Here is a 1,153,433-nt window from a genome sequence, read left to right on the forward strand (position 1 = left end):
TCCTGACTCAAGGCTCCCCAAATCCTTGGAATTTCCTAAGTGTTAGGAGACAGGTTAGTTAGTATGTTGCTCGGTAGACGGGGGTCCCTGGTGGAATAAACAAAAAGCAGTCATATCCTGAAACTCCAGGTTCTGGAATGTCTCCTTCACTCCAGGACAAAGATATAAGAATGCTCCTTGAGGTTAATAAACTATCTCAAATCCCTTTTGGCCTGACAAAGGAGCAGACCTGATAGACAGGAATGGGTTATTACATTAATCCCTTCAGGATGGGCAAACAGGACAAACCTGATAGATGAATTCCATTAGAAGGCTCCAGCCCTCTTCCCAAGCAGGCAAGGGAAGGTATAAAAGTAAGAACTTTTGCCTCAGTTACTGGGCAGCCCCATTCGGGATCCCCTCCCGCTCGGGAGCTGTGACCCTTTGCTTTAATAAACTATCCTCTTTTTAAAACTCTTTGCCTTTCTTTGGTCCACGTTTCCATTCTTCGGTCTTTTGAGACACGCTCCCAGCCCACACCCAGAAACTGCCGGCAGATCCTACATCATTTACATCTTTGAGAGTGATAAAGGTGTCTTTTGTTATGTGAATGAAGTGATTTGGAAACACCTAAGGATGGGGGCTGGTTGCCAGGAGAATCAACCTTGTGATTAGAGGGTTGGAACTTTTAGTCCTTCAGGAAGGGGACAGAGGCTGGACGTTGAGTCAGTCACCATTACATCAATGGTCAGTAATTTAATCTATCATGACTATGTAATGAGGCCTCCATAAAATTCCAAGAGGATGGGGTTTGTGGTTCGGAGAGTTTCTGGTTTGGTGAATACATGGAGGCGCTGAGAAAGTCGTACGCTAGGGGAGGGCATGGAAGCTCCCCACCCGTTCCCCATACCCTGCTTTGTGCATCTCTTCCATCTGTCTGTTCCTGCACTATGTACTATTATAATAAACTAGTGGTTTAGTAAGTAACGTGTTTCTCTGAGTTCTTTGATGCATTCTAGCAAATTAATCAAGCCAAGGAGGGGGTTGTGGGAACCTCTGATTCACAGCCAGTCGGTCAGAAGTACCGGTGACAACCTGGGTGGGGTTGTTGGAACTTCCATTCAGTAGCCCGAGGGTCAAGCACAAGGAGCCTGGGTTTGCAGCTGATGTCTGCAGTGCTTGTGTGTTTGGGGAGGAGCAACGATGTCGGACTGAATCCTTAACCTGTGGAATCCGATTCTGTCTCCTGATAGTGTCAGAATTGAGTTGAATTCTTGGACACTATGGATGGAAAAGTGTCCACATATTAAACCTGACAAGCTCACGAGACTAAAAATAACCACATAAGATGGTGTGAGCATAAAAATTTCATAAGTAAGTGGGCCATGGTGGGAAATCACATCTTTAGCTTCCTTCATAAAGTTAATCTGTGTCTTTAAGTAGGCCTGTCTGTTGTCTTTTTACACTTAAGATAACATCTTTGGAATGCCAGTAATCCTTCCCCCCACCCCCACCAGCTGGAAAATGCAAATTGCCTCATTATTATGCTTGTCTCCTGATTACCATCTCTATGTGCTGTAAAAAGCAAACTGTTAAGTATCCTGCACCTACCTATGTAGAAGAAGTACTTGTCTCTCCAATTTACTTTCATCCAATCCCAGAGATGCCCCCGCTTGCTGTCTCCCACCCCCTAATCTATCACCAGTGGATTTCTCGTAACCTTCCTCCTTTGATTTTATGTATAAAATAAGCTGCAAACCACCAGGTCGCGGAGCATTTTCTCAATCTGTTGAGATTTTGCTTCCCAACAATTGTCACCAGTTTGGCTCAAATAAACTCTTATAAGCTTTCTCTTCGGCTGGATGTTTTTCGTCGACATCACCCTACTGGTGTTCTGAGAATTGTTTGTTGGTGTTGGAGGAAACTGGCCTTGTTATAGTCATTATAATTTTTTTTTTTTTTAAAGGAGGGCACAGGTCACAGTGGCCCATGCAGGGATTGAACCAGGAACCTTGGTGTTACTAGCACCACACTCTAACCAACTGAACTAACTGGCCACCCCCATCATTATAATTTTTAAATGTTCACAACCTTTATCCCAAACTACCAGCTATTGACATAAGAATATCCAAACTTGGATGGAATTTGTATAAGAATTTTTTTAGCCAAACTGACATTGCCATGAAGCAAGGTCTAAAATGCTCCAGAGAATGACAGTTTTGCAGTTTCTTTTAATATATAAGGAAAATTACATGAAGGTGGGAGAAAGCGAAGTATAGGATAGTTAACAAGATTGTGTGCTCCCTTGAAGGGTCTGGAAAAGAGAATTACTTCTGACGTTTCAAAGGTATGTTAACCTGGATGCACAAGGACAATAGACAAGGCTCACATAAGTCAAAGATATGTGTTTTACTACAAAAGTTATATGCCTGGGATGTGACTATCCACCTCATCACCTGCTAAGTTAGGAATTTATGATCAGATTCCTGTGAGGTGACTTTCCATCACTGGATTTGTCAGTTTTATTATAGAACCCCTTTTTCATCCACACTGCTAAATGTTTCTTTGATTAAAGAAGAGAAGATGATTTTTAGATATTTTATGTATTACTAACATTGTTAAAGTAATGAAACAAGGAGGCATTGGACTGAGGTGGCTTGAAGGCCTTGGTAGTTTATGTAGGCCAGAGTCAGTTCCTGTAACTGCCTCAAGGTTAAGAAATTGAAACCTAATAGTAATCAATCACAAAGCTAACTAGGCTTTCCCAAATAAGGAAACCTTAGGCTATAGCCAATCAAATAATTTCCTTGTTTTGCTTCTGCCTGCTCCATGAAAGCCTTTCCCCTAGCTCCTGTTACTGGAGCTCTCTTCGCCATTTTTGGTTTGGTATTGCCCAATTGGTTTGTACAAATAAGCTCTTCAAAATCTTAATGTACCTCAGTTTATCTTTTAACACCATTCATTCAAATAGTCTCAATTTATAGGTTTTCTTCATGAGTAAATAAGGAACGTAAGACTACTACTTCATCCCTAGGTAAAATGTTTTATGCTTCCAAGAATTATATATGTATATATGCATTATTTATTATTTATGTATGCATGCACATATATATGTGTTATATATTATAAAATGTTTATGCCCCTAAAAATTATAAAAACTTCTATTTCAAACCAAAGACCACTATTTAGTATATCAAAAACTCAAGAGATCATTTTGATTTTCTTATATATAATTATTTTAATAGAAGACAGTCCATATTTTATTAATGTATTATTTCTCCCTTTGTGCTTTCTTTTCGCTTAAGTGCCCCGACCAGCGGGGCATTCAACAGGGACCGAAGGGAGACACCCTGAAAAGAGAAAATAGGAGGCGCGAAGAAATGGAGGCAAGACAAAGTTCTGATCAAGCCTCAAATTTTTTATTGCAGCTACAAGATTATATGGGTTAGGGTAAACTGGGCGGGGAGTGAATGAGGAAGGAGAGAGCGGAATGAGGAAGGGGCTTTACTTATCAGAGACGTGACCTTTTAAGGGCAAACTGACTGTTCCAGGAATTAGGTCATGTGCTGCCGGATAGCATAGTTTCTCTGAGTCAGGCTCCTACATCTCCTCTCTCTTTATCTTTTTAAGAGAGTGAGCCTTAACCAAGACGGAACTCAGGGGTCTCAGGCGGCCCGAATAACGCAAGGCGTAGCCTCTGGTGTCTTTTTTGGACCAGGGGTGAGGCAATTGTTTTGACTTAGGCACCAACCCCTATGCAGTCTGGACATGAGTTCAGGGAGAGCTGAAATTGGGTCAATCGGGACCCTCCCTTGCAGTACCCAGTCGCTGCAGCCGTCTGGTGCTCATGCCCTTTAGATCGGGCTGACACGTTTTCAGCCACCGTGTCTGCTATATGTTTATATAGCTGGAGCCTGTTTGTAACTGGTTGTAATTACCTTCCGGATGGTCCATCGTGGCCAGGCGTTGATAATGAATATGGATAGGTTTGGCCAGAATGTTATCTATTTGTTGTTTGATGAATCCTGTCAGTTTATTAAATGCCCAAGGTCCGAGGGAGACAAGTAGGAGTAATCCTAGAATGGGGCCAAGGATGGGGAGGAGGACAGGCAAGAGACCATGAAAACTGGTTAGAAAGGGGTTGTCAAGAAGTTGTTTTTGCGTTGAAGAAGATCTTCTTGGAGTCTCTTGACCTTGTCTCGCACTATGCGGATTTGTTGGCATAGAAGCAGCATCGTTCCTGTAAAGCTAAACAGATCCCCCCTTGTTCCGCTGTTAGAAGATCAAGCCCTCGTCTGTTTTGGAGTACTACTTCTGCTAAGGAATCGACCTGGTCTTGAAGGTCATTAATAGTATCTGATAGTGTGGTAACATCATCAATAAGTTGGAGAGAGAGCCGTTGATAAGTGTCTACGGACACTCCTACCCCGGCAGCACCTGTGGCCATAGCGGCGGTTATACCTAGTCCTGCCATAAGGGGAATAAATGCGAGGGCCCGTTTCTGTCGTCCAGGGAAAAGATCAAGGGCTGGTATAGGAAGTGACTGATCTCCGGGTAGAATATCTATATCTGGTAAGAGAAAAGCCAGCGCACAGAGGCCAGTCCAATTGGTGGGGAGGGCCGTGAAGGCCAGGCCGTTGCCGCAGATGAAAACATGATTAGGAGCGGGGCAGGCAGGAGCAGTGGAATTAACAATAGCGGTGCAGTTTAAGGGGAAGAAGCCTACATCAAGGGCATTCCCGGACAAAATGACCAGGCTGTTTACAATTGTAACAGGATTTTTGATTGTCCTGTGTGAAGCTTTTTAGTGCGGCTCCAATGGCTAGACCGATGGCGTGAGACGCCCCGACACCAGAACAAAGTTTAATATAGTCTGAGAGGGAGCCATTGCGATGGGGGCGGATGGCGTTTTGGCATGTGGCATTGGCATTTTCAAATGCAAGATGTTTAATAAAGGCGCTATCTGACTCTTCTTTTCCAATTAAACGCTCGGCAGCCTCAGTTAGGCGGCTGATGAAATCGCAATAGGATTCGTCAGGCCCTTGATGGATTTTGGCCAAGGAGGTGCTGGCGGGCCCTTTGGGTGGGAGTTTACGCCAGGCCTTGAGGCCGGCATTTTGGACCTGAGCTAATAAGCCTGGGGGGAAGGCGGCCTGAGTCTCATTGGTGTTATAGGGCGGTCGGCCGAGAAGGCGATCTCTAGTCCAGGAGTGGGAGGACTGGCTCTGAGTATTTCGTTCAGCCATTTTTCGTGCGTTTTCTGCATACTCTGTGCGCCATAAAACAAAATCACCGCCAGACAGGGCGGCGTGAGCTAAAGTGAACCAATCATTTGGCGTTAGCCAACGGTCGGTGAGGCTTTCCAGCAAGGCTACCGTGAAGGGAGCCACAGGGCCATAAGCGTGGACCGCAGCCTTTAAGTCTTTTAAATATTTAATGTTTAAAGGGCGGTAGCGCTGTCTGTCTCTTGGGGGTTCCGTTTCTTCCTCTGAGGGGGGGTTATCTTGTTCCTCAGCCTCATTATCGGACTCCTCCGCGGTATCCTCCTCTTGGGGGTCCTCAGGGGTCTGAGTATCGGGACCTACTTCTGCAGCCTGTCTGCGAGTGACCGGAAAGGCGAGGACAGGTTTTTGTTTAGGAGCTCATTTTAGGGATAGACGGGGGGAAAAGGGCAGCCCAGAGAGTGCAGCGAGTTCAGCCTCGAGGGCACGGAGTTCTTTGAGAAGACTAATGTGTTGGCGTTTTTCCTGGAGGGCCTCTCGAAGAAAGGCAATCTGTTGTGTTAGGGAAGCGGCTGTTTGAGTAGGGGGATTGGAGTGAGGAATAGTAGAAGGGGGACCATGGACGATGGGAGCGAGGAATGGAGGGTGTTGAGGGATGATATAAGGAGGTGGCCGGAAGGGTGGAGGAGACGATACAGAGGGGTCCTCCTGATGGTAATGAGCGGCCGCATCCTTAAGGGTAGCCTGGTCCTCGGGAGGGAGGGTTGTGTCTGAATCTTGGGGAAGGTTTTTAAGGCAGGGATAAAGTCTTAATGAGGGATGACCAGGGGGTTCAGTGAATTTTGGGTAGGGCCTTCCTCGAGACGGCTTGGGCTTAGGGTCAGTAATAGGGATATCTATAGACACGGAGTCATTTTCTGACGGGGGACGGGACGATTCCTTTAAGAGGCTCTCCCCCTTTTTTATAACCTCTCTAACGTCCAGGTCACGAGAGTGAACCCTGAGGACGTCATTTATAAGATTCCAGTAAGTAAAAGTAGAAACGGGGACCTTTTCAGGCCCAAAGGCTTTATAAAAATCTTGGAACGCATCGCCGACGCGCTTACAAATCCTAATATCAATCGTTCCTTCTTGGGGGAACCAGGGACAAATATCTGTCAGAAACTCGAAAAATTCACGGAGATCCTTTTTTCTAGCCTTAATTCCACGCACCTTGAGGGAACTCTTTAACCCAGAAATGAACAGTTCATGAGAACTTAATGTCTGACCCATGGTCCCCTTCTCGGCCCTTCAATCAACAAGCGAAACAATCAGATGCCCATCTGGCCGTGACCCTCGCGGGACTAAATCTGTCTTAGCTAAGGCGCTTCGGTATAAACCCCCGAACTGGTGGACCGGAGTCCAGTCGCCGTTATGCCGTATGACAGAACCGGAACCACAGATTAGGGCCCAAGCAAGCTCCGTGACAAGAAGTCGTGGAACTATCACTCATTCACACATTCATTCGACCGAGGGGTAATATTACATCTAAATTCATCCCAAAACATCTATTTTCGTATGTCTGCTTACCTCTATCAGATCAGGCTCACGGATCGGCTTGTATCCGCGGAGATCAGGAAACGAGTCAGGCTCGCGCGGTAAAATCGCACGGAGACTCAGCAACGCGTCCGGCCGGACTTAAGGCAGACAGTTTTTCAAGGGGTCTGGGATCCTCGGGCCCCACGTTGGGTGCCAGAAATGCCCCGACCAGCGGGGCATTCAACAGGGACCGAAGGGAGACACCCTGAAAAGAGAAAATAGGAGGCGCGAAGAAATGGAGGCAAGACAAAGTTCTGATCAAGCCTCAAATTTTTTATTGCAGCTACAAGATTATATGGGTTAGGGTAAACTGGGCGGGGAGTGAATGAGGAAGGAGAGAGCGGAATGAGGAAGGGGCTTTACTTATCAGAGACGTGACCTTCTAAGGGCAAACTGACTGTTCCAGGAATTAGGTCATGTGCTGCCGGATAGCATAGTTTCTCTGAGTCAGGCTCCTACACTTAAGTACATCATTTCATAATTATTTAATGACAATATTAGAATGTGAAAAATTGTATAACTTAAGAGGGTTCATTTAGGGATAAAAAATACAGAAGTGTTAATTTCCAAAGCAGGTGCATTTGTGGAACATATTATTATTAGGGATAGTGTAATGATCAAAATTCCATGTAGGTATGAAGAACTGAGGGAAATTAACTAACAAGGGACCCCAAACTTAAAATCTGTAGCTAATCTTTTGAGGTAAAGCCATGGCAAGTATTTTATATATAGTCCTTCCCGTCACTTTTAGGATCAATATGCTAGCTAGCCAAATGAGTCATTGTACTTAACTTGCTTAGCACTTTAAGAATTTCACATCTTGTCTTTAAACTTTACTTCTGGTTGAATTAATACTGCTATTAATAACTTCCTATCATTAACACTTACTATGTGTTAACCACTATTGCAGGTGCTTGTCACATATTATCTTTATTCTCTACAAAACCACAAAAACCCTATGAGGCAAGTATCATCAGAGTCATGTTACAGAGGAGACAAACCTAGAAAGATTAATTTACTTGTCCAGTCACTGTTCAGGGGAGGCAGAGCTGGGATGGGAAGTCAGTGGGCCTTTTACACAGATCAGGCTTCTGACACTGTTGAATTCAATATGATTGTTTAAATGGCACTTTCCTCCTAATTTCAATTTCCACTATCATTTTACTATAAATATATGCTACGAACTTATAAAGGAATAGTTAACACAGTAGAAAACAGAGCCACAACTATTTACTGGAACTCGTCTGAAATTGTTGACCCTTTTTGACAAAAAGTTTCAGCTTAACTGTACACAAAAGTTTATCAGTGATTTGGCACTTTTTTCTTAAAAACATCCTTTGAGCAAATAATTTAATGTCTTCCGAATGTTACTAGAGAGTTGGCCAGCCTCGGATTGGAGCCATGTCCAGGCTTGGCTCTCACACTGGGAGTCAAACACAGTGGAGTCCCGGCTAGATTCCCAGACCAGGGGTCAAACCCGGGCATTAGAACAGAACTGGGAATCTCAGCTGCTCCGGCTGCAGGAGGAGGGGCCCTCCTTGGCGTGGTGTCCAGGTTCTTGGCATCTTGAGCAAAGAATTGAATGAGATACCAAGGTAAAGTAGTGAAAAAAACAGTTTATTAGAAGAAAAAGTACACTCCAAAAGGTTTGGAGTGGGCCCCAAGCAAAAGCAAAGCTCAAAAAGGCATGGCTCGCTGGAGCCTGAGGGTTTGATCTGGAATGGGCTGTTGCTCTCCAGGTGTGGCAACACTTTATTGACACCTGTGATTGACAAGGGGCTATTACCTCATCTCTTCAGACCGCGCATGTTCTCTGCAGTTTGAAATTGTTAACTACAAGCTGATTGGCCCTTCCCCCTTACACCTGAGCTGATAGTTTTGGTGGGCTGTGCAGCTTGAATGGCTCTGTGAGCTGTTAAAGTTTCTGGTCTTGTTGTGGTCTCTGCCTTAACCTCCTCCATCATGGCCACATCCCTGATTGCCTGTCTTTTTTTTTTTTTTTTCCTATCTCCGATAGAGGTAGATAATTACAATGAAAAGGGGAAGTTTCCGACAGAGAGGGAAGGTCTTCTGGGCGGTCACATCCTGTGGGCTGTGTTGGATGTGTAGGAATGTAGAAACCCAATGTGTCTGCCTCTAGCTGCCTACCGTGTTTTCCCCTTGAGAGACGTGATCCCCATAAAATCTCTATGGGAAATTGAGGGACAGGAGGTCTTTTCTTCTGTATCTGCTTCCTGCTGAGCAGGGGCATAGAGCTGTGCCTACCTATTGTGAGAGTTCTTCACAGAACTCTCGCCCTATCTGATCTTAGATGAGAGGAAGGGGTCTCAAGATCCACATGGAAGACCGTGTTGACTTCTTTGGTTACAACTGGCAATCTCTCTGGGGTATCATCTGTATCCCCAAGGCGCCTGAATGAGGAAAAATAGATTTTAATTAAATTTCTTAAAGAGCATAGCTCAAAGTTATTGATGCGGGGTGGCTATGTGATGGAAAATTCGTGAGCTCTTATGAAGCCTGTGGCCATTCAACTTGTCACTCAGGTGGCTCAGTTGTCCAGGAGCTGGGCCCAGAGCAGGTTGGAAAGAACATTAGGCTTCAATGATTATAATCAACAAGTATAAATCACAAGTTTTAGGGTAATTATTTAAAGCAGGGGTAGGAGATAAGAAACTTAAGAAAAAGGTGACTTAAAATCTCTGTAGGAAAGAAAATAAAGTTTTTTAGTGGGGGGAGAGGGGCAGGCTACTTGCTTGGCCAGTCATTTCCCCCTTGTTGCATACATTATGTAGATTTAAGTTGGAGCCAGGAATGGGTCCCATACAGATGCAAAACCTCTTCTATATCAAGATCTCACATATAAAATTAGGGGGGAAAGAACTAGTTTGTATTTTTGACTCTAATATTAATAAAATTTATTTAAATGTTTTATTTCATTCAAGAAATGACAGATATGACATACTCTAAATAATGAAGTCGTCTAAACCATTTAAGCCATTAAAATACCCTAAGCAAAAGAAAAGTAATAGGTAAAAATTCTTATCAGTTGAAAATGTTTCACTCTTTTTCTCCCTGGCTGCCTCCCTGGTTGCTTAAGGGTTGGCCTCCATCATGATGACACAGTAACTATACAGACCAGGAAGTTCATGACCAATAGACTGCTTCAAGGGAAACAAATAGTCATTGGCGTCCTTCATCCTGGGAAGGTAACAGTACCTAAGACAGAAATTTCGGGGAAAACTAGCCAAAATGTACAAGACCATGTTGCAGAAAAACGTCAAGGGTCGAGAAACTCAAGCAGCACGCAGAGATCAGGGAGAACACAGCTTTATTACACCGGCGGGCTCAGCTCCGTTCACGTGGCAGGGAACCATTTTAAGGTCAGTTTCCCCATCATGTCCCCCCTTGTTGATGATCAGAAGGGGAACCCTAGAGATCATCATTTAAACCGAGAGGCCGATAACCCCGTAGGGCAAGGATGCCGGTGGTGGTCTGACGGGAGACCGTATTTTCAATGAAACGGACAAGGGCATTGAGGATGCAGGGGCCAATGGTAGCGAGGAGGAGAATGGAGAGGAAGGGGCTCGCCAAAGGGAGGAGCCAGGGAGTCTAGGCCTGAGCCAAACCCCCAGGAGGCGAGCTCTTCACGTGGACGCTGAATGTGGTCTCGGAGCTCACGGACCTTGGTGGCAACGATCCCAGACTGGTTTACGGAGTAGCAATAGTCTTCTTGGAGGAAGAGACAGGTCCCACCCTTTTCAGCCGTGAGCAGGTCAAGGGCCCACCGGTCCTGGAGGGCGACTGCCAGCCGGTGGAGAGTTGAGTCTGGAGTGATGTGAGTGAGTCCGCGACCCTCTCCATGTCATCATTGAGTTCCTGAGAAAGCTCGTAGTAAAAGTTGATGGAGGTCCCAAGGGTGGAGGCACCAGTGGCGACCCCAGTAAAGATGCCAGCGCCTATGAGGAAGGGATGACAGCCGCCCGACGGGCACGATGAGAAGGGGAATCCGAGACTGGAACTGCAGTCAGTGTACGGGGAGGCGGAGGAGGATAAAAAAGTGAGGATGCAGCCAGTGTCAGTGTCATTGGTGCCTCGGCATCTGAAAAGTAAGCCACCCTCGCAGGAGAGGAAAAGGCCCGGAGGGCACAGTAGGGTAGTGGCTTAGTGAAGGTAACGCAGCGGGGGTCAGGGGCCTGTGCGCGCCTGGGGGCAGATAACAGGTTAAGCTCGGGGCAGGAGCCAGGGGGACGGGGCTGCCGACTGGGCCGGAGATGATGGAGGTGTTAGTGGTGTTGGCAGCAACCAGTCGGGGGGAACCGGGATACCGGAGAAAACCGAACAGGCAAGGGGTAAACAAATCCAACAGGTGGAATTGGCAGAGGGGGAAGTAGAATGAAGCCATAGTTGGTAGGATGTGTTGAGGAGCTGCCGGGTAAGGCCCTGGGTATCTGGGAGTGGAGTGAGCCGCGGAGGGAAGTTAGGTTGAGGCCACGGTAGCGGGGCTGGGGCAGAGTAGCCCGAGCCCGCAGCAATCCGGGTTGTCACAGTGTTGTGGAGGGCAGGGTCCTGGACACCTCCGCCATCGGAGGACCCGGCCTGGGCCAGGTAGGACCGGCAGACAGACCCTCGGAGGAAGGAATTGCAGGGGGACCGGAAGGTCTGAGTCAGAGCGGCGGTCCAATAGGTGCAGCCGGATTCTGTGCGGGTGGTCGGCGTGGTTCCCCGGTAGCATTCTTGGGACATGAGGGTACAGAATTGGAAGTAGGCTCTTGTCCCGGAACCCCGGGTGCAGGGACATTTAGAGGAGAGACTTAAGGGGGAAAGGCTAAGGAGACTCAAGAGCCAGAGGGCCGCAGGCAGGTGAGCATGAGCAGAGGAGAAACCCATAGTAGAAATCCAAACAGGAGGAGACCCCTCTGGTTGGGGGTCCAATCAGGCGGGGTCGCAGAGATGAGCAGAAGAGAGGCCAGAAGCGTCAGCAGGCAGAGGGTGATGATGGAAGGGGGGCAGAAATGAGAACTGTCATTCAGGATGTCTTAAGTGTAATCTTCAATGGTTCATCAGGTACTGGGTATGGGGTCCAGGCAGGCTGATCCGGTTCCGCTCGCTTGACACGGGAATGGTGGATCCACAGTGTGATATCAGAGACCTTTAGGGCAGTGGGGGTGACAAGGACTACTGTGTGTGGGCCCGTCCATGTTGGGCGGAGGGGCTCACGCTTCCAATCTCTGAGCCAGACCCTGTCACCTGGAAGATGGGGATGGACGGGGGTCCCTAATGAGACAGGAGTTCTTTCTAGCAGATGTGAGTGTAGGCCCGTAAGGATCTTTCCTAGGGCAATAAGCTGACCTTGGAGGTGGGAGTCACCTACTACTCTGAGGTTGCCTGGGATGGATGATAGCAATGGGGGAGGCCGGCCATAAAGAATCTCAAACGGGGAGAAGCCATCCTTCCGAGGAATACACCAGGAGCAGAGGATGGCCAAGGGAAGTAGGTCCGTCCACCCCAGAGAGGTTTCTTGGCAGAGCTTAAACAATGTTTTTTTGAGGGTACGGTTCATGCGCTCCACTGTCCCTAAACTCTGGGTTCAATAGGCCGTGTGAAGCTTCCAGGAAACATTGAGGGCCGAGGCCAGAGTCTGTAGAACATCTGAGACAAAGGCTGGTCCGTTGTCGCTGTGAATGGTGAGGGGAAGCCCGTACCGTGGGATGATTTCACGGAGGAGAACCTTGGTGACTTCTTTGACTCTCTCAGTTCGGGTGGGGAAGGCTTCCACCCAGCCCGAGAAGGTACAGACTAGGACAAGGAGGTATTTTGTCCCTCGGTGAGGGGTCATTTCTGTGAAGTCTACCTCGAGATCCTCAAAAGGGGCAGATCCCATTCGTTGGACTCCAGGTGGTGGGGTCGGTCCGGTCTTGGGATTGTGTCTGGCACAGGTGGCACAGTGCTCCGTGCTAGAGCGGCACAAGGCTATGAGCCTGGCTAAATAGAAGTTTTTGGCCAGCAGCTTTTGAAGTCCAGTCTTCCCTTGGTGGGAAGTAGGGTGATGTTCTGAAATGATGGGGGGGGGGCGCGAGGGCGGCCGAGGTAAACAAGCAGCCATCACGTAGTATCCACCAACACTGAGGATGCCGGGTGGCGCCCTCATTCTGTGCCCAGCTGTCTTCTGCTGCAGTGTAGGTAGGGATTGGCATGTCTGGGGTGGTGGAAGCAATGATGGCTGTGTTTGTGTCCTGGGCGGCTGTCCTTGCAGCTTCATCGGCGAGGCGATTGCCAGCAGCCAGCTCTTCGTTCTCTTTCTGGTGTCCTCGGCAGTGGATGATAGCTAGGCGCTGGGGTGCCCAAACAGCTTCCAACAGCTGTAGGATTTCGACTTTGTTTTTGGTGGTCTTCCCATCAGACGTGAGGAGGCCACATTCTTTGTAGATGGCCCCATGTATGTGCATGGTGGCAAAAGTGTACCTGGAGTCTGTAAATATTGACCTTTTTGTCTCTCGAAAGCTGTAGTGCCCATATGAGAGCCTAGAGTTCAGCTCGTTGTGCTGACCACATGGCAGGGAGTGTCTTTGCCTCTAGAACCTCTGAGGCTGTAGTTACAGCGTAGCCAGCTCTACGCAGCCCATCCTGTAGAAGACTGCTGCCATCAGTATAGAGTGTAACCTCTGCGTCCTGCATAGGGGAGTCCTGTAGGTCAGGCCGTGTGGCATGAACCTCAGTGATGACTTCTAGACAGTTGTGTTCTGGCTCGCCTTCGGCCATGGGGAGGAAGGTTGCTGGGTTCAGGGCTTGAACAGTCTGAAGGCTTATGCGAGGATTTTCCAGAAGGAGCCCTTGGTATTGGGTGAGCCTGGTGTTGGAGAGCCATCGTGGACCCTGACAGTTCATGAGCGTAATTACAAAATGGGGAAACTTGACTGTGAGTGGATGTCCGAGGGTGAGCTTGTCAGCTTCCCAGATGAGGAGCACTGTAGGGGCTAAGGCCAGCAGGCATGGGGGCCACCCGGAAGCAACCGGGTCCAGTCTTTTGGACAGGTAAGTGATAGGCCTCATCCAGGGTCCAACTGTTTGGTTTAGGAGCCCCAATGCCATTTTGTCCTTTTCATGGACAAATAGGCAGAAAGGTTTTTCTGTATCAGGTAGACCTAAAGCCGGGGCTCTCCCAAGCAAGTCTCTGAGTTCCGTGAAGGCCTTTTCCTGTGCCTCTCTGCATTCTAGGGGTTGTTTGCCCTGTCCAGTGAATGACTCATAAAGTAGTCGGGCTATGGCCAAGAACCCGGGGATCCAGATCCGACAGAATCCAGCTGTCCCCAAAAATTCACGTAGGGCCCACTTAGTGGTGGGCAACGGAAGGTTGGTAATAACTGCTTTTCGCTCTGCGCTGAAGGCCCGTTTTCCTTGGGTGATTATGAAGCCCAAGTATTTGACTTCCTGTCTGCAGAGTTGAGCTTTTTCCCAGGACACTCAGTACCCTTTGGTGGCCAGATGTTGTAAGAGGGCAATTGTGGCCTGGTGGCAGGCCTCTCTGGTTGGGCAGGCGACGAGGAGATCATCTACATATTGTAACAGGGTGCAGTTGGTTTGTTCTTGTGGGAAACTCATGAGGTCAGAAGCCAGGGCCTCACTGAATAGTGTGGGGGAGTTCTTAAACCCTTGTGGAAGCCTCGTCCAGGTGAGCTGCATTAGACACCCTGAGTTAGGGTCAGTCCACTCGAAGGCAAAGATGGGTTGGCTTATCGGGACCAGTTGGATACAGAAGAAGGCATCCTTGAGGTCCAGGCATGTGAACCAGGTGGCCTCCGCTGGGACCTGGCTGAGAAGGGTGTAGGGATTGGGAACTACTGGATGTAGAGAATGAGTTACTTGATTCACCGTGCAGAGGTCCTCAACTGGGCGATATTTGCCATTTGGTTTTTTGACGGGGAGCAGCGGTGTGTTCCAGGGGGACTGACACTCAACGAGGATGCCCACATCTTTCAGCCGTTAAAGATGTATCTGGATGCCTATCTGGGCTTCCCTGGAGATCAAGTACTGTCGAATCCGTTGCTGCTGGGCCCCGGCCTTTAGTTCAATTATGACCGGGGCCCGTTGGCTGGCAAGTCTGGGAGGATTGTCCTCCGCCCACACCCCTGGTACCTCAGTTAGGTAGAATTCAGGGTTTGTCTCGGTGGCCTCTGATTCAAATAGTCTCCATTCTTCGTCCCCTGGCATGTTGAGGGACAGGATGAGCTGTGGCTCGGCAGGGCTCAAGTTCATGGTTGTTTGGCCGGACGGCTTGAAGGAAATTTGTGCCCCTAACTTGGTGAGTAGGTCTCTCCCCAGCAGCAGGATAGGGCACTCTGGTATATATAAGAACTCATGGAATACTACGTGGCTCCCCACCTTGCAGGTTCGGGACCGGCAAAATGGCTGACTTATTGCCTGATCTCCGGTGGCCCCCATGATGGTTACAGTCCGATTAGTAAGGGGAGCCACGGGGGTAGTAACCACTGAGTGTTCTGCTCCTGTGTCTACCATAAAGGTTATCTTTTGGATAAATCAACCCTATGTCTAAATCAACCGTGGGCTCTCGGGGGCCTAGCAGTAGAGAGCCCGTCCCTGTCAATCAGAGTCTATGCTGGCCAGGCCGATGAACTCAGGTTCCTTTTCAGCAGGAGGGGCAGGCCACGGATGGCTTCTGGGTTTAGGCCGCTGCCGATAGGGACATGCATTTTTCCAGTGTCCCATCTCCTTGCAGTAGGCACATTGATCTTTCTTGAGCCTCCTCCGAGGCTGTGCCGGATTTCTTGTTTGTCCTGTAGTTCTCCTTGAGTTGGTGTTTTGTTGGAGTGCCGCCGCCAGTAGAGTTACCTTCTGTCTCATCCTCTTATCGGCTTCTCATTTGGCTGTGTTGTCACGGTTGCGGAACACCTTGTTAGCTACTTCTAACAGTTGAGTGATGTTCATCATAGCAAAACCTTCAAGCTTTGGGAGTTTTCGGCAGATGTCGCGGGCCGACTGTGCAACAAAGGCCGCATTTACCATTCGCTGATTTTCTGGCGCCTCTGGGTCAAACGGAGTGTATATGCGGAAAGCTTCACATAGTTCCTCATAGAAGTCCCCGGGCGTTTCTTCCCCGTCTTGAGTTACATCAGCCGTTTTTGACATATTTGTTGGTTTCTTCTCTCCCTGTCAGAGACCCCTCAGAATGGCCTCTTGATACCTTCTGATAGCGCCCCTACCTTCTTCCGTGTTGAAGTCCCAGTAGGGTCGATTCTCAGGGGCAGCCTCGTCCATCTCCCGACGTCCATGACGCCTGCGGGAGCCATCTCCTCGAGCCATTTTCGGGCTTCTTGTAGAATTCTCCGCCTCTCCTCAGTGTTGAAGATGGTATGAAGCAGCTGTTGGCTGTCTTCCCAGGTAGGCCGATACGTTTGGACGATGGACTGCATGAGGTCGATCATGGCCTGAGGTTTTTCTGAATACGCTGGAGTGTGGTGTCTCCAATTTAGGAAATCAGTGGTTGTGAAAGGCTGATAGTAGATCGTAGGCCAACCTGGCTGAAGGGCGCTGTCCGGGCCCATGAGATTAGGACCTCGGGTCTCGCGGAGAGGCATCTGGAGGGCTGGGATGTTTCGGGGCCGAAGTCGGCGGATGGGATCTTGGGGTGTGGGCTCTGCGGGTCGATCCTTGGGTTGAGCGGCTAGCAGCAAAACGGAGGGTGGCGGGGTGTCCGTGATTGCATCTGGAGTGGTTGGCAGGCCTGGTGGGATGTATGGTGGCGGCGGGATTGGCAGCTCCTCCTCAGGGTCCCCTTGGTGAATGGTCTTTGTCGGAGGGGCGTTGGGCGTTCCTTTTGGGGCCTGGGCCACGAGAATCCTACACTGTCCCTTTTTACTAGAGCAGAACCGTACCCAAGGTGGAAAGGTCCTGGCAATTTCCAACCAGGAGTCGATGTATGGAAATTGATCCGCGTGACCAGGATTGCCGGTCACCACGATGTAGAAATGTCAGACTACCGGCCAGGTCTAGGGCTCCTTATGACGGCCAATTGATGTGAAAAATGGGCCATTCTACTTCACAGAGGTTCTTAATTTTCCTGGGGTCATGCGAACTCCATAGTCTCCGCCAAAACCCTTTTTAAAATTCTTTAACATCCAGTCTAAGACTGTGGGCTTACTCTGTTTCCTTCCACAGTGTACGATGTCGCGGGGGGGGGGGCGGGGGGGAGTTCACTCAGGTGCTGCTCTGCTCACATCCCTCGCGGCAGCTTAGGAGCGTCTTGGCTAAGGTCTATCTGTATAAGTCCCGGACCAGGACACTCTGTGGAGTGGATGACCGTTATGCCGTATGACGCTTCGGGAGAATCAGGGTGGAGCCCACTCGGATTCCCTAACCAAGGTGGTGGAATCGAGCAATCAGGCACTCACACAGTCACAGCAGGTAGACACCCTCCCAAGAGCCTCCCTGTCTAGGTAGGTTATAAGAACCTACCGGGAGGTGATCAGGCACCCCTTCTGTCACCTGGGACAGGACTGACTTGGACAGTGGCCCCAGGGCTTACCTGGTCCGACGGGAGGATCTTGCTGGTTGTCCCTGGTCCCCCAGCGGGTCCAGCTGGGGAGGTGCGGGCTGTGGTCACCCGGGGAAGGTCCGGTTCGGGGTCTACCGAAATCGGCGGTGTGCACCTGTCATGCGGGAGACCCTGCTCGCTGCGCCATTAGAGAATGGTTGCCCTGGTTGTTGGCCAACCTATGGCAGTTTTGTAACCTTTGTCACAGGGACGGATGCACTGTCACGAAGGCTAGCTTTTCCATCTCGCCTGGGGAGCAGAGAATGCTGTCTGCTCCCTCATCCCATAAACATAATAGCCAAGCTGTCTGTACCGCCTCCCCAGCTCCTGCAACTCAGTGGGAGTGTATGGGGTGTAGGTTGTGAACTCAGTCACATCTGGGTTGCCGGCAGCAATGCCCCCAGGGCCCAAAGGTTGCTCACGTTTTACCCTTTGCTTAAAGATTGGCTGGGCTTGGGGGTTGGGAGCTACATTGTCTCCACTTGCTTCTTCCGCCTCTGCCTCAGAGTCTCCACCTTGGGGCCCCTGTTCTAACAGGCAGACCCGGGCTTCCAGCACTTCCAACCGAGACACCTGGTTCGGCACCCGGGCCATTTCATTAAGCCCATTTTCCGTGTTGAGACTCAAGGCCTTGAGGAACATCCAGCCCACGCGGCCGGCTGTAGCCTTCTCCTCCTCCGGAAACCGCTCAGCCAGAGCCTGTAGGGCCCTCTCCACACTGGCCGGAGAGCCGTCCATGTCCTCCCACCCTTCCTTGGGGGTCCAACTCCTGAGAACAGTGGCCACCGAACACCATATACTGTGTGGGGGCCACACGTCCTCCTGCCCAGAGTCAGACGCCATTCCTACCTGGTTGGAATCTTGCTCACCGTGCCAGGTGTCTGAGTGGGTGGAGGCCTCGATGTAAGATGTCCACCACCCTTGGAGCTTAAGGCCACAGCAGATCAACAAAAGGAGGACAACGCCTTCTATGGCCAAGAAGGTGGTGTGCCAGCTGGAGGCTCGAGTCTCCCAGGCAGACTGCGCCTCCCGTTCCCGGTGTCGCTCCTCATGGGCCTCCTGAGACTGCATTTTCACACGCACAAACTATTCCACCAGCCTTCGGAGAGTTTTGGCCGGCGCCATACCCTGCTCGCTGCGCCATTTGTCATGCGGGAGACCCTGCTCGCTGCGCCATTTGTCGTGCGCGGAGGCCTTCTCGCCGCGCCATCTTTCAGGCGGGGCGGCCTGCGGGGTCTCTGCTCCCGCTCCCCACACAAGAACGCAGGATATGGTGAGGCTGAAAAGGAACACCCACGGAGCCATAGGTAGGGGAGCCATACCACTATGGTCTCACTGGAGGCTGGGCCCACCGGACGCTGACCTGCCGTCCGCCTTTCCGCCAACCGACCGACCGACGACTCTCCTCCACTCTCTCCTCTGTTCCTCTCTCTCGGCTCTCCTCTTCCGCTCTCCTCGGCTCTGCTCGGCAATCTTCGGCAATCCTCCACAATCCTTCATAGCCGCAGCAGTTATACCAGCGGCCAATCGGCTAACCGGCCACAGCCGACGGCCAATCAGCCACAGCCGACGGCCATTCACCACCCGAGCCAGTACCCCTTCACGTGAGGCCGAGAGCCTGTAAAGTACTCTCTGGGGCTCTGTCCCCACAGCACCTATACCCTTCTCAGGTTCCCTGTCACTCCGTGGCCCGCCTCTCGCCCCACACGGGTGGCGGAAGGGGCCAGCGCAGTTGGGTTTCCCAGTCAGAGAACCAAATGTTGCAGAAAAATGGCAAGGACCAAGAAACTCAAGCTGCATGCAGAGATCAGGGAGAACACAGCTTTATTATACCAGCGGGCTCAGCGGGATCCTTCCCAAAAGACTGAGCCCCTAGCAAGGTTTTGAGCAGGTTTTTATGGGATGGGGCCTTCCTTGAGTTGGGGAAGGGGTAGGTGTCATCTGGTGATTGGCTCAAGGTGTGGCTTGGAGGGGGTTATGCGGAAGTGGGCTGGGGCTTAGGCTGGGGACTTTTCTCTCCACTGGGGCCACCATTTTAGCTCCGTTCCACGTGGCAGGGAACCATTTTAAGGTCAGTTTCCCATCAACCACACCAGGTATCATCTTTATATTTGGATTCAGAGCCCATTTCGGTTGTGGCAGGACAACTGGCTTTGGCATGAGTTATGATTCCTTGGATTATGCAAAGGAAAATGAACTCAAACATAGACTTGTAAGACACGTCCTGTATGAGAAGAAAAAGACCTCAGCAAAAGGCACACAAGAACAGAATGAACAAAGTTAGGGGCTGCAAAGTCCTATGTTGGTGCTGGCAAAAAGGAGTAACGATTTGTCCGTGATTCTGTCTGTGGTGAATGAGCAGATTTTCATGAGAAGATTAATAAATGAGAACTTTTATGTGGAAAAAAATGTTTCTATTCAATTTTATTGGTAAGAAATGTAACGTTAGGCACCACACATTCAGCATAAAAGAGAACTAAGTGGACTCTCTCTAAGCTGTAGAAATGTAAGCATCTCTGTGATATGTATCTTTTAGGAGATCTTTCTTATGTCTTAGGTTAGTTAGTAAACAAATATTTACTGAGGTCCCACAGTTGCAGTCACACCAGCATATCTGAAATACACAATAAAAAATAGATTTTTGCCACGATTGTCAAAGGGCTGATAAATAGAAGTAGGATAAAGTAAATAAATAATTAGCAAATAAATAATCAATGTAAAAAAATAACACCACTTTAAAAGGGAGTTGGACTTGCCATCCCAGAGGAACTGCCTGGAAAGCGTTATTTCTCAAACCTTTGGAATGTTAAAATTGGGCAAAATAACCTTTGGACAGGGTATAAAACAACATTGTATCCCAAAGAACTGTTTGCAAAGATAACAAGAAAGCAGATATGACTACCAGGCTGAAAATTAAAAATAAGGCCATTCTTCAGAATAAACATTACTATGTTGTGTTATCTGTACCAGTAAAAATGCTTTCCTTTATTGATGTAATTGTTCCCTTCCCCTTCTCATAAATACCCATTGCCTTTATCTCTTAATCAGAACACGATTTGGGCTTCTGCCTGAATCAGTGCTTCCCAAATAGCTATTCTTTCTCTTTTCTTTTAAATCTCAAGTAAATCCTTGTTGTCTCTCACGTTGAAAGGCCTTTCATTTTTAGGTTAACAGGATAAAGGAAATAGAAAAATAGATTATTAATAATAATTGCTTGGAATGTGACATAGAACTAAGAGTTGTGCTAGTAGATTGTTGAAAGAAAAAACTGAAGAACAGTGCCTGAAATTTGTCTTTTTCCTCCCTGTTCTCATATCTTTTTCTCAAAGACCCAAAAGACCTCTCCAACCATGGGATCTTTTATTAGTTTCCTAGGGCTGCTGTAACAAACGGGGTGGCTTAAAACAAAGAAATGCATTCTCTCACTGGTTTGAAAGCTCAAAGTCTGAAATCAAGGTGTCACCAGGCCCATGCTCCCTGTGAAGGTGCTGGGGAAGAAGCCCTCCTGTCTCTTTCTAGCTTCTGGCGGCCACCCATGATTCCTGGCATTTCTTGGTTTGTTATGCACTTCAGTCTCTGCCTTCATTGTCAGAGGGTCTTCTTCCCAATAATATATTTGTCCCATAATTTATGTAATAACTGTATAAGAAATAAGTAAATGTCATATTCAGCATGATTTGCTCAAATGTTGTTTACTGTTGGGGTGCAATATCAAAAGATGTTTGAATATCAGACTCCTTGTTAAAATTCACATCCCATGGTCCCCAAATTGAACCTACTGAACAAGGTTCGGTTGGGACCTGATAATTTGTGTTTGAAGGTGAACACTATGTTTCTAATAGACATTAAAGTTTGAGAGTCTGAGCCAGGGATGGTAAACTCAAAAGCTAACAATTGATACTGATGATGATAATTCTGATTAAGAATATATACAAATACATTGCCCTTGCCATGTGCTCAGCACTCTTCTAAGCACTTGACATAGTGGACTCATTTAATCTCCTCATGAGCCATTGACATAGTCACTATTATAATCCCCATTTTACACATGAGGAAATTGTGAGAATAAATTACTTGTCTAAGAGCACAAAGTAGTGGAGCCAAGATGCAAGCCCAGAGCAACCTGGCCCTACTATCTGCACTGAATATCTCTGTGTCAAGCTAGCTTGGTGAGGTTTCTGGCAAACAAGAGAATGTATGCTGCTTCTGGGAATGAGGTTCCAGTGTGGACAGACCTTACGCTTTTAGCATAAGATGAAAATCTGAATTCATTTACATAAAACCTTTTAATATTTGAATATAGGTAGCAAAATAACTTTAACCATGCTTCACTACGAACTGCGTGGGCCAACAAAACATGTCAACATGACTGTAGCATATGGTTGTCAGACCACCATGTGCAGCAACCTCTGCCTCATCCTTTTCTCCTTCCAGTGAAGCTCACATGTCTTCGAGTCTAATTCTTGCAACGGAATGTAATTTGAACATAGAATGCCCTTTAAGTTTTTTGTTTGTTTGTTTGTTTTTTAAAGATTTTATTGGGGAAGGGGAACAGGACTTTATTGGGGAACAGTGTGTACTTCCAGGTCTTTTTCCAAGTCAAGTTGTTGTCCTTTCAATCTTAGTTGTGGAGGGTTCTGTTCAGCTTCAAGTTGTTGACCTTTCGGTCTTAGTTGTGGAGGGCGCAGCTCAGCTTCAGGTCCAGTTGCCATCGTTAGTTGCAGGGGGCACAGCCCACCATCCCTTGCAGGAGTCGAACCGGCAACCTTGTGGTTGAGAGCCCATGCTCCAACCAACTGAGCCATCCGGGAGCTCAGTGGCAGCTCAGCTCAAGGTGCCGTGTTCAATCTTAGTTGCAGGGGGTGAAGCCCACCATCCCTTGTGGGAGTCGAGGAGTCGAACTGGCAACCTTGTGGTTGAGAACTCACTGGCCCATGTGGGAATTGAACTGGCAGCCCTCTGCGTTAGGAGCGCGGAGCTCCAAAAGCCTGAGCCACCAGGCTGGCCCACCTTTTAAGTTTTAATGTCTGATAATCTCTTATTGTATAACCCTCAGGTGAAGTGTTTGTAATTTTCAAGATAATTTCTTTTAATGGTCTAATATGAGAAATTTCAAACATATGCAAAATAATTTTTTTTCTACTCCTATGTACCCATTACCTAGCTTCAACATTCTTACCCACTCATGGCCAATTTTGTTTCATCTATATTCCTACCCATACCTTATCCCCACCCCTGGATCATTTCTAAGCAAATCCAAGACATTATATAATTTCATCTATAAATTAAAAATGACTTCTGGAGATAAAAATGTCTCCCCTCAAAGAAATGACTTTCTAATGGTGAAGGCTCTGTATATGATGGAGGGGAAGATATTTGAACTTAGGAGCCTTAATGGACCTGTAAAATCTTACCATTTAAGTGAGTGCCTCCGCTCTCTAGAGACATGATATTATAGTAACTTGCGTTCTTCAGAGGAAGCATAGTAAGAAGATTGTAGCTGAGAATGAAAGGAGAGAAGACATTGTTTATTTCGTACAGATGAAAGCCTAAAGGCAAAGGCTTGAAGGCAGGAGAAACCTGCAGGGGAAGAAAGGAGAGTTTGGATGAAAACCCAACTTAAAACGGTTCAAATAAAGAGATTTCTTATTTTACAGAACAACAAAACTAGAGGTCAGCAGTTTCAGAGTCTGGTAACTGAGTAGCTCAGCTATGTTGTCAAAGACCCAGTGTCTTTCTCCATTTCTTCTGCCATCTCAGCGTGTTGTTTTCACCAACTTCCGCTGAGCTCCCCTCGTGGTTGCCAGGTACCATGGCATCCTGTAGGAAGAAAATCATGTCTTTTTTTGCCTTTTGTGGTGGATCCTTGGATTGATTCTCTCAACATTTATTCTACTTATCTTTTATTTAGAGGGTCTAAAAAGCTAAAAATCATATTTTCCAGATTCCTTGGAAGCCAGAAGCTATGAATCAGGTGCTGCCAACTACATGTAGTAGAGAGAGACAAAGGTGAAAGTGAGATGGAAACTGCTTTCTTGTCACTGTGATGACAGAGGTGGTGAGTGTTTACAATGGAATCTCAGGTCTAACCACCAGATTTGTGAGTGTGAAGCAGTTGTGGTAGCTTCATAAGCTTTGACTTGCAGCTGCAGTGATGTGATGTCGTACCAAAGTCCAATGGTAGCCTCTGGCATGTGCTCTTCTGTAGGGAGCCGGAGCATTAAGGGTTAAGAAAATGTAACTTCAAGCAGAATTTGGGAGGATCGCTAAGGGGAACTCCGATAAGCATAAAGAACAAACAGACACCTGCTGCCCTGGGAATGGGAAAATATCAAAAGGTCTAAAGACAGTCAGGGCCAAACTTTGAGAAAACATAACTAATCTGTACTTGCTGCCTCAGCCGCTTTATGTAACCTTCTTGTTTCTGTGTGTATAAAAGAAAGCTAAAAAATAAAGTAGGCGCAGCAGTCTAATTAGAACTGCTCGCCCTCCCGATCCCATCTTTGTCTCTTGTCTGTTTTTTCTCAATCCTCACTCCCCACTTCAGGAACCGTTCGTCTCATTGGCAGGCTCCGACACTCTTCCAGCCCTTTCGATGACCTTATAAGTCCATTATTTTCTGTCTTAGATACCTTTTTTTTTTTTTTTAAGATTTTTATTGGGGAAGGGGAACAGGACTTTACTGGGGAACAGTGTGTACTTCCAGGACTTTTTTCCAAGTCAAGTTTTTGTCCTTTCAGTCTTAGTTGTAGAGGGTGCAGCTCAGCTCCAGGTCCAGTTGCCATTACTAGTTGCAGGGGGCACAGCCCACCATCCCTTGTGGGAGTCTAACGGGCAACCTTGTGGTTGAGAGGATGCGCTCCAACCAACTGAGCCATCCAGGAGCTCAGCGGCAGCTCAGCTCAAGGTGCCGTGTTCAATCTTAGTTGCAGGGGGATCCCTTGTGGGACTCGAGGAGTCGAACCAGCAACCTTGTGGTTGAGAGCACACTGGCCCATGTGGGAATTGAACCGGTAGCCTTCGGAGTTAGGAGCACGGAGCTCCAACCGCCTGAGGCACCGGGCCGGTCCCTTAGATACCTTTTTGTTTGATATATTTAGAGTGGTTTCTATTCTTAAACAAATCACTGGCTGACAAACAATTTTTTTTTTCAAGAGCAAAGATACCTTTTCCAAAAGCCCTCTAGAAAAGGTCCCTTTGTGTCTCATTGAGAACTGGGTCACACACTTGCCTCTAAAGGACCATCGTGATTGGCTCCTAACATGTGGTCTGAGAAGCCCTGGGGATCCTTTTAGATAGTCTAGTCTATTTTCATTTTTCATATTTTCCTTTTCATTCTCATTCTCTCAGGAGTGGACAGTGCAGTCTTCCAGAGCCTATATGACATGGGATGGAATGGATTGAATGCAGATGTGGATATGAGATTCTGTCTTCTATTAAATCAAACATCAGAGACATTTGCAAAAATGTAAAACCATGCCACTCTTCTAACTAAATGTTTTATTTTTGAAAATACAGTTATTTATTTCATGAAAATGTTATTTAAGTTAACCTACACTGGATATATTATTGTTATATTAAAATAAATTAACAAATAGATATTTTCTGCTTTTAATTTCTAATAGGAGTAGCAATATATAACACAACAGTTCTTTCAAGTTCTCAACCATTTTTAAGAGTGTCAAGAGATCCTGAGCCCAAAAAGTTTGAGAACCACTGGCTTCCATCAATCAAAATGTACTCATGGTCGGTCTGGTGGCTCAGGTGGTTGGAGCTCCGTGCTTCTAACTCCGAAGGCTGCCAGTTCGATTCCCACATGGGCCAGTGGGCTCTCAACCACAAGGTTGCCAGTTCAACTCCTCGAGTCCCACAAGGGATGGTGGGCTGCGCCCCCTACAACTAGCAATGGCAACTGGACCTGGAGCTGCGCTGCACCCTCCACAACTAAGACTGAAAAGGACAACAACTTGACTTGGATAAAAATCCTGGAAGTACACACTGTCCCCCTTCCCCAATAAAATCTTTAAAAAAAAAAATGTACTCAAATCATGGATGATGGGCACAGAAAAATAAAAATAATAGAGCTCTGTCAGGGTGGAGGAAAAGGAAAATGGTAGGTGTTCACTGATGTCTGCTACTGGAAGTACAGTAGCAGTTCTGGTACATGACCAAAGAGTAGAGAGATGGTAAGGGTGGCTCAAGGGCATTAAGAACAAGTGAGCTTTTTCTCCCATTAGGGCTATGGGAAGTAAGCATCCACTGCTGTGACTAGCAGTCAGAAGTCTAAAGCAGGGGATGAGGGACATCTGATATACCATTAGTAGCGCAGGATAATCGTAGTGAGAGAGCCTGGGTTAGGAGACTAAGTAACCAGGGAAAGACAATAATCTCGTATCCTAAGTGTGAAAGTATTTTTACCTGTTTTCCCAGGATTATACATTTATATTTTTTCTTTTTTTAAAGATTTTATTGGGGAAGGGGAACAGGACTTTATTGGGGAACAGTTTGTATTTCCAAGACTTCTTTTTTTTATTGGGGAAGAGTGGTGTGTTTTTCCCAGGACTACTCAGCTCCATCCAGGTCAAGTTGTCCTTTGAATCTTAGTTGTGGAGGGTGCAGCTCAGCTCCAGGTTCAGTTGCCGTTACTAGTTGCAGGAGGCACAGCCCACCATCCCTTGCAGGACTCGAGGAATTGAACTGGCAACCTTGTGGTTGAGAGCCCACTGGCCCATGTGGGAATCGAACCAGCAGCCTTCGGAGTTAGGAGCATCGTGCTCCAACGGCCTGAGCCACCGGGTCGGCCCTACATTTACATTTTTAAAAACCACGAGCTTATGTAGTCAAACAAAAGTATCTAGGGGGAAAACTACTTGGAAGACAGTTTTGCTTTAAGATTTAAGATGAAGAAGTGGAGATGTGTGTTCATAGACCACGGAGGGTCTAAGGTGGAATCCTAAACAAGAGCCCTGAAAGCTGCTGAGGCTAATGAAGAAAGAAGAACAACAAAAACCATGTGAACTTCTGTCCGAGGTGCTACAAGTGAGAGGGGCTCCCAACTGCATTAGAAGTGATGATACTCGGTAAGTGTAGCTTGTCATTATAGAACTACCTTGTAGTACCGTTATAGAACTACTTTTAGAAGACATTGGTCTATTTTTCAGAACTTATCCCACTAAAAATATTCATTGCAAGCTTTTTCTTTCTTTCTTTTCTTTTTTTTTTTAAATTAAGGTTTATTGGGGTGACAACTGTTAGTAAAGTTACATAGATTTCAGGTATACAATTCTGTATTACATCATCTATAAAATCACATTGTGTTTTCATTACCCAGAGTCAGTTCTCCTTCCGTCATCATATATTTGATTTTTTCCCTTTATATATCTAAGCATAACTAATTTTCTGGACACTTCCAGCATCACTATCTCTGTTAAAATTGATTAAAATTGATTTTATTGCTTGCCAGGAACTACTAGCAAGTAAGTTTGCTCTCATGATATTCAGTTTGTTTTCAGACAGCTTAGATACCTCACTTCTGGTGGTAATATATATGCATATGTATAAATGTGTGACTGTCAACTCAATTTTTTCTTGGAAGTTTGGACTGGTTTTTAAGAGCTTTGATTCCCTCCAGGAAGTTTTGCTGCAGCTGGAGAGTCTGACTACTGATGTGGCTCTCCCAAGAACTCTTACTCTTCATTTTTTCCCTATTGGTTTTAGGTTTAATGGTCTCTAGTTCTTTTACACCTATAAGGGCGGCATGGGCAATGTCTTACAATTCATAAAATAATGTTTTGTTTTTTAAAGAGGAGGAAATAATATGGAAAAAGAAATGTATGTGAGTTAAAGGATTGAGTGTATCCTAGCTTTCCTCCCTACTGCAAAATGGGGACTCTGGGGGTGATTTCCACACCAACAACTAATTCTCTGATTCTCAGGATGCCAACTGAGTGTTCAACAATTCAGTTCAATTCTGAGACCACCCAGAGTTAGCACAGACCCCATAGCATAAGGGCGAGGTCCCACAAGAGCGTGCTTCCCCACTCCTAGCTTCAGACACCAGGTGCAAGTCCTGGAGACACCACCCAGGCTTCTGACTGACTGGCTGGAAATCAGGGATTCCCACAACTCCCTCCTCAGGTTTCGAAATTTGCTAGAATAGCTCACAGAACTCAGGAAGGTATTTTACTGGTTTAGCATAAAGGATACAACTCAGGAACAGCCAAATAGAAGCGATGCGTAGGGCAAGGTGTTGGGTGATGAGATGTACAGAGCTTCCCTGGCCTCTCCAGGTCCATCACCCTCCCAGAAACTTGATGCTTCAGCCTGGAAGTTTGAATCACGTTCAAGTGTTTTTATGGAGCTCAATCTCTAGCAATTCTCTCCTCCCAGGAGGTCAGGGCTAGGGCTGAAAGTTCCAATTTTCTCATCACTCAATCTTTCTGGTGACCAGCCTCATCTTGAGGCTACCCAGGTGTCCCACCCTAAACCGGCCAAGTGTGATCTAAGCGGGTTATTATGAATAACAAAAGACACTCCTATTACTCAGGTAACGCCAAAGTTTTTAGAAGTTCTGTGCCAAGAACTGGGATCAAAGACCAAATATATTTACTATTATACCACAGGGGCATACACCCTTACTGATTTCACAGGGTGGTTTTGAAAAAAAACTTTGTAATGGATTTGAAATTATTATTTTAGCCAGAAATTGGCAGTGTGAGGTGCATTGGCAAGCATGCCTCAAATGAAGTCCTACAAGACTACACACACACACACACACACACACACACACACACAGGCACACACACACACACACACACACACACACACACACCAATGACAGATTGTTATACAATGACCCAGATAATCATACCTCCCTGAATTCGCACCCTTGTATGGTTGCCTCTTACAATGAATCTGACCTTAGGGTTTGCTTAAACCAATAGAATAGTGTGGAAATGACATTGTGTGAGTCCTAGAGCCAACACAGCTTGGGCCTGCACTCTGTTGGGAATTGCCATGTAAAGAAGCTCAGACAGATTAAATAATGATGAGACACCACATGGAGAGAGAGAGGTCCCACCCTTCCAGTCCCTTCAAGGCCCCGGATGTATGGAGGGGGTCATTTTAGGCCCTCCACCTCCAGCTGACCCACTAGATGGATGCAGCAGCATGAGTGAGCCCAAATGAGACCAGAACTGCCGAGTGAACCCACAGAATTGTGAGAAATAATAAATCATTATTGTTTTAAGTTACTAATTTTGGGTTGCTTTGTTATGCAGCAATAGACAATTGAGGCAATATCCATCTTGTGGAGGGCAGGTCTTTAGGTGTCAGGTGACTGAATCTGGCATTAGACAGCATGGGGAAAGGAGAGGGAAAGAATGAGAACTGAAGAAATGTTTGAGGAGTCAGAAAGGAGACATCCATTTGCTATAAGTCACTGCCTGCGATGAATCACAAAAATATGCCTTACATACCTAGAGATTCAAAGATGTAATTGTCTGTAATTCACAGTTAGGTATGTCTGCTTCCTCGCCATTATGGCAATGAAAAAGTTCGCACTTTATGAATTGTTTTGAGTACTCTGTTAATGGAATCTCAGTAAGGTTATATTGCTTGTAGAATCAGAACACCACCCTAACAATCCTGTATTATATAAAAATAGGTTTGTTGAAAAAAATAAAATAAAAATAAAAATAGGTTCATGCAATTGGAAACTGTGTTGTTCTAGAAAGCATAAAGATTATTTGATAAATAAGTGTATGTGTTGCCTTCACTCTCCTCCTCCTTCCCCCGTCCTAAGTTTTGTTGAGTGATTTTAAGAGTACTAGATGGTGGTCAGCCTCCTATATTAACATTTTCTAGTGAGCTGCTACTTTTTTCCTGAGTCCCCAGCAGGTGCTAAAAACCCATTGGTTCTTGAGCGTTCGGCCTGTGAAGGTTTCAGGTGGGGTCTGCAGATGTGAATTGTTTGCCCTGGGGCTTGTATAGGTGATTCTTAAGACATCACAGAGGTTTGAGGGGAGCACTCTGAAGTCTGAGTTACTCTAAGCATAAATCTCGAGGGGATTCAATTCAGTTTGGGATCTCCATTAAAGGATCTTGAGAGCAGGTTTGAACGGTGAGGTTGATGTGCAAGACACAGCTGCCCCAGTTCATAAGCAGACCCCCTGCCACTGTTGTGTTGGGTCTGCTCCTACATCAGTTCATTTAAGTGGACTATGAGGAGAGAAATCCGTCTTACAGGGCAATAGAAGCAACCTCTGCAAACTATGATCTGTCCATCCACAGCTGCCCAGTGGAATGCATGCTGGGGTTAATGAGAATCTTCTAGATACAACTGATCTCAGTTTACAGCACTATTTCACATTAGGTCAAAAGTAAAAAAGGACAGGTTTAAATTGCCTTTTATTCTTTTTTGGGGAGTGGGGAGCACAGCTCACGGTGGCCCATGTGGGGATCGAACCGGCAACCTTGGTGCTATCAGCACCACGCTCTAACCAACTGAGCTAACCAGCCACCCCCCCCTTTTATTCTTAATATTTATTCAACATCACCTATGATATGCCAGGCACTGATAGAGGAATTAGGATGCAAATTCTGTCCTCCAACAATAGAGTCTAGTTGTCTTTAGCCTTGCAACATAGAAATTCTGAAGTAGAGATTAGATTACAATGATGTGGAGTTTATTTCCTTTTATCCTAAATTTTAAAAGTTCTGAGAATCAGGTGTGAGATCCTGGGAATGCCCTAAAATCAGTGCAATTATTGGTACAACTGCTCTGGGAAACTTTTTGGCAATATCTGCTAAAAGTGAACACACACATACTCTATGACTTAGCAATCCATTTCTAGGTACGTACATTATAAATGTAAAGTATTATATAATACTCTCAATCTTTACAATACTGTATAAGCATGTATTCATTAGAACATAAAGAACAGAAATTTTTACTTTTTTTAGTGCTGCTAGACCAGTTACTTTAACAACAACATACACACACACCAGGGGTGCCAAAATAATGTATACAAGTGGTACAAGGGGACACTTTGGTCAGCGTTGCTCAAGCAGTAGTTTGCCATAATCAGAAGTGTCTGGACGTCGATGGTAACCACTTTGAGCACCACTTGTAATTGCAGAAGTCACATGTGACTTGTATTCATTTTCTGTTACTGGTATATTTATTGAGTATTACAATTATTTTTCCCCCTTCTTCTGCCTTCCCCGCCCACTCCAGTTCAAGCCGTTGTTTGTCAGTCTAGTTGTGTAGGACACAGCGCTGTGACCCATGCTGATATTATGAGCCTTGCGCTCCCCCCGGCTGAGGCAGTCAGTCGCCTGTTGTCGGTTGGTCGCTCACAGAAGCTCACGGCAGCTCTCGCAGGCTGCTGGCCACTCATGCTGGCCACTGGCTGCTCATGGCAGCACATGGTAGCCTGCGGCAGTACTCAGAAGCCTGCGGCAGCACACAGCAGCTCATGCCAACCTCCGGCTTCTCACAGCAGCCCAGCTCCAGGGGGAGCTGTTGTTCACAATCTTAGCTGTAGCGGGCACAGCTCACTGGCCCATGTAGGAATCGTGTGGGAGACCACCGCATTAGAAGCACGGCTCTCCAACCACCTGAGCCACCTGGCCGGTCCGAGTATTACAATTTTAATACAGTTTATCTTTCTTAAAATGTGTAGGCATTTTTATATATATATATATATATATATATATATATATATATATATATATATATATATGATTATTTGGTTTGGTTGAACAAGTGTTGGAAAACTGAAAAAGGGTAAAGGAGACACTGAGATAACTGTAATAATGCAGGAATCAGCGTCCATCTCTAGCGCTGGGGAGGTGGGTTTATGAACGCTCAGAAGCTTAGAGGAGGGAGCTGGGACCCAGCTGTCTGAGCAGGGCGTACCGTATGGTATTGATTGTCCTTCTAAGTGGACACATGAAGCTGGTTTGAGGAGCATTATAAAACCTGAGACTGGAACAAACTGCTGTTCTAAAAGGTCTGTGTTGAAATGACGTTTTCGCCAGCAGGAAGGGACAAGTTACTTCTCACTTCTACAGCCTTCAGTCTCCTGTAATGCCCCCAGCTGGTACAACTAATTGGAGCCCTTTGGCAAAGAAGAAATATTATGGGATTCACAGCTCCCTCATTACAAAGCTGAGAATAGAAGAGTGAATTTGGGGTTAGGAGACAATAGTTTAATAAGTGGCACCAGTGGATTAAAATATAAGAGGTATATTCATACAATGGAATACTACACAACAACCGAAAATATTACTACACGCAGCAGCTGGCTCAGTCTCACTAATGTTGAGCAAAAGAAGCCAGATGCCAAAGAGTACTCAGTATATGATTCCATTTCCATTAAACAAAAAGCCAGGAAGCACTAATAAGCTGTTAGAAGTCAGGATAGAGGTTACTTGGTGGGAGTAGTGACTCAGGAGGGATGAGGGGGGCTTTTGAAGTACTGGCAATGTTCACTATTTTTAAACACAGGTATCTCCCCTTTGCTGTACCCTTGTGATTTATATGTGTTTCTATAGGTACGTTATGGAAAAATAAAAAGTTAAAAAAAATAAATACAATTAAACATGATGATAATGACTATAAAGCTGCTTTAAATGGTAAAGTATATTTTATCTCCATATAAAATACCTATACCTACCTGAAAGTTACAAATATACATTTTTGAAGAACTGATTATGAATTATGCCAGAACAGAATACATGTTTAACTGTGAGCACATATTCAATTTATTTATTTATTAATTATTTTTTTAAGGAGGGTGCAGCTCACAGTGTCCTATGCGGGGATTGAACCGTCAACCCTGGTATAACTAGCACCATACTCTAACCAACTGAGCTAACCAACCTCCCCGCATATTCAGTTTCTTTTTATATTAGATTTTATATTTGATTTTAAAATCAGTTACAATAAAATGCAAAGCTAAACTCTTATACTCAGAGAGTTGAAGTATTTGAGAAATGAGCTTTCTATCATGATTACATCCATGTCTAAATACTTGCAAGAAAGGTAGACCAGAGTGGGAAAACTCAGCATTATTTATTATGGCTAGACCATTTAATCCATTTAGATTATGTGCTGGCATATTAGTCAATATTCTAAATCCACCCTAATACAGCCTGGGCAAGTCTTCAGGAATCATTTTTTTAGCTGGCTTATGTAAGCTAAGATGTTGTGTACAGTAGGCATTTTATTTATAACAAACTTATTAACTATTGATAATTTTCTCTAGATAATCTGTCTAGTCTACATTCCCTTTTCTTTAGTCAGAATGTTGAGTTGAAAATTCCCGTTTGTTTCTACTGCTTAGACATTAGCTGAAGTAGAGCTAAGGATTCTCAAAGGCAAATCCAAGGCACTAAAGGAAAGAAGGAATGTCCCCTTGTGGTGGTTTAAAAGCATTTCCACATATTCTCTGAGAATCCTCCCTTCCTAAGTGGTTTCATTCCCCTCCTTTGAGCACGTGCTACCCTTGTCCCTAAAGAACAGAATGTGGCAGAAATGATGGATTGTGACTTCTGAGGGTAGGTCATAAAAGGCATTGCAGGTTCTTCCTTGCTCTCTCTTGGACCATTCACTCTCAGGGAAGCCAGACACTCAAGTAGGCCTATGGAAAGATCCAGGTGGAGGAAGTGAGGCCTCTGAAACAGGCAGCAAGGTCTGAGCCTCCTGCTAACAGCCATGTGAGTGAGCCGTCTTCAGAACAGATCGTTGAACCTACTCAAGCCTGCAGATGACTACAGACCCAGGTGACACCTTGCCTCTCCAGCTAAACTGCTCCCAAACTCCTGGACCACAGAAACTGTGAGATAACAAATGCTTATTGTTTTCAGTTGCTAAATTTAGGAGAAATTTGTTATACAGCAATAGATAATACATGTGTTAATACGCATATGTATAATAGCTAATACTTATTGAACACTTAGATCCTTCTCTAAGCATTTGATGTGAAATAACTCATTCAATCCTCACAACAAATGTATAAGGTACAAATGTATAAGGTAGGTAATATTACTGTGTACATTTTGCAGATCAGGAAACTGAGGCACAGAGAAACTGAGTAACTTGCCCAAGGTTAACCAGCTAGTTAATGGCAGAACTAGGATTTGAACTCTGGGAGTCTGGCTCCACTACTCTGTACGCTAATTTCTTTTCTTTTTTCATTTTATTGGGGAAAGGGAACAGGACTTTATTGGGGGAACAGTGTGTACTTCTGGGACTTTTCCAAGTCAAGTTGTTGTCCTTTCAATCTTAGTTGTGGAGAGTGCAGCTCAGCTCCAGTTCCAGTTGCCGTTGTTAGTTGCAGGGTGCGCAGCCAACCATCCCTTGGGGAAGTTGAACCGGCAACCTTGTGGTTGAGAGGACGCGCTCCAACCAACTGAGCCATCTGGGCACTGGGGGAGCTCAGGGGCAGCTCATTGACTTCATTCTAGTTGCTGAGAGCGCAGTTCGCTGGCCCATGTGGGAATCGAACCGACAGCCCGGTTGCCCAGAGCTCGCACTCTAACCAACTGAGCCACTCGTCTGCCCCCTTCTGTATGCTAATTTCTGTGTTACACTGCTGTTACAAGGGTGCTGATACCCCTGAGAAATACACAGTAATGAAATAACAAGAGACAGGCTTAAGCTTCATAATAGAAAGTATAGATCAGATATAAAGTAATTTTCCTAAAAATTTAAAAGTGTTGGTGAGCCTTTAGAAGGAGGCCAGGTTCTCACCCACTAAAGGCCCCAAGATGGATTCATGCGACCTCTCAAACCTGTTTCCAATTCTATGACATATTGAATATATCTCCTAAGATTCATACACACACACACACACACACACACACACACACGATTTAGTAGCTCTACTTGGAAATATCAGAGAGTGGTTGGATTTACAGCATTCTGTAATTTTCTCTTATATTTGGTAAAAATTAATATGACACTTTTGTCTTGAATTCTGTTGTGCTAGGTTGGGGGGAAAATGCACATGTACTGCCCTTTTCAGTTCTTTTTTTTGGAGGGGGGGTATCAAACCATTTTATTGAGAACCTTCGGGGGAGGGTCGAAGGGCTGGGAAGACGATGAGATCCTAAATCTTCGGTCGGCCCGGATCTCTCAAGCTTCATGGCCGCCAAAAGTCCTTTTCACTTCTTTTTTCGACTGTTATAGAGATCTAATACTTCCCCTTCTTACTTATAATATTCACATAATTAATTATTTATGTAGCAATAAATGATGGTAGAATAAAAAAATTAAACCCATACTCTATTGCTCTTTTCCTTTCTTTTTTTGGTATTTCCTTTAAAATGTCATTCTAAATTATGATGCATCTTAAAGAAAATTTTAATTTATACATTGGCAGAGACTAGGTCTTTAATTTGTTATTCTTTCTTTAAGTATCTAATATAGTACATGTTAAGGCGCTTATTGACAATTAGGTTGGTCTATTTTAATTTAACACATTCAAAGCAATTCACAAATATTCTCAGTGGCAAATAGAGCTCTCTCCTAATTTACAGAAGTAAAAAAGACTAGACCTTAAAGACGTTAAGGTCTTTCATTGTTACCTTCTCAGGGAGGACTTTCCTAAACACTTTCCCAACAGGTTGCTGTTTTTTTACGTTTTTTTTTTTTTGTCCTTTTCATAGATGTTACTGCCATCTACTATAGTAAGCATAGTTTATATCTGTTTTACGTACTTAGTTTATTTTCTGTCTTCTGGCAGTAGAATGTAAGCTCCATGAGGGCAGGGAGATGTTTGTGTGCTTTGTTCAGTGCTGAAGACTCAATATCTAGAATAATGTCTGCTATATAATAGGTGTTTGGTATGTGTTTGTTGAATAAATGAATACATGAAATCCAGCAAACAGATTGGATAGTGTTTCTCAACCATTGTTAATGATAATTCCTATCTATTGAATATTTTCTTATCTTCTTTGATTATCATATTGATCTAGGATGGTCGGTATTAATGTTATTACTGTTTTCCAGTAATTAAGTAACTTGCCCAATGTTATGCAGAAATTAAGTAGCAGAAATTGGTTTCAGCATTAAGTGAAAGAAGACAGTCACAAAATGCCACATATTGTATGATTGTGTTCATATGATTTGTGCAGAATAGGCAAGTCTATAGAGACAGAAAGGAGTAAGTGGTTGCCTAGGGCTTGGGCAAGGGGAGGTTGGGGGAAGTAGGCTAATACGTATGGAGTATCTCTTAGGAATGACAGAATGTTTTAAAATTAGAGTGTGGTGGTGGTTGCACACCGTGTGAATATACTGAGAACCACTGAAGTTTGAACTTTAAATGGGTGAATTGTGTGGTATATGAATTATGTCTCAATAAAGCTGTTAAAAATAAAAAACTGGTTTCAAACTCAGATTTCTTTGGTTTAAAGCTTCTAAGCACCTTCTGTAAGGAGCCAAAACTGGAGAAATGGCTGGTTCTGGTTCCTGGTTGGGGAAAGCACAGGTTTACTGGAATATCATGTGCTAGAAAGGAAACAGGTGCTCAAAAATTGGGACATGTGCAAAGGATTGCAAGTGGAAAGTGTCTTCCCTGGTCAAATATAGGATAATTCAAGAATCAAAAATTAAGGTGATAGTAATTACTGTCAATATTGATACTAAAAACAAAAACAAAAAAGAAGCCCAAAACAAAAAGAAAACAAAGGCGTGGTGGGAATGAAATGAAAGCTTTTCTCACATAAAAATATCACCTAATTAGCATAGACGGAACAGATGAAATGATAGGAGTATAATATCATTCTACAACCACTATAGTAATAATTGATTCAGGCAAGCGTCATGAATGGATGCTAACCCAAAGAGTGAAAGATTCTAGGGGAAAGGCTCACACAGTCTCAAAGTATTATCCCACGGATTACTTAAAAACAAAACAAACAAACAAACAAAAAAACAACTGAGGTGAAATTCACATAACATGAAACTGACCATTTTAGAGTGAACAATTCAGCAGCATTTAGTACATTTACAGGTAGAGGTGGCCATCACCACCTCTATCTAGCTCCAAAACATTTTCCTCACTACAAAACAAAACCCTGTACCCATTAAGCAGTTGCTCCTCATTTCCCTCCCCCTAGCCATTGGCCACCACCAAACTGCTTTCTGTGGATTTGCTTATTCTGGACGTTTCATATAGACTCATAATGTGTGACTTTTTGTGCCTGGCTTCTTTCACTTGGCATGGTTTGGAGGTTCATCCATATTGTAGCACGTTGTATCAGCACTGCATTCCTTTTTATGGCTGAAAAATATTTCATTGTATGTCTTTACCACAATTTGCTTATCCATTCATACATGGGTGGATATTTTTGGGTTGTTTCTAACCTTTTGGCTACTGTGATTCATGCTGCTCTGACCATTTTGTACAAGGATTTGTTTGAGTACCTAGAACCATAGAATTCGTTGGTTAGCTTCTTGAAGAACTGTAGCACTGTTTCCCACAGTGATTGCACTGTTTTACATTCTCACCAGTAATGTATGAGGATTCCAATGTCTCTACATCCTTGCCAATACTTATTTCCCATTAAAAAAATTATAGTCATCCTATTAGGTATGAAGTGGTATTTCATGTGGTTTTGCTTTTTCATTTCTCTAATGATGTTGAGCACGTTTTTATCCACTGGTGTATTTTCTTTGGAGAAATGTCTGTTTCTTGAATCTTTTGCCCATTTTTCACACAGACTACTTTTCAAATACAAAAGAAAAAAAGTACCTTCACCATAGAGAGATGATTAAATGTAACATCATCAATAATGGAACAAACTGATGTGATATCCTTCCTGTAGTGGCAACGTGCTAAGAAGGATACAATATCATCTAGATAGAGTGCCTGATACAATTATTTAACTTGACTCTAATAGAGAACAAACTGAGGAGCATTCTGCAAAACAGTGGAATTGGATTCTTCAAAAGAGTCAATGTTATAACAGAAAAAAACAAAAAACCAGGGATTACTCTAGACTAAAGGAGTTTACAAATACATGACAACTAAGCGCAATGCTTGATCCTTGATTGTATCCTGGATGGGGGGGTGGGGAGGAAAGTGAGCTATAATGGACATTTTGAGAATTTGAATATGGCTTCAATATATTACAGATAATAGTATTAATATTAAATTTTCTTGGAATGATAATGGAATTCTGATTATGTAGGAGAATATCTTTATTCTTAGTAGATATTTATTGAAATATTTAGGGGTAAAGGATAACGATGTCTGTAAAAAACTCAAATGATTCAGTAAAAACAAAATAACCAAATAAAAGCCCTATACACACCACACACATATACACAGGTAAAGTAAATGTGGTGAAACGTTAAAAATTGGTGAATAAGGGTTAATATGGGTGCTCATTATACTTTACTCGTAACTTTTCTGTAGGTTTGATATTTTTGGGAAAAAGTTGAGAAAGTAAAGAGCTCTTGAAGTCCAAGCAGCGCTTGTTGTTCCTTGGATTTAGCGTCTTTAGAATAAAGGCTAGCTACTTTGGTCAGTTAAGAACCGTTGTGTAACCAAAGAGAGAGTAAATGATCAGGGTTATCTTTCAAAGTATTATAATTATTTAAATAAACAAGAAAACATTGCAGTTATTTTGTCCCACCATCAACTTAATTCACATCTTTATTAGGAAGCATGCATGATATGCAGAAAGTTTGGATCAGCCAGGCCTAAATTTGAATCATTGCTAAGTAAACTGTTTGACCTCTTTAGGACTCAGTTTCCTCACTGTAAAAAGGAAAAAATAACTGCTTGGTAGGGTTGTTGTGTTACACAGTCGTACACATGGTATTTTTTGAGCGGGGCTTGAATCAATGTGTAAAAAGCGCCATCCTACTTTCCATGCGATTTGCAACTTTTCCTTCACTAAAGTCAAGCAATCCTGGGGGGTAGGTAAAGGCGAGAGATAAGATGACTTCTCCAAGGTCACACAGCTAGCGAAGGACCCAGGTTGCCCAGCTCTTGGTCCTGTGACCTTTCCACACTCGCCTGAGAGGAGGAAGCGGCGCTCATGGGGATGCAAGGATGTAGAGGAGCCAAAGGAGAGAAGAGGCCGCGCGAAGAGCGGTGGTGTGAGACCCGCGGAGGCGCGGGCCAAGGAAGGGCACATGGACAGGCGGGCCGCGCCACTGGGCGGGGTGCGTAAGACTGAGGCTGTGGCTGGATAACGAGGGTCGCGCGGCCGGGTGCGGGTGAGAGGCGGGAGGCCTGAGCCAGCCGCGGGGGCGCGAGAGGCGGAGGCCCCGGACGCGGGAGGGGGCGGGGAGGCCGAGAGCGGGAGCGGCGGAGGTCGTGGGGGGTCGTTTCCGCACCGGCGGGGCGGGCGTGTGGGTGCGGGGCGCGCTGAAGGAACCGGGCGCGGGGGTCAGGACCCCACCGGGTGGGGGGGCGGGGCGGGTCTGGCCGGGGGCGGGTCTTGCTGAGTCCCCCGCGGGAGCGGCGGCGGCAGCAGCAGCGGCGGCGCAGGCGCGGTTCCCGCCTCCTCCCGGCTGGCGGAGCGAGTGGAGGCTGCAGCCCGGCTCCGCTCCCGCGTCGCTGCCGCCGCCGCCGCCGCTGTCGCAAAGCCCCCCCGCCCTCCTTCCGCCGCGTCGGGATGAGCTCCCGGAAAGGTGAGTGGCCCACGGCGTCCCCTCTTCCCTGCCACGCGGCCCCGCAGGCCGGCCTGCCCGACCGTTAATGTATGTCTCTTCTTCACCCAGTGCTGGCCATTCAGGCCCGAAAGCGGAGGCCGAAAAGAGAGAAACATCCGAAAAAGTGAGTCCACGCGGCGCTAGCACCCGGATCCCCGCCCCCGGCCGGTCGGGGGCAGCCCGCGACTGTGCCCGGGAAGTTGCCCGGATCCCCAGGGCCAGCGGGCAGGCTGATTCCCAGGGACGCGGGCGCTTGCCTTCTGCGCGCCCCGCGGGCGGCCCGGGGGGAGGGGCGGAGGGCGGGGGAGGGGCGCGCGCGAGCCCGTGGCCGGTGGGTTGAGCATCCCCGGGCCATCCCCGAGTCCCCGGGACCCCAGTCGCCGCGGCCGTCGGGGCGGGCGGATGAGGAGGTGCCGGGCGTGCGCCCGGTCCCCTGCGCGCCGAGCTGTCCCCGGAGGTCGCAGGCCCTTCCCCGGAGGGGCGCTGGCGCCGGCTGCGGCTTGAGGCTGCCTACCTGCTCCCACCTGGGCACCGGGGCCCGAGAGGAGGAGGAGCCGAGTGTACGAGAGAGTGCGTGTGTGAAAGTGTGTGTCGCATCCTCGTCCTCCCCGGCCCTTGCCTCTCGGCTGAAAACCCGAGCCAGTTGTCAAGAGGTTCGCCCCGGGAGTGTTCCTGGCGCGAGTTCAACGCTGAGACCTGTGCATTTCGGCGCTTGGGTTTGTATTCGAAACTTTGTGCTTGGGCCGAACGTGACTGCTGCGCTGGACCGGTGGGCGTGTGCGCGGGCGGTCCCCGGCGCGGCTTCCCGGCCTCTCATTGTGCCGCGAGTTGATGAATAGGGTGGTGATATTTAAAACGTGCCAGTCGCCGGCCACCTCCAGCCTGGCTGCGGACCGTAGTGGGAGCGGCCGGCTCCCGAGAAGCCTTTCCTGGAGAGCTGCTTCGAGACTGCAGAGCGCCGCCACCTCTTTTTCCTTTTTCTCTTAATTAAAAACAAAACAAAACATCTGCCAGCGTTCAACATCTTTACTCTTTCTAGATTTGTGGCTTTGCTCTTCTTTTTGAGCAAGGAAGGTATTTTTGGTACTATGAGGATGACAGACAGTCCATGATCTTTTAATAAAATCACCAAGTATTTCCTTTTTGTTTCCTTTGGGGGGGCTGCCCTTCAGCATTCCTAGACTTTCTTCCTTCCTGGTCGCCTTGGTCTCCGCTTAGCGAATTTCATACCTGTTGGTATCTATGCAAACTGCCTAAGTTATTGCTAATGTATATCATGACATTATTATGACAGGAGTTTTGTTCCTTCTAAATGGAATATAATTTGAAAGTTTGTTCAGGATTTCACAAAATGTGGATATCCACCTAATGCCTTAAAAAACTTAAGAGTGTGGGAAAAATACTTAAATTAAGAACTTGAGGAACTGATGGGTAAAAATTCGATATTGGATTCTTAAGAGGTTAAAACTGAATGGATATTTGGTAGTTTTAGATGCTTTAAAACTAATGCTAGCTTTCAAGTAAATCAGTCTTCAATATGGGATTTCCTTTGGTGAACGATGAAAGTTTAGCCAATAGGTAAGGCGAACTAATGTTTAGGATCTTGAGTTTTAGTCACAACTTTCAATTCAAAGCATTTATTTCCGCATTGCTCATTATGTTCAGAAACGTAAAAAAGAATTGAAAAAACCCTGCCCCCAGTTTTGGGGAATGACTGTGTGTGTATACATGTATACATATGTGTATGTATATATACATATGTGTGTGTTAAATATATGCATACATACAGAAAAACAGTTTTAGTTAATGTGTATTGCATATTTTCATATTTCAGGGTTTGACTTTCCTAATGGCTAAGAGCCTTTTTTTGGTGTGCTGCAGTTTGGATTTATGTGGTATATTTATAAAGAATTAGTGTGTATCCAAGTATTCAACTTTTACTCAGATTAATCTGTCAGTTTCTTCTATTGTCTGTTGTATGTATTTGATAAGCTTTGAGGGAAATCTCCCCTCCCCCCAGCCAGTGACTAAATTAACTGGTTAGTCTGCAAGGTAATTAATTAGCAAGAGCAGATCGGTCCAATTACATAAGTGTTTGATTAAGACAATGTCATTTTTAACTTAATCCTTTGAATCAAGGTATTATTTTAAAGGAATGCTTGATATGATTTATTTATTCATGTATTCAACGAGTATTTGCATGCCTTTCCTAGGATAGAGCTTTGAACAAGCTGAACAAAGCTACTCCTGAAGCTTACATTCTATGGGGGTTTGGGGACAATTCCAAAGAAGATGGATTGTGAATGGATTGTGGAGGATGGGAGAGGTACATAATGGGAGCTGGCCAATTATAGTGCTTGGGAAACCATGGTGACTTGGTTTAGGGTGCAAAGAGTGGCACGCTGGAGAGAAGAGGTGGTGGAAGAGGGACTTGGGGAGACTGGGAGTCTCGGAGGTACTCATTTTACAGGCAGCTCTGACAGGTTAAGGTCACACATTAGTTTAGTTTAGAACAGAGTTCAGGTCTCCTGATGCCCAGTGTTTTGCTTTTTGATTCTCTCTCTAGAGGAGGAAAAAGTATAATAGGTCAAATTTTAAACTGTATTAGTATAATGATTGGCAAACTTGAATTACTTTGTGACTACATGGACCTGGCTTGATGTGATATGATCTACTTTTGTCATTATCTACTTGTATGTGCAAGCTGGCTCTTCATTCATTTTAGTTCAGTTCAATTCTGTGAGCTTTTGTGGATTGAGGCGGTTTGGATAGGCTACTTTTTAAAAAAAAAAATTTTTTTTTATTGGGGAAGGGGAACAGGACTTTTTTCCAAGTCAGGTTGTTGTTCTTTCAATCTTAGTTGTGGAGGGTGCCATTCAGCTTCAAGTTGTTGTCCTTTCAGTTTTAGTTGTGGAGGGCACACCTCAGCTCCAGGTCCAGTTGCCGTTGCTAGTTGCAGGGGGCACAGCCCACCACCATCCCTTGCGGGAGTCGAAACCGGCAACCTAGTGGTTGAGAGGACGCGCTCCAACCAACTGAGCCATCTGGGAGCTCAGCGGCAGCTCAGCTCAAGGTGCCGTGTTCAATTTTAGTTGCAGGGGGCACTGTCCACCATCCCTTGCGGGACTCAAAGAATCGGACTCGAGGAATCGAACTGGCAACCTTGTGGTGGAGAGCCCACTGGCCCATGTGGGAATCGAACCAGCAGCCTTCGGAGTTAGGAGCATGGAGCTCTAACCGCCTGAGCCACCGGGGCGGACCCTTAATAAATTTTTTATTGGGGATTATTGGGGGACAGTGTGTTTCTCCAGGGCCCATCAACTCCAAGTCAAGTTGTTGTCCTTCAGTATAGGTAGTTGTGGAGGGCGCAGCTCAGTTCCAAGTCCAGTCACCGTTTTCAGTCTTTAGTTGCAGGGGGGTAAAGCCCACCATCCCATAGCGGGAATTGAACTGGCAACCTTTTTGTTATGAGCACCGCGCCCCAACCACTGAGCCAACGGCCACCCATGTATTTATTTTTTAACAAAAAATTTTAAAATTTTCAAGTAATGTGACTCATCAGAAGTTGCGAGTAGAGTTCCCTTTGTACCCTTCATCCTGCTTCTCCCAGTGGTGATGTCTTGCATAACCATAGAACATTGTCAAAACTAGGAAATTGACATTGGCACAACACTGTTAACTCAAGATTTCACCAGTTTTTACATACACTGTGTGTGTGTGTGTGTGTGTGTGTGTGTGTGAGCGCGCGCACATACATGCACTGTCAGATGTTACCACTTGTGTAGATGAGTGTACTGATTACCATGATCAGGGTGCAGAACTGTTTCATCACCACAAACTGTCTTGATACCCTTTAATGATCAAACCTTCCTGACCTCTGGCAGGCACTGATCTGTTCTCCACCACCAAAATTTTGCTCCTTTGAGAATGTTATATAAAATGGAATTATACAGTATGCAACTTTTTGAGATTCACTTTTCATTCAGCTTAATGAACTCGGTATTGTTGGGTGTACCAGTAGCTCATTCCTTGTTGCTGAATAGAATTTCATGGTGTGAATGTACAGGCAACCTCCGTATAACACAGTTGTTAGGTTCCTAAAGAAGAAAAAAGCCGTGTTATGTTAATCCGTGTTATACAAAACAAAGAACTAGTACAAAAAAGGGGGTTAGATTCCAAAAATTAAAAAAACATACTACTATATTTTTATAATTAAGAGGAATATCTTTATTAAAGCGATTTTCACCAAAAGTATAACATACTAATATGTTTTCTTCATCATCACTAAGCACGATTAACCGAGAGCATTTTCTTTTAGACAAGATGGCTTCATTCTCTAAACTTAATACTCCACGAATGAAATGGATTTAAAATTCTAATAAATTTTAAAATTCTGCAGTCAAATCTGATACGACATCCATGCTCGAATGAAAAATTTCAAATGAGATATCTTTTGTTCTTAAAAGCCTTTATTACGTTCCGTGTTGTTCAGGGATTTCCCTAATTTCGAATGAGGTATTTTTTGCTGTTAAAAGCTCTTATGCTCCATGTTGTTTGGGGATTTCTCGAATTCTCAAACTGTGTTAGAGCGAAACTGTGTTATACATGGGGTTACCTGTACCACTGTTTCTTCATTCACTTGTTGGAGGACAGTTGGAAAGTTTCTTGTTTTTGATTCTGACAAATAAAACAGCTGGACATTCTTGTACAGGCTTTTATGTGAACATATTTCTGTTTTTGTAGGATAAATACCCAAGAGTATGATTGCTGGAGGACTTAGGTTTGTAGTTTGACTTTTTAGCAAGTTTGCAACTTGGTCTCTTGGTGTCTCTGTACCTATCTGTCTCTTTTTTTTTCTCTGCACGATATTTGTGATCTGTGTGTGAGCTGTTGATGATGGGATTCTGCACTGTATCCTTTGTTCTCTTATTGGTAGGTCAATCCTGTAGATTATTATTGTACTTACCTGTTTTTTGTTTCATGGGTTCTGACTGCTGCAGAAAATGATGGGGATATGATTGGTGGCACTGGGTCAGTAAATCACAGGTGAGACAATTTAGGAATGCTGTGGTACAAGTTTATATCGTAGGTAAGCCTCATTCCTTTCCTGTAGTATAAACTCAAGCTCACAAGCCATGACTTTGGAATACCTCCCATGGAAGATAATCACTTATTTTTGACTTCTTGTTTTGTTACACATTTGTTTAGTCAACAAACATTTGTGCTTACCATTAATACAGTTCAGTGCAACAAACACACATGAAGTAGATAGCTGCTGTGTTTCCTCAAACATAAGACCTAGCCGGACAATCAGCTCTAATGCATCTTTTGGAGCAAAAATTACTGTAAGACCCGGTCTTATTTTACTATAATTTTTGCTCCAATAAAGTTACTATAAGACCGGGTCTTATAGTAATTTTTGCTCCAAAAGATACATTAGAGCTGATTGTCCGGCTAGGTCTTATGTTCGGGGAAACATGGTGGTGCTAGGCAGTGTGTTGGATGTTAGGAAGACTAAGATAAAGCAAGCCCAGTACTAACTGGAAAGTAGGAGGGACTGGTCAGCAGATGCCTGCAGGACAGTGTGATTGATGAGCACAGTAAGGTTTGGTACATTGGTGCTTTGGTTGGGAAGGGAATGCTTTAGGAAGAGACCTTGTTTGATTTTAGCATTATTGTTATTTTAAAGACATAGCTTTTTTTTTTAAATGATGTAAGTAATATGGGCATGGTAGAAAATTCAGATGACAGAACAATTTAAAGAAATAAACATCAATGGTAGCTCTACCAGTTATTTTGGTGTATTTGCCTTTTGCGCATGTTTTTTTTAAAACACTGAATTATTATGGTATATACTGTATGTATACTATATATGTATGTATGTATATATATACACGTATATACTTGGTATATTATCCTTTTATCTGCGCATATTTTTCTCAGCTTTATTGAGATATTATTGCCATATGAAATGTAAGTTTAAGGTGTACAACGTAATGATTTGGTACATGCATATATTGTGAAATAATTACCACAATAAGGTTAGTTACCACCTCCTTCCTCTCACATAATTGTCTTTTTTTATAGTGATGACATGTAAGCTCTACTCTGTTAACTTCCAAGTGTATAATACAGTACTGTTAATTATAGTCTACATTTGTATATTTTCCTTAGTTTTAAAAAATTTTAGTTATAGCATATGTACATGCGTGTGCATATAGTAAATTAGGAAAGTGCAGTGACTAATCTTAAGTGCACAACTTGATTTTTACATGTATTTATACCATTATAACCACTCAGATCAAGATACAGATCCTTCCAATACCCTATAAGTTTCCTTAAGCCTCTCCCCAGACGGTACCCGGTCTCCCAGAGGTAACAACTTTGCTGATACCTATCATTATTGATAAAATTTGCCTATGCTTGAACTTACTGAAATCATAGATTATATATACTCTTGTGTCTGACTTCTTTCACTCAATATAATATCTGTGAGATTTGCCCACATTGTTGCAGGCACCATTGTTACTGCTTTGTAGTATTTCATAGAATGAATATACCACAATTTACTTTTTTTTTTCTCAAAGATTTTATTGGGGAAGGGGAATAGGACTTTATTGGGGGAACAGTGTGTACTTCCAGGCCTTTTTTCCAAGTCAAGTTGTTGTCCTTTCAGTCTTAGTTGTGGAGGGCGCAGCTCAGCTCCAGGTCCAGTTGCCATTTTTTCTAGTTGCAGGGGGCACAGCCCACCATCCCTTGCGGGACTCGAGGACTTGAACCTGCAACCTTGTAGTTGAGAGCCCACTGGCCCATGTGGGAATTGAACCGGTAGCCTTCGGAGTTAGGAGCATGGAGCTCTAACTGCCTGAGCCACTGGGCTGGCCCTACCACAACTTACTTTTATCTGTTCTTCTGTTGAGTATTCTTTTGCTTCAGTTTTTAGTCATTAGGAATAAAACAGCTGTCAACATTCTTGTACATGTCCCTTTGTGGACATTTGCACTCCTTTCTGCTGGAGATGTGCTGGAGCAGTGGAGTTGCTAGGTTACAGCACAGGGGATACATAGTGTCAGTGGTCATTGCAAAGGTGTGTTTTCCCCAGCTGGATAATCAAATAGTTTTGATCGAACTGCTTTTCACCCCTACCAACAGTGTATGATAGTTTCCGTTGCTCCACATCTTTCCACACTTGATGGTGTATTTCTTTTTAATTTTAGCTCTTCTGAGTATATATGGATACCTCATTGTGGATTTAATTTGCATTTTCCTGAGTGGTGGTGTTAAACGTGTTTTCATATGCTTATTGGTCATCTGCATTTCCTACTTTGTTAAAGTGCCTGTTTTGTCTTTTGCCCATTAGAAAATATATGTATATGTTGGGTGTAAAGTCTTTTTTTCTTATAGTTATGACAGTTTTATTGAAATATAATTTACATACCATCCAATTCATCTGTTTAACATGTACAATTCAATAGTTTTTAGTGGATTCACAGAGTTCTGTTAAATTAGATCTTGTAGGCCAATAATACTTTCCCAAGTAAATAAGAAGGGGCAAGTTGAAGGCCTTGCAGGCAGAAGCAGCACTGTAGTTGGTATAAACATGCGGAGGTGTAAAATGGCATGTTTGTATTCCTGGAATGTCAAGCAGGTAGGTAAGTGTGGGGTGCAGGGTGTGGTGAGCAGTGAGTGAGGCCCTGAGGAAGTCTAAAAGGGCCTGGGGAGCTGTTAGGAGGCACAGACGGACATTTTTAGGAAAGATGACTCTCGCTGCTGTGAGGAGAGCTTAGAAGCCCAGGGGACCGTTAGGAGGCGATTGCAGGAGCCTTCAAGAGACTGATAGGTATTGAGGGAGCTGAACTCACTGGATTTATTATAGTTCCCAATTTAATGTGGGAAGAGAGTGAGAAGGGTCCAGGATGGATCCCAGGTTTCTGAGTTAGCGAAATATGTTTTTTTCTTTTTAAAAGAAACTTGTTGAATAAGCTTTGTATGTGTAAAGGAGACAAGGTAGAGAGGGAGTGGTTTGTTCTTGAAAAAAATTTTTTTTGTTTTTCAGAAAATGTAAGCAGATGACAAGTAGCGAGCAGAAAGAGGAGATGTTGAAATACTGGCAAGGGATACTTGGAAGAAAAGCTGGAAATGACAGGAAGGGATGGGATCAGGGCACAGGTTTGCTTTGGGCAGCAGGAAGGTGACTTCGGTTGCGTGTTTTTAAAAACATGCTCCCAGATTTTGCTGAAGAATTAAAGAATACATGACGTAGGCTCCATATTATCTTTGGGATATCTAATAAAATGCGAATCTGCAAACATCTGTCCCCAAGTGTTGTGGATTTGTGGTAAGTATGCAGCAAAGATTGGCTGTGGTTATTAATTAAGCTTTTGTTGCTGTCTTGTTTTTTTTCTAAATGATTTTATCCAGTTGTTCCAACTCAGTTTACACATACTGTACGAGTATTCTTGAGTAGTGAGTATGTGAACGTCTGTGTACCTGCTCTGGTTCCATGTTGTGTGAATTGCTGTAGTTTTTTTTTTTAAATTGCTGTAATTTTGAATAGATTTTAATTTTAGGGCAAGGACTCTCCCATGCTCCCCATACACACTTTATTTCTCTTGTTTTCAGATTGTTTTGGGCTATTTTTGCATATTTATTAGGATACTATTTCCAAGTTCCTCCCTCAGTTTCTTTTGCCATTTGTTTTGAGATGATATTGAATTTGTAGATTAATTTAGGGAGATCTGACAAGTCTTGAATTGGAAACACATTTAAAAAAAATTACTTTTTTTCTGATTTAAAAAATATGTACCTGGACGGCCCAATGGCTCAGGTGGTTGGAGCTCCGTGCTCCTAATGCTGAAGGCTGCTGGTTTGATTCCCACAAGGGTCAATGGGCTCTGAACCAGAAGGTTGCCAGTTCGATTCCTCGACTCCCTCAAGGGATGGTGGGCTCCGCCCCCTGCAACTAACAGTGGCAACTGGACCTGGAGCTGAGCTGCGCCCTCCACAACTAAGATTGAAAGAGCGAACAGCTTGACTTGGAAAAAGTCCTGGAAGTACACACTGTTCCCCAATAAAGCCCTATTCCCCTTCCCCAATAAAATCTTTTTTTTTTTTTTTTTTTTTGAGTATTTTATTTTTTTTTATTTTTTTTTATCATTTTATTTTTTTAATTAGTTTCAGGTGCACAAGACAAAGCAAAACTTAGACGTTTATCATTTATATCCCTCACACTGTGTGAACCCCCCTCCCCCCATCCACTATCCCTCTGTATGTTCCCAACCAATAAAATCTTTAAAAAAAAAAAAAAAGTACCATGTTCTGGGAATTACAGAAATATATAAAGAAAGCAAAAATGACTCATTCTTATCATCCAGCAAGATATACAGAGAGGATATTGTTAATGTTTTGGTATATTTCCTTCTAGTCCTTTTTTATCCCTGTTGTTTGTTATTTACTTAATTATCTCATACATAATTTCGTATTCTGCTTTTCTCGTTTAACATTTAGTCATAAACATTTTTAATGTCCTTAGAAAAAATTTCAGAACCAATTATTAGTGACTGTAACAGTCTAATTTACTTAACTTTAATTTGCTTAAACATTTGTCTATTGCTAAACAAATGTTTCCAGTTTGCTGGCATTGTAATACTTCAGTGAATATCTTTGTCTGCATTTCAGATTTTCTTAGACTATGTGGAGTCCTAGAAATGGAAATATTGAGTAAAAGACTGAACGCCTTTTTTTTAAAAATTTTCATTGGGGAATATTGGGGAACTGTGTTTTTCCAGGACCCATCAGCTCCAAGTCAAGGCATCGTTTTCAATCTAGTTGTGGAAGGCGCAGCTCAGCTCCAAGTCAAGTCATTGTCTTTAATCTCGTTGTAGAAGGCACAGCTCACTGGCCCAGGTGGGAATCGAACTGGCTTGTTGTTATATGTTATGCTCTAACCAACTGGCCAACCAGCCGCCCCAGACTGACCCTGGTAAGGCTCCCAAATTTTGGAAAGCTCTCTTAAAGAAGAGTAACAGGATTAGAACTAGCTAATTATGGGATATGAAGAGGGACAGGAAAAGGCATTAAAAAATAGCAGAATTAAAGTTTGACTGAAAATGTTACACTTAATGAAGAATAAGAAAGTTGGGAGAATTTGTTTGGAGATGGGAAAGAGATTTTATTTTAGGTATACAGTTTGAAATGACAGGTATTCAAAAGGAGATACATTATAGGAAGTTGGTGTGCAGGTGGGAGGCTTGGATTTAGAGTACACATTTGAGGACAATTAGGAAGCAAGATCAGCCTACTGAGGGCAAGAGAGAGTATGGAGAGAAGAGGGCTGGGGCCTGTAACTTGGAAAATGCCTATTGGAGCATAATAAAAGGAAGCTAAAGATCAGTTCTAAGAGGATAAGTAAAAGATAATTCCAAGGAGAATGAGATTTGAGAAAAGTTCATTAGATTTGTTAGTTTAGTTAATCATTGATGCCCTTCGTATTTCAGGGGTATTTTTCTTTTTCTTTTTTTTCAAATCTTGACAATTTATGAAGAATTCACCTATCATTGTCTCATCTAGTATAGGCAGGTAGTATTACTTGTGTTGGTGACTAAGGATTAAAGAGATTTATTTTGTTTTTGTGCTGGAAATATAGTAGGACCCCAGGTTTTTTTATTTTTTTAAATTTTTTTTATTGGGGAAGGGGAACAGGACTTTATTGGGGAACAGTGTGTACTTCCAGGACTTTTTTTCCAAGTCAAGTTGTTGTCCTTTCCATCTTAGTTGTGGAGGGTGCCGTTCAGCTTCAAGTTGTTGTCCTTTCAGTCTTAGTTGTGGAGGGCGCAGCTCAGCTCCAGGTCCAGTTGCCGTTGCTAGTTGCAGGGGGCGCTGCCCACCATCCCTGCGGGAGTCGAACCGGCAGCCTTGTGGTTGAGAGGACGTGCTCCAACCAACTGAGCCATCTGGGAGCTCAGTGGCAGCTCAGCTCAAGGTACTGTGTTCAATCTTAGTTGCAGGGGGCGCTGCCCACCATCCCTTGGGGGACTCGAGGAATCGAACTGGCAACCTTGTGGTTGAGAGCCCATGCTCCAACCAACTGAGCCATCCGGGAGGCAGCTCAGCTCAAGGTGCCGTGTTCAATCTTAGTTGCAGGGGGCAGAGCCCACCATCCCTTGCAGGACTTGAGTTGAACCAGCAACCTTGTGGTTGAGAGCCCACTGGCCCATGTGGGAATTGACCTGGCAGCCTTCGGAGTTAGGAGCATGGAGCTCTAACTGCCTGCACCGGGCCGGCCCAAGGACCCCAGGTTTTTGACACCAAATCTTGTGTTCTGGTCTCTCTCTCTCTCTCTCTCTCTCTCTCTCTCTCTCTCTCACACACACACACACACACACATAAAAAAGAAAGAAAAGAAAAGATGCTATACCTGCAGGTGCCAGGTTTTTAAGCTTGTAGCCTGGCCTGATTCCTGGAGTGTTACCAGCTAAGGGTACAGGTAGTGCACTCCAATCTGAACTCCTGGTGACCTTAGGTAATTTGTGTGGACGGTTATTAACCAAATAATTTTTTCTTTCTTTGCTTTGTTTTGGCAAGGGTGCTTTAATTTGTTGTGTATGTCTCCAAGGGAACATTACAGATTGAGTTTGTATTGTAAGATACCTTATATACCTTGATTTGTAAGTCCTGTAATTACCCAGTGAGAAGCTTAACATATAACCTGAATATATTAAATTTTGGAGAAAGATGAAATAGTTTAATATCTACTTATAATATTTAATTTCTTGTTAATTACATGTACATTCAAATTCACAAATTAATTTGTACATTAATTTAGAAATACCTCTTTTCCACTCATGATTTCATGAAACAGTTTTATTCAGACATTTCACATTTGCAACATCAATGACATCATTAAAAATACTTTTTGACTCACACACAAAAACAGTAACTATGTGAGGTGATGGTTAAATTAACCTGGTTTTGAGGTGGACTAGTGGCTCAGTTGGTTGGAGCACAGGCTCTCAACCACAAGGTTGCCTGTTCAACTCCTTGAGTCTCACAAGGGATGATGGGCTCCGCCCCCCCGCAACTAAGGTTGAACACCTTGAGCTGAGCTGCCTCCCGGATGGCTCAGTTGGTTGGAGCGCGTCCTCTCAACCACTAGGTTGCCGGTTTCGACTCCCGCAAGAGATGGTGGGCTGCGCCCCCTGCAACTAGCAACGGCATCTGGACCTGGAGCTGAGCTGCGCCCTCCACAAGTACGATTGAAAGGACAACAACTTGACTTGGAAAATCCCCCAATAAAGTCCTGTTCTCCTTCCCCAATAAAATCTTAAAAAAAAACCAAAAAAAAAACCACCTGATTTTGTGCTAATTATTTGTCAGCTATACTCCAATAAAGCTGAACAAAAAGTTATAAAAATCTTGAAATTGCAGTGTCTGAGTAATTGATTATGGGGATTCACTACTATCTTCTCTATTTTGTCTGTTTATAAAAATGAAAATGTTTTTAAACGTTAAAAATGCTTTTTGAATCAGTTAATAGTTTTCCGGAGCACATGATACATATTTTTAAAAATTAACTTTTTCTGCATTTTTATTGAGAAAAAAATTGAACTCACGGTATAAGTTTAAGGTGTACAGCATGATGGTTTGATTTACTTATTCTGTGAAATGATTACCAAATACGTTTTAGTTAACATCTGTTATAAAAAGAAAACAAAAAAAATTTTCTCCTTGTGATGAGAGCTCTTAGGATCTACTGTCTTAACCACTTTCCTGTGTGTCATGCAGCAGTGTTAACTGTCATCATGTTGTATGTTGCATCTTTATTACTTGTAAGTGGAAGTGTGTACCTTTTGACTCCTTCCTCCAATCACCCCTCTCCCACCTCTAGTAACAACAAATCTGATCTCTTTAAAAACCTTAATTTTTAGAACTATATTAAATTTATGGAAAAGCTGTGATGAGAGAGCACATGGCGGCCGGCCCGTTGGCTCAGGCGGTTAGAGCTCCATGCTCCTAACTCCGAAGGCTGCCGGTTCTATTCCCACATGGGCCAGGGGACTCTCAACCATAAGGTTGCCAGTTCAATTCCTCAAGTCCCACAAGGGATGGTGGGCAGCGTCCCCTGCAACTAAGATTGAACACGGCACCTTGAGCTGAGCTGCCTCCCGGATGGCTCGGTTGGAGTGTGTCCTCTCAACCATAAGGTTGCCGGTTGGACTCCTGCAAGGGATGATGGGCTGTACCTCCTGCAACTAGCAACGGCGACTGGACCTGGACCTGAGCTGTGGCCTCCACAACTAAGATTGAAAGGACAACAACTTGACTTGGAAAAAAGTCCTGGAAGTACACACTGTTCCCCAATAAAGACCTGTTGCCCTTCTCCAATAAAATCTTTAAAAAAAGAAAAGAAAAATAAAGAGCACATGGCATTTATTTTAGTCTAACTGAGATACATCATTCTTGAATCCATATTTTATCCAACTTATAACTTTGCAAAACAGTGAATTCCCCCCCCCATTTGTTCTATAGAATTACATTTATTATCACAATTAAATGCTTTTTAAAGCAATTTAAAAAAAAGGCTGTGTACAGGAATGAGGTCATACCCTGAGGAATAATTCCAAAAATGTGTTGAATTTATTTGCCTCCTTTCAATTTGATTTTATTGTGTTGAAATCTATAAGGCTCCCAAATTAGTGTTGATTAAAGTGACTTCAGGCAGTTAGCTCAATCAGCCCTGTCACTGAAGAACATTTCATCCCTCTCTTTCCTCAGTCTGTCCAGGACTCCTCTGGCCCTGCTCATCTCGGAAGGTTCCTTCTCTCACACAGGTCACGGTTTCCTACCTTTTGCCATCAAGCCTAGCATTACTGTGATCTTGAGGGATCATTTCCTCTTGTCTTAAAGAGACTTTTTTGCCTTATGTTAAAAATAAGATAATTGAGAGAGCAGTTCTTCATAATAAAGGTTTTGTAAGGACTAGAATGTAAAGAAACCACCTCTTTTTTGAGGGGTAATTTTTGGGGAAAGAACATGGCTTATACCCTGTTTCCCTGAAAATGAGACCTAGCTGGACAGTCAGCTCTACTGTGTCTTTTGGAGCAAAAATTAATGTAAGACCCACTATTATATTAATTATATTATACCTGGTCTTACGTTATAGTAAAATAAGACCAGGTCTTATATTAATTTTTGCTCCAAAAGACGCATTAGAGCTGATTGTCCGGCTAGGTCTTATTTTTGGGGAAACACAGTATTTGGGCATATATGATATTTTATATCGAGTTCTTAGTCTTACTAGATAAATCCTACAACATGTATATGTAATGTTTTGCCCCCAGTATTTGAATTCAGTTCTATTTTGAATATTTTTAAATTGCTTTGCTAATAAGTTTAAAATTAATAATTGGTTTATCAAAATTTCATCGTGCATTTATTTCAGCTGTCTTTTCTTTTCCCCCCCTTCTTCTGCCTCCCCCCCCAACTCTGGTTCAAGCTGTTGTTTCTCTGTCTAGTTGTGTAGGACACAGCTCCCCGGCCCATGCTGGTATTATGAGCCTTGCGCTCCCCCTGGCTGAGGCAGTCGGTCGCCAGTTGTCGATGGGCCTCTCACAGTAACTCGTGGCAGCAAACGGTAGCCCACGGCCTCTCACGCTGGTTGCCAGCCACTCACGCTGGCCACCTGCTGCTCCTGGTAGCAAACGACAGCCCACAGCAGCACACGCTGACCTCCTACTGCTCAGGGCCACCCAATTCCAGGGAGAGCTGTTCACAGTCTTAGCTATAGAGGGCACAGCTCACTGGCCCATGTGGGAATCAAACCGATGACCTTGGCGTTAGGAGCACGGTGCTCCAACCACCTTAGCCACTGGACTGGTCCTATATCAGCTGTCTTTTGGACAAATTATTAATGTAAATTCTCAAGTCAGGGCTCTGAATGCGGGGCCTAAAATAATAGGGGCAAGAGGGAACATCTGAATGAGGCTGTAGAATGCTTTAAACTTGGATATGTTGTTAACACACAAGATCGTTGTGCACCTTAGTTGAACATAGCGTTTGGGTGTCCATATCCCCTATACGACTGTAATTTAGTAGATGTGCCCCTGGACAGAGTGTGTGAACTGTGCAGGTTTACTAGGTAGGGGAAGTAGGAGAAGGAGTAGAGAAAGACTTCATTCAACCAGGGGTACTGTTACAACCCCAGGAAACCGAAGTTTAATTGAGATGTAGAGGAGATAAGACGGGCAATCCACTTAGGAGATACTCTGGCTCTTGGGAATCCTGTGCCTGGGTACTTCCTTTGGTTACCAGGTACTGTCACTGCTTTTGGCATCTAGGGAACGAGGTTGCAGCTACTGTTTCGGCTGCCAGTTATCTATTGCAGCCACTTATCTAGAAATCTTATGCTATTGATTATTTTTATTTTTAGAATATCCCATTGAAAGCTTTTTTTGGGGCAGGGCATGATGTGTTTTATTCTAAAATAGGGTGCAACTAAATGTTAATTGTAGCATTAATGTAAAATTGACTGCATCTTTCACAGCTGAAATATACTATGTAAGGCTGTGGATCTGAAAATGCAGTGGAGTGGCTGGGGTTTTGGCGAGTAACTGGACAGGTGTTTTTCACTTACTTTGTAGTAGCAGAAAGGTTGTTAAAGTTTTACATAGAACTCTATTATATGTAAAGTGGAAAAGTGGCTTCATTCTGGGCGAATTGGCAGGTGAGGGCTTGGCTTTCCCCTCACCCACTTAGTGCCCCCATGGCATCTTCTTGGGGCACAGCTTAAAATTTTCAAGCCTTCGTTTCTTCATTTCTCTTTCAGTGGAGAAATTTCAGTGAAGGATAAATGAAGTCCTGAAAAAGTGAAGTTACTTGATTAAGGTCACTTGTCTGTTTAGTGCCTGAGACAGTTTAGAGTGCTGGCTTAGAGTCCTGGGTTCTGATTCAGTGGTCGTTGAAACTGCCATTTAGTCTGCAGAAAGACAAGCCATTCTGGGGACATGGAGAAGAGAGTTCCTTGCCCCCAAAGAAAGATTATTGCAAGAACCTTATGTTTCAATTCTTCCTTTGTCAAAAGAAAAAAGTGAAAATATATTCTCTTTCTCTTAACGGTGGCTCCTCTTCACATGTCACATGGGCCTGGACTATTTTCTCATGTGCACACATGACAGGACTGGGGTAGAAGTTGCTTTATGTAGAGATTTTGGTATACAGTAAGACAGTTTATAAAAAGGTGCTGCAACTCTGTTTTCTGTCTTAGCTTTAAACACTTGTTTTTTGTTTTGGTGTTTAGTTGCAGGCTAAGGGTTTCCGGATCCTTTAGACAGTACCCAGCACCCCGTAGGTGTAAGAGGAATGCAACTGTTCTCCTCTTTCCCGGAGCTGCTCTGATACCTACTCCCTGCAGTGTCTTTGCCATCAAGTTAAGGGACACTTGAGGATAAGTTTACCTTTTAGAGGGTCCCAGGCTTTGTAACTTTACTCTCTTAAAGTTTGAGTCTCCTTACTTTGTATAGGCAAAGTTATTCAAAGGCTATTTCACTTGCCAAACTTACCAGGGAAGATGTGACAGTTTCCCATCTTCCCAAAGTCTGGTTTATCTTTGAATATTCTTTCCTGAGGCCGATATTGTTGTCAGAGGCAGCTGACCGGGTTCAGGTTCTAAAGGATCACTGTCTCAGTAGTGTTAGGTAAGTTACTTAATTTTTCTCAGGCTCAATTCCTTCGTCTTACAATAGAGCTAATAGTGCATACCTCTCAGAGTAAACGTGAGGATTAAATGAGATGGTACTTATCCTCTGTGTGGCATGGAACAAACGCTCAGTGAGTGGCAGCTGTTAGTTATTTTGTGTTGTTTCATTGTATTTTAGGAATTTTTGCAATATGAAGAAAGGAAAACTATGGAATTACAAAAATTTCTTAAGCATCCAAACATGCACATGCCGTTATTCATTTTGGCTAGCTTAAATCTTTTTATTTTCCTCAATAATAACTCTTACAAGTTATTTATAGTAGATATGTTGTCTAAGCATGGGTCCTCAGAATGAATTAAAGCAGTGAAATTACCATCAAGTGTAGAAATTCATGATAGCAGGTGAGCTCTACCTAGATCTATAATTTGAAACTAGAATGAGAGAATAGGGAGGACACTAAGATGTGATAAAAGGAATGGATGATCCCAGTAGTAGGTTTTTAAATTTATTTTTAATTTTTAAATCATGTTTAGGCAGAGATCAAGAGGGAAATAAACATTTGATATCCCTGGCTTGATGAAATAAGTATATTTTGGGCAAGATTGAAATAGCACTTTTTCTAAAGGTAATTCTAGTTTACTGTTAGCTTATATTAAGAAATCAAAGACATGTTTTCCCATGAAAATATTTTTTTAATAGTTTGAGTTGAGAATTTTAGCTAATGAATAACTAAGGTGGACATCAGGCTTGAACCATGTGTTGTTGATAGGATAGGAAGTGCTTTGCACACCACAGGTCTCAGAGATCTCTCATCCATACTTTGCCTCTCATGTTTTCCACAAAACCAGAGAAATCCTTCCTAAGGTAGAGATCCTTGATTTTCTATAACCTAAAGTTTTAAACATTTTGAAAATAAGCCTCATTCCTTCTTTTTGATATAAATGCAGTCTTACAATTCACGATGAAAAAGCAAATACGGGTTGAACATGCCTTAATTTTAAGCTCCGTATGTATGACATTGAGCTATATGAAATTAGCTTTTTTCCCCTTAAAAGTCAAATTCTGTCAAGTTTCCTGTGGTTCATCTAATACAAATAATAGCTAATATAGCAGCTAACATTTATTAAGCACCTACTGTGTATTGGGCATTCTACTAAATGCTCAGATGCGTTTATCATCTTTAATTCTCACAGCAACCTTGAATTGGGCTTTTGAAATTTTCAGCTGTCCAGAATCCATTTATCCTAATGGGAAGAGGCCTCAAGTTTTTGGAGATTATCTCTTATCTATAGTTGGTTCACCCTGCTTGGGTCCCTTCTCTGTTTCCCCTCACGCCCCAGGGGGAGAGCCTGGCCTGTTCTAGTTATTGCTTTCTGCTTGCAGGTCACAGCTAGAGCCCCTCCAGAACTAGTCCTGGGGCTTTTGCTTGAGGACCTGCAGGAAATTTTTACTTTCTCCTATTGGCTTGACTGAGAGGATGTGAAAGGGAGTTACCGGCAGGGAGATCCTGAGAATGAACAGAGGACAGAGCCTAGTTACGAGGTGGAGAGAAAACCCTATGTTGATGCCAAAACCCTGAGTGTCTGAAGCTGGACTTGCAGTTATTGAAGCCAGGTCAAATTGGATTTTCTATTACTTGTAACTGAAAGAGCAGCATTATTCATAATGGCCAGGTGGGAACAACCCAAATGTCCATTAACTGATGAATGGATAAACTGTGTATATCCACACGATGAAATATTATTCGGCAATAAAAAGAATGAAGTCCTGTCACAGACTACGACATACATGCACCTTGAAAGCATGATGCTAAATGAAAGAAACCACTCATAAATGACCACATTTTATATTATTTACATTATTCCATTGATATGAAGCGTTTAGAATAGGCAAATCCATAGGGATGGTAAGTAGAGTAGTTTGCCTAGGGCTGGGGTGGGGGCAGAGGAGGGAAATGGGGAGTGATTGTTGATGGATATGAGTTTCTTTTTGGGGTGATGAAGATATTGTAAAATTGATTGTGTTGATGGTTATACAACTGTGAATATAGTAAAAGTCATTGAGTCGCAGACTTTAAGTGGGTGAATTGTATCATTTGTGAATTATATCTGACAAAAGCTGTTATTTAAAAAAACTGAGCGTTCTAACAGCAGTGTTATTATGCTCGTTTTACAGATGAGGACCTGAGGCAAAGTGATGTGAAGCCTCAGCCCAGTGTTGAGAGCTGGTAAAGGCCGCAGAGCTGGGATCAGAACCAGCTGTCTGACTATCAGTGTGTGGGGGGGGGCTCTAGCTGTGACCCCCAGGTGCACACGTACAGCGGTGCTTACTACCTTGTTCAAAGATGAATAAGACTCATCCTTGTGGAACTTTGGAGTCGGGACTTCCTTAGCAATTGCTTAATCTCACCGCTTCATTTTAGTGATGAGAGAAAATTGAACCTCAGATAATGGAATAACTTACTCAAGATTGCCAAGCTAATGAGTGACAACCAGGGGTTTATGACCTCCTCAGCGAGACAGGCAAGTAAACAACTCACAGTGGTAGGACGTGGAAGGGATTGATAGCAATTAGAAGTATAAGCATGGTACTGGGTAAAATAAGGGAAGGATCACTTATTTCTGATGATCACCCAGGGGATTTGCGAAGAGGTGTGACGTCTGAGGGAATAGCTGGTAAACAGGAGCATCGGGGAGAGAGTGAGATATGGCGTGTACAGCAGGATGCAGAGGTGATTTGCGGGGAAAAGAAAGGCATGATACACCATCGAGATAACGTTAGAGAACTCTGACTTTCTCTGTGAGCTGCTGGGGACCATCGCACGTTTCTGAGGAGCTGAGCAGCATGATCACCTGCTTGGGCAGCTGTGAGAAGGGTGGGTAGGGTAGCGACTGAAGATTCGGAGCCAAGTTTTAGCACCTTAGCACAGTGGCCTGGGTGTAAGAGGCGGGCTGATTGGTGCTTAGGAATGGGAAGGAGGGGATGGGGATGTGTGAGTCCGCACAGCTGCATTAGGTCTTGGCAGGTGAGTAGACGCGTGCTAGACTGTGAGCTCCTGAGGGCACTTGTGTCCTGCTTGCCATGTGTCCCTGGCTCCCAGCACAGTGCCTAATATATTTGTTGACAGCAGAAGGGGAGGATTTTAATATGAGTTTGGACTTCTCATTCTCTGACTTTTGAGGTTTTGGTCTGTTAATGACCACGGGAGGAGAAGCAGGGTTGGGTGTGTAAAGAAGGGGAAAAAGGTAAGGAGTAAAGGGGAGAGGCAAACAAAATTCAGATTTTGTTGAGTTTGAGACACTTGTGAGACATTCATGTGGGGCTGTTGAGCTGGGGAAATTGGGGTCTGGACTCAGATGAGAGGTAGAGTCTGCGATACACGTAGAAGTCAGACATCTGCAAAAAGGTCATTACTGAAGCTGTGAAAATTAAGAGATGAGGACCAAGGAGAGCTCTTTGAGGATAGCCTACATGTTGAAGGGGCAGGGGGAGAAGGAATAGCAGCAGGAGCAGAGACTGGAAGAGAACCATGTTACTTGTTCATTCTCTGGAAGCAAATGGTGGGGCAGTTTTAGATGAGTGTTGTATTTTACAGAAGAGTAAATGAAGTACACGAAGACCTGTGAAAAGGCTGTTGGTCAACTTAGGTGGGTAATGGAGTATGCTCCCTGTTGAGAACTGGGGATTGTTCAAGCATGCTTGTAAATCTGGGGGAGGCTGCTACCTGAAGGTCAGGGTAAAGAAATGAGGTTAGTAACAGTGACCATTCATGGAACCTTCGCTGCCTGTTTCACATCGTGCCAAGTTCTGTACACATTCTTCCATTTAACCCTCAGAGTGACTCTAAGAGGTCAGGTAAGTGGAAAGATTATTGTAAAATGGGGAGGGTATTTAAAATGAAGTTATTGTCTGTCATATTACAGACATGAACTGAATCTGAGAAATCACCACGTAGTTAGGTCGTCACACAGCTTCTTTTAAGAGGTGACTCTTCCCTGGTAATTTCAATGGCAAAGTGTTGGTCACATGTGATGTGTGTGTGAGTTTCCTTCCTAGTTGAATTAGTTATTTGTCACTGTGTAACAAATTACCTTAAAACACAGTGGCTTAATCCCTAGGACGTATACTTTAAATATCTTAGTTTTATTTGTCAGATATTCCTCATAAAGCTGAAACCCCTCTAACAGTGGCCTAATACAACAAACATTTATGTCGCCTGGTTTCTGCGGGTTAGGAATTGAGAGGCAGCGTAACTGGGTGGCTCTGGCGCAGGGTTCAGCCATTTGAAGATTTGGCTGGGTTGGTGGAGTTGCTTCTAAGCTGGCTTGCTTACATGGCTGTTGGCAGGAGGCCCTACTTCCTCGCCATGTGCACCTGGCCTTGAGTGTCCTCAGCACGCAGCTGGCTTCATCCAGAGCGATGGTCCCAGAGAATAAGGCAGAAGCTGCAGTGCTTCTTATGACTTGTTCTGGGAAGTCTCCCACCTGCCCTTGGAAGTCACCCACCTGCCCTTGGAAGTCTCCCACCTGCCCTTGGAAGTCTCCCACCTGCCCTTGGAAGTCTCTCACCTGCCCTTGGAAGTGTCCCACCTGCCATTGGAAGTCTCCCACCTGCCCTTGGAAGTCTCCCATCTGCCCACGGAGGTCCGCCACCTGCCCACAGAAGTCCCCCACCTGCCCACGGAAGTCTCCCACCTGCCCTTGGAAGTCTGCCACCTGCCCACGGAAGTCTCCCACCTGCCCACGGAAGTCTCCCACCTGCCCTTGGAAGTCTCCCACCTGCCCTTGGAAGTCACCCACCTGCCCTTGGAAGTCTCCCACCTGCCCTTGGAAGTCTCTCACCTGCCCTTGGAAGTCTCTCACCTGCCTGTGGAAGTCTTCCACCTGCCCTTGGACGTCTCCCACCTGCCCTTGGAAGTCTCCCACCTGCCCTTGGAAGTCTCCCACCTGCCCTTGAAAGTCTCCCACCTGCCCTTGGAAGTCACACCTGCTTGTGAAATCTCACACCTGCCTGTGGAAGTTTCACACCTGTCACTTCTGCTACATTTTGTTTGTTAGTAGTGAGTTAGTGAGGGGAGAGTTTGGGTTTTACCCTTTGAAGAGAAGCATAGTAAATAATTTGTGAACATAGTTTTAAAACTACCACACAGGTCAGGTACATTGAGGAGGAAAGGCACCAAGTGAGGAGTCAGAAGACTTGGGTTCCAGACCCAGCTCTGTTGTTGGTCCATAAGAGACTTTGAGGACGAGGTTTATCCTCCAGAACCTATGTATGTTTCCTCTAGGAAAATAGGGGTCATACAACCGCAATTTACTTCAGGGTTACATAGGTGATAGCAAAATGTAACACATGTGATGGGCTCTCTAAAGGGGCACGAGCTTTGGTGACAAATTTGGCTCTTATCCCTGTCCTGTGGTTTAATAGCTGTGTAATCTTGAACATGTTGTTTAACCTATCTGTGTCTCAGTTTCCCCATTTGTAATACGAGATTAAAGTATCTCATGGGGTTCTGTGAGGTTTGTGAGAATCCATGTGATATATTTAGCATAAGGCCTGCACATCTTAGGCCAGCATTACTTAATGAATAGTAACCTTAAGACTTCTTTCTGGTTGTTTCCATTCTGTCATTTTTTCATCTTAGGTCAGTACTTGACCCTACACTTATACCTGGATATTTATGAAAGATCCCTGATTCCGTAGGGTAGTAAGGTATCGTCATAGTTTAATGCTGCCTTTATCCTCATCCCCATTACTTCATATGTTCTTGGCAAGCTCATATATGTTTCTTTAAATAACATTTTTTATTTTTAAAAACATATCACCTGATTGTACAGGACTAGTTTGGTTAGAAAATATGTTAAACTTTTCTGAGCCAAATAGTGACTTAAGTTTGCCAAGCCATTAGAGTCTCATTAATGTTAATATGTTATATGTCATTTGTATGGAACAATTTGAAAACATTAAATTTCTGTTTTCAAGGAAAATTTCCAATTGTGATGTAATTGTATCTTTATGAATAATTGAGACCTTTGAGATATCTTTGTTACTGGTAGTTTAGAATTAATTGCAAATTACCACGTGAGTTTTCTTAATAATGGTTCATAAACTGATGCGAATGACATACATAAAACCTCTTAATTCCTATTGAAGTCAGAGTTTGTTTTTATTATGGTAAAATATACATAACAAAATTTATTGTTTTTACCATTTTAAAGTGTACGTACAGTTCAGAAGCATTAGTACATTCACATTGTTTTGCATTCATCCCCACCATCCATCTCCAGAACTTTTCAGCATCCCAAAGTGAAACTTGGTACCCACTGGACACCAGAGTTTTATTAAACAGTTTTTCACTAGGTACTAATATGAAAACCATTTGATTTTTAATTTTCAGGAGACAAGATTTATTGAACCACTGTTTGCTATAGAGAAAAATACAAATTGATACTACCTACATGGGGTATTGTTAAAATGTATTTGTAGTACATATCTTTGTGAAGGTTCCCAGATATCTTCTTTTGTATAATATTTAAAAGAAAGTTTCAATAGCAACACAATATTATGGCTACCTCTTTGGAGATCATTGTAAATAATTTATATGTAAGAGTTTAATAACGTTCTCTTTAGAAAGACATACAGATTTGCTTTAGAGCCAGTTTTCTGTCATCTGTGAGAAATAATTTAAACATACTAATTTTATTGTGGAAAATAAACACAACCTAAAATTTGCCATCTTAACCATTTTAAGTGCACAGCATTTGTGCTTTGGTGACTGACTTATTTCACTTATTATAGTGTCCTCAAGGTTCATCCATTTTGTAGCGTGGGACAGGATTACCTTTTTTAAGTCTAAATAATATTCCATTATATTTATACATATTCATTTAAAAGCCAGCCTGTTTCACAGCTAAGTAATAGGAAATTATACAGTTCTGGGGCAGTGTGTAATACTTTTCTTTCCCTTGTAGATGTTTCACTTTTCAGAAGTCTTTGGTTTTTAGAGAACAAGAAAGCTTGTACCCACAAATGTGTGGTGCTGTTTAAATCATACAGTCTACAAAGTTCCATAAAAAATAAGGAGCAGCAGAGACTCAAAGCTCAATTAATTAATACCTGTGAAGTGTGATCATAATACATGGTGAATGTTTAAAGAAAAAAAAAATTATTACAGTAAAAGACACATTGCCATTAATCCCCCTCAAAATACTCTCCCTTGCTTCGAACACATTTATCCCATCATTCCTGCCACTTTCTGAAGCAGTTTTGGAAATCCTCTTCTGTGTTAGTTGCGCTGTCGTTGCTGCCACGATGTCCTGAATCAATTCTAAATGTTTACCTTTCATGGTCATTTTGACTTTAGGGAAGAGCCAGAAGTTGCATTGTGCCAGATCTGGTGAATAAGGTGGATGAGGACACACTGTAACGTTTTTCACAGAAATTGCCGTACCAGAAGTGATGTGTGACACGGAGCCTTTCCATTGTGATAAAAAAAATATGGTGAATGCTGCTGCCCAGCGCCATCCAATGGAAATACAGGGGTCTTCAATATGGGAAGCAGCGCATCGAACCTTAGTTATAGTGTGTGACAAGTTTCAGCTTGTTCAGTGCAGTCAGTTGGGTGTGAGCTACGATTGAGAGAAGGTGTGTTGTAAAGTGTGCCATATGCCTGATCACTGCACTGTACACCTGAAGCTGAAGCTGAACAATAATGAATGCCAACTACAAGTTTATATATATATATATATATATATATATATATATATACACACACACACACACACATTATGGTGTGTCCTAATCCACCTTATTCACTGGATCTGGCACCGTGTGACTTCTGGCTCTTCCCTAAAGTAGAAATAAGTCAGGACATCGAGGCAGCCACAACAGCACAACAAAAGACACTCACGAAAGGACTTCCAGAGCTGCTTCAGAAAGTGGCAAGAACGATGGGGATGAGCATGTTCGAAGTGAGGGAGAGTATTTTGAGGGTGATTAATGGCCATGTGTCTTTTACTGTAACAAACCTTTTAAAATTTAAACATTTACCATATTGTTTGATCATGCTTTGTATAATCGTGAGGTGGAATCCGGCTCTTGTGTTGTTGGTTTGGCAGTACTAGAGAGACTTACAGAGTTCATTGACCTTTTGTGCAACAATTATTTGAGTGCTTTCTATATGCCAGGCATTGGCAGAGGTGACAAAGAGGAAACAAAATGTTTTCCAGTTGAAAGAATTGTGTGATAATCAGAGTGAAGTTCAGAATTCTTCACTTTCTAAGGCAATGAAATATTGTAGTTGAGAATATTCAAGGTGCAGTTGAGAGTGGTTTAAAGCTAATAAGGTGGTTGAAATAGTTATTGATGATGAAATACTCATTTCCTGAATGTTGTAAACATTTTAAAACCTTGGTAACAGCATTTAAGATGATTTTTTGGTTGTGTGAGTCAACCTAGTAAGTGATTTTCAGTTTTCAATAACAGTAAATACTTTCTTACAGAAAGACTGTTAACGGTATTTTTCAGGAGGCAGGTGGTAAACATTTAACACTCCTTTTGAAGAAAGGAAGACATTAAGTTTCATTTTTATGTTTAGTCAGTGGAGACAGGGAAGTGGATAACTTTTAAACCAGTCCTGTGCAGCAGAACTTTGTGTGATGGATGATGGAAGTGTTCTGTCTTTGCTGTCCAATATGGTACCCACAAGCTGGCTCTGAGCATTTCAGGTGTGACCAGTGTGACTGAGAAACTGCAGTTTTCATTTTATTTAATATCAGTTCATTTAAATTTAAATTTTCACGTGCTGCTGGTGGCTGATACTGCACGGAGTGGATGCAGAACGTAGGTTCATGTGGTCACAGAGTGTGTTCCATTCAGACACTTGTTTCTCGCCCAACTTTGTATTCCAGACACATTGAGTTCTTCATGCATAAATGTTTATGAATGAATAAATGAATTTGAGAAAAGTTTTTGTTCTTCAAAAGCTATGATGTTTCAGCTTCTTTTACCTTATTCCATATCATAACCTCTGTTACATAATATAATGTGTTTTTCTTATAATACAGTGTTTTCTCATCTTTTGCAGTGTACTTGGTTGTATTATTCCTTTCTCTAATTTGATGTCGTGCATTTCTTTAAAATGTTAGAATGAGTTAGCAAACTCAAAAGGTACTGTTTAGTTTTTTGTGTTTGAACCTGTGGGAGAGAAATTAGATCTGAGATTCATCATAATGGACTCTTTTAACACTTGACATCAATATAAGAGTTGTCATTGTTCTTTGTTCCATTTACACAATTACTTAAAATCCCACCTTTCCTTCCTTCAGTATTTTTAAATCAGAAACTAGATAAGCAAGTTTTTTTTAAAAGTGTGAATATGGATGAAACTGAATGGGTTTAAGTCAAAAGAATGCTTAATTGTTCATGACACACAGACCACCACACAATTGGGGCTTACCAGAAAGACTTGCAAATCAAGTTAATTATAGTACTGTGGCAATACGGAATAATCAGAAAGGTTGTGCACTTGAACCTTTGAGTTAAGGTGTAGAGCAAGACTCCGTAACTGGCTAGTCGGTCAAGCACAGCAAACCAATACCTGTTTTTATATGGCTTGTAAGATGGCTTTTACATTTTTAAATAAATGAGAAAATTCAAAATTCAAAGAAGAATATTTTGTGACATCTGAAAATTTTGTGAAATTTATTTTCGGTGTCCATAAAGTTTTACTGAAACAGTCACATTTGTTCACATGTAGTCTAGGTGCTTTTGTCTACAACAGAGACCACCACATTACTTATAAAGCCTAAAATATTTACAGTCTGGCTCTTGAGTAAAAAGTTTGCCAGCCTCTGGTGAGAATGTTACTGAAGAATGGAAGGATATGACATTGTAAACTAAGAAATATAGGTCTTTGAAAACTGGGAGTACTTAACCAATGCTTGATAATCTAATTAAATGAGGTATTGGTACACAAAGTGCTAAAATGGAAATGCACTTATTAAAGTGAGTCAACAAATGTATGCATAAAATGAAACATGAATAAGAGTTCTTTCCCTGTAGAGCCCAAGTTCTGGTAGAGAGTTTGACAACTGAACACACAAATTTTTACAGGTGTTTTGATTTTTTTTTTTTTTTTTAAGGAGGGCGCAGCTCACAGTGGCCCATGTGGGGATCGAACTGGCAACCTTGGTGTTATTAGCACCACGCTCTAACCAACTGAGCTAACCAGCCACCCCGTTTCAGGTGTTTTATAGTCTTTACCTTTTCCAATTTTTAAGATTCAGGTACTGCTAAAATACTGTGATCATCCTAATTGTCATGAGTTTTACACACATTTGTCATTTTGCAGTAGCTTCTTTGAGACACGTGGTGTCCAAGGCCGCCTCACAGCTTTATTGTCTCTCTCACTGCCTTCCTACAGTCCGGTTTATTAACTTGTGAACACATCCTACTCCCAAGGCCGCTTGGGAACAGGTTTGGGCTTGGAGAAATTGTTTTTCAAGGCGCCTTAGCAAAGGCTGAATGGTTACACCTTTTTAAAAAAATGTCATTTGTATGGCCCCATCCCAGCAGTTTATTCTCTAGCCTCCTTTTGGTACTGTCTACTCTTCCCATTTTCACTTTCATATGTTCCATTTCGTTATCCCTCCTTCCTTCCTTGTTTATTTGAAGCTTATGTGCTTTACCATATCCACAGGTCAAATCCATAGTGGGGGTACATGGGCTGTGGGGGAGGAGAATGACAGGATTAGGGAGCGTGTCTGGCGTTCCAGTGAAAAGAGCAGCCGTGTAAAGAGTCTTGCAGTCAAGAAAGAACAAGATGGATTCCGCAAATAATTTGGTATGTGTAGAATTTAATGTCTTTGTAGGAAAGTGTTGGGATATGAGACCAGGGAATAGGCAAATTTTGTATTATGGAAAGATCCTTTCTTATAAGATTTTAAAATCTTACTGTGTGTAAGATTCATCCGGGCTAAAACTTTTTTGGCCCCATCCCCAGAGGTTCTGAGTCCAAATTGCACAGAATCAGGGGTGGGCGATGATAGTGGGTTTACAGGTGTGGCTGGGATGGAGGCAGGTTACAGAAGGTCTTGGGGTCTTGTTTGAGCTTCAGCTTTTGTTAAAGATAGCTGTTTTAGGATTCTTCATCAGGAAAGTGACCCTGGGAAAGCCACTTCCAAAAGAATTGTTCAGCATGCATTGGAATGAAGAGAAGTCTGAGGCAGTGAGGTAAGCTAGGAGGTTGGCATAGCAGTTAATGTGCATTCAGCCTCATCCCAAAAATGGTTTGAATTGGTGAGACTTCAGACTTAGGGCAATAGCAGTAGGAAAAGAAAGAATTTTGAAAGTAAATTTGAAAATGGAAACAAAATTACTGACACATGGGATAAACAGGATGAAAAACAAGGGAATATGCAATAAGTTGTGTTAAATTTTAGAAAATGCAAAGTGGTATTATGTTTTTGACGAACAACATTAAAATTAGCTTTACTTGAGGAAGGCAGAAAATTTTACATACAATTTTCTTTTCCGGTTTGCAATTATCTCTTGAAATTTTGTCAAATTCTAATTGGTTATGGTTTCACTGTTTTGTTAATGGCTTTATTATTCTACTTTTATTATTACTACTGCAAACCCTTTTGGAATTACATGAGATATGAAATAAATTACATTTTCTTTGGTTGGTATATTTAAAAAATGATGATGTTGAAAATGAGCCCAACTTCTTAATGCTATTTTCATTTTTATGTATGTTTTCTTCTAGACCATTTGCATGCATATGTTTGGGATTTTTACCAACTTTATTGAGGTATAATTAACATAGAATAAACTGCACACATTTGTTTGGTTTTTGATGTATGAGTACACCTGTGAAACCATCCCTGCAATCTTGCTTGTAAACATTTCCATTACCCCCAAAGGTTTTTTCCTGCCACTTTGTAATCCTTCCCTCTTGCCCCTCCCTGTTTCCCATACCCCAGTTTATTACACAACCACCCATTTTCTATCATGTAGCTTAGTTTGCATTTTCTAAAATTTATATAGCAGAGCCATACAGCATGTATCCCGTTGTGTATTGCTTTCACTCAGCATAATTATTCTGAGGTTTATCCATTGTGTGTCGGTCTTTTTTACCCCCTTTCTTCTGCCTCCGCCCCCCCAGCCACCAGTTCAAGCCGTAGTTTCTCAGTCTAGTTGTGTAGGACACAGCTCCCTGGCCCATGCTGGTATTATGAGCCTTGCACTCCCCCCGGCTGAGGCCATCGGTCACCAGTCATTGGTCGGCTGCTCACAGCAGCTCACGGCAGCTCTTGCCGGCTGCCGGCCACTCACACTGGCCACTGGCTCCTCATGGTGGCACACAGCAGCCCACGGCAGCCCAGCTCCAGGGAGAGCCATTGTTCACAATCTTTGCTGTAGAGGGCGCAGATCACTGGCCCACGTGGGAATCGAACTGGTGGCCTCGGCGTTAGGAGCATGGCGCTCCAACCACCTGAGCCACTGGGTTGGCCCCGTGTATCGTAGGTCTGTCTTTTAATCATTTTTATTACTGAATAGGGTCACATTCACATTGTATGGATATACCACCATTTGTTTGTATTTGTTATTTGTTGATGGACCTTTATTTCCAGTGTTTGGCTTTATAAAGAAGCTGTGGTTAACATTTGTGTATAGGTTTTTATATGGTTGTGTGCTGTTACTTCTTTTGGATAAATTGAGTGGGATGACTGAGTCATATAATAGGTATATCTTTAACTTTTTAAGAAAGTGGCAAATGTTTCTCAGAGTCCCTCTGTCGTTTTTTGCTCCCAACAGCTATGTTTAAGAGTGCCAGTTCCTCCATATACCTGCCAACACTTGGCATGGCCAGTATATAGATATATGCTTTTATATTTTGTCATTCTAATAGGTGTGTAGTCATAGCTCCTGGTTTAATTTTTATTTTATTGAAAATTGATGCTGAGCATTGTTTCATGGGCTTATGTACCCATGCTTAGATTTTGTTTGGTGAAGTGTCTATTTAAATTTTTTAGCAATTAAAACAATATTGTGTGGTTTGCTTATTATTGAGCTTTGAGAGTTCTTTTACATATTCAGTCCTTTATCAGTTATGTGATTTACAGGTATTTTTCCCATTCTATGCCCTTTCTTTTTTTTTTTTTTTTTAATTTTTATTTTATTAAATTTATTGGGGTGACAATTGTTAGTAAAATTACATAGATTTCAGGTGTACAATTCTGTATTACATCATCTATAAATCCCATTGTGTGTTCATCACCCAGAGTCAGTTCTCCTTCCATCACCATATATTCGATCCCCCCCTTACCCTCTGGCAACCACTAAACTATTGTCTGTGTCTATGAGTTTCTGTTTCTCATTTGTTTGTCTTGTTCTTTTGTTGTTTTTGGTTTATATACCACATATCAGTGAAATCACATGGTTCTCTGCTTTTCTGTCTGACTTGTTTCGCTCAGCATTACTCTCTCAAGATCCATCCATGTTGTCACAAATGTTCCTATATCATCTTTTCTTACTGCCGAATAGTATTCCATTGTGTATATATACCACAACTTCTTTATCCATTCATCTATCGAAGGACATTTTGGTTGTTTCCATGTCTTGGCCACCGTAAACAAAGCTGCAATGAACATTGGAGCACACGTGTCTTTATCTCTAAATGTTTTCAGAATTTTTGGGTAGATACCCAGGAGAGGGATTGCTGGGTCATATGGCAATTCTATTCGTAATTCTTTGAGGAACCTCCACACTGCCTTCCATAACGGCTGCACCAGTCTGCATTCCCACCAACAGTGTATGAGGGTTCCTTTTTCTCCACAGCCTATCCAACATTTGTTATTATTTCTCTTGTTGATGATAGCCATTCTGACTGGGGTGAGGTGATATCTCATTGTGGTTTTGATTTGCATTTCTCTGACGATTAGTGATGTTGAGCATTTTTTCATATGTCTATTTGCCATTTGTATGTCCTCTTTGGAGAAATGTCTCTTCAAGTCCTCTGCCCATTTTTCAATTGGGTTGTTTGTTTTCTTGTTGTTGAGTTGCATGAGTTCCTTGTATATTCTGGATACTAGCCCCTTATCGGAGGCACTGTTTGCAAAAATCTTCTCCCATTCAGTTGGTGGCCTCTTTATTTTGTCAATGGTTTCTTTTGCTGTGCAGAAGCTTTTAAGTTTCATATAGTCCCATTCACTTATTTTAGCTTTTACTTCCATTGCCTTTGGAGTCAAGTTCATAAAATGCTCTTTGAACCCAAGGTCCATAAGTTTAGTACCTATGTTTTCTTCTATGCAGTTTATTGTGTCAGGTCTTATGCTTAAGTCTTTGATCCATTTTGAATTAACTTTGGTACATGGTGACAAATAGCAGTCCAGTTTCATTCTTTTGCACGTGGCTATCCAATTCTCCCAGCACCATTTATTGAAGAGGCTGTCTTTGCTCCATTGTATGTTTTTAGCTTCTTTGTCAAAAATTATCTGTCCATATTTATGTGGTTTTATTTCTGGGTTCTCAATTCTATTCCATTGGTCTATGTGTCTGTTTTTCTGCCAATACCATGCTGTTTTGATTATTGTAGCCCTGTAGTACAAGCCAAAGTCAGGAAGTGTGATACCTCCATTATTGTTCTTTTTCCTTAAGATTGCTTTGGCTATTCGGGGTCTTTTGTGGTTCCAAACAAATCTGATGATTTTTTGTTCTATTTCTTTAAAATATGCCATTGGGATTTTGATGGGGATTGCATTGAATCTGTATATTGCTTTGGGTAATATGGCCATTTTAACTATGTTGATTCTTCCAATCCATGAGCACGGAATGTCTTTCCATTTCTTTGTGTCTTCTTCAATTTCTTTCAAAAATGTCTTATAGTTTTCAGCATATAGGTCTTTCACATCCTTGGTTAAGTTTATTCCTAGGTATTTTATTCTTTTTGCTGCAATTGCAAAAGGAATTGTTTTTGTATTTCTTTTTCTGAGATTTCATTGTTAGTATATAGGAAGGCAATGGACTTTTGTGCGTTGATTTTGTAGCCGTCAACTTTACTGTATTCGTTGATTGTTTCTAATAGCTTTTTGGTGGAGTCTTTAGGGTTTTCTATATATAGCATCATGTCATCTGCAAAGAGTGATAATTTAACTTCTTCATTCCCAATTTGGATGCCTTTTATTTCTTTCTCTTGCCTGATTGCTCTGGCAAGGACTTCCAACACTATGTTGAAAAGCAGAGGTGATAGGGGACATCCCTGTCGTGTTCCTGAACGTAGAGCAAAGGGCTTCAGTGTTTCTCCATTAATTATGAGATTAGCAGAGGGCTTGTCATATATGGCCTTTATTATGTTAAGGTATTTTCCTTCTATACCCATTTTATTAAGTGTTTTAATCATAAATGGATGTTGTATCTTGTCAAATGCTTTTTCTGCATCAATTGATATAATCATATGATTTTTGTCCTTTATTTTGTTTATGTGATGTATCACATTGATGGATTCGCAGATGTTGAACCATCCTTGTGCCCCGGGGATGAACCCCACTTGGTCGTGATGAATAATCTTTTTAATGCATTGTTGTATTCGATTTGCTAGAATTTTATTTAGGATTTTTGCATCGGTATTCATTAGAGATATTGGTCTGTAGTTTTCTTTTTTGTGCTGTCCTTACCAGGTTTTGGTATCAGGGTAATGTTGGCCTCATAAAATGAGTTAGGGAGTACTGTCTCTTCTTCAATTTTTGGAAGAGTTTGTGCAGAATTGGTATTAGATCCTCTTTGAAGGTTTGGTAGAATTCACTAGTGAAGCCATCTGGTCCCGGACTTTTGCTTTTGGGAAGGTTTTGGATGACTGATTCAATTTAGTTACTGGTGATCGGTCTGTTTAGATTTTCCAGTTCTTCATGGTTCAGCCTTGGAAGGCTATATGTTTCTAAGAACTTGTCCATTTCTTCTAGGTTGTTGAATTTGGTGGCATATAGTCCTTCATAGTATTCTTGGATGATCCTTTGTATTTCTGTGGTGTCCGTGATAACTTCCCCTTTTACGTTTCTGATTTTGTTAATCAGTGTCTTCTCTTTTATCTTAGTAAGTCTAGCCAAGGGTTTGTCAATTTTGTTAATCTTTTCAAAGAACCAGCTCTTTGTCATATTAATTTTTTCTATTGTCTTTTTGTTCTCTATTTCATTTAGTTCTGCTCTAATTTTTGTTATTTCCTTTCTTCTGCTGACCTTGGGTTTTACTTGTTCTTCTTTTTCTAGTTCTTTAAGGTGTAACATGAGGTTATTTATTTGGGAGTTTTCTTGTTTCTTGAGATAGGCCTGTAATGAGATAAATTTCCCTCTTAAAACTGCTTTCGCTGCATCCCAAAAATTTTGGTAGGATGTATTTTCATTGTCATTTGTTTCTATGTATCTTTTGATCTCTCCTCTAATTTCTTCTTTGACCCAGTCCTTCTTTAAAAGTATGTTGTTTAATCTCCATGTATTTGTGTTTTTCCCGCTTTCTTTTTACAGTTGATATCCAATTTCAAAGCCTTGTGATCAGAGAATATGCATGGTATGATTTCAATCTTCTTAAATTTGTTGAGACAGATTTTATGTCCCAATATATGGTCTATCCTTGAGAATGTTCCATGTACACTAGAAAAGAATGTATAGTCTGATGTTTTAGGATGAAGTGCTCTATAAATGTCAATTATGTCCATTTCATCTAATGTGTCATTTAGGGCTACTATTTCGTTATTTATTTTCTGTTTGGATGATCTATCCATAGCTGTCAATGATGTATTTAAGTCCCCTAGTATAATTGTGTTTTGGTCAATTTCTCCCTTTAGTTCTGTTAGTAGTTGCTTGGTGTATTGCTGTGCTCCCTGATTGGGGGCATAAATATTGATGACTGTTATGTCTTCTTGTTGTACAGTCCCTTCACCATTATGAAATGTCCATCTTTGTCTCTTGTTATCTTTTTCACCTTGAAGTCTGTTTCATCTGATATCATTATGGCTACACCTGATTTTCTCTGGGTACCATTTGCTTGGAGTGTCAATTTCCACCCTTTCACTTTGAGTCTATGCTTGTCCTTGTAGCTGAGATGTGTCTCTTGGAGACAGCATATGGTTGGGTTTAGTTTTTTGATCCAATCTGCTACTCTGTGCCTTTTTATTGGTGAGTTCAGTCCATTTACATTTAGGGTGATTATTGATATGTGAGGATTTCCTGTCATTCTATCTTTAGTTTTCTGGTAAGGCTGTGTCTCCATTGTTTCTTTGCCTTTTTGTTGTTGTCTATTATTTCTGTGTGGTGGTATTCTATGATGTTTCCCTCTGTTTCTTCTTTTGTTTCAGTATATATTTCAATTCTGGATTTATTTTGAGTGGTTACCCTTAAGTTTATGTAAAAGAAAGTTTGATATTTAGAGTATTCCATTTTCTTCAGCACGCTTACTTTCTCCATTGCCATATTCTGGTTCAGGCCTTTACTCTCCCCCTTTTTGAGTTGTGGTTGCCACAAATTGTCCCTGTTGATGGTGGTCGAATAGCCTCCTTTAGTATTTCTTGTAGTGCAGGTCGTGTATTAGAAAATTCCTCAGCTTCTGTATGTCTGGAAAGGTCTTTATTCCTCCTTCATATCTAAAGGATATCTTTGCTGGATATATTATTCTTGGCTCATGGTTTCTCTCTTTCAATAGTTTGAATATTTGGTTCCACTCCCTCCTGGCTTGTAGAGTTTCTGCTGAAAAATCTGATGATAATCTAATGGGCTTTCCTTTGTAAGTTACCGTCTTCTTTTCCCTGGCTGCCTTGAGGATTCTTTCTTTGTCGTTGATTTTAGACAGCTTCAATACAATGTGCCTTGGAGAAGGTCTGTTGGGATTGAGGTAACTAGGTGTTCTATTTGCTTCTTGGATTCGAGGGTCCAGTTCTGTCCACAAATTTGGGAAGTTCTCATCGACAATTTGTTTGAATATATTCTCTGTTCCCTTCTCTCTTTCTTCTCCTGGTATGCCCATTATTCTTATATTGCTCTTTCTGATGGAGTCAGAAAGTTCTTGTAGAGTTCTTTCATTTCTTTTAAGTCTCAAGTCTCTTTCTTCTTCTATTTGTGTCATTTCCAGGTTTCTATCTTCGATGTCACTGATTCTTTGCTCCATCTGGTCAACTCTACTACCTAAGCTGGTTATTTCATTCTTAATTTCTTCTATTGAGTTCTTAATCTCCAGAAATTCTATTTGGTTGTTTTTTAAGATTTCAATCTCTTTCGTAAAATGCTCATGCTGTTCTTTGATTGAGTTTCTGAGTTCATTTAACTGCCTATCTGTGTTTTCTTGTATCTCGTTGAGTTTTTCAGAACTGCAATCTTGAATTCTCTGTCATTTAAGTCACATATTTCTGTATCTTTAAGTGCCTTCTCTGGAGATTTTTCACTTTCTTTCTGAGCTATCTTGTTGCCTTGGTTATTCATGGCGATTACTGGTTTACTATTTCTCTTCCTAGACATCTACAGGAGTGACTTCTGCAACAGGTTGATAGAAAGCGGTCTGTCTTTTGTTTGCCAGTACTTGTTGGTAGAATGTTTTATTATTTCTCCAACTGCAACTTATTTTTCTTCTCCCACACGGTAGTGCTATGTTTTCTCTGCACTATTCCAACTTCTCACACAATGGGGGGATTCCCTGGGAGACGGGCTTCTCCTCTGTTAATAGTTCGTCTAGGTCACAGGGCGCAGTGTCCCGGTGGGTATGTTTGATGTTCCAAAGCTCTTCCAGCTCCCGATTCAGAGCCCGTATATTTCAGCAGTTCTGTTTACTCCTGCAGGGATCCGCCCAGATAGGTGGGGTCAGGGGCGGGGTGAGTTGTGAGAGGTGGCCCAGAGCAATGGCGGCAACCACCACCACAGCCGGTCCTGCTTCCACAGCTCTCCCCTTTGCTGGAACTAGTTGGGCTGTGTATTTGTGTTTGCGGCCCACAGTTCTCAAAACAGCAAATTTTCTGTTGTTTTGATCTGACACTGCTACTGTTTCGCTTCTAGCACCGGGCAGGTGGGGGCGGGGCGAGCTCTGGGATCTATGCCCTGTCTTTTCATTTTCTTGACAATCTTTTAAAGAACAGAAGTTCTTAATTTTGGTAAAGTTCAGTTTACCAAATTTTATGCACATGCTTTTGGTATTGATTCTAAGGTAGCTTTGCCCAACCGAGTCTCATAAAGATAATCTTATGTTTTCTTCTAGATGTTTTATAGTTTTAGTTTTTACTTTTTTCATTTTGAGCTAATGTTTTGTGCACATAAATTAACTTTGTGGATCAGAGTTCCCCCCTTTTTTTTTTTTTTTTAACATAATGGGTATCCGGTTTTTCCAGCATTTTTTGTAGAAAATACTATCCTTTCTCTGTTGAATTGGTTTTGCACCTTTGTCAAAAATTAATTGACCATATATGTTCTATTTATGGACTAGACTCTATTGATCTTTTTATCTTGATGCCACACTATCTTGATTACTGTAGCTTTAATAATAACTCTTGAAGTTAGGTAGTAAAAGTCCTCCAAATTTGTCATTTTTCGAAGACTTTTGGTTATTTAGGTCCTTTGTATTTCTCTATGAATTTCAGGATCAGCTTGTCAGTTTCTACCAAAGAGTACTTATTTTTATTGGGATATCATTGAGTCTATAGATAAATTTGGGGAGAATTGACACAATATTGAATATTTGGTCCATGAGCATGGTACAGCTCTACATTCATTTAGGTTGTCTTTAAATTTTTTAAGCAGCAATTCGTAGTTTTCAATGTACAGGTCTTGCACATCTTTTGTCAGATCTCTCCCTAAGTATTTAGTATTTTTGGTACTTTTATTAGTGGTATATATTTTTTATTTCCAATTTTACTTTATTATAAGTACAGCTTACGTAAATCATGGTTTTGATTGTGGGTTCTGGAATTAGACCTGGGTTTAAATTGTAGATTTGTCGCTTCTTGTGTGACATAGGTTGGTCAAAAATCACTCAGTCTTAGAACTTGTTTTCATCAGTAAAACGAGTGTTTCTTGACCTTGGCACTATAGGTGCCAGTCTCAGCTCCTCAGCCTGACACCGAAAATGTCTCCAGACATTGTCTGATGTCCCTGGGCATTGGGTGTGGGGAGGGGATATAAAAATCACCCCTGATTGAGAACCATTGTTGTTCATACTTTATGAGATTGCTGTGAGGATTCATTTGATATGTATGGAAAAAGCTTAGAGTAGTTGTCCATGGCAGGCAATAATTGAGAGATACTGTAGCATGCATTCTTCATGTTGTTTTGGCAAAATAAATTACTTTGTTTACTCTAAATAAGCGTAAGCTCAGAAAGGATAGCCTTTGGAAAGAGATAATTTAATTATATGTTAAAGTCCAGGGAGAGTGTGATAAATAATACAGTGTGGGTGCTTTTTACTGGTTTGGGAAGGTATACCTGATTACATCACTGCATGGCAATCAGAAAGAAAGGAGGAAATGGAGGATTCTTAAGAAATTGGACTGCTGTCTACTTTCTCGTGTAACATCTTCCTGGTATGGCTTTGGTATTTTATATCAAAGGTTGTGGATTTCCAGAATATCAGTTACAAAAGTCAAGTGTGTTTCAAAAACACAGTCACTTCACCTTGCCTGGTGGGCATGTGTTGTTTCTTGGCTGTTCATTCATTTCATCATCTTTTGAACAGCTAATTTCATTTTTCTGAATCATGCAGTATTGTTTGGGAATGCTAGTGGAAGTACTGGTAGGAGGATGGAGGGTACCCTTTGTCTTCCTTTAGCCAAGGCCCTTGACAGTCTAAATCTGGAGGTTCTTTCCTAGAATTTGAACCCTGTGCCCAGTGACTGGAGAACTGCCCTCCAGGAGCAGGCCCAAGTGAGCAGTTGAGGTTATCTGGGGCTGCTTCCATCCTAACCGTTTTGTCCCTGGGTTTTTAGCCTTCCCTTTGACTCTGAGCTCTCCTGTAACTTTATAACTTTCATCCTCTTTTTTTTTCCTGTATGAAGATGTTTAGTCTTTCTCCCAAATAGCTTAGGTAAAATGTATAAAGATGTTTCAGGGTCACTTCAACATTTCTTAGGAAATTAAAGCAGAAGCCATTTGTCAGGCTTCATTTACTACTTTATTTAAATTAGAAGCAAATTACTGTGTTTAAAGGATCATATTGAAAAAGCTAGACTTAAAGCTTCCTTTTTAGGAAGACGCTCCATCATTGTTATTGTTAGGAAACTGATACTTAAAGTGTTAGTACCGTGTTTCCCTGAAAATAAGACTGGGTCTTATATTAATTTTTGCTCCAAAAGACACATTAGGGCTTATGTTCAGGGATGTCATCCTGAAAAATCATGCTAGGGCTTATTTTCCGGTTAGGTCTTATTTTCAAGGAAACAGTATTTAGTCTATTAAGATTATATACTACACTTTTCACTTTGTTCTTTTAAATATAATTGTCTTTACACATTTTTTTCTTTTCACAGTGTAAATGTTTACTTAACATTTTATAACATGCCAGAAATTCGTCACTGACAACAACAAAAAAAATTTTTGTTTCTTTGATTTGTTTTATGATTGGGAAATTAGCATTGAGAATATAACATGATTTCTGAAAATTCCACCTGTTGTACCTTTTTAAAAGGAGGTGGTTGTGTTTTGCTTATTTGTTGATCAGAACTATCTAGAAATCCAAAGATCATTAACAGGTGATCTCAGAAAATCCCTGAACTGTTAAAATTGATGATAAAAAATGTATATCTTTTAATCATAGGGAAGTCACTGGGTTCTTTATCAGCACCTTTGTGGTTGTTTTCTTTATAGTTTATAGTAGATTAGTAGCCATGTATTAGATTGTGTAGAATGTTATAGAAGGGGCTGCGGTTGCTGGGGATACGTATACCATTTGGAGTGACAGATAAGAAAGCTGCTCTCTGTATATTGTAGCCGATACTTGAAATGTTCTTATTCCTATTTCTTCAACTTGTGTAACAGCAATTCTCAAATATTTTTGTCTTACACACTTTTGTTTTTACACACTTAAAAATTATGGTGGCCTTCCAAAGAGCTTTTGTTTATGTGGGTTATATCTATCAGTATTTACTGTGTTAGAAATTAAACGTAAGAAGTTAAAAATTATTCATAAGTAAGTTTGTTATTTAAATGTTGCAAAAATAATATTTTTTAAAAATGAAAAATGACTTTCAAAACAAACTACTGCGGAAAGTGGCATTGTTTTACATTTTTGCAAGTCTTTAATGTCTGACTGAAAAGAAGACAGTTGTATTCTGATATTTACTTCCTTCAGTCTATGGTCGTATTGAATTTAAGTATATGAAGAAAATGTGGTCTTGGACAGATATGTAGTTAGAAAAGAAGAGTATTTTAATAGCCTTTTCTGATAATCATAGCTATTCTTTATTACTACACTAAAAATTGGCAAGTGTTAGAAGAAAGGTTGTTAGAAGACAGGTTGTATTGTGGAATCTGAGGCCATGTTACTGAACTTTAATACTGTTACATTAAAATATATTGATTTTTCTTATACTTTAAATGACTTTCTTCTCCATATGTGATTTTGTAACATCATGCATTGGTCATTTGGAAAATATTGGCTTACTGAGTTATGCAGGTCTTTCAAATGTTGGCCCATTTCACTCCTACATACAGGCAACCCCCCTATAACACGGCTGTTAGGTTCCTAAAATGCCGTGTTATGTGAATCCATGTTGTACGAAACAAATAACTAGTACAAAAAAGGGGGTTAGCTTCCAAAAAATAAAAAACCATGCCATTATATTTTTATAATTAAGAGAAATATCTTTATTAAAGCAACTTTCACCAAAAATATAACATTAATAATGTTTTCTTCATCATTACTACTAAGCACCATTAACTGAGTGCATTTTCTTTTTGACAAGGTATCTGCATCCTCTGAACTTAATACTCCACAAACAAAATGGATTTAAAATTCTAATAAATTTTAAAATTCTACAGTCAAATCTGATACGACATCCATGCTCCAATGAAAAATTTCAAATGAGATATTTTTTGCTCTTGAAAGCTCTTATTACGCTCTGTGTTGTTCAGGGATTTCTCTAATTCTCAAACCGTGTTAGAGTGAAGCTGTGTTCTAGGATGCTGTGTGGTACAAGGGTTTCCCCAATTCTCGAACCGTGGTAGAGCGAAACCGTGTTATAGAAGCGCCGTGTTATACGGGGGTTACCTGTGCTTCCACATACATCACTGTCTTAGCTCAGGCTGCCATAACAAAATACCAATGACTGGGTGGCTTTAACCAACAGAAATTTTATGATTCTGAAGGCAAGAAGTCCAAGATCGGTGTGCCAGCATGGTCCTTCACGCTGAGTCCTGCCAATTAGACATTAAGTTCTCTGATATCTCTCTTCTTACATAAGGGCCCTGCCTTCATGACCTCCTCTGAACCTACTTACTTACCAAGGCCTCCTCTCCCAAATATCACAGTGGAGTTGAGAGCTTCAACTTGGATTTTGGGGGGAAACACAATTCAGTCCCTAGCAATCACTAGAAGGTTTGGACATTTTCTTATATAATCACAATGCATCATATCTAACAAAATAAAAATCTTTGTTGTCATCTAATTCCTACAATTACTTTTTACTACCGATTTGTTAGATCCAAAAATAAGCCCACGTGTTAAAGTTATTATGTATTTTCTATGTGGGTAACTAAAAGAGTTGTTTAAAAATAAGTGCAGTGGGACAACTAACTCTTCAACAAAGCATTGAGTAAAAAAAGGAGGAAGCCCGGCCCGGTGGCTCAGGCGGTTAGAGCTCCATGCTCCTAACTCCGAAGGCTGTAAGTTTGATTCCCACATGGGCCAGTGGGCTCTCAACCAGAAGGTTGCTGGTTCAACTCCGCAAGGGATGGTGGGCTCCGCCCCCTGCAACTAAGATTGAACACGGCACCTTGAGCTGAGCTGCCGCTGAGCTCCCGGATGGCTCAGTTGGTTGGAATGCGTCCTCTCAACCACAAGGTTGCCAGTTCAACTCCCGCAAGGGATGGTGGGCTGTGCCCCCTGCAACTAGGAAAAAAACAAAAACAAAGAACGGCAACTGGACCTGGAGCTGAGCTGCGCCCTCCACAACTAAGACTGAAAGGACAACAACTTGATGCTGAACGGCACCCTCCACAATTAAGATTGAAAGGACAACTTGACTTGGAAAAAAGGCTTGGAAGTACATATTGTTCCCCAATAAAGTCCTGTTCCCCTTCCCTCCCCCCCCAAAAAAAAGGAGGAAGGAGAGGGGAGGGACTGCTATAGAGTAAAATATACTTAAAATACAGAATAAACAAATGTAACGTATGGACTTTTCTTTGGATCCTGTGGAAAGATGTCAATAACCTAAGTTGTAAAACCCCAATATTCTGGAAAATGGGCACATATAAACATTTTAGTTGTAAAGAATTTCAACTAAAATTTCAACATTCTGAAAGTATTTTAATTAAGTAAAGATTTCGTATTTCTCACAAATTGTAATAGTATCTTAGTTTTAAAACAGTCTCAAAACACTAATGACAATTTTATGTGAGGATGTTGTTAAAAGTCAAGATACCATTAACTCATGATGTAGTTTTAAAAACTTCTCCAAAGCTGAATTTATCAGAGTAATTTAGTAAAATTTTATAGAGCATCACTAAGATATTTTTTGACTGTTTTATATTATTAATAACTGTAGTAAATATTAGATATGAAATTATAATATTCAAATACAAATTTAACCAGTAGGTGGCAACAAATCAATATCTGAATTTATTTTTAAAAACATTTCAGGAAAAATAGTATTAAGTCATAAGGTACATTCGATTTTTTTCCCCCCAAAAAAGTAAACATTTTGTGCTGATATCTTTAATATATGCTTTTAACCTGAGAAATTGGTACAAATTTTATTTTTATGTGATATTCATAGTTCACTTAAAAGCTGTGATTGATTTTCATTAGTTGGATGATTAATTTGAAGTTGTATTTAAAAACTGAGTGATAAAAACTGAGTCATTATTTGGTTTGTTACCTGGTGGATACAAATAATCATGATTTGGGGAATTATTTTTCTTTCTTTAAAGATTTTATTGGGGAAGGGAAACAGAACTTTACTGGGAAACAGTGTGTAGTTCCGGGACTTTTTCCAAGTCAAGTTGTTGTCCTTTCAATCTTAGTTGTGGAGGGTGCCGTTCAGCTTCAAGTTGTTGTCCTTTCAGTCTTAGTTGTGGAGGGCGCAGCTCAGCTCCAGGTCCGGGTGCCATTGTTAGTTGCAGGGGCGCAGCCCACCATCCCTTGCGGGAGTCCAACCGGCACCCTTGTGGTTGAGAGCCTGCACTCTAACTGAGCCACCCAGGAGCTTAGCGGCAGCTCATTGACTTCATTCTAGTTGCGGATGGTGCAGCTCACTGGCCCATGTGGGAATCGAACTGGCAGACCCGTTGCCCAGAGCTCGTGCTCTAACCAACTGAGCCACCCGTCCACCCCAGATTTGGGGAATTATTTTTTTTGCCTTGCTTTATTTTAAGTATAATTTGGTTAATACATAGTATTATTTAACTTAATAAAAATAAGCTTATACTTAAAAAAATCGAGAAACTTTGTAGCACTGTGTGATAGAGAAAATTGGGAATAATCAGTATATACCAACGGGGCTGATATTCATATGTTGTAATGTTATAAATGCATTAGATCCATTGGTATTTATATCAACTATACAGTGTTGCATCAGAAAGTTTGACAAATGATACAAAAGTACAATACTGTTTGTAAAAATTTTCCAGTACCATATATTGATGGGTGTGTGTATCTTCTCTATTCTTCTTCCCCTTTCTTCCCCTACCCCCTCCCTTCCCAGTGTTTAGTTTTCCCTCAGCTCTCAGAACCTTATCTAAGTTCTGCCTCCTCTTTGAGGGCGTTATCTTAAAACGCCTACTCTTTTTTTCTCTGTCTCACTATCAAAACTGTATTATCTAGTCCACATTAACAGATGAGACTTTTTTCTGTAGCTTTTCAGATCTATTTGTAGTTTAAAGAGATTTCTTGTGAGGTGAGTGAATAAATTAGATGACTAATAGGCAGTGTGACATAGTGAAGTATGTAAAGATTCAGGCAGTGGATGAGAAGAAACTTGTTTGGAGGGGGTGGTTGAAACTGGGGGGTAGCCCATCCTGTAGATCAGTATTGTGTAGACTCAGTCTGAGCCTGGGACCCTAAGTTCTTGATTGTTGTTGTTAATACCTTTTACTACTGAGCTGCAGATTAGTTTAAAGCCCTCTGCCCCCCAATCTCCCGTCCTGCCTTGATCCATTTTTTGTGATTTTATGACTGGAATGAGCCAAGGGATAATCAATCATTTGTATGAATCCTATGGACGTCTGATTATCTGTATTTCTGATAACTTCTAGAAGAAACTCTTAAGTTTAAGAGTTGTTTAGATCCGCTCATCCAGATTTCGTGCCTTCTGTTCTTTCATTCCTGCAGCAGGTATTGGGCACCTAGTGTACATGGGCATTGGGAGGCATTGGCGATGTGATAACAAGCCTGGGGCCTTGTCGTCCATCATCTTATAACCTAGCTGGGGAGTCAGATGTGTAATAGACCGTTTATACATCTCAAAATGGATGCAAAGTGATGGGAGAAGACTCGGGTGCTATGGGAAAACCTTCTTCGAATTGGGCAGGGTGAAAGTTGGGGAATGTTTCTTGGAGGTCAGGATGCTGGGAAGAGGTGTAAGCAGGAGACTGTGGAAGTGGTTGGCAAACTTTCTGTAAAGGACCAGATAGTAAATATTTTTGGCTTTTCAGGCCACGTGATCTCTGTTGTGAAACTCTTTATAACCCTGACACTGTCCCACAAAAGCAGCCATAGACAATAAATAAATGAGTGTGATGGTGTTTCAATCAGACTTTATTTATGGACACTGAACTTGGAAATACTTTTAATTTTCAGGTATCACAAAATATTGTTATTTTGATTTTTTCCCCCCAGCCATTTAAAAATGTAAACATTTTCAGCTTCCATGTTATAACAGAAACAGGTGGTGGGGTTGTAGCTGGCTGACTCCTGGAATGTGCTGTTAAAATGCCCATTAACAAGGGTCTTTTCCTTGTATTCTTTATATAAACAGAGCTGTCATGTAATAGACATGTAGTCAGTGCTTGATTATGCTTTCAGTAAGACAGATTTGTAGGTAGGGTTGAAAATTACAGTATTTCTTTCTGCACGTCTAGTTGTCCTCGTGAAACAGTCCAGTGATTCTGGAAGTTGAAAGGATGTTGGGGATTTTGAGGGTGATTGACTCGTACCCACCCAGAGGCCCTTGCATGTGTCGTGAATACTACTTAGAAGGCCAGGGTTCCAGTCCTGGTCTCGTCAATCAGGGGCCGTGTAACGTGGGCACATCATTGTACGTTTCTGAGCCTTGTCTGTCTGTGAAAAAGAGAAGGAAAACTTAAACAGATACTGCTCAGACTCACTGCAAGTAATAGTATACTTTAAAGCACCATGTAAAGTGTGAACATTAATACCTTAAAGTTACGCAGCCTAAGGGGGATCGAATATATGGTGATGGAAGGAGAACTGACTCTGGGTGATGAACACACAATGGGATTTATAGATGATGTTATACAGAATTGTACACCTGAAATCTATGTAATTTTACTAACAATTGTCACCCCAATAAATTTAATAAAATTAAAAAAAAAAAGTTACACAGCCATTTCATGCATCTTTACATCTATTGTATTGGTGCAAGATGGCATTATGATTGATTTGGTTTGTGTCACCAAATGGGTTCTTGAAGAATTCAACCATCAGGCAGACATTTAGTGTCTGTTCTGCACTATGCACTGTTTAGGTATGAGGCTACAACAATAGGCCAGAAATTGTTCTGTCCTTGTGGGTCATAAATAAATACATATTATGACACGAGGTAGTCGTAGGTGCTGTAAAGAAGATTCAGGCAAGGGGATAAGGAAGGGGTGTGGAGAAGGGACTGGGGAAAGCCTTTAAGGAAATAATGTTAGAACAGAGACCTTGTGGATTTGGGGAGGTGGGAGGGCTTTCAAAGAGGTGGAACACACAATGGAAAGACCGTGAGGTGAGAAAGAAGAGTTCAGTATGTTTGAAAACCAGAATGAAGGCCAGCAAGCATAGATTCCATCAAATGTTGTAGAGAGGTATGGGACCAATTTTTAGGGTCTAATGGACTATGGAAAAGGGTTTGGATTTTATTGTGAGAAAATTTAAAAAGCTGTTGCAGGATTTTGAACAAAGGGGAGTGAAGTAATTTATGTTCATTTAAAAGTAATCATTCTCTTTTCCCTTTTCCTAAACAATTCTGTGCTGCTTTCATTAGGTGGGACACTCACAGTGTGAGGAGGCGGTGTGGGAGCTGTCACGGCCCAGAGCAGCCTGTGTGGGCCCAGGGAGGAGGAGAAGGGTGTCCTGGGACGGAGTGTCCATAGCGGGAGGGCACAGCAGCTGTCCCAGGAGTCAGAGCCCAGGCCCGGTGAAGGCACGACGTTTCTGAGCAGGTGGCGCGGTGCGGGATGTGACAGCTCCATCAAGGTGAGGGCAGAGTCCAGAGGGGAGAGCAGGCTATGTGGGGAGTCAGAGCCCAGGCCGTCCCCACCATGTGGAAGGGGTGGCCTGGAGTGGGGTGTGAGGACTTAGTGACAGTAGCATATTGATCGGAATCTTCTCATCTTGATGATTTTCTTGTAGTTATCTGGACCGTCCTTGTGTTTAGCATTTGAGGATAATGTTGCAACAGATTGGCAACTAACTCAGGTGGTTTGGAGGAAAAGTTCTTTGTACTGTATTGTACTGTACTGGACTGCAATTTCTTTGTTTCAAAACTGAGAAAAAAAAGGACAGTATCAGCCTGGCTACTGAACTTGGGAATGGATTGTTGGCTGGCGAGAGGGAAAGCCTGGAGACCAGGGAGGTGGTGGCTGCAGCAGCCTAGTCTGGGTGCTGTGGCCATGGTGTGGGCGGTGGTCTTCGGAGGCCGGAAGGGCCAGATTGGGCTTATTTTCGAGGGGGAGCTGACTGGATTTACTGATGGGATGTGAGATGAGAATCAAGGATAGCTTCTTGTTTTTTTAAGGTTTGAGGAACTGGGAAAAGATGTCATTAATGATGTCACAAATTCATTTTTAAAAAAATAGGGTTTGTCAAAAGACTTGGTGTCTAGTCCTAGCTCATCCCTTGAGAGGGCGTGGGAACTTCTGTCTTGACATTTCTGGCTCTTGATTGCGTCATGTGGACAGCATGGGATATAAAATCTTCACAGTGGGGCCAAGAGGCATTTTAGCCACACCAAGTCTTGCTTTTAACAAGACATGTTATTGTCTCTTGAGACACTTTGTTGAAGAGCTGGAGAAATGTTCATGTAATTGCAAACCTAGATACGTTTAACACCTACTCTCCAAAAGTATTGATGAATTAATCACTAACTTCCGAAGAGCTCGTTAGTGGTGAAATGAAATACTTTGTTTTTGGTCCTATTTTGTTAAGTGCTTTTATCACTGACTTGGATGAAGACATAGATCACTGGTTATCAAATTAGTATCTGTAGGGACGTTGAGAGCTGCCCTTTGTAGGAGGATACAGTTGTGATTTTATAGAAGTCTTGCTTGAATGAAACTACACATCATTGTTACTGATGAATAACTTCAGTTAACTTCCTAATGTACCTACTTCATGGTGGACTTTCCAATAGGAATAACAGGATTATTGGGTATTAAATGGTATAGGTATGAAAACTAGGCATGATGCCTGATGGGTATACCCGAAAAACGGGAGTAGCACTCCTCCCCAGGCCAAAGGTGTGCCAGCCTTGCTGCACACTGATTTGTTTTTCAGTTGTGAGTCGTTTGATCAAAGTACTTTTAAGGAAAGACGGTTTGAATCCTTCCAAAAATTTGTTTCTGTTGTGTATTCTTGAGTTGGCATTTCTTATCTTGAGAACAGCTTCCTTAGGTGAAGTTTTCAGCGTTAGCTAGATTTCCACTGAGGGAAAAGTGTGAGTGATGTGTCCTCAAATCGTTACTGTAGTGTTAAAGATACAGATCTAATACACATAATATATATTTCTTCTTCTTGGAAATTAATGTGCTATTTCCACTCTGTCCTTAAAGTGATCACTCTAAAGGCAAGAAACACTGTTTCCCTCTGTTCTGTGTGAGTATGTAGCATCTTGTACACTTTGGTGCTGAGTAAGTTACATTGTGCATAACTGAGAAGAAAGACTTCATTGTTTGTAACGTCTGAGCAGTGCCAGTGTTATCATCTTATTTGCATTAACACCCAGCCCTTGAAAGAGCAAAAGACTGTCTGCAATGCCTCAAATATGACATAAGGCAGGTGTTTCAGAGAAATTTCTCTGCCATTGTGTCTTGTGGTTTGAAGTTCAAAATTTCCAGGAGGAAGTCGTTTCTGCCTGCGATTTTCTAACGTTGGTGGTGGTAATGCAGACTTCGGCACGTGTCACTGTCTGTGTTCACAGAAGGCTTCACCTTCATTTCCTTCTGAATTTTGTCATGGAAGTGTTAGTGTATACTTTTCTCTGGTGTTCTTTTTTCCCTCCTAGCATAAAATTTCAGTTTTTATGTAAATGTGCATTCTTACTGTTTCTTTTCTTAGGTCATTTTTGACCCAGTGTTTGCTCTCTAGCTGCACCCAGGCTGTGAGCCAGGGAGACCTAAGGTGTTGAGGGAGGACCACTGCGCATTCTGGGTGAAGTGGAGATGTGTAGATGAGCAAATGAGACCTCTGTGCAAACTTAAAAAAAAAAGATTAAATTTGGACAACAAAATTGATCACTTTTAAGTGAGCAGTTTAGTGGCAGTTAGTACATTCACAGTGTTGTACAGGCACCAAGTCTGTCTACTTCCAAAACATTTGTTTCATCACCCCAAAAGAAACACTGTATTCATGAAGCAGTTACTCCCTATTGCCCCCTTTCTCTAACCAGTCTGCATTTTGTCTCTGTGCATTTACCTATTCTGGATATTTCATATAGTGGGATCATACAATATGTGACCTTTTTTGTCTGGTTGCTTTTCACTTCGCATGTTTTTGAGGTTCATCCAGTTGTAGCTTGAATCAGTACTTTATTCCTTTTATGGCTGAATAATAATCCATTATATGTATATACCACAATTTGTTTATCCATTCATCCACTGATGGATATTTGGGTTGATTCCAACCTTTTGGCTGTAATGAATAATAGTTCTATGAACATATGTACATGTATTTGTTTGAGTACCAGTTTTCACTTTTTGTGATATACATAGGAGTGGAACTGTAATGCTATGTTTAAATTTTTGAGGAACTACCTACCTGCCTCCCCCTCCACATTTGATATTCCCTTACCCAATGGATGAGGGTTTCTATACATTTTTACCAACACTTGTTAGTTTTGTTTTTCTTTTCTTTCTTTTTTTAACTATAGCCCTCCTTGTGGGTGTGAGGTGATACCTCATTGTGGCTTTTATTTGCCTTCTCTTTTTTTTTTTAAGATTTTAGATTTCATTGGGGAAGGGGAACAGGACTTTATTGGGGAACAGTGTGTACTTCCAGGACTTTTCTCCAAGTCAAGTTGTTGTCCTTCAATCTTAGTTGTGGAGGGTGCCGTTCAGCTTCAAGTTGTTGTTCTTTGTCTTAGTTGTGGAGGGCTCAGCTCAGCTCCAGGTCCAGTTGCTGTTGCTAGTTGCAGGGAGCACAGCCCACCATCCCTTGCGGGAGTCGAACCGGCAACCTTGTGGAGGTTGAGAGGACGCACTCCAACCAACTGAGCCATCCGGGAGCTCAGCTGCAGCTCATCTCAAGGTGCCGTGTTCAATCTTAGTTGCAGGGGGCGGAGCCCACCATCCCTTGCAGGACTTGAGGAATTGAACTGGCAACCTTGTGGTTGAGAGCCCACTGACCCATGTGGGAATCGAACCGGCAGCCTTCGGAGTTAGGAGCATGGAGCTCCAACCGCCTGAGCCACCGGGCCGGCCCTATTTGCCTTCTCTTAATGATCAGTGATGCTGAGCGTCTTTTCATGTGCTTGTCGTTTGTATACCTTTGGAGAAATACCTATTCAAGGCCGCTGCCCAGTTTTTAATCAAATTGTCATTTTGTTGTTGAGTTGTGTTTGTTATATATTCTAGATGCTGGACCCTTACAGACACATGCTTTGTTAATATTTTCTCTTCTCTAGGTTGTCTTTCACTTTCTTGGTAATGCCTGTTGGTGCAGAAAGTTTTTTAGTTTTGGTGGAGTCAATTGGTATGTTTTTTCTTTTGTTGCACGAGCTTTTGTTTGTCATCTAAAGACCTGTTGCCAGATTCAAGGTCCTGAATCTTTACCCCTGTGTTTTATTCTTAGAGTTTTATGGTTTTAACTCTTATTAGGTGTTGATCCATTTTGAATTAATTTTTGTGTATGGAGTGAGGTATAAAGGTTTTTGGAATGTGCATACCCACTTGCCCAGCACCATTTATTGAGGAGACTGTTACTTTTCTATTGAATGGTCTTGGTTCTGCAAACTTCTACTTTTGTGTACATCAACATGGGTTATCTAGAATTAACTTTGAAAGAGGAGCTGTATATGAAAAGGTATTTGAGGGTCAGACTCTGGCTTTGATGGTAAATAGGGATTTGTCATTTGAATGCAAAATTAGTTTTATAAATATAACTATTTTAAATTAAATGGTTAAATTAGTACTGATTTCATTTCGGCCTTATATAAGATATGTTTTGTTTCCCTGTTGTTAGTTCAGTACTGTGCAAGTGGGTTTACTGGTTGCCTTTTCTGAAAATTTGTAGTGTATTCTGTAATTTATTCTCAAGGTAATTATTAATATTTTTTTACAAATGAGAGAAACGGGGTGGCCAGATGGCTCGGTTGGTTAGAGCGCGAGCTCTCAACAGCAAGGTTGCTGGTTCAATTCCCATATGGGATGGTGGGCTGCGCCCCCTGCAACTAAAGATTGAAAATGGCGACTGGACTTGGAGCTGAGCTGCGCCCTCCACAACTAGACTGAAGGAGCTGATGGGCCCTGGAGAAACACAGTGTTCCCCAATATTCCCCAATAAAATTAAAAAACAACAACAAACCATTAGAAAAATTATATTGATAAACTTGCTTTGTTTTGTTTAGCATAAACATTTTAAATATGTAACACTGTAGCTCCTTTTTTTTCTTTTCCAAGTGATTAAATTGGCAAAATTTTTGTGTTAGAGTAATTAAGGGAATTAAGGTGAGAGATGCTGAGCAAAATGTGAATGTTAGCTTTCAAGGTTTATTCTTGTATCTTGTTTAGGTATATGTGTGGGTGTTTGTTATTGTGAGTGAGAAAAAAGTGTGTGTGTGTGTGTGCGCGCGCGCGCGCGCGTGTGTTTTAAAGCATAGATACTGCTTTTACTCTTTTGAAAATTAATTTGTCTTAAATATACAGCAAAACCAACCTACAGACAACACTGCAGCTCAAAAGAAAATGCAAATATTTTAAGATTTGATGAACTGGACTACTAGAAAAAGACCTTGATTATTTGGAAAAATAACTGGAAAAAAATTTAAAAGCTGCTTATGTTATTTCCTCTTCCCTATTCATTTACTAGAACAACAGTAACCTTAAGAGTGAACGTTTAAAGTAAAAACTAAAGCTTGTTAATCATTAATGTTTCTCAAATACGTTTTCAAAAATGTAGAAGAGAGGCAGGAAAGGTAATGTTAAAAAGCTTAATAATCTTGCTAATAAGTGTTAAAGACATGTTCATAAAACCACGAATACCCGGAGACCGTTGTATCGAAATCCCTATATTCTGAGTGACTAATGTGTAATAGTAGATAATTCTATCTTGATTGTACCTCTTTGCTATATTGAAAAGGACATTTGCAGTGATGAAAAATTGTGAGTCTTCCATTAATATGTGTAGAAGTTTAAAACATAATAGTAACATTTCCACAGAAATTAGAGATATGTAAAGGGTGATAATATTGTGAACATGTTTTTTTTTTTTTTAAACTGTGACTGCCTGTCAGTTTTGAAATATTGAGTAAGTCAAACAATTTTTTATATACAACAAATTTCATTTTCACTCTTTCGTATTTGTGTTTTACTTGGGATGTTACTTCTTGGCTTATTTGAAAATATTGCCTCAGTTTATTTTTTTGAAAACATGAATTTTACTTGTGTATATAAGTTAATATTTTATAAATTGGCTTGTAATCATTTGATTTGTGACTGTTTTTGGAGTACAGTGCATAGTTAAAAACTGGACATGTGACGTACTGATACCTCACTGCTCTCCAGTGCCAGGATTTTATTCTGGGGCTGGTGGCAGAGACTGGAGGACATTGTCCTTGCACCCAGGAATAATATGTATTCTGGAGCGCCCGAGTTCTATTTTGGAGAGGGTTAGAACTTTTACTCAAAGTTTTCAAAGGAGGTAGGAGGAGCATGTCTCAAAAAAAGGTTAATTAAGTTGAAGATTAATTAAGCTAGTGTATTGACAACTGAAGGGTAAACTAAAAGTAAGGTTAGTAAAAGTTCTTTGCTATTAAGGATATGACAGGTGTATGTAAAAGGCTCAAGTGCTGAATGATATTTCTGAGTATTTAAATAGCTTTAATTAAGGAACTTGGTATAGGACAGTGATTCTTAAACGTTTTGCCCTGAGGACTTTTTCAGACTCTTAAAAATTATTGCGAAGACCAATGAGCTTTTTAAAAGTGGTTAATATTATCAATTGATACTGTATTAGACGTAAAATAGAGAAACTTAGAAAAAGTTAATCAACTCATTTAATAGAACAACAGTAGACCCATTGCCTGTTAACATAAATAGCATATTTTTAAATGCAAAAATAGGTATATTTTTCAAAACAAAAAATTAGAAGAATGGCATTGTTTTATATTTTTGTAAATCTCATTAATATCTGACTTAATAGAAGTAAATTCTTATGCTTCTGCCTTCAGTCTGTTGCAATATGTTATTTTGGCTGAAATATGTGAAAAAAATCTTTAAACCCATCCTGTGTCCTCGCATTAGCTGTTTTCTGTAAAGCAACAGCTTCATTCTTTTAAAATAACTTTTATTTTTCGATTACAGTTGACATACAATACTATTAGTTTTAGGTGTACAGCATAACTTTTATTTTTCGATTACAGTTGACATACAGTATTATATTAGGTGTACAGCATAGTGATTAGACATTTATATGACTTAAGAAGTGATGACCCCAACAAATGTAGTACCCATATGACACCATACATAGTTATTGCAATATTATTGACTATATTCCTTTTGCTATGCTTTACACATTTCATTCATTTTTAGAATATGTCTGCCAGGTACCCAAGTTGGAATAACCATGGCTTGTCTTGTCAGTCAAGTAACAAAAGTGTTCCATGCAAAAAGGAGCTAGTTCTGCTCACAACTAATTGCACAAGTGTTTTACACACACACACACAGACACACACATACACACTCTGTATGCAGCAGAAGTACTTCCTATTTTATCAGGCAGGATATATACTTAGGGTTGATATTTAATAAAATTAATATGTTTCACTGCTTCGTCAAGAACATTCAAATGAAACCGGCACTATATTATTTTATTTTTTATTTATTTATTTTTTAAAGATTCCCCCCCCCCCCCCCCCAAATCGGGGAAGGGGAACAGGACTTGATTGGGGAAGAGTGTGTACTTCCAGGATTTTTTTCCAAGTCAAGTTTTTGTCCTTTCAGTCTTAGTTGTGGAGGGCGCAGTTCAGCTCCAAGTCCAGTTGCCGTTGTTAGTTGCAGGGGGCACGGCCTACGATCCCTTGCAGGAGTCGAACTGGCAACCTTTCTGGTTTAGAGGATGCGCTCTAACCAACTGAGCCATCCAGGAGCTCAGCAGCAGCTCAGCTCAAGGTGCCATGTTCAATCTTAGTTGCAGGGGGCAGAGCCCACCATCCCTTGCGGGAGTTGAGGAGTCAAACCGGCAACCTGTGGTTGAGAGCCCACTGGCCCATGTGGGAATCGAACCAGTAGCCTTCGGCTTTAGGAGCATGGAGCTCCAACCGCCTGAGCCACCGGACCAGCCCCAAACTGGCACTATCTTTAAATTAAGTCCTGATGTTGGTATAATTACCACTAGTGCAGATTGGGGCCACTGCCTTGGTTGTTGCTAACGCACCAGCACTTTTACCCACTGTTGCTTTTATGTGGTTAGTGCAAATGTCAACACAGTGAGAAAGACAAATCATATCTTGGTATCATGAAAATAGTTTTGATCTCATGGATTTCTTGGTATTTGTGAACCATACTTGGAGACTTGCTGGGAGGAATGGATACTCCCATTATGGAATTGCTGTGACAACTCTTCCTTCCCCCAGAAAAAAAGATAGAGAATCAAATCAAAGTCTACTTTTCAGATATAATGGAGAAGAGGAGGAAATGTTTATGACTTTCCTATTACTCATTTTCATTTAAGCATCATGTGACTGCCCTGTGAATTAGTTAATTCCTGTGCTTTATTTGCAAACGAGGTAAAAAGATCCTGAGGTTAAATAGTGGCTGGTGGGCTGGAACTGAACTTGGTGAGATGGAGTCCATTTGCTTTTCCTTCCCTTAGCCATGATTACTGCTAGATGGATCCTGGAATGAGAGGAGTCTCATCGAAGGTCAGATTGACTATTGCTCTATCCTTGTACTGCCTGTGTACTTCCATCGGTTTCTTCTTTATCTCGTTATTAACCTTGTGCTATTAAGAATAATAGGAATCTTGGGGCGGCCGGATGGCTCAGTAGCTCAAAGTGCGAGCTCTTAACAACAAGGTTGCTGGTTCAATTCCTGCATGGGATGGTGGGCTGTGCCCCCTGCAAAAACTAAGATTGAAGGACAGCGACTTGACTTAGAGCTGATGGGCCCTGGAAAAACACACTGTTCCCCAATAAAAAATAAAAAAAGGACTATTGACTAGAAAGATGCTTCATGGAAACAACTGGTATTTTCTTGATCTTTGATCTCATTTGTGAAGTTGGAATAAGGTCAAGGAATAAAATATTGCCAAAGCTAAAAGTCAGGAACATAGTTTATCTGGTGGGCTCTCTGGCTTTTGGGATATTTGTACTGGTTGGCTGTTGAAGCACTTACTTACCATGGAGGGTAGGTAGTACCGCTGAATAAATATTGTGCTTTACCCTGTCCTTGAGAGTGTCCTGTTTGAGTAGTAGATAGACTTATAGAGGTTGATGCTCCTTTCCTGTCCTTTCTGAACAGTAATTTGAGAGACAGTTTCCACTGCTTACAGTACTCTTTCCTTTCAAGTTCAAAGGAATACTTTAAAAATTACCTAAAACATGTCTTTTCACTTAATACCCCATTTTGCTTTGTGTAAAAAGACTAGGAGTTTCAGGATACCAACTAAGTAATTTCAGAAAAATTTTAATGACTCCTGTCTATAATTTGAACATGGGTTAGGAGGAAAATGATCATAGAATCTCAGAATTAACAAAAATTTGTTATGCAGTATATTAGAATCATGCCAAGTACAGGTAACCTGGATTTTTATTATTTGTGTGTTCTCCGAGAATAGTTCTAAACTTGTGAAAGCAATGAAAATATAGATGTGTACTGTTTAGAATTATATAACACTGCAAGGGACGTAAGGGGTCTTCTGCTCAAGGGGTTTCAGAACTTTGAAACAGCAGACCCTTTTCTTTAGTTGAAATCATATCCAGGAGCCCAATGTTTAAAGTATAAAAGGCAAATGGTTGAAATAGTTGTGGGTCTGGGATTCTCCTGTTTGCTGGTAGGTTCTGTTTCCACTGCTGTGAGCCCGTGGGTAATAGTAATAAACACCATTAATGTGTATTGAGTGTTCATTCTGGGCCAGGGATTATTGCACTTTAAATGCATCATTTCAGTTTGAAAAACCACTCATCTATTTCAGCTTCTGAGTTTTATCTCTGAAGAAACAGGCCCAGAGAGCTTAAATCACTTGTCCAGGGTTTTTCGTAGTTAGCGTTATTAAAATCCTATTAGTCAGTTTAGCTAATGGCATGTGTGGTGTGTTACTTTTCCAGATGTGAAAATAATACGTGTTCATTGCAAGAAAATTTGAATTTACAAAGGAGTGTAAAAGGGAAAAAGTACTTCACTAACTAGAAATTAATAATATTTTGGTATTGATCTTTCTAGTTTCCTTTGTAACTGTTTCTTTATTAGAAGAGTTATATACCCATTGTTGACATAAGAAATGTCCAAACCTGTAGGGAAGCAAAATCTCAACAGATTGAGAAAATGCTCTGGAAAATGGCATTTTGCAACTTATTTTATATATTAGCATCAAAGGAGGAGGGTTACATGAAATCCATTGGTGGTAGATTAAGGGGGTGGGAGAAAATAAAGGGGAGGATGTCTGGGATTGGATAAAAAGTAAGTTGGAGAGACTGATACTTCTTTTTCATTGGTGGGTACAGGATAGTTAATAATTAGCATTTTATAGCATATAGAGATGGTGATCAGGAGACAAGAACAACACTGAAGGGTTCTGTGGTTTTCTGCTCTGGTGCGGTGCGTTGTGCCCTGAAGGGTCTGCAAAAAGGAATGACTGACATTCCAAGGGTATGTTATCTTAGATGCAAAAAGACAATAGACAGGCTCACTTAAGGTAAAGATTGACCTTTGTCAGGGAAGCTACAGGCCAAAGATGTGACTTATTGGCCACCACCCACTTTTAGTTAGAAATTTTAATGTTCAGATCATGTATATGTATATGTATATGTATATGTATATGTATATGTATACACATATATGTGTATGTACTTATATGTATACACATATATACATGTGTGTATATATACATATACGTATATACATATATATAAACATTTCCAAATTGATCTTTGGAAGGTTTGGCTAGTTTATACTTTCACAAGTCATGTTATTAAACTCTTGTGAGTTCTGGGCAGTGCAGATAAAAAAAATAGATGTCATTTTAATTCACATTTGCTTCATTATTGATGAGGTCAAACTTTTCTTTTATATTATTAGCTGTTTCTATTTTTTCATTTATGTTTCCAGATCCTTTGCCTGTTTTTCTATTTGGGTTTTTCCCCTCATTTTAAAGAAGTCTACCGTGTGCTGCCATGAGTGGTCGGCAGCCGGCGAGAGCTGCCGTGAGCTGCTGTGAGCGGCTGACCGCTGACTGGCGACCTACTGCCTCAGCCGGGGGCGGGGGGAGCGCAAGGCTCATAACACCAGCATGGGCCAGGGAGCTGTGTCCTACACAACTAGACTGAGAAACAACAGCTTGAACCGGAGTGGGGGGAGGCGGAAACAAGGGGGGAAACAAAAGAGTTCAAGAAACACACATTCATGTGACCCTCCACTCTGTACCTCCTCCCACACCCACAATCCCTGTCACATATGTTGGCATTTTTTCCTCAGGTTTAAAAAGATCATTAATTTTTGCAGAAAGACGTTTTAACCTTATCTTTCAGTGTATATAATGTCTGATTGTCTCTCCTTTTGTGATATTATCAGCCACTGACCACAATTGCCTGCTTCCATTAATTCATTAGGTGTTCCAAAATGTTGATGTTGTCATTTCATCATTTTTTTCTTTAATTCCTGGAATATTTTGTAGAGAAGCTTCCCTGTATCAACTGTTTGGATAGTTCAGGTGCAGTTTGTATAGGAAAGTCAGTATACATGCTTGATTTTTTCCTCTTATTTAGTGGATTCAAACTAGTTGACTGTCTTCTTCCATACCGACTTAAATCATTGCTTAGGGATTTCAGCATGTTTGTGTATTATTGTGCTTATTGGTGCATACATCGTTCCGCCTATGCCAGCAGTAGCTCTTGAAGCACTGCTAATGGTCAGTGACAGAGCTGGCCCCACTTGTGGGACCTCCGCTCCCGCACATGCACGCTGGAGCCGAGCCGCGGACTCGGACGTGCCTAGAAGAGATGCAGAGCTCACTGAAGATTCCTGGGGAGTGTTGTTAATTAATTTGTTTCTGATCAGCACAACAAATAAATGATGAACTATTTTTTCAGTGTGCTAGGGATATAGTAGATTAATGCTCTGGGGAAAATAAATACTCTGATGATATGATAGTACTAGTGAATGTACTAGTTTAGGCATCAGTGAACAGAATGCTGTGTAACTGGAGTCTGTAAGATAAAAATCTTGCCTTCAATGGGCCAAAAACCAACCATGGAGGCATCAAGTGGGTCTGAGTTACGTGAGTTTTTGGGTAGAGAAGGAACCATTTCCTGAAAGAGTAGTTGAAAATGGGGCTCAGAAATGTCTGTCTAATGCTTTAAGATATAATTAAGTTTATTAAGATTTGGGAGACTGTACTTCTAATTCTTCTAATTAGATGTGATAAAAATAATGCTATGGTTAAAACGGCAACCTATCCTCCAGTGAAACCTGCAGGAAAGAAATCTCTTGGTTGTGAAGTTAAAAGGCTCCAGAATTTCAATCTCGGGGGTTTCTGATCTTTGAAGAATCAACTTCTCTCGCTTTTTCCCCTGAGGTGATGGCTGTTAGCATTTACTAGGGGTAAAGAGAGGAGCTGGTGGTACCTTTTTTTGGGAAACCCAAATACCTCTTTTACATTTGGTGGAGGCATCACTCAATGAGCTCTGAAAAATCCATACCATAATTCGTGGTACAAACCTGGGTCCATGTTACTTCTAACAAGGATTTCAACTCTCTAAAGTTGGAGACTTAGCAAGGTCATTGTCAGCACCTTGGGCTGTCCTGAATGATTGGACACATTCTCAATAAAGGTTCTGATGAAATTACTTTAACCCTGCCAAAGTGAACTTGAAGTTCACAGCTTTAGTCTTTCCCTTTTTGCTGGCTTTTCCCCTGTTCAAAACCCAAGAATTTTTGTTTCCTTCCTGCCTTACCCTGTAGTTACTACTCTTGTTCTCTTCACTGTCTTGGCAAGGATAATCGGATGTATAACTTTTACAGGATTTATAATGTTTCAGTTCTTATATTGGGGGATGGGCCCACTATTGTTTGCTTTATAATTGTGTTATTTAACTTGGATGTATATACGAGGTGGGATCCTAAAATATGGTGAATGTTTAAATAAAAAAAAATTATTATAGTAAAAGACATGTTGCCTTTAATCTCTCTCAAAATACTCCCCCTTGCTTTGAACACACTTATCCCATGGTTCTTGCCACTTTCTGAAGCAGTTCTGGAAGTCCTCTATCATGAGTGTCTTTAGTTGCACTGTCGTGGCTGCCTTGATGTCCTGAATCATTTTGACTTTGGGAAAGAGCCAGAAGTTGCAGTGCTAGAGCTGGTGAATAAAGAGGATGAGGACACACCGTATTGTTTTTTTTGTTTTTGGTAGAAATTGCCATATACCAGAAGCAATGTGTGACATGGAGCATTGTCATGATGGATGATTTACACTACACTTTAAAACACACCTTCTATCAACTGTAGCTCACACCCAACTGACTGCACTGAACAAGTTGAAACTTGTCACACACGGTTACTAAGGTTCAATGCGCTGCTTCCTATATTGAAGATCCTGCCTTTCCTTTGATTGGCACTTGGCAGCAGCATTCACCATAGTTTGTGATCACACCTCGTACTGTACATATTTTTTTGCATATAGCAGGTATTACATATTTTTTAGAGAATAGTCTTCGTTTACAACACATTGGAGAAATTAGGACAGAAGACCTCCCATTTGTAAATTGAAGATGATGAGAGATATTCTGTTTGCCTGGGATAATTGTGAGGAGCAACCTAGGTGAACTTTGCAAGCTATAAAGGGCTATCCAAATGTAGGGAGCTTTTGGTAATTACAATGATAATAGGTGCAACAAAGCTTTGACTTGTCCAGGGTAACACAAATAATCCTACCTGGAAAGTCAGAATGTTACTGTAGTTTGCTATGTATAATGTGCTCCTATATATAATGCATACCTACATTTTTTGGCCCAAACTTTCAGGGAAAATATCTTTCATTTTAGTTTTTTAATTCAAATTTTTGCTTGTGTACATTTAGGTACTTGTTTTTTATTTTGTATTATAGAGGAGTTTTAGCATTTATTTTTTAACATGGTACAAGGAATTTTATGAAACAAATAATTACAAAACACAAGAATGGGTACAAGGTACAAGAAATATTATATACCGGTAACAAATTTATGATATATATGCATCACAGAAGGCCAAGAACTCTTCATCGTTGCAAGTTCGTCGTAAGTTCAACAAAACCTATTATTGTATTTCAGAATAGTATTTTGCATATGGATATTGTTACTGATTTCTAGGGCTACACTTTTAAGTCATAAGCATAAATATTATAAAAATTAAAAATATATAGATACGGAATTAGTACTATCCCTATATAATGCGAAATTCTTATTTTCCCTCACAAATTTGGGCAATAAAATGCGGATCATACACGGCAAAATAGGGCACACTGTCAGGGATTAGAGCCTCTACGATACAGAGTGTGCTTCTCTATCCACTGTGAGGTTCTCTTCATGCTTCCTGCATGTCTTGAGTGGTATTCCGCCTCTGCGCCTTGTCTTTGTGACCAGACGCAGGGGTATGGGCCCGGAGGGATTTGTTCTGACCCTGAGGACCACTTGCTTGAGGTTTGCCTCTCCCTAGGCCATTTTTCACCCCCCCCCTTTCTGTTTCTCATTACTTTTCTGAGCTTCGTGACTCTCACATCCTTTAGCTGCCTTTTAATATTCCTTCGTCAGTTAGCGTCCTTTTCGTCTGGTTTGGCTAACTGAACAGTGTCCCCTAATCTTTTTTGGGCTTTTGATTCTGTTTTTATTGTAACTTGAAACAGTTTCTTCTTTCTCTACCTCTTCCTTGTCTTCAGAGCATTTTTTCCCATTTCTTTTCTTTTTTTTTACCCCTTCTTCTAGCATTAGAGCTTATAAACTTGTCAGTTACAAAGCAACTCCTGAGTACAAGGCCATCCAGCAGTTAGGGCACAAGCGGGTGGCACTGGCCCTGGCTGGGACATCGGCGTAACCGGCTGAATAGGAAAGGAAAAGTGACAGCAGAGGAGCAGAGCAGAGTGGAGATGGGGAGCATGAGTGAGGTGAGTCTGGGGGGGTAGGAGAGACAAGAGATAGCAGCCGTGTGGTCAGTGAGGGTGGGGTCCAGGGTCTGGCAAAGACAAGTGTGGGTGTGGTCCTTAGTCGTTTCAGGCAGAGCCAGGAGCTTCTCAGAACACACCCACCACCTAGTGCTGCTTCCTCTATAGAAGGGAAAGAGAAGTGAAGAAAATTGTATTAATGTACACAAGAAAACTGGTATCTGCAGGTAAATACAAAAGTGGGAAAATATCATTGGACTAGTAGTTTTGGTTGTGTTATTTTTATATGGCACAGTAGCTCCAAAAGAGCAGCTTCTTAAAATTTTTCTTTTAAATTAAGGTGTATTTTACATACCATAAAACTCACCCCTTAAAAGTATAGAATTCAGTGATTTTTAGTATGTGCCACCATGTCTGTTATTTAATTCAAGAACATTTTCATCACCCTCTAAAGAAACCTATATATTAATATATTATAGTTAGCGGTTGCTCCCCATTCTCCCCCCGCAACTTCTGGGGTCCACCAATCTGCTTTCTCTCTTTCTGGATTTATTTATTTTGGGAATTTCGTAGAAAATTTTACGTTTTGCGTCTGGCTTTCACGTGGGGTAATGTTTTTAAGTTCATCCCCTTTGTAGCATGTATCAGTACTTCATTCTTTTAAAAATTAAAAAAAAACTTTTTTTGGCAAAATACACATAACAAAATTTATCATCTTAACCATTTTTTTGCATTTGAAAGCAATAGTTATTGTATAAACGTAACACATTCACAGAAGCCAGTAAGTCCATCACCCAATAGAGCAAATTGTTTTCATTTTCTGTTTTACCTTCCACTTGTCCATATGCATATACTCATATAATATTTGCAAGTAGTAAACATAGCCTGTAATTGTGGATTTTCTTTTTTTCACTTAACAATATGTTAAGCATTTTGTGTGGTGCTGCATAATCTTCATAGTGATGACTTTAATATGGCCGTTTACCTGTACTTCTAAAGGAAAGTGAGAATAAGTCAGATTTTGAAGAGAACAGGCACGGTTACAAATTTAGAATTCTTTTGCCCTAAAGTTCACTTGTGCTTTGATTCAGCAACCGTATATTGCATGCACTGTACTGGCCTAGAATGAACCATCTTAACTGTTTTTAAGTATGTGGTTAAGTACATTCACATTCTGCATCCGATTTCCAGAACTCTTCATCTTGCAAATGTGAAACTCTGCCCATTAAACAACTCCCCATTCCCCTCTCTCCCCAGACTCTGGCAACCACCATTCCACTTCCTGTCTCTCTGAGCTGGACTACTCCAGGTACCAGATATAGGTAGAATCTTACAGTGTTTGTTTTTTTGTGCTTGGCTTGTTTCACTTAGCCTATGTCCTGAAGTTCCATGCTGTAGCATGTGTCAGAATTCATTGCTTTATGGCTGAATATGTTCCATTGCACAGACATACCACAGTTCGTTTGTACATTCACTGATGCGTTATTTGGGTTGTTTCTACTTTTTGGCTATTGTAAGTGGTGCTGCTATGAGCAATCATGTACAAGAATTTGTTTGAGTACCTGCTTTCAGTTCTTTTGGTTATATACCCAGGGGTGGAATTTCCGGGTCATGGGGCAATTCTGTTTGACATTTTGAGTGACTGCCAGACTTTTTCACAGTGACTAAGCCATTTTACATTCCCACTGAAACAAGCATTCTAGTTTTTCCACACGTTTTACAACACTTATTTTTTATATTTTTGATGATAACCAGCCTACTGGGTATGAAGGAGTGTCTTGTGTTTTTTATTTGTATTCTCCTAATGACTAATAATGTTAATCATTTCATGTTCTTGGTGGCTATTTTTATATCTTCTTTGGAGAAAGGTCTTTTCAAGGCCCTTGCTCATCTTTTAATTGGGTTATTTGTCTTTTTGTTGAGTTGTAAGAGTTCTTTATATATTCTGGATAGTAGACCTATATCAGACATATGATTTGTAAATATTTTTCCCATTCTATAGATTGTCTTTTTATTTTCTTGGTAATGTCCTTTGATGCATAAAATAGCTGTTTACTTTTATTGCAGCTTATAGTCAACTAAAGCAGTTACGTTGGGTCATACGCTGGGCAGGGCCAAGCCCTTCCTAGAGCATGGGTCTCTGATGGAAACGAATAGAGGGCACCTCTTTCTGGCCTGTGCTATGTGGAAAGGCTGAAGCAGTTGACATAAATATTGTGTTTGTAGAAAGGTGGGTTTGGCTTTTTAAACTGCAACAAAACTTAGATTTTACGTTCCAGTTCATTTCACTTAAGGTTTGAGGAGGCTTATGATAGATGTGCCAAAATAGAAAAGTCTTAAGTGGATAAAAATTAGGATCAAGGGAAAAATAAGTAGAATGAAGTTTGTGGAGGAGAATGTCATTGGATATTTCTAGGATGGAAAGGAAGTGCATAGCAGTTAGTGTAGGATTATGGGTGATATAAAATTTTCTTTTTTATGACTTTCTACTTTTTTTACATTTAACATGTATTACTTAGGAAAGAGACATTTTACTACAATATTACTAAAATTCTGACTGTATTTGTCAGATGTGCCGCTTTTGCCATACTGATAGATAATATGATCCATTCTCATGGTTTTATCTGCTGCCTGCATTTGTTTCAGTCCATTTCTCTTCCCTGAATTTCAGTTGCTCCAGCTGCTGTGGTGCCCCCTCCTCTTGTCCCCCGAGGGCACCTTCCAGCTTCGGCACCCCAGCGTGCTCACACTTGGCATTACTGTTCTCTCAGCTGCGCCCGGCCTCTTGCCTTTTCCTGCCTGTCCTACTAGGACTCATCCCAGAGGCCCCCACCCCCGCCCGCCCCAGGGGAAGATGTGCCTGAATTACTGCTCCCTCTGCCGACTGCCTCCTTCCCGCCTCTGCCTGGCTCTCACTGCGCTGACTGCAGCGTTCATGGCATTCTGTCTGTGTGCTCTTCTCTTGCACTGGATGAGGACACACTGGCTTCTTCATTTTGTCCCCAAGCCTAGCAGCGTGTGTGTGCAGGGCTGGCACCAATGCCTGTCTGTGAAATGAATAATTAAGGTTTGTACTGTCATGAGGTGCGCACTGGTAGATGTGGGCTGGATCACGCCTGCGCGTGTGCTCATGAGCCTCATGGTGCTTGGCACCTTGGGGCATTTCCTGTAAGAACCCCTCTTTCCATATCTGGAAAAGTGAGGCTGGCCACCCTGCACCTGCATTCTTGCGCAGTGGCTGTTCCCTGGACCTGGCTGTGGCTGATGGTTTGCCAGAGTCCCACCCTTCTCCTCTTACCAGAGGCCTGCTTTGCTCATGTTACCTGCTATCCCCTTGAGACACTTGGGATTGGATTCCCCGTCTAGAGGAAGGGTATACTGCATGCTTACAACCGGATCTGTCTGTCTCCACTTTGTCTTTTCGGTTGAAGGTAGGAGCGGTCTGAGCTTGGTTTCTGGCATGTTTCTGCAGTTCTGTTTTCCTATGAGGCTGATGGAGGACAGAGCCTTAAACTTTCCTACATACATATACAACTGGCATCTACACAAAGGGCCCATAAGTTGAATATCCAAATATGTTAGCAGAGTGACTGTCCTGATGACATAGGCTCAAATAAAATGAAATGTTTAGTTATGGGAAAGTTTATCATTCTGAAGTTCGTAAATCACTGTTTAAAGTTTTTGACATGTAATCTGTATATTGACGCATGGTTTGTTAAGATAAACTTCTTACCATCAGCAAACCTTTATGGACTGCCTAGAGAAGTCTTTAATTCCTTTATGAAATTAAAATGGAATTTTGTTACTTATGTTTGGGGTTTTAAGGCAGTAAAATCAATTGTGTTCTTGGTATGACCATATGCAAAATTTGTGGACTCATTTATGGCCATGGTCCATAAATTCATGTTACATTTTCACAGGGGACTGATCACAAAACCCCAATGCAACATACTTTGTAGACATTGAGGGCTTTCTTCAGGGTGGTAATGGAATCAGTTTTTTGTTTTTGAAACTTGACTCTGCAGCAGTGTGTACTGAGGATTAGAGAAGTGTGAGAACTAGGGTCAGAAATGGTGAGGCTCCAATGAGAATGAGTGATTAGGGAGAGAGACATTTTACCTGTTCTTGTATGATGGTGTTACAAGTCATCTAAGTATAATACTTAGGTTAATTATGAAACTCCTTTTCAGGTAAAAGCGAGTGACTGCTGGGAATACTATGGCTGGCAGTATCTTCTTAACTACTGTGCAGACTGAAGAAATGGTCAGATACGCTGATGGTTCTCTGGGAATAGAATCTTCTGGTTGAATAAGTAGAAACTCATGATTACCCCTTTCTGCCCTCTGATACGCTCAAAATATCGACGTCAGGTGCCTTAGGTACTACAGGAGAAGTGATCCTGCCAGTAGGAAGTGTTTCTGTTGGCCACCAACCTGAGACCAGCCTTGTGGTGAAAAAGCACAAGATACTGTCTGGATTTCAGTCCTGAGATTCACCACTTCCCCTCTCTTTGCTTTAGTTTGTTCAGCGGTACCTGGGATTTGTAAAAGTACTTACCTCCAAGGATTGTTGCCTACAGCAAATAAATTCTTCAACGTAATGTTTACAACAGTGTCTGGTATTAATTAGTACTTAGTGCACAGTGCTTCTGATGTTGCTATTACTCTTTATTAACGGAGAGATTCACAAATAAGAATTCTTCAGAGTGAAATTTCTGTTACCTTATGTGTAATTATTGGAAGTTAGAAAGCTTCAAAAACAGAATACTGTTTGGCTTCAAATCACAGTAAGAATTTTGCATTATAGCTTTTTAGGTGGTCTTCAGAATGAAGATAAAAGTTAGTACAATTAAATGAAAGTCAATACATGTCCACCATTCTTTAAGGTAACCCCCTGCCCCGTCGGTTGCCCTAAATAGAAGTTGTAGTATACAGTAGTTTCAGTATAAACTGAGCATGTTTACACATTGGAACCGTCAGCCTGGGTTTTCTAGAACTCTCTGAAGACAGGGTCCTATGAACGCTTGGGAGGTGAAATGAGAGCAGGAGAGCTAAGGAAATGTTCACGTGCCACCTCAGTCAGTGTCACATTTGGCTATTGGCAAAAGGAGAATAGGATTTGTTTCTAGTGTATGTTTTTATTCCTTGTGGTGCAGAATTAATTTTCTATGAAAACAGTATCATAAATTGTTATGACCTCCAGTTGGAGCAACAGAAGCTCTAACCCCAGACGTGTAACTGTGGGATGTATTTTGGCACGTCGGGGATACGCCTGCACTTACAGTAGTGTAGCTGCTGCTTGTATTTGTCAAGGCCTGCAACTTGGGCAGGTGCTTTGCAAAGCACTTCTGCATGTCCTGTCTGGTGTCATCCTCACTGCAATCTTATGAGCTAGGTATTCTTATTATATTCTGTTTTTGTAACTGGTGGTTAGGGATAGTAAGTGATTTGCGTTTTAGGAGCTTTAATTTGAGTCCAGGCAGTCAGCCAGAGCCCATATGCTTATTCTCCATGGTACATCTCACTTCATTATTACATTTTTATGATTATAAAAGATAAAGTATACATTCTGGTTATAAAATGTATATTTATAGTCAAATGTAGGAAATCAGAATGTAGAAATAAGAACAAAACCTACCCACATCCTTACTTGTCATACCAGCACTTTTCAATATAAATTCATCTGGATTCTGTATTTACATCATGTTTATATTTATTAGCGACTTCAGCAAGGCACTGCTGAGGTATATTTCTGTTACTTTTTCTCAAGTATTTTTTTCCTGTATAAAAGTAGAATATAAAAAGTAAGATTTAAATAATATTTGGAAACAACAGGAGAGAGTAAATAAGCTTATGTCAATTGCTGAATGGACGGCAGGGCGTGGGTGCGGGTGGGAACAGGAGGCTTTTCTCACCTGCTTGTCCTCGTTTGTGGGACTCGTTGGTCACCAACCCAACGGACTGAGTTCTGGAGTAAACCACTTAATTATTATACATTGGAAGTTGTTCGATTCTATGTGCCCTTTTTTGGCTTACTATTTGTTGATCCTTTTTGAAGGATCACGGAATTCTTTTTTAACAATAAGGCTTTCTTATTACATGAAGAAAAGCCTCTTTGTATCCAAACACGGCAGATGGAACGGCATTTGTACTAAATTTTTCAGTAGTAAGACTACTAAGATAGCACTAAAATTAATTTCTTTAATTGAACACACACACACACACACACCACACACACACACACACACACACACACACACACACACACACACCTTATTGGGGAAGTCATAATTAATTTAAGTCTTCCTCCAAGGTAGTTATTATCCCGTTTCCGTTGTAAAATCTGACCCTTCCACTAAAACCTCCTTTTGAGCCGAGACCTTGGTGTTTGCAGGCCACGTTCAGTTGCACATGCCTGACACTCAAGTCTCTTTCTCCACTAAGCAGAGTTGCAAAATAAGAGGAAAAAGATTGTATCTCCTTTTGAGAACTAGGGTGCGTGGTAATTTGACACCTGGCCATAAATGTTGAGTTTGTATTTCCATAATCAAGTTGTAAGTTTGTGTTCAAACATTTCTTTTTTCAGTACTGTAGCCCTATCTCCCCTTTCTTGGTATTGTTTTCTTTTACATAAATGCTCCTGTGATAGTGTTTTAGTTCTGAGGTTTATGCTATTTGTTCCTCCTTTTATTCTTAAAAGTTATTCTTAAAAAAAAGTTATTCTCAACTTAAGTTAGGGATGTATCCAACATTAAAATGGATTGCAGATAAAGACATTTGTAATCAAGTGTCTTGGTTAAATGGTTTTCCAGCTGAAGGTGGCATCTTGCCAACTGGAGGGAAGGGGCAGTTAGCCAAATATGTCTTTCTATATGACTGTTTTCTTCTTTGTTCAGGCAGAGTAATATCCTGGTACTTTAAGGGTAGAAAACGCCTCTCCTCTTTCTTTCGTGAGATTTTAAAAGAACATTGCGTGCCTCGTTTAAAAGAGTCGAGCAGAAGATGTGGTGTAGTCTCTTAAGTTTAAAAGTTTCTACTTAAACAGTTTAGTTCTAGCGATATCAGAAATGGTTATACATTATGTACCATTTGCCGTAATTTCATAGTTATTAATGTTCTGAAATTATTTATGATGTATTTTAGTCAATATATTTAAAGGCACGAAGTAAGAGTATAGAGATAGATGACCTGTCACAGCCTGATTCAGTTCTTTAAAAGCCTCTTGCTCTGCAAAATGAAAAATGACAATACTGAAATGCAAACTAAATAAAAGACTTCTAGAAGAATTCTTATTGTTACCCATGGATTTAAAAAATACATAAAATGTCAATCTTAAAGGAAAAAGCATTCTTCTTATTTTTGGTACCCCTGTTTTGTTGGCTCCATGAACATGTTGAAAGGGAGCAGAGTATGCTACCCCAAAATATGCCACTTTGGCAAAAATACTGTTTTGAGCTGAAGGTAATTTGCTCTCTGCCCTCTTACTTTCTGTCTAAAAGCAGGACATAAATTTCCATGTGTAAAAGTTTTTCCCTTTCCCATACCTGGAAGAGGAGAGTGACTCTTCTCTGCATTAAATATCTTACCAAACAACCCTTATTTACTACTATACATATCCTAGTCACCTCACAAATCCTCCCAACCCCATACCCACAGAAGCCCCAAGCCCCTTTCCTTTGTTTATTTAGCCTCTTCTCCATACTTTACCTTTTGTATGGTATATAAGCACCACATTCTACCCATCCTTTTGAGTTACTCATCACTGAATTTTCCTGTGTGTATGAGTGTCGTATGTGTAAATATTTTTCTTTTGTTAATCTGTTGTATATCAGTTTGATTTGCAGGTCCCAGTCCCTGAACTTAAGAGGGTAGGTGAGTTTTTTTTTAAAATCTACAATGTGTGTCATCTTTTTGGGTAATTCAGCACTGACTCTCCCCCAAATTATACAAAAGAGTTAAAATAACAAAAGAATGATGAGGAGAGCATAATTTATCTGGAAGAAACTTTTTGTTTCTTAAAGTTATTATTCCAGAATAAACTAAATGTTAATTTCTTTTTATTGTCTTTTGTATACTGCTGTGATAGAATAACAGATAGCAGGATTTTTGTTATTTTCCCCATCCAAGGCTTTAGAATCCCAGAGAATATGCTTTAGGCACTTGACCTAAAGCATTTTGTGCAACAGTTATTTATTGCCACAGTCTAGACACTTTTAGAGTCTAGACTGGAGTGATATTTTATATATTTTTTAATTAGGTCAGGGATTTTCTTTAGCTATGTGGTAGTAGTTTGGTTTTAAAAATATATACTTTCCGATTTATTTCTAGTCTAGGAAAGCTTTTAGTTTTTCTTTCGGCAAACAGGTGTCTCTGGTCTTTGGGGATCTGTAGGCAGGATACAGTAGCAATTACTAATAATTGCTGGGACCCAGTAAGCTGAGTCCAGGGGAATCCTGAGGTGCCCAGGGTGGATTGCTCTATATATCATGGGCACCTCAGGACTCCCCTGGACTCAGCTTACTGGGTCCCAGCAATTATTATGTATCATTAGTCTCTGGATTCCTATAGTCACAATGCTAAAATGAAAGGATAGACCAAATATTTTGGTTTTTCGATTTGTCTTACCATTAGTTTTTCAGTTTTTCTTACCATTGATCTTGTAAGCATTAGGATATTACTTAATGAGAAATGAAGGGTTAAGACACAACTCAGTCTCAAGTCTTTGGGCAAGACATTCCTATTTACTTTAGTATGCATACACACATGTCATATCTGCCTTGTTCCGAAAGAATTGAAGGTGGCACTTCTCCGCAGTTTTTATGGTCTGAGTAAGACTTCCTTATAAATAAATAACACCGGCCAGTCTGAGGCTGAAATGAATCTGGCTTTCAAATGGTGTGTACTTAACTCCAACAATGCTGCCATTGTAGCTCAAGGTCTTGTTAACACCTTTAGGGTTTGAATACATTCACTGCTTGTAAATTTTTATCCTTTGATGTTAGAATCAATTTTTGGCATTGGCCAAAAGTCACCGAGTGCCAAAGTCTGGTGAATAACCTGGATGGGCTGTCTAGGTTGTTAGAGCTTTTGGTTTATTGTTTTTGACTCATGGTCTATGAGCCAGAACGTTTTCAGGATGATGAAACCAGTTTGTGAGCCACAGTTAACTCCTTGTTACATGCAGCCAACTTGAACAATGGGTCCAATTGACTCTTGGTCTCTGTGGGACGCTCCTGCGCGAGCAGTGCCATTGAGATCAAATAAACAAGTTAACTTTGTCCTCACTTGTGAGTTTGATATGCATGTTTTCTTGGGTTTGGATGCAGCAAAGTTTTCCATCGCACATTTCATGTTCTCAGGTCATAATGAAAACTTTTATCATTAGCTCTAATAATTTTCTCAGAATGTTACTTTTTTAGCTATTCATGAAAGATCCAAAACAGAAAGCTGGTTCTATCTGCTCTTTGATACTTAGTGAAAATGTTGGAAACAATCTTGACCAACTTTCCATATATTTATTTGCCACCCCTGACCCCCTCCCACTCCTGCCAACTTTTCTTCTGTTATGATTTTCCTGCATAATCATTAAATTGGATGAATCAAATTATTACTTCTACAGCACTTTATAGATGAGGAGACAGACTTATGGAAAATGAGACATACTTAATTTGAGGTATCAGATTCCTTATTTTGGGATCAATCAAAATTCAAATCCCAATTTTCTGACTCTAAATTTGAGGATATTTTCAGTACATAATGCTGTCGTGAAGGAATCATCCATAATTTCTTTACTTTTCTTACAGTAATGTGAAATTTCTTATAGTAATGTTTTACATGAAAAAGTTAGAACACATTCCTCTTGTGCCTGTTTCTTTGTTTCCATAAATCATTCTTGAAAATTAATATGTATTTTTTCTTTTTTTTTTTTTTTAAAGATTTTATTGGGGAAGAGGAACAGGACAGGACTTCATTGGGGAACAGTGTGTACTTCCAGGACTTTTTTCCAAGTCAAGTTGTCCTTTCAATCTTAGTTGTGGAGGGTGCCGTTCAGCTTCAAGTTGTTGTCCTTTCAGTCTTAGTTGTGGAGGGCGCAGCTCAGTTCTAGGTCCAGTTGCCATTTCTAGTTGCAGGGGGCGCAGCCCACCATCCATTATGGGAGTCGAACCTGCAACCTTGTTGTTGAGAGGACGCGCTCCAACCAACTGAGCCATCCGGGAGGCAGCTCAGCTCAAGGTGCCGTGTTCAATCTTAGTTGCAGGGGGCGCTGCCCACCATCCCTTGCGGGACTTGAGGAATTGAACTGGCAACCTTGTGGTTGAGAACACACTGGCCCATGTGGGAATCGAACCAGCAGCCTTCGGAGTTAGGAGCACAGAGCTCCAACCGCCTGAGCCACCGGGCCGGCCCGAAAATTATATTTTATAGTCACATTTGTGTATGTGTCGACACGTTAGTCTGTCCTACTCATGATGTAAGATACGTAGCTATACGTCACACTTAAAAGTTTACTATTAATTTGTGTTCTATTTTGTCTTTTAAGTTAATTTGTACATTTAAATTAAGTTGAAGCATAGAATTTCTCTGTTAAATATTGTATTGTGTTTGTGATGGTATCATGTGCTTATGACTTGAAGAAGTGATAAATTTTATTTTGGAAATATTTTAGACCCATATGAATATTTGTGTTATGTTCTAAGATTTACTTGGATTGGAGTAACTCAGCTCAGCTGCTACTGAATTTATTCCCTGGGGAATGTGATGTGGGCACCGGCTTAGATGCCCTTGGTGGCAGCTTCATCAGAAGTGTGAGTGTCAGAGAGGAGTGGGTCGCCAAATAATAATCAGAATGCTTTTATTACAGGTGAGAAGATTGGATGAGATTGTGTGGCAGAACTAGCATGTGTTTATTGCAAGTCTGTTACCTGACCATCTCGGCTTAGGAGATGGTGCACTGTGGTTCCTTATTGCTATGATGAGCACACAGACCACATACCATGTTTCCCCGAAAATAAGACCTAGATGGACAGTCAGCTCTATTGCATCTTTTGGAGCAAAAATTAATGTAAGACCTGGTCTTATTTTACTATAAGACTGGGTATAATGTAATGTAATGTAATGTAATGTAATGTAATGTAATGTAATGTAATATAATATAATATAATATAATATAATATAATATAATATATATAATACCGGATCTTATATTAATTTTTGCTCCAAAAGATACATTAGAGCTGATTGTCCAGCTAGGTCTTATTTTTGGGGAACACGGTAGATAGTCAACTCAAATCTTACCACCTCCAGCTCTTCACAAACGTAGAGGATTCTCCCAGTACACTCTTCTGATACACTGGTGGATAGTTTCAGAATGTCTCCTTGTTGTAGGCTAGGTATCCCTTTTATAACTCTAGAGCAAACAAACTGTACTCTGAGGAGCTCCAGGAATTGTCAGATCTTGTGGGAAAGGGGGCTGGTCTAAGCCAGGAGTTTCCTGTGGTCAGTCCAGTCCATCACTGCTAGTTGGTAGGCAAGTGTTTCATAACTGCTCCAAGTTTTTATCAGCAAGTCTCACAATAATCCCTGTACCACACACAAACTCTTAAAAGCTCTGTGGAAAGAAATATTTATATGAAGGACTGCATGGTGGACATCCAGTCCATCCATCCTGTCATACTCTAAAATTTATGATTCTATTAAGCTAAGCCATTTTGGTGACTCACATTCCTGGAAGGCATTGTATTAAAATAGGTTATGCTTCTTGTAGGATGAAGGGACCATGATATCTCTCCTGGCCATGGTATAACATACCAAAAGGTTAATATTTATAATTTTGTAAAGTTCCTCTTTAAAAGTTTAAAAAGTTCCTCTTTAAGGTAATCAAAATGTACTAGAAATAGTTGCAGTGTTCTTTCAGGTTCTGATTTTTTGGGTGGTCCTTAAAAAATGAGAAGATAAAGGGTAATATCAGAAAGAAACATTAAGATTTAGTTAAATAGAAAAAAAATTATAGAATACCATAACGCCAAATCTCAGATTTTAAAGGTCAGAAAACAGGATTTATCAAGTTTCAGCATCTTTCCCGAAGTTTACAAAACTAACAAGGGTTTGGGGTTGAACCCAGGTCTTAATTATTCTAAGTCCAGTGCGTCTTGCAATATCTCGCATTTTCCTTGAAATTTTTAGCGTTATGGAGATAATGTTGAGTGAAGATACTTGACATTTAGGTTTTGGAGGAAGGAATAAGAGCCAGAGGAGAAGGGTGTACTGTGTAGGATGCTGTAGGGAAGAATGAGCACTGACAAGTACCTGTTAATTTGGTAATCTTTATAGCGACTTTTATCATGCACCTGCTGTAGCAGCGGCATCGTGCTTTAGTTGTTAGGAGAGACGAGGACCTGCCATCAAGGGCTTGTGGCCAGTGTGGGAGAGAAGGAAAGATGAATCTTTGCGAACATAAAGTGATAGGATGAGATGACTTCTGAGGTCTCCTTTAGCTCTAAGAATGTGTAACTCTTGCAAGCTGGGACTACTCCCTCAAGGTAGAAACTGTGGTTGTGTGTTTTGGGGTGTGGGGCAGGTACGATAAGTGAGGTTTTCTTCAAAGTTAGGGGTATAATAGAGGAAAATGTTAGGGTACCTTGCACAATCTCCAAAAATTAACTCAAAATGGATTATAGACTTAAATGGAAAACTACAAACTACTAGAAGAAAAAGTAGGAGAAAGTCTCTGTGACTTGAGTTAGGCAAAGATTTCTTAAATAAGATACCAAAAGCATGATTGATTAAAAAGAAGATAAATTGAACTTCCATCAAAGTCTTCTATGAAAGACACTCTTAAGGTAACAAAAAGAGAAGCCACAAACTGGTAAACATTTGCAAATCACGTTATTTGATAAAGGACTTTTATCCAGAATATATAAAGAACTCTACAAACTCAGTAACAAGAAAAAACATCGATTAAAAACAGGTAAAATAACTAATTTCACTAAAGAAGTTGTATAGATGACAAAGAAGCACAAAAAAGATGGTCCATTTTATCACTCATTAGGGAAATGTAAATTAAATCATGCGGTACCTCTGTACACTTTTTAGAATAAATAGAAACCAGGAACCGCTGGACCCATCACACATTGTACCATCTGACACGCTCCTGGGCTTTACCCAAGTGAAATGAAAACTTACACTCATACAAAACTTTACTTTCATAGCAGCTTTTTAATTTAACCATTGCCAAAAATGGGAACCATTTACATTTCTCTCAACTGGTGAATGGATAACCTGTGATGCATCCATACTCAACAATAGAAATAAATGAACTGATATGAATCTAAAACGTATTATGCTAAGTGAAAGAAATCAGACTCGAAAGCACACAGACTGTACAATTGCATTTGAAAAAGAAGAGGTAAGGTTACAGGGACAGAAGACATCAGGAGCTGGGGTGGGACAAGGGCTAGTTGTAGAGTGGCCTGGGGGGGTTGTTTTGGGCCTCGGAACTCTTCTGTATCTTGTTTGGCGGTGTTTGTTTCTCACAGACTCCTGACAGAACTGAACACTAAAGGGTGAATTTTATAGTATCCTGTTTCCCTGAAAATAAGACCCAGCTGGACAATCCGCTCTAATGCGTCTTTTGGAGCAAAAATTAATATAAGACCTGGTCTTACGTTAGATAAGACCCGGTCTTATATTAAAATAAGACCGGGTCTTATATTAACTTTTGCTCCAAAAAACACATTAGAGCGGATTGTCCGGCTAGGTCTTATTTTTGGGGAAACACGGTATGTAGATTATACTTTAATTAAAAATGAAAACAAAACAAAAGTAACTGATATAGATGGATTTAGTGAAGGCTTTGTTGACTGTTAAAACTTTGCCGGTTTGGGGAAGCAGTTTGCCAGAATGTGATCACTTCTGAAGGCCTTTCAGGTGATTGTAGCTCGGACCTCCATGCCCTCAGTGTTTTCTAAAATGCACAGCCAACGGCTGCTGGCTGGAGGCTGTAGGATGAGATGGTCCCTACATCAGGGAAAGCCAGTGTGTTTTGAAAAATTTGTAAAAGTTGAATAAGACATTCTGTACAGTTTATGACAAAGGAAAATGTGGCAAACATTTCCAGCAGTTGTGTACTCTGTGGTTTCTGGAGCACAGGTTTACAAAACTTCATTATGTCAGTATGTTATTCAACTCCGTAAAACTAAAGATCTGTGATTAGCAATTGGTTTGCTATTTCTAACAGTCCGTTTATTATTTTTTTCTAAAATAAAGTTAGTGTCTTTCATTTTGACAGTTGTATCACACCCCTGAGTTATTGTTACTGAAGATTCCCCAGAGTATTGTACAGTGCGTGTTCACCATGTATCCTTCATCTCTGTCGTTTTAAAATTAGTTTATGACACTTGAACATTCACCTTGAATGTTACTGTGAACCCACTATAAATATTATGAGAAGCCAGGTTGCCTGGTTCGTCCTCCAGCTTTACCATTTCCAAGCTGTGTGACCTGGGGTGCAATTATTTAACTTCTCTGTGCCTGTTTCCTAATCAAAAAACAAGGGCTGATAATTACAATACTGACTTCCTGGAGCGTCTTAGATTCAGTGAGCTCATAAATGGAAAGCCTCCACAACAGGTGGCAGCACACAGTGAGCTCAGCATCAGTGTGAGCTGCTAGTGTTGTCATTCTGAGTCGGAATAGTCTGATGAGCCTTCCTGAAATATTTAAATGTGAGAATGTCTGTGAATGTCTACTATTTGTCCTTTGACTTCCTGAGACTAGATTTTTTTTAGTTCTTGTAAAGTGAGTGGATTTACATCATATTTTCCCCCTCATTTCCCTGTAATCCCTCTCTTATGCTTTATTGCATATTTGATTTTTAGTAAATATGCTTGATACATTTGGAATCCCTCTTCTAAAGACTCTTAAACTAATTGAAAATAATTTGTTACAGCATAACCTCTTTTATGTTCAGAGGTGCAAAATTGTTTCATTGCCTTAAGAAATGAGACAAAACTAAACGTGTATCTCAAGTTAGAAGCCAGGGAATATGGTTATAAATTGAGATTTGGAAACCTTGGCAGATTCAGAGCACTGAATGCTGTAAATCAAAAGAACATCAACCTGTTTGCTGTCTGTGTACTATGTTACTTCTGTGTCTTTTTAAAATTGTGTCTGTTATATAGAGAAGTGCTCTCAGCACAAAGCTGATTGTGTTTGTCAGTATTTTGAAGATGCTTGTTAAAAAAGCACCTGTGGAATGGTTTGTGGAAATGGCTGTTGAGGTTTCACAGTATTCTTGTCATCTTCAGGTCATTCTTTAGTAGGAAAAAATAAGATTCGTCTTTTAAGCTTGATGGTAGCAAACCAATTTACTTGACTTTTCTCCTTGGGGGTTAAATTGGGTATTGTTCATTAGAGGTACTTAAAAAAAACAAACCGGGAGCTGGTTTGCTAGTAGTGTTTATTTATCTATACTGAGATTTGAGGTAATGTTTTGCAGTCTCTTACTACCTGCGTGAGGCTCCTTCACTGCGGAACCTGAACCCTAACTCCCCGTTTTCCCTTCTCAGCCTCTAGTAACCTCTGTTCTGCTTCCTATTAACTTGCTTATTTTAGGTACTTCATGTAAGTAGAATTATACAATACTTATTCTTTTGTGTTTGGCTTATTTTGCTTACTGTGTTTTCAAGGTTCATCCATGTTGCAGCATGAATCAGAATGTCTTTTTTTTTATCAGCTGAATAGTATTCTTTTTTTTTTTTTAATTTTTTTTTTTTTTTTTTTTTTGGGAATATTGTGGAGCAGTGTGTTTTTCCAGGACTCATCAGCTCCAAGTCAAGTCGTTGTTTTCAGTCTAGTTGTAGAGGGCACAGCTCACTGGCCCATGTGGGAATCGAACCGGCAACTTTGGTGTTATGAGCACTACATTCTAACCATTGAGCCAACCGGCCGCCCCTGAGTAGTATTCTATAAATGTAATAATATAATAATATATTTAACTCAATATATCAAAATAGTATCATATCAAGATATAATCTGTATTTTCGTACTAGCCACATCTCAGTTTGGAATAGCCATGTCTTGTGTGCAGTAGCTACGGAAACGTGGTTAATGGTACTGTATTGGACAGTGCAGGTCCACAGTTAGGGAGGATTATTTCAGATTATTAACAGCACAAACTTTCTTTAAAAGAAAAGTAGTATTTGCTAAAAGACAATATTAGAGAAGATTATAGTCACCAGCTGTAGGAAAAAATGGATTTAAAAAATGACAAAAGATCTTGACATAGCTTTTCCCTTGTTTCAAACTTGACAAGAGATAGGAGCCTTCAGAGGAAGAAGTATTTCTCTATGAATTTCTCTTCACCAGAACCTCTGATGAGAAGACTACAGGAACTTTTGGTAGGATTTTTTCAGTTGAATCACACTGCCCCAAATTCAGTGCTGGTACATAGTAGGTAATTAACATTTTGAATGGAAAAATTTGAATAATGAGTAGAACTGGAACAGAAATTTGCAGTGGGTTCCATGGGGCTTGATGAAAAACTCTTGCCCAAATTGGAATTTTTCCTTTCTGTTCCCATTGTTTGGACTTTGGGGATTGTGCCTGATTTCTTTCAGGCACTCTGCTGACTCCTCCAGCTGTCAGGAACTAGGAGCACAGGGGTGGGGTGTAGACCGGAAGTGCCCGCTGGCAGCCCTTTGGGATGTGGCTCTGTTGTGTGGCACATCACCTGAGGGGTTGGGTTAGCTGTGCACCTGGCCCCAGTGCCAGTCCCCGGTGGTCCAGCCTCTGGGGAAGGGGGTAGCCTGGCTAGAAAAGGTGAACTGGAACAATGCAATCCCTGCCTCAGGGATTTGGATTTCTGAAACTGCTGAGAGGTAGGTTAGTCTACGTAGTAGGGTCGTTGTCTCATTGTCGATAATATCAGCATTGCCTTTAGATCTGGGGCCAAGTTCTGTGTCTTCCACTTAATTTCTGGGTGACGTCAGAAATGTTACCTGAACCTTTAGGCTTTCCCGTCCTTTACTCATTTATAAAATGAGATGATATTTGTATCTACCTCATAATGTTTTTATGAAAGTAAAGGTATGTAACCCTTGCCAAATTCAAGAGTTATCATTGTCGTCATAACACAAATGCAAGGGTTATTGTTGCCACTATAATATAGAGGAGCTTGGCGTCCATTTATATTCCATGAGCAAGCTGCAGTTATAAAGCTCATCACTTGGGAAAGAATGAAGCTGATGAAAGTACTGTGGCAATGGGACCCTCAAAAGAGAGAGGCGCTAGAACTCTATGAGCCCTGATGTAGGACTCATAAACATTCACGTGTTAGAGATAGTTTAAGGAAAGATTTATGTGCAGTGTGGGAAACTACCTACTTATAGTTTGTTTTTTCAGCAGGTTAGAACGAGCCAGTTAGAAGTGCACACATACAGTACACGTGGTTAGCTAAGGGACAAAACAGAAAAGCAAGCAAAAAGCACTCTCCTAGTCTGGAGCAACGCGTTAGTCCAGAAACAGACCTTGAGCTACCTACCATTCAGAGGCTCTCAGACTATCAGAGTAGCGCCTGTAATGAAACGCTTTGTTTGAGGCAGCCGAGACGCTATATGCTTAGGTTACTTTTTAATCAAATACGATTGTTTTCTTTCAGAATGGCTTAAATAAGTTAAATAGGTAATCTCTCAACTATTGTGAACATAGCTATCCCGAATCACTCATTCCTTGAAACCCTGGTAGCTGAGGTTTACCTGTATTTCAGAGTTGAGAAGATTAGGAAATAAGAAAGTGACCATGCTGTATGCTGTGAGAGCGCTGGAAAAACTGGGAGGTAACTAGGCAATCATTTTAGCATAGTGTTCCACTTTTGCCGTGGCATCTCTTTTAGTTATTCTTTTGGTTTAAAACATCTTAAAATGATGAAATCTTTCATGCATATAATACGTGAAATAACGAATGTAAGTTTAAAGAGTAATAAAATGGGCACCTGAATACATATTCTTTAACACCAGAAATAGAATGATAATCAGTACAAATTAACATCCCTTTTCCTCCCCCTACCCCACCACTTTCTTGTAGTCTCCCTCCAAATTTCAGACAGGCTTTATTTAGAAAAAGAGAAATTGGGTACTTCAGATGAGTTAAAATATATTGGCTAGTATATTTCAGTATAAATTGAGGAAACAGTTTGTTATTAAAATAGATAATGATATGAAAGTGTTTTTTTTTTTGAAGCAGTATTAGAATTTCTGAAAGCTCTGAGTTCTTGAGCCATTGCTTACTTCTTTATTGTTGTGTGTGTGTGTGTGTGTGTGTGTGTGTGTGTGTGTGTTGGTGGAAATGTTTCTTGCTATGTAATTGCCCTGGCATTTGACTCCAAGTGTCTTGAGAACATGCCTTTCTAATCTGCATGATCCAACAAAAGACCCCTAATATTCATATGGCTCTACTTACAAAATGTAGTTTTCATCTTAAACTCTATGGGATTCTGTGTTTTCTACAGCAGCCGCCTCTTTCATAAGCATACTCCATCCATTAGTTAAGACTTGATCATTATGGGGCTGCTAAATTAATACCTATATTTTTAAATAGTTTGTTTTTTAAGTTCACCAATTTATTTAAGCAATTTTGTTTTAAGAGCCTGCTCATGATGGAATTAGAAGGGACAGACGGAATTTAGTTTTAAATGCCATTTGTACAACCTCCATGAAACTCCCTTTCTTATGATAGAACAGCGTCAGGAGAATTTAGCTGTTCTTTTTTTTTTTCTCTTCAGTATCACACTCTCAGAATTCCAACAGAACATTGCTTTGACCTTGATTAAACTGTGAATTTTATTTGAAAGTGAAAATTGGCATTTTGGAGGCTATTTATAATGGTGTGATGGCAGTCTTTTCTCAGAGTGTCCATTTGAAAGCTACGTAACCAAAAAAGGAATTTATTTTAAGTGGAGTGTCCTTTGGCAACACTTTAAGAAAATTATTTTTAATTACACAATACCTATACAAAAATTCAAGTTTAGATAAAGGTAAAATCCCCATTCTTCATTCCACATCCCATCTCCAGAAGAAGACCGTTTTCCAGTCATTTTGGAATATATCCTTTTACAGCTTTATTTTTGATTTATGTATGTATGTACGTATACGCATGTATCTATGAAAAAATATATAACACAAATAGTATATTTGTGTGTATTATGCAAACTGGAGTTTTCTCTTAGTTGTAAAGATTGTTCAGAACATGTAGAACTACCTCGTTCTTTTCAAATGCTGTGTATTATGAATGTACCGTAGTTGATTTAACAATCGGGTTGTTATCCATTATTTTTGGTTGCGTACAACGCTGTGATGTGCACCTTTGTGTGATTCTCCCAGGACACATGGGAATGTTTTTTATAGCCTACGTTTGGAAGAAGTGGAATTGCTGGATTATGACTATCTCACATTCCCTATTGAAGTCAATAAATAGAATATTGTTTGACATGATTGGCTAATTGTCCCTGGAAATGAATTGTGCATTTGTAATATTGTCATTTTAGTTGTATAGGGAGTACAGGGGCCAAGTGTAAAACCAGTGATTCTTAACACTAGCTTATACATCAGAATTATGTCTAGGACATTTTAGGCATCAAAACCCTGAGAGAGCGATTTAGTAAGTCTGCCAATCAGTACAAATGGCCTTTGACATGAAGGCAAAAATTAAATATAAGAGGTGCATCCAGAGACTTTCTTAGAATGTCCAAATTACCCAGTATTGGTCCGGTAACTAACTTACCCCATAAAATGTAGTCAGATATAGCAGAGTAATTTCATTTTCTCTAGACACTTAATGTAAGTTAATGACTTTTTATCTCCCCAACCACTTAGCACAGTGTATAGGTGTAATAAATGATTGTTTTAAGGTTGACTGAGAAGAGGCAATTATTTTTAGGAGGAGGGGACAGCAAGGTTATAAACATGAAGTCTGAATAGGACTGAATTTTTGGGATTGTGTTATTGCTTCCATAAATATTAATATAAATGAGTGTTTAAGCTTTTTTATTATGGAAAAACTTGTGGATATTCTAAATCAGACACACATAGAGTATAGTGGTTGAGGGCCCAGACTCTATACATATGCCCTATGGGTTCAGATTCCCCCTCTAACCTTGCTCTAACTAGCTCTATGAACCGTGGCAAGTTCCTTAGTCTTTCTGTACCTCAGTTTTCCTATCTGTAAAATGGGGATAGTGATAGTGTTTATCTTACAGGGACATGGGAGTATTAAGAGAGTTATATATAAAGCAAATAGAAGAGTGCCTAACACATTGTAATTGGTATTAAATGTTAGCTGTTATTATTGCTCTTGCTATTTGTTACAAATATAGTTATTATTATTCCTAATGTCTCAATCTTCAGGCATTATTTCATGCTTAAAATGTTGTTCTAAGTGACCAGAAACCAACAACTCAATACATGGCTAACAATAATAAGGATGAAGAAGGTGTACTCTGGAATATTGATTCAAGGTCACTTTGACAAAACAAAGCTAAGGTATATTTGTGTGTGTCCTTGATACATTTAAGGCCCTGTATGTTGATTTTTGCACATTAACATGGAGAACTAGTTCAGATTTCATGTTCATGTAATTTGTAGGAAATCTCACAGACAGCAAGACAAGAATATAGTAGTTTCAGTCTGTTTTGCTAGTGTTTGTGGAGCTTTATAACACTTTGTAATGGAACAAAGCCTTGGAAGTAAACTTTACTGTTGCTTGCTGCTGTTAAAGTTTGTTACAGAACTAAGGGATGACTGATGGCTTGAGGTGAAAATTTTAGGGTTTGCAAGTGAGAGAAGTGATAATTGGCAAAGTTCCGGAGGGGTGCTATGTGGGCGTACAGACACAGAGTGAATTGTGGAAAATTGACGAGCCTTATAAATAGCTCCATGAAGTTTAATATTTTCTCCGCAGTGTGACATTAGATTTTTAAAACTTGCCTTTAAATTGCGTTCACCTGCTGAATCTCTTACTTTAGTTTTGGCTGTGTAGTTGGTTCTATTTCTACCCTATGTAAAAAGCAGGACTGTGTGTGTGGCGTATAAGATGCTCTAGGAACAGCTCCTGCCAATATCTCTGCTCCATTTTCTGCCAGTACCTACTACACTCCTGCCAGTCACCAAAACAACTTGGAATGGTCCATGTGGTAGGGTTCTTTGTAGCTTTGCTCGTGCCGTTTCCTGTTTGGAGTGAGCTTTTCCTCACCTGTCAGGGTAACCCTCATAACCAAGCCCAGATGCCTTCTCAGACCATTCCGTTTCCCCAGGCGGACTGAGCACCTCCTCCTTGCGGGCTCTGCAGCACAGCTGTGCAGCTGCGCTTTGGAAGCTAGTCTACCTGGGTTCTCATCCTGGCTCATCACATCATTGAAATAAAATTCACATAAGTCACCTTTCAAAAACCATTACGACTCGGTGGCGTTTAGCATGTTTATAATGTTGTAAAAACATTGCTATTATCTAATTCCTGAACGTTTTCATTATACTAAAAGGAAACCGATGTGTCGTAGTGGACTCTTCCTGTTCTCCCTCCTCTCAGTCCCTAGATCTAATTTTTGTCTATATTTCCTTGTTCCTGGACTTTTCATATAAATAGAATCGTGCAATGTATGTTTTGTCCCTGGCTTGTTTCCCTCTCCCTAGCGTTTTCAAGGTTCATCTGTGTGGCAAGCATATATGTATCAGTACTCCATTGCTTTTATGTGTATGGATGGATATCCCATATTTTGTTTATGTGTTCGTCAGTGTATGGACGTATCGGTTGTTTCCACTTTTTGGTTATTATGAGGAATCCTGTTATAAACATTTGTGTACAAGTTTTTGTGTGAATGATATGATCATGTTTTTTATCCTCTTGGGTGTATACCCAGGAGTGGAATTGTTGGATCATATGGTAACTTTTTTTTTTTTTTAAATTGGGGAATATTGGGGTACATAAACTCCAAGTCGTTGTCCTTCAGTCTAGTTGTGGAGGGCGCAGCTCAGCTCCAAGTCCAGTTCCCATTTTCAATCTTTAGTTGCAGGGGGTGCAGCCCACCATCCCATGTGGGAATTGAACCGGCAACCTTGTTGAGAGCTGGTTCTCTAGCCAACTGAGCCATCTGGCTGCCCCTGGTAAGTCTTTATTTAACTTTTTGAAGAGCTGCCAGATAGTTTTCCCAAGTAGTGGTACCATTTGACATTCCCACCAGCAATGCATGAAGGTTCCAAATTCTCCATATCCTCGACAACACTTGTTAGTATCTTTTTGGTTATAGCCATCTTGGCGTAGGTGTAAAGTGGTATTTCATTGTTGTATTGATTTGTATTTCCCTAATGACAAATAATGTTGAGTGTCTTTTCATGTGTTTATCAGCCAGCCATTTGTATTTCTTCTTTGGAGAGATGTCTGTTTAAATCCTTTGCCCGTTGTTTAATTGGGATGTTGGGTTTCTTAATTTTTGAGTTGTAAGAGTTCTTTATGTATTCTGGATGCTAGTTTTTAAAATCAGATACCTGATTTGCAAATATTTTCTCCCATTCTGCGAATTATCTATTTCTCTTGATAGTAATCTTTTGATGCACAAATTTTTTAATTTTTATGATGTTCAATTTATCTATTCTTTTGTTCCTCGTCCTTTTGGTGTGATTTAAGAAACTCTGGCCTAATCCAAAATCATGAAGATTTATACCCATATTTCCTTTTACTAGTTTTATAGTTTTAACCTTTATATTTAGGTCTTTGATCCATTTTGAGTTAAGTTTTGTATATGGCATGGGGCAGGAGTCCAGGTTTATTGTTTTGCATGTGGATATCCAGTTATTAGCATGAGCTTTTGAAGTGACTGTCTCTTTCCCACTGAATGGCTTTGGCATTCTTGCCGTAAATCAGTTGACTGCCATGTGAGGGTTTATGTCTAGACTCTAATTCAATACATTTATTCCTAAGTGTTTTTTTCTTTTTGATGCTATTGTAAATGGAATCGTTTAACTCTGGAATCTTGAACAAACTTCTTAAATTTTCCAAGCTTCAGTTTCCACATAGGTAAAGGGACATTATATTAAGTACCTATTTTCTCCAGTTGTGAGGATTAAATGAATTCATTCATTTAAAGAGCCCAAATAAGCCTGTGGTTCAAGCTAAATGTTAAGTATTGGACTGTGGCGTACGTATTTTTGTGATATTCTCTTCCCTGTTCACCTAATTTAGTAACTTTTGGTACTGAGGGAATGTAGAAAGGTGGAATATTGGACTATATCACATCAAGTTCATTCTTCAGTTTGAAAGTTAATATGGATTGGGAGTTAGGGACAGGGATACCTCCTTATAACCACACATTTTGATATGGATTGGTTTTTCATACATGCAAATAAGCCTTGCACAATCATTCTGTCACCTCTTTACATAGTGAAGTTTCTTTAATATGGTTGAGTGGTAGCCTTGGCTTGCTAAAGGAGTTGGAAAGCAGTCATTTATCGCCTTGGTGAACTCCTTTATATGCCGAAATTATAAATACTATTAAAATATCTTACTTTATGAAATTATAAGTCTCCATGTTAGAGAACCAAGTAGTTTCAGTTGTATATTAATATTTAGTATGAAAAATTACCCTTAAGTTAGAATGATAAAAATACTTCCTTTTTCTGAGTTATTCTGTGATGTATTTTCTACTCTTGATCTCAGCCAAAAGGCCGAGAAGCGATGTGATGTATTTTCTAAATTCACATATTGTTTCAGAAAAATATGCAAGTGATATTTTGTAAGTGTAAGACAGAGATAGCTTTAAAACTTGGCTTCATGAGGAACAGAGCATTGGATCTCACCCTGAGTGTAAGAGCTCAGTTATCTTAGAACTTGTGTTACTTCTGTCTCCCCAACAGAATGAGGGTAAGAGCGCTGTTATTCTGGTAGCGGCTGGATTAACTATTAATGACACTCTGCTGTGGTGAGAAACCTGTACACAGTTTTCAGGGATTCATTTCATTACATCTCATTGCTAATAGAGGGGAATGATGGATGGGTGAGGCTAATAAATTAGAAATTTATTTAAACATTCATATTTTCATACTTCATTGCATTTTTGTATTTTGTTGCTCCTGAAAAATTTCAATATCAAAATAACAAAACAATGGTAACAAATTGTGATGAACTGAAACATTTTAACGTGCTCCGTGTGGTATTAGGATGGGTGATCTAGGTTTTTGGGCCCGAGCAGTGGTTTCTTCTTTCCTCTGCCTTCTTGCTTCCTGGCTTCCAGGGGCTGGGTGATAGGATCCCAGTTTGAGGGGATTGACCTGCTTTTCTTGCTAGAACTTGGGAATCAATAACAAATCATTCTTTTGAAACTAGTATTTTTTTGGGGTTATAAATTGCATTCAGAATAAGAATTTAAAAGGTGACAGAAGGAAAAACATTTCCTCTAGTAAATGAAGTTTCTGGTAAGTGGCAGTAGCAGCTGCCTTGAAAGTTGTAGACCAGGAACCTAACCAGCCCGAGATCTCTTCCTTCTGCTCCTTCAACCCTGGCCTTCCCACCCCTGCCACAGTATAGTTTGGGATAACCATATTGTAGTAGGCTGGCAGACATAAGTAATCCTGTTTTGGAATTGCACAGCAGAATGAAATTTGATACTGGAAAAAGACTACTTTTAAGGAAGGGTGGTGAAATTGGGATTTTATCTTGAAAAAGAAAATTAGATTCTGAAAGCAAGCTTACGTGTTATTTAACAAAAGTTAAGATGTAATTGAAAAATATGTAATGGGTTTTAGAATGAACAAGGAATGTATCAAGTATTGATTGTTTTTGGCATATATTGGCATAAGTTTTATATAATAACATGATTGGGTAGCTTTTAAATTATAATGCATTTTTGCAGACTATTTAAGAGTACTACTTTTTTATTTATCCCTGTTAGTCTTTGATAATCAAATATTCTTGAGACACTTAGCATATTATTGTCCTTGTTGATTTTTCTCATCAGTTACTAATCTTCCTAACTCCTTCTATATCCTGATTTGTCAGTATGTTTACCTGGAAGTCTGATGTTAGTCTCTTCCATCAATTTTGTAAGTATTGCATCTTTTGTTGCAGATTTTCAGTTTTCACTTTGCTCAGGATTTGCATTTTGAGTTGTTGGCCTGTATGACCATCATCAGCAAGAGTGACAGAGAAGGTGCTTGAGTGGGGACAGAGACCGATGGTAATCACTTGTTTGGATGGTTAGTTCACTAATGATTACTTTTGTTTGCACAATTTTTGCTTTTCTGTGTGTTGCCATAATAGAGAAACTTGAATAATGAATGCTGAGGTAAGAAGGACTCCTTTTTAGGCTAGACTGATCTTCAGGGTGTTGGTCATTTAGTCACTGACCTTCTGAGACGTCTGAGAGACCTTGCCCCTCATGAAGGGTCTCTTAAGTGTCAGTCTCTGGAATTTGAGTCCTGGCCTCAATAATGCTTGGTCCCAGGTGGCAATCTCAGGGACGGACACCTGAGCCAGACCAGTGTCTACAGGCTCTCGTTTGCGTTTCAATGGAAGTCACTTAAAGATACTCCTGGGCTTAAATTGGAGACACAAGAGTGAAGGCCCTAAGCTTGCATCCCGAGACAGCAGAACCTGAAACACGAAATAGAGAGCAGCAATTAATTGGTGGTGAGAGGAGAATGGAATTAGGGGCAGAGAGGTGTTGATCTGCCAGAATGGTGAAGTGTGAAGGTGGAGAGCAGTGCCTCTGCGCACTTGGTTCCAGGGCTGCCCTTCCTTCAGAACAAGATTCTGGTGCTGAGGCCTGCCGAAGCATCTTCCTGTTCTTGCAGGAATATCCTATCATCTGAGGTAACCTGAGCGCATACCTGTTTCTTGCCGGGGGTGCCAAAAAATGTATACAAGTGGATACTTTGGTCAGTGTTGCTTAAGCAGTCATTCGCCGTAATCAGAAGTGTCTCGATGCTGAGGGTAACCACTTTGAGCACCTCTTGTAATTACAGAAGTCAACGTGACTTGTATTCATCTTTTGTTATCAGTATATATTGAGTATTACAAGTTTAATAGGTTTTTCCTTTCTTAAAATGTATATACATTTTTTGGGCACCCTCCATATATGAGGCAGTAATTTTAAAAATGTTTTCCTTATATATACCCCAAATAAAAATCAGATATGTGGATAATCATGTAATGAATTTGGCAAATGAAAGGAAGTTTAGTAAATCTATCGGAATAATATCCCGTGGAAAACAGATGTAGGTATGAGAATGTAGGTATTAGGTTGGTGCAAAAGTAAGTGCGGTTTAAAAAGTTAAAAATAATTGCAAGAACCGCTGTTACTTTTGCACTAACCTAATAGAGCTATCAGTGCAATTATTATCTAATTCCATGTCATAAAGCAAGGATCTGTCTGAGTTCGTGCTTGGTATTTAGTGATCTAAAGGACACTGGAGCATGTCATCTCCACGACATCCCTGCGTTAGTCTTAAACTGCGATTACACTTAGAGTTCTAGGTGGGTTCAGGGCGGCCCAGTTTCTCTCCTAGGATATCTGAGTCTGAGGCATCTTTTTTATTGGACTTAGTTTTGGTAGAGTTACTGGTAACTGCTATTCCTGGTCAGGTCAGGGTTCTTAGGGATTGGCTCAGCTCTGGACTTACAGCCCTAAGTGTTTCAGGAATCTTCAAACTCATCTTACTTGAGTGGGAAGTGAAATATTAAAGATAGTAGGCTGTTCCCGAAGAGTCAAATTACTCATCTTTACAAGGACTTTGAGCATCTTTTAAAGTGTGAGTATAATGTGAATAAAAGGGTATTATGAAGGTCTTTAGGCTGGGTAGAAAAGAATGGGGAAAATCCGAGTGAATTGGTTCTTCTTTTTTGGTGTGTAAGGTGATGAATAAGAAGAGTAGGATGTCACAGACCAACCAATTATTTAAATTTAAGAAAGCCACTAGCAGTGATGATGCTAATGGATTGGAGGTGCGAGAAAATCGCATTTAAGAAGCTGATTTCAAAGAAGGCTGAAATGTTCTGCTCGGGTTGCTCTGTCCTTGGAAACTTAGTTATAGGTCTCAGAGACAGCAATCTTTTAGAGAAGGTAATGTTATTGCCACCAGTTTACCTTTTTTCCCTTCAAATTTCTTCTTTATAAATTCATGTGGTTAGGCTAGGTGATGATATCTGCATACCTTCTAGTTCTACCGTTGTTTGAATCTCTGATTAATTGTATCTGGAAATGTATATTTAAGGAAACTAACTTAGCTGGATTGTAACTTTAACATTAGACTAGAATAGGGTAAAATGACCATGAAAGTATCAACAAATAAGTGCGAATTGAAGTGAAAGTTCAGTTCCCTACCCTTAACATGTTGCGTACGGATCACGAGAATCTTCACGAGGGATTTAAACCCCGCCGTACGCAACGTGTAAGGACGCTGTGGCCGCAATGGGGGATCAGACAAGCAAGACACATATTTTAGTAATTCTGTAACGCAAGTGTATGTGATACATAGAGGGTTAGAGGATGGGAACTGTATTTTGTCTGGGAAGATGGCAGGGAGGAGGTAATGATGGGGCTGTGACTAGAAAAGTGAGCCGGGTGTGCAAGGGAAACGAACTGGATAGTGGCATTCCAGGCAGAGCAAACTGTGTGAAAAGAGACTTGGTGTCAAATATTTGGTGATGGAAGGAGAACTGACTCTGGGTGGTGAATACATAATTTGATATATAGGTGATGTATTACAGAAGTGTACACCTGAAGCCTATGTAATTTTACTAATCATTGTTACCCCAATAAATTTTAATTAAAAAAAAAAAAAGGGAGAAAGCATGGTGTGTTTGGGGAAACACAGAGTAGAGCTCAGCATTTCCAGAGCATAAAATACAATAAACAGGAGAATGATGGTAATGATATCCCAGATGATATAAGGGTACTTGTCTGGGGTCCCTCAAAAGTCTGCCTTGGGGCCCAATGGTGCTGCTGTTCACTGAGGTAAAAGCTATGAAAGGAGACATTAGATTGAAAAGTTGATGAGGTTAGTTTTAGACACTGCGTTCAAGGCATATGGAGACCATTTAGGTGAAAATGTCTAATAGGGGTTGAAGGATATATAGTTCTGGGTTGCAGAGGAGAGTATTGGGCTAGAAAATTCAAATTTGGTCATCATTAATGCCCTTATGGTTCTGAATGTCAAGGGTATAGATAGAAGAGTCAATGAATGAAAAGAGGGTCATGCAAGTATCATCAACCTTTCCAGGCCTGGGTGACAAAAGATGATCCAGCAAAGAACCCAGAGTTAGGAGGAGAATGCTAAAAACACAAAAACATTAAAAAAACCCCACAAAACTTATGTTGTTTTATAATGTTATTTAGAAATTAAACAAATTTATGACTAAAAAAATTAAATTAACCATAATTTTAAATATGCTTATTCTAACTACAAAGGTACCACTTCCTTATTTTCTTTGTGAAATAAGTGTTTTTTGTTTTTTTTAAACTCATTGTCTGGAATGCATAAATGGAAACTGTGGATGGTGGAATAAGTATATATTTAACAGGTTGTAAATACTTTGCTTTGGAACCAAAGCGTGGTGAAGAGAGCAATTCAGAATTGTGGGGGTAGGGTGGTGTATAAGGTTTAAAAAAGTGACCTATAAAAGCATACCAGACCTCGTCAAGTAATTCATAGACCAAAATAAAGTGTAGAAGAGGCCAGGGTTTTACAAGCAAAATACAGTTATAAAGTGTATTAGAGGAAGATAGGCTGATGATTTATAATTTTTTTGGTGTGGGAAAGTCTCAGTTTAACAGGAAGACCATAATTCATAAAGGAAAAGATTGGTGGACTTATCTGCAGAAAATTAAAGTATAGGATTCTGGATACTGTGAATAAAATAGAAAAACAACCAACTAATTTTGGGGAGATATGTGCAGTGTGTGTCAGAGAGCATCCTACATGTGGTCATGGGAGTAGATGGCTCCAGTGACGGAGGTTCAGGAGACTGAGGAGGCCTCGGGTTTTCGAAGTCCCGTCAGCACGAACACCAGCGCCCCCAGGAATGGCGGCTATCGTGGGGGAGTGAAACTCAGTACCATGGCTTCTGGAGTTCTAAGTGACTGTGGGGAGTAATCAGACCCAGTGACGAGATTGATAAGGTATTGATAAGATAGTGGCCTAGATGGAATGAATACTCGCACCTCAAAGGAAACAGTATTAACATAGTATTTGTGAACATTCCTGAACCTTTCAATCCTTCTGGAGCTCGAAACGCATCTGAAGGTTTGAAGAAAATGTTGGAAACCTTTCATGTATTATTTGAAACCATTTGGTTTGGAGCTCCTTCAGTGACCAGCCAGAAAATGGTTTAGAGCTTTAACTTTTCTTTCTGATGTTTATAAGGTTGGTATAAACTTCAGTAGAGCTGTGCAGTTTAATCTTGGGGTCGCTCAGCTTAAGTGAACAGATTTTATATGGATACACCGAAGTGTGAAGTTTTTGTCTTTTTTGAATGAAAAATTGCCACGATGAAAATGGATTCACATGTAGCCTCATTTCTGAAACGGCTTGCTGATTAACTGGGAATAATTCTCTAGATGGGGAGACTGAGGTGCAGATTAAATTCCCACACGTACCCGTGGTGACAGGAAGGTGGAGGTTGAGGTGAGTGGTGAGAGGGAAGGTGGATTAAAACTGGACCAGATGTAATGCACTTTATTAACTCATTCAGCATGCGTTTAGGATTACTGTCCTTTGTGAGCCAGAGAGGGTTATGTGCCAAGTGCCACACTCCTTGACTTTCATGGATTATTTCATTAAATCCTCAGAACAGCCCCTCACATAGGAATTATTATCCCCATTTTATAGGAGAGGAGGTAGAGGCTTACAGAGCTGAAGTAATTTCCCCAAGGTCATATGGCTATTAAAAATGAAGCAGGAGCCTGCTTTCAAATCTGAGGCTACTTGGCGGCAGAGCCTGAGCTCTTAAACACTGGGCTCTTCTTAAACGGGCAGGAGGGGCATTACTGAGCCTTCACTATGGCACCAGGTGGATTACAGGGTCTGTAATCCATGTAAGAATCCTCAAGGTAAGTTTCATTATCATCATCTCAATTTAACCACAGTGCTGTGTGCTGTCCCCAGTGGTTAGGTAGTTTGGCTACAGCCTATGGTAGATTCTCTTTTCTCATTAGATGTTCATGCCAGTTTTATAATGCCCGTTGGACGAAGTTGCAAGCTTAAGCAATTTGGAAAAACCCTTATTTTACATGAAGACGATATTCCTGTGTAGGTACATTGTATTTTATGCAACTAATTTTTATTCCTTTTTCCTTTATATCTTTTCATATTCCTTTGGTTTCTATTGTCAAGATTTGTAAAAATTAAATTTTGTTTTACGCTTTAAAAAACCCCCTAAACTATTAAAGTCTACTTTGAAATCCTAGTGGCACTGTGTTTTATTTTTGGTATGTGAACTTTTAATTACGAGTAGGAAAACACATTTACGAGACGGGAAACAGCTTTACATGTGAAATAGTCTGGGTAATAATAATAAGACCATGTCAGTTTTATTCATGTAAAATTATGTGCTTTAGGTTAATCATTAGTATTATAAAGGAAATGTGTTAGATTTTTTCCTTCTCTTTTACTTCTTCTCTTATTTTTCCCTCTTCTTCCTCATTTTGCTAAATCAGTATCAGACAATTATCTTTTGATTAAATTGAATTTGCGCTTACATTTCTGTTTGAGATGGCATTGTCAGTCCTTTCCTAAAAGAAGTAGATTATGTGCTGGGTACTGGGTGTTGCTGTTCACTGGAGCTGTGCTGTGAAGGAGGAGGGGAAATTAAGGTGTGAAATAAGTCTTTCTCTAAGGGAGCCAGGGAGTAGATATTAAATATATCTTTAACTGAAGACAATCAATAAATTATAACAAAGGGTAAAAAAATTTAATCTATATATTGGGGTTCTGGTTTAATATTTCATTCTTAAGTGACAAAAATGATTCACTGAGCCATATTTTTCAGAGCTGGTGAAATAGAAGTAGCCAAGGGTTGCATATCTGTTCATTACAGCCTGTAACTTTATTACCCAGGCTTCTCAAATTATCTTGTATGTCATATCTAGTTGTTAGCATTTCTTGTTTGTATTTTAATTTGCTGCATTTAAAAATCTTCTTGTAGAGCCAGGCTAGTTCTACCTTAGAAAAAGGAAACACCCCTCTGCTTAAAAGAAATGGTACTTCCTGCTTTCATAAACAGTCATGTGCATAGTTTAGCAAGGCCTGATGCCTCTGGAGCTTTTTCCCTTTATAGCACCATTGAATCCCGGTCCTAACCAGAAGTACTGCGAATCTTGTGGCCTCATTTTGAACAAAAGGGATCAGAGAAGAAAAATCTCTTGATATAAGGCTTGAAAGCAAGGGCAGGCAATCTTGGTTGTGAATATTTTCTGATTTTTCCAGAAATCAAGCAGAAGATTGAGCTGCTGATGTCAGTTAACTCTGAGAAGTCGTCCTCTTCAGAAAGGTACAGCTACATCTCTTGCATGAACAATTAATGGTGTAGCATTGCTAAGAAACAAACCAGGACATGTTTTTTTCCTGTCAAGTTTGCTGTATAATGTACTGTACTGCATGCTGTTCATTGTGCTGTATTGAGGATGTGTATTTGGGCAAGCTGTTCTGCTTTTACAAAGGGTAATTGATTTTTTTTCAAAAATAGTGAAGTCTCATCAGCTGCAGCATGCACACCATAACACAGCAGACCGCTGGTTCATGTGTGACAGCTGTTGAAGGCTTTAAAAAATAATTTACTTAGCCAAAAAACAAAAATGCTTTCTTTAAGGAAATGCTAGTATTAGATTTTCCTCCTATATTTTGACGTTGCTACACAAAATTATCGCCATCATTTAGAAGATTTAGGTTAAAAATACTTGACTTTTGGTTGTAATAAATATTTTCTTATGTGGAAAGGGAGTGCCATTTGTAAATAGCTTAGGAATTGCAAACCGACAGATTAGTCACATTCTGAAAGAGAGATATGATGCTTCTTCAAGTCTGTGCTAGGAAATGGAACAGTCACTGCATGCAGTAATGGTTCATGCCTGCAGGTAAGGACAAAATGACTCAAGTAATTTTAAAGCAATTATTTTATCTGTCAATCAAATGATTATACCTGTAAGGAGATATTTCCTTAAAATGGCTGGTTTACTTAACAAATAGAATTAAGATATTTTTTTAACCTCAAGTCAGAAATGAGGCTATGTATAGTTGCCTATTTTGCTATGTAAATATTGTGTTCACTTCTGTTTACCAAAATTCTGTATACTACATAATGTTTTAAATTGGGGTCGTTTGGGTGTACAGTTGATGATTACCTTTCTCTTAATTACCTAATAGTTTATACCTAATGTTGATAATTTTGTATTTAAGGTGTGTTGATTTATCTTTTCCGTGGTTAGTTTTCAGGTTATCTTTTTTTGTTGATAGATTTAATATTTAGGAAAATATTATGAAGAAACAATTTGGTAGGTAAGGAATGACATAGGAAAAACACTAGAAAGAAAATATATGAAGAACCTAACATGGTAAAATGGATTTAATTAAAGTACACTCGTGTATGGAGGACATGATCTGATGGCAAAATGATGACATTAAATCGATTTATTAGTATAATTAGGTGAAAGGCTCCTGGCTGTAATTCAGGGCATTATAAATATGGAAGATGTTACTGTTTTTTTTAGAGATTGGAAACAGAAAAATTTAGATTTATTTTTATGTAGCTTCTAACTTCTGGTTTGTGGTTAGCCATCCGTTTTAAAGTATTCTGTTTGCTGAGATGAAAAACAGTCTTCAGCCTTGTGAATGTTTTGCCAGTAAAATGGTGGTGGTGGGGAGGGGAGAGGGTGGTGTAAATAGTGAATGGTCTGGGTGCTAACTGTAATCTTAGAGTTTTGTTACTAGGAAGAGCATTCTTAATGGGAGGACAGCCATAATTACTTGGCTTTTTGAGTAAATGAATTCTCTGTTGATAAATTGAGAGTTGAACAGAATGGATGAATATTATTGAGAAACAAATTAGGAATGAGTGAGGTTTTTATGGTTGAAATACATTCTCATGAGTACCGATTTTAAAATATTCTGATTACATTTGTTGTTAATTTTTTGCCTAAGCTCCTGTGGTTAAATTGGGTAGAAAGGGAGGATGTATGTGGCCATGATGTTAAAGTTTAGAAATCAGCTGCTCTGCGTATGACAACTTTATCCACAGTTTTACCAGAGCTTGCTTGCTTTGTTAGTTATTCTTGGGGGTGCTTCCGTATGTATCTGCCAGTTGTGATATGCTGACTTAGTGGGTGATAAAGGTAGTTTATGGGTGAGCCAACACTGAGCAAACAGAAATTGTTTCACTAATGTGAATACATTAAAAATAGAAGTTACTCTTTTTTTCCTCTTCTTTTTTAAAGTCATACAATGATGAATAGTCAGATCTTTTTAATTTGTTTGGAAGAACTTGAAAACAAGAATCTGAAGTTAAAAAGAAAATTATGGTCTAGTAATACCATATACTGCCCAAGAATTTAATAGCTTACAGTATCATGTAGCATTACCATCACATTCTTCAATTCCTTGTTCACCAGTTAACCTAAATTTTAAAAGTCTTTAACTATTTTTATTTTTAAAATTAGTTGTTTGAGGCATGGCCTGAATATTAAAGATATTTGGAATTTATATATGGTCAGTATTCTCACGTGTTTATTGGTCAGAAGGATGAAGGAACCCAGTCTTCTTTCTTTAAAGAGGAGAGAAGCTACTTGTTTGTAAGAAACCAGGTTATCATTTGCCACAATTGGTTTTGCTCACTGTGTGCAGTATAGAATGGTATTTCGATGTTTCAGGGAACCTAGTGGAGAAACAACACTTTTACCAACAGTGATATGATGTTCCTAGTAATTTTTCCATCTCATAGTTTTAACCCGCCTAATGGCAATTGCTAGTCTTGTGACAGCTAGTACTAGTTGAATTAATTTTTCTCAATTTTGTAAAATGGGAAAAGCAAAACAAAAAAGAAACCTCATTTATTTTTGTAGACTCTTAAGGATCTTTCACTGAAAAATACAAATGTGATTCGAAGTAATATAATGGAATTTTGAAGGTTTTTTGGAGGCCTGAATTAGGAAATGTTATCTTAACAGATCTCAATACTACCTTGAAATATAAAATTATATTTTTACTTTTAACAGAATAGTGTAGGTCCATTGAATGTCATTTTGTAGGTGAGGCATGGAGTACTTCTGTTCAGAATGGCTGACTCATAGGACAGAAACCAGTAAAGTGACCAAAAAGTATTAGTTTTTTTTTTAGTTTTTTTTTAATGTATTTTGGAGAGAGAGCAAAATGTCCACTTACCGGTTTAAAAAATTAACTACAGAGAAAATTATTCAATGAATTTAAAAAATTCTGAGGGGCGGCTGGTTAGCTCAGTTGGTTAGAACGTAAGCTCATAACACCGGGGTTGCTGATTCGATCCCTGGATTGGCCAGTGTGAGCTGCGCCCTCCACAACTGGATTGAAACAACTACTTGACTTGGAGCTGGTGGGTCCTGGGAAAAACACACTTAAAAAAAAAAAAAATAATAATAATAATAAAAAAGATACCTGATTTGTATGTTAGTGCCAGTTAAGAGAAAGACATGTTGCAAGAGAGTACACTTGTTACAGATTTTAGGAGTACATCTTACTACGAGTATTTTCTTTTTGATTGAGTGCTTGCTGAATGAAGGAATGTAGTCATTTTAAATATGGTAGGGACAGAGCCACACACTATTACTACCTCATCTACCCAGCATACATGTAAAAAATTAAGGTGTGTATATTTATTTGATGCAAAAAATAGGTTTTCAAGTTTTTGCTTCTTGCGTTTTCCAAGCTAGAACAGTCTTGGGGTTTAGAAATTTATGGGGTAGAGTAGGTAAGGAGTAAGAGAAGTAGTAATAACTAATAGCTTGGAAAAAGGAAGTAATCATTTATTAAACATTTTTAGATATTAGTTCTAATTGAGGGGGCGGAGAGAGAACACACACACACACACACACACACACACACACCCACTATGGCTGTTGCCAGGACTCAGACAAATCATCCCAGAAAGCTCCTGAGTGAACAGAAAGCATTTTGCTGCGCTAAAATTATTGACAAACTGTATTGCTTCTTCTTTAGTGAACTCATGAACAAAATTGGACAACCCTTAATCAAAAGAAGAGCTGAGCGCAGAGTGCTCGGAGCCAGGATTCTCAATCCATCCAGCCTGACTCCAGGGAGGGGCTAAGCAGGCTGTGAAGGAGGAGCCTGAGAAGCTGAGAATCTGCATTCACACTAAGCATTGCGCACATCTGCTGTTAAATGTAACGGATGTGTTGTAATTAATAAAGCTTACAGTCAAAAGTGAACGATCTGTGCCTACTACCGTGTTTCCCCGAAAATAAGACCTAGCCGGACCATCAGCTCTAATGGGTCCTTTGGAGCAAAAATTAACATAAGACCCAGTCTTATGTTAGATAAGACCCAATCTTGTATTGTAGTAAAATAAGACCGGGTCTTATATTAATTTTTGCTCTAAAGGACGCATTAGAGCTGATGGTCCGGCTAGGTTTTATTTTTGGGGAAACACGGTAGGTTTGCATTTTCTCAGGGAACAGATAGCTAAAAGGATCATTTCTTGTTGTGTGTTTGTTTTTGACATTTTTTGTTGTTAAAAAGGGGTCCTTATACTGGAATAAATAAGTAGTAGCTAGTTAATTAGCATCCCACATAGCCAGCACATATTTGAATGGATAAATTGCAGCTACCTTTTTCAGGAGAAGAGAGAAAGGAAGAGGGAGAAAGTACAAAAATATTTATGCTGTGGCCTATATTCTGACAATGTTGTGTCAATAGGATCGGTGCAAAGTAATAGGTTGAATGTTGTCCCTTCCCTAGTATAAGGGCATTTGCAACACACAAAGATCCTGTGCTATTCTTGTGTGTGTGTGTATTAATTCCTTTTCTTATTTTGGAGCCTCTTTAAGTGAAGAGAAAAAGGGCATATGATAATGATGCGTGGTTGTGGAAAGCAGAAAAAGAAGCCTGGAAGAATAAGGAGAAATGAAGGGAGAAAATGAAAAAATAAGGATGGGACCAGATGAAGAGAGAAGGAAGTAAAGGCTATTCAGTGGGAAAGGATCTGGGGCCAACATGTCTTTTATGTGCTCTTATGTTGGATATGCTTTCCTCTGTGTGTCTTTGTGGGGAACTAAGAGTAGTCATGGGAGGAGAGCCAGATTTATAGAAGACTCTCTCTTCATTGTACCCCAAACCCCCATTCCAACTCAGAGAGTAGGAAGGACAGTTCCCGATAACTGTGTTTCCCTTTTACCGCCCCCACTTTGCCACTTTTTCCTGTTTCTCTATTTGCGAGAGAGATGAATTTGAGGTGTATGTATTTTTTCCTGAGTGGTGAGATGAGATGACAGTGGTTGATTGTGTTGTCTTCCCTCCACTCAATCCTTAGGCTTTTTTTGTTTTTATTTAATTTTTAGTAATTTTTTTTTTTTTAAGGATTTTTATTGGGGAAGGGGAACAGGACTTTATTGGGGAACAGTGTGTACTTCCAGGACTTTTTTTTCAAGTCAAGTTGTTGTCCTTTCAATCTCAGTTGTGGAGGGTTCTGTTCAGCTACAAGTTGTTGTCCTTTCAGTCTTAGTTGTGGAGGGCGCAGCTCAGCGCCAGGTCCAGTTGCCATTGCTAATTGCAGGGGGCACAGCCCACCATCCCTTGCGGGAGTCGAACCAGCAACCTTGTGTTTGAGAGGACAGGCTCCAACCAACTGAGCCATCCGGGAGCTCAGCGGCATCTCAGCTCAAGTTGCCATGTTCAATCTTAGTTGCAGGGGGCGGAGCCCACCATCCGTTGCGGGACTCGAGGAGTTGAACCAGCAACCTTGTGTTTGAGAGCCCACTGGCCCATGTGGGAATCGAACCGGTAGCTTTCGGAGTTAGGAGCATGGAGCTCCAACCCCCTGAGCCACCGGGCTGGCCCCTTTAGTAATATTTTTATTGAAGATATATATATATATATATAGATCATTATAAAACGCAGTTTGATTTTTAAAAAAAATTTTTTGCAGTTTTATGTGTTTTATCTTAAGAAATCTCTGTTAAGCCCAAGGTTACTAAGGTTTTTTGCTACGTTTACTTATAGAAGTTTTTGACTTCATATTTAAGTCTGATTCATTTGGGGTTTTAGTATTAAGGTAAAGATGGACATTATTTCCACATATGGCCATTGTGTTGTGGAAATATTATATATTATTATTGTTGGAAATAATATATATATGTTTTTGAACATTATATATAAATAGAAACCCTTATACTCTCTTGGTCTGTCTTCTCCCAAGGTTACCTATGTGAGTAGTTGTAATTGATTCAGTCTTATTGCTGTAGATTATTCACCATATGAATATGCCTCATTTTATTTATCCATTGTGCTATTGATAAGCATGTGGGATGTTTACAGTTTGTGGCTATTAGAAATAATGCTGCTGTGAGCATTTGTGAACATATCTTTTGATGAGTGGACCTGTGCATGCATCTCTGTTGTGTATATTCCTAGGAGTGTAATTGTTGAGCCTTAGTGGATATTGCAAGTTTTCCAAAGTGAATGTGCCAATCTGCACTCCCTGCAGCTATGCTCCTGGTCCTTGCCAACTTGCTACTGTATGTTCTTTTTCCCTTCCCTCCTTTTTTGTTTTCTTTCTTTCTCTCTTTTAGCATTCTAGTGGGTGTGACAGTGTGACCCAAAGTTGGAACATTTTTGAGGAGGCTTAGAAACAGACGGGACTGTTCTTGAGTACTGTACTTTTCATGAAGGAGATCAGAACTGGAAGTTTAGACCCAACAGGACTCACAGGGTATAGCCATCTGAGGCGCTACTCTTCTACTGACTGATTCTAATTTCTTATCTGGGTCCTGGAGGCCACTGGTGTTTACAGTGGTTTTCTGACTTGGTTTTAATAGCAAAAGTATTTCTTCAGTTAAATCATATTGTAAGCCTGTCATGTGTAACGTGTGAAGAAAAGCTGGGGCTGGGAGCCAGAGAAGTCATCAGAGCCTCAGTTCTGAGAACCCTTCCAGGAGCTCCAGTCCTTCTTACTTGAAAACCCTGGAGGTAGGTAGGTAGGTAGATAGGTAGGCCATCTTAGGTCTGACCAAGAAATTATGTCATTTTTGTTATGTTCCAAGTGTTAAATTTTATATTGTTCATAGTATCTAAAATTTTTATATCATTTACCTAAATAAAAGTGTAGTGTTATCTTTTAATTTCTGTTAAAAAAACAACAACTGGACATTTATCTGCACTTCCTTCCTATTGGTCATTATTTTGTCTAGGTGCAGTAGTTTCTAAATTATTTTGTTTATTACCAATTTAATCTTTGATTCTGTTTCCTGATTCCTCTTTGGAGGGTTGTCACAGTACAGCCAGAGCAAACCTTTCAGAACACAGATCTGATGAGGCAGGTCACTCTGTTTTAAAAGCCCTTCAGCCAGCCATCTTCCCACTGTTGTTGGCATAAAGGTAAACTGCATGTTTGTGCCAGGGAGCACCCGGGCTCTGCAGCCCAGTCTCAGCCTCCTCTGACTTGGGTCCTGTCGGTCCTGCCAAGCCGTTTTGCTGCTGCCATCCCTCTCCTCACGAGGAAGCCCTGCCTGGGTCACATTACACCTGTTAGGAGCCCTTACAGAAACATGTACCTCTCCTCTGTGGCCTTTGTCACGGCTGCTATTTGACAGTGGGGAGTATCAGTGACATTTCGTCTACTTACTGGTTTACTTACTATCAACCCCAACTTGTGATCTTAAATATAGATGTGCTTTTATCACAAAATAATTTTATTTTATATCATCATTTGCAGCTTACAAAAAGTCTTTGTGGGAAGACTTTTTTGGTGTGGAGGGTCATCTATTTCTATGATATTGGCATAGATTAATTATAGCCATATAGAGTCATAAATAGTCCATTATATATATATATGAAGTCATACATAGTCAATTATAGCCATAAGCTAATTTAACTGTTATAAGGTGTAAAGGTTACAAATCTTAAGTTTTTCAGTCACCATAGAAATGTAGTTTATCATTACATATATTTTTACATTTGTTTAATGTAAAATTGAAATTAAAATAAATTTGAACACTTTCCATCTGTGTGGCAGACTAGTAATATCCTAACAAACATTAATTCCCAAATGTCAGTATTTTGTCTATCCCTTCGGTGCTTTTCTGTTATGATTGCACTCCACCCTCTGCTGTTATTTACTTAATATTATGCTAAGTTATTTATTTTTAATTGTGGTAAAATACACATAAACTTTCATAATGCCTTTTAAAAGTTAATTTTCTTAAAATGAATCTTTGTATCCCCACCCAAACTGAAAAACCAGTATCGTTTGCCTTTAAAACCGATTACTATTAAATCCTGTCTAGATACAGTTGTCTGATAAAGGCTTCAGGATTGAGCCTCAGCTCCTCTGTTTTTGAGGGAAATTAAATTGGCAGGTGTCATAATGGGGCTTAAAAATGCTTAGCACCAAAGAAGACTTGTTCTTTAATATGCTCAGATTGAAAGAACCTTGGGAAAGAAGTAACTTTCTTAGTATGTGATTCATTGTAATTCAATACCAAGCTCCAAGTTTCACCTGAGGTCATTTTACACACCAGTAGGGGCACTTCCTCTTCATTTTGGGAACCTCCCCCCCCCCCCCCCCCGCCCCTTCCCCTAAATGGTAGATTAGGGATGTTTGGAACAAACGTGAGCAGCTATTATAAGAATAACAATGGCAACAATAAAAAAAATAGCTACTTTAAAAATCATTGCAGATTTCCTTTAGAGCAGAATTTTTTATTTGCCAGTAACTGGAAGAAGTTACGACTAATTATAGTATAGATTATATTTGTCATCCATCATCTGTCCATCCATCTACCATTTATCCACAATTGTTATGCGCTAGCCACTCACTGATTTGGAAATCAGGGAAAAGCAAAGGCAGCACAAAAACCAGGATGTTTAAAGAGGCTTGGTGGGTGGCTTCCCCCTGGTACTCCTTGGGCAGTTTCTTGGGCATGGGAGCTCTGAGGCACTGTCACAGAAAGACTGTAATGGGAGGCCCTCGGCACTCCTTGAAAAAATTACACGTAACCAATAATTGCATTTTTGGGAAACTCTCCTAAAGACTAGCGATGTGGTGAAGGGGTTACAGTTGTCTACCAAAGGCCGTTGGAAATGAATGGTGAGGGCCACATGGGGAGTCCGCCAAACTGGAGACCACAACTCCACCTGAAGAGGTGGTTGCTGATCACTTTTGCTGAATACTGCCACGTCGAAATACAGGCCACGTTCTGCCAGCTCGCATGATTTTTAGAAGTTGAAAGTAAGTTTTTCATGTCAGATCTGTATCTCTTATTTTAAATGATGGCACAAATTAAACCAGTACAAAAAGTCGTACCAGCCTTTATAAAAGAGTATCTGCTATCCGAATTTAGCTCATGGTAAACATTTTTCTTCTGTGCCTGTAGTACATTGATTCACAGTTTGTGAGCCACAGACCTGTGCAGACTTACTGTAAAGGAATTTCAAATCCTGAGTACTAAGCTATAGCTTGAAGGCATACAAGTCAAACTGTCATCATGCTAACGAGTGTGTCTGGGTTTTTCTGAAGTTTCAAATATGCAAAAACATTGGTGATGACTGCTCTAATAAGCACATACTAAGATACCAAAATTTAATAAGATATGAACTCTTTGGAGTAGGAAGGGCCCTCAAAGACACTCATTTCTTTCTTAAACTGGGAAGTTGTTATTTTCACTTGTTTATTACATGAATATTTATTAAGTACACTAAGTACCCACTATGGTGGAACTTAAACTTTAATAAATAATCTGAAAATCACAGAGGTAGAATGGTATTCTGTTTGTACAATTGCCACCTCATCCTTTTTCTCCTTTCTCCTTTCTTTCTTTTTCCATCTTTCTTTTCCCCTTTCACCCACACACCTCTCCACAAGAAGGCTTTTGAAGCTAGTTAGAAGAATATCTGTAATACAGGTCAGAGCAGGTTATGACGGGCAACAGGCAGACTCGCACCCAGGCATGTGGTGCAGTTACTAAAGGTGATGGAGAAGTTTGGCGTTAGGTTTCCTGGCAGTCAGACTAAAGAAAAAAAGCAGCATTGCTCTTTATTATCTATCAGGAGAAAATATACAGGTTTCTGGAGGAAAACCAAACCTTTTTTTCTAACTTAATTATGCTTATTTAATGTAACTGTTTTCACATATCTCAGAAGAATCGTTAATTCATTTTATAAAACTCACATCAAAAGAACACAAGAAGCCCCATGCTTTTATCATTAAAGGTCAGTGTTTGTTTGTAAATTTTTTTGTTTTAGTTTAAGTAGATTTATAAAAATGAAGCAGATATATCTTAACAATAACACCATCACCAACAAGAAAACCCAGTGTCATACTGACATAATTTTGGAATTGGCTTTTTACACTTAACATATGCAGATTTTCTTATTAAATTAATCTTGTATAGTAGTAGCATCATTAAAAAAATGCTATCAGTTTCCCTCCCCATCATTTGGCTTCCCCCCCCCACCTTCTGAACCCCTTCCCCCTCCCTTTTGTTGTTTCTCAGTCTAGTTGTGTAAGGACACAGTTCCCTGGCCCGTGCTGCAGGGAGAGCCATTGACACACTCTTAGCCGTAGAGGGCGCAGCTCACTGGCCCATGTGGGAATCGAACCTGTGGCTCTGGCATTAGGAGCATGGTGCTCCAACCACTTGAGCCACTGGGCCAGCCCAGTGCTATCAGTTTTAAAGGCTGCATAGGACTGAGTCCATGCTGTGGATGGATGCACTATGGCACATTTACTGAGTTTTGGTCTTAGAAATGGAATCACTTGCAAAGCCAACATGTAAGGCTCTTGATAGGGAGTGTTAAATTACCTCCAGAAAGGTGCAGCTTTACACTCTCACCGGCAGTATATAAAGGACCTTTTTGCTTACACCCTAAGTTGCGATTGTCAAAATAGTCTCTTTGAGTAGTGTAAAGATGACATTGAACAGTATGCTCAACGATGTTGACTAACCAGTCCTTCCGCTTCTTAGCTCTTCTCTCCAGTAAAGGCAGAAGTTATTGTGGTACCTTCATGGTTTCATCCGGCATGCATAAGTGAAAATGAAGTCCATACAGTCAACTTTCACAGGCTACAGGACACAGATTCTTGTTTTCAGTCAAGTGTTTATGAATCACCTAAAGTGTACTTAGTGTTTATGCCAGTGAATCTTAGTTTTTTAAGTGATTTCCAGAAACTATGTGACCCAAACTGCTCACTCCAGACAGATGACAAAATACTCAACACAGATGGTTGGTTTCCTTTTTTATTAAAGATGTACAAGAATTAATATTCTCCAACCTTCCTTTTTAAAGTAGCGCCTTCAGTAAGTATTTACTGACTTTATTGAAAAATCTAATCACCGTTGTAGTCAAGATCTTCCTTTTGGAAGAATGCGTTTTTCTTACTGGATTTTGAGTGTGTGTGTGTGTGTGTGTGTGTGTGTGTGTGTGTGTGGAGTGTGGAGTGGGTGGGGGGAGGAGTGTGCCTTGTACTGCAGAAGGACTAGAATCTAAAGTCCAAATCCTCAGGTTAGCATTGCAGGCTGAGGACACTTCATGTGAGAAGTCAGAGTGAAATCACGTAAGGCTGGAAAGAGGTGGAGAAAAGGATGGGAAAATAGCTGAGAGAGAGATGTTGTGCCTGGCTGGCAAGGACTGTGCTCAGTGGTAAGGATTTTGAACTTTATGCTGACGTTTACCGGGAGCCACTGAAAGGGTGTAGCAAGGGAGATGTTCGCCCATGTTTAGAACAGGCACAGGCTCCTATGGGCGTAAATAAGGTTGATTAAGAACGTCTAAAGAAATGCATCTTCCCCTCTAGAATGGAAGGTTGCACGGTAAGCTGTAGACTTGGTGGCAAAATGTTCTTCTTTTGCTTTGGAAGTCAGTTGAATGAAATGAGTGACGGGGCTGATGAGTTATTCCTTGATGCTGTATTAAACATTGAAGTGGACTACCAAGAGAGACTATGAAATATATTTCTCTCTTTATAAAGGGGGTGGTCCATTATTTATTTGGATGGGTAGAGATGCTCCTTTTTAAACACAGGTAGTTGGCCTATTGAACTGTAAGTATTTTTTCTGTGGCATATATGCTTAATCATGACAAGATTCCTGCTTTATAGTTAATATTGTGAAATGTTTGTCTTAACATTTTCTATGAACAATTTGTGACAGAACTCTTTGATCGTTGGATATGTAAAGTATCACTTCTATAAATTGTTTAAAGTGTTCCAGGCCAGTGCTGTACAATAGACTGTGTACAGTGATGGAAAGATCTATAATACAGACATGGCTTATTGACCTTTTGAAATATGGCTACATGACTGAAGAACCTAATTTCAAATTTAATTTAATTTTAATAAACAATTTAAAGACCATTGAATTCTATATTTTCAGACCAGAATGCCAGTGAACTGTTATTTTAACCTTTTTTCTTTTAGAAAAGAGTATTGTTTTCTTTATTGTTATTTGTCTTTGCTAAGCTCCATCCTACCCCATTTTCTCATCATTTTTCTCTTCCTATCCTGACAATATAATACTGTATGATTAAAACAGTTTATTTCCTTTATTTTAACTCAGATAGGTAATTTAAAGGGAATTGTATTCTGTTGTCATTTGTCCTTTGATAAAGTTGTTTTCTTAGGAGATAATTAGTTCCCCCACTTTTAAAGAGTAATATTGCTTAATTATTTGCCGTCTCACCACTTAACTGAATTTTAAATCTTTTTAATGTTCTACTAACTTAATAGTCTATTAATTATAAAAGCAATTTTCTAAATCTTTGGTTTTAAAAGGAAAGATAAAATAATATAGACAGATTTCTACATCTGTGTTATGTCTGATAAAAGAAATAAAAATAAGTAGATGGATTATAATTTATGGTATTCAACACACGTACCGTACATGCACGTACACACAGATTATTCTCACTTTGTCATTCTGTTTTAGCCAGAGCTTAAAAAAAAAAAATCCAAAGTGCTGACTTGAAAATCGGTTCTTGTCCCCTTCACCAGCCTTCCCCACCCCTACAGTTTACTCCAATGGTTATCATTCTACTCTTTGGATCCAGAATGAAAAAGAACCTCCTGTTCTTGGGGCCGGGATAATGCTTAGCCTACAGGAGGAGCCCCTGTTTAATGCAGGGCTGAAGGAGGTCTACAGTTATGTTGAATGTTATGATATTTATTTTATTGAAAAGGAAGTTAAACATGGAATTGTGAAAGAAAAATTTTTGTTGTTCTGCTCAATCTTTTTCCATTTTCTTAAGAGATTAAAAAATGCCTGCCTTCATTCGTACTAGGTATTTATCAGTTATAATTTGATAGTCTGTGTTTGAATAAATGAAAGACTTCTTTAGAGGAATCCTTGACTGCCTATGAGATAATAACCACCTTGGTCTGTTACATATGATTTTTCTCCACAGTTTAGGACTGTCATTTTTTTTCTGGGCCTTTGTAGTTGGAGCAAGAGAGTGTATTGATTTATTGCTGTGGTGATATAATCTTGGTACATGTCCACTTCATGTAGATGCAGATATTTATTTCAGAGTAAACAGATCAAGAGGTTGTGTGTGGATGTCATTAGTTGTGTAATGCCTGCTTCATCCTTCCTTCCAGCCCCTTCACTGCCATGTACCCCTTAGTAGCTTCTGCTGCTGTTGCTGCCCTTGGGTCGGCCATGTTTCCAGTGGTACCTTAGCTCTGCATAGCAGTCCACTGGGCTCCCGAAGAAAAATACAGTTGTTATCCCCTGCTTCGCTCAGAGTTGCTGGGAAATATTTAACAGCTAGTGACGAAAACTGAGCCAATTGTCATAGTAGTAAAACTTACCTGCTGTTGACTCACCTGATTATTTAATGAAATTACAGATATTATGGAGAACATGAAAAAGGCCTCTGATTCTTAAGACTAGATACTATGATGGATCTATTTGTAGAAGTACTTTTAGATAAATGCAAATCAAGCATTTTCCAAGAAATTTCTTCAAAGTTTAATGTTTTAAAAGTGGATCTACTAAAGTTCTTCTAAAGCTGGTGCTCTGTCTAGTTGCCTGATTTGATTTGGTACTTTTTGTAGTTCTGACCTTTAAAATTCCCGTTCTGGGTTCATTGGCATCAAGCCTTGCGTGTGTATAGGTAAAACTGGGGTATCTCCAAATGTGAAATTGTATAGCGACTGACATCGTTTCCCCTGGAAGTCCAGCACAGCCAGATTTTCCTCCAGTGATGCGCCAGCACACCAGGGGTTCTTCTCTTGGATTGTTTGCATTTGTGTGCAAGCAGCAAGGGCTCATGTGAAGGAATAGAAGATTTACATGTCATGTCTCATATTCCAAGTTACATGCTTATGGAAAGGATGTCGGGAAGAATTACATTATCAAATTCTTATTTTCCCTCTAATTTCAGTATAGTTGAGATGGTGAAATGTAAAAGTGCATTTATGAATGCTGCAACTCGGTTATAATGATTCATTTTTATTAACTAACCAAAAGCATTTAGCTAGTTCTTTTGACTGGGCATGTATAGCTGAATAGAATGATGAAAACATCATAGCAAGAAGGGGACTTGGAGGTCCAGCTTGTTCCCCACCCTCGTTTTACACTTGAGGAAACTGGTGCCCCAAATGGTGAAGTGATTCATCTAAGGTTCCAAGTAGGATTCTTGTAAACCAATAACTTTCAGTATTTAAAGTTAAGAAATTTTGAGTGTCGGAACATAGCACAAAGGAATTGGTTTGACAGGTTTTCTTTCTCTTCTTTAACAAAACCAACAATGGTTATTTTAAATTATTATTTTAAATGAATACTGTACTTTTATCTCTGCTCTAGCCAGAGCATGGAAGAAATAAATGCCTTCTATTTTACAACGTAATCTCCTTTTCACTATTAGTTTAGTTTTGTATACAAACCCTTGTACATGTATAGGGTGGATGGTTCTATTCCCATTTGACAGTAAGAAAACCAGTGTGTGTATGATTTCACAGTGTCATGTACCAGTTAGTGGTCAGAGTGCTCTCAGAGCCTGTTTGGCAGCTGCAGCCCCTGTGCCTCAGGGTCTGAACACCAGAGATGGCGAGTGTTTCCATGTGCAAGTGCATGTAAGAAGAGTGTGTGTCTTCATGTTTTCCATGTGTAACTTCCATGTTTAAGCACCGAGAAGGCAAAGGGATTTAGGAGTGCCAATCTTGGCCTTGCAACAGAGTAAATAGAACTAGCACACATGGACAAAATTCACATTTTTGCTATCTTCTACCCTTTTGTTGCCCGTCCTGGTTTGATATAAGTTTAACCCCAAATCTCCGTTTGAAGAGAACTGTGTGTCAAGAGGACCATTGTTTAAATATAAATGTGACCCTGACCCCCTGGGACCACAGAATCTGCTTCCTTTTCAGGAGATGGTAAAAAACAGATCATCAATGCAGTCAATTTAGATACCAAGAATTGAACTTCCTCATTTCGGCTGCTGTTTAATACATTTTGTTAGGCACCAAAATTGTCATATTTTGTTCAGTTAATAGTTAAAAAACTTTGAACAATAAAATGAGAATCCAGCAAAAGGTTTAGTTTTTTTTTTTTTGTAGGTATGGCACTTAGATGATCCTTATGGCTGTGTAGGCATTTATCAGTGGCATTCTGATGCCCCGCGATGTCCGTAAGAATGGCTATCATTTACTCCGACTCATTCTTCCCATCTCCTTCCTCCTCTTTCATTAGTGCTGAACATTCACTGACTGCAGAACCTTTTTCATTCTTTTAGTTAGTCCTTATAACAGTATTATCTGTTTCACAGATGGATTAGAGACAACTTACCCAAGGTCATAAAGCTGATCAGTTTAAAAAATGCCTCCTTTTACAACACAATGTATTCACGCTTCATCTGTAGAGAAAAGTGGTTAACGGTAGGAAGAAAGACCGGTGATATAAAATAAATGGAAATTTTGGTAGCGTGCAGCCTCGTGCTGTAGTGATGTGCCCTTGGCAGCATTGCTGGAGTCCCGGTTCACAAGGGCCTGCCAGCACCAGGACTGCTTTTTCTCTCCGTACTCTGGATCTCAGTGCCCATGAGGGAGGCTCAGGCCCACTCCAGGACAACCAGGACCCAATAGTTATTATTACGTATCTTTTTTCCCCCGATTCTTGTGAATTTGTTTTTTAATGGACAGGGTACTGTCCATTGTTTCCTTCCTGGGATAAATTTTGGAGCTTTTTCTTGGAGCTGCTGCTCTTGTTACCAGCAGCCTCTCCAGGTCCACTACTGAGTGGCTCCTCTTTGGAAGAGAATTTCCTCTTGGGGACGCTCCTGTTTCCTGCCTCTACAAGGTCACTAATTGGTTCCTTTTTGGGGAAAGATTTCTTCCTTTTGGGAAGACTTCCACTGCTGCCTGTTTCCTAAGGTCACTACTAACCAGCTCTTCCTTGGAAAAAGATTTCTTTTTCTTTGGTTTGGGTAAAGAGACAGGCGGGTCTTCTATTCCATTTTCCTGTGGAGCCTCCTGGAGCGTTTGCTTTTTCTTCTTTTTGGTCCTTTCACTTGTCTACTCACACACCTCCAGTGTACTGCTGTTGTTTTCTGAAGGTGCGAGGACAGTTGCCACCGACCATCTTTTCCTACTACAAGTGTTTCTCCAGCTTCCTAGTAATCTCAGCAGCCGCTTCCTCAGCCTGACCCACTGCCTCCTTCATGACCTCCAGATTCTTGCGTGGAATCTCTCCGGTCTCATAAAAGGACAGCTGCTCCTCAACTTGTTCTAGAAGCTTCTCCCCAAATACACTTGTGGACACCTCAGAGAAACAATCAATTCGTGAGGCGATACTGCGTTCGTTTGCTAGGTATCAGGAGATGTGCAGCTTTTGTTCTTGGCAGCTGCTCAGCCAATGAAGGTGGCGTGGTAAAGGAGCCCATATTTTGGCCCTGGGAGTCGCTCAGAGATCAGGTACCAGGGCTGGCCATCACCCCCATAGCAGAGACCTGTATAGGTCAGGAAACCTGGTCAGCCATCACTGTCATACTGTGATGTATCTAATGCTGCACACTCACCTACGTAATTCTTGAAGGCATTTGAGCTGTGAAACAGTCACATAGAAGGAAAAGCTTCCTTAATCTGGAAATGTCCCTCCTCAGCAGGTTGTACTCATGTGCAGTCCCTTTTCTCCTGACAATTCTAGGCACATGAAAGATTACTATCATTAACTGGCTACCTGTCAAAATTGGTAAAATTTATAGCTGATTGTCTTCAGTATTAAAAGTATCTGGTACTGGAATACATAGATATGCTAATACAAAAGGTTTCTATCTTTGGTTAGTGAAGAAGTTGGGATAGAAGATGAAGACCTAAAAGTGACCCCTCTCTGTTTCTTTGTTGGTCTTTCCTTTACCCAAATGCTGCCCCCTTCTCAGGGTCTCTGTCCTTGGTCTGCTGTTCTTATATACGTTTTCTCATTTCCATGGTGTTGAATACCATCTGTGTGCTGATGACTCCCAAATTTATGTCTCCAGCTCTCTATTCTGAGCTACAGACTCCCCAGCTGCCTTCTTTACATCACTGCCTAAATGTCTATTGAGTCCTCACATTTAACCAGCCCTAAACCAAACTCATTATCGCATTTTATCCTTCTTGTTTGTGCTGAGAGACAGGTTCCACAGCCAGTCTGTGCTTCACTTTTCTGTGGTGGGGCGACTTGGAGTGGAGGGGGAGAGGATAGGTAGTAATCTATTTGGTTTATGGCTACCCTTCAGGGCTCTGGGCCAATGACAAACATTACCCTTGTGTAGCCTGCCTCTGTCAGTTTAAATGAACATCTTAAGTATCTTTGAAAGAAAGAAGGTAATAGGAGACCTTGAGGTCTATATAGGGATAGAAGGAAGTTCCCCAATCTTAGCCCGGCACATGGTGAGGATTTTTGCTGATGTGTGTTTGTCACCTTCAGGCTTTTCTTTGCAGCAGCTGCTGGAGCCACTGTTATCTCTGTGCCAGACGTGTTGCTCATGTTACTTCTTAACTGGCAGGCTCGGATGGCCCTTCTGTTTCTAAAATGTTGTTACTCTCCTCATTTTTTTTTTTTTTTAATTTTAAGCATGTTTTTTTCAGGACCCATCAGGTCCAAGTCAAATAGTTGCTTGAATCTAGTTGTGGACGGCGCAGCTCACAGTGGCCCATGTGGGGATCGAACCGCCAACCTTATTGTTAAGAGCGCCATGCTCTAACCAACTAAGCTAACCAGCCGCCCCTACTCCGCTCATTTTAATTTAAAAAAGTGACTGTTTATAACTTTTTGTACACTCAAAGCCCTCAGCATTACCTCATCTCATTTTTCCTCTCTACTTGGCCACTAGGTCCTGTTGATTCCTTTGCACAAGTCCTCCCCAAATGCACTGCTCCTGTGCGCCCTTCCTGTGCAGTCTATTCAGCCATTCCTCCCTCTGGCTTCCCTCCAAGACTGCTCAGGGTCTTTCCTGACTGCCACCCGCTTCCTCTTCATCCTTTGCACCACCTCCAGGATCACTTTCCAAACAGAAACTCACGAGTGTAGCTCAGAAGGTCCTTCACAAACTGCAGCTCCTGCTGATCTGCCATCCTTGGTCCTGTCAAAGTTTCTATCTTCGTGCCGGGCTCCTCCCTCTGCCCGGACCTCACCATCTCAGCTTTGAGCCGCCCCTCCCAGCCCCCTGCGGAGGGCACTTCTCCAGGTTTGCTCCCGTAGGCCGCTTATGCATCTGTACTGAGAAGCTGCCTGTTACTCACTAGACCGCGAGAGACAAAGTGTTTTATCTGCCTTCCTGCCCCTGGTACCAGCACGTCTCCTGGCCCATATGGTAGATGCAAATGTTTATTTGAATAAAGCCTTTTTATTTCTTTCCCAATTAGTATGCAAATTTTGTCTAGGAAGAAATTATTTATGTCTTTTTTATTAAAAAATACTGGGCAGTATCTTCTTGTTTTACTTTCTTTTGAAAAGCTCTGCTAAATGTTTCTTTCTGTAGCTGTTCCACCCAGCCTGCCTGGGCTGAGAAACCCTTAAGGGACTCCCCATTGCTTTCAGTGGGGTCTCCAGCAGCTTCTTTCTGGTAGGACTGTGTCCTTCTGGAAATACCTACCCGATGTGCGAGTTGCCCGGGAGCCATAGAATCATGGAGCCTTACAGGCACACAGTGAATTCATGGCAGGGTTGGGACTTCAGTTTAGGTTCCCTATTCGTCTAGTGCTCTGTCCCTGGCATCTGACTGGTGCCAGCAGCCGGAATACTAGGCAAAGCTCTGGGATTGGATTGAGAAAATTCTGTTTATGCCAGTTTTCACATTTAAATGTAGGTAATCTGCTGACCTGCAGGCACTTATTAATGTGCTGTAATTTAGAACTAATGTAGTCTTTGTAATGAAAATTGAAAGTTTTGTACCTTTCCTCAAATTAAGAGTGTATTAAAATTCTCAACTTTGTTCACAGCCATTAATTCACCATTTATTATTTACAGTTGTTTTGCAAGTGACTTCAGGATTTTAGTTTTGCCGGTTTTGCTCCTGTGTCAGGTTCTTGAATTGTAAAATGAGTCATCTAGACTTGGAGAGTTAAGATTAGAATGTAAAGGTGTCCAGGCTTTTTACAGCCTCGGCCACACCTTCTGTCAGAATAAGTAAAATGCTGAAGTAGAGTTACGTATTTGAAGTGCTCCTTCCTTGGCAAGTTTTAAGCCTCCGTAGCTTTCTGTTCTTATATTCAATTTATAGCTATAGTCAAGCCAAAGGTTACTCTTAAGGCTTGGATCTCATGAATGAGCAGTTGGCTGTTTGGTTGATCATTTGGCTGCTGCAGAGCAGCCCAGGCCCTCTCTTGAGTGGATTTGAGCTAAAAATAGACGATTCATTTTGGGTTGGCAAAACACAAGCTCTGGATTGTTTTTTGTTGCTTGTTTCAGATCGGACTCTGTGTGTCAGCTTGTTAGTAGACCTTTGTATATACAGTAGAACCTAATAATGGTTATTTAGCTTTATATACTGTGGGCTTTTTTCCACCCCACCGCCCCAATAAATTCCCAGGCTCTTTCTCACAAGCAGGCAGAAGAAGAGGGGAGTGTACTCAGATCACTTATAACTCTGGAATGGAAGGCTCATTCCAGATCATGTTGTTCACTTTATAGATGAAGTACCAGACCTCAAAAGAAGTGTTGTCTCTCATCAACCAGGTGATAATGACACAAGATGGAAATGGCAGTGGGAAATGCGTAACTGTTATTTTAAAAATACACCAAACTTGGTTTGGCCCTTGGGTTTGGAGTAAGGTTATGCAGAATATGGCAGACTCTTGAGAGTGGCCCTGATAACCTTTTCCTAGGGGAAGATTTCCTTCTACTGTCTTTCAGCTTTTCTAATTATCTGTGTGAGAGGGGTGATAGAAGGAATGACTGGTGTAAATCCTTGCGAAGTTGTCTGGTCATTTTGCTGGGAGAGATCCTCTGGCTGTGTGATGGGAGGAAAGAGGAGAGTTGCAGTTGTAACAAAGACCGGGTGTAACTTGCTCTTCATCTTACACAGTATCAGTCACCTTTCCTGTAAAGGAAGGGACCATGTTGTGACGATAGGTTTGCAGAATTGTAGAACCGAAAGCAGCATGGTATATTGGAAAGAGTATATGGGTGTTGGAGCCATGGACCAGAAGCTAAATCCTAACAAGCTACCTAACTTCTTTAAGTCTTAGTTTTCCTAACTGTTAAAATAAAGGTGATAATGCCCACCTCACAGGCAGTTGTGAGGATTTAAGGAGACATTGTATACAAAATGTATGGTCAAGAGATGGTGAGTGGTACTGTTTTATGAGAGGGAACTTGGTATAGAGAAATGGTCACATGCTTTGGAATCAGACCAGATTTTCGAATGAGCTCTGTCACTGAATTGCTTTGTTTATCTTGGGTAAATAAGTAAGCTTGTCTGGGTCCCAGTTTCTGTATCTGTGTGAAGCGAATATAATAATGCATACAAGTCGGGTAAGTGTGAGATTTAACTGAGATAATGTACATACAGTGTTTAGGATAAGAGAATAATTTAATAAATGGTCTAGGGGTTTGTGGATGCTGCAGAGAAGGAATGTCTACAGTTAGCCCAACAGTCTGGCGATACGCCTCAGTTTGTCATCATGTAATTTTCGTATCAGAATTAGAGTTCTTTAGAAGCAAAATACAAAAAGAAGTTTACATCCCTTCCTTACTTTAAAAAGTTAACTTCTTTTGTATTCTGATACCATTTCTGTGCTTTCACTTAGAGTTTTTGCATTTTTCTTTTTTTGCCTTTAAATTTTTCCCTATTTGGCAAAATGGTTCTTGAATATTCTTTAAAAGGCAAACAAACAAAATGATAATAAAAATAAAGCATGAACTGGAATAGTGTCGCCAAAGGTTACTTTAATTAAGCATCTGAAACATTTAGGTTAATGTTTGGTAAGTACATTTGGTAAAAAGTGCTTGATAAATAACCATTTTGGTAAATATTTTCACTTGAGGCAATTAAAGGCCTACAATAAATCAAGAGCATATTTAAAAAACAATATATGGGAAAAATGCATTTTCAAAATTGGCCGTTTCTAGGTAGTACTCTTTCTCATTGCCCAGAAATCTTTCCATTTTTAGAGAGACTAGTGGAGTTCAAAGGTCAGCTGTTAGTTCACCCTGTACTTTCTGAAACTACAATCTATGTTTAGACTTTTAAAGTTAAAAAATTTTTTTTCTTCCTTCCTTCCTTCCCTCCCTCCCTCCATCCCTCCTTCCCCGCCTGCTTGTAATTTCTGTCAAGGATTTATACAGAGAACTTTATAAACTGGGAATAATGTATCGTGCTTCACATGATTTTTATACCTTTTCTATATTCTTGGGACTCAGTTAACTGTTTTAAAATATGTTCATGTTCATTCCATACTGCTTACTGCTTCCAGATCAAGTTATAATTTCACTGTCACTCCATAAAAGGATAAAAATAAGTGTATATAAAAATTGCTTTTGATATTTTTAGGCTGTGCCCAATGTATTTGATCTAGAGATTGAGTTTATTCTGCTATAGGTAAAACATGATCAGCGGAGATGGGGAATGTGAGCAGGATTCATTTTTAAAAAAGAGCACTGAGAAAATGTGAGGAAATAGCCTGTGGTGTAGGTTAGGGGCAGTTGCTGACAAGGCAGGAAGCAAGATCCTAGTTGTAAAGGGAAGATGAGATTAAGCTCTGGGGCCTCCAGCTTTCTTATTATTATTACCATGTATCACTGAATTTAAATCTATACCCTGACTTTTCATACTTTAATGATTTTTCTGTTGTTGCTTTATATAGTAGAGTTCTATTCCTATATCTGGTTCTAACTAGATTTTGTTAATTATATTTTTATTTTTGCTCTCTTCTCATCACATCTTTTCGACTCCTAAGAGTATATTTTATATTTGAAACGCTTTATTTTGATATTCAGGCTGTTTCCCCCCTGCAGCTTTCTTAAGGGCTCTGGCACACTTATAGGGGGGAAAACAAAAAGGTATTATTTTGGGGGCAAAGAACTGGATGCATTGCTTCAGAGGTGCCTTGATAATTCAGGAAAAAAGTCATTTGTTCTGTTGTTTTCATTGAGTGACTTCCTGTGCAAAGACAAATTGTATCAACATTTTTTCTACCTTAAGAAGGAAGGACTGATACCTATATTTTACATTTTCTGATGCTTATTATAATTTTTATCTTCAATTAAAAATTTGGATTAGTTTTCCTTCATGTTCCCCCTTTTGCCAACTGATGAAAATAAATCTTGCTAGGAAAGAAGGATGTATAATTCATAGCCTCTTCTGATGACTAGAACTACTGTAAAGTAGGGGTTCCTACCAGGCTGAACTATTTATTCAGTGTATAGGGCCCCCTATATTCTTGGGTTCACCCCAATTATATGTGTTTTCTTGGCCTATTTATTAATAGCGGAAGGAGGGAAAGAAACCCTTTCACTCTCAACTCTATTGGTTGATGAGTTAGGTGGTCACCCTGGCTTAATGACTTTATAGATCTATCTCCATTGTGGTTCGTGCACCCACACTTTTCTTCTCTGGGGTCAACGTGTCCATTTTGGCAGATGGCTTGGAAAGGTGTGCTCCAAAATGGTTGTGGTTGTTTCTGTCTAGGTGGGTTATAAATGATGTTATTTTCTTCATTGTACTTACCTCTACTTTAGAACTTTCTACTAAATGAAATGATTTTGTTATTCAGGCCAAAACAAAACAACTAAGTAAGTTTTCAAAAATTGCTTAACAAAAAATATGGACTGTGTAATGGTGAAGACGATCAATTAGGCTTCTGTAGTCCAAGCAACACAAACTGACTTTGGCTATTTTAACTGGAAAAAAACTTTACTGGAATGACTGAAGTATGTGATGGAACAACAGAAAAGCTGGGGTAGAGGTGGAGAGGCACCAGCCAGCCTCGCACAGCTGGACCATTCTTGGGACATCACGCGACTGGACACGCCCTACCCCTGTGGCTGGACCCCTCCCACTAAGCCTCTGCTGCCTGGTACCCTGAGTGACTTGTTCAGAGTGAGCCCGTGCTGTGGGCCTGTGCCTTTGCTGCAGGGACCAGGGGCAGACCACCTCTCCCACTCAGGATGCTCGCTTTATGCTTTATTACTTATGGTGACTCTGTCAGAAATTTTCTCACCATCTGCTTACAACTAAAGATTGAGAAAATAATAATAATAATAATAATAATAATAATAATAATAATAATACTAGTCTAGTTATCTTGATATCCATCTATTAGGAGTTTGAATGAGGCAAGCAGTACTTTTTAAGGGCAATCTGATTTGACTTGAAAATGATTGTTAATTGCTACTAGTTGGAGTCTCAGATAATGTTGCTTTGCTGTTGTTTCCCCAGCACAGTTCAGCCCTTACTTAAAACCTCTTGTCATTTGTCTTGTTGGGGGATTATTTTGACCGGGTTGATTTAGATACATGCCTTGTCTTTAACTGTGGGTTGTTTTGCTCATGAGCTGTGTCAAACTTAATAACACTGTAGCTTTTTCAGTGCTTTAATTATCAAAATGTATTGGCTGCTGTTGCTGGCCGTTAACATTTAAATAGTTTCCCCCTAAATAAGTCCAAGACTTAAAGGTGTATACCCAAAACCAAGCAGGCAGATAGAAATATCCTGGTTAATTACTCCGGATGTGCTTTCTTAGGTTCTTGAAATTTGGCTTGCAGCCATGACAGAGCTTGCACGTGTGTGACAACTCTTTGCTATCAGAGTCATGGTATTCAAGTTTTTAAGCATATATGGTGGTTACAGTAAAGCTTTGTAGCCACCATTAAGTCTGTTTTACATTTTTCTAGTTAGAAATTGAATGTGAAATGTAAGTAGTATTTAGAGTTCCTTTCAGAGATGAAAATTATCTGGGCCCTAGAATAATTATTGGTTGAAGTGGTTTGCTCCTCTATTCTTTTAGTTGTTTTAATAAGGAAGGCTGGTTTGATGAAGAAGAATATTTGCACATCCTTCTCCTAGGAATTAAAACATGCAAACGATCCAGGTAAAGGTGTAAGTGTTTTTCAGAATGTGCTGGGTAGATTGCAAAATTTAGTGGATCTTTTATTAGTAGACTTGTAGTTGGGAGTGGGAATATGTAGGATGTTATGACAAATAGTATTTGGTAGATTTTCTATTCTTTTAAGTTTTAGAATTAAAAAATCATTTTGGCAGCCTACAGAATGGTATTTTAGAAAGTCACACCTTTTCAAACAAATGTGATCAAAAGCATCAAGTTGTGGTTTTTTTGAGCGTTGTTTCAGTTTGCTGCCGAAATGTCTTGGGTTTCTGGTAGTCTCTCAGAAAGCTGATGGTGCGTGGTATTCTGGTGGCCCTCACTCAGTCTGGGTGCAAACCTCACTTCATGGTGTCACCTGATAGTATTTATTTATTTATTTATTTATTTATTTTTAAGGAGGGCGCCGCTCACAGTGGCCCATGCAGGGATCGAACCTTAGTATTATTAGCACCATGCTCTAACCAACTGAGCTAACTGGCCACCCCTTACCTTCTATAATTTAAAGTGAATTCCAAACCCCAGTGTCTTTCTTCAGAGACATGTCGTATTCTGCATCTTGCAGCACGTTGTGAAACTGTTCCCAAACGACTGTTTGATTCTATCTCTGCATGTGTGGAGGTGGTTCATTTGGCTGTTTTCATTTATTTATAGTTTCTTAAAAATCTTGAGGTGATTCATTTTAATTGCTTAAATTTGTCATTTTACACCTGGGGCCCATAAAATGTTTCTTGACTCCTATTGTTGATATGTTTTGGTGCTCTGGTTTGCCGTCATCTCCTTTCCCTCTCTCTGGCAAGCAAACTACAGTCATTATTGTAATCAGTGTCATGCTAGGGGGAAAATGTTTGTTTTATGTGTCAAATATTTTGGATTTTCTAGTCTTGCACCTGTCGTTTATAAGCTGTGTGATCTGGAATGGGTCTCCTATTATTTTCCCCAAATCCTCATCTGTAAAAGGGGAATAAAACCTGCTTTCCTTCTTATTGCACCACTGTATAAGAAGAAATAGTGTTGTTTTTCAGTGACTCAGCCCCTGTGAATTATAATACACACCATTATTTTATGTGCCACTAAGAAAGAAAATTCACCCCCTTTTAAACTATGATACATCACTGATTGTGAAGTGCATCCTTCTATGAGCAATTATACATATGAAAAATATACATATTAGAATAAATGAACTGCGTTATGTGTGAATGCTCCACATGTTATTGACTTTCTTTTGTAACTACAGAGATTTCAGATTACAAGTGTTTGAATAATAACAGTCTTTTAAATTTATTTTTTTATATTTCCATTTTGCTTTAATGTTGTACTACAGACTCTTTTTAAACTTCATTTTAGAAATCTTAGTTTTTAATGAATTCAAGAACATTGGATTCATAGCGCCCTGTAATATGTTTGTTACTATAAACAATAATTCTTGACAATTGTTCACTTTTTTAACTGAAAAATGTTTGGATTATTTTCCATGGATAAATTCCTAAGGATCACAAGACAGGACCATTTTGAAGCTTTTGTGATGCGTACAGCCCAGTTGTTTTGTCAGTTCACATTCATCAGCAGCTGGAACATACCCATTTCAGTACGCCTTTATCTCTGTGTGTGGTTGTTTTTTGAAAATGGGAACGAATGTGAAAGGGTAAATCAAGGGCATCTCATTGGTACATGTGCCTTTTGGAGGAAAAGAAATCCGTTCTCTGGGTACATCTTTTTAGCGTCCAGGTAGGATCTGGTTCCACCATTCATCCTACCTGAGTGTGCCAGATGAATGCTTCTAAAGCACACATCGTTCTGTCATTTGCCGATTCCCCACTGACTGCTAACTCGCTTTTCTGCCGATTGCAGAGCCTGGCAGTGACAGTCCCCAGCGTCCGTTGCCGCCATCTTTGCAGCTGAGTTGTTCTGTCCCCTGTGTGCCCAGGCGGAGCGCCAGGCTCCAGTGAGGCTCCCCTGCCGGAAGCGCTGCTGCCTCTGCCAGAGTCGCACACAGCCTTCAGCGCCCATCCTGGCCGTCTTGCTCACTATTCCAGGAGCGCCTTTTTTATTTCATAAAATGATTCTGTAGTTTGGGTCACGCTCATCCTCAGGTATCCTCGCTCAGACTGGGCACCGCAGCGTCCGGCCCACACACTGTGTTCATTCCTGCTTTAGCGTTTCAAGGCTGGAAGAGGGCAGGGGTCTCCCTTCACAGCGTGTCCTGCCCACTGCCGTGGGGATGCTCCCTGCTGGTCAGACCAGTTCAGTCCCACGTCCCCTTGAAAAATGCATCATGGAGTCCTCATCATTTTCATCAGAACCACTTAGTTTTTAAAATTTGTGGGGAATTTTTTCTTTGGCTCCTGGACTTAGCTCCCTGGGACAGTGACTACTGTGCGTCTGTTAGCACTCCTGCTTGACAGTATATGCAGACTTTTTGCTTTCTGTGGTTGCTTGACATTTCTCAGCTCTTAACCTTGGTTTTTCCCCCCTTCCTCCGCCTCCCTCCCCACCTCTGGTTCAAGCCACTGTTTCTCAGTCTAGTTGTGTAGGACACAGCTCCCTGGCTCATGCTGGTATGATGAGCCTTGCGCTCCCCCCCCCCGCCCCCACCGCCCCGCCCCGCCCCAGGCTGTCGGTCGCCAGTCATCGGTTCGCAAGTCATCGGTCAGCCGCTCACAGCAGCCCACGATGGCTGCTGGCCACTCACACTGGCCACTGGCCACTCATAGCAGTCCATGGTTAGCCCACGGCAGCCCGTGGCAGCTCATGCCTACCTCCAGGGAGAGGCATTTTATTCACAATCTTAGCTGTAGAGGGCGTGCATCGCACTGGCCCATGTGGGAATCGAACTGGCCACCTCGGCGTTAGGAGCGCGGTACTCCAACCACCTGAGCCACCAGGCTGGCCCCTGACTAGAATTTCATCCCTGCTTTCCTTTTCCATCTGTGGGGTAAGTGTGGTTTGAGAGGGAGGGAGGGAACTATCTCTTGCATAGGAAGGATGGCCCTTTAAAGCAACAATATCCCTTCAAATTTTGGGGTCTTTTTGTGTGCTTGCTCTTTTTGAGCTGAACTCCTGCAATTTTCTTGATTTCTCGGGTACCAGCTTTTTAAACAACTGTTGGTGGGCTACTGTCTGTCCAGCATTAATCCAAAGTGAAAAGGCAGCAAACAAATTGCTGTTTCTGTGAGCAGGTAACAGTTAATACAGAAGAAATGAAAATGTTTCTACATAAACTGCAGTGTTTCTATAGAAAAGTGATATATGACTGTACATATTAGTTTGACTCCAAAGTGAAAATATAAAAAGATGTTTTGGCATCATTTCTACATCTTTACCTTGGGCCCATTATTATACAACTCAAGAACTTTTATTCTTTCACATTCCCATTAGAATCCAGATATGGGAATGTCAGAAATTTCTGTCTAAAACATTTTTGGAGAGATATTTTCATTAAGTTACAGGCTTTGTAACTTCAAATGGAAACTTTTTGAATATTATTCAACAAATTAAATTCAGGCACTGTAGTTTTTTAGTTAATTTTCCACATATAGTGAGCTTAATCTATTTCTTTGTATCACTTCTCTCACATCAACTAAGGATACTGCTTTTGGCCACCATTCATATTTTTGTTATTAAAACCTTTTTAGAAAACAGTGGGCTAAATATAGCTTGTGGCTATGGAGATTTACCCGTCAGTTATTCTCCCCTCCCCCATTTTTCTGAGGGTCAAGGTAGGTAGTGAGTTGTTTGCTGTGCTTTTTCTTTGTAATATTTTTAAAAGTGAAAGAAAAAATATTTCTTTACTTTTGTCCCGCAGAACTGTTTTGTATTAGTACAGGACATTGCATTTTCTGTATAATTGAATATAATAAAGTGTACCAAAGTGAGATAATTGCAACAAATGCACAACACGGAGGAGGGAATTGCATTACTGTAATTTTAGTGACTTTAATACATTTTACTCCATTGATGAAAAACTGTGCAAAAATAAATACATTAAAATCTTGATGTTTTTCCTTAACAGTTCTGTATTTAAAAAGTACTGTTTAGAGTTATTGGTTCAATTAATGGCAATAAAGGTTCTAGATAAAATTTTTCCTTTAACTTGTAGAAGGGTTTTCTGTGCTCTGTGGCTGTGGTGTTTTGTTTGTTTTGGCAGCAAATGAGGTGACTATATAAAAACGGATTCAAAGGGAAGGTGGGTAGAAGGGTGTGGTTGGGAGAATTAGTTGTAATTGAAAGCTTGTTAAATGCTCTTGTTGGACATTTCCTTCATTCTTTTTCTTGATATGATTCTGGTTCCTCCAGTTACCAGGCTTAGATCAAATAAGCCTCAGATTTCTATTCTGTAAAATGGAAGACAATAATAATATCCATCATAGAGTTGTAAGGAGGATCTAATGAGTTAACATATAGTGTTTAGGACACCGCCTAGCACTCATTTAATCTGCTATGATTACATTTAACATATATGTATTTAAAAGATTGTTTCCTGTGCACGTGTAATATGACTTGTCTATTTTTTTCCATTGCCTGAGCTGCTTTGGGTGTCAAATTTAATGAAATCATGAAATTGTCACGACCAATGTTACGAAACTTTTCACATATGTTTTCTCCAGGTTTTATAGTTTCATACCTTACATTTAAATCTTTACCCCCCCTTTGATTTGATTTTTGTGTATGATGTAATATAAAGGTCCAGTTTCATTCTTTTGCAAGTGGATATCCAGTTTTCCCAAGACCCGTTTGTTGAAGAGACTGTTCTTTTATCCTGTAACAAAATAGCTTTTGTTATTTTTTTTATACTGGTGGTTTGGCTACAGGAGTTGATGTTCTTTCTGATATCTGTCTGGAATAGAAAGTGGAGAAGTTGGTGAACATACTTCTTTTCTTGCAGATGTGTGTGAATTTAGTAATAGATGAATAGGTAAAATTTTTGAGGACCCACTTGAGGGTGCAGTAAATGGAATCTGAATGGGAAGGAAAGAATGTCTGTGATGTTTAACAGGTGCTGAGTTGTGAAAAAGAATTCTGGATTTTGAGGCACAGTTAATTTGACTTCCTGAAGTTGCAAGAATAGGAACAGTTGCGTTGTTGAAAGAAAAAATTTTTAAGCATTGGGAGGGGACCATAGAATCTTTGGGGTTGTTTAATCTGGGGGTGAGTCTTAATTTTTCCAAATTCGTAATCAAATGTTTCTGAAAAACGATTTTACCTTTAAAGTCAAGGTATGAACTTGGAAAAAAGCACTGTACATCTCTAATATCCACGGCACCAGTAAAACTCAACAAACTCATAATGAAAGTGTTGATCATGTATCATTGCTATTCTCTGTAAACTTGGTGTCTTTGTACCTTGAAATTTCCCTGGATGAGGCTGTAAAATAATAGGAATCCTTTTCTTTGGGGGCTGTGAAGGGAGAACTACTGGGCAATCATCTTCTAACTTGGACATGGATTCTGGGAGACAGAAGCCTCTGATCCCCTGATAAAGCCTTGGGATAATGCCCAGTCAGACCTGGGCTCAGATCCTTCTCGATTTTTGTGATAGTTTTCTGGTTCATTATGTGACTCGATTTGACAGGTAGCCCCATTTCTCTCCTTATTAAGCCTAAAGGGATCAATGCAAGCCTAATAGGAAATTGATTAGCTATGCATTTTAATATATATATATATATATATATATATATATATATATGCATTTTAATTTATAAATATGTATATAGTTCATCCATTTTAAGAGTACAAGCCATTGGTTTTGGTATATTCACAGAGTTGTGTAACCATTACTATAGTCAATTTAGAACATTTTCATTACTTCAAAAACAAATCCATGTTCTTTAGCAGTCATTTCCAATGTCCCATTTCCTAGTAGTCACCCAGCCCTAGGCAATCACTAATCTGCTTTTTCTCTGTGAATTTGCCTATTTTGGACATTTTCTGTAAATGGAACCATACGCTGTATTGTCTTTGGCCACTGGCTTCTTTGACTCCAAGGTGGCATTCATATTATGTAGCATATATCAGTATTGCATTCCTTTTTATTGTTAAATAATACTCCATTGTATACATATACGACATTTTGTCTGTCCATTCATCAGTTGATGGACATTTGGGTTGTTTCTACTTTTGGACGATTTAAAATAATGCTGCTATGAATATTCATGTACAATTTTTCGAATGGATGTGTGTTTTCATTTCTGTTGAGTGTACACTTAGAAGTGAAATTGCTGAGCCACATAGTGTCTCTTATGTTTTAACCTTTTGTTGAAATCGTCAGACTGTTTTCCAAAGCAGCTATGCCAGTTTACGTTTCTACCTGCCATGTAAGAGATTTCCAATTTCTCCACATCCTTACCAACACTTGTTATTATCTATCTCTATTACTATAGCCATCTGATTGTGGTTTTCATTTTTATGTCACCGATGGCTAATGATGAGCATCATTACTTATTATCATATGGTTATTGGCCATTTGTATATTGTCTTTGCAGAAATGTTAAGATCCTTTGCTCAATTTTAAATTGAGGCATTTATCTTTTTTATTACTGAGTTGTAAGAGTTCTGTGCTTGCTTTCATTATTGGGTTTGGGAGTCACGTGCCTTGATTCTAGGGGAAAGGTAGGTAATCGTCTCAGTTCTCACTGCCAAGGTGTTTCCTGTAATTGAACACAGAAGAGTAGAGGAAGCCAGAGATGAAAAATGAATTGCTCCTGAGTGCAGATGGAAGCGATCTGCTCTCTTATCCTTATATTCCAATCAGTATATTTTTTGATTTAACCCTAAACTCGGAAAAAGGGAGGGGGGCTTTCTTTTTGAGGGGGAAGTATTTCCTGCTGGTGACTGGATATATGTTTTTAAAGCATGAATTTTATTTATTTCTTCAATACATATGTTGTTTTTTTATATCAAGCAAAAAAATTCTTTACCTTGTATACTGGGAAGTGTATAACTGATAGTTTCCTAAATGCTTCACGGGCAAATATATAATTTTATATTTATTTTGTTAAATAGATGAAATATTTTGATATAGTTATTAACATATTTTGGAGGGCTTTAGATTCTGAAATTCAACAGAAGTTTGTGCTTGGTAGTAAGAAGCTTTATTTTCAAGAATACTTTATTAACACCGTTTACAACTTTTAAATTCCACAGCAGCATTGCTTGTAGAACTTTGTGTGATTATGGGAATGTTCTGTCTAGTGCAGTAAACCACTCCCACACATGGCTGCTGAGCACAGGAAGTGTGGCTGGTAAAGTGGACTGCTGAGTTTTTAGGTTAATTTATCTTTAATTAATTAAAATTTAAATGTAAATCGCCACATATGGCTGGTTACCTTACACAGGTTCTAGATAGCACAGGTGTAGAACCTCACTAATCCATTACTTTTTTAAAAAGTATGAGTTCAGTTGTAAGATTTTATAAGAAATAAGTAGGATATATTTTTGGTAAATATTTTTACTGAATTTATTTCCCATTTCTTCTACAGTCCTAAGAGTGCTTGTTTTTTAGACACAGCCTATTAAACTTCATAAATAAAATTAAACTTCTGTATATGTAATTACAATGTGAAATGTGGCTGAGCAGATTTTCACCAAATTTAGAAGGTTTGAGATGCTTGAGTGAAAATACAGACTGCGTGTCTCAAATAGTTAAGAGTGGTTTTGGGGAGTCTGGTGGCCGTTCTCTGTAGAGAGAGGCTGGTGGATGGTTGGGAAGCCCTGCCACACACACTTCATCTAGAACATGACACAAAGACGAACAGCGGGCTGTTCCAAGTGTGCATCTTAAATAGACAGTGACTAGGGCAGGCCGTCCTGCCAGTTGGCAGCTCTCTGTAGCCTGCTCCGGGGTCAGTAGCAGCTGTGATTGTCCGGTGAACATGGAGAGAGGCTAGTTGCTAGTCTTAAATAAAATTGATCACCCACTGACTTTAGAGGCAGAAAACCAAGCCAAAACTTTGTTGACAGTTTTTGGGTGGCGGCAGTGTTCTAGGTAAATTTAACTTTTCTTACTAGGATTATGAAAGCTTCAGAAAGGAAAATGAATTAGCTGATTGGATATTCAATTTAACACCCCTTTTATTTTTAAGCTTATGTGTGTCTTCAAATTGGGGCTTTTTCTCACGAAGTTTAACTTTGACATAGCAAATAAACACTTGAAACTTCTTCAGGTCATGGAAGACAAATAGTTCACATTAAATAGCAGCTCAACGTACCAAATTCATGAAATAAAATAAGGCTGGTGGCAAGATGTATTTTAACTGACAGTTTGCAGTTCAATTTAGAATTCTAAATGTTCCCAAATGGAAGATGGTGGCAAACTGAAACTTGAGCCATTATTAACCAAATGATAATTGAGGGGTGTATTGAGTGGGTAGAGTATGTTAAAATCTTTTTTGAGTAAAGGATAGAGATTCTGAATTCCTAGAAATAACTCTAATGAAAGCTAGTTATGGCTTCTTTTGGAGAAAATGACAAAATATTACTGAGGATATAAAAGCACTCTTGAATATTAAATGAATAGAGATGATCGGATGATTTAATATTGTACAAAAGTTATTTCTTCTGAAATAGTCTGTAAATTCATTGTACATGTGTAACTTGATAATCAATCTAAAATAAACAATTAACAGCTGGGAAAGTTGGGTGTCCATATGGAATAAACTAATACTAGAGCTCGACCTCAAACTTTAAAGAAAAATTCCCGACGGATAATTACTAAAAGTATCACTGTATCAGAGTCGAAGATATACCTAGCCTGCTCTTTGGAGTTTTTACTTCTAGATACACACCTTCGAGCAATGGGTTGCATATTTTATTCTTTCCTGACTGCATACACAGATCAAGTGTGTATACCTGAAATATGTTTAGAGAAGCAATACTCTTACTATGTGAAACACACTTAGGTATTTTCTGCTTTTTTCCATTTTTAGTAAAGTACTGTCTGTGACTTACTACATTGATTTCACGAGTTGCTGAGTGTAACTTGACAAAGACTGCCTTTGAGAAACTCGTATACATGTGTACAAGGGCATGGGTGTGGAAACTTTAGCACGTTTGTAATGTAAAGTGATAAGTCCCAAACTTTTATTAAGAACAGTGCTCAATATACTGATGAATATTCAGACAGTGTAATATTATATGGAGTTAGCTCTGTCAACATGGATAAATCTCAGAAGACAAATTGAGTTAAAAGTAAAATTGTAGAATGACACATACTGTATGATATAATGTAACATCTATTGGTACAAAACTACAGGGTTAAACTAAAAAATGTACAGGGCTGATGAATCTTAATTTCAGGATGGCTGTTACCTGTAGAAGGGAGGGCTTCAACCCTGTGTATAACTAGCCCTTAATTTATAAAGATCTGAAGCTAATATGACTAAATGTTAACATTGGATTTGTTAACATTGCAGGTGGGTGTACCTTTTCTTTCTTTTTTTTTTTTTATAGATTTTATTGGGGGAAGGGGAACTGTGTATTTACAGGACATTATTGGGGAACAGTGTGTTCTTCCCAGGACCCATCAGCTCCAAGTCAAGTTGTCGTCCTTCAATCTTAGTTGTGGAGGGTGCAGCCCAGACCCCCAAGTCCAGTCACTGTTTTCAATCTAGTTGCGGAGGGTGCAGCTCAGTGGCCCATGTGGGAATCGAACTGGCAACCCAGTTGCTTGGAGCTCGCACTCTAACTGAGCCATCTAGCCGCCCCGTTTGTATTTTTGAAACAATGGGATAGGATATAATAAACAAGATGGAGAAGAAAAAGAGCAAAGAGGTTGAGATAAGGTTAGAGTTGTGTTTATCATGTTAAAAATATTTTTGCTTTATCTTGAGGACAGAGGGTTTAAGAAAGGAATAGTAAAATCACATTTATTTATTTATTTATTTTAATTTATTGGGGTGATGATTGTTAGTAAAATTACATAGATTTCAGGTGTACAATTCTGTATTACATCATCTATAAATCCCATTGTGTGTTCACCACCCAGAGTCAGTTCTTCCATCACCAGATATTTGATCCCCCTTACCCTCATCTCCCACCCCCCAAACACTTTACCCTCTGGTAACCACTAAACTATTGTCTGTGTCTATGAGTTTTTGTTTCTCATTTGTTTGTGTTGTTCTTTTGTTGTTTTTGGTTTATATACCACATATCAGTGAAATCATATGGTTCTCTGCTTTTTCTGTCTGACTTGTTTCGCTTAGCATAAAAATATGGAATGCTTCACGAATTTGCGTGCCACCCTTGCGCAGGGGCCATGCTAATCTTCTCTGTATCGTTCCAGTTTTAGTACCTGTGCTGCTGAAGCGAGCGCAAACTCACATTTGAAGGATCACTTTCACTGCAGTCGGGACATGTTGGGTGAGCAGAGGCTGAGGGAAATGTGGTAATCATTCAGTTAATGGGTGCTTGTGGCCTGTACAAAGCAGGGCAGTGAGCGTTGAAAGGGCGGGATCTGTAGAGATCAAAGAGGCAGGTCAGTTCATTAGTGGCTGATCAGATTTAGGGGCAGGGACTGAAGCAGAGGACGGCTCCCAGCCATCCCTGGTCACCACTGAAATGTATAAAAGGTGGTGCTCTTCCCTGGGAAGGGAAACAGGAGAGCAGAATTAGGTCACAGGTGGTAAATACAGAGAACCCAATGACAGGTCAAAGTTTTCTATAGCAAGATGATTATGTTAGTCATTTTTAGCCTGACGTTTGAAAGAACTAAAATGAAAAAATTTTAAGTTCCTTTGTTCACAGAGGAGTGTGAACTTTTTAAAAATTTTGTTTTGATTAAAAAGGTGATTTTCTCTTTAAAGGTGGAACAAAGAAAGATGCTAAAATTGTTCAACAAAGTAGTCAGCCCTCTGTATCCGCGGATTCAAACAATTGCGGATCGAAAATACCGATATTTGGGAAAAAATAGTTATGTTGTTGCTGACGTGTATTGTCTAGTTAGGTCTACAATGGTTGTGTCTGTACTGAACATTTACAGACATTTTTCTTGTCATTATTTGCTAAACAATACAGTATAACAACTATTTACATATTTACATTGTGTTAGATATGTAACTAATCTAGAGATGATTTAAAGTATATGAGAGAACGTGCCTAGGTTATTTGCCAATCCCACTCCATTTTACACAAGGGGGATGTGAGTGTTTGGGGATTTTGGTATCTGCCAGGGTCCTGGAACCAATCTCCTGTGGACACTGAGGGATGGCTGTACCTGTTTGAATAGTAATGGAGATGCTTGAAATGATGATAATAGAAAATTGATTTTGCCTCATAATATAATTTACGACACACACGTATATGTTTACACAACTTTTAAATGTACCATTAAGTATTGGTGTTTCTTTTCTTCATGAGTTAGCTTTCTCAAACATTATAAGAATTTTAAAAGTAGTGTCCCTGTTTCCTAGGTCTATAATTTTAACTTCTGTTTTCAGTTGCAACTGGTTCCAGGAAGCTAGTTTAGCGTTTATTCTTTTATTACTTTATTGTATACCTTTCCACATGAAAGAAATGTGATAAAACCCAAAGTTGACGATTCCAGCTGGCACCATAAATATAAACTGTTTTTCTGTAAGAACACACTGGAGATGCACCTGTTAGTGGAATGGAAACCTAATTTGCTTCTCTACATCTTTATGTGTAGGAACTGTTGCTTAAAAAATCTTCAAAGCGGGGCGGCCAGTTGGCTCAGTTGATCAGAGCGCAGAGCTCATAACACCAAGTTTGCCGGTTCAATTCCCACATGGGCCAGTGAGCTGCGCCCTCCACAACTAGATTGAAACAACTACTTGACCTGGAGCTGATGGGTCGTGGAAAAACACACTGTTCCACAATATTCCCCCCCAAAATTAAAAAAAAATCTTAAAAGAGATGACATGTTAGTAGTCATTAATGCAGACAAGCGTGGCTGTTGTGTTTTATCATTGGAGATTCTGTCCCCTCAGTTGTACATCAGTTCAGTGCCCAGCGCAGTGCATGGCGTGTAGTTGGTCTGTAACAAGTACTGGTTGGATGAAAAGTGTGTGACCAACATATTGAATATCTGAATCTTTTGCAGTTTTTAGTGTCTTTTGAAGGTTAGTTATTACTTTGTGAAGATAAAACCATCACTCCTGGAAGCATATTTTTACCTAGAGTAAGAAAACAGACAGTGGTTCTCCGTGAGCAGGACTAAATTAAGTGGTTTCGAATGCTCCTTTAAGTTAATTTACAATGGCATGAACTTTGTGTTGAACCCTTCACTGCTCAGGCAGTTGTATAAAGTACTGATGGAATTTCCAGATAAAGCTCTTTGCGTTTTAAAATTCACATATATATTCACAATTACAAAGTGAATAATTTCCTCGTGTTTGACATTGAATTAATTTTTAAAAATTAAGGGTACAAAAGAATTTAGTACATACTTTTTAAATAAGAAAGTGATTTCATATGTTTAAATTAAAGAAAATAGTTAAATGTTTGAACATTTGCTGTCTTTTTAAAAATTTTTTTTCAATTATAGTTGACATTCAATATTATTTTATATTAGTTTCAGGTGTACAGCATAGTGATTAGACATTTATATAATTTATGCAGTGATCCCCTGGATTAGTCTAGTGCCCACCCGGCGCTATACACAGTTGTTGCAACATTATTGACTTTATTCTCTGTGCTGCACTTCACATCCCCGTGATGATTTTGTAACTACCAATCTGTATTTCTTAATCCCTTCACCTTTTCCACCCAGTTTCCCAAAGCCCTCTTCCCTCTGGTAACCATCAGTTTATTCTGTGTATCTATGAGTCGCTTTCTGTTTTGTTTGCTTGTTTAGTCTGCTCTTTAGATTCCACATATAAGTGACATCATATGGTATTTGTCTTTCTCAGTCTGACTTAGGTCACTTGGCATAATACCCTCTAGGTGCATCCCCGTTGTCACAAATGGTAAGATTTCACTCTCTTTTTATGGCCGAGTAATATTCCATTCTATGCGTATATATGTACCACATGTTTTTTATCTAAGCATCTGTTAATGGGCATTTAGGTTACTTTCATATCTTGGTTATTGTAAATAGTGCTGCAGTGAACGTAGGGATGTGTGTGTCTTTTCTAATTAGTGTTTTGGATTTCTTCAGATAAATAATCCAGTAGAATTGGTAAGTTATAAGGTAATTCTATTTTTAATTTTTTGAGGAACCTCCAGTTTTTCATAGTGGCTGCACCAATCTGCAATCCCACCATCAGTGTACCAGGGTTCCATTTTCTCCACATCCTCACCAACACTTGTTGTTTGTTGATTTATTAATGATAGCAATTTTCACAGGTGTGAGGTGATATCTCATTGTGGTTTTAATTTGCATTTCTCTGATGATTACTGACGTTGGACATCTTTTCATATGTTTGTTGGCCATTTGTATGTCCTCTTTGGAGAAATGTTTGTTCAGGTCCTCTGCCCCATTTTTTAATTTGTTCTTTTTTGTTTTGGGTGTTGTATGAGTTCTTTATAAATTTTGGATATTAACCCCATATCAGATGTATCATTGGTGAATTTATCTTCTCCCATTCAATGGCTCTCTGTTTTGTTGGTGGTTTCCTTTGCTGTGAAAAAACTTTTTATTTTGATGTAGTCTCATTTCTTTGCTTTTTTCTTTTGTTTCCCCTGCCTGAGGAGACATATCAGTAAAAATATTACTAAGAGTAATGTCAGAGAGTTTATACTGACTTTGTTTTCTTCTTGGAGTTTTACGGTTTTGGGTCTTACATTTACGTCTTTAATCCATTTTGAGTTTATTTTTGTAAATGGTGTAAGGAGGTGGGTCAGTTTCATTTTTTTGCATGTATCTATGCAGTTTTCCTAACACCATTTGTTGAATAGACTCTTTACTGCACTTGTCTCCTTTGTCATAGATTAAATGACCATATAGGCATGGGTTTATTTCTGGGCTCTCTTTTCTGTTTCATTGATCTATGTGTCTGTTTTTATGCTAGTACCATGCTGTTTTGATTACTGTAGTCTTGTACCATAGTTTGATATTGGGTAGTGTGATACTTCCAACTTTGTTCTTTCTCATGATGCTGTAGCTATTCAGGGTCTTTTGTGCTTCCATATAAATTTTAAGATTATTTGTTCTAGTTCTGTGAAGAATGTCATTGGTATTTTGATAGGGATTGCATGAATCTATATATTGCTTTGGGTAGTGTGGCCATTTTAATGGTGTTAATTTTTCCTGTCCATGAGCATGGTATATGCTTCCATTTATTTGTATTTTCTTCATTTTCTTTCTTCAATGTCTTACAGTCTTCTAAGTTCAGGGCTTTTACCTCCTTGGTTAAATTTATTCCTAGGTGTTTTATTGTTTTTGATGCAATTGTAAATGGGATTGTTTTCTTAATTTCTCTTTCTGACAGTTCATTATGGACGTATAAAAATTCAATGGATTTCTGAATATTAATTGTGCATCCTGCTACTTTACTGAATTCATTTATCAGGTCTCATTGTTTTTTTGGTGGAACCTTGGATTCTCATACAGTATCATATCATCTGCCATTTGTTGTCTTCTTGACCTAACAGATTAAATACCCATATAGTAAGAACTCGGTTTTCTAGGGTTCTTTAGTTCTTCATCTCAACTGTCTAAAACATAGGAGAGAGTAAGAATAGAGTTTTGAAATTTTGCAGTGTGCAAAGGCTCCGAACCAGGGATTGGGTTGTAAAACCTGCAGTTGGGAGAGGAAAATATGTATGCAGTTAATTAAAATGCAACTGGGACTGCAGGAAGTGCTGTACTCTCGATTTGTGGAGGACAGAGAGACTTCACAGGGAGTTAATTAAACTCGACTTGATTGTTGAAGGAAAAGTATAAGTTGGCAAGACAGAGTAAGGAGGCATGTCTTTTATGAGGCAGAAGGGACAAGGTTGAGCTGAGCTGGGAGATAAATCCAGGTGGGGGCATTTGGCAGCGACACATTGGGAAAGAACAGGCTTCACTTCCTGTTCTTCCTAGATTATTAAAATGTGGAAAGAGAGCCCGCCACTGGTCAGCATGTTAGGAACCTCTTCAGAAGAGGCTTTCCCAGTTTCCTCAGTTTGCTGAGCTTCCGGGAAGGCTTTGGAAGGCAATGGCAAAGAATAGTTGTTGTAGTTTATGTTTTAGCTGAAGGAGATGCACAACTCTTTTTTGGAATTACTGCCTTTGAGCCTTTTCTGGACAGGTGGAGTTCAGGTTGTGAAATCACGTGTTTTCAACATGCCTTTTCTGGACTTGGGGGCCCTGGGCAGGTCCCCTGGGGTGTCTGTGCCATCAGTGGTGGACCCACCCCCCTCATCTCAATACCTGACTCATTTTGCAGAAAGAGTAATTGTATATCAATAGTGAAAATTTCTTCTGTGCCATTTGTGCCTTTTTAAAAACATTAGTTTTTAAAAATATATATTTGAATAAATGGAAAGCATTTAGATAGTGCCTGGCTCATAGCAGGAACTAGAGTTTAGTCGGCTTTTTCCACCAGTAAAATTGTAAATATGAACTTTCCTGTTCTGATTTCAGTGTAGTTCCAACAGTCTACTCCATGCGGTTAGGGGCCACGTCAGTCTTGTTCATGATGGAACAAACATGGTCAGTAGGGTTCTAGCTGCACATAGCGCAAATCTTTTGGAAGTATGTTTTAAAATTCATGTTATTGTCAATTCAGTTCCTGTATTTACACCAGAATGCGCTTAAAAAAAATGTAACTAATGATGAAAAATTTGTAAGGAACGTGTGGGATAACAGTGTTTAAAGAGGTAGCAATCCCCAGAATAGGTACTGAAGTAGGTAAGAAAAGAGAAGTTGTAAAACTTACAATGCTTTTGCTGTTAACAAACTATTTTCTGCTTAAAATGTTTGAGTTGTTCAAATATTGTCTTCAGTTATTGTTTGATCAAATCTTACTTTAGATTTTAAGTTTCAAACTTGACTTATTCTAGTGAACTTTTTGTTTATAGCAATGAATGCTACTGATTAGAAAAGTTGTGATCCATTGTAAGGAAAGGCTCCTTCCTTTTGATGTTGGGGTGTCCCCAGTAGCGTGTGCAGAAGCCCATCATCATAAGCAGCTAAACTACCAGTAACGATGCCTCTTGCTGATGAGTGTGTAACTTGTACAGAGTTTTGTATCGCTAACTGGCAGCATGTTTTCCCAAGAAAAGAATTTATAAAAAATACAGGCGAAGATGTGTGACCAATGATGTTTTTTTCACAGTATTATCTACAGTCTCTAAAGACTGGCAACAAATGGTTAAGTAATTTTAGGAGGTCTGTATGATGAAATCATCTTTGTCTATTAATGTGATACTTAGAGAAAGTTTTCATGAAAAGAACGATCTCAAATTTTGTAAAATATACCTGGCTGAAAATTGGGAGTGAGTACATGGAGATATTGTGATTTATCTCTGGACACTGGGACTATGAACAATTAATTTATAGTTCTGTCATTTACATATTTTGAATGGACAAGTTTTATTTTTGTAATCTGAAGAAAAATGAATACTACTTTTCAAGCAGAAAAACCACAGGTTATGTCTCTGTTTTGGCAAGTTGGTTCTGGTAAAGGAAGGTGGGTTGAATGGTGAGAAGGCCATGCCCTCAGAGATGGATGACGAAGAATGGTGTTTAAGGCAGGGGGATTCAGAAGGGGGGCAACCATAGGAGAAGCAGTGGCAAGATTCAGAGATGGGTAGGAGAGTAGTCAGAGAATGCACCTTGGCAAACAGGTGCAGTTGGGGCAAAAGTAGCATTTGGCTTTGGTGTCACGTTGGTTTGAGATCTCAGAAGAAATGTGCAGGTTTCTGCATATGGGTTCAGCAGGCAGGTGGAGATGCTTGTTGTTGGATCCAAAGGAGGGCGTGAGGGCTGTTGTAGCTGGCAGAAAGAGTAAGATGAGGAAGACTGTGTATTAGAGAGGTGAAATAACTTGCTCAAGGCCACAGGGCTCACAACTGATAGAGCTGGAATTTAAACCAGGTCTGTGAATTTCCAAGATCATGTTTTTAATCACCACTCTGTACTTTTCCAGTTTTAATGAAAGGATTAAAATAATTAGTTTGTAAAGACAAGAATACAAAGGCAATACTTTCCCATTGCCTATTTAGAGGTTTTTGTCAAAGATGGTGAGTGGGATTAGTAAACCTCTTTCTTAGACCAATTCAACTCAAATGAAATTCATTTTCTGACAACCAAATAAGTAATATTAAAAAAAAATAATGACTTATAATTCAGTTGATCAGTTTCTACCCTTATTTCACCCTAACTCCAAAAGATTATTGTTTGGCACATGTTGTCATTATTGTTTCTCTTCCTTCCGTGTTCCTTTAAAACATTTTAAGTAATTCAAGATACCCTTTGAAACAAATGAGACTCATCCTGAGATGACAAAATCAGGGTGTCTTGATGAACAAAGTGAGTGGTTATGGTGAAGCAAAGTATTAAAATTATACTAGAATGGTATTCTAGTTTGGGTGGTTTTTTTTTTTTTTTTTTGGTGGTATGTTTTATATACTAACAAACTAGGTATTACAAGTTAAACTATCAAAACTGTAAATGGATCTAAAAATTAGAAACAAAATCACGTAAAGTATTCAGTATATAAAACATTAATTTTATTGCCACATTTAAACTCCACCTTTTTTTTGTGGGGGAGGGCTATATTTAGTTTTTTTGTCTGCTCATTTAAAAACGTTACTCGTTTAGGGAGGCGGCTGGATAGATCAGTTGGTTAGAGCCCGGTGCTCTTAACAACAAGGTTGCTAGTTCGATCCCCACATGTGCCCTCCACAACTAGATTGAAACAACTACTTGACTTGTAGCTGATGGGTCCTGGAAAAACACACTCAAATAAATAAAAGTTTAAAAAAAATTACTCATTTAAATGAAACCTTATTTTATTTTTCATTAAGTCATGTATTATTTAAGTTCCTGAAATTCTCTCTAATAGTGGGGATGAATAGACCGTTTAGTTAGTTGGCAGGCATGTAGTTCAAGTATCCACTGGCTGGGGATTTTTGCCTTTTCTTGCCACCAGTTTGTGACTGAGTCATTAACGGGATTCTTTTCTTGTGAACTTCTCACACAAAGAAGTAGTATCTCTATGCAACAGAATTTTTTATACTTTCAAATGGCACCTCATTACTGCATGTTTGTGGGTAAAGGACTAGGAAATATATTCCTTAATACAGAAAATTTTTGTGACTCCTGTTGAAATTCAGAATCAATGAAAGATAATGAAATCCAAGTATTAGATGGTAAGTTTAGTGATTTAGAAAGTGGCAGGCATACACCTTTTCATTTTTGATTTTGCCAGCGTGTATTATTTACTGTATGTCTAAGTAAGAAGGCCCTGTACTATGTCCACAGGCTTTGCGGCCTCTCTCTTGTCCCCCGTCATCTACCTGACTTCACACCTAGTGAAGAGTGATGGACACCCAGCTCTAGAAGCCCACAAGGAACCTGGGTATAGGAGCAACTCTGAGGGAGAACCCAGGGTATGATATGTCAGTGTGCTTCACAGATCACTCATTTTTAAGAGATGGGTTAAAAAAGAAAAGAATTCTATTGTAATTACTTACGGGCCTGGCCTGAGTGCAGCTCAGCTATTCAGTTTCTTCAGTCAAGAATTACCCATGCTCCCGTCCAGGGGAGAGAGAGAGAGGAGCTGGGCTGGGCATATGTTTTGGGAGGAGATTGGAATAAGGCGTCTGAGCTCTTACCAGTCATCAAAACTGTTTTTCATCTCAATACCTTATTGTACCCTCTGTGCCTAGCGTCTGCAAAATGTCCAGCCTTCGCCTCAGGAAAGATTGCAGTGTGGCTGTACCGGGGATGGGGGTGTGTAGAGGGAGCCAGGGCTCCACCCAGATGAACCCTGTGTGGCAGCAGCACCCCCCTTCTGGCCCCTCAGGCTCTGGGGGTTCAGGGTGGCCAGTTTCCTCTCGGTGTCTGTTGCTGCAGCCACTTTTGGTTGTAGCTGCGTCTATGCTTCCTGGTTGGTACCTCCATTCACCTTGCTTTCGAAAAATTGTGGAATTTCTTGTTCCTTGATTTTAACTTTTCTATTGTCTTTGTTCTTTTGGGTTTTCTTGTTTTTTAACTATGAGAAGGAGAGAAGAAAAAAATGTCTGGTGTTAGTCATGCTTGAGTTAGAAGTCTGTTAGCTATGCTTTTCTGAGTAGGAACTCAAATACATAATGGTGTAATTATTTATATATTAATGGAATTAACTAAAAGTTGGTTTTACTTGAAGTAGGTGATTGAAACAGACTGTGATTATTGTAATAACTTTTTAAAGAAACATACTTATTAAAGTGGAGGTCCTAATCCTGAAATCTTTCAGAGCATTAGAAATTCTTATTTGTGTCTATCTGCTTTTCTTTGCCTACGTCTGTTTTTTATCGGCTTTTCTTGTATTTGAATCACAAGCACACTTGAGTGTATTTCTGGAAAACATCTGTTAGATGGTAGCGACTCCTTACAGGCTTGATTTTTCACCAGGGTGTGTATCAGTCTCCTAATGACATGTGCCCAGGCCGCATTCCAGACCTGCTGAGTCAGAATCTCCTGGTTCTAGGCTTTTGTTGTTTTGAAAAAGCATCCACATGATTGAGCTGTATAGTCCTCTTTAAGAACTATTGTGTTATAGCTTCTAAAATAAATTTTGCCTGGCGTTTTATATCCTAACAGAAATAAACTCCAAAAATTTCACTCAAAGGTGTCAAAATCTCATCCCAACTTTTCTTTCTAGCATGTCTGCCAATAATTCTCCCGTGGGTGTCAGCAAAATTGGACAAGCCCTTTCCTGCTGCCTTCCCTACTCATTCACGCGGTTCCTCTTGTTTCAGAAGCCCTTTCCTAGCTAGAATGTTTCCTAGCCAGAGAGAACATTTCTGCCTTTCTGTGTATTTTGTTGTTGCCATTATATCCCATGGGCCTTCTAACAGTGCCAGAAATGGTATACCTTGAGTATGTGTTGAGTTAATTAAGGAAGTAATGTTTTCAAGCCACTGGCTGCCTTGTTTTACAGTGTTATTTGTGTACCTTTCTGATCAAACCTGTTAGACTCCTGGTTCCGTGAATGAAGACGTGTATTTTACTCTTGAGCAATAAAATACTGTTTGCTGTGTATTTCTTGAACAAATAAATGCGGTATCTCCTCTGTACCTGGGTCAAGCAGAATTTGGAACTGTAGGCTAGAACCATAACATTTATGACACAAAGGAAGGAGAGAATATCACAGTCTCTGAGTCTCTTTCCCAGGAGTTGGTGGGATGCCCAGGCTGAACTCTCTAGTCTCCACCCTCTCAGAGATGGATTTGGTGTTTTGCAGGACGCTTTTCGTGGGCAGATAGACTTGCACTGAGATGGCACTGTGTTGTCTGTTTGTCTGTGAATGAAAGAGAGTAACTTGTAGTGTTTGGTTTCATGGGTGCTCGTCTGAGCACCATCTTACATTTCGAATTTCTGTTCTACCTAAGGTAAGGCTCTTATATTAAATTCTAAAGCTTTTGTTTTTTCACCTGTTCAATACTGCCCTTGCAAGGTAGTTTAAAACTAGGCGAAGGTCAGGACTGAGTCTTCCACGGGTTAATATCAATGACTGAGGAGGGGATTGTAGGGGTTTTAATTTGATAGTGAAAAGTATTGGACCTTAAGCAATTGGAGCATGATGAGAGCGTGTGCTGAGAGCAGCTCACAGGGGAGGACTTGCCGTCTGGGCTGGGCTTTTTTTCAGTCAGGTTGATTAAGTTGCAATTTACATAAATAAAAATTTGCCAATTTCAGGTATACAATTCAATGAGCTGTACTAATGCACTCATGCAGGGTGTAACCACAACCCCAATCATGAGGTAACGTTGTATCAGCACCAACAGTCTTTTCCTGTCCGTTCCCTCCCCCCTCCTGGCACCTGCAACCATTAATCTTTCTGCCACTTTTTACAGTGGACTCATATACTGTGTATTCATTTGTGTTTGTCTTCTTTCCCTTAGCTCGCTGCTTTTGAGTTCATTCATGTTGTATTTATTGTTTGTTGTCTTGTTTTTGCTGAGTAGTTATTCCATTGTTTAGCTACATTTTATCCTTTCCACCATCATCTTTTGGAGAGCTTGAAACTGGCACATTTGTATTAGGATTTACTTGACACCTAATATCCAAACTGCACACAAACATGGTTTTTCTTGTTTAAAAGCTCATTAAATCAAGTAGCAAATTAGACTAAAGGACTTATATGTAATGGCTGTGGTTCCTTGTGCAGGAGCAGTCATCCCTCGGTATCCAGCAGGCTTGGGTCGGGGATCCCCGCCCATGCTCACGTCCCTTATTTATAAGACGGCACGAACGGGGCACACAGTAGTAATGCTTCCCAAAACATGGCCCTTGAACCACCTGTATCACAGTCTCCTGGGTTCATTAACAAACATGCAGATTCCTGGGCCTGTGTCAGGCGTAGTGAGTCACACTGTGTGACTGGCTCTCAGTTCTGTAGAGGAATCGCCTCATGCTGCTGGGCGTGCTTCCTGAATGTTTCCTGTTCAGACCCATCTCAGTTCCTGCCGGTAGCCACTCACCCTTCCCCCCACCAGTCTGCTGGGGCAGCAGGACACTTAGCCCCACTGGAAAGTGGGGTCTTCAAGTATTCCACTGCTTCCAGCTGCTGTCTAGTCGGGCAGCTTCCCCCAGGCTCTCCACTCTCCCATGTGTGACTTTGAACACGTTATTCGCCTCCCTGTTCCTCGGTATCCTCATCCGGGAAAACGGGGTGAATAATACTACTTACCTCAGAGTTGTTGGGGATGGAGTTCATTATGAGCAGTGTGCTCAAAATAGTAGTTATTGAAGAGTTTGCTTTTGAAAACATTGTTCTTTTAAGTGATGTATTTATTATCATCCTGGAGATAAACATTCAGTGTTTGTTTTGTACTCATATGTTTACCATTTTGTTCCAAATCATCTTTTCTTGTAATTGATACCTTCCTTCCTAATCATTTTCTGTCTTCCTTAAGTATAGAAGTGTATAAAGAAATTTATATATTTATACATATTGATATAGTTATAAAGAAGTTTACAAGAAACTTAGATGTTTCTTTAGAAGTCTTTGAATGGCAAACTCAAGTTTTTGTTGATTTAAAAATATTTGTATGTGCTTTATGTATATGTGTTTTCTTTAGCCAGGTATACACAGCTGAGAATGATAGTCACAGGCTTTCAGGACTTTGAGGATCTTAAACTCCTGTTGTCTTGCTTCCATGCTTTCTTCTGACAGATCCAGTGACAATGGGATTATCATTACTGTATAGCAATTCTGGCTGTGTTTTCCCCCTACTGTTTGCTCTTTGCTTTGGAGTTCTTCAGGTTTACTGTACTGAGGATTTCTCTTTATTTGGCGTGCTGTACTCGCATGCTCTCTGAATCTGAAACATATGTTCTTTATTAATTCTGGACAGTTCTCAGGTACTATTTCTTCATCCTTCTGTGACACAGCCTAGGTGATTTCTTCAGATCCATCTTTCAGTCTGTTATTTGTTGTTTCATCAATTCAACAAATTTCAAGTCTCATGAAATTAAAGCTCGTGCTTTAATTTCCTTCATTTTTATCAATATTATGAACATACTTATTTTATATTCTGTATTTCATAATACTAGCATCTGAAGTTTGTCTTTGCTGTTCATTATTTCATTTGGCTTTCTGATAGGGTGATGTTTCCTTGTCTATTTGGTGATACGAAAAAATTTGTTAAATCACATTTGCCCGATTTTAATTGCTTAGTTTCCCAAGGAGCCCTGATTGCTAGTGCGTTTCTCTTAAGAGTATTTGTTATCACTTCTTCCTGGAGCCATGGGGTGGCAATGACCCAGAAACACTTAATTTCTTGGCTTGGGAGGTTTCCATTATTATTTATGATAACAAATTCAAATGCTAACTCTGCACGAGGGGAAGCTTGAGTTCACAAATTCTTAGGGCACATTTCCCCTTCGTCTCTAGTTTGAAGAAATACATGTATGGTATTCGAAGTCTGACTCACTGGCTGACCCGTGCCTGGGTCTTTTTTATCCTGTCCTCTCTCTTCTTACAGCCTGTCCTTGGATACCAATTCACTTAGCTCGAATCCTAACCTACTCCTACCTTATTCTTGAACCCTCTCCCATTCAGACTGGATTTGCTTCCAGAATCTCTCTCGTTTCCTGAGAAAATGATTTTTGGTGGCTTCTTCAGGTAGCCACTAATCTCTGAAAATGGCCAGTGTCTCAAGAATAATACTAACGTGCTTCAATGTCTTTGAAGAACTATATACACAATTCTTATAATAAGGCTGGCATTAGTGCTAATAGAAACAACAATCTTCAAAAATGAAGCTGTTGATCTAAAATTTAAGAATATGGCTGAATGAAATTAGAAAGTTTCAGGGAGGCAGAATGTGTTACAGAGGATTAACAAATCTTTAGGTGACCAAAATTCTGTGCCAGCAATTAGAACTTTTGTTTTCCCTCTAAGGGAAACAATTTTGAAGATGGGAACAGTTTAGCTTATTGTGTGTAGCCCTAGTTTACAAGAAGTTCTTTGAAAACTGGGTTTAACTTTATACTTGTCAAAAAAAAACCTAGTTAGAACAAGTCATGTGTTATTAGGCAATATTTATTAAGCCGTTTGCTTACTTGTTACAATTTTAAAATCTACGTTACATGTATTTTTCTTGATTATAACAGCAGTATAAACCATTTTGTCATATTGCCTTGTGAGAAATAACGTGATAATTAACAATAAAGATCCTTGTGACACTGAAATCTCTTATCTAATCATGATTATAAAATACATGGGCTTAGAAGCAGGCGGTTAGGTGGTGGGACTGAGGCTAACCTTTGCATTAGGACACTCAGGGGCAGAGCGGGCCAGAGGTCTGGTAGCAGCGTTTTGTGTGATCTGTCAGGGTGTACTTATTAGTCACACCTGGAGCCCTTAGGCCACAGATTAATTGTAGCCACAAACCAGAGGGTGAGAAGGTGAGAATTAACCCTTATTGATTGCCTACCATGTGCGTAGTTATCATACCAGAGGATTTATATATCATTATTTATAATGATCACAACACTCTGACTTTCATTAGAGGCCCAGAGAAATTGTCACTGACTTGAGTGTTCGTGGATGTTTAAGTGGTGGAACTAGTATTCAAACCTAACCCATAGCCTTTCTACCGGAAAGTTGCATGTTGTCTGGACTTTGACTTTTATCCTAACTGTTCAGCTCTAAAACAGCGTGAGGTGTGACTTGCCCATGCCCTCGATCGTTTACTTCGTTTGATCTTTAGTTAAATTCTCGCCAGGTGCCAGGGGCAGGGAGGTGGGTGTGGGGGTGCTCAGAGAGGTAGTCATAGAAACCAACCACGTTCCCAGCGTCTACTTTCTTTTTCCTTATTTTCCTTTCCTGTCTTTATAAATTAATTCCAACAGTCGTGCAGGTGGTACTAAATTGGAAAGGATAAGAGTAGAGGGAAGTATTGAAAAGTTAGCTCTTCCCCTGACAACAGTCACTGGGTTCCTTTTACAGTCAGTTCTTGTTGCTCCATCCAGAAACATTATATGAACAAATGGCACAGCTCTGTGTTTGTAAAACAAATGATACCTGCCGTACACAAATGCTCTGCTCCTTTGCATTATTCATCAGTGGTATCGCCTCCATATTAGTACACAAAGATCTGCGTTGTTATTTTTATGTAACTTTATTGAGAAACAACCCACACACCATACAATTTACCCATTTAAAGTGTACAATTCAGAGGTTTTTCAGATAGAGTTGTGCAGCCATCACCAACTACCTAATTTTAGAATATTTTCATCACCCTAGAAAGAAATTCTGTGCACTTGAGTAGTCACCCCCATTTCCTCCCACTCCCATAGCCATAAGCAGCTTCTAATTGCTTTCTGTTTATTCTGGGAATTACATGTAAATGGAATCATACACTATGATCTTTAGTGATTGGCTTCTTTGATTTACCATGTTTCAAAGGATCATCTATGTTGTCGCAAAGCAGTACTTTATTCCTTTTTATTGCCATTCCTTTTTATTGAGTAATATTCCATTGTATGGATATATCACTTTTTCTTTAGCCAGTCACCAGTCATCATTGTTTGTCCTTTTGGGTATTATGAATAATGATGCTATGAACATTTATGTATAAGTTTTTGATGTATGTTTTCGTTTCTCTTGGGTATGTACTTAGGAGTAGAATTGAACTGTCTCAAGTTTTTCAAAATGTCCTCACCGTTTTCCTTTCTCAGATGCAGTGTATGAGGGTTTTAATTTTTGCACATTCCTGCAGGCATTTATTATCATCAGTCTTTCTGACTGTTGCCATCCTTGTAGGTATGAAGTGGTATCTCATTGTGGGTTTGATTTTTCTCTGTTGGGTGATGACATATACATACATACATACATACATCTTTTCCAGTTTTATAGAGTTTTGGCTTTTAACATTTATGTCTTTGAACTATTATGTTATGTGGTATTAGTTAGGAGTCCAATTTTATTCTTTTGCATGTGGATATTCAGTTTTACCATCACCATTTGTTGAAAAGATCTCCCCCCCACCCCCCCGCATTGAATGGTTTTGGCACCCTTGTCAAAAAATCAATAATTCCCATTGATCTGTATGTCGCTGCTTATGTCAGTACCACACTGTTTTGATTACTGTACCGTTGCAGTAAGTTATGAAGTCAGGAAGTGTGAGTCTTCCAATTTTGTTCTTTTTCAAGATTGTTTTGACTACTCGGGGCCTTTGCATTTCCATTTGAATTTTAGGAATGGCTTGTCATTTTCTGCAAAGAAGCCAGCTGGGATTTTGATAGGGATTGAATTGTGTCTGTAGGCTGGTTTGGGGCATATTGTTATTTTAACAGTATTAAGTCTCCAATCCGTGAACACGGAATGTCTTTCTGTTGATTTAGGTATTTTAAAATTCTTTCAATAATGTTTTTTAGTTTTCATGGCCTAACTTTTGAACTTATTTTGTTAAATTTGTTTCTAAGTATTTTATTATTTTTATGCTATTGTGAATGGAATTTTCTTAATTTCATTTGCCTATTGTTTTTAGTAGAGTTGTGTTACATGCATCTGCTATAATTCATCAGTGTAATCAACAAGTCCTCTATTGATGGGCATATAGGTCCCAATATATTACTGTTTGCAGATGTTGTCACTGTAAGTATATCAGTAAGTCGATTTTCAGTAAGGTGCTGTGTTGAGCAAAAGGGTGGTCAGATGTTGGAATCATCTGTCAAATTTAAAATGTGTATATCATCTGAACAACTTATTTTAAAACTTCCAAATAGTGGGCTGTATAGAAAAATGTTCCAAACTCTTCTTAGTTCACCACTTACTTACCAAAAATAATGATATGCTAGAAGAGGTTCATGCTGCTAAAATACAGCCTTGAGCAATGTCGTCCGATAGAACTTCCTGTGGTGATAGCAACGTTGCTCACCTGCGGGCTCCATCCCGTCGCTGCCGCCAGCCCTTCGTACGGAGCTGGCTGCTGAGCGCTTGGAATGAGGCTAGTGTGACTGAAGAACCACATTTTAAATTTTACTCAGTTTTAATTAATTTGACTAGTGGCTTTCGTATTGTATATTTATAGTTGCCTTTAGATTTAAAGCTTATGGAGGCTTACAGAAGCCGTGTCCACAGTGGTACATTTTGCATTTTTTCCTGAGTAACATGAGGCAATCATTAGTGGTTATAGTAAGTTGCATCACCATATATAGGTCTCAGTAAACAGTTCCTTTTTTGTAACAGTATATGCTGCACCCAGCTGGCTTCCGATGGCCTGCAAACAGCTTTTAGGTATTATAGAAACACCTAAAAGTGGGTCCTTAGTTTGCTAATTCCTATTATATGTATATCTCATCCTAATATAAAAGGATCGCTTCCATGAGGTTTTTATACATGTATGTTCTCTAAAACCTGTACTTGAAATTTATGAATTTATATTGGTGTTTATAATATGGGTCATTGCCTGTAGGTCTTGAGCCAGAAAGTCTAGACTCTATTGGTGGCTTGAATAACCTTGTGCTTTGGCTCTGAATGAGGCTCTGCCCTTGACCCTTTCATTCCTCATTTGTCCTTGGCACTCAAACATGCTTGGAAAGGCCTTAGCTAACAGCGGCTTGTTCATGACCTCTGCTTCTATTTGCAACCTAAACCTTTATTTTTTAGCTCTAGATTCCACAGCACGCAATCCACTCTGTTTCTCCACTGCTGGACACCCTCACATAGTCCTTAAACTCAGATGAGCTAAGACAGAATTACGTTTTCTCTGAAAACCCTTCCTCCTCTGCCTGCTCTATCCTTGGTATGTCCAAATAATGATCACACTATCTCACTACGAGAAATCTAGGAGACAGCCACCTACCTCCAGCAAATGAAATACCAGGTCCTAAATTCACGTTTTTATCATTTCCGCCCAGGACTTGTCACTAGTTTCCTTGCTTCTGGTTTTTATCCTTTCTGCCCACTCTGCACACCAATTCCATGTGTTCTTTGCAGGAAGCAAATCTCTAATCTTAAAATTGCACTTCCGTGGCTTCTGCTTGCCTTAAGGGTAGAACACAAACTCCTTGGAATTGGGGATCGTTCCTGTGTGAAGCCGTTGTGCTTCTAGGCCTTGCGTTTTCTCGCACTTCTCTCCTCCTTGCTAGACTAACGGTGCATCTCTCCGTGCAGCACTCCTCTGTGCCCTGGCACACTTCCTGGTACGTGGTAGACAGACACTGTTCTGAGGACCTGTGCAGTCAGTGGGCATCACTGTACATGCCTTCCAACTCTTTGCTTTAAGATTTCCTGTCAGTCTTTCTTCACCTGAGTAGTAGTAATATTTTCTGCCGGGTCCCATCAATGCTTTATGAAATATTAACAGTACCAGTGGCATAAGATGTAGCATTGTCATATATGTGTTCTTAGGTGATTAAGCCGTCAACGCCTTTGTTGTCTGAAATGTAGGTTAGTTGGTTTACTTACATCTTCACTGACTTTTAGTTGGCTGTGTTCCATATTCTAAAAACATGCAGTTTTAGAAAATAGCAAACTGTGAAGTGTCTGGCTTAGAATTATTATTGGTTCTGTTGGAATTTGGGAATAAATTTCTCTGTCTCTTTCTCTCCCTCTCTCCCTCCCTCTCTCTCCCTCTCCCCCTTCCCTCTCTTCCTCTCTCCTCCTGCCTGTGCCCAAAAGAGAAATGACTCCCATTCCTGATTACTCAGCTTCTTAATTCCTCTGGCTAATTTAATTATAAAAAAACAAAACAAAACACCTCACATCTCACTCTTGAGTTTAAAATCTGATAATTTAACACAAACTACTCTATTACTTATTGAGAACTTGGCATCTGCGTTTATTTTCTGTTGCTGCACAACAAATTACCAGACATTTAGCAGCTTAAAATAACACCCATTTATTAGCTCACAGATCTGTAGGTCAGAAGTTAGGGCTGACAGCATGGCTGGGTTCTCACTGGATTGAAATCCAGCTGATGGTCAAGGTGGCTGTTCTCATTTGGGGCTCAAAGGCCTCTTCCGAGATCCCTGGTCATTGGCCGAACTCATTTCCTCGCGTTCAAGCCCTTGCTGTCCTATCCCTCGCCTGGGAACTGCTCTCCCGCCTCGAGCCCCCTCCGGGTTCCTTGCTCTGTGGCCCTAATGGGCAGCTCACAGCATGGATGTTTGCTGTCATTGAGGCCAGCTGGAGCACGCCTCTTTGACTTCTGTGACCAGCAGAGAAAGTCCTCTATTTTGAAAGAGCTCATGTGATTAGGTGAGGCCTCCCCGTGGAGCTGCCCAGCTGCCATGTAACATAAATGTGAGAATGATATCTGATGACATTCACAGGGTCTGCCCACACTCAGAGGAACCGGGGATTATACCAGGGGGAGGCTCATCGAGGCTCATTTTAGAATTCTGCCTACCGCAGCACACACTTCACATTTAGGTTTGATTTGCGCAGAGTTTGGAAATTCTCTCTTTATTAGAAGGGAATACATGAAATCATTATGGCCTTTTCCTCCCTAGCTGCATAGCTATACCCATTGTTACAGCAAGCCTTTTTAGATGAGCTATTTTGAGAGAAAGTATATATTGATTGGTTCTATCCTTAAGTAGAAATGCCAGATTGCGTATTTCTCAGGCTAACAAATTTTACCAACAGAGGGAGAATGAGGAAGGAGGGAAGAAGAGAGAGAGTTTTAGATCAGATGATGGAAGGAAGAAAAAGAAATCTGAATATTTGTGAATGCCCTAAGAATACTACCTGAAACAATTCATTTGGAACTCCTTTTCTTTATATTTTGCTTAAAGAGTAATTGCATGAATGAAGTCCTTAAATTGTGTCAGTTGCCAATTAGGATGATAACAAAGGAAAGGACTTTTTTCCCTCCTGCTTAGTGTGAAGTTTACTTGTCCTTTTCTCTGTTGAAAACAAATAGCAGCTAGAAAGAAATTGGAACTCCCCTTTGGTTGCCATGGCAATTTAGAGCAGATGATGTGTGCATTTTGTTAGGGTTGTTCAGTTTTTCCTGTTTTTTGATAGAGCAATGTACATGAAAAATATAAAATGAAGTAGATAAGCATGATAAAATAATCTAGTGTAATATTTAAAGAAAAATGTTTTGTGATTTTTTTTAAACTGCATTTTTTATGATAGTCTTATTTGGGGTAATCGTTAGAATATTTAGTTGTGTTTTATGTAGGGCAGAATAAATAAAGTTCTTTGTGAAAAACATAAATGACTAGTTGGAATTTTGCTTTCTACATTTTTTATTCCAGTCACTGAGGTGGTATTTTTCTTGTTATATGAGAACATGTTCTCAGATTAGTGCCTTCTGTGAACTTTGGACAGTTATGTAGACTCTCAGTCCACTTTTTACAGAACTACACATTACTTTTCACTGTGAATGTGGCTGTGGCAGTTGTAAGAGACCATGCATACAGATTTTTAAAATCTAAATGTAGCTATTTCTGTTTTTTCTTGGAAGCATATACTTGAAAGGTATAAAGTGGGCATTAAAAGATATATATATCTGTAGAGGCTTTTGCTTTTTAAAAAACAGCCTTTTGAGGTATATAAATCAACATACCTTAGAACTTAAACACATTTAAAGTGTACAGTGTTTTTTTTTTTTTTTTTTAGAAAGTTCATAGTGTTGTGTAACCATCACCACGTTAGAACATTTTCATCCCTTCTAAAGAAACCTGGTTCTATTAACAGCCAATTCCCATGTCTCTCCTCCTCTCTCCCCCAACCCTCAGACCGAAGTGTAGACACCAATTTACTCTGTTTCTATAAATGTGCTTATTCTGGACATTTTTATATAAAATGGGATCATACAACATGTGGCCTTTTGTGGCTGGCATTTTTCACTTAGCGCAATGTTTCCAAGGGTGATGCATGTTGTAGCCGGGATTAGGACGTCATTTCTTCTCATTGTGGAGTAAATAGTTCTGCATTGTGAGGGGCATCACATTGTATTTATCCATTTATCAGGTGATGCACATTTGGGTGGTGTCTCCTTTATGTCTGTTGTGAATGACGCTGCCATGAATATTTTTGCACAAGATTTTGTGGAGACGTATGCTTTTCTTTCTTTTGGATACATACCAGGAGTAGAGTTGTTGGGTTATATGGTAACTCTAAATTCACATTTTTTAGGACCTGCCAAATATTCTGAAAGAGCTGTGCCATATCACACTCCTGCTACGACGTATGAGGGTTCCAATTTCTTCATTCTCCACAATACTTGTTATTGTATTTTTTTAAAAATTATTATAGCTATCTTGTTGGGTGTGCAGTGGTATCTTATTGTGATTGTGATTTTGATTTCCGTTTCCGAAATGACCAATGATGTTGAACATCTTTTCATGTGCTTATTGGTCATTTGTATATCTTTGGAGTAAAACCTGTTTTAGTCCTTTACCTATTTTTAAATTGGTTTGTACTTTTATTGTGGAGTTGTAAGAGTTCTTTTTATATTCTAGATATAAGTCCTTTATCAATTGTATGACTTGCAGATGTTTTCTTCTATTTTGTGGGCTGCCTTTACTTTTTTGATGATGCCCTTTGATACATAGAAGTTCTTAATTTTTATCAAGTCCAGTTTATTTTTTTTCTTTTGTTGCTTACGCTTCTATGTCACATCTAACAAACATTGCCTAACCTAAGGTAATGAAGATTTACTTGTATTTTTTTCCTGCAATTTTTATAGTTTTTGTTCCTTCATTTAGGTCTTTAACCCATTTTGAATTAATATTTATATGTGCTTCTTAAGTGCTTCTAGTAATTCTTACATGAGATAACTTCTTGATGGTTTTCATGAGGATTGATTAAAGTATACTTTTTAATCTCTTGATATATTTTGTGACTATATACTTGGTGAGATAATTTGTCACCTTGATCTTTTAAACAATTGAGATTTAACGAGGCTTTGAAGTACCATAGAAGCCACCAGAAACCACTTTGAAACAGCCAGCCTTAAAGTCGGTATGGCATCCGTATCTCTTGCGTACATCTGCCCTGTCAGAGATTTACCTGTGTTTCTCCTGTGTGGTGGGCAGTAACAAGGATGGATGGGATGAAAAAGAATCAGTGATTGGGGCTGTAACAGTGGCAGTTACATTGTACTGAACCTTACTATGATGAAGTAAGTGATTTGAGCGTTGGTAATATTAATAACTGGAGTGAAGCAAGTTACTAGGAAAAGCCTTTGAAAAAATAATAATCACTGGTGACTAGGAATGTCTGATGTGAGGCCAAGCTTCTCTGGTATCGGTGATTTGAGCCTCTAAAGTGTTACAGTAGCCACATTAAAAAAAGTAAAACAATCACGTGAATTAAATTTTAATAATATATTTCATTACATCTAAAACATTATTTTAACATGTAATAAATATTAAATTATTAATACCATTCTACATTTTCTTGTAGTAAATCTTGGAAATCGGGTACACATTTTGCAATGTCAGCACATCTCACTTTGGACTAGTAGCTACATTTCAAGTGCTCAGTCCCCACCCGCGGCCAGTGGCTACCATGTTGGACGGCACAGTTTTAGATGTTTTCATATGATAGTCAGCTGCAATTCTCCATCAGCGTTACTCAACTTCCTTTCTCCTTCACAGTACCCCAACTCATCCCTTTAACCTGGTAGAAGTGGCTTTGGGGGAGCTTTGTGCCTGCCTGTTCAATGTAGCCCTCACAGGTGGGGTGAGAAATACCTGCTCACTGAGACCAGAGGGTCTGAGAGTTTTGTTAAGTGGCATGGGCAACTCACTAGGTGGGTAAAGAATAATTGAGAGACATTATGATGAAGGTACGTGAGCTTCTCAACAGAAAATGTGCTGTGAAAATTGGAATCTCTTCTCGCTTCTCACAGATACAATCTACTCTGTTGAGGTAAAGCTGTGTGTAGAAAACACTACTAGTTCCCTGGTTCTTAGATGGGCATGATTTTGCCCTGGGGGATTGGACAGTGTTGGGACACATTTTTGATGGTCACAACTGGGGGTGTGGGGTGTTACTAACGTGCAGTGGCTACAGGCCAGGGATGCTGATAGCATCCTACGACGTACAGCCCCCACGACAATGAATTATCTGGCCCAAATGTCAGCAGTGGGGCACACACTGGTAGAACCAGACCCTCCCGTTCTTCTCTTCACATTAATTGTTACTCGGTTTATGCAGGGAATGTGATGTGTTTTCTTTTAAATTTAGAAAGTCTCATTTTTTCATACAAAATTTTTAAGGAAGAAATAGCCAACTTTCAGAGTATTTCTGATGGAGCAAATTTGTCAGGTAGGTTCTGCCCACGCCCCAGAAGACTGAGAGTCCAGGTCCTCTTCCCTCTGGGCAAGTGGCACAGCTCTTGCTGTTCCTCTCCTGCCTCCCCTTCTTCACCTGTCTCTTTTTTTTTTTTTTTTTTTAGCCTGGGACCATTTAGTAAGGGCCGGTCTGTTAAAAAGAAGGAGCATTTGCAAAGCTGCCAGGAAGGTTACCACACTTCCATAAGGTCTGTTTGGAAGTTTTGGGTGTGTTCTGGTAATGATGTGGGCATTTGGTTGTGATTGTTTCCTTCCACTATGCTCCTGCAGGGGGAATGGTTAAGTCAGAGTGTTATCACCACCATGTTCTCAGTGCCTGCTACCCAGCGAGCTGTGACTTTGAGTCTTCATAAATTCTAGCAAGTAGAGATCAGTACAAGTCACCTGTGACTTACAAATATTCTTTGTGTAGGTTTTAGTCATACTTGCCAGTGTTTGCCTTTGGGGAAGGTACGTATGTTCCCACCTCTTCCCCATGACCGCCGTAGTCTGCTGCCTTTCACCTCTGCTTGCTTTGATGCTTGTGACAGTTTGAGTTTTCAGTGGCAAACCACATAAGGGAGCTGTAGCTAACTTAGGCTAAAGCCAATGCAGTAAAGGCTGTGTGGGGGCTTTTCGATTGGCAAGACTTTAGATGTCCGCCTCAGAAAGGGGCACAGGCCAGGGCAGGCAGCTCCTCTGGGCCTGCCTCTCACTAGCAGCTGTGTACGAATTTCATCCTGTGACAGCTGACGTTCAGGGTTCCAGGGCTGGAGAGTGACATTGGCTCTGGCCTAGGTTGTACTATAGTGAGGAGAGGGGGGCAAGCGTCTGGAACCAGCCTTCACTGTGCAGGGAGTTGCAGTGTCTCACAGGTGAACGGGAGCGTGCATACCGGGCAGGCCAAAGTGAGTCCACTACATGAGTGTTTGGAGGACTCCCCATTGCTCAGATCCCCTGCTCATGCCGGAAACCACCTCTGGGGGACACATACATCAGCCTGATCCCGTGGCCAGCCAGGGAGAGCAGTGGTGGGCCTGTCGTTAGGGCAGTTTGACGCCTAAGGAGACATGCACTTCTGGTATCTAAACTGAGACTTCTAGTTCCAGTTTTCCCATTGGGATCTGGTTAGAAATAGCAGTTAAATTTTATAGTAAGTGAAAGCTTGATTGATAGGATTGCATTATGAATGCTTTACTTCGAAGCAAATGTATTTAATATGATCTTACTCTAGAGTTACTCTAGGTATCTGAAAGAAGGTTTATATCTCTAACCTCAAGCTTTTTTCTTTTTTTGTATTATAAGTTTTTCTATTCTTTGTAAAAGAATATACTAAATATAATTTAGTCTTTTTGTGACAATTAGAAATGACCATTGCAAACCTTGTATTAATATATGGACTAGATTTGTATTTTACTGACAGTGGGTGTTTTGTTTGTTTCATTTCCAGTTTTGGTCAGTGTTCTTGATAAACGAGCTTGATAGATAAATGAATTCCTTAATGAAAGTAACTATGTATCAGCTACAGTTCGTATTGGTCAGCTTTTATGAGTTATCCAGTAAACCTAACCACATCCCTATGGTACTATTTCTGTGGGAAAAGAAATTCTGATTTTAAAATAATGGAAAATAAGCCCCTTTACAAGTTCAGGGCTGCTTTCATCTGTCTTTTTATAATCTCTGTGGGATGTGTTCCCGTATCATGAGCGGATACTCTTATTTCACTTACATTTCATAACTCGTATTGTCAGGACATAAAAAAATACTGAAGCCCTGGGTGAAAATGTGCCCAAAAATATTCCTTGGTTAGTAAGGGTAGTTGTGTTTTTTTTCCTCCTGGCCTGTATGTTGAAACATTACTTGAATTCAGATAAAATGGGTGAAGTGACATTAATCAGCATTTCTTATTAGTGTGTGACAAGCTTTGTTTTTTCCCTTATTAACAAACTTTCAAGTGTGTCCACAATGCAAGATTTTCTTCTAAGTAAATAGGAATTTTCCTTCTGTTGTTTCAGGCCGGAGCCTCAGCAGAAAGCTCCCTTGGTTCCTCCACCGCCACCCCCACCGCCGCCACCACCCCTGCCGGACCCTGCGCCCCCAGAGCCGGAGGAGGAGATCCTGGGTTCGGACGATGAGGAGCAGGAGGACCCCGCCGACTACTGCAAAGGTGCCCGACTGCCTGTCATAGGCGAGGGAGTGGTGGGGAGTTAATGCTGCTGATGGCTTGGTCATGATTGAATTAGTTTTTTGGTGTCATTGTCATTTTAAATTCTTAGACCATTAAATACAGAGTGATGCATAGAATGTTAGGGGTATCGAAAGGAAACTTGTAAGAGAAAATATATACATATGTACATATATACTCGGTACTTTCATGAGGATTTAAATCTGCTGATGGAATTAAAGGTAGTATAAAGCAGGGCAATTAAAGGTAAGAACATCATACCCATCCAAGAAGAGCACTGGTAGTAGAAGGTACCGGGCTCTTGGAAGGAGCCAGTCTCACTGTTGTTCAGTGCATCTGGCTCTAAGTTTTCTGGCTGCTGAGACAAACAAGGAGCTGCTCCTTCTGTGTAGCATTGAATTACACAGTGTTCATTGTCTGTGGAAAGAACGCCTGCCCGTTTGTTTACCGAGACAGACTCTTTCCTGGCATCGTGTTCAACGAAAAAGACTTTCTGTGGGTTCTGCCATGTGCGACATAGTGGATTATGTTTTCAGCTATGATATCACAGAAGACATAGAAAATATTCAGTTGGAATGCTCTTGTGTTGAGGCTTTTTAAAGACCAAGAGCATATAGTCAAGCTCTTAAAAGGCAAGCATATTGTGTGGTGAAAGCTGAGAACAATGTGCTCCAGACTCCATACTTTGCATAGACTGGACCTGAGACTCTGGGAGAGAGGGAAGTCACTGTGTCCTTTGGCTCCCTCTTTTTTACTTACTCATTTGGACTTTAGTTCTCTCTAATAGAAAATTATCACCATCTGGAATTCTGAGCAGTTGACAAGACATTTGCTACAGGTTAAGGAAAATGTAAGTCAGATTCTATACAGCAGAATAGATGGCAGACGATGACGCATTCAGGCCTCAAAACATTAAAGAATCTTTGGCTTTGTCGTACCTTAGTATGAATTTATGTAGTGATTGCAGGCCATTTGGTTAAGGAACACTGTACTTTTACTTGTTGAGAGAGAGAAAGTTATCCTTCTGCTATGGGAGTTTAAGAGCTAATCTTCCATTCCAACCTGATTGTTCCATAGGGGTGGGTTTCTATGCATAGAATCAATGTTTTTCTTAGAAAAAGGATTTATACGAGTAGTGATTATGACTAAAGGTCTATGCCGTCTTATATGGAGAGGAAGGGATAGCGATGGTTTGGAGAGGTGAGAAGATGTTTTCCATCCTCCCTCTTAATCTGCATTTCGTGGTTTAGAAATTAAGTTGTTTTGTAGAGGAAATGTAGACAGTTGTCTTTTGATGTTACTGCTTAGTCAAAGCAAGAGGGTATTCTGTAGGAAATGTTCTCTTCAGCACGTCAGCTCCACCATACAACTGTTTGCCTCACATGCGGCAGAAGATGATGGGTCAGGAGACGTAACCAGTACTTTCATCCTGCAACCACCTCTGCGAGTCAGCACTGTGACACTCCAGACAGAAATAGAGGGCTGAGTAAGGATTCCAGTCAGGGATGAGTCTAGGTAACACTCACTGAACTTAAATATCTCCGGAGTTCCGAAGTCAGCTTCACTAAGGCATGTTAGAGATGGTCAGGTTACCTTCTTACACACACACACACACATCCCTAACTTTGCTAAGTTAGAGATGGTACAGTTACCATCTTACACACACATCTCTCACACACTCATTCATTCTTACCCCTAACTTTGGTAAGTAACTTGGGCCTCTAATTAGGATGACATGTGACAGACACCTTTCTCTGAATTTGGTGGTGTACACCGTAACAGTTAATCTAAGATAACTGACATAAATGCATCAAGGAGCCCATGGAGCTGACTGGGAACGTGTGGTATAAGAAGTGGAGAGTTGGTAAGTTTCCCCCTTTGAAGCACTTGGGTTTAATAAGTTGCCATCATGATGCTTTATCCCTCCTGTGTACTTTGGTATATTTTGCCTACAACCAAGTACATTCTCCTCTGTATAACCACACTACAGCCATGACCAGGAAGTCCCTGGTGATAGGACCTGGACTCCAAATATTCAGCAGGTTCATTACGTGATGTTTCTGCACGCTGACACTTTAGGCTGGCTGGCCTAAGGCCTGTACCGTCCTCTAAAACTCCAGAGAAGTGACCCTTCCCTTCACTTCTCACTGTGGGACTGCTTCACTGTGTAAGGGGAGTTACCGCTTTGAACTTTACCTTATGTTCCAAATTTTTGCAGAACCCTCAGCACATATTTGCTGCAAGGACCAGTAAATGGTGACAGTAGCAACATTGCTTTGTTACATCATGCTGCCTGCACTGACTGACTCCTCAGAGATCCTGCTTAGTGGGTCTCCCAAATCCTTCTTAGATAAGTTGGCACCTTAGAATTTCATCAATTGTGTTATTTTTGGAGACATCAATTTTAGCACACTCGTGGTCTGACTTGATAGTAAAACATATGTCATTTCCTTAGGGAGGCCTTGGAATCCCTAGTCACATCTTAATTAGGCCCCTCCCTTTACCACTCACAGTAATATCTATCACAACCTCCCCCCCCTAGCAGTCATTCATGGTGTATAATGATACATTTATTTTTGTGTTCATTTGTGATCACCTCCCCAGTCTGAAAGATGCCCTGTGGTCAAAGGCTGTGTGTTTTGTTAACCCCACTGCATCTGAACTATCCATAGCGCGATAAATATCTTTCACTGGATGAAGGAGTTGTCTTCATCTCCTACCCCTCCATCAGGGTAGACTTTGCTGCTGTTACCTGTGTGTCTGAGAAGTAATGGCAAGTGAGCAGGGGGAATCAAGGCCGCGAAAGACAAATCAGAATGCACAGCCTTTGTCTCTGCCTTTAAAATCATCCCTAATGCTCCAGAGTTCTTATCTGCTATACAATCTGAGTTGGCATATAGTTTATTTGTTTGGAAACAGGAATGTCTTCTTTAAAACAGGATAAGCAATATAAATATTTGCTCACTTTGGTTGAAATTTAATAACTCTCAGAATTTAATGTTGGTGATTCTGAGTTCTCATTAGCTTTCTCTCCAGAACCTATGACTTAGGAGTATTCTATAGCTTCCGTTTTTTATCTTTAAGAAAGAAAACAGTATACCTTATAGAAGGCTGCCTTAGAAACGGTTTCATGAAGCTCAAGCATTTTATAGACATGTAGTCTTTAGTGTCTCTTCTTTTTGATATGAAGCATAGCCTTCATTCATTCACATTTTCCCCTTACAACCACAAGCACTGTACACATACTTAATTCCACATGTTGTACATGTTTTTAAAATTAATTGGCTTGATTTGTTTTCCTTGAAACCTTGAAAAGGAACTCTACTTAGCTGTATGAATAAAGTAATAGATGTGCTTGAAGTCATTAGAAGAGGCCTCACTACATTTCTTTCATGGAGACTGAGGAGGTTCTCACACCTGTTGGTGCTGGGAACTGCTACTGACAAGGGTATTGATCTATTAGCATGACAGCTGAACTCTTGAGGCTTTACTATGTGTAAAGTGGTGGAATTTACCTCAGAAATATAAAGGTAAATGAGAAACAGCCCTTACTTCCTAGAAGTCCATGGCTTCATGACTTTGCCTCTAGATTATAAACTATTTTCCTCTCCCCCCAACTCTGGTTCAAGCCGTTGTTTCTCAGTCTAGTTGTGTAGGACAGCTCCCTGGCCCATGCTGGTATTATGAGCCTTGCGCTCCCCCCGGGTGAGGCAGTCGGTTGCCAGTAGTCATTCGGCCACTCACAGCAGCTCACTGGTAGCTCTCGCCTGCTGCTGGCTGCTCATGACAGCCCACAGCAGCTCACGGGAGAGCCATTGTTCACAATCTTAGCTGTAGAGGGCGCAGCTCACTGGCCCATGTGGGAATCAAACCAGTGATCTTGGCGTTAGGAGCATGGCGCTCCAACCACCTGAGCCACCGGGCTGGCCGATTATAAACTATTTTATGGCAGAGCCTTTGTCTACCTGTCTTGCTTTCCCAGTCTATTACTAGCAGCTAGAATGATCTGTGGCCTGTTGAATGAATGAATAGACCAGATTAAGAAATCACTTAAATACCTTTTTCCACCTTTATTGTGTGGTTAATTAATTATAAGAGGGGGAAAAAATTAAAATTTGTAAGAGATGAAAAGGACTGAGGTTGTATTTGGTTAGAGGTAAAAGAAAAGACTTCAGAACTTCCTAGAAAATATCATGGGGCCTTGCCAGTTAACAATAGTTGGACTTTACTGATGGGGGTGGGGTACTTTTCTGGCTAAATTGTGGAAGTTGGGGAAAGGGGTCTCTGAGAAGCTTTAAGTGCTTTTGTTTCCCTAACAAATGGGCAAGCTGAAAGCTGGTGGTAGACAATTAGGTTGAAAAGTAGTTTGGGAACATCAATTGGAGGACATATATGAAGATAAGGAATTTGTACATGATGTAAATTAAAACATCACTTAGTAATATACAGAGTCCTCAAAAAAGTGTATACACATTTTAAGAAAGGAAAATATAAAAATTGTAATACTCAACATATACTGGTAACAAAAGATGAATACAAGTTATGTATACATTTTTTGGGTGCCTCCAGTACATTAAAACAACAAACGTGAAGGCAAACGGGAGTTTGTGTGCATGTAGATCTCTTTGGATTTTCTGCACATGCAATCATTTGTCACATACTATGAAGTTTTCTTTTTCCTTAACATTCTTTATGCATTTTATTTTTCTTTCTTGCTTCATTGCTCTGTGCACAAGGTTGAAAAGAAGTAGTAAGAATGGACATCCTTACATCCTTGTTTCTAATCTTACAGTAAATGTGTAGATTTCTAAAAGATATCTTTTATCTTTTAATCTGTGATGATGGATCACAGATTAAAATATAAAGCTAAAAAAAAGTGTAAAGCTTACAAAAAGAAAAAAGAAGAACATTGTCACAACCTTGGAGAAGGGGAAGATTTCTTAGAGTATATAAGAGGCATGAACTACAAAATAACTAATAAATGGCATTTCATCAAAATAAAAATGTTTGCTGATTAAAAGGTATTTTTTAAAAATGAAAAGACCAGAGTCAGACTAAGAGAAAATACTTGCAATATATATAGCTGACAAAGAACATGACTGGGAGAGAATATCAGGAAACTTTGCGAGGTTTTGGAGGAATGTTCTTTGTACTGACTAGCACGTACACATATGTCATATATCAAGGAGTTGTGTATACAGAATGTTTGACTTTCATGTAAATTTTAGCTCAATTAAAAAAAAAGGTTATACTACCTAGTTATATCTAGATTATAGGGGGGAGAGAGGAAGAGAACCTCTTTTTCTTGATTTTTCTTTGTTTTCTGTGTTGAGTGTATATTTCTTTGTAAATAGAAAAAATGTTTAAAAACAAAAAACAGCAGTGAGGAACCATTGTAGATTTTGAACAGAGAAGTGATGTGTTTAAGAAAGATTAATGTGAGTCGTGAATGATTGGATTTGGAGAGAAGATAAATATATATAAAGAAGAGGACAGAAAAGCAAACAGCACCCAGAAGTAGCATCTTTATTATTTGACAAATGATTGAATGTAGAGGACTTGGATGGAAAACTTTAGTCTTGAACCTTGGGATGACTGGAAGAAAAGTAGTAGTGCCTTATGGGCATTTTTTTTTTTAATGGACTCTGTGAATTTTGAAACTGCTTGTCATTTCTTTTTGTTTTGGGTATTGTTTGGCCATTAAAGAGCTCAGAGCCAAATGTGCAGCCCTCCTCTAACAAGTGAGCAAGCTTTTATAGCCCTGCATTCTGTGTCCTGACTTCACCACATCATTATTCTTTTTTTTTTTTTTTTCTGGGCTACTTTTTGTTTGCCCCAGTTTCCTTCTAATTTTGTGTTTTGTATTGTGGTTGTATAAAGTGCCTCAATTCCTTATTGGAGAGAAATGGATTTGGCACTGTTAAGAGGAACAGTGAAATCACAGTTGGCCTGGGGAAATTTTGATGAGTTTGACTTTATTAATTTGAGTTTAAAGAAGCTGGTAAAGATACAACAAAGGCAGCTAGAAATACGAATCCGGGGCTTAGAAGAGACTAACCTCCTGGGTGGTGATCTCTAAGCCCTTGGCATATCCTGCCTTTTAAGTCTCTTTTTTTAGTACCTGGAAACCTTGGGCCCGATAGTCTAGCAGTGTGATTTGTGGTAGGGGTTTTTAGAGGCTGTGGAGACTGAGATCAGCCTTGCTGCCAGTCACCCATGTTTGCATAAAGCAGCCCTAATAAAAGCTCTGCACTCCATGGCTGGGGTGACTGCCACATGTCATTACCTAGAGAAATCGATGCCTTCCCTCTCTTCCCTGGGAGAGGACAGCTGGATGCTCTGCATTTTGGATCCTGCTGGATTCTGCTTTGTGCATCTCTTCCCTGACTAACTTTAATCTGTAGTCCTTGTGCTATAACAAACTGGAACCACAAGTATAACAGCCTTCAGAGAGTTCTTTCAAATTCCTAATTACTGAAAGGGAGCGTGGTGTTCAGAACCTCCAAACTTGTAATTGGTGCCAGCAGTGAGGGAGGTCTTTGGGACCCCCTAACTCTGCAGTTCTGTCAGGGTTGCGGGTCTTGTGGACTCTTCGAAAACCTAGCACAGTATTATAGACTTGGTAGGAAACAAATCATATGAGGGTGTTAAGTGAATAAAAGAGATTCACAGAAGCTGTTCAGTGACCAGCCTTTGAGAAATTTAAGGAAATACAAGAGCAGAAAGAACGAGTAGAAAGGAACAGGTACAGCAGTCGGGAGGTAGGAGAGCAGCCCAAGATGTGTGGAACATGGAACATTCAATTTGACATGGAACGTCGAGGAACTAAGAAGGTTGGCAGCTCTGTTATTCTGGACGAAAAATTCCTGAACATGCTCCGCTGTGTAACCTGAATTTTCCATTTTTAGGTGTAATGGTCTTACTTGCAGTCACTGTAAACGTCCGTGGTTCTTGTCCCCACCTGTCAGTCCCCTGCAGTACTGCGGAATCTCTGCAGAATCACCGGTGAGGCCTGCGTGACCTTGCTCCCGCGGTGCTGCCAACACCCACCCCGGGAAGGCTCTTGTCAAGGCCACGGGACTGTCCCTGCTGTCCTCGGTAGGACTGCGTGGTGTAACCAAGAGAGAGGCCAACCCCAGTGCCGCCTCTGCCTCCACTTTGTCCCCCAGGTCTCTCTGCAGCACTGCCTTAGGCCATCCCACAGCCGGCTCCGCAGGCCTGTACCACGGTTTCCGGGACTCTGGTTTCCGAAAGTCCACTCGCAGTGCGATGACTCGCTTTTACTCAGTCTCTGTCCTCTCCTCCCCCATCTCCTCATAGGCTCACTGGAGCGTCCTTCTCTTCCCTTCTTTCTTCTTTCCTTCTTTTGCGCCAAACTGAAACAGGCCATTTCTTGCACTCTGGGTCCTTGGGGCTGTCCACCAATTCTCATGGTAGGCCCTGGCGTTTTTGATTCTTATTTGGTATCCAAGGTAGGATTCTGAAGACAGTTATTAACAGAACCTGGCAATGAGACAAGTGCTGGACAATTTATTTTCTCTCCTTTTTAAAATTTATTTTTACTGAGATATAATTGACATAGAACATTGTGTAAGTTTAAGGTATACATTGTATAAATGAAGGTATTGATTTGATACATTTATATGTTGCAATCTGATTACCACCTTAGTGTTACCTAACACCTTTATCATGTCACATAATTACCATTTCTTTTTTTTGGTGGGAATAATTAAGATTTCATCTCTTAGCAACTTTGAAATTTATATAGAATTGTTTTCTATATTTTCTCTCTGGCTTCCCACTTGAGGCTAGTATAAAAAAGGACTGTTTTATTACAGTTTCTTATCCAGAGTTCCTTTCTCTCTTTCTTAGCATCGATATTCTGGATTGTGTAAAATCATGATGATTTTCCTATCTCTCTGTACTATTAGGTTGGTGCAAAAGTAATTGTGGTTTAAATGGTTAAAAATAATTGCAAAAACCGCAATTACTTTTGCACCAACCTAGTAGATCCCGTTTCAACCTGGAGTTGAAAAGAGTAAAATGAAATAAAGAAGTTTCAGATTTTATTGGAGTTTTTCTTTTTTTGGGGGGGGGGGATCTCTTTATATTGACTAGGCAGCAGTGATTGAAAACTTGCTATTTTTTCCCTCCATATAGTTTTTTTGTGATTACATAAAATTCACCCATTTAGAGCGTACACTTCACTCGTTTTCAGTATATTCACAGAATTGTGTAACTATTACCAGTATCTAATTCCAGGACATTTTATCTCCCCCAAAAGAAACATGTTCATTAGCAGTCAGTCCCCTCCCCCAGTCCCTGGCAGCTACTAATCTACTTTCTGTCTTTGTGGATTTGCTTATTCCGGTCTTTTCATACAATTACAATCATATAACATGTAGCCTTTTATGGTAGGCTTCCTAGCACATTTTCATATTTTTTCACATTTTGTTTATCCATCAGTTGATGTATACATTTGATTGTTTCCAATTTTTTCTGTTATGAATATGATGCTACGAACATTTGTATATGAGTTTCTGAGTGGGCATCTGTTTTAATTTTTCTCCATTCCACCTAGGAGTGGAATTGTTGGCTTGTATTATAAATCCATGTTTAGCTTCTGGAGGCATTGCCAGACTGTTTTTCCAAAGTAGCTACATCTCCACTGTATATTCCACCAGCCGTATGTGAGGGTTATAATTTCTCCACATCCTTGCCAACACGTACTCTCTTTTACTTTAGCCATCCTAGTCGGTTTGAAGTGATATCTCATTGTGATTTTCATTTTCATTTTCCAGGTGACTGTTGATGTCGAGCATCTTTTCATGTGTGTATTGGCCATTATTGTCTCTTTTTTGGAATTGCTATTTGTGAGCAGGCACATCTGCATGGGCGCACGAACGCACATGCTCTTATGGCCGAGGTTGTGGTTCATGACAACACGTGCTTCCTACTTACAAGGGTCCATGAGTTTCCCTCCACTCCCAGTACCTGGGAAAGCTGTACCTCTACCCTGTCCTAATTTGTTGTTAATCTTTTTAATACTGTAACTGTTGTGGTCCGCCCACCCCCACACATTTTTCTCTTGGCTTTGTGTATGTATTCCTATGGCTATTTAAACTTGTATTGCAGAATATATATTTACTTCTTATTTTTGAACAAATTATGTAATGTTAAAAAATTCAGACTAGAGTAAGCAAAAAATTACCATCTCACTTTTTACTTGACACCCTAATGCACAATCCACTTCCCCAAGGTAAATTAAAGGGGTTTACATGTTTCATAGGAACCCTCCCAGAAATGTTTGTGTGTGCAAGCATATCCATATGTGTAGAACTTTCATAAATTAAATTGATCTGGGCATGCTCTTCCATATTATGCTATTTTTCTTTAAATAACATTTATGGATATATTTCCATGAACCTAAATATAATTCTGCAACATTGTTCTCTATATAAAATTCTATTCTATGTATGTACTTTAGCTTTGTATTGATTAGACATTTGTATGTTCTTAGTTTTCTCTATTATAAATAATGTTACTGGGATCTCCTTGTATATTCACTTTATGGGTTTGTCCTGAGCATATACGTGTAGATGTGATTAGCTAGTTTGAAGCGTAGCACACTTTAATTTTAAAACATGTCACTGGTTGCCCTATAGAAAGGTTATCCTGATGTTTACACTTCAAAGCAGAACACGACTGTGGCTCCATGTTGAGCCACTGACCATGTCTTCACAGCTTCCACCAGTAATCTCGTCTTTATTTTATTCATTTGATTATTAGTAAGACTGACCATTTGTTCAATATTTAAACAATTGTGTCCTTCATTCTTTTTTTGACCATTAGGTTTTTAAAACTTGCTTTTATTTTTGTGTCACGTAATCTCGTGTTTGTTTTTTTAAAAGAAGTTTTAGTTCTTTGATTATACTTTCTTCATTATATCTTGATTCTACATTACCCTCCTTTGTCCTTTTACATGCTAATTAAAATCATTTTACCTATTTTCACTTTTTATTGATCCTGTCAGCCTGCTCAGCTCTGTTGACTGTGTCAGTTATATTCACTGTTAACATTTAAATCTGAATATGTCATCCAACTTCCAGACCAAAATTCTTCCCTAGGACACTAGTAATTTCTCTTATATTAGTAACACACTGAAATGGTGGTGTTCTTGCTAAGACTATGAGGTCTGAGGCATGAAAGGAGGAGAGTTTTCAAGAAGGAAGGAATTAATAGGAGTATTTAGTTTGAGGAGGATAAAGGCTGAGAAAGGGCCACTGAACCCATCCGTGGGGAGGGCCCCTAGTGACTCATCAGCGGGGGCCCGTGATGGGTCATTCAGATGTCAAGGTGTACTTGCGATTCTTTATCGCAGATTCTTTGAAATTTAGCAATGAAATGAAGATTGTAGCTTGTGGGAACTGGGGTCAGATAGGGACAAGGAGAAGCTGATTTTAGGACAAGATACCTGAGCATATTTCTAGGTAGAGAGAAGTAATCTGAGGAGAGGTTGAAGAATCGGCAAAGAAGGAATGAAATGGAGATAGTGGGCTTGAAAGATTGAGGGCACATCTTTCTTAGAGAAGGTGGAGGAGGTTTTGCATAGCTATTGTGGTGAGTGGAATAATGACTGTTCTTGTTTTTATTGTTGCATAATGAATTATCCCCAAATTTAGCAGGCTGAAGCCAACTTTTAATTTCGCTTATGATTTTATGGATCAGGACTGTAGGAAGGGCATAGTCGGGTATTTGCCTCTGCTTCGTGATATCTGGGGCCTCAGCTGAGACATCTCAAAGGCTTGAGGTGACTCGATGGCTGGGGAGTAGCATCATCACATGTCTGGCCCCTGGGAGACTCGGGAGACTGAGGCTGCCAACTGCTCGGAGCCCCTCCTTGTGGCTCAGCTTCCTCACAGCACAGTGGCCTCAGTGTGGTCAGACGTTTACCTGGTGACTCCCAGTTCCAAAATGGAATGTCTAACTTACAAAGGGGAAGCTCTGTTGCCTCAGAAATCACAGTCAGCTCCATTGCATTCTGTTGATTAGAAGCACAGTCAGAAGCCCAGCGATCTGTCGAGATTCTGTTGCACCCTTCTTTGGAGAAAACAATGTGTTAGAAGAATGTCACAAGAAAGTAGTAAAAGGATGTCGCAGACTCCCGAGTATGTTTAGTCATATCGTTTATTTGGTGTAATCACGGAACCACTTTTCCTAGGACAGAAATTCATCTAATAATATTTGTTTTGTCTGGCGTAGATTATATAAGCCAAAGTCCACTAACTATATGTATCTAAATTGTTATGTTGGGTGCCGAACAGGACTACGCACAAGTTGTAACATGAGTTAGACTTTCTGGTGATGATTAAACTGGAAAGCATTAATTACTCTTGGATTGTAAAACTAGGTGGGGCTTTAGACTGAGCCTCAAAAATCAGTTCTCTTTTCCTTATATATATGTTAAAGACCTTTTGCTTACTGCATTTGTAGTCATTTGTCATTTAAGGCCTGTGTTCTTTTTCCCATTTTTTGATTTCTTTAGAATTGCGAATTTGGATTATTCCCGCTGTATTCTTCTTCTTCATTTTTACAGGAGATGTAACACACCCTGGGCACAGGCCTGTGGTTGTGTGGCTGTTGAGGCAGGTGTTGCAGTGATACACGCTCACACCCTCATGATCAGTAGGCGCCTAAAACAACAAACAATAGGTCTTGACTTCTTGAAATAACTTAATCTTTCCATTTTATTTTTATGTCTGAGTGTGTATAATTATGGCTCTTTTTTTTCTTTTTTTAAAGATTTTATTGGGGAAGGGGAACAGGACTTTATTGGGGAACAGTGTGCACTTTCAGGACTTTTTTTCCAAGTCAAATTGTTGTCCTTTCAGTCTTAGTTGTGGAGGGTGCCGTTTAGCTTCAAGTTGTTGTCCTTTCAGTCTTAGTTGTGGAGGGCGCAGCTCAGCTCCAGGTCCAGTTGCCATTGCTAGTTGCAGGGGGCGCAGCCCACCATCTCTTGCGGGAGTCGAACTGGCAACCTTGTGGTTGAGAGGATGCGCTCCAACCAACAGCCATCCTGGAGCTCAGCGGCAGCTCAGCTCAAGGTGCCGTGTTCAATCTTAGTTGTAGGGGGCAGAGCCCACCATCCCTTGTGGGAGTCGAGGAATTGAACTGGCAACCTTGTGGTTGAGAGCCCACTGGCCCATGTGAGAATCGAACTGGCAGCCTTCGGAGTTAGGAGCATGGAACTCTAACCGCCTGAGCCATCGGGCCGGATGGCTCTTGGTTTTAAATAGCCAGAGGACTTGTTTCAGAGTTCTTTAAAAGATGTTTAGTTACTAAGAGAATGTTTTTTTAGTTATATGTGTAAAAGAGATCTCAGTATTTCCCAGGTGTCTTCTGAATTCTACTTTTATCCAACTAAGGCTTTCTCATTCCAAGATGAGTTGTTTCCCCAGTTCGTAATTCAGTGTATTATACTGTTACTTATCCAGAACATAAAAATCAAGAAATGAGCCTTAAATCTTTGAGTACATATGAACATTGTCCAAGTTCATGTACTAAAAGCTCGTGCTGTCTATGGGAGAACCCCCATTTAGAATCTTAGATAATGTCTATTTACTCTTTCTTTGCCCACCAAGCATGTAAGGAGAAGGCTAAGAACAAAGAAGACATAAAACCTATAAAAATCACTATAAAATACTAATAAACACTGTAGACTTGGCCTGCTTGATGCAGTCTTTTTAGGCAAAAAGACCACATGTATTATCAGGGGGAAAAATCAGATTGTTATCAAGCTTTTTGTACATCAACACTTGAGGCCAAAAGACCAAAAGAGTAATGAAGTCAGTGTACTCAAGGAAAGAAAATGTGAGCCAAAGCTTTTGTATCCATTCAAACTGACCTTCAGTTATAAAGGTCCCATGTAAACTGTTATGTACCTGAAGTCCTGAGGGCATATTTTTCTCATGAGCCCTGTAAAAAGAAAAGAACTTCAAATAACCAGAATCAATGCAGAAGCATAGATATAAAGACTGATTTTATTAAAAAACAAAATTAAACGTATACTAACCCTCTGGAATACTTATCTTACAGCATACTATTAAGTAGGCGTGTTCACTAGACCGTCCGGTCGTCTTTAAACAATCTGTGTTTAGTTTCCATAGGTGATATTTTTCAATTTAAAGGTAAAATTTTATAACAACATGTTTAATAGAAGCCATGGTCTAGACCAACGATATTGAAGGAGCAAAGTGGCTCTGTCTGGTACTGTGTGCTAAAGAAACAGTAGTGAAATTGCACACTTGGTTGTATGTGTGTGTGTGGGAAAACTTGTGACCCATGAGAGTCAAGTACACCTCTAGACTTGGTCTCTTAAAAACATCCATGTGCCATTTATGATCTGATGTTTACTCCTGTGCATTTGAAAGACTCCTGCCAAGTCCCAAGGCCCATTTAAAACTCTGTGTTCTGACGCATTCTCACTGGGTTGAGAATTGACAAGGGTTGTTCTAGACTGTAGAATGCAGAGATTAGGCTTTTAGATTCTGGCTTGCCCTAGAGTGGGACTTGCATTTCTACTGTGGGCTCTCTTATTCTCAAGGGTCTCTTCTACAAAAGTGGGAATGTCAACATCAGTATATATATATATATATATTTTTTTTTTTAAACATTGACCACTTTGTTTTTTTTTAAAAGATTTTATTGGGGAAGGGGAACAGGACTTTATTGGGGAACAGTGTGTACTTCCAGGCCTTTTTTTTCCAAGTCAAGTTGTTGTCCTTTCAATCTTAGTTGTGGAGGGTGCAGCTCAGCTCCATGTCCAGTTGCGGTTTTCTAGTTGCAGGGGGGCACACCCCACCATCCCTTGTGGGAGTCAAACCGGCAACCTTGTGGTTGAGAGGATGCACTCCAACCAGCTGAGCCATCCGGGAGGCAGCTCTGCTCACGGTGCCGTGTTCAATCTTAGTTGCAGGGGGCGCTGCCCACCATCCCTTGCGGGGCTCGAAGAGTTGAACCAGCAACCTTGTGGTTGAGAGCCCACTGGCCCATGTGGGAATCGAACCGGCAGCCTTCGGAGTTAGGAGCATGGAGCTCTAACCGCCTGAGCCACCGGGCCGGCCCATCAGTATTTTTTAGAAAAAATTTTCTGTAGCTATACCGTTATAGCATTAAAATGACAAGAACTCTAGATTATTGATTATAAAGGTAGAGTAAAAAAAAAAAAAATTATTTTTACTTAATTTTTGTCTAGAGTCAGAATACAGCTTTATAAAAGTATGGCGCTATTAGTGTACTTTAACCCCCTAAATGTTAATGGGTCTCATGATTGCTTTGTGCAGGGTCTTACAAATACAGAGAGTGCCAAAAAAATGTATGCACATTTTAAGAAAGGAAAAACCTATTAAAATTGTAATACTCAATATAGACCGATAACAAAAGATGAGTCCAAGTCATGTTTGATTTCTGCAATTACAAGTGGTCTCAAAGTGATTACCATCAGCGTTCAGACACTTCTGATTGTGGCGACCTACTGCTTGAGCAACGTTGACCAAAGTGTCCACTTGTATACATGGTATACATGTTTTTGATACCCTTGGTATTATCCTTCTTACCAGCTTGCCTTAAATACTACATATTTTCATTTTGCAGTGTAATAAAAACATAATTTTTCATTTCTTAGTGTTTTTATGTGGCATTACTTGGGATGCATTTAGATTATTAGTTCACTTTTTAAATATCTGGTCATGAGAGAATTAAAGAGAAATCTAAGGATACATTGTATTGTTAAATATTTTTATAGGTAACAATGAAAATCTAAACTTGCACAACTCTCAAGCCTCTTTCACAGTTTGATGCCAAGTGCTACTCTTCTTGTTTTCTTTCTTAGCCTCAAACAGAACTGTTTATTTTACTGTAAACATGCCTTCTTGCTGTTGTAGTTTTCCTCATACTGTCTCTTCTTCTGTCTGGTCCTTCCTTTGTTTTTTGTTAGAATATAATATTGACTCTGCATTTAATTTTAGTCCACATCTTATACTGGTAAAGCCTTTCCCACCTTTTCACATCATGCCAGGGAACAGAGAACAGTCTCCCTTCCGTTCATTTCTGTCTCTCCTGTGTTGTGTTCTTGTGCTTTCTCTCTCATGTATTTGTTGTTCTCGTGCTTTCTTAGGTATTCAGTGTCTGTTGCGATTCAGGTGCTGTGTGCTAGACGTACTGTCCCTAGCCTGATAGTGTTTATTATAATTTCCTGGGAAAGACAGATGAGATAGGAATAATTACAATACCTTGTTTGTAAGGGAAGCATACTACAGTGAAGCACTCTGGAGGTGCCTAAGGGAGGCCCTGAACGGGTCCCTCCTCAGCCAGGAGAATCAGGAATGCTTCCCCTCCTAGCAGGGGCCGTGTTTGAGCTTATACTGATGGATAAGTAGCTGTTATTTGTATCCCAACACTTTGCATACTTTAGACATTTGAGAACTAAATGCATAGACTACAATAGACAAATAGATGAGGATGTTACAGAGTGGAAATAAAGGTTAATATCTAAAGACATATTAATAGAGATCTGTACAGTTTGAGAGTGTTGTAGATTTTCCCCTGGGTTTCTTAGTTATCAAACCAAGGAAGGAAATGCAGTGTTTCTAAGACTGACAGTTATAAGATGAAAACAAACTAAGCACTCTAAACAAGAGTGTTTTTTCTGGTGCCAAAGATAAATTTATCACGAACCAAGACCTTTCTGAGATTTTACCCTTCTTGCAAGTAACGAGTTGCCAGCCCCAGTTTCATGGGTGCTGGCAGAAGACTTGAGACCCCTGGGTCAGAGACAAAGCACCTTATTACAGCACTGTAAATAGCATGGGCTTCATGGTGATACTGGTTTCCTTTGCCCCCCAAATCCAACAAGTGCCATGTGGAAGCAAGCCTGGGTGGGCCATGTGCACACTGTAGGTTTGAATCACAGCTAAGGAACTCCAAATTGAGGAAATCCCAATCTTTTCTAAAAGCCTGCAAGCAAACCTCCCAACCTTTGTTCCTGAAGGAGATGTTTATTAATTAAACTGGATGGCAAACCAACCTTCCCTCTTCTCCAGAGGGAGTTAGTACATCTATTTTCCAAGGTTGTTCACATTAGAAACCTTTGCAAGGTAGTCTGGAACAACGTCCCTCAATGTCTACTCAAAACACGTGCAGAAATATGCTGGTTGTGGATCAGGGTCTCTCCTGGTTACAGTCAGGCTGTCAGCTGGGCTGCATTCATCTGACGGCTCGAAAGGTTGGAGCATCTGCTTCTCTGCTCATGCAGGTCGTGGTTGGCAGTTCTCAGTTCCTCACTGCTGTTCACTAGAGGCTTCAGTTCTTTGCCACATGGGCCTTTTCCCAGGACTGACTGCTCACAGCAAAGGCTTGGCAGAGAGAGTGAGAAAGACGGCACCCAAGACAGAGGCCACAGTCTTTATAACCAGAGCTCTGGGGAATTGACAGTAAATTTGAATGTTAAAAAGTCTCGATTCTCTTACAGAATAGTTTGATGTTTGGCTAAACCATTAATAAAGATACTTGTTTTTTGGCATTTGACACCTATAAATCATCATCAGATCTAGAGTATCAAAAACTTTCTAATTGGGCTGTACTAATGAGGTAGATTACCTTTGGGTCAGTCAGTTTTACCATCTTAAATAGGAATAGACAGTACCCTTAACCCTGGCCTGCTGACTCATTACGCTGTGTCAGTCACAGTGGGTTGGGTAGTGGCACGACAACAATAAACAGTTACGTGACACTTAATATGTGCCCAGGTATGGTTCTGAGTAAGTGAGGTAGGGACAAGTACCCAGAGAAGTAATTGCTCAATGTCACATAGCTAGCTAGTAAAGCCAATGCTGCAATTCCAATCAGCATCCCCGAATTTAAGCATAAATCTGCATAAGTAGTTGGCAGTAGGCAGGGACTTGAAATTATTTGTTGGCCTTTATTAACATTTCAAATATGCAAGGTTTCTCAGTGAATAGACTCTACTTAAATCTCTGAGCAGAGGGGGCGGGCCCGGTGGCTTAGGCGGTTGGAACTCTGGGCTCCTAACACTGAAGGTTGCTGGTTCGATTCCCACACGGGCCAGTGGGCTCTCAACCACAAGGCTGCCGATTTGACTTCCGCAAGGGATGGTGGGCTGCGCCCCCTGCAACTAACAGTGGCAACTGGACCTGGAGCTGAGCTGCGCCCTCCACAACTAAGATTAAAAGGACAACTGACTTGGACAAAATCCTGGAAGTACACACTGTTCCCCAATTTGGAAAAAAAAAAAAAAGTCTCTGAGTAGAGATTTTTGCAGTACCGTGTTTCCCTGAAAATGAGACCTAGCCGGACCATCAGCTCTAAGGTGTCTTTTGGAGAAAAAATTAATATAAGACCTGGTCTTAATTTAATGTAAGACAGGGTCTTTTATAATATAATACAACATAAGTATGGGTCTTTGTTATATTAGTTTTTGCTCTAAAAGACACATTGGAGCTGATGGTCAGCGTAGGTCTTATTTTCAGGGAAACAAGGAAGCTCTACTGCAAAAATTGTTTCTGCATCCATCATATTTATCTTCTACTCAAATAATTTTTGTTGTTACCTCCTCAGGTTGTAAATAGGAATCCTTTGTCTTTTGGAGCATTTCCGTTTGCTCTGATTTTCCCGCTACAGCTGTCTTCCACTTATTATTGTTACAGAGAATATTTGATGTAGTAATAGAGATTAATTTACATGCATTAGTTTTTAAACAACACTTCCTCTGACTGACTTCTTTTGATGCCTCCCCTCCTCCCTTCGTCCCCCAAGATTTTAATAGTTGTGTCAGAGGCTTTATTATTGCTAATTTTGAGGGGTGGATTCTGGGGCTCTTTCATACCCTTATTCCTGCTTCCTTTTTATATTTAGTATTTAAGGTTTCTATTGGAGTACATGTGATTTAAATTGTGTTTTATTCTTAGATTTCAGTATTTTTATTTGACATCACCTACAAACATTTTTCATAACTCAGACATGTGGCTGTCAACTTTTAGGACATTTGTTTGATAAAATTTTAAATAAATAACTTATCTTCGTATTTGTTTTATAACCTAAATTAAGACTGGTTGTAAAATTTCATTCATGAAGGCCAATTACAATAGATTCTAAGGAATCATTGACAGACAAACCATTTCCAATTCAGGCAAATTTTTCTTTTGCTATCTTGTATTGAGAAAACAGATACTTAAAGTGACAGTTTTTAGTTTATTCGAGAGTTTCTCTCTGATCATGCACTTACTTCATGTTAGAATTCTAGTCACGAAGAAAAGGGGGACATGTTTTAGCTGATGGGTTAATACTGAAACATGGTGTAATAGAAAGAGCGCAGGTTTTGGAATCTGGCACAGTTTTGAGAATCTTGGTTCTAATCCTGACGCTTGGGCTTCCTTCCTGGGTTCGTGACCTCCCCGGCCTTGTCTCCCAGCACCGCTCTGTAGGAGGGACGTTAAAGCTTCCCAGTGCTGTGCGCTTCAAATGGCGTCATACCTGCCAAGAATCGAGAGTGGGCGGTGAGCGGGCTTTTCATTTTCTTCTCCCTCTTAACCTGGTTTTTAGAGTTTATTTTAGAAAAAGTGGGGTCCCACCCACATGCATGAACTGGTGGAGTTGCAGTCTCTCTTCTCTGCCTCCTGGTGCTTGGAATTGGTTTCCACTCTGTCCTTAATCTGTAGGTTTCCTCTCACCAACATCCCTTTGAAATGACACTAGTTGAAAGTAACATTCTTTTTGTTACGGAAATTCTCAAACACCAGTGTTGAATAGTGTAGGGAATTCCTGCATTTCCTCCATTGAGGAGGATGCTAACATTTAGCATTGGTGAGGAACTGCTAACATTTTTTCTTATTTGCTTTGTTGCATACATGTGTGGTTGTGATACTGGGATTATAAGGTATTTGATGACTGAAACATAATTCTCATATATTTTGTCTTTCGTGGTTCAAAGCTCCCAAAAACCTCGGAATTTCCTAAGCATTGAGAGCAGTAAAGTTATGTTAATGAGGTGACTTTGGAAAGCATCTAAGAATGGGAACTGGTCACCCAGGGGAACCAACCTTGTGATTTGAGGGTTGAAACTTGCAGGCCCATCTGTGACCTCCAGGGAGGCGAGCAGGGCTGGAGGTTGACTCAGTTGCCATTGGCTGATGATTTAGTCAATCATGACTGTAATGAGGGTTCGGAGAGCTTCCAGGTTGGTGAACACTTGGAGGTGTGGGTAGAGTGGCACACCTGGAGAGGGCCTGGAAGCTTCACGCCTTTCCCCCATCTGTACCTTGCCCTGTGCACCTCTTCTATCTGGCTGTTCCTTCTTTTACAGTAAACTGGCATTACATTCTTTTACTTTAAACGGGTGAACTAGTAAGTAAAATGTTTCTCTGAGCTTTGGAAGCCACTCTAGCAAATTAATCAAACCTGAGGAGGGTGGGGGTCAGGGAACCTCCGATTTTAGTCTTTGATCCATTTTGAGTTGCATGTAATGCAAGCTATAGAAGATTATTTTTTCTCTTTTTTGACATAGGGATATCCAGTTTCAGCACCATTTGTTGAGAAGTGTGTCCTTTCTCCACTGAATTGCCCTTGCACCTTTGAATGAAATCAAATTAGTTGTCACCTTCTACAACAAAGCCTGCTGGGTTTTGACTGGGATGGTACTGAATCTATAAATCTATTTGGGGAGAGTTAACAATATTGATACTTCTAACCCACAAACACTGTTTATTTAGGTTTTTAAAATTTCTTTCAATAATGTTGTGTAGTTTTCATTGTTCAGGTTTTTCTCATTTTTTGGTCAGGTGATAATCCCTAAGTAGTTTACATTTTGTATGCTATTATAAATGATGTATTTTAAGATTTTAATTTCTCATTGTTCATTGCTGCTATATAGAAATAAACTGGTTTTTACACCTTGAGCAAATATTCTGCTACCTGTCTTTACTTAGTTACTAGTTTTAGTAGCTTTTTTGCAGATTCCTTCAGCTGTTCCATACAGACAATCAGATTATCTGTGAATAAAAGTAGTCATACTTCTTCCTTTCCAGTCTGGATGTCTTTCTGTGTATTCCTGTTGCCTGATTGTGCTGGTAGAACTTCCAGTACCATGCTGACTGACTACCTATCCTTATCTTGCTCCTGATCTTACGGAGGAAAACAGTTAATCTCTCCCCTTTTCTGATGCTATCTGTAGGTTTTCCATAGATCTTTGACCATTCCTGCTTTGTTGAGAATTTTGATCAGACATGTAAATGTTGGCTATCGTGAAATTATTTTTTGTGTGGCTTTTCTTCTTTATGGTTTTCTTTTTTCTTCATATGTTTTTTCTTCTTTAGTATGTTAATTATGGTGAATTACACACCCATTGATTTTGGAATAGTAAACCAAAAATTCCTGGAATAAACCACACTTGGTCATGAAGTATTATCTTTTTTATGTGTTGTTTAATTAGACTTGAAATTCTGTCTAGAGTTTTGTATTTATATCATGAGGAAAATTGGTCTGTAGCTTTTTAAAAACGGCTTTGCCAGGCTTTGGAATCAAAGTAATGATGGTTTCATAGAATGAGATTGAGTATTTCCTCCTTTTTACTGTTCAGGAAGAGTGTGTAGAATTGTTAATATTTTTTTCCATAAGCGTTTTGGAGAATTCACCAATTCATTTTTTATGGAAAGGTTTTAAACTTCAAATTTATTCTCAAAAATAGTTATTTATGTGTGTATTTCTTGATTGGAACTTAGGTGCTTTGTCTTTCATGGTATTTATCTAAGTTTTCATACTTATAGGCATAACATTGTTTGGAATAGTCTCCTATTATCTCATCCATTGTAAAATATGTAGTGATGTCACCTCATTCATTTCTCATGTTGGTAATTCATGCTCTTTTTTCCCTGGTTAGCCTGGCCAGTAATTGATTAATTATTTTCATTTTTTCAAAGAACTATCTTCTGGTTTCACTGATTTTTTTTTTTTTTTTAAACCTTGTTTTTATGCTTTTTATTTCACTAATTACAGTTCATGTCTTTATTATTTCCTTTCTCTTTCTAACTTTGGGTTACATTTTCTCTTCTAGTTTCTTTTTTTCTTTATTTTTTAAAGGAGGGCTCAGCGCACAGTGGGCCATGTGGGGATCGAACCGGCAACCCTGGTGCTGGCTACCAGCACCACGCTCCAACTAACTGAGCTAACCGGCCACCCCAACTTTTCTAGTTTCTTAAGGTGGAAACTGAGGTCATTGATTTGAGATAGTCTTTTCTAATATAGTCATTTAGTGCTCTAAATTTTCCTCTAAAATCTGCTTTAACAGCATTTCACAGGTTCTGGTATGTTATGTTTTCACTTAGTGTAAAATACTTTGTTATTTCCTTTTGATTTCTTTTTTATCCCGTGGGTTATTTTGAAGTGTGTTAGTTTCCCAATTTTAGGGTGTTTTCTCTTATTGGTTTCTAATTTTGTTGTTGTCTGAAAACATGCCTTATGTGATTTAAGTCTTTTAATTTCTATTGAGATTTGTGTTATGGCCCAGTGTATGGTCTATGTTGGTAAATCTTCCATGTGCTTGGGAAGAATATTTGCTGTTGGATAAGTTGTCCAGTAAACGTCAATTACATCAAGTTGGTTGATGGTGTATTCAAATCTTCCATATCCTTACTGCTTTTCTACTCGTTTTATTAATTTTGGGGGAAGAGAGTATTGAAATTTTCAGTGACCCAAAATGTGTCTGTTATCATCTTGTGAACAAATATCTTCTTGTTACTCCTTCCTTTTAAAAGATATTGTGTGTTAGAGGTGATTCTCAAATCTTTCCATAGCCCTTGGAAAGCCTTATTGTAGGCACAGTATTTCTCGCTGAAAAACTAGGGCCAGTGAAAAAAATGAATACTTTATACTGTCTTTAGTAGAAAACAGAGACTTGGCTTAAAGTCCTTGATAGAGGTCTGAACTTTTGATTCACTCCTATAAATTGAACCTGTTTTTGCTCAGCAAGAAAAATGGAGTTGTCTTTATTTTCAGCCATCAGTCCCCCCAAAACAGCTAAGGATAGTTTTAGAATTGTCTTCTTTGGAGCCTTATGAATAGTATAGGTTGAGCTTTAGTTACAGTTTTGTGGGTGGGTGTGCTGGAGTTGGAGAAGAAACCACAGCAGTGAACTTAATGATTCCTTAATAATCTATTCTTTTTGTGTTTGTAATCCAGTCTGACTTGTATTTTTTAAGACTAAAAGGAAAACTTCTAGGTGATAAACACATGGTTTTTATATTAAGTAGTAGAAATACAGAGGGTGCCCAAAAAATGTATACACATTTTAAGAAAGGGAAAAAACTGTGTTAAAATTGTAATACTCCGGTGGCTGGTTAGCTCAGTTGGTTAGAGCGTGGTGCTGGTAGCACCAAGGTTGCCGGTTCGATCCCTGCATGGGCCACTGTGAGCTGCGCCCTCTTTAAAAAAAACAAAAGAAAAGAATAAAATAAAATTGTAATATTCAATATATACCGATAACAAAAGGTGAATACACGTCATGTGTATACATTTTTTGGCACCCCTGATAGTAAAGTACAAATGTATTAACCCTAAGTCGCTGTCATCTTCCAGTGATGGACGCTGTCTAGTGCTCTGCCTGAGCCCACTGTTGTTATCCTGTGTCTTGTATGGCCCGTTGGTAAAGCAGCCAGAGTGGGAGGGGTCCTCATCCGGGCTGTCACTGTTCTTTAGATTCTTTGTGTGCCAGACATTATTACGGGCCATGGGGTGACCATTGCTAATAGCATTGGTGCACATTGTTTGCTAATCTCAGGGAATCGGAGAATTTTCTGGTAGTTATTGTACTGTCTCTTTTCTGTAATTCCCTGGGTGTTGGGTAGATTGTTGTCATCTGCTCTGAGAGACATGCTCCATCCACCCTTCTGGCAGTATGAATGTTAATTACTGTTCTGGGAGAAGAGATTGGAAAAAGGGTCAGAAGAGACTATATCATTTTCTGTAGAAATCTGGCAGTTAGGATATGAGAATTATAAAATATAAACTTGAAATTGTGTGTGTCAGTCAAATTTTCAGAATAAAAGATAAGTTTTTAGACCTTTCAATTTTCATATTTGTATTTAAAAATTATTTTTATGTCTTTTTTTTTTTTTTAGTTGCCCTATTTTTAGGCACAATATTCTTAGCTATCCTGTTAGCTCCTGAGATAACGGAACTAAACTAATAATTTCTTTTGTTTACTTTCAAAGTCCTATTGAGAAACGGAACAGCTGCACTTGTGCTGTGATTACATCGAAAATAGTGCTCTTCTATTTTTGCTCACAAGTACATACTCTGACTGAGAATTCAAATCCGAAACATACAATAGTGATGGTTTCTTTTCTTTATGCATGATTAAATTGTTTTTAAATTTAGAGACTTTAATGTTTGCAGTAATATGCAGTTAAGTAGTAAATGGCTTTTAATTAAGCTATCAAGTGTCCTCCATATACTAAGACTGGGAGACAGTCCTCCAGTTGTTTTACACGGGGTGCATTTCTTATTGGGGAGCAATGGGTTGAACAGGTAGACCAGTTTCCAGCCCTGAACCTACTACTCACTGTCGCTGAGACTGTGGCCACTGCATCAGTGTAGAAATAACACCATCTACTCTGGAGTGGTTGTAAGAAAGGATATAGACAGCTGTGTTTCCTAAATACTTTGTACTGTGAAATGGGACTGGTTCTTTGACGAAATGGTTTCGTGAACAAGTATGTCTGGAATTTGCAGCCTGCTCTGCTCTCGTGTTCCCACTGTGTTTTGACACACGAGGGTCTGAGAACTCCTTCAGTTAGGAAATCTGCTTTGCTTATTTGACTTTACGTTTCCCAGACAGGACCTCTCCTGCATCCTTCTCCCTCCCCTGCTCCCCTGGGGAAGACCCCCATGTGTTGTAGTTGACTTCTGTTTTGTGGAACATGATTTTGAGAATAGTGCCTCACACACTGCCCCTAAATAGTGCTTGAAAAGTGATAGTTTTCTTCCCTTTCAGTGTTAATTTTAATGGTTTAAAAACTGTATTGTAAACTCAGAGCCTATTGCAATTTTAGTTTGACCTTCTAAGTAACTAATTAGCCATTTTCCCATTTTTTCTTCTAGTTTTATTGAGATATAATTAACAGACAGCACTGTATACATTTTTACGTGTACAGCTTAATGATTTGACATAGGTGTATATTGCAATATGATTATCACAGTGAGTTTAGTTAACATCCATTCATCTACTAAATAATTTACCAAATCGTATTCCTGATTTACTATCTTTTAGCTTCTATTTTTTTTCACCCTGAAATGTTGTTACAGACTTTGATATGAAAATCCAGGAAAAGCAAAGGCAGAGGTGTGAGAGTAAGAATCTGAGAAACGCAGTGTCTGCTCCAATTCCTTCTTCACTAAGTCAGCGCAGTTTAGTATTCATAAATATTCGTTGTATTTTTTGAAGTATTATTCTTTGCCCCGTGAGAGTTACAGATGTATTGAAGGATGTGGTTTAGATAACTTCCTGCACTTGCTTTGAGCTGCTCAAAAGTAGGCACAAACCATCAATGTCTTTCTTGAGTGATTTGTAAGGATTTTGCATATTTAAAAAATGAAAAAATAACATCTTTGCAATAAAAAGCAGTAGATGTTAAAAGAATAAAAAGTAGAAAAATATTGTTTGTTTCAGAAAAAAATGGAAAAAGATAGATAAAAAGAATAAAATACAGATTAAAAGAATAAAAGTAATTTTATATCCAGGGTATTTGTTGCTAATCTTATCCTCCTACACTTTTTCTTGTGTGTTTCACAAAAATGCTATCTTATTAGACATGCTACTTTGTAGCCTGCTTGGTTTACTTACAAATGCAAAGGGAAGGTCTTTTTAGGCTAAATGTCTGTGAAGCACCCTTATCTCTCTCCCAAGTCTACCTTAACAGGGTTCCTTCCGCCTCTCCCTCTCCAGCCTATTTCCAGGCAGGAATTTGAGGTTTGAGGAAGAACAGTGAGAGGAGCAAGCTCTGTTGGAGGGTAAATTGTCCTACGTCACATAATTCCTTGTTGGTTTTGCATAAACTGTTGGAGTATGCAAAATTATGCAGAGTACACATCATTTATTTTGGTGAGTTATTTTGTACTGGCCCAAAAAGATTTGCGTTTAACTTACAGCTTTAAAGAAAAAACAAGGGTTGTTTGGAAATTTTAAGAGCTAGCGTTTATGTTATTTGCACCCAGACTTAAGTATAAAACCTAAAATTAGTGTTATGGAGTGCTGGGTGGTTTGTTGCCTTTCTACCGTAAGTTAAATAACAGAAAGGCAAAGGACATTTTTCTTTTGATAAAACACATTCTTGAAAAAATGTTATTAAACATTTTAATATGATTTTTTCATTTACAGCTTTCTTTAATGGCATCAAGAACTGACAAAGGAAGAGATGAGGTTCTATTATTTTTCTGAAATTGTTGTTATTTTTTTAATAAAAGGTGGCTACCATCCAGTGAAAATTGGAGACCTTTTCAATGGCCGGTATCATGTTATTAGGAAGCTAGGATGGGGACACTTCTCTACTGTTTGGCTGTGCTGGGATATGCAGTAAGTGTTCTTTGTCATTTGTGCATTTGATTCCTGGACTAGTTCAGCATCTTGATTTTATAACAAGGTATGGCAGAGGGACGCACAGGCTGGCCCCACCTTGCCAGACATTTCTCCTCAGCTGGAAATTCATTTGCCTGTTATTTTAAAATACTGAACTTCCTTCTGCTTTTATATCTGAGGATTATTCATTGTAATTAACATTATATCAGGCTAATGTTTTTTTCTAATAATTTACCCATAACACAAAAACATTCAAATATGAAATAATAATGTATAGGCCTTTCATATCAGTGGTTTCTGACTTTTTTGTTAAAGTCATGACCTATGTTATGAAATGCCATTGCTACCCAGTATAGATATACGTGTGTGTGTGTGCTGAAACAAGTGTTAAGATAATACTTACCCTTACTATATGTGATGACATTTTCTAGTCTACCTTATTTCATCAGGAAAGAAAAACAGCCACAAAGCAAAAAAGAAATAGTTGTGACCCATGAACCCACTGCTTAATTATTGTCTCTCAATTTGAAAAGCACTATTTTAAAGGAAAGCTTATTAAAAGTTTCTATTTATTGGATATATCTCATTATAATGATCACCTCTGCTGATAATATTAAAAATATGCATTTCTTTTTAAAGGGGGAAAAGATTTGTTGCAATGAAAGTTGTAAAAAGTGCCCAGCATTATACAGAGACAGCCTTGGATGAAATAAAATTGCTCAAATGTGTAAGTACTGCAAAAATGTGAAGGAGATAAGAAAAATTACCGACTTAAAATTTTACAGAGGGATTTTTCTGGGTTTTACTAAATTAAAATTGAATTTATCGTTTTTATAAGTTCAAATTCTGAATCTTTTATTTTTAAAAACATCACGTATTAAAACAGTTTTGGTTGGTGTAATGGAAATGACTTTCAGCCTTAAACGCTTTTGTTCTTGATTCATTTTTCTTTCTATAGGTTCGAGAAAGTGATCCCAGTGACCCAAATAAAGACATGGTAGTACAGCTAATTGATGACTTCAAGATTTCAGGCATGAATGGAATACGTATCCTTTCTGACAGTTCTGTTGCTTCCTAATGTCTGAATTATACTGTAGTTTTTGCTTTTGTAAAATGGAAGTATTTCAAGCCCGCGTAAACTTCTGTTTGCTGTGTCCTCCTCCACGTGAAGCCTCTAGCATAGTGTGAATAACCGATATGCCTGGAGGGCTCTGCCGGGGCCTCTGGGGTTTCTGGGGTAGCAGCATCTTACAAAATTATTTTTATGGCACCTAACTTGGTTTTGGCACAGAAGTAATTCTTAATCTTTTATTAGTTCTAGTGAAATTTGTTTTTGTAGTGGTAGATGGAAGCGTATGCCAGCATGTCTTTTTGCTTTAAACTTTCAAACTGTACACTCGGGCTGGGCTTCCTTCAGTAGCTGCAGATTCCTGAGAGGTCATGGCACTGGAAGGGAAAGCGTGCTGCTCTTGTCTGCACGGAGGAATCACACCCCATCCTGCAGAGGATCGTTTTCCTGACAGGCCAATATGGAAGTGTGGTGCTTTTGTTTGGTTTGCTCTTAGTTTGTCTACTTTGGAAAGGCCTGGTAAAAGTAAAGGCATACATTTTCTGTACTGGTTGGTAAACCTGACATGTCAGTGCTTCATGGAAAGAGACCCCCTTGTTTTTCTTTAAAAACATAAAGTTTCCACCGTACATAAAATTAGAGAGTGTACCACAGTGAATTTCTATAAATCTATCACCCAAATTGAGTAATTTTCAAGATCTGACCACAGTTGCTTCATTTACCATTTATCTCTTGCTGAATTATTTCAAAACAAATCCTAGAAATCATGTTCTTTTACCTCTGTGTCAGTGTGCATCTTTGAGAAATAAGGACTTAAATTATAAAATTTATCAAATAAAAATAATTTCTTGGTATTGTATCGTACTTGATACAACTTTCCTTTATAATGGAAAAATGAGTTTTTTAAAGACTTGTTTGAATCACGTGTAAGCGATGTTATTTTCTCCTGGGCACTTTCTCTTTCTCTTAAGTCCGTATCAACTTACTTTACTTGTTTAAAGATTAAATAGTTCAATATACATTTTTTTTATTTCTCATTACAATAACATACAGAGTATTTGCTTTCTTAAAAGAAAATTAACTTGATGGAAATTAATGATTCCTGAAAGATGAAGGTTTCTTAGCTATAAGGTTAGTTATTCCTTTTGCTTTCTAAATAGGGAAGCCTTAATCCTAATTCTATGTCCTATTGGAACAGATGTATGTCTAGCAAGAAGGTAGAGCAAAGGCATCTTATGACTTCCCTTTCTCTTGTGAGTTTTGACTGGGCTACTGGTAAGTTGTTTGCATGGTTAGTTTTGGGGGGTTCTCAGGTGAAGGTGATTGGGGTTGTGGAAAGGAGCTGTTGTCCTATCTTCACCTTCCCTTTGCCCAACGCTTTGGTGAAGGGCAGCTTCGAGATCAGTGACAGCAGGTAATCCAAGAACCGTAGGTTAGAGCTGGTAGCACAGATGCAGAGAAGAGAGATTAGCTTTGGTGTCCAGGGTGCTCTTTCCGTATTTTCATAGTGGATCCTCTAAGACAGTCCTTTGTCTACCTGACGGAGGTGATACAGCAGTTCCCCTTAGCCACGGTTTTGCTTTCTACAGTTTCAGTTACCCAAGTTTGAAAATATTAAATGGGGAATTCCAGAACTAATACATAAGTTACAAATCTCACACCACTGTGAGTAGCCTGATGAAATCTCATACCTTCCTGCTCTGTCTCGGCCGCGATGTGAATCATCCCTTTGTCTAGTGTACGTGCTGCATGTACTACGCCTGTTAGTCACTCAGTGGCTGTCTCAGTTACCACATTGACCAGACAGCTACTGAGTGACTAACGGGCAAATAATACTTGTGTTCAGGTAACACTTGTCGTAGTAGCCTAACGCTGTCATTCACCTCACTTCATCTCTTCATGGAGGCATTGTATTATTTCACATTACACAAGAAGAAGGGTGAGTACAGTACAATAAGATTATTTTAGAGAGACCACATTCATATGTTTATTACAGTATATTGTTATAATTGTTCTATTTTATCATTAATTATTGTTAGTCTTTTCCTTTGTCTAATTTGTAAAGTAAGCATCATAGGCATGTTTGTATAGGAAAAACTATATATAAGGTTTGATACTGTTTGCAGTTTCAGGCATCCGCTTGGAACATACTCTTTCAGATAAGGGGGCTACTGTACCTTCATTTCCCAAAGTTCAGGAATAGTTAACCATTGTTCAGAACTCTGACTGATGAGTGCCAGGGGTGTGTCAGAGCCAGGGTCTCTTCTCTGAGCTTTAACTGTTTCCTGCATATCGTGTTTGAATCAGATCCAACGTTTTGCTATCTTACCTGCTCAAGCTCCAGAAGCCTGAGGACGAAGCTGCCTCCCATCTTAACCCCCCGAGTAGCACCCTGTTTCTGCATCTGCTGTCTTCATCCCTTAGGGAAGCATTCCCCTCATCCCCTGTATACTTGAAGTTTTTATTCAGGCAGACTTCAGAGATACTGTGGGTTCAGTTCCCGGCCATCACAAGCAAGTGATTCCTAATCTTTTTGTTGGTGGAGGAAGAGTCTTGCCTTCACAATAATGTGAGGTCTGCCTGTATTTCTCTTAGAGATTAGACTGACGGGCACTAGCTAATGTCTGGTGATGTCACCTCGCCCTTTGCCTCAGTAGAATTTCTGCTAACTGCTGGGTGCACGTTTTCCCTCTTTTTTTTTTTTTTTTTTTTAAAGATTTTATTGGGGAAGGGGAACAGGACTTTATTGGGGAACAGTGTGCACTTTCAGGACTTTTCTCCAAGTCAAGCTGTCCTTTCAATTTTAGTTGTGGAGGGTTCCGTTCAGCTTCAAGTTGTTGTTCTTTCAGTCCTAGTTGTGGAGGGCGCAGCTCAGCTCCAGGTCCAGTTGCCGTTGCTAGTTGCAGGGGGCACAGCCCACCATCCCTTGCGGGAGTCGCACCGGCAACCTTGTGGTTGAGAGGACATACTCCAACCAACTGAGCCATCCGGAAGCTCAGCGGCAGCTCAGCTCAAGGTGCCATGTTCAATTTTAGTTGCAGGGGGCGCTGCCCACCATCCCTTGCAGGAGTCGAGGAATTGAACTGGCAACCTTGTGGTTGAGAGCCCGCCCGCGCTCCAACCAACAACTGAGCGGATGGAGGCAGCTCAGCTCAAGGTGCTGTGTTCAATCTTAGTTGCAGGGGGCAGAGCCCACCATCCCTTGCGGGACTTGAGGAATTGAATTGGCAACCTTGTGGTTGAGAGCCCACTGGCCCATGTGGGAATCAAACCGGCAGCCTTCGGAGTTAGGAGCATGGAGCTCTAATCGCCTGAGCCACTGGGCCGGCCATGTTTTCCCTCTTGATACATAGAAAGATAGAGCTGGTCCTTTTCTGCCCCTTCTCTCTAGGTGAGCCTGCGTGTTTATGGGCAGGTAGGGCAGCCCCTCTTGCGTTAGGTCTGCAGGCAGTTCCTGGGACAGCCTACAGGGAGATGGTTTCTTTGGAGAAATCAGCTGATTTGTAGATAAATGGAGTTCGTTGTTTTTTTTAATGTATACATTCTAGTGACTATTGTTACTGTTAAATAAAGTGCTAAGAAACCATCATACTTTAGATTTGTCAGTGATTTGAGAAGACATAGGTCATAATGTACAAACCTTGGACTTTGACTCTATGTCTGTTAGTAACTTCGGTCCTTAGTTTGCCATTTTTCATAATGAGACTGGGAAATAGTAAGAAACTTCTGGTTTTAGATTATCTGTCCAGAAACCTATAGTTATATGTTCTCCAACATTATAGAAATATTTTTCTAAAAGTATTTAAAGCAGCTATTGTGATGATGTGGAAGATGCAGTTATTGTAAAAATATTAAATCAACTGACCTTTAATAACCTATTTGTAGGTCTGCTGAGATGAATAAAACGTTCTCGGGGTTTCAGAGCCATTTTAAATCTTCCTGTGTGAATGACATAAACATATGTGTATGATGGGCCGTAGTCTGGAGTGTCTTTGACTAGAATTTCTATTAAAAAATAATTCCTGAGATTTCATCATTATATGTTGTTCTTAACGCCTGTGGTATTAAGATTGATCTAGTTACAGAGTGAAAGATACTGTTGAAGGAAAAGATTAAATGTCTTCTCTGTGTTTGGGAAATGCCTATTTTATAAAGTGTTTTATGTGACCTGTGGAGTAAAAATTTAGGCAGGCAGGCAGGACACTTAAGACAGGGGAGTTACAGTGCTTTCTCAGTGTGTTGCTCATATGTTCCAGTGTTGCTCGTTTTCGTTAAGGCTGATTAGCAGGGAGGAGTGTGCGGAAGTGAGTGAGAGGGCGAGTGGGATTGAGTCATGACTGCCACCTTTGGACTGTAACTCAAGAGAGATCTTTAAACTCTGAGGTTTACTCTCCTCGTTTCTTTCTGTGTGGTGATAAGTATATTACAGGGTTGTTACAGGTACATGGTAAATGATATATGGCACATAATAAGTACTTAGTAAATGTTAGATCATTTCATTTAGGTGAAAAATGGCAAATGACCACTTTTGGTATTACTGATAGAATTGATGTTGCGTTTTATGAAGAAATAAATGTTTTGCCAAGTGCCACACGCTGCTGCTTTTAGTAATTGCATCGCTCCAGGAAACGTGTCCACCAGTGAGCCTTAACTGTGGCCCAGATGTCTGCATGGTCTTCGAGGTCCTTGGCCACCATCTCCTCAAGTGGATCATCAAGTCCAACTACCAGGGCCTTCCCATCCGATGTGTGAAGAGCATCATTCGGCAGGTGAGGCTCAGCTGGGCAGCCCCACCCCAGTACCTAACTGTCCAGGCTTTCAACACAAAGCCGTGTTTTGTTTTTTTCAAACACACACACACAAACATGTACATATATATTTTAATATAAATCCTGTTTTTAAAACTTATATACGTATAATAGTGCATAACGTTTTGAACTAGTTACATCAATTTTTATATTTAATGGTATGCCATTCTGTCTTGTAAAGAACAATATGTGAATTTCAGGCATTTCTTTGGAATGGTGATCTTTTTAAGGTAGTGATATGGTATGATGAAGTATTATTTTATCCAATATCATTATTATAAAATGTCCCAGCTAGTTCCTTAGAAAATAATTAAGGAGAAATAGGTAATTTATTGTGTTTATTTGCTGTTTCTAAGCATCTTTGGATGAAGGGTAAATGAAAGATAATTTAAAGAATGATCATATAGGGATTATTGTGGTAGAGTTGGTCTTTGTTCAGTTGCCTTGACAAAAGAAAGGGTCTAGTTTGCCGATGGTGCTCTAGCAAGTATTTGTAGAGTGAAAGTATACATATTTATATGTGGAAGATCTCCTTATAATTAGAAATGCTTACCAGATTCATTTCTCCATGCCCTGTATCAGTCTGTATTCCACTCATTGCCCTTACAGCCTAAATTAGCAAAGATGCAGATGTGACTTATTCTGGATTACCTATTCTGATACAACAATTACTATGGCTAATTCTTCATAGTGAGCAATATATTAAGGAAGATTGCTTGGTTTGCTTGAGAAGAGGACTAAGTGGTTTGGAGCCCCCAGGTCCAGATCTTGAGCTAGATATTCACGAGGCTTCCAGACCTGAAATACAGGCCTTGGCCCAGAATCCTTAAATAGGAAAAGAATCCTGATTCACAATTGAAGAAATGTGAATTCAAGAGACAGGGATCTAAGAAAGAACCTTCTTAACAATTGTTCATAGTATTTGCATACATGCATATGAGTAGGTTTTTAAACCCATTTTATAAAAAATTTGAAGCTAAAATTTCTTTAGTAAAAGCATCCTAGATTTTGCTTTTGAAATTGTGTGTAGGTAGCTTTGTTTAGTCAGCCTGTGTGTTCATCTCGTCATTTATCTTTGTCCTTTTGTACTGCAAACTGGCAGCTTGTCTTCTAACATAGATGTTACTTGAGAGGTGCTGGAGAGAGAAGGGTTCTCTCTGTATTGGCTCACAGTGAGATACTGTATTTATACATAGGATTATGTTAGGTATGCAATATAGATTTCTGGCTAGCTCTTATTTAATAATATATCTGTTCCCTTTTAGATATTAGATGGTAGCGTTTTAATTTATTATTTTAGCATGACTAATATCTCATGTGCAAAAAAACAATATTTTGCCTTTAGGGTAGAGATACATGGTGAGGGGGAAAATTAATATGGTAATGGAAGTTATTTGATTCCCAAAATGACACTTCAGTATTTATAACTGTATTAGTGGCAACTCTAAAGACTCTAAAAATATCTTCTTAAAACTGGAAAAAACACAAAACTTAATTATCTCTGATAAATTTTGAAAATATTAAAAGATTACATATTCTAACAAAAAGCAAATAATTTTGGAAATACCATCTTGCATATATTTCATACAGGTTCTGTTATTTCCTTGAGCCCTGTATTTTCAAAGATGTCTGCTGTAGCCATAGGTGAGTGACCATGTCACCACAGCTCAGGCTTTGCAATGTACGAAGGTAATTGAATTAGCAGACGAACCATTGACATTTATTTTGTATTCCAGAATGGGAAAACAAAATCTAGCCTTTCTTAGCAAGTGAAGGAGTCTGTAAATGTAACGATGAAATTTTTGGAGTTTAATGGGACTTTAATTCATACTCATTGAATGCAGAAATGATTTAATGAATATGTTATCCTCACTGTGATTCATGTAACACTGTGCTTTGGAGATGGAGACTAAGAGTTTTTGTGATGTTTTATTCCAGAAAAATTTCACGATGAAATTTTGATGTTTTTTGTGGTCTGTACTTAGTTCTTATTGGCATTGTGGATAGAAGTTTTGTTTTAATGTGAACCCGTCTTTAATTTTATTTAAGAAAAATATTGTCATGGAATCTGGATTTTTTCCCCCTAAACTTTTAACTTTCAGTGTAGTACATTGTTACATATCCCAGTTAATAATCCTTTTACCTGAATTTCCCTTTATTCCCTCTGATTTGGCCTATGGGTTTAGTAGTTTTGACTGCTAGGCAGTACTGGAAAGAACCTTTATCAATAAACTTACACAGTTACATCCCTTCCCAGCAAAAGACAAAGTAGGGCTAGCTCTCTAATATTCTTTCCTTGCCTGCAAAGTCAGGTGTAGGTGACCGCGTTTCAGTCATCCCTGCGGCTCTGTCACTTGCCGTGCTCCTGTCACCTAGCCGTTGAGTTCCTCCTGTGCCGTGTCTTTTACTCTTGATGTGTCTTCTGTTTCCAGCACCGCTGTCCTTGGTTCATAGGCTTCTCTGCTCTCCTGGAGTCCAGCCCACCTTCTGCTTCCTTATCCAGTTGATTCTCCTTTCGGTAGGCAGTTACTTTCCTAAGGAGAACTTTTCCTTAATAATTGCTATTCCCCATTTAGAACCCTTTAGTGGGTTTCTATCGCACGTTGTCTAAAGCGTAACGTTGTTGGCAATCTACGGAGTGACAGAGAGCTCCGGCTTGGGCACCAGACACCCAACTTGAGCTAACGGACTTTGGCCAAGTTATTTAACCTCTTTAGGCCACAATGTCACCATAAATAAAAGACTAATAAAGGTACTTTCCTTATTATTGTTAAATGATGTAAAGGGATTCTACTATTAATAATTACAAATATTTATTCAGTGCTTACTACGTGCCAGGCACAGTTCTAAGTACTTTGTAATTTTTAATTCATCGAATCCTTACAATAACTCTATGAAATAGGTCTTTTTATTTTCCCGATTTTAGGGAAGTGGAACTGAGGTGCAGAGAGGTTAAGTCACTTACCCCTAGTAAGTAACTTAGAAAATAGTAAGTGGTAGAGCAGGAACTCAAACCCAGATAGTCTGGCTTTGGAGCTCATGCTTTTACCATTTTGCCAAGCAGCATATCATCTCTTTGGAATTGTACTCAGTCTATATCCATTAAGAGTTAAATCACTGTTCTTCCTGTGAACCTGTGTAAGGTCCTCTGTCATCTGGTGTCAGCCCACGTTTCCCCTTCCAAGCCCTGATTCGGCTCTTATCTCCTGGCAGGTAAATTTTTTCCATTTAATTAATTTTTTAAATAGATAATACACACGTGTTTTACAGTGTATTTCTTTTAGGTACCTAGTGTTCCTCCTGGAGTAAACCAAGTTACTAATTTCTTAGGAATATGCAAAGATTCCCAAGCATTTATAAATACGTACCTATTTACCAGATTTTCTATTCATAAGTTTTTGTTAGTTTCATTTTTAGCTATTTTAGAGAAAGTACTCACCTTGCCATTTTTTAGCTCCACATCTTTGATCATTTCTTTTGCCCATAGCTGCCGACAATATCGTCCTTTCTTTTCTACTATGTTTTTAAAGACTCAGCCCAAATACCGCTTCTGTGACGAAGGCTTCTCATACTCCGCAGTTAAGAGTGGTATTTCTTCCCTCCTCCAGATGCCTGCTACCTGCATTTCCTTCATCCTTTCCTAATGATTGCAGGGTCTTACAGACCAGCGCTTCGCCACCCTGGCGCTGGACTGGGTGATTCTGTGTGGTGGGGACCTGTCCTGTGCATTGCAGGATGTTTAGCAGCATCCCTGGCCTCTGCCACTGGATGACTGTATCAGCCACCACTACCCCCAGTTGTAACAATTGAAAATGACTGAACTTTGTCGCCAAAGAGGCAAAGTCCCTCTCATTATGGATAACCACTGGAGTAAAGGAAAATGCAGTGGGTACATATCTTGGCAGTAGATTTAATTTCAAATTCTAACTTTGGCACTTATTATTCTGTGACCCTGATCGAGTTAAGTAGCCTTTGTGAGTCTGTTTCCTCATTTGTGAAATCGGGATGACAATACCTAAATTGTGGCTTTATGATGGACATGACTTCTGGGGGGCTAGTGATAAAGCCTCCAGCAGTGACCAGAACAAAGCGGCCCTGGCGTCTCCCAGCTGCATTGGGAGCTTCTTGGAGGTAAAGATAGGTGTTGTGAGCTGCACACACCTTGTTGCTTCCTTTGTGTAGAAATGTTTTTGATAAGTTGTCTTCTCTTCAATGAAAGAAGAAATGTATGTTCCTCTTACCTGACGTTACAGAATGGCTGACCTGTGATTTGACCGGCTCTAGGTAAATGTTACCACTTCTTTATTTTCTAAAAGTAGTTGCATAATTTAATTAATCACGTTCCCAGGGTTTCTTATACACTGCTATCAATCCTTTCCTCCGTCCTCAGCTGTCCTCATTTAGCCTCGCGACGTTGTGCTGGGTCCGAGAGGGGCTGTCCTGGCTGCTTCTGGTGATGGCGGAGCGGTCGCCGTGCCTCCTGCCAGGCTGCTTCTCTGGCCCCGGCATGAAGTCTCCTGGTTGTGTTTGCCCCACAGCTTTCATTTAAAAAAAAAAAAAAAAAAAATCAGCTTTATTGAGATCTGTTTTTATGTCTAGCTTTTATTTCTAAAACTGAAAGAAGAAAAATGGAGCTTGTGTTGGCACTATTTATTTGCGGTGCATTTAAGATGTTCTACAGGCGATGGTTTCTTTAAACACCTTTGCTGGTCTTTACACACAGCTTTGACTTTTTATGTATGGGTAGCTGACATGTTACTTTTTAAACCTTTATGGTTTAATGCATTGCCCTTTACCAGAAACCTTGTAAAGAAGTGGCTGCCTGCCATTAAATGAAAGTTGGGAAGGGCAAAGCCCTGATTTTGGTGACTTTGCTACAATAAGTGGAAAAACTAGCAGTTACAGCTCGTAGCCCTGGATTTTAAAATTATTATTCTTTTATCATGATTGTCACATTTATTGTGTTCCTTGAGGCACTCACTGTTGTAAGAGCTTTATTTGTATTATGCCATCTCGTCCTCCCCACAGCCTTACGAGGCCAGGGGTGGTGTTATCTCCGTTCTGCAGAAGGCATTGCACAGAGGGTGAGAGCTTCCCCAGGCCACACAGTTACTGTGGGGGAGCCAAGATTTGAATCTAGGTGATGTAACTTCTGATTCCATGCTCTCAACTGCACGGTAGTGTGAAATGTCTGCATAGAAAGGTTTGGGAGCATTTGAAATTATAGCATGTCTTTGTGATAAGTGTGCCTCCATGTCTCTAGTTGTGGTAAGTGGTTTCCTTTTGCCTTAATAGATTGGATTGTTTAAAAGCATAGCCATTAGGTTTTATTTAACAAGTAACTTGTAATATGTGCTGCAGTATGTGTATGCTAAGGGGGCTTCTAAGATGCAGTGCTTTTCCAAACCCAGCTTCTGCGCGGTGGTGGACTCGGTGGGGAAACCATGAGCTGTGGCAGGCTGACTCGCCTGCTGTCCCTGCACAATTTTATCTACACATAGCATTTACTTACCATGTTAATTATTTCACTGGTCCTAGTTACCCGTGAACTAGTGATCATTATGATCAAGCCAGTATTGTTGCATTTTAGTCTCGGATAGCAGTTGTAAATCGGTAACAGTATTTATATTCTCGGAATTGTTCCATGTGGTAGCACCTGTGATTCTGTACTGACTTGGGATTCTCCTCAAAATGTTAGGTCCTCAACTCAGAAGTATGGTCCAGTCGCTCCCCTTCAGGGGCGTGGGGTTACCCTGTGCCGTCTGAGTGCTGGGCACGTGGGTGTGTCTTTCGTCCTCCCTCCATTCAGAAGTGCAGCTGCTGGGTGTTCTCACTGACTCGCCAGTCAGTGGGAAGAGCGAGGAGCGGAGGGCTATGTCAGGACAAGGTGTGAAGGGCAAGGTCCACTGACACTTCTGTCTGAGCATCTAGTTCTCGTCCTCTCTCTGTAGCAGGTATTTATTTCCCACACTTGTCCATTCAGTCAGCATGTCAGAAGCAGTTTGTAGGACTTACCTCATCTGTCTTAGTGAGGAAGAAAAATCTAGTGGGAGCTGCTTTTCTGTCTCTCCCCAACACCCGCAAGGAACTGGTGTCTCAGAGCAGCGCTCTCGCTCAGGCCAGCCCGCTGCACGCTGCTGGCTCAGCCGGCTGCCCGTGGGGTTTCCCTCGGCCTTACCCACAGAATGAGAGGCAGGCCAGCTTTTCGTGACCTGTATCCCTTGCTCAGGTAGGGGAGAAAGAAGGTCCCCACAGTGTGACCAGAATCAGAAAATAATTTGGAAAGTCGCTGTCTTTTTCTTTGTACTTGAGGGTTTTTGTGGGGAAGCTTTACTGTGCAGGGCCCGGGACACACCTTTGAGAGATGTTAACCACATTACTCTCAACTTACTCCTCTTACATCTGCACGATGACAGGACCTATTTCTCTTTCTATTTCTAGCTGTGGTGGAAAGGAGCAGATTCATGGTGCTAACACCAGTAACAGATGACCTCTGACATGGTTCATAGGGGTATGGGCAAAAGCCTTAGCGGCCATCCGACCAAGCCCCTTATTTTACAGTTGAGCTTGAGTGAAGGGACTTGCTCTGAGCCATGGCTAGTTAGTTCCTGACCCAGAACTGGGGCTTCTTGCTCCCAGCCCTGGGCTGTGTCTTCACTTCTGTGTTGCTACTGACCTGCACGTCTGTCTCCCATGGAGAAGACTGGCCCCGGTGTGATTTGGCTTCTCTGAGTGGATGCAGCCCTGTCCCTGGCCCATTTGTGCTTAGATGGGTCTCATCGTTAGTGGCAGCTGTAGGTTTGGAGAGATGGCAGCCAAAGGGTCTCTGCTGCCTCCTGCTGATGAGGCCGAGTATGTTTTTTAGCAAGAGAGACAAACACTATGATTTGACAAATGAAAGCAACAGAATAGAAATTAGTAAAGGTTCCTTTTCACTGTTTTTAAGAATTTGCAAGGGGAGCTCTATCCTTGAGCATGAAACTCTGATTTTGATTTTTTTTTGCATCATCATAATAATTCTACATAAATAGTTGTATGATTGCCCACCATTATTGTTTGATTCTGGATTTTGGGGTGCTTTATTGCTTAAACCTCACTAGCTGGAACACAAATGATATTTTTGAAAATAAAACCATTCTGAGCTTACAGCTAAAGATTTTTTTTTTTTAAATCTAGCATTAAAAGAAATTATGGAATCAGGTTATGGGATTTTATTGCTGTGGTATACCACAAAAGTTACCAAGTAGAGCGTATTCATATTAGAGACAGGAAAAATAAGACTGGAGAAGTTTAATGCGTGATGGAGGAAAGTTATAGCTATTTAGTCAGTATTAGTACAAGTCTTCTGTATCGCTTGTGCCACTTATTTTAGGCTTCCTGTGAGGTAGACCTTGTTCTTGAGTTTTCCACAGATTATTTCTAATTCTTACCATATTTCAAATAGATATATCCCCCCCTTACATAGATATGAAAATGGAAGCTCAAACAGCTTAAATACCTTGCCCAGTGAATAAATGATGGAGCAGCAGTGTAGGAATGGTGTGAGTCCCAAAGCTGTGTTTTAATGCTATGTTTCTTTAATGGTTTCCTTTCCTTTAATGATTTGCATTATCTTACTTAATTTGTCCCAGCGGTGAAGTCTTTTGCATGTGTTCATAGACAGGCATTATAAACTATGCTTCTTTAGGAAAGTTAACCCAGTTGAGTGCAATAGCCAGTATTTTAAAAATTTGGATTCTTAAATTTTTGCTGAGAACACTGCTTATCTCGAGCGCCTCATTGTCATTGGGAACTCATATTGTCACAGTCGGATAGTGAATCACATGAACTCTTAGACCTGTGCAGCCTCCCACAGCGTAAAACAACCTGTGAACGATGGAAGACCTAAGTTGGAAAGATAACAGCAACTAGAGGATGAGATGGTGGTGAAAAGACCTTTAGGAAAAGTGCTGATAGTTACTGGTACTACTTACTAGGAACTCATCCACTTTTTAAATTGCTTTTGTTGTGCCCGTGATTCAGCTTGGTTTCTTTTTGGCCAGTCTCTTCCCTCCCCTTGGCATGAAACAGGAAGCTCTATGAGGTCGCGAAGACCGTGTAATGCCCACGAAGACAGGGAACTTTGTTTATTGCCATATATCAAACACCTTGTAATAGTGTGTGGCCCGTTTATAGGAGCTTGACTGATGCTCATGAATAAAGTCATGTAAAAATACTTCCTAGGAAAAGTTGTTTTAGGTGAATGTAGGATTAGACGAGAGGTTTTCATCCTGTTTGAATGACAGGTATTCCTCTTTTCATTTTTTTGAAACCTCTGTTCCTTCACTTCCTAATACAGTGTCATCGCTAAGGTTGTTTAGCCAGATACTCAGGTAGGCAGAAGCATTGGGTTTTTGTTAAGAGCTTTCCAGAGTTGGGTGACATATATCTTCTGCTTGTCTTTTTCCTACTTTCTTGTCTATTGTGGACAAGACCCTAAATAACTTAAAATATTTGAATGATATTTATTAAATGCTAATATTTATTAAGCATGTACGATTTCTAATGTATAGAAACATGATCTGTATTTTAAATATAATTTTTACTCATGGGAAGAACTGAAAGAAAATTCCTCTCTAATGGAAATGAGTCAAGAAACTTTGGCCTCCTTTCCTGCAGTATTAAAACATGTATGCACATTAGCCGTCATGGAAATGCAGGTCAATGTGACACCCCTTCATACCCACTAGAGTCTCTGAAAGAAAAAAGACAACAGCAAGTTGTGGCCGTGATGAAGAAATTGGAGCGCTTCTGTGTGGCTGGTGCAGCCATTACGTAAAACAGTTCATAGTGCATCAAAGGGCAAAGCACAGAGTTACCCTAGGACCCAACAATTGCACCTTTAGGTATATACCCCCCCAAAATAAAAATATTTTGTCCATACAGAAACTTCTACATGAATGTTCACGGCAATATTATTTATAATAGCCCCAACTTGGAAAAACCCAAATATCCATCAAGTGAGTGACTAAACAAAATATGGTATATCCAATGGCATGTTAATTGGCAATTAAATGAAGTATTGATACATGCTACACATGGATGGACCTTGAAAACATTATGCCAGTTACAAAAGACCACTTTGTATGATTTGTATAAAATATCCAGAATCAGACAGAAAGTAAATTACTGGTTGCTTGGGGTCATAGGACTTTGGCGGAGATGCAGAATGACCGCTAATGATGAGTACGGTGGTTTTTTTGGGTGATGAAAATGTTCTAACTTAGATAGTGGTGGTGGTTGCACATCTAAATACCATTGGGTTATACACTTAAAAGGGTAAATTGTATAATATGTAAATTACATCTCCATAAAGTTGTTATTAAAAAAGTATATATAGAGATGCATTTGCTTCCGTGAGCCTGAGTTATCTCCAGAATTACACACATTGGCTGCTTGTAGGAAAGAGCTACATTCCTGTGGGGGCCAAGGTGGGAGGAGAGTTTTACTAAATATCCTTTTCTGTCTATTGAATTTTGCGCCTTGTGATAATATTACTTATTTTACAAGTAAATGTTGACTAATAAAGGTATTAATACCTCATCTCCCCTCTTGATTTTACTCTGACAGGTTCTACAGGGGTTAGATTACCTACATAGTAAGTGCAAGATCATTCATACTGACATAAAGCCGGAAAACATCTTGATGTGTGTGGATGACGCTTATGTGAGAAGAATGGCGGCCGAGGCCACCGAGTGGCAGAAAGCAGGTGCTCCTCCTCCTTCGGGGTCTGCAGGTGAGGGAGCTGAGCCAGCTTGTTTCAGCCAGTTTGGGGACATTGAGGGCCTGCAAGGTAGCACAGTGAAGCAGTGGAGGCACCTTTGTGCATTACCACTATTAGGAACTTTTGTAAGAGCCTGATTCCTAGAAATAACTAGACCTTTTTCTTGAGACGGAAGATGCCGCAATGAAATTATACCGTAATATTTGAATTACTTAACTGTTCTCCCTGAAAAGGTCATTTAAATTCTTCACTGCTGCTTCATCTACATTTGAACATTTTTGTGTGTTGCCCATTTCTCTGTCGAGGGCTGTACAGTGGCAGGTTTCCCGTAGCTGACCTGTAGTCATCGGAATTTTTTTCTAGCTTCAGGTTCCTTAGAATGCTCCTAGCCTTTGGTTCGCACAGCTATTTCCATCTGAGCCGAACCAGTGTATTAGGAACCATTTACAGAAGACCAAGTGACTTGAGTATTGGCGTGGTTAGTTTTATTTCTTTTGTTTTTTTCTGAGTATAATGGTGTCAGTGAAGTGGTGGCTGTGCTGTCACCCTCCCTTTGTGATATCTGTGCTTAGTGTATTGTCAGGCAGGTGTGCAGACTACACGTCTGCAGCCCTGTGACTGGCTGGCTGGGGTTTTGGGGAGATGCAGCACCTCTGAATCTTGTTTTCTACCTTCAGGAGGTTTTTTGATCATGGAACCATAGTCTGTCAAGCTTTTGAGGCTGGCAAGGTCTGGTCATTTGATTTCTAGAATATTTGCTGCAGTATTTGATTTATTTTAGTTGTATAAACTTGCTAAATAGTTTTCAAACATAGATGTACATATTCTACTCTAAAGTGTTCATTGCATTGTTTATAAAACAAATTTGGTTCGATGACGTCATTTATGAACTCTTCTCCATTTTCTTAAATTATCAGTCAATACTTTGGGGCTGACTATGTTTTAAATCAATGGGTATTTAATTTTAGATAAATAAGAGAGATGGTTCCATATAGCAACTACTGCTATGCTTTTTAAGAGCCAATCATTTGTTTGAGTTGGATAAACATTCTTTAGATCTCTGTAATCGGGTAGCCATTAAAAGGCAGTAATTATTTCATTTTACAATTTAAATTACCTACATAAAGATATATGTATCAATTTTCCTCTGAATAGTCATTTTGTTTTATTTTGTTTTAGTGAGTACCGCTCCACAGCAAAAACCTGTAAGTACTTACGCATATACTTTTCTTCACCTTCATGTCAAAAGCAACTGTTCATGATTGAACTTTCCAAATTGTAACATTCTTTTCTGTTTCTGGAACGATTTGTTGTTTTGGGGAATTGGTTGTACATTTTTTTTCTGTTCCTTTCTCAATCACAGATGTTCTCAGTGTATACTAACATAAAAGACAGATTACGTTCATAAACACTGTGCATCCTTGAACATATAAGACTTACGGTTTGATCAGTTGAAGTGATTTTTAGAGTTGTTCAGTTAGAGCTTATCCATGTTTGATCTTCATTTTTCTCATGTACTTTGTAGAGTGCTGTTGGCCGACTCTGGTGAAATGTGAGATGATAGAGAGAGGGTTTGAAGTGTGATTATTCCAAAAAAACTACCTTGTTTCTGATTGGCTTCTAGGTTACCTGTTTTCCTAAAGCCGTTGTTCTATCTTTTTTTTTTTCCTAGCCAGTAGTTAAATATGAAAGAGTATTATCTATTTTGGGGGCCTGTTAAAACACGTAAGTCCAGTCAAATGAAGCAGGTTGCCTGGAATTAAATCTTACCTCAAAGGACCTAAACCTGGATTGGTTCCAGTAGAGGATAGTGTATGTATCTTGAGTTGGTGGGTCACCTGCAAATTTTATGAACCAAAAGCATTTGAAAGGAAATGTCCAGAACTGAGCGCTGCACACAGCTGTCAGCTCGGGATGCAAGTCCCAGTCCGAGAGGGAGTTGTAACAGTGACGCCAGCTGGCCTGCGGAGGTGCTGAGCAAGTCATTTCCCAGAGTTCTCCTGTGGCTTGTTTTGCTTGATTCTGTGAAAACTGGAGGTTCTCATTGTTAGTACTTTCCCCGTCACAGGCTGTGATTGGAGGCAGAATTAAACTGCCTTTTTCTTTTTTTCCTTTACCTCATATGCTCATTTCTTACATTTATGCAGTTTTGGCTGTTGATAACAGCTCAGTGTGTGAGACCCAAACACAAACAGTGCTGTTGACGAACAATAAATGAAATACACCTGTTTTGGCAGGCATTTCTTTGTTGGCAGACAGTTGAGTAAGACATGAAGGAGAAGGGACATTGTTACTTGGTATATAGGAAGCAGCAAAAAAAAAACAAAAAACAAAAAACCTTACAGGAGATGCTTCTTGTTTAAAGGCAAGAGTATCTCAGCGTATTCAGTTCTTAGAGCTTAAAGGAAAAAGAAGTATTTATTGGATTTAAGCTATTCCCCCTCCGAGGGCAGGACCTCATAGCAGTCCCATTATTTGATATTGGCATTGATTTCTTTTTTCTGATTTGACTGTAACCCTAGCCACCAGGTGGGTCTCATGTCTAGACATGTGATTTTAATTGAACATGACCTGAAAAAACAGACTGTTAGTATTTGTAATTCTGCCAGCCCTTACACTATTGCATAGTGCTTTAAAAAGAAGCAAATTGACCTCTGCTATTTTCTTACGTTGTAGATAGGAAAAATTTCTAAAAACAAAAAGAAAAAACTGAAAAAGAAGCAGAAAAGGCAGGCTGAATTATTGGAAAAGCGCCTGCAGGAAATAGAAGAATTGGAGCGAGAAGCCGAAAGGAAAATAATAGAAGAAAACGTCACAGCAGCTGTACCTTCCAATGAGCAAGATGATGAATACCGCCCAGAGGTGAAACTAAAAACAGCAGTTTTAGAGGAGGCTGCCGAGGGAGAGACTGCACATGACAACGGTCAGTGAAATCTGTAGAAGAGGCTTCAGGGGGGCCAAGGGACGTCATTAATAGGGGACGCCGCCCCCGAGTCATCACGTAGGCTGACTTTGTGTTGCTTCTTCAGATGAGAGGATGATTCTCTCCAGTTCATATTTGGGAGTATGGGGAACAGTTTGGTAGTTCATTTGTGAAATATTTGCCACAAATATTAATATTTCAAAAGTTGTTTAAAATACAGAAAATGTCTGAGAAACACCATGTCGCTATCATAGCTTTATTTTGTAATTAACCTTTTACCTAATAGTAATGCACCCAAAAAACCTGAAGATTATAGAGGGTAGAAATGGAAGTGCAACTGTTAAGAGTCTTTTTCTTCCCAAAGCTAACTTTTTCTCATAAGAGTAGGCCAGTTATTTAATAAATGAAAAATAAGTTTTCAAAAACCTGAGGGTTTTATCCTGAGAGCCAAGAGGTAGGTGTTTGCTGTGTAGTATGTAAATTAAGCACATTCAGAAATGTGTCGTTGGAGAAGCTAAGTCGCTAGTGCCACTGTGATCAGGAGAGTAAAGTTCTAATTCTTGACTCATCAACTTTTTAAGGTGAAGCTGAGGACCAGGAGGAGAAAGAAGATGCCGAGAAGGAAATCGTTGAGAAAGACGAAGACGACGTTGAGCCAGAACTCGCGAACATAGACCCTACGTGGATAGAATCGCCCAGAACCAATGGCCACATAGAGAATGGCCCCTTCCTGCTGGAGCGGCAGCTGGATGATGAAGACGACGATGAAGAAGACTGCCCAAACCCCGAGGAATATAACCTCGAGGAGCCAAATGCAGAAAGCGATTACACATATAGCAGCTCCTATGAACAATTCAATGGTGAATTGCCAAATGGACGACATAAAATTCCCGAGTCACAGTTTCCAGAGTTTTCCACGTCACTGTTCCCTGGGCCCTTAGAACCTGTGGCTTGTGGCTCTGCGCTTTCTGAGGGATCCCCGCTTACGGAGCCTGAGGAAAGCAGTCCATCGCATGACAGAAGCAGGACAGTGTCAGCCTCCAGCACCGGGGATTTGCCAAAAAGTAAGTGTCCCTCCTCACCAGGTATCTGCTTTCAGTGGCCTGGGAGTCACACACTTGACAGGTGCTGTGAAGGGACCTGGCTAGAGGCGGTAAAGCCGTGTCCGTGTGCATTACTGTTTTCATTTTAGTGCTTTTGTACTCGTGAGGAATTAGTTAATGGAAACTGTATTCTGTGCCACGAGGCTTTCTCTTGCCTCCGCACGTCAGGTCCCACTTCTGAGCGTTTCTCATTCTTTCTGTGTTTAGTTAGTGACAGTATACATTTGCAAAACCTTCCGAGTCTAAGAACTTAATACCTGTTGCTTTCTAGAATATGTAGTTTAATTTGTAATTTGTACTTTCGTCTCATAGTATAATATTTAGTTTTGGGTATTGTTTTGTTTCATCTCTATTCAAGGAAAAATGTGCTGCTCTTTATCTATATTGAAGAAAAGGTGTCTTACTCTATTTTGATACTTATTCCTGATTAGAGGATTCAGCTATTGAAATTTTAAAGGAAGTGGCATGGACTTAAATGCGGTGATGACTTATATCAAACCCTTATTTTGAGAGAGAATGACACATGGCGTATCTCTGCCGGTGTCAGGCCAAGGGACTTCAGGAAGCAAACACTGAGCGTCACCATTGGTTTCCCTTCTGGCCCACAGTGGAAAACTCAGAAACCTCCTCTGCTCCCTCTGCTGACAAGAGTGTTTAACACATGGAGAGTCCTTGCGTGAGCCAGCCTTGCAAGCATCCCGTGAAATTCTGCAGCTCCTTTTGTTCCAGCAGGTGGGAGACCTGCCGAGCCTCCTGTGTTGGCTGTAACCCATCATCCTAAAGATGGGTTTTATTTTTCACTTGGGTAGACTTATTCTGTTCCAGTACCTTTCTTCTGAGCAGCACTTTTGGAAGGTACTTACACGATGCTTTCACCTGGATGTAGGTTCATCTAAGGAAGAACTCACATCTGTGTGTCTCCTTTACTCTCGTGCTGCCACACTCCTCCTGAGCCTTTTGGTCACCATGTAGCCTAGCCTCATCCCGGTTTATTTTCAGGACGTAATAAAGAGTGTGTGTGTGCATAGGGCATGTTCGCTCATGCTTCTGTACCTTAGCTTATGCTTTTCCTCTGGTTTGGAATGTTTCCTCCTATCTATCCATTTTTTGGGCAAACTTTTATTCTTTTGTCAGGTAGTGACTCAAACACCAGTCCTCGTTGTGTTTCCCAGCAGGTTTGCTCTCTTTTCCTACTGGTCATGCTTTTCTTAACTGTATGGTCATTGTTTGTTTCCATTCTCTTTCTCGTCACTGGGATGTAAGCTGTGTGTTTTTCCCTTTGTATCTTCAGCATTTAACTCAGTGCTAAACAAACTGATTGAATAAGGAACAAACAAAACAGTGATAGCTGCGTATATTCTTCTACTCTTCCCTTTTCACATTTACAATCAAATTTTTACTCTGTCCAACACACATTCCATCCCCAGCAGCCTGTCTCTTGCATTAATCAGGGAGAAATAGGTCTATTTTTTTTATTGACCTCGGTCTCTTACCAAGCAGATCTTTTCAGTATTGTTAAATTGTAGGGACATAGCAGGGGCAGGTCGTCCTTATCCAGTCATATCTTTGGAGGCACTTAGTTTTGGTTTTCAGCTTCGTTGTTGAAAGGTGGGCAGCCTCCCAGCCTGGGCAACCTCTGTCACGGGGGGTGTTCCTGCGTGGAAGGGGTATGGGCTGGAGGCTGTTACATGACCGAGGCGAGAGAAACAAGCTTTATTTGGAATGTGTAGGTCCTTGTCGTTATAGCAGAGCATGTACATTAGGGAATAGCAGCAGAGAAGGCCGGGCCAGAATGAGAAGGTTGAGGACGAACTTACATGCCAGACTAAAGAATGTGGACTTGTCCCTGGAGAAGAAGAGGCAGGGTTCCTCTTGGATTGTCAGCTGCTAGAGCCACAGCCTATCTGCAGGACAAGTACCCTGAGCAGGGTGGGCTTGTTGGCTTTATCTGCAGGTATTTGGAATCACTTCACTCTCACTTCGTAACCACCAGCAGCCGTGGCTGGTGGCATCTGGCTTCAAGCCCATCTCACCTGGACGGCTGTTGCCCTGCCCATTCTCTGTAGAGCGGGCCAGAGAGAGCTTTATAAAGCTCCCCCTGCCCCCGCCCCACCCTGCTCGCCAGTGCTCGCCAGGTCTTTCCTCTTAGAAAAACACCCAGAGGCATCGCTCGCTAACTTACGAGCTCTGTACGGTCTGTTCTCTGTACTGTCTGTTCCCTGCCGGCCCCTCTCTCATGTTGTCTCCCATTCACTCCCTTTCTCTGTTTCCTGTGCTCCTTCTTCACCTCGCACACTGGCTTCTTTCTCAAGTTTCGCAAAGTGCCCGCTTGCTGGTGGCTCTCCGTTTTGCTCTTGCTCTGAGAGCCTCCCCCATCCATGCCTGTCTTGATTCAGACCTTTTCCTCCCGTGTCACCTTCTCAGGAAAGACCTCCCCAGGACACCCTTACCATTATCCATCTCGTTTCTTCACCACCTGACATGGTGTGTGAATCGTTCATTTAAATTTTCTTTCTTGCCCATATTCCCAGCCGGTGCATGAGTTTCCTAACTTGGGGTGTGGTGGGGGGAACCCTCTGCGTCTTGTTCATACTGTTCCCGGTGCCAAGTATGTGTTCACCTGACACATACAAGGGACTCAGTAAATGTTTGGCGAACGAGTGGGTTAGGTTTGGCCATTAAATCTCCTAGTTTTGCTACTTGGGCCTGGTACTGGGCCTCCTGCAGAGGGTATTAATGCCTTCCTATAAGTCTGTTTTAAACTGTGAACAGTCAGTGGGGGCCTGGTGTGGTCCCTTGCAGATACCTAATGATGGCTGTGTCATCACCCGGAGGTCCTACTGGCTGCCATCTGACTAGTTTCTAGAAGAGCTTCTCATGGAATGAATACAATGTCACCCAGACACGGTTTATCACAAATGACTAGGACTCCAGCCCTTCCTGGAGTGAAATCTTCCCACCTCTCTCTCCCCTCCTTGGTAGAAGCAGAGAGCAAGGAAGAGCTGTCACAGGTCACCTCAATCATGACTTAATCAGAGGAGGTGATCCGATTCCCAGGCAAAGCAAGATTGGTGTGATTATGCAGCAAGCCTGAGTGTCCCTGTGTTTAAACGGGCTTTGTTGAGTGTTGCCATCAGGTACCCTAGCACAGGTAACTGCCACGCTGAGAAAGGAAGTCAGAAATACAAGCAAATTCTTTTTTTTACCTCCTCTGTGTTCTTATACAATTAAATCTTTAAGATAAATTGCATAGTAGCATTTGTGAGCCGGATCACCACAAACCTGAATCAGGATAGCAGGCTGTCACCAGAGGAGGGCTGGCCCTTCACTGGCCAGTTAGAAGCTTTGGCCTCAGAGGACGGGTGGTTGGACTGGTCGCAGGCAGAGCGGAGCCCCCGGATCTGGCCAGCCAGCAGCCGCTGTAGCTCTCCTGCCTTTGGTCTTTTACTTGTGTGTGGGGGGAGGCGTGGTCCCTGCCTCTTCCTCGTTTTTACTGAGTCTCAAACAGTTTAAATTGTACGTGATGAAACTTAGATTTGAATCCAGTTCTGCAAAACCTCAGATTCCATTTTTTTGCCTGCTGACTGTCCTGATTAAATGATGTAGGATTCATCCGGCCATTTCTTGCGCTGTGCATCGACTCATTGAGTCAGCACTTTTGTGTTTCTCCTGGGACTCTTCTGAGCCTTTTCTCTGTTCAGTGTGTACGTTTTGCCTCCTCGTGTGGCTCGCTGCGCTTTCCGTCTCATCATTTCCGAGTTCCTGTGTTTCTTCTTTTCAGCTCATTTCTGGCCTCAGGTGAGGCTCCATGGCGGACCAGCCTTCTTATAAAGAGGGAAATGGGCACCGGGCAGGTAGCAAGAAGGGAACCTGCCCTATGTGTGAGCCTGGCCGGCCCAGGCTGACCCATACACCCGAGGAATGTATCTCGGGGTTAAAATGCCGGCCAGAGTTCTCTCCGCATGCTCTGGCCGCTGCTGGAGAGCTGTGTGCGTGCCCCAAGTCCTGGGTGCCTTGCCTAACCACTGGCCTTGCTACTTGTGTGGGGTGCTGACGAATCAGGGCCCCCTCCAGCTCTGTGGCTCCAGAGCAGGGGCGTACCCAAAAGGAGGTTTGCTTCATTTTAGCAGAGCCCAGCTTTGAGTAAACAAAAGGATGTTTAATGTTCTGCATTGAGCAGGCTCTTCTGTTTAGTCTGTAAATACCATTTCAGAATTACTTCTTAAAATAAATAGAAGCCATGGTTATATCTCATCCTTTCCAGAAATCTGAGCTTGTAGGTCAGTTTGAGGTTTGACGAAGATGCTGACTCAACTCCAGCATTTTCTGTCTGGGCCCCCAAGTTGTTTTTTCTGTCACTTGTACCCTGCGTATCTGTGCTTGGTACCGGCAAGGTCTAGACTTATCTGAGAAGCTCTTCTGGTTCCCGGAGGCCTGAAAGCCTGGCCCTGTGACTACTGTTGACATTCTCTCAGGGTCCCTGAGGTTGAGAGTGGCCCGTTTACTTGACAAGATCATAAGGGACCTCAGAGGTTTGCCTGTATGGCCCAGGCTGTCTCAGGAGACCTCTGTTCTGGAGTGTTCCTTGTGCAAAGCTAAATCACGATTAATTAGTCCTAGCGTTTAATCTGCATTTGTTAATTAACCATCGTCTAATCCTTGCCATCAGCCCCAGCAGAGGGAGGGGTATGCGGTGCGGGTACCAGGTGAACTTTGTCACTCAGGAGGGATGGGCCACCCAGCACAGCGTTTTCTCTACCATCGTGATGCGGGTGCTAAAGCACAAAAGAGTGAGGTGGGGTCCATTAGGGAATGGGCTCTGACATAATGTGGAGCAGAGCAGGGCTGCCTGCCCTAGAGGTGAGATAAAGGGGAGAGGGCAAGGCAGAATCCATGGGCTCTGTGGGTCCCCCAGTTTGCTCCCTTCTGTGAAATATTTTCCAGAGATGAGACCTCAAATTTTAAAGTCTGTTGAGTTCAGTTTACAGAATTCGAGGCCTAACCGATCATCCCATCCCCTTCTAGAAAAGGAGGCTCTGCGCCCAGCAAACATCGCGTGCACATGTGCAGCCCACCTCTGCCCCCCACTAACTGTCCCGCTGTTTGCTCACAGCAGCAAAAACCCGGGCAGCTGACTTGCTGGTGAATCCGCTGGATCCCCGGAATGCCGACAAAATTAGAGTTAAAATTGCTGACCTGGGAAATGCTTGTTGGGTGGTAAGTTGTTTTCTTTCTAAAACGTTTCGGTCATGAGCATGTGTTAGAAGATGCAGTTTTAAATTCACTGTTTTCCCCTTTTTAATGTGTTCCTCCGTGGTAATGCGTCCTGTTCCTTTTCAGCATAAACACTTCACAGAAGACATCCAGACGCGTCAGTATAGATCCATAGAGGTTTTAATAGGAGCAGGTTACAGTACACCTGCTGACATTTGGAGTACAGCGTGTATGGTAAGAGCGGCCTTGGCCCTTTTCTTCGTGTAGAGGCTCATCCCCGTAATGCTCACCATGGGGAGAGTCTTAGCAGTGCATGCGGCCTAAAGCTTCCCTGACTGATGGTTGTCCACCCTGGGATGGGGAGGGGAAGGTTTTGCTGTATTGGGAGTCTTAAGAATTGAAAGAATTGTCCTGGGTTTGGGCTTGGTCTGGTCTGGTCCTTGAGAGACAGTCTCTCCTCAAGAGAGATCCCTCATCCCTGAAAATCAGACCCTCTGCTGTGGTGACAAAATGACTGCAGCTAATGCCTTTTGGTTACTGAAAGCTTGTTAGGTTGCTTGCAGCTTCATCCTTCACTCATTCTGTGTCTTAGGGGAAGACTGTCCACGGCTGAAAGGCTGGAGTCTGTCACAGTGGCCTCTTTCTGGAGAGGAAAGGATTGCCCATTTCCAGTGTTCCATCTCTCTTCTTCTCTAAAGTGAAATCTAGACACTGTCCTGGCTATTGCTCTGGGCTCTGCAGTCACTTGTGAGGCTGCAGCTGCTGCATGTGCTGCTCTGACTGAGTCCCACAGAGCGTGGGGGTGTTTTCCTCAGGGCCCCAGGCTGCCGTCTCTTCCACCAGTGCCCTGTTCATTTCTGCCGCCAGTTTTGCCCATCGTAAGTTTAGTTGTATCCAAATTCTCCTCCAGCGCATCAGGGCACCTTTTTCTCACTTACTCCCTGCCTGTGAATTGACGAGCGAGAATAGTCCATCATCCGTAAGCCTATTTCAGTTTCTCTTTCTTGGCCCTCTCTTTGCTGGCCCATTCAGCATCTTCTTTGTGGGCTATACTGTGTGTGTGTGTTGTGTGTGTTGTGTGTGTGGATAAGGGTGATGTTTCATGCTTTGCTTATATTTTTTTCCCAAATTCTCTGATATTTAAATGTAAGGGCTTGTGTGGACAATGTGACACTTGCCTTCTGATTAAAAAAGGCAATGCTGAATAATTAAATTCACTGTTATTCAAAGATTAGTGTAACAATTGAGTGTGCTGGATAGTTTGGCCTCTGATGCTAAAGTAAAAGCATTGCTTAGCATCCAGCGCTTAAGCAATGTTACAAAAAGTAGGTGTTTTGTGTCTTTCAAGTTGCATGACCTGAGGCAACAGATTAGGCCACATAGATCTGAAACTCTGTGCCCTTTTAGTCCCACATTGCTCTGATAGATAATACCAGGTCATTTTAAAATTAAGTTTTTTAATAAGTATCAAAAATGAAGTCCTTGCAGTTGCTGGGTATGGAAAAGAATTAGTAGGATTAGTTCCTTTGAATTCCGAGACCACTGGAGAGAGGAATTAGACTCGCTCTGACTCCAGAGGGGCAGGCCGGGTGGGGCTGGGCAGCTGTGGGAGGCGAGGGCAGAAGAAAGGGAGCTTGGAACAGGTAGAGCTGCAGGGGAGAAGGGATCCGCTTCAGGATGTGGTGAGGTCAGGCCCCGTTTTCCCCAGCAACACAGAGGTGCTGTATCAAGGTTGCCCTGAATTAGACTCTGAGAACTCTTTCAACTCTGAAATCCTGTGCTTCTAATTTTGGTGTTAAATTTTGGTGATATAACCAGAAAAAATAGGACAGGATTACAGATGCAGTAGAATAATGGTGGCGCTGTCAGTACAGTTTCATACCAGATGATCTGCCTTGCCTTCCATTAGCTGTTGCTGTGCACAGCAGCATACTTAAAACATCAGTAACTCCTAAGGGGAAGCGTTCACTGGTCTCCTTTCACCCCCTACCCCCGTCCTAAGAGATTAAGCATAAGCTCCTTCAGTGCTGCTCATGAGGGTTTTTAAAAATCAGTTGGTTTTAGGGGTGATTTTTTTTCTTTTTTCTGGAAGGGGCAGGCCTTCCATGCCCACCCCACCCCCACCCCTTATCCCAGAAGGTCATGACTGAGAGGTCGCTTCTGTTCTTCACAGAGAACCTGGTAAAGATGCGGCAGCGTTTCCTCACCCCTGCCCTGTTGAAGTTTAAAAATATAACAGTATATTCATTTGATAACACGAGCTGTAATAAACTCCAGACTGACTTGGTGGTGAGCCCTGGGGTCCTCTGACTGTTACAAATGGCACCACGTCGCAGGGTGACTGTCTTACGGTGGAGATGGGCGCCCCTGCGTGGAAGCTGGTACCAGGGCGCACTGATAAGAGGCTTCGCGGTCAGGGAGCAGAGCTGCTATTGCTGGAAAAGGAGGACAAACGAGGCCAAGCAGCTGGGATGCACAGTCGTGGAGTCTCATTTCCCTTCTGTTTCGGGGCCCCTCCAGATGTCAGTGTATATGATCTAATCATGTTGTGTGGGCGGAGGCTTTGGCCTCTGCACCTGTGGGTCAGAGATCCCTTTCTGTGGACTCCGTGGTAAGTCCGACTCGGGGCCATGGGAACAAAGCCAGCCTGACGCATTTCACCAAACTTCTTTAGCCCTGGTCACATCACAGAACTAGTCGGTGACCTTATTCAGAACGGGGCCCTTTGGCATGGGGGAGCATTTCAGGAAAGAGATGTCTCCAGAACCTGAGAACGGAGGTTGACCGAGAGGAAGGCCTTCAGAGGGTGTTAGGCCAAGTGCAGATGGAAGAATCCAAAGTTCCAAATGTTAAAACTAAATACTATTAGGTTGGTGCAAAAGTAATTGCGGTTTTTGCAATTATTTTTAACCTTTTAAACTGCAGTTACTTTTGCACCAACCTAATAATTATCGAGCTTACAATGGGAGAACCTTGAATGGTTTCGTAGCTGCCGGCATCAAAGCGGGTCGTGAGGTCCAGAGGCTGATGCTTCCGTGGGAACGTTTGCCCTGTTGTGCGTGTCCTACCCATCACTCTCCAGGGAACATGATGGCGCCTCCCTCTGGCCGCTTCCTTTTGTTTTCTCCATCTCACCGACAGGCTGCTTTGGCTTAAGGGTTTCGTTGGAAATACGTGGTGCTAATCAAAACGGTCATCTTTCAAACACTCAGCGGACATATCTTACTGTTAGGCTGTAAGAATCTATACAACCAGATTGAAATGTTTTTGAAAATTAATTGGAGTGAGCCAGAACCCAAGGAAGGCGTCCTGGGCAGCTCTCCTTAGAGCTTCCATCTTGCAGCTTCCTGGTCTTCTTTCTCCATTAGCGTTTCACCTTTTCCTCTTGGCTTGTAAGGTATTGAATGGATTGTGTCCCAGGCGAGGAAGACTTCTCTGTCCATATAGTGCACGATGCAGTTGTTCCTCTTGGACTTGTGGCCAAAGGTGAGGGTTTTTGCCCTGATCTGGGATTGGCCAATGTTTCTGTCCTTGTTGGGTGAAGAGGCGCCAAGTGAGGACCTGCGCAGACCCTGCAGCACTTGTGCGACCACCTCCCTCTGCCAAGACCTGGCGTGTCCAGGTGCTGCTCAGACGCAGGTCTGATTCAGGGCAGGCGTCCTGAGGTCATGAGCTAGTGGTGCTGGGCTCAGAGCACCCACCTGTGGTTTGTGCAGAGTATTGGCAGAGGTGGGCCAGCCACAGGCAGACGAGTCTTCCTAAGGGTACCTTCCCCACACTCTGGTTGTCAGCAGGAGAAGGTGGGTGGGGGGTGGGGTGGGGAGGGCAGCACCTTGGGGGGGGTTGGAGTCACTGATCCACAGGTGTCAGTGGAGGGGGATTGGGCTCCTGAGCGTCTTTCACAAAAGCAAGACCTGATACTTGCAAGAACCAAATTATGCAACAACCAAAAATGGGATTTAGTTTCTCCTTTTTTGTTTTGTTTTGTTTTTAAAACATGGCATTTGATCAGCAGAGCAAAGCAGTTGATGTCTTTATGTATTGTTACCAAATTAAACTCACGGTCCTGAGATTTTCTGTGTGTATATGTGAGCAAGGGAAGTAGACTATCTGGTGGGAATGGAAACAAATCGCCTCCCCCACAGGCTGGGGTGACGAGGCAGACAGTGGTCAGTCAGGAAGCCACTCCCCCACCTCAGGAGGGCTGCACCATCATCGGGCTCTTGCTGGCCCCGGGGCACAGAACTAAGGGGGCTTCTTAGTCTCTAAGTGTTCTTTTGACTGAGTCAGAAATGAATGAAATGAGGAAATTCTGAAAATAGCCCTTGGTTACTAAGACATGAAGGTCTTTGTTTCAAGAGAGTGGCAGCACCGCCATCCAGGGGCCAAGTTAGCCTGCAGGTTGAGGACAGGCTCTGGAGTCAGATGTGCACCTGGATGGAGTCCTCGTCCTGCCGTGAGAGGCCAAGTGCAGGCCGCGGGGCCAGGGCTGCACACAGCGGCAGCCGATGCGCGGACAGCTCGGTTTAGCTTCTTGCAACATGGAGCGCGCATAGCCCTTACCCCTGGCAGTAAAGGAGCCGTAAGAATATTTCCAAAGCTGCTTTGAACTCTTTGGAAGGAAGAGAAAAATTGGTATTGATCCCTTTTAGGAGGCTCTTTGGTTTGATTCAGATCCTCATAAGATGCGGGTCTCTTGCACAAGGAGAAAAGTTTGCTGACTCGGGGGCCAGTCCCTGTGGAGAGCACTTAGCATGTCGTCTGTTGTGTCCTAGGCATTTGAGCTGGCCACCGGAGATTATTTGTTTGAGCCGCATTCTGGGGAGGACTATTCCAGAGATGAAGGTGAGTATTGCTGCCCGCTGAGTACCTGCTGGGTCTCCTGAGGGTCCTGAAATTCTGGGCACTGTTGTACTTTTGTAATTAAATAGAGCTATGGTTTTCAAACACCAAATTCTGGGCCCCCCCCTTTTTTTTCTTTTGAGCTTGAAGCCCCATCAGTGGCAGTGAATGGGCAGCACCTCCTGGCAGGGGTGGCACTTCACAGAGCCCTTGGGCTGAGCCCGCCCGCTTCTCCGGCTTGCTGCCCACAGGCCCCAAGCCCAGGTGGCCAGGAGAGGACAGGCTGTATGAACCCCGTCGCCTCTCTGTGGTCCCTTTGTCCACTGATCTGCTGCCCATTTTTCTGTCCTGTTGGGAGCTGAGTTTGAAAACCAGGGCATTCTGGCTTGAATTCCTTCAGTAAACCTGACTATGTCCATGCTTATTTGCTTGCAGTGCTGGGGTGGCCTGGGGTAAGCTGGCATCAGTCACCGTTAATGCTCCAGATGGTGCCTGAGGCCTGCCGGTCCCAGAAGCCTCTGCATGGGTGTGCTGCAAACGTTGTTGATTTGTGTCTGTTTCTGAGTTTTTACTAATTTCAATTTTCCCCTCTTTTTTTATCCCCTCCTTCCCCTGGCCCCTCCCATTCCCGTCTCCTTTTCTCTCCTCCGTAGACCACATAGCTCACATCATAGAGCTGCTAGGCAGTATCCCAAGGCACTTTGCTCTGTCTGGAAAATATTCTCGGGAATTCTTCAATCGCAGAGGTAGTACCTCTTCTTTTTGAAAAGCGCCACGATGCAGACAGAAACGGAATAGCAGCTGCCATTTGCAGCATGAATGGCGACAAAGGCATTTCTCCTAAATTCAGCAGAATTTAGGAGAAACCAGCAGAATTCCTGTGCTGGTTTCAAAGCTGACAGGGAAAACCACATTTTGCCTGAGCTGCGGTCACCCTGTGCCCCAGCCCGTCTGGCCCCAGGGCCACGCCGGGGCCCTCAGCCCTCCAGGTCGCGCTCTGTTTCTGTCTGCGCGGGCCGTGACAGTGTCTGCATGCAGTGTACTGATTAAACTGTCGTGTGTTTCTGTTTTGCTGGCAATGTTTCCCAATGCAGATCACATAGCATTGATCATTGAACTGCTGGGGAAAGTTCCTCGAAAATACGCTATGTTGGGGAAATATTCCAAGGAGTTTTTCACCAGAAAAGGTAACGGTATTTATATAAGCAACACTAATTTCAGCATAATCCTCTCCCAAAAGGAGAAATTATGCTTTCGCATTTGGGCAGTGGAGAAAGAGCTGGACTTTCACAACTGGGGAGTTCTGCTGAAGATCGCTCCCAAGAAATAAACTTGGATGAACCATCTGATGTCTGTGGAATAAGAATTTTGTAAGAGACAACCTTGCTATTTATCTCCTCCGCACCTCCTCTCCTACTCTGAGCACCAATCTGTGCTCACAGAGTTATGAGAAGCGTTTAAGTGATTTTTAGAAACCAGCTTACCTTATCTTCACGTACTCCATGTGCTCATGGAGCCCTAGGGTGTTTCTTCATTGGAGCAGAGGTGGCCTGGACACGGGGCTTCCCGAACACTAACTGCCATCTTCTGTCTGATCTGTCTAAGCTGTTTACCGAGTGGGGGGAGGCCTGTGAATCCTGTGTGCCTCACATCCTGACTGGGGGACTCTGTCCGCCGTTGTGTTACCTCCCTCACACTGTACTATAGGTGATTTGCTGCAATACTGAGCCCTTGTGGAACTTCCCGTGGTGTGACCCTGGACAACTATTTCTTTGCCCTGTGTAGTCCCTCGTTAGTGGTCAATTTTAACAAGCACCCAAAAGCCCGAGGGGATTTATAGTTAAAGAACCCCTCCCCAGTGACACACTCTTTTGTGTGAGCATAGTTAGTCTTTTTAATTCATGCTTTTTCAGTTCAAATTTTGTTTTTTGGGGAGGTGGGTTTGCAACACTCTTAAAGAACTTTTAAAGTTGGTATGAGCAGGACATGGTGTTTCTAGAAATTTCTGTAAGTCCCAGATACTCTATCTCTCCTGCTTTAGCCAAATTTGGAACACCAGATAGACTTTTTATTTTCCTATGAGGTAGGGAATTCTTACAGACTAGTAATCCTTTATTGTATATTGTGGTGATATTCAGCTAACCAGTCCTTGCTTTATTCTTTAGATTACTTTTCCCTGTTACATGCATGAGACTCAAGAATTAACCATGAGAAGACGGTGGTTTCCTGCTTCACTTATCTGAGCGCCCTGAGCGCACTCCCAGCTTATCTGGGACCACCCAGCGGGCAGCCTGTGACACATGTAACGAGATGCAGTTACTTTCTTATTACCTTATCACAGGGGAAAAAATTGTCAGGTTGAAACCTGTTCTTCATACAACCGGTATCAATTTTGGTTCTGAGGATCTGGCCTTCAAGTCTGGGTCACATGATGAAGATAGAGAGTTCCCTTCCCCCCACGCAGGTGCTCACAGGCCGAAGTAGCGGGAAGGGCAGGCAATGGCTTGGCCATTGAACTGTTTAGTGACAGAGCTGGGTTTGAGCATGCTTACGACGGGCTCGTGTCGTGATGTCAGCCCTGAACCGCTGCTTCTAAATCAGTCCATGGGGGTTACTTCAGGTGCGTCGTCGTTACAAGAAAGTCCAGGAGGATGCGTGGGTAGCACGTGGCCCAAGTAATAGCTGGTATTATTGCTAAAGCAAAGTTATCCACAGGGAAACAGTATAAACTTTATGAACTTCTGGACAACAATACCAGTGACAAAGCAGCCTAAGTTTCCCTAAGAAACTTCCAGATTTGAAAATGGTTAAAGCAAGGAAAGCTCTGGATTCAGTGTGGCTTGGGGGGTTGTGTTTATTTTAATGAGGCAGCCCCTTCTTCCCCATTTCAGAATGTGTTCAGAGCCTGTGGGAGGGGGCCTGGCCCCCAGGAGGCCTTGGCTGGTAGACGACTTGCAGGGAACCCTCAGCCATATCCTTTACCCTTGTCAGGTGGGGGCAGGAGGTAGGGAGGCTGGGAGCACCCAGTCTAGTCTGTCAGGGAACAGAGAACAGCACTGCTGGTGCCCTGGGAGGAGGGAGAAGAACCAGGAGGGCACCCGACCACAGCACCCGTCTCGGTCCAAGTCAGGAGGCTGCATAGGTGGGTCAGCAGGTCCCGGCACCTGGCATACAGCATGTGAGGGCCCCAGCGTCCGCCCATTGTGTGACCGCTTGCCTTTCCTCCGTGCAAGGAGCTGCTTACAGAGACAGGGCTCCTCATCTCTGTGCTCTCTGTCTGTGGGTTGTGAACCACCCACAGACTGAGCAGTGGGGAAGAAGAAGAAAAGGGACAAAAGGAGAGCCTGGAATGGTGAGGACAGCCTGAGGGCACGTGTGCTGGGGTGGCAGCTGTCCTGAGGCTCATGTGTTAGGCTTTGCTGCTGGCCTGAGCTGCGACCTCCCTCCTGGGAGAGCAGCTGCCAAATGCCAACCCAGAAGCAGCAGAGGGTCTGCTCTCCGTGCCCTGTTGGGTGGGGGCTCTCCTTCCCGACAGGCTGATGAGGGAGGCGTGGTGAGCTGACGCTGCCCCGTCAGCGCTCCCTGTTTCGGGCCCTTTGTGCTGGGAGGCAGCTTCACACTGGCCTTTCTGTCAGTACCTGTGCTCCTGGGACAACGTGGGGTCTGTGCCCGTCCCCACCTGCCGCCAGATGGGAATAGAAAGTTCTTGCAGAGGACCTTGCTGTTCCATCGTCACACTGTTACCGTGTTTCCCCGAAAATAAGACCTAGCCAATCAGCTCTAATGTGTCTTTTGAAGCAAAAATGAATATAAGACCAGGATGTATATTGTATTATTACATTATATCATACTGTATTATATTAAAATAAGTAAAATAAAATAGTAAAATAAATAGTCAGATAAGAGCGGGTCTTATATTCATTTTTGCTCTAAAAGACACATTAGAGCTGATTGTCCGGCTAGGTCTTATTTTCAGGGAAACACGGTATCACACATGTGCTAGGACCTGCGTACACGACTCTCTGAGGCAATTGAAGGTTACTCTCAGAGTTGAAATGCATGTGGCATTCTTGGTCAAGATACAAGTAGACCAAAAACAATTTGATTTGGTGTTACTGTGGGAACTAGAGTCTTTTCCTTCCTTTGAATATAAGAGAGAATTTATGACTAGGCAAGAAATCCCCTAAAATGACTGGGAATTGGGACTTAAGTTCTTTCCTAATTATTGTTTGTTTATCGTAACTGTGGAAATCAGAAGGGTTTTAGGGTTTGTACAGAAGTCACAGGAATAATATGATGAATGAGGGGCCTGTCATGAAAATAGATTTCACCATGTCCCTCAGGATGACCTGCATGATTTGTCACAAAAAGATGTGTTTGTGCATTCCTCCCTAAGTAATGTGTGCACAGGTACGTTTTGGAAAAAAATAGGATCTTAAATGTATCCATTGAATTTTTTTTTTTAATAGAATATCTTTGTGCCAGAACTGCTACTAAGAAAAGCAAAATGGAAATTTGCTGTTAATTTGCTTACATCACATTGGAAAGCAGCCAGGGATCTTGAGGGAGTGAACTGCAGGTTTTCCTGCTCTCTGTCCTCCTGGTGGGAAGCAGATTTCATCCCACTGCGAAGACAGGGAGCAAGAGTGGGTGTTAAAGCTAAAAATCACGTCTGTCCTGTGAGGTGTCTGACGCCCAGCTGGGCCTCGGAAGGGTCAGCTCATGGCCAATCTCCTCGGTGTGACCTGGCCTGTGGCAATAACTAGAAAAGTTTCCTCATACTATTGGGTCTAAAGCTCTCATCTTGGAGGCCGAGCTCTGTGAGAACAGGGCTGGGTCTGTGTGGGTTACTGTTGGATCCCCAGAGCCTGGATTAGGGAGTGCCTGGTGAAGAGTAGGTGTATTTAGTTATTAAGTTTAAAAACATTAATCTGTATCCCATCTTCGCTTTGGATGGATGCCTTTCCTTTGTTAGCTAGAGCAGAGTGAAGGTATATTCCACTTTGCCTGGGACAGCCCTAGTCATCTACTCGCTATCGGGTGTAATTACCCTCTCACTCTTTCTTAGGTCCCTGTTTGGAGGCTGCAGGAAAAAGCCCCCCTGCCCCTCAGCTAGCATTGTGGAGGACAGGGAAGCTGCTGTGTCCTGGAGTGACGCAGAACACATAGCAAAGGCATTTTGGAAAATAAACCACACACCACAACTGATCATAGGTTTGAACTACTATTTCAATCATTTAACTTTGAATTTGAACATATGATGCAAAAATATGAAGTTGTTATAACAGGTTCAACTAAATTCTATTATAGTTCATCCCATTTATTCCTGTCATTTATTATGATCTACTAGTTAGTGAAATGTTTTATTTTTACCATATGCATTAACACAACATTGGAATTATTTTGAAGTTATTTTGTTTTGTGCTTTGTACCAGGTTTTTTGTAACAGCTTTATTGAGAGATAATTTACATTATCATGCAATTCACCCTTTTAAAGTGTACAATTCAGTGGTTTTTAAAATATTCACAGAGTTGTGCAGCCATCACCACTGTCTAATTTGAGAACGTTTTCATTCACTGTGTCCACTGGTACTCACTATTCTCCCCACCCTCAGCCCCCAGAAGCCACTAATCTACTATCCTTTCCTGGATTCGCCTCTTCTGGACATTACATATAAATGCAGTCACACAGTATGTGGACTTTTGTAGTGGCTCCTTTCATTTACTGTGATGTTTTCAAGGTTCGTCCATGTGGCAGCGTGAATCAGTGCTCGTCTTTTTAGGTACAGATGTAGTTACTACATTTGGTATTTCTATCAGTGATAGGCATTGTTGTTTTTGCTTCTTGGCTATTTGAATAATGTTCCTATGAAAATTAATGTCTGAGTTTTTATGTGGATATGTGTTTTCATTTCTCTCAAATGCACATGTGTGATAATTGAAGTACAAAAGTTTTCTTTTTGAAAATTGGATGAAGTCCAATTTTCTACTTTTTCTTCGGTTTCTTGTGCTTTTATGTCACATCTAAGAACCATTACCTAGTTCAAGGTCATGAAGATTCATTCTGTTCTAAGAATTTTGTTTTAGATCTTATGTTTAGATCTGTGATCCATTTTGAGTTAATATTTATATGTGTGGAAGGTAAGGTTTATATAGATTTATTATTTTTTATTACAGTATTTACCAACATGTACTTTGTAGGAATTTGTTCAGATTTCTTGTGTTTTGCTTTGTACCAGTAAATTACTTATTGATAGATTCCTTTCTACGTGTATGCTGTTAAAATTTATTCTCATCCATTTTATATCATAGTTTTTTTCTAGTTACCAGTATTCCCTGAAATACGCAGACCAGGATTTGCCTCCATAGTCCCCTGTGTGTGCTGTGAACCCTCACATGCTTATATGTTTAATTGTGGAATATTATAATTTCATGGACAAAATAATGTATTTCCCTTTGCAAATCACTTAAAAGAATATTTAAGAGAAGTCTAATGGAAGCACTTAACTTTTTTCCTTGAAGAGTAATGTAGTAATCTGGGACTGGCAGGTACAGTCGCGTCCCAAAGCCTTTTCTCTGGAGGAGGAGTCCTCCTCCTTGGGACCTGTTTCCTGTCCCTGGTCCGGGGCCCAGCTTGGAAGGTGATTCTGGCGCGCCCCCCCCCCCCCCCCCCCCGTGACTGTAAGAGGCAGGGCACCTGCCTAGTGAGTAGCCTGGCTGCTCTCTTGTTTGCATGCCTGTGTGAGGCTGAGGCAGTTAAATGATGTTCAGTATTCTTTAAGAAAGAAAGGCTGCAAGTGGTTTAAAAAGTAAACACTGTCACAATTATGTGTCTGGCTATTTCCAAAATTTGTGTCAGCGAAACCTATCTTGGTATATTTTGCTAAGAGAAAAAATTGTGTCACGGCAAAAATTCTTTAACTTGTTAGCTAGCTACTTACTTTATTTCCTATAAGTGGTGGTAGTGGAGGGGGCTGTTTCTTGTGTGTTATACGCAGGACTGGGGCTGGTAAATGGGCTCGGCCCAGACTCGTCAGGATAGCCTGTGCTTGGCATTTCTGCTCCAGTAGATAGAGAAATTTGGGAGCTTCGGGTTTATTTGTTTTAGGGAGGAGGGGAGATTATTTTAAGAACTTTATTTTCTGGTAGATTATACTTTAGAATTTGTAAAGGAGAGACTAAGAGAAAGCTATAAATCAGTGTCGAAGTGGTTTCTTTTTTATATCTTTAGTTATAGGAGTTCTGTTCAGCTAGTCTTCAAATGGTTCTCAAGGTTGATTGTTCTATAATTTAGTTGTAACTTTGTGTCGTGGGAGGAGGTGAGCAGTGTTTCCCTACTCCACCGTCTTGACCGGAAGCCCCTTAGAGTTTGTTTTTAAGTAACCTTTATCAGCTATAAAAGGGTATTTCTTCTTATCATTGAATTAAATGTAAGAAGTTTTACATATAATCATAGAGCTTGGGCGAGTTTATTTCCTGGTTTTTTCTTGGTATTATCGAGTTTTCCCACCTAGCTACATAATCCACATATGTTTCGAGGCAATTCAGCATTCTCTTATGTTGCAGTATTTATGGATGTAATAGCTGTCGGTGCTTAGGGTTATTTTGCATGTTACCCTATTAATAGACGGCATGTTTGCACATACAGGTTTTTGTGTGTGATTACCTGGCCAAAAGTATATTAGATATTTTATTTTAGGCTCTTCTTGGGGAAATTTTTTTTTTTTTTTTTTTTTTTTAAGATTTTATTGGGGAAGGGAAACAGGACTTTATTGGGGAACAGTGTATACTTCCAGGCCTTTTTTCCAAGTCAAGTTGTTGTCCTTTCAGTCTTAGTTGTGGAGGGCGCAGCTCAGCTACAGGTCTAGTTGCCGTTTTCTAGTCGCAGGGGGCACAGCCCACCCTCCCTTGCGGGACTCGAGGAATTGAGCGGGCAACCTTGTGGTTGAGAGGACGCGCTCCAACCAACTGAGCCATCCGGGAGCTCAGGGCAGCTCAGCTCAAGGTGCCGTGTTCAATCTTAGTTGCAGGGGGTGGAGCCCACCATCCCTTGCGGGACTCGAGGAATTGAACTGGCAACCTTGTGGTTGAGATCCCACTGGCCCATGTGGGAATCGAACCGGCAGCCTTCGGAGTTAGGAGCACGGAGCTCTAACCGCCTGAGCCACCGGGCTGGCCTGGGAAATTTTTTTAAATCAGTTTATAGTGCTGCTAATATGTATTGTTTTCATCACAATTATACAGATTTTAAGGCATCTGTACGGTAAAGTTGCTCTCTTTTCACTGAGGATTGTACTTAATTTGATGCCTGTTGATGGATTTTAGTTAGTGTAAAAACTGGCACTCCATTCCTGTGTTGTTCTGAGCATTTCCATTCTTTCCCAAATCTTCAGAGTAGTTATTGCCAGTCAGAATAGATGAGGTAAATAAAGCTCTCCCCTTCGCAGAGGATTTGTTGTAGCACGTTAAGCGGGAGCGTCCTCAGTTTGCTTTAGCCTTTAGCTCTGGTGAGATCAGCTGCCACTAGAAAGTCAGAGCAGCAGTGCAGGAAATGCAGAGAGAGAGAAACAAGCTCATGACGAAGCCGGTGTTTGCCGGTGCCTGCTCTCCGTCCTCATGGGCACTTGAAGGGTATGCTCGCCATCATGTGTAGCCAGAGTTTTGGCTTCTGTTCTTTTACTACCAAATACTATACCGTATCACTTTCCCGATGTTTAAGTGATAAAAAATAACACTCATCAAAGGGATGCACCATGGTTGTTGTTGTTGTTTTTTAACACCATTCTCCATTACTAGCTATTTGAAATTTTGCAAGTATATATTATTTTGCAGTGAGCATATATTGGGGGTGGGATGGTGGGTGCCAGGATCTGTTTCCTTAGGCAGGATTCCTAGAACTGAATTTCCAGGTGAAAGGATGGCCATTCAGTGAAGGCTCGGACCTTGTTCTCATGTAGCCTGTTTCCTTCCACAGGAGGGAACTCGCTCCTCTGAGATGGCAGGTCCCCTTCCTGTGTAAAAACAGCTGTGCCCTGCGCTGGAGCCGCGGTCACCTCTCGCAGCCTCATGTGGGCGCCAGAAGCTTAATTTACACGCCAACCCCTTTAACAGGAAACAGTCTCTAAAGACTTCCTTATTTAGAATCTGTGTCCATCATGGTTACTGTGTAGACACAGCAGTTCCTAGGAAAGAATATAGGCCCAAAGAAAAGGTCCTCATGCATTACAGGTCATTTCTTCTTTTGTGTTGGTAATTTTCTGTAATGCTCTTTTATTTTCTTGAATTAAAGAAAGAGGAGGGGTGTGTTTCTAATTGAGTTGACTAAATGGGTGAACCAGACCAAGTCCCTGAAAAGGGCTTCCGAAGCACATCACGAGAACGCTGAGCGTGTTGGTTAGATGGTAACAGGTGAAACGGGGGGGAGAACTGGCCCTTGCATGAGGTGTGCGCGTGGTGCTTGCATGCGTCGGCTCTGGGCCCAAGAGGGTGTGGGGAATGGTGTGCAGCTTGTCTGTGGGAGCTGCTGGGGCAGACACTTGTGGGGCACCCAGGGAGGCCTCTATTTGGCAGTGGGGTATCTTGTGAAAACTTCTAACGGTAGAGAAACCGAGTTATTTACAGTGAAAGTTATCCTGACCTCTTGGCAGTTTGGCTTAAAAATAACTTTTTCTCCCATTAGGAAAAAGGCTATTACAGGTACAGAGCAATTTACTAGCTGTGAGTCATTCTGTTGTGTCAGTCAGTGCTGTTTGTGTTGATACTGCAGGCGGCACATGGTGACAAGAATAACTTCAGGGTTTACAAACTGATGTCCTGATATCAGACTTTACCACAAACGAATGGCATTTGGTTCGGGTTGGTGGCTAGCTGTGCTGTCAAGTATTGTTGCCTCTAATTACTTGTGACTATTTACATTGAAACAAATTGAACTTCAGTTCTAAGGTCGCTCAAGCCACATTTCAAGTGCTCAGAAAGCTACACAGAGCTCGTAGCTACCGTGTTAGGCCGTCCAGATAAAGCACATCTCTGCAATCACAGAAAGTTCTCTGGACTAGCATTGTTCTCCAGGAAAAAAATCCCCTTTCCTTTGCATGCTAACATGCGAAAGGAGTTTAAATCGTGTGTATCTTAAAGTTTTTCTCAGCAAATATGCAAGTTGGAAAAGATGCCAAGTTGGAGTGAGGTGCCTGCAGCGGTCTTTGCAGATGAGAGCCCTCGGGGCGCGCGCCGCAGGCGCTGATTATTGAAAGAAACCTAGAACTAATGTGAATGAATTGTTCCCTTATAAATGAACGCCTGTTTACATGCGCTTGAAACATGACACACTCACATGTACACGTGATGACTGTTGTGTGAGGAGAAAAGCTGGCCTTGTGTCTGTCACACGCTGTCGAGCAGGTAGGTACCTACCTCACTGGCACGAGGCCGCCCGGCCTGGCAGCGGGAGTTTTCCTGACAGTGTGTTTCTCCCCGTAGGAGAACTGCGGCACATCACCAAGCTGAAGCCCTGGAGCCTCTTCGACGTCCTTGTGGAAAAGTACGGGTGGCCCCATGAAGACGCTGCACAGTTTACAGATTTCCTGATCCCGATGTTAGAAATGGTTCCAGAAAAACGAGCCTCAGCTGGCGAATGCCTTCGGCATCCCTGGCTGAGTTCTTAGCAGATTCTACAAATACAGCATTCTGAGCTAGCAAATGTTTCCCAGTACATTGGACCTAAACGGTGACTGATTCTTTAACAGGATTACAAGTGAGCTGGCTTCCTCCTCAGACCTTTGTTTTGCTTTGAGGTACTGTTGTTTGACATTCTGCTTTTGTGCACTGTGATCCTGGGGAAGGGGTAGTCTTTCGTCTTCAGCTTAGTAGTTTACTGACCCACTTTCTTCTGGAAACAATAACACGTCTCTAAGCATTGTTTCTTGTGTGACATTCAAATATCAATTTTTTTGAACGAAAAATACTTTCCCTCTTGTGTTTTGGCAGGTTTTGTAACTATTTATGAAGAAATATTTTAGCTGAGTATATAATTTGCAATCTTAAGAAATTATCAAGTTGGAACCAAGAAATAGCAAGGAAATGTACAATTTTATCTTCCGGCAAAGGGACGTCATTCCTGTATTATAGTGTATGTAATGCACCCTGTAAATGTTAATTTCCATTAAATGTGGGATGGAGATGCTGATTTCAGGAAAGCGACCCAGTCTGGAGGCTTTGTAGCCTGAGTTGCATGTAGCAGACTTTGCTCCAGGGAGTTGTGCAAACTTTTCATTCCGTAACGGTCCTTTTTCATTGGATTTCAAACAGAGTGGCTCTGGTTATGTCATTCCCTATACGGCACTTTAAAGAAAGAAAGGACATACTTCACATTCTCAAGTACGTATTATAGTTTAGCACCCCCCTTCCTGTTTTTGCATATTTTAAAAGTACTTTTAAGGAAAACCAGCAATTTCCCCTTAAAAATGCGATGGCCTAGTCCCATGTGGTGTTGCCTCGTACAAGCACTGTAAGTTAACTCGGCAAAGATTAAACTGGACGAGAGAAACATGATCGGTGTGTGAAATGAAATTACATGTATGTTGGGAAATCTTGCTCATCTGTCTAGAACCAATATTATCCAGTTTGCAGTGCAGTGGGCCGAATATTACTGTCTCAGAGGTAACAGCGATCGAGTTCATTCCGGAGGCAGTTTTAGGTGTGGCTACAATGTTTTACTAGCTTTTTGATTGTCACTCCATGCACTGAAGTTGAGAAAATGATTTCCCCTTGCAGGTTGCACACAATTTTGTTTATGCATTTCCTTAAAATTGTAGAAACCAGGACACAAACCATAGTAGGCAATACAATTTTAGAATGTAATAAATAGAGGTGTATTTAGCCTCTTTTAGAAGTGAGTGAATGCCAGTTGTTTTTTAATTTTACATTCATTGAGGTGCCTCGTTTTTCTTAACTGTCCATTAACATTGATCCATATGCCTTTGCAATAATTAGATTGTGAAAAGATAACAAGTATTGTAACAATAATCCATTGTTTGAGGTGCTTGCAGTTGTCTTAAAAATTAAAGTGTTTTCAGTTTTTTTCCCCAGACATTGCCTTGGTCATTGGCCTATATTTGAAGTGATAGAATCAACAAATGTGCTATCCTTTTAGTATAGTGTAACCAAAACTAAAGGGAAGACCAGCGTTGCTGTGGCAGGAAAGGTAGTTCTTCTGTAACATGAGTTAAGGCTTATTACAAGGATATAATTCATTGTTTTGTAAAGTAAAGAAGATGGATTTAGAAAAGATGCTGTAGTATAGATTTAATACCTAGAATTTCAGTGATTGTTTTTCATTCACGTTTCATCAAAAACATGAATTACATTTTGTTTGAGCATTGTGAATTTTCTTTTTCTTTTTTCAGAGTTTACTGTGAGGGAACAAAACACGTCATCTTTTAGGAGTTAGCATTATGTCACGTATCACTGAGGTCAAACATACTGTTCATTTAGGAAGTGTGCTTCTAAGTTTTTCTAATGAGGCTGTGGGTTACCATATAGATCCTGTGACAGGTGGTGGCAGTAGACCAGTGATGCCATCCACCATTTCCATAGGAACCACTCTTCTAAGAACTGCAGGGTACAATTATGTCTTCTCTGAGTCTGTAAGAATTTTTATTAGAGCTTTAGCACACTTGAATGAAAGTTGTCTAATGCAGTTTTCGCTGTTAGGAAATAAACTATGTTATTACGGATTTTTGCAAGGATCTGTCCCTTATGATAAAATAGCCTAAATAGTTTATTGTAAAAAAACAATTGTTCTAGAAGGAATCTTCATTTGTATTAGGGGTGGTGTGGTTTTCGGCAGCTCCTTGGTGGCTTGACGATGATGCACATGAGCCAAGAGAAGCGCTGATGCCGCGCACACTAGAGCCGGCTGGTGGAATGCCCGGTCTTTCCTCTCCCTAGTCCATGTGAAGTCTTCATGGAAATGACAAGCAGTGGATCACATATGTGATTACAGCAGATTCAGAAGCTGGCTGGAAATTAGAACTTGCCCAGGGCAGAAAAAAAGTGGATATAGGTGCTTCAAAAAAGCATACATTTTTTAGGTGAAAACTGATTTACTAACTTGCTTCTTCCTATAGCTGGATCATACATACATAACTAGTTAATAGAAAAAAAACAACTGTTTCTGCTGGAGTAGAAAACTTCAATTCAGTTTGTATTTACAGTTGAAATTAATTCTTAAATTCCACTTTTTTTCCACTAATTTTTTTTTAACGTTAATGAAATTTTGGTAGAAGACAGTATTTGAGAGTATGTATCCTTCATTAAGGAGTCAAAGAATTATATAAAATTCTTCAGTTTCTATAAAGCTTCTGTATACATTATGTAGTAAGAAAATTTAAAACTACGAGGAATTAAAAATCCTTCGAAGAGATATTGATATTTCACTATGCTAGTTAACTTTGTTCTGTTTGAAACTTTCAGGATGGATGGTAAAGCCATTTTTTCTTGGACATGAGTTGCTTTAGTGAATGCCATGAGAATTTTGTTTGATAAAGGAAAGGATGGTAAAGTTGACCTAAATTCTTTTAAAACTTGAAGCTGATTAGGAATGATTCCTAAACACAGCTGTATTAATGTACTATCATTAGCTAATTTTCAAAAGGAAATGGAAATTAAAAGTGTAAAACATGACCTACGATACTGCCAAATCTTAGTCATTTTAGTGTTTACTTTTTTCACCAATGCACAGAATTTGTATACTGTGCCAAATTGCCATGTAATTGGATGATGGAAGACACTATGACAAATATGGTCATTACTATTGGTTATGCTTAATTAATCCTCCTGAGAGGCAGAAGACAAAATAGTAAGAATTTTTTTATTTTCCCCAAAATAACTAGCATTTTATATTTCAGCAATAAAATGTTCACTTGAGAGGCCGTTTTCATTTCACTTGAGAGAGCTAAGAATAATGCCTTTTTCCTTTAATTTTGTACACAAAAGAAATTTTAAAAATTTCCCGCTACTTTTTAAAGTAGTATAGCTAGACAGTAAATGTTAATTTAAGGTTTCCAAATAATTTTGATTAATCAATAGGACATTTCAGTTATGTTTTAAAATGTACAAATTAGATTGTTCCTGTGTTTTTTAGGCAAACTACTCCATATTTCCGTATTTTCAAACACTTGTAAATTACAATCTATAACTTTTCTGTGTAATGCTTTAATGGTATGGGTTCATTTTGTATTCAAACATAATTCAATGTACAGAGCTCTGTCACCTCATAGTTTCTTTCTCATGGCTCTTGCTCCTGCCAAAATGACCAGCAGGAACATTACAAGAGCAGGCCTTACTACTGCCCCTGACGCTTGCTGGTCCAGCTGAGGTAGTAGTCGCTAAAGAAAATGGAAGGCTCCTTATAAACCATACTGGAAAATATAACTTCTAAAAAAACACTTGCTTAAACCCCAATCTCAGAAGTTGTACAGGACAATTTGGTAAAACTGACATAATTGTGATTTATTAACATGAATTAAAATGCCCAACCAGTGCTTCAATGTGACAGTATATTTAAAATAAAAAAGAAATTAAAGGCCATATACTGTACTACTTTCACAAAGATCACACAGTTTTGCAGACTTGTCATATGTACAATGCTATATATCAAATGAGAAAAGCTGTAAGCAATTATATATGCAAAAGAAATGCAGTATTTACAGTCTGTCAGGAGACATTAAAAATCATCTATACATTAAATTACATTTTGTTTGTAAATAACCGATAAAACAAAATGAGCCATGTCCACACCAAACTATAAAAATTTGTATTGTGTTTTTTTATATCTAAGATGCACTCACAGAGCTGCTGAAGGAAAAAAAATGAAAATCCTCATAGTGCCATTACTTAGGTTTGTACTTAATGCATATGTATAAAATAATATAGAAAACATCCACTAAATGAATTTTAACTGCAACAATAAAATTTAAAGGTCATGTAGCATCAATTCTACTGCCAGAAAAATAGCTGGAATGTTCACTTACAAAATAAAGATACCTACGACTGGTTTAATAGCACATTTTTAAAGGAATTTTAAAAAGCAAAAATGGGAAAGATACAATGAAAGCACTGGTTTTTTTTTTTTTTTTATACAAAGTTTCATGTACAAGCTTTAAAAAGTACCTTAACAGGTACATATGAAATATACAGTTTATCTTACAGAACATTTTAAAAAATGTTTTTGGAGTCCATTTTAATGCCACCCCGAACCATGGTAATTGTTCTGAAATGTTGGTGGCACCTGTGCTCTGTGAATTGGTATCTGTCCAGGTACTGGTGATGCCTGCTGAGGTCCCTGAACCCCGTGTGGCAGGGCCACAGAGCCCGGGTGGGGACAGAACCCTGAAGCAGTCGGTGTTGGAATACTGTTTGGTCCTTGGGGCTGGAGGTGAGGACCTGCGACCGGTAGTGGACAGTGTGGCCCCGTTCCCGACGGCTGGTGCTGGGCTCCGGGTCCCAGAGTGGTGTGGTGCGCGGCTTGTGCGGGGTACGGGGGCACGGCGGGGTGAGCACTGGAAGGGAAGAGGGGAGGTCCTTGATGGGGGGGATGGTGCCCGGCGGCCAGCACGCCGGCAGGCGGCGGCGGTGGGGGCGGAGGCGGGGCCGGGCTCACCACGTGCTGGTGCTGTGCGGGGAGGCCCGGGAGGCCGGGCGCGGGGTGCGGCGGCGGCGGGTGGTGCAGCGGCGCGGGCGCTGGCGGCGGTGGTGGCGGGGCAGGTGGTGGCCAGCAGCGGGGAGTGCATGTGCGCCCGGGGTGACGGCGTGCACCGGCCCCACGACGTGCGCCTGCGCCGCCGAGTGCTGCTGGTGGGAGCCGGGCGGCTGCACGAGGTGCGGGCCTGGAGCGGGCGGCGGCGGCGGGGGCGGCGGGGCCACAGCGGCAGCCGTCTGGTGGTGCACCGGGGGGTTCTGGGGGGGTAGGAAATGGCCCGGAGCCACGTGGTGACCCGGGACGGCTTGCTGGCCGGCGGTGCCTGGAAGTGCTTGGTTTGGTCCTGATGTAAACACAGTTTGCTGGGCGAGGCCGCCTTTAAGCTGAGTGTAGGCCTGGAAGTTGGCGGAGGGCTGCTGGCTCGGGTAGTAAGACGAGGAGGGGGGCGGCGGGGGCGGCGGGGGCGGGGCCGCGGCCGACAGGCTCGAGGGGGTAAACTGACTGTAAGTTGCCGAGGATTGTCCTGAGGGGGTCTGTGTGAATAACGCCGCCGGGCTCGCCTGCTGCGCACCGGCTGGAAGGTTCTGTGCTGCCGGATAGAAGTTTCTCTGCGGCTCCCGCTGAGCTGTCCCAACTTGAGGTGACTGGCAATGGTGCGGCCTGTAGGGAGATCCCAGCTGCTGGGCAGGAGGCTTTGGTGAGAGGTAACCGTGCTGGGCAGGCGTGTGGGGCGTGGAGGGCTTTGGAGGGTTCTCTGTGTGCGGGGACGGCGGGCAGTGCAACTTGAGGGGCGCCGAGGGCAGCTTCTGTGACAGCTGCTGAGGAGGGTGAGCCTTGGAAAGGGCGTGGGGGGGACTCAGTAGCTGCGGTGCTTGGAGTTCTGCTTTCAGGTGAACACCGTTCTCAGCTTCTGACACAGGAGCTGCTGCCTCCCAGTGGGAATCTGGTTTTGTGAGTATTTTCCCATGTGGCTGGGCAGGAATTACAGGTCCTGGTGAACCAGGCTATGAAAAGAAAACAGGTCACATAAGCTATTTACATAAATGTAAGAAACATTTTATGTACATTGAGGTTTGTTACACTGGTATTTAATGTTATTTTAGTACTGAGCAAAGGGCGTAGGGAATAAGCTAGGTTTGCGGAGTCAATCACAAAGGCACTTCAAGTTATGGTAATAAGTGTCAACTGAATTCCCTGAATTTTTACTGAAGACAGTTAAAAGAAATACTGGATTTTTTATATTAATCTGCCTTCCCCCCCCTAAGCAATGAAACATGTTTGGAAGCCTTACTCTGAAAGAACTCTAATAACCCTAAACACTTAGCAAGTGTCAGTTCCATAATTGACATTTCTATACCTAACCTAATGATAAACTGGTTTGGGTAAACTAGCTGCCCAAAACCATTTTGATCATAATACCTTTACATTGTTCAAATAATCCACATGCAAGAGTACCTACTTAAATACGTATAATGTTCTTTAAGGAAAAAGAAACTCAATCTCAGATTCCCTACTTTCGTTTCCAAAGATACTGCCGCACTCGGTGCTCACAGCTTTATGATCCATGATGGAGACAGCATTTGTTTTAAGTGAATGTCACCCGATCTTTTGTTTTTAGACAATTGGGTGGTTAAATATTTCATGAAAAGGCTGAATTTTCTAGACACCAATAGACTAGGGGTGGAACTCTTGGAGAAAATGGAAGCTATTGAAGTAGCACATTAAAGTTTGGTCAAATTCTGTTTGACAGAAAGTATCTAGAAATCACAAACAGATCCTTAGTACAGCGGAATAATCTGTGTGTGCCTGTTACCATGCACTTTCATCCACGTTCAAAGGTCAGTGTTATTACCTTGCTCATTTTTGAAGGGCTTTTACAAGTATTTTGAGAAGTATCTGGAGATGGACATTCATTGGTAGTCATGGGTTCTGGATTTTCAGGATCAGGATCTATAAAGCAGAAGAAACTTGTAGTAAATGTAAAATTTCATGATAAATACTGCCTTTTACTAACACTACAAAGCAATGTGCATTCTATTTAAATCAACTTTGTATAAAGGTTCCCTCCTTTCTGATTTAAAAAGGTATTTAAAACAATAACCATGATAGGTCATCTGCTACTGACCTTCCATAAGTTCACTGAAAGAAGGGACTGGGACCTTGGGTTGCAACTGGGGAATGTGATTTGAATGAGATGAAGGTGAAGACGGAACATGACTCGGTGAACATGGGACACAGGGTGATTCTCCCCCTAGAGATGAAGCAGACCCAAAGAGAACATTAGAACTGCAAAGTGATTAGCTGACTCCACTTTTTGGCAAAGGAACAAGCTCACTTACCACTGTCTTTATCTTTTCGGTGATCACTGAGAAGTAAAGCTCTCTGGTAACTCCTCTCTCTCACTTGCTCCACTGAAGTTGAGGCGGTCCTTTACAATAAAATCATACCATTAATTCAAAGAAGCTACTGCCGGCCAGGTTATTTAACATGATAGTGAAAGCATGTCCTCCCAGAGCAAAGCGTTCGCTCTTTTGGGAAAACATTTTCGTGCTAAGCTTTGAAAACAGCTCTTTTTCTTTCTACCAGTTTTCAAAACAGATTTTTATCCTCATTTATTTGAAGTGCTCAGTCAGACTCCATCCTTTTGTCTTAAACAATTTCATGGTGAAAAGGAGGTTGGAGGATAGTGATGAACATTCAGAATGTCACTTCAGGTTACTGTTTACAAATGACCTTGTGTCGGGATTGGACGCTCTCCGTAGGGGACCAAGGAGCAATGTGAACGTGGCCTCCTGCCCTTTGCCAAGTCCCACCCTACATCCACCTTCTACTCCTACTGAACAAACACTAAACTTGGTCTTTTAAGGTAACTGGTAAAGAAATTGCAGGCTGCTGACGGTGATAAAGGTTCTCTGGAGAGGAGTATTTATGTGAAAAATGTGAAAATTATCAAGGAGTAAACAATGAATCTATAACAACACAAGCAAATATATATAGCTGATTAATAACCCATCAGCAAAGAGGATCTTACAAATTTATGTCCACAGATGTCTATCTCAGCCTTAGGAGAACCAAAAAGCCCCAGGAAGATCGTTCACTAACAAAAGCTTATTCTTTTCAGAACAGCGCACTTCCAATCCTTGCAAACGCAGACTGCTTTAAGGCTAAGGTAGCTGCTCACTCCTGGTGGCTAGTCCTGAAGTCACAGTGAGGCCGAGGCGGGCTTACCACTGCACGGGCTCGTTCTTCTCGCTGGCGGACACGTCCTTGCCGGGGCTGCTGCCGCTGCTCTCGTCTGTAGCAGCTCTCTGCCCTGTGGCCAGTGCTGGTAAAGCCAGGCTGCCAGTGCCCTCTGCCTGCTCCCCACTGTCACTCCTGCTGACACACGCATCACCATGGCTGCTGCTCAGGTTCCCACTTGCATGAGGGGACACAGTAACCAGGGGAAAGTGTTCCGCCTTAGAGCCACTTTTCCTAGCTTCACGTTGTCTTTTACGGTATTCTAACAGAGAAACCTTAAGAAAGATAAGGAAAAGCAAGTCTTTTATTCTTGTTTTCTATGTCAGGGTCAATCTATTCCTTTTTTCTCTAAAGAGAATTACTATATTTACATTAGGAAAATTATGTAAAATAATTTGATTCTGAACAAATAATAACAATAATTAACAATTATCAAATGCCTGCTATATACCAAGCATTGTATATAGATGATTTATATACATTATCTCATTTAATCCTCACAACAACCCTATGAAATAGGTATATTAGCATCCCCATTTTACAGATGAGGAAATTGAGTAACTCACTCACTCAAGGTCACACAGCTGGTGAGTGTTGGAGCCGGGATTCGAACCTAGGTCTTATTTGAAAGCCCGTGCTCTTTCCACTATACTACATTGCTTCCCACAAAGTTGCCAACTGGACTCTGTTATAAAAATTAAAAGCACACATCACTAAAATTCTTTGACTTTTAAAGCAATAAGCCCATTAACAAATAAGTGTCGTTAATTTATCCCATTCCTCTGAAATAAGGCACTCACTATCTCTGCCAACCAAATAATGGTGGTACATCAGGGAATTTATTATTTACATAATACTTAGACTTTTCAAAATACTCGTATTTATATGTGTGGCCTAAATACTGAGGAAAGAGGTATTCTATATAAGGCTGCCTCTTCTATGTAAAAAAGGGAAGTAACACAAATATACAACTCCATTTCATTGGGAACTGGTTATCATTTTTAAAAGTTACTCTCTGGGTGAAATAAATTATCCTGAGGTTTAGATCTCTGAAACCTTGCTCCTTATAAGAATTTTCTATACTAGCTTGTTTTAATTCTCTGTAAGCATTTTCTAATTAACTGGGCATTTACAAAAGGTTTAAAAATGTACATATCAAAAATTGAACTTGAATAACTAACGTATGAATGCCTTACATCATTATAACTTCTAATAACCCTCAGAAATAGTATGAAAAAAACACTATTAAAAGGACTATAAATTGTTAAATTTGTAACCTTTTTCTTTTGTGGTGGGTTCTGGGGTGTACAAGTTCCGTCGATCAAATTGTCATTAACAGTCCGTCCGAAACCAGATACAAGCCCATCTTCTGACGTACAGAACACAGGTGTTTCCAGAAACATGCCTCTAGTATCATCCTGCATCAGGCACTTGGATTCACTTATTCGGAAGCCTCCTCCAACCTCCAACTGATGTGAGGGAGTCAGGTCCCTCAAGTTGGAATTTACTGAGAAGTTAACGCCTGTTCTGTCAGGACTCTTTACCCAGGAAGAATATATTGTACCCCGTCCAGAGTGAGTAGATTCCAGTTGGCTGTTAGAATCAGTCCTGTCATGTGTAGGTGTTTCCATGGTTTTATGTAAGGCAGTTTGCTCGATTGCATCAAGTCCCAGTTGAAGGTCTGACACAGATTCCTTTTCTCCAGGGCACTGCCTGTTGACTTCAGTCCTACTCCTAGGGCTGGTATAACCAATAGTCTTTATTTCTTGTAGACCCAGTTCAGTTAAACTAGAATTTCTAAAAGGCCCCAATGTTAACATAGTTGAAGATCTGTCATATCCCTGTTAACAGAATTAAAAAAAAAAAAAAAATGACAACATCTTGAGACTACGTATTTTTAAAGCTACCAATAATTATTAAAGCAAAATAACAATACTAGGGAAAAAAATCACCAATTTAAATCACCTTTTTGAATATTGAATAACTCCTTACCTCTTGACTATAAGTGCGTCTCTTAATTTCTGGAGAACTTTCTGGGGAAGAAATATTCTATATAAAAAGAAATGATTAGAATTGAAAATTAAAACATGTAACTAAATACATGATATTTCTAAAAATGAAAACTTAAAATGAGAAACCATTACACAGACTTTAGCTTTAAACTTTCTTTTTTGTTTTATTTCCATTTCCCATATAAGATCATTTGCTTTAAGACCAATTTCATACACATAATCATTTAGTCTGACTGTATATCAATAAGATGAAAGTTATACTCATTGTATTAAAAATAATGTTCAAATTCCAAATTTGAATGTTCCAAATTTTCTTACAGTTTCTTAAAAACTTTTTGCTAATCTCAGTACATTAGTTGTTAAAGGGGGAAAATACCCATGAGTTAATTTTTTTTTTCCATTTAAAAATTTCTCACCTCAAAGTGCATGGTATTTCCTGGTGTGCCAGGAGTTACTGGGGTAACTGGTGAATATATGGGCTTATAACCATTTCTACAAGCTTCATCATCTGATTTTATTCGTGGAGGAGTGGCAAATGATGGGTCCATCGGAGTAATATCTGTGTGAGTTGGTGTAGCATATGGTGAAGGAGTAGGTGTGGAGGTTTCTGAGTAAGCAGAATCTAGCAACTGATAAAGTCTTCGTTTTTTTAGTGGTGTAGTTAAATCTGTTGGTGAAATAATTTATAAAAAATTATACTGCTGCTATTTGCTATAATCTAATAATACATTCTGGGAAAGAGTGACAGTAGTGATAATGATGACTTTCAACCCCAACTCAAATTTAGGGGTTTTTAAAGCTATTACTGTCTTGAAGCAATCTCTTCCCCACCCCCAACTTAATTTCACTATATGCGAGCATTATCTTGCCAGAAGGCTTACAGGCCTAGGGGTCTCTAAGAAATCTTAGAAGTACAGATTTTAACGATTTCTAAGAGTCTTTTTGAATCTGTTTGAAAAGCAGCCAGCCTAAAAGCCAGAACTAGTCCAAAAATTCAGCCATAAGCTCTAGTATACATGGTACTTGCAAATTAAGGTTTTCATGTCTGTCTTCATCCAAAAGGTTGGAGGACAGAAATGAGAAAATACATGTAACAATGTACTTCTTTATTAAACTACATAATAACTAGAATATGCCTGTTATAAAGTTACATATAACTCCTGCCATATTCTTCACGCTAAAACAATACTGAAAATAAATTATACCTGGAAGGGAACAGCTTTCATTTAATAGTAGTGGACTTTTACTTTCACCATTGACTGTAGGACTTCTGGATCTTTCTTGACAGGGTGAATTAAATCTATGTAAAACAGCTGAGTTTTCTTCTTCTAGAGCCTGTTTCAGCCATCGCTGAAATACATAAATAATAAATGAGTAGAAATCAGTTTGTAGCTGTTCACATAACCTATCCATGTAAAGCCGATGCCAAAAGCATTTCACTACCAGAAATAATAGGAACGAGTTTGACATTTGGCTCCTCCTAGATTTTTATATCCAAGGAAATGTTTACCTTCTTGCATGAGCCAGAGATGTTTTCAGTAGGTTCTTTTCTTCTCCTTTTTTCTGAAAGGAACGGTGAAGTAAATCTAACATAGTGCTTAGGAGTAGAGTATACGTGGGGGCTATAAGTGAGGCCTGGTAAAGAATTAAGCTGTGTAGCTAACACTTCAGGATCTGTGGTTATGCGCAGAGGTCTTTCTGAAAGGTTATCTGAAGGTTTTCCTGTCTTCTCATTCTTCTCACTTAACCATTCATTGACCAAGTGCTAAAAAAAAAAAAGAAAACTTTGGATCAATATATAAGTAATTACATAGATTCTCATATAGAATATTCTAATACCAAATTTGAAATCGATGGAATTACCTAAAATGACACATTGAGTAATTTAAACACTCATATATGATGTAAAAAAAAATCAATACAAGTCATGTACATTTCCTTGGTTATCAGAATAGTGATTCTTTTTCCTAAATTCTTTTACATGATGATACTTTGTAGAAATAAAACACATTGTAACTTTTGTAAAACAGTAAAATCGAGGAGACATTGGTACAAACACTAAATTGAGCTTCGGTATTGCTTCTATTACAGGTATAAAATGTTCAGCTTGTTAGAAAAATCTGCTTTGGGAAGTGCCTGCCCACCCTGGCTGCCATCAGAATCTCCAGATGAGACCAGTGCATATACATTAAAATACAAAAAAACTGGCAGCAGTGACAGTCACTATTAAGGCATTTGATCAGGGATTTAAATAAATTTCTAGCACCACAATCATTTAGTCATGTAATAATTGAAGAGCAGGGACGAAGTCATTTGTAATCAAGAAAGTAGCATCTCTTTTAAACATGGGGTTTTCTTTTCACTAATCTATTAAGAAAAGGTGCAATTATTTTTTGTCCTTCCAAAGTGGGCCAAAATAACTGCTCCGTGTTAAAGACAAGTGCTGACCTGCTGCTCCAGTTCCAGCTGTCACGCTGGACAGACCTGTGTGTACATCTGACCTTTAACTAACCCCTCTGGCTCTCCTTTAACACGTTGCGTACGGATCACGAGAATCTTCGTTTTTTTCTGAGCCATGCCTTAAGGACAGATAACGAGAATTCTCGTTTTTACTGTTGACTCTTTTTACTGTGCTCATTTTATTGAATTATTTGTGTTTCGTTAATAACAAAGGAAGCTGCTTTCTGCAGTATCACACCAGGAGGGATTACTAACATCATAGGTGAGTAAATCCTAAAAAATTCCATAGAAAAATAATAAATGACATAGAAGCATTTACGCTTTAAAGAGAAGAGTGCATTTTAAAGTAGTTTCTTTTAAAAACCTGCCGGAACAGAGGGCTATGAGGGATTTAAACCCCGCCGTACGCAACGTGTTAAAGTGCACTCCTGAGTTTATCCTAGGTGTTTACTAAACACACTTTTCATGGTTTCACAGAACAAACTACTGAATGTGATAAGAACAGAGACAAGATAAATTAAGTTTCAAGTATTTTGACGCAGAGTATGTGAGAAGGATCCACTTATGATCTATCTCCCTTCCCCAGACAGCCTAAGGATCTCTGCTCCAGTCCACTGTACTCTATGCAAAACTGGGAGAAAAACAAGCTTCATAAGGATGTTCTGTTATTTCTGAGTTATAAATACAAAGCTCTGGGTGGTTTATCTCTGAACAGTTTCCCATAATTGTTTCATTAAAGCTGACAGTGGTTTTTAAAAGATCTTAATAAATTGATCTAAAACCTTCCTTACAAATTTTCATTCTTAGCACATTCTATAGAAATCAATCATTTCTTCAAATTTTTATAATCTACCTACACTATGGTATCTATAAAAAATACAAAGAATAAAGGAGAATACATCTAAAACCAGTTATTTCTGATACATAGGGCAGGCAAAATATTTAAAAGAAATCATGAATTGCAATACTAAAAGGAAGTCATCATAGACTGAATATTATAATTGTCTTCATAATGCAAACATTTATATTAACTGATGTTACAGTTTTGCAATTCTCATTGTTAGTTTAAACTTTGCAAATATAAAAAGCTATGCCTCCTCCCATTCTGTTCCTTCTGAGATCTTACAGATTTGAGTTTTTAAAATATGAGTCTATTTAACACCTTAAGACACTTGTTAGGAAACAGTTCTTACAATCATACCTTCTTTGTTTTGGGGTACTTTGTAGGACATTTATTAAGTGCTGGAACTTCAGTCTCAGTAATTATTTCTGTTAGTGTAGTTTCAGTTTCTGGCTCTAATGTAAGTACAGTATTTTCAATATCATTTTGCTGTGATGTAACTTCTATATCGGGAGAAGATGGCTGGATGTCTGAGCACATGCTGACAGTTCTGTGTCTCCGACGCTGCTGTCCAATGTGAGTCCTACTGCGAGAAAAACTTTTCCTCTGTTTGGTTCTGTTCACTTTGGCAGGGGTTGGCTTGCTAGTTTCTTCTTTTGCTTGTTCCTAATTCAAAATACAACAGAATGGAACTTTTAATACTATGTTTACATAAGTGAGAAGTTGAAATCTAATAGCATTAATCTACTTCAGAAGCTAACTTACCAGTATTTCTTTGTGATTTCAATATATAATTGACATAGTTAACATTTTCCTTACTCTCAAAAACAAAGTAGAGCCTTAAGTCTAAATTCTCATAGGATTTTAAAAATGCTATTGAAAGGCTAATAAAACATTACAAAATATTTATTCATGTAATTAAATTAGGTGTGGAAATTTTACTGGAAAATGGTTAAGGGTGAAAATAGAACTAGACCTGAATAATAATACCTGAATAACTTCATCATTGACAATCTGTGCATCTTTACACTCAGTTTTAACTTCAGTTTTGGCTGTGCTGATTCTTTCCAAAGCTTGTTCTCTTCTTTTTTCTCTTTTTTCAAGTCTGGCAAAAGCTTGCAGAATTGCTTCCATTTTCCTTTCTTCTCTTGTCTATAAAATTTAAATTTTAAGTGACATAAATATCACTGCTCTGAAGTAAAATCCAAAAGTCCAAATGTTTATGGCAAATTAAGAAAATAACTTCTATGGTGCTGTTAGCACAACACTTATATTCATCTGAGATTTTCAGTCACACAATCTTGGTAAGTCCTGTCATTACAAATACACTGCATGAAAGGAGCACCTGGATGATTGCCAATGAATGGTAAGGGTAAAGCAAAAGAAAACAAAAAGCCTCAAAAATTATACTGCTTTACCAAATTGAAAATCTTTTTCTCAGTAGAACAAATGTCAGCCTTTTTTTAAGATTCAAAGTTCCTATGGTTGAAAAGGTTAAATGTTGAAAAGATTAAATTCATATGAACTTAAAAAGTGAATATATTTAATGACGTGGTAGCAAGATACTGTGGGGTGAACTCCTGGGTTCAAGTCACGACTGCTAGTCATTTACTCTCTCTGACCCTAGGCAACTCAACAACCCTAGTTAACCTTGTCAGCCTCTTATAAAATGTGGGGAATAACTTACACTTCGCCAAATTCTTACTGATTTCAAACAGGAAATAGCTCTGAAGTTTTTCAACAGTACTTGGAAAATGGCAGGCATTCCCGTGAGTGTTACTTATTTCTACTTGAGCTCTCTTGCCCTCCATTAAGGTTCTTACAAGGCATTCCTCTACTTTCTGCTCTTCCTGTCTTACACTGAGGAACAGCAAGAATCCCTTTGAGCATAAGTTTTCTTTGGAGACAGAGAGAGCGTTAAAAGCAGACCCAGGGCCTTGGCCACTGGGTCTGGCAAGTGCTTTGGCTTTTCAGCCAGAAACTGGAAGCACATCTGTCAACTGTCCAGTTCTCCAGATGAGAAGAACCAGGTCCTAGGGCTCAGATCCATTTGTCTCCTCTATTGTCATCGATGTGGGGAAGAAAGCTCAGAAACTCAGGGTCTGGCTGCATGGTCTCAACACTGGAGCTTTTTAGTTCCAGTAATTATCAGCAGAGATTCAAGCATCAAGACACCTGTACTTTGGAAACTACTGCTTACTCTTTTCTGTGTATTTCTTTCTTTGCTATTTTCAGTAAGGGGACAAAGTAGTATGTCAACAAAACTCTGCTGAGAATACTTATAAGCTTGTGTCACTGTAACAAAATGTGTTATCCTCACCCTTTTTATTTTACAGGTAAGGAAAGTAAGGTCCAAAGAGGTAAGACTACTTATTCATAAATATGTTTCTGTGTCTTAAATAAACAGCATAGGCAAAAAAAAAAAAGGTCTTTTAATTTGAAGTGGAAGTTTCAAAGCTGAATTCGTTCCTTAGATAATTCATGTACCTGGTCTTTTAAAATCACTTTATTCGACCTCCTTTTATCTATGGTTGTCTATAAAAACCTTGTCTCCATATATCAGGGCTCTTCCAAAGCCCTAAATTTAGAAACCTGGAGTAACTGAAAATAATTTTCATAATTGCTTCACCTGTTCAGTGGGGATGGGTAGAGGGAAGTGGAGGTAATTATTATTGTACTTATCTCTTTTAAAAATTTTAAAATAAATCCGGGGAAAGTACATTCTTCAAAAAGAAAGAAACTTCTTAGGAAGGATCATTTTATGTATTAAAATTACGCAGAGCCAACTACCCAAGGAAGGTGTTTTCTATATCATGGTTATCCAGGATTTTCTAAGATGAATATGAATTTATGTCAAAAGAGGTTTCTTTGACATAGTCCAATATTCACTTGGATGGTGAGTGTGAGGGTCGGAGATAAAATTATTTGATGTAAAGACCAAACTCATTTAAATAAAAACTGGACTCCCTTATAAACAGTACAACTAACTGATAGTCAAAACAAAATCTTTTCTTTAGAGATGGCACATCGTCTTTTGGAGCTGCTGAGGCTCCCCCACTGCTGAAGAATCCAAAGCCCGTGTGTACTATGTGACGCACTCACAGGCAGCACTGCAATTATTCCCAAGCTTCCTGGCGCCTGATGAACTCTTCTTTCCTAGCAACAAACACTGACACGCTGCATAAAGTAAAAGAAAGCCTAACTCTATGTATACATTTACACATTTATTACAACTGTTAACTGAAAGCACTCAGCAGACATCCTATGTTGGGAATGGAAGCATGGTTGATTTTCCATATGAGAAAAAATCATTAGCACACTGATCTACTTTTATTTTTCAATTCCTTAAAGTTCATGTCATTCAGCTTTTATATACACCACTGCAACTAATGCATTCTTTGATACATAACCAGATATGCAGTATATTTAATGACTGAAAACTGACCACCCAGTGATCTCACTGAACAATAACACTTTTGTGGATAGCTTAAAGTAATTCCATCTAGCTGTGTAAGGGATTAGAGAAGTTAGGGGTCCTAATTAATCCCAGCGGACTGTCTACAGACCCTACCTCTGTGCTTGATGTGATTTAGATTATACTTGTAACAACAGGCTGTCACTAAGACCTGTATATTCTAAAACTGTGACTCATTTCAGGTTTATGACTCTGTCCAGACTTCAATATCATGTGTGAGCTGGGCAACTGACAGACCCTGATAGAGAACTAGAATTCAATTGCCATACAGGATCACTAATGTGATTTTTTGACACACTGTTAATGCTGGAGTGTCGGGTGCTAACCTATGAGGGTTCTCTGATGAGATCTACGTACAGATAGCTTTTATGACATACACATGCATCATGTCATTTCCTATAGGGAAAAGGAAATCTGCTTAATAGCATTCTTGTAGAATTTTCTCACTTAAAATTTTTATTTCAGATGGCCGGTTGGCTAAGTTGGTTAGAGCACAGTGCTTAGAACACCAAGGTCGCCATTCGATTCCCACATGGGCCAGTGAGCTGTGCCCTCCACAACTAGATTGAAAACGACTTGGAGCTGATGGGTCCTGGAAAAAAACTGTTCCCCAATCAAAAAAAAAAAAAAAAAAATTTTATTCCAGCTTTGCTTCAATGTATAAACACTGGAGCTCAAATTTAACTTGAAATCATAACTTTATAGTTAGAAGAGACTGTGGATATCTTGTCTAAGACTCCTATTCAGCAAATGAGGAAAATAACCTAAGGTTCGTGTAGTTCAGAGATTACATAATAAAACACATGAATTCAAGTTTTACATAATACTGCAACTGAAAAAATTAAGCACTGAATAAATTGTTACAGTTTATCCAAATCAGAGATATCTGGTAAATTGAAACTTAGTAAATGTAAGCTTATGAACTGTGGATGCCCATAGTACCTTTAGAAGGAAATTTGCTAGTAGTAGGGTATAAAAATTGAGGGGGCGGCCGGTTAGCTCAGCTGGTTAGAGCGCGTGCTCTTAACAATAGGGTTGCCGGTTCGATTCCCACATGGGCCACTGTGAGCTGTGCCCTCCACAACTAGATTGAAGACAACGACTTGAGCTGAGCTGCCGGTGGGGCGGCCGGATGGCTCAGTTGGTTAGAGCGCGGTGCTCATAACACCAAGGTTGCCAGTTTGATTCCCGCATGGGATGGTGGGCTGCGCCCCCTGCAACTAGATTGAAAACGGCGACTGGACTTGGAGCTGAGCTGCGCCCTCTGTAGATTGAAGGACAACAACTTGACTTGAAGCTGATGGGTCCTGGAAAAAACACAGTTACCCAATAAAAAAATTTTAAAAATAAAAAATTGAGCAGGAAACAAAATGAAGACATCTGGGGACTCATGATTTAATTTTTACCTTGCTACCAAGTTGGAAGGGGCTTTTTAAAAAAAAACAAACCAAAAGTCTTGCCTTTCAAAGGAAAGCAAAAGAACAGGACCAACCTTCCACATTACCCTACACTACAGCCTTGAAATAGAGAAAAGGCTGCTTACTCAAGTAACTTCCCTTATCCTTTCAAATAGGAATTAGCGATTTTATTAATCTTTAAAAAATATATATAAAATTGGTTACCAATAATGTTCCAAAACATTATTAAGTATGGCTCATGTGGTATGTCCAATTCTTCTCTGCCACATGATGATTTAGTTTATCCTCATAGCACGTTTCCTACTTGGTTTGTGTGTGTTACTCTTGCACCCCATCCTCCATAGAAGCTTCTCCAGAACAGGGACCTTTGCCTTCCTTGTTGACCCAGTACCTTAAATGGTGCTCAGCATATAGCAAACACAAATTTTTGTTAAGTTATATACATTATATAAAGCATGTGTCACTGTTACTTGAAGGCATATAACTTAAGTATTTAAACAAGACTTAAATACTTAAACAGGGCAGCTAAGGCCGAATATCCTCATTTTGTTTGAACAGAATACCTGTAAAAATAAATGGTCCCTGTTTCCCTTTTGCTATTCAATACTACAATACAATTAATCACTCATCTTTAGAAATATTTATCCCTAAATTATGAGGAGAGAAACAGGGACCTTAGAAAATTAAAATTAGTAATCAGCATCAACTTAATTATGCTATACAGAGAGAAAAGTGAGATGGTAGATAAACATGTTATCAGATGACTTTTCTGGCAATAAATTTACTCTCCCTAATGACATTTTACTATTACTACAATATATCTTCTGAAGTCATCTAGTAAACTGAGTCACTTCCTGGAGGCATTAGTAACAGCATGGATTCTGTGTAGTGATTTCCCAGAGTGTGTTCCATGGAATAAAAATCTGGAATTTTGAAGGTGTCACCACAAAAAACAAGTTACAAGGCTGTATCATTTAGGAAATGATAACAATTTCACAACTGTTTAAACATACCATGTACACTGGGGGTCTCCAAGTTGGGGACATGGTAAATCGTTTACTAAACTCAACTGGCCACAGGTCTCTTTTTCACAAAACATCCTAAATTAGAGTTCTGTGGAACACTTTTTAATGTGAAGGATGAGGAGTAAGAAAATTATGGGGAATCCTGCATCCTGGCAAGGCCTCCACAGGGCACAATCTGTGCTATAAGGAAGCTTCACCTAAAGTTCACACTCAAGCCTGTATCTTTCATCAAATTGCTGCTGTGAACATTTATTAGGCTCATTTATTGATCATCTACTTTTATAAAAGCTAGGCATTCTTACCCTTAAGTAGTTTACATCCTAGTGTTATACAAATAATTCTAGATTATCCTAGCTGCTTCACAAGTTCAAGAATCTCATACCTAGGGTTACTATCCTTTCATAGCCTTCGTACCCTTTTTGTCCAATTTCTGTCCTGCGCCATCTTCCATGGACTCCAGTTTAAACAATTTGACCACAACAGGCCATAAAATATTAACCAAGACTATATTCCCAAGGTACAGTCTTTCCATAAAATTATGGGAAAGCATTTTGAAAATGTATTAAAAGATACTATAAAGGAGGTTCTCTTTATAACATAAGCCGGGGGTGGGGGGAGATATGCATCCCTTTAAATCTTTCAAAGGTTTTGTATTTTAACTGATCACTTGTTCAACAAAATAAGGCGAACTTTCTGATATCTAGCCCCCTTCCACAGGCAAGGTTATGGCCACCCCATCTCACCTCAACTGCTGTGTACCTGGGGGAGTCTACTCAGTAGTGCCCGGGTTTTGGAATCAGTTGAGTATAAACAGTCTACTGAGTTTCAACTTAAACGTGCTGATTGTTAAGAATCTCCCCAGTCAATTCCAGCCCACTGCCTAAGAAGTATTTCCTACTAACTGAAGAGGAAATGTCCAGTGACCATTCTAGTTAGCCACAAGTTTGCTTTTATAAGCAGGTAATAACTTAAGGGGAGGAGAAGAAAAATATAATGGATGGGAAAAGAAAATGTTCAAAGAATGGCTTTCTACCCTGGCCACATAGTGATTCGAATAAATATTCTTTCATGAAATCATTTCATGTGATCTACAACCAACCTTATATCTCTACACCCTACCCCTCCTCCCAATACCAGCCTATAATCTCAGCCAAATATGATTTATAACTACCTATTTCCCCTAGAGAAATACCATCCATTCAATTCCACACAATTTATCCATAAGCTAATCTGCAGTTCTTTAAACCCTACTCATAAGGTCTATGATAAATACTACCTAGTTCCTGAGATGGTCTCTGAGTCCCCCAAGCTATAAGCCATCGTATTTCATCTTCCTTTACCACACTTCTTGCTATGTTGTAATTGGTTTTGTAAATGCACCTGAAGGTAGAAACATCAGCTTCCGTTCTCATCAAAAAACAAGCCAGCAACGAAAATACATAAATCCACTGATGTAATTTTTGGAGACTGGGCAAAATGCAAAACTTTAGGTTGTATATGAAACTGCCAGTTGTATAGGTAAAAAATGGTCAAAACAATGTCATATGGTTTAAACTATAGTACAAAAGGACGGGCTTCAATATATTTGAATTTGGACATTACATGGCAGGAGAGTATGACTCCTTTTATATCCCAAGCTCGTAAATATACTTGTGAACTAGTATTTCCCTTTACACCCTTAATAATAAAGTCTGTCCTGTCACAAATGAAAATTTAATTTTCCATAAGTTTCTCAGGAGTTTACCTTTCTAACTACTGATGTTAAGCAATATAAAAGGCAAACACTAGAAAAATAAATACTGTTTAGTATTTAAACTTTTTAAAACCAGTTATTTTGGTCCTCACTAATACTTTGACAGGGGAACAACCGTACCAATTACGTAAAAATCCTAGGATGCATGCTTTTGCATTCTTATTTAAAACATCAAAGCAAATGTACCAATTAGAAATAACATTGCAGTTGACTTTGAGGGCTTACAAGTCAGGAAGCCTAAGATTTTTAAATATTTCGTATCCTTTTAAAATACCAACAAATTCTAAACATTTATACTTTTTCAAGTTTTCCCCATTTTATACCTATGAAAAAAATGTACAGCCACCTTAATGACATATTCAAAGGAATATAAAAACAAGTATTCATCTATATTAATAAGCAAAATCAGATCCAGAAGTGGATTCCCAAACCAGCCTTTTTGTCACATGTCCACCCTAAGTTCCACCACGTTCAACCTCAGCAAAAGCGTGTTATTTTCTTCTGGAATCTGAAAATGGTTGTAAGCACTAACTTTCTTAGCACTGATAGAAGGACGTATTACTTTTGTGTTTTATTTTTTGGTGAAAAGAAAAGCAGGTTTTATTCCAAAATGCCAGCATTAAGGGAAGACAGTGGACTCCCTGTCACAAAGACTGTCTTTTTCCATACAAACTTTTAAACATAATGCAATCTGAATAAAATTATAAGCACAGAACAAGCCCCGAGGTTTTGTGTTTTTTTTAAATTTCATATTTTTTCCAAAGTGTTTATAGCTCTAAAAACCACTTGTAAGAGGTTCCTCCTAGCGGACACATGCCTCCCAACAAATGATCCTCTAAGTGCATATTCTAAAAGTTCTTGCAGATTCGTGCAAATAACAAGACTGTGGCAATTGTGGAATGAACAGGCCAAAAGGAAAATCTAGTCATGAAAAGGTCAGAGGTAATTTTGTGTAGGTACAGATAATTTAGATGCAACTGAATCTTGAAAAAGGTTCAAGATGATTCCTTTAGGTAGAAGAACTCTTTAAAAAGCAAAACAAAAAAAACAATCGCTGTACTTTTCTCTTTTCTATCTTGTACTACCCTGCCCCATCAGAGCAGTGTTCCTGAAATCCTGATGCTATGAAAGAGTTCTGCATTGCTTTCACAATTTTGAACATCAACAATGAATCAGTACTAGAGAAATGATTATCAAGGCAATAAAACAGGAAACAGACATTCAGTACACCTACAAAACTCAAATTGCAAAGATTCTACCCCATGAGTATATGACACCTGAGATTCCATGGAATACAGTGTGAAGATCACTAAAACTGGAAATCAGGGAACATAAAATAAAGGGGACGGGAAAATCCATACTAAGACCATTAGTTGTGTAAAGTCATTTCAAATCTAAGGGCAAACTATACCATACTACTTTCTTAACTGGCCTAAAGATTGTATTGATTACTAAATTAGCATAGATTTGTAAAAAAAAAAAATCGAGTCCTAGTTTTTATACAGATATTTGCAAATAAATAGTACAAGGAATATAAATACTAAACATTTTAATGAAAACCTTATTTTATGATAGCAGTATGAGATACACAAATAGTAGCTACCAGTGGGTTTTTTTTTTGCATAAGCCATTTATTTGCTGCTATTGTAAGTTTTAAAATTCCATCTTGTTTTACATTAAATTATGAAGAGAAAGAATACATTTAGCTAATGAAAGACATTTTAAACAGTAATTCTGGCATTAAAATTTATTAATAGTTCTCAGCTTAAAAAATGTTAAATTATTTCTTAAATGTCACACATTCTAAAATGTCTAATGAATATATAGGGAAAACACAAAAGATTAGTGGAAGTAACTTGAATGGTAATAACCAAGCCAAACAAATGCTCAGTAGTACATGAGGGTTGCTAACTTCAAACAAAACAGTGTAAAAGCCCTCATAAAGGCAGCAAGAGAACAACAGCGTCACTAAGCCTGAGGGACAGCATGAAGCAGCTACTAGCTTCCCAACTTACCATCTTCCTTTTCCTTTCTGCAATCTGCTCCTCGGATTCCATTTCCACTTCATTGCTAATGGGAGTTTTTTCTTCTATATCATCAATAAAATCTGGTTCCTGAAAGATGGAAATCACTGCATTACAAAAACTACTACATATACAGCTAGGGGCACTAACTATTTTAAATGGGTATCAACCCAACTAATTCAACATATAAAAATTACAAGCCTACTTAAATCCATTTTAGAAACTTAAAACTGGTTTCCTAATTAAATCAAGTTTTCATAATCATTCAAATAATTTTGCTTTTTAAAGTTCTAGTCAATAATGTTCTTATCCCTCCCAACTTTCATGTGTTTAGAGGGCATGTAACAAAGTATTTCCTGTCAGGGCGGAAGTATAGGCCAAACCCTTTCCACAAAATTATCTTCTGTGTTCTTAAGAAAACTTTCTCTCAAAAATCTTATCTGTCACCCTTATATAATTAATGATGTGCCAAATATTTTAAAAACAGGAAATTTTATGGCTTAAGACTTTAAGTCAGAACATTTATTCTGAATACAAGACAGTGCAATCTGGAAGAATTTTTTAAATTACCCAGCCTTAGAAAAATCTTATATTCAATTCTGCAAGGATTTGTTGGCTGAGTAGTTTCTTAGTTCAACATATATTGTACAAATTCTAGCACAACCTGTATTTTACATTTGTAAGTACTTCATTAAATAATAGAGTGGACTTAACTTACAAATTTTAAACTATTTTATATAAAATAAGCAGTTAAAATATGACAAATTCTTTTCCTTTGCAAACTTCTGACATCAACAAGCAGTGGAGTACAGTTCAATACCTGATTATTTGATACCGATAGTCTCAGTGGAGAAAGCTTTCTCTGTTTAGTTTCTGGGCTTTTCATTTTGTTGGTTGTTCCTTCACAATCCAAAGTAATATTCTGATTTTGTGTATCTTTTTCTTTTGAAATATCCTTTTCTTTTTTTCCTTTTTTCCTTCTGGTCTCATAACCACTGTTGATGTTTTCCGTGGACTCAGAACTACGTTTTAGAACAGGGCACTCTGGATTTTCTTTGAGGCATGCGCAGTCCACCTTGTACTTACTAGAAAGATAACCAGTTAACTATTTATTCAAGACATAAAACAAACTAAAATTTTCTAATCCATTATAAGCGACAACTCCACAAAATTATATGCTATTACTAATTATAAGCAATTCTTTTCTCTAATTTGCATTCCTGACAACTATCACAAAAGACATTTTATTTTCTTATAAAAACAATAATTAAAAGTTGATGTCTGGGCCTTCAATCATAAGGACAATTAGCAATGGTTATAGAAAAAAACACAATAAACTGACTCTTTTTAAGTAAAATGATACCGTGACTCACCTTAAAGCAAAAACCATATTTACTAAAGTGGTCCCAGAGTGTTATAAAGTATATACACAAGTGACAAAATACCCTATATTTGACTTAAATAAAAAATATGCTAGGTATAGTACCAAACTTTAACTAGTTTTTCTCTTATGAATGATTTCAATAACCAGGTTTCTTTAAAAAGCTCTTGAAAAAATTTAAAGTTATGCTTCCTTTGCCCCTCTCAAGTAATCCGTCTTTCAAATGGAAGCTTGAAAAATCACTATTAGTAATTTTAGTAATTAGTAAATAGTAAATTACCAATAGTACTACTAAAATTACTATTTCTCTTCACAGTAGTGATAATTATTACTGCCATTTTACAGATTAGACCAAAGCTCAGAGAGAGTGTCTTGTCCAAAGTCACACATTAATAAATGTTAGGAACAGCATTCTGATACAGGTCCACATTTTCATCTCTCCAGTATTTCTTACTGCTCTGCCCTCTTTATCTCTACCACCAAGACTTAGTTCTTCTCTAGGCTACAGGATAAAAGCCCAAACCTGAGTTAAACAATAATAGAAGCCTCCCACTTTGCATGCTTTAAAAGTAGTTTAATGTTTGTTCACAATAAAAAGATTTACTTTTCCAAGTTTCTAATACTCCTACTCATTCACTTTCAACACTGGTACAAAGGTACAGGTCAAACTCCTAGCTGCCTGCATAATGCTGTGTGAATCAGGTAGAATTAAAAGATTTACTGACTACCTCCCACCTCTCCATATCAGGTATTAATAGAAACTAGCTTGAAACTCTTTCTAGATGTTTTCTCTGATATCAGAACTGCAAATAATAATGATGGCAACAGTTAATGTGTATTAAGCACTTATGCTGTGCCAGGAACTGTTTTAAACACATGTGTTAACTCACTGAATCTTCAAAATATCCTTGTTACATATAATTCTCACAGTTTCTTTGTACTCAAGCACAAAGAAACTGGTCCAAGGTTACATAGCTAATAGGTAACCAACCTAGGATTTGAAACCGGACAGTCAGATTATAAAAAGCTTATATTCTTAACCACTGTGGGATAGTCTCTCAAAGCAATGAGCAAAGAGCCATTGTGCTACATTTTCCACCTTCTGTGGGAGAAAGGGCTAAAAAAGGGAACACTTAAATTATCAAATAGACATGCATATTGAAGGAAGAGAGTTTTCATTGATAGAAAACATAGTGAACATTAAAATCTTCTGCATTTAAATGGGGTACCATACAACAATTAAAAAAATAAAATATCGAATAGGAGGAAATACACTGAAATACTTATAACCCAAAGACTACAAAATATATAAAGAATGCCCTTCTACCCAAAAAAATCAGTAAGAAAATGACTACTCAGCACAAAAATTGAATAGATAATTAGGCAATTCACAAGACAGGAAAGCCAAATCACAAATAAATACATAAAAAGATCCTTGGGTTCATAAAATAATCAAGGATAATGTAATTAAAACCATAAAAAGATACCGTTTCACATGGATTAGCATCAATTTTTAAAATTGTACAGTAAAGTGGAGCCAGGAAGTAAAACTATGGGAATGTAAACTGGTCCTTCATATAGGCCGAGTAAAAACTGAGGCTGTGCACATTCTACAACCCAGAAATTCTGCCCCTATGTCCCTACCTAGGGAGATGAAGAGAACATGTACACATGCAGACATGTTCAAAAAGTCATTTTTTTGTCAATCTAAAGGTCCACCAACAGGGATAGAACCATCAACAGTGAAAAGAAATGAACTAGAGCTCCACATAACAATAGGACTGAATCTCATAAAATTAATGAATGAGAAAAGATTAATGCAAAATAATGCAGATTATAATTTAAATATAATTTTAAAATATACAAAATAATACCAGATACTATTTTAAATGCACCAAATTAAAGATGGCAATTATCTCTGGTGAAAGGGAAAAGAGATGCAATCTGCCTGCTAAACATGAGAGGCTTCAATGGATAATGTTTTATTTCTTAATTTGGGAAGTAGGCACATGGACTTTTATTTATTTTTACGTTAAATTTTTAAAAATTGAAATTGAAGTTTTTATGTTCAGAATGAACTCCCCGCCCCCAGTGTTTCAGAACAATAGTTCTCGGAGTTTTCTTGCAGGATCTCCAACAAACCCTTTCAATTTATACTGAAAAAAAAATTTGGCACAATTTGTTTCGATAGGCAAAAAGTGAAATTATCCATTCATACTGATTAACCAAATTAACTGTATCACTAAAACTGTACCCCCCAAAAACAAGAAGGATGGTCAACTTATCTACAACAAAGGCGGCAACTATATATAATGGGGAAATGAAAGTCTCTACAAGTGGTGTTAGTAAAACTGTACAGATACACGCAAAAAAACGAAACTGGACCGAACTTACACCACATGCAAAAATAAAGAAGTTGGATTAAAGACTTAAATGTAAGCCTGAAATCATAAAACAACTAGAAGAAACTATAGGCAGCAAATTATTTGACATCAGTCTGAGTAATATCTTTTTGCATATGTCCCCTCGAGCAAGGGAAAATAAGCAAAAATAAACAAATGGGACTTCATCAAGCTTCTACACAGTGAAGGAAACCATAAAGAAAACAAAAAGACAACCTACTGAATGGGAGAAGATATTTGCAAATGATATATCTGATAATTTGGGTTGATATCCAAAATATATAAGTAACTCATACAACTCAGTAATAAAAACAATAATCCTATCAAAATGGGCAGAGGACATGAAAAGATATTTCTCTAAAAAAGACATACAGGTAACCAACAAACACACAAAAAGATGCTCAACATCACTAATCATCAGGAAAACGCAAATCAAAACCACAATCAGATACCACTCATACTAATCAGAATGGCTACTATCAAAAAGTGAACAAATAATGTGCTGATGATGATGGGGAAAAAAGGGAACCCTCGTTACACTGTTGGTGAGACTATAAATTGGTACAGCCGCCATGGAAAACAGGATGGAGATTCCTCAAAAAACTAAAAATAGATTTAATATGTGACCCAGCAATTTCACTTCTGAGTATTTACCTGAGAAAAACAGAAAACTAATTCAAAAAGATACATGCACCCCTATGTTCATCGCAACATTATTTACAACAGCCAAAATATGGAAACAACCTAGGTGTCCATCAATAGATGACTGGATAAAGAAGATGTGGTATAAATACACACACACACACAATGGAATATTACACAGTAATAAAAAAAATGAAAGTTTGCCACTTGTGACAACATGGATGATGGACCTAGAAGGTATGCTAAGTGATGTAAGTCAAACAGAGAAAAACAAGTACCATATGGTTTCACTTGTAAGTGGAATCTAAAAAAACAAAATGAACAGACAACAAAAGCAGACTCTTAGAAACAGAGACCAAAGGGATGGTTGCCAAAGGGATGGTTGCCAGAGGGATGGGGGAATGTGTAAAAGGGTGAAGGGGAATAGAGTCAATAATATTGTGATGTTTGCACATTGACAGATGATTACTAGAATTAGTGGGCTGGCCACATTGTAAGGTATAAAAATGTCAAATCACTATATTGTACATCTGAAACTAACATAATTAATATCGTACACCAACTATACTTAAAAAAATACAAGAAGGAAAAGAAGGGGAAAATTCTCACATAAAGAAGGTCAGTGTTGTACAGCTGAATTGGGATTACTAATTATAATTACTATTAGTATTTACATTACAACAGTAATTAAGGAAAGGTTAGAAAGGAACTAAGCAACATTGCTGTAATGGAAGAAGCTGATACCAAAATGTTTGTTTTCAAGTACTTTTAATGGCCTCGGGATAAATAAAAACAAAAAGCTGTAACAGTAATGACAATACCTAAAATTTTTTGCGGACATTAAAGGAACTATTTTGAAATAACAGATATCATATTTACAGGTTTGAACTTACCAATTCCCATAGTCAAAATCAAAGGCAATAGTAATTTCAGTTCCCTTTGGAATACTTTGTATAGAATAAATGTAAAGATGTATGGTTCCATCTTCAATTTCATGCCTCACCTGTTAGTTAAAAGAATAATTTTGTGTTTATATGAATTATTTTTTACCTTTAGAAGCATCCTCATCCTGCAATTTTGAAAACTATTCTTTTCAAAGTAATTCACAAACACAACATGGAAAACATACAATTAATTATAAGACTTGTAACAATAGTTAAGTGGTTATCAACTGGGGAAGAGGTACATCAATACAATCTTGATGCAAGCTCTACAGCCCATGTAGCATTAAAAAGAAAATACTGTTATTTCATCAATTCTATGCTTCATATTTTTTACCTTTTAGCATATAGCATATCTGAAATTAGACATGGCATCTTTGATTTGATAAAATGCAATAATGGTAGTTAACACTATACTTTTCTATGACAGATACTGTCCTAGGTACTTTACACGTATTAACACCTTTAGTCGTCGGAACACCTTTTTGCAGATAAAACTGAAGTATAGACAAGGTTCTAAAGCTAGTTAGTCAAAGAGAAGACATGAATCTAATAAGTCTGGCTTCAAAACCTGTACTCTTAACTGTAACGTTACACAACTATAAAATTTAAAATGTTTATTGTTCCGTGTAAAACAAAACCAAAAATATTACATTAAAACACAATTTTATTAAAAATTTTATAGTAGCACATAAAACTTATTTTAGTTTTCAGCTTTGTCATCTACCTCTATCAAACCAAAACATGTATTTGAGCCAAATATAGAGCTTCTAGGATAAACAGAAGTCCAGTATTTTCTCTTACAAGAAACAACACAATTTCTTTAATGTGCAAAGTAATATTTAAGATCTTAGCTAACGTCACTACATTTTCAGTGGAAAGATGCTGGGCAGTACGATATGAATCACTAGTTAAAAGTGTCTCAGGCTCCAGATTTGTGTGGTTAATACTCAGACCCCATATACCTACGCCCCCACTCCCAACAAAGGTTTCTGTGAGCTTACCTCTGCATTGGGGGTACACGAACGCCTGATGAATCGAGCCTCATTCCCAAAAGTCCTTGCATCAACACACATTTCTAGCCCATGAAATTTAGAATAGAATAAAACAAAAGGGTATGGTCTACAAAGAAAGAAATGCATTATAAACTATTAACATTTTGAGTTTAAGAAACTTCTAAAAGACTCACAGTAGGTAGTGAAGCCAAAATTTGAGTATAAAGCAATGTGATACCAGAACCCATTCTTAATTACTAGTCTAGTTCATGCTAATAAGATTTTTACCTGTTCCTAGAACCTTACCTAAACCAAGGTAATTAATTGAAGGTGGAAATTCAAATTTACAAAGAGATAAAAAGGGAGTGACTACTGCCTTTACACAAGGATTCATAATTGGGTATCTTTAAAGTCCCTATCTCCTAGTGCATTTAAGTGTTTGATTTATAGCTCTATTTCAGATCAAATCAATATAAAAAGGAAGGATTCTTGTATATCTTTCATATCTTAAGTAAAAATTCAAGTTATAACTAAAATATTTTCAATAATTATAGTACCTCCCTAGCCATTCCATACCGAGAAAGTGGGAGTTCAAAGTGGTGGCAATAATATAAGACCAAATCTAACACCATCTAATAAAGACAGGAAGGGTTTTGCCTATCATAGTCACCAATGGTCTTTTCAAGTTCTAGCAGTTATGTTACAAGGAATCAGGAAAGGTCCTGGATGGAAAGGGTTCCTTATTAATCTCTGGTAGTCAGAGTTTTTAATTAACATCCACCTATATTGCTGCAGTTTATCTTTGAAGTAGATTGTTTTAGGAGTGTTAGTAAGATAGAAATGGGTAAGAGACTGAGAAATATATCCACATTTTTTGTGTTGTTATATTTTATTATAGTTTAAAAGTTATCATTAGTCATTGTTCAATCACACTACAGCTTTAAATGCTAATATGATCACTTAGGGAAACAAAATACACATAAACACAGCATCCTTGTAAAATAGCCAAAAATTCAATATATAACTTTAGGAAACATGGGAAAAATAAATGAATGTACCTCTTAAAAAAATATCCATTTGCTTCAAATTGTTCTCTTAGCATAAACTTTCCTCGATATTCAATGATAAGTGTATCAGGAGGCAAATCCTTTGCAGATTTCAGAATTTTCTTATTTTTTTGTATATGGCTCTAAAATCAGAGAATTATTGAGAATAATTAAACCTGATCACTTTTAGTCTAACTACTTAACAGTAGAAAAAGGTTTTGTTTTATAACTTTTTGACAAATGCTATATTTACCTCTACAGGAGGTTTGAAGAGCAAACTGTTGGTATTCGAATCTGATTTATTTATCTCTTTTTTGTCATTTCCATTGCCTAATCTCAGAGCTATTCTTTGTGCCTCCCTCTGAACACCCTCGCTATACTGGTTATTATTTGCCTCTTCATATCGATCCATCCATGCTTTGATTTTTGTCTCCCATCCAAAATTTGAACCATCAGATGAAGGATCAATCTCTGGAGCTGAACCCTGAAATTAAAGCAACCTAAGCATTGATATCTGTACTTAAAGTATTTATAGAGACAGACATACACAAAATCAATGACAATCTATATAAAAGAATATAATGTAAACTAGAAATAATGTTAGACTTTCTAAGTGGGTCCCAGTGACAAAACTGTAAATGAGTACCTTACTACATTTTTATGCTGTAGGCCACACAAATATGAGTTGGAAAACTGAAAGAAGCCGAGTTAAGTCAGAATAGTAGAAATTCAAGCTTCACTGTCACTACTGCAGCCAAATGGAGGCTATCAATAAAATTGCAACTACCCAAAAGTTTCGAGTCACTATCAGCTAGCTAATGGTTAAAAAAAGACAGTACATGAAATTTTTGATTTTAGAGACTGCTAATGTCTATTCTGTACTCACAGTCCTATTTAACCAGAATAAATGTGCAATTATTATGTAAACTACATATACTGCATATTAAGTGTAAACTTTTCTGATATACTATAATTTTAACATTTTAAAACGAAAACAAACTTTGCTATCTTAATTTAGTGTAATTCCAATTGTCTACATGACAAATTTGACATGAGAATAAAATGTTTCACAGAATCTGAAAGAACCCAAATGGTCCAGAGCCTAAATTCAAGGATTATAATGAGGGCAAGGACCTTCAAGCTCAAGTGCTTGCTCCTCCTCTATAGCCCCTATTAAAATCTGTAAGATGCTAAATGCCATATAAAGTTACCACCTCTCTTCTTCATGTTACAAAACAAAAAGGGAAACTTTTTTCACTGGAATGCAATTTATAGGAAGGCAATTACCACACATTTTAAAAATTTATTAAATCCTGAACTCTCATAATTAATTATTTGCAATCTTAGGATGAAAACCAATTAATGCAGGTAACAAGAACATATATTGTGTCTTATTGTTAGCATAATTCGAACTTATAATGGATTTAACATGTGAAATTTCAATTTAGTTGTAAATACTGCTCATCATTTTCCTTCTACAATACTAAACACTTTCGTGAGAAAACAATTTCTTCCTATAATATGTACAACCTAACACAACTCTGAAATTTTAACACCACATATAGATTTCATAAAGATCCTTATATATCTTGTTAGACATGTATGTGTACAGAAACACTAAAATTTACCATCCGTCAACTTTCCATATAAGTAACTAATCTATATGTATTACAAAAAGTATCATTCTTCCCTACAATGAAACAAACTATAGTTGAACTATGTACAACGCAGGTTTGAACTGCATGGGTGCATTTATATGTGGATTTTTTTCAATAAATACCTGTATTGTTTTCGATCTGCAGCTGAGTCTGAGGATTCGGAGGGCCAACTATAAGCATTGATCTCTGCCATTTTATATAGGGGACTTGATATCAGTGGGGGGTCCTGGAACCAATCCTCCTTGGACACCAAGGGACAACTTAAGTTTTGGGGGAGTCAAAAGATATACTCAAATTTTTGAGTGTGCAGGGGGTTGGCACCCCTAAACCTGGCATTGTTCAAGAGTCAACTGTATAGTAAGTTGCTCAACTATTTGACAGGAGTAGGTTTATTTTACCAATTCATATTTTATGTACTTATGTATATTCTACATTATAGTGACCACTTGATAAAGAACATTTTTATACAAATACGAGACACTACATATTAAGACTTTCCTCAGCTTTTTAAAAGAAATCTATTCAGTTTTCAAATTTTTCTTTGTTTTATGCCCTGCCCCTCCACCAAAGAGCCCTCTAATGACTTTATATATCTTTAATACAGCTTTTCTACATCTCTTGAATCTTATAAATACTACAGAATTACTTATTAGAATTGTATTGAGCTAGAGGGTAAGGGGGGCGTGGGGCTCTAGAAGAAGGTAAATGGGGTCTAATACATAGTGATGGAAAGAGAACTGACTCTGAGTAGTAAACACACAATGTGAGATATAGATAATGTATTACAGAATTGTACACCTGAAATCTATGTAACTTTACTGACAACTGTTGCCCCAATAAACTTCAAAGAAAAAAAAAGAATTGTTTTGATCTTAAAGAGATATCAAGGAAAAGATTTTGAAAGATGCACATAACATTTTTAAAATTTTATTTCCTTAATCACTATTTTATTGTAATAAATGAAAATATTTCAGTTAGGTTAAACATGTTCCTTCCCCGTTAAGCCTAAGTGATTGGATAAACTGGGAAGAAAGGAAAACTGCTGGAGTATCAATAATTCCACCAGCTTAACCCAAAAACTTTTCAGGCCTCTTTATTCTGTGTCAGAGAAAAATACCATAAATCCAAGTTTAACAGAATAAGTATAAAATAGTAACTTTAACATATAAAGAACATTTTATGAAACTTTGGACTTGCAGTATGCTGAGTGACACTATGAATTAACATTCTTGAGAAAGAATTACAAAGTATGCAAGAATAATCATCGGACAACTGTTTAATGACTTGTTTTCAAGGAATGTGGAACAGGAATAATGAATAATTTTATGCTTTATATCACGGGGACAACAGATACACTAGAACATGCTCCCCACACCTATTTTAGTATCTGACCACTTGAAAAACCCATTATCCTTTACTACCTAGTTTAAAAAGCTATAGTACCACTGTATAGCCGACCTCTGTGATCCAACACAAACCTATCTTTTAAGGGAGGCAGAGGTGGGTAGCCTTGTTTCTCTTAGCAATCTTGGCATCTATAAAATTGAGGGTGTATTCTAATTAATTCAAGGTTCAAGTGACTAGTGAGTACTTACATGGTGGATCTATGGTGATTTTTTTATAGTAGTTTGTAACAACTGACTTGACTAAATCACTAGAATCCCAAGTATGCAAAAGAACAAATTTTCATATTCCAAATGTGATTTGCATTCATATGTCTAGTGTACTAACACCATGTGGTAATGGAGACATGGAATGCAATGATAACTAAAATTCAGATTACCTAAAATTTTATTAGAAATTGCTTATATACCTCCTCCTTTTACTTAATATTTTAACAGTGCTAAACTCTAAGAGTCATGTATCAATTCAATTAGAATTCTCTATGGTCTCACTTCTGATATAGATAACAACAAATGAAATGACACACAATGAAGAAAGCATAAAGATTATGAACAAACAACTACTTAGTAAGCTCAGCTGATAATAAAGGTTTAAATTTAATGTATTTACCTTAACTCTTGATGATTTCCTAGACCCTTCACGAAAGGCCTGAAATAAAATGGAATTCTGAGTTAGTTTTTTTTAACTGGATATAATTAATATTTAAGCATCAACTAGTTCACTAAAGCTTTTTACTGAAGTCTTATAATAACAAAAAGTTTGGTAATAACCAATACCACCAGAACTAGAGGAAAGTAAATAAAGTCATCTACTAGAATACTGTTCTATTAAAAATAGAATGCAGACTATAAGAACATAAAAATGTGTGTATGATACAATGCTAAGAAAGATTCTAAATTTTCTGTGTGCTCAATATTAAAACCATGGAAAAATTGAATGGGTATAAAAAATAGTATAGTAATTCCTGTAGAACTCAGCTCCCACCACTTCCTATCTACTCATCTAGAAAAACAGAAAACTTACTTTTTTACATTTTGAAATGTTTTGCTCTTTCTCTCCACTTTTTTTCCTTCTTTTATCATTAACCTTGGAAACTCTTGAAGCAGTTAAAGTAATTGATGTTGGGGTATGCTGAAATGCAGTATATAATTCCACAGGAACTTCATCACCACTCTCAGTTGCACTGGTATCACCATCTTCAAAGGCACAATAAAAATTATTGCATGTGTAATACATGCAAACAATAAAACAGGATTCCACATGAGAAACTATTATATCTACATCTTTCTGAAGAATAAACACTTTTTATAACTTCCTCACTCACAGTAAGGGATAGTTAAATGCAAATGACAAATATCAGTTCTCATACATTAAACTAGAGAGGACACAAAAGTCTGACAACACACTCTGATGGTGTGACTGTGGAAAACAGGCACTTGCATACAATGCCAGTAGAAATTCTCAATTCTCTCCAAAGGGTAGCCATATCTAGGCAAATTCTATATGCACTTACCCTTTCACCCAACATTTCCATTTCTAGGGATCTATCTAAAAATAAAATGGCTAAAGCACAAAAAACGTATCCAACAGAGTTTTGTAGAAGGTAATATTTGTAATAAAAACAAAACAAAAAATATTGGAAACAACCCAAATGTCCATCAAACAGGAATAGTTCAATAAACTATGATTATTCAAAATTAATTGTACTGGTATCAACATGTTTTAAGCCAAAATGAAAGTTGTAGCAAATTTACTTCTAAATTCTGGTCCTAAAAATGAAAGAAATACTATTCCAAAAGATAAACTAATGGAGTCCCATTAAATTATATATACCATCAACATTCCTCAGTAAAATGTTTACATCTGACTAAAACTATGCAGGCCATTTATTCTCTCACTCACACTAATCCTAATTTCCTATAGATCCTTTTCACCCACCTGACATATTTTCCCTCTTCCGACGTTGTAGTAGCACCGCCCTCTCTTTATCCAAACTCCTACATGAAAATATTAACATAATTATTTATCAAACTTTCATAAATTTAGATACAGAGCAGATTTATATATGATAAACTTTACAATTTCTCTAATGTTCTCACTGAAGAAAAAAGGCAGTATAAAATATACATACTATCCCTTGTCTCACAGTTTAGATTTGATCTAGCATTATTAGCAGAAGATGCCAGTTAAGTGATTAATTGCACTCTGTTAAAATAACTTTTTACTTAGGAGACTAGTACATTTTTTTTCAAACTGAATATTAAAGCAAAAAGTCTGGGAAAAAATGTTAACAATGCAACTAAAATCACAAATTAAATTTCTTAAAATAAATGTACGACACTAAATTAGAATCTATTTGCATTATACCATTTGCCTAAAATTATTCCCACTTTTGAAATAATAAACACTTAACATTTAATAATTAAGTAAAATATTTCATTAACGCCCCCTATCATCCATAGTAACTGTTTTACCCCCACACCCAATGTTTTCACTGCCTATCTTATTAGTCTAGAGGTCAAATAACACTATAGATATTATTTTTCAATGGGAGAACAAGGGCTCTAGACCGAAATGCCTACAACTCAGTAGCAGACTTGCCTTACTGTTTACAAGGATATGTAACTGTCCTACCCCTCACTGGTAACTATCCTAGTCATCACAGAGTGATAAGCAGATATTGCTCAATTGACTGCCCTCCCTAATGGTCAGTTTTTAACCAACTCTTAACTGAATTCATCAACATTACCCTATCAAAAACTACCTGGCAAAAAGGCTGCTATCATAAAGTGAAACAAAATCACATAGAAAAGCCTCACTCATAGTAAAAAAAAATGCAAAATATAACACTAAGATTACCATATCTCACTTAGTTAAACTGGCAAAAATCCAAGTCGGCCAAACACTCTTGTAAGGGTTGGGAAAATAGGTATGTTTATCCATAACTGCTGGGAATTCAAAATTGTGCAGCTATTACTGGAGGGGAATTTGGTGATATCTGACAAACTTTTACATTTATATTTACCCTTTTACTGAACAATCCCACTTCTTTTTGCAATTACAAAAGACTGGAAAAAACTCAAATGTCCACTCAAAAGGGACTGGGTAAATAAACTATATTTGAAAAAGATGGAGCACCTTGATGCTATAGAGAGAAATAAGTCAATCTCTCTATACTACTATGAAGTGATCTTCAGCATACATTTCTAAAAGAAATAAAGATATGTGGCAAAAACTATGTACTACCTCTTACCTAAGTAAGGAAGGGAATACACACATATCTATTTCTAGTAAGAAAACAAACAATGGAAGGAATAATCCATTTTTTAAAAATTGTTATTTCTGGGGTAAAAGGAACAGGGATAAAAAAGTTACATTTACTTGAATATACCTTGTCTTAAATATCTGACTTTAGAAAAATGTTGACTTCTCCTTACATAATTACACAAATATATAATTATAGAAAATAAAGTATAAAAAGCAATCCTTAACAATCAGAAATAATAAGCATACTCATACATTTCGGTAGGAATGTAAAATGGTACAACCATTCTGTAAAACAGTTTGACAATTTCTTATAAAATTAGACATGCAACTACCATATGACCAAGCAATTATACTCTCGGGCATTTATTCCAGAGAAAACAAAGCTTAGGTTCAAAACCTGTACACAAGTGTTTTTATCGATTTCATTTGTAATAGTCAAAAAGTGGAAATAACCCAAATATCCTTCAACGGGTGAATGGTGAAACAAACTGAGGTGCACATATACCCAGCAATATAAAAGAATGAAATACTAATATATGCAACAAATCAGCTGGCTCCCCAGGGAATTACAGAGTGAAAAAAGCCAATCCCAAAGGTCACATACTGTATGGTTCCATTTATGTAACATTCTTGAAAGGACAAATTATAGAAATAGATTAATGGTTGTCAAAGGTCAGGGGTGGAGGGATAGGAGGTGGGTGTGGCTATAAAAGGTAACATGAGGGATTCTAGTGATGGAAATGTTTTGTATCTTGATTGTATCAATGTCAATACCCTGCCTGTGATATTGTATTAATAGTTTTGCAAGGTGTTACCACTGGAATACACTGGGTAAAGATACACAGGATGTCTGTATTGTTTCAAAATTACATGTGAATCTACAAGCAACGTAAAAGGTTTATTTATTTTAAAAATCAAAAATTAAAGAACCTCATCAATATAAGTATGTATCCAGTTAGTGTTATAATCACATAGTGAAATTCTTTCATGGTCTTTAAATACAATAAAGTACACATCCCTTGTGGAAACTAAGAAAAGACAAATTTCTAAACTGTTTTACACAATCATATTGTCAGTGCTAGTGTTGGTATTGTTAGTATTGAGACTGTTGTGTTTGTCTGTGGAATTAGGCAATTCAGTAATTGTGGTATTTTAATTATATTATTATCTGTGTTGTTGAGAACGAGAATAAAAGGAGATACAGATGGAACACAGAAATAGTTAAATGGTATACAGGCATTGAATTACAATGCTGTATACCTGAAACATACTATGTTATATACCAAAATCTTACCTCAATATATTTAACTGCAATTTAATTTTGCAATTATCAGTATAAACTCATGTATTTTATCTTAAAAATAAACAAATAGACAAAAACATATTTCCTAGTTTTATCTACTAAAAAGATCTAGGATCAGTGATCAATCCAGTAGGAAGGGGCAAAGCATGACTAGCTCTGAGACTCTGGTCTTGAAAACCAATTGTGAGTTTGGGGTATAGATGTATGAGATAAGCCTGAGACACTTTGTGATATCAGCAAAAAAACTACCAAGTACCACACTATGGTATTTTCAAAAGGACTCAAGAGCCAACTTCAAGAGGTTCCCACTGACCAAATATGGGACAAACTTTGAACATCAATAAGGACATAATAACTGTAACAGACTGACATCCAATACGTTGAAATCCCTGAGTTCATAATGATACTTAAAATGTTTTTCATTATTCTGGAAACTGGTAAATAGAGCCTAAGATCCACAAACATTTATCCTGCCTTTCCTCATTGAAATATATCTTAAGAAAACTGAACAGTTAATATGGGGATATGTTTTCCTATAGAAATTTTCCAGCTAATAAGGGATGAGCAATAGAATTAACATGTCACTAATTTGCAACTCCTAATAAATTAATGGACCTAAAGAATCACTATCAATGATAACATGATTACTACGTGTCACTTGATAGAACACAATCTATGAAATAGTCAGAGAGAGAGAGAGAAACCTAAATCTTATCACACACCTATTTATAGAAATAGATGACAGAGAAACATTTTAAACCATGGTAATGCAATCAGCAAACTCATCAGGATAACCAATTCAGTTCCTTTAAAAAACACATTGCAAAGGAGACTGGGATTGATGAGACTAAGGAGAGTAGGTTTAGATTACTAGAGACATAAAAAGATGCATATCAACCAATCAATAATTTCACAGTGGCTGAATGATAATAAATTTGATGTATAGTAGTGGTTTTGTGTTTATGGTTTTTAAAAAAGAATTATTTTATAGATACCGTGTTTCCCTGAAAATAAGACCAGGTCTTATATTAATTTTTGCTCCAAAAGATGCATTAGGGCTAATGTTCAGAGGATGTCATCCTGAAAAATCATGCTAGGGCTTATTTTCCGGTTAGGTCTTATTTTCGGGGAAACACGGTATATACAGAAATATATACACATAAATACATATATATTGAAATACATAAGGATACATATGAATGAAATAACATATCTGGGATTTACATTAAATAATATCAAGGGGAGAAGAAATATATGGCAGTATAAATGAAACAAGATCCTTGATAAAAAAAGACTGTTGATAATTGTCTTTTATTTTTATGTAAGATTGAAATGTCCGTAATAAAAAAAAATTAAAAAAAAAAAAAAACAGCAAAAAAGGTGGAAAGATATTATAGACCTACAAAATTCTGTAAGAGAATGTCCTAGTAACTCTTCAACATAGTGCATTCCAGTGAAAAAAGATACCATCACTTAGAAAATGCACTGTTATTTTATGCATCATTAATAAAGTAAAAACCCTAACAAAGTAAACCATAACAATTAATGGAAAAATTCTTCCTGATTTTAGAGATGTCAGAATAGAAAAATAAAAACATAAAAATGAAAAGTGTATTTGAACTGATGAAATACAGTAATCCACTAATTGTTTAATCTAGAATTCATACATAAACTTCCATTAACTAAAGATTACTTCTGTGAAATTCCTGGCTATCTTATCAGTATGCACAACTTACCTAGGCTGACAACGTTCACATAGATATGTATCAGGAATATGCTGCCTGTCAATCCCCATGCAGTCAATATGTTGCCAAACACTTAAAAAAGAAAGAAAAAAAAACAAAAAAACAGAACATGTAGAGTATTATTAAAATCATCCTTAAATTAAAATTTAATATTCCATTTAACTATCACTTAAAGTGCCTACTTTGAGTTTAGTACTGTAAAAGGTGCTGTGAGGAATGCACAGAAATATGTCCTCAGGGAGCTAAAACTTTGAGATGTAAAAACAAGAGGACAAATATATAAAGCAAATATAATTTTAAACTGTAAAAGGTATACATTACAAATATTATTAGCAATCACAAAGTAGAGAGGTCCACACTACTTGGAGTTAATGGGAAAAGCACCCTGAAGAATAACAAAGTTGAACAGAACCTCATTTGGGAAATTAGGAAGATACTATTGTAGCAATGTTTTCTCAAGTAGGCAGAAATGAGGAGCAACAGCCAGAGGCGGTTAATATATATGAAGAGGAATGTTCATTTTGAGAAATACAGGGGGGTAAACATGGATTAGTAAATTGAAGTCATATTAACAGGACTTGGGAATGTCAGGATGTGTGTAGATTTCCTCTAACTGGCAACAGGTAACAACTAGAGATGCTTTGATGGTATATAGTTATTAATTCAAAGAAGAAATTAGAAGCAGAAAAACCGAATTAAGAGGCTTTCCCAACATTCCAGACCTGAGTTAAAGGAGGACAGAACTAGAATGATGGCAAAGAAGGTGATATTAAAGAATCAAAGAAATATTCTATGAGACTAGAGATTAAACCTACTCTGTTGTCTATTTTTAATGGAATACATGGACCAGCATGAGGCAAACCTCAATTTATTATTATTACATTTGATTGCCAAGACTAAATTGGTCTAAAGTCGATATATATGCCTGTTTCTAGAAATAGTTTTAATTATTCTTTACAGAATAATTAGCCATTCTAATATATAAGCTACTAATTGCTATTGTATTGTTCTTTACTTCTTAACTAAGAATCTTGGAATAAAAATTGGTAGCATGTGGAAGGTAATGGAATATATACCAAAGATGTGGCATGGGTAAGCAGGAAAAAAAAAAAGCAGAGCACCTGACATGGAGGGTTACAATAATGAATTAAGTTGAATTTGGGGGATAAGCAATGATGTCATGCAGACAACAGAAGAAACAGAACTACAAAATGAATAAAGGATCAGAGCTCTACATATCAAACTTGAAAGATGAGTATGGGCAGTAGGTATATGAAAATACACAGAGGCAATATGAAACAAGACTAGAAAAGATTAAGCCTTGCAATACACTACAGGTTAAGCAGTAGAAAAATAGAATAAAAAACAGATTCATAACAAAGAGAGCAGTTGCTGAGAAGTAAATACCTTGAGTAATCCAAAAACTGTGAACTGGTCCTTCAAGAATTTGTAGATAGGTATAAATCCTAAGGACTATTTCACTATTTTCTAATAGAGATAATTCTATATTATATATAGATCATTGTAATTAAATCAAAAGAAAAACACTGTTTAGATTATGCATTAAAATAAAAACATTGCAAATGGCATGTGATTTATCACCTTAGACAAGATCAGCTAAGAGAAAGCTATTTTATATGATTGGTTAAAATATGAATTGAAATTTTCTAACAAGTAGCTAATTAAAAAAGAATGAGAAAAACAAGTTATCACTGAAGTTATTTTTTAAATTTACCTCCTAAATAAATTTACTGATGTGATTGCTCATGATAATGATATGTGCCACAGGTAATAAGAATTTATTTTTAAATTTGAAAAGGTACGATATGTTTTTATTAATATTAACTCAAAGTATTAATATTACACCTTTCAATAAAAATATCAAATTTCACATTCCACTTGACTAACTCTCCCCTTTGTAAATAAACTTTTTGAAATATAACCCTAAATGCATGTTTATATCAATAATATCCAACCTCTAATCATTTAACCTAATAAATGGGACCACTATTACAAAATAATGCAAAGTAATTTATATTTGGCTCTAGGACACATTTTTACACTCACATTCAAATATGGATATATGCTATACTATTTCAAATCAAATAATGAAGCTATGCCATAAGGACCAGACTCAGGAAACTGTGTAAAGCTATCAAACTTTCTTACCCTCTACAGTGCACTGCTTAAATACTCTCTGCTTCCCACACTATGCAGGGGATGGACTTAGTAACTTTTAGGCTGAAATCCTACTATTCCCTCTCCATCCTCCCCAACTCCCTCCCACCGGAAAAAAAAAAAAAAAGAAAGAAAGAAAAGAAAGGAAAACAAAGCCCCACTTTCTGTCCCAATCACACCTTCTCTAGGGGAAGAGGCCTTTCTTGGTGGTTGAACCAGGGTTGGGGGAGGGGAGACTGTGGTTCTGGTTCAAGGAGACTCCAGAGTGCTGCAAGGTTCAAGTCAAAAGGAGGTGAGAGAGTCAGGTCAAACAAACATCAATCAAAATGTATAATTTCCCCCAAACTGGAAAATCACAGTTGACTATACAGCACAAATAATTCCAAAGGAAATATACAGGACTCAATTCTCTTCTCATTTCTATCGTGTTTACTACTATGTGTAGTTATATTACTATTGAATGAGTGAAAAGAGAAATGTGATCCTATAAGAATAATGATCAGAACTGATTGCCTATTACTCAGTTAGCAATGAGGAATTCTAATCAGTTCTAAGATAGCTTTTTTTCCCATAGGGGCTTTTTCTAAGAGCAAAACACACGGCATCGATAGTAGCAGAAATCTCACTTTAAAATGCATTCATTAATTCCTTCAAAAGGAATTAATTATCTTCTCCAACATTAACAACCAAAGGTTAGCAGCAGTCAAAAAATAAATAAATAAACTAATGGCATGAAATATTTTACCTGCATTTGTCACAACAGATCATGTATCCATCATCATGTGTAAAACCACATATGCACCTGGTTACATCAGTACCATAACTTCCATCCTCGGAGGTGCTGATTGTAGTAGCACTGGAAGTTTCATCAAAATTAGGAGTGGTAAATATGCCTACTTCATTTTTGCTAATAAGAACTGATGGAGGAGGGGAGGCCGGAGGTGTTGGAGGAGGACGAGCACCATAATTATGGTCCTGGATAATTGAACACAAACATAGCACAACATAATTCCAACAGTGATACGAACTAAGCAACTTAAAATTCAATCCTTAATTTGAATATTCGAGATATAAAATTGGCCCATTTCTTCCTTAATAGCTTTTAAAATAATGACTTGGTGAAGCTAGATATTAAACCATAGTAGTAAGTGAAAATGTGTATTTACAACCTTGGTCACCTTCACAATGACTTTCCTCAAATCCCAATCCCTTCACCCCCCCCAAATCAGAAGATATCTTCACAGTCCTCTGGTCATATAATCCCACCTTCAAGATAAAAGCAGGTGCAAGATGTGAGAACAGAGGTAAAAAAAAACAACCTCAGGAATATGGAGGTTAAAGAATAATCAAAACAACTACAAAAGGCACATTATCACTATAAAGTATTAGTAGGAATTTTTTTTAATTGGGTATGTCTTATTCTGGTATAAATTGTAAAACTCTCTCACAATTGTACCTCAATAATATCAGAAATGTATCCAGTTCTGCAACTGTTTCTATCTAAGCTCTGCCTCTTACAGCTATGCAACACTGAGTAAGTTAATGTAGATAAGCTTTCATCTTCTCAGCTATGAAATGGGGATGGAAATTATACCTATCTCACGAAATTGTTTTTGAAGATTAAATGAGACAATATATGTAAAACTGCTTATTATAGAGTCGGGCACATAAGTGCTCAATAAATGGTAAATATATAATTTACTATATAAATTACTATATAATTTAGAATTAACAATAGTACAATTCTACCTAGTCTTTTTATAAAGTAATGAATTATAACACGAAACTATTGATAGCATAAAACACAAAATAATAGTAATAACAATAAAACTTCTAGGGAATTCCTCTTACAGAATTTTAATCCCTTAAATAAATGTAGATCAATGAAAAATTAAACAATAAATTATATCTAATTATTTAGATAGTATAAAACAAGTATGCTTTTAAAATAGTTTTAAGCACAATATCACACACATCTACTTTTAACCTCTAGATATAAAAAATACCCTTCTAGAGAAATGCTTGACACTTACCGCATAGGGCAAACCAATGTAACTGTGTGAATGATGCGAGCTGCTGGTATATAACTGGTGGGGATAACTGTTGGATTTCTCAACTACCACAGGGCTAGCTTCTACGGATTCTGGTCTGGAGGGAAAAAAGTTGCATTAAAGAGAATTCCATTCATTTTTTTCCCTTTTAATCAATTTAAAATTATAAGCACTTTTTTTTGTTGGCTATACAAATAAAATGTTTTTTCACAGCAGGTACACACCCTGTGGATAAGATATATGCTACCTAGATTCCATGTCATAACAAAATTTTTATTTAAGTAAAATAAATGTCCCACCTTCAAGTTCAAATATAGTTTCCCTCTATCATTAAAAAAATATTACTAGAGATTAAACATTATTTAATATACCTGGTGGCACTGGGGACACTATGCACAGGGGTGGAGAAAAGTGGTAGAAATAATTTAAACAGGACTAAGGACACACTGAATCTATACGGACCCCAATTTGAATGTGAAGTATACATTTCAATGTTCAAAACTACAGATGGTCCCCGGCTTTCAGTGGTTCAACTTAACGATTTTTCTACTTTAGGATGGTACAAAAGCAATACACATTCAGTAGAAAGTGGCTAGGCTAAACTATGACGTTTGGTAGGTTAGATGTATTAAACACATTTTAGACTTACGAAGGGTTTATCGGGAGGTAACCTCGTCGTAAATCAAGGAGCATCTGTGTATGTCAGTGAGCCAAGGTATAAGGAAGCCTTGAAAATCCCCGTAAAGTTAAGAAATAGGAAACCTTACAATGAACCAAGGTTTGCTTATAAAAACCACAAGCAGCAGCCTATGGTGAGATCCACAGCTGTGGCCTGGGAATGGCTAAATGATACTACTGATACAACTGGGAATAACAACTCACCCACTGCGGTTGACTTGTAAAAGCTCCCCGGCCTAGCATTTTATATACATCACTTTCTCAACTTCTTTATCCCTATCAATCCTCATGAGTCCTATTCTGGTCATTCCTATTGATCAGTGTGGTAGTGAACCTACTTCTGGAGCCAATTAACACTGACATTATTTTCTCCCTTGCATACACACGACATGACTCGCTTCTGTGGCTTTATTCTTATCATAGCCACCATTTGAGATGATTGTTTTAGAATAACCCTTATCCTGCCTGTTATCCAAAACGTTTCCTTAGAACTTAGTACTATTTGCACTCTTCATGGTCTAAGACTTCTTAATAGTTCTCAATCTTATTAATCATCTTTATAACACAGCCCCTTAAGCCCTAGTGATCATTTCTTTCTTGAGATGCATTTATTGCTTCAATAAGATGTGGCAGACAGCACAGTGGGGAACCCTAGCCTAGAGTATAATGCACTGTACAAAGTGATAATGATGACCATTTGGCTGCATTCAGCAGCTCACTGCTGAATCAAAGTCAAGAAAGGATCTTATCTTAGTATTCTGACCCTACCCACAGTGAAATATTTGCCATTTTCTGCTGACTCAGTCTTCTCAAATCTGTATCTTATCACTATTAACATAGCTTGCACCTGGAGATATTATTATACAGTCTCTATTCCAAAGAACTCACATAGGCATTAAAATAAGAGCAACCCAGTAAGGCTAGAAGGGGATACCACTGTTTTTTACCACTTCATCCAGAAGATTTATTCCTCCACTTTGTTTCCATCTATAAATTCCATTCATCGATTGTGGGGTTTTTTTTAAGTTTCTTGGTGGATTTACCTTATAGTCAAAGAAGCGCACAAACTAATTCAATAAGTAGTTCTATGATGATGTTCACTACATGTTTAAGGTGCTTTGTTAGATGCTACACAGAAGAAAAAAGACATCTAAACTATACTCATAGCCCTCAAAGAGTTTTTGATCTTGGGAGGATCTTGGGGTTAGCAAAAAAAAATACACAAAAACACCATACAAGGTAAAAATAGGGTAATGCCATAAGAGTAGTATGGGTAAATGCTTAACAAAACTGTTTCCTCTTCTGAGACTTTGATCTTTAATTAACTTTCTACCTCTCTTCCCGTAAAAACCTAGTAAGCTAATTTGCTGTATTGCTAGGCACATTAATAAAAATGACCGTTGATTGGTAAATTAATTTTACCTAGATTGGGAAAACTATAAATACAAGGTCTGACAATTAAGTTTGCAAACTTGCCACCGTGCGCTTACATTGGCAGCACTGTACAAACAGCTCAGTAAGGTTTCATAACCTTGGTGTATCAGTGTCTCACAGTTGTGTTCCTGTCGACGTGTGGTGGTGTCTTGTTGAGTGACGTTCATTATTGTTGTTGTTGTGTGTTTTTGTGTGCCATCATGAGACTGAGCTTGAATTAGAGCAATGAACAAACATTACATTTCTTGTTAAATTTGGCAAGAGTGGAAGTGAAATCAGGGACATAGTCCAAATTTGTGGAGATAATGCCATGAAGAAAATGGCAGTGTACAAATGGATTAAATGTTTTTCTGAGGGGAGAGAATGCATCACTGATGAAGAGAGGTGAGAGCGGCCAGTAACGAGCAGAACTGACAAAAACAATGCAAAAATGAATCAAATTGTGCGTCAAAATCATCAGCTGAACTGAGACGCTTAGCAGACCAAGTAAACATCGATAGAGAAACAGGAGAATCTTAACTGAAAATCTTGGCATGAGAAAGATGTGATCAAAAATGGTCCTGAAGGAGCTCACCAATGAACAAAAGCTAAGGAGAGTCAAAGTTTGCCAAGACCTTTTGGAGAGGTAAGATGATGTTTTGGGCCATGTTATCACTGGTGATGAAGCATGGGTGTACCAATAAGACCCTGAAACAAAGCGTCAAAGTGCGCAATGAAAGTCAGCCAATTCTCCACGACCAAAAAAGTTCCGTCAGTCCAAATCAAGAGTCAAAATGATGTTGCTAACTTTTTTTGATATCAGAGGGATTATTCTTTATGAATTTGTACCAACTGGACAGTTAACCAAGTTTATTATTTGGAAGAGCTGAAAAGCTGCATGAAAAGGTTAGACAAAAACAACCTGAACTTTTCGCCAACAATTCATGGCTCTTGCATCACAACAAAGCACCAACTCACACGGCACTGTCTGTGAGGGAGTTTTTAACCGGTAAACAAATAACTGTATTGGAACAACCTTCCTACTCATCTGATCTGGCCCCCAATGGCTTCTTTCTTTACTCAAAGATAAAGGAAATATCGAAAGGAGGACATTTTGATGACATTCAAGACAACAAGGGTAATACGATGACAGCTCTTATGGCCATTCCAGAAAGAGTTCCAAAATGTTTTAAAGGGTGGACTAGGTGCTGGCGTCAGTGCATAGCTTCCCAAGGGGAGTACTTCGAAGGTAAACATAGTGATATTCAGCAATGAGGTATGTAGCACTTTTTCTGAGTTCGTGAACTGTCAGACCTCGTACTCGATGAGGATACCACAGATTTGCACTTCCCAACGGTGCAGGGACTCCAGGGCCCTTGCAGGGAACCTGGAAGCTCTGCTTATGCTTGTTGCAAGAACTATGGGCTTCTGAGTGACATGAGGCTTCTGTATCAGGGAGACTCACAACATGGATCTTGTCTCCTTGCACCTGAGCAGTCACCTGAGAAGCCAAAAAAAATAGCTCCTGGATGGCTGACTATACTCCTGCATGGCCTCCCAGAGAGGAACACCTGATGCTAACCGCTCACAGGCTGTGGCTCCTGTCCTATACACCATATAGACTAGCGCCAAGCATGGTCTGTGATAGTTTTGTAAGTCTGCATGTTTAGTCGAACCGAAAAAGACCCCTTGAAGGAGTTGCAAAAGGTCAAAGTTCTAGGCTCTAGACTCTAGGGTTTTCAGGAGAAGGGCGCATCTACTTGAGTAATAGGAAGGCAAAAAAAATAACACTATGAGGTTTCATTAAAGGTGAGAATGCTCCTGAAAGATATGCAGGATTTTGAACATTTGAATTTTATACCAGATATGTATCTCCTATTGAAAAACATTAATTAAAAAAAACAGTAATGGGCGAACAGATGGCTGTTGGTTAGAGCACAAGCTCTGGGCTACGGGGCTGCTGGTTTGATTCCCACATGGGCCAACGAGCTGCGCCCTCCGCAACTAGAATGAAGTCAATGAGCTGCTGCTCAGCTCTTGGGTGGCTCCGTTGGTTGGAGCTGGGGCTCTCAACCACAGGTTGCTGGTTCGACTCCCACAAGGGAGGACCTGGAACTAAGCTGCGCCCTCCACAACTAAGACTGAAAGGACAACAACTTGACTTGGATGGAGCTGATGAGTCCTAGGAAAAACATACTACTGTTTCCCAATAAAAAGTCCTAGAAATACACACTGTTCTCCAATGAAGTCCTGTTCCCCTGCCCCAATAAAACCTTAAAAAACAAAACAAAACAACAGGCCGGCCTGGTGGCTCAGGCGGTTAGAGCTCCATGCTCCTAACTCCGAAGTCTGCTGGTTCGATTCCCACATGGGCCAGTGGGCTCTCAACCACAAGGTTGCCAGTTCAATTCCTCGAGTCCCGCAAGGGATGGTGGGCTGCGCCCCCTGCAACTAGCAACGGCAACTGAACCTGGAGATGAGCTGCGTCCTCCACAACTAAGACTGAAAAGATAACTTGAAGCTGAACGGCACCCTCCACAACTAAGATTGAAAGGACAACAACTTGACTTGAAAAAAGTCCTGGAAGTACACACTGTTCCCCAATAAAGTCCTGTTCCCCTTCCCCAATAAAATCTTTAAAAACAACAAAAAACAAACAAACAAAAAACAACAACAAAAAAACCCAGTAATGATGGAGAAAGATGATATCCCATGCACAGGCAAAAAGATAGGGAAAAATGGCATGGGGAGTCTTCGAGGAGCATGGAGAGGTCAGTCAGACTTTAGGATAGTGTTTATTTAGCTGTTTCTCAAAAGTAATATACAAACCCCTGTAATAGAAAGGGATTTTTCTTTGTAGATTTGGATTTAGAGAAACATTACATTAAACTAGGATTTCAGGTGATCTGTGTACCAACATCATCAAACAGATTCAAGAACTTGCACAAATATCATTGCAGTATTCGGTATAAGTGGCAGTCATCCAGGAAGATTCTAAACATACTGAAATTTTTTCCTAGCTCAAAATTAAAATAGCAACATGTTAAAACTTTCTATTACTCACAGAGCCCCCTGGGGACTACATCCATAGACTTCAGTTTGACTAGCACAAATTAAACAAATATTGAGAGCCTAATGTTTGCCAAGGACTATGAGAGATAGAAAGATAAGACAGTGTCTCTGCCTTCAAGGAACTTACAATTATATAGTTGTCATTCATTCCATAAACATCTGAGCACACATTAAGCAGAAGACACTGAGCTGCCGGAAATGAAATCTAACAAGTGTATCAATAATTGCAGTACTGCCATCAGAGGTAGGCACAGGGGCCCTTCATAACAGTCATCATATTCAAGCAAATTTTAAAGAATAAGTTAACCAGCCCAAGAAACAGAGAGGTGGAGAAGTAGAGAAGTTATTCCAGACAGAAGGCATACATACAGAGAGACAACACAGACACATTTAAGCATGTTTCACTGAACGTGGTAGACCACCAGCATCACAATCACGTGTAGTGTATGTCATAATTTTTACAGCTCTACGTAACCAAATGAATCAAAAATTTAAAAAGTCAGGCTCAGAAATCTATATTTTGATAAGCACCTTAAATTTTATATTCACTGGTGTTTAGGAACCACAGAATAAAAAGAACTGCTAAAATTCAGAGCAGAGAAGAGTTAAAGGTATGGAGAAGGGGCCAGAGATGAGGGCAGGTATGTTAGGCAAGGACCAGTTCAAAAAGTAGCTTGGGGATCCAGCTAAAGAATATGGTCTTTATCCTGAAAAACTATACAGACACACTAATGGTTTGTTTCTCCCCCAAGCAAGGTTATGATGTGATCAGCGTAGCAGCATGGCAAGATAAAGCTGAGGGCTTCCAATGTGAAGTTGAGGAATCTGTATGTAATTCTCCCAGATTTAGTAGATTCAGAAGTCGTGAAGCTGATCAGAGCATGTAAAAAGACTGCTTCTCTAAGACTGCTTCGCTCATCCCTGCTGACAAACAAGTTACCTTTGCTCAGTTCTTTCCTTCACAGAAAAACTTACTACTCTGTCTAGTTTCAAAGTGATCCTCATGAATGTATGATGGCGAGGGTCCAAACTGGTAAACTTTTTATCTAAGAAAAGAATATTAAAATGTGCAACTTGCTATTACAACTAATAATTCTGTAATTTTATCCTTAAGTTCCTTCAATTATCAAGTACGGGACCAACCCACCTTGTTGATTTACCTACATTAATTTTGTATTAGGTATATAAGAACGCAGGGTGCATTAATCACTCTTATATCATCTGCTATTTAGATGCTTTCAATGACAGTGTGGAAATAAAAGACTTCCAAATATTGTATTACTTGAAGAAGACTTAACTCTTGGTGAAACTCTTGGTAATTTCTCAATCTATTAATCATACTACCAACCAGAAGCTACCAATAATTCTCTAGAAGCCTTCCTTCTTATAATATGCTCTTTTTTATTTTTATTTTTTTTATTCAAGGTTTATTTGGTGTTTTAGTTGGCATGATACTTGGGTAGTTGGCTGCATTATTTATATGCAGACTTTTATTTTTACATTATGTACCAATGTACACTACTCTGATACATATAGTACACAAAATATGATCCTTTAGAACAGTTATGCACAAGACATGCAATTTTGGATTTATACATTGGATCCTCAGATGTGACTGGTTGGAGAAAAAAAGTTGGACTAGGCATGTAGGGTAAAGGAACTAGAAGCTACACAATGCACAGTAAACACACAATAGTTTGAAGGGCAACTGTTGCGTGTGCAACATTGGCAGTGGTGGTGCCTTTGAGGAGATGGAACTATTTCACACTAACCAGTTTAAGATGACACAAGGTAAGTGCCACCCAGCATTGGGATATACCGCATTTTGCCATGTATAATGCGCTCCCATGTATAATGCACACCCACGTTTTGGGCCCAAACTTCCAGGGGAAAAAAAAATCTTTCGTTTTAACTTTTTATTTATTTAGGTACTTGTTTTTTGTATTATAAAGGAATTTCAGTATTTGTTTTTTAACATTATGGTACAAGAAATTTTATGTACCGGTAACAAATGTACAATATTTACGCATCATAGAAGGCCAAGAACTTCGTTGCAAGATCGTCGTAAGTTCAACAAAGCCGTATTCCAGGGTATTATTTTGCATACGGGTATCGTTATTGATTTGTAGAGTTACACTTTTAACTCATAAGCATAAATAAAAGAATTAAGAACATTTATATAGATATGGAGTTAGTATACCCATGTATAATGCGCATCCTTATTTTTCCCTCACAAATTTGGGCAAAAAAGTGCGTATCATACACAGCAAAATATGGTAGCTGCAGAGTTTTATGAACCATTCCTATTTCTAACTTTAGGAAACTGGTGGTTTTCCTATGCTGTCGTAATATTACTGATCAGTCACAGGTCAAATGACAAGGTCAATATGCAGAACCTCCAACTAAAATCCTGTTGTACCCTAGACAGTGAAGTAGCATGACATCAGAAGATTTTTAAACTGCAGCTCTTTTTGGATCCACCAAAGTATATCTGCACTCTTCTTCAATGGGGCCTCATCCTCAGGTGTCAGAGTCACCTTCACAACATCTGAGATTCCATTCTGTCCCAAGATGCAAGGAACTCTAAAGAAGACATTGCCTTTTTATTCCACAGGGACCCTTAATCACGGTGGAAACTGGATGTACCTACCTAAGATTCTTCATTGTACTTTCTGCCTAATCTGCCACAGATAGTCCAATAGGCCAGGATGTGTAGCCTTTCCATTTGATCACCTCATAAGCACTGTCAATCATCTGTATGTGAACTTCCTTCCACTGTTCCTTATCTGCATCAGTGCCTAAAGCAGGGCGCATTTTCTTCCGGGAGATACCAGCAACATTCACTGCACTCCATACAGGCACACCAGTCTCCATGCTCCCCAAGGACCCACCCCTGACAGCTTCCTGGGTGAACTCCCAGTCTTCCCCCTATTAGTTAACAGAACCAGGCTGAATCCATATTGCAACCACTTCCAATAACATGATTTTTGGGAAAGCCGCTTATCTTCCAAGCCACATAAGTCAAGCTATACACCGGATTGGAAACAATAAGCAATTTGCAGTTGGGGCTGTATTTTACGTTAGGAATGATGAATGTAAAGATGCTCACGTTACACTGGACCAAATGAAGACAGCTTTCTCCCTCTTGCTGACCACCAGCATCACAATCGCCTGTAGTGCATGTTATAATTTTTACAGCTTTACTTAACCAAATGAATCAAGCTGTGATAATTACTAGCTTGGAATTTACAGTCACATTATAGTCTCTACCAGAGACAATTTGTGCTGTTCTAAGGAAAAGGCTGCCATGTTGGAGATCCATCACCTCTCCCTTCAATTTGTCTTCCATAACATCAACAAGAGCAAGTTCATCTGCCAAGTCCTTCATTAGGATACTGATGGCACAGGCCATGCCAACAGCACCAACCCCAACGACTGTAATCTTATTCTGGGGACTTTGTTCTTCCTTAAGAAGATTCATAATCAGCTGATCCTTGAGAGCTGCCATACTAGACTTAGAACCAAAATGAACTGGAAGTACACGGCAGGCAGGTGGGCAGGATGGTGGGTGCCAGTGGCATTGTATCTGCACTTGGCAGTAGCTGCTCAGGTCTATAATGTATTTTTTAAATCTTACCAAACTTGGTGTCATTTGCCAAATATGTTTCAAATGATCTTTTCATTCACTTAATTACTAGCTATTATAGGACATGCCAAACTTCTTTGAATTTACTTTTCCCCGTAATAGACTGTTTTGAATTCTGAAAACTGTTTATTAGGTTGTTTTATTTATAGCAGAATCTTTTATTTGGCTGTTTAGCCACACAAAACTTGAATCAGTTTTAAGTACCTATTTTTGATATACAGCACATAACCACAGAGCTTCCAAAGAGGGATCTTTGCATAGACTCTCGAGTTGAGAACATAAAATTATATTTTAAACTCCTACTTTTAACTATATAATCTGGGAAATTTCATCATTTAATCCGGGATCTTTGCATAGACTCTACAGTTGAGAACATAAAATTATATTTTAAACTCCTACTTTTAACTATATAATCTGGGAAATTTCATCATTTAATCCAGGACCTTTCCATAGACTCTACAGTTGAGAACATAAAGTTATATTTTAAACTCCTACTTTTAACTACATAATCTGGGAAATTTCATCATTTAATCTCTCATCAATTAAAGAGAATGTGATATTAAATTTCCAAGGCAAAATACAATTTCCAAGCAAAAATACCATCACTTGTTAAAATTCTTATGCTGGAGAATTTTCAATCCCTCCTTCTTCTATAATTCTGTCCTAACGTATTCCATCATTGTCAGTACAGTCACTCAGGTAATAGATGTAGTAAATTTCAGTCTCTCTCTAGTCATTATTTTAATTCTGCTAGTTTCCTACTGATTTTTAGTATTTTCCAGCTTCTCGAAATAGGTACTAACTAGAACTACTACTTTAAAGAACTATAGCATTCAACTCATTGAAATCATACCAATTGTGTAAGAATTTTTTACGAATAAGGGACATTCTGTTCAACTCCAGAGTGCTTTACATCTTTCTGCAATGGAGAGGCTGTAAAATGTTTTAATTTTAGTTCTGTCTCTCCGAAGCAACTGAAATAGAATGAGCTAAGATATGAGCACTCAATAATCATTCCTATATAATCAGCCAAGAGACATTCAAGCAATATGCCAGGCCGTGTGGTTGGTGCTGCAGACACAGTGTTATATAACAAAACAGATGTGTCTGTATTCACGAAGCTTGTATTTGAGTAAAAAGATTCAGAGAGGTTATTCAGATACTATTTTAAACAATGTGGAGAGGGAACGTCTCACTGGAAAGTTATATTTGAGCTCAGCTAAGACTATGCTAAGAACAAAAGAATGTTCCAGGTAGAGGGAACAGCAAGTTACAGAGGCCCTGAGGCAGAAACAAATTTAGAAGGTTCAAAAGAACAAGGAAAATAATATCAATGTGGGAGTAATAGTAGGCTAAGGGGAGAATATTGAGTAGAGATTAGAGAAGTGGGGCGTTTGGAGCCAAAAGAAGTTAGGATTTTAAGTGAAACAAGTAATCCCTGGAAGGTTTTCAAGTGGGAGAAACATATGATTTGGTTTATGCTCAAAAGAATTGCATTAAATTCTACAAAGAGAATGAACTGTAGGAAGCGAAAATGGAACATGGGGCCACTGCAGTGTCCAGACAAGAGATGACAAGGACTTGGACGAGAAATGGAGGGAACTGTACTGACCTTAAGTGTATTTTGGAGGAAGATACAGGACTGACAAATGAATTAGATGTGAAGGGCGAGGGAAAAAGAGCCATCAAGAATGACATCTTAGGGTTTTGGCTTAAGCAACTGGATAGAGATGGAGTTATTTAAATAAAAAGATGAGCCTAGATTTAAAAAAAAAAAAAGATTTTGGGGCAGAAGAACTAGCAAAAAATGAGAAAGAATGGCCAATTAAATGTGATACCTAGAAAGCCAACAGAGTTAAATCTTTCTAGAGCTCACTAGTACTATGTTAGTGGCAGAACAAAACTGGAAACTCAGATTCTCTCTTTAGTACTCAGTCAACAAGTGAGCATTTACTACGTTGCCAGGCATAGTACTAGGAGGAGCTCTCCTCCAACATAATTCACCTCTAACTTACACATGTCACATTTACTAATTTGCCCACCTCACCCTAAAATACACCTAATTACATAAAAGCTCACTATAATGATTTCTAATGATACCAAGGACTCTTTGGTAGTAATAATATGAAAAGGTATGTACAATGTTAGCAATCATGTTCCTAGTCTCTGAGAGAGAAATGTAATTTGGTTTTTCTTTTTAAAAGGCTACAAAAGAAGAAATTTAAATTCCCTATTTATACCTCTTCCCATTTTCCAGCTCTAGAAGGATTACCCATCTTTTTTTCCCCTCCTATTTAACCAATTTAGGAATTCAGATGGTTGGAACAGAAAAGGTAAGTTTTATCCATTAGGATAAAAAACATACAAGTCTAATAAACAGGTGAACTCTGGCTCAACTTTCCTATCTATCTAGTGATAATGGAGTCTAGGTTTTCTTTTACATTTGTTATCCTTGAGCAAAGACCTGAAAATACCATTGTTATCTGCAGTCATTTATTATATTGAATTTACTACTCCTAAGAAAAACCGAAACTACTACTTACATGCACCATATATTAAAACAAAGTAGCTATGTTATATAAATCATTTTTTGTAATAATATGAGTAAAGGTGCTATGACAGGAAAGGCCTAAAACCAACACGTCAGTTCTGCCTCTGCCACTTACCTGCTTCATAACTTCAGTTTCCTCACCTATAAATTAAGAACAATATCTACTTCATAGTTATATCTTTATCTTTCTTATTCCGAAAGACGTAGGTTATGATCTCACGTTGACAACTGTCATAACTAGCCTAGGTTTCTGTCTTCTTTTCTCCTCTGTGATCCGACTACTTTGCTAGCTAGTCCTCAGCTTCTCTATCCATACAGTAGCCACTAGACATATGTGCTACTGACCACTTGAAATGTGGCTAGTTCAAATTGACAGGTGCTAGAAGTATAAAATACATGCCAGATTTTAAAGACTAAAACATAAAATATCTAAATATTTTTATACTGATATGTAAAATGATAATACTCTAGGTATATTCATTTAAATAAAATATTTAACAAAATTAATTTCACCTTTAAAAACCTTTTTAAGTAGGGATAAAAGTTTACACTTGCAACCCGAACCTATAGTACAACACTTTCTACACAGTTGATGCTTAAAATGATGATCCAAAATGTGCTTTCTCTTGGATTGCTCGTATTATCCTATGAAATTATGCTAGAAGCAAGATGTCTACTTCTAGTATTAGCTTACATTTATGGACATGCAGTTAATAAAAAACCTTTTAGAGCTTCCTGATAAGAAAGGTGGTCTCATTATTCCAGTTATGGTCATTTTGCTAATAAAATTTTTAAAAATGCTTACACTTAGCTCAACATTCCCTTTAAATATATCATTACCTCTCCACATTTTCAATTGTACCAAAAATTACACCAGGCATTAGCGAGAAAACCAGTCAGTTATTATGTTAACCTGTATGTCGTGATTAGTATTTTCCAAATCTCAGGACAAACAAAATGCAGATAAAAGCTTCCTGCAAAGATCTAAAACTGCGAATATGCAGGTTTTTTTTAGGGTATCTTAGAGTCTCCCCTACAGCTGTTGGCTTCAGCTCAATTTCTATTCACCAAGATCTGGGTTTTGTTTTTTCTTAATGCTTTGTATAGTAAAAAGTTATTTTTAAATAAAACATCTATCAAATTTGACTATGGGAATGTTTGCAATTGGTTAAGAAAAAACTTAGGTTAATGCAACAAAATTTTATTCTTCTTATTAAAACAGATATCCCTAAGTCAGTCTATCAATATTCACTATCGGTTATTCCTAAAGTATTTTAAAACCATCCTTAGTTCAAACTTTCAGGGAGAGCCAACTCTTGACAAGGTAATGGGGAATAGAAAGGAGTAAAATACAAGATCCCTAACTCTGAAGGAAAGGCAAAACAAACCCAAAATTTTTCAAAACTTAGTGATGAGAGGAAAACAAATATGTTACGAAGAATAAACTGGATTTGGTGGGATTAATGAATTTTATTTTAGAGACACAATAATCCAAGAGCAAATGTTACCAAGTATGGACATACTGGACTAGAGCTTAGCAAGCCCATTCTTCATAGAACCTGAACTAGACCTTCAATTGCTTATCTATAAAATGGTACAGATAGAGGAGATGAACTCTAAGTGACCCAGTAATTTCTCTTTTAGAGCCTTAGACATGAGTATAAATTTGGTCCAGTACATTAATTCTTCAATAAACAATCACTGAGTATCTCCTAAATTTTAAATTAGTTTAATTTATTAGTGATATACTACATTTTAGCAATACAGTATTTTTTTAAAAAGTAACTAATGTATAATCAATTAACAGTGTATAAGTACAATAAAATGTAATTCTCTCTTTTTAAAATACATTTTATTTTGAAATAATTATGTAGTTTCACAAGAGATTAACAAAGAAATGTACAGGGAAGTCCCACACACCCTACCCCCAGCATGCTTCACCTTACACAACTATAGTATCTTTTGATTATGTATTTGAAATTGAAAGGAAGCAACGTGTTAATTATATCAAAATTTCTTATGAAAAGAACTCCAAAAGCTTTATGTTTCTGTAGCAAGGGAGAAGAAATGTGATTTAAGGGTATTTTATAAGCTTCCAGGTTTTATATTTAAAAAATTTAAAAGTTTGAAAATTAAACCAAAAAAATCTGATGTTGTCCCATAATAAAATTTGGCACCAGCTATACTTCTGTGTTCAATGAGTTGGGGAAACTATGCCCAAGGGATATACACCTATATATGGAATGGAAAAAAAAAAATCATTTCCTAACACAAAAATACTTCTTAAAAAGATAGTCATTCTGTAATTACCTACAAATTGCTAATTTTCCAAATAAAAATGGCCATATTTATACCAGAAAAGATTTGGCTCCACATAAGTCATACTTATATTCTACAAATACTCTATAAATATATTTAATAAAGAACATAGGCAGGAAGCTATCCCCGAGACTGCCCTCTTTCAATTATTCATTTCCTTTTAACTGAACAATTATGTGATTTTCATTCTGTTTGTGAATTGCCTTATAGTACACACACTAAACATTCAAACAAAGCACAGGTGTATCTCATGTTTCTACTAGACAAATTCCTATCTAGTATATAAATAACGTTTCATAAATTATATCTTGTATTAATTGTTTACAGGGCCAATTAAAAAAATCTGTCAAAGTGAGCACTTTTAAGAAGCAAAGAATCTTTGATTATTACCAATAAATGCCTATAACTATCATCAGATATGGATTTGCATCTGGTAGATGCTGTACATTAAGAAAGACGAGCACTTTAGACTTGGAACTCCTTGCCTCTTGAGCCCTGTTTCCAGGTTCCTTCCTTCCTTATTTGGGACAGCAACCAACTGTCACCAGAATGCCTTGTTTGGGAATCTTACTATTTTACAACAAAAATAACTCATACATAGTACAAAAAACAGAATGGCTCATAAAAACTATATTGTAATAATCATACAGTTAAATGGACTATATAATATATTATAGGAATATTAGAGAGCATCTCCATCTTTCCCAATGGCAGAAGCAGGAGTGGTGATAATACTTCTAGGCCACTTGAAGTGCCAGCAAAAGGAGAACAGTAACAGCATTTTCATCCTTTCCATATACCAGTTCTAGGAGCCCTAAAATAAATTTCCTTTTTTTAAAAACTTAAATTCTATTAAGTTCAGTTTTCCAGTCAGTAAAAGCCCCATTAAGCAGCTATAGACTGAACCAGAGAACAAACGCTCATCTTTCCATCCTTCAGTTTCCATGAACACTGTCACTTAAACCCCTTCTAATTTCCAAAAACAAATAACGCAAAGTTCACAGCAAGAATTTAGTGTTCAAGTAGCTGATCATTCAAAAACAAAATATAACAAAGTCTATCCACACAATTGCCTAGACCAAACAGTCTAGAGGCAAGTAAAATCTTTCACTGAATCAATCAGAAATGGCTCCCATAAAAGCAAAGAATGTCAAAATAACCATCCAGTAGGAAATTCTTTCTTATTTAAAAATGGCTTGAATTTTGTTTTTCAACAAAACTTGTTTTCTTTTTTTTAAAAAAAAGCAAATTCCATGTTTAAATGGATATTATAATTTCTTTTTTAAAAAATTCAAATTTAAAATCAAATTATTTTCCAATCTAAACATGAAAGATCGTATAACAATCTAAAAAAACAATAACCAATTATATTGATTCTTGATGTCAACAATTACCAAATGGGAAAGACAGAATTAGAAAAAGCCATAGCATTTTGACTCAAAAGGTATTTATAAAAGTAATTTTAGTTGAAGGGATTTTTGCCTTTAACCTTCTGGCATTTTATTTTAGCCAAGAGTCTAAAATGAGAAAAGTATAAATGCAAATCAAGTACTGTTTGGTTGTGCTAAACTAATTGTATGCTATATTATGCCTTTCCCTAACCAAAATACCTTTACTTTAAATACTTACTCTGAGCCTGCAGCCATTTCCAAGTATGACGTTTCTGCTGTATCAACCCCCAATGGGATCACTATGCTCATGACGTTCGCCTCTGATAAATTCGATTACTATGGAGTCCTATGCATTGGTATCCAAAACACTGGGGCATGCCAGCCACAGTGCTCATTGCAAACATCTAAGTGCATCCACAAACCCTGTTTAAAAGAAAAGGGAACAAAAAGTTAAGACTCATCTCCCTATTCCTAGCAATAAGTCACACTACAGCAATTAACAGTAAGTAAAATACATGAAGAAAGCATTCTTTTAAAATATTTATGTAAATTAAATTTGCTCAAGGAGTCTCTATTTCATTTATTTTTCTGGAATTAAGCTATGTGATTGTGATCAAAAGAAAGTTTCTGAATCATAACCTTCCTTAGGAAATGAATTTAGGATGTCAAAGGAAGGATTACTATTTATATTGCTTAGCGAAGAACCAACAAATATTATTCATTTTTAAAGATAAAATGGAATTTCTTATAGCACTAGTATCCAAAAACAAGCTGTCTTGGATCAGTGAGTGATCTAACAATAAACTAACAAACACTGAGTACTTACTATGGACTAAGCATCATACTAAGCTTTTACATGGATGATTTATAATTATCCCCACAATTCTGAGATAGGGATCTCCACTTTACCACTGAGGAACACAACAGCAAGAAAGGTTAAATAACTTAACCAAGGTTATTCAGTTTAAGAGATAAAATCAGGATTTGAACCAACTCCTCTCTATTGTTTATACATGTATAAAAGGAAAGTTATTTTATTTGTAATAAAATCAATTGTTTTACAATGGTTGCCATTTTCCATACTACAGAAATACATGCATATTGAGGGAGTTGTCTATTTCTAATACAGACCATTAGTAGAGAAAACTAATATACTTGAAGTGTTTTCTAAAACAAATTTACCATACTAATGAAAATACATTCTGTTTCAACATCAATTTTTTTAATCTAAATTCACTGTATAACACTTGTTACATGTACTGTTTGTGAAATATCTCAAAATCTTTTCAACAATGATATAGCACAACTTGGGAACAAAACAGATAGAGATAATCCCATAAAAAGAGCAACAGTCAAAATTGTGCCTGTCATGTTATACCTGAAGAAACACAGAAAAGCAGTTTCTTCAAACAGTAATTCTTATCTTTATCTTTAATTTTTACAAGTAAGCTTGAGAATACCTACTCAGCTTAATTCCTATTTCAAAGATGATGCAGATTGTGAGCTCATACCTTATGGCAGAAAATACCAAAATAGAGAAATAAGGTGGTAATGGTGGTTTGAATTCTCAAAAAAAAACCTAGCCTTTACTTTTAAACCATGCATAATATAACTGGGGAGAGCTTCTAGATTACAAGTTATTATAACAAAAATATGCAATAGGCAATTGCACCTAAAAGTTTAAAACGTAAGCATTGGAGCCTGTCTCTAATGTTCACTAGATGTGTGTGAGCTAGGCAAGTTATTAAACCTCTCTAAGCATCAGATTCCTTGTTTAATTTATCCTCATAGGGTTTCTATGAAGAAAATGAAATAATACAAAGCATTTTGTACACTGCATAACACATATTTAGCAATCGATAAGTGATAGTTACATAAGAAGAGTTGCTCTTATTTCATCACAAAAAAATGTGTGGCTAGAAAAACTCTCTAGCTCTCATTTAAAGAGAATCTTCTAATAGTTTTTGAAAATAAAGTAATTATGGTTGTCTACTTGCTGTATTTTTATAGTTTGCTCCATCAAATTAAAATTATCCTCTAAAAACAAAGCAGAATGAGAAAAAGGAGAAGTCCTAACTTCCTTTCTGCACCGTGACCATATTAGTCTTCATAAAAGCCGTATTTATTAACCTGCCCAAAGTTATACAATTATAAAATTTCTAAATGACAAAATGCAAGCAATATACAAAACTGTAAGTTTGTTCTGTTCAACTGTTAAATGATTCTGTATTTCTTTAAAATGCTGAAGACTTGAACCCAATAACAGACAACAATTAAAAAAATAATTCTCTTCCTCGTTGGTAGCATCTAGTTCGTAGAAGTTTTCTTCTGCTCAGCTTATTATCTTTATGTTAAATTCATAGAAAATCTTATATTTTAGATATATGTTGTTAAATATTTAGTTGTGTTTTTTTAACCAGAGCCCAAAACTGGAAAGCAGAAATTAAATCATTATGTATTCTTTTAGGTAACTGAATAATATTTCCATCTTAAAAGAATCGTTGAGGATGTATTTAATTGTGTACCCCATTTTTATATAAATATACAATCCTCAGTAAACACTACATTTGAGCTGTTTTTAGATAGTAGTGACGAGTTGCCATAATTAAACCTATTTCAGACAATGGCTTATATTTGTGTGAGGCTGCCTCGCTCACACCCTGCACAGTGCCTGGAATACAGAGGCACACTACGAAGGACTGGTGAGTGAATTAGAGCACCCAGGATAAAACTGCAGCTCCACCTCATTAACCAAATGAGTTGTCAACCTATCCAATTAAGTGCCATAAAAACAATTACATGACACCTTCTTCAGAAATGCATCTCTCCAAAAACACAGACGCTCATCCCCAGGATAAAGACAAATCATCACATCTGAAACAGAACCAGAGACTCTGAGTTTGATTCAATAGGGAAGAAGAACTCAGTCATTTGCTCACAAGGGGTCAGAAGACAAGAGATCATATCTACTGAGACTACAAGTTGGCTAATATTTCACTATATTCATTAATATCAAAAACTCTACAGCCAGAACACTCGCAAACCCAGTTGGTATTTAATAAAATCATAAATTCCTTAAGGTAAAATCATTGTGTCTTTAAAAATAAGAAAAAAGAAAACCAATGTAGTAAGTAGGAAAGATGTGAGCTTATAACACAGGCATAACTAGAGGGAAAAAAATTCAATACAATCCAAACAATTAGCACGCTTTCACATCTTATATGCGAATCAAAAAAACTGGTTATCCAACTGGCAAGTAAAATATGTATAAAATACACTGAGAATAAATGGCAGCCATTAAAAAAATAATATAAAAGGAAATACCATGAGATGTCTGGTAAATCTGAGGTCCAAGAAAGAATAAATGTCTTCACAATACCTGCTATCCAGAATAGACCTAGAAACCAAGTGAACATAGGAGTATTGAGCTGTTTTTAAATGGCATAAAATTATAGGTACTTCTGTCTAACATGACACCAGAACCAAAGGGACTCTCACACAGAGATAGCTTCTAATTCTTAGAAAGATAAATTTACTCTTTGCTTTTTTATATAAATAAATGTAAACACAAGTAAAGGCAACAATTAAAGCTAGAAACCAAACGAAAGAAAATGTAATATTACAAGCAGATTTAGCTTCAATATTATCAAAGCAAAGGCAATGATACCAAAACAAAACCCTAAAGTAGGAAAAAACAAGATAAGAGGCAAGGAAAAACCATTAAATTAGAAAACAGTCTATCAGAAAAACTGGAAGACTGAGGCTGCTTTTAAGACCATGTTAAAAAGTTCACAGAACAAAAAATACCACTGCAAAGATGAATATGACACCCAAAGACAGAAAGGATGAAAATATGAGGAAATTTTTTCCCTAAAATTACAAATAAAAGTGCCCAATCTAAAATAATCTTTTTGACAAGAGTCATTTATTATCTTCCTGTCCTTTATTAGCACCTTACGCAGAGCTCAATAAATACTTAAAATTAAATCAGTGTTTATATTTTGGACATGTATCACTAAGAGAAAAAGCAAGTGAATTATTGGCTGAATTACTAATAGAAATGAAATAAAGAAACTTAAAAGAAATTGTGAGGGACCACATACCAGAGAATTCATTATAAATTAAACTGCTCTTATTGCTCATTTAAGATTTTTATTTATAGTAGCTGACAAAGGCATAATAAAAAATACTGGTTGATCAAGACCTATTACCAAGTTACTACCTACCTATGAAACTTGGGGAAAGTCATTTCACTATTCTGGCTTCAACGGTAAATGGAAGTAGGTAAGATTGATAACCTTACAGTTTAAATCTTACAGTCCAAGTACATTAACACATTATTTTTGATCATGAAAACAACAAAATAAATACCAATTCTGAAAAGCTAAAATAAATAAATTTGACAACAGAATGAATTATGTATTTCTCTGATTGGGTTAATATTAGTATCAGACAGTGCTCCATGAGCACTTACCTGATTGATACTCAACCCTACCCAACCAGAAGTTATAATAGTTTTACATACTGAGTGCTTACAATGCTTCAGCCTTACAAAGAGCCTATGGTGTAGGTATATTTATTATCCCCATTTTACAAATAAAAGCAGAAAGGTTAAACTTGTCCAAAGTTCCATAGCTAATAAATAGTAGAATCAGGATTTTATCCCTAGCAGTCTGATTCTAGAATCTACACATTCATTTGCCTAAAATTAAAATTTGCCAGATGATTGGTAAAACAAATAATCTAGAATTTATAGTTAAGGGGGAAAAACTGACAACTGCCTCTCTCATAAAGAGGAGAAATTAAATAAATACATAAGTATCTCACTCCAGATCACCTGGCACACTAAAGAACAATAACAAAACCCACCTTGTTCCTCCCCCAAATCTAATCTACTTATAAACTTAAATCCATTCCACAACAATGCATTAACACACTACAAAAGTGGAGATACATGGGCTCAAAGTCGAAAACTTGCATTTAAAATATTTCAGGGATGTTGCAAAGCATATAATAAAAGGATAAAGATACTTAAATTCCCTATTATTTTCAGGCATAAAAACATGCCCCACTAGTGAATTGAAAGCAACCAAAAAATTAAGGGACCCATGCTTCAAATGTGAGATTACTAAGATAGGCATAAGTATATTCAATTCCTTATATACGGAACTATTTGTTAAGCAGAACACCTATTTAACCAGTTAAATTTTAACTTGAGTCTACCTTTAATAACCATTTGGTTCCTAGAGACAAAGTATTTCATCAATTCAACTTATACTCGAATACTTTCCTAACAAATAAAATCTATAAAAACCTGTCTTCTTGTAGTCAGGGTTAATGTTCGTAGACCAACTTGAAAAATGGAAACCTATATGTAAAATTCAATGTTCAAAAAGCACATTTTCTTGTTCTATACGATTTTCAGAGTTTCTCTGTATCTTATTTAGAGCAATTCCCACCATTACTTAAATTCAATACTATCAAAGTAGCAACACTTCAGCTTTCACATTCTGCCCTTTATTAATAACGGTTACTTATTCTCTTGAAGCTTTAGTTCCTCATTTGTGAATAGGAATAACCATAGTATATCTGAATTGTTTCAAGAATTGTATGCAGCACTCAGTTAAGTTTTAGCTATGATTATCAGGTAAAATTTCCGGGAATTAAATACTTAAGAAAAGTCCTTAAAAGATGAGTATTAGAGAACAATGCTCAGTTATTATAATTGTAAAATTCAAGTACACTATTAAGAATTTCTGATCTATTCCAGAGTCCATTCTTGTCAGTAAAGGAGAAAGGATTCTTTCGTACTAGATTGCAAATTCAGAGAATGTGACTGAAATAGTTGCACTTAAAAATTCAACAGCCAAACCTCTTTATTACAAACCCCAAACACATTGTTGCAGTTATTTTCTTAAACTAAAAATCTGTGTACAGAGTAATGATTAAAATACATATGGCATTTGGACCCTGAAATCCTCTTTACAGAATTTTTGTCAAAAAGGATTGGCTCCAATAAGATTAAACTCTTTAAAGCATAAGCCAATGGCAATCCTTATGATATTACCTAATGACCACCAAACCATCCCTGGACAGTCAAGAATGAAGCACTTTCCCAAATCAGCCAGTATTTTTTAGAACTCCAAACTGGGTTACCTTGCAATCCAGGTCACCTTGACTTTAGCTCACTAGAGATTTGATATTGGAATTAAAGTATCAAGAAAAACGACCTTTTAAAAAAAAATACATGAACACAAGAAGTGAACCCTAATACAAACCACACATTTTGGTTGGTAGGATGTGTCAATGTTAGTTCACTGAATGCAACAAATGTACCATGATGATGAGGAATGTCCATGGTGGGGAAGGCTGTGCCTGTGTGCGGGGAGGAGGCATTTGGGAACGCTGCACTTTCCACTCAGTTCTGAAGTGAGCCTAAAATTGCTCTAAAAAATAAAGCCCAGGGGCGGCCAGGTGGCTCAGTTGGTTAGAGCGCGAGCTCTCAACAAGGTTGCCGGTTCAATTCCCACATGGGATGGTGGGCTGTGCCCCCTGCAACTAAAGATTGAAAACAGCAACTGGACTTGGAGCTGAGCTGCGCCCTCCACAGCTAGATTGAAGGACTTGGAGCTGATGGGCCCTGGAGAAACACACTGTTCCCCAATATTCCCCAATTAAAAAAAAATTAAATTTTAAATAAAGTTCATTAATTCAAACAATACATGTATGAATATGCTATAGTAAACCATTTGTTTAGCATTATATAATGGGTATCATTCTTTCTCCCAGGGTTTTTGGGAAGCTATTCTAAATACCAATTCTGCAACCAGCTAAAAGTACTGGTACACTCTTCCACCACCACTCCAAATTAAATTAATTTCAACACTCTCCAGTTTAACACACGATGCTATTATTTTTGAAAGTATTTGTCATACCCCAAAGTGTTTGGGCTCACTAAACTATAGTGTAAAATCTAGTAAAATGTGGCCTTTTATGCAAGTAGCATTTCAGTGGTTGTTATCTGGTTAGATGAGTCTCTCAAGATACAAATATATAATTTCTTTTTCCTACACACACAACACTGTTCTTAGAATGAGTTTAGTCTTTGTCCATATCTGAGAGTATAACTACCAACAGTGATTTCACACTAAACAGTTATCTATCCCCACTTGCTACTTACCATAGGCCCACAACTATACACCTTAGAATGTACTGCTCAATAGACAAATGCAGAAAAAGAATCTTCAAACTTAAGAATAATCACATCTCCCAAATTCCTTAAACTCTTATTTCTATGTACAAAAGTAATGAGTACTGTGAAGCGTAACATCACATATTTCAATGGGTTCTAAAACTTCCTTCAGTTAAAAAAACAAACTGTTATCTGTATGAGTAATTTTTAAATTGTGCTCTCAGCAGTCCTGTGCGAGTTTGGGATTGAGATAGTAGGAGAAAATAGAGTTAGAAAAGTTAACAACAACAACAAAAAAGACAACATGTTCTGTAGATTTAAAAGGAAAATTGTTAAGCTGTATATTCTATGTGGTAACTACCAAATGGGCAAATAACATTAAATGGAACACTCTTAGCAAAGAAAAGTATGAACTACTAATACATGCAACAACTTGGATAAATCTCAAGGAAATCATGCTGAGTGAAAAAAACAAACAAACAGCCAATCCCCAAAAGGTCACATACTGTATAATTCTACCCATTTATAGAACATTCTTGAATGACAAATTACAGAAATGGAGACCGGACTGGTGTAGTTATAACAGGGCAACACCAGGAATCCCTGTGGTGATGGAACCGTTCTGTGTCTTAACTGTGGCTACACCTGCGATAAACATGCAGAGAACTAAATAAACACACACACACAGGAGTAAAAGTTAAACTTGGGAAATCTGAACAAAATGGGTGGATTGTATCAATGTCGATATTCTGGTCATGTTATTGTATTATAGGTTTACAAGATGTTACTATGGAGGGAATTATGGAAGTAAACAGATCTAAGTCTATTAGGAGAAATACTCAGATATGCAAAGTTTATTAACGTTTTATGTGTCTTGTTCAAAACAGGCTTTTAGAGTAGCCTGTCTTGTACAAGGCATATAATCACTGACAGTGTTTACAATAAAGGGAAAAAATAATGTCAAGAATGAAGTTGGTAGATAAAATGAGTGCTATAAGCGACTAGTATATATCCTATGAGACAGGCTACACTCTCTTTCACTTTTAAACTTCACTGTAAAAAGACCTTTCTGTGAAGAGGTTATTTATAAATGAAAAATAATCCACATGTACTGAGCTGATCAGCCAGTCTTATAAAAGTCATTTGAACATGGAGAAAAAATTACTATGTGAAGTTGTGGACTGAACTAGAAATTCTTTCCCCAAAATCCTTAATGAACCATTTACTTTAAACTGCCTATAAATGATAGTTTAGGCTAAACCAGCAGAATATGTTTTCAAATCTCCACTATCACTCTAGATTAAACTTAAACAATAAATATCAGTTTCTCACGATCATAAAAAGTTATAATCATAAAAAATTAATATATATCTATCTTAAACACTATATATTTTGAATTTAAAACATCATTCATCAATATTCTGGTGTCAAGCCAATATGTTCTCTTTGAATATATGGCTCCCCTAACTGGAATTCTGGGTTCTTGTTCTTGTACAAATCATACGCTCATATAATGCATTATCTATGGTTTTGGGTTTTAGGTTATTTCAAGGTAGGAACTCACTTGACACTTATGGAACAACATGAATGTAGACTACCTTTTAGATCTTTATTATTTTCTCCACATAATCTTTTAGCTATCTTACTCATACCTAACTTGACAACAATTTTCTTCAGCAATTAATTTGCCTTTATCAAGTTTTCCAAAGTATTTAACTTACAGTTTTCACTTAAACAATTCTCTCTTCATACACATTTATCACTGGTTTGTGTAATAGCTAATGAAATAATATAAATACAAGTACAATGGGATTAGCCAATTTGGGAACAATCATAGGACTCTTATGAGCATTCAACTCACCAGTAGAAGCAGCACAGAGAAGTTTATACATCATTCAACATACAACGGGCATTTTTTAAAGAAAGAATATTAATCCCGCAGGTTGGTTAAATAAAGATTAAAGAAACTTCTACAGTATCTACATAAAACACATCAGGAAAAATACATAAACTATAAATAGAGATCACCTCAGCATATGAGAAACACGGGATGGGAATCACAGACTCACTTTTTTCTAGCAACTACAGCAGAAACAGCTGTAGAGACTTTTACACATGTTAATTCACTGAATTCTCAAAATGACTCTATATGGTAGGCTCTATTATTATCTCCGTTTTGCAGATCAGGAAACTAAGGCAAACAAAGGTTAAGTAACTTGCTCAAAGTCACAAAGCAGTGCAACCTGGTTTGAGTGAAGTCAAACTAAAGCAGTGTGGTCCTAGAGTTTCCACTCTTACGCTCTATGCAATACTGCCCCTAAAGAAGCACTGAGTTATTTTAACAAGCTTATATTACTTTCATAATCTTAAGAATTGGGGGGGGGGGGGGGTGTCAATAAGCATGTCCCAGTATGTCACTCTCCAAACAAAATTTTCAGTAGCTCTCCCAGAGAATCCATACTTTTATCCTAGCATTCAAAGTTCACCACAACTTGATTCTAATTTGTACTGCTATAATTCCAATTCAATACATGGGTTCTGGAAACCAACAGATCATCTTGAATTGGGATGTGGAGAAACACTACATATAGTCTGTCACATGACTTTGCACAAAGACCAGTATTCCCTCATCCACAGAATCCAAAAATAGTGAGTGTCCTGGAGTCAGCATGGTTTCTTAAATAAGTATAAAGCACCAAGCATAGAGATCTCAATTTTAATCCTTGATCAACCACTATCTATACGACCTCGGGAAATTTATTTAACTTCCTTGGGGCTTAGTCTACTTGTAAAATAAAAGGGAAGAGCTAGAACAGTGTAAAAATCAGCTGAGAATAGTACTAAAATGCCAGCTCAAAGCCCCACTAGACGTGATTATGTGGCTCTGGAATGGGGCCCAAGAATGTTCATTTTATAAGCATTGCATGTAAATGATACATGTTGTCCATGCACAATGAGAAACACTTAACAAAAAGATCTCACAAGTCAATTCTGACTCTAGTTTCTTCACTTGAATCGATAGGGTGCTACTTCACATATCCAGGATAGGGTTCCAGACTAAAAGGAAATTCTCTAGTTCATCATGGGACTTGTTTTTGCACCTAATGAGATAAAATTTGGTATTACTACAAAATGAACTTGCATTCTCTTAATAAGACAGTTAAGTACAGTTGATTCAAGTACGTTTTAAACCAATTAAGCACCTACAAAATGCTAAGAATCCGCTGCATCATCTCATTAATACTCACTACTCTGACATGTGCTTATCCTCATTTTCTCAGAAGTATTAAGTTTTAGAGAATGTAATCTTCACTCTATACATGTTCACAAGTCTCAAATTTTTTTTCTTCCATCTCTCTGAAAATTTCCAAAGAAATTAAATTAATAATTTTCATTCAGTATGTTACCCAGGGCCTGAATCTGTATGACATTCAAATTATCATCCAAATTCACTACTAACATTCTGCTATCATGAAAAGGAAACATGCCAACTTGATAAAAGTTTATAACATGATTAAAGTCTAAACAAATATTTTCCGTGTTTTGTGTCCCTTTCTTGTCCTTCTGAACTTTTCTACAATGAGTATGTATTTCTTTACGTGGTTTGAAAAATCATGTACTACTTTGTTCTAAGAGTTACAGGAGTTTGATGCTATGTGTATCAAGTGTACCATCTCACTAACCCCCTTTTTAAAAATACTGACTTGCATATATACGTTAAAAAGAAAAAAAAACCAAAAACTTGTCTCAATGATTTTAGAAAAAACAATTTCACTTCAAAAAAAATTACCTGAAGGATTTTTTAAATAGGGAAAGGGGAATATTACCATAATTAAAATACATATTTTCAGCCTTGTCTTAGAAATCAACGGCTAGCATTAGTAGCACATCATAAACCTAAATAAGTGTAACTCAAGGTTCATTTGCCAATAATTCTAAAAATTAAGTGAGGAATTGGAACTACCACATTAAAAAGATAATTTAATAATCTAAGTACTTAATTTCTGTGTTCTTGATTTCAAATTAGACCAGCATTTAGGAAATTATTTTAAATCCCATTTGTGTGGAAAACTGTGCAGGAATACTATCTGATACTATCTAAATTATCAGTACGTTTCCTTCCTTAAAATGTCTTATTTGTTGTGATTACAAAAGCAGCCCACATGCATTGCAGAAAAACCAGAAGAGAAAAGAAAATAATACTCCCACAATCCCAATTACCCAGAAACAAACAACTCCTAAAAAACCTTGGTATATTTGCAACCACCAGAGCAAAAAAATTATTCAGGAAAGAATCACCAACAGATACTGAGTCTCTAGGAGAGGAGAGTCTGACGAGGAACCAAATATTCACACAACCTCAAAGTATCTCCCCATGAATTACCTAATACTAAAATGAGAAACACTAACTATATAGTGGAGAAACTACTCAACACCTTAGACAAGGAATCAGAATGAACATACCTGGGTAAGTGGCAAAAAAAAAAATCAAGTGCTTCCAGATGGCAGAAAAACACGTATTACAATACTTATCTAGTATTCCTGCCAAAAATGCAAAATCTGTACCTAATCATGAAGAAACCTTGACAAACCCACATTGAGGGGCACTGTATAAATAACTAGCCTGCAATGTCATGAAAGACAAGGACCGAGGAACTGCTCCTGAGAAATGAATGCGATCTGTGATCCTGGATAGTACCAAGAAAAAAATGCTAATAAAGGGCATAATTGGGATAATTGATGGAAATGAACAACAGACTAAAGTATTACATAAATGCTAAATTTCCTGAATTTAACCACTCTGGTCACCTAAGAAAAGATGATCGCTGTTAGGAAATGCACACTTAAGTATTAACAGCTATAAAAGAGCATGATGTAGGCAATATACTTTCACATGGTTCAGAAAAAAATTTTTTTATATGTACAGAAAGAATAATAAAGCAAATGTAACAAAATGTTAAAAATCAGGGCATATGGGTTAAGGGCGTAAGGGAAGTTTTGTACTATTCATGTAATTTTTCTGTAAGTTTGAAATTATTTCAAAATTAAATAATTAAAACAAACAAAAAACCCTTGGGTTATTTTAAAAGCATTCATCAACCTACATATGCATATTTACATATAATATTTGCATTTTAAATTTAAAATATAATCATGTTTGATATTAATTAGTTTGGAGGCCCTCCCAAGTAAATCTGTTAAAAAAAAAAAAAGTAATTGTTTGCAGATGAATTAGAGGTGTCCTTCTCTTGCTCTCCACGCAAGGAAACTACCCCAACACACCCTAAATAACCACCCTACCTGAATCTCCAGTCACAGCTAATTAGAAGGACCAAGATGGAGGACAGTGGCTCTCTGACACGTTGCCAATTCCTGTGAGGCCCAACTGTACTTTCTTCAAATAAATTCTGTGAGATTTCCCTACAGCCTTTTAAGAAATCTTTTACTGAAGCTATTGAAACTGATTTCTGTTCCTTGTATCCAAACAAACCCTAAAACAGCAGTCTTTTTTTTTTTTTTAATTGGGGAAGGGGAACAGGACTTTATTGGGGAACAGTGTGCACTTCCAGGACTTTTTTCCAAGTCAAGTTGTTGTCCTTTCAATCTTAGTTGTGGAGGGCGCAGCTCAGCTCCAGGTCCAGTTGCCATTGCTAGTTGCAGGGGGCGCTGCCCACCATCCCTTGCGGGAGTCGAAACTGGCAACCTTGTGGTTGAGAGGATGCGCCCCAACCAATTGAGCCATCCGGGAGTTCAGCGGCAGCTCAGCTCAAGTGGTACCTCAGCTCAAAGTGCCCTGTTCAATCTTAGTTGCAGGGGGCGGAGCCCACCATCCCTTGCAGGAGTAGAGGAATCCAACTGGCAACCTTGTGGTTGAGAGCCCACTGGCCCATGTGGGAATCAAACTGGCAGCCTTCGGAGTTAGGAGCATGGAGCTCTAACCGCCTGAGCCACCTGGCCGGCCCAAAAGCAGGCTTTTGAGAAATAGAAATACATTGTGCAAGACAAATAATAGCTACATTAATCTTTTGTCTGTGCTTCAAAAATATCCTTTTGGTAGGGTCTTAATGATAAGATGTAACAAGGCTGTGTCAATTCAACCAATTATACAGCTTCCTTTAAAGAGAAGCAGAAAAGCAAGTAATTCCAAAAGAAACAATGTTATTTTCTGGAGAAGAGTTACTATATATCAGACTAACCTCAGACCCCCCCACACACACACCCCCCTCAATTTATGGCTACTAAAGCACAGTCCTAATCATTCACATCAGTCACATCAAGAATCTTCCCATCTTTTGCGACATCATTAAGAGGAAATGGGTTTTCAAATCCATGAGCCTTGTCTTTCTTTAAACATATAAACCAGGATAAGAGGAATTCAAGAGGTCTCCCTGTAAACTCAAAAATAGAAATGATCAAATTTCATTATTAATCTGTGAAATCAGAAAAAATATTAAACAGTCTAGACTGTATCTTTCTCATATATAGTCTTTTGATATGTTAACTGAAAAAACAAAACTGTGTTTTCCTAACAATATCCTAAGTGGTAATGGTTAATTCTTTTCACCATGTTCCTCATTTTTGCTAAAACCCACTGACACTAGGCTTTACCTTATTCTTAGACCAAACAGTGAAAAAAACGGGAATCCAGGTAAATTCTGTTTAACTCTTTAAATAAAAATGTTTTAAATATCCAATGCTTTGAAAACAAAAGTCAACATAGATTCAAATATTGAAAATCTTTCTGGTCTCAGAGAAAATGTTACATAACATAATTATGTGAACTTGAACTTTAAAATTATCTTATAAATACCACAAGCCAAAGCTAACTCAATCCCACGTTATATTACTTCGCTTTCCGCCACAGCTTCAGACGTTTAATGCTGCAACCATATTGGTTATAACACAGGTGTGATTACTCAATATTATCTTTCTCAATAACAAACTTCAGGATCAAGAATGTTTATTACTTTGGATTAAGTCTATAAATTGAGCAATCACCTAAGAGTTGCTAGAAAATTACCTCTCTTCTTTAGTTGTATAACTAGAATAAGGAAAGCTGCACAATAATTTCTTTCTCATTTTGACCTGTATACAGATCCTTTCTTAAACCCAGATTTCACACTTAAGACAGTTTTAAAATGCAAAAATAAATATTTTAATTAAAAATGATGGACAAGTAATTGATTATTTACTCATTAAATTATTATAATTATTTACTTATTTAAAGGTATAATGTGTGTTTTGATGGCATCTTAATGCAACACATCAAAAAACAATTGTGATTGTGATGTTGGACATTTTCAACACAACAAACAGCTCAAATAGTTTAGGTAAATAACCAAATCAAATTTTCAATAAAGCTGTAAAATTCACCTAAAATACAAGAATGGTTTTCCTAAACTGTCTAAAAATAAAATTTGATTTATGAGCTGTCCACAAGGAAAAAAAGAACTGATTTTATATTAAGTGAAAATGTGTATCAAGTGGAATATAAGACCAACTGTTTTCTTGACTCTGATAAGTTAAAAAAAGCATACTAGTTACCAATGATTAATAAAAACTTCTCATATTCTTAAAGATACAAATAAATCTAATTAACTTAGCCTGAGTCACCACTATTTGATTTTTAATGTAGCACTTAGCATGAGTGTTCACAATAATAAAAAACAACTTCTTTGGGTTAATTCCTACCTCTTTAAAAAATACTCACTGTTTCATTGCAACAGCAAAATGTTTACAGTTAAATACTCTCTACTTCAAATTTAGTGCACTAAAAACAATTTTCAACCACAAATATTGCTCTTTCATATTAAATAAATTTTTGAATAATACAAAAATATTATCCTTTCGGTATTAGGGAAAAGTGAGGCTCCTCCCAACATGTGTACATTACCAAAGAGACAGGAAAAGAGTAAAAAAGAGATAGTAAGCCACTCCAATCTTAAACCCAGCCTAAAAGCTAGCTAACATTTATACAGCAATATCTCACATAGTATCCTTTTTATTTTGCCAGTCAACACACACAAAAAATAATTTTACCATGAAGTAAAAATAGTTCCATATCCAACATTAAAAAGTTACGACTCACTGACTATAAGTATTTAACACTTATTCTAACATATGACATGAAAGTCCCTTGATCACCATGAATATTTGAAATGTAAATATATTCACTTAAACAAAAGTTTTAAATTCAATAATTGAGCACCTACCATCTGCTAAGAATAGATCCTTTGAAGATAAAGCTATTATACATAATTAAAATACTTTATAAAAACAGCATCTTTTAAGAAAATTCCATGTTAATATTTCTTAAGCAGTTTTTAATAACTTTTCATAGTCCTATTGGTTTTATACATTTTAAAGACACAATGGTAGTATACATTTAAGTCCCAATAGTAAATTCCAGAAAAGCAGAGCTGTTAGGATTTACATAATACACTTGAGAAAAAAAAATAAAACCATAGGTTTAAGAGTTTGATGCATGAAAATATCTACATTATTCTTAGAAATAAGAGATCAATTTAAGTTATAATTTCACTAAGACCTCTAAGGTATGTATTGAGGGGAAGAATTTCTCCTAACTTATTAATTGGCTTTTTTCCTCACTTCCTCATTTTCAGATCCAAGAAGTCTTAGAACTTACTGTGGTATATATATGGTAAAAATTCTCTGGCTGGAAGCTGTGGGGAAGACAGACAGCCAAAATTATAGAAGAGTCATCAGAAACCTAAAGAATTGAAGGGAAATGGAGACGCCCTAATAAAGGTTCTAAACTTAAATTAAGATCAAAGGGATCCTATAACTTACACTGATAACAAAAGGGAAGTATGATCAAAATGTAGTCTCTAAAAATAAAATTTGCTCTCCAATTACATTATGATTTTCTACAAATCCACTTAAACAGATAAACAACTCTAATCCCTCAAACTCGGCTATCCTAAGAACAAAGACCATTTGACTAGCTTCCCCCCAAGGGACCAAAACTCTCTGGAAACAAAAATTATGCCTAACCTTTTTTTGCCTTGACAATCGTAACTTATAACATAATCTATTGGGGAGTACATTAATTAAAAAAACCCAACACTTATAGTCATGTTATTTATAAAGTAACCATTTAAAGTGCAATATACTAAAAAAAAGCCAGTCTCATTTTACAGGAACCAAAACTGATATAAACAAACAAACAAAACCCAAAGCAACAAAGCAGGCCAGTATGAAGAAAGCCAGTAGAGTGAAGGCAGCTTTTCTTATAATTTCTAACTTGACATTGTTTGTTTGAAGCCAAATAAGTTCAAAATGCTTTATTGTCTAGACCTGACCAAGGTCAAGAAACATGGTTAGAGACAGTGCTCCTTCTATGGCCACATAAACCAAATTTCCCTAAGAGTATACTGATTTCCTACATTAGATAGTAAATTTAAAGTACCAACCTTCTGAACCACGGTTCTTAACCACTTAAGTCTTTAAAATAAATGCACAATCTTTACACAGCAGTTAAAGGATCTGGATTTATATGATCACTCAGCATATTACAAATGAGTATTGACCCCAAATCCCTACACAAACTCTCCGACTACCCACCAACATTTCATTTTATAATAAAATATTTCAGAGATTCTAAGTAAGGTTGTGTGCTCAGTCTTCCATGATGAAACTCCCTATGCCAGTTGTTTCTAAAACTACTTTGCAGAACAGAAACTTAACATCAATCTAGTTCATGTATGAACTTAATGATTCTCTTATTCTATTGTAAATACTTTAGAGCAGCATTTACAACGGAGTAAGAGAATCATGAAAGGGTGTATACTCTCCAATCTTTTAAAGTACTACTGGATTGAAAGGCACTCATCTTTTTTGGTTGCTTCACAGTCAGAATGGTCATTAAATGCCATTAATGGCTCACTCATATCTCACTGCTTACTTAGTTCAGGCCAAACAGATCGATCTCCTACTAGAGATGAATTCCAATCACACTTTTTAGAATACAGTTAAATTGACATTTCATTTTCTGCCTCAATCTATAAAATTCTGAAATTAGCACAAAGTGGATTCAAGACCCTATTATGGTATGGCTTTCATTTAAAGACTATTAAAACTGACTAAATTCCACATCCCATCCCATAATATATAAGTGGTCATGTTTGGCAGGGAGGGAGGGCTCAAGAACTAAAGCCTTACTCTTTCTCTTATATGACAATATGCCATAAGAATATTAAAAGGCAGAAAAGCATGGAGTGTCACTTTACCAAATAAATTTTACACAATTAACTTAGAACATTCTTAATGAACGCTCAAATAAATGGAGAAAATGGATGCAAAATTTAATAGTGAGAAGAACAAGCATCTCCACACCCAGTGAAGTAACAGGTTTAGGCTTGTTTGTACAGCTCCCTAAAAATTAATCTGAGTACAAAAACCAAAATTCATAGAACTGGTCAAGAGTTGGATGGGAAATGTTTCATTCTAGATTAAAATGTCTAGTCATACAAAGCAGATTACACTTAATAAACTTACCAAACATTTTAATTTACTTTGGCATATTGAATAACAGATGCTTGGATTAAACCAAACAAAAACTATTATTTGTCCCCAAATAATTTTTTTAAATATTTAAGAACACCCAGCCTCACTATTCAAATTTCTAACGTTACCTGAGTGTTTTTATTTTTTTCAAAAGTGGTGTCATTTTATTTGCCTCTCAGGAAAAAAACCCCAATAAAATTAAGCAACTAAAACACAGCATTGTAATTTGCAGTAAAATCAACACATTTTGTAAACGGTTTTGGGGGGGGAAGCCCAGTCTTTTCATGTAAACATAATAAGCCTGTAATATGCTGCAGACAAACGCACTGCATGGGGTGTGGAGGACCCGAGCTGATTAGATTACCACAACATCAGCCTGGGGCCGCCATTTTTAGAATCTGTAAAGGACAAAAGAGGGAAATTTCACTTTTTACTCCCCATCTCGGAAATTAAAGGAAAAACCGGGCTATTTTCCAATTAGGTATTGATGTCTCCAGCCTAGAGTTGAATGCACCTCACTTAATTCTTTCCAAGGTCTCCAGAACTCCAAACACCTTACGTTATTCACATCTCTAAAAAAGGGGGCAAATAGGAAAAACGGGGTTTACTCTAAAGCTAACTCTAGCGATTTCTCTGACTTCAGATTGTATCATTCTTAAGACAGTGTCTAGCAAGAACGGATCTCTACGGAACTAAGGCCAATGGAAGAGAGCACTCCGGATTGTTTTTTCTCTCCCCCTTCCTCAGCTTAGCACAGTGAACCGTTTGTTTCTCTTCTGTGTCTGCTGCCACAGTGTTGGTGCCAATCCCTTGGTCAAAATAAGCTTTTCTGAAATGTGCCATATTGTGGATTCTAAGCCTTCGGTACAGTAAAGGACAGCGATAATGCAAGAGGAGTGGGGGAGGAGACTGGGAAGGCTGGGTACTGGGGTGACCACCTCAGGGGCGGGTTTACCTTCTCTCGGGGAGGATGAGATGTCTGGGTCTCCCACAAAGGGAGATAGAGACCCAGGACGTCCTCTTAACCCCCTTCGTATTGACGAGAAAATTATACCAGAGGCCGCCAGTTAAGAAATGGAAGAAGAAAATGAGGCCTATACGGTTTTTCAGCACCTGAACAAGATGCGATGGAGGAAAGGGAGGGCTGGCAGCTCCTGGGACCACTTCGACACAAAACCTACTAACAGTCTACAAGCCTCCCTCCTCACCCAAGCGGCCTTCACGGGCTGCCCAGGAGGAGTGCGCCGCCTCCCTAACTCCCACTCTCAAGGGGGTTTAACTGCCAGTTTCCCATTCCCCAGCCCTAAAACCCGCCATAATGCTCCCTTTCTAGGGACAAGGAAGAGAAAGCATAAATTCGATTCAAACGAGCAACGTCTTGCTCCACCCAATACACCTGAGAGTCAACGTCGACCCCCCGCCCCAAGGATAAAGATGAGAAGGCCCCCTCCCCCTTGAAACACACGTTCCTCCACCCCACAAACTCCCAAGGAGACGACAGGCACTGACCTGTGATGTTCACACACCAGACACCCGAACCCCGTTATTTGCTCGACCCCCAAGGAGTCTCTCCAGACCTCTACGATCAGACGACCCCTCGACAGCAGCCACTGCGGACACCGGACCCGGCTCCACACAACCCCTCCCCAAATAGCAGCGCGCAGCCTCTTCGCCAGCAACCGAGGAGTAGGGGAGGGGGCACCGAGATAGTCAGCAGGAACGCAGAGGCGACGGCGAGGCTGCTCAGAGTGTCTATGCCCCCTCTGTTGCCGCTCCCGAACTCAGGCACGGTCTCCGACTCGGCCCCCTGCGCCCGCTCAGTGTCACTGCCTCTCTCTCTGGGAAAATGGCGGCGACGGCGGCGGCGGCCGCGGCGGCGGCCGCGGCGGCAGCGGCGGCAAGTGCACGGGGCCCGCCCGCCCCGCTCTGCAGGGGCAGAGGGGGAGGGGACGAAGGTGCCTGCCGCCATTTTGCTTGTGGGCTGCCGCCCGCCGTTGCCTCTCCACAGAGGGTCGAAGATAGTCAACTGGAGGCAGAAAGGTGGACAGAATCCCCGTCTTTTTCACAACAGATGCTTTCAACAATTCACGGAAGGTTTGGGGAAGTTTCGATATTTGGTAGGATTGGTTCTTTACTCCTTTTCCCTGAGTAACCCTCAAGTCTGGATACCGGTGAGCTTGGGCACACCACTACTGGGTGGAAGGATAACAGTAGGCCCTGGGAACGACACCCCCTCCCATCACCTTCCTAAAGCAATGCATTTCCTACCACTCCTCAAACCACCTCAGTCCCGACCTCCCCTCCCCCTCCCCACTCTGGCCTCCAGCGCTGGGTGAACTCGGTTAGGGTGTAAATCGACGCCCACTAGGGGCTGAGGAGGCTCCAGTGCGCAGGCTCCGGGCACCGGATAAAAAGCGGAGCTGGCGAGTCCAGCGCCGTCTCGATGGAGGAGCGAGAAAGAGAAGAGGTCGGGGGGAGAAGCAGCAGGGAAAATACAGCCACCGTCAGCGTCGCTTCCCTGCCACCGTGTATCGGGGTAAAAAGCTGCCGTTGCTGTCGGTGCAGTTGCCGTTGCTGCCTTCTACTTCTCTCGGCCCAGGGGAAGGATTTCCCCGCCGCCGGCGGGACAATGCGGGGAGGGGAGCGGGAATTCCTTTATGTGGCGGTGATTCAACGGGGGAGGGACAGAGAGACGGTTATCTCGAAGAAAAATGGGGCAGGCCAAAGAATAAAACAAGGGTTTCCCCACTAAAATGGCATGGTGATTCCGGCTCTTGTTTTCGGGGTCTTTCCCCGAAATGGCGGTTTCCGTCTTCTTGCCCCTTAGCGACCCAGAGCGTTTGATGAGCGGAGTGGGCAGAGGCAGAGGCGGTCCTTGCAGCCAATCAATGCTTGATGTGTTCTGTCGGGAGCGTGGTGATTGGCTAGCGATGACCTCATGCTGCAGCAGCGGGTGGGGCCAGGGCCGTCGTGGGAGGCTGTTGCAAAAGCAGAGAGGGAGAAGTGACGGTGGTGATCGCTGCTGTCGCGGCCGATATGGAAACCAAGCAGTGGCGAAGGGAATCTCAAGGCTCTTCCCTGACATTTTCTCCTGTCCCTGCGCGAGGTGAGGGCCCCGGCTCGGCCTCTGCGGAACTTTGGGGCGCTGGCGTGGACGAGGAGACACAATTTCTCCCATGACTTTTGTAACTGCGTCAGGGCAAGATGGCGCTGGGTCTCCTTGGGGCGCCGGGGGAGAGGCACGTCCACCGCCGCCGCAGCGCATGTGACCGGGCTGCATTCCTGTGGGGTTTGGCTCAGACCCAGGGCTGGGGCGGGGGAGGGGAAAGGGCATGGGCGGAGGAGACTGTGGTGCGGTCGGCGTTGGCGGCCTGAAGAGGAAGAGATGACTGAGAGCGCGTCCCCTCCCCCATACAGCTTAACAGCTGCGGCTCCAGAGGGGGAAAGCCCCCGGAGAGACACTCCTTTTGGGGTGTGACGGCTGTTGGTGGAGGAGAAGGTTTGGCGCCCTGTTCTCTTATCTGCCTTTCTCCCTGCAAAGTATACTTACGTAATGTGGCAGGTCCCTAATGTGGAAATCGTAATCAACTGAGTCCTTGAAGGCCACTGGACTCAGTGAAAAGGAGAGACTAGCTCCTTGGCCACAACCTAAAGAAGTATCAATTATTTTCTGAGAAAACGTAGTTTCTCAGATCCGAGTAAAAATTCTATAAATTTGGAAGCCGGCGTAAATAACACCCAGGAACACTTTTAATTTCGTAAAAGTTATAAGAAACCAAAGCATATATCATCTGAATTTTGACGGCCCTTTTCAAACTTTCTGTACCTTCCATCTGTACTTCCCCCCCACCCCCCCAGCCTTCCTATCTTTATGTTCTACAAGAATGCAATATTATGAGTGGATTTGGTTTTCTCTTTAAATTTAGGCGTGACACAGAATAAAAACTGCTAGTGTAATCTGAAGTTTTAAGGCGGTTTTCAATACTTCAGTCTTATATATTGTCGTTTTGTTGCCCTCTTAGTATGGTTTTTAAAAATAAAAGATGAAATTATAATCACTTGGTAAATGTTACAATTCTTGCATCATTATGAAATATTAAAACCTACTTTTAAAAAAAATTTTCAGTTACAGTTGACGTTTTATATTAGTTTCCGGTGTACAGCATAGTGGTTAGCCATTTATATTGTTTGTGCAGTGGTCCCCTGGTTAGTACCTCCCTGGCACTATACATAACTGTTGCAACATATGTACTATATTCACTATGCTGTACTTTACATCTCTATGACTATTTTGTAACTACCAATTTGTACTTAATCCCTTCACCTTTTTCACCCAGCTCCCCGATCTCTTTTCCCTTGGGCAACCCTCAGTTTTGTCCTCTGTATCTATGAGTCTATTTCTATTTTGTTTGTTCATTAATTGTGTTCTTTATATTCCATTTAAAGGGAGATCATACGGTATTTGTCTTTCTCTGTCTGACTTATTTCACTTAGGTTAATACCCTCTAGGTCCATCCATGTTGCAAATGTAAGATTTCATTCTTTTCTATGACCAAGTAATATTCCATTCTACCACAGTTTCTTTATCCAGTCATCTGTTGATGGGCACTTACGTTGCTTCCATATCTTGGCTACTGCAAATAGTGCTGCAATGAACATGAGATGCATATATATTTTTCAAGTTAGTACTTTGGATTTCCTTGGATAAATACCTAGAAGAGGAATTGCTGGATCATAAAGTAGTTCTATTTGTAATTTTTTGAGGAACCTGCAAACCATTTTCCATAGTGGCTGTACCAATTTGCAATCCCACCAACAGTGTAAGAGGGTTTCCTTTTCTCCGCATCCTCGCCAACACTTGTTTGTTGATTTATTGATGATGGCCATTCTGATGGGTGAGGTGAGATCTTGTGGTTTAATTTGTATTTCTCTGATGATTAGTGATGTTGAGCATTTTTTCATTTGTCTCTTGGCCATGTGTATGTCCTCTTTGGAGACATGTCTATTCAGGTCCTCTGCCCTTTTTTAAATTGGATTGTTAGTTTTCTTGGTGTTGTATGAGTTTTTTAGAAATTTTGTATGTTAATCCCTTATCAGAAGTATCATTAAAACCTACTTTAAATCACTTTTGTAGAAACGTGAACTTTAGTTTTAGTTTTTGAAAACTTGCTAGGTGAAGATTTCCAGCAGTTCAAAAGACCTTAAAGTCTAAATTCGCAGATTTGGAAAGAAAGAAAGACTTGATTTTGTTCTTGATCATTCCCACTGGTCAAACTAGTGTAGTTGCCATCAACTAAACCTGAATGTTTAACAGACTTCTCCTTGGATGGTGTCAAGTGAGAGTAGGAAGTTATTCAACAAGGACATTTGCAACTGAAACCCAGTTTGCTTTTTGACAGAACCACCTCTGTTTGGTGCTAGGAGGAAATGTTTGCTGGACCTGAAAAGATAAGTTTAAACTGGGGTCAAAGTGTGCTATTTCCTTCAGTCTTAGTTGTATTATAGACTTGGTAGTGTAGAAACAAGATTGAGGTGTTTAATTTGTGTGTACTTAATAATTTTTGTGTCTTTTTTTAGTGAAGTAACTGAAGGTAAATGAACTGAAAAGTCAGTAATTAAACTGTAAATATTAAGTAGTACAAAGATTTTAAAGTTCAAAATTTTTTTTGTTTTTTTCACTCTAAATATAAAATGGGTATTTTGCTGGTAAGAACTCTTGAATAACTTCAAGGGTCTATTTGTTACATATAAATTATGTCTCCTTTACCCTCAATAGCAACTTTTATTCCAGCTGAGAATTGAGGGACTAAATACGAAGTCAGTAGATTTTAAGGTAATTTTTATAATGTTCCTAGCTTTACTGTGCCTTAATAAGGAAAAGAGGCCTTTTTTCAAGCTAATGGAAACCAATCCTTGATTTGTACTTTAAATAAGCATGTGCCCTCTTTTCTACTGCCAAATCCATAAGCCTGTTGAGCTCTAATTTTTCTTTACATTCCTGTGGAATTTTAAATACTATTTGCAATTACTTCCTTTCTTTGAGTACATTCTTGCATTATGTGTTCTCTGGGTGATTTCATTTGTATCTATTATCTGATAATGCCCAACTCTCCTTCTTAGAGGTACAGATGCAGTGTTAATGTTTACTGGGGGTCCCCAGGCTTCCTGAATTCATAAAAATACTAAACTTACTACTTGATTCCTAGCAACTTTCTTCACCCATTCCCTCAAATTTATGTTCTCATCCTACATTTCATTATTTAAGAGAGTCATATCCCAATCTTCCTTTCCCTATTTCTGTTCAAATCTAACTGGGTTCACGTAGCAAACATCCCCTGATGGCTAAAATGCATATTATCTCAAATCAAGAGCTGTGCTGTTTCTTACCTTTGTCCACAGTACATGAAGTGCCTCTTCCCACTCCTGGATAACACAACTTAAACCTTTGCCTTTGAAACTCTTAAATCCCTACTCCCAAGTAAAGTAAGCCATTCTTTGGTGACACAGCCCAATGCTTGACACTGTTGGCCTGCAGGTGTTCATGTTTCTTTAGAGAATGGTAACAGTTAACTAACAGACCATGCAGTCCAAACTGTAAACTATTCACTTTAACTTTTTCAAAAAAATTTGCCCACCAGAGTTTGGAGATGAGATGAACGGTTACAGAGGCTCAGGCTAGGTTTCCTCTAATAAGATGAGTAGGGAAACGGGGCCAGCCAATGGGACAGAGATAATTCTGCCTCCAAAAAGGTGGAAAGAAAAAAGCTGGCCTTAATATTATTCAACATCCATGTTTCTCAAATCTAGAGTGCATTTTAACGTACAAACTTCAATGGTATACAAAACCAGTTGATTACTTGGGTTTATAATTCTTTGATTTGTTTAGGGTTTATCACGGTATGTAGTACTGCTCGCTCTGATACTGGAGGACCTAATTCGTTGTGCCTTTGCGTTTAGTTTTTGTCACTTTTCTTCCTGACATAAGTGTCAGTGTTCCAGTCTCTATTAGCTATATGTGTGTTTTGTTTGTCATGAGGTTGGCGTTGCAGTATCAGGGCTTATGAAAATTGTATGCAAAGTGAAGTTCTGCAGTAAGACTCTTAGGAGACAGATACAAGTATTATAGCATAAACATCGATGATCCTTTTGTCTGCTCTTAAAGCTTTTGGGGTAAAGTTTAAGGTAAGAAAATAATCAGAATTAACCTATGACTTTCACTGGATTTTGTTTTTATATGAAATTTTCTTCTGCCCCACCACACCTGACTTTAGTGTTTTCTAAGTGTAGAATGAAAAGATTTGTATGTGAGAATTGTTTGAACTTACGCCATTAAATACACCTTTCAATGTTAAACAACATACACAGCCTGATTAGTATAACTTCTGAAAAATGAGTTAAATGCTGTCTCTTCCTGGGCAAGGTGTTACTCATGTTAACACTAAACCTGGAATCCATGTTTGTAAATAGTAGTCAAAAAACTTTCAAGGGTCATGGATACTTTGAATCAACTTGAGTTATTTTTAAGAAGGGAAATAACATGTTTATTTCTAAGTATCCAAAAAATATACTTTGAATCAAACTTGAGTTACTTTTAAAGAAAAGTAATGTATATTTCTAAGTATCCAAAAAAATACGTTTTCAAAGTTACCTGCCCTCTGCCATCTGAAAAGATAAGGCCTTTAGTCTCCTCCCTGTTAACTATTTTATGTTTAATTCAAGTTTGAAACATGTTTAATAGGGAATTTGGTTTGGAAACTAAGAGTATTCTGCTTCCACCTAAATGAAGCAAATGGGAAGGTAGCAAGAATTTACAGAGCCTACTCTCCTCTGGAGTGATTTAACAGTAGATTTAGTAAAAAGGACTCCTTAAAATCCAAGGTAAACTTTAGTGTCAAATGTAAAAACGGAACCAGATAAAGAGCTGTAAAATCTATTTAGTGAGCCTTCATTTGCTTGGTGGAGTGGTAGTTTAAACAAAACAAATTTCTGAATGAACCTAGTTTATTGACTCCACTAGTCTTATTTTGTGATTGTATTGGTTTTTTTAAAGAAAAGTTTTACGGCCTTTTTTCTTCATTGCTTATGTTTGCATAAGCATTGAAGGATGCAGTTTATCTTGTATTTGTATTTTTTATAAAAGAATATTGAGTTTAGGGTTGTTTTTTGTTTGGTTCTTGTAAGCACACCACAAAGCAGAATGCGGCAGTCAGCATTGTCTTTGAGGTATAGAATATACCTTCAGTGAACAACTATCTTTTATATGGTACTTGTCCAAAATAAATTGGTTATCGACCTGTAAGGTAAATGGTGACTCATACAACTGAAGCTTAAATTCAATTAAATTATATAGACATTTATTCCTAGAGATATTACTTTATTACTTACCCTCAAAAGTATTTATTTTTAAAAATTCCCCTCCCAAAGTATATTGATATTTGTGTCTCAAGTTTAAAACTATATTCTGGTTTTTCCCCTTCAGTTGTTTTCTTCCTGGGACCAATTGGAACTCCAGCTCTAATTTCAATGAAATAATTTGCTTTCCTATCATATTTCAGACACACAAAATATAATTCCTAGCCCTTACATTTTCAGTTAGGTTGACAAGATAAACTACTCAGTAGTTAGAAACTTTGAAGCATTTATATCTAAATGTTTACTTGATAATTTCTCCCAGCCTTTATTCTACCTTTTAAATTTCAGTGCCACTTCCATTTCTTCATACATAGCTTGGTGTGTTGCTGACAACTTCAAATAAATATCACTGGTTAAGAAGTGAGAATATAACAGTTGTAATTAAAGACTGAGGAATTACAAGTTTTTATTTTGATTTTTTAATTAGCAAGGTATGCCATACCAGGTCATCTCAATACTAGTTTCTGAGAGTGGGGGGGGGGGGGGTTACAAAAAACTGCTCTCTGTTGTGTTACTTTGTCTCAGCTAAATGATTAATCTAACCCAAGGTGGCAGAGCAGTGATTTCAACACCTGTCTCGAACCTCACCAAAGTTCATATTCCTTTCTCTAGTTATACTGTGTGAATGAAGACTTAGTTTTGAGTCGAGACACAGGACAGTGAAGTGTGTTAGGACTTGTTTTAAATCTTATCTACTACCTTCAACTCAGAAGGGACTGGCTCTTAGAACCTTTAGTGTACTTGGGGTAAGAAGAGCCTGAATGAAAGAGAAGGAATACTAGAATAAAGCAGGTCTATAAGACATTGCAGAAACATCAATGCTTGTTGCTTGGAGAGAAGAAAGAACTGACTTTGAAGAAATATAATTATTTGACATTTGTTAGTCTTGAAAGATACAATCAAAGCTTAGCAAATTCAATATTAATAGACAAATCTAGCAAGAAAGCTGACGTGTCCACATTTTAGGCATAAAAGGAACTGATTCCATTTGTGTTTTTTTTAAATAGCTAAATTATATGCTGGTACATACGTGAGTCTGGTTAGCTGTAGTAAAAATAACTTTTTTAAAAAACTATTCTAAGGAACACCTTTTACTAGATTTTTCTATAATGCACAGAAAAGATCGTATGTTTAAGTATTTTTTTAAATGTAAATGATTTTATAAGGACTGTAAATTTTTTTGAGTCAAGTTCTGTTTTGTTTTAGGATTTTAGTTTGTTTTTAAAACTGAGATTTTCAGTTATTCTTCACCTGAGGAAGGTTTCCTCTTCCTTAGAAAGTAAAATAGCATAAATCACTTCCAAAAAATTGTGAAAACCATGCACTTGTTTAACCCTCTCCAACTAGGTTGCTTCTACCACCAATGACTTGATTCCTAAGGGACAAAGTAACGTGGATACTTGGTGAGCATATGAGATGGTTTAGCAATACATAAAACTCTGAATTTGTGTAAATTATTATTAATTTGTTAAATACTTGACTTACAGCAAAGTCAGAAGATAGCAACTAAACTAGTAGGAATTTATAAGCCTCTCCTTTTATATATAAAAGTGCATTCACTAGCTTATTTGCACCTCTCTATCACATACTTACTCCCCATTATGCCCAGTCCCTTTTTGCTAATGTCTTTCTTACAAATTTTAATATTTTTAGGTGAAGAGAGAACTTATTCTTCCAGTGTAGTCTAATCCCTACTATTCAAATTTTTAATGAAGGAAGGCTATGCTAAGATGACAGCTCACTCCTGAAGAAAACTTATTTTGGATAAGCAAGAAATGCCAAATTATTTTTTCTCATTCTGTACAGTAGTATAAACCTGAAAAGGCAGCAAAAATACTCACTTTTCTCAGGTTCATATGATAACAGTATGGTAGTCTAGGCATCGCTCTCCTGGCCTAAACACAACTTGTCTAACCACATCTATGCAAGACGTTCTGTGGCTACTCTCTACCTTTATTCCCACAGTCTCACTTTATGGTCAGTTGAAGGGCAAATGGGAGTAAAAAAGATAAGAGGATTCATCAAATGAAAGATTGAAGAATCCTTTAGAAAGTTAAATGACTCAGGATATATTCTGCCAGTAACGTCTGAAGTAAAAGGTTCACTTGTGCCTGCTTTGGAATTTGTGTCTAAAAGTTAACTGGTTCCCTTTTTCCACAAACTCAGCCTTTTGTGTAAATTTTGTTTCTCCTAAGGAATAAGAAAAGACTATATGCAATTATTTGCGTTTATAACATTTTGTCTAAATTCTGTATTATGTGCTCCAGATGTGGGTGGTCTTATATAATCTATAACATTTGATTACTTAGAATATACCTTCTTAAAACTCCTTCGTTTGTATGTTAATACTGGTTGCTAGTTGCCACTTCTGTCCTTCCTGTTTTCATTAGTTGCTGTCTCCTCCTGCTTAATTTTGGTAGTCCCAGTGTTATATCCCTAGCTGCCTTTTCCTCAATTTTATTAATCAGTTCCGCCCACCTTTACCTATTGATGACTCCAGAATTTATAATCTCTGAACTCAAATGGAACTACTAAATATAGGTACATGAGATTAAACAAATTTTAAAAATTTAACAAATTAAATTCTCAAACTTCTTTTCTCTCTCAACTTTTCTCCTTGTGTTTCATTTTTTCCTTGATGATTCTACCCTTCTACCTTAATTCATATGATCAAACATCTGTCCAAAAGTCTTTTTTGCTTAAAACAAGTAGTTCACCAGAGATTTGAAGATAAAGTCCTTACACCCTGTGACATGTAAAGTCTTTCATCTGGCCCCCACTTATGAACCTCACTCAAGGACAGCACTGAAGTTAAAAGGACCCAAATTTGAATATCTGCTCTTCCACTTAAAGTGAGACATTAGGCAGTTTGCTTTTTTGGCCTCAGTTTCATAATCCATAGAATAGGTAAAATATTAACTGTTTCATCTTAAATAATTAGAGATTAAATGAGAAATAAAAGCTCCAGGAGCAATTAATTGATTTGTAGTAAACTATCTTTATCCAGAAAAATGAGACGTTTTCTTACTTTGTTACTTCTGTACCTATCACACTATCGTGCTTATATATATTTTTTTCTGTTTATCAGATGTTCATAGGCAGTGCCTCATTCATCTTTGTAGCTAACGTGCAAAGTTCTTGGCATACAATAGGCATTCAGTTTATGCACTAATAGCAATGTGATTTGATGCCAAGTGTCTGAAAATTTTGCCACAGAACGCCACGTTTATGGTAATAATAGCAAGCCAGTTGAATGTATAATTCGGTGCAAAATATTCTGGTTGATTCTATACCATCATATAAAACTTTGGGGTTTTCCCTCATTTTTTAAACACATATTTTGCCAGTGTTCTTAGCCTTCAAATCTAGTTTCTGTCCATTGTGTTCCTCTTCCCTCTGATATTTGTACTGGTCATTTTAAAAGCTAAGACTGGTCCTTACTCTATTAGTTTATAATGTAGTTTGGGATTAAGCTATGTGGATAAGTACTATAATTATTCAGCCAGAAACCCCAGTTCACAGGTAGCGTGTTTCACAGAAGAATCGATCTTTAAACTAGAAGGCAAAATATTTGTGGATTTCAATAGTGAAGGAGTAGGAGCAGTGAAACAAAGTATTTGCAGTCAGCATGGCTTTATGTGCAAAGGTACAGAACAGGAATGGAGAATGTGTTTTAAATAAACCAGTTTGACTAGGCTTGCACAAGTACATTGATCAGATTGGAAAAGAGGGTGGATTGGACCCAGATAATTTCATTATTTTCTTAAATTTCAAGTCCTTTTCCCAATGAGTCTCAAGCCATTTCTTACTCATTCTTTTTCCTTTCATGAGGTGTGATCAAAAAATACGGTGAACGCTGCTGCTGAGTACCATACAACAGAAAGGCAGGGATCTTCAATTCGGGAAGCAGCACGTCGAACCTTAGTAACTGTGTGACAAGTTTCAACTTGTTTGGTGCAGTCAGTCAGGTGTGAGCTACAGTTGAGAGAAGGTGTGTTTTAAAGTGTGGCATAAAGCATGGATCACGAACAACACATTAACGTGAAGTTTTGTTTCAAACTGCAAAAAAGTGCTGAAGAAACACATGAAATGTTAAAATTAGTTTATGGTGATGCTGCAGTAACCATGAAGACGGTTTACACGTGGTTCGAGCGATTTCGTCATGGTGAATCGGTTGAAGAAGAGAGATTGGAATGTCCTTCAACATCAAAAACCAAGAGAATGTTGAAAGAGTAAGTGAAATGATCTGATCGAACAGGTGATTGACTATTAAGGACATTTCTGAGGATTTAAACATCTGAATTTGTGACATTCCATTCAAAGCATTTTAACAACAGATTTGAATATGAAGCGAGTGAGTGCAAAATTTATTCCACGCATTTTGACTATCGAACAAACACAGCATTTGTCAGTTTCATCGGCGTTGTGTGATCATGCCAGTTCAGATTCAGACATGTCATCAAGGGAGATGAAACTTGGGTCTATGGTTATGATCCTGAGACCAAGGTTCAGAGTTCTCAGTGGAAATCACCCAGTTCTTCTCATGGGATAAAAGCATGTCAGTCAAGATCAAACATCAAGGTGATGTTATATTGGGTTTTTTTACCTTAATGGAATTCTGCAAGCTCTATTTGTACCCAGGAACACTGCAGCGAACTCTGAATATTATAAGGACTTATTAGAGTGTTTAAGGAACGATGTGCATAGAAAACAGCCTGAGAAATGGATAAACAATTTTATCCTCCATAATGACAGTGCTCTGTGTCACACATATCGCTTCTGGTACGACACTTTCTGTCAAAGAAAAACATTACGGTGTGTCCTCATCCACGGTATTCACCGATCTGGCACCATGCGACTGCTGGCTCTTCCCCAAAGTCAAAATGACCATGAAAGGTAAGCGTGTTGAATTGATACAGGACATTGAGGCAGCCACGACAGCGCTACTAAAGACACGAAAGAGAACTTCCAGAACTGCTTCAGAAAGTGGCAAGAATGATGGGATAAGTGTGTTCAAAGTGAGGGGGGGAGTATATTGAGGGGGATTAATGGCAATGTGTCTTTACTGTAATAAAGTTTTTTTCTTTAAACATTCACCGTATTGTTTGATCACACCTTGTATTTTGGGGAAATGACTGACTTTAAGTGTCAGAGTAGGCCTGGAACCCAGATACTGCTCACTAACTACAAGTTTAAAATTGTGAAGAGTTTGTCAAGTACTAGGTTACAGGTCTCATTCCTTATTTCAACTTTAGATTGGATTAGGATTAGGAAAAAATATTTGATTTCTTACCACATTTTTCCTTCCTGGTTTTATGTAAAAAGAGGGAATGAGAGAGGAAGTAGGTGCTTTCGTGTCAGACTTCCCTTCCTAGTTAGCTCAGCACCTTTTGCAGTGTACATGATCTTGATTGACTTACTTCATCTGTTTTCTCATCTGTAAATTGTCTGCAAATGTGTAGCTTAGTGCCTGACAGCATTAGATGATGAGTAATTGATAGTCATTGCTATTAAGAAACATGAATTTAGGAGTTCTGACATTTTAAGTTTTATGCTGGGAATACACACAGCGCAGGCAACCTGTGTTTATACCTATGTATAGCAAAAGCTAGAACTTGTAAGTTTGCTCCTGTATCAGGAAATGCTTTTTTCTGTCTTTTTTTTTTTTTTTTTTTTGCGCCAAAAGGAAATGTATGTTGACATCTGTTTTTGTTTTGTTTTTCAATTAAAATTCTAGGCCCAAAAAATCTTTTATTAAAATGCTTCAAATTTCAGGTTACCGTTTTTGTTTATGTTAGTACATCTTAAATTCATCATTCCCATGTAAAATGCATATTTTATAACTTTAGTACAACTTATGCACACTTGGCAATCAGCAGAAATTATAATCAAATTGTGTAACATATATACTACCTTTATATGACCAAGACGTTAGTGTTAAACCAAACACTATCAGGCCATATAAAATTGCTATAAGAAAGTTGTAGTGATTATAACTTGAAAATACTAACAGTTATGATTATAATTCCCAGGTGACTTTCATGTTCTACATTTTAAAGTGTATATTTAGAAAAACTTCACGGGTTATTCGTGTCTCATCCATTTATAGATCTGGGAGTACACCCGTAAGAAAGCAAAAGCAACTTACTATGTAATAGCACTCAAGTTACGACATTGAATTTGAAGAGGAAAAATACTCTCGTTTTTTTTCTTTATATATATAAATTTCTGTACATGGCTAGTTTTTCTTAGAAATATTTTTTGCCTGGGAAATTTCCCTATTATACGTTTTGACCATTTCTGTCAACCATAAGATACAGTAAAAATAAATGTTAGATTTAGTGCTTTTACATTACAAAATCTAACCTGCATCCCACACTCATCGTTTTATCATCAACCTTTTTAGTACTTAACATGGGCGTTTTACTTCTTTACAAAAAGGGTTTGTCTGAAACTAAAATACACATTTCACAAGTGAATTTTTAAAAGATTTTTTTTTTTAATAGATGTCTAAGCTCTTATTTCAGCATGTAAGATGTCATCAAATATGGTACAAGTGTCTGGCTTGTGTATGCTTTGTATTTGTATTGTGTGCTTAAAATTTTGTGGGTTTTTTTTTTTAAGGGATATAATTTAATTTAGAGGTAAAACATTAGAGACGCCAAATTCATAATTTTTAAACATCTACAGTTAGCTAATGTTCAGAACCAGCTAAGAATGAATACCATTTATACTTAATGTATGTCAGCTGAATTTAAATTATTTATCTTTACCTTTATGGTGTATGTTACACAAATTAGATTTTAGGGATAGAAGAGACTTTTGATTTAGTCCTCTTTCTGCAAATGAGGAAATGAATAACCATGAAGATAACTAGGATTTAAATATTATACTTTGTTTTCCTAGGTGTGATCAAATTCGATCTTTTTCCTCCATTTTTATATGAATCCGTTCACTTAAAGCTTATGTAAATAAGTCGTTTGTTTTTGTTTTCAATACTTTATGTATCCTATCTTGCTCTCCTGGGTGATCATTCAACGTAGAGTGAACACCTAATTTTTGGTTTCCTTTCCCCTTTTTTTCTACCCTTAAACTCTACAGACTTCCCTCTTGATCAAATACTGTTCAATTTCTGTAATTAATGCAACAGTGTATATACCGGTCTACAAATACATGTGTATCAAAGTGTTCTAAATTTGTTACTCTTATCTCTGGAGGGAAGAATGAGTTTTATTTATAACTAACATATCAAACTATGGTATTATAAAAGCCCCAGTCTCTATAAAGATGATCAGGGCTTGGCATAGTTAGATTGAAAGGGAAATGAAGACTTTCTTAAACTTTCCTCATACTGACCTACAAAGTAAATGAACCTTAAATTGCAATTAGGTAGTAGATTACTTCTTAACTCATAGCTTTAGGTCCAAATAGCCTTCTCTGAAATTAAAAACAAAACAGAAAACATTGAAGTTAACAGGGTAAAGTTTATATCATGAAAATTAAAATGATCATGAGACCATAATAGCTGTGACATGTAGTTATTTCTGTGTATCTCTGCCTCCCTTTTTTCTGTCAGCTAAATGGGAATTATGAAACTATGTTCAAGGATGAGGGCTAAACAGTAGTTTAATTGGAGGCCTAGATGAAAGTGTAATCGATTTTTTAAAAAAGATTAAACTCTTTAAATGCATAGTCAAGTTTAAAGTTTACTGTACAGTATTGCTTGTACAGTATTGTACAGTATTGTAAGAAGCAGCTGCTTGGTTTTGTTTTCTGTGCATAAACTTTTTCCCTCTCACAAGCCCTTGCCATCATGGGTTCCCCCCGCTCCCCCAAAACCCAAAACTTAGGTTATATCTTCCATTTTTAAAACAGTGAAAGAAGTCATATGTTTCCGGAAATAAATTTTATAATTGTAAATAAACTGAAAGTTTTTCCTTGCCATGCATTTTCATGGAATAACTATAATTTGTGCAAAAATTAAAATATTCTAAAATATGAATTAGCAAAGTAAAATGAAGGAATCAAATTGCAAAATCAAGTCATAGAGTGAGGCTTGGAGAGACAGGAAGAGAACAGTTAAGCATTCATATATGAAGTTTTAATTTAGTTCTTTTAAAAGGACTTCTCAGTGAAAAGGATTTCTTCATCACGGTCATAAAACTTGGTATTTTAGAACTCAATAATTACAATCAGACTAACGAACTTTTTAAAACATGTGGCTCTAGAATATCCAAATGAAGGTAAATATAGGGTATTGGCCCTCTTCAGATTGGGGGAGTCGGAAGAGTTTTGACATCATAGACTATTTGGACTTAAAGCTATGAATTTGAAAGTAGAGTTTGATTATTCGTGTCCTTTGCAGCCTCTCCCTCTCACTGGCAGAACTTACTTCCTTGCTTGCTTATTCTATTTGTTAATACTCATCAAGGAGATATTATGTACCAGAAGGCTTTTAGCTACTTAGAAGAAAGGTGCTTATAAGAACAGGGTAATTAATAATTATAATATTGATAAACAGTCTTTGTCAAGGTGCATGGGTAACTCATATATTAGTAGCAGTCAGCGACCAGACAGCTTTGCAACAGGCAGGTTAGATTTGTTCCTTCTAAATCAAGGGCTTCTGCTTCATAATCTAGATCTTATGTCGTACAAGGAGCCTTTATAACAATGGTTAAGATAGAGAAAGCTCACATTCTGTGTGTCTGGAATACAGAGCCACTGTTGGAAGATAGGATAACTTGAAGGATTTAGGACATAATCCAGACAGTGGATGTTCATACAGATCTTTAGGATAGGAATCAATAAAGCAAAATAATTATGAAACTCTTCTGGGTTTTTGGTGGAATGTAACAATCCAGTATGTATGAGAGACAAACTAAAAAGAGTTGACAGGGCTTTAGAGCTAATCAAATCCATTGGTTCCTAGGCTTTGGGGCTTCAAATGATGAGAAATATGGAAACCAATGCAGTTGCCAGTTTTGGTTCTCTAAATAGCAACACTAACACTTGGTTTTAAAATGGTTAACAACAAATAAAGACATAGGCAAGTCCATAAAAATACAAGCATTCAAAGAATTTCAAAGCATTACATACCTACAAAGAAATGGTAACAAATACGAAATAGGATTACAGTTTTGTGGGGCTTTTGTATATTGTGTGTTTTCATAGAAATGGTCAAGGAAATAAAGTAAAATGCTTTCACAGGTTCTCTCTGGGTTATAGGCTTACAGGTCAATTTTCTACAATAAGCATGTATTAGCGGAAAGCAATTTTCTCAAAGGTGTTCGTTCTAGTTTGTAGAGATGTGGGAAAATGCCTGTAAATTAACTAACAATGGGATACAAACTAGAAGCAGTCAGTATGGTCTCAGCTTATCAGAAACCTACAAATCACCCTCAGTTCTTTTAACACCATGTCCATTATGTCCCTAAGTAATGTCCAGTCTAACTTTTTATTTCTTGGTCTACCTCCCCTTGTCTTCACGACTGCCTCTACTTTAGTTCAGGTCTGACAGTCAGTTGCCCGAACATTTGTCAAATAAAATGTTAGCTTACTCTGGCTTTAGTCTTACTCCTAATCAATGTCATTCTTCAAAGTGATTTTACAAAAACATGAGTTTGATCTTAACTTGAAATGCTTTTTAATGGATTCCATGCTTCTTAGGATGCCATACCAGGCCTACTGTGATCTGGCGCCTGCCTGTTTCCAAAGATCCAGTTGCTCCTTTTGCTTGCTTCCACCTGTATTATTACTGCTTGATTCAGTTGCCCAAACTTACCTTGTGATTTCTGACCTCTTTTCTTTTGTATATACTACCACCATCTCTTCATGGAATAGCCCTACTCTCAGTTCAAGTGTTTTTCCTCTGTGAAGCTTTCCCTCGTGTTCTTCCAAGAAGTCCATTGGTCTTTATAGTTCCATGTACCTTTTACCCAACTCTATTATAGTACTTGTTGCAGTTTGTTTATAATATAGAATCTCTTCACCCTGCTAGAATGTGAGCCCTGAAGGGCAGTGTTTATTTGCATTGTCTCCCTCAGACAAATGTGTAGTGCTTGCAGTAACACCTAGGACATAGTCAGTGCTCAAGTAAATGTTTCAATGAATTAATTAGGTTTCTTCTCTCTTTGGTGTAAGTATAAATCTGCAAAATAGCTGCTAAACCTAAATTGTGACGAGAAGGAAAAAGGATTAGAGATGTATTTTTATATATGAACCTAAATTTGCTAATGATTTGTGCACAAGAGCAAAGCCATCCTTGTTCTAGAAGAAAATAATCGGACATCCATTCTTAGGTTTCATCCATTACAATTATCTTGAAAAAGTAATAATCCTCAGTGAAACATATTCTGGTACTTTTGCAGATAAAAGCCGCCTCTTATAAAAGTTTTACATTGTTGGGGGGCAAATTGAAAATTCCCATCCATCTTCCGGTGTTTGGTTATAAATTTTTATTTTTCAGGTTTGACCTGCCTTTCCAATGCATATAATAATAAAGATAACTGTAAAGGTACTTTAACATAATTGCATTAGAGAACTTTCTCATAGCTAACTTTTCTAAACACTTCAACAACCCTATTAACAGGATGGAAGTTCAGGACTAGATGCTGGCATCTCGTTTCAAAAGAACAACTATGGTTCCACAAATATGGATGGAGATCCATAAATGCTTACCAATATGCAGCAACAATCCTAGGAACTAAACCGGTGTGCCCCAAAATACGTTTATCTCTGTATGAAAAGTTATTTAGCCTCAATTCTGAATGGTTTATAATCGACAGATTATTTTAATACCGATTTTTATAAAGTTGAATCCATCAATGTGCTAACCAATCCCTCCCACAACACAAGCAATTTTATATTTCTAAGTGTTAGTTGAAGATACTATATCATAATGCACTTAATTCTCAAGACAGAACTTGGTTACCCATTTCTAATAATCAAATTTTCATTGAAGGTAAATTCTTAGGCCTAGGATTATATAGGTCATGGCTACCAAGTCTTTTTTTTTAAATCCACTTTTTAAAATTAGTTTCCCTACTATACATGTTAAAATGCTTCAAGTCAGTGGTTCCCAAGCCGGTTTGATCACCATAATTATCTGGGAAGCTTATTAAACATTCCTGGGCTCCACACCCAGAGTTCCCCAAAACAAGATGCTAGGTATCATCATTCATAATTTTCTCAGAATGTAGCAATTCCTGAAGAACCATGTACTTAGTGTGACACAGGAATCTGCATTTTTGACAAGCCTATCATCCTCAGGTACTTTTCATGCAAATGCAACTTTGAAAAACATGCAGAATGAAGCATTTCACTAAAATGTCTATATAGAACTATAGTGCAAAAACTATTTTTTCATTTCTTTTTGGGGGAGTGTTAGTATAATGTTAGACCTCCAACCTGAGAAGCTTGGAGGTGCTATTGCCATAAACCATTTCTTACATTTCTTGGAGATTTTATCAGAACAGTAAAATAGTTTTCTAAAAACTTTAGAATATTCTGATGAACTGAACTTTCTCTAGTAGATGTAGGTCAAGTCTTGTTAGCCTGTGAACCTGTCTTTATTTAGGGGTGTTTAGGTTTGTTGTGAAAAAGAAGCCTTATTTCTAAACTCCCAACTTTACACACACAAGCGTATATACAGAGGGTGCCAAAAAAAAAGTACACACATTTTAAGAAAGGAAAACTGTTAAATTGTAATACTCAATATATACCGATAACAAAAGATGAATACAAGTCACATTTGACTTCTGCAGTTACAAGCGGTGCTCAAAGTGGTTACCATCAGCATCCAGATACTTCTGATTACGGCGAGCTACTGCTTGAGCAACGTTGACCAAAATGTCCACTTGTATACATTTTTTGGCACCCCCAGTGTGTGTGTGTAAAGGGGGCACAATGACATTTCATTGTACTTTTTCAACTAAAATGTTTAGACAATGTGATCCTTTAATTAGGGTTGTTTTCCCTTAAAAGTGAAACCAGTAACTTTAAATCCCAGAAGTGCAACTCGTGGTAGAAAGAAGCGTCACTTCATTTAATATTAGTAACTTAACAGTGGTCGATATTAAGAAATTTAAATGTCATGAGCTAGGACTACGATCCACTTCAAGATATATAAAATATTCCAGTTCTAATGACAGCAAATATAGTATTCTCAATTCCACATGTATGTTTTATTATAGTATCGTGTTCGTCTGGCAACTTTATGAATAGAATTAAACTTTCTATATAAACTCCTTGGAGATAATGTACTGGCCAAAGAGATATATACGTCTTTCCTTCATAATTGGATGAGTCTTAAAACCTGTCTCTCATCTTGGTTATTGTACCTTCAACCTGAGAGACATTGACTTGCCTATTAACAAAATTATGTGTCTTTTTATGGGGGGATCGCCTTGTAAGTAATATAGCTATCTAACCACTATGCTGTACACCTGAAACTAATTAATACTGAATGTCAACTGTAATTGAAAATAAATTAAAAATATAATTCAGCAAAACATGAAAATACAGTTGTCTTGATCCCTATGTTTGAAGTCCCTACCTTTGGTAAATAAGCATTCTGGTAATAAACTGTGTGTATGTGATTCTAAGAATACTCATCTTTTAGTCTTGAGTAACTTCCACCATGGTCACTATATTATCCAGAAGATTAATCAAGAATAGAGAAGTACAATGCAGTTGTTCCTAGATCAAAGTTAAGCTCAACCAGTTCTTTCCCTGCTGATAACTTCCCAGCTAGTTACCTTGGTTGTATTTCATGGATCCTAGCTAGGGACAGTGGGAATCTCCTTCATCCATTCGTGGGCATCACTACCATGTTTCCCGGAAAGGAAGACCTAACCAGAAAATAAGCCCCAGCTTGATTTTTCAGGATCACATCCCCTGAACATAAGCCCTAATGCATCTTTTGGAGCAAAACTTAATATAAGACCTGGTCTTATTTTCGGGGAAACATGGTATTTAGATGAAGAGTCATTTGGCTACCTTGATAGTCATAGTTACTCCCTATGTTACTGTCACTAATTTTGGGGACTTTGGTATTTTTTTTTTTCAAGTTCAGAGTTGTGCCAAATCGGAAACCAAAGTAGTGCACTAGCTTAGTCATTAGCTGTGGGATTCTTTAACCAGAGAGGCACAAAGACAACACAATTGCACTTAAGATTATATGGATAAGATAAAGAATTGTGAGATAGGAAGAAAAAAATTTTTAAGATGACTATACTTTAACTCCCCCTGCCTAATAAATTCATGACTGGAGGGACATATTAGATGTGGCATTTAATCCTTCCAACATTCCATTGTGTTGATCATTCTTATTGTTCAAAGAGGCAGTGAAGAGTAATTTATGAGTGGCTGCAGTTATAAATAATACAGTATGTAAGTACCCAAGGGTGGAGATAAAGATGGAGTTAACAGGTATTAAAGAGAAGAACTTGGCCTTCAATCTTTGTTAATTGTTTTTATTGCCCCTAGAGACTCAACTAAAGTATCACTGTTCCTAGAGCCACAGTTTACACAAGTGCCAAATACATGAACAAGAACACCCCATTAAAATTCCTCTCAAGCACTGAATCTTAAAAGAGAAGGTGTATTTGGGCTATCACAATGGTCAGTCTTGCTCCATTCAGCATAAGCTTAACAAATACTAGTGGAGACTGTTCGAATTTAGGATTAGCCTAAAACCTCCTAAAGTATCCAGTGTTAGCTGGTATCTCTCCCTTTATATGCATGCATTAGTTTGCCCAACAAATGTTTGACCTTTGTTTAAATAGCCACAGTGACACTGACAGTAGCTTATATTGCACCTTTAAACCTCTTTTTTTCCTCTCTGGGCCTCTAGCACTCAATACGATATCCTAAATTGATTTTGTCCCGTAAAACATGAGTAAAATGAGGAATTGGGTAGATAGATGGCAAACAGTATAGGTTGTTTGGACACAGCTTATTCCATAAGCAGACTAAACAAGTAAACAAAGCCATTTGAGAAACAATGTTTTTTTTTAAATCTATGGTAATATTTTCATAAAAGAACAGTAATTTCCATTGTTAGCTACTAGAATTATACTGGCAAGTTTTAGCTATTTGAGATGTAAGATGTTATATGAAGAACTATCATGTTTCCCCGAAAATAAGACCTAGCCAGACCATCAGCTCTAATGCGTCTTTTGGTGCAAAAATCAATGTAAGACCTGGTCTTACATTGTATAAGACCCAGTCTTATTTTACTTTAAGTTTAATATAAGACTGGGTCTTACATTGATTTTTGCTCCAAACGACGCATTAGAGCTGATGGTCCGGTTAGGTCTTATTTTTGGGGAAACACGGTGTAAGATTATATACATGAGGGCTGTACCCATGTTGCAATAAACTTAAGTCTCAGTTTATTTCTTTATAATAATTTTTTTTCTTCAAGGGTATAGTGTGAGTATATTTCAACTTGCTGTATTAATTTGGTCAAACAGAAGCACTTAGTGATAATTTGAGGTGCCAAAATGCATTATGAGGAAGACCAAGGTGAGTTGAGTATCCAGCCAGCACTTTTAAGTTACTATGGTCATGTATGCAGTTGAGCTTTATATACCCTTTTTCCCATTAAGGACTAGAATAGGAATGGGCAAACTACAACAAACACAGCCTGTGTTTTTATAGTCTGGGAGGTAATAAATGTTTTTTACATTTGTAAAGGGTTGGGTGGGGGGCCCAACCTGACTAAGACTGTGGCCTGTAAAGCCTAAAATATTTCCTGTGTGGCCCTAGACAGAAAAACAATTGTGGGTTCCCAGACTAGAGCAATTAAAGGAGAAGTATTTTGAACTGAAGACTTCTAAAAACAAATGCTCAGGGCCGGCCGGGTGGCTCAGGCAGTTAGAGCTCCGTGCTCCTAACTCCGAAGGCTGCCGGTTCGATTCCCACATGGGCCAGTGGGCTCTCAACCACAAGGTTGTCAGTTCAATTCCTTGAGTCCTGCAAGGGATGGTGGGCTCTGCCCCCTGCAACTAGAAAACGGCAACTGGACCTGGAGCTGAGCTGCGCCCTCCACAACTAAGACTGAAAGGACAACTTGAAGCTTAACAGAACCCTCCACAACTAAGATTGAAAGGACAACAACTTGACTTGGAAAAAAGTCCTGAAGTACACACTGTTCCCCAATAAAGTCCTGTTCCCCTTCCCCAATAAAATCTTTAAAAAAAACAAAAAAATAAAAAAAAAACAAATGCTCAAATGGCAACTAGTAAGCCAGAAAGTCTGCTGGTCATCAAGTGATCAGTCAGTGCGTAGAAAAGAGCGAAGTCAGCTTAGATCACTGGGTAATGAGTAGGCAAATAATATATACACGTCACAGCCAGTAGATGGAGTAAATGAATTTATAATACCATGCACAAAAATTTTTTTTAAAGATTTTATTGGGGAAGGGGAACAGGACTTTATTGGGGAACAGTGTGTACTTCCAGGCCTTTTTTCCAAGTCAAGTTGTCCTTTCAATCTTAGTTGTGGAGGGTGCACCTCAGCTCCAGGTCCAGTTACCATTGCTAGTTGTAGGGGGCACAGCCCACCATCCCTTGCGGGAGTCGAATCGGCAAACCTTGTGGTTGAGAGGACGCACCCCAACCAACTGAGCCATCTGGGAGCTCGGCGTCAGCTCAGCTCAAGGTACCGTGTTCAATCTTAGTTGCAAGGGGCAGAGCCCACCATCCCTTGCGGGACTCAAGGAGTTGAACTGGCAACCTTGTGGTTGAGAGCCCACTGGCCCATGTGGGAATCAAACTGGCAGCCTTCGGAGTTAGGAGCATGGAGCTCTAACCGCCTGAGCCACCGGGCTGGCCCCATGTGCAAAATTTTTGATATATTTAAACTAGTAATATAGGGCTTTACACCCTATATATTTACAGACATATAGGAAGAAATTGGAATTTTAAAAGATACATCACAGCCAACTAGCAAATACAGAGATGTTAGTACATATTTCTCTAGTAGTTTTACTTAATCTCTTAACCTGCTAGGTAGTTGGTTGTACGACATTCTCTTAAGTCTCATGTTGGTAATAAGTCTCTTATTTTTAAAAGAAACAGAAACTAATAGGATTTTAACCTGTGAACCAAGGCCTGTATCATGTTCAGTAGTAAAAAAGAATTCTAGGATAAGTGACATTAATAAATGGAAAGAGATTATTTGTTTCCTCACTGGGAAAACTTAACCTGTAAAGATGGCACAAGTTAAAAGTTTTAATGCAATGGAATCAAATTATTACAAATACTTTTTATTACTTGATTACTAATAGAGTTGATCACACATAATAAATAAAAACTGTCATGGTTTTCTTTTAAGATGATGGACTCTTCAGTGATGTTAGCATTTTATAAAGCAATTGCCAAAGCTGTATTAGACTTAAAAATTGGTCATCAGTGCATGTGCATCCCATATGTAGCTGCCCATCTTGGGCAAAACTCAGGCCAAAATTTAAAACAAGGCTGTGTAATTCATCACATTTCCCAAAAAGAATTTATTTCATGAGGCATTAATAAGTAATGTATATTTTACAGTTTCACAGGAGAGACTGAGTAGGGAGCTTAAATTACAAAAGAAGCTTACTTTGTTCACAAAATCCAATGCTATCTCTCTTTTTTTTTTTTAACATGGTAAAAGAAACACGAGATCAACCCACTTAACAAATTTTGAAGTGTACAATATATGTTGTTCCTCCTAAGCTTTTGTTTCTCACTTTCAGCTCTCCAGTCTTTCTAAAAATTTCCTCCCGTAAGTTTTTCTTATGTAAAACAAATTAGCAGTTGTGGGCAATATACAAATTTACAAATATATTCTTATACTTGTTAGGAAACAGCAAATATGATCAGATTCTATGTTCTTCTGTGTGGCACTCACTGATTCTTGGTGCGAGGTCCCACTGGGTATATATAGATAGTAATAACTCTAGCTGCCTGTCACAGAGGGACATAGCTATAAATGAAACAGAGCCTCATCTAACGTCTTTGGGGAGCATCTCTGGATTTAGCCAACACACTTGACCGGGTATTTTGGCAAGGTGTCACTGCAGTACAGGGTTTCATTTTACATCTTGATTCAGGTCCTGGACCTGTAAGGGCTGTTTTCCAACTCCAGCACTTTTCCCTCAAAGTAGGCCCTTAGTCAACATATTAACCAAGGTAATAAAGAATTGTAAATTTTAATCATAAATATGTGAAGAACTTTAAACTGGTTTAATAAAACTTGGAATACATTATCTCTGAGCCTGAACACCTTTAATAAATAACAAAGCATTTGTGAAACAGGTTTTTCTCCATCGAGCATATGTCATTTGGTTGTGTTGCTCCTTTATAATACAACAGAACTTCAAGAATTCCAAAACAAATTTGCATTTTTGCACGTCATTCAGTTTGGTGGCTGTGGTGCCTCCGTATTTTCCATCTGATTCTACAAAATATACAAGTTGCCAGGATAGCCTAGGACCAAACAAAGAAAGCTTTTGAAGTATTTGTCTCTAAGCCAGTGGTCCTTAAAATGTGGATCAACCTGCATCAGAATTACTGATGGTGCCTGTTTAGCACGCAGATTTGTGACAAACCTACCAAGTCAATCAAGTCAATCCTATATGTATTTTGAAAAGGTAACTGTAATCAAATTAATTTTCCTTTTTTAAGATACTGAAACTGTAGTGAAGAAATTGCCTCTGCTTTTAAAATACAATTATAAGAACAGATACCATAATATTAGACTCCTCATTTATGGGCTATTTTATGAAACCCAGATCAATATTTTAACAAGACTTTTGGAATGCAAATACACGGTAGAGCATGAACAATTGTAAAGAGTATTTGAGCATCATGGATTTTTGTGGGGGGTGCGGGGCAGGGTGAGGGAGCTATGAATCTACCCTGGAAACGTTCAGGAAAAGGGGAGAAAACTGCCATTTTGAGCTACACACAGAACTGAATTGCATCACATCTGACTGAGATTTGACAGTCCCTCTCTATTCCTTTGAGCAGGAAACCTACATTAAAGGCAATGATATAAAAAAGATATTTAATTGTTGGTCAGAGAATAATACCATTTTCAAAGATTAACTGGGGGAGAAGGGGACTCACCTAGTCAAATGAGTTAAAGGGATTAAAATTTTTATCTAAAAGGAAGTTATCTACATAATGGGTTTAACAAAAACGGATAACTGCTACCCAAATGACCATTTGTTGAAAGGCTTTAAAAAAAATTGACAAGTTACATTAGTATCCTGTGAACCCACCCACAAGTGGAAGCTAGTCAAGGGGGAATCTAGGTGCAAAAATCAGGTTCTGTGAACACGAGGAATACAGCTTTAAAACACCCCCAAAGTATGGGTTAACATAGTGATTGATCATAAGGCTTCCTTTTCTGATTTGGTTTCATGGAACCAAATTATTTGCAATAAAGAACCAACACCTGATTCCCAATAGAAGATAGAAAATAGGGCCAAGCAACATGACAGCCTAATTACTGAAATAGGACTGCTTCTGATGAATGTACCTTTTCCCAGAACACACTTTACTGGCCAAGACAATGAAACTTTGTCTCAAGCTCCCAGAAAATAAGCTTAAATGACCTTAATATCACTTCCCTTAACCCCAAATACGCAGAGATTCTTAACTAGCTTTGTGCTATGGACTTTTAACAGCCCATAAAGCCTACAAATCCCTTGTCAGACCGTTTTAAATGTGTATTTTAGTGTACACACTGTTATGCGAGAAGGCTAAGTAAGCAATGAGTCCTGTAACTAATGTTATGCCAGCACCCTGTTCGGGTTGGGGGGATGTGTTATTCCAGCTAGAATAACTCCCTCTCAACTAGCCGTGGAGAAACTAGCTCACATAAAGTGGCCAAGGAGAAGCCACAGTGAGGAATTTTACTTAGTAAGAAACATTTGAGAACTTAAGCCCTTGATTGGCTCCAGTCCAATCAAGAAGAGGTTCCATAACCCAGTTGACCCATTGTGGGGAAAGCCCCTTTTACTTACGATATGTAACTGGTTTATCATAACTTATGGACACACCTAAGATCCCCATTAAGGGCCCAGCAACCACTTCGCACTTGAGAAGAAACCCCTTCGTTGCGAACTCCCTCTCTCCACGGTGCGGTGGTATTTTGCCCTCGTGAACTTGACCGAGCCGTCCAAATCTTCGCTCCGCGTCTGGAAGAGCGAGCTGTGGCTGGCTGCGCAGCAGATGCAAACTCGTGGCTTGGCCTTTTGCCCGAGCGAGCCCGGGCCTGGCGTCTCCGTCAGGGTAGCAGGCTGGCCAGCTCGGTGAAGGGCGTAGCCCGGGCTGCTTCCTGCGTCACACGGGGCGCCGGCCTCCCGGCGGGGAGGGGCAGGCGGGCCAAGTCCGCCCGCGCTTAATCTCGCGACCAGTGCCGGAAAGCGTGTCCCGGGAGAGGGCCGCCTCGGCTACGGCTCCCTTCTCCAGAGGCCGGAAGCCCCTAGGGTCGAGCCTGCCAGGCTGCCTGCGGCCGGGAGTACAGCGAGGTCAGAGGAGGGTGAAAACGGATCTCCAGAGACGCACGCCAGCTGCGCCGCAGGAGCTGCCGCCCGGGCCGCACCATTTCGGAAGAGCCCCAGGAGCGCACTTCCTCCGCGCTGTACGTCCGGGCGGCGTAGGACGCCCTCCGCCGGGCCCACTTCCGCCGTGTGCTTCGTGCGGTCCCCTGGGCCCAGAGCTTTAGCTTTATCGGTACCCAGGGTTCTTACTTAACTCCGTTTCATGCTATCTGCTCCTTGTTTCCTCCAAAACACAGTATAATGCTACTTCCAACCACCTCCGGCCGTGACGCACAGCTTAGACTCGGAGCCTGGCGCAGCCGCCATCTTCCGGAAATGCTGATGCTGGTAGCTGCCAGTATGTCCATTGTCCTGTGTGCTGGGAGAGGAAATGACTCTTCATTACTAATGACCCTCTGCTGGGGGGCGGGGGGAAGGGCAGGAGCAATGATGGTCTGCCATGGGACTGACCTGTATTTGAATTCTGACATCTCCACCCTTTACCAGCTGTGTCCAAATTGAAAAAGTTAATCTCTTAAGCCTCTTACTTTGTTAATGGATTCAATGAGGTAATGAATGCAAAGCCCTTAGAAAAATACCTGGCATAGAGTAGTTTCTGGCATTACGGTTAAGTAAAAAACAAGGAAAAGCTATATGGATTTATCGAGCACCTATTTGCTCAATGCCATGTTCGTTGGTTAGGTGTGGAAAGTGTTTGATTCTCGGTCCCCATGGGAATGGCCTTCTCTCACCTCACAGAGCTGAGTTTTGTTGGACATCTCTTGAGCATGTTTGCCGTCACCCAGCCTCCTAGTTTCTAACGAAGTTTCTGCCTTTATTCAACTTGACTCATCCCTTTTTGCAGAGCTTTGTACTGGATGAGTATTCTGTTTCGTGTGATTTTATTTCACAGGGAATGAAGAGGTAGACCACTCTTAGGCAGCAACCTAACATGAACCTGACAGCAGGCCATGCTTCCAAAATACTTGCCTTCTGGTTTGGAACCAGGTGCAGATGGGGAGCAGCGGCAAGTCTTATAAAAAGAGCAAAAGAGAGGTGCTAAATTTGCTTTTTAGTTGCTCTGATGACTGTTGTCTCTGCTTCTTAGGATAACTTATAAGAGAATGATAAACATACAAAAGAGGCTATCCTCCACCAAAAAAATTGGATAAACTCCAAACTTGTGACTGATTCATAATCCACTGAGTCTTGAGAAGCTGAGGAATAATTAGAACTTGCTTTCCAGGCTGAGTTGTTAACCTGTTTTTGTTGATTTCTGCAATCCCTGCAGGACTCTTAAGCCCTTGCCCCTTGAGAAACTGACTATTCTCACTGGCCCATAACTGAACTTGAATGATACCATCAAACACCACAATTCCCACTATGGAATGAAATTATCTGATGCCAACACCAGTTGAACAGCTGGAGGTTCCTTATACTTCAGAACATTTAACTTTTATATGTAAGTTATACTATAATAAAAACAAAAAAGGAAATGGGAGAATATTTAATGATATGGAAAAAGCATTTTATAGTTTATACAGTGTAAAAATGTGTGTAAGGATATGCATCAAAACGTTAATTTCCTCTTTATTTCCATTTTTAAAATGTTCTACAATGATACACTGCTCTTGTAATAGTGGAAAAATAAAAGTTATTTTGTAAACTGTCTTTGTGACTTATAAGATGGGCATTCTGTTAGCTAACTCAATTTTCATAGAGAAAAACAAATGTCAGTTTGATAAATCAAGAAAGAACTAAACATATTTAGAAATTTGGCATTAACTATAAAAGATGTTGCCTCTTGAATTTAAGGTTGAGAATGAGGTCTTGTTCCTTTTCATTTAAGGCTCTTGGATATGAGTTTTTCTTTTTAAAATGTGTGTGTTTTATTTTGCCAAATAAAATTTAAAAGAAAATATATCTCAGTGCAATTTTTTGTTACTCTGTTTCCCTTCGCTGCTCAGCAAAGAGAAACACCTAGCTGAAAGGCACTTTGAAGAACATCAGTATCAAGTAGAGACTAAGTTTGAATTGCTCAATAGAAAGCATGAGGTTCTTTTTTTTAAATTGAGGGGACAGAAATAGAGCCTCTTAATTATCATAAACTGCGTCATATTCTTTGGGAGGGCCTTTTGGCTTGAATCCATTATTGATTATGTATCTTGTACCACACTGTGGGAACTGCATTATCAGAACAGTTTTAAAAGTCACAGTTTGTGTATTTGGCGCCCTCTAGTGTATTACTTTTTAATGACAAAAGCATAGTTATCCTTCCAGAGCTTAACTGGAAGAGGATAAAATGTAAATTTCAGCCCACCTTCCCAGTGTGATTGATCTTGCTTCCTGATATCCAAAAGACCCTCTCTGCACCTACCCATGATTTCCTAGCTATGGAAACTAGGTGACCTTGCACTAGTTCCTTAATCTCTAGGCTCCCGTTTCCTCATCTGTACAATGAGGATCAATATACGTGTATGAACTGTATAGGGTTCCTGTTTGGACTAAATGAGTTAAATAATACATATAATGTGGATTTCCTGCACATAAATAGGAGCTCAATAATTGCTAGCTATTTTTTACATGTAAATAGATCCAGTCAATACTAAACATGGTTGAAGATAATAATCTTGACTCAGGTGCTATACTCTGCTATTTGGGGAATGGGAAGAATGTTAAAAAATAAGTTGCTGAAAAAAATAAAGAATAGAAGCATAGGTGTGATTTTAATGTTTGGCCCCATTTCATTGAGTCAACTCATGCCAACTCTGAAGTCTGGAAGCATGTTACATTTCTTTGCATCCTTCATAGTGCCTGTAATTGCACACCCTTAAGACTTACTTGTCTTCTTTTAGTGTTCAAGGTGAATGGTTAGATGGTAGATCTTAGAAAATATAGAAGATGCAAAATGATAGGAAAAATAATTAGTCTAAAAATTGAGGCTCCAAATTCCTTTTTCTAGATGAGTGTTGTTTCTCAACAGGCTGTGGACAGTATTTGTCTTAGCAGTGTACCAGTGTGAAAGCAGATGATTAACTCTGTGGAACCCATGTGAATCAGGATTTACAAATCAATGAGAGTAGTAGTAGGTTCTACCGTTCTCATCCAGCCTTACCTAATTCCAGCATTGCTTAGGCTATACAGTTAAAATTTACTTCCTCTGACACAATCCAAGAGATACCTTCTCTCTCCAGATGTTCTAGGACACCGTCCTGCCTGATAAACATGGACTTTGATGCTTACCATCACTAGCCTTTGGGCTCCCCAAGAACCCAGCACCTGAAGAAAGCATTAGGTACTTCTGACCCCTGAGTACCTCTGGAGTCTTTGGTTAATCCTGTCTATAGAAAATGTCCCCATGCTTATTTTTCCTATGTGTCTTATGTTAAATATGTCAGTATTGTTTCTCCTTCCCTTCCATTGTCTTAGTGCTAAATCAGATTAATTTTCTCATAAAGAGCTACCAGCCTCTATAATCAAGCCTCTACCATGTTTCCCGGAAAATAAGACCTAGCTGGACCATCGGCTCTAATGTGTCTTTTGGAGCAAAAATTAATATAAGACGCGGTCTTATATAAGACGCAGTATTATATTATACCTGGTCTCAATTTTTGCTCCAAAAGGTCTTATTTTCGGGGAAACACGGTAACTCTCAAAACCACAATCAGTATGATAGAGCGTATTTTTCCCCTTTTCCAGAGAAAATTGCACTAGGTCACCCAGATAAGTGTTAGAGGCAGATTTCCCACCTGAGTCAGCCTCTAGGGCCCACAGCCTCAACACTGCATGAGAAACATTTTCCAAGGGAGAATTTAGAGTTTTGCAGTCTTTGGAGGTGTAAGGAGAATCCTGCAAGTCCTTTCAGGAACTAAGCTAGCAGTTCTGAGGCTTCCACCTACCATAATGATAATTATTAGAACCATGATGGCTCACTTTGGCTTGGCACCTTGCAGTTTTCAAAAGGTGGCCCATATTGTTATCTCCTTTTCTCTTCCAGAAAGGTTTTTGCACTCATCTCGTCACCCACTGAACCTCCAAGCCGGAGCAGCAAGTTCTTTTCTGGCAAAAGAGTGCAGCTGCTATTTACCCTGCAGGGGTAAGCCCAAGCCTTCCTGGGAACACAGATCTGGCTGTGCAAGCACGTAAAAGAAATCTTGACAAAGGGGGAGGGTGTTCCCGAGCGGGCCATCCTGCTAACAGTGCCTGGGGCTGCGAGCTCTCCCACTGGACGCTGTGCCACAGAACAGAAGGCACTATCTTAGTGGCAGAACCACATTCAGCAGTCCTCCCGTCAGCCGGCCTTCCCCGCCCCCCTGTGCTCATTGATTATGCCAAGCTTGGGGTCGCCTAATTGCTTTTCCTCTCTAACTCTCTCCCTCCTCCCCCCTACCCGCAATACGCTCTAGTCCTTAAAAGCTTCCTTCAGGTTTACACCTAAACCTCATAGTAGATTCCCAGTGAATGCCAAGGCTTGTGTGGGTGGAAAATTATAAATCACAGACGCAGACACAGGCATGGGGGAGGGGCCACCCGGAGGGTGGAAGGGCCACAACTTGAAAACAAATGAGCTTCTTTCATCCCAGTGGGATTTTTCTTGTTTTTTCTAAAGCCTGCTATTCCAGCAGGGCACTTAACCAGAAGTTATGGTTTCTGGAACTTTTAGAAAGAAATAAGCACTAACAGAGTTTCCCATATGTATGTCTGCAAGAGTTTCAGCAAAACTTGAGGGCCTGGAGAAATTGTTTACTTAAATGACCCTCAGTTTCTCCTTTAGCAAAACAGACTTCACATTTGAAAAGCAGCTTGATGCATAGAATCAACCATCACTTTCTTCATAATTGAGAATTTCCACAAAATGACAAAAGGAGTCACATTTGAGAGATCTGACTGAATATAATTTAAGAAAAATTAAATCTTGTCAGTTCTCAATTATCTGCTAGTAGAGGCGATCCAGAGGCAGAGAATTCCAGTGGGACTTCCATTCACGGTTCATTTACAATTTGGTTTTATGAGGCATTTTTAGTAATTACCATTTTTATATGAGTGTGTCTGGGGTTCTGGGAATTTACAACTGTTTACAGCAAATAACAAAGCTACTCAGTGAAGATGCTGACTGCGCTTTTCCAGCCTCTGGAACAAGTGTGCTTAGTGAGAGCTCTAAACAAAATGGGCTTCGGCCTCGGGAAGGTTTAAATCCTGATGCTGTGTGACAGATTCCTGATTTGAAAAACAGGGAAAATGAAATAATACAAAGTACCTTGACCATGGTATCAGAGAATAACCTTGGAAGTTGTGAAGGAATTCTCAAACACAACCATGAAATATATCCAGCATTTAATCAGGTATTATTTTAATCTGGAAGGAGCTTGGATGGGTTACAAGTTTCCATGAGTAATCAGAGCTGCTAATTAACTTGTATTAAGTGGGCTTCACCAATCTCTCTTTAAATTATGACATTCTGGTGTCATAATAGATTATAAAGGGACTTAGCATGACCCAGGAAGATCACAAACTAGAGTCAATGGCGGGAATCTGGCCAGTGAGCAACTCAGCTCACTGTGTTCCTAAGAACCATCTAAAAAGCCTAGAATTTCTGTGAAGAAGTTGTTGTTTCATGGTTTATCCTTAGTCATCTTAACTTATAAACACAAATCTTGACTGTGTGTTAGTACATGGATAATTATAATTCTCAATAATTCATTTGAATTCATACTAAGTGCCAGATATGGCCTGTAATTAACCACACTGCCTGAGAGGTTAGATGGCAAGAAGGCTCATTTGGGCAGCCCTCCTACACAAACCCTTGGCAAAATATGCACAAATTTTGAATTATGTCTTGGGAAAGGAGGGAGGTGGAGGAGTTAGTCAGTGTCAGGCAGAAAGAGATGGAAACTAGGAGCCCAAATACACCTGACCCACTAAAAATAGCAGATTAATTTTGGCAGTTTCTTCACCATCCCTATTATATAACACGTCGTAGATTAAGTACTCACTGTTGATAACAGAGGTAGAATTGGGTCCCTGTGCCCACAAACAAAAGAAAGTTTGGCTAACTCACTTGTATATTCTTTCCAAAGAGCACATTCATTTTCAGGGATACTGTTCTAATAAATGTTTAGATCTGATATTATTTAGGATATGGGATCAACAACTAACGAAGAGATGTCAAAATACAGTGTTGGTTCCTTAGTGTCAGGGATCCAGTTACTTTCTCTTACTGCCATCCTCAATACATGGCTTCCATTTTATAGTCCAAGATAGCTGCTCCAGCTCCAACCTTCTTATCTACATTCCAGCAGAAATGAAGAAGTGAAGACATTCTCCTTTAAGGACAACAATCCCAATCCAGATATTGCCCTTACATATATCACTTCTCCCAACTGGGCCACATCTAGATGCAAGGGAGGCTGAGAAACTGGGTGACCGTGTGTCTAGCTAGAAATTCTATTATATAAGAAAAGAATGGACTGGAGGACAGTTTGCAATTTCTGCAACAATTCCCTTCCTTTGGTTTTCTGCTCCAAACAAACCTACTTAATAATTCAAAGTGCTGAGCTAGAAGCCTGCTGAATTCCTTATGTACAGAAAAAATTGAAAACTAGAGGCAGTTTTACCCCCTCTATTATTTTTAGATGGTATCATACATGCTTATTCTGGGGGAAGAAATAGAAAATACAAATCAGTAAGAGCTTAAGAATTAGCATCGTGATACTCCATCCCCTGGCGATAATCACGGTAGGATTTTGACGTCTTTCCTGATAGACTTGCCTAATACAAATGTAGACATAAATAACACAGACGCTCAGGGTGGTAATTTACATTACATCATGGTGGTGATGATAAATGGTCTCTATTATTGTGTGGGGTGGGGAGAGGACTTTAACCTGTCACACAATTGAAGGAAAATAGAAATTGGGAGATTTGGATTTTAGTTTCATCTATTAGTTGACCCCTGTGCTGTGTGACCCTAGCAAGTAAATTCTTAGTGTTTCCATTTCTCTACCATAAAAGGGAAATTAAATACATTTGATTATCTTGACCATGATAAGATCGTTATGAGAATCAAGTATTCCTTCCTGGATTCTCATGGGTGATGCATATCAAAATGTTTTGAGGAATATCAGTTGGTATATATACGTCAAGAGTTATTATCAAGGAGTGGCTACCAACTATCATAATGTTTCTTGGCCCTCACACCTGTTTTCCAAGGCCAAAGTGGGAGAAGTAGGAGATAAAGTGGTCAGATGACAGGATATGGTCTGGCCTGGTCAGGCTGCCATTTGACTCTCCCCCTCTCCGTTCCAAACAGAATCAGCCCTAACTCTACTAGTGAACTAATCAGCATTTTCTGGTTTTATCTAGTTTCTTCTACTTGCCCCACCCTCTGACAGGGAAGTAGGAAAACAAAGATTTGTAGAAGTTGGTAAAGACTAATGTCAGAAGGCAGCGTTCCATTTCTAAATCCAAGAAAAACTTCCTGTTTTGTTAAGATCCTTCTTAGAAGCGGAAACTAGTTCACTCAAATGAAAACCACAATGAATAATTTCACTGATTTTTACCGTATGTTTAGCAAGCTTAAAATCTCAAGGAGGATGGTGAATAAGAAGGGAAACCATCAGTGGGGAACTGTCAGTAACCTCCAAATGCCCAGGGCTTTGTCGCTTCGTCCTTCACGACTCCCTGAAGGAACAGTGGCAACTGATGGAGAATAACTTTGGGGGCACAGGACACAAAGGCTACCTGGCAGAGCCTCAGTGGCTCATTCAAGGACCACATTAACTCAGATTGCTTATCCTTTTTCCATATGGAGTTTCCTGTTTTACAAAAACATCTAGAATAGTGGTTGTATTAGCCTATGCTGCAATAACAAATTAAGCCCCAATCTTGGCTTAATACAAGTTTATATTTGCTTTCATTGTGTGACTGATGCAGGTTGGTTGTGGAATGGGAGGTAGAGACAAGGGAATCCTGCTCAAGAACCCCGGTTGTCAGAGGCTCTGACAAATTGGGAGCTGTGTTACTGTAGTCTTAGGCCACCATCCTGCCAGTAGAGGAAGAGAATGTGTGGAGAATTCGCACCTGTTCTTCTGTGCTTCAGCCTGCAAGGTATACATGTTCACTTTTGTCCCTGTGGTTGAACAGAACAAACTACAGAGGGACTAGGCTCCACGGGGAAGTATATAGCTATTTGGTGAGCAATACATGCCTCTGCCACAGCAGCATTTTAATGCTAAGTGCATGCTACAATATGTAACAGCAACTCAGAATCCCAGACTATGGAAAGATCATTTGAATCCCGATCTGCTGGGATGTCTCGCCTAAGGATTTCTATAGTGATTTCCTGAGTACCTAACAAGCAGCTCTCAGGTCAAAAATGACCCACCCCATGTAAGGTGGATTCTACATAAGGGTTTTACGAAACCCCATTAATTAATTAATTAATTAATTAACCTAATTAGCCACTTCACAGAAACTAGCCACTCAGCCTGACCTCACAATATGTTGCAGGGTGACTGACATAGCTTCGTATCCCTGGAAGCCTGGATCAATCAATCATAGGAATCAAAGCTGAGTTTTTAAAAATCATGGAATTTTAAGCTGTTTACATTTAATGCCACATAACTAACAACATAAAACTGGGGGATTGTTCTCTGAAGGATTATTGACCAAAAGTGTTCAAAATACATTGTGATTCACGCCTCCTCTTACAGATGACTCATGTCTGACTGTTGTCCACTGTTTTTATGCAAAGGGAGGATGCTCTATATTCACCATCATTACTAAATATACATACCGTCCATATAGGGAAGATGGAGTTCTCTGGAATGAAATTGTAAGCCCTTGCCGTGGGGCGCGGGGGTCACTTTCTACATGATAGCTTATCCAGGACTTGAGTTTCTCTGCCTTCCTCCCTTGCGCCTTGCTCTGGGGACATTTTGTCATCCACCAAAAAGGCAGGAGAGAAGCAAGGGAAATACAGCTCAGTTCAGGCAGACTGATTTCACAGGGTGGTTCTCAAGTCATATTGTTTTAGTTGGCCTGCTTTGGAGCTGGTTGGGGACCTATGAGGTTCTCTAACCGCGAGGCCCTTTCCAGACCTGATTTCCCCTTGGAATGACACATTATCCACCCTTCAAACGTAGCAATTGTAAATTCCTGCCTGGGGAGCAGCAATTGCTTTGAATTATACACTATTTGAATAAATCAGTATGAGATTAACAAGGCCTTATTGTTCTGCAATCCTTTACTGAAACTTGCTGTAGTAATTTCTGGTGACATTATATTTCCCTGCCTAGCATTTGGCTATGCAAAGGAACACTTCTTCCACACTTTAATTGGTCATTTTTAGTTGCATGTAATACAAACATCTTTTTGCCATTTTACCAACACTGAACAGAAAGAATAATACTATCAGGATTTTTCCGCTCACTTTTTCCTTTCCTTTCCCTCTTTCTGGCATCTCTACAATAATAATTTTACATCTTAAAAATTTCTCAGATTTGTGGTGCCCAAAATATTACTTCCTGACTGCTGGATACACATGCAAGTATGCACACAATTTAGGATCCTCTCCTTTATAATATGTGTCTATGCTATTTTAAACATACACTTCAGGAGCACAGAATAAAATCAATTATCATACCTGGGTTGTGACACAACTCTCATCATTGGTCTGGTAATATTACTATTTTAAACATATTTTCATGACAATGCAAGGAAACAATTTTCATTTACTCTATTCAATGTTTGAAAACATTTCTTTCTCATTCATGTGTAAGTAGGGCGCAGCTCACAGTGGCCCATGCGGGGACTGAACCAGCAACCTTGGTGCTACCACCACCATGCTGTAACCAACTGAGCTAACTGGCCACCCTCTCATTCACTTTTAAATCATCTGCAAATAAAACTCCATAACTGAGAATAAATGTACCAATATTTACTTTCTAATAGAATCGAAAGGGAATTTCTTTATCATGACAAAGTCTAAAGGTAAGACTAATAGAAATGTTGAGATGCAAAGGGAGCATCCTCCCTTTGCTTAAAAAAATGTTGAGATTATTTACCCAACAGAATAGGCCTTTATAAAAGCTTCTGATTCAGCAAATGTGAAACCAGTAAATTAAAGCTAGAATGGAGTCTTTTCTAGCTGGTAGGCCAGTTAAATCTAATAAAAATCATGAAGACAGAAAGCTAACTTGAAGCCAAAATAACTGCAGAGAACATTTTGTATTCCACTAATAGGAAATAAAATGAAATCTATAATAGATTTTTCATGAAAATACATTTTCATGGAAAATATGTTCTAATTACTTATTTATATAAAACTTTAAGCCCACCTAACGATCACTCCAAAAACCACTGTTTAATAGCACAGTATTTTTAAAGCAAGCTTTGATGAACTCCACAAAAGAAATAATCTTTACCCATTTGTTCCCAAACCATGTTCTCAGATCTTATACCTAAGTTGAAATTTTTGTGCTACATGGAGGTTAGAAGATATTTCAGATATAAGAAATACGATAAATCATTTTTGAAAAATCTACATGATGACCATGAACTCAGCTAAAAAACCCAAGTCTATAACCCACACTGAAAAGATTTTAGTTTATAAAGATATGAGCCAGTTTCTCCCATTTTTCAAACCAGAGACTTTTTAAAAGTATTGTTTCTTCAAAAACCTAAAGAGAAATAGTTGCTGCTGTTAATAATTTCATTGGCAAGGAGACAGCTAATTCCTTAAAGGAACTTGTTTGAAAGTAGAGGTGTAGATGAAATCTGATAGCACGCAACTGGGCCTTATATGGAGACACTGGGCTCACAGCATAAACAAGAGCGCTCCACCAGCTCAACAAAGCTGAGGCCCAAGTCATGTAGCAGTTTATAGAGGAGCAATAGATATTTGAACTGTACCATAAAGAGATGCTAAAGTAAGTAAATATCTCACAAGCAGGTAGAAACACTAAGAAATGCAGAAAAACTGCCACCTATCCCAGATACTGATTTTTCCCCCTCATATGAGTAGTGCACAACAGCAAACAAATGAGTAGGGGGAAAAAAATGACATAAAATTTGAATTATAAACTTCCAGACTTCTGGAACTCAGTTCAGAACAGGGTCCAAGTATTCAGGATTGCTTCTAAATTTAAAAGGGGAAAAAAATAATCCCAATCTGAGCCTAAAACATTTCATATTTGGTAAGCTATTTGGGGAAATTCCACTAAATCTGCAAGCCAAGTCGTTTTATTTATTTTTACACTCCAGCCTTTCCATTTCGTTTTGCTTTAGCAGTTGTTAAACAACTGAGTAGACAGCTGGGATAGACCCAGGAGCTGTTTTCTCCCAGAACCAAGTCCATGTGCATCGTAGGCTGGTCAGAGAAGTCTTTCTTCCAATCTCAGACACTGTTCCTGCTGAGGAATGATCACCTTACTCCGTCCTCCCTCAGATTGCCATGTTCTGACCGCTTGCCTCCTTGGACACCACACGATCGCACTGCTAGGAGCTGTGGTGGGAGCTGGGGTCACTGGTCCCATGATTCGTTGGCCCCGTAATGCTCTCCTGGGCGGCAGCAGAGCTCTGAGAGCCCGTGAGGTCTTCCAAGCCACAGTTTGTCCTCCCCTTGCTTCCTCTATTTGACATCCGCCCTGCAGTGACCTAGACCATTATGCTGCCCTTGTGCCTCAGTTTCCCTCATTAGGACAAAGCTGCCCCTTAGCTGAGACTCAATTACTGCCTTGCTCTCGGCCAGCTATATGCCTTCCTATACCCCCTCCACAGCCCCCCACTGGCTGGTACAGGGAATAAGTCAGTTGCTCACGAGCCATGACTCCTTCATGTCTTTGGTCCACCATCTAGACACAGTCATTCCCCCTGCATATTTTGCACCCTGAAGATACCGATAATTTCCTTAACCAGATTCTAGTCTGCCTTTTCTACCAAACCCACCTGGTTACTTTATGCCATTTGGTTACTTTTTCCAGAGCCGACTCCCTGTAGGCTCTGACAAACTGGTTGTCATCCCTGCCTTTCCTATTGATGCTTCCTCCACTTCTGGTGGTTTCACCGCCAGCACACATGGCTTGTTGGCAGTGATCAAACTTATCACCAGAGTGCAGTCATCCATCAGCTGAGGCCTGAGGTCTTCCTGGATCTAGGAAGCCCCACATCTTAGGGTTCTGGCCCAAGCCTTGAATTTTTTTCAACTGGAGCTCAGAGAAGTGCAGTAATGTCCCCTGTCACACGGCTAGGTAATGGCAGTGGGAAGACTAAGTTTTAACAGCTCCTGGGTCACCCTGAGTAGGCTGGAAACAAGGAAGGCTACGTTTTGCATTAGGGCTTGTGATGGCAAGCTAGATTGCTAAAGCCTGTGACTTTTGCCTCTGTTTGAATCTCTGACATGGAGCAGCAAAGAAGCTTAACTAAGTGGATGGCAAATGTTGCTTACAAGGAGCAAACTGCTACCACCCATCTCTGGCAAGGACCAGGACTTTGTGAGTCCATTACCAGTCGGGAAGTCAGAAGGATGTTCACCGATACAGTCTCATGTGATGCCCTAATTTACACTATAATATGAGCAAGTGCATGATAAGAAGAGAACTTGCATTGAGCATTTACTACATACCAGAGCCTGCTCTAAGTAAGCACTTTGTATGTAGTTACTTAGTCAATCCACACAACCACCCTTTGAAGTAGGTGCTTTAGCACCCTCATTTTATAAGGAAACTGAGCCATAGAGAGGTCGAGTATTTCGCCTAAGGTCACACAGCTAAGAAGAGACAGAACTAGGTTTTGGGCAAGGCTGTCCACTTCTAGCATCCACACTCCTAACCCTTGCACCAGACTGGCTTTCCTGGGAAATGAAAAATGGAAGTTTTTGAAGACTCCTAGGAAAACACAGGGATCTGAAATGTTTGGTTCAGGAAGAAGTACAAGGACCAATTATCACAGAAATCCATATTCCTAGGTTCATTCCATATACCTACCCACAGACAATGGACAATGTTTGACCTTGATAGCCTGCAACGAGCTTTTCAGAGCTTTGCAGATTGCTCTAGGAGACTGTTACCCAGCCCCACATGGTTTCTGGGCCAATCTCAGAGTGACTCATGGCACTTCAATCCCTGAGTTTAAAGTTAAAAGCAGATAAAGGTGCACAGCAACATAGGAAAGGAACCGATTAAAACTACCAGTAAAATAAAAGTTTGGCAACTTTCAAATCTTGTGTAACTCCTTGCTTGAGAAGAAATGCTCAGAAGTCAACAAAAGGAGTACAAAACAGGATGTTAAAAAGCACTTTCATTATGTTCTTAGAAATTTACTGCCAGAATAAGACTATTTCTGCCAAGAATAACAAGCCTTGTCATGTAACCTACATGATTTGGGGTTTGCTGGGAATTTTGTGGGATATTTTGGGGTGAAACCATAAGTTTCCACCAAGTTCACTTTCAAAAAGAATGTCCCAGAATTAACACACATACAGGGAAGGAGCCCCCTGAGTGGAAACAATGACCCTGTAGCCCCTACAGGGGTGATGTACCTCATAAAACTTTGGCTGAGAGACTGGCATCTACCATATAGATGTACCCACGGCGGTGTGGGTCTCCTTCCGAAGGTCTGTGTCCTAGGGGCTGGGAATGCAAAATAACATAAGAGTATGAAGATGTGGAAGGACGTGTTCCCATTTGTCCGCCAAGATGTACTTGGTAGGGACAGATAGAAGACTGAAGGGGAAAAGGAAAAATTATTTTGTAGCATCCAATAAAAATGTTTTTCAAGTACTTAAGCACCACTCTTCCAAACATTAAAAGCATTACAAAGGGGTTATGTTATTATTACTGAGTGGTGGGATTCTTTGATGTTTTTGAAATATTGATTTCTTTGTCTCCCAGATTTCTTTTCTCTCCTCGCCCCATCTCCCCATTTTAACAGAGAAGCCATTCTTTGCTCATATCTAAGGGGTGGGACTTGAAAGCAGAAAGCACAGAGCTTTGGAGTTTCAAAAGCCTGGGCCAGTGGTTCTCAAAGTGCAGCCCTCAGGCCCATAGCACCAGCAGCACCTCAGTATTTGTCAGAAAGACAAATTCGTGGGCCCCACCCTGGACGTACTGAACCATCGGTTCTGGGGATGAGGCCTAGAAGTCTTTTTCTTAACAAGCTCTCCAGGTGTCTCAGATGCAGGCAACACTTGCAAACCATCGGTCTAGTCCCTTAGGGTACTGGCGAAGACTAATAGGCAACAGATTTCAGAGAAAAGAGAAGTCAAAGCAAAGCTCCTTACCCAGATTGGGACAGTATTCCCCAGGCTGAGGGATGAGGAAGCTAGCAGGGAAAGGATGAGAGAGAGGTGGTGGGGCCAGGAGCGAGGTCTGGACTTGATACCAGCGTGCACCTAAGTAAGCCCATACTTTCCGGTGACGAAGGGCTGTGCAAGCAGGAGAAATTGCTGGGTCTCTGTCTCTCTATTCCATATGGACAATCCCTCCTTGCAACATCCTGGGATGCTCATCAGCCTTTGAGAAGGAGGCGGGGGAGTGGTGGGGCTGGACCTCTAATGGCATGGGGGGTAGGGGGTTGGGGAGGGAGAATTAGCCTTGCACTTGATCTTGGGTAGGGCTGAACAGGCCCAGCACAAGAGCAACCCCGAGACAGGGCATGGATAACAGCCCAGTTATAATCACTACTTGTACTGGAAATCGATTGGCAGTGAGTATTCATTCCTACATCTTGCTGGGTGCCTTTCTGTGTTTCAGAGGCTGGAAAGCTTAAAATTACATCTCCCAGTCTCTCTTGTAGCTGTGGATGTACAAGTCACTGATGGTGCGCGTTTCAGAAGGCGGAAGTAAGGCGGAGGCCATTGGCCCTCTTTGTTCGGCTCCTTGGCCAAGCTCCATGTGAATGGCCACAGTAGTCCCTGAGCCTGACCACTGTATTTCTCACGAAGGCAACTACAGTGCCTTCATGCGCTCCCTGACCCCTCACTCTCCTAATCTGGGCAAAGGTTGTAGCTCCGGGCAGGGGGAGGGGGCCACGGGGGCCAGTTCTATGGTTTCCAGGGAGTCATTCCAGAGGCCGCGGCCTGGATGCCTGTTGCTCCAGTACTTACAACTATTTCATAAGGACCACCTTCCCTGTATTAATTTCTTTTGTGCTTATAACCCACTCTGGTTCATATTTCTTCTACTAAGGATGTTATTCCAAAAAAAATATGTCTGCCTTTAAATTTAACTGCAGAGTCAGGACAGTTGTACAGAAGTGCTTATGATTCCAGAAAACCATGCCATGTGCCAAAGCAGCTGTGTGGACAATGCACGCTGCAGAGACTCAGAGGGGACAACACTCGCTGTCCCATCTTTGCTCACATTTTGGGGCACGGTGGGACGGGCGCTGTGCTTTCTGGCTGATTTTCCTATTTCTGTTGAGCTTGGCCTTTGCTTTGCCCCCTGCCTCTTCATTTCCTCCTCCATACCTTCTCATATGCAATACCGCTCACAGGGATTTCCTGTCCTTTTCTCCTAAATATCAAACCACCTTTCTCCTTCCATCTTATTACCAGAGTGACTCTTGTTTCAGAGTATACACGTGGCTATATGTTTCAAAGACGTTTATCATTTGCAATAAGTGTGGCCAAGCGGATGTTACTTCTTTATTTCAGGATGTGAGCCCCTGCTGACTGCCAAGCAGTCCCCCACAGGCATCAGGACACGCAGGAACTGCTCTTTGTTATTTGTTAGGGGAGCTTCAAAGGCCAGCTTCCCAGGTCTGATAGCTGCTCAAGAAACTGACTGTGGAGCTGTCTGTTGCTGCGCCTGCCTAACGCGTATTTGATTAGCTTTGTTCACAAAGAACAGAAATTTGAAACGACCCTTCCAAGCCTGGAGAGCCCACCTGGGCCTGACCCTCCCTACCAGAAGCACGTTCTACAGGAAGACTTGGACTTGGCAGGCACGACTTGCCTCAGTATTTTAGTGAACCCATGGTTCTCCAAGCTACACCAGCCGTGGGTACCTCTCAAGCCCTCTTCTAGTTGGAGGCATCGTTTTCTCACATGGCTCTCCACCAGCTGTACTTACTAAGCTGGTCCACTGGAGGCCTCAGCTCCTACTCCAGGAGCTCCTGTGCCTGGTTTGCTGTGGTCTAGTCTCCTTTTGGTGAGGTCAGTGCTATACTTCTGTTCTGCCCCAAGTGTCACTGCTGAAGAGGGAGAAATATGGGCCTGTATTAGGCAGGGTTCTCCAGAGAAACAGAACTAGAAGGTGGTTTGTCTCCTTCACATTGTGTGTAAAGAAAGATAAAAAGATTTATTTTGTGGACTTGGCTTGTGCCATTGTGGAGGCTTGGTAAGTCCAAGTCTGATGGGAGGCCGGTAGGCTGGGGACTCAGGAAACAGGTGCAGTTTGAGTCCATAGGTTCTGCTGGGAAGCCAGGAAGAGCCCATGTTGCAGTTCAAGTCCGAAGGGCATCCACCCGCTGGCAGAATTCCCTCTTGCTGCAGGAGTTCAGCCTTTTGTTCTGTTCAGGCCTTCAACTGATGGGATAGGCTCACTCCCATTTTGGAGGGCAATCTGCTTTATTCAAAGTACACTGATTTAAAGTAAATCTCACCCAAAAACACCTTCAGCAAAACATCCAGAATAATATTTGACCAAATGTAGGGGGCACTGTGGCTCAGCCAAGTGGACACATAAATTTAACCATGATAGAACCTTGTTACTACTAAGTGCCAGGGGAGAATGTTCTCATGTTCTTGTGCTCATGCTACACGCTGCCTCTGGTACAATCACTTTATTACACGTCCTCCCAACTCAACTGGCCCCCCCAACCTGGTATGGCTTCCCTTGGAGGCAGAAGAGGGGTGCTGAGCTGGAAGTTAATTAGAGGAATGTTGGGCTCAAAATCTGCTCTTCTCAGAATGGGGGCGGCTGGATGGCTCAGTTGGTTGGAGCACGAGCTCTGAACAACAGGGTTGCCGGTTCAATTCCACATGGGCCAGTGAGCTGTGCCCTCCACAACTAGATTGAAGACAACGAGCTGCTGCTGAGCTTCCAGAGGGGCAGCCAGATGGCTCAGTTGGTTAGAGTGTGATGGTGGGCTGCGCCCCCTGCTCCTAAAGATTGAGAATGACAACTGGACTTGGAGCTGAGCTGCGCCCTCTACAACTAGATTGAAGGACAATGACTTGGAGCTGATGGGCCCTGGAAAAAACACACTGTTCCCCAATATTCCCCAATAAACTTTATAAAAAAAAGAATTCCCAGAACGTATGTCCAGGCCAAACCAGAGAGAACGGTCTTTTCCCTCAGGATTCTTTCTGCAGCAACCTTCCACTCCAGGTCAGGTGAAGACATTTTCCCAGCCTTCACCAACATCTTGGCACTGGAGCCCAGGTTTCACTAACCACGTCCCTCCGAGGAGCGGAATCTCCATCCGGTCAGCCCACAAGCCCTAGCACATATCCCAAATCCAACTGTGTGATTGAGTTGAACCACGGTGACAGCAGTCATGTTTGTCGTTGATTGAAAGCAAAGGTCAGCGCTAACCGAGACCTCGCTGTTGCTCACTCACTACTAAGACTATAAAAAGGAAGATGGGAACTGTGTATACAGTATGAGTGGGTAGGATAAGAGACTGGACTCTTTTTCTGTGATAGAAGGTGGTTTGTCTCCTTCACATTTATGCACACACTCTCCTCAATGTTGCCTGAGCATTTTGTGACTGTTTGGGGGCTTTTGCGTTTTTTTTAAACGACAACTTTATTAAGATATAATTCACTATCCATACAATTCACCGATTTAAAATGTACAACTTAATGGTTTTTAGTATATTTACAGAGTTGTGTAACCATCATCACAAACCATTTTAGAACATTTCATCAGCTTCAAAAGAAACCCCATATCCAAAAAAAGCCACTCACCTTGCCCCTCAAGCTCCCCAGACCCCAGCAACCACTAATCTACTTTCTGTCTGTATGGATTTACCTATTCTGGAATCATACAGTATACGGTTGTAACTGATTTTTATAAAGGTAAAATAAGTTTAGAGGCTGTCATGACAACAAGATAACCAGACAAAACCTTCACTTCCCAGAGATACTGGCCACATTATTCATCTTAGTGAAATAGGCAAAAAAAGCACCTAAGCAGTAAGGAAGTAAGAAATCCTGGATTTCTAGCAGCACTAAGCAGATAGAACTCCTGGATTCCATGTAAATTTGACTTACAATCAAAAAAGGTTCCATGAGGCGTTTAGTGGACAAGGCCCTTGAGATCACACAAAGAACCCACTGCACAGTTCTGTCTCGCAGGCCAGGTGGCAAATGTCCTGGAGTCCAGCTGCACCCTTTAAGATGTGTTTCTTGGGAAATTAACTCGTTTACCATTTGCAATTCTCTTCTCAAGGGAAATGCACTAACTATGAAACAGGCATTTTATTTTATTTCTATTTCTTGATGGAATAACAGAAGGGTGCAGAGTGTGTAAAACCAAATGTGCGGTTTGAGGGAATCACAGCCTCAGAGCCTGACCCCAGGACCCAGAATCCAGATCCCGCTGTCCTACAATGTTGTGCACTTGGCACCTTATAAGAAAGAAAGTGCTGAGAACTACAGTCAATGCTTTAAAATGGTGAGAAAAGCAAGTGATTTAAAACAAAGAAAAACCTAATTAGCCAGCTCTCAACTAGCTTTTCTCTGGGCTCTGGGGGGGTATGGTTTTGCTTTCTCAAAGTCTAAGAATGAAACAATGTTGCTTAAAGAGACCTGTACATAAGAGCTTAAGGATCCTTTGGCCAGAACATGAGGTGAATCAAGGACCTGCATTTGTGACGGAGCTCACTGTAGACTTGATAGTATAGAGGTTTCAGGAGGCTGGCCCCTTGGAAAGAAGTACGGCCCAGATGAGCAAACTTGATCTTGAAGGGAAAAAGTGACTGAGCTTACATAACAGCGATGACTGAAGTGAAAGAGAAAGGGAGGAGGGTGGAGAATGTCCTGACAGCAGCTTGTTCCAAGCACTGCTTGGCACTCAAATCCTCTGTTGGTAAAGTGCTCTGGTGATGCTGAAGCTTGTGCAGAAATTTCATGGACCATGGCTGCTCCCTTCTCTTTCCTGCAAATTTATACAAAGCTCAGATTATGTCATAGGCCCCTGAGAAGATGCCAGATTGCCTCCTCAATAGTCCACGCTTGGCGGCAGAGGAATGAAGAAAACAAATCATTCAGTTTATCTAATCAATTAAGCTGGCAAACGAACATAGATTCTAATAAAGGAAAAGCTTGGAACATAGTCAAAACTTATACTGTTTCACAATCTTTTGTGATTTCTTATCTCCCCATCTGCATTTTAATCTTGAAGGTAGGGAATGTGTAGTTTCCTTTTATTCTGTCATTCACTGTGCCTGGCATTCAGGGGACAGGGCTCTCAGTCATTTTAGGCTGGTGGTTTTGAAGCAGGGAAGCCACACGCAGACAGGCAACAGCAAGGTAAGGGGAAGAAGCAAAATTTCAACCAATTTAAAAGTCAGCTTGCAACTAATCAATAGTTAATTGTAGCACCTTGAAACCCATTGCCAGACCCAAAAGCATTTAAAAAATCAATCCCATGAAATACATTGCACATTTTAGTGAATTAAAGCAAAGTCACAGTTTTATAAAGAATTTATATTTTAATAAATCATGTGTGTAATTCCTTGAAATAGTCTAGAAAATTTTCTTTTTCTTGGGTGAGTGCAAAGGTGTTAAATGAATTTAAAAGACCAAGAAAGAAAATACAAAAGTCCAGTGTTGAAGAAGAGTTTTCGCCTTTTGGGAAGAAAAAAAACCCCAAAACACCAAAACTTCTTTCTGAAGTGCTCCAGACAAAGAAAATATTGCAGGCCTAAGTTGGATTAACTCAGACGAGTACAAAATATTGAATGTGTTCAGATGGGGGGATTATGGTAAGTGGAAGAATTAGTATCTGCTCAGGAGAAGTTTGTTGCTAGGACCAGAGTGATATTTGTCAGTAATCAGTACTTAAGCTATGAAAGCAAAAGAAATGCAAGATAAATCCAAAATCAAAATTAGAAAGTAGACCTGGGGATGGAAATAGTGACGTTATGAAATGTGATGTTTAAGTTGCTCCTCCCCTAAGGCGTGGCCGCCCCAGTGGACCAGGCGTTTCTCAGTCAGTGCTTCTTGGCTAGAATGCTCAAGAGAGTGACCAGAAAGCTGTTAAAAAAAAGTCAGAATCCAGGGCCCAGCTCAAACCTATTGAGCCTGGGGCAAAGTTTCTGACACTTGAGTATTTTTTAAAAGTTCAACAGGTGATTCTGATGCAGCTGGGTCTGGGGCTCATGCCTTGAAGATACATACACCTTTGTGCAGACCATTGCTCTGGACTGATTGTGTCCCCTCGAAACTCTTATGTTGAAGCCCTGCCCTCCACCCCCACAGTGTGATGATATTTGGAGATAGGGCCTTTAGGAGATAATTAGGTTTTGGTGAGATCCTGAGAATGGGACCCTGTGAGCAGATTAGGGAAGAGCCACTGTCTCTCCCCATGTAAGGACATAGCCAGAAGGCTGCTACCTTCGAGCAAGGAAGAGGGCTGCCATCAGGAAGGGAATTGGCTAACACCTTGATCCTAGACTTCCCAGCCTCCAGAACTATGAGAAATAAGTGTCTATTGTTTAAGCCACCCAGCCTACGGTATTTTGTTATGGCAGCCTGACCTGACTGAGATATTCATAAAGTAGATACACGACGTTGACCCCCTCTGTAATGTTGGGAAAGCTGCAGCTATCATATCATAACACCAGCTTTTTCAAATAGTTTGAGGTCATATTTTGTACACAAGTTCAAACCTATATTATACCAAGCTATGGGAGGCTTGGGTGTAGATGCTGAAGAAAGCATCTCAGTCATTGTTGGGTGGGAATGGATTCTGCAAAGATAAACTCTTTGTTGAAACTTTGTCCTAGACACACACCCTATCCCATTTTGTGATACTTAGCACTTTTTCCTCCTTATACTTTGTTTGTGTACGTGCTTTCTTTGCCACTAGACCATGAGCTTCAAGGAGGCAGTACCGTGACTGATCCATTTCTGTAGACTTATGATTATTTTCACAAAAAAATCTACACATTATGTCATTTAATTCATATCCTTTAGCATCTATCTCTTTAAGATAAAGACCCTTAAAACAAAACAAACATAATATAACCACAATAACATTATGAAAATTAAAAAGATTACCATAATTTTAATACCAATAAATATCCAGTTAGTATCCAAATTTTCCCAGTTGTGTCATAAATAATATTTTTTTTGAAAGATTTTATTGGGGAAGGGGAACAGGACTTTATAGGGGTACAGTGTGTACTTACAGGACTTTTTTTCCAAGTCAAGTTGTTGTCCTTTCAATCTTAGTTCTGGAGGGCGCCGTTCAGCTTCAAGTTGTTGTCCTTTCAGTCTTAGTTGTGGAGGGCGCAGCTCAGCTCCAGGTCCAGTTGCCGTTGCTAGTTGCAGGGGGCGCAGCCCACCATCCCTTGCGGGAGTCGAATGGGCAACCTTGTGGTTGAGAGAATGGGCTCCAACCAACTGAGCCATCCGGGAGGCAGCTCAGCTGAGGGTGCCGTGTTCAATCTTAGTTGCAGGGGGCCGAGCCCACCATCCCTTGTGGGACTCGAGGAATTGAACTGGCAACTTTGTGGTTGAGAGCTGGCCCATGTGGGATTCGAACTGACAGCCTTTGGAGTTAGGAGCATGGAGCTCCAACCGCCTGAGCCACCGGGCCGGCCCAATAATATTTTTGTTTTGGTCTTTCTAAATCACAATCCAGATAAAGATCACATGTCAAGTTTGCATGGTCGATTTGTTTCTCAAGTCTTAACTTAGAAATTGCTCTTCTTTTTTTCCTTTCCTTGCAACTTTTTTGTTGTTGAAAAAGCCAGATCATCGATCCTATAGAAAATTCCACATTCTGGATTTTTCTGACTGTATTTCTGTGGTGTTAGGTTCCCCTAACATGTTCTTTAATCCTGCAAAATGGTAGGTAGACTTATATATCTGGAGGGTTGATAAGATTCAGGCACCCCCTTTTTTTGGAGTGGGGGACAAAATGCTTCTGTCTGATTACTATTGTTACGTAGCAAATTGTCTCCACACTCAGCAGCTTAAACAATTTTTTAATTTGCTCATGATTTTAAGGGTCAGGAATTTGAGAAGGGAATCAGGTATGGCTTATCTCTGCTTCATAGTCTCTGGGGCCTCGGCTGGGGTTAAAACTCAGACTACATACACCAATACCGATATTACTACTACAACATGGAATATAGTTTTACATTTCTTTATAGTTTTTATGGACTGAACTGTGTCCTCCCAAATTAATATATTGAAGTACTTCAGAATGTGACTATATGTGGAGGTAGGGTCTTCAAAAAGGTAATTGAGATAGGCCCTAATTCTATATGACTGTGGCATTATAAGAAGAGGAGATTAGGACACAGACATGCACAGATGGAATGTGATGTGAGGACACAGGGAGAAGACAGCCATCTACATGCCAAGGAGACAGGCCTAGGAAGAAACCAACCCTGCCCTTGATCTTAGACTTCCACCCTTCAGAAGTGTGATAAAATAAATTTCTGTTGTGTAAGCCACCCAATCTGTGGTATTTTGTTATGACAGCCCCAGCAGACTAATACACAGGTCCTTTTTATCTTTAGGATATATCATAGTGGAGAGATAGTCAGTATTCTATATTTTAAAGTTATAAGAAATAAATCTTTTCAGTATAGGTAAGTCATTAATTCAATACACAATTAGATTCCTTTGTTTTATTTGCTTTCAATTTTCAAGAATTTTTCTTTTTAACCCATCTTTATGAAATTTTGTTTTATAATTATTTAAAACATATGCATAGTTCTAAGCTCAAATCTATAAAATAAAGTACCGTGAGAGAAGTCAAGTCTAGCTTCTATTTCTCTCCCCTTCACTCTATCTCCCATCCCCTTATAGATCACCATTTTTACTAATGTTTGGTTCATCTTTCCAGTTTTTAAAAAAAGGCAAATACATGTAAATAGGTATTTCCCCTTCTTAGATAATAACAGCATAGGCGACATACTGTTTTGTACCCGGCTTTTTTCATTTAACAATATACACCAAAAATCATACCGACACACAGAACTACTTCTGTTTCTTTTTTACAGCTCCGCAATACTCCATTGTGTAAACATCCCTAATAGGTGAACATGGTGAGTATGGGATAGGAACCCAGATGCATAGCTCAGCTCCTCTCTTCCTCCTCTTGGCAGCCTGCCTCCTCCCCAGCATGATAATGGCTCTCTTCTTCCATGATGCATGGTTTCCAGGGACAGTTCCCATCTGGGAGGCCTGCCCCAGCCTGCATGGGTACCATGTCTAATTCTGGTATCTACTTACCCACAAATATAAACCACTGGCTCCAACACAAAATTTATCAATGATAAAGTTGATCCCAGTTGTTTGATTTCTTCTTGCTCATCCCTTAATTACTCAAAACTCTGTAAGGGATGATACAATATCCTCTTGAATTCCAAAACTATTAACTCATTGAACCCTGGCAAGAATTCCATTAGAAAAATACTCCTTTCCTCCCAGATGAAGAAACTGGGCAGTCCCCATTTGGCCTCTTCCTGGAAGAACAATAAATATTTGCTCTTGGTGCAGGGTCAGATGAATTTAAAACATGTGAGAGTGTTTGCAAACTGTTAAAGCTATGCAAACAGAAGGCCATACGGGTGGTGCTTCTGGCTTTGACACTCACTGGCAGCAGAACCCTGATCAAGCACCTTCCGTCTTCCTGTTCCTTTCTTAGTAAAGTGAGGGGTCTGACTGCTTGCTCTTTGCAGCTCATTCCTGCTCTAACGTTGTGACTGTGACTCAGTGGTGACTAGCCATTGACTGTTTCCCCTGGCTTCCTCTGCATCACTGAGGACTTTTGGATACTGACTTTTCCCCTGATTAAACTAGACCCAGTCCCTGGGGGACACAAGGTACTTGAAACTCCCCCTTGTTTAATGGGCTTTGCCTTCTGAGGTTTGCAGCTCTGTTGCCCTTAGTTGCCACAGCAACATAACACACTCACACTTCCCTTTCTGAGAGTGATAACTGCTGACCTGCTGTCAGACTCTTGTTGCAGAGGCTCTCCCAGGCCCAGCCACTCTGCAGCTTTTCCTTGCTTCCGCATAAGAACCAGCTGACAGGGGAAGATCCCCCCAGTCACTCCTAAGCAGTTGTGGGGGCTGAAGTGAATGCAGATACTTTTCCAGAAAAAGTGCAAATCTCCCTCAGGTCAGAATTAGGAAGAAACATCTCATGAGATCCAAGCTCAGTACTAACAGCCTGATACAGAAAATGGATTTCGGCCATTGCAAAGCCTGTCCTTTGATTGATATCATGAAATCTAGTTTAGTCACCAGGTTACAGGATTCGTGGAGACCTTGTGGTGGGCCATCACTACAAGAAGTTTCATCTGATTCTGAAACTTGGCGGTTTAACACCGGAACAAAGCAAAATAGCAAAGAACAGGAAGTGGAAAAAACAGTTTGCCTAGTGGAAACTCCCTTTTGTTCACCTGCATTCCTCCAAAAACAGCAGTCAAATGAGTCCAGATGCCTACCCTTTGGGGGAGTAGCCCCAGATGGTGCGTCCCCCCAGAAAGACATTGTCAATGAATGTGGTGTCCCAGCTCTTCTAAAGAGCATAATAAAGGCATCACGGGGAAGGAACTTGAGGTCGTATCTCCCTGCCTCCATAACAAGATAGCTCACTCTCTCGTTTTCTGAAGAAGAAACTGCAGTGGGGTCAGGAAATCAGGACAGAGCAGGGCCACATTTTGAACCAGTGGGAGAGACAGCTCCTCTGTAGGGAGGAACAGAGATGTGTGCTGAGTTTGGCCAAAGAGGACTAGAGGAAAAAGACAAGTACAGGTTTTGAAAGTGCAAAAGGGTGGGCACATCAGTGTGTACCAGAGGGGAAAGGGCCTGCAGCCAGGATAAGAAAGACTCCTCTGTCCTTCCGACCTTTGCCTTTACAAGACCCGCCCCCACCCACAACCAGCAGACATTTCCTCACTTAAGTGTATGTGGGGGTGGGGGTGAGGGTGGGGGTAGGGTGGCTGTGGCTCTACCTGGCATTGTTCCCAGAATGGAAAATGTGGGTGTTGGCAACCTGTCAAATACCTTGGATTGTTCAAAAAGCTTTACACCTCTGATCACCAGACCGCAGAGCTCAAGGGCCTTTCAAGGCATCTGGAAACTTCCGGAACAATAGATTTGGCCCCCTGCCTATCTGTTTACATGGCTTTCTAAAAAAGGTAAATGGGTCCCCAGCTAGCTATGCTCCAGGCAGTCATCCTACCAACTTCCTTCAAGTCCATTCTCACAAGCTAAAGCCAGCACCAGCTGGAGCTCAAGCTGAGATTAGAACACTACTCTTGGGAAACTGAGACTAGAATTAGGTGAGTGAGGTACTCATCCCAGCACAAAATTTAAGGGGGTGGCGAAACCTCATTAAACAAGATATATAATATTTTAATGCAATCTTGAATGTTTTTGATATTTTGTCCATTGTGAATTATTTTGTATCTAAAAATATTGATTTTTGAGATGATTACATCAAAATATTGTTTATCTTAATTACTGAGTTTCTGGTGTCTCCTTAACATTTGCATCTGAGGTGAGTGCCTCACTCGCTTCACCCTAGTCCCAGCCCTGCTGAGAAATGGTGTTGGTCACAAACATTCAGAAATAGGAGATATGGAAAAGTCCTAGGATGATTAATTAGGAGGTGAAGCTCCTCCAGAAGGTGGGGAAAGTATGGCCCAGATAACCCAGCCCATGTTTGCTACAGCCTAGAGATTGAAATGTGGGCACAGAGGTGAGAAAAGTCAGCCATGTCACAGGCTCCAGCTACCTAGCAATTCTGCCAGGGAGTGCAACAGGAAAGCTGCCTCCAAGAGCCCCAGTCCAGTCCCCTGAAATCTCCCACAGGAAGGCTGGGGCAAGCGTTAGCAGTAAGCAGTTGCCTACTTGGTATCCTCTTAGAAGGGCTGCTTCATGATGGCCACCAAAACTTCTATAGAGCAGTTCTCAGCATGACCCTGTCAACAAGTCTGTATTTTCCGAGGCCACATGAAACTTACTTTCATAGCCACTCCAGGTTTGGGAGCAGAAAAGCTGAAAAACTCTTTTGCTTAGAAGTCTGAATGGTTTGTGGGGGTGGGTGGGGGGACCTTTTTAGAGTTTGCATGCCAGCCCACACCCTAATGCTGTGGGAGAGGGGAGAGCTCCCTGTGGCGGTGCGCACTGGAGGTCGGAGTGTGATAGCACTAGGGAAACAGAAAATGCATGGCCAAGTTTTGCCTTCTCTTAGACTATCTAGCATGCAGAGTTTAGTGTATTGAAACAGTATATGACATTACTGTATCAAAGTTGTAAAAGTAAGCATTATTTATTGAAAACTATGTGTTTTTTTATAAAAACCTGATCACATAGAGAATTATCAGTGGCTTGTGCTTCAGTGGAACCAGCTTCTTGACCCACCCTCCTTGGTATGCAGTGTTATTGCTCAGGGTTAAAAATAGTATACCCCAATATCTCGCTTTCTTTTTTTTCATTGGGGAATATTGGGGAACAGTGTGTTTTTTCCAGGGCCCATCAGCTCCAAGTCAAGTCGTTGTCCTTCAATCTAGTTGTGGAGGACGCAGCTCAGTTCCAAGTCCAGTTGCCGTTTTCAATCTAGTTGTGGGGGGCACAGCCCACCATCCCATGTGGGAATTGAAATGGTAACCTTGTTGAGAGCTTGCACTCTAACCAACTGAGCCATCTGGCTAACCCCAATGTCTCTTTTGCAAGAGTTTTTCACAGAGGAATACATTTGTTCAAAAGATTCTAATAAAATCGTGTGGTTGATCTGTAAAAAAAAAAAAGGATTGCAAAGGCTCCTTTTCCCTCAGGATCACGGCTGGGTAAGCCATCAGTAGAGTGGTCAATTCTTTGGCTCTTGGGGTCATTTTGGTTTTAAAGAACCTTCCATTAAAATACAACCATCTCTGCGGAAAACCATTATGAGCGGAGATCTTAGCAGAGACCTACTTATTCATGTATTCATTCAACAAACATTTACTGAGAACCACACACCATTCAAGAGTAGGATGGTCCGTGTCTGGTCTAATGGGAGTAACAGATAGAAAAGTCAACCTAGTGCATTAAGGTCAGGATAGAGGCCGGGGCTGGATGGTGGACGAGTCAGTCATTCAATTCAGATCTCTTTCCAAATGGGACTGCAACTGAGGAGGAGGAGCATTCAGGCTAGGCTCCTGCCTGGGATTACTAGGAACAGGTGAAGAAAGGGATGGAGAGTGCTCTTAAAACACTCATTACCCATTTCTCAGATTTGGCTGGGCCAATGTAGGGCTGGAGGAGGAAGTCAGCAATTGGCTTTTTTTTACAGGACTTTATTGGGGAACAGTGTGTAATTCCAGGACTTCTTTTTTCCAAGTCAAGTTGTTGTTCTTTCAGTCTTAGTTGTGGAGGGCACAGCTCAGCTCCAGGTCCAGTTGCCGTTGCTAGTTGCAGGGGGGCACAGCCCACCATCCCTTGCGGGAGTCGAACCGGCAACCTTGTGGTTGAGAAGATGCGCTGCAACCAACTGAGCCATCCGGGAGGCAGCTCAGCTCAAGGTGCCGTGTTCAATTTTAGTTGCAGGGCGCGGAGCCCACCATCCCTTGTGGGAGTCGAGGAATCAAACTGGCAGCCTTGTGGTTGAGAGCCCACTGGCCCATGTGGGAATCGAACCGGCAGCCTTCCGAGTTAGGAGCACAGAGCTCCAACCGCCTGAGCCACTGGGCTGGTCCCAGCAATTGGCTTTGATTCCAGTAGGTCTTGAGGCACAACTCCAGGCATGCCATTCTCATGGAAGGCAATGTAGGGCTCAGTGGCATTGGATGGAATTGGGAGGGTTCTGTCCTGGCAGAGAGAAGAACGTATCTGAGAGCAGGCTGCGTTTGCCCCTGAAGGTCTGTAGCTGTGCATCTCAGGGGCCTGTGTCCACGGAATCCTGACCCTGGTGGGGTGGAGGGGAATGAGGAGCCCAGATGGCCTCCATATCTTGGATTTCTGCCCAGTGCTGGCCTAACACTGTGGGAGTCTGTTTGGCTTTGTGGCTCTGGCCCAGCTCTTCCAGTGAGAAGGGCTATGACCCCAGGCAGGCGGCCTCCCAGGGAGTGAAGCCACTTGTGCTGTCTTTGATGTGCTCCCCAGGGGGAAGTGGCCCCAGAGCTAATCATTGATGTAGCAGCCTGGGAAATGACAAGAATGGGGAGGACAAGAATGTTTCTGGATGCTGAGATCTCTCTCTCTTTTTAAACAATGAACATACCAACACTTCTGCAGCACTTTTAAATATATCATCTTATTTCTTTTTCATGACAGCTCTGTTATAAGAGGTTTCATTATTACCATTTTCCAGCTGAGGAAATGGAGTCCTGAGAGGAGATACAACTTCTGGACAACAAAGTCAGTAAATGGAAAAGTTAGGACCTTGAATATGACACATGTGCCTCTTTCCCTATGTCACTCAGGCCCTGTGATCCCAGACGATTCTGTCTCAGGCCAGACACTGGAACCATCCTTTCCTTCTCCTCCTCACTGTTCACATGTACAGCCCAGGGCGAGTATTTCTACCTAAGAATGTATCTCAAATCTGCTTATTTTTCTCTATCTCCCTGTCACCAGCCTAGTCCGAGCCTTCCTCATCGCTCACTTCTCTGTAGATAGATCTCTCTGCTGCCATGCTTGCACTTCTTGGATTTTTTTCTCTTCTTACCAGCTGTGTGTCCTTGGGCAAGTTTCTTCACTTCTCAGGTCTTGAGGGTTATCTATGTAAAGTGGAAATGAGACTAGCAGCTCCCCAAATGGTTGTGCACAGCATGAGGCTTGATGCTGTATTCAGAGCAGTGATGTTCAAGAGAAATTTAAATGCCAGATGCATGTGTAATTTAAACTGGTCGCTGTATTAAAAAAAGATGAAAAGAAGGAAGTGAAATTAATTTTAGTAATATAATCTATTCAACACAACATATACAAATAGTATCAATGTAACATGTAAGCAATATTTAAAAAATATTAATGAGACATTTTATACTCCTTTTTTCATACTAAGTCTTCCAAGTTCAGTGTGTATTTTACCATTACTAAGTGTCTCAGTTTGGACTAGCACATTTCCAGCGTCCAATAACCCGGGCGGCCAGTGGCTGCTGTCCTGGGCAGTGTAGGTTTGGAGTGCTCATGCAAGGGCCTGGTGCAGAGTGCTCACTACTGCAGTGATGGTGGTTGTGTCAGGGCCCTGGGTGCCAGGCAGTGGTTCCTTCTGAGCTCATTGCACATTCACACCCGCATGCTTTCTTCTTGCTTTTCCAGCCTACTGCCTTCACCACAGGAAGTTATGGGGCTGACTACAGGGAAGCAGAAGCTTTGGCTTATGTTTCCTCACCAGCAGCCAGCCTTAATGTGAAGCCCATTATGCCTTAGTTTTTCTGTCTGCTAACGGGGCCTTACACTTAGCTAAGCTAATTATATGAAGTCAATCTTAATATAATTAGCCTGTCTGTTAGGGCTCCACAGAGGGGAGGACATATTTTGGGTAAGGAAGGTTCAGGAAATACCTCTTTGAGTCAGGAGGACAGATATTTCCACAATAGTGACTCCTTTGCTGAGGAGGAAGGAGGAGGCACAGGGAAGGTGATAATTAGGGAGGAATCTCCAGGGCTCCATTTCTTTCATTTCTAAAGAGTTTGTCTGGGAACATCTGGAGCCTGGCAGGAGGGTCTGCCCTTCAGCAGGGGTTTCCTGCACCCCATCCCTTCACACTCCCCACCCCCTACTGCCACCCTCCCCTGCCCAAATGCAGAAATAAAACACTGCCTTCAAAGAGCTATGTGAGGAGGACCAACTGCTGGCCCTCCCCTGGAGTGGGGTGGGGTAGGGGGCGACCAGCCACTTTGGCTCAGCTGCTGGCTCTGGCTGATTCCACCTTCCACTGCTTTCCTGTCCCGAGCACCTCCAAGACTTTGTTGTACCTTCCCCATATGTCTCAGGAATACAGCTGTACTGCTGGGGCTGCCCTAACAAAGCACCCCAAACTAGGTGGCTCAGAACAACGGAAACTTATTGTCTCACAGTCTGGAGTCAGAAATCAAGGTATCGGCAGGGTTGGTTCCTTCTAAAAGCTGTAATGGAAAGACCTATCCCAGGCCTCTCTCTTAGCTTCTGGTAGCCTCCGGAGTTCCTTGGCTTGTAAATGATGTTTATTCTTGTGTCTTCACATCAGTTTCACTCTATGTATGTCTGTCTCGGGGTCCACATTTCCCTTTTTATAAGGACCTCAGTCAAATTAGATAAGGGTCCACCCTAATGACCTCATTTAATTTGATTACCTTGATAAAGACCCTATCTCCAAATAAGGTCACATTCTGAGGTACTGGGGGTTAGGACTTAAACATGTAAATTGTGGGGAGGAGGACACAGTTCAACCCATCACACCAGCCTAAGCTCCTTTGGCAAATTGTGGGCATCCGTTCTCAAGCCTGGATTCAGGAGGTGGCTGAGCCTCCGAGCCTTCCAGGCTGGTGTCCTGTCTTCAATCATGCAGCGTATGGACGGAGCTGCCAAGGGGATTAACGGTAATGACCAAGCCAGCTCACTTAAACTCAGAACGTCCTGGGGCTGCAGGCGCTACAATGACCAACAACATTCAGCCTCTGCCCTTCAGGAAATGTAATCCAACAGGAGAAATAAAACATTAACTAGATAATAAAATATGGGGCAGTGCAAGGTACAAAGAATAAAGCCATAGAAGAGGGAATGCTTTCCTGTGGTTGAGAGATAAGTGAAAGATTCGCTTTGAATGGTCATTCTGATCCCAGAGGTAAAGATGAGAAAGCCTAGGCATTTACAGGGGTGGAATTCCAGGGAAGACTGGATTGCTAGGGTGAGAAATGAGAGGGAGAGCAGGACAAAGCCTCATTGTGGTGGGTTTTTCCTGCTGGGCCATGGGGACCCATTGAGAATTTTCAAGCGGAAGGAAAACACTTTGCAAATAATCTGTTAGGGACATGAATCTGGTCGGTAAGAATGGGCTGGGAGGAGCCAAGGGAGGTGGAGTGGGGAAGATGAGGACAAACAGGAGACTAGAGGAGTTGTTTAAATGTGAGGAAAAGGCACTTGCTATTGAAATGGAAAGGAAGGGATGGGAGTGGGAAAATGCTTGGGAAGAAAGAGCCATAGAATTTGACAACAGCTTAGGTGTGAGAGAAGAGGAAAAGATAATACAAAGATGGTTTCAGGTTTTCAAGTCTGGCCACTTTGGAGAATGTGGGTACTATTAACAGAAGGGAACTAGGAAATCAGGGTTGTGGCTGTTCTGTTCCTGCCACTCCCTGCCAGAGGGGTGAGGCTGGGTCCTCCCCTTCCTCCTGCTTCCCTTTAATTTCTAAAAGCAGGACTGGCCTCCCCTGACCCCTACTTCATTTCTTTTTTCTTCAGAAGCCTTATCTTAATTATTTAAGGCACACTGTTATTTCAAGGATGTTCTTGATGTCACATGAGGAAATGAAAAAAGGGAGAGACCTTGAAGCAATATCATGGAGACCAGGAAAAATGAAAAGATTGCAGTATGTAAAATATATATCTGACAAAATAATCTCAGTTCAAAGCTGGTTTAGCACCCACAGGAGGCCTCTGGCAATGGCATCCCTCCTTTGGGAGCAAAATAGGTACTTGCATTTAGTCCATAGTTCCTGGCTTCTGTCATTCTGAAATGCAAAAGATACAGCCTTTGTCTTCTTGTGACATCTTCTCATCTCCTAAGTGCAAAGACTGGAGCATGCCTCTGTGTGTGTGTGTGTGTGTGTGTGTGTGTGTGTGTGTGTGTGTCTGTACTCCCTACTTGGCATCTCTTCCTCCCTACCCCTTCTCAGGCCTCTCTCACTGCAGGAATATTTCAACCCTCTGCTAACAAGTTCTAAGGACTCTTGTCTAATCATTACAGAAACTCTCATGTGGGCAGGGAGATGCTAATTGGGAGGTCACCATCCACTAACAAAACACAATATGCTGGAAACAAGATCCAGCTTAAGCCACCCTTTTTGTGATCTGTTATCTCCACAGACTAAGAGGGGGAAGCCCAAATAAGAGATGATACTGTGGTCCCCACAACACGTGTTTCTGGGCAGGACTCACACAGAAAAACATCTGGAAATATCCTGAGAGCTAGTGCGAAGGAACACAGTGTAGAAATGTAGAGCAGTTAGGTTGAAGTGGGACAGTGAGGGATGGGGGTGAGAGGGTTGAGACTATAAAAGGCTGGAATACCGCCTCCCCCAGTCTCATTGTCTGCCACTTTATAAAACAATTTAAATTTTATCCGGAATGATCCAAATGCATAGCATTGGGGGATTGGCTTAAACCATTATCTTTTATCAATATAATGAAACACACTGCAGCCACTAAAAGGCAGTGGTAGAAGTGGCTCTATAGATGTGGAAAGATGTTCATGACCTAATGTTGAGGATATGTATAGTTGTATCTAGTTTCTTGGGTGTGAAAAGCATACACACACACACACACACACACACACACACACACAAAATGTTGAAAGTGATTATGTCCTAATTGTATTATGGGTGACTTTTCTCTATTCTTATTCTGTTTTCTACTCGGTAAAAATATTTTACTTGTGAAATTTTAAAATGAATGATTTTTAAAAATTGAGGTAACATTGGTTAATTATGTGTTTCAGATGTACAACATTATAATTTGATATCTGTATACACTATAGCTTGATCACTGTCAAAAGTCTAGTTTGGATCTGTCACCATATGTATAGGAAAATGCAAATCAAAACTGCAATGAGATATCACCTCAACCTGTTAGAATGGCTATTATCAAAAAGGCATGGGGCCGGCCCGGTGGCTCAGGCGGTTAGAGCTCCGTGCTCCTAACTCCGAAGGCTGCCGGTTCGATTCCCACATGGGCCAGTGGGCTCTCAACCACAAGGTTGCCAGTTCAATTCCTCGAGTCCCGCAAGGGATGGTGGGCTCTGCCCCCTGCAACTAAGATTGAACACGGCACCTTGAGCTGAGCTGCCTCCCAGATGGCTCAGTTGTTGGTTGGAGCGCGGGCTCTCAACCACAAGGTTGCCAGTTCAATTCCTCGAGTCCCGCAAGGGATGATGGGCAGCGCCCCCTGCAACTAAGATTGAACACGGCACCTTGAGCTGAGCTGCCGCTGACTTCCCGGACGGCTCAGTTGGTTGGAGCCTGTCCTCTCAACCACAAGGTTGCCGGTTCGACTCCCGCAAGGGATGGTGGGCTGTGCCCCCTGCAACTAGCAACGGCAACTGGACCTGGAGCTGAGCTGCACCCTCCACAACTAAGACTGAAAGAACAACAACTTGAAGCTGAACAGAACCCTCCACAACTAAGACTGAAAGGACAACAATTTGACCATTGTTCCCCTTCCCCCAATAAAAAAAATCTTTAAAAAAAAAAAAAAAAAAAAAAGGCATGAAATAACAGAATAAAATTATTTAACAGGAACATATGCTCTAAGCCTTTCAGTCAAGGTGGCAGAGTAGGTAAACACTGTACTTGCCTGCTCCCAGGACTACATTAAAATTACAACTAAACTACAGAACAACCATCATTAAGAACCATGTGAAGACTAGATAAACAGAAATCCTATACATACAGACACATCCAGACTGGTAGAAGAGGTGGAGATGTGGAATAGGCTGGCCCCACACTGACATGTGGTAGTTAAAACTTGGGAGGGATATCTTGGCTGTGGAGGTCCCACATAAGGAGCAAGGAGTCCTAGCACCACACTGGGCTTCCCAACCCAAGTTTCCAGTGCCAGAAAGAGAAGTCCCCATTACTTCTGGCTGTGAAAACCAGCGGAGATCATGGCTGAGTGACATGGACAGCTGCTGGAGTCCCAGGCATTCCTCATATAGGGCTTGTACGCAGACTTACTCACTGACAGACTCACTCACTCTGAGCTCCAGTGCTGGGGAAACAGCTGGAAAGGCGCCAGAAACATACAGGGAGGAAATGAATTGTCTGGCTTCAGAGTGAGGGCTGGAGGGGCAGCTTTCTCCCAGACAGAAGTGCTGGCAGAATCCATTGTTCCTTTGTTGAGACCTCCCCCCACCCAGCCTGCGCTCCTAGGCAGGTACCACATCTGAATCTCCATCATCCTAGCTCACATTGTTCCTCCTACCCTGGTGATTCCCTGAAACCCCACCACCCAACTTTCAGGCCCACTCAAGCTGCTTCAAGTGGCTTTTCCATACAAAGAGCCTGTCTTAGCTCATGCTGCAAACTTTCCTAAAATCTATCACAGATTTACAAAACCCCAAAAGTAGCATTTGGCCTCAGTGTTCCCCATGCCTCTTGCTAAGCAGCTCCAGGCCCAGCATGAATGGCACCAGAGTCATTTTGAAGCTTAGCCTCTCCTAGACACTTCCAAGCCCAACACAAGTGGCAACTCTATGCACATCTCTTTGGCTCATACCAAGTAGCTCCAGGTAGCAGCTGACCTTGGCCTGCACTAGAGCCCCCTCCCCAGAAGCCCCAAAACCAACACATCTGGTGGACAGCTTCATACCACACATCAAAGCACGACCCAACCACCTCCCAAAAAACATACCCAAAGGGTAGACTCAGCAAGCACCAGAGCCCCACTAAAGTGAATCCTGTTCTGTAGGGTCAGTCCCTGCACAACAGCTCCTCCACTGTAGTCACCAGCCAGTCCTCACAACCAATCAGCCTGAAGGATAATCCCTCCCATTGATGCGCAAACAGCAACCTAGGCTCAACTACAACAAGAGGGCACACAAAACCCATACTTGGAGCATCCAACTCAGGTACCAGGGAGGCTGTGCCACTGGGTCCCCCATGACATCTACTTCATAAGGCCACTCTATCCAGACCTGGAGACATAGCAGCCCTGCCTAATACATAGAAACAAACACAGGAGAGGCAGCCCAAATGGGGACACAAAGAAACATGTCCCAAATGAAAGAACAGAACAAAACTCTAGAAAAAGAACTAAACAAAACAGAGACAAGAAATCTGCCAGATGCAGAGTGCAAAACACTGGCTGCAAGGATGCTCAATGATCTCAGTGAGAACTTTAACAAAAAGATAGCAACATAAAAATGGATATTAAAAACATAAAAAAGAACCAGTCAGAAATGAAGAATATAATAACTGAAAGGAAGACTACATTAGAGGGAACCAACAGTAGGTTAGAGGAAGCAAAGGATTGAATCAGTGATTTGGAAAATAAGGTAGCAGAAAACACCCATCAGAACAGCAAAAAGAAACAAGAATAAAATAAAAAATGAGGATAGTTTAAGGGGCCTTTGGGACAACATCAATTGTACCAACATTCGCATCACAGGGGTACCAGAAGGAGAAGAGAGACAACGAGGGCTTGAGAACCTATATGAAGAAATAATGATGGAAAAGTTCTCCAACCTGGTGAAGGAAGTAGATATGCATGCTGCCAATAATGGAGTCCAGATGATTTCGATAGTGAAGTTGAGTTGATGAAAGTTGCCAGAGCGTATCCAAGGCGAAGTTGTTTTTGTGGATTGCCACTGATGATTCCAAAGCAGACTGTCACCTCAGTGTTAAATTTGATGCCACATTCTAAACCAGCAGGCTGCTTTTGGAACAAACAAAGCGCTAAATATTGATGTCATCGGTGTCAGCTTACACGTGGCAGGTGGCTGTACTGATCCTGAGACCTTCGTGCAGGCCACCTCTGATGTACACTGCATCTTTGACATGGGAGCTGGGGTTGTTTTCAACATGTATCTGCTTGATATTGGTGGTGGCTTTCCTGGATCTGAGGGTGTGAAGCTTAAATTTGAAGAGATTGCTGGTATAAGCAACCCAGCAGTGGACAAGTATTTTCTGTCAGACTTGGGAGTGATAGTCATAGTGGAACCAGGCAGATATTATGTTGCATTAGCTTTCATGCTTGCAGGTAATATCATTGCCAAAAAACTCATATTAAAGGAACAAACAGGCTTTGATTATGAAGATGAGTGAAAAAACCTTTATGTATTACATGAATGATGCAGTATACAGATCATTTCATTGCATCCTCTATGATCATGCACGCATGAGCTCCTTCTATAGAAGAGGCCCAAACCACATGAGAAGTGTTATTCATCTAGTATATGGGGACCAATATGTGATGGCCTCCATCTCATTGTTGAGCACTGTGGCTTGCCTGAGATGTACATGGGTGACTGGATGTTCTTTGAAAATATGGGTGCTTACACCATGGCTTCCACTTCTACTTTCCGTGGATTCTAGGGGCTATCTACTATGTGATATCAGGGCTGATAAAGCAAATCGAGAACCATGACTTCCCACCCTAAGTGGAGGAGTAGGTGTCAGTACTCTGCCTGTGTCTTGTGCCTGGGAGAGTGAGATGAAATGCCACCCAGCAGCCTGTACTTCACTAGTATTAATGCGTAGAGGCCAATCTTGTAGCTGTTACTTGAGTGTGAGTGTGGCTTGAATTAAGAGATATAGGGGGAAAATTTAACTTAATTACTGCTCATTTTGAAATGTCTTTGTAAGTAGGGTTGGCACAGGTGGAAAGATATGGAAGACTAGAAGATGGCATCACACTTACATGTGTTCCTACGGAAACTATTTGATTATTTGTTTTATATGGATTTTTATTCACTTTTCAAACATGCTATTAAAGAATGACCTTCAGCTGCTGAGCAAGCATTTGTAGCTTGTACATTGACAGAACAGGCCAGAAGCTTAGTGTTGTGACCTGTTTTAAAAATAAAGTATCTTGAAACAAAATCTATGGGATGCAGCAAAAATGGTACTGAGAGGAAAGATTGTAGCAATACAGGTCTACCTCAAGGAACAAGAACAATTTTAAGTAAATAATCTAATCTTACACCTAAAGGAACTAGAAAAAGAAGAAGACATTAAGCCCAAGTCAGTAGAGGAAGGAAATAATAAAAATCAGAGTGGAAATAAGTGAAATGGAGACTAAAAAGACAATAGAGAAGAACAGTGAAACTAAGAATTGGTTCTTTCAAATGATAAACAAAGTTGACAAACCTCTATCTAGATTCACAAAGAAAAGAAGAGAGAAGGCTCAAATAATTAATATTAGAAATGAAAGAGGAGAAGTTACAATGAATACCACAGAAATATAAAGGATCATAAGAGACTGCTATAAATAGGTACATGCCAACAAATTAGAAAATCTAGAGAAAACTGATAAATTTTTAGAATCATACACTTTTCCATGAATCATGAAGAAGTAGAAAATCTCAACAGACAAATCACTAGTAAGAAATTGAAACAGTCATCAAAAACCTTCCAAGGAACAAAGTCCAGGACCAGATAGCTTCACTGGTGAATTCTACTAAATATTCAAAGAAGATTCAATACCTATTTTTCTCAAAATCTTCCAAAAAATTGAAGAGGAGGGAACACTTCCCAATTCATTTTGGTTATTACCCTGATACCAAAATCAGACAAAGACAAAACACACACACACACACACACACACACACACACACACACACACAATTACAAGCCTATATGTCTGATGAACATAGATGTAAAAATTCTTAATGGAATATTAGGAAACCGAATACAACAATATATTAAAAGGATCATACACAATGATCAAGTGGGATTTATTCAAGGCATGCAAGGATAGTTCAACATTCTCAAATCAATCAGCGTGACACACTACATTAACAAATTGAAGGATAAAAATCATACGATCATCTCAAGCATTTAACAAGATTCAACATCTATTTATAATAAAAACTGCCAATAAAGGGTATGGAAGGAAAGTACCTCAACATAATAAAGGCCATATATGATAAATCCACAGCTAATATCATACTCAATGGTGACAAACAGCAAGCTTGTCCTCTAAGATCAGGAACAAGACAAGGATGCCCACTCTGGCCATTATTATTCAGCACAGTATCAGAAGTCCTAGCTAGAACAACCAGGCAAGAAAAGAAATGGAAGACATCTAAATTGGAAAAGAAGAAGTAAAGCTGTCACTATTTGTGGTAGATATGATTTTATATATAGAAAATCCTAAAAACTCTACAAAAAAACCCATAATTATACATAATAAATAAATCCAGTAAAGTTGTAGGGTACAAAGTCAATATGCAAAAATTTGTTGCATTTCTATATACTAACAATGAAAAGTCAGAAAAAGCAATTAAAAAAAAAAATCCCATTTACAATTGCAACAACAACCAAAAAAATACCTAAGAATAAATTTAATTAAGGAGGTGAAAGGACTGTACACTGAAAACTATAAGACATTGTTGAAAGAAGTTGAAAGAGACACAAAGAAATGTAAAGATATCCCATGCTCATGTATTAGAAGAATTAAGAGGGGTGGACGGGTGGTTCAGTTGGTTAGAGTGCGAGATCTGGGCAACAGGGCTGCCGGTTTGATTCCCACATGGGCCAGCGAGCTGCACCCTCCGCAACTAGAATGAAGTCAATGAGCTGCCACTGAGCTCCCTGATGGCCAGATGGCTCAGTTGGTTGGAGTGCAGGCTCTCAACCACAAGGTTGCCGGTTCATCTCCTCGAGTCCCGCAAGGGATGGTGGGCTGCGCCCCCTGCAACTAACAACGGCGACTGGACCTGGAGCTGAGCTGTGCCCTCCACAACTAAGATTGAAAGGACAACAACTTGACTTGGGTGGAGCTCATGAGTCCTGGGAAAAACACACCACTGTTCCCCAATAAAAAGAAGTCCTGGAAATACACACCGTTCCACAATAAAGTCCTGTTCCCCTTCCCCAATAAAAAACCTTAAAAAAAAAAAAAGAATTAACATTGTTATTAAAATGTCCATATTACCAAAAGTAATCTACAGATTTGATGCAATCCCTATCAAAATCCCAACAACGTTTTTCTCAGAAATAGAACAAAAAACCCTAAAATTTGTATAGAACTACAAAAGACCCCAAATAGCAAAAGTGATCTTGAGAAAAAAGAACAAATCCAGAGGTATCACACTCCCCAATTTCAAACTATACTACGAAGCTGTAGTAACCAAAACCTTATGGTACTGGCAGAAAAACAGACATATGAATCAATGGAACAGACTCTAAAGCCTACAAGTAAACCCACATATATGTGGACAACTAATTTATGACAAAGGAGTCAAGAATATACAATGGAAAAAGAAAAGTCTCTTCAATAAATGGTTTTTGGGAAAACTGGATTGCCACATGCAAAAGTATGAAACTAGGCCACTATTTTATACAATACAATACACAAAAATTAACTAAAAATGGATTAAAGACTTGAATGTAAGACCTGAAACCACTAAATACATGTAGAAAACATAGGTGTAATCTCCTTGATATTGGTCTTAGTGATGTTTTTTGTGGATTTGACTTCAGTGGCAAGGGAAACAAAAGGAAAAATAAACAAATGAGACTACATCAAGCTAAAAAGCTTCTGCCCAGCAAAGGAAGCTATCAACAAAATGAAAAGGCAAACTACCGAATGGGAAAAGATATCTGCAAATCATACACTCATAAGGGGTTAATATCCAAAATATATAAAGAACTCACACATCTCAACAACAGAAAAACAAACAACTCAATTAAAAAAATGGGCAGGAGATCTGAATAGACATTTTTTCCAAAGAAGACATACACATGGCCAGCAGGCACATGAAGAAATGTTCAACACCACTAATTATTAGGGAACTGCAAATCAAAACTGCAATGAGTTATCACCTTACATCTTTAGAATGGCTATCATTAAAAAGACAAAAAATGACAAGTGTTGGCGAGGATTCAGAGAAAGGGGAACCCTTGTACACTGCTGGTGGGACTATAAATTGGTGCAGCCACTATGGAAAACAGCATGGAGTTTCCTCAAAAAATTAAGAATAGAATTACCATATGACCCAGCTATTCCATTTCTGGATATTTACCTGAAGAATATGAAAGCACGAATTTGAAAAGATACATGCACTCCTATGTTCATTGCAGCATTATTCACAATAGCCAAGTGTGGGAACAGAGCCCCAGAAAGCAGTTTCCAGGCTCTCGGACTCACATAGAAGGGTGCTAGCTCAGGTAGTAGATGGTCATCAGCAGTGACTAGTTGGCCATCAGCTGTTACCAGTTAACCATTAGCCACTGAGATAACTGCCGCGGCTAAGCTAGCAAGTGTGGTATAGTGTGGTGGTGTGGTAGAGTGTGGATTACAGATTGCAGAGAGGCGGATTGCAGCTAGCAAGTGAGGTTGGTTGGCAAAGACAAGTGGACGGCGGGATGCAGATCGTGTGGCTCCTGCTTCCTGTGTCTCCAACCCAACTGCCAGTGAGACTATAGTGGTATGACTCCTCTATCTATGGCTCCGTGGGTGTTCCTTTTTGGCCTCACCATGTCCTGCGTTCTTATGTGGGGAGCGGGACTAGAGACCCCGCATGACACCCTGCATGACACCAAGACATAGAGACAACCTAAGTGTCTATCTACAGATAAATGGATAAAGACGTTGTGTATGTATATACACACGTATCTATACACAATGGATACTACTCAGCCATTAAAAGGTGAAATCCTGTCATTTGTGACAACATGGATGGACCTGGAGCATATAATACTAAGTGAAATAAGTCAGGTGGAAAAAGACAAGTATCGTATAATTTCACTCATATGTGGAATATAAACAAAAATCAAATGAACAAACAAAAAACAAAAACAAACTTGTAGAGGCATACAACAGATTGGTGGCTACCAGAAAGGAAAGTGGGGTAGAGGGAGGGTGAAACAGATAAAGGGGTTCAATTGTATGGTGATGGATGGAAATCAGATCTTTGGTGGTGAGAATAGTATAGTACATATGAGTACTGATGTCAATTTACAGTGTTGCACACCTGAAACTTGCATAATGTAATAATGTAATAAATCAATGTTACCTCAATAAAAAATAACTTAAAAAAAAAAGCAGGGCCAAACCTCTGTTTTTTTCCAAGTTGTTTCTTAGTATGGTTCTGGGGAAGAGACTTCTGGATTTTGTTTTTCTCTGGCTTCTTTTACAAGTAAGATAACTTATTCTGAGTATAAAGCAGATAAGAGCAGGTTTTTAGTTCTCCGTTTGCTGACTTGTCTCATAGATTGCCAGTCCCTTGCTGGGGCTTAGAGCCACAGCTGTTTCTGGATCTGGCTTATCTTTTGCTTCACTGGTTCATTTAAGCTGTTCTCAGTGTTAATCAATAGGCATCATGGTTGTCCACGTTTATTCCAATCTCTGCCCACAAATAAAAGTTAGAATCATGTGCGATATCTCCTTTCTTTAAAAGCATAACCTTGATTTGGCAGACCCAGATAGCCACAAAGGAGAAGGGCCCAGGTTGGAGTTAAAGAGCCACTGTCACTCAAGCTCTGGCATCTTTCTGGGATTCCAGGGTGTTGACTCTTTGTTCTCCATCTAAGTGTCAGAAGGTAACACAACAATGTGCCTGTGTGTGTGTGTGTGTGTGTGTGTGTGTGTATGGGGGTGGGATAGTCAGAGGCAATGGGGCCTCCTTTAAGGTCCTGGTGCACCCTGGCTAGGATCCCTGCCCCTAGGGCTGCTCAGCCAGCATTTGTAGGTAATGAGGGTAGAGAGTGGAGAATGGCAATGTGTGGCCAGGGCTCTTTTGTTTTACTGTGGTTAAAAAAAAAATATATATATATAATAAAATGTACTATATTAACCTTTTTAAGTGTATAATTCAGTGGCCTTAAGTACATTCACATTGTTGTGCAATCATTATCACTATTTCATATCCAGAAGTTTTTTATCATCCCAAACTGAAATTCTGTGTTCATTAAACAATAACTCCCTATTTCCCCTTTTTCTCCAGCCCCCACCATTCTACTTTCTTCCTCTATAAACTTGACCACTCTAGGTACATCATATAAGTAGAATCATATAGTATTTTTGTTAACTGACTTATTTCATTTAGCATAATGTCTTCAACATTCATCCTTGTGTCAGAACTTCCTTCTTTTTTAAGGCTGAATGATATTCCATTGTATGTGAGTATATCTCAGTTTGTTTATCTATTCATCTGCCGATGGACATTTGGGTTGTGTCCATCTTTTAGTTGTGAATAATACTGTGGTGAGCATTGGTGTACAAATATCTATTTGAGTCTCTGCTTTCAATTCTTTTAGGGAATTACCCAGAATTGCTGGATCATATGGTAATTCTAGCGTCCAGAGACCTGACATTGGGTCCTCATTGTGTCTAAGGATCTATTTGCTAGCGGAATGGGACAGGGGCCTGTTTTGCTATCTTAGCCTTTGGAGAGTCTATGCAAATTGAGCTCACTGTGATCTACCAATAAAATGGTACCTGTTTTTCCATTGAGCATTTACTTTGTGCTAGTTTCTGTGCTGAGCACAGTGTTTCTTACACTACTCTATGAGGTACATTTAATTATCATCCCTGTTTTACAGATTAGTAAACTGAGGCATGGAAGTGTTTCATAACTTGTTTAAAGGCACACAGATTGCAAGTTCTGGGCTAGGATTTGAACCTGAAGAGCAAAACAGAGAGACCATTAAATTAGTCAGGCAGGATTGTATTTATTTATCTAGGAGAAATAAACAGTTTATGTGGAATAATGATGGTAAAAATCAAAGACATAAATAAAAAGAGCTAATGTAAGAAGCCTCTGTGATTGAAAAGGATCTCTGTTGGGAGCCCCCTTCCATATTTATGTTAAAAATTTTTTCTTAGCCTGTATTAGGGGACCTTGTATGTTGCATAGAGGAACTAGTTCTCTCTAAATTTGCAAGCAGAAATCCTAGATTCTGCGTTTTTAAGGGTAACCCAGTGGACCTACAGAAAAATGTATCACTAGATGGCAGTATAAATCAAGTTTTAAAAATCCAACTACTTTCTAAATCTGTACACAGTATCCACATTCCACCCCCCTCCCCTTAGACCACTTTGCTTGTACGAAAGACCTACATTAGTACCAGTTTCCGTGAACCGAAAGAAATCTGAAAAGAATTTTTGATTTAATGAAATAAGGCAAAAAGCGAAAATGGTTTTCAGCGTTTGTTTTGCGGCCAGCGTGCACACTGAGCCGCGAAAGTGGCATCGCCGAGCTGCTTCCCGGGAAAACACGGTCAGCACCGAGCGGCTACAACAGCTTTGAACTGTGTCTGTGAGCATCTGCTGCATCTCAGTTTATTTTATGCATCATTAGCAAGATGTGTCCTAAGGGAATTGCTTCTTCACTTACTGCTTTTTTGGCTTAGGAAAGGTCCCATAGGAAGGCTCTGCTTTTGGGTGGTAGGGGGAGGGGTAGTAAATTAAGACCTGTAATAAATTAAGCTCTAGGAAAGCAACTTCATTATTTTTCATCACTTCATCACGTGATCAGGGCAACTGTATTGAATTCAAAATGGGTTTGGATCACCTAGAAGAGAATTCACACGCTTTTAAAAGTCAGAAGACCTAAAAAATGTAAAGATTTTTATAAGGAAAAATACTTCCAAAATTTTAGAAATTCCTGCTTAGGGGGAAGCCATAGATGTAAGTAAATGTTTAAACTTGGGGAACTGAATCAGCAAGATAACATCACATGCACGTATTTCCAGGATTCTTTCTGTTCACCATCTTGGTTTGGCTAAGAATCAGCCTTTAGTCCATAATTGCAAATATAGCTGCCAATTTAGTCCTTGGAGAAGTTCCTTTCAGGTGATGCCAGAGAAAAAGACAGTATTTAAGTGATTTGGGAGCTAGGATGGATCCACAGGTTGGTTTGCCATCTGAGCTCCTGGGCCTATTGACTTGTGGTTGAGATAATGAAATAGATCTCTCATTAGATGGGAATTTTCAGCTTTTTATTTGAGAGAGTGAGTGGCAAGCAGTGAGAAGTGAGAGCATTTCCTCATCTCAGTTCATCACCAAGATTTGGCTCTCACGGGATGAATTTTAATGCTCTACCTGGTATCCTGCCCAGGAGAGAAAATTAATGTTTTATTTCAGAGTAGGCTGTACGTATGTATGTGGATACTAACTGTCCTCAAAGTGGAAAACTGACTTAGAAGTAGGTTCTTTTAAAAAAGTTTGTGTCGCTATCATATGCAAATTACTAGTCTCTTCTAGGAGGATCACCAACTTCAAAGAAATGGAATTCAGCTAATCCCTCCAAGAAACTGAAGTTTGAGGACATAACCTTGGAAAGGCAAACTCCTGCCCACAGACCACCTAGAACCCAAGTTTATCTGAAAGCCATTGTCAAAACACATCTATGGTTAAAACCATCCTCTAAAACCTTATGGGCAAATCATTTAGCTTCTCTGAGCCCCAGATTTCTCATTTGTTCAATGGGCATAATAATACCTCACAGGGCAAATGATATAATGGATGTGAAAATACTTGTAAGCTACGTGGTGTTATCGAAATGTTGGCTCTTACAGCTTTTATCATGTCAGCTCATGCAACCCCATTGTCACCTCAACTACCCTCCACGCCCAGCCTTCTAGTAATGTAGACTGGAAATCTGAGTATCATCTCGCTTCTCACTCTCATGCCCCACACCCAGTCATGTCCACAACTGGAAGAGTCTCCTAAGGGCTTTCTGCTTCTAACCTAGCCTAGCACGACTCCATCCTGTTCACTGCTGAAGAAATAATCTTGTTAAAATTGCACTCTGATTATATCTTTCCCTTGCTCAAAACCTTTCAACGATTTCCCACTGCCTGCAGAATACAGTCCAAACTTTAAAGTATCTGGAATGAAAAACCATTAACAATCTGGCCCTCCTACCTAAATAACATCAGTGAGAGGACCACACAGAAATCTAAAGGTGTTACTGCTGACCAATGCTGGATTGGAGGATAGGTTATATAGCCACACAGTTTTTCAAAAATTTTGCTTCCCACTCCCCCAATCTACCTTGAGAAAGTCCACCTGAGGCTTGCCTTCCTCTCTGTGGCCATTTTAAGTGGATTTTACTCAACTCGCTACCCATTCTAGCCTTCCCAAGGGTTCCTGCATTTACTCTACTGTTCCATAGCGTGTTCTGCCATGATATTTAGTTTACTCTTTGAGAGTATGCCCTTTCTATGAAAGTTAGAAACTCACAGCCTGACTCCTAAATGTATTTTTTTTCTCAATAAACATTTATTTTTACCCAAAGAGGGGATGGGGGGTTTATTTAATCAAAATAAAGATAAGCAACAAAGGACTACAACTAAATGTGTTTTTGACTCAGTGTTGGACTGCACTGTTGAACAATGTACCAACTTATTGGACAATGAATATTATAAAAAATTGTCTTGTCTTGAGAAACTAGAAAAGCTAGCAAACCTAATCTCTCAGATCCGATTGGCTACAATTGACTTGTTGCAAAGGTTGTCTATCTCCACCTCCTCAATTTCAACTCTTTCCCCCAATTCACTGCTTATATTTCCACTACTTCACAAGACTGTTCTTGTCGAAATCACCAGTAACCTCTGTAACTGCCCAATCCAGTGGTCTTTTCTTTTGTCTTACTTGGCCTTTCAGCAGCATTTGACAATTGCTTTCCACTTCTTCAAGTACTTTTTTTTTCTGGTCTCCATAACACTCCATTTCCTAGGTTCCTCTTAGTCTCCTCTGCTGGCTCAGAGTGGTCTTTGCTTGGCCGGTGGTCCTGTTCTGTGTTTGCATATTCTTCCTAAATGCTCACATCCAGTCTTCAAACTTTAAAAGCTATGTATTTACTAGGTCTGTGAAATTTGGGTTTCTAGCCTGGACTTCTCCCTAGAATTCCACACATCTACAGCTCACTGACTATCTAACTTGACATCTCTTGAATTTCTAATAGTAACTTGAATTTAAATTTCACAAAAAGATTTTTTGGATTTCCATCTCCCAAAAGCCCCCCTCCTCCTCCTCTTCCTCTCTTAGTAAATGACACCACCATCCACTCAGAGGAAAAATCGGTAGCTCTCTTTCCCTCATTTTCCACATTCAATCCATCAGTAAGTCTCCTATTCCAAAAACACATATCTGTAGTGGATGCTGTGTGGTGCTCCCCAGAGCCTCCTCGGGACCAGAGCACTTACCTCTCCAGCTGCTGGATGCGCTACCATCTCACAGTCCTCTGCCTTCTCTGGAAATGGCCCTAAGCTGAAGAGAGCCACCACACCCAAGATCACACCCACTTCCTGCGGGCAAGCAACCCACATACAGTGACAGATGCTTGAGGCCCGACCTCCTCAGGTAACGCAGGACAACTCTGTAAAGGTATCCCAGCTTCTGGGCTCCTTGTGGGGTCAGCTGAGGCCTTCCCCGAGACTGCATCACAGCCTTCGGCCCACCTGCTTCTTTCCTTGCCCCTTACTTCCCTTTCACAGGTGTTGATCCTGAGAGCACTGCATAATAAACTTATCTCACCGTGATCTTTATCAGAGTCAGCTTCCCAGAAACCCAATCCATAACATTCTCCAAATTTATCTGTCTCCATTCTAGTTTAAGCCACCTCCTTCCCTCACCTTGCAATAGCCTTCCCCCAATCTTCCTGCTTCTACTCTGAACCTTACCATCTCTTTTCCTCATAATTGTCAGTTTTCTTTTTAAAATATTTAATTAATTTTTTCTAATTTCAGTGGACAAAATTTGATATACATATATATAATTTAGGAAGCATGAAACAAGTAAAACTATGAATCATCTTCTCAATGAAGATATGGAACTATTGAAATTGCCTGTATACTTTTCCTTGATTACAATCCCTCCCTACTCCCCAGAAGTAACCACAATGTTGAGATTTGTTTTTATCATTCTTTTGCTTCTTGTCTTTATAGTATTACCATATACGTATTTATCACTAAACAATACATAGTTTAGTTTTATTTGCTTTTGAGACTTATAAACATGGAGCCATAGTGAATCTGCTGCAACTTGTTGTTTTCCCCACTCAGCATTGTATGTACCTAATATAATCATCTATGTTGGTGTTTTAGCTTAGATTTATTCATTGACATGCTTATAGTAGTATTACATTAATTAATTGAAAAGTAAATTGTGAATAATCCACAATTTATTTATTTTTCTGTGATGAATATTTGTGTTTTCCATTTTTGTACATGTGTTTGGTCCTTATGGCCAAGAATTTCTCCAGCATATATGTACCTAGGAATAGAATCGATGAATTTAGTGTATGCAATTGTTCAATTTTGCAAGGATGCCAAATTGTTTTTCAAAGTGATTATACGAAATTTTATTCTTACCAACCATAGTAAGAAACCCCACTGCTGCACAACCGTACTAATGCTTAATATTGTTAGATTTTTAATTTATGCCAATAAAATGAATATTATCATTGTGCAATTGACATTTTTTGATTAGTAATGTAGTTGAGTTTTCATGTTTGCCATTTGTGTTTCCTTGTCTGTTAAATTCCTGTACATATCTTTTGCTCATTTCCCCTATTTTTTTGGTGGGGGGGCTTTTAGGAAATTGATTTTTAAGGGTTCTTTATATACTGTGTATTGTTATCCTTCATCAGTAATATATTTAGCAAATACCTTCTCCCAATTTGTGGCTTTAATTTTCTTTATAGAATATTTTGAAGAACAGAAGTTTTTATTTTAATGTAGTTGAATTTATCAATTATTTCCTTTATGATTTTATGTTTTGTTCAATAAATCCTTCCCTTTTCTGAGGTTATCTGTATTTTCTTCTAAAAGTTAAAATTTTGCCTTTCACAGTTAAGTTCTTAATTCATCCCATGTAGGTTTTTGTGTACAATGTGAGTCAGATGTCTGATTTCTTTTATTTCCAAGTGGTAACTGAAGAACTGTGAAGGGGTGAAGATTTAATTCTACTTGCAAACTAAGAGGCTAGCCTGCCACAGTCTCATGGATCCTAGCAAAACATGAGACTCCTGGGTCAGAGACAAAGAGCTTTACTACTCATGGCACAGCAAGTGGCAGCACGTTGGTTCCCCTTGCCACATTTCCAGAGGGCTGGGTGATACCTGCATTGCGCTGGGTTACGTTGCAGGAGAGAGGGACACTGAGCTTAGGGAACCTAAATCTTTTATAATGGGCACGAGCCCATTATAAGCCTGAACTTGCCCCACAGGGATACATTATTTTTATTACAGAACAATGAACAAACTTACGCTTTTCTCTGGAGGGAGGCCCTGTCTCTATCTTCCCAGACTGTTTGCTATACAAAGAATCTTGAAAACATAGTCTGGAATGAAAGCAGTCAGTGTTCCTGCTGGCAAGATGAGCAGAAACATGAGAGTCTCATATTTTGTTGAGCTTAATTGGTGAGATATATGTTAGAGATGGTTTCTTCCAGACAAGATCTGTGTTTGTATCTGCTAGCTACCGGGCCCTAGCAAGCTATTTAATCTCTTGGTTTGCAGTCTCTTTGATCATATGGAGCATATAAAATTGAATTCTAGACTTGAGGGGGCCAGGTCCATGGATTAAAAATATCAGGGGTGACTATTCTTCTTTTTATCCCCCCCCCCCATCTAGAACTACTGTGGAAATAAGAATTCTTGATAGACTTGATAGACTTTGTTTGCTAGCATGAATATTTTTTCTGGGCCACTCTTGTCTAAAGTTGCGGCCATCTTCAAGTGTCCTGATTTAGAGTGGGATTCTCAAATTTAGCTCATCCAGTTCCAATGGCCCAAGGCTTAGTCTCCCATTCCCTACTCTGATATATGGATTTGCCTTCAGGCAATCCCAATTTTTGCATTTGCTTACACTTCACACTCAGTTTTTAGTTTCTTCTTTTTTTAAAAAAAATACCTTTGGGATTTCTCTTATTATTTTGCAAGCTAAGCTGTGTATTAAAAAATTAAGCTCACTGCAATCTATCCAAGAGCTGGTAGTACTGTATAAGGAAGACTTTTTAGAGTATCTAGTGCATACCGTTACGAGTAGAAACCGAGTAATCTTTTAAAAATGTAACATAGTTTGCATCACTCTTCTCTTAAGGCCCTCAAATGGCTTTTTCTCACACTTAAAATATATACCAACCATCCTGGTCTACAAAGCCTAGATAGAGCTCATTCCTGGCTCAGTTCACGTCACCCCAGTGTGTGTCTTGCTGCTCCTCAAGGATAGATCTTCCTCCTGCCTTAGAACCTTTACACTGGTGACTCCCTGTGTATGGCATGTTCTTTCCCCTTTCTTCATATGGCTGGCTCCTTCTCATCATTCTCACTTAAATGCCACATTTTCACAGTGGCCTTCCTTGATTAGCCTTCCCATTTTTTCATCATCTCCATGTTTTAATTCTCTTTAGGGTACCTATTAAAGAGAATTTCCTGTTCATTGACTCTTTTCCTACTAGAACTTAAGACCTATAAGAGCAGGGACCTTGCTTGTCCGGCTTACCACTATCTTCTCAGAGTTTAGAATAGTACCTGGCACACAGTAGAGACTCAACACTTATTTGTTGAGTGACTAAAACTGAATGTTGGCTACTTATTCTCTTTAGACCAGGCCTAGGCTCTCCAGTGCTCCACAGTGCCCACTGTTTCCTATTATCTCCCAACACAGCTTGCTTTGCTCTGCTAATCCACTTATCTACCTGGCCCTTGTAGGCATTTTAATTTTTAATCCTTGATCATAAATGTTACCCTAATTATCTTTAGCATTTTGAGAGCAGAGGCTGTGTTTCATGTTTCTTTTTTTCCTTCAATATCTTGCATGTAAGTGGGAGGGGAAGGAATTAACATTCATTGAATATCTCCTACCTGTCAAGCACAATGCCACTGTAATTTATATCATCACAGCACCACTATGGGGCCAGGTATTATTATTATTTATGTTCATTTTATAGATGAGAACACCGACGTGTAGAGTTGTTCAGAGTCATATAGTAACTAAAGGACCTAGCATTGGAACTCACCTCGACAACACATACTCAATATGAACTATTGCAAAAGGGTTGCTCATGTCTGATGAACAGGTAGGTGGCTGTTTTCAATTTGCAAAGTAAAGATTGAGCAATTAATTCAATATTTCAGGTCATTTTACTTGAAGAGTTTGGCCTGTTACTTATCAATTTCATTCAACGGAGTATGTGAAGATTTAGCTTGAGGGATGTCCATATTTGGCGAGAAGAGGCTCTGGAAATGTTAATCATTCATTCTGCACGAGGGTCCTGAATGTCTAATACTGTCTGCTGGTGGCACATGTTACGGAATCTGACAGCAAGGAGATTTTTCTGAAGATAGTTATTTCAGTCAAATCATTACCTGTCTCCGATCACTGGACAAATACAGACACTGATGCACCAAATGTGTGCCACGCGACCAACCAAGCAATCTTTAAAATAAGAAAATCTTATTTTTATTTTTATTTTTTACAGAAATTCAGATATTCCAACAAATTTCTTTACATTTCCTGGACCTTAAAAAAATTACACACAACTTTTAGACACAATACAACAGAACAGAATGAGAAAGGGAGTCACTTTATTTTTTAAAAAAAGATAAAAACATACTTCTTATAGTTAGTTAACATTTAGTGATATACATGTGTATTAGCTATGTACAGATGGTACATCATCAATGACCCATCTTCAGACCACTGTGGTGTGTTAAATTAAATTACACTTAGGTTTTATGGAAAAAACTGTTTAAAAACATTTGCATGTGGATAGGAAACACTTTTTCATTTTTGTAAACACCACTATTTGTGATGTAAAACTCCCAATGGAATCTGTAATTTACATGGATAAGAGAAAGCCAATACCTTCTACTTTTATTGCAGATAAAGTAGAGAGGTACCTCCCTTTAAATAAAAGATGAATTCTTGAAAAGTTGTGTATAATTAAATTTGGTAAGTAGGGTGTTTTGAATGCAGTGGAAGAGCTAATATTTAAAGCAAGAAATAACTCCGAGAGGGGCTAATATTTTAGAGATAATAAATATTCCCTTAATTTGGCTCTTTAGAAAATCCTTATCTTTGTGAATTGGATTTTACTCATTTGAGCATACCTGTAATATACTTTTAGCCATTTGAAACATAATCACATTTATGGTGAAAAGATGGCTAGTAACAAAACATTTGGCAAAAATAGAAGTGCGGTCCTAATAGACAGAGGGTAAGAGAAATCAACCCCGGTCTATATCATTTCTTATATTATACTCCATTGGTGCTCCAGTGATATATGCTAATTTAATCTTAATTTTTAGTCTAAAAATGAAGGTATAGTTTCTGGTCAAGTATAGAACATGGTGTGGCTTACGCTGATTACCCCTGCATGTACAGTTTAGCTTGTGTTCATTCTCAAGCAATTGGCTACTTCAATATTAAATTTTTCCTGTTGTTGCATTGGCAGGATATGTGGTGAGGTGGGTGAGGGGAGCCTGGAAGCTAAAGATTGTTGAAAACAACTGATCAGTTGTAACTACTTTCAAATGCCAACCAAATAAAAAAAATTTGAGTATTTTGAAACCAACGTTAGTAAACAGAAAGGCGACTTACTCCTACCAAGTTTATTTGACCTGTATAAGTATATATTCACTTATTTCTAAGGCTATTAAATTATTGTTTATTTAGTTAGTACCACTTACTATCATTTAGAAATAGGTTTAATGGGATGATTTTTATTTTTAACAAAATGAGTGCCTGTCAGTAAGGTAAAGAAAGAATATACGTGGATTTCTGATGACATGTTGGGCAAAGAAATAGAAACAAAAACAGGAGCGATTTTAAATGCTTATTTATAAAGCGTATTAAATTCCTATGCATATACTAGGGAGAATTAGAAAAAGTATTTATTTGATAGCAGCCTATATATTACATGTGAGCATCGAAAGTGAAAATGAGCTTTCTATGTTTTTCAGAGTTCCTTGATGCTATCTCCTGAAAGACAGGGAAATTTATGTTGCTTGGGAACCTATGATGTAAAGATGTACTTCCTGTAATATACAGCTTGATGGAGTGAGAGTTTATGTCAGAAACACTTTCTCAGTAATAACTTGTACAGACATTAAACGGAACACAGATTCGGTAAAAAGTGTGAAGTGTTACATCTCTTAACTGAGTGCTTGTAACTAATTACACAGTGAAATAAATGAACAGCAGAGATGGGGGAACCTAGGTCATGGCTCCTAAGAAGATATTCAGAGGCATTTTCTAAGATGCTTCCTCAATAAATGATGCTTGCTCAGCCACTTGGCTACTGACATAGGAATGATTTAGGATTGACTGCCTTTTTTAAAATAATGTTTAAAGGTTAAAGCTTTTTGTTTTCAGTTTGATTAAAAAAGGACAGCTTACAAACCTCAGTACATATATATATATATTTTTTACATGTTAATTCTAGCACATTTATGTTTCTCTTCCTTGAACTATTTCCTGAATGTGATTTCTCATGAATGTAATTTCTCATGAATGTTATCTGATCTTATTCAATGATAGTTTCCAGTGAGCTGGTGTTTAATCCATAATCACATCTCCTTCAAGAAAATCACTCCCATATCTGCTGATCTAGATTTAGAAGGGTTTTTGACAACTGGATGTTTCACTGTTGTTCATGTCCATTTCTGTACTCTGATCTCTCCCAAGCATCTTCCTTCTTGATGGTGATGTACAAAAGCTGTTATTCGATTTGTTTAGCTTGTGCTCATTCTAGAGAATATTGGCTTAGCAGAACTGCAGAAAGGAACAGGGGAGAGGTGGGGACAAGAAAGAGGAAAGAAAGAAAAAATGCATCATTTTATGCCAGCAAGCAAGATTTTTGTGCATAGTTGTCACAGAAAAACCACACCAACAAATGGTTCAAATGCTCTTGTTATCAAAGAAGATTGAAAAGTTTGAGGTTTTTTCCCCCCATTAAACAAACATCACATTCTTCTGGCAAAGGATCCCTCCTACAACTGAGATGTGTGTATTTCCTCCATCTGGGTAAAGATGACCAGCTGCTTCGCGGGAGCAAGGAAGAATGCGAAACGACCTCAAGTATCACCAACTTTTTTTTTTTGCCTGACATAGAAAATGCCTCACATGAGTGTTTTCCTTTTTCCTCTATGTTTTATTGATTTATTATATAACCAACATTATTCCAGCCAGGAAAGAAATGATTATAGAGCTGAATCATCCACAATCCCATCACCTTGAGACACCCATTGTTTTCCTCCCGTTTCTTACCTACATATGCACTGATTTTATGTAGTTGGAATCACAGTACAGAGGACGGTTTTAACATTACGTGGAAAACAGTTTTCTATATAGTTCCATTCTCTGCATCATTAGCATCAATTTCTAATGGCTGCATAGTATTCCATTCCACCCTCATTCCTTTCCATTCCATGCCCAGTAGTCTACTCAGCACTATTTCACCATTGTCAGAGTGTAGTTAAGTTTCTGTTTTTGTTGTTATCAATAATGAATACCTTTGCATATAAAGCTCTATTTGTTCTTTTAAATTCCTTTCTTTGGGACAAATTCTCAAGGGCTGGCTGCTTTCCCTTGTCTTCACATTAGGGACTGTGCCTGTATTGATATAACTAGACCACAAATAGTGTGATCAGCTTCATTCTTTAGATAATTTTCAGACTTTGGCACTGTTAACTAGGGCTTAAATGTACCCTTACCTACCGTGAAGATGGGTCAATGCATCTAGCTGGCCAGATGTGGGCTGAAAGCAGACAGCCTATTGGGTTTTGCATCACAAAGCACTTAGACACAAATGATAAAAAAACAATTGGCCCATTATTCAGTTATAGTCCTTGATCCACATCACGAGATAAGATTATGGTGTTCGAATGAGTGCTAGAGAAAGATCTAAGAGATTCTGTTGTTGTTTCCAGTCTTTGTGCCCTAGTTTTCCAACACACTTTAAAAAATCTTATGCACATTATGATTTTAATGAACTTCTTTCTCTCAGTGAGAGAACTCAGTTACATTAATGTACCCAGCCTTCACAGGGGATAATTGAAATATGATCATGTCATAATGGTGATTAGTCTGTAATGATTCTCTGAAATTGAATCATGCTGGCAGAAGCCCTACGGAAGGGAATGCTTTCTTCAGATATTATTAAAAGCAACATAAGCAATCGGGGAATTTTATCCAGCACTACAGGCACTTCTGAACCTTGAGCGGTCTCTGCTCTGGTGCTGTGGAGGTGCTCTCGCTAGATGGAATCAACGTTGTGGGTCCAGGATTCCACTACTCTAGCATTCTTCACTCTGGTTATTTTTCTATTTAAAATTCACAATGTTGAAAGTCTGGGTTTTCCAGTAAGATCTGTGAAAGGTGCTAGCTGGGGTGGAGGGAGGAGTGGGTGGGAGGTGTAATTATATGAAACAGAATAGGGAAATGTGTGTTGAAAAATGGCTATGCACGTGGAAGAGAAGGTATTAGTTGGTGCAAAAGTAATTGCGGTTTTTGCAATTGTTTTTAACTGTTTTAACCGCAATGACTTTTGCACCAACCTCATGCCCATGGGACTGCCCAGGGTTATATGTGTACGGTGCATGAGAAGAGGGAGGCAAGAGCGTAGTCCCTATTTTCTTGAGGTTCACAAATAAATATACCCGATTTTATGACAGAAAAGTCGGCTTTGGTGTAAACCATTTGTGGGCGTCCAGGAACCAGAGACTCCCACTTTCTCTTTCCCCAGCTCTAAGACAGATGACATCCCAGTGAGCTGGGAAGAAAGCAAATGGGGGTGGAAGGGCTTTAGATCAGCCCCCAGAGCACTGACACTCAAGCCTGGAAAAGAGACGGGAACTTCCTGCAGGGTAGGCAGCTCCCTGGGAAGATCTGAGCCCTCTTGCAGGAAGGGAACATCTGTTGCCAATCTCACAAGGGTTTCTGTTTACACCCCATCATTGGGCCCGCAGTCCAGGGGCTGACCAGGACAAGTCATTCATCACCAACCCTACTTGGATTTGCTCTGGACTTGCGTCACCTGTACCCTCCACGTGGCCAAAGCCCTTACTGGATCCCTCATTGATGACTCAACCCTTCCTTTTTAAAGCTCTACTCTTTGTTCTGTTGTCAACCCTGGGACTACACTGCCCACACACGGTATCGATGTTGGGCAGGGAGCTGGGAAGTGAATGGAAAAATGAGAGTGAAGCCAGTGAACCATGTCTGGACTGGGGTGAGGCCTGAGGCTCCCAGGGTACAGCGTTTAAGGAGGTGCACTCGCTCTCTGGCTTGTGCAAATGCAGGTGGGTGTCTCATTACATTCTGCACACTAGGCGTGATCCTGGTCTTGTCCTGCTGGTGAGAACAGGCTGGTTATCACCAGGCCGCCTGGGAATGTTGCCTTGAGTTTGAATTACTCAGACACTGCGACCACTGTGTATTGTTTCTTCCTAGCGCTCGCACCACCATGCAACCAGAACCCCAGGGTGTGTGAGACTTCTGCAGATTATGCTGGGCTAAAAATAACCAGCATATTTGTTCCAGGGATGATCAGAACACCAACACTCTCCACACAGTATCAGGAAAACACTTTGCCGTGGGGAGTGAAATTAGAATGTTACTATGATTACTTCAATGGTATGCACAATGAAGAATTGTCCACCTGAGGGCCTGGAGAGGGCTAGCCCTTGGAGCACATTTGTGAAGCCAGTAGGCGGAAGAGGATAAAAGGCAGGGTTTTGCTCTGCAGATGTTGCCATCATTTCTTTACTCTAATGACGGTGAGACACCAAGGCAGTTTGGAGAATTTGGTGGAAGCATTAGTGTGGTTACACTGTGATCTTCACTTTGTAAAACATTCTGCGTTTTTCAAAATTTTCCCATGCACCATGGATGCTGCATAGCTCAGGGGAGGCAATTTAAAAGATGTCATATTCTCCCAGGTTTGTACAGAACAGGGCTGAGTAAATAAGTCGTTAAATGAAGCTTTGGATCTTTGTTCAGTCAGGTTTGTCCTTGTAACATGTCATGTGCTCTGAGTTGCCCATGTTTCATTTCCACAGGGCTTTTGCAAGTCCTTTTTGAAGCTGTCATTTGAATCACTGCTCACAAGAGCAGCATTTATAATGGCCACTTGTCTGGACTACCTAAATGCTGTGTTCTTGAATTTTCTATGTGTTTGTGGACTTTGAAAAGTCTCCTGTGGTCGTTTCTGCTGATTGTTTCTATCTGACCTATTCAATTAGGGCCTGGAGTCCCAGTGTCAGGATGGCTGGGGGCAGGCACTGTCTGAGTGAAAAAGAATATTTGGTGGGAGTGTCTGACTTTTAGCAGAATGGCTTGCTGAATCTTTGTTGTGAAAATGAGGTAAAAGAGGAAGTCCGGCTATATTCTCTCCTTGGCTATATAGGCTTAATCATTTCCTCCTGTTCTATTGTTTTAATGGCACCCACCTCTAACAGAGCCTTCGGACACTCTTTATCTCTGGGAAATTAAATAAATGCCCTGAAAATAATACCCCACTATCTGTGTCCTCAGGTGCTCTAGACATGTTGTGTCCCACAGTGGGTGTGGCACGTTAATGATGGTTGTAGATTCTTTGCCATTTCTCTTGTTGAGAAGGGGAGTATACGTTCCCCTTTCCTTGAATCTGGGTTTTAAGAGTATAAGAAGCTTATTTTTTATTGTGATAAAAAACAACAACCCATAAAATAAGATTTACCATCTTAACCGTTTTAAAGTGTATAGTTCAGTAGTGTTAAGTATGTTTACATTGTTGTGAAACAGATCTCTATAACTTTTTTATCTTGGGAGTATGAAACTCTATAGCCACTAAACACATTTCATTTTCCTCCCTCCCCCATCCCTTAATAACTCCCATTTGGCTTTCTGTTTCTATGAAGTTGATGACTTTAGATAGCTGCTATAAGTGGAATCATACAGTATTTGTCTTTTTGTGACTGACATATTTCACTTAGCATAACATCCTCAAAGTTCATTCATGCTGTAGCATGTAATAAAATTTCCTTGCCTTTTTTTAAACATTTTTTTTTATTCCTTGCCTTTTAAGGCTGAATAATATCCTATTGTATGAATAGAACACATTTTATTTATCAATTTATCCATCAATGGACACGTGGGCTGCTTCCACCTCTTGGCTACTTTGCATAATGCTGCTATGAACATGGGCGTACAAATATCATTTCAAGACCCTGCTTTCAATTCTTTTGGCTATATACCCAGAAGTAAGATTGCTGGATTATATGGTATTTTTATTTCTAATATTTTTGAGGAAGCTCCATAATGTTTTTCATTTTTATTTTATTGGGGAATACTGGGGAACAGTGTGTTTCTCCAGGGCCCATCAGCTCCAAGTTGTTGTCCTTCAATCCAGTTGTGGAGGATGCAGTTCAGCTGCTGTTTTCAATCTTTAGTTGTAGGGGGCGCAGCCCACCATCCCGAGGGGAATTGAACTGGCAGCCTTGTTGTTAAGAGCTTGCACTCTAACCAACTGAGCCATCCTGCCATCCCCATAATGTTTTTTATTGCACCATTTTAATAATCCCATCAACAGTGCACAAGGGCTTCAATTTCTTTACATCTTTCTACCACTTGCTATTTTTTTGTTTGTTTGTTTTTTGGATTTTTCTTGATAGTACTCATCCTAATGGGTATGAGATTTTTAAACAAAACTTTGACAAAGTTATAAGTCACTAAATTTTGGGATAATTTGTTATGCAGCAATACGTAGCTAACTGGAACAGAGGACAGATGCCCTTTCTCCTACTGTGGTTTAGATTTGCTGTATTAAGTATACTGCAGTGACGTGCAGCTGGACAGTTGGCACAATGCTCACAGGTCAGACAGTGTGCTGCCATCTTTGACTTGTGTTTTCCTTCTTAACCCAATTTTTACAGGAGCAATACCTGAACCACCAACCTCCACTTACTGATCTATCCATATTCTCTCTTTGGTTTGTCCCTTGTGTGGTCTGACTGCAGGGGGTTTGGATCTGTGCTGAAAATAAATGCTTGCTTATACTTTTGGGCTCAGTTAGAGTCTAACACTGATTTTCGTTGCAGATTGATTAACATGAGCTTTAGGGGATTAGAGGGTCTGAATTGATTGTAGTTGTTTGTTGTGAGGGTTGATGAAAACTGGGGTATATTCCCATTGCTCATCTTTACTTGCATGCCATCATCCCCACTCATCAGTCACTAGGTCAGTGCTTCTTAAATTTTAAGACTTACCTGGGGATCTTGTTAAAAATGTAAATTATCAGCTTTATTTATGGTGGCCAAGACATGGAAACAACCAAAATGTCCTTAGATAGATGAATGGATAAAGAAGTTGTGGTATATATACACAATGGAATACTATTCGGCGGTAAGAAAAGATGATATCGGAACATTTGTGACAACATGGGTGGATCTTGAGATTATAATGCTAAGCAAAATAAGTCAGACAGAAAAAGCAGAGAACCGTATGATTTCACTGATATGGGGTATATGAACCAAAAACAACAAAAAAACAAGACAAACAAATGAGAAACAAAAACTCATAGACACAGACAGAGGGTAAGGGGGCAGGGGGATAGTAGATGAGGGTAAAGGGGATCAAATATATGGTGATGGAAGGAGAACTGACTCTGGGTGGTGAACACACAATGTGATTTATAGATGATGTAATACAGAATTGTACACCTGAAATCTATGTAACTTTACTAACAATTGTTACCCCAATAAACTTTAATAAAAAAAATGCAAATTTTGATTCAGTAAGTCTGGGGAGCAACCTGAGAATTTGCATTTCTAATAATGTCCCAGGTGATGCTGCTGCTGGTACCACACTTGGAGAAGCAAAGCACTGGACTGCGCTCCCTGAGGTGGAGACTGTGTTCTCTTCATCTTTGTATCACCTGCTTAATGAGGTGCTTGGTATATAACAGGTGCTCAAAAGTTGTTTGTTGAATGAATGAATGAAACCAAACCAAGCACAGGAATCTGTGAAAAACCTGGCAAAGCAAGTCTTGAGTTTGGTGGAGATACTCAGTGACTTGCAACCTCAGTGTGGACTTTTGGGGGCTTTCAATTCCTTCCACCTCCATTAAGGAGCTGGGCAGAGGAATCAGGGGCAGGGAGGGCCTCCCTCATCTTGAGCCCATGGATAATTTTACCACTTGGTTGTAACAATCATTTAATTTTTTAAATTATAAATATGCAGAGAGGTATCTGAGAAATGTAAAATGTACAACCTGAGATAGTACTAGTGTGTTTTCTTTCCTCCTTTCTTCCCCTAGGTTCTTCTTTTTTTTTTAATCCTTTATATTCTCTGCCTTTCTTATTCTCTCTCTCTTTCCCACCCTTACCCCCTTCACCCCCCGCCCCTACCCCGACATCTGTCTCTGTCTCCTCCTACCTCTTTTTTGACATACTGATTTTAACACAGGAGAGTTGGAGGATAATTGCTAAAACTGTTCTTCTGGTCACTTTTGTAGATCTTCTTGGCTAAGAAAGGGGAGAAAATAGCCTAAGAATGAGGCCCTGATAATTGTGTGCTATTCCTGTATGCAATGGACAATTAGACTTTGACATCAGGCACAACATTTTCTCACGTGATCTTTTCTAGAAAGTAAGTAACTCATGAGAAGGAATTTTGATTGTTAATTTATGGACATCTTCCTTCTCTCGTCCTCATTAAGGATGCTGTGGAATCTATGAAAAGCAATAAAACAGGCACAATTACTTGGTAGGCCTTACCTAGGTGTGTTGACAATAGAATGTTGGTGCTGATTTATTAATCTCAATATTCATTGTTCAGTTTTAACATGAAGCCATTCCATATTTTATACAGGTTGAAAGGCTTTTATTAATGAAGCCCCCAAAACAGATCCATGGCAGAATGAGAGTGTAGCAACCTCAATTCTTAATGCATTTCACAAGAACGAAAAAATTTGGTGAAGATCTTAATGTGCCATCCCCACTTTGGTGACTTCTATGCATTCTTCTGAAATTCTTCGTAAGTGTTTTGCCTTTTCATTTCATGAACTAGCTCATGAGTAACACTTCACTATGTGATCCTGATAATCCTTTAAAAACATAAATAAAAGCAAAAACAATTTGAGTATTACCACACATGAAATTGCAAATCATGGAGCCCAACGATGTATTGGCTCCTCAGTAAATTCATCTCTGTCTGTTGACATTGAATACTCAGCCTCACATATCTGCTTCTAATCTTTCCTTCCTGTACGGGAAAGACTATCAGCGATAATTTGTATGGTTTCCCTGTTCCTTGCTTCTGTCCATACTTCTTTTGCTAGAGGTGCTCTCACTTTCTCTCTGGCAACAAGGTCGACTTCACAGGCTTTCTCTTCTTCTCGGAACATTATCTTGAAGGTCAAGTGGCCTTCCTTGATAATATAGGTTTCCTGATTTTCTTGGAGGCCTATAGTTTATTGGTTAAATGTATATGTTCTGAAGCTATTTCCTCTGTCTTTGAATCCTAATTCCACCACTTACTGGCTGGGTAACTCTAGAGAAGTTCCTTAACATCTCTGCTTTATTTGGAAGATGCGGGTAACCCCTGCCTCAGTTGTCCTGATTGAGATGATGCTTATAATATGTTTATGATTCAATGGGCACATTTGGCAAAAGGAAGAGATCAATAAATGTTGGCAGGTTTTCTTTCTTAAATGCAGAATGGTGTAAGTAGCACTATTTCATTCTAGAAATACCACATACATACACTAACCAGCAATAAATCATGTAAGCGTTTATTTTTCCCTGAGACAGGACTGCCCAATGGTTCAAACTGGGGTTCCTGGAGACAAGGTTGTGTGCGTGTGAACTCCAGCTTTGCCACTTAATAGCTCTGTGGCCTTGACGGGGTACCTGGCCTACTTTCCTCGTGTGCAAATGGGGATAGACTAGTGCTGCTCATAGAGCAGTTGTGAGCGCTAAATAAAGGCACACAGAGTAAGTTCTGTTAACTATTCCTGTTGTCAGTATGATTATTATTGTTGGGAAGTGGATTTTTGCCTTGATGGTGTAAGGACAAATGAAAATTATAAATACGAGGCTTACTTCTCCCCGTTGAAAATAAGGGAAGAGACTTTTTCCCCGCCCTTCCTTTCCTTAGGGCATTTAGAAATCTTGTAATTATAAATTTTCTCTGTTTCTTAGAAATCTGTGTAAATCTTTTTAGAAACAAAATAAGGCTCTTGACAGCTTTATGACCCAAGAATGTCTTCCTGAAGGTCCTGGGAGCCATCTCTTTGAAATGGAAACATTAAGGGCAATAGCTGCCCATCTCCCAATTTCTGCGGGAGGGCAGGAGCCTAATTTCAGGGTGCCTTGCTCCAAGTTGCAAAACTACCTTTGTCATAAAGATAACAGAAGTGTATTTTTCCTTTGTAACACAAATGGTCACTCTCAACTAACCCAGTAAATTTAGGGTGAATTGTTTATGCTAAGTGATACTGTCAGGTCCTCTTGAAGACTAGTTGTTGTTTATCCTGAAAACATGTATGGGATGGGTTGTATCTGCTTGGCTATGTAAAAAGGTAAAATTCCATGTTGTCTTTGCAATCTTTTAGCAGATTGTCTGTGACACGCATCATATTTTGGTTTAACGCTTATTGAATAATAAAACTCTTTTCTTTTTCTACTACCTTTATGGAGAGATTTCCTGAGTTGGGGGAAAACTTTGTTTTTAATTAAGTTACCCGTACAATGTATATTGATATATATGTATTTATGCACCTAATTGCTTATTCAATGCCTGTCCTCTTTTAGCCCAGAATTTATAATAGGAAAGGGATAATCTTTTGAACGTTTCTCAGAGAGCACTGAAATCAGTGTTATTAAAATGTAATTGACAAATAATTATCTATTAAAACCCAATTGATGCGCCCCTTTCTTCTTTGTGACTACACTACAAGCTTCTGGGAAATTATGGAAAGGCACAGCTCTTTAAAAGCATGTACTCATTCCCTCCTCCAGGAAGCAGTGAGGCTTTGTTTCTCAGGATGTGAACCTATGGTCTTGAATGAGCCTTTAGTAGGCAGGGAGTTCAGGATTGTGAGGTTTTACATGCTTTTATTATGACAAATTTAATAGTCCTGGTCCTAATTATCCATATGGGTGTTTGTTGTTATGAAATAAGACATTTAAGTATGATGTATGCTTCCTCTGTAGACCACAGGAATGTAGACCACACAGTCCAGAGGGTAATTTATAACCAAGACCTAATCAACACACACACACACACACACACACACACACACACACACACACACACACACACACTCCCCAGCTCCCGTTAGAGATGTAACCAAGAGTTAATGCAGTTAGTACATGTGTAATCCATCACTGACTGGCTGACATCAGTTAGCCACAAATGACATGGTGGTAAGGGAGAGCCAGAGACCAGCTGCATTGCAGAATTTTAGGGCTTTCTACTAGGCAGAAGTGTTCTCCAGCTGAAAACGTTTTCGAGGTGACTCTGCTATTGAGTAAGTCAGTTGCTCAGCACCGCTTCATGGCCTCCTTGCCTCACTGCTCCAGCCTCTCTTCACTGCTTCCCCACTTCGGACTGTGCTTTCTCCTCCTGATGTAACCCGTGGGTCTCGGAACGAATCCTCCAGGCCTGCGCCCGTCTGCAGGAAATGCCCTTCCTCCAGTTTTCTAACTGTATGTTTCATATTTCATCTCAACGCACTTCCCTGGGAGGCATTTCCTGAACTCTCCCTTCTCTCTTTTGAGTCCCCATTTGCCCTAGTCATCCCTTATCAGCACCTACCTAGTTCTTCTAGATAGTGAACTCCTCAAGTGCCAAGGCCCCTTCTAGGGAGCCTCTGTCCCAAGCACACAGAGCAGGGCCCAGCACACAGCAGGTTGCTTAACAAACCTCTGGTGTTTCCTGAAAGGAGACTGAGGCATTGTTATGGAGTGAATTGTGTCCCCCCCACCATTCATAGATTGAAGCCTTAACCTCCAAATGTGACTGTATTTGGAGGTAGGGCCTTTAAGGAGGTAACTAGAGTTAAAAGGTGTCATAAGGGGGGGTTCCTAATCCAATAGGACTAGTGTCCTTATAAGAAGAGAAAGTGACACCAAGGGCATGCATGCATAGAAAAAGGCCATGTGAGGACGCAGCAAGAAGACGGCCTTCTGCAAGCCAAGGAAAAAGGCTTCAGGAGAAATCAAACCTGCCCACATCTTGATCTTGGACTTCCAGCCTCCATAACTGTGAGAAAATATATTTCTCTTGTTTAAGCCACCCAGTCTGTGGTATTTTGTTATAGCGGCCCTAGTAGTCTAAGACAGGCATCAACAAAGCCAATCTTTTTTCCTCCCCCATATCATTCCGCTAGTTAGCTGGAGACTTGGATAGAATTCTTTAAACCTACACCAGTATCTCCATTAGTTTTTCAGTCTTATTTTCCAGTGAAATAATTTTTTCGAGTGAATCTTTTAGGAATTCCAGTTCTACACATGAAACAGAATTGAGTGCAGAATCCCACCCTGCTCTGGCTTTCTTCTCTTTCTCTAGCTCCTCCTCTATATTGTACCTTTGCAGCTCTCCAAGCATTCTTGGAACCTAGTTTGGAAACTACTGCTGTACCCAATGTGGCCTTCTCCATACAATATCACAAATCTTCCCAATTTTCACGTTCTCTCACACTGACTAAAGCATTAGAAACCTGTGAAGAAAGAAAGCCAACTGGGTCAGTAGAGGATAAGATAAGATGGATTGGAAGATACATGATTAGGATTTTAGAGAAGGAAAGGTCATTGCAATGATCTGACTCTCTTCTGGGGAGATGCTAAAGAAAATTTCAGCAGATAAAGAGAATCATCCAGAAACCAGTGTGTCCAATCCTGGTCTGGGACCCATTTTGTAAGTCAGCAAATGTCCAAAACATATACATAGCTCCATTCCAAGGTGTACTGAAGTTTCAGTAAAGCTATTTTGGTGATGACCTGGAGAAGAAAATCCTATGGCCTTGGAGAACGCTGCCCCCCAAGCTTGGCTTTATAAATGTTGTACAGGAAAGGACAGTGCTTCTCCAACTGTGACTCCGATGTTCTTGGATCTTAGTCACCTGGGTATTTGTGAATATGTAGATTCCACGAGCCCAGCTGGATTTAGTGAATCAGTATCAAGACCCCCAGGTGATTCTCCTTTGCATTCAAGTTTAAGATTGTTAACACCTGGGATTTGGAATCAGAGGAAAATTTGAATCCTGGGTTGGCCACTCCCTAGATACTATGACCAATTCATTTTACTGGCCATAGCCTTGGCTTTCTCACCTGTAAAATAGACATAACACCTATTTTACAGGATTATTTGAGGAATCAAGGTCAGCATTTAATACTTGTCTCCCATGGGGAGAAGCACAGAGCAGATGAAATAGGGTGGAATTGAGAAAAATAGTTTCTGAGATCTCCCTGTGACGTTTTCCCTAGTTTGACAAATAAAAGAAGAAATCTATATAATTTCTTATTGTGTATTTGGAATTAAGCATTTAAAAATAACTCGTGAGGGTTTTATAGGCAACAAGATTGACATCCAAGTGCTGGAAATACAACCCCATTCAGGGAATGCCTTTGGCTGGAAGGAGGAGGGAAGGTGCCAACAAACTTAACCCCAGGGGAGGATTGTTTGATGTTTTACGGATGTGGTCATACCCTCAGTCAAATCATGTCACCAGGGAGGACATTTTCCCAAAAAGCTTAAAAATCAGCTATGGTCCTTTTTCCTTATAAGTGTATTGGCCGGGATTTCAAGGTTTCTGTATGATGATAATAGCTACTTTTCTGAGCACCAACTGTCTGCCAGATATTGTGCCAAGGGCTGTACATACATCATACTGTTCAATCCCCACAAAATCCCCGAAGTGGCAAGTAATATCATTAATGCCATTTTACCAATGAGAACACAAATTCAATGGTTATGATTCTGAGTAGTATCTGTAAGGATAACAAACTAAAGACAAGCAAAATCCTGCTCTGCTGTTTTCTTGAGCATTCTACTTTGCTGTTACTCCCCCAGACAAGTCCGAGTCTTGAGATGGTCTTGCCTGTCACTCTATTCCTTTCTGTGCTCTGCACAGATGAGACTGGGGTCTCATTTAATACCAGGTTGTGAGCTTGAAGTCCAATGAATGGCATTTAATGAATGTTTGTAAAAGAAAATGCTCTGAATATACTATGCTAACATGAGAATAAAGTTCTACACATAAGATTGTTTATTATAGGAAAAAAACTGAAAGCAAACTTAATGTCTCAAATAAGAGATTGAATACAGAAATTGTGGTACATTCATACAACCATTTAAAATGAATGTAGATCTATATTAGATGAGTAACATCCATGACATTAACCGAAAAAAGCAGGTTATTAAATAGCATGTATAGTGTGGTGATCCCATTTTTGAGAATGTTTATATATGTATATGTATATGTATATGTGTATGTATGTGTATATATAATGTTTACATATGTTTATATATGGGGATCTACCCCATAATATGCTAATTAAGCTCTGAATGAGATTTAGGATGTTTGTCACTTTTTGTATTGTCTGATATTTCTTCTTCTTTTTTTTTTTACAGAGAAATGAGTATGCATTACTTTAATAATTAGGAAAAATGTGCTATTATCATTTTGAAAATTAAATGCCTTGTAAAGAAAAGGAAATTAAACATTTGACCATCTTCAATTGTTGTGGGGACAGAGCCCCAGAAAGTAGTTTACAGGCTCTTGGCCTCACGTGGAAGGGTGCTGGCTCGGGTGGTGAATGGCCGACGGCTTTGGCTGATTGGCCGTCGGCTGTGGCCGGTTAGCCGATTGGCCGCTGGTATAACTGCTGCGGCTACGAAGGATTGCCGAGGAGCCGAGCAGAGCCGAGCAGAGCCGAGCAGAGCCGAGCAGAGCCGAGCAGAGCCGAAGAGAGCGGAAGAGGAGAGCGGAGAGAGAGGAGCAGAGTCGAGAGAGTGGAGGAGAGTCGTGGGTCGGTCGGTTGGCGGAAAGCGGACGGCAGGTCGGCGTCCGGTGGGCCCAGCCTCCAGTGAGACCGTGGTGGTATGACTCCCCTACCTATGGCTCCGTGGGTGTTCCTTTTCAGCCTCACCATATCCTGCGTTCTTGTGTGGGGAGCGGGAGCAGAGACCCCGCAGGCCGCCCTGCCTGAAAGATGGCGCGGCAAGAAGGCCTCCGTGCACAACAAATGGCGCAGCGAGCAGGGTCTCCCGCACGACAATTGTCTTCACGTGTTTCAGTTTGTTTCCCTAAAAGGGTGATTAGAAGATGGTCTGAAGACTAAACATTTTTTTCTAATTAAAAATTTTTTTCAATTACAGTTGACATTCAATATTATATTAGTTTCAGGTGTACAGCATAGTGATTAGGCATTTATATAACTTATGAAGTGATTTCCCTCTTCATAAGTCTAGTACCCACCTGATACCATATGTAGTTATTACAACGTTATTGACTATATTCCCTATGCTGTACTTTACATTCCTATGACAATTTGTACTTCTTAATCCCTGTACCTTTTTCACACAGCCCCCCAATCTCCCTCCCATCTGGCAACCATCAATTTTTTTCTCTATATCTATGAGGTTGTTTCTGTTTTGTTTGTTCATTTATTTTGTTTTTTAGATTCCACATGTAAGTGAAATCATATGGTATTTGTCTTTCTCTGTTTCACTTATTTCGCTTAGTATAATACCCTCTAGGTCCATCCATGTTGTCGCAAACGGTAAGATTTCATTTCTTTTTGTGACCAGTAATAGTCCATTGCAAATATGTACCAACTCTTCTTTATCCAATCGTTCACTGATGGGGATTTTGGTTGTTTCCATATCTTGGCTATTGTAAGCAGTGCTGTAGTGAACATAGGGGTGCATATATTTTTTCAAATTAGTGTTTTAGGTTTCTTCAGGTAAATACCCAAAAGTGGAATTGCTGGGTCATAAAGTAGTTCTATTTTTAATTTTTTGAGGAACCTCCAGACTGTTTTCCATAGTGGCTGCATCAATTTGCAATCCCACCATCAGTATGTGAGGGTTTCTTTTTCTCCACATCCTCACCAACACTGTTGTTTGTTGATTTGTTGCTGATACCGGTAGCAATTCTGATAGGTATGAGGTGATACCTCATTGTGGTTTTAATTTGCATTTCTCTGATGATTAGAGAGCATTTTTTTTCATATGTCTATCAGCCATCTATATGTCCTCTTCGGCCTGTGGTATTTCTAAGCATCTCTTTTGCCACCTCCACATATACTCAGTGTGCTCCTCAATATATCTCTCACTACACGCTAGTTGCATGAGTCAACAATGAAAAGTGAGATTGATGTGCACAGTATTGCAAAAGAAGAACACTCATAAGGGCTGGAAGAAGTCATAACAATGGAAAAACATAACTAATTTTTTTTCTTAGATTCCTGGAAGCAGTACTAACTTGTATTCAAGGTGATTCAATGTGTCCAGTAGATCCTAGAATCAAGGCTGAGCATGGCGGCTGCCCCCAGCACTCACAGACATTTCCCATCAGCCTATCTACACCCTATCTCTTTTCTTCGTCATTGTTGCCTTTGGTGGCTGTCACAGATAAGAGGGCTGAAGATGCTTCCCCAGAGCATATGCTATTTCTCCTTTGTCTATTGCTTGTTCACTGCAATAGGACATTCTTCTTCTACAGATAGGGAACAGATCTCTGGTTCTTAGAAAGGCTTTCCTTACCAGAGGGTAAGGGGGTCGGGGGTGGTAGATGAGGGTAAAGGGGATCAAATATATGGTGATGGAAGGAGAACTGACTCTGGGTGGTGAACATACAATGGAATTTATAGATGATGTAATACAGAATTGTACATCTGAAATCTATGTAACTTTACTAACAATTGTCACCCCAATAAACTTTAATTAAAAAAAAAGAAAATGAAAAACATTTTATTTTCCATATCCATTATAATAGTTATAGAAATTTAGTTAAGGTTGCATAATAATAATAAATACCATTTACAAGTTGAACAAAAACAAAAAAAGAAAGGCTTTCCAACCTCCAACCAAGCTTAGATGATTTTATTCGTGATTCAGGGACCACTCAAAACAGACTCTTAATTTGATGTTAGAGGAAAGTTGGGGTACAAATAGGCAAGGCACCCAGATCAGCAAGAAGGCTCAACAGATGTGTCTTGCCAGCTGTAATAGGTGCTTCAGTAGCCACATAGAAATAGAAATTATCTACCATTGGACATTAAAATAAAATTCAATGAACATTCAATGATCATCCACTCCGGTCCATGGCAGGCAGGGTGTGAGGCCACCGGGCACTGCTGGTGAGCTTCCTGGTGCCACATCTGGTCTGTTCTCATTGGCTTGTGAAGCACAGAAGCACCAGCATCACCCCAACAGGCCTTTCTGGGAGCCACATGCGATCTCTACTTTAGGTAAACAGACAAAGGAAGGAGGTGCAAAGGCCGTCTTCACTGTCCACCTAAGCCTGGTTGGCTGATGATGTGGTTTTGGCAGAGCGGGGCTTCCCTGCTTTTCCTTCTGTGGCCTCTGGACTGAAATCTTTTCCTTTCTGCTAGCGGTTTATTTCAGCTCTGGGCATGGAGATTTTCACCAGGCAAGTATTCAGATCCCACTGATCTGAACAATTTCCTTTCTGTTCCCAGACTCTAGACATCTCTCTCTGAGGTGAAGCTATCATGTGTCTGTTCTTTTTCCTTCCACCTTTTCACCTCTGACTTTCTGATGTGAGCTTGACTTTTCAAAAGTCAACATGGGGATTTTCAGCAGATTACTCAATGAAAACAATTTATAGGAACCTACCCTTTTCCTTCTCCTGGAAAACACAGACTCATCCCCAATATCCAAATACCCTTTGAGAGTGCTTTCCAAACATTATCACAGTTGGTTTAAGGCCTCTGCCTTTTACACCCCCCCACATGACTGCTCATGTGTTGTTCACACACAGAGCAAGGATAACATTGGAGTATCGTGTATCTGTCTCCAAGGGTGTCTTCCCTACTGGCATTGTGTGAGCACCAACGACAAGAACTACGCATTTCATTTCTGTATCCCTGTGACCCTGTAGAATGCCGGCTCATGGTGGGCCCTCAACGTCTTTGCTGTGGAATGTGTGTACTTCTCTATTGCATGTTTTTATACAATTAGACTGTTTACTGTTTGAAGTGGTGAGGGTCTTAAAACATGCCCAAATATACAAAAAAAGTTAGTCTATGTTGTGTCTGTAATATTATGGTCTCCTGAGTGAGTGTGCATGCATGTGTACATGTATCTGCGGTTCTTTGTCTTGGAAGCAGTGGTCACAGTGGCTCTGTGAGGGAGGCCCAGACCACAGCAGGGTGGCTGCCCTTCCGATGGCCACCCCAGGGGAAGGGCTGGCTTCCAGAATGAAAGGCAGGGCTGCTTTCTCCAGTCAGGGCCACCTGATCGGCTTTTCTTTGTAACTTGTTCTGACTGTCAGGCTGTCGAGAGTTGTTACAAACAAAACCCAAACCCAACCCAGAAAACCCCACTAATAGACCCAGCGCCCTCAACCCGTACCCAGGTGACCTGCTTCCAAACGTCTCTCCGAGATTTCAGTTCTCACTGAAAACTTCCCAGAGTTCTCTTGTTATGCTTTGTTTGTACAGAAGATGACTTTATAGGAGAACATCCATTTTTAGGAAATGCTTTTTGGAAAAGTCAATGCTCATCCCCTACCAGTGTTTCCTGGGATCTCTTGCTAAACAAATGACTTACATTTGATTCCTTGTTTCAGGGTCTGCCTATGGGGGACCCCAAATTAAGACAGTATTCTTATAGGATCAGGTAGACAGTCACCTCTTTTCACTTCAGCTATTTCTTACAAAGGAATCAATTTTACTTTGTGCTATGGTGTGTGGAGCTGAGGCCGATGTGCCAGTAGCAGTTGATGCCCATCTTTGTGGGCACCATTTATGGGGAAGTGGCTGTCATCACAGCAAGCTTTAGCATGCAAAGAGAAAATATTATGGATTTCTTTAAGATGCAGGAAGAAAGTCACAAAGCATACTTAAATGTTGAGAGTGGTAAGCTGCTTTGTGAAGAAGCTACATCAGGTTTCCTTTCTCTTGACCCCTGAGACCCAGGGAGGTCTGAAAGAGTTTTAATGTGATTTCTGGAATGTACTTAACTTTTAGAGAGAAATCAGCTTAGCCCCTGGGAGAATTCCATTAGTATAATTTTGCTTTCTATTGCCTAATCTCATTAGCTCTGTTTTATGTACAGTAAGTGGGTAAAAGCTGAGTTTATGATTTGGTAATTGTGAATACATATAATTTTTGAGGGCTCAGAATGTGGAATAAAGAAGAGATTTTCTATGTGTACAAAGAGGAAGTCCAGAACTCCTGAAATGAACTGAATTGAAATAGGCAATGAGATAGGGACGTGCTTTATCTTTGAGTAGCCACCATAAAATAACACAAGGGAGGGGGAAAAAAAAGTACCAGTTACTCCATGTTTTGCTGCAACTCTCTTAATAAATAAGACCTTCGATGTAACCTTGAAACCACCTGTCAGTAGCCATCCTTACTTACATTCATTCCTACATTTGCTTATTACTTTTGCTTCATTCATTCAACAAGTATCAAGTGAGCATGTATGATGTATCAGGCACTGTCCTAGGCACTAGGGATACTAGTGGTGGACAAAAGAGAGTAAGTCCCAGCTCTCGGAGAGCTTATATTCAAGTGGGGAGACAGACAATAAACACATAAATAGATACTGTAATATATCAGGCAGTTTTAAGTTCTATGAAGAAAAAGAAATCAGAGTAAGAGGAGAGCTGCTATTTTGGGGCAGGTGGTAAGAGAAGGTTTCTCTGCATGAAGCAAGGGAACATGCTATCTTGGGGATCTCCACCTTCCAGGCGGAGGCATCAGCAATGGTAAGGACAGAAGGAACAGCAGGGAGGCCTGGGAAGCTGGAGGTAAGAGATAGGTCAACAATGTGGATAGGGCAAGTCTTGTAGGACCCTCAAACCATGGTAAGGCATTGTGATTTTATTTTGAATGCAATGGAAAGTCATTGGAGGGTAAAGAGAGGGTAGGGAAGTGATGAGAATTATGTTACAAAAGGTTCACCTGTGGCTGTATGTGGCAACGAGATTGTAGGGGTAAGTGGAAGCAGGGGGGACATTTGGGAGGCAATGAATGGTCTGGGGGAGCGGTGATGCTGGCTCAGACTGGGTTGTTAGTGGTGGAGTTGGTGAGAGAGGGGTCAGATTCAAGATGCATTCTTAAGAGAGATTGAGCAGGATTTGGTGGTAGGTAGGATGAAGTGTATACGTGTGTGTGTGTGTGTGTGTGAGAGAGAGAGAGAGAGAGAGAGAGAGAGAGAGAGAGAGAGAGAGAGAAAATGGATGACTTTAAAGTTCTTGATCCACTTAGGTGAGTGGGGTGCTATTTACTGGGATGGGGAACACGGGGGAAAAACAGATTATTTTGGAGGCAAATCAGAGGTTTAGTTTTGTGCGTGTTAAAGTTTGAGCTGCCCCTTGGACATCTAGGTGGTGAGATAGCGTAGGCAGTTAGACATAAGGATCTGCAGTGCAAGGCAGAGGTGGGACCTGCAGACACATATCTGGGTGTCACCAGTTGTACGACAATATTTAAAACTGTAAGATCGGAAGAATTCAGTTGGGGCTGTAAAAAGAAAGGGGGCAGCCCACGGAAGAGGGCCTGTGATGTACCCACCCTTAGAGGGAGGAGAAGTGGTCTCAGGGCAGCAATGAGGAGTGAGGGGATTACTCTCTCCTTGCAGCTTCATATTAAAAAATTGAACTGCATAGCAAATAAAATAGAAGTTTCTGCTGTGATCTTCTCTGGGATAGAGTGGAAACAATAGTGCCTGGGCACGTTTCCCATCAGTCCTTTTCCCATCAGTCTGTTCTGCAGTTGGACAAGCTTGGGGCATCGAATGCTATGGAGGTGGGGATATCTGAGAGTAGAGATGGGGATATCTGACAGGGTTCTTCCTTTCCCTCTCCCCTCCCCTCAGCCCCATTCCTCTCTATCAGTTTCTCATTCTTTGCTTTGCCTTCCACTTCTTCCCCTCCTCTTTTCACTCCGCTCACCAATCAGCAGGCCTGGGCTGAATTTCAGGTGGTTCTAGGGCAGGAGGAATGGGCTTCCTTTTTTCTTTTCTTTTTTTTTTGGGGGGGGAAATCAGAACTTTTTTTTAAATTGGGAATATTGGGGAACAGTGTGTTTCTCCAGGGCCCATCAACTCCAAATCATTGTCCTTCAATCTAGTTGTGGAGGGCACAGCTCACTGGCCCATGTCGGAATCGAACCGGCAACCCTGTTGCTCAGAGCTCGCGCTCTAACCAACTGAGCCATCCGGGTGCCACAAGGAATGGGTTTCCTTTTGATGCACATAGAAAGGCTTCCTTGAGGGAATGGTCACAGGAAAGGTCGTTTTTCTCTTTAAATATCCATCCCATACGTTTCACTAATTGGAAACTCATTAGAGTTTATAAAATGTCAGAATGCAAATTCTCCTGAAAGGGGAGTTTATTTGCTCCTCACAGTTCAGCATGAATTACTTTAATCAGATAATCAGCTAATTTAACTTCCTAACAGCTGGTTGAGATCAATCTGTAGTATATTCTCTCTCCATTTAAAAGAAAACAACTCACATAGGGGTGCATAAATTTTTTCGAATTAGTGTTTTGGATTTCTCTGGATAGATGCCTAGGAGTGGAATCGCTGGGTCATAGGGTCATTCCATTTCCAGTTTTTTGAGATACCTCCATACTGATTTCCACAGAGGCTGCACCTGAACCTGAAGCTGAATAATAATGAATATCAACTATAATTTAATATATATATATATCTATACACACACACACACACACACACACACAAACACACATATAGTCACAGGAAGTAGAGTACAGCATAAGGAATAGAGACAGTGGAAATGTAATGGCTCTGTGCGATGTCAGAGGGATAGTGGATGGGGGGACGAGGGTTATCACTGTGTGAGGGATATAAATGTCTAACTATTACATTGTTTTGTGCACCTGAAACTAACAATAAACCCCCCCCCCAAAAAAAAAATCTCACTAAGAAGATGGCAAAAATTCTCAAGCTTCATCATGTATAGGGTTCACTTAGGAAACATTATAATGCAGATTCCTAGGTTCCATTCCCGAAATTCCAACTTCATAGATGGAGTTCTGATGCAGGTGGCTTGTGAACAACCCTGGGAAAATCCCGGGGTAGAGAGGCTTGACCAGAACTTTGGGGGTACTAGGGTATTTTTGTGGAGAACATGCTTGGCAAGCGGCCAGAACGAAGACCTTTGACTTGACAGAGAATGAAGGCGATCTCAGGGATTCCCTGAGAAAAGAGAGAGGAGAGGGGACGAGATCGCACAATAGAAGGGACTGGAAGGAAGCTACTGCCTTCTCTGTGCTACTGTTAGCACCCCAATCCACCCTACTAAGCATTTATCATGCATGAGGCACTATCTCATTGAATTCTTACCACCTGCCTTTGAGGGAGGTAGTTTATTATGATCCCTGTTTATGGATTAAAGAGGCCGCAAAAGTTTTAAGTGGGAGAGCCAGACCTGGAACCCTGTGTGGGTCACTCCAAATCGGACTGAAAGGCACAGTCCGAGAAGAGAAGCTCAAAGGGAAAGCTGTGACCAGATGCGCAGAGTGTCAATGACTCACTTTCCTCTGGGACCGGCGGCTTTGGTGCCCCCTGGTGGCCGCTAACCTGGTGTGCGGTCAACAGGGAGAACAATCAATGAACTGAGTCTTAGCTCCTGAGGACCCATACACACGCAAATGACTTAAAAACACCGCGCCTCCCCTGGTCAGACACACAAGACCTTTATACTACCAGTATCTGAGCATTTCCAGGAACTCGCGTTAGAGCTACGGCCCTCATCTTCTTGCCTCAGTGACACAGACACACTAATTTCCAAATTACAAGCCACAGTCTTTTAACTTGATCACAGCTGCACACACCTTCGCTACAATCATTTAGGCTCAGAGAACCGGCTTCAGTAATTTTCAGTAATCAGGAAACGCTCCTCGCTTCTGTATTCTACTAGGTTTGCTTCTATTTTTAACAGCCTCGCTGCCAAAGTACTAGAGGGCTAAAAATAGACTTCCTTATAATACAATTCATCATGCACTCAGCTGCCAGGAGGAAGCTTAATTTAAGCTTCATCCAAGATGAAATACCTTTAAAAAAACACATTATTTTCTGTGACCATTTATTAATATCATTTTTTAAGAGCCCTCGAAATGAACCCTTTGCTATAGACCTGGGGAATGAAAGAACTTCAGTGAGAAGGCTGTGTAAAGAGGTTTCTGCAAAACTATGTTGTCATCGTCTTGGCCAAGGTTATAAATTGCTTTGTTTTGGGAGCTCTTTTCCTTAACTTCACACTCCTTTGGTCCCTTTTTGTTTTTAATCTTAATTCTAGATCTCTGCTTCAATTTGATCTAGGTGAATTGGATTATCTTGTAAAACTAGGCTTGCCAGATTTAGCAAATAAAAGTACAGGATGCCTAGTTAAATTTCAGATAAACACGGAACAGGTTTTTTCATGTAAGTATGTCCACAACATTGCAGGGTTTGCCTAGGACTTTCGCGGTTTCATCACTGAAAGTTTTATGATCAGGAATACCCTCAGTGCTACGCAAGTGAGGAAAGTTAATTACCCTCAATACAACATAAACCATACCCCCAGCTTGAAGATTTATCACTCCTTGACCTTTGAGAGAGAAACTTTAAAAAAAAAAAAAGCTTCACTAAGATATAATTCACGTACCATAAAATACCTCTTCAGGTGTATAATTCATTAATTTTTAGTGTATTAATAGAGTCGTGCAACCAGCACTACTAATTGTAGAATATTGTCATCACCACAGAAGCCCCATACCTCCCTATTCTCCCCTCCCTCCAGTCCCTGGAAACACTAATCTACTTTCTGTCTCTCTGGATTTGCCTTTAAAGGAAGTCATGCAGGATGACCTTTGTGATTGGCTTCTTTTAGTCAGCATAATGTTTTCAAGGTTCATCCATTGTCATGCAGGGTCTCTGGTCCCACTCCCCATACAAGAACGCAGCGTATGGTGCCCACCAAAGCTCTCTGAAAGGTGGTGGAGCAGTTTGCATGGAGGCAACACTCAGTCTCAGGAAGACCAGGTGGATTGCAGCTAGCAAGGGGGTTGGCAGAAAAGCGGACTGCAGATTGTGGGTCGTGTGGCTTCTCTGCGGATTGTGGATTGTGTGGCACCTGCTGCCTGTGTCTCCAACCCAGCAGCCAGCGAGAATATAGTGGTATGACTCCCCTATCCATGACTCCATTGGTGTTCCTTTTTGGCCTCACCATACTGTGTGTCCACCTGCCCAGAGCAGGACCAGAGACACTGCATGACATCCATGTTGTAGCATGGATCCGTACTTCTTTTATTTTTATTGTCAAATAGTATTCCACTGTATGGGCATAGCACATTTTGTTTATTCATTCTTCTGCTGATAGTCATTTGAGTTGTTTCCACCTTCTGGCTATTATGAATAATGCTGCTCTAAACATTCTTGTACAAGTTTTTGTGTGGACATATGTTTTCATTTCTCGTGAATACTGTGTTTCCCTGAAAATAAGACCGGGTCTTATATTAATTTTTGCTCCAAAAGACGCATTAGGGAGTGTTTTCAGGGGATGTTTTATTTTTTCATGTACCACAGTCTACATTTATTCAAATAGAGTCATGTCATCTTCTTCTGGAACATCGTCATAACGTACTAAATGCGTCTGTCTGGCTGATGATCTTAATTGGGGCTTATTTTCTGGGTAGGTCTTATTTTTGGGGGAACACGGTATATACCTAGGAGTAGAATTGCTGGGTTATATGGTAACTATTTAACTTTTTGAGAAATTTCCAAAATGTTTTCCACAGTGTCTGCACCATTTTACATTCCCATCAGCAATATATGAGGGTTTCAATTTCTCCATATCTTCACCCAACAGTTGTTATTGTCTATCTTTCTGATCATAGCCATCCTGATGGATGGAAAGTAGTATCTCATAGTGGCTTTGATTTGTATTACTCTAATGACTAATGATGTTGACTATCTTTCATGTGCTTATTGGCCAGTTGTATATCTTGCGTATAAAATTTGGAGAAATGTCTATTAAATTCTTTGCCCAGTTTTTAATTGGGTTACTTGTCTTCTCATTGTTGAGTTTTAAGAGTTCTTTATATATTCTGGATATAATTCCCTTATCAGATATATAATTTGCAAATATTTTTTCCCAATCTGTGGCTTGTCTAAGAAACCTTTTTTTAATCCAGTGTTTCCCAAATATTAAAACGAATGATTTTAGGGAGAGTGGGGAGGGAAAAGTTTTGTAAGTATAGTGCCTTCCTGTATCGCTAACCTTTTGTGCAATGTGCGACACACAGTTGTGGCTGGTAAATATCTGAAATAAAGATTAAATCTGTAGCTGACTAAACTGGGGATTCTCCTACCTCTCTTTACTGTAGGTGTGGAGTTGTGATTTTTCGTTTGTTTGTCCCATAATTTAAAGAATTCTAAAAGGCTTTCTGAGGTCTGAAAAATCTCCTTTATCTGTTACTAACATTTCCATCACCATTAAATATGACTAAGGCATTGAAGGGCTTGGTTAAAATGAGCTATATTATCTGGGATTATCTGAGAACTATCATCAGTCAGGTAACATTTTACCATGGATTAATTCCCCTAAATGGGCTCTAATGACTTGCCAGGACTCAGGACTAGTAAATTTTGAAGGACTCAGGCCAGGGAGTGCAGAGCTGGCTTAGATCTGGTGGGCTGGAGGGATGGTGGCCAGAGGTGTGAGGATATGGGTGTGGGTGTGCGGGGAGGCACTGACAAGGGGGCGGGGTCAAGAAAAAGAAGATGGAAGAGCATCAAAGGCAAATTTTGACTGCACAATTTTGTCTGGGCCTGCCCTATATCTGGGGAATGAACATTTCACCTTATAACTAGAGAGGATAATTCACGTAAAATTACTCTCTGCAAGAACCATCAAAATAGAGTTTTAATGTTGTGGGATTAGGGGCAACGAATGAGCCTGAAATAACACGTACATATCGTGCTCTGAGAGCTTCTTGAAACCCAACTCATTTGAACTTAAAAATTATCTTAGTGTAAAAAGCCTTCCTTTTAGGCACTAAAACATTGTCAGCAGAAGGACACTCTTGAAAAATCTCTCCCATCTCCTTTTATATAAGTCTAATATTAATTAAAGCAAATAAATTAGATTGCAATTATGTGCAATTGTGGATTGTAGTAGTAAGAGGAGAAGCTCTTCAGTACAGGTAATTGGCATCAATTGTGATTTGTCCAAATTAATTTAATATCCAGAGTGAGGTTAATATTTTGAACATTCTAATAATAAAGAGAATTAGACAAATGAGATTACAGCAGCTGTGAGCTATATATGGATGGCATTTCTTGGGAGTCCTATCATATTTCTGGGCTCACCTTCTTCTCACCCCAACATCAGTACTCACGTCAGTGGGGCAAGACCCGGGGCTCATTTTCATTAGGGATCTCCACATACTGGCTTAAGTACTCAGCCACCCTCCTCCCCTGCCATTGCCCCCAGAAAAGCAGGCAGACCCTACAACCTGAGGACCACTGGTACTAGGTTTGTCAGATGGGTGCAACCAAAAGTCTTGCCAGGGGCCTTGCCTCCCATTCTGAGATCTCCCACTCTGTGAAGGCAAGCAGTGTGCGAAGGCAGTTTGCTGTTTGTCATGCAGGAGACCCTGCTCGCTGCGCCATTTGTCATGCGGGGGACCCTGCTCGCTGCACCATTCCCCGCGCAGGTTCGAACCCTGCTCGCTGCGCCATTTGTTGTGTTGGGGGACCCTGCTCGCTGCGCCATTTGTCATGCGGGAGACCCTGCTCGCTGCGCCATTTGTCATGCAGGGAGGCCTGCGGGGTCTCTGCTCCCACTCCCCATACGCAGGACATGGTGAGGCCAAAAAGGAACACCCACGGAGCCATAGATGGGGGAGTCATACCACTATATTCTCTTTGGCGGCACTATACTCTCACTGGAGGCTGGGTCCACACTGTCCACAAACCGACATCCACACTTGCCAGCCCAGCCGCCATCTTCTTGCTAGCCCCATTCTTTTTCTCTTTCTCTCCCTCCGCTCTCCTCCGCTCTCCTCCGCTCTCCTCCGCTCTCCTCCGCTCTCCTCCGCTCTCCTCCGCTCTCCTCCGCTCTCCTCCGCTCTCCTCCGTAGCCGCAGCAGTTATATTGGCGGCTAATTGGCTAACTGACTACAGCTGACAGCCAATCAGCCACAGCTGACGGCCATCTACTACCCGAGCCAGCACTCCTCCACGTGAGGCCGAGAGCCTGTAAACTACTTTCTGGGGCTCTGCCCCCACACTGTTATTTCCTGAAATCCCTTTGGAAATGTACAGAAAAAGAAATAAAATGTGTGTGTGTGGGAGTGTACGAGCCCATTCACACATTGTTAAAAACCAGGATTTAAAAAATTAACACACTGGTTTCAGATTCTTTTCTTAATAGGATCTTCTGCCACTGTTTTTCTTTTAAAACAATCTTACTAACAACATATTTGCTTGACACGTATTTCTTTTAAGAAGATGAGTTGAAGACCGAATGAACCTGACAGACACATTCATATACATAAGCATGCCTACTTCGTTTTCTTTTGAAAAGTGTAGGCAGCCCAAAGCTTCAACCTGCACTGCAGGTGGAAGAAGGATTCAAACACCCTTGTCAAATATTTGAGGCTGATTAGTCCGATCCTCAGTCGAATGCTGTTTTCGGTCCAGTCCCACATGGTATCAGAGACCTGGGACCTCTCAGGACTGGTGCACATATGTACACTGTCTATAGAGTGCCACCCCCTCCCTCACTGCAGTGAGGAAAAGACAGCCCAGTTGGGATGCTGTCCTTCTCTTTAGAACATTTTTGAGGATGCTGTACACCTGGCACACAGGTAGATCTGGGATGGCTGAGTCCTCCTGACACCCAGATCCTACATTCCAGTTTGTTTGGATCTGCCTGGGGGGATCCCAGAGGAAGTCAGAGTCTATGGGAAAAACGCCCAGAGTTTCTTTCCTCGATGCATAAGCCAGGCCTTCAGTTTTTGAAGTTCCTGTTGTCACCCTGCTTTAGGGACGGTAGAGTTTGCCTTCCCCACCTGGCTGCAAGCTTCAGGGAGTCAGTTTCTTGGACCTGCCACAGTGCCCACGATGACATTAGCAGATGCCATGTATTTTGCCCTTGCCATGCATGAGGCAGGCTCTGTGCTAAGAGCCTTCATATATTTTCACCTATAATCCTTCCCCTGTGAGACAGATTATCACCATTCCCATTTGACCTTAAGTGCAAGTAGGCTTGAAGAGGGTACGTAGCTTGCTTGTGGTCACAAGGTTGGTAAGTGGCAGAGATGGGATTTGCCCTTGATCTGTTTGATACCAAACTCTATGCCGTTAGCTATTAGCCTATGCTACGCCTTGGTATTCAGTGCTGTCTCTTGCACAGAACTTTTACTCAGAGGGGGCTCCACAAATGTCTGTTACTGAGCGAAGAAGAAGAATATATGGTGCTAACTTTGTGCCAGGCAATGACCAGGTACTTTATAAACATATGTGTCACAACAATCCAGGAGCTAGGCACTATTATTAGCCCCATTTTACAGATGGAGGAGGGGCAGTGTGGAGAGGTGACGTAACCTGTCTGAGGTCCGATAGCTGGCAGGTGATGCCCCTGGCATTTTACTGTAGGCAGTTTGGTGGCCTCAGAGGCTGTGACTTAGAACACTGCACATACTACCTCCTTTGAAGGAACATGAGCACATCTGAAGCGTGATGGGGAGACTTTTGTTTCATTTGTAGATGATTCTGTTGGTGTCAGGGTGGGTTATCCTGGATGAGGAAACTACTCTTGAAAGCTTTGCTGGCCCCGTAGGCCTACTTAGCTACTTCTCCGTCTGTGTTCCAGGAGCAACTGGTGCTTCATGGTTGGTTTTCTTGTCTATCCTTGGCATGTAGTAGGTGATCCAATACATGTTAGGTGAATAGATAGCTAAATGCAACCCCATCCACCATTTCTTGACTGGGCAAGAAATCAGCTGAGAGGGAAAAAGGGAAGTTGAGAAATAATTTTGGAGGTGAGAAGGAGAATGATAAAGTTTGGGAAGAAAGATGAAGAAGGGACTGTGGGAAAAAGAATCAGGCTGAAACTAAGAAGGACCCTAAGTTAAAAGTGGAGAACTTTTTGCCCCCAAGAGAAAGGCATCTGCCTGCATCAGCATGAGACCTGCTTGGCAAAATACGAGAAACTTCCTCTCTAGGGCTGCTGCCTATCGTGAGGGACGGATCTCAATGTTACGGAGTTCAGTGCCTGATTCTCCCAGGGATGAAATGGAGTGAGGAACATGGCAAAAGTAACTAAAAATGGGCTTTGTAATCAGAGAGATCTGGATTCAAATTCTGACCTAGACTGTGTGAGCCTTAGCTAGTTACTTGATGTCGCTGAGCCTATGTTGTCACCTCTCCAATGAAGACAATAAATCCTACTCTTTAGTGTTATGTTAGAACCAAATGACGATAATTGAAGGAAGGTGCCTGGCCTGCACTAGGCATGCAGTAAAGGCCAGTTGCCTTTTGGGCTGCACTCTGCCATCCTGACCACAAGCTGCTCAGAGGCAGCTCAGGGCTTTTGTCATGCAGATCCCAACCACAGAGGAGCTAGTGTACGACCCTAAAACATGGCACTTGTATTTTGGTTAGCCTTTGATCAAAGGTCAACAAAGCAGCACAGGTTTTAACTGTGCTGCTTTATTTATAATTGGTCAAATAAAGATTAGAGGTACTGTTAGAAGGTGCCTGGCACCTAGAGGTGGTAGTTCCTTTCAAGTCCACCCCTGAAGTCCATTTTCATCCCATTTCAACTGCATTAAAGCTCAGGGATAAGGGATTCTAACTAGTCCTGGTCTGTAACTCCCTGCAAAAGGGTCTGGTTCTTCTAGACAGCAGACTGTGTGACCACGGGTGCTGGCAGATGCTCTTTGAAAATAGAGGCAGGAGAGTTAATGTTGTTTGGCCAAACTGAAATTCAATACACCTAAGAATAAATTGAAATGTTTCCAACCATAAGATCAAACACCTACTCATCATCTTTGCGTTGTTCACTTTATAGGATTTTGAGATGAACAGAGAGAAATCAAATGAAGGTCAAGGAAAACAACACAAAATGCAATCTGGAATCAATAACACAAAGCCATTTTTATTCTTAATTTCTTTTCAGGCCGGGCCAATGGCTCTAATTAGAAAAAACCCCACTATGCCAGCTATGAAGGCAATCAACGGAGCCTCACTCCAGCGCTGTGTAATTGGGCTGTGCTGTCCTCATCTGACAGAGCATATAGTTGTTGACAGACACCCAGTTTCTCAGCTATACAACATCTTCCCACACACACTCTCCTGGGACAGGGCATTCCAAGCAGCTGGGAGGCTCCATACCGGGCAGCTGGTGTGTGTGTGTGTGTGTGTGTGTGTGTGTGTGAGAGAGAGAGAGAGAGAGAGAGAGAGAGAGACAGGTTTACCTCCCTGACTCCCCTGTAATGAGTGTTATCACTCTGGCTCTACCTACCCCAAGGTTGTTGTGAGGGGCAATGGGAGGTGTGGATAAAGCTCCTCGGAAGGCTGGCCTCAGGGTGCAGTGGGTCCAGATCTGTGTCCAGCTTTGAGCTCTGCAGGGATGAGGGGTAGTTGGATCTGCTACCCAGGCAGGGACCTGGGACCCAGGCAGGACGAGCAGCTCATACACAGGCAGCCAGGGAGCCCAGACTTGCCCTTCTCCAAATCACAGAGGCCGAAGCATCGGCCTTCTGCTGCCTTGAGGGGAGCAGCAGTGCGGGTCCTGCGTGAGTCAGAGAAAGCTGGGACCACCTGTAGCTCTATCCATGTGTGACCCTGGCCAATCGTTTATCATCTCAGAACCTCGTTTTCTAACCTGAGAAATAAAATGGAGATAAGCCCCTGTAGGAAAGGTAAGTAGTGCAGATTAGAGGTAATGTTAGAAGGTGCCTGGCACCTAGAGGTAGCAATACGTGGTGTTGCCTATATTAGGTCCTTTCGAGTCCACCCTGGAAGTCCATTTTCATCCCATTTCACCTCCATTAAAGTTCATGGAGAAGGGATTCTAACTAGTCCTGGTCTGTAACTCCCTGCAAAAGGTGAGGGGCTGGTTCTTCTGGTTGGCAGACTGTGTGGCATTTGTGGGAAGCTGTGTTAGAGGTTTAGACATGAAGGAGGTGAAAGTGGGAGAATATTTTCTATCCCCGAGTCAACTTGTGTCCTGTACTCCTTGATAGTGGAAAACAAATCACTGGAAGATGGTGGAAGGGGCACTGCAGTGTCACTTGCCTGAGCAAGTTCTAAGCCGTCAGGAGCTGACATCTCTGTGACTGAGAAGTCACAGTGCTGTCATGATGGATGGTCAGCCCAGCCCGACCACCTGCCCTGTGCTCCCCAAAGCCCTGCAGCCTCAGGCTCCAGCACTCACTGCAGACCTTGATGGAGAGAGTGATCTCCAGATAGCTGCCAGTGAAGAGCCTGCCTGACAGAAATGCTACTTAAGAGGAAATCGTCTCAAAGGGCGGGACTCTCTCTCCTCCTCCCTCAGGTTCTCTAAAGTCCACCAGGGACATTGTTAGAACATCAGGAAACTTCATGCCTGGACAGTTACCTTTACTTCTCCCAGAACCCCCTTCACTGAGAAGTACTTTAATTTTATGCCCTGATTTTGAGAAATGGTCATGGCAAACACTCGTTGTTATTACTTATGGAACTGTTGTCAAGGACACTGTCCATCACGTCACTCAGTGTCTTACATAAAAGGAAGTTCCCTCCATAAGAAATCTATTATAGAGTTTTTTCTAGAAACATTTCCGTTTTTTCCCCCTGAGAAAAAACAGTATGTAGCTTCTTTTCAGATAATGAGAATTGTGTAACTTACTGATGCCAAGGGGCTCAGTCCAATTTGGCAAAATACGAGAGACTTCCTCTCTAGGGCTGCTGCCTATCGTGAGGGACGGATCTCAATGTTACGGAGTTCACTGCCTGATTCTCCCAGGGATGAAATGGAATGAGGAACATGGCAAAAGGAACTAAAAATGGGCTTTGTAATCAGAGAGATCTGGATTCAAATGCTGACCCAGACTGTGTGAGCTCAGTCATATCGCAGTAACTAGAGTCACTTTTATAATGAGCATAGTACTGGAATTATGCTCCCTTCCTTGGTCCTGATGGTCCCTTTATCTTCCATTGATATGTATCTTTTGTTATATATTTATCTTTTATTGTAAATAATATGTAGCTATAGATACACCTATAATATACATGTGCATATATACTTTATTATAAGTGGAGTCAAGTCTTTTTTTGGAGACACAACTTTCCGCCTAACGGAAGGAGCTGGATGACGATGTGTAAGATCCTTAGTTTACTCAGAGGGTCCATCTCCTAATAACCATTCTCAGCATCTGTGCATCTGGGACAGCTCACAAACCTAATGAATCTGGGTATAGCCTTGGACCCTCTGTGATCTTTGAAAAGGCATTTAATCTCTTAAGCCTCAGTATAATACCACTTGCCCAGTTTACCAAATAAAGTGTTATGGGGATCAAATAAAACAATGAATGCCCTTTGAACTGAGGCTTTTTAACAACATGTGAGAGTGGCTAAAAAAATGTCCAATTTACAGCTCAGCTTTGCTTGACGAGGAAAATGCAACTGGGAGGAATGAGGAAAAGACTAGAGTTTACTAAGCACTTTGCTTGATATTTTCTGGTTGCCCCTCCAGATCCACTCTCTGCCCTTCCCCATCCAGCTCCGTGTTCCACGGGGCTGACCCCTTAGATTGCATCAACTGGACTCTTGTACCCTCAGGCTTCAGCTGATAGGAGACACCAGCAGATTGGAGGAGGGAAGGAAAGAAAGGCTGGGGTGTTTTCTCTCCTAACAGGCCACAAGTTGGGTGACACTATTCTTGTACTGAAAGCCACACATCCTGTGAGGTGGCCTCTCCCACAGCCAGTTACAGAGACAGCTGCAGCTACATCTCTCTCTAGCTTTTGTAACCACTCCCTCTCGGGTCATGGCTCCCTCTGTTGCTAACTAGGGGAGGCCTTATCATCCCTCTGGGTTCTCCTTAGTCCTGCCTACACCTTTGTCAATAGCTGCTTCATTAAACTCTCCTAAACTATCCTGAATCAGGGCACCACCTGTTTCCTGTTGTGGTCCGGTTGTGCTCATGAGAGGCACAAACCTCATAAAACCTTCTTGAGGCAGAGAAGATTGCTCATTCTATAGATGGGAAAAAGATATGGCTAATTTCCAAGGTCATTAAATTGTAAGCTATAGAGCTAGGTACCAAACCCAGATGGGGTCTTATGCCCTTTTTTACCTGTCTTATGTTCTCTCAGGTGGATGAGCTGTTTTGATACGTCATTAGGACCTCCAGCATAATGCTTAATGGTAATGGTGGTGGAGGCATCTTCTTCTAGTCCTGACTTTAAAGGGAGGACTTCCCATGTTTTACATTCAAGAATAATGTTTGCCCTTGTTTTTTAGTGGATATCTTATAATGGATCAAGGACTTTCTCCTGTATTCCAAGTTTTCCAAGTTAAAATTTTTTCTGAAATCACTAAGTAAAAGTGATTTTCTTAAATCACTTTTTTCTGTGGCTATAACAATGAACATTGGCTTTTTAGCTTTAATGTGTTACATGGAGAGTTCAGTTCCAGGCAGGCACACATAATCAAGGATTTCGGTGGTAGCAGAGATTTGAAGAGAGGACGCTGGAATTTCCATCTCCATGTCCACTGAACTTGGAAACCTCGCCCAGTGACCCACTGCCTCCCAAAAGCTCTTCCCACCTTCTGCAGCTCAGAGTTGGAGAATTCCTCAGTGGTCTGGGCTGAATCCATGTCCTGTAGTGCCTCCTACTGGTGCTGTATAACATGGGGCTACAAGGAGCCTGCTCCATCTTTCTTCTTCCATATGACCGGTTTGGGCACTCTAACGGTCCCAGCTGTTCCTGTCTCAGTGCCACCAAGTTTCCTACAGCCTTGCTTTGAATGTGGTTTGCAGAGCTGAAATGAGCCCTGCAGGCCTCAAATACTGTTACATTGAGGAGGACACTCCTTTTCTTGCTCTAGATATTTACCTTCTACAACTTAAGATTCCATTCGCCTTTTCACAGAGCTGCTGCCTGATAACCTTGCCACTTAAGTAAATCCCTTATGTCTTTCCTCTATATAGCTCCTGATTCATGATCTTTCTCATAATGTGGTTGGGCGTTTAGAATCATGGTGAGGTCCTTACATTGACCTTTGTTAAATTTCATCATATTAGATTCAACCTGTCAAAATCTTTTGGATTCATATTGTTTTCCAGCTATATAACACCCCACCCAACTTTGTGTTCCTCACGAGTTTGATGAGCGCATATCCCCATTTCAGTCATCGTTGAGAAGCTCAAACAGATAGAGCTGAGGATCAAGCCCTGAGATTTGCTGATTTGAGGCGCCATTAGGACAGTCTCGTTATGTCTATCATGCAAATAGAAATTTAGAAATGGAGCTTGGTTGGAAAATATAGACTGGATATTTAAATTGGGAGTCAGTGAGAGGTAAAACAGTGCAAATGGATAATACAGAAGAGAGAGATCATAGAGAGAGGAGCAGGCAACAAAGGTCAGAAACTTGGAAGGGGGAGGGGAGCTAGAGAAGGCAGAGAAGGGGAATCAAAACTATCGGATGGGAACCAGGAGAGTCCAGGGTCATGGTAGCCGAGAGAAGAGATAGTGCCAAGGAAAAGAGTCAAGTGAGGTTACAGAGAAGACCTGAGACGAAAGGTCATTTGGGGTGTGTGTGTGTGTGTGTGTGTGATGAAGGAAGGATTAGAAGCAAGATTAAATTTCAATCTAGCTCTGAATGGGGGTATTGGTAATGCTTTCTTCCTTAAGCCACGTGGTGAGGAAACAGGTGTTGATCACATCATTATTTATACTTTTTTGAATGGAAGAAATATTCATAATAAAACTTTTTTTCCGAAAAATGGCAAATAAGTAGTGTGGAAGTAGAAGTATGGGGACTATTTTTAAAAAATGAAATCATAGTAGTACAACGGCAAGAGAAAGAGTAAAAGCTCATCACATAGACGGTGGCGTTCACGGTCCTGAGCGTATGTATAAGATAAGGCGAAACACCACTGCAGGGAAACCGCTTTACTGTGGGAAAAGGAAAGTAAGTGATGGACTCTACATTCTGGAGGGGCCAAAGGGGAGGGAATTAAGAACTCAGGAGACACAATAGTTATAATGTGGAAGCAACTCAAGTGTCTCTTGATGAATGAACGAATAAGCAAAATGTGGTATATACAAACCATTGAATATTATTCAGCTTAAAGATAGGAAAATTCTGACACAAGCCCCACCTAGGATGAACCTTGAGGATACTACACTAAATGAAATAAGTCAGTTACAAAAAGACAAATACCGTATGACTCCAGTTATATGAGATACTTAGAGAAGTCAAAATCATAGAGACAGAAAGTAGTTGGTGGTTGCCAGGGGCTGGGGGCTCAGGGGAGTGGGGAGTTATTTAAAATAAAAACAACTCAGGAGGAAAAGTAGTCTCCAGGACAGAAAAAGGACAGAGAGACAGAGATGAGGGAATAAAAAAAGAACAAAAAATAAAGATTGGAGGTGGATAAGAAGGAACTTGAAGTTGTCACTGGATGAGCTTCATCTCAGTGGAGGGTCTGGTGGGGTCCACCAAGGATGTGTTGCAGGTTTGAACACAGAGGAGGAGGTGGTTTAGAAACACTTCTGGAAGGGACTGTGAGGGACCAGGAAGAAATGAATGAAAGAGGTACCGAGGGGCAAGGAGTTCTCAGCAGAGGTTACTCATTGTATGAAGGTGTCACGCAGGGTGGCATGCGGGGTCTCTGGTCCCGCTCCCCACATAAGAACGCAGGACATGGTGAGGCCAAAAAGGAACACCCACAGAGCCATAGATAGGGGAGTCATACCACTATAGTCTCACTGGAGGCTGGGTTGGAGACACAGGAGGCAGGAGCCACACGATCCGCAATCTGCCGTCCACTTGTCTCTGCCAACCAACCTCACTTGCTAGCTGCAATCCGCCATGCTAAGTGCAATCTGCTTCTGCTAGTTCAGTGTCGCGTGGGAGACCCTGCTCGCTGCGCCATTTGTCACGCAGGGCGGCCTGCGGGGTCTCTGCTCCCGCTCCCCACATAAGAACGCAGGACATGGTGAGGCCAAAAAGGAACACCCACGGAGCCATAAGTAGGGGAGTCATATCACTATATTCTTGCTGGTGGCTGGGTTGGAGACACAGGAAGCAGGAGCCACACTGTTTGCAGCCCTCACTGCTCCGCTTGCAGGCTCAGCCACCATCTCCTTGCTGGCCCCCATTTTTCTGCTAGCGTAGCCACAGTAGTTATATTAGTGGCCAATGGCTCACTGGTTATAGCTAACAGCCAACTGGCCACAGCTGATGGCCATCCAATCACAGTTGATGGCCATTTACCACCTGAGCCAGCACCTTTCCACGTGAGGCTGAGAGCCTGGAAACTGCACTCCTGGCTCTGTCCCCACAGAAGGTGTAGTAGATGCATCACTCTGTTTGGGGTCTTTCTCCAGCTATGCTCAGCTACCTAGGGATAGAGGTAGGAAAAGCAGAAACGGTGTTGGTGGTGATCCTGGACTGAGGGTTCTCAAGGTGGGGGTCAGGGGAAGCAGCTTGGGGTACTGACAAAATCTGAGTAGGGCAGGGCAGAGCAGGGCAGGATACACTCTGTGTCTATATTTGTGTTTGAGAGGGAGTCTCTGGAGTTAGCTCTGGTTTTGAGGACCAAATTGTGAGGGGTCATGGATGCCTGTGTTAGTGGTTTGCTGTAAGATCTGAGCCTGCCCAATTCTCACAGCCTGAAACTGTGGCCCTAGGGCCGTCTTTCCCCTAAGAAGCCCCCCTCATTACTGGACACCTGTAAAGTAAAAGGGGCTGAAGAAAATTCTTACAGATTGGTTTGGGGTGAAAGAAATCTACCATGGTATCTTTCAGGGCAAGTCTAAATGGGTTTCAAGATGTTTTTATACAGTTTTCATTTTGACAGTGAGATATTCTGGTTTGTATTCAGCCTTCATAGCAGGAAGTAGCCTGGGACACAGCTAGAATTGACCAACTTATTTCAACTAGACTTTAACTGCCACAGACGCTGCTATGTAGTAATGATTGCAAACGACATGCCCTATTTCTCTCCTGCAGAGCCTTCAGCTATAAACCTCCTGCTTGCTCTTGTGCACAGCTTTGCTCTTTATTATTAGGGTTACACTGAAGGGGCCAGTTTCAGGAGCCCAGGAAATTTTACTAGCATTCGGGGAGGAGGAAAAAGACTGACGTTAACACACTGAAAGGTGTTAAAAAATTATAATTCTCCAGGCTGCATGAGAAAGAGGATTCAGTTCCAAATTTATGCCCCTAGGAAAGGTTGTGCTTGAGTAAGAACAGATAAACTGGCAGAGTCATTCTGACAGCCCAATCATGTAAGGCAGTAGGAAGCTACTGCGTGGATAGTTTCAGAAAGGCAGGTCAGGTAACAACTGGCCTTAGATAGCTCATGGAAGTTGGGGGTTCTGAGTTGTAATTCTAGACTTCCTGTATGACTGAATGTCTTAGTAACTCAGAGCTTTTTGAGGCACACATTTATTCCCCTTGTATCCCCAGAGCCTGGCATATATGTGTGCTTTATGGGTTTATATAGAAGGAATCGTGTTGGACTAGAAATTAGGTGGCGACAGGAGAGCGCAAAATATTCACAATGGAAAGCGTCATCTCCTGGTTTCTGCCTCATTAGGGAAAGGAAAACCACCGTGATGGTGGGGAGCGTGTTGAGGAAGAGCCCGCACTCCAGAAGAGGACTGCTTGCCGTGAGCTCCTGCTCCACTGCTTACTGATCGAATAGACTCTCTGAGTTATAGTGCCCTCATCTGCAAAATGGGGGCAATATACTCGAACCTACTTCATAGATTATTGTGAGGCTGAAATAAGATAAAACAGGCGCAGTCCCAGCACAGAGCAAAATCACAATAATGCCAGGGAGAGGGGAGTCCCTTAGCTGTTATTACCTTCTCCCCTAATCCTCTGAAAGATTCACTTCTCATCCTTCTCTTGCAGGCTGAGTCTTTCCTAACTATACTCTACGTGCAGGTGTCCTAGAGGTGCTGTGACGCTCCGTTAACTTACAGAAGCAAGCTCAGCGCCCAGGGCTTGCACAGCCTCAGTACATGCTTACTGAAAGAATGAATGTAGAAATAAATTTGCTCGTAACTTCTGGGAATTACACAACATACAAATAATTTGATTTAATTATTCTCACTGCACAATAGAATTGTTGGATCCTTAGGTTCTGAAAATACAATGAGTCACTGAAATTAACGAAAGCGTCTGGAGGGCCTCACATTTTTACTACATAAGAGCCTCCTGGTTAACTCAAAAATTCCCAGAGTCAGAATCGGTCGATCTGGAAAGCATGAAGGTGGTAGTATTTTAAACCCATCCCCCGGATGATTCTGAGGCCACACTTTAGGGCAGCCTAAAGGCCTCTATTGAGAAACTCAGGAGTTTCTGAAAAGAGTATGATGGGTGCCCATCTAAATGCAAGACTCTCTTTGTTCTTTTACTTTGAGGTCTCCTTCTTTCTCCAGTTGGTAACAGAATACTAGGATTGAAATTACCTTCAGTCCAAGACTGGGCTGGGAGAAGCTTAGCTCACGTAAGTTCTGGTGGTGTACAAGTGTGGACACGCTTAAAGGATTGGTCGTAAACATCTAGAGTGATTTGGACATACTATATGCCTGCAAATCATCCCGAGGGACTGTTCTTTTGGACTGTTAAGTCTACCTGTTTCGCAGTCTGATTGTATTTTCAGGACGATTGTATTTTCTCCTTCAGGATTAAAGGAAGACATTCTGCAGTGCCACTAGAAATAATTCAAAATCCAAGAAGGTTTAATGTGAACTACAAGAATAGCACCTGCAGTCATACTTCAAGTCTAAGAATGTGTCTAGATCAGTACTAGAAATATATTAATAGGAAATAAATGCTAGGTCCTTTAGCCTGCAGGGGAGAAGTTTCTGTGTGTTTCTCTGGTTTTCCTAAGGCATTTGCCTCCTCCAGAATCAAGCATCTGCATTTAACCTCCAGTTGAGGTCATCAGTCTGTTCCACCACGACGTGACACGTTCCACCTGGCCTCACTCTCACTTCCCCACTAAACTGTTCTTGTGTTGTCTTGAAAGAGTCTTAAGATTCAACTATTAATCAGAACGAATTTAACAGGCTGTTGATGCCAGGAATTAATTTTTTTTTTTTTTTTTTTTTTTTTTTTTTTTTTTTTATTGGGGAAGGGGAACAGGACTTTATTGGGGAACAATGGTCAAATTGTTGTCCTTTCAATCTTAGTTGTGGAGGGTTCTGTTCGGCTTCAAGTTGTTGTTCTTTCAGTCTTAGTTGTGGAGGGCGCAGCTCAGCTCCAGGTCCAGTTGCCGTTGCTAGTTGCAGGGGGCACAGCCCACCATCCCTTGCGGGAGTCGAACCGGCAACCTTGTGGTTGAGAGGACGCGCTCCAACCAACTGAGCCATCCGGGAGCTCAGCGGCAGCTCAGCTCAAGGTGCCATGTTCAATTTTTTAGTTGCAGGGGGCAGAGCCCACCATCCCTTGCGGGACTTGAGGAATTGAACTGGCAACCTTGTGGTTGAGAGCCCCGCGCTCCAACCAACAACTGAGCCATCCGGGAGGCAGCTCAGCTCAAGGTGCCGTGTTCAATCTTAGTTGCAGGGGGCAGAGCCCACCATCCCTTGCGGGACTCGAGGAATTGAACTGGCAACCTTGTGGTTGAGAGCCCACTGGCCCATGTGGGAATCGAACCGGCAGCCTTCGGAGTTAGGAGCACGGAGCTCTAACCGCCTGAGCCACCGGGCCGGCCCCCAGGAATTAATTTTTTTCAATTTGCAAAGCTGGGATAAGCTGATCAAGGAGAATGGTACGATTTCACAGGAAATACATTAAACTCCCCACACCTGTCTGAAGAGCTTACCGAGGTTCACAAGGGTGCAGAGAAAGGGAGAGTTTGGGTGGCTACATTACGTGTCCATGGAGAGTACTTATGAGGAATTTATAGATTTTTCTAGGTAACCTCACATACACACAGTGGTGGGTGCTCACCTACATGCAAGAATCTCTTTGTGTTTTCATATTTAGGTTTTTTCTCCTGTGGCTGAATGGGTACTAAGATTGAAAGTACCTTCAATCACAGATTGGGAAACTTTTCCCCCACAGGAATAGAATTTCACCTCCAGCATTGTATAATAATTAATGTGATTCCCTCCATGTCAGGGGAGACTGGGAGGGACAGACACAACCAGCTACATGATTTGCAGGCCCAGTGCTAGGTGAAAATTAACCAAAAAGCAAAAAAGTGCCATTAGAAGTATTAAAATACTTTTTGTCCTGTGGTCTCTTTCTTGCCTTATCATGCTGTTTGTTTGTTTTTACTCTTTTGTCCCCCTTTTTCTTATTGTGGTAAAATACACTACAAAAAATTCCCATCTTACCCTTTTTACATTTACATATTACATGTATATGTTGTACATTTTTAAGTGTGCAGTGGTATTAAATACATTCACATTGTTGTGCAGCCACCATCAGTGGTGGTGTCTTATTTGCCATTTAATGCCATTCTAAGTAAATAAAAATTAAAAATTTAAATTATTAACACGAATTTTACCATTCATTTCTCATTGCACAATGCCAGTTTTAAATGCAAAGGTCAGAGCATTTAACTAATTTGTGCCATCATCGAAATCGCAACGTGTACTTTGTCCCTGGAGGATGCCTCGAGCTGGCCAGAAGGACAAACACAGACAGCCTCAGGAAGGTTGGAAGGAGGCAGAGAGGGTTCCCCTGGCACAGAGCGGCTCAGGGAACTGCCCCTGGTACAGGGATATTCCAACCTTCGCAGGTGTGACAGAGCCCCACCCTCCAGGGTACTGCAGCCTCTGTACTAGGTAACTGGGTCAGGAGTGAGCAATCTGTTCACCCCTCATCGAGTTGTGGCATCCTGCTTGGTGTCCACCAGAGTACTGCCACAGTGCTGCCAGTCCTGGGTGGGATGGCCACCACTATGCCCTGCCCCAAGAGGGTGTAGGATTAGGTACAACCAACAATGACCTTCCCCCCTGTGCCCAGGCCCTTGCTTGGGGCAGAGGGTCTCAGTGGTCACTGGGGTGGCACAAGGAGGGGAGGTCAGGCAGGGCTCAGGTTCCAGGGAGCAGGAGAGGGGGCTGAGAACCCACCCCCCAGGGAGCTGGAGACATGGGATGGGGGTGGGCAGGATAGGGATGAGGAAGAGGGAGGCAGCAGGAAGTGGGACACCCTGCACTGTCTCCATGGCTCCCCCCTGCCCCCCCACCCCCGCCGCAGGCTCCAGTGCTACACAGTGTCAGAACTGGGGCTCAGAACATTAAGCCCCATGCACGGGGGGCGCTGCTGAGCTCGGGACCCAGTGGGACTACACTGTTTGTGCACTCCCAGAGCTGGCCCTGGTGCAGGAGCTGAGAACAAGTAAGCGAGGGGACAGGAAAGCTGGTGCTTTTGGGAGCCAGGCTGGCCCTGCCCATCCCCGGCTCCCACACAATGTCCAGGAACATTTCGGTGTGAAGAGATGATTTGTCCTCTGGACAAAAAGTCTTCTCTCCTCTTCGCTACTGCCCTCCTTTCGGCATTGCCCCTGCTTCTTCCCCCTCCTCCCTTTCCTGCCCTAGATTCTAAGCAGAGCACTTGGACTCTGCCCCATTAGTGGCTTCTCTTTGGATCTTCCTTTGAAGCTCTTCCCTTTTTTGCTTCTCTTCTCTCTCCCTCTGTGTGAATGAGGGGAGATGGAAGATCTATCTTTTAATTATGCTTCATAGTAAATTAAGGTGGCATTCTCTGCCTGGCAGAATGCCTGTGGCTGTAGCATTTAATGCTGGTGAAACTCTTTGAGTTCCTGGGGTGGGGGTGCCTGCTTTTTAGTATTGTGGGAGGCCTAACAAGAAGAAAGGAGAGGGAGGGGGGAAAGCTGGAGAAAATCACAGAAGCATAGGAAATATGGCAAAGGGAACACGGGAAAATGGTTAAGGGGAAGAAGGTGGAAAGCGGGGGGTAGGGGGGGAAGGAAGTAAGAAGGGAAGGAAAGAAGGGAGCCTGGTTTCCGCCTGCTCTACCCACATGGTTTGAAAGAATAGAGGCTTCACCTGATAAAGCCACTACTCCAAGCAGACATCATCTGTGCATGCCGGTGCCAAGACAGACTGAGAATCCTAGGTGGTGACAAGAAATGTCAGCACGAGTCTCTTGCTCTGCTCCTGTCAGATCCTTGAAAATATGACTCAGCATTTTAGTCTTCTCAGAGCACATGCCAATGAATCAGAACCCCAGATGGTGTGGGTGCTCTGGAGAGAACTGGGTGAGGGGGTTAGATGGGGATGTTAAATGGGTCAGAAGAACAATGGAAAACACGTTCTGGGGCTCCCAGTAGGGCCAGCATTGTGTTGAGGGGAGCTGGGACTGTTTATTTACAAAAATGAACTCTCTTTTTCCAGCATGATCAAAGCAGAGGCCGTATTAGCCAAGTGTATTCATAACCTCAAGTTTTGAAAACCCTTTCTTCCTAGTAGTATTATAAAGAACTAGCCTCTGGGGTCCTGTTGGAAAGGCTCCACTAAGTCTCTCGAGAAGGGAGAAGAAAGGGCAACTCTGATGGACAGCCTAGAGGTGACACATGGCTTCATGGTCGGGACTGGCACAGCCCCTCCGAGATGCAGACTCACAGGAAACCACAGGCTTCCTGCTCTTTCTGTTCCCTCAGTAATGAGCATCTCTCTCCAGAGGAAGATTTCACTTTGGATTGTGCTACAGACTCCACTGAGGTTTTCCTCACAGTGGCAGCCAAAACTAATATGTCAAGGGAGTAATACGACCCCCTCCACAGACCTGGAGTGTGCTGATATACTTCCTGAGCCCTCTTTGATGACCAATGAGATACGAGGACAGTATTTATCTCTAATTCAAGAGAGGAAAAGCAAAGATAGACTTACTCTCTCTAGCACAGAATTTCTCAAAATGGTGGCCTGTGGATCTCCCACATCAGAATTACATGGAATGGTGGTTGGAAAATCAGATTTGTGCATCCCCACTGCAGAATTACTAAATCGCTGTGAGTGAGGGGTCAGGATGTACATTTTAAAGAAGCTGAGCATTTGTAACCCTATATATATTGACAGTTGTAAATCAATGCTTGGAGCGGTGGTTCTTAAACTTGAGCAAATCTCAGAATGACCTGGAGGGCTTGTACACATAGACGGCTGGGCCTCGCCCTCAGAGCTTCAGATTCAGTGGGTCTAGGGTCAGGCCTGAGAACCTCCATTTCTAACAAGTTCCTAGGTGATATTGACGCTGCTGGTCTGGGGACGATATTTTGAGAACCTCTGGGTTAAAGCAATTACAACAACTGTCGAGTGTAACCTATTTACTGAGGCTCAGAGTGCAGGAGGCAGTGGTGGTGGAGGGCTTGTTTTCTCTCTCTCCAAAAGGTGAATGTCTGGGAAAGCTCTGCTGGGCCACGCGGCTCCAGGAGCCGGGCCCCTACGCAGGGCCTCAGGGAACAAATGGTGTGTGTTTATTCTGGTGGGTGGCGCTTCAGACTCTTGGGAGCTGTTTGGTTCTATATAAAAATGGGGCTATAGGTCTGTTTTAGTAGGGCAAGAACAGAAGGATTGGCCAAATCTAGCACTTTCAGTACATCCCAGAACTAAGCTGGAATAACAACTGGAAGCACAAAGAGTAGGCAGAGTGCTCATTACTGTAGCTAACCAGGTAGAAACCATCTCTAAAAAGCCAGGCTCCTTTGCGGGGTGGGCATCAGGCCTCTGGGCTGATATTTCAGGGATCTCAGGACACAGATGCTTCCTTTCTTCCATCTAGAAAGTATTTCAGGCTGAGGCCTCTACAGACCATCGTGGCTTGCTAGGTAGGCTCTATGGCTCCTCCCCTCCTTCCTCAGGTACCCGCAGTTACCAATATGGCCACTAGAGGTCTCAGTAGGACAACCATTATCCTTGGAAGGGGCCAAGAAGCACCTGGAAGAAGCCTGAAAATTACCCCGTTTGATTTGTTGTTTTGGGGGCTCCACGGCAAAGGGAAAAATAAGGTGAGGAGCTCATGACTTGTGCCTGCCTGTCTGTCCCGCATCCACTATGTGAGGACTGGTCTTGCATGACTGCCCAAGGATGTGATTTTCCTCATTAAACAGCACTAAGTTGTCATGGGAGAAGGGACGGTAACACCAGGGAAATGATGGTTGCCAAGAAGGGGCATGCAGGCCCTTACCATAATTTCCAGCAGCGGCTCCCTCCAAATGACATGGTTGATTGAAAATTTTCAACCTTATGTCAAGTTCTTTGCAAATGTAGCTTTAAGAGTCCTCCAGCACATCTCTTCCAGCCGGATTTGCTGCCTCTGAAGCCCTTTCTCCACAAAAATTCTGGAGCTTAAATTCTATCCCAGTGATACTTTCTGAGGTCATGGCTCTTTGCAGAGCTACATTTTGTACAGCAGCTTTAGAACTTAAGAAGTGCACAGGAAATTATCCACCTCTGTGATTTCCCCCACCCCACCATACCCTGTCCTGTTCTTCTTGACCAGTGTGGAATCAGTGTCAGATCTAGGGAAGGCTGCTGTAGACCAGATGAGCTATTTTGGAAAAAGTTACATATCAAATCAAACTCAGTATATAGAAACCAAAATGGACCAAAATGTTAAATCAAGTGATGATACTTTGCTTTATCTAAAGATGCATCATAAAAATGCCATGGATGGGGGGAGGGGGTTCACACAGTGTGAGGGATATAAATGATAAACGTCTAAGTATTACTTTGTCTTGTGCACCTGAAACTAATAAAAAAAGAAAAAAGAAAAAAAAATGCCATGGATTCACCATGGAAAAAGACAGCTGTTAAAATGACATTGCATATTTGGTTAATATCTGTATTTCTATAATTTTATGTAAACGGGGGGTATATCTCATAGCTGTGCAGGAAGCTGGAATGTGTGGGTCTCTACTCTTGCTTTCCGGCTTTCAAATTAGTCTCTCACTGCCTCAGAGACTTTCCTGGCCCTGTTAACTCGGTAAGCAACGCACTGAAAGGAGAAAATGTAACCTTGCTCACCTACTGGGTCTCCTCAAGTTCCAGAGCTCTAATCAGTGGTGTCTTGGAAAGGAGAGAAGTAGATACCAGCTGGATAACTCCAAACTGCAGAAACCGGCATATCTGAGATGGCCCAACCTGACGTTTGCCACATCCACCTCAGTGTTGTAAGTCTGTGTAAGGGTGGCAGGCAACTTGCATCTCACCTGCACTTTCTCCCTCCTGTCTTTGTCCTTCTTCAGTTAATAACAGAGACTTACAGGGTTCTTACTCCTGTGTGCTGTCTTCATTGGCACAGCCCAACTTTAAGTTTTTCTGTAATCCTATAGTGGGAAATGAATACTGCTGGGAGGAAATGGCATGAAAAACAGCCTGAGGTTAGGAGCAAACCTACTGTCATATATTTTTTGAAATCAGCTGTTTTCAAACTCATTTTACAGATGAAGAGCCTGAGGTCTAGAGAGGAATAGTAACTTTCCCAAGATCACCAGATATTTAGTGGCAGAGCTAGGACTATGACCCATGGTCCTTTCCTGGGATGCAGGCTCCTTTACTTTCATGCACTTTAAAAAGGCTCTCCTGGGCCAGCCCGGTGGCTCAGGTGGTTGGAGCTCCAAGGCTGCTGGTTTGATTCCCACATGGGCCAGTGGGCTCTCAACCACAGGTTGTTGGTTCAACTCCTCGAGTCCCGCAAGGGATGGTGGGCTCCCCACTCTGCAACTAAGATTGAACATGGCACCTTGAGCTGAGCTGCAGCTGAGCTCCCAGATGGCTCTGTTGGTTGGAGTGCGTCCTCTCAACCACAAGGTTGCCTGTTAGACTCCCACAAGGGATGGTGGGCTGTGCCCCCTGCAACTAGCAATGGCAACTGGACCTGGAGCTGAGCTGCGCCCTCCACAACTAAGACTGAAAGGACAACAACTTGACTTGGAAAAAAGTCCTGGAAGTGCACACCCTTCCCCAATGAAGTCCTGTTCCCCTTCCCCAATAAAATCTTTTAAAAAAAAAAGAAAAAAAAAAAAAAAAGGCTCTCCTGGCTGTGTATAGGGTTCTCTCCCGGAAAGAAAGGAACTGGGACATACACTGAAGAGATGCTTTGAGGGAAAGAGGAGGATTGAGTTTTAAACCAGGTGCTGCCCCATCTGGGGCAAGTTACTTTCCTGGGCAAGTTACTTTCCCTCTCGAAACTTGTCACTGTTTATGAATGAAGGGTTTGGAGTGAAGGATCCATCTCTAAGGATCCTTCGGCTCCAGAATTCTGTGCGTGTCTGAGCGATGGGTGGGAGGCTGAACCCTGCAGGGGACTGAGTAGTGCTCAGTCACATCTTGTGAGAGCCTTTTCGATTTTATTTTTTAAAAACTTTATTACCTGGATTCTTAATTTATGTTTTTTTAAAATAATTTTTTATTTTTCAGTTACAATATTATATTAGTTTTAGGCGTAAAACATAGTGATTAGACATTTATATAACTTATGAAGGGATCACCCCTATAAATCTAGTACCCATTTGACCCCATACAGTTATTACAATATTATTGATTACATTCCTTAATCCCTTCCCTTTGTTCACTCATTCCTCCAACACCCTCCCATCTGGTAACCCCCAAAATGTTCTTTATCTATGAGTTTATTTCTGTTTTGTTTTTTAGCTTTTAAATATGTGAGATCATATGATATTCGTCTTTCTCTGTCTCAATTATTTCACTTAGCATACTACTCTCTAGGTATTGCAGATGGCAACATTTCATTCTTTATTATGGCCGAGTAATATTCCATTGTATATATGTACTTCTTCTTTATCCATTCGTCTATTGATGGACACTATGTTGCTACTATATCTTGGCTACTGTAAATAATGCTATAATGAACATATAGATGCATATGTCTTTTTGAATTAGTGTTTAGTATTTCTTTGGAAAAATACTTGAAAGTGGAATTATTGAATCCTTCTTTGTCTCTTGTTATGGTCTTTGTTTTAAAGTCTATTTTGTCTGTTGTAAGCACTTTTTTTCTTCCATTTTTATGACTCATCTTCTTCCATCATTTACTTTTAGTCTGTATGTGTCTTTCCATCTGAAGTGAGTCTCTTGCAGGCAGCATACTCATATGTAAGGGTCTGTTTTCTTATTCATTCAGCCACCCTATGTCTTTTGATTGGAGCATTTAATACATTTACATTTAAAGTAATTCTTGATAGGTATGCAGTTATTGCCATTTTATTATTTATATTTTGATCTTTTTTTCTTCTTCCTAAAGAAGTCCCTTTAACATTCTTGTAATATTGGTTTGGTGGTAATGAACTCCTTTAGCTTTTTCTTGTCTGGGAAGCTCTTTGTCTGACCTTTGACTCTGAATGATAGCTTTACTGGGTAGAATAATCTTGGTTGTAGGTTCTTACTTTCCATCACTTCAAATATTTCATGCTAATCCCTTCTGGCTTGCAAAGTTTATGTTGAGAAATCAGCTGACCGTCTTATGTATGGGAGCTCCTTACGTAAAATATTTTTCACTTGCTGCTTTTAAAATTTTCTCTTTGTCTTTAACCTTTGCCATTTTAATTATATTGTGTCTTTGTGTGGGCCTCTTTTGGTTCATCTTGTTTGGGACTCTCTGCACTTCCCGGGCTTGTATGTCTATTAATATTTCCTTCTCCAGGTTAGGGAAGTTTTCTGTCATTATTTCTTCAAGTAGCTTTTCAATTTCTTGCTCTCTCCTTTCTCTTCTCCTTCTGGTTCCCCTATGATGGGAATGTTGTTATGCTTGATGTTGTCCCAGAGGCCCCTTACCCTATCCTCATTTTTGTTGGATTTTTTTTTCTTTTTGCTGCTCTGATTGGGTGTTTTCTGCTACTTTGTCTCCTAAATCACCGATGTAAACCTCTGCTTCATCTAATCTACTGTTGATTCTCTCTAATGTATTCTTCATTTCAGTTATTGTATTCTTTATTTCTGACTGGTTCTTTTTTATGTTTTCTATCTCCATTTTTATGTTGCTATCTCTTTGTTAGAGTTCTCACTGAGATCATTGAGCATCCTCATAACTAGTGTTTTGAACTCTGTCTGGTAGATTGCTTGTCCCCATTTTGTTTAGTTCCTTTTCTGGAGTTTTGTTCTGTTCCTTCATTTGGGACATGTTCCTATGTCTCCTCATTTTGGCTGCCTCCTTGTGTTTGTTTCTATGTATTAGGTAGGGCTGCTATGTCTCCAGGTCTTGATAGAGTGGCCTTATGTAGTATGTGTCCTGTGGGGCCTAGTGGCACAGTCTCCCTGGTACCTGAGTTGGATGTTCCAGGTGTGTCCCTTGTGTGGGTTGTGTGTGTCCTCCTGTTATAGTTGAGCCTTGATTGCTGTTGGCACACCAATGGGAGGGACTGACCCTTGGGCTGTGTGGTTGTGAAAACTGGCTGTGACTACAATGGAGGAGCTGTTTTGCAGGGGCTGACCCTACAGAATGGGATTTGCTTTACCGGGGATCTGGTGCCTGCCCAATCTGCCCTTTGGGAGTGCCATGCATAGAAATGGTTGGGTGGTGCTCTGGTGTGATCTGAAACTGGCCACTAAATGTATTGGTTCTGGGACCAATTGGTTCTGGGACCCCTCTTGGGAGGGGCTCTGGTGCTGGCCAAGATCAGTTGCTGCCTGTGCCCTGCCTGGGGCCACTTGGTATGAACTACAAGGTGATCTGCAGATGCTTGCCACTGTGCTGTGCTTGGAGGTGTCTGAGAGAGGCCAAACTGTGAACCGAGGCTGGCTACCACTAGTGCTGGGCTTCGGGCTGATTAGCAAGAAATACGGGGCACACTGAAGCCAGATGCTGCTTGTTTGGGGTTTGTGAACCTTTGAGAGATTTTAGGAAAGTCCGTAGCATTAGCCAGGACATGACATTTGTATGGAAAAGCCAATGGAAGTGGCTTGGGTAGGCCTGCAAGTTGGGTGGGGTCTCAGGGAATCTCCAGGGCAGGGCTGAGGATGAAGACTTAGATATGAGGCCTGCCTGCATGTGTCGGTGTAGGCTGGGAGAGGGCAGGTTTCAACAACAACAACAACAACAACAACAACAACAAAATGGATTCTGCCAGCACTTCTGTCTAGGAGAAAGCTGCTCCTCCAGCGCTCAGCCTGAAGCTAGACAATTCAGTTCCTCCCTGTATGTCCCTGGTGTCTTTTGAGCTGCTGCTCCAGTGTTGGAGCTCAGAGTGAGTGAGTCTGTCAGTGAGTAATTCTGTGCATGGGCCCTTCAAGAGGAGCGCCTGGGACTGCAGCCATTCTCCATCTCACTCAGCTACAATCTCCACTGGTTTCCACAACCACAAGTTATGGGGACTTCTCTCCCTGGCACTGGAACCCTGGGCTGGAGGACCTTGTTCCTTGGTGTGGACCTCCACAGCCAAGATAGCCCTCCCAATTTTTAATTGCCACACGAGCGTGTGGGACCAGCCTGTTCCACATCTCCACCTCTCCTACCAGCCTTGACATGGCTTCTTCTGTATATCCTTATTTATAGGACATCTGTTCGGCTAAACTTTCAGTGATTCTCAGTGATAGTTGTTCTGTAGTTTAGTTGTAATTTTGATGTAGTTGTGGGAGGAGGTGAGCACAGTATTTACGTACTTTGCCACCTTGGAAGCCTATAAGAGCCCCTTCAATTTAAAATTCTTGTTATCTATGAAACTAACTTGCAAAGTTTCCTCCAAACTAATTCCTATTAAACACACATTTATAACTTTAGTGACATCGAAAATAAGAAGCAGTTACCACCCCAAAATCATGGTCAGGTGGGGAAGGCTGTACAGTAAAATAGGATCATGTATTAAATGTTCCAGGTATACTCTTTGTCAGGCACAATGTAAATCTAGTTTATCACATATTGCATTCACAAAGTAGAAATACAGTTTATGTGGATTCAAGGAATACCAAAAGGGATCGTGTGTGTGTGTGTGTGTGTGTGTGTGTGTACAATGAAGGGCCAGTATAGCCCATATTTGGTTTAAAAACCATTATCCTTTCTCCTTCATAATTATAGGTTTGTTCAATATTTTTATGTGTTTCATCATACACATATTTACAGACAAAATAATAAATGAACGAGAAGATTACCTCTTCTCTCCACGGCTCATTTTAGCCCTGTTACAGGGCACAGTGATATTTATTTTCACATAACATCCACTCCTACAAAGACTCACAGAGCAACACCCTGTTTAGGTGGGTGACCCCAGTATAACACTGCATAGCAAAGGGCGCTATGAGTGACCACGTCTTGAATGGAGAGGCCTACACGTTTCCACACTGTGGAGTGTCATGTTGTAGTGTGAACATGGACACATGCCTAGAATCCTAAAAGCCGACAATCTGAGGGCTCACTGTCAGAGAACGATAACCAAACACATTCCTAGGAGGCTCCCAGCTCTTTCCCCAGGAGGTGCCAGGCTGACAGTTGCTCTGGCTCTTTCCCATGTGCCAAAGATTGGGGGAGAGAGAAGCACCAATGTAAAATCAGGAACAAAGATATAGGATCTATGGCTTAAAAATGACGATTCATGCGGCCCAAGCACCAAGCGGCGAAAGCAGAAATCAGAGAACAGCGGAGAGAACATGCGGGAACGGTAGGCAGAAGCGCACAAAACACAGCTGGACCCACAAGGAGCCATGCTCACACTTACATGGTGTGGTCTCACACTACCTTAGTTTGCTTTAAGCATTTCCATCATCTGAGAGTTTGGGAGGGAAAAACAGAATAAAGATAAAATGCATTAAGAGCTCACACTTTAGTTTTAAAAGTTAAAAATAACAATGTCATACCTGGCCATTTATATTGTGCAGAAATACACTTGTGATGATTCATAGTTATGAAAAGCCCAGTTCTGAGAGCCACACTGTGGTTTCATATCTTAGCTCTGCCACTCACTAACTGTGTGACCCTGGGCAAGTGTCTTATCTTTCTGTGCCTCAGTTTTCTCATATGCTAAATGGGCACCTTTGACTGTTCAGAGGGCTCACGAAATAGATGAGTCACTCTTGTAGTGGTAGATCAACTAACAGGCTGAGAATCTACTCATTAAATAATTTTTATCTATAATACTCAAAACATAAACAGACAAAACTTTTACATTTCCATTCGGTTTACTCACCGTTGAATGAATAGCTGCCTCATTCATTCGAAACTTTATAAAAACCACCCAAAATGTCCCTCTGAGTAAGTATTTCTTTTACTGGGTGATTTGCCCTAAGCCCGGGGAGTTCGGGTTCTATAGTTTAATTTCCCACTTCCTAGGTAGTAGTAGATAATAGGTGGAATGCTGAGTGTTGACTGATTTTTCCTTCAAATGCATCACCTCCTGGGCTTTAGGTGCTCAGTGGTGGAGGGTAGCAATGAAAAGAACAGAAATGAAATAGAGTTCTAGTGAAAACGATTTTTGGTTGAGAGGCCTTTCAAAGAAGAAATACAAGATGTTGTAATTTATTGTTAGAATCAATAAATCGAGGCTGGACATGACATTGGTAACTAATTATCCAGTCCACTGCTTCATTTTACAGATAGGGACACGAAGGTTCTGAGAGGACAAGTGACACAGCCTGTTGGAGATGGTCAGGGTTAGCGGTAGGCCTCCTGATGCATGGTCAAGCACCACTTCACCATGCTGCTTCCATTTTCAATAGAAGAACAAAGCTTTCTAAGCAATGACACCCATTAGGGATATAATCCGAGTAATATGGAAAGGTTTGATCTCTTCGTAAGCAAGCTAAGGGCAATGTTAGGAAACTGCTTTAATTCCTCCAATAAGATGAAGATCACAGGATATGTGTGGTCTGCCTCTAGGCCACTGATGCCCAAATCTGAATAAACTATGGACCCCTTTAAAGGAAAATAATCCTCTAAGACCTATGATAAATTTTCTTAATCAGCATTTGAGAAATATTTACTTAAGAAAGCTGAAATTTCATTCTTATCACATTATTTTCAATTGAGAATTCTCACTGAAAAAAGGCAAGTTTTATCTTTATAATTGACAAAATGAAAGCACAAAACTTAAATGTCCTTATTAAACCCAAAGACCCCCATCTCCCTGCAAGAATATTCTGTCCTTGAAATCCAGTTTGAGAAGCACTGTCCTAGCTTAGAATGCATCTTGGCTCTTCTCTGGGCCCATTAAGGAACATCTTCAGTTTATATTCCCTCTACCTGCGCTCCTTCAGTAGCTACATCTTTTGTATAGAATCGGTATTTTTAGTTCACATTTTTACAATGGAGACTGTGTGTCCTGTATTACCTCATCACCCTCTCTTTCCCTGAATCCTCGGTCACTTTGTGATTTTTCCAAAATTTGCTTTAGATGAAAATTCTGCACAGTCCTGCCTTCGTGGAATGGTATTTTTTATGAAAATATTAGTTTCCTAAAACAAAAGAGAGAGATATTTCCAATCTGCCGTCCAGACGGCATCAGACACTGTTGAGATTTCAGGCATGAAGTTCCATCGGTTAAAATGTACTTTCAACACCTCAGCTGGCTTTGTACGGTAGTTAAGTTCCCTGTTCTACAATCTCAATAATTTAAAGTTGCCATCCTGTCCTCTTTCTGGGGTGATAGGTGGCTAAGAACACACTTAGATTTTATTCTGAGGGGAATTTCTCTCTCCTTGACAGTCTCTCACCACTCTGTCTCACAGACCACGAGGATTTGCCAGGGAGTACCCCTTGGGAACGTCTCTTTCCTGCCTACTCGCTTTCTTCTACTCTTGGGTCAGAATTTTCTTTTTTGTTAAGAATTCTTTCCCCAGTGGAAAGGTAAGCACACTAGAATTTCTTTTTGGCTTTTACAGTATTGTTGTTTTGGATTTTATGGAAAGTGATTTTTTTAAAAACATTGCAATGGGTTCTAGTTCTACATTATTTGGGTTAAAAAAATGAAAGAGTGTTTCTTTATACTTGCATGTTCCAATATGGTAGATACTAGCCACATGTGGTTCTTTAAATTTAAATTAAAATGAAATACAGTAAAATATGTATTGTGTATATATAGAGAAATTTAGTGACTGCTACATATATGTATATATATGATTTAGTATAAGAATTGGCTCATGCAATAATGGAGGCTGAGAAGGCCCATGATCTGCTGTCTGCAAGCTGGACACACAGGAAAGCCAATGGTGTAATTCAGACCCAGACCAAAGGTCTGAGAACCAGGGGAACTGATGGCGTAAGATTCAGTCCGAGTCCAAAGACCCTAGAACCGGGTGGCTGACAGTGTAAGTCCCAGTCTGAGATCTAAGGCCTGAGGAGTTCTGGTGGCCCAGGGCAGGAGAAGATGGATGTTCCCGCTCAATCAAACAAGGAGCAAATTTGTCCTTTCCCCAACTTTGTATTCTATTCAGTCCCTCACAATTGGATGACGTCCACCTGCATTAGTAAGGACGATTTTCTTTACTCGTTCTACTGATTCAAATGCCAATCTGGTCCATAAACACCCTCACAGACGCACCCAGACATAATATTTTACCAGCTACCGGGGCACCCCTTAGCCCAGTCAAGTTAACTCATAAAATTAACCATCACATAGGTTAAGTTCTGCTTACTAGGGCTGGTCTCATGGACCATTTTGTACAATATCTAAGTAGTGTGTGTAAACCTCTGGTTAGCAAGGCTGTATTGCTTCTCCACAGCAGAATGAGTAAATATTGAAGGCAAGTTACCAGAACATTCAACATTTATTCATTCAAGAATCACTTATTGAACATCTAATAATATCTGTCAAACACCATATGTATTGTGGACTACGGTCAAATAAGTAAGTGATGGCACTGGAATGTAGCAGCTGGGCCCTGGAGTCAGCCTGAGTTAAATCCGATGTGCTCTAGCTGTGTCCCCGGGCAAATTACTTAATTTCTCTAAGGTGCAGTTTCCTGCATGGAAGTGGGGATAAGTCTTGCACTTACTTCCTGGGTTTATTATGATGATTGAGTGAAATAAGGTGCAGAGTAGTAAACTTTCAGTAAAATTTAGTGACCACAGTATTATTGAAGAGTATATAGTTTAGTGAGGAAGATAAACTCACTTAACTTGTACTTCTCACTGCAGAGATGGCTGGTCCAACTAACAATGAAATGATGCAAAAAGACATCAAAGGTTTAATCCCTGTGTGGTCCAATCAGCTGTGGGGTAGATCAGATGTCCCTGTCTTAGCCCTGCCCTCTCACAAATGGGGGCCAGTAGGAAATCAGAATGATAGTAGACAATCAAATGTGAGAACTGACAATTAGAGGTGAGCAGACTAAGGTTCAGAGCGAAAGTACTTTGCCAAACTTTAAACACAACACCCTGGTGGCAGAGCTGAGTTTAGAACCTGGGATTCCTAATTCACTGCCCAATATTTGTTTTACACATATTGACAGTTTCCTAATGGAACAAAAATCTTCATCACAAATGAAATATTAGGAAAGATGCTTATTTTACTATCATTGGGATTATTTCCAAATACATTTGGATGAGCTTCAGAACCCAGACACCACACTGGGTGCAATTTTCATTTGTCCTCAGTGGTAAATCTACATTCTACAAGATACACACATACCCCCTAGAAGGGACTCTATGCAGACTCACAATCTGTAACAGCCAAGTGTTCTTGGGGTCTAGTTTTTGGTACAGCTCAAAAGTTAACCTGCCTCATCGCTGCTCAGCAGGGGTAAGCCTTCAATTCTTTGTGGAATATTGGAATGAATAGGAGAGCATAATGAACTCATGAAAAACAGGGTGCTGGAAAGTAGGACCCAGTTGTCATGTTCACCACTGTCCTGACACTGCCTTTTTTGGTCTTTAATTGTCGGGTCAACTTCTTGCTTTAATCACTGCTTTCACCTCGTCACCTCCTAAAAGCCCAAATGGTAAAGGAGCCATGGGCTTTTGAGATCAGAATACGAAGGACTTGGTCTTCTGGGCACTTCTTCCTGTATGTGGCTGTGTGGGGTGACTTCTTCCAGAGACAATACATGTTTCAGCATAGGGGCCACCCACGTCCACAGACAGGAATGGCTAAAGAGCCCAGAAGCATCCTTAAAAATTTAAGTCCAATTATATTTCCCCCTGTCCACAGCCATCCAATGGCTCCCATCACAGGTGGAATGAAATACAAAGTCCTTTCCCTGGCTTAGAAAGCCTGTAGGATCAGGCCCTTGCCTACCTTCCAGATTCCTTTTACACCCCTCTCCCTGTCACTTCCTACTGTTCAGTCACGCTGGCCTTCTTTCTGCTCCTCTGTCCCATCGTTGGATCTTTGCACTTGCTCTTCACCCTGCCTGGAATTCTTTCTCACTGATTGTTGTGGCATCAGTCTCTCCAGATTTCAGCTTAAATGTCACATCCTCAGAGCCCCTCCCTGAACACCCAACCTGGGGGAGCTACTTAGTCACTATCTCCCACATTACCCGGTTTAAATTCTCTGCACGACACTTTTCACTCTGATATTTTCTTGTCTTTTAAATTTTATTGCCCATCTCTCCCCATCAGGAAACAAACTCCAGGAGAAGTGGGATTTGGTTTACTTGGTTCACTACTTTATCTCCATCCCCTAAAATTGTACTTAGCACATAGTAGGTACTCAATAAGTATTCACTGAATAGAATGAGTGAATGAACACGTGACTACCCCACTGTTCCAGGGTCATAGCGCCTCTAAAATTACATTTTTGCTGGTGCTGTTCATGTCTACAGCAAATTTCCTAGGCCTGGGTGTTGCCTGTTTAGATGCAAAGTGTGGGACAGCATGGAGGGTACATTTCAAAATCACTCATACTAGCAAAACACACAGCAAATGTTGGTTGATTGAACAATATTTAATGAGCACTTACTCTGTCTGATATTAAGGGCTTTATGAAAATTAACTCATTGAATCTCCATAAAGCACTTGGGTAGGCACCATTCTCATTTCCATTCGAGAGGCTTAGTAAACTGTGGTCCTAACAGTTAAACATACCACATGTGGCCACATAGGTAGCAAATTAAAGGGCCAAAATTGGAACTCAGGGCATCTGACTTTAGAGCCCACACTGTCAATTATTATTGAAAATTCACAACGGAACCCATACAAGTGAAAAGAATGCAAGGAAGGAAGGAATGGCAAAAAGACAATGCCAAAGAATATGAATTTGTATTTGTTTAATGACTATAAATCTGGCTGACAATTGTTTTCCACCTCTATCAAAATAAAAGGTATTTCTACCTCTCCAAGGCTACACTGGCCCTCAGTGATGTGAGAAGTCTAACTGAGATGAGCAAACTCCTCAGCACTATAGAGATCTAATAAAGGAATTCCTTGGGCATGTCCCATCTACACCATCATGAAGCCGAAGCAGCCTTCTCGGCCTTCAGGACCTGAGCAGGACACGCTGAATGGATTACGCCCATGTGGTGTGTTGATTAACTAGTCAATGGAACGCTGGAAACCTGTCAGCTGGCTTTTGGCCCTAAGTCTTTCTTCTGTCCCACTCCCATTTGTGCAAATGTCTGTCTCTATTAGACAATGGCAATTGCCACACTTTTTCTGGCATGTGGACTGCCATCATGGTCCCTCTTGCCCAGCCAGAAACCACTGATACCTAACAGGTCTAAACAGATGATTTCAAGAAGTGAACAATGCTATAGAATATTTAAGGTCAGAAGGCAAAAGCACTGGTGATGTCCAAGGGCATCCAGCAGATACAGAAGGTGAGAATTCAGAAGGAGTTTGAAGCGGGGCCCTTATGGAATCTAGAGACAGGAAAGTCCTCCTGAGGATTTAGTTATTCTAACCATATGGTCTGACCTTTGCATCAAGCAGAAATACTGACCAGAAAGGTGATGAGCCAGGACAGGGAAAGAGCTTTCTGAGGTGGATGAAAGAGTACACTAAATGAGAAATAACAGAGTGAAAGAAGTGCTTTAGGGCTCAATTTGCTAGGTTAAATATGCTTTACAGGAGTATTATTCTGTGACAAATTTGGATGCAATGAATATTGGTTATGAAGAAAATTTTCCTCTCAGATGAATGCATTCAAGCCCTATGAATGAAAGTCATTGAATGTGTAGCTGGGAGGACATTTTGGTCTTTCATATGTACCCCCTCCTCCCCTTTTTTAAATGTTCAGTGGAGGATGTAATGCTATGGGTATTAATATTGCCCAGTAGAATGAGGGACAATACAAACAACTTTAGATTTTCCACCATAAAGGGTCAATAACAATTATCTGCATCTAAACCTCCAAATATTCCAAATCCAAGTCTATTGTCTGCGCAAAGCTCTTTTACTAGAGTGGGAAGAAAAACAAAGGACAATGCTGATTTCTGTAAGTTTCATTCCATTTCAGTTTCTTCACTGTTCCAGCTTGGCTTTCAGCAATGCACATGGAAATGGCAAAAGACAGGGAAACAGAAGAAGAAGGGGGCTGAAAAATTTTTCATTGTACACACATCCTTAGTCCTCAGGAAAGTGAATGGCTAATCATGGAGAGGGGCTGAGAGTGTCTGCTTACTGTGTGACAGGCATTTCCTTATGGCTCCTAGTCCGTTCCCAGGACATCCTAGCAGGTAGGCAGTACTAACCCTCCTTTTACAGGTGAGGACCGTGAGCCCATGAGGCTTTCGTCCCTTCACCCAGTCACCTAACTAGGCAGCACTGATACATACAGCTCAGTGGGGATTCAAATTCAGGTCTAGCTGCTCCGAACACTACACTCTCTCCAGTATTCTGTGGGGCGTTGTTACAGTATTCTGCACCTGTTTCTGACGTGCTTAGGTGTTCTCTGAGATGTTAGCTCATTCATCTTCAAAATCTTTTTGTGATGCAGGAAAATCCCTGTTGCCTCTTTATTTTTCAGGTGTCAAAATCGCTGCAGGGAGGCTCTCAGAGAATCTGGAAATCTTATTGGGGTGTCTGGTGGTTTGGTGTAAGTAGGGTACATGTAGCGACTGTGAGTGAGAAGGGCGGGGGAGGGCACAGTGGAGGAGGCGAGCTGCAATGCAGGGCTCGCACCATGGGAGTGCATTCCTCTGGATTTTCTCTCGGATGCAGGATATGCTTACACATAGGTTGACATATAGCTCCAGGCTCTAAATATTGCTGCTGCTTGCTTGGTCTTTTAAAGTTTTTTGTTTTTCCTTCAAAAGTAACAAACTTGGTTTTTCTTAAGGAAAACATACTTTCAAGTACAGGAAAGTTTTGAGAGCATGACTCCTCTCTCTCCAAAGCTCTCTTTACATAACTTGGAACTGCCTGCAGTGAATTTTCTAGGAATCAGAGCGAAAAACTGTAGACTGCAATTTCATCAAAATTCTTTCTGGTTAGTTTTGGTATTGCCATTATGCATGGATAACACTTTTTTTTTTAAATTAAGAATAAAAGTGCAGCTTGATAATATACTACTTTGACTAAGATAAGTTAGCTTGGATAAGAACATAATTGAAATTATATGGTCATATGGTGAAATGGCCAATTTCTATCTAGAAACATAAGTTATAGGAGAAAAATTACCAAAAGAGTAATTTTTTATACTTTCTAGTCTTTCTCCAAGGTAGAGTCATCATGTCATTTGTTGTCCAATCAGGTCAGTTTTGAGAGTGAAAGTGGGTGCTATTACAAACGACGTCAGCACATGTAAACTGGGACTGTGCTAGGTAAACAGGATGGATACCCGCTGTATCCAAAGAGAAGCCACTGTTTCTTCTTCTGTGCATTCCATGAGCAGCCCAGCAATCCATGACGTAAAAGGCGTCCGTGACTTCTAACACTCCTCACTGAAGGAGTGGATCCTTATAACTTTTCTTCTACTCTCTTCCTTCATTTTTCCACATTTCCGCTTGCCCTTGATGGTGGGCAAGCCAGGCTGTGGACCCTCGGTCAGTGAGAATGGCACCTCTTGGAGGGATCTTGATGGGGGTGCACTGTCTCCCCTGGGAACAAAGGCTGGGACTAAGTCCTGGAACCATAAACTTGGGCCAAACTGCAACCTCGGCCTCCTAAGTATGCTCTTTGGAAACCAGTATGTGTGGGGACAACTTTTTCCTCTTCCCTTCCTACTTATGCCATCTGTCTGTCTGACCTCTTTAGCTTCTCTGGCGTGGGGTGCCTTCGCCCAACACTCTTGTTTGGAGAACAGGAGGTGAGCTGGCTGTGCTCCCCTGAGCCCTGGTGGCATCAACCCCTGGAAAGGTCTGTCAGGCCTGTACCCCCAGGACACCACCCCTTTGCTGGAAGCTTACCTGGGCATCCAGGTCTCTTGGTTTCAGACAAGAGGGCAGAGGAGGGGGCTAGGGTGGAGTTACTGAGTCCTCTGCTTGCTGGGGTAGGGGCTCTTGTTTCTCTTTCCTGTGAGGCTGTCCCCTTGACCTTTCTGCCTACTGCTAATTAAGTGAGCAGGCAACTCCCTGCCGCTTGGCTGAGGAGTTTGAAGGTGGCGGGGACACAGGCTCAGGAGCCCTGCTTCTCTTCTCTGAGGGCACCAGAGCCCAGGAGGGTTGACTGTGTTTTTAGTTCATCCCATAGGAGAAAGGCCTGGGGCTGTCTCACAGCCTCTGCTGAGAGAGTTCTCCAGGCCTGAGTTAGTCAGCATGGCAGGAGTGAGCTGCAAGGAGAACATCTATAACCAGGGAACTGACAGGCCTTCTGGTTCCTCTCGGGTTGCCCATACGTGCATCATTATGTTCTGCTGTGGGAGCCCCAGCTAAAGAGAGATCTAGTTCAGAGAAGAATGTTCAGGACTCCCAACAATACTGCCTTACTTGAAGGACTTGGCACTTGTCAATCTGGGGTTGAGGTGGCCTGATGAGCACAGCACAGCTGCTTTCAAAAAGGCTGTGATCTGAAAGAGGGTCAGCCTCCTTCATGAGGTCCTCCAAGGATGGGAGGCCTTGGAGAGATGGATCTTGACCCAAAAATGGGAGAGTCAGCATGGTGAGATGAGCCAATCATTTCCAAAATAGCTTTAAGAATAAATTAAATGATAACAGCTATTAGTCATTGAGTACCTTCCATTTGCTAGGTGCTTTCCATACTATGAGAGAAACTACCAATTAATTACTCACCATCCACCCTCTCCTTTTGCCTTAATCCTCTGTACTGTCGGGGGAGGGGGGACAATATGTCCAGATAAAATCATAACTTTTCCAGTCTCCTTTGAGAATAGGTATGGCTAATGAATTATATGATAATGAATTATAGATACAGTTGTTAGGTAGAGCATCTAGAAAGACTCTTTAAAGACTCAGCCTTCTTTTTGTCTTTCCCTCTACTTCCTTCTTCCTATCTGAAATGCAAATGTGATGGTTGGAGCTGCAGCAACCATTCTATAATCACAAGGCAATCTTGAGGATGGAAGCCATATGCTAAAGATAATACAGCAAAATAAGGAAGGAAACTGGGGACATTCTTGATGTTATGGAACCCCCTTGCCAACTCAGAACTGCTACCATTAGACTCCTTATTACATGATGGAAAATCAACCTCTACTGTGTTTAAGGCACTATTATTTTGGTTTTTCTGTTAGCTGCTTGCTGACACCATCCTGAAATACACATTATTTTATTTAATCCTTTCAACAATTTTGGATGATAGGTCTTACTACATCCAGTTTACAGACTGGTAGATGGAGTCTCTAAGAGATTAAATAACTTGCCCAAGGACCCACAGGGAGAAAGCGATAGAGCTAAGATTTGATCTTTTGTCAATCTGACTTCAAGTCCATCATATTTCCATGTTGCCTCCCTTCTCACAGAGCAGCTAATGTGTGATAGCAAGTTCTGTACCAATCCATTGCACAGCCCTCTCTTGCTGTCCAAATATACTCTAGGATCCCAAATTTCCCCTGGTTAAGAACCACTGGCCTAGAGGAAGGAGTGACTTCTTCTAATTTACACGATGGCACCATATGGGCTAGTGGTGGCCTGTTAGCAAACTCTTCTGTTTCCATCCCTAAGACCAAGGAAGCCATATCAGCTTGGGGCACTCCTAGATGGAATAGAGGTTCAAAATAGCTGTGATCTTCAGCAAAGAGTTAACACAGAGAGAAAGGACATTGGTGGGAGAATTTCAAAGGATGGTGGGCTGATACCCAAAGATTGCTTTGTTTTCATTGTTCATTCTACCAAGAAGTGCCTGTTGAGTGTCTACTGTAAGACTAGCTTGGGGCTATACCCTGCGCGGACAAAAACCCAAAGTAACATGGCGTCCCAGGCCTCCAGAACCTACACTCTGCATGAAGGAATGATCACAGACATGCCCAACAGTGGGACTGTAGTCCAAGCGATATGTGGTGCACAGAAATAGTAAGACATTGTAGTGTATGCTGTAGGACATAGGGAAGGTCCTGCAGAACAGTATGTGGAGAATATTAGTGACAGCTCCCCAGATTAATAAATTCAGAGAAAAAAGATGGGTTCATTCAAAAAAACTTCTGTTACAACAAATTTTAATTTGTAAGTATCTTCCATCTGTATGAAGAGTTCAGAAAGCCCAGGTTCTAGGCCTAGTTCAGCCCTAAGCAGCTGTGTGACCCAGGACAACCACTTACCTGCTCCAGGCCTCAGTTTTCCCATCTCTAACATCAGAGGGCTAGACCAGGTGGTCTCTTCAGCTCTTCCAGCTACAACGTTCTATGACGCTGAGCCCTTTTGGTTAATTGCCTCCAGGTCATTGTATTTATTAAGCAGTTTTGGGTTTCTGAGATTCATTTCTCATCCTATGACATATTTCATCCCAGAATGTTTTATATAAAAAAATGTATTTCCAAATCTGCAATAGCTTTAGCTTGAAATATATGTTATGCCATAAAGATCACTATAGATTTGTAAAGCAAAATTCGGAAACATTAAACAGCCCTTAGTGCTTTAAAATTAATTTGATCTTGAATGTGTCTGTGAATGAATGGGCTTGACATGAGCCTTTCAATTTTTCACTCTACTTCAGAGAGTGCACAAAGTACAAACTGTAAATCAACCTCCACATTTGCTGATATGGCCACTAAGCAGGGGGAAAAAAGAGATATAGCTAATAAACTATTCAAACAAGATTTAAGAGCTTAGAAAGCTCAGGGCCCCAGCTGGTGATTTATCTTTTCTGAATTGCTCATGTGACTCAGGTTGTGTAGACATACAGAGTGGCCATAGGAAGCAGTGGGTCTGGGAACTCAAGACAATAGAATTTAGCCTGGATTATCCATTTCAAGCAGGCATGTGTGAGTGGGAGAAAGGGAAAGAGATTATCTGTCAACATGGGAGGGTTTTAGAAGGAACTGGGGCTGAGGTCAGAAGGGTATAAATGATCGCTTCACTTCCCTCTCAGTCAGCCTGGGTCAAGCATAGCAATACTGAGCCTAATGGACTGCAGCCATTTTGGTTTATTACAACTGAGGGGTGCTAATGGCTTAGAATGGGGAGAGGCCAGAGATGCTGCTATACACCCTATAGTACTCAGGACAGACCCGTCCGACAAAGAATTAGCTGGTCCAAAATGTCAATAGTGGTGAGATTGGGAAACCCTGCAATGGAAGGGGAACTTTCAAAAGCAGACTAGGATAAAACTTCAGGGATTTTCTTTTTACTGATAAAAGTGTGTGTGTGTGTGTGTGTGTGTGTGTGTGTGTGTGTGTGAAGAATTTAACATTTCCTTCATCAAATATCTACTTGGATCAAGACTACTTCTAGGCATTTGTATTAGAAACATCATGACTACACTAGAGTTGTATTGAGGCTCAATGGTTTCCATCTTTGAGAAAGACCCTTCAGACAAAGATCACTTCGGGAGCAGTGTGAGCCCTGGGCTACTGCAGCCCCATCCAATCATAGTCTCGTACAAACCTCCTCAAAGGGATAAAGCTCCATTTATAGTAGTTGGGTGGGAATCATTGAAAGACCTTCCCCACTTCCTCCTCCAGGTGATAGTGTCACCAGAGTTTAAGTTACAGCCCCTCATGCTTTACCAAATAGGCCCTTTCTCTCCCTGGTATTGATGCCTTCTTAATATATGCAGGCTGTTATCATCTCCACCTTACAATTCAGGGGAGATATGTAGCTCTCTAAAATTCTTGATAAATTTACCAACCTTTGATGACAGTACTTAGTCTGTCTTTGCAAAGTGCTTCACTGATATTCTTATTTGTGTAGTTTATTGTATCTAAACTGAGGTTTCACTTAGAGCTGGGAGAACTGGTTATGTAATTCATTTCTCTGTGAACTCTTGTTTTTGCAACTCTAGAAACTCTGCTACCTTAGGTCTTTAAAGATGGCAAAAACAAGGTTATAAATCAGTGTAGTGAGGGGGTCACACCGTAAGTTAAATCAGATTTCCTGAATTTGGTGTCCCATCTCATTCACATCACATGGAATGACATGAAATGGGTCCAGTCTTTGTCTTCCAGAACCTTCGGGCCCTCGTGGTTATACTGTGAAATTTGAAGATTTGGTTCTCTTTGAGAAGCAGGGACAGGTAAATGTAGCTAGGGGATAATTCAGGGTTTCAGAACTAAGAGAGCACTCCCTGCCGTAGCCCTCACTTCAGAGTGAATCTGCATTAACACACCTCTTGCCCACCACTGCAAGTGCTTCTGAATCAGAACTCTTCACTTCCTTGCCTCTTTTCTTCACTTGGAGAAAGTGAAGGTGGCACAGCCCTGCCATGATCTTAGCAGGGGCCTGTGCCTCTCAGGAGTGGTCCAAAAGATCTTGGAGGTGAAAGACACAAGGCAGCCCACCCAGCCTCACTTCCCCTATGTCCTCACCACTATGGGCACTTGCTAAAACCCATGGAATGAATTTTCTCTGGAAGGCACTCCCTGGAACATTTATTACAAAAATTCAACCCCATATAATGGTATTTTTTCAAAGGCAGAAAACATGCAATAAAAATAACTCTGGGTATCCAGAAGAAGTGATGTTAGCAAGATGACTGAATAATACATCCATCACTCATATCTCCTCCTCCACAACAATTTGGCATTCATCCACAGACAAAAGTGCCTTTGTAGGAGCTGTGGGATCCAGGTAGGAGCCTGTGACACCCCGGTGCAGTCCAAGACTGAGGAAAGTTGTTTTAGGAGACAGGCCTGTGTGCAGGCAGCTGACTCACCGACCACGGTCCTGAGTACAGACCTGGAAACAACTCTGTACCCCTCAGAACTAGGCTACAGGCCCATTTAGGTTTGGTTCTGTAACCAGCACCACAGGCCAAGGGATCAGGGAGGAGTCTTGCCTACCGATGCATTGAGTAGTAGGCATACAGACCTTGGTACTGGCTGTGGACCCTGAAGTGCCCCATGACCCAGCTCCAGCTACTCTTGGTGTGGTCTGGGAGTCCCTGGAGAACAGCGTTTTAGACAATCACCCCTGGATAAGAGAGCCTTTGTGGAAGTCCAGGAGTCCAGCAGAGAAGTTCCAGCACACCAATGGAGCAAAAGAAATTGAGATTGGACACAATGGAGAGGGTAAGAGAAACAGCTTGACTTTATCTGCGTCACACCTTCTCTAAGGTGGCACAGGTCAGTGGCAAGAGAGCCCTTCTTGGCCTGTGATTTCTTCCTTGGAGGAAAGTGAGAGTGTGTAAGTGGGATACTACCACAGAGGCCCACTTCTCGCTCATGAGACATGAGCTAACAAATGGGGGGCTGGAATTATCAGGAGGATGCAGATCTTACTAACCACATCAGGGACTTCATGGGCAGGCCCGCCCATGAGCCACTGGGGATGCCTCCCCTACACATCTCTCCAGCTGGCCCAAAGGCTCCCCCAGTGCTCCACACACCTCACTCACAAACCCCACTGCCCCATGGCTGATTCCCTGTGTATTTTCTGATGACAGGAAGAGTGAATTTTTGCAGATGGCCAGTGAGCCAGAATACTTGGGCCTGGGAAAGACCACAAACTTGAACATTTGGGAAAGCAAAAAGGAGGTTGTCAGGACATGGCCTGGCTCATCAGGATCGAGAGAAGGCATATATGCTTAAGAATGCTGCCACAAGAGGGAGCAAGAAGCATGAGCAGGTATATCCACAGACGATCAGAGAAAGCCTCAGATTCCAAGCAGGGCTGACAGAATCTTCGCCTGAATCAGTTAGCAAAGATTATAGGAGGTGACAGGTACATTATATGCTAAGACAACCATTCAAGACTTCAAAGAATGTGAAAAATCAAGGATACATTGGACCACCAAAAGAACACAATAATTTTCCCATAACTGATCCCAGAGAAGTGGAGATTCCTGATTTACTCAATAAAGAATTCAAAACAGCACTTTTAAGGAAGCTCAATGAGGTAAAAGAAAACACAGAAAGATAAATCAACAAAATCAAGAAAAACAACACAAGAAAAACCCAGAAGTTTAATAAAGAGAAATCATAAAAAACAAAAACAAATTCTGGAGTTGAAAAATGCAATGAATGAAATGAAACAATGCAATAGAGAGCACCAACATCACAATAAATCCAGGAACTTTGAAATTATCCTGTTAGAAAAGAAGAGATAAAGAAGAATGAGAAAAAGCAAAGAAGGCCTGCGTGATCTATGTGATACTATCAAAAGAAACAATCTGTGAGTTATTGGGGTCCTAGAAGGAGAAGAAAGGAAGAAGAGGGCAGAAAGCTTATTTAAAGAAATAATGGATGAGAACTTCCCAAATCTGAGGAGGGATTTGGACATCCAAGTTCATGAAGCTTGGGGGTCCCCAAACCAACTCAACTTAAAGAAATCTTCTCCAAGATACATTATAATAAAACTGTCAAAAATAAAAGACAAAGAGGGGATCTTAAAAGCAACTAGAGAAAAAAAGCTTGTAACTTACAAGGGAAGCCCCCATAAAACTAACACAGGGTTTCTCAGCAAAAACCTTATAGGCCAGGAGGGAGTGAGACAATATATTCAAAGTGCTGACATTAAAAAACAACAATAAAAACTGTCAACTAAAAATTCCTTATCCAGCAAAGTTGTCCTTCAAAAATAAAGGAGATATATAGAGACTTTCCCAGACAAACACCTACATAAAGAAAAAAGAAAGGTCTCCAATAAACAATCAAACTTCACAATTCAAGGAACTAGAAAAAGGAGAATAAGTCCAAAGTTTATAGAAGGAAGGGAATAACAGAGATCAGAGCAGAAGTAAATGTAATAGAGACTAGAAAGACAACACAAAAGATCAACAAAACTAAGAGCTGGCTTTTTGAAAAGATAAATGTAATTGACAAACCTTTAGCTAGACTAACAAAGAAAAAAAAGGGAATATTGAAGTAAAATCAGAAATGAAACAGGAGACATTACAACTGCTTGATACCACAGAAATACAAATGATCATAAGATCATCAGGCATACCTCAGACTTATAGCGGGTTGAGTTCCAGATCGCCACAAAAAGTGAGTACCACATTAAGTGAGTCATAACTTTTTTCTGATAGAGGGTCTTACTTTCAATTTGTAAAAAAAAAGAAAAAAAAAAAGGAAGGAAAAAATGCAACACCTATGAGGCACAATAAAATGAAGTATGCCTGTACTATGAACAAATACCCTACAATTTGGGTAATTTAGAAGAAATGGATAAATTCCTAATAATGTATGTCCTACCAAGACTGAATCATACAGAAAATAGAAAATTTGAACAGACCAATAATAACTAAGGAGACTGAATCAGTAATTAAAAACCTCCCAACAAAGAGAAACCCAAGACCAGATGACTTCCCTGGTGAATTCTACGAAACATTTAAAGAGGAATTTATTCCAATCCTTCTGAAAATCTTGCAAAAATTGAAGAGGGAACACTCCCAAAATCATTTTATAAGGCCAGCATTACCCTGATACCAAAGCCAGATAGGGATACTATAAGGAAAGAAAACTACAGGCCAATGTCCTTGATTAATATACATGCAAAAAATTCTCAACAAAATATTAGCAAACTGAATTCAACAGCACATTTAAAGGATCACACACCATGATCAAGTGGGATACAAGGATGGTTTAACATATGCAAATCAAAAAATGTGATAAACCACATGAATAGAATGAAAGATAAACATCACAAGATCATCTCAACAGGTGCAGAAAAAGCATTTGATAAAGTACAACTTCCTTTCCTGAGAAAACTCTCAACAAATTGGGGATAGAAGGAATGTACCTCAACATAGTAGTAAAGACCATATATGACAAACTCACAGCTAACAACATATTCAATGATGAAAGGTTGAAAGCTTTTCCTCTAATAACAGGAACTGGACAAAGATGCTGTCATTAGAGGAAAAGCTTTGAATAATAATGGTAAGAGTGAGCTCTTACCCAAAATAGTACTGGAAATCCTAACAAAACAATCAGGTAAGAAAAAAAAGCATCAAAATCAGAAGAAAGAAGTAAAGCTGTCTTTGTTTGTAGATGGTATTATCTTGTATATAGAAAATCCTAATGACACCACCAAAGAACTGTTAGAACCAATAAATGAATTCAGTGAAGTTGCAGGATACTAAATCAATATACAGAAATCAGTTGCGTTTCTGAAAGAAAATGATCCCATTAATAGCAGCATCCAAAAAATAAAATACTTAGAAATAAATTTACCCAAAGAGGTGAAAGATCTATACACTGAAAACTATGATATTAATGAAAACAATTGAAGAAGACACAAATAAATGGAAAGATATCCTCTGTTCATGGACTGGAAGGATTAGTATTATTAAAATATCCATACTATTCCAGACTACCTATACATGTATTTAATATAATCCCTATCAAAACTCTGATGAATTTTTTTGCAGAATCCTAAAATTCACATGGTACCACAAACCAATCACAAACCAGAAAAAGCAATCCTAAAATTCATATGGAACCACAAAAGACCCCGAATAGCCAAGGCAATCCTGAGAAAGAATAAAGATGAAGTCATCACACTTCCTTATTTTAAACTATGTTACAAAGCTGTAATAATCAAAACACTGCGGTACTGGCATTAAAATAAAATAAACACATAGATCAATGGAACAGAATTGAGAGCCCAGAAATAAACCTTGGCATATACAGTTAACTACTATTTGACAAGGGAGCTAAGAATACTCAATGGGGAAAGTATTGTCTCTTCAATATATGGTGCTGGGAAAGTTGGATAATCATATGCAGAAGAGTGAAATTGGACCCCCATTTTACACGACTCACAAAAGTTAATTTGAAATGGATCAAAGACTTAAATAAAACATAAGACATGAAACCATAAAACTCTTAGAGAAAACGCAATGAAGAGAAAGCTCCTTGACAACGATTCTTTTGGATATGACACTGAAAGCACAAACAACAAAAGCAAAAATAAATAAGTGGCACTACATCAAATGAAAAACCTTCTGCACAGTAAAAGAAACAATCAACAAAATGAAAATGTTGGGAAGAAGGCAGCTGGAAGGTGATTGATTTTCCCGGGGGAGAGGAAATGTAGTCTGAGTTTAAGCCTAGAGAGATCTGGGGGTGTCTCTCTAGGTTCCTATCGGGGATTAGATCCTGAAAATGCTTAAAATCAATGTCGAGACAAACTGGTTGAGAAATTAGCTGTGTTTGCTTTCCTTGGTAGTGGGCTCATACAAAGGAAAGGGAGGCATTTCCCTCCTCCTCTGGAGAGGGTGGAGCAGGGACCTGATAGCAGTGAGTCTGTATTTCTTCGGCTAGGGGGGAGGTAAGGTGACTCCCCAAGTCAGTGCCCACTCACGTAACAAGGATCAGACTGAGGGTGAGGTGAACTGCCTGACTGAACAGAGAAATGGGTTCTACGTGATACTGGGAGGACGCTGGTGTTGTAGGCTGTATGCACTCCCTGCTAGTAAACTGAATAGCCGGGCTGCTGGGGAGCCTTGGCAAAGACCCCTGGAAACAGCAATTCACCAGTCTCATGATTTTGCCAAGGATCTTCAGTTGGCCAGCATCATCTCTGTTACTGGTTTGACAAGGTGTGGTTGGCTTCTGAAAATGTACCATGGGCATGCAGCTCACATCTCTTTAAGTATCTTCCTTTCCCTAATCAAAACCCAGAGAAGCATTTCAGCTGCTCAGATGCTGAGCAGAAGCACTGACACTTTAATCTGGATCCGTGGTAGGTTATTAGCACTCCTCTCACCCTTTCATTCATTTGCTTCTCTTGCAGAAGAAGCTGCCTGTACAATTTTTTTTCACCAAGAATGACAAATGAGCTTGGTGTTTCTCACTCTCATTTTTCGTATGGTCTGTGAATGCACTTGCATTTTCCAATTTTCAGATATAACATGTCCAGATGTGTAGGAGTGAGAAGGTGCAAATGTCCCGATGAGCCCAATTTTCCCAGAGAGAATTCTGTGATGACATAGATAGGAGCCCAAATTGTTAAACACACAAGGATAGAACAGAGACAGAGCTTTCTCTCTCATTAATAAAAGTCACGATCAGCTTACTCTGTGCATTGCTTTGATCCTAGGTTCCCTCCCGTCAGAGGCTTGGTGACAGTGGGGACTGCTATGGCAGCTGAAGCTTCTCTATAGTCACGTTTTTCTCTTTGTAATTTTTAAAACTGATTGTTCCTTGATAAGCTGTCCATGTGCCTTCAAAAACATAGGCTGCAGTGGTAGATTTGTTAAGATGGTGTGGAATCCCTATTAAAGTATGCAAATATCAATGGGCTTTGATATAAAACAACTGGAATCCTGCATGGTGATGATTGCTTTCGAGCAAAGGGCTTCCCTGTGAACAGCATTTAAAGTGATTAATTTGGCTGCTGCGACGTGGGGTATTAGTGCTGAAGGACATAGACTTTATATTACAGGAGTAATAAAACTGCTGCTTTTTATGAGAGAAGGAGGGAAAAAGGCACGGGTTTCCTACTGCAAAAACATTTTCTGCTGGGATGTTGAGAAATCACTCAGAAGCAAAGGTCAGAATTTTGTGTGTGTAATCACATAGGAGGCTCCCGTGCAAGGTTGGATGTAAGTAGTCGAGAGAGCAGTTTTTTCCTCCAGATCCAAGTGAACAAGAGGAATATATTCTTTCGGAGACAGATAAAGGGCAGCAGAAGATGTCTGCATAAAACTGAACTGTGGTGAGCCGGGTTGGATTCCTAGTGGTGATATGTTAATTGTGATGATTGTAGATAGGGACCATCTGTTTTGGAATTATTATTAGAAATGCAAGCACATTCCCTACCATTCATATGCTTTACTACTCTCTTAGCAGGATCAAGATGAAAAATTTTCAGTTGCTTTTACAGGGATCAAATTAAGCTGATACTAAATCCATTTAGGAATGCCAGGAATGGTTTGGGGCTTTGCCTAATGCTTGAAGTGATGAAAAATAAACATTATGAATACTGATAGGGGGCCGTGACATATTTTCTCGTAAAGTTCTACGTAACTATGAATTGTACAGGCAGTTTCTTCTATGTCGCAGACATATGATGAGAGAAGAGAATCTCAATGTCAGTGACAGCATTACCAGAGATTAAAAAACAGGAAGAAGCCTAATTATGAGCACTTAAAAATGAAATCTCAAAGATCTGGGCTTTGTACAGGAAGTGCTACTACTTCCTTTCTTCCTTTTTTCCCCTGTTTTTTTTTTTAAAGCATATAGAGGAAGGAAAGACTTACTAAAGCCAACAAATCCCCAAACCCAATCCATATATTATAAATAACCACATTATAGGGTTAAAATTGGAAGTGCAATGACTGGCATTAACAAAATTGAGAAGCTCCCTAGGTATTGAAAGAGGCACTGGTCTGCCCAGGTCAGCTGCCTTAGGCTGGCAGGGAATTCCACACACAAGGTTAGACTTCAGGGAGAACTTCTTGGTTGTGTCAACTGTGACAGGTTCAGTAGACTACCCAGAGGGTCGTGGAAAGACTCTCCTTAAAATTGACAGAAAAATAAAACAGAACAGGAAAATGAACAACCACATTCCTCTGAGAAGTTTAGGTACACTTGTCCCTAAGAACTCTGAAATGAATAGATCACCCCTGCTGGCTCAACAAATCTTTCTTTCCCTTGTCTCATTACTTCTCTTGCTTGCTCTAAGTGCACTGTCCGACAGAACTTTCTATGATGTTGGAGATGTTCTCTACCTGTGCTGTCCGATACGGTAACCACCAGCCACGTACGGCTATTGATCATTTGAAATGCAGCTGGTGTGACTGAGGAAATAAGTTGTATTCAACTTTAATTAATTTGAACTTAAACAGGCAGCACAAGTCTAAGTGCTTGGTATTGTGTTTCAACTAAGACTTATGATACATCAGCAAAGGGAGGATTTCAAAGGACAGTTGATGATGTGGTGTGAGAGCGGCACTGTTTGGAGCAGGAAGGTGTAATGGTGTGGCTAAGGGCGTCCACTGGGATGGGAACGAGACCAGTGGGACAGTCTAAGGAAGAAGGCTTCTGTGAATCTATATGCACATCTGTCAATCAGCCAATCAGGAAAGGCCTCTGAGTTCCTATGGGTGCGAAGCCCTCGGGGCTATATAATAAAGCATCGGCATAGTTTTATCCTCAGGATTCTGCCAATCTCATGGAGAAAGATGAGCAAGAGTAAGATTATACTGTTGACAAACACAAGCAAGTGATTGGGAAAAGGATAGATTCCAGAGATTATGTTGGAAAGGAAGGTTGTTAAAAAAAGGTGGTATTTACATGAGAACACTTCCGGGAACAAGAAAGCTATACTCTTTTCTGATTTGGGATTGGGCTACATCAAGGCAGCGATTAGAGAAGATGGATCAGCGGTTAGAGAAGGCGAGGAGGAAAAGGGGAGGCCTGTGACTAAGGGGAGACACAGTTAAACAGCCTGAGCCTTTACTTCGCACATCAGTACTGAATGCCCAGCACGGTCTAGACATCATTTGTGCCTACGAAGTATTGGACAGGGTTCCACCTCCAGGGAACTGAGCATAAGGACCACCCAGCAAACCAGCTCTGCTTCAGCAGAAATAAACAGCAACACAAAGCAACACTTCAATGAAGTGCTCAGATAGGCAGAGGCAGGGAGCGCCCGACTTCAGAACAGAGAGAGGCCCTTGTGGATTGGGGTGGCCAGGGTGCAGTGGAGGTTGGGCCTTGAAGAGTTTGACAGGGTGGACTGTGGAGGAGGGAGAAGGGAAAAAAGTTGGAGGGGAACTACAGAATGATTGGAGGAGCTAGTTGTTCTGGAGTTAAGGTGGTCATGGGTCGAAGTGTATACTTGACCCCAAGGACTCCGTGAAGCCAGAGGACGGAGGGTGAATGAGGCAGGCATGGAGAGTGCATTTCTTGACAAATGCAGTGGAGTTAAAACAGCCCAGTGCTGGGAGGCCAACGGGAGGTAGTAACTGGAGCAAGATGAGATGTTTCCACATCCAGACAAAGGCTGCTAAGGCCTGAGCCCTCTTCCAAGCTAAAAAACTGCTCAGCTCTGACAGCCATTGTCTGTCTTGGAAAGCAGGGTCTGAAGTTCATTTTGTAAATGAGTTGCCACCCAGACCAATGCAGAAATTTCAGAAGGGGCTTAAGAGATTAAACCCAACATCTCCTTTATGCAACTGCTCACAGTAATTGAAAGAAGGATTCTGAAACCATGGTTACCATGGAAAACTAAAATTAAGATCAAAGGTGATGATTTCAAATCCAAGGAGATAGGTTCACGCTAGAGCTCGCATTCATGCTTTGTGTAGACCATCTGATTATCTTTGGCAAATGCGTCCTTTTATGAAGCGATCTGAGGAGACAGTGAAGAGGTGCATGAAGCCCGGAAGGTTAGTGCAGACCTCCAAATCACAGGTAGCAGCCTGAAAGGAAACTAGGTTTGTAGCAGATGTGAGAGTTTTAGACATGATTCTCAGCCACACGGCTGGCTCTTGTGACCCCTGCTGGACCTAGTTGGGGAAAAGCGTGACATCTACCAGCAAGGGTGGTGACCATAAAAAATATTTTCCCAGGACACTTAAGAATAAAGATTTTCCTATAGGGCCCAGTTCTTCAAGTCCCTCCTTCAGGCAGCGACTTCCCTCTCCTACTCATGAGGGTCAAGGCTGTTGTAGGATGTCCTAGGTGACAGGAAATCCACCATCGTGCTGATTCTCCTCATCGTCAAAAGGGGTGCACTTTGCCAAGAGGTGGCCTCTTCTTGTGTCAGAAACCAAGAGAGGGTCCAGGAGTGGGACTGTTCTGGGCGGGGTGAGGGGCAGGGGAGAGTTGAGCGGAATTAAAGGAAAGGGCTATATCTGAGGGAGATGGCATTGAGGAAGAGCTCTGACTGGAAGGCAGGAAAGAGAATTGGAGGAATTCTAGTTCCCTTTGGTTAAATCACTATATTAAGACATTTATAATGTACAGATTTAGGTTTCCCTATATTACCACTCAAGTAGTCTCTTTACCTTAAAAAAATTATTTTCTTTGTGAAGTAGAGCACACATTCAGGAAAGTGCATAAAATACAAATGCACAGTTGAACAAATCATTGTAAAGTCAGGTCATATAAGTATCAGCCAGGTCAAGAAACAGGACCTGCCAGCATCCTGGAAACCTCACGGGTCTCTCCACAATCACATGCCCTTCTCTTCTTCTGGGGTTAACACTGTCCAGACTTTCAAAGTAACCACTACCTTGCTTTTCTTTATGGGGTTATCAGCTATGTACACATCTCAACAATATTCCAAGTTCAGGTTCTGCTCCTAGAATAATACTCTATGTCTTCTTTTATGTTTTCCTTCTTTCACTCAACATTGGGCATTGTAGGGTTCATCCATGTTACGTGGGTAGCTGTGGTTCTTTTATTTTCATCACCGTGTAGCATTCCATTGCATGAATATACCAGTTTCTTCATCCATTCTATTCGGGACGGCCACTTGGGCTGTTTCCCTTTCCTTTCTGAGGTCATCGCTTTCTCAGCAGCTGTTGGTTCTCTGTCAGCAGTGGTCTTGCCAAAGAAATAATGAGTTTAAGTTCGGATAGAGACTCGAGGTTGTCATGAAGCTCACTCACTGAGAAACTGTGATCAATCCCTTTTCAAGTAGGACAGCATATGCAACAAACAGAGGGCTCATGGTGGCGTGGACACTCAGAGAAGCCTGAGTCTCTGCCTGGCAACTCTCGAATTTTCACTTGCAGCAATTTTGTCAGCATTAGAGAAATAATTCTCTGTATTATCAAGTTGTGGGGACAGAGCCAGGAGTGCAGTTTCCAGGCTCTCGGCCTCACGTGGAAAGGTGCTGGCTCAGGTAGTAAATGGCCATCAACTGTGATTGGATGGCCATCAGCTGTGGCTAGTTGGCTGTCAGCTATAACCAGTGAGCCATTGGCCACTAATATAACTGCTGTGGCTACGCTAGCAGCAAATGGGGACTAGCAAGGGCGGATTGTGGATTGCAGAGAGGCGGATGCCGCCTGTGAGAATACAGTGGTATGACCACCCCCATCTATGGCTCCGTGGGTGTTCCTTTATGGCCTCACCATATCTTGCGTTCTTATGTGGGGAGCGGGACCAGAGACCCCACATGCCACCCTCCATGACACAAGTAGTTATGAAATAATAATTTAAACCTTTAATGTTTATGGGACATATTAATTCTGCAGACATACTGTACAAATCCTTCACTGCTGTGTGCATTCTCTAAAATAGCTTTCTCTTATGATGATATAATCAGTGAGTAGGTGACAGCAATAAATGTCTTCATGTTATTTCAGGTTTAGCCTTGAAACCGAGGAAGAACTAAAATTGGAAAGAACTTTAATATATGTATTCATTTATGCTGGCGTTGACAATGACTGATGCTTAGCATCGGCGTGGCATCTGTCATAATAATAATGATAATTGCTAATGATTATAACAGCCACAGCAACACCTACTGTCATCCAGATATAAAATGATGCCACTAATCCAGAGTCAGGAGAGGAGCATTTTTGAGCTTTTCTCCCCCTACAGGATTGGGGATACCTGTGCTCATCCACCCTTCCTCTCTTAACTGACCCCTATTAGAAGTCTGACTTTAGGCAAGTTGCCTTTGATCACATTTCATCCTGACTCTAAATTTGAGCTGGAGACAGTTCTCCAGGGCACACCCAGGAGCATTCCTGGACATGATGTGAGATATGCTGTAAGGAAAAAACAGAGCAACCATCCGTGGCTGTCAGTTTATACTGGCATCTCCAATGACAACAGTCATAAACTGTGTCTTAATTAAACACCACAAAGCAGTTGGAGAGAAACGACTTCCTTAATTGTTTTCCTGGTGGAGACCTCTTTAATCCATAATTTTACCTCAAGTTCAGACATGTACAGAGGGTGCCAAAAAAATGGATACACGTTTTAAGAAAGGAAAATTGTATTAAAATTGTAATACTCGATATAGACTGATAAGAAAAGATGAATACAAGTCACGTTTGACTTTTGCAATTACAAGAGGTGCTCAAAGTGGTTACCATCAGCCTCCAGACACTTCTGATTATGGCGAACTACTGGTTGAGCAACGATGACCAAAGTGTCCACTTGTATACATTTTTTTTAGCACCCCCGGTATATCTGCTGTCTACCTGACATCTTCACTTGAATATCTTATTAGTACCTCCAACCTCAATATGTCCCCAAACTAGAATGACTATGTGTCCAATTTGCCAGGTACAGGCTCAATTTATGTTGTTGTCCCAATAGCAGCAATAGCTCTTCCTTTCATTTTTAAATGTGTGCCAGTCTGGATAATAAATTATATGCTCACTCTACCCAAAAGGAATTCATGTCCTTTCTTCTCCAACCTCCCTCACGTCTCCAACTCACTACTCCACTGAGGTCCCCTTTCTTAGCTACTGGCACCATTACCTTTCCAGTGGCTCAAAGCAGGCAGAAGGCTGCCCCTCTCACAGAGCCTTAAGGACTCTCCCACTGAAACCTGTGTCCAGCCAGGCACTCCCATCTCCTTGTCACCGTGCTTCTGCACACACCACCATGTGTTGCCTGGGCTACTCCATGGAGCCTCCCCACTGCAGTCCCCGGTCCCTAGACGAGCTCTCCTGCAACTTGATTTCCACCCTTTAAACCACAAGTCTGCTCATGTCACTCCAGCTTCAATCCCTGCAATGGCGTCTCATTGCCCTTGTACGAAGTCCGCAGTTACAGGATCATGGCTGGCCCCTGCTGCTCCTTTTGGTCTTCCTCATGTTATCTTTTACCTGCCGGGCCCTCAGGACCTCAAGTGTTAGGAAGCGCTGTGCCCACTCTCTCTCTGGGTCGCTGCACACTCCGAGGCTGGCACACTCCTCCCCTGGGCCTAGGCTCCTGCTTTAGATTTTGGCTTAGTTGTTGCTTCCTCCAAGAAGCCTTCTCTGACCCTTCTAGACTAGACTCAGCACTCCTGGGTATAGCCTGCATTTTCCCTATGGAAGCACTTACCACAATTTATTCTAATTGCTTTCTAATAGACTACATCAGGGGTGTCCAAACTTTTTGCAACATTTTTCACCAAGGGCCATATGTGGTAAAATACACAAACAGCCGGGCCACTCACTCGAGGTGAAGTACGTATTGCCTCACCTGGTTTATGTAACTAAATATATTTTTGGAATTTGGTGCGGGCCAATTAACAATGGATCATGAGCTGCAGTTGGCCCGCGGGCCGCGGTTTGGACACCCCTGGCCTACATGCTCAGAGAGGCCAGGAACTATGTCCATCTTGCTCATCATTGGATCCCCAGCACCTGGCTCAGCACACAGCCCATCACTGGTGCTCAGAAAAGATTCATCAATGAAATGACTAGCATTCAAATCCAGGGGAGCTGGAAGCCATAGTAGGACGAGCTTTCTCTGTGCTGTTTGGGTCAGATGCTTCTTGTCTTCCATAATAAACTCTTTAAGCTATTCATGTGGTACAGCATGTATTATGAGACTCGTGTTAATTTTTATTTTTACTTTTATTTTTTAAAAATTTTATTGCGGAAGGAGAACAGGACTATATTGGGGAACAGTGTGTACTTCCAGGACTTTTTTCCAAGCCAAGTTGTTGTCCTTTCAATCTTAGTTGTGGAGGGTGCCGTTCAGCTTCAAGTTGTCCTTTCAGTCTTAGTTGTGGAGGGCGCAGCTCAGCTCCAGGTCCAGTTGCTGTTGTTAGTTGCAGGGGGCGCAGCCCACCATCCCTTGCGGGAGTCGAACCGGCAGCCTTGTGGTTGAGAGGATGCGCTCCAACCAACTGAGCCATCCGGGAGCTCAGTGGCAGCTCAGCTCAAGGTGCTGTGTTCAGTCTTAGCTGCAGGGGGCAGAGCCCACTATCCCTTGTGGGAGTTGAGGAATCAAACTGGCAACCTTGTGGTTGAGAGCCCACTGGCCCATGTGGGAATCGAACCGGCAGCCTTTGGAGTTAGGAGCACGGAGCTCCAACCACCTGAGCTACTGGGCCAGCCCAAGACTCATGTTATGATACAAGATCATATATGGGAAATATTATTTATCAGTAATTCAAAATTAAAAGTACTGTTTTTGTGAGAGTGCTAGAAATGTATTTTAAGAAAGAAAAGTTGTCAAGAACTAATAAACACAATTGACCTTAGATCAAGAGCTTTGGGAGTTTTTTCCCAATGGAAAATCTGTACTGTGCCCAGACCAAGCCCCTCAAAGGCAGATGGGGAGAGTCTGCAACATTCACTAATCTGCTTTCCTAAGTGGAAACTGGAAAGAGGTCTTCACATTTTGTTCACTCTCTTCCATACATATACTAAGAAAAGAATCTGAAGGCATATGTACCTCTTCTGCCCATCTCAGGAACCTGACATTTAGGAAAAAGATGTTAAATGATTTATAAACTTCTCAAGAGATACAGGCTGAAAGACCTGCACTGAATTAAAAAAAAAATTCCCCCAGCTTTCTTGAGATATAATTGACATATAACAGTGTGTAAGTTTAAGGCGTAAAATGTGTTGATTTGACACACTTGTATATTTCAAAATGATTACCCCCATCGCCTTAGTTAATGATTTCATCACATCACTAATTATCATTTCTTTTTGTGGTGAGAACTTTTGAGATCTACTCTCTTAGCAACTTTCAAGTACATAATAGAGTATTATCAACTAGTCACCCTGGTGTACATTAGATTCCTAGAACTTATTCATCTTATAACTGGAAATTTGTACCCTTTGACCAACATCTCTCCATTTCCCTTACCCACTGGCAACCACCATTATACTCTGTTTCTATGAGTTTGTCTTTCTTGGATCTCACATAAGTGATAGAATACAGTATCTGTCTTTCTCTAAGACCTGCACTTTACACTTGTTCCTAAACTCCTGGCAAGGTGATTCAAGATCTGTGGAGTTTGTGTGAGAGAGCAGCAAATTGCCAAATAGTGATTAATGAAATAAGTATTTTGTGAGGGATTGTCCTAAAATCAGAGATATTCCAAATGATAGTCATTTGTTTTTGTTGCTATTTACCTGAGTTTAAGTCACTGGACTTAAGGTAGCTAATAAACATAGCCGTGTAGTGTTGTAATCACTGTAAGTTGATGGAATCAGCCATTGGTAGAACAAAAGGAATAAATAGCTAATTTTCAATACCTAGACACTTGTCACTCAGAGATTTGGTCTTGAGTTTCTATCTTCTTCATCTCTCTTTTTCCTATTCTAGACAATTTACACAATGTTGTGGAAAGAACACAGGTCACAAAGCACTAACATGCACTAGCCAGCATTCCAGGCAGTGGGCCCTAAGCAGGCCAGTCAAGGAGGCATTGCTTCAAACCCCAGCTCTGCCACTTCCTAGCTGGGTGATCTTAGGCACTCTAACCACCTGTGAAATGGGTGGTGCTTTTTGAAATGGGAATAATAATTCTTCCATGCTGGACGTGGAGGTTGGTGGGATCAGTTGGAATAATGAACCTGAAGTGTCTGTCATGCAGGGTGTCATGCAGGGTCTCTGGTCCCGCTCCCCACATAAGAACACAGGACATGGTGAGGTCAAGAAGGAACACCCACGGAGCCATAGGTGAGTCATATCACTATAGTCTCGCTGGCGGCTGGGTTGGAGACACAGGAAGCAGGAGCCACACGATCCACAATCCACACTCAGCCGTGCTAACTGCAATCCGCGCTTGCTAGCTCAGCCACCATCCTCTTGCTAGCCCCCATTTGCTGCTAGCGTAGCCATGGCAGTTATGTTAGCAGCCAATGGCTCATGGTTACAGCTGACAGCCAACCAACCACAGCTGATGGCCATTTACTACCCAAATGAGCACCTTTCAACGCGAGGGCGAGAGCCTGGAAACTGCACTCCTGGCTCTGTCCCCATAGTCTGACAGTGTTTTGAATATCTAGCGGGTGGCCCATAAATAGTATCATTTGAAATAATCTGGGCACTCTTGTTCTTGCAGGAGGTGGGCATCGTTTGCTGTTTTATGCTTCCTCTTCTCTATCAGAGGAAGAGTCTGGTTGAAGGTGAGAAGAGTAGGTTGAGAGACTGTTACTTAAATCCCAGCCTCTGTGTGAACATATCACACCACCTTCTCCTCGTCTAGCTGGATGGAATGCAGTGCTGGCTAATGAGGCGAAGTTGCAGATCACCTGACTGCAAAGAAACACTTTTGTTGATTTCCTCTCAAGGGTGTCCGTTTGTGATTAAATATCAGGCAGGGTCCACCAGTGTATTCAGTAAGGCCAAATATTCAGAAGATTCAATAATGAGTCTGATTTATTCTCTTTGGGTGGGTGTGTGGGGAAAGTACAAATATAGAACATGTATATCCTGCTGAGATTGTTTACATCTTTTGTATTTCACAGAAGGGAGACGGGCTTAATCAATTCATTCTCTTCTTCTTTCTGCTTTGTTTTTTGCTTCTCCTGCTGCTGCTGCATCTTCTCCTCCCCCTTCTTCTGCCGCTTCAATCAGCAGCATCACAATCATCGTCAGCAGTAGCAGCACCGTTAAGTTTTATTGAGAACTCGTTATGGTCCAGGCATTGGGCTAAATAAACCTTTGACCTGACTGTGAGGAACCTGTGTGTCCCTTGCTAATCGGGCAGTTTAGAAGAGGAGTTTGAGCCGGAAATAATAATGTGGGAGTTGGGATATGGATTCATTTGCTGGGGCTGCCGTAACAAAGTATCATAGACTGAGTGGCCTGCATAACCAACATTTCTTATCTCTCAGTTCTGCAGGCTAGAAATCTAGAATCAAGGTGTTGGCGGGGTTGATTCCTTCTGAGGATCGTGAGAAAGAATCTGTTCCAGGCATCTCCCTGGCTCCTGGTGGTTTGCTGGCAATGTTTGGTGTTCCTTTGCATCACCAAGGAATCATCAGCTCAATCTCTGCCTTCATCTTCACATGATTCTCCCAGTGTGTGTCTGTTGGTGTTTGCAAACCTCCCCCTTAATAAGGACACCAGTCATATGGATTAGGGCCCATGCTATGACTGCATTTTAATCATATTGCCTCTGTAAAGACCCTATTTCCAAATAAGGTCAAATTCTAAGGTACTGGGGGTTAGGACTCCAACACATCTGTTTTTAGGGAGACATAATTCAACCCACCACAGGGTCATAGGAATAAATGAAATTATTAGGAAGAACATGTAGAAAGAGGAGAGGGTGGAGAAAAGGAGAAGAGAATTTCCAAAAGGCGTGTTTGAAGGCCGAGAGGCATTGGGAGTAAAATGAAGCCATTGGCTCTGGTAGCTGGCAGGGTGAGGGCAGATGCCTGACCTCAGGCCTGGCCCCCCCGGGACTTTGCTGGGTGCCCTTCCCTCATTCCAGGGCCCAGACCTACTGGTGTTTGAAAAATATTCTGTTCACAACTAACTGAAAGCAAAAGGACCTCCTTGCACTAACAAATAATCTCTATTCCAGAAGTGTCAATGGAATTTAATCAATTTGATTTTTTTAATGTTGAAAACATTCAGATGACATTCAGATAGAAGAACATAATGGACAAACATCCTAAAAAGATCCTAAGTGCTCTTCATTTTAGTAGACACTCAAGAGAAAATGTTCGCAGTTGCCAGGAACACATGTATCATTAGTGGAAAGCGAATTTTGATACTTTCCAGAATCCACAGCTTGTATTTGTATCAAAAACAAGTTTGGGGTCAATGCAATTCCTTTATTAGTTTAGAAATCTTCAGAGATCCAGAACCATTTGAGGATTCTTGGGATAAACTGTTGTAGAAAAATTTCTCCTAACAGAATGAGTTTTATCTTTAATTAATAATTCAAAAGACGTAATGTATCTCTAAACAGTCTATGAATAACTCAGTCCTGAACTAATTGAAACTTAACTATGAGTGAATCATTATGTTTTGTCACATACAGTATCAGAACTCTGGGGAAAAAAAAACCACCCACAAAGCAAAACAAATGCTTAGAACCTCCAAGTGGTTATGACCCAAATGACCTAAATTAGAAAAAAGCTTAGTGAACTGTTCTTTGTCTGAAAGCTTGCACGTAGCAACAGCCATGTGATAGGCAGAGCTATTTCTTCACCAAGGTAATTCCTGCACTGTTAGTCTCCAGCATTATAACACACCCCGGAGGAGGCTTTAATTACTCGTAAATGCACCACCTGTCGCCTTTTTAGGGCTTAATCACGAAACACATCATGGTTTATTGTGCAATGTGATTGAAATGCTGCGCTGAGTTGCAGAATCACAGAATCCACAGAAGAAAAAAGCCCAGGTTTCAGATAAAGCAGTGTGGCCAAGAGTAAACCTAGTAAATGCTATTCCCTGAATAGTGAGGGAGTCAGTCTAAAACTGTGGATTGGGCCGAGAGGAGATGGGTGTGAGCAAAAAAGGGGTTTTGGGGCCAGCCTGGAAAGCCCCACAGCGAACAGGAAATATGACTGTCCATGTAGGATGATGGTTCTCCTAGGAGCTGAAGGAAAGGCTTTGTGCTTTGGTGGCTAGAAGCTTTTGTGTAGCCTCATGAATCCTCCTTCAGTGCAACTGCAGGTCTGGGCTCTGGGGGGCTGCAGCTGTGCATTCCTGCAAAGAGTGAAAGAGGCAGGGAAAGAGGAAGGAACTGAAGACAGAGAAAAGCTGGCATAGGACCATGGAGGTCAATTCTGCCATTCGTGGTGACTCCAGATAGGAGAGGACTTCTAAAACAGTAGCAGGTGGGTGACAATTGTCCACATCATCACAGACAGTCATAACCTGCCATTAACAAGGATTACATATTCATCTGAATTACTTCTCTTCTGAGGAACAGTTATTTTGGGTTCCAAAGTGCTTCCATACCCTTCAGCTCTGCATGCTCAGGTTATGTATGAAACTGACCTTTGTAGCTGAATTTAAGGGATGCCAGAGGGGCCTCAGATAGCATCCATGAAAAACGTCACTGCATGTCCTTCCTTTTGGGTTAAGACTGGAGGAGTCTGTGATTACCGGCCCAGTCACATGCTTTCTCTGAACATTAAACTGAGGTCAGTGCACATGTGAGTGAGGGCAATACATGGGAACCACAGAGAGCCAGGCCTTACTGTGTAAGCCCTCTGGCTGCTAAAGATTGGCACCGGGTGCTGGGTGGGGAGAGCAGAGCAGACCTGGGAGAGGTTCTGAAAGCGATGTGGGAGGGAAAAGGAAGTGCGTTGTTATCTGTTGTTTTATAACAACGATACCACAAACCTAGTGGCTTAAAACAGCACACATTTGTTGTCTAGCTTTTCTGTGTCTTCTGCCTCAGTCTCTCTCACAAAACTGCAATCAAGGTGTTGACCAGAGTGGAGTCTCATCTGAAAGCTTGCCTGGGGAAGGATGCACTTCCAAGCTCAGTGGTTGTCAGCAAAATTCAGTACTTTGAGGACGACTGGACTGAGGGTCCAATGTTCCTATCCAGAGGGCGCCTTCAGTTCCTTCCCATGTGTGCTTCTCCAACATGGCTGCTTGCTTTATCAAAGCATGCCAGCCAAGAAGGCAATAGAGAGAGTCTGCTGGCAAGATGGAAGTGATATTCCACCACCATTGCCATAGTCAGTTGTTTAGAAACAAATCACAGGTCCCACTCACATTCAAGGAGAGGGCATTACAGAAAGGCAGAATACCAGGAGTTGGGGGTCCTTGGGGGCCACTTAGGGACTGACTGTCTATCACAGGAAGAAAATGGGATAGGTGGACATGAAACTCAAGCCTGGCCAATCAGAATATCACATGTCTGGTTACAGTGACTGGCGAAGAGTTGGAAACGTGACCCAACAAGAGTCAGCAGAAAACAATGAAACCTTCTTGGAAATCCTGCAAAGATATGCCCCATTCTTCAGACTGACTTAAAACTAGAGAGAACCTAGGGCCTGGACTGCTGCCTCCATCTCCTATGATGCAAAGCCCAAGACAGAAGTTAACATAGCGCAAGGAGAATAAGAAGAGATACTGAGGCCTGTTGCTATTGTTGCCCAAGCCTTGAATCCAGCTGTGCCTGAAGTGAATTACTCCTAATGTGCTCAATCCAGTTAGGATCAAGTTTTCTGTGATCTGCAACTGACAGTTTCCTAACTGATTCAGAGGAGGTAACTAACATTTATTTAACACATTTTAGGGTCATGAACATCCCATATCTCATCTGAAGGCAACTTTTGAATCCTCCACAGTTTTATTTAGAGTTGACAAATTATTTTACCTACAGAGATAAATATTTCACCTAAACTATTTAGCCCTTAGTGAATTTTTCTAACATGAGGTATAGAGGGTTTGCGATAAACCCATAATTGTCACTTACATCTTTGACTTTGTGGTATTTTTAGCAGCCCAGAGAAACACAAGGGCCCCAAAATACATATATATCCTGTAAAGGAATTTATCGTTTCTTCTAGAGCAGTCTTATGGCTAATGCACTTTATTTTTTTTTTTGAAAATCAAAGTATGCTACAGCTCAATGCCTTTATTGTCATGCATTATGTCCTTTGTAGATTCTGCAATTCTCTTACTCCCTTCTCTGCCCTTACTCCAGAAATGAAGGGCCATGTGTTTACATTTCCATTTACCTCAGCTTGCACTGGAGTGTTTTGTTGGCTTTGCCTGGGCTCTAAGTGAGCTTGGAGGCTGAATGAATGAATGAATGTGTTGTGTGGGATATGGGGGCACGCACCAACTGGTTGGGTGTTAGAAACATTATCAAGAAACAAACAGATCTGTAGTTTAAAACCACAAATATTCACCAATGTTCAGGTTGCTGTTATTTTTATGATACAGTCAATGGGTACCTAAGATCAAATCTCTGAATACAGTTCACTTACTTTCAGAGACACAATGGGGATAATAGTTACATTGCAACCATTAAAGGAATTGCAATACTATTTCCAATATTAATGTCAGTTTTATTTAATAAGTATATATCGAGTATCTATGCTGAGTACTGTACAAAGTTCTGGTAAATAATTATTTTTTTCAATGATGCTGCAAATATCATGGGGTAATAAGATTCTGTGGCTAAGCCTGACATTTTTATCCATGACACACTGAGGAATATTTGATTAGTGGATATAGTGTGATATCAAAACTATGTAAACCATAGGCACAGAGTTCATATAATATAAGAGGGACAAAGGTAGGGCATGTTTCCTAGATAGGTTCATTCATCAACAAAGACTTATTTTTCTCTTACTACATCTTAGATCCCAGGGCTGTTGCATATAGTTGGGCAGCTTGTGCAATACACAAAGGCACTAGTCAAGCGGGTAAGTCAAACTGAAACCAAGTCTTTCTCTTTGCCAACACTGCCCTGGTGTGGAAGTGGACCCATTGTGTGGGGTGGGGGCGAGTTCTAATTTGCTAATAGGCCAGTGATCCCTCTGTTAAGCTCAGTAGGGTGGAAAAAGTGAGCATGGCAGAAACATGTGGCTATAAAGATGAATACAGCTAGAAACAACAAAGATGGCGCAGTCGGTAAATGCTGTGTTTACCATCTCTCACAACCACATCAAAATTACAGCTAATCTACAAAACAACCATTATTGAGAATTGCCTAAAATCAAGCTGAACTAAAGCCTTTCAACTAAGGATGTGCAGAAGCCACCTCCAGACTGGTAGGAAGGGCAGAGACACGGAACAGGCTGGTCCCAAACCTGTGTGTGACCATTAAAGATCAGGAGGGCTATTTCGGCTGTGGGGGTCCCCCCCATCCCCTAAAGGAGAAAGAGGTCCCAGCCCCACCCCATCCCAGGGTTCCTTGCTGAGGAGAGAAGTCCCCACAATATTTGGTTGTCAAAACCAGAGGAGATTGTGACTGAGTGAGACTGAGGGCGGCTGCACCCCCAGGTGCTTCTCTTAAAGGGACCACGTGGACTTATCCACCAATGGAATCACTCGCTCTGAGCTCCAGCGTTGGGGCAACAGCTGGAAAGGCAGCAGGGACATATGGTGGGGAATTGAATTATCTGGCTTGGGATGGGGGCTGTAGAAGTGGCTTTCTCCTGGATGGGGGAGCTGGTGGAGGCCATTGTTTCTTTGCTGAGCCGTCCCCCTTCCCAGCATGTGAACACAGGCAGCCGACATTTCTGAGTCTCCACCTACCCTTCACCCCACCCTGGCTATTCGAGACCCAGCCCCGCCCAACTTTCGGCTACACCCAGGCTGCTTCCAGTGGCTTTTTCGTGCAAACTGCCTGCCTTAGCTCAAGCTGTAGATTTTCCTAGTGTCTCTCAAAGGTTTGCGGAATCCAGACAAGCAACATCTGGCTTGAGCGTGTCCTGTGCCTCTGACTGAGCAGCCCTAAGCTGGCACTAGTGGCAACTGGCCTTGGTTCTCTGCTTGGTCTCTCAAGGTGCTTCCAGGCACAGCATGGGTGGCAGCCATCTGCAGATTTCTTTCTGGCTCCTGCTGGGTGGCCCCAGGTGGGGCACGGGCTGTGGCTGAAGTATACTTACAGCGGATCCCTTCCAAGGTGGTCCTGGGTCTGGTGTCCCCAGTGGCCAGCTTCAAAACAAGCTGGAGCATCCCCCAGCCTTCTCCAAGAACTACAAACCCAAGGGGCGATTGGGCAGGCACCAGAGCCTTACTGAGACAGATCTTGCTCCATAGGATCAGCCCCTGCACAACAACTCTTCCACTGTAGTCAAGGCCAGTCCTCAGAACCAGTGAGCCCAAGGGTCAGTCCCTCACATTATCAACCAAGGCTCAATGCAAGAGGAGGGCACACACAACCGACACAAGGGACACACTTGGAGTGCATGGCTCAGGCGACCAGAAAGACTGCACCACTGAACCCCACAGCACACCTACTACATAAGGCCACTTCACTAAGACAGGAAGACATAACAGCCCTACCTAATACGTAGAAACAAACACAGGGAGGCAACCAAAATGGGGAGACAAAGAAACATGTCCCTAATAAAAGAACAGAACAAAGCTCCAGAAAAAGAACTAAGAGAAATGGAGAAAAGCAATCTATCAGACACAGAGTTCCAAACCCTGGTTATAACTCAATGATCTCAGGGAGAACTTCAACAAAGAGCTAGGAAGCATAAAAATGGAGATGGAAACCCATAAAAGAGAAGCAGTCAGAAATAAAGGATACCATAATGGAAACGAAGAATATATTACAGGGAATCAACAGTAGATTAGATGAAGCAGAGGATCCAACAAGCGATGTAGAAGATAAGGTAGCAGAAAACACCCAACCAGAACAGAGAAAAGAAAAAAGAATCCAAAAAATTGAGAGTTTAAGGGGCTTCCAGGACAATATCAAGCATACCAACATTTGCATTATAGGGACACCAGAAGGAGAAGGGAGAAAGCAAGGAATTGAAAACCTATTTGAAGAAATAATGACAGAAAAGTTTCCTAATCTGGTGAAGGAAATGGACATAAAAGCCCAGGAAGCACAGAGAGTCCTAAACAAGATGAGCCCAAAGAGGCCAACACTAAGACACATCATAATTAAAATGCCAAAGGTTAATGATTAAGAGAGAATCTTAAAAGCAGCAAGAGAAAAGCAGTTAGTTACCTACAAGGGAGCCTCCATAAGACTGTCAGCTGATTTCTCAACAGAAACTTTGCAGGCCAGAAGGGAGTGGCAGGATATATTCCAAGTGATGAAAAGCAATGACATATAACCAAGATTGCTCTACCCAGGAAGTCTGTTATTTAGAATTGAAGAACAGGTAAGGAGCTTCCCAGACAAGAAAAAGCTAAAGCAGTTCATCACCACCAAACCAGTATTACAAGGAATCTTAGAGGGACTTCTTTAAGATGGGAGTGGGGTTAAGGATGGATGAAAGGGGAAGGGATTAAGAAGTACAAATTTGTTGTTATACAATAATCATGGGGATGTAGGGTATAGCATAAGGAATATAGTCAAGAATATTGTAATAACTAGGTATGGTGCCAGATAGGTACTAGGTCTATCAGGGTGATAGAGGGGAATGGGGTTGGGGGCGGGGTGAAAAAGGTGAAGGCAGTAAGAAATATAAATTGATAGTTAATATAGTATGGGGAATATAATCAACAATGTTGTAAAGATCATGTAAGGTGCCAGATAGGTACTGGACTTATCAGGGGGATCACATCATACATTGTGTAGATGCCTGACCAATGCGCTATACACCTGAAGAGCTGAAGTAGAATAATATTGAATGTCAACTATAACTAAATATGTAGGTTTGTATAGTCACAGGATGAGGAGTACAACATAGGGAAGATAGTCGATGGTATTGTAACAACCATATAAGATGTCAGAAGGGTAGTAGCTTGGGGGGAGGGTTATTATTTTATGAGGGGTTTAAATATCTAACTATTAGGTTGCTTTGTACATTTGAAACTAATAAAAAAAGTAAATAAAAAAAAGATGAATACACATATAGTTCCTGCCCCTTGGGAGTTTAAGTGTATGGTTAGATATGCAAACTGAAGACCATGATTTAATGTAAGAAAGGTTAATCATTAAGTTGGAAAACATGGCCTTGGAACCATAAGTTGAGAAGTGTTGTCCACAAATGCTTTTCTTGCTATGTGAATGGGACAGAATATTTGAAACAGGTACTTGTATATGGTGTAAAGGAAACAAAGGAATGGGTGACAAATTTGACTGGGGGAATGAAGAGAGTTAGAGAAGATGTCAAAGGATGGGTATGTTTGATATAGATCTTGAAGGATAGATTGGAAATTGGCAAGAGTAGAAGAAAGGCCTCTAAGCAGGGGAAATAGCAGAGATGAGAGTAGTGAGTGAGAACACTTCGTCTATTCTAGGAATGCCAAGTAGTTAATTAAGTAGGTGTTCAATGGTAAGTACGTAAGTAGTCAAGCTATGGCTTGACCTTGCATTGTGTGAGAGGGTGGAGTAGGAGCAGGGCTGAGGCTGGAGTGGGACTAGGTTAGAAAGGGACTTCTAAGACAAGCTATGGATCTTGAACATCACCCTTTAGTCATGGGGAGTCACCTTAGATTTTAAAGCTGGGAGCAACATATTTTAGGAAGTATGTAGATGAGGGTGGGTTAGGAAGAGGGGGAGTTGGAGGACAGTATATGCTTTACATCCAGGTAGGAGATGACCAGGGCAAATCTCGGGATTGGCACTGGAGATGGAAAAGATGGAACATACACGAGATAGTTCAGAGGTATAGTCTACAGTCTCTAGTCTACTGTTAGATGGTGGTACAGAGTTGGGTAGAGGATAGAGGTTAATGGTAATTTTTGTATAACAGTGTCAAAAGTTTACTACTACAACTCAAACAATGAAAAAAAAACCTTAGCTTTTATTTACTATCTACAAGTTAATCATTTTTGATAGCTTTCAACCTAGTGGTAAGGGAGAAAAACAAACTGAAAAAACCCTAGTGTCAATGAAAGAAATCTCACTCTTCCAAGTTAAAATTGTTCCTTTCAGGTCAACTCTGACTCTTCTGGTTATACTCAGACATTCAGGGTCATTCCTCTTTATCTTGCTCTCCAACCTCCCCTTGTATGGGTGTGGAGGAGACCTTATCTGTCCTCATGGTGAGGGGCAGGGGCATTTCTGGGTCTTGGCTCGTCCCCGTTGTGAAGACCCTAGCTGGGCTGGGCTGGTCCCAGGCCTGGGTGCTTTGTACTGGTGTCCCTGCAGCGTGCCCAGGCATATATGGTCCTTGGGGTCACCTGCTGCTTATATGCATCATGTCAGCCATATCCTTCCACTTCAAAGTCCTCACACTCTGTGGCTTCTTTGTCCAGACCCCAAGGTTCTGCTGGATCACTGGTGTTCTCAGAACCTCTCTGGTTCCCTCTGGGATAAGCAGGGAGTTCTGAGATGCCTGTATGGCTCAAGCAGCCCTTGGGAAACTGGAAATATATTCTTAGGCTCATCTACTTGGACGTCTCCCTCAGTTATTTCTAAGCTGTGGCTCAGGTGCCAGGTGGCTGTGGATTTCTTTACAAGGCTGGTAGTCTGAGACCATCACAGAAAGCCAGGCCAAAGTCCTATCTACTGTGAGGCCTCTAGAACTTCTCTGGAGCTTCTATTGCACTCTGCCTCCTGTACCCTCCCTGATTTTAGTCCCAGAGTTGGGGTTGTGTGTAGGAATTATAGCATCTTAACTCCTACCCCTTTCTCCAACTCTTCCTTCCCACACTAGAAAGGAAAGGAAGTAGATCACTGAAGAATGCTCAAACAGGTGTTTGGGTAGGGTGGATGATGATGGTAGGAGGAGGCAAAGGTTTGGGTGGGGACATAAAGGGACAATTAGTTCAGTTAGGAAGGTAGGATTTCGGGCATCTACGGTATTCCAAGATATCCTGCATTTGGCAGTTGGAAATAGGGTTTGGAGAGTGGTTCTGGCCAGAGTTGCTGGTAATGCGTGGGTTAAAACAATGGGGTGCCTGAGTTTAAGGAGGGCACAAGAAGGGAGGGAGAAGGGAGCAGAGGCTTGAGGAAGAGGAGCTGGAAGCACTCTGGAAGAGGCAGGAGGGGAGTTCTCATTCTCTTTGGGGAATGAAGCCAGAGCTGGTCACATACAGATCCCAGAGCACATGAGGCCTCTTGGAAATCCTAGAAAACCTCACTTAAACAGCAATACTTACAGTTTGTTTTACTTTTCAAATAAGAGAGAAGTGTATCAGGCAAGCAGTGGTGTTACTCAGTTATTGATGAGGCAAATTTTCAAAGGGAAGGCAATGTCAGTCTTAGGTTTAAGGACATGTCTGGTTTGGGGACAGCTATCTTTTCATGACCTGCCTTTGTATTAGGTTGGTGCAAAAGTAATTGCAGTTTTTGCAATTACTTTTAACCTTTCAAACCACAATTACTTTTGCACCAACCTAACACCTATTAAAAATTTCAGTTCACTTGCATCACAGCAACAAAGGACAAAGCCTAGACCTGGCATCTTGCACTTGCACGAAGGAAGGTCACCTGGAAGAGCAGAACAAGAGACGCTGGCACCACTGGCCTTGGGTGAAGGGAAGGAAGGAAGTGGGCTGTTGACACAATCGCCAAGAAAGAAGATGGAAAACAACCCCAGAGACCACGACAGCTGAGAGTGTGCCTGGGCCCTGGGAGCAGGGTCAAGTTGTGGGAAGGCAAAATCACACAGATTCTGATCTACTCAAAATTACCCAGTTATTCTGTTCTGAAAGCTCTCAATAATCAGATCGGATGTTTTCAAATGTAGTAATAAAAATTACCTGTAGTACTAAAAGCCCACTGAATCGTAAATATGAATCCCATTCCCACTGAATCTCAAGAGGGAAAAAAAAAACTTCTCCAAATCATTCTCAGGGTACACCAAGGAATTCCACGCAATTTATTATTGTAGAGGTGGTTAGAAAAATTTTACAGTATACACAGGTCAGAGTCAATCCAAAAAATGCAGCAAAGGCAGGAGTTGGTTTGTAAAGATTTTTAAAGGAATAAAATATGGAGGACGATATGGAAGAGGTATTTTAGCTATTAATCATTAAAAAATTTGAGACTTTTTCTATTTTAATTTGAGAAATAGGCTTTCAAAAAGCAGAAAATATCAAGATTACATAGTACTTAATCTTTCTTGGTACTAAGGTAGTCTGTATTATATATCAATTTGTTTATACTTTTAAAATGTTGTTTTAGAAAAAAAGGCAATTAAGAGTAGAATGGTGGTTACCAGGGTTTGGGAGATGGGAGAATTGGGGAACTTTTAAGGGTACAAACTTGCAACCAGTAGATAAATAAGTCCTGGAGATCTAATGCACAGTATAGTAATTATAGACAACAGTACTGTATTTTTTTTTAAGTTAATTTTCTTCTTTCTTTCTTTATTTTTATTTTTTTCTTCTTTTTTTTAAAATTTAATTTTATTAAATTTATTGGGGTAACAATTGTTAGTAAAATTACATAGATTTCAGGTGCACAATTCTGTATTACATCATCTATAAATCCCATTGTGTGTTCATCACCCAGAGTCAGTTCTCCTTCCATCACCATATATTCGATCCCCCTTACCCTCATCTCCCACCCCCACCCCCCGCCCCCCTTACCCTCTGGCAACCACTAAACTATTGTCTGTGTCTATGAGTTTCTGTTTCTCATTTGTTTGTCTTGTTCTTTTGTTGTTTTTGGTTTATATACCACATATCAGTGAAATCACATGGTTCTCTGCTTTTTCTGTCTGACTTGTTTCGCTCAGCATTACTCTCTCAAGATCCATCCATGTTGTCACAAATGTTCCTATATCATCTTTTCTTACCACCGAATAGTATTCCATTGTGTATATATACCACAACTTCTTTATCCATTCATCTATCGAAGGACATTTTGGTTGTTTCCATGTCTTGGCCACCGTAAACAAAGCTGCAATGAACATTGGAGCACACGTGTCTTTATCTCTAAATGTTTTCAGATTTTTGGGTAGATACCCAGGAGAGGGATTGCTGGGTCATATGGCAATTCTATTCGTAATTTTTGAGGAACCTCCACACTGCCTTCCATAACGGCTGCACCAGTCTGCATTCCCACCAACAGTGTATGAGGGTTCCTTTTTCTCCACAGCCTCTCCAACATTTGTTACTATTTGTCTTGTTGATGATAGCCATTCTGACTGGGGTGAGGTGATATCTCATTGTGGTTTTGATTTGCATTTCTCTGATGATTAGTGATGTTGAGCATTTTTCATATGTCTATTTGCCATTTGTATGTCCTCTTTGGAGAAATGTCTCTTCAAGTCCTCTGCCCATTTTTCAATTGGGTTGTTTGTTTTTTTGTTGTTGAGTTGCATGAGTTCCTTGTATATTCTGGATACTAGCCCCTTATCGGAGGCACTGTTTGCAAAAATCTTCTCCCATTCAGTTGGTGGCCTCTTTATTTTGTCAATGGTTTCTTTTGCTGTGCAGAAGCTTTTAAGTTTCATATAGTCCCATTCGTTTATTTTAGCTTTTACTTCCATTGCCTTTGGAGTCAAGTTCATAAAATGCTCTTTGAACCCAAGGTCCATAAGTTTAGTACCTATGTTTTCTTCTATGCAGTTTATTGTGTCAGGTCTTATGCTTAAGTCTTTGATCCATTTTGAATTAACTTTGGTACATGGTGACAAATAGCAGTCCAGTTTCATTCTTTTGCACGTGGCTATCCAATTCTCCCAGCACCATTTATTGAAGAGGCTGTCTTTGCTCCATTGTATGTTTTATGCTTCTTTGTCAAAAATTATCTGTCCATATTTATGTGGTTTTATTTCTGGGTTCTCAATTCTATTCCATTGGTCTATGTGTCTGTTTTTCTGCCAATACCATGCTGTTTTGATTATTGTAGCCCTGTAGTACAAGCCAAAGTCAGGAAGTGTGATACCTCCATTATTGTTCTTTTTCTTAAGATTGCTTTGGCTATTCGGGTCTTTTGTGGTTCCAAACAAATCTGATGATTTTTGTTCTATTTCTTTAAAATATGCCATTGGGATTTTGATGGGGATTGCATTGAATCTGTATATTGCTTTGGGTAATATGGCCATTTTAACTATGTTGATTCTTCCAATCCATGAGCACGGAATGTCTTTCCATTTCTTTGTGTCTTCTTCAATTTCTTTCAAAAATGTCTTATAGTTTTCAGCATATAGGTCTTTCACATCCTTGGTTAAGTTTATTCCTAGGTATTTTATTCTTTTTGCTGCAATTGCAAAAGGAATTGCTTTTTGTATTTCTTTTTCTGAGATTTCATTGTTAGTATATAGGAAGGCAATGGACTTTTGTGCGTTGATTTTGTAGCCAGCAACTTTACTGTATTGGTTGATTGTTTCTAATAGCTTTTTGGTGGAGTCTTTAGGGTTTTCTATATATAGCATCATGTCATCTGCAAAGAGTGATAATTTAACTTCTTCATTCCCAATTTGGATGCCTTTTATTTCTTTCTCTTGCCTGATTCCTCTGGCAAGGACTTCCAACACTATGTTGAAAAGCAGAGGTGATAGGGGACATCCCTGTCGTGTTCCTGAACGTAGAGCAAAGGGCTTCAGTTTTTCTCCATTAATTATGAGATTAGCAGAGGGGTTGTCACATATGGCCTTTATTATGTTAAGGTATTTTCCTTCTATACCCATTTTATTAAGTGTTTTAATCATAAATGGATGTTGTATCATGACAAATGCTTTTCTGCATCAATTGATATAATCATATGATTTTTGTCCTTTATTTTGTTTATATGATGTATCACATTGATGGATTTGCGTATATTGAACCATCCTTGTGCCCCGGGGTGAACCCCACTTGGTCGTGATGAATAATCTTTTTAATGCATTGTTGTATTCGATTTGCTTGAATTTTATTTCGGATTTTTGCATCGGTATTCATCAGAGGTATTGGTCTGTAGTTTTCTTTATTTGTGCTGTCCTTACCAGGTTTTGGTATCAGGGTAATGTTGGCCTCATAAAATGAGTTGGGGAGTACTGTTTCTTCTTCAATTTTTGGAAGAGTTTGTGCAGGATTGGTATTAGATCCTCTTTGAAGGTTTGGTAGAATTCACTAGTGAAGCCATCTGGTTCTGGACTTTTGCTTTTGGGAAGGTTTTGGATGACCTATTCAATTTCATTACTGGTGATCATTCTGTTTATATTTCCAGTTCTTCATGGTTCAGCCTTGGAAGGCTATATGTTTCTAAGGACTTGTCTAGTTTTTCTAGGTTATTGAATTTGGTGGCATATAGTCCTTCACAATATTTTTGGATGATCCTTTGTATTTCTGTGGTGTCTGTGATAACTTCCCTCTTTCGTTTCTGATTTTGTTAATCAGTGTCTTCTCTCTTTTATCTTAGTAAGTCTAGCCAAGGGTTTGTCAATTTTGTTAATCTTTTCAAAGAACCAGCTCTTTGTCACATTAATTTTTCTATTGTCTTTTTGTTCTCTATTTCATTTAGTTCTGCTCTAATTTTTGTTATTTCCTTTCTTCTGCTGACCTTGGGTTTTACTTGTTCTTCTTTTTCTAGTTCTTTAAGGTGTAACATGAGGTTATTTATTTGGGAGTTTTCTTGTTTCTTGAGATAGGCCTGTAATGAGATAAATTTCCTCTTAAAACTGCTTTCGCTGCATCCCAAAAATTTTGGTAGGATGTATTTTCATTGTCATTTGTTTCTATGTATCTTTTGATCTCTCCTCTAATTTCTTCTTTGACCCAGTCCTTCTTTAAAAGTATGTTGTTTAATCTCCATGTATTTGTGTTTTTCCGCTTTCTTTTTACAGTTGATATCCAATTTCAAAGCCTTGTGATCAGAGAATATGCATGGTATGATTTCAATCTTCTTAAATTTGTTGAGACTGATTTTATGTCCCAATATATGGTCTATCCTTGAGAATGTTCCATGTACACTAGAAAAGAATGTATAGTCTGATGTTTTAGGATGAAGTGCTCTATAAATGTCAATTATGTCCATTTCATCTAATGTGTCATTTAGGGCTACTATTTCGTTATTTATTTTCTGTTTGGATGATCTATCCATAGCTGTCAATGATGTATTTAAGTCCCCTAGTATAATTGTGTTTTGGTCAATTTCTCCCTTTAGTTCTGTTAGTAGTTGCTTGGTGTATTTCGGTGCTCCCTGATTGGGGGCATAAATATTGATGACTGTTATGTCTTCTTGTTGTACAGTCCCTTCACCATTATGAAATGTCCATCTTTGTCTCTTGTTATCTTTTTCACCTTGAAGTCTGTTTCATCTGATATCATTATGGCTACACCTGATTTTCTCTGGGTACCATTTGCTTGGAGTGTCAATTTCCACCCTTTCACTTTGAGTCTATGCTTGTCCTTGTAGCTGAGATGTGTCTCTTGGAGACAGCATATGGTTGGGTTTAGTTTTTTGATCCAATCTGCTACTCTGTGCCTTTTTATTGGTGAGTTCAGTCCATTTACATTTAGGGTGATTATTGATATGTAAGGATTTCCTGTCATTGTATCTTTAGTTTTCTGGTAAGGCTGTGTCTCCATTGTTTTTTTGCCTTTTTGTTGTTGTCTATTATTTCTGTGTGGTGGTATTCTATGATGTTTCCCTCTGTTTCTTCTTTTATTTCAGTATATATTTCAATTCTGGATTTATTTTGAGTGGTTACCCTTAAGTTTATGTAAAAGAAAGTTTGATATTTAGAGTATTCCATTTTCTTCAGCACGCTTACTTTCTCCATTCCCATATTCCGGTTCAGGCCTTTACTCTCCCCTTTTTGAGTTTTGGTTGCCACAAATTGTCCCTGTTGATGGTGGTCGAATAGCCTCCTTTAGTATTTCTTGTAGTGCAGGTCGTGTATTAGAAAATTCCCTCAGCTTCTGTATGTCTGGAAAGGTCTTTATTCCTCCTTCATATCTAAAGGATATCTTTGCTGGATATATTATTCTTGGCTCATGATTTCTCTCTTTCAATAGTTTGAATATTTGGTTCCACTCCCTCCTGGCTTGTAGAGTTTCTGCTGAAAAATCTGATGATAATCTAATGGGCTTTCCTTTGTAAGTTACCGTCTTCTTTTCCCTGGCTGCCTTGAGGATTCTTTCTTTGTCGTTGATTTTAGACAGCTTCAATACAATGTGCCTTGGAGAAGGCCTGTTGGGATTGAGGTAACTAGGTGTTCTATTTGCTTCTTGGATTCGAGGGTCCAGTTCTGTCCACAAATTTGGGAAGTTCTCATCGACAATTTGTTTGAATATATTCTCTGTTCCTTCTCTCTTTCTTCTCCTTCTGGTATGCCCATTATTCTTATATTGCTCTTTCTGATGGAGTCAGAAAGTTCTTGTAAGTTCTTTCATTTCTTTTAAGTCTCAAGTCTCTTTCTTCTTCTATTTGTGTCATTTCCAGGTTTCTATCTTCGATGTCACTGATTCTTTCCTCCATCTGGTCAACTCTACTACCTAAGCTGGTTATTTCATTCTTAATTTCTTCTATTGAGTTCTTAATCTCCAGAAATTCTATTTGGTTCTTTTTTAAGATTTCAATCTCTTTCGTAAAATGCTCATGCTGTTCTTTGATTGAGTTTCTGAGTTCCTTTAACTGCCTATCTGTGTTTTCTTGTATCTCGTTGAGTTTTTTCAGAACTGCAATCTTGAATTCTCTGTCATTTAAGTCACATATTTCTGATCTTTAAGTGCCTTCTCTGGAGATTTTTCACTTTCTTTCTGAGCAGTCTTGTTGCCTTGGTTATTTATGGCGATTACTGGTTTACTATTTCTCTTCCTAGACATCTACAGGAGTGACTTCTGCAACAGGTTGATAGGAAGAGGTCTTTCTTTTGTTTTCCAGTACTTGTTGGTAGAATGTTTTATTATTTCTCCAACTGCAACTTATTTTTCTTCTCCCACATGGTAGTGCTATGTTTTCTCTGCACTATTCCAGCTTCTCACACACTGGGGGGATTCCCTGGGAGACGGGCTTCTCCTCTGTTAATAGTTTGTCTAGGTCACAGGGCGCAGTGTCCCGGTGGGTATGCGGAGAGCTTTTGATGTTCCAAAGCTCTTCCAGTTCCTGATTCAGAGCCCGTATGTTTCAGCTGTTCTGTTTACTCCTGCAAGGATCCGCCCAGATAGGTGGGGTCAGGGGCGGGGTGAGTTGTGAGAGGTGGCCCAGAGCAATGGCGGCGACCACCACCACAGCCGGTCCTGGTTCCACAGCTCCCTCCCCTTTGCCAGAACTAGTTGGGCTGTGAATTTGTGTTTGCAGTCCACAGTTCTCAAAACAGCAAATTTTCTGTTGTTTTGATCTGACACTGCTACTGTTTCATTTCTAGCACCGCGAGGTGGGGGCGGGGCGAGCTCTGGGAGGGGAGGGAGGGGGCAGCTAGTCTCAGTGCCTAAGGCTCCGTTCTCTGCTCGGCAGTGAGGGCTTAAACCACCGTTTTCAGCCTTCTTCCCTCAGTCTTTTCTCCAAGGTCTCTGCCATGAGCGTTGGGTTCAGCCGTGTTATATGCTGCCCCCTCAGCCCTGTGGAGCCCTGGCGGAGCCCTAGCAGTCCGAGTTCTTCCCTCACTCGCAGCTGCGGTAGTTCCGGGAAGCAGCGAGCTCGGAGCACTTAGCTAGGTCTGCGTCCTGCGCCTGCGCGGCTCCGTCTCCGCGCACTTCTCCCTTTCCTCCTCCCCCCACTTGCGCTAATCTCCCACCTGTAGGTGATTTCAGTCGGTAGTGGGCCTCTTCGTCTTGCCTGTCTGCTGTGCAGGGAGTCCTTTGTGGAGTTTTTGTTGTTCGATTCTTTGTAAATTCCAGGGGAGCTTTACAGAGGCTCACCTCACGCCGCCATTTTTCCGGAAGCTTTGAACAGTACTGTATTTTAAACATCAAAGTTGCTAAGACACTAGATCTTAATGGTTCCCACAACAAAAAAGAAATTATCATTATGTGACGTGATAGAGGTGTTAGCTAACACTATGGTTGTAATCATATTACAACATATAAATGTATCAAATCAACACATTGTATGCCTTAAACTTACACAATGTATGTCAATTATATCTCAATTTAAAAAGTCAATTATAAGATGAAACAGTATCAAATTATAATTTTTTGGTAGATTTCATCAGAGTAATAAATATTGGAAATGTGTAGTTATATATACCTAGCAATTAGTGATAACCTTCACATTTCAAATGCTGTACAAAAACTAAAATTTATTTTAATAAATATGAGACTTAAAATTTTTGTTTTCTGCTTTGTAGGTTATTTTTTTCCCCATGAATACATTTCTGATCTTAAATAACTATTTATATGAATTCAGATTTTCTTGATTTGGGTAATTCTTTTTTCCAAATTTCTGAGTAATTTTTTTAATTAAAAAATTCAATAGAAAGTAGATTCTTTTTTATTTCTTATATGCCAGGCATGTGTCTATGCTGTCATGATCATTAGATTACTTAAAAGAGGTAAAATAGGAATCAATTTTTTTTTGTTTCTCTTGAGGACAAGAATCACAGTGGCAGCTCTGTCCATAGAAGGGAGCTCTCAGGAAAACTTTGCTTTTCTTCTGGCTCTACTACATACCCACTCACCCTGGCCTGCCCATACCTCACTGGTATGTGACACTGCTGTCAACCTCACGTGGCCTCCCACTCAGGACAAGACTCCAAGTGCTACCATCCGCTGTTGCCACTGGGGTTGTCTGTAGCAGTACTAAGGATAGACTACGGGATGTTGGAGTTAAAAAAACAATTCTTAGTGGGTTTTAAAAACAAAGGTTTATTTCTTGCTCATCTCTGTCATGGGTTGGCTAGGGGCTCTGCTTTTCGCTTCCACATTCAGGAATATACACCGAAGTAGCAGCCACCACCTTGAGCATTCATTTGTCTCTCAAAGAGCGCTAACCATAGGTCTGGAGGCCTCACATTGGCCATTAGAGTTCTGGCCTGGCAGTGACAGGTGCCACTTATGCTCACTACTCATTGACTGCAACAAGTCTCGTGGCCTTACTGAACCTCTAGGAGCCAGGAAATATTATCCCATCATGTGCCAGGAAGGTGGAAAGCCAGAAATGCTAGGTGAACAGTATTAACGGTTATTATAGTCACCATGCAGTGTACATCTCTTTCCTTCCTAGGAGAATGCTGACTTTGATTCGTCACCTCTCTCTCTCCCATGCTACTCATTAAGCTAGATAAATCTGACCCTATTTCCTGTTCCATGAATGGGTCTTAATGAATTTAAGTCAATCAAAATAATTTTAACCTGGTGGTAACTGATTCAGGAAGGAACGTGAGACATACACGTAATTCAGGCCAATGAGATGCTATGAGAGGTTTGTGGGGACTTTGGGGAAAGTTTCTTCTCATTCTCTTCTCTCAGCTTCTAGGAGTAACTCCCTTGCTTTCTCTGGATGTGAGGGACAAAGCATGGAAGCCCAAATGCTACTTGCAGCAATTCTGTGACCAAGACGAGAACGTTTCAGGATAGAGCTAATACCACAGATGGTAGAGCAGAGAGATAGAAAAAACCTGGGTCCCTGATGAAATGATTAGCTGTTGGATCAGCCAAACCTAAAGCCTATCCTACCTTTGGAATTCCAGTTCTCTCTGCCAAAAAATGTCCTTATTGTTTAAGAGCTGCTTTGAGTTGGATTTTCTGATACCTGCAGCCAAAAGTATCCAAACTAATATACCTACTTAACCAGGTTTCCTGTCAGGTTTCCTGCTTTGTTTGTAGGCCCTGACTCGCACCCTCCTGGCTGCCTCTTCCTCTTGTCACATTTCACTTGGAGGTAGAATGTAGATTTGCCTCAAATTCAGTTATCATATGAATTCCTCCCTTTGCTTACTGACTTCATGGCCTTCAAATACGGCCTGCTTTTACCCTCTGCCTCCAGCTACGTGGTCCGTTCCTGGCTGGCTTTGTGGCACACACCGGTGATAAGCACACTGACTTCTCATGGACATTTTTGCTTCTTGAAAACGTGTCCATTGTATTACTAAATTGTATCTTGCCTACACACTGGTTGAAACTGAAACAGCCACATGGTCAAATGCTATGAAATATAAAAGGTCAGTGGAGTAGTCCTTCCACTCTGTCAACTGCACATACTATCGCAGAGCTGTGAGCCTCGTGATTTAATGACTTGCTTGCTTGAGTCCTGGTTTAATGCTGCCATTGAAACATCCCATCACATCCCATACATGAGCTGAAGGGTGACAGTAGAGCCCATTTTCATGGCACTTGTCATAGCAAAAGACAGAAGCCCCAGCACTAATGCGGGCAGGGGTGTGCTATTTAGATCCAGATTTTAATGGGCACATTTTAGGTGAATTTTAATAGGTATGAAGTTAACACATTTTGTTTGTCTCCCAGCCTGGCTCATTTACCACCATAAATACAAGAAGCCATGCCAAGTTAACTTACCTCAGGTAGTTTGGGAGGAGTGAGGGAGAGGGCAAATCTGTGAGTAAGCGACGAAACAGAAATAGTCTAGGAGCTGTGTGTGGGTGGAGGGCATGGTGTTACTGACGTGACTGGACGCGTGGAGTCTGAACTGGCCTTTTTCTGAATTATTCATACTTTCTGAAACCCTCCCATGGAAGACCTACACCTTTTAGATTTACTGTCTTTGTATCTAACAAGGATGATTCCAGAGAGATTTCTGGCACCAGTTGTTTTGGGGAATAAAAGGACAGCATGTGTCTGCTTTTTGTTTTTTCCCCTCCTTTCCCTTTTCTTTAACTCATTTTATCAAGGCATGCGAAGCTCTCACTGATACAATTGAGGCTCACAAACTGTTAGAAGAATCGTCTTAATGAGCATCATTTAAGGAAGAGGATAAAAAGAAAGGAGGCAAGGGATGGGGAGAGAGAACAGAAGGCTGTTATCTAGCTGGTTTGGCTCCCTCTCATCCAGAAGGCTAACTTTCCGGCAGTGGGAAGGGAACGGGTCAAATTATGATAATTAGGATCTTATGTGTCAGCTCATGATTTGCATTTCCTTCATTTCATTGTTTCCCTTCATGTTTGCTGGAAGACTAAATAATACACTTCTGTGTTTGTGCCAAAGGGTTATTCTTGGGATTCACAAGAGGGACGGCCATCAGAGAGCATGTCTGGCCTGGTTTTCCAGAATGGTTTTCCGGGGGACAAAGACAGGTGGCTTAGTAGAATCAGGTGACCCGCCTCTATGGGACTTTAGAGACTTGAGAAAAGAATCATAAGATTTTAAGAGTTTCCCTGTGGATCTATCATCCAGGTGCTGACCACCTAGTCTAATTGTGTGGTAGATTATCAAAATCATTTATTTTTTCCCTTCTGCATTCTACTCAATATATTTTGCCTTCCAACGGACTCAAGCTGTGGGAAAAGCCCACAGGGAGAGTTAGGTATAGCTCATTTTCTTAGCAAATGGAGATCGCAGTAATTTCTCCTGTCTATGCAGTTAGTGCCCTCTAGCCCAGGCCCTGGACGTTCCCAGCCGTGGCATGTGAGATGTGATTGGCAACTTTCCGCTAATGGTAGAGCTGCTGACTCCCCCTGCTGCCAGTCTCTACATGTCACCTTTATACTCATTTTATACTAAACAAGAGAGGGAAGGAACTGTTTGGAACCCCCAACTGCAGGATTGGTTGGAAGTTCCTGTAGTGTATTTTAACAGAACCATAATTTCCAGCAGCTACCGTTGAGAAAACAACTATTAGAGAAGCATTGGCTCTCAAATATAATGTGATCAAACACTTCACTAGCTATATAGTGAACATCTGCTTTTAAAGTAGGGGCCACACTGACAGCCACCCTAACTCTCCTTCTTTGCTATCCATGTGTGTCAGGTACTTGCAATTATTCCACATCATTCCCCGTGTGGCAAATTTACACAGCCTTCCATTCTTTTCTTTTCTGGGAAGGCCCGTGGCAACTTTGCCCATGTTCTGATTATTATTCGGGTCACTAATTGCAGGAATATCAATGCTATGCATTCATCGCGTGCCAATGATGACGGCACCGGGAAGCTTCAGGGCTGGGACGATCTGGTCTAACTTCTCATTTTGTAGAAGAAACCAGGGCTCAAGGGACCACCACCAAATCTGTTGGCTATTTAGAGCAGGTTAGGCAAGAGAATGCAAAGCCTTTTTAATGTTAATGTTTTATTGAAGTATAATGTGTATTATACTTCTGTAGTGTACACAGAAAAGTATGCATATCACATGTCTAAGCTCAGCAGATTTACAAAGTAGGAACATCTGTCTAGACAGCACCCTGAGCAAGAAACAGATGCTCCCTTCCCACCTGCACTATGCCCTCCTCTGGGTGACCCGATCTTGACTTCTAATACCTTGACTGATTTTGCCTGTGTGCAGACTTTATATTAGTAGATCCAAAAGTCTTGAAATCAGTGCTCCTTCCACAACCACAGTTTGTTTGTTTTCATTTTGATTTAAACACTTGGTTTTCTGTGAGAGACATTTCCCACCTCTCCTCTGTTTTCTCCCCTTGCTTCAGGAGGAAAACTACACGCTTCATTTACTATCCAGTTGTGCAGCTAACTGCATCTTATAAATGCTAGAAAACAGCAGGATCTGATACAGACTAATGGTCAGCTCACAGGATATCTGTGAGATTTATATCTTTTGGTCACACGTCCTCTTTGCACAGTCTGATATTTTCCAAAGCAGGTTTTTTATGTACTGAAATATAAGTGATTGCTGAATCAGGTCTATCGGCTGTCCAAACTCTTTCAGCATATCTGTGGAGCATCTTATTTTTATTCTCTATGAGCAAAACAGAATAGATCCCCTTTGTCTAGTAAATGAAGGTGTAAAGTTACAGCAGTGAAAACAAGGCACAGGAGCAAAGTGCTTGGGTTTGCTCTCAGAGGGCATTTTATACAGCCACATGCCTACTTCTCCAGAGGCAGCAGAATTCTTTGGACATTTGAGTCTTGAAGACCTGTAACAGCCAATAGTGAAAAAGCTATTTGGTCAAAATAAACTGAAATAAGTAGCCATGACGGAGGTGACTAATTCATCTGTAATAGAGTTTGGACTTATAGAGAATTCTAACAGTTTTTGGATTCAAATGGGAGACATGTTGTGCCTTCCAGGGAAGAAGCTGGCCACAGAGATCCTCTCTCAGATTAAAAAAAAAAAAAATTTATAAGCTGCCAGCATTCTAGTGAATGAAGAAGCTGGAGGCATATATTACTATCCATTATCCTTCCCAAGATGTCTACCTGAGTGTCTCTCTATCCATTAGATGTAGACAGCAAACCCTTGCTTTAGTGGGGTAAAGGAAAGGGGAGAAAGGAAGTGTGGGAAAGAGGGCATGGATGACACTGATGGGAAAACCACCTTTGACTTTACATGGGACTGTGATGCTTCCTTTCCATCCCCTGTACTGAAACTTTGTGATTTGAACTTCTTAAAGGTCCACTGTCCCTCCACAAACCACGGAGAGACTGGGAGTAGGCGAGCTCTCCTGGCACGCTCTTAGATTCCTGAGAGCTTAGCATCTCAGGAAAGAAAAACCTGAAATCATCCTGCAGCTACCACTGAAGATCTCTTATAAGCTGTTAGATGAGGTTGTCCTAATTTGATCAGCCAGGTGTATCAAGACATACCGTGTTTCCCTGAACATAAGACCTAGCCCGACAATCAACTCTAATGAGTCTTTTGGAGCCAAAACTAATATAAGACCCGGTCTTATTTTACTATAATATAAGACTGGGTTTTATATAATATGATATATAATATAATACCTTATATTAATTTTTGCTCCAAAAGACGCATTAGAGCTGATTGTCTGGCTAGGTCTTATTTTTGGGGAAACATGGTAGTTGCCTTGGAATCTAAGAATACAAGGTCCTACACTCCTGGGGGAATATCAAAGATCCTGTTATGTAAGGCTGCCAGAAAGCCTTTCTCTATGCTTAATTCCATGATTAATTAACCCCTTTTCAATTATGCCAGAATTAGCCCTGTCTGTGGAAATGTTGCCCATAGGCTGGGTTCCCAGCCTTTTGAAATGTCCTTTGTACTTTTGTTTTGTGAGCAATCAGAAAATGTCCCTGAAGCCAGTGACACCATCCTCCCTCTTCTGATCAGATCACGATGTGAGAGCCGGGTTGCTGGAGAGGAATCAGCTCAGAAAGACAGTTGCAATTATACCAAAAAGAAGAAGGAAGAAAAAGAGGGCAGTTTATGAAAATAATAATAGAATATTAACCACAGAAAAACAATGACAAAGTCTAAAATTTGTTGAAGATCTTCCAGAAAGTTTAAGATGCTTTACCCATATTTTTCATTTATGTCAACAATGTACAGAAAGACCAAATGATTTAATAATAAACCATACATTTGAACAGTATTTTATAGATATGAATTGCTTTTGCTTACTCTATCTTGTTTGAGTGTTACTTAAACCTGGAAGTAGAAAGGTAAATTGTATAATATATTCATTTTGTATACAAGGAAAATGAAGCACAAAAAGGTTATATGACTTGTTCAAAGTCATGAATAAATACGTAGGGATCTGGTCATCTAGCAACTGGTCAGGTATGAATTTCAGTGTACTAGAATGTCTTGTTTAGCATAACTCTAGAAGGTGGACTTGGCATCCTCATGTAAATCCAATAATTACTAAGATTACCATAGTCTGTTTTTAGGCACCATGGGCTGAAAAGGGAAATAAGATGTGATGCTACTCACAGGTGGTTTACAATTTGGTTGGAGATAGTGGCCCTGAGATAAGAAATAAACAAGATGCTGAAAAACTGGATGGTACCAAAAGAAAGAAACAAACAAAAACCCAAACAAACCCACCAACCCCCAAAAAACAGTGCAAGCAAATTCTAGAAAGGAGACATAAACAAAGTCAGTCAGTGCTGGGAAGGTTTCCAGGTAGCAGGCAGGCTCTAGATGAACTGAGCATTGTAGAGAAGCAGCTCTGCCTGTGAGGAGAGCTGTGGGATGTGTGCATTGAATCTGGGAGCAGAAAGGCCACTCAGGAAATATCTTGATTTCAGTTATGTATGAGGACATTTTGGAATTTGTGGGGAGAACTGCCTCCAGTGGTGAATAGGTCAGGCTATGAGGACCCAAATCATTTAAAGCTTTATAATAAATTTCAACACTCAGCATAGCATTTGAAAGCAACCAGGTAGCCAGGATGGAGCCCAGAGCCCTGGTGAGCACTTAGGGTCTCTCTGGTTTACACTATTCAGCAACGTGCCATTACCAACTTTTTTCTTGTATTTCAAGACAGTTTTATTTTTAAAGATTTTATTGGGGAAGGGGAACAGGACTTTAATGGGGAACGGTGTATATTTCTAGGACTTCTTCCAAGTCAAGTTATTGTCCTTTCAATCTTAGTTGTGGAGGGTGCAGCTCAGCTCCAGGTCCAGTTGCCATTGTTAGTTGCAGGGGGCGCTGCCCACCATCCCTTGCGGGAGTTGAGGAGTCGAACAGGCAACCTTGCGGTTGAGAGCCCACTGGCCTATGTGGGAATTGAACCGGCATCCTTGGGCGTTAGGAGCATGGAGCTCTAACCGCCTGAGCCACTGAGCCGGCCCCTCAAGACAGTTTTGAACACAGAATCCTAGCAGAATAAATCAGGAAATTCAGAAACCTAGAGGCAGAATTGCTTAGCTGTCAAATTTTATAAGATATCATGTTAATTTAGTGCCTTTATTATATAGTAGAGAGAGAAAAAAACTCCTAGAAAAAGTTAGGGCCTATAATCAATCTGAATGTTGACAGAGTCTTGTTAAAGGCTTCATCCCACCATTGAGATGTGTATGGAGAAGAATTCTCTTGAAGAACATCTAAGTCACCCACAGACACCCAAACCAGGCTGGTAATCAACATGGAAGACTAATAATAGAAGGAAATTCATGGTTTATGAATGATTGCTACATTAGGTAATTTTTCTCTATTTTCCTACTACTCTTCAAGTTGTCCAAACCCATTTTAAGGTGCATAAGAATTTAGTAGAAAATAATGGGAAAGGAGTGATTGGCACCTGAAAACAGGAGCCAAAGTTTCTTACTCTTAGTATGTTGGGTAGGAGAACAAGAAGCTGGAATCTATGTTTATACATTAATTTTGTTTCCAATGCAGATAGTTGAAGGTTGGTTGGAACATAGTATGTTTCTATAGTATGAAAGAGAGAGAGAGAGAGAGAGAGAGAGAGAGAGAGTTTAAATAGTGCAGGTTGTTTATTGGCCTTCCACTATAGTTAGGAGTTATGGAAGGTAAGCTGTCAGTGAGTATGTGACAGGGGCTGTGAATTCCAGTCTTTACTCAGTCCTTCTCAGTTCCCTAGTATTTTCCATATTGTGACCATCTTGACCTGTTTTGTGTTTTGGAATTTAAAAATATTTATTCTTTTAAAAAAAAGCATTGTCCATAAATGCAAGAATGGTGCTCAACCAAAAAGCAGCAATACTTTCCACACCGGTGGAAGGAAAAGTTTGACGTGTTGGATTTAGAGAAATGGTGGTGCTTTCCTAAATGGTAATTCTGCCTATACATAATTTTCACCCTGCCACTGCCTTTAACCACAGCTCCTGTGTAAATGCAGTCTCGTTGAAGAATGAGAGAGAGAGAATGAATGAAGGTGAAGAGAAAGGCTGAGGAAGTGGCCAGTATGATTTGGCTGACGCTTTCACTGACACCTCAGGAAAATGTGTACTTGCTCATGAACAGCCACACGCCCCAACTGTTGACGACGTCCTTCACTCAGGCTTCAGCAATTCTGACAGCTTCCACACGAGGAAGGCTGGGAGGAGATAGCCTTATCCTCATTAAAACCGCAAGAATGTCACGGTACTGATTGGCCTCAGTGAGAAAGCGTTACGTTGGAATTCCAGGATCAGTTTGTCTTCTCATATGTGTATTTTAAGGACAAAAAGAGCACTCGATGCTTTCTCAACTGTGGGAGAGCAAAAGTAACAGAATAGTTATATTGAATGAAATCCTACAATAGAGTGAGAAGATAAAGTGTGAAATGGTGTGTGAAGAGAATGAGCTAAATTGATGGAGGAGTCCATCTGAGAAGCTGCAGCTGACAGGATTCAGGATGGTGCACCATGGGTCCCCTCTGGAAAACAGCCTTGAATAGTCCATTTGAATCTCTTGATACATATATGCTCAGCTCCCTAACAGTTACGCTGTAGGTGATTCTGTTCTGCTTCTTAAACTATGAAGTAGTTGACCTATATCATATGTCAAAGATTATAAGAATGGAGCCAGGAAATCTGCCAAGAATAGTCTTCATAAAGGAATTACATTTTCTTCCATGTGTGAACAGAAAGAAATGGTTTCTACTCTTCCTATGGCACTACAGACAATTTATAAAAGGATCACTGGGTTATGTTGCATTTGCACAGGGTTTAAAAATTCCGTGAGATGGGAGGTGAGGTTGGGGGATGGGGGAGAAGGTGAAGGGATTAGAAAGTATAAATTGGTAGTCACAAAATAGTCATGGGGATGTGAAATACATAGAGAATATAATCAGTAATGTTGTAAAGATCATATAGGGGGCCAGATGGATACTGGACTTGTCGGGGGGAATCACTTCATAGATTGTGTAGATGCCTGACCACTGCGCTGTACACCTGAGGCTGAAGTAGAATAATATTGAATGTCAACTATAATTAAAATACACACACACACACACACACACATATATATTCACGGGAATTTATATATACATATACATATGTATATACACTCATGGGATGTAAAGTATAACACAGGGAATTAGTTAATGGTATTGTAACAGCTATATACGATGTCAGAGGGGTAGTGGACTTGGGGGTGTTATCTCTTTGTGAGGGGTGTAAATATCTAATTGTTATGTTGTTTTTCACTCCTGAAACTAATATAAAAAGATTCAGTGAGAAAGAATGCAAAGAAGATAACCACCTCAAATCTTTGTTCTCATGTTTTCTATTGTTTTTGGACATGTGACTAGACTGGGAATGAGCTAACATTAATTTTTTCGTCTTATGGCTGCTGTCTTCCCAAAGTCACCCAAGTTATACTGAAAACAATTGCAAGACTTTCCTGTACGTGAAGGGCAAAGAGCATAAGGTGGATAACATGAGGCTCCAGGGATGATGTTAAGAGTGTCTCTGGGTGGTTGGTTAGCTCAGTTGGTTAGAGCGCGGTGCTCTTAACAACAAGGTTGACGGTTCGATCCCCATATGGGCCACTGTGAGCTGCGCCCTCCACAACTAGACTGAAACAACTACTTGACTTGGAGTTGATGGGTCCTGGAAAAACACACTTAAAATAAATTAAAGTTAAGAAAAAAAAGAGTGTTTTTGGGTGGTTCCCAAAGCAACTCTGAGAAAAGGCCCATTTTAGAAGCGAAGTTGAAGAACATCTGCAACAATGCTCAGTGATAAGGACATTTAAAAAACAACACAACAAAACAAAATATAAAGGTAAGTGGCTTGCAATAAAATATATACCTTAATAATTCTAGATTGCAACTCGGCCTAGTCATACGCAGGGCAAAATAAGGGAGTTTTCTAGAAATGTTTTGTTGGTTCTGAACAATGCTGGGCTTTTAGTAAATATATCACATTGTTTCTTTAAAAGTTATTTTCCTAATAATACAAATGCATTCATTTGCATGATCTGGGTAATTAAACTTAATTGTGTAATTAGAACAAATGAGCATAATTAGATTGCACTAACCGTATGTAACAACATTATTAGGTATATAAATCTTTTCTTCAAGTTTCATATGGAAACACACACACACACACACACACACACACACACACACACACACACCCGTGTAGTCTTACCCAATAGGATCAGAAACCTTCATCTTCCCCTGTTGTTCAGGATGGCACTTATTATTTCAGTCCCTTTTACCCTCCTATCCACGTGGAATTATAGAGTGGTAATAAAGATGTTAATGAGATCTGCTAGTGAGAATGCATGCCTAAATAGCACAATGAAAAATTGATTCTATGATAATAATAATAGCTGCCATTTATTAAGCATTACATTATGTTGGGTATTGGGTTAATCATGTTACATAACATCTCATGCAAAATTCGACAACTCTGTGAGGTAGATGTTATTCTTTTTTTTAAATTAAAGTTTATTGGGGTGACAATTGTTAGTAAAGTTACATAGATTTCAGGTGTCCAATTCTGTAATACATCATCTATATATGACATTGTGTGCTCACCACCCAGAGTCAGTTCTCCTTCCATCACCATATATTTGATCCCCTTTACCCTCATCTACCACCCCCACCCCCCTTACCCTCTGGTAACCCTAAACTATTGTCTGTGTCTATGAGTTTCTGTTTCTTCATTTATTTGTCTTGTTCTTTTGTTGTTTTCAGTTTTATATCCCACATATCAGTGAAACCATATGGTTCTCTACTTTTTCTGTCTGACTTATTTTGCTTAGCATTATAATCTCAAGATCCATCCATGTTGTGGCAAATGGTACTATTTTATCTTATGGCCAAAAAGTATTCCATTGTGTATATATACCATAACTTCTTTATCCATTCATCTATCGAAGGACACTGGTTGTTTCCATATCTTGGCCATTGTAAATAAAGCTGCAGTGAACATTGGAGCACACGTGTCTTTATGGATAAATGTTTTCAGATTTTTTTGGGTAGATACCCAGGCGAGGGATTGCTGGGTCATATGGTAATTCTATTCTTAATTTTTTGAGGAACCTCCACACTACATACCATAGCCGCTGCACCAATCTGAATTTCCACCAACAGTTTATGAGGGTGCCCTTTTCTCCACAGCCTCTCTAACACTTGTTACTATTTGTCTTGTTGATGATAGCCATTCTGACTGGGGTGAGGTGATATCTCATTGTGGTTTTTATTTGCATTTCTCTGATGATTAGTGATTTTTGAGCTTTTTTTTTGTATGTCATTTGTAAGTCCTCTTTGGAGAAATGTCTCTTCAGGTCCTCTGCCCATTTTTTAACTGGATTGTTTGTTTTTTTTGTTGTTGAGTTGTATGAATGCCTTATATATTTTGGATATTACTCCATTATCGGAGGCGTTGTTTGCAAAAATCTTCTCCCATTTGGTTGGTAGCCTCTTTATCTTTTCGATGGTTTATTTTGCTGTGCAGAAGCTTTTTAGTTTGATATAGTCCCATTCATTTATTTTAGCTTTTACTTCCCTTGCCTTTGGAGTCAAATTCATGAAAGGCTCTTTGAACCCAAGGTCCATAAGTGTAGTGCCTATGTTTTCTTCTATGCAGTTGATTGTTTCAGGTCTTACGTTTAGGTCTTTGATCTACTTTGAATTAATTTTGGTACATGGTGACAGATAGCAGTCTAGTTTCATTCTTTTGCATGTGGCTTTCCAATTCTGCCAGCACCATTTACTAAAGAGGCTGTCTTTTCTCCATTGTATGTTTTTGGCTTCTTTGTCAAAAATTATCTGTCTGTATTTTTGTGGGTTTATTTCTGGATTCTCAGTTCTATTCCATTGGACTGTGTGTCTGTTTTTCTGCCAATACCATGCTGTTTTGATTACTGTAGCCCTGTAGTACAAGCTGATGTCAGGGAGTGTGATACCTCCAGCATTGTTCTTTTTTCTTAGGATTGCTTTGGCTATTCGGGGTCTTTTGTAATTCCATACAAATCTGAAGATTTTTTGTTCTACATCTTTATAAAATGCCATTGGGATTTTGATGGGGATTGCCTTAAATCTGTATATTGCTTTGGGTAATATGGCCCTTTAAACTATGTTGATTCTTCTAATTGATGAACATGGAATGCCTTTCCATTTCTTTGTGTCTTCTTCAATTTCTTTAAAAAATGTGGTATAGTTTTCAGTATATAGGTCTTTCAAATCCTTGGTTAAGTTTACTCCTAGGTATTTTATTCTTTTTGCTGCAACTGCAAAAGGAATTGTTTTTAAATTTCTTTTCTGAGACTTCACTGTTAGTATATAGGAATGCAATGGACTTTTGTACGTTGATTTTGTAGCTGGCAACTTTACTGTATTCTTTTATTGTTTCTAATGGCTTTTTGGTGGTGACCTTAGGGTTTTCTATATATAGCATCATGTCATGTGCTAAAAGTGACAATTTAACTTCTTCATTCCCAATTTGGATGCCTTTTATTTCTTTCTCTTGCCTGATTGCTCTGGCTAGGACTTCCAATACTATGTTGAAAAGCAGAGGCGATAAGGGACAGCCCTGTCATGTGCCTGAATGTAGAGCAAAGGACTTCACTTTTTCATCAGGAATTATGGTATTAGCTGAGGGTTTATCATATATGGTCTTTATTATATTAAGGTATTTTCCTTCTGTACTTATTTTATTAAGTATTTTAATCATAAATGGATTTTGTATCTTGTCAAATGCTTTTTCTGCATCTATTGATATAATCATATGATTTTTGTCCTTTATTTTGTTTGTTTTTGATATTCAATGAAAGCATGTTGGGAAAATTGAGGACAATATTAACAAAGATCATGAGGAAGCGCTTTCATATTTCCCCAAGGAGAGGTTAAATAAATTAAAATTTGGATATACTGAATTTGAGAGACCAATGGGACAGTCAGCTGGAGGTGTTCAGAGAATAGATGGAAAATACAGTTCTGCAGTTTTGAGTTGGGTAGGGGTTAGAGACCTAGATATTCACTTCCTTAACAAATATTTATTGAGTGCCTACTAAACTCCAGGCCCTATTTTAAAGACTAGGGGTAGAACAGTGAACAGTCATCAACATGTAAGTGGCTGATAAAGCCAGAGGAGTGGCTGAAATCCTCGGGAGTGTGAGGACCAAGGACAGATCCCCTGAGGAAGTCCGACAACTAAAAGGCCGGTGGGAGAGAGGGGGATGGAGAGAAAGGCGCTAAGACAGAGTGGACAGAAGGGCAGGAGTACATGGTAATGGAGGAAACAAAGGAGGAAATTGGGTCCATTTTCTTTAATTAAAAAAATTTTAATGTGTGAAAAAAACCACAAAATCTAAAATTTACCATCTTTCTCGTAACCATTTTTTAAGTGTAGTTTAGCAGTGTTAAGTATAGTCACATTGTTGTGTAACAGATTTCCAGAAGTTTTTCATCTTACAAAACTGAAACTCTATACCCATTAAACAACAACTCCCCACTTTTCCCTTCCCCAACATTCTACTGTCTGCTTTGATGAGTTTGACTACTTTATATACTTCATGTAAGTGGGATTATACAGCATTTTTCTTTTTATGACTGGCTTATGTTCTTAGCATAATATTCTCAAGATGCATCCATATTGTAGCATGTGATGGGATTTACTTCTTTTTCAAGGCTGAATAATATTCCATTGCATGGATACACCACATTTTGCTTATCAGTTTATCCATCGATGGACATCTGGGTTGCTTCCACCTCTTAGCTAGTGTGAATAACGCTGCCACGACATGGGAGTACAAACAACTTTTTAAAAAATTTTATATCAATACTTTAATATTGAAATCAGCTATCAGACGTATCCACCAACTCTTATATTTCATTGTCCACATCTCAGGAGATATTCAAAGTGAGATTAGTTTGATGAAGCATTCTCAGTAAATCTAGAACACTCTGTACTTCATCTCCAAATTTGTCAGGTCCTTCAATAAGTTACTTCTTATTTGTTGTTTAGTAGTATTTATGAAATGATTTAGTGCAATACGTCATCGAGGTATCATTTAAAAGGTAAATACCCTGTAGATTTGGATTTGTCATCCCAATTCCTTGCACTCGATAATATGTGTCTTTAGAAGCATCATCTTCATTTTCTGACTTCTTCACAGTAAATTCAGCCTTTGCTAGTTGTTCAGCAAAATGTACAGCTGTTTGTGTATGGAGTGTAACTGGTCCTGTTTTTATTCTGGAAACGCCACTGGTTAATGGCTTGAAAATGACCAGCTGGTCTTGCAGATACTCATCCACAGCACCACCATGTCTAAGATTTGCTAATAGCATTTTGGCAGCTTCAGTTCCAACCTTGTCTGCATTTACACCTTGTTTACCAAGCAATGATCCAGCCGACAAACCACCAGTGGATGTCTCAGCAATAATGATTATTTCATTTCCACTGTCAAAAGCTTGGTCTTTAGGTTCCTGAACAGGCTGGATGCTAACAAACAGATCCCTAATCTCCTTTCTGATGCATCTTACAGCTACAGCCAACATTTCTTTTGCTACTGTAAATGGCAAAACTCCAGCAACAAAAGCTCTTCCATATATCTTAGTCACAGAGACACGGTCAGCTAAATTTATTGGATTCAATTGTTTAACTGGTGACGTTTGGACAATCACTTTACCACCCCCTTTTGGGTAGTAGCCTCTCATTTTAATGTGACAATTAAATTTGAAACCAAATTTTTCAACAATTGGCTTGAAAACCTTCACTCTGTAATTGATCTGCAGTGCCATATCAGCATCAGTTTCACCTTTCAAACAAAGTTCTGATGGAGAAGCAGCAAAGAGAACACAGGGCATCGAGACCTGCAGCAACAGGCACACACTCCCTGCAGTTTTGGTATCTGCTGTATGGATTCCACCTTTGATCTTCTCTGGTGTAAACATTATTTTTGTTGAGCCGATTTCTGCCCCCTCCAGGTGCCCATCACATAAATCTTGAATGATTTCCAGTCTGGATAAATGTTGAGGCCTTCAGGTCCTAATACTGCATCAAAACGTGTGCATTCAGATTGCTTATATCCCCAGATTTGATGACACATTTATAAAACTCAGGCCAGGCATGCTGTGGCCGGCTCGGATCTTCTGCACCTGCAAAGGGAGGCCCAGGAGACAGCTCAGGGCTGTGGAGACTCTCAGGATCTGGCTGCCCTTTCCATGATCCTGTCATCCACCTCCCCCCCGCTGTCCCATCAGGGAGGGCGCTATAAATAGCTTTTTAAGACTCTGCTTTCAAATCTTTTGGATATTAAATTCAGAAGTAGGGTTCTGGATCATATGGTAGTTCTATTTTTAATTTTTTGAGGAACCATCATACTGTTTTTTGTAGTCCACTTGGTTTTTGATACCACTGTCTAATTTTGACTAGGAAGAATAGAAACAACAGCTATTTTGTGTATTAACTCTGTGTTCAGCAGAATATGTGCATTATCTTATTTAATCCTCAAAACAACATTGTGAATAGGCGTTATTACCACATTTTACAGGTGAGGTACAGAAATGTTAAGTAGGCCACAGGGCCAGTTAAGACTTGGGACTTGAATTCAGGTCTCTCCTGATTTTCAGATGTAGCCATTTTGCCATTTTATTTCTAATATGAAGGGCCGATTTCCCCACCTTCCCTAGTGATTCATGAAATTTTTTTCATAATTTGGAGGGTATTTTGCTAGTCACAAGGTTATGTTTAAAAGGATTGAGAGTCAGTAATTACACAGTCACGATATGATCATTCCAGCCCCAATTCTTAACTAGCCGTATCTTACTATGCAGAAAATAGAAGCAGTTTATTCCTTCATATCACCAACTGCACTCGCAGAAAGCACTACACTGAGCCTCTCATCTTCAGCTTGGTGTCTACATTGTACACAGTTGCTGTTGTTGTGCAGAGTTAATGAATAGTTTGCAAACTAGCATCAATTCTCTGAAAGTTGATGGACATGTTAATTACGTCTTATTTAGATTTCACAGTTGCATGACCCAGATTCTTCTTTTCTGCCAAATTTCTAAAGATTCAGTGGCATTTTAGAAACTCCAGTAAACACAGTTAGACAGTGTGCATTAAAATTCAAGCAATGGACGAAGTGGCCATGCAGAAATGGGAAGGTGATGAATTTTGTTTATCTGACTTCAGGGCTACAGTCAAGTGGTCCATATCAGGGTTTTAGGTTGATTCTACAGTGCATATCTTTTCCCTCTGGGGTTTTATTAAAATCTTTTGTAGGCACTGTATCTACTTAGTGTCTCCTTTCTATTATGCAAGAATCAAAACATTTACTTGAAGCTGCTGACTAGCAATAGTCTCCATGCATTAGAAGTCTTGTTTTTGGTGCTTGTCATTTACTTTTCTAGAAGACTGGGATGCACACTTGGGTTTGAATCTTGGCTTCACCACTTTATATTGAGCTACTATTGTGACAGGCATTATGTAAATGCTGGGGATAGAGCAATAAATAAGATACAGTCCCTGCTGATAGGAGCTCAAAGAGAGCCCAGTGAGGTTAAACAAATACTCATAAGCACGCAATTTCACGACCCTGTGATAGGGATTTGATCAGGGGAAGAATGGAAACTCAGAGCAGAGATCCCTATCCCAATAGTCAGGTGGGGGAGGGTGTAGATCAGAAAAAGCTGCCTGGAGGAAGTGTTGTCTAAACCAGTGTTTCTCAGACTTTCCCATGCACTAGAATCACCTGGGGGGATCTTTAAAATAGATATTTCTGGGCCCCATTTCTTGAATTTCTGATTCAGTAGGTCTGGGGTGGGGCCTGAGAATTTGCATTTCTAACAAGTTCCCAGTTGATGTTGATGCTGCCTGCTATGTGACCACATTTTGAAAACCACTTGTCTAGTCAAGATCTGAAGGAGGGGACAAATGGAACATGTATGTGTGTGTGCGCTTGTGCTCACCCACAGGAGGGAGGACACGGGAAGTGCTGGGTAGAAGAGCATTGCAAAAGGAACAGAATGTACAAAGGTTTGGAGATAAACGAATGCGTGGTATACTTGGGGACATCAACACTGTGGAGCATAGAATATAAGAAGTGGTGAGAGGTTGAGGTGTCGGTATCAGCAGTCACAATTCACAAAGGACCTAGCTGGCCACGCTAAGGAGTTTAGTCATGGAAATGGCAAGCTGTTTAGTCAGGAAAGTGATGTGATGTGATATGCATTACTGAAAGGTTGCTCTGAATTCATTGTAGATAATGGGATGGAAAGGGCAACATGGGAGCAGGGAGACCAGCTAGGAAGGCATTGCAGTAATTGAGGAGGAAGATGATGGTGGCTGTGCAGAGACTGGTTTTTGTTGAGAAGAAGGCTGTGGAGGACTGATGATGGCCACAAATTCTTGAATGCCTCTTCCCATTGAGAGATGGAGTCTATGTCTCCTTCCCTTGAATCTGGGTGGGCTTATGACTAGTTGATCATTAGAATGAAGCAGAAGTAATGCCATGCCAGACTGCAGGCTCAGGCTCTAAGATTTCTCTTCCTATCTCTTGGAGGTCTTGTTCTTGGATCGCTGACCTACCTTGTGAGATGACTGACAGCCTTGCTAGAGAGACCATGTGGAGAAGTCCTGAGACTACATGGAGAGGGATAGGGTGCCAGCTTTCTGGTTGTACCTGACAAAATGCCAGGTATGTGGGTGAAGACATCTTGGAATGTCCAGCCCAGCCCAGCCAATAATTGAATATCATCAAGTGACCCAGTCTTTGCCACATAGAGCAGAAGAGTTGCCCTGCCTGGATTTCTGACTCACAATATTATAAACATAAGAGAATAGTTGTTGCTTTAAGCCACTACGTTTTGGGGTAGTTTGTTCTGCAATAATAGATAAATGAAATAGTTTCAATAATTGAATCACAAATAACATTAATATTTAAGGAAGAGGCAGGGGAAGAGAGACCCTCAGAGCAGAATAAATTGTAAGGAAGGAGGAAAACAAGGAGAGTGTGGTGTCATGGAAGCCAAAAGAAGAGAGGACTTCAGGTAGGAAGGAGTGGTAATCAATGTCAAATACTGTAGAGAAGTAGAAAAAGATAAGGACCATACAGTGCTCTTTAGATTTAATGTCACAGAGATCACTGGTGACAATGCTGAAAGTCTGGTAAGTCCTAAAGATAATTTGCAGTGAGAAAGTGGGTGAGGAGGCAGAAGGTGAAAGTAACTCTGTCAAAAAGCTTCATGATGAAGAAGGGTAGATCTGGGGTATGGTATGTAGGGTTGAGGAAAAGTTTTTATTTTTAAGTTTTCAGTCTTGAGCATATTTCAATACTAATGGGAAGAACAGAAAGTGCAGGGAGAGGGTGAAGAGAAGTCCTGAGGGTAAATGGATATTGTAAGAGTCTGTGGAAGCTGGAGGGGATGTGTTCCAGTGTACAAGCAGAGGGATTTGCTTGGGACAGGAGGAGGGACCCCCATTACAGTGTGACAGGAGAAAACAGGAAAATGATGGAGAGAAAGGCAAATGTGTAGATGGTTAGTGGCTGTAAGGTGAGGGGATACTTTATCTGACTGAGCCTATTTGTCCCGTGAGGTAGGAGATAAGGGTGTGTGCTCAGTCTGCTGGGGCAGTTGGTGAGATAAGACTTTGAAGAGAATGGAGATGACTTGGAACAGCCACTGTGGAAGAAGCAGGAGGTCAAGAAGAGAAACACACAAAGATTGCATTCTTGGTAATAGTGCCTATTTCTGTGGCTCTGTGATTTCCTTTTCCCTTTGGTATTACTTAACAGGGCAGGCGTAGAATCCAGGAAGGAAGACAGTTGGAATAATCTTAGTTGGAGTCTTGATGGACTTATATAAGGACACCTGGCAAAGGATTTGAGGATGCTGGCAAAGAAAGGGTTGAAGTGAGGGTGCACTCATCAGACGGCCAGTGTTGACACAGAGAGTTAAGTTTGAGGGCTCACGTTCTTGATAAATTTGAAAGGACAGAGAATGAACATCTGGTTTCGATGTTTCAGAGGTTCTAGTTAACAGCATGGTCCAGGGTCTCTAGTGGGTGTTTGAAGTGGAGAGAAATTGTGGAGCATTAAAGTAGAGGAAATCAAAGAACTGAAAATTTACATGGATGTGAGGCTTCCAGTCAAGAGGGCAGAGTAAGTAAATGCTCTGCTCATGTCCTCCCACAACCACCTCAGAATTACAACTAAGCCACAGAACGACCATCATTGAGAATCACCAGAAGTCTAGCTGAATAGAATTCCTATAACTAAGGACATATAGGAGAAAAAAAACATTAAAAAGATCCAGCCAGAAATGAAGAAAACAATAACTGAAATAAAGAATACATTAGAGGGAACAAATAGTAGATTAGATGAAGTAAAGGATCAAATCAGCAATTTGGAGGATAAGGTAGCTGAAAACACCCATTAGGGAAGTATAAAGAAAAAAGAATTCAAAAAAATGAGGATAGTTTAATGGACCTCTAGGACAACATCAAATACAACAACATGCACATCATAGGGGTACCAGAAGGAGAAGAGAAAGAGCAAGGAATTGAAAATCTATTTGATGAAATAATGACAGAAAACTTTCCTCATCTGGTGAAGGAAATAGACTTACAAGCTCAGGAAGCAGAGTCCGAAACAAGATAAACCCAAAGGGACCCACACCAAGACACATCATTATTAAAATGGGAAAGTTTAAAGACAAAGAGAGAAGCTTAAAAGGAGCAAGAGAAAAGCAGTTAGTTATGTACAAGGGAGCTCCTGTGAGATTGTCAGCTAATTTTTCAACAGAAACTTTGCAGGCCAGAAGGGATTGGCACAAAATCTTCAAACTGATGAAAAGCAAGGACCTACAACCCAGATTACTCTACCCAGCAAAGCTGTATTTAGAATTAAAGGACAGATAAAGAGCTTTACAGACAGAAAAAAGCAAAGGGAGTTCATCACCACCAAACCAGCATTACAAGAAATGTTAAAGGGACTTCTTTAAGAAGAAGAAGAAGAAAAAAAGATCAAAATATGAATAATAAAATGTCAATATCTATCAAGAATTATGATAAATGTAAATGGATTAAATGCTCTAATCAAAAGGATGATTGAATGGATAAGAAAAGAAGACCCTTACATATGCTGCCTACAAGAGACTCACTTCAGATCAAAAGACACACACACAGTGAAAGCAAAGGGGTAGAAAAAACAGTCCAAGAAAACGGAAACAAACAAACAAAAGCTGGGATAGCAATAGTTATACAAGACAAAATAGACTTTAAAACAAAGGCAAGAACCAGAGGGTAAGGGGGGAGGGGGGTGGGAGATGAGGGTAAGGGGGATCAAATATATGGTGATGGAAGGAGAACTGACTCTGGGTGGTGAACACACAATGGGATTTATAGATGATGTAATACAGAATTGTACACCTGAAATCTATGTAATTTTACTAACAATTGTCACCCCAATAAATTAAAAAACAAAACAAAAACAAAAGCAAGAGACAAAATGAACTTAGTAATATCACTTCCGGGTATTTATCCGAAGAAATCCAAAACATTAATGTGAAAAAGACATATGCATCTATGTGTTCATTGCAGCATTATTTACAATAGCCAAAATATGGAGGCAGCCTCGATGTCCATCAATGGATGAATGGATAAAGAAGAGATTAAACATATATATAATAGAACATTACTCAGCCATACAAAAGAATGAAATCTTGCCATCTGCAATAACATGGATGGACCTAGAGGGTACTGCACTGAATGGAGTATGTCAGACAGAGAAAGACAAATGTCATATGATTTTACTTATGTGTGGAATGTAAAGAACAAAATAAACAAACAAAACAGAAACAAACTCATAGATACAGAGAACATCTTGATGGTTGTCAGGTGGGAGGGGAGTTGGGGAAATGGGTGAAGTGGGGGGAAGGGATTAAGAAGTACAAGTTGGTAGTTACAAAATAGTCACGGGGATGTAAAGTACAGCATAGGGAATATAGACAATAGTATCGTAATAACTATGTATGATGTCAGATGGGTACTAGATTTATTGGGGTGATCACTTCATAAGTTATATAAATGTCTAATCACTATATATTGTACATCTGCAACTAATATAATATTGTATTTTAAGTGTAATTGAAAAAAAACAATTATTTTTAAATAAGTTTACATGGATGTGGATAGTCACTGATGAGGTCTCTGGGTAGGTGGCAGTGCTTGAGGGTGAAGGCAGTGCTTGAGGGTGAAGGAAGACTGGGGCCAGCTGCCAAAATGTTCAGAAAGTGTGCAGGCCTGGGAAGACGTTGCAAATTATAGTAAATGGGGAAAGGCTGGGAGAGAGGCAGCCATGTGACATGAATCTCAAGGAGCCTTTTTTTCCATGTTTGTTTTTAACCTGCGGGTGCCAAGATATGCCCTGAAAGCAGCAGTGGACATCAAGGAGGTCATTGTCATCGCCACCTTAAAAAGCTGTGGGACAATAAGACCTTACTTTGGACAGGGCTGCGGAAGTGGGGGTCCTTAGGGCAGGGCTGGGTTTTAGTTGAGGTAAGGAAGTGGAGGGAAAATTTCAAGGAGTTGGTTGAAGACTTAGGGAGTTTATTTGTCAGAGAATGGCGTGCCAGGGCCTTGTTGACAGTAGGAGTTGGTCCCCTGTCTGGGTCCCTGTTTTGGCTCTCTCCCTTCCAGGGAGTCTTGGTTGTCACAAAGGAAAGTGAAACTCTGCATCAGCACCCACTCAAGAGTCAGAAGTGGCCACCAGTGTGGGGGGTGGGATCTCTCTGCCCAAAGATAGAGCCACACAGATTTACATAAGAGGAGGGGCGACTGGGGATCCAAGGGCTGGTCATATATTTGTAAAATTCAACCTTTCTTCTTTCACTTAAAGTCACAATTATAAGCTATGAAACAAATTAAAGTTCACTTAAAAAAACAAATTTATACTATTTAGAGGAATTCCACATAGGGGTCTTAGATGTGAAGCTGTGCTCTTAGAGATAGGGATGGCTTCTTAGAAAAAACTAGAGCTAAAATAGGAAGTTTATAGATTGTCGTCTAGTCGGACCTGGTGCATGTGTCTATTGAGTTTGTCAGTGACCACCACACATCAGTGCTGAATCGATGCTCAGGGAGAAAGGAAGAAGGAAATGCAAACAAGAGATCAGGAGTTCTAGCCTGTAATCTGCCAAAGTATATTTTAGGTATGGAGGTCCAAAAAATAAATAAGGCATCTCCCTGTCCTCAAGGAGCTCAAAGTTTTGAGAGAGAGAGAGAGAGAGAGAGAGAAAGAAGTAAACAGACACTGACCAAAGGCTGTGCTTATGTGGTGCTTACTGTGTGCTTGGCACGGTTGAAGTGCTTTATGTATGACTTGCTTCATCCTCACAAGCACACTCTGACATCCTATTATTATCCCCATTCTACAGAAGAAGAAACCAAGGCATGGAGACCACACAGCTATTAAGTGGGTTAATAGCCAGGCCTTGAGCTCAGGTAGTGAGGCATGCTCTACAACATGAAGCTGCCTGCAACTACAATATACTGGGAGTGCCAAATAAATGTATACACATGCCTTGTAGTCATCTTTTGTTATCGGTATATATTGAGTATTACAATTTTTATACAGGTTTTTCCTTTCTTAAAATGAAAAACACATTTTTTTTGGCACCCTCTGTATGTGAAAATAGCTATAGGAGGCTCATGTACAGAGAGCAAAAGAGGAAAGGACGGTTCCTAGAGGACACATGTGGCATTCAAATTGTGTCTTGAAGAATAATGATAGCTCACATTTATTTAGCCAGACATTACGGCAAGTACTCTACATAAAATAATTCTACTGAATGGAAACCCCTGACATCCCTCTGCAGTGGGCTCTGTTAGCATCCTCCCCCTTTCAGAGGAGAAACACAGGATGGTTTAGGACTTGCTGAATGTGACAACACGTGTGGGAATCTGGATTTTAACAGAGGCAGAGCAGGGCAGAGCAGGGGCGCCCAACCACTGCATTACACTGCACTGCAGGTGCCTCAGCCCAGGAGCTGGGGGGGGGAGGGGGTCTGGGCAGAGGGGAGCGTGCTGGCCAAGGTAGGAGATGTGTGTGGGAAGCGCAGTGCATGTTAATGGGCTCAGGGAGTTCCTGCAGGGTGCACATAACTGGAGAACTGGAGAAACACAGAGTGAGGAATTTTCATTCCACCTGGGAATCAGGATAATTGTGCGTTTCATGTGAGTACATAGAGCTCAGGGTGCCTCTTGGGTAAATTTGCAGAGTGGTCAAGTCTGTTGTTGATGTCTTCCTGCCTCCCCTCTCTCCCCGTACCAGACATAATGCTAAACTCCATGCGACTTGGCCATTCCAATAGTCAAGAGGTTCTGGCTTAGTGAGGCAACTCAAGGCACTTGAGACCGAGGCGGTAGCGTCACCACCGTCACACAAGGTTGTGGGAAAATGAGCAGGGGGTCCAGCTTTCGATGAGTCACAGAGGTGGGGGCCCTCAACAATGACAAATCTAAACCCCGTGCAATCTTCTGGTTCTAAAAGCATGTGAAGGAAAGTATGAGAATATATGGGGCTCTGCACCGTGGCTCTGCTGCCCTGACAGGGCTTGGCCTGCTTCCCTCTCAGTCCTCTTTCCTCTAAGGAAGGGCTCTAGTTCTAGGAAGCTGAGCCCAGGAGCTTGGGTTAGCACTGTTTTGGGAAGGAGAAGAGATTAAATACATCCCAGATTCTCTTAGACATCAAATCCTGCCCAGGCCAATAAGCAGCTGGTGAAGTAAGGCTGCCAAAACAATTTACTTAAATTACAAGGGATTCCCGCGCTTCCCTACACTTGGAGGAATTTCTCAAAAGAATGTGATTTCTGCTGTGTTTCCATTCCAACTCAGTCACTCAGCTAGGGAAGAAGAGAAAACAAGTGGTTCATCTATGGCAACTGAGCCGAATGTCAGCCAGCCAGGGAGGATGGTGAAGTGGCCTCCTTGGTTTTCTGTGGAGTAACTAAATAAGACAAGCAGTTTTCTCTGACTTGCTGACCATCAGGCACTGGCAATTTCTGGGAAGGTTGCCTTTTGGGGTTTGGATCAGGCCAAGGGAATAATTCGCTGCAAAGGGAAATGAGAAACTGCAGACATGGCGACCAGCAGGTATCCTTGGGAAAAGGCTGGAGCTCCTTATTCCCATCAGACTCCAGCCACAGCGCTTCCTGACTGGGCACCAAGACAGCAACAAAATTCGGACTGAGGGGTCACACAGGGGTGTCTGCCAAAGGGCTCAGGGCTTTTTAAAGAACCATTCCTGCTAAACTCTTGAATCCTGTTTCCCCTGGAAAGGAAAACACATGTCCAAGCTCATCTCCAAACACATCAAAAAAATGTGCCATTAAAAACCATAGACACAACCTGTCCTTTCAAGGCAGAAAATGAAGACAAGAGAGGCCGCTCCTTTTTCCTAAGGCCACACCATAATGTCTGGGGCTATAGTTTAGTTCCCTGCAACTCTTTCCTGTGGCCCAGATAACTTGAGCTGCCTGGAGGTCACAACACTTAGAACCCAATAGCACTGCCCCCTGGAGGATGCTGTAATACAATGCTACTTTCCAGGCAGAAGGTCTCAGGAGAGTTCACTCAATTGAACATCATTTTTTTTCTCAAGTGGGGCTTTGTGCAGAGGGGCGAGGGTGTTCAACCATAGGTAGCTTGCTCCCCCTGTCCTCAGAGCCTGTCAGTTATTTACAATGTGAGATTAGTTAGCCTTTGGTCTGGCAGCTCTGATCCTCACAGTTCTACAGGCTGTAAAATAGGAAACCAAACACAGGAGAGATATGCAATGAAAACAAAACATCTAAGTGTTGGTATAAATATTTGGGTCATTAGAACGTCACTTTCTTGTTAGTTTAAGAGCAGAAGTTCTCTAAGTGTGGTCCTGGAACCAGCAGGCTCACATCAGTTGGGTGCTTGTTAGAATGCACATTCTTGGGCCCCACCCCAGACCTTTGGCATCAGAAACACTGGGGGTGGGGCCCAGGGGAGGTGGAGGCTTGGACAGCACACTGCTAGGTGAGCGCCCTGGCTTAGACTGACCTGCGTAGAAGGGAGCGGTCAGGGGCTCCTGTGCCTGGCTTAGGACGTCAGGGTGCTTCAGACACAGAATGAATTCACTAGAGCGTGGCAGCAAGGCCTGAGGAAGAGCATTGGGGTTAGGGAGACCCAGAGACATCTTGGTAACATTGAGATTTGGGGTATTATTTTTTTAAATTTGCTGTATTTGGCATTATAACCATGGCAATAGGCTAAAGTGTCCTATTTCCAAATATATTTTCTCATCAGCGAGGACATGTAATTTCAGTTGTAGCCCGAGTGACTTTGGACTCCCAGAGGTGACTCACTTCTTGTCCTTTGTACCTATGATGTTTACCACATGAAGCTTCCATGTTCTTAGGAAGACATTTAAATTTAGTTCCCCTAGATCTATATTCCTCTGTGGCTTTGGTCTGGTACCAGCCAGTTTATACCTTAAAACCAAACTAGAGAATATGGCCAGAGACTAGTTTTGGAATTATGGTCTCCTTTTCTTCTAGACAGTGTATTCCAACATTCTGATGCAAATGAAATGCATTTTAAAGTGCATGTGGAAAATCAAGATGTAAGAAGAAAGTGAGCATGCATTTTTTTATGTTCTGATAAGCTAAGGAAAAAAGATGGAAGAGTAAGTTCAGAGAATTTAGAAGAAGAAACCCTGAAGAATAAACCTTTAGAGAGTAAGCAAAATTGTTAGTTGTTGGCTATATTCAGAACATTTGCATTTTTAAAATTAATGGATAATGTAATAAAAGATTCCAGTTAAATTATTACAGTGGCTGTTTGCTTCAGTGCAAGAAAAACATCTTTGAGGTTTTAAATCACATTCCTCAGTCTGGCAGGAGAGTGTATTTTAAATTCTTGTAAACTATTTATTTAATCTCTGTAACTTCTTTTTCTAACTGGCCCCTAATTATCACACACCTGGCAGGAAAATGAAAAAGAATTATTTTGTAGAAAGAGCGTTGGTATTTGGGCACAAATGGGAACTATTAAGAGAGCTGAGGTTCCTTGGAAATGTCGTTTGGTTAGTAACCTTTAAAAAATTAGTAGCTGTATTTAATTGCCTGAAATACCTCACACTATGGTTATCCTATTTTTGAGCCTTGGTGTGATTCAACCCTTGATGTGTGCATTGACAATGGGACATCCTTGAAATTGAACCTGCCCCAGAAAAGCCAGCAACTTGCTGTGACTGTAACACCAGATCTGATGGCTCAGCATCTATCCTGTGTCAAAGAGGCAGGACACATGAACATTTTACCGTGTGGTCTTGCTCTAATGCATAAAGATGCTAAGACTCATTTATTTTGCCTCCTGAATGAGGCCTTCAATCCAGCATGCTCCCTGTACTGCAAACAGAGATCCTCAGAGCACAACTCCATCCAAGAAACATGATCAGAAAGAACTGAATATACAAAAGCACTTGAAAAAAATGGACCATATCTTGATGCTCAGAATATAAGTAATCAAAGCACTCTTTTTCTACAAAGCCCCAGTTTTGGAAAAACACTGGTACATAGTGATAAGCATTTGTTAGAGGCTCTGCTGGGGTTGAAGTACTGAAAAACCTCAGGTTGCACAGACCTGTTCTCACTGCATGATCTGAGTGAAGGTATGGACGTGTACAGCAAAGAGATTAGAATTGGGTGCTGGAGACTGGCTGCCTGGGACCAAATCCTGTCTCTGTTGCTTATTAACTGAGTGACATTGGACAAGTTATCTAAAAATCTTTTGTTTTAGTTTCTTCATTATACAATGGGGACAATAGCCATATCTAACTCATTGTTGGGGTTAGGTAATGGATGCAAAATACTTAGAACCATCCTGGGCACATAGCAAGTGCTCAAGAAATTTCGTGATTTCTACCAATATCTTTTTAATTTTTATTAATGAGAGCCCTGTGAGAAGAGGAAGAGAAGAGGAATCACCACTTTCTTTCTGTCTTTTCTCCTTTTGCTTTCCTTCTGTCATCCTCTCTTCTCATTTCTCTGTCTTTGCCTCATTCCAAAAGGAATCTGAAGCTGAGGGATGAACATTGAGCATGGTTAGTGTTATCTGGTGGACAGAAAAGGACTGGATTAGGGGCCCACCCTACTCCAGTGTGACTTCATCTTAACTAATTATATCTAAAATGACTTTATTTCCAGATAAGGTAGCATTCTGAGGTACTGGGGGTTAGGACTTCAACACATATGGGACGTGGGGGACACAATTAAACCCATGACACTGGGGGATATTTCTCAGCGTCTTCTGGATATTGCTGTGCTCTGTGACTTTCCAAGAGGGGTATAAAGTGTGCATGGTATTTCTCTCAAACTGAAGACCACTTTTGTTCTGCTATGGAGAATTGTGATGGCTTTGTGCTAAGAAAGTGGACTTTTGGGCAATGCTGATGGGGCTGTTACTTTTCCATGATGAATGTGGACAATCAGGAATAGGAAACCCTCCTTCCATCTCAAGGCAGAGCCCACCCTGGCTCTCCCCCAGCGGCACCCGCCTATCCTTGGATAGCTCACTGGGATGATGGGTAGAATCCTAGCCAGTGGCCCCTCACTGCCCTGTCAGCTTTTGGGTGGGGAGACCCCAAGGGGATCTCTTTGTCACAGAGGCAGCAGGTGTGGGTGCCAGGGAGGCTGGGCAGCTGCATTTATATTTAAGCAGCTGTGGTCCCATACAAACTAGAAGAGAAAGCCCACAAGAAAGAATGTGACTTAAGATTTCAACAAATAGGTTAAAAAAAAACCCCTGCCTTGGTTCCAGTCAAGATGGCAGAGTAGGTAAACACTGTGATTGCCTTTTCTCATGACCTCATCAAAATTACAACTAAACTACAGAATAACCATCATTGAGAATCACCTGGAGTCTAGCTGAACAGATAGAAGAAGCCATTTGGAGACTGGTAGGTGGGGTAGAGATGTGGGATGGAGTGGTCACACACCAACATATGGTGGTTAAAAATCGGGAGCGATATCTCAGCTGTGGAGATCCCCCCTGAGGAGTAAGGGGTCCCAGCCCCACACCAGGCTCTCCAGCCCAGGGTTTCAGTGCCAGGGAGAGAGGTCCCAATAACTTCTGGCTGTGGAAACCAGTAGAGCTGAGACAGAGGGTTCCTCTTAAAGTGCCTCCTAGAGTCCCAAGAGTTCCTCTTAAAGGGCCAGTGCAGGACTTACTCAATGAAGGACTCACTCTGTCTGAGCTTTAGTGCTGGGCAGCAGCTGGAAAGGTGCCCGGGTCATAGGGGGAGGAACTGAATTGTCTGGCTTCAGGGTGAGGACTGGAGGGGCAGCTTTCTCCCAGACAGAAGTGCTGGAAGAAGCCATTGCACCTTTGTTGAGCCCTCCCCCTACCCAGTGTGCAGATGCAGGTGCTCACCATATCTTAGTCTCCATTAACCTGGCTAATACAATTTGCCCGCCCCTGGTGATTTCCTGAAAACCTGTCCCAACCAACTTGTGGGCCCACCCTAGTTGCTTCTAGAGGCTTTTCCATGTAAATGTCCTGTCTTGGCTCATACTGCAGACTTTCCTAAAATCTCTCAAATGTTCACAAAGCCCAAACATGAAGCATCTGGCCTTGGCATGCCTGTACCTCTTGATACGCAGCCCCAAGCTCAGTACTAGCAGCAGCTGGCCTCAGTTCATAGCTTAGCCTTGCCTAGACAGCTCCAAGCACAGCAGAGTGGCAAACATCTGCAGATCACTTTGTAGCTCATACCAAATGGCCGTAGATAGGGCATAGGCAGCAGCTAATCTTGGCCTGCCCCAGAGCCCATCCCAAGAGATCCCAGAAAAACACACCACCCAGTGGCTAGCTTCAGAACAACAGAGCACCATCCAACCACCTCCAAAAAATACACCCAAAGGGCAGACTGGGCAGGCACCAGATCCCCGCTAAAGCAAATCCTGCTCTGATGGGTCAGCTTCTGCACAACAGCTCTTCCACTGTACTCACAGCCTGTCTTCACAACCATGCAGCCTGAAGTTCAATCCCTTCCATTTATGTGCCAACAGCAATCAAGGCTCAACTACAACCCACAGAAGGGCACATACAACCCACAAAATGGACACACCTGTAGTATGTGGCTCAGGTGACCAGGGAGACTGTGCTACTAGGCCCCACAAGACACCTACTACAAAAAATCCACTGTACTAAGACTAGGAAGCATAGCAGCTCCATCTAATACATAGAAACAAACACTGGGAGGTAGCCCAAATAAGGAGACAAATAAACATGTCCCAAATGAAAGAACAGAACAAAGCTTCCAAAAAAGCACTAAACAAAATAAAGACAAGCAATTTACCAGATGCAGAGTTTAAAACAATGGTTATAAGGATGCTCAATGACCTCAGTGAAAATTTCAACAAAGACATAAGAAACATAAAAATGGAGATAAAAAACAAAAATACCCAGCCAGAAATGAAAAAATACAATAACTGAAATAAAGAATACATTAGAGGGAAGTAATAGTAGATTAGATGAAGCAGAGGATCGAATCAGCCATTTGGAAGATAAGGTAGCAGGAAACAGAATAAAAGAAAGCAGAGACGCAAAAAGAGAAAAATCCAAAAGGAAAAAAAAAATGACGAGAGTTTAAGGGACCTCTGGGACAACATCAAGCATACCAACATTTACATTATAGGGGCACCAGAAGGAGAAGAAAAAGAGCAAGGAATTGAAAACCTATTTGAAGAAATAATGACAGAAAACTTCCTTAACCTGGCAAAGGAAATAATCTTACAAACCCAGGAAGTGCAGAGAATCCCAAACAAGATGAGCCCAAAGCGAGCCACATCAAGACACAGCATAATTAAAATGCCAAGGGCTGGAGACAAACAGAGAATCTTAAAAGGAGCAAGAGAAGAGCAGTTAGTTACATATAAGAAAGCTCCCATAAGACTGTCAGCTGATTTTTCAACAGAAAATTTGCAGGCCAGAAGGAATTTGCACAATATCTTCAAAGTGATGAAAAGTAAGAACCTACAATCAAGATTACTCTACCCAGCAAAGTCATCAGTTGGAATTGAAGGACAAATAAATACCTTCCCAGACAAGAAAAAGCTAAAGGAGTTCATCATCACAAAACCAGCACTACAAAGAATGTTAGAAGGACTTCTTTAAGATTAAAAAAAGATAAATAAAAAATATGAATAATAAAATGGCAATAACTACATATCTATCAAGAATTACTTTAAATGTAAGTGGATTATATGCTCCAATGAAAAAGCCTAGGGTGGCTGAATGGATAAGAAAACAAAACCCTTACATATTCTGCCTACAAGAGACTCACTCAGATTGAAAGACACACACAGAGTGAAAGTAAAGGGCTGCAAAAAGCAGTTCAAGAAAATGGAAACAAACAACCAACCAAAATCTGGGATAGCAGTACTTATACCAGACAAAATACACTTTAAAACAAAGGTTATAACAAGAGAAAAAGAGGACCCAGTAATACCAATTCCGGGTATTCATCCAAAGAAACCCAAAACATTAATGTGAAAAGACATATGCATCTATGTGTTCATTACAGCATTATTTACAAAAACCAAAATATGGAGGCAGCCTGGGTGTCCATCAGTGGATAAATAGATAAAGAAGAGGTCGTACTTATACTCAATGGAATATTATTCAGCCATAAAAATTAATAAAATCTTGCCATTTGCAACAACATGGATGGCCCCCAGAGGGTATTATGCTTAGTGGAGTAAGTCAGACAGAGAAAGACAAATATGATTTCACTTATATGTGGAATCTAGAGAACAACATAAATGAACAAACAAAACAGAAACAAGCTCGTACATACAGAGAATATTTTGATGGTTGCTGGATTGGGGTGTGTGGTTTGGAGGATGGGTGAAGGGGGGAGGAGAGTAAGATGTACAAATTGTTAGTTACAAAACAATTATGGGGATGTAGAATGTAGCATGAGGAATGTAGTCAATAATATTGTAATAACTATGTAGGGTCTCAGATGGGTACTGGATTTATTGGGGTGATCACTTTATAAGTTATATGTATATGTCTGATCACTATGTTGTGCACCTGAAACTAATATAATATTGTATGTCAACTGTAATTGAAAAATTTAAAAATGTCAAAATAATGCCCCCCAAAAACCCTGCCTCAGCTTCTCTCTGTGTTGTTGTCAGCAAGCACCTCTCTGTAGCAAGCTGGCGTTCTTGTGGACAGTGCTGTTAACCGCACTCTGAATAAGGTAATTACCCAATAAAGTTAATATGAGCCAAATTGCAGAAAGCTTGAATTAAAAACATGTTGGTTGCAGGTTGAAGTCCAAGTCACATTCTTACCCATTGAACGTGTGGTTTGTCTGCCTCGAGAGTAGGTAACATCATGGGAAGAACCATTTATATTCTGAAGGTGAACACACTCTCAAAGGAGGAGACCCCAGGATACTTTCTTCTCTACCTGAGGCAGCAAGGAAATGAGTTTTCTGCTTTCTACCTTATCTCTGTGTGACGATGCCATTCACTTTGCAGGGCAGAGGTGCGGGTTAGCACAGCCCACCTTTTCTAGGGGAAGAGAGTGAATTGAGGTGACATCAGAATGGGAAAGGGCACCACTATGTGGGTTCCAGTGTCCTTGTGGGGTAGGGGCGAGGAGGCAGTCTGAGCTCATTGCCTGAGCTCTCCCATCTGCATACCCCGGGACTGTGTGATTTGTGACAGCTCACAAAAAGGCCGTTAAGTTTGAGCAGAAAGAGAGCAGATCCTGGGGTCAAAAGAATTGAGTTCTAATAGTCACTCTGTCATGAACTGATTGAATGATTTGGGGCAAGTCAGTTTCCTGCTGTACACCTCATTATTCTCATCTGTCAAATGGGGGTCATAAACTTCGCTCTATCCATCTAGGGTGAGAGAATAGAAAGAATAATAGACATGGAAGTACCATGAATATAAGTAGTTATGATTAGCTTTAAATGATTGGGCAGCAGGAAAGTTGTCATTTTAGGATATTAAAAAGACCGGAGAAAAAATCCAAAGTCTCTTATTTTTTTCTGAGAGGGTTTAGGGTATACAAATCCCTCAGGGATGAGGGTTATGAGCAATATAAGCAGTATGTAACTACAAAATAGAGCCCAAAATACCAATATTCACTGGGTTAATAAACTAGTTTTCTTTGGAAAATATTACTGAAATACTCAAAATATAACAGAACTATAACTATATAACTAGTATGTATTTCTAAAACTTTTAGAATTGGAGAATATGAATATATTCTCAACTGAAGAAAGTGATATATCAAATGGCAGCATTAGGTAGTGGGAAAGCACTGAGCAGACGGATACTACCTCCGACATGCTCAAATCCTGAGAAAACCACCTCTGTGGCTTCCCCCCTCACCTACAAAATGGAGAGAATTCCTGTCCTATTCAGCTTATAGGGTTGAATGAACTGAAATAAAATACAGATCTGAACAAGTGAAAGTGCCATACAACTGCGAGGTGTCATAATTTTGATTATCTGGTGAGGTCTCTGTTCTTATTGTAACTTAATTCAACAAAGATTGACTGATGGTCTACAGGATGTGCAATAAGTTCTGTAAAGAAGTTACTCATACTGTGTGGCTATGTGAAGTGAGAGGAGAGAGAGGTGGCATCTGGTTGGAAGGGCAGGGGTAAGGTTCATTACGGAGGTGATGTGTGAGCTGAACAAGCAAAAATACATTCATTCATTTCAGCAATATCTGTTGAGCCCCACTCCTGTTCCAAGCACTATTCTAGAGTCTTGGGAGTTCACCAATGAAAAGAAGGAATATACCTGCACTTAAGAAATTTACATTTTAGTGGGATAGGGCAGGGGTTGGGTGGGGCAGAAGAAGTAAGTTGCAAGGGGGAGATCATCCAGGAGGAGATAGCTATGTTAACAAAGACACAGAAGGGGACCCCCAAGGGCTATGGAAATAAGCTTCATTTCTGGTGTTACTTCAGATTACTTGGTAGAGGCTTCCTGAAATCTATGTTGAGGAGGATTCTGAGACTTTCTTGGTGCCCAGGTGGAAGAGTGCCAGGATTGATTAATGATGTCTGCAATGGGTGTGGGAGGGGCGAATTGGATCACGTGTGTTAGATATCTGCCATTCCCAAAGAGGTCCCATGTGAGTTGATTATACCTGTGCCATTATGGTCTGTGCTCTTTCAGTCTCCCGAGAACGTTATGAAGCTCAATAAGCAAGTATTATTAAGTTCAGCATTTATGTGTACCTGAAAAAATATTTGGATATTCTCAGAGAAAGGCTTTTACATACATGCAAATGTTACTGGTCTACTTCTCCAATCTTTTATCTCCTTTACATTGAGACCACAAGTAGTCCTGTAACTCATCTATGTTTCATAGAACCTGTTTCTGTTTGTGGCTCTACATCTGTGCCTCCCTGTATTCCAACTCAAAGTCAGCATCAGCCTCTATGATTCTCAGAAGTTTTTGTTGCCTCTTTGCTATTCTTGTCTTCTGTTTGGAGTCTGATCTACCTCTTTCCTTTAAGTCTCCCGAGGAAGCCATACAGCTCTCCTTGTTGATCATCTTCTTTGCCTCATAACTGAATGCATTGAAGGTCCAGAATATCTTGTACTAGACTGACTCCAGGTATTTGGCTAGGCCTTAAAGGAAGATGAAGATTTGAGAAAAAACCCTATTACTTAATCCTTGATATATCAAACACATAAATTTAGAAAATCCTTTCTCTGTTAATATTGCATTGCTTTTAAGCCATTGTCTTGGTGCAAAATTCTATTTTGTATGTCAAAAGTAAATTTGTATTAGATTAACTATAGGAAATTGCCATTTTTTTGGTTAAAAAATGTTGACTGTTGGGAATTTCCTATGGCTCAACCTACTATTTGTATACCTTCTTTAACAACCTTGTTCTTGAGGATCTGGGCTTTAGGCTGTTTAGGGAGAATGTTTTGTACTTAGAAAGACAAAAGAGAAATGAACATCAATATTTTGTTTAGACATGCCTCTCTGCCTTCAAAGCCCATTCTTTCTGTTTTCTCCTTAATGACAATATGAAAAGCTGCCCAAACTTGAAGAGCTGTATACCCTTCAACTCAGCTTTTAGAGATGGTATAAAGCCAGAAAGCAGCTTGTCCCCTTTAGTATTCACTGGTTGGATGGAAAAAGAAAGTATTTAATAAGAAACACCAGGATATTTGATATGATACCCACACTTCTGTTTCCCAACTGACTGAGGGCAATCCGGTTTCTTGATTAACTACTGAATAGCATCTGTATTTAATAGCTGATGGAAACTTGCAGGAAGACTAGGCTGGTGTTCAGAGAAGTGTTGTCCAGCCATTCCATTTCATTTCACTCATACAGTCCAACGGTTGTGTGTGCACATGGTTATGGAAGTATCAGAGTGTTGTGCTTAACATCTATATGAAGGATTGCAGTGCAGAATAGGCCAGTTGGAGAGAGGGCTGTTTCAGTTTGATATAAGTTGGTAACAAACATGTCTTCTAAAAGAGGGATGCTGAAAGTAGTGTTCCTGGAAATAAAAGGCAAATTAATCTCTTACTGACAGGGTCCTTGCTCATTGGCCTTATTTCTCATCATCTGAAAACTGCCAGTCATGGGCATAATCTAGCCCCTGGCTAATTAGCAGGGATTCTGCTGCTGGGAAGGGGAGCAGCTATGGATGACAAAGGGATACCTGAGACCGCAAGAGTTCCTTGCATTGTCATTTCATACTGTTTAGTCACGCAGTAACTCTAGCTGTGTGGGTGAAGCAGCAAGCTCAAGCCCAGTTCTGCTGACTTCACTAACAGAAACGTCAACACTGAGAGTGGTTTTTGACTCCCCAGAGACAGGAGTGTGAAGTCAGTTCACAGAGGGACAGTGAGATGTTATCCTCTGGTGTTATCTTTTTGTCACTGAGCCAAGTAAAGTGTTCTCAGCAATTTTCAGACTCCTTCAACCAACTGACCAGGTCACTGTACTGAAAAACAATATAAAACATGAAGATCAAAACTAGAGATCTGAGATATTTCCAGTAAGAGGAAGGAAGAGACCATGTTTCTGCCTTTTTTTTTTTTCCCCAATAGAAGAATCACGAGGGTGTTTGGATGTTTGCTTGTCTTCCATGCATATTTTCCTTGGAGGCTGATGAAGTCAGTGACTTCTTTTACTTTGCTGAAAGAGTCATTATCTCAGAGATTTAGGGATTAGAAAACTGGGGATGCCACATGGTGGAGATGAGAGGATAGAAACAGGATCTGGGAGTGTTTGCTTTTAGGCAAAGATAAAATCACATATGTTATTTCTCTCCTTTGCTCTATCATCTCCTTATGGGTCATGTCACATGAAGATAATATGAATAAAAATTATCTTATGAGTGGGAGAAAATACCCAAATCTGATGGTGTGATTTTTAGGAGAGACAGTCAAAACCCATTGAACTCTGGGTTTTATTCCCAAGCCAACCTGTGGATTTGGTAATATACTTTGGCCAATCCATTTAACTATCATTAGTGATTTTTTTTTTTCCAACAAGATCACTCCCTGCCTCCTGTGGAAGTTGGAAAGTTGGTTTAATTAGGGTTTGTGCTGTGAGAAGCACACTGATACGTACTTAGAAATACAAGGTAATGTAACAAAGTAAGCTGACGGTACCTTATGAAAGAAATGAGACTTATACACAGGGTAGCAGTGTAACAAAGTAAGCTGAGGATACCTTATAAAAGAAATGAAAAATATACACAGGGTACCTAAAACTAATTTTGAAGGAGCATGAATGCAAACTGTACCCAGAAACTACATAAATGGCAATTGGAGAAAATTGGATCAGCTACTGTGGGCCTCATAATATCAGAGATGAGGTGATTCTGTTAATCCTGTCCCTCTGGGTGTTACCTGAATTTTCAGATGTTTGTTCTAGGTCCTCTCCAAGATGGAAGCAATCTGCCAGAGGCACCTCTGGATTTACAGATCCTCTAGCATTCACACTTCATCTCCCAGAGCTCATTCCCTGATGGCAAAGCCAAATGACCTCTCCCAGCTCCATCTAGCACCCAGAGGCTTTAGTTTTGACACTTCATGTTTGATCACAGCCAGTCTCCTCACTGAGGCACTGAACTAGATGACTGCAGAGCCTGTACATGATGGTTACCTTGACTCACATCATCTTCAGAAAGTCCAAGCTTATCGCATCTGATCAGAACTGTAACCTTTATTGGTTTTGATTACAACTTCATCATTCAAAATTTAGAGATGTTCAATGATTTTTTTTTTGTTTCATAGGGTTTTGAAAAGACAATTCAAGTTTCTTAAGACAAGCAATTACAATGCTTCCCATGATTATAAGCTCTGCTAAATAATGGAAATGGAATGTATGAACTTGGTAGGCAAACCAAGGCTAAGCAATTTTGGACTTGGTGCCAATCCAAGATAATGACTAAAAACGCTTGAAGTAGGTTTTCCTTCCCAGAACATCATTTTATGTGTTTTGAGTATAACTCTTCTAGGACATCTGATATGGTTCTCCAAACCCATAGTTTGAACTTTGCCATAGCTTTGTAGAGGAGAAAAATTGAGGGTAGAAGGAAATTAGGAGAGGAAATAAAAAATGGGATTGGGAGGTGAGGGGGGAGAATGAAAGAAGAAAGTTTGCTCTTTGTCTCATCCTCTGATGTCAAACTTCTGCCACTCATCTGAGAGGTTCAGAATCAGAGGATCCTGCACAAAGCTAGACATATGCAGTGGTTTTCAAACTGTGTGCCAAAGAACCCCAAAGGTTCTTTTCAGGGGCTGCCTCCTAGATGGGGAGGGAGAGAAAGTCTCCATCCTCTTTTCCCCAGAACTTTCATGGACTTGGCAGCAAGATGGAATCCTAAAGAAAGAACCAATTACTGTTTTCCAATTACACCTTTAGTTTCACCAATTACTAAAGGGGTGAAATTAACCCCTTTAGTATTGTAGTTTTAAAATTAAGATCATCATAAAAGGAACAAGGTGGGGAAAATCAGCAAAGAGCCAAGAGAAAGATCCTCTCTGTTGTTGGTTCATGCCCCTCATGGCTGCACTTTCTAAAACCAGAATCTCGACAAAGAGGGTGCTTCTCACACTGGCCTCCGCCCAATTCTCGGTCTTATGGCACTCAGACCCCAAGGAGACACAGCTTAGCTTTTGATCATCCCACTCCGAGCTCTCCATATTGTCTCCCATGTCTCCTAAGTTTCTTTTTTTTTTTTTCTCTAGAAAGCCAGGATAACAACAAAGTTCAGCTTTACCGGTCACAGAAATTACTGTAAGGTCATTCCAGACAACCATTATGGATTTCTGTGCCAACTCAGGAGCAAAGGATTTTGTTATACAACGATGATATAGCAAAAAAGATATTGAAACAAGCCAAAGAGTGGGGTTTAGAGAATTAAAAGAGCTAACTATAAAATAGTGACGAACATGCTGGAGTTTAAAAACCATTCCTAAGTAGTGGTCAGAAGTGAAGTGGGTTAGATTGAGCCCGATGTTGACCATGAAGGAGCTGCCAGAGCTTTTCTAGGAGATGGGCAAGATTTCTGCACAAGAGAGTGGAGCCTGGATATTCATTATTATACCACAAAGTAATCAGATTTCTGCACTGCACGTAAATGGCGGGAAGTGGAAACACTGCTGAAAGCTCTGCTTCGAGAGAATTACAATAATTGAAGCTTTTGTCATGGGGTTCTGCCCTGCTGCCACATGGTCAGCATGGGAGAAATCATGGAGCGGCTTGCAAAAATATAGAAATATTTGGTCCATTGCCTGCCCTGTATTGTACTTTGTGCATGAAAGCAGCTCAATAACTATTAGTCCAAGATGGTGCAGAAAATGTCTTTGTAATTTCTCTTGGGAAATGCCTTTCTTTGCAAAAGTTTGGGTGAAAGGAAAATATTACTTCTAAAAGTGATGATGAGAAGCAAGGATGCGTCCTTCATGCTAATTCTGTCTCTCCCCAGCAGAAATAATTTCTAAGATGTATTAAAATTGGAAGGTCACCTAGGTATCTCTTTAAAGTGCAGATCAGCAAGACACCATGGCAAGGTGTTTGACCAAAAACTGAGCTCAACAGCTTTCTGCAGTCCATGCTGATCTTTAAACTCTGAATAAAATCATCAAATCCCATTCCAGGTGTGTGTTGTCAGCTGCTTAGTAACCTGCTAGAGTCATAACCTTTCTTATTGTGTCGAGAAAGGAGTGGAGAGACTCTTCGTAGCTAGGCTGGAGTTCCTTCTCTTAAAATTGCCATTTATTTAGATTTGTCAGAATTTTAGGGTCCAATAGAATTTTCCCCAATCAATTCATCAAAAATAAAACTAAAAGAAAGTATCACTTTCTTGTTGCTTCTCTTAGAACCCATTATAAGCAATGGTTTGAGATATCAAATCTGATATCTTATAAGATTTAGCCGTATTTACATTTTGGCTTCTCCCATTCCTACCCCAACATTAATTCCTATAAGAGCCAGAAGATGGAGGTGTGAACCTTGGCAGTAGCTCTTATGAAATGTATGACCTTGAATAAGTCACCTAACTTCCATGTGCATCAATTATCTTGTCTGTAAAATGGAGATAACAATAATAATGGGACAAGGGATGAGCAAATGAGACAGAGGATATAGAAACATTATAAATTGTAAAGCACTGCACAGATATAATTAAAAACACTAAAGAGGCAGTGATGGTATATTGGAATGAATATTGAATTTGAGGACAGGAGACATGGGTGTAAATCCTGATTCTTCTGCTCAATAGTTCTGTGATGTGGGGCAAGTCATGTAAACCATCGAAGACTTAGTTTCCTTCATTGTAAATGTGGATTATTAAAGTACTAACAAAACTTCACAGGTTTTGTAACTGAAACAATAGTAACTGAACTGGGGGTAGACATCTAGCCTAAATTATGCAAGCAGATTCTCTCCCTTAGGAATTTGGGATTAGGACGAGAGGGCTGTCCATCATTTCTGAGCAAGTATGTCAGGTAGAGGAGGACTCAAAGCGCATTGTAGAAAGGGCTGATCAGTAGAGAAAGCAGATTTACTGAAAAGGCAGAATGAAGTAGATGAGAGAGACAGAGATATATCTGTACACATAGAGTAGGAGGGGAAACACACCCTCTGATTTCTTTACTACTCCATTTCTAGGTGACACCCCTAGTATCCTTAGTGTAAATTCCTTCTGGATTAGTCAAGGTTCAGTTGCAGAGAAGATAATCCATTCTGTATGTCAGGTAGAGGAGGACTCAAAGCGCAAAAAGCAGGAATTGGTAGTGTAAGCAAAAAGCAGGGATTGGGTACTAACAAAGTAGTTGGTAGGGAGAGGAGCAAGCTCTAAGCCAAGCTTTCAGGACTACTCCTCAAACAGGCCCACAGAAGTGGCCCACCAAGGGAGTTACTGCTCCTTCCAGAAAGCTGAGGAAGCAAGAAGCTGCTCCCACTGGCTTTCAAACCACACTGCTTTTGTCAGGATCCACACTAGAAGATTCTTGATACCTGTGAAGCCAAGAACCAGCCACAGACACATCTGCTAATACCACGCCACACATGTCCCCTCACCAACTGTGGGGCATGGCCTGAAGCTCCTGAGGTAACCTCTGTCCGGTGGAAGCTCCATGGTGTGCAGACCTGCATCCCAAGGAGTCTGAGCAATGCAGCCTCCATGGTTCCAGCATGCAGCAAACCATACATGGGGCACAGTGGGGTTCAGTGAGCTAGTCTGCAGTCTCCACCACGTTTACCTTGCTTTCTTTCACCTCAAACTAGGTCCAGTCAATTTATGCTCATTGCAACTGAAGAGTACTCTTCAACACACCCACGTGACTAACAGGCTCTTGAATATGCTGCAATGGGGCCATTAGGTTTTTTACAGTGAGCTGTTCAGGGACAGCCACCTCAGAGACCAACAGAGAAACAAGGACAAGGTCTGGCTAAGGTTGGCATGTCGTGACCTTTACAATGTCTCTCCTGCCCTCTTTCAACAATTTTTGTGCCAATTACTTGCTGACAAGCCCAGAGCTTAGGATATGGGTGTTTCCTATATGAACTAACTGCAGAAGAGTTAACAAAGAGGCTGGATTATTTCTGGCATAATCACAATTCTGAATTGTAGCCTTAGTAAACAGAAGCTCTTTACAATGCCACACAATGCCTGGCACCATACCCTTCCCTCCCTCTTCCATCTTCAGTTCAGGCTGCTTGCCACACTGAAGGCCCACCTCCTTCTTTGGGCCTGGGGGCAGATTTCAGGAGTCCTGGTTTAGCATTACGTTAGCCCATCAATGTGTTGCTAGGCTGCTTGGAGTCATGGAAAGAGCATAGAATGTGAGTCGTTTGCTTTGCCACTTATTAGTAAGGGAGCTTAGGTGAGGGGGGAATCCCCGTGAACTTCAGATACCTGTCCAAAACGGAGTCATGATGCCTGCCGGCGATATTGGTGAGAATCATGTGAGATAGTAAACATGAAGCCCTTTGCAACAGTGCCTGGCACACAGACCATGCATATTAAACACTAGTTTCTTTAGGGCCGAGTTTTCATATCTGTGGGATCAACCACATTTCTGAAGCTTCACTGCAGGCAAATGGATCTTTGTCTTGTTTTCCTTGGTTTGAGTCTGTCTCTCAGTTCCCCACCATCATCTTGTTCTTACCAGGACCATATCTTCCTGTCCTTCCTCTCCCTCTGTCCTTCGTCTCTTCTGTATTTATCTCTCTGGCAAGATAGTGCTACTCAGCTGCCTGTCTGCACAGATATTTTTGAGATTCACCATTGCACACATCACCTTTTCAATGATCATTACATCCATGATTTCTACTGCTTGCCTGAGCTACCACCTGCTATTTTTCATATTGCTTTCTGGGTGCCAAGTTCCACCTGCCTTATTTATTTATTTTTTTTGTCACTTGTAGTTGGGTCCCTATTTTTCTTCCTGCTACGTGTCATCTCCCTCTCGTCCCCCCTGCTGCAGTGAATAGATCTACTCTCAGGTCCTGGATATTAACCCTGTCATGCCAGGTAGTGTTTCAGACACAAAACAGAGCCTTCCAGGTCCTTGCTGGTCAAAGTGTGCTGCGTGGGCAGCACCTGCAGCTTATTCTGAATCAGAATCTGCATTTTCACAAGCTCCCTGGGTGATTCATCAGCACGCGGAAGTTTGAGAAGCTCTGCGCTATAGCAAGGAAATGTGGCTAGGTTAGGAAATCCTCTGCTGGTGTCTGGCAAAACCTATGAACCTTTCTCCTTGTGAAATTCTAGAGACAAATTGACATTTCCTGATGTGGCTTGCTGGCACTTATATCAACAGGACTGCAATATGGTATTCTGTGTCTTTTCATCCAAGACCTGGGCTTTGTGTTTTAAGGATGAGGTCTATGCTTGTGTCAAGATGCAGTTAAGTGAAGATTCTGTTCTTTTGTTGTTTTTGGTTTATATACCACATATCAGTGAGAAACAGAAACTCATAGACACAGACAATGGTTTAGTGGTTACCAGAGGGTAAGGGGGGTGGGGGTGGGAGATGAGGGTAAGGGGGATCAAATATATGGTGATGGAAGGAGAACTGATTCTGGGTGGTGAACACACAATGGGATTTATAGATGATGTAATACAGAATTGTACACCTGAAATCTATGTAATTTTACTAACAATTGTCACCCCAATAAAATTTAAAAGTAAATTAAAAAAAAAAAGATTCTGGCAGGCTATGTGTTTGAGGAAACTCACTTGAAGCAGTTATGAATCAAATAAAACGAAGGGATTCTGTATTTATGAACTGCATTATAAATAACTCATCAAGTCCATTTTTTATCTTATGTTTTGTTCCCTTTTCCCATTCCTGCCTTCCCCAAACCTTCCTTTCATGAGTTCCTCCAGAACCAGTACCCTTGGGGGAAAGCTTTGAGAAATGGCAGGTATTTTTGGTAACATGACTGAACTGGTGGCCTTTTCTCCTAATGTTTTTGTTCACAACATGTCTTTGTGTCATTGGGCTATTACCATTTTTATTCTTTTTCATTTATTCACATACACCAAAATACCACCTTTTCCCTTCTTAAAAGCTCTAAGTGCTACAAGGATGAACTATTCTAAAATTAAAAACAAACAACCAAATCAATCAACCCATATTCAGATAAGGAAACAGGCTTCATGCATTTGTTATGAAAGGTACAGGCAGTGGATGAAGTGGAGAGACCTAATGCTTTCCAGCCTAACTGCCCCACACTACCTTACTTTCATTACCTTACTGTCATTAGATGACAGGAAAAAAAATACAGATGTTACCCATGTATCTGTTGAAGCCTCTAATGAAGATGACTCTTCCACTTTCAGTGCCAGGATCAGTTTGACCTGGTCCTATTCAATCAGCACAGCTGGGTCTGCTTTCGTCTTGTGAAGATGATGGGCTCTGTGCATCAGGTAATTTGTTGCTTTTCTTCATATGCGACAGGGTTTAGGACTTAGGGTAGAAGAGAGGGCTGAAAAGTCATTCAGAATACATAAGAGAAATGAAAAGAACCCTCCCTTGCAGGAATGAAAAGGACTAGAGGTCAATGGCTAGAAAGATTGGAAGTGCCCCCAAGACACTTAATAAATCAAGAGGTGGTAGAACTTACAGTTAGGTAGAAAGGTAAATAATTTCTTGCTTTCTGAGCACAGCAGTAGTGGTTAAAATACGATAAGTTAAATTTCAGAATCAGATTAGAGTTTTCTAAGTTGTGATGAATACACAGTGACTGTCACTTGCCTTTAAAAAATGCCACCCAGAAAATATTTGATGATGTGGCAGCATCTTAAATAAAAGATACTGCATCAATTTTTCAAAAGGAAGTAGTGATGATTTAGAAGTGTGTGTGCTTTAGCAAAGACTACCCGATGTTTACATGATACGAGACATGCATATGTATCATTTCCTCTTCCCTGCAGGAACTGAGTGAAGACGTGAATTCTTCCTTATTTGCAAGAAAGTGCTTATGTTCAATGGTTAATTATGAGTGAATAAAAAGGTTCATAATGAGCGGAACTAACCTAGTCCATACTATGTGGTAGCCAACTTTAGCTGACTAAAAGAACAACCAACAATGGACAAATTTATAAATCAAAGTTCTGTTTCTGGAAGCATAGGCGAGTGTAATGCAGGTCTCTGGTCCCGCTCCCCGCACAAGAACGCAGGATATGGTGAGGCCAAAAAGGAACACCCACGGAGCCATGGATAGGGGAGTTATACCACTATATTCTCGCTGGTGGCTGACTTAGAGACACAGGAAGCAGGAGCCACACGATCTGCAATCTGCTATCCACTTCTCTGCCAACCAACCAACCCCCTAGCACAGCCACGGCAGTTCTATTAGTGGCTAATGGCTAAATGGTAACAGTGGATGGCCCCCCAGCCACAGCGGGTGGCCATCTGATTACAGCTGACAGCCATCTAATAACCGATCCAGCACCTTTCCATGTGAGGCCGAAAGCCTGGAAACTGCTCTCCTGGCTCTGTCCCTACAGTGAGCATTATTATTATACAGACAGACAGATCCCTGTTTAAGGTATCAAATCCAGTGTATCCAGCAGAGATTCTCCCAATGTGGTCCTTGGACTAGCAGCATTAACGTCACCTGGGAACTGGTTAAAATGTAAATCCCACCCTGATCTGCTGAATCAAACACTCTGGGTGTGCGGCCCAGCAACCGGTGTTTTAATGAGACCTCCAGGTCATTTGGACGCTCACCAGTTGGAGAATGACCATTACCCAGTGATGTCTGAGGAGGGAACACGATATGGGAGACAGCACCACAGCTCTGGAGCCAAGCCTGAGTTCCTCCCTTGCTTTGCCAGGACCAGCTGTGTGACCTTGGCAAGTCCTTGGCCTCCATGAATCTTGATTTTCCTTTCTGTAAAATGAGGACCAATTTCTTATCCTCCCAGATCTGTTGTAGGGCAAATGAGAGGCTCTAAGTCCTTGTTCATACAGTAGCTCAGAAAACATGGGTGCTTTTCCTCTTCCCTTCCTTGAAGCTGCGTTCCTGCTAGGAAATCATGCAAGTAAGATTCAACAATGTTCGTGGAAAATTAAAAAAGTGTTTTCACATACTCATGCACATTACTCAGTGGAGGCTGGACAGCTTGTATTGAGCAGGCTGTCGGCTACAGAGGCCTGTGCTGTCGTATACGGGCCACTGGCCATGTGTGGCCACTGAATGCTTGAAATGTGCATCTGAATTTGAGGTGAGCTGCAAGGATAAAATACACACTGGATTTTTAAGACTCAGTGTGAAATAAATGTAAAGTAATTTATATTTTTTATACTGATCACATGTTGAATTGGAAGTTTGGATATATTGGGTTAGATAAGTATATTCTTTTTTTTTTTTATAAGTATATTCTTCAAATTAATTTCACTTTAAAAAACATGTTTTAAACATGTGGCTATAAGGAAACATAAAAGTACATATGTGGCTTACGTGACATTTCTATTGGACAGCGCCCCCAGGGTCACTGTACTGTCCTCACGCCAGACCCAGGGGACAAGGGAAGAGCCTTCTGCTAAAAATTTCTTATTAGCTTCTTGGCTACAAAATTTATAATCTCTGTGGAATTGTTCCTCATTATCATCTTGGCAGCATTTTATAGCTGCAAAGGATTCCCCAATCTTTTTATTGGTTATTACTCACAGCGTAGGCTGTGAGGCAGGTCACTGCTAAATTATGAGACTCATTAAGGTGATCATGTTTCAGAGGCCTCCACAGACACACACCCTCACACAGTGTGGAATGAGATTGCAACGGAATGGCAAGAACTACAAAGCAGAGGCTGGGGTGGGAGCACATGCAAATGCAGGGCTGGCTCAGAATAACCTGGGATTGTTAACAACATCCACTCCTAAGGAAAGTTCACTGAGAGATCTCGGCTTTCCATGCAGCATTACCCCTCTCCCCCATGCCACCGTGCTTTCTTACAGGCAGAATCTAGAGACTTGATTAACCCATTCAGACATTTTTGAAAGTCAGACATTTTCAGAAATGACAGCTCTTTAAGCATCAGCCCATTCTACTTCTCATGCTTAATGAAAGAGAGCAAAAGGCACTTTCCTTAGATGTGTATTTGTCCTCAGTTCTATTTAAAAATCAGCTCAGGAAATCATCTATCAATCACATATATTACAGGAAGAAATATTCATGGAGTTACCTGAATTGAAATGTTTCAAATGACAATTTCATATTTGCACCTCTTAAAATATTCAAGATAACACAAGCCTGCTCTGATCGTTAAAAAGATTTTAGGATTAAGGAAACTTAGCACTCTGTGTTTTAAATATTTAGTCTTATTTTAAGAACCAAACTCTTCCAGGATATGTAAAGAGCATTCTAACAACAGAAAGAAACCCATGGTATGGGTACCTAGGATGACAGTGTGCACCTGTCTTATACCTCTTTTGGGTGATGTTTCTCCATGAAAAGCAACCAATGACACAAGGAACAGGTCAGATGATAAAGACAGATGAATATATGCCTGTAAAATTGCATGTGTAATACGTGTAATATCTGATCACGCTTTCATTTCAGGTTTTTTGTTTCAGTAGGGTGTAGAAAGTTCCCAGTTACTTAATTTCATATAAATACTGAGCACCTGCAGACGCCAGGCTCTGAGGGTGAAGAACTGAAAGAGATACAGTCCTAGTTCCAGCTTGGACTAAAACAGAAATAAATAATGATCCCTCCATGATTATTATTTTATTAATTTTCAGGGGTAGGGCTCATTGCTTGCTTTCTTGCTTGCATGGCACCAGTCTAGGAACCAGGCCCTTGATAAAACAATGTCACATTTTTAAAAAATGAAAGGTATATTTAAATTTAATTTTAGTGGTAGAAAAAGGGTATTTTACACACAGTAGTGAAAACAGTCTTTAGAATCTATGTTTGGTATTCAAACCAAGAATGCCTTTTTGAATGAATGAATTCTTCTTTGAAAGATAAAACTGTTGTGTTTATAATGTAATATGAATATACATTTCAGGCTGTTTAAGTAGGTCTTCTCCTAGCCTGGGATAAAGGAGGCATTTATTTCTTAAAAGAGACTTGTGGATACTCACCCATTTCATGAGAAACTGACAATTTTGTATTTAAATTTCATCGATGTCAGACTGTAGCTGTTGATATAATAGTATGACCATCAACATTAGGTTATGATAGTCTAGCAAAGGTTCAGGGTAAGGAATGGTGACTTACGGGTTAGGGACAAACTTTATACAAATTTGTACCTTTGTCTCAGTCCTTAGTTAATGTTTCCACATGTACTCTGGATTCAAGAAAGTTTTTTCTCCCCCGTAAATATCCCCAAACAGTACTATCTATTCAGTTCTCTACTTCTTTAAGGACAGACACTGCCCCACCCCATCCCGTGCACCTCCCACTCCCAGACTCCATAGTAAGACTTATCTCTCCTTAGTTACCAACTGACTGTATTAAAGCTAATAGAACACTAGTCACTGGGGGCTTCCACCAGAGAGAGAGAGAGAGAGAGAGAGAGAGAGAGAGAGAGAGAGTCAGAGTCTTGCCTGGGCCCACTTTTTGTACCCTCTGGTATTCAAACAGTTTTTCTGCTTTTCCAGCTAGACTGTGTTCCCTCTCTCCTGTCACCCATAAGAAGTATGTGGCCTCCCCATGTTGATTGCATGAATGACCCGAATTCTTCACACTTCCCTGTTCCTTGTCAGGTAATTTTGCTGTGCCTCCCTCCTGTGGGTGAGGTATAATTCCTCACCTGTAGGTGTAGGCATGGCCACATGACAGACTTTGACCAATAGGATGTCAGCACATGTGATACAGCTGAGGCTTCAAAGGTCCTTGTGCTGTTGAGCCTGGTTTTTCTGGGCCCCTGTTTTACCACAGGAAGGACATCCTAGCCTATTAGTTCCAGGAAGAGGATGAGAGACACGTAGAGCAGAAACACCCCAGGCAAATGTAACCCAGATGCTCCAGCTGCCAGGTAATGCACAGACTTGTGAGGAATAATAAATGATTGTCTTCTTAAGCCACTGAGTGTGGGGATGGTTTGTACACAGCAGTAACTGACCGACACACTCCCTACTTTCTCATTGCCACAGATCCCAGATTCTCCCCCTTTTCTACTCCTTAGGCTTCTTTCCTATTTAATGTCACTCTGTCCTAGCACATGGTGGCAAGAAGTGGAAACTTCTGTGGTACTGGGGAAGTGAAAGAGAAAATAAGGGGAGAAAATAAGGGCAAAGAAGAGAAGACTGATGCCAGCTGTGAGATTCTCATGGCAAAGATGGAAAACTTAATTGTCACCGTTCTCAGCCTGTTCTGCATCAATTCTCCCATCTCCTTTCTCTCTCCCAGCCCTTATTTCCTACCCTTAATTCTTTATATTCCCAAAATCCATCTTCATGATGAGGCTAGAATTCTATTGTAATTGTTGCTAACATTTATTGAAAGCTTACTATATATTTTAAGCACTGAGGTAAGTGCTCTACTTGAATTATATCTTTTAAATCTCACTAGGATGCTGTAAGATACATAATGTGATCTACATTGTACACATGTAGGTTCTAATACAGGCCGTCTGATATCAAAGCTGTGCTCTCATCTCTACAACACACTGCTTCTCCTTGTTAAATCCCCTTTATCTCCACTTCCCACTGTCATTCTCCTCCATCCATAGGTAACCATTAATGCATACATTTTTATTTGAATATATTTTTGCACAATGTAGAGCATTATACTTTACATAAATGATATTTTATTACCTATATTATTCTGTTTCCTTTTTTGTTTTCACTAAGCATCTACTTTTAAGATTCACCCATGTTGCTATGTGTTCATTTAATTTGTCATCTCTGACCTGCTACATCATAGTCTATGGTTTCCACTCACCCCGTCTTACTTACCCACTCCTTCATAATGAACATCAACACTTCCTCCTACTCCCCACCGCAAATAATACTTCAGCGAGCATCCTCATGCACAGTCCCTTATTGGCCCTAGTAAAAAATTCCTGGTTATCAATCCAGGAGCAGAACTGTTAGGTCATTGGGTATATTTAACAATTGGATAGATTGCTCTGCAAAATGGTTGCTCTAGTCCACACTCCCCCTGGCGGCGCATGAGGCAAATCGCTGCCTGCTGGCCTGTCCAAACTCTGCCAGCCTAAAAGGAGTACATTGATAACTCATTGCTGTTTTACTTTTCTGTTCTCTAATCACCAATGATCTGGGACATTATCTTCATATGCTGTTGCTGTTTTTGAGTTTCCTCTTCTATAAAATGCCTGTTCATAACCTTTGCTCATTTTGTAACTGAGTTTGATATTTTTTCTTAGTAATCTGGAGGAATTCCATGCTTATTCTGGATACTTGGTGATTTGAAACTTTCCAAATAACGTCTTCAAATCTGTCACTTGGTTTTTGTCCCAGTTATTCTTCATAAACGAAAGTACTATTTTTTTTTTTTACTTTGAATCATTTTAGTTTACCACATAAATATTGTTCAGCCATTTTTTAGGTAAAAGATTGAAGAACTGAAGCAAAGCAGTCACTGATGGAAAGGTGGGAGAATGGAAACTGCTTCCTGAGAATACGGGCTGCCTTAGGATCAGGACACATTATTCCTGTGAAAAGAAACTGCTAAGTTCTACCATTAAGCTTTAATATCAAGCAACTGATTTCTTTTTCCCCCAGTTGCTCCTTCCTCCATTATCACCCCTCTCCCAATGATAAGCCAGCTGGAAATAACCAAATAAAGAGATGGTGGCTTGTTTTTTTTAACATCAAGGACCACTCAGAGACAAACCTGAGGGTTTGACCACTCAGGCAAACCCAAGGCTTCCGAAACATCCCACGTAATATAACAAAAGTGAGTTCCTCCCTCATGCGTCTGTCAGAGACATGGAACAGAACTACTTCCTGTTTGCTCACCACCCTGTGCCTTGTGACTGGCACCCAGCAGGTACTCCATAAATATTTGTTGGATAAATACTTTTGTTAATAAAGAGTTTTTGTAATTCCTTGAAATTAATCAGCTGTGTAGCCAAAAGCTCAGAATATCAAAACAGGGCAGTGTTGTTGGAACAGGACTAGAATTTAGTGCCTCACAGAACAGACTATTGATAGGAACTCACCAGCCCACACCCACATTCCAGCAGGGATAGTAAAGTATCTCTACCGCCCCAAAGTGTTAATATCTCCCTCCTCCAACAGTTTTTCAAAATGCTTTCTTGAAAAAAGGACTTCTTTTCCATTAACAAAACCTATTTTAAAAAACAACAGTGAATTGGACCTAAATCAGAAACAGAATTGAGACAAAATTGCTAAACTCAATCCTTGTAGGATCTCATTTATTTAGCATGTCACTTAAGTAAAAGGACCATTATCTATGGCTTTTGTGCAAATACCTTTCCTTCTTCAAGAGCAGAGACTTTAAATGCCTGTGAGTCATTGCACACCCACCACCCATTAATAAATCTGTGGTTCTCCTGTCCTTGCTCAGTAAGTGAGGCCAGTCTTTTGAGTACCTTTTAAATAACCTTGAAAAGCCCAAAGCTGAAGCCCTGAAAGCGATGATGGTGGTGGTTGCGGGGACCATAGTCTCTAGAGAACAGAAGTCCTATTTTGATGTAATTCAATTAACACTTTCTTTTTGGTTTGTCTTCTGGTTTGTATCTTTGAAGCTTTGTTTAAAAATCCAGGGACCAGCCCAGTGGCTCAGGTGCTTGGAGCGCCGTGCTCCTAACGCCGAAGTCACCAGTTCGATTCCCACATGGACCAGTGAGCTGCACTCTCTACGGCTAAGATTGTAAACAAGGGCTCTCCCTGGAGCTGGGCTGCCGTGGGCTGCCGTGGGCTGCCGTGGGCTGCCGTGGGCTGCCGTGGGCTGCCATGGGCTGCCGTGGGCTGCCGTAAGCTGCCGACCTGCACAACTCGACTGAGAAACAATGGCTTGAACCGGAGTGTGTGTGTGTGTGTGTGTGTGTGTGTGTGGTGGGGGGGGGGTTCAGGAGGCAGAAGAAGGGGGGGAAAAATCCAGTTCTCAAAATTGTTTTAAAAAATATTTTTGCCTATTGACTTATGAGTTTGCATTTCTATTGCCTCCTTTTAAAATGTGATTGCTAAAATAACCTTATTCCTGTAACATTATGACTGAAATAAGCTTTGGAAGGCAGGTCCAAGCACTTCACTGTGTGTACATCAACTCTTTCTGTGAGAAATACATGATGTGAGTTCCAATCTAGATGTGAACTTTTGGAATGGAGACCATTTATGCATTGAAGGCTACTTTTGAAAAGGAGCTCTGAAGTAATAGTACAGGTCTGGCTACGGTTGTTGGCCTCAGTATCATTACATTAGAATATAGTTTTAATCTGATTATCAATGACCTAGAGCAGTGTTGCTTCAGGTGTGGTCCTCAAATCAATTGCATCACATTTACTTGAATATGTTTATAAAAATAAAGATTCCATTTGTCAAAGCCCATAGAATACACATCACCAAAAGTGAACCCTAATGTGCATGAGGGACTTTGGTTGATCACGTGTCAATGTTGGTTCATTGGTTGTAACAAATGAACCACACTGATGTAGGATGTTGATGGTGGGGGAGGCTGTGTGTATGGGGAAGGAGGCATGTGGAAATTCTTTGTACTTTCCACTTACTTTTGCTGTAAACCTAAAACTGCTCTAAAAATAAAGTTTATTCATTAAAAAAAAGATTCCAAAGCTACTCCTTAGAATTTCATTTCATTTAAAATAAGCACCCCGGGTAAATATTATGCTCATAGAAGTTTGATAGTTACTACTTGAAAATTATTATTTGACTAATAATAATGATGATGAGAAGGCTTTCTGTAGGAGTTACCTGGTGGGTATGATCGGTTCCAGGGCATTAGGAGAGATAGCCAGAGAGAAACGGGTTTTGGATATGAGGAAAGAGTCCCCCACAATTTATTTTAACTTCTAATAATTTTATTACTAATGTCTATTTGACACATGGATTTTCTTTGCCATGGTTATGGTGAGGAAAAGAAAGATGTGTTCTAAGCAAAACAGAAGGATTTGCTAACTTAGTGGCACTAAATTGTTATCATACTGCAGCAGAACTAAAGTGCTCACTCCCCCTACACTCAGCGGATTCTTGTCTTTATTGCTTCCTCTGCCTGGGTGGAATCTCTTCCCTCCATCACTTCTGAAGGACACCTCTCACAGACTTTTTTAAGGCCTTGGTTTGCCCCTCATCTGTGCAGTGATGCAGTGATGAAACTCTTAGCTGGCTTGAGAATGTGTAAACACCGTAAGGAGTGAGTCACATTTCCATCAGGGGGTTATATGCTTTCCTTGGTGACTGTCATTGAATTTACAGAGCCATCTACATAGTTTGAGCTCTCTGGATTGCAAACGCAAAGTAACAAGGCCCCCTCTGTCACCATTATCCTGAGATATGGGTGTGTGTAGGAAGATTACAAACAACAAAACAAAACCCCCAACCAACCAACAAACTAACCCTCACCAGTCTTATTAAAAATATTTGTAAAGGTACTAGAAGAAAAAATCATATTTAAGTATGTGGAGGGAGCAATCTCTAGATCTTAATGCGGCCTCCATTACGACACAGAGTTGCAGAAACAAAGGGAGACAGTAGGGCGAGGTGGTTAGGGCATGGGCTCTGTGCCACATGAATCATGAAATATAATAAGCTATACACACATGTTTGCCAAGTAAAATCAAAGCTCTAAAAATATCAATAGCTGATATGCATCTGACATTGTGACAGACAGTTTACATGCATTATCTTACTTTGTTTACACAAAATCTCTATGAGGCAGGTTCTATTAATGTCCTTACAGACGAGGACGCTGAGACTTAGAGACGTTTGCCCAAGTTCATAGAGCTAGCAGGTGGCACAAATCAATTTCTCAGGGCTGGCAGAGAGCTATGTTTCCAAAAAAGGCAGCAATGGAACCACATCAAAGAGACAATTATTTAGCTTATTATTGAATGAAACTTGATTATGTCACGGATTTCCTACTGATTTCTAATTATAGTGATTCAAACCGATGGGATGTGCTTTATATTCCCTCTCTGTAGTATAGCTTCCCCATCTGTAAAATGAGGGTGCTGGGTGAACCCACTGGTTCTCAATCCTGGCTGCATATTAGAACCTCCTGGGGAGTTTTCATTCCTGGATCTACCTCATGCCAACTGAATTAGACTCTCTGGGGTGGAGTCCAAGTACTGGAATATTTTTTAAAGCTCCCTCAGTAACTGTAAAGAACTAAATGATTGCTGTTCTAAATGTCCTCACTCTGTGATTGTATTTCAACATTCTTTTAGCTTGATTCTCAGTGGAGACGAGACGAAACAGTTGGTCATTATCACTGTAACACTTGAAGAGTTACTGAGCCCACCACTAAGACTTTTCCCTAGGCTGAAGCCCCCCGCCCCAAAGAAAAGTCACTCATGCTTTCAGAAGACTTTCTTCAAAAATGAACTATAAAAAAGCTTCATCTGCTACCATGTACTGATCTGTAGAGCCTCTTTGGGTCCCACTTACCAAGGTCAGGAAAGGCTTTTGTTTTTTCTTTTTAAATGGGCGAACTTAAAACAAAGCTCCCAGACACCAGAAAACTGCGTTTCTTCTACTGGACAGTCAGAGACTGTTAGTTCTGTTTGCACTTTGGCACCAAAACGCCAGCCTCTGGTGAAGACCCATCAGGACAGCAGATGGAATGGCTCAAGTGACTTCTGGGCTGGCCACCTTTTCTGGGACAAGGGACAGTTGCTTTAGGTTTTCTGTGGAAACTGTCCCTTTATGAAAGCTCTGGGTCAGAGCCTTCCTCTCAGTGAGTGCCACAACTCACCTGCAGCATGATGGATTTTGTCCACCCACTGCCCGGGCTTCTGTCCAGTGACTGGTCTGTCTAGTGGCTCTGTCAGAACATACGTTGGGGTGGCTGACACTCAAACCACAGCTGTTTTGTTCCCTGGTTGAATTCTGCCCTCTAGATCTCTTGACAATGTCGTCACTCTCACTTTTGTGGGTTTTGACAGCACACTGACCTGCAGGCAGTATGGTGTGGTACTTGCCAGGATTCACATTTCACTTCCTGATTATTCCAGGCACTTCATCAAAGGTGACATGGTGAAGTTAAGGTAGGGAGATGATATCTACTCAGGAAAAACTGATTTTTCTTCCCACGAAATTCAAGGTCCAGATTATTATTGGGTAACAAAGCAGGAAGAAAATGTCAGTGAAATGCATAAATATAACACTTGCTGAGTATCAGCTGGCCCACTGACTGTAAAGGAAAGATTCAAGAGTGATAAAGTTGGCAATTACAAGTGACCTTTCCCCAAAACAGTTTCTGGAGTTTAGGTTTTGAACAGGCTGCTCTGAAATGAATACCTTAGTAATATGAAAAATAACCCCATCTCTATCATTCTTCCTTGTCTCTATGCCACACATATCTACTGTATTTTTTGTTTCTTCATAGTTTTGCTCCTTTTTTTGTTTAATATCAATACTGATTTTTTCCACAAGCTGATTTTTTAAAGCCTCCCAGCAGATGAAATCTTGTATGTCAAATAGTACTTGGATGTAGTCTCGGCTTATTATAGCTCCATCTTTCACTGGTTCTGGAGTAAGTTGGCTGTCAGGGAATGACATGCACTCATTTTACACAGAGGTGGCACCAACAAAGTGCCCTCGTGAAGCCACAGGTGTCAGAATAGGATTGGATCTCAGAAACATAACCTTGACCTATAACAATAAATGTCCTTTCCAAAGAGACGTGGGGCAAACCCTGTCCCACTCATTGCTTTTCAAAAGATATTTTATTAAAATACAGCTACATAATACAATATTATATTAATTTCAGGTATATACATCATAGTTATTCAACATTTAGATACCTAAAGAAGTGCTTACCATGATAAGTCCAGCGGCCATCTGACACCGTACCATGTTATCACAATATCATTATTATTATTTTTACCTTCTTTTCTTTTAATTAGTTTCAGGTACACAAGACAAAGTAATACTTAGACGTTTATCATTTATATCCCTCACACTGTGTGAACCCCCCTCCCCCATCCACTATCCCTCTGACATCGCACAGAGCCATTACGTTTCCACTGTCTATATTCCTAATGCTGTACTCCGCTTCTTGTAAGTATATACATACACACACACACACACATATATATATATATATATATATATATATATATATATATATATATAATTATAGCTGGCATTCATTATTGTTCAACTTCAGGTGTATAGTGCAGAGATCAGGCATCTACATCATCCCTGAGGTGGTCTCCCAAATGGGACAAGTGTCCATCGGATACCCTACAAAATCTTTACAACATTATTGATTACATTCCCCAAATTAATTTTCAAAACCCCGTGGCCATCTTGTGGTTACTGACTGTTTTCTTGTCCCCTCACCTTCCCCCTTATCCCCCACCATCTAGCAACCCTCAGTTTTTCCTCTGTGTCTCCAAAACTGTTTCTGATTAGTTCATTCATTTATTCTTTTCTTTAGATTCCACATATAAGTGAGATCATATGGTATTTGTCTTTCTCTGTCTGACTTATTTCACTTAACATAATGTTTTCTAGGTCCATCCATGTTGTTACAAATGGTAAGATTTCTTTCTTCTTTATGGCTGCGTAATACTCCATTGTATAAATGTACCACTGTTTCTTAATCCAGTCGTCTACCAATGGGCATTTCGGTTGTTTCCATGTCTTGGCTATTGTGTATAGTGCTGCAATAAACATAGGATTGCATAAAGATTTTTGAAATAGAGTTTTGGATTTCTCCGGATAGATACCTGGGAGTGGAATTGATGGATCATAAGGTAGTTCCATTTTCAGATTTTTGATATACCTCCATACTATTTTTCATAGTGGCTGCACCAATCTGCAATCCCACCAACAGTGCACAGAGTTCCCTTTTCTCCACATCCGCACCAGCACTTGTTGTTTGTTGATTTATTGATGATAGCCATTTTGACTGGGGTGAGGTGGTATCTCATTGTGGTTTTTATTTGCATTTCTCTGATGGTTAGTGAGGTTGAGCTTTTCTTCATATGTCTGTTTGCCATCTGTATGTCCTTTTTAGAAAAATGTCTCTTCATGTCCTCTGCCCATTTTTTAATTGGGTTGTTTCATTTTTTTGGAGTTGAGTTGAGTGACTTTTTATAAATTTGTGATATTAACCCTTTATCAGATATATCATTGGCAAATATCTTTTTCAACTCAGGAGGATCCCTTTTTGTTTTATTGACAGTTTCCTTTGCTGTGAAAAAACTTTTTATTTTGATGTAATCCCACATGTTTATATTTTCTCTTACTTCCCTTGCGCAAGGGTATATATCAGTAAAAATCTTACTCCAGGTAATGTCTGTGAAGTTTCTTCCTATATTTTCTTCTAGGAATTTTATGGTTTCAGATCTTACATTTAAGTCTTTAAGCCATTTTGAATTTATTTTTGTATATGGTGTAAGGAGGTGGTCCAGCTTCATTTTTTTGCATGTGTCTGTCCAGGTTTCCCAGCACCATTTATTGAATAGACTGTCTTTACCCCACCGTACATTCTTGCTTCCATTGTCATAGATTAAATGGCCATATAGGCATGGATTTATTTCTGGATTCTCTATTCTGTTCCATTGATCTATGTGTCTGTTTTCATGCCAGTACCATGCTGTTTTGATTACTGTAAACTTGTAGTATAATTTGATGTCAGGTATTGTTATACCTCCCACTTTGTTCTTATTTCTCAAGATTGCTGAGGCTATCCAGGGTCTTTTGTGGTCCCATATAAATTTTAGGATTATATGTTCTATTTCTGTGAAAAACGTCATTGGTAGTTTGATAGGAAATGCATTGAATATGTATATTGCCTGAGGCAGTATGGACATTTTAACTACATTAATTCTTCCTATCCATGAACATGGTATGTGTTTCCATCTATTTGTATCTTCTTTCATTTCTTTCTTCAGTGTCTTATAATTTTCTGAGTACAGATCTTTTACTTCTTTGGTTAAATTTATTCCCAGGTATTTTATAGTCTTTGGAGCAATAGTAAATGGGATTGTATTTTTAATTTCTCCTTCTGAAGTTTTATTATTGGTATATACAAATGCAACTGATTTCTGAATATTAATTTTGTATCCTGCTACTTTACTAAATTCATCTATCAGCTCTAATAGTTTCTTGGTGGAGTCTGTAGGGTTCTCTATATATCGTATCATGTCATCTGCATATAATGACATTTTACTTCCTCCTTACCAATTTGGATGCCTTTTATTTCTTTTTCTTGTCTGATTACTGTGGCTAGAACTTCCAGCACTATGTTGAATAGAAGTGGAGAAAGTGGACAACCTTGCCTTGTTCCTTATCTTAAGGGGAATGGTTTTAGCTTTTCCCATTGAGTATGATGTTAGCTGTGGGTTTATCATATATGGCCTTTATTATGTTGAGATATGATCCCTCTATTCCCACTTTCTTAAGGGTTTTTATCATAAATGGCTGCTGGATTTTATCAAATGCTTTTTCTGCACCTATTGATATGATCATGTGATTTTTATTTTTCATTTCGTTAATGTGGGGTATCACATTAATTGATTTGCGGATGTTGAACCACCCTTGAATACCAGGATGAATCCCACTTGATCATGGTGTATGATCTTTTTAATGTATTGCTGAATTCTGTTCACTTATATTTTGTTGAGGATTCTTGCATTTATATTCATTAGAGATATCGGCCTGTAGTTTTCTTTTTTGTGGTGTCTTTGTCTGATTTTGGGATTAGGGTGATAGTGGCTTTGTAAAAAGTGTTTGGGAGTCTTTCCTCCTTCTGGATTTTTTGGAAGAGCTTGAGGAGAATAGGTGATAATTCTTTTTTGAACGTTTTGTAAAATTCACCTGTAAAGCCATCTGGTCCAGGGCTTTTGTTTGTTGGGAGATTGTTGATTACTGATTCAATTTCCCTGGTGGTAATCAGTCTATTCAGGTTTTCTGTTTCTTCTTGAGTTAGCCTTGGAAGGTTGTACGCCTCTAGAAAATTGTCCATTTCTTCCAGATTGTCAAATTTGTTGGCGTATAGTTGCTCATAGTAATTTCTTAAATTTTTTTGTATTTCTGGAGTGTCTGTTGTCACTTCTCTTTCATTTCTGATTTTATTAACTTGGGTCCTCTTTTTTTTTTTAATGAGTCTGGCTAAAGGTTTGTCAATTTTGTTTATCTTCTCTAAGAACCAACTCTTGGATTCATTGATCTTTTGTATTGTTTTTCTGGTTTCTATTTCATTTATTTCCACTCTGATCTTTATTATCTCCTTCCCTGTACTCCCTTTGGGCTTATTTAGCTGTTCTTTTTCCAGATCCCTTATGTGTGAAGATAAACTGTTGATCAGTGATGTTTCTTGTTTCTTTAGGTAGGCCTGCAATGCTATGAATTTCCCTCTTAGAATTGCTTTCGCAGCATCCCATAGATTTTGGGTCGTCGTGTTTTCATTTTTGTTTGTCTCGAGATAGCTTTTGATTTCTTCCTTGATCTCCTGGTTGACCCATTCATTATTTAGTAACAAGTTATTCAGCCTCCATGAATTGGTGTGTCTTCCAGTTTTTTTCCTGTAGTTCATTTCTAATTTCATAGCACTGTGGTCAGAGAAGACAACTGGTATGATTTCAATTTTCTTAAATTTATCAAGACTTGTTTTGTGGCCTAACATATGGTCTATCTTGGAAAATGTTCCATGTGCGCTTGAGAAGAACGTGTATTCTGCAGCTTTGGGGTGAAATGCTCTGAAAATATCGATTAAATCCAAGTGGTCCAATGTGTCATTTAAGGCTGTTGTTTCCATATTGATTTTCTGTCTGGAAGACCTGTCCCTTGTTGTCAGAGGTGTGTTGAAGTCCCCTACTATGATAGTGTTACTGTTGATCTCTGTCTTTATGTCAGTCAGTATCTGTTTTATATATTTAGGTGCTCCTATGTTGGGTGCATAGATGTTTACTAGGGTTATGTCCTCTTGTCAGGTCGATCCCTTTATTATTATATAGTGCCCATTTTTGTCTTTTAATATGTTCTTCATTTTTAAGTCTATTTTGTCAGATATAAGTATTGCAACTCCAGCTTTTTTCTCATTTCCATTTGCATGAAATATCTTACTCCAACCCTTCACTTTCAGCCTGTGTGTGTCTTTTGATGTGAGGTGAGTCTCTTGTATACAACATATACAAGGGTCTTGCTTTCTTATCCACTCAGCCACCCTATGTCTCTTGATTGGAGCATTTAATCCATTTACATTTAAAGTGATTATTGATAGGTACATAGTTATTGCCATTTTTAAATTTGTAGTTAGATTGTTTTCATCTTTCTTCTATTTACAGAAGTCCTTTTAGTATTTCTTGCAATGCTGGCTTGGTGGTAATAAATTCCTTTAGCTTATTCTTTTCTGGGAAGCTCTTTATCTCTCCATCAACTTTAAATGATAGCCTTGCTGGATAAAGCAATCTAGGTTGTAGGCCTTTGTTTTCCATCACTTTGAGTATCTCCTGCCACTCCCTCCTGGCCTTCAATGTTTCTGTAGAAAAGTCATTTGATAGTCTTATGGGAGTTCCCTTGTATGTAACCCTCTGTCTTTCTCTTGCTGCTTTTAGGATTCTCTCTTTGTCTTTAACCTTTGCCATTTTAACTATAATGTGTCTTGGTGTGGGCCTATTTGGGTTTATCCTGGTTGGAACTCTCTGCACTTCCTGGGCTTGTATGTTGGTTTCCTTCATCAGGTTAGGGAAGTTTTCAGACATTATTGCTTCAAATATGTTCTCAATCCCTTGCTTCCTCTCTTCCCCTTCTGGTATTCCTATGATGTGCGTGTTGTTGCACTTGATGTTATGCCAGAGGTCTCTTAAACCATTTTCATTGTTTTTTATTCTTTTTTCTTTCTGTTGTTCTGTTTGGGTGATCTCTGCTAACTTGTCTTCTAAGTCGCTGATTCGATCCTCTGCTTCATCTAACCTGCTGTTAATTCCTTCAAGTGAGTTCTTTATTTCAGTAATTGTGTTCTTTAGTTCTAACTGGTTGTTCATTATGATTTCTACATCCTTCTTTATGTCGTCTCTAAGCTCCTTAAACATTCTTATCATCAGTGTTCTGAACTCTGTCTCTGATAGGTTGGTTACCTCTGTTTCATTTGGTTCCATTTCTGGAGGTTTCTTCTGTTCTTTTATTTGGGACATGTTTCTTTGTTTCCCCATTCTGGCTGACTCTCTGTGTTTGCTTCGATGTATTAGGTAGATCCCCTAGAGTTCTTAGTTCTTGCTGGGTTATCTTAAGTAGTATGTGTCCATTATATTTGACTTGCACCACTTCGTTCTTCTCCTCTGCGTGTGCTCCAAAGTTGACTCTTGTGTTGTGTATATTATCCTGTTAAAGAAGATCTTTAATTGCTTTTCGCTTGTGAGTAGGTGGGGTTAACTCCTAGACTGACTAGTTGTGAGACTTGGCTCTGCCCACCGCAGGGTGTTCTGCTGCGTGAGGGTTGACCACTTAAATGTGGTTTGGCCTCTATGGGCTCTTGTGCCTGTAGGTGTGAATTCCCTCTGGGTGTGTCACTTGTAGGTCAAACCCGGTAGTACTCTGGTTTGGTCTGGAGTTGGCCTCTGGGTGTGTTGAATCTTGTGCCTCTTAAGCTGGGCCCTGGTAGGGCAATTTCAGAATAAAGCAAATCACCAAGCACAACAACAACAACAACAACAACAAAGAAAAAATCAAATACTTTCACATGTAAAAACAACCGACAACCCCCACTCAACACAGGAAAAGATATCAAAGATATAAAGACAAAACAGAACAAAACCAAACCAAAAGGAGCACCAGTCTTGGCTTAAGCCCACCAAGTAATCTCCAGGTTGTCCTCTGCTGCACCAAAGAGTCCTCTGCGTATTGTGCAGGCAAAGCCGGTCACCTGGTGCCCAGAGTGACGTTGGAACTGCAGATTTAGATGCAGAGGGGCTGAGGGGTCTGGGATGGTAGTTTCTACAAAGTCAGTGCAGTTTCTGCTCTTGCCTGCACATATGTGCACTGAGAGTAGCACCACCGGCCCTGTGTCCAGTTCTCCTGAGTCTTAGGGCACTTCTTCCTTTGTGTGCGTGTGTGCGTGTGTGCGTGAGTGTGTGTGTGTGTGTGTGTGTGTGTGGTGGGTGGGAGATTTCTGAGCTGCTGAAAGCTGGGAGCTGCGTCTGCCACTTACTGCTGATACCTGGGAGTGCCTCTGCAGTTGTAATTGCCCTGCCCTAGGCAGGCCAGAAAGGGTGGGGGCTGGGGATGGAGGGGTCTTATCTCTCCCAGCCCAGCTGTTTCACACTCTTCCCGCAGGTCAGAAAAGGTGGTGGCTGGAGGTGGAGGAATCTCTTCTCTCCTAGCCCAGCAAAAATCACACTCTTCCCAGCCTCTTCCCTGGGTCAGAGCTGCACGCCAGTCTTCCATGAGCCTGAGCACTAAGGCTCCTCTGTAATCTGACACTACTCCTCAGTTCAGGGGCCAGTTTAAGTCTCTGGAAGGGTGGGGGTAGGATTGGAAGAGGCGGGGAGGGGCCCAGGTATGGATTTTCTGTCCTTTGTCCAGCCTAGGGCCCAACTGGAGGTCTCACTGAGGTTATTGCCTCTAATGCTGGATATGCTGCCCCCTCAGCGGGAGAGATCAGCTGTGGGATGAAGGGAAAGAGCCCACCTCCTGGCTTTTGTGTTCTCTGTTCCATTGTGGGACCCCCTGCATCTCTGCAGCTGCGGATGCTGGCCGCGTTTCCACACCTGCAGATACGGACCGCATCTCCACTCCACTTCCTTTCCTCTTCCCCTGCTCGCCCAATTTGCCCACCTTCCACAATATTATTGATTATGTTTCCTATGCTGTACATTACATCCCCTGTACATTACATACTTGTTTTATACCTGGAAATTTGAATCTCGTATTCCCCTTCACCTTTCCCCCCTTTTAAAATTTTTTCAATTACAGTTGACATTCAATATTATTTTGTATTAATTTCAAGTGTACAGCATAGTGGTTAGACATTTATAAAATTTAAGAAGTGATTACCCCGACTAGTCTAGTACCCACCTGGCATGACACATTACTATATTATTGGCTACATTTCTTAAGTTTTAATTTACATCCCCATGACTATTTTGTAACAACCAATTTGTACTTCTTAATCCCTTTCCAGTTTTCTCCTACCTTCCCAACCACCCTCCTATCTGGCAATCCTCAAAATATTCCCTGTATGAGTTTGTTTCTGTTATTTTTGTTTGTTTGTTTTGTTTTTGTAGGTTCCAAATATAAGTGAAATCATCTGGCATTTATCTTTTTCTTTCTGACTTACTCTACTCAGCACAATACCTTCTGGGTCCATCCATGTTGTTGCAGATGGCAAGATTTCATTTGTTTTAATGGCTGAGTAATATTCCATTGTGTATATTACCACCTCTTCTTTATCTATTCATCCATTCAGAGACACCCAGTTTGCCTGCATATCTTAGCTATTGTAAATAATGCTGCAATGAACATATATATGTTCATGTCCCTTCAGATAAACACCCAGAAGTGAAATTATGGGGTCCTTCTTTGTCTCATGTTATATAGCCTTTGTTTTAAAGTCTATTTTGTCTGGTATAAGTATTGCTACTCTAGATTTTTTTGTTTATGTGTTTCTATTTTCATGAAATACTTTTTTTTCATCCTTTTACTTTCAGTCTGTCTGTGTCTTTCACTCTGAAGTGAGCCCCTTGTAGGCAGCATATGTAAGGGTCTTGTTTTCTTACCCATTCAACCACCCTAGCTTTTGATTGGATCATTTAATCCATTTACATTTAAAGTAATTCTTGATAGATATGTAGTTATTGCCATTTTATTATTCATATTTTTTATCTTTCTTTCTTTTTTTGTCTTAAAGAAGCCCCTCTAACATTCCTGGCTTGGTGGTGATGAACTCCTTTATCTTTTTCTGGTCTGGGAAACTCTTTATCTGTCCTTCAATTCTAAATGATAGCCTTGCTGGGTAGAGCAATCTTGGTTGTAGGTTCTTGCTTTTCAGTTTAAAGATTTCATGTCAATCCCTTCTGGTCTGCAAAGTTTCTGTTGAGAAATCAGCTGACAATCTTTTTTTTTTTTTTTTTTTAAATTTTATTAAATTTATTGGGGTGACAATTGTTAGTAAAATTACATAGATTTCAGGTGTACAATTCTGTATTACATCATCTATAAATCCCATTGTGTGTTCATCACCCAGAGTCAGTTCTCCTTCCATCACCATATATTCAATCCCCCTTACCCTCATCTCCCACTCCCCACCCCCACCCCCCTTACCCTCTGGCAACCACCAAACCATTGTCTGTGTCTATGAGTTTCTGTTTCTCATTTTTATGGGAGCTCCCTTGTAGGTAACTAACTGTTTTTCTCTTTCTGCTTTTAAGATTTTCTCTTTGTATTTAACATTTGGCATTTTAATTATGATGTGTCTTGGTGTGGGCCTCTTTGGATTCATCTTGTTTGGGACTCTGTGCTTCTTGGGCTTGTATGTCTATTTCCTTTGCCAGGTTAGGGAAGTTTTCCATCATTGCTTCTTCAAATAGGTTTTCAATTCCTTGCTGTCTTTCTTCTCCTTCTGGTACCCCTATAATGTAAATGTTGTTACATTTGATGTTGTCCCACAGTTCCCTTAAAGTATCCTCATTTTTTTGGATTATTTTTTCTTTTTGCTGTTCTGTTTGGGTGTTTTTTGCTACCTTGTCTTCCAAATCGCTGATTCAGCCCTCTGCTACATCTACTAATTTACTGTTGATTTCCTCTAATGTATTCTTCATTTCAGTTAATGTAGTCTTCATTTCTGACTTGTTCTTTTTTGTGTTTCTATTTCCATTTCTTTTTTAAAGATTTTATTGGGAAAGGGGTACAGGACTTTATTGGGGAACAATGTGTACTTCCAGGCCTTTTTTCCAAGTCAAATTGTTGTCCTTTCAATCTTAGTTGTGGAGGGTGCTGTTCAGCTTCAAGTTGCTGTCCTTTCAGTCTTAGTTGTGGGGGGTGCAGCTCAGCTCCAGGTCCAGTTGCCGTTGTGAGTTGCAGGAGGCACAGCCCACCATCCCTTGCAGGATTCGAACCAGCAATCTTGTGGTTGAGAGGATGCGCTCCAACCAACTGAGCCATCTGGGAACTCAGCAGCAGCTCAGCTCAAGGTGCCTGTTCAGTCTTAGTTGCAGGGGGTGGAGCCCACCATCCCTTGTGGTACTCGAGGAGTTGAACTAGCAACCTTGTGGTTGGGAGCCTACTGGCCCATGTGGGAATCGAACCGGCAGCCTTCGGAGTTAGGAGCATGGAACTCTAACCGCCTGAGCCACCAGGCCGGCCCCTCTATTTCCATTTTTATGTTTCCTATCTCTGTTGAAGTTCTCCCTGAGATCGCGGAACGTTCTTAAAACCAGTCTTTTGAACTCTGCATCTGGTAGATTGCTTCTCTCCATTTTGTTTAGTTCTTTTTCTGGAGCTTTGTTTTGCTCTTTAATTTGGGACACATTACTTTGTCTCCCCATTTTGGAAGCCGCCCTGTGCTTGTTTCTAATATTAGGTAGGGCTGTTTTATCTTCTGGTCTTCGTAGAGTGGTCTTATATAGTAGATGTACTGTGGGACTCAGTGGCACAGTTTCCCTGGTAAACTGAGCCTGGTACGCTAGGTGTGTCCCTTGTGTGGGTTGTGTGTGCCCTCCTATTGTAGTTGAGCATTGATTGCTGTTTCATGTCAATGGTAGGGATTGATTTTCTGCCTGACTGGTTGTGAGGGCTGGCTGCTGGTTGTGATTACAGCGTAGGTTCTGCTGTGCAGAAGTTGACCCTATGAAGCAGGATTCACTTTTGCAGGGTTCTGGTGCCTGCCCAATCTGCCCTTTGCATGTGTCATCCTTGGAGATGACTGGGTGATGCTCAGTCCAAAGGTAGCCCCCTGGCGTGCTAGCCTGGGGCCTCCTGAAAGGAGCTCCTCTGCAATCCAAGTTCAGCCGCAGTCTGTGCCCTACCCAGGGCCTCCTGACATAAGCCACAAAACAATCTGCAGATGGCTGCACTGGCGCTGGGGTTGGAGGTGTGTTAAGAGTCCAAGGCATGAAATAAGGCTGGCTGCTGCTATTGCTCAGCTTTGGACTGCTTAGCAAGAGGTATGGGATATGCTAAAGTCAGAGGTTGCTTGTTTGGGTTTTGTGAACCTTTGAGAGATTTTAGGAAAGTCTGCAGCATGAACTAAGACAGGTTGTTTGTACAGAAAAGCCACTGGAAGAGGCTTGGGTAGGCCCGAAAGTTAAGTTGGGTGGGGCCTCAGGAAATCACCAGGGCAGGGTGAATGGTATTAGCCAGGTTGATGGAGACTCAGCTATGGTGGCTGCCTGTGTCTGCATGTTGGGAGGGGAGAGGGCCCAACAAAGAAACAATGGATTCTGCCAGCACTTCTCTCTGGGAGAAAGCTGCACCTCCAGCCTTAGCCCTGAAGCCAGACAACTCAGTTCCTCCGTGTATGTCCCTGGCACCTTTCAAGCTGCTGCCTCAGCGCTGTAGCTCAGAGAGAGTCTGTCAGTAAGTCCATGCATGGACCCTTTAAGATGATCACCTGGAACTCCAGCTGCCCTCCATCTCACCTAGCCACAATCTCTGCCAGTTTTCACAACCAGAAGTTGAGGGACTTCTCTCACCCCATCACTGGAACTCTGGGCCAGGGAGCCTTGTGTGGGGCAGGGACCTCTCAATCCTCTGGGGGAGACTACGACAGCCAAGATATCTCTCCCAATTTTTAATGATCACACGTGGGTGTGGGACCAGCCTGTTCCATATCTGTGTCCCTCCTACCAGTCTCGAGGTGGCTTCTTCTGTATGTCTTTAGTTGTAGGACTTCTATTCAGCTAGGTTTTAGGTGATTGTCAATGATGGTTGTTCTGTAGTTTAATTGTAATTTTGAGGTGGTCATAAGAGGAGGCCTGCACAGCATTTACCTACTCCATCATCTTGACCGGAAATCCTCCTGCCCTACTCATTTTTGAATTCCCAGTGCCTATCTCTAGGCTTGGCATGCTTGAGGCCCACAAAAGATGTTAGGTGAGTTGAATGCCATAGTCTTACCCATTGCTCAGTGCATAGTTAAGTGCACAGTACAGTACTGTGGCTGTTGAAATGAGGCCTAAAGTGGTGCAGGGATTTGCCTAACATATTAGAGTGTTAGAGCTACTGTATATTACTTTAATATACCACTCCTTGATTCTTTAAAATATGTGTATTTATGTGTAATGTGCAGGCAAATTTATTTCCTTTGAAATCAATGATGTAAGGTACAAACTGCTTCAAATGCAGAAGACATGCTAAATGGGGACATGAGTTAGATATTTGTACATTTTTTTCATGAAATTGATTTAATAAAAACCATATAAGTGCTCAAATTTATCAAGCACTTACTATGTCCCAGCAACCAAATAACACTGGAGATAACAGGTAAGAGATAGTCCTTGTTCTCAAGAAACTTAGAGCAAAATATGAAAATTGTAGGTTTTTGGGGGGTCATATTTTGTGAAGCACCAAGAGAGATAACACATATTTCTGCAAACTTAACCTCAACACTTATTTATTTGTGCAGTATTTTTGGTCTCAGATTTGGCCCTTTGGGGGAGATTCAACATAGAAATGATGGTGCCCTCCTGTAGGTTACATGTGAGTCAGGCTCTACACAGGTCAGTGACTTAGAAAGACTTGTACTCAGAAAATCATACAACATTGTAGAGAGAAATTAAAAAAGATAAAAATTAATGGAAACATATTCCATGCTCATGAATAGGAAGAATTAATGTAGTTAAAATGTCCATACTTCTCAAAGCAATCTATAGATTCAAAGCAATCCTTATCAAAATAGAACCAGAAAAAATAATCCTAAAATTTAGGACTTTGAGGGTATAATTTGGGTAAAAGTCAAAGAGAGAACTCTTTGAGCACACCATGGTACATTCTCAACGTGTATTTATTAAATGGGCCAGAGTCAATCTTGGAAGTTCAGATATTTTCTAAGTTACCTCTAGGCATGGAGTATAAATTGAAGGAGACAATCTCTAGCAACACATCCATAAGTGAGTCCTGTGCATTTCTCTTCCTTCCACTACATGTCTGTATGTCCCCTATCTCTGCATCCACTCCAGCCAGGGTGGCCCTCTGCCCTGGTTCCTTGGGTGGGTAGTGGACAGCACAGACAAAATAGGTGTCTCCAGATGCCAAGCAAGACATGGAAACTATGCCTCTTGGTGATTGCGTAACTTTAACCATTACAGACATAATAACTGTTTCTAAATAAGACAATAGCTTAAGGTAGAAAAGGGAGTAGCAGTACTGAGACTGTGACATTACAAGGAGGCACATTTCAACTTAAAACAGAAACAAAAACTTGCTAAGGTTAAGAGCTGTGCAACAGTCGAATGCCTGCATAAGACAGAGATTAGAATACTCATTCATTCATTCATTCATTCATTCAATAATTCACTCATTCAATATAATTATTTAGTGCTTACATATCCCAGTCATTGTACTAGGCACTGGGGATACTTAACAAGAGAGACAAAAATCCCTGCCCTTGTACAGCTCTTCTAGGAGGGAGGCAAACAATTAACAAGAAAAAGAGGTAAAATATATAGTGGGTTATATGAAATATATATATATGTGAAATTTGAGAGAGGTTGGCCACGGAACATCTCATCGAGAAGGTGATATTGCCTAAAACCTGCTTGAGGTGAGGGAGTAAGTTCTGAGGTTTTGAGGAAAAACATTTCAGGCAGAGTGAACAGCAAATGCAAAGGCCCTGACATGGGACCATTCCTGGCTTATCTGAGAAACGACATTGAAGTCAGTGTGTCTGGAGCAGAGGAAATGAAGGGGGAAAACTGAGAGGAGGTGAGAGTGGCAGAGATAGAGGCAGACCTGCGTGGTCTTGTAGATGGTGGTAAGGGACTTTGGTTTTTACTTTGAGTGACATCCTCCAGTCATCAGAGGCTCCTGAGCTGAGGAATGGCATGATCGAACTTATCCTTTAACTGCTCTGTTGAGATTACACTGAAATGGTGCAATGATGGAACCAGTGAAAACATGTAGAAGTGTCTCAAATAATGGCCTGGACAGAATGGCAGCAGTGATGGGAGGATTCTGAATATATTTTGAAGGTAGAGCTGACGAGATTTTTGGATGGGTTAGAGGTGAGTTGTGAGAGAAAGAGAAGAGTCAAGAATGATTCAGGTTTTGGCCTGAGCAGTTGTAAGGATAAGGTTGTCATGAACTGAGATGGAGAAGACTGGGAGCAGCAGGCGTTGTGGGAAATATCAAGAGCTCAGTTTGGGAAATGTTAAGTTTGAGATGATAATTAGATACTCAACAAAGGGTATCAAGTAGGTAGTTGGATATATGAAATCAGAGTTCATTGGAGAGGTGGGAAGTGAATTACAATTGGGAGTCATTAGTGTATACATGTTATTTAAAGCCATGGCACCAGACGATATAACCTAGAAAGTGAGTGTAAATAGGAAGAATGGAGATAGGGAGGAATCAATAAAGGAGACTGAGCAGAAAGAGCTCCAGAAGGAAGTCTAGGCAAGGTCAGCTACTGGGAGCCAATTAAAGGAAGAGTTTTGAGACAGGGCCAGTAGTCAATTGTAAAAAGCTACTGATAGGTCAATATTGAAAAATGACTATGAAATTTAGCATTAGCAGATTGGGGGTGACTTTCACAAGACAGCGTCTGTGAAATGCTGGGGGTGAAAACCTGAATGGAGTGAGCTTATGAAAGAGTGGGAGGAGAGTAATTAGCAGCAGCAAGAACATAAAACAAGTCTATGAGGACCTCTAGGGTCTGCTTCAACTCTTAGATTAATTTGAGCCCGTCTGAAAAAGTACCAGGATATAGTCAGGATTTTAGAGGCACATTCTGAGATGCTTTGATGACCACGACGACTTTGTTCTACACCAATCCCATTGGGAAACAGATAGTTCACTATGGCCTTAATAAAGTTTTAATTCAAAGCCCTTGAAAATACTTTTTGCCTGAGCTTCCTGGTCTTACCCCACTAGGTTTTTTTTGTTGTTGTTAGTTTTTTTTTATTGAGATATAATTGACATACAACATTATATTAATTTCAGGTATACAATATAGTGATTTGATATTTGTATTATTGCAAAATGATCCCCACAATAAGTCTAGTTGACATCCATTACTTCAGATAGTTATAATTTTTTTCTTGTGCTTACAACTTTTAAGAACTAATCTCTTAGCAACTTTTAAATATACAATACAGTATTATTAACTATAGTCACCATGCTACATACATTAGAGCCCCATGACATTTATTTTATAACTGGAGGTTTGTACCTTTTGACCACTTTCACACATTTTGCCCCCCACTCCTTGCCCCTGCCTCTAGCAATCACAAATCTGATTTTTGTATCCCACTAGATTTTTATAAAAATACATAGTCAAGTAACAGGATCAGTTATATAAGCTATTCCCCATTCTCAAGTGTGCTAAACTTTTGATGAAATTACATTATCTAAAAGCTACCAAATGAAAATAAAACAATACTCTTTATTGGTACAGGGCTAACTGGTAGAGGTGAAAGCAACAGAATCCGTATCTATTAAAAATTAATTATATTGTATTGTGTAATAAAAAGATTTGAAATTTCAAGTAAATTTCAAGTAAAATGGAGCCCTGAATCCATTTCTTCCTAACTGTGAAAATTTAGACAAAATATTTAACTTTTATGAGCTTCAAAAACTAGGATGATAATAACTATCTCATAGGATTATTGCAAAGATCAAATAAATGTTGTGGGAAAATGATTAGTAATAAGTAAAGCCTATATACATATTGATTATAAATTGCTTCCACATACATGCTTTTGTTGGACCCTCCCAACCCCATCTAGGAGGCAGGGATGGGTACTGTTATTATTCCTATTTTAAAGAAGAGGAAACTGAGCTTCTGAGAGGTTAAAGGACTTGCTCAAAGTCACGTGACTAATATGTGCTGCAGTTGAGATGAGAAACAAATTTTTTATCTCTGATCTGGGGCTCTGTCCATTGCCAGGGTGTCCACGTGGACACCACATAGTATGGGAATCTAGTGAGGGAAGCAGACTCCTCTGCTGAGGGCCGGAGTTTCTAAACCTCACTCATTCGACTGTTGGTGTGAATGAAGGAGGCTGTGACAGCACGTTCAGTGGGGAGGTATATGCCTGAGGGAGGAACTCTAGACCCCCTAGAGCTCCTTCTCCTTGAACTTTATCTTTCCCTTCACCTCATCACTCACGCATTGCTAACAAGTCCCTAACGAAGCCTTTAGTTAGTGTATTCACTGCTCTGAGGGCATGAGCTCTTACGTCCTCAGAGCATCTTCAAAGGACACCTTTGAAGGCATCCCAGCACTGGAATATTTTATTGCTGGAAGACACCTCAGGTGCCATTTAGAAAAGCCTGTATTCTATGATGAGGAAGCTGAATTCGGGAACTACTGGGGTGTGGGAGCAAGGCTGCGCGGTGTGTCAGAGACAACACCAGCTCTGGATGGGCAGCTCCTTCCACCACCCCACGCGGCCTCTCACTGTGAGCAGCCGGCGCATGCGTGGTGCCTTGAATCCAACTGCCATTTCTGTTAGTTGTTTAAGTAAAATGAATTTATTCTAACTCCATTTATTACAGCATTAAGAAGAGCTTAAACCACTTGATAAATAGATGGAAGCTGGAGTCACCTCTTGATGGATAATCATGTTTTCTCACTTGCGCTTTAAGTGCTAGAAGACAAAGTGACTTTAAAACTGCTTGTGAGAGGACCCAATTATCTGATAAGCAATTCCAGAGACCATGCACACAAATGCAGAAGCAGACCTCTTTATGAATGGTGTCTGACAAGGTAAGAGATATTGGTGGCACAGGAGCTCTGGAAAATGTAATTATTTATCCTTTTACAACTAATGAAAGAAATTGAAAAGGAAGCTTTCATTTCAAATCCTTTTTATCTGGATGAAACTTTAATTTTACGTAATTAAATTGACTTCAGAGTTCAGTGTGTTCAAATACGCAATTAAGCAGCCTATCAAGGTGAATGCCTATGTCGTCGGCTCGGTTAGAAATCATGCTGCCCAGCTCCCAAACAAGAAAGAGCACCTGACATCTGCTGTTTCCCCAGAACCAGGGACCGCACGGGGCCTGCAGGGCTGGCTCCCCAAACCCAGAGTAGGCAGTTGAGTTTTCTCACATGTGCCAACTCCTGCATGAAGTTAGTGCAATATTTCAAGAGGTTTCACTTCTCTTTGTTTTTCAGTGGGTTTTTTTTTTTTTTTTTAATGAAAAAATATGCTGGGTCTTTGAAGGAGCATTATAGATGGTTAACTTTATCTCCTACAGAAGTTCCTTCTAAGACAACACATGCATCATCAAAGTTGTTGTCTTCTGTTTGTTGAAAGTATGTGAAAACTCCTTTATTCCAATTTTGCGTTTTCATAATTTATGATACATTTCGGCTACAGACCTCTTTTAATTTACCTTTGCACTCCTGGAAAGGGAGGGGCTCAAAAAATGTTGTGGGTGGTGTTGAAGGGGGACAATGAAATGGGATTGGGGTGAGGTCACTGGAAATTCATGTTCAGAGGCAGTGGTCTGTAAAGGTGGAGTCATTTACCTGTGTACCTCCCTCTGTTTTCCCTTCGAATAGCACGTTTATTATTGTTAATTTATGGCTCAGTAGCATCCTATATTCCCTTTCATCTTAAAACTCTGTGAGTAGAATATAGTTCAACTAGAACTGAGTTCCCTTCCCTTCTTTGATATATTCTAGAATCACATAGTGATTTTTGTTTTGTCCATTGGGGTGGTTGCTGGGAAGGACTCATGGATCTAAGCAATATCCTTACTACAATGACACATGGAAAACCTGAACCCATTTGGAGGCTTTTCCAGATAAATGGGGGAAGTGTGTTGCCAGAATATATGAATATATGATCATGACATGATACTGAGACAAAGACTGCTTACGGGCAACTTCTTTGAATTGGGGGCACATGCTGTATTTGTAGGTTTATTTTCTCTATAATTAATGCTCCTGCGACTTAACATAGGAGGTAGGTTGTCAGGATGATAAGCAGACCATAAAACTGGAAGATTGTAAAAGACATCACAGTGTGTATAATGATATAATGTACACAAGAATATATGAAAGCTTCATTCTTTTGAGTCAAGACTTGAGATATGGTATTATCTACTTCCATGATACCAGAAGGCATGATGGAGTAAAAAAATTCTAAACTTTTGTGAGCTAGATTTGCCTCTGTCTCACTGCATTGCGCTGGAACCCAAACGGGGCCTTGGCTACCAAGGGATATCTTGGTAGTTATAGCAGAAAAAAATTAACAATGGAAAAGATGGTTTTAATAAGTGAAAAGTTATATTAAAATAGCTTTGCAAATTGTAAAATACCCATTTAGACATAATCAATTTCATAATTACAAATTATTCTTATTTTATCAGATATTTCTTCCCTTAAGATCTACAGAACATTAATGCTATTTAGTTTTAGTTATTGCATGCATTTGAAAACCATTAAACTACTGTTTAGTAAAACTACATCCATACACATATATATAAAAATCACTGACTGGTTTTCCCTGAAACAATCTAATTTTGGGAGTTTCAACACTGAATAAATGTTTAAATAATACCAAACAATATAGGCTACTTTGCATAGCAACTGTAAAGCTTGTACCATTTCTTAGAAATATGACGGTTTGATTACATTTTGTACAAGGCTTAGGATCCTGGTCTCATTTTATATAGAACCTATTGGATGAGGATCTGAAATTCCTGCAGAGTAGAGCTGTTGATACCTTCTCAGAGTTCCAGATAAAGGAATTCCAGTTGGGAAATAAAAATGTGGAAGAAACAAAATGTTTCATCAATATGGCCTGACACTGTCTGCTACTTTATTGGATCTAATTTGATACAGATGAACTGCTACTGATTTCAGTCCGTCAGAACCAGATGGAAGAAACTATGGATACATGCAAATGTGATACATGCAAATGGGGATGATGAACACAGAAAAATCATACACAGTCCCTAACCCCTATATTGGCCTCTTAACGTTCTTTCCCATCAGCACTTTACCAAGGTGTTTCCAATACATCACTGAGCGGAAGACAATGCTTTCTTTATGAAAGCTTAGAGAGAAAGGATTAGATATCAACATTTAACTGAATCAGCCAGGAGAAAAGACCCCTTTTGAGAACTATTGAGTGTTATTCTATAATCCTAGCTGTTCCTTTCTGAAGCATGAAGTCAGAATTGTTGTCACTCGTAAATGTGGACGAGAGTTAGAATTCCCAATTGCCAAGTAAAAATCTTCCTGGTTTTATTTTTTATTTTTTGGAATTTTCTTCTCCTTATGTGAGGTCAAAAGAATGTCTGGAAAGTTTAAGGTTCTCAATATAACTCTGAATTGTACAGTGAATAAATAACATTCTGGGTAGTTGTGCAAATCAAGAGTTTGCACAAAGGTAACTTTGTCTAATATTGAGCTATCCTTATTATTACCTTTGAAGTGAAGTTACTGGACAGAGACCTGTGTATATCTAGCAAGTCACACAGACAACAGACAAAAGCACCAAGTTAATGAGCATATGTGAAAGCACTTTAAATCTGCAACATGCTTTATAAAATATAATAATCAGCTTCATATTATCCTTTTTATTTAGTAAGGGTGACTCAGAGAGCAGTTTCAGTTTTAGGAGTTATCGTACTACTTCCCTGTGAAAGGATTGTTTTTGAGTTTAGGATATTTTTTGATAGAACCAAGTAAACTACTATATGTTCTGTCTATAAATCAAGGAGATAAAGGGTTTGTGGATGACTGCTGCTTTCCCAGACTTCTCAATTTTCTCTTCTTATAGTTCATAGTTTACAAGCACAGTTATGGTCTAAATATAAAGCTTGCTACACTATCATTGCATAGGACACACACACAGACACTAATATGTGCTCATATTTGAGGTTCATTGAAGTTAGCAGCTACTTGCAATAAGTTAAATTTCATAATTCAAGGATGGATTTAGTTCCTAATTAGGAAAAAAACTAGAAGGAACCACTCAGTTGACGGTACTGATATAAGTTTAAAGTTTTAAAGTTAAAGATAACATAAACATAAAACAGTTAAATGAATCTAAGTCTATAATAAAACAGAGACAGTAAATTCTGTTCTAAGAAATCGGTTTAGAAATCTGGAAAGAAAATTAACAGATTCATCTTGAATAATGATTTGCTACTTATTAGCCTTCTGTAATATTTCTGTATCATTCACTAGTCAATGTTCTATTTTCTATCCTAGTTTCTTTGTGTTTCAGAAGCCATTTTCTTTTTGAAAAGAAATATGAGGACTTTTGATTACCCAGATAACACATTTAAAATTCAGCTAATTAGGTAATTATTGAAATCTCTAACTGTAACTATTTGGGGCCAGTGTCTCTACCTTTCTCTGAGAGAATGAGTCTGAATTTAAATAAAGCGATTGTGAACAGCTTAATAAAGACATTTATAAATAATATTCTGAGAGTCCCCCGGCATTTATTTGAACGTGGAAAATAGCTGGATACATGGAGAAGAGGCACTCTCCATTTAGTCAAATAGAGCCCCTCCCCCCAAAAAAAGTTGTATTCATAGTCATTAACTCAGAGAGGAAGGGAAGAAGAAACTGGAAAAATGTATTTAAATAATAATAATGGACTCAGAGACCCCAAGAGAAGTAAATGTAACAATATGATATTTTAATTGTGTAAACTTCTTGAGTCGAGTCTGCGGGCGAGTCTGTGAGCTACACAGCACTAAAAGATGCAGCGAATTAGACCCACGGGAAGTGCTGGGAAAGAAAGGAGAGCATCATTTTTTGTGCTTAAGTGTCCAGGTTAGAGTTCCCAGAAGCAATCTTACCTTTGTTTTCTGCCTTCAGTTCCTCTGCCATCAAGCTGTCTTGTCGGTTACCAAGCACAAACGCCAGAAATGAGAGGATCAGGGCATCCAAAATCCCAATAATGGCCAGGATGTATGCCCAGCGGACTGAACAAGCCCCAAGAGTGTACTTGTCTGTCTTTTCTCCACACATCCGTTTTACTTCCTCTGAATCCCAGCCATCAGGGAAAATCATACAACCAAGCACAAGGCAGGCAGCTGAGAGAGAGAGAGAAAAAAAAAAGAAAAAAATGGAGTTAACATAAATTTTATTTTAGCAGATATTGCAGATATTGCTATTGCTTGTCAAGTTACTGTTTAAAATCCTTGATTTAAAGAATCCCCAGTCTCACTGCTGTCCTGCCCAGGGTGGTTTCCTTAAACCTGGTTAACTTAAAAGCAGCTGACGTGCTGCAGGACCTCTAGGAGTGCACTTCACAGACAGCCCAAGCACGGAGAGAAGTGAAGGTATGTTGATTGAATTTTGTGTGCATTTGTGGGAAGGCTTCCACTGCAAATAGAAATCATGTGCATAAGAAATCATAACACAGGAATGACGATGCAATGATTCAATGCTTGGCTTTGAAGAGCTATGATAGCAGCAAGATATGGGATTAGGATAACATGGAAAATACCAGAGTGTATATTAACTTTGAGTCACAGTAAAATATAATTTCATATTGTGATTTCTTACACACACACACACACACACACACACACACACACACACACTGAAAAGTTTCTTGAAACTCACTTTCCACATGCAATGCACCCTGAAATTTTCTATTCTATTCTCAGTTCTATTTCATGATTGAAAAGGCAGAAAAACACTGCAACATGGTGTGGTACCACACAGCTTTTATGGAAATTTAGAAATTTAGGGAGAATACTTATATTCTATTTCCTAGATATCACTGTGGGAATTATATGAATGTTTTTAAAAATAAGAATATGTTACTTTGAAGATTAAAGAACGTAAGTGGTTGTTGTTCCCACTCTCTTTATATTTAATTGAATTACTTAGGGGTAAATGATGATAGTTTCAAGTTATAAAGAGCTTTCTGAACACATGGGTTCATTCATTAATTTATTCACTCATTAATTCAACAATTACTTACTGAATATCTCCTGTGGAGTGCCAGACACAGTTCTTGGTGCTAGGGATACAGTGATCAAGAAAAGAGACATGGTTTATGTTATCATGGAGCTTATGCTTTGTCAGGAAGAGGCAGAAGCAAAAATAATCATGAGAATGAAAGAGTTCCAAGTTATAATAAGCACTAGGCATGAAAGACACAAAGGACTCAGATGGAAAAGGTGGGTGAGACCTTGTTTTACAAAAGTGGTCAAGTAAGACCTCTTGAAGGATTTATACTAAGGCCTAAAGGACTAGACGCTGGAAATGTCAAATTCATGGGGAAGATGTTCCAGGGAACAGCATGGACTAAGGCCCCAAGGTTGTAAAGAGGATTGGTGTGTTTAAGGAGCTACAAGGAGATCAAGGACCAGGATGGAGAAAGTGATTATGTTGAGGTTGCGAGAGAGGCAGGGGCTGTGTATACATTCAGGCAGATTATTGTTTCCAAGGCCTGTAACTTAGGGAGACTGTGATGGCACAACCAAGTTGGAGTTCTGTGACTAACTGAGCCGAACAATTCCTGATGTTGGCAAGAAGAGATGTCATGTAACTGCTTCACTGCTACTTGTGGAACAAGCTAGACGTCAACACTTACTTTCTTATTTTCTAACAGGAGCAGCATAGCTCTACAAAGCAGGTCCAGAGGAAACAGAGATCAAGAGACGTTGACAAATAGGAATATTGTCTGGGAGAATTCTGCTTTAGGGTTCCTTGTTATTTTATAGTGTGATAGTTCAAAATTTTGGGTCATACTTGATTCTGCTCTTTTTTCTGTCCCACATCCCAAATGTTGCCATGATTCTCTCATCTAACTGTGCAATACCTATGCATAGGTAGGTGTCATTGACACTTCCCTACTTGAAGCCTTCATTATTTCTCAAAGGGAACCCTGATTTTCCTCAGCCTCCTGTTCGTTTTAACTCTAATCCAGATTATACATTACCACTTAGACCACCAGGTGCAAAACCTTGGCTGGCTCCCCGCTGGCACTGAAGAACACTCAGATAGACATCCTGGGTATTCAAAGACTCCATGATCCAGGCCTCACTAACTTTTCCAGTCCCCTCCCCTTTATACTCGTCACTTCACTTAGGTTGAACTAAACATGACTCCCTACCCACACACAAAGTTTTTGGATCTCTTTATTTTCTCTTCTGCCTGGAGTATTTTTCACTGTTGTCCTTAAATGTTCTACTCTTAAATGTCTTTTAACATTCATATAAGACATCCTCCACAAAGCAAGCTATCTCAAATGCTTCTTAATCTAGAATGTGGCTAAATTGGTTTTGGTACCAACTCCGATGCGTGTGGGGGTTTTCCTTCCATACCAACAAACAATATTTAGACACCAACTGGATGTCCTACAGTTCAACTCAATTCTGACACTACCTGCTGGAGATAGCACCAGATTCGACAGGTTAAATCCTCAGCCGTACCAAAGTCACCTCATTAACACAAGAGACACCTTTATTGCCATCACACTGAGGAAATTCCAAGGGTTTTAGAAGCGCTGTGACAGGAACAGTGGACAAGACCAAATATATATTTCTTTTTAAAAAATTCTTTTTATTTAAAATTAAAAAAAAATTTATTGGGGTGACATTGGTTAATAAAATTATATAGGTTTCAAGTGTACAATTCTATAATACATCATCTGTATATTGCATTGTGTGTTCACCACCCAAAGTCAAGTTTCTTTCTATCACTATATATTTGATCCCCTTTACCCTCTTCTGCCTTCCCCTGCCACACACACTGCCTTTTCCTCTTGTAACCACCATTCTGTTGTGCCTATGAGTTTTTGTTTGTATATTTCTTATTATAAATCACAATATCACAATTGCCCTTCTCTGAACTCCCATAGCTGTTGACTATACACATCTTAGAATTCCTGTTACTTTTTACATTTGTTATTTATTTTCAAGTATTATCTCAGTTAACAGACTATAAGCTTTTTGAGGAAAGAGTCTTGGGTCAGTCATCATATTCATAGCACCTAAAACAGTGCCTTATATACAGAAGGCACTAAAATATTTTTGAATGAGAGAGTAAATGAATGAATAGACGAATTGTAATAGCAAGACACTATACTTTAAAATATAATTTATAGAAGTCATCACAACTACTCAAGGTCACAAAAGCTACACAAAGTCTAGTTAAAGATGGATTTATATTTTGGTGACATATAACAGCAACAATTCTGTTATGATTAGACAATAGGTTATAAGTATTTGGTAGAATAATTAGAAAAAAACGGAAGTTAATGATTTGAAAATATTTTTAAATTCCTGATCCCTTTGTACCTCCCAGCATTCAGTACCAACATGCTCTCTGAGGCATGGTCTACCAATAACAATCCGTGTATTTTAAAAACATGTGGCTTCCATGAGCAAAAATTCATTTTATTTGGGAAGACACAGAAGATCTTTGAATCCAAACCATAATTCGAAAAAATCACCTCTAAGGATGCCATGTTACTTGGGATTTTAAAAAATATATATTCTAAATGCTTTTCTACATATTAAGTAATTTTTATCTATGAGAAAATTACTTTTTATAAAGAAAAAAATCAAATACTTTTCTTTATGAATGGGAATTACTTGGAGAATAACTTACAGTTTTAGCTAAACTTAATAGAAATCACCAAGTGACAAGTTCAGGAAGATTATTGGATGTCACTGGACAACTTCATTGGAACAGGATGTTTGTGGAATGGTGACAACAAAGACATCTTTTCTCAAGGTCTTCTGCATTGATGGTAGACTATCTAAAAAAAACTTCCATTTCTGGAAACTCTGAGTTACAAATTGGGATAAAAAGAGCAGAGGCAGAATTAACACTCTGAAACTAAAACCACAGGAGAATATGAATGGCAGCCCCTGTTCCTTATCTTCAAAGTCTATGATTTCCTTAATCAAATTTTAAGTGAAGAATCTGGGAAAACATGATAGAACAAGCAATTGTGCTTCATTTTATGCAATGGGTATTTTGCTGAAAGTTAAAAATATAATTTTTAAAATGCAATTCTTATTTTCAATAGTCTAAGGGAGTTGGCTATTCAGCAAAATCTCAAAATTATAAAAACTAGGCTAACAAGGTCAGGGATTAGCCTCCTAGGGGGAAATGTGAGGTCCTCCTAACAAGTGTACTCCATTCTTCAGTCCAGAAGACACTGGATTCTCTACTCCCTTCTTGTTTGCCTTTTCTTAAAATGAGATATAATCATTTTCTAATTTATCTGTTTGGAAAATCTGAATGGTTGTATAGTAGGATACTAAAAAAAATAATTGCATTTAAAAGCTTTTAAAACTTTGTAAGTGAAATCTGTAATTAAAATTCAATTTTTAGATTCTATCCTTTTGAAAGTTGTGTTTCTAGATAGTCATTGCATAACAAATTTTATTTTCTCACAATGCATTATCAAAGTACACATTTCCTTCTCTTCCTAACCAGACTTCCTCTACTTGGCTGTTCTATATTTGAAAGGTGGAGGCCCCCAAAAGTTAGAGTGTATTTAAGATTAATTTAAGCCATTAAAATAATTTAGGCTCTGTTGGTTTCTTTGGAAAGGTATTATTATTACGTTCTGCATTAATGCTTGAGTGCTATAATAAATTCTGTTTTCTGGCATTCTATTAACTAGAACCTTATTAACCTGCACGATTTGTATAGCCACTGAAAACTAACAGCTGTTTCTAATCCTGACTAAGAAGTACCTGAAAGATCCTAGGCTAATGTCTCAGTCAATGAAAAATTAAATGCTATTCCTCTTGGCTTTATAATTAATTATTTCTAATTCTTTGCAAATTGTTCATCCTGTAAGACTAGCACCATCACTACACGACACATTAGCATATACGAAGCACCAGAACATTTGATTAATTTGGACATGCTATTTCCTGACCATGAGGAATACTGGAGAATTAGTTCCAATTGAGCTATTATCCAAAAGTGGGCTTCTTATTAGAATGTCACCTAAAAATGACTAACTGACTCACAGTTCTACATTCCTTCATTTCAGCAGCAGGTTTTCTGCAAGTATACCAGAGAACATTCTGAATACTGAAGAGAAATGAGAGCTCACAAGCTGGAGGTGGGCAGAGAAGAATGATGAAAAGAAACCCATGTCCTTACTGTATGATGTCATGATATCTTCTAATCTAAAATATATAATAAAGGTGTCTTTGTGAGGGCATGACTGTTGATTTCAATTTTAAGAGTATTCCAAATGGTTAGGAAGCATTTACGTTTTGAAAGGAACCTCTGTGTGGAGGCTGAAGCCCACAACGGCTTCTTCTGAAATAGTACACAAACAGCTAGTGGTTCCCCAGCACCACTAATTGCTCTGGCATTTTTCTTGCCAAAGAGCTGAATGTAACCTCTGTGTGGGAAACATCTTTAGAAAAATCCACAAATGTTTTGAATTGGGTCTTTCTCCAAAGGAAAATGAAACAAGATGGGAAAAGCAGTAGGGGGTCTATGGTTTGGGTCAATTGGGCCTGCTGATATTGCTGGTCCAGCTGTCCTAATCAGGATGGTTAACGTTGCGAACCTGAGAACTACTTATTTTTTGGACAGGGAGAGAAAGTCTAAACTCACTCTTTAAAATGTCTATGCACTGTTGCACAAAAAGCATGATAAATTGCCTCAGGTTGCTGAAGCACTCAAGGGGAAATTGGTGAAAAAAAATGAATGTGCATTCACTTAACTCTATCAATTATTCAGGCATACAATAATTGAAGAAACCGATGCCAGCAGAGCTGCCAGGCTATGGAGGGGGAACGTTCACGCGAGGATTGTTATTCTCAGCACCTGGTAAAGGAGAGACAAAGCTCATTCCTGCAGCTTCTTCATTAGGACATGGCTGGCAAACTTGAGCTATGATGTTTATACATCTGGAAAAGGTACTGTTTTTATACCTCAGTTTACTTCTGGAAAACTGAGTCACTAGACAAGCCAGGACATGAAATACTGTGGCTCAGAGTCTGGTGGAGAAAACAAATCATCTCCTGGTTCTACACCCAGTATAATTTTGTGGGCATTAACTTGGGATTGTAATGCAAAAGCATCCCTTAGAAGTGGGGGAAAAAGGGGTGGAAGAGAAAGTGTAAATAAACATTGGGCTCTCAAAAGAGAAGAGTTAGAAAGTTGTGTGTGAAGCTGTACACCTGACACTAATATAAAATAATATTGAGTGTCAACTCTAATTGAAAAGTAAACAGAAACTCATAGATACAGACAATAGTTTAGTGGTTGCCAGAGGGTAAGGGGGGTGAGGGGTGGGAGATGAGGGTAAAGGGGATCGAATATATGGTGATGGAAGGAGAACTGACTCTGGGTGATGAACACACAATGGGATTTATAGATGATGTAATACAGAATTGTACACCTGAAATCTATGTAATTTTACTAACAATTGTCACCCCAATAAATTTAATAAAATAAAATTTAAAAAAAAGAAAAGTAAACAAATAAATAAAAGACAATTGTGTGTGATAAGCTTTGCTACTCTGCCGAGCCACTCAGCCCTAGCTCTGAGAACAGGCATCCTACCTTGTGCAGAGTCAGCTCTGAAACCCCCACTACACATGAAACAGTGAAATGGGGTGATCAGGTTTCACCCACACCTGCACTCAAGAGCTACACAGAGAACTCTTTTATAGAATGTGATACCAGAAACGAGGAAAACCCTTTTTGTTGTACAACATAACTTGCTCATTTGCTCTAATGTTGAGTGTTACTAGCCAAATATAATACAAATCAGAATTTAGACCTTAAAGATACAATACAGTTCTGATCTCTAGCCTGCTACTAGCTGGCATTTGATGTATATCTTGGCTTCAATTAAATTCCTTGAAATCTTGATAATGGCAGTTAATAATATACACCATAATAGCAGCTAATATTTACTGAACACTCACCATGAATGGGACACACTGTACATGCATCATCTAATTCTCGAAGCTAAGAAAAACATGAGAACACTTCTTTCTGGCTCCTCTAGTTTCCACAAAGAAGGATTTTTGCCCTGAAATAACCTCAGCCCGATGCCTTATTTCTCTCCATGGACGTGGAGCAAGTCCCTCGAGAAATATCTGGAGGAGAGGAACTGGGCACACCAGCCCCGCCCCTTCCTTTCCTGACCGTAGGAGCTATTTGCTTCCATGAGGTGTATGCTCCCCTCTGTGTGCTGTGGATTTTACACAGAGTAGGTCTGACTTTCCAGTGCTGTCTAGGAGTAGGAAAAGAAGTATGACTTTGGCTAAAAGACACAGAGCCATGCTTTTCAACCTTTCTCATAATACAGGGGATATTTTGGTCTCTGTCTGCTAGCTCTTCTCTCTTTCATGTGGTTCAGAGCTTGGGAGGGTTTGACAGTTCTAGAGGCCGGAAGTTTGCGATCAGAGTACCAGCATAGTCTGGTTCTGGCGAGCACACTCTTCTGGGTTGCAGGTGGCTGACTTCTTGTGGTATCCTCACATGGTAGAAGGTTTGCCGTGTTTCCCCAAAATAAAACCAGGTCTTATATTAAGGTTTGCTCCAAAAGACGCCTTAGGCCTTATGTTCAGGGGATGTCCTCCTGAAAAATCATGCTAGGGCTTATTTTCCATTTAGGTCTTATTTTCGGGGAAACACAGTAATACTCGTGAGGGCTCCATATTCATTACCTAATTATCTCCTAATAACTGTCACACTGGGATTAGGATTTCAACCTAAGAATCTTGGGGGGACATAACCACTCAGCCCATTGCAGAGGGGGAACTGAGGGTTGTCATTCACTGCTTCTCCACCACCTCAACTTTATTTCGTTTTTCAGAGATGAGGAAGCTGAGGCAGAGACCTTTCAAATAGCTCAAGGGCATACAACACCCCCAATCGGCACAACCAGGATTTGAATTCAGGGAGTCTAGCATTGGAATCTGTACTTTTAACACTACCTGTGTTATTATTCTTTGCTAACAACAATGATGCATGTGAAATTACTTTAGAATATTGGTTTTAGTCCTAAGAACACTTACAGAATCTTTGCAGTGCTTAGCATGTTTATAATTAAACATTTATTCTTTGAGTATAAGAGCTACTCCTAAAATAATGCTTAGAAACTGTTAGCATTTATGTGTATAAATATTACTTTTTACACTAGTTTTTCACCTAATCAGAATTCTTCTTATATGTAGTGCCAAGAACATTAGAGTAATTATAAATTCTAAGTATGTGGGATGGGAATTAACTAGGTTTTATTGCATAAATATATGTATATTTCGTTTTGTACACATTTCATAAGAAAATTATCCTTAGCTTTTGATTTGATATTTTACATTGGCCAAACATTTTATAACACTATATGTTCTTAAAAGGCATATATTCCTTGTAAGATGATATATATATAATATATATATATATTATATATATGGCAATTATATATATATATGGCTGAATATATATGTACCTTATTAATTTATATATGGTTACTTGTATATAGAATAATTTCTTCTTCAGGTAAAAATTCATGTCTCATGAATCGATTATGTTCTGTTTTTGTAAAGATTTATTTCTTTTAAGTGACTTCTTTGAATTTCAAAAGAAACAATATTTTAATGAACACTTCAATAAATACAAAACCTAAAGTGCTTGCAGGTCACAAACATATGGGAAATTTGTAGTGAGCCCTTGACTCAGGCAACAATTTCACATGCTAAAGATTTATACTGCATTTCATACACAGGATCTTAACAGAAGAAACAGTCATCTTTCTCCATGGCCATATTAACAGGACCCTGTGCGGTAGTACATCTATCTGCTTTAGTCATAACACCCAAAGCAGAGAACATAGACCAATGGTTAACCTGCCAGCACTTTTCCAAGCAGCTCTTTGTGCTATGGCTACTTTATTTGTAAAACAGGGAGTCTCAGTCTAGATTATTAACTGGTTACCTACTATTTACCTTATATAATTCATATTTAGAAATAAATTTGTATTTACTTGATGCTTCATACATACACATGTTATGGGAAATAATTGTGCTTGTAGAAATAATTCATGAGCTAACTCAATGTCTTCTTGCTCAGCACTCGCTATCCACTCTGACTCACCACCAGACTCAGGGAAAGTTGCCGTTGGCTGGAGTTAGACGAGGTCAGGAGTCTGATACCAATCTGGCCACCAGAATTTTGTTTCTCAGTGGAAGGGGTGATCTCAGGAGCAACTGAATTCCTCTCAGTGAGGATGAGCTCTCCCAAGCCTGCTAGATGCCCTGGAAACAGAGTGCCCATTTCTAGACTCTTTCCCAAAACAGAATTTGGCACCAATACAGCTTTATAGCAGTGAGGTTTTCTTTTACACAACTTGCTCACTTTTAATTTTATTTTCTTGAAGTAACATTTTAATGCTTAGAAACTTCAAATGGCAAAAATTAATTGCTCAACCATAACATGTGGAAAAAATAAATATTGTACACTAAAAATGTTGGAGTGGAACCAAGTTCTAGAAAGATGAGTGATTCTCCAACGTCCTTCCTAATGAAGGATCCTACTTTCAGTAGGGCATCAGATACACATATTTACAAATGTTTAATAGGCTCCCAGGTTATACTTTTCCACAGTTTAGCTGATTATCTATCTATCTATCTATCTATCTATCTATCTATCTATCTATCTATCTATCTATCAATCATCCGTCCATCCATCCATCCATCCATCCATCCATCCATCCATCCATCCATCCGTCCATCTCTATCTCTCTGCCCCAGTCCTGGCGCTTACATTGTTTAAGAAAACTTGCATAAGCTATGGAGTGCTGTCAGTCTCTTTGCAGAGAGGGCTTAGCATATCATTCAGGACAGCCATGATGTGGACTAAGCATTGAATTAGTTTTTCACCACATTGAAAAGAGCAGCACAGCACCATGGGGCTCTGGATAACAAATCTTCGAGCTGACTGTTCCTTATGCCTACTCTGCTCTTCTTTAGTGTCATTTCCTCCCTCTGATCCCTCGTCCTTGGGATACTTCAGATCAAGGTTATGTGGACTCTAGGGGACTGATTTATTACACTTAAAACAAACAAACAAAAAAACTGCCAAAGAAAAAGACCAATGTGGAAAATTGTTTTTGTTTTTCTTTAATTTGTTGCTCCCCTTCCCCATCAGATTTCCGTTAACACTTTTTTTTTAGACTTCCATTCTCTTTGCTACTCCTTCAAAACAATTTATTCAGACTTTGGAAAATAATTTGAGAAATGTTAGGCCATATCAATCTATGGTTGGTTCTTTCAGTAATTTATATATTTATTGAGAATGCTGCTGCTTTGGAACAAGAAATTATCCCCAGAGAAACCAAACCAGAACTGTCAGTAGGTATCAATAATAATAATAATAAAAATGTATAGACAAAAACCAGGTCAGAAGAGGGTAAAAGAAGTCACTGTGTTAAATGTTCTGTCAAAAGATTTTCACACATCTTTCAACTTCAAATTCTAAAAGCAGTAGCCTAAACTACAGATAAAACTTTGACCAATCTGACATTTAAAGAATAATGCCTGAAGAACAATGCCTTCTCTTGATTAAAATGAAATTTAACTCAGTCTTAACCTGCCAGTGAAATGCTCTGAAAGTGGTTTTGTTTTGAACATGGGCACTAGAGTAGCTGAGGGAAAGTTCTAGAAACTGAACAGGGAGGTTTGACTTTTGTACTTTGCCCTTAGGGATCTTCCCTCCCCTCAAGGCTCTGTACTTTTACCCTCTAACCATGGCTCAAGGTTCCTTCTTAGCATTAAAAAAAAAATCTGTTGTAATCCATCTGTCACTCTCATAACTGAGGCTGGGGTATGCCGGTGGAATTATAGTACTGTGATGACCTAAAGCATTTTCAATTCTGGGATGATGTTTATATAAACTACTGATAAACTTTACTAGTTAGAAACATTTAATACAGTGATAAGATGGTACACTTGTTCAAATATATTTTGCTAAAGAATTTCTTTGTTCTTCTTTCTTTCTTTTTTTTTTTCTTTTACAACTATCTGAATCCAGAATATCAATTACCTGTTTGCCCAGAGCAGAGGATATTAATTCTTGTTGGAGACCAATATGTGACCATGATAACTTAAGATTTCTGAATGGAAATTGAGAAAAGTCTAGAGCAGCCATAGTCTGGCATTGGTCCTGGTCCCCTATCTTTACTTGAGCCCAGCTCTAGGGAGTAAAAGAAGATAAACACACATTCTCCACCCTACAACACTGCCGATTCCCCTCTTCAGGGTATTGTTTGTAGTCTTCAAAGAGAAGTTGAATTTTTTATATAAAAGAAATATCATTTGGGACAAACTGTGGTTTTATTGATTCTAAAAAGTCAAACACAATCGAGATTAAACATGTTCTCATTCATAATAAGTACTCATTTTCTGTTGTAATGAATTACTACAAACTTAGTGGCTTAAAATAACGCAAATGTATTATCTTATTCTTCTTATAGATCAGAATTCAGATATGGGGCCCCCTGGTAGAGCTACTTTCCTTTCTGGAGGCTCTGGGAGTCACTCCATTTCCTTGCCCTCTCCAGCTTCTAGAGGCTGCCTGCATTCCTTGGCTCATGACCCCTTTTATCTTCAAAGCCTGCACGGTACTTTTCACACACTATATCTCTGTCCCTCTCTTTTACCTCTTTTCCTTCCACTTTTAAGGATTCATGTGATTAGACTGTCCCAACCCAGATAATCCAGGATAATCTCCCCATCACAAGGTCAGCTGATTAGCAAATTTAGTTGCATCTGCAAACTTAATTCTCCCTTGCCATGTAATGTAACATATTCACAGTTTCCAGGGATTAGGGTGCAGACATCTTTGCAGGAGATGCAATATTCTACCTACCACACAATGTTACATACTGCTAATAACGTATTGTTATAATTTTGTTCCTGACTTCTGATTTATAGTTCCAATAGTCCAGATCAAGGGGCATAAAGTCCATTACAGATGTATTGTGTGGGATAAACCCTGAACACTTGTGTTTCCCAAGTCTAGTTTTCCATGGATCTCTGCTACGTTTACCAGCTTGTGACATGGTTCTGCCTTGGTGTCCTGATTAGCTTTACAGTTTCTGGTTGGGACCAATATTTGACCTTATTTTGAGCCTGCTTGTCTGGAGCCTGATATCTTGCCTGGCTCTGGCTGTGTAATTCTTTTTCTTAAACCCTTTAGGGAAAGATTGAGTCCTATTCTGAGGATGGATCACCTTGACCAAAGCAAGTGATGTTCAAAAGGCCGACGTGGGGGCCTTGTTGCAGAAGGATCCAGTCTATGGCTTGCCCACCTCTCTGCCTTGGAAATTGCTCCCAGCTTCAATCAAGCCTAACTTTGGAACAGATACTTGCTATTCCCATTAGTGACTCCGTGTAAGTCCAGTCTTGCTAGTCCCAACTTTCTCCCTTTCAGCATTCTATTTTTCCCAGACAGCATGCTATTTGGCCAAACACATGTAAACCACAGCAAATAAGGCCATTTCAACAGGTCCAGTCCTGTACAGGCTGTCATCAAAGACTATATTGTCTCCATTCCCTCAAAATGTGGGCGATCCACATGCATACCTCGATGTTGGCAGAGTGATAGTGCTAAATAAACATTTCCCAAAACGTTCACCATTTGTCACATTTGGAAGTTTGAATAAGAGTACATATGGGTCCTGTTCCCTTACCTCTAGGCACTGCTGCACTCAATTTGTGGCCTCAAACTTCATGGAGTTTGCATGGAGTTAGTTATGGGTCTAGTGTGTAGGATGAGCTCAATACCTTAATTCTTACCCATTATCCCAATGTTATCTGTGCTGATCCCTAGACACCAATGATATTATTATTTTTATATAAAGCCAGAATTATCATTTAGGTATCTGAGAGACCAGAAACCCCAGTGAGATGAATAGTTTGAACAAATATTCAGGGTAATAAAATCTTTGTCAGGGAAATTGGAGCAAAAGCTAGTAGGGCCTTCATTTTTTGAAATGTTTTGATAATGTTAAAAAAATAATTTTTAACATTATTGAGCACTTGTGCCAGGCACTCTCTTATGTGGAGCAACTTATTTAAACTTCATTACAACCCTATGAAGTAGGTACTATTATTATCCCCCATTTTATAGAAGTTGAAACAAGAATAGAGAGCTTAATGGTAGGAATGCAGATTGGTGCAGCCACTGTGGAAAACAGTATGGAGGTATCCCAAAAATCTGAAAATGGAACTACCTTATGATCCAGCAATCCCACTCCTAGGTATCTATCCGGAGAAATCCAAAACTCCAATTCAAAAATCTTTATGCACTCCTATGTTTATTGCAGCACTATACACAATAGCCAAGACATGGAAACAACCGAAATGCCCATCGGTAGACGACTGGATTAAGAAACTGTGGTACATTTATACAATGGAGTATTACGCAGCCATAAAGAAGAAAGAAATCTTACCATTTGCAACAACATGGATGGACCTAGATAACATTATGTTAAGTGAAATAAGTCAGACAGAGAAAGACAAATACCATATGATCTCACTTATATGCAGAATCTAAAGAAAAGAATAAGTGAATGAACTAATCAGAGACAGTTTTGGAAACATGGAGGAAAAACTGAGGGGCGGGGGGGTGGGGATAAGGGGAAGGTGAGAGGTTTAGAAAATAGTCGGTAACCACAAGATGGCCACGGGGTTTTGAAAATTAATTTGGGGAACGTACAGAGGGATAGTGGATGGGGGAAGGGGGGTTCACACAGTGTGAGGAATATAAATGATAAACGTCTAAGTTTTGCTTTGTCTTGTGCACCTGAAACTAATAATAATAAAAAAGAATCTATACTTATCTCAATAAAAGTTTCCACTAAAAGTAAATTAAACAAATATTAATCATGAAAGAAAAAGAATAGAGAGCTTAAGTAACTTGAAAAATATCACAGGTAGTGAGGTCCTAGGATTGACACCTTGGGTTGTCTGACTGCTGTTCCATCTCTTAACCATTATATAACTATAGAGTTCAATTTTTACTTTTGGAAAATACAGAACTTTCCTCTAATAGTAACATTAGAATACCAATAAAGAAGTAGATTCACCTAACAACTAGTGAGACTGATGTAGATAATCTGACAAAATACCGGTCTTTACATAGAGTCAACTATTAAGGTCAAAGCAGGATGGGGAAAAAAATGCAAAAATTGGACTCACCAACAAATATTTGTATTGCAGTAGATGGCTATAAAGCCATTACTGAGAAATGATCATGTGGTGGAACAATACTGAGTTTCCATGAGCTTTAAGAAATGGACCAACTTAACTCAAAGTACTGGAATTCTGAGTTGTCAGAATGACATCCTTAGAAACAACTGGCAACAATATCTCAGTAAACTAAAATTGCAGGGACTTCATCAATTTCTGTTGTTGTTGGTGAACTTTAGAGTAATATATTCAGTTAGGGCAATTCCTGTCAGCCGCTGATGAGTGTTAACAGGTGCCATTTTTTTTTTTTGGTATGGCTAGAAATAAAATGATTCTACATATCTTTAACAAGTAGATTATTCAATTAGGCAACTGTTATTTATGTCCCAGGTCTGAGGATAGTGGTGATTAAGACAAATCTAATTCCTTCTCTCATTACTCTACCCAGCAAAACTATCATTTAGAATCAAAGGACAGATAAAGAGCTTCCCAGATAAGATAAAGCTACAGGAGTTCATCACCACCAAACCAGTATTACAAGAAATGTTAAAGGGGCTTATCTAAAAATAAGAAAAAAAAAGTTCAAAAGCATGAATAAAATGGCAATAACTACATATCATTCAACAATTACTTTCAATGTAAATGAATTAAATGCTCAAAAAAAAAAAAAAAAAGACATAGGGTAAGAAAACAAAACCCTTACATACGGTGCCTACAAGAGATTCACTTGAGATTGAAAGACATACACAGACTGAAATAAAGGGATAGAAAAAGATAGTTCATGAAAATGGAAACAAAAAACCAACAAAATCTGAAGTAGCAATACTTACACCAGAAAAAGTAGACTTTAAAACAAAGGCTATAACAAGAAACAAAGAAGGACCCAGTAATGCCACTTCTGGGTATTTATCTAAAGAAATCTAAAATACTACTTCAAAGGGTCATTTGCATCCATGTGTTCATTGCAGCATTATTTACAATAGCCAAAATATGGAGGCAACCTGGATGTCCATCACTGGATGAATGGATAAAGAAGAGGTGGTACATATGTACACTGTAATATTACTCAGCCATAAAAAAGAATGAAATCTTACCATCTGCAACAACATGGATCTAGAGAATATTGTGCTGAGTGGAGTAAGTCAGACAGAGAAAGACCAATGTCATATGATTTTACTTATATGTGGAATGTAAAGAACAAAATAAATAAACAGTAAGAAACTCATAAATACAGGGAATATTTTGAAGGTTGCCAGATGGGAGGGGGTGGGAGGGATGGATGAAAAAGGTGAAGGGAGTAAGAAGTACAAATTGGTAGTTACAAAATAGTCATGGGGATGTAAAGTACAGCATAGGGAATATAGTCAATAATATAATGGTATCAGATGGGTACTAGATTTGTCAGGGTGAACACTTCATAAGTTATATAAATATCTAATCACTAGTTGTACATCTGAAACTAATATAATATTGTATGTCAACAGTAATTAAAAATTTTTTTAAATAAAACAAGAAAAATCTAATTTCTTCTCTCAATGGATTTGTTATCTAAAAGGACACCCAATTTAACTGCTGTAATGAGTAACCGAATGAGAAAAAAAGGGAGACATAGGTCACTGAGTGTAATGCTTTGGAATTTCAAAATTTACTGAATGGGAAAATTTAAAATTTTTTGTGCCAAGTGAAAAATTTTCAACAACATCCAAGAGTTGGAAGAGAATTAGGGCACAGACGACTGACAGTTGGAGAAGGGAGGTAGAACAGTATGTGTGTATATGCGAGTGGGGAGGCATGGTTTTCAAATTATAGTATATAAATATTAAAATATAGGTATAAAACATAATTATTAGGAAAAGGAATGTAACAGTATCAAAATAGAAATATGCAGAACTTACAATTACCAAGGAGGACAAAAGAGATTTTTAAAAAGATATTAATTCTAGCAAAAGGAATATAAACTTGCTTTGTAGTCTCAAGCTGAGGTTGGGGGATGTATCTGTTATATTACAATAAGATTTAAACTCCAGCTCCCTCTAGCATCAATAATATGGTATGTTATTCATCTCTTCTACTGGAAGTATAGTAAATATCAACACTGGATATTTCCAGAATAAAGCTTATGTTTCCTTGAAAGAGTCTAAATAACAGGAAAAATGATTTAACATGCCCATGTTTTGGATGAGAATATTTCATATCTTTATTCAGTGTCAGATCCTAGAATGCTACCTAGATACCTGAAGTGATCTATGGACTGTAAAAGCTGACAAGAACCTTGCTCTTGGGTCTGTCTACATGGTGATGGATGTTTGGTTCTTTCCACCACCCTGCAAGCTGGCCCTTGGAAGTGAGGGGAAAAGAGTTCTAGGCACACAGACTCCTGCTGGCCTCTCACCTCTTCTTTATTTCTGACATAATCTAGGTCTTTGAGGGGGTCTCTGATGTCCCTCTGAACTTCTCTTAGTACTTTTGGAATTAAACACAATTTCATGGTTTTAGATTACTCATGCTTGGCTTGACTTGAATGGTTGAATATATTCCCCCAAACCTCACCTTTTCTCCTTCTATGCGTCTGCCTTCCTACGTTGGGTAGGGGATCAAACTGATGCCTTAAATCCTGCAAGAAGTATTTTCAGTCATACAGATGCAATCGCTGGAGAACTCAGCAATCACTGGAGAACTTCATAAGCCAGAATGAAGCCAGTATATAGAAAAATCTAAAAAAAGAAGTACTAGGGAAAATGGAAAAGGCTCAGCTCTGTACCCAAAACTCCTCGTGGGTCAGAGGGACATCCTCCTTGTGAACCCAGCAGGACCGCCATGTTAAATCTTTATGTTCACTGAGGTTCCAGCTGACACGTAGTTATGGCAGACTGGCCTTCCCAGGATATCAACTGCTGCTATATTATGGATTATTTTCATCTGGTTTTGGCCAGTGCATTCTTGTGATTCCTACAGGGTTCCAATCTTGCGGGTCAACTTGACTATGAAGTTTCCCCACTTTATTCATCTCAGGCTGATATAATCCTCAATTTGACATAATATATTTTTCAGTGAACCAGCTGGTTAAAAATTTGAGGCTTCTGGCTCTTCCCTGCCTGAGCTCTATGGATCCTGGGAAAAATGAGCTCTGGAGTGAATTAAGCCTAATGGAGCATGAACTGAGGTCTCTATTCATCTGTTGTCAGGCATATTCATATATTGGGTTTGACTTGAGGTGGTGCTTTAGCTGTGGTTGAGGGATGATGCAATTGCTCCTCTAGCACGCCAGGATGTTGAACGTTTGGTGTCAAATTTAGAATAAAGATCTAAGATTTCCTTTTGTTTTCTCATCATCGTGTACTAAGGGACCAGTATATTGGTCAGCATCATATACTAGTCTACCTGGGCATCAGATCTTGTAGATATCACTCCCTTTCTCCTCTGGAGTCTCACAATCACAGTTACTCTTGTTAGTCAATTGTTTTTGTTGTTGTTTAAAGATGTCACCAAGAATGAGAATTGTGGTGAGCCACTTAACCTGGAACAACATTAACCTCAATGCTGACCCCTGACATTTCATCACTGAGACAAACACCACTCACATAATTGACTAATGACTACCTTTCTCTTACTTGAAGGTTAATAAAAGAGGAGGCTGTCATGGAGTATTTTGCAAGATACGCCCCACCAACCTGCAAACTGACTTCCAGCAAATAGTTAATACCTACAATTTTTACTATCCTAATCCATTAAGTTCATACATCCTCAAACAAAGTGGTTCTGGGATGCACTCTTTACTGAACCTTAATTTTGACTCTGCCTTCACCTGGAGTAAGAGCTACATCATAGATGCCAACTGTCTTGCATGTGAGACTTTGATGGCCAGGAAATAAGGATACTGCCCATCTGGCCCAACTGGTCTAGACAACGTCGAGAGGTGCTGGTGCTTCTCCTACACAGTGGTCTTTGGGACGCTGAGATGGATACTACATAGCAGTGTCCTTTTCAGGCCTGTCTGTGAGTGATACCCCTGCCTGGTTCACCTGTCAGTGGTATCACTGGCTGGCAGCAGTTGATGTCTTGGAATTTTTGAGGTAATGCCCAGTTTCTATGCCTGTTGTTACTTTGGTCTGATGATGCTCAGTGGCTATTATAACCATGAAATAGGGTCAGACTGTAGGCATATAGCATAGTCAATTCCTTTGCCACTGAAAATATGTACTGGGACATGGAGGACTGAGAACACACCCCTGCTCATTCCTCCAAGTTCCTCCTCTGAAAACGCAGTGAACAAATTGAGGCTGCTGATGGAACCAGGAGGGTATGCAGCAGCCTGAGAGGTAAGGTCTTTGCTCCCTGTGCTATAGAGGAGAGGAGAGGATTGTAGAGTAAACACTCCAAATTTTCTGCTGCACAAGGGGTCCCACAAGCAGAGGCCTGATTGCATGAGCTGCATGTGCTCCTGAGCCTGGAGGAGAGATACTTTGATGGGCTGAGTTGCTTCCAGTTGCTTAGGGAGAGGACACTGCTGCTTATTTCCAAGAGGCCCCCTTCCTGCCTCAGTGTAGCGACTTTCAGCTCAATTGCTTATCAATTGACATAAGCATAAGTTTTCATGCCCAACATCATGGTCTGGGGAACCTCAAAGTCCTGGTTGAACAGGTGCTAAAGGGCAATAAACCATGAGGAGGCAAAGAAATTATAATTTGTTTAAGGGTCATGAGAGATCCAAGGGAGAAAGTGAAAGTTGAACTGGACCTGGGAGCTCCCACTGCTATAGAGCTGAACAAAGAAGTGGGAGAGAACTCCAACAGAGTATTGAGGCTCCTTGAGGAGGTGCTGTTAGAATACACAATATTTCCTAGAGCTAAATATAAACCTCAATTAAAAAAGAAAAAAAACTGAAGAAGATGGCTGGTATTGAGGACTGAAATAGTGGTTTGGAAGACCTGGTAGAAAAAATGGCACAAAAAAACAAAATTATAAGGATATGAGGGAAAAGACAAGAGACTTTTTTGGTTAGAGACTTAAAATGTAAATACTAAGAGTTCTGAAAAGAGGAAATGGAATATATGGAGAAATAATTTTTTAAAAAAGAAGAAAAATTTTATGGAGAAAGAAAGACAAGTTTTTATATTAATAATGGTTATCAAGACTCAGATAGGATTAATGGGAAAAATGCATATCTAATTATATCTTTGTGATGTTTATAAATCCTTGGATTAAAAAATTTTATAAATTTCCAGAGAGAAAATTATAACAATAACAATAGATTAGTAAAAGCAATGGTTACTATGTGATGCAGCATTTTGAAACAAAATATATACTAAAAGGAAATAGAATATCTCTGAACTAAAATTCTGAAGGAGTTCAGCAAAATGTACAAATTTTAGTGGAAGCAGAAATGCAGTAGTGTACTTGTAAATAATTAACAATTGACTCATGGAAAAATGATAAACTAAAAAACAAATTCCTGCTTTGTAGTGTTTACCAATTTCCATGGTGTAATTACTCCCACTGTGGCCAATTTCAAGTTATCAAGGTGATGTAACTGAACACAGGGTTGGGAGGAGATGAGTCAGTATGAACCAGCTCCAGGACACCACCATAGGGAGTGGTAATGTAGATAGGAGAGGCTATAACAGCCTAAAAATATCATCTTTGTGGTATTGAGTGGGCAAAGAAAATAGCTTGGTGGGAGGACACTTTCAATTGTTATATATTAATAGAGAAATACAGGTGTGGTTACAGCTGTTGGGGTGAGAAGGTAAGCCTTGGAAGAACTAAAAACAATAATTAGCACTTCCAAATTATCAGGGTCAAAATGCAATGAAGAAAGAACTGACCAAGCCAGAAAAGTAAGGAGAGGGACTGCTGGTTCCCTTTCCATCATGTAAGTCACCACTCCATCCTAACTATAAATAGAAAATTGAACAAACTGAAAAAAATTTTCTTTTAATTGAAGTTTATTGGGGTGACAATTATTAGTAAAGTTACATAGATTTCAGGTGTACAATTCTGTAATACATCATCTATAAATCCCGTTGTGTGTTCACCACCCAGAGTCAGTTCTCCTTCCATCACCATATATTTGATCCCTTTTACCCTCATCTACCACCCCCCTCCCCCCTTACCCTCTGGTAACCACTAAACTATTGTCTACAAACTAAAAAATGAACAACTCTTCTCAGATCTGTCAGGTGAGTCAGGTCACAGGGCAAACCCCTGCCCCCCAAATAGGAGAGACAGACAGGTGGATACAGAGGCAAGTTAGCAGAGCAGAAACCCAAAGGAGAAACCTCCTGGGGAGCCAGTGGTGGAATAGGGAAACCTTGAACTGTAATTGATGAATTGCTGGAGGATCAGTGTGGACAAGTCTGAGAATTAAAAACTCCAGTGGGACCCACTCCTAGGGCACACCCCCTCACACACACCTTTGTGAGTTTTACCTCCTGGAGCTCTACCAGGTTCTCACAGTGAAGATGGGAGAAAAAATCCCCTCATGCTTCCAGCAGTGGGAGAGGAAAAGGAACCATTTTGAATACACCAGAGCATCTGTTCTTCTTACCCAGACCTGCCCTCAAGGGAAACGATTTTCCCAGAGCCTAACCAACTGGGGTTTTGTCAGATCTCAATCAACCTGGGAGAAGGAAATACCCAACTGCAGCCCATTCTAGCCATCCTGTCCCACTTAAGGTGGGGAGAAAATTGAGAAGCACTTATGAAGAAAAGTAAGTAGAGGGGAAAAGAAAACAATCAGGTATGATAAATATGAAACCTAAAATAAATGGAAGGAATATCACAATAATATTCCTCCTAAATTAAATAGAATATCAGTTATCACAATAAATGTCAAAGTCTGAATTTCCCTATCAAAACACATTATTGTATTCTGTTAGACAAAATCCAACTATATATTAACAAGAATCACAGTTAAAGTGACAAAGAAAGATTGAAAATAAGCATGTGGACAAAGATAAACCGAGTTAATGTAAACAAAGAAAGCAGGTATACCAGAATTCAGAGTCAAAAGCATTTAATGGGACAAAGAAGATTATATACTGCCAAAGATGATATCCGGAGAAAAATAAGCCTTTATGCATGAGGTTATGTACAAACATAGCAGATAGATACATAAGGCAAAAGTTGCTAAAAATTTCAGGAGAAAATGATAAAACCGCAATGGAAGATTTTAATAAACTTTGGAGCTTGACAGATAAAATAGTCTAAAAATAAAACTAAAGGGCTTGAATAACATAATCAACAAGGTCAAGTTAATTGACATGTATAGAATTTTTACACTACGAACAGAATAGATAATTTATATCTATAGAACACTGACAAACATCAATTTCGTGATGAAGAGCCTAAATAAATTCATGAAAATCATGATTTAGGAGCTACATCTTGATTTGAAAAGACCAGAAATCAACAATAAAAAGACAACCAGAAAAACTACTTGGAAATTAAATAGATACTAAAAGTTAAAAAAACACACCAAAATATAGAAAAAAATGAGAAGAAGCGGTCTTTATGTCAAAACCTTTACAACAAAATTTTTCCTTTCAAGATATCAGACTGATAACACATGTTTATTTCATTGTTCTGAGACTCTAATTAAATAGACTATAAAGGAAAAAAGATATAATCCCACAATAAACAAGAAAGTAGATGGGAAGGGATGGTTGTTGTTGGCAACTGAGACCTTCCAGAATTATACTGAAGCATGGAAGCAGATGGAGGAGTAGTGAATAATTAAACAAGTTGGAAGTGGCCACAACTTAGGACACAAGATGAAGGAGCCAGGGCTGAGGAGCGACCCTATCTAAGAATACTACATAAGCCAGGTAGAATTGAGGATGAGATAGGAAGTAGAAAATGGGGGTTAATTGAAGGTGTCTGTGCGGAACAGTTGGCTCTATTTCCTTCCCAGGTGCATAATGCCCACCAGTCAGGAGTTTATGTCACAGGCAAAATAATTGGAGAGCTTCCTCTAAAGAAATCGAACTGTTTTGGAAGAATGAGTCAACCAGTGTAGGAACTAGCTTTTAAGAGAAAAGACCTTCCTGTTTTTATATTTTTGTTTCTTAGTCTGAAAGTCAGCAGTTAATAAGCCTTATTCAGATATTCAGTGTTCACAATGAGCTTGTTTTTGCCTCATTCTGAATTGTGAATGGAAAATTAAGGATTAGTAGATATTTGAGGAAATCCTGTCACATGAATGAGAACAAGAAAAATAAACAGAAAAAATGACACTGAAGGAATAAGAAATAAGGAAAAGAACAGAATTAGAAAACAAAACACAATTCTACCACTCACCCTTGATACACACAGAAATTTCTGGTTAATATCCTCTAAGAAGTAAGAACAGAATGCCATAAAAAGAGTCAGAACAAAAAGGTGTTCTCAGAAACACAGAATTACCAAAAGCTGAAAGACATGAATTTTTTAATAGAAAAAACTCACTTAATGCTGAGCAGGATGAGTGAAACTAGACAACACACATCACTGTAAAATTGTAGTACACCAAAGATAAGAAAGTACTTCTAGAGTGAAAAAGTTCACATATACAAGACTAGCAGGAGACTGACACCAGGCTTATCAACAATGTTGGATATTTGAAAACAATACAGCAATGCCTATAAAAGTCTAAGGAAAAATATTTTTCATGCCAGAATACTATATAAATTATTCATTAAGTGGTACAACAGAGTAAAAACTCTTATAGACACACGCAAGACTCAAACTTTACCACCCACACACCTATTCTTACCAGTTACTTGAGGATATACTCCTGCAAAAATGAGAGTGTAAACAAAGAAATCAGAAGGCATGGGATCCCAAAACAGTAGACCCAAACCAGGAGAGCAATAATGGAAGATTCCTGGTTACTGAATGTGCAGTCAGCCTGGAGACAAACTGGTACAGCTTGGATAAGGGGATGGGGGGTTCTAGAAGAAAAAGGGATTTGACAGAATAGAAAATATGATGAATGTGAAAAAAATGGAGGACACAATAAAGTCAAAGAATGCAAGGCAATTAAAAATAGAAAAAGCAAAACTGTAAACTAAAATATATGAATTTAAACAACTGATGGAATGTAAGAATAGTGAATTCATTAACCTCAGTGCTAAAAATATTCTCCTTTAAGTCACTTATAGAGGAAAGAAATATAATTAAAAATACCATGTGACCCACAAAAAAGCACATTTGCAAGTCATATTAATGTAAAGTCTGTTCAGACATTTCCAACTCTTAGAGTTAGCCAATGGACAAAGTACAGGTGACTGAATAGTGCTTACAGAGCATGTCATACAGGAACTCACATACACTCCCAAACCCAGTGAAGGAGTGGAGAGCCCTTCATGCTGGTGGAAACAGAAGAGGGAGAGACTCATGAGTAATGATTTCAAAAGTGTGAAGACCCTGACTGGCTCCATTATGAACCCAACAGCTGCACCAATCTGGGCCTTGGCAGAGGGGATTGGGTGGGCGAAGAAATCACGGAAACCTCAGGTTGGCTAAGAGGAAAGCCCAAAACAGAGGGAACAAGTACTCTTTGCTCATCCTCTTTGAGCTGATATTGGGAAGGGACAGGAGAAAGTGAAATGGTGGTATGGCATGTTGGTATCAAGAGAGGACTCAAGGCAGCTGTTAAGGATTCCCCATGGCCTGTAGAGTCACATGGTTCTCACATGTGGGAACTTGGAAAATGCCTAAAGATGCTGACTGGTGGTCTTCCCAAGAGGGGTCATGGCAGCAAGGGATGAAGCGACCTGACAGCCAAGGACTGAAGTTTGGACTCTCAGACATGGGAATGAATAGGGATTGCAGCTGATGCCAGCGGATCTGTGAGGCCTGATGGCTCAGGCGGGGCCTACTCATCAGAGGAAGATAGCAAACTCCCTGGGAGAATAGACTGAAGATATTATGATGCTGGAGGCAGTATGGCCTGAGCTTCCTAGGATCAAGACACCCCAACTGAGGTCAGCACACAAACCAAGAGCCTGGCACCAGTGCTGTGAGGACACCTAAGTTTTGAGAAGGAGAATGCAGCCAGGAGAAACCTGGAAAGTGGGGAAAACTGCCCTTATAGCTTTTTTTTGTTGCAGTATTCATAACATAACATTTACCCTTTTAACCATTTTAAGTGTATAGTTCTATGGCATTAAGTACGTTTACATTGTTTGCAACCATCACCACCATCAGTCTCCAGAACTTTTTCACCTCCCAAAGTGAAACTCTGTGGTCATTACATACTATGTCCCCATTCCCCAATCCCCCTGGCCCCTGGCAACAACCATTCTACTCTCTGTCTGTATGGATTTGACTAATCTAGGAATTTCATATAAAATGAATCATACAATAATTTTCTTTGTGATGTTTGTTTGACTTAGCATAACATCTTCAAAGTTCATCCATGTTGTAGTATATGCAAAATTTCCTTCCTTTTTAAGGCTAAATAATATTCCATTGTATGTGTACTGCATTTTGTTTATCCATTCATCCATCAGTGGACACTTGGGTTGCTTCCAACTTTTGGCCCTTGTGAATAATGCTTCCATGAACATGGGGGAACAAATATCTGTTCGAGTCTTCCTTTCTTCCTTTCCCTTCCCTTTCCATTTCCCTTCCCTTTCCATTTCCCTTCCCTTTCCATTTCCCTTCCCTTCCCTTCCCTTCCCTTCCCTTCCCTTCCCTTCCCTTCCCTTCCCTTTCCTTTCGTATATACCCAGATGTAAAACTGCTGGATCATATGGTAATTCTATGTTTATTTCTTTTGTGGAAAATGACACCATTTCCCACAGTGGCTATACCATTTATATTCCCACCAGCTATGCACAAAGGTTCCAATTTCTCTACATCCTTTCCAGTGCTTGATACTTTCTATTTTTTTTAAAATAGTAGCCTAGCCATTCTAATAGGTGTGAGGTGATGTTGTGGTTTTGATTTGCATTTCCCTAATAACTAATGATGTTGAGCATATTTTCATGCACTTATTGGCCATTTGTATTTCTTTTTTGGAGAAGTGTCAATTCAAGTCTTTTGCCCATTTTAATTTTTTGTTTTTTTGAGTTGTGGTTCTTTATATATTCTGGGTATCAATTCCTTATCAGATATATGCTGTGCAATCCCCCCCCCCATTTATTGGATTGCCTTTTCACTCTGTTAATAGTGTCCTTTGATGTATCCAAAATTTTTAAATTTTGATGTTCAACTTATCTATTTTTTCTTTTGTTGCTTGTGCTTTTGGTTCTTTTAGTGTTTTACATTTTGAATTGACTGAGACCCAAAAAAGTCTAAGTCAACCCCTTCAAAGCTTAATGAACAGAAAGAGACATGGTTAACTTTAATTGGTAAGTTCATAACTTTGGTTTTGGTTTTGTTTTTTCCTACTAACAGTGGGAGCCTTAATGCAAGATATGATCACTTATAGAAATTTTTTTTTCTTGCACATGTGAATTTTATTGTATTCATTTTTGGCCCTTGATCAACAGGATGGCAGAAAATTCAAAAGCAAAATGTAACAAAAGCCCCATGAACACTTTGGTAGAATATTCCACACCAAGAACCTGCCTGAAATGAGACCTGGCAAGAGTACCCTTCTCGGCATTTCAAGAATTATACACGAAGGCCCCATGACATTGGATGAGGATTTGGAACTTATTTAGGTGAGTTTGTTTCTCCTTCTCAAGAACATGAAAACCATCACCCAGGGAATACAAAACCCATAATACAGTCATGGTAAGGATGAGAATTTAAATTGAAAGTCATAAAAGGCAAAACACTTGCAGGAGGAATCAGGAGCTATTGCACCCTCTACCTTCCCACCAGACCCCTTGGACAATGGGTTCATTAATGGGGTCTTCTCTTAGCTGCCAATGTTCTGTGAGCACAAGGTAAAGAACTGACAAGCTGGCTTTTGTTCCTTCGTATTTAAGAATATAAATACTGCTTTAGCACTAGGGTAAAACTCAATTGTAAAGAGAAGTTGGATGAAATCTCAAAATAAAAGTTCTGCTTTATAGTTTTGTTGTACTTCTGAAATAAGACTGGAGAAACTGTTCCAATCTCCAAAGTACACTACTTATTTTTGAAAAGGCAAATGAGTTATCTTACTTATATGCTTTGACTTAATATACTGCATGTCTGGTTTGTTCCATTGATGCTTCAAAGTAAGCTGTAAACCTCCTTTTGTCAGGAAGCATCAATCTATATTTTATTCATTTTTTATTCATGTGCAGCTCCTGCTCCCTACATAAGAACACAGGATATGGTGAGGCCAAAAAGGAACACCCACGGAGCCATAGATAGGGGAGTTATACCACTATATTCTCTCTGGCGGCCGGGAGAGACACAGGAAGTAGGATCAACACAATCTGCAATCCGCTTGCTAGCCTCACTTGCTAGCCACAATCCACCGTCCACTTCTCTGCCTGCCAACCAACCAACCAACCAACCAACCAACCAACCAACCAACCAACCAACCAACCCTTCACTGTAGCCACGGCAGTTATATCAGTGGCCAATGGCTAACCGGGAACAGCTGATGGCCACCCAGCCACAGCGGATGGCCATCTGATTACAGCTGATGGCCATCTAATAACTGAGCCAGCACCTTTCCACGTGAGGCCGGGAGCCTGGAAACTGCTCTCTGGGCTCTGTCCCCACATACTCTGTCATGCAGGGTGGCCTGCGGGGTCTCTGCTCCTGCTCCCCACATAAGAATGCACGACATGGTGAGGCCAAAAAGGAACACCCACGGAGCCATAGGTAGGGGAGTCATACCACTATATTCTTGCTGGCAGCTGGGTTGGAGACACAGGAAGCAGGAGCCACACTGTCTGCAACCTGCTGTCAACTTCTCTGCAATCCGCAACCTGCACTCCGCCGTGCTAACTGCGATCCGTGCTTGCCAGCCCAGCCACCATCTTCTTGCTAGCCCCCATTTTCTGCTAGCATAGCCACAGCAGTTATATTAGTGGCCAATGGCTCACTGGTTACAGCTGACAGCCAACTAGCCACAGCTGATGGCCATGCAATCACAGTTGATGGCCATTTACTACTTGAGCCAGCACCTTTCCATGTGAGGCCGAGAGCCTGGAAACTGCTCTTGGGGGCTCTGTCCCCACATACTCCCAGGCAATATATGTGCTCAATCCTTGTTTATGGATTCTTGCAACATATAAATTATGTGACCCTCCTCATATATCTGACAGTTTGAAATAAATTGCAGGTTCTCACATTGATTCTCAAAGCCCTCGAACTGTTTGGTAAGTCCTTTCTCAGAGCTTATCTCTTATTAGTCGGTAAAACTTGCCTTTATTTTTGGAGATAGTATTTTCCTGTTGTACCATTGCCCACTTCTTCCTGCCTTTAATAACCATTTTCTTGTTATCAAAAGTCTCTTTGACATAGAAGAGATAAATCCTACCCAGAATGCCTGATTTGTTCCCTCCCAGGACCTGTTAGAAATAGTTTCTCAGAAAGGGATAAAATGATGGGTGACTTCATTTACCTTCACCAGCTGACACAGCTTAGACCACAGGTATCTTTTCTCATGGTTCCTATTCACCCTTTCCTAATTAGTGCCATTTTGGCAAGTTCATTCCTGTGCTATGAAACCCCTTTCTAATGAGTCTGTTTGCCGCTATGCATTTATTTATTTATTTATTTATTTATTTATTTATTTATTTATTTATTTATTTAATTTTCATCATCAATTCTTTTTTTCTTTTTTATTAGTTTCAGGTGCACAAGACAAAGCAAAACTTAGACGTTTATCATTTATATCCCTCACACTGTGTGAACCCCCCTCCCCCCATCCACTATCCCTCTGTACGTTCCCCAAATTAATTTTCAAACCCCCATGACCATCTTGTGGTTACCGACTATTATTCAAAACCTCTCACTATGCATTTATTTTTTATAAAGCAGCTCAAATGCCAATGCTCATACGAATTCCTGGTTTAGAACTCTGCAAGGTCCTAAACAATCCTCAAAGCCCTGAATTTCTTCATCTTTTGTGGCATAACGTCGGATTTTTCAGTTTTTGCTGTGATTAGGCCTCTTATTCAGTGATGATGAAGCAGGAACTTACACTGGTTAATACCTTCCCTTCTACCTAAGACGTTTCCGCCCCTTAGAGGACCCATGTTCTCAGTACCCTTTATAAGGTGAACTTTGATAAATTTTATAAAGTAAACACACACATGTGCATGTGCGTGTGCACACATGCACACACGCACACACACACACACACACACACACACACAGAAAACTTAGTGACACTAGCTTTTCCCATTTCATCCTTCTAAACTTTCACCTATCTATTTAAACTCCCATTTGCCAAGCGCACTTACTAGACACTCATGCTTTGCAGGTCACGTATTCTCATCTAATCCTCAAAACAATTTTGCAAGTAGGGATTAATCTTGGTTTACAAATGAGAGGTTTGAAGGCCAGAATTGAAATCGTCTGGCAAAGGGCATCCACATTCAGAAAGAAGGGAAGCAAGGGTCTGAGCCCAGATCTGTTTTCTCTTTCTACTGTAGCCGACTGCTTTGTCCCTGGTTTTCTGCACAATTTCCAGGCCTTCTGCTTCCTGCGTATTGCCCTCATCTATCTAAGCTAGGTACATGCTAGATTTAGTAAATTTAGTATTGCTATTGCTTCTCGGCCCCTTGGGTAGGTGTGAGTTTCCTCTGGACACCTTTGATTCCTCCTGTCGCCTTTCGTCACCTGCATGGACCTCACTCAGCAGAAACAATGTGTAAACCTTCCCCATCTGAAACACCCAGATGCAAAGCCCTTGATTTTCTGAGTCTCACTAGCTTCTTTGGCCTTATTTACAAATGAGGATGTTTTCTCCTGTTCATCTGGCGTTTCTCACCAGCTAATTATTCTTACCACAGTACTGAGGATTCAAAAAGCTAGGATATCCAACAGATAAGGTTATATACCCTTTTGATAAGGGTCTCATCTGTCTTCTTGCTGCTTTTTTGCTTTGCATTTTTTATAATAACAGTCTTAGTTCTGGTTCAATAGGGATGGCTCATCTATAGCCATTATATTGAATCAACATAGTTAATTCATTCACATTCAATTAAAAACCTGACAAACTACGTCCCTTTCCTCTTTTGGTTGGGTGGTAGTGATAAGCATCCAGAGAGTTCTGAATTTTTCACTGTATATTGACAAAATGTCCATAATCCTTTATAAAGATTTCTATATCCACCACTTGCACTTCCAGAAAAATAATTTTAAAAGGTGGGTTTTAGGTTTTTAATTGAATAAGTGAATTAACCATGTTAATTCAATATGATTGCCACAGTGCCTTTAGTTAGTGTTGGTTTTTCAGAGATACAGAGGCTAAGACTATTAAATTTGGTTCCCAAGTCTTCCATATTGCAGTAGACCAGTGTTTCTCAACATTTGTTTCTTCATTATTCCCTCTAAGGAGCATTTTTAGACTTTTTTTCCTAATTGGACTCCCTTAAGAAATTTTAATACCAAAATGTATTGTACATCTAGTAGCCCATTGTAGCCCTTTGGGAGGGGGTCACAAACCATTGTATAACTGATATTGCCCCCCACTGAGAATGCATGCATAGACCACCAAGGCAAGTTCTATGACACTTCAATTAATGTTAAAAAATTCTAGAATGCTTTTTTATGGTCCTTGCTGTTTCTGAATAGGGAAGGAGAAGCAAACACTCTCCATTTCAAGACTCTATCAATAGACCTAGCTACATCCTAGTTTATGCAGAACAGAAACTAATTCCTAATTTTGTGTGTGCCTATTCAGAGTCTTTTCTCTGGGGTTTTCTTTAAACTCCAGGCAGGCTTACAGAGTGCTGGTCCTGAGTTTCCTATCAATGTTGGAGTCTGGTGAGATGCCCTGGCGGTCAGCTGCTGGTCCAGTGGGGCACTGTTATATTTGCCCTCTGTCCAAATGCAAAGCCCTTCTGGTCGTCCAGCTCTCTACCCTTGGCTCTCACTCTTGGGGCAGGGGTATCATGCCGCTGCTCCCATATCACTGTGTTCTACTTCTCTCCTCCCTCCCATCAGGCACCAGGGCTCATCCACACTCCCCATGGGTGGTGCTGGGAACTTTCGAGGCTGCCAGGGCCTCTCTGCCTAGACACACAGCTGTCTTACGTGCCGGTTGTGGGGCTGTCCTCTTGGTGGCTCTATGTACGTTGAGGGTTCAAGCACACCCCTGTCTGAAGCATGGCAGTGGAGTAGCCACTGAAGCACCCGTGGAGTAGTGTGGGGAACAGGACTTCCCATCTTTACTCCCCTCACCCCTCCTCACACCCTGAGGGCACTTTGCTCTCTTTACTCACAGTTCTTCCAAATCTTTTGTCTTAGGCCAGGGCTTAGGATTTTGAAACTCAAAAGCCAAGAATTTGACTCTGGTTATCTGTGTCCTGCTATATTATTCTTTATCTGGGGGAATGAAGGCAGAATTCTGCCCAGATGTCTCAAATATGGAAAGAGCAGGGGTAATATAAAGTACTAGAGGTGAAAACATGAATTAATCTGAAACAGAATCTCACCAATCCTTGGGTAGTTATTTCTCATGTGCTTCTGTCTAAAGGGCTAGTTCTCAACTTTTTTTTCTGTACTATTTCCATGCTTAACACATTCCCATCAGTAAAACTCTGCTTTAATAGGGCAAGACATGCCCCCCCCCACACCCCTTTGAGGATCAAAAGTCCTCTGTGAATCTAGTAAGGTGTACCCATTTATATCTTAAATGCATAAGGCACCTGAGAATCCTTCCTTCCTTCCTTCTTTCTGAGAATCTGTTGTGTTATTAGGACTTTTAATTTAGAATCTAAGCCTTAGAATCTAAGCAGAGGCTTAACCTAAGACTGGAGCCTAAGATGGTGGCAAAGGACCAACTGGCTTCCATTTGCACCTGGTCATTCTTAGATATTTTTGGAGAGGGCAACCCAGGAAGAAAGAGACTTTTTATGGGTCAAGCTGGCCATTCACACTTAGAATCTGGTTAATTCTGACCATACCAATTACATGGAGAAATTTATTCTGAACCTGGCCTTGAAGATTAAACAGAACTTCTTGTATGCTCTGCTGAGTGTTTGGAACTTTGTTTTTATAGCTCTTCTCTGAAAAAGGATAAGGCACTAAGAAGTATACAGTGCAAGGATTTCAAGTAGACATTTAACCTCTTAACCAGAAATTTCAGAAACTATTCACCTAATAGAAAGTCATTTTTAAAGTACCCCTCGAATGGTGTGATAGAAATGGCGGCGTGAGGTGTGCTTCTTGAGTTCTCCTTTGGAACTTACCACAAATTGAATACCTATAACTCATCAAAGGATTCTCTGCTTATCACACAGAACAGCTAAGAGACACACACGAGCATTACCTGAAGGTGGGCAAACAGGTCGAGTGGGGGAAGAGGGAAGGGAATGGAGTGGAGATGCGGCCCACATCTGAGGCTGCGGTGATGCGGGGCCCCAGGACACAGACTGGAGATTGCAACAGCCAGCTTGTGGGCTCTTTCCCTGCACCCCACAGTCCTGCCAAGGGATCAGCGGTGCCTAGCATTCGAGGAAGAGATCTCAGCTGAGAACTGCGGCTAGGCTCTCATGGTCACAGCTTGTCTACCCCCGCCCTTCCAGAGGTTTAAGCTGGTCCCAGAATGGAAAGGAATAGTATCAGATTACAGAGAAGCTGTAGCCCTCAAGAACTGGAAAAAGCCGGTTTGCAGCTATGACCTAGGGAAGAGGCTGGGTTGAGTATGATACTGCTGGGCTGGCCAGGGAGACGCAGGCACTTGCCTACTCAGCCCTCACCTTGTCTGGGCGGCTCCTGGCATGGCAATTAGAGCTGAGGAGACACATGCAAGTGTCACCAGCAGTGGGTTATAGGGGCAGTCCTGGGCTATCAGAAGCTCAGGAATCTACCCCCCCCCCCCCCCCCCCCCCCCGCGCCACGGAAGAAGTCCCCTAAGACCCAGGAGACCTGCATACAGGGAAGAAACCCACTTCCTGGTGGCTGGCTGTGGTGCTCTCAGTGTATGTATGTGAGGCGACAGCAGAAACTGTACTGACTTTGTAAAAACTATCAACTATACCCCATAGCCCCACGCACCTAGAACTGCAGTGCCAGGGTCACTCTGGGAGCCAGGTGGTTGGCTCTGCCTCCACAAGATGCAGAAGAGATTTTCTATAGCAGAGGACAACCCGGAGATAGCCTGGTGGGCTTAAGCCAAGGCTGGCACTGTTCTTTTTTATTTTATTTTATTATTATTATAATTTTTAGTTTATATATATATATATATATATATATACACACACACACACATATATATACACATACATATATATATATATACATATATACATATATATATATATATATATATATATATATATATACACATAGAGAGAGAGAGAGAGAGAGAGAGTTATATATATATATGTTAGGTTGGTGCAAAAGTAATTGTGGTTTTTGCAATTATTTTGAATCTGTTAAACCACAATTACTTTTGTACCAATTTAATATATATATATATATATATATATATATATATTTATATAGAAAGAGTTAATTAGTTATATATATATGTATTTTTTCTTCCCCCTTCTCTCTCTCTCTATATATATATATATATATATTTTTTTTTTTTGTTGTTGTTGTTGTTGTTGTTCCTTTCTCCTTCTTCTTTTCTTTTTTCTTTTCCCTGCTCTACTTTTCCTCTTTCTTTCCACTTTTCTGTATTGATTTTTGTTTTTGGTGTTGCTATTTTTTGTTTTGTTTCTTTTCTGTTTTGGTTTTTGTATTTTTGATATTTTTATTTGTGTTGAGTGTTGGTTGTTTCTATTTGTGAGTATATTTGTTGTTGTTGTTGTGCTTGTTGGTTTGTTTTGTTCTGAAATCACCCTGCACAATGGCCCAGCCCAAGAGGCACAAGATTCAACACACCCAGAGGCCAATTCCAGACCAAACCAGAGCATTGCCTGGTTTAACCTACAAGTGACACACCCAAAAGGAATTCTCTACAGGCACAAAAGCCCATAGGGGCTCATCTGAGGGGTCAACCCTTACACAGCAGCTCATACACTGTGGACATAGCCAATTCTCACAGTTAGTCAGCCTGGGAGTCAATCCCACCCACTGAAAAGCCAAAAGCAATTAAAGCTCAACTTCAACAGGAGAATACATACAAAACAAGGGGCACTTTTGGAACATACGCACAGGAAAATAGGGAGACTGTGCAATTCAAATATAAAGGACACACACTATGTTAGTTCACCCAGCAAAGACTGAGAGACTTAGGGGATCTACCTAATATATCAAAGCAAGCACAGAGAGTCAGCCAGAATGAGGAAAGAAAGAAACATGACCCAAATAAAAGAAGAAACCTCCAGAACTAGAACTAAATGAAACAGAGGTAACCAACAAGAGACAGCATTTAGAAGACTGATTATAAGAATATTTAAGGAACTTAGTGAGAAAATAAAGAAGGATACAGAAATCATAAAAAATAACCCATTAGGATAAAAAAAATAGAATACCTGAAATAAAGGAACGCACTCTAAGGAGTTATCAGCAGATTAGATGAAGCAGAGGATCCAATCAGCGATTTAGAAGACAAGTTAGCTGAAATCACCCTATCAGAACAACAAAAACAAAAAAGAATAAAAAACACTAAAAATAGTTTGAGAGACCTGTGGGATAACATCAAGTGCAACAGCATGTGCGTCATAGGAATACCAGAAGGAGAGGAGAGAGAGCAAGGGATTGAAAACATATTTGAAGAAATAATGACAGAAAACTTTCCTAATCTGGTGAAGGAAATTGACATACAAGCCCAGGAAGCACAGAGAGTTTCAATCAAGATGAACTCAAACAGGCCCACACCAAGACACATTATGGTTAAAATAGCAAAGGTTAAAGATAAAGAGAGAATCCTAAAAGCAGCAAGAGATAGACAGCAAATTACTTACAAGGGCGCTCCCATAAGACTATCAACTAACTTTTCCACAGAAACTTTGCAGGCTAGTAGGGAGTGGCAGGAGATACTCAAAGTGATGAAAAACAAAAGCCTGCAACCTAGATTGCTTTATCCAGCAAGGCTATCCTTGAAAATTGAAGGAGAAATAAAGATCTTCCCAGGAAAGGATAAGCTAAAGGAATTCATTACCACCAAGACAGCATTGCAGGAAATGTTAAAAGGGCTTCTCTAAGCAGAAGAAAGATGAAAACAATCTAACTAATGAAGACCAGAAATACAAACAACAGAATGGCAATAACTATGTACCTATCAATATTCACTTTAAATGTAAATGGATTAAATGCACCAATCAAAAGACACAGGGTGGCTGAGTGGATAAGAAAACAAGATACTTGCATATGCTGTATACAAGAGACTCACCTCAGATCAAAAGACACACACAGGCTGAAAATAAAGGGATGGAGTAAGATATTACATGCAAACGGAAATGAGAAAAAAAACTGCAATAGCAATATTTATATCAGACAAAACAGACTTTAAAATGAAGAATATAATAAAAGACAAAGAAGGGCACTGCATAATAATAAAGGGATCGATCCATCAAGAGGACATAACCCTAATAAACATCTATGCATCCAACATAGGAGCACCTAAATATATAAAACAGATATTGGCTGACATAAAGACAGAGATCAACAGTAACACTATCATAGCAGGAGACTTCAACACACCACTGATAACAAGGGACAGATCCTCCAGATAGAAAATCAATATGGAAAGAGTGGCCTTAAATAACACATTAGACTAGTTGGATTTAATCAATGTTTTTAGAGATTTTCACCTTCACCCCCAAGCTGCAGAATATACATTCTTCCCGAGTGCACATGGAACATTTTCCAAGATAGACCACATGTTAGGCCACAAAACAAGTCTCAATAAATTTAAGAAAACTTAAATCATATCAAGCGTCTTCTCTGACCACAGTGCTATGAAATTATTATTCAATTACAAGAAAAAAACTGGAAAACACACAAATACATGGAGACTGAATAACATATTACTAAATAATGAGTGGGTCAACAATGAGATCAAGAAAGAAATCAAAAGATACCTTGAAACAAATGAAAATGAAAACACAATGACCAAAATCTATGGAATGCAGCAAAATCAGTCCTAAGAGGGAAATTCATAGCAATGCAGGCTCACCTAAAGAAACAAGAAAAATCTATATCAACAGTCTATCCTTACACCTAAAGGAACTGGAAAAATAACAGCAAAATAAGCCAAAACGGAGTTCAAGGAAGGAAATAATAAAGATCACAGTGGAAATAAACAAAATAGAGACCCCCCCCAAAAAAAATACAAAGGATCAATGAAACCAAGAGCTGTTTTTTTTGAAAAGATACACAAAACTGACAAACCTTTAGACTCATCAAAAAAGAGAGAGGACCCAAAGTCATAAAATCAGAAATGATAGATGGGAAGTGACAACAGACGCCACAGAAATACAAAAAATTTTAAGAAAATACTATGAGCAACTATATGCCAACAAATTAGACAATCTGGAAGAAATGGATAATTTTCTAGAAGCATACAACCTTCCTAGGCTAACTCAAGAGGAAACAGAAAGTCTGAATAGAGTGATTACCAGTAAAATTGAATCAGTAATCAACAAACTCCCATCAAACAAAAGCCCTGGACCAGATGGATTTACAGGTGAATTTTGCCAAACATTCAAAAAAGAATTATCACCTATTCTCCTCAAATTATTCCAAAAAATCCAGGAGGGGATGCTCCCAAACTCTTCTTACGAGGTCACTATCACCCTGATCCCTAAATCAGACAAAGACATAACAAAAAAAGAAAACTACAGCCCAATATCCCTAATGAACATAGATGCAGAAATCCTCAACAAAATATTAACATACAGAATTCAGCAATATATTAAAAAGATCATAGACTATGATCAAGTGGGATTCATTCCTGGTATACAGGGTTGCTTCAACATCTGCAAATCAATTAACGTGATACACTACATTAACAAAATGAAAAATAAAAATCACATGATCATATCAATAGATGCAGAAAAAGCATTTGACAAAATCCAGCAGCTATTTATGATAAAAACTCTTATCAAAGTGGGAATAGAGGGATCATATCTCAACATAATAAAGGCCATATATGATAAACTCACAGCTAACATCATACTCAATGAGGAAAAGCTAAAACCATTCCCCTTAAGATCAGGAACAAGACAAAGTTGCCCACTTTCTACACTTTTATTCAACATAGTGCTGGAAGTTCCAGCCACAGCAATCAGACAAGAAGAAGAAATAAAATGCATCCAAATTGGAAAGGAGGAAGTAAAATTGTCATTATATGCAGATGACATGATACTATATATAGAGAACTCCAAAGACTACACCAAAAAACCATTAGAACTGATAAATGAATTCAGTAAAGTAGCAAGACACAAATTTAATATTCAGAAATCAGTTGCATTTGTATACACCAATAATAAACTATCAGAAGGAGAAATTAAGAAAACAGTCCCATTTACAATTGCTTCAAAAACTAAAAAGTACTTAATAAATTTAACCAAAGAACTAAAAGACCTGTACTCAGAAAATCATAAGACACTGAAGAGAGAAATGAAAGAAGATACAAATAAATGGAAACACATACCATGCTCATGGATAGGAAGAATTAATATAGTTAAAATGTTCATACTGCCTAAAGCAATACACAGATTCAATGCAATTCTTATCAAACTACCAATGGCATTTTTCTCAGAAATAGAACATATCATCCTAAAATTTATATGGAACCATGAAATTCCCTGGATAGCCTTGGCAATATTGAGAAATAAGAACAAAGTAGAAGGTATCATGATACCTAACATCAAATCATAGTACAAGGCTATAGCAATCAAAACAGCATGGTACTGGCATAAAAACAGACCCATAGATCAATGGAACAGAATAGAGAGCCCAGAAATAAACCCATACCTATATGGTCATTTAATCTATAACAATGGAAGCAAGAAATTACATTGGGGTAAAGACAGTCTATTCAATAAATGGTGCTGGGAAGCCTGGAAAGACACATGCAAAAAAATGAAGCTGGACCACCTCCTTACACCAAAATGGATTAGAGACTTAAATGTAAGATTTGAAACCATAAAACTCCTAGAAGAAAATGTAGCAGTAAATATAGTAGTAAATTTGCAGACATTACCGTTAGTAATATTTTTACTGATATATCCCCTAGGGCAAGGGACATAAGAGAAAATAAGATAAAAAATAAGAGAAAAATAAGAGAAAAAATAAACATATGGGATTACATCAAACTAAAAGTTTTTCACAGCAAAGGAAACCATCAATAAAACAAAAAGGCATCCTACTGAATGGGAGAAGATATTTGTCAATGATACATCTGATAAGAGGTTAATATCCAAAATTTATAAAAAACTCATTCAACTCAACACCAAAAAAAACAAAATTAAAAAATGGGCAGAGGACACAAAGAGACATTTTTCTAAAGAGGGTTTACAGATGGCCAACAGACATGAAAAAATGCTCAACCTCACTAATCACTAGAGAAATACAAATAAAACCACAATGAAATACCACCTCACTCCAGTCAGAATGGCTATCATCAGTAAATCAACAAACAGTAAGTGCTGGTGAGGATGTGAAGAAAAGGGATCCCTCGGACACTGTTGGTGGGAGTGCAGATTAGTGCAGCCACTCTGGAAATCAGTATGGAGGTATCTTAAAAAAACTGGAAATGGAACTACCTTATGACCCAGCAATTCCACTCTTAGGTATCTATCCAGAGAAATCCAAAATGCTAATTCGAAAAAATATATGCACCCTATGTTTATTGCAGTGTTATTTACAATAGCCAAGACATGGAAACAACTGAAATGCCATAAAGAAGAATGAAATCTTACCATTTGCAATGATATGGATGGACCTAGAGAACATGCTAAGTGAAATAAGTCAGACGGAGAAAAACAAATACCATATTATCTTTCTTATATGTGGAATCTAAAGAACAGAATAAATGAGCAAACTAGTAAGAAACAGTCTCAGAGATATAGAGAAAAAAACTGAGGGTTGCTAGATGGGAGGGGGGTGGGGATGAGGGAGAAGGTGAGGGGATTAGAAAGCACAAATTGGTAACCACAAGATTGCCACGGGTATACGAAAGACAGTTTGGGGAATATAATCAATAATGTTGTAAAGATTTTGTAGGGTATCTGGTAAAGATTTTGTAGGGTATCTGTCTTATTAGGGAGTCCACTTCTTGAATGGTGTAGATGCCTGACCACTGCAGTGTACATCTGAAGCTGAATAACAATGATTGTCAACTATAATTTAATATATATATGTATATATAGTTATATATAATAAATTATATATATTATATATTATATATATAATTTTATATGTTATGTATATATACATATATGTGGTCACAGGATGTGGAGTACAGCATAGGGAATAGAGTCAATGGAATTGTAACAGCTACATACAATGTCAGAGGGGTAGTAGATTGGGGGAGGGGGATTATCACTTTGTGAGGGGTGTAAATGTCTAACTATTACATTGTTTTGTATACCTGAAACTAATAATAAAAAAAATAAAGTACCCCTCTAATTTTAAATAAAGACAGAATCAGCTTCCATTTTCTTTCTCATCCCTTTCCCTCCGGCTAAATGGCACACTTCAGGCCTCCATTTTCCTCTTCAACACCATCGTTACTTAAATGGTATTTCCATTTATCAGGCTAAGATGGAATCAGCTGGCTGCAGCGTCTCCTTGGGTCTTGTTTGGACTTGCTATCCATTGTTATTTTTTTTACTCATCTAAGTCTTCAGAGACATTTAAACAACTGGCTTCAAGGAGCAACTGATCTTCATGTGGGGAACACTTACAACTTCACTGGGCAGGTCTGAGAAATGACCATGTGTAATGAATGTATCATGGAATCGGTGAAACAACACTATGTAATGTCTCTTGTTGGATGTATAGAATCTTAAGAGGCAGAGGGTCCTGCCGTTCTAATGCTCAGTTGATCTCTTGTGGCTACAGGTAGGGTTATACCTCCTGGAGGCTTCCCGTGATGAGCACCTGTAGGAATATTTACTGGGTGCTCTTACCGTCTAACTTTTAAACCCAAGTTACTTGAGTAAGGCAAGGAAAATGCATGATGGAGGAGACAGTATGGGAGAAGGCAAAGCGTGTGTGGGTTTAGGTCATGCTGAGTGTTTTTTATGAGGCACTGACTCTTTCTGGGCTAGGCTTCGCCGGAAAAAGGGAACAGCTGAACTGGGGCTGCAAAGTCCTAGACTCCTACATCTAATTCTTTACTCAGTGGTCACAAGAATAAACAAATGCGTTTCTCTTGGAGAAAGACAACCTATTTCTCTTCTCAAAGTACCCATGGAGGCAGGATAATTTCAGATGATCAATTCACATTTCGTTTTTACTGCTGTCAAAGAAACAGAATGACTATGACTTTCCCTCTTAACCAAAAGGGGGCAAATAAGGCCCTGAGTGGTGGAGATCAGGAGTATCCTAAACCACCCAGTTATCAAAAAAAAAGAAAAAAAAAAGAAAAAGAAAAAAACCCAGAAAAATTCTTTAAGTTGGAGACAAACGTCTGAGCTAGGTGTGCCTCCCCCTGCCGGTCCTGGAGGGGAGTTGCAAGGTGGAGCACCCAGGGTGGCCTGGTGGTGAGCGCCTGCTCCAGCCTCCGCAATTGCAAATTCCAAGGGATTTAGGAGCTCTGTGTCAGGTACTGGGGTCAGCCTCTGCAACTGCCCTCCTTCCTGGCACCAGTTGAATTTTACCCTGAGAATATCAATGGCATTCAGTGTGGACAGGAGACAAGAGTGGGAGTCGAAAACCATAAAGCTTGCCACCTAGTTGTATACAACTGGGAGCAAAGAATGGATTTATATTTTAAAATGAAATCAAAAGAATAAAAATATTTTGTGACTGTGAGATAATAGAAAATATATGTCGGTCTGTGCTGCTGGTTCCTAGCACAGAGCTCCTAAAACCTTGTAATTTCATTAAGTGATAAGAGCACTACTAGTAGCTTTTGTTGTAACATTTGGTCTTTGACCCCAGTTCCTGACACAGAGCTCCTAAATCGCTTGGAATTTCCTGGTCATTGCAGTGTCTTTTGTTCTAATGAGGTGACTCTTGATGGGCTCTTAGGTTCGGGCTGGTCACCAGAAAAACCAAGGCATGATCAGAGGCTTGGAATTTTCAGCACTATCCTCCATTCTTCAGAGGGAAGAAGAGCTGGAAATGGAGTTAATGACTGATCATGCATAAGTGATGAAGCTTCCAGGAAAACCTCAAAAGTATGGGGTTCAGAGAGCTTCTAGCCTGGTGAACATGTGGAGGTGATGGGAGGGTGTTGTGCAAGGAGAGCACATGGAAGCTCTGCCTCTCTTCCCACATACCTTGATCTAAACATCTCTCCCATCTGGATCTTCATCTTTATCCTTTATCACATTTTAAATAAACTGGTAAAGAGTAAATAAACTGCTTTCCTGAGTTCTGTGAGCCACTATAGCAGGTTAACCTAAGGTGAGGGTCGTGGGAACGTTTGATTTATAGCCAGTCAGTTAGAAGCACAGCTGACAACCAGGACTTACATGGGCATCTGAAGCGGCGAGTGGGGCAGTCTTGGGGCCTGAGCTCGAAATTTGTGGAATGCTATCACCAGGTAGCTAGTGTCAGAATTGAGTTAAACAGTAGAAAACCCAGCTGGTGTCACCCAGTTGCTTCGTGTGGGGAAAACTTACACTCATCTGGTATCAGTAGTATTGTGAGTTGTGGCAGTGGTGTGAGAGTAAAGGAGAGACACACAGGAGGACTAAGATTTTTCTAACACAATGACACATGGAAATTATATGAAGTTCAAATTCTGGTGTCCACAAATGAAGTTTTATTGGAACACAACTACTTTGTTTGTGTACATATTGTCTATGGCTGGTAACTATAACGTCAGAATTGAACATCTGCAATAGTGACCAGTATGGCCCACAAAGCCTAAGATACAGAATTGACCATCTGGCTTGTTATAGAAAAAGCTGAACCCTTGACTAGACAGCCACTGGAGAAAGTTCTGGACCTTGTAACCTTTGAGACTTTCATTAGATGAATGAGAGGAGCCTCGTAATGACTAAGATGAAATTTCCTGCAAGTTGGGGTTCATGGTAGACCAAATTAGATTTAGAGAGTTAAAATAAACGTGGTGTTTATTATATCAGTGTTGTGGAATAAGAATGCTACCTGCAAATATTAAAAAATAATAAACAAATATTGTTTGCCAAAAAAAATTACACAAATTTTACTGAATTGGCTTAAAGTGCCTTCTTTGTTAGTATTCTTGCATTCAAATGCCATCTCTAGGTATGGGGAAGCATGATGTAATTTCAACCAACCAGTAAAACTGCAAGTTCTAAAAACAAAAGTGGTCAATCCATGTTATACTGTCTAGTTGTAGGTGGAAGATATTTTTAGGATTTGGCTATAAGATAGGTTAAAACGTTCATTGAAAATATGTCTTTATCAAACCTATCCCTCAGAGGAACATTAAAAATGTTTTAAAGATTCTTTTATCTGAAAGACAAGTGGTGTGGCATTCCATTCCATTCCATTCCATTCCATTCCATTCCATTCCATTCCATTCCATTCCATTCCATTCCATTCCATTCCACTCCATTCCATTCCACCTCATCCCTTCCCATCTCATTCTATTTATTTATTTTACTCTATAGTCTTTTGTTCAGTGGAAATCTGAAGCAGAAGCATGATATAAAAAACAGATAAAAAGCTGAGCTGAGCTGGTTGATGGGGAGACTGGAAGTTGAATCAGGGGAAGGGATGTCCAAAATCCTACTTTCTCCTCATCTTCACCTGAGAAGGTCCCGTAGGAGAGGGGGCTTCAGGGACCTGATTTTGAAAAACCCTGCACTAATATAACCTTATTATTTATATGAGGATTGGGTGATTCAGCTTGAATCTCATTTAGGTAGGAAAGAATTCTTTAACATTAATTAATTTTAGTACCACAACAATATGGGAAATGAAAGGAAATTGATAGAAAGCAAAACTTAAATCCAGAGTCATGTATTAACAAGCTTGGCACTAATGTATGTTCCAGACACTAACGTTTTAAAAGGAATCCTGGCATTTTCTTTATTATAAAATGAAGATTAAATTCTACCTTAAAATGGAGATAATGCCTTTTCACAAATATTAGAGAATTGGTTCTCTATCAATAATAGCAGTATATACTAAAGCCAATCAAAAAAATTGATGAAGTATTTTATTTGAATAAAGGAGAGGAAGGAATGTCAAGTTCCTGGCTAACAGGACTAAATATTGCATAAATGTCAATTCTTCCCAAATCCAATTAAAGGGATGTACAATTTTGATTGTTGTTTTTGATTTTGTAATTTGGTGATAATGTTGAAGTCTTCTGAGAAACAAAGAATGAAAATCAAAATAATTATATGTCCATCATTATATTGTCCCTCAATTATACTAGAAACTTAAAAACATACACTAACTCCAGAATTTGTTGGCTTTGTATTTAGATTAGTACTTAAACTGCTTTTGGGACTATGAATTAGCAGTCTTTCTAGAAGCTGACATTATGTATCAAAGTAATCAAATACCATTTGAGAGTAAATTTTGGAAGGAACCAATACTAAGAAGTCATTAATCATGGACAAAGATTTATAAAGAATCATGTTCATCATAATACACTTTAAATAGTAAACAAAATCAGAAACTATGTATCCTTTCAATTGGAGGCATTTAAGTTTTGATATAGTCACAAAAGCTAATACTAGAGCTCCATCTAATTATCTTCAAGTTATATTATGTGGGAAAGTGTTCAGGACTAGTATAAAAATCAGGTCACAAAATTTAGCAGTATAATCCCACATTTGCTTGAAATAAGACTGGTAAGAAACACACACATATGAGCAGCAGTGGTTTGTGTTTTGTAACTTGTCTACAATAAGCTTGTATTGCTTTTATAGTCAGATATAAATAAGCACAAGAAGAAAAAAATCCCATCCAAAACAAGCTTGAATGCAAACTGCTGCATATTAAAATTAATGTCAAAGTACATGACACAATCAAATCCTAACAACAGCTCAGCAGATAAGAGGGTAAAAATAAACTTGCAAATACACATTAGAGCAGAGGAAGTCGGCACAGTCATCCAAAAAACTGTTTTTCCTGTTGGCACAGTCCCATTCCAAGACTGTCTAGAACCAGACCCTCACCTTGAGCCAGTAATGCCAGAACACTTGGGTCTTCTAGGAGGTTGCAAGGATACCATTCACGTAGAGGGTTGAGGCATAAGGAACAAAATCCTGTTAAGCACTCTCAGGCACGATGGAGGACACTTCAATTCTCACCTTTGACTAGATGAGGTCATTAGGTTTAGAGCTGTGCTTCTCAAAATTAAACATGTGGATGAGTCACCCGGGGATTTTAAAATGCAGATTTTGGTTCACTGGGTCTGGGGCCTGACATTCTGTATTCCTAACAAGTCCCCAGGTAAAGCCTATGCTGTGGTCCTCAGGTGATAATTTGAGGACCAGCGTCCTCAGCTAGGAAAATATGTTCCAGTGTCACACAACTAGGAAAATATAGATGTGGGAGTAGATTTCTACCTTTCTGGCTGTTTTTAAATAAGTTGAAATGAGTTTGAAGTAGGGACATGCAAAACATTAGCTGGCCCAGGATACCTACATGAATTATTTTCCGTAACTAGTTAGGCTGTTAATAACAATGCTTGGCAATTACGTAGTTCGTTATATTTTCAAGCCTTTTTGTAACTTAATTTGCTAATCTACTAACTTATCTTGAAGAGAGGTAATGATTATCAACTTGTACTATGACCCAGTTAATAGTACACAGTACAGCCTAATCCTTTAGAGTAGGCTGAATCTGGGTTTAACTCTAGCTATTTAAGCATTATGCACAAGTCACATGGACATGTATGAGAATCTAAACCAGGACCGTGTGTGGCATCTATGTGCCCTACTGTTGGCTTTTATTTCTTTTTAAAGTTTTTATTAAACTATCAGTAGCATACAATATTATATTGGTTTTAACTGTACACCATAGTTATTCAACATCTATATACCATAATAAGTCCAGCAGCCAAATGACACCACACTATGCGATCACAATATTATTGCCTATATTCCCTGTGCTGTACATTACATCCCCATGACTTATTTGTTTTATACATGAAATTTGAATCTCTTATTCCCCTTCGCCTTTCCTCTACCATGTTCTTAATTTTTAAATTACGGCTGACATTCAATATTATTTTATACTAATTTCAAGTGTACAGCATAGTGGTTAGACACTTACATAACTTAAGAAGTGATCCCTCTGACTAGTCTAATACCACCTGGCACTATATTTAGTTATTACCATATCATTGACTATATTCCCTGTGCTTTACTTTACAATCCCATTGACTATTTTGTAACAATCAATTTGTACTTCTTAATCCCTTCCCCTTTTTCACCCCCCGCCATTCCCCCCCCATCCATTCCTCTCCCGGCATCCTCTCCCGGCATCCATCAAAATGTACTCTGTATCTGTGAATTGTTTCTGCTTTATTTTATTTTTTAGATTCCACATATAAGCAAAATCATATTGAATCTTTCTCTGTCTGACATACTGCACTCAGCACAATACTGTCCAGATCCACCCATGCCAGTGCAGATGGCAAGAACCCATTTCCTTCCATGGCCGAGCAATATTCCATTGTATATATGTACTACATCTTCTTTATCCAACCACGCTACCTCCACATCTTGGCCATTGTAAACAATGCTGCAATGAACATATGGATACACATGTCCCCTCGAAGTAACAATTTGGGTTTCTTTGGATAAATATCCAGAAGTGAAATTACTGGGTCCTTCTTTGTCTCTGGTTATAGCCATTGTTTTAAAGTCTATTTTGTATAATATAAGTATTGCCATTCTAGATTTTTTAATTTGTTTCTATTTTCATGAAATATCTTTCATCATCCCATTATTTTCAAACTGTGTGTGTCTTTCAATCAGAAGTGAGTCTCTTGTAGGCAGCATATGTAAGGGTCTTGTTTTCTTCTCCATTCAGCCACCCTACCATTATCAATTTACATGGAAAATAACTGTTGATAGATATGTAGTTATTGCCACTTTATTATTCATATTTTGTATCTTTTTTTTGGTCTTATACAAGTCCCTCTAACATTCCTTCTAATACTGGTTTGGTGGTGATGAACTCCTTAAGCTTTTTCCTTTCTGGGATGCTGTTTATCTGTCCTTTAATCCTAAATGATAGCTTTGCTGGGTAGAGTAATCTTGGTTGTAGTTCCTTGTTTTCATCAGTTTGAATATTTCATGCTAATCTCCTCTGCCTTGCAAAGTTTCTGTTGAGAAATCAGCTGATAGACAGCTCCTTTGTAGGTAGCCAACTGCTTTTCTCTTGCTGCTTTTAAGACTCTCTTCAGATCTAATTATGATGTGTCTCGGTGTGGGCCTCTTTGAGTTCATCTTGTTTGGGACTCTGCTTCCTGGGCTTGTATGGCTGTTTCCTTCACCAGGTTAGGGAAGATTTTCATCATTATTTCTTCAAATAGGTTTTCAATTTCTTGCTCTCTCTTCTCCTTCTGGTACCCCTATGATGCAAATGTTAGTATGCTTGATGTTGTCTCAGAGGCCCATTAACCTATCCTCATTTTTCTGTATCCTTATATCTCTTGGTTGTTCTGATTGGGTGTTCTCTGCTATTTTATCTTCTAAATTGCTGATTCGATCCTCTGCTTCATCTTATCTACTATTGATTCTTGCTAATGTATTTTTCATTTCTGAGTGATTCTTTTTTATGTTTTCTGTTTCCATTTTTATGTTTCTTATCTCTTTGTTGAAATTCTCCCTGAGATCACTGAACATCCTTATTGCCAGTGTTTTGAACTCTGCACCTGGTAGACTTCATGTCTCCATTTAGTTTAGTTTTTTTCTTGAGCTTTATTCTATTCTTTAATTTGGGACATGTTTCTTTGTATTCCTGTTTTGGCTGCCTCCCTGTGTTTGTTTCTATGTATTAGGTAGGGTTTATATAGCTCCTAATTTTACTAGAGAGGCCTTAAATAGAAGGTGTCCTAGGCAGCCCAGTGGTGCAGTCTCCCTGACCATCTGAGCCAGGTGCTCCAGCTGTGTCCTCTGTGTGGGTTGTGTGTGACCTCCTGTTGTAGTTGAGCCTTGGTTGCTGTTTACACATCAATGGGAGGGACTGACCCTCAGGCTGAGTGGTTGTGAGGACTCGGAGTGAGTATAGTGGAAGAGGTGTTGTGTAGGGGCTGAACCTATGGAGCAGGATTCGCTTTGGGCTGAACCTATGGAGAGCAAGACTGGGCTCTGGTGTCTGCCCAGTCCGTCTTTTTGATGGGTTACCCTTGGAAGTGGCTGGTGATGGTTTTTCTTGGTCTGAAGCTGGTCACCAGGCATGCCAGCCCTGGGGACTCCTGGAAGGAGCCCTGCCACTGGCAACTTTCAGCCTGAACCTGTGCTCTGCCTGGAGCAACCTGGCATGAGTCATGAAGCAGTCTGCAGATGGCTGCCACTTGTGCTGGGCTTGAAGGTGCTTCAAGAGGTCAAGCTGTGAACCTAGGCTGGTTGCTGCCAGTGCTGTGCTTGGGGTTGCTCAGCAAGAGATATGGGACACAGTGAAGCCAGATGTTGCTTATTTGGGTTTTGTAAACTTTGACAGATTTTAGGAAAGTCTGCAGCATGAGCCAAGATAGATCTTTTATATGGAAAAACCACTGGAAGCACCTTGGGTGTACTGAAAAGGTGGGTGGGGCATGGTCTCATGGAATCACCAGGGTGGGGCAAGCAATTTAGCCAGGTTAATGGAAAGTCAGATATGGCAGCACCCACGTCTGCAGTGTGCACACTGGGAAGGATTCTGCCAGCATTTCTGTCTGGGAGAAAGCTGCTCCTCCAGCCCTCACTCTGCAATCAGACAATTCAGTTCCTCCCCGTATGTCTTTGGTGACTTTCAAGCTGCTGCCTCAGCACTGGAGCTCAGAGCGAGTGAGTCCATCATCCAGCAAGTCAGTGCATGGGCCCTTTAAGAGGAACGCCTGGGAGTGTAGCTGCCCTCTGTCTCCCTCAGCCACAATCTCCGCTGGTTTTCATGGTCAGAAGTTATGGGGACTTCTCTTCCTTGTACTGGAACCCTGGGTTGGGGAGCTTAGTGTGGGACAGTGACCCCTTGCTCCTCAGGGGGACCTCCACAACTGAGATATGCCTCCCAATTTTTAATGGTCACACGTGGGTGTGGGACCAGCCCAGTTCCGTATCTCAACCCCGCCTATGAGTCTCGAGGTGGCTTCTCTTTTGGATGTCATTCGTTGGAGGACTTCAGTTCAGTGAGACTTCAGGCAATTATCAAGGATGGTTGTTCTATAGTTTACCTGTAATTTTGATATAGCTATGAGAGGAGGCAAGCACAGCATTTACCTACTCCATCTTGACTGGAACTCTTGCCTAATGTTGTTATTTATTTATTTATTTATTTATTTATTTATTTATTTATTTGGGAAGGGGAACAGTGTGTACTTCAGGACTTTTTTCCAAGTTGTTGTCCTTTCAATCTTAGTTGTGGAGGGTGCAGTTCAGCTTCAAGTTGCTGTCCTTTCAGTCTTAGTTGGGGAGGGCGCCGCTCAGCTCCAGGTCCAGTTGCCATTGCTAGTTGCAGGAGGCACAGCCCACCATCCCTTGCGGGAGTCAAACCGGCAACCTCGTGGTTGAGAGGACGCATTCCAACCAACTGAGCCATCCGGGAGGCAGCTCAGCTCAAGGTGCCGTGTTCAAGGAATTGAACTGACAACCTTGTGGTTGAGAGCCTACTGGCCCATGTGGGAATCGAACCGGCAGCCTTCAGAGTTAGGAGCATGGAGCTCTAACCGCCTGGGCCACCAGGCCGGCCCCACCTAATGTTGTCTTTTAAAAGTTAGGAGAATGGTATTTGTTGAATGAATGTGAGAATCAAGTCCTTTGTGTGGTTTTGGCAAATTACTTAACCTCTTAAAGTGTCAGTATCCTTATTTGTAAAATGGGGATAACAAAGCCCTATAGGGGATTAAATGTGATAATCTTTCCGCCCTCACTCTCTCCTTCTCCTTCCCTCCCTCTCTTTTTCCCTCCCTCCAGTCTTTCCTTCCTTCTTTCCTTCCTTCCTTCCTTCCTTCCTTCCTTCCTTCCTTCCTTCCTTCCTTCCTTCCTCATTTTTGTTCCCTCTTCCCTTTCCTTCCTTCATCTTTTATTTTCAAGTTTATTAAGACATAATTGACATATAAAATTGTGTAATTTTAAGGTATACAACATGATGACTTGATACACACATATACTGAGAAATGATTTATTACAATAAGATTAGTTATAATAACACATCCTTCACCTCACATATCACCATGATTTTTGTTGTTGCATTGGTGGTGAAAACATTTAAGATCTACTTTCTTAGCAACTTTTAAATATGCAGTACAGTATTGTTAACTATAGTTACCATGCTGTATATTAGATCCCAAGAACTTATTCATCGTATAATTGGAAGTTTATACCCTTTGACCCCCTTTCTTCTTCTTTCAATAATTAATTATAAATACATACTTTGCCCCAAGAACTATTCTAGATGTTGCCTAAGGATATAACAGCAAATAAGATGGACAAAAATCCCTGCCTTCATCCACCTTACATTCTACTGGGGGAGACAGACAATAAACAGGGTATACCAAAAAAACAAAACAAAACAAAACAAAACAAAAACCCAATCCAAACAAAAGCAAAAAGATATGTTAAGCATGTAGAATAATGCTTTTCACTTAATAAACTGCGTAGTAAAATATTGTTATTAGTACAGTGGGAAAGAGGCTATATCTCATATAATACAATCTGTTTCAATTATGTGTTTACTTTTCTATATGAAATACCAATATTTCAAAAGCTTAAGCTTGGTTTACATTTGATGGATACTGTAGTTCTATGCATCTGGCCAGTAACTCATTCATTCAATAAAATTTAGAACCAGGATAATTTTTTCTCCTTTAGATGTTTGCCTTCCTATGTTTTTGCCCTCAAGTGGAATTACCCTGACTAGGCAACACCCAAGCTTCCTTTGTTTTATTCCTTCACCTGCATCACATTTTTCCGTTTTGTGTGTGTGGGTGTGTGTGTGTGTGTGTGTGTGTGTGTGTGTGTGTGTTTGTTTGGTTTTAATCCTGGTCCTTCCAAGCAATGATCTCTTAGAGGTGACAGTAAACATCTCATATTAAATAGTTTCTGCTAATGTGTAACCTTGTAATGTAAACACCCTTTTCTGTACAACCGTGGAACCTACAAAAGGCCTTTGGGATGGATTTCCCTGGAAGGACTTAAGAAGTGTTAGGCCCTATAAGGAGAGTTCCTTTTGAAGCCCTTGAGGCGACTGAGATGGTGAGAACCAGGAAATGGTAGGGCTTAATGGGGAAGTATTTTGGAGGTATAAAGGACTTCCGGTACCCTGAAATCACACCATCAAAATAGTTGTTCATGCCACCTGCACAATCCTGGGCATAAATGATTGATGAGTAATCCCATTGCTGGCAAATATTCCTGCAGCCATGAGGGATGACAAATGCTGTCACTTGGGAAGTGCCATTGACATCCACACAGGGAAATCTGTTTGCAGTTTGGAGCCTAATCAGGAAATTACTCTTGCTGCCAGATGAGTGGGACACAACTCCTCACATCGACTCAGCATACAGAGCAGGACAGCCTGTGTGGGAGGCAGGCTAAGTAGCCACGTCACCAGGTGGGCAGAAACCAGGCTCAGTGTCTTGCATGCTTATCTCACTGCTTTCCTTCCTCCCTGTGACTCTGAAGGAAATGTTCTGTTTTGGACATGGTAAGTTTGAGGAGCCAATTAATCATCCCAGCAGAGGTGTTGAGTAGGCAGCTGGATGTACAAGTCTGAGGATCAGGGAGAGGTCTGGGCTGCAGATAAAAACTTGAGCCTCGTTGAATTGCATGAGATCAGCCAGGGAAAAAGTGCAGATAGAGAAAGGCCGACGGCAAGGAGTTATTTCAAATAAAATGTCTTCTATCTTTGAAAGCAAGGCTGCAGAGTATCCACAATTATACATTTCTGTCTCTTTCCTTTGAAGTTGAGCGACCACCTGAGTTTTCTCTGAGCTCTTCATACACAATGAATCTATCAGAAATCTTGGAACACAGCGGCTAGCATGCATTTTTGACTTGTGATCTCCCAGATGTATGGGAAAAATGTATCAGGCATAAAATTACAGTTACTGTGAACAGAACTGCAAGAAACATGGGGAGAAACTCCGAGATACATGGGAAGAGAAAGTATATTGCATACCTGGCTACGAACCTCAGCATATAAGTTCAACTCTAGTTCGAAGTACGGCTTGGCTTTCCCCTATTTGACTAATAAAATAAACATACAGCAATCAAGTTAGTTAATAGCCTAAAGCATTCCATGTATGTATTAGTTTCAAGGAAGTACACACATCTCTTGATGCTGCCTTATAGCCTTCCAGAGGCGGAGCCTCACCCCTCCCCTTTGACAATGGGCTGGACTTGGTGACTCTCTCCTAATGAGCAGTATGGCTCTGTGCCGTCCAGTGGGCCAGGAAAGACACTGAGGCTTTCAGACTTTCTCTTCCAGATTACTACCGTAACTCTGGAGGAAGTCAACTCCCGTGCGGTGAGGACGCTCAAATAGCCCTGTGGAGAGATTCATGTGTTGAGGCCTTTGTTTCTGCCAATGCTCAGTAAGGACAGAGGCTTCTTTCAAATAGCCCTGTGGAGAGATTCATGTGTTGAGGTCTTTGTTTCTGCCAACGCTCAGTAAGGACAGAGGCTTCTTTCCAATAGCCATGCTGGAGGTGGTTCCTCCTTGGAGGCTCAAGTTAGGGCTTCAGACAGCTGCAGCCCTGGCAGACAGCTGGATGGCAACCTCATGAGAGACCCTGAGCCAGAACCACCTGGCTGAGCTGCTCTAGAATCTGCCCCCTTCAGCAACTATGTGACTCACACACATTTTAAGCTGCAAGACTTTTGTTTAATTTGTCACATCAAAATTTATAATACATTGTATAATTATAAATTATAATAACTTGAAGTATACTTTCTTTTACTTTTTATTTTTTAGAAAATGTATGTATATTTTGATTAAATTTTCCAGAACTTATCTCAGACCAATGTGAAGAACAGAAAAAAAAAATGTTGTTTTTAAAAAGCAAGAAACAAGTGACACTGATGGCTACACTAATATTGGTGTTTAAATGCCGAGTTAATTGTAATGTAATGAATGCCTAATTGAAATTTTTATTATGGCTATATAATTATATCTAAATGCTTCTGCCATAATTTCATTATTTTTAAAACAGTATTCTCCCATCAGAGTACAGCACTTACATTACATTTAGTGCTATAACATTTAATAATCCTGGTTAAGAAGAATTAAGAATTGTGCCTTTTCCTTCTAGTTAAAAACAGGTGGTAGATTTTCTGGAAGCTTTTAAACACATAAAGCAGAAGAAAATAGCTCTGCTTCATCAACCATGAAACCAAATACCAGAAGAGGGAGGTTTTTTTCCCTTCCTTCTTTTAAGAGGTCATTATAGGGTAGTTCTTCATATATCAATCTAACATGCTGCATGCGCACACAGAAATAAGTCTGTTTAAAAAGCAACACCGATAAGGGATGCTGTTGACCTCCTCTGAGCCTCAGAATCTTGCCTGTAGTATTGGGATAGCACTTACTCTGTCCAGAATTCTATCTTTGCCAGGATCCAAAAGAGTTCTTTATAAATTTTATGACAGTAACCAAATATATAAACTAAGAAAAACCTACAGTATGGAATGAAAATTCTATGTGGATTACAGTTAATTTACACCTAAATTACACGAACCTATGAATTCTATACACTGGAATTGGAAATAAAACTTGTTTCTACTAGGAAACTGATGGCTATCCTGACTCCAATAGGGCTGATAGTTTCAGATTTTGACTAGTTCGGAGCTCTCCTTGAATTGAACAAGGTCTGCTGATCCTTTCCTCTATGCCCCATGCAAGTCTGCCAGAGCACTCCACTGTCCAATACAGTAGTCATTCTCTGCATGTGGTTCTGTAAATTGAATTAAAATGAAGAGAGTTTTTCAGTTGAACTAGCTGCATTTCAAGTGCTCAATAGCCATACATGGCTAGTGCTGTAGACTGCACAAACATAGAACATTTCCATCATTGTAGAAAGTTCTAATGGACACGCTGCCCTAGAATGTAGCTTCTGTGTCATTTTTATTAAAAATTCCCAACTTTTTCTTCTGTAATTGCTCCATGTGCTAATGAAAATAATAAATATATGGTAGAAAATTTGAAACAGGCAAATCTAATAAAATTATAACCATTTATCTCATACTACCCAGAGACGAACATAACATTTTGCTTTATTTTCTTCCAGTCTAACAGAAATAGGTCATACAGTTTCACTATATTGGAAACATTCTTCTATGTCATTACTTCTGTAATATCATTTTAAATTTCTGGATATTTTATCATATAGACATTTCTGAATTGTTTGTGTTGTTCCCAGCTTTTCACCAACTCAATTGTGGATACTGTGAACATTCTTGTAGTTAGATCTTTGCCCATATCATTTACTGTTTCCTTTCAATACATTTGTAGAATCACAGTTTTTAAGGCTGGGACTGCTGAATCAAAACATATGCCAAGGTTTCAGGCTTCTGAGACAAATTGACACAGTGTCCTCCAGAAAATGTATACCAAATTACAAACCCTCCACGTTGTCTCAGAAAGACCATTTCTACATCTCTTAGCTCACTCTGGAATTTTCTTCTATTTTCTGGTTTGTTTTTTGCCATTTTGATAAGGGAAAAATTGTATTTCATTCATATGTATTTATTTATCGGTAAGGCTAAACATCTCCAAGCCTTTATCTATGATATTTCTAAGATGATTTTCTTCTTCCAATGTGGCTGTCAGACAATTTTTAAAAAATATCAGCTATGCTTGATAAAATGTTGTCTACCAGAAAAGAATACATGCATCATAAACACATGAGGAGAAGCTTCTTGATGAAACTTTTAATTATATTTTTGCTTTTACATTAGATTATATATTTAAAATATTACATTTTCCCTTCTTTGGACGCCAAAGATGGATTTTGCTAAGGTAAAAAAACAAACAAACAAACAACAACAAACAAACAACAACAAAAAAAAACCCCAAAAACCAAGCATAAAGCTTATGACTTCCTGACTTCACACTTGTTCATACATGTAATCCTTTTCTCCACTGAAGTGTTAGTGTTTCTCTTAGAGATTTCTGAGTTTTTTATATACCAGGAATATTAAGCCTTTGTTCAAATTTTTTCCTTGATCTTGGTTGTTGCCTTTATATTTAATGTGCAATGTCTTTAGAAGTAGAGAACATCTTAAAAGCATAAAATAACTAGGTGAGCCTAAAAGCAATGGAACAAATCATGAAGCAAAATCTGACATATTTAATCACATTAAAATTTTACTCTTCTACACTTCTCAGTCTTCTTTGCTGGCTCCTGGTCATCAGTTGGACTCTTCACGTTGGAGTGGCCCAGGCTTGGCCTCAGACAACTTTTCTTCTCTCTTCCTCTTTAGCACCTAGACAAAGGTCATTGCCTCTGGTTTCAGGCTTTAAAACACACCCACATGCTGGGGACTCCCAAGGTCCTTTCCTCTGAGCTCCACCCTCATGCATCCAACAGCTTTGGGGGGACACCTCAAATATAACACGGCTAATAGGGAACTGCTGAGTTTTTCTCCCAAACCAGTTGTCCCCACTGTCTCCCCGACACTGCAAATCATCAATCCAGCCTTCTAGCTGCTCAGGTCAAAAAACCCCAGAAAACAAAACAGGTGTCATTTGAGCTCCTCTCTCACACCCCACATTGGATCCTTCAGTAACATCCGTTCACTCTACCTTCAAAATATATCCAAATTTGATTATTTCTCACAATTCCTTTGTTAACACTCTAGTCCAAGCTACCTTCATGTCCAACCTGGATTGTTGCAATGCCTCTTAACTGCTTTCTCTGCTTCAGCCTTTGTCCTCTCCACCCTTTCCCCATATAGCAACCTGAACGATGATCCTTTAAACACTTAAGCCACATTATGTCACTGTTCTGCTCAAAACTTCCAAGCGTTTCATGTATCACTCAGAGCAAAGGTAGGAAGTAGCACAGAAGACCCTGCTCAATCTGCTCCTATCTGCTGATTTTCTGACCTCATTGCCCATTGCTTTCCTTTCTACCCACTCTGCTCAGCCACACTGGTGGCTCTTATTTTGAAGACACTAAATATTCTCTACCTCAGGGCATTTGCACCTGCTATTCCCTCTCCTAGAAAGCTCTTCTCTTAAATGTCTAATTGGTGAGTGCCCTCTTTGACCTCTTATCAAATGTCACCTTCTTAGGTACACAGCTCCCCAACCCCTGGGATTCCTTATTGCTCTGCTGTTTTATTTTTCTCCAAAATATTTATGGACATATCATACATTTATTTGCTTTGAAAATTTGCTTATTGTGTGTCTCTCCATATCAAAATATTTTTTTTCATGACGGTAGAAACTCAGTGTTTTCTTTACTGTGTATTCTACCACCTAGCATAGCACTTTACAACTCAATTGGTGTTTGGTTAAGGAATACATTTGTGTTTCTTCTCCTGTGAATAGCTCAGATCTTTGATTCCTTTCAGGTTTTCAGTGTTTTTCTTATTGGTTTATCAGACTAATTTATATTTGGGACACATTTACCCTTTGTTGGAAACATTTTCTCCTAATTTTGACTTGCATTAAAATTTTATTTATGATGTCCTCTGAAGTACAGAAATACTAAAATTTTATGTTGTCATGTGTGTCAATTTCCCACCCTAGTTTCTTCCATTGCTTTTACGCCTTACAAAGTCCTTTTCCCATTTCAAACTTAATAAAATAATCACATATACTTTCTTATAGAACTGTTTTACAGTTTTGAACTTTCCAATCTACCTGGGATTGCTTTTGCTATATGATGTGATGGACAGTAACTCTGAGGTACGTGAGAATGGAGCAGAGCAAGTGAAGAAATCAGAGCTTCTAGCAGACATCATTTGGATACAGTCATGAGCCACATGATGATGCTTCCGTCAATGGCAGGCCACATATACAACAGTGGTTCCATAAATCATAACAGCTGAAAACTTCCCATTGCCTAGTGATACTGTAGCCATCTAACACCGCAGGGCAACGTATTACCCATGTGTTGTGGCGATGCTGGTATAAACAAACATACTGCGTTACCAGTTTTATAAAAGTACACATAATACTTGATAATACACTATTATGTTACTGGGTTATGTATTTACTATACTATACTTTTTATTGTTATTTTAGAGTGGACTCTTTCTACTTATAGAAACAGTTTGCTGTTAAACGGTACACGGTGGGATGCTGGCAACAGCCTCATACATCCCGTGTTGTTTGTACAGTAACATGGGTACAGGCTTGCCGCCTAGGAGCAACAGGCTGTACCATACAGCCTACGTGTATGGTAGGTTATACCATAAGGTTTATGTAAGCGCACACTGTAATGTTCATACAATGATGAAATCACCAAATGACACATTTCTCAGAACGTATCCCCATTATTAAGGGGCGTATGACTGTACTTCAAAGAGCATGTATTCTGAGTTTTTCCTAATCATGGACAAAGCAGAAGATCCCCAGTTCCTACTACTGGGACTGTCCTATCTCTAAGCTGATTCTGGAAAAGCTTCAACGTGGCCAAGAAGGTTCTGATGAAGAACTGAGCATGTCTAGTTGGTCCCTTCTCACCAGTCCTGCAGAAGCCTTCTTCAGCAACCCAGTTTCTTCCCTTCTTAAATGGGCTGAGCAATGTTGTTCGATAAGATATACAGATAGGTCACAAGCATCACATACAGTTCCAACTCAGAGTGGTTAAGGTGCTACGCTTTCATTGCTTTCCCAGGGCTAATTGAAGCTCCAATTTCAAAACAAAGAGATACTGTCTTTATTGTTCTCATTCAGTTCTGAACTCTTGCCATGAATTGAGAACAGTCAGGCTTCAAGTCATGAGATGCACAGCTCACTATGGGCAATGTCTGTCAACTCACATGGCAGTCACCGTCTCTAGCAGACAAATTTGCCTTCCATCATATCCTCTCTTCTGTACTGTTGTCTTGTGTTCCATACCTGCACGTCTGATTTCCCCAAAGTATTTTTCTTTCCAATACAATGCACACTGCTTTTGGAAAACACCAGAAAGCATCACATCTGGCTCTATTTGAGCTCAGATTTCACACAGTGCCTGTAGCAAAGGTGCAAAGATTGGTCGTAGATGGAAGGTTCCCTGCATGTTGCCTTTGATTACAAAGATCTCTGATTATGTATCAGCCATTTTAATCATAAGATTACATAAAATCAGTGACACTCCAGAAAGTGTCAGGTGAGAACACATGACACAGATAGAGGCAAATAATTTTATACTTAATATTCTATTTTGGAAATTCTTAAGACAAACCAACAAAATAATGCTAATTTAGTACTTCCTAAGAATGCATACTATGTAGGGATAAGTCACCTTGGGCCTATGTATAAACCCTTTTCGTATTTTGATCAAGTATTAAAAAAATAAAGTCTGATTTAGTTAAGATTTCAAGTCATTCCCAGGCTTTCAAAGATATAGAGCCTACAAAGTGGCAGGCTGGGAACCTGCAGGAGGTCTGCTGGATGTCATAATGGATTTGTACATAAATGTAAACTAATCAGTAAGTAAGCTGTCACTGCAAATGATAAACATCTAGGGTTACGTGAAAGCGGGGAACATTATTTTATTCAGATTAGAAATGAAAACAGTCTTAAGAGAGTCGTACAGAGAAATGACCATATTTTTTCTTTCACTGATTGGATAGAGAAAAAGATGCAGGAACGCAGAGGGCTCAGTTGCTGTAAAGAAGAGGGCAGCAATGTGAAGCCATTTCTAGGATCAACCAGAATGATGAGGGAGGGAGAAAGGTGAAGGAACGCCACAGAAATGCCACCAGGGTTCAGGATGAACTGAAAGGTATGCTTCTCTTGAATCCACAAAAGCCAAGACTAGATTAAGCTGTGATTTCAAAATAAAGGTTAGGACAGATACTTAATGATAATTCAGTAGAGAAGGGGAAGAAACAAAAATTTGAGTTCCCACTACGTGCCCGGCACATCCATGATCTGATGATGCTAATTCCCTCATCAACTGGATAAGATGCAGGGAGGAGAGTCAGAGCTGGTGCTGCCACTTTCTAGCAGTTGACCTTGAAGAGATTATTCATTTCTCTGAGCCTTGGTTTCATGTCACTCATTCTTTAGTCACTTATTCATTCATCCAAACAGTTATCGTTCACATTCACTGTGCCAACGACTATGCTTGGAACCAAGATCAGAAGGATAAATTAGAATATGGACTCTGACCCCAAGAGGTCCTCAGTCTAGAAAGTAGAAACACAGACCTCACAGATGGATTAGAAAACAAGATGGTTAATGCAACTAGCAGAGGGGCTCTGTGAGCCCAGATCACTTATTCTGGGATGATAGTCAAAAGATTTAATGTCTTAGTTGACATGGTACTGGTGAGTCAGAAATGATACAGCCATAAAAAAACCCAAGCCATCAACCCACGAGTTCGGCCCCTCCTGCACTTACTGTAGAATGTTAGCCCTGCATCTATTCCACCACATAGGAACTTTGAACTATTGCTGTAGCAACAACAAAAGACATACTTTAAAATAAAAGTGAATTTTCTAAGAAGGGAAAAGATATTAGAAAAAAAGTAAACACTCTCCCTCTTGCTTGTATCAATAGTTCTTTGATACTACCCTCATAATCTACAAAAGTAATGGAAGGAAAGAATAATCCCTTCAGAAGAAATAGGGACGTTGATATTAGTAGAGGAAAAAAACCTCACAAACCAATTTTTCAACTAAATTATAAAATGGGAATAATACCTTGCTGGGTTGTTATTAAGAATAAATTAAATAACAGATGTGGAGCAGCTATTTCAGTGCTTAGCACCTACAGGGTCCTGAAGAAATGGGGACTATTTATGTTTTCTTTTTTTCACAATGAGGAAACCGAGACTGAAAGAGGTTAAGTAATTTGTTCAAGTTCACATAACTATTAGGTTGGTGCAAAAGTAATTGCAGTTTTTGCAATAATTTTTAACCTTTTAAACCGCAATTACTTTTGCACCAGCCTAATAGTTCATGTTGAAGCCAGAAGTTAGTATCACTATGTGACCATACAGTGGAAAAGTCTATAATTTTACCTTGTATTTCTTTAATTACTCCGACAAGTTGTAAGTTGTAAACATAATGGCATGTTAACCTTAGTTATTATGTACCCTGATCTATTTTGACAAGTTCAATGTTGTACACTAAATGGATAACTATTAGTTATGTTGATATTTGATCCAATTACAAGACTTTACAGGAAGACTGGCTAAGCTGACCACAAGCTCATCACCCAGATGACACCAATCCTGCTGGGACAGCTAATTTAACTTACAGGCAGTGGCACCCAGGAGGATGGGAGCAGCGGCTGTGTTGTGAGCCTTGAAAAGTCAAATCTATAAAGTGACAGCAATGGCCCAGGGCACGTGATGCTTGACACAGGCAGGGAGCGTGAAAGTGACTTGTGATTACAAAAACGTGGGCACAGCCACCATAAAAACACCTTTATGCACCAATTTGTACCAGGTGCTATGCAAGTCAATTAAGGGTTGTTTCCCCCCCCCCCCCCAAAAAAAAAGAATGGATAATTGTAGGAAGGGATATTTGCACTTTTAAAAAGGTTTTACCAAAAACCACTAGAAGTTGTTATGGGATATTTTAAATAGAATTGGCAAAGGTAAAGCAAGGTACATGTGCAGTAAGTTTGGAGTTTGTGGTTTTATGCTCAGAGAGAGAACTCCAAGTGGTTCTCATCTCTGGGAGAGATGAGCAGCGGGAGAAGTCCCCACCTCACACTGTCTGAGTCAGGCAATCTTCTCTGATAGTTAAGAGGCTATGAAGACACCTGTCGATCTAGACCCTGGAAAAAGTCCAAGACAAAGCAGAAGATCAATTCTTTCCTCACCCACAAGTCCATTAGAGATAGGCCATTCTTTCCTCATGCATCTGAAATAACTCACCTTTGAGCAGAGAGAAAACATACATAAAGCTTCACTGAAAAAAAATTGCATTTTCTTTCAGACAAATTATGAACAAAGGACACATGGGAATTAGGGTGTCCATAATCAGCTCTTGCTGCCTTAGACACAACTCGGTCTTGATATAACTGCTTTGAAGCCACGCAAAGCAGAGTTTATACACATAGATGAGTCAAAGTTTCTGTGGAAACTACAGCTTAGAAATTCCTGGATTTTTTTTTTTTTTTTACATTAAAAAAACCCCCATCTCAATATGGTTGTATTTTTTTAATTGAATGGATGATGTCTGCTTTTTGCTGCACAGCTACAAAACTGAAGAACGGCCAGGGACTGTGTAGCCTGCAAAGCCTAAAATATTTATCATCTGACCTTCAAAGTTTGCCAGCTCTTGCCACAGGGGATATTGGAGACAGAAGATGAAAGGAGCCTGGGTTCTAGATCATCATGATGAGGAAAAGTGTCCGATCAGAAACATTCATTTTTTGATCTGAAGGAGTGAGAAAGAAAGGAACTTCTTGAGGAATCTTAACTTTTTTATTTTTTTAAAATTGTACTGTTTTTACATGTATTCAAAGAGAATTGGAAGGCCAAATTTTTATATGGCTAAAAGAAAGAACACTTGAATAAATTTTCTAATTTGGTACAAAACTGGCTAATGTCCCAGGGTAATGAAAATGTAACCTTTGAGTTATCTTTTCTATGGCACCAAATATGGGACAGAAATTATTTTTATCTCCACTGGACAAAATTCACTGGAATGCTATCAGACAAGAATCATTTATTTCCATCACTACCAGTTTTCTAGAAGTCATTATCTATCAATGAATCAACAGTAAATAGCAATTCAAACAAAGGAACACACCCTAGACAATCAGATAATTCCCAGACAGATATGCTAGCTAGTATGTGACCTAACACTGAAAATACATGCAGTAATATTTTGCCTATTTCAAAGTTTTGATGGTCTTACAGGCCAGGTGAATAAATATGGTCTGAGTGACTGAATAGTTGAGCACCCAACTCCAAAGACCTCTCATTTACATGGATCCAATTCTAGAATTGTGGGATTCTGTGATAATAAATACAAATTTATCTTTGTAATATACCGTGAAGTCCCAGCTCTTTTAGTTTTCTTGTTCTTCTCTTCAGCATAAAATATGTAGTTCCCCAAACTGCTCTCCCACATGGTGAGAGAAAACCTGAAAAATTTTGTCATATACTCTAACTCTCCTTGGTTTACCCATGATAGTAAGGCTGCCAGCAGGGCATGGAGTCTTGACAACTCTGCATGTTGCGTATGAATTCTCCAACCAGATGGTGTAGCCATGTTTGGTTTGTAATCAGCAGCCTGGATCTATGCTCAGTGAAGGATGAGTGAGTCTTGGCACCTCCCGTAGATGGGGAGTTCCAGCCAGAACAGACTCATGGTTTTCTTTAGCTGAATCCCTCCAGATAAAAGTTCAACTCTTCCTGGATTGGAATTCTAACACTGGCCCCCCAAAGATGTTGAGGGAAAAAGGAGAAATCCACGCAGATTCTTTTTATGTGCTGGCTATCTGTTACTTCTGATGTGTTTTCTCCTTCAGTGTATGAGTTGGTCTTCTAGCATGTAGCTAAAATAATTTGTTTTAAAAATCCATTACACATTTCAGATTCATATTCCCATGCTCTGTAAACAAGTTTGACTACAAACTCAAGAGGCTGAATCTCTTGAAACTCAAGAAAACCTTCAAGTTCTTGAGTTTGTGATCAAGGTTATTATTTTGTTTTATATACTTTGAAGTTAACATTGGCAGAACAGTCATTCAAATATATATATATATATATTTATAAAAGTGCCAAGCATGGTCAGATTTGAGAAGAAAGGCTACATGAGGAATTTGGACTTAAATACATTGTGGTGAAGAGGAAAGTATTTTTAAATACAGATGAGCATGACTTAGAGATAACTATGAGGGAATCAGTTCAAACTGTGTAAATCGTGTTTCTGGAAAGTCATACATTTTGGTTTAAAACTTTAAAAATTGATAATTTAATGATAATCATGCAGAGCTTTTGCTATTATTAAATTATTTTTTATCCAGTATTTGGGAAGAGAGTTTCTGTCAACAGTAACTACCTCAAATACACCTTTTTCTTTTTTGAAAGCTGATTGAATATTTATTTGTTTGTTCACTCATTTGTTCGTATCATTCACCCAACAAACATTAAGTGCCTGTAAAGCATCCTCATTGCTCTGGGAGCTGGGTATCGCCTACCACACCCCATAGAGCACATAGTTATTGAGAGAGTTGGTTGTGAGACCAAGCTACCTCAATTTGACTGTAGGCACCTCCATTTATTAGCTGTGTTATCTTGGGCAAGTTATGAAAGGTCGTGCTCAGTGTCTTCATTTGCAAAATGGAAATTAATAACAGTTCTTACATCACTGGGTCTTTGGGAGGATTAAATGAGATGATCTATGAAAAATCCCTGGAACCATGAACCCAAATAGTGAGTAATAATATACTTCTGACTTCTGCTATCATAATTATCTGTAAAGTGGTTTAGTTCAACATACCACCAGAACCGACCAATAAAATATCACCAGCTGTGTCCTGTTGCCGAAGTTATTAGCATCTATATATTATGACAGAAACACATTTTGGACTTACCAAATATTTCTCCTTGTCCCCATCTCAAAATAACATAAAAGTATCTTTTTCTCCTCACAACCAAATCAACTAAGACAAAAGAGTCAGGACAGAGGTGTTTTTGTCTTCTGATTTCATTGCCTGTTCCAAGAAGGGCAGTTCAGGTGGACTGCTTTCTCAAATGGTGGTCTACAATGAGCCGGCTCAGTTAGTTAGTAATAGCGCCATGGATGTTGTAACTACTTGGGGAAATGACTCCAGGAAGAGGGTGCAGGCATGGGTAGAATGGGTAGGACAGCCACCTCCCCACTCCTCAGCCAGCAGAGCAACACTTCCAGAGGCCAGTGAGATTCTGTATGTTGTTTACATCTACATATCTAGCTGCCATCACCACCTCATGAGAACCCGGATTTCCTTCGATACCACCTTAATTAAGCTCACTGTGCTCTGAGTTCAGCAACTTCATGGACCATTACTGCAGCATCTCTAAGCCTGCCTGAAATCAATGCTCACATGATCTCAATATAGAGGCACCCATCTCATTAAGAATGTTAATTGTACTCCTAAAAGAAACGTGATGTCTTCATGACCACATTACCAGCAAGCAGCAGCACCACTTTTAGATTTAACCCCATCTGAATTTACATTCATGTGCATAATAGGAAGATGTGCGGCATCTCTTTTTAGGGGAAGTGCTCTAGTATAATGAAAAGAACAGACACAATGGTGTACAATGGAGTATGTGACCTTGGGAAAAACATTTGACTTCTGTGTGTTATGCAAGATCAGATGAATATTGATGCCCAAAGGGCTGTTGTGAAGCCAAATGTGGAAGTTTTTGAAAAAGCAAAGAGCTATGCAAATGTGGCTATTAATATAACCTTCCAGGCAAAAATGAAAGTCTTCAAGGATGACTTAATTGACATTGACTAGAGAATAATCTATTTCCTCACACCTCCACAGACAACAGAGGGTGACTAGGAAGTTCACATTGGATTGTTTATATAGCAACTTGCTAACACACTCTGACATGCAAATCATGTACCTTCTGCCAAATTTGCACCCGGTTGATAGAAATAGACAACTTGGCGTAGTACAAAGAGGCAGCACGCCATGACTAACATTCTCCCCCACACTGACTGAGGAAAAGTTTTTTGTGTTTTTTTTTGGTTCAAGTCACAGTTGATCAGAAAGAGATCTCAGCCTGGAATTGGAGAAGGGCAGAGCTGAACTGGCAGAGCTGGGCTGGCGGTGCTGACAAAGTAGATGGTAAACTGATTACTTGCTATGTATCAGGTTCAATTAAACAAAAAGGGCTGCTGTGGGAAATTTGAGGGCCAGACAGGAATCAGTTTGAAACATCTCCTAATGATTAGGAAGGAAGTGACAATGAACCTCTTCTCTGGGGGTAGAGGGCCAGCAGGGCACACCAGGGGCCATTTTTAACTAATACTTTCTAATACCGTGTTTCCCCGAAAATAAGACTGAACCGCAAAATAAACCCTAGAATGATTTTTCAGGATGACATCCCCTGGACATAAGCCCTAATGCATCTTTTGGAGCAAAAATTAATTTAAGACTCTGTCTTTTTTGGGGGAAACACAGTATTAGTGCTAGTTGGCTCAGGCACACTAGGGTCTGTAGCTAAGCCAGACGAAAGCAAGGCAGCTCCTATGGGAGCAGCCCAGCTTCTTCCCTGATTTCACTGTCTGAAATTTTGAGAAGCCGGGAATGATGTAAAGGTCTTCCACTGTTCAATTCAGTTGCTGATTTAGAACACTGCACTAACGTACCAAGTTAACAGTTTCAATTTTTGTGCTGAAAAGTAGTCTCTTTGGTCTGTTTCAGGGCCTCAAATCACTCCCCTAATCCTGCTAAGAATTCACCTTCCAGAATTTAGGTCACCAGAAGCATCCAGAAAAAGCATATGGCTATACTGTGTATTGCAGAGCACTCCTGGAAGGCATCTGAAACTTCATCACCTGCTGAAGCAGCTGACATTTCCTGGTGAAGAGGAAAGAGCACTCGATGGCTGACAGAAGATGGTGGTCCAGATCCTGGCTCTACAATCCGAGTGCCATATTTAGGAGGCACCCCCTAAGTTCCAGGCACTGGGGGAGGCCTAGTCACCTGAAATGAAATGTGCCATGGAGGAGGTGATGACCTGTGGGGGCACAGACAGATGTAGAACCAGTCATCTTCACAGTGGTGATAGCAAACCATCAGAGCCAGCCGAAGGCTCTGAGAGAAAGGAGAGGAAGATGTACTCTGCCTACCCAGAGCTGAGCCCTGATTCTCTAGGGGAGTTTCATCAGGCAGAAAGGAAGTAAAGGGGGTTCCAGACATGGGGAGGTCATGTGCACAGGCACACAGTGGGCTTGGGGAACCAGATGGTGCTGGTAGTGGGACCTCACTAAACCTCAGATTTTCCACTGGTTAATTTCTACCTCACAGGCGTGTCCTGAGAATCCTATAAGGTGATGTTATATTAGTTCCTTTATCTCATTCAGCTTTTCAAGCAGGGTTTTGGGAACACCTATGTCAGAATCATCTAAGGTACTTGTCAAAAATCCAAATTTCTGTGCCCCAGCCCAGACATCCTGAATTTAAATCTGGAGTGCAGCCAAAGGAGGTGATTTTTAAATAAGTACTTCAGGTACTAAAGATGGAGAACCACTGACATCATCTCTAGGGATTTTGAGAAATTCAGGGGTGAACTAAGCTGATTTCACAGACTCACTGTGTTTCTAAAGCACTAGGTCAGCATGTGTTCAAAGTCGGACTGGAGTGAAAAAAAAAATACAGAAAGATATACTTGTACACATATTGGGAAGAGGTATTTCCCCTGAGTCTTTCATCTTGATCTATCTAGAAATGTACTTGATATTTAAAAGAAGTCAGAACTGAAAACGTGCAAGAATATATAGAGATTTACTGTATTTAACGGTTTATAAAGTGCTATATGCATATTATTTGACCAAGTCAGCATTAAATACCAAGCAATTCAAACTGCAATGCAGCAAGAAATTTGAAAGCTCTCCATAATTTTACTTGAAATCATGTCTAATTTTTTTCCAATGAGCACTTTATGACTTAATATTATGACCTTATTTTTTTCTGCCAAAGCTTTTTTTCCCCAAAGGATAAGCACTGAAAATAATTGTACTAGTACCTATGAAAAAATACTTGATTAAGTGGGCCTACACATCATCGTAATTGCTTTCTACTGGCAAGTTAGTAGCCAAATAAAATGGGATATTATTCAGCTGTCAAGACTCAGGATTTACTATCATTAGTGCTGTTCAAGTTGAATGTGATTGTAGAAGTTTTCAATACAGTGGAGATGAGAGAATTTAAAGCCATGACCTTTGAGCTAGGAAGGGCAAGTCTGTAGTAGGCCAGGAAGGAAGCTTCAGAGAGGAAAGATGGCAGGACAGAGCATGAGTGGGAATGAAATGCACTGAGAGAAAGCCAATGGTACTGAAAAGGGTGTGGAATTTGGAACCAAAATTGTATTTACATCCAGGCATGTTCATGTGTTTGGTAAAGTAATTACTATATAATCCTCAATTTCTTCAGTAAAGTGGGGATATTATGGTCTATGTTACAAGGCTGCTATGAGGATTTAATCTCTGCAGATACTGAACATTAAGCAAGTGATAACTATTAAAACTAAACGCAGGTATGCCCAACAGAAACTGAAAAATAACACATTTTGTTTTTAATCCTCAGAATGAATTTCAACCAATGATTTGCTGCCTGAAGAATCAAATGTACACTCTGCCGTTCCAATGTCATTAGCTACACATGGCCTAGAACAGTTGAAACTATTGATAGGCAAGCTTACCAGAGCATGCCATTGGGAAGCAGGCCTCCTTTTGGCAGCATCTCATTTAGTCTGAATTCTTCAAAGACAAGGTTGTACAAATCACAACTGGTTTTAAATATACAGAGTTGGTAAACATGGTGGTGCTGGAATATTTTGATACTTATGAACCACCTGGAAATGGATTCATAACATCAATTACTATGTACATAAGTGTGCTCAGTGTGTATTATCTTCTGTTAGATTTTGCATGGTTGAAAAAAACCCAGAAAGGGGAATGTGGAGAAACTGAGTCATCACAGTCAGCCAAGCTCCTGGTCATACTCTTTAAACAAAGGTCAATGGGACACCAGGGCTTTGTTTCCAGCTATGGCCTGGTGGACAATCATACACTCAGAAAATGTCCATAACATGGGCTCCAAAGGGAAGTGGTAGATACCCAGGACCTTTCTTTAAAAAAGGCAGTAGAATGTGAAGATGTTCGCATGGGAATTAGAATTTCCATGTGCTGTCTTAAAAGGGAAATAAAACGTGATTGCAAATGGGCTCACGATCAGCAGACTTCCAGCCGTACAGGTCCACAGCCCCTGAGCTCATGGAATCCCGGCGAAGTCTAGGGAGCATGCTGTGAGGATGGTGATCAGAGTAATTTTGTGGCGCGTGGGCTGTGGATTTCCTCCGGGCAGGGCCTTGTTAGGCTGGGCAATGTCCAAAGCACCACCCTGTTAAGGGAGCCAGAGAGGGGAGGGTACCCATGCACATTGTCCCCCACTCAGGATCACATATCAGCCTCTGCCAGGAGATCTGGTCACCAGGTTCCTGGCAGCCTGGAGACAGATGGAGAAGCAGGGCTGTCAGCAGGAAGTCAGCACTATGATAGCCTTCAAAGCAGCCCCCAGGTTTGCTCACAGACACTTATTTCCCAACAAAACCCACTCTAGCTCCTCTTTACCTCCTCAATGGCCCGCACCAGGCCTCACCAGACTCATGGATTTACTTGGGTTGAACTCATTTGAACTCACTGTTACATAGAACGGTACTTAGTAATCAAGCAAAAAATACCTCTATTTTTTGGAACAGATTTTTCACCTGGACTCCCTAAATTCCCATCTCACCTACTTTCCCCTGGAATCATATAAAACACAGCCAACTACGTAAGGGAAGCTGGAGGGAATCAAATGAAAAAAAATTTAGCTGAAGTAATCTTGTTTATTTTATTTAGATGGAGGAACTCAAATTATTTTTTGTATAATCAGATTGATTATATAGAGTTTTAAATCAATGCCAAAAGTCTGAAATCTATGATGAGAGAAATAAAACTTTTCCAGTAAAGAAAATCCCTATGAGTCATTTTCCATTCTTTTGTTACTGTAGTAATTTTATTGGAAAAACAAAATATCGTGTTTTTCTGGAGACAAAAGCACAATCACTAGTTCTAAACCTTTGTCAATGCAGCACAAAAGCAGAGATATTTTGTTTAACACCAGAAACCCATAAATGAAAAACTGAAAGTCATTGGTAACCAAGGAAACTAACAATGAATGGTTGGGTGTTGCTGGAACTCTTTCAAAGGAAAATAAGAAGGGGCAGGAAAAAGATAATGCAACACGGGTTAAATCCCACTGCAATAAAAGATGCACTAAGCCAAAGCATCCTGTAAATACCATCTCTATTTGCATTTTGCTGATTTTTTTTGGTAACAAAATTCCCTGCTACAAACAATCAACACAAGTAATACCTATTTTTGGCCTTAGTCCCCAGATTTGTGTTTTATAATGAAAGACATTTAATGTTTCATCTGCCTGTGACCCTTTGGGTTTCCCCAATTTTGCCCTCAAGGGCTGTCACCCCAAGGTGCTTATCAGACACCATTTCCTGCTATTAATAAAATATTTATTTGCTGTTGTGATTGCCAAGGTATCATTCCTGGAATGTAACACTGTCAAGTACACCTACTCATGAGGCACACCCAGATATGTGCCTAGACAATTGTCTTTGTCCATTTTTAATCAACAAACACACAGCTATACACTCAGAGGAAAGAGAAGAAACAAGATGTGGAACCCTGGGCCAAGAAATAGACAACCTAAGAGATAGAACAGACATATGGAATGAAAAATGAAAGACATCCAACTGGAAAAATGGCAAGAGAAAACAGGAGTGCACTTTGCCAAAGCTCACTACACTGCACTGCACGTGTGGGAGGGAGGGAGTCAGTGGGCCAAGAACTGTTGTGGGGCTGGCTTCCTGGGCTGGCTGGGGGAGGGGTAGAGGGGGAAGGTGCCTCAGGATGCTCCTGAGGTAAGGAATTCAGCAGGTGAGAATGCTCCAAGGTCAGAGAGAACAATTCATACTTGGTGTAAGCAAGTGTGCGTCCGTGCGTGCGTGTACACGTAAAACAGTGTTTGCTTAACTCATACATGGAGTATTATCTGTAGTATAAGAAGGTTCTGGTGTGGTAAAAAAGCACGTGATTAGAAACCTGGAATTTATGGAACTAGAACTGAAAGACACTTTGAAAAAAAATCACATTGCTCAGCTGTTCTTCAGGCAGATAAATATCCATACTGTTGGGCATCTATGGCACCTACTTGCTTTATTTTATGAAATGATACTCTATGACCTTACAGATATTATTATTACAGCCACTTACTGAGTGCTTTCTGGGTGCCAAATGCCTCACTCAGAAGGCTACGAGTATTATGTCTAATCCCCCTGATAATTCTGCCAGGCATGCACAATTATCCTCCTTTCACAGATGAGAAGTCTGCGGTTCAGAGAACTTAGGTCACTTGCTCAAGGTCACACAGTTATTTGAATCAGATCTGAGGCTGATTCCCCAATTGGAATCACTATAGCACGCTGTTTTTCTCAGGGGTGCACTTCAGAGCCTGGAAGATTCAGGAACCATTTCTACATGGTAGCCCACCTACATCCTCTGGTCCTGGAAACACGTCCCAATATTTAACACAAATAAAATTCTCAGACATAATCATGAGCTAAAAGGAGCAAATTCCTTTGGCCAATCCCTTGGATTTTCTGCCAGTGACATAGGGCAGAAGTGCCAGCATGATGCCATAGACAGATACCACATCTGCTTTCCTGTTTCTGGTCTTAGATAATGCAACTAAGAAATCTATAAATCGCGTGTGGATTTGCAGACCGAGGGGACCTGAAACTGCCTACTTGTGGTTTCTCTTTGGAAACAAGTCAGGAATTTCTTGGCACAGAGTGAATGGGCAGACTTTAGGTGCCATCCTAAGATATTTTTAATGTGAAAGTTGTCATGCAGGAAGTTGCTCCCAATTAAGCTTAAGTAGTGGGCAAGAAAGTGCTGTCTCCAGGGAGGCAACATCGCCTGGCTCTGAATGGAGACTGCTGGCATGCAGCTTGGTGGGATGAATTGGGCCTGAGGATTTGGGGGGATGCCAAGCGACAAATTAGTTCTGCATCTAGTAGATGAGGCTGTAATTTCTTTTCCTTGGCGGAGAGGAGGGGATGAAATTTTGCAGGTGAATGTTCTGAGGAAGTCCCCATAGGCAGGTATGGAATGTCAAAGTGTTCTGTGTAAATTTGAGGGGTGACCCCATATACCCATGGGGTCAAGCCAGAGCTGAGGAAAGGAGCTGGAATGTGGTGGTTGGTAAATCAGGCTTGCAGCCTGTTTGGGTATTGCCAAAGTGATTTTTGCAATTTTAAACAGTTAACAAAGGAAGAGGAATATTTGACAGAGAACATATATGGCCTGCAAAGCCTAAGATATTTACTACCTGGCCGTTTTTTGCTGACCTCTGGCTTGAACACTGCCACTATGAGACTTCAGAGCCCCTCCCTGCCTCATGGTTCCACTCTGGGTATTTGATCACTTGTGTTTTCTACCATATCCTCAATTTCTAGTTCAATCTTTCTTCTCTCTTGGATCCTTCCACTCAGCTTAAAAATATCTTTGTTTCTATGACCCTGCCTCTTCTGATAAAGACTCTTCTTGAACTGAACTCAGGGTGCTCTGAGCACTCTTCTAGACGAGGCCTCAACCTTGGTCTATACAGACTGCAGACACTCTGCACAAATGATTTCATCCCCGCCCCCACACTCCACTAAGAGACTTGAACAAACTCCAGCACAGTTTCTAACAGCTCAGGTTTATATCCTAACCCCCCTGTAAGTTCATGCCTGGGAAAGCTCAAGGCTGCCAAAAGAATGTACTCTTTGTTCCAGCTAACACCTGAAGAAGGATACCCACCCCCCGACCCCGCCCAGTCTCTGTGGGAAGGCAGGGGTCTAACTCTGATAAGGGCCAGTAAGCAAACCCAAAGGGCCCAATCACACTGAGCAACCCCCTTCTGCAGTTGATATTGTCCACTTCCTTGATACTGCTCATACCCCACTCCCCACCATCCCCCTGCATTATTCTCCCTTCAAAACACTCAGTCACCTCTGCACAGATCAAAATGCTCAGTGTGCACTGGACTCTCTGCCCTACTGTAGTGGTTATTGTAGTGGTAAAATCAGCCTTTAACTAGTGTCCCCTTCTTCTCTCTTTGACACTTCTCACATTTCGTCCCTCGGTAGAGAGGCTTTCATTCACCACTTCTGAGCTCTGACTTCCTCTCCCACACCCTCTTCAATGCCCAGCAGTCAGGGTGCTGTCTCCCCCAAATCCCCACTGACCTCCTTCCGTCCTCATCATCCAGGGCCTTTGCAGCACCTGACCCCACGTTCTAACCTTCTTTGTGGAACTGCCTACGAACCCAGAGCACTGCTGTCAGCTCATTCCTCTCCTCTGACTAATGTGGATCTTTTCTCCAACCTGCGCTGCATATTGGTGCTCCCTGGGGCCTTTCTGTGACCCTTTGTCCCCACTCTACACACCCGTGTTAATGGTGCTGACCAACACCATCTACTCTCCCAGGTTGTCATCTTTTCAAGTGTCTCTGGACATCTCCTCCTCTCAAATTCAGCATCTGCCAAACCAAACATCTTGCCCCCTTACTTCCTCCTCCTATTTCCCCTCTCAGTTAAAAGCAACTCCATTTACCTAGTTGCCAAGCTTAGAAATGCAGACACCTTTCTCCTGCTTCTTTCCACATCTTATCACAAAAGATCTTCTTTCCTGCTTCTTATCACAAAAGCTCTACATCCTATGGGGGATACAGACAAGGTACCTAACACTTACTGAGCATCTATTGTAGGTCAGAAAACCATGATACACAGCCCACATATGTGATAGCACTAAATACTCACAACCACCTGCGAGTCTGGAATTATCACCACTCACAAACAGGAAATTGAGGGCTGGAGAGGCTGCTCCTTTCCCAAGGTCTCACTGCTAGTAAGAGGCAGATTGATTCCAGAGCACATGCTCTGATGTGCTTCTTGGGCAAGATAAAAGGGGTGGTATCTTGGGCAAGATATGCTGGAGGCACAGAGTGTGGACCCAGAAATATATCATCATACACGGGCTTAGACACAGAAGCAAGAATACCTGGCCCTAGTCACTTTAATTTCTTTTGTACACTTTTATGAAAAAATCATGGTGCTAGATCTCCTGTATCCAGTTCAGTCCTGCCTGCATGAAAAACAAAGGCAGGCACCAGCCTCCCTTCTTTTCACTAACTGCACTGCTGAGGGCATGTGCCAGGATGAGTCTGTAATCTGCTACCAGGTGCAGAGGCACCTTGGAGCAGGTGCAAGGCCCCGGGGCTCAGGGCTGCACATAGACTTGTTTCCACAGAGATGATTCATCCTCCCAGCTCAGTGCATTCTGGCCATCTACGCTTTGGTTTAAAATTTTTATTTCAGAATAGTGGCATAAGGAGCCCATACAATAAGGCTTTGGTCATATTTTTGCCAGTTTTAGAGCTTGCGGAGGTTTGGATTTTTAGCACATGAAAGAGAAACCGCATCCCCAGGGCAAGTGCTTCTCCGTGTGGCCTGTTAAACTGCAGCCTGCTTCCCACTTATTCAAAGATCTGACAAACTTCCGTCTGTGGCTTGGTTCAAACTTTCCCTTGTACTGTAACCCCATGCAGTGTTCCGAGGTCTGACTTGTTTTTACATGGCTGCTTCCTCACCCCTCTACAGCACTCAGAGGTGACCCTGTCACACGAAGACAGCTAGTTACATTCTTAGAAGTCCTTTGAGAGGAAGACAGATTCTGATTGAAGCAAGTCACTGTTGAGTCTGATTTCTTTCTTTCTTTCTGTTTTTACCAGACACCCTTTGACAATATGAGTCATTCATTTTAGAAGTTTCACTGTGATGCCTCACAGAAATTTTGAATCACATTAAGTCATTGTCCACTTTGCTTTTCCAATCTTGTCCCTTTTTCCTGCCACTGATTTCTTTGGTGTCAAGGACAGATCTCCCTCCACACTGTGGATTTTATACCCCACTCCCAGTTTGCGTTGACGTAAGAAAGGGTAATCAGCAACTTGCCATATTAAAATGCTCATTTTCTTCAGGCTGTCAAAACTTTCTGAAGGTTATAAACTCTAGAAGCACTCAGGTGTAGTGAAAACAATGCTTTCAGCAAGGAATTCACCACTCTGAGTGGAATAATCTATTTTTAATTATGTATAGCTATGAGTTGTTGTAATATTAGCCTTGTATGAAATGTTTGTCCAATATTCCAGGTTCATTAAGTCTTGAAGACATGTGACTAGCTAACTCCTGCTAGAAGGGACTGTCTGCTAAGGAGGAAGAAGCAGTGAGGACGATGCCTTCTACCCTCGCCCTTGTTACCTGGGTCGTCTGCCGAAGTGCCTCTCTTCCTCTACCTCAGGCATTCTCCAGGGGGTACCTGAGGCTGCTGGGGATGTGTGCACCCCTCCCCCACAGGGATGGCATAGTCAGTCCCTGGACAAGACATGTCTTCACATAATGTCATCCTCTAACTACATACAGTTCCCGTGCCCTGCACCAGAGCTCATGGCTTCCGATCTCGGCACTTTGGGCTCTCCTTTCCTCTCACTTGGGCAACAGCAGATGTTTATTCTTGGTTGCTATCTTTCCTCATGTAAAGACCTTCTATTGGGCCTCACTGCTTGGATGGGACAGACATCTTGATAAAGATCTCTCTTCCCCAGTACTAGAGTGGTGCTTCTCAAACTTCAGTGGGCATGAGTCACCTGAGGATCTTATAAAAAATGCATACCAAGTCAGCAGCTCTCAGGTGGCGCTTGAGATTCTGCATTTCTAACAGGTTCCCAGGTCCTGTCAACATGACCGACACTTCTGAGTACAGGGTACTAGATTCGGTGACACTGTGGTAGCATCCTAAGGGGATCCTTCCCCAAAGCCTAGGTTCCGATTTGGGATGCACAGGCACTTTCCCTGTTCCTGCTGCTCCTTGTCACAATACACCTCTGTGCTAATCGCACACAAATCCATCCTTCTGCCGGGACTTCAGCGCCTCCGGAAGTCTTGTGTCCTTTCAACAGCAGCTTATATTTGGTTTGTCAAAATCTCCAATCCAGCAATCATGGTTTGGCCCCTGTCTATCATTCTGGGCTGGTCTCCTGCCCCATCCCTCCACCCCCACCTTGACCACCTTCCACGTAACCAATACTGGCAGAGGTTGTTATGGGCCAGGATCTGCCCCTTGGACCCTACAACTCTCCATGCTCTTTCATTCCTCAGTGCTCTTACACACACGGCCCCTTTACCAGGAGTTCCCCACCCCCCCTCCTCTGCTGTTGAGTGGCAAGAGGTCCATGCCACCTCCTCTGGGAAAAACTCTTACATTCCCCCAGGTAGGGTTGCTTGCACGCTTCTCGTGCTCCCATAGCTTTCCGGAAAAATCTGTTCTACCTTGTTCATTTGTCTGTCTCTATGCCCTAAATGCCCTCTCCAGACTATGATTTCTTCAGAGTCCTGTCCATGGATCACTACACTGGGACAGGAGTAGAGAAAAGAGGGAGGAAGAAAGCACTTACAAGGACTGAGGGCCAGGATGTGGCCACAGACCTCCCTGTGGTTTGGGTCGGACAGTTAACAAGTCATGTTGAATACAGCAGAACAAAATATTCCCACGTGTTACCCTGAAAGCTCGTACCACATGGTGGTGAAGAGCATGGCGTCTGGTATCAAACCACCTGGGCTTAACCTGAGCAAGCAACTTCACTTTTAGAGCCTGTTTTCACACTGGGACTAGAACTCACCAGCACTGGTAGTCACTGGGCAGCTGTTGTGAGGATGAAACGGGCTGACCCATGCCAGCACTCACCTCTGTGCCTAGCACAAACTAAGCACTCTGTACATGGTAGTTACTGTATGACACAGACCATGTTAACCCGAGGAAAGGTATAATAAAGTGGTGCAGGGCGAGACTCAGTAAGCTAGGTCTCTGGCTGGGTGCCACTGGTAAGTTACCAAACCTTACCTTACCTTTGCAAGCTTTTGTGTCCTAAACTGAGAATAATACCACAGTTCCTTGATTCTATGATGGCACCAATGGACAGATAGTTCATTGATTTAATGACAGCTTTCCCTTTGGTAGGGTCTGGGGAAAGAGACTATTAACGGGAGACATCACCTGAGAGCTTCGGCTTAGCAGTGAGGAAATATGACTGACTGGGGGGCTCAGCGAGACCATCCCTGGGAAGCTCACTCCTGAGCACGGTGCTTGGCGGTGAGTCAGTGCTCAGAACACAGAACTTTACTATCACTCTCGCAAATAGGAGCCGCCCATCAATTGGAACAGCACATGCTTATATCTCTGCCACTGGCTTCCTACATAGGAGAGGTCCTGATCCATCAGATGGCAACAGCCGAGCCAACTCAGTAAAGAAAGGGCAGAACACATCTAAATATCTAATAGAGACAATAGATATTTCACCCCCCAATCAGTTCATTAGAAGCTTTCCTCAGAAGTCAGATGTCATTGCCGATACCAGTCAATTTATTTTAATTAGCATATGAGACCAGTTATCCACTTATTTCAATATCATCCACTGGATCCATGAGAGGGGTTTACAGCAGACCTCTGTAAAATGGTTGGCTGACTCCTCCTTCTCCCTTTCTGGCACAATGACTTGCTAGCAAATGTCTGCTGTAGGCTTCCTGGGAAACTTTTGCTTTCCTGAAATAGATGCTGCGCCTTTCTCTTCCTTGTTCCTAAAGGAACATAAAATAGATGGCAGGAACTGCAGCAGCCATTCAATGATTGTGACGAAAAGGACAAGAGACTCAAGAAGATTTCTGCACTGACCTTGTTGAAACAAATCCCAGTAATTTTACATGACAAAAATAACTGATTACGCCACTCTAGTTGAGTGTGCTGCTATTTGCAGCTGAAAGCATTTCCAATTAATATGGTACTTTAAAACTAATACAGTACTTTAAAAATGAATATTTGATGTGGCAAAACCCTGCAACTATGTGATAATAGTGAATGCAACAACAGGAAGACAAACTCACAAGTTATTAAAGACCCTCCCCTCATGTCTGTAGAACTCAGATTCATAATTCCAGCCCCAACTTATTATACTTCCTTGGAGGCTGGATGAATACTTTCCTCGTGCCAGAATCAGTAGCTTAAGCCAGAGGTCCAGAGCTACCCTGAGTAGGAAATATGTCAGCCTGACTTAGTTCAGAGAATTTTACTTGGGGTGTTGAGTGATATGAGCCTTTATGAACTTAAGGAGGAAGCTTTCTCGAGTTGGTCCAGACAGAGGAATTCCCTCTTTCTGGAAAACTCATACGCTTCAGCAGCTATGTTACAAATAGTGAAAAACAGGGAGACTTGTGTTGTTATTAGGCTAAAAGGAAAAAGTAAATAATTAATACTTCCCCTGAGACGTCCATACCTTTCACTGGTCATAGGATGGGATCTGTGACTCTGGGATAATCGATACCCATTTCTAATGGTTGTCATAGTACTGAGCAGGCTGAATGGAGATGCTCATGTTTACAGTTCCAGGGGGATCCTGGTGACAGGGTTGGGGTGGAAGGGATGGGGGTGGGTGGCGGTGGGGTAGGGGCAGGCACTGTGCTTATTCATCTTCATATTCCAGCACTTAGCACAGAATCTGGAACTCAGTAGAAGTTTGCTAAATACTGAATACATGAAACAGTTTCTTTTAATGGTGAGTTGGTAATTCAAATCTCATTGATGTACTCTAAGTGTATTATACTTGCAGAAAATCAACCTAGTGACTAATGATTTAGGTTATATAAACATTCAATAGCACAGTCCCCTGTAATTATGTTTATATTTGATTAGGACAACTACTGTTTGTGCCTGCTTATTTAATTTGTTTTAGTACAATACACATTAGAAGTAAACTTGGAGAGTTTTCCCAGTTAAAACAATTTTCTTGAGTTTCAGAATCCATTTTCCCAAAGGAAACCAGATAATGCAGTCAAAAGGTTTCAGGTCTCTTTTCTCTCTTTGCCAATTTTTATATCCTATTTCACAGGAATAAAACTCTGAATTATTAGTACGTGGGAAAGAGGCTATATCTCATATAATACAATCTGTTTCAATTATGTGTTTACTTTTCTATATGAAATACCAATATTTCAAAAGCTTAAGCTTGGTTTACATTTGATGGATACTGTAGTTCTATGCATCTGGCCAGTAACTCATTCATTCAATAAAATTTAGAACCAGTATAATTTTTTCTCCTTTAGATGTTTGCCTTCCTATGTTTTTGCCCTCAAGTGGAATTACCCTGACTAAGCAACACCCAAGCTTCCTTTGTTTTATTCTTTCACCTGCATCACATTTTTCTGTTTTTTTTTTGTGTGTTTTTGTTTGGTTTGGTTTTAATCCTGGTCCTTCCAAGCAATGATCTCTTAGAGGTGACAGTAAGCATCTCATATTAAATAGTTCCTGCTAATGTGTAACCGTGTAATGTAAACACCCTTTTCTGTACAACCATGGGACCTACAAAAGGCCTTTGGGATGGATTTCCCTGGAAGGACTTGAGAAGTGTTAGGCCCTACAAGGAGAGTTCCTTTTGAAGCCCTTGAGGCATGACTGAGATGGTGAGAACCAGAAAACGGTAGGGCTTTAATGGGGAAGTATTTTGGAGGTATAAAGGACTTCCGGTACCCTGAAATCAGGCTCCGAGGGATTCAGTACCCTATTTGTGGTTAGCTGGTTCTTAAGAGGTGGTGCCTGGAGTCAAGCCCAGGCGAGTCTGAGGGTAAAGCCTCATGTACCCCAGGCCACGGTGCCTGGAGGATGTGGGGGAGCCTCTCTGAGGCACCACTCTGCTTTCTGACCATGAGATCCCCTTCTGGAAGAGCAGCAGTATGGAAAACCTACCCCCACAGAGCAGAAATGCTAGGCGAGTCCCTCGTATCACAAGAGGAGTTAGACATGGTTCCTTTAGAAACATTTTGCTGTATTTATAAATGATTTCTGTCACAGAATTACGTTGCATTCTCTTTTCGTCAAGAACAAATTATTGTGAGATATTCTGAGGGAACATAGCACCCACCAAGGAATTTTTAAAAAATTATTTTCACTGGGAGGTCATATTTCATGTGATAAGGCCAGATGTCATTCAGTCTAATTTCTTATTATGATCAAGTGAAGAATCAACCGATTTGGAAAGACTGCAGGATTGAGGACTGAGGTTGGAGAGGTTTTAGACTGTTCAAGGGGTCGCGGCAACTACTAAATATAAAAAAAATGACTCCTGCTTTATTTTTAAAACTTAGGAAAATTTTATACCTTAGGCCAACATGTTTATTTTTTAAAAAAATATGTATTGAAAGTTTTAACTAGATTATGATACATTCACATGGCTCAGAAATAAAAAGTCTAAACAGGTTAAAATGAAATCTCTATCCCCCACCCCCCACACTCTCCATTTGCTATCCTCCCACTAAATAGGTCAAAGCAAGTTTTAGTCACTTGTATATCCTTTCAGTGATGTTTACAGCATAACCAAGTAAACATAGTGTGCATATATACACACACACAAACACACACACGTATTCTTTAACTCTCCTTTAAAATATATTTTAGAATATAATACATTTTATTCTGCACTTTCTATTTTTTTCTTTCACAGTTGCTTTGTATTCTATTGTATATATGTCCCATAATTTATTTAACTGGTCCCCATTTGATGGACATTTGGCTCCTAATTTTTTGTTGGAATGAATAACCTAGCACACACATTTTGTACACTTCCAAGCATAACTTGTAAGATGAATTTCTAGAACTTCAATTGCTGGGTCAAATTATGTGTGCGTTTACAATCTGGTGGATATTGCCATATCTCATTCACTGGAACTGAGCCAACTGACTCCTCATAAGCTGCATGTGAAAGTCTATCTCTCTATGTCCTCACCAACATATTGGGTTATCTATTTTTTAAAGTTTTGTTAAATTGATCGGTGAAAAATAGTATCTAAATGCAATTTGAATTTTCATTTCTCTTATTATGAATGAGGTTGAACATCTTTTCATTTAAGCTATTTGTAATTCCTTTTTTTGTGACCTAATATTTTCCACATCCTTTGCCTGTTTTCTTCCTCATTTTTTCCTTTATTGAGTTCTAGAAGCTCTTTATATAATTGATAAATTTATTCTTTGTCTGTGAGGGAGAAATATTTTCCCCATTTTGTTTGATTTTTGATTTTGCTTAAGGTGGGTTTTTGTTTGTTTTTTTGCTCCTGAGAAGTTTTTTGAACTTTACATATTTAACATTATCAATTTTAAAAATTTTATTGCTCTTTAATTTTAGGTCATAGTTGGAAAGGCTTTTTTTTTCTTTTTGTTAACTCTGACATTTATAAAAATTCCTTCAGTATTTTCTTGTATTTTCATGGCTTCACTCTTCATTTCATAATTTATTGTCATGTGTGGTGTGATATATAAGTCACATTTTTTGTTTCCCAATTGCACTCAATGGTTCCATGACCATTTATTGACTATTCCATCCCCACTAATTTGCAATACTATCTTGATAATATACAAAAATCCCATCTATATCGAGGTCTATTTCCAAATTTTCTACTCAATTACATTGGTCTGATTGTTTATTCATGTACCAGTGGCACACCATTCTACTTGTTAAGCCTTTATAATGTTATAAAAGCTAGTGGGGGTTGGATCCCCTTCATTGTTCATTCTTAGAGTTCCTCTGCCTATCCTCATTTATCTGTTTTTCTACTTCAACTTGACCACCTGTCTAGTTCAAAAAAATGGAGAGAGAAAAAGATAGAGTGCTCTAAATACCTTTATTTATTATGATTGCACTAAATTTACAAATCAACTTAGAGAGTTGACATCTTTATGATGTTTGAGTGTTCCCATCTACATACAACATGGTGTGCCTGGTCATTTGTACAAATAACTATGCCCATTTTAATATTACATAAAATTCTTCCCCACCTCCAATCATTTAGCAAAATTGTGCTTCCAGGGAGAAAATACTACCAGTCACATTTCTGAGTCCCCCTGGGTGGTGTGCAAACCTTCATTAGAGAAGTTCAAGTTCTAAGGTGTTCTATTTGTTTAAGATGTAAATATTTTCTCCTTACTACATAGTTGGCTCATAACATGCACCATGATCATTTAAACTGCAGATTAGCTGTGTCTTCCAAGTGGCTTAATGACCCTGCTCAACTTTTCCTTTATGGCCCTCCATTTCCCCTCGCCCCATATACAGTGGTAGGCTCATAGCGGCCATTTTATAAAACATTGTTTTGCCCTGGCCTCAGTGATTAGACTTGAGAAAATCTCACACCTGTATTTAGAAATTTAGAGTTGGGATTGAGAGAGAATAATTTTGTTTCTTTTGCTGGCTGGCCCTATTAGCAGCTAAGATCTGCTATATGACTGAAGAGGAAGCAAAGCTGGTCTAGGAAGAGAAGAAGGAAGCAGATGCTCAAAGACTGAGATGAAAGCAAAGACAGGAATCACAGAGCAGTCCCTGGCGTTAGTACTTTCCAGAATGCCTTCCCATCCTTGGATTCTATTAAACATATTTGTATCCTTGTAATAATATAAGCTGCTTAAGAGAGCCAGAGTTGATTTTTGTTTCTTGCAACCAAAAGTAAATTAATACAGCCAGTCAATGCTTCCATGTGAAGTAATCTGTCTTAATTCCACAATAATATAAAACAAAAACTTTAAAATCTTCCAAACTTAAAAATGCTCTTAAATACCTAACGATAGCAATAATAAACATTAATATATGTTCATGCTTACCAAGTGTTGAGTTTAAGCACTTAACATACTCAAACTCTTTAAGTCAATCCCCCAAACAAGCCAATCCTATTTTATAGATGTGGACACTGAGGCACAGGTATGTTGAGTAAATTGTCTGCTTACAGAATTTGAGGAATAAAACCAGAGACTGAGGTATCACCTGTGAGCTACACTGCCTCAAACACTGACTGCCTCACAAAAAGCTGTGGGAAAGTTTAAGCAACTCACTCTCAAAGCTGGCCCAAGTTTTCCTCGACTGGGGCTGCCAAGTTTACCTGGGCAGTTCTCTGAGGGGAGAGTTGAGGGCAGAAGAGTTGGCCTGAGTAGAAGAACTAAATGCCTTATCCCCTTGGCTGGATGAGAAGGCCCCCAAGATTAGAAATGTGCTCTGAAACTGGAAACCAGGTGTCACATTCCACCAGAGAAATGCTTATTAGGAATTGGCTTAAGTCTTGAGAAACAGAGCCATATGAAAGAGAAAACGATTTCAAACTACTGAAGTTTAAACACAGAAATTATGCCATGGACATAACTGTTTAATATTAGAAGAGCTTTTAGGGTTCGTTCTTCTTTCAAACAAATATCTGATTCTATTTTTTAGGTAAGCACACAGCAAATTTTTGAAAACCAAGCATTTCTGAAAAGAAGCCTTGGCCGTACCCAAGACTTCTCAGCCATGGAGCCCTGCAATGCTTTGCCCCTGCTGAGCACCTGTAGGTCAAGAGATGTTTCCGTGCCTTGGCTCTTGTTTCAAATGCTAGTTCCATTCAGTGAGGTCTGGGTTATATGCACATCATATACCCTTGTCCCAGTTTTGCTCATAATTCATTTTGGGGCGCTGCTTTCCTTTTGAAAAGAGGAGTAACTGGGGTTGCTCTGCAGGTGTGGAAGAAGCAAAGCATATGGTGTCCACATGGGCAAGGCAATAGGGAGAATCTAGATAATCTAGATCCAACTGAAAATGCTGTGTGGTTGCCTCTCTGTTATGGTGGGAACATTTTTATAGAGAAATCAGAGCAGAGATATGATCTGGGAACTGTAAAGGGATGGTAGTGTGGTTAAGGGGTGGTGGGGAGGAAGGTGGGGAGAAATGGTGGGGAGGGGTGATGGGAAGAGGTATTAGGGAGGGGTTGCAGGGAGGGATGGTGGGGAGGGGTGAGGGGGAGACATTGCGAGGAGGGGTGATAGGGAGAGGTGGTAGGGAGGACTGGGTGATGGACAAGAGACTCAGGTCAGTAGTTTGCAACTCTCACTATACATCAAAACCATGTGGGAGCTTTTAAAAAACACCGATATCTGGAATTTTTTGTTTGTTTTGTTTTACTGATCTGGCATGAAGCTTGGGCCTTTATAATTTAAAAGCTCCTCCAGGTGATTGTTGTGTTCAGCCAGGCCTGGGAAACCACTGTGAGAGATGATAGACGAGTGGGAGGTCGGGAAGGGGGAGAAGAAGTGTCCCTCGAGGGAGCAGCAGGCACCAGAGGGAGGAACAACAGGCCTGAGGCCTCTCACAGCTCTGAGCGGGGCTCCAATGGATAAAAGCTGTTGCTCCTGCTGGATGCCAGGTATCAAGGACTCCTTCTACCAAGAAAATTTAGTCTTAGCCATGGTAAAAGTGCTCAGCTTAAAATATGAAGAGAATGCTACTAACCCAGTTTTATGACAACCAATTCTAGATGTCGCTTTCCCCAGAGTGGGAATGGATGCTGCTAGTTAATCCATGCTTTGCGCATGTGTGTCAGCTTTCTTATAAACACCCAATATCATTTATGTGGTTGTGTTACACTGTGTGAAAAAGAGGTTTCTTGGAAACTGCGAGGTTAAAGAAAGTTGGTAAAGAACTCTCACAGCGTTGGCAGGTCAAGCTTGGGTGAATGTTTGAACAAGAGCTCTGGGTGTGAGGGTGTGCACAATGTGTGAAGTCTGCACCCGCAGCCACAGGCCTGATCATTCTCCAGACACAGGGCACTGCGTCTGTCAGGCTCAGAAACTGCAATGGTAATTTATGACTGCATCAGTGAAACATTTGTCTGGTGATGAAAGAGGAACTTCATAATTAGTATTTTGACTTTTCTGTGAAATCATTGACAAGTGATTTTGACAACTGTCAATTCAAAAATTGGAAATGTTTTATCAGTGCACACAGTCTCCTAGTACAAGTAACACTCAGCAAACAACCAGTAGCTGACATCCATTAACGACACTTGCATTTGAACTCCATTAACTAATAAGGGCTCATTAGTAGACTTCTCAGGGTTTCTCACAGATAAGATCATACTTCAGTAGCCACCCAAGAAAATCCTGCAATTCTTTCCACAAAGGGTGGAGCGTTCCTTTGTGAATTGGCCAGGTGCTGGCATTTTCAGAAGCTGTGCACTGAAGATAGAGCTCCAGGCTAGATTTTGCTCAGGTGGCTTAAATGGAAACAAAATGGTAGTTTTCAGCCTTGGTTGACCATAAGAATCATCTGGGGACTTTTTAAAAGGCCTGGCTGTGTCTCAGACCAAATAATTTAATAGCTCTGGGGGTGGGGTCCAGGCCTCTACACATGCATCTATAGTTTGTAAAGTTCTCCAGGTGATTCCAATATACAACCAGGCTTAAGCTCTAGAGCTCCTCACAGTGCACTCAATTTCTCCTACTGCCCTAGCTTTACGCTGGTGATGGCAAGATAAACATGAAACTTTTCAAGCAAATAAATCTATACAAAACAATCATAACATATATGATAATCATAATGTATACAGAATGTATATGATTCTATATCTAACAGACCCTATAGTAGTGGTAGAGGTAAAGAGTTGAACAACAATAATAACTAACATCATGAATTATCTCAATGTGGGGACAGAGCCCCAGAGAGTAGTTTATAGGCTCTCGGCCTCACGTGGAAGGGTGCTGGCTCGGGTGGTGGATGGCCGACGGCTGTGGCTGATGGGCCCTCGGCTGTGGCCGGTTAGCCGATTGGTCGCTGGTATAACTGCTGCAGCTACGGAGGAGAGCCGAGGATTGCTGAGGAGAGCCGAGGATTGCCGAAGAGCCGAGCAGAGCCGAGGAGAGCAGAAGAGGAGAGCCGAAGAGAGCGGAAGAAAGGAGAGGAACAGGGTCGAGAGAGAGGAGGAGAGTCGTCGGTCGGTTGGTTGGAGGAAAGGTGGACGGCAGGTCGTGCGTCCGGTGAACCCAGCCTCCAGTGAGACCATAGTGGTATGACTCCCCTACCTATGGCTCCGTGGGTGTTCTTTTTTGGCCTCACCATATCCTGCATTCTTGTGTGGGGAGTGGGAGCAGAGACCCCGCAGGCCGCCCCGCCTGAAAAATGGCGCGGCGAGCAGGCCTCCGCGCACGACAAATGGCACAGCGAGCAGGGTCTCCCGCACGACACTCAATCATCAGAAAAACCATGCGAGGTAGGTACTACTATTACCTCTATTTTAAAAATAAAAAAACCGAGGCTTATGGAGGCTGCAGGAGTCTACAGGAAGGCTAAGATAAATTTTTATTTACCACGTCCCTTTTTTATTTCCTGCTTGAGAACTTGGTAGAGAAAGGGTTGGAGTGAAATGAGGCCAGGAGAGCTTCCCTCCTGCAGATAGAGCCAGATGAAGTCAAGGCTCCACCCGCAGAGGAGATTTGGTGGGTAAACGCCTCCCTAATGAGCCAAAGTTCAGACTTCAGGTTCTGCAGCATTCCTACCTCCCTCTGCAAAATAATGACCAAGCTGACTTTATTTGAAAAATATCTAAAACAGAAAAGCTAAAAAATAAATAAATTAAAAACATCCTTGGCTAAAGCCTTGAAGTTAGGCTATAAAAGTGTAACCTGTAACTTTATAAAACTGGAGAAAACCAAGGAGAAAAAAAATCACTGTGTATTACAAGATTTTAAAAACAACAATAGGTCAAGAGGCAGGTGCTGGGTTATAGTTCGATAATCTTTTAGCATTCAGAATGCCATCTGGTAAAGGGGAAACCTTCACAACTGACACTTCCACCAGATGTCTTATAATTACATGTGGCAGCAGATGGGAGCATGATGCTTTCTAATCCACTCCTATTATGCCCTGCGTGGGTGAATAGGGGCCCAGGGTGATGGGAAAGAACATGGGAGGGTGTTAAAAACTGGCTTTTCTTTCCACATGGAAGGAGGGGGAAGCCCTTCTACCTATGACTAACAAGAAAAAGAAGGAGAGCCAAGATGGTGGAGTAGATAAACACTGTGCCTGCATCCTTTCGTGAACACATTAACATTACAACTTACAGAACAGTCAACCTGGAGAACCATCTTAAGTCTAGCCAAATAGCGTCCTGTAACTAAAAATATGAAGAGCAACCATGTCAAGACTGGTAGGAGAGGCAGAGATGTGAAATGGGCCCCACACCTGTGTGTGGCAAATCAGAATCATGAGGGATATTGGCTGCAGAGGTTCCCCCCAAAGGAGCGAGGGACCTGGCTCCCACCAGGCTCCCCCACCTGGAGTATGGTGCCAGAAAGAGAGGTCCCTATAATATCAGGCTGAGAAAAACAATGGGAATTCCGACTGTCCCGGTGGGAAGTTAGACTGTGGGAAACCCAGACTTTGTCTTAAAGGGCCCATGCACAGACTTGCCCACTCGCAGGCACTCACCTTGGGTTCCAGCAGAGGGTCGGTGATTCCGGAGATGTTGGAGATATACTGGGTAGGGAGGGGGAAGACTGAGGTGTGTGGCTGCAGAGGGAAGACTGGAGGACAGTCGCCATTTCCCTGTGTGAGGTCCCTTTCCTGTGAAGCCAGCAGGTGGGCATCATCTTCCCTGTGTTGAGCCCGCCCCCTACACTTATGGCCAAATCTGAATCTGATTGGCCTGGTAAGCTCTGCTTGCTCCACCCTGCTGACTCAGGAAGATTCCATGCCACCCAGCTCCCCCAACGCTGGAGGCACTTTTCTCGAAAGCAGCCAGCCCCATCTACATTGCACACTTTCTTGGAAAACTATGAGTCCTCAGGCGCCAGACAGGCGGTGACTGGCCTCGATGTGCTCTGAGAATTTTCTTGAGTAGCTTCAAGCTCAGCACTGGCACCAAACCAGAGTCTACATTAACCTGGTGACCACAGCTCTTCCCATTCTTGTGACTCTGTGAGACTGACTCACCCAGCTCACATACTGAGCGAGCTCTTTCAGTGGCTGAATCTTAAGTGAGCCAGCAGGTGTCAGCAAGCCTTGGGGTGTCCTGGCTTTTCGCAGAGCTACCCCAGATCCAGTACTGGTGGCAGACATCCTCAGTTTACAGCGTGGCCTCTCCCACATGCCTCCAACTTTTGCACAGGCAGCATTACAACCATGGACGGCTTTGTAGCTCCTACCAGGTAGTTGCCAGCAAGTCACAGGCAGTGGGTGATCTAGGCCTGCACTGGAGCCCCTCTCAAGAGGCCCCAGCACCAACATACTTGGAGGTTGGCTTCAGACCACAGCACAACACCACCCAATTAGTCCTACAAGTGGCACACTCAAAGGGTGGTCTCAACAGGCACCAGAGCCCATGGGGGCAAATCCCGCTCAGTGGGGTAAGCCTGCTGGGGTGAATCCCACTCAGTGGGGTAAGGCCCCTGCAAAGCAGCCCATAAGCTGTGGATGGGGCCAAACCCCATAGCCAGTCAACCTGAAAGCCAATGCTACCCACTGATATGCCAACAGCAACCAAGGCTCAACTCTAACAGGAGGGCACACAAGGGAAACTCCTGGAGCATCTGAACCAGGTGACCAGAGACTGTGCCACTGGGCCTCACAGGACCGCTGCTACATGACTCCACCCGGCCAAGACTAGGCGACATAGCAGATATACATAATACATAGAAACAAACACAGAAATACATCCTAAATAAAAGAACAAGGTGAAACTCCAGAAAAAGAACTAAACAAAATGGAGGCAAGCAACCTACAAGACACAGAGTTCAAAACAATGGTTATAAGGATGCTCAAGGAACTTAGTGAGAACTCCAACAGAGGGATAGTAAGCATATAAAAGGACATAGGAACCATAAACAAGAACCAGCCAGAAGTAAAGAATACAATAACTGAAATGAAGAATGCACGAGAAGGAATCACAAGCAGATTAGATGAAGCAGAGGATTGAATCAGCGATTTGAAAGGTAAGGTAGCAGAAAACATCCAATTGGACACAGCAAACAAACAAACAAACATGAGGATAGTTTAAGAGATCTCTGGGACAACATCAAGCATAATAACATTCACATTATAGGGGTACCAGAAGGAGAAGAGAGAGAGCAAGGGAATGAGAACCTATTTGAAGAAATAATGACTGAAAACTTTCCTAACCTGGTGAAGGAAATAGACATACAAGTCCAGGAAGTGCAGAGAGTCCCAAACAAGATGAACCCAAACAGGCCACACCAAGACACATTATAATTAGAATGGCAAAGGTTAAAGACATAGAGGCAGCAAGAGAAAGGCAACCAGTAACTTATAGGGGAGCTCCCCATAAGATGTTGGCTGATTTCTCAACAGAAACTTTGCAGGCCAGAAGGGATTGGTGCAAAATATTCAACGTGATGAAAAGCAAGGACCTACAACCAAAATTACTCCACCCAGAAAGACTATCATTTAAAGTCGGACAGATAAAGAGCTTCCCAGACAAGAAAAAGATAAAGGAGTTCATCACCAGCAAACTAGCATTACGAGGATGTTAGAGGGACTTCAAGATGAAAAAAAAAAATCAAAATTATGAATAATAACATGACAATAGCTACATATGTATCAGCAATTACTTTCAATATAAATGGATTAAATACTGCAATCAAAAGACATACGAGGGCTGACTGATGAGAAAACAAAATGCTTACATATGCTGCCTACAAGAGACTCACTTCAGATTGAAAGACAAACACAGATGGAAAGTAAAGAGATGGAAAAAGTTATTTCATGAAAATGGAAAAGAAAAAAAAAAAAACTGGGGTAGCAATACTTATACCAAATAAATAGACTTTATAACAAATTCTATAACAAGAGAAAAAGAAGGACCCAGTAATCCCACTTCTGGGTATTTATCTGAAGAAACCCAAAATGCTACTTCGAAGGGACCTGTGCATCCATATGTTCATTGCAGCATTGTTTACAATGGCCAAGATGTGCAGGCAACCTGGGTGTCCATCGATAGATAATGGATAGAGAGGAGGTAGTACATGTACACAATGGAATATTGCTCAGCTATGGAAGGGAATGGATTCTTGCCATGTGTGGTGGCAGAGATGGACCTGGAGGGTATTATGCTGAGTGCAGTATGTCAGACAGAGAAAGACAGATGCAATGTGATTTCGCTTGTATGTGGACTCTAAAGAACAAAATAAACAAACAAAACAGAAACAATTTTATATATACAGAGAACATTTTGATGGTTGCCAGATGGGAGGGGGTTTGGGATATGAGGGAAAAAAGGGGAAAGGATTATGAAGTGCAAACTGGTTGTTACAAAGTAGTCATAGGAATGTAGAGTATAGTATAAGGAATATAGTCAATAGTATTCTAATAACTATGTATTGTGTCAGATATGTACTAGATTTATCTGGGTGATAGATGGAAGGAGGTTGGGGGGCAGGTAAAAAAGATTAATGGATTAAGAAGTACAAGTTGGTAGTTACAAAATAGTCATGGGGATGTAAAGTTAAGCACAGGGAATATAGTCAATGATTTGATAATAATGATGTATAGTGCCAGGTGGGTACTAGACTAGTCACGGGGAATCACTTCTTAAATTATATAAATGTCTAAACACTATGCTGTACACCTAAAATTAATACAAAATAATATTGAATGTCAACTGTAATTGAAAAATTTAAAAAGGGGGGGAAAGGTGAAGGGGAAAAAGAGGTCTAAGTTTCTAGGTACATAACAAATGAATCATGGGGATGTAATCTACAGCATGGGGAATATAGTCAATAATATTGTGATAGTGTGGTACAGTATCAGATGGTTGCTGGACTTATGGTGATCACTTCTTTAGGTATATAAATGCTGAATAATTATGGTGTATCTCTGAAACTATGTAATGTTAATGTATGTTCGCTATATTTTCATAAAAATCTTTAAAACATTTTAAAAAGGAGAAAGAAGAGAAAAACTTTACAAGTGAGAGGCTTCATTTTGAAAACATGATGTACTAGGCTCTGAAAATTAAAGGGAAAAGTAAAACAAAAATTTGCAGTTGGAAACCCTCTTACTTATGTTTGTTCTCTACCATATTTCATCTACCATATGTTCTCTACCATAGACTACTCTAGGAGAGAAATAGAAAATAAAATCATTTGTGAAACTTTAAAGTTATGGGACAGTAGAAAATCTCAGTGTGAAACAATTTAAATATTGCTCCTGAGGAATCTGTAAGAGCAATAAACAAAATATTTACTATTCTTAATGTCTATTTTGTTATGTGTGGTTATAAAACTTGGGTTGATTTTCATCATTTATGTATCACTTCAAAAATATTTGCTAATGTAATGAGGTGCAGAGAACAGATATCCATCATATTCATGAGGAAGTCTTTTTTTCTATGTAAATAATTTTAAAAAGCTCTGATATACACAATGTTACATGTCAATTATATCTCAATAAAAAGAAGTACACCATTAAAAAAAGAGAAAATTCTGTTAGAAGCTAATCTGAAGATGTGAATGAGTAGTTGTAAACATTTTATAATCTCTCCCATTTATTTCTCCTTTCATATAAAGCTTTTCCAACTCAATCTAAGAAGGAATTTGTCACTAAAACCACAGGCACGTCAGCAAAGAAAGAATGATTAGCCACCAGAGATATCCTCTCATATTTCACTTGAAAGAAGCTGCCAAGAAATACAATTGTCTACTTGGATACTCCCTTTTCTCCAGAAGAAATCAGTTCTGATTCTTGAGTTTACTTTGTGAAAGAAAAACAGCAAAATGGAGTTAGTACTGTCAAGAGAACAATCTATAATGGAGCCAGGAGGCCTCTGGGAAGCTGAGCTAACACACTTCCTCCATGTGAAACTGAACTTTTGAACTGGGCTAAACCAAGTGGCTACATTCTGATACAGATCTTGTAACTGGCTCTACATCATTGACCTCTAAATTGAAAAATACATATTTCACCTAGCAATAGAAATAAGCAATTAATTATGTATAGCATTGTGTAAGTGTGCTTTCCAGCACCAATCACAGCTCTTTCAAAACAACTTATGTAATCTTTTTGGAAGCCTCCCTTTTTCTGTTTTTATAAACTCTGTCTCTTTCTTTGCCTTTCACAATTGGAGTTTTTACCCAAATCTGTGCCTGAAAATTGCAATTCCTAAAAGATCAAGATATAAAGCTTTTGCTTGACTTACTTCTTAGTGACTTACTTCACTTAGTTCTCAGTGAAAACTGATTGACAACCTCAAATGAAAACAGAACAAATGAAGCAACGTACTGAGAGATAATTATTTCAGAAGTGATCAGCCAGATCCTCTTTCACACCAAAATTAGCTCATGCATGTATCCTCTTTACATAATTTATTGAACATGTTATGTTCTGTATGGTGCATTAAGGGAGGGAGTAACGTGGTCCCTTTCAAGAGAAGCTACTCATAATTTTAATTTAACTTAGTGGTTAGTTATCTAAAGTCTGATATTGCCACCTTTTCCTAGCATGTACATTATTGGTGATCAAAAGTAAACACCTGGTTTATTTTGACATTCAAACTTTTATTATTTTTATTCTTCTCAAGTTATTTGGCATTCAGCTTGGAAATAAGATAGACCGTCTAGGAAATAATGTACCAAAACATAGTCGACATACAGTTACTTATTATTCCCTGTCCTACTGTCAACTTAGCTTGCCTTATTCTTGCTCCCCCATCCATACGATATGTTTGGGAAAAGCAAACCTGTCTTTAATACAAGTCAAGCTTAGGAAGCATCATATAAGGGTAAATATGCTTCTAAAATCATGTAATATGGTAGCAAACCAAACAAATATTTTCTTTCAATGTTTTCGATTATCTGTGCAATTCCCTCCATTAGAAGAGTTAATCAAAAGTTAAGTATTAAGTACCTTAAGCGTAAGATAATTGCTCAAATTTTCATTATTTAGAACACACATTTCATTGGTATTCATATATACTGCTCCTAAAAAGGTACAATTCTAAAAAAACTCCAGTTCTATAGAAATCACTGTGTGATTTATAAGTGGCATGTTTCCCAGCTATGCTGTGAAGGAGAGAAGCGAGACTGCATAACAGATGCTGGTGCTGGAGACTCTGAATGAGGCTCATTTGGCCATCAGTATATTTATAATCTAAAATATTTTCCTCAATACTTTAAAACTGCAAAAAGATCATAGAATAATTAAGGAGTTCTGACATATGGAAAATTCAAGTACATTTCCAAATGTACGGTTTTGAGTAATTATTTGATGTCAGTGGTTTTATATATGTTAATTAAAATTATCAACCCACATGAATCTGGCATATAGATAAGTAAATTTTAATCACTGATATGTGTGGCTTTTGGTTTCCCTCCAAGAACCAAATGATACTTACCATTGTATTGCTTGAAAAACATTCCCTCCCACCCCCCAAATACTTCCAAAATACTGTGTATGAAATAAGGATTTTTACCCACTTTCAAAAAAATAAAATATCACTTTAACAGAATATTACATATGAATAGATTAAAAAGTCAAACAGTGCTACAAGTCTGATAGTAAAAAATACCGGTCTTTTGTATCCTATCTTATCTTTTCCCCATCCCTCAGAGGTTTGGGTTGTTTCTTCTGGCATTAACTTCCATATTTCTAAGTATTATACATATACTCAACACATTAACTTTCATATTTCTAAGTAATGCGAGTACATATACTACTACCTCACTATTGAAAAAGGCTTCATTTTCTTTACGATAGGTGAATATTCTTCCTCTCCTCTCAATATAATTATACTTCAACTTTGGTTAGGTCCACACATATTCAGTGTTTTCATTATATTGACTGTTAAGGATTGTTCACTGCTGAGCCAGAAAGTTAATATGATTACATTTCCTTTCGTGAGTTATGTTTTATTGTTCCTATCGTTAATAAATTACTTTTTTATTTTCTCATTTATTTGGGAACATTTGATTGAGTCTTTCCCACAGCGTCTAACAGCTCTATAAAATGCCTCTCAGTATGATTTTCCACATGGTCAAATTTATCACTTAATGTATTGGTCCGTTTCTCCCCGGGAGACATACCACCTAGGGTCCTCTAGTTTTCTGCGCCCATCTTGACTAGCTGTGCTCTGGCCTGGAGCAGAGCTCTCATGTTGGGACTTCCTTTCACTCTCATTCTGGAGGCTTCCTTCATCTCTTTCCTGTATTGGATCGCGTGCACGTGTCTTCCTTCTCCTTTGTTCACTCCCTTTGGTTCTGTGGAACACATTCTTCAGTAACTTCTTGAGCAATAGTAGTGTAGAGATAAATTTTCTATGTGCTTGCATGACTGAAAATGTCTTCTTTCTACCTTCCTATTTACATGGTAGTCTGGCTGGATATAGAATTCTTGGTTAAAGATCAATTTTCTTTCAATATCTTGAAGTCATTGCTCTATTGTCTTCCAGCTTCCAATATTTCTGTCGATAAGTCCAATACTCTTTTATTTCTTTTCCTTTACATTTTGTACATTTGTTCTTACCAGAAGGGTTTCAGCATTTTCTCTTTCTCCCTGGTGTTCTAAAATTTCATTACGATGTACACTGGAATATACTTTTCTTCATTCATTATCTGAGTACTTGGTAGCCTTTTCAAACTAGAAATTAATATCATCCTGTCTTAGGAAATTCTGTTTCATTTCTTTAAAAATTTCTTCCTCACTGTCTTTTAAGTTCTCTCATTTTATAACTCCTGTTAGTTGGGTGTTGGGCATGCTAGACTGATACTCTATTTTCTTATCTCCCCCACATCCCATATTGTCTGTCTCTTTTTTGTTCTATATTCTGGGAGATCCTTCCATTGCAAAAAATTATTTGGCTACACTATTTTAAATTTTCAATGTTCTTCTTTAGTCTTTAATCATTCCTTTTTCCCCCATATATCTTATTCTTGTTTTGTTTTTCTTCTCTTAGCTTTCTTAGCATTTTAATTATAGTTTCTTTGACATCTGATTCTGTTCTGTTTCCCCTGGACTCTATTTTTCTGTTTACTTGTTTTAGTTCCTGTATTTGATGTTGGAGACTTTCTTCAAATGTCACATGATCCTTTTCTTCCCATTTATATTTAAGAGTGAGGCACCAAACAAATAAAGTTCTCTGCATATAGGCAGGGCTGGTATACCAAATAGCTTTAGTTTAGGGCAACTTGATGGCCAGCTGGCATTTTGAGTAGAATATCCAAATTTCAGGATCTGTAGTTCTTTGGTGTGGTTCAGTTTTTTCAGAGAAGGATTCTGCAATCTTCTGCTTAGGAGATATAATTCTGTATATTAGCACACTAGAACAGGGAAAGGGACAGACTTTGACTGAGCCTTCCCATTTAAAGACTAACACTCTTTCTTCCTTGGTGCTTGATGTTCTTGAGCCCAGAACTTACTTGATTTGTTTTTTTCAGGGTATAAACATCTATTTTCTATGGCAGTGGGGAAAGACCTGTTTCTTGATCATATGGGGTGGAGGTAAAATTCTGAGGGGTTCTAGCTACTCCTTAAATAGTCTTTCAAATACCTTTCCCTCTTTTCAGCCACAGCCTGCCTTCTCATGAGGCGCTCAATGTCTCCAATTTCTAAGACTTTTTAAGAGCCCCACAGAGGACAACTTGGGCTTGCTTGTCATCTCCCTTCCTCCCTTGCCTGTGGCAATAAGAAGAGATAAGATCAACTTTACTCTTCTTGGATAAGTCATTTACCATTTTTCTATTTACTTTCTCTTTTCATATACTATAATTCAGGATGGTACGTATCTCTTTGTTTAATTCAGGAAGGAGTTTGTGCTTTTGTTCTCTCTGCATAGTTTTTTATTTTATTGTATTTTTTATTTTAGAGAAGGGTCATAGCTATAGGATAAAACGACAAGAGCATACACTTCCTCAAATAGTCTGCATCCATGACTCAAAAGAGCTGTTCAACTCACTGAATAAAATGTTAGTCTAACAAGTTGTTTGCTTATAGTATATGGACTGACAAAAATACTGATAAAGTATGTTCTAAAGCAATATGGTATAACTGGAAAGAGCACACATTCTGAGGTTGGAAGGAGCTGGATTTGAATCTGAGATCTGAGTTTTCCTAGCTTTCTCATCTTGGAAATTGGCTTAACCTCTTTGACCTTAAATTCTCAATACTATTACTAAAGTCAGAGTTGTAGTAACAATTAAGAGAATATGTGTAAAGTTTTTAGCATAATGCCTGTCACTCTCTAGCTAATAGTTTGGAAATCCTGAAGGTATAGTGCTATGGACTGAATTGTGCACCCCTTCCCCTCCAATTCATATGTTGAAGCCCTAGCCCCGAATATGACTGTATTTGGAGATGGGGACTGTGAGGAGGTGATAAAAGTTAAATGAGATCATAAAGGTGAGGCCCTAATCCAATAAGCCTGGTGCCCCTATAACACGAAGTAAGACACTAGAGCTCTGTAGCTCTACAATGTGAGGACACAGCGAGTGGGGGAATCTACAAGCCAGGAAGAAAACCTTCATCAGGAGACGCATCTGATGATGCTAGCACCCTGATCTCAGATTTTCAGCCTCCAGAACTGAGAAAATAAATTTCTGTTGTTTAAACCATCCAGTCTATGGCATTTGTTATGGCAGCTGGAGTTGACTAATACACATAGTTGACCGTATAGTTTATGAAAAAATGTTTACTAGCTATTGGACTTCACATATCTACTGCAGAAAATGAAGAAGAGCAGTGAGGAAACAAAGATATTTGTTATGTACTGTTACAAAAGTTTAGGATAATCGTGGTACTTAACCAGTGCTGTATTAGAATCACTCAACTATTTGGGTGAATAGCAAGGACTGATTGACACTCCCCAAATAGTCTTTATATCCAACACCAGCGGCTGGGTGTCACAAGTGGGCTGGACCCACACAGTTGGTGCCAGAAAAATGGGGGGAGGATCAGTAGGGAGAAAAAAATGGATATCCCATATTCAAATAAATCAGCTAAATTGTGGCAACTTTAGTGGTTACTTTAAAAAGATGAATATGTACAGATGGCAAATTCTTCTTAAGTGAGAATTTTTACATCTAGGGCAGATTTAAAAGATAAATAGCTTCCATTATGTAATTATGTAACATAATAACAAATTGTACATGTTGGAAAATGATCCCTCACTACTAGATTATAATGAACATGTGGCTATTCTATATAAAAATCAAGCTGTAGGAAGAAAGCTCTAAATGATGGTGACCTTAGGTGGTTTCTATCCTCATAGAAACAAAACTATTCCTTGTTTATTATGGCTGTAACATTTAGCCAAACTAGTAGGGGATAGAGGCCACTTGCAGGCATAGTCTTGTGGAAAGATCACAAGTAGACTCGTTTAGTCCTAAATTATGGTTGCCTGTAGTTTATCAGTGGTTTTTCCAGCCACTTGAGTAGAAACAGACAAACAAAATACCTGTCACAAGGTAGATGATCAGTTATTATTTGTAGACTGGAATAAATGTTCTTTCCCTAGAAAGTTATAGCTGTTGAATATAATCTAGGAATTCGGAATGGAAGACAGATCACTAAATTATGCTTCCAAATGTTTAACTATAACTCAAGATTGACTGATATTTTCCAGACAGTATCTGTCATTGAGAAGCTGAATAACTTGCTGATGACCAAAATAGAAGCCTTAGCCAGGGCTGGGAAGGTTTCAGAAGCCTCTACAGCACTAAAAATTGTCTCTAGACTATATCATCATAATTTCTATAATCGTCTTCATCCTTTGTACTTATTGAGAAAATACTTATCTGAGGTATTCAAAGCATTATGGAGACTATCCAATTACTTACATAATATTCATAGTTTCCATATCTATACCCTTATCGTTTAACACATAACCTGGTTCCCTAATTGTATATAACTGACTTAATTTAAAAGGTTTATCTGTGTGGAAAACTAGAGGGACTGAATCAAGTTCCTGAGAAAACATTTATAAAATAGTCAGTGTTTACCTTTTAAAATGCAATCAGGTTATCTCATAATAGTTATATATTAGAAATTGCTTCGTATTATAGGACTGTAATAGTCTTTATGCTAATAATTTATATAACAGTTTAAAGTGAACCATCAAAGCCTTTTAATTTATTATAATAATAATGTCTACACCCTGAAAAGCACATTCAAATAGTGGTATTAGTGATGGTAATGTACAACTTAATTATATGCAGGAACTTAATTATTTGGGCCTCTAGGACTGGGATGATTGCAAGTCTTATTGCTGCCGATATATGAAAAGCTTTTTTTAGAGGACTCTTCATTGTTTTCTTCCTCAAAGAGATGTGACCTCATGCAGTACAAATAACTTAGAGGATGGGTTAAATATGAAGGTTGAGCCTGTCTCTTTGAAGGAATATTAGGATATGCAGGACTACCTAGGCCTGTTCATAGAATCTTATAAAGGACCAGAGAAAGAAGGAAACGCAAAGAAATTTGTTCCACCTCTATCCAAAGAGAGGTGACACGTTACCTCTGAAAGCAGTCCCTGACCTTTCTCAGCACTGCTAATTTTGAGACAGTTCTTCCTAGATTGGATCTCAGGTTCCACCCCATAACTTATTCCTCATGGTTCCTCTTCTGCCCTCTGGGATGATAATAAATAAGTTAAAATTATCTTCTGATGTGAAAGTACTTATAAAGTTTGTAACCATGTCTTGCTTATGCCTTCTTTTCCTTAGGCTAACATCCCCAGGTCCTGTCACCATTCTCACCTCTTCATCATACAGTTTTAGAAGTGCTACAGTTCTTCACTCTATTGCTAGAATTGAAAGCAATATTTAGATGATAGCAAAACCTCTGTAGATAAAAACTAGGCCAGGATATCTCTTGTTCTGAATCTTAAATGCATCTTAACATTGTATTTGTGTTTTTTATTTGGGATCATGTGAAATTGTGAGCCCATAGTGTATTTACAAAAAACTACCTCCCCTCCGCCCCCCAGGACTTTTTCACAAAGACTGGTAAACTATTCTTTCTCCATCCTTTGCATGTAAAGCTGGGAGATAGTCCTACTGAATATAAGCATGTTAGTTTAGACTGCTGATTCTCAATCATGAGTCATGCTCCCTAAGGACCAATCAGGATCTCTGGAAAAGGTGGAGTTACATGGGTTGGTGGTAAACAGGTGACTAGTTTAAGAAACATATTCAATATGGCTTTATATTTGAAAAATGAAAGAGGACATTGGTAAACTCTCAAAAAATGAGAAGTCAAAGTACTCCACTTATTAATTTATTACCTCAGTTGCAAATCATACTTCATCACATGCTGTGCAAAAGTTGAGCTGAACCTTTGAAATACATTTCCTTTGTCAGCTAGTATGATGTTAAGCTTTGTCAGTAAAGGATGTGGCAGAGATACTGTAGGAGATGAGGCACCTCCTTGTAAATAGCTTTTCCTGGCACCCAAGGGCAGATTTCCAGCAAGTCCCACCATTTCGGCACCACAGTGACTTTTCTGCCATTCAGTGAGTCAGCTCTTCCCTCTCCAACAAGGTCTGGATCTCAATCCTGAGGTGGGGGGTGGGGGCTGGGGAGGGGAGGTTCTTCCTTGAATACTCTAAGCTCTAAGGGTAGTGGCTGCTCCTTATATCTGATTTTCTTATCTTCTTTAGAGCTCTTTAGTTTTTCACTAGCAAATTTCTTGTTCAAATACCCTGTTATAAATAATAATTTTTTATATTTAACTTTCCCTGTTCAAGTTACTATATAGTTTTTCTCTCAGAATCTGACCTTGACTGTCTACAAGGGCCATGAGAAAGAACTGGTTCCAACTTGTAAAGATCAGGTAAGTAAATATCTCTATAACACCTGGCAAATGTAAAACAAAACAGCGAAGCCGTCCCCTGCCTTGAATCATGTGGTGCTGAGTTGGTTGGTTCAACTCCTGTGCATGGGTGTTACTGGCCTCCCATTAATGGTCGCCATCTTGCTCTACCATCTTAGAAATCTCAGTTTTCATCTTCCTCCTGCTAGAATTCTTTATTCCAGACAAATCTGCATGCTGCCCTCTAAAGATGATGTGTATTCTCACAACCATCCATGCCTTTTTCGCATGTGATTACCTCTGTCTTCAATGCTTGTTTTCCTCCTTTGAACCAGGCCAATTGCCTTATAAACCGGGCTTACCTTATCACATACTATTTGCTCATTTGTCCTGCATCTGCCCTTGATGCCTCTGTGGCCTTGGCGTACACGTGCAACACAAAATATACATTTTAAATGTTTGACATCTCTTTTATAAGTCTTTTGTGACTCTGACAGTAAACCACAAAGTCCTCAAAAGCAGGGACTTTGTCTTTTATTTCTCCTGTATATTTTCCTTGAGATACCTGGTACTATGCTCACTGGAGGCTTCTGACTTAGTCTCATCTAACTGAATGACTAGTGGCAGCTGGAACCTCCAGTTCTTTGACAAATGATGTGCTGACAACAGCTGCAGGAGAAGAAAAATGCACAAAGAAGTATCCATACTCTTGAGGAATAAGAGACATTAAAAAATGCACATGGTCCAGTTTATACATTTTCTACTTAAGAGTTGTGCTCAGAAGTGATCCCTATCTAATGTGGCATCAACCCTGTATCAAGCTGAAGAGTCAGCTAAAAGTTACATATTTAAGGGCCAATATGGCTGGGATACAAACTGGCTATATCTACTCTAAGTCACTTCTTAAATAGTTTTCTCAACACCTTTTATGCGTCAGTTGGCAAGTCTGAGTCATGAGAAGTGAGCTGGAACACAGCCACCTCATCAGAACTAAAGCCAGGCTTACAGTAGCATCAGCTCTGCAGGGTTGGAAATGTACAAATGACAGATAACAGATGGCCTGCTAACCAGCTTCCATGTGGGGACAGGAATAGCAGGCAAAAGAAATATGGTGAGGACTTCTCGTGGAAGACCTAAGGTGCTGTTATCTACACTATAAACACTGCAAAAGCAGCAAGCTAATCCACCTTGCTTGTGGCCCTCACAGACAAAGTAAATCATTTTCACCTGTGGGATCACAAATTCTGGAGCATAAAGAAGCAGAAGTGTGAGCAACAACCAAGCCAGCAGCTAATTTTCCAGAACATGTGAAATGAGTAGGGAGCTGCCGACCCCTCATCAGTCTTTATCACCATGCAAAAGCACAGGATCATCAGTGATATCACCAGTATCCTTCTATGAATACAAAGGACCGCAAGTGAGACAGGTCTAATATGTCAGAAGAACTAAGGGAGAACAATGAGACTAAAGGTGAGAAGGACTTTTCTGGTCATCAGCTGGTAACACGTATAAGATATTTTTGGTGGTAGTATTAATTACAATTACACAAAAGGAATAAACCCAAACAAAATTTGTTTGACAGAGGTTAAGATGATATTTTATTTAGCAATATCCTCAGACATTGAGACATTTCCATGACACCTTGAGTTAATATTGATATGACTGGTGCTGAGGAGAGTCACCGGTGCCCTGGATTTGAGAAGGTCTCCTTCAATCTGATACCAAGAAACATTCGCACATAAGGCACACCCTCCCAAAATTATGGCCAAAATGTCCAAAGGCACCATTACCAATCAATGAGAATAGAATTGGGGTCAGTCCTCAATTTTTTAAAAAAAGAGTTGTGCTCGCTTTAGCAGCACATATACAAAAAGAAAAAAAAAAAAAAGAGTTAAACTTTTGTTCAAATTACAAAAATCCTATAAAAATCTTACATTTAATTTTAACTGGAAAAGCCAAATTTAGCTTTAGGGAATCTTAGTAATATGAATCAATTTCTCTCTCTCTCTCTCTCTCTCCTTTACACACACACACACACACACACACACACACACACACACAGCCACTATTTCCAGTGATCAGAAAACACTGCTACTGGGTGGAATAATTTAGCAATTCTGCACATGCAGTGAAATCCTTGACAATTTCAGCTGGTGGGACCACAAGGGAAGATTTATTAACCAAATTTAGTGTTACAACAACACAGGAGGCTCAAAGTAAATATTTTTGTCATCACCGATATATCCCCAACAGATATTGTGTAAATACAAAATAATCATTCGTAAATCATCAGATTTTTTAAAAAAATCATTGAGTGTTTCATTTTTGTTGCTTGTCAAATTCTACAGCTTGATTTGCCAGTATCTGAGGATTACGTATGTCATGGAAGTGCTGTGTTTTGATTTTTAGTGCTTTCATACCTGAATACGGCAGTGATTCAGGGAAGGCTTAGTCTAGGATAGTAGCTGCAGCAATAAAGCACTGGTCCATTTAAGACTTGCTTGGTAATGTACCTAATACATCAGCTCCAGTGAGATTCCATACCCATGTACAATTACCAGCATTGATGTAAAACAGGAATAGGCCATGTGTATCTGATTGTCAATGGACAAAGGACAGCTATTACTGTCATATAACTCAGACTTGTGTTTGTCTCCTCTCGAAGCCCTTCGATCCAAGGCATTAAAGAGTTACCTGTGGGTACAGCTTTCCTGACCCCACGGGAATGTTAGAAACCCTGCCTACCCTCATGATTCAGGATGAAAGGGGCACAAATTTACTATCTTTAATGGATTATATCCATCTGATTTGAATAATTCATAATTACAGTTATTTCCTGATTTCATTTATTGCAAGAGCAGCAGTCAACAGAAGAGAATGTTAGAATTTTCAATAACTCGCCCTATAATACCACATGATGAGTCAAAAGTGCTTTCTTTGGATTCCGCCTTAGGGGCAGAATCTGGCAGTTTGATCATGGATCAATTAGAAATTCAGAGTTATTTTTTTAAATTACTGATTTATTTTTTCAGTTACAATTGACATTCCCTAATATTTTATATGTTTCAGGTGTGATTAGACATTTATATAGTTTATGCAGTGATCCCCCAATTAGTCTAGTACCCGCCAGCACTACACATAGTTGTTGCAACATTATTGACTTATATTCTCTATGCTGCACTTTACATCCCCATGACTATTTCATAACTACCCATTTGTACTTCTTAATCCTTTCACTTTTTTCACCAAGCTCCCCAACCCTACTCCCTCTGGCAACCATCAGTTTGTTCTCTGTTTCTGTTTGTTCATTTATTTTGTTTGTTATTTTCCACATATAAGTGAGATTATATGGTATTTGTCTTTCTCAGTCTCACTTATTTCACTTAGCATAATACCCTCTAGGTCCATCCAAGTTGTCACAAATGATAAGATTTCATATCTTTTTATGGCTGAGCAATAGTCCCTTGTATATATGTACCACTACTTCTTTATCCATTCGTCTATTAACGGGCATTTGTGTTGCTTCCATATCTTGGCTATTGTAAATAGCACTGCAGTGAACATAGGGGTGCATGGATCTTTTCAAATTAGTGTTTTTGGATTTCTTAACATAAATACTCAGAATTGGAATTGTTGGGTCATATGGTAGTTCTAGTTTTAGTTTTTTTGAGGAATCTTCAAACCGTTTTCCATAACAGCTGCACCAATTTGTAATCCCACCAACAGTGCATGAGGGTTCCCTTTTCTTTACAGCCTCGCCAACACTTGTTGTTTGTTGATTTATTGATGATGGCCATTCTGACAGGCGTGAGGTGGTATCTCATTGTTTTTATTTGCATTTCTCTAATGATTAGTGATGCTGAGCACTTTTTCATATGTCTATTGGCCATTTGTGTGTCCTCTTTGGAGAAATGTCTATTCAGGTCCTCTGCCCATTTTTAATTGGATTGTTCTGGGTTTTTTTGGTGTTGAGTTGTATCAGTTCTTTATAAATTTTGGGTATTAACCCCTTATCAGATATATCATTGACAAATATCTTCTTCCATTCAGTGGCTGTCTTTTCGTTTTGCTGGTGGTTTCCTTTGCTGTGAAAAAACTTTTTAGTCTGATATAGTCCAATTTGTTTATTTTTTCTTTTATTTCCCTCACTCTAGGAAACATATCCAAAAAGATATTGCTAAGAGCAATGTCAAAGGGTTAACTGCCTGTTTTCTTCTAGGAGTTTTATAGTTTTGGGTCTTACATTTCAGTCTTTAATCCATTGTGAGTTTATTCTTTCATATGGCATAAGCAAGTTGTCTAGTTTCATTTAAAAAAAATTTTTTTTTTTTTTAGTTTCAGGTACACAAGACAAAGTAATACTTAGACGTTTATCATTTATATACCTCACACTGTGTGAACCTACCTCCCCCATCCACTGTCCCTCTGACATCGCACAGAGCCATTACATTTCCACTGTCTCTATTCCTAATGCTGTACTCCGCTTCTTGTAAGTATATACATACATGTATATACATATATATATGTATACATATATATGTGTATATATATGTATACACACACACATATATATATATATAACATACATATATGTGTATACATATATATATATAATTATAGTTGGCATTCATTATTGTTCAGCTTCAGCTTTAGGTGTGCAATGTAGTTATCAGGCATCTACATTATCCCTGAGGTGGTCTCCCAAATGGGACAAGTGTCCATCGGATACCCTACAAAATCTTTACAACATTATTGATTACATTCCCCAAATTAATTTTCAAAACCCCGTGGCCATCTTGTGGTTACCGACTATTTTCTAATCCCCTCACCTTCTCCCTTATCCCCACCCCGTCTCCCATCTAGCAACCCTCAGTTTTTCCTCTATGTCTCCAAAACTGTTTCTGATTAGTTCATTCACTTAATCTTTTCTTTAGATTCCACATATAAGTAAGATCATATGGTATTTGTCTTTCTCTGTCTGACTTATTTCACTTAACATAATGTTCTCTAGGTCCATCCATGTTGTTGCAAATGGTAAGATTTCTTTCTTCTTTATGGCTGCGTAATACTCCATTGTATAAATGTACCACTGTTTCTTAATCCAGTCGTCTACCGATGGGCATTTTGGTTATTTCCATGTCTTGGCTATTGTGTATACTGCTGCAATAAACATAGGATTGCATAAAGATTTTTGAATTAGAGTTTTGGATTTCTCCAGATAGATACCCAGGAGTGGAATTGCTGGATCATAAGGTAGTTCCATTTTCAGTTTTTTGAGATACCTCCATACTGTTTTCCGTAATGGCTGCACCAATCTGCAATCCTGCCAACAGTGCACAAGCAAGTGTTCCCTTTTCTCCACATCCGCGCCAGCACTTGTTGTTTGTTGATTTATTGATGATAGCCATTTTGACTGGGGTGAGGTGGTATCTCATTGTGGTTTTTATTTGCATTTCTCTGATGGTTAGTGAGGTTGAGCATTTCTTCATATATCTGTTTGCCATCTGTATGTCCTTTTTAGAAAAATGTCTCTTCATGTCCTCTGCCCATTTTTTAATTGGGTTGTTTGTTTTTTTGGAGTTGAGTGAGTTTTTTATAAATTTGTGATATTAACCCCCTATCAGATATATCATTGGCAAATATCTTTTCCAATTCAGTAGGATCCCTTTTTGTTTTATTGATGGTTTCCTTTGCTGTGAAAAAACTTTTTATTTTGATGTAATCCCACATGTTTATATTTTCTCTTACTTCCCTCGCGCGAGGGGATACATCAGTAAAAATCTTACTCTGGGTAATGTCTGTGAAGTTTCTTCCTATATTTTCTTCTAGGAATTTTATGGTTTCAGATCTTACATTTAAGTCTTTAAGCCATTTTGAATTTATTTTTGTATATGGTGTAAGGAGGTGGTCCAGCTTCATTTTTTTGCATGTGTCTGTCCAGGTTTCCCAGCACCATTTATTGAATAGACTGTCTTTACCCCACTGTACATTCTGGCTTCCATTGTCATAGATTAAATGGCCATATAGGCATGGATTTATTTCTAGACTCTCTATTCTGTTCCATTGATCTATATGTCTGTTTTCATGCCAGTACCATGCTGTTTTGATTACCGTAGACGTGTAGTATAATTTTATGTCAGGTATTGTTATACCTCCTACTTTGTTCTTATTTCTCAAGATTGCTGAGGCTATCCGGGGTCTTTTATGGTCCCATATAAATTTTAGGATTATATGTTCTATTTCTGTGAAAAACGTCATTGGTAGTTTGATAGGAATTGCGTTGAATATGTATATTGCCTTAGGCAGTATGGACATTTTAACTATATTAATTCTTCCTATCCATGAACATGGTGTGTGTTTCCATCTATTTGTATCTTCTTTCATTTCTTTCTTCAGTGTCTTATAATTTTCTGAGTACAGATCTTTTACTTCTTTGGTTAAATTTATTCCCAGGTATTTTATAGTCTTTGGAGCAATTGTAAATGGGATTGCTTTTTAAAATTTCTCCTTCTGATGTTTTATTATTGGTATATACAAATGCAACTGATTTCTGAATATTAATTTTATAGCCTGCTACTTTACTAAATTCATCTATCAGCTCTAATAGTTTCTTGGTGGAGTCTTTAGGGTTCTCTATATATCGTATCATGTCATCTGCATATAATGACATTTTACTTCCTCCTTACCAATTTGGATGCCTTTTATTTCTTTTTCTTGTCTGATTGCTGTGGCTAGAACTTCCAGCACTATGTTGAATAGAAGTGGAGAAAGTGGACAACCTTGCCTTGTTCCTGATCTTAAGGGGAACGGTTTTAGCTTTTCCCATTGAGTATGATGTTAGCTGTGGGTTTATCATATATGGCCTTTATTATGTTGAGATATGATCCCTCTATTCCCACTTTCTTAAGGGTTTTTGTCTCTAGTTTCATTTTTGACATATACTCATATCTGTCCATTTTTCCCAATACCATTCATTGAATAGACTGTCTTTACCCCACTGTATGCTCTTGCCTCCCTTCTCATAGATTAACTGACCATATACAAGGTGTGTTAATAAAATACGGAGAATGTTTAAATTTAAAAACATATATTACAATAAAAGACACATTGCCATTAAGCCCCCTCAAAATACTCCCCCTCACTTCGAACACACTTATCGCATCATTCATGCCACTTTCTGAAGCAGTTCTGGAAGTCCCCTTTGTGACTGTCTTTAGTTGCACTGTTGTGGTTGCCTCCATGTCCTGAATTGATTAAAAATGTTTACTTTTCGTGGTCATTTTGACTTTGGGGAGGAGCCAGAAACCTCACAGTGCCAGCTGGTGAATAAGGTAGATGACAAACCGTAATGTTTTTATTTGACAGAAATTGCCTTAGCAGAAGAGATGTGTGACATGGAGTCTTTCTGTTGTGATAAAAAAATACAGTGAATGCTGCTGCCGAGTGCCATCCAATGGAAAGGCAGGGATCTTCAATATGGGAAGTGGCGTGTGGAACCTTAGTAACAGTGTGTGACAAGTTTCAACTTGTTTAGTGCAGTCAGTCAGATGTGAGCTACAGTTGAGAGAAGGTGTGTTTTAAAGTGTGCCGTAAATCATCCTCCATCATAATGCACCATGTCACACATCACTTCTGTTATACAGCAATTTCTGTCAAACAAAAACATTATGATGTGTCCTCATCCACCTTATTCACCAGATCTGGAACCATGCGATTTCTGGCTCTTCCCCAAAGTAAAAATGATTCAGAACATTGAGGGATCCATGACAGCGCAACTGAAGACACTTATGAAAGAGGAATTCCAGAACTGCTTCAGAATGTGGCAAGGACGATGGGATAAGTGTGTTCAAAGTGAAGGGGAGTATTTTGAAGGAGATTAATGGCAATTGTCTTTTACTGTAATACATTTTTTTTAAATTTAGATGTTCACTGTATTGTTTGATCACACCTCCTAGGTTTGGGTTTATTTCTGGGATCCCTATTCTGTTCCATTGATCTATGTGTCTGTTTTTATGTCAGTACCATGCTGTTTTGATTACTACAGGCTTGCAGCATAGTTTGACATCAGGTAGCATGATGCCGCTAATGTTGAGGTATGTTCTCTCTATTCCCACTTTGCTGAGAGCTTTTATCATAAATGGATGCTGGATTTTGTCAAATGCTTTTTCTGCATATATTGATATGGTTCATGTGATTTTTATTTTTAATTTTGTTTATGTGATGTATCACATTAATTGGTTGTGGATATTGAATCAAACTTGCATCCCTGGAATAAATACCACTTGATCTTGTTGAATGATCTTTTTAATGTATTGCTGAATTCGGTTCACTAATATTTTGTTGATTTTTTGCATCTCCTGTCATTAGGCATATTGGCCTATAGTTTTCTTTTTTATGTAATGTCTCTGTCTAGTTTTGGAATCAGGATAGTGGTGGCCTTGTAAAATGGGCTCGGGAGCTTTCCCTTTTCTTTAATTTTTTGGAATGGTTTGAGAGGGATAGGTGTTAATTCTTCTTTGAATATTTGGTAAAATTCACCTGTAAAGCCGTCTGATCAAGGACTTTGTTGGGATTTTTTTCATAACTGATTTGATTTTGTTAATAGTAATTCGTCTGTGGTCAGAGAAGATGCTTGATATGATTTCAATCTTAAATTTATTGAGACTTGTTTTGTGGCCTAAAAAATATGGTTGATCTTGGAAAATGTTCCACGTGCACTTGAAAAAAATGTATGTTATGCTGCTTTGGGGGTGAAATTCCCTAAAAATATCAATTAAATCTTTCTCATTTAGTGTGTCATTTAAGGTCTCTGTTTCCTTGTTCATTTTCTGTCTGGAAGATCTGTCCATTTTTGTCAATGGGGTGGTAAAATCTCCCACTATGTTTGTATTACTGTTGATCTCTCTTTTTATGACAGTCAATATTTGCTTTATATATTTAGGTTTTCCTTTGTTGGGTGCATAAATGTTTAGAAGGTTTATATCATCTTGTTGCATTGATCCCTTTATCACTATGTAATGTCCCTCTTTGTCTCTTATTATAGACTTTGTTTTAAAATCTATTTTGTGCAATATAGGTATTGCTACCCTAGCTTCCCCGCCACCCCCACCCATCCCATTCACATGAAAGATCTTTTTCTATCCCTTTACTTTCAGTCTGTGTGTATTTTTCAATCTGAAGTGGGTCTCTTGTGGACAGCACATGTATGGGTCTTGTTTTCTTATCCATTCAGCTACCCTATGTCTTTTGATTGGCACATTTAATCCATTTACATTTAAAGTGATTATTTATAGATACATTGTTGTTACCATTTTATTATTCATATTTATGTTCTTACTCCCCACTCCTTCTTCTTCTTAAAGAAGTCCCCTTAACATTTCTTGCAATACTTGTTTGGTGATGATGAAATTCTTTAGTTTTCTCTTGTCTTGGAAGTTTTTTTATCTCTCCTTCAATTTTAAATGATAGCCTTGCTGGGTCGAATAGTCTTGGTTGTAGGTCCTTGCCTTTCATCACTTTGAATATTTTGTGCCAATCCTTTCTTGCCTGCAAAGTTTCTATTGAGAAATCAGATGCCAATCTTATGGGAGCTCCCTTATAAGTAACTAGTTACCTTTCTCTTGCTGCTCTTGGGATTCTCTTTGTCTTTAACCTTTACCATTTTAATTATGATGTGTCTTGGTGTGGGCCTATTTGGATTTATCTTGTTTGGAACTCTCTGTGCTTCCTGAACTTCTATGTCTATTTTTTTCACCAGGTTAGAAAAGTTTTTGGTCATTATTTCTTCAAATAGGTTCTCAATCCCTTTCTTTCTCTCTTCTCCTTCTGGTGTCCCTATGATGTGAATGTTGTTATGCTTGATGTTGTCCCAGAGGTCTCATAAACTATTCTTTCTTTTCTTTTTGCTGTTCTGATTGTTTTCTGGTATTTGTCTTCTAAATCGTTGATTTGATCTGCTTTATCTAGTCTGCTGGTGATTCCTTCTAGTGCATTCTTCATTTTAGTTAAAGTATTCTTCATTTCTGACTTTTTTTTTAAGTGGTCTCTATGTCCTTTTTAAAGCTATCTCTTTGCAGAAGTTCTCACTGAGTTCATCTATTCTTCCCCTAAGTTCATTGAGCATCCTTATAACCATTGTTTTGAACTTTGTGTCTTGGAGGTTGTTTACCTCCATTTTTTTTATAGTTCTTTCTCTGGAGTTTTCTTCTGTTCTTTCATTTGCAACATATTTGTCTCTGCTTCTCTGTATTTCTTTCTATGCATTGGGTAGATCTGCTCTGTCTCCTAGTCTTGGCTGGGTGGTCTTACATAGTAGGTGCTCTTTGGGGCCCAGTGACAGTCTCCCTTGTCATCTGCACTGTGTGCTCCAGGAGTGTCACTTATGTCAGGATATGTTTGCCCTCCTGTTATAGTTGAGCCTTGATTGCTATTGGCACATCAGTGTGTGGGATTGATTGTTAGACTGACTAACTAGGGGTTTTGGCTATGTGCACCAGCTTACAGGCAGCTGTGAGGAAGGCTTATGCCACGGAATGGGATTCACCCCAGTGGGGTGTAGTGTCTGCTGAGATCGCCTTTGGTGTGCTTCTTGTGGGCCTAATTGGGTGATACTTTGCTATAGTCTAAATCCAACCTCTAGCTTTGTTGATTCTAGAGCCTCTGAGAGGGACTCTAGTGCAGGCCAGGTCATCCATTGCCTGTGTCTGGATGGGGACTACCTGGTAGGAGTTATAAAGAAGTCTGTGGTTGGTCGCTCCCTGTATTGGATCTGGAGGCATGTGGGAAAGTCCACATTGTGAACCGAGGATGGCTGCCACCATTACTAGGTCTGGGGTAACTCAGAAAAAAGCCCAGGATACCCCGAAGCCTACTGCCACCTGCATGCTCCCTTAAGGCTCAGCTGCTGACAGTCTCATGTGGTACATGAGTTGGGTTAGGTAGGATCTCAGGGAATCACCATGGTAGGACAAATGGTGTTCACCAGGTTAAAGTAGATTCTGATTTGGTGCCAGTGCTAAGCCTGGAGCTACTCAACAAAAGTCTCAGAGCACACTGAGGCCAGCTGCCACCTGCTAGGGGCCCACCAACCTTTGAGAGTTGTTCAAGAGAGAGTATAATGCAGGTGGGGCTGGCTGCTGACCAAGGATGTGCCTCTAGCATTGTGCGAGTTGGGTGGGCAGGTCCCAGGAAGTCACCAGGGTGGATTGAGGGGAGCTCAGCAAGCCTATGCAGATTCAGATTTGATGGTGTGGGGGAGGGCTCAACCCATGAAAGATGGTGCTCACCTGCCAGCTGCATGGGAGGAGGATGCTACACAATGAAAATGGTGACTGTCCCTCCAGTCCTCACTCTGAAGCTACACAATTCATTCTCTCCCGGTATGTCTCTGATGCTTCCTGAGTCACCGCCCCTCTGTTGGAGCACAGGGTGAGTGCCTTTGAGCAATGAATCTGAGCATGGGCCCTTTAAGAGGACATATGGGTTTCCTATAGCCTTCAATCTCACCCAGACAGTTGGAATCCCCACTGTTTTTCACAGACCAATGTTGTTGGGGCTCCTCTTCCCAGCACTGGTACTGGGAATCCTGGTGTGAGGCTTGGGCCCCTTCCTCCTCTGGAGGTGGGGAGACCTCCTCTGCCGAGACATCCCTCCCGATTCCCAACCACCACATGCAGGTGTGGGGCTGGACAGTTTTGTGTCTCTGCCCTTCCAACCAGTCTCAACATGGCTTCTTCTTTATGTCCTTAGTTATAGGACTTCTGCTCAGCTAGGCTTCAGATGGTTCACATAGTTGATTGTTGTATAATTTAGTTGTAATTTTAATGTGGTCACAGGAAGAGGCAAGCACAGTGTTTATCTACTCTGCCATCTTGGTGAGGGCTCTCTTCTCTCTTCTTGGCTTGTAGACTGCCTCCTTCTTGCTCAGCGCAGCCTGGCCAGCTTGCAGAGACCAAATGAGGCATAGTGGGCCAGCAGGCAGACAGCCAGGTAGGTGGAGGGCCTCCTCAGAGCTCCAATCTTGTGCTCCTCACCCTGCCACCCTGTCACTACCTCTGCCCGTTTCTGCGTTCACACATTCCCAGACTTCTAATCTCAGATTCTCACAACAGAGTGGGTTTAATATGCAAGAAACTGTATTAAGTGCTGAACTCTTACTTGTTTGTTATTCAGAAGATCATTCAGTACAAATAATGAAAGGGATCTTCATGACAGCCTAGCAAAAATAGGAGGATCTTTATATTGGTAAAACAGCCCAGGAAGAGACCTAATTTTGTAGATATGCCTGATCACCCCAAATCTGTCTGATATTGCAGTATCTTCTCCTAGTTCCTTCTGAAGATGTCCCTTCCATCACCAGAACCCACATCCCATAATTTGATTACAAAAGCAGCAGTAAACATGTTCCATCAATCAAATAATTTAGCTCCTGGATGTTCTCAACCAAGACATCTCAGTACTTCACAATAGCTAAAATTACTTTCTTTCCTCACAATGTCCAGCATCCACACGTCAAAAGTCCTAAATGACATAGATTTCCATACTATATTGGGGACACCAGGTCACTACAAAGGAGGCCATAAAAATGAAGGATGGAGGGGAGGTAAGTATTTTAAAGTGAGAGAACAAAGAAAGGATATCATGCAAACCAGAGAAATTCAGCTTATTACAGATTTCTATTTGGGAAACTGAAAAAATAGAATACAAGTTTGAAAACTTCTGCCTCTGGTAACACTTGTAACTGTGAACAGTTGGACTCTAGAGGCAGGAAGTCAGATGTTCAGAGCCCCAAGTGTCTTTGGGGTTGATAATGAGTCACACACACTACCCTCTCTGGGAAGCAATCACGCAAAGAGCAGGCACTCATGTCTGAAATGTTAGGTCCTGGAGCTAGTGCATATTTTTATTAAAGTGAAAAAATTACATGGGCTTGAGGGAGTTTTTCCCATAATATTACTGTCTTATTTATATGAAATGAATGACTACAGCACATTGTGTTGTTTATTCTTACTGAGTATATGCCAAGTGTGAGAGTGGAGCCAGTCAAGCAGATTGGCTCTGGCAGGGCCATGGAGGGAAGATGATAGCTGGCTGGCTGGGGTATTATTTTGGAAACTTTGATGAAGTTTCATGATGTGAGTACCATGCAAACATTTTAAACATTGCCATCTTTGTGTGGGTAGCCATGATTGTATTTGTTTGGTAAAGTCACATTTAGCGCATGAAAAACTCCAGGGTAGGTTTCACAAATTGGTAAAAATTTCCTCTTGGAGACCAAGTGTAGGTAGGCCATTGACCACGTAGTGACTGAAAGTTGTTTGTAATTTGGAGGTGGAGGACAGCCAAAGATCAGGGGAGGCTGGTGTTCACATCACAAATGACTGGTGATATTAGTCTCAGCAGAAAGACCAAAAAGAAAAAAGATTATATGGTCTTACCCTTCCCTTATGGATAAGATGATAGAGGTACAGAATTAAGGGAGGTGTGATGGACACTTTGAAGATAGAAAAATGCTAAGTGTTACTTCTCTGTCTGCTGGAATGCCATGCTATTACTGCTGCCTGGTTCTTGAATGGCAGGATTTGGGTCTCATGTACTATGGAACTGAGATGAACAGCATGTGGCTCATAAAACAAAAAGGCAAAATTGTAAGTTTGTTGTTTAAGCTGGCTGTTTTCTGTGATATACTCCACAATGCCAAATGCAGTTAAGTCATTGTTTTCAAATAAATATAATGAATACAGAATGGTTACCTTCTTTTCACACACTTTACTTGGTGAAGGAGGACGACATATTCAATGTAATTAGTGTCTTTTAAATAATTGCATGGTGCTTAAAACTATCCAGGAAGAGACTTAATGCAAGGACCATCTTAGTAAAGAGTTCATCTGACTATGTATGATTTGTAGAAATGTTTTTAACAATAGAAGTAGAAAGGGCCCTCTACATATAACCTACAGACAGTGTCATGTAAACAATTGTGGGAAGAATGAAAATGAACATTTAATACTTCACAGTCTTTAAGGAGGTGAAAACACAATGCCTATTATCTATAAACCATCTCAATGATTAACATTAACATCTCACATGACTAGAAAGTCCTTTTTATAGCTGAACCCAGATTTATTCTTCTTTTGCTCTTTAATGAATTCTCTGGAGATAAATACCTCTCATATATGATAAACCAAAGACACATCCAGCTTTTTTGACTAGGGAAAGAAGAAAAGCACATCCTTTATAAATTTCAACCTGCCACTTTTTGTAATGCTTCAACTTTTTTGAGTTGAACGGATACCACTAAATGGCCTCTCAAGAAATATCATCCATCCATCCATCCATCCATCCATCCATCCATCCATCCATCCCTTTCTCTCTTTCTTCAGAATAATAATAATAATTCAAAATAATGACTCCTTTCTTTATTCCACTATCTAAGTCAGAAAAAAACAAAGCTGCACTGGCTGAAGGGATGGTAATGAGGAAGCCCATCCACTGGCCTCATCCATCCTTCTTCCCCACTGGGAGTGTAGCTGAAGCCCCTCCACATACCCTATGGGACTCTGCATCTAAGGAAGAAGATGATTTTAAGAAGATGACGTGACTGTTCCCTGAGTGACTATTAGAATAGTTGAAATTGCATAAGAGTTCCTGGTTTTCAGCAGGTCCTCCTTTATCTACAAACCATAGGAGTTAATTACAAGAGGTCTCTGATCTCAACATTGGCCACTTAGTTAGTAGCTGGGTTGTTGAGCATGGCTGCAGCTCTACAAACTGCACCCTGAATTGTTTTGGAAGGTAGGTGTTCCACTTTTAGATGCGTTGAAAAGTCTCAGGATATTTGGTTTGCATTTGAAGTGATGTAGCAGTTGAGAGGTCACTATTGCTTAAATGCCTAAAAGATCTCCCAACATACACAATATTCAAGATGTAGGATGCCAATTATAACACTAAAGGACATCCTCTCTTCTGTGGTAGGTTTCTTCAGTAAATATAATCTTTTATTTCTGAGCTAGACACAAACAATCACTTGCCGAGTATTTCAGTTCTCCACTTTGTGAAACAAACTACCTCCAAAGTTAGTGGCTTCAAACAATACTATTTTTTCCTCATGATTCTGAGTCAGAAATTGGGGCAGGGCTCATCTGTGTAGTTCTTCTGCTTCATGTGACATGGACTGAGATGCTGGAAATCTGGAAGGTTCACAATGGCCTCACTCCCATGGCTGGCAGCTTGTGCCAGCTTTGGCTGGAAGCTCAGTTAGAGCAATTGGCCAGGGGCCTCAGCTCTCCTTCACGTGGATCTCTGTACAGGGTTGGGCTTTCTCACAGCATGGCAGCTAGGTTCCAAGAAGAAATTTTTCTGAATTTGAAGGCCTAATCTGAAGATCTCTTAAGATACAGACTCAGAAGTTACTCAGAATCACTCCTACAACATATTCTTGATCAAATGGGCAAAAGAATCAGCCCAGATTGAAAGAGAAAGGTCAAAATCACTTTGCAAAAGAGGATATGAGAGGAGAAAATATTTGCTAGGCATATATCTGATTCATATCTAGAATATATAAACAACTCTTACAACTTAATAATAAAAAGCAAATACCTAATTAAAAATGGACAAAGAATTTGAGTAGACATTTCTCCAAAGAAGATATATAAATGGACAATAAACACATGACAAAAAGCTCAGTATCATTAGCCATCAAGGAAATGCAAATAAAAAACACAATGAGAGAACACCTCACACCCACTAGGATGGCTATAATAAAAAAGACAAATAACAAATGGTGAGGATGTAGAAAAATTGGAATTCTCATTCACTGCTGGTGGGAATGTAAACCTGCCACTTTGGAACACAGTCTGGTTGTTTCTCCAACAGTTACATATAAGAATTACATAGAATTCAGCAATTCCACTGTTAGGCATAAGAGAAATGAAAACATATGTCTACATAAAAACTTGTGAATGAATGTTCAGAGTAGCAGTATTCATAATAGCATAGAAAATGGAAACAACCCAAATGTCCATACAGAGGAATAGATAAATAAACTGTGGTATATCTATACAATGGAATATTATTTAGCAATAAAAAGGGATGAAGTACTGTTACATGCAGCAACATGGATGACCCTTGAAAACATTATATTATGTGAAAGAAGTCAGTCCTAAAGACCATATATTGTATAATTCCATTTGCATGAAGTGTCCAGAATAGGGAAATTTATAGACAAAAAGTAAATCAGTTGTTGCCAGGACTGTGGGGTGGAAAGGATGGATAGGAAAGTAATTGCTTAGCAGTTGTGGATGGAGAGTAATTGCTAAGGGTATGAGGTCAATTGTGGTTGATGGATGTACAACTTGTGAATATACTAAAAACCACTGCATTGTACACTTTAAATAGGTGAATTTTATGTTATGTGACTTATATCTCAATAAAGCCATTGGTGGGAAGGTGATATTGTTGCAGTCATCTTTGAAACACAATCTACCACACTTAGAGGGATTCATTGTTTATGCCACAATAAGTAGAAATCAAGAGAATTTAATTAATTATAAACACATATGCTTTATCTTCTAGGGTGGGAAGGGTATTTTTTAGTGGGTAGAAGATGATGTTTTTGTGTCAATATGGTTTATTAAAAGACCAGAAGATTGGGCATCAGAGGCCTACTTTTTAAAAAAGAAACCTTTGGGGACTTAGAGCTCAAAGTTGCCATAAAGTTTTATAACCTCTATTTATCAGTGGAGGGATCTCTCTTCCTAGTCTCCTTCCTTTCAACAATTCTGTGGCAAAATGAGAGGACTAAAGTTGGAGTGTACATGCTGCCATCTCTTTTTCTGTCACAGATACATGAAAAAGCCAGTTACAACACCCTTGTGGGAGAGATAACAATTCCCTACTATGCCATTATCTTCACAGATAAGAATGAGATTAAGTGATCTGCCAGCTCCATGGAGGGAAAGGTGTCAATGTCAGCACCTGTATTTGGAAGTTCTGGGTCCTGCTCTTGCCCAGCTCACTCTTCAGTGGTTTTTGTAATTCAATCCAGTACAAGCTGCTTTTTTCAGTAAGAGTCTTCTGGAGTGGGGAGTAATTCAGTTTGCAAATGTGTTAACTCTGGGAAATCGCATACTAGCATTGTGCTTTTAGAAGGGCCACACACATAAACATATGAGCATGCTTGTTTCTAGCAGGGCAAACTCCTTCAATGCAAGCTCTCTCGTATAATATTGGAGTTTTCTATTAATCCATGAAGAGGGAAAAACCCCAATTCAAGTAAACCTCAATTCAAAATTAATTTTCAGAACTAGAGCTCATTCGACTTGTGGATGGGCAGCACAGGTGTCATGAAATTAGGAGTGGGGTTGGAGACTTAAAATTGGGAGATCTGGGGATGGGTCCATAGATCTGGAAGGTAAAGAAATGTGAAAATCACAGTCTTAGTTTGCCCCCACAAATTACCTGTGTAAGACGAGATGCACAGGAAAAATGCCTGAAGAGAGCCACCTCCTGGAAACAGGAGATGAAGGTTTTCCTGAAGGAAGTAGACATTTATACTGTAGAAGGTTGAGGAAAAGGCTTTCTCTGTGAGGAAGGAAACAAGACAGTTCCCAGCCTCATGTCAGTAAGGTCAGCCTCTGTCATGACCTCACGACATCTTCATCCGCTGTAGTGCTCTGGCTACCAAAAAGTAGTTGGGTATTTCATTTAGCCTTCTTGTTCATCATAAACCCTCAAACTGGGCTCCTATACACAGGAATTAATGCCATTTCAAGATCCTCAGTGATGAGTTAGAGAGCTCTGGGCCATTATGTACCAAGAGTGAGAAATCACTGAGGGGGAAAGTGCTACACTAAAGATCAAAAGTATTTCAGTTTGGCTAGAGTTGCTGTGTGGATCAAAGGATCATCCTGGAAGCTTAGACAAGCAGTTAATGCTGATAAGAAGTATCTGTAGAAATGAAATGGATGCTGATTTATGAAAGTATTTAAAGAATCAGAGTTGGAAGAAGAAAGCAGAGACTGTCATGCAGTGACAAATTGTCAAAATGGAAGCAAAAACTGTACGATCTGACAATGAAGCAAGGTGAGGTAGAAACAAAGAAATATGTAATACAATCTCTATAGACAAAAGGGTTTGTTCATCATCGTTCCTCCTAAAATGGTTGACAAAACCTGTATAAACCTATAGTAGAGTGATAACTACTTCCAATAACAAAGCACTATTAGACCTCATAGTGTCCTCTGAATTGTTCAAGATCAAATTACAGTGAACAAGCTTTGCCTGCTTCTCTGATTTCCCAAGGCTGGGTCCCAGGCTAGTCTGAAGGTTCCCTAACTGGGTATTCTCACCCTCATCATGTGTCACTTGCCATATTGCATGATACTTGTCTAGCTCCCCAGGTAGAAAATAAACTCCTTGGGGAGCAAAGTTAGAACGTTGTTATTTTCCTGGTATCTAGAACACTGCCCGATCCAAGTAACAAATGCTTTCTGACTTAAAGAGTAAATTAATGAGCATTAAGTGGTTAAGTATATTCAATGTGAGTTATTTGAAAATTGATATATCAGCATATTGATTTAATAAATATGAAATAATCTACTAACTAGAATAAATATTTATTATTCTATTAACCAGAATATCTCTCATCCAAATCATTCTGAATTAATAAAAACTTTAATTGAATTATATAAAAGAAATATGATGAGCACTGGTAAAGAAAATTCTCAAACAAGGAAAAGAAACTATAATTGCAAGCTGATATGTAACATTAAAATACCACTGGCATTATATTAGACATTTTAAAACAAGTCATGGTAAAAGGAATATGTGAAAAATAACAGAAGTACAGAGAAAGGATAAAAAAAAAACAATGGAATTGATAGGATATTTTTCACATTGTAGTCTAAAAATAGTATCAGAAATAAACATCATGAGAAACTGTATATTATTCTTATTAAAGTCATTTATATCTAAAAGATCAATGTGCAGTTTTAAAAAGCCTCCCCGGTTTCCCATTCTGCACATACGTGGGGCATGCTGTTTCATTTCTCATGAAGTCCAAAGGGAGGGTGTAAAGCCTGAACAATGCTTCTGATACAATCACAACTAATGGTTTTATTTGATCACTGAGTGAAAAATTACTAGGTGGGAGGTGAATTGAGAAGCTACCAAGAAGTCTGTTTTTTCATCTGTCCTATATTCTAGGGATCTAGTTTGTGCAAAGAGTATTCCACATCATTTTGAATTTGATTAAGATGTCATCTCCAAACTCAGCTAAGTAGTTGGCCAGATATACATATGCTAGTTCCAGCTCCACCATTAATGGGCTATGGGACTCGGCTAAGCCATTCATGTGAACTTTCTGGAACTGATAGTTTCCTGCTTGGACTAAATAATCTGAATCTAGTGATTTTTACATCACTCTTCCCTTTCAGAATACTAGTACAGAGTTTTTCTCCCTGAAAACAAGAACCATTTGTTAAAAGAACTAATATGCTTCTTTAGGTTGTTTAGGTCTATGACATGTACCTGAACACAAGCCCTGCGATACCATGACAGTGGGTCTGGTAACTGATACAGCTCCTAAGTGACTAACAGGTAGGGAGCGTCCACAGCGTGGAGACACAGGACAAAGGGACAATGCACGTTCCCAGCTGGATGCAGCAGGATGGCTCGAGATTTCACATGCTCCTCAGAATGGCATGCAATTTAAAACTTATGAATTCTTTATTTCTGGAACTTTCCATCTAATATTTTCAGACCGCAGTTAACTATGGGTAAATGAAACTGTGGAAAGTGAAACTGTGGATAAGAGGGAATTATATACAATGAATTGGTAGAGGTAGGGTCTTTAAAATGAGGTAAATAGAAGCAGCAGAACAAGATCTTTAAGAACATGGACTCCAGAATCAGACTACCTGGGTTTCAATCCTGGTTCTGGCGCTTATCTATAAAATGGGGGCAATAAAAATAGTACCTTCTCATAGAGCTGGGATAAGGATGGGATGAGTAGGTGTTGTAAAGCCTGTAGTGTTGTAAAGCACTGTGTAAGGTGGTGGTTGGACTGAACATAATCCTTTTCACAGTCATACCTGGTAGTCCGGTTGTGAAATAAATATGTGTTCAATCAACAAATATGTATTGGAATCCTACTTTGTGCTAGGCACTCTTCTAGGTGCTGGGATATAGTGGTGAATAAAATGGGCAACTTACAAGAAAATAATGACTTTAGGATTTGTTCATGATGTCGCGGGAAGGTGTTGGGAAAAATGTAACACCTGTTAAAACAACAACTACCACCACTGCTGGACCAATAAACAATGGTGCAAGCCTACTTACATCATGTATTTTGGCAGGACAGACATAATTTTTATCTACACCCATTTCTGAGCATAGCGTTTATTGAGGGGCTTGTCTTTTCACTACGTAATTTTTCATAACATAAAAGTTGTCATTCTCAAAGCCCCATTCCTTAGGAGTAGTCAGGTGCTCCAATGAGATGTCCGTTTCCATCATTCTACCAAAAACACTCCTCTCCTGTCAAAGTCACCAACGCTCTCCATGTTGATAAATCCAGTGGTGGGTGCAAACCTGCCCATGTTCCCGAGGCTGCTCCCTGGCCAGCCTTCCTCCTCTCACTTGATGGTGATTCTGTCCTCCTGGTTGAGTAGCCCAAAGCTTCTGGAGTCATCCTTGCCTCTTTTTATTTCCCACATGCTACATCCACTCCGCCATCAGCAAATCCTGTTTGCTCTATCTTAAGAACATATTTAGAATGCCACCACTTGTCACCTCCTCCACGGATACCCTGGGACAGGCCTTTATCATCTCTCACTGGGAATATGGCAATGGTATTCCTGCCTCATGGTATTCCTACGGCAGCCTTTGCCCACCCAGAGTCGAAAGTCAGATCATATCACTCCTCTGTTCAAACCCTCGAATGTCTTCTCATTTCAGAGTTACATCCCAAGTCTGTTGAAATGACACCTTATCAGTGAGGGCTTCCCCAAGTGCCCCATATAATATAACACCACCTCCTATCCCCTGCCCCAACACATGCAGTACACACACTGCCCTCAGAACCAGAAACTCCCAACCCCTCTACCTTCCTTTTCCCTTCCATGGCACGATTTCCTTGTCTAGTTGCTTTTTGTGTTTGTTTCTGTTTTTATTTTTAAATATCTTCTGCCTCTAGACCATTCACTTAATGTGGGCAGGGCTTAATCGCTTTTGCTGTCTAGACTCCTAGGGTCTAAAGTAGGCACTCAGAAAATAGTTGCATATGAGTAAATTATTGGATGGGCTCTAGGCGTTTTAGAATACCCTGGGGGTTATCTACAAAGCCATTCCCTCCGTCCTTGCTGGTAGAACCTGGCTTCATTTGGGCATGGGATTAGGGGAAATCCTAATTATTCTATCTTTCATGATGGTCTCATTCTTCTTGCAAATGACAGCGTTAGGCCTGTCCGTATGATTAAATAATGGATGCAACATGGAAGATTACTGGGCAAGGTTCCTTCCTTGGCTGATAAAAACAGACCTGTAGGACAAGGTGACTTTTCTCTTCCACACACATGTGGAGCTGGGGCAGCTCCCTTTTGGTCCTGAGGACAAGAAAGACACCTGGAAGACTGCAGGACAGAAACACTGGACAGTGATGAGATTGTTAAGCTGCAGATTCAACTGTCTGGAACTGCCTTCCCAGTGAGTTCTTCTTCAGTGAGATAATTCGATTCCTCATTGTTGAACATTAAGTCCTAATATATATTTGTTTTCTGTTACTTGTCAGCTGCAAGCATTATAATTGATTCAGTGTGCACAGACTGCAAATTTCCCATAGGTACACAGACACTGGCTCAGATTTCAACTTCTACAGACTATGGAATTACTATTATCATGAATATATCAAAAACTGGGAAACTCTAAAGTCTCAGCTTGAAGTCATTATTAAAGCCACAGAGTAGTGACCTTGGGGGCTACTTGAAGTTAGAACATTTGGAAGAAGTTAGAACATTCATCTAACTATTTGTTCACAACTCTGTGTTTCTGTGATCAAGGCAATATCTGGGCATTAGATATCATCTAGAAAAAACCAGAAGGCCATTAATTAGATTTTTCTCTTCATATCCAGATGTTTCAGCATTATGTAAACATGAATTATATCTAGCAAAAACAAAATAAATGTTAAGATGCCATTATGAAACTCTTTCAACTCTGAAACTTGGGAAGGAACCAATTAAATATGTAAAGGAATAAATTAGCTTTTTTGTCTTTACAGTGCAACCACAGGATGGTCCTGGCAGAAATGAAAGCCTCTAACTTGTGTTATGATTTAAGAATGCTGTTCCATGTCATGCATGAAAAACCCTGAGTGATTCTTGGTGGCTGGAAAAAGTTTTGAAATTCTAGATTCATTGTTAATAAAGTCTGTTTCATGGGGCTTCATATTCAATTAATAATCACCTTTATTTTATTTATAAGGCAGCTGAATTACTGAATTTAGGGGAATTATCTTTATGGAGAAGTTGTGTTTCAGGTTCTATAAATACTTTAATTCTTCCAATACAATTCATTCTTGTAGTCCAAGGCATAGACTTGAGCTATGATTTAAAATGTTTATAAAACTAAAATGACTATTTCTGAAAAAGAATGATCAATGGGAAGACTATAAATGCTTTTACTTGCTATGGGGAAGGATTTTTGAGAGGAAAAAAAAATGACATTAATGCAAATGTTTCCAAATAATTTTTTAAAAAGAAATACGCCATTTACCTTCTTTAAACCATCTTTTGTAAAGTTGAAGACGGTATGCAAACCTTTTTCACATGTTTTTTTAAAGCTAATCTATTAGTCTGAGTCAGTTCATACATGAGGAAAAAATATTTTGTGCATACTGTGTGCAGACTTTTGGCATATTGTGTTTACTTGATTTATCAAGGGGAAATCAGGTAAAAGACATGTTGTTTGGACAGCACAGTGCTGTGGTCATAATAATAAACATTTATAAATTAATGAATAAAGTCCTCCATTTACATAATATCCAAAGGAATCTTTAATCCTGTTATACCAAAAATAGACCAGGGAGGAATTCTTAAGAAGCCGGGTTCTCTCAGAACTTCCTCCTTTCCCCACAAGTATTTAATGAGAGCCTACTATGTGCCAGGAACTGTGTACCAAGGACACAGTAATAAACAAAATAGTGACATGTTTCTGCAAGTGAACAGATGTTAAACAAATCAGTTACACTCATATTTTATGGGCTCTCATCAAGAGCTCTTCTTAAGCTTGTAAATTGACAGTTAAACTTTTAGAAGCCCAAACAGGTAATTATAATTGGAACTACTATTATGAAAGTGCCATAAATGCACATAATAGACAGGAGGGCCCTGACCAAGATGTTAATGTTTCCCTCAATTTGACTAAACTTTAGACAGGTTGCTTTCGATGATAGGCTCCTGCCTTCCTTTTTCTTAGAGACATTTACATTAGAAAACTTGGAATTATAAATTCTTTCTCTGTTCCTCTGAGATGTAAATCTTCTCCCAGCCTCTTGCCAGTTTTATAACTCAGAAATGTCTTTCTCAAGGACCTGGGAGCCATCCTTTGAAGTATGATCATCAAGAAAGATGGCGCCCGTATTTCCCAGTCTGGGAGGTGGGGGCGTTTAGGAGCTTAATTTAAGTGCCAATTAGCTAACACAGACGGCTAATTCTCATGGACCAACCTCCCCTCTAATGTCCTCCAGTACTTTTCCACTAGCTCACCCCAGTGTTTAAAAATTCTCTCGCCTTTTCTGTTTAGCCATATTTAGGCCAGGAGCAGAAACCTCATCTTAAAAAGCCATCTTGTCTTGATCCTTTCATGCTTCATCTCCAAGGGGCCTGTGATCTGGATGGCGACCTGGAGCCAGAGTGTGGAGCTGGAGGGCTTGGTCATGCCCTGAAACTCTTTGTCAACAAAAAACCCCTGAAGGGAGAACAGCCTCGTTTACCCCCTCCTATAATACTCCATACCCGCTTTGCTTGGGGAAGTTATGGTCTTTTCTAGCCTGACCTCCTGCAGCTCAAACACGCCAAATACATTCTAATAGACCAATCTTTGTCTCCCACAACTCATTCCTCTGGCCGAGCCTAACATTTTCCTTTGATGTAGTTCAATCTCTCTCCCCTATTGTAATAGCCTTGAATAAAGCCTTCCTTGCCTATTAAACTCATCTGATGTAATTTTTCTTTGACAACCCTAATCTAGATTGAGTGGCAGAGTGGTTGGGGACATTTCACAGAGGAAGTGATGATTAAACCAAGGTCCAAAGGTTGGAGTTATCTAGGCAAATGATGATCTGAGGATGAGTGAAGGGTGGGTGGGTTGGTGTTATGCAAGGTTAAAAGGGTTAAACTGTCCTTTATCACTACCTTTCATCACCCTTTCATCCGCCTACTAGTTCTGAAGAGGTAATTTCAAAAGCATGATTATTTTGTAAGCCCTTGATTTCTTTCTTTGACAGCAGCAATTGAAAGGCATTGAGGACTATTTGTAATTAGTTACACAGGAAAGGAATTTCAGGATTCAAGGCAATAGAGTTCTTATTCTTAAAAGTCTTCTTAAACAGCTCAAGTTGTTTTTAAAGCAGATCTGACCGAAGCTGATCTGTGGAGTTTCCACCTGGGTATTGAGCATTAAAAATGTTCTAGGGCTCTGGCATAATTTGGTACTGACTCCCTTCCCACCCCTACACCCCCACTTTATTGAGGTATGATTGACAAATAAAAATTGTACATATTTAAGGTGTAAATCATGTTTCGATATACATACAATCCAGATGATTACCATAATCAAGATAATTAACATATCTACCACCTTACATATGTATTTTGTTGTTTTGTATGGTGAGAACGCTTGAGACCTACTCCCTAGCAAATTTTAAGTATACAATACATAATTATTAACTATAGTCACCATGTTGTACATTAGGCCTCCAGAACTATTCATAACCAAAAGTCTGTACCCTTTGACCAACATCTGCCCATTTCCCCCACACCCCATCCCCTGGTAACCACCATTCTACTCTGTTACAAAGTTGACTTTTTAAGATTCCACATGTAAGTGAGAAACCTTCATTACAAGTGCTGTGATTGTTAAATACATTTCTATGCATATTTGTTTCCAAGTGAATTACTCCAATTCCACCTCTTAGTCATAAACGTAAGACCTGAGTGTAGCATGGGGTAACACTGATATGAAAAATTCTGGAACAAGGAAGCTATGATTAATGCCACAGGTTAATTCACAACATTTGGATTCTCAGATAGTCTACAGAGGAGGAGGAAGAGAATCATTTGGCAAGGCAGTTCAGAAAATGAAATGTCAGTCTCTCTAAGCAAAGCAGTGCCGTCAGCCTTCACAGCACTCCACCTCCCTGTATCGTTCACAATTACATGATTAAACAGCTGTGAAGGTTTCGATCTCAGCACAGGTGCCTGTGGAGCTTTCCTCAAGAGCTCTTTTTACATTTTTAAATTCATAGTCAAATTTTAGAAGCCCAAACAAATCATGTAGACATTCAAACACTTCTATAAGGTTGGTGCAAAAGTAACTGCAGTTTAAAAGGTTAAAAATAATTGCAAAAACCGCAATTACTTTTGCACCAACCTAATAAAACTACAAGTAGCTATTAGAGAGGTGGTGGTACCCTCTGAAAATTCATGGGACTTCTCTATTTCAAACTGTGGGTGTTGGTAAGTCCACTCATTTCTTTTTGAGGCATTCACTGTTTTGCTTCTTGGCCACCCATCCACTATCATTATTTATTGAGGCATCAGGATAACTCTGGACTCCTTTTATTCAATCCTCAACAAACTGGGAGATGGCTATAATCAGCATGAGTTCATAGAAGTGGAAAATGAGGCTCAGAGGGATTAAATAACATGTTTAAAGTCCTAGAGCTAATAGGTGGAAGAGCTGGGATTGAAAACCTGGTATGACTACAAAGTCTATTCTTAATCTCTGGTCTTAAATTTCCAAACATACTTAAGTAATTAAGTCCCCTAATGTTTCACATACCACATAACTCCAAAAGGAAAAAAAATATATTAGATTGTTGCCTAACAGTGGAAAAGTAGTTGTGATAATCATCCAATTCATTGTTGGACAATGGCAGTATTTTATTGAACACTTACTGTAGGCAAATTGCTGTGTCAGAAGCTGGATGTCAGAAGTGGATGACATGTTCCCTAAGAGCCTACACATCAGCCTGAAGTGTACAAACATCCAAGGATTGCATTGTCTATTATGCAAAGCACAGCACTTCTGTATTACCTTCTTTCTTTCAAATGACCTACGTTGAGATTTAACTGATGTACTTGTAACTACTCTTATTCTATCGTTATTCCTACATGGAAACCCATCTGAATTTCTTTTATGTTAGTATTTTCTGCCTTTCAATCAACTGTCTAATTTTTGAACCCATGTTTCTTTTTTCTCCTCTATAATCAATTTCAATCTTGGGAATGAGAAGATTGAGCACAGATGATTCTATTTCATTTTGTCTTTCCCCTTTCTTCTTTTGCTGCATCAACTATCCTTACTGCCAATTTCTCTGAATTGAGCTAAACATCAGAGACTAGTCTGCCTTGTTTGCCCTTTGATTCAGACACTTCAAGTATTCTCATAAACACATCCTCTAATTAGCTAAGGCAAAATTAGGCAGTGCCTAATACATGTGATGGTGTATTTCCTTCCTGGATCACTCCCTATGCAGCCTGTATTTCTTGGTACTGATATCTCCTTCTAGTAATTTCATATAGTGGATTGGAATTCCAGCTTTGTATCTGAGCAAGACCCTGTGACTGGATCTAAACCCCAGAAGCTTCAGTTTTCTAATTTGGAAACTAGAGACAATAATAGTACATGCCTTATATGGTTGCTCTGATGGTTAAATCAAGTTAGTGATATCATGGTACCTGTTTCATTATGATCGTTTAATAATAAAATTTATCTGCTATCGTCACCACTACCACCCCCCACCACCACCACCACCATGATTTATCACCATCTAGAGTTTACTCCAACTCCGTATCGGTCTGTCTATATCTGCCTTTCCCGGTCCAGATATATCAGAGCTGCTTTGCTTTCTCACTCTTCCCATCTCATTATATTTTAAAATTAACAGTCCAGCATCTCATTGCTTCATAGGACTCAACTGATTCACGCTACTGTGCAAAATGAAAAGATGTTTAGAAGGTGGTTCCAGACAACCAGGAGCTGGGTATTTAAACGGAGTATGTGTTTGAGAGAGCTGCTTTTTCTTTTCTCGTCCACCTTGTGATGGTGAATTTTATATGTCAACTTGACTGTGTCCTGTGGTGCCTAGCTATTTGGTTAAACATTATTTCTGGGTGTGTCTGTGAAGGTGTTCATGGATGAGATTAACATTTAAATTGGTAGACTGAGTAAAGCAGATTGTCCTCTTCCATACGAATGGGTTCCATCCAATCATTGAAAGCCTGAGTAAAATAAAAGGCTGAGTGAGAAAGAATTCTCTCTTGATCTGAAGGTTGTTGAGTTGGGACCTTGGCCTTCTGCTCTGGAGCTCAGAATTCTAGAGGAACAGAATTTTAAGGATGAGTTTTCTGAATTGTTCTGGGGTTTCTGGAATTGACAACCTAATCTGACTGGATTTAAAGATGCTAATGAATATTTCCAGTAGTAAAGAGAGTCCTGATAGTCTATGCTGTGATCTGACAACAGGAGCACGCAAAATATCTCCAAGAAGTAAGAAGCTAAGTGATTCTATGTATGATACCTCTAAACATTTTTGGAAATATAACAAGTATGATGTTGGATAGTTGCTCCTAATGTATCTTGACAAAGCAGTGAGAGAAAAGGATGAGCTCAAGAGTCATATTCCCAGCTCAAGTGCCACATAAATGACTGAACGCTTCTATGTGTGCCCTGAAGGGACCTTTATCTCCTATAGCCCCAGGGATGAGATGACTGAAAATCAAATGCAGAATTTCATTCTGCAATGGCTGAATTATGATGCAAGTTGAACTCCCAGTCTACTGTTAAAGTGAGAGCAATGACTGGGAAAGAACAGGATCTTGTAAATTGGAATAAGGACCTGTGGGAAGACCCCAATGAAGCTGGGGACATCGAGCCCCTAAATTCTGATGTGTCTTCTTGGGTAGTAAAAGAGGCCTCCCTACCCCCAGTGGAAACAGTCTCCTCCACCCCCAGCTGCCATTTAAAACCTACTGTCATTTAAGACTTATCCACCCTGGGAAGGTCCAGAAGATATATCTTTCACCACTACTTTGAGAAATACATTTGTGATGGGAGCCTCAGCCTCCTTGAAGAGTTCTGTGATTTCTCTCCTATGTAGGCCAGACCTTACAGTGGCAACTGCAGTCACTGAATCTGGAACTTAACTGTAATGGGAGATTCCAGGGTGGCCGGCGTCAAGTGGCAGCATTCAACTGCCCAGGCAAGTGGGTGTAGTTTACTGTCATGGGCAATAAAGTCAAAGCAGCAGGCAGAAGAGTTTGACTCCCGCATACCTGCGGTGTTGCCTAGTTCACGATGTTCATAGAAGAGAAACAGATAGGAAGCCTACTAAATTCTTGATCTATATAAACATGTAAGAAAGTTCTAGGTCAAACATACAAAAGTCCAACCTAAATCACAAAAATAGAATCATGGCATCTCAGTCAATTCCCAGACTTGAGCCAGTTAACAGACAGAATCCCTTGAATGAAGGGAGGCTTGGGGCTTCTTGACGAAGGCCCTGGTACACTGCCAGAAATTAGTATGATTACGTTTTCTTTCAGCCTTCCCCAAAGGGGCCTATGGCTTTTTCACAGAGTAACTGTGCATTGGCGAAAAGAAAACAGTCTTTTCAGGGGCTACTGGATACTGATTCAGAGCTGACACTAATTCTAGGAGATCCAAAATGTCATGGTAGTCCACGAGTCAGAGTTGGAGCTTATTGAGGTCAGGTGATCAATGGATTTTTAGCTCACAGTGGAGCCAGTGGGTCCCCAAATCCATCCTGTGGTTATTTCCCCAGTTCCAGAATGCATCATTGGAATAGATATACTTAACAACTGGCAGAATCCCCACATTGATTTCCTGACTTGTGGAACGAGGGATATGATGGTGTAAAAAGTCAAGTAAAAGCCACTAGTACTGCCTCTACCTAGGGAAATAGTAAACCAAAAGCAATATTGCATTCTTTGAGGTATTGAAGGATTAGTGCCACCATCAAAGATTTGAAAGGTGAAGGGGTGGTGATTCCCATCACATCCCCAGTCAGCTCTCCAGCCCTAGGTCATCATTTAGTTTGTAGGGATCTAATTATCTTTTTCTCCCATGAGATATCACATTGGTCCATTACATTGATGAAATTATGCTGCTTAGATGTAGTGAGCAAGAAGTACAAACCACTCCATCATCAAATGTAAGTGGCATCTATGTGACTGGGCTTGAGCAGGCCCTGAAAGCACAAGTGAGTTACAGGGAGCAGTGGCCCAAATATCCATGGTTCCCATACCTGCTTCACTGCCTTCTCTCCCAGCCTGCACCTATGGCTTCACAAGGAGCTCCCTATGATCATGTGACAGAGGAACAGAAGAGTTATACCTGGTTTAGAGATGGCTCTTCATTAATATGCAGGCATCATCTGAAAGTAGACAGCTGTAGAACTATAGCCCCTTTCTGGGTCGCCCCTGAAGGACAGTGGTAAATTCCTTATAGTAAATCTCTTTGTGTGTGTGTGTGTGTGTGTGTGTGTGTGAGAGAGAGAGGGTGCCAAAAATATATATACACATTTTAAGAAAGGAAAAAACTTAAAATTGTAATAATGTATACCAATAACAAAAGATGAATCCAAGTCACGTTTGACTTCTGCAATTACAAGAGGTGCTCAAAGTGGTTACCATCAGCGTCCAGACACTTCTGATTACGGCAAAGTACTGCATGAGCAATGTTGACCAAAGTGCCCACTTGTATACATTTTTTTGGCACCCCCAGTATATATCTGGAGAACCCAAACGAATACAGATCCCATAGGAGTGAGTTATGATTAGAATCCAATTGACCAATAGGGGAATTGGTGAATTGATGGGGAAAATATTATTGAGTAAGTAGGATCTCTAAGGTACTTTAAATCATGTCACCTAACGTAAGAGGGCTGGCCTTGCTTTAATCAATTTAAAAAACAAAACAAAAACCTGACTAATTCAAACAGAAATGCCAGGATACTTAGTGAATCTCTTAGAAAATTCAGGATATAGGGAAGATTTTTTATTTACAACCCAGAATCCAAAGTTTACCCCCAACTTTTAATTAATTGGATCATATCTGTAGTCACAGAAAATAGTGATACACCAACGGTAATCAATAGTAGAATGGGGACCAGCTAATACAATAACTGGATATAATTTTGGTTTTAGCAATAACTCTGTTAAGGAACTAAGGCAAAATGTTGATATGTACTTAAACTTAGTGGTGGGTAAAAGGTGTCATATTATTTTTGGTACTTTCGTTAGTTTGAATAGTTTCATAATGAAAAATTAAAGAAGAAACAATTATGCTTCCTCACAAGCCCCAAATGTCTCCACTGGTAATGTCTGAGAACACAGTATGTTGTGTCTTCCCAGAAGTTGCTTCCTTTGATCCCCTCAGAATTGCATTATTTAATTACTGTACTTTTTAACTAAAATATTTAAAAACTAATTAGACACTATTTTGTTTTAACTATTTTTCCAGATGTCTTCCTTGCTCATCAGCCAAATTTCGGAAGTGATGGCAAACAAGCTTGGCAAGAACTGCATGTTTAGCTGTTTTATGGGCACAGTGTAATACCAATATTGTCATTTTAAATGCACTTTACTGTTCTCCTGGGTTTTTATATTCTCTGTGCCATTTTCATTACTGCTGATTCTGTGCCTCTCCCCGCTCATTTAAGCTGAGACCCTTTATTGTGTCCAACTTCTTAAACCAAAGAGAATATTTCTTTTGAACATCATTCATTTCAAAATAAAAAATGTCTACTTATGTATCTCAAGACTTATCTCAATTACTGAAAAAAATTCTCTACTTCTATGAGATGGGTCGTTGCTTACATTTATATTATAAATGAACAAATAGAAGTATAGGAGTTTAAATCCTAATTAAGATAATAAAAATAAAACTAATTGTAGCTAATTTCTATTGAGAGCTTACTATGTTAAAGGCACTGTTCTAAATGCTGTATCACCTAATTGAATCCTTTAAACAGCCCAATTAGATATGCATGATTACTATGTCCATTTTACAGATGATAAGACGGAAGTACAGAGAGGGTATGTAACTTGCCTACATAGTTAGGTGGGTCAAGCAGAATTCACTTTTTAATTCTTACTAGACTGACGTAATCACCATGTTTAGATTTGAACCCATTTGCTTAAGGTTAGATTTCTGCAGGAGTTGTGCTAACCACCTAGGATACTGATGCAGTGACTAGAAGAACATCAGTATCTTTTCCTCCTCATTCTCATTTCAGGGAAATGAGTGTGCTCCTAAACGCCCGGCATGACGCCATCGGTCTCTGGCTTGGCCCCTTGTGCAGGCTGACCCTCTGCAATGAGCCCTGAATCTTTTCCATTCTTGCTGGATTGAACCATGGGGATGGTGTATAGTGGGAACATCACAGAGGGAGTTTTGCAAAACCTTTGGCAGACATACCAACGACACTGATCTGAACACACGGTTCTGTACATTTCGGGATCGCTTGATGCATTTCAGGCAGACAACTCTTCTGAGACCATCAGAATGACACCATACATCTGTACACCGCTTTGTGCTTTTCAAAGCCCCTTATCGTACAGGATCTCATCTGACCTTCCTCCCAACCCTGTGAGGCAGGCAGGAGCAGCATTCTCATTATTTCCACTTTTTACATTTTTACAGAAACCTGAAGTTCAAAGAGGATAGTGGTGTGCCAAGCTCACAAAAGACGGAACATTTCAAATACAGAGTCAAAGCAAGTCAGCCCCAGATACCTGTCAGGCTGTTCAAAACAAGAAAGCTAGTTGTCTGTGGACATGGTCAAATGATGAATTTGCAGAAAAAAAAAAAAGGTAAAAGCAATAGTGCCTTCCGATATCTCTGTTTTTCTCTTTCCAAATCTCACTCACTACTGTCTTGCCAAGAGCCAAGCCATGCTAAAGTGATCCAATCAATAAAGACGGACAATGATGACAGGGTGTGGTTGATATTGCAAGTTTCCAGTCCCATCGGTTTTCAAATTCTGCCGTCTACATGTGGCTGCTTGGTTGGTTCTAGCCAACATCTTTTTATTTTAAAATAAGAGCCTGTCAAAATCTGCGGTAACTTTCCAATATTTTTAAAGATACTTCTTTTTTAGAAACTGTCATTTTGGTTCTGACAAGCTTTACAAAGGACTTGAATTTCTTGCCCTCTTACTGTGGGAGTAAGTCTGGTGTTTTTTCTGCAGTGTGTCAACCGTGGTAAACATCGCTGTATGCAACAGGGATGTTCTTGAAAGTTATCTGTAAACGGAATCACCAAAATGTGATTTGAGGCTATTAAAGATTGTTTTTATAAGAAACACCACTTACTGATGTTTGTGAGTTTATAATTCCACAGTCAGCTTATTCAAATCCAAGTACACCTTGGAATTTTGTGTGTATTTAAGTGCATGTGTGTGTGATTTGTAAGTACATATTGATAAATAATTTTTTCATTCATTACTCTGTGGCCAGCATTTTTATGTTATAAATCTGTACTACTGCAGCAGTTATGAGAATAATTTTGAAATACTTAATCAAAGGCAGTGAAGATAGCCATTAAGGAAATTAATATGCATGCATATCACTGTCACTAAAAATCAGAGGAATTGATAATTTTGCTCAATTTAAATGGGAGAAAACTTTTCATATCTTTTATTCCATTAATTTATTTCATTAATTCCACTAATTTATTCCATTAATAAGAAGGTAATTCTTCAGAAAGTCAGATTATTAGAAAGGAGAGGGAGGTTAAGGGATTGTCCTTATGAAAAAAAAGCAGAAGCCATTGTTTTGGTTGAGAATTATCAGTCAAAGATTTAAGAATCTTATTTGAGACTATAGAATTTTTCTATGGATTGAAAAAAAGATAGTTGTGTTTATACTATCAAAACCTAGGTTATCTGAATATTTAGTTACAGATACCTTGTATAGACAGCTGAAAATAACAGAATTGTGTTTATTGAGAGTCATTTCAGAATCTTGAATGAAGGGGATTAACTGATAAATTTGAGTAAGAAAATAACTATTTTCCCCTAATAAAGTACATGTAATTCCGATGGTCCTTTGTGGCCATTTGGAAACAATTCCCAGGCTCCCTGGAGACTGGCAATCCTGATAGCTTCATCTGGCACTGGAGCAGTCTTGAAACTAGTTCTGCATGGCCCAGCAGCATCGACAGTTGCATAATTGAGTGGAAAAATCCATTATTGGAGGAATTTGATCTTCCTGCTATTTGCTTTCCTCAAAAGTTAAAAAATACCATATCATAATGACAGACACAGTTTATTCTGTTATCCAGGAAAAGCTTATTTCAGAGTTTCTGCCAGCTTAGGTAGATTGAAATGAGATATTTAAGCACTGTAAGTTACAGAAATCTCAAAATTAAATCATCAGGACTTAAACAGAAGATTTCAAAAGTGGTGACTGTTATTTTTAAGTATACATTTAAAAATCTGTGAGGGGTAAGCTGCTCAACATAGTACAAGTGAATGAATACTGGAGGAAAGAATAGACTGATGTATTGCCTTACTTGAGAAGCTTATCTTAGAAATTCAAAATTTTGTCCAAATGCATCAATGCAAAAAATTAGGAAATGTCTAAGGGTCTGAATACAATAACTTTTATTCAACAAATCTTCACCATCTACATACATGGCACTGTGAGACTGTGAGATGAAACACATCTGTCTGTCTGCACATTGGGATGAGACAGCAGAAATTACAGGTAAGTGCAGTGTAATACAGAGGTACTATTAGAGACATAATTGTGGGTGGGTGAGTGTTAACTCCAACTTGGAGTCATCAGCAAAGGTTGTGCATATCCCGACCCCACACTGATAGCTTCTACAAGTTATAATTTATTTAAAGGCTGGCTGTATGAAAAACTCTTCCAGTAGGTTTTGGAATTTTCCTTCTTCCAACCGACACCATGAGTAGCAGAACTGCATATAATGACTATTGTCAAAGGGGTCATATCTCCCGGGCATGTATCATAATTTTTTACAATGGGAGAAAGAAATGTTAATTTGAAAAATCTTGCCAGGGATCATATGCCTCCTTTATCCCCATCACTTGTCTTTAAGGTTGGGTTTTAAAGTTTATTATTCACTTTTATACGAACATAAACTTAGTTTCCACTCATTGTAAGTCCTAGACTGATCTATTTGAGGGATTAGTTTGTCTGAAACACTTCTACTGACACAATACTGAAGACACCATTGATTCTGTGCCCTTGAGGTTTAATTATGGGGGACTTCATCACACAGCCTCCCTCTGTAATCAATACTGAATAAAAACCTAGTTGCTATTCACTTTACACATAAAAGATACAGGACATGGGGTATAGACATGTCAAGCAAGGAATCATGAGCCCAGCTGCTTTCCAGAATCTTCTAGTTCCCACCTGCTCCACCAGTTGCCTTGTCTCTTGCTTGTACATTAAGTCCCTTACAGAGAACACAGAGAGAAAAGAATCTGGATCCTTCACAAACCACTTATAAAAAAATAAACTGCTGCTGTGAGTGTGTTTCAGTTTTGAAAGAACTGACATTTTGAAAGTCAACTAGCATGTGAGTCAGGGGCTCTCTCTGTGTAAGTCGCTACCCTTGAGGAAGGTGGAATGAGGACTCCCATGGACTTGGGAAACGATGGAACAAAGTGCAGGGCAGTCTGTGATTCCAGGTCTCATGTACCAGAGCCAGCTCCAGGCTTTGGCACAGAGAAAGGCTGGTGAGGATCTGGCATGGCTGGTGCTTTCAGTGTTCTGGCTCGAGCTGGGAGTCCAGTAGGCTGAGTTTGCACTGGGTGCCTTTGTGGGATAAGGGAGAGCAGTGCCAGTGCCCACTGTGGGCAAGAAAATATCCAAGAGCTGACTCTGGCTCTTTGCACGGCTGACTGCTTTTCGTCATTAAGGTTTGGCTGAAATGTCACTCCTCAGAGAGGACTTCCTTCAGCACCACATCCAGCAGACACTCTGCCCTGTGTATCTCATCATCCTGTTTAATTTCATTCAGAGAACTGTCACTGTCTGGAATATGTGCTTCATGAGTGTAGGAACCTCACAGATTTTGCTCACTGCTGTATCTTCAACACCTAAAATATACTCGGCAATGTAAGTAATCAATACATTTTTGTCAAAAGGATAAAACAGAGATGAAGTTGGATTTAAAAAAAAGACTATTGTAAGAATAAAAAGACATAGTTTAGTGACTAATAGGGGAGATGAAGAGTGCTAATTTAAATTACCCTCTCTCTTGAATGACCCTCTTCATACCCCTTCCTCTCCCAACAGATTCTGATATACCTCCTAGGCTAACAAATCCTTTATGAAAGATCTCTGTTATGTATGAAGAGATATTATTAATGAGCATGCGCTCTGCTTATAAGTAGATTGGAGCTGGGAAAAAGGCTGAGAACCTCTGGCTTAATGGCAAAAATATTAGAAAAGAGTTTAAAAAAAAAAGTAAGAAAGTAGTTTAAGAACTGACTCCACGACTGATAAATGGAGACCTGGGTAATTAATTTGTTTACTCTCCTATCAAATATGAATGATGGCCCCTACCTCACAGGCTGTAAGGAGATGAGATAAGACATTTTATGTAAATGCACTCAATACAGTGTCTACCAGGATAGATGCACTCAATACAGTGTCTGTTCCAAGGTAGCTGCTAGTACCTCTTCGCTGGCTGTGAATATGTGTGAACTTGAGTAGCTACATCACCTCTATGCACCTCTGTCTCCTTATCTGTAAGAGTAGGGACGCCAACTCACAGGGACACTGAAGAATGAATGAGATAACATAGCACAGCCACTTATGAGCCACAGAGTGTCATTCAAGCATCAGACTCTCCCTGGCTTCACCATGAGTTAAGTGACTAAGTCAGTCTTAGGTGTCTCTAAACCCTTATCGGTAAAAAAGAGGATTTCATCAGCATTATCTACTTCTTTCCTGTGAAGATACAATAAGATAATAGTTTGGAAATGTTTTGTAAAAGTGAAAAGCATTATGAAACATAAGCTTTTGTCATCACCATCATCCACATCAAAACGATGGCTCCAATGACTCTGGTGACAGCTCAGTGGAAGAGTGAGTGTCCTATTAGAACCTGCATGACAATAATCTTTCTGTCATAGATCAGCTTGGTGATATGGAAAGCATATAGAATTAATCCTAGGTCCTTAGGCTCCTGCGGGTTTGTATTCTCCACAGAACAGAGAGCTCAGTATCTCTATAAATATTTGTCAAATGAAAAGAATGAAGGATTAATTTTCCAAAAGTAACCATTATTCAATAGTGAAGTAATGTTATGATGATAGAATCGACTTCATAATTCTTCTACTATGAGTTCGGATACTTTCCTTACCCCTCACTCCCCCCTGTGAGGCAGTGGGCCAGGAGTGTCCCAGGTAACAGTTCTAGGCGTTAAACACCAAATAAAGGAGTGGTGAGGAAGGCCAGGTGCACTACCACACACAGACACCTGCCACGGGCACAGGGCCTAAGTCCTTACCTGAGCTCCTGGCCCAGGACCGGGGCCAATAAGCCTGGCTGAGATGGAGCTGAGGGGCCAGTGCCATAGTGTTCCCTGAGGACTGCAGCTATAGGGCCAGGGACAGACACTCTGGCTGGTGTCTGAGTTTACAAAGTTTTAAGCTAGAGCCCAGCCAGACCTTGGTTATCTATTGAATGGCCTCACATCAGCCATTGCTGATGATTGGCTGGTAGAGGTACTTTGGTTGATTGGATGGGAAAACGAGAGAGACCAGGTCTCTGGCCCCCTCCTCACCACTGCTGCCAGGAAGAGAAGCTTGGTTTAGGTTTCTCTTTAGGTCCTTCTGTGATGTCTCCCTAACATTGGTGCCTATCTGCATCAAGAACTTTCCTCATCCTATTTAAGTGTAAAATTTCTGATGTCTCCTCCATTAGACAGTGATATGTGTTTGGCTCATCCTCCTATCGCCAATGCAGGCACAGTCCCTGGCATAGAAAAGGTGCTATGTAGGTTGAATGAATTAGAACAGGAATGGACAAAACGTATGACAGGTTCTCTCACTTTTAAAGCCTAATGCTGCTGTACCTATAAAGAGAGGACAGAGAGCATTTATTGACCAACCAAGGACCATCTAACATCATTATTCTGTCCTATTATTTCTACCTCCATTATAGCCAGTCCAAGAAACTCAATATGGTCACAAGAAAAATTTAGTTCCACAATGGAACTTGAAAGTCAAGTTTAATTCCAATGAAAATGAAAAGAAAGTAAATATAAAACAGTACTGTGATAGAGACAGACTGTCAATGGTTATAATAGTTTTTCTACATGTATGAGTTTTAAAATCACATAAACTAGCAGAAATCTATGAAATAACTCTCATTTATTGGTTCACTAATTCTCAACTTGTAATAATTCAGATGGGAACCACAGTAAAATTTTCTCCTTCATTACCTGTAAAAATAATAACTGGATAAGTTGGAAGAATGTTTACCTACTTAAGAAAAGAAGCAGTAGACCTAATATACACAGCCATTTTATATATTGATTGAAAGAGAATAATTCTAGTCAGAATTTTGGAGATAATTCTAGTTCCTTAAAAATATAGTCTATTTCAGACTTTAATTAAGATTACATTTCCTCTGAGTTGATGCAAGTAAGTAACCACATTTTTTTTAAACCACGTATCTCAATAGAGGAAATCTCTACTTGTCTATTTATATAGTACAGTAAAGTAGAGTAGACTTGAATAATCTAATGAGAATAATCAGCATTTAATTCCTTCTGGTGTGACTATATTATCAGAAGCCTGCAAACTAGCTTTAATCAAAGGGGATCAATTTAAAGATGCATCTGCAAGTCTTAACTAAAGTGTTTAATGATTCAGTTGTGTTGAAGCTTGAAATGTAAGAAGTGGAAACAGAAACTTTATTTTGTAGTTAGCTCTAAAGGCAGCTTCAATGAATATTCACAGAAGGAATGACTGAATTGAATTAAGTAGTATACAAAAGACAAAAAGAAAGAACAATTATCCAAAAAGAAGTTGAAATGGAAAGAAATGCCTTATCATGCTACATATACAAATTCATAAAAGAATGCTCCTCCCATTAGGCAAAGTAATATTGTTGTGACATCTTACATAACCACCTATCATCCTATAGATATGTGACTTAGAAAGAGATACAAGTATAAATTTATCTGAAGGGCAGATGACTACAGCTGTTTCCAATGGAAAAGAACAGAAGAGGTAATCTTTGTGAGTTCCTGTTGTTTAACATACATTTATTCATCATCCACATAGGGGTCACATGTTGTGATTGATGCTTGGAGATAAAGCAGATAAACAATATAGGGTCACTAGTTCCCTCTACGAGCCCACGGTCACTTGGGAAGGATGGACATATGAAAATATAATGATTTAGACCTAATTAGTTATTCCAGTAGAGTGCAAAGGTCTAGCCACTCATCTTCTGGCAATGAACATAGGAAGCTAATAGAAGGAAAGCTGGATAAGTCTAGGAGTGTAAACCTTCAGTTGCATTATTAGGTATTTGAATGCTACCTCCACCCTACAACAATAGGTCCTATGATTACTGAGGCAGGTATGAAGCACACTGAGGAATTTTCTGTAACTAGGTATGTTATTCATGTGCCATTAATCTATCTTGAAACAAACAGATCTGAACAGAGTGATTTTAATTTCCTAACCTTTGATAAGATCTTTGATAAAGATGCAGAATTACTATTGTTATCTCTACATCATGTTGGACAAAGAAAGCTGAAAAGTGCTCACGTAGACTTGTAGCCATCTGTCAGTCATACTGAGATTTAAATCCCAAATGAAAGAAATTACTTCATGAAGCTGCTGCTGCTTCTGAGGAAGATTTGTCTCAACAAACCAATTCTGCTTATTTAAATGTGTCATGACACGTTGGGCTCACCTTGGAAATGGAGTTCACAATGAAGCTCTTCATTGGTACCTCTTGACCAAACACACTTTTATGAGTCCTGAGAAGATCCCAAGCAGGGAGAATGCACCCCATGTGATGGAAATTAAAGTATGGACACTGCCACAGCAGCTGGCCAGAGCTCTTGCCTGCAGTAGCAGTGTCGCCTAGGAAAGGCTTGCTCCAGGCCATGTGCAGAACCATCAGATAAACAAGCGTTCTCATAGTGTGAAGGTATCTTTATGTGTGCTTGCAAAGGAGGTTTGAAACAGATTCTGCAAGAGGAGGGGGTATTTGGAGGGATTATTTCATTCAAAAAACTATTAGAGAATGCCAGGTTCTATCAGAGCAGTTCATCTCACAGGCATTCAGCCATCTTGGTTGTTTACATGATATATACAGTCGTGGGACAAGCCTCAGGACTCCCTGCTACTTATTGTAATATTACTAGTTGGAATATTGTAATTATAATATTATAAATACAATTTAACTACAAAATAAAGTTTCATTTTCACTCTTTACACTTCATTATTCCTGCTTATGTCCTGTATTAGTAACTGTAAAAAAAGAAATAACTTCCATCAGCACAGAGCTTATAGTCTGGTGGGAAAGATGGGCATTTTTTTGCCCTTCAAATTACAGAATTACAAAACTTTAATAGTGCTGAATGTCTTTAAGGAGAGTTGTGGAGGGTTATGAGAGCATCTATCGGGAATCCTATGATATTGTGGTTAAGAAATATACCAGGGGTGCCCAAAAAATGTATACAAGTGGACACTTTAGTCAACGTTGCCCAAGCAGTAGTTTGTCGTAATCAGAAGTGTCTGGATGCTGATGGTAACCACTCTGAGCACCTCTTGTAATTGCAGAAGTCAAATGTGACTTGTATTCATCTTTTGTTTTCGGTATATATCAAGTATTACAAGTTTAATAGTTTTTTTCCTTTTTTAAAATGTGTATACATTTTTTTGGCACCCTCTGTATATATTTGGTCATTCATTCAGATGAGCAAAATATATTTCTCAGATATATTTTGTCTTCATCACAGTTCCTGGCTCACAGCTCCCAAATGCTTTGGAATTTTTCTTATCGTATTAATGAGGTGACTATTGGATTTCACCCTAGGGTGGGGACTGGTTGCCTGTAGAAGTCAACCATGTCCTTAGAGGACTGGAGCTTTGAGTCCAATCTCTGATATCCAAGGTGGGAAGTGAGGCTTGAGGTTGAATCAACTGCCATGCTCAATGACTTAGTCAGTCATGACTTTGTAATGAACACTCCATAAAACTCAGGACAGCTCTTCAGCCCTTTTATTGGAGAGCTTCCACAGTGAGGAACCAGATGCTTCCGTGTTCCACCATGTTGGGTCTTAATGTCCACAAGGACAGAAGCAACTTTTGGGGGGCTTTGTCCTATGTACCTCTTCATCGGGCTGTTGATTTGTTTTCTTTAATATCCTTTATAATAAATTGGTGATCTAGTAAGTAAACAGGTTTTCCTGAGTTCTGTGAGCTATTCTGACAAATTAATCAACCTGAGCGGGGGCGGGGAACCTCTGATTTATAGCTAATGGGTCAGAAGTACAGGTGACAACCTCGGCTTTGACTGGTGTCTGAAGTGGAGGGTGGTCTGGTGGGAGTGAGCCCTTTACCTGTGGACTTGATTTTATCTCTGGATAGACAGTGACAGAACTGAGTTGAATTCTCAGCATCCTGCTGGCATCCGAGAATTGCTTGTTGGTGTGGGGAAGCCTCCACACATCCATTGGAATTGGGTCACATCCCTGGAATTTTCAGATCCTAACCTGGTTGAAGGGATTGAAGGAAATCTTCCTTGATGTTTAGGCAGAGACCTGGAGAACAACTTGATAGAATTGGGTTTGGGGGGAAGGTGTCCAGGCCTAGAAAACAGCACTTAAACTGCCTGTCACTCAGTAGGCTCTCAAGTAAACATTTGCCCAAGTAATGATGGAACAGCATGTGCTGTTTAGTTCTTTGCCAAAGCTGATAAGGTTGCCATAAATGCTTCAAGGCTATGATTACAGGTTTTTGTTGCTGGAAGCTATGCTGTGAGGTCTATAGCATCAACAAAGAGAAGTTTCAATTTATTATGAGGGGCAGCATGGAAACCCTTTAGGAATTTTTCTCATTACTAAGAACCAATTTCCAAGAAATTCATGCCACTAGAACAACTTGACCCCAGGAAGTTGGCAAGAGATTTCTGAAGGTGTTCTCCACAAACTGAGAGTATACAGGGGAAGCTGCCTCACTGAGGGTGAATTTAGTCATATGCAGTGCAGATAATGGGTCCAATAACAGGCTCAAACTGTGGCTAATGAAGACTGTGCTCTGAGATTTGCTTGAGGGGTTGGTTTTCCTAGCAATCAAAACAATAATTAATATGTTCACCTAAAAGTTCATCATGGGCATTTGCAGTTATTAATTCTTTCAGTGACAGAGAAATACACAGAACTTTTCGCAAGTTGATAGACTATAGCAACCTTGCGAAAAGCAGTAACCTTGTTAAATGTTTACACTGGTGGGTGAGGCTCTGACTCAGCAACAGACCATTAGGGACCCTCTTACTCAATACCACCCAGCCTCCCTTCACGGCAATTCTCAAAATGGAACTGTTGCTGTTCCTAGTACATCTTCTCACTCTGCAGTTGGCACACGAAGATGGTGAGTGCAACAAATGAGTCTGACTTTGGGAAGGGGGAGGGAAAGGTCAGATGTGGCTTCATGAGAAGGAATGAGATTACGACTCTTCAAGGTCATGTTTGTCCCAGAGAGACAGTTGGGGATGGCCTTGTGAACACCTTGAGGGCAGGGACGATAAGTTATTTTTGTCTCACACTCTCTAGAGCCCATCACAGGACTTGGCACATGAGCAATCACTGAATAAATGATTACATTTGTTGAGCAGGGTGGTGGAGAAGCAATAGGAGTGGAGGCAGCCTTTGAGATCACAGGTGGAGGTGACGGAACCAACTGGAAGAACAGTTTCTGCAGTCTATGGCGTAATGACCCGCCTTCCATGTCAACCAGATGACTGTCATGATATAATTGCTGAATGTTTAATTTCTGGTAAAAATAAAATCTCTTAAAACATTTTCCCATATGTTTGAGTCCTGCCTCCTACTACCAGAGTAATCTTCTAACTATCAAATTTGATTTTATTATTGTTGCTTAAAACCTTCAGGACTCGCAAATGCCTCATAGATAACATCCATATCCTTGACAGAGTTTAAGGTTTTCATAATTTGGAACCTACCTATTTCTCCAACTTGTTAGTTATCCTCCCAGTGATGCGACTCTTTGGCTAAACTTAGCTACTTGCAATTTCCACATTTGAGCCATCGCATGGTGGTCCTTTTACTTGTTTCCTTTGCCTTCTTCCTTTTGCCATGCAGTTGGACATTCACTCAGTTGTAAGACTCAACTCTGAAAATGTCTCTGACCTCATCTTTCTGTATGCTGTTACATATCCTTCTATCATGACACTCAAAATACGTCGTTGCATTTGTTGGTTTCATTCCAGAGGCGCCTTCCTGATGGCAAGGACCACACCTTCACATTCATTTCTGTACTTAACGTGCCCATCACAGTGTCTATAACATAGTAAATGCTCAGTCAAAGCAAACTCAATGAATGAATGAACAACTCAGTAGCATTTCCCTCTACTATTTTTGGTGTCACAGAGGGACAATTTCTCTCTTTCTCTTTTTTTCCCACACTCATACATACTAAACCCCTAATTTTATGTCTCTGAACTGGAAGAGAGTATGGATATAATCTTCCAACAGGATGTACCTGAAAGAAGGGTCTTTTCAACATTTCACATGCTTTCAGAAATGACTACCGACTTCTCCAACAGTTCTCCAGTTGATTTGAAGGGGGCTTACAGATTGGGTTAAAGTGTTCTTCTAGAGGGGTTTTTACAAAACATTTGCCTGACACGTAACACAGGAGACCCACATCTGTTCATTGAGTTAAACACTTTTTAAAAAGTTATTACACCATCTGTTGTGAGTGCCTTCTACAAAAATGCAGTGAGTAGATAATGTTAATTTTAAATATTTAAGATGTTTCAACCCATTGGAAACCTTAAAATAATATTTAAAGTAAATTCCATTATTAAAACAATACCTTTCCAAATTTTAAGAAAGGGGATCTGGGTAAGGTAAGATGAATTAGAAGAAAATGTATTTTACTTTAACTCATTTCTATTTTCTACTTTGTCATGCTGAGTATAGTCAATTATTTTTTGAGCAGGAAGGATAATTTATATACTGTGTTACCTCTTCTCTTAAAATTACAGACGAGAAATAAAAGATGTGTGTACAGATGACATCAAGGAGAAGAAACTTATGGGTGGAAGTGGTAGGGGAATTGTAACAGCTGTTTTCAGCACCCTGAAAAATGGAAGAAGCAGGTGTAAGAAAAAATAATGTTTGATCTTCTCTAACTTGCTTTCCTAACCATCCTTAACTCCTCTTTTTCTTTCCCCATTAGAACTGTCCAATCCTTAAAATTACCCTAGGTTCCAATTCCAACATACCTCCTTAGAAATGAACATAAATGAATTTTATTTTCATGGTTCACCTTCCCCACAATTTATGCACATTCTGATATCCTAATTCAGATTTTCATTCCATTCAGTTTTCATGTTAATTCTCAACTGACTGACCCTGTTCATCTGTAATTATTACCATGAAGATTTTCAATATCATTAAACTATTCTCACCACTGCATTAACTTTAAGGTAATTTGATTAATTCAGCAAGTCACCAGTAGATGTAGATTTACCAACTCTCAGATTTTGTGTATTGTCAGTATTTTGCAGCAACTAGATCTAAAAGATAAAAGAAATCCCTGGGGATCAGATTTTTAAAAGGCAGGTGTTTCCCTTCAAGATTTTAAGTAATTGTGTTCAGCTTTAAAAAGTGCATTCTAAATTGTTTCCCCTGAATTATAAACAGAGCGTCCTTCTGCATTCCCCTGCAGTATTGGTTTAATAACTTCATTTCGCAGAGAGTGTGTACTTCTAGCACTCTGCCAAAGGTTCTTCACTTGGGAAAACACAATGACTTGGAGGCAGCAAAAGTTATCAACTGATATATTAGAACAATGTACCTGCCCCAAACCTTCCTCATGCAAAGGCTTTTGCTCTCTCTTTAACACTTATCAGGGACAAAGCCCTATTCGTGTGTGTGTGTGTGTGTGTGTGTGTTTTGTTTTTTTCCAGTGCCTTATTCCACTGCCACCATTAGCTGCGTCATATTCAAATAAAGTGGCTGTGGATTAAAGTAATGAAGGGGATGATGGAGAATGCTGAAGAGCCCTGTGCAGATCTTGACCAAAGCAAAACTTGTTCACTGTGTATGTCAATATCTTCCTATAGAGGAACAAAGAGTTAGTGAAAAGGTTTTCTTGGGTAGAATCCTTTAGTCTTAGGCATCTCCCCAGGCAACACAACCCCTGGGGAGTCACCAGGTACCACAAGAAGTTGTCACATGCCCAGGGGAGACAGAGGGCAGACAGTAAAAGAAAGAAAGGAAGGACAGGTAGAAGACCACACAAGAGTGTTGGGAGTAGGGAGAAGGAGAGAGGATGCGAGTGGATGTTTGCAACATTTTGGTTTGGAGAAGCCTATTTTGGCAGTACTTTAAAACCTCACCTATCCAGATACTCTCTGAAATGGCTCCAGAAGCACCAGACCAGCTACTTATGAGTTTAAGTTTGTTATCTGGTTTTATTAAAAAACAATATATATTAAATACAAAGCAAAATAATCAGCCAGTGTAATTCCCCATATTAATAGACTAGAAAAGAAAAATACAATAATCTCAACAGATATAGAAAAAGCACTTGACAAAATTCAATACCCATGCATAAAAAATACTAGCAAAATAGGAATAGAAGGGAACTTCTCAATCCAATAAAGAGCATCTATGGAAAACCTACAGCTAACATCATATGCAGTGATGAAATGTTGAATACTTTCTCTTAAGATCAGGAAAAAAGCAAAGATGTCCATTCTCACAACTCATATTTAATATTGGTCTGAAGATCCTAGTCAGTGCAATAAGGTAAGAAAAATAAATAAAAGGCATACAGATTGAAAAGAGGAAAAAACTGCTTCTATTTACAAATGGTATAATTAAGTAGAAAATATAAAATAGGAGATAATTATTAGAATTAATAATTAGACCTCAGTAAGTTGGCAGGATACATGGTCAACATACAAAAGTCAATAATACTTCTATATATTAGCACTGAAAAATGAAATTAAATAACACTTCCATTAATAATATTGTCAAAAACCACAAAATAAAATTTAAAAAGAGATTTAAAAAGAGGAATAAAATTTTAAAATATGCACAAACTTCACAACTGAAAACTACAAGATATTGCTGAGAGAAATTAAAGAAGACTAAATAAATGGGGAGATATTCCATGTGTTTGGATTGGAAGACTCAGTGTAGTTAACATATCAATTTTTCTGAAATTGGTCATAGATTCAATGCATTTCTGATAATCTCATCAATACTTTCTTTGGTAAAAATTAACAAATTGATTAAAAATTTTATATGGAAACAAAAAGTATCTAGAGCATCCAAAGCAATCTGAAAAAGAGGAACAAAATTAAAGGACTTTAGTACTTTACTTTAAAACCTACTATCAAGCTACGTTAATCAACATCACGTGATACCGGCATAAGAATAGACAAATAGATCAATGCAACAGAATTGAGAGCTAAGATGTAGGCTCATACTTATATGGTTATTTGCTTTTTGATACATGTGCCAAGATAATTCAATGGGGAAAAGAAAGTCTTTTCAACAAATGGTGCTGGAGCAACTGGATATCTATATGGAAAAAGTGAACTTCATCAAAAACGAATTTGAGATAAATCATAGAACCAAATGTAAAAGCTAAAAGCTTCTAGGACACATAGGAGAATATTTTCACAAATTGCCAGTAGGAAAGGCTTCAGGACAAAGCAAATATGCATAAAACAAAAAAAACCTGATAAATTAATCTTCATCAAAATTGAAAAGTTCTGTGTATCAGAAGACACTGTTAAGAAAATGAAGAAGGGCCAGTCACACAACAGGAGAAAATATTTACAAAACATAGATCTGACAAAAAACTTATATCCAGAATATTAAAAACCCTTCTACTCAATAATAAATGGCAAACAAATCAATAAAAATGGAGAAATATTTGAACACTTCACAAAAGAAGATACATGAATGGCCAATAAGCAATCAAAAGGTGCTCAATATCATTAGTCTTTGGGGATTTCCAAAATGAACCAACCATAGTAAGATATCACTGTACATCTGTCAGAATAGCTAAAACTAAAAAGACTGACAACACACAGTGTTGGTGAAGATGTAAAGCAACTAGAGTTCTCATACTTTGCTAATGGGAGTGTGCAGCAGTTCAACAATTCCATTCTTAGCTTGTTACCCAAAGGAAATGAAGTATGTCCACAAAAAGACTTGTGTAAGAATGTTCATCTCAGCTTCATTCATAATATTCATGAACTGAAAATTACCTCATTGTCTATCAGTGGGAGAGTCCATAAACAAACTGGGTATATTCATACACTGGTATACTACTCAATGATAAAAAGAACTAGGATATATACAACAACATGAATGGATCTCAAAAACATTATGCTGAGTGAAAGGAGCCTTATCCAAAAGAGCTCATTCAATTTATATGAAGTTTTAGAACAGTCAAAACTAATCTGTGGTGAGAAAAATCAGAACAGTGGTTGCCTCTGAGGGTAAGAGTAGGGACTGACTAGGAAGCATATGGGTGAATTTACTGGGGTGATGGAAATGTTCTGTATCTTTATAGGTATTTGAATTACAGGGTGTATGCATTTGCCAAAACTCACTGAATGGTGCACTTAAGATTTGTACTTTACACTATAATAAAATATTGAACTCTAGTTGATGATATGCATGCGGAAGTGCTTAGGTGTTAAGGTCTCTGATGTCTGCAACTCACTTTGAAATACATAAAAAGTAAGATGGATCGATGAATGGATTGATGGAAAGACATGATAAAGCACAGACTTGTTAATTCTAAAATCTAGGTGGCAGGTATGTGGGTGATCACTGCACAGTTCTTTCAATTTATGTTTGAAAATTTTCATAATAAAATGTTTGGGAAAAGGAAAAGATAACATATACTATAGTCGTCATCTTTGACAGACTATTCCTGGGCCTTCAACAGTCACCAATAATTTGCATATATAAGCACTTCAGAGGGAACCCGACTAGTCAGTTGAAAGGAGTTTATTAAGCAAGAAAATATTATCAGAACTTATTTTGACTAAAGATGAGTGACTGTTTTAATTTCTGTAAATCTCCTAAGGGTCTTTGCCAGTATATTACTGCATATCTCACCTTTTAAATTTAAGCCTGAACATTGAAAGGTCTTATATTTATAGCACAGAATCTACCATCAATAGTTAACAATTTAAATAAGTACTTCATTACAAAACGCTGTTTTGAGTTGTAAATCTTGCTATTAACTAGTAAAGATATTGACTTAATCACCCCCAAGAGCTATTATTACGTGCCCTGTGAGCTATTACATGCCCTGTGAGCTATTACATGCCCAGCTTAGCTACATACGTAGTAAGTGAGCTCCAGGAGGATGGACACTGTCTTAGCTCACTACTGTGTCAGTGCTATGGTAGATACTTAGTAAGTATTTATTGTATTATGGGTTGGGCTCAGTTTTCTTGCTAGAGTTCTAATCTGGTTTCTGTAGCTTACCTCCAAAGAGTAAATTAGGTAACTATAAAATACAAAGTAAGTGCTTAATTCGAATGACAATAACAACAACTGATGTTGACTCACTGGCTGATTTATTTAGGACTTTAGAAATGGGGAAGAGATAATGATAAGCGAAAATCAGGCAATGCAGTTTAGCCCAGCAGACCTCCTGAATGCTTCCAAATGCGTTACTAAGCTTCCTCAAACCGTTGGTTCAATAAGGAGGATGTTCCAGGAAACTGGTGGGCAGGACCCTAAAATCAAATTAGGAGACTTAAAGTATAATTCTGCTTTAAGCTCTGGCGAAGCAAAGCAAGGTTTTCAACTGACCACTCTTAGTTGTTTCTTAGTTGACTTTACCTGCTGACTTGTTCATCTATAAATGATAACTATTTTCAGGGCAACGTCTAGAATGTAGCGTGAGCAGGATAAGGTGTAGAGTGGTCCCTTCTGGTGGGTGGGTTCTGTCAAGTAGCATCCATCACACCTGTGGGGCGGGGCACAAAGCTAAGGATCGGACACTAGGAAAGCTGAGGCCAGGTCAGTGGTGTAAACTAGGAGATTATTATACAACATAATTTGATATGACATAATACGACATAACACAATATAATATCAAAATTTTAAGGGCTTTAAATAGTTTCACAAGTAGTTTCTATTTGATCCTTAGAACATTTTTGCCTGGCTACCTTGAGGCCTAGAATCCACAGGCGAAGGCAGGGGGCAACCCTGGCTGGAGAGGGGGAGTGTGGATGTGGCAGCCAAAGGCAGAATTCGTCTATCATGGATGGGAAATCCTAGTGTTCAAACATCTCAGGAAGTAGGATGCAAAGTGACAAAGATTATATCTGAAGCAGACCCATCACAGGGCAGCTCCAGGAGCCTCCTCGGCAGGGCCTCACTAGGAATGACCTATGCTTAGAGGATGCCTTTGCAGAACAAGTCTGTAATACCGGGAATCTTAAAACGTAAGTCACAGTGACTCTTTCTGAAACCTCTTTCCTGGAAAAGCTAACTGCCTATAACTTGTTTTTGACACTTGGGACACAATCAATATTAAGTGACTTAGAAAAATGCCTTTCTTTAAGGCATTTCTTTATCTGAGGTACCATTCTCCCTGACATTCTATATAGGCCACAATAAAAGATGATAAACTGACAAAATTTTCTTCCAAAATTTATTTATTTTTCTTCCATAGAGAAACAAAGCTAAATGTATTTTTCTCACTTCCCCATGGTTGAGGGAAAAAGAGAGTTTGTATTATTGCGGAAATGCTTTAAGCCTTTATTAAAGCTGTCAGAACACATTAGACACCTTGGGGCAGAATGGGCACAGTGATGGCTTTCTAGAAAATACAAGGTGATAACGAGAGTGACCACTCACAGAAACCATAGCTCACATTATGGAGGATAAACTCCATCTCCTGCTTATCCATTAGCATTTATAAAAGGTATACTTTATTAAACCAGAGAACTTCCAGAAAAACAGTGAATATCAGAGGGACACTAGGAGAGATCATCTGTAGGTTTAAGAACATTTATATGAAATGAGAATTCATTTTGCTCAAGGGGAATACACACACACATTTATAAATATACAACATATATATATATTCATACTTATATTTATGTACTGCTGGAATTTAATCCACTTAGCTCCTCCCTCCATGCGTGGAACATTATGTTTTAAAACAGAAAGTATAATTGACTAGATTTTAAAAACTATCCCAACTTAAATAAAATCTTGAACAATTTTTAAAAGCTGTATTTAAAGGTAAGTTACTGCCTTTAATAGCACAATTCAGATTTACACTGGATTCAAGCGTATTGAGTGTGGACCCAAGAGGAAGCATGAAGCTGCTTTGTCTGTACCCTGCTGACCTCACTGCCCCCAAGACTGGCCCAGATAGTATTTCCCAGAAGATGTTTAGAAAGAAACTTTAAGTAGTTACAAAAATGCCATTTGCCTAGGTTGCATAATTTTAGTTGCCTCTAGAAATACCTTCACAATAATTACAGTTTAATACCATGATCATTAGTATCCCATCTACAGGCACTTAAATTATTGCTATCTGGGCTCTGCCATGTCAGTTGCCACTCCTGCATCTGCTCTGCTTTCTACCTTGTGAAAATATGTTAAAATATTTCATTTATTGAAGTAGTCTTTCTAAATTTTTTGACGAAGTGGGTGGGTAGGAGTTGTACTATTTTATTCCTGCATTTTCATTTTATTGGAGTTTCAGGAGGAACTGCCATGTTTAACTGGTATCCTGTTTTTAGAAAACAGAGAGTTAAATTGGTTGCAGCAGCTAGCCTTATTGTAGTGCTTTTCACCTTTAATTATTTTGCACCTGTTTTTTAAAAATTATTTCTCATGATTATCTGAAAGTACTTTATTTCACTCAGTCTAAGATTAGAAAACATTATTCTATGAACCTCTAAGAGAGAAAAAAAATCACTGACAATCTATGAAACAATGCTGAGATCTGTTGATTTTAAGATGCACACTGATGTCAGAGAGATAAAAATGAGGGAATATATTCATTCTTAGAATTGATAAAAAATGGTATCCATCTTGTATTGTTTGCTCCTTGAACCCTATTTGGAGGCAGGTGGAAAGTTTATAATAAATGAGTTAATGAGTTAATACTGCATTCAGTTTGTGACTGGTTGGCTGAGCTACTGACAAAAAGGGCAGGCTGACTACACTCCTGGTCATGCAAGAACACACACAGATTGGCAATTCTCTGAGACGTACACAGTAAAAAACTTTCTCCTTTGATGTCTGTATCTTTAAATCCCACAGCAACCACAGACCTTGCAAATGACTCAATAAAGATTTGGGAAATTAATCTCCAAGTACCTTTAATGATAAACTTATAAAAGGCTGTATGCAAACTTTTATTGGCTACTTTTTAAATAAGATGCCAAGTTAAACCATGGATTAAATTTAAGGTATATTTTGTTATTATTTAATGAGAGTAAATCAGGCACTAAACACAATGCCTGACCCAGAGTAGGTCTTCCGTGAACATTTGCTGCATAAGTAAACAAAATTAACTAGATCTTTCTAAAGCTATCACGGAATAGAAATTTGAAATGTCAAGTGGTATAGTTGAAATGGACAAAACACTTCACTTAGTAGTTCAGTATGATGCTATAGTTTTGAGTCTTGTACCCACATAGAGTATCAATGCTACTTGGATGATGTTTTGCAAGACTAATCAAAACAGTGTAGAATTCAAGATCAGGTATGGTCTGGGCGGAAAGCTACTGTGTTTCCCTGAAAATAAGACCTAGCAGAACCATCAGCTCTAATGCGTCTTTTGGAGCAAAAATTAATACAAAACCCAGTCTTATAGTAAAATGAGACTGGGTCTTGTATTAATTTTTGCTCCAAAAGATGCATTAGAGCTGATGGTCCGGCTAGGTCTTATTTTCAGGGAAATAGGGTAGACAACATTGTGACCTGGGCTGAAAGCTACAGCTCAGGCTCCTCTTCTATAAAAGGAAGGAATTGAACTAAGCGAGCTCAAAGGCGCTCTAACCTACTGAGCCATCCGGCCACCCCTCTTTTTGCTGTTCTAATTGGTTGTTTTCTGCTACCTTATCTTCTAAATTGCTGATTCTATCCTCTCTGCTTCTTCTAATCTACTGTTGATTCCCTATAATGTATCCTTCATTTCAGTTATTGCAGTCTTTATTTCTCACTGGTCCTTTTTTATGGTTTTTTTTTTAAATTTATTTGTTGAAGTTACCCTTGAGATCATTGATCATCCTTATAACCAGTGTTTTCAATTCTGCATCCATTTTGTTTAGTTCTTTTTCTGGAGCTTTGCTGTTCTTTTATTTGGGACATGCTTCTTTGTCTCCCTAGTTGGCTGCCTCCCTGATTTTGTTTCAATGTATTATGTAGGGCTGCTATGTCTACCGGTCTTAGTAGAATAGCCTTATGTAGGAGGTATGCTGTGGAGCTCAGTGGTGCAATCTCCCTGGTCACCTGAGCTGGGTTCTTTAGGTGTGTCCCTTGTGTGGGTTGTGTGTGTCCCCTGTTGTAGTTGAGCCTTGGTTGCTATTTGCACATCTATGGGAGGGACTGACCCTCAGATTGAGTGGTTGTGAGGACAGGCCATGACTACAGTGGAGGGGGCTGTTGAGTAGGGGCTGAACTTATGGAATAGGATTCACATTAGCAGGGCTCTGGTACCTTGGAGGTGGCCAGGTGATGCTCCTGCTTGATCCAAAGCTGGCCACCACGTGTGCCAGCCCTAGGAACTCCTAGAATGGGCATCACTGGAGGCTAAGTACAGCCTGTGCCCTGCCCGGGACCATCTGGCATGAACCACAAATGGCTACCACCTGTGCTGGGCTTCAAGGTACCTCAAGAGGCCCAGTCATGAACCAAGCCTGGCTGTCACTAGTACCGGGCTAGGGCTGCTCAGCTAGAGGTATGGGACGTGTCAAAGCTAGATGTTTCTTGTTTGAGTTTTGTGAACCTTTGAGAGAGTTTAGAAAAGTCTGCAGCATTAGCCAAGACATGTCATTTGTATGGAAAAGCCACTAGAAGCAGACTGGGTGGGCCTGAAAGTTGGGTGGGGTGGGGTCTCGGGGAATCACCAGGGCAGGCCAAATGAGTGGTGTTAGCCAGGTTGATGGAGACTTAAATATGGCGGCCGCCTGCATGTGCATGCAGGGATGGTGGAGGGCTGAACAAAGAAACAGTGGCTTCCACCAGCTCCTCCTGCCTGGGAGAAAGCTGCCCTTCCAGCTTTTGCCCTGAAGCCAGACAATTAAGTTCCTTCTCTTATGTCCCTGAACCTTTTGAGCAGCTGCCCTAGTGCTTGAGCTCAGAGCAAGTGCATCCATCAGCAAGTAAGTCCATGTGTGGGCCCTTTAAGAGGAATGCCTGAGACTGCTGCCACACCCCGTCTCACAGCCACAATCTCTGCTAGTTTTCACAGCCAGAAGTTATGAGGACTTCTTTCCCAGGCACTGAAACCCTAGGCTGGGGAGCCTGGTATAGGTAGGACTAGGATCTCTCGCTCCTCTAGCGGCAGGAGTGGGGGAACCTCCGCAGCTGAGATATCCCTTCCAATAGTTAATGATTACATGCAGTGTGGGACCAGCCTGTTTTGTGTCTCTGCCCCTCCTACCAGTCTTCAGGTGGCTTCTTCTGTACATCCTTAGTTGTATGGCTTCCCTTCAGCTAGACTTCAGGTGATTCTCAATGATTGTTGCTCAGTAGTTTAGTTGTAAGTTTTATATAGTCATGAGAGGAAGTAAGCACAATGTTTACCTACTCTGCCATCTTGACCAGATCCCCCTACTTATCCTTTAAGTTTCACGGTAGAAGTGACTTCTTCCAGGAGGCTCTCTCTGATATCACCACTCCCACTGGCTTCTCTACACACTCCCATAGCCTCTCCTAGAACATCTTGTCTTTGATTATCAATTTAATATGTCCAGTCCTCCCATCTATATTATATGTCCCTCTCCTGAGGGCAAGAACTGAGTATTTATATGCTTAGAATCACAGTTACTGATTCATGTTTGACGTTTAGTAAACGTATATTGAATGAATAAATTCATGAAATGCTGGAACTTTTTCATGGAAAACAGAAAAGCTGAAACTATGTGGATTCAGTTGATTCTGAAGTGCTTCACAAGGATAGCAGACATCAGAAAGCAACTGATTAAACAGAGAATTGAGCTAGAGTCCAAGACCCAAGCTGAGAGACTAAGACATATGAGGTCTGACACTTAAGTTCACAAAATCACCCTAGAAAAAGTGCTACATACCTCAAAGCTGAATATCACTAGGTCATCTTAGAAGTACTCCCCTTGGGAAGCTATGCACCAATGCCAGCACCTAGTCCACTCTTCAAAGCAATTTTGGAACTCTTTTTCTGTAATGGCCATCAGAGCTGTTGTCGTATTACCCTTGATATCCTGAATGTCATCAAAATATCTTCCTTTCAATATTTCCTTTATCTTTGGGTAAAGAAAGATCAGATGAGTAGGGAGGGTGTTCCAATACAGTTATTTGTTTACTGGCTAAAAACTCCCTCACAAACAGTGCTGTGTGAGCTGGTGCATTGTTGTGATGCAGGAGCCATGAATTGTTGGCTAAAAGTTCAGATCATTTTAGTTTAACTTTATCATGCAGCCTTTTCAGCACTTCCAAATAGTAAACTTGGTTAACTGCCCAGTTGGTACAAATTCATAATGAATAATCCCTCCGATATCAAAAAAGGTCAGCAACATTATTTGACTCTTGATTTGGACTGATGGAACTTTTTTGGTCACGAAGAATTGGCTGACTTCTATTGTGCACTTTGACGCTTTGTTTCAGGGTATTGATACACCCAGGTTTCATCACCAGTGATAACACAGCCCAAAACATTGTCTTGCCTCTCCAAAAGGTCTTGGAAACTTCGACTCTCCTTTGCTTTTGTTCATCAGTGAGCTCGTTTGAGACCATTTTTGCATACACCTTTCTCATGCCAAGATTTTCAGTTAAGATTTTCCTAACTGTTTCTCTATTGATGTTTACTTGGTCTTCTATGCTTCTCACAGTCAGCCAATGATTTTGACGCACAATTTGATTAATTTTTGCAATGTTTTTGTCAGTTCTGCTCATTACTGGCCCCCCTGACCTCTCTTCATCTGTGACGTGTTTGTTCTCTCCCCTCAGAATAACATTTACTCCATTTGTACACTGCTGTTTTCCTCATGGCATTACCCCCATAAACTTGGACTAATACGTCCCTGATTTCACTTCCACTCTTGCCAAGTTTCACAAGAAATCTAATGTTTATTCATTGCTCTAATTCAAGCTCAGACATTCTCGCGATGGCACACAAAAACACGCAACAACAATAATGAACACCACTCAGCAAGACATCACCACACGTTGACGTGAACACAGCTGTGAGACACTGATATACCAAGGTTATGAAACCTTACTGAGATGTTTGTGCAGTGCTGCCAATGTAAGCGCACTGTGGCAAGTTTGCAAACTTAATTGTCAGACCTCATACATAGAGTAAGGAATTGATGGCAGATAAGACTAATGGCTTTTGGAAATTTTGCACTAATCGCTTCCCTATTTAAACCTTAGTCACGATGTGGTTATAGTCATAACTTGTTTGCTTCTCCAAGGACCTGGAGGTCAAGGTATAAGATAAGTGACTGAAGGGCACTGGGAAATGAATGGTCCTTAAACAGTGTAAGTCATGACAAAAAGGACAGCAACTGTCTCCAATAAGACAGAGGAACAGTAGGTCTGCCCTGGGAGGAAGACCTGTGTTCACTATGCTTGTGGGGTAAGCCAATGTATCCTTTGTTTAGACAGGAAGGCAGTCTGAAAGGTTAAGAAATAATACTAGTGCAATGTCTAGCATTGGAGGCATATTAGAGGTACCCTGAGCCCACCTATAATCTCCATCTGTTCCCTTCCCCAAACTATTCAAAATGAATAGTCTAAATATAAATAACATGTTTGCAATCTTGGCTACAAAATAAATTCCTTAACCACCCATTCCAAAAAGATTGGTTCCTTAAGCCCCTTCTATGTGGAGGTTCTGGAGATACTGCTTTCAAGAACACCAGTTGGGGAAGGGGAAGCAGGTTCCCTCTTCATTTCTAGAGGGTAAAGTGAAGGAGTCGACCATGGGGACTTTCTGGGCAGGTTGCTTGTTTCTGTTTTTTAAAGCTGTAGAGGCACTGTCTGCCATTTTATCACTCACTTTCCACATGTTAAAAAAGGACTTATTTGTCAGTAACATTAAAAATGCACACAAAACAGTGAAATTTATGGACAGAATTGTCTTGCTAATCATACTCAACTTCTATTGTTATATTGTTTAAATAAACCAATCTCCAAATTTCTTTTCAAGGTTGACTCTTTTCAATGTAATTAGGGGCATATCATAGAGTTCATGCAAACCCTTAAAGAGAATTCTTAAAAGAGGGGAAAGTGCAGTGGAGGAATAGTTTGACATGCAGGGGCTCTGACATCTAGTTCTGGCTTGATGGTTAACTGAGTTGGGCACAATTTCTCTGGATTTAAGATTTCTGACTTGCCAAACTGGGGAAATTGGATTCCCTCTAAGGCTCTTGCAACTTCCAAATATAAAGAATTAGTATCATGCAAAATATTCTTAGTCACTTTTTAAAAAAATTAGTTTCAGGTGTACGACACCTGCAAAAAAAATGAAGCTGGACAACCTCCTTATGTCATATACAAGTTCAAAATGGATTAAAGACAATGTAAGATCCAAAACCATTAAATTCCTAGAAGAAAATATAGGATGTGAATTTGCAGACATTACCCTTAGTAATATTTTTACTGACATATCCCTTCAGGCAAAGGAAATAAAAGAAAAAATAAACATATGGGACCACATCAAACTAAAAAGCTTTTTTACAAAGGAAACCATCAATAAAACAAAAAGACATCCTACTGAATGGGAGAAGATATTTGTCAATGATGCATCTGATGTGTTAATATCCAAAATTTATTAAAAAACTAATTCAAGTCAACACCAAGAAAACAAACAACCCAATTAAAAAATGGGCAGAGAATATGAAGAGATCTTTTTCTAAAGAGGACATACCCATGGCCAACAGACATAGGAAAAAAATGCTCAACCTCACTAATCTTAGCCACTTGGTAAAAGAAGTCTTCTGTTGTATGTGTTCTATTTCCATCCACTCAGAAACAAATGTACGAATAAGTAATTTATTACTTCCATTAGACATTCATAATGATTAAAGAGTTAATGTTTATTATCAAAAGCAATGATCATGTTTTAGTAAAACTCTCATAGATCATACTGGGGTTAAAATGTCCCATGTGCCCTTTCTCATCTTTTTTCCAGGACCTGCATGCGTACAGTGTCACGTTATCCCCCTGGCAGTCTATGGCTGCTCTTCTTTTGTTCCAATACTGCCTTCTCTTTCTCTAGAACAGTAACAAGGAACAGAGACAAAACCCTAAGAGCATGCAAGACTGGGGAGGAAATCCTAAATAAACATAAACAAATTCTTAAATTAGGCTTCCCAAATTCAAAAAAGATCCCTTATCATATCACTCCAGAATAGGTAGTTCGGTTTCTATTTATCAAGAAAATGTGTTGGGGCGGCTGGATGGCTCATCTGGTTAGAGCACGAGCTCTCAACAACAAAGTTGCCTGTTCAGTTCCTGCATGGGATGGTGGGCTGCACCCCCTGCAACTAAGAATGAGAACAGTGACTGGATTTGGAGGGGAGCTGTGCCCTCCACAAACAGATTGAAGGACAACTTGGAGCTGATGGGCCCTGGAGAAACACATAGTCCCAAATTAAAAAAAAAAAAAAAAAAAGAAAACAAAAGTGTACTATAGTTTTTGGTGTTTTTTTTAACAAAAACCTATGTTTACTACCCTCAAATTCTTACAGCATTTTAAAAACTGTGTTTAATAGAGGGTATCCTGCTAGTTCCTCTCCCTTCTCCCTGGCAAAAGACCCCAATAAAATTAGGAACTCTGAAAGCTGCTATTTGCTTTGAGCAGTTTTTCAAGTTAGCATTTGCCAAAACACTTCCTTTAAAAATGTACTTTAAGGGATCTTCTGAATGAAAAGATGATAGTTATATTTTCAGTATAATTGTATGTTAAGTGTATTTTACTCTATTCTAATTCTCTAAAAATTAACAACTCATTAATGATATTGTAGGAGTTACATTCCTTTATCCAGCACAGCTAATTCCTGCCCCTGTCTCTGCTCCCTGTTGAAACTTAGAGTATGAGAATGCATGGTAGCAGACTGACATGACAGGTTTCTTTTCAGTTGAAAAGAGTAGACAACTAAACCATCTCTCTTTGTTGGACTTTCATTGTTTGACTATCTTTAGTGGTGAAAACAATTGGTGAAAACTCACTTGACATGATACTTAGATTACTGGGAACTTCCATAATTTCTTAATTTTGCTGGGGTTTTTCATAGTTACCTGTTTTTTGAGTCCACTTGTATTGCTTTGGACACAATCAAGAGATCTGACTTAGCAGTAAATATTTTCAAGATGCAATACAATAATCTTTTATTCCCAATGTCAGTCATTCCACTCTCTGCCTCCTCCAATTCATGCTCTCTGTGAATGGATGTCATTCTCACTGACACCAAAATTAAAGTACAATACTATTGCTTGTTACAAAGACAAAGCAGAAAGCTTAGATGGGGAACTCATAAAGGGAAGAGGAACATGCAGCATACAGTTGTGCAATGCAAAACACTATGACCAGAATAAATGACAGTATTGAGAGAGAAAGGGGATGTTACCCACTAATCACTTTTTTTTTTTTTTTAAATCAGGAAGAGCCACTGAGAAGAGCTTAGTGAAGGAAGACTAAAATAGTAACAGGCTTCTCCTAAGTTATTCCCAGGATTCTTGCAGGTAGGAGGAAAGGGCCATTCAATAACTGATATAAGTATAACTGTAGCTGAAAATAGGAGGGACAAAAGAATTCCAAGTGGAGCAAACACCTACATAGAAAATTGTCTCATACTAGTTGGTATTTCCTTTACATCTGAGTTTCCTAAATTTATCCATATACCATTTGATAGTCAAACACCACCTGCACATAATTTATTTAATATTTTTCTTTAAATCAATTGACTTTTCTTCCCTAAATGAATTGATTTAAAGAAAACTTCCTATTCTACTTTTAACAGAAAACAAATTGCCATAAATATAAGATAATTGTTCATGTAAATACAATGAAAAAAAATCTATTTAGTTCTAACTAAATCTTGTGGTTGGCCAAAAGCTGTGCCTGAAAAGACCTGCTATTGCTATTTAAAAGGAAACTGGTTAATGTTAGAGACCAACAAGAGACTTTGTTCTTTTAATTAATAGAATTGAAAGATAATTGAAGAAGAGATACCTTTCTCATTTATGATTCACAGTTATTCAGTGTGGTCCCTAATGCTTAAAATTACCAGCTGTAATACCAGTGATGAAGTTCCAGACTTAGGAAAACACTGATCTACTTTAATCCCTATACAAGATGAACCCCTAAAAGCACAGCACTGTGAGGAAATATGTGCTATTATGAGGTAGCTAATTAGTAAAATAGTGAGAACCATTTTTGCTCTTTTGAAAAATTAAATACAACATAGTAGATCACATTTTTCAAGAAAACATTGGTCTGTGACCTTGGGTTATATAAAAATTGACAGACAACACTATTATGTATATTCCCAGTGTTTGAAGAAAAGGAAATCTCCCCAAAAGGCTTGATTTTCACACCCTCAAGTAAGTTCATGAAGCTGTAGAATTCTTCTTCTCAAGTAGAATATTAATTTTTTGAACTAAAATAGACTTAATCATTCACCAAATTGACACCCACATTTCCCTCTTGCTTCCAAAGCCATGTCTCCAAAGGGTGGACCATACATGAGCCAAAAATTATACTTGTGTTATTTTTAAAACTTTTGTTTGGTTTGTCTTATAAAAAATATGGATTAATATCTGTGGGGAAAATCCTTTAAAACACCATCATACTTTTTGATCTGTAAAGTTTGTTTTTTTGAAACTCAGGTGGTCTTTCTCTTGAAGGGAACAGAATTACTCAGTTAAAAGCTGTAGTTTAAGACCGACTGGCAGCCAGAAGAATATTCAACAAATGGCTCAGAGTGGTTATCTGTTGGGGAGGGAGTGTTAAAATTTTAGAAGGTTTTTATATTCTACTTTACATATGCATTGTTAGATTTAAAAAAAAAATAAAAACGTATAATTTTAAAACTATTTTAACCAAAATAGAGTGCATCCAGAGAACCACAGGGTGATAAATATACTGAACACCATTCCTCTGAGGGAGGAATGAGATGGAAGAATGTTTAGCTTTGAGAAGACTTAGTTGTCTGCAAACACCTACAGGGTTGTCAGAGGGAAAAAAGGATTAAATATATGTGGTGTTTCTTCTGAAGGCAGAATTCAGGTTGATGGAAATAAAAAGAAAGAATATTTTTTTTTTTTATTCAAGGAGCATTTTTCTTATAACCTGAGACACCTATCAGTGAATTTGGCTTCCTTCAAAGGAGTGAGCTCCTTTCCACTAAATGTGCTCAAGAAAAGGCTGGGAACCACTTGCCAGAGTCTTCAGAGATGAGACAGCTGCACTGTAAGGAGGCAAAGGATGGAGAAGGAGGATCTTCAAGGTTTCTCCCAAATGGAAGATTCTCTGATCTGTGCAGAAACACAGAACTTCATTCTACCCTTCACCTTTTGCCGTTGACTGAAGATTGAAAATCAGAGGAGTTTGGTTTAATGGAGAATCATTTATGGTCTCTATACTGGATGAAATGAAAAATTCTGAACTTTTTCATGGCCTTTTTATTATACAGTCTAAAGTTGACACTTCAAAGTATCATGTAAAAATGAGAAGTATGAATTACTGACATCGTGAAGCATTTAGGGTGAAGTTGCTAAAAGAGTTTATAAGAGGTTTTTAATACTGAGGCAACATGAATTTAAGCAGAGTGTGAAATATAATCAAATTAACATTTTAATTCAGATGCTACTCTTACTCACATCTCCTGGGTTCTCCAAAAGAACTCTTTTTACTGGGTGAACACGAAAGGCAGGATGTGTGAGCAATGTGAAAATGTCTGATTCTTTACAAGACAAGAACAGGTAGTATTCCAGAATGATTATGAGACGGAAAAGTGGGATTAATAATATATGTGAGTTCATAAGAAAGCAGCATAGAGTTTATTAGAAACACTTCTGTTCGTGAAAAACTGATGATTATAGAGAAAATGAGGCATCCATCCTAAGATAAACAGGGACAAGGAGTAGAAATAAATTTGCTCCTTGCTATCAAGAAAACTGCTCCTTTTTTTTGTTTTTGTTTTTTGCTTTGTGACATAAAAACTGCGAATCATACCATCAAGTCCAAGTTCTGATATGAATCCTGGTTTACATAACCTTGGCTGAATAGATAGTGGTGTCACTGAGGACATAACCAGGGGACCTGAAATTACAGTCATTCTTTTGGGCGAAGCATTTTTGTATGTGGAAGTCACCGAAGGAAAGGCTGATGCCTGAGCTGTCTGTGACCAAAGCGTGGTGCCACCATGAGGGGGTACAATGCTGATGACTGCTGAGCACGTGGTGAGACTGACAAACACAGGCAAAAGGTGGGAAGGCTACACTCAATAAATCAAAATTCATTGGGTATTCACTCTGTAATGATAAATTTTACCCATTCCAATGGCTGCTGGAAACACAGAAACAGTCTAATTTAATTTCAGCCAGCATTTTAAACATATAAGAGAAAACATATTTTGGAGAAATTAGCATTTTCATATAAGACTCTGGTGCTTTAAAACACAATGAGGCATGTCTCTGTTTTAGCAAATATTTATGATTCTCATGAGTTTGCCTTAAGATTGTCCTTGAAGATAATTAGGAAAATTGGGTGGCAGCAGGGGAGAGAGGGCAGCATAGCACAGTGGTTAAGAAAGTCTCTAGTGTCAAACAGAATTGGGTTTGACTCTTATTACCAGTATTTACAGGCCATGTGACCTGGGGCAAGTTACTCAACTTTAGTAAGCCTGTTTTGTATCGTGCACACAGGGGAAACAACAACATCTAGCTCACAGGGCTTGCTGTCAGAATTAAATGTCATAATATCAAAACTAAGTATGTGCCTGGCACATATAAACCCTCAATAAATGTTAGCCATCATTATGAATACTCTATTCACAATTGTTGCTGTTAAGAGATCATTGAATGAGAAAGAGGACAGTAATGTGCAATTCTTTCTACCTTGGCCATGAAAGTAAAACTATCTTTAGTTTGCAGGTCAAATGTCATTCATTCATTTCCATGTCTTATTATTAGCTAGATGCTGGTGATACAGAGATGGATAAAACACTTCTCTGCCCTTACGTTGCCTGGAGTCCAGTAGAGGACATAGTCATAAAAACAAATACTTGCAGTAATACTTGTATGTCATGGGTGCTACACTAGAGATAAATATAAGAGATACCATGGCCCGGGGAGGAAGGTAAGGAAGGACACAGGAACACCTCATCCTCTGATTCTTTGTACTTCAATCACTATATTGTCTATAGCTGGACATCTATCCAGAGCCACAACATAAACGATGAGTTGAAAAATATACTTTAATAAAAATATGGCAGTTGAGGCTTTGAACTTTCTAGTGAAGACTAATCACCAAATCTATTAATTCTTAGGGGGATTGTTTTTTGTTAAAATATATTTGTTAGCATGTCATTTCCACATATGCTCAATATATGCTTCAATGTTCAGTCAATATAAAGATTTTTCCCCTATTAATTCACAAAAATAAAAAAGAGCCCACTAGATTTTTAGAAACATTATGTTATTTTACATACCAAGGAATAGAGTCATGGTAAATTTAACAGCGATCTAAAGAACTGATTGAAAAGTGTAGTCATTAATTTATAATGCTTTAGGAGATGAATTCTGATTTCTCTGGCCTCAGGGAGGGTGCCACCAGGATACTTTTATTGGAGACAAGAATCTGCACCATGCCATGGGTTTCCACCCATGAAGACAGAGACAACTAGAAGAGAACAGGAAAGCTGCCAGATAGGCAGTATGGTTGTTAGGATGCAATATAGGCTGCAGTCAAAAGTTAGGTCCCATTAGAGACAGGCTGTGTAGATACCATAAGATTACAGGGTAAACTTGAGATGTCAGTATGGGGACAATAGAACAGTAAGTTCTGTAATAGAACAGATGATCAGAGCCCTACAGTCAACTGTGCAACAAATTCTTTATGTAACCTTGGCTAAGTCATTTAACATGCACCGCCATTGGCTTTCTCAGCTGAAGAACTTCCTGTATATTCTACAAATACTGAGTACCTGCCATAAGATAGTAATAAGATTCAAAGAAGAATAGGACATAGTCCCTGCCTTTAAGGAGCTCACACTTTGGTGAGGGAGATGAGCATAACACAAGTACCTTTAGCACCAGAGGAAGAGTGTCGCATGGTATCAGATGCTTAACCAGGACTGCACATCAGAATCACCTTACGAGTTCCACCTTGTATCTACTGAGTCAGTCGCTCTCTATGGAGACTGAATTTGAAAATTCTCCCCAGGTGAATCTCCAGTACACACCTATCAAGGATTCTATTAGAAGCTCTTTGTCTCCAGGGTTCCTTGAGGGCCCATAGGAGGGGTGTGGGGATTGAAGATGACGGCAGTTCAAACAAGGGTATTAGACTCAGGCCCCTTCCATTTCTAACATCTTTGAACCTACAGTACCTACATTGTTGGTACCCCAAGCCCTGACTGAGAGGGCAGCAGACATGCATCTGAGTCCAAGACTCAGAGAGATGGGAGGGTCCACATACAGCGCAGTTGGCATGACAATTATTTCAGCAGCAGGGCCCATCTGTCTCTACAGAATGAGGTAGGGATCTGCAGAAGCACGTTGATGGCTGCCCTGGGTCCTTGGAAACATCTTCACAGCACAAACTAAAAGGAAAGAAGCCCCCTCACTCATCACCAGCCCCAGTCACTTCCTTCATTGTGGGCTGGTCTCTGACAAAACAGGTTTTTTATACTGTCTAAAAAGATTCTAGAACCTTCCAAAAAGAATAGACAAACATAGCTTTGTGACTAGAGGGATGCTTGTCCTAGTTGTTTGTTGATTTTGACCCTAAAGGTTACCCAGGTCTTCATTTGATACCACAGATGGGCTGACACACCAGCCTTGGGGGGGTGTCAATACATTCAAAGGGAAGAATACAAAATGCTCACATCTCCTGACACAATGTGAGTATAACCAAGGCAAATGAGAACTGCATTGGCCCCTCCTAAAGAAGGCTCTTCTACTCAGTGGCATCTCCTGAGAATGAGTGATTTATTTTCAGGGCCTAAAACGTTGCCATGACTAAAGACTGCTCTACTGCACATGTGTTCCTTTGGATATTTAGAATCTTCTAAAATGTGCATGGTCTCTCAATCACTACAAATCCCTTTGGAAACTCTGTTTTCACAGAAGTTAAGTGAAAGACTGTGCCACCTAAACTTAATTTTATATAAAGATCACTCTGCTTTGTATACAAAATATAGAAAATACAGACAGTCCCCAATCTAAGGTGGTTCGACTTAATGGTTTTTCAACTTCATGATAATGTGAAAGCGATATACATTCAATAGAAACCAGCTAAGCTAAGCTATGATTTCAGTAGGTTATGTGCATTAAATGCATTTTCTTTTTTTTTACACTTTATTTATTTATTTTGAAATTCAATATTATTTTATATTAATTTCAGGTGTAAAATGCAAATTTCAACTTATGATGTTTTTCAACTTCCATTGGTTTCATCGGGATGTAACCCCACGGTAAGTTGAGGAGCATCTCTATATAGCTGTCTAGGAAGAAGTTACACAAATAAAACCAAGTTTGCCAAGAATTACAACAGTCATTGGGGAAGACTGGCACAAAAGAGTGTGAGGGATGAGTCACAAGCATATTACTTGGAGAAGAAAAACCCTAACAGAAGGTCAAGGAGAATTTTTAGCTTCATTTGAAAGGTTACAACATTTTTTCCTTGTGCAGTACCCCATGCAACACAGTTATTAAATGAGAACTGCATTTAAGGGATAAATAATGCTTTCCCTTGGTGCTTGGATAAATGAAGAAATAAATGGCACAGAGGGGACTTGGCTCAGTCACGTAGTATTTTCTCAAAACTTTTCATTTAAAAAATACTAATTGTTGTGAAATAGGGTCACAACTGCCCCAGGGTCATCAGTGGGGAAGAAAGACGAGACTTCCAGAGCCATCAATGGACCAATGGGAAAGAGATGAGAACAGGGCTTTAGGCCCATGTTGCGGCCCTGTCCATGTCTCTCAGATTTAATAATATGAATGACCTTTGGATATTACTTGAAATCCCACCATTTTTCCTCCTTAATATTAAAAAGAAACTCTGGAATCCCTTGTATAAATGTTTATTATTCACAACTCACTTTCTCAACATGTGCAGTAAATGCATTTTCTTTTTGTACTTCCAGATGTGGAAGCTGAGGGTAGGTGACAAGTGTAGGGAGAAGGTAGGTTCTGCGTCACAAAACTGATTAGAGCTTACCTCCCAATTCCCACCTGTGTTTGGCTCCTCCAGTTGAGATGCCTATTCCCTCTGGCGAATGGACGGCTGTGGCCTTAATAGTGTATGTACCACGCTTGTTGGTCCTGTCATAAATAGTCGTCACTCACCTGCGGTTGTCCCAGAATGGGGGCCCAGAATGTCTGTTGAGTAATAATATAAAAGCTACTAAAGGAAGATTTAAAAAGTCTCCCTTGCCTGTGCAGACCCAGTTTTTGTACAAAAGCCAGTTGTTATCATATTTTCTGATGAATCGAGATGCAACATGAGATACACCAAAGACTACACTTGCCCCAGAAATGATCCTTTGGAGTGACAGGTCATATTGCAAGATTGTTGGGAATTACGTGTAGTCAGGAAGATAAAGTGTGGTGCCGCTTAGCAAACAGGGAAACTTGAGAAATAAAAAGAGCCTGTTAGCCAACCAGATGAAGCACATGAATTTGCTGAATGGCCTTCATTAAAGGGCCAAGCTATCAGTAATATGTATTTTAAATTAGTGTTAACCCAGTTTAAACATTCAGACAGCTCTTATTTCTCCTCTACTTCCGGTCAATTCCTTCTCTTTTCTCTAAACCTCCCCCTCTCAAATCTGCTGAACAAACCTGTTTTGTTCAGTTGGACCAATTTAACTAATAGGTCAATTTAGTTTTATTCTTAAATACAGCTTTTTAAAAAGTGCTCAGGTAAATAGCATCTGATGCATCAGTCTCTTAAATGTATTGTTTAAAGCACAGAGCGTTCTGAACAGGAGGTAGACTTAAAATTATGATTTTTCTAGAAGACTTTAGTTTCTTTCAAAATATCTATGAGCCACGAAACTGAATAAGGTTATCTCCACAGAACTTAATGTTTTTCAAGAAATTTGTTCCATATGTTTGAATGCTTAGGTGATTTCAAAGACTTATTTTTACTTTACTAAAGCCTACTGGCCACCTATAATTTTAACTCATTAATAGTATTTTTCTGTTGACAAATTAAGCCATTTGTAAAATGACTCCAGATTAATGCAGTCCACACAAAGTTATTTAATTTTCTAGGTTCAAAAGATTCCACCACTGACTTCCTTTAGTTTATATTTCATGATCACTAGTGGAAACTTGTTGCTAATGGGAGCAGTGAGCATGGGTAATTCACATTTACACAGAAGCATCCCAGCCTGTACTCTAGCACTGAAAGGAAGGTGGTACTCTCCTCCCCAGTCTTCTCAAGAAGATTGAAAATCTAGGCACACTTTTCTCCTACAGAGAGACAAAGTGGGCATTATGGCATGGCGCTTGTAGGCTTCAGAAGAGAGCCTGGCGATGTTCTGTTATTTCAAGACCAACCTTCCTACCCTCACCTCCTTCCTGTCACCTTCTGAAGTGGACTGGGTACACACTCACATCTGATTGCCTCGGTTATAAGGCATTGCCAACAAGAGAGCCCATAGAAACACACTCAGAACACATTTCTCTATGTCCAATTTTGTCTGTTTAGTTTCTTTCTCATATAAGAACACTTTTATATAGATGATCAGATTCTATGAGGTATCTAGATGAGTTCATTATACTTATATTATTCAAATATCTCTGTATCCTTTGCAATAATCAGCTTTATGTTTTATACAACACAGGCCCTCCATGAATATTTGTTGAATTAAATGGCACAGGATTGAAAGTCATCAGTTCCTACTGCTGGCTGTTTTACCTATCTTAGTGGCATATTTTATAATGTAGGGAAAAGTTTTCTAAAAGTGGTACTATTACATCAAGAATTACTGAGTCTTGGATATGACATACAAAGCTCTGATCCAAATTTAGGCCTCTGAACATCAATCAGTAAAAGCAGAGGCAATAAAGCCCATAACATAGGGGTTAAGGTCATAGGTTTTAAGTGAGACAAATGTAGGTATAAATCCTGATTCTATCAGGTGTATGACTTTAGCCAGGTTACTTAATCTCTCTAGCCACACTGTAGCATTATAGAGAGGATCGGATGAGATACTGTCTGTGAAATGTTTATCATATGCCTGGCACATAACAAGCACCCAATAAATGGTAGCTGTTGCTGCTGTTATTGGGGATTTTCTATGGCAGGAAGATCAGTCATTGTTACTCAATTTGCCTAACATTCAATCACTAAGGCCTTGACTAAAGGCCCACTTTAATATTTCTGCTTAGCCAGATGATTTCTTAATTTACATTTATTGAGTTTTGTATATAGAATGCTATATTTGAAGGGGATAAAACATATTCCAAGGATCTTCCAATCAGATTGTTGGCGTGCAGTCTGGTTAGTTGCCTTGCAAGATGAGGAACTTGATGGCAAATAACCTTTGTAAATCATCTAGAATGCATGATAAGAAAAATAAATATTAATGAAAATTATAATATCATTATAATGCATCCCTTTCCCAGATGAAGATGAGAATGTCAAATCAACTGAGATTTGTAAGAGCATTCCAAGAACAACAAAATAAACAGTCCTGCCACCAAAAATACTGAGCTATTTATCAAAATGAAAGAGACAAGGATGACCCATTATAAGACTGATGGATAACATAAAGTATGGTGCTACAGATCAGAGATTCTTTACTGATAAATTGTCATCAGCCAGAAATAAACATCAAGAGGAATCCTGGGTATCTTATGGAAAGGACGTTGAGATAGAGACATCACAAGTAAATCCTGGAAGAACATATCAGAATAAATCCATGATCCACAATAATTCACATTCACACTGTCAACACCTGAGCCTCTAGTCTGTCCAGACACTACTTAATGGGAGAGGAAGATTCCCCAGGTCTGGACTAATTAAGTTCCAGTGTTTATTTCTCAGCATGAAATGTCATTAACAGCTGAGACGTTAGTATGGCAACAGAGGGGACTTGCTTATTTGTAGGGTGTGAAATTATCTCAATATTTTGTGCTTTTAATTTGTAAATTGCCTTAAGGCTCATGAGAAATGTGACGAAGATCAGTAAGGCACAGCAAAAGAAAAGTTAAACTGAAAGGAGAAATGGGAACGACGTGATTTTAAACCACTTACATTTTAGATTCATATTTCTAAATTCATTGGGCATAGAAGCAGTTTCATATCCAACCAAGAGAGTTAAAAATTTTCTGGAAGGTGCTCAGAGACCAGCAAAATAGTAAGTGGTCTCGTAATTCCTTCCCTCTATTCTAGACAACAAAAGAAAGACCTAACTCTATCTAGGTTGAAGATGTTGGGTCCTTTATAACTTATTATCAAAATAGACAGAAAGGTGGCAAAACAGCAGAGGAAAGCATATTTTTGTGTCTTACAGCACAGTTTGTGTGGGCTGCCTTCTGCCCTGAGTTATTAATCTTCAGATTAATCTTCAGAGGCCAACCTCGGGCTTCAATTCAGGAGGTGTAAACTAAGAATGTGAAATGTTGTTTCTCATGGGCAAGGATGTTGCAAAACATCTATAAAACAAGACCTGGATTCTTATTTTAGATTCAGGATCAAAATAACATGGTATGAAGCTGCACACTGAGCAGAGAGGTACCTCACAATAAAGAAAATCTAATATATAAATAATCATAATCATCATACAGATTAACATTTAATGAGGCAGCAGTCTAAATGCTTTATGGATATTAACCCATCCAATCTTCAAAATAACACATAAAATATGCACCACTCATATCCTCATTTAAAGAGGGAAAACCAAAACATAGAGAAGTTAAGTAGCATCCTCAGGTCACACAGCTGATAAAAAGCAGAACCAGGATCTGAACCCTTGGGCTTAATTCCTACTTTATATTTCCAGATCATAAAAATCTAGATTAAAAAAAGGAAAATTAGGAGATAGCAATTTTCTTTACTGGATCCATTAGATTACAATTAGCACACCTAAAAACCTGCTATACTTAAAATTATTTCAATGATAAAATCTACATATATATATAAATTTCATAACATAGCTTAATTATAGGTAATATACAATTTCTTAGAAATGGCCAAGAACTGAATTGGTTCATTTTAAGTCTCCAACCCTGATTCAGGTCTCTATTGCTTAACTCAAAGGCGATAGTGAGTCCCAAAGATAATTTTTCCGAGAAGAGAAGGAGATGCCTTCCCATTCCTACTCTACCCCTAGGAAACTAAACCCTCCTCACAGGACCCTCAGTGATATTTCAGTCTGGTTAGAAGATCTCAACCAGCCCAACCATGAACAGGATGACACTCTGGTGAGCCTTAACCAGTTGGGAGGAAATTGCTACAGTACTAGGTCAGAGGGCTAACTATTCCTTATTGGAAAGGTCACAGCCCTGCTCGCCTAGAGTGGTGCTGGCCCTTGTCTGTGCCTGGCTATTCCACCCTGGTCTTCTCGCTAGTGTTTATTCTCCCTCATCTTCATTACTTGGTTCATGCCTTGCTCATTTGTGTGCTGCCTGATACCTCTCTAATGCTGCTATAGACTACGTTAAGTCCTACGTTAAGTCTAGGTAGGACTTTACAGATGAGAAAACTAAGGTACAAGGAGGTTGTTCCCCAAGGTATATAGCTAGAAAGTAGTGGAACTGGATTCAAAGCCAGCCAGGCAGAGACCACACCTTTAACCTCCACATATAACCACCTCCCGGAAAAAGTGTTGAAAAGGCTTAAGTTAGGTAGTACTCCACCAAAGCAGGCAGGAGATTCCAGGCTGTGAAACTGAGTGTTCTAGAGAGTAGAAGGTGGCTGATGAGCAGTGCACACCATGAAATAAGGGAATGACCAGCTGGCCAAGTTTCTATAATCACCACATGGAGATTGATGTGCTTCAGAAAGAGTCCTTCTTTCTGTTTTCATACTCCTCCCTGGGAGAACTAGCCAGTATGGCCCTGAGTGTCCAGTTCTCCTTTGTTTTATTTTTTGATAATCATCCTTATTTTAAATGGGATTGCCAAATTTAGATTACTTTTTGGGTAGTTGTGTTGCCAAGTGCAAGGAGGGCATGCCTGGTCTCCTGCTTTGTCATCAATACTACAACTATTATTAACACTACAATAATAAATAATATAGTGAGGCATTTGTAAATAAACTTCATGGTGCATTAAAAGTACCTTGACAACATGACAGAGGCCTCCCTGAGCAAAATGAATCCACAGAAGCAGGGACAGCAAAGTGGGGGTGGGGGAGGGGCAAGTACAGAAAGGAGGCGACGGTTCACGTTCCGAGGGAGAACACTACACCCTTGCAGGTCAATCATACAGATCCTGCCTGCAAACCAAATCATACCTGAGAAACAGAACCCAAGGAAGAGCTATTCAAGTTAAGATTTATAGCAACTAGAAACATGCCAACATTGTTCAAACAGAAAAAAAATTTTCTTAAGAAAGGAAGGAATACAAATCTATGCTTTTCCTAAGCTCAAAGAAATAAAGCCTACTTAAAACCTATGTTGTTGGCAAAATTACAAAACATCTGTCTTCCCCTGGGCCAACTTAATAGCTGTTTTCCAAAATACTCCAAAACATGAATGAGTGTGTGTGTGTGTGTGTGTGTGTGTGTGTGTGTGTGTACAAGGCCAGGGTAGGAGCCACTAACCTTATTCAAGTCTAGTAAGAACTGTTCCGATTAGTGCCTCATGTTGTGCAGTCTATTGAAAAGGTCAAGGTCTAGAGCTGAGCTAAATATAACCTGGCGAGAGTGAGCTAGGAGAGCTCTGGAAAATTTTAAGCGGCTTTCATACTGTTTGGAAGATAAAAACACTTTTTGAAGTGTGTGATTGAAAAAAAAAAGAGATATCAAGGACAACTACGACTTCTGATACAAATAGCTTAAAAAATCTAGAATAATTGCTCACTGTTTTAAAAACATCATAAAATAATGCTATATCCCCCTACATGAATTCCTCTATTTGAATCCAGTTTCTTTTCTCTATGATACTGAAATCATTTTCATAGGTTTAAATAGAGATGGTTAATCTTGCTGCTTTTGTGAGAGCAGAAGTCAAAGCGACCTTCCTAAGTCACACATCTGACCAACAAGATCCTTTGCTGCTTAAAACCCCATTGACTCCTCATGGCGTAGGGGAGAAAGTCCAAAACCCCTCTCATGCAATCAGGCTTTTGGTTTTTGGCAAATTTCCAGCTTCCTCTTATACTGTCTGTCTCCTACTCATTCTGTGGTCCTTTAAATAACCTATGATGTAACCGTGTCTTTGGACAGTGTCCTTTCCCATATTGCCTGAAGACTGTTCCTCACCTTTGAACTGTTATTTCCACAATCACATCACCTGACAGTCTGACAGCCCTGCCCCACCCTCTGTTCCTCTCTCCAGAGCAAAAATGATTGCCTTTTCCCTTTGGCCTCCACCGTTCCTTTTACAAGACTTATGATATAACAATCAACATGTTTATCATATTTCTTGGTTAACATCTCTGTCCTCCCCTTGGCTGTAAATTCCAGGAGGGCAGTGTCCACCCAGCACACTGCCTGGAACATAGTAAGTACAATTACAAATAATCAAGGTCTCCAGATAGATATGGAAATATGGAAGGTAAGTAAAAAGTTTCCTCATTGTGTAAAGACATTCTCAGATTATTCAAAGCTGTTACAAGTTTTCTTTTCTAATCTCATCTCTTCTTCCTCATTATATGCCAATTGTAAAAGCAAAACCCTGACACCAATGTCCCTTGTGGGTTCCCGTGACTCCAACACATATTTGGGTAGAGCAAGAGTATACCAAAATACGTATTATATATTAAGTAAGCATGCATGCAGGGGGTGCTGAAAAGAGTGCACCCTGAAAAGGTATTAGGTTAGAGACTCCTCTAGCTATATTTTAATTAATATTGATTATTTGTGCTAAGCAATAATAGGTACCATATTCCTACCACTGAAGAATGTTAAAAACAGTCCTATTTTCATTTTATAGCATTTCACATGGCAGGAAACAGATCTCCCTTGTGGAAAATTACTTTTATCAAGACTCTACCAGTCTCCTGGACAAATTTACTACTCATTCTCTTACATTAAAGTGAGCTCAATGACAGAAAAATCACACTTAATGTTCCTCCCAGCACTTCCTTTCAAGAGCATGAAAGAAGATAGTGGTTGAAAGTACTCTATGGAACCGACTACTTGGGTTCAAATCCTAATTCTATCACAGGTTAGCTAAGCAACCTAGGGCAGTTTACTTAACTTCCTGCATTTGAAAAATGGGGATTAACAATGCCCACTTCATAGGATTGTAGAGAGGGGTCAATTATTTTTTTAAAATATACCACACACACTCACAGAAGGGAGAGAATTGTATTAAAATTACGCTGATGGTAACCACTTGGAACACCTCTTGTAATTGCAGAAGTCAAGTGTGACTTGTATTCATCATTTGTTATCAGTATATGTTGAGTATTCCAATTTTAATACAGTTTTCCTTTCTTAAAATGTGTATATATGTTTTTTGGCACCGTGTGTGTGTGTGTGTGTGTATGAACAGTATCGCCAATATAGTAAGGACTGGAAAGTATCTTTCCTGATCTACAATCTTCAGTTTTCAGTAGTCCACCTTGATTATTGATTAAATGTAAACTTTCACATTATGTTTTCAGTCATGTTTCCTATTTACTTATCTTCTCACCAATGGATCAGTTCCCCCCATTATTCCCTGTGTACATCTTAACTTCCGTCTCAACCTATAGTCTCTTTTCTCCACAAGTCTAACTACTGAATTCTTCAAATTTTGAAGTCAAGTCCAGTTCTCCCAAATGTTTCTTGACTCAAAAGTTCTGCTCTAAAAATCCCTTAAGGACTGCACAACTCTATCAAACATTTAAAATAAATGCACCGTCTAGCAGTGTTGTGCAGGCAGCTGGACTGCAGGATACTCGAACGCAAGCACGATGGCGGCCGCCTGCTCTCCTCCCGGGGCTGCTTCACAGTCTGCTGCTGGTAATATGGAGTCTCAAAGTGGCAGAGAACTGCTGCTGTATTTCTCTCCCTTAGGAAGATACAGAAAAACGGTGTGGTCACCTCTTTCCTCCTTATCATGCACATGGGTGGGCTAACTGCTGCAAGCCTGGCCAGGCTGTATCTCTCCTTTGCAGGGATTCCTATTGGAGCACTTAAAGAAAAGATTATTTCCAGCAAACAGTTACAAATAGAATGCTTAACTCAAAAAATCATCAGGTTTAAAAAAAACCACCATTTTGGGGATGTATGTAGATTACACATATTTATATTTACTTGAACTCTCCATTTATTTGTTTTCTTCTCTTGCTTTCCTTTTTTTTAAAAAAAAACCACACAGCACTATTTTGAGTTCATACATAAAATTCAACTGGAGAACAACTGTTTAAAATACGACAAGAAATTAAGAGAGGGAAAACTGCATTAATTATTGGAAAGCGAATCTTATGGTTAAAAGAACATTGGTTTCAGAAATTTGGGTTAGTTTAAATAATAGGATGAAGATACTACTAGGGATAAAATACCACTCTAAAACATGTAGTGAGCTTCTAATCTTCAAGTATTAATTAGTTGTATATGTTGATATAATTGCCTAGGGAGATTTTATATTATTTTTTGTAAAATCATTTTTTATTTTTCAATTACAGTTGACATACAATATTATATTAGTACAACATAGCAGTTAGACATTTATATAAATTAAGAAGTGATCACCCCAATAAATCTAGTACCCGTCTGACACCACAGTTATGTAATATTATTGATTATATTCCTTATACTATACTTTACATCCTCATGACTATTTTGTAACTACCAATATGTACTTCTTAATCCCTTCACTTTTTTTACCCTGTCCCCCAACTCTCCTCCCATCTATCACCCCGATAAATCTAGTACCCATCTGACACCATACATAGTTATTACAATATTATTGACTATATTCTTTATGCTATGCCCTACATCCCCATGACTACTTTGTAACAACCAATTCGTACTTCTTAATCCCTTTCCCTTTTTCACTCACCTCCCCAAGCCCCTCCTATCTGGCAACCATCAAAATGTTCTGTCCGTGAGTTTGTTTTGTTTTTTAGATTCCACGTATAAGTGATAATCATATGACATTTATCTTTCTCTGTCTGACTTACTCCACTCAGCAAAACACAGTCTAAGTCCATCCATGTTGTTGTAGATGGCAAGATTTCATTCTTTTGTGTGGCTGAGTAATATTGCCTTGTATAATATACTACCTCTTCTTCATCCATTCATCCATTGATGGACACTCAGGTTGCCTCCACATCTTGCTATTATAAATAATTCTGCAATGAACATATGGATGCACATGTCCCTTCAAAGTAGTGTTTTGGGTTTCTGAACCCAGGCCTCCAAATCCAAACCAAGAACATTCATAAGTCAGTTGTGTAGCCTCTGGAGGACACAAGAGTTTATTGTAGAAGATGAGTTCTCTATATGATCCTCTTCAACTAGTGAATCCTAATTCAATGTGTTATTAAGAACATTAGAATAGTAACAATTTGTACTACAATGAAAGAAATCTACATTATCATTTATTACAGTGAGGGGCCCATTCATTAAGAGAACAGTCTTCACATCAATTAATAGTTTCATTATTTGAGTTTCTTTTGAGTGTCTTTTGTCCTCACCCCCCAGAAAGTTACATTTGTTATCTAGTGCCTTATGAACCTTCATTATACAATGTGTGGCTAATAAGTAGTTGGCAATTAGTCTTGGCTACACATCAAGGGAATTAAAAAAAAAAATAGTTTACTGATCCAAAGGTACTACATTAAATATTTTGTAATGGATTCATGTATTTCTACTAGAAATATAAAATTAAATACTATAAATGAGGTGTTAAATCAAATTCCATGGTTATTTCCCTGGGATATTTCTTTCAAAGTCAGATGGCCAACAGGGTGCATCCACTAAAGACGCATTAAGTACATTCTGCTTCAGAAAGTTAGTTAAAACACTGATGACAATGAAACGTGCCTCCATAGCTCAGAACCAGCCTCTGAAACAAAAATTTAGTTTGCTAATACCAGGCCCCAAATCTCCTCCTTTGTAATTTTTGTGTGTTTGTGTCAAGTATCCTTTGTAAGATGTTCAGCTCACAGTGGGCTCATAGACAGCCAACAATCCTTTACATTTTAGTGTATGAAGATGTTCAGACAAGCTAGGAAAGAAAGGAAAATGCCTGTTCCATTTGGAAGGAAGTTCTTAGCTGTTGTATACTTTGAGTTTGCAGGGCCCCACGTGGAAGCAGGCCTGGTGGAGGCAGGAGGCTGACCAGGAAGGCCAACACAGCAATTTCCTTGCTCTTAGACTTTTCAAATAGATTTGCTAAAGCAGCAAGCTCTAATTACGGGACGCTTTTGCACTGTGGTAGGAAAGAGCTGGAAGGATTCAAATGGCTAAACTAAGTCCCCTGGGCACAGGAGCATCTCTGGGCGCTGTCCATATAATTGGAAGGGAGGTGGTGCACACAGTGTTCTACCAGAGCCACTAGATCACACTCACCTTGAGGAAAGCCCTTGGAAGACTAGAACCCTTCTTCATAGTCAGAGAAGGCAGGCAAAGATGCAGATGAGTTGGCTGGTAACAAGTTTGGATATTCCCTGGAGGCCAGTATGAGACAAAGTGCAAGAATCTAGGAAGTGATTCTATGAGATGGGAATTTGCAGAGCTGAACATTGGCGAGGAGGCCCCAGAGCAGGCCGTTCAGCGGTAAAAAGCCTAGAACTGAGTAGGACTGATTCCATTTGGTGAGACTTATCTGGTATTCAATCTTTCCTCAGTGACAAACAAAGCCAGCGAAAGAAGAGGATAAGAAGGCAGTGACTGTGAAGAAGCACGTGTTTTCACAGGAATGGTGTAAGTGGGAATGATTGATTTTAGGGTTATTAGTTGGCCCTAATCAAACCAAAGAAGGAACTGGGCAACTTTCAAAGGTAAAAATGATATGAGAGCTTATTGGGTGCTGGTCAGGCAGGACACAGAGGCTTGAATTCAAGATGACATAAGGCAGTATCAATTTTGGTATAAATCTCAATGGAAAACTGTCAGGTTTTATCTAATATTCCTAATCCAGAAATCCTAAATTTGAAGCTTAAATGAGGTTGTCCTAAGTTAAAACACATACCCTTTCAAAAGGCTAACAAGATGCTTCTTCTTTTTCTAGAGCCTGCTTTATAACCACAGCTCCATTTGTGGTGAGAGGCAGGAAGAGGACGTGTCATTTTAAAGAATTCCACAACTGCATTCTCCGTTACCCCAAATCATTTCCCACTTGCCACCTAAAACATTCTCTTTTCTTCAGAAATCATCTCGCAGATAAATAGAGATGCAAGATGAAGGATGGAGTGGAGGACAACTGACCTATGGGGTGGACTATTTTGGGCTTTGTCAAGAGCCCCTGTTACTGATACTGAATGGCTCCCCCCATCATTTCTCAGCTGAAACTCCCAGTTGGCCTAGAAAGAACTGAGAGATAAATGACTTCAGGGATTGGGGTTAATGGGAAATGAAAATGTTATATTTCTAAGGGAGAGGACAACAGATGTCCCATCAAAATGCACCTGACCTCATAATGTTCCAAATGTCTGTCTTTGTGAAGGCAAATTATAACTTTGTGGTTGCTTGCCTGATCACCACTTGTTACACAAAGTGACTTGTGTACATGGTGAGCTTATATTCTCAGATGACCTTGGAGCCATACAAAATTTCCCCCAAACCTAAAAATGTTAGTTTACTATTTGAGTTACTTTCATACTCTAAAAATGGGATTAACATTCATTGGAAAGGGACTGAAATTCCAGTTATTAGTGATGTTTTATAGCCATCAGCATTTGAATGATAGTACATTGATTTATTTCCATGTGCTCTGAATGGCACTTAGGTTGGCTAGAAGAAGTAAAATCAGATAATTCCGTTTTTCCTCACCCACTTTTGTGTGTTGAATAAATGGAAAACTCCTCATGGCAGGCATTTTTAAAAACCCTTGCACTGAAAAAAGTAGATGAAAAAAGAAGCAACATCAGTTGTTTCCTCACTCCCCACTGGGTGGTTTCCTCACTTCCTCACTGGGTGGTCCCAGCAGCCTCCCACCTGCAATGGTTGTGTGTGAGGAGGAGGTAAGGGTAATGCCTTATTGAGGACCATGACTTGTCTGGGCAGGGTCTCTTAGCCAAGATTCCATTTCTGGGCAGTTGTAGCAATAGAATTGGGTATTAGAGCATGTTCGGTATAGGAATAATTTGGGAAGTCTTGAAGAGCAGCCTGGGTCTGCGATCAGGGCTCAGGTTTTTTATGACAGTTCTCGCACGTGTTTCTGTTCATCAGAAAAAGCGACCACTTCTCACTGGCTCAACCATTAAAGTTATCGGTCTCCTTAAGACCACTCAGACAAGTGGACGGCTTTAATCTTCATAAGCCGAATTGCCTTACCTTGCTTAGGGAAACAAAGTCAAAGTGATATAAGGAATGAAAACAGTTAAGGCCAGGTCTCCACGACCAGGTGCTGGAACTGGGGCATCAGAGAACCAAGCTGCCTTCCCCTTTAGCAGTCATCTCTGCTCCTTGAGGTCTGCTAGCCCTCCTGGTACTTTTGTTTACCAAAAAGGAAAGCTCTGTGAAACAGTCACTTCTCCCCCTATCTTACTTAGTCTCTCAGCACTGCACTGAGATGAACCACTTCTTTCTTTAAACACTCTTCCTTCCTGGCTTCCATAGCAAGCTCTCACTCTTCCAATTTTCTCTTACCTTTTGGCATCTGCTTTCTCATCCCCTTTCCAGGCTCCTCCTTTAATGACCTATAATTGTTGGTGCTCCGTGGGCTTGGTCCTGGGCTCCTTTTTCTTCCTTGCTAGGCATACTCTCTGGGGGCATCCCATTTATATATAGATGGTTTTAAATTCCATCTATATATTCTATTTAGAAGATTCTCAAGTTTAAGAAGAAACATTCAAGTTTATTCATTTAACATTTACTGAGAATTTGCAGTACAGAAGCACGCTTCTCTATTGTCATTTATGACAATCGTAGCATTCTGGTCTTACACACTTGTTCACTTACAAATCCTTTTCAGTATTCTTTCTCTATCTTCCCACATTGCCAATCTGTCAACAAGTCTTATAGACTTGTTTTTGTGTATTTCACCTCTTCTCTTTCCTTCCCCACGGTCAAAACCCTACTCAAGGTCCTCACCACCTTGTGCCTATGGGGAGGAAAGAGGCTTTGATCTGGCCCTTCTGTGTCTCAAGAGTACTGAACCCAACTCAGCATTCATACGGGGGTGGGGGTCATTCACTCAACATATATCACTTGATGTGTACTATGTACGCATTAGAATCACACAGTCCTTGCTTTTACATTTTAGTGGAAGAGACAGACAGATAAGTGACCCACTGATGCAAAGAGTGGTTAAGGCAATGGGGGGATACGCACTGGTCCATGGGAGAGCTTGAAGGACACTGACATCAGCCATGGGGATCAGAGAACCTCTCCCTCTGAAAGTGAGTCCTGAAGGAGCTGGAGCAAGCATTAGCCAGAGGTGTGTGTGTGTGTGTGTGTGTGTGTGTGTGTGTGTGTGTGTGTATGTGGATGGGTGTGGTGGGGAGGATGTGGATATTAGGAAAACAAGCACAAGCACAGTGAGGTAGAGAAACAGCCAACGCCTCCCTCCACACCACAGGATTTTAAGGAAGAAAGTGATAAGATCAGAAGCATTGTTTAGAAAGCTCCCTCCAACTATAGTAGGGAAAAGAATGAGAGGAAAGCCAGCAGGAAGTTGTTACATTCAGTAACCCAGACAATAGATAACAATGGCTTTGAACTAAGATAGTGGCAGTGAGGATGGACAGAAATGGGATAATCAATAACTGATTGAGAATTCTTTGTTGTGGGGGGCTGTCCCATGCATTGTGGGATGGCCTCTACCAGATGCCAATAGAACCCCAACCCCAGTGATGACAATCAAAAGTGTCTCCAGACAAATTGCCAAATGTCCGTGTAACCTGGGGGGAGGGAGGGGGAATCTGCTGTGGTTTAGAACAATGCTCTAGAATTTTCTGTCCCCTCTGCCAACCACACTTTCAATACCACCTCCCATCCTCAAAAATATAGTTTTTTGATTACTTTCCTCAATAGTCTACCACTCTAGTGAGGTAAGGTGTGTATTACAACATCACTCCCATCTCACACTACATAATTTACCCACACCTGACACAATGTCTAGAACACAGCATTGAATGATACATTCATCAGCTCTCTGTTATCAAGAGAATAAAGCCCAATCTCTTAGTATGGTAGTCATCATTGCATAAATCTATCCCTCTAACTCTCCAGCTGAATCTCATTATTGCCTATTAGTCCCCCCAGTTCAATCTTTGCCATAGTACTCTGTCTTGCAGACGTCCACATTTTGTGAATCAGAGACCCTTCTCTACCCCAACACACCCACACCAAGAAAACTAACATAGGTTTGCCAACTTTTAATTTTTCCAGATAAAAACATTTCAACAATGGCAGCAACAACCACTATCATTTTGTTAAAAGGAACTTTAATAACAAAAATAGAAAGAAATATAATCTCAAGATGAAAGAAAAGAATTTAAATGGAATGTATTTAGCTTTATGAAAGGACTCACTACATTGTTTTTGTTTTCCTCGTTTCTGAGAAAACAACAGTGCATATTTCATCATGGACCAGCAGTGATCTCATTTCTAGGCCAACCAGACCTGACTAGGTTATTTTCTTTCTTGACCAGAAACTCTTGACCTATGGGCTGTATGCCCTACACCAATATACTCTTCCCACACTTCCCTTCCTGGAAAACTTCTACTCCTTCAAAGTCAGCATGTAAAAATTAAGTTGTGCCCACACCAGGGGCAATCTTTCTCTTCATTTAGTTCACTTCTTGGGGTACTTCCTGTATCCTACCTACTAGAGTTGTTTTTACATAGGGAACAATGAGCAGCATCTCCTCAGCTTTGTAGAAAAGGGCCTTGCAAGTAAGTAGTGGGCATCAAATAAGAGCATTCTGCACTAAAGTGGTTGAATTGACTCTGCCTGTGGATGTACCATTTCCACTGCCAGGAATACCTATTTTATAAATCACCACAAACGAAGTGGTTTAAAACAACATGTATTTATAACTTTACAGCTCTGTAGGTCAGAAATCTGACACAGGTCTTAAAGGGCAGGACTGTATTCCTTTTTGGAGGCTCTAAGGGAGATTGTGTCATTGTTTTGTTTTTGTCCAGTTTGTAGAGACCATCTGAATTTCTTGGCTCATAGTTCATTTCCTCCATCTTTAAAGCAAGCAATGTTACATGTGTCTGACCATTCTTCCATAGTCACATCTCTCTCTGACTATGACCTGAGTAATAACAGAGTCTTTGATTTTAAGGACCCATGTGATTAGCTTGAGCCCGGTTGGATAAGCTAGGATAATCTCTCCATCTCAAGGTCCTTAATCTAATCACATCTGCAAAGTTTTACCGTGTAGAGTAACATACAGTAGTCCTCCTTTACATGGTTTTGCTTTTTGCTGTTTTAGTTACTCACAGTTAACCAAGGTCTGAAAATATTAAATGTAAAATTCCAGAAGTAAACAACTCTTAAGTTTTAAATTTCATGCCATTCTGAATAGTTTGACGAAATCTCACACCGTCCTGCTCCATCCCACTTGGAACCTGAATTATCCCTTTGTCCAGTGTCTCCATGCTGTACATGCTCCTTGCCCATTAGTCACTTAGGAGCTGTCTCCATTATCAGATCCACTGTCACGGTATCGCAGTGCTTGTGTTCAAGGAACCCTTATTTTACTTAATAATGGTCCCAAAGTGCAAGAGTGGTGATGGTGGCAATTCAGATACGCCAAAGAGAAGACATAAAATGTTTCCTTTAAGTGAAATGGTATGTAAGTATGGAAAAACACCTAGTATATATAAGGTTCTATACTATTCATGGTTTCAGACATCAACTGGGGGTCTTAGAACACATCCCCCATTGATAAGCAGGGGCTACTGTATTCACAGGTACTGAGGATTAGGCTGTGGGCATCGTTGGGGGCCATTATTCTGCCTAGTATACACATCCTTACTTTCTTTATCAACCCACAGTCCTCCCCCTTTATTCGTGATTTTAAACTTGCTCAAGATCACAAAAATACTAACAAATGACAGAATCAGGATTTGAACCCAGGTCTAGTGGACATAAAGCTCCTTCCAATTCTCTTGTGATTAAAAAAAATAGCAATGGCAAATTATCTGCCCTGTGCAGTGGACGGCTGCCATGTAGAGTGGATGATGAGGCAGTGAAAATGTCTAACTATTACGCTGCTTTGTACACCTCAAATAAGTAAGTAAATAAATAAATAGCGTATTTAAAAGAGAAAAATAAAACATTTTAGACAGCTTTTAGATGGCATTTGAAAGTGTTGTTATCCTTTCCCCAATACTTAGTGTATGTATATGATTCTGTGTTCAAAGACAAATGTTCATGGCCACACAAGACATCTGAAAGACAATCTTCTAAACTGGGCTCCAGCTTTTGCAACTCAGCTCTGTGCACTTGGGTGACACTCATCCCTAGGTATCTGATTATTTTTAACATCTTGGAATCTTATACAGTTATGCTTCCTGAACTTTGATCTAAGAACACATTCCTTACAAGCTCCCCTTTAGCTGTCACAGTGTTCAGATTTGTAAAGCCTGTGTGGAGTAGAAAGGGCTATCTTTATTTAAAAATTTAGCATTAATTATGCAGTGGTGATTCATGACTTGGGTACTTCAAGGCTTAATTAATAAAATAGTGCATGGTAAGTGATGAAGCAGAAAAAAAGTTAATAAAAGTGAGCCCAAGGGGGACTGCCCAGGCCTGCATCCCCTCTCCAGGGACTGCCCATGCTCATCCTCTATAGATAAACCAAGCTGTCCAAACACCCTCAGGAAAAGGAGATAAGACCCCAACTGGAATTAGTTGGTTTCTGACACCTGTGCAGACTGCTGGAGACTGCCCATGGCCTGAATTTCTGCCTCATTATAATACAATTAAAATAAAACGAACATTATGGCTTGGGCCCCCTGTGGGATTTTCTGTATGCATTCTGAGTAACGGCATATGAAGAAAGAAACTAGTTATATAACCAGAATATGTCAGTCAAACGACTTCAGTCTATAAATCAAATGTCCTAAGTTTGGACGTCACATCTCCTGCTGTAAGAAAATTTACCTACCTCTTCCTATATAAGAAAAAGCTAACCTGAAGTTAGGGGCAATTGCCTGCAGCAATCTGCTCTGGACTCTGTCCCTGGCAATTCCTCTGCCAGTGCTTCTCTTAAATAAACTTCCTAACTTCTATTCCTTTTGAGTCTTGTGAATTCTCTCACATTCCATTAACAACCCTCTTAGCAAATTTCAAGTATATAATACAGTATTGTTAACTATAGTCGTCAACATGTTGTATATTAGATCTCTAGAATTTATTCAACTTGAATAAATGAATCTTTATACCCTTTGCTCAATACTTCTCCATTTCCCCCACCCTTTAGCCCCTGGCAAGCACCATTTTACTCTCTGTTTCTATGATTCTGGCTATTTCAGATTATTGTACTATTATATTATATTATATTATATTATATTATATTATATTATATTATATTATATTATATTTTATATTAGACCCAGTCTTATATTATAGTAACATAAGACTGGGTGTTATATTAATCTTTGCTCCAAAAGACGCATTAGAGCTGATTGTAGGGCTAGGTCTTTTTCTCTGGGAAACACAGTATAAGTGACATCATGCAGTGTTTGTCTTTCTGTGTCTGGCTTATTTCACTTAGCATAATGTCCTCCAGGTTCATCCACATTTTTGCAAATGGTAGAATATCCTTCTTTTTTAAGGTTTAATATTATTCCATTGTAAACATATACCACATTTTGAGAGTGCTGTTCTTGATTTAGATTAGCAAAATAAGTGTATTGATGACAATCCTTCATCTATATATGATTATCTGAGCTTCAAGTGTTCACATCCATGAAGGAGGGAATCCAAAATTTTAATCCAAGTTAATAAAAACTGACAGATGTATCATGGATTTACATGTACAACCTTTATCAATCATCAAGACAGACAAAACAGAGAGGTTGGGTGATGATTTAAATGCAGGTTTAGTGAGATCACCGTTTCATCACACTTGCTTCAGATATGGGCAATGCATCCAGGAAAATCCATTAATTAGGGCTGGAACCCACAATTGAGTAGGAGGGGTAACAGATAAACAACCAATAAGCAAAACCAAGCTTGAGTGACTGAGGAAATGTAGCACGAGAATAACTTTCTTATAGTCTAAAGAGTCTACTGATAACCTCATTCTCTGAAAGTCCTCCATGGGAAATGAAAGTGTCAGAAGGAGGAGGAAACATAAAAAGAAGCTGAGAGCTTTTAGAAACAATTACTGTTAACTGGAAATGTCACTCTCCCCCACGTCCCCAAGTCTCTTTTTAGATTAGCAAGTAGCAGTGACCAGATGGAGGCTGTGTGTTGAAATGCCTTCTGTGACGTGAGCCAAACAATTGCAGGAGTCAAGCTCCTCTTGAACAGATGGGCCACCAATTTCTTGGGTTAAAGATCAGCCAGGCTCATTAAGGAAGCTGCAAGGGTTCAACAGTTAAAATTCCTTTTTAGCCTCATATCCTGAGTGACAGAAGCACCTTCTGCAATCTAAAAAAAGGTTAATCAGAGTTGGAGATTAAATAGTCCACAATATTGATATCAAAGACCACAGGAAAAAATATAGGAGAAGGATAAAACTGGTGGTCATTTCAGCCTAATGCTATTGCCCATTATTCACATTCTTTGGTACTTTTGGGTGTGTTCTATTATAAATGTATTGACTTGAAAGAAGTTAGTGAAATAATTTTTGTGTAAATGCAAGCTTAATTTGTTACCATTCAGAAATAAACAGTATGGGCTCTAGAGAGGAAGTAAGCAATAGAAGCATCATATCATCAGTGTAAAAGGATTACATTAAACAGAAAACTTTAGGCTGGCACTCAAGGGGAAAGATATGAGGAGCAAGAGGTCAAAAGTCACGTTTCATGTGTCCTGAGCAAGAACTGATCACAGGAAATTGGATCAATGTCTTCCTCTGACAGAACAACTTTAATTGATAGAAAGCCAATTATTATTCCTGCTTTAGGGAAAGACTTGCTGTAATGGTCTGGGAAACTGCACTTGGGGAAAATAAAATTTCAAATTGGCTTGGAGATGAAATCACAAATATTTCCAGGCACATGAGCTGGGTCGACCATTAAAAGATACATGAATTAGTCAAAATTTGACTTCACTGTCCTCTATCATATACCTGCCTTCCATCTTCATTTACTGCAGCTTGGGGTTACAGGTGTCCCCCAGTTTCATAAGAGACTTTCGGCATTTCTGGTTTGTTTTCTTGTTTGAGGGTTTATACTAAATATTTTAAAAATTAGAAATATTGATATTTAAAAATGTATTATATACATCTGTGCCTTTGTAAACAAATAAAACTAATGCCATTTTATCCTGACTTGAGTTTGGATTCTCTTTATGATTGTGAATGATTTACCATGCCCTCTATGCAGCAATGGCTGCAGAGGAAGATATAGATAGTCTGGGCCACAGGAAGGTGATGTAGTTTGGTAAGGGGTCCTATAGGCACAGTGATAGCCCCTCCAGATGGCAGAGCTACACCATCTGTGCTAATGAGCACACATAGCTGGCTCTGGGGATCACTACAGTGTGTGCTGACATCACTTGCTTCCAACTTTCTGACGACATAACTATTTCTTTTCTGTCTTTCCATGACTTCCATCCCAACATCTATAAAAAGCTTATGAAGTCTATGGCTTGTTATCCCTTCTGCTTTCATTATGCACCATCTCCTCTCTCTGCTTTCCTTCTTTTTTTTTTAATCTCTTTGGATGCCCATGCTTCTGCCGTGTTCCTTAGCTCTCAAAGGCTGGCCTGGTTTTGATACATTCCTCCATTGGCACAGGGCTCTTTTCTTTCTAATAGGCCTAACAACAAATCAGTGTTCTCTGTCTGAAATTTAGGCGTTCTGTGGCTTTCACTGTTGCAGGGCCCTGGGGTTATTCCTCTGCTGGTAGAAAACCCCTTTTCCCCTCACACCTGTGTCTAGAACAGAACTGGATGCTTAAGAGGGCTGTCAGTGCAGAGGGTGTCTATGAATTATCAAGGATTTACTGAAGTGGGTCCTGAATCATTTCACTTAGTAACAGAAAGTTAATGAATATTTTCCAGCTACTACATGGGCATGCACAGAATCAAATGAGCGGTACAGCTCTGAATGCCTTGGAAATTGCATTTTGGTACATTTCATTGGCTTGCAGCCAAATACAACTTCTTGTAATACAGACTCAGAATGATAAATTCACACTGCTTGATAGAAGCATCATTTGGATTTTTGACAAATTTTCAAGTTACATAATGTGGTCAATCCTTTTCCAGACAAGTAAAATAATACAGTGCATTCCATTTTCTCCTAGGTTTTCTTTCTTACCAAAGAATAATGCAGCCTGAATAAGCTTATTTGCAGTTCAATCAGAAATACTGATACTTAAAATAGCCAGTGGTATGAGTAATGAGCATCTTAAATATGGGTTAACCGGGCCAAAAAAATGACAGAAGTGGGAGTCTTGGGAAACCCACTCTTCCCTCCCTTCCCTGTATTTTATGCCCAGGTCTGTGTCAGGAATGGGAGAGGAGACAGTGAAGCTGAAGCCATCATTGCTATCATCAGTGGGTTTATAATCTAGCTATTCAAAGCAGAAAAACCCCAATTTAAGAACTACAGAAAAAATGGAATAATTCAGGAAAAGTTATCACCTTATAGGGGAATGGATTTCTAAATTAATAGTGTGGAAGTAATATGTGTACTGCACAGTTATGACTAAGTGAGGATATAAAAGCAGTCTATAAATACTTTAAAGGTGTAAATACCAAGGAGGGTGAGGAATTGTTTTGTCTAGTACTCTATAAAAATAGCACTGAACATAGAATTAAGACAAGGAATATATTGAATTACACTGTGAACAATTACAAAAGAAAGCTTTGCACTGTTGCTTCAGGGTACTTAAGGACCTCCAAAACAGCTCTGGCTCTTTGATAAAACTTGCTGTCATCCTGCAGTTGTTCAGTCAGTGTCAATGAACATCAAGGCTGTAATAGACCCCGGGATAGAGAATGGGAAGAGATACCTTCCAGCTGTCCTAAAGCAGGAGGTCAGATGGAAATGTGTGGTGGAGGGGGCCATGCTAAGTAAGCTGCTCGTCAGAGTTCCCTGAGGACCTTTCAGCACACCAGTGCAATAGCCCTATCTCAGATCCACTAAATTACCATTCCTGGAGTTGAAGCCAAAATCAATATATTTGAAATGTTTCATGGATTTTTTTTTTTTTTTTTTCTGATGAGCTATCAGGGCTGCAAATATTTGCTGATGAGTTTTAAGCAAAGAATGATCAGCACTGCGTTTCAGAACAGTCATTCTGGCTGCGATGTGGGGAACAGAACAAGAGACTGGAGACCATGAGGAACTTGTTTGAATAATCCAGGGATGAGTGGATGAGGGCTTAAATTAAGGCAGTGCAAGCAGGGGTGTGGAGGAGCATAGTGCTTAACTCCATGTGAGGAAGTGAATGAAAGTGGGGAATCAAGCAAAGTCTGGAAGTCAGGAGGCCGGCTCACCCTTCGGCAGGGGAGGGCAGCCGAGGACGTTAGCCTGACTGACTGGATGTTTCCTTCCAAGATTGCAGGGGCAGATGCTATCAGAGAGACAGAGTCAAGTATTAAAAGGGAAGCCGAAGTGCAAAAAGCAAAAAGGGAGACCAAAGATAATCAAACTGTCAGGGTCAGAAGCAAAGAGTGTAGTCAAACCTGGAGTCCCAGAGCCAGGTGGATGAAAGTAGTAACAAGGAGGCAGCACGTAAATCTGGAGCTGTAGCAACTACTGAGCATAGGTATTGATTTTGTGTGGCTGGGTGGGCTCGTCAACACTAATGAGCAGGGGTGGGCATTACAACTGTTTTGACGCTAAAAGGAACCACAATTAGGGACACAGGTCCATTGGCTAGAAACTGAGCATTCATTCTGCTTTGGATATATTGAGCGTGAGGTGCTCCGGAACATTCAAATGGGAGTGCTCAGCATGCATTTGAATATGCGTCTGAGGGTACAAAGTTCATCGGGCTGGCCAGGGGTGAGTTGTTAGTGGATGGTTGGTGATGAAAACTCAGGGAGCAAGTGAGATCGTCTTGTGAGAGAAACAGAGGACCAAGAATGGAAGCCTAAACTTGTATACTGACAACTATTCAGATGAGGACAAAGGAAACAGCCTCATGAAAGAGTTCAAGGAGGACAGATGAGAAAGGCAGAGGAGAACCATGAAAGAGCACTTCTGTGGGATCGAAGGGAGAAAACGGTTTCAAAGAAGAGTGGTCACACAAGCCCAGTGCAGACAGAGGTCAAGAGACAGCCAATTTGAACATAGAGGATTTGGCTAATGCTGATAGCTAAATGATGACCACAAAAATCATTGTATTATATATAATCCTATGGGTAAAAGAGTATAATTTGGAAGTGGAAGCCTGACAATTATAGTAGATTCCTTGGAAGATTTCTGGGAAGCTGACCCTGTCTCCACCCTCTCATCATTGACGTGTTAAAGTCAGCACCTCTTTTACCTTGGATACTATGACAAATTCACAGATCACTCAGTGCATAAGATTTGCAGGTCCTTTTGTCACAGGACCTGCAAATCGATCAGGCATCTGCCTATGAGAATATATGTATGTATATATCTATGCAAGGATAACTTTCTGTGATCATCATTTACAGTTTTCATTGTATATTTTCTCTTCCATTTCAGAGAAAGAAACATAAATTGCCTATAGAAACTTCCCTTCCTTGTTTTTGTTTTCAGAAGCAAAATCCTATTGAGAATAATGGGGTGTAAGGAGATGGGGGCACCTGTGAGAGGAAACCATGAAAAGAGAGGATTTCGCAGAGTCAGGAAGATGAAAGAGAAGTCTATGTGCATGCTTCTGATGGAAACAGGGAGAAAGGGAAAGATTTTCCAAGGCTAAAAACAGGTTACGTAGGCTGGAAGGAGGAGATGTGTGGTTCCTTGGGCATTATTAGAGTTTAGGAATTAGTCCTTGGCAGTACCACAGAGAAGTGGCCGAACCCAGGAGAAACCAAGGCCCCGGACTCCCAGCCTTGACACAGTTCCTTGTGTGCCCAGTGTCAACCAAATCCACCCATCAATGAACTGATGACATGGGCGGGGACAACGTAGGAACAGATGCTTGATGGCTGAGGCGGTCATCCTGACTCCCAGAACCTTAGCAAAACGGTGGTGGGGAGAGCCCTACGGGTAGCTGAGGTTGTAGCCCAGCAAAGCGGTGCAGGGCAAAGTCAGAATTAAATCATTAACCGAAATAAAAGAAAGATGGTATTTCCTGTACTTTTAGAGTTTGTGGCCCTCTATTCATACCCACAACATAAATGATTTCCATATGGATCCCTTCATTGTGCATGTGGATGGGACCCTTGGAGAAATCCTGAAAGACATGTTTGCAGATAAAATGTGGGCCAGGCTATCTCTTTAAGGGTCTCAGGTTCCAGGAAAAAGTGAAACAATTGCCTTTGAAGCAACTCTGAAAGTAAGATTCTCATTTCATGGCCAATGGCATAATTATGTAAACACTGTGCCACAAAGTTAATCGGGATCATGAGTGTGTTAATCAGCTGAAGTTTAACCCTCCCACTGGGAAAACAGTCAGTTCAGACCCAATGGCTCTTGCACACTCTTATTTTGTCTAGTGGTTAACAGATGTCATGGTTATTAGCTTGTGATAGCTGCTTATATCTTCACTACAGTCCTACTGCTCCCTGAAGTTCCCAAATGACAAAGTGAGCTGATCTGTCTGGACATATCTGGGGAGAGGAAAGGGTTGTAGAGGGAAAGAAAAGAACAGTCAATAATGACAAAAATGAAACCAAATGAAAAGAGATGCAATAATTGTCATAAAAATGTGCATTCGTCGTATTTAACACAAGAAACAAATGTTCAGTGGGCATCCTTCAGTGCTGACTTCAACTCTATAACTCAGACCTACTCCTGGCCCTGCTCTGACTTTCAGAACTTTTAGTTTTTTATATACAAGCAATATTTTCATTTCAGATATCAGATAATTGTAAAGCACTTCCACTAGAACAACCAAAGAGCATTATGCCACTGCCATGGAGAGAAAGTATAAATGTAAATTGATATCACGTATCATAAATTACTTTTTATTACAAGACAAGTAAATGACTGCCTGTGAAAATGGACTTGCTTCCATGGTGAAGGATTAAAAGAATGATTATCATTGTAATCTAAACCTTTAAAACAAACCCCTTGGAGGTAGAAAGAGATTTTAGTGCTTTTACTACTACCCACAACACACTGTTAAATCAGCCCCGTTTCTTAAAGCAGCTAGTAATTTATTACCCAAAATATGTTGCAGTTGTCATCTGTGAATACGGAGTCACACAGCTGTTAAATTTAATGAACTATGGTTAAGAAATGAATGAATAGTTATGAGCTTCACAAATCAAATTCTCAAATCTACATTTTGCTTTTCTCGAATTCTAAACGTGTTTACAACAGGCACAGCTCCACCCCTCACTGGCTTGTCACGCTCAATTTTACAAGGATAAGCAAACAACCAGTCGCACTAGCTGCCTGTCAATTACAGCTGTGGCTGCACTGGGCCCTGGGTGTACCGGAAATATAGCTGCTGGGGAAGAAAGCACCCTTTCGGCCATATACTCACTGTTTGTGGCCATAAAGAGCCAATGGCCTGTAGTGCAAAGTGATTTAGGCTACATTGGAGTAACCAGAAAATAGAACCAATATCTCACCTTCTGCAAGTCTATGGGAATTAACTTGTTTTCATTTCTGTGGGATGTAAAATGACTTCGATCTAGAACTAAGGGCCCAGGTCTCAAACTCTGAGTTGCAACCTAATGGCGATTGTTCAATTCTATCATCTTTTCTTTCCAAATATCTCAAAGATGTTACACTACTTTTAACATTTCAACAGAAGTTGTCCAAACCATGTAGACTAGGAGGATAAACACAGCACAGACATTCTTGGATGAAAAGCAGTTGAAGCGATACTCTCTCATAGCCGTTTTGTCTGGGCACCAGTACCTGCACATCTGCACTCTTCTCGTCATGTCTACTCCCTCAGAGCCTGACTCATTCTACCTGAGTCCCAGTCTCAAATGTGCCCTTGTTAGTTCCCCCCAGCCTGACTCGATGTTAGGCTCACCCCAGAATCTCCACCCTCTGTGCTGATTCAGCCTTTTCTGGACTGATCCCACAGACTCTGCCCACTCTTGTTGTGACTCATCTATGCCACTCGCTAGGCAAGTTGAAGAACAAGGCTGGTTCTCTCCTGCCACTTCCCCAATTAGTCTGGCCCTCAAACTGTGGGCCAAATCTTTTAACATGATTTTCTGCCTTCTGGAGAGAAAGAGGGATGATCGCTCACAGACTGGAAAGAGGAATCACTTGATGACTACTTTCACTGAAGAGGATGTTGTACCCAATATTTGACGTCTGTTCTTAATTGCACTTCTTGGAGGACCCTTTGTCAGCTCAGGTCAGGCAGGAACTGGATCTTGAACTATGAGACTGAGTTTTTCTGAAGACAGGAAATGACATCACAAGCAGTGGAAAATGCATAGACATGAGCTTTTAATCCTGAAAAGGGCCTAAAGTTCTTAGGGAACAGGAGTGAATTCCTTGTGATTGGAATACTGGGGGCCGAACAAGGAATGGTAAGAGATGAAGCTAGGGACACAAGGCCTACGTGAGGAATCTTGTATTTAAGGTATGTTGTTTTACTGTCCTAAAGACAGCAAAAGACTATCCAAAGGGAGCCATGTTAATAAGGTCTGGTCAATCAGAGCATCACATACTTCTGACTATAGTCATTGGTTCATAGATGGACATTCAATCCAATCAGAAACAAGAGATGCAATGAACCTTCTGCTGGGTCTCTTGGGAAGAAAGCACATACTCTGCCCACTGGGACTGTGAGCCTGGAGCTGTCAGGAGCTAACATGTGGAGTCTGACTGAAGGCCATGCAGGAGAAGGTTTCATTGAAAGCTTGGGAGGAACTGAGTTCCTAGATCAAATCATGCATGAAAATAAACCACCCCTAAACTGGTTACATGAGCTAATGAATAATGAATTTCCTTTTCTGCCAAAGCCAGTTTGAGTTGGATTTCCGATCCCTTATACCCCCAAACAGCCTTCAGTCATACACCTTGGATTCCATGCTAAGGAGTGTGGACTTAATTCTCTAGAAAATAAAAAGAGGGGGTGTGAGGGCATGGAATCTACATAATTATGACTTTCTTAATTAACATGAAAGTTGCAACTGACCTTTCATAATCCTCAAAAAGGCCCTGTATGCTCAGGGGACAATAAATAATCCCATGTGATTGGAACATTTTTTAATATTCTGTTGCACATGGTTTAGCACTTCATTATATATTCCCTTAGATTGTTTACCATTGATTCTTATGTGCTTGTTTTTGTTCACTCGGTTAGTTCTTTCCTTGTTGATACCAGGGACCATGATTCTGTATGCACCACACCGTCATGAGCATACAGTAGGTGTTTTTAAATTGCTTATCTGCCTGGGGTAAATAGGATGAAAAAAGTAAAGCAAAATCCTTTTACTGGAATCTGTGCATCTTTACCAGATTTAGCTTCAATCCCCTTATGACAACACTGCTTATCCTCCAAGAGGAAGCCAAATGACTCTACTCTATTTACATAACTGAAAAGTCCTCTGTATATGTTTCTAGCAATCATAGCAACTCACTCAATTGCTTTGAAATGTGTTGATAAACCCCCTGGTGGCTGCTGAACCCAAAAGGAAAACACTATTCCCTTTGAAATGATCAAACATGCAGAATTGCTGATGTAAAAGCAACTTATTTCAGTTTTATTTGTGAAAAATGTATCACAAGGTCTAAGGAGCTATTAATTTAATTATCAGCCTTCTACAGGAATCTTCTGCTCCCTTGAGAGTTTAATTAAGTTGGAACAGCCATTTCCAAGAGATGGAGAAGGATAGAGATCAATGTCCTCAAAGATAACCACGCATAAACTTTGATTTGTGATTTACATTTAAATAAATATGGTCACATTCTTTGAATATTAAAAGTTTCTGACCTTGTTATAGTTTGAGCCCCAAACTATCTTGTATCAGCTGGGGAGGCGGAAGGAAGTGGATATTCCTTAAGAGTTTAGAAGATAAGTGAATTTCCCTCTGTATTCAGACCTATAATTGAGGACAAGTTGAGCTACAAGGCCTTAGTGAGGCCAAGACTTTCAAAGGGGCCATATTGGGTCTGTTGCCTGACCTCCCTCATCACAGTCCCTCACTCCTCTGCTGTCCAGCTCCCTCCCTAACAGTCTACATTCATCCCTCTTCAAAGATCACTACTGATATTCTTCTTTTATTTAAAAATAGTAACTGATCCACTGTCCAACTCAAGGCCTTTTTTGGTCTCCACTCTCCCTATTTGGGGGATTCTTCATATTAGCTCCTACCCTCTTCTTATTGAAACTCTCTTCTCCTTGGTCTACAATCCAGTGTATTCAGCTTCTACTCTGGCCATTCAGTCTACGCCAGACACAAATATCAGAGAGACCTTATAGAACTTTAAAACTGGATCTCACTACTGCCACCCCCTAAGTCCTCCAATAGCTCCCACCACATTTAGAATACAACTCCAAGTCCTTGCCATGGCCATACAGTATCCGCCCCCTGCCCACCTCTCCAACCTCATCACCCACCACTTGCTGCTGTAGACATACTGGTGTGACCACACCAAGTTTGTTCTCACCTCAAGGCCTGTGCCTTTGTACTTTCCCCAGATCTGAGCATGGCCGGTTATCTCCTTGGAAAGGCCTTCCCTGACACTTCAGCTAAAGTCATACCCCTGTTACTCTTTTACCCAGCGTCATTTTTCCTCATTGTGCTTATCACTATTTGGCATTTTATTACAAGAATATGTGTTCAGTTACTGTCTATTTCCCTACTAGAGTGTAAGCTCCAGGGGGTAGAGATTTTCAGTCTTCCTCATCACTGGAATATTGCCTCTCATTTAATGGGTACCCAATATAACCACTGAATGAGTGGTGGGTTCTCTGTCTTTACTGATAAGAATTTCATGTTATTAATACTAGGTCCACAGAATTAGAACTAATTTTGGGAATCTCAAAATTGCTTCTTGGCTTCTGCTGTTAGTGCACCAAAAAGTCTTAACTGCCATGTCAATGAAAGTCTAGATAACATTTACAAGCGGGTCCACAGCATTGTTCATCAGCGTCTTAGATTGGGTAGCTTATAAGGAACAGAAGTTTAGTTCTCACACATCTGGAGGCTGGGAAGTCCAGATAAGAAGGCACTAGCATGGCTGAATGAAGGTTTTCTTCCTGGTTAATAGCTGGTGCGTTTTTGCCATATCCTCACATGGTGGAAGGGGTAAGGGAGCTCTGGGTGTCTCTTTCATAAAGGCACTAATCCCATTCATGAGGACTTCACCCTCATGACCTAAGTACCTCCTAAAGGTACCACCTTCTAATACCATCGAATCAGGCCTTAGGATTTCAACATATAAATTTGGGGGGATACAAACATTCAGAACATAGCAATCAACATTTTAAAGAAATGCTTAACTAATATCATTAAGGGGTATGTCACATTTTCAAGATGACATTGGCCATTATTTACTTATACACATAATGCATAAGGGTACTTAAGTAGCTAATGGATATGTCATTTGTAACTAGAGAACTCAGGACTGCTGTGATACCTTCATACAAAAGGCTCCATCTTTTTTGTCCATGTCTATATTTTATGGCACCACTGCTATGCCACACAGATGCTTGTGGACATTTTAATGGAATCACAAATCCTAAATGAAACTCTTTTATGGGTGTATTTTTTTGTTTGTTTGTTTCTTTGACTAGTGTCCCTTTGTTTTGGAAAACCACCTCTTCCCCATTTCATGTGGTTTATCTAACCACTGAATTGGAATTTTTGCTGGTTGTACCTGAGAATCTGAATTTTCAAAAGCACCTGAGATCATTTTTATGCACAGTAAAAGCTGAGAAACTTTGTTCAAGAAGGTAGGAATATGGCTCCAAATCTTTTCTTGGATTGACACATGGACTCTGAGAGAAAGATGCTCTCTTTTTACAGGAGTTGTCAAGCTGAGAGGTATGAATCAGCGTCTTCCAGCAGCCCTCTTCACACTTGGGAGAGCCTCCCTACCTACAGGATAAAGCCAAAAACAGACAAGTAGAGTCAAGAGAAGATAAAGACAGAGGTCTGGAGACAATTCCTCTGGACCAGTCCCTGAGACCTGATTCCTTAAGCTCTTCTTTCAATCTTGTGAATTACCTGAATAGCCTTCTCTGTTATGTAAGCCAACACTTTCTCCTTTTGTTAAATTCATTGACTTGGGTTTCTGTTACTTCCAAAAGTATCCTCACTACCCTAGAGTAAAATAATGCCCAGGAAAATCATAAAATTAGGAGGCTCTAGAAGGCTCCTTGAATATTTATCATATATATTTATACTGATGCTGTTAGTCTTCAGACTTCCAATGCCTGATGTCAGTATGTTACACTACTAGTGGAATAAGTACATATAAAAGTGGTGACACGAGCAATTTTGAAAGGGGAGGAACTGCTTCTCTTGGGAGATTTGAATTTAGTGGTTTTTGGAGCTAAAACAGTGAGCAGCATATTGAGATTTAAGATGTGTGATACACATTAAGGAGCTCAACTCTTGAGTGGGAAACAAACACACCCACGACTACTTTAAGAGGAACTGTTACTCCAACACAAGCTGAAGGAGCTGTTAAATCAGCACCACCTTCTCTTATTTCCACAATGATGCATATGGCCACAGCACATTCTGCTTCCTTAGGAAGTCAACATTATAGCAGAAAAACGAGGTGTACATAATTTGTCAGTGCTTTGGAGCACTGCAGAAGCCAAACCAGGAAAAATGAATAAAAACTTTTTCTTTTTTTTTTTAAAGCAAACTGCTGAGAGTAAAAAAGAATGAATTGGTTGAGATGAATAGGGCTGCAAGAATATTTTAGGGGAGGCATAGAACCTATAAATTTTGGAAGAAATCTGAAGGACTGTAGGCCAAATACAACTCAGCATTAAAGCATTCCCACTATTCTTGGAATTTAGTCAAAGTAGTGTTGCAATTATTGTCCCAAAATTAAAACATACTTTTTTCTTGTAGATAAGATTTTATAAGACTCTTGAGAAATACCATACGTTCTGTCAGGAGTGGTTGATTCAGTTTAATCCATTCCACAAATACTGACAAGCACTGGGGTGGGTCTGAGGATCCAGGGAGAGGACACCAGGTTTGCCCTCTAGATGCTCCAGGCTGGTGAAAGATCCATAAGCAAATCACGTTATTGGTGTTAGGACCAGAAGGGCCACTTGCTGGCCCCTCCCATAAAATCAGTAATTGAACTAGTTTTCTATCAGGGACAGGTTATATGCCTCAGCATCTTGCGATGGAGATCTCTGTATCTCCAGGTCTTTTGCCTGGTCTTCCTAAGCTGCCTTCCTATGAACTTGACTTCCTGTGTCAATGTGGACCATGCCACAGCTCCAAGGTCTATTTGTGTTTGGTATGTATTCCTGGCCCCTTCTTTGCACGAGACCCGTCTTCTTGATCTACCATCCTACTTGCCTTGCTCAACTCCTGTCCTCATCCTATCATCTACCTCTGTGCCATATTCTGTGACTAGATCCTACATACGTATCTGTCAGTGTTCTTTAACTCATTGGAACATAATACTGCTGGACTTTAAGGCAAAGGAGAAAAGCAGTCCTGTGAAATTCATCAAGATTTTGTTATATTCATTGATAGAAAGGGTTCCTAAAAACCTATTTGTGGACTGACTGACTGCATCAGAACCATTTGAAGGATTCCTGGGATGGATCTGGGAGATTCTTCCTTAATACGTTCAGGATGAATACCGAATCTGAATGTTTTAAACTCTCCCTAGCAGTCTAGCCAGGATGGAGGATAACCACTTCAGAGGCTCCATTACTTTCTTACCAAACCAGGATGAAGACAGCAATGTCCTGGATTTCCTTGGACTTTTATTGTTGTTGCAGTTATTCATGAAGAGTGATAACCTATTTCCATGTTGCAGGGTAGACCAACATGGCTGCTGAAGCACATACATGCCTCACATATCTAAGCGGCTGTGTGTATCTTAAACATTCATTATAATGAATTTTTATGGGAAAGATAGAAAAGATGCCGAGGCTGTAGTCTACAGGATAGAACGGGGAAAAATGAAAGGCAACGTCAGCTTTGGTTAATGAGTCTTGAGGTAAGTTGTACTTCATACATTTTGACCCTGTTAACACATATAATATAGATGTAAAGAAAAAATTATTTTTTATTATAACTAACTTTTCCTCCCTAATCCTAGGAAATGTCTTATTCCATTATAAAAAGGGCTGGAAAACATGTTTTATTTACTTATTGTCCATTTTTATTGAGAAATTATTGGCATACATCACTGCATAAGTTTAAGATGTACAGCATGATGCTTCAATTTAATAATGTGAAATTATCACCATAGGTTCTAGTTAACATCCATCATCTTATATACATAAAATTAAAAAAAAATTTTCCTCATGATGAGAACTCTTAGGATCTACCCTCTTAACAACTTTCCCATAAGTCATACAGCAGTGTTAGCTACAGTCATCATGTTGTACATTATATCCCTGGTACTTATTTGTCTTGTAAGTGAAAGTTTGTACCTTTTGACTACTTATCTCCAGTTCCTCCACCTCCCACCTTCTGCCTGTGGTAACTACAAATCTGCTCTCTTTTTCTATGTTTTTGGTGTGCGTGTATTTTTTTAAATTGGATTCCACATATAAGTGAGATCATACAGCATTTGTCTTTCTCTGTCTTACTTACTTCACTTAGTATAATGCCTTCAAGATCCATCCATGTTGTCACAAATGGTAGGATTTCCTTGTTGTTATGTTGAATAACATTCCATTATATGTAATAGCATAACAACATTTACATCATAGGGGTACCAGAAGGAGAAAAGAGAGAGCAAGGAATTGAAAACCTATTTGAAGAACCAATGACACAAAACTTCCCTAACCTGGAGAAGGAAATAGACATACAAGCCCAGGTAGCACATAGAGTCCCAAACGAAATGAACCCACACCTAAGGCACATCATAATTTAAATGCCAAAGGTTAAAGACAAGGAGAGAACCTTAAAAGCAGCAAGAGAAAAGCAGTTAGTTACCTACAAAGTGGCTCCCATAAGACTATCAGAAGATTTCTCAACACAAACTTTGCAGGCCAGAAGGGATTGGCAAGAAATATTCAAAGTGATGAAAAGCAAGGACTTACAATCATAATTGCTCTACTCAGCAAAACTGAATCAAAGAGTTTCCCAGACAAGAAAAACCTAAAGGAGTTCATCACCACCAAACCAGTATTACAAGAAACGTTGGAGGGACTTTTTTAAGAAAAATAATTTTGAAAAGATAAAAAATACGAAAATAAAATGGTAATAACTACATACCTATCAATAATTACTTTAAATGTAAACGGATTAAATGCTTCAGTCAGACATAGGGTGGCTAAATGGAGAAGAAAACAATATCCACGCATATGCTGTCTACAGGAGACCCACCTCAGATCAAAGCACACACAGACTGAAAGTAAAATTGAAGTATAACTGACATCTAACATGTTAGTTTCAGGTATGCAACATAATGTTTCGATATTTGTTTTTTTGCATATTGCAAAATGATCACCACACAAAGTCTAGTTAACGTCCATTACCATATATAATTACAATTTTTTTCTTGTGATGAGGAGTTCTAATATCTACTTTCTTAGCAACTTTCAAATATGCAATATTGTATAATTAACTATTGTCACATTCTGTATATTATATCTCTAGGACTTATTTTATAATTGAAGTTTGTACCTTTTGATCCCCTTCACCAATTTGCCCACCCCCCATCCCCTAACTCTGGCAACTTTTAATTAATTTTGGAAAGCAGAAACCTGTCTTGCACAGGCACTCAATACTCATTATTAGCAGCACTAACTTTATCAGGTTCTGGGAAGTGTACCAAAATGATTTTACCAAGATTTTTCAAATGATTATTCATTATACCTGCTTCTCTTTCACTTAAAGGCATCTTATTTAACTCACTATACTCAGAAATGCTTGGAAAAATTTAAAAAAAAAAAAAACATTGTTAATTTCAATTCTAATTTGCCAATATGAGTTTTTTTCATAACATGACTTAAATTTTTATCAAAACTTTGGAGCTGCAGATCTAGCTTATTCAATGTATGGAAGATGTCTTTGATAGCTTTGCTAACTGGCTAAGCTGTCCTTAATGTCAAACAATTGGCTTGACAACCTCACTTTTTATTAGAGACAGTTTGGCCTCATGTTTCAGTTCTAATAAATGTGTTAATATGCACCTTTGTGGCAGCCACCTCACTTTGGAGTTTTAATTCTGAGCTAGGGAGGTAGATAGGGTATGAAGCTCTGCCAAGAGTTTGTTGCAAGGATGACAGAAAGCGCTGCCATCTTCGATTTCGTTTTAAGTTTTGTTTTGCTTTGCTCTCAAAGAACTCTCCCACAGAAGCAACACATTCTTTGAAAATAGTTGGGGGTGGGTGGGAAAAATGAGGCCATTAAAGAAAACTTGCCATCACTGTGGGAATCCAGAACATCTCAATGAGGACCATCAGACTTACTTTCTAACACCAGGCTTGGCCAGTAACATAAATGTGTCTAAAACAGGAAAGACGCATCCCCCCGTTTAAATGCTTTGATTAAAGAAGGGTTATCTAACGTCCATATTTCTAGTTGTCCCTTTGTTTGTCATTCTGGAGGTTACCAGAAAAGAGTGACTGGAAAGGGGAAATGGGAAAGCAGGACCTTGACTGTTGATCGCAGGGCCCGTCTCCAGTAGATCAGTTTCAGGAAAGACGTCATCTGGAAATTGATTTCCTTATGCTCTCTGTGTGTGCCCACTGCATGGACAGTCTCTGAGTCTTGGAAGCACACGCACCCCAGGGTGGACTTCTCCAGCCTTAGGGAACCAAGGGGAGGATGGAAGCAGTGCTACAACCAGTGTTTGAGTCTCCAGATAGATCGCAAGGGTAGCTGACTGCACACATTTTCCTAAGGAAGTCATACCTTCTAATTTTTAGGGTAAGAGAGTAAAAGCTCTTATTTGCCAATAGCAATATACATACCCAATGTAGCAGGAAGTATATTTTTCACTGCCACATAGTTCCACAGCTAAATCTAGGAAACGCCCAAAGTAGACAAACCTTATTTGAAATGGCCTGTAGTTTGCCCTGTCTATGACACCCGACTCCTGGACTTCACTGCTATACTCAGGCATCAGGAGTTCTCAGCCGCTTCTAACCTTCCGAAATCCCCCACACCACTGAAGCCTTCTTTTCTTATGCTCTGAAATTCACCTCACTGCTCCTCTCCCTCCCAATCCAGACCATCAGTCTCTCTCTATGGCTGACCTCCCTGAGGAAGAAAGTGACCTGGTTTTCTAATTCACATAACCCATACTACAGTGTGAATGGTCAAAATGTTTAATTCTTTCTGAAGTGGCCTCCATTCTAAAAGAGGGTTTATATCTGGCTTATGGCCAGAGCTTTTTTTTTGAGGGGTGGGAAGTGAAGAAAGGGGAATTTTTCTCATTTACTCTCCCTTCCCCAATACAGAAGAATAGAAAGCCAGCCATTTGGCTGTCTTCCCTCCTTTCCCTCCCCAGATAAAAGGTTTCTCTGTGCCTAACGAATTCATTCAAGCCTTTATCTTTGAGTAGTTAGGTTAAGCACGCAGAGACGCACCATAGAAGTAACTGAACCACTAAAGAACGGGCTCAGAGAGTACTCTCCTGGCTGCAAGAATGAACAGTCTATGTAGGGACTCACCTGAGTATCGGAGTAACTCAGGCAGAGGACTGTCCACACTGCTCAAGAATAAAGACGGCAACTCTTCCTGATGGCTACCCAACAACTTCAATTGTCCAGCTGTTTTCTACACACAGGTCTCGCACACCCGGTGAATAGACCACCATGGAGGTACACTTGATCTCCAGGGCTACAAAGAGATGTACAAAATTCTTCCCCCTCATACTGCTTTTGTTTCTTATGCCAAATTCTAATTAGAATTTTTCTAATTAGAATGAAGTCACACCACTTCAAAGCATGATTTGTTTATAATTCCAGTCATTCTACTAATCAGCTGAGGTTGATGTCACAACCCCAGTAAACAGCAGCAAAACATAATACAGCGCAGAGGAAGCTGGAGGGTGTAGCACTGGCTTTGAACTCTGGAGCAGCCTCTCATATGCCTAGGTAATAAGCTCTCTCCTTATTTGCATTTTGTGATTCCAGTTCTTTGATCACGAGTATCACTCTGTTATGGGTAACAGTCACGGAACCTGATGAATTCTTTTATATCTCAGAGCCAATTACAGCTAAAAAATGACAACAAAGAAAATTTGGCATCAGACTTCATTTTCAGGGCCAAATATTAAAAACCAAACCAGGCAACCGTTCAAGAGTGAAACATCTCAGGGAATTAACCTTCAGTGCAGTTGAATCCCTCTGGGCATTTGGATGGAAAGATGTGATTTTAAACTGTTATTCTGAAAACCAGAAAGTTAACAATCAAAAGAGCAAATTGTTATTTGCTTTGTTTTTAGGTCAATAATTAATTTCCAATTTACTTGCACCTCACATAGCACCATCTCACGGTCTCACTTCACAGGGTGCCAACAGGCCAAGTCTGTGGAGATGGCAGTGCTAACACCACCACTGTAGAAACTAAAAAAGGAAAAAATGAAGGTGGTAGGTTAAAATAGTATTCACTTTGTGTCTGTCTCCGAGTATCATGGGCGTGGAGGAAGCCGGAGGATGTATAGCTTATCCTAACAGAAAAGGAGGGTCATTTCAAAAGAAGGTGGGTTGTTTTATACAACCGTAAAATTCTATAATTGTGCCAGACTTTAGACTTCATGAAGCCCAGTCCAGTGGTTCTCAACTCTGACTGCATATTCAATCACCTTGAAGCATTTAATGTATGTACCTAATATCCGGGTTCCACTTTAAACCAGTTAAATGAGGACATCTGTGGTGGCCCAGACATTGGTAGTTTGAGCTTCCCCAGTGATTCTAATGTGCAGCCAAGTTTGAGGACCATCCCTATTTCACAGATATATACACTGAGCCCCACGGAGAGTTAGTGATCTGCCCAAGGTCACATTAACTAGTTTGCGGCTGAACCATTCCTAGGCAACTGCTTTTATGGCATCTTCCATCTCTGGTGAACACCCCCTAAGTTTCTAAATAGAGATTGTTTCATTCAGGTAATGTATGATTTATAGAGCACCTATAATATGTCAGGTACTAGGCTGGTGGCTGCAGATAAAAAAGTGAGCAAAAACAAATGAGATTTCTGCCCTCAGAGAGTTTACATTCTAGTGGGAGAGACAGCTATTAATGGAATAATGATAAAATAATTGTAGATTTATAACTGTAAAATTATAACTGGTAGGTACTGGGAAAGAGGTTTGTGGTAGCATAAAATGCTATGTCCTCTGAGGAGTTGAAGGCTGAGTGAGATCTGAAAGAGATTATTTAGGCAAACAAGGGAAAGAAAATGAGGATGTGAGAATGAGATGAGAAGGAGAGGGAGAGGGAGACAGAGAGAGAAAGAGAGATTTCTTGATCTGTGTAGGGGAATGGCATATGTTAAAGAGCTCTGTGGCAAAAGAAAGCATGGAATGTTCTAGAAGCTGAAAGAAGGCCAGTGAGACAGGCAGGGAAGTGTGAGGACTTCCCAGTTTGGGAAGCTAACAACCATGGTAATTGATTTCCTTTATAAATAGATCTCTACCTTAAAACACGTACTTAACCTCATCACTACAGGTACAGTGAAATGATTGACACACACCACAAGCTTGTCTCTTCACTTTCAATTGGAAACAAACATATGATTTGTACCCAGAAATAACATTCAAACAGGCTGTGCAACTCCATTTGGCCACTGGTTCTCAAGCTTGGCTACACTTTGCAATCACTCTAGACCTTTAAAAATGCTAATACCCAAGAGAGAACTTAGATCAATTTAATCAGAATCTTTGGGTGGGGTGGATCCAGACAATGGTATTTCTTTAAAGCTCCCTTGATGATTGCAATGTTTAGCCAAGATTGAGATCTGCTGTTCTAGGTTGAGTAATTTGATCAGTGAGAATGCAAGGAGGGAAGAGATAAAACGTGTTGGCATTTGCTACTCTCCGTCTTGAACTATTACCTCCATGTGATGCATTAGGACTCTCCAGGTTATGGAGATCTCCTCTGTTTTAACTTCTTAATAAACAGCTGTATTGGCATTGAAACTGTGGGAACACCAGGGAGAGCTCCTAAATGAAAAGTAAAACTCCCATTCCTGTTTGTCCCTCATATTCTCTTCTCATCTTCAATCTTTCCCTTTCTAATGGTTCTGTGCATTTTGTTTTAAAAGATAATTATTTTGAGAGCACCGTAGATTCATATGCAGTTGTAAGAAAAATGCAGAAAACGCCTAAACCCGTCACTCAATTTCCCCAAAAGGAAGAGTGTGCAGAACTATAGTACAACATTACAACCAGGACGTTGGTGTTGATACATTCAAAGCACATATCACTGCCATCATCACACGGATCCCCCTTTAATAGCCACAGGCCTGCCCCTCCAACCTCACCTACTGCTTTCCTCTGGCCACCACTACTCTGTTCTCTATTTCTACAATTTCGTCATGTAAATAATGTTATGTAAATCACATCACACAGTATGTAACCTTTTGGGATTGGTATTTTCACTCGGCATAATTCTCTGGGTAGTTGCATGCATCAATAGCTTGTTCCTTTTAACAGCTGAGCAGTATTCTCTGCTAGGACTAGGTCACTGTCTGTTTTAACTGTTCACCTTTTAAAAGACATCTGAGTTGTTTCTGATTATTGGCTATTACGAATGAAGCTGCTACGAGTCTTATATACAGGCATTTGTGTGAACATATGTCTTCATTTCTCTGGGATAAATGTCCAGGACTGTTAAGTGCTGGTTCGTATGGTAGTTAAATGTTTAGTTTTTAAAGAAATTGCCAAGCTGTTTTCCAGAGTAGTTGCACCACCAGTTTATAGTCCCATTGAAATATTTCCTCTACATGCATTTTGAACCATGTGAGTGTTGTAATTTTTGCTTCAACTGCCAAAGAGATAACTGGAGAGGAGAAAAGAAGCCTTTGTCTTTACCCATATTTGCGCTTATCATGTTGCTTCTTCCTTCTCAATGTTCCAAAGTTCCTTCTTTTGTTTCCTTTCTGTTCTGAGAATTTCCTTTAGCCATTCATTTAAGATAGGTCTACTGCTGACAAATTCCTTTGTTTCCTATTATCTGAGATTGTTTTGATTTCCCTTTCATTCATGAAGAATATTTTTGCAGGGTATAGAATATTGGGTTGCCAGTTCTTTTATGTCAGCACTTGAAAAACAGTTTTCCAATTCCTTCTTTCCTCCATGGTGTCTAATTAAAAATTCACTACCTCTTTAATTTTCCCCTCCCTCATAGGTAAAGTGCTATCTTATTCTGGCTTCTTTAAATATTTTTTTTCTTTGTTTTCAGAAGTTTAATTACAGAGAATCTTGGTGTGGATATCTTTGGGTTTAGGTTGTTTATCCTGCTCAGCTTCCTGAATCGGTAGGTTTATGTCTCTTGCCAAATTTGGGGAGTTTTCAGGCAACGTTTGTTTAAGTACTTTTTCAGTTTCATCCTTTCTCTTCTTCTGCAACTCTGATGACATAACTGTTAGATCTTTTGTTATAATCCCACAGGTCCCTGAGGCTCATTCTTTTTTTTTTTCTGTCTCTTTTTCTGTGTATCTTAGATTCTTAGATTCAGTGATTTCAATTGTTCTAACTTTCAGTTCAATGATTTCCCAACCTCTCCATTCTGCTGTTGATTCCATCTACTGAGCTTTTAATTTCAGTTATTGTGTTTTTCAGTTCTAAAATTTCCATTTGGTTTTTCCTTATATTCTCTTTTTATTTGCTGGGACTTTCTACATCTTTCCTGAGGTTTTCTATTTTTTCATTTGTTTCAAGCTTCTTCATACTCATTGAAGTATTTTATCATAATGTTTTTAAAATCTTTTTCAGATAATTCTAACATCTCTGTCATCTTGGTGTTGGTGTCTAATGATTGCCATGTTTCCTTTGGTTTGAGATCTTCCTAGTTCTTGATATAAGTGATTTTTGACTGGAATATGGACATTTTCATGTTATGTTATAAGACTCCTGGTCTTATTTAAAACTTCTGTTTTAACTTTATTTTTTTTCTGATACCACTCTGGCAGAGGAAAGGGGAGGTACACTGTGATGTTACTTCCAGGTGCAGGTAGGACTCCATGTTCCCTCGTTGGGATCTGTTGAGACCCAAGGGTGTGGGCTTTTTGTTACTCCTGGGTAAGGAATGGGAGTTCTGGTCCCTGTGTGTCCTCCACTGACACTGTAGTGGCAGTGGCCTTATTACTGCTGGGTGATAGTGGAAGTCCTGACTCTACACTAGACCTCCTTTGACACCACCCCAGTGGGGAAGGGAGGAGGACCTGGTTACTGCTGGGTGGAGGTGGAAGTCCAGGCTTCCCAGGTGGTCTGCACTAACACCAGAGCAGATTGGGGGTGGGAGGGAGGGCTCACTACAGCTTGGCGAGAGTGGAAGTCTAAGCTCCCCACTTGGCTGTGGCTGGAATGGGTGGCATAGGGCCACAGTTTCATGTATAATGTTTGGCTGGAATAGACTGGTCATAATCTAAAAGTTTTTTTTATCTTGCTAGGCTGCCTATTTCTTGGTGCTTTGGCTAGAGACAGCAGGCTTTAGTTGGGACTTTTTTTTCCTCTCTTCCCACTGGCATTTCTGTGTTCTTGGTTTCTTCAGCTCCACATCTGGGAAAACACAGGGAACTCACTTCCATATTGTTATTTGAGGGCCGACTGTTCCAGACCATCTTCCTTCTCTCCACCACTCAGAGTCTCCTTATGTTTGTTTTGTATATAATGCCCAAACTTTTTACTTGTACTTAGCAGGAGGAATAGAGGAAAATATATCTACTCCATCTTCCTGGAGGTGGAACCTGGCTCTGTGCTTTAAATGTGCAACAGGTCTTTCCTTCTGAAAGAATTGTATTAATTGCCTTCCTAGTGACCTCCACACTTTGTGGCCTCCAATGGAAAACTTTGTGAATTGATCACTTGTTTCTATTACTTCCCTTTCATTGCAATTTGTTTTCTCTAAATTTCCTGGAGTTACACTTCCATTCCTCAGTGTTGTGCTGAGACTGCTCTCAAAGATTACCAGTTACCTCTGTACCCTTTTCTTTAAATTAAATCCAGATGTCTGTTGCATTTAGAATTGTTTGGTTACCCCTGTTAAAATTCTATTGTCTTTGGTTTCTGTACCAAATGTTTGAATTACAGCTCTTTCACTAACTGTCTGTATGGCCTTGTGCAAATCACAGAAGCTCTTAGAGCCTCTTTTTCTTCATTATAAAATGGGGATGATGATCACAATCGATATCTTTCAGGAACAAATTGAGGCCCAAGTGATATTATATGTATTTAATGAACACAGGTTAGTGTTAGATACTATGGTAGGTCCTAGATATACAACAGTGAGTATAATACAGCCTCAAGGAGCTGACACAGTCTAGTGGCAGAGACAGATAAGTGAACAAGTCATGGGCTAAGTAGGAAGCAACATGATATGTACAGCAATTGTCACTGGAATCCTTAGGAGACTTGAGGGCTCACGCAAGGCTTCCCAGAGGAGGTACAACTAAGCTGAGTCCTGAGATATGAGTAGGAGTTCAGTGATGGGATAATGTACGGAGTGTGCTCTGCATGCTCCGAGGTGTTGGGAGAAAAAAATATTTTCCTTATAAGGTCAGTTTTCATACTATTCCAGTGAATTAAAAGTGAAGTTCACTTTCAAGAAATGTGTACAAGTTATGTGTAATCAAGTCCATTTTCGCTTTGGAAGAAGAAATATGTACAAGATGTCTTTTCACTATATAACTTCTGACCTATAACTGTGATCTTTAAAAATGGAGAAAAGTGACTTTTTAAAGACTCTTCATTAATCTATTTGAGAGAGATTAGCTTTCATATTACCATGACAAGCTCTGGTAATTATAACAGTGACTAATTCCATTAACTGTATTTATTCATATTTGAATACTTGACTGGGTTCTTCTACTATAGTCATTCATTCATCACCTTGTGCTTATCTTTTTTTGATATATAAATATATTTTATACATAGGATAATTAACCAATTGCAATATTTCTAAAGAATTTTAATTTTTTTTTCCTCTCAAACAAAACAACTCTGCCATCCTTGCTCAATTTTTCCCCCAACACAATGGATATCATTATGCCTTTTTCGTCTGTAATTCACTACAGCTCGCAATTCTCCATCTTTACCAGGTCCAACTTTTTACCCTCTACTTTCTCATTACCTTTAGGCATATACAGAAGAACGCAAGGTTGTGCTTTATAATTACCATCATTTGCTTCTAATTTGCTCTTCACATCAGCAATGTGAAAGCTTTTCATTTCCATATCTCATTTCAATGTGATGCCTTTTAGAAAATGCAGCCCAGGTAAAATGTTTTCTCCTGTTCATGACTGAATGTAATGATGGAGTTAGAAGACAAAAATTCCATTGGTTATATAATTTATGTCCTACAGGACAGAAAAGTATTATATATTTTCTTTAGTGCTCATTTTTCTAAATATAGATTTGGGGGAACATTGTCACTCTGACACACTAAAATGTTGAAGAGTTTTGCTTTGATGCACTACCTCCTACATATAAGCAGTGTGACTCTGCAATCCTTGAAGACTAGGAACATTTCATCAGGCCAACTGTTCCACTGCTGATGATCAGCCAACCAAACACTGCCACAGTAACTCTATGACGAGCAAAGCATACTGAGCCAATTGTATTGTTTTTATGATATTTCCACTGCAAAAACGAAGGGATAGTACTCAAGTAATTTATCTTGAAATATGGCAAATGTTTTAATGCCATTATACACCATGTCTCATCAACAAAGTAGGCAGTAAGGTGTTTATTGCCCTATTGTAATGTGGGCAGATAGTTTAATTAAGGCTGCAACCTGGAGGAAGAGGTGATGTGGTGTGGTGTGTATTAGAATCAGCCCTAAGGCCAACATATTTGTATTCCACATTCATGACCAACAGTCAAGAATGTACTGACCAGATCTGTGGAGAATTCTTAATCAGAAGAATTTTTATTGCTCTTCACACCACATGACCTTGACATTTCTGAGATATTTTCATATCAGAAGAATGCAATTTAATGCCATATGCGTAAGTATAACAAAGAGAAAACATTGAAGACAAAAATCTAACTGCAGACATTAAAAATTGGAATAAAGTATAATAAGATAAAAATGTAGCAAAAAAATAGAAAACCCTGGGAAACATTAACTGTTTATAAATGAAAAGTAAATGCACAATTAACTATGACTATTAAAAAGAACTTATCATGCTCTTGAATAGCTAAGGGTTAAGGACAACTCCTTCCAGTATATCTTAGCTACATTTTTCTGATTGTCTCCAGTTTGGTCATTGCATTTTAAATTCATATGACGAAACTAGAGAAGGTTCAGAGATGAATAACAAATAAAGATTAAAGGAAGAGAAAAGTGGTTCACAAAGAAAGATGAAAAGAATAGGGTCTTTTTAGGCCTGGAGAGAAAAATGAATAAGAGGAAACTTGATTACTATCTTCAAGTAGAGCATGGTTCACGTAAGTGGGCTGAACAGTTATTTTCCATTATCAACCAAATAAAAACAAAACAAAACATAAAACAAGAGTCTAAAGAAATGTGCATACATGAAAACTAAAGAAATGTTCATTGAACTTAAAAAATTTTTCTTAAATATGGAAATGATCAAATCTTGAAATAGAATGCTTAATAACATTTTGGAAATCATTGTCTTGAGCACATAAAAATGAATTTTTTGTTTGTTTGTTTCTTATAAACAAACGTGATTATAGAAAATCAAGAAAAAAAATAGGTGAGAAAAAGATAAGTATAAAAAACATTTATAATTCCAGAAGCCAGAGAAAGCTACATCCCTTCCAGTCTTTTCTTCACGTGTGTGTGTGCATATATGTGTTTGCTTTGACCAAAACAGGATAGCTGTGTTCATTCTATTTGTTAAACTGATCTTACCACTTAAATTGTATGTGACTATCTTTCAATAGCTTCATAGTATTCTACTGTCCCATAAAACTTATTTAACCAATCCCTTATATGGGGTATTTAATTTGTTTCTAGCTTTTCTTTTTACAAACATGTGATGAGCTTCTAAATAATTAAATATTTGCAAACATATGTAATTACATTTTCAGAATAAATTTCTAGAAGCAACTAGCTGTATCAAGGATTTGTGGAATTCTAAGGCTGTTAGTAACTGTTTTTTAATTCTTACCCTGAAAATTTGAAATGATTTATACTACCATTGACAATGTGAAAGAATGCCCCTTTCTAAGGACTCAGATGTAACTGAGTATTATTATTTTAAAACAAAATGCCCTAGGTACTAGACCTACCAGAACCATCTTATTACCCAATGAGCATGGAACAGAGTTGAATAAACAACAAGAAATATTATTTATGCCCTAACAATACTGACATGGGGAAAATAAATGTTATGAGAAATTCTTTGAGTTGTAAGGGTTGGAAAAGCATTTTAGGCAAGTTACAATACATGAGTGCATTTCACCTTTCTTGAAAGGAGCATACCCTGGTACCTCTGGAGGTGATGCGTGTGATGGGGACAGATCGAACACAGCATCCTAGATCCACCCTGGAAAGCAGGTACAATCTTCTGTATCTTAATGTGGAGCAATAATAATTCATGCCACCAGAGTCAGAACCTCTGTAAGAACCTACTAATCAGATGGTTTAGCCAACATTGTTTCTGTAGTTTCTACCTGAATATCTGTTTGACTTCAAATAAGAAGACTATAAAACCATTTTTTTTCTTGATTTGATGGTAAGCATTTTATCTTTTAAGAACTGAAGCATTTAATACTGACTTCTTCCCTATTCTTTATGTAAAAGTGGAATTTATTTCCAAATTGCAAACCATGGGAAGAAGAGAACAAATGTTAACTAGTTCAGATGTTAGCAAATAAATTGTTTTGTACTATAATATTTCACATATAACATAGAAAGTAACGTGTGCTATAGTATTAGGATACCATTTTTGTGGACATGAACAATTCTAATTGTTTCAGTTTCCATAAAATCTCAATAATGACATGTGAAGGTTTGATGATTCTTGTCTATTTTCACTGAATCATTTTCCTTATAGGTACCTTTAGAAATCTAATTTCCACCCCTGTGACCAAATGTATTTACAATAAGCGGGCCACAACCTGATTTTTCTGAAATTCCTTTCAGTTAATTTGATTTCCAGTACAGTACAATTGATCTAATTTATTGTTCAGAAATCCAGTTATTACAGCCAGAAAAAGAAAAGGAAAGAAAAAGGACAACCATCAAATCAACCATGCTACAGTTAATTCAATAGCAGAGTCTAGACATAGCTGCAGAATATATTTGGTTTTCTCTGTGATTTTCCCTGAGTTACAACCTTTCCTTTTCCAGTTATTTCAAATAGGTACCTATGATTTCTAGCACTCTCTTTCATTTCTCATAATACACCTCAGCCTCAGGTTGTATCAGGTCAACTCGCCCAGGATCTCTGAACTTGGGGTATGTTACGGTGGATGTAAGGGAAGAGCAGGGCCTGCGGAATACAAACCCCAAATCCCTGGAAGAGAAGGAGTGAGTGGCTTCCTGTTACTTCAGGAGATAAACTGTTTATCTTCAGTTCTATGTTCACAACAATAAAATTATGTGCAAAAACTTCCATTTAGATGGAGTTCCAAATTTTACTAGCATCTTATTTGCTCTTAACTTCAAATCTAAAAACTTTCGCCGTCAGTTTAAATCATATTAGCAATTGTGTAGAGCATTAAGTGACTAGAGCAGTTTAGTTGACTGGTTTTGAAGGCTTCATCTTACTTAATAGCTGTTAAATTAGTAGAACAAATGTTATTGAAAGAAAAGCAGCATTAAAGTGGTATGTGGTATTGGATTATTATATTGTAAAGAGTCTGTGAAAAAATACGATTACCCAAGCAATAATATTTGGAATTAAAAAACATACACCAAGCCAAGCAGTTTGTTCCCTTATTCTTCCTTCCTTCATTCAATAAACATTTATTGAGCAATTTTGCCAGACACTGCGATAAACTCTGGGGATATATTAATGATAAAGATAAGGAGGCAAGAGGTAAATACAACGTTGTAATATAAAATGACAAGTATACATACCAAGATAGTAATATCTCATGCAAGCTAGCCTGGAAGTATAGGGGAGATGAGGCGGGTTTGAGAGGGCATCTCAGGACACAAAACACTTGAAGGATGACAAGGCCTTTGAAAGGGCAACAGGAATATTCCCGGGAGCAGAGGCTGGGAGACATGGAGGAGTCTGCAGCATTGAGAGAAGTGCACAATCACATAAGAACAGAAGAGAGGCTTTATTCTATGGGCAAGGATTTGCTCAAGAATTTCAGGATGGTGAGTAATCTGATTTGTGTTGAGAAAATTCACTCAGTTTTCAGTGGGGAGGGAAAAGTGTGGAAGAGGGAAAGACGTGAGGCAGGGGGACCGAAGTGGGCTAATTACCACGGTCCAGGTGAGAGAAGATGAAAGCCTGTAGGAGCCCAAAAGTAAGGAGGAAGGACAGGTGGGTGGATTTAAGACAGCACAAAAATCACTGGTACCTCATCGCTCATCAACACACAAAATGCTTAATAATGAAATTGTGGAGCGATATATATATATATATATATATATATATATATATATATATATATACATATATATATACACATACACACATATATATCATATATATGTGTGTGTATAATATATAAAATATATAATGTCACTATCTTCTTGTTACCTTCATAAAAGTAAAATGTTAATTTCAACCTTATAATGCAAAATTTAGTAAGCAGTCTTTTTAAAATCACAAACTAGGCTATAGAAAATTCTTTCCATTTTGGTTTTCAAAATATCTAGTATTGATCTCTAGTTGATTAGAAGGGATCACACATATATTGATAAAATCAACAGGCTGTTAAAATAGATTTCCAGAAACTATCTAGCCCCCTCAACTGTCTCTGAGAGGAACAAACCTCAGAAGAACTGCCACCATTAAAACAAAAGGCTTATGGAACCTGTGAGGCACCAATATGTAGCCATATTCCCATTTCTTCTTGGACTAAATCAGTCCTGGAAATAGCCATCCAATCAGAGATGATGCAGAGCCAGTACAAACATTTACCCACCCACATGTACTGTGTTCATCTTTATGAGTCAATCCTCTGTTAAAGAGACTGTATTAACAATCCCTTAAAATTATTTGACAGAATAATATTATTTAGTGCATCTGGAAAAATAAAAGTTATAAAACATCTTTCTAAACTGTTGGTTCATTTTGTTATTTTCTTTATTGCTGGCAGTAATTTTTTTTTCTTTTACTATGAAGAAATCACTACTAAAATATAATGGAATCTTTTAAAGCAATTTACTAATTCTGCACAGTTTTGGGGTTAAATGTGATTAAGCTGCTTGCGTTTTATTATCTTGCTTCAAAATATGGATGAGATCATTAATTTCATGAGTTAAACCTCCCAATAAAAAGAAATTAACGTAACAGATTGAGCTAATTCATCTTATTACTAGTCACCAGGCCTCTTTGGGGAGGGAAAACACTCTGTAATTAAAGATGCAATACTGGTGCACTGAAAGCTAACACAAACACAAAGAATTCCCTCATTCTCATGACAAAGGCCTGGTAGCCACTGAAACTGGCTGGTGATAGAACTTTCCAACAGAGCCTGCATGGGGGTGATACTAAGATAGCAACTTAAAGGATAAGAGCTGGGTCATGCTTCATTGTAACCTTAATGGGTTTCTACCCTTAAGGGCAAATATTAACAAAAATGTAAACAATGCAGGTTTGGGATAGCATTAAAATTTTTTTTTTCAAAGCACACAGACATCAATTCGTTTTATAGCAAGAACTCTGCTGAAACAAGTAGGAAAGGTGTGATTCATTTTGAAAACAAGGAAACTGGTAAACCAGGGTTAAGTGGTTTTCCTAAGATCACTCATCAAGCTGATGGTAAAGCGAGGACTGGACTTCCTGTCTCCTGACGCATATCCCTGTATTTTTCTTTTCCTCATAAAGTAGTTAAGATTACACGACTTCCCTCAGGAATAAGATTAAGGCAACAAAAAGCTTTACCTGCCATATTCTGTGCCATCACTTTTGAAGAAAGAAATGAGTTTCAATCATGGTTCACTTAATTTGAGCTTCCATGAGTTATTGTACCTGGAAGTGTCCATGCGTAAACCTTGATTCACTGTCATCGTGGAAGGAAATTCATTGAACATTTTGGAATTGATACACAAAAGAGAAATAGATGAATGCATCTTTCTATTTAACAATTTACTTAAATGTGGGGATTTCCAGTCAAGATGTGCTCACCTCCTCTCAGAACCCCATCAACTACAACTAAACCACGGAACAACCATTATTGAGAATCACCTGAAGTCTACCCGAACCGAAGCCCTACAACTAGGGACATACAGAAGAAGCCACCTTGAGACTGGTAGGAGGGGCAGAGATGCTGGACAGGCTGGTCCCACACCCACGTGTGACCATGAAAAATCGGGAGGGATGTCTCGGCTGCGGATGTCCCCCAGAGGAGTGAGGGGTCCAAGCCCCTCCCAGCTGAGAGTTTCTGTGCTGGGGAGAGAAGCCCCCATAACTTCTGGTTGTGAAAACCAGCAGAAATTGTGTCTGAGTGAGATGGAGGGCAGCTTGACTCCCAAGTGCTCCTCTTAAAAGCCGGCACACAGATGTATTTACTGACAGACTCATTCATTCTAAGCTTCAGTGCTGAGGCAGTGGCTCCAAAGGTGCCAGAGACATCGGGGGAAAAACACTGAATTGGGGCAGACATCCTCTTAAACGGCCCATGCACAGATTCTCACTCCCAGGCACTCACCTTGTGCTCCAGCTAAGGGTCAGCAACTTAGGTGGTGTCAGAGACATATGGGGGGGCGGGGGGCAGACAGAGTTGTGTTGCTTCAGGTTGAGGGCTGGAGGACAGTTGCCATTTCCCTGTTGAGGTGGTTCTCCTTTCGTGCAGCCTGCAGGCCGGCACCATCTTTCCTGCGTTGAGCCTGCCCCTACCATGACCAAAGCTGAATCTGATTGGTCTGGTGAGCTCGGCTCACTCCACCCTGCTGAGCCACTGGGAACGTGCCACACTCAACTCACCTAACACCAGAGGCACTTTCTCCCCAAGCAGCCAGACCCGCCGACATTGCACTCTTTCTTGGAAAATTGTCGGGGTCAATGGGTCCCAGGTGGGCAGTGGCTGGCCTCAGTGTGCTCTAAGACTTTTGCTGAGTAGTTCCAGACTCAGCACTGGCACCAAACCAGAGTCTACATTAACCTGTTGATCACAACTCTTCCCACTCCAGGTGTCCATTGATGGATAAACGGATAAAGAGCAGGTGGTACCTATATACAGTGGAACATTGCTCAGCCATGGAAGAGAATGGGTTCTTGCCATTTGCAGCGGCATGGGTGGACCTGAGGGGAGTTGTGCTGAGTGGAGTATGTCAGACAGAAAAAACAGATGCAATGTGATTTTTCTTATATGTGGAATCTAAAGAACAAAAGAAACAAAGAAACAAAGCAGAAAAAAGCTCTTAGATACAGAGAACATTTTGATGGCTGCCAGATGGGCGGGGGTTGGGAATGAGGAAGGGATTAAAAAGTACAAACTGGTTGTTACAAAGTAGTCGTGGGGATGTAGGGTATAGCACAAGGAATATGGTCAATAATATTGTAATAACTACGTATGGTGTCACATGGGTACTAGACTTATTAGGGTGATAGGTGGAAAGGGGTTTAGGGGACAGCGTAAAAAAGGTGAAGGGATTAAGAAGTATAGCTGGTAGTTACAAAATAGCCACAGGGATATAAAGTAAAGCATAGGGAATATTGTCAATAAAATGTAATAACTATATATAGTGCCAGGTGAGTACTAGACCAGTGAGGGGGATCAGTTCTTAAATTATATAAATATCTAACCACTATGCTGTACTTCTGAAATTAATGTAAAATAATATTGAATGTCAACTGTAATTAAAAAATTTAAAAAGTGGGGGAAAGATAAAGGGAAATAAGAGGTTCAAAGTTCCAGGTATAAAACAAATACGTCATGGTGAGGTGATATATAGCATATTGAATATAGTCAATAATATTGTGATAGCGTGGTACAGTCCCAGATGGTTGCTGGACTTACCATGGTGATCACTTCTTTAGGTATATAAATGTTCAATAACTCTGATGTACCCCTGAAATTAATATAATATTTATGTTAGCTATATTTAAAAATCTTTTAAAAAAATAATGATTTATTTAATAGTCTATTTTTAGCTTAGAATTGATTGTGGACCCATTTTTACCCAACAGCAGACATTTCAAAGTGTTTTTATTGCTCAAAAAAATGAAAATTAAAAAAAAAAAGTTGTTTCCATGTGCAGAGAATGAATGCAACAAATGAAGATTAAAATCCATTTCAGATTAAAAATTCTTGGCCCAGTTATCTCCTAGTGCAAAGATAAAATGTCTACAATAAGAGGCAGATATAGATGACAGGGGAAACCTCCGGACCTGGTGTTTTGCTGGAAGGCATGGGAGTTTTTTCCAGTCATGGAGGTCATGGCTGATTTTGTTTTCATAGTAATAACCATAACCACAATGATTAAAAACTGCATTTTATAGTACCACAAGCTCAAAAAATATATCCACAGTGATTATCTTATTTAATAATCCTCACAGTAACTCTGTGAGGCAGGCATTAATTTTTTGTCCTTGTGTTAGAGATTGGGAAACTGAGGATCAAATATAAATCTTAGAAAAAAGAACTTGGCAAAACTCATTCAGGCCTTGGGCATCTTGCCCCACCCACACTCCTAATTTTCTTTTTTTTTCTTTTCCCCCTTATTCCACCTCCCCTCACCCCCCACCCTACTCCGGTTCAAGCCATTGTTTCTCAGTCTAGTTGTGTAGGACACAGATCCCTGGCCCTACAGGGACTATTATGAGCCTTGCGCTCCCCAGTCGGTCGCTGGTCTTCAGTTGGCTGCTCACAGCAGCTCACGACAGCTCTCGCCAGCTGCCGGCGGCTCACGCTGGCTGCCGGCCACTCATGCTGGCCACTGGCCACTCATGGAAGCACACGGCAGCTCACGCCAACCTCCGGCTGCTCATGGCAGCCCAGATCCAGGGAGAGCTGTTGTTTACAATCTTAGCTGTAAAGTGCGCAGCTCACTGGCCCATGTGGGAATCGAACTGGCGACCTCAGCATTAGAAGCACGGCACTCCAACCACCTGAGCCACCGGACTGGCCCTAGATTTTCTAACTTCCCTAAAATCCAGGCCTTTGGATCCTGTCTTCTCATATGTCATCTATGCCAGGCTATGAGTGGTTAGGATACTGTGACTCAGGTGTCCAGACTATTCTCCAAATGAGCCAGTAGGGCTCTGCCTCTGCTTTTCCACCCCTCCAGGTGTCTGCTGCCTTCCAAGGTGACACTGGAGATGGGATTAATGGGCAACACTGGGACATTAGTGCCAGAGATTTCTGATAAGGCTCCAGGCAGGGTCCCATCAGGGACCCTCTGGAGGGAAGAATGGCCAGCACTTTCCACACCTCAGCAGATACTGTATCTGGTTTTGCATATTTGAGAAAAGATGTTAATATTGAAATTGATGTCTGTGCTCCTTTCCTCCTTTTTTTTTTTTTAAAGTGGTGTGTGCAGGGATTCTGTAGGATGGTAACCATAGCAACAGCGGAATAAAAGAAATGAGATTTCACCCCCAAAATGCATATCATAGGCTGTTTACTAAAAATGGCAGATCTGCCAGCTCTCAAAGATGAAGACAAAGGCTTCTAAAGTGGTTTCCAGTTGGCTTTACTGTTCTACCTTTTATATATACATATATTGGGTTGGTGCAAAAGTAATTGCAGTTTTTGCAATTATTTTTAACCTTTTAAATCATAATTACTTTTGCACCAACCTAATATATGCATGTGTGTGTGTATCTTCACATTATGTTGTGTGTGTATTTTTTATTCATAATGTTCAAAAGGAAATTTTACTTTCGAGGTTGAAATCTAAGAATCTTCTTTATATAAATTAGCAATGTTTTTAAAATATATATACCCTCACATTAAGTTTGTATATTTTTTTAAATTAATAATGTTCAAAAGAAAATTTTACTTTTTGGGATTGAAACCTAAGAATCTTCTTTATCAAGTGAATTAGAAATGCTTTGTTCTGGCACATAAGTAAACTTTGTAAATGTGTAAAACATGTTCTGGGAAGAATGCTTTTGGTTTTTGTCAGTCATACTTGATGACCCTAATAATGGTATTCATAATCTACTCCTCCATTCTTACACTCCCAGCACCTCAGCTACCTGGCAAATCACCTATAAAACTAGGGTCTTTATCCACAAAATAGGCTGTGGGAAGCTGTTTAGGGAAGGAATGATGGAGTGAGCAAAAAGGACCTTGTTCTTCATGTATACCCTTAATTTTATACCATAAAGATGCAGAAATAAACATTGGGTATAGATATCTTTATGGATAAATGTTTCCAGATTTTTTGGGTAGATATCCAGAAGAGGGATTGCTGGGATGTGTGGTAATTCTATTCTTAATTTTTTGAGGAACTTCCAGACTATTTTCCATAGTGGCTGCACTAATTTCCATCCCTACTAAAAGCGTATAAGGTTCTTTTTTCTCCATTACATCTCCAACACTTGTTATTACTTATTGTATTGATAATAGAATCTGAAAAAATAATTTGGGAAAGTTCCTAAGAACTGGAAAATTTATAAAAATTCAGACTAAAATTTTCCAGGTTTCCCCTCGCTCCCTTTCCAGTAATGCGTTGTGTTCATATCCCATATGTAGTGCTCTGTGCAGGCACAGACAGCAAGCACTGCTCTTGCCCTTAGGGGGTTTAACATCTATAGTAGGAGTGATGATGACATACATATTCACGGCATGTATTCAATTACACTTGAGCTAATGGCTAAACACAGACTTTGGAACCAGCAAGACTTTAAAATCCTGGCTCTTCTATGTACTAACTCTGTGACTACAGACAATTAGCTTACCATCTTAAAGTGAATAAGTGAGGATTAAATGAGATAATGTCAGAGTATCTGGCATGAACAAAATGAAGTGAAACACTGCTCAAATAAAAGTGCCATGAAATCCAAAGAAGGTAATTGACTTCCTGGCTGGTCATGGGGAGGGGGTGAGCCTTTCCTGAAGAGGAGATAGAAGCACCTCAGGAGAGACAGAAGTACAGAGGAAACAGCATGACATATTAAAGAGCTAATTGCAATCTTGGCTTCTGCCTCTTGCTGTGGATTTTGAAAGAGGAAAGGGATCAAGCAAGCATGATCTTTTGGAGGATCATGCAGCAATTTGCACATACACAGAGCATTAAAGGAGTTGGGGCAATATTTTTCTGGCATGGAAGAAGCAGGGAAGATTTCATTAAAGATAGTGAAGGATGGAAGGATATGGACATGTGAACATGAGAAGAAAGTTCTAACAGAGGGAACATTATAAACAAAGGGGGTGGGAATGCAAGGGTGTAAGGGGGGAATATGTGGTAGACAAGGTTTTGAGGCGTGGAAGGTATAAACAAGGAGTAGAGAGAGAGATGCATAGCTATTACACGAGTGAATGAATAAATGGGAAATATAGTCAAAGATTGGGACCAGATGGTTCAGGGCATGGAATGTTGAACTAAAAGATCTGGATTTTACACTAAATGAAGCAGTGATGTGAAAACATTTTGTAAAATAACATATGTTAGTTATTGCTTCTATTGTCAGTATCATTTCATGGTAAGGAGAAGTTGTTAAAGTTGTCGAGGAGAAAAATAACATAAACCTCACCATGCACTAGACCTAATAGCAATATATTTAAAAATTTTTAGTCACCACAAAAAAAGATGAAATTTATTTTAATATATATCATAATATATTATCATTTCAACATGTAAACAATATAACAATTATTGAGATATTTTATATTGTTCTTTTAGTATTAAGTACTCAATATCAGGTATGTATTTTACACTTACTGCATATCTCAGTTGGGACTAGCCACATTTCAAGAGCTCAGTTGCCACCTGTGACCCATGAGTCCTTACTGGATAGCGTAGGACTCTAGGATGGTATAGAGAAGTAAGAGACCAGGAGAGGACATTAGTTGGGAGTTGACTGTAATAGCTCAGGAGAGAAGTAATGAGTGATTGAGTTTGCATTGTGGTGGTGGGAACAAAGAAAAAAAGATTATTGCAAGAATCATTGCAGAAGTAAAATCAATAGCATCTGAAAATGAACTTGACAATGGGGTTAAGGGAGAGGGGTCCTAGTGGCTCCAAGACTGGGAGTGTGGGGGCATCAGCAGGATGAGGAACGCAGCAGGAGCAGCTGACTTAGGAGACAATTTGGCTGGTGAGTTCAGTTTTAAAGTTGTCTGGAGTACATCTAGGTGAAAAAGGCCAGCAGGCTCTCAAGATGCAAGGGCTCTAGAGAGAGAGGATGGGTACTAAAATTTAGATCAGGAAGTCCTTACACAGAGGAGATACTGACATTCTGATACTGGGTGACATTTCAGAGGCAGGGAGCTTTAGGGGATGGAGAAAGGATCCAGAGATCAAAAATCTCACTACGCTTGAAGATGGAGGGGGATGGAGGGGAGGTGGAGAAGGAGCACTCGAGGAAGTCCAAAGAGAACTGGGAAAGCCCGGTGTCAGAGGTGAAGCGCACTCAAGAAAGGAGATCAGGTTCTGCAGACAGAACAGGGACGATGAGCACGAAGACCTGGGAGGGGTTTTAACGAAGTCATTGGAACCTTCAGGATTCCAGGGCATAGTGGGAACAGTAGCTAATTACATAGAATTAATGACCATGTGGAAAATGAAGTGGAACAGTGTTATTTTAGTAAGTTTAAGAATAAATAAATTAGGAATAAAGGAGAATTGCTTGAAAGAGAAAATGAAGTTTTTGTTGCTTTGTTTTTTAGAATCAGCGAGACTTGTCTCTATTTACAGACTCAGGAGAAGGATCTGGTGGAAAAGGAGGGATAAAAGTAGGGAGTGATGATGGATGGACAAAGGCCCTTAAAGAGGCAGGAGAGCACAGGATCAAAGATGCAAGTGGAGGGAAGAAGGTGACCATCTACATCCTTCTTTAAGGCAGAAAGGAAAAGAGAGAGGGTGGTTATAATAGAGACACTTTAAAGTAGAAAGCAAGGAATTTGCAGGCTCTCATGAGTCAAATATCCTTTAAATTGGTGGTCATGGTAGTTATAAATAAATGGGAAAGCAGAATAGATTTTCAGAGAATTTACCTAAGAATCAAAACACATGTCTTGAATACTTATTATTATACAATATTTATTAAGCTCTTCTGTGCTAACTGGACAAAGTCCCAAATGGAAAACATATCCAACAAAATAGTTAGCATGCCAGGCAAAGCCTGAAGACAGAGCTATTGCCCATTACATCTTGCAAGGTACCATTTCCTTGGTGAGTTCAGTATGGTCTAGGGTCTGACCCTAGGTTCAGGCATGTTCTGAATGGATCTGTTTCAGAGATAACCAGCTAGAAACTCAAATATCTCCCTAAGATGAGGTGGTACTAAGCAATTTAGGGCAAGTCAGTCTCCTCTTTGCCCTGCTAGAAATTTGATATTGTTTCCTGTTAACTACTTGTAAATAAGAAATGGGGAATGATCATTTAATGAAACAGCACATGCATACCAATATTTTAAAATAAAATTCAATTCATAGTAGCATTGTTATTCAAACTCTCCTGTAGTTCTTATCTATTGGTTGATAATTTATGCTAGAACAGAAGAAAATCTTTAATCATTTTAAAATTAATGCTTGGTGAATCAGCACATACTAAAAAAAGAAACATTCAAACCCAATTAACTTTTTTCACATAAACATTCCACACTGGTGCACACACACGTTTCCTTAGAACATAGACCTAATTTTTGTGTGACTTTTGAATGAGAATATTTATTCTTAGAGATGAAGAATGTGTTTAAAATGTGATAGAAATGAAATTGAGGATTGTAAATTATTAAGTTTTAAATTTTTTTCTGAATTGTTTTTGTTGTTTTGTGTTGGTCATTTTAATTTGTATGGGAAAATTTTTTATTGATTATTTTGGATATATTCGAATGTTTGGATAATATAAATACAGAATACAATAGAAATCAATCTTAAATGCAAAAGGATTATAATTCTATACTTTATTTATATTATGCCTCCATGTGCCCAACTCCAGTTGCTTAGCACTTTCAGTGTGAAGGGGCATGCAAGGAGAAGGCTGAGAGGCTGGCCAATCGGCTTCCCCTCCCCTACTGTAGTGATCTGATTTACCCTATGTGGGGACAGAGCCAGGAGTGCAGTTTCCACGCTCTTGCCCTCACGTGGAAAGGTTCTCACTCGGGTAGTAAACGGCCATCAACTGTGATTAGACGGCCATCAGCTGTGGCTAGTCGGCTGTCAGCTGTAACCAGTGAGCCATTGGCCACTAATATAACTGCCATGGCTATGCTAGCAGCAAATGGGGGCTAGCAAGAAGATGGTGGCTGAGCTAGCAGGAGCGGATTGCAGTTGGCAGAGCGGGTTGCAGCTGGCAGGTGAGGTTGGTTGGCAGAGAGAAATGGACGGCAGGTTGCGGATAGTGTGGCTCCTGCTTCCTGTGTCACCAACCCTGCCACCAGCGAGAATATAGTGGTATGACGCCCCTACCTATGGCTCCGTGGGTGTTCCTTTTTGGCCTCACCATGTCCTGCATTCTTACGTGGGGAGCGGGAGCTGTGAGACCCCTCATGACACCCTGCATGACACCCCAGCAGGTATCTGTTAGTGTCCTGATATTTCCCTGCTCACCCTGAAGCAATGTGTGAGATACTGTTTTTATGTTTAGCCCCCTCCCCCATCTATACTTTGTTTTTTCACATGGAAAATTTCTTGCAATTTTGCCAAGCTCGATAGGGTCATTTCTTTACTTGTAACGCTAAATGAAAATACCTAAAATGAATATGACTTTGGAAACTTCAGCTGGGTTATGTTATGATCTATAAGGGGATATATACACCTAGGCACACATTAAAAATCCTCTAAAGCTTGGATGAAGTGGTCCTTTCCCACACCATTTCCCCCAACTGCATATTCTGTGGGAAAGTAGAGTACTGCCGGAATTCGTTGTTAACTGAGTACTGATGCAAAAGGTAAATCTATGCAGTCAGGATAGAAACGAAATGCCAGCGATGCCTATCTGAGTCTCTGGTCCAATCTAAACCCTAGGTTACCTCCCAGAGCTGCATTTGGAGGGAGGCCCATTACTCCCGCTCTCTGTGCTCTGTTTTCTGGATCTACGCACCCTTAAGAGTAAATCCTGGGCCCCTGGGATCTAGATACCAGATGTTTCAGAAACTTTCACTGAGTTCCAAATGAACTCAGTATGTACATGGACTCCTGGTTCAGTATATTTGAAACATATGCGGATTTAATTTTTTCTTTTAGCAGCCTTAGGTCTTTAGGCCCTTTTGTGGTTTTCTATGTGCCCAATGGAGAGTGGAGAGCCTGATTTTATTTTTTTTAAGGGTGCCTAATGTGACCAGGGGGAATTCTTGGATTTGAGTACTCCGAGAATATCTGATTTTCAGATATTCTGCCACAGGTCAAGAAGAATTAATGGCTCCATGTGTTTGCTGTTTGCTGCGGCTTCTGGTGTCTCTGGACAGGGATCATTACTTATTTGTGAATCTCATATGAATCAGGAAGAGATCTCACTCTACCAGGGGTGATTTAGGCTGCTTTCATACAAAGGTCTCTTGGTAGTAGAAAGGGAAGCACCTTAAAGGATGAGAGAATGTTGGTCACTCCTTTGGGGATTCTTTTTCTCTTATTGAGTAAAATAATTAGGAAAAGAGGGTTAGGCAAGAATGTCTAATTGCTAAATAAAAAGAAAGTGGACTGCTAGGAAGATTAAAAATTGGACTGATGATAAAACTACAGAAACTTTCTGAAAATTAGTTACAAAACTGCCTAACAAATGCTTGATCACAAGGCAAACGCATAGCTCTTGGTGCCAGTCCCAAGACTATTCTGTCAGATGATTGGCGTGAATAAAAACACTCCCTGGGAAGCACATAGTAAGCCTGCAATGGGCCACAGTGTGAGCAGTGGTAGGAATTGGGAAGCTTAGGGTGTGAACAGTAAGGACGCTATAAACCACACAGTTTTTATACCCAGCCACATGGCAAATAAGAATAAACTGAAAAAAATTCCTTGTCTCCAAACTATTCCAGTGAACTAGACGGTCACATCTGCCTGGACTTGGGGTGGGGTGGGGATACTGGTCATGGTGCTGTGACACCACATACAGCACGTACCTGGTACCACCCTACATCATCATCCTTATGGTCTTTCACGGGCCGGATCCATGCCTCACACTTCTCAGTGCCTAGAGTTGAGTAACCTGTGGTTTCATTCCCATCTCAGGTTCTGAGTTCCATTGTACTTCTGACAAGGGGGAGCTGAAAGAGCCCAAGGTCAATTACTTGGACCTGGTGCTTCCCTTCTGGTGACCATTAAACTAATGTATTTATTTACTGAAGCACACTAGATGATGAGGACATAAAAGGTAAGAGAGGATATATTTCCAGATTTGAACTGAAATCTAAAAGGTGAATAGGAATTCCCTGAGCTCTATCCTGATTTACACATAAAACCTGCTATAAAATTTGCAGGGCTCAGTGCAAATGAAAATTCAGGGGTCCTTGTTCAGAAAGTATTAAGAACCTCGAGATAGTGACAGCAGAGCAGGAAATTATGTGGGGGCCCCTTCTGAGCACAGGACACTGTGACTACATGGGTCCCATGTTCCGGTTACACAACCTTGTTCTCTTTGCCTAAAGCCTCAGCCTCCTGATCTCCCAAGAACTTGGCACCTGCTTTTTAGCACTCTCTACTCATTCTCAGTGGCAGAGTCTGAATCCTACTGAGTGCTGGCAGACTTTGCTGCCTGCCTGGAACTTCGTTGCATGCTCTGGAACAAAGTCACTGCAGTTGGGGTTCCCTGACACCACATTCCTACCTAAACCACACTTGCAGTCCATTGCCATATGTCCAGAAGCCCAGTGCTGCCTTGTCAGCTGGGCATCGTCTCATGGTCAGATGGACTTTTTCTCAGCCCTTGACCACCTGACATCCCCTTAAGAGGTAAAAAAGGTAAGTATAATTCAGGTCTTGGTCCTTCCGAATTCTTCGGCAGATTCTGGAGGTGAGAGAGAGGTTGTGCAATCATTCCCCTATGTTGAAAAGAAATGTCCCAGGATCCCAAACTCAAGTGGACCAGATGAAAAGCATGAAGGCCCTTTTACACTGAAGGTCTTACCTCTCCAAGGAAAAGTGAACCAATGAACAGAGCATTATTACCTCAAAAATCCAAAATTCAACAAGGAAGTTTGCCATGTACATGGTTGTATAACTCAGCATTTGCCCTTTCTCCTCTTGAGAACCATTCAAAAGCACACTCAATTTTTGGCAAAACTAGAAGAAACTAAAAATTTGTAGGGGTTGCCAAAAGTAATCAAGTTCACTCAGGAGCTGCACTGGGGAAACTGAAAAGGAGCCAAGCAAAGATTTCTATGGCAAGAATTCAGCTGTGGGAGATCTCAGAAAGGAATGACAAAAAATACGCTTTCTGAAGTTAAGAGGCCTGTTCCAAAGGGACCTTGCCTGTAACAGCGGGCTGTAGAAATAGGAGTGCGCTGAGTCGGTTTAGTTTAGAGAAGCAAAAGAGAGTGGACTACGTGACAAATCATGGAGATAGGCCTTATTTGCAGGAAGCAGCCTGTCGTGGTGGCAGCCAAGAAGAAGAGAGCTTCAGGTTTTTGAGTCACAGCTGGCATGCAATATTACCCTTGCCTCTCCCTTCCTTCAATTAAAAAAAAAAAAAAAGTGATAGAAAATCTAGTGTCTACTTTCCATAGATGAAATAGAGGAAGCCATCAAAGGGATCTCCCCCATCCCTTAAAAGTGCCAGGCCAAGATGCCTCAAGAGGCAGAAAAATTCTACTAAACCTTTTAAAGGAATATTACAATGCTATTTGAACTATTCCAGGGTAAAACAATACAAGGAATATTTACAAATTATGTTTATGTGGTAACCATAGTATTAATACCAAAATGTGATAAACTGTGCACAAAAAAATTTCTCAAACCACAAACAGTATCACTTAAGGATATCAATGTAAAAGTACTAAATAAAATACTAGTAAATGGAATCCAACAGCATATTATTAACAATGACGAAAGGATGGTCTAATAGTTAGAGTTATATTAATATAATTCACCATACCAGTATTCTCAAGAAAATAAAAACATATCATCACCACTTTTAGTTTTCTTAAAAAAGAATACTCCATAAAATAAGAATTAAGGGACACTGCCTTTGCATGATAAAATATCTTGCTCTAAGTGCAAAACTCATCATCGTGCCTAGGAACTAAGAAGATAGAAATAAGATATGGGACACAGAGTTTCCACTGCATAATTTTAGATACTTCATGATGTTTAAATCGCATGGATGAATTACCTATTAAAAACTGTATGAATAATATGTTAAAAAAAGAAAAGACTGTTTCATTAGGCCTTCAATCCCCTACCTACCACCCCATTCTCATCTCTGGAGAACCCTCCTATTCTGCATGAGGTACCTTAAATCCTTTACCTCACCTGCCTGGGGGAGAAGAGAGACTTCAAGAGTGTAAGTTCAAAAGGAATCAAGAAGCCAAAGAGATCAACAGGAGCACACTCCCTGGGGACCCCGGAATCTTTTACCTTCTCCCTTGCCCATCCTCATGATGCTCTGTCTCCAGGACTTTGGCAAAGGATGTCCATGCTATGAAAGATGGAGTGAAGGAGGAAAGGGGAGGGAGGTGTTTCTATGTGAGGGTGGGGTGAGTAAGCGGAGGAGTGCGCTTGCGATCTCCTATGGGTTGGGGTGTGTCACTAGTATCTGTCTGCTCAGTCCTGCTTCACTTGATCCTTCAGAGCCAGTGACACCATTTAAAATCAAATAGAGGAAGAAGTGGGATGCAGTCACAGCATAGCGAGACAAGTTATTTTTTTCTTTCTTTCTTTTTTAATAACGAAAGGTTATAACTTAAAGAACCCCAAATCACTGAAGGAGAGGAAAGGAAAACAGAATTAAAATTTCTAATCTCCAGGTCGATTATGATAAATAAGACTGGAATAGCAAGGATACAGTTTAAAAACATTTCAATAAAGTTGAGGCAAGATCCAAGATGGCAGAGTAGATAAACGCTGTGCTTGCCTCATCCTGTGACCAAAATTACAACTAAATTATAGAACAATCAACCTGGAGAACCATCTCAAGTCTAGATGAACAGAAGTTGTAAAACAGAGGATATAAAGAAGAAGCCATATTGAGACTGGTAGGAGGGACAGAGATGTGAATCGGGCCAACCGCAAACCTCCATGTGGTGATTGAAAATCAGGAGGGATATCTCAGCCATGGAGGTTCCCCTTGGAGAAGTGAGGGACCCGAGCCCCACACCAGGTTCTCCAGCCTAGAGCACTGATGCTGGGGAGAGGAGACCCCACAACAGCTCCCTATGAAACACAGTGGGGATTTTGTCCAGGTGAAATGAAAGGCTGTGGGAAACTCATACGTCCTTTGAAAGGGCCCATGCACAGACTCAGTCACTTGCAGTCACTCACCCTTGGCTCTGGAAGAGAGACAGTGACTCAGGGAGCATGGGAGACATACAGGGAAAGACTGACTTGTGTGGCCTAAGGGCAAGGATTGGAGGAGCAGTTGCCCTGGGTGGGGTACTGCTCCCATGCAGCCAGCAGGTGGTTGCCATCTTTCCTGTGTTGAACTCCCCACCCCCACACTCGTGGCCAAATCTGATTCTGAACTGGTCTGGTGAGCTCCACTCACTCCACCCTGGTGACTCACTGACACCCCACCACACTCAACTCCTGTCATGCGGGGTCTCTGGTCCCACTCCCCGTGTAAGAACTCAGGATATGGTGAGGCCAAAAAGGAACACCCATGGAGCCATAGATAGGGGAGTTGTACCACTATATTTTCACTGTCGGCTGGATTGGAGACACAGGAATCAGGAGCCACATGATCCACAGCCTGCCCTCTGCTTCTCTGCCAACCAACCCACCCCACTTGCTAGCTACAATCTGCTCTTGCTAGCTTAGCCACAGCAGTTTATTAGTGGCTGATGGCTAACTGGTTACATCTAATGGCCAACTAGTCACAGCTGATGGCCACCTACTACTTGAGCCAGCACCTTTCCACGTGAGGTCGAGAGCCTGGAAACTGCTCTTTGGGACTCTGTCCCCACAACTCTGTACCATAGGAGGCTTTATCAGTGGCTGAACCTTACAGGAGCTGACAGCTGGCAGTAGGCCTCAGAGTGTCCTGGCTTTTTATGAAGCTACCCCAGGCCCAGTACTGGTGGCAGCCATCCTTACTTCACAGTATGGCCTCTCCCACATGCCTGCTGGTCCAGCCCTGGCAGCAACCAACCATGGATCACTTTGTAGCTCCTACCAGGTAGAAACTGGCCAGTCACAGGCATTGGTTGACTTTGGCCTGCACTGGAGCCCCTCACAAAAGGCCCCAGAATCAACATACTTGGAAGTTGGCAGAGCACCATCCAATTAGCTCCACAAGTGGCACACTGAAGGGTGGTTTCAACCAGAACCCACTGTGGCAAATCCCACTCTGTCAGGTAAGCCCCCATCCTACAGCAGCCCATAAGCTGTGGACATGGCCAAACCCCACAGCCCGTCAGTCTGAGGGTCAATCTCATTTACTGATCTGCTAATAGCAATCAAGGCTCAACCAGAACAGGAGAGCACCCACAACCCATAAGGGACACTCCTGAAGCACCCAGAGAAGGGGACTAGGGACACTGTGCCACTGGGTCCCATAGGACCTACTACATTAGGTCACCTGGCAAGACTGGGAGACATAGCAGATCTACCTAATACAGAGAAACATAAACAGAGAGGGAGCCAAAAAGAGGAAACAAAGAAATACATCCCTAGTGAAAGGACAGGAAAAACCTCCAGGAAAAAAAATTAAACAAAATGGAGGCAAGCAACCTACCAGAGACAGAGTTCAAAACACTGATTATAAGGATGCTCAAAAAAATTAGTGAGAACTTCAACAAAAAGATAGCATAAAAAAGGACATAAGAACCATAAAAAATAACCAGTCTGAAATGACTACAATTGAAATGAAGAATGCACTAGAAAGAATCACCAGCAGATTAAATGAAGCAGAGGATCGAATCAATGATTTGGAAGACAGGGTAGGAAAAAAATACACAGTCAGAACAGCAAAGAGAAAACAGAATAAAGAAAAATGAGGACAGTTGACCTCTGAGACAACATCATGCATACCGACATCGAATCATAGGGGTACCAGAAGGAGAGACAGAGAGAGAGAGAGAGAGAGAGAGAGAGAGAGAGAGAGAGAGAGAGAGAGAGAGAGAGAGAGACAGAGAGACAGAGAGACAGAGAGACAGAGAGAGAGAGCAAGGAATTGAAAATCTATTTGAAAATATTGATGGAAAACTTCCTTAACCCAGTGAAGAAAATAGATCTCCAAGCCCAGGAAGTGCAGAGAGTCCCAAAAAAGATAAACCCAAACATTCTCACACCAAGACATATTATAATTAAAATGGCAGAGGTTAAAGACAAAGAGGGAATCCTAAAAGCAGCAAAAGAAAGGCAACTAGTTATTTACAAGGGAGCTCCCATAAGACTGTCAGCTGATTTCTCAACAGAATCTCTGCAGGCCAGAAGGGATTGGCAGGAAATATTCAAAGTCATGAAAAGCAGGACCTACAAACAAGATTACTCTACCCAGGAAGGCTATCACTTAAAATTGAAGGAGAGAAAAAGAGCTTCTCAGGTTTAAAAAAAAAAAAAAGTGAAGGAAGTTAATCACCAATAAACCAGTATTATAAGAAGTGTTAGAGAGACTTGTTTAAGACAAAAAATAAATAAATAAATAAATAAATAAATAAATAAATAAATAAATAATATGAATAATAAAGTGGCAGTAACTACATATTTATCAACAATTAAATGGATAAGATCCTCCAATCAAAAGACATAGGGTGGCTGAATTGACAAGAAAATAAAACCCTTACCTATGCTGCCTATGAGACTCACTTCAGATTGAAAGAAACACAGAGACTGAAAGCAAAAGGATGGAACAAGAAAATAGAAAAAGAAAAAGAAAAAGCTATGGTAGCAATACTTACACCGGACAATATAGACTTTAAAACAAAGGCTATAATAAGAGACAATGAAGGACCCAGTAATCCTGCTTCTGTGTATTTATCCGAAGAAATCCAAAATGCTCCTTCAAGGAGACCTGTGCATTATATGTTCATTACAGCATTATTTACAATAGCCAAGATGTAGAGGCAGTCTGTGTTCTCTTAATGAATGAATGGATAAAGAGGAGGTGGTACATATATATAATACAATGGAATGTTGCTCAGCCACAGAAAGGAATGGGTTCTTGCCATCTGCAGTGGCATGCATGAACCTGGAGGATACTGTTGAGTGTAGTATGTTAGACAAAGAAAGACAGATGCAATGTGATTTCGCTTATATGTGGAATCTAAAGAACAAAATAAACAAACAAAACAGAAACAAACTCATAGATACACAGAACATTTTGATGGTTGCCAGATGGGAGGAATGTTAGGGGGTTCAGTGAAAAAGGGGTAGATATTAAGAAGTAGGAATTTGTTGTTACAAAGTAGTCATGGGGATGTAGGGTATATCATAAATAATATAGTCAATAATATTGTAATAACTATGTATGGTGTCAAATGGGTACTAGATTTATCGGGGTGATAGATGGGAAGGGAGTTAGGGGACAGGGTGAAAAAGGTGAAGGGTTTAAGAATTATAAATCGGTAGTTACAAAATATTCATGGGGATGTAAGTAAAGCATAGGGAATCTAATCAATAATATGGTAATAACTATGTATAGTGCCTGGTGGGTACTAGACTAGTCAGGGGGATCACTTCTTAAATTATACAAATGTGTAACCACTATGCTGTACACCTGAAATTAATATAAAATAATACTTAATGCCAACTGTAATTGAAAAATTTTAAAAGGGGGTAAAAGCTGAAGGGCAATAAGAGGTCCAAATTTCCAGGTATAAGACATATAAGTCATAGAGATGTAATATATGCACAGGGAATATAGTCTATAATATTGTGATAGCGTGGTACGGTGTCAGATGGTTGCTGGACTTAAGGTGATCACTTCTTTAGGTATATAAACGCTGAATAACTGGTGTACCCCTGAAACTGGTATACTGTTGTATGTTAGCTATATTTTTTAATAAAAACCTTTTAAAAATTTGATATATAAGCTATATGTTCATTTACTTGAATTCATATCTTACATTAAATGACTAATGTCTAAAATACAAGTTTAAGTATTTTTACTAAGTTACTTAGAAGAACTATAAATATTCCAAATATTTTTTGAAAAATTTGTCAGGAGTATTTCACCCACATGTTTAATTTTACATCTCCTTTACATAGTGTTCGCTTAGGCAGCATATATACATCTCCTTTACATGATATACTTTTTCTTCCTAAGGCAAACAGCAAAAATAACTGTTTAAAAGTCTGTGTATCATTAATTTTAAAACTTTGCTCTTTGGTTAAGAAATAAAATTACAACTAACATAAAATTTACAAAATGTTGAATTAGATTGACAGTCCTATTGATTTATACCTTTCCCACTTAATCATAGCACTCAGAAATAGCTTATCAACAATTAATTAAGCATCACCACTTGCTGGAGATTGTTTTCCATCCTACTTTAGGACCAGAAGGGCATCTAAGGGAACAGAATCAATCTTGCAACACAAGTCAAGACCACTAATGAAAACCAATGACTGGGTCCTGCCGTCTGATCAGTTGGTGAAGTGGTCCCCAAACTTTTGTTTTTATTGCATTGAGCACATTTCCACAGAATTTAATGCCTTCCATCTATTTTGGAGTCAATACCCCAATTCTGTGGTCACATCAAACTGCAAAACCGGAGTTGGGAGTATCTTCACATGTTTCCACATGTGTCCACATCAGCAGGGTATGAAGTATATCAATGTCCTCCCTGTAATCCTGTGTACACATCCACATGAGTAGATAATAAACACTGTCCAACAAACGAAAGCCCAGATGGAGACTTGGCTTTATGAAAAAATATGCTGAGCATATCTTCCCAGATTTTCTCTTTTCCTCAGACTAGACCACAGTCAGCCTGTGAGCTGCCAGTCAAGAGCAGAACACCTGGAGTGAGAAAAGGTGCATATGGCACACTGGGCAACTTGCCAGCTGCCTTTTGGGTTCTAAATCTGTTCAATGTTCATGAGATGCAAGCAATTGCTGTTTTAGGGTTTGAGGAGGTGGCAGAGAGAAGGAACAACAAGAAAAGCAAACCTCAGAAAGGCAGTATCTTCTTTTAGCCCTGTTTGTGACAAATGACTGACTCACTCTGCCTACTACGCACACGGAAGCAGGTGAAGAGTCATAGGAGTGTAAACACACAGGGCCTTAAAGGACAAACCCAACTTAAAGAAGAGCTTTGCTAACTACCCATTGTTGGGACATCTAATCAGGGTGAGAAGACTGGAAAAGGCTCCATCTGGGCAAATATGTGATTGACAGAAACCCTCTGCAACACTTTGATCGGGAAGGTCAGGCTCCATGAGAGGGTTTCCAGTCCACCCATGTGGCTTAGATTGGGTGCTTAGAAGCACAGTCTGAGCCAAGTAATTTTGCAAGTGCTTTATTGAGGGAGTGTTCTCAAGAGACAAACTTGTAAGGAAGTGAGAGAAGAGGGAGATGACAGGGGAAGATGATAAAGCAAGGATGTGATTCAGCTGAAATCTAACCTCAGTGTGATCCCCTGGGGAACTAGAGTGTGACTAGCAAGCACTACAGAAATCTTTCACCTTGAGGAAAAGGACCTGGGCTTTCTTACTCCTGTAATAATCAGTCAGTTGCAGACCATCCCTGTGGAGAGGGAAGCATGTAACCACTCAGGCAGGGCAATTAGCCTCCAATAAGGGCAATTTTCCAGTGAAAGGTACAAGTGTGAGCCCATAGCCACCAACATTCAAGGGGTGGGAGGGATACGTGGGTGCACGGTTACAGATGTAGGTAGGGCACCAATATCTGCTACCACACAGTGATGTATCCGAGCCTGCAAGGTCAAGCGCTTAGTCCTTGAGCCTATATGCTTTCTAAAAGAGCTATCGTCATACACAAGGGCTCTTATTAACACTCAAAATGTTTTGAATGGGGTGCCATATACCTTGTATTTAGGAGACATTTAAACATTTCAACTTCCCCTTATACACAGTTGTGGGGGCAGAGCCCCAGAAAGTAGTTTCCAGGCTCTCAGCCTCACATAGACAGGTGCTGGCTCAGGTAGTAAATGGCCATCAATTGTGATTGCATGGCCATCAGCTGTGGCTAGTTGGCTGTCAGCTGTAACCAGTGAGCCATTGGCCACTAATATAACTGCTATGGCTACGCTAACAGAAGAGAAAAAGAATGGGGGCTAGCAAGAAGATGGTGGCTGGGCTGGCAAGCGTGGATGGCGGTTTGCGGACAGTGTGGATCCAGCCTCCAGTGAGAGTATAGTGCTGCCAGAGAGAATATAGTGGTATGACTCCCCTACCTATGGCTCCGTGGGTGTTCCTTTTTGGCCTCACCATATCCTGCGTTCTTGTATGGGGAGTGGGAGCAGAGACCCCGCAGGCCTCCCGGCACGACAAATGGCGCAGCAAGCAGGGTCTCCCGCATGACAACAGTAATACTCTCTTTCAGGGTATTTTCACAAACAGACTGGATTCCTCACCACCTCCCCTGCTCTCATCATCAATCTCCAACCATATTTCTTTTTTCTTATCCTTCTGTGCCCATGGGACTTCCCCACTGCTCCTCAGAGATTGCATCTATGCTTTATAGAAGAAGGCACAAGTGACCAGAACTTAGAACTTTTCCTTCAGAGAACAAGAACTCTGTCCAGGGAGTTTCCTTTCTGTACCAATGATCTCCACAAAATTAACTGAGTTTGGTCTCTGGGTTCTGAATTGCCATGTTTATTATAGGCAAGACGAACTTTTTGTGTGAGCAGCCTATCTCTGTAACTTAAGCAGCACTGAAAATAAAATACTCTTTGAATGTCTAGTCTGAAATCTGAACTATCATCATTCATTCATTCATTCTTTCACTAACTATCAAGTCTTTCTATGTGTGAGGCACAGCCCTGAGCACTGGATGAATCAGATAGGGTTCCTGGGATTTAGTGGATGATAGGGAGACGTACACAACAGGGAGAGCTCTCCGGGCAGGGAGAGCAGTATAGACAAAGGCATAGAGGCAAGAAGTATCCAGGTGTGCTGGAGACCTGCAAGTAATTTTGTGTGGCTGGAGCCTAGGGTGAGGGAAAGTGAGCAATGAGGCAGGAATGACAAGTGGAGAGCCTAATCATGGAGCCCTTGTATGTCATAGAAATGCTTTTTCATGAAACTAATGAGAAGACACTGAAGGCTGGAAAGTAGGAAGTGACTTGATGACTTTGACAGTTTTGAAAGATGATAGTTTTAAAGCAATATGGTGCATGGATTTCAGGGCGTGAGACTGGAGGCAGGGAACCCAGTCAGGACTAGCGTAATCATCTGGATGAGAACTGACAGGACCACGCACTAAGGAGGAGCAGTAGAACAGTGAGACACAGATGGCTTTTTTGTTAAGGAGTGTCTTTATTCAAGGGCCTTATCCAGAGAAGTGTAGAATGTCTGTGTTAGAACAGCCCAGCATTTAACAGATAAGAATCATGTTGCCCAGCAAGGCTAAGTGACATGATTGACCAGGGGTAGAAATGAGAGTAGAATGCTCTCTCCTCGCTTCATCTCACCGTTCCTCCATAAGTGATTCCTTAAAAGGCCAGACCTGAGTGCTTCATTTCATGAACAGGTGAGTCTCACGCTTTCTTAAATGCATTCGAATTACCACCACCCACACCCTCAACCACTCTAGTTTAAATGCCAGCCTGTGAATATCTACTGATAAAAATTCCTGATTTTGCCCACGGGTTATTTAAGATTTCATTACTGTTAGCTTATTTGCATACCCAATACCTGTTTTATGCATGGCCTGTTCTGGCCATAATATCAGCTCTGGGACACTGTGTGTAGAACAATGGTAGAATATGTTCCATAATTTTTTTTTCAGACACTTAACTTTCCAACGAAGTTGTTCAAAACAGCTTACAATAGAGAGCTGCACAAAGAAGCAACTCTTGACTTGACAACTGGGCATAAATAACTAATGTTCAAGCCTCACAATTACATATCCTTGAAATATTCTGAGAATAATCCACTCCAATTGTCCAGATAAAGTTGTTTATTCTCTTTCCTAGTCCAAATACATTTTCCATTTCATAGAAAGACATTTGCTCTATAATTTTTCATCTGCAGTTAGGCAGAGCTATCTGCAACTGGCTAGTCACAATTAGGTGTTAATTTGAGTACTGTTTTGCTTTATGCCTTTTGGGAAGGGGGGGGTCTTTGTTGAGCACCAACTATGCATCAGGTACTGAACTAAATGACTTGCATATGAGCTCCACAACAATTCTGTGCAGTAGAATCATTATTCCTATTTTACAATTAAAGAGAGAGGCTCAGAGAGGTTGAATAATTAATCATAAGTCCCACAGCACCAGAATTCATACTGGGGTCTGTCTCCTTCCAGGGCCTTGATTTACCTACTATGCGATGTTTTCTTTTCTCCATACGTGTATCCATGATGAAATGCTTCAAAATGTTTAGTATAAAAGTGTGATGAGTAAATACCATTTAAACATTATAAGCTTTCTCCTCAAGTACTTGTTTTCCGTTCTGCATATTAAGTTAATGAAACCTATTTTGCTGACCTTACAGATTAATTGTGAGGAACAAATGAGATGATCAACAATAACGTTCTAGGAAATAATAAACGGCTACACAAACAGGAAGTATTACTCTATGTGTATATATAGGGCCCACCTGTGGGGACTGAGAGTAGAAAACATGCTGAGGCAGTGAGGGCTCAAAAATCTTGCAGATTTGGCAGACAGGGGGAAGTCTGGGAACTGAACAAATTTCCCCCTTTGGGGGCTGTTTAATGTTAACAGAAGTGGAAGAAGTGCCCTGTATATCCCCTCAACACCTTGTATTAGCCCAGGGTGGTACAGAACCAGCACACTGAAGAGCCCCTGTGTGGTCCCTTAGAATAGCCAGTAGAGAATGAAGTACCTGAGGAAAAGATTAACTCCTGAATGAGAACTGTTAGTGCTTGTATGGTAGTGCTCACTGTCAAGGACACAGGTTGACTAGATTTAGGTAAACTAAGCCCCGTTTTCTCTCCTTTCAGATAAGGGTCCTGTGGGCTCTTGGAGATTTCTATCAGCATGAAGTCCTTTCCCACAATTTGATCAAGAGCCAACAGCCAACCCCAGCTTTAGCCGATCCCAGCCTGCCGCGGACTCCAGTCAAGGCAGAGTTCCTTGGGAGTGGTTCTACTCAACGTGGAGGGAAATCTCCCAGGACAGCACAGGCATAGGTGTGTCATCCCCTCATGTGGTTCTGGGGCGATGTTACCACCCACCCCCACCTCAGTCAGAACTGTCTTTGCAGGACATTACAGAGAGCACTTTATTTGTACATTGGAACTAAGATGAATAGTTGAGAGCTAATTGTGCCGCAACATATCAAAGAGTGCCTGAAACTTGGTAAATCTCCTTCATTAGTAGCCTTTAAATATTTATTCCCTAAGAGAGAAATTTAAGATGCAGGGACAGCATGCATGGAACACACTTGTAAACAGCACTAGAGGACATCAGATTCCTGCTGCTCGGGCTCCGTACACCAGGGACATGGGTGAGACAAAACCAAGTAAAGGGGTAAACCACTGGCCAATGAAGAATTAGGATGAGCCGAAGAGTCTTGGTTGTTCCCAACCCCTGTCCTACTGCCATTTCCCTCTGGAGGACTCCATGCCTCCTTAAGACTCTCTGTGTCTAGAAGCAACGGAGAGAAGAGAAAGGACTGAAGAAGCAAACATCGGAACTCTCCCACGAGCCCCCAGGGTCCATGATCTTTGCTCTTACTCATTCGGAAGCTGTGACTTCCAGGAATCCCTGGTGACTGAAGCCCCAGAAACTAGCAAGATACACATCTTCCTTTGCCAGGTAATTCTGTGAAAGTTGAAATAATTTCTCAACCAATCAGGAGTTTTATTAAGAGACTAGAGCCTCATAAGAGGGTTCCTATAAAACTAACAATCTAATAAAAGTCCTTTTCAATCATGGAGATTTTTATAACTTTAAACTTCAAAAATAAAACAGTTTATTAAAAAGGAGAAAAACATTGGCATCTAACATTTTAATGCTTATTCTTCTAATCTTTCCTTCATTCAAAGATTTCATAATTATTTGTCGCCAGATAAAGTTCAACATGGACCAGCCCCTAGTCCTTTTCATAAGCTGTCCATATGTCTGGAAAGCTTTCTCTTCTCTCTCCTCCTCTGGCTAATTCCTGGTCCTCCTTCGAATCGCAGTTAGGTGTCACTTCCTCAGTGAAGCCCTCGTAGGTGTACTAGGTCCCTTTATTAACGCTCATGTTAGGACAGCATTTCTTCTTTAAAACACATCACTGTGTTCATAATCATCCACTCATTTGTGTGATTATCTGATTAATGCTTATCTTCTCTTAATGGCAGGATACATGACAGCAGAGACCACACTGGATTTGCTCATCACTTTATGCCTAGTGCCTAGCACAGTGCTTAGCATGTAGCGAACACTTGATAAATACGTACTGAATGAGTGAATAAATGAATGAAACTACCAATAAGGAATTATGTCCGTAGAGACCAGGATCACAATAAAATATTTAACACACATCAATAGTAATTTATTAAGCAGCCCCTTTCCTGCCTTAAAGTAGTTAATATTGCTCCAGATATGTTCTCTTATGGAGTATACTTGTTTCTAATTTATCTAATACAAAGATTTTAGTGAAAATAATTCCTCCAAAATGTTTTCTTTTTTTCATTTAGCAATAAAGAGAAGAGGGTGCTAAGGAGTCATTTCAGGCCTTTAGTAGACGTCATTTATATACTCCCATTTCTTCCAACACTTGGGTCTTATAATACTTAAGGGGTGACAAAAGTCAGGAACAACATCAACAATCAAAATCATCTGAAATCCAGTTTCCCAGTCCTTTCACGAGGACAGTTCTCTCACATTACTTTGCTATTTTACATCTCTTGAGTGGTATCTCCAAGTTGGAAAATCTCCGATGGGATTTTGTGTTTGTTTTAATTTTCTATAATAATCATTCACAAAGAGGCTCCTTTGGGCATGCCCACTTTAGATAGAAATAGCTAGATGTCTGCCAATGAAAAATGTTTGGAAGAACATCTAATAAGTGTTTTCAATAATAAACAAATGTCACCACTCAGATTTCTCTAAGCTTAGTAAGCACAGATTCAAGACATGCGACACTCAGCAAGAAGAAAAATTACTTCTGAAATAGACTAGCGTCAGTGACAATATCTATTAAGAGTTGTTCTCAAAATTAAGAGTCTAAAATTGATAGCCAAAAACCATTGCTTGATGAATCAAGAAAGAATAGAGAACAAGTCATTCATGATTTTCTAGTCATAGGGTCTAACAAAAGTTTCCTAAATTGTTTTGAGAAAAACTAGTGTGTACTACTATTTACACTGTTTGGAAATTCAGCTCTAAATGAAGTTGTGGGTTCTTTTATTGTAGGACTTCTCAGAACCTTGTGAACTCTTAGGTTACCAAAATGGAATCATAAGCACGCATGTTTCACAAACATACTTGACCACAGAGCTCTTTCTGTAAGACATGATTTTTTTAATTTAAAAAATTTTAATTGTGATAAAAAGTGCATAACATAAAACTTACCATCTTAAAAACATGACAGAGTATAAAAACTAGGAAATAATGTTTAGATATAATGAGAAACAATGGTTTTAGCATCCATACTAAAAACTTAATGGGAGCAAGTTAAGAGCTCACAAGGGGCGTTTTATATAAAAGGAAGAATTCCCAGAGAAGAATATCATTAAACTGATCACATTATCTCTCTTCTCATCTTAACGACCTATGGTGGCTCTTTTGGCATAAAACATGAAGTTCAACCTTGCAAAGATTCTGTGCCCTTTGTGATTTGGTTCCAATTTATATTTCTAGTTGTTTTTCTCAATACACACTGCTTCAGACATCCCACAGTTCCCTAGTATATACCATTTTTAGACCTCTGTGTCTTTATCTCTTTTATGGTTTTATCTTGGCATGTGCTTCTTCCATGTTCTCCAGTAAGAAGAACCCACCTTTTCTCTCTGCAACAGAAAATAAAGCCTCTCCATGACTCCGTGCTTATGTCTTTTCAGCATATATTACGTTCTGCTATTACATCCTTTATTCTGGAGCCACTGGGTCTTTGAGGTCAAGGATAAGTTCTTAATCTTTTTATTCACCTTGGTCCTGGCATAGTGCCTTTTCATAATAAACGCTCAAATACCTGTCCAATTTAATTGTACTGAATCCTAAAATAGGCCTTCAAAGGTCTCTAGGAGCAGAATTCTAATTGTTCAGGGATGACTTCCAGAAGGCAGGGGATGAGATGATTTTCTTTTACTACGGTGAGTTGGGGTAGAAGCAACAAGGCCTAGGATGTATTTCACACGGCTGCTCTGCTGAGTAGATCACATGTGCCTCCTGGCCTGGGATGTTGTCCTGCTCCCTGACAGTGGCAGGTTTGAGAGCAGAATGGTGAGCTTGTGGGCAAATAGTGCACACTGTGTGTGTGTGTGTGTGTGTGTGTGTGTGTGTGTGTGTGTGTCTAGACGAGAGGAGGAAATGTGTATCATACAACTTATAAATAACTTTCCCCAAATACATGTTTTACTTTTTATTTTTCTTGTATCTCTTAGTGAAGGGTGGATATCAAGGAACATTTTCAGAGCAAGTGCCATTTGTCAAATCCAGTTTTTAAAACAAATTTACTCTGACACTTATTTAATGCTTACTATGTGCCAGGCACTATTCTAAATGAGTATTACATCTAATCCCCACAACAATTCCAAGAGATAGAGGCTGTTTTATTCTAATTTTACAACCAGGGAAAATGAGGCACAGAGTGGTTATGTAATTTGCCTAAAGTCACACGGAAGAGAAGGGATTTAAATAAAACCAGGCTGCTCTGACTCCAGAGCCCAAGTTTTCTACCACAATGCATGGATTGACAAGCACAAACAGCACTGAATGCCAGTTTTCCTGGCAAATAGAAGAAGCAATTGATGAGATACGAAGAAGATTATAAGAACTAAGCCTATTTGTATTAAGGCTTTTATGATGTTTGCCGACTTGGCTGCCATTTGCTATTCATTCTGAGTAGATACAAGTGAAACATTGTAGAAGATATAAGTGTTCCACTGAGAAGTCCAACTAGGAAGAATCTGCATAAAGAAAATCTTTATTGTCATTAAGAAAAAATCTTTAGAAAAGGCCAACCATAAATTGTATAGAAAAACATTTTAACAGGTTGTAAAACTTACACTTGAAAGAAGCATTTATTTCCAACAGAGTTTTGGCAGTTGTTCTTACCATTGACGATATATTGGTAGGATTTATATTTCACAAAATATGTCACTGTAATTCTGAGCCATTGGTTTGAAAACAGTTCTCCATTTCATTGCATCTAGTTCCACAAAGAATAAAATCTTAATTTCATTTAAAACACAGCTATTTGAAATTAGGAATCTCTTATTAGTATCATTAATATTTGTTATCAGTCTCCTGGAGGATCTAATGAAGGTGGTTCCTATAACGCCTCATCAAATTTTATTCTGATCAGGTTTGAAATCTTCAGTCTAGGATTGGATTGTGACAGTTTACGATGAAATTGCATTTTTTAACAAGCCAGTTTCATAAAAATAACTGTGTTAAATTAAAAGAGCCTTAAGGGATAATAACCAAATTTAATGATACTGGTTTGAACAAACCAAATAATACAGAAAAATTCTGGGTCTATTGCAAAAATATGAATATGGATTTGATTTAGATGAGATGAAATTTTACCTAAATGGAAATGAAATCATTGGTTGGAAAAAAAATATTACATAATAGAGGGTATAATAGGATAACACTTTAATTAATTAAAAATGAATATTGGCAAATACTCATACACATATGTGTGCAACGGATCTGGAAAGCTATGCAGGAGAATGCAACAGTGATGCTCTGGGAGTGGTAGAAATAGGATGTTGTATTTTCTACTTTTGCTCGCCTATATTTTCTACTATTCTACAAAGCAAATATATTTAAAGGTAATTAAAAATAGAATGAAGTAGCTTTTGAGGATTGTACTGCAGATTTCTCACTTGATGGAAAGTGAAGCTGGATTCCTAAAAATGTAGCTTCTATCCACCGCTCGTCTTTCCTTCTTAAAAGCATATACAATTCATCAGTGGCATGAAGCTGATGTATCTTGTTTTGCTCAATCATAGTGACTAAAATAGTACACATTTACAAACCTTGAGGAATGAAAAGTTTACATTAAGTAAAATATTTGATCAAAACATTAATGATACAACTTCAGTGTAAGATTTCTCATAATATATATACATATTCGTTAAGATAATTCCATTTCAAGGTATGAATCCAAATGGAAAGAACTAAATGTGAAATTTTATTATGCAGCTTTCTGATTCTATGAATTACAATAAAATGTAGCCAGGAAAAATGAGAGTGGTTACCTAACTTTTCAAAGGTCACACAATAGAGACCCTTTTATCTGAGATTCATGAAGGTTTCTATAAACCATAAACAGTAAAGGTCAAGACCACAGATTTTGCAGTCATTGCCTTGGTTTTAAACCCTGGCACTGCCATAAATGAAGTAGGGTAAGTTACCTAAACATCTGTTTCCTCATGTGCAACATAAGAGTAATGATATCCACCTTATATTGGTGATGAGAATTAAATGCAATAATGCGTATCAGAACTGTAGCTGTACTACTATAAGCACATGGTCACAGTGATGGAGGAGGGACGGGAAGAGAAGAGGACGGCAATGTGGAAGGCACCTCACTTTGTTTCAACATCAGCAGCAAAGCATCATATTTTCATCCTGCAAACGAGCACTGTCACTGTCACTATTATCATTGTCATCAAAGATATTTATCTAATTCCCACAACAGACTATTTCATGGGATGCCTTGAAGTGAATTATAACTACTGTTCCTGACATCTAGGGTCTAAGTGAACATTTACACAAACCCAGAAAATCTACCAAAAGTAATTGAGCATACCCTATGGGGAAAAATACCTTATCTAATTGTCTTATTGCATAGAGCGTAATGATCATACATCAGGAATATGATAAGAGAGAAAATCACAGAAATTCCATGTTTAAAAAGAGAAATTGCCTTCTTATTGGTCAGGGCTGTGTTTGTAGAAAAGCTGAGATTTCTTGGACTCCCTGGAAACAGAAAGCTTCGACAAGACAAAGGGTGGAAAGGTGTAAGCTGGGCTGGGAACTGGTGGGGAGACAGTGTCCTGAATGTAACACATAGGGTGCACAGAAAATGTCCTGTTAGAATCCAGATTGTGGAAATGAGAGTTGGAATGAAAGGGAAGGAATGGAAAAGCCAGAGGAATTGCTATGAAGAGAAAGCATCGGATGGAAAGACTATCCCAAGTGTTTGTGCCTGTGGTTGTGTTGGAGAGGCAAGGTGGTTAAGGACGTAGACTCCAGGCCAGCGTTCCTGGGTACAGATTTCAGTCTGGGAATCATTAGCTATGTGAAGTTGGTCAAACTACCTACACTCTGTCCCTCAGTTTCCTCATCTGTACAGCAGGGAACAATAGGGTTGTCATCAGAGTTCAGTGAGTAAATATTGGTAGAGCACAGAGAGAACAGTAAAAGTGTTGAATAAATGTAACATGGTGGTACTGCTCCTGGGCCAGATATGGAGATGGTCATGAAGATGAGATGTCTTATCTTAGCCACGTTCAGTATGAGCTGAGATATTACAAATGCCTTAAAATCCTGTCTTACACACAATATGTTACATGAATGGAACTACGGTACATGGGAAACAGAGAATGAGTAGTTATTTAAAAATAAGAGGATTAATATAGATTAACACTGTTTGTGAAATAGGAGTGAAATGGAATTATCAATGAAAGCCAATTCTGGCGAAGGCTACTCTAACTGCTCATTTCTCCTTTTCTCTTTTGAAAATATGGGGCCAGATACTAAGAACAGAGGATGGGAAAACCGCAACAATATCCATTTTCTTCTTGTCTCAGTATCTCCCAGCTGGCCTGTTTTCCAACCTCTCATCATTAAGTATGTTCTCTCCTTCCAGAATGAAGCACAGGCAATGCATACTCTAATCTAACTCCTGAACCCCATATAGCAAGCACCCTTACCTGGGATGCAGGTATTCTCAGAGTGTGGTGACCTACTTCCTTACACTTTTCTATAATTGTGCTATAATTGTGCTCAGAGGAAATGTTTGATTAGGGACAGATATTAATACATAATTTGTCTTACATTTAGGACAGTAATTGAACTTCATTCGTGCTCTGAGAGGTAAGAAATGTCATTTTTGTCTAACCAACAAAAAAATACTACATTGATTCAAATTGATTTAACATTCTCTGATAACCATTTTTCATCGGCTTCTAGAAGAGCAGCAACAAAATTTAATGTTTACTATTAGGAACAGAGTTCTAACACTGTTAAAGGTAATTTAGAAAGGGAGACCATCATGAATCCTGGAGATCTCCAAGAGCTAGATTCAAGTGGGCGTAATCAGGAAAACGAATGAGAAATACAAATTTAAAGTTAGTGACCTGAGGCACGTGGCCACCCTTTGGAGAAGATTTATACCAAGTTCTATGACTTAGCTAAACCTGGCAAATAATATTAAGAATAAGAATAGTTAAATATTTAATAGGTTATTTATTTTGGGAGGAAACTTTTACTAAGACAAAAACACACAAACAAAATCCAGTTTGGCACCACTTCCAATTAATGCCTACCAGCTAGTATTCACAAAATGAATACCACCGCTCAGATGGGCTGATGCCAGGGGTCATGCCACAAAAGGTGGCAGGGAGTTAAAACACCCTGTCGTTTTTCTACTACGTAAAACACATTGCTGATGAGCTGGAAATAGAACAAAGGTCTGCTGTTAGCCCCGCTGTATGACATTGCTTCTCTGCTTCCAGACAGCACTTGTAATAATCTGCAGCAGCCATTTCAGAAATAAACCCATCCGCTCTGAAGCTGTCGGTGTCCACTTTATTTACTCCAGTGACCAGAGGCTGGATCAAACCATCCATATGCCCACAGGGCAAAGGTTTGATGTGAGCCTGTTAAATGGGAGTCTCCTATTGAATACGTAACACAAGAGCTCAATGATCAAACTTGTCTTCCCGGGGAAGCACCTCAAAGGTTAAAGGTAGAAAGTCCCTTCCACAGTACTTCCTACTTGGTGAATTTCTCATGCTCCGTAGAAGCTGCTCCAAGCTGAACCATTCCTATACAACTTTCAGTCTGAGAGCAGATAGTCCTATCTTCGCTTACACTGGCAAGGGTGCAAATGATGCAACCATTTTATTGGTTCTTTATAATTCAAAGTCATTATTTTCTCCCTTTGCCTCTGAAAACTTCAGGATGATCTGGCAATATAAGCCAGCCAGCTTCCCAAGCTGAAGCTATTGGCACTAGCTTCCATTCTCACCCGTCTTGCAGAGGATGGGAAGTTAAGAACTGCATTTCTAGACTCCCTAGCAGCAGGAGTCCTGAACGCAATTGCCAAGGTGATGTTCCCATGTGATTTTGGCTGGCAAGATAGGTAGTTACGACCTCAGTAACTAGGTTCCATTTTCCAGAGTCTGGGCACCAGCTTCAAGGGTGCACGCCAACTGAGGCAGGGAGGACGGGAGGGAAGTAGAAGCTTCCTGACCTCTAGGTTGCAGCTATGGTAGTTTAACCTTGAACTCAATAGCCCAGATTATTTCTGCTTCTCCATACCTTTCAATGATTTCACTAACATCTAATTCTCTGTATTAAATCTTTCTGTTTAAAATATCTTGAGTGCACTAAACACTGACAGATCCATCTCTCCTGGGGGAGAGTTAAAGACTTACCCGTTACTCTAATGTTGGGGAAGGCAAAAACACCAAACAGTAAGGAAATTCATGGGTTAGCCTACAGGTGAGAGATGTGGAAAACAACATGGAGAGAACAGAGAGAGAGAGGAAGAGGAGGAGGAAGAACAGGAAGAGGGGGAGGAGGAGAGAGAGAAGTAAAGAAAGAAACCAAATGACTTGATGTCCAAGTTCATAACTTATTCAGTGCAAATTATCAATTATTGCCAATCCATGTTTTCAATTTGTCTATTCTCAAATATTGTCCTATCCAAATGTATCTAATTTCTTGATTGGGTGAGGAGAAACCAACCCAAGAAATGTTATTGAGTTAAGTATGTATCTATACACAGATTGCCAAATAACGGAAGATAGGCTGTTTGTCATGTACTACAATCTAATATGGGATAATTAAATGGATTGATCCCTCATAGTCAGTTTGCCACTTTTTTCCTGATCAGAGATCAGCCTGTATAACCTACATTTTATAGCACTTTCCAATATATAAAGTATATTCACATACTATATCTCATTTACTTCTAATTCACTTTTGTGAAATAGACAGGTAGGAGTTTTTATTGCTCCTGTTTTACAGTAGAAGAAACTGACACTCAAGGAGATCTCATGTTATTGAGTTGCAGAGATATGAGGTAAGCTGAGGTTTTTCTGCCCCACCCACAAACTTAGGTTCTTTCCATTACCTCTTACTTCCTCCTATCTACTCTTTTTCTAAGATTTTTATTAAACTATAGTTAACATACAACATATTAGTTTCAGGTGTAGACTATAGTTATTCAACATTTATATACCTAAAGAAGTGATCACCATGATAAATTCAGCAACCATCTGACACCATACCATGCTATCACAATATTATAGACTATATTCCCCGTGCTGTACATTATATCTCCATGATTTATTTGTTTTATACCTGGATATTTGAACCTCTATTCTGCTTCACCTTCCCGCCCACCTTTTTAGATTTTTCAATTACAATTGACATTCACTATTGTTTTATATTAATTTCAGGAGTACTGCATAGTGGTTAGACATTTGTATAATTTAATAATTGATTCCCCTGATTAGTCTAGTACCCATCTGGCAATACACTTAGTTATTACCAAGTCATCGACTATATTCCCTGTGCTTTATATTACATCCCTATGACCATTTTGTAACTACCAATTTGTACTTCTTAATCCCTTCACCATATTCACCCTGCCCAAGCCCCTCCCATCTATGACTCCAATAAATCTAGTACCCATCTGACACTACACATACTTATTACAGTATTATTGACTATATTCCTTATGTTATACCCTACATTCCATGACTACTGTGTAATAACCAATTTGTACTTCTTAATCCTTTCCCCTTTTTCACCCATTCACAACCTCCCTCCCATCTGGCAACCATCAAAATATTCTCTGTACTATGAGTTTGTTTCTGTTTTGTTTGTTTATTTTGTTCTTTACATTCCACATATAAAAGAAATCACATTTCATCTCTTTTTCTCTCTCTGACATACTCCACTCAGCACAGTACCCTCCATGTCCAGCCATGCTGCCACAGATGGCAAGAACCCATTCCCCTCCATGGCTAAGCAATATTCCATTGTATATATGTACCATCTCCTCCTTATCCATCCATTGACAGACACCCCGGATGACTCCATGTCTTGGCTATTGTAAACAACGCTGCAATGAACATAAGGATACACATGTCTCCTAGAAGTAGCATTTTGAGATTCTTTGGATAAATACCCAGAAGTGGGATTACTGGATACTTCTTTGTCTCGTGTTATAGCCTTTGTTTTAAAGTCTATTTTGTCTGGTATAAGTATTGCTACCTCAGCTTTTTATTGTTGGTTTGTTTCCATTTTCATGAAATATCTTTTTCCATCCCTTTACTTTCAGTCTGTGTGTGTCTTTTGATCTGAAGTGAGTCTCTTGTATGCCTACATATGTAAAGGTCATGATTTCTTATCCATTCAGTCACCCTATCTTTTGATTGGAGCATTTAATCCATTTACATTTAAAGTAATTATTGATAGCTATGTTGTTATTGCTATTTTATTGTTCATATTTTTTAGTTATGTTGTTTGTTTGTTTGTTTCTTAAAGAAGTCCTTCTAAGATTCCTTGTAATACTGGTTTGGTGCTGATGAACTCCTTTAGCTTTTCCTTGTCTGGGAAGGTCTTTATCTGTCCTCGATTCTAAATGACAGCTTTGCTGGGTAGAGTAATCTTGGTTGTAGGTCCTTGCTTTTCATGAGTTTGAATATTTCCTGCCATCACTTCTGGCCTGCAAAATTTCTGTTGAGAAATCCGCTGACAGTCTTATGGGAGCTCCTTTGTAGGTAACTAACTGCTTTTCTCCTGATGCTTTTTAGATTCTTTGCCTTTAAATTTTGGCATTTTAATTATGACGTGTCTTGATATGGGCCTGTTTAAGTTCATCTTATTTGGGACTCTTGGTGCTTCCTGGGCTTCTATATCTATTTCCTTCTCTCTTCTCCTGGTACCCCTATGATGCGAATGTTGGTACACCTGATGTTGTCACAGAGACCCCTTGAAACTATCCTCATTTTTTTTTTTTTTTGATGCTTGTTTCTTTTTGCTGTTCTGATTGGGTGTTTTTACTACCTTACCTTCTAAATCACTGATTTGATCCTCTGCTTCATCTAATCTACTGTTGATTCCCTCTAATGTATTTTTCATTTCAATTACTGTATTCTTATTTCTGACTGGTTCTTTTTTATGTTTTCTATCTCCATTTTTATGTTTCCCTTCTCTTTGTTGAAGTTCTTCCTGAAATCACTGATCATCCTTATAACCAATATTTTGAACTCTGCATCTGGTAGACTGCTTGTCTCCATTTTGTTTAGTTCTTTTCTGGAGCTTTCTTCTGTTATTTTATTTCAGACATGTTTCTTTGTCTTCACAGTTTGGCTGCTTCTTTGTGTTTGTTTCTATGAATTATGTAGGGCTACTATGCCTCCCAGTCTTAGTAGAGTGGCCTTATATAGTAGGTTTCCTCTGAGGCCCAGTAGCACAGTGTCCCTGGTCACGAGAGCCAAGTGCTCCAGGTGTGTCCCTTGTGTGGGTTGTGTGTGCCCTTCTGTTGTAGTTGAGGCCTGGTTGCTGTTTGCATGTCAGTGGGAGGGATTGAGCCTCAGGCTGCATGGTTGTGAGGACTGGCCTTGACTACAGTGGAAGAGCTGTTGTGCAGGGGCTGACCCTACAGAGCAGGATGTGCTTGAGCAGGGCTCTGGTGCCTGCCCAATCTGCCCTTTGAGTGTGTCAGCCTTGGAAGTGGCTGGGTGATGCTTCAGCTTGATCCAAACCTGGTCACTTGGTGTGCCAGCCCCAGGGCCTCCTGGGAGGGGACCTGCTACAGGTCAAGCTAAGCTGCAGCCTGTACTCTGCCTGAGACCACCTGGCATGAGCCACAATCCACAGACAGCTGCCACCCATGCTGTGCTTGGAGGGGCCTCAAGAGGCCAAGCCAAGAACCGAGGGTTGGAGCTGCTTAGCAAGAGGTATAGGACAGGCCAAAGCCAGATGTTGCTTGTTTGGATTTTGTGAACCTTTTAGAGATTTTGCAAAAGTCTGCAGCATGAGCCAACACAGGCTGTTTGCACAGAAAAGCCACTAGAAACGGCTCGGGTATTTTCAAAAGTTGAGTGGGTCGGCATCTCAGGGAATCAGGGCAAATAAACAGTGTTAGCCAAGTTGATGGAGACTCAGATATGTGGTCGCCTGTGTCTGCATGCCGGTTGAGGGGAAGGGCTCAACAGAGGAGCAATAACTTCTGTTAGTTACTCCATCCATGAGAAAGTTGCTCCTCCAGCCCTCACCCTATAGCCAGACCACTCAGTCCCTCTCCGTGTATCCCTGGCACCTTCCAAGCTGCTGTCCCAGCACTGGAGCTCACAGCAAGTGAGTCTATCAGTGAGTAAATCTGTGTACAGGCCCATTAAGAAAAGCATCTGGGACTGCCGCACCCCTTATCTTAGTCAGCTACAATCTTCACTGGTTTTCACAACCAGAAGTTATGGAGACTTCTCTTTCCAGCACTGGAACCCTGATTGGGGAGCCTCATGTGGCACTGGGACTGTCCACTCCTCCAGGGACCTGTGTGTCCAAGATATCCTTCCTGATTTTTTAATGGTCACATGAGTGTGAGACCAGCCCTTTGCATGTCTCTGCCCCTCCTACCAGTCTCGATGTGGCTTCTTCTGTTTATCCTTAGTTGTAGGACTTTGATTCAACTAGGCTTCAGGTGATTCTCAATGATAGTGTTTAGTTGTAATTTTGATGTGGTCGTGGGAGGAGCTAGGCACTTGTTTACTACTCCTTCATCGTGACTGGAAAAAAAACCTCTATCTACTCTTGTTTGACTGTCACATCAACCATGTGAGACAGGTAGGACAAGGAATATGCCTCGCCTCCCATTTTTACAATGAATCTTATTGATACCACCAAAGAACGATAAACTCAAAGTCACTGTCCTTGCCCTGCCTTACAACTAACTTTAGACACTTCAACTTCACAAATGCAAGTAAAAAAATAAAAAATGTGTTCTACAGAGAATGTTGGAAAAAAGGGACACCAATGTGAAGCTAAAGTAGAAACTGACGTTAATAATGGAGTTGACCATTGGAGAAGCACTGGGAGATGTTCATTCTTAGCAGGGATGTGCACTTTGGAGGGAGGTAGCGATAATTAAAGGGAAGAATCAGAAATATTGTTCTTGAGAAAGAAAAACAATGAAAATAGGAACCAAAACTCAGATAGTGATTCTGGGCAAATGTTATGCTGTTGAGACAGGTGGGGTCCTACAACATGGTTTCATTTGATTCTCATCAGGAGGTTTCAATTCCAGCTAACATCCCTTTTAATCCATAGGCAGGGATTATAGCTAGGTTAAACACCCAGTTCCACTTATCCCTAAAGTCTCAGCCCAACTAAATGCACAAAAAACAGTTTGCTACAATTGGTTAGGACTGATGGAAATACTGGCAGAGCTATGGCTGCACAAGGACTGACAACATAGGGATTTAATCAGATGCTGCAAAATTTGAAGAAAAAAAAAAGAAAAACAATGGTTACTTTTTAATCATTGGAAGAGCAGTTTATGCCCAAATTACCTGGATATTCTTAGTAGTAACATTAGTATAATGCTATAGAGTGAATGTTTGCATTCCCCCCAAAATCATATGTTGAAATTCTAATCTCAATGTGAAGGTATTAGGACATGGGGTCTTTGGGAGGTGATTATGGCATGAGGGCAGAGCCTTCATGAATGGGATTAGTGCTCTTAAAACAGAGACCCAGAGAGCTCCCTCACCCCTTCTGCCACGTGAAGACACAGTGAGAAAATGCCATCTATGAATCAGGATGCCAGCCCTCACCAGCTGGTGCCTAGATCTTGGACTTCCCAGCCACTAGAACTGTGAGAAATAAATTTCTGCTGTTTATAAGCCACCCAGGCTACAATATTTTGTTACAGTAACCCACATGGACTAACACATACACACAGCTGTCTGAGCAGGGAACACAGTCTACTTATTTCTCTTGTTTCCAATGTTGACATTTCCTGCTTGGGGAAGGACAAAGATGTAAGTATTGTCTAAAAACACATTTATATGATAAACTTCTGCAGTTCATTCCTTCAATTCAAATGTATCCCTAGTCTCTAGGAGGTATCCAAAAAAACCACAGTTTTAGGAGATTGAAATCAGAAACAATGTGATCCGTTCCAATAATATTGAATGTTTTGTTCGGGGTTTTTTGCACATTCTCAGTAACAATAGCTTAAGAGATAACTTTTCAGATATGTAAATTGTTGCTGGGTAAAAGTGTATTGATGCATTTTTATTTATTTATTTATTTTTTGTAAATCTGTTTAAGCAATAAAAATGGACTCTTTTTTGAAATCAGGTTAACATTTCCTTGGAAAACTATATGCATAAAGGAGGATATCACGTTCAAATATTAGATCCCATTATTAATCCTGGAACAAAAAGACAAGTATATACTTATTTCCTCTCTAGTACTAGTCACTAAGGAGACACTTCTGTTAGTTTTCAATGCTATAGCTTGGGATGCATGACACAGCTAGGAACAAGATGGGTAGAGCTAGCCATAAAAGTACTTGGGTCCCTATAAATTCCTGCCTTCCACATCCTCCATAGCGAAATATCAACAAAGTACTCTTTGGATGGTCAATTGTGGCAGTTTGCACCATGAATTTTGATCTCCTCAGAGTAATATTTCTGCCTACTCCATCTTGTTATATTGGCTTCTTTGAAGAAGACTCAGAATGAAACTCAATGCTCAAGGCTAAAATTTCATCTAGGGTTTAAAGCTGTTACTTCAGGTAAAATTCAGAGTACATTAACATAGTAGGATTTTGACACACGAACAGGAAAGAAGTGGTACTTAAATGTGGGGTTGAACACAGTGCACTAGGAACTGATCAGAAAACAGGAACCACTCTAGATATTTCAACACAAAGAAATTCAATACAGGAATTGGTTACACGGGTGTTGGAAGCACTTCAGAAGCCAAAGCGACAAAGTACAATTACTCAAAGATTAGTACTGTAGGAAACCACGGCTGCCCTGGGCTGGAGGAGCAAGAACACTCTCAGCGGCCGGGGCTGTGCTGCAAGTTTGTTGTTGTCTGTTTCAGCCTGGCTGTGTACGCAGGAGCCCTGGAGCCTGCTGCTGCAAGCTCTGCTGCCCAGAGGCCCTCTTGCAACGCCGCCCCTCCCCACCACCACACACCTGCAATGCCAAGGCTAACAATGCTGGTACCTCTACTGCACTGTTGTAAACCCTCCAGAACCCAGACACCTCTCATCTCCATACCTCTGAATCCCCAAACAGAGCCTTTCCTTAGCAGAACCTAATGGAAAGCCCACGGACACCGGATGTGAGAAATACAGTCTGAGAGTGCTGGGACCTAGCTGAGCACAGGATGGCTGAGAGCAAATAGGCCAATGATAGCACACAAGATTTAAAAAAAAAATAGGAGAGGAAAGAGAAATCCTTTAAAAATGAGTTGGGGACTCAATCATTCCCCAGAGTTGTTAAAGCTGAAAACAATCTTAAAGCATTTAAAGCTAAAATGTGAAGTCACTGTATAATTGTTACTGTATCTTTGGCAACATCTCCTAACTTAATTAGTTTTTACACATTGGGATTATTTTTTTTGAAACTACACTCTGAACACACAAACAATGTATCTCTTTATTGTTTTAATTTCTTAAATATCATTAAAAAAAAAGGATGTACACTATGTATGCATTTCCTCCTTCTACCCTTTAGTCTTCCAGGTAAATATAAAGTTCCTCTGTGAGTTTATTAGCTCTATCATGAGTTAACTATTTCATCATAATTTTTGAGCTTACAAAACCATAAAGCATTACACTGTATAAATACAACTTTATAAATTAAATATGTATGCATATTTAGATTTTTTATTCATAGACTACATAAAATTGTAAAAGATACTTTTCATTTCTATATGCAGAACTATAATAGTCAACTCACTGAAAAGTGACTCCATCATCAAACAAACAAATACAGACAACAAGCGTATCCCTGGCACTAATGTGCTCCATGCTGTGTTGGACAACAGAAAAAAAGAAAACAAACAAAAAACAAAACACTTCATAATCAAGTAAATTCCCATTGTGAATGCTTAAAATATAAAATAATTACCACTGAATAATTACATGCAATGATTTATGAAAATAAAGATTGCTCTGACCCTTCTAGTATTTTTTCTTACAAATAATCTAAATATTTATACAATCTTATAAGGCATGTACTTTGTCATTGTCTTGAGGTGCTAATTCTTAGTTGTTTGAAAGAAATAGCTATTAAATATGTAGAATTCAAAGTCTAAGTCCCTCTTTTTTTATGACTCAGGTTTTAGATTCTGTTTTTTAAAGCGCTTGCCATACACTGTCCAAATTTTAAGATCAGAAACTTTTCAATTAGTTGTGAATCAATTATTTGCACATTACAGACCTAAGAATTTTGTGATTCAATTAATTTGCCTCATCAGCAATAACTCATTAAAAGCAAAAGGCTAATTGATGTGCATTTTTAAATCATAAGATCCAGTGATGAAGTGAAATACTGCAATCGACACCTAGTTGGTGCATAAAGGTTAAATGACACTACGGAGGAAACCCTCTGAGGAGGCTGTGAGGCAAAATGATGGCGGTACAAAGAGGAGACTGGCTGATTGATCACAGCTAATGAGAGAAGATGGAAGAAGCAGGTTACATATCTCGTTTCCTTTCATTCAGAATTCACAGACTGTACACTGGACCATAAAACCAAAGGATAGGATTTCCAAGTAATTTATACCTTTCTACATGGGCCATATAGGAATTAAAGAATGGAACAGTTAGGCAATTTGCCACTCATGTCTTTTAATGAAAGCAGAGGAGTGGCATTTACGAATTAGATAGGCAGCGTGGTAAGGAAGGAAACAGAAATTAATTGAGCTCATTCTATGTGAGGGACTTGGGCCAGGCACTTTGCATACATGGCCTCACTGAGTTACCCCAATAATCTTGAACAGAGTTATTATCCCCATTTGACAGGTAAGGACACTGAATAGCACAGAGGTTAAATTACTTGTCTACAGGGTACTAATAAATAATACAGCTGCGATTAGAATCCAGGCCTCCTTGGGGCTCTCAGGGCTCTTGCTCTTAGGTTATGGATACTACCTGTAGATGGCCTTGACAGCTACAGTTTTTGGCAGGTGAGGATGCAGTAAGTCAAGCAGGAACTGGCAGAATCCCAGTTCTGAGTGCCCAATGACAATCATTCTTCTTTCTCACAGATGAGGACCAATCTTACAACATACGAGTATATTTTGACTGCCTGCTTTGTTTATCACTACTTGATTGTGGTGGCATCTTTCAGGGACAGCAGCAATGGGTCTACCTAGGGTTTGACTGACGCCCGTCCCCCATGTTCTTTTCACTTCAACCACCATTTGTACATACATGACATGGATTCTAGCCCTGGCTTCTGCCTGAGAAGTACTTCAGTCAGTATGTGGAAAAGTCAGAGATATCCGTCTCTCCTCCATCTCTTTCTCTGATTGCCTTCCCTACTCCTGAGAAGGGAATTACCATTCCTCAGGTGAGCAAGGCAGTCTTAGCTCCCCCTTAGCTTGACTAAATGTTAGAAAGGTTTAAAGGCCTGACTATAGGCCCTTAAGCCTCCCTTTTCTTAGAGCATTTACTTTAAAAAACTTGCAATTATTGATTCTTTTTGTGCCTCTTAGAGATTTAAGTCTTCTGTGATTCAGGAATGTCTTTCTCAAGGACCTGGAAGCCATCCCTTTGAAATGTAATCATCAAGAAAAATTCCACCCCTATCTCCCAGTGTCTGTGGGAGGAGAGTAGGAGCCAAACTTCAATAAGTACCAATTAGCAGACACAGATGGCCTAAATCACATTGACTAACCTCCCCCACCCCACAAGTCCTCTAGTATTTTGGCCACCAGCTCATTCTAATACTTAAAATGCCACCTTTTGTTTCAGTGGAGTTGAGTTCAATCTCCCTGCCCTATTGCAATAGTTGTGATAAAGTCTTCCTTGCCTGTTTAGCTGATCCAGTGCAATTTTTCTTTTACACAAGCAAATCTCAGATCAAGAGCCAGCAAACTGTAAAGGCACTATTTAGTAAGTTTTAAGACAAATTACAAACTGAAAAAGTATTTGACAGACACAGGGTTAAAATCTACTATATAAAGAACTTTTACAAATAAAAAAAGTACAAAAGAGGCAATTCACAAAAAAGATACAGATAAAAGGATGAAAAATATCAATAAAAGAAAAAGATACAAATGGCTAATTAATAATATGACAAGGTTAAGTCCACCTAGTAAACAAAGAAATATAAACTAAAATTATAAAAGTTTGTCATTAGATATAAAATGCTTTTAAAATAGGCATACCCTTTGACCCAGGCACTGCACTTCTAAGAATGTATCCTAAGGAAATAATTTGAATAAGTGAAGAAAGGTTCAAGGTACAAGGATGCTTACTGCATCACTGTGTGAAAATTGTAAACAATTTAAATGTCCATCAATAAAGTAATGGTAAAATAAAATTCATCCATGGATTGAAATACACTGCACCCATTAAAATTGATGTCTGATGGGAGAAGTAGCCATGCCATACTTTGAGTAAATAGGAGATCTCGTTCATGTAAAAGTCACATAAATCAATCTATTCCTATGCATAGAGAGATGACTCAAAGGAAAGAACACCAAAATGTTAGCAGTAGCTATTTCTGGGTGATAGTTTTGGGGAAGTTTTTTTTTTTTTTTGTACTTGACTATATTATTTGCAAATGTTAAGCAATAAACGTGGGTCATTTTATCAAAACAAAAATATTTTAAAATATTTATAAAAATATTTTATATTCTCTATAGCCAATCTTATCACATATATTTTAGCATAAAAAGAAAACGGACATGTTTTCCAAAATGTTCACAATTGTTATTTATGTGTACTAAGATGATTACCAATTTTCACTTTCTTCATATTTTTTCTGTGTTGTTTTCACATATTACTTTTAAAATCAGAAAAAACTATTGCATTAGAAACAAACAGAATGAAATAAAACTCTTCATCACAAGCATCAAGATATTCCTCCTTAGTGACGTCATAGCAATGGCGGCAGCGGGGCGCACTTTTTGAGTTCTCCGTCGGATCTTATCAGAAACGGGAAGCTTATAACCCATCAAAGGACTCTCTGCTCATCACGCAGAACAGCGAAGAGACTCGCGCAGGGATTTCTTGCAGGTGGGGAAAAATTGGGCGAGCAGGGGAAGAAGGAAGGGAGCGAAGCGGAGACACGCCGCACGCACCTGTGCCTGTGAAATTCCAGCCCACACCCACGGCTACAGATGCAGCATATCCAGCATTAACTTCAGCTAATAACCTCAGTTGGTCCTTGGGCCGGACAAGGAACACAGACTCCGTGCCTGGGCACCTTGCCTTTCTAGAGACTTGATCTAGCCCCTGCACTAAGGAGCAGCGGCAGATTACAGAGGCGCCTTGGAGCCCCGGCTCCGGGAAGACAGGCGGGCCCAGGGAGGAGGCTAGGAGCTGGGAATCTTCCGCCCCCAGCCACCACCTTTTCTGGCCTGCGGGAAGAGTGTTAAGACAGCGGGGCTGGGAAAGAGAAGACCCCTCCTTCCATCCCCAGCCCCCACCCTTTCTAGCCAGCCTAGAGCGGGGTAAACACATCCCCAGCTGCAGAGACGCAGGGGTTCCCAGGACAAAAGAGAGAACACAAAAGCCAAGTGCCGGACTCTACTTTGCGTCCCAGAGCAGACCTCTCCCTCCCGCAGAGGGAGGATATCTAGCATTTGAGACTATTAAACTCCATACCTGGGCCCCTCCCCCCGCTCTTCCAATCCTACCCCCACCCTTCCAGAGACTTAAACTGGCTCCTGATCTGAAGAGCAGTGTCAGATTACAGAGGAGCCTTGGGGTTTGGGCTAAGGGAAGACTGGCCGCTGGCTTTGGTCCAGGGAAGAGGCTGAGAAGAGTGTGGTTTGCCCTGGACTAGGAGACAGAAGACTCATCCACCCCCAGATACCACCGTTTCTGGCCTGTGGGTGGGGTGTGACACAGCTGGGCTGGGAAAGAGAAGACCCCTCTTTCCATCCCCAGCCCCCACACTTTCTGGCCTGCCTAGGGCGTGGCAATTACATCGGCGGAGGCACTCCCAGGGATCAGCAGTAAGTGGTATATACAGCACTCAGCTTTCAGCAGCTGAGGAATTCCCTGCCGGCCACACACACACACAGGGAAGAGGTGCCCTAAGACTCAGGAGAGCTGGACACAGGGCTGGTGGTGCTATTCTCGGTGTGCATATGTGCCGGCAAGGGCAGAAACTGCACTGACTTTGTAAAACCTACTGTCCAGACCCCTCAGCCCCACGCATCTAAAGCTGCAGCCTCAGAGTCACTCTGGGCATCAGGTGACCGGCTCTACCTGCACAATACGCAGGGGATTACTTGGTGGGCTTAAGCCACAACTGGCGCTGTCTTTTTTTTTTTTTTTTTTTTTTCTTTTTCTTTCTTTTCTTTCTGTTTTGATTTGTCTTTATATTTTTGACATCTTTGCCTCTGTCGAGTGAGGATTCTGTGCTACAGCAGAGAACAACTTGGAGATCACTTGGTGGGCTTAAGCCACAACTGGCGCTGTCTTTTTTTTTTTTTTTTCTTTTTCTTTCTTTTCTTTCTGTTTTGATTTGTCTTTATATTTTTGACATCTTTGCCTCTGTCGAGTGAGGATTCTGTGCTACAGCAGAGAACAACTTGGAGATCACTTGGTGGGCTTAAGCCACAACTGGCGCTGTGTTTTTTGTTTGTTTGTTTGTTTTTTGTTTGTTTGTTTGTTTTTGTTCTGTGTTGATTTGTCTTTATATTTTTGACATCTTTGCCTATGTAACATCAAGCGCAACAACATGCGCATCATAGGAATACCAGAAGGTGAAGAGAAGAAACAAGGGATTGAGAACATATTTGAAGTAATAATGTCTGAAAATTTCCCTAACCTGATGAAGGAAACCAACATACAAGTCCAGGAAGTGCAGAGAGTTCCAACCAGGATAAACCCAAACAGGTCCACTCCAAGACACATTATAGCTAAAATGGCAAAGATTAAAGACAAAGAGAGAATCCTAAAAGCAGCAAGAGAAAGACAGAGGGTTACATACAACTCCCATAAGACTATCAAATGACTTTTCTGCAGAAACATTGAAGGCCAGGAGGGAGTGGCAGGAGATACTCAAAGTGATGGAAAACAAAGGCCTACAACCTAGGTTGCTTTATCCAGCAAGGCTATCATTTAAAATTGACGGGGAGATAAAGAGCTTCCCAGAAAAGAATAAGCTAAAGGAATTCATTACCACCAAGCCAGCATTGCAAGAAATACTAAAAGGACTTCTGTAAATAGAAGAAAGACGAAAACAATTTATCCACAAATTTAAAAATGGCAATAACTATGTACTTATCAATAATCACTTTAAATGTAAATGGTTTAAATGCTCCAATCAAGAGACATAGGGTGGCTGAATGGATAAGAAAGCAAGACCCTTGTATATGCTGTATACAAGAGACTCACCTCAGATCAAAAGACACACACAGGCTAAAAGTGAAGGGTTGGAGTAAGATATTCCATGCAAATGGAAATGAGCATCTATGCACCCAACATAGGAGCACCTAAATATATAAAACAGATATTGACTGACATAAAGATGGAGATCAACAGTAACACTATCATAGTAGGGGACTTCAACACACCTCTGACAACAAGGGACAGGTCTTCCAGACAGAAAATCAATACGGAAACAACAGCCTTAAATGACACATTGGACCACTTGGATTTAACCGATATTTTCAGAGCATTCCACCCCAATGCTGCAGAATACACGTTCTTCTCAAGCGCACATGGAACATTCTCCAAGATAGACCATATGTTAGGCCACAAAGCAAGTCTGGATAAATTTAAGAAAATTGAAATCATACCAATTGTCTTCTCTGACCACAGTGCTATGAAATTAGAAATGAACTACAGGAAAAAGACTGGAAGACACACAAATTCATGGAGGCTGAATAATATGTTACTAAACAATGAATGGGTCAAACAGGAGATCAAGGAAGAAATCAAAAGATATCTCGAGACAAACGAAAATGAAAATACAACGACCCAAAATCTATGGGATGCAGCGAAAGCAGTCCTAAGAGGGAAGTTCATAGCACTGCAGGCCTACCTAAAGAAACAAGAAACATCACTAATCAACAGTTTATCTTCACACTTAAGGGATCTGGAAAAGAACAACAAAATAAGCCCAAAGGGAGTACAAGGAAGGAGATAATAAAGATCAGAGCGGAAATAAATGAAATAGAAACCAGAAAAACAATACAAAAGATCAATGAATCCAAGAGTTGGTTCTTAGAGAAGATAAACAAAATTGACAAACCTTTAGCCAGACTCATTAAAAATCCTAAGAAATTTCTATGAGCAACTGTATGCCAACAAATTTGACAACCTGGAAGAAATGGACAATTTCCTAGATGCATACAACCTCCCAAGGCTAACTCAAGAGGAGACAGAAAACCTGAATAGACTGATTACCACCAAGGAAATTGAATCAGTAATCAACAATCTCCCAACAAACAAAAGCCCTGGACCAGATGGCTTTACAGGTGAAATCATATCTCAACATAATAAAGGCCATATATGATAGACCCACAGCTAACATCATACTCAATGGGGAAAAACTAAAACCATTCCCCTTAAAATCAGGAACAAGGCAAGGCTGCCCACTTTCTCCACTTCTATTCAACATAGTGCTGGAAGTTCTAGCCACAGCAATCAGACAAGAAAAAGAAATAAAAGGCATCCAAATCGGTAAGGAGGAAGTAAAACTGTCATTATATGCAGATGATATGATACTATATTTAGAGAACCCTAAAGACTCCACCAAGAAACTATTAGAGCTGATAGATGAATTTAGTAAAGTAGCAGGATACAAAATTAATATTCAGAAATCAGTTGCATTTGTATATACCAATAATAAAACATCAGAAGGAGAAATTGCAATTCCATTTACAATTGCTCCAAAGACTATAAAATACCTGGGAATAAATTTAACCAAAGAAGTAAAAGATCTGTACTCAGAAAATTATAAGACACTGAAGAAAGAAATGAAAGAAGATACAAATAGATGGAAACACATACCATGTTCATGGATAGGAAGAATTAATATAGTTAAAATGTCCATACTGCCTAAGGCAATATATATATTCAACGCAATTCCTATCAAACTACCAACGACATTTTTCACAGAAATAGAACATATAATCCTAAAATTTATATGGGATAACAAAAGACCCCGGATATCTTCAACAATCTTGAGAAATAAGAACAAAGTGGGAGGTATAACAATACCTGACTTCAAATTATACTACAAGGCTACAGTAATCAAAACAGCATGGTACTGGCATAAAAACAGACCCATAGATCAATGGAACAGAATAGAGAGTCCAGAAATAAATCCATGCCTATATGGCCACTTAATCTATGACAATGGAAGCAAGAATGTACGGTGGGGTAAAGACAGTCTATTCAATAAATGGTGCTGGGAAACTTGGACAGACACATGCAAAAAGATGAAGCTGGATCACCTCCTTACACCACATACAAAAATGCCCATCAGTAGATGACTGGATTAAGAAACTGTGGTACATTTATACAATGGAGTATTACGCAGCCATAAAGAAGAAAGAAATCTTACCATTTGCAACAACATGGATGGACCTAGAGAACATTATGTTAAGTGAAATAAGTCAGAAAGAGAAAGACAAATACCATATGATCTCACTTATATGCGGAATCTAAAGAAAAGAATAAGTGAATGAACTAATCAGAAACAGTTTTGGAAACATGGAGGAAAAACAGAGGGTTGCTAGATGGGGATAAGGGGAAGGTGAGAGGTTTTGGGAACGTACAGAGGGATAGTGGATGGGGGGAGGGGGGTTCACACAGTGTGAGGGATATAAATGATAAATGTCTAAGTTTTGCTTTGTCTTGTGCACCTGAAACTAATTAAAAAAAAAAAAAAAAAAAAAAAAAAAAAGATATTCCTCCTTCCCTACTGTGTTTCCCCAAAAATAAGACCTAACCCTGAAAATAAGCCCTAGTATGATTTTTAGGATGACATCCCCTGAACAAAAGCCCTAATGCGTCTGTTGGAGCAAAAATTAATATAAGACCCGGTCTTATTTTCAGGGAAACACGGTAATACCTTAGTACTTTATAAATTAGATATGCTTAATCGATTTATAATTGAATGGCTTGCCTTACTGATTCCAATTTCTTCAGCTGTCTTAACTTTGAATAAGACAGCCAAGTTCATTTTCCAGTCCTGCCAGCTTATCACCAGGAAGACATTTTAAAATCTATAACTTTACAGGTTTTACAAATTTTAAAATTTGTAATTTGTATGAGTAGTGTCCCCTCTTTTCTGTCAAAACTCTCCCTCCATGAAAAAACAAATTAGCCACTACATGCATACTATATCCAGAAAAGTGAAATCTAGATCTACAGTTCCAATTCCATTTTCGGTTCTCTCTAGTCCTAGTCCCGCTGCATTTTTAGGAGGAACTCTGGGCTCCTTACTCAGAGCCCTGGTCCACCTATAAGCCTCCCAGCTCTAAGGACCCAAAGAATGGAAAGGTAAAGGGAAGAGATAGAGGTGGGTTTATAGGAGCCTTATCCATTAATTTCCATGCTGCTTTGTCTCTGTAGTGAAGGCTTTCTGGACAGAGTGATAAGGAGCTCACTGCAGAATGGGTCAGGGCATTCACATGGAAGCCATGAGGGCAAACAGAGCACACACCGTCATTCTATTTCTTTGTGTCTTATCTAGAAGGGTAACTTCATTTCTTACACCTACTTTTTAAAAGGCACCATTTAAAATTCAGAAGTCACAAAGGGTCTTTAATCCTAAGGATGGCTCATTTGGTGCCAAGCTCCATACTTAAAACAATGTTTTTCTTCCTTTTCTTCCTCTGCCTCTCCCTACTCTCTAGATTTCTCTGATAGGTTCAGGAGATACTTTTTCCTGAGAGTCCTCAGGAACACTCAGAAGGTCACAGATGTTTCTGGGGGGGGGACCCACAGAAAACTGTCATATAACATCTTTCATAAGGGCGTTTTCTGTTGGACCTTTGCCTTGAATATTTCCATTCAAATGAGGGATGAAAACGTAAAATCAAAGCCACAAAGTTGTATGAACTGAGAGAAACAGGTGAAGTGTAAAGAAACTGTCCCTCTCATGTGTCACCAATCAAGAGAATCCAAGCAGACACAACTCTGATTATCAAACAATATTTTCTTATTTCCAAGATAGAAAATGTTACTAATATTTCACCATTCTTAAGGAATACAGCCTAGAGTCACTAGCGGGAGAGAGAAGGCAGAGTCTGAGGCCATTATCACCACAAAGGATGATGGAAAAGAACCATGGAGAAAAACCCTTTGTCCTCAAACTCAGTTCGGCCCTAAGTATATCACCCATATGGATAGCAACGTGGACTGAAGGAATTTTCTCAGGAATGCAAATGGATTAAAGCAAACCCTCACACTAAGGCCTGAAAAGACACACTGAGATATAAACCACTGTTAATTCATATGTGAGGGCAATCAAGATTTTCTTCTTTGCCCTGTCCTTGTAGAGTTACTGAATGCAGCAAAGCCTGATGTGATTTGTGGGATTCCATCTTGAAGTCCTTACATACACTATTCCATTCTAATTTCCTACTTCTGTCACGGGTGTGACAATCTACTAAATATATTTATATTGTCACATCTGTGCTCAATATATGTATGAAGCCATCAGGGGAAGAAGCACAAAACTGCATGACATTTTCCACCAAGGCCCAGCACCCCAGTGTGCCAAGGCAGCTATTTTTGTCTCTCGGGGGAAATAAAATCATTACAGTGGGTAGGAACTCTATCTACATCCTAATGCATTGCTTTGTTAGAAATCCCTGCACGATGCATCAGCTCAGAAACAAATGAGCACAGATTCCTCACCACTGTATCCATGGAATTCTCTTTGAGTTCTAAGTGTACTTCTCCTTGTCCCTCAGGAAGAGATACGGAAACCCCACATTGTAATTTTATCCTGAAGAAAATGAATCCTTTTGAAGACCAAGTAAAGACATCATGTTCATTTCAGTCTGAAAGGCATTTTGTTTGTGAAACAAACTCTGTATTAAAGCTCAGTCTCACCAGCGCACACCTGCTTTCAGACAGAGCAATAGACACTTCAGCGCATCTTCTTAAATGGGTTTTATAATTCTGTCATTAAATTATTCCAGATTTAAGTAAACATCTTGAAAAAGCCTAAACCTTATAAAATCATTTCTTTCCATTCTTTAAGGGCAATCAAGCCATTTTCTTTTCTATGAAACCAATTCACATTAATAGTCTGGGAGCTGTGTGCTGATATCTCTAACAGTGAGCTACTGTTCGTAATAGGAATACCCATAAAAACAATCACACTACATGACTTTTACATTGAAGTACAGCACTGTGCAGTTTTCATATAATACAGCAATGGTTTTTGAAAAGAGTTTCCAAAATACTCATAAAGGGTGATAGGGGATTAGCTCAATGCTATGGATTGACAGTCTGTCAATGAAATAACACACATTTTTCATGAAAATGGCTAAACCACTATTTATTTGATGAACTGCAATGTAATGGCTCTGAAGGAGCCATTTTGCTGTGTTGCTAAATAATGCATGTTTACCAAAACTGGGTAATTACAGAGTCATCATATAAAGTACCGTCTGTGCCTGCCAAGGAACAAGATGAACCTGCTCCAGGGTGAGACCTTCAAATTTGGCTACAGTTATTTCTAACTCTGGCACTGCAGACAGGAATGAATAAACTATGTACTGAATAAGCGCAAAACAAGGGAAAGAACTTCCCTATCTTTTTCACTATCCAATACTCCTCAGAAGACAACAAAGTCAGGTAAATCTATGGTTCCACTAAATTATTTCACTGAAAAAGAACTCAAGGATACAATCTTCCTTTGCACTATTGGTAGCAAATTAATGATAATGGAAGTTACTCACATGACTTGAGGAGAAAAACATAACATCAAAATAAATCAATTTAGTTAAAAATGAGAATTTTTTCATTAAAATGTATTAAAAAGCCTAAAGGTAAATCATATCTCAATTTATACAGCAGAAGATAGATTTCCTACATAGTAGTAGAGAAAGCAAATAAAAATACAAGAGAAAAAGAAGAAATTGCCAACATTTGACCTAAAAAATAGTAATTTCACGTGGTTCAACTTAATACCATGCATGTGTCCTCAACACTTACTTTCAGATAAGTGGGTATTTTCATTTATTTAAATTGACTAATAGAAAGATGTCAAAAGTATAAAGTAACATTTTAAAAGCATTTTTATAAAAAGAAATGTTTCACAGAGAATAAAAAATGCCTAAGATGTGAACCTTGGATTCTCTATTTAGGGAACACATAAGTCAAAAGGGTAAGAGGAGTACCTGCCGGAAGTTCCCAGAACAAGGGGCAGTCATGAATGCGAAACACTAAGAGCTAACAAAAGCAATACTAAGGCATGCCATGGAACCCTGAGATGTAATGTACAGCATGAAGACCACTGTTAACAATACTGATTATATATTTGAAAGTTGCTAAGAGAGTAGATCTCAAAAGTTTTCATCACAAGAAAAAAAATTGTAACTATGTATGATGATAAATGGTAACTAGATTGTTTTGGTTATCATTTTAAAATTTATACAGAGTGCCCCCAAAAACGTACACACAATTTAAGAAAGGAAAAAATAAAACTGTATTAAAATTTTAACACAATGAATGACACTAGCTTTCATTTGATTAACGCCATCTTTTGAGCTAATATCATGCTACGCATTGCTACCCTAATTCAATTCAACTTCAAAAAGTAATGCATAACATCTCTTAAAATGTGTATACATTATTTTTGGCACCCCCGGTACATATAACAAATCATCATGTTGTATGCCTGAAACTAATATAGTGTTTATATCAATTACATCTCAATTTAAAAAGTAAATATTGGATTTAAAAAATTGGATTTAAAGATTTAAATACCATCGGTGGCCTTGCTCTATAAAGATCCTGACTGACTTTTTGACTTGTATGACCAATTAGATGAAAATTTATTAAAGATAAACATAATTCTGTAAATCACTAAGCTAGTTCAATACTTCACATCCTTAGAGAAAGTATTGTCTTTTTAAGTTCAGTATTTAGAAATTGAATCCCAAAGACCACTGTGGAGGGAAATTTATAACTTTTCCTTTGCTCAAAGTAAGTTATCATCAGAGTTTTGAGAATAAGATCCCAGCTTCTTAATATTGTCTACCCCAAAACACAAGCAAGTCCCCACACTCCACCGTCTGAGACCCAAGCTCAACACAATTTTATATTCCATCATATAATATACCAGAAAAAGAGCTGTACTAGAAAAAAGGATGAGGGGCGGCTGGATGGCTCAGTTGGTTAGAGCATGAGCTCTCAACAACAGGGTTGCCAGTTCCCACACGGGATGGTGGGCTGCGCCCCCCGGCAACTAAAGATTTAAAACTGTGACTGCACTTGTAGCTGAGCCACACCCTCCACAACTAGACTGAAGGACAACCACTTGGAGCTGATGGGCCCTGGAGAAACACATTGTTCCCAAATATTCCCCAATAAAATTTTTTAAAAAAGGATGAAATGTATTAGAAAGTTGCAGTCAAGATCCAAATGCAAAATAACAACTGCAGATTTCAACAACGCTCCTAATGTGACAGTTTTTCTGTTTCTGAAAAGTAAAATTCTCCCGAAGTTAAGAATTTACTGATCTATTAGTATGCATTTATCAGAGCAAACATGTTATTTTGTAACTGACAGTTTAAAAATAAGCTGATAAAAATCTAAAAAAGAAATTTAAGACTCTGTGAGTGTAAAGACCTAGATGTGATATGAGTACCTACTGAAACTATTATCTATAAATAGCTCTGAGGAAGAATCTTCCTACCCGAAGGGTTTATAGATACAGAAAGAATATATACAGCTCTGCATGATTTTCTGATGGCCACATGTTCTGTGATTATGTCTTTATATTTGTTTTTCCACCTGCCCCTTCCTCCTATAGTGCAAGATGCCATTTCAAATGATCAGAGAGCAAAACACAAACAGAACTGATTTCCCTCAAGTCAATTTCTACTGAAAATCACTTCTCAAGTCCAAAGAACTTTTAGTTTTTTCATTTTTGGGATAATTCCCAGGCCTCTTGAGGAAAAATTCATAGAAATTGACCTACAAGGCATTTCATCAAATAAATATCCAGTTTTGTCCAATCACTCTGCATCCCTCTGTGAAGGCACTGACTAATAAACCTTCCTGGTGATAAGAACAATGTCTTACAACACTTGATTTTCATTAGCATCTCCTGCAGATGAAATACCCTGTTTTATGGATCAGGGTCAAGAGGCTCAGATTAAATCAAAGGACAGAAAAACCATCTTGGTTCTCTTCTCGCTTTGCTGCTATTAACCTACAGGAGAGATATTAAGAGAGGTGGGATCCAAAAAAATTGTTGGAGTATTACAATGTGCAAAACCCCATTTTTAAAAGACTTATAAAAGAATGAAATAAACTGTTTGTAAGTTTTATATTTTCAACTTTCCCTAAATATAAATTTGATTGTTATAAATGCAAAAAGTGTCTATACAAACAAGAAGACACTAGGCTAGAAGTGTGGCCATTTTATGTCACTTTCTTAATAAATAGAGAAAGTCAAAAGTGTTAAAAGTTTATTGAACATTGCTGTGTGCCAGGCCCTGTGTTAAGTGGATTACTTCATTTACTCTTCACAAAAATTTTATAAGGTAGCTATTCTTAACATCCCCATTTAACAATGAGAAAACCAAAGATGAGAAAGATTGAGTAGCTTGGATATATCTAGTAAGTAGGATATATCTAGTAAGTAGGGAAGCTGGAGTTGGACTCAAGAACTCTGATTTTCAAACCAGTGTTCTTATCCATTATGTTATGCCATTTCCCTATACACTAAAGCTTGTAAAATTAATTCTTCAATTCTATAAAATACCAACCCATGTTTTAATAACATAAATGTTACTAAGTGTTCTAAGAACAAATAGATACACAAGACCACCAGGTCTTGGCAAGATGACCAATACAGTATTAAAAACAAAAACAACTATGACAAACAAACCAATAAACTGCCTAGACAACAGAAAACTTCTGACCAACTATAGAGTATTTTTAAACTAACAAATAAGAAAAGTTGCCACACCTATGACATTCTTTTTTTTTAGTATATATATATATATATATTTTAAAAGATTTTTATTGGGGAAGGGGGACAGGACTTTATTGGGGAACAGTGTGTACGTCCAGGACTTTTTTCCAAGTCAAGTTGTTGTCCTTTCAATCTTAGTTGTGAAGGGTGCCGTTCAGCTTCAAGTTGTTCTTTCAGTCTTAGTTGTAGAAGGCGCAGCTCAGCTCCAGGTCCAGTTGCCGTTGCTAGTTGCAGGGGGCACAGCCCACCATCCCTTGCGGGAGTCGAGGAATTGAACTGGCAACCTTGTGGTTGAGAGCCCACCGGCCCATGTGGGAATCGAACCAGCAGCCTTCGGAGTTAGGAGCATGGAGCTCTAACCGCCTGAGCCACCGGGCCGGCGCCGACATTCTTTTTTTAACCTTCGTTTTTGTTGGTTTTGTTTTTTCAAATACAATTGACATTCAACATTTTATATTAGCTTCAGTTTTACAGTGTAGTGGTTGCACATTTATATAATTTATGAAGTGATCCCTCCGATTAGTCTAAAACCCCTCTGGCACTATACATAGTTAATTACAATACTTTTGACTATATTCCCTATGCTGTACTTTGCATCCCATGACTGTTTTGTAACCACCAATTTTTTCTTCTTAATCCCTTCACCTTTTTTATCTAGCTCCATCAATTTGTAACTGTCAATTTATCCTCTGTATCTATGTCTGTTACAGTTGTGGGTTTTTTGTTTTCTTCTGTTCTTTAGATTCCACATATAAGTGAAAGCGTATGGTATTTGTCTCTCTGTCTGACTTACTTCACTTAACATAATACCCTTTAGGTTGATTCATGTTATTGCAAATGGTAAGATTTCATTTTTTATGACTGAGTAATATTCCATTGTGTATATGTACCACATCTTTATCCAGTTATCTATTGATGAGCACCTAGGTTGCTTCCATATTTTGGCTATGGTCAATAATGCTGCAGTGAACACAGGGACGCACATATCTTTTTAAATTCGTGTTTTGGATTTTTTCAGATAAATAACCAGAAGTGGAATTGCTGGGTCATAAGGTAGCTTTATTTTTAATTTTTGGAGGAACCTCTATACTGTTCCTCAAAAAATTTTTGATGTAGTCCCATTTATCTATTTTTTCATTTCTTTCCCTTGTCTGAGGAAATAGATCAGAAAAAAATATCACTAAGAGCAATGTCAGAGAGTTTACTGCCTATGTTTTATTCTAGTTTTATAGTTTTGGATCTTACATTTAAGTCTTTTATCCATTTTGAGTTTTTCTTGTATATGGCATAAGAAGGTGGTGCAATTGCAGTTTTTTGCATGTATGTGACCAGTTTCCCTAGCACCATTTATTGAAGAGACTACCTTGACAGCACTGTACATACTTGCATCCTTAGTCATAGATTAAATGACTATGTAAATGTGGGTTTATTTCTAGGCTCTCTATTCTGTTCCATTGATCTACGTGTCTCTTTTTATGCTAGTATCATGCTGTTTTGATTACTATAGCCTTGTATTATAGTTTGATATCACACAGCATTATACCTCTAACTTTGTTCTTTTTTCTCAAGATTGCCATGGGTACTTGGGGACATTTGTGGTTCTGTATAAATTTTAGGATTATTTGTTCTAGCTCTGTGAAAAACACCATTGGTATTTTGATTGGCATTCTAGAGTACAGGAGAGTAAGTAGTGGTCTCTGACAGCCCAGTGATACTTCAAAAACAATCACCACTCCAAACTCAGCAGTTTGCCAAGGAGACATTTTAAAAGGGTACAATATGTTGCCAGCAAGCTTTAATAAACACACAAATAATCTAACTAAACATTGCCTGGTCAGATGGCACCCACCCTGTAGAACCATCTGGCTGAAGAAATATTCAGAAATCATCAACCTAAAAACCCAGATTCTACCCAATAAGCCACAAATCTAGTTTCCTACACATGAATTGCTTCATAAAAAAGATAATGGTTCACAAAACCTTAGCAATCTACTCTTATAGGTATTTTCTGCAAGATTTTGTATATTTTTTCCTCACTCTCTATAAATTTCTCATTGTGTTCAATTAAACACATAATGTCTTTCATTTGATCTTTTAAAAAGCAAGAATCCCTATATCAAAGCTCCATGTCGCTTTCTACACATATAGGCTGACATGGAAAAGAATTACAATAGGGCTAGAATTTTCTTAAAAGAATTGAAACAGACAAGGAGTTAATATTTAAAATATATAAGGAACTCCCACAACTCAATAGCAAAAATACAAATAACCCAATTTTAAAAATAGGCTAAGGATTTGAATAGACCTTTCTCCAAAGAAGACATACAAATGGCCAAATGATATGTGAAAAGGTGCTCAATATCACTAATTACCAGGAAAATGCAAATCAAAAATATAATAACATATTATATCACATCTGTTAGAGTGGCTATTATCCCAAAATCAAAAGACAACCAAGGTTGGTGCAGATGTAGAGGAACTGGAACCCTGTACCCTGTTGGTAAGAATGCAAAATGGTGCAGTCACTATAGAAAACAGTATGGCGGTTCCTCAAAAAAATTAAAATATACCTACCATATGATCCAGAAATCGTATTACTGGATATATATCCAAAAGAATTGAAATTAGGATCTCAAAGAGATATTTGCACTCCCATGTTTATTGCAGCATTATTCACATTAGCCATGACATGGAAACAACCTAAATGCTCATCAATGGATGAATAAAGAAAATGTGGTATATACATACAATGGAATATTATTCAACCTTAAAAAGGGATGGACCTAGAGGGTATTATGCTAAGAGAACTAAGTCAGAGAAACACAAATACTATACAACCTCACTTAAATGTGGAATCTAAAGAACAAAAGAAACAACAACAGAAACAGATTTATAGATACAGAGAACAAACTGATGGTCACCAGATGGGAGGTTGGTTGGGGAACTGGGTTGAAAAAGGCAAAGGTAGTAAGAAGTACAAATTGGCAGTTGCAAAAGTCACAGGGGTATAAAGTAAAGCACAGGGAATATAGTAAATAGTATTATAATGACTATGTATAGTGCCAGGTGGATTTTAGACTAATTGGGGGGATCACTTCATAAATTATATAAATGTCTAACCACTATGTTGTACACCTGAAACTAATACTGAACATTAACTACAATTGAAAAAGATTTTTAATTAAATTAAATTTTTAAAAAAGGAAATCTTGCCATGTGTGACAACATGGATAAACCTGGAGGACATATGCCAAGTGAAATAAGCCAGTCACAGAAGGACAAATATTGTATGATTCCACTTATATGAAGTATCTAAAAGTGTCAAATTCACAGAATCAGAGCAGAATGTGGTTGCTGAGGGTTGGGGGGAGGAAGAAATGGAGGGGTGCTGTTCAATGGGTATAAAGTTTCAGTCATGCAAGATGAATAATTTGTGCAGATCTGTTGTACAACATAGTACAACACAATACAGTAACAATACTGTATTGTGCATTTAAAAAAAATGAAGAGGGTAGATCTCACGTTAAGTGTTCTTACCCTCCCCCAAATAAAAAAGGCACAAGTATCCTTTGGAGGTGATGGATATGTCTATTAACTTGATTGTGATAATGGTTTTACAGATGTATACATTTGTCTAAACTCATCAAATTATCTACATTAAATATGTGCAGTTTTTAAAAATATTAATTATACCTCAATAAAGCTGTTTAAAAATGCTAAAAAAAATTGAAACAAACCACTTAAATGACTTAGGTAACAAATCAGATGTTACTATATGTAAACATCTTACAAGTAGAAAACCAGTCTCCCTTAGGATTGATGGTTAATCTATGTAATCACACAATTCCTTAGAAATAAAGTCCCCATAGCCCATGTCTTCAACCAACCAGAAAGTCTCTGTAGTGATGATATCACCTGAGCTCTACCCCTAGCATTCTAATTCAGTCAACATGCAATCACAGTTTCTGCAACTAAAAAGGCTTACCTTCTCTTCCTCTTTCCTTACTCTTCTCCTTCAGCCATTTCTGTCCTACTAATACTACTGAGAGAAGCTGGGACAGAGAGAAAACAAGCCAGTGAATTGTTCTCTTCAATTTGATGAGTGTCTGAAAAGAGGATGTATAAACTGTAGGTTGATTAACTTTTGCTTATGTGTATATGGATGTACGCACATACCTGGGGTGCCAAAAAAACGTATACAAGTGGTCAATATTGCTCAAGCAACAGTTCTCTGTAATCAGAAGTGTCTGGATGCTGATGGTAACCACTTTGAACACCTCTTGTAATTGCAGAAGTCAAATGTGACTTGTATTCATCTTTTGTTATCGGTGGATATTGAGTATTACAATTTTAATATAGTTTTCCTTTCTTAAAATGTGTATACATATTTTGGCACCTTCTGTATATAAGTATTAGCTATACGGGAATTTAAATTACTCAAAGTTTCCTTCCCCTAATTATTAGGATGTTCCATTTAATTGCTATTTGAATAGGTCAAAATTTCATGTGGGCAAACTAATTATTTGGCTCATTTAAAACCACACTCTATGGATGACAAGTTTATGGCTTTGTATTGTATACTGACCTTTTATATTATATTCTGATACTAACTTACTAGTTCCAGTGTGTTTTGTTGTGGTAGTTGAGGTTGTGGTTGCTTCTTTAGAATTTTCTGTCCAATTATGTTGTTTATAAATAAGGACACTTTAATTCTTTCTTATCAGTTTTTGTTTTACTTCTTTTTTTGTCTTACTCATTGGCTAAGATTTCTACTACTATGTTGAATAAACATGGTGAAAGTAGATATCCTTGTTTTGTTCCTGATCTCCGGGGGAAAGTAAAAAATCTTTCACTATTATTATTTTACTTATAGGCTTTTTGCAAATGTCCTTTACCAGACTGAAGAAGTTTATTTCTATTCTTAGTTTACTGATAGTTGTTTTTTAAATCATGAATGGACATTGAATTTTGTCATATACTCTTTGTGCACCATTTGAGATATTCATATATTTAATTTTTAGTCTGTTCATATGGTTAAGTTACATTGTTTGATTTTTGAATGTTAAACCAACTTTTCATTACTGGGATAAACCCTAGTTGGTCAGTATATATTACATATATTATAAATATACCCTTTATAATATTTTATATGTATTGCTGGATTTGAATTGTTAATTTTAAAAGGATTTTATGGCTATGTTTATGAAGGCTATTCATTTGTAATTTTCTATAATGTTATTGCCTGGCGTTGGTATCCAGAGTTATTCTGGCCTCATAAAATTAGTCAGGAAGTATTTCTTTTTCTTCTGCTTTCTAAAAGAGTTTGTATAACACTATTATTTCTTCTTTAATTCTTTCATAGAATTTACCAGTGAAATGACCTAGATCCAAAGTTTGCTTTGTGAGGAAACCTTTTCTAATAAATTTAACATTGTTTATAGATATAGGCCTAATCATATTTTCTAATTCATCTTGTATCAATTTTCATAAATTGTATTTTTCAAGAAATTGTCATTTCATCTAAGCTGAGTTTACTGGCATAGATTTGTTCATATTATTTATTTTTCATTTTTAGTACGTAGAATCTATAGTGATATTCCTTTTCCTTCCTGATATTGGTAATTTTCATTTTCTCTCTTTCTTTTTGAACAGCTTTGTTAGACATTTAATAATTTTGGTGATGTCTTTAAAAACCAACTTTTGGCTTTGTGAATTTTCTCTATTGTTTACATTCTAATTCATTGATTTCTACTCTTTATTATTTCCTTTCTTCTACTTACTTTTGGATTAATTTGCTCATATTTTCCTACCTTCTTAACAGGAGACTTAAATCACTGATTATTTTAAGCTTTCCCTCCTTTCTAATATAAGCATTTGAAGACATACATTTCCCTTAAGCACTGCATTAACTGTATTCCCAAATTTTGATCAGTTGTATTTCCATTATCATTTAAAATGTTTTGTAATTGCCCTTATACACAAATTATACCTCAATAACAAAAACATGAAGAATTATTTTTGTAAGCCTCTAAAGGAAAGATATGCCAGACAATCTATATGCTCACAGTACATGAATTATTTGATGAAAACAATGTTTTATGGAAAACCTGCACAAATGTAATCAATGGTGAAGTAAATTTTTTTAAATTAGTTTCAGATATACAAAACAATGTAATAGTGAGACATTTCACCCCTCCCAAAATGACAGCCTCCCCAATCTATTGCCCCTCTGACATCGTATATATCTATTACAATTCTATTGACTCTATTCCCTATGCTGTACTCCCAGGACTATACATATATATTGTTATAGTTGACATACAATATTATTCAGCTTCAGCTTCAGGTGTACAGTGCAGTGGTCAGGCATCTACACTGTCCATGAAGTGGTCTCCCTAATAAGACAAGTGCCCATCTGACACCCTACAAAATCTTTACATTATTGATTGTACTCCCCAAACTGTCTTTCATATCCCATGGCAATACTGTAGTTACCAATTTGTACTTTCTAGTCCCCTCCCATTCTCCCTCATCCCATTTAGAAACCATCAGTTTTTCCTTTATATCTCTAAGACTATTTATGATTACTTTGCTCATTTATTCAGTTCTTTAGGTTCCACATATAAGTGAGATCATATGGTATTTGTCTTTCTCCAACTGACTTATTTCACTTATTATAATGTTCTCTAGGTCCATCCATATCATTGCAAATAGTAAGATTTCATTCTTTAATATATAAATAGTTAAAATGTCAATACTACCTAAGGCAATATATAGATGCAATGCAATTCCTATCAAACTACCAATGACGTTTTTCTCAGAAATAGAACATATAATCCTAAAATTTATATGGAACCATAAAAGACCCTGAATAGCCACGACAATCTTGAGAAATAAGAACAAAGTGGAAGTTATCACAGTACCCAACATCAAATCACACTATCAGGCTATAGTAATCAAAACAGCATGGTACTGGCATAAAAACAGACACATAGATCAATGGAACAGAATAGAAAGCCTAGAAATAAACCCATTCTTATATGGTCATTTAACCTATGACAATAGAAGCAAGAATTTACATTGGGGTAAAAAGACAGTCTATTTAATAAATGGTGCTGGGAAAACTGGACAGACATATGCAAAAAAATGAAAATGAAACTGGACCACCTACTTATGCCATATATGAGAATAAATTCAAAATGGATTAAAGACTTAAATGTAAGACCAGAAAGCATAAAACTCCTAGAAGAAAATATAGGGAGTAAATTTGCAGACATTACCCTGAGTAATATTAATGATATATCTCCTCAGACAAGTGAAGTAACTTTTTAAATTAAGATTTTTTAAAAAGTAATTCCAAGGTAAGATTACAGAGAAAGCCCCACGTGTGAAAATCATTATCTGCACAGTCAAGCTGATGCCACAAACAAGGGAAGCCAAAGTGCACAGTGTACCAGTGTGTTATCAATGTAGTTCATTTTGTGCCAATAGTTCTTTTAAAGTAGAATCTGGTAGAGTCTTCATAATACTTTTCAATAAAATAATTGGTAACTATAAAATTTTTATACTTGGTATCTTGTGACAAAGTACAGAACTTAAGAAAGTTGTCTAACTTAAATATGTTGCATGATTTTTGACAAAGGACACTTGCTAGAAATTTCTGAACTTCTTTGTCATGACCAGTGGTTAATAGTATGCTGCAGAGCAGATATTTTGAGGAAAATCTAATCACATTTAATCTGTCCCCTTAAAGCAAAGTGTCATTTTTAGCAATGAGAGCAGAAAGATTTAAAAGATAAACATACAGAAATGTTTAAACATGGAATTTTAAGGATAAACATATAGAAATGTTTCCATTTTTTTCTTCATAAAAATAATGTGTCGCCTCTAAAAGGTCTCACATCATTTTAAACCTGTTTTAAAGCTTTCAAAGAATTTTAGTAGGAACCACTTGATAAAAATGCAACATTATCCAATGAGTTTGCAAGAGCAATTGAATGACATGAAGAGAGACAGAAATCCACTAGCTGAATTTCAATAAAAACGTTTGCATAATTAATGAGTGGATAAAAATATTGAGCATTACAATTTAGAAAGCGCTGTCAATGATGCCCTTCCTTACATGATGCACATATTGTTGGTGTACATAGATTTCAGCCGTCAGATCCATTAAATGCATGCATTTAAGAAATGAATGAGACCTTCAAATTGCTATGTCACAAAGAATCCAAGATTTGAAAAAAAAAAGAAGCATACTCAATCACATTGCTCTCACTGGGGGCAAAAAAGAACTGATGGGGGTATATCATCAAAAACGCTAGAGACTGCTGGTTAGGAACATCGATTGGGCATGACTATTGGCTGTACCATAGTTAACCCTGGGATAGCTATTTAATCTCTCTGATCAGTTTTTTTCTATGAAAAATACAAATATTAAAGATACATGCCTCAGAGGATTATTGTAAGGATTAAATGAAATTAAAGTGCAGATAAAGTGCCTAGACCAGTGGTAGCCACATAGATAACTTTACATAATGAATATTATTCAATAAATTGTATTACGTTACTATTATGTTAACAATTATAATTATTTTATATTAATTGCTATTATAATAAGTAATATCACATAACTTTTCATAATTATATAATGCAAGTCATTTATGTAACTTTAAAATATTCTTATAGCCTCATTAAAAAAGTAAAAGGAAACAAGTGAAACTAATTTTAATAATATATTTTATTTAACCTTATATCTCTAAAATATTCTTTCAATATGTGGCACTGGTCACATTTCAAGTGATCAGTAGCTACATGTAGCTAGAGGCTACCATAATGGCTGGTGCAAATCTAGAAGGTAACGAACATGCATAATATTTGAAATTTTTTTATTACTATTGTAATTCTCAAAACATCAGACATCCTCACATTCAAATGCAGATCCAAAGCATACTGCTAGAACAAATAGTATTATCATTACCAGGTCTCTTCTAGAATCTTGGAGATGGCCTTTATTTTGTTGTTTAAAAATCATAAGGAACCCAGTTGACCTTATGAGATTGAATCACAGGCCATGGGGTCAGTTTAAAATAATCACTTATTTTACAGTTACCCAAAAGATGAAATGAATGCTGGAGGAAATGTACATTTAGACAAAAATAAAAACTATTCAATAAAAGACTTTGTTGAGGTGAACTTTTAGTATACAGAAAAAGAAAAAAAGAATCCAAGCAAGGAGCCATTGATTGAGGACACTTTTGTGCTCTAATAAATCCAGAATATGTCCTAACATAAAGAGTACTAGTGTATACATCTTGGATGGATAGGAGTGATAAAAATAAGAAATCTAATCTGGAAGTAAAAATAGCAAAGTCTAATGTCTTTTAATAAATGAATATTAAAAAGAATGGAAAGCATTTAATCCCATTTTCCATTTATTTTCATTTTTAAATGTTTACTTTTCATTTAATGTTGTGCTACCAAATAAGGGAGTCACATCTTTAATAAAAAAGATACATTCCAGATGCAAACAAAACACTTAATAAGCACATAACATACTTAATAATTGATGATATATTAATAAATAGTTAAGTAAACACCTAATATATCATATTATTAGTAATTATCTATGTGAAAAACATTGATGGGTTTTTAAAATTATTTGTCTACAGAATGGATCAGTAACTTAAATCTAATGCTACAAAATAGTTTTTCAAGCTTAAGCCTATCTCAAATATGATTTATTAGTATTAGCCTGAAATTTTAGGTCTGAATTTGCCTCTAATCACCTTCCAAGTCTATTTGCACAGAAGTTTGATTAACAAAGATCCACATCCTCAGTTTACATTACATACAGTATAGTACTACAAATTCAATAAAGAATTCTCAGAGACATAATATGTATAAATATGCCATCATAAAATGGGACCTGGGACACTGACTGATCTTGTGCCTAAGTTCACTCCTTTACACAGAATATAAAATAGCCCATTACATACCAAGACCAATTCATTAATCATAAAGTGGTTCTTACAATTTTTTGAATCCCCAAATCCTTTCAAAGGTGAAAGCTATATGCTCCCTCCCCAGAAAAGTTCACATATGCTCCAAAGGCACCAGGGTCACGTGAAGAGCTGACTTGTCTAGTTTTGGGGCAAAGGCTGAAGACATAGCTTTCTCCCAGACAGAAGTGTTCATGAAAGTCATTGTTCCTTTGTTGAGCCCTTCTCACTACTCAGTGTGCAGATATAGGCGGCCACCATATCTGAGACTTCATCAACCTGGCTAACACCATCCTGGCTAACATCATCCTGCCTTGGTGATCCCTGAAACTGCACCCCACCCAACTTGTCGGCCCACCTCAGCTGTTTCCAGTGTCTTTTCCATACAAATGGCCTGTCTTGACTAATGCTGCGAAATTTTCTAAAATCTCTCAAAGGTTCACAAATTCCAAACAAGCAGAATCTGGTCCTGTACCTCTTGCTAAAGCACCCCTAAGCCTGGCACGAGTGGCAGCTAGCCTCAATTTGCAGCTTAGCCTCTCCCAGGCACCTAAAAGCCAAGCACAGTGGCAACCATCTGCAGGTCACTTTGTAGTTCATACCAAGTAGCCCCAGGCAGGGCACAGGCAGCAGCTAGCATCTGACCTTGGCCTGCAACAGAGCCCCTCCCAAGAGGGCCCAGAACTAAGACACCCAGTGGCAAGCTTCAGGCCATACCAGAGCACCAACCAACCATCTCCACAAAAGATACACCTAAAGGGAAGACTGGGCAAGCACCAGACCCCTGCTAAAACTAATCCTGCTCTGTAGGGTCAGCCTCTGCACAACAGCTACTCACAACCAACCAGCCTGAAAGTCAATCCCTCCCATTCATGTGCAAACAGCAACCAAGCTCACCTACAACAGGAGGGCACACATAACCCACACAAGGGACATACCTGCAGCACCTGGCTAAGGTGACAAGGAAGACTACTCCACTGGACACCACAGGACACCTACTACATAAAGCCACTCTACTAAGACCAGGAGACATAGCAGCTTTGTCTAACATAGAAACAAACACAGGGAGGCAGCCAAAATGGGGAGACAAAGAAACATGTCCCAAATGAAAGAACAGAACAAAACTCCAGAAAAAGAACAAAACAAAATGGAAACAAACAATCTACCAGATGCAGAGTTCAAAACACTGGTTATAAGGATGCTCAATGATCTCAGGAAGAACTTCAACAAATACATAGGAAACATAAAAATAGAGATAGAAAACAAAAAAGAACCACTCAGAAATGAAGAATACAATAACTAAATGAAGAATACATTACAGGGAATCAACAGTAGATTAGATAAAGCAGAGGATCAAATCAGCAATTTGAAAGATAACAGAAAACACTCAATCAAAACAGTAAAAAGAAAAAAGAATCCAAAAATAAAAAATGAGCATAGTTTAAGGGACCTCTGGGAAACCATCAAGCACATTTGCATCATAGGGGTAACAGAAGGCGAAGAGAGAAAGCAAGGAATTGAAAACCTATTTGAAGAAATAATGACGGGAAACTTCCCTAACCTGGTGAGGGAAATAGACATAACAAGCTCAGGAAGCACAGAGAATCCCAAACAAGATGAACCCAAGAGGCTCACACTAAGACACATCATAATTAAATGCCAAAGGTTAAAGACAAAGAGAGAATCTTAAAGCAGCAAGAGAGAAGCAGTTAGTTACATACAAGGGAGCTCCCATAAGACTGTCAGCTGATTTCTCAACAAGAAACTTTGCAGGCGAAAAGGGATGGGTACAAAATCTTCAAGCTGATGAAAAGCAAGGACCTACAACCAAGATTACTTTACCCAGTAAAGCTATCATTTAGAATTGAAGGACAGATAAAGACCTTCCCAGACAAGAAAAAGATAAAGGAGTTATCACCACCCAACCAGTATTACAAGAAATGTTAAAGGGACTTCCTTAAGAAGAAGAAGAAAAGAAACATCAAAAATATGAATAAGAAAATGACAAAAATTCCATGTCTATCAACAATTACTTTAAATGTAAATGGATGAAATACTCCAATCAAAAGACGTAGGGTGGCTGAATGGCTAAGGAAACAAGGCCCTTACATATGCTGCTTACAACAGACTCACTTCAGATAGAAAGACACACATGCATTGAAAGTAAAAGGATGAAAAAAGATATTTCATGAAAGTGGAAACAAACAAACAAACAAACAAACAAAAAGCTGGGGTAGCAATATTTATACCAGACAAAATAGACTTTAAAACAAAGGCTATAACAAAAGACAAAGAAGGACCCAGTAATCCCACTTCTGGGTATTTATTCAAAGAAATCCAAAACAGTACTTTGAAGGTACATGTGCATCCACATGTTCATGCAGCATTATTTACAATAATCAAGACATGGAGGCAACTTTGGTTCCCATCAATGGATAAATGGGATAAAGAGGTTGAACATATATAAAATAGAACATTACTCAGTCATACAAAAGAATGAAATCTTGCCATCTGTGATAACATGGAAGTACATAGAGGGTATTATGCTGAGTGGAGTAAGTCAGACAGAAAAAGACAAATGTCATATGATTTAACTTATTTGTGGAATCTAGAGAACAGGATAAATGAACAAACAAAACAGAAACAAGATCATAGATACAGAGAGCTTGTTTCATAGATACTGACTGGTTGCCAGGTGGAAGTCTGGGGGTACGTGAAGAGGGGGAGAGGAATTAAGTACAAATTGGTAGCTACGAAATAGTCATAGGGGTGTAAAATATAGTATGGGGAATAGAGAGAATAATATTGTAATAACTACATATAATGTCAGGTGGGTACTAGATTTATTGGGGTAATCACTTTGTAGGTTATATAAATGTCTAATCACTGTGTTGTACACCTGAAACTACTATAATATTGTATATCAACTGTAATTGAAAAAAAATTAAATAAACTAAAATACACATGTATTTTAGTTAGAACACCATAGGATACTGCAACAGGCTCTAGAAGAGCTGGCTAAGTCTTTGTTTTTTTCTATTCTAATGTCCTCATTACCTTCCTCATTACCATCCAGAGAACAGATGTCTCTTGGATGAGGGATTAACTACTCCAACTTGAAAGCAGACAGGACAAAGACTGACAGGATGCTTACTGCAAACCAGATTTTTAAAAATGCCTTAAATTTAGTTTTTTTTCATTTCCATTTTCTCTTTTATTCCTTCATGTTTTCTAAATGACTGTCACCATCATATTCAGTTGATATTGAAGCCCTGCCAAGAGTAATGGCTAGAGCAGAGCGAGGATCCACTGAGCTAGTTCTCCTTGATTTTGTCCTTCTGTATCTCAAGTAGAACACAAGACTTGACTTTAAAGATTGGTTCGAATATCAACAGGCACATAGCTTTTTATAAACCACATGTCCACATCAGTCACTCTTTTTCTTTCTTTCCTGCATTAGACATCAAGTTCTTCTTGTATTATTCTTTGTTGATTTGCCCCAATCATGTTTCAAATTCATATACAGTCATGCACTGCTTAATGGCACTGATATTCTGAGAAACGTGTTGTTAGGTGATTTCATCATTGTGTGAACATCATAGAGTATGCTTACACAAATCTAAATAGCACAGCCTTCTACACACCTAGGGTATATGGTACAGCCCATTGCTCCTAGGCTACAAACCTGTATAGCATGTTACTGTACTGAATACTGTAGGCAGTTGTAACACAGTGCTAAGTATTTGTGTTTCTAAACAGAAAAGGTAAAGTAAAAATATGGTATAAGATATAAAAACGGTACACCTATATAGGGCACTTACCATAAATGGAGCTTTCAGGGCTGGAAGTTTCTTCTGGGGGAGTAAAAGAGCTAGTGCTGAGCAAATGTGAAGGCCTGAGACATGACTGTCCACTACTTTAGACTTTATAAACACTATGCACTTAGGCTACAATAAATTTTTTCAAAAATATTTTTCTTTCTTCAATAATAAATTAACCTTAATGTACTATAATGTTTTTACTTTATAAATTTTTAATTTTTTTTACCTTTCAATTCTTTTGTAATAACACTTAGCTTGTACACATTCACATTGCATAACTGTACAAAAATATTTTCCTTCCTTAAATCCTTATTTTATAAGATTTTTTCTCTTAAATTTTTAAAAAATTTTTTTTATCTCTTTAAACATTTTTCTTAAAAACTAAGACACAAGCACACGCATTAGCCTAGGCCTGCACAGGGTCAGGACTCTCGATATCACTGTCTCCCACCTCCACAACTCATCCCACTGGAAGGTCTTCAGGGTCAATAACACGCATGGAGTTGTCAACTCCTATGATAACAATGCCTTCTTATGTAATACTCCCTGAAGGACCTGACAGAGGCTCTTTTCAGAAATACATCCATGGTGATTTGCTTGGCGTTTTGTTTTGTTTTCTTTTTTTAATCATAAATTTGCTTTTAAGCAGATAATGCACCATGCACATTCCTCTCTATTAATGAAAACCTTTCAGGGTAGGAGTCCATGTTTTCAAATTTTTTAAGGTCTGCAAAGCTTCTGCTAAACTCTTCACTGTGAATTTTCTTGGGGGCTCTTCCTTTTCTTCTCCTGCAGTTTCCTTTGCGCTTGCTTCTTCCTCAGCTATGTATTCCGTTCTTGTTCCAGTTTCAACTCCTCATTAGTCAGTTCCTCAGGAACCCCCTCCCTCTAGGAGCTCCTCAATGCCATCCTCATCCAAACCCAGGTTAAAGTTGTTTGTCATCTCAACCACAGCCTTGTGGATTTGTGCAACCTTTGTACTACATTACAATGACTACAATGTCACTAGGCAATGGGGATTTTTCAGCTCCATTATCGTCTTCCTTTATAAGTCCATCGTTGACAAAACATCATTATATGGAAAATAACTGTACATATATTATTTCATTTAAGGTTCAAAACAACCCTGTTATGTGTTATTGCCCTACCTTTATAGATAAGGAAAAGTAAAATCAATGTAACTTGCCTAAGTTGTTCTGCTTATAGCCCCAGCAGCAGTGCTGAGACTCCAACTTTTGTGTAAGAAGTAATTAAGGAATGACACAGATAGACCCCTAAATGTGTGTCCCTGAATCTTTAAAAAGCTGTTGCTCTGTTTTGATATTTTCTATGCCATTTTGTTTGTTGGTTTGGCTTGGTTTGGTATAAGTAGCATCAGGGATGGTTAACTCCTAGCTGGGAGAGCAAATCTATGTCAGAGTGCCTAGCAAGGATATAGATGGAAAATTTCCATCCTTGGCTGTTTCAGAGAGGACAACTTCAGAAAACTGAGGGAAGACTCTGGGAGCACATTAATAGGGGCTGACAACTATTTCTATAGGAAAGAGCGAAACCTTGTCCCACTCTCGTGGAAGGTGGAACAGGAAGTATTTTAATACATACTCATTTATTAAAAAAAAAATCTAGGCTGTTGTTTTAAATAGGGCAGATCACCTTTTTGGGTCTTAATTTTTCAATGCTGGTAGTATCAGCAATTTCAACAACAAAAGCATATATCTCTGAATAAAGTGAGAAATATTTATGACCAAAAAGAACAACATAGAACATCACTGGTAATTACTGATTTTATTATGTCTTTAAGTTTCTCAGAGGGATTTTTCTTTTTGTATAAGCATTTGGAAGTCAGGAAGGTTTTATTTATTTTTGGTCAAATTCTGAACCTAGCCCTGACATCAGTGTTTAATTCCCAGAGTCTAGTATGTATATACAGGGAAAGCTTCCAAAAATATCTTCCTATCGAGTTATTTTAAAAAATAATCTATTAGTCTGCCAAGGAAAACCATATTGATATCATGTTAAAGCTAGGCATTTGGATGAGTAAATATATTGTGTCATTGATTTCTAAACAATGAAACAAATATAATATGAAAATAATGACAAAATAAAAATTTCTTGAGTTCAAAGTTATTTTATAAATCTTAAATGGTTAATTCAAATAGTCCTGCAAAGACAAGTCATAACTGACAAGTCAGAAACCATGACTTGAGCTTGAGACAGATATTTTACTACTATGTGAAGCTCTGTGAATATTTGATTAAGTACAAATTCTAGATTTAACATTAATCAGACAATGTAATCAGGATAGCAATTGTTACTATGTCAACCATACATACCCTGTTTCCTCGAAAATAAAATCTAGCTGGACAATCCGCTCTAATGAGTCTTTTGGAGCAAAAATTAACATAAGACCTGGTATCATATTATATTATATTATATTATATTATATTATATTATATTATATTATATTATATTATATTATATTATATTCGGTCTTATAGTAAAATAAGACCGGGTCTTATATTCATTTTTGCTCCAAAAGATGTATAGAGTTGATTGTCCGGCTAGGTTTTATTTTCAGGGAAACACGGTAGGTAGACATTAGAGAGAGAATGTGCCAAACTGTCAAACCTGAAAAGCAAATGTCTACTTTTGTTACCTCCTAAGTCATCAAGGAGATTCAATTGTTCTCATCTCTGTAAAACGGATATTAACTACTAGAAATTTACTTATTAGATAGCACGCATTCTTGCATATAGCGGAATAATTTAATTATTTTTATGATCTTGTTTTCATATATGAATTGTTCTATAGTCTCTCCTAAGTGAGGGAAATCTGGCATTATGGGACCACACTACCAGCTTATATATGTAGATTTCAACATAATTGTGGATAGGCATTTACAAAATGGCCGTCATTTAGGATGATCTCAGACAAAGGCAGTATAATATGACTGCAGTTCTAAATGGCTAACTGACCATTTAAAAACTAAGTGAGTAAGGTGAAATGTTACCATTACCTACCTGATGTGTGTGACACTGAGATATTATCTACTTTATTGGGAGAGCACTTTCCATCCATTTAAAAATGAGACATGTTCTGTCCTGGCACATGTTATGTAATCTCAGCTTTCATATTTTCCAGAAACAATTGGGACTTCTGGTGATAGTTCTCATTCCTGATGCTCATCACAGCAAAAGCTGATACATGAGGTGTTTCAAGTTCTGCTTAAATCAAATCATCCAACCTACTTTGTTCATGACCCTGCACATAAAAATGTCAAGTACCTGAAAAACTAGACAATTTGAATTTGAAATAGGATTCAGAGCTTCACATTCCACATAAGCCACTGGTCTGCTTATAACCCCAGATAGACAGCACAAAGAATTTTAACTTACAGCAAAGAAAAGCCCTCATGTGGACCAAATCAGCCAGGGAACAAGCCCGGTTGTGTCAGTACAAAGCTTGATCACAGAATGTTTTTTAAGATATGTGGTTTGCTTCTTTCAAATTTCCATGGTAATTTAAACTACATGTTGACAAAATACTTTCAAACAAAGAGCCTGCCAGGAGTGCTTTAAAAAATGATCTGACACTAGCACCATCCATTTTTATCTAAGTAATTAACAGATTAAAAAGAATAATTTGTTTCCTTTAGGAAGGAAAAGGTCTATGATTACTTCACCTATTACTTTCTTAGATAGTTTAGTGTAGCCTGGAATAGATTAGGAATAACATTTCACTCATCCACAAAGTCAGCTTGTCAAATGTACAGAGATTTCATTGAGAACTAGACTGGTTTCCATAAAGATATTGAAGGACATTGCATTTTTTTATTTTTTACCTCCCTTCCTTCTTCCACCATGCCTCCCATCCCTCCATAAACAAAACTGAGTGTTGACAATGGACAAGTCTCCATTGGGTTTGACTAGACTATGAACACCACGAAATACAAGGCCTTTGAATCCCTAGAACTTAGCACAGTACCTAGGACAAAGTAACTCTATGAATGTTTACTAACTATTCACTAATTCAATCTTATTTCAATAAACATTTTTGAATGTTTGTTATGTGTCACATGTTGGGCTGGCAGGTTGCTGGTGTGGCAGTGAGAGTAATAATACATCATTCCTCTTCTCTTAAGGAACTGCACTTAGTAGAGAAAGACCATAGCAGATAATTATAAAGCCAGTGAAAGTTCAATGCTAAGACAGTCATCAAAAATTACTTTTAACCCACTAATGTAAACGAAAGCATGAGGCTGGTCCAAGAAATAAAATATTTATGTCTTGGAGAAATAAAATTCTTAACAAAACATATTTAAAATAGAGAACTGTCAGAAAAAAGTTACCCCTGGCACACCCATTTTTGAATCCTCTGATCTGCTCTCAATTTGGTCCCTTTCATAAACACGGACTTCATTTTTTTAAGTTTCACTATGATTTGGAACATAGTGCAGAGCAATATAATAAAAATTTCACAATAAGTCAACTTAAGAAATTTCAATCCTTAACAAGCAAGAAAAATTAAAATCTCACCATACAATAAAAGAAAGCGCTTAAAAGGACAGTGTAGAAAACACCAAGCCAATAAACTAGAAGATAACTTAATGCCACACTGCATCAGTGGGGAGTGATAACATTTTACACTACTCTATGTTCAGCTACTCTGTGTTCAGCTACAATTTTGCCATTGTGAACAGAAGTAATAGGTTTTGTTGATGAAACAACAGTTCAAATGACACAGAAGCTTCCCTGAAATGTATCTTGTATATATAACAGTTTACATTAAGAGTATTCAGCCCAATATAAGGGGGAGCTGGGAAAGGATAAGAAGCTATTTATTTTGTAAGTAAAAGGTTAAAAATGAGAAGATGAAAGAAATACTTCATTTAATCCTCTCTATAAAAAAGCTTCAGAAAAACATTCCAGAAAATAATTTCACCAAATCATCTCCTCCCAGAATTAAGAGAATTCCTCAGACATTCCCAACTGTGAAAATATAAATACAATTTCATCACTAAAAATAGAAATTAGCAATATAATTAATCACCTACAAAGGTGATATAAGAGCTAAAAGAAAGCTGGATTTCCAAGAAAAGTATTTCATCTAAACTGCTTTTTCCTTTTTCTTTTATTTCTTGTCCTTCCTTGCCTCTTAGTTGACATTATAGCAAATAACCACAGTGGCCTGTCTAATCATCATCATAATAGTGATAATAAGATCTAACATTTATTGAGCACCTACTATATGCCAGGCAACATTATATTAAGAGAGTGCTCAGAAAAGTTAACAAAGATCACAAAGCTACTACAGGTGGGACTAAACACTCAAGTTCACATCTGTGTGTATGTGACATGTAAATGTCCTTCATCAATACAGTAGTACCCCTTATTCAAAGTTTCAATTACCAGTGGTCAACCACAGTGTGAGAATATCAAATGGAAAATTCCACAAAATGCCACAAGTCATACGTTTTAAGTTGCATGCCATTCTAAGTAGCATGAAAACTCACAATGTCCAGCTCCGTCCTGCCTGGGAGGTGAATCATTCCTTTGTCCAATGTCTCCACACTATATACGCTCCCCACTTGCTAGTCACTTGGTAGCTGGTTCAGTTATCAGATTGACTATTATGTATCTTAATGCTTGTGTTCAAACATTAAGCTTATTTTTAAAATGGCAACAAAGACATGCATGTAACTTTTATTACAGTATAATTGCTATAATTAGTCTATTTTATTATCAGTTATTATTGTTAATCTCTTACTGTGCCTAGTTTATACATTAAACTTCATCATAGGTATGTATGCAGAGGAAAAAAACATATATACCATAGGGTTCAATACTATACATGGTTTCCGGTATCCACTGGGGGTCTTGAAACATACCTCCCGTGGATAAGGGGGAACTGCTGTGTCAATATCTGGACACCACCCTCCAAAATCCCAATTCCAAGCATTTCCACTCTCCAACCCCACATCTGCTTTCCCACCATCCCCTCCACTACCTGATTCCAACACACCTTTCTCCTTACTGGACCCTACAATGCAGTCATGGTACCACTTTTCACTGCCCCTTCTCTACTTCATGTCTTCGTCCCACTTTCCCAGCTTAAATTCTATGCTCTCTCACAGGGTTTCTCAACCTCGGCACTACTGACATTTTGGGCTGGATAATTCATTGTGCTGGGGGCTGTCCTGTGCGTTGCAGGCAGTTCAGCAGCATCCCTGGCCTCTGCTCACTAGGGTAGCTTCTCCCCTACATAGTTGTGACAACTGAAAATGTCTCCAGACCTGGCTGGTTGATGTTTTAGATTAAGCAATATTTGGATTTGTTATTGGCGGGGGAGATGGCTACAATGTATTTATTCAGTTAGTCTATACTTTTATTATCTGTCTTTCTTTGGTCTCGCACAGCCTCCTCTGTAATGGAAAGTTGTGAGCATTTGGAAATGAGTTGAAAGGCTGCCTGTGTAGTTCTGGTGTGAATCCTGTAAGAGCTCCTCTGTGCCTCAGTGGAAGCCCGTTCTGCTTCTGTACCTTCATTCAGCAGCACTTCTGTGAATTACAAAAGACAGTTCTCTGATTCCCCAGAAAAAGTACCTTGAGCCAAGTGGGGCTCTGCCGCCTCCTGCATAGCCAGCGCCCATCATGAGGCAGCTATATCAGAAAACCAATTTCTCTATAATGATACCAATAAGTCACACACGGCAAAGTAGTCATAGTTTTAAAAAACTTAATATGAAAAACACTATAAACCACAGTCCATGTCCCCTCCCCCTTTTAAAAGAGAGAAGCATTTATAGGATAATTTCTTGTCTAAAGCACTAGAGAGTGATTTTTTTTTTTTACAATGTTCTCTTTTAGGAGAGGACATTAGGGTGCATCATATTGCCTCCAATAGCAAAGCTGAAGCTCTGCCCAAGCCATTCCCTCAAAAGGCCAGTTCTCTGCTGGCTTTTTTTCTCTCCCTGCCCCGCCCCACCAGTTTTATTGAGATATAAATAAATATATATATATATATATATATATATATATATACACACACACACATATATATACATACATATATATGTATATATATAATTGTGTAAGTTTAAGGTGTACAGTGTAGTTATTTTATATATGTATATACTGCAAAATGATTGTCACAATAAGGTTAGTTAACATATCCTCACAGAATTACTATTTGTGTGTGTGTATAGTGAGAACTTTTAAAATCTACTCTTAGCAACTGTGCAACATACAATACAATATTGTTAACTACAGTCACCATGCTACACATTACACCCCCAGAACTTACTCATCTTAAAACTGGAAGTTTGTATCCTTTGACCAGCCTCTCCCCATCTACTTCCTTCCATCTCTGGCAACCACCAATTTGTTCTCTATTTCTATGAGGGTTTTTTTTTAGATTCCACATGTAAGTGAGATCATATAGTATGTGTCTTTCTCTGACTTATTTCACTTAGCATAATACCCTCAAGGTTTCCTCCATGAAGTTGCAAATGATACAAAATTTCTTTCTGTTTTATGACTGAATAATATTCCTTTGCATATATCATATATATCATTCTCTTTTTTTCCCCACTTCTTCCGCCTCCCCTCCTTCCACTACGGTTCAAGCTGTTGTTTCTCAGCCTAGTTGTGTAGGACACAGCTCCCTGGCCCATGCTGGTATTATGAGCCTTGCGCTCCCCCCGGGTGAGGCAGTCGGTCGCCAGTCATCGGTCAGCAGCTCACAGCAACTCTCACCGGCGGCCGGCCACTCATGTTGGCTGCCAGCTACTCACGCTGGCCACCGGTCACTCATGGTAGCCCACAGCAGCCCACGGCAGCACACAGCAGCTTATGCCAACCTCTGACTGCTCACGCAGCCCAGCTCCAGGGAGAGCTGTTGTTCACAATCTTAGCTATAGAGGGCGCAGCTCACTGGCCCACGTGGGAATCAAACTGGCAACCTCAGCATTAGCAGCATGGCGTTCCAACCACCTGAGCCACCGGGCTGGCCCTATATCATTCTCTTTATCCATTCATCCATCAGTGGACACAGGTTGTTTCCACGTTTTGGCTCTTATAAATAATGCTGCGACGAACATGGGGGTACAGATATCTCTTCAATAGTGGTTTTATTTCCTTCAGTACATACTCAGAAGTACCATTGCTAGATCATATGGTATTTGTATTATTAATTTTTGGAGGAACTTCTGTACTGTTTTCCATAGGTCTGTCAGTCTTTCTGATTGCCGCTGGCCCTTTCTATTACTAGTTCAAACATCCCCTAGACAGGGAAGCCTTTCCTTTCTCCCATGGCCAGGCCGACTTTGCTGGCCTACCTCCATGCTTGCATGAGCTGCAGCCCATTTGATGAGCTCTTCATAAACGTCCATCACAGCCCCCAGCAGCTTGCTCAATGAGGCCTAACTTGACCCCTCTATTTTTACTGGCATCTCGGCCAGCTCTCCACACCCTGATGTCCATTACCATTAGCTCGTTCTCCTTTCCTCTCATAACACATACAAGTTCCTGATGGACTATGCTTATGTACTCTGTCATTTATTTTTTTCTCACCTCACTAGAATACAAATATCATGAGGGCAGGGAATCTTGGCATGTTTCATTCACCAACATATCCCAGCACCTGTCACAGGGTAAGGGGCCCATAACTATTTGTTCAATGAATCAATTAATTTTATTATGATTGTTGAGTCACTCAAAGTTATTAACATATTTCCCCAAAGCCTCTAAGTCCTTGCGGATGGGGTCTCTAACTCACCTCTGAATTTCCAATGTATCTTACATCACCATCATCACCATCATCATGGTAACAGGGAATGTTAACGAATATATACTAGTTGCCAGTCCTGTGACCCTTTATTGGTGCTATACCATATGTAAACTTCACCATGAGATAGATATTATATTATTATCCCCTTTGTACAGGTGAGGAAACCGAGGCTTAGAGAAATAAGGGAACTTGCCCGAGTCACACAGATAGTACATGAGAGTTGGGCTTCAAGCCCAAGTAGATTAGAACTTATGCTTAACCATTCTGCAATAAAAATTAAAGATAAGCGAATCTCTATAATCCACATAGCCCAATCCAATTCTTCCGTGAAGAAGAAGAAACTAGGGAGACCATCATTAGCAGGACTTTGGCAATCTTTGCTTTCCACGTCTGAACAATTCCTAAATCCATTTCTTCCTCCTCAATGTCTTCATTCTCCTCCTTTTAGTTCTCTCTTTCAGTGCTTTAAATAATGTCCCATGTTGACAGCCACCATCTTCTCTCTGGCTTCCCTGGCCAAGCCTCTCCAACACTCAGTGAAGACTTCATTTCCTCTAGTTTAAGATGCCACAGAAAGAAAATCATCTTCATGGCCTCTTCCCAAGAAAACTTTTAAGTGGGTCTTTTCTTTCTGACCCCTAACTCTATGATATTATTCCATAAAAATCAGCTGCTAACCGGTTGCTATCTGCAACATGTCCAGTTTTCTCCTGTTATAACACCTTTCATCTGGTCAGGACTCACTTCCACCTTATCTCTTCCCTACCGTCACCCAAAATGCCTACATTTATTTTTAATAATTTTTATTTTTGAATTACAGTTGACATACAAGATTACATTAGTTTCAGGTGTATAACATACTGATTAGACATTTATATAACTTACAAAGTGATCATCCTGATAAAACTAGTACCCATCTGACACCATACATAGTTATTACCATATTATTGACTATATTCCCTATGCCTTACTTTACCCTCCCATGACTATTTTGTAACAACCAATGTGTACTTCTTAATCCCTTCCCCTTTTTCACCCGTCTCCTCAGCATCCCTCCCATCTGGCAACCATCAAAATGTTCTCTATATCTGTGAATTTGTTTCTGTTTTGTTTGTTCATTTATTTTGTTTGTTAGAATCCACATATAAGTGAAATCACACGGCATTTGTCTTTTTCTGTCTCATATTCCATTCAGCACAACAGTCAATACATGTTGTTGCGGATGGCAAATTTCATTGTTTTTTATGCCTGAGTAACATTCCATTGTATATATGTACCACCTCCTCTTTATCCATTCATGCATTGACAGACACCCAGGCTGCCTCCATATGTTGGCTATTGTAAATAATACTGCAATGAACATACTCGTATGGATGCACACTTCCCTTCGAAATAGTGTTTTCGGTTTCTTCAGATAAATATACAGAAGTGGGATTACTGGGTCCGTCATTGTCTCTTGTTCTAGCCTTTGTTTTAAAGCCTACTTTGTCTGGTATAAGTATTGCTACCCCAGTTTTTTGGTGTGTTTTTTTCATTTCCATTTTAGTTTCAGTCTGTGTGTGTCTTTCAATCTGAAATTAGTCTCTTGTAGGCAGCATATGTAAGGGTCTTCTTTTCTTACCCATTTAGCCCTTATGTATCTTTTGAGTGGAGCATTTAATACCTTTACATTTAAAGTAATTGTTGATAGATATGTAGTTATTGCCATTTTATTATTCATACTTTTTTTTATCTCCCTTCCCTCCCCCCTCTTAAAGAAGTCCCTCTAAGATTCCCTTATTATACTGGTTTTACTGGTTTGGTGATGAACTCCTTTAGCTTTATCTTGTCTGGGAATCTCTTTATCTGTCCTTCCATTCTAAATGATAGCTTTGCTGGGTAGAGCAGTAGGTTGTAGGCCCTTCCAAATCTCCCTACATCTTTTCTTTCTTCCTTAAATCTACAGGAGCAAAGCTATCCTTGCTCACCAGTCCTTTCAGACTATAGAGTATTTTCTTCTTTTGAAAATTTCAATGAGAAGTTCTTTTCTAATTCTATCCTTTCTCGTGTCTCCCAAGGTCTTATTTCATTAAATATGTATTTTTCTTTTGCATAAACTTACTACATTTACTTTTTCCTCTCTCTGTCAGTCTCCCTTATCTTTCAAACAACACAAAATAACAACTACAAGTGTCTCAGTCTTATACACCCTTGAGTTGTTGGCTCATCTCATTCTTTTCAATGCAGATTACCACAAAGTGTAGTCCATGTTAATTCATTTTCATGCTTCTCACCTGCTTATTCTTTAATCCTGTCAATTTGGTTTAAATCTACTCATCTACTAAATCCACCCTTTGGTAGCCACCAGTAACCATCTAAAACTTAAATGCAACATTTCTTTAATTTTTACCTTCCTCCATCCTTACATGGAATTTCTACACTATCACCACCTCTCTATCACTCAGCTCCTCTTTCCTTCTTTTACAGGCCTCTTTGTTGCCTGCCTTCCTGTCTTGTCTCTTCGTTAAATGCAAGGCAGAGGACAGCCGTAGCTGTTCTATGTCCTGAGTCCTCCATTCCACCTACCAGAGAGGGTAGACTACCACGGACACTTGTTGAACACAGTGCCAATGGGTTCGGCCCCGCTACTAGTGTGCCCTTTGGGTCTCTCTCCCTTCTGTGTAGAAAAAGCAATAAGAAAGCCTGGCTATAAATTCTCAAAGAAGGCCCAGAAAAGTGCTTTCCATCCTGCTTGGCTTCTGGGCTCCTAAGGCTTATCCAGCCTCTGCAGATGGGGTCCTCTGCATGGCTGAGTCTGGGCCCTGGGAATTCTTCCTGGGGTTGGAGCCAAAGCTGACCTCTGCCTTCCCTAAACTTTGTTTTTCACTTGGAATCTGAGGATGAGCGCACACTTGTCAAGGGTACGACCAGTGTATTTCTGAGCACCCTCATCATGGTCGACCATATTTGTACCATCATAGCACAGAGACTTACTTCTTGGTGTCCCTCCATCCCTGTTCTTCCTTCCTTCCCTTCAGTGTGACATTCCTGAGCTTCCAGCCTCCACCTCTTCTTCCACCTTTCCTTGAGTCAGTGCATATGGCCAACACCTTCCACTAGTATCTCCCCTCAAAGGACCCCAAATCTGTAGCTCTAGCTTCATCCTTCCCCAAGTTCTAGTTCTGAATTCTTGAACTTTTGGAAGATATCCGCCTCAAAATCGACATGTGTAAAGTCAAGTTGATAGTCTTTCCCCAAAATCTACTCTCCTTCTAACATCTATATATGTATTTTCAGTGGTATCAAATCCTCCAGTCACCCAGATTTAAAACATGATATATCTCTGACTTATTTCTTTTCTTTCTTTCTCCCCATATTTCATGGGCCATTAAATTCTCTTCACTCACTTAGAAATGTCTTTCAAATTCACAAATGTTCTACATCAATCTCTCAACTATATTTTAAGCTTTTGTTACCTTACCAATGGTAATTTCTCTCTTTAACTGACCCCTTAATTCCAGAATCTCTCTTTCCACTACATCCTATACAAAGCTGCCAAATTGCTCTTCCAAAGCAACACTTTGAACCCACAATTCCGCCACTCAGAACACCAGTGGTATCTAGTCCCTACTAAGTTCAAACCAATTCACCTGATATTTAAGCATCCTCCATAGTTTTCATCAATACTCCTCTTTATGGTTTATCCTTCATCAATATCCAACTTGCATTCTACACTGCAACCAAATTGGGTCTGCTAGATTCACTGCGTGACACAACTTCCATTCACAGGGTAAAGAGCTTGCATTCTAGAGTTAGACAAACAAGGATTTAAGCTAAGAACTCTGCCATCTGTAACTGTGTAACCATGGGTAAATTACATATCCTGGCTGAGCTATAGTTTTCCATCAGTAAAACGGAAACTATAATGGTATTTTTCTGGTAGGCTTGCTCTAAGGATTTAAACAGATAATGCAGGTGCAGAGTTAGCACCTGGTCTGCTATGCATTAATACGAAGTACAAACTACACGTGGAAAAATATTTATTCTTTTTAAACAGCAAGTAAATGCAAATCAAATCAAACCTAAGCTACCATTTTATACTTATTTTACCAGTTAAATACAAAGAAACTTCAAAAAAATCACTTAGTACTAGGATTATGATGAAACAGGGACATGTATATACACGCTATGAAGTTGTAAACTGGGAAAACGCTTTTGAAACAAAATGCCTTTGAATATGTAGTTGGATTCATGAAGGCTGTAATATTCCACTCAAGACACGGCTCAACAGCAGCAAAAACTTATAGGCACATGCATGTCACCCTGCAAAATAACAGCAATATGGAAGTTACTCTAACTGACCCAATAAAAATAGAAAAAGCTTTTTAGTAATGGCACAGCTATAACGGAATATTATGCAGCCCTTAAAATTCTTAATTATAAAGTTGATTATATTGGACATTTGACTCTCTTGTTGGTTGTCTGGCATCTGAGCCCCTTCCTGTGCTCGGGGAATTCCATAGCTTATGAGTTTCAGTGAAAGGCTATAGAAGCAGAAAATGCCAGATCCTAGTTCCCCAGCCTTCCCTGAAACTAGGCCATGGGCATGTGCTCTAGGATTCACTGCTCAAATGTTCCTGCCATAATTTAAAGTGGAGCTGGTGATCCAGAAAGGGGGGCCAGGGAAGGTTTCCCCCTGGAGACAGCAGGGGATGGAGAGTTGGGGGAACAGTGAGTAGATGATATGGCAGTGGGTGGCGTATTAGTTTGCTAGGGCTGTTGTAACAATGCACCACAAATTAGGTGGCTTAAAACAAGAGACATTTATTATCTCATGGTTCTGGAGGCTAAAGTCCAAAATCAATGTCAGCAGGGCATGCTCCCTCTGAAAGCTGTAGGGAAGAATCATTCCTTGCCTCTTCCAGCTTCTAACATTTGCGGGCAATCCTTGGCTTTCCTTTGCTTGTAGCTGCATCACTCCACTCTCTGCCCTTCTCATCACATGGCCATCTCCACCTTGTGTGCCTTTCTTCTGTTGTAAGAAGACTAGTCATATTGGATTATGGGTCCACCCTACTCCAGTATGACCACATCTTTAATTAACTAATTATATCTGCAACTATTTCCAAATGAGGTCACATTCTGAGGTGCTGAGGGTTAGGATTTTAACCTGTCTTCTTCTTCTCCTTCTCCTTCTTCTTCTTTTGGCAGGGTGGGGGATGCAACCCGTAACACGTGGTATCTACTGACCCACACCAGTCTATCTCCCGTGCAAACTACAATGTCTAGTACTTGGTGGCAGTGGTGGGATGTCCTTACTCGTCATGCTTGTGACCTGACTGGGTCCTTGTTTGGGGGTCTCTAGCCAACTATAACCCTCCTAGAAATACTAGAAGGTGTCTAACGCCCTTTAATAATTCTTTTCCTACTTAAATTGGCTATATTTCTGTTGTTTTCCACCAGGAATACTACAACTATTTATAACTACAAAAATATTTATGTATCTATGGGTTTTGATAAATGTATAATGACATGTATCCCCCCCTACGGTATGATACAGAATAGTTTCACTGCCTTAAAAATCCTCTGGGTTCCATCTAGTCATCTGTCCCTCCCCCCAACCCCTGGCAACCACTGACCTTTTTTACGCTCCCCATAGGTTTGCCTTTTCCAGAATGTCACATAGTTGGAATCATACAGTGTGTAGTCTTTTCAGATTAGCTTCTTTCACTTAGCAATATGCATTTAAGGTTCCTCCATGTCTTTTCTTGGCTTGAGAGCTCATTTATTTTTATCCTTGAATAATATTCTATTGTCTGGAGGTGCCACAGTTTATCCATTCATCTACCAAAGGACAAATTTGTAACACAAAGAGTGAACCCCAATGTGTACTGTGGACTTTAGTTAAATGTACCAATATTGGCTTAACAATTATAACAAATGTGCCACACTAAAGCACGATGCAAGTAGAGGAAAATGTGTGCAGGGCAGGTGGTGGGAGGAATATGGGAATTCACTATTCCACCCCATTCTTCTATAAACCTAAAAATGTTCAAAATATTTAATAATTAAAAAGTATGTTTATGTATCACATTAAATTTAAAAAGACCGACTAGAAAATGGGGTGTGTTTTATTATTATAGGGATGTGAAAATATATACTTAGGTAGCCAAGAACTGGAAAGTAACATTAGGAAAATACTGTATAGGGGTTGGGGTGAGGGAACAGCTGTGGTTTATTAATTTTTCACAATTGTCTTTCATGTTATTATAAAAGTTTCAAAAATCCTGCAAGAGGTAGGAAGGAAAGAAACAATGACCCAAGGTCTGCCACCAACCTGATACTATCATTTATTATTTCCTCAGTAGGAATTTCAAAATAGTGTTTAAGGATAGAGAATCCATCTAACACTTTGGTATTAAGCAAAAAACATATGCAGCATCATTCACAGAATGATGAGTGACAGCTGCTCACCCAAGCTTTCAAGTCAGAAGTTGTATCTTACCTATGTTATCTGCACCTAGCATAGGCATTACACGCAGAACAGGCTCAACAAATATTCGCTGTTGAATGGTTAAATTATTAATAATTGCATGAGTGAGCAAGTGTCCCTAATGTAGCAGTAAGAACTTATTCTCCCACCTTTCTGTTTCTGTTTCCAAGTTCTTGGCTCTGCTCAAACTGACACCAGTTGATGATTTAAAAAAAAAAAAAAAAAAAGTTATGACCTCAAATCAATTTCTGCACTCACTGTTTTCCAGCATGATCTCAATTACATGCTAATCAGAGTTACCATGCACTGGTAGCGTAACCATAGGGGGCTATTTGTTTTCTTCTCTGGCTGACCCGTGAATGAATGCTAGCTAGCTGTCATTAAAACCAAGCACGCCCTAAGCGACACCATTATTGAACATTGGAAACACACTAATTTGGAATGGTGGATAAAATTTTTAGACGGCAACATTATCTGAATTTATTAAAGTTCTTCTTCAATCAGTAAGAGAATTCAACCCTCAAAATTGTAATGTTAAGACTGCTGGTTGGCAGCATGAAACTGAATACCATGAGCCTGTTTTGCCTCACTGCTTAGCTACTGAGGTCAGTAAGACCTTGCTTGTGCCATCTACAATTTATGCATAAACCTAACAGCATAAACAGATACTCTAGTCCATTTACATTCTCAGCAGCAGCTCTGCATTTACAAATTGTTTCTGCCTTCTGAAAGGGGGAAAGAACAATTTAATTGATTGCACACAGTCTCCCTTACAATTCTCTTAAAAATATCAGGACAGCTGCGTTTTGTCTCAGAGTTCCCTGTCCTCAGATCTGGGCACAAGCACGTGTTGCTCAGAACACAGAGGCTCCTAAGAAACTCCACAAAATGTCTAACAATGTCCTCCTTCTGCAGCATCTTTTTAAAAATCCACACAGGAATTCCTCTGCTAGGGATCCTGAAAAAGTCATCAGCTGCAATTTCCTCTTCTTATTCCTGAAGCTCTCTATTTCTTAAAAAGCACAAGGGAAATTCTAATTAAGAGCATAATTTTTACATGGATAAAGTATGAAAGCCGCTGTGACTGATGGTAAATCATCTTCAGTATAAATTTGAATTTCCATCTACTATTCATACTAAATGCTAACGAAGAGGTTTCAAAGAAAAATAAACTTTTATGAGAAACAGTTCTTTTTCACTGAAATAATAGAAAAATATAGTGCCACATTTAGAAGAGATGAAGGCATTCATTTAAATATTCCATCTCTACTGTAACATACTGTTTAAAACTCTGTCTTTTCTAATGAACCAGAGATTCTTACATTTTAAGTCAATTTTTCTACAGCAAAGAAATTAATCTGGCTAGTGGGCCAAATGGAAAGTAAAAACAGGGTTCCTGGCAAAAAAAAACACACACACAAAAAAACACAGGTGATCCCATATACTGGAAGCTGTGCCTAGTGTTTGACTCTGATGGGAATAGATGGGACCATAAACAATGACCTCAGGATAGTAAAAGCAATGTGAGATGGTATTTCTATTATTATCTGCTGAATTTTGTAGTGCAGAGCACACTACCATTTGGAGCATCCCAGGGAGCTGGCACTGGAGGTGAGGGACATGAGGCTCAGTTCTCTTAGAAAAGGCAGGAGCTTAGTGGTCAAGAGCATGGACTCTGAGCCAAACCATCTGGGTTCCAGTTTCCACTCTACCTCTTACAACCTATGTAACCTTGAACAAGTGATCTTTCTGCTCTGTGTCTGTTTCCTTACCTACAAAACAGGTCTACTGGGTTCCTCTTAGGATTAAATGAGCTAATATAAAAAGACCTTCCTTCGATAGATGAATGGATAAAGAAGTTGTGGTATATATACACAATGGAATACTATTCGGCGGTAAGAAAAGATGATATAGGAACATTTGTGACAACATGGATGGATCTTGAGAGTGTAATGCTGAGCGAAATAAGTCAGACAGAAAAAGCAGAGAACCATGTGATTTCACTGTTATGTGGTATATAAACCAAAAACAACAAAAGAACAAGACAAAGAAATGAGAAACAGAAACTCATAGACACAGACAATAGTTTAGTGGTTACCAGAGGGTAAGCGGGGTGGGGGTGGGAGATGAGGGTAAGGGGGATCAGATATATGGTGATGGAAGGAGAACTGACTCTGGGTGGTGAACACACAATGGGATTTATAGATGATGCAATACAGAATTGTACACCTGAAATCTATGTAATTTCACTAACAATTGTCACCCCAATAAATTAAAAAAAAAAAAAAAAAAAAAAAAGACCTTGCAGGAGTACCTGACAAGTAAGTGGTTTCTAAGTTTTAGCCAATATAATTGCCCAAGGATGGTAAGGATTCAGAGAAGTAGAACCAAAGGGTGAGGGCTCACTGGGGCAACCAGCACACCCTAGGCCAGCGGTGTCCAAACTTTTTTCAACGTTTTTTACCAAAGGCCATATGCGGTAAAATACACAAACAGCCGGGCCACTCACTCAAGGTGAAGTGCAGTATTGCCTCACCTGGTTTATTTAAGTAAACTAAGTATATTTTTGGAATTTGCTGAGGGTCAATTAACAACGGATTGCAGGGATTGCAGACCGCAGTTGGCCCACAGGGCGGGGCCTGCAGTTTTGACACCCCTGCCGCTAGGCAAAGGAAAACAAGGTGAGGATGTGATACCTACGTACAGCTACATCTTGGCCTTTCTGTCAATGTTAGTTTAACAACATCAAATTCATTTGAGGGAAAAAGCGGTCAGTGCCCCCTGAGGTCTCACTCTGCTGACTGACGCTGGCCAGCAACATGACTGGTCTGATGGGGAAGGAACTTGCAGGTGGCAATAAGCCAGAGCCTATCTCTTTCCCTCCCTTTGCCTGACATATTTCTAAGCCAGTAGTTGATTTTGAAAAGAGACCAGCAGCTATCATTTCTTCCTCTAAATTTGCAGGAAGTAAATGGATCAAGAGCAGATTTGCAATCCATTCTTTCCCTTTATTGTGAATGGGTGGGGGTGAGTCGGAGGGGGTGAAGAACTTTGGAAAGAAAGATGGCAAGGGACCCATTCAAACCTCCGTGTAAAAATGCTAATGACAGACTTCTGGCAAACAACTATATCTACTAGCAGAAGAGTCCTTACTTACAGAACACTTTTTGTAGGATATATCTGGTCTATCCAGGATTGCTTGTGCTAAATATACCTGGAATCTACAAATTTATAGGACATACAACAGAAGAAGTCACATAAGCTATGGAAATCTATAGGATAAAAGGAGATTCTTCCGCGACGGGACCTGCACAAAGCACGTACACACGTCCTGTGTTCATCTCAGCCCAGAGAACGCAGAGCACTGCAATGGGGGTGGTAGACCTCGCCTTGCTTTGCCCTTACCCTGCTGGTCCTTATAGCCTTGAAACTGTTAGAGAAGCTTGACAGGATATCAGATCTTTACAGTGTGTAAGTAGGATTTCATTATCGGGTGCTTTGCGTCATCTAGGCTTATTCTGAATAACTGTTGAACAAATCTAGTTTCATTTGGTCCCTCCCTGTGATAATCTTCACACATCAGCCACACACAGGGGGGCAGGGGAATGGAGTGGGTTGGTAAGGAGCAGAGGCTGTGGGTGTGACTCTCCCACTCAGTTTTCAAAGCTGTGGGCAAGTTATTTCACCTGCCTTCACTTCAGCCTCCTCATCTGTCAGCTGTGAAAGCCATGCCCCCTCGGGGCTTGCTGTGAGGACTAAATGGACAATATAGTGTATGTAAGGGGCTGACACAGTGCTTAAAACCACAGTAAACACTCCCTAAAACATAGCTCTCATTAACATTGAGGGGCGATCTCACTGGATGTTAGATCTGTGCCTTTTACTGGCAGATAAGAGAGGGGATAGAGCAAAATGAAAGACCTTGTTCCTTTCACCTTAATTTTAAGCCAATGTTCTCTTTATACCGAGTTGAACAATCAGAAAGAGACCTGCACATAGAACTTCAGTCACATCTTCTGAAATAGATTTTTTAAAAATCAATTTAAAATATTGCTTCTTGCTTTGTATGTGTTTAATGGAGTTAGCAAATCGAGTTCTACAGATTGCCACCAATTTAAATAAATGTTTTTGTTCGTTTGTTTTTTACTTTTTAACAGCTGAATTGTAGTACTGCAGTATTACTTTTAAAAGGAAAATATTTCTTTGGGTTATCTTTAATATCGCTCTTATCCAAACTTGTTTTCTTGTCTGTGCTGTTTGTCCTATTATATTCTGATGACTTCAAATGAAATTAGAACAAGCCAACAACTATTAAAGGAGTTAGAAGGAGCAAATTTTGTTCTCTGAGGACTTCTTTTTGGTAGCCTATTTCCATTGTTCTGGAACTGTTATTCTAAGCCTCAGTTAGATCTATGATGGGTGATTTTAGGAGGAAAGTGGGGAGTATCTTTGAAGGACATACATGTTACCTGTAGCTATCAAAGAATTAAGACTATTGAATTCCAAAAATACACAATACTGTAGAAATGATCTTTACCCTCCTACCATCTTTGGCCAAAAAGTTATACCAATAAGCCTTTCTGGTTGTTCTACTGCAAAAAACTATATCTAGCCAGAATAACCTGCCATTCTGAGGAATGACTTTAAGATATTCATAATATAGTCAATGGTACTGTAGCTATCTATCAAGATGATATCAAGATGTTGATTCTTCCACATATAAAGATAAGTAATCGACATTATTATCAATAAAAAAAAAATACTGGAACCTAGAACTGAACTTGCAAGTCAAAAATCAAGAGGTTAACATATTCAAAATCAACTGATTGCCAGCAAGCATGAGAATAGTTATAACATGTTTACACAACTAAGCTCATATTACCTTTTAATTAGAATACCCTCGCTGAAATTAATCCAATTAGAAAAAATATACCTTCATGAGGGCATAGACAATATGTCTTCTCTATTTTGCAGTGGTTACATCACAGAATGAGGTGTTTCCCATTAAAACAATATCTGGTTGGGTCCTGATTTTTCCTGCATGATTGAGGAAATTAATCACATTTCTGAAAATCACTCAGAGCCACGATGAAACAGTCAAGAAACATCAGCATGAGACATTCTGCTTTGCCAATCCTTCCTTCAAATGTTTTAATTTACATGTTTACTAATTTCCTTCTTAGCTCTTTCCTTGTTGAGTTATTAAGATCATTTGGTGATTGTATGATCCATACTAATCAACACGATATTAAGTAGATTGTTACACATATTTTCCTCACTGCTGCAAAGTAATGCACTATTTATGTCCTTTGGATGACCTTGCTTTAATCTTTTTTTTTTTTCAGTCTTGATATGGCTTCTTCTGTGTATTCTTAGTTATAGGACCAGTTCAGCTAGACTCCAGGTGATTCTCAGTGACGGTTGTTCTGTAGTTTATTTGTAATTGTGATGTGGTCATGAGAGGAGGTGAGCACAGCATTTACCTACTCTGCCATCTTGACCAGAAGCTTCACTTTAATCCTTAATAAAATGTGTTATAATTCAGGAATGACTTAGTGGGTCAGTTTAAATGGTAAATATTTCAATTTGTGGATTATTACTCCCTTTAGTCACCAACAGATGTATATTTCACTTATTTTCACAGTCACATTATTTTAACTTGTTTTCATATTTGTTATTTTATGCTACCCAGTCGATTTTCATCACATCCCTATGGGCAGGTAAGAAATGTTCTTCAATGGATAATACATACAGAGAGGTTAAATCATTTGTTCAAGTTATACAGCTGGTTACTGAAGAAATCTGGACTAGGTCTCCTATTTTTGGTTCAAGTGCTCTTCCTAAAAATCAGGAGACATCACCACACACCTGATAGAATGGCTATTATAAAAAAGATAAGAGATAAGAAAGAAGCATGGGCTAGGATGTAGAGAAAAGGGAACCCTGGTGTACTGTTAGTAGGGATGTAAATTGGTGCAGCCACTATGGAAAACAGTATAGAGGTTCCTCAAAAAATTAAAAATAGCACTATCATATGGCCCAGCAATTCCACTTTGGAGATACATAGATACACATATATTAGGTTGGTGCAAAAGTAATTGCGGCTTAACAGGTTAAAAAATAACTACAAAAACTGCAATTACTTTTGCACCAACCTAATATATATACATATATACATATACACATATATGAAATGAAATCACAATGGAATATTATTCAGCCATAAAAAGAAGGAAACCCTGCCTTTTGTGACAACATGAATGGACCTTAGGGCATTATGCTAAGTGAAATCAGATAGAGAAAGACAAATACTGTATGATCTTACTTATATGTAAAATCTGAAAAACTCAAATTCATAGAAACAATAAGTAGAATGGTGGTTGTCAGGGCTGGGGAGGAAATGGAGAGAGGTTGGCCAAAGGGTACAAACTTCCAGTTACAAGATGAATAAGTTCTGGGATCTAATTTATAGTTAACAATACTTTATTATATATATTTGGAATTTGCTAAAAGAGTAGATCTTAAATGGTCTCATCACACACACACACACACACACACACACACACATAAAGTTAATTATGTGACGTGATGGATGTGTTAACTGACCTTATTGCAGTAATCAGTTCACAATATAAAGTCCAAGGTCTTTCTAACTCATGACCAAGAGATAGAAGAATCAAGCACAGGTTTCTAGAAAGACAGACTACGCAGTTCCCTTGGAATGTCCCCTAAATTATACATTCCCTGAAAGCAGGTGTGTGTCATGTATCTTTTTGAATCCCACTGACTTTAGCACACTGCCGTGGACAACAGAAAGAGATCAGAGAGTATCTCTATTGTCCCCACTGCATTTCCCAGTCAGTCACCAAGGACACCGGAGATGAGCTGACCACTGTGTAGTAGCAGTGGCAGCCACATTTTCTCCCTGCACACCTACCCATGTCTCTCTCTGAGAAGAAAAAATTTACTTCAGTAGAAAAGATCATGGGCTCTGGAGCCAGAAAACCTGGGTTTGAATTCTACTACACACCTATGGGCATGTTAGTCACCCTTTGACTTTAACTAATAATCAATTAAAGTGGGGATAGTTATAACAACATCTTACGGTGATTTTGAGGAATCAATGACAGAAAATACGTTAATTTCTTGGCACACAGTAGATAGGCACTTGTCTTAGTCTGTATAGACTGCTATAACAGAATAGCACAAACTGAGTGACTTATAAATGGCAGAAATATGTTTCTCACAGTTCTGGAGGCTGGGAAGTCCCAGATCAAAGCACTGGCAGATTCAGTATCTGGTAAGGGCCTGATTCCTGATTCATAGAGGGCCATCTTCATGCTTTGTCCTCATGTGGTGCAAGGGACGAGGGAGTTCTCTGGTATTTGGATCCGAAGATGTTAGTGGATTAATTGAGACTAATAAGAAATAACAAAGAGGACCTTTTATGTTTTATTTGCTCGGAAAGCTCAATGTTTAAAACCTACAGCACTTCCAGTAAATAGTCAGCCAACCAAAAGTATTCATAGGTTGGAAGGTTTTTTTGCAATCTTTTTGAGTTTATCCTGTTACTTCTCATTATACCCACGTGGCATTGCACTAAATAATTCCTCTTTCTTCTCAGTGCTTTACACTTTTTAAATGTTTGTAGACTGTTATTATCACTCCCGTGAGTCACTTCAAAGCAAAACTAGACATTCTTTGCTACTTTAATCTTTCCTGGTAAATTAATTTCATTATTCCCTTAATAATTTGTATTATTTGTTTTCTCTTCACTGGATTCTTTCTTCAATTTTCTGAATCTTTCTCTTAAGGAAAGATTCACAGCAAGCCACTCAAATACCACTAGCAAAAACAAAGAATGTGTAAGATTATTTATGGCTATTTTTAGTATAAAAGTAGTTTGTCTTAACTTATATTTTCTAAATATTCTCTTTCCCAAATTAAATTTCTGAAAAATATCTGATACCGGGCATCTTCTTTTTTCTTAAATAAAATTTATTTGAGTTTAGGATTTCTGCTTTTGTTTTTCAACTTCTAAGTCATACAAAAAGTTACGCTCATTTGTTTTTCTTTTCCATTGGTCTCTGTCCTTTTCTAGTTGGTAAATACAAATTATTTTCTGGTCTTCTGAACACTGCTGAAATTGATTTGGTTGTTTTTATTTAATGAAAATGTTAGCTTAAATATTACGCCAAGTATATTTTTAAAAATTCCATCCCTACGGCCTTTGAAAAAGGCACAAAAATGTTTTCTTTCAGATTTTCTTTTCCTCCACTAATCTCAAGGATCTTTGTAACTAATTTGGGATAAATGCCAGCTAGACATGGACCCAGAATAGCCATGTTCCACTGTGCTTAGTTTGCAGCTGAGAATCTTGATTTTTCTACACACATAATTAATTACTTGTGCTACTTCAGATCACTATCTAGGGAGTGAGAGACGGACGAGGAGAGGTGAAGTGACCCAAAAGCCAAGCCGAGGACCAGGACCAAGCCACAGACTAGAAGTGATGCTTGGCTTCCTCTTCCCCTCTATCTAATTATCAGGATAATTATACGCATTTTGTTACTTCTATAGGACTCCAGTATAGATGTCAACGTAAAACTAATAGCTCTCAATTACTTACAACAATGGAATGAAGCACACAGTTCACCTTTACAGATGGTGGCTGTCCTCACCAATGCAGAGTATTTATAAAAATAATTCCAAATGATTATAATGGGAAAAATCATAAGTAGTTCTTTAAAACGTTTTGGAGAAGCAGGAAAATTTTGAAAAGTTTGAGGTGAAAATATTGAGAACACTTTTGAAATGTCTATGGTTTTCACAGAAATTATAGATGCTGGGCTAATTTAGGAAATGTTAAAGGATATTTGAGTTTCTTAGTTTGGCTGACTGAAAAGAATATTGTCTTTGGGGTCAAAATGCTAGAAAAATCTACCACGTATACATTTACCACTTATACATTCTGATAAAAATCAGATGTTAGGTAATAGAAAACTGGAATTATTAGGTAAGCATAACTCATAAAGTAAAGAACATCAGTATGGTTTATGTAGAATATTTGATTTTCTTTAGCAAAATGACAACCAAATGGCTTATCATTAAGAATAACCTTAAGAATATGCCCCTTGGTAGCTGAAAGAATTGACCAACCAAATAGGGTTAATTATATTCTCCCATTAAATGTTGAACCAAATTTGCCAAATACGACGTTAGTGGAAATATAATTTACGTCAGACTATTATTTCTAACAATAGTTAATTGGCAGGTTCAGATGCTTCTTATGTCCATCACCACAGCTGAAAATCTACGTCATCTTCTTTGAACTTCAGTAAGTAACTCGAGCCTGGATAACTGCTCAGAGATATTAATCTGTAAAAATACATGGCAGGTCATGTTCCAATCTCTCATAGAGTCTTTATATAGCCCTCAATACAACCCCTTGGGTATCTTGGATAGTTACTTCAAGGTAACATAATTGCCTTAACAACAGAAGAACATAAGAGAATTGTCAGATACTTTGATCTCACCCAGTTAGAGTAGATGTGAAAAAAATCATCAGAGCAATAATAAATGATAAATAAAAATCTTAAATTGCCCAGCAAATTTAAAATTGCACAAAATACCAACACTCACTCTGATTTCAACTAATTTAGTACCTGAATGCTTACTCTAGTATCCTAGAGCTGCACCAGGGCCTTGCCCACCTTAGAACCCCAGATGTCCAGAGAAGTGAGGGGACACCAGGCGTAGCAGCTTCTGGGCCAGCTCACAGAAATTCTATCCCTCAGAAAACTCCACGGGAAACAGCATCTTCTCCCCAGTTCCTTGCCACCTTTCAGCAGCACACAGAACCTTCTGGAAACCAGTTTTTTCACTCCAACCAGAACTATAACCTCAGTCATTAGAAAGGGAATTAGGACTGTTTTGAAGCACCTACCATATGTCAGACCCTATGGTAGGCACTGGGGAAATCAAAACAAATAAGACTTAATCCATGCTCTCAAGATGCTACAGCCAGCAAGGGCAAAAACCAGGCAAACAAATCACAGTAAACAGTGTGATAGGAGCTGTGATATAGGAACATGTAGTTTCTATGAGACTACCCAGGAGGTAAGATACTCTTTTTGTCAGGGAAAGTTTCCTGGAGGAAGCAAAGTAGAAATTTGACAGTGAAGAACAGAAATGTAAGAGTAAGGAATGGGATGTGACAGTTGCCCAGGCAGCTCAGAATTGCTAGACTATAATGAAATGTGAAAGGCAGGAAGGCGTGGGCTGGAACTCCTTGCTAATGGCGGGAAGATACTGAGAAGTGAGTTACCTTATTTCTCTGTGCCTCACTTTTCTCTTCTGTATAATGGGATAATAAACACAGGATGCATGTGAGAATTAAATGAGGCAAAACATGTGGAAACACTTTGTAAATTATAAAGCATTAAAAATATTAGTTATGCTTTTACTGGGACAATTTTTCACCTCTCTCCTTACTTTGTCATAGTTTGCCACAAAGTGAGAAAAGGGAAATCCACAAATAACATGAAGAAAATGATCCAGATAGAACAGCAATAGATTACTAACTGTGACCAGGAATACTTTTACATGTGCAACATTTGTTTCCTCTGTTCAGGAAATGATTTTTGAAAACAGGGATTGAGTCCTGGAGCTCTGCCTTTCCTCATGCTTTTCACATGGAAGATAATACAGAGTTGCTTCCATGGGAAGGGACCTAACTCAAAACAAGTAGAAAGAGTATATGAACTTTTTACAAACTGACAATGACTCATTTGCTTCTATAGTTCACCCTAGACTTCCTGACTGGTAAAACCTTCATAGGAAGAGTTTGTATAGTTGTGATATTTATGTTTTAAAAAAGTTGAGAAGGAGATGAAGAGACTTACCAAAACTACAATCAAAACACTTAAAAGATTAGAACATAACACCCATGTTAAAAATTAAAAGGAGTTGGTCTGTCTTCCTGAAAGAGATAAAATAAGGGCTTACCCTGTCTACCTATCAGGAGAAATTGCACATTTAAGTGGTTCTGTTTATCGCTCTCCATGGAGCTCAAGATAAACTTTTTACCTACAGGAGCTTTTATTTGTGCTATTTATTTAACACGGAATGCCCTTTTCTTGTTCACTATCAAATTCCCATTTTTTACCTATAGGAGCCTTTCTTTGTGCTATTTATTTAACACAGAATGCCCCTTTTTTGTTCACTGTCAAATTCCCACTCTCCCTGCAAGGCTCAAGTTTATCGTCACCTCCTCTTCGAACAAAACACTCCTTGCGTTACTCCCATTGTGCACTGCTTCTTTTCTGGTTGTTCACACCCCTGCTTCTGCCTTTCCAGAAGTAGATGCTCAGGAAGTGCTTGCTGAGTAAGTGGGTTATTGGAGGCTAAGAAATGCACAGCTTTTGCTATCATGAGGCATGTGTACTGGAAGAAGGAGTGAGGGCTCCCAGGAAAGGGGAAAAGGAAAGTGCTGTCCCTTGGAGAAAAAACTGGGGGGTAATGTGATGAAGTAGTTGAAGACATCTTGACCAAAAGTTAGTATTTTTCTTCCTATGCCACCACTGTGAGCACGGCCATGAATTCCCAGGAATGTCTCAAACGTCTCAGGTTTTCTTAGATGACGTGATAAAAAGGTCAAAACTTAAGCACAATTTAATCTCAATTCATACCTTTTTTTTTTTAGTGACTTAACTATGGAAGTGAAAAGGAACATGGTGAAATGATTTGTTGAGTAATGAAACCCAAAAAAATAATAAGATTCTCCACTCTTGGCGTTACAACTATAGAGCATTTATTAAGACGAGAATGCTACATGATCTAAATTGTAACCTAAATTGTTACTTTAATAGAATTTGTACAACATTTTTTGGGAAAATTCACTGGTACTAATTATTTTAAATTAAATGTGTCCCAAGTTCTATAAGAATGTTCTTTATGGTCTAATATGTATTTTCACGTTTCATTTTGTTTATAGTCTCTGATTTCCAGCTTTTATTGGGACTCCTTGGGTATATCAATCTGATGTTTTTTAACCCAACCAAGCAAAGCACTACAACTGAAAACAGAAGAAAATCTCTGCACATTTTCACCTTTTTTCCCCTTAACCATTCATTATTGTGCTTTTGTACAATATTTCATGATAAAAACATAGGGCATCTAATGAAGAGTATGGGTTGGGGAAAACTGGATGCCTCTGATTTCGCGAGACTGAGCTTTGATGAATATCATGGCGCTGTCATTCCTTCCCTTGAGGACCTCAGAGTTATAGCATCATCACTCCACCCTTGCTGGCTGTACCTTCTGCTTTCAGTCAGTCGGTTGATCTCTTGCCAACTTTCTGTGGTATCTTACCATAACCACTGCTCTGGAGACCTTCATTTCTGAGCTATTATTCCTCTTGTGTCATTTTGTGTCATCTCTGTTTCTCTGCATTTGACATAACTCATGTCCCCCAGAACAGTGGGTCTTTGAAAGCCATTTTTTTACAACGTGGCCTAAATATAAGGTAGGCAACTGAAAAAAAACTGGGCCAAACCCTTTCCTGGGAGTCTGGAATAGGTCCAAGAGAGAGTTGGTCCCTCTTAGTGTGGCTGAATCTACAAGCTTATGAACACAGAAATGAATAGGCAATGCAGTGGTCATGTTTTCTACGATGTGGATGCAAGGGCAGGGAAAGGTGCTCAACAGAGAGAGAAGAATGAACAACAGGAGTTTTGGTGGTCTTCCAATATGTCCTTCCTTCAAGCCCACCTGCCTTCTGGTTCTTTTTTTTGTTGTTCTTTCTTTTTCCCGCCTTCTTCCGCCTCCCCCTGCCCCACTCCGGTTCAAGTCATTGTTTCTCAGTCTAGTTGTGTAGGACACAGCTCCCTGACCCATGCTGATATTATGAGCCTTGCGCCCCCCCACCCCCCCAGCCCCCCACCCCCCAGGCTGGGGCGGTCAGTAGCTGAGCATCGGTCAGTCGCTCACAGCAGCTCAAGGCAGCCCATGGTCAGCACACGCCAACCTTCAGCTGCTCACGGCAGCGCAGCTCCAGGGAGAGCTATTGTTCACAATCTTAGCTGTAGAGGGCGCAGCTCACTGGGCCATGTTGGAATGGAACTGGCGACCTCGTAGTTAGGAGCAGGGCACTCCAACCACCTGGTTCTTGAGGCCAGTGTGACAACCCTGGATTTTTCCTTTGGGATTTAGGTTTACTTGCCTATTTCCATCACTTTAGGCCAGTAAGAGTCTTTACTAATAAATGTATATTCATTAAAAAAAAAGAAAAGTTTTATTTTTGAGGATGTCCTAAAATCTAAAGCTAACTGAACACCACACCTAAACATTAGGAAATAAAGAATAAATGTCATTATGACTTAATCCAATAAGTGAAATCACCTGCTGACCTAGAAAAATCCAAGTTGAGGATATTTATTCTCATAAAGTATTGAAATTTATTTTCATCATGTATGTTTGGGACAGTGCAGAATTGAGACAGAAAAATTGCACAAAAAAGCCAGTATCTCAGCAGCTGGCAATTTATTTCTTCCACATGTTGCACAGTTACTCCCATCTTTCTAACCACTGTTTTTCCTGTCAGTCAGTAGGTCCTTCTGATAACTAAGTACAAAACAACTATGGAGAGTGCCGCTAGGTTAGGAGTAGAGGAGAAAGTCTGAGAGTAGGTGGCAAAGAAACTAGCTATCAGTTTTAGAAAAAAATTATTATTGCTCTGTAATGATACAAGTGACACTACATGGCAGACTGGCTGGGGCACACAAGCAAGTCACTGAATGTACTCAAAGAATTTGGAAAGCATGTGAGCACACAGAAGAATCTGGCTATCACAACAACAACTGAACTGCTCTGAAATAACAACACACAGGTTAGCGTTTTAAACTGACACACAGTTTTAGAAAAAAAACATGTTTGTTAATCATGTTAAAATGAGCCTTGTTATTTAGTAAGCTGTCCAGTACCTAATAAAATCATAAGTTTCTTGTAAATCAAATCTTTAGAATTCCTTCTTCCTCAGTGTCTTTCACAGCAATGAGGCATATAGTAAATAGATATTGGGTAACTGTGATATTAAAATTAGCTCTCTATGCAAGAACCAGTCACAGCATATGGCAGTGTTGATCCTTAGAAAATGATGGCTAGTAATTATAACTAATTAATGTCAATTGCCTTACTAACGCTAACCAGATGTTTAAAAAGAAAATGTAATATCAATAATAATACAAATGTATATATTTAGATTTTCATCCATAATTTTGTTACAAAATTAATACTAATGACACAAATATAAGATAGAAAACTAAAACTAGCCTAAAACAAATATTACATGCTTGCAGAGGATTTCTTTTCCTTTTTTATTTTTTATTTCCTATTTACTTCTCTCTGATTGTAAAATAAAACAAAACAAAACAAAAAACTTTCAAAGAATCAGAAAACTTAGGAGAATATAAAAAAGAAAATTAAAATGACCTAAATTACATCACCAGGCCTATTAATTGATAATATTTCTAAACTTATCTTTCCAGACTTTTTTTTTTTGCAAGTCTATTAGTTTGAGAACCAGAAGCATCAACATTATCTGAGAGCTCATTAGAAATGTTGAATCTCAGACCCCACCCCAAAACTACTGAATCAAAATTGCATTTTAATAAGATTCAATATACACCAAAGTTAAGAACTACTGTTATTAGACAGACTTTTTGTTTGCTTTGCCAAAACACTGAGCCAGAATTTTTTATAACAGTTTTATTGTGATAAAATTCACATACCATACAATTCACTCTTTTAAAATATATGTCGGTTTTAGTATATTCAGAAAGTTGTACAGCTATTGCTACTATCTAATTTTAGAACACTGTCACCCTTCTCCCCAGACTATGTTCCATCTTGGATTCCCAGCAGTGTATAAGAGTTCTGATTTCTCCACATTCTTGACAACACTTGTTGTTATCTAACTTTTTTACTCTAGCCATCTTAGTAGGTGTGAAATGGTATCTCATTGTGGTTTTGATTTGTATTTCACTGATGACTAATGATGTTGAGTATCTTTTCATATGTTCATTGGCCATTTGTGTATCTTTCTCGGTGAAATGTCTGTTCAGATCCTTTGCCCATTTTTAATTGGGTTGTCTCTTGACTGATGACTTATAAGAGTCATTCATACATCCTGGATACTAGATCCTTAAAACATATATTTTCTCTCATTTTGTGGGTTGTATTTTCACTTTCTTCTAAGAGTGTTATAGTTTTAGTTCTAACATTTAGATCTATGATCTACTGTGAGTTAATTTTTGTATATGGTATGAGGTAGGAGGCCCAATTTCATTCCTTTGCATGAGGCTATCCAATTGTTCCACTACTGTTTGTTGAAAAGACTATTCTTTCCCCCATTGAATGGTTTTAGCATCCCTGTTAAAAAATCAAGTGACTATAGATGTATGGTGTTAGTTGTGGGTTTTTCACATTTTCTTTATCAGGTTAAAGAAATTCCCTTCTATTCCTAGTTTGTTGAGCATTTTTATCACGAAAGGATGTTACATTTTGTCAAATGCTTTTCCTATGTCTATTGAAATGATCATGTGATTTTTGTCCTTTAGTCTATTAATAAGTTATATTACATTGACTTTTCTGATTTCAAACAAACCTTATATTCCTGGGATAAATCCCACTTGTTCATAGTGTATACTCTGTTTTGTATGTGACTAAATTCAGTTTGCTAGTATTTTGTTGAGGATTTTTATATCTATGTTTATAAAAAATATTGGTCTGTAGTTTTCTTGTGATATCTTTGATTTTGGTATCAGTGTGAGTTGGAAGCTTTTTATTTCTTTTTTTTATAAAAGTTTATGAAGGATTGGTGTGACAATTTTTTTCTTTGGGAACTTTATATATATCATTGCACTGCCTACTGGCTAGCATTTTCAGTGAAAAGTCAACTGCATATCATTTTGAGCATCCCTTATATCTGATAAATTGTTTTTCTCTCACTACTTTCAAGGTTCTCTGTTTCTCTTTGTCTTTCAATGACTTGGCTATAACGTGTCCAGGTGTAGAATTTATCTTACTTGGAATTCACTGAGCTTCTTGGGTATTTAGATTAATGTTTTTCATCAATTTGGAGGGAAGTTTGCCAATATTTCTTCAACTATTCTTTCTGTCACCTTCCCTCTCTCTCCTCTCACACCTCTGCTTGTAGGACTTGATATGCCACTGAGATTCTGATAATTTTTCTTCATTTTCTTTCTGTTCCTCAGACTGAATAATACTGATTGAGCTTGCTTCAGTTTTGCCGATGCTTTCTTCTGCCAGCTCAAATCTGCTTTTGAGCACTCTAATGAATTTTTTATTTCAGTTATTTTTCTTTAAATTCCAAAATTTCTATTCAGTTCTTTTTTTTTTTTTTAACATTTTTTAAATTAGTTTCAGGTGCACAAAACAATGTAATAGTTAGACATTTATCATTTATATCCCTCACACAGTGACAACACCCCTCCCCCAATCCACTACCCCTCTGACATCGCACACAGCCATTACATTTCCACTGTCTGTTCCTAATGCTGTACTCTGCTTCTTGTAACTATGTATATATATAAAAAATTGTAGTTGACATTCATTATTGTTCAGCTTCAGCTTCAGTTGTACAGTACAGTGATCAGGCATCTACATCATCCCTGAGGTGGTCTTCCTAATGAGACAAATGTCCATCGGATACCCTACAAAATCTTTACAACATTGTTGATTACATTCCCCAAATTGACTTTCATATCCCCGTGGCAATCTTGTGGTTACCAACTGTGTTTTCTAATCCCCTCACCTCTATTCAGTTCTTTATTATCTATCTCTTTACTGATAACCCCTATTTGGTAAGACATTATATATTTTCCATTAATTCTTTAGATATCGTTTCTTTTGGTTCTTTTAATATATTCATGAAGCTTATTTAAAGTCTTTGTCTAGTAAGTCCAACATCTTGGCTTTCTCAGGATAAGTTTCTATTGACTGCTTTATTTTTTTCTTGTGTATGGGCCATACTTAACTGTTTCTTTGGGTGACATGTAATTCTTTGTTGAAAAGTGGACATTTTAAGTAATATAATGTGGCAACTGTGGAAATCAGATCCTCCCCCCATTCAGGGTTTATTGTTGTTGCTCTTTTTTTTTATTTCTGTTGTTGTTGTTTGTTTAGTGTCTTTCCTGAACTAGTTCTATACAGCCTGTATTCTGTTATGTGTAGCCACAGACGTCTCGGCTCAGTTAGCTCACTAGTCAGCTAATGATTGGGCAAATACTTTCTTTACTGCCTTGAACCTACAGTCTCCCAGCCTTTGTTGAGAGGCTCTATGTGTGCTCTGGGCCACACTTGCAATGTTCTGGAAGTTTATAACTCTGCCTTAGTGCCTTCATTTCCTGCTTGTACAGAGCCTCAGTGTTGGCCAGTTATGAGAAAGTGGGACATTCTCTGGTCTTTCCTGACATGATCACAGCTTTGCACGTGTATGTGGCCTTCTAGATCCCCAGGACTATAGCAGAACTTTTCAAAAATTCCTCTTGATATCTTGTTTCTCATATCTATCTTTTAAGTTTGGGGCAGACTCTTGTTTGTCCCAGTTGGCATTGCAGCCTCAGGCATGTGTGATATTAAATAATTGCCAATAATTGTTTTTTACACACTCCTCAGGGATAGTTTTCCTGCAGAGTGAGCTCTGACTCTGATAAAATAATGACAGTGCCCTGTGAACAGAACTTTTCCATGAACTGTGAGACAGGTCAAAGAATGACAATGCTCTGCAGATGGGGCTTTTTGGTTAGATTCCTAACCTGTTATGCCCGCACTAGTGGATGCTAGGCTGCTGTTTTTTACAACTACCATAGTTGTGAGGTTGCTAGTATTCAAAGCTACAGAGTTAGGGGAGAGGAGTGGTATAGAACCAGTAAAAATGCCATAAAGCTCACTGTTCTGAGACTCAGCTGTTTTTCTTGAATAGCTGCTTCTCAGAGTTTTGCAAGCCTTTATTTAATTTCCAGAGCTCAAAAAGTTGGTTTTGATAACTTTTGTCAGTGTTTTATTGCTTTTGTGGAAATTCAATGGAGGTCCATTCCAGAAGTGCTTCCTCCTTTCAAGCTTTTAAAATAAGTATTTTAAAACTTATTTCTATAGTAAAAGAACAAAATAACAGAATGTGACAGTTGATGCATTAACCTTCAATTATGACCACCTATATAGTCCACAGTATTATAATGGAGGTAAGAAAATGCAGTTACCTTAGCTCACTCTAGAATTAAAGGAAAACGTACTCTATTTCTTGAATGAATGAGTGAATTATTACATGAGTGAGTGAATGAATAAGTGAGTGAATGCATGCATAAATGATGAGAATCCATCCTCCCAGGGAGCTCAAGTGTCAGCAGGAGAAGCAGGTTGGCTGCCTACCAAGATGTCTTTTAAAGAGGCAATCATTATCTTTGTGATTTTACCCTGGTGCCAAGTCTGGCCTTCAGCTTTGCAAACTCAGCTTAAAGCCAGTCTGTCAGCACATAAGTGGGGCCATATTTCAGACAGCTTCTCATTAGCTCAGCTCATAGAGATCAGAATGCCAACTTATTAATTTATAATAAGAACTATAAATGCCGTGAGGACCACAATAAGTACATCACAAGGCCTACTGCATTTTCTCCCTGTAGGTCTAATGGCAAGATCTAATGGGAAGACAAATCCTTTTGAGAAAGTCGCCAGGTAAACACAGAAAAAGGACAAGGAGAATTGTTACAAAATCAAATGTTTGATGGCATTGGGCTACTGAGTCTTGAGAATCTATTACAATCTTAACTTCTGCCTTGTCCCTATTGCTTTAAGAGACTGTGAATAATGTAAGGTAATCTTACCATGTAAGATTAAAGGCTCTTCTTAGCTAGAGGAGTTGGTTGAGGGGGAAGTAGAGGACAGGGAGGAAATAAGTACCTTCTTTGTGCTTTTTTGGGCCACCCCAGCCTTTTTCAGAAAGTTGAGCCCAGCAAGGAGTTCAGGTGGCAATGCACCAACTGGAATGACAAGGAAAACTGATGCTTAAACAAGAAGAGGAAGTGGCCTGACCTGGGTTTTCCCCAAGCTTGAGAAGGGTGAAAACGGGACAGGATTTGGAAAAGTGGTTCCACAAGTGGCAGAGGCATACAGTCCCCTTTCCAGAAAGCTGGACATTCAGTACCTATCTGTTCAGAAGCCGCAAGTTTTCAAATGGAGCATTCCAGCTAAACTAAGGTAACCTGTAGAATTCCTCACTGCAATTGGGGGGATCACTTTGTAAATTACATAAATGTCTAACCACTATGCTGTACGCCTGAAACTAATATAACATTGAATGTCAACTGTAACTGAAAAATTAAAATTAAAAAGAAAAACAAGACTAAGATTTAATTCCCCAACTGCTTTTACCTCTGGTGTGAAAGACTTCCCTCTCCTGGGCAAACTTTGAATGATTCTCATCCAAATCCTCTTTGCTGATTTACCTGTCATCTGTGCAATTTCTGAACAACCCCTTTTGATATGTCCATTCTTTAGTCTTACTTTGGCTTCATTCAAGTCTCGCAAATTGACTTTACAGATAACTGCTCCAACCCAAGTTTGGGGGGGGGGGGCATCTCCGTTTTGACGCCACCACCTCTTGAATCTACCACCCAGTTTTGTATTTATTTTGCCTGCATCAAACCAATTACTGTGGCATTTAGCATCCAAATAACTACCTAAAAGACTCCTGATCCTTCACTTTTCCCTTTTACTCTCTGTCTAGTCTCCTATCTCCATTTTATTCTCAAATCTTTCATTTAGTCTCCCTCAATTTTTGGACTTAAAACCATTTTTGGACATGTTTGTTCACTGGGCCTCTAATTCTCTTGGTTTCATTTAGTTTCCTTTGTCATCATTAGTGTCCACTATTTAACTTATTCTCCCCACATACTCTGCTTTAATTATTCAAAATTTCTCTTTTCCATTTCTCCTATCCTTATAGGTTGCAGGTGGAAAATGAAAAGCCAGGAGAGTAATATTCATGGCTGCCAAGCTTCCAGGATTCACAAGAGGCTCTCCTGATTGCTGAAAGAAGGCAATTGCTAGAGGTCAGATAACTGAAGACATGCTTCAAAGGAATTCCACAAGTCCCAAAGAAAAGAGCTCTATTGACATTCAAGATTCCAAACTAGCCTTTAATAAGGGTCCATAAGACCTTTTCCCCTGCCTCTGACAACAACAATGCTTTCTTGCCTTCAGACTTTGAATACTGTCGAAAAGAGAAGCAAACTAGCAACAAGGTCCAGGCTTACTTACCGAGAGCAACATTCTTCCATCCAGAAATCAAATGAATTTAAAATGTTGCTCCTTAGGAGAAAAAACCATTTGGTTCATAGCTACACTTTGAAAGAGAAGCCAGATGCTGTGCACTCAATCAGCAAATGCTAATGAAATGTTAAGATCTCAGGGCAAAAACTGTTAAGCCAAGTTCATCTTGAATATCTAGTTAAAGGTACACTCACAGGGGCCAATTAGCATGTACACTTTATTTTATTTTTTATTTTCTTGTAAAAGAGCATAATTTATTAAAAAGCAGAGAAATGCAGCTCCCGAGAGGGAGGGATTCCCGAATGGGATGCCCCCTGACTGAGGCAAAACTCTTACATTTATACCTTCCCTTGCCTAGCATGTACATTTTAAAACATTAACTTTAATGACGAGTGACAAGGCCAGGCTCTGTCTGTGCAGATTAAGAAGCCACTAATTTGTGAGCAGCACTGACAGGCCTGCACCCGGGACCCCACCCATAGTTTGTCTTGGCCCCTGAAACCTCCGCATCAGATTTACTGTGTAAGCTGGGAGCCTCTACAAGCACTGACACTAAAACATGCACAATTCCCAGGAGAAAAGATATTAAAGTACTACTAGATTTCTACATTTGTTACTACACTATGATCCTCACAAAAATCTCCCAAGGTCCAACTGTTACTCTCATTATGACGAGGCACTATGGCATGGTAGTCAGGGGCACGGGCTGTACTAGATGGCCTGCATGTGAAGGCCGGCTCTGTGAGGTGCTCGTGCCTCGCACGGTTTTCTCATCTGGGAGGGGGGCAAACAGTGTATGTACTTATCTCATAGAACTACTGTGAACAGTACATTCATTATTGCATATAAGCTGCCTTTAAGAGTGGCTAGCACATGGTAAGCATGTAACAGGTATTTTGACTAATATTTTTCAGGTGAGAAAACTGAGCCATAAGGAAGGGCGATGACCTGCTGACAATCACACAGCAGGTAAGTGCCAGGGCCCTGAACAGTCATCTGGGCCATCTGTCTGGAAGCTCAGGCAAGCACTTTGCATACCATCTTACCACAATACCTTAGTTACTGAAGCTGGCTCTTTTATTTGTCAGATTTCTTTGTGGAAATAAGACATAGGATACGTAAAATATGATCAGAAATGGGGTACAAAGAGAATGACTGTGTGGACGGAAAAGGGCCACATATTAAGCCTGACGAGCTCAGGAGACTGAAGATAACCTCATAGGATGGTGTGAACATAAAAATTCCTAACTAAGGTGGGCCATGGCGGGAAGTCACATCCTTGGCCTGTAGCTTCTTTGACAAAGGTCAATCTTTACCTTAAGTGAGCCTGTCTGTCTTCTTTTTGTATCTAAGATAACATACCCTTGGAATGTCAGAGTAATTCCTTGTTCTGGACCCCCGAGGGGGCACAACCCACTGTACCAGAGCAGAAAACTACAAAATCCCTCATTCTTATCTTGTTCCCCAAATACCATCGCTATGTACTATAAAGTGCTATTAACTATCCTGTACCCACCAATGTAAAAGAAATGTGTGTCTCTCCATTTTGCTTTTTATCCAATCCCAGAGATTTCCCTGCTTTGTTTTCTCCCACTCCCTTAATCTACAACTAATGGATTTCATGTAACCTTCCTCCTATGATTCTAATGCATAAAATAAGTTGCAAAACGGACATTTTCCGGAGCATTTTCTCAATATGTTGAGACTTTGCTTCCCGGCAATTGTCATCAGTTTGGCGCAAATAAACTCATAAGCTTTCTCTTAGGCTGGATGTTTTTGCGTTGACAACTGTAAAGAGCTAGGCCATTGGCACTCAAATTTGGCTGCACAAGTTCAGAGCTCTTGATGCTAGGCTACTACGTCTAAGAAAAATGGATGAAGAAGTTGTGGTATATATACACAATGGAATACTATTCGGCGGTAAGAAAAGATGATATAGGAACATTTGTCACAACATGGATGGATCTTGAGAGTGTAATGCTGAGCGAAATAAGTCAGACAGAAAAAGCAGAGAACCATGTGATTTCACTGATATGTGGCATATAAACCAAAAGCAACAAAAGAACAAGACAAACAAATGAGAAACAGAAACTCATAGACACAGACAATGGTTTGGTGGTTGCCAGAGGGTAAGGGGGGTGGGGGTGGGGGGTGGGAGATGAGGGTAAGGGGGATCAAATATATGGTGATGGAAGGAGAACTGACTCTGGGTGATGAACACACAATGGGATTTATAGATGATGTAATACAGAATTGTACACCTGAAATCTATGTAATTTTACTAACAATTGTCACCTCAATAAATTTAATTTAAAAAAAAATCCAGCATGATTGGAGGGGGGACCCTGGCATCAGTAGTCAGCAAATCTCTCCAGATGACTCCTCTGTGCAGCAAGCTTGAGGACTGTGAGATCAGAATCGGCAGAAGAACTTGCTCAACACAACTGCTGGACCCCACCCCCAGAGCCTCTAATTCAGTAGACAGGGGATAAGTCCCAAGAATTTACATTATAACAGAATTCCCTGGTGATGCTGATGCTGCTGGTCCAAGGAAAACACTTGGAGAACCAGTGCCCTAGACAGTCAAGAATTCCCTCTGCATCCATGTGCCTGAATGAGTCTCAGAAGCCAAAATCTAGTAGGAAGGTGAATGTATGGTGAAGTAAAGGGGAGCTAGGTATTCCAGGACTGGGCCCAGGGACCCCACAGAGGGAGTGGGGAACAAAACACACTTCTGCCCACCTCACAATTGCTTTCCAAAGGCTAATTCAAACAACGGATGAGGGTGTATACTTTTATGCTAATCTTAGGCAGTTTTAATCAAATTAGTGTCTCTTATCATTCCAGTGCATGTGTTCCAATAGAAGCAATAATATTTCACCCAACACCAAGCTGTCATTGAAAGAGACTGGATTTTTTCAAGTCAAAATCAATTTACCATTATTCATTTACAAAAATCTTTTATAGCAATGGATTAGCAGAGATTTATCATGCAAACAATGAAAACAGGAATTACAATCTTAATCTGTCATTAGATTTTAAGTTCCATGAGAGCAGGGACCATATCTGTTTTACTTACAATTTTATCCAGATAAGAAAACTGCGAACAAACATATCCAGAATTCATACGGTCAGTGCCTGATACAGAGTAAACATTCAATAACTGCTTGGTGAACAAAGGAAAGGAGGAGGAGAGGAAAGGAGGGAAGAGGGAGGGAAGGATCATTCATAACAGAATGCAAGGAAGGCAAAAACCATAAATGGGGGAAAGGGGATTATTTATATTGATAAAGGGGTTATCCCATAATAAAAAAATAATAGTCATGGGTCTTTATGTACTGAATAGCATACCATGGAAATATGAAAAAGAAGAACGTTTAAGCGTATATGGCAGAAATGTTAGAAGCTCTATAGTAGTAGACCTTTTTGAGTCACCGTATTGAACGTCTGCTCCTACATACAGAGTTCTGCTGAACTCTCTTGTTAATAACTTGATCTGTAAATCTTGTCAATAAATAGAGGAATACCACTCACTTTAACTTATAACTCGAATATAGTCATAAGTCAATGTTGGGTTTTAATCCCATCATGCTTCATGATTTTTATTTTGTACAGGCAAAATCAAGGTACTATTAAAAAGTATAAAAATATAATCATGTTGCAAAAGATATTTTTTAAAAATAGCCTTATTGAGAAATAATTTTTATGTGTTAAAATTCACCCATCATACACGCCAATTTGCAGTTTCAATGCTTTTTGGAAGGTGTAGTTCTATTTCTAATTCCATTTATAAGTACTTTTCAGCTTTAAAATACACATTGAGTCTATGACACTAATTATCAGCAGGAGAGTGAAACAGTACTTATTAACTGCCTCTCTTGAGGATAAAAAATTATGATATTTACTATTTTTCTCCTTACTATGCTTCACACTTGCTATTTTAAAAAATAATTTAGGATTTTCTAACAAGTTTATAAATACTAAACTAGTATTTATATTATCTCTTATGATTTATTTATTAAGATTACATTCTACTCAAAGTAAACAAATTTTCAACAGTTAAGAATTAAATCTACACAACTGACTTCAATGTTCGCAACAATTCCTTTTAAATTCCCCTTTCTGCTTTCTTTGTTTTTATTCATTTATTTCTTGGCTAGAGAATACTTATAAGTCAAGTTTTTCAAGATTGTATATAAATGACATATTTTCTAAGCCCTTCCAAAGTTAAGAATGTCTTTCTGATTTCTTCAGGGCATACATGGCTTAGAATTTATCAGTCACAAACATTTCTCCTAAAAATCTATTGACACATGACCTTCATCTTATGGAGAGCTCTATGGCTAACTTGACTTTTCACTCCTTTGTAGAAAACTTTTCTTCCCTTGTTGAATGTTTGCCAGAATTTTTCTTTACTCTTGAAATTCAAAAATATCACACAGATATGTTTAGATTACAGCGATTTTCATTAACTTTTCCTGAAACATGGTAAACCTTTTCAATCTGCAGATTCAGGTCTTTCTGGAGCCCTGGAATGTTTTCTTCTACTTATATCTATGAATACTGCTTATGTTCCATTTGTTCTTAAACCTTCTGCAGAAATGTCAATTACCATGTGCTGGATTATTATTTCCCATGTCCATATCTAACATCTCTAAATTTTCACCTCTCAACATATCTACATATGTATCTGTACAAGTATGTTATTTAAAATAAAATAAGTTAATATTTATTAAGGACTCACCATGTGCCAAGCACATGTATTATCTGCATAAATCTTCATAACAAAACTCTATGAGATGGGTTCTGTTATATCCCTATTTTGCAGTTGATAAACTTGAGCCTCAAAAAAGATACAATTAATTACACGTTCAAGGTCACACAGCTGATAAGTGATAGAGTTATGACAGGAAACAATCAGTCTGATTTTAGATCCTGTGCTCTTAACCACTATGTTTATTAGTAAAAATATAATATATATATATATCAATAATGAAACAGATAACACTTTATGAATCAACAAATAGAAAGTAATATTTTCCCATTAAATCTATGTCATGGGCAGAATTCAATGTTTCTGCTCTAATCAGAGGATTTTCACGTAACCAGTCCAGTAAATAATTACGGCATTTCCTATCATGATAAGCACAAGATTTGATAAAACCTAGGATAACACTGTGGTGGAGGGTCCCAGACTGAGGCGCCCCTCACACCCATTGTTTCCTCTACACAGCAGAGCAGTGACTGCTAAGGAGCCCTTTCCCCATACCTCTATTTCCCCTACAGTTCAAATTAGATCGACACATTCACATGAAACTTTGTGACTTCCTCCCAGATAGTTTGGTGGCTTTCTGATCTATTAGATCTTGTCCTAAAAGCATTAACTCCAGGAAAGTTCATCAGCTAATGTGTCTATTGTACCACTCTCCTCCTTGGATGTTATGCTTCATTACTGCCAGTTTGAACAACTAATATAGCTCACATGATCAAAATTTAAAAGAAAAGAAGCACTTTATTATTTCAAAGATGGTACTAGCCTCTTTAAATGAGGGAGTGACACCATTTCCATGTTCAAGAAAGCATCTACCACAGACAGGCACACTTACAAACTTACAAGGGAAATTCCCCGATGTCAGCAGTTAGTTTGCTCTGGTTCAGACAGGTCTGCACTGAGGAAGGCCCAGGAAGTGTGGACCATTCCCCCAAATTACCTCAAATTCCCTCAGAGACCAATTTGGAGTCTTGGCTCTGTCCTAGAACAGTACCAGGGACCTGCCAATCAATCTAGATTTCCAAGCTTGCCCTAGAAGTGGACCTAGTTGGACAGAAGTTGGAAGGAAACAGCAAGGTCTGTAACTCCAGGCCATCTGGCACTATTTCTTTCAAAACTTCTGTGCTAAGTGTATAAAATAAAAGTCAGCACTCTCACCTGATCTGATTGGTTCCATCTTTCAGAAGTTAGGAGCAATACATTGGGTGATACATTAGGAGACTTAAGAATAAATTGAACCCAAAGCATAAATGAAAAACATTAATTGAACTCTTTGAAAGACTCCATTAAGAAAAATGAAAAGGCAAATCACTGACTGGGAAAAAATATTCAAGGTCTACATATAAATCAAAGGACTCGTATGAAGGATATATGAAGAACTCTTACACCAAACTCTTAGAAAAGATTTGAAAAGGCACTTCACTGAAGAAGATATACTGGTAGCCAATAGGCACACCAAAAGATGCAAATTAAAACAACGAGATGCCACCATACATCTATATAATGGCTATAATCAAAGGCAATACCAAGGGTGAATGAAGATGTAGAGAAAGTGGAACTCTCATACATTGCTGGTAGGAAGGTAAAATGATGCAGCCATTTTGGAAAACAATTTAACAATTTCTTAGAAATTAAACATGCACTTACTCAATGTCTAAGGAATTCCATTCCTAGCTATTTACCCAAGAAAAGTGAAAACATATTTACACAAAGACTTGTACATGAATGCTCATAACAACCATAATTGTAATAGCTAAAACCTGGAAACAACATAAATGCTCATCAATAGGTAACAAATGTGGTACATTATACAACGGAATACTATTCAGCAATGAAAAGAAATGGACTACTGATAAGCCCAATCATTATGATAAATCTGAAAAGCTGTTCTGCAAAAGGGGCATAAGTCTATACACTGCATATTCCAGTTCTCTGAAATTCAAGAAAATGTCAGCTAATCTACCATGTCATAACATAGATTGGTGGTTGCCTGGGTCAAGAGTAAGAGGTTTATGACCACAAAGGGGCAGGAAGAAAGTTTGGGGGTGGTAGAAAGTTTCCCTCTTGGCTGTGATAGTGTTACTTAGGTGTATAGTTTGTCCAAACTCTCAACTGTACATTTGAAATGAGTGCATTTTATTATATGAATATTATAGCCCCAAAGAGTTGATATTTTTAAAAGACAAGGCTGAAAGTAAATTTCATTTGGGAAAGTTCAGAATTCTAATGCAGTGCTGCATCCATTTTGTTTTCACAAGAAGGAATCTTTACAAGAATTGGAGAAGCCTCAGGCAAGTAAACTCTAGGTTTCTAAGTTAAAGGCAAATAAAAACTTAGCTGTTCTTACTGAGAAGACACAGGAAAATTTAGGAAGCATTCTTAGTTTTTTTTTAAATATACAGATTTGTCCTTCCCAGGGATTATGTAATGCTGAGAAGACACTGAAAGTTTGGGGTGGGGTGAAATGTGGAGCAGTCACTGTTTTGCCAGCTGTCACAGAAAATGGTGAAAGCGTCAACTTAGGTTAATTGACCCAGTTCCTCACAGGTGCAAGCTGATTCTTCAGAAAAGTCAATAGATGGTTTTAAGTATTCCAAGCAAAGGAGGCTTCTCTCATTTCTTTAAAAACTGAGTCTAAAGAATACAAAGATATTATAATGAAGACATCCTTTTCCAAACATTCAGTTTGAAATGCTCCTTTCCTTAAACTTTTCCTTTTCCTCCTATTTATGCGTGCCTTTGTGAGACATCAAAACCTGATTGCCCTCCTTTGCTGTAAAGAATGGAGCCATGCCCCACCCCAGGTGACAAATAAGCAGGAAAATAAAAAGGTATTTTAACAATTAAGTGTGTTTTGCAAGAGGCATCCATCATTTCCCAGCACCTCTGGATCCCTCTTGGTCCCCTCTCATAGGGAGCATTTACACTACACGCCTGTGAGGATAGCTGGTGAGTCAACAAATTCTTACCTTCTATCCTGTGATTAAACCAGGCATGGAACTTTACAAGATGTCACAATGCATCTAGTCCCCTGCCACCCACAACAGTTTGGCATATTTTCAACCTTCCTGAAGTCGAAATGGCATTAGTGGGGAACTGGAAACTGTCCAGATATTTGGGAAATTGTAGCCAACTTGTGGTGTTTCCTTGGTTCTCACCAAGCACAATTTCCAACAAGAAAACGGAGCTTCATACTGCAACAGACGTCAACATTTTAAAGTCATAACTCAGGCATGCTGGATACCAACAACGCAGTCTTGCTTTGCGAGACTCCTTTACAAGAACTTTCAAGGACAAAACTATGCATTCTGAATTGTAGATGTACGAGTATAACTATTATTGGTAAAATGACTAAAATAACATAACTCACCATATATTCTAGCTGTGATAAGGAGTATGTGGCCACGGCTTCCCTGCCAGCCCAGAGTAATGGAAACTGGCCTGCAGACACTTTGCCAGTTTTATCACCTGCTTGATGTCCACCCAAGGAGCATATTTTTGACAAAAGATTTTATAGAGCAAAAATCCCTTCTCATCATGCATCGTTTCATAACCCCCAGCCAGTTCGGCCCCGTCTTATCCCATGACAATCTACATTCCAAGAAAAGTAGCGGGATATTATCAAGAGAAAACTTCCAGTATTATCCTTGCCCCTACTGGGGAGATTCCTGGCTTCACAGACCTCAGCTAGCATCTCCCTGCCTGCGGGCTCTTGGCATCCGATGATACATTGAAAAGTTCTATAGGAAAACTTCCCTACACTTTATTCATTTTTACTTGTGTATAGTCAGTCTTTCACATTCAAATGTAAACTTAACAAAGGTAGGGTCTTGATTTTATTAAATACCTCCCATACCCACCCCCCAATATTTAGGACAGAACCTGACACATAGAAGTGTCCCCAAACTGAGTACTGAATGATTGGATAAATCAATGAATGTCTGACTTTGTCCTGAGAGTCTGCCATCAATAGTATAGTTAGTTCATGTCCTTTCCAACATCCAGTATCATAAATCCTACACATTAACTAGAGTTCCTAACCTGTAATCTCCATAAGGATCATGCAATACTCTGTAAAGATGCAGGCTCTTAGGCCAAACCCTATAGATTCAGATCTGTAGCCTCTGGGTAGCACCCAAGAATCTGCATTTTTAGTAAGTATTCCAGATGCTGCTGAAGCATGCTGAGGAACAGTAAGCAGAGAGCAAGGTGATGGTAAACTGTAATACAGGAGATGAAGGCAGGAGCTATAATAAAGGTAAGACCATGCCAGATGCGAGAGAACTGTAATAATACATGCTCTGCAAAATGAAGTGAAAGAAACATTATCCCATGCGAGTTTGCCTCACGAAACCTGTTGTTGCAGTGGAGGAACCAGAAAAGTGTCTGTGAGGTTTCCTTTACATCCATTCTGCCAAATTCATTTATTTTTCTGAGGTCAAATCTAAATGTTGTCAAGATTTCATTATTCTGTGAACTCTCAGTTAATAAGAAGTTTAACCATGTGTAATTTTGAGTCTGTTAGTTTCATATTACCTTGATTACTTTTCAAGTCAAATTTTTCCCAGGTCAATTTTTACAGATTTCAATTTTACCAGATTTGGTTTTACAACTCATTTGCCAAACATACCAAATTTTACCGTGTGCAGTTTTTATCATTTTCATTTTTACTTTGCATTATTATTTCTACAGATAAAATTCATTGTGGACTGAATTTAAAATCCACTAATAGTTTGTGTGTATTGCTTGAAGCAAGTAGCATTAGTAAGGCAAAGAAATATGATCTGAATGACAGGTAGTCAAAACATTCGGCTTCCAATTCTACCAGATCATTGAAGATTCAAAAAACACAATTTCCTCGTTACTATGTGCCTGGCACTGTGCTAGGACCTAAAGACACAAAAATACACAAAGTCATCCTGTGAAGCTCATGGTCTGATAAAGGAACCCATACTTCCAGTGGGCTCCAAAATTCCTTGCAATAACATTACTCCCTTTGACTCCCTTCACAGGAGTTTGTTACTAAAACCATCCCATTAGATCAAGGCAGGGCTCTGTGTGTTTCTAACACCCGAGGCGACACCAACATAGTACTTCCCGTGCTGTGTCTTATTCCATTTTTCGTATGTGTCTCCAGACCCCACCCACTCCTAGGCTGCATAGAAACTTTAATACCCAGTCATAGATAACAGAGGTATCTTCCAAAACAATGAATATTCAAAAAAAGTTTATTCCCAGTTCAGGAGCTGAAAGGATGTCAGGTTATAACACACCATCAATAAACAGCAACAATTCCAGAAATATTAAAAACATACATAATGTTTTTGAATCAAGTGTTCTCTAGTTTCATCCAACTAAAATTTCATTTATTTCACAATTTTTCGTGCAAATAAGACTTTTTTCTCTGATGTTATTTTCAAGTAAAATTCAATCACCTTGTTGTCTTGAAATTTTTGCTTAAAGCAGAATATACCAACTGGGTACACTATTCTACTAGATGTGTCATGGGGGGAAAGGGCTAACAGTCAAATAAGTAGAACATGTTGGACTAACCAAGTTCACCAGCATCATTTTGAGTGGGACTTCTCAGAGCTTTAATATGTCCTTAGGCTATATGAATCTTTAGTAGAGGACTAGAGCTGCAGCATTTCACAAACTTATTTGCATATGGAACTGTTTTTTTAAAAAAAGTATCTCTCAGGAAATCTTTGGGAAATGCATGTTTAAGCCACAGACATTTCCTTTCTCAGAAGTATGGTCAATGACAGGCACAATGTTTTATTGGGATTAATTCATTATTCAAGCATTCACTGGATAATGTATAATAGAAGCACAACCACCTGATCCTAAAAATAAGGATGTGAGCAGCACCCTGGGAACACTGAAGTCACAGATGCATCGAGAACTGTGCTAATACTTAGAGCCAAGTTATAGGTTGACTGTTCCTGTCGGTCCCACATCAACATCACAGATTCAGAACTGCAACCCTGAGTTTCCATTTCACAGGCTCCCTGACTGAAAAAGGATAAGAGCCTGAATGTCAAAGCATATGTGAGAAAACTGCTTGCTCACCAACATACAGGCTGCTAGAGGCTGAATTATGTTGTGGGTGGACATGTGAGGACCTCCAGCTACAAGACTGAAATCATATTTAGGTCCTGACCACTCTGGCTGAATTCATACTATTTTTAATGGCTGCTTGGAACAGGAACAAATTATCACCAAAAAGGCAACAGTACCGAAAGGGCTAGGTTATTCTTAAATGGACTGTAACTTCACTGAAAAGAAAAACGAATTAACTGGCCATTAATCCACCCACCAAAAAAAATTTATGCTCTCTGAGGTGCTCGATGTGCAGTGAGATAATTCTGATCCAGACTTTTGGTGTGGATAACTCTGTCATGGAAAATATATATCTTCTACATGTATATTCATAGAATGGGGGGACACTCATGTGCTATGTGCATATCCCAGGCAGCTCACTTTTTTGTTGTTGCTGTTGTTGTAATACTGTTTGTCTATGTAAAATTATGTGCCTATATACTCTTACAAGTATTCCAGAATGTCACTTTCAAATTCTAAGCATAAGAATACCATACCCCCTACTGTGGATTATTCATCCCTACTGTGTAACATCCATATTGTGACTAATCTGGAAAAAAGGAAAATTTGCCTAATTTCTCAGGTGGGGAATGTCATGGTAATATCACTTTTCTAGAATTTGCAAGTTAAGCAATGAAAGTATCAAGTTCAAAGTAAAAACATGGAACTATATTCTGAAACTCTGAGAACCAGAAAGAAACTAAAAAATAGGAGAGAACGACATAATTAACTGGAAAACACAGAATCAAGTGAATTAGACCCTAAGAAAGAACTATTTTCAAATAACTCTCCTCTAATGCCAAATGCTGCCATCGTCCATGGGTGACCCCGGACAGAAAAACCACATGCCCTTGTTGGTAAGCTATTTTAAACATGTTGCGTACGGCGGGGTTTAAATCCCTCATACCCCTCTGTCCCAGCAGGTTTTTAAAAGAAACTACTTTAAAATGCACTCTTCTCTTTAAAGCGTAAATGCTTCTATGTCATTTATTATTTTTCTATAAATAATAGATTCTACAAATAAATTATTCTATAAATTATTCTATAAATAATTATTCTACAAATAATTCAATAAAATATGCAAAGTAAAAAGAGTCAACAGTAAAAACGAGAATTCTCGCTATCCGTCCTTAACGCATGGCTCAGAAAAAAACGAAGATTCTCGTGATCCGTACGTAACGTGTTAATGTCGTGGGAAGTGGAGAGTTGAAAGTGGGAAACAGAATTATGAAAAAAATGGAATAAAGCAGGTGGATTGGATTCTTTTGAAGACTGGAGCCAAATCCCACTGTCTGGGGTCTCTCTAGAAGGATCTAGAACTCTACAATTCTCTTATGCTTTCAAGAACCATCAGAAGACTTTACAAGTAAATTTTACAAAACATTCAAAAAAGAATTATCACCTATTCTCCTCAAGCTGTTCCAAAAAATCCAGAAGGAGGGAAGACTCCCAAACAATTTTTATGAGGCCATTATCACCCTGATCCCAAAATCAGACAAAGATACCACGAAAAAAGAAAACTACAGGCCAATACCTCTAATAATCATAGATGCAAAAATCCTCAACAAAATATTAGCGAACAGAATTCAGCAATACATTAAAAAGATCATACACCATGATCAAGTGGGATTCATCCCTGGTATGCAAGGGTGGTTCAACATCCGTAAATCAATTAATGTGATACACCACATTAACAAAATGAAAAATAAAAATCACATGATCATATCAATAGATGCAGAAAAAGCATTTGACAAAATCCAGCAGCCATTTATGGTAAAAACTCTTAAGGAAGTGGGAATAGAGGGATCATAATAAAGGCCATATATGATAAACCCACAACTAACATCATACTCAATGGGAAAAAGCTAAAACCATTCCCCTTAAGATCAGGAACAAGGCAAGGTTGCCCACTTTCTCCACTTCTATTCAACATAGTGCTGGAAGTTCTAGCCTCAGCAATCAGGCAAGAAAAACAAATAAAAGGTATCCAAATTGGCATGGAGGAAGTAAAATTGTCATTATATGCAGATGACATGATACTATATAGAGAGAACCCTAAAGACTCCACCAAGAAACTATTAGAGTGATAGATGAATTTAGTAAAGTAGCAGGATACAACATTAATATTCAGAAATCAGTTGCATTTGTATATACCAATAATAAAACATCAGAAGGAGAAATTAAAAAAACAATCCATTTACAATTGCTTCAAAGACTATAAAATACCTGGGAATAAATTTAACCAAAGAAGTAAAAGATCTATACTCAGAAAATTATAAGACACTGAAGAAAGAAATGAAAGAAGATACAAATAGATGGAAACACATACCATGTTCATGGATAGGAAGAATTAATATAGTTAAAATGTCCATACTGCCTAAGGCAATATACATAGTCAAATCAATTCCTATCAAAGTACCAATGACGTTTTTCACAGAAATAGAACATATAATCCTAAAATTTATATGGGACCACAAAAGACCCCGGACAGCCTCAGCAATCTTGAGAAATAAGAACAAAGTGGGAGGTATAATGATATCTGACATCAAATTATACTACAAGGATACAGTAATCAAAACAGCATGGTACTGGCATAAAAACAGACACATAGATCAATGGAACAGAATACACAGCCCAGAAATAAATCCATGCCTACATGGTCATTTAATCTACGACATTAGAAGCAAAACTATACATTGGGGTAAAGACAGTCATTCAATAAATGGTGCTGGGAAACCTTGATAGACACTTGCAAAACAATGAAGCTGGACCACCTCCTTACACCACATACAAGAATAAATTCAAAATGGATTAAAGACTTAAATGTAAGATCTGAAACCATAAAACTCCTAAAAGAAAATATAGGAAGAAAGCTTACAGACGTTACCCAGAGTAATATTTTTACTGACATAACCCCTAGGGCAATGGAAGAGAAAAAATAAACATGTGGGATTATGTCAAACTGAAAAATTTTTTCACAACAAAGGAAACCATCAATAAAACAAAAAGGGAATCCTACTGAATGACAGAAGATATTTGTCAGTGATATTTCTGATAAGGGGTAATATCCAAAGTTAATAAAAAAAACTCATTCAACTCAACTCCAAAAAAACATACAACCCAATTAAAAAATGGGCAGAGGACATGAAGAGACATTTTTCTAAAGAGGACATACAGATGGCAAACAGATATATGAAAAAATGCTCAACCTCACTAATCATTAGAGAAATGCAAATGAAAACCACAATGAGATACCATCTCACCCCAGTCAAAATGGCTATCATCAATAAATCAACAAACAACAAGTGCTGACAAGGAGGTGGAGAAAAGGGATCCCTCGTGCCCTGCTGGGGGGATTGCAGACTGGTGTAGCGACTTTGGAAATCAGTGTGGAGGTGTCTCAAAAAACTGGAATTGGAGCTACCTTATGATCCAGCAATTCCACTCCCAGGTATCTATCCAGAGAAATCCAAAACTCTAATTTGAAAAAATTTATGCACCCCTATGTTTACTGCAGCACTATTTACAATAGCCATGACATGGAACCAACCGAAATGCCCATCAATACACGATTGAATTAAGACGACTGGTACATTTATACAATGCAGTATTACTCGGCCATAAAGAACGAAATCTTACCATTTGTAATGATATGGATGGACCTAGAGAACATTACATTAAGTGAAATAAGTCAGACGGAGAAAGACAAATACCATATGATCTCACTTATAAGTGGAATCTAAAGAATGGAATGAATGAACAAACTAACCACAAACAGTCTTAGAGATATAGCGGAAAAACTGAGGGCTGCTAGATGGTAGGGGGGTGGGATGAGGGAGAAAGCGAGGGGATTAGAAAGCACAGTTGGTAACCACAAGATTGCCACAGGGATACGAAAGTCAGTTTGGGGAACATAATCAATAAGGTTGTAAAGATTTTGTAAGACATCCAATGGACACTTATTATGTAGACCACATCAGGGATGGTGTAGACGCCTAATCACTGTACTGTACACCTGAAGCTGAATAATAATGAATGTCAAATATAGTTTTACATATATATGTATATGTTAAAAAATACATATATATATATATATATACATATATACATATATATATACACACACACACACACAAGAAAAGGAGTACAACATAAGGAATAGAGACAGTGGAAATGTAACGGCTGTATGCGATGTCAGAGGGGTAGTAGACTGGCGAAAGGGGATTACCACTTTGTGAGGGGTATAAATGATAACTGTCTAGCTATTACATTGCTTTGTACACTTGAAACTAATTTAAAAAAAGAAGAATGGAGTCTAATAGTTGGCTGGTTGCACACATAAGAGCTGCCATAGAAATGACCTTAAGCTCAGGGTCATTCAAACCTTGACAGAGTTGTGCAGAGAGAAGCAACATTGATGGGATTGCTTGAAAAACAGATGGTCCATTTTGCCTCTGCAGGAGGGTTGTCAGTCAATGAAGATCTATTTGGGCTGAGTTGTTATGGGTGAGTAAAGTGAATCCATTCTGCCGGCCCCCACCCCCAAGAGGTGGGCGGCACAGCAGCCAATGCAGCAGGGGGCGCTCTCCAGCAACGTTAACTTTGTGGAAATGAAAATCCAGTGTTACCGGTGACCGGCTTCATAATTGCTCAAAATCTGGATTTTTATGTGAACTTGCCTGACTTTTATGTTAGAATATAATTTTTAAAAATAGACACTGTAGGAACTAACTCTGTGGCATAAAGACACCATACCTGTAGGTCTCGTGACGCCCGTAAGTTGCCAGTCTGCGACCTCTGCTCCAGGTACCCAGAAATGCACTGCAATGTAGAGCCAGACATCTGGGGCCATTTGCTGGGTGCCATCGTATGTCACCTCCTTCCAAATGTCCTATAGATTGCTTTTTTTCTGACTCACGGGGGTTTTGGAGTTCTTTGGCTCTTTTTTCATGCAGTGAGAACAATGGAAGGATATTATGAAAAGGAGCCCCGTGAAACTCATCCCAGTCTTTAGTGTAAGGATGTTTTTTCACAGACACTGATGATTATGTGATGCCATGTGCTTGATAAGATCAACTGAGAAATGTCTGCTTAACTTTTATCATCAGAAATAAATGTGCTTTAAGGGACAAAGAGTTTGTTTTTATATCTTTTCGACTCTGACTGTCACAGTTCATGTTTACATCTTGCTGTTGGATGCTGGAAAACCAGAATGAATCTGTGTGTGAACACTTCTGGGACCGTCCTCCTTTTGTTCACTCACTTTCCTTTTGTTTAATACCTAGGACCACCGAGCACTGGAAATGTGGCTAGTTTGAACCGAGAAGAGCTAGCTGTACATATAAAAACAACAAAACCGACTGTGAAGGCATAATTAGAAGAAAATATATGACATCACTTTAAGATTTTTACATTGATTGGCTACATGTTGAAACAATAACGCTTGGGATAAATTTGGTTAATAAAACATGTTATGAAAATTAATTTTACCTGTCTCTTTAAAATAATATTTTTAATTTAAAATTTTAATTAAAAAATAAAAATTTTTTGACTCATCTGTGTGGCTCCCATCAAAAGCTAAGGCACATTTTAATCAAAGTCTAACAATTGTCTTAACTCAGTGAAGACACTGTGTGATGCACAGTTCCTGGTCACTCAATCACAGCTTCACTGCTTGACTGAATGAAAACAATTCCATCTTTCAGCCTCTTCTCACTGTGTGCCATGCCCACTCAGCAAAAGGGCAAGGCTGCGTCCGCTCTGAGGTCCTGAGACATGTAAGTAATAGCACCAGACTTCGGTATCACTAGCTCCTCCATGATGAGAATCTCAGTTCTCCCCAGTGTCAAAGTGAGGCTCCCTATCTCCCGGTCAGCACTGTGTCGGGAGGCAGGCGAGTGATGCGGGCTGAGGATGATTTACTGCAGGTGACACAGGATTCTGTTGATGCACTCGTGAAGACCATGTCTGCGGGATCTGTAGTGCAGATCTGGGATACCGAGATGAATACATGAATAATTGTTTTGATAATATCAAGCAGGCATGTGTGATGTAGCTTTGCAGCATCTTCTGTCAACAACAGAGAAAAGGAGGCTTTTTAGTTGTAAGTTACTCTGCTTTCAGGAACCATGTTAGGTGTCCAATTTGGTACCTTTGCAGGTATCAATTAGAACAGAAGAATTTCTCAGAATATCTCAGTATCCATGAGTACCACTATAAATCCTGAGTGTGTGGGGACATGGGGAGGGGCATTCTGTAGGACCCAAAACACCACCGATAATGTCAAAAGTCTCACGACAGATCAAAGACCAAAGGAAGAGGTGCATCAGAGTTCACTAATGGAAAGGTAATGGCGTCTGGGAGCTGGTGAGGAAGACAAACTTGAATGGATGAATTTTAAGAACAAAAACACACTTGAAATAAATATGGCACAAATAAGTTATTCCAACACATTGAATTATAATAATTCTAAGATGCTTCTTTCATTCCATTTTGTGTGCTGCTAAGGGAGAAAGATGGGAGGTATAGTCTGAAAGACTTAATGGTTTAGTTTTAAAACGTTTCAGCTATGTCTGGAGCTTCAGGACAGTGGATCAGGCAGAGCTTAAAGAAAAACAGTATCTCTTCAAGAAAACTGAGATCAGATCCAATATATCACTAAATATTCACGATTTTCCCATGATTTGAAGTGGATTATTTTAAACTGACACGAAAGTTGACAACAAATCTGTTCTAAACAATGTACCGAACATTGACATGTGGTAATTTACTAATTAGAGAAAAACAGGCAACACTTACTTCTGGAAGTTGTGAAACTGAAATTGTGCAAACAATTACCTGCATTGAATCAATAGTGGAAATTTGTAGACTTCGTGTCCCTAGCATTATTTCAATCTGATTCCCCTGAGCCCAGTCAATTTTATGCCTATGAAGTAGCCACTTTTGGAAGCAAATTCACTTTTAACAGGGTTTCATTTATTTAAAAACAGAACAAACAAACAAACAACTGAAGGTATCCAAAATGAATACACACCTAAAAGTATTTTCTGTGGAAACTACTCAGCTAAGCTACAGTATTAATAAGCACAAGGTGGTTTTAAAGAACAATTGCTTGTAGATGCCTTTTAAATGATCATTTTACATAAAAACTTACTTTATTATACACCCAAGTAGTGCTTCTCAAAGGGCAGCACGATTTCTTGGCTGAGGGAGTGGAAACAAATCACCTTAAGGGCTTTTCAAAATGCAACACTATCCACCCCTGGAAAAACATTCTAATACACTTTTTTTTTCTTTTTAAAGCATCCTATAGACTTTAAATTCTAATGAAGTAAATATCAGTCTTTAATATCCCACATGAACAAAAATTTCTTCGGGGTCCCCCCTTTTTCTCAGAGTAATTAATGAGAAACCCAAAACTGAGAAATCCACTGTAGTTTATCCTTAGCCACATATGGTCAGTTTCTGGCTCTGAGCTCATAAAGCACCAGTGTGATGAAATTACCCATAACTACTAGATAAGGCCCTGGCTGGGCTGAGCTTTCTGTCCGTTATAGCCCAGGAAGCTGATTTGTGGTGACCTGTTGGACTTGGACGTTTTAGCTGGTTTTCTCCTTGTTTTATTTTTTTCCCTTCCCTCTTGTTTCCTTGGTCTCATTTTTTTAGTTAGTGTTATTACTTAGTATTGTTAGTACAGTTATTACATTTAGTCAGTGTAGTTGGCATAGTTATTGTTTATTAGTATTGTTAGTAATATTGATAGTGTATTTAGTCAGCACAGTTGGTATAGTTATTATTATTAGCATACTTAGTAATATTGTTGATACAGTTAGTACATTTAGTCAGTGTAGTTAGTACAGTTATTGTTTGTGAGCACAGTTGGAGAGCATCGTTAGTACCGTCAGTGAGCGTAGCTAGCGGGTCACCATGTCACGTGAGTTTACAGACATCCCTGTTGACCAGGAGCCCCCCAGTGCCCATTACGAGCTCAATGGATCCATCGGCGAGGGCACCTTTGCCAACGTAGTGGTGGGCATGCACATTCTCACGCAGACAAAGGTGGCTGTGAAAATCATCAAACAACGGGTCTCTGACAACACGCGCAGTTGTCTCCTGCAAGAAGTCCACTGCATGGCAGACTTGCACCATCCTAACATCGTCCAGCTATTCCACGTGATCAGCTGGGCGGAATCCCTCTACCTGGTCATGGAGTTCGTGCCCGGAGGGGACCTGCTGGACTACCTCCGTGCCCACGGCCGCATGTCGGAGGACATGGCCCGCGGCATCTTCCGGCAGCTGGTGTCAGCAGTGCACTACTGCCACGAGAAGGGCGTTGCTCACCGGGACCTGAAGCCAGAAAACGTGCTGCTAGACGCTTGGATGAATGCCACACTAGCAGACTTTGGACTTGGCGCATCCTCCAACATCCATCAACGCAGCACGTTTTGTGGCACTCTCTTATATACAGCCCCAGAACTGTTCCTGGGCGAAACGTATGACAGTTGTGCCTCGGACATCTGGAGCCTGGGAGTGCTGCTGTATGAGACGCTGACGGACACCGTCCCTTTCCATGCGACGAGCTTGCCAGAGCTGATGATGAAGATAGCCAGCGGGCGGTATGTGGTGCCAAGCTATCTGTCCATTCACGTGGCAAACCTCCTCCAAAAACTGCTGAACCTCAACCCTGAGCAGAGAGACGATCTGAAGGCCATCATGCCAGATCCCTGGCTGAACATGGGCCAAGAGGAAGAACTGAAGCCGTATGTTGAGCCACCCAGTGATGACATAGACACCTGGGTCACAGAAGAAATGATGAACCTGGGCTTTCGCTGTGAAGACATCAAGGACACTCTGTCTAACAAAACAGGCAATAACATCCTGGCCACATACCGCATTTTACACAGAAAAATCTTAAAATTACAGTCTCGCACCATCAAGGTGAAGCCCTTCCATCCTCCTGAGTTCCAGAGCCGCAGCCCCTCCCCAGCCCAGGAGGTTCAATCCAAGCGGTCCGGTTGCCGGCAGGCAGAGCAGCAGCCTATGGCCCACGAGCCAGGGCAGACGGCCCAAGAGTCTGCCGGTCCTACATACATCCAGGAGTATAGCATAACCATTCCTGAGTCCAGGACCACCCCACCTCCATCCAGCCCAGGATCCAAGACCGCCATTCCTGAGCCCAGCCGGGAGTCTAGGAACGCCACCCCTGAGCCCTCCCCTCCCAAGCACTGCTGGGGCTCCATGACCTCCACTCCCAAGCACAGCCAGGGCTCCAGGACTGCCACTCCTGAGCCCCGCCAGAGGTCCAGGACCGCCACTCCTGAGCATAGACCAGGCTCCACAACTGCCATTCCTGAGCACAGACCAGGTTCCAGAACCGCCACTCCCGAGCTCAGCCCTGGTTCCAGCACCATCCTTAGCCCAGCCCCCCAATGTCACCCTGGGGACTCTCTCTCCTTCCACAGCACCAGCAGCAGCAGTGGAAACACAGAAAACATCAAGCCGAGCCGGCGGCAGGTGGTTAGGGGGTGCTTGAACTTCTTACGAAAACTGTTCTGTCTGCCTCCAAAGAAGGGGTGCTGCAGACGCAGTCAAGTAAAGCCCCTATAGACTTTTGACAGCAAACGCGGGGCTAGAACAAGACTCCGGGGAGGTCAAGCCTGGCTCCCTGCATTTTAAAGGCTGAAATGGATGAAACTGAGGTCCAGGGAGCCTGACCACGTGGTGGGAGAGATCGGCCAGAGGCTGGATGCAAACTGCAGGTTGCAGCAGTACAAGAAATACACATGGTGTGTCCGTGGGAGAGAGGACTTGGGCCAGCAGACAGTGGAGATGTGACCAGTGCCATGGCGTCTCTGCATGGGATTCCCAGCCAGGGTATCTGGCATCGCCATGGCATCCAGCATCGCCGGGGCCTTCAGAAGGACCTCCTTGGAGGACGTCCTGGAGCTCCCTGGGAGACAGGAGGAGGGACCACCATTGCTGCAGGTACACCACTTCGGCCCCCAGATGGGTGAAACTTCAGAGACTGGACTGTTTTTCCTGAGGCCCTTCTTCCCTCCCCTGCTCTGTGGGGAGGGGATGGTTCTTATTAAAGTCCTTGGTTTTCCAAACCTTTCAATAAATGTCTTGCTTCAGAAAGATGTATTGGGTACTCTTGTTTTGCATCCTCCAGTATGAGGAGCGTGTAGTGATGTAATACTTGGACTTAACTGGCACAATTCTGCACCTTTGCATGTTGTACGCTCTTGGTCTTCTGTTCCCTTAGCTTTGAACCCTCAGCTCCCTTGTCCATTTCTCCTTTGTGGCAGGATGGTGTTGCTTGCTCACACAGCACACATGCTGCCTTCTTCCTGTGGATGCTCAATTGGAAGGAATCACAGACGGTCCAAGCCAGTTATGGTGACCAGTCCCCTCTCCCAACCCCCTGCTAGTGATTGGATAAGGCAGGGACTCATGACCTAGTTTTGGTTAATGAGGTATTACAGGAAGTCCACAGGGGCTTCTGTGAGAGATTCTCCTTCCTGTGTGCTCAATGATGTCAACAGGAATCATCTCTCCTGACCTGTTGGCTTTGCCTTCTTCCCTCTGTGCTGGCGCCATTCTCAGGTGGTCTTTTCCTTTATGAAAGCAAGGTGGCTACCAACTGCCACAGGATGACGTCATATCCCATCAGCATCCCAAAGGAAATAGAGCATCTCTTCCCCATGATTCCAGCACTGTCTAAATTGTGTATCTTTAAAGTGACATGAGCTGCCAACAGCTCTGCATCCCATTCTTCTTAGAGGTCAGAGCATGGTTGGGTCACCATTATTGGTGAGAATGGAACATTTCCCTGAAGTGTGCTGGAGCACGGAACGGGAATAAACCCAATGGTTTAACACTACAGTCAGCATAACCCTTGTCAAGCACTAGATTCTACCACCAGCTCAGCTGAATCAAAGAATGGAGTCTAGAGGAATGGCACCAGCGGGGTGGTCTTCTTGCGTTCTCCTCCGGAACATACCACAAATTGAACATCTATAACCTATCAAAGGACACTCTGCTCATCACACAGAACAGCTAAGAGGCTCCTACGAGGATTACTCAAAGGTGGGCAAACTGGGTGAGCCAGGGAAAAGGGAAGGGAGTGATGTGGAGATGCAGCCCACATCCGCGGCTGGGAGACGTGGGGGGCCCAGGACACAGAACAGAGATCACAAGAGCCAGGAGAAGGGCTCTTTCTCTGCGTCCCACAGCTGAACTCTCCTGCCGAAAGAGCAGCACATCCCATGTTTGAGGCAGTAACCTCAGCAGAAATCTCCAGCTGGGCCCTAGGTCAAACAAAAAAGCAAAAGACCTACCTGGGCCCCTTCCCCCACTCTCCCACAGCAATCCTACCCCCGCCCTTCCAGAGTCTCAAGCTGGTCCCTGAACTGAAGAGCAGTGTCAGATGACTGAGGAGCTGCAGTGCTGAGGAGCTGTAGTGCTCAGTACTTGGAAAAAGTCGCTTTGCAACTGTGACCTAGGGCAGAGTCTAGGAAGCGTGTGACACTGCTGGGCTTGGGAGGTGGCAGACACTTCCCTTCTCAGCCCCCACCTTTTCTGGGCTGCTGCGGCAGGACAATTACAGCTGCAGAGACACATGCAGGGTTAACAGCAGATGGCAGAGGCAACTCAGGGCCTTCAGCAGCTCAGAAATATCGAGCCCTCCACACACCCCCACACCTCCACTCTTATCCCCCACACCCCCAACGGAAGAAATGCCTAAGACTCAGCAGACCTGGGCACAGGGCCGGCTGTGGTGCACTCAGCGCGAATATGTGCAGGCGAGAGCAGACACTGCACTGACTTTGTAAAAACTACCAACCAGTCCCCATAGCCCCGCGCACCTAGAACTGCAGTGCCAGGGTCACTCTGGGCACCAGGTGGCCGGCTTTCTCTCCACAAGACGGAGAGGACTCTGTACAAAAGAGGACAACCTGGAGATTGTTTGGTGAGCTTAACTCAAGACTGGCACTGCTTTTGTGTGTGTGTGACTGTTACTGTCATTTTTAGCATATATATATATATATATATATATATATATATATATATATATATATATATATATATCTTCCCCTTTATCTCTCTCTTCTTTTCTTTTTTCTTTTCCCTGGCCTTACTTTTCTTCCTTCTTTCCATTTTTCTGTATTGATTTTTGTGTGTGTGTGCTTTTGTGTGCTTTTGATATTTTTGCCTGTGTTGAGTATGGGTTATCGGTTGTTTTTACATGTGAGTGTATTTGGTTTTTTTCTTTGCTATTCTTGTTGCTGTTGTTGTTGTGCTTGTTGATTTGGTTTGTTCTGAAAATGCCCTACACCAGGGCCCTACAACATACCCAGAGGCCAACTCCAGACAAAACCAGGGTAATACCGGGTTCGACTTACAAGTGACGCACCCAGAGGGAACTCTGTACAGACACAAGACCTCATGGGGGTCAAGCCTCATCTGGGTCAGCAGCTCATCCACTGTGGGCAGAGCCAATGCTCACAACTAGACAGTGTAGGAGTCAATCCAACCTACTGACAATCCAAAATCAATTAAAGCTCAACTTGAACAAGAGAATACACACAACGGTCACTTTTGGAGCACACGCACAGGAGAATGGAGAAGTGGTGCAAGTCAAATATAAAGGACACATACTACATAAGATCACCCAGCAAAGACCAATACATCGAAGCAAACACAGAGAGTCAGCCAGAATGGGGAAATAAAGAAACATGTCCCAAATAAAAGAACAGAAGAAACCTCCAGAATTGGAACCAAATGAACTAGAGGTAACCAACGTATCAGAGACAGAGTTCAGAACACTGATGATAAGAATGTTTAAGGAGTTAAGTTACGACATAAGGAAGGATAGAGAAATCATAAAGAACAACCAGTTAGGACTAAAGAACACAATTACTGAAATAAAGAACACACTTGAAGGAATTACCAGTAGGTTAAATGAGGCAGAGGATGGAATCAGCGACTTAGAAGATGAGTTAGCAGAGATCACCCAAGCGGAACCACAAAAAGAAAAGGAATAAAAATGAATGAAAATGGTTTAAGAGACTTCTGGGATAACGTCAAGCGCAACAACATGTGCATCATAGGAATTCCAGAAGGTGAAGAGAGGGAGCAAGGGACCGAGGACATGTTTGAAGTAATAATGACTGAAAACTTCCCTAACCTGGTGCAGGAAACCAACATACAAGCACAGGAAGTGTAGAGAGTTCCAACCAGGATGCACCCAAAGAGGCCCACACCAAGACACATTATAGCTAAAATGGCAAAGGTTAAAGACAAAGAGAGAATACTAAAACTAGCAAGAGAAAGACAGCAGCTTACATACAAGGGAACTCCTATAAGACTATCAAAAGACTTTTCTACAGAAACTTTGCAGGACAGGAGGGAGTGGCAGGAAGTACTCAAAGTGATGAAAACCAAAGGCCTACAGCCTACATTGCTTTATCCAGCAAGGCTATCATTTCAAATTGAAGGAGAGATAAAGAGCTTCCCAGAAAAGAATAAGCTAAAGGAACTTATTACCACCAAGCCAGCAATGCAAGAAATACTAAAGGGACTTCTGTAAATAGAAGAAAGATGAAAACAATCTAGCTAGAAATTTAAAAATGGCAAAAACTATGTACCTATCAATAATCACTTTAAATGTAAACAGATTAAATGCTTCAATCAAGAGATATAGGGTGGCTGAGTGGATAAGAAAGCAAGACCCTTGCGTATGCAGTATGCAAGAGACTCACCTCAGATCAAAAGACACACAGGCTGAAAGTGAAGGGTTAGAGTAAGATATTTCATGCAAATGGAAATGAGAAAAAAGCTGGAGTTGCAATACTTATATCTGACAAAATAGACTTTAAAATGAACAATATATTAAAAGACAAATATGGGCACTGTGTAATAATAAAGGGATCTATCCGACAAGAGGACATAACCCTAGTAAACATCTATGAACCCAACATAGGAGCACCTAAATATACAAAACAGATATTGCCTGACATAAAGACAGAGATCAACAGTAACACTATCATAGTAGGGGACTTCAACACACCACTGACAACAAGGGACAGGCCTTCCAGACAAAAAATCAATATGAAGACAACGGCCTTAAATGACACATTGGACCACGTGGATTTAATCGATATTTTCAGAGCATGTCACCCCAAAGTTGCAGAATACACGTTCTTCTAAAGTGCACATGGAACATTTTCCATGATAGACCACATGTCAGGCCACAAAACAAGTCTTGATAAATTTAAGAAAATTGAAATCATACCAGTTGTCTTCTCTGACCACAGTGCTATGAAATTAGAAATGAACTACAGGAAAAAGCTGGAAGACACACCAATTCATGGAGGCTGAATAACTTGTTACTAAATAATGAATGGGTCAACCAGTAAATCAAGAAAGAAATCAAAGGATACCCTGAAACAAACGAAAATGAAAACACAACGACCCAAAATCTATGGGATGCTGTGAAAGCAGTCCTAAGAGGGAAATTCATAGCATTGCAGGCCTACCTAAAGAAACAAGAAAAATCACTAATCAACAGTTTATCGTCACACTTAAGGGACCTGGAGAAAGAACAGCAAAATAAGCCCAAAGGGAGTACAAGGAAGGAGATAATAAAGATCAGAGTGGAAATAAATGAAATAGAAACCAGAAAAACAATACAAAAGATCAATGAATCCAAGAATAGGTTTTTAGAGAGGATAAACAAAATCGACAAACCTTTAGCCAGACTCATTTAAAAAAGGAGAGAGACAACCCAAATTAATAAAACCAGAAATGAAAGAGGAGAAGTGACAACAGATACCACAGAAATACAAAAGATTTTAAGAAATTACTATGAGCAACTATATGCCAACAAATTTGACAATCTGGAAGAAATGGACAATTTTCTAGAGGCGTACAACCTTCCAAGGCTAACACAAGAAGAAACAGAAAACCTGACTAGACTGATTACCACCAGGGAAATTGAATCAGTAATCAACCATCTCTCAACAAACAAAAGCCCTGGACCAGATGGCTTTACAAGTGAATTTTACAAATCATTCAAAAAAGAATTATCACCTATTCTCCTCAAGCTGTTCCAAAAAATCCAGAAGGAGGGAAGACTCCCAAACACTTTTTACAAGACCACTATCACCCTGATCCCAAAATCAGACAAAGATACCACAAAAAAAAGAAAACTACAGGCCGATATCTCTAATGAACATAGATGCAAAAATCCTCAACAAAATATTAGCGAACAGAATTCAGCAATACATTAAAAAGATCATACCTCATGATCAAGTGGGATTCATTCCTGGTATGCAAGGGTGGTTCAACATCCGCAAATCAATTAATGTGATACACCACATTAACAAAATGAAAAATAAAAATCACATGATCATATCAATAGATGCAGAAAAAGCATTTGACAAAATCCAGCAGCCATTTATGGTAAAAACCCTTAAGGAAGTGAGACTAGAGGGATCATATTTCAACATAATAAAGGCCATATATCATAAACCCACAGCTAACATCATACTCAATGGAAAAAAGCTAAAACCATTCCCCTTAAGATCAGGAACAAGGCAAGGTTGCCCACTTTCTCCACTTCTATTCAACATAGTGCTGGAAGTTCTAGCCACAACAATCAGGCAAGAAAAAGAAATAAAAGGCATCCAAATGGGTAAGGAGGAAGTAAAATTGTCATTATAAGCAGATGATATGATACTATATAGAGAGAACCCTAAAGACTCCACCAAGAAACTATTAGAGTGATAGATGAATTTAGTAAAGTAGCAGGATACAAAATTAATATTCAGAAATCAGTTGCATTTGTATATACCAATAATAAAACATCAGAAGGAGAAATTAAGAAAAACAATCCCGTTTACAATTGTTTCAAAGACTATAAAATACCTGGGAATAAATTTAACCAAAGAAGTAAAAGATCTGTACTCAGAAAATTGTAAGACACTGAAGAAAGAAATGAAAGAAGATACAAATAGATGGAAACACATACCATGTTCATGGATAGGAAGAATTAATATAGTTAAAATGTCCATACTGCCTAAGGCAATATATATATTCAACGCAATTCCTATCAAAGTACCAATGACATTTTTCACAGAAATAGCACATACAATCCTAAAATTTATATGGAACCATAAAAGACCCCGGATAGCCTCAGCAATCTTGAGCAATAAGAACAAAGTGGGAGATATCACGATACCTGACATCAAATTATACTACATGGATACAGTAATCAAAACAGCATGGCACTGGCATAAAAACAGACACATAGATCAATGGAACAGAATACAGAGCCCAGAAATAAATCCATGCCTATATGGCCATTTAATCTACGACAATGGAAGCAAGAATGTACGGTGGGGTAAAGAAAGTCTATTCAATAAATGGTGCTGGGAAACCTGGACAGACACATGCAAAAAAATGAAGCTGGACTAACTCCTTACACCATATACAAAAATAAATTCAAAATGGCTTAAAGACTTAAATGTAAGATCTGAAACCATAAAATTCGTAGAAGAAAATATTGGAAGAAACTTTACAGACGTTACCTGGAGTAAGATTTTTACTGATATATCCCCTCGTGTAAGGGAAGTAAGAGAAAAAATAAACATGTGGTATTACATCAAACTAAAAAGTTTTTTCACAGCAAAGGAAACCATCAATAAAACAAAAAGGGATCCTACTGAATGGAAAAAAATATTTGACAATGACATATCTGATAAGGGGTTAATATCACAAATTTATAAAAAACTCACTCAACTCAACTCCCAAAAAACAAACAACCCAATTGAAAAATGGGCAGAGGACATGAAGAGACATTTTTCTAAAAAGGACATACAGATGGCAAACAGACATATGAAAAAATGCTCAACCTCACTAATCATTAGAGAAATGCAAGTAAAAACCACAATGAGATACTACCTTACCCCAGTCAAAATGGCTATCATCAATAAATCAACAAACAACAAGTGCTGGTGAGGATGTGGAGAAAAGGGAACCCTCGTGCACTGTTGGTGGGATTGCAGATTGGTGCAGCCACTATGGAAAACAGTATGGAGGTATCTCAAAAAACTGAAAATGGAACTACCTTATGATCCAGCAATTCCACTCCCAGGTATTTATCCGAAGAAATCCAAAACTCTAATTCAAAAAAATTTACGCACTCCTATGTTTATTGCAGGACTATACACAACAGCCAAGACATGGAAACAACCGAAATGCCCATTGGTAGACGACTGGATTTAGAAACTGTGGTATGTTCATACAATGGAGTATTACGCAGCCATAAAGAAGAAAGAAATCTTACCATTTGCAACAACATGGATGGACCTAGAGAACATTATGTTAAGTGAAATAAGTCAGACAGAGAAAGACAAATACCATATGATCTCACTTATATGTGGAATCTAAAGAAGAGAATAAGTGAATGAACTAATCAGAAACCGTTTCGGAGACACAGAGGAAAAACTGACGGTTGCTAGATGGGGGGTTGGGGATAAGAGGGAAGGTGAGGAGATTAGAAAACAGTTGGTAACCACAAGATTGCCATGGGTTATGAAAGTTAAATTGGGGAATGAAATCAATAATGTTGTAAAGATTTTGTAGGGTACCTGATGGACACTTGTCTCATTAGGGAGACCACCTCAGGGATGATGTAGATGCCTGATCACTGCACTGTACACCTGAAGCTGAAGCTGAACAATAATGAATGTCAACTACAAGTTTATATATATATATATATATATATTTACAAGAAACTACAAGTATATATATATATGTGTGTGTGTGTGTGTGTGTGTGTGTATACTTACAAGAATTACAAGAAGCGGAGTACAGCATTATGAATAGAGACAGTGGAAATGTAATATCTGTGTGCGATGTCAGAAGGATAATGGTTGAGGGGAGGGGGGTTGACACAATGTGAGGGATATAAATGATAAACGTCTAAGTATTACTTTGTTTTATGCACCTGATACTAATATATATATATATATATATATATATATATATATATATATATATATATATACATACATACATACATATATATATCAGGGGGGAAAAAAACATCAGAAGAAATACGGTAGCTTTTTCTTCAACTAACTAGACTATAGGAACACAGAACATCTAAGAGTTCACCACAGGAAGGAACACTTAACAAACCGTATGTTTTATTACAACATATGATTGGATCAGAGAGGCAGACTAGTGTAGCAGTTAAGAAAATGGGCTCTGGAGCAAGACATGTGAGTTCAGATCCCAGCTCTGTTACTTACCAGCTTGAATAACTTGGGAAAATTATGTGGCACCTGTCCGTTCTGCATCTCTGCCCCTCCTACAGTCTCCTACCCGTCTCCAGGTGGCTTCTTCTGTATGTCCTTAGTCATAGGACTTTGGTTCAGCTAGACTTCAGGAAATTCGCAATAATGGTTGTTCTGTAGTTTAGTTGTAATTTCGATGTGGTCATGAGAGGAGGCAAGCACAGCATTTACCTACCCCACCATCTTAACCGGGAATCCCCCTGAAGTTTCTTGCTAAGTTAAAACCAGTCTTAAAAGTCCCAGACTTAACCATTCGGGCCTTCTCCTTCCGTTCTCCCTCACACCTTTAAAAACAAGTTGGACAGAGGTTTTAACCGCAAGAAAAATGTTATGCACACCCAAATTCTCCTGCTTGGGAAAGTAAAGGCTGCATAGCAAGGCCTCCTAATTCAGCCCTCCTGAATTCCACAGTGCAACTAAAGCACATCCCCACTGCTAGTGAGCTGACAGCTTCACTCAATACTGCTCTCCCTGGGTGAACAACCCAGCAAGAGCACTAAGTACCCAATGAGCGGAAAGCAGTGTTCATAGGCAAGAAATGATAGCCAAAGAATCACAATAATACATTCCTCAGTGCTTCTGGGCTAAAGGCTTCAAGTTCAGAAGTACCAGGGAAAAGTAAGCCTGGGGGATGTAGCTACTTCTAGTAAAAGGACCATTACATATATGCAATTTTTTCCCTGTGTCTTTAGTTGCAACAATAAAAAGTAAAAATATTTACTGTGAGATACGCTCCCCTAAAGTCCCAGTAATCCTTCAGCAACAGCCACTTTCTTTTATTTATTTATTTATTTATTTATTTATTTATTTATTTATTTATTTAAATTTACTGGGGTGGCAATTGTTAGTAAAATTACATAGATTTCAGGTGTACAATTCTGTATTACATCATCTATAAATCCCATTGTGTGTTCATCACCCAGAGTCAGTTCTCTCATATTTGATCCCCCTTACCCTCATCTCCCACCCCCAACCCCCACTTTCTTCTACAAGTCACAACAATGCGATTTTTTTCCCCCCAGGCAGCCAAAAACAATAACAAAACAAAATACACACACACATTTTTTTTTCTAATACTACGTGAACAGCTTTAGCATTTTCAAGTTGCAAAACACATATCCATTATGTTGATGTTTCCAAATCCACTAGTTTTAGCTGTGGTCATCCATTAGATAGCAGTCTCCCTCTTCTGCCCGCTTAAAATCTGATCAGCTATGGTAGACCTGATGGTCTGGCTTGGTCTTATTTTCGGGAAATATGATATGTCCCAGAGCCATCAACAGCCCATTCTATCTGGCCCAACATTAGTACTAGACGGGTTAAAACTGAATCCCATCTTAAGACACAGAAGCTTGAGTATAACATACCAATTCTCTAATTTGGAAATAGGAAAATAAGAAAAATGTGCACTCAGGTTAGGAGTTAAACACAGAGCATCTAATTCCAAAGCTGGAAATGAAGGGTTGCCCTCAGAACTCAACATCGAAATAGTTCTCTCTGATTACAATACAAATGTATTATTTGTATGCAGTAACAGTAGAAACTTCATAAAATCTCTCCAAAATGAAGACTGTCTCTCTGGTATTTTAGTTTGATCATGAGAATCCAGCTACATCCACCCCAATTTAATTAATCCACAAACTCCACAGCAAACTTAACCTACTTCTCAGATAAAGTTCAATGGCAGATTAATGGAGCGAGTGGGTCCCATGCAGTCCAGACTTCATTACGTTTAGAAAACATGCTTCAGGACATTCATAATTAAGCTATGAAGTAGTGTCATAAATATGTAATTAACAACCATCCACACTTAGCAAAATAAATGGGAAAAAACCCTACATTCGGCAGGACTGGCTGTTTGATTTATTTGTTTTCTCTTTGCTGGCTATTTTTCAAAATTCAGTAATCCACAAATGGACTCACCCACCTCTAATACAAATTAGCTGGGTCCTCACTCTTGTTTCATTTTCTCTGTATTACATTTACTGAATTTCTAGGAATGACTTTCTAGCAAGAATGTAGTCAAAGCCATAAAACCATAAAATGTATTCAGACGGGCAAGCAGGAGGATATAATTTTATATTAGGATGATTGCAGGAACACTTCCTATAGAAATGGGAAGCACAGCTGGTATAGTTAGGGAAATTACCCCTTACTTGTGGAGCCAGTAGTAAAGAGAGGAAAGGAAAGCCCGCATGATAGGATGCTTGGCAAAAGAAACTTAGTCACCTCTCTGAATGAGATGAGACTTGCACAAGCCAATCCTGTCTAAAGCCCAGTCATTGCAGAATTTTTTTCCCCGACTCCATATTTTCCCATCATCCTAGACAACATTCAGCTTGATTTACTTCTGTAAAGATTGACTGAGCATCCTCTATGGGCCCGACAACAATGCTAAACGCTAGGATATCAAAATAAAGGAGACCCTTGGCCCTGGCCTCACTGGGTTCACCGCCTAGCACTCTGCCCACCTTGTTAAAAAAGAGAATGTAGTTCCCACTCCATTTCAACCACTCACAGGGCTTAGTACATCTTTGCTGAGTACTGTTTTACCTCCAGTGTTCCTGCATGTCCCAAACTTGCTTTCCTTCCATCTTTCCCACACTCTTGTGCCTACTAAACCTTCTCTACTCCCTCACAGAGACCGCAGGAAACCGCAAACTGTGGTTTCCTCTCAAGCCAAGCTGCCAAAGTCAATCATTCCAAGGTGGCCTTGTCTTGCATTGGGACCCTCCTTGCCCTTGTCCTGATGTGTCCAATTAGGAAAAATATGGCGACTGGGTCCAGCATAATTCCTGTTGTTCTACTTCACTTAAGTCCTTGCTACGCTCTCAAATGTTTCTATTCCTCTCTTGGTGACTCTCCTGATCACTCTCCACACGGTTGTTTCAAACGTTTTCTCTACTCCTTTGTATGTCCATCTCTCCTCCCTGACAATACATTCTAGGCAGATGACCAAGCTGGCACCGGCTTTTTATCTTCTTGATGCTACTATATTCTCCTCATCTTCTCTGTCCTCCCTCCAGCGTAGAGCGGGTTGCATCCCCACCTTTTAGGATTGAATTTTCCACACTGGTCTCCTGACGTCACTCTTTCCCACCTCCTTCACAACTTTGCTCTGACAGAAATGTTCTTTGTCCGCACCTTCAATAACTCTCTCAACTCACTCCTTCCCTAAGTCAAAGTACAAACACCCTCAAGTCTCTTCTAGCCTAAAAAAAGAAATGTCTCAGTCCTGCTAGCCCTCTGAACTGACACTCTCTTCCTTTATTGATAACCAAATTTAGAACTACAATCTTCTCCAGTCTCATCTGACAAGTAAAGAAAGCAAAGTTAAATGACCTGCCCATGCTCGCACAATGGGTGCGTGTTAGAGTGTGCAAAAATGCAAAGATGCAATAGTGTTTTGCTGTCATATCATTCCCTACCTCCTAAGGCCCTGCCCTCTTCCCCCAACACCTGAATTCCAATTCTGACTCGACCACACCATTTTCCACCCCTAGAACTTGCCCCCAGACAAGAAAAGAATTTTGGTAGAAGATCTGGGTTCTCTGTACTTCTGAACAGGGCTAAGCAGACATAAAAACCTAATATCCACTATCAGCTTTGCTGTTATTTGCTCAAAGCCATTTGTCTTCCTGCAATACCTCTTTGACATGCATGTGTGTGGGGGGTGGGCAGGGGTGGGGGGTGGGGGAGAGCAGTTAATGGTCCTTTTACATTTACTCTCTTTGGTTTGTTTCTAGCTCACAGAGAAAATGCAGTCCACAACAGAATAAGTTACTAGACCACAAGTTGAAAAGGACAACTACCGGTAAACAAGCCCCTCACCACCATCACGCTGTATTATTATCAAGCTGTGCCTATTGCCAAAGGCTCTTATTACACGTTCCAGATGAAATCTCTGGGTAATAACCGCCTGTCTCCTCTGTATCCCATGCCATCCAGGAAATGGCAAAATCCCAAGATTGGCTTTGGATCGCTGACTGGGGATAGGAAAAAACTCCCTCCCTGTTACCCCAGTTCTAATACTCAGAAGAACTTTCAGCTGCAGCACTTGGTTACTCTGAATTTTCATGAGACCACATGAGAAAGTCAACATCTGAATTAAATAAATTCCAAGCCATGATGATCCTCTTAATAGCTTAAACTTGTTAACCTATTAACAAGAAAAGGGAGGGAGCTTGTAAAAATGAATTAAATCAAACCTTACTCTGGGAGACTATTATTGTTCACAATATCTGGTGTCCTGCCCACTTTTTCAATGAAATGTGAGCAGAAATAGCACGTCACCCTGAGAGAAAGCTACATGCACTTCACCAGGACCTCTGTCTCTGCCATTTGCACTGGACTAGGGTAAAGGAAGCGAGGGGCCTGTGGCACACTATTTTGGAGGCACTCACTCCCAGGGTCGTGTAAATGCAAGGCTTTCACCAGCAAGAGCGTGAAAGTGAGTCAGAGGTACCTCACTCCCCTTATCCCAGAGCCAGCACTGCTACATACTACTTGTGGGGGCAGAGCCCCAGAAAGTAGTTTCCAGGCTCTCAGCCTCACATAGACAGGTGCTGGCTCAGGTAGTAAATGGCCATCAACTGTGATGGGATGGCCATCAGCTGTGGCTAGTTGGCCTTCAGCTGTAACCAGTGAGCCATTGGCCACTAATATAACTGCTGTGGCTATGCTAGCAGAGAAGAGAAAGAATGGGGGCCTAGCAAGAAGATGGCGGCTGGGCTGGCAAGCGTGGATGGCGGTTTGCAGACAGTGTGGATCCAGCCCCCAGTGAGAGTATAGTGCCGCCAGAGAGAATATAGTGGTATGACTCCCCTACTTATGGGCGCCGTGGGTGTTCCTTTTTGGCCTAGCCACATCCTGCGTTCTTATGTGGGGAGCGGGAGCAGAGACCCCGCAGGCCTCCCTGCACGACAAATGGCGCAGTGAGCAGGCTTCCCTGCATTACACTACTGCCCCATCAGCCTGGATCCCAGATGAAGACGGTATCACATGAAGCCACCCGGCCACCTGCACTAATATGTGAGAAACAAGTTGTGGTTAAATCAACAAGATTCTGGGGGTTCTTAGTCCAGCACAACCTCCCAACATACACCCATCCTCCCGACACTGAAAATTAGAAACAACTTAAATTTCAGTAGGCAGTAATTACATTCTTGCATAGCACAGAGGAAAGGGCATGAGCTTTTCTTCTGGAAGGCAGACCTGGATCTGTGTCGCAGGCCTAACACTTACTAAGTGACGTTATGTAATTTATACTAACTCCTCAGCTTCTTGTTGTTAAATATGACTAGATACCTGTCCAGATTTTTTCCAGAATTAAACAAAACTACTTAGGCAAAGCACCTGGCACAATTTATGACCTCATTACCTGGCAATAGTCATTTTTATCATCTAGTGAGCTCACTAATTCCAACCTCCTCAGGAAAAGCAGTCTGAGGCTTATTCTACACGGTGCCTCAGAGGGTCCCCAGCAACCGGAGCCCATTGTCCACAGGTTAACTATCGCAGAAATACACACGCTGTGGGGCTTTTCCTCTTCCTTCTCCTACTCTTCCTGCTCCCTCGCCTTTATTTCTCTGAAGCATCTGCCCAAAATTGTCCTGTTTTAAATCAAGACAGATTTATGTACCTTGAAATCACAACGATCTCTCTCCTTGCTCCAAGATTTTCTTGCTACTTCAGCCCCATTACAAACATGTGTTTAATCATCAAATCTAAATTGAGTGGAAACCTATTATTTTGTGAGTCAGAGATTATCATTACCTCAGGGCCCTCTATGTATTACTAATAATGTCTTATTCTTTTGTAGCACCTTTCCTCAAGAAGCCCAAAGTGCGGCCTATACATTATCTCATTAATCCTCCCAGCAGCCCTCATGGCCAAGGGATGCTATTACCCATCTCACCCTTTCTTTTAGTGTTCACTTTCAGGTGGAAGGGTTCAAAAGCAACTTAAAGATTAAAGCTGCTTTGCCAAAATCAATCATGAGAGATTTTCCAGATGCTATTTAGAATGTACCTTCACAATGTACAACAATTATTCCTGGCCCTTCAATGACAACACAGATTAAAGTAACACCAAAAATCAATAGAAGCCTATAAATAAAATCAATACACTGTGCTAGAACGCTCCTAAGATAGTGGAAGCAATTCTGTTTTCCCACCAGCCTTAAAAGAGAATGACACCATTGTGGCTTAGAGCAGAGGGTGACAAACATTTTCTGCCAAGAACCAGATAGTAAATATTTGAAGCTTTGTGGGCCATATGGTCACTGTTGCAGCTACTCAGCTCTGCTCTTGTATCACAAAAGCAGCTGCAAATAATACGTAAATAAATGGGTATGGATGGGTACCAATAAAACTTTATTTATGGGCACGGACATGTGAATTACATATAATTTTCAGATGTCACGAAATATTCTTTTCATTTGTTTCAACCACTAAAAAAATGTAAAAACCATTCTTAGCTCGGTTTCTGTGTGACTGTACAAAAACAGACAGCAAGAGGGTTTAGGCCCACAGGCTACAGTTATCTAATCCTTAGCTTAGAGGCCAAAATGAGGATTTTTGAATCTTCAGAGCAGATAGTCTCCTTATTTCCCCTTTTTATGATGTCCTTCTGCAAATTCTTTCTTTTTTTTTCATCTTGGGCAAAAATGCATGTGAATGTATAAACACACAAACACGTACCGATACACACAAGAAAGCACTTACTTTAAAAAAATCCACTGTGGAAATCTAACCCCCACCCACCCAAAGCTGAAAATACAATGAATAGAAAGCCTGGATTTTATCATCAAGGCTGTCACTGCTTTTATATTTCAGGTGCCCGCGAATCCATCCTCAGACAAACATAGAAATAGGTGGCTTGTCTTCAAGTCCAGTTAGCTGGTCCCTGGTTTCCTACTTCACGCACACAGTCTCCCTCTTATCTTCCCATTCTCCGAGATGTACATGGATGCCTTTACCTGATTAATTCAATAAACATTCATTAAGGTCTTATTCTGTGCCAGACTCTGTGCCAGGCACAATAAAGTCTGACAAACGTGACTATAGACACATGGGCGGGTGTGCCACGAGCATGGAGGAAGACATGACACATGGGAAGGCAAGGCTCCAAAGCAGAGTGGAAGCTTATGCTGTGTTTCCTAAGAGAACAGAAATACCTTAAGTGAATTATTTTCCATTGTCCAGGTTTTCTTATCAGGAAACTTCTCTGGATCACCTTGTCTCCTTTAAAACTGTGGGTGCCCTGTGCTCCATTTTCTGGTGACCACCTGCTATGGTTTGAATGTTTGTGTGCCCTCAAAATCAACATGTTCAAAGCCTAACCCCCAAGATGGTATTTGGAAGTGGGGTCTTTGGGAGGTGATGAGGTCATGAGAGTGGAGCCCTCATGAATGAGATGAATGGCCTTATAAAAGGGACCCCAGAGAACTTCCTAGTCCCTTCCGCCATGTGAGGACACAAGAAGCCTGTGACCCTGAAGACAGCCCTCACCCAACCATGCTGGCTCCCTGAGCTTAGACTTCCAGCCTTCAGAACCGTGAGCAACAAATAAAAGTTGTTTATAAGCCACCCAGTCTGTGGTGTTTTGTTATAACAGCTCAAATAGACTCAGACATTAGCTGTGGCTAAAACTCCTGAAAATCCTGCTTAGCATGGTACAATGGAAAATGACAGGGTTTGAGGATCAGACGGTCCTAGGTTTGAAGTCAACCCTGTCACTTACTATCTGTGTGACCTTGCGCAAGTGACTCACCTTTCTGAGTGTCAAGTTGATATGAGATATATCTCACAAAATTGTCAGAAAAAAAATCACATGTACGGAGTGCCTAGCACATGTCAGACATCCAACACGCCACATCACACTAATAACTGCCTTTCAATAGGTGTCCCCTAGAGGAGGCCAGCCTGAAACATGGACCCGAACCGTGGCCATTTCAACACTGTACTAGGCCATTGGTAGATTCATTTGGGCAGACATCTTCCTCCCATAAATATAAAGCTGCTTATAGGTTCCCACATGTGGGACTCAAGGGCGTAAATAAGTCAGAGGATGCCTTAGATGTGTAAGTTGAATTATTCAATTTTGTGGAAAGGACCACAGCAAATTATACTTAGCTTTTTTATATATTTTATTGAGCCATTAAGGATGGGAACATTCACATCTCAAAAAATTAATTTTGTCTGAAATATGTTTTTATAGGCTAAAATCATCTATATGAAATCAGCATGTATGATGGTTAATAGTAACTTTTAAATTTCATTTTTAACTTGTAAAAGGGACATCAATGATGTCCCAAGATAGGATCTCCCAAAGATTCTTTCAGTCGTCTGAAGTCCCACTTATGCCAATCAGTAGATTCTTCCTTAGTGACTGCAAATATTGAATGTTGCTCCTAAAAGAGCTGAAAATACTTCCAAGGAGATATCTGTACTGAGGGCATTAACCATGTCACGTGTTGTTTCCAGTTGAGAAGGAAGAAGCATGGACATACACAGGAAGGCATTCTGAGCTGGCCCTCTCTGTGCAGCTCTGCATATCAGCTCTGAACCTGTGCTCCACGCAGCCTCTTCCAGGGAAGGTCCATTTCGCTCCCCAGCTCCAGGGCGCTGTCAGAGCCCATTTTCTTGGTGATCCATAACTCTAGTTGGGAATTCATCTATGTCTGTCAGTAGCAACAAATTTGAAAAACATTTCTCTGAACTGTCACTGCTGCCAAAGGATCATTATGCTGACATCCACCGTAAGCCGACCGAGAGCTCATACCATACACAGAGGAAAGGACCACACATCACAGTTCCCAATAAAGAGCAAGCCTGAACAGCAGAGAAGAGCCATGGCAGTAAAATATTCCCAGGAACCCAAGTACAACAGCCAAGCTAAATCTCTGGGTTTTTCTGACAGGTCAGAAATTCTTCCCAATCGGCACACTCCATACAAAAGATCCCCGCATTTGAAGATCTCCATTACCGGTTCTGTGAAAGCCACCAATCCTATATCATCTTTACCCAATGTACTTTCAAGCTGTCTAAGCAACACCTACCTGCCTGTGTCCTCACATTAACAGCTGGGGATTTGGAACAATAGGCTTGAGCAATGTCCATCGCATGTGTGTAAGGGAGCTGAGGCTGCCACTTGTCAAGGACCCGAATCCCCAAAGGTAAACACACTAAACTGGCACTTTTCAATTACACCCTACTGACCCACAGTGAGGTGTGTTCAGACTTTGGGCCCACAGCAGGCGGCTTTGTGGAGCACTGTTTAATGACAGTTGCATTTGATTATTTTCATTATGGTAAAAATACACGTACCATAAAATTTACCATTTTAAAGTACACAACCCAATGGCATTAGTACATTCACAATGTTGTGCCATCCTCACTGCGATCCAGTCCCAGAACATGTACAGCATTCCTAAAGAGAAACCTGTCCTCATTCAGCAGTCACTCCCATCTCCCACGGCCCCCAGCCCTTGGCAACCACCAATCTGCCTTCTGTCTCTGTGGATCTGTCAGCTCCAGATATTCATATAAGTAGATTCATATAATAAGTAGTGTTTTGGATCTTTGATTGATTCCCCTCTGCCATTCCTATAAGTTATCTGATCCCACTGTTAATATTACCTGCCCTCGCCTTAATATCAGGGCTGGTCTATGAGGGGTGTGATAGTCCATTTTACATTCAACTTGGGTAGGCCTATAGGCCCCAGTTAGTCAGTCAAACATGAATCTCGGTGTTGCCATGGAGGTACCCTGTAGATGTGATTAAAGTCCGTAATTAATTGGAAGGCCTTAAGAGCGGAACTGAGGATTCCTTCGGGAAAAAAGCAGAAATTTCACCCATGGTCAGCAGTTTCAGCTCACGCCCAAGAGTTCCAGTCTGCCCTGACTGGTAGCCTCCCCCGCAGATTTCAGACTCGCCCAGCCAGTCCTCATAATGGTGTACGCCAATTCCTTGGAATAAATGTCTTAATACATATCTCCTATGGGTTTTGTTTCTCTGGTCGAACCCTGACTAATACAGGAGGGATAAAAGGGCTTAAATATATACTATTCTGCTTTTTCTAGTCCACTGAAGCTGGCTACCTAAGGGCTAGTGCTTACAGCGCTTTAAAGATGCCATGGTTGTTTTAGACAGTTATTTGCCCAGATGCCCCAGCCACAACTACTACTCGCCATTAAGAGGAAGGAAAGAACCTGCCTGTCTGTATCCTCGGTTCAGACTCATACTTGCTGACCACGTGTTTGGCCAGTACTGCACATGACTTGTCAAGGAGGCAGATGTCTCACGCTCTTAGACTACGCTGGGTTATGTTCATGAGGCTGTGAGACCTGGAGAGCACAGGCATGGAAGCCTTTACTTCTTAGCCCTTTACTCCAAACTAGGCAAGGAATTCTGCCTGCAGAATACCACTTGCGACTTCCCTCTAAAGGAATAGCCTAGCGTACTTGTTCTAGCTCATCTTTGTCTATGAAAATCCTACTCATTCTTTAAAGTTCACTTCAAAGACCATTTACTCAACAGTTCATCCCAAATCCCCAAATTAAATTAAATGTGAAGCCTTCCCTACCAATTCCTACAACACTGTGTCTCTTAGACCACTTATCACACTCTGCCCTGGATTTTCATTCTCCGTGTGCTCGTGCCATCTCCTCCCCATCAGATTATGCTAGTGATGCATCACTCATCTTTGGGATCCTACAAAGACCAGCACAGTCTATAAGGAGACTGTTCACTGAAGTGAATTCAGTCCTGAGGAGTCTGAAGAAACGGGAGCTAGAGAGTCCATCTTGAATCCTTTTGGGTCAAAGCTGGGTTTTCGTTTTATTCATTCTTTGTCTGCTCCCCCACCTTGCTCTCTCTGTTTCCCTGTTCTACCAAAACTAAAAGAAAACACTTGAATTGCATTGCTGCATGGTCCAAACAAAACTCTTCTAGGAACTAATAGGAAGTGGGAGGATTCAGAAGGGTCGGGTAAGGGTGATTCCAGGCCCACGTATCTTCCTGTTCCCTTGATTATTTCTATTCATCATGTGCCTCTCAAACTGGTCCTCACTTAATTTAAGGGGAAAAGTTGCTACCTCTTTCTCTGGATATATGGTTGGGGGAAGTCTGTAGTCAACACCAAGGAGTAGAGAAAACAAGAAAGAAAATTATTTGATCTTCTATATTCTTGCCTTGAATCTGGATTCTGCCCTTTCTTGTCACCTGCCCTGGCCTGAGCAGTGACCATGTCTGCGTATGTGACTGTAAATTGCAGCAACCACATTTTTCATTCTTTTGTTACAGCATGTTTCCTTCTGTTATAAAAGCTGCATTCTAATATGACCATTTTACTGATACTACATTTGTCCTACAATCTTTCACACTCTTTATTATTAATGCTTACCACAATGCATATCATTATCTCTTAATTTGGTACATCTGTGTAATGAACTATATCAATAATATCAAGATGATTTACCTTCTGTATCATATTTTTCTTATTAAAATGAGATTGTGTGCTAACTTTGCCTTTGCAGTAAATACAGTAACTAATCCTTATGCCAGATTAACAACAGATTCAAATACTGTTCTACTAATTCATCCTGGATAGATGCTAGTGGAGAAAGAGGCTTTCCACTAATCTCCAGGTCCAAGAAATTTCTCCAGTCATTTAAGACATGCTGTAGTTATTTCTGAGGAGGGGTGTTTGGAAAGTTTTTGGGGAGCAGTTACAGTGGAGGGGAATTTACTATTTTATTTAAACAAATTTTATTTTTATAAGCTTGATTCCCTTTGCTTAGAAATTTTTGCAAATAGGAAGTCACATTTGAACTATACTTTTATAGATATATTAAACATATAGGGGTGCTTGGAAAACATCAACAGATGAATTACCAGACAACAAGCAATTGTTAACCAAGTCCAAATGTGACTGCTAAAAGCTAATTTAGTTTCAGGTTACTCTGGGTCAGAGGAAGCTAGAATTCATCTGGACACTGCCCCACCTACCCAGAGACTACATCTAAAGACCCGTGCTGTTTCTAGTGCCCCATCTTATGAAAGATATGGACAATTGGGAATGCAATCAACCCAAGGGCCCAGTGTGATTAAGTAAGGAACTATGTCATTAGAGAAGAGAAAACGTCGTGAGAAAAGAGAAACTCAAGAACTTGAATCCAAAGCTTACAAGGGTGTCCTCTCAAATACAGATTACATTTTAGGTGCTGCCATGGAAAACAATATTACAGCAGATGAATAGAAATGAAAGAAAGGCGGATTTTAGTTCAATATAAGAAAGGCTTTCTAAAAATCAGGCATATCTAAAATTTTATTTGAAAATGTAAAATATTTTTTTGTTAAACAAAATTTTACTTGTATAAAGTGACATTTCATTCAATCATCAAAAATTTAGCATCCAAATTGAGATATGCTTTCATTGTTAAATACACATGGGATTTTTGAAGACTTAGTATGGAAAAAGAAATATAAAACACCTCACTAATAATTGTTTTATCAATTACATATGGAAATGATAATAATTTATAGCTATTGAGTTAAATAAGACATAGTATTGAAATTAATTCCACCTGTCTCTTTTTACAGTTTTTAATGTGGCTACTAGAAAATTTGAAATTACAACGTGGTTTGCTTTATATGTCGAATGGACAGTGCTGGTCTAGAGAGATGAGCAGGACCCTGACCATGACCTTCATCCCTTGAAATGGAACACAGTATAGCAGTAGAAAATGTTCAGCAAACAAGCATATGAAAAGATGAAGAGGTGATTTTTTTAAAGAACATTTACAATTTAGAGAAATGCAAACCAGAACAATGAGATATCACTTTAGACATACAGACTGACCAAAATTAGAAAATAAGGAAAATGAGAAAACTGGATGTGCCAGTGTGGATGAGAGGACACCGGGGCACTCCTGCACCGCTGGTGGACATGTGGACTGGAGCAGCCAGCCTGGACAGAGAACTGACCCAATACAGTCAAAGTTCACAGAGCTGTGACCTATGGTCCAAACAATCCCAATCTGGGCGATCAAGGGTTGTGACAGGATGTCCACCGCAGGGTTATTCAGCGTGAGGCAGAGGGAATCTGGCTGTCTGTCGCCAGACGAAGCGTGGCAGGTACTACTGTGAGTACTGTGCAGCCATGAGCAGCAATGGACCAGAAAGAAGTACATGAAGCCGCACGAATGGATCTTCCAAACCGAGTGCTGCATGAAAAATTTTTTTAATAAATAAATAGATCACAAAAGAGAAAGAAATCTATAGCAGAATACCATTTACTGAAACTAAAAATACAGGAACACGAATGAGAAAGATTATTTTTTTACGAGAATCCATACAAACAAAAAGATACACATCCGATTTGTTATAAAGGTTTGCTAGTGGGTATGGAAGGCAATGGGAGTGGGAAATGAGGGGAAAAGGAACTAACTAGAAAAAATGTATAGAAAAAGAGAGCGACGAAGAATCGAGCCTTGCGTTTCCACTTTCCATGGTGGCTCTGGACAAGTCACATGACATCACTGAGCTTCAGCTGAATCATCAGCAAATAACAAGATCTACTCTCAAGGAGTGTTAAGGAAAGTAAAGCACCCAGCACAGCGTGGTATACCCCAGGATTCCTTCAGTGGAAACGATTCTCCCTTGGAGTTTATGCCAGTTCAGCCATCTGCTTGAAGCACACCCTGCTCTATCAGGCATGGACGCTCATAGCTTATTTAACTCCAGGCTAATTGGACATCAATAAAGAAAATAAGGTGCCATAATGCTAATTGTAGGCAGTTATAAAGGGTTATCCTTCATCTTCCAGGAATTACTCTCACTCTGCAAACACTTTTGCCATCCAGAATCTGCTATCTTTATTTACATACAAATGAATAATTTATCACTGTATCTAGCAGGAACACAGACGCAAACTAAAGCCTGAGGAAACATAAATAAAAAAGACTAATGTGATTCAATGACAGAATATTAAGAAGTTTTGGGGAAAAAGGGTGATGCCACCATACCTTACCGTCCTCGTTTAGTCTCACCTAACAAGCAGCATGGCTCACCCAATGTCGCCGAAAAGCCCAGGGAGTTCTAAAATGTGAATCCCTCCACCATTGGCTACTGCTAAACATCTTATACTTCCTCACAGAGTGGCCCACAGTGTGATAGAGAAAGAGAGGGTGCCAAAAAAAAAAAAAATGTATACACATTTTAAGAAAAGAAAGCTGTATTAAAATTGTAATATTTTTAATTTTAATTGTTATCATCAGTGTCAGGATGATACAGAGAACTACTGCTTGAACAACACTAACCAAAGTGTCCATTTGTATACATTTTTTCGCCACCCCAGTGTATGTACGTATGTACATATGTATGTATACACACACATATATAAAATGGAAAAAATGCCTGGCTTCATGAACATGTCAGAGCTTTTAGTGTTTCCTCACAAATACATTGTAAACAGAGATTAGTACATTTCAATCCTTTCAGAGCCTCTGTGACGCATCCAGAACTGCAGAGGGAAAACAGCCCTTCTGAGTAACCCTCACAGGCCCCCCACTGACATCAGGCACCTACCCAGTGCAGTTGGAGACTCACTCCCTCTCAGCTGCCAACTCTTAAGCTTTTCTAGACTGTTTTTCAAAGGGGTTGGGGAGCCCCAACTGTTATTGGAAGATTAGCCAGGAGCGAGCAGTTAGTTCTACCTGGATCCTACCCACACCCACTGGACCCTGGCTCTTGGCTAGAGACTGCAGGTGCGCACACATGATCCGCCCTACACGAGGGAAAAAGATGGAGGAAGTGGCACCCCTGGACAATCAGGCTGATTATCCTCTGCCTTGAGGCCTTCCTTTCAGATTATAAAATGCTGTAGTGAATACATAAAATCTCAGCAGTGCCTAGTATAGGATTTGTAAGGTTTTTAGGGCACAGAACTCCAATTTTAAGGGTAGAGTAGGGGGATCAGGATGGGAAGTGATGCTCACCAAAGGAGACATGCACTGCGTGTAAGCTGTCCAGGATACAGGGCTGGGACTGGCAGACACACTTGGGCTGCAGCAAGGAAGGTAGGATGCTTTGAGGTTTGAGGCAAGATCTGCTTAAATCAAGCAGAGAAAGGGAGTAGAGTGCTGGGAACAATAATGACAACAGCTAACATTTACGGAGTTCTTATCATGTACTCATGTACTTTGTACTATTCTAAAAACTTTACATGTAGAAGTATTTTCTATAGAAAATGCTTGGAATGTAAACATAGAAGCAATGCTTTACATTTAATAATTCATTTGTCCTCACTATGACAAGAAGGGAGTAGTGATCTAGTAGTGCTAGATGTTTACAGAGAAAAGAAAAGCATGGACTTGGCTTTACAGAATGTAGAGACCAAGTGAGGAACAGCGCCATCGTCAGGAAGCGAGGGTGCACAGAAGTTTCTAGGGATTGCCTTATGAATCAAATCTTTCCTAACACTGCAAACAAGAGGTTGAATGTAGCCCTATGGGCTATCAACGTAGTTGCTATCTTGACATTTTTTAATTTACTCAAAGACTAGGCATTCATTTTCTATGCTTGGTCCAACGATTAACAATTAAAAATTAAATTCGTAAGACTGTTTCTTGAGTCCAGAAGTAAAATTTTAAACCATGATTTAGTTGCTTTTCATCTTAATTGTTTTCTAAAAAGAATTTTATCAGCCTGGCTATAAATATAGTAACTTCTGATCGGGTAGGCTAGTCTCTATTCATTGGGGGAAGGAGGCCATGAAAAGCAAAAAGACTTTTCAAACATATATGATCCTGTAATTCCTTTCAGACAAGGTTAATCATGGAAGGGTGCTAAGATTTGCTTTGTGTTCCAAAGTCTGAAAACTACAAAATTAATAATACCTGTAAGAGAAATGCAATGGGCTCTAATGACTCGAGGGATGACATATAGGAACTGGGAAGGAAAGGGGACAGCATACCAAGGATAAGGAAGAATGAATAGATGATGTGTGACAGTTGGGAAGAGAAGGAATTTCTGTGGATGCCTGCCCTTTTGTGTGGCACTGAACATGTGGACTGAACTCACAGATCTCTGCCTCAGAGCCTCTGCCCTGCTGTACCCACTTCTCTGTGTGTCCTCCTTGCAGGTCACTTCTTAAACGTCTTATCAGAGAGACTTTTCATCAGACTGCCTATCATCATCCTCACTCTGCTGTGCTTTCTCCTCAGCACTTAGCACCACCTGACATATTGTCTATTTAATTATGTGTTTGTACCTGTCTGCCCCAGCAGAATGTAAGCTCTGTGAGGTCAGAGAATCCATCTGTTTGGCTCACAGCTGTATCAACAGCATCTACAACAGTACCTGTCACTCTGCAGGTGTTCAATAAAGACGTGTGGAATGAATGAACACCTCTCCCATTCAGGCTTTAGACATTAGTCTTGTCCTTTATCCTTCAGGTTAACATCAGCTCATGGTCTCTCAGTGCCAGCCCCTTTATTGTTAACGGAAGGGGGGACATAAAACAGTTCAGTGAAGTAGTTATGAGTATGGACCCTCGAATCGCACCACTTGGGTTCCAACCTGATTTCACTGCTTCCTCAACAGCAGCACCATCCAGCAGAACATTTTGCAACCACAGCGACGTTCTGTTTTACACTGTACAGCAGAGTAGCCACTAGGCACATGGGCCTGTTAAGCCCTTTACGTGTGGCTAGTGTGACTGAGGAACTAAATGTTTAATGTCATTTAACTTAAATTTAAGTCATCACATGTGGCTAGAGTTTACTGTATTGGACAGCACAAGCACAGTTCCAGCTGTATGATCCTGCCCACACTTCTTAATCTCTCTGTGCCTCCATTTCCTCATCAGTGAAATGGTAACGACAACAAGAAGAATAAATAGCACCCATTGATTTTATGAGAATTAAGTGAGGTCATATGGCGAGCACCAGAACAGCACCTGGTACACAGTGAGCTCCCAGGAAGTGATACTATCGTGGGCAAAAGGAGCTGGCTTGGCAATAACACAGAATCCTCATTCAGACGTAACAATAGTATTCATCTAATATGTGAATAAATACAGGAAAACACAAGCATTTCCAAAAAGGTAAGATTATATCAAATATGTAATAAGTCAGAAAAGAGAGTAAATATAAAGGAAATCTAGACTAGCACGCCAACAAGTTGACAATTTTAGTTGACTATGTAACCCTTTAATAAAATAGCAGTTGCCATAACAGCCAGACATTACAAAGTCATTTTAAAATCAAAGACAAGGAGCATCTTCTTAAAGAAACTTGTGAACAATGGAACTGAGAAATATCATGAAAGGGCTCCCTTGTATGTCTGGGGTTTACCATACAGAATTATTCATTTCTCAGCACTGTTCTCTAGCTTACAATATCTACTTTACAACTGTACCCAAGTTCTACATATTTTTATGTATCTAAGGGTTTATGTTTTTAAAAAAACTCACAACAGTGAAAAAGGTAAAACAATTATTTTGTAAGAAAAAATGATTATGCAATATATCTTATGACACCACTTTATTATTACCCTGGGAAGCAGCAGACTGCTGTGATTGTATTTTGAAGGAAGCTTGAATTAATTATTTTTTATTTTGTATCACCTTTTTGTTAGCTTCTAAATAAAACGTTCTTTCCCTACCTATATAGGTTTTTTTTCTTTTTTCATTTAGAAACTCCATGCTTGTTCTCCTTGCCAGAGAATTTGAATGTCAAGCCAAATTTGCGAGGAAGAAGGAGGAGGAGGGAGAGGAGTAGGAACAAATGGGGTTTTGGCTCTCTGATCAGACTTTCCCTGGTCAGTTCTCCTCCTGCAACCATTATATAAACGTCCGTAAGTGGAGCAGGGATAGTGGGAACTCACGAGATTACTGCTGCTCTGTCACATGTCAGTCCCATCTGTTTCGCTCCTTGAACTATACTGCTCTCAGTCTTTCCCTTTGTCCTCTACAAAGTCCCACCTTGCTCTACTCTGATTTTATGGTTGTTACCTGAAAGGCTGAGAACTAAAAGACTTTCTTTTGGAAAATAATCTGTTTGAAAACAACGTTTATACTAAAATATGTTAGTGTTTACTTGGTTCTATAACATTTGCATTCTTTGTGGTAAGGTCAAAAATTACAAACCAAAACATCTATTTTTTAACAAAACATCTATTTTTCAGTGTCAAATTTCTCTGGTCAAGGTGAGCCATTTAGAATGTCATTTCATATTCATATACACAAATATTAAAGTATAATAAAGTTTGGTTCACAGTTCATCATTTGGTTTACTTGAAATAAAAATAGAACCTGTTTTCTTAAGTAAAGCTTAAATCATGCAGAAACGGTACGATACCCGGTTGCACTGACTCTGTGGGAAAATCACTATGTTGACCCCTTCTCTAAAAACAGCCGAGAAATTGTCTTTATACTGGTTACTAGAATAAGCTTTGAGTTGTGGCATCAGTTTAGTACATTGCAAGATAAGGCAAACTTACAACACGAAGCATTCTAGGCACTAAATGTGCAATGGTGAATAAAACATCCACATCCCTGTCCTTAGGAAGCTTCCAGTAAGATCACACAGAGCTACAATTGCTAACTGCTACACTTCCTCTCTGAGCCCTAATGATGTCATTCTACAGATCCCCAAAAAGAGGGCCAAAGGGGCACCTACTCCAGGGAACTTCCACAACTTCTTCTGTCCTTCTCTCACTATCATCAAATCCCCACAACAAAAACCTAGACTGGAAAGAGCCTCACCCAACAAAAAATGAAGTAGCCATGAACTGATAGCCCACAAATGTACAGTACATGATTTCTTTTCTAGAATAAAAGAGAAATAAAATCTTGAGGTGATACGGGGTTTTTATAGAACAGCAATATGCTAGGTCCTTATTTCTTTTTGTTCCTTCCTAGGCTGCCTTTCTAGAGTGATGACGATGGTGACCACACTGCTGCTGCTGACGCTACTACCTAACATTTATGAGTATTTTCTGTTTTCCAGACGTGAGAAAGGGACTATATTTATCCTCATTTTACAGATGATGAAATTTAAGGCATAGATATGCTAAACAACTGGCCCAAGGTCAAACAATGACCTTGTAAATGAAGCAGCTACCACACAAACCCAGATGTTCTGGTTTTAGAGCTTCTGTACTTATCTGGTGTGATATAGCTGCCTCCACACTTTTCTTTTTAGTAATACAAAATTCTTTCCAAACCTGAGGTGAAAACAAATCATGAAGAATCCTAAATATTAGAAAGTATTAGAAAGCCGTCCTATCTTCTCTAATGCACATAACAGGCATGCAATAAGAATAAATGAATGAATGAAAGAAAAAAAGAAGAACTGAGAACCCAATTATAGTATTTCTGTGATTTCATTCGATATTTTTACATTAAAACTAAGAGAAATCTACTGACTGCATTACATGCATATGCTATTGGAAGTAGAGACTTTCACTCCTTTGCTCTTAATATATAGTTCATCTTAGAAAAATATGAGACTTACTCACTGTGGGAGATTCATGAGTTTTGAGTAGTAGTTCAGAAATTATAATTAGTTTGCATGCATCAATCCACATTTCTCTGATCCTGTCCCTCTTTCAGCAATGGCATAAATTGGTGATTTGGCACTTTGAAGTTTAGAGATTATGTGGCCATAGAACTAAGCAGTCAACTGAATATTATCCATGGGATTTACATTTGGGGAAATATGGCAGGCTAGATAACCCAAAAAACCCTCTCAAAGAGAATACTTCAAAATGCTGTATAAAAATTCAGAACATTTTAAAACATGCATGGCTGAGCTGATAAGAGAAATCCTTAGAGATAAGAAAAAAGACAAAGCAAGAGTCCAAAGAAGCAACTGAACACTAAATCTGACACTGACCTTGGTGACACCAACTGATTGGTAGTGTTTGAGTTTTCACTCATCTTTTTCATATCATGATACACACAGAAAATGATATTATTATAGCCGTAATTGCTGGAGCAAATGTGAGGGTATTTGGGAGCATCTATATGTAACTTTTCAAAAACATTTATTATAATTGCTTCATGTAAGAAAAACAGAATATTAAAATTAAATATATTGAATATACATTCAATATTAACACGTTGCGTACGGATCACGAGAATCTTCGTTTTTTTCTGAGCCATGCGTTAAGGACGGATAACGAGAATTCTCGTTTTTACTGTTGACTCTTTTTACTTTGCACATTTTATTGAATTATTTGTGTTTTGTTAATAACAAAGGAAGCTGCTTTCTGCAGTATCACACCAGGAGGGATTACTAACATCATAGGTGAGTAAATCCTAAAAAATTCCATAGAAAAATAATAAATGACATAGGAGCATTTACGCTTTAAAGAGAAGAGTGCATTTTAAAGTAGTTTCTTTTAAAAACCTGCCGGAACAGAGGGGTATGAGGGATTTAAACCCCGCCGTACACAAAGTGTTAAACATACCAAATTCGTATAAACCACGCCTCCAGAAGATTTGTACATATTTTAACAAGTAACTTGAGCTTTCTTTCATGAACATCTATTTTTTCCCTTTAGGTTATCCTTGAGATGGTTCATGCAATTCCTGATCAAAACTTTTAATGACGATCTCTTCGGTCTCACTCTAGATAAGGAGTGTTCTCTGTAAGTTTGTAGCAGCTAAAAATTCATGAGTCTGGTAACCAAACTAAGAAGTTAAAAAAAGAACAAGAGAATAAACCCAAACAAAATAGAAGAAAGGAAATAAAATATAAAAGCAAAAATTAATGTTATAGGACAGAAGAAGGTAATGGAGAAGAACAATGAAGATAAAGTTGGCTCTTTTAAAAAGACTAATAAATCTGACAAACTTTTGGCAAAATTGGTCTAAAGAAAATGAGAAGATATCAACAAACAACTCTTATATGATTATAAGAGTATAGTATGAACAGTTACATGCCAATAAATTTGAAAATGTAGATGAAATAAATTATTAGAAAAATACATCTTTACAAACTGACTCAAGATGAAATTTAAAAATCTAAATTATTACACAACTAAAGAAATGTAATCAGTAGTTTAAAATCTTCCTACAAAGAAACATGAGACCCAGACAGTTTTATATGATAATTCTATTAAATGTTCAAGGGACATATTATTCCAATAGTATACAAATTTAAAAATTTGAGAGTATAAAAATTAACTATTTTTATGAGTCTTACATAATCCTGATACCTAAACTAGATAGACAGTATGACAAAGGAAAAAATAAACACCAACCTTATTCATGAAAATACTTTTTAAAATATTAATTGGATATTAGAGACTGAGATTCACAATATATATCAAAGTAGTATTGTTTTTAAAATGCATGATTATTTCAACATTAGAAAAGCCAGTATTATAATTCATCTCATCAATATATATTAATTCAGAAAAGTCACTTGATCATCTCAACAGATGTAGAAAATGTGTTCAAAAAAATTCAACATATATTCACTATCTAAAAACATCAGTGTAGGAATATAAAAGAACTCTCTTAACCTTATAAATAACATTTGCAAAGAAAAAATCTACCCCATATGTCATACTAAATGATGAAATATTAAAAATATTTCCTGTAAAAACAGAAAAACAAAAATTAAACACTATGTTACTCAAGAATATGTATATTAGTGTACATTATATGTACAGTGCGTGAATATGTATATTAGTATTATAAGGAATGTAAGCTAATAACACAAAACAGAGGAAAGTAGCTACCTCTGGGTGGGTATAATCAGAAAAGTGGGTGATCATTTTATTATTATTCTTTAAACCATACACACACACACACACACACAACTGTAAAATACATTATTCATAATATGTTTGCAGATGAACTAAAACAATGATTCATTTTGCAAATATTAAAACAAAACCAGAATGATGGTTAGGCTAAATAACATTATAACTACAACAGAAACTTAAATCACCTTCTCTTTCATTGTCCAAGTTCAAGCTTGCCTTCATATAAGTCATATTTCTACCCTAAACTTAGATAATACTTTAACACGCTTAGGACTAAATTCCATATGAACTGCTCATGTCACCATGAGACTTGGAGAGGAAGAATTATATGTGAGACTTATTGTATTACCTGAATAAATCTATCACAATTAAAGCGTTAGTAATTAGGGCCTACCTCTCACAATCATTACGTTGGTCTTTTAGAGACTTTTGTTTAAAAAAAAAATCAATTCTTTAATAGTACACAAAGGAAGAGAACAGCCTCTGTCAGATGAGCTCACATTGATTGCAGAACTTTTCCCCTTTGTTCTACACACATTAAGTCGGCCCCCAAATTCGAAGCGGTCCCACAGCAACGCTAATGTGCTGTATTGAACTGCAGGATGAGTAGCTTCAGATATTCTGCTTGGCCTGTTCAGGGTCAGACACTTTTGTGGGTACTGGCGCCAGAGTAGGGCACTGGGGCTAATGAGGAGGAATTCTGGTGAGGATTAAAGTTAATGTTTTTCGACTGTGAGGTGGAATAAAAGGCTTGATGTTGAGGAGAGTGTGCTTTTTTGAAGGTTTTTCTCAAGAACATTCTGCATTTCAGGTTCCCAAAGACATGAAAATCAGATTGAGCTCAGGTCCCATTTTTTTAAAAAGGAAAAAAAAAAGAACAGAATTTGTGTGTTTTTTGAGTGGCTTCTGGTGGAGAAACCTATGTGAGAGCGCACAACTGTGTCCAATTGCAACAGCTTTGGGATAAAGAAGACACTCATTCCTTCTCTTTTTCTTTTGTTGTTTTTAAGGAAATGGAGACTTGACCATGTAGCTAGTAATTAAATTAGGTGCCCAGTTTTTCATTCTGATCCTGTAAATCATTATTTATGTATGGCTGGGGCCCACATTCTGAATTACGTAAACATTATTTTTAAATTCTTAAAAATCACTAAAGTTTCCCAAGAAATGGAATTTCCAAGTCTACTTTTTTCATTTGCAAAATGTGCTTGGGATGCTGCAGAGATGCCAACATAATGCATAGCTCATGACCATCAAGATCAAACAGCTGTTTAGAATTCTGTAGTTCTGAATCCCTCAACTTCTTTTGAATTCTCCAGGGACCTGTTAATTCTCCAGTGATGTCCGAGTTACCCCCAAGTGTCCATATCCAGGCTAAGAAATGACAGCCAAATGTTCTGATGGATGACCATGCCCATGAGTCCTTTACAAAAGTACGTAACTGGAGCGTCATAAAAGCTTCCAGAAGGTCAGATAAGTTATAGAGACTATTTTTTAAAAATCAGTATCAAGGCATGGGCTGCAGGAAAGTCCAGGGGGAGTTGGCTTTTTCCTTACAGGTAAAAGGAGATTTCCTCCCACTACATATTCTGAATGAATCCTTTTTCTCAATGTTTTTCAACCTTCATATTTTATTCTCCACCCTCCGTCCTCTAAAATGTTATCTTACAAGCAGTGTAGGAGAAAAACGACTTTGGACCTGACCCTCTAAGAGGCAAAGTTCTGAGAAGCACAAGATGACAGGGCTGGAGCTCCCTCTAGAGCCCATCCTGCAGTCAACTGAGGGGTCCTCAGTAAAGTGAACTAGATCGGTCATCTCCTGCCCCATTTCCTCATTTTAGCTCTCTTGCTGAAAAGCCCTTTCCTGAAGACTGAGAGGTCTCAAAGAGCAGAGCTATTCAACTGTGGATTCCAGGATGCAGGTGGGAGACTGTCCAGCAGCATTCACTAGCATCTCTAGAAGCATCTCTTTCCCAGCATCTCTCCAACAGCATCTCTCGAGCATGCTTAGTAAGTTCCCTTGTCAATAGCAACTCTGGATATTCACCATAAAAGGGATATTGACAATAAGATAATTTACTCATTATTCAATTCAGTGCTTTGGGTGGTACTCATAGTGTGTAATCATAACAAACCGATATTCTCATTTTATAATAAGCTCATGACTTTAAACCTGAAATGAAAATATTAATAAGAAACAATGTTGAGAGTTGTCTTTTTATTAATAACTTCCTCTAGAAAAGCTAAAGAAATACAAGGAATTAACGTGTTAATGAAAAACTGAGCAACATAATCTTCATTTGAACATAAATCAGAAAATCTTAAATCACTACTTTATTTGAAGAAAAATATTCACAGATATAACATTGAGAAACAATTTTCAAAACACTACATCTACCTTTAAAATAGAAAAAAATGCTGCTGCAGATATGCTCCTGCTGTTACATGATGTTATTAAACATGGAGAATATTCCATTTTGTTTTTGGTAACTGTGAAGAAGAAATAATTGGGGTATTTCTCTATCACTTAGGAGAACTTCATAAGAATTCCTAAGTGTTTAGGGGTTTTTTTGTTTTGTTTTGTTTTTAAAGATTTTATTGGGGAAGGGGAACAGGACTTTATTGGGGAACAGTGTGTACTTCCCGGACTTTTTCCAAGTCAAATTGTTGTCCTTTCGATCTTAGTTGTGGAGGGTGCCGTTCAGCTTCAAGTTGTTGTCCTTTCAGTCTTAGTGGTGGAGGGCGCAGCTCACCTCCAGGTCCAGTTGCCGTTGCTAGTTGCAGGGGGCACAGCCTACCATCCCTTGAGGGAATCGAACTGGCAACCTTGTGAGCCATCTGGCAACTGAGCCATCTGGGAACTCAGTGGCAGCTAAGCTCAAGGTGTCATATTCAATCTTAGTTGCAGGGGGCGGAGTCCACCATCCTTTGTGGGACTCGAGGAGTTGAACCAGCAACCTTGTGGTTGAGAGCCCATGTGGGAATCGAACCAGCAGCCTTTGGAGATAGGAGCACGGAGCTCCAACTGCCTGAGCCACCGGGCCGGCCCTTAAGTGTTTAGGTTTTAACATAAGCCGGTCCACATTGCCTTTATAACATGGCTTTATTTTTCAAGTTTCTTTGGTTGAAATTATTAAACAGTTCAAAATTATCTCCAAAATACATTCGTGTTACTTTGAATCAATACTCTAGGCAAATAAAATGGAAGAGCTAGACCCTGTTAACACAAAATTAAACCCTTAACTCAATATGGTGTGTGTTAAGAATATACAATACCCATTATAGGAATTACAATGGCATTCATATAACACTGTGCAGTTTCTAAAAGGATTTCATAGGCATTTTCTTTCTTGATCCTCAGAACAAGGAAGGTATGCATATACACGTTGTGAAACGAAATTGTCGTTCTTTAAGTTGCGCTTGTTGAGTTCAGTCTTTCTGTCTACTAAATTTTCTGAATACTAATCACTCCTCTAGTCCTGCTCTGTTTGATGGTAATAGCAGTAATAACAGTAATCATAGCTAACATGTATTGAGTACTTACTATGTGCTAGGTCCACTTTTAAGTGTTTTACATGGATTAATTCAATAATCCTGAGAATACAGAAAATAGGTATTTTTATTTAAGGTCATTATATTGAGGAAATCTAACTCTGGATACCTATCTGTCTGTCTAGGACTGCATTCTATTTGCTTTCTGCTTTAAGTTCACCCTATCTTTGATGATTTTCCTAACATTTACTTTGTTGATAAATGCTCAGCAACACTTGGTTAGCAGGTGATCTATTTTAATGCCCATAACTTGCAATCTCTCTGTATGTATCTGGAATACAATTATATAAACCTTAGAAAAATATCATCAAGAATATGAAAAGTCAAGAGTACTTAGATGACTTGCCCAAAGTCATCCAGACAATAAGTGGTCAAGTCAGGATGCAAACCGTACGACCACTTCCCCACCCTGATGCCTCCAGAAGCTGCCAAGTCTATTATCCTCTCTGGAACTGTGTCTGTGACTTGGCGATCCTTTCCACCATCACCACTTTCATCACCACCATCATCAATAAGCACATCTATTAAGAAGGTTTTCGTATACGATACAGGGCAGGTATGGATGATACAAAGCCAGATATGCTGACATGTGTTCTTGTCCTGTAGGATGCACAGTCCAAGACTGGTAGCTATGAGATCAGAGGTATAACCAAAGGGGCAGTGTGGGCAAAGGACCAGTCAAGCTCTAGGTTAGGAAAATGAAAAGGATGGGATGAGGAGTAGCTCATCACACCTACGAGTAAGCGTGCTTGAGAGGGAAATTTGGTAAACATGTAGACAATTGTTTTCCCTGTAAATAGCAGTTCCTTCCCTTCATGTTGATACAGAATGGTGAAAATTCATGTTGAAGATTTATACTAAACAAATGTACATTAAGTTAGGAGGCGAAAGAAAGTGGTACAAATAGTAGCGCACTGAGACTGAGATGAGTGTTAGTCTCAATTCTTCCAATGTGTAATTTTGGCAAGACTCTTAATTTCTCTGACTCTGAGGTAATATGCTGTAGGGCATGGGGAGAGTATTATTATTGTTCAAACTAGTTACTGGCTCCGTGACTGTGAACAACTTTTAAGCCTCAATTTCTTCATCTGCAAAATTGGTATTATAATATTAACCTTGCAGAATTGTTGTGATTGTTAAATATAGTAAACTAAAGGTTTTTGCAAGTAGTAGTTGCTCAGTAGTTAGTATTTACCACTATTATTTCTTTATCTAGAAAATCAGGAGACTGCCAAATAAGTTTTAATATGTATCCAACTTCTAAAAGCCTAGGAGTCCACCCATTTAGCACTGGATTAAGTACACTTGTTTAAATGTTTGCTTAGCTAGATTGTTGCTCAAAAGTGAACCATGTCATTTTTTTTATAGCATGAATGGCTAATCAAATCACATCTGGAAAAATAATTCTTATTTTCAATCAACCCATAATCTAATTGGGGCATATTAGCAATTAAAGTCATTAATGAAGGAGAGAAAAGCAAAGAAAAATGTCACAAATTGCTTAAGTATATTTTACCTACTTTACCTTCTCATACAAAATTACCTATAAGTTGGTGCAAAACTTTCACAATTTTCTAAAGAAGAGAAAATTATTTTTCCAAATTCATACTATACCATCTTTTCTCTGGAACAGTATCTTTCAAATATTTTAACTACAACTCACAGAAAGCAATACATTATACATTGCAATCTAGACCATACACATATATGTAAATATTTTAGGAAATAAAGGTTTCATAAAATCCTTATTTGTGTATGGCATTCATATTTTCTATTCTGTTTTAACCCAAATTTTAATGCCGATCATTACATACTAAATTGATATCATGACCCACCAAAATGTCACCAACCAAATTTGTAAAATCACTATGCACAGCATTCCTTTCCCTATGAAGGTTTTCAAAAAATGCCAACGAGTCAGTACTACGAGGTGTTATCAAACAATATCATACAGTGTTATTATACAGTGAATGTTTACATAAAAATAAAATTTATTACAGTAAAAGACACACTGCCATCAATCCCTCTCAAAATATTCCCCCTCTCTTTGAATGCAACTTATCCCATTGTTCTTGCCACTTTCTGAAGCAGTTCTGGAAGTCCTCTTTCATGACCATCTCTACTCGCACTGTCGTGGCTGCCTCGATGCCCTGAATCGATTCAAAACATTTATCTTTCATGGTCATTTTGACTTTGGGGAAGAGCCAGAAGTCGCCCGGTGCCAGATCCAGTGAATAAGTTGGATGAGGATACACTGCAATGTTTTTATTTGACAGAATTTGCTGTACCAGAAGCAATGTGTGACACTGAGCCTTTCCGTTGTGATCACAAAATGCAGTGAATGCTGCTGCTGAGTGCCATCCAGTGGAAAGGCAGGGATCTTCAATACTGAAAGGGGCGCATCAAACCTTAATAACAGTATGTGACATGTTTCAACTTGTTTGGTGCAATCAGTTGGGTTTGAGCTACGGTTGAGAGAAGGTGTGTTTTAAGGTGCACTATAAATCGTACTCCATCATGACAATGCTCTGTGTCACATGTCGCTTCTGGTATACGGCAATTTCTGTCAAATAAAAACACACCAGCGTGAGTGGCCAGCAGCCAGAGAGCTACTGTGAGCGGCTGGCCAGGGGCCGGCGACCAACTGCCTCAGCCAGGTAGAATACAAGGCTATAATACCAACATTGGCCAGGGGGCTGCATCCTCCACAACTAGACTGAGAACAACGGCTTGAGTTGGAATTGGAGAGGAAAGGGGGGAGGGAGAGGAAAAAAAAACATTATGGTGTGTCTTCCATCCACCTTATTCACCGGATCTGTTCAACTTCTGGCTCTTCCCTAAAGTCAAAATGATTCAGGACATGGAGGCAGCCATGACAGCGCAATGAAAGACACTCACGAAAGAGGACTTCCAGAACTGCTTCAGAAAGTGGCAGGAACAATGGGATAAATGTGTTTGAAGCAAGTGGGGGTATTTTGAGGGGGATTAATTGTGACATGTCTTTTACTGTAATAATTTTTTTTCTTTAAACATTCACCATCTTTTGTGATCATACCTTGTCCAGTTAACTGGTTAAAATGAGAACACTCAGTTAACTAATAATTGACATTACACGGATCCACAATATTGTTGGTTATTAATCATCTGAATCTTAGAAAATTCAACCTGGCTTATACTACACATTACCAAATGCTCTGTAAATACATTTACCCTAAATATTCACAGTAAGTACCCTTTACCCCATTATAACCACTATACAAATCAATTTAGCTTCACAACCTGTTAACAAGATTTTCATAGAGAAACTATAAAATGCTTTTTATCAAATTTTACAATGACTTTTCTTTCTAGGTTGGTTTATTTTAATCCTTCTCTATATTCCCATTGGCCATACAAGAAGTCCGATCATCATTCCCTTTGAATACCTTGATTTTAGAATCTATTAATATAACTCCCTGTATGGGGGAGGGGGATGGAGCCATAAATCTTCTTTCTTGGTAATTAGGATTTGCACACAGCTTTGCATCGTAATGCATATTCCAGCTCTCTGTTTGTCCTGTGTCAATACATTTTAATCCATTGGTTATATCAAATTTAACAGGCTTTTGATGTTATCAAATTGAACCTTGAATTTCTTCAAGTCTTTTTTATTCAAACTTCAACTATTTTTGGTGTCACTCTTCTAATCCCTGTCATTCTTCACAACTGGATATATTTGCCTATTTTTCAAATACCGAGCCTTCTGTCAATGATGATACACATTTCCCGTTTTCATTTTGCAGCCTCACCCTTGATATTCATTAAAACCCAAAATGGAATGTGCGAAGAACTCCCCTCCCAGACTATTTCCACAAATAGTTTTCAGATACTTAAGTAAATGGGTCTATGATGCATTCAGTATAAAAGCTAAAGATGAGTTCCCTTCAAACTCCTGTCTGCCACTGTTTTCGAATGGGAAAAAGATATGGAGAACACTCTTGATTAGTTAAGTCCTGCATGTTTGATTCTGACATAAGGCCATTTTTATTTATTTATCACCCGACAATTATTTATCATTCGTTTCACTACCTTTCACTACTCTTCCACTAGCCTTTTCATTGATAATCAATAATCTCAAAATTTCATGCAATTAGACTAACTTCGCTCAGCCTGTCATTTACGATCTCTTCTCCTATGATGCACATTAGACAGTCCCTACTCTGCCACAGAACTGGTTTTATTAGGCTGAGGAAGATGTCAGAATTCAGGTATGCGAGACCCATTCTGGCAATTCCATGCCAGCAACTCTCAGAAAGACTTACTTACTTCTTTCATTCTGCCCAGTAGAAGCTAGTTATGGTTCATGTCTAGATTCATCAAAAAACTATTTATCTTCCTCTTGCAAGCCACTCATTTCTCTATCTTATTTTAGGAAAAGAGATGACAAGTACGCTCAAGATTACAATTAGGACAATTTAAGTATGAATGGTACAATGACATGTTGCAGTAGGAGCATCATAGAATCATAGCCATAATTTGAGAGCTATGTGATACTAATTATGTGGAAACATTTAGGATTCTGGGAGAGGTTGTTTTTGTGTATTTCTTTTTTTAATGCTCCAATGACTTTTTATAACAGCTTTATGTTTAAGTCATCAAATAACTTACCTACTATTTGCTAAATGAACCAGACTCTTACTTTCCATCGTTACCTACTTGTTATTATTAAGAATAAAGGTCAGCTCCTTGGCCTTTTCTCATATCAAATAAAAATTCCAGTTGACTCCTTATAAGGAAAAATCACATTAATTAAAGCTGGTGCTGACCCCCAAAGTTCAAATGTATTATGGAAATTACACTTTAAAACACTCCGTTATCACATAGTGAGCCCTAAATTAGAATTTTCCTTAAGTATTCTTTGCTTCACACTAGTATGATCTGAAGTTTTCTACTCCTTTCCCCATAGTTTATCTCCTCACACCAGACACAGAAGTGCACTGAGCCACATACTCTAACTATAGCTATATGCACTACTGTTTCTTTTATTTTATTTTTCAATTTTGCTCACTTTGAAAGATTTCTCATGTATGCACATAAAATGTAATATACTGGCTGACCATCTGGGTTCTTTTTACTGGGTCATAGCCTCATACCAAACATAAGACTAATCACTAAATAATTGTTTTCATGTTAAGTATCTGATACCACGTTCTGGTTAGATAGGTATGTATGGATGTATTTATACTTATAGAAGTATATAAACACCTGTTAACATTTTTACAGTGGATAAAAGCTGTTAAACGTGCAGCCTTGCAACTAAGAAAAAAAAAAATCACCTAACAATATATCTTATGGGTTATATGGGGCATGTTATTTTTCACAGATATTCACTTAAAATCTCACTGTTATAAAAATTATTTGTTTTGACATTCACATTAATATTTTTCCAACTTCTCTTCAATTGTCACATTCCTTGTCACACTACATAAAATTAAAAAAAAAAAAAAAAAAAAAAAACACATCCAGTTACTAAATTCTCATTTCAAATCACTTCCTTATAAATTTGGCTTGGTAAATAAAAAATTCTCATAATTAGAATATGTTGTTAGAAAATGAAAATGCTCTTACTGGGGGTACACTTCATTCCTCTGCATCTGGGGGAGTATCTGAAATGCTCTGGCAGAGGAAAAACCCATCTATGGTCATTCCATAACTGAACTCAGGAGAGATTAGCAGCTCTTTGAGGCAAGACCTTGCTTCCTCATACTGCTCAACACCAGCCAAATGGTCAGAACTGTTAATGGTCCCAAATGCTGAGTGTGCACCTGAGTGAATTGCAACCTTGTCCCCTTTTCAGGGCACCCACATCAGAGTTCTGCACACACAGGGCCACCCATCTGAGCAGGTACGGCAGGCTCTCTGGTAGGTCAAAGGAAAGCACATCTTCACGATGCCCAGAAAGGAGAAATGGGAAACCTAGAAGTCACATCTTCATCTGTCCAGATGGCTCCTGAAAGGGCATAAGGAAATCCAACCTGAAAATGGATCCCCGCGCTTATGAAAAAAAGCCTGATCTTTTGATTCTTACATAAAACCTCCATCTTAATAATGTGACTTTTTTCACGAGAAACTAAAAGGTAAGGGAAAATATGCTGAATTCTAAGATACTGGGGGTGCAAAAAAAAGGTATACAAGTGGACACTTTTGGCCAACATTTCTCAAGCAGTACTTTGCCATAATCACAAGTGTCTGGACGCTGATGGTAACCACTTTGAGCACCTCTTGTAATTGCACAAGTCAAATGTGACTTGTATTCACCTTTTGTTATCAGTATATATTGAATATTACAATTTTAATACAGTTTTCCTTTCTTAAAATGTATATACATTTTTTTGGCACTCTCTGTACAATTGATTCCATCCCAGTATTGTAATGAAGATCATTACCTATGCATCAGAGAAAGCCTCGATATGAAAATAAGATCATCATGAATTAGGCTGTCAAGTTACAACCATTGTCATCAAAGAATTTTGGAAGAGTTCCTCTAGTGTGATTACTGCCAATGCCATAAACCAATGAGAAAGATGAGCACAACAGCTTTCAAAGTATATTGTATTCACTTCTCAATATGGCATGTGGGAAATTTTAAATCACTTCTTTCTCCTTTCATTTGCCCCATTAATAATTCATTTTTTAAATTCATTAACTCAACAAAAATTTATTGAATACCTACTATGTGCCAGACATACTACTGTGTGCCAGGGTATAGCAATAATGATAACAATACAAGAACAGTTACCAAACCTAACTCTCAAATAGTGCTTGTTTACTATGTGCCAGGTACTGTTATCAGTATATACATTAGCTCATTTAATCCTTGTACCAATCTCCTGAGGTAAAGACAATAACATGCCCACTTTGCAGGTGAGCAACTGAAGTAGAGAGAGATTAATTCCCCAGGTCACACAGTCAGTGAGTATCAGAGTCAGGGTTCAAACCCACATCTTTTTACTCCAGTGTCCATGATCTTGACCTCTATGCTATATGAAGAAAAACAGACATGACTTTATGGAACTTTCAGTGTACTGGAAAAGACAGATATTAAACAAATAAACACATAAAACTTGTCATCTCAAATGCTAATAAGATACATTAAACAAGAGCAAGATGCCACAAGAGAGGATGGTATAACATTACAAAGGCTAGTCTTTCAGGCTAAGAAATGCAATGATTACCTCTGGTGATTCTCATCTCACCTAAATGACAAAGTTATAAAGTTTAAAAAAGCAAGCTGGCTAAAAGGAGCTGGGGAAAACTAAGGCTAGGAGGCCAAGGAAAGTGACTAAGCAATTCAGTCCTTAACCTCTGCCACAGAGCCTTGCCATCTTGGTGGCCCTTCTTGTTGGTGCACTTAGAATAACAAGAGATAAAGGATCTGGGGAATGAAACCCCTTCTCCTATCCTTATCCCTCCTGAATAAGGAAATCCAACCTGTATCAGGAGCCCTTCTTCACACATCAAAGAGAGGACCTCCTCGTCTGCTGCCTTCAACCAAGAAGCCCATGGTAGATGTCTAAAAACAAAAATGTTAATTTCTGCCTTAATGCATTAGCTTACTAAAAAAAATAAAAGATTTCTTTGGTCTATAATGGTTAACGCTAGGGCTTCTGGAAACAATTCAAGATATAGCTTATAATCAGTAAAACAAATAAACACCTCTGGAGACTTGGAAACATTCTGAAATACTGTTTAAGGAACAAAACCCGGGAAGCAGAGAATCAAGTTCCCAGAAAGACAAAATTCCCTTCCCATCTGGATTTTTTTTTTTAATCTGGGCTTTATTACCCTGCCTGACCAATTACACATCTACCTCTTTTCTTCCAGTGTTAGAGAAATAATAGAGAAAGAAGAAAAATCTCTCTTCTCAAAAAGCTGTCTCTCTGTAGATTTGGAAATTTTGTATCTCTAATTTATTATTTATTTTATGTATTTTTTTATGTCTTCAGTCTTTCTATCAGGAATAGTCCTTAAGTATAGGATTACAGCCAACAGTAGTGTGACATATTAGCTCCTAATTCTGTAGTTTCACTCCACTGAGGTTAATAATGATTTAGAGGGGAGAGTTAGGGCAGGTGTTCATAATAGCACCATTAATTATATGTGCTTTACATATCTAGATAGAAGAGCAACATCATTTTCAGGTCCAATAAACTAAGTACCTTTTTTAGTTCATTGTTCAGAATCACAAAAAGAATAATTTTTGATGTTGTAGTGCCATAAGAGTTTCCTGCCTCATCATTTTAGTATATCATTTCATATGGAATTTTATATTCTACCTGGCTCTAATTAATGACATTACTATATTAAAATGCTTAGATAACTAAATATACAAGTTAATCATTTGACCTTCAATAAGGCTTAAACAGCCTCTAACAAGCAAATGTCACATTAAGTCTCATCTTTCTTGGTAGCACATTACATTTGAGATTAGCCTTGGTACAGTTAAAAGTATGAGAGGTCTTAACATTAAAGAATAGTCTCAAGGTTAGAAACTAAACTTTGAAAGTAACTTACATTATGTTAAATTTCTTGTTAGCGTCATGAGACTTAAAAACCCCAAAAACCATATTAAATGTGACATTCTTCAGAAATATCGTCTACATCCCATTCCTTAAAAATCTGTGAATATAGCTGACTGATTCTTAATTGCCCTGTCATCATAATCCATTCTTCTTTAATTAATATTCTTCATGAATAAACTTATGTCTTTCTATGGTTTATCTAGAAATAAAATACCAAATAAATTATAAATAAAGGCTTTCAAAAAGTATGCCTAGAACTTAAGGATCTGTACTGCTGCAAAAATGAAGTAAATGTCCTTATATCTTCTTCAGTATGAGGCTATCATTTTTACATTGACACACAGGAAACAGGGTAGTACATTTATGTCAAATTTCTGAAAACATGACATCATATTTCACTACCCCAGAATAAATGATTTTTGTGTACTCATTCCAGGTAGAGGAAGGTTAAAAAAAAATCATTGTAATAGTTGCAGTTTGCATTAACTTCAAAGCTCGTAATTTTTCTCAAATCTTTCCTTTTAAAAGAAAAAACTGGGGTATAAAGTACAAAAATCTCATAAAAATAAAACATTTAGAATTGAATTATTGATAAGTCACCTGCAAATTACTTTCAGACCTTTGAAAAACAATCTAATTTAAATCAACAGTCTAAATAGGTCATTTAACTTAGAAAAATTAAAATTAGGTGTGTAGGGTCAGTTCTTTTCCTAAAACATCTGCATCCTCAATGTCTTCAAAGTCAAATCAGAGTTAAGCATCAAGAGCAACTTCATACGTGAATTTATTCCAAATCTCAAAGTTAGTCTGCCCTTGAAATGGCCATAAGCATTTACATTATATATTAAAACATACAGTGTGTGTGGTGGAGGGTTCTTCAAGAAGTTGGGAGTGGAAGGACAGAAGGAAAAGCAAGAACTCTTACATTCCAGAATAATGGTATGTGGGGGCTGGGGGCCTCTGCTGCTGCTCTTTTCTTGCCTTTCACATAGGGCACGTTCACAGCTCATGGCAAATCAAAATGAGCTGAGACACACTTAATACAAGGCAAGTACTTCTATACTAGTTTAGTTTCCCACAAGCTTCTGTTATATCAAACTAGTCATATAAAATCATGAACCTCATCTCTCTTGCCCAGCAACTTAAGACACTCTGGTAAACGCGGTGATCAAATCCCTACTCCCCAGAAAACCTTCCCAACCATAGGAGTAACTAGAAAATCTTGAAGGTTTAACATCTTTGAAGTATGAACACAATCAAATAAAACAAAACACAAATGAGAAAATTTGGCTGCCTGAGATATCCTCTATTTCTCCACACCAGACCATCCATCAAATCAAAAGGACAGAGACAATGCTGGTACAAGAGTGTCAAGTGTCAGAGGATGGAGGCTGCCTTTAGAAGGCAGGGCACCCAAACTGGCTAGTAGAGAGGGACACGGCTTCACCGCAGGTAGAGAAAGGAGTCAGTTTTGTTTCACCACTCGCCAAAGCCACCGCGAAATGCACCCCCATCCTTTCTAGGTTAAAAGTTTGATATTCAGAAACAAATACTTTCATATTCTCCAACTAGCAACAATGTATGACCAACAAACAAAGAGTGATCAGAGATACTAATAAAACAGGTTTTCCTCTCTGCCTATCTCCCTAAAGCCACTTCCCCCCAAAAAAACGAGACCTTGATTCCCTCAAGACCTCTCTCTGTTTAAAGATGGAATGGAAGCAAACTGAAGACTTGACAGGGGATTGCTAAGGAACATTCTAAGCTACATTCTTCCTAAAAGGGTGTAACCCAAAACAATTAGGATTTATTAATTTCCGAATGCATGATAACATTTTTATAACTGCCCGGGACGCATAGAAACAATTCCATTCCAGCCACCAGCACCACCACCACCACCACCCCCACCCCCCCACACACACACACCCTCATGAACCAAAGACAGAAACAGTCCCAGAGACGGACAGAGCAGGCTGACTCTCCTTCAACCACAACCTCTCCAAATTAGCTTTTCGCCTCGCTGTGTCCGTCCCTCTTTAGTGCCTCAGCACGAGCCTTAAGCGGCAGGTTCTCCTAATCTTTGGTTCTGAGCGGACTCGGCCCAGCAACCGCCCTGCCTCCCGCGGGTCCCTCTGGGTGGCGTCCCCGCACTTGCGAGGTTCTCGAAATCCCCAGGACAGGAGGCTTGTGGTGGGGCTGGCGAAGCGCGGGGATTCCGGCCTCCCAGGGCTCCCGCCACCCACACCCCCAAGCCTGAGCGGATTAAGTTGCTGGGCTCCCAGCGGCGCTCACTGCCCGGTCACTCCCACTCCCGCCCCTCCGGCTCAGGCGCCCCAGGGTCCCCCCGCCTCCGCGGAGGTGAGCGCGCACTCACCGGAGGTGAGCTGCATCCAGGCACAGATCTTGTACACGGTCGCCGTGTTGCAGAAGAAGAAGAGGGTAAAGCAAACGATGCAGGCGATGATGAGCATCATAGAGAGGCCGATGAAGAAGGAGGCGGCTTTGAAGGCGCCCGAGGGCAGCGTGGAGAAGTCCGTGAAGCTGCCCCTGCAGGTCAGCTCCCGGGAGAAACCGTTGCCGATGCAGTAGTGGAAGAGCCCGAAATAGCCGGCTTGCGGGGTGTCCACGCCGTCGCCGATCCAGTAGGGCTGGATGAAGCACACCACGTTGACGATGGCAAAGCAGATGGTGAAGATGGCCCACAGCACGCCGATGGCCCGAGAGTTCCGCACATAGTTGGTGTGATACAGCTTCGCAGCCTCCTGAGCCGGGAGCATCGCGGCGGCGGCGGCGGCAGCGGCGGCTCCGGGCATTCTCCCCCTTCTCCTCCTCCTCCTCCCCCTCCCCTCCCCCTCCTCGTCCTCGTCCTCCGCCTCCCCCGCCTCTCTGCGCTCAGGAGACACACTCACCGAGCGGCGCGCTGCAACTCCCCTGCCTCCGCCTCAGCCCAGCAGCGCCAGTTTCGGAGTCTGCATCCTCGCTCCCGGAAGGAGGGCGGGGCAGCGCCGAGCACCCCTCCGGCTCTCCCGGCACAGCCTGGCGGCCCCCCCTCCCGGCCGGGGTGCCAGCACTTCTCACCACCCTCCACCCTTCTTCCCGCCGCCGCTGCAGCGGCTGCAGCTGAAAGCGACAAATCCCGCGCGGGGCAACATGACGCGTGAGCTCCCGCGCCCCCGACTCGGCTTCCCGCCTTCCGCCCCTCCCCCGCCCCTCCCCGCCCGGCCCGCGCCGCCGGGTGCCCCGGGGCTTGGAGGACCACGTAGAGCCTGGGACGCCCCTCGGGTGCCGGGCGTGGGCGGGAGGAGCGGGCCTGCAGCTGGGGAAGAGGAAAATCTAAGGAAGGTACGGGAACACCCACGGGGATCCTAGAGGTGATCCCAGGATCCCAGCTGGTGTTAGGGACCAGGAGCGCGAGGCGGAATCTGGGAGCATTTCAGCACCGCACAACAACGTGCTTCGACCTCTGCATCTTTGCAGAGGCTCGAGGGGCAGCGCGGCAGGTGCAGGCGAGAAACGCCAAGGGAGAGGAGACTACTGCCCTCAAGAGACTTCCCAGTTACAACAGAACTCCCCCTGGCTGACTCCTCCGTTGCTTCGGGTCGACGAGGTGGAGAAAGAAGTTGGGAAGGAGCTGGCAGGCAATAATATAAAAGACGTACTTCAAAGGTGGTCTCATAGCTGCTCAACTGAGCTGGTTTTCTCTTCTCGTTTTCCACCCCCCATGTAGCCAGATAAACTGTGCTGGTCGATGCCCCCTGCATTCCTTTAAGTCAGATCATTCTTCCCATGAATCCTGCCATAGATGGGGCCTGTGGGGCATGGAAGTGACAGTGTCACAGAAACGTATAGTTTATCTGAAAACATTGGGTAGTTTGGCCAGTGTTATATTTCGTACACAAATATGCACTATGCTGGATGCTAAAACTACAATGAGGAAGACAGCAGGTGATAGTTTTTATTTTTCAGATATCTCCCCCTGCCCAGCAGCCAAAGCTCCAGCAACCAGATTTGTTTTCAGAGTCTTTTCGCCTGAATTGTCCATACACAATTGCTTACATTTTCATGTGGCATTGCTGTTTCATACCTGCACTTTGTGCTGTTTCTTAGCTTAATGTTTTCCTTTTCCAGTATTTCTGTTGCTGTTAACAGTCCCTGCCTTTCAAACTCCTTTTCTTTATTTCCATTAGTCACTTTCTTGGTTCCTTCTGATTCAGATAAAAAGAAATGTGTAACCCCCACTCAGAACAATGGAGCCAGAAGCCTTCCTTGCAGCAGCAGATTTTGGTAACAAACCATTCTGAAACATGACCACTGAATTCTCCAAGCAGAAAGAGGATTCTATCAGAATTTGACCCCTAACTCTCCACTAAATTGCACATTTTATTATAATGCAAAAACATATGTAAGCTCCTTGACACCATCTTGCCATGATGCCCAACCTGCCCACCTTCTTACTAGAGCAGTGAGAGATGTTAGATACCAGGTGATGTATGAAACTACCAGGAATGGCTAAGGAAGCTTAGAATGGTTCAGTTTGGGGAGGTGGGGGTTTGGAGGTGAAAAGGAAAGCTCCAAAAGGTATGCGGATACATAAACTGCACGTAAATGGAAGAAACGTTATACCCTAAGTGATGAAGACCATCCATGCCCCTCATTTAATAACCTGAAGATTTGAGATTGTACAGGGGGACAGAGGAAGAGAGTGGAAAGAGGAATATGGGACACCCAAGATAATGAAGAGGCTGAAACTGGGAAAAAATTTAAAAGGGTTAGTGTTGGAATCTTACATTCAGCTTTTCCTATAAGTATGAAATTTAGACATACATAGTTCAAGGTCCATTAGGCAGGACTTTGGAAATCAAGAGGACAGAATTAAACAGTAGCATGAGACATGTAAGTTTAGGTGACTAAGAATTTCTTGCAAGTGTAGTTGTAGAGGCTCAGAAGGTCTTCAAAAAATCAGAGGGACTTGGGGGAGGTGGAGAGTATGACCTAAATATGAGCGTGCCCAATATAACATTTGCAAGTCTCTAAAAATATAATTCGTGATGATGCATCTTCAGTGCATTGGTGGCAACGGAAGGTCAGAACTCCCGTCAGGTTTCATGTGTCTTCACTCCTCTGAAGTTTCTGGTAAATCAGAAGAGTTTTAACATGAAAGGAGGAAGAGAAAAAGTGAGAGCAATCATATTTATGGGGCCATCTGGCAAGCCATGTGTCCCAGGCGCAGAGATAGCTTTACAGCACAAACTGACAGTCAGTCCTAGTGATTCTCCCAAACCCTCAAGTCTCCCCAAAACTACTTGTATGAGTGGTCTTTCTTTAAAACCAATGTCTGAAAGAGATCTTACGGTTCCTATGGGGTGGTTGAAATGGAAGTTTGCTCAGGGGAAAGGCTGAGAATCAAAAGGCTTAGTTAGAGGCCTGTTTAAAGTGCCTTTATAGAATGAAGAAAAGACTGGCGAGTGACTCAGATGCAAATATTGTGATTCAAAGGCTTTTCTATTTGAGTCACGCCCAAGGAGAGCCTTATTCTTATTCCAGGTTTGAAATTGCCTTTGGGTTCATGCTCAGAATCGCTCAAAGTGTCCCCTCTTGTCAAAGCAACTGGGAACAGCAGTGTTGGTGTATTCCTGATAGAAAGTGATCCCATGATTTCTGCTTGAGGTGAGGGGTCAGTTGGGGATACACTGAACCCTGCCAATAGTTCTTCTTCCCCCCTTTATCCTGCCCTACACTATAGCAGATTCCTAGAATGAAGCAGGGTCTCCCCAGACTTGGAATTAGGGATGAGCTAGAACACCTGTAAACTCTTTAGTTGTCATCAATGAAGGCAGATTGTCCTTCTACATTTTCCCAAATCCGTCCATTGCCCATCTCCAACTTTGTCCTTGGCACCCAGAAACCCCGGAGGTAAAACTGTCCCTACCCTGAATCCAAAGCTTTGTCTGGCAGCAGGCAGACTTTAGGAGTTCAGACAGTTAAACATCTGGACAACTAATTACATTCACCAAATAGGATGTGACCAGGAAAGCTGTTGTGGGGAGGAGGAAATAATAAAACTAGCCTGATTCATGCTAAGAAGTTACTATTGATAGAAAACTATTTTGAAACTATAACATGATTCATATGTGCTAAATAGTAGAAGTCAGTGTCACTGACAGCATTGAATTAGAAATACTGAACATTCAAATCTCAAACTTCACTGTTAAAAATGTTTTTCTCTTACTGCCACAAAGAGTCAGTAGTGAGTCCCACTCTTTTCCCAAACTGTGTCTTAATGAATATAAAAGAGAAAACAACGTAATAGTTGGACTGTGTAACATTACTAAAAAGATTCTGGATGAGTTAAAGGATTAAATGTTTTGATCCTAAACTAATTTATGGTGGCTTGGGGGAGTGTGAAAGCCTTGGAGTGCAAGAGACTTGGGATCCAGACCCAGTACCCACTCTGCCTAACTGTGAGAGACTCAGGTTCTTGGGGCTCCATTTTCTCATCTCCAGAATTATGGTGAGGGAGAGGGCACATCAGGTGAATTCTAAGGTCTCTTTATGCAGTAAAATTCTATTCACTTCTACAAAGACTATTCCAGAGTGACTGCAAGAAATCATAAAACCCAGTACTTGAAAAAAAAAAAAATGAGGCAAGACTTAACAAGAGATATCAGACTCTGGTGATGTAGACATTTTATTTAAAATTGAAATCTCTTTCTGAAATCCAATTGTTATAATTTTTCAGGCAATAGGTACTTAGTGTTTTCAGATGAGTCATTGCTAATATTATTACCTTGGGAAATGGAGAAAGAGATGATTTCTAAAATCTGTTACTTAATTGATTTCTATGGATATTATCAATGTCAGTGTCAGATCCCACTTCAGAATATAAAGATTCTAATAATGAAGGTCTTTTCACTCACGGAGGGTTTCCCTGTGGCCCTCCCACATTAGTTTTCTTTTAGGGCTTTGCAGAAATCAGGAAATACCTCTTAGTTAATCAGTCACTAAGATAGCAGTGACAATCAGATGGATTGAGTGTTTCAACGCCTCCTGCAAATCAAGATCAAATAGATCACAAGGCTCTGATTTCATTGCACCTTAGTCTACTACTATGCAAAGAGATGTGAGCTCCTTCACGCATAGAGAGAAATGGGAAATAGGAATATCAGTCATTCTCTTTCTTTCCTTTTTTCCTCTGTTTTGAATTGGATTCTGTGTAAGAGTCCTCCTTTTATAAGTTCTTTTCACTTTTCCAGACCAGCTAAGAGCATACGTTTTGTTTTGTTTTGTTTTGTTTTGTTTTGTTTTGTTTTGTTTTTGTCATAAGGCTGAACATCTCCACAGCCTGTGCTAACAGAACCATCTCTCTGTGAACCTTTTAAGTCCTTGATAGTTTCAGAACAATTCTGTCTGAAGATAAGTAATGACCTCTGTTGAATAAAATACTACGGAAACATTACCATCACTTGAGGTATGATTTTTTTAAGTCTAATGGAGCGATGTTATATTAAAGTTTTAAGTTCAGTAGGTTTTATTCTCTTTTAATCTAGTACTAGTTGGTCTTCCTGATCTTTAAAAAAAATAAATTCTATCTGCTGTTCATTCTGAACCTACTTCATGGTGTTTCCCCACTCAAGGTGCACCTTGATTGAAAATCAACACCCTCATTTGGAACATCTACCCTAGTACCTTCAATTTCGGGATTGTATTTGAAGCCGCTGCCTGGGTTGTCTGCTAAAGACATCTTTATCCACAAAGCTTGTCTTTCCTAACATTACTTGAGTTTTAAACCTCAGGTTCAGCCCTTCTGAGAATCTCCCTAAGCCACAGAACATACATTTGAAGTCTCATAACAAACACCAAACACTCCTCTAAATGTGAAGGAAACCCATCCAGAGGCTTTCTTTTCCTGCTATGGTGACATAAAAATAATAATCTTGATAATGCAGTGCTTTTGTTGAAGAGGCCCATTTTTATGTCTGTATTTAATCAGCATTTGTTGCAGAAGCAACTCAAATTCTCAGTGTCTTATCCACAAACATATACTTCTAACCCACACCACATAATGGTTGCTGGTTGGCTAAGGTCCTGCTCCAGGCACTGGACCTGACTGCAGCTATGCTTGTATTCTCATTCTGAAGTCCAAGTTGAAGGAGCTGCCCCTTACAAGGTTAACAGAGAGATGGTTCTGTTAGCACAGGCTGTGGAGCTATTCAGCCTTATGACAAAAACAAAACAAAACAAAACAAAAAAACTGGGGCATATTGTTGGCATAAAGACAGAAGTATAAGAGGCTGAGGCAAGTTATAAAACTACCTAAAAGTCTGCTCAAATATAGAATGTAGCATGTCTTCTCATATTCCATGGGCCAGAGTATATCATATGTAAAAGCCAAAAGTCAATGTGCTAGGAATATAAAAACCTCTTATAGGAAACAAATGAGTGAAAAATTAAGACCTTTAATCAACTCTATTACATCCATCCCCTGACAAAACTTCAACATTAACTGACTTTTCAAATGTTTTCCTGGAAAGACTATATGCAAATATGATTTTTGCTTAAAGGTTATAGACAATTTCATTTTGAATAAACACTTCATCATATCCACTCTTTTATTGAAGAATCTGCCTCTACTTAGTATTTTTTTCATGGAAAAATTAATAAACTGAAAACTAATGTCCTTTGAGAAGATAAATTCATAATGAATTTCTTCACTTTACAGTATTCAGACATGATATATGATTCTGTCTATTAAGGTATGTTTGATCAGAAATGGCATTTAGTTTCAAGGTGGAGAAAATTTATGTTGCCTTGTGAATTCTCAAAAGCCTACAGTATCTTCCAAACTTGAGTATATATCCTTTTAAAAAACAAAAACACTCTAGTGTACCTACAATAATGACTTATAAAATTATTGTTGCAATGTTACCTAAATAAAGAATAAATATTTAAATCATAAATCTTAATTTAATCACCTTTCAGTCATGACAGCATGTAAAAGTCAGTGCCCCCTCTCCCCCAAAACAAACATAAAACTGAATAAAATTGCCAAAGCAGACATTTTAAGGCCCTGAATTTTGAACAAAGGCAAAGAAAAAATTGACAGGTGTTTATGAAGAAATGCTGAAATTTGGATAAGTGGGAATCTGTGGTCTTCTTGCCTGGTTTGCATACCTTCCTACTTACCTCCAGCTCAATCAGCATATTATTTTAGTAGGACAAGCTAGCAGTGAACACCATCAGCTTCTGCCAGAAGGGGAAAATTTCATTAGGAGTGGAGGACAAAAGTCCACAGCAACAACATTATTACGGAAATTAGCAAGCGCAATAGAAAACGAGTGTGGAAAACCGATGGCTCTCCTAGTCTGAGATCCTACTGGGGCAAGCAGTGAGTAGTCAGAAATTTAATGGAGATACCCTGGAAATGAGAGAGCCATAGAAAAGCTAGATAAATCCTCTACACCTCCCTGGCTAACTGAGGAATGACATGCACATTCCAGGGAGACAAAAAAGAATTTGGTGGAAAGTAGAAGCTGAGGAAGACTTGAGAAATGCCTGAATTCATTGTCAGAAGATGGAAGCTTTACGGGTTTTATGTATTTGAGCATAGCTGCTGTCCAAATCATTACCTGGCCACTACACTATACAGACTTGGAGAAAACGTTGAGGAAACCAGGCTAAAAGATCGATGTAAGAATAATAGTTTCTTTTGAAAATGTGAGCAGATATATCAGCAGGCATACACTATGAGGGAGACAGATTCTGTAAGTTAAGTCCAGGCAAGTTACTGAAAAAAATCTCTCAGGAGGGAAATATCAGAATCTAGAGTTACTGTAATTTATTATTTTAAAATGTTCAGTTTTCAACAAAAGTATTGAGACATGCTAAGAAATGGAAAAGTCTAACATTTACTTAGGAGAGAAATTAATCAGCAGAAACTGACTTTGAGTGGACCCAGATGTTGGTTGTAGAAGACAAAAACCTCAAAGCTACTATTTAAAAATATGTTTTAAAACTTAAAGAAAACCATGTTTAAAGACTGAAATAAAATATAACTTTATTCTACAAACAGAGAACCTTAATAGACAGATAGAAACTACAAAAAGAACCAAATGGTAATTCTAGAGTTGGAAGGTACAATAACTGAAATAAAAAATTCACTAGATGGGTTAACAGCAGATTTGATCTGATACCAGAAAGCATCAGTGAACTTGAATATAATTTAAGAGAAAGTATCGAATATGAAGAACAGAGGAAAAAGAAAAATAAGCAGAGATCTGTGGGACAACATTAAGTATACCCAAAAATTTGTAATGAAAATCCCATAATGGAGCAGAAAGATTACCTGAACAAATAATGGCTGAAAACTTCTCACAACTGATGAACAACATTACAAATCCAAGAAGGTCAACAAATCTCAGGATTAACACAAAGAGATCTATATCTAGGCACAGCATATTTAAACTTCTAAAACTAAAGACAAGGAGAAAATACTGAAAACAGCAAGAAAAAATAATTCATAGAATACTGAAACAACAGTACAATTTATGGCTAATTCCTCATCAGAAACAATAGAGGCTACTGGCATTGGGATGACATTCAAAATGTTAAAAGGAAAAGTAACTGCCAGCCAAGAATTCTATATCCAGGAAAACTATCCTTCAAAACTAAATATCACTTAGCAATTTTTAAAAAGGAAGAAACTATTGATACAATGCAATAACCTGAGTGAATTATGCTGAGTGAAAAAAAGCCAATCCAAGATTATATATTGTTTGATTCTATTTATTTAATATTGTTAAAATAACAAAATTATACAAATGGAGAACAGATTAACAGCTGCTAGGGGTTAAGGAGGGAGTGGGTATAGGAAGGAAGTGGGTGTGGCTAAAAAAGGCAACTGTTGGGAGGGGTAATCCTTACATTGATGGAAATTTTCTGTATCTTGCCCGTATCAATATCAATATCCTAGTTGTGCTATAGTATTATACTTTTGCAGAATGTTACCAATAGGGAAAACTGAGTAAAGGGTACCCAAGAATCTTCTCTGTAATATTTCTTATAATTGCATATGGGTCTATAATTCTTTCAAAATAAAAAGTTTAATTTTGAAAATTATATGTAAAAATAAACATGTGTGGACATATATACATATATACATATACACATGTGTGTGTGTATATATATGTATGTGTGTGTATATATATATATATATATATACACACACACACACACTTATACATATATTTTTAAACTTAGAAAAATAGTGAATGGACCAAACACTCCAATCAAAAGAGAGAGAGCTTGTCAGACTGTCTAGAAAACAATCCAAATGTCCATGAACTGGTAATGGATTAAAAAAATGTATTTTATCTATGTAACAGGATTCATGCAGCCACAGAAATGAAAAAACTGATACCTGCTACAAGATGGATAAACCTCAAAAACATTATACTGAGTGAAAGAAGCCAAACACAAAAGATTCAATTTATAAGAATTTTCCAGAAAATGAAAATCTCCAGAGACAGATTACTGATGCCTGGAGCTGAAGGTGGAAGCAGAGGTTGAACTCAAATGGGCACAAGAGAACTTTTGTGGGAAATTAAACTGTTCTAAAACAGGGTTATGGTAATTGTTGCACAATGGTAGAAATTTACAAAAAAAAATATTGAACTGCACACTTACAAGATTGAATTTTATGGCATGTAAATTATACTTCAATAAAACTGTTTATAACTCAAATTTAAATTCCTAATGCTTATCCTTCTTTTAAAACCTCCTCATGTCCTCATGCAATTAACCCAAAAGAAATTTACAAATTAAATATGTCAAACCACCAAACTAATAAAATTCAAATGAACATTTCCATAATATAATGGAGAAATTTAAAGATACCACCTAATAAAAATCTTTGTCTAAAGTATTATTTATTCACTTATGCTAATTGACTTTATGCAAATTGATATGCATAAAGACAAGACCAACTCAGTAAGTCCTCTGTGGCTATGAATTTGGCTATGGTTGATCTAGTATAGATATTTTAGAGGCTGCAATGTCTAGACTACAATGTGCCCTGTGGCAACTCAGTTCTCACCACTTTTTCCTTCCTAACTACTATATAACTTTTGCATCTTTGGGCTATAATGTGCTTTTGCTTTACTTGGTGTCTAGATGTCATTCACTAGAATGTAAGTTCCACAGGACCAGGGACTTCGTTTGAGTCACTACTGTATCCCCAAAGCATAGAACAGTGCTTGGTGTATTGCAGATATCAAAAGAATGAATGAATGGGTTTATACATAAAGTCTTCTTCTATTATGTGTTGTTCACGATATTACTCTGATGCACTATATCATTTTCAAATGATTGTATCACAGTCACTAAAGAAGAAAATAACATCTTATTTGAAAATGATTTTCAGTTGTAAATTATTCCTGCCAAAAGGAAGAGGTTTTGGGGGGTTTGTTTATTTGTCTTTGAAAGTAGTAGGAGCTGTATAAGAGTTGTGGGGTGAGTGTTATCACCTTGACATTGAGATGTATAATGGAGCTGGACCTGCTTACCAACACATTTAAAAATAAATTCTTTGATGGATCACTCGGCATCAATGCAATGATAAATACAGAGCCTTCCTCTGTTCTGAAACTACTTTTCAGTACGGTTTTTCAGCCTGTTTTCCCAACAGACAGTAAGCGTATCAGATAATTTGAAATATGCTTGTATTAATTTTTAAATTAGCACCAAATTAAAAACTAAAATGAAAAATTCTCCTAGAGAACTCACAAATGCTGAAGGATATGTCATGGATTTCAGTTTAAGAAGCACTGGCCTAAATCATTACATGTTTCACCTGGTGGTGTTTCCTGGCTTCATGAGTATTTATATTTCATTAGTGTCTTCACTAAAAGCATGAAATAATGCTTCAACTAATTGTTCTGTTGAGAGGGGTATTTGATTATTACATTTTTAATCGAACACCTGCTTTTAAATATTTCTCAGGCCTAATTCATTCCTGCTGTATTTCATGATGGAGAATTCTGAGATCTCAGCTGGGTATTCTTCAAATGCTGAGGCAGATTCTTGGCTGCACACCGAGAGAGAAGAGAAATGAAGAGTGCTCACCGGTAACCTTCTGGCCTAGTCTCAGGCAGAGGCAATGGTAACCCTTTGGGAAGAAGACTAGTCGCACTCCTCATCGCCCCCCTCCCTCCCGCCCCCAACACACACACAGAATGTGAGCTCTGTTTGCATTTGGGGGTCTTACATACATGGAAGTCATTTCCTTCATTCATTGATACAAACAAATAGCAACCAGTGCCTACTGTAGTTTGTACACTTTGCTAGTAGGTGCTGCAGTTACAGATGTGAACAAGACACAGTTCTTGCCTGAAGGAGCTCAGGCAATCAAGTAAAAGAGACAAATTGAGTATTGCAATTCAGTGCATTACGTGCTAACATCTCCTGGAGATGCCCTCTGAAAGCACAAAGGGGAAGCTTCTAACTAGCCTGAGATCCAAGAAAGCTCCCTTGATGAGGGATGGATTGATGAGGGGATGGAGAGAGAAGTGAGAACAAGCAGGAAGGATGTTATAAGAAGAGAGAGCGATAGGAATAAGGGTGCGATGGCAGGAGAACTGGGAACTAAAGAGGAGAGATGTGTCTATTTTCTTCATTCTTCTGTGTAGCCATCCATCTATCCATCCATCCAACAAACACTCATTAATTGTCTCTTGAATTCCAGATGGTGGGCTAAGTAGTGTGGATTCAAAGGTTATTAGGAATCAACCCCTATTACTTTAGAGGAACTGGAGTCCAGTAGTTCAGGAGAGACCTAAATAAACACAAGACATCCTATCTGTTTCTTGTATCTGTTTCATTCTTCCCATCTCGCCCACCAGGCCAGTCTAATTTATTAATCACCTCTTGCCTGAACTATTACAATAGCTACAGCACTGTCCTCCTTGCTTTCACCCTCTACTCCTTATCCTTCACAATGAGGACAGTGTGAAGGACAACTTTTTGAAATGCAAATATGATTAGGCCATTGCCTCTGCTTAAAACACTTCAATCGCTTCTCGCTGCTGTGAGACTAAAGGCAAAATACCTTCGCGTGCTCTTGCCTGGTCTGGAAACTTCTTCTATAAGCCTCTCTAGCCTCAACCCATTCTATTCTCGCTTTCTCACTCTCTTCTCCAGCCACATAAGCCTTCTTTGTGTCATTGTTCTCACCACGTTCTGTCCTTCTGCCATAGGGCCTTTTCACATGCTTTTCCCTGTGCATGGAATGTTCTCTCAGAAATTTATCTTTCTTCATCCTTAAGATCTCAGTTTAACTCTTACTTGTTTTCCTGGAAAGAAGCCTTTGCTGATCTCTTAGACCGCCTTAGACTCTCTCATGACCTCTCATTTGTACCATTTATCACAGTTATAATTCTCTATATCTTTAAGTCATATATCTATTTACATGACTATTTGAATAATGCCTATTTCCCTCACCAGACAGTAAGTGTTTATTTTCCTCACCACTGAAAACATAACTCCTAATTCAGTGCTCAGTAAATAATTTATTGAATGAATGAACAACGTGGCATGGCAGGTTGCACTTTCCCAAAATGGCCACAGCTGTATCTCCCATCCCACATGCTGCTCTTAATGTGTGGTTTTATTGCTGCTCCTGTTGAGAGGTGGGAACTATATTCCCTCCTCTTGAATCTAGGCCCACTTGTGATTACAACAGAAGTGATGTTATGTGACTTGAAGCTAAGCCATAAAAGGCAACAGCTTATTTCTGGTTCTTTTGAGACCTTTGTTCTTGGAAATCAGCCACCAAGCCATGAGGAAGTCCAAACAGCCTGTGGAGAAGCCCGTAAGATGAGGAACTGAGATGCTCCATTCCATAGCTCTGGTAGAACTCCCAGCCGGCAGCCAGCACCATCTTGCAGCGCTGTGTGTGAGCCACCCCAGCCAGGGCTGTGGGGAGCAGCAATGAGCCACCTCTGCAAAGCCTTGCTACCAAATCAATGATTGCTATGGTTTTAAGCCATGAAGTTTTGAGGTGGTTTGTCACACAGCAAGAAATAACAGGAACATATAGTAAATGAGATTCGTACTTTACAGAAAAAATATCCAGATTGGGTTATAGAGGTCATTAAATCAGACTATTTGGTCACTTACAAAATACTTTTCAATTTAATAATTGAACAGAGCGGAAGAAACTATAAAAGCAGCACATCAAAAAGTCACAAAGAAATCATGTTAATATAAAGAATTTGTACGTTTTCACCCAGTCTTGATTCCAACTCTTTGCTTTATTTCTGTCCAATACCTTATTCTCCTTTAGTCTCTTCTTTCCTATCTTCATTTCTCATTCTTATGCTATTTAGGTGATAGAGGGTTCAAGACGATAATAATTATGTGATTGGTAGAGAAGTAGTTTAAAAGACTGTTCCAAGGGTAATAGAAATACCTGGATCCAAGGATAATAGAAATACCTGGATCAAAGGAATTTTCAGTGGCATCTCTTCTATACAAAAGTGTCTGGAATGGTTTACGTTCTCGATTTTACTTTTGCATGCTTTGTAGAGTGTGTCTTACTGGGTATGTACAAATTGAGGGAATTTGTGGATTCACTGAAGCATATCTGATGAGTAAGCTGGTAAGGTGTCACAATTGTAGTGCAGGGACATATTAATAATTAATTTTTCTCTGGAGTACATCTTCAGAAGCGCTGTTCTAGTCTCCTCCCCAAAGTTAAGTGTCTACTGATAGAATGCAAATAGAGCATTGGACATAAAGAGTGACAGATCTTCAGTCTGGACACCTGGGTTTGAATCCTGACTTATTTATTACTTGTGTGATAGTGGCCAAATTACGTATTCTCTCCAAGGCTGTTTCTTTAGTTGTACAATGGATACAAAATGGTACCCCTTCTGGAGGATTGTTGTGAAGGTTAAAAGAAATAACACACATCAAGTGGTAAGAAGGTGCTTTGCTATAACATGTGCTCAGTAAATACCAAGTCTTATATTGTATCCATCGTGACTCACTGCTTCCAGTTCGTTTCATTTTAGATGGCTAATCACTGCATGGCCTTTATAGAAAGATGGTGTGTGTGAAACAATCTTGAAAGAAATGAGTCAGTTTATAATTTTCAAGACGATAGTCATCAAATCATTCTCCTTCCCACTTCAGTTGTCTTCACGTTCATTGCAGTTTTATTGCAAGATCACTCGGGGAAGAACAACCCTGATTTTCAGTTTGCCCTAGTAACTTGAGGAACTAGAGTATCATTTAGAAAATTAAAACCACAGTACAATGAATGATACCATAGTGTTTTCAACAAATTCCCAGAAATACCTACCTTACTTCCAGGGAATTGTTTAATAAAGTTTCAGGTAAATCTAGATGAAGAACTGTTTAAATGTGATCATAAGAACGTTTTCCCAGTGATATTAAAGGCAGAATAATGAAGTATGTTTTCTTTTTCAAAGGCTTTAGCTACATAGTGTGGTAGAATTTCACTATAGTAAGGCATAACTGACATTATTAAACATAAAAATGGATTGAGACAATTGAAGAGTCAAAATCAACTGTGCTGGCAAATCAAGTGCCATATAGATTCTAGACAATGCGAAAATTCTCTTCAACTCTGCTGCCTGACCCAGGCCTGCAATACAATATCAAACAGTGCCAGAAAATTATGTTTCCATATTAAAGTTAATATGAACAAATTAATTATGTTTACCCCATGATGTGAACCTATTAAAATAGTGGTTTCATTACATGGATATTTTAACAGGGATATAAAATAATGAGAATTACATTGACAGTGATGTGGAGCACAATAATAGTGTGCACACCCAGTAGTGTTCCAACTACTTCACACAGATGGTCCTATTTAATCTTCACCGCAGTACCATGTGAGAGATGAGATTACTATTCCCCTGTTATGGACGAGGAAACTCAAACTTAGAGAGGTAAAACAATTTGTCCAAGTCCCACAGGGTCAGTAAGAGTCAGAACTGGTATTTTATCATATAACGAACTTCCGAACCTACTTTCTTAACAACTATGTTGATAAATTGAACTGCATTAAAATGAGAACTTCTATGCTTTAAAAGGCACTGTTAAGAAAGTAAAAAAATAAGAAAGAATGTTTGAGAGAAGATATTTGTAGTACCTATATCTGTCAAAGAAATCATGTCCAGAATAATTTTTATATATTGTGAAAATCAAAAGCAAATAGAGATGAGCCTTGAAGCTTCCCTGAGCAGACAAAATCAATTTAGTTATACAAGCAACGTTTAATTGACCTTATATGGCAAGACTAATGATGGAATTCAGGGCAGGCCACCCCAAAATTTGCCACATTGGCATGTTGATTATTTTTAATTGAAGTCACTTAAGAAACAGCTAATGCAAGAAGGGCACTCTGACTCTCCTTTGCTCCCCTTGAAAGGAGGAAATACATTTCCCATGGGAAAGGTACCCTCCTGTACCAAGAGAAGGTGTACTTATCTCCAGACATAGAGATTTAGGGCTGAGAGGTTGTATAAACAAACTTTGCTACTTCTTCAGTAAATTGCTTCCCCAAAACCCAACTCTTTTGTCAATTCTTCACAAATAATTGTTTCTTTGCTTAAAAGATTTAAAAGTTACCTGCTTTGGTCAGTTCTTTGAGCCTCATTCCATGTTTTGGTTTGAGTGCTCCCAGTTTGCAAACTGTATTTTTGGTGTGAGCGCAATAAATGTTACTAATTACTACTTCAGTGATTCATTGGTTTTACTTTGGTATTTATGAACCCTTGAATATATGAATATATATATGTACATATACATTTAATAATATATGATATTAATAAATTCTTACCAATCAATATGGAAAAAAAAACAGACAATACAATAGAAAAATGGGCAAAAAGTTTGGCCAGGCACTTTACAAAACAGCATAACCAAATGGTCAGTAGACATATAAAAATATGCTCAACATTATTATTCGTCAAGAAAATGAAAATCAAAATCATAGTGAGATACCACTGCATACCCATCAGTAAGGCTAACATGAAAAAGACAGGCATACCAAGTGTTAGTGAGAACGAAAAACATCTGGAAATCTCATATACTTCAGGTGAGAGTACAATTTGGCAAAACTGCTTTGACAAAGTGGAGATACTGGTTCACCAGTATCTACTAAAACTCAACATTTGCATACTGTATGATCCAGCATTTTCAGTCTGAGGTATGCACCCTAACAAAAATGCAGGGGATTCTGTATAATATATACCAAAAGACATGTACAAGACTGTTTATTGCACCATTTGTAAAAACTCTCCAAGAGGAAACAACCCAAATGTCCACCAATAGTAAATGGATTTTTTAAATTGTAATATATTAATACAATGGATACTATATAGCAATGAGAATTAGCAAATCGCAAGTGTACGCAACAGGGGTGAGTCTCTAAAGGTTCTGGTAACCAATTCCAATGTGTGTGTGTTGGGAAGGTTGTTTCCCCACACCAATAAGCAATTCTCCAACACCAGCTGTCCCACAGTTCAACTCAATTCTGATACTATCTACCCAGGGGTAGTGTCATATTCCACAGGTTAAGGGGTCAATCCTACAAAATGGCATCCCCTTCAGATGCATGTCACCTGTGCTTAAGTTCCAATGACCCTCTCCTTGGGTTCAATGAATTTGCTAAAAAGGCTCACAGAACTCAGAGAAACATTTTACTTACTAGATCACTGGTTTATTATAAAAAGGATATAACTCAGAAACAGCCAGATGGAAGAGATGTACAGGGCAAGGTATGAGGAAAGGGAGCAGAATTTCCATGCCCTTTCCGGGCACACCAATCTCCCAGCACCTCCGCGTGCTCACCAACTGGAAACTCTTTGAATCCAGTCCTTTTCATTTGATTAAATCATTGGCCATTGGCAATTGATTCAAACTCCAGCTCCTCATGTTGGAGGTTTGGGACTGAAAGTTTCAATACTCTAATCATTGTTATTGGTTCCCCTGGCAACTAGGCCCCATTGTTAGGTTACCCAAAGGCTTTCCAAAAATATCTCCATTAATGTGACAAAAGACAGCTTCATCACTTTCATCACTTAGGAAATTCTAAATGTTTTAAGAGCTCTGTGCCAGGAATAAGGTCAAAAGACCAAATATATATTTATTATAAATCACAGTCTCACAAGAATATTGTTGATGAAAAGAAATCAAACAGAGATCCAAGATGATGGAGTAAATAAACACCGTGCCTGCTTCCTTAGAGGAAAACATTTAAATTACAGAGCAATCAACATGAAGAATCATCTGAAGTCTAGCTGAACAGAAGTTTCATAACTAAGGATATAAAGAAGAAACCACATCAAGACTGGTAGGAGGAATGGAGATGAGAAACAGGCTACCCCCAAATGTTTGCATAGTGGTTGAGAACCAGGAAGGATATCTCGGCCACAGAAGTTCCCCCCAGAGGAGCAAGGGACCTCAGCTGCAAACAAGTCTCCCTAGCCCAGAGTACTGGTGCTGGGAAGAGGAGCCCCCAGAACACCTGGCTGTGAAAAACAGTGGGGATTCCAACCATCTGGGTGGGTTGGGAAGCAGCGGGAAACCCAGATGTCCTGTTAAATAGCCCGCGCACAGACTCTCTCATCTGCAGGCACTCACCTTGGGCTCTGGTGAAGGGTCAGCAACTCAGGGGGTGTTGAAGACATGCAGTGGGCAGACTGAGGTGTGTGGCTTCCTAGTGAGGGCTGGAGGACAGTTGCCATTTTCCCTGTGTGGGGTTCTTCTCCTGTGGGGTTCTTCAGCCAGCAGGTCAGCACCATCTTTCCTGTGTTAAGCCCTCCTCCACAAGGCCAAATCTGAATATGATTGGTCTGGTGAACTCAACTTGCTCCATCCTGCTGACTCACTGGAATCCTGCCCCACTCAACTTGCCCAAAACCAGAGGCACTTTATCCAAGAGCAGCCAGCCCTACCCAAATTGCACTCTTTCTTGGAAAACTATTGGAGTCCACAGGCTCCAGGTGGGCAGCAACTGACCTTGGTGTGTTCTGAGACTTTTGCTGAGTAGCTCCAGGCTCACTCAGCACTGGCACCAAACCAGACTCTACATTAACCTGTTGACCACAACTCTTCCCACTCTAGTACTTCCTGAGACCTTGCCGCACCCAACTTGTGTACCACACAAGGCTTTATTAGTGGCTGAACCTTAAGGGAGCTGGCAAGTGGCAGCTGTCCTCAGGGTGTACTGGCATTTTGCAAAGATAGGCCTGGTACTTGTGGAAGTTGTCCTTCATTCGCAACGTGGCCTCTCCTATGAGTATCTAGGGTTAACACAGGCAGTGAACAACTGTGGATTGCTCTGTAGCTCCTACCAGATGGTCACCAACCAGTCACAGACAGTGGGTGACCTGGATCTGCCCTGGAGCCCCTTGCAAGAGACCCCAGAACCAACATACTTAGACATTGGCTCAGATCACAGCACAGAAGTGCCCAATTAGCCCCACAAGTGGCAAACCCAAAGGGCAGTCTCAACAGGCACCCAAGCCCACTGGGGCAAATCCCACTCAGTGGGGTAGGCCCCCTTCACAGCAGCCTGCAAGGTGTGGACATGGCCAAACCCCACACAACCTATCAGCCTGAGTCTCAGTCCCACCTACTGATGTGCCAATAACAATCAAGGCTCAACTGTAACAGGAGAGTACACACAACCCACACAAGGGACACTCCTGGAGCACCAGGGAAACTGTGCCAGGGTCCCACAGGTACCTATTACATAGGCCACTGCCCAAAGCTGGGAGACATAGCCGATCTACTTAACACATAGAAACAAACAGAAAGGCAGCCAAAAAGAGGAAACAAAGAAATACATCCCAAATGAACAACAGGAGAAAATTCCCAAAAAAGAACTTAACGAAACGGAGGCAAGCAATCTACTAGAGACAGAGTTCAACACAATGGTTGTAAGGATGTTCAAGGAACTTAGAACATCAACAAAGAGATAGTAAGCATAAAAAAGGACATGTGAAACATAAAAAAGAACCATCAGATATAAAGAATACAATAACTGAAATGAAGAATACACTAAAAGGAATAATCAGATTAGATGAAGCAGAGGACTGAATCAGCAATTTGGTAAACAAGGTAGCAGAAAACACCCAATCAGAACAGAAAAAAAGAGAAAAAGAATCCAAAAAATGAGGATAGTTTGAGACCTCTGGGACAACATGAAGCATAACAACATTCGCATCATAGGGGTAGCAGAAGGAAAAGAGAGAAAGCAAGGGATTGAGAACCTACTTAAGAAATAGTGGTGATGGAACACTTTCCTAACCTAGTGAAGGAAATAGACATAGAAGTGCAGGAAGCATAGAGAGTCCCAAACAAGATGAACCCAAACAGGCCCACACCAAGACACATTATAATTAGAATGGAAAAGGTTAAAGACAAAGGGAGAATCCCAAAAGCAGCAAGAGAAAGGGAGCTAGTAACTTATAAGGAAGCTCCCATAGATTGTCAGCTGATTTCTCAACAGAAACTTTGCAGGCCAGAAGGGATTGGCACAAAATATTCAAACTGATGAAAAGCAAGGACTTACAACCAAGATTACTCTGCCCAGCAAAGCTATCATTTAAGATGGAAGGATAGATAAAGAGCTTCCCAGACTAGAAAAAGCTAAAGAAGTTCATCACCACCAAACCAGTATTACAAGGAATGTTAGAGGGACTTCTCTGAAACAGAAAAAAAAAATCAAAATTATGAATAATAAAATGGAAATAGCTACATATCTATCAACAATTACTTTCAATGTAAATGGATTAAATGCTCCAATCAAAAGACGTAGGAAGGCTGAATGGATAAGAAAACAAAACCCTTATACAAGCTGCCTACAAGAGAATCACTTCAGATTAAAAGACACACACAGACAGAAAGCAAAGTAATGGAAAAAGATACTTCATGAAAATAGAAATGAAAAAAACAAACAAAAAAGCTGGGGTCGCAATACTTATACCAGACACAATAAACTTTAAAACAAAGGCTGTAACAATAGACAAAGAAGCCAGTAATCCCACTAAGGGGGTTACTGAGGAAACCCAAATGCTACTTAGGGGGACATGTGTATCCATATTTTCATTGCAGCATTGTTTACAATGGCCAAGATGTGGAAGCAGCCTCGGTGTCTGTCGATGGAAGAATGGATAAAGAGGAGGTGGCACATATATAAAATGGAATATTGCTTGGCCATGGAAGGAAATGGGTTCTTGCCATCTGCACCAACATGGATGGACCTGGAGGGTATTGTGTGCGTTGAGTGTAAGACAGAGAAAGACAGATGCAATGTGATTTTGCTTATATGTGAAATCTAAAAAACAAAATAAAGAAACAAAACAGAAACAAACTCATAGATACAGAAAACATATTGATGGTTGCTAGATGGTGAGTGAAATAGGGAAAGTAATTAAGAAGTACAAATTGGTTGTTACACAGTAATGATGCAGATGTAGGGTATAGCATAAGGAATATGAGTATAGTCAATAATATGATAATAACTATGTACTGATATGTTGTCATATTGTTACTAGATTTGTTGGGATGATAGATGGGAGGGGCTTGGGGGCAGGGTGAAAAGGTGAAGGGGTAAAGAGGTACAAACTGGTAGTTACAAAATAGTCATGAGGATGTAAAGTAAAGGGAATATAGTCAATACTATGGTAATAACTATGTATAGTGCCAGGTGAGTACTAGACTTGTCAGGGGGATCATTTCTTAAATTAAACAAATGTCTAATCACTATGCTGTACACCTGAAATTAATATAAAATAATACTGAATGTCAACTTCAATTGAAAAATTTAAAAAGAGGGGGAAGGTAAAGGGGAATAAGAGGTCCAAATTTCCAGGTGTAAAACAAATAAGTTATGGAGATGTAATGAACAGCATAAGGAATATAGTCAATAACATTGTGATAGCTTGGTACAGTGTCAGATGGTTGCTGGAGTTATCATGGTCATCACTTCTTTGAGTATACAAATGTTGAATAACTATGATGTTTACCTGAAATTAATATAATATTGTATGTTAGCTATATTTTAGTAAAAATCTTTAAAAAACAAAAAACAAACAAACACAGAAGTGTATATTGTATCTTTGTTTAAAGGTATTTAAACTACTCATGGAGTTAAAATACAGACAAAACTAATTGACAATAATAGAAAAGTGGTTACGTTTGAGGGCAGGAAAGACTGGGGTGGGGCCTCAGGAAGGCTTCTGTTGTGCTGATAGTGTTCTGTGTTTTTTTTTTTGTTTTTGTTTTTTTTGTTTTTTTATCTGGGTAGTGGGTATAGGAATGTGTTCACTTTGTGAAAATTCATCAAGCTGTACACAAAAATCTCTGTGCTTCTGTCATACTTCAATTAAAAAAAGAAAGAAAAGGCACGTAGCCTGGCTCAAGTCCATACTCCTAACCCATGGCTGTTAGCTGATGGTAAAGATTTTATTTTGGAATCAAGAAACTCATTCTTTGTTTTCAAAATCCTCTGTTGTACTCCCAGAAGTTTTCTAACCAAATGAATGGAACCGTAGTTGGTTGGTTATGACCTTTTTTGGCTTTCTAGAACTAGTAGATACAATAAATCTTATCAAGACTTTTTTGTACATTTTGGACTAATTCTTTTTTTAAATTTATTTTTAAAATTTATTGTTCAATTACAGTTGACATACAATTTTATATCAGTTTCAGGAATACAAATAGTTATTGGACATTTATATACCTTATGAAGTGATCACCCTGATAAGTCTAGTATACATCTAACACCATATACAGTTATTAGAATAGTTCTGATAATATTCCCTATGCTGTACTTTATATTGCCATGACTACTTTTATAACTGGCAATTTGTACTTCTTAATCCCTTTCATCTTTTTCACACATCTCCTCAACCTCTTCCCATCTGGCAACCATTAAATTTTTCTCTGTATCTATGAGTTTGTTTCTGTTTTGTTTGTTAATTTATTTTATTGTTTGGATTTCATATATAAGTGAAATCACATGGTATTTGTCTTTCTTTACCTGACATTTTACATAGCATAATACCCTCCACGTGCATCCATGCTGTTGCAAATGGCAAGATTTGATTACTTTTAATGGCTGTGTAATATTCTGTTGTATATATGTACCACATCTTCTTTACCCATTTGTCTATCGATGGAAACTTTGGTGGCTTCCACACCTTGGCTACCGTAAATAGTGCTGCAATGAACATAGTGGTGCATATACTTTTTTTTTTTTTTTAAATTTATGTTAAAATATAGCTAATATACAATATTAGTTTCAGGTGTACATCACCATTATTCAACAGTACCCACCTAGCACTATACAGCGTTATTAACACATTATTGATTATATTCCCTACGCTAAAGAAGTGATCACCATGATAAGTCTAGCAACCATCTGACACTGTACAATGCCATCACAATATTATTGATTTTTCCCCCTTTTCCAATTTTTCAATTAGAGTTGATATTCAATATTATTTTATATTATTTTCCTGTGTACAGCATAGTGGTTAGACATCTATATAATTTAGGAAGTGATTCCCCTGACCTGTACCACCTGGCACTATATATAGTTATTAATATATTATTGATTATATTCCTGACACTTTCCATCCACATGACAATTTTGTAACTACCAATTTGTATTTCTTCAATTTGTAATACCTTCACCTTTTTCACCCTGCCCCCCAACTCCCCTCCCATCTATCACTCCATAGATCTAGTACTCATATGATACCATACATAGTTACTACAATATTATTGACTATATTCCTGTGCTATACCCTACATCCCCATGACTATTCTGTAACAACCCATTTGTACTCCTTAATCCCTTCGCCTTTCCCCCAACCACTCTCCCATCTGACAACCATCAAAATGTTCTCTGTTTGTTTCTGTTTCATTTGTTTATTTTGTTCTTTAGATTACACTTATAAGTGAAATCATATGACATTTGTCTTTCACTTATTTGACTTATTACACTCAGCACAGTACTCTTTAGGTCCACCCACATTATCCCAGATGGCAAGATTTCCTTCTTTTTTATGGCTGAGTAATATTCCATTGTATATACGTACCACCTCTTCTATATCCATTCATCCATTCAGGGACACCCAGGTTGCTTCCGTATCTTGGCTGTTGTAAACAATACTGAAGTGAACATATGGCTGCACATGCCCCTCTAAAGTAGCATTTTGGGTTTCTTCAGATAAATACCCAGGAGTGGGATTACTAGGTCCTTCTTTGTCTCGTGATAGCCTTTATTTTAAAGTCTATTTTCTCTGGTATAAGTATTGTTACTCCAGATTTTGCTTTTTATTTTCATGAAATATCTTTTTCCATCCTTTTACTTTTAGTCTGTGTCTTTTGATCTGAAGTGAATCTCTCGTAGACAGCGTATGTAAGGGTCTTGTTTTCCTGTCTATTCAGTCGCCGTATCTTTAGCATTTAATCCATTTACATTGAAAGTAATTGTTGGTAGGTAGGTAGTTATTGTCATTTTATTATTCATATATATTTTTTTCATCTTAAAGCTGTCCCTCTAAGATTCCTTGTTATACTGGTTTGGTGGTGATGAACTCCTTCAGCTTTTTCTTGTCTGGGAAGCTCTTTATCTGTCCTTTGATTCTAAATGATAGCTTTGCTGGGTAGAGTAATGTTAGTTGTAGGTCTTTGCTTTTCATCACTTTGCGTATCTCCTGACAAACACTTCTGGCCTGTTAAGTTTCTGTTGTGATCAGCTGACAGTCTTGTGGGACTCCCATGTAGATAACTAACTGCTTGTCTCTTGTTGCTTTTAGATTCTCTCTTTGTTTTTAACCTCTGGAATGTTAATCATGATGTGCCTTGGTGTTTGCCTCTTTGGGTTCATCTTATTTGGAACTCTCTGCACTTCCTGGGCTTATATACCTATTTTCTTCATCAGATTAGGGAAGTTTTCTGTCATTACTTCTTCAAATAGGTTTTTCGCTTTCTTTCTCTCTCTCTTCTTCTGGTACCCCTTAGATCCGAATGTTGGTATCCTTGATGTTATCCCAGAGGCCCCTTAAAATCTCCTCAATTTTTTGGATTCTTTTTGCTGTTCTGATAGGGTGCTTTCTGCTACCTTTTTTTCTAAATAGCTGATTTGATCCTGTGATTTAATTAATCAACTGTTGATTCCCTATAATGTATTTTTCATTTCAGTTATTGTATTCTTTATTTCTGACTGGTTCTTTTCATGTCTTCTATCTTCATTTTTATGTTTCCTATCTCTTTGTTGAAGTTCTCCCTGAGATCATTGAGCATCCTTATAACTAATGTTTTGAAGTCTGCCTCTGGTAGATTGCTTGTCTCCATTTTGTTTACTTCTTTTCCTGGAACTTCATTCTGTTCTTTTATTTGGGACATGTTTCTGTGTCTCCTCATTTTGGCTGCCTCCCTGTGTTTGTTTCTATGTATTAGGTAGGGCTGTCATGTCTTCCAGTCTTAGTAGAATGGCCTTATGTAGTAGGTGTGCTGTGGGGCTCAGTGGCAGTCTTCTTGGTCACTTGAGCCACGTACTCCAGGTGTCTCTTGTGTGGGTTGTGTGTGCCCTCCTCTTGTAGTTGAACCTTGGTTGCAATTTGCACATCAATGAGAGGGATTGACCCTTGGGCTCATCGGTTGTGAGGACTGGCCATGATTACAGTGGAGGAGTTGTGGTGCAGGGGCTGACCGTACAGAGCAGGATCTGCCTCAGCAGGGCTCTGGTGCCTGCTCAATTTACCCCTTGTGTATGTCATCCTTGGAGACAGCTGGGTAATGCTCCAGCTTCTTTTGGCATCAGCCTCAGGACTACTTTGAAGGGCATCCACTGCAGGTCAAGTTCAGCCACAGCTTATGTCCCACCTGATGCCACCTAGCAGGAGCCACAAAGAAATTGGCAGATGTCTGCCACCCATGCCATGCTTGGAAGTACCTCAAGAGGCCAAGCTGTAATCCAAGGCTGGCTTTCACTAGTGCCAGGCTTAGTACTGCTCAGCCAGAGGTACAGGGGATGCTCAAGCCAGATGCTGCTTCTCTGGGTTCCACGAACTTTTGAGAGTCCCTAGGAAGGTCTGCAGCATGAGCTAAGGCAGGCAGTGTGTATGAAAAAGGCACTGGAAGCAGCTTGGGTGTTTCCAAAAGTTGGGCCGGGTGGGTACTCGAATGATCAGGTCATGGCAGACAATCAGCATTATCCAGCTTGATGGTGACTCAGACATGGCAGCCGCTTACATATAGTTATAGCACGCTGGGAAGAGAGAGGGCTCAACAAAGAAACAATGGCCTCCACCAGCTCCTCCGTCCATGAGAAAGCTGCCATTCCAGCCCCTGTCCCAAGCCAGACAACTCAGTTCCCCACCATATGTTCCTGCTGCCTTTCCAGCTGCTGCCCCGGCGCTGGATCCCAGAGCTAGTGATTCCATTGGTAAGTCCTTGCACAGTCCCTTTAAGAGGAGCACCTGGGACTCCAGCCTCCCTCTGTCTCACTCAGTCACAATCTCTGCTGGTTTTTACAGCCAGAAATTGTGAGGACCTCTCTCCCCGGCACTGGAACCCTGGGCTGGGGTGGTACTGGGACCTCTCCCTCCTCCGGGGGTGGGGAAACCTCCACATCCAAGCTATCCCTCCTGATTTTTAATGGTCACATGTGGGCATGGGATCAGCCCATTCTGCATCTCTGTCCCTCCCACCAGTCTCGAGGTGTCTTCTTCTGTATGTCCTTAGTTGTAGAGCTTCAGTTCAGCAAGATTTTAGGTGATTCTCAACAATGATTGTTTTGTAGTTTGGTTGTAATTTTGATGTGGTCATGAGAGAAGGTAAGCACAGTGTTTACCTACTGTACCATCTTGACTGGAACCCCCATATATCTTTTTGAATCAACATTTTAATTCTTGCCATGGGATTGTCATCCCACAGTATTTTTATTTGTTTGAGCTTTTTGCCAGCTGTTGCCCAATCTCCTATTTATTTATACTCATAGACATGACATACTTCTTTATCTTACTTACTAAACTATAGAAGAATAGAAATTAAACTGAGTCTTGTCTCTCAGAACTTGCCACTCTTAATTGTAATTGAGACTAGGACCCAATCAGAAGCATAATAAAGCAGCAAGAGCTACAGAGGAAGGCTCTCAGAGTCATCTTTGAATAGAATTTCCAAGTATTAACTGAGAAATAAAACACACTAGATCGGGAACAGAAGTTGAATAAAGTGGCTGAGAATTACAATTCTAAGAACTCTAATTTTTTGTGATGTCAAAAATTGCTTAAAAGATCTGATTATAAGCCATAGGCAGTATTTTATATATAATAATAATAATTAATATTTAGAGTGTTTAGTATGTGCTAAGTTCTGTGCTAAGTGCTTTTATACACATTATCTCATTTAACATAACTACCCTATAAGGGATTATATTTATAATTATAGTTATCTGCATTTTATACATGAGAAATTTTAAATTTGGAAGTATTAAATAAGTCACCCAACATTGCCCAGCAAATAAGTGGCAGTGCTGGAATTTGAACTTAGATCTGTTTAGTCCCAAACTGCTCTATCTAAATCAGCATACTCTACTAACTATTTATTGTACAATAGCTAAGTGTTGGCTGGTTGGAGACCAGGGATATGAAAGCTGAATTAGATGTGTTACAGTCAAGTGTCATAGAGAGATTAAGCAAAATTCAGAACTTGAAGCTAGACAGGATGCTAATCAGGTTTGATCTGGAGAGTAAACCCATCAGTAAACCCAACCATATGCCATATTATTTTATTTTAGGGGTCTTGGATGCATTGTACATTCATTAGAGATGTCTCTACTCTCTAACATTCATCAGCATACTATTTGTTTTGAAACTCAAAGTTGTTGTATGAGTTAACTGAGACTAATATATAAACATTATGGGTTTTACACATCATGTGGGACCATTCTTTACTATTTAGTGCCAGCACTAGGAAAGAGAGAAAAAGGCGACTTGGAGGCTAGAGGCTTACTTTCCTGTATTATTGTTGCCAAGACAACTCCTAGGCTTTTCCCTGATGAACTGTTGCTATCATTCAAGAAAAAAAAAATTTCGTTTTTATTTTATATCATTGACTCTTTCAGTGTGTTTTATTTCTTATGACCCATGACCAGACAAATTACAAAGCATGAATAATCATCTTAGTTGCTTTGGGATCACATTCATTGGTTGTGTAATTCAAATTTTTAAAAGATGTGAAAATAATTCCTGTTTTTTTCTATTTAAATTTAAGATATGTTATGGTTGAACTAATCATAGTGTTGGTTTGGTTGGTTCCAAAACATTATGGAAAAATCAATAGACAACTGTCTAAATGAAAAGGACCAGGCTTTCCAGTCTAGTGAGGTAGATTGTACAGGGCAAGGTTGCCTATGGGAGTAAGAGAGTAAACAGCTGGTGTGTAATGCGGATGAAGGGACCATGGGTCTGCCCATCTTACCCCAAAATATCTTTCCTGCTACTTCTCAGACTTGGTCCCTAAAATGCAACCATGAGAGCTTTATTTCCGTGAGTCTTGAAAGATTTTCTTAAAAACAATTTTTGGTGTGAAATATAAGATACATATTTGGAAGTGCATAAACCTTAAATAAAGTTTAACAATTACAATAATTAGTAAGTGAACCCCTAAGTAACCACCATTTAAATCAAGAAATAAAATATTGACAGCTCCTGCCATGGATCCCATCTAATCAGAGCCCCTTCCCTCTTTCCCAAAGGTAACAGCATTCCCGTATTTACAGTAAGAATTTCTTTTCTTTATATTTTTACCAGCTATGAAAGCATTCCTAAATAATATAATTACATTTTGCCTGTTTTAAAAACTTTATGTAAATGGAATGCTATAGGTGTTCTTTAATTTCTTGCTTCTTTGGCTAACATGATATGTAAGATTCATTTATATTGTGGCATTTAGCTATAGTTAACTCACTACCATTGGTTATAGTAGTCCATAGTATTCTAATAGTGCATTTAAGCAATATTTTCTTTTTCTTTTGAGTTGACCATATGCTTTTTCTACTTCAATCTTCTGTTGTGATGAATTACTTTGACTGATTATAATGTTAACCCAATCTCTCACATGCCTGTGTTTTGCAACTATTTCCATATGTTGAGATTAGCCTCTATTTTTCCTTTCACATACTACTATCCTTATTGAGTTTTGGAATCAAGGATACATTAACTACATAAAAGGAGTTGGGAAATGTTTCTTCTTTCTAGTCTCTGGAAGAGTTTTTCCAGAATGATTTTATCATTGAAATATTTCATTATTGAATGTTTTGTAGAATTTTCTGGTGTAGGACTTGATTTCTGTCCCCCTATCCCTGAGGCTGATGAATCAAAGCTCAAGTTTCCTGGTATGTTTCCTAACAGTGGCAGATGCCCTGAGGCAGCCTTGGTACTCAGTGACTTTCCTTATGTTGCTAGGATCTATCTTTCTTGCAGAACTTGTCTGGCAGTTCCCCACTATTTTGTCAAGTCTTCAATGTTTAAAGGTACATTTAAAAAAATTTTTTTTTTTATTTTTTTTATTTTCAAATCTACGTTTTTATTTGCTTTCGAGTCTGAGAAAGGTAGATCTGGATAAATGTTTAATTCCATATGAGGGGAATTGTAAAATGCAAATGTGCTGGGGAGAGTAAACTCTGAATATCTGATTGATTCATTTGAGTTCATTGTGTTCCTGTTAAGTTCCAGAACTGAGCTGGGTAGGACTGATGGGACAAAGGCGAAGGATATAAGGCTGTGGTCCTAGTGAGGAAGACAGACCGTAGAAGTGACTCTTACCTCCCATGCCATGCCAGCTTCAGCTCCTACTGGAAGAAGTAGGTATTGCTGCTGTCCTGTAACCCACTTGCATCACCATTTCTGTTCTGTCTCCAACATAACTTTAGTCTCTAATGCCACCTGCTGACCCCACTTCTGACTCTACTTCTGCTTTGTGCCAGTACCACCAACAAGCTCTGTGTCCATCTCTTCCACGCCTTCATTAGCTAATGAATCATAGTTCATTAACCTCTGCAAACCAAGAGGCCACCCAACCTTTGAACCTAAGAGATTTCACTTCAAAAGAAGTAGGTCCTTGAAGAGATTCAGGTGACATCATCAATTGGGGCCGACTCTGAAGGAATATCCCAACTCTGCTGCTCCCAGGGAGTGAGCTGAGTCCTCTCTTGCAGTTACATCACAGATCAATTTCTCCTTAATTTAATCCTACTTCTTTCACTGCTTTAGAAGTGTTGTTCCATAGTGCACTCCCCAATAAATCTCCTCCATGCAAACACCCCAGAGGCTGATTCATGGGGAATCTGAACCCAAGATAAGGCCTAAGGTAAAGTCTTCAAATAATGAGGAGGTGTCAGAAGGTGACATCAACCAGAGAGACAGTGAGTGACTGATTCTGACAACTCAAAGTCTAACTGGTATTTGGCAGGAAGGAGGAATGAGGAAGAATGGTCCATAGGAGGTGATGAGAAGCAAGGACCACTTCCAACCCCAGTTACACAGAGTGTGGGAGAGAAAACAGCCTTCAATGGAGAAGGCAAAAGTGGAAGCAAGAGTCCTGAGGGATTGCCACCTTTCAGTGGGGAAGGTGAATGAGATGTTCTGCGAAGACTTTCTGATGGTGGAAAATGAGTTTCACAGAACTGGTAGAAAGGATAGGAGAAAGATCAAATCTGAAAAGAGGATATGCAGAATTGCATGGGAGTTACAGTGGGTGGGAGGAGAGGTGACCTGGCATCCTGGACTCCCACTGGTAACTAAATAAAGCAGAGATAAAGAACGTAAGTAAATTAGTGCCGGGATTGTCAAAGCAGAGTAGGCCAGAGAGGCTGGGTCTGTAGGTGAGGAGGGCAGGTGAGGGCATTGCCAGGAATGCAGAATATTGGGGTCCCATTTTCTTCTACCAGAGTTGATGTAAATGCTGGGATGGAGTGGTTATATTGAGCATCAATACTCTGAGGCTGTCTCCTCAATTCTGCACAGGGGAGCAGCAGTCTTTGCTTGATTTAAAACTTCTAGCAGATTTATGAGATCAGGCGAAGATTTTATTCTCTTTCTCACAACTACAACAGTGAGTAACTATGAGACATATACTTCCCATCATAAAAATTTTCCCTTCCTAATTGCTGATATAGCATCAAATTAAAGATGTTTGGTTATAATCAGAAGTTTCAGAAATGGAAGTTGCCAAGCAAAAATACCCATGTTAATCTTAGCTCCATTATACACACACACAAAGAAAAATATGATTATCTGTGTCGTGCGGGAGACCCTGCTCGCTGCGCCATTTGTCATGCGCGGAGGCCTTCTCGCCGCGCCATCTTTCAGGCGGGGCGGCCTGCGGGGTCTCTGCTCCCGCTCCCCACACAAGAACGCAGGATATGGTGAGGCTGAAAAGGAACACCCACGGAGCCATAGGTAGGGGAGTCATACCACCACGGTCTCACTGGAGGCTGGGCCCACCGGACGCCGACCTGCCGTCCGCTTTTCCGCCAACTGACCAACCAACGACTCTTCTCCACTCTCTCCTCTGTTCCTCTCTCTCGGCCCTCCTCCTCCGCTCTCCTGCTATCCTCGGCAATCCTCCGTAGTCGCAGCAGTTATACCAGCGGCCAATAGGCTAACCGGCCACAGCCGACGGCCAATCAGCCACAGCCGACAGCCATTCACCACCCGAGCCAGCACCCTTCCACGTGAGGCCGAGAGCCTGTAAACTACTTTCTGGGCCTCTGTCCCCACAATCTGACAAGTGAAAACAATAAAATCAAGAAATGAAAATATGTTCATGTTTATAAGAAGCTAAGGCGAGGAATAGATCCAGGGGAAAAAATGAGTGAATTTAAAATATAATCCCGGTGCTGTTTTACTGTAAGAGGGTTTATGTTTGTTATTTGGAAAAAAACATTTCTTCTGACAAGTTCAATGACTGCTGAGCAAAGCCTTTCCATTTGGTCCAAAGAATTGATCAAATGCCTGTGGAGAAAGCACCTTAATTCTAATCCCATCTTTGCCCTGAGTAACCTGGAGAAAAAAAAATCATTGATTTAATGATTTATTCACAGTACCAATATTTGTTTTGCACCTACCATGTTCCAGGCACTGAACTTAGTCTAGAAGATAAAGCTATAGAGAAGATGGGGATGATCCTTTCCCTCATTGAACTGGGGCTGAGTAGCTAGATACAGACAAAGCAACTACAATATGGTAAGTGCTACAGGAGAAGCGACCCTACCTTAAATAGTGAGATAACTGTGAGAGTGTTAGAGGCAGAAGCAACAGCTCCAGGGAAGGCCCAAGGGAGGGGAGATTTTGGCAAAACAGACTTAAATTGTTGATAGGTGATGAGGGGAGGTGAGCAGCTCTTTGTAAAACCAGGTGAGACAGTTTGGCCTTTACCTTGGAAATGATGAGTCATTGATCATGTCTTCATTTTAGAAAGGTCACTTTGACTACTGTGTGGAAAAAAAAATAGATTGGCAAGAAGCCTTGAAGGGACTAGGCCAGGTGATTTTTAAGACCTTTTTTTTTTTTCCTACGACAAACATTCCATGATTCCATGAAATCATGGATTCCATGATTCTATAAATCATACAGAATTTCTGTAAGTAATCACTAGATCATTCAGAACAGCCACAGGTTATAACAAAGGCTAACATTTATTATAAGCCTACAGTAGATCAGGACCTGTCCTAAGCACTTTAATCAATGAGTTTAAAACCCACAATAACCCTATGACACATGTCCTATTATTATTATTATTATTGCCCCCACTTTACAGAGAAGGAAACTGAGATGCAGTGAGAACAATCATTTAGTAAATGGTAAGTGTAGATTTGCAACAAAGGCAGTCAGTTTCCAGTGCCCAGGCTTTATACTTTGGGATGTAAATATATATCATGCGGGAGATCCTGCCAGCTCTGCCATTTGTCATGCAGGGTGGCCTGCGGGGTCTCTGGTCCCGCTCCCCACATAAGAACACAGGATATGGCTAGGCCAAAAAGGAACACCCACGGAGCCATAGGTAGGGGAGTCACGACTATAATCTCACTGGAGGCTGGAGTCACACGACCTGCCACCTGCTGTCCGCTTCTCTGCCTGCTAACCGACTCCACTCTCGACGTCTCCAACCAGTGCGGCCGCGGCAGTTATATCAGTGGCTAATTGGCTAACTGGTTACAGCTGATGGCCAACTAGCCACAGCTGATGGCCATCCAATCACAGTTGATGGCCATTTACTACCCGAGTGAGCACCTTTCCACGTGAGGGCAAGAGCCTGGAAACTGCACTCCTGGCTCTGTCCCCATTTCTGGGCTTGGAGATCAACTTTGTTGTGTCATAAATAGCAGAAATTTCTAGCTGTCATAAATCTTCTCCGGAATCCCACCATGTGGGGACAGAGCCAGGAGTGCAGTTTCCAGGCTCTCGCCCTCACGTGTAAAGGTGCTCACTTGGGTAGTAAATGGCCATCAACTGTGATTGGATGGCCATCAGCTGTGGCTAGTTGGCCATCAGCTGTAATCAGTGAGCCATTGGCCAGTAATATAACTGCCATGGTTACGCTAGCAGAAGATGGGGGCTAGCAAGGGCAGAGTGTGGGTTGCAGATTGCAGAAAAATGGATGGCAGGTTGCAGATAGTGTGGCTCCTGCTTCCTTTGTCTCCAACCCAGCCGCCAGCAAGACTATAGTGGTATGACTCCCCTATCTATGGCTCCATGGGTGTTCCTTTTTGGCCTCACCATGTCCTGCGTTCTTATGTGGGGAGCGGGAGCTGAGACCCCTCATGCCACCCTGCATGACACACCACCACCAAATTTAAATTGATTAACCAAATTATTCCCCTTTCTGAGTAATAAAATTAGAGAAAGAAAAGTGTAAGAAGCAATATGAGCCTATGATCATGTCCTTTATAAATAATTAGAAGTGTTCTTTTTTCTTTAAGTGTAATTATTCCTGATTTTCCACTGAATTGAAAGTAGCTTGAGTTAAGTAAATGTATTAAATGCACAGCAGATGAGAAGTCACTTTGATATTCCAGATTTGGTGGCTGAAAGTATTGCAGTTCTTGTCTAAAATTTCTATTAATAACAGTTTAAGAAAACCACTAGTTTCTAGGCAGCCTGGTGGTTAAGTGAATAAAATTTCTTTTGTGATTTTCAGAAAAGAAATTGTCCCTGTAAATTGGGAGCTATTAATATACTAAAATATTAATTCATAAATATACCTCTTTTAACCTAGCAATAATACTTCTAAAATATTCAATAGCTTAAATTCCTACATGTGGGTTCAATTTGGGAAAACTTATCTAATTGATCTAGATTGGAAATTCCTCTTATTTTATTAATTATTCTGCTAAAATATTATTAAAGATTGCAAGACTCTATTTTCCTTTCCTTCTTGGCTTTTGGTGTTGTCCCTCTGTCATTTACCATTCTCTGCTTATTTTATCCCACCATAAGGAGCAAAGTGTTAAGAGTTTACACATACAAAAACACACACAACATACCATATAGTGTTAAGACACTTCATATTTCCCTTTGTGACTTCCTAAAATCTGGTCCGGTGTGCTCTGTATTCCTATGCTTCCAGTTATTTTCACTAATTGAGTTTAGAAATTGATTTTAACTTACCTCCTTTGTTGTAATCCTTAACAAATTGTTACTGGGTGAGACACTTCTTTAATAATTAATCCATGGATTTCTTTGAAAACAGTTAAGTGTCCACTACTATGTGTCATAAAATGCATTAGGCCTTGAGAATACAACAGGAAATAAGACCATTCTTGCCCTCAGAGAAGTTGTGTCCACTGAGAGGGGTGTGATAGTGCTGTGTGAAGGTGAGCCTGGGATACAGGTGGAGAAGAGACAGGAGCAGAGGTGGGGTTTCACCTTTCTGTCCTGTGTTACTTTCCTACTGCTGCTGTAACAAATGATCACAAGCTTAGTGGCTTACAACAACACAAATTTATTTTCTTGTAGTTCTGAAGTTCAGAAATCCAAAATGAGTCTCACTGGACTGAAATCTAGTTGTTGGCAGGGTTGTGTTTCTTCTGGAGGCTCCAGGGAAGGGTCTTTCCCTTGTCTTTTCCGAATTATAGAGGCTGCCCACATCCTTTTACCCCCTTTAATCTTCAAAGGCAGCAATCACATCACTCTACCATCTGCTGCTGTCTTCACATCTCCTCTTTGCCTCTATCTCTCCTGCTTCCCTCTTTCCTTTCTAAGGACTCTTGTTTTTACATTGGGCCCACATGGTAATCCAGGACAAGCTTCCCATCTCAGGATCCTTAATTTAATCATGTCTTCAAAGTCCTTTTAAACTCGTAAGGTGATATATGCACAGGTTTCTGAGATTTGGAGAGTGGCACCTTTGGGGAGTTATTGTTCTGCCTACCACATTTTCCAAAATACCTGTGCTTTCCCAACAGCCTTTATTTTTCCTGCCACCTTGCTCCCAGATAATATAGCCCAATTTGTTCAGCAGGTAGGTGGGATCCTTTGATCTTAGGTGGGTAGGTCCCTATCCAGCTCTAAAGGATGAATCGATGGTCGAAAACAGTCATATATAATTTCATTCCTTTCAGTTAGTGATCCATCCAAGGATAGGTATGTGACCTAGTTCTTGCTGATTAGATAGAAGTATCAAAATATAATGATAAGATATATAAAGTTTACACAGGTGCTATTCTAGGATCTTTGCATAAGTTTAATAATTTAATTCATACAATAATTTTGTGAAGTAAGTTAGTATAACCATTTTACAGATGAGAAAAGTGAGATGCAGATTGGTTAGATAGCATAAATGAAGTCAAACAACTTATAAATGGCTGAGATGGATTTGAACTTAGTGAGTCTGTCTTCACAATCCATACTGTTAATTGTGGCACTTCATTGCCTCCAAGGGAAAATCTCCTGAGGAAAGCTTTTCTTCCCAAACACAAAAACTAAGCTATGGGACAATAAAGTCAAATGTCCCCCTCCCTTCCTTCTTGCCTTAAAATGAGAAATAATGTCTGTAGGTGCAGTAGCCATCATAGATTCATGAGGCAAAAAAAGCATGGGTTAAAGACTGAGAGAATTACAATGATTTTGACCTTCCTGTTGAGTGTCACTAAATCAATGATAGTAATAACTTTTCTCTAGATTTTATATTATGTGAGAAAACTAAACTCCTATATGTTTAAGGAGTTGGATTTTCTGTAATTGGATTTGCTGTAACTTGCAGCTAAGCATCTTTCTAATCGATGCACTTTCATACTACTCTATTATATCACTTTTCAAATTGCTGCAACTATTTGTACCCATACCTCCCTCCCTTCCTAGCCTTAATGGCAAAAGAAACCTAGTCCAGTAGTTAGTGCCTGTGATAGATGGCACCATGATCTCTACTCCTGAATTCATGCCCTTGTGTCATCCCCTCCTGTTGAATGTGGGCTAGAGCTAGTGGCTTGCTTCTGATGAACACTTTATGGTAACTGTGATGAGGGTGTCACCTCTGAGATCAAGTTTTAAAAGACTTTAACTTCCATCTTGGTGGTCCCCACCCCTTCTCACTTGTTTTCCCTGATGAAGTGGGCTGCCATATTGAGACATGACTTGTGGAGAGGCAAGGATCTAAGGGTTACTTACCTTAGACCCAACAGCCAGAAAGAAATTGAGGCCCTCAGTTCAACAGCTCTCCAGGAACTCAATACTACCATCATGAATGAACATGAAAGTTAATACTTCACTAGTTGAGTCTTAAGATGAGTGCAGCACTCGATGACACCTTAATTGAAGTCTTATGAGAGACCCTGATTGAGCCAGAGAACCCTGCTAAGCTGTGCCAAAATTTCTGACACATAGGAACTATTTTTTAATAAATGTTGTTGTTGTTTTGGCCACTAAATTTGGAGGTACTTTGTTATAGATAGAGTTATAGATAACTAATTCAGTGTCCAATAAATATTGATTGAATAAAGACATAAATGTTGAATTGAAAAATGTATACAGGGTAGAAGAAGGGGAAATTTTAGGAAAGGCTCAGTAGAGAAGGTGATTGCTAAGCTGAGGTTTACAGGATGAACAAGAGGATGTAGAGTACACCCAGTAGAGAAATCAGGATGTAAAAGGCAGAGAAAATATAAGGACATGTGAGTTAGGAAACTTACTACCTAGTAGATCAGTAAGAATGGAGGGCAGGATTTCTACAGAAAGGGGCTGGAAATAAAGGTATAAAGTTATAATAAAAGGTAAACTCAGGGATTTTGTATGCCATGCAAAGGATGTGAGCTTCGTTCTCTAGGCAATGGGGAGCCAGTGAAGGGTCTCCAGTAGAGAAGAAGCATTAGATGGTAAATATGGAGGGAGGTAAACTGGGGGGTGGTAGCGGGAATGACTGGATGGAAAGCAACGGGAAGACTACTATAATAGTTCAGAAAATAGATGAGGATACCCCAAAGTAAGATGGGAGTCATAATGGGAAAATGAGAGAGTAATTGATTCAAGAGCTTTAAGGGCAATGGTACTCCATGTGGGAGTGAGGTGGAGAGTAGGACCTAAGGTGACTTGTAGGCCCCAAAAGGGTGTATACCTTCACTGAGTGAGGGTCTGAGCTAGAGAAATAAATTAAGACATTATTAACAGAGAGGTGGTAGGTGAAGAGGAATGAACATTTACTGAGCACATACCATGTGGCAGATCTGAGATCTCTACTTATGGTTTCACATTTATTTCTACAAGGACTTGCTGAGTTATGCATGATTAGCCCCATAGTACTAAAGACAAGGAAACTGAGGTTCAGAGAAGTCAGATACTTTGTTCCAGATCACATAGCTAATAACTGGAAGAGTCAGTGCTCCAATCCTCTTGACTGTCTCAGAAGCTCATATTATTTCCGCTCTCCACGGTTCTCTGGGAGATTGACAAAGCAAGAGGACTAAGAATGGAATCCTGGGAAAGAATGATATTGAAGGGGTGGGTGGAAGAAGAGCTGCCTATGAAGCGGGCCATAAATAAGTGGTCTGAGAAGGAAGAGATTAGAAAGGGTGGGGTCATCGAGAGGGTGGTAAGGAGAGATTCAAAATGGAGGAAACTAGCAACAGGATCAATGCAGCACTGAGATGAATGAAAGAAAAGTGGTTGTTAGTGATCTTAGGAAAGCAGTCTCAGTAGTATGGTGCCAAATTCCTGGTGCCTGAGGCAAAACTTAGATAAATAAGCAAGGGCAATAAGTGCAGAAAATTCCTTTTCCAGTCTGGCTGTGAAGGGAAAGAGAAAGATTGAGATATGTAGGAGGCGCTCAGGGTCCAGGTAAGATTTTGCTTGTTGATACGATTAGTTTAGACATAAGGAAGTTGATCAAATTCTGTGCTGAGAAGGGCCCGTGGTCAGGGAGAGGCTTGGGAGGTACCGGAGATGGAGATTATTTATGGAATAAAGTTTGTCAGGTGATGGGAGAAATTTCAGTCTGGAGAGCGATGACAGCCTCTATCTTAATCTCTAAATTTAGTCTCCTCTCTGTGTGACCAGGAATGATTCTTTGGCTGTCTTTAAGGTAACCTACTTGATTCCATCACTCTTTATGGATGCTCTTGAAAATAATTTGAGGTTTCTCAGGCCTAATTCAAAACTCTGCTTCTGAAGGGAAGCCCCAGACAACAAAAAGTTTTACTGCAATTTCTGGCTCTACCATAAATGTTCTGCGTGACCTTGTTACTCGGCTTTTGCCCCTTCTTATCTCCTTAGATTCCTGAGACATTGTAAAGATTCAAGAGCTCATTTTGTTCATCTTTATATCTGCCTCATGCTCAACACAGTTTGTGCACATGTGGATGTGTAATAAACATATTGACTTGCATCTGCTTGAACTTGATAAAGACAGGTCCGTATAAACCTCTTAAAGAAGACTTCTGTTTTTTCTTACACAGGAGGAAAATACATATCTCAGTATTTAATCTCTGCAATCCGTAGACTAGAGGTGAGGTCATACAATAATATCTAAACAGCCTTTGTTATATTTCTTATTGGGTAAAATTGCTATAGCAACATCTAAATTGACTATGATTTAGAGGTAAACAGTGCCTCTACCAGAAACTACTGGCTCCCCTCTCCTTCAAACCATGGAAATGTCCTTCCCTCAGCATGCGGGGACAGCAGAATTGTTCATTCTAATTCTATATGTATTAGTAAGTTGTTTGCAGTGGCCATTACCAAAATGAATGAATTATATAGTAGTACTACGATGGCTAGTTCATATAGAAATTTGACCCAGAGACAAATCCATTAACATGTTTCTGCTTATTTCTAATTTTAGAATTTTATCAGATTAAGGCAAAATTGAGTCAAATTATCATTAGGTTCAACCTACACTGAAGTCAAGAGACTGTTCTTTTCCATTTCTATCTGAAAACCTATTCTATCCAGCATTCAAATTAAATGCATGATCGTAAGGCATATGGTCAGTTCATACAGGACGATCAACCTGGCTTATGGATGCAGAATAAGCTCATATCAAGAAGAAAGGGAGGCATATATAATTTTCCATCCAGGCACTTTTCAGTATAAGGTTGATTTTTTTCCTCTTTGTAAGGCTGCTTTGATATTGTGCAGTCACTGTCTTCAAATCACATCTCTATATGTAGATGAAACCCCAACCCACCTCAGTATCCCTTAGTTCAGCAGCACTGAACATGAAACTCACAGAATGAAGGTGTTAGAATGTTTTCCACTCCATCCAGACTCAGGATTGAGGTGATTACCAGTACGATCCCTCCTGCACTGGACAAAAAGAGACACTACGGCTGCAACATTTCCAGAGTATTCTTCTGTGTCATTCAGTATACTCTGGTGGTCGAGCCCTGTTCTGAGCCCTAGGGTAGGAGAATAAGAAGTCAGGGGTTGCCTTTTTGAAGACCTGAAAAGCATCCCCAGCTTTGTTGTGAATTCTCATCATTGGAGTATTTGGAGGCCTTGTGCCTGAGGGGCTATCCATCAGCAGAGACAAAAAGCAGTGTTCTTGGCTGCACGTGATCAATACATAGCCCTTGTGCCTTCTGTGAATAGCGGAGATGGTGACCTCAGTGTCACAGAAAATTTCTAATTTGGATAATTACATTCTGCTTCTCTCTGTTGCTCCTGTAACTTAAATAGAAAATGGAATTCTTCCTTTTCGTTTGTCAACTATTGCTTAAGTTGCACTGCTGTGAGGTATCGCTGTGAGCTGTTAAACATCTGCTGTGCCTACTTTGGAGGTGGTTGCATTTTAATTGAATTTTACTTTAATTGACTGGAACACTATATAGGTAATAAATCTGTTTGCAAAATGCTTTTGAGTCTTTTAGATAGAAAGATTCACATAAACATTAAAATAGTAAATAACCTTATGAAAGATATTTTTGTAAAATATATTTTGTAAACAAAGTCTCTTACTGAGTGTTTTTCATGAATGTACAATGAAACACACATTATTTTCTCTTTATAAAGCTAAGAGTTTTCAATTAGCAAATCAGTCAATCAGTGGGCATGTTTTCAACACCTGCTTAGCACAGGGCTGGGTCTGGCTCTTATGAAGAGGCACTAAACAGATGTAAGAATAAGTTGTTTCCACTAGAGATCAGGTCTGACCCACTAAGGCAAGCACTGGGGGATACCAAAATATGGGGGGAGCAGGAAAATACCAATGCTCTGTTTGACCCAAACTACTTTTCCCTCCAGTCTCCCAAAGATACATCTGATAAGGGGTTAATGTCCAAAGTTTATAAAGAACTCATACAACTCAACACCAAAAAAACCCAAACAATCCAATTAAAAAATGGGCAGAGGACATAAATAGACATTTCTCCAAAGCAGACATACACACTGGCAATAGACATATGAAAAGATGCTCAATGTCACTAATCATCAGAGAAATGCATATTAAAACCACAGTGAGATATCACCTCACACCTGTCAGAATGGCCATAATCAATAAATCAACAAACAAGTGTTGGTGAGGATGTGGAGAAAATGGAACTTGGGTACACTGTTGGTGGGTTTGCAATTTGGTGTAGCCACTATGGAAAATAGTTTGGAGGTCCCTCAAAAAATTAAAAATAGAATTACCTTATGACCCAGCAATTCCACATCTGGGTATTTATCTGAAGAAATCTAAAACACTAATTTGAAAAGATATATGCACCCCTATGTTCACTGCAGCGCTATTTACAATAGGATAGATAATGAAGCTAACCAAGTGCCCTTCAGTAGATAATTGGATAAAGAAGACATTAATGGAATATTACTCGGCCATAAAAGAGAATGAAATCTTTCCATTTGCAACAATATGGATGGACCTAGAGGGTATTATGCTAAGTGAAATAAGTCAGACAGAGGAAGACAAACACCATATGATCTCACTTATATGTGGAATCTAAGGAAAAAAATAAACAAACAAACAGAAACAGACTCATAGATATAGAGAACAAACTGATGGTTGCCAGAAGGGAGGGGCGCTGGGGAGCTGGGTGAAAAAGATGAAGGGATTAAGGTGTACAAATTGGTAGTTACAAAATAGTCATGGGGATGTAAAGTATAGTGTATAGAATATAGTCAATAATGCTGCAACGACCATATATAGTGCCAGGTGGGCACTAGACTAATCAGGGCGGGGGTTGGGGGGTGTCACTGCATAAATTATATAAATGTCTATGCTGTACACCTGAAACTAATATAAAATAATATTGAATGTCAACTGTAACTGAAAAAAAAAAAAAAAAAGAATAGGCTGGCATATCAATGAAACAGGAAAGAAAAAGAAAACCGAAAGAGAGAATGAATGTTGGGGCGACTTGCAAATTAAAATAGCAAGTACGTATGTAATAAAGACAGGGCCCGGAGCAGTCTGGGAAGCTCAATAATAAGAACTAGTGGACAATCTCTTCAAAACGCCATTGCAGGAATAGGCCAGCTCCTTGTATCAGTCTCAGTTCAAGAGTCAGATTCACAGAAGAAAGCCTCTGCTGGCCTGGCTTGGGTCATAGTCCTAACCCCAGGACCAGATAATGGCAGGGCACCATGCTTGTTATGCCCATTAAAGCTACATCTAGAGAAGGAGGGACGGATAATTTCCCAGAGCAAAACTGGGGCACAAATGACAGAAGAGGGACTGTATGCTTGGCAGGGGAACATCACAGTTTCCCCCCAGTGACTTCAGGGTACGATGCTGATGAAGAAGGCAGCCTCAGGAGGCCTAACAGCCCAGAGAAGACAGAGCCGCTGATGGGGTTTCTGAGAGGCCTGGGATCCTCCCATGGCTCATCGCAGAGCAAATGTACTTGACTGCCTGCACTCCCTTCTAGGACAGAATTTGGAATTCAGATCAAATGTAATTTGGGTGGAAAAGATATGACTTTATGGGCTGTTTCACTGAGCACATCAAAGAAGTTCTTTGTAAACAGATCGTACTGCTCTAAGTGTTACATAAATCATGAAGGACTGCAACTGCTCTTCAATATGCAACTGGATTAAGTCACAAACAATGGCAAATGCCAGCCCATTGCTAAATATATTTTTTCCTTTCCCTTTTATCCTTTCAAGAGGTAAAAATGTTGATTTCCATGCTTTTGGGAATTATAGATCAGTCCAGCCTATCCTGCTCATTGCCTGCCATGCTATTCCCTATTTTAACTCTCCAAATGCAAATTTGGCTTTTTCCCATGCAAATACAGGTCTTTTACTTAGAACACTAGATTATTTTTAAATCAATGGAGAACACATGTTATTGAAAGGGAAAGTACTCCTGTAATGCCACTTCCTTCAGTAAACTTCATACACAACTTGAGATGTACCTCGTCATTAAGTTTAAGTAACAAAGCGCACAGGCAGCAGCATGCAAATCCACACACACACTCGTATTACTGCTTCTGCTATTGCTGCTTCCTAGTGCATGAACCCATCTGAGGCTGATAATGTCCACTTGTGATCAGCTTTTCTTTCCTCACAGGACAGAGGCACACCATGGGGAAGGCTGCTGTTTTCAGCGCTCCAGTCATATATAATACATGTTTCTTGCCTCATGGTCTACCTTTACGAAAAACTTTCAGCCATCTTCTGATTGCCAATCAATGTGTGGTCCCTGCTGCTGTTTCCCAACAAGCGACAGCTTTGGTGTGAAAACAGTGTAAATTCTAAGCAAGACCAGCAGTATCTGATCTTAATGCTATGATGTTAGAGCTGATACCAAACGTGAAGCTAGTTACCCGGAAGTTCCCATGAGGTTTAGTACCAAAGACCCTCCAGATTCCAGCTACTAGACCACTTGCTTTGCTGATACAGAGTTCTCTAACGTCTCATAAGACACTTCTGACGCTCTCTGTGGCTAACCTATTTACCCTTACAGGAATAGATAACCCATTCCTGAAGACTGTTTTCTGGCTGGTTTCTATGAGCCACATAAAAAAAGAGAAAAAGGCAGTACAAAAGCCAATACCATAGCAACAGAAGCAGTTTAATAAGGCCACCATCTTTTGCAATCTATCTATCAATGTTAATCCTAGTTGGGGAGAAGAAAGATGACCAAAGGATAGTGAGGGAACTGAGAAGGCCATCTGTTTTATGTAAGTGGAATTAGACATGTCAACAAGTCATTCATTCATTCACATTTGGTCACTAGACAATTTCCTACCTTCTGACAGAATCCCAATTTTACTGAAAACTGTACTTGTGTATTTCTATAATGGTTTTCCTACCATTCTCTGGTTTCAATTTCCTTGAAAATATGCCAATATAAATGAATGAAGATAAATATATCTATGTGTGCAGCTCCTCCCTACCATTCTAGGGAAGGCTATTTCAAAGTTATTTGCTCAAAATGTCTAAGCAGAAAAATTTTGTGAGATCCACAGAAATTCTAGCATCATCTAAGACACCAATTAGTTTGGCTTCCAGTAATGTCAGCCTTGCTAATATACTACCTCTTCAACATGTTGAATGTTGAAAGTTAAAATTTGATTTTTCCAGATGAAGTACTGCATTTTTCATGACTTGAATTAATTTTAGGGATAGACTAATTTTTACAAAAGAAACATTACTTTCATACTTCCTAGGCTTTCTCTTTCCTGAATAGTTTGATTTTGTATTGGGAATCACCAATGGCTTGTCATTATATAAAGTGCTATAGTAGAAACCTAATTTTTAGTTGAAAGTATCATCTTTTGATCTCCAATATGACTGCATGTCAGAGGGACCAATGTTTTTCATTTCAGCCAATCTTGCTAAGAGCCACGACTTAATCGTTTTACCAGAAATTACAATTGACCTCATGTGGGACTTGTTCTTCCATCAGGCATATTTGATCAACTTTAGTCAACTGCTGTTCACCATGCTATTCAATCACTCATTATAACCCATGCGGCTTATGAAACAAAAGAACAATGTCAATATAGTTCTTCACTTCTTAAGAGACTTAATTACAGTCCCAAAAATTATGAAAGAGGCATGTGTTGTTTGATTCCCTTTTGGCTATTCTAGAGGTTAAGTGAAAATTTCATTCTGGGGGTTTACAATTTTTTCCCCCAAAATTTTGCTCTGTAGTTTTCTTGAAATAGTAGTCTTAATGGATTGGCCTAAACTCTCCACTGCCCATTCTGACCAAGCTCCCCTTTGTGTCCAGCAAAAAGGAGCTTTCCTTTCAGGGCCAGCCTTAGACATAATCTGATTCAGGAACAAGAAGAAATTCCTGCCCCACCAGAAGCAAAACATGTTTCTACCTGCTGACTACGGCCTGAAATTCTTTTCACAGAAATCAAAGTGTCTCATTTCACAGCTGGAAATCAAGGGCTAACACTTGGAAAATTTAAACTTAAATGTAGATGAGATTTAATTTAACTGCAAATGTTGCTCGTGAGGGTTGATTATCTAGGCTTGGAAAGATAAAAGATGGACCAGTAATAATGAGGATGGGAAATTGTCAGTGATAAGCAAGAGACAGTAAAACAGAAGTTCAGGGGAAATTCAGCCTGATAATAGACGCTCAGATGGCTAAGAGAACAGCTAGAGTTGTTTTGCTCCGTTGGGTCAGGCCCTAATGACAAGTAGATGAGGGGGGAGTCAAGAAGAGGCAAAACCAAAAAGTGATGGTATTTATACCTGTGTATTTGCTTGACTAAGATGTTTCTGGAAAGCTGTGAAAATTGAGAGAAACAAATGCTCAATCATCAATTTTGAGGCAATATTTTGGAATGTGGAAGAATCTTGAGGCTGAACATTTACACTGCAATCAAAGTGTTTGGAATGTTTGTAACTGAGTGTGAAACAAGCTGATGATACAGCTAATCAAAATTTCCTGAAACATGTTGCTGTTGATGTGTCTGGGATTAAAATACTGAATGAAAAGCACACTCTAAATCTCACTAACATACTTGGGACACTGATATGCAAAGGACAAGTATAGTTTTTATATTTTGGGGAACTGTTGTGTGACACAATGGTAAAACTTGCTTCAGAGGAGTAATCCATATTATTCAGGGTATCGAGAGTTTCTCATCACTGTAACAAACCATGCTACAGAAATCTGTCAGCAAAATACCCTAAAACAATGAACTAATTCCTAACAGATGAATTCTCACTGCCCAGTTACCTGGCCTAACTACTCAAGGCATGACATGAGAACGGAAAGGGAAAGGTAAATTAAAATTTGTCTGAAAATTAAAATAAAAAATCAAGATAAAGTGAAAAGTTTTGGACATATGATAAAACAGAAGGTTTGATGGAACATGTAGTGTTCATTGGCTACAAAAAACAAGTTCAGCAAGAATAAGCATATCAAATGAATCTTATCCTTTTTGGATAAGAAATGGTTTGATGGAACACAAACACATCATAGACTTTAATGTATCTTGATTTTTAATAAATATTTGGTGAAGATTTCCACGACAGCCTCATGGATGGGTTGTTGACATGACTGCATCAGTGGTGAGTTATGGAAGGTTGCACAAACACAGATGATGCTTATGAATGACACTGTGTGGGTCAGCCCCCTTCCAGAGCAAATCCTGAATAAACACACAGCACTGCCAGTAACAAACACAGCATCTTCGGTAAAGTATAAGAGGTTCTTCCTTGACTTCATCCTGTTCAACAATATCAGTGACTTGGAGAGAGTCCCAGAAAGCAAGATTATTCAAATTTCAAAAGGTAAAACTAGGAATGATGATTTATTCAATAGAAAGAAACTACACAAGAGATTATATAATTACAATTTATTGTTTTTATGAGATAGGATACTAGCTAAAAAAAATTGTAGAGTGAAATTCAATAGAAATAAATGATAATTCATGTATTTTTTCATTTAGAAAATCCCCCAAGTGTGGCAGTGTAGTTTGAAAGCAGGTTGTTTTTTATGAAAACATCTTGTAGAAGATCATTGTATCTTAAAAGAATAGTGTCCAGATCATGAGACTAATAGTTTCTTTACTTCTGGAGTATTGTGTTTGATTTTTTTTATTGGCACATTTAAAGAAAGAAATTGACAAATAGTGAAGACTTCAGAGGTGATTGGAGCAGCCTGAAGACCATACCTACTGATGAACAGTAGCGTTGGCAAGAGAAAACTAAGAAAGTCCATTATAGAGATTTTTAAAATATGTATTTTAAGAGTTTTCCTAGAGAGGTGACAAGATAAATTTGTTTTATATTGCCACAAAGGAAAACACAGAATTAGTAAAGAGGCAGATTTTAGTTCCCTCTAAAAAATCACTTGTTTAAATAACTAGGCCAGTATCACTGGCAGGCAGGGAGTTCCCTTTGCCTCATGGACAGAGGGGTCCGAGGGTAATCGACCACAGCACAGAGGCAGTGATTACGACATGGCAGTGAGCAGGAGAGGATATAGTTACGAAGAGAAGAGCACCAAGGATGGAACCCTGGCATTGAGGAAGCCAATCCAAATGAGACTGAGAAGAAGAAAGTCTGGAACTAGGAGTCAGAAAACAGCATCATGTCTTAGAAGCTAGAGGAAGAAGCCGAAAAGAAATAAAGTGGTCAACAGCAGTGGACACTCAGATAAAATCAGAACAGAAAAGCAGTATTTGAACTAAAATATGAAGGTCACTGATGAGCTTAGTGATTTCAGTCACATTATGAGGAAAGAAAGCCAAATTGTGGAGAGTTGTGGGGAAATGAGAGGTGAGGAAGAGGAGCAGGAAGTGAAAGTTACTTTTCCCAAAATGTTATCAGAAAAGTTCCAAAGGAAGGACAATGGGACAATGTTATGAACTGAATGTTTGTGTCTCCTCCGCTCAATGCATGGACTGTGGTGTGGAGCGCTACCACACATACACCAATGATGGTTATGGAGATAGGGCTTGTGGGAGGTAATTAGGGTTACTTTAGGTCATGAGAGTAGGGCCTCATGATAGCGTTAGTGGCTTTAAAAGGAGAGGTTCTCTTTGCCATGTGAGGACACAGTGAGAAGGTGGCTGTCTGCAAGCCAGAAAGAGGGCTCTCACAAGAACCCCATCACGCTGGCACCCTGATCGTGGACTTCCAGCCACTAGAACTGTGAGAAAATAAATTTCTGTTGTTTAAGCCACTCATCCTATAGTATTTTGCTATGGCAGCCTAAGATAACACAGGCAATAACTAAAATAAGGTTCTGGATCAAGGGAAAGACTTTTAAGTTTAATTTTTTTTTTTTTTTTTAGGATGAGAAAGATTAAGCATGTTTCTTGGCGAAGAGGAGGAAGCCAATGAAAATGAAAAGTTGAGATGGAAGACAGAATGGGTAATTCGGGAAGCAAATCTCCAAAGGAAGCAGTAGGAAGTGGGACCAAGAGTATGACCAGGAATTGGTCTAAAATAGGAAAAACACATACTGGGTGTGTATGAAGCAGAGATTCCAAATCATTACTCATGATTCATTGGCGAAGTGTTTAATATTCTGCATTCAGGAAGTGTTGGAGAAGAAGAAAGTGCCAGGTTGGAGAACAGTGGATTCCTCAAAATGCCTAGTTAATCAGGAGATAGGCCTAGCTGGTTTCCTACTGGTCTTCCTCCAATCATAGGAACCTCCACCTATTTTCAGACACAATGGAGAATTTTCATTGTAGCTTTATGGTGAAAAGACACAGTGATAAAAACACACACACACACACACACAACAAAACAACAACAACAAAAAAAGAAAGCCTAAATACATCTTCTTGGTGGAGTTGATAAAAGCCAGAGACATACATGTCTATAATAGACAGTGAAAATAAATAACATATTACTGATGCTGAACAATACACAGCCAAAAGCATTTTCTAATGATTTCCAATGCAAATCTGAGAGTCAGAAATATTTTTCAAAGGGGAGAACAATTTCAGCTCTCCTGGGGTTACTAAATGCCTATCATGTAAGATGTAAACCTCTATTTCAGTATTGGCTTCTTTTTAAAGCACATTTAATGTTATCTAGTCTCTATTAGTATCTGCAGATGACCGTTATTAACACAATTTAACCCTGACTTTTCCTGCTCCCATGGCTCAGGGAATTTCATGTACTCCCCAAGTAATAACTGGCACCTCTCAAGTACACAAATAGTGTTTGTTAATTCAAGTTTCATTGCCTTTTAGCATTTTCCCAGGAAGTAACAACTGTGAAAATCAAAGCATGACCATTTGGTACAGAGTCATCTATATGTGTAATATAACTAGCCTGATTAAAGATAACCATCCAATCGTCCTGATTTGCAAACTGAGGAAGTTTTAAAACAGTGCCATCTACTGCACTAGCCACAAATTGCATAGGCATTTTATGAACTGAAAACAAGAGAAAACGTTTTACCATGCCATACCCAGCTATATCATTAAACTGTTGAAGACGATATGAAATAATAAAGTCATTGTCTTAAGTGTTATACTGTGAAAGGTCAATTTATATGCATGTCTACGACACTTTCTAGACTAGTCTGGATTATTCAAAGGCAGGATTGGGGAGCACCTGTGGGTTTTGACACGGGAAGCCCAGTGTAAAACTGGTGTGTTAAGTATACCTCTTCTGTTGGTGGCCAAGGACATCCTGTTGTGAGTCACCAAGTAATAATTACCTTGAACATTGAATCCAGGCTTGGTTTAAAGGGGAGGCTTATAAGGCCTTCGGTGAAACTAAATAGCTTTTTGTCTGGCTCTCAGAGTCCTTGAAATTCTCAGTTCAAGGGAGGTCAAATAATTATATCATAATGCGTAAAGTCAATTCATCTTTTTCTGCAGATTTTTATTATAAAAAGTTGCTTTCAACAGAATAATTCACTGCTTCTTTTCATATCTCATTTGAGTGTATATATTTGGCAGAGAAATTTTTATGAGAATATTATCTATAGGGGCTCTATCACCTTGACATCGTGAAAAAGTAATTTTGACTGAATTAAATAAAAAGAATATCCTTTTTATTGTTAACTCTCCATTTGTCTAGGAGAAAATATTCTCTAAATCTCTATCATTTTTATCTGTTTGCCTTTCACTGAAGTGTGTGATCTATTCCGTGATTTTGCACTTATTTTCCAGTCAAACACATTAAGGTGACATATCTTAGGGTTGCTGTTGGCAAGACAAATATAAACAAGCACGATCAATAGCCTGATGACCCGATGGATCAGAACTTTGGTGCCTTAGTGTTTACCCATTATCTTTCACAGGCTTCTCTGTAGGTATGTGCCATGAATACCAAGTTACCTGCGTGGACTCTCTGAATAAAGCATATTGACTGAGAAAAAAGAATTGAGAGTAAGCGTAATAGACTGGTGCCCTCCTATCTGACCATTAATCATTAGAACAAGCTGTTTAAAAAAGGGGGTAGTAAGGAATTCTGTAGCATTTAAATTCAACATTTTAAACTGGACTCACATTACATTGTCTTAGCATTCATTTTTTGGGTTACTTACAAAAAGATTAAATACAGTCATCTATAGAAATCATTCTTAATTTCTAGTGCAGATTCTCAGTATTCTGATAAAGAGCTGTATTTATCTGGTGTGATAGTTCATTTTATATGTCACTTTGTCTGGGCCATAGTGCCCGGGTATGTGGTTAAACATCACTCTGGATGTTTTTGTGACAATGTTTTGGATGAGCTGAACATTTAAATAGGTGGACTTTGGGTAAAGCAGAGTGGCCTCCATTGGGTGGTACTTATCCAGTCAGCTGAAGGCCAGAAGAGAACAAAAAAACGGACCTCCTCCAAGCAAGAGGGAATACTTCAGCAGATAACTTTCAGACTTGAACTGTAACATTGGCTTTTCCTGGGACAGCCTCTCAGCCCACTCTGCAGATTTTGGACTTGCCTTCATCCATAATAGCATGAGTCAATTCCTTAAAATAAATAAATAAATTACGTGTGTGTGTGTGTGTGTGTGTGTGTGTGTGTGTGTAATTTATATATATATGGTTCTGTTTTTCTGGAGAACCCATACACCTTGTGTTTAATTTTTAAAATTAAAGATATATATATTGTATTAGAGTCCTCAGTTTCAAGCAACAGAATCTGACTCTGGCTTAGTTATGTTTTCCATGCACCCACTGAGTAAGCAGGTCTGGGGCTGGCAGAGGAAGGAGCTGTCTGACAATCTTTACCTCCTGATCCTGGGATCACTACAGGGGCGTTTGATCAGCATTCACAGCAGGCACTGCTGAGTCCAGGTTTCAGTCAGCTGGCCAAACAACAACCCCTATGTAATTCTCTCAAACGTTAATCCAGTAACTCTGATATGTGCACTCATATGAATAAATGTAACCCAATCTAAAGGTATTCCCCTGTCCTTGTTCTGTCTCTTTTAGAACATATTACTATAAATATCATCTCTCTTCTTTCTTCCTTCCCTTCTTCCTTCCACCATTCCTTCCTTCCCTCTTTCCTTCCTTCCTTCCTTCTTTCCTTCCTTCCTTCCTTCTTTTCTTCCATTCATCAACGCAAATTAGCAAAATCTTGCCATTCTTTTGGAGCGTGAGTCTTTGGTCCTTGGGTTTGACTTTGTATTTGCCCACCTTGGACTTGCTGGAAACTAATTCCAGGTAATGGTCTGGAGACAATGGGAGATGATACACGTGGTAGGAGGAGAATTCCCCTTCCCCTTGCAGGGAAATTGAGGTGAGATCATCACAGGATCTTTAAAGAAGTCAGGCAGAGCTTCCTCAGACAGAGGAGCAGGTGGTGCTGCTCCTGGAGAGAGGTGCAGGAGAGTTTGTGGATTTGGGATATTCTGAGTCACTCACATCTTCCCTTAAATTCCCATTCCAATTTTTGAGCTCCCATTCTTTCCCTTAACTTCCTTAGACAGACAGGCATGGCTGTGAATTCAACTGATGTAATTAAGCAATCCAGAAAATAAAATTTTGAATCTGGTTTTCTAATATGTTATCCTACAAATACCTTTGGTAAGAAATTCTACATCATCATCAATAGACATTCCTTGGTGTTCTGTGAGCTACAAATTTAGTAAGCTGAGACTTATATCCTTTTTCTTTAAGCTATTCAGTGCTTTTAGAAGCAGCCCAGCTTATCCTACAGCCCTTAAATTTCTCACAACCTTCATATTTTTTTCTATGGTAGCCAGGCGCTTGGTCATACAAAGTCTCACCTTTAATGGACACTTTATTCCATATGGCTGTAGGTGTTAATTGTATTAATTAGCTCTTTGCCACTGTGTATGTCAGCTAGATTTTAGGATCCTGCAGTCCTAACCAGTTCAGATAACCCATTCCAGATTTTCTCCATTTCTCTGAGGTTCTGTTGCCTGTAACCCCTTCTATAATCAATTTCTGTATCTAAAGTTCTTACTTGTAAGGAAGAAAAAGATATTTTGGCTGACTAAGCATAAATTATATTTTATAGTAAGATATTAAGAAGCTCATGAAATTGCAGGGATAGCTAGAAAATGAGGTTTGAGGCTGAACTTCTAGGGAAAATGTTCCCAAACGTACATTAGAACTGTCTTGATAAGGAAATATCCACCAGAGCCCTCAACAAGCCCTGATACCAGAACCTGGACTTTTGTGCAAACCTTGCTATTTCAATGCCAGGGACTCAAACTTGCAGCCACTGCCTTCCCTCAAAGCTGAATGCCTCTTGTATGACTCTGGGTCCTCCTTGAAGCAGACACTAAGAGAGTTAAACATGCAGGATATTAGTAGGGCTAACACTTATGTGAGAGAAAATAGAGGATGTTGGAATAGGAGGGGAGAGCCATCAGACCTCCAACCAAGTCTGACCCTGAGTGAAGGGAGAAGAGCTGGAAGGTGATTAGAGATGTGTGAGACTGCTGCAGTCTAAGGAAGTCTCTGGGAGGTCCTTCAGGGAGTCCTTCAGCTGAAGTTGGTCATCAGAGAGTAGGAATGGGCCAGCCTCAGTATTCCTGCATCACTCTTGAGCAGCTGTGTGGAAAGTGTGGCCTCAGTACAAATGCGATGGCTCTCAGAAGGTAGCATCTGGGGCCTGTGTTTAATATGTTTCCCATTGTTGGATGTCTGGCATGCATTCTCATCGTTGTCACACCGTGTCTTGCCAGCATGCAGACTCTTCTGCTCCAAGTTACCTTCTTTCAAATCTTGAGTGTTACATGGGTGAGTACCATTTGTGGAATCTGACAGTCATATGCCTGGGCTTTGGCTGCAAAGAAGGCTTAGAAGGAGGTATTGAATTCATGAACTGCAAATATTTCAAATATAGCAAGGGTGTTAAAAAGATATTTTGGGCAGCCTGAAAACATGACAGATGAAAATCACAATAACGAAAATAAAATAATGTTAATGAAAGACCTGAAACTGGGTATACTTAGCTATTCTATTAACATTTGGAAAATGGTTAAAATGAGCACGTTTTGTGTATATCTTTTAGAAATAGAAGCAGAAAGACAGAAGAGAACAGTGACTAGGAGAAAGAAAAGGAGAAAAAACAGAGGGCAGAGATGGAAGGGAGAGAGAAGCAGGAGGAAGAGGAAAGAAGTCAAAGGGTGTGTTGATAGGAAAGAAGCTAGAAGGAGGGTATGAGATCTTGAGGGAAGGGAGAAGAGCAGAGGGAAGAATTCATATCTGGGAGCCTGCCCAAAGTGCACACTTTTAAACATCATGATCCAAGATTACATGACTAGTAAGTGGCAGTTGGACTTGAACCCAGATCTCTTAACTCTTTGTTTTGCAAGCCTTTATTTTATTAAAATATCCTCCAGACAAGTTAAACATACAGAAATAATTTTTTGAAAATAATTTTTTTCATTTGTTTTGGTGCATAGGAAATTATAAAATCATGTACAAATGAGGATGGTAACTCATTGCTTGAACCACGCAGTTTATTCAATTCAGACAACTCAAATATAATAATTAACTAGCTCCGTTGATTCTGTATTTTTCTTTGCCTTTTGAGATCTTGCTTCTACATACCCTCCATTCGAGAAAGTAGCCTATATGTTTGTTTCTTGTTAACCAGATATTCCCACCCTGTAGGCGGTACCTTAGTTGGCGCTTCCATTTTCTTTTGTTTGTACAATCCTGATAGGACTATGTGATATGTAATTTAGACAGAAGGCATTTAAATTAAGTCAAATGCAAAATGTAAGTAAATGAATTAATTTTTCTGCTACAAATTCTCATTTTATTTAAGCTAGCATGATTACAGTTTTATAACAAGATTTCAGACTATAATGACATTACTGTGCTAATCCTGAGAGTCAATTGGACTTTATATACTAGCTATAACAATCAGTAATATTTTATATGTATACGATGCTGTTATGAATATTAATTGCCACTATCATCTGTTCCTGGACTGCACCATTTATTCTCTCTTCCTTTGGCTTTACAGTGAAGGTGTTACAGTAAAATTTACTTATTATTGTCTGTTCAGAACAATTTTTAAAAATACCTTTAATTTTTTTGATTATTCTATATTCCTATTTTTAATAAATGAATATTGCAGAAGTAGACTATTTTTGAGGGAGGTCTGATTTTACACTTCCATTACCCATACAATTTCAGCCATTCTTTATCCAAACACATAGAATATATTATTTCCTAGCTGTTCTAAAGGCAGAAAAAAAAAATGTTTAATTGGTTAGTGGATAAAACAGTTAACACATAAAAAGCTGAATCAGAAAAGTCTGGATAATTAGGTAAATTTCAGAATAAAATAATTATGTTTAAAATCAGTAGTTTTGTAAAATCAATAGTCTTAAATAAGACCTAGTCAACAATATTTAGTGAGAGCTCTCTACAGTATTACAGTATGTAACGAGTACATCCCAAGTAAGACTCTTTTTGTCAAAAGTTTTTACTAAGAATTCTTAAAATTCCACAAGAAAACCAATAAAAAATTGGGCAAAAGATGTGAACATACGCTTCAGCTAAGAATATGTATGGATGGCACAGAAGCATATGAAAAGATATTCAACATCATTTGTCATTAGGGAATTGCAACTTAAAAGAACAATAAAATACCACTGCATATCTATTAGAAAGATTAAAATCCAAAAATACTGACTTTAGTAAATAACACTAAAACTGGCAAAAATGTGAAGCAACAGGAACACTTATTCATTGTTGGTAAGGATGTAAACCGGTGTAAGAACTTTGGAAAACAGTTTTGCAGTTTCTTAGGAAGAAGCTAAACATAGTCTTAACACACGGTTAGGCAATTGTGCTCTAGTTATTTACCCAACTGAGTTAAAAACATATATCCACACAACAATCTGCACAGGAGTGTTTATATCAGTTTTACTCATAACTAACAAAACCTGGAAGCAATCAAGATGTCCTTCAGTAGGCAATGAATAAACAAACTGTGGTACATCCATACAATGGAATATTATTCAGCAATAAAAATAAATGAGCTATCAAGCTAGAGAAAAATATGGAGGAAACGTAAATGCAGATTGCTAGGTGAAAGAACTGTCAATCTGAAAAGACTGTGTGATTCCAATTACATGAGATTCTGGAATTATATTCTAATTACATAATATTCTGGTAAAGGTAAAAGTATAGACATAACAAAAAAGATCAGTGATTGTCAGAGGTTCAGGGGAAAGCAGAGGAATGAATAGGTGAAGCATACGGGAGTTTTTTTGTATAGGGGACTTTTTAGGGTGGTGAAATTATTCTTTATACAGAACACACACACACACACACACACACACACACACACACACACACACAGAGTTTCATGGGACCAGGAACGCAAGCTTGCTGGCCTCCAGAGCCAGACAATCAAGAGGCATCCCTTAGGTAGCAGCTGCAAAACCCGGTCACCAGACGTGTATAAAAGTTTCCTTCTGGGAGATGCTGGCGCTCTGGAGCATAGCAAAGGGAGAGCAAGGATGGCACCTGCCAGTCTTACTCTCCAGACGGTGTTCCAGCAGGGTCCTGGATGCATGTGTTAAATAGATGTCTGGCCTTCAGGCTGATGCTTTAATACAAACAAGTGACCTCCTTCACTTTAAATCTGGGCATGATCCCCTGTCTCTGAGCTGGGCCCTGGGGCAGGTGAGTCTGATTGCAGGAGCCCTTTAAGAGTGGTTTCTCTGATGGCTTCAGTCTTGTGGGTCTCTTGGATGTGAGCCCCGTTGGTTTTCAAAGCTATATATTTTGTGGGCTCGTTTCTCAAGTGTATGTCTTAAAAGTTGAGATGCCCTATGTGGTGCTCAAACCCTTTGCTCCTCAGGGAGAAACTCTGGAGTTTGAGTTCCCTCCCAGTGGTAGGTCACTATGCCAGGGGTGGGGCTTATGGCAAGATTATGTCCCAGCCTTTCCCACTTCGATGTGATTTTCTTCTCATTTACCCAATGTGCAGTTGTCACTCAGCCAGCCATTAGGATTTTTTAAAGAGGCAATTAATTGTTCCATATGTATCTATAGACTCAGTGTGTCTGTGGGAGGAGGTGAGTTCAGGGTCTTCCTAAGTTGCCATCTTGAAAATGCTTGTCTTGTGGGTGCTCTCTCTGCACATATGTTGGCATTCTTTGAACAAACATGTGCCTGGGTGTTATTTAATTAACCAGGGAGCTATGAACATTGTGAAATTTAAGTTTACATATGTTTTCAAACAGCTTATTTTAAATAAAGTTATATGCAACCAGAAGAGGAAGCTCATTTATTCATTATTCATTGGACTAATATCTGTCCAGCATCTCCTCCTTGCCAAGCACTGCAGTAAGATGTGGCTGCCGCAGTGAACCAGATTGCCCCTTTCCCAAGAGACTGTGTCTCCTAAAAACCTTTTCAACAAAGTTGAAATGTTTTTCTTATGGTGCCTCTGTGGAGTAAAAAAAAAAAAAAAAAAAAAAATCAATGTATTGAGAATAAAGGGCATGGCTATAGCCTTTCCACTACATAAAATATAAATCATCTCTAGATTTTCCTGCTCATCCAGCGCACTTACAAAAGTTTCTTGGATGACTGCCTGCCATTCAATCAGAAATTCACCTTTTTTCATTTTATGGAGTGTATTACAAGTTGCAGTGGGGGAAATATGGACATGTTCTTAAGTAGGCTGAAGTCTGATGGAGGAGATGAGACAGGCTAACATAAACAAGAAAACTCTAGGTCAGTTGTTGGCAAACATCATATAAAAAATTAGACACTGGATTTTAATTTTAGCGTCTGTTGTGGTCTCTGTTGTGACTACTCAACTTAGCCATTGTAGCATGATAGCAACCATGAATAATATATAAACAACTGAGTGTAGCTGTGTTCAAATAAAGTCTCATTTACAAAATCAGGCAACAGGCTGATTTGACCTATAGGCCCTAGTTTGCCGACCTTGCTTCAAGTGAAGACAATTTTGCTATATTTTCCTTCTTATGGATGGTCAGTGTGGCGGTATTCTCGTATATAGGAATCCCTTCCTTCCTCACCATAGGATGTCTGTCCTTCCCAAAGTGACAAGGCCATTTACCCAGATAGATAAGCTATGCTTAGGAAAATGACTTTTTGAGTCAATGTATTATTAAAGAACTTCCCAAAATCATACATAATCCCACATTTCAAAATTAAAATATTAAATTAAAATTACAAATGGTGAAGAAAACTGAGGAGACCACTGCAAATGGAAAATAGAATAGGCCCAGACTTCAGAGGAGAGTATGAGGGTACAAGGAATGGCCTGATGGAAGAAAGGGCATGAACGTGCATGAACGAATGCAACAGGATGGTCCCGTGGGAAGATAAGAATGAATCCTTAGAGTAGGGATTTTAATTCAATTTGGAAAGCAGGTGGGAGCCATGTAAGGGAGAAACAAATGCAATGTAATAAAAATTAGGAAGAAGTTGCAGGAAGAAGTGGCAGTCTGGAAGCCACAAGTATCTAGACCACAGTCCAGGCTGTAGCATGGAGTGCTTGAAGTCTACTCTCCATTCCAGGCTGTGGCTTATACTAAACGAGATCACAGGCCTTGGTGACTTGCGGATATGAAGTTGGAGGAAGGAGAAAGAGTAAAGGCTGATAAACTATGTTCTGGTCACTTGTGCAGACAGGACTGGGTGATGTAATCCTGACAGGGGCACTTCACACACAGAGCAGAGCTGAACACCCTAATCATTAGACAGGCATCTTACATAAGAAGCAGAGGCAGCTGATGCTACAGTCCTAAATCGGGTACCTACCTGCACATATGGAGCAGACCACCCCTAGCCAGGCAGCCCCGTATGTGTCTGTCCAACAAGCCTAGATATTGTCTGCCAAAATCAGCAACACTCAGAAGTTTTGCTTTCCTCTTATAGGACAGACACAGGTCTCAGTCACTTGTCTTTAGAAGACCTACACCATTTTCCCTTCCCTGAACCTATCCCCTGGTGTCTAAACTGTCCTGGGTGTGCCCCTGTGTCCACTTGGTGCTCAATATTTGTTGTTTTAGTATTTTTCTCTTCTCTTTAGAGGAGTGAAGACTAATTTCTACTTGACCTATTATTTCCACAGGTCTCGTACATCTTTTTTTTCCCCATGTCCTGCTTTTCCTTAACATCTATCCTATTACAATGACCCACTTTCTTCACCATCTAGTTCAATTAGGCCCAACAAGTATTTATTGAGCATTTGTAATGCCCAGACACTGTCTTAGGCTTTAGAGATATAATAATGAATAAGATAGCACATTTCTCTTCAGTGAGTTCCCGTCAAATGGGATGCATTTACAGTTGACATAGAAAGATTTATCTATAATTTATTAGACATTGTTATTGATGCATACATTATTGTAATAGTACGAATTCTTTTTAAAGCATTGATAGTGATAATATCTTACATTTGCATAAGCAGAATTACAAGCTCAAAAGCCTTCAGGGTCAGGCAGTTTGTATAAATTAATGAAGCCTACCAGGTGTTAAACCTGAGGACTGTCATTCTTCCGAAGGCACCCAAATTTTAAAACGTTAAAAAATGTGTTCTATCAAAGCCAAACATGTCTCTGGGCTAGGTGGTTGAGATTATTGGATTAGTGCTTTAGTTTTTAGGAAGTGAATTCACATGTTTTCAGTTGACCCATACAAGACACTGTAAGGCAGTCTGGGCAGGTATTATTATGCTTATTCTATGGATAAGAAAACAGAGGTCGTAGCTCACAACTACTTGCCTGGGTGGTTGCAATGATTATTTCAGTAAAATAATCTAAGATGCTTATCAGTATAGCAACTTGTCTTTGAGGAAGTCTCCCCATGAATTCTGGTGTTTTAGAATAGTAGCATGTGTGTATAGTACACAATGCTGGATGTGACCTCGCTTGTCTAGAGCCTGGATTCTGAGCACTGACCTCCTTAATTACCATGCTTAAATATAGGTCAGTGGAAATAGCGTCTTAGGGCCACCCATCCTTAAAGAACACTTGCATGCAGCATGGGGTTCAGTGGCTAGTACTTGTCCACGGGCACCCTGGTTGATACAATCACTCCCCCACCACACAGTAGACCATCAATTGTGGTATTTCATCATTTTGTTCATGGACTCAGGTATGAAGCACCTACTGGTATGTGAAAGAAACTGCTGGATGCCCAACCCTGTGATCGGGTTAGCTTTGGTTGACTGCTAGAACCCTAGAGCTAGAAAGGAACTTTAAAGTTAGCCCGAATTGGGTCAAGATAGCCAGGCTTTTACACTCCCACATTAATCAATGATCAGATGGGGGCTGCCCTGAGAAGGAACTTGACCTTGGGGGATCTGTATAGTGGAGGCAATTGTTGAAAAGGCTGACAGATGAAGGCTGTCCACAGGGCATATAGGCTGGAATGGGAAGTGTTCAGTCATCCTTAGTTGTTTTGTTTTGTTTTAATTTCATTATTTTTTTATTTGTTAAATTTATTGGGGTGACTTTTGTTAGTAAAATTATATAGGTTTCAAGTGTACAATTCTATAATACATCATCTACATATTGCATTGTATGTTCACCACCAAGAGTCAGTTCTCCTGCCATCACCATACATGTGATGCCCTTTTCCCTCTTCTACTACAACCCCTCCTCCCTTACCCTCTGCTAACCACTAGACTGTTGCTGTGTCTATGAATTTTGTTTCTTTGTTTGTCTTGTTCCTTTGTTGCTTTCAGTTTTATATTCCACATATGAGTGAAGTCATATAGTTCTTGACTTTGTCTGACTTATTTCGCTGATCATGATAATATCAAGATTCATCCATAGTGTCATAAATGGCAGTATTTTATCTTTTCCTATGGCAGAGTAATAGTCCATTGTGTATACATACCATATTTTCTTTATCCAATCATCTATCGAAGGACACGTTGGTTGTTTCCATGTCTTGGCCACCGTAAATAATGCTGCAATGAACATTGGGATATGTATCTTTACGGATAAATGTTTTCAGATTTTTTGGGGTAGATATCCAGGAGAGGGAACACTAGATCACATGGTAATTTTATTCTTAAGTTTTGGTGGAAACTCCATACTGTTTTCCATAGTTGTTGTACCAATTTACATTTCCACCAGCAGTGTATGAAGGTTCCTTTTTCTCCACAGCCTCTGCAACACTTAATATTTGTCTTGTTGATGATAGCCATTCTGACAGGTGTCAGGTGGTATCTCACGGTGGACTTGATTTTCATTTCCCTAATAGCTAACGAAGTTGAGCATTTTTTCATATATCTGTTGGCCATTTGTATATCTTTTTGGGAGAAGTGTCTGTTCAGGTCTTCTGCCCATTTTTCAATTGGATTGTTTGTTTTTCTGTTGTTGAGTTGTACGAGTTCTTTATATATTTTGGATATTAGCCCCTTATTGGAGGTGTTGTTTGCAAATAGCTTCTCCCATTCAGTTGGTTGCCTCTTTGTTTTGTTGATGGTTTCTTTGCTGTGCAGAAACTTTTTTGTTTGATATAGTCCCATGCATTTTTTTTTCGCTTTTATTTCCCTTGTCTTTGGGGTCAAATTCATAAAAACCTCTCTGAACTCAAAGTCCGTAAGTTTAGTACCTATGATTTCCTCTATGCAATTTGTTTCAGATCTTGTGTTTAGGTCTTTGATCCATTTTGAGTTAATTTTGTTATATGGTGACAGATAGCAGTCTAGTTTTATTCTTTTTCTCCATTGTATGTTTTTGGCTCCTTTGTCAAAAGTTATCTGCCCATATATATGTGGGTTTATTTTTGTATTTTCAATTCTATTCCATTGGTCTGTGTATCTGTCTTTTTGCTAATACCATCCTGTTTTGATTATTGTTGTCTTATAGTATAAATTGAAGTCAAGGGTGTGATACCTCCAGCCTTGTTTTTCTTATTTTTCCTTTAGGATTGCTTTGGCTATTTGGGATCTTTTGTGATTTCATACAAATGTGATGATTTTTTTGGTTCTATTTCTTTAAAAAATGCCATTGAGATTTTGATGGGGGTTACATTAAATCTGTACGTTTCTTTGGGTAATGTGGCCATTTAAACTATGGTGATTCTTCCAATCCTTGAACACGGAATATCTTTCCATTTCTTTGTGTCTTTTTCAATTTCTTTTAAAAATGTCTTATATTAGGTTGGTGCAAAAGTAATTGTGGTTTAAAAGGTTAAAAATAATTGCAAAAACCACAATTACTTTTGCACCAGCCTAATAGTTTTCAGTGTATAGGTCCTTCACCTCCTTTGCTAAGTTTATTCCTAGGCATTTTATTCTTTTTGTTGCAGTTGCAAAAGGAATTGTGTTTTTCATTTCTTTTTCTGAAATTTCATTGTTAATATATATGTATTCTGGAAACAACTCCTCCAGGATTCTAGTTGATTGCTCTTTCTGGAGGAACTTAGCAGAGAAGGCTAGTGGGATGAGTTATGCCCCTGTCACTCCAACTGGTCTTAAGGCTGCAACTGATATTCATCATTTCCCTCCCCTGCTGTCAATTTTAGATTCTTCAGCTAGCTATCCCTGGTGGGTCAGACCCAATCACCATGATTTTCTCAGGACAAGGTTGCTGCAGTTTTCCATCCACCACAAAAATTGGGCATTGAAGTATCAAGTGATGTCCTGCCAGTCACCTAAGTGTCAAACATATTTCTTCTTGCTCCCATTATGCAACTCTGCCTGTCCTCAATGATCAGGATTAATTATCGCTGCCAGGATGGTGACACCCCTTCTTACCTGCTGGTCCGTTGGCACAAGGACACTGAAGTACCACAGCAATCATAGTTTATAATTCAATAGGATTTTTTGCCTTGTCTTCTGATGCAGATATTCCCTCTTTTGTAATCAGGACCTCTAAACCTGCAGAGGTCAGAGTTGCAGGGATGGGAAGAACCAATTGCTCATATGGAAAGCAATGGGATTCAGTTGGGAGTGATGACAAGCAGGGAGACTCCTGTCTTCACCTCTTGGTCCCTGAACTGATCAGTCATTCTTCCTACTGAGGACACAAAATTCTATTAAATTATTTGATCCAGAGTGTATATTGTGTCCTTTCGTTCTTGTAAAACATTGTCTCCAAGCTTACACATCAGTTATGCTTTTAGTAGGATACTCCAATGCTTTATCAGACCATTTGCTTCTAGGTAATGCAGAATGGTAGGAGCACTGGATCCCATAGTCAAAGACCTATTCCCACTTCTCCTGTTCTATAAAGTGAATCCTCTGATCTGAAATAATGTTATGTGGGATCCTATGTCTGTGGCTCAAACATTCTGTAAGTCCTTGAATAGTGGTGCTGGCTGAGGGCTTGCCTGAGAGGAAAGGTTAACCCATGCCAGAATATGTGTCGAGTTTTGTCAGAATGAATTGCTGCTTCTTCCATATTGGAAGAGGTGCGACGCAGTCAACTTGCACCAAGTGGTAGGTGGACCCTGCAAGAGATAATAATGGGAGCTCGGTGTTGGTTTCTGTTGATGGTAGATTGGATATTCAACAGTGGTAGTAACTAGAAAAGTCTCGATAAGTAGGAGCCATGCTACTGGGCCATGCCTCCATCCCTGCCACTATAGCCATGTCACTCATGGGCCCTACTGTTGAAAAAAATTTTTTTGTTTAACTTTTAAGGTAAAAGGATTTCCTGGTTTTCCTCCCACCACCCTATTCACTCTTTCTCAGTAACTTCCCCTGATTCATTTTCTTCTGCTTAACTCTTAAACATTGTTGATACCCAAAGTTCTGCCCCCTGCTGCCTTTCTTCTCTAGTCATATATTCTCCCAGGGTGAACTCATCCATTGCCAATCCTTCTTTAATTGATTCTACACTGTATCTTGGCTCCACAATGACCATAATCCTGAACTCCAGACTGACTCATATTTACATTTTAGAAAGAGAACTCTTGAACCACTGTGAAAGATGGGTTCACCCAACCATATACCATTTTTTCAATAAATATTGAGTTCCTGTTATCCAATTGGAAAGGGGAGAGATTGGAAGTAGAGAGACCAGCATTCAAGCAATGGTGGTTGAAGCCACGAGAATGGGTCAGACTGTGCAAAGTCAGCATGCCAGGGTAAGACAAGGCAAGCAAGATTCAATCCCTAGGATTCATCAACATTTAATAGATGGGCAGAACATGCCCTACTGATCCTGAATGAATTGAAGAGGGCTCAAAATCAGCAGGCAGGTCTCCAAAAAACCCTCATATCTCTTATCTACCTTGCATTTCCTCTTCCTCTTATATCCTTTTGTCAAGCACCCAAGTCTCTCAAGCTCAAAACCTGAAAGTCATCAATGTCTCCCTCTCATTCTCATCCTCTGCATTCAGTTGGTAACTAAGTTCTGTTATTCTTCCTGGGACACATCTTTATTCCCCAAGCTCCTATTTTTGTTTAGTCTTATGTCACCTCTCACCTAGAGGTGACATTAGTTTTCTACTTTCTGGGGCCAGCTCATGAGACTAGAGAAAATCTGGTATAAGCAGCCTGTGAAAAACATACATTGATGTGGGAGGTCTTGAGGCTGTGCCAAAAGGGAGTTGGTAACCAATTATTATTCTGTGAGATTTTCAGCAAGATGAGAGATCTTAATCAGAATCCAAACAGTGGATCAAAAGGTCATGAGTCAGGAAGCAAGTCATCTGATGTGACAGGTGAGAGAAGCTAGACTGAAACCGGAGATACACACATACCACTTGTTTCCTGAAACGTTCCTCTCACGTGTGTTTTCATTACCAGATTTTTTAAAAACTGAGTTGACAGAGATGCTAACGGATCTCTTGGCCACTGATCTGTCCCTCTTCAAACCTGGTACATGAGAGATCATCACGTAACATTCTCCACACTGCGTGTAAGGGTAGTCTTTCTAAACCATGAATTTTATTGTATCATTCTCTGACTTAAAATACTTCCTTTATCAGGGGTTCTTAAGCCGAAGGCTTTGGTAGTAGGAAATGGGGGAAAGAAGTTTATTAATCACATTGAATTTTCTTGCAGAATGGTACGTGTGTGTTTCTGAAGGCTAAGAAATACTGGCCAGTTGGATAAAATGTAAACTCCATTTGACCTCCATCTGAATTTCTTGTCTCCTTATCTTCAGTTAACCTCTAATTTTTCAATCTTTGTTCTAGCTAAGTTAAAATAATTGCTGCCCTCAAACATTCATGTATAATTCCATGCCTTTTCACAGGTGCTTCACTTTTCTGGAACACTCCTATCTGTGAGCCTTCGAATCATCCCTCATGACTCAATTGAAACATCAAATACTCTCTGAAGCTTTCTCTTGACTCTTCCTGGCAGAGTTAGACTCTCCTAGCAATTGGATATATTTCCATGTCTGACCTTAACACACATGTATTTATGAATGTCTTTCTTCTTGCCTAAATTTTGGGCTTTTTAAAAAAATTTTTTTGTTGGGGAATAGTGTGTTTTTCCAAGACCCATCAGCTCCAAGTCAAGTCATTGTTTTCAATCTAGTTGTGGAGGGCACAGCTCCCTGGTCCATGTGGGAATTGAACTGGCGATGTATGAGCACTGAGCTCTAACCAACTGAGCCAACCGGCCACCCCAATTTTGAAATTCTTGAAGGGACTACATCTCCTTCATCTTCATTTCCTCAGCACCTTTACTCTGATGTCTTAATGAATATTTGAGCAATGAAAGAATAGTTTCAACATGTTTTCAGGTGAGTGAGTCTTGCAATTATATTGAGCTATATATAGAGATAATGGCGCAGCTTCTATATGGGAGGTCAATTCAACAGAAATGAAACTACTCAAAGGTACTTTGTGCCATGAGCCTCTCAGATATAAAAAATTGGAATTCTAAGAACACCATTTTTATTTCTTCTTTATAAGTAATTAGCATATCTACTTGAACCAGAAATATTAAACTTTTAAGCAACTCTTTAGGACACAACAGTTTAAATTCTAGCTACTTCTTTTTTAAAACCACAAACATAACTATCATTTTACCATCAGTAATGTTCAGCTAGCTCCCCTTGGACTTACCAGCAGTAACACTATCCTTGGATAAACTTGATACTGGTTATGATATTATTGGCTCAAGCACAGAAAGAAAACTGGTCCATTATACTGAGCAATAAATGAAAAGGGAAAAAAAAAACTACATTGGTGGAAAAATACCTTCACTCTAGTCTCGTCGATTGAAATCTTAATGTTTTGGTTTTCCTTTTTAAACCTGAATTTTAAAATCATTCTTACATCAGACTGATATGTTAGTATTTAAAGATTATATCTATTTGTGTCTGATGAATAAAGCTTTCCTAAACAAAAGTCCATTTTCACCTAATTTTCACACAGTTCTCACATTTTACTTAGAGAGATTTCATATCCTAAATATAAAATGCAGAGGAAAGGAAAGAAGAGGAAAGGAAGAAGAGGAGGAGGAAGGGAGATGTTTTTACCTGGCTTTATGGGAAATTTAAACTTCCTTGGGATTTTCTTATATTCTGAAAACCATTTTAAGATGAGGTTACATAAAAAGCTAAAGATTTGGTTTCTCTTAATCTCCTTTTATTGGTGTGTAAGAATCAGAGACATTTATGAATTAAAAACCAAAAAGTATGCATAACAAGATTGTGCAATGAGTGATTTGATCATGTGCCTTTGTTAGAATCCAGGATGTCTATTTGGACACCCGTAAATCTGGTCCAGACACCTGAAGGCATCTTTATCCAACTGCTTCTCCTGTTTATGAAATAAATGAAAAGTATATTCCTCCAGCTAGCACTTTAATTCATACATATTTCCTACACACTTTCTTGGATGAAGTTTTCTCATTTTTCCAAATTGTGAGGTAGTTAAGATTTTGACTCAATGCTTATTAAAACATTGACTGCTTGTAGACAGTGAGCTGCCTCACTTAAACCATTTAATTAGATTTACACTGAGCAAAAATGGATTCTAACTGTACTATGAGTCTAAAGAAAGAATCTTATTCCTCCACCCCAAATTATTTTTTATTCCATTAACTTAAGAAAACACATAGGATTATAAAAATCTGACTAGGTAATGCAGACGAATTCAGTAGGCTTTTCCTCTGTGCCCTCCCTTCAATTTTACTGCAGATTCCAGGACCCATTTCTCCTTCCAGACTGCTCCATCCAGATTTGCTTTAAAACAAGTCTGTGTTTGAAGGATGGAAGACGTTCTCTTCTGTCATGGTCATTACTGTAGTCTTCAGCTTCAGTGCCATTATCTGACTGTTCTGATTTTATTAACCTTTCCTATGTGATGGCTGTTCCCATGGCTTTATTCGAGGTATCTCTACAAGAGACATATTTTTGCTTCTCTAATTACAGAACTATCTTGACAATGACAGTTACTGCCTATAATTACTCCAGTTTCCTCTGAATCTGAAAAAAAAAATTGTCAAGTCTGACAGGCTACTCTAACATTTCAAAAATAGTTATTTCCTCAGGTACAAAATTGTCTCTTATCTTGCTTCCCCAATCCTGCCTACTTGCTTGTCCCCATCCATTCTCTTCCTCTCTCCCAAAGGTCGTCATCAATCATTCAATAGCAGACCTACACATGTTTTTCCGTTCTTTGGCCACTGCCCTGGAGACCACGGAACAATGAGTTGGGTACATGCATTAGAAAGCCTTGCATACATCTCTGCAGCTATTCCATAACTCACTGCGGTTTCCACCAAAGGGTAGGAGCAAGAGGAGTATAATGAAAATTTACCAAGACATCACTCTTCTAGAAGAAGGATTTCAAGTCTGCTAGTCTTGTTTGTGTTCCTGTGAAAAACAATGAACAGACTAATGAATTACCTTGAAGCTTATTATAGAGGAAAATAGACACAAATCTGTAGGGGTAATGAGACTTACCTCTGTTTTTTCTTTTTTTATTCATGAGAGAAGTGTGCCTTTTCTATACAGAATGAAATCATTAGGCAAGAAAAAATTACTTGAGAAAGATCACTGAGGCCATTGTAATATCACTTGTCTTACATCTCTAATTTACATCTGTGCTCTGACATAGGAAAGAACCGAAATGTGATACTTCTGGATACTAGAAATATTTGTAATGACACACAGCAAACTTAATCATATGACTTTCTTGCACTTATTATTATTATTATTAATTCCATATTCCTTCTCTTGAGCCTCTACTTCTCAGGGAATAAAAGAGTTTATTATGATGGCAAACATACTGTGAGTGTCTGCACAAGAAAACGTGATTGATGCATTGGCACTTCTTCTCTATAAGACTAATTAGGAATAGTGATAGCACATCTTAATTAGTAATTATTACCATTTACATTGCATCACTCATTTCAGGTCAGTCAACAACAATAGTATGAATCCAGATTCTGCATTTGTCACTATGTCAACTGATGGAAATTCAATCAGACTGGACGATCTCAGAGGAATCGTAGCACTGAGTATTAGGATAGAAAACACCATAGAGATGACTAGTCCAGCACTCACCGCAGCGGCTGTGCATCAGAATCACCTAAGGTCATTTCAAAATTACAAATGTCCACTGGTCCACATTCTTATAGATTTTGATTCAGAAATAGTGTGGAGCTCAGGTATCTATATTTTTAAAAGCCCCACAGGGAACTCTGATGACCAATAAAGATTGTGAGTTACCATCTTATTCTTTTCTCTTATTTCAGAGGTAAAGAAAACAGACCTATACAGCTTTTGACATTTCCCAAGAGTCCTACAGATAGGATGTGGCACTATTATGTCTAAATTCAGGTTTCCCCACTCTTCATTCCATGCTCTTTTATACTGGCCAGGATTCTTCTGGTTGTAAAGGGCAAAAATCCAATTTAAATGACCTTAAGCCAAAAAGAAAGTATATCGTCTCCTGTAATGAAAAAGTTCAGGTGTAACACTGGGATGGGGGCAGTGTTTCTCTCTCCAATCCTCTCCAATATATCCAATGGTAGCCTTAAAGTTATATTCTACCAACTTGGGAAGTCCAGTGGAAAAATGAGTTTTTCCTCATAGCTCTAGGAAAAAAAATTCCCAGGGAGCACTTGATTTGACTTGCTCGTGCTAAGTGCTTCCTCATCAGCCAAACACATGACAAGGGATGGAGTTCTCTGTTGACAACAAGGCTGGGTGGGTAGGGTTAACTCTGTCTAAGAAGCATGAAATGGAAGTGGTTCTGTTGCTAGAGGTATGTCAGAGAAGGTGTTTGACAGAAACAACAAATGTCTAGTTAATCTATCTAACCCACTCTGAAATCTAATTCATAGCTTTCAAACTTTTTTTACCCATGACCTACAGTAATGAAAAATAACTTGGTCCTAAAATCCCCAACTTTTGTAAAACCCAAGTTTCACAAAATAGTACTCTGTTCTGCAATACACTTGATTTTTCATTTTTTTCACATTCTACTTTATTAAAAAAACAAAGTCCTCATCCTGACTCACCAGTGTTTTCATGACCAGAATTGATTGTATTTTGAAAATGAGCTTGATTAATATTCAATTTGACAAATGTTCAATGAGCCATGTAGTAATGTCCATGTAGATAGGCATTATGCAAAATTTTAAAGGCATGTATGGCAGTCTCTGGTCTCTAAATGTGTAAATAATCAAAGAAAGGCTGGATAAGAATATGACATAGAAGGAGGAGGCTAATCAGAGAGGAAAATAGTACAGCATCTCTCAGGATGAGAACTGAGGGGATGGGGATACTGAATTTAGGCAGAGATGATGCTGGATACCACATAAACAAGTAAAATGGATGACATCCCAAAGCCAGGAAGTAAAACACAAACCAATGGTGAGCAGAAGGTAATCCCAGGAGGCAGCTAAGAAAAAGTGAGAAAACAGAACTGAGAGTAAAGACACTTAGCAAGATGCTGGAGGTAATGTCAGGTGAAAACTAGCAGCATGTGAAAGTAGGTCAAAAGCCCTTTCTACAGCTTGTGCTGGAAACTGGCCAGTGAATCCCCCAGTGAGACAGAGGGGTAGAACACTGCTCTGTCACATCCACAACCTAGATAGGAAAATGGGAACCTTGCTTAAATCTTACTCTGAGCTGCTGAGTAAATCAGTCTGTGAGAATTGCTTCCCTTTCCACCCCCCAGCCTCTTCATGAGAATATGCATTATGGAGCAAACATTGGTCAGATACATATGGTTAACAGGATCCCTATAAGCGGATAGATTGCCACGTCTCAAATGGTAATGAAGGATTCTAAGCCAGTCAAATCCTGCGGTGAGCTCCTTAAAGCTCACAGTAGTGGTATTATGTAAGAAATACACTGAACATCTCCAAAATAAGTATATTTCATATATATGTTGTGGTAGATAAGTTTAAATTATACTTGTTTAGTTAATCACAGCTCTTTCGTTCATCAAAGCATTTGAACTTGCTCATATGAATGCTTTCTTATACAATAAAGTCTTCACATTGTGGATGCTTTCTCAAACTGAGAAAACAACACCTAGATGTCTTCTCACACTGTGAAATAGGTGCAAGGAGGCCCATATATTTCAATACCTTTCCTCTTGATTTTCTTGGACTCTTGTCTGCCTTTTACCTCTTACAGAATTTGTGTATTAGCTCTCATCTTCTCATATAATGAAATAAACCATTTCCTATTGAAGTGACTTCTATTTTATTTTCTTTATTTTCTTTACTGCTTTTTTTTTCCCAACTACATCTTCTTTTTCATATAAAACTGAGATCTAATAAGCATGTGGTCACTACTCGGCAAAATCCCTTGGTAGGTTGCAAAACCTGGATTTCTGTTCTCCCAAAGATCCCTTTCTTCTAATAAGCTTCAGGCTGGGTAATAGTGACTGCACACTCCCCTCTCCTCTTGCCTTTCACCTCCATCTCAAGGGCATAGAACATAGCCTCATCTTCCCCTTTAGTTCCCGATATGCGAATAAAGCCCCGCCAAAAGGAAGGGAGTTACTGCTACACTGGATTTACTGCTTTCTTGACCAGCAGACTTACACACCACGTGGAGAGCCAGGGAGCCCTGGCCATGTGTTACCTTTCCTCATGTTTCATTGTTCCCTGTCTGCCCTCAGGAGAGACCAGGCCTTCCGGTTAATCAGTCTTGAGAGTGATTATCCTGCACTTCTGCTTCATGTTGTATTTCCCTGTGGTTGGAAATAAGTGACTCGAGGAGTGTATCTTGGAAGAGTTGTTCTGAGTGTGAGCTAGTAACATCAAAGTACACAAGTTCCACAATCATTTTTCTAAACCCTTATGGTTTAATGCTTTGGAATTCAGATTTTTTTTTAGATTTTATAAAGAAAATATGGTGTGTGGGCCATATGTTATTTACTATCCCCAGCAAGTCTGGGACAACACACTACTATCAAACACATTACTGTCTCTCCAACAAAGCATATGACCAACTACTCACACAAAATAAGAGAGGTGAAAACTATGAATAGCCCCAAGTCAGGTCAAGCCAGATATTGCTTCCAAACAATTAACAAAAAACTTTCATTTTCCAGAGCTTTCTAGATTTTTGAACTGTGGACCTGTATTATAGACAGTAGCTAATAATGAACTGGATGCCAATTGTAGTGCTTGGTTATTTATCCAGGCTTGGCCAATCACCTGCTGCTGATATTGCATTGCTAGCACTGTGAATCAGGGCTCTTTGGTCAGCAGTCTTCAGCCATAACTGCCCTGTTCTGAGACTGGGAAATAAAAGTACCCATTTCTATATGATCCATTTGTAGCCTAACCAAGGTCTGAGTCTGGCTGACATTACACAAAATTTCTTGGACTGTAACGTGAAAGGATTTTTTGTTGAGATATTAATTTGTATTCTTTAGTACTGTTTTTCCCAATCCGCTGGTTCCAAGAAAGTAATCAGGTCCTTCATTTTCCTTTGCCTCTCTGTAGGCAACCTCCCTCTCTGGCATCTGTTTCCCAAAAGTCTGAAATCCTTGAGGGAATTATACTGGGAAGAAATGGAAAGAAGTGAATGATTTTGAAGAGTGAGAGATAGATAAAGGAGAGACAGTGGATTTTTCAAAGATAAGGAAGAGTTCAGAAATCAGCAGCCTCCACTGGGAATGGGGACCTGAGGCTGCATTGGGATCGCTGGCAAAACTTCGGGAGGAGGTGGGCCACTTAGTCACCATTATAAACTGAATATTTGTGTCCTCTCCCAAATTCATATGTTGAAGCCCTAACCCCCAATGCAATGATATTTGGAAGTGGAGTCTTTGGGAGGTAGTTACATTTAGATGAGGTCATGAAGGAGAGGCTGCATGATGAGATTAATGTCCTTATAAGAAGAGAGGCCAGAGCTCACTGACTCTGCCATACGAGGACGCAGCAATAAGGCAGATGTCTGCAAGTCGGAATAAGGACCTCACCAGGAACCAAATCTTCTGTGCTTGATCTTGGACTTTCTGCCTCCAGAACTGTGAGAAATAAATGTCTATTGTTTACGCTACCCACTCTATGGTATTTTGTTATAGTAGCTCAAGTGGACTAAGACAGTCACCTAGCATTGGCAAAAATTCACATGCCCAAAGAAGTAGAAGATCCTTCAAAGGTCTATCAAGGACAGTGGGAATATTAGTGGTAACGAGGTTGGACTGAAGATAGGAAGTACCACCCATAATATTTTGTAAGTTTCCTGGAGTCCTTCATAGGATTGAGGTGGGTGGCAGGGGGTTCCAATATCATTGAGACTGAACTTTCTCTCAATCTGGTCATGGAAATTGAGACCAAAGTCATATTAAATTAGATTTTAAAAAACAAAGGAAAGTAGTGGTTTGCACCTAAGTGTGTGGATTCATATTTGCCATAATTAATTTTCCAATATCTTTCTCTCTGTCACCTTTCTTATCTCTTGGCTGCTTTTTAAAGATATATTGCCATCACCCTCCTGATAACAGTTTGATTTACATTTTTTATTCTTTACATTTTTTTCACTTCTTGACATTTCTTCCTTACCATTCCATTTTATTTCCTTCTTTTCTTGATGAGGAAGTATCTCTCCTCAGAAAATTTTGGGATGACTCAGTAAGACAAGAATAGAGGTGGAACATTTGGGAACTTGAGTATAATTTCACATAACACAAACAGTCAGATTATATTTGTTTCTACCTGGGACCCTTGACCCATCTGTGTCTTCTCCTAAGTTAGGCTCTGGCTTGGTCTGGGATATGGGAACAAGACTAAGAGTGGGAAAGCGTGGAGCACTTAGTAGATCTGTGCTCTTTGCTGCTGGGCTAACAGCAAATAGTAGGCAAGTGTAAGTACATGTGAAGTGCTTTGAATAAAGTCTCCATAACTGCAACAATACTCCACGACTGACACCACTCAGGTTGTGTTATGCCTTGAGTACAAAGAAAGGTGGAGGATGTAATTATATATCAAGGGTGTTTAGGGACTAGGAAGGTCTTCCCAAGGTGTGGTCGAATATTTTTTATAAAGAAACCACCAGTAGATTCTTCAGATCTCATTCCACATCTTGAATGGACCATGTTTGGCTGGCTGGGAAGTATTCTGAAAGAGGAGCAATACACGGTTGAGGGCTTCCCTGACTGGACAAACATCCAGTTTTACATTAGGGCTTCTCAGCATCCTGCATCCCTATTCCCCGGGGTCCTCCTGAAAGTGGCTCTGAGGATTTTACAGGTGCTGCTGCCAAGTGACTGGAGACAGGACCAAATAGCTCAAGGTTTTCATACATGTGTATACTTTTAGAGGGATTCGCTCATGGTTGCTTATTTTTTTTAGATTTATTGCCATGGACTTATTTTATTGTTATTGTTGCTTTGGTAAATAAATTTTTTATAAAATTTTATACTATCATCATCACCATATTTTTTGCAATGTTTTAAATTTATGTTTAGCACTTTCTCACCATTGCTTCTTGAATTTCAGACCCTCCTTCTGATATAATTTTCCTTCCTTTTGAAGTACAGCTTTTACATGTAACTTAAGTATAAATCTGTTGGTGGTAAACTCCCTCAGTTTCTATTTATCAAAATAAATTTAATTTTCTCTCATTCTTGAAAGAAGGTATTCTCTGCACACAATTTGAGACTGATATTTTCTCTCATATCTTGGAAGAGATTCTTCCTCTCCTGGTCTTCCTTTTTGAGTAGGAAAGTCTACTGTCAGTCTATTTCTGGTTTCTTTCTAGGTTTCTGACTTTTCTCTTGAGGTGTTTTTACGATCTTCTGTTTGTTTTGCCTTTTCTGCAGTGTAGTGAGGCAGATAAAGGTGAATTCTGCACTATCACATGGCATGAGTAAGGAACAGGTTTGTCAGGTGACATTCATAAGCCAAGGGCACCAAGCAAGGACCTGAGTGTCCCAAATCTTCCTCCAACCCATAGAGATCTATGCCACTGTGAGCTATACACTCAAGATAGAGTCGAGATACGCCACTTTCATTCCTTCTGTTTTATTGGGCACAGAATTATCCCAGTGGGACAACCACTGAGATTACCTAGTTTCCTGGAAATGATGATTCAGCTATCAGCTGTTTACAAGGAGTTTTAAGACATTAAAACAGCATTCTCCACCATTCTACCCCAGCAGGAGTCCTGGTCACTGGGGAAAGAGGACCTCAATGAATGGCTGGAAGATTGAGATCCAGATGGCTTCAAGTAGCTCTGCAGCTACTCTTCTCTGCTTCTAGATGACACCCTTGGAGTCAGAATAACAACTGGATCCCTGAGAAGACAGCACTGCAAAAGGACTCTGAATCTACCTCGTCCTCAGTGGGAATGACAAATCCTAACTGGTTAAGCTTAGATACGCTGGACCCCAAAATTGAAGTGCTGTGGGGGTGGCTGTGACTGTCTTCCTGTGTCAGATATATGAGGAGACTGGAGGTTAGAGGCTAGAATTTATGGTACTGCAATTGAATTGTCTGAGACTCCCAGAATTCTTCTGTTGCCTGGACAAGGAACTAGTTTGGTCCAGCAGCTACCTCCCACCCCCAACAGGAGGGGCTGCAACTTTTTATTGGCTCCAAGAAGAGCTCCAAGGTACTGGGAAGATGGCTTTCCCTGAAAACTTGTCTGCCCCTTTGCTCTAGGGAGAGATACTATCTGTATCTTCCAAAGCTACTTGCTAGAAATACATGCTGGAAGAAATAGTCTTGAAAAAAGGTCAGCCAGTACCTTGCTCACAAGACATCTAGAAATGTGAGAGACCCATGGGAAGGTGTCTTACGTGACATTTTGAAGATAGAGCCAGGATTTATGATGGATTTGTGAGGTATGAAGAAAAAAAGAGGAAATAAATACGACTTCAAAAGTGTTGGCCTAAGAAAGTAAAAAAAAAACAAAATGTGGTGCTAATTTACTGAGAAGGAATGACTATGGAAGTAGCAGGGTAAAAATTACAAATTTGAATTTGGGCAGACTAAAACAACAAAATAATGATAATCATAATGATGTTTGCCATATACAAGCACTGTGTTAAACACATCACATACATTTACTTGACAAATATTAACTGCGCACCTTGTATATGCTAGTCACTATTCTAGGACCGGAGATACAGTATTGAACAATTCCAGCCAAATCCCTGCCTTCCTTTGTGGTTCAGGCACACTGATGGATAGTCAGGCTGCTGAGGACGTTCACTGTGGGCAGAGATAATCTCTCTTTGGAGGTACAGAAATGTCAACCTTGTGAGGTAAGTATTACTTTTATTTCCTCTTCCCCCCACTTTACAGATGAGGAAACCAAGGCTTAGAAAAGTAATGCCTAACCTAAGGTCACAGTTAACAGCTGTTGGAGTCAAGATTCTAATTTAAACCTATTTAACTGTAGAGCTATACTTTATCTTTTGACTAAGAATGGACTCATGAATACTCACTAGTGAAAGTGACTATAATGTCTTTTAAGCAGGGTCAAATTACCCTGTCCAATAAATTTTCCTTAGAAACGCAATATTGAAAGTTTTAAAAGAAGTAAAGCAAAAATAATGGATCTATGTGGCTGTTGCAGTGTGAAAGTTAACTGAATTGCTTTTTCAACTTAATATGGATTTAATTTCACCCAGATACTAGATTTTCTTTTATTTCATTACATAAATTACTTTTGAATATAGTTTCATTACATATCCTTATTACTTTATTTTTCTTTTGTGGTATAATTTTTAAAATTACCTTATTGAAATAAATTTGAGTTGAGTTGAATTCCAAAATGTTTTTCTATTCAATGTAATATTAAAAAAACTTTTAATATAAGTAGTTCTCAGAGAGTATGAAGCACTGAAAACTGTGGCCCTGTAGTGAAAACCCAACACTTAGAAGGAGCTACTTTTTGATCACTTATCAAAGAAAAAGTTTTGTAGAAAATATTTCCTGAGGCTATACACAGTGAAATTCTCAAATAATGTGACATGGACCATAAGAAACATTATATTTGATGCTAAATGTAATATAAAGAGAGGGGGAGATTGTGGAGAAGAGATTTTTTTTTATTCACACATTTATTCAACCACTCATTTATTCATTCTATAAGTGTTTATATGAATAATTATTACTGTCTGTGATTTGGCATTTGTAGCACTCAATAATCTTCTGATTACATCTTCATTGTCTTTCTTCCTAGATTGTAAGTTTCATGAGGATGGGGACCACGTCTCTCTTGGTCACACTGAATCTCTGGCACTCCAGCATGATAGGTCCTCAATAGATTCTAGATTAATGAATGGAGTTAATAAATGAATCTGGGTATTTTAATCCAGTTGGTGCCTATAAACCATAAGCACAAATATCCATTATACAAGATTGAGAGTTTTAAGTGCTATAACAAGTGTAAATAATAAATTCTATGAGACTTCAGCGACTGGAAAATTTTCTTGAAAAAATTGGGGGAGTTTCATAACATTGGAGTTTGGACTTAAGCTAGGTAGATGTCTTAGGTTTGGTTTCCTAGAAATACAGCCTGAATCAATGATGAAATTGCATTCAGATGGAAGGTTCAAACCAAGAGCAGAAAGAATGAGTAAAAAGGGAAAGGAGGTAAGAGAACATATGTGAGCTTTGATGTAAAAACATAACTAGTTGAGTTCTACTACTATCTAGATTGTAAAATCTGGACAGCATTACTCCCATCCTAACAAGAAAAACTGGAGAAAAGGTGTTCCCAGACCCAATTCTAATGTGTCTGTGGAGGCTTCCGCATACCAACAAGCAATTCTTGGACACCAGCAGGGTGTCTGAGAATTCAACACTTTGGAACTCAATTCTGGAACTGTCTACCCAGAGATAGAATCAGATTCCACAGGTAAAGAGCTCAGTCCTACAAGTTGCCCGCGACTTCTGACTGGCTGGGTATATTTATCAGAGGCTCCCATGACCCCCTTCTCCAGTTTCGTTAATTTGCTAGAATGGCTCCCAGAACTCAAAACCCATTTACTCATTAGATTACTGATTTACATAAAGAATATTAAAGGATATGAATCAACTGCCAGATGAAGCAATATGTAGGGCAAGGTCACAAATGAAGAACCTTCTGTTTTCTTGGAGATTGGGGCTTAGCACATGGAAATATTCTGGTGCCTCAGTGTGGAAATGCTCCCAAAAGGGCACCTACGAGCTATCCTTTTGGGGTTTTATGGGGGCTACATTACATAGTCATGACTGACTAAGTCATTGGCTATTGGTGATTGATTCAACCTCCAGCCCTCCTCTTCCCACCTTGGAAATCAGGGGGATAGGACTGAAAGTTCCATTCTTCTAATTACATCCTGGTAACCAGGCTCCATCCTTAGGAGGACTCCAAAAGTCATTCATTAGCATAACAAAAGACAACATTGCTGCTCTCATCACTGAGGAAATTCCCAGGGTGTTAGGAGTTCTGTGCCAGAAATGAGACAAAGACCAAATATTTATTTCCTTTTATAAATCACAATATCACAGCTCGATAATTTAAAAATAATAATTTTTCTTTAATTCATCAGAGAGCTAAGATCCCAGGGAAACTATGTAGCCTGAAATTGAAGGAAAGACAGGCTCCTGAAGAAGAGATGAAATGAATAACAACCCTGACTCACCTGTGGCAAAATTAGGGGTGGGGGAGAAGATAGGTGCCACACAAGCAGGTAAAAATATTCAAAGCTAAAATGTTTGATAATTTGGTAAATGCTAATACAGAGCCAGAGACGCAAAGGGAATTCATTCTCACTCATAGGCTTATCTCCAAGGACCTCCACTAAATGCTCAAAAACAAGATTGAGGGCAGAACAGGAGAAAGCCTCCCTAAGACGTGAAAATCTAGAGGAAGAGGAGTGGCCACCTTTCCTTTGGGAAATCAATATGAGAAATGTTGGAAATTTGGAAATGAACAAAGCTCTAGTTCAACTTTTATTCTGTATAAAACAAAATATAACTGCAGAACCAGCTCAAAGTGGTCCTATTCTGTTTTTAAGAAGATACTGAGTTGATTTTTAGAGACAACAGACCAAAACCAAAGGTCATGCAGCCAAGGTATGCTCAGAGGAGAGATCTTTGACCTCCAGTGGCACTTGGAACCAAAGTCTCAAACCCTGCTCCCTGAACCAATAGACCATGACATGACTGGAATTTGAACACCAGAACCCTTTCCAAAGTGAAGGGTCCATTGTCCAGGTAGATGGGGGTGCTGAAGCCCCTTACCATACCTTACAATAAATGGCCAAGTTCTGGAGCTCTCCAATCAAAACCTGCTCCACCAGCACTTCTGCATACCAGCCTGTTCCCCTTAAAAGTCTCCCTGAACTCTGGATTGGGAAGATAGATTTGAGCTTTGCCTCCTATCTCCTTGTCAGTTGACTTAACAATAAAAACCTCTTTTCTTCTCAAAAGCCAGTGCCATAGTATTGGCTTCTATGCATGTTGGGCAGTGAGCCCTTCTTATAATTTTGGTGACTATGAAATGACCAAAGTCTTGTGACTGCCTGATTGAGGCACTGTAGCGGGTAGGGACCACAACCAATCCTGATTGGCCTATTCTGGTTTGTCTAGAGGCTCATCTTCTGGGTTCTGGTTTCTCTGCTGTGGTGCTTCAGGCTCCTCAGCACTACTTTCTCTATTTGAAAAGTCATCTCATTAACATAACAAAAGACTACTTCGCCACTCTCACCACTAAGGAAATTCCAAGGGTTTTAGGAGCTCTGTGCCAGAAACAAGATGAAGAGCAAATATATATTTCCTTTATAAATTACAGTATCACAGCTAGATAAATGAAAAATAATAATTTTTCTTTAACTCATCAGAGAGCTAAGATCACAGGGAAACTAGCCTGAAATCGAAGGAAAGATGGCTTCTTGAAGAAGAGGTGGAATGAGAGCCCTGAAGAAAAGACAGCCCCTGGATCAAAGATCTTTCAGGTGAATGACCTCACAAATATACACTTGTGTATGAACTTGTGCCAAAATTGTCTAAGAATCTTTGAGGATTGTGGGTTCAAGTACTACCGTAGGGAGATAATTGGAGGAAAGTTTAAAACTGCTGAGGTCCTCAAACATTGGGTTTGAATCCTAAACCTTGGGTTTGAGTCCCAGAGTCTTGCATTTCTTTATCTGAGTACTGTACAGCAGAGTACTCAATCTGCTGTATTGTATGTGTGCACTTTGTTTCAGACTAAAGGTTCTATAATTTACTACTCTTCAGCAAACCCAGAGGGAGTTGCCAGTGGCAGCCAGGCAGACCTAACTCAGGGCAGCTGTTCATTTCAACTCAATTGCACTGAGCAAACACTTGCTTAATTACTGACCCAAGGTCAGTTCTCCCCAACTTGAGTGGATAAAATGTGCCTGGTGCTAGCAAGGATGAGCCTGGGTGATCAGTTTGTCCCCAATGAGGGGATCAACACCTAGGGCCTGAAATATTATGGCAAGTCAGATACTGGAGCCCCACATTCATTGGTTTGAAAGTGGAAAGTCACTGACCAGGTCACTTTAAACAAAATTCTCTTAGGATTTTCCAGTCAAGATGGTGTAGTAGGTAAACGCTATCTTTATCTCCTTTCAGGACCACATCAAAATTACACCTAAACCACAGAAAAACCATCACTGAGAATTCCCTGAAGTCTAGCTGAACAGAAGTCCTACAACTAAGCACATATAGAACAAGCCACCTCAAGACTGGTAGGTGGGGCAGAGATGTAGAACAGGTTGGTTCCACAACTGCATATGACTATTAAAAATCAGGAGAGATATCTCGGCCATGGAGGTTCCCCTGGAGGAGTGAAGGGTCCCAACTCCACACCAGGCTCAATGCCCAGAGTTCTAGCACTGGGGAGAGAAGTCTCCATAACTTCTGGCTGTGAAAACCAGCAGCAATTGTGGCTGGGTGAGACACAGGTCAGCTAGAGTCCCAGGTGTTCCTCTAAAAGGTCCCATGAACAGACTTATTCACTGATGGGCTCACTCGGTCTGAGCTCCAGCACTGGGGCAGCAGCTTGAAAGTCATCAGAGACATGGGGGAGGAAATGAGTTGTTGAGTTTCAGAGTGAGGACTGGAGAAGAAGCTTTCTTCCAGACAGAAAGTGCTGGCAGAATCCATTGTATCTTTCTTGAGCCTTTCCTCCTCCTGGCATACAGACCTAGGTGTCCCCAATATCTGAGTCTCCATCAACCTAGCTAACATCATTTGTCCACCCCTCCCTGGTGATTCTCTGAGACCCCACCCCATCCAACTTTCAGACATTCCCAAGCTGCTTTCAGTGGCTTTTCCATGTAAACAGGCTCTCTTGGCTCATGCGATGGACTTTCCTAAAATCTCTCAAAGGTTCACAAAACCCAAGCAAGCAGCATCTAGCATCAGTGTGCCCCATTCCTCTGACTGAGCAGCCCCAAGCCTGACACTAGTGGCATCTAGCTTTGGTTCAGGGCTTGGCCTCTCAAGGCATCTCCAAGCCAAAGCATGCATAGAGGAGAGAACTTTGACCTCCAATTGCACCTGGAACCAAAGTCTCGCCACTCCCCCCCCCCCCCATTCACACTGAAACAAAGGACCAGGACATGACTGGAACTTGAACCCTTTCTAAAGCAAAGGGTCTGTTGTCTAGGAAGATGGGGTGCTGAAGCCCCTTACCATAAATGGCCAAGTTCCAAAGCTTTCCAATCAAAACCTGCCCTGCCAGCACTTCTGCATACCAGCCTGTTCCCTCTAACTCCTTAAAACTCGCCCTGAAGTCTGGATTGGGAAGACAGATTTGAGCTTTGCCTTCTGTCTCCTTGCTGGTTGACTTTGCAATAAAACCTTTTTCTTTTCTCAAAAGCTAGTGCCATAGTATTGGCATCTATGCATACTGGGCAGTGAGTCTTTGCTTGGTGCCAAGTAACAAAAGCAGCATTCTTTCTCTGGGGGAGAGGCAAGAATGTGGAGGGAGACCACCTCTGAATTTCAGGTGCACAAGCACAGGAAAGGCCACAAGTTGAGGGTAGAGCAAGAATATTGAAAAAAACAAAACCAAACCAAACCCCGAACAATGTCTTTGTCCATTCAGACTGCTACAACGAAACACACTGACTGGGTAGCTTATGAACAACATTTATTTCTCACAATTCTGAAAGGTGGAAAGTTCAAGATCAAGGCTCCAGCATAGTCAAGTTCTATTGTGAACTTTCTTCCGGGTTCATAGCTGGCACCTTTTTACGATAGCCTCATGTGATGGAAAGGGTTTGGGATCTTTTATAAGGGCACTAATCCTCTCCAGAGGGCTCCACCCTCGTGACCTCATCACTTCCCAAAGGCTCCACTCTCCTAGGACAATCGCATTGGACATTAGGCTTTCAACATATGAAATCCTAATGTTTGTGTTTGGGAGAACACAGACATTCAGACCATAGGACTAAGTTTTCAAGTTTATTAACACAAAGCTTTTCAGTTTTATTTTCTTTATAATTTGGGCTGTATATTTATTGGTGTCAACTCTCCCAGTCATTATTATTTTGTACCTTTCTGGTCTACTTTGTTATTTTTTTCAAAACCAAACTTTTAGTTTTATTGATTCTCCTACTTGATATTTGTTGTCTATTTTATACGTTTCTGTTTTTCTCTTTCTTTCTCCTTTCTCCTGTACTTTTGGGTTCATTCTAATGACTTAAGTCTTATTACTTCAGTTGGACTCTTAGCATTAATTTCCAATTTTTAAGGCTCTGTTTCCCTTTTAGTACTGCTTTCACTGCATTCTACAGGTTTTGATATTTACTATTTTTGTTATTAAATAACTCAGTATTAAACATAATTAAAAATGGGATATTTCTTAACTTATTTAGAAGCATGTTTTTAAATTCTCAAACTTATGGATATTTTTAAACTTTTAATTATTGACATCTGTTTTTGATTGCATTGCAATGAGAATATGATCTTTATGATAACCAATCCTTTAAAATTTGTTTAGATCTGCTTTATGCCCTGGTACATGGTGGTCAATTTAAGTAAATGTGCTGCATATGCTTAGAAAGATGAATTTTTTTATTATTTATTGCATGGCTTTGTCTGGTTGCATGGCTTGTTAATTATGTTTTTAAAATCTCCTATATCCTTACTATTGTTGTCTGCTTAACCTAACAGTAATTTAGAGATATTCTGTTGAGCTTTCCTGCTCAACAACTTTGAATTTCCACCATTTTTTTGCATTTTACATTTTGATGTAATTTCAATAGAGTTGTTCCATATGCTGATGCAATAAAAAAGTTATACTTCAGGGTATACTGTATTATGATCCTCACTCTTAAAATGTATAAGACAAATATCCTTTTTAGTCACTTCAATATCCCTGAATTGTTTCCAAACATAATTACTATGAAAACTAGTCAACATGAGTGCTAATCAGTAGAGTGTATACAAATTTTTGTCGTAGCAGAAAGATCAGAATGAACTCCAATGTAATAGGTGGTGTATTAGTTTTCTATTCCTGCTGTTACAAATCACCACACTTAATTGCTTAAAACAACACATTTGTTTTTTCTTTCTTATACTTCTAGAGGTCAGAGTCTGCAATGAGTCTCAATGGGCTAAAACCAAGGTTTCACCAGGACTGCATTCCTTTCTGGAGGCTCTAAAGGACAATGTATTTTCTTTCCTTTTTCAACTTTTAGAGGCTGCCTGAATTCCTTGGCTCATGTTTCCCTTCTTCCCACTTCCAAGCCAACAATGTCAGTCTAAACCATTCTCACATGGTCACTCTCTGGTTCTCCTTCTGCCTCACAAAGAATGACCCATATGATTACACTGGGCCAACCCGGATAATACGGTCTCCTCTCCCCATCTCAAGGTCAGTTGATAATCTTCATTCCATCTGGAACCCGAATTCCCCCTTTCCATGTAATCTAACATATTCACAGGCACTGAAACTGGGTTGTGGCTATTTTTGGGACGCTCATATTTTGCCTCTCACAGGTGGTAAATAGAAGGAGAGGAAAAGTTGGACATCATGTTTAGATTGAATTAAAGATTTATAATAAGGTTAGAGAAGGTACATAAAATAATACAGCAACCTGCCTAAGTATGACATTGCTTTCAAATCTACTTCATGTTTACTCCTAATATAAATATATGAATATAATTATTATTTGATCACTATTTATGTTATTAAATATATTTATTTTGGAAAAAAATATTTGGTTTATTCTCAGATAATACCCTAAACAGTGTCCTCATCTATCTATGAGGACTTTCACAATGTCTAACATGGTACTAAGGATACATTACCCAATTTCTAAAGATCGTGCTGGTCCTTCACATTTAAATTTCCTTATCAGTAGATGACCAAAGGTAACTTTGTTTCAGAGTAAACTCTCTGTGGCCTCATAAGATACAATTCTCTTAGCATAACATAGATTGTCCGATTGACCTCTTGCCACTCACTAGGTTTACTCTTAAAATTATTGTCTAGTCCCTGGTATGGGATTGGCTGTTTGCCCCTTTTTGTCTTTATCTTGTCTGTTTTCTTTTGCTTAGAATTTGTCGGTCTCACAGTGAACCTTATTCTTTAGACTCAGTTTCCTGGTTCCTCTCTCTGGGAAACTTTCCTTAATCTCTCCAGGCAGTAAGGCACTTCCTCTCAGGTCAACGATTATTGCTTATCATACTAGGCACTACGGTAAATGCTGAAGATGGAACTATGAAGACAGGATTTCCTGCTCTCATAAAGCACCTGGCAAGCGAGACTAACCTTTAATTATTTAGTTATACTTCTGTTGAATGTTGTATAAAGATGTAGTATCATGAGACTGTATAACCCAGTCTTAGGAGGGTGGTAGGGGCTAACTTCCCTTAGGAAGAGATATTGAAAGATTTGATGGACGGTCCCATTGTACTTTTTATAATTCTCTCTTGCTTAGGCAATTGTATTTGAATTGTTGCTTTAAAAATATGATTTTGAGTAGCTAAGTTTTAGACAATGATTATCACAAGATCCTTTGGGCCATCATAAGAATCTGATCATGATGTCTACAATTTAAATCTATGTGTAGCATACACTAAGTATATCATCTTTTACTCCTAGCAATATCCTAGCTATTACTGTTATTATTCCTATTTTATAGATAAGAAAGTTGAGATGCAAAATGAATAGTTTGAGGATTCTTCCAAGGTCTCTGTTCTGGAAGTCGTTGAGTCAGTGGCCCCAACCTACTTGTTTCAGGACCCCAAAGCGTTTTTTCACCATGCATTTCTACATCTTTTCATTTGCAGAATCTTCTAGTGTCTGGTTTCTGGCAGGTGTTCCATGAATAAATAAATACACGTGAAAGCCTTATGCTAAAGGTAGTATTATTTTTACTCCTGTTACCCTCACCAACATAGACTAGAACTTCCTCCTCTTAGGGAGAGGTACTTGTAGAACTGGTTTCAGGCTTGCATGAAGACTAGCAATTTCAAGTTATTTATTCAACCCATTACATTCTTTTTCTGTCCCGGATGCCACTAATTTCCTACACCCTCGTCAGATGAAAAAAAAACACCCATCTTTTGAATATACTGGTCATCTGAACCCGCTTTCCCCACATTCCTGTAAAGAGACGGGCCTCGGCTCCACGCCTGCCTTCCCTTCCTGCGTGGGGCTCCAAGGCGAAAGCGCCTGCATTCTCAGAGTTTCTAAATTTGGGGCCTCAAGGAGGGAAAACAGAAGCCACGGGTTCGCAGGCCACTGAGCTCAATTAGCTCTTTTCAGCTGCATCCCTGTTTGCGCATCCCCGCGTCCTCTCCGGCTCTGGGTGGCAAAGGACGCAGTTGGAGATGCCCACCCCCGGGCAGCAGCCACCGCCAAACTGTCCTGCAGACAAGCACCCAAGGCCTGATACCTCGAACCGTTGGAGACTAAGGCGGGGCGAAACTACGCGTGCGAGTTGACGTCACGCCGACGCACGAGCACGCCGGCCCCTCCCACAAACTGGCGGGTCGGGTTTCCGGCGGGAGAGGGGCTCTTGGTGTGGAGGTGAAGCTTTGGCTTGTTTCGGGACGCCGGCTGGCCGCGGCTGTACTGTCCCCTGGTAGCCGCCAGAATGCCTCACTTGGAAAACATGGTGCTTTGTCGCGAGTCCCAAGTGTCCACCTTGCAGTCTCTATTTGGAGAGGTATTGTGGTCAGGTGATCTTTTCCAGATCCCGGAGACAAACGTTTTCGAGGTCTTGCGACGTGTTCCTTTTGTGTGTGTGTTTGGATTGAGGGGCAGTAGAACATCTTTTACGTTGAGATAGGGGGTGTTGTAGGTCTACCCCACTCCTTCTCCCCAAATAACCTGTGTTAGCCCCTTTAAAAGGGAACTGCACAGAAGGACGGGCCTGCGCTGCAGAACGTTAGCCCACGACGTGCATTTACAGACACGCCGCACTTTGGAGATGGTGTTAGCCCAAAGTAGTCACTAGCGGTTGCTTCTTATTTTCACCTAGCTGAACAGGATTTTAAACAACAGGTGTGTGTCATTTATTCAAATGTAAGTTCGCACATTTCAGTGAGGTAGTTGGTGTAATCAAGTGTGTGTGTGTGTGTGTGTGTGTGTGTGTGTGTGTATATATATATATATATATATATATATATATATATATATATATATATATATTTGTTTTAAAGATCAGTGAGGGCCAAAGCAGTGCTTCAGGTTTAAAAATTCAGCGGCTTTTCCCAGATCACTCCAACCAGAAGTGGTCCTCTTGAGAAAGAATATTGGCAAATAGAGATGCGCAGTGTCAACGCGGTATGGGTCACAGAAAGGCTTTTGAGCTCTACTCTTACTGCAGATCATGTTTAACATCAGTTTTTTGCAAGGTGCTGTGTACGTGGGAGATTCAAAAAACTAGTTAATATTTTTAAGTGGATGTATTTATTCAACAAATAAATACTGAGCACCTTCTCTGTGTCAGGCACTGTGCCAGATCCTGGCCATTACAGTTTATATTGGGGAGTTTATGAAGGTGAAAGGTTAAATAACAATGCAAGAGTTCAATTTAGTTCTAGGGAACAATAAGAAAGATGTTATAAGGAGGGATATTATTAAGCACCAAATAATGGACGCGGACAAGTGTGGCAGGATTCCATAAAGGAAGAGTTCTAGTGGAGCTTGAAAAAATTTTTTGCAGGATGTTTTGAACTTTTCTTTAGAGGTGAAATATAGTATTTGTGTACAAGATGTTCAGCAAGCGTGCATTTAATTCTTGGGACAGAATTTTTGAGCTAGGTAATTTACAGGATTTTTACATGCATTTTCCAAAAAGGATTATCGTATTAAAACACCCATTTTTAGTTTACTTTTAGGGTTTGGGCTGCTTTTGCATTAGGCATATGGCATATAGAAAGTTTTTTCCTGTATAAATCTGATTTCCAATTTGTCTTGCAAGAGGAAATGTATAACTTAGTGGCTAGAATGTGATAAATGTTTGTGACTACTACTATAGAGGTGGGTGATGCTCATAGAGACTACTTTCTCATAGAAGTTGCATCATCCAATTTTCTTGTAATTATTTTTAAAATGTATGTCTTCTGACTAGACTACGAGCTCCTTCAAAGCAGATTTTGTCTTTAACTGATATTTATACTCTTCATTGTATCATGGTTTTCAGTATTTAAATGTGCGTTGAATGACTGAAGCATATTTGTAGTATTACTTTTCACTAGGCAGCTTACTCTTAATATATTACTGGAGGATCTTATGAATATGTACTTTGAAATATGTGCTATGTAGACTTTATAGTTGTTTTATTTGATGAAATGTATACATTTAGGCCAGGGTAATTTAGTATGCATAACTCAAAAATATCCTGTAAGTTTTCCTAAGAACAGAGGACTCTTGAAATCCTTCTAACCCTGTGATTACATTTGTTTAGTTTCAGAGCTTTAAAATGTATAATGCAGTTGCAGCCTGTGTGGGGATTAGATTCTTTACAAAAGGGTTAAAATAAAAATGAAGTGTGGTCAGAATTATCCTTGAAAAACCTCTTAAATCTCCTATAAATTTGAAAATACAAAAGTTTGTATATATAAATCTGTACAATGATAAAATTATAACTATATATAATAATGTAGTATATAATAAATATGCCAAATATAATTTTTTAGAAATTTTAATTTTTTAACAGAGGAACTGCTTAGAGTTGAATTTAGGTACAAAGTGTGGTGATGACTCCACTGAATGCTCACTTTTGAAATAATTTGTATTCAATATTTTACTTTACTACATGAAACTTTCTCGTGAGTTGATAAATGTTTATTTTCTGTTTTGCATGTGCAGATTGAAATTTTTCTTTTCTGTTCTAGAGACATCATTTCAGCTTCCCATCTATTTTTATTTATGGACATACTGCCAGTGGAAAGACCTATGTAACACAAACTTTGTTGAAAACTTTAGAGGTAAGAATAACCCTAAATAAACTCAATGTTAATTGATTTTTACTGAGTCCTAGAAATGGAAGGGATCTGGGAGCTTATTTAGTCCAGTTTACCTTTCTCTGAAGGAATATCATCTACATAAAACATTTCTGACCAACTTTTGTTTAACTACCTTCAAAGACTGTAGGCTTCAGAAAAGATTGTTATATAACTTGAGCCTTGTTAGAAAGTGATTTTTTTTATTTCTAACTTTCATTAGCTGATAATATTTGGGAAAAAACACATGATGATAAATTCTTTAATAACTATTAAAATCTGTTTATTTTCCATTGTTGTATTTATAATATTGATACTGGTAAATCTGAATGTCCACAAGTACGAAACTGAATATATCACCTTTACCCTACCTTTCTTCCCATAATGCTTATAAGGGTATCGATAGTCACATAGCTGTTAAACTTTCTCTTTCCTCATCCTCACTCTCATGGTAAATCGAACCAGTAAACATGTTCTACTCCTTCTACATTATTATTGTCTCAACGCCATGTACCTTTAATCACAGCCATAACTATCTCCGTTTCACTTACCATTGTTTCCTCCCTGTATTTCTGCAACAGTCTCCTCAGTCACTTAAGATCATTAGGAAAATATTCAGGTGCTTTGTCTGATACATAAGACCTTTCATGAGCTGAATTCAGTTTAACTTTTATAATATAATATAAAAGTCTTAACTATTATATTTAAGAATTTGGGCTGTAGAGTCTGGCAGACTCATGTTCTCCTTCTGGAATTACCACTTAGTTTTTTCCCCATTTGAAAAGTAGTGCTAAAAGTGACAACATTTGGAATTGTTGCGAGAATTAAACGAGTTAATACACGAAAAGTGCTTAGTACACTACTTAATATATAGTAAGCACTCAATAAGGGTATCTGCTATTATTAATGATTATTGCCATACTGTCTGTCATGTTCTAAGCCAGGATGGGCAAACTTTTTCTTCAGGGTCAGGTAACAAATATTGTAAGCTTGTAGGCCATATAGTTTCTACCACAAGTACTGAACTCTGCCTTAGTGTGAAAGCAGTTGTGGATAGTGTCCATCTGAATGGGTATGGTTGGCTGTATTCTAATACAACTTGACCAAAAGATGGCCGGCCCACAGGCTGCAGTTTGCTAACCCCAGTCCCAAGCTCCAGCTCTGGAGGTGCATGTTTTGTATGGTATACTGAACGACTGACAGTTCCTGCTCTCTTACTTTCAAGCCTGGGCACATTTCAAGCCTGGGCTCCTTCCACTTGGAATGGTTTTCCTGTACTCACTCACTCGGCCTCTACTACCGTATTGCTTGGCAAATGCTTATGTATTTTGCTAGGTGTTCTTATATTTTGGGAAGCCATTGTTGACTTCCTAGGGCGTTTTAGATTCTCCTCTGTTGTGCAACCTCAGTACTCTGTGCTTAATTCTATCAAAATATTTAGAGTCCTTTCAGCTGTGATACTGTATTTGTGTTTCACTGGCTCAAGACTGAGTTTCTTGAGATTATCCTCAGAACCAAGCACATGCTTGGCACATACAACTTGTGAATTTTAGCCTTCGATCCCTAAGATCACCTGTGCATTTTACAAATACAGATGCCTGGGCTTCATACCAGATTCCCGAATCTGAGTGTACAAGGTCTGGATCAGGCATTTGCTTTTGAGAACCCTGTGTATGAAGTGTTCAAATGTATGTACGTAGAGTAAAAGCATGAAAACCGACTCAGGAAGTCACATACTTAAGGGGTATATTTCATTTTTTAACACATAATTTTTGCTGCTCTTTAATCTTTATAATAAATGATGATTATTCCTACTTCTGGTACAGGTACATGAAGAGACGCTTAGAATATGCTGCCATTAAAGGTCATGTGTAGTACACAGATAGTAGTAAGCCAGACACTTATTCATAACAGAGATCTTGTGGACTCTGGTTCATAAAGGAATGGAGGTAAAGGAGGTCAGCAAATGCCGGTGAAACTGTGCCAAAGTAGATGTAATGTAGCCTTAGTTACACCATTACTCAGAGAAAGAAAAGCCTCCTTATTGGGTGAGGTTTTTAGAGTATCTCTAGAAGTAGTTAGAGGTTCCATTATTTGTCCCAGATGCTACAAGTTATCTTCCTCTAATGATCAGTACTGCTTTTGTGATTTCACCCCAAAAAGAGACTGTATGTGTGAGCGTCTTTTGTTTCCTGGTTACTTCGGGAATTACCTCCATTTTGATAGTTCCCTAAATGAAGAGCTAAGTCTCAATCATCATAGGATTATTATGGTTTCTAACTCTTAAAATTATTTTTTGATCTAGGTTCATTCATCATTAAAATTATTATCTTAAAATTATAACTATAAAATTTCCTCTAAGAATTTTAACATTCAAATGTACTTGGGTTTTCTTATAAGAATGCTTTAGAGGAAAATACAAGTTCGCTTTGAATGCCTATAGGAAAGAAATGGCAAACTCAAATAATTGAAGTGAGTTTAACGAAGGGACTATATTTTACAAAGGTTGAAGAAATGTTAAGGGAACCAATAAGGGATGGTAAAGCACTGAGGGCCTTTACCTCTCCCAGATCTGAACTGGCCACAGGAAGGAACAATTAGCAGACCGCAGCAAGAGCTGTAGCCTTACACTAAGGGCTGCCCCACTGGAGCTGTGGCCTTTGGTAGAAGGTCGTAGGTGCTGTCAAACTGGACCACTGAGGGGTAGGGGTGGGAATCAAGGGAATAAATATTCAGCTTCTCTTTGTTATCACTCTTCAGTTTTCCGCTGGTTCTTCTCATTGGCTGAATCCAACCAGTGCTGGAAAATAAGAGTCTGAGCGATACCATGTGTAGTGTTCAGATTGCTCGGACACAGAGCATGTTGGAAAATGGTGGGGTATAGGTTTAGAAGGGCAAATAGGGAATATCCAGCAGAACTATTATTGTATATATGTGTTTTCTGTTTATACTTTTTTGTGCTTTGTTTTCAGCTCCCACATGTCTTTGTGAATTGTGTTGAATGCTTTACCTTGAAGCTGCTTTTGGAACAAATTTTAAACAAGTTGGATCAGTTCAGTTCTTCAGAGGATGGATGTTCTACTCAGATAACCTGTGACACATTTAATGACTTTGTTCACTTATTTAAACAAGTAACCAAAGCTAAAAGTCTCAAGGATCAGACCGTATATATTGTAAGTAATTTAATTATATCATCTCTTATTTGAAAACTGGTTTATTCGCTCAGTTTTCTTATATTTGTTTTGAGTCTCATTATGTACAATGCACTACACAAGGTGCTCTTGGAATACAAAATGTTTTAGATGTATTTCTTATCCAGAGGGAGCTTCAGTTTAATAGAAGAGTTATGACGCATATACTGACATATGATCACATACAGAATGTGGTAAGTGATAACCATGAGATGTAAAGTACTGACTTAGGTACATCCGATACAGTTTCCAGAGGTGATAGCACTTGAGATAGATCTAAAAGAGTGATTAGGGTGTTGTAGGAAGAAACTGAAGAATAGGAATTTCAGATGGAGAAATTCTATAAGTAAAGGCATGCAGATAGGAATGGAGGCCCGGGAATGTCAAATAGTCTAGATTTAGTGGGTTGTAAATATGAAGGGAGAAAAAGTCTAGAAATGTAGGTGGTGGCAGATCATGGAGTGTCTTGAAAACTATATTAAAACACTTTATTTCATTTTCAATGTAGTAAGAAGAGATAGTAAAGATTTTAGAGCAACAAACATGCTTTAGGAAGATTACTCTGAAGGCATGTTGATTAGATGGTTTGGAGGAGGTGAAAGACTGAAGGCTGGATGAACGGTTTTGAGGTTTTGGTAGCTGTTTACTTTAGAGGAAATTTGGGCCTGGACTAGAGTTGAGAAGGGAGATGCAGAAAGGAAAAAAAGCAAGAGACAACAAAGGTCAAACCTGTTGATTGTGTATGGGGTAGGTTTGTGGGGAAAGATGAATCACTGATTTTATGTTGGCTAAGTTTTGAATTGTAGTAACATCAATGTGAAAATGACTAGCAGTTAATTGAAAATGTGTAATGTGTTTTACAGTCGTGAATTTTTTAGTATATGTGCTGCCGAAGCGAGCACAACAGTCGTGAATTTTTTAATAATATTTTAACGTTTTAAAAAATGATTATCTTGGGAACTGGAATTGAATTTTAATATAAAGCTTTATTAAAACAGTAAGTTATAAACTCACTGAAGGGACCAAATCTTACTTATCCTTGCATCTCCTTAAATGTATAAAACAGTTCCTTCCACTTTTTAATTTCATTCATTTATTCAACAAATATTTATTGAGCACTTCCTGTATGTCAGGCACTATTCTCGATACTGGCCGTAGAACAGGGGAAAAAATAATCTCTGCCCACTTGCAGCTTATAGTTTAGTTGAGGAAGATAGATAAGAAGCAAGTTAATATGTAGTCTGTCAGATGTGATACATTAACAGAGTAAGAGAGAATCAGGTGGGTGAGGGAGAATAGTTATTTTCCTAAGTAGGGAAGACAGGGAAGACCTCACTGAGATGATGATAACTGAATTGAAACTTGAAGGAAGTGAGGGGCAAGCCATGAAAACTTCTGAAAAAAAGAGTATTCCAAGCAAAAAGGTTTACACAAGAGTACAAAGAAGATTAGAGCACGCCTTGTGTATTCAAAGGATATCAGGAAAGTCATTATGGCTGGACTAGTTTAATGGGGAGAGTGGTAATGTTGAGAATCAATGGAAGGGTGCAAGGATAGAAACATGAAGACGAGTGTTATGGATTGACTTGTTTACTCCAGAAATTCATATGCAGAAGTTCTAACCTCTAATATTTCAGAATATGACCTTATTTGGAAATAGGGTCATTGCAGTTCTAATTAAGATGAAGTCATACCAGACTAGGTTGAGCACGTAATCCAGTATGACTGGTGTCCTTATAAAAAGGAAATTTGGAGACAGACATGCACATGGGAGAATGCTATGTAAAGATTGGAGTTACGCTGCCACAAGGCAAGGGACTAGCAGAAGCTAGGAGAGCGACGTGAAACCGATTCTTTGCTAGCACCTTCAGAGGAAGCATGGACCTGTCAACACCTAGATTGTGGACTTCTCCAGAGCAATAAGTTTCTGTTGTTTAAGCCACCCTGTTTGTGGTGCTTTGTCATGGCAGCCCTAGAAAACTAATACAATTAGTTATGAGGCATTTGTAATAATCTAGGCAAAACATGTTGGCTTAGACCAGGGTAGTAGCAATGGAGGTGGTAAGAAGTGGCCTGGGTATATTTTGAGGATAGGGTTGACAGAATTTTCTGATTGGTTGAGCCTGGAGGAGGAGAGAAAGAAAGAAATCAGAATGACTCAGAAGTGTGTGTGCACCTCAAAGGACGGCGTTGTCAGTTATCTGAGTGGAGAAAACTATGGCAGGTGGGGTTTTCCTGTGGGGGAGGAATGATCAGGAGTTTGGTTTTGGGCATGTTAAGTCCAAGTAGAGATGTTGAATTAGAACTTGGACACTTGAGTTTGTGGTCAAATATGATGATGCTTTTTGGAGTTGTGAGCTGTGAAGCTGGATTAGGTCACCAAGACAGAGGTGAGTCCAGTGACTGAGTCCTGTGGCCCTTCAGTGTTCAGGAGATGAGGAAGAACAAACAACGAGACAAGAAATCAGTGATGGGGCGGCCAGTTGGTTCAGTGGTTAGAGTGCAGTGCTCATGGCACCAGGTTTGCTGGTTCGATTCCCACATGGGCCAGAGAGCTGCACCCTCCACAACTAGATTGAAGACAACGACTTGACTTGGAGCTGATGGGTCCTGGAAAAACACACTGTTCCTCCAATATTCCCCAATAAATAAATAAATAAATAAATAAATAAATAAATAATAATAAAATAAATCAGTGATGTACAAGGAAAACTTGCAGAGTGCAGTGTCCTGGAAATCTTGCTAAGCTGCCCTTTCCTCGTCCTTTGGATGAGAGAGCAGGCTTTTGTTGGGGCTTTTTGGTCTATGCTAGTTGGCCTTTCTTCAGCTGGCTTCTTCAGCTCCATATCAGGGATATGAGAGGCAGAAGACAACTCAGGCAGTTTACTCTCTCTGAGGTGAGTTGCCATTCTTCCAGTTCTGAGGTCCCTAGCTAGTTTGCCTTCTCTCTACCTTTCAGAGCCCTGTTTGTTATAAATACATATACATATACATATACATATACATATACATATATATATATGTATATTTATATATATACACGTATACATATATATATATATATATATAATATTCAAGATTCTTAGTAATACTTAGGAGGAAGAATAGGAAAAAGTACATCTACTCCATCTTCTTAGAAGCAGGAAGTCTATTTTTTTTTTTTTAAATGTACATGCATAGTGACTAAAATAGTTTGGCACCATTACCACCTTGATTTATGCTAAGGAGGCTCTAGTTTAACCCACCGTTGCTTTTTTTTTTTTTTTTTTTTTTAAAGATTTTATTAGGGAAGGGGAACAGGACTTTATTGGGGAACAGTGTGTACTTCCAGGCCTTTTTTCCAAGTCAAGTTGTTGTCCTTTCAATCTTAGTTGTGGAGGGTGCCGTTCAGCTTCAAGTTGTTGTCCTTTCAGTCTTAGTTGTGGAGGGCGCAGCTCAGCTCCAGGTCCAGTTACCGTTGCAGGGGGCACAGCCCACCATCCCTTGCGGGAGTCGAACCGGCAACCTTGTGGTTGAGAGCCCGCACTCCAACCAACTGAGCCATCCGGAAGCTCAGTGGCAGCTCAGCTTAAGGTGCCGTGTTCAATCTTAGTTGCAGGGGGCGCTGCCCACCATCCCTTGCGGGACTCAAGGAATTGAACTGGCAACGTTGTGGTTGAGAACCGGTGCTCCAGCCAACTGAGCCATCCAGGAGGCAGCTCAGCTCAAGGTGCCGTGTTCAATCTTAGTTGCAGGGGGCGCTGCCCACCATCCCTTGCGGGACTCGAGGAATTGAACTGGCAACCTTGTCGTTGAGAGCCCACTGGCCCATGCGGGAATCGAACTGGCAGCCTTCGGAGTTAGGAGCATGGAGCTCTAACCGCCTGAGCCACTGGGCGAGCCCCCCACCGTTGCTTTTGCACCATCAGTGCAAATGTCAACATGGTGAAAAAGGCAAATCATATTTTAGTATTATTATGAAAATAATGGTGACCTTTTCAGCCTCCTGAAAAGATATCAGGGATTCTCCCCACCTCCCCCAAGGGGCCACAGATCACATTTCAAAAACCAGTGATCTAAGAAATAAGTTGATTTTTTCACTGAGGTAGGGTAGGAGACAAGATCACTGGTGGAAAGGAATATAAGGAATTAAGAGTCTACTGTATCAGAATGGGCCATTTATGTCAGTTTGAAATATGCAAAAAATGTAAGAGTTGTATTAGAGAAGTGATAGTCAGAAACTAACATTTATAGAATGAAGAGGAATGACACAAGAATACGTGGATGGCTTCAACAAGTAGAATTTTAAAGCTGTGGTGTCTTTAGGGAGAAGAGAGAATCAATATTCTAGAAACAGCCATGAGGAGTAATTAGGGCCCTCCTCATTTGTCAGGCCCAATGGAGTAAAGTAGGCATTCAGGAAGTATTTATTAGTTGACTAAAGGTTAAGAATGGATAACTTTGAAGATAATTAGTTTAGAACATTTTTTAGAGTAAATCTATAGACTGTTCAGCTATCTAATATATGAACTGGTAAGCTTCAGTACTTAGGAAGTAATACAGAAAGGTGGCTGAGAATGTTTTCTTGTCAGTAAACTAATTTACAAATCAAGAGTCTATTAGAATGCCTTTGTGTAAATTATTAAGAAAAATGCCTGTATCTGAATTAAATTTTTTACTTCCCTGAATTTGTTATCTGATAATTGCTTTTGAAGGGGATAATTTATTAGAATACCATAAAATCATTAATTACAGTTGGTTACCTATATTAAATCAGAATGAACTATTAATGCTCCAGCTTTGTGTTCTATATTAAAATGGACATAAAAATTGACCAATTTATTTGAATTTGTGTCCTGAATCAAAGAGTTATTTAAATGGAGATTGATGGGAAAATTGCATAATGTGAATGCATAGTGGAGAGACTAATTTATACCTTTTTAGCAGTAAATAATTTTAGCTTTATTTTGTCTAAACTAGTTAGGAGTGAAATATCTTAAGTTGATTACTCATATTGTTCCAAGCTGTCTATTTAATAAAACAGATAGAAAACAATTTGTACTACTCAGGAAAGCAATTTTACCTACATTTTAATTTTATGCCTAATTTAAATAATTATAATTTGCAATAATCTATTAATAAAGTGTAAATGATTAAAAAAACACCCTTTCTTTGGAGAAAGGGTGATTTCAGTTCTTGGTAGAAATTGTACAAGAGGAACTTAGAACATCTTGCCATGTTAGAAAACTAGGAGACTTATCAACTACTAGGGTTATTTAAAAAAGACGGAGGATCTCATGGATCAGAAGAATTAATATTGTTAAAATGTTCTTACTATCTAAAGTGATCTATAGATTCAATACAATCTCTATCAAAATTCCAATGGCAGTTTTCACAGAAATAGAAAAAACAATTCTAAAAATTTTTTTGAATCACAAAAGACCCTGAATAGTGAAAGCATCCCTAAGAAAGAAGAACAAATCCTGAGAAAGCTGGAAGCATCACATTTCCTGATTTTAAACTATTGTATAAAGCTGTAGTTATCAAAACAGTATGGTACTGGAATAAAAATAGACACATAGACCAATAGGACAGAATAAAGAGCTAAGAAATAAACCCATATATATATATACATGATCAATTAATTTATGATGAAGGAGCCAAGAATATACACTGGGGAAAGGACAGTCTCTTCAATAAATAGTGTTGGACAAACTGGACAGCCACATGCAAAAGAATGAAACTGGACTAGTATCTTACACCATGCACAACATCAACTCAAAATGAATTAAACACTTGAACATAAAGCCTAAAACTAAAATTCCTTGAAGAAAACATAGGAGAATATCTCCTTTACATCAGTGTTGGCAGTGATTTTTTTTTTGGATTTGACACCAAAAGCAAAGGCAACAAAAACAAAACTAAACAGGTGGGATGACATGAAACTAAACAGCGTCTGCCCAGCAAAGGAAACCATCAACAAAATGAAAAGGCAGTCTGTGGAATGGGAGAAAATATTTACAAGTCATATATCTGAAAAGGGGTTAATATCCAAAATATTTAAGGATCTTGTACAACTCAGTAGGAAAAAAATAATCTGATTAAAAAATGGGCAGAGGAACTTAGTAGACATTTTTCGAAAGATGGCCAACAGGTTCATGAAGAGGTTCTCCTCATCCCTAATCATCAGGGAAATGCAAATCAAAACCACAACGAAATACCACCTCACACCTGTCAGAATGTCTATCAAAAAGATAAGAGATAACAAGTATTGGCAAGGATGTGGGGGAAAAGGATACCCTTGTGCAGTGTTGGTAGGAATGTCAAACAGGATGGAGGTTTCTCAAAAATTAAAATTAAATTCTGTCAATCTTATTTATGGTATGTAGTCAAAGGAAATGAATTCAGGTTCTCAAAGAGATACCTGCACTCCCATGTTTATTACAGCATATTTACAATAGCCAAGATAATGGAAACAACCTAAATGTCCATCAGTGGATGAAGATGTAGTATATAACGTTAACCTAAAATTAAAAAGCTGAAATGAGAAGCAAGAAGTTTTTATTTGGAGTTAAAGAATTGCAATTTGGGTAGTACAGATTTACGCAGAAACCCAAATAGTGTCTCTATTAAAGGATGAAAGCAAAAGGCTTTTATGAGAAAAGCAAAGAAATAATGACATGAAAAGAAAAAGAATTCCTGTTGGTTCTAACAGGCTGAGCTACTCAGCTATACATGATTGGTTACTGATTCTGTCTTCAGATAGAGAGTCCATAATCATCAGTCCTTGTGGTCAGGATGTCTGCTTTCCTGCTGGCTTTACAAACAATTGTTTGTAAAACAATGTTGATTTTAGCCCAGTGCAAAGGTCTGGCCAAGTACAAAGGTTCAAGGAACAAGATATGCTAGGCAGTTCCGCTAGAATGGTGGCTCCATTTTGAATAGCCTCAGTTTATAGTATTTTTAACAATGGAGTATTATTCAGCCATAAGAAAGGAGGAAATCATGTCATTTGCAACAATATGGATGGATCCTGAGGACATTATCCTAAGTGAAGTAAATCATAGAAAGACAAATATTGTATGATCTCATTTATATGTAGAATCTAGAAAAGCTAAACGTATAGAAACTGAGTAGAATGGTGGTTACCCAGGGGCTAGGGGGTAAGGGAACTGGAGAGATGTTGGACAAAGGGTACAAACTTCCAGTTAGAAGATGCATATGTTCTGGGGATTCTAATGTAGAACATAGTGATTATAGTTAATAATACTGTATTATGTATTTGGAAGTTGCTAAAAGAGTAGAGTACAGCTTAAATGTTCTCACAACAGAAAAGGGGAATTTTGTGAGGTGATAGAGGTGTTAGCTAACGTGATGGTGGTAATCATTTTGCAATATGTAAATGTATCAGATCAACTCATACACCTTAAACTTATACACTATTATGTGTCAGTTATATCTCAATAAAGCTGAGGGAAAAAGACAAAGAAGCCATTCTGAAGGGGCTTCAACTGGCCGAAGATGAGACAATTTGACCATCAAAAAGTAGATGCAAGCACAGTAGACATGTTAAAATTCAGGAATTCATAATGATATTAAATAAATATATAAAAACAAAACCTCAGCTCATTGGTTACTATGGGAGTTTAATTTACTAGCGTACTGCTGTAGGCTGAATAATGGCCCCTGAAAATATCAGGTCCTAATCCCTGGAACTTGTACATGTTACCTCATTTGGCAAAAGCGTTTTTGCAGGTGTGATTCAGTTAAAGATCTTGGGATGGGGAGATTTATCTGGATTATCTGTGTAGGCCCTAAATGCAATCACAAATGTCCATATAGAGACAGGCGGACAGAGACTTGACTACACCACATAAACAGAAGATACAGCCAGATACGGAAGCAGAAACAAGTGAGAGTGAGAAACTTGGAACATGCTGGCCTGGAAAATTAAAGTGATGCAGTCACAAGTCAGAGAGTGCTGGCAGCCATCAGAAGCTGGGAGAGGCGAGGGATGGAGTTGTGGAGGGAATATGGCTGTGCCAACACCTTGATTTTGGCCCAGTGAAACTGATTTCAGACTTTGGACTGTGAAAGAATAAATTGTTAGTCTGTTTTAAGCCACCAAATTTGTAGTAATGTATTATAGCAACCACAGAAAGCTAATACAGGCATACACTCATTATTCTGAAAATAGGCACGCAAAGGAAGAATCAAGCATTTATTCCTTTTGTCCTATGTGAACTTTATTTCTGGTTAGCCAAATAGGGGATGAGGGAGAGCTCTTTCCAGAAAAATGTCCTCCAATAAATGCAGCAAGAATAGTAGGAGATTATAGTGTTGTAATCCCTAATTAATAATTGCAGTCCCTAATTAATAATGTATATAGGTAGTGAGCATCAGTTGATGCTGAAATCATTAGGAGAAAAGCTTCTGGGGAACTTGATAATGAATGGATGGATCAGGCTGACAACACCTGAACCTGTCAGTCAATATTAACATCATAAAAAAGATAACCAGGTCTTGTGTGCTTGCTGATGTAATTCAGTAAGACATACACAGCACTATTTGTGAAGTATTCTTGCCCAAAACTTGAACCTGAATCAGATCAAAAGTCTGGATCTACTGATTATTTTACAGTAAATATAGAGGATATAGGAACACATTAAATGATGCAACAGAAATGCAATCAGCCGATCCAGAATTTGGAAAATTCTACATGACACATGACCTAACTAAAAGGCAAAGTGTTATTTGAACCAAACAAGAAACAAACCAAATGTAATGTATGGACCTTTTTGGATCCTGAATCAAATAATCTAACTCTGAGAAGACATTTATGGTGCAAGTGGGGAAATTTGAATCCTGGTTATTAGATGATACTAAGGAATATTGTTTAATTTTTCTAGGCATGATAATGATACTGTAGTTATGTTTTTAAAAAGTGCTCATTTTTTATAGCTGCATACGACATATTTATCTCTGGGGTTTGTTTTAAATTATCCAGCAAGATGGTGGAAGGAAAAGTGGAGGGTGGATAGAAGAAACAAGATTGACCATATGTTGATATTGTTTGAATTGTGTGAAATATATATGGGAATTCATGGTACTCATCTCCCTAGTGTTGTGTATATTTTAAAATTTCCATAACAAAAAGTAAAATGTTAGGGTAAATATTTTAAATAGTGCTTTTAAGACTTTGATTTTTTTTTAATGGACACATGGATGACCTCTTCAGAAAGGTTTTTTTAAAAAATTTAATAGTTTTTTAAAATGGAAATTTCAAATACCTAAACAGAATAGTGTAGTGTACCCAAATGAACCCATCACCCAGCCTCAATCATTAACATGTAGCCAGACTTTTGTGTCATCTGTACCCCATTTCATTGTTCCTGAATGTATGTATGTCACTCATAAATCTATATATGTATACTATATCTTTCTGTATATAGTATAATATGTATATTGTATATCTCTAAAAGATAAGTACCTTTTAAACAAACATAATCCCAATAACATTGTCATAACACTGAACAAAAATCTTTATCTTAACATGATCTATTATCCAGTTAAACAGGGTTTAGCATGCAGCTAAAGTTCAAGCAAAAAAAGTTTTATGTGATGAAATTCAGAGTTTTCTTGTGTGTCTTTCTTTTAGGTCAGAAAGAGCTGAAATTTTTTGGTTTATGGTGAACATTTGTCTTTTATCAAATGGGATAAAAAGTGCACACGATTGTGTTTCTTTTTTTTTTTTTTTAAAGATTTTATTGGGGAAAGGGAACAGGAGTTTATTGGGGAACAGTGTGTACTTCCAGGGCTTTTTCCAAGTTAAGTTGTTGTCCTTTCAGTCTTAGTTATGGAGGGCGCAGTGCAGTTCCAGGTCCAGTTGCCCTTGTTAGTTGCAGGGGGCACAGCCCACCCTCCCTTTTGGGAGTCAAACCGGCAATCTTGTGGTTGAGAGGACACGCGCCAACGAACTGAGCCATCCAGGAGCTCAGTGGCAGCTCACCTCAAGGTGCCTGTTCAATCTTAATTGCAGGGGGCGGAGCCCACCATCCCTTGCAGGGGTTGAGGAATCGAACTGGCAACCTTGTGGTTGAGAGCCCACTGGCCCATGTGGGAATCGAACTGGCAGCCTTCGGAGTTAGGAGCACAGTGCTCCAACCACCTGAGCCACTGGGCCAGCCTGTATTTTTTTAAACCTAAGAAAATGTCCTTAGAGCATCTTACATCATTATCTTTTTGGTAGAATACCTGAAAAATAAACCTTTTTAATGTCGCTGTGACTCATTTTCCATTTAGAAGTTTGAATTAAAACGTGTCATAAATAGTCCGTTTTTTAACTTACTTGACCTATTTAAAATATCTTCCACAAATCTAAATAGCATTTAAAAATTCATGTTACAGTTTTTCTTTTTAACATAGAAAGTTCACTTCTGGAATTGTGCATTATTAATTTTTGTAATTTTGTAGCTTAATTGTAAATGTGTAAAAGGGCATTGCAAATTGATTTTGATGCTACTTTTTTTTTTTAATAAGGTTCTAGATAAAGCGGAGTATCTAAGAGATTTGGAAGCGAATATTTTGCCTGGGTTTCTTAGGTTACAAGAATTGGTAAGTAATGTGTGAGAATCTTTTTCCCCTGTGGCCTAATCAATAGACTGTGTTGTCAGCTTTTTACTTTTGCCAGTCTGATAGGGAGAAATGGTATCTTAATATAGTATTAATTTGCATTTCTCTATTATGAGTGAAATTAGCATTTTTCAAAATTAAAGCGATTTGTGACTTGATAACATTTATTTTTCAATTTTAGCTTTTTATTTCTAATTACAAGTGACTAACACTGCTTTCTATTAAAAGATTTTAGGTGGTTGCTTGACTAAATGGTAGTGGGCTAGACTGAGCTTTCTGCAAGAATTAAAAAGTTTTTTTTTCATTTCAATAATCTAAAAAAAATGATATGTCTATTCTGTATCATCTTGAGTTCTTTGTCATGGACACTGGTGTCAGAACCAGCTTTGTATTTCAATTTGCAATTGTGTTGGCACTGAATAGTATTAATACTGCTCTAATTGTCATGGTCTGGGAAGAGAGCAGGCATATTTTTTAATATGCATATGTGTCAGGTGAAAGCTAAATGATATTATGGCAAAAACAGGATTTTACAGTTGTTTAAATAAAGAAAATTGGTGAGAGAATTCAGTGTTCACCAATACCAGTTGGTATAGGAATACTGAACTCAAAAGAACTGTGACTGTTCCACTTTGTGAACATAGATTAGTTTGAGCAAGCAGTACTGTTCATCATATTCAGTTAATGTTAATTTAAATTTTGATTTTCTAGTTTTGTATTTAACTTACAAATTTATTTTGGGTTTTATAATTTTGTGACCACTTTTAGGATAAATAGTTTATATCTACCTAGTTTTATGTCTGTGTTATTTAAATAATAAGTAACATTATATATAGTACGAATTAATTCAGTATTTGTGGGGGGTAGTGTTTAGAGCATTCCTACCTTTGAAAAGTTAAATGCGTTACTCAGATTTGAGAAACTGTTAGAAGTTCAGAGAGGCTTTCCAAGTGCCCTGAAATCATTGTGCTCCTAAGGCTGACTACTAAAGTTCAATTTTAGTTATAGTTTTCCAATATGGAGAGGACAGGAGAAGATTAAGTGTAGCTCTTGGTGGCCTGTCGTAGAAGTTTCCTCACACAGCTTAGCCTTTCCCAGTTTGATTAACTCTTAGCATCTTACTACTAAGATCAGGGGCCCATCTCATTTGAGCAGATGACGTCTCTTGTCTTTTATTATTCTGTTGTGTTTGTTTTTTGGCATTCACAGCCACTATTTCCCATTGCTTTGGTCTAGAACTCCCTGTCTAGTATCCAGAGTGCATTCTTGCTATCATCTTGCCCTGCGGTATAGCTTACTGCATTTTTTCCGTTCATGCCCAGTGATGGTGATTATGCGTCCCTTCATAGTAGTTAGGCTTTTCACAATTTTCTTTTAGTTTTAATTATAGAAACTGAACAAAATTTAAAAATTCTCAGTAATCTCCACTCTAACAGAAAAGAGAATTGTTGTTTTAATGTTTCTGAAAACATGCTTGATTTTTAAAAACGTATTTCATTTAAGAGAAATAGAGTAAAAACATTTCCTGTTTTTATATAGTAAATGTTTTTTTATAATAAATATTTATCCGAGTAAAATGAAGTTGAAATTATGATAGATATTATATATTGAAAGTAGTTTCAGATGAACAGATGAGAACATTACCAACTTAAAATCCTTTCAGACTGATACATTTTTTAAGCCTCTCAGTATTTTTTAACTGACTTTATAAAATGCTTTTGGATAATCATATTTTAAAGCGAAGGCAGCTCAATGCTTTGAATCAACTTGTGTTTAGAGCATACTTTTTTATCCCTATAGAAATAAATTCAAGGATTCTTAAAAGTTAATAAGCTTATAAGACAAAAAGAGCATTTGAAAGTAAACATCTTGTCCTTAATTTCATAAAGATGCTAGATTTTTGTGGAATTATTAATTTATTGAACTCAGCTGCCTTTGTTAGTCAAAAGAGTTTTTTCTAAATAATGAATATTGGAATATAAGATTAGACATAAGTTAGGAATCAATAAATAGTAAATTATCATCAAAGTATACTATAATTTATTTATGAGCTGGGGTCCTAAGAGTAATTATAGAACAAAACAGCTATGTCTGCATTGTCAACTTGGGAGATGTCAAAAGAATATGGAAAAAATTAAAATTTGTGTTGAAAATACAGAGGTATCTACAGATAAATTCTTCACTAGCATGCATAGGGCATTTGGGGCCACTCTGTGGAAAGATAACGTACACAGTAAGTTTGTTCTTGCAATGTTCTTTTTTGGTATGCTAATTATAATTTCTAAATATACTCCAAAAGATGTCTGTTTACTTAACACTGGTGTTTTAGATACTAACAGTCATACTTGGTTGTGTTTTTAATGCGTATTCAGCATCAATTTTATGTGATAATTTGTGTGAAAATAACCTTTTAAAAACTTAAAAATTTTTAAATAATATGTGGTTGTATAGTATGGCTTACCTGTTTTTCTTCAATTTGTATTTCTTTGTTCTGGGTTGCAGTAGCCATTGTAATGGTGAGAGATGTTAAGTTTTGCCTTTTTTGTTTGATTGAAAGCTAATGATTTTTTTGAAAATTCCCATTAAAAGGTTTTATCTTAATTATTTAAGCAAATGTGTTTCTATAAAATAAGTCCTTGTGTGACTGTCCTAGCCTTCATGGGTAACTGAAATGTTGATTAACCTAAAAGTTTTATGGAAATTCCAAGTAATTATGTATGAAAATTTGCTAGTGGAGTAACTCCTTGATTAGGTTTTCTAAATATGGCTTATTAATATGCAAATAATTTGTTATATGTTGGAACTTTGCTGGATTTATTTGAAAGAAAAATTCAAATGGAATTATTGCTCTAGTAAAGATTTTTAAATGCAAAGTTACTATTATTTCTCTTTCTTTTACAGACCGACAGAAATGTGACGGTTATCTTACTCAGTGAAATTGTTTGGGAAAAGTTTCGTCCAAATACTGGATGCTTTGAGCCATTTGTTTTGTATTTCCCTGATTATAGCATAGGTAAATGTTAAAACATTATTTTTACAAGTGATATTCAGTAAAGTAGTCTTTGGAAGATGAAGCTAGCATGTTCAAATGGGAATACTTTGATCTCTTAATCTGTTAAATTTTGCTGCCTGTCTCAAAATGTTGCTTATGAGGTGTGATCAAACAATTTGGTGAATGTTTAAATGTAAAAAAAATTATTACAATAAAAGACCCGTTGCCGTTAATCCCCTTCAAAATATCCCCCCTTGCTTCGAACACTTACCCATTGTTCTTGCCACTTTCTGAAGCAGTTCTGGAAGTCCTCTTTTGTGAGTGTCTTTAGTTGCGCTGTCGTGGCTGCCTCAATGTCCTGAATCTATTCAAAACGTTTACCTTTCATGGTCATTTTGAATTTGGGTAAGAGCCAAAAGTCGCATGGTGCCAGATCCGGTGAATAAGGTGGATGAGGACACATCCACCTTATGTAATGTTTTTATTTGACAGAAATTGCAGCACCAGAAGCGATGTGTGACACAGAGCATTTTCATAATGGAAGATGAAATAAAGACATTCACCAAAGACAACTTCCAGAACTGCTTCAGGAAGTGTCAGGAACAATGGGATAAGTGTGTTTGAAGTAAGGGAGAGTATTTTGAAGGGGATTAATGGATGTGTCTTTTACTGTAATAATTTTTTTTTTAAATTTAAACGTTTACTATATTTTAGCATACCTCATGATTCTACACTGACAGACTTTTTATTTTGGAACTCAGAGGGGTTATTCTTGTATAATCACTATAATTTTTTGAATAAGCAGTTCTCTCTCATATTTGTGCTTGTGTGTTTTTACATTTTTAAGCTAGACATTAAGATGTATATACTGCAATTGTAACATCCATGCAAATAAGAAACAGACTAGGTTGGCAAAGCACATTAAAATTGTATTGGTATCTTTATCATGTACTTGGCCTAAGTACTATGTGAGATGCATTTTTTATTTTGTAAATCTCATTTTTCATTACTGTAACTTTTAGAGTAACTGTTAACCCTTGTGTTTTTTATTTCTTTTTGGTTTGTCTTTAATTTTAAATGTCATAAATTGTAATGATGTTTATCTTTGGAAGAACACAATAGCTTTTTGTGTTCCTGAATAGCTTTGTAGATTAATACTGTGATGTCACTATACAAATATGATACTTCTGATTCAAAGATTGTAACTAGGAAGCATAAGGCGGTTAGCAAGCTCTGAAAAAATAGCGTTCCTTGACCTTGGCCTCATTAACACTAGACTTCTGAACTAATCAGCTGTAAACATTCATTAAGATCAACAACACATTCTTGCCTGTTTTCACAAGAACAGCAATCAAAATCACCTCCTGCCTTAACTAATTAACTGAGATTTAAAAAAAGAACCAAAAAAATAGATGAAGGGAGCCCTTATTTACAATAGCTTCTCTTCCATGAAAATCACAAAATAAGGAGGGAAAAGGGTAGGAAAAAAAGGGTAAGAAGAAAAGAATAAATCAAAGGATTTCACTAAAAAAATTCCTTTGCACCTATGTTATCACACTGTTTGAAGATAAATTTTTTTGTGACCCGTTGTAGACTTCAGTATTGAAAAATTATTCAGAATTTAAGAAAACTATTAAAAATGCTGGGGGTCTACATCTTAGTAAAGTTGGATTAAAGTATGCTATAGTGAATTATGGAATTTGATTAAAAATTTTAAAAGGTGAAAAAAGATACAAAGTAGAATAGATCGAGAGGATTTGAGGATATAATTAAATAACTAAAGTGATCTTGCCAATTTTAGAGAGTGTAGGCTACTAGATTTTTGAAAAGTATATACGTAATGAGCTAGTTTAATCTGATTATTAAATTCTAGTGCCGTTTACATTTCAAGATTTTTTTTAAGCAAAAATACCATAGTCATACAAAAAGACATTTAGAAAGGAAGCATTAATTGATAAGCCAAATTATAGTCAGAGTAAGCATGGAAAGGGATAATCTTAGCGGGTAAGTAATCCAATCATAACTGATACATACATCATCTTTAGGAATATGGTGTCTGATATTGAGGACACCCTCTCCTCTCCATTAACACTAGAGGCCCAATTTGGAATTTTTGTTTTCTGGTCTCTGCCACATGCAGACTACTCATCTTTTGGTAATGCTTTTTTTCCCCCCTTCTTCAGGTGGTTTATAATCCAGTTGATCAGTTTTTGGTTTAGTTATTATATCAGTCAGGATAAGCTATGCTCCGATAATAAACCATTTGAAAATCTCAGTGACTTATAATTTTCTACCTCACAACCTTTGTGCTATTATTGTCCTACATTTTACTTCTACATTTATTATAAACCCCATAATACATAAAATCAAAAAAGAAAATATGTTTTATTGTTTATCCTACTTGGGATTTATTGAGCTTCTTGGATATAGTTTCATTAACTAGCAAAATTTTAGCCATTATTTCTTCAAAAATTTGACCACCTCCTTCTCCTTTTCTGGGACTGCATTACAGGTATGTTAGACCACTTGATATTGTCCCACTGAATCTCTTTATTTAAATTTTTGAATCTTTTTCTGTTTTATTTGGGGTAGTTTTTGTTTCTATGCCTTTAAAAGTTTACTGACTTTTTTTTTTCTGTAGATGTCTAATCTACAGTTAATCCCATCCAGTGGAATTTTTTGTTATAGATCTCCTTATGCTTTTGTTTTCCTTTATGTCCTTGAGCATATTTATAACAGTTGTTTTAATGCCCTTGTCTATTAATTCCATTACCTCTTTCAATTTGGATTTATTTCTGTTGACCAATTTTTCTCTATTCTGGCTATCCATTATCCTTAGTGTGTTTAGTAATTTTTTGATTGAATGATATTGTGTTCTTTTGTTATTGCATGGTGGACTCTTTTCTGGTAGGCATTTAAATTACTTGAAGCTATATTAGACCCCTTTAAGGCTACTTTTAGACCTTTTGAAGGCTACTTTTAAGCTTTTTTGGAGATAGAATGTAGACAAGCTTCTGCGGCTAATTTTAGCTCCACTTATAAGACATAGCTCTTCTGGGATCTGTGCTGAATGCCCCATGCATTCCGTAGAGGTTCTCTATTCTGACCGGTGGGAACATGAATGATTCACAGCCCTGTGTGAACTCTGTAAATTGTTTGACTTACAGCTTTCCAAAATTGTTTTTTCCCAGAGGTTCTTGCTTATCCTCATGGGGTTTTGCTCTGTGCATGGAGAGACTGGTATTAAGTCAAGACTCAAGGGGAACCCTTGTGCAGATTTCTGGAGCTCTTTCTTGCATAGGTCCCTTCTCATATGTACTCTGCCTCTCAAATTCTAGCTGCGTTAGCTCCCTCTACTCTCGTCTCTGTCTCTTTAACTCGGTGAGACTAATGGACTCCTTTTGGAAATCTCCTTATACCACAGTTCTAAAAGTACCTCTAGTTAGAAAGCTTGGCTGATGGTGAGACCTCATTTATTTCCCTTTTCTTAGGTGTCACAGTCCTTTACTGCCTAGTGTTTGATGTCTGAAAATAGTTGTGTTCTGTATTTTGTCTAGTTTTTCGTTGTTTATTATAGGAGGGTATTTCTGGATCCTCTTACTCCCTCACGACTGGAAGCGGAAGTCCCTCTCCAAGTTAGAAATGGTTGTTCTAATATGTGTTAGACTATACTTTGTAGTGAAGTTTTAAGATACCAGGAAAGCAGTCAAATGGTTTCTCCTTCCCTTTGTTTACTACTTGTTAGTGCACTGTTTTTAACTTCTTGTTAGAGATGGGATTCTTAGTAAGTTTGAATAGTCCTAGACTATCAGAGCTGGCATGGCTTACTTTAATGTGGAGTTGTACTCTGAGATTTTGTGTGTGGTCTATAAGTTGGGTTACTTTTACAGTAACACACTGAAGATTTCTAATTCTTACAAGACTTTCATCAGGACTGAAATGGGCCAGTGGTAACATTTAATCAACTTTCACATGAGGCACTAATAAGGGACATCTACATAGAGATGTTGGGGCATTCTGATCAAATATCAAATCAAATATTTTCCCATGCATAATTGTAAAAAACTTAGTGACATTAGATTTAAGTTTTGCTATTAGAATATAAAAATACATAGACACTAACGTCAAGTTTTAGCCTTTGTGTATTTTTTCAGTAGCTGTGATATAAAAATGCAGATCAAGTAACAGTCTTCCATCTGGAATCTGTTCAGGATAATATTTTAAGCATGAAACTAAGCTTTGAAAAAAAAACTTTTTCTTTTTTTGGGGGGGTCAACTGCCCTGTTTAAAAGATCCCCATAATATAGCTGTTTCTATATTTCTGTTGATGAATATGTGTTGATAGTCCACATATATTGTTTGATCGTGTACCTGTATCTAACTGATTGTGAGGAACAAGAGAACAGGAGAATGGTTGAAGTCAAGAGCTGCTGGTAAATAGCGTGGTATCCATGTTAAAAATGCTCTTAATCAGAACCTTAAACAAAAGGAAAATGACATGATGAGAACATTCTGTAAGAGTTTTTACTTGTAAGGATTGCATAAGTCTTGAACCCTGTGGAACTAGGTTTACAGTAGCAGTCATTTTCAAAGAATTCTAAATTGAGAAGTGTAAAGAAACCACTGCATCAAGAAGTCAGAGGGAATTGCAGTAAGGAGTGAATGACTAATTGATTCATGTACTATAACTGGAAAATTTTGAATAATAGATGCTTGTTTCTCTTTAATTTTAACTGTGCTTCTACAATACGATATTTCCAACAGAATTAAATACAAGTTTAAGAATCTGAACGTGTGATATTGTATAAAGAGTTTAAGATAGAAAAGAAATAAAGATCCCAAAGTTGTAGGGAGAAAATGTTTTATAAACGGGGGAATGACAAAGTATGATGATTTCATTAAAATATTTATGAATTCATTTTACGAAAACTGAAGAGCGTTTTCCAGTTTGGTGGCAGTACCCCTAGTTTATGTAGTACTCCTTGTTTGTACAAGTTGATTTACTTAATAGGCAGAAAAATAGAATAGAATATATCATTTTGTTGTCCTTGATACTAATTTTACTAGTAATAAGATTCTTGAGATTTTCTTCAGATGCCATTGTTTGTTTAATATTTGTCTTAAGCAACATTTACTATTTTTTTTTAGAACATTAGATTTATAATTGATTTACCTCAGGTTCAAAATTTGTATTACTTTTCTAATCTTGTAATATTTTTATCCCTTACTTATTGCTAGGTGTATGTATTTATTGTTTTAAACCTTTGTTATAAAATGCTATAAGATTTAACTAGGGTGCTGTATTAATCATTCTGAGTTCATTTGTGTCCTGTGATTAGGGAACCTTCAAAAGATCCTGTCCCAAGATCATCCTCCAGAGTATTCGGCTGATTTCTATGCTGCTTACATTAATATTCTTCTTGGAGTTTTCTACACCGTCTGCCGGGATTTGAATGAGCTCAGACATTTGGTGAGTGTGAAATTTGCTTTAAAAAAAATTTACATCTTAATATTCTTCCATGTACAAATGGTATGTGATTGAAAGTGAAAATTTATTCTGGAAAATTTGAGTTGGCTTTTTGAGGCTAATACACCCTAAGAAGGTAGAAATCTGTGGGTTAGTACAAATTTTGACCTGATTAGAAAATTTTCATTTATCTTTAGTTATGTCTTTTCATGATTCCTTAGGAGTGTTTTCCCCCTTCTTTCTTTCCTGTCTAATTGCAGAAAATCTAGACTTCCATCAAAATCAAAATGAAGAATAAAGAAAGGTGTAAAAACTTAATAAGCAATTTTACATCTCTTTGTTAATATTTCTGAGAAGTATCTTTCAGTGTTTATGTATGTACTGAAAGTGGTCTGGAATCTAGAGGAACTTGAGTATGATCAGAAGCTTTAATTACAGGTCTTTCATTAGCCATTGACTTTGTGTTAGTAATCTTTATATAAAAATTACTTTTATAATTTGTACAAAAGATTACCTAAAAATTTTTTAAACATTGGAATAACTGTTTATATTTCACAGGCAGTTTGGAAAATGATTGTTTACTGTAATTTTTTTCTTTGACCTTTCCACTTTAATTGTGGGGATGTGAAAGAAAGGAGGCAAGGATGTCTGGTTTCCCTTTTAGAAACATTCAATTAATAATACTTAGGCTCTCCCCGTGTAACAGAAAATAGTAATATACCTAAGGCTGGGAAACAGTGACTTTCTATATATCAAAGTAACTTTCTATATCTCTTAGCACATTTTCTTTGCTTTGCTTTTTTTTTCCCTCTGAAAAGTATTACGCGGAGGGAGTCAATGTGTGTTTGAATGTGTGTTTAAGACATCATTAGGAGAAGATGACCATCTAAACTTGTGTTCACCTGTTGTACCTTTCACAAGTTTTAGATTCCAGGCCTCTTCTGATTTAGCTGTAGATTCAATCATTTTCTGAATTGAGAAAAAAACAAAAGACCAGCTGTTCTAACTTAAATTCGTCACTAAAATCTCTCCAGGAGTTCAATATCTTGGATCCCTGGTGCCCAGGGGAAATGACAGCAGAGGTTTTTTTCAGAGAGGAGAGAGGATCAGTGACTGGTCCCTGGGTGAGACTGAGATGTGAGCAGATATTCATCTGTCTTTCCTGGGAAATAACCTGTAATTCCTGCTCCTCAGCACTGATGTCCGTGAATCCAGTGGGAATTTGTGTTGGCAGCCATTTCACATCGATTATAGAAGAAGGAAGAATTATTTAGGGAAACCATTTCTGAAAAAAGAAAATGTAAATGGAGAAAATATGTATTTAAATATAGTTTGTAAGTCCTTTGGGTTTCACTTAGGAATGATTTTATTTAGGGATGAGGTTATAGCTTTTTTTGTTATTGCTACATCATACGAGCTCGGACAGTTAAGGTCACGAACTCATCCTAGGAAAAGTGCTACAAACCTCATTGCTGAATATCACTATGGTCACCTTCAAAGTACTCCCCTTGGGAAGCTATGCACCGACCCCAGTGTCTAGTCCACTCTTCAAAGCAGTTTTGGAACTCTTTTTCTGGAATGGCCATCAGAGCTGTTGTCGTATTACCCTTGATGTCCCAAATGTCATCAAAATGTCTTCCTTTCAGTATTTCCTTTATCTTCAGGTAAAGAAAGAAGTCATTGGGGGCCAGATCAGGTGAACAGGGTGGGTGTTCCAATACAGTTATTTGTTTACTGGCTAAAAACTCCCTCACAGACAGTGCCATGTAAGCTGGTACATTGTCGTGATGCAAGAGCCATGAATTGTTGGCGAAAAGTTCAGATTGTCTAACTTTTCACATAGCCTTTTCAGCACTTCCAGGTAGTGAGCTTGGTTAATTGTTTGTCCAGGTGGTATAAATTCATAATGAATAATCCCTCTGATACCAAAAAAGGCTAGCAATGTCATTGCAACAAGTTCGTGAACTTAATTGTCATAACTTGTATTCATAAACTTGAAGCTTGAAGTGTGGTCTAAACTTAATGGACTACTAGTAATACTTATAAAAAATGATCTTTAAGCATTGGTGAAAAAATAACAGTGTTCTTATTTTCTCCATGTGTTTAGGAGAAAAAATTTTCCTTTTTTCCATCAAATGGATAGTGTTGTTTCAAAGTTTGTAAGTGGCATATTTCTTGAAAGTTTAATAAATTATATGCAAAAGATTCTTTTCAGTCAATTCAATCTGCTTTAGGAGTTGTTGTTTCTTTAAGTAGTATTATTTTGGAGGCCAGCACAAAATAGGAGAAATTAAAGTACTATTTTGATTATTCATTTAGGTTTGTCTTCTCTGACAATCTGTATGATAGTCCTAAAAAGTAGTAATTATAATTTTTAAAAAGGTCAATTGAAGAAGTTAATTTTATACTCATATAAATGCCAAGCACAGAATAATTCATTTTCTAAATAAGCTTTACTTTTGCATGATCTTTTTGTTACCGTGTGTCACAATTTAAACTTATTGTATTACAAACCATTTCCCCCCAAATATCATAATTTTCTTAGAAATTACTCAGAAAAATGATTGCTTAGCCAGAGCTTAGCAGTCCTTTAGAGTGTAATTCCGAGTTTCTGCTGCCTGGTGGTGGTTGTTTTTGTGTGGGCCTGTGGCTAGTGGTGGTGGCTGGTGACATAGTGACTAAGCAGAGGGTGCCAAATCATTGAAGTATATGTGGTAGAATGAGCAGAGGACTTAATATTAAAATACTTTAACATTAAATACCTTGGCTGCTTACCAGCTGTGTCATGTTGGGTACGATACTTCATTTTCTGTGCTTCAGTTTCCTCATTTCTGAGTGCGACTAAGAATACATACCTCAGAGGATTCTTATGGGTATAAAATGAAATACTCTGTATTAAAGTGCTTATAAACAATACCTGTAAAAATGTTAGGTGATATTACTGATACCACTAAGTCATTTGAATAGGTATTTTCCTTCTAAAATATCATTTCTGAGGGGGTCATTTATGCTTTGTGAATTAATTGATCAATATAGCTGCTTTTCTTAGTCAGGACCCAGCAATTCCTACGGAATAGGAGTTTTGATTTCATTCGTGAGCATGGGGTAGATGGCGCCCTGGATGTTTGAAGAGTAGAAGAGTGGGTACTGGGAGCAGGATAGTGAAGGAGCTGGTACAGAGAAGCTGCATAACGTTCAGGTAGAACACTGCTGCCTCACACATGCTTAGCCATCGCACGTGCAGCTGACCAAGCTAATCTCTGACTACTTCAAATGGTATCTCAAATTCCTTTACGTATTTTTTTCTTTTTAAGGAGGGCACAGCTCACAGTGGCCCATGCAGGGATCGACCAACAACCTTGGTGTTATCAGCACCGTTCTAACCAACTGAGCTAATAACCGGCCACCCTTTTACATATTTTTTTAACAATATTTTTGACGAGGAAGCAATTGTTCTGAAATGGCTGCAAACCTCTCCTCCAGCTATCAGTGGATTCTTAAAGACAGTGTATACTAATGTGTTTTTGTACATACTAGATTTTTGCTTATTTTCCATATGATTGTATGATAGGAAAAAATGGTCCCTGAGAACTAAAATGAAAAAGATTATAAAATTTTGTGAATAAAGAATCATGGTGTCTGGCTCCACAGCATAAGCTCATAAGTATTACACTATTACTAATTCAATTAATCCTTACAAGTCCTGCAAAGGAAGGTACTATCATGAATCCTCATTTTTCGTCTTCATTTACCAGGTCTGTGATCTTGGCCAAATTACTTAACCTTTTTGAATGTGAGTTGTCTCTTCTGTTAAGTAGATATAATACCTACCTCAAAGGAATCCTGTGAAATAACAAGATGGGAATGCATGTAAAATGCCTGATAACCTGTTAGAGACCAGTTAATTTTAATTTGCTTCCTTCTTCTGCTGAGCAAAAGTTCATGGGCTTAAAAATAGATTGAGATCTTACTATCTGCATGAACCAGAGCCCAAGTATGGAGACTGCTAGTACCTGCTGTAGGTTTATATCATATATTAAAGTCATATGAAGTTTGAGGGGTGATCTGGCAGAACAGCTATCATCCCATTGATTGCCAAAGTTGATTTGACAGGTGGCTTGGTGAGTGAGTGCCCTTTACCACTTTTTTATTTCCCTGTACTGATTCCCTTATGGATGAGGATGCTTTTTTACAGAGAAGAGCTGTTCTTTGGTTAAGGGTACTTAAGAGAGAGGTAGACTCTTTAATTAGGAGAAATGATCTAGTTAGGTTTGTTTTTGTTTTTCTTACCTTTTTGATTAAAATATACCATTACATATAGAAAAGCACAGAAATAATAAATATGTATCTCATTGAGTTATCACAAAGCGAAACGTGTGTAAATAAATACAGGTTAAACAGAAAATTACCAGCATCTCAGGAGCCCATTTCATGTTTCCTCCCAATTTCTGCCTCTTCTTTCCTCCCCAAAGATAAATCACTGTCCTTACTTCTAATATCAAAAATTAGTTTTGCTTGTTTTTGAACTTTTTGTAAATGGAAACATAAGCATGTGTTCTTTTTTAAATCTATCTACGTTTGCTCAACATTTTGAGATATTCATCCATGGTAAATGGAGCTGGGCCATATTCTGACAAGTCTTCTTTAGACTTGGAGTGAGCAGGAAGTGGTATTTAAGACAGCTTTCCTAGTTAGGCCTTTACAGGGTGCCTTCACTTATGGCTTTGGATAATTAAGAATTCTTTTTGTGTCACGACCACATTCAGTGATATTGACATGTTATTAGTTTGCTCTAATTACTTTATTAGATATAGTCTTTACAAGATAATAAGAGTAGTGGCTGTTTTTAAATTTTATTTTAAAAATTTGGAAGCAATTTTAACTTATAGAAAAATTGCAAATACAGTAAAAATAACTTTTCCTCTTTTTTCCCCAAAACATTTGAGAGTAAGTTTTGCTGTCCCGTCACTGCTGAATGTTTACTGTGCATTTCCTACAAAGACATTCTCCTACATAACCACAGCACAGTCACCGAAATCAGAAAATGATTTATTCCTACAATCTGATGCTCAGACCCTATTCAAGATTTGCCAGTTCTTCCAATAATGTGCTTAAGAACAAAACAATTCAGTTCAGAATCATCACATATTACAAATTAGTTGTTATTTCTCTTGAACTTTCATCTGGAACATTCTCAGTCTTTGACTTTCATGATCTTGAGCCTTTTGAAGGTTACAGGCTAGTTTTGTAGAATCTCCCTCAAGTTCGATTTGTCTAATGTTTCTTCATGGTTAGATTCAGATTATGTATCTGACAGAAATATCACAGAAATGATGCTGTGTGCTCATTGCATCTTGCCTGTCAGGTGTTACAGGATTGAATTTTATCTCATTACTGGTAATGTTCACTTTGATCATTTGATTAAGATTTTTTTTTCCCCTTTGTAATTAATATGTATTTTGTGGGGAGGTACTTTGAAAATCATGTAAATATCTTGTTCCTTATCTGAATTTTAACTTGTTTATTTTTTCACATCAGTCTGGCTTCCAGATATCCTGTTTTAAGACAGTGAGATTATCAGGGTGGTTCTGACCTAATCCCATGAGTCCTTTAAAAGGGGTGAGTTTTTCTCTAGCTGATCAAAGAAGTGGAAGTCAGAGATTCGAAGCATAATTTAACTTCTCTGTAAAATGGGGATGATAATAATAATGTCTACGTCATAGCATCATTGCTGCATAACAAATTACCACAAATGTAGTGGCTTAAAACCATGCACATTTAGTAGGTCACAGTTCTGTAGGTCAGAAAGCCAGGCTCTGTGCTGTTGGCTTCTCTGCTCAGGATATCACACGGCTAAAGTTAGTTTTGGCTGAACTGAATTCTCATCTTGAGACTCTGGGGGGAAACCGCTTCCAAGTTCATTCAGATTGTTGACAGAATCCAGTGCCTCTTGGTTGTAAGAATGAGGTCCAAAGTTCCCTTGCTGGCTGTCTTTCTCTGGCCTCCTAGATCACCCACATTCTTTGCCATGTGGCCCTCATCTACAAGCCAGTAAGGGCATGTTGAATCCTTCTTATACACCCAATCATCTCTGATGAGCCAGGGGAAACTTCGCTTTTATAGCGCTCATGTAATTAGGTCAGACTTATCTGGTCATCTCCTTATTTTAACTCTCCTTTAATAGTGTAATCTTTGGGACCTAATTGCATCTACAAAATTGCTTCACAGCAGTGCGTAATTAGTGTTTGATTGAATAACTGAGAGAAAGTGGGTGTATACTAGAGGCCGGGAGTCTTAGGGTCTATCATAGAATTCTGCTTATTACAGTGTACACGTATCAGATTATTTTCTAATACATAATTTCAAATACAATGATGAAGGCTCTTTGAAAATCTCACTGAGGAAGAGCTGGAAGATCTTCCCAAATTGCCTGTCCTATCTTGTGGCAACCTACTCAGTATTCTTCATACGTTGTTTTGCTTCTTAAAGCAATGCAAGTTTTTCTTTGCATTGTAAGGTGAGTATAGGCATATTGCAGGTTGGGTTCCAGACCACAGTCAATCAAGCGAGTATTGCAATAAAGCGAGTCATAGCATTTTTCCTGGTGGAAGATCTTGCCTTCAGTTTGTGAAAAACACAGTATCTGTGAAGTGCAATAAAACAAATACCATATTTTGCCTTGTATAATGTGCACTTTATTGCCCAAATTTGTGAGGGAAAAATAAGGATGAGCATTATACATGGGTAGTAGTAATTCTGTATCTATATAAATGTTTTTAATTCTACTGTATTCATATGCAAAATAATACCCTATAATATGATAATTGATTTTCTTGAATTTATGATGAATTTGTTCCTGGCCTTCTGAAGATGAAGAGTTCTTGGCCTTGCTATGATATGTAAATATTGTAAATTTGTTACCAGTACGTAAAATTTCTTGTACCTTGTATCTGTTCTCATGTTTTGTTACATAAAATTTCTTGTACCATAATATGTTAAAAAATAAATGCTAAAATTCCTTCATAATAGGAAAAAACACGTACCTAAATGTAAACAAATAAAATTTGAATAAAAAAATTAAAACGAAGGATTTTTTTTTTCCCCCTGAAAGCTTGGGCCCAAAACATGTGTGCGCATTATACACTGCAAAATGCAGTATGTCTGTATTCTCTGTTTCACCTGAATCAGGCTTTGATAACATGGCATCCTCAATTTGTTTTGAAATAAATTCCCAGAACATCTCACAGATCCACAATCATAAATTCAGGCATTGTAATCTCTGTGTGCTTGTAGGCAAATTATATTTTGCTCTGTTCCCTCAGCTGACAAATGGGTATAATAAAAGTGTACTTGTCAGGAATAAATGGGGTAACAGATGGCCATAATTAGTTCTTGATAATTATGCTTCTGTTACTGTTATGGGTACTAGTATTCCCTGAGCACTTGGTTATTTCTTAATAAAGTTACGCCTCTCCTCCGCCACCTTTTCATTAATGCAACTAGTTAAGAGTAAACTATATACTTAAAACTTAAGGAATAATGAGGAGTTATGTGGAAAAATGTATAGTGGTAGTAAAAAATTCAATATCAAAAAGTCATCTGCTTGGACTTTGGAATTATTTTTGTGATTTTGTTAATAGCCTTTTTATTTTCATTCTCTGGGTAGTTAGGAGGACAGTTTAAAATGCTAGTGGGCTTGAATATAGATTTTGTTGTAAATAATCCTAATATAGGGAAGTGGGAATTTGCCTATATTTGAGGATTAATGTAGGAGAAATGGGCATAATGTTGGAGAGCATCTTTGAATGTTAATAGCCAAAGTTGTGAAAAGTATTTTGTATTTGAACAGATATTTTGTTTGTAAATTTCCACTTGTTGGTAAAGGGTAGGTTTTATAGGTTTACTTAAATATGCAGACTGTTTGGACAATTATCTGTACTCAACTTGTTTAAACAACCTTTCAGTAGGATGCAGTGCTGACTTAGGAAAAACTATGTGATATGATTAGTTAGTGCTTTTCAGACTTCAGAATACATAGAACTCCTTGTTAGAACATAGATTCCTGGGACTCATCCTCAGAGACCCTGACCTAGTGTGCCTGGCTGGGATGGTGCCAAGAACTTGAATTTGTAACAGTCTCTGGTAGTGCTACCAATCGAAATAATTTGAGTTGTACTGACTTAGATGATGTTTAATTTGTAAGAATGATCAGACCTTGAAAATAACAGGTTAGTTTTTTGGGCTGCGGGTGTTTTATTGTATGTTTTATGGTCCTTTGTGACATAATAATGACCTAAAATTATAAATTATGCTTTATTATATTACTTTATATCTCAGGGCTAATACATTAGGGCAGGATTTAGTCAACTAAGGAATATTTTACATATTGTTCTGCAACTATTATTGATATTTGCTGTTTTATTATTGTAGTAATAAGCTATAACAACATTTAACTTGAGCAATTGTATTGAAATAAAATTGCCTGAATTGTAATAAAAATTTTACTTGAAAAATAATTCCTAATTGTGGTAGATAACTACTTTTTTCTTTGTTTACAGGCAGTACTTAATTTTCCGAAATATTGTGAACCTGTAGTTAAAGGAGAAGGTAACTATGTAATTTTATTTATTAATATTTCTTAAAAAAATTTTTATAAGCTCTAAATTATTTAAATTTTCTCCCCTTTGGGATAGCAAATGACCGTGATACTCGCAAACTCTGGAGAAATATTGAGCCTCATTTGAAGAAAGCCATGCAGACTGTTTATCTCAGGGAAATATCAAGGTAATATTCTACATCTTTATTTGGGATATTTACTAAAATATACATGTTTTCCTTTACCTTCTTCACATCTGGAAAAAACTCTGGAGGTTTGTATTATTTCTTATTGTTTTGGGAAGGACAATTTTTAACCTGTATGTTACACAATTTGAAACAATTGAAAAATTTAAAGATCTGGATAGCTACAGGAAAATCAGTTTTAGGTTTGTTTTTTGTATTTGTTAGATATTTGAATGGTATGAAAATTTGATTATTGAAGAAATATATAAATCAAATCGTAAATCTACATTTGTCTTTTACTAGAATTTCCTAGTAATGAAACTGCTCAGGAGACATGGTGGCACATAATGTAGTGGGAAGAACAGTTTTGATTTCCAGATCAGCCATTTTCTGCCTTATGTGGTCTTAGCAAGTCACCTAGAAACTCCAGTCCTTAGCTTCCTCCTCTAACAGTCCTTAGAAGGTTAGATAATATATGTGAAAGTGATTTGTGAATAATAAAGTGCCTTATAGGAGTTTGATTAAGCCTAGGTTACAAAGCAACATAAGAAATTTAAAAACATCAACAGTATCTACTTTTCTTTCTTTCTAGTCAATTTTATTATCATTTTTCTCTCATAAATCCCTTATTCTCTAAGCTACTTTAATAACTTTGCTTTCAATTTAATTCAGTGATTAAACTATAATTGAGGTTAAAATTTAATAGTCTCTGAAACAGTAGAAACATTACAAAGATACTATTATTCTTCTTTTCAATAATAAAGTCATTGATGAGAGGTTTTGGAAGTCACAAAATAGAAAAGCTTGTGATCTACTCTTTTAAAGGTAGAAAAATTTGATGTTTATTAAAACGATTCTTATATAACAATGAAAAGGCAGTTTTCCGTAGGATAATGATGACCACCTAAACCTGTTCTCTTTATAAGATCAATAACAAAAGCAAATAAAACCACTTATAACCCTTTCCTACAGCACAACTAGGAGTCTATAGAGTTGACTACAAATTCAGTTTATTTGTAAATGGTGAAATAACAAGTCTGCAGAGCCAGCTCTGGAGCTCTTGTTGAAGTGCAATTAAGCAAAGACTGCAAGGAAAAGAGGAAAGGACAGTGGGGGCAGGGGATGGGGTTGCCTAGTAGTGGTGAAATACAGAGGAAATCTCCAGAAAGAAAGTCTAACCTGAATGAGAAAATACTGAGAACAGGTCTGAGACCTGAAGGATTAGAGTACTGGCTACTGGAGAATAAAAACGAAGTGTTTTAAGAGAATGTAGGACAAAAATTAGCGTGGCAGTCCTGGGAAAGTACTATTTCTGAAAGGAGACAGGGAAGTGATTTGGAAGGACATGGCATCCCCTGGAGGCGTGGTAGTGAAGACAGAAGCAAAGGATAGAAATAGGGATAACACCCTTCCCGCCTACCCACACCTCTGTCTGTCAAACAAAAAGATAATGACAAAATCAGAAGATACTCCAGTCTTTCCCCATTCAAATGGCACTATGTATTAAAGAAACTGTACTTCATTATTCTTAAAGAAAAAAGTACTTCAGAATTAAGAAATCTAAGTCATCCACAACCCTCACTGCTGCATTCATAGAATCATCTATTTGCTGATCTATGCAAACCTTGGGCATTTCAAAATGAACAGGAAACAAAATGGAAAAGCCATGAAAAGGTAGTATAAGAGAAACAGAATATGTGAAGAAAAACATTTTGAAACCAGAGTCCAGTTGAGTCCGGGACTTGTGCTGCCTGCACTGCTCAGCCAATAGACCAACACAGGAGTTGGGCTATAGGATAAGTGTTTGTTATCAGAGCACCGGTGGTCTGAGAAGATGGGGGGGTTAACACCTCCAAAAACTGCCTTAACATTCTGAGACCGGCTTCATGTATTTAAGGGAAAATCTGGGCGTTCCTCCAGAGGCTATGTGACAAGGCTGTGTGCCGGTTCCTGGGGTCTGCATGAAGCCTTCCCTTTGGCAATGTGTTCTCCGGTGGCATCAGCAACCCAGGAACACTGATGGGAGTAGCCGGGAAAGAATGCTAGACCATAGAGATTGTGATCAATAAGCAGAAAGGTATTAATCAAGTTTCAGGGTAATTTTCTAAAGCAGGGAACTGGGACAGGACATTCAGAGCTCAAGCCGCAGGGGAACAGTCTATTACTAAGCTATAAGGCAAGGAAAGGTGAGGCTGGGGTCACAGTGAGGCCTCCACTATGGGGGTCCTAACCGGCCCTGCTTTAATTTCAACTGAGAAAATTGCCCCTTCCCACCCAAAATAAAGCAGAGGTAGATGTAACACAATATTCCAACTTGATTTAAAATTTTTAAACAGCATTTTCAGATATGAAAAAAATACCTTAAATTAGAAATTCAACAACTCGGAATAAATGGCCAAAGAAGAGGAGGATGGGAAACAAAAGTTAACCAATCCCAGGAATGAAATCCAAGCAAAAGTAATCGTCTCAGAAATGAAAATGAAATTTTAAGATTTCCAAGGGAGAATGCATTCAATTGAGAATATAATAAAGGATAATGAGGAGAGAGATGAAAACAACCAAGAGGACAAAACTAAATAAAGAGAGACAAATAATAAAGTAGAATGTAATAATTGTGTTAGGCAAAAAAGAGTCAATGTATGTATAATTGGAGTCCTTGAAGAAAGAAAACGATGGATATGAATTAAAACTACAATCTAAGAAAACTTTCCAGAAGTAAAAGAAAACCTGGCTCTACATAATAAAAGGTTCATCTTTCCATTTGGCCTAGAATAGTCAATTTGGAGAGACTGCCCTAGTCTATTACTTTGTAATGAATTATCACAAATTAGTAGCTTAAAACAAAACACATTTATTTTCTTACATTTCTGGATTCAGAAGTCTAAAATGGGTGCCTTCCTTCTGGAGGCTTTTGGGAAGAATCTGTTTCTTTGTTTTTTTCAGCAACGAGAGGCTACCTGCATTCCTTGGCTTGTATTCCTTCCTCTGTCTTTAAAGCCAGTAATGTATCATTTTTATCTTCTCTCTGACTTCCTATCTTTCTCTTAGAAGAGTCTTGATTACATTGGGCCTACCTGGGTAATCCAGAATAATATCCCCATCTCAAGATCCTTAACTTAGTCACATCTGTCAAGTCCCTTTTACCGCGTAAGGTAATGTTCACAGGTTCCAGGGATATCCATGGACATCTTCGGGGACTATTATTCAGCCTACTGGAGAGACTTTCTTGTACTTTTAGCTTTAAAAGTAAACATTAAAGAAAAATATATCTCTGACCTAGGCAAAAAGATTGATCACTTACCAAGGCAAGTAAATCTAGTAAAGACAAGAAGTATAGCAACATTTTCAAGAAACTCAAGGAGAAAGGAAGTGTGAGGCAAGGAATTTTATATTCAGCCAATCTGTCATTAAGATATCAGGGCTATAGAAAAAGTTTTAAACATGTAAGAACTCGGAACTCTATAATCATAAACTCCTTCTGAATAGTCTACTCATGACAGTGTTGGTGCAACAAAGATGACTGCAGAAACTAGCAAAAGGATTTATGATGAGCACTAAAGCTAATTTTAGCTCAAAACTACAAGGTGGAAACAAAGGTAGAGGAATACCACGTATATATGTGTGTGTGTGTATATACATATATACATACATATACACACATATGTATATATACACATATATATGTATATATGGTATTATATAATATATATGCCATATATATGAGATATATTACATATGTATATGGTATATGTGTGTGTGTATATATATTTTTTTACGTGTTCTGACGGTAAAAATAGTACAGTTACAAAGTTAAAAAAATGAAGAGAAGGGAGAGATAGGGCAAAGTAGAACAAACTCATTGTTGAAGAAGAGATGAATATCAAAGAACAATTCAGAAGTTAAAACTACATTTTAAGAGAAGTGTACTCAAAGAAGTTTCACATCCATCCTATTGTTTTCACTCTTTTTATAACCACATATAGCATTTCTGGTCTATTCTCTATCTTTTCTCAAAAATAGGCAAATATATGTATCTTTATATATGCAAAGGCATCTTCTTCTTTAGTCAACCTTAGTCAATTTGAACCTCTCTGACTCAGTTTTGTCATTTGTGAAAAAAGAAAAATGAGTCTTTCAAAAGTTTATGTGGGTTAAATGGGATATGTTAAGAGCTGGATTCATAATAGACATTTAGTAAATGTTAGTCTCTTCTCTTACAATTAAACATGGTCAGTTTTTCCCTGGTCGTCTTTTGAGAGCTTAAATAACAACTTAAATGGGTAATTGCTCTGTAAGAAAATCTTAATAATTTAAAATTGCAAAGTCTTGAGTTATAACATTGTAATGGATAAAAATTTATTTTTGTTGGCACTTACAAGAAGTAATGAATGTGAAAATACTTTCTAATCTTTGAAGCACTGTTCAGCCATAAGGTGGAATAAATGATCTACTTTGAAAGTCAGTTTGTTATACTAGGTTTCCTCTCCACAACTGTGCTTGCAGACTTGAAAAAATATATACAGTTTGATTTAGGGTATTTAATTGTTTTGATATGGCATTTTCTTTTAAATTAGCATATTAAGAGCCATGTAAGAAAGTTTTAGAGTTGGAGGGGGTCCTTCCAGATCATTGCATCTAACTGCCTTTTCGATGAGGTTAGTGATTTATTTCGGGTCTCGTACAACTAAAACTTCTGTATCCCCGGGCAGTCTTTTCACTACACTATGGTGTGTTTCCTTGTGATTTTGAGTTGACATATAATCACTTCATAGTCTTAATATTTAGGGATGTTTAACAGTTTTAATTGCAAGTAAGAGAGTGGGAGAGTGGAAATAGCATGAAGTCTGCAGGCATTCTACAAGGATTTAGTTCTTAGCTCAGCTATTGACTGGCTGGTGTCCTTGGGCAACTAACTTAACCTGTGGGCCTCAGTTTTCTGATGTAATGATACTTATTCTAAGAGATTGTTACTGAGGTTAGAAATAGCATAAAACAATTGTATCTAATATGGTAACTGGATCATTGGGAGTTTTACTGAATGATAGGTGATACTGTTTATTTGTTGGTACTTTTTGATAGCTTTACAATTATGATCAGAGGAAAAGAGATTTAAAAAAATTAATATCTGAGTGTTGGTATATGAGTTCATGTTATTCTAATATATACGAAATGATTTTATAGCGGTATAAACATATATACAAGGTATGACAATTAAGTTTGCGAACTTGTTGCAACGATGTTGCTACCTTTTTTGATATCAGAGGGATTATTCATTATGAATTTGTACTAACTACACAAACAGTTAACCAAGTGTACTATTTGAACGTGCTGAAAAGGCTACCTAAAAAAGTTAGACTACCTGAACTTTTCACCAACAACTCATGGCTCTTGTATCACAACAATGCACTAGCTCACACGGCACTGTCTGTGAGGGAGTTTTTAGCCAGTAAACAAATAACTGTATTGGAACACCTTCACTACTCACCTGATCTGGCCCCCAATGACTTTTCTTTACCTGAAGATAAAATAAATATTGAAAGTAAGACATTTTGATCACATCCAGAATATCAAGGTAATACGACAACAGTTCTGATGGCCATTCCAAAAAAAGGTCCAAAATTTCTTTGAAGGGTGGACTAGGTGCTGGTGTCGGTACATGGCTTCCCAAAGAGAGTACTTCGAAGGTGACCATAATGAGGTGTGTAGCACTTTTTCTAGGATGAGTTTGCAAACTTAATTGTCCGACCTTGTATTGTGTATATAGAGGATGCCAAAAAAATGTATTCACATTTTAACACGTTGCGTATGGATCACGAGAATCTTCACGAGGGATTTAAACCCCGCCGTACACAACGTGTTAAGAAAGGAAAAAACTATTATAATTGTAATAGTCAATATATACCGATAACAAAAAATGAATACAAGTCATGTGTATACATTTTTTTGGCACCCCTGGTACATTACTTGTTTATAGGGAAATTGAATCTTTGTAAATAAATTTAAAAATTTACTTTTTGTAGGACTCTGTTTCAAGTATAGTATATTGATTTAGTATATTTGCAACCTATTATTGTTTTTCTATTTTCTTTCAGTTCACAGTGGGAAAAGCTACAGAAAGATGACACAGACCCAGGACAACTGAAAGGTATCAAAGGAAGTATTGAGACAATTACCAGAGACACTTCTTTATTTGATTACTAATAATCAAGACACTAAAGTTAATGCTGCAGATTACAGTCAGTAGTGTTATAAAAGTAAATTTACTTTATAACCTATAATGATTTTTTAATTTATGATTTTCTTTTAAGTGAACCTTCATTTTAATGGAAGAAAGTAAAGTATGAATACCAGTTTTCTGTTTTCTAAATGTTAGATTATTATCAGATGAAAATCAAGCAGTTTGTATTTTGTTAAATGCTTTTGTTAAAACAACTATATGATGCAATTTTACCTCAGTATGTACGAGTAAGTATTTCATGAGTTTTATGAAATAAACCCAATTTTATGTTAATCTCGTTTGGGGGATGCATTTCAGTTGATTATGTTTTAAAAACTTTGTGCTTTTGTTTTCTTTAAAGAAACTTACTTTGGATTTATACCAATGTAACAACTTTTACTTTTTTAAAAAAATAAGTGATTAAAATATTCTTGTTTAAAAAATAGATCAGTGGTTAGTGGTTGAGAGAAGTGGTATGAAATGAAGTGGTATTGAGATTCTGTTTTGTCTCTTTTGGTTTCTCAGTGTTCGAGATGCTACACGAGTGATTTTCAGTGTGTGTTTTAATGGAAAGAAATAGGTCTGGAGTTAGAAAATCTGCAGTGACTGGTCTGCACTACTCCCTAACTGTGTGACCTTGAGCACAGCTCAGTATCTTCATGTAAAATGGGAAGAATATCTAGCTTTAAGTTACTGCAAAGATTCAGAGATGCTTAAATAAAGCACCTGGCACAGTGACTGACATATACTGTGTTTTCAGTAAATATCAGATTCCTTTTTCCCTCATAAAGATCACTGCTGCTTGATCGACCCAATTGTTGTATTTATCCATTCATTCAATTAGTTTCTTTGTGAAAGGTACTGGATACAAAAAAAAAGTGTGGCTCCTTCAGTGAACAGTATAGCTTGGTAAGAAATATAATTTCAGTATAATTAACTGTTAATACAAGGTATAAAGTTACATGGGCTGTAAGTGAAATATACAAAGTAGGAATTCATAGTAGAGGACAGATTTTTCTGTTTTGGTGTGGTAGGGAAGCATCATGGAAGGTTTAATGGAGAGTGTGGCTTTGAAGAGCAGGAACCGTAGGATGTAGACTTAAGAATAGGAGCCAAACACGTGATGGAATGAGCAAAACATATCAGTAATAATGTTCACTGCCACCACCATCATTATCATGGCACTTGAAGCTCAAGGCATAGGTCATTTTGACTAGAGAATGCTGTATGGAAGTCAAAAGGTAAATGAGAAAAGATGAGATGCTTGAAATCCAATGGTTGCCTAGGAAATACCTTCATAAAAGTTTTTTGTTGTATAGGTCTCTCAGCGTATACTCATGTGGAACTTCCATATTACTCTAAGTTTATTCTAATTGCTGCGTACCTCGCTTCATATAATCCAGCAAGAACTGACAAGAGGTTCTTCCTTAAGGTGATAATTACTTCTTTTCACTTTATTTTTGAAGATCCCAGGAATATTTTGAAATTTTTCAATAACTGTAAATTTCTAAGGGGCAGAGATTAGAGTAAGAGATTGCTAAATATGTATTTAGGACTCATCCTCTAAAAACTTTAAGATCACAATCTGAATGGGAAAAATAGTTTCATAGAAGAGTTCAGGTATACTTTAGGTAATAAGTCTAGATTTGAAAAATACATAAATAAGGTTTTGTTTGAATACGAGAGATGGGAATAATTTTAAGTGTGGTAACTTTTATTCTTCTAAAGCTCCAGCTGTAGTGTCATATACTCCATACATTATTTAGAACCTTCAGGAGCCTCTTCTGCGTATATATTAGCTGAAGAAATCTCATTTTAGAATTGTTTAATTTTTGAAAAAAAAATATGCAATTTTATTTATTATGAAATGTATTTATAGTGAATTTTTATTTTTTTGCCTATCTCTCCCACTAATCTTTAGTTTCATGAGGGCAAGAACCATATCTATTTTTGTTTTCTTTTATTGAATACCAAGTACTTAATTAAATGCTCTCAATCAGTGCTTTCATTTATCTTTAGATAAATGAAAAATCCATTTATCTTTAGAATTTTTGTTTTTATAGAAGTAAATATGCTGTAATTTATCAGTATAATAAGTTCTTTTAGGAAATATCACTTTTATTTTAAAAACCTTTTTCTTTACATTTAAAAGTAATCTGTATATAATTGAAATCTAAGTCAAATCAGCCTAAAATATGTTGATATTTTAAGGTGGTATTTTAAATGATAAGTAGAATAAAATTAAAAAACCTAAGATACATTAGTATTAGGTATGCCATGTTTTAAATAAATTATGTTTTCTGTTTTTGTGGAATACTGTCTTATTTTCATCTTAAAAATTATTTTCCTTAATTGCAGCATCATGGGAAAATCAAGAAAACCAACTTTCTAAAGAAACATGAAAAGGTATTTACATTTTAATTTCTCTAATGGGAAAAACTCATGAATTTAGGATTCTGTAGGAAGTGGATAAATGCATGCTTTTATTAGTCATTTAGATATAAGAAGCTACTTATATTGCTGTGGTACCATTATAATACTGTACTAGTAGTTTGTTATGTTGTATAAAGCAATTGAAGGCACATTTAGGCGAGCTGGTACTAGAGGTAAAAGGGAAGTTGACAAGTCTTTTTAGTATAGGTGAAAAAGTTCACCCTGGAATTTTTAATTAAGCACAGCTGATTTTCCTTTATTCCCCCTTGGGAACACCCACAAAAATGACGTTGAAGAAATAAAAGAGGTAAACATACAAAGGATTAAGCAGATGAGAGACCCAGAAAATTTGGAATTGCATAGTAGATAGATACACAGGTGACTCAGCAGACCAGAGAGGCTGAAACCTCTCCAGCAAGCTGATTTGGCCTGAGAAATCTGCAAAAGCTCAGGAATTGGAGAAACTGAGTACCTTTGAAGATGGGGGTTTGGGGCAGGAAGTTGAAAGGAGCCTTTGTTCCACTTCATATATCTAAGCCCCTGCTGCTTCTCTTGGCAGAAGATGGAGAAGTTTGAACTGTAAACTTTGCATTACAGAAGGCGTGATTTGTTTCTCGCTCTCATTCTTAAAAGTGGTTTTGCTCATTGCACACTTCTAAATTAAAAGTGTTTTAGGACTTTGAAGACATTGTCTTACTGTCTCCTGGCTTCATTGTTTCTACTGAAAAAGTCTGTTTATTTTAATTATCTGTTTTCTCCAGCTGCTTTTAAGTCTTCTTTTCCTTTCGTGTGGTGTGGTGTTTGTGAGATTGGATTTCTTTTTACGTGGGATTGATTTTGCTTCCTGAGTTTGAATAATGATGTCTTTATTCATTTCTGATAAATTCTCAGAAATGAGAATATTTTCAAATATTGCTTCTCCATTCTCTCTACCATGTCTTCCTGAGATACAGATGAGACATGATATGTCTTCTCACTCTGCCCTCTTTGTCTCTTATCTCGCTCTCATTCTTCATTCACTTGGTTTCTGTGTGCTATATTATGGGTAATTTCTTCAGTTCTATGATGAGATTTTTCTCTTCAGCTTTGTCTGTTCTCCTGTTTACATCAGCTTTGTAATTTCAGTAATCTTATTTATGATTTTTAGAAATTTTATCAGTTTGTTTCAAGTTTATCTGTTTACTTTTGTACTTTTTCTAGTCATATTTGTCTTTAACATAAAAATACCTATTTTATATACTTTATCTTATATTCTGATATTAGAAGTCCTTGTTGGTCTAATTCCACATTTTCTATTTTTACTGTATCATGCACAGATGCCTTGTTTCCTGAACATTTTCTTATTTTTAGTTGTTGGCTCAACTTAATCTTTGGAATTTTTGAGACCTGAGGTGTGTTCCTTTAGAAAGGTCTTCCGTTGACTTCTGTGCAGGCGCTAGAACACCAGTAACCTGGGATCATTCGAAGTTCAATTCTCACATGTGGATTTTTAGACCACAAAGATTGAATTCTGCCCCCACATCATTGTTAGCCCTAGCTTTAGTTAAAATTCTCAGGGAAGACTTTTTTCCTCTCTTCACACAATGCCTGAGTTTAGAAGGGGAAATCCCTTAACAAAACCATTTGCTTGGGTTGAAAAGATGTTTCTGGTATGCCCTTTCGCTGAGATGTCTCTGATTAGGCCTTCCACCATAGGCAGATTGTTGACTTTGTACCCTCTTTCTTTCAAGTGTGGATGCTTTGGGTCATAAAGGATTGGTAGGAGAGAGTACTTATACCTGGATTGGTCAGGCAAGAATTGGTGGTAGGGCTTGCATTTGAGTGGGCTCTAAAGAATGGTGAGGATTAGACATGCAAAGTTGGAAGAGGAAGACATTTCAGTTGAAATGATTTAAGCCAAGAAGTAGACGTGAGAAAATGTAGGGCATATAAAAGAAATAATGAAATATAGTTGGCTGGAGTGTGTGGTGAGTTTCAGAGAAAAGTCACTTGAGGGCAAATTGTGGAGGAATAGCCTCACTCACCAGTTCCGAAGGAAAGGAGGCCCATCTGTTCAGCTCCGTATCTCAGCACTTGGTGATGTTTGATGGGTGTTGATTGAACAAATGAATCAATGGAATGAATGAATGAAGAAAATTAAAGAATGAACATAAAGCTAAGAATTTTATCCTTTAGACAGAGGAAAGCATTTAAGAAATTTGAGGAGGGAGATAATTTGAGTGATGAAGATGAGTGAGGACTGGGAAAGGACTGGCACTTTAGACCATCCTTGTGGAATGGGTGGCTTTGTACAAGTCTAGGAGAAGGACTGTGTTGACAGGAGACTGAGCAAAGACATCATAAAGCTGTCTCTAGTTCTAGATGAACTCTAGTTCTTCTGATGTTATTCTTACAGATTAGACTTTTATAGTAGCCTCTTTTGTCTTTGGTTCATGTTCTAAAATCTGAGCTTAACTGAAAGCTCCCTGTGTATACTTACCAGTTTTTTAATATTTTTTCCCCTCTCTTCCTAAAATCTTGGTTGAATTCTTACTTTCTGCCAAGCACTGTGCTAGATGCTACAGATAGAGTGGAGAACAAAATGGTATTGTCTTCGCCCTCACAAAGCTCTCCGTTAATCAGGCATCAAACATTAAAAAGCAAACCACACAAATAATTATCACAACAGTTGTCTTAAATCTATTAATATATCTTCAGTTGTATGATTCTTTTTCTCTGTGTGTCCTCAGCTGACACTGATTTTTTTTTAAGATTTTACTTTTTAATTCAATTAATGCATCTGTGTGGTACCAGGTTACTTGCCAGTTAGTTTATGTGGAAAAGCACATCCTTTTCCTCTCCTCACCCTTAGCCCCTATTCCCCAAAGGCAACTTTTAACTGTTTCTAGTTTTTGTTTTTCTGACATAAATATTCATAACTCTAAGTTTATGTTCCTGTCTCTAATTTTCTTGACTCTACACCAATTTTGATTCCGTTCCACCCCCTCAAAAATTATTTTACTTGGTTTCCTTTTTTGATTCTCTCTTCCATTCTTATAGGCCTTCTTCATTCTCTCTAATGACCTGTAGTGAATCTAGTGAGGTATTCCTCAGACTTTGCCTTCCTCTCTAGGTAGGAAGCCATTTTTCATTTATAGCACACACGGTTCAGTGAAGAAAATAAATGCCATATGCCCTGCATGCCACTAGGACACTTTAATTTTAAATTGGAAATGTATTTTTTAATCACAAAATAAAAACAAAAGTGAAAATCAAAGAAGTATCAGCAGCTTTCACAGTGTAATTCTCAACCTGATTTGCCTCCCACATTATTCCCAGCACTTCAGGAATTTAGCTGATTTTTACTAACCTCAAGTCACTTCTAAGTGATAATGAGGGCAGGGACACCAATTCCATTTAGCTATCTCAACATTTGCCTTAATTTTTTCTTTTCTCTAAACACTATTGTATTCATTCATTCATTATCCATTTCTCCACTTATTTAACTAACAATCCCAAGTGCTAGGGGTAAAATGGTGAATAAAATATTGTTTTCAAGGCATTTGTCTAGAAAAGAAAAAAAACACATAAACAAATGTACTGTGTTTCCCCGAAAAGAAGACCTAATGGAAAATAAGCCCCAGCATGACTTTTCAGGAGGACATCCCCTGAACATAAGCCCTAATGCGTCTTCTGGAGCAAAACTTAATATAAGACCCGGTCTTATTTTTGGGGAAACACGGTATCATGATGGTAATACTGAAAGCTGTGAGCACTTATGAGCCAAACACTGTTAAGCTCTGCACATGATCTCATTTAATTCTCACAGTGATCTAATGAATGTGGTTATTCTTGTCCTTATTTCTAGATGAGGATATACTGGGGTATTAAAGAGAAATTTTATAACTTGCCCAAGATTACGTAGTGTGGTAGAACTAGCATCCAATTCCAGGACCATCTGACTTCAAATCCCACCATGATGTTAACTATTGTTCTTGAACTCATGCCACTGACAGATGATTAGTATCTAGTTTTTAAAGACTCATACAAACCAACAAGAAAAGAGCAAAAATCGAATCAATAAATGGGTAAATGATACAAAAAGGAACTTGAGTGTCTAACAAACATGACGTGATTATCAGCCATGTTCACTAATGAGAGAAATGAAACTTTAAACAGCAGTAAGGTATTTCACACTCTCAGATTGGGAAAACTGAAAAAAATGTCTGATGATTCCAAGTGTTGGTGAAAATGTGGAAGAAGAGCCTGAATATTCTGCAGGTTGGCAATATGTGAATGTACTTTGTATTGGTCAAGGTAGGCTGAGGTGTGCTGCAGTAAAAAAATAAACCCTCTAACCCTCAGTGGCTTAACATAACAAAGGTTTATATATTGCCCATGACACAATTGAATATGAGTTGGGTGGCATACTTTTATCTTAGGTCAAGTGAAAAACATGATAGCCTCCAAAGTTACCACCAAAGGGAAAGAAAACTAAACGATCCAGTGGTTTGCAGGCCAGACTTAGAAGTAGCTTACATCACTTTCACCCATATCCCATTGACCAGAACACAATTGTATGACCTCCGTTTAACTGCAGGAGACTGAGAAATGTAGTCCTCCTGTGTCCCAAGGAGAAACAGTGTTGGTAAACACATAGCATTGTCTGTGCCCTATATTTTAATTTAGCAACCCCACCAAGAGAAACTCATACATGTGCACATGGAAAAATGTAACTGGATTGTCCATCACAATATTATTTGTGATAGTGATGATTTGTCATAAAATGGAATTCTGTGGGATAGTTTAAAGATGGACTAGAGCTATAAGTGTCAATATGATAAATCTCAAAAACAATGTCTAAGGAAAACCATTCGGTAGAGTGCTATGTCCAAAGTGATATTATTTATGTAAAATTTTAGATCAAACAATGCTGTATATTGTTTATGGATACGTATATAGTATAAAAACCTCATGAAAGTGGTAAAAACACCAAATTCTGGATAGTGGTTTCTTTTAGGGAGGGATGGGGAGCGTGGGAAGTGAGAGGAGTGCAAGGGAGCTTCAGCTGATCTGTAATGTGATTTAATGTTTTATTTCTTTGGACATATTGTGTAATGTTAGGGTTTGACAAAATTTGTTGGTGGGGTCATTGATATTTATTATGTTAACTTCTGTAAATGTTTGAAGTATTTAATCAGAAAAGCATATAAAATTTAAGACTTGGAAACATGATTTCTAAACTATCTTTTAGATATAAATGGCAGAGGTAGATACTTCCTTTTATAATTCTGAGCAGGTATTTTTCTTTACAGTCATTCTTCTTTAAAGAAATAGTTATTCCCATGCACGTAAATATACCTTCCCATTTTATTTGCCATTTGCTAGTATACAGTACTTAAATTCTTACGTTGCTGCTAAAATCATCTAACAGAGTAGACCTTGAGCACTGCAGTTTTCTAGTGACAAGTAATTGTACCGTATGACTTTGTATATCAATATGAACATTTTACAGTCTTTAAACTTTTTATGAATTTTACATTGTTTTGGGCCAACAGCTTAGTCACAAATTATAAAACATTTTATTAGTTTTCAAAGCTAGTATTCACTACAGCTGATCTTTCTTGAACTGTTAATGATGAATAAACACATTTTCCAGCCTGTGGCACAAAGAGGAATGGTGAGAAGGAAGTAGTAAGTTCTAGGCTAGGAGTTAGGACCTAGACCCTGGTTTTGGTTATGTACTATCTTGACAAATGACTTAGCTAAGTCACTTACCATCTGGTTACAATAGCAAAATAGGGGTGATGTTTAGGACTAGGCTGAGTGACTTGTGAATTCTTTAATTAATATTTGTTGCTAAGTCATAAAATCTTGAAGAAAATGTTACATGATAAATCGTGATTACATCAGGTACTGCAAGTTGGGTTTGTTAGCATCTTTGGGCAACTGTAGAGTATAAGTATATTGTTACTGGGAATTTATAGTTCAGAAAGTGAGTTCTCTGCTATAAGAAGAAAATCCATGTTCTTTTTTGTTACAGACAAGCAATCATCTCCTTGGACCCAAACTGTTTCCACTGGATAGATTATTAGCAATATTATACAGTATTGTGGACAGCAGAGTTGCTCCAACAGCAAATATATTTTCACAGGTAAGCTTATTGATAGGTTATTATCTATCGTCTTTATCTTTATGAAATTTTTCAGGTAGTATAGCTGGTAGGGTTCCAGGCCTTTAGAGTTTTGGTCAGCATGTTTGTGTTTTAGCTATATAATGAACAGTGTTCTTGGTAAGTAATTGAAAATTCCAAGTATAGAGTCTTTGAGGGTATCACTGAATTTACATATATTTACAGGTATAACTTGATAAAAACAGCTTGATGTTCTGTTTTTTTTTCTTTTTTTAACAAGAATTTTAAAATTAAATGATTATAATTGCTGAATAAACAAGAGGCTTCATGATTAAATTGATGAATTGTAATATAGAAATATAATTTAATGAAAAAATTTTTTAAATTATTTACAAAGAAGTAATCTTATTATCCTTATTCCTCATATATATACACGAGTATATACCTTGCTGGTTGGCAGTATGCATTTTTAAAAAAAATAATCTATTTTCCAGAATGAGTGAGTTCTCAAAATTTTCACTAGATGGCAGCAGTAGCATAAAAATAGGAACTAGGACGTATTTAATAAAGTTAAGGTTTCGTTTTTAGTTGCCATTTTAAGAAAAACCCATTTATTAAAAATATAGTAGATTTCTTAAATGGTCCACAAAAACAATACTTAGCACATAGTATGAATGGATAGAAGAAAAAGCAAATGATACTATTATTTATTGAAAAGGAAAGTCACCTGAGATGTTGCAGTGAGTATTTTATGTATAAGGTTTTAGATTGAGAAATATGTAAATAATGACATTTAAATTTTAATTGACTGAAAACAAATTTGGTCCCTGAGTGGATGTTAGACTTTGTAACCTAATGTGTGTTGGTGGTAACTTTTAATTCTTCATTTAAAGAAGTCCTTGAGAACCAAACATACATGTTCTCCGTTTAAATTGAATTTAGATAATTTTTATGTCAGCATTTATAGAAAATTTTGTCTGCCTTTCTGTGTTTTAATCTAGTCTGGTATTAGACTATGCATATAAGTAACTAAATAGGTAGGTAGATTGGTAGCCCTAATGCCAATATTAAAAATCTACATAATTCAGTGTTTTTTTTTGTTTTGTTTTGTTTTTTAAGATTTTATTGGGGAAGGGGAACAGGACTTTATTGAGGAACAGTGTGTACTTCCAGGCCTTTATTCCAAGTCAAATTGTTGTCCTTTCAATCTTAGTTGTGGAGGGTGCCGTTCAGCTTCAAGTTGTTGTCCTTTCAGTGTTAGTTGTGGAGGGCGCAGCTCAGCTCCAGGCTGAGTTGCCGTTTTCTAGTTGCAGGGAGCACAGCCCACCATCCCTTGCGGGACTCGAGGAATTGAACTGGCAACCTTGTGGTTGAGAGCCCGTGCTCCAATCAACTGAGCCATCCGGGAGGCAGCTCAATTCAAGATGCCGTGTTCAATCTTAGTTGCAGGGGGCGGAGCCCACCATCCCTTGCGGGACTCGAAGAGTTGAACCGGCAACCTTGTGGTTGAGAGCCCACTGGCCCATTCGGGAATCAAACCGGCAGCCTTCAGAGTAGGAGCATGGAACTCTAACCGCCTGAGCCATCGGGCCGGCCCTACATAATTCAGTTTTAACCTGTATTATGGGGATTTTTTCCCCTATATATGTTTTTAAAATGCTTTGTCTGAAACTAAAGTAATTTAAAATCAAACTTTACATTGTATTAATAGCTTTCTACATACAATACATGAGTTTTTTGTTAAATTTTAGCTGTTGCAATAACTATGAAATAGGTATTACGATCTTTATTGTAAGGAATTGAGCCTCAGAGAGGATAAATGACATTGCTCGTATGACACAGCATGTAAATCTCTGATAACTAAAGCCTAGGGAAGTGAGGTACTTCTAAACAGAGGAGGAAGGTACTAGGTTGGTGCAAAAGTAATTGTGTTTTTTGCAATTATTTTTAACCTTTTAAACTGCAGTTACTTTTGCACCCACCTAATATTTGTATCACATGTAATTGTACTTCCCAGGTACCCAAAAATTACCTTCCTGGGGGACACGAAGGATAATAAATGTTTTTTTCCTTTCAGAGATCTTGTAATTTATTCTAGGGTATAAAACATGTACATAAAAATAATGTCGTAAGGTTGGAAATGAATACTAGTTAGTGCTGCTGAGAAGTTTCGAGCAGAGAGAGATCACTTCTGGATTGGGCAGGATGAGAGAGAGATGACTTCACAGACAAGGTGAAAAATGGAGATGGGCTGTGGTGAATGAGTAGGATTTTATTTTTCTTTAAATATTTCTAATTTAAATAAGTGATTCATTTTTATTGTACAGAAATGAGGAAATGGGTAAATAAAAGGAAAAATAATAGATAAAATCAGCTGACATCTTATTTCCAATAGATGGGGTTTAATCAGACTAGAGATTTATGTGGGGAGGATAATCTGACCAAAAGGGTAGGACTAGGAAAGTGCAAGGCACATTTGGGAACTGTCACACTGGTTTAGTTGTAGAGGATGGGATTGTATTGTGGTAGTGGTAGCAGTCACTGCAGTGTGATCTATAGTAGTAATACTGCTGCCACCACCCACTGCACCTTGCTTGTTGTTACCTTACACGTCTACCTTACACGTCGTACCTTACATCGGCAGAGCATTTTGCATTTTATAAAGTCTCGCCATATACTAGGTTAATCTTTAAAGAGAAGGAACTGAGGTCAGAATGCCTAAGAGATCTGTGCAAGGCCACATAGCAAATCACTGGTAGCTTCCAGACTTGAGGAAGACTTCCCGAGCAGCAGGCTTTGATTATAGATGAATAATGTCACCTATCTTTGTATTTAACAGTGTTTGTAATGTTGTAATTAAGAAACAATTTGGCCCAAGATGTGTCTTTATTTTTTAACAAAGTTAAATTCTTTTCAACCTTAACAACTTAAAACAACGTTTTATTCTTTCTCTTCTCATTAGCAGTAGTCAGAATAAGTTTTGTATATTTAAAACATGGCTCTACTGAGTTTATATTCACTTGATGACACATCACTTAGGACTTGATCTCAGTTGATTCCCATTTGGGATATTGAGGGTGGGGCACTACAAAGGAATTATGCGGCCAACCCTAAGAAGCTGACCATTACTTTTGATTGGTCAGTAAAATATTCATAACAAACAAGAAACATATTTACTGTATTTAAGAACAAAATGTGGCAAAAATCACATCCAAAAGATGGGTATTTCTCCCACATGCCTTATTTTCTTTTTCTTCCCATTGCCTCCCAGTGACCTTTTCTGTTTTTCTCCTTTTATTCATCCATCAAAACTATCTTCTTGCTCATAGGAATGACAATTTGTATTTAACCTGTGCACACTTAATTTCTTAAGTGAAAAACAAAAGTATATTTGTATTGGAAGTGCTTATTTGATATGAACACTAGATGGCGATATTGTTGCATTCTAGTTTTAAGGTGAACTAGGAAACACCTTTTACTTGTTAATATTGTCTTTTATATTTAAAGAAAGTTGTTAACTTAATACATTGGTTTATTCAAATAAAATAAAATTACCTGAAGATTTTTAATGATATACATGTGTACACTGTACACACTTTCATGAAAATGTAAATAAAATTGATTAGGAATTTTGTTACATAAAATTTTCCACCTGTAAGTAAATTTCTTTTTGTTGGCTGTAATGTGTCTGTATGCGATAATTATTTTTTCTATTTTTTTATATGCAATTGTTTTAAGAGTTTAGTAATGTACTACTTTACAGCTTGATTTACCAGATACACAATTATTTATAATTTTTCACATATAATAAATTGATCAAATGTGGTATATATATATGATCAAAATTCTCTTGAACCAAAGGTTTATTTCCATTGCATTTCATTAAATCTATTATGTAATAAAGTTATAAAAACAGTAGTTTAAGGAATCTTTAAAGTTAATAAAATTCTAATTGAGAATAATAAATTCATAATAGTATTAGTAATAGTATACTGTAGTTGGTATTCTGAATTTCTGTATTCTTTATTAAATTTTAGATGAAATTCTACTCATTAACTTTTTAGTCTCATAAATAAGCGAATATTAGTATATTTGCTATTTTATATTAGATTAATGCTCATTCATTGAATTGAAATGTGATTTTTAAATTTTTCTTAGACTGGTAAGATAATTTTAGCCTTATCCAATTTACTACAATGTTACAGTCATGATTATAGGTTATTTTAAACCTTTTCATTCAAATAAAATAAATGTAGTCCAATATATGCCCGAACTTTGTGAATGACAAAGCATTGATCCTGGTATTTTCATTTTTTTTTCCCCTCTCAGCATAGATAGAATAGATAAACTATACCATTTACATGCAAGAAATGATAAAATTTATTATTTTCAAAACAGTTTGATCAGATATGTTATTAAAGACCATTTATCATCTTTAAAAGAAATACTGCTATTGAATTGTAGTTTTTTTTTCCAGAACTACTGAATTTTGCTGTGTATTAATGCGCTGCTGTGTGTAATGTGCTCCCGTGTATAATGCGCACCCATGTTTTTGGCCTAAACTTTCAGGGAAAAAAATATTTCATTTGAATTTTTTAATTCAAATTTTTATTTGTTTACATTTAGGCACTTGTTTTTTGTATTATAAAGGAATTTTAGCATTTATTTTTTAACATATTATAATACAAGAAATTTTATGTAACAAATAATTATAAAACACAAGAACAGATACAAGATACAAGAAATTTTATATACCAGTAACAAATTTACCATACTTATGCATCATAGAAGACCAAGAACTCTTCATCGTCGCAAGTTCAACCAAACTGATTCTCGTATTCCTGGGTATTATTTTGTATACAGATATGGTTATTGATTTCTAGAGTTACACTTTTAACTATAAGCATAGATAAAAGAATTAAAAACATTTATATAGGTATGGAATGAGTACTACCCATGTATAATGTGCATCCTTATTTTTCCCTCACAAATTTGTGCAAAATGCACATTATGCACGGCAAAATACGATATATTAAAAGCAGGTTAAACGTTTTTGCTTTATCTTTTTTTCCTTGAAGAAAAATGATTAATTTGGAAATTTTTGAATATTCTATTTCATCTCTTGATATTTCTGTATCTTCTCTTTACTTATCCTTGGCCACCTAACTAGTCTTTAGCTAGTAGATGAAGGTAGTAGAAGTATAGTTCTTCAAGACTGTCATCAGGTGTATCACTTATTTTAAAATCTTAAATCATAATGCTTTATCTTTTCACAGATGATAAAATCAGTGAATAGTTTATTTCTAAAATTATTGCTGTAGGTTTCTAAAGTGACTTTTAAAAGAATTATCTTAAAAAAATTAGGAACATTTAATTACTTATATATTTATATCACATATTACCATTGATCTTATTTGATCAATTAGCATTTTGAAAAATTATCTTTGAAGGTAATTCACTGTAATTCTACATTTTAAAAGGTTTCATATAGTTATTACATTACTATATTATAAGAAACAGTGCACTCTGAATTAATATTTAAAATTAGCTGAAAGATAAGAAAAGGAACATTAGAAAATAATTCTTTGTATCATATTGACAGGTTGCATTTTTTAGTAATTAATATCTAGTTTCTGAATGGCTTTATATTTAGTTGTACATACTTTAATAAGGAAAAATTAAATTTAAATGTCCTCATAAATTTATTTTCATTTCAAAACAGTATGAAAAGCATTTTGGAGCAAAGTATAATGTACAAATATATTTTTCCCAAAAATATACATTTCCATTTGTAATTTCTGTGCTGTTGAACTTTCATTGTAATGCTATATGTTGGACTATATTTGGACTATTTGTTACATCATTTTTATTTCTTAGTCATGAATGAACTTGATCTTTTCTTATAAAGGTTGCATTAATGATAGCATTTAGATAATCCTATGCTTTCTACTCATTTAGGTGTTGGTTTTGTGAGCCATACAGAATATATCTAAACTAATTATTTTGATATTTTCCAAATGAATTTATCATCAGTCAGAAAGAAGAATGATAATTTATTTTATCTAGGAGAGTATTTTGAAGCAGATGCTTCAACTTTTAATTTACCACAGCTGTAGGAAGATGTTTTGCTATACTTGTTAGGGCAGCTACCATTTTATTCAACCCAAAACAGATTTTTGGCATTTTTCTTCAAATATAGATAAATTTATATAATTTTTCATTTTTTCAAGTAAAGAAGGGATTTGGAGAATATTATTTAATTCAGAAATGTTTAACAATAAAAATATTTTTATCTAATTCAAGCTTCAAATTCAAAGTCAGTATTTACTTTTTAGTAAATAAGTATTTGGCCGGAGTGAAGGCCAAATTAAGTTTGGAATTCCAATCCTAATTGGAATTAAGTTTTTCTTTCTCTGCTTAAAATTTCATCTAAGAGACACTTACTAAGGGCCTACTATGTCCCAGGCACTCAGTTTTGATGATTTTGTTTGATTTATATTTCTAGAATTCAAAGTGAGAAAAATGTAGTTCCTGCCTCAAGGACCGGAGTCAGCCTGTGGCTTCCACTGCCCTTCTCTTATACTTGGTGTAGTTGTCAGATTCTAGTCTCTAGAAGAGTTAATGGTATACGAGTATGTATGTGTTTATGGGGAGGACATACTTGCTGAAGGAACTAATACTTGATTACTTAAGTGAAAACTAACACTTAAATACTTGCAGTGAATAAATAAGACTAGGATTTTCACTTGTAGTCCCTGTTATGGTAGTACCTCGGTTTTCGAACATCTCTGTTGACGAACATTTCAGTTTATTGAATGCCGTAAACCCAGAAGTAAATGCTTTGGTTTTCGGTTTTCCAACAAGCCTCGGAAGTCATGCAGCTTCCGCTGAGTGCAAGATTCTGAGGCCTAGCTGTCAGCTGTTGTCCAACATTTCAGAACTCGAACGTCCTTCCGGAACGGATTACGTTGGAAAACCGAGGTACCACTGCATTTGATAATATAAGTACTACGAGTATTTAAGTGTTTTCTTCCAAGTAAAATAAAAAACCTGTTTGTTGACTATTTCCTTATGACATGCCTTGAACTTAGTTGTGGAGCATGATTGATACCTATGTCATAACTAAATTTTGCTAGTAATCAACTAAATTTAGTTATAAGTAGTTAGTTATGTTTATTGGAATTAATCTTAATTAAGACTTGAGAAAGTTATGGACAAATAAGTAGTGTATTGTGCATGGCCTACTATAATCTAAGTGGCTTTTCTTAAAAAGTTACATGGTTATATTGCAAATACTTTATGATTAAATGTTATGCTCACATCACTTTTTAAAAAAAATATTTTATTGGGTAATAATGGGGAACAGTGTGTTTCTCCAGGGCTCGTCAGCTCCAAGTCGTTGTCCTTCAATCTAGTTGTGGATGGTGCAGCTCAGCTCCAAGTCCAGTCGCCCTTTTCAGTCTTTAGTTGTAGGGGGCGCAGCCCACCATCCCATGCAGGAATTGTCACATCACTCTTTTATGTACAGTATTTCAAATTATTTTTATAGATTTTTAACCAAAAGCACTTCAATCAAATATGTGATTTTATAGACATTATTTAAAAGACTTATTTACCTTTAAAAATTAGTTTGTATATTACATGTTATAGTTGTTTGATTTATATTTCTATAAAAAAGTAATATAATTATACTTATCAAGTGCTAGTCATATAACATCAGAAGTCATAGTTGATGAAATCTACCTAATGCATACATATATTGATTAGATAACAGTTTGAACCTCATAAACACAAAATGTAACATACTAATATCTAGCTATTATATATTCATATAAAGTGATTTGAGTATGAGTTGGTGAACAAAAGGAAGAGTTTTCCTAGAAACAAATTCCTTGGATACTAGCGTATTAGGAAACGTGAAAAGCTATTTATTCTTTTTCAATTTCTCTGTGCTTCATTTAGCTTGTACCAGCATTCCAGTGTCTTTATAGTATCCAACTGAAATATTTGACACTTAAGGTAAATTATGTAAATCACAGAAAATATCTTGAATGCTAACATTGTCTAATAATCTTACTAGTTTTTTTCTTAACCACAACTGAGACTGTGAGGCATTCCATTCCAAAGATGGTAAAAAAGCCCACTCTGCTGATGAATTGGTCAGCAGGACTGCTGTCTGACAGAGGCAGGCTCTTCTCAGGCGGCTGAGAGCCTTGCTGCCACCATGCTCAGTCTTTACTGGTGGAATAAATTAGGTTCCCAAATCTCCTGCTACCCCTGTGGTGGAGGTGTTACTGTCCTGCCCTCAAACCACTATGCGGTAGGTGCCTGTTTCAGGAGATTGTAAAAAAACTGTCTTGGGATGCTTCATATTTGAAAAGAGGTAAGTTGCCCTATGATTTTCCTTAGCGGCACTTTTGTTGTAAGGGATACTAATGCTAATAATCATTACCAAAGAATAAAAAGCACAGGCTATTTTACTCTCTTGCCAATGGGTTAAAAAGGTGTCTTTCTTGTTTTCATTTGTGATAGAACAGTGTTTACTCCCAGTCTTCTCTTGTCTTCCCTAAACCTGGTGTTAAATTTCTACAATGTGACCACTTTGTCGTTGTGGAGCTTACCAGCCCGGCAACAGACATTTTTACTGAATTCTAGAAAAATGGAACCATTGCTTAAGGGTGACATGGAAAATACTGCCTAAGGGATTAGAAAGTGCATAAATTAGGCCTCCAACTTTTTAATAATTAGTACTTTGATACCTTATTTTTGTAGGCAGTATTTCATAACTACCTTTTTCAAAGCCTAGTATTGCTTCTAATAAATATACCAAATGTATACCTTTTACTCACTTTTTTTTGAGGAAATGTATTCAACACCAATAAATTTTATTTGACTTGGCAGATGTTTTGCTAAAAACAGAAACAAAGTTTGTGTGGATATGTGCTTGCACATAGCGATTTAAGAATCTGTGCCGTTAATACAGTGACTACATAGACAAATGCACACTTCACATAGAGCTTTATGACTAGACTGGTTTAATGAGAAAAGGGGTTTTAATAAGAACAGGTTAGGAGAAAAGTGATTTGGAAAAACCTACCTTACAGAACTTGCTACATTTAAAAATATTTTTATAAAAAGATAATTAAAAGAAATGTTGCTGCTTAAGGGAACTGTTTCCAATGAGAAGTTGTCTTGATTCCTTGTCAGCTCACAACTCATTGGAGTCCTTCAGTGGCGACTGGCCTCACCTGCCTGTACATATTTCAGTAGCTGGTGCTGTAGGAAAGTCCTTGTGCTTTCCCCTAGATGAGAAATTAGGTCGTCAGTCCCAAGTCCGTATGGAACTTAATTGCTCCCTCATCTGGGGCACTCTGCATGGTGCCAAAGAGTTGAATTCTTAGAATAGAAAGTAATCATGCCCATATAGTTAGGAATATGAAAGGGAAGTTAGGTTTACCTGGAACTGCCTTATCTACTTCTCTGGCTTCCAGTGCGATGTGTAAGCTGAGATCGCTGAGATCTTTTGAATTCTGTATTTCTAGCTGTTATCCTCTAGCTCTGGATCCACACTGCCAACTGAACAATAATACCTGAACATGCTAGGTTTATTTAGGATATGACATATCTCAAACCAAATTTCTCCCTCATTAACGTCTTCTGTGTTTTTTTCAGCCCTACCTAGATTTCAAAACTAGTCGTTTATTCATTCATTCTTTACCAAGCATATACTCTGTGACATGCACAATGTTAGGTGCTAGAAAAACAAGGATAATACATGGTTTCTAGATTTCCGTTTAAATGGAGAAATTATTTCTGAATCCACCCTTTTGTTTTCACTCCATTTATTCAATAAGTCCAATCTATTTTTCCTCCTAAATACAGATGTATCTTGAACTTAATTCCTTGCCTCTCACCCCCCTCTGCCATTGCCTTAAATCTGTAGCTTCATTATCTCTTAGACTATTACACACGCATCCTAACTGCTCTCCCTGTCACCAGACATTTTTTAATTCATTTTCAATACTCGTCAGTATAAATCTTTAAAAAAATTAAAAATTGTTTTCTGCTTATACTTTTTAAATGAATTACATTGTCTATAAAACAAAGTCTACGTTCCATAGCATTTCTTGTAAGGCCCTTTACAGACTGGCCCCATTTCCTGCCACTTCCTTCATTCATGTGATATGCCATTCATAGTAAGCTATTTCTTCTCTGAAAGCACACCATTTTTTCTTTTGTATTGTTACATGTGCTGTCCCCTACCACTGCTGAACGCTCTCTCATGCTTCGTGGTCCACGCCCCAAGTGCCATTTCTCAAAATGAATCTACATTTTTTCTCCCTCCATCTTAGTCATTCCCTTCTCTATAATCAGATAATTGCATTTATACCGGGATGCCAAAAAAATGTATACATTGGACACTTTGGTCAACATTGCTCAAGTAGTAGTTCGCCGTAATCAGAAGTGTCTGGACACTGACAGTAATCACTTTGAGCACCTCTTGTAATTGCAGAAGTCAAACATGACTTGTATTCATCTTTTGTTATCCATATACATTGAGTATTACAATTTTAATAGTTTTTTTGTCTTTCTTAAAACGTGTATGTATTTTTTTGGCACCCTCTGTACATATCACTAGCATAGCTTTCATATTGTGTCATTACCATTTTATTATGCTTGTCTCCCCAATACCTTGAATTCTTTGAGGGCAAAGACCTTGTCTTTTCATTTTTGTGTCACTGGAACAGGGTCTTGAATGTGGGATTCACTCAATGAATAACTTCCCTTTTCCCTAAGCATGCAAGTGGTCTTTCTAGATACTAGCGGTTTACAGGCATTTGTGTGCTGATAAGTTCCAGAGGTGAGAGGCACTCTCCTTAGAGTGCCTCTAAACACGTGTGTAAACACACATGCCACTTTTTGCTTACCTGAGCATATTTGAAGAATAACAATCCACTCCCTGCCCTTTTTTTGGAAATAAAAATTCCAAAGGTGAATCTCCAGAGGTGATGATTTTAAGTTGAACAGCTTTGGCAGTATTTGCCTATCTCTTCCATTGCTGTACTCATCACCTCTACTTTGTGTGTGTAAAAACGTCATTTGAGCTCTCTTGGTATATGCTCATGAACTGTCACATGGCCCCAAATCAGATCAAATGTAGTGCCTATTGGATTGTGCAAACCTTATACACTGACATACCACATATTAAGTTCTTTTGTTTAAATAATTTAATATGTTTCAGGTTGTAAAGCTCCTCCAGGGCAAGCAAGATAGGCTATTTCACAAATCAATTGACATATGTACCAACCTATGAAAGTATAAAAGTAATGAGCGTGTTAAAAATTAATTACAGTTGTAAATTGATTTTCTTTTTGTTGGCAAAAAGAACATAGTTTATTAGCCCGGGAACAGGTTCACACTGTTTTAACATCAAGCACTTCACTTCCAGCTGAAGCTTGTTAGTGACTGCCTCTCAGATTAAGAAAAAAAAAAAATCCGCACTGTGGTACACGAACTCCTATTGTTAAGACATAAATAATCAGCTCATCCCCTACATGGATGAGAACAAAGAACATAATAGTACACAGAGTAAAGATTAACTAAGCAAATATTGCACAACCCCATTTAAGATGTAAATTAAAAAATATTCTTTGTAGAAGGAGGTTCTCATTTTTTCTTTGTGAATATCTCAGTCGTGACAAGTGCTAGTCAGAGGGAAATAATATATACTTTGGCTTCTGAATTAGGTAGATTGATTACTTTAAGCTAAAGTAAAGTAAAACCCTTTAATTTGTATTAATATGCTGCTAACATATGAAAGCTAGGGTATACCATTCTCTTTGATAGCAAGATGCTTCAGATTTTAAGAAGTTTTGTTTATTTTTAAACCAAGGACTGAAAAGCAGAAATTTTATTTTGAGGAAAAATGTCAATGGGATCATGACTAAAACTTAGAGGTAAAGTCACTGACTGAATACAGATTTTTTTTTTTTTTAACTTTATTCGGTATTTTTTAACACAAAGTCTAAATCTTGACTTTGAAAAAGAAAACCCACTACCTGGTTGCTTTTTTACTCATTTTAATTTTATTTGTTTGAATTTGAGTATGAACTTGACACATAGACAAGAAAGCAAGAAAGCAGTGTATACTCTCATAAAATCTGAAAATTATTGGCAAGAGAATATGTCTTTGTAGGTAACGAACCACAAAGAGGAGTAATAATTTTCCCACAAATTTTTAAATTTATTTAAATTATTAAGATTATTCTAGTGTTTCAGGAAAGACCATTTCATTACCTTTGCCTTTTAAATTGTTAATGTTTATCAATTCATTCAGCGATTATATATGATTTATAGTCATGAATTTTTTAATTCACAAATGTATAAGAAATTTTGCATTGGGGTACCATTTTCAGTGTTATAATAATTTCAGATTTTAAGAAATCATGCTTTTCCCCCCTCCCTTGAATTATTCATCTTTTAAAAATTAAACCTTAAAACAGTAATTTATGCCTAATATAATATGCAATCTGATTTATGAAGTATTAATATGTCATTAGGTTAATAAATGCCACATTTACTTTGGTGACATCAAACCCCTCACATCAGGTAATTTTGTTCACGGGACTGTCCCTGGGGCAGGACATTTGCCTATATTGAGATACTTTATCCTTTTTGCTACAGTTCCCTTTAAGGATTTTTCTCTGTTTTATCTTCAGTGTGTTTGCTGCTGCATCTCTAACCTCCGTCATTCATAGTACCCGTCTCAATGTGAAATGCTTCCAGATTTGTCATTTTACTCACTTCATCCATAAAGCTTTCCTTAGTCTGTTCAGTTACCTCTTTGTGTTTGCAGCTCCCTCTTTGGGGTGGTGCGAGTCATGGGCTGGAGATGCAGATGGTATTCAAATCCAGTGCTTCTTTTCCTGTTACTAGCTCGGTGACTGAACATTTACTAACCTCTCTGAAGTTGTTTCCTTGTCTGGAAAAAGTTTATTTGTAGTATCTAACTCATGGTGGGGTTATTATGAGGATTGAAGAAATTACAGTTGATGCTTGAACAATACAGGGGGATAGGGGCATGGACGCCTTCCCCTAAGAGTCTGAAATCTAAGTGTAACGACTCCCCAAAATTTAGCTAATAGTCTGCTGTTACTGGAAACCTTACTGATATCATAAGCAGTCAAAACATATTTTGTATGTTATATGTATTACAATACACTATATTCTTATAATAAAGTAATCTAGAGAAAAGAAAATGTTAAAATGGTAAGGAAGAGAAAATACATTTACAGCACTATACATATTTAATGAAAAAATTCATGTATAATTGGACCCGTGCAGTTCAAACCAATGTTCTGGGATCAACTATAAAGTACCTAGCACAATGTCTACATCGCTAATCTATAGATAGAGATCTGTCAATGTCTATATCTGCTCTAGAGCATGGACTCATTAAGTTCCAGCCCCTGTACCACTGATCACCCGTGGTCACTGATAATAGTTTGTTCCCGTAGCTCTTGTTTTCCCCCCTCTCTTAAATTTTGTCCATGTCCTCTGCTAGATCCTGAGGGAAGGAGTGAATGCCAGATTACCTGTGTCAGTCTTAGGAATTTTGAAGGGCAGTGGAAGAAAAGATAAAAGCGCTGACTGGGATCTTTATTCCAATAGATAATAGTCTTGGCAAAACACCTTTAATACTCATCAACACCCAAAATGAGGCATTATTTTGGCTAAACATTTTTAATATGTTAAACATTTCTAAGATTAAGTGCTTAATTTCAAACTTGTTGTTACAACTCTAAAATGTTTTCTAACCACACCTACCTCCTTCTTGCCTCCTCCCTCAATCCCTGGTAACCACTAATTGCCACCTCTGAGATTTTGTCATTTCAAGAATTTGTATAAACAGAATCATCTAGTAAGTGACATTTTGAGATTGGTTTTTTTCACTCAGTATAATTAATTCCTTTGAGATTCATCCAAATTGTTGTGTATGTAGATAGTTCATTCTTTTTTATTGCTGAGCAAGTATTCCATGATATAGATGTGCTACAGTTTGTTTAATTATTCACCCATTAAAGGACATCTGGGTTCTTACCAGGCTTTTGGTGATTATAAATAAAGTACTATGAACATGCATGCACAGGTTTGGTGTGGACGTGTACTTCTCTGGGATAAATGCCCAAGGGTGCATTTGATGGGTAACGTGGTTATTGCGTATTTAGTTTTATAAGTGGTATCCATGTTTTACCACTTCCAGGGAAGTGTGGCAACCTTACTTCCATTTAGGTCTCTTTACTTTCCCACTTTTGAAATATTGTCTTTGAGTGTCAGTGGTGGTATAATTTTTAATCTAATATGATTTAGAAAACTCATGAGAAGATAGTCTGATTTATCCACATATTCTTTCCATTGTCTTCTTTGATGCTTAAGTTTCCTTCTTTTATCATTTCCTTTTTGTTTGAAGCACTTTAGCTGTGCTTTAAAGGTACAGTAGGTCTGACAGATTCTTCATTTTTTTCTCATTTGAGAATGTTTTTATTTCTATTTCATTCATGAAGGATAGTTTTTTTGAGATACAGAATTTACAATTGCCATTTCTTTTTGGCAGGATTCCTATTCAGTCCAGGGGGGAGTAAATCTACCTGAGTAGCTTTCTGTTCTGGGTTGAGGGTTGGAGGATGCTGGGCCTGGGTCACCTTGTGCTGTTGGGTGGGGAGTCACAAGTTCCCTGCCTCTACCTGTTCCTCCAGTCCTGGGTCCCTATGCAGTCTACCTTCCTCTTTCTACCTTGCAGAGTCCTCCTTGTTGCTTCTTACGTTATTTCCAGGGTTTATAGTTGAACTTAGCAGGGAAGAGCAGTAAATATGAATGGACAATATGTCTGGACAATAAGTCCAGACAATAAGTCTCTTGTCTGGACAATAGGTCTTCCTATATATTTTCTTTCTTCTTTCTAACTCTTCTGTCTAGGCTCTTTGTTAGTATGTTTATGAAATGTGTTCCAAGGTAATTCAAAGTTCAATTGCCTGAGAAGCCTTCTGTAAATTAGTGCTAAAAAAGATTCCAGCATATTCAAGTGTATTTTACCATTGTTTGGAGAGCTTTCTCCCAACAAAGATTAAATCATTTTAAGACATTAATTTTATTGGCTGTAAAATATTCCAATTTATTCTTTCTTGCTGGAACTAGAGCCTTATTCTAACATTTTCTGCACTGGGGACCTTAACAACAGGTATGATTGTCACAACAGGAAAGGCTGCTGCTGCAGATGGGAAAGACTCTGGTCAGACCTGTACATGGGGCAGCACATGCACACGTACAAAACCGAGACTGCTCAGAATCTGGTCCTGAGTACCTTACCTGACTAGACACGCTGCCATATTCCCACTGACCATATCAAGCTATTTAGGTATTCATCTCAGCATAAAGATAGGACTTCATCATATTGTCATGAATAAAGTTCTGCAAGGAAGTAAATTAATATTTTCTGTGATCCTGTTAATCTTTGAATACACAGTACCTAGAGCAAGTCCTCAAGAGCTTCATGGATTGCAAAAAAAAAAAAAAAAAAAGATAATTTTAAGTATTGGATAATGAAGAGGAAGGTGGATATTCTATTTAATGCATGTATAGAAATAATTTTCCCAAAGTTTCCTATATTTTTTCCCAGAACTTTTTATTTAGGTATATGTTTCAGATTCAAAATGTTGACCCTATAAGTTAATCTTTGTACTTGACTTTTTCAGTTTTACTCTAGCAATATTTTAATAAACTGGCATAGTGCTTATAAATTGTTGGTGCAGTTGTTCAGTGCTTTATGTGATGTTCTCCTAAACTCTGTATGTTTTGTTCATATTGTAAGGTCAGGGAATAAAAGTTTTCTGAAATAAGTATTTTTTAATGTAAAAAGATCACATCCTAATTGAATTGCTTCATTTTGGTTTAGATTTTTGTGTTTTGGCTTTTCCTAAATCAGACCCTTTCCCCCAAAATTGAGCTATCATCTTATTAATATTTCGGAAATGCCTTTTGAGTGCTACATCTACTCTGTCCTTTACACAATTTACATGATTAATTTATTCATGGAATCCTGGTAGAACTGAAAGGACTGTTTGGTTCAATTTAACTGCCTTTGGAAATTTGTTGTAAATAATGGGGTAAAAGTAATAAAATTGTAAAATACCTAAAAATATTCTTGAAATTTTAACTTTATTAAAGACAGATCTTGTGTTTCTCTATGAAGAATAATATTATTTGAGTTAAAGAACTGAATTAAATATATGATAATAGTCAAATCACAAGAAAGTTGAATTATAAGAATATTAAAAGGAAATGCCACCGGCTATGTATAAGATAATTAATGTTTTCCTCCATATTAAAAAGAACTAAAGAAACCTGTCTTTAATAATAAAGGCACATTAATGTGTGAGTTTCATATGACTATTACTAACCTACTTTAGCAAATGAATCCCTTACAGAAAAATAGAAAGGATTGAAGTTAATGTATTTCGCCATAAGAAACTGTTAACTCTTTTCTATGGTTCCTCCCATTTGTTGAAATTTCAGGCCTACTTTCATTGTGATTGGTGCCTGTTTCCAAACTGAGAAGGATACAAGTTTATCCAGATTTCAGCAGTACTTACTGTCCCCCAAAGACCCCGTTATTCCTTGCTGCCCATCCTGTTCTGTGTCTCAGGTCTTCATAGTAAAAGTTTCAAGCAAGTCAATTGTAGTAAGAGTGCAGGGACTGCATTTTGTCATGAAGTGAACCTTTCTTTAAATCTCTTAAGTCTCTTTTGTCTATGTTAATATACCTTCATTTTCCTTTTTTTTTTTTTTTTTTTTTAGTATTTGATATCTCTCATTCTCTCCTTTGACTTTTAATCTTTCCATATTCTTCTCTTTTCGATGTATCTCTTCTTTTTTTTTTTAAATTTATTGGGGTGACAATTGTTAGTAAAATTACATAGATTTCAGGTGTACAATTCTGTATTACATCATCTGTAAATCCCATTAGATGTATCTCTTCTAAACGGTTTTTTTCAATCACTCAAACTTTGTCTTTTATTTGCAGCATTTAGTGTGTTTACTTTTATTATAATTATCTTAATTTTGTTTATATCTATTACCTTGTTTTATACTTTTTATTTGACCTACCTGTTTTTGTTTCTTATTTTCTTTTGGATTGATTATTTTTATAATTCAGTTTTCCCTTTCTACCAATTTAGAAGTATACAATTGTTTCTGCCCTCTTAATTCTTATTTAAAAGTTTAAATTTAATGAATATTTTATTTTTTTCCTCAGATACCACAGGGCCTTAGGACATTTTAACCATAATTTCTCCACTCCCAATTTATGTATTACTGGTATTGTGCACTTATCCTATTTTTAAATCCATAATATATTTTTGTTATCATCTGTACAGGCAAATTCATTTAGATGTACCATCATATTTACCATTTTATTTATTTAGTTTTTTTTCAATCATATATATATATTTTTATTTCAGGTGTACAAAACAACATCATAGTTAGACATTTATACCCCTCATAAAGTGATAACCCACCCACCCCCCAAGCTACTACCCCTCTGACATCTTCTATAGCTGTTACAATACCATCGACTATCTTCCCTATCTTGTACTCCACATGCCGTGACTATATATACCTATATATTTAGTTATAGTTGACATTCAGTATTATTCTACTTCAGGTGTTTAGTGCATTGGTCAGGCATCTACATTCCTATGACGTGATCCCTCTGATAAGTCCAGTGCCCATCTGGCACCTTACATGATCCTGACAACATTGTTGGTTATATACTTTATACTGTGTTAACTGCCAATTGATATTTCTTAATTCCTTCACCTTTTTCACCCCACCCCAACCCTATTCCCAACTATCACCTTGAAAGATCTAGTACCTATCTGGCACCATACCTAGTTATCACAATATTATTGACTATATTCCTTATGCTGTACCCTACATCCCCATGACTTCTGTATAACAACCAATTTGTATTTCTTAATCCCTTCCCCTTTCACCCATCCTTAATCCCCCTCACATCTTAAAGAAGTCCTCTAAGATTCCTTGTAACGCTGGTTTGGTGGTGATGAACTCCTTCAGCTTTTTCTTGTCTGAGAAGCTTCTTATCTGTCCTTCAATTCTAAATGATAGCCTTGCTGGGTAGAGCAATCTTGGTTGTATATCATTGCTTTTCATCACTTGGAATATTTCCTGCTAATCCCTTCTTGCCTGCAAAGTTTCTGTTGAGAAATCAGCTGACCCTTGTAGGTAACTAACTGCTTTTCTCTTGCTGCTTTTAAGATTCTCTCTTTTTATTTAACCTTTGGCACTTTAATTATGTGTCTTGGTGTGGGCCTCTTTGGGTTCATCTTGTTTGGAACTCTCTGTGCTTCCTGGGCTTGAATTTCTATTTCTTTCACCAGATTAGGGAAGTTTTCTGTCATTATTTCTTCAAATAGGTTTTCAATTTCTTGCTCTTCTTTCTTTTCTCCTTCTGGTACCCCTATGATGCGAATGTTGGTATGCTTGATGTTGTCCCGGAGGTCCCTTAAACTCTCCTCAATATTTTGGATTCTTTTTTCTTTTTGGTGTTCTGGTTGGGTGTTTTCTACTACCTTATCTTCTACATCGCTGGTTAGATCCTCTGCTTTATCTAATCTACTGTTGATTCCCTGTAGTATATTCTTCGTTTCCATTATTGTATCCTTTATTTCTGACTTGTTCTTTTTTATGGTTTTCATCTCCATTTTGATGCTTTCTGTCTCCCTGTTGAAGTTCTCCTTGCGATCATTGAGCATTCTTAATAACCAGAGTTTGGAACTCTACGTCTGACAGATTGTTTATCTCCCTTTTATGTAGTTCCTTTTCTGGAGCTTTGTTCTGTTTTTTTATTTGAGACACGTTTCTTTGTCTCCCCATTTTGGCTGCCTCCCTGTGTGACACAGAGCTGCTATGTCTTCCTCTTAGAATGGCCCATGTAGTAGTGTGCTGTGGGGTTCAGTGGCACAGTCTTTCTGGTCACCTGAGCCATGTGCTCCAGGTGTGTCCCTTGTGTGGGTTGTGCGTGAGCCTCTTATAGTTGAGCCTTGGTTGATAATTGCACATCAGTGTGAGGGACTGACCCTTGAGCTCACTGGTTGTGAGGACTGGCCTTGACTACAGTGGAGGAGTTGTTGTGCAGGGGCTGACCCTATGGCTCCAGCTTGTTTTGAAGCTGGTCACAGGGGATGCCAGCCCCAGGACCACCTTGAAGGGGATCTGCTGTAGGTCAAGTTCAGCCAATGCCTGTGCCCTACCTGGGGCCACCCAGCAGGAGCCAGAAAGAAATCTGCAGATGGCTGCCACCCGTGCTGTGCTTGGACGCACCTTGAGAGGCCAAGCTGTGAACCAAGGCCGGTTGCTACTAGTGCCGGCTTAGGGCTGGTCAGACAGAGGTACAGGACACGCTCAAGCCAGACGCTGCTTGTCTGCATTCCGTGAACTGTTGAGAGTCTGGGAAAGTCTGCAGCTTGAGCTAAGGCAGACGGTCTGCACAAAAAAGCCACCGAAAGCAGCCTGGGTGTGCCCAAAAGTTGGGTGGGACCAGGTCTCCAATCAGATCGGCAGAGACTCAGAAATGGCAGCCACCTGTGTTTGCATGGTGGGAAAGGGGAGGGCACAGCAAAGAAACAGTGGCCTCCGTCAGCTTCCCCGTCCAGGAGAAAGCCACCTCTCCAGCCTCTGTCCTAAGCCAGACAACTCAGTTCTCCCCATGTATGCCCCTGCCGCCTTTCCAGCTGCTGCACCAGCTCTGGAGCTCAAAGCGAGTGATTCCACTGGTGGGTAAGTCCGTGTGCGGTGCGGTCCCTTTAAGAGGAGCATCTGTGAGTGCAGCTGCCCTCAGTCTCACTCAGTCACAATCTCCACTGCTTTTCACAGCCAGAAATTATGGGGACTTCTCTCCCTGGCACTGGAACCCTGAGCTGGAGAGGGGCCGGAATCTCTTGCCCTTCTAGGGGTTGGGGAGGGACCCCCACAGCCGAAATAGCCCTCCTGTGGGTGTGGGACCAGCCTGTTCCCCCTCTCTAACCTTCCTGCCAGTCTGTAAGTGGCTTTCATTAGTTGAAAGGCTTCAGTCCAGCTTGATTTTAGGCGATTCTCAATAATGGTTGTTTTGTAGATTAGCTGTAATTTTGATGTGGTTGTGAGAGATGGTAAACACAGCGTTCACCTACTGCACCATCTTGGTTGTCACTTTCTTCATTCTTCATTCCTTCTTACATTTGAGACCTTCTAACTGGGATCAGTTTACTTTCACCTGGAGTTATAGTTAAGGAATTTTCTTGAGTAGGGATCTTGTGGTAGGAGATCTTTGGTGATTTTTAGTTTGGACTAATCCTTCTGGTGTTTTCTTGACTTGGCAGTCATTTTTAAAGCAAGACTAAGCCCAGGTCTGCCCAGCAGTATTTCTTACTGCTCTTCCAACCAGCTACCCAATTCTGAGAAAGGCCCACATCCACATTTAAACTGCTTGAATCTCAAGGGAGCGTGTGTTTGATATTCTGAGATATTTAGATAGAAACTCCATAAAATTCACACATAGAGAAGGGATGGGCATTATTTGTAGTTTTAAAGGTTCGCAGTTGTGTCGTGAGTCATTAATGAAACAAAGCTCTCTCTAGTGGAATCCTTAAAGACTGACTTTAGTTTGATTAACTAGGACTTCGAGCATATGTACAAATTTGTGTATGCAAATTTCAAAGTAGTCATATTCTTTGCAGATATTCCTGTGAATTCAGTTATATATCTTTATCAATGGAAACTACACAGTGTTTTAGAAACAAGGGTATCATGTAAGCTCATGACAACATTTTCTCATAAAAATGCTTTTTTTTAGATTACTTCTCTAGTGACCCTGCAGCTGTTAACCCTGGTTGGCCATGACGATCAGCTTGATGGACCAAAATACAAATGCACAGTATCTCTAGACTTCATCAGAGCTGTTGCTAGGTAAGCATAGAATAATTGTGAATGTAAAATGTCTTGAATTATGTAAATGATATACCAAGTATAAAAATTAATGTTCTTCCTAATGTAATGTCATTGGTTATTTAAGCAAGAAAAGATCATTTAAGTGCCAAGAATGAATACGTTTCACTGTAGAATTAATCCTGTCATCAAATTTACAAATGACATAAAATTGGGCGAATTAGCTAATATGTCAGATAGCAAAAATCAAGATTCTGAAAGACCTTAACACACCGGAATAGCAGACCCCACAGTAGCAAGGTATGATATAACAGACAGTTGACTACAAAAAACTCACACATACTGAAATAAAGCGGGAAAGACCTGGCTTAAATCCTGAGTGTTTGAGCTGACTGCAAGGTTTAAAAAATCCTGGTGTCTCATTCAAGGGATGTAATAGATCTAGTGTGTGTTGCCATAGGCAGGTCAAGTCTAATGTGCTGTGCTGTGCTTGGAGTTTGAAGGGGGACTTTGACAAATGGGTACATGCTGAGGGGGTAGGAGGAGAGTGGCAGAGTGAGGAAGCATGTCACATCCCTGGCTGAAGGACGGGGTGTGGGGGGAAAAAAGCCTTAGAAAGGATGTGGTAACCATCTCAAGTATTTTCAGAGGTTTTCATATGTAAAATGGATGAAACTAATTCTGAATAATTGTAGTGCGTTAGAAGCCCTAGGAAAGAAAGTATGTCTGTCAAAATGAGAGCTATCAAAAAACATAAGAAGTTTCCTCACAAAGAGATGTACTTACTGTTATGGAAAATGTTCCATCCATTTACATGAATAGCTGATGTCATCTCATGGTTGTAGCTGGATAACAGTCTGTCAAGACTGGTAGTAGAAGAGGTAACGTACGTGTAGAATGGTAGGTGGTTCAAGACAATCCATAAGACAGAGCTTTCCCAGCATTTTTGAGTGTGAAGATTTCATTTTAGTGTCCTTTTAAAATTAATGATGACAGTATTAACTTATTTCAAATTGATAACACATAGGCATGAAACAGTATTCAGACTAAAAACAGTGCTTGACATGGGTATGGATTTGTAGATCTCCTCTAATGAATTGTGCAGCTTCTTGAAGTTCTGAAGTGTACACATTGGCAGCCTCTACCCTGAAGTCTCTTCTGAATTAAAAGCTGTATTATAATATGATGCAGGTATTTGAAACATTTTCATGGTGTGTAGACTCTAAAACATAAAATAAGGGTTTTGAAATGTGTTGTTTATGATAAAACTGGGCAACCGTTTACACAGAAGAAATTGAGCAAAAAGTTTTTTTTTAATGTATTCAACATGACCCTAAGGCAATGACTTTCTTTTTCCAAACAATGATATTAAAAATTTTATATCTAAGAGCCTCTATCAAAGACACAACTTTTGAATGAAGCACCTTTACTTCAGGGATTTTGTCATTGCTCTGAATGAGTTGGGTCGCGCCCCAGCAGTCACGTACAGGACAGAGGCTTGTGGCTGCCCCATATGAGGAATATGCCGTGAGCCAGACTGAGGCGGGCGGGACTTAATCTGCAGCATCAGTGATATTAGACACATCCAGGGAAGTGACTTCTGTTTACCACCTCAGACGGGAGCAGGAATTGTAGACCTGGAACTTACTAGCTCTATTACTTGCTTTGTTACCTTTGCTTTTTTATTCTTCTTCGCTTTCCATGAGCAGTATCCAAAGAGTAACTACCTCCTTCTTCCCACATCTGCCCCCGTCCACTCTCATCCCCATGATGTTTTATACTTTTTTGATGATTTAACTTCCCGTTCTTTCCCTCCATCCCATATCCTCTATTTTTTCCTAACATTCTGCCTTAATGCAAACTTGGTTCTTACCTGGGGATACTACTTTCCCTGGAGTTACCTCTAGTAGTAGTTACTTATTTCTCAAACCCCAATCCCTTGGGGTTGCAGGCACTTTCACTGTCCTCCTTTGTTTTTGTTGCTGCTTCCAGATTGTTACTAACCCCAAAGTCTTCTAAACATGTGGGCTTCTTTGAGACTCATGCAATCTGGCTCTCTTTCCCTGTTCTCCTATGATTGATTATCTTCTACCAGCTTCCCAACCATTCCACCTCATGTGTTGAACAGGAGAGCACGTGGTTTAGACTTCTTTCAGTGTAGCTACAAATCCTAACATCTGTAGTCACTCCTCAGCATCCACTGCTTCACAGAACAAATGGAAAACGTCTGTCGAGAATTCCTTCAGCTGCCTACATCATTCTTTCCTTCAGTAGGGTGGGTCCCTTTCCCTAGTATCTAAGGAGGGTTCTTCACCTGTGCTCTGAATTCCGTTTCCTCAGAACAGTCTTTAGTCTGCAGGCTATTTGTCTGCTCTGTGGCTCCTGACACTGTTGGCCGCTGTCTCTTTCTTAAACTCTCTTCTCTTAAAGCCCATGATTCTAGTCTCTGGTTTTTCTCTTTATTCTTTGGCTGTTTTTTTTTTTTCTCTAAGGCTCATTTGCCAGTTTATCCTCTCCACCTGACCTTTAAATGTAGCTGGTCCTTGAGGCATGGCTATTTTTTGATATTATACTTTTTTTCTAGGCAGTTTGAATTATACCCATGACTTCAACCACCATCCGTGTATTAATAACTCCCCAATTGTAAAGGCCAGACCTTTCTTCTAATATTCCTGACCTTTGTTGGATGTTTCCTAGCTACATCAATACATTTCCAAAACTGCACCCAGGAACGCTAACCTCTCTCTCCACCTGCCAACAAAAAAGAATGATCCAGCTTGCCGCCAGCTCCCTACTTCAGCAGTTGGCACTGCACTCTGTCTGCCATGTTACACAGGCTAAAACCTGGGAGTCGCTCTTGACACTGTGTTCTCACACTCCCGGTATCTAAGCATTAGTCCTGGAGCCTACCACTCCCTCCTCTGTATCTCAAAATTACTTTTATCATTTGTCCTGTTCTTCCTCTAGACTAAGCCACAATCATCTCTTCTCTGGTAGCCTCCTAATTGGTCTTCTGTCTACTTTTATCCCCTTATAATTTTTTTGTCTATGCTATACCCAAAATGATCTTGTGAAAATTTAATGTCACCCTCCTACATAAAAGTCTTCAGTAGTTTTCCATAACTCTTGAGATAAAAACAGAATCTTTTTTTTTTAAAGTTTATTGGGGTGACAGTGGTTAGTAAAATTATATAGCTTTCAAGAGTACAATTCTATAATACATCATCTATATATCGCATTGTGTGTTCACCACCCAGAGTCAGTTTTCCTTCCATCACCATATATTTGACCCCCTTTACCCTCTTCTATCATCTACTCCCCCCTTACCCTCTGGTAACCACTAAACTGTTGTCTATGTCTATGAATTTTTGTTTGTTTGTCTTGTTCATTTGTTGCTTTCAGTTTAATATCCCACATGAGTGAAGTCATATGGTTCTCTTTCTGTCTGACTTATTTCACTTCTCATGATACTCTTAAGATTCATCCATGTTGTCACAAATGGCAATATTTCATCTTTTCTTATGCCCAAGTAGTATTCCATTGTGTATATATGCCATAACTTCTTTATCCAATCATCTATCAAAGGTCGCTTTCGTTGTTTCCATGTCTTGGCCACCGTAAATGCTGCAGTGAACATCAGGGTACATATATCATTACAGTGAAATGTTTTCAGATTTTTTGGGTAGATACCCAGGAGAGGGGTTGCTGGGTCATATGGTAATTCTAATTTTTTTGAGGAACCTCCATACTGCTTTCCATAGTGGCTGTACCAATTCACATTCCCACCAACAGTGTACGAGGGTTCCTTTTTCTCCACAGCTTCTCCACCACTTGTTGTTATTTGTCTTGTTGATGATAGCCATTCTAAGAGGTATGAGGTGGTATCTCATTGTGGGCTTGATTTGTATTTCCCTAATAGCTAGAGAAGTTGAGTGTCTTTTTCTATATCTATTGGCCGTTTGTATGTCTTCTTGGGAGAAGTGTCTGTTCAGGTCTTCTGCCGATTTTTACATTGGATTGTTCATTTTTTTGTTGTTGAGTTCTTTACATATTTTGGATATTAGCCCCTTAACCCCTATTGGAGGCATTTGCAATAATCGAAACAGCATGGTATTGGCAGAAAAAGAGACACACAGACCAATTGAGAACCCAGAAATAAACCCACGTGTATATGGGCAGATAATTTTCAACAAAGGAACCAAAAGCATCCAATAGAGCAAAGAAAGCCTCTTCAATAAATGGTATTGGGAAAATTGGAAAGCCACATGCAAAAGAATGAAACTTGACTGCTGTCTGTCACCATACAGCAAAATTAACTCAAAATATATCAAAGATCTAAATATAACACCTGAAGCATTAAAATGCATAGAAAAAAGTATAGATACTAAACTTTTGGACCTTGGGTTCAAAAAGGATTTTATAAATTTGACCTCAAAGACAAGGGAAGTAAAATAAAAAATAAATGAATGAGAGGGACTACATCAAACTAAAAAGCTTCTGCACAGCAAAAGAAATCATCAGCAAAAGAAAGAGGCAACCAACCTTTTTGCAAAAAACAGAATCTTTAAAATATTTGCAAAAACCAGAATCTTTAAAATAGCAAAAAACCAAAATATTTGCAAAAAACAGAAGTTGAGTGAGTCCTGGTCTGATGGCTTCTGTTTTACCTGAGAAGGAGGGGCCAACTTTGAGACTAAGACTAAGGGCAAAAGTAGTAGCAGTTTGAGAGGAATATGGATAATTGCAGCAGCTGCTGTGGGAATGGAAGAATGTACTGACAAGGAAGGCAGCTTGCTGGGCGTGGTGAAGGCCCAGTTGAGGTTTCTGACCTTGAATTTGCTGTGGCACAAATCTGTGAAACTGGTCGTCCTCTCCAGCAGCATTCTACATGCGGGTACTGGGACAGCAGAAAGATGTGATTGAAATCACAGAGGACGGGGATTTTGCCAGGTGAAACGAGAGCATGTCCACACATGAGCGCTTGAAGTGATGAGCTGTGGGGTCTAGGCTGGGAAGGGAAAGAAGAAGGTGAAGCCGGTGGAGGGCTAATAGTTCACTGTCTGGCACATGGGTCCTCAGTAAGTAGCTGTAGATCAGGACAAAGTGGAGGAGTTTGTGAACTGGTTGTCTCAAGGTGCTCAGGTAGCTTGAAGGAAGAGATTAGGGAGCAGAGGGTAGAAGGTCCGAATTTATGTTTTTAGAGGTAGTCCATTTCTGATCATGGCTCATGAGAGCAGAAAAGGCCATTGGAGGTAAAAACGACAAGTGTGCAGTGAAGTCACTAAGGCTCACGTAGATCTTGGGATGGAAAGGAAGACGAAACTGGGCGCTATGTTATTTGGTGACTAAGAGATGGTGATAAGGGGAATAAAGTGTGGTGAATGCAGTGGTTTGCGTCTCAGAAGCAGAGCTTTTTGTGCAAGGACCAACCCCATCCGACAGGACTGCCTGGGGCACAGGAGAGTCTAACCTCATAGGAAAGAGCTGAAGAGAAGGATTGTTCTTTCAGGGAAGCTAACTTTCAGTTAAACATGGAAGAGAAAAAGCCATTCATGGAAGAGGTAGAAATCATAGAGATCTTTATTGACCAAGGAGCAGTGGAAAGGTTTGGACACAGAAGTAGTAGGAGGCTGGTTCCAGAAAGGGAGCACAGAATATGGAGGCAGAGTAGGGGAGAACGCAGATGACAGGCGACTGAGACACTTACGAAATACTGCCTGTTCTCAATGTAAATGGTAGTTGTTTCCAGTGTTGTTTTCCTCTACAGTCAGTGGGAAGACACCATGAGATAACTTAAGATTGCAACTTAAAGTTGTACGGTTGCATGTTGTCAGACGAACCAAACTAAACTAAAAAAATCTCAAACTGCCCACCAAGGAAAATGAAATAAAATAGTATCCCATGAGAAAGAAGTATTTCAGTGTTGTAAAAGAATCAACAAAGTGACATAAAAGGAGAAAGGCTAAATTAAATACTTAGATATAGGCTATGTAATTAGCTTGTATTAAAATATTCTAAATTCTGATTTAATTTAAGAATTAATCCTAGGTAAGTTGCCACCAACACTGTTTTTGTTTATCTTATTTCTTTCTAGATGCTTACTTTAGAAAATAATTAATTTGGGTTCTGTGAAAGAATTTCCTGTGGTATACAGAAACTATCTAAAATCTTAAAATTGTATTTATGTGAATCTAATAGGCATCTGAAACCATGAAAAACCAGAGAAAGCACTTGCAAAGTACATAACTCCCTTTGTAACTTAAAACTTTCTTTAAAGTGACTTGTTTGTCTCTAAGTCCTTGAAGCACAAAGTTATATTTGGAATATGTTGCATCTTGCCCTTGTGGTTATTCTATCAAATTTTGCCACGTCTTAGAATAATTTACGTGGGGATTAGTTGGGAAGTCACCACTTTGTATTGGAGGATGGAGTGATGATAGAGGAAGGTAGTCATGCATTTTGTGCAATAAATGTTTTTTAATGATCTTACATATTTAGTAACTGATTAATTTAGTTTTTTTAAAAACTCCAGAAATGTTAACTATTATTCAATTTGCTTGAGTACTTCCTAATGCCAAAGCAGAGAAGTGGAATATAGTTAAACTTTTATAAATTAATACATTTAAATTGCTTAGTGATTTTAAATCAGTCCATTCATTCTATTAAAGGAAATTTTATTGCACAAACTATGCTAGAGTTACACAAATAGATTACTGAATAAGAGTGCTGCCATTAACAAGTCATAGTATTTTCATTTGTTTATGTTCTCGTCTATTTTTAGTCCATCGTACAAACACTTCTCCTTGGCTGTCAAAACATAGTTGTAATTCCCTGCTCTCCTTTTCTCTCTTAATACTGTAGGTATCTCTTCATATGGATCATTTTGTATGGCTGAGTAGTATTCTATCAAATAATATCTTTTAATCAATCCCATAGTGTCAGAATTTAAATTGTTTTAATCTTAACCTTCTTCTAAACTTCTTTTTCATCCAATGCAAAAAAAAAGAAAAGAAAAAAAGGTAAAACTTGACAGTAAGCCCACTTTACCTTGCCACTTCAGGTTTATAACGTTAAGACCCAAAGTCATGGGGAATGTCCCTGGAGGGATGTACAAATTCCACTTCCCTTTTTGCCTATGGTTAAAAACAGCCTACTATGTGTGTTTTCTTCTAAGATCCTCTACAAAATATCTTTTCACCAATATCATGAATTTTTAGAAAAAGTTATCTGTTAGTACTACCTTGTTGCCAGTAAATTTGGGGGGTTCTAGAGTTGAATGAAAGAAAAACACAAAATAATACAGCTTTATGATATAATAACTGTACCTTTTGTGTCTTTATGCCTGAGATAAGATTTTTTTAAAAATGTTAGTACCTGTTTTTAGTTGTTTTGTTACTAATAGTGATAACAGGATTGTTTTGACAGTGCTGCTATGCCATTTGAAAAGTTTAGATATTCTTCAGGCAGGCACTGTTCTATGAAACAATTAAGGTATTCTGCAGTCCACCATTAGGTACCATAATAGCCATCGCATCCCATTTGAGCTATTTTTAAATGTGTTTTCATAAGCAGTATTTATAATTCCCCATTCCAAATTAAAAAAAAAATTGATGTGTCAGTCATTTGCTTAGAAACGTTTTTAGGAAGTGTATTACAAAATGATAGACAAAAACATTAATTGATGATGGTTTAATAAATAAGAGCATGCAATTAGTGAATCTTTAAAAGGCTGTTCTCACATGGATGATTATTTTTGCAGAATAGACTACTTTAAGGCTTTAATTTTATACTTACTGCTAGATCATTATGTCTAATTATTTTGACCATTTATTCACATAATAAACCTCCAAGTTTGAATATTTATAGTGAAGAATGAGTTTGGAGAAAGGAAAATAATTATATGTCTCTCTTTCCCTTCTATTTTATTCTGCTTGCCATCAGAGTACAAAAATATACATTCACATCGTCTGTTGTATCGTATTCTTAGATCATACAGATTTAGTTACAATACACACACAGGTCAGCCAGTGTTAAGACTGAAAAGAATGAAAACTACAAATGAGGACAGATGAGCTATGTATTATGTAATGATAAAACAGGTGTTTTGGAAGATAAACAATGTTCAAAAGCAAAGAAGCTTTAAATACTTTTGCATCTCTAATTACTTTATTCTGGTTATTTGACAAAAAGCAAATAGCTTTCAGATGAAATCTAAACTTTCTGTAATAAAATTGAAATACAGAATGTTGAATAGTTCTAACTTCATTTCCTTTGTTTTTTAGAAAAGCAAACTTTATGTATGGAGCGGAAAAAACTTTTTAAAGAAACTCTTTTCCTAGCGACATTTTGAAAAATTACTCTCGATCCTGTCATGGTGCTTTTGATAGCACAAGAGGATGATTTAGCATCAGCTGTGAATTATTCTGCATGTGCTTCCCAGAATCATACGTACAAAGCTGAGCAGTCTGAGGGTGAGGATGCTAACGTGTTATCTGTTTTTGTTTATAGGACGGTGAACTTTGACATAATAAAATACTTGTATGATTTCTTGTGAAAACAAGCTTCAAAGCCATATGGACACTGTGACAATGACTAAGCCAAGCTGTGTGCATCCAACTCCTTAGCTGGCCAGGGAGAGGAGTTCTTTGGCTCAGTTGGATTTGTCCAGACAGGTGCTGGCCCAGCATGGAATCTGATGAAAATACTCTGATTGGTCTGGGTGGATGTGAGCAGAAGACTATTTACCAGGGACCCCGGAGTATTTGGAAGCAACGTGTTAATTATAAACAGCAGGGTTTGAGCACAATCTGTTCTACTCTTAATGATGTTATCTTAACACTGAAATTGCCTGAAACCCATTTACTTAGGACTACATTTTGCTGTGAACTATCCCCTGCGCTTTGAAGGTGCCAGCAGCCCTTGTATATAAGCCCAGTCTTTCCACTTCCTCTCCACAGGAGCCTCTGCAGTTGCTTGCCAAAGCAGATTTTCCTAAGGCTCCTGCTTTAAAAGATCATAGTTGCAACATATAATAAATAGGTTTTTTTAAAATCCAAGCTTGTATATGCTTATCTTTCAACCCTGCCTTTCTCAAAAGGCAAAGTAGTTTGATCAAATAGAGGCCAACCTTCCTTCCATCTCAAGTCTGCTTGGTAACTAGTGTGCTTGTGTGAGATTTATCTGGCCACTCTTGCAGTTAACCACTCCAACTAGCTTTTTAATCTGCAGGATAGTTTTCTTTTCTGTTTTGAATCATTGGCCTTTAAAGTTCCACAATAAAATTTTTTCCTGTTATATCAGTTATGAACCTTGGGTCTGATTTTCTTGTCTGTTCATATTTTTGAAGAAGCTTTCTGTTAGCCTTTGAATGCTGAAGATTGTTTTGAGCATATTTAAAGTGCTTAATTACAGAGCCTACTTTAAATTTCAGTGGCATTTGATGCTTTCATTCTTTTCTTGAAAAATTCTCACAGTAGGCACTCGCAGATAGGAAGCCTTTCAAAAATGTAGTCATTATCTGACACTCTGGATCAAAGAAAACAAACAGTTGTCTACTTGCATTTATTTAGGGGTAGTGAGTAGCAGGACAAGACGAATTCTTTTTTGTCCCCCTACGTAAGACAGCAAGGGAAGACTTTCTTGCCCAAAGGATGACATCCACAATGAGTGATAGAGCACCCTCACCCTGTCTCTGGTCCCACAGAAAATGGTGGAATTTGTGTTCCACAAGATGTTTGGAGAAGCCAGGACCAGGGAAAAGCCATGTGCATTGCAAGTGCAGGCTTACTTTTCCCACACTCAGAATCCATGTATCATTAAAGTAGTGAGTGAAATAAAATGTATTTTATATAAAGTAGTAAAGAAATAAAATGGAGTCACTATAGGCAAGCTGTTAAATTACTAAAATGAAGTAGGCTGAGATATGAAGAAACAATTGTATCCTTGCTTTAACTAGTCTTGGAACTTAAACTTTTGAAATTTCTGTTACGTGTCAATTCTTGGAGACATATATATCCTATAGATAACCCTCTGAAGAAAGTAGGAAAGGATGTTCACGTGTCCAGATCACCTGACGTGTTATCCAGATCATCTGACATCTAGAAGGTTACCATCTTGGACCAGTCCAGAAGCTAAGAATGCAAGACTGATTTTTTTCTCAAGAATGTACTTTTTACTATAAGAACTCTCAATTTTTCTCTTTTCTTTGTAATACTCTGGGTATTAACCTGGTAGTGTTTGTGATTTGCAAATCCATAGACCCTTGGATAAAACTTGGCCATTTTTCATTTTCGCAAAGCCAGGTCATTTACGCTTGGTTGACAGTTTGGGTAGCTGATTCCAGGAAGGGCAATGCTACTTGGAAAAATATTCAGCCCTCCGAATTTACTATTAAGTGGCAAGTCTGCTGTGCAGCCTTCCTGGATAGGCTGGGACCAACTTGCATGTCGAAGGAAGAGCTCTAGAGTATGGGAGGGTTGAGAGACTGTCAAACGGAACTGGGGAGAGGGATAGAAAGGAGGCAGTTTCCTGTGAGTGACTCCATGGCTTCTCCTCACTGTTGGCCACCTGTCCACTGCCTAGCACATTGCCCGTCTTGTATGCCCCATACTGAGCTACCAGCCCCACACGCGGCTTCTCTGCAAAATACCTTGTAACCAGATTTTCTCTGCTCCTGACGGGGCCACCAGAACTTTCCTGTTTTGTAATTTACTTTCTAATGGCTTGCTAAATGACTCAGCAATTTGATTAATTTATTTAAATGAAGATTAACAGAGCTTAATATGGATAATAGCATTTTAACAAGGGTCATCTGCAAGTGAATTCTCTAATTGAAAGGTATAAATCTCCAATTACAGGAGGGAATATAATGATGACAATAATGCTGGTTGGTGGGCCAGATATTTTCATTAACAGAAGAGGTGCTTAAATTCTACCTAGCTAAAAATGATTTAGGTGGTACAAGAAGTGACTAAGCTGTGGGATTTTAGATTTTTCATACATGTGTGATCCTCCGTTTTTAAAATATCTTTCAATTCCCATGATGCAGGTATACATTAGTCAGGTGAAGACCTTACTGCATCTTCCCTCTCAAGTCAGTTTCAGTCCCTGAATGCATTGCTGAAGCAATTCCTTTTCCATAACTCTAGAAGGGATTCTGATCCAACAAGCCTCTTTTCATTAAGTCCTAAAGTCAGAAAGGGGTGAAGTCCCCCGGCAGCAGTTAAGAGCAGTTAAGTCAAATACCTGCCGTATCTCCACAGGTTGTGTGACTTTAGGCAAGTTATTGACTCTTTATGCTCTTTATGTGCCTTTGTTTTCTCACGTGTGCTGTGGAGACTAGAACTGTCTCATGGAGTTGTTTAGAGGACTAAATAAATTATATATCTAAGGCAGTTTTGCCCACCGTGGAACATTTACAATTTCTAGACAAATTGTAACAACAATTTTTGTCTGTCACAACTAGGTGTGAGTGGGGAGGGCAGAGGCCTGGAATGCTAAACATCCTAAATGCATATTCCACAACAGAATCATTAGGTCCAAAATGTCAGGAGTGCCAAGGTTGAAAAACTGAATTAATGAGGTACCTGACGCATAGTAAGTGCTCAACAAATATTAGCGGTTGTTATTAATACTACCATGAAATATTTATTTGTGGCCTAGAAAGGAGGAAAGTGAGAGAATGTGGTAACATTTTAACTAAAAAGAGAAGAGGTACTCTTAACTAACTGTATCTTTGAAAATTATTTCTTGTTTAAAATTTTGGAGTTACTCAAATGGACACAATACCTTGGATTTCTTTAGAATGGAAGTATTATCTACTGGGTTCTAATTCACATGCAGATTTCATTACTTATTTTTCAGGCTCTTGTTGAATAGTCAAAAGCATGATCTGAGAATGAATCAAAGGGCAGGTGACGGAGCAATTACATTGTTTGCTCTCAAGCTATGGTGGCTGGACAATTAGTGGTGTATCTCCAATGGATTTAGTTAACCAACAATTGTTTAATGTAATTAAGGTGGTCTGGAGCATGAAAACTCAGTTAGAGGATGCCTCCTTAGTCTCTCCAAAGTCTATACCACTGCTTGTACCATACAAAGAAAAGTAGAGTAATGAACCAAGTCCAGGAATAATGCATCTCTTACCGTATCAAGCACTCAGTAAGTCTCTAACATAGTAGATGAAAGGCAGCAAGGAGCCCATGCGTGCAGTCAGGACTATAAGTGTCCTCCCTTGCTACCTGATGCCTCACACGACTGTGTGCCGTAATTGTTTGTATTTTATGCCTGTAGCCATGAGCAGAGACTTGGATTGGAGGTAACTGCATGAGAGGTTGATAGTATTCAGCTTCATCACCTACATTTTGAAAGCTTCATCTGCTACAAAGTGTGACTGCCTGTCATATGTGAATAGTTTAGATAATTTTGCATGTAATTTCAGCCTGCTGACACAATTTGCCTTCAAAAATGCTTAGTAGAGCTCAAAGAAATCTTTCCTATCAAGATATCAACATTTCACTCAAATTTGCTGTTAAATGCCCTGAATACACAGTGTTCATTTTCCGGCAGTGACACAGTATGAGAAGTAGAAATTTGGTAGAGCAGAGAAAATTATAATCAATTCATTCATTTAACTGCATGTTGATGCACAGTAATGACGGGAATTTTAGAAGGCATTCAACTGTTTGAGTAAATAGTGGTAGCTCTGGCACGATGGAAAGGGCCTGGGTTTTAGCATCAGTAAAAATCTGCTTGCGTTTGGGATAAACCATAATTCATTTCCTTGGTCTATGATGGAGTTGAGAATCTGATTTAATGGCAGTTGCCATAAAAGTATTCCATTGTTATTCAACAAGTACTAAGTACCAGCTATGTGTCAGGCGTTGTGTCAGAAAGGAGATACAGCTGTACACAGAGGAGATGGAGTTCTGGCCTGGACAGCAGGTGCTATCAGCACTGGTAGAGCCATTCCTCGAGATAGGAAAGCCTGGGGGAGGACTTCGGCCTGTGGGGTGAGGAAAATCAGGAGGTCAGTTTTAGACATGTTGCCTTGATTACTTATAAGAAATCCAAGTAATGTAAAGTAGGTCGTTAGATTTAGGTCAGAGGTCAGAGTTACTACGGAGTATAAATGTATGAGTCATCAGAATAGAGGTGGTTATTTAGAGAGTTAAAGGTCTTAGTTCTTAATGTAGTGTCCCTGACATGGTGAGGGAGAAACCATCTTGAAATGAGTTAAAGAAAATATATAGAATGTGGTTGTAACTATTGCTCTTCAACTGCAAATTAATTTTTTAAGTAACGATTCTCCACTATTCATGTAAACCTCATGCCCTTCCTTATATGAAGTGGCAGTAAGAGACCTCGGCTAAGTGCCATTTGTTATATGGTCCCAAAAGGAAAAACCAAACCCACATAGAGTTTCAGTTCTGTGAAGAATGTTAGATCCAACGACAATTTCATCTTTTTTAGCTGACTTCCATAGTACAGTTGACCCTGAACAACACAGGTTTGAATTGTACAGGTCCACTTATATGCAGATTGTATCCCATAAATATATTGGAAAATTTTTTGGAGATTTGCGACAGTTTGAAGAAACTCCCAAATGAACCGTGTAGCCTAGAAATATCAAAAATTAAGAAAAAGCTAGGTATGTTATGAATGGATATAATATATGTACATATTTTCCTTATGGTTTTCTTAATATTTTCCCTAGCTTACTTTATTGTAAGAATACAGTATATAATACATATAATATACAAAATATGTGTTAACCAACTGTTTATGTTATTGGTAAAGCTTCAGGTCAACAGATAGCTGTTAGTAAAGTTTTTTGGGAGTCATAAGTTACACGTGGGTTTTTGACTACACAGGGCTCGGAGTCCCTAACCCCTGCGTGGTCCCTGTAATAGAGGCATTGCTCTGGCTCAGATATTTACATATAAGTAGTTGAAATGTGAAACTACATCAATATAATGAAAAGCAATATCTCAAAGACATCAAAAACCAATTTTCAAACGTGTGGCCAATATGTCTCTTTTAATAGAATTGCTTATTTAAAATGCTTATCATAATGATGAAATGGGAGAAAGAAAAAAAGAAACACTAAAGTGAGGAAAGAGTAAAAAAAAATTGAAGTATGAAAGGAGGAAGACAGTGAAATAGATGTTAACTTGTAGAAATTGGAATCCAAAATGGCCCAGAAACAGGATATCTACTGCTGGGTAACAAGCCACCCCAAACTTAATGGACTAAAAGCAGCAGTCATTTATTTTGATCGTGAATCTGCAGTTTGGGCAAGGATTGGCTCCAAGTGGTAACCTGGGGGCAGCTCGAGATTCAGGTTGGAATCACATGAAGGTTGCATGCAGGCTGGCTCACCCACGTCTGGGGGCTGATTCTGGCTGGTGGCTGTCACCTAGAACACCTACTCATGCTCTCTCTGTGTGTTCTCTCCTCTCTTCCTGGTATGGCAACTAGGTTCAGAAAGGTTTCCCGAGGGAAACCCGCAGGAGCTGCATGGCCGTTTCTAACCGAGCCGCAGAAGATAGCATAGTAGCATCACTTTTATAGCATTGTGATTAAGGCAGAGGTTATGGTCTTATATTAAAGGGAAGGGAATTAGACCCACGTCTTGACAGAAGGAATGTCAAAGAATTTGTAAACGCTCTAAATCACCACACAGGACATATAGGCTGAAAAATAGTATTAAATGCATATGGAGTATATTTTATGTCATTTCAAAATTTGAATTGGTGTGGCAGAGACTGCCGGGCATCCCTCCACGCCATCGAGGTACCTCTTCTTCGTTCTTCTGAAGCACAGGAACTGTGGCTGCAAGGAGGCCAATGTGGTCGGAGTATAGGACACAAGGGCAACTGTGGTGGTAGGAGGAGGGATCAGAGAGGTGGCCAGGTCGTGTATGTCCTGGCAGCGTGCTGAAAGACCTTGGTTTTTATTCTTTGTGAGATGGGGAGAGTTTGGAGCCGAGGAATCACGTGATCTGGCTTTGATTTGGATCCGTGATCTGGATCACCGGATGCTACACTGAGAATAGGCTATAGGGGAGATGAGCATGGGAGCAGGAAGAGCAGTTAGAAGGCTATTAAAATAATCCAAGTGAGAGATAATGGTGGCTCAGGTAAGCGTGTTACCAGTGGAGGTGATGAGAAGTTGTCAGATTCAGGATATAACTTGAAAGAAATGTCTGCAGGATGTGCTAATTAATTAGATATTGACTGTGAAAGAAAGAGTCAAGGTAGACTCCAGAGTTTTTTATCTGAACATCTGGAAGACTGGAGAGGAGAAAAGGTAAGGGGTTCAGGTGTGGACATGGTAAATTGGAGATTTCTACTAAGTATCTCAGTGGAGCTGGCAAGGAGGCAGATAGAGAAGTCTGGAGTTAGGGTAGAAGCCCAGGCTGGAGGTATGAATATGAGGTTCGTCATCATCTCAATGGAAATATATAAGGGAACTGTGTCTATAAAGGAAATATGGTTAGAAATCTCTTCCCATTCGCTGGCCGAGTTGCCCAGGAACATTCAGAACCCTTCTAGCATGACCCCTGTCCCTGGGGAGTTCAATCTCTTCTATGGGAATAGGGGATTCATGATACAATTGCAACTTCTTTTATTTAAATACTAAATTTTAATATGAAAATTTCAACTGGTCCTTGCAATATTAAAAAAAAACAACAAAAGACGACAGAAAAGGAGTGAATGAATCATAGATTTAGATATAACAATGTACACCATGCCCAGCCCACACAGAATGCCCTGTAAATGCTGAGTATACAGGTTAAATATGCTAATTAAATTTCAAAAGCCGATTATTTTAAAGCTATTCTTATTATGATATGTTTACTTTCTCTCCATTTCATAAATAAATAAAGTTATATGCCATATCTATAAAAATTTCTTCTAAGTAGATCTAAGTGTGGAATATTTGATTATTTGTACCTAACTGTCTTCTTTCCCTTAGAAATATCTATATCTTTTGTTGTATTTTTCATCCTAGTTATGACGAATTCACTACTGAATCTCAGTAGAGGACATGCTTGGAGTGTGGCTCCAGGTGTTGGATTGGTTTGCATGGATTTTCTCTTAATCTCCATGGGAACAATGGCAGTCATTAGCAAGACAGTTAGTTGTAGAAAGCAGACAAGTCCGTTAATGATTAAAACTGTCAGTATGGGTCCATCATTATCGTACAATAAATAAGAGCTACTTGAGTAAGGAAGATGAGGACAAAAGTTAAACTACTGGACACATTGTCCTTTGAAATGGAAATTGATTTTTCTTTTTCTCGTACTTTTCACTGTTAAAACTATGTGATTGTAATAATGTTAACTACCACTTGAGCATCTATGTGTCTGGCACTGTAATAGACAGTTCTCATATGTTATCTCTCATGTTTATATAATTAGGATGAAAAAAATGTATTCACTCAACAGCTGACAGCAGAATGAATACCTCTCAGGGAAGAAAATACCTCAATGAGTAGCTAGGAGCAGAAGTTGAGAAAGAAGCTGCAGAAAGGGCAGAAAATGAAACCCTAAGAGTTCCTTGGAAGGCTAAACTCTTTCATATAAAGAAGTGAGAATTTGTTTTTGATTCAGAGGATCAGGCAAGGGAGAGGGACGGGGAGGAGGGAGACAGACAGAGAGACAGAGAGAGAGAGACTGTAAGCTGGGCTATTGTATGGGTGACACAGCCAAGGAGAAATTTTAAGTTATTGCTTTACAATTCCAGATGTGACCATTTTTTGGAACTCTTAAACTTTCTGTAATAGCTATACATTGGGGGAGATCATTTTAAAAAGGCTGTTTCCTATAAATGGGTTGACACTAAAGTAAATTTCTTTTAAAGCCTACAAAATACCAAGTAGAAACCACAGTTAGCTGAAGTAAGAGTTGGTTAGAAGTGACCATGACAATGTAAACTTCAAGCCCCCTCCCACCAAACAAGGAATTCAGAGACATCTTAAGTGTGACAAACTCAAGCAAAAAGCATCACAGGCTCTTTTTTTTGAAAAAAAAAAACAACAACAACTGAAATTCACTTAGCTTTTGAGCCCCCGCTTCTGTTGATGGTAGAAACTAACTGGCCAATTCAAGAGTAACTCAGCCTTTTGTAGTTTGAACTGTCTTCCAGGATTCTTTTCCTCCCCCTCCACTCATAGTTTTAGGCCCACGCATAGCTGGAATCTCTGCTATTCATGTGCAAGCACTGGGATAGTTGAGGACAGACACTGGCTGACATCTTCTGACCCACTCTCTTTTCACTTGGTGATTTAGTACATCCTCTGCAGTGGACGCATAAGAGCCTCTTGGTCTATGCCTTTCTCATAGGTCTATCCACACGCCTCTTCTACAGATTGATTGTCCTGTCCTTGATTTTCCAGTCTTGTTCCTTATAGGCTTCTGACCAACCAGCCAAGCCATTCACCCCTGGCCCAGAGTCTGACTGTAATCTTACCTGGGGCTGCTTCTCTCTTCACATGAAGTGATGACCACTCAAAAGTGTCCACTGGGAGGATTTCCACTCACCACTGTCACCTCTACTGAGTAGCGCTCTAATGCAACAACAGTCCATTTTCAATTTGCACCAACATACAGAGTTCACCCATCCAAGAAACAAAACCAGCCTTTTTCCTCTTGCATCAGTTGATCATGGGGAAACCCACCATGAAGCCATAGATATGAGCTGTGGGAGAGGCATTGGTGCAACAGTGGATGTGGGTAACCTGTTTCTGTGCTTTCTTATGCATTCTGGACCTATTTGAGATTGATCCTCAATGTATCACTTTCATTTTAAAATGGACAGCTGCTGGATTGGTGAGTCTGAGAGTACCCTGTTCATCATAATGGATAATTGGCCATGTGACACATGATGTCCCATGGTTAGATGCTCAGCTTCTACCAAGATGCTATAGCATGCCAAGAGCTATTTGCTTCAGCCCTGAATGGGACTGTGCTATACCTCTGCTGTTGGAACTTGTCAGAGGCTCCACACAGCATCCTTCTGTCCCACAGGTCTCTATTACTATGGGGACTGCTGGGTTGTACGGCCCAAGAGGCAGGGTTGCTTGTACTACAGCCTAGATTCCCTACAGACCTCTATCCTGCTCTGCTCCCTACTCAGAAATAGCAACCTTTTATATCACTGATAAATAGGTAGGAATAGTGTATGTTGCCCCACAATCTGAAGACACCTTGTATTTCTTTTTTAGCAATAGGAGGTGTAAGTGCAATAACTTGACCTTTACTTTCGAAGGGATATCACATCATATCTCAGACCAGACCCCTAAAACTTCACTGATGTGGAAGGCTTCTGAATCATCGTGAGGCTTATTTCCCATCCAGCACCTGGGACATGTGTTGTCATACCAAGGCGTCCAGATTCCTTGCAGGTTCTTGCTTAATAGGCCCAATTAATACCATGTCATCAACACAGTGAACCAATATGATGTTTCATGTAATATCCAGATGGTTCAGGTCCCTTTGGGCATATTATAACAGAGAGAAGGAGAATTAGCATAATTCTGGAATAAGATCATGAATATATATTAATTGTCCATCATATGTGAATGAGAAATGCATGTAATTCTCTTTCCTGATTGGTATAGAAAAAATACATTTGCTGGATCAAAAGCTACGTGCATAGAAAATCAGAAAGAGTATCCCCAATCATACAAGAAGAAAAAGATAAATCTACAAAATCATGACTCTTCTTGTGTCCACCAGAAAGCTGCGGTGGCAGAGCAACCAACTAGCCTGAGATTCAACCAAAGCTGACTTGAAATCAAAGAAAAGCAGGACATGAGCATTTGCTTAACCTGGGCCAGATGCTAGGTGTCATATAAGTTGGTAAGAAGAATACAGCTAAATATTTTAACAAATTGCTAACGACTGAGTGTAGGTTGTTATGAAAATAGAGAATTCCTGGGAGACGCAGACACAAGATGAATTTGCATGCATTCACAGGCTCTTGTCCAGATGTTCATAAGAATGAGGGCAGGGCAAGACACTGAAGAAATCCTCTTCATTGTGCAGAACTGGGAGAGGGGAGAAACAGCTGCTATAAAAAGGTATGAAGCCCCACTCATATGACTCTCCCCTACCTTCCTATGAAAAAAAGCCATAAACCACTGGAGGGGAAGGAAACAAATCTAATAATCTTTGGGGACACATTACAGAACAAAAAATCTATTTATCACTAGGGAAGATCAGCGAAATTGATAAACCTGTGGTCAAACTAACCAAGAAGAAAGAAGACACAAATTACTGTGTGAAAGGATATAACCACTGATCTCAGAGACTTTGAAAGGAAAAAACAGAATATTATGAACAGTTCTGTGCCCATCAATTTGATTATTTAAATGAAATGGACCAAATCCTTGTAAAACAGAGATTACCAAAACTTAAGAAGGAATAGATAACCGGAAGAGCCATATCCTTCACTGGAGAATTCTAACACTTATTTAAGGGAGAAATAATACCTATTCTACACAAACTCAGAAAATAAAAGCGATAGGACCACTTTTCAACTCATTTTACAAGGCCAGCATTACCCTGATACCAAAACCAAAGATATAACAAGAAAATTTGAAGACTAATATCCCTCATTAAGATAGAGACAAAAATCCCCAGGAAAATATGAATGAAAGCTACCAAATACATAAAAATAACGATATATTATAACCAAGTGGAGTTTTTACAGTAATACAAGATTGATTTAATCCTCAAAAATTAATCAATATAATTCACCATGTCATTAGACTAAGAAAGAAAACCACATGATTACCTTAATAGATAAAATCATTTGACAAAATCCATAATCCATTCATGATTTAAAAAACAAAAGGTAAAAACTGAACCCCATGCAAATGAGAAATTAAAGCGAACTCTCTATATTTGATAAAGGTCATCTGTGGAAAACCTATAGCTAACATCACAATTAATGTTGAAATATCTGTTTTCCCCCTAACATCAGGAAAAAAGCAATGATGTCTATTATCACCACTCATATAAAATATACTCTCACCATTCCTAATAAATATACTTCCAATAAATACGTTAAGTATACTGGAGATTCTAGCCCATGAAATAGCAGAGGAAAAGGAAATAAAAGCCATGCAGATTGGAATAGATGAACTAAAACTGTCACTATTTGCAGATACCTCATCTACTATGTAGGAAATTCCAAAGTGTCTATAATATGAGCTTCTAGAAGTCATAAGTGAATTTAGCAAGGCTGCAGAATACAGGGCACAAAAATCAATTGTATTTCTTTAAGCTAGAAATGAACAATTAGTGAAATTTTAAAAATTCAGTAATACCAAAAAGTATGAAATACTGAGGTATAAAAACATATGCAAGGTTTCTATGTAGAAAACTACAAAATGATGAGAGAAATCAGAGGACCTAAATAAATGGAGAAATATATTGTCTTCAAGACAACATTGTTAAGATGTCACTTCTCTCCAAATTTATATAAATTTAATGCAATAACATTCAAAATCCTAGCAGGACTTTTTTTTTTTTGAAAAAAATTGACAAAGCTGATTGTAAAATTTATATGGAAATGCAAAGGCAATAGAACAGCCAAACCAATTTTACAAAACGGAGAAAAAAAATTGGAGAATTTACACTAGCAGATTTGAAGAATAAATATAAAGCTACAGTGATTGAGATAGTGAGGTAGTCTTCCTAGATTGAATCACGAAGAACTGGAAAGTCTAAATAGACCGATCAACAGTAAGGAAGTTGAAACAATCATCAAAAACCTCCCCAAAAGTAAAAGTCCAGGACCAGATGGCTTCCCTAGTGAATTCTGCCAACATTCAAAGACAATTTAATACCTGTCCTTCTCAAACTTTTCCAAAAAAATTGAAAAAGAGGCAAGACTTCCTAACTCATTTTATGAGGCCAACATTACCCTGATACCAAAACCTAGAAAGGATAACACACACAAAAAAACTACAGACCAACATCTCTGATGAATAGAGAAAGGTTAAAAATTATGTGATCATATCAACAGATGCAGAAAAAGCATTTGACAAGATACAGCATCTATTTACGATTAAAGAACTTAATAAAATGGCTATAAAAGGAGAGTACCTCAACATAATAAAGGCCATATATGACAAACTCTCAGCTAATATCATACTTAATGGTTAAAAACTGAAAGCTTTTCCTCCAAATCAGGAATAAGACAAGGATGCCCTTTCTCACCGTTGTTACTCAACATAGTATTGGACTCCTCGCCAGAGAAATCAGGCAAGAGAAAGAAATAAAAGGCATCCAATTTGAGAATGATTAAGTCAAAGTGTCATCTATTTTTGCAGACTACATGATTCTTTATGTAGAAAACCCTAAATACTCCACACACAAAAAAAAATCCATTGCATTCCTATATACTAACAATGAAATTTCAGAAACACAGTTCCTTTTGCGATTGCAACAAAAAGAATAAAATAACTAGGAATAAACCTAACAACGGAAATAAAGGACCTACACACTGGAAACTATAAGACATTATTAAAAGAAATTGAAAAAGATGCAAATAAATGCAAAGTTATTTTCTGTTCATGGATTAGAAGAATCAACATAGTTAAAAATGGCCATATTACTCAATACAGATTTATTGCAATCCCCATCAAAATCCCAATGGCATTTTTTAAAGAACTAGAACCAAAAAATCATCAGATTTGTATGGAATCTCAAAAGACCCCAGATAGCCAAAGCATTCCTGAGAGAAAAGAACAAGTCTGGAGGTATCACACTCCCTGACTTCAAGTTATACTACAAAGCAACAATAATCAGCATGGCATTGGCAGAAAAACAGACACACAGACCAGTGGAACAGAACTGAGAAGCCAGAAATAAACCCACATGTATATGGGCAAATAATTTTCAACAAAAGAGCATACAATAGAGAAAACATACAATAGAGAAAATTGGAAAGCCACATGCAAAAGAATGAAACTAGACTGCTATTTGTCACCATGCACAAAAATTAACTCAAAATGGATTAAAGACCTAAACATAAGGCCTGAAACAATAAAATGCATAGAAGATAACATAGGTACTAAACTAATGGACCTTGATCTTAGAGAGGGTTTTGTGAATTTGACCGCAAGACAAGGGACATAATGTCAAGAATAAATGAATGGGACTGTGTAAAACTAAAAAGCTTCTGCACAGCAAAAGAAATCATCAACAAAACAAAGAGTCAACGAACCGAATGGGAGAAGATATTTGCAAACAACACCTTTGATAAGGGGCTAATATCCAAAATATATAAAGAACTCATACAACTCAACAACAAAAAAACAAACATTCCAATTAAAAAATGGGCAGAGGATCTGAACAGACACTTCTCCCAAGAAGACATACAAATGGCCAATAGATATATGAAAAGATGTTCAACTTCACTAGCTATTAGGGAAATGCAAATCAAAATCACAATGAGATACTACCTGACACCTGTTAGAATGGCTATCATCAACAAGACAAGTAATAACAAGTGTTGGAGATGTCGTGGGGTAAAAGGTATCCTCATACGCTGCTGGTGGGAACGTAAATTGGTATAGCCATTTAGGAAATGGAGGTTCCTCAAAAAATTAAGACTATAATTACCATATTACCCAGCAACCAATCCCTCTTCTGGGTACCTACCAAAAATGTGAAAATATTTATTCGTAAAGATACATGTACCCCTATGTTCATTACAGTATTATTCATGGTGGCAAAGACATGGAAACAACTGAAGTGTTTCTTGATAGGTGATCAGATAAAGAAGATTTGGTACCTATATACAGTGGAATATTACTGAGCCGTAAGAAAGGATGAACTACTTCTATTTGTGACACCAAGGATGGATCTTGAGATTATCATGCTAAGTGCAATAAGTAAGACAGAAAAAGTCAAGAACCATGTGATGTCACTCATGTAGGATATAAAACTGAAAGCAACAGAAGAAGAAGACAAACAAACAAAAACTTATAGACACAGACAACATTTTAGTTAGAGGGAAAGAGGGAAGGGGCGAGGTTGAAATGACTAAAATATAATAAAATATACTAAATGATCTTAGCATCTTTTTCCAACATCAGCTGATCATAGATAGAGATAGATCAATTGATGTTCAATAGAGGTGTCACAATAATTCAGTAGAGAAAGGATAGTCTTTTCAATTAATGATGCTGGAAAAATTTGACATCCATATTCAAAACAAAAGAATCATGACACATAACTTGGATCATGTATAAAAAATAACTCAAAATGTATTATAAATCTAAATTTCAAACTTAAAACTATAAAACTCCCAAAGGAAACATAAAAATAAGTCTTTGTGATCTTGGGTTAGGCAAAGATTTATTAGGGCACAAAAATTGCAAACAATATAAGGAAAAATGATAAATCATTTTTCATCAAAATTAAACATTTTCTTCAAAAGACGTTTTTAAGAGGGTAAGGGGAGAGGGGGCTGGTAGAAGAGGGTAAAAGAGGTCAAATATTTGGTGATAGAAGGAGAACTGACTCAGTGGTAAACATACAATGCAAATAGGTCTGACAATTAAGTTCAAGGACTTGTTGCAATGATGTTGCTGACCATTTTTGATATCATAGGGATTATTCATTATGAATTTGTACCAACTGGACAAACAGTTAAGCAAGTTTACTATTAATATTTGGAAGTGCTGAAAATGCTGCATGAAAAAGTTAGACGACCTGAACTTTTCTCCAACAATTCATGGCTGTTGCCTCATGACAATGCACCAGCTCACTTGGCACTGTCTGTGAGGAAGGTTTTAGTCAGGAAACAAATAATTGTATCGGAACACCCTCCCTATTCACCTGATCTGGTCCCCAATGACTTCTTTCTTTATCCAAAGATAAAGGTAATATTGAAAGGAAGACATTTTGATGACATTCAGGACATCAAGGGTAATACAATGACAGTGCTGATGGCCATTCCAGAAAAAGAGTTCCAAAATTGCTTTGACGGGTGGACTAGGCGCTGACTCCAGTGCATAGCTTCCCAAGGGGAGTACTTCGAAGGTGACTGTAGTGAGATTCAGCAATGAGCTATGTAGCACTTTTTCTAGGATGAGTTCGCAAACTTAACTGTCAGACCTCATAGATGACGTATTATAGAAATGTACATTTGAAACCTTTATCATTTTAGTCACTAATGTCACCGCAATAAATTTAACAGAAAAAAGAAAAAGAAAATGAGCAAAGCTACAGACTGGGAGAGCATAGTGACAAAACACATAGGGCTGGCATCCCTATGTAAAGAAGTCAACAACTCGGTAACAAACAACCCATTAAAATTTTCACAAAAGATTTCAATAGACACCCTATCAAAAAGATATAAAGATGGTAGGAAACACATGAATAGTTCTCAACATCATTAATCAGAAGAAAATGAAAGGCTAAAACCACGGCGAGGCAACACATAGCTTAGCTAAAGACAGCAAACAAACGATAGCAGACTGAAACTGTCAAGTGCTGGCAAGGATGCAGAGCAACCAGAACCCCCTTATGTTGATGATGCTGGGAATGCCACGTGGTACAGATACTTAGGAAAACAATTGCCAGTTTCTTAAAAACTTAAACATACACTATACACACAACCCAGCAATTCTACTCCGAAGGTTTTATTCAAGAGAAATGAAAACCGCTATCCACCAAAACAATAACAAAATCAAACAAAAAAGCACAGCTGTACTTGAATGTTTATAGTGGTTTTAATCATAATAGTAAAACAAAAAAAGGCCAAAATCAAAAAGCAGGGAAAGGCAAATCCTAGGTTTAAATTTCCCATTTTCATAAATTCTGCCACATTTTCAACTACCCAGCAAGGGAGATACTATTCTTTTTTTTATCAATGAAGAAACCAAAGCTTAGAGGGGTTAAGAGGTATTTCCAAGGCACAGCAAAGTGAGATGCAGAGCTCGGTTTCAAACTCAAGCCATACTACACCCATTTTGGTGATGCTAAGTTTTGATCAGTATACAGTAGTACCTCGGTTTTCAAACATCTCTGTTGATGAACATTTCGGTTTACGAATGCCATAAACCCGGAAGTAAATGCTTCAGTTTTCAACACTCCTCGGAAGTCGAACATGTCACACGGCTTCCACTGAGTGCAAGATCCTGAGGCCTAGCTGTTGGCTGTTTTCCAACCTTTCAGAACTCGAACGGTCTTCTGGAACGAATTATGTTCAAAAACCGAGGTACCACTGTATTTTCAATACTGTTGTTCTCTAGAAACTGCATAAGACAGGCTGAGTCCTTGAGACAAACCTTGGAATTCTAGTTAATGGGGATGTAGACACACAAGCATCAGTTTTAAGGTCTCGTAGTTTACCTTTGCCAAATACTGAGTCAGCATATTTGCATTATATTGTATTCCAAGGGCTCCCAAAATGTGTGTAGTGAGGAAGTGGTCCGTTTCTCACCTGAAGCCTTGCCGTTGGCTCAGAGAGCGAGTGCGGTCAAACCAGCTCGTGTATGGGGAAGGGGCAGGTGGTTGACTCGTTAACCCAGGCATGTTTCCTTCCCCACTGGAAATACTCCTGGGTCATGGTGAGGGGCTGCTGCTGAAACTTGTGACCCTACAGTCAGTGTCAGCTGGGCTTTCTGTCTTCCAGTCAGTCACGAGCAGCCAGTGGGGACGGGACCCTGTGGGGTCAGTTGTCGTGGGAATCTGACTGTTTTAAATGCTGACAGTGAGAGGAAGAAAATGCATTGAATCTAACAAGCTGCTTTGCAAATCTATGGCTTGTGATGCTGAGACAATATAACGGACTTATTAAGAACACAGCAAGGGTATGAAAATTATTTACCGAAAATCCTTGCCTTGTATTTGTAGATTCACAAACTTAATGAATGAGAAGAATCGTTAGATGTCTGTATTAAAATAAAGTCATCTGAAAAAAAGCTTTTTCCAAACTAGTTCTTGTAAATTAATACATCTAAAAGTGTACTGATTAAAATGCTAAGCCCATAAAAGGTCAATTCAGTAGCAGCATATGGAAGGGTGAGGAGCGCCCAGTGAGGCTGGGTGCTTAGTTAGGGCTTGTCTGAGAACTAGGTTTGAAAACATGCTCTATGGAATACATGGTGCATTAGTGACATTTGATAGTTATTCTGATTACAATCAGTGTCAACAGCAGTCAAATTAAATTATGAATGGACAGGAAAGAAGAATATATATATACATATAATTTTTTTCTTATATATGTATTCTCTATAGAGGGTGCCAAAAAATGTATACACATTTTAAGAAAGGAAAAAATGGTATTAAAATTGTAACACTCAAGACATACTGATAACAAAAGATGAATACAAGTCACATTTGACTTCAGCAATTGCAAAAGGTGCTCAAAGTGGTTACCATCAGTGTAATTTTAATACAGTTTATTCCTGTCTTAAAATGTGTTTACATTTTTTTGTGTATATATATATATATATATATATATATATATATATATGTGTGTGTGTGTATATACATCTATATATACATCTATATATATATATATATATATATACATACATATATATATATATATACACACATATATATATATGGAAAATAAGCAATACAAACAAATAACAACCAGCATGAGCACTTAAACAAAAACAAAAAACAAAAAAAGAGGCACCTATCACAGTATTTCTGCAACTGATAGTCACTTACTTTAAGGATCATCCAGCCAGGTCCTTGATGAATTTAGAGATGTCATTTACAGACAGTATCTTTATAACAAGTTCTACTGAACATTTTATTAGTTGGATGCGAGGAGCCCCAGGAAAGCATAATGCCGGAATGCGAGCTGGGTGGTAGGGAACAGGTCATCCACCTACCACCATTATGCAGAGGCACAGGAGCTGCCCATGAAGGATATGCTTGAGGGAGGGGCGTGAGACTTGGTACGGCGGACTGTAATTACAGTAGTCTCTCCTTATCTGCAGAGCTTTGTGAATGGCTTTGGGGCCATTATTATATAAAATAAGGTCACTTGAACATAAGTACTGTGATACTGCCACAGTCAATCTGACAAGTGAAGTGGCTGCTAAGTGACTAATGGGCCGGGAGCCTCTACAGAGTGGATATGCTGGACAAAGGAATAATTCACATCCAGTGGGGGACGAAGCAGGCAGACGGGAGATTTCATCATGCTACTCAGAATGGCATGCAATTTGTAACTGATGAATTGTTTATTTCTGGAATTTTCCATTTAATATTTGCAGACTGCAGTTGAACACGGGTAATTGAAACCACAGAAAGTGAAACTGGATAAAAGGGGACTCCTGTATTCCAGTTGATTATATTCCCTCAGAATTTTCCTCTATCTGCTCTCACATCAGGTGAAGAGGTGACTATACTTCTGTCTCATTGTTTGTGAAGGAATTTTACAATGAGGGTGCTTACAGTTGTTTATATCCGCAAAAGCCTAAATGAGATAGAATTAAAGCAAATAATTTCAAATTAGGACTAGTTTGCAAAATAGGGTGATATGTCCTTCCTTGTGAAGCAATGAGGCCAGAAAACCACTCAACTTTATCAAATGATTTAGGGCCTCATTATCTATTACTTTGTAATTGTTGAAGATTATTCTACCTGTGTTAAGCTTGTTCCTGCAACAGTCAGGCACCGTTAAGGAGATGGACATCTCTGGAGAAATCCTGAGCTAGAGGTAGATTTGGGAGTCATATTTTATGGGTGGCAGCTGAAGTCCTGACCATGGACGAAATCCTGCACTGGAATAGTGAAAAGAGAGGAAGGCTAAGATAGACACCAGAGAAATTTGGGTCATGAACACCAATGAAGAGAATGTCAACTGGAAATATATTAACTCTGTCAAATCACAAGATTGAAAAGGGGTAAAAGGCAAATTGTAATGACTTGCGGGGAGCATCCCATATAAAGTGCCCTTCTGAGCCGCCCATCAGTGCTGGTTCTGGGTAGCTCTTTCCTTTAGGCAGTACAGCTGGCAGTGGCTTCATTCATTCCACACAGGTGTGCAGTGCTCCCTGGAGATGCAGCAGCAATAAGACAGACTCAGACCTTGCACCCACAGGCATGCACTCCAGCAGGAAAGAGGGCTACGGGACAGGCAAATCCAGGAAACTTGACAGGGGTCAGGGACTGCTGGGCACACATCAGGTCTGTGAGACCCTCCTTGACCCTCGGGCAGTGTTGTGGAGGTCCCACCTCCACTCAGACTCAGAGCACACAGTGTAGAAATATTTCTGGGTTTATAAATGTGTTAAGTAAAAACTGTTCATTCTCAAGTGGAGGCTTTCCTGAAATGGTGCTTTCTTCCCTTGAGCAAAACTCTGATCTCAAAGGCTGCGGCAGTGGTGGTGGTGGTGGTGATGGTGGTGGTGGTAGGGTGGGACACGGCGTCTGCCCCTGTGAAGATATTTAAAAAGACCTGGAAGGTTGTGCAGACTGTGGGCCTGCCTTGTTGCTGAACAGGCCACGAGGGAGTTCAAAGTAGACTGCTCTGCGGGTCACATGCCCAAGGGGAAGAGGCCTCTGACAGCTGAATAGCTGGAAGTATATTAGTTTCTTATTGCTGCTATAACCAATAACCATGAATTTAGGCCTCAAAACAACACAAATCTACTGTCTGGCAGTTCTGGAGGTAGGAAGTTTGAAATGGGTTTCCCTGGGCTAAAATCCACCTGTCAGCATGCCTGAGTTCCTTCTGGAGGCTCTGGGGGGAAATCTGTTCCTTTGCCTTTTCCAGGTCTCGGAAGCCTCCTGCATTCCTTGCTTTGGTGCCTTTCTTCATCTTCAAAGCCAGTGGCAGAGCATCTTCAGATCTGTCTGACTGACTCTGACTCCCTCCTCTGTCATCACATCGCCTTCTCCTTTCCCCTATAAGGACCCCTGTGATCATTACCTTGGGCCCACCCAGAGAATCCAGGATAATCTCCCCATCTCGAAACCCTTCATATCTGCAAAGTCCCTTTTGCCATGTAAGGCAACATGTTCCAGGCAATATCTTTGGGGGCCGTGATGATGCCTCCCATATGAAGACTCTTCTTTGTTGAGGAAAAAGTAGCTATGTTTCCACACACAGGTATTCAGCCGGCACCAGTGTGGCCAGGCACTGGGCAGGGCATATGCAGCTGAGTGGAACCCCATCCTTGCCTGCATGGAGGCTCATGCAGTAAGGGTGGTGGGACCAGGATACACACACCAGGTTATGTCATGACCGAGGAGAGTGCTGAGGGGTTCAGGCGTGGGAAAGGTCACATCCACTGGGGGTCAGGAGAGGCCTCCTTCCATCTGGTGGGGTAAGTACTGTGATAGAGGCACACACGGTGGAGGAATGGGAAGGCAATTATCCAGCTGGACAAAATAGAGGCAGTTCATTGTGCGGGGACAGCATGCGGGGAAAGAGAGGGCTTGTGGCCTGGGCACTGAACTGGTAAGATGTTAAGTGGTGGAACCAGGCGAGCAAAACCTGGAGGCCAAGACTGCTTTCATCTTCAGGAAGGGTGAGGGGAGGGTCTGGTTGGCAGCAGAGCCTCACCCACTGGAATCGCACCACTCAATTCACAGCTCCTGTAGTGAGAGAGCCTTGTCCCCTGGCTCTGACCATATTGTACTGTTTCTTTACAGCTTCTGTCACTCTGGCCAAATGAAGCTGTTCTCTTGTGTTAAGCTGCCTCCTCTTGTGGCTTTTTTAACTCTTCATTTTCACTATTATTTCTTTTTCCATTCTCAGTTTTCACTGTGCTACAACTTTGTCTTCTAAACCTCAAGTTCCTAGAACACTTTAGTCCCTCAGGTAATGCTGCTTATGGTGAGATGCACTTCTGCATTCAGCCATTCTGCCTCCTGGGGAACAGCCCAGCTCACCACTAGTCCATATTTGGTAAGAGACGCTGGGTATCAGGGTGAGAAGGGCTCACGCTCAGCTGTAGCCAGACACGGGGAATTCCAGGCAGGCTCCATCCTTTGTTACACAGTTACCCCTTACGTAAGTGATGGTGCAGTGCTCCAAGTCCAGTGTCTCCTAAGAGTCAGTTTTTCAAATGTGGCTCAGCAGAATCAAAAAGACTTGAATAGGTATTAGGACTTTTAAAAAGGTGGGAATCCATTTTCTAGAAATTTGAAATGCACCAAAAATTACGACTTCTACCATTATCAACTGTCTTCCTTATTAGACTAAACAACCCAATTTTTCAAGTTGCTTGTTCTCCTTGGAATTCATCTCCAGTGGTGCTGCACAGTTAGCTTCGGGTTTTGATATGTTGGATCCCAGGAATAGTTTGACAGTTTCCTTACTGCTTATAACCTGCAGCTCCCTGCAGAGGCTTCCTCTCTCTCCACTGCAGTCTCTGCCAAGTGGTTGTCACGGCATTAATTAAACTGGAAGAATAAAGGCATTGCATGTCATTTTCTATATTGGATGCCTTCATGTTATGGACATATCTCCATGGAGAAATCCCATACATAAACTGAAAACAAATGCCTGGTACCTTTACAAAAGCTCAGTCAGGGTATTAGTAAAAGGAGAAATTACAGCACTCTGAAATATGAACTCTGTTGCATGTATCATATTTTTAAATGTCTAGAGAAATATGATTTCACTACCTTTTTTGTTTTCCAAATTATATTTCAACTTCCTCCCCCAAAACATATTCAGCAGTTTTTAAATGGTCAGTCGCTTTTATAGGTGCAATTCTTATTATTACTGTATTCAGACAATAAGCTATTAACTGCTGTGAAATAAGAAATATGTTGTTCACTACATTTATACATATGGATAAACTTTTAGATTTGTTTTTAGATGTCCCAAGTACCATACATGCAAAGTTTATTGAGCATGTTGCATTTTAAGAAATATGATTTTTCATTAATAGTGAACGTAATGAGACGTAAAATAAAGTGGCCTTGCTGTTCCCCAACAGAAGGATAAACGACTTCAGAAAGATAAGGCTTTAACCCCACGTTCCAAAGGTCAACTCACTGGGCTTCTGTTAAACTAAATTTGTAAGGCTCCCATAGCAGGCTTCTGGAAGCCTTCCCCAGGAAGAATTGTGGGCAGAGTTAGCAAAACACATAGGCCCACCTGGTTGACCTGAGGGCCTGAGGGGCAGGACAGACTGAAAGCTTGGGAGGGGCAGGAGAGAAGAGTGAAAGAAAGCAGAGTAGACTGCTGTCCCTCCAAGTTTGTCTCTCCAGCTGTTGTTACTCACCCACCATGACATAAGGAAGGAGATTAGAAGTAAGTGTTGAAAATTTTTATAGCAATTTGACAGAGTAATTATATTTCCATTGAATCTTATAATAATGCACTATATTTTATGAATTTATTACTATTTATCTATTTTAGAATGATATGTTTCTAGTAATTAATTTTTATGGTAATGTATAAAAGTATTGGTCCATTGCAGATTGGAATTTTTTTTTTTAAAAAAAGGTCTTTCATTGCAGATAATTTTAGAAGCACTTGTTGAAATTAAGTTGAACTATGTAAATAAATCCATTGTAAGGAGTGCCCTCTTAGCAGAGCTGAGTTTAGAGCATAGAAGTACCGACTGTCCTCAGTTTGTGTATTAGATGCATCCTGAGAAGTCTGAGGTGTCAGGTGGGAGAAGTTGGATTATTTCTAAGGAATCTCCCTACCCTGATTATGTGATGAATTTGCCCACTTAACAAATATGATTGTTAAATGTTCCAGGGCTTAAAAAATATACTAGTGAATAAAATAGCAAAAATGGAGTGGAATTTACATTCGAGTGGAAGGAGATGAAGAATAAACAATAAACATAATAAGCGAGCAAATTGCACAAATTTTAGAACAGTAAGTCATGGATAGAAATAAATGCAAGTTAGGGGTACCAGAATGCCAGAGTTGGTGCGTGTGTGAGTGGGGGGGATTTAAAATACTGTGGTAAGGGTAAGCCTCATTGAGAAGGTGACATTTGAATAAAAGTTTGAAGATCATGAGGGGTTAGTCATGTGACTTTATGGGGAAGAATGGTCCAGGCTGAGGGAAGAGCTTGTGCCAAGACCCTGGGAAAGGGTAACTGGGAGGACGGGTGAGGGAGCAGCCGTGAGACGGGTGTAGTAGAGCAAACAGTTGGGGGAGGTGATAAGATATGAGTTCAGAGAGGGAATGGGAGCCCAGATCAATTAAGATCGCTGTAAGGACGTTGTCTTTTATTTTGAAATAGGAAACCAGAAACCATAGGGCCTTGAGTATACCGTAGGAGAGGCACGCTTTCAAAAGTCCGCTTGGTCTACTGTGTTTAGAATCTTGTGATGGGAGAGCAGTTAGGAGGGTATTCCAAATGAAAGATGAAGACGGCTTGGTCTAGGGCGGTGGAGGAGCTGTGGTGAGAAGTGGTAGATTCTAGTTATGTTTTTATGCTAATGCTAACAAGATTGCCTGACCTGCATACGGGGCATAGTGTATAAGAGAAAAAGAGACATCAATTGTTTTGGTCTCAAATCTTTTTTACTACCATTATAACTTCAGAGCTGTGCTTCCTCTGAGAAACATTCATGAATTCAAGCACTGGATTGTGGCCTTCGGGACAGGGCTATGTTTTTCCCCATCTCTAATTCCCACATAAGACATAATTTCAGGTACAATACAGGCTCTGAATAAATGTTTCATAGCATGAAAAGGATATTACATATAAGCTTTCATTTACACACAAGACACATCTATGTAATTCTCCCATACATCCTTTGAGATAACAATTAGCAATTAACCCCAGCACTCTTTCGTTACTTACTATCTATTTAATAGCTATATTAGTATCTAAATGGTATTGATTCTTACTCAATGGGTTTTATGTAAGAAGTTTAAACTACTATGTTGATTAGTTATTATTTTTTATTTTTATTGAAGTCCCCAGCTCCAAGAAGCACAAGGAGATGCTTCTTTAGGAGAACTCCTCTGTCATTCCCGGTCTGGGACCTGGTGACCGCTCAATGAGGCCAGAACCTCACACACTCTCTGTTGTGGAGGTGATGGGACCTCTGGCCTTCCGTAAGATCTGTTTATCAGACATGCAAACCAGAGAGCTACATTTTTTGAGTTCCAACCATGCCCCTTCTGGAAACCTGGAGTCTGGCCCCTTTAAAAATCCACTTTTGACCCGAGGGCCTGCACATCAGCAAGCTTCTGCATTTAGCACCGGAGCATCCTCTGGTTGGAAAACAGAATCGCATCCAGAAGAGATGAAGACACCACTCCTTGGAGTTGCGGTGCCAGGCCTTGCACCACGTCCACACGCCTGATCTCACTCTCCTAGCCCAGCACCTGTGAGGCCTGCTTTGCCATCACAAGGGAAAGACTGGGAGCAGCTTTTGCCTCTAAACATAACCTAACAGTTGCCAAATGATAGTCACAGTCTGTGCTCTAAAACTCTCACATCCCCTGGTGGCAAATCCTGTGTGAAGAGGGACCCGAGCTATCTCTTCCAATTGCTATAGTTTCCCAGCCCTGGGCATTCATCTTGTCTGGACAGAACTTCAGCCAGCTCATTTCTAGCCAAGTCTCCAATGTAGGCAGCCAGTGGGTAAAATACAAAAACCACCCTGTCAGAACCAGATGAAAAAGAAACAGCGGCTGGGGATTCTTGCCGTAATGATGAAGCAGGAGGTCCAGGTCCCTTGCGGTATTTTAAATGGTCTCCTGTTGACACTGAACATAGAGCCTCCCTCCGGCAGGAGACAGCAGAGCAACCTCCCCACAGTGGACCAGCCATCACCCCAAACCACCTTTTTGGTTTTCGGAGAGAAGGATGGATTTATAGGAGCCAAAACAAAACAAAACTCTATCCACAACTCCTCAATACCCGAAATTAAACAGTGCTTGGCGATGGTACAAGGAACACAATAAATATTAAATCAGCCAAACCCATTTCAACTGACCGCAGGACTCAAAGTGGGAAAGCAAACAGGATTGGTTGGAATGGCTTTGCTTGTGGCTTGTATTCATCTTGTGCCTCTGCCCACATTTATCCTCCCCTTTATCGATGCTCCCCACCTGCTCAGTCCTCAGCACCGGGAGTGCTGTGAACCCCTAACCCTGAGGGCACCCACACCAGAGGGGGAGTGGGCATCGTGAGCCCCGAGGCTTCCAGCTCTGTCTCCTCTCACCCTGGAAGCCCGGGTCAGTCAGGAGAGGGAGGTGCAGAGCAGGGGTGGGGCCAGAAGCTGCAGGTCCTGAGGAGAAGGAGACCCAGGAAGAGGGGACAGGGAGTAAGGGAAGTAGAGGAGGATGGGGTGGAAGAGCTGGAAAGAGGAGGCGAGTGGAATGAGCTGAAAGGGAAGGGTCCCAGCAACTCCCCAGGAAGCCCCTCCACAGTAATTTGTCCAAACAACACTATGATGCCTTCCTACTTTTTCTTCAAGCCCTTAGAGAACTTAGAATTTTATAGCAGGTATCAAGGTAGACATCTGGGAATTCTTTTTAATCTACCTACGGAGCCCCGGTGGGGCTGAGCCCCATCTGCTGGGAGTTCCACTGTCTCCCTTCACAGAATCAACAGGTACCTGCCCCCATCTGTGTACATGTTGTCATCCCCCTGAAATGAAAGACTGTCAGGAGCAGATACTGTCTCTGATAGGTCTTTATAGTCCCCAGCGTTCATATAATTCCTGCCTCGTGGCAGGTCCTTAATTAATAAATGAAAAACCTAAGTACCATTAAAGCCAAGTCACTGGACAGACACAGAAGAATCTAGCCTGTGAGTCAGCATATATAGAAAGTTACAAAACAGGCAGAACTAACCTGGAGACAGGAGAGAGGATGACATTTGAGGAAGGGTAATCGTGGGAGGTGGCGTGAGGGGTCTCTGAAAAGTGGTGCTGTTCTATTGCTTGATCTGACTGGCGCTTTTTTTTCTGTTTCCTTTGTGAAAGTTATTGAGCTGCACACTTATGATTTGCACACTTTTCTCTATGTATGTTAGGTATGTTTCAATAAAAAGTTTACTAAAAAGAAAAACCCAGTAATTAATTACTCCAGGGAACCTATCAAATAGAGATTGAGGTGGATTAGAGATTCTAATTATACAAGGAGCTGCTTCTCCCCTCCTTTCTTCTGCTGAGTATGAACTAAAATGGCTTGCAAATTATAGGACAAGTCTCAGCAGCACTTCCTAAATACAGTTACTTAGTAGCGTATCTTATTTCACTGCTGATCAATCATTGATCCTTAACGGGTTAACAAAAAGAAGTGCATCCATCTGTACGTACAAATTACAATTGAAGGACCTCTATAATACCATGGTCTATATTATTCATTCCACAAAATGTTTTTACACTGCATGTGAACAAAAAGACTTTTCTACATCAGTTAGCTTTCAGGATGTCAGACACTAAAAAGTGAATTGTGCCTCTGATTAATTGATTTTAATAATAATAATTTTATTTATATGGAGACCTTGCCAAAGCATTCAGGGAGCTGTAAAACAACCCATAATCCATGATTAAAGCATTATACAAGCAATATATAACAAGCCTCCCTCCTCAAGTAAAACAAAGGGAAGAGATGGATGGGCTGTGATCTGAAGGTGCAGGAGAGGAACGGGCTGGAGGTTCAGTGTGGAAAAGGTGACAAATGCTTCATTAGGGAAAGGGGAATTTCCTGGGATTGGTGAGGGAGTGTAATTTAACAGAGTTGGATTGAAATAGTGGCCTATGGAGACTCAGTTTTAGCCCTGCAGAGATGTGTGCACTTTTTCCTCCCCAGCCTGATGATGGAAGAACACAGATAATAACCACATCTTTCCTGCGAGCTCCATCCTATCTATGAGTGGGGTTTTTCATAATGATCCAACCAGCAAAAGTTAAGGAAATACTTATAAATTATTCCTCACTTCTTGACACTGGCAAAAGATCTAGGTAATTTTCTTTTTATCAGCTCTTAGCAAAGTCCCGGAAAATATAAACATGTGACAATGACTGTGAAGGTGCCCAAGTGTGACACTTCTGGGAGAACAGCAGCAGGAAATGAGACTTAGGTGCGATTATTTGGAACTTCCTTCCTCTGCAGACCCTTCCCCAGTCCCACCTGCTCTCCTTTCCCGGCCCATTCACCCTACCTACCCCCGCCCTCCCTCTGCCCTGCCACGTGACCTCTCGTCACCATAGTTTCTCTGTTAGTCTTTTTAGTTTTTGATTTTCCTTAATTGTGACTTGCAACCAATGCATGGACATTATAAAAAATGTGGAAAGCAGAGAAAGATGTAAAGAAGTAGGAAAAAAAAAATTGTCCCTACTCCAACCACCTAAGGGCAACTAACTACCTTTGAGATTTTAAAAAATATTATATTTGTGTGTGTGCTTGTGTGTGACGTATGTATACGGGAGAAAAGTGTCTCCATGAATATGTACCAAAGTTGTTAGTGATTAATCCTAAGTGGTGGAATGATGGTTGATTTTCACTTTTATCTTTATACCTTTATATAATTTTGGAAAAAATTGTATATAAGTATCTATTAGTTAAAATCAGGAAAAAGCAATAAAGCTAAAAGAGTCAAGTAGGTTATTTTTTATTGAACTTTGCCATCTGGTATTAAATATTACCTAGACCATCTTTTTTCAGATGGAATGATGTAATAAAATATGACTTCTAAAAAGATGATATGGCAGATGCTAGAAAAACATTTTGAACAGAAAGATACTCCACTCTAGGTTACAAGTTTAATTTATATTTAGTTTGGTCATCTAAGTAACAAGAAAAGAAAGATTCATTGTAGGAAAAGTAAAAATAATTAACAAGACCCACAGCTGATGAGATGGAAGATTAAAAGCGACACAACCTCACTAGCAAGGTGATATATGCAGTGAAACAGAGAGGCTGAGGCTACTAAAGGGAATTTTTCTCTAGCCAGAGCAAGAGTAGGGAATTCCCTATGGGTCAATTAATTTCACCTAATCCCTCGGTAAATCAAATAAAATCTTTATCTTATGCTGGATAGATACAGTGACTAGTATCTACCCAATAAACTACAATGTTGTCTGTAATGAAATAATTTTTTAAACCCCTCTTTTGTTTTGTGTTTTTCTTATCTAGGTTGGCTATGTAATCATGTGCCTTTGTTTGATGAAAGCTGAAAAGATGTTCTGGCAGGAGAGGAAGGGGAGCCAGAGTTTACTGGGAATCCTTGGGCAATGAGTGATTGATTAGTGTGTGAGGAGTCAAGTGAGAGTGAGTGCCCTGGATGGAATAAAGAGCTTCCATTATTCAGAGAGTGCTAGAAAAGGATGGGGAGAGACTGCGTGGAAGGCTGCCATGAGTCTAAGAGAAAAGCAACTTTCTGGGAAAGAAAACAGGCATTGGGGCAAAGAAGGCAACTGTATTTTACTTACTGAGCAAAAAAGTTGACATTAGGGAGGACAGGATAAAAAGTGAGTTGAGAGAGGCAGATTTTAGGACGTGCACATTATGTGTGCATTGCTTTTGTGGACTATTTCTCCTCCAATATGTTCTCCTCTCTTAATTGCTGATTACATAATCACCAATTTTATACATTGCTATATGCAAGATACAGGGATTTTAAAAAGCCCGCAATTGGTGCTATGAGATTGCTGAGTCTTATCTCTGCATGTTTGTATTTACCTGCAGTACATCTCAGACTACTACAAAAGAAAGAAAACGAAAGAATCATAAGCCTTCTTGGTCACTCAAAGGGGGAGGCAGCCGAGTCAAAGCTGGGGTTATCAGGTGACAAACTGAGGTCCAATTCTTGGATTACTCTGATGTGATAAGACTGTCCTTCTGAGTAGAGTTTATCAAACGATTACTGACTTGTGAAATCAGTTGGGTGGATTACTCAGCATTTTTCCAAAATTAAAGTAATAAAATAGAAAATATCAGAGTGCATTGCATATAGTAAGGACAAGCATTGTTTCATAAAACTTGTTATTTCTCTCTCTCACACACACACACTCCTGTATATGGGCATTGAGTTGTCTATTTTTTATGGGAGTCAGAGTGAAAAATAAGTTTCAAAGCTACTGTCATAGAGTACATTCTTTAATAATATCAAATTATGAATTAAAGAAATGAAAGCATTAAAATCACATTCTTTGGAAAAGTATACTTTATTATAATAATTTTCCACTTTATTATAATAATTTTCCACAAGGATTTTGTAGCAAGGAGAGCCTAGGCTTGAGTTGTTTCGAATCACACTAAACAAGGAGTTTCTCAGAAACTGCACCTCACTGGAAGGTTAAACTTTTGAGTGAAACAAGTGAGGGTGAATGTACTTATATCTGTGTGAGTGGGTATTTGACTTAACACATGTTACCTTTTGGAGCTCAGACACATTAAATATACATATGTTCATCTTTTGGTAGTTTAGGGTAATACATGGGAGGCTAGTAAATCAGAGAGCTCAAAATACTAGATAAGAAAAATATCACTTGTAATATTTGTTTTGGAATATGCTACTGGAGTTTTCTTATTAGATGTACTTCATTATTTATATTTTCTATATAGTTGTATTAAAATCAGTTTCCTTCTCTAAACGTAGACTCTCTGACAGTGGAGGGAGGTGGGTGACTCAGAAGCAAACTGAGTGATTAAAAATTAC

The 1,153,433-nt window shown here is 39.5% G+C and overlaps 4 protein-coding genes, 4 long non-coding RNA genes, 4 other non-coding genes and 3 pseudogenes across 32 annotated transcripts; 7 read left to right on the top strand and 8 right to left on the bottom strand.

Moving 5' to 3' along the window:
• The first annotated feature begins 38,358 nt into the window (after positions 1 to 38,358).
• On the top strand, positions 38,359 to 257,041 carry SRPK2 (SRSF protein kinase 2). 15 transcript variants are annotated; one of them, XM_074340615.1, is made up of 18 exons: positions 38,465 to 38,512; positions 39,074 to 39,128; positions 100,078 to 100,129; positions 130,283 to 130,346; positions 189,425 to 189,576; positions 215,125 to 215,233; positions 215,876 to 215,963; positions 216,195 to 216,282; positions 220,968 to 221,074; positions 230,723 to 230,888; positions 232,056 to 232,081; positions 233,553 to 233,799; positions 234,381 to 234,863; positions 240,016 to 240,119; positions 240,243 to 240,350; positions 244,892 to 244,961; positions 245,612 to 245,704; positions 255,435 to 257,041. In XM_074340615.1, exons 4-18 carry the CDS (start codon positions 130,309 to 130,311, stop codon positions 255,617 to 255,619), a joined length of 2,064 nt encoding a protein of 687 aa, XP_074196716.1. In that variant the 5' UTR covers positions 38,465 to 38,512; positions 39,074 to 39,128; positions 100,078 to 100,129; positions 130,283 to 130,308; the 3' UTR covers positions 255,620 to 257,041. The 15 variants fall into 15 exon arrangements, with proteins under 15 accessions (XP_074196703.1, XP_074196706.1, XP_074196702.1 ...); XM_074340614.1 differs by lacking the exon at positions 38,465 to 38,512 and adding an exon at positions 38,783 to 38,983; XM_074340608.1 differs by lacking the exon at positions 100,078 to 100,129 and having other exon boundaries at positions 38,363 to 38,512; positions 240,019 to 240,119.
• On the bottom strand, positions 144,486 to 148,814 carry LOC141573186 (uncharacterized). Of its 2 annotated transcripts, none has more exons than XR_012498857.1 (2): positions 148,550 to 148,814; positions 144,486 to 146,995 (listed from the first exon to the last, which is right to left on the bottom strand). It is a non-coding gene; the product is annotated as an uncharacterized LOC141573186 (long non-coding RNA). The 2 variants fall into 2 exon arrangements; XR_012498856.1 differs by having other exon boundaries at positions 144,486 to 147,188.
• Positions 146,951 to 147,030, bottom strand: LOC141567024 (small nucleolar RNA SNORD86). The gene has a single exon (XR_012489424.1). It is a non-coding gene; the product is annotated as a small nucleolar RNA SNORD86 (small nucleolar RNA).
• On the bottom strand, positions 164,773 to 164,879 carry LOC141567045 (U6 spliceosomal RNA). The gene has a single exon (XR_012489442.1). It is a non-coding gene; the product is annotated as a U6 spliceosomal RNA (small nuclear RNA).
• TRNAT-GGU (transfer RNA threonine (anticodon GGU)) lies at positions 211,995 to 212,068 on the top strand. The gene has a single exon. It is a non-coding gene; the product is annotated as a tRNA-Thr (tRNA).
• A 1,770-nt stretch (positions 257,042 to 258,811) lies between the features above and the next one.
• KMT2E (lysine methyltransferase 2E (inactive)) lies at positions 258,812 to 334,600 on the bottom strand. Its single transcript, XM_074340600.1, is given in 27 exon segments — positions 258,812 to 260,717; positions 260,720 to 261,659; positions 262,508 to 262,605; positions 262,781 to 262,906; positions 262,995 to 263,083; positions 263,884 to 264,170; positions 265,173 to 265,736; positions 265,888 to 265,944; positions 266,324 to 266,574; positions 267,113 to 267,257; positions 267,418 to 267,672; positions 269,569 to 269,874; positions 270,199 to 270,360; positions 278,895 to 278,993; positions 279,724 to 279,988; positions 284,222 to 284,331; positions 285,274 to 285,391; positions 286,323 to 286,453; positions 286,564 to 286,794; positions 289,982 to 290,020; positions 290,396 to 290,568; positions 291,311 to 291,369; positions 295,679 to 295,759; positions 298,611 to 298,840; positions 299,899 to 300,013; positions 315,225 to 315,409; positions 334,215 to 334,600. Coding segments are annotated over 26 exon segments (5,523 nt in total). The 5' UTR covers positions 315,296 to 315,409; positions 334,215 to 334,600; the 3' UTR covers positions 258,812 to 260,196.
• On the bottom strand, positions 305,637 to 309,857 carry LOC141573187 (L-lactate dehydrogenase A chain pseudogene; annotated as a pseudogene).
• A 237-nt stretch (positions 334,601 to 334,837) lies between the features above and the next one.
• On the top strand, positions 334,838 to 348,983 carry LOC109454573 (uncharacterized). Its single transcript, XR_012498858.1, has 2 exons — positions 334,838 to 335,811; positions 344,949 to 348,983. It is a non-coding gene; the product is annotated as an uncharacterized LOC109454573 (transcript).
• Positions 348,984 to 357,366: 8,383 nt separating this feature from the next.
• On the bottom strand, positions 357,367 to 385,572 carry LOC141573188 (uncharacterized). Its single transcript, XR_012498859.1, has 3 exons — positions 384,071 to 385,572; positions 382,012 to 382,665; positions 357,367 to 361,030 (listed from the first exon to the last, which is right to left on the bottom strand). It is a non-coding gene; the product is annotated as an uncharacterized LOC141573188 (long non-coding RNA).
• Positions 360,995 to 380,738, top strand: LOC141573189 (uncharacterized). 2 transcript variants are annotated; one of them, XR_012498860.1, is made up of 4 exons: positions 360,995 to 362,113; positions 363,846 to 363,946; positions 364,649 to 364,747; positions 376,304 to 380,738. It is a non-coding gene; the product is annotated as an uncharacterized LOC141573189 (long non-coding RNA). The 2 variants fall into 2 exon arrangements; XR_012498861.1 differs by lacking the exon at positions 363,846 to 363,946.
• A 390-nt stretch (positions 385,573 to 385,962) lies between the features above and the next one.
• On the top strand, positions 385,963 to 426,704 carry LOC141573190 (uncharacterized). The gene is made up of 4 exons (XR_012498862.1): positions 385,963 to 386,129; positions 410,593 to 410,721; positions 420,495 to 420,659; positions 426,261 to 426,704. It is a non-coding gene; the product is annotated as an uncharacterized LOC141573190 (long non-coding RNA).
• Positions 396,192 to 397,905, top strand: LOC109454566 (ornithine decarboxylase; annotated as a pseudogene).
• On the bottom strand, positions 411,210 to 963,387 carry LHFPL3 (LHFPL tetraspan subfamily member 3). Of its 4 annotated transcripts, none has more exons than XM_074340619.1 (4): positions 962,714 to 963,387; positions 584,508 to 584,744; positions 462,733 to 462,760; positions 411,210 to 413,417 (listed from the first exon to the last, which is right to left on the bottom strand). In XM_074340619.1, exons 1-3 carry the CDS (start codon positions 963,150 to 963,152, stop codon positions 462,744 to 462,746), a joined length of 693 nt encoding a protein of 230 aa, XP_074196720.1. In that variant the 5' UTR covers positions 963,153 to 963,387; the 3' UTR covers positions 411,210 to 413,417; positions 462,733 to 462,743. The 4 variants fall into 4 exon arrangements, with proteins under 4 accessions (XP_074196720.1, XP_074196718.1, XP_074196717.1 ...); XM_074340617.1 differs by having other exon boundaries at positions 462,713 to 462,760; positions 962,714 to 963,384; XM_074340618.1 differs by lacking the exon at positions 411,210 to 413,417 and adding an exon at positions 426,704 to 426,935 and having other exon boundaries at positions 462,713 to 462,760; positions 962,714 to 963,386.
• On the bottom strand, positions 524,404 to 535,610 carry LOC109454568 (RNA 3'-terminal phosphate cyclase; annotated as a pseudogene).
• An 82,169-nt stretch (positions 963,388 to 1,045,556) lies between the features above and the next one.
• Positions 1,045,557 to 1,124,126, top strand: ORC5 (origin recognition complex subunit 5). 2 transcript variants are annotated; one of them, XR_012498863.1, is made up of 14 exons: positions 1,045,557 to 1,045,744; positions 1,047,921 to 1,048,013; positions 1,051,001 to 1,051,201; positions 1,061,738 to 1,061,812; positions 1,064,732 to 1,064,843; positions 1,070,162 to 1,070,292; positions 1,078,848 to 1,078,896; positions 1,078,983 to 1,079,073; positions 1,085,163 to 1,085,215; positions 1,086,607 to 1,086,719; positions 1,087,646 to 1,087,693; positions 1,093,743 to 1,093,853; positions 1,100,697 to 1,100,813; positions 1,114,741 to 1,114,853. XR_012498863.1 is itself a non-coding variant. In XM_019713598.2 (14 exons), exons 1-14 carry the CDS (start codon positions 1,045,673 to 1,045,675, stop codon positions 1,123,384 to 1,123,386), a joined length of 1,308 nt encoding a protein of 435 aa, XP_019569157.1. In that variant the 5' UTR covers positions 1,045,557 to 1,045,672; the 3' UTR covers positions 1,123,387 to 1,124,126. The 2 variants fall into 2 exon arrangements, 1 of the variants encoding a protein (XP_019569157.1); XM_019713598.2 differs by lacking the exon at positions 1,100,697 to 1,100,813 and adding an exon at positions 1,123,341 to 1,124,126.
• The last annotated feature ends 29,307 nt before the right edge of the window (positions 1,124,127 to 1,153,433 follow it).

The sequence above is a fragment of the Rhinolophus sinicus genome, linkage group LG09, assembly GCF_036562045.2.
Source record: "Rhinolophus sinicus isolate RSC01 linkage group LG09, ASM3656204v1, whole genome shotgun sequence".
Lineage (NCBI taxonomy): Eukaryota > Metazoa > Chordata > Mammalia > Chiroptera > Rhinolophidae > Rhinolophus > Rhinolophus sinicus.

Bases quoted from the DNA above. Each gene is read 5' to 3' on its own strand.
- SRPK2 (XM_074340602.1), top strand. From the start codon at position 38,386: ATGGGGATGCAAGGATGTAGAGGAGCCAAAGGAGAGAAGAGGCCGCGC. The intron at 38,513-39,073 runs GTGCGTAAGACT...TTCTTCACCCAG, and splicing joins GGGCCGCGCCACTGGGCGGG to TGCTGGCCATTCAGGCCCGA. The intron at 233,800-234,380 runs GTCAGTGAAATC...CAACTTTTTAAG, and splicing joins AGAGACTGCACATGACAACG to GTGAAGCTGAGGACCAGGAG.
- LHFPL3 (XM_074340616.1), bottom strand. From the start codon at position 963,152: ATGCCCGGAGCCGCCGCTGCCGCCGCCGCCGCCGCGATGCTCCCGGCT. The intron at 584,745-962,713 runs GTGAGTGCGCGC...TCTCTCTCTCAG, and splicing joins CTGGATGCAGCTCACCTCCG to CTGCCTGCCTTGTGCTTGGT. The intron at 413,418-584,507 runs GTAAGATTGCTT...TCCTTTCTGCAG, and splicing joins ACTGAAGGCAGAAAACAAAG to TTCTGCTAAGCCAATATTCT.
- ORC5 (XM_019713598.2), top strand. From the start codon at position 1,045,673: ATGCCTCACTTGGAAAACATGGTGCTTTGTCGCGAGTCCCAAGTGTCC. The intron at 1,064,844-1,070,161 runs GTAAATGTTAAA...TCCTGTGATTAG, and splicing joins TTTCCCTGATTATAGCATAG to GGAACCTTCAAAAGATCCTG. The intron at 1,093,854-1,114,740 runs GTAAGCTTATTG...GCTTTTTTTTAG, and splicing joins CAGCAAATATATTTTCACAG to ATTACTTCTCTAGTGACCCT.